The sequence below is a fragment of the Diceros bicornis genome, chromosome 4, assembly GCF_020826845.1.
Source record: "Diceros bicornis minor isolate mBicDic1 chromosome 4, mDicBic1.mat.cur, whole genome shotgun sequence".
Lineage (NCBI taxonomy): Eukaryota > Metazoa > Chordata > Mammalia > Perissodactyla > Rhinocerotidae > Diceros > Diceros bicornis.
The window spans coordinates 93,539,975-94,682,907 of NC_080743.1; the positions used below are offsets into that span (position 1 = coordinate 93,539,975).

Here is a 1,142,933-nt window from a genome sequence, read left to right on the forward strand (position 1 = left end):
ACATTTTGTCTAAATTGGATCTTTTCTCTTAAAGAATTTACTTCAGGCTCTCGGTTCCATGGACCAAATCAAATTTTTTACAATTTTTCCATTAAGAAATTTGGTACTCATAATGTGTTCAAAGAGCGTTATGAGGTTTTTTTTCCCCAAGCACTATTGGAAAATATAGTTTTGGAACTTTTCTCATAACTAATTCTTTAAAAAAGTAATACTGAGGGAAAAGATATTAAGTGCAACATTTTGTCCCAAAGAGGTATCGAAAGTATAAAGTGAATGCATTTCTGAGTCCTAAGTCTCACCAGGCTGTGACCACAAAATCAAGACTTTATGGAACAAGTTCCACCTGCCTAATACCAGAAAGCAGTGCTTCTGCAAATGGTCCCCACCTTCTCCTCAGTTCCTCAGAGGACTCTGCTGGACGTTGTTGGTTAGTGTCCCTCATGTCGCCACCAGGAGGCGTTACAGCATGGTGGTTAGCTTAGGCATTGAAGTCCCACAGATAGCCCGGTTTGAATCCCTGCACTTCCACTGACTAACTTTGTGACCTTTCTGTGTTTCAGTTTATTCATCTTTAAATTGGCACAATACCAGCGCTTATACATATATAGATTGTTAAATAAGAGTATACACTGTATAGTGCTTTAGCATGGTCTTGGCACATAGTAAGCATTACTTCTATCAGATGGGAGGCTTTCGGCACTAAGTAACACAAAAACCAATTGAGAATGGCTTAAACATAAGAAGGATTTATTACTTCATTTAACAAGGAGTTCCCAGGTGGGGTGGCTCCAAGATTGGTTGGTTCAGTGACTTAGAGTAATGCCCTGAACAACTTCTTTTTCCACTCTGCCGTCTTTTCTTCTTATGGTCTCCCATCATCTGTGAGAGATTTACATACATCATCCAGACAAGAAGTCGTCCGGAGGAGAAAAGTCCATCTCTTACTACAATTTGCTTTTTAACAGCACAGAAATTTTCTCAGAAGCCCTGCTCTCAGCGGATTTCTCTTCATTTGCCACTGGCCAGAATTTCACCACATATCCATACCTAAACCAATCACTGGTAAGGAGAATGGATTTAACATGATTGACTTAAACTAGCCAAGGTTTACCCCTGATCTAGGAAAGATCACCTCCGCCAGGAGTACATGCCCCCTGAAGGTGGGGAGAGATGGAGCACAATAGACTGGTATCTGAATCCCACCTAGAAAATTAAAAAGTTGAGAGACTGACTTGCTAACTACTGTGATGGTGTGAGCAAAGAGTTTACTACCATGTTGGGATTGGGCAGCATTCCCAGAGTTTGTGGCCAAGGATGCATGGTTTCTGGACACAAAATATGGGCCACACATGAGAACCACCTGGCAGGGGTTGGACTGAGTGCTCTCCACTAGGAATGCCTGACGGAGCATCAGAATTCAGCAGAAAGAAGCTACAGGTTTGCTGGATTCCTAGGAGCTGGGAAAGAAGTAAGTGGTAACCCAGAGACTAGTGTATCATCCTTATCAAGGGAGCATAAAGGAGAAAATCCCAGCAAGAGATTCCTCCAAAACACCCCTAAGAGTGTCTGTCCATGAGGGGAAAAGTCATCTTTAAATGCCTGCCAGACCCAGAGAGTCCGAAGTCATCAACACCACCAATCAAGTAAGAATTTTCTTGCTCCCTCTACCCTTCCTTTCCCCCATTCCAACCCTGGAGGTGTTTGAAACTTCAGTTAGCAAACTGAGGGAGAAAGAATGGAAAAACAAAAAAGAAGATGCCAGCGACGTTCCTTTCACAGGCTTCTCATCTGCCTCACGTCTTACCTGGGTGCGGGAGAGTAGCTTAAATTTGAATGAAATTGGAAGGTTTGCCTGTGATATGGGACTGGGGATTCTAAAGGGTAATTTAAGACTGAGTTTTGTAACTTGAAGTGTCCAGAGCAATAATGAGATCTGTCTAACTTTTTTATCTAGGAGCAAGGGCAGAGCAGGCAAATGAAATTGTTGCTTTTAGGATTACACTTTTGCTTCTGCTTGTTGAATATACTAGACTTAATAATTCACAACTTTCATAAGAAACGGAAGCTCAATACTTTTCTACAGGCCCAGACTTTTCCTTAGATCCCTTGAAAATGCCAGTTCATCATTACTCCTAGAAATACACCAAGGTATTCTTTTGCGGGAGTTGGGATTTAATTCTTTAGGAGCCATATAGGTAAGCGGCCTCTGGCTGTTAACCCCAGAAGCAGCATCTCCCAAGTTTTCACTAAAATGCCTGTAAAGCTATAGGAAAAGGTAAACATATATGTATATTTTATATAAATTTTGTCATTTTATAAATTATATCATTAAATGGAGACTACCTAAAAGTAGGGGGTATAATATGCTTTATAACATCCATTTTATGCCCTTGGACTCAGAAAGTGTCTTTAGTAATCAGAAAATAGGACAAGCATTTTTCTAACGCAGGCTGCCTTTTGAGACTTCCAGCCATGTTTCTACATCTATTAGAGAGAGCACCTCCCAGAAAATAGCTGCACGTGAAGTAGATGTGAACTGGTGATGCTGCACTGCATTCTGGAGGTGTCGCCCATACAAGTACTGTAGGTAAGAGCCAAGACAGGACAACTCTACTAGAAGTGCAGAATGGAATCAAAAATCATGTACTCCATGGGTTCAGGGTAATCAGTTAACTTAGGCAATGGGATAAGGAAAGATACTAGTTCAAAGGAAAACACTAGGTATAAGATTATTGGGGAATGGATACAGACCTAAGAGCTAAGCCAAACAATAATCTTAAAAAGAGGATCAGTTCACCACACTAATAGACCAAAAGGACCCAAAGCAATATAAACACCAAAACTGTTAAGAGTGCTCATTCTGAATGCTTCTTCTCTCTCACAAGGATGAGTTAGGAGGAGTGTCTAATACTCTGCAGAGAAAGAGAAAGAAAGGGATCATGAAGATGCAGACACATAATATGCCTTGAAAAATTATGACTGAACCAGTGTTTCAGGAAATTATGAGATAGATATTGAAATCTACACACAAGTAACAGGCTGAGAAAGAAAGAAAGATGTATGATAGGAATAATTTTAAAGAATATGTGACAGACACAATGACATATGTTTACACACTCCCTCCTTTTCCTGGGCACATAGGAGAACTATATTTCTCAGCTTCCCTTGCAGTTGGGTTGGGACACTGTCACTAACCTCAGCATTGGAATGTGAGTGTAAATAGTGTGTCATTCTGAGGCAGTTAAGAACAAGTGTGCCTTCTCCATGCTCTCTCTTCCATTTTTGCATCAGCTTTTGAGACTATGTGTTCTGGATGACATGGTCTTAAGATTGAGAAGGGCTGCCCAACCTGCACTGGACTTTACATAAATGAGAAATTTACTTCACTGTGCTAATCCAAGATTAAGGAGTTGATTTGTTATTGAAAAATAGCCCAATCCAAGCTGACCAATACAAAACCAAAAACACAACAGCAGATTTAAAGACCATGTTGATTTATCCAAGGAATACAAGCAAGAATGGTTTAGTATCAGACAATATTAATATAATAATTTGTTACATAAGATAGATAATAGAAGCATTTGATAGATGTTCAGAAGCATTTGATAAAATCCAAATTCCATTCCAAACTAAGAAAAAAATTTAGTAAAATCATTAAGATAAAATACCTGTCTTAAACTAATAGCCATTATTCTTAATAATAGATCATTGTAAGCTTTTCTATATTTATAGTCACAAACAAGAAAAGGATGCCTGCTAGCACCATTGTTACTTAACATTGTTATGGAAGCCTGAGCAAACGGAAAAAGAAAAGAAAAAGGAACTAAAGGTGTAAGTCTAGAAAGGAGGAGAGAAATGTAATATCAGGGGTAGATTATTTACCTAGAAAAACTAAGAGAATCAACTGAGAAAAAATGAATAGAATTTTGTAAGGTAAATAGAATAGAATTTTATAAGGTGGATTGTTATAAAATATATTTAAATAAAATCTCTATCTTTTCTTCATACTTTCAAAAACTCATTGGAAAATATATTAAGAGTGGGGGAAACCCCATTCAAAACAGCAACAATAACAACAAAAATCTGAGCAGTAAACTTAACACAAATTATAGGATTTATAAGAAGAGAATTACAAAACTTCGAAAAGACTTGAATAAGTGGAGACATCCTATATTCCTGGATAGGAAAATTCAATATTGTAAAATCAACATTTCTCTACAAATTAATTCATATACTTAATAAAATTATAAACGAAAGTTCAAACGGAGGTTTGAGGAATTTGACAAAATAATTCTTAACATATTCATCCAGATATAGAAAACTACTACAAACATTTTTAAAGAGATAATTAACCATGATAATTAAAAGTAATCATTGGCTCAGCAAAAGATAGAAAGGTCAATGGAATTGATCCCCACTTGAGTTCGTATGGCTGGACTAATAATAAACTGACACAAGACCAGATTAACAGAAGCAAAAACCAATTTAATATGTGCACACGGGACATCACGTTAATGATGCGTCCAGAGTGAACAAAGCAGGTAGTTTACATACCTTTACACAAAGAAACAATAAATTTATGAAGAAATGACAGGGCAAAGAAACTTAGATTTGGGGTACACAGTGAGGAATTTAAACAGAGTTTAGGCTTGAGGTAGTAAATTAGCAAAAGTAACAAGGTTTGTTTACACAGGCTTCTCAGCCCTGAATTCCCCAGCTCTGGTGGTTAAGGATGTTTCTGTCTCCTGGTGCAAGCAGGGTACCTTTCACATGGGAGATTTATTTCCTGCTTTCAGGGGCAACAGAGAGAGGAGGGTCAAAACTTGAAGTCAAAAAAGTAACTTTAATTCAAAATAATCAATATGCCATTGTGAAATATCTTGGGGTGGCCTGCCCTGGGCCCCAACAGAATGGAATAGAAAATCCTGAAACTGAGTTATAAAAATGGGAGTAGTCAGCACAGGAAGTGGGCGACTATGGAGTAGAAGACGGAGAATTGAGCCTTGGGGCAATCTAGCAATAAGAGGACAAGTGGAGAGAAAAGCAAGAGACCAAAAAGGAGTGGCCATTGTTGTAGCAAGGAAACTGCAGTGTCCCCCCGAAGATGAGTAAAATAAGTGTTGCAGGAAGGGAGTGATCAACTGAGTTAAATGCTGCTGATGGGTCAAGTAAGATGAGAATTGAGGATTGTTCACTGGTTTTAGCAACATGAGATCATTGATGCTCACGACAAAGGGAGTTTCAGCAGAGTAGTGAGATCGATAGGCTGATTGAAGTGAGTTCAAGAAAGAACCGTGAGAAACTGATGATGGTGAGGGTAGACATCTCTTTCAAGGAGGTTTGCTGTAGAGAAGAGAAATAGGCAGTAGCTAGAGAGAGAAGTTGGGCCAAGATGGTTAACAACAGGAGGGAGTAACAGTATATTAGTACGCTGCTAAGAGTGATCTATTTGAGAAGGGAAAAAATGATGGTGCAGGAGAGAAAAAAATGAAGCAATGCCCTCAGAAAGGTTAAAATAGGCATGAAATCCAGTCCACCAGTAGAGCATTGGCTTTAAGGAGCAGACAGTTCATCCAAAATAACAGGAGGAAAGACAGGTCATATGGATACTGAGATTGGTAGGTGGGAGCTTATGAGAAGGTCTTGGATTACTTCTGTATATTCTCAGTGAAATAAGAAGATCATCAGCTAAGAGTAAGAATGTGAGAGAAGACATTTTGAGGAGAAAGTTTGAAATAGTTGAGGAGAATAAATAAATGAACAAGGAAAATGTGCTATGATTGCCAGCAGCATTAAGGGGCATACTTGAGATCAATAATCATGAACTGAAGTGAGCACTGTCACAGTAACGCTCCCTGGCCTGCTGTAGCTTTGAAGACACAAGTGCACAGTAGGCAGAAAGTTGGATTTAACTAGGGTTGTGTTTTTCCCTAGCTAGTACATCAAGGCAAGAGAAGGGCAAGGAAGTTGAAGGTGTGTACAAAGGAGCAATTTTAAGGATTGACCATGGAATTCAAGCTAGGTAAGGAGTAAAGACTTCAAGGCAGTGAGGGACAGAGCAAAAGTGGTATGACCAATGGGTTGTAGGATTTGGTAGGATCAAAGAATTGTTAAAGTTAGGGTGTGAGGGGGCGTGATCTAGAAAAATAGGAATTGGTGGTCAGAACTGGATGCTTATAATTGTTATTAAGGATTATGGATATTAGTAATGACAAAAACTAGGATTTAATCATGGGAGTAAGTGGCTGATACAGGCTGGAGAACAAGATTATTGGAGAAAGAAGGCAAGGAACTGAGAAACTAGAAAAAAATAATGTAAGGTAGACATTGAAATCATTAAGAATTATGACATAAGCGGTACTGGAATGACAGTGACCCCAAGAATGAAGATGAGAGGAGAGAAAACACGGGTTCATTTGCAACAAGGAGAAATAGTGGATGGTATACTTTGTTGATACAAGATTCAGAGTGAGGAATTTTAGGGCACTGTAGATTAAGGAGACCAGCTAGTTTATCTCGAGGCCTAGTGGTACGAGAGGTGTGGAAGAAAAAAGCGACCTCCTGAAAAGTTCAAGACAAGGAGTTTCAACTAGAACAAGGTGAAAGGAAGGTTGCGAGAAGTTAAAGATCTAGAGAATTTTGCTGATGATTGATTTTGAGTTCCAGAGGGCACAGTGGAAGTGTTTTAGGAGTTGGTGAGGGAATATGGGTCCAGAAAGGATGTGAAGAGCCACACAGAGGTTCTTGTGGTGATAAAATTAACGGAAGTCAAGGGCATATGAAATTTGCCTTAATGGTTTTGAGGCAGAAAGTTGTGGCAAGACTTTATATTGAGGGGTAGAAAGGGGTTGCAAGGTCTTTCAGAAGCCATGCAGAGTTCTGGAGTGGCTTATTGACTCTTGTGATGGAAGCACTGAGGGGTGGTCTTAGCCAGAGCGCATCGGGCTCAGAGCTCACTGCTCACCTTGCTAACGGTGGTGCAGACTGACCAAGCGTGAGCTCCTTACTTGACCCCTGTCGGTAGCTGCTCCAAGACCAGGGATAAGATCTAACTCTGAGCATCCAAACATTAATAGCTAACATTGAGTGTATGCTATATGCTGGGCACATGATAGTTTTACATGTATTAGCACACTTGATGCTGAGAATGATCCTTTCAAGTAGGTACTATTACACCTATTTACAGGTGAGAAATCTGATGCTTAGTAAGACTGTGACTGTCTGTGATTTGCCCAGTGCCACACTCAGTAAGAGACGGAGAGCAAACTTGAACCCAGACAGTCTGACTTGAAAACATCTGCTCTTAAATCGTATGGTATGCCACCTACATGGGGAACTATTTTAAACCATCGTGGGTTTAAAAGTTGCTTTTTATCCCTTATTCACTTAAAAATCACAAATTTTTATGTTTGCCCAAAGACTCATTTTATGAGTGTTATAACAGAAGGCATTTGCTTGGATTTTAACATCGGATTTGTCAAAAAAAATGGAACACAAAGTTGGTAGTCTAGGGTGTGCGGCCTTACAATTGCAAGTGATGAACCCCGTTCTGAACAAGTATTCTAAAGATGAATTTTGAAAGTAATAGACATGCTCAGGAAGCTCAGGAAGATATGCTCCAATAGGATATTTTTTAAATGTCTTAATGTGTTTAAATGAATACTTGTGGGTTGGGATAAAACTGCCAGTATCAACACATCACTAGAAAAGCTCTTAGTGCCCACTTTGGTAGCCCGTACACTAAAACTGACATGCTTCAGAGAAACTAAGTATGGCTCTTACAAAGGGTAGACATGCAAAGGTCATAAAGCAATCTGTATTTTTTTAAAGAACATAAATAGATAATATAACCAAGTGTTGTATTGTCTGTCTTGACTGGACCTTGAACCAAACAAAAGGTGTATGCATGAGGAGAACTGGAGAAATCTGACCACGGACTGTATATTAAAAACGGAATTATTAACATTCTTAGGTGTGATACTAGTATTGTGGTCATGAAGGTGAATATCCCTATTCTTAGAAAACACAGGCTTAAGTATTTAGGGGTGACGGGTCATGATGTCCCAACTTTCAGATGGTTCACACACCAAAAAAATGTGTGTATTGTGTGTGTGTGTATAAACATATATGTAGACAGAAAACTAAAAATGTTAACTGTTGAATCTGGGTAAAGATGCACGAGTGTTCAACTTTCCTATGGATTTGAAATTTTTCAAATTAAGAAGTTGGGTAAAAGCATGAGTTTTTTTGGTTCTATGAAAGGTAGAGTTAAAGGCAGTATTTCTAAATTGACATGTTACTTACACCATGATCTTAGATTTGTTCAACTAGGTTAACAAACATATTTATATCTATTTCATATTCATGCCTACAAGTTTATGTATTAGAATTGGGGACACACCTAAAACTGGAAAATCAATAAGTGGCAAAATAAGCATAGGAAGTGGAGACACAGAGTAGAGAACAGTTGCTGCTAGGGAGAGAACTCCTTGCAGGGGGAAGGGTGGTGGTGGGGGCTGTGTAGCAGCAGAGGATAGAGAAAAGCTGTTTTTCTGTACACCCTTATAAAACTACGTAATTCCTCAAATTATACGTATAACTCCGTATTTTTAAACATCCAATTAAAAGAATGGTTTTACTTTGTATCCTTGCTTTCACTGATCTGTTTCCTTTTATTTCATACCGTGTTAATGCTTTACTTAACATTACAAGAAGAAATAAAATGAGGTTGACTATCAAGGAATATTGAAAGCCTTTTAAATATATATAGCTTTGCTTCTTACCAGGCACAAATCTACTACTGACAAGAATTTTCAATTTTTTTTCCTCATGTAGGTATAATCTCAGAGAAAAAATACATCCCAAATTGTAAAATGGTATGCTCTACTTAGATACGGAGAAAATTAAAAATTAGTAGCCTTAAACATGGCACCTAATAAGAGAAAAGCACACACATGTGTTCTACTAAATAAAGATTCAAAACTTTCATTTTAGTGTTTGAAATGGTGAAATTATAATTGTACAAGGGACAAATGTTTATATGAAAGTTCAATCAGTTTGTGGTTAGCTAAAATGTGACCAATTATTTAATGGCATGACTCTGCAAATGGCAAAAAACTTAAATCTATGCTCAGAGGAACAAATTTTTAAGTTCTCTTTCAAAGAACAGAAGAGCCAGTAATTACTAAAGACAAGTGTTCAGATTTATTTGGAAATTCACAGTTTCTAATGGCACTACAGCTCCGAAGTTACATACTGAAAGTCATCTTTCCAGCACATGGACGCTGCACACAGACGGTGTAGCTTCCCGCTCTCCCTCTGCTGTCATCTGGACGTCTTTTCAATGGGTTTCTATACCATCAGGCCCTCTCGCTCTCAATGGCTAATTGTACAGACTGGAAAAAAATTTAAATCATCTAAAACATACTGTTAACTGAAAGCAGCAACTTAAAGAAACAAAAAAGGCTTTAAATAAATCACATTACAAACAATACCCCCAGAAAGGTATTAGACGAGTTTAAAAACAGTTATTACCAAAAGTGCTCAATAAGTTATAATTTAAATCTTACAATACAAAATGGTCAATTCTCTCCCTTTCAAAAAGGAAACTTTCCACTTTCACTCATTACTGTACAAACACATACTAAGAAATCATTTTATTCAAACATAGTCGCTGCCAATTATTTTTAAAGAAAAAAAGGACAAAATGAAGACAGACACATTGACATCACACATGTATACCTCTGCACATTTGTAGCCATACAAAGCGAACATCGAGGAATAATCATCCCTTTAGACTTGACCAATTAGACAAGGCCTGACAAACTCACTAGCTGGTTCTGTGCATATGTCCGTAGGCAGTGGTTATACCATATGAGACCTGGACTCATTTGACAAACCTTCAAATTTTCTATTTATAGTGACAGAAAACAATGATCTAAAAGTCTGGAGGATTAGTGCTTATTATGAATGTTTAAAATGTAATGTAGTTAAAGAAAACCTTTCCAAGTGATTAAATGTGTTTAAAAGGTGAATTTATCAAAAATTTATTTGTAAATCCAGTCATCTGCAAGAAAAGATCCTGTAGTTTTTTTTCTCATTTAGTAACTAAAGAAAACTAGTGTGAATAAGTTGAATGAAAATAACATTAACAGTATCACCATTTACCTAAAAGAATAGATTTAAAAATTCCAGCAAGTGTTTGTTTCAAGTGAGTTTGCTAAACAGAGGTCTAGTGGGCAAGTCTTCAGGACCCTTATACTGTCTGACCCACATCACTGAACTTCAGGCGCAGATCACCTTAAACCCTTGTAGTGTTTGCAGCTTCAAAAACTAACAAAGTTATAAAAGAAATCAAATGACAGAACAAGTTCTCCTTCCTCTTCCAGTGGCATTATAAATAGACAAAAGGCACATAAATATGGGAAGGTGCAAGAAATAGGAACAAAGCTAAAGGAAGAGGTTTAGGCTTTCATTCCTATCCCACCCAAGGAACTGGGCTTCCAAATTACTTTTGTCCCAGTAATTAACCTGTGAAAAACATCTTTATAAAATATCTACCATTGTCCTTGTAGGAAGTGATCAGCCTTGTAAAACTGCAACTCATTAACCAAGATTGACACAATCCCACCTACTTTTTAAAAAGGCAGAAACCATAATTTCTGAATACTTTTCCCATTGATATTTCTCCCTCCCCAAAACCCTTCAAATACCACAGACTGTTCTTCAGAGAAAACAAAAAAGTCCCCAGTATGAAAAGTTTGATTAATTTCAGATATGTCCCGAGACCGCTGTAACGCCAAATGTTCCCACGGTGATCTCTTTGTTTCCTTTGATTATGTCATGCAGGCTCGGCAATGATCCTGATTTAGTCTGTATTAGAGTTTTTATCAATTTCCCTTGGTCTTGGACTTTAGATCGCCGTCGTTTTAAAGCCCTCTTCTCAGTTTTTGTCTTTTGAGACTGTCCATTGCACAGACTTGTGCAAGCTGAAATGCCACAAAAATAAGACTCTTCTGACTGTGATGAAGTTTCTGAACTTCCTTCAGATGGAGGACCCTTATAAGAAGAGTGATAAACTTCTCCCATATTAGAAAAATCTCTCTGGTTCGTAAAGGGCTTCCTTCCTTTTATGTCTCCATTGGCTATAGGGTGCAATGGATCTGCTGGCTTTATGGTCTCAATTTTTTCAGTTTTGTACTTGCAGCGTTTCTTCTATAACACAAGTAAAAGAAATAGTTACTTAATCAAACAACTAGAGAGCTGAGCTAATGGAGGAAAGTGCCACCTCCTGGTGACAAGTTATACAGTATTATGAAGAGCATAACATACTGTTATGTTCTGTGTAGATACTATCATTACCTTCTGATTTTGTAAACACTACCCAATCAAAACTCTTTACTTAATCTGCCACCTCTGAACATAGATTTAGGGGGTGATAACTAACATCTGAATACCTATTATGTGCCACCAGATACTATATTAGTTGCTTTCATGTGTATCTTACTTGCTAATCCTGTAAAGGTGAGTATTTTATCCCCTGGTTACTAAATGAGAAAACCAGAGTTCACAGGTTTGGTTCCCTGCTCAAGTTACAATGTAGTAAGTGGCCAAGTTGGGGTTGAATCCTAGGCTATCTGGCTCCAAGGCCCAAGTTCTTTCAGCGAGAGACAATTAACTTTAATCAAAATGAGCACAACTTACTTTGAGAGGCAAAATTGAAAAAGCACAGACTTTGTAATCAAATTTGAGCCTAAGTATATTCTGACCTTTGCCACCTATTTAATGGGTCATTTAAAGAAGACAAAAACTCTCTTGAGTTTCAGTTTTCTCACTTAAAAATGGGGATAATACCCTCTTCAGGTTGTTGTGAAGATTACAGAAGTAGCGCACACAGTGCCTGACATACACTGATAATAAATAATGACTATCAGCTAGGGATCAGCAAGCTTTTTCTGTAAAGGGCCAGACAGTAAATATTTTAGGCTGCACAGGTCACATACTATCTCTCTTGCATATTCTTTTTTATTTACAATAAAAATGGCTCTAGGCCCATATAAAACAGGCCGTAGACCAAATGGCCTGTGGGACTTAGTTTGCTGACTCCCATAAACATTTACTTATATCATTACCACGACTAAAAATAAACAGTAAGTTTAAGGACCACTTGAAGGTTTTATTAAACTTTTCAACCTATTTCTTTATCTACTACCACATAACACACCAATACACTTAAAAAGAAATAAAATATTACCTTTTTTTCTGGAGAGAACTTGAGGGGTTCTACGATGTACAAATCATTTGGGTCTACTATAAGTAAGAAAAAATAAAAAGCACATGTAAAATGTAAAGTAGATTATGCTATGATTAAACACTACAAAAATATTATATTATCCCTTAGTGAGTATTTTCCTAATAGAACCAATGAATTTATATTTATACCAGATTAACCATATATTCATGCATTTTAAATTAGTAAGCCAAAAGCGACAATGTGGGAGATGGTACCATTCTTATTTTGGGCTTAACTGGTCACCTTCAAATAACTTCCCTAAGTTTTTATCTAACAAGTGACTCTCAGCCAAAATAGTAAGCATCCTACTTTGGGCCCAGCCCTACCCTCTCACCTGATGAGAAAAATAACATTACCAGTTAAGCTAATACCAAACCTACAGATCATTTGAATATTTCCATAAAAGACTAAACTCTACACTGTGTTGCAAATGTGGGTTAATAATGTGCAACAAGCAGTTGTGACCATGTATGAAAGCCAGTTAGAAGAACATACACACACAAAGAGGTCCAAGAAGTTTTTTCTAATTGTTTTTTACTATGATTCACTATGATCAAAGCTGTGAACTCCAAAATCTAAAAACAGCTTGAACATGCAATATAAATGACAAAGCAATAATGAATAAACACTTCTGGCATGGTGAGTAAATTAGAAATATTAGTTTTAGGTTTCTAAGATTTCATTACTTTAAGTACATTCAAAACAGCCCTATGCCACCCCCACACTGACAAGATAAATGTACTTATAAAAGAGGAGCTATGAGACTTTAGTCCTATTTAACCCATTAAAAATAAACAAACATAAACACAGAGGCAAAAGTTTTTAAGTAGTAACTTCACTATAAAACTTCATATACCAGAAATTTGCTAATAACATGATTCAAACAATTATAATTTTTCACATTATGTCCTAGAAATTTGTCAAGAGAGTCATCAAATACATAAAAATATCTAAACATTCCTTTAAATAGTCATTTCTATGAGATTACTAATCTCTCTCATTGCTTTTTAAAAAAACATGATATCTACTTCTAGGAATGGTTGTTAACATTATTCAGATCAACATTTCCACTAAAAGCAACTGAATACAGTGGATTTAAAAAAAAAAAAAAATCACAAAAAACACTGAAGATCTGCCAAAATTAAGTAAGTAATCCTTAGGCCAAAACTGAAGGAAAAGTATGAATCCATACAGTCAAGCAGAACACATAAGTCACTTTTGTCCTGAGAGCATTTATCAATCCAAGAATATGTGAACTTTAGTTCTAATGGTATCATAAAGGAATGATCAATAATCAAATCTCGGGGCCCACCCAAAGTAGTAGTCTAATAAGATACCCTCTCTCTCCATTAGATGCTATCTAATAAGATACCATCTCCAGATGGTAAGCTGGGACTCCAAAGGACTATATCCTCAGGAAAAGAATGAAGCCATGCAGGGACTCAGAGTCCAAAGACCCATCACCAGGTGGTCTAACCAACCTCGAGCTATGAATGTAAAGTATTTCTGAATGTAACGCAAACACAAATTCTCTCTGGAATAAGGACCTACATTCTAGCCCTCAAATGATTCCTACAAATAATTTTTCAAAGAGAAGGCTTAACACACAAAGATAACCATGCACACAAAGACACAAAGCACCTTGAGCAAGAGCCTGCAAAGACAATTAATGAATGGATTCACAAAGATTTCAGATATGAGAATTATCCAATACAGACTATAAAGACAGTTATACTTACTATGTTTAAATTAAAAACAAGCTTGAAAATATCTGCAGGAAACATAAAACAAATAAAAAAAGGGCCTAGATTGTTCAATAAAAAATACTAAAAGAACTAAAAGAAATGGAAAATGTAATAATTAAAATTAAAACCTCAATGGATGAATTTAATAGCATACTACAGATAGCTGAAGAATGTGTGGCCTGGAAAAGAGATCAGAAGAAATCATCTAAAATACAGCACAGAAAGGCAAAAAGATGGGAAATAACAAGACTTTAGGAGACAAAGGGGATACAGAGAGAAGGACTAACACATTTAATTAAATGGAGATTCTAAAAGAGAAATGAGGCAGAGGTAATATTTTGGGGAAAAAAATAATGGCTAAGAATTTTCCAGTGTTGATAAAAGATACCAATTCAGAGATTCAAAGAGCCCAACAAATTTAAAGAAAAAAAAATATTTCAGTTTGAAGGGAAGTAATGACAATTGGAAGGCCTTAGAAAAAAGGACTGAAGAATTAAGAAATTGGTATATAAGTGGGTAAATTTAAATGAACACTAGTCTAAAAATAGTAATAATAAAAATATCTTGTTGAATTAAAACTAATAAGCAGGAAAAAGCAGAATTAAGATACACAAGAACAATAACATATAAATCAAGCTGGGGATAAAAGATCTTTGTACGGTTCAAGAAGCGGTAAAAGCACTGAGTAACTTTAGACTTTGATAAGTGTTCATAACTTCTAAGGTAACCAGAAAAACAGAAGTATCTCCTCCTTCTGCAAAATCTTTTTTTTTTTTTTTTTTTGCTGAGGAAGAGTCACCCAGAGCTAACATCTGTTGCCAATCTTCCTCTTTTTGCTTGAAGAAGATTAGTTCTAAGCTAACATCTGTGCCAATCTTCCTCTATTTTGTATGTGGGTCACCGCCACAGCATGGCTGCCAATGAGCTGTGTAGGTCCAGACACGGGAACCAAACACAGGCCGCCAAAGTGGAGCATGCCGAACTTAACCACTAGGCCATGGGGCCGGACCCCCAAAAAATCTTAATGAAGGCAAGGAAGGGGGGAAAAAATGACCAGTTAATATACAAAAAAATATGTGAATACTTTTACGCTAATAAATTTTAACATTTTGATGAAATGGAAAAATTCCTGAAAATTTTTAAAGTGACAAAAAAATCTGGTTCCTACAACCTGAATTAAAGGCCAAAAACTCCTCTTACAAAGAAAATTTCAGACCTACATGACTTTACTGATTCAAAAAAGAAATAATTATAATCTTAAACTCTTCCTCAGAACAGAAAATAAGAGAGCACTGCCCATCTAATTTTATAAGCCTTAAATACCAAAATCCAACAGTCTGAGAAATAAAAAATTATAGGCCAATCTTATTCATGAATAATAAGTACAAAATTCCTAAATAATTAATATCAAACAGAATTATATAAAATTAGCAATATATACACAAAATACACACATATATAAATAATATATCATGACTGAATTGTGTTAATTATTAAGAATGCAATAAAAGTTTACCTTTAGAAAATCAATTAATGTAATTCATTTTAATAACAGATTAGAAAATGATCATCTTAAAAGACGCTAAAAAAACATCTGGCAAAATTAAACACAGATTCATGGGGCAGGGGAACTATTAGCAAACAGGTAGAGACAGGAACTTTCTTAGACAAAGAGTATCTATAAAAGACCTATGACAAATTTGGTTTTTGACTTATGTGAAAGACTTGGACATAGTCTTTGACTATGACTTAACACTAAGAGCTTTCCATTTATCAATGGGAACAAGACAAAGATGCCTATCAACTACTTCTATCTAACACTGCTAAAATGCTAGTCATTGCAGTTAGGGAAGCAACGGAAATAAAAGCTATAAGAATTGAAAAGGAAGAAACAAAATTGTCTTTATTCTCAAAAGATGTGCCTATATTCACAGAAAATCCAAAATAACCTACAAATGAACTACTTGAGTAAAACAACACTGCAGTTCACAAAATCAATACAAAAACCTAGGGACTTCCAGTTTCTAGTCTGGCAGGTAAGAAGCTTAAAAGTTGCCACTCTGTCCTAGCTATAATCACCAAGACAAAAAGTAACAAATGTTGGAAGGATGTGGAGAAAAGGGAGCCCTCATACACTGCTGGTGGGAAATGCAAACTGGTGCAGCTACAATGGAAAACAGTATGGAGATTCCTCAAAAAATTAAAAATAGAAATACCATACAACCCAGCTATCCCACTACCGGGTATTTATCCAAAGAACTTGAAATCAACAATTCAAACAGACTTATGCACCCCTATGTTCACGGCAGCACTATTCACAATAGCCAAGATGTGGAAGCAACCCAAGTGCCCACTGACTGATGAATGGATAAAGAAGATGTGGTATATATATACAATGGAATGCTACTCAGCCATAAAAAAGACAAAATCATCCCATTTGCAACAACATGGATGGACCTTGAGCGTATTATGTTAAGTGAAATAAGCCAGACAAACACAAACACCATGATTTCATTCATATATGGAAGATAAACAAACACATGGATAAAGAGAACAAATTAGTGGTTACCACAAGGGACGGGATTGGGGGGTGGGCATAAGGGGTTAAGGGGCACATACATATGGTGATGGAAAAATAATAATGTACAACTGAAATTTCACAACGTTATAAACTGTTATGACCTCAATTTAAGAAAAAAAAAGTCGCCACTCTGTTCTAACAACAAGTAAAAAGCTAACCAAACTGAAAAATCAACTCTTCTTTGGTCTGTCAGAAAAGTGAGGTCACAAGGCAAACTGCTGTCCCCAACTTGGAAACAGGCAGGCCGATATAGAGAATCATAATTTAACTGGGCAGAAACCTCTGCGGGAACCAGTGCCTGGGTACAAAAACCTAAACTGTAACTGACGAATTGCTGGACCTTCAGTGTGGACAAGCCTGCGAGTTAAAAACTCCAAGGGGAACCCAATCATAAGAGGTCCCCACACTTTTGTGAGTTTTATCTCCAGGAGTTCTAGCAGGTCTTCTCCATTTTGAAATACTCCAGAGCATTCTGTTCTTAACAAGGCCTGCCTTTAGGAGAAAGTATTTTACCAGAATCTAACCTGCTGGGGGTTTTACTGGAGCCTAACCTGCCTGGGGGAAAGGGGAAACCTGAGAAGCACTGGTGAAGTTCACAGTCCAGGGACACAAGCTCACCAAAAGACTGAGACCTAATCGTAGGACTATAAACGCTTCCTCTACCACCACACCTCACCTCTACATTACTAAAGATCTATTTACTGTAGTTCCTCTTACCAAGTACGTCATGTCCTCCTTTCAACAAAAAAATTACAAGGCATAAAAGAAGGCAAACAACACAGTTTGAAGAGACTGAACAAGCATTAGAACCAGAGTTAGAATGTTGGAATTATCAGACCAGGAATTTTTAAAAACTATGATTAATATGCTAAGGGCTTTAATGGAAAAAAGTAGACAATATGCAAGAACAGATGGATAATGTAAGTAGAGAATGTCTAAAAAAGAACCAGAAAGAAATGCTCGAGATCAAAGAAATGAAGAATGACTTGCATGGGTTCATTAGTAGACTGGACAGAGCTGAGCAAAGACTCACTAGGCTTGAGGATATGACAATATAAACTTTCAAACTAAAATGCAAAGAGAGAAAAGACTTGGGGGGAGAAAAACAGAACAGAATGTCCAAAAACCGCAGGACAACTACAAAAGGTGTAATGTGTGTAATGAGAATACCCAAAGGAGAAGAAAAAGGAACAGACTCAATATTTGAAGTAATAATAACTGAGAATTTCCCCAAATTAAATGCCAGACACCAAACCACAAATCCAGGAAGCTCAGAGAACACCAAGCAGAATAAATGTCAAAAACACTGCACCTAGGCATATCATATACAAACTTCAAAAAACCAAAGATAAAGAGACAATCTTGAAAAAAGCCAGAAGAAAAACACACCTTACCTACAGAGGAGCAAAGATAAGAATTACATCTGACTTCTCCTCAGAAACCATGCAAGCAAGAAGAGAGTGGAGTGAAATATTTAGTGTTAAGAGAAAAAAAAAGAAAACCAATCTAGAATTCTGTATCCTACGAAGTTATCCTTCAAAAGTGAAAGAGAAATAAAGACTTTCTCAGACAAGCAAAAATTGAGGGAAATCTGTTGCCAGTAGAACTGCCTTGCAAGAAATATTATAAGTAGTTCTCCAGAAAAGAGGAAAATGATATAGGTCAGAAACTCAGATCTACATACAGAAAGGAAGAGCATCAAAGAAATAAGGTAAAATAAAAACTTTTGACTTTTCTTATTCTTAAATGATCTAACAGATAACAGTTCATTCAAAATAGTAACAGCAACAATGTATTCGAGCATGCTGATGTGTATATATGCTTATGTAGAAGTACAATGAAGGACAGCAATGATACAAGGGATGGAAGGGAAGAATCAGAAATATTTTGTTATTATAAAATACCTTCACTACCCATGTAGTGGTATAATGTAATTTGAAAGTGGACTTGGATTAGTTGTAAATGTATATTGCAAACTCTAGAGCACCCACTAAAAAAAGTAAAAAAAGAAGTATAGCATATGTTATAAAAGAAGAAAAAATGGAATTATATACAATGCTCAATTAAAACCGCAAATGGCAGAAAAAGTGTGGAAGACAAAAATAGGAAGAAAGAACAAGGGCAGTAAATAGAAAACAGTAAGAAACATGGTAGATATTAATCCAACTATGTCAATAATCACTTTAAAGGTCAGTGATCTAAATAGACCAATTTAAAGACAGAGATTGGAAGAGTGGATCAAAAAATAAGACTCAATTATGTGTTGTTTACAAGAAACACACTTTAAATATAAAGATTATAGAGAGAGATTAAAAGGATAGGAATGAAGAAAGATGTACCATGCTAACACAAATGGAAAGAAAGCGGGAGTCGGTATATTAATTTCAGACAGAGTAGACTTCAGGGCAAGGAAATTTATCAGGGATAAAGAGAGGCATTTCATAATGATAAAGGTCAATATTCCAAGAAGACGTAACAATCCTTAATGTGTACGTACCTCACAACAAAGTATCAAAATAAACGAGGCAAAAACTGATATAACTGCAAGAAGAAACAGATGAATCTACTATTATAGTGCAACTTTAATACCCCTCTATCACAAATAGACAGATCCAGCAAGTAGACAATCAGTAAGCACATAGCTAACCTCAACAGCATCAAAATCTATTGTATTTCTACATATCAGCAATAAACACACGCTCACAAACAAGATACCATTTACAACAGCATCAAAAAATATTCCAGGAATAAAACTCCCAAAAGCTTGACCTTTTTGGAGTGAACAGAGATGCTATGCCCATCTCAAACTGATATGCAGAGTCAATGTAATCTCAATCAAAAGCCTAATACTTTTTTTTGATGAAACATTTAATAGATTATTCTAAATTTATATGGAAACATAAGGAGCCAGTAATAGCCAAAAACCTGAAACAATGGAATATCCATCTAAAATTTTATACTGGAACCCTTACCTAACACCATATACAAAAAATCAATTCCAGGTAGATTAAAGACCTAAACATAAAAGCCCAAGTAAAGATTTAAAAGAAAATAGAAGAGAATATCATCCATAAACTTGGAGTAAAATATTCTCTTTAAACAAGTGATAAAAAGCACTAACCATATGGGGGAAAAATTCATAGATTTGATTACATTAAAATAAAAGCTCCTTCTCTTATTTAAAAGACATTAAAATTAGTAATCAGGTAAATGCAAATTACAACTACAATGAGGTTAACAAATACTTTAAAAATTGATAATTCTAAGTGTTTGCTGGCAAGAATGTAGAATGGAAATTCTCACAATGCTGGTGGAAGTATAAACTGATATGATCACTTTGGAAGTTTGCCATTATCTTCTAACTTGGAATAAGCATACCCCACAACCCAGCAATTTTATATCTAGGTAATATTCCAAGAGAGACACATGCAACTATTCCAGTATATAAACAAAGAAATGTTTGCAGCAGTATTATTTGAAATAGTCCCAAACTGTAAGTAACAGCAGAATGGATAAATACAGTGTTATTTAGTCAGTTGCTGAAATACGGCACAATACTGAAAATGGAATGCAATCATGTATATCAATCTTACAAACAGAGTGCTGAAGGAAAGAACACAAAAAAGAGTACATATGGTATGATTCTACTTATCAAAAGCTCACTATCAGGCAAAAATCAAATTATATTGTTGAGGAATCCAAACACTGATGGTAAAACTATTAAGAAAATCAAGAATATGATTATTTCAAAAGTTAAGATAGTTACCTCTGGGAGGAACAATACTAAAAGTGCCAGCCTTGTTCAACTTCTTGATCTAGGTGTTAGTTCCATAGGTGTTCATTTTATAATTACTTGACAAGTTGTACGTTTTAGTTTTATGCACTTTTTTGAATTTCATTTATATTTCACAATAAAAATGTGTTAACAAAAAAATCAAAACAATTTTGGTCCACCCGGCTGGTCAACAAAAGTGACAGAGTTACAAATCAAAGTATACACTTGAGGAGAGAGAGGAAGGACACTAAGAGAAGAAAGCTTACAATGAATTAAATAATTTAAGTTATTACAACATAGATCATCTAAGTCCAGCTATTACACAACCTCAAATGCTTAGGAGGCAAGAGATTATGTAATTTACCAAATATATTAATACATATCAACTTTGTACAATGTACTAAGCTTTATATAAGACATTACAACCAATGCTACAGGAATAAAAAGGATTATAAGAGACTACTATGAACAACTGTACTCCCACAAATTGGAAACCTAGAAGGAAAGAACTTCCTAAAACACACACTTACCCAGACTGAATTATGAAGAAATACAAAGTATGAACAGATCAGTAACAAGTAAGGAGATTTAATCAGTAATCAAAAACCTCTCAACAAAGAAAAGTGCAGGACCAGATGCTCCACCAGAGAATTCTACCAAACATTTAAAGAACTAACACCAATCTGCCCAAAACTCTTCCAAAAATTGGAACACTTCCAAGCTCATTCTATGAAGCCAGTGATTATCCTGACAACAAAGCCAAAGGCACGACAAGAAAAGAAAACTACAGATCAATATCCCTGATGAATATTGATAAAACATCCTCAACAAAATACTAGCAAACTGAATTCAACAGCACATTAAAAGGATCATACACCATGACCAAGTGAGATTCATTCCTAGAATACAAGGATGGCTCAACATATGAAAATCAATCAATGTAACATACCACATAAACAGAATGAAGGACAAAAACCTTGATCACCTCAGTTGATGCACAAAAAGCATATGATGAGATTCAACATCCTTTCATGATAAAAGTACTCAATAAATTAGGAACAGAAAGGAACTACCTCAACCTCAACATATTAAAGACCATTTATGAAAAGCCCACAGCTAACATAATACTCAATGGCAAAAGACTGAAAGCTTTTCCTCTAAGATCAGGAACAAGACAAGGATGTCTACTCTCATCACTTCTATTCAACATAGTATTAGAAGTCACAACCAGAGCAATTAGGCAAGAAAAGGAAATAAAAGGCATCCAAATTGGAAAAAAGGAAGTAAAATTATCTCTGTTCTTAGATGACAGGAGCTTATATGTAGGAAAACTCTAAAAATTCCACAAAAAACCTGTTAGAATAAATGAATTCAGCAAAGTTGCAGGATAAAATATCAATACACAAAAATCAGTTGCATTTCTACACAGTAACAATGAACAATCCAAAAAGGAAATTAAGAAAATAATTGCACTTACAACAGTATCAAAAAGAACAAAATACTTAGGAATAAGCCTAACTAAGGAAATGAAGGACTTGTACACTGAAAACTACAACACACTGATGAAAAAAAGTAAAGAAGATACAAAGAAATGCAAAGACATCTCGTGTTCATGACTGGAAGACTGAATATTAAGATGTCCATACTACTAAAAAGATCTACAGATTCAGTGTAAGCTCTATCAAAATCCCAAGAGCATTTTTTGCTGAACTAGAAAAACGCATCCTAAATGAAATTTACATCAAACCTCAAGGGACCCTCAAATAGGCTAAACAATTTTGAAAAAGAAAAATATAGTTAGAGGACTCACACTTCCCGATTTCAAAACACATTACAAATCTACAGTAATCAAAACAATGTGGTACTGGCATAAAGACAAACAGAAAAATGGAATAGAAAAAAGAGCCCAGAAATAAACCCTCACACATATTGTCAAGTAATCTTCAACAAGGGTGCCAAGTCCACTCAATGGGGAAAGGACAGTCTCTTCAACAAACAATGCTGGGAAAAGTGGATACCCACATGCAAAAGAATGAAGTTGGACCTTTATCTCATACCATATACAAAAATTAACTCTAAATGAAACAAAGACCTAAACATAAGACCTAAAACTATAAAATTGCTAGAAGAAAACATAAGGGAAAAACCTCATGACATTGAACATGGCACTGATTTCTTGCATATGACACCTAAAGTACAGGCAACAAAGCAAAAATAGACAAATGGGACTACACCAAACTTAAAAATTCTGTCCATCAAAGGACACAATCAACAGAGTGAAAAGGCCATCTACGAAATGGGAGAATATATTTGCAAATCACATATCTGATAAGGGATTAATATCCAGAACACATCAAGAACTCCTACAATTAAACAACAAAAAAACCAAATAACTCAATTAAAAAATGGGAAAAGTACTTGAATAGACATTTCTCCAAAGCTAATTTACAAATGGCCAACAAGCACATGAAAAGATGCTCAACACCACCAATCATCAGAGAAACGTAAATCAAAAACCACAATGAGATATCACCTCATGCCTATTAGGATGGCTACTATTAAAAAACAGAAAACAACAAGTGTTGGTGAGGATGTGGAGAAAACTGGAACCACTGTGCACTGTTGGTCAGATTATAAAATGGTGCAACCACTATGGAAAACAGTATAAAGGTTCCTCAAAAAATAGAACTATCATATGATCCAGCAATCCTACTACTGGTTATCTATTCAGAGGAATAGAAAGCAAGGTCTTGAAGAGATATTTGCACACTCAACTCATGTTCATAGCAGCACTATTCACAATAGCCAAGAGGTGAAAGCAACCCAAATGCCCATCAATGGATGAATAAACAAAATGTGGTATAAATGTACAATGGAATATTATTCAAACTTAAAAAGGAAGGAAATCTTGTCACATACTACAACATGGATGAACCTTGAGGACACTATGCTAAGTAAAATAAGCCAGTCACAGAAAGACAAATACTATATGATCCCACTTACATGAGGGAGTCAAATTCACAAAAACAGAAAATATAATAGTGGTTACCAGGGGCTGGGGGGGTGGGGTAAAAAAGGGAGTTGTTCAATGGATACAGTTTCAGATTTACAAAATGAAAAAGTTCTGGAGATCTGTTTCACAACAATGTGAATATACTTAACATTACTGAACTGTACAATTAAAAATGATTAAGATGGTAAATTTTATGTCATATGTTTTTTAACACAATAAAAAAAAAAAGACACGTTCCCTTCTCATAGAGCTTAGAATTGAAAATAAGACATGTATAGAACAGCTAAAACCAAAGCAAACTATAACTGCCTTAAAAAGAAATTTAATTCAAACAGGAGAAGAAATAAATGAATTAACTAATAGCAGAATCAGAATTAAAGGCAGTTTTCTGCCTACTGTACTCAACTTTTTTTAATTGTAAAGATGAACCAAGATGACATAGTTGTTTAAAATAGAAGTAATTCTATTATCAGGTACAAAAGACTATTCTATTTGGCCTTGAAGAGTTACATAAAGAGAAGAGAAATAGTAAAATAGTCATGATTTCAACTAATTTAAAATTAGACTAGAAATGCTGAGAAGGAAAAACATCTCTAACATATTTCCTAATTACATGACTACAGCTCAAATAAGTGATGCATATACACCCACCAGAAGGGCTAAAAGACCAACGATACTAAATGTTAATGAGGATGTGGAACAATTGGAACTCTCATACATAGCTGATGGGAGGGTAAATTCATACAATACTCTGGAAAACTTTGTGGCAATATTTACTAAAGCTGAATATTATGATCCAGCAATCCCATTTCTAGGTATATACCCAAGAGAAATGCATACATGTGTTCACCAAAAGATATATAATAGACTCAAACAGAAAATAACCCAAATGTAAACGAATAATGTGTAGTATATTTGTATAATGGAATACTATACGGGAATGAAAATAAACTACAACTATACTCAATGACATGGTGAATCTCACAATCAATAATTAGAAGTCAAAATAGTGGCCACCCTGGGAGGTAGGGGTAGTAACTAAAAGAGCACAAAGAAGTTTCTGGGGTGTTGGATAACGTTCTGCTTCTTAGTCTGGGTGTTGGTCACACAGGTGTGTTCAGTTTGTGAAAATTCATCAAGCTTTACATATGGTAATTACACTTTCTTGCATGTAATACTTCAATTAAAAATTTCAGTTATAAAAAGACATACCAGTCAAAAGAAGAAACAAAGAGAAAAAATGAGGAAGGAGGAGGAGATTTACTAGTCTTAAGTAAACACATATGTTAATGGGTTAAGTTTGTAAAGCTTTGTGTTAACAGTAAACCAGTAAAGCTCAGGGATGATTACTTGAATGATTTAATCAATTGGAACATGCTGTTTAGTTACTAAATCCTAAAGAAAGACAGAGAAGCCAATGATTATTAAGAAAGCACTCAACTGAAATATATAATTAATTTGGTTACTTTAATATATCTATGAAGATAAGTCTCTTAATAAGCACTAATTAAAGCATAACTTATAAAAGTACTAATAGAGAAAAACAGCCACTCAATACACATCCATTCATTTAAATTTAAGTATTCACCAAGTGTGAATGGAATGCTATTATAGACTCTGGGCTACGAAAAAGAGGAAGACCAGATTTTTTTCCAGAAAGTGCCTCACAGTCCTAAACTAGAGACAAAAGGAGTCCTACCTGCACAGGAAGAGGAGGCAGATAAGCACAGGATGCTATGGGAGCACATTCAGGTTTTCCATATCTGTTGAACTTTCTCAAACATCCCTTTCTAAAAAGAAATACTTCTAAACAGGAGCATGTGCAAACAAAGCTACCAACTGCTAATTAAACTAAGCCCTTCCCACCCACCCTGGGCTTTTAGCAACAAAGACAGATATAAAGTGTGAAAATGATAAGGTGGTTTTGACACAGCACAAACACAAAGGTTACTTATATCCATTATTCTGTTGCAGATGGTCTCGACCACAACATTGACGTTATACTTATGCCAGAAGTAAATTAGATTCATGTTCATAAATACATATTACATATCCACAAAAATCTACCTTCTTTTCCAGTTAACTGTAGAGACTTGGATCTGATGAGTGGGAATGAAGTTCTCCTTTTCAAATTCATATCATCATAGGAAGAGAAACACCTAACACATTAAGAAAAATCAACATTGGACACAATGAGTAAACTATATATAATTATGGGACTAGATGGAAGCTATTGAGAACTGTACATGCCACACAGGACTAATCTCTAAGGTAACACTCCAGTTATTGCTAGTACATATAAAAAAAAATTTAAATATCATGCTTTAAAACGTGCTATATTAAAATATCTACTCTCCTCCCCCTTTGAATTCCACATTCAAGCATCTTTCACAAGCAAAACATGTCAAAAGTTTTTATGCACTTACTATTAGTGTTTTCTCTATTACAATCTAAGAACCTTCTAGGCATAGGACTGTCTCACTAGTTCCAATGATGTTTTTAACATTTTGGTTTCAAGATAATCATATGGGGAAAGACATTACACCTCAGTATCCCTTTATTTGCTCAAATTTCTCAAAAATATAAAAAGCATAGTAAAAAAAGGAAACTGTGAAATATAACGCTGACCTTACCTTTTAGGGCTTGGATACTGATTACTTTTAGGAAGTTTTGAAATATAATCGCCATCAAATGGAGAGGTATTTCGACAACGCTGCATGCAAAGCATCAGTCCCAAGACAACACAAAGAACCAAAGATATGACCAGATAGCTTTGTCGATCTGAAACCTGAGATGAGAAGAGGGTTTAAAAATAATTTAAAAATCACACTAGGAAAAAATATAGGGGGATCTAGAATTCAAAGGACAAATCATTTTAAACATTTTTTCAATGTGCTTCAAAACCATAAACGCAGGACATGCTCTTTGAAAATGTACTACTAAGGCAATGTTTTACTTTTTCTTCTTTTTTCCCCCCAATTCTTAGAGAATTTTCAAACCTATGAAAAAGTTTTAAAAATAGTACAATGAACAAATTTATGCCTTTCACCTCCATTCACCGCTTGTTAACATTCTGCTACATTTGCTTTGTCTCTCCATTTGCACTATCTCCTCCTCAGGGAGAAAGAAAAAATTGTGCTCTTACCTAGTCTTTCTCATCTTATAAAACTAACACGCCAACCACTCAGTCATTTAAGCGAAAAGCCTGGAGATCATCCTTAATTCCTCATCCCACACATGCGATCTTTCAGCAAGGCCTATCTTTCTACCTCTTCAATACATCCTGAATTCAACTTCACACTGTTCTCCCCTTCTAAAATCCTAGTCCAAGCCAAGGTCACCTCACCCAGGCTACTACAATTGCCTCCTACTTGGTTTCCTCCCCACATCTGCACTTGCTGCCCATAAGAGGCAATTCTCAACAGAGCAACAAATGGGGAGTTTCTTCAAGAGTTGTCAAGGAGATGATCCACGTCACTTCTTTACTTAATACTTTCCAATGACTTGCAATGATTAGAATAAAATTTAAACTCTAAATTGTCTACAAAGGCCTATGTGACCAGGCCCCTGACAATATCCTGAACTCATTTCTTACCCTCACTTCTCTCACTCACTCTGCTCTAGCCATACCAGCTTTCTTTCCGCCCTCCTCACACTGTTTCTAATCCTGGGTCTTCTGCCCTAGTTCTTCTAGTTACAGGTTTGGTCTGACTCCAGGCTCTGCGTGGCTACCAGCTCCTCTTGAGCACTCAGTTCTAATGCCACCTCCTCAGATAACCCTTCTAAGATCACCCTGGCTAAAGCAGCAATCCTTACCACCACCACTCTACACACACACATTTCCTTCTCTAGCCCACTATCCTTCACATATATTTACCATATGTATTCATTCCCTCTCTTCTCCAGGAGAGAGGGCCCTGTGAGGTCAGATACTGTTTATTCACTGCTGTATGCCCCAACCTAGAACTGTACAGCTCATGCCTCACATACTGGTTGTTCAATAAATACTTGTTAAATCAATGAAACTTTTGTTGTGTTAAGCAACTTAGTAAGACTTTTTGAACTGAAAATGAAGTATGCATTGCAACTATGAATGGTCTGCAAAAGGCCTAACAGAATTGTTTTATAGCTATATTTCAGGTAAGACCTAACTATCAAAGCCCTGTTTTCCAAAAGATTATGATAACTAATATATTACCAAAACTTTAAAATGCCACATTCTGGTGTTCCGAAAAAGTTCTCTATAAATGACAATTTTGTTTGGTGAAGTTCTTAGATACCATGTTCTTAACAAGCCTGCCTTTATAACAACCTCTACGTAAGCACTGTGCCTTACAACATCAGCAATAACAATTACCTCACGTTTTAGTTCTGCTACTGTTGCTGATAAGTTTGAAACAAGCTGTGTCATGTTGGTCAGTTGTGCCTGTAGTAACTGGATGGCTTCAGTTTGCCGCTGATCCTACGATAAAGGAAGACATAAGTATTATTTTTCTTTGTTTCATCTGTACTTTAACTATTATAAATTCAAGTAAAATAATCTAGATAAACTATTAAGTTCCTCAGAGGAAAAAAACATATTAATAGGAAGCTCTTCATGAATGAATACCATAAACTTTGACCTGAAATTTTTAAAAAACAAAAGACACTTCGAGAATCTGAGCCTGTCAACTCTCCTCCTCCCCCCAAAAACCATTTTGCCACTCACTGCTACCATGTAGAATACTGTCTAACAGAAGTTAGTAAATTTTCAAATTGATATGGGTTCTATATGCATAAACCAGCATATAACCAGCTATATGCAAAAGAGTCACTTTGTCAAATATGTGTTTTTAAACCAAAGCAGTCAGCACAAAGATACGTTGAAAAATTTTTGAAGAATGTTTTTGGATATAAAGCAGGCTCATACCAAGAAGGTTTTAAAAGTTCTATTTTATAGTATTTCAGGATGGAACTTAGGATGTCACACAATCAAAACCTACAATTGATCATCTAATCAACGCTAGAATATCATCAATGAAAAGAAATTCATCAAAAACACCCATCTTCCCAGCTCTGAATTTTAGAAACTTTTATAATCAACAAACATGTCTTTACTTAAAATATTATTAGCATGCATATTACTTTAGGGAATTATTCATTATACTCATGGTTATGAACCTATATTAGGTAGACGGTACTGAAAATTCAACTTATTAATGAATTTGGGGAGGAGGAAGAGGATAGGAAGAAGTCAAGGAAACCTCACACTCTAATTTAGGACCCTATACGAAATAGCTTCATAACCACTATTATTCTAGACCCAAATTTTTCAAATTTAGATTTAAATAAATTTTAAGGCTTAACTGTGTATGTGTTGGCGGGGGATGGGTGGGGAGAGTAGATGTATAAAAGCGTAACAAAAAAGTTTCACTTACTTCCCTTAGTGTGATCCACTGTGGTACTTTCTATCCTACTTCATCTTTTAAAAATGCTGAACATGACTTATTAAATTGTTTCTTTTGATAACACAATTGACAAACACTGATAAAGTCTAGGCGGTTACAAACATTTAAAGGACAAGCTATTTAAATTTAATAAATTATTAAATTTATAAGTTTGTTAACACTTCTAATCAAGATTTATTTTCAATAGCATTAATAATACACAGATTATTTAAAAGTACTTAAACAAGTCTTTGAGACATAAGGTATAGATGTTACACATAAAGCAAAGAGAAAATATAGAGGGGAAATCATTGTATTAAAATTAATGAAGAACCAGGGGCGGGCCCGGTGGCGCAGCGGTTAAGTGCGTGCACTCCTCTGCGGCAGCCCTGGGTTCGCAGGTTCGGATCTTGGGCGCACACTGACGCGTCGCTTGTCAAGCCATGCTGTGGTGGCATCCCATATAAAGTAGAGGAAGATGGGCAATGATGTTAGCCCAGGGCCAATCTCAGCAAAAAAGAGGAGGATTGGCATCAGATGTTAGCTCAGGGCTAATCTTCCTCACAAAAAATAAATAAATAAACTGAAAAAAAAATTAATGAAGAACTAAATAAATATTGTGTTCATAGGTCAGAAGACTTAATACTGTTAAGAGGTCAACTTTCCAAATTGATCTATAAATTCAACACCACCCCAATCAAGATCCTAACACGTTGTTTTTCTCACAAGCTGATTCTAAAATCCATATTAGCCAAACCTAGACTAGCCAAAACAATTTTGGAAAAGAACAAAGTTGGAGGATTCACACTACGAGACTTCAAGAGTTCCTATAAAACTACAGTAATCACAACTGTGGTATTAGTATAAAGACAGGCAAACAGGTAAACAGAAGAGAAGCCCAGCAACAGACCCACATCTGTATGGTGAATTGATTTTTATCAAAAGTACAAAGGAAATTCAGTGAAGAAAGGATAGTCTTCTCAACAAATTATGCTGGAACAAAGGGACAATCATGTTTCTCAACCCCCTCCCCCCAAAATGAACTTTGATCCATATCTTGGAACACGTAAAAATTAAAATGGGTCATAAACAATGTAAAACTAAAGCTATAAAACTTCTAGAAGAAAAACACAGGAAAAAATCTTTGTCACTTTGGGTTAGGCAAAAATTTCATAGAGCAAAGAAAAAATGGGTAAATTGGGCTCCAACAAATTAAAAACTTTTGCTCTTCAGAAGATACTTTTAAGAGAATGAGAAAACAAGTAGCAGACTGGCAGAAAATACGTGCAAACCATCTCTGATAAAGGACTTATATTCAGAATATGTAATCAACTCTCAAACCTCAATAATAAAAAAAAAAACAAGGTAGGAACTTTATATGGATCCATAATTATAACGTGCCGTGAACTGAGTAAGATACAACTAAACTATCCACAACCTGAGGCCTCCTCACCTCACCTCACCGTCCCCTAGTTCCAAATAACCTTTTAGAAAAGTGTAGAATTTCTTCATCGTGGTAACACACTGTAAGAACTTATTAATAAACATCACACTTAATGGTGCAATACTGAAATCGTTCCCTTAAAATCAACAAGATAGGGGAATGGCCACTATTACATCACTGTACAGCTCTAGGCAAGAGATAAGAGAGAAAAAAGGAAAAAGGTATAAGGATTAAGCAGAAGAAACAGAGTTGTTGTTATTTGCAATCGAAAAGATTATCTACATCGAAAACCACAAAAGATTTCAGAGTTTAACAGAGTTGCATAAAAGTCTACTATACTTCTACACACATATACACACACATAAATCTTGAAATGTACTATGAATAATGCTCAAGAAAATTTTCTCTACAGGACATATTGACACTAATAGCTAGGTAACTTTCCAAACATGACATCATATAACAGGCTTAATAATTAGGTATCAAAAGAAAAACTGAACCAACATTACTAGTCCTTCTTAGCAGCAAAATCCTAGAAAACTCAATGGAAATTTATGTAAAAAGTAAATAAGGCATGGGGGCTGGCCCAGTGGTGTAGTGGTTAAGTTCGCACGCTCCACATTGGTAGCCCAGGGTTCGCCAGTTCAGATCCCAGGCGCAGACCTATGTACCACTTATCAAAGCCATGCTGCGGTGGTGTCCCATATAAAGTAGAGGAAGATGGGCATGGATGTTAGCCCAGGGCCAATCTTCCTCAGCAAAAAAGAGGAGGACTGGCAACAGATGTTAGCTCAGGGCAAATCTTTCTCAAAAGAAAAAATAAAAAAAGTAAATCAGGCATGAAGATGACCAACCTGCTCCTCTGCTATTCTTGAAGTATTCTGAAGTTTTACTATTGTTTTATTGAAAGCCTTTTGCATTTCTTCCATTTGTTTTCGGTACCTGCAGAGTAAGAATTGATTTAAATTAGCTTTAATTTCTCATTTATTAATTTATTACTGGAAACACACTTCTGATTTATATATGAGATAAACCCATTTTTCTGAAAATGATGCTTATTGAGGCCTATGTGATATAAGAACACTTAGAAAGGTGAAATAAAGGGGTCCCTTGAGGTATTTGCTACCTCCGTATCACCTCTATGCACCTCACTGCTATATAAGATTTATTAGTCACATTTATGGTCAATTAATTTACCACAAAGGAGCGAAGAATATACAACGGGGAAAGGACAGTCTCTTTCATAAACGGTGTGGGGCAAACTTGACGGCCACATGCAAAAGACTGAAACTGGACCACTATCTTATACCATACACAAAAATTAACACAAAATGGATTAAAGACTTGAATACAAGACCTGAAATCATAAACCTCCTAGAAGAAAACATGGAAGGAAGCTCCTTGACATTGTTTTTGGTGACGGTTTTGTGGATTTGGCAACAAAAGCAAAAATAAATGGGACTATATCAAACCAAAAAGCTTCTGTACAGCAAAGAAACCATCAACAAAATGAAAAGGCCACCTACTGAATGGGAGAAGATATTCGCAAATCATATACCTAATATGGGGTTAATATCCAAAATATATAAAGAACTCATACAACTCAATAGCAAAAAAACAATCTGATTAAAAAATAGGCAGAGGATCTGAATAGACATATTTCCAAAGAAAACATACAGACGGCTAACAGGTACATGAAAAGGTGTTCAACATCACTAATCATCAGGGAAATGCAAATCAAAACCACAATGAGATATCACCTCACACCTGTTAAAAGGGCTATTCTAAAACAGACAAGAAGTAACACATGTTGGCAAGGACGTGGAGAAAAGGGAACCTTTGTGCACTGTTGGTGGGAATGTAAATTGGTGCAGCCACTATAGAAGACAGTATGGAGCTTCCTCAAAAAAATTAGAAATAGAACTATCATATGATCCAGCAAATCTACTTCTAAGTATTTATCCAAAGAAAATGAAACATTAACTCAGAAAGATATATGTAACCCCCATCTTCATTGCAGCATTATTTACAATAGCCAAGACATGGAAGCAACATTAAGTGTCCATTGATGGATGAACAGAAAAAGAAAATGCGGTGTATATATACACACAATGGAATATTATTCATCTATTAAAAAAAAAAAAGAAACCTTGCCATTTGGGACAACATGGATGGACCACGAGTGCATTATTAAGTGAAATAAGTCAGATAGAGAAAGGCAAATACCTTCTGATCTCATTTATATGCGGAATCTATCTTAAAAAAAAAAAAAACGCAAAAAACAAAACCCAAACTCATAGATACAGAAAACAGACTGGTGGTTGCCAGAGGCAGGGGGTGGGCGGTGGATGAAATGGGTAAAGGGGGTTAAAAGGTACAAATTTCCAGTTATAAAATGAGTAAGCCATGGAGATGTAATGTATAACATCGTGACTATAGTTGATAATACTGTATTATATATTTGTAAGTTGCTAAGAGAGTAGATCTTAAAAGTTCTCATCACAAGAAAAAAATTTGTGGTGACGGACGTTAACTAGACTTACTGTGGTGATCATTTTGCTACATTCAATGCAAATATCAAATCATTATGTTGTACACCTGAAACTAACATGTTATATGTCAATTATACCTCAATTAAAAAAAAGATTAGTGATTTCAGTGGTTCCCTTAGGGGGGCATATGGGGGTGGGGGTGGGGAGAAGCAAGAGCAGGTATGAGGTAGCTAAGTGGGCATGCACACACACGCGCACACAATTTGCCAATAAATTATGCGTGGATTAGGAAGAAACCCCCTTCAGGATATAACAACTACCTTAGTGACATCTCATTAGTAGCACTTCAATTTAAGAGGAGTAGGAAAAGGTACTGTTTCAAAAGCTCTGGACAGAAACTTAGTGCCTCGGTGGTTACAAAATGTTGGAGGAGAAGCCCTAAGGACACTGGACATTTAAGGGATAAAAAAAGAGTAAATAGGTTTAAAAAATGGAGAACTGTGCCTGGGGTCTTAATCACTTCATAAGCACACTGGCACTGCCTCTGGCACTTGTGAGCACAACAGCACACATTATTACCACTATAACTAGGATTCCAGGATTTGTTTGAAAGAGTGCAAATGTTGCCTAATTATCCAGTTCAGTCTACTCTATTATTCCCTTATTTAAACTCTTAAATGATATCTTGGCAAGTTCCACCAAAAGCTTTAAGGTCTACAGACTATAATTTTTCCCATGAGCTCTCTGGGAATCAAATAGTAAAAGTGGCTAAAGTTAAGCAACAGAAGAATGCAGAAACTGATTACAGACAATTCAAACTTGTTATCAGCCTAATAATAAAAGTGTTACATCCTTTAGTACTTCTAAAAAAGAAAATCAATTCTTTAAGTCACTGACTGACATCCAAGCAGCTTACTTTCTCTCTCCAGCTAACATGGTGCTTACTACTATTATGTCATGAGATAATTAAATCCTCTCCTCCTCTAGTCACAGATCATATTCTGCTACTTAACACACTATGCAAAGTGGATTGTCTAATTCATAATAACGCTTACCTTTGGCTAAGCTCCTCCAGATAGCGACCACTGAGAGACATGTTAACTTCTAAGGCTTTAATGCGATTATTAAGTCTCATAAATACTGACTCCTTTTGATTTGATCCATGTACAAGATTTCCATTAGCATAGCCTAGATCTGTAGAATTTTGTAATTCAGCATAAAAATCTGTAGCTGTCCTCTGTAACCCCCTCAAAAGGGCATCTTCTGGAGACTGTTCTTCCTCTTTTACTTCAGGTAATGAAGAAGAATCCACCACAGGAGTCAAAATTTGCTTTGGTGTGTCAGCTATGTTCATTTTGGCTTCCCCATCTTCACTGTCTGGCACAGTGGCTGTGTTTAAAGGTGGCACTATTGTTTCAGTTAGCTTTGTGATAATTTGCATGGAGTTTAAGTCTTCTTTTACAATATTATCCATTACTTCATTAACTTTATTTGTTTCATAGATCACAGTTGGCTTCTCTACAGAGCTAAAACTCTCAGCCTTCTTGTCTGTTTTATTATCAACCTCATCAGAACTCTCTTGGGGAATCACTTGTGATGGTGTATGTCCTGCCTCATATTTAATAGGCTCAGATACTTCTATTTTAGATAATGAATTGATTTCAGGAGTAACATCTAAGAGAACAGACTGAGAAAGAGTTTGAGGATGGCTCGGTTCAAGTTCAATTGCACCCACAGTGTGATTAATCAAATCACCTTGGTGCATACTACTTAAGTCACCCAGAACAATAGTTTCAGCTTCCTTTTCCTTACTTTTACTGTCCAATTCTCCACTCGGAGGTTGCAATACTGAAACATCTACTGATTCTGCAAGAAGTAGTAATGATGGTTGAGCTGACACAAGATAATCTTTTTCTTTACTCACATCAGTTCTGCTGCGTTGCCGATAAAGAGTAATTCTAACTGAACACCATTTATATATGTATTCTGCAAAACTAGAAATACAACAAATTGTGGTCAGTTCACTACAAAATATTTGCGTCTCTGACTCAAACCAGGGTGATGATTCATCTTCCTGTTCACCGCTACCCAAAAGGGTCACTGTAGATGGACTTGCTTCCTCTTCTTCCTCTTGAACTAGTTGTACAATAGGACCCTCTTTTGGAGTATCTGGTGATGATGGTTCTGTGTCATGTACGTTTCCTTCAGTGGTTACAAACCTAGAAATACATACAATAATTACACATCACTTTAATTAGAAACCTAAAGTTAAAATTTATGTTTAAGGAAAATAAATGTAATATACATAAAATAAAAGACTGGTAATACAGAAGAAACTAATTTTTTTGCATGAATTTTTCCCCTTCAAATCACTTTCATTATAAAAATATTATTCAGAAACGGTAACAGAAAGACCATTTATCAAGTGACCAGCCAAGTGACTCAAATGATCACATTTACCAAATTAAACTTGCTTTTCTTTAATTTCTGTTTAAGAACTGTCTGTATGTGAATACTTCCATTTACTGAACGTATCGTGTACCTTTCCTCCCATAAATATTCACCAAATCTTTTCAAGCCTCATCACCCATTACATGAGAAATTGAGCTACCCAAGGACTATAAAGTCTCAGAGCTAGAACTAGAATCTAGGATTCTTAATACTTATGGACTTTGTGCTTGAATATCCTACTTTCAAAGGCAGCTAGATTTCTCAAAGATAATTTTTCTGTGGATGACTGAAGAGTTCCAACACAGCATTACATACCTCACACACACACAAACTATCTGCTTTGGGGAGAAGAAACATATCCCCCTCCCCAAAATAATCTTAATATCATCTGGGCTAATTTTCCATTACTTAAAGCCAAATACTTAATGAAAATCCTGGCTAATAATAAACGAATATTGCCACAAACTCAATCCCATCTTTGGGCTCTGGAGTACGTATGTAGGGTAGGGGAGAGTGGGGAATAGCTGGTGGGAACAGTGTTGTAATTATAATGTCTGTGGTTCCTTCCAAGATAAAGCTAATGATTTTCTGGGTTTGGCCCTTACAGCACAAAAGGTACAATCTGAAAAAATAATTTGAATACCAAAAAGAAGTATCTTCATATAAAAATTTTCCTACTCCAAAAAATTACTAAGAATACCAGGAAATATCTTCAAATAAAGACTAATATCACAATAGCAAAGGTAGGAATAAACTAGACAATATCTAAAAGCTAGACTTTCATTTTCTTGACAGTAAAATAGTAAATGGACCAAACTAAAACATAATTAGGCTATGTGTCTCCAAAAAGACGATATAGATATAGACATACAGTCTCTAATAACATTTCGTACATATTCAAGTGTTATATAGCTTATTATCTACTAAATAATTATGACAGTAAAAAGAAGCAACATCTGAAGAAAGGGAGAAAAACTAAATTGAATTAATTCAGTAAAAATTAAGTTATATAACATCTATGTATAGCTTAATCAGACCTATACTAAAAAAAAAAAAAAAACCCTCAAACCTGGGAAAAGAAAATACGTCATCTTTTCATAACTTTAACAGTGACACCCTATCATGGATTCTTTCATTTTCTTCAAACGATTGCCATATAATCATCAGAAAGAATTTAAGACAAACATACGTGAAGGATCATTAAGTAAAAAAATAAACAATTATGCAAAAATATCTATTAAAAACCAACTCTAACATAGAAAAGTAAAAACTGGTACATTAGCCTGATGTGATATCTTTCAACAAATATTCATATATATATATATGGGGTGTGTGTATATATGTGTATATACATATATGAAATAAAATTAGTGTCATTTAATTTTGAAAAATAAGACACACACTGTGTTGTTAACTGAAGAAGCCTAGTTACAAAACCAGGACTACCAATCACAGCTCCATATAATTAGAAATACCAAGAATGTCTCTATCCCAAATAGATTTCTTAGGACCTTCTAAGAACGGCACATAAAGCTACATATTCTCCCTAATCACCCAATAAATACCTTTAGACACTTTCAGGATTAACATTAGAGAATAAAAATTTGTCACTGTGCCCATCAAAGCACAAAAAGCTCATTTTTGAATTAGTATGGTACTTAGGAATTACAGCTCAAAGACGTAATCCCCATTGCAGGTTTCATTACATATTACATTGAACTAACTATTTCAAGTTCAAATAACTTATCCTCTTAAGTAGAGTTCCTCTGAGAGAAATGGCTTTCAAAGTTTTACAGGAGTATATCTAATGAAACATACACAAATTAAATTTACATTAACTATACCCAATTATCCAAATCATTATGAGCTTATCTATTATAGATTAGAAGGAGAGGTGCCAAAAAATCTTAATCATCTCTGGTAGAAAAGACCAAAAAATGAGGTTATTTTAGATATTACCCACATACATACATCCCTGCCCAAAGGGTCCCACTGCAACCTGGGGAAAGACCTATATCATTCAATTTTTATAAACTGAACACTGTACGAGTTTGCTGTGTGACCAACACATAATTTAAGAATCACTGTTCTAGGTATTTCAGGTACCCGTTATAGCTTTCTAGGCATAGCAAAGATAATTAATCAATGCTTTTAAATTTGAACTTAATAAAAATAGGCATTTAAAATTTTTCCTCAAACCTATACCTGCAGACTCAGGTCAATTATTTGCAATAAGGAAAAGATTCAGTGTTGTGAATAATAAAAGTAATACATAACATCAAAACAACAAATATTTGATCTGCAGTGAAATGTATTCCCAGTACCCAAAAAGCAACTTAAAGATGTTTCAAGTAGCTGTGGAATGTCTGCCCTATGATTCAGAGCTTTCTATAGATAATGATTTCACACACAAATCATAAGTATCTTTTTATGTACTTGTATACTTAGCTCTCCATTTTAATAGAACTCTAATATCACAATATAACTTACTCAGGTGATGGCACAGGAGTTGGAACAGGAGCTGATTCAGGCATTTTAGATGCAGTTGTGGCAGTGGCATTCTCAGAAATACTTTTATTTCCTATTTTAAGAAAGATGCCCATGTTGAGTTTAATTTTAAAAAGCTATACGAAGAAAATATTTCACTATAACAAATAAAAAACTCGAGTTTCTCAGGAGAGAAGAAAGAAGTCAAATAGGTTTGCAATTGCAGGCTTTGTTTTTTTCATCCAAGTTGTTTTAGAAAGAAATGATCATAGCAGGTCACAACTACAAGTAATGCATACTCTTTCTGAACTTCTCAGGTAATTAAAGCAAGTCAGATGACTATGAATTTTGTGTAATCTTATATGATTAATATGTCTTCTAGACACCTGAAAGAGTTACTAAAGAGAATGAGAAGAAATAAATGGGTCATTTTAAGTTTGCACACGGAACTAAGTATTTTTTTAAAAACAAAAAAGGCAAGATTGTCTGTCTTTGCCAGTAATATTCTTATTTGGCATTCTGTAAGGAAAAAATCGCTTTCTATATTGAGTAGCTATTTGATAAGTAAAAGAAAAGGATACAAGAAGTACCATTAGGGCATCAAAACCTCAGGAAAGAGATAAGGGATAAAATTGTTACTTCTACAGCAAGGAAGAGTCAAAAAAAATATTAATGAATTTTATATAGACAGGATCCTATTATAAAAGAGAACTTGTGAAATTCAAACAATGAGTAACAGAAGATTAGGAAGTTCCTTTGGATCATTTCTATATTCCTAAATGAAAAGTCAAATCGCTTAGCTTATTAATTAATTTTCCTAACTAGAAAGACCCCTGGAGTATGAGATATTTAAAAGAGCCATAAAATGATTAGGTACCTTCTGTCAGGTCTTCAGTTTTTGCTCCCAGAATATTAGCAGCAATATTCACCATATTTAGAATGGCATCTAAAACAAAATTCAATCAGAAAAAAAAACCAATACACCTAAATATTCTCATATAACCTAATATCAGATAGTCAAAGAACCATTTATAATGGTCTTTTTGAATTTTTTTGGATTAACTACCTTTTTATTCACTTTACTATGTCCAATATAGGACACAAATTTCAGCCAAAAAGTATAAAGCATAAATCTGGATTTTTATATTCAGAAGGAATTTAAAATTTAACTATACTTTTTTTGTAAAGCTTCCCGAAACATTTTATCAAAACACTATCTTCAGCATATTACAAAATTCAAGTATAATTCAACATATTGTCTGTACTGGAACTGGAAATAAATCTGATGACTAAAATTTATATTTTACAGAAAGCCTGTTTTTGTTCTACAGTTTAAAACAAAAACAAAAAAGCCTGAAGAAACAAAAGTTTTTCCTAAACAGGTGATGATCATGGGTAAAAATAAACAAAATGGGGAGATTATTATCCAAAGGACAGGAAAGAGATTTTGTTATTTTTAACCACGAACCTGTAATATCTATTGGTAATATGGTTAAATCCCAAATTGATACTGCACAGAATCAAATTTCTTTGATGACTTTTAACAATGTTTTATGGATAATAAATCACACAAATTCTTCTGTGAAATGAGTAGGTACAGGCATGGGCAGATTAACTAAGTCAAAGTCATAAAACTCTAAGTGTCATAGGTACAGCAATCTGCATACCTTCTAACTCTACCTCTCTTTCCAAAGAGGATATCTGGAAGATGAGTAAAGTGGTACAAACCTTAATATCTATTTAAATAGCTAAAGGTACATGAGGGCCACAAATAGCAGAACTCCATGAAAAGCTGGTGCTGGGAACAGGAGGCTTCTTGATCTAATTTCAAGGGAAATTAACTTCCAATCCCAATCCAATCTCTGAAATTCCACTAGAAGTTAATTCATCAGTATCAGGTATTTCTTCTATTAAAATACTAAAATCTGGCAGGGGCTACACATAAAGCCTCATCAGTTATTTCTATCTTAGTCTCCTTTCCTAAAAGAGATCCATAGGGTTTTCATCACACTTTCAATAAAAAACAAGAAATGCGAAAAGTAAGGAAGGATCTAAGGGAGGAAAAGCCAAGACATCCAAGAAGGTTGGGAACAACCCAAGCACTGTCACCTGGAGCTGATCCTATAAATACACACTTTATGGCAGGAAAAAGTAGTGGGGGATTTTACACTGCTTTAAAAGTGATAACGAGTAGACAGTTATTATGATCTTTACATAATTATGATTCTATAATATGAAAGACAACAAAGCAGTGGTACTTTGTTTCCAATCATTAGCATAACACAAAAGCTTTGTATTTGCTTTTTAAAGGTCTAGGATTATAGGACAACATTGCCCTTTGACCTGGCAAATTGGTAAATAGAGAAGTGGCCTTGGTTCTTAGGCTAAAGAGATGCCTCAGCATGAGATAAAAACAAGGATGGAAACTCCATATTTCCTCACAAATCAACATAAAGTAGAAATGGAAACGCTATTATTTCCTCATAAACCCACTTCTAATGCCAACAAATATTGCAAAAGTAGTTAACTAATCTTCTACTTAGCCTGCCAGCTAAAGTTTGGTCAAAGCTGACTGCTTCACAGAGCCCTAATTTTGGAATCAAGTCTATACTCCAAGTCCCTTGTGCTTCAAAGGGTGATCTTACCTCAGATTTCAAATTTTTTGGCATTTAATATAAAAGAATTCAAGAACACATCTATTAATCTGTGTAAAGAAAGCAGTTTTAGAGTATTATTTTTTAACCTAAATTTTAATACTAGAATCTACAATAAGGAAGGAAGATTTACACTATTCATCATTTTTAAATATTATTTATTATCATCATTTCAGGGAGCCACTTAGTAACAAAAGCAAAATTTGGCAAATTTCTACTTCTCAGCCCATCTAACCTATAAGAAATAATTTTGCCATGTTCACAGAACACTGCCAAATGTAGTCTAATTTATCGTCTTTTGAGAGAAAGCAGCTCTGTGAATATTCTATTCTGACCATTCTCAATTTGCATCTAAACATATGACAGCTTGTCATGATGATAATCTGGCCACTAAAAAGCCTTCAAAATAGGCTAAGGTAATAATTTGGAATATAGTGCCAAACTAGATATCGGTCCGTAATTTCTCCTGGATAAGCCAACACTTTTATCTTTGAGTTGGGCAACTATTCATTCCATCTCATCCCTTCAGGAATGAAATTCTCCTAGGGACCAAATAACATGTTATACTCAGTCTCCAGCACACCAATGGCTCTTTTTAATACAGAAAACAAACTACCTACACTATAACATAACAAGACAAACCAACAGAAAAACTACTTCCTCCCCTGTGTATCCAGCTGCAACCTCTGCAACATGCCCACCTTCATTCCCTCTTTTCCTTCAAGGACCTTAAAATACACACTGTCATAAAAAATACTTTGACTTAAAACAAAAGTATAGTTTTTTGTTATATGTCTTAAACATATACACTGAAACCTGGCCTTTAGCAGATCTGACAATTCTAACAAAATGCAGACCATATTTAGGAGTAAAGGCAGACTTGCAAGAATATCAAAGTAGAGTGTTATCTGGAAAATCCACATGACAAAGCACAAGGAAAGCAGAGTAACATGAAGAATTCTTGTCAATATAAAATATTTAAATGTTTTGGTTCAAGAACGTAAACAAAAGAATCAGGCAGAAGAGTTGTCAGACCTGGCACAGACACAAAGCCAAGAATGCTGCTCTAGGATTGTAGTTTCTCCCTTTTTGGAAGTAAATTATATAATATCAAGAATGTCTAAATATGCAGTATGCATGCTCTATGACAACCAAGTCCATTAGAAGCAACATACTCTGGTAACATATATTTCCTATAACTACTAACTGCTCAATAGCAAAAGGAAAAAGGAGATTCATTAGGATTAAAGCCATGGAATTCACTTTGGGAGACACCATGTAAATATTAAAAACAAAATAAAAATTGGTCCAAAATTGATCAATTTCAAGCTAATTTATGAAGTGGTGATGATTACAGTCAAACTCAGACATTCTAGTGCCAGAGACTAGCTATTTGGCCTGATTCCACTCTGCTATTTACTCCTTAAAGTTATACCACCTTGGAGGTGGTAGCTAGGTCAGGCTCAAAAACAGTCCCAGACTCTTCAGAGAAAACTAGTAGGACACAGGTATAGCAAGCAGGAGTATTAGGTCATGCCTATAGGCTTGATGACAGCAAAGTCTTATTGCTCAGCTCCTACTGCCTCTCTTGTTCTGAAACTTCAAGAGATGGAGATCTTTTTAAATCCCATTTTCCATGCTTAGGCTTAGCTGACATCGTTCCAACTCATCTTGTTTCACCACACAAATTCAACACCTAGAACACTGGAAAGTAAATACCTTTCCAGAGATCCACAGAAGAGATTTTTAGTTACCAAGAAACACACCTTCAAGGAGAAAAAGCCAAAAAGCAGGATCTAAAGAAGATTCTATGTATAATTAATTAAAATAATATATTGGTCAAAGAAGTATTACAAATAGGGACATGTTCTCCACTGAAATATAGCTAGGTTTAATGGTGTCTAGGAGTTAATCCCAAAAGAAAGAAAAAGAAACCAAGAATATCAACAGCAGTTTCCTTTATCTAAAACTATGGTAAGCCATTACTTCACTAAGGTGCCCCCACCTTCCCAGTAATCACCAGAAGCTAGAGATCTTTTAGTCTGGGACTATTTTCTGGCCCCATAAAATAATGACGCTTCCTCACAGCTAATTCAGCATCACAGAGCTATGATGACTATTACGTTAACACAGAATTTTTTAAAATAAATTTAAGGACACCGACAATAATATTAATATACAGATAGATAAAATAGCACCATTTTTTCACTCCTAAAAGACTACATCCCACAGCAGTGAATGAGGTGCCATTTTTAATGCCATCATAAACTAGATAGCTAAGGACCTTCTTAAAAGTAGTCACTAATATCTAAAAAGTTAGGTGACTAGCAATAGAGTAAAACAAACACTGAGCTAATACGTAACAAAGTTAAATATCACATAAACGGATTCTCCTTATGCAAGTATTTTTAACACTCTTCTTCCTGTTCCTCAAAAAGTCCACCTAAGTTTATAGTCTTCCATGGAGGGGAAGAGGAGAAGGAGAAAAAAAAGGGAAAAAAGAAAAGATGAAAAAGAAGTGACTCTTAACTCCATATACTGTAGCTTAGGTACATACTCCTGAGTATACATACTACTGGTTGAGTATTTTAAAAAGCTATAAAGACAATGTGCGTAGTGAGATTGGGATTCAAGCAATTCAACTCACTAAGAGCAACAAGGGGAATGCCCAAGCAGCTAATGTTCTATTCTACTAAAATTTACTCATATTAAATTCAATTATTACTCTCCAAATAAAAAGAAAACTTCTTCCAATAAGTTCAGGAATAACCAAAAATAGCAAACATTAAAATATACCTATCCACATTCTGACTGTAAAAGTAAAGTGTCAGTTGGTAAAGGTCTTTCCAGGAGTCTCCCGAGCTAGCCTACCACTAGATTCAGATACTAGGTTGGAAATACAAGAAACTAAACCACTAGTATATCTTAGTCATTGTGTCTTTAGTTTACAAAGAGTATATTATTATTACTATTATTGTTATTGCTTGGGAGTCATTATTATTATTAACAAGAACAGCCTTTATATTTTGTAATTAAATAGGAAACTAATCATATCCATTGATTAACGAATCCTCATTTCCTAGGATTTCACTGATGCACAGCACCTCTGAAACTACTGTTCAAATTCCTCTTCCATCCAGTATGATTACCCAGATGCTCCTACTCATATGATCTAGGATCTCTTTAATAATTCCGTCCCCAAATAAATTCACAGACCTTTCTTCACTCTAAGGAATATGCCTAAAAATATGAGCACTTAATTATCGTAGAAAAATCAACTTATGCATTTTTTCCTCTCCTCATTCTTTTCACCCACTCTTCTATTTTATTTCCACAGAAATTCTTTTCAAAAGCCAGTATCTTTGATTTCAGCTCAAAGTTCAACACTGGGAGCAGGAGCCTCCTAAACTATACCACAACAAAATGTCCACGTATGTCAGGAAAAAAACAATTAAGAAACACTTAACAGTGACTAGGAAAACCCCAAAATACTCACTTGTAGCAGAGCCAAGAAGATTTTTTGAGGATTTGTCCTCCCCAGTATTATAATCCAGTGGATAATCTGTTTGAAGAGAAAATGAAGGCAATGATGCTGAGAACTATCTCCAATATGTATAAAGATCCAATTATGTCCTGTCAAAGTCAGTTGATGTTTAAGACAGATTTTATAATAAATATTCATTATACACGTAAAATACGTTCACAAAAAGAAAAGGAGATTCAGAAGCCATTTATCAAACAGATGTGAACCAAAGAAAATAATTCTACTGCTTACCAAAATTTTAATCACATTTATAAAATTTTTATTCAAGCTTTCAGTGTACTTTACCAACCCCTAGTAAACATCTTCGTTTCATTTATGGGAAAACTAGGGAAGGGAAAACTTAGATTGTCCAGATTATAATTTAAGACATTTTAAAACAAGGACTTGATAAAGCAGAAAAGGAGGGTGTCATAAAACCTTTTCCTACCCCTTCAAGCTCACAAGAGTTTCTCAAAGGCTCAGGCCTCAATGTGCTTGCTCTTTAGGCTCAAGGCAAATCAAAGAAATTAATGTTCAATTCTACTACTTCAGTTACCTTATGAGTTTAATAGGTTTTGGGGCCTGGCATAGAGAAAAATTAGTTATTAGGGTTAAAAACAAAGAAAAAACTAAAGTCTAAAGACAACCATCATATTGATTTTTTTTTTTTTTTTTTTTTTTTTTTTTGGTGAGGAAGACTTGCCCCGAGCTAATATCCATGCCAATCCTCCCCTACTTTGTATGTGGGTCGCCGCCACAGCATGGCCAACAAGTGCAAGACCCAGGATCCGAACCCGCAAACCCAGGCCACCTAAGCAGAGCGCGCTGGACCCGTACTGATTTTTCAAAGTGACCTATACTTACCCATTACTATCTGACTTAGAAACTAACATACATAGTAGTTACCTGTTTTAAAGCCACTTACCATAGTCCTCATCAAATAATTCTTGACGTTCTGACTGATACTGGGAATCAGCAATCTCTTCATATTCTTCCACCATGCTAGTGCCAAATACCCTATTAACAACAACTTTATTAAAGACTTCCAAAACAAAACAGAGTTGTTAAGACTCATCTCTTCACAATAAATGACAAAATACATTAACTTTGGTCATCTTTTGAGGGCCATTAGCTTCTGGACTCCAAAATAATGACTGCTCCTTACACTGCAGTCATCCACTTTTACATTAAAATGTAAAATTAATCTATTTAAGGCATTTAAAAACATAATGACCAAGTTTTGATAGCAGTCTAAAATGTTTACATATATAATCATGATAGCAAAATAGCAAGCAAACTAAACCAAACACATAAAACAATGGTTATTTTTTCTCAGAGGAAATTTTGGCATTTTTCTAAAATGTATTCCAGAGCAAGACAGGCTTAACAGTTTACATTTCTATGGTATTAACTTCACATAGAAAATCATTTCTTCACTTTAAACAAATTGGGATTTTTGTGTATCGTTTTTTTTAAACCACTCAGTAAATGTATTTTGTTCTGTATTACCTTATAAGGCTTAATGGACAAAAGTGCTCTGATCCAAAATGTGATACCAACTCCACCTAAAGAATGAAAAGTACATGAAATGGGAAGCCAGCACCATGCATATTATCTAACAATATATTCAGTTGTTTTCATTATAACATTTCTAAAAATAAAGTCCTCACTTCCCCAAAAGTCAATACTTGTGACGTTTTGCTTTTTTGCCATGCAGTAATATGCCATGCTCTGTTATTCAATATTGCAAAAGAGTAGGTTGCTAACCTTTATGTACTTGATGAACATCTGAAGCAAGAGAAAGGAAAAGAAAAAGAAATCAGTTTCAAAGTCTGGATAACATGCCATAAGCAACATTTAATATTTGTAAATTATATCACATAATTAAAGTACAGAAAGCAATGTACTGTGATGGATAACATTGTAGTACTCTTAATTCTTTGCAGAAACCAAAGCGATGATTTAAATTTTTACCATCACAATGAAAAAGTATAGTCTAATTGTAATAAAATAAATTGATTTTAAGGTTATTAAGTTAACCTAAAACTCATTGCTGCTGTTTTATTTGTTAGATACAAAAGCATTCTGAAGTAATTAATAAACAGTATCTAGAAATAACTTGTGCCTTATATTACTTTAAATATTATTCATATGTATCATTTATATATCTATATATGAATTTATATATTGATACATATGTGGATATATATATCTATGTACGTACATATTGATGAAGAGATTAGCTAGCATAATATAAAATGATATTTATTCCTGTATAATATTGTATACAAATTGTTTTAGGGAAAGCATGAGTTTTTGGTATGCTGTTATTTCAAGTATAACTTACAGAACTAGATGATATATATCAATCCACTTTTATTTTTTTATTTTTTTTTTTTGTGAGGAAGATCAGCCCTGAGCTAACATCCGTGAGCTAATCCTCCTCTTTTTGCTGAGGAAGACCGGCTCTGAGCTAACATCTATTGCCAATCCTCCTCCTTTTTTTTTTTTTCCCCCAAAGCCCCCCAGCAGATAGCTGTATGTCATAGTTGCACATCCTTCTAGTTGCTGTATGTGGGACACGGCCTCAGAATGGCCGGAGAAGCAGTGCGGCGGTGCGCGCCCGGGATCCGAACCCGGGCTGCCAGTAGCGGAGCGCGCGCACTTAACCGCTAAGCCACCAGTCCAGCCCATATCAATCCACTTTTAAAATATAAACTATTAAAAAGTAGTTTGTAGATTTGGGTTTAGTTCTTTTGGGATAAGGAAAACCCAGGTAAACTTGTATAACATTTATTACTATTACATAAGAATCACAAGTAAATATTTTTTTCTTTTTGACTTATTCCTACCAAAAAGGCCTTTGTAGAAAACTAATTGTCAAAATGCTCTAGTCTCCCACCATAAAAAGGACAAGGGATGGAGTTTTATATAGCATTTTTTATGCCATCAATAAAATGTTCTTCCATTATTAACGAAGTAGATGGTATAAAGAATGATCCTTGGCACTATTTTGTAACATGTGAGTTGTCTTACCTGTAAAACTAAATACAACTATATCACCTGCCAAATAATTTTTAAGAATTTTTTCCTCATCACAGTGTAGAAACTGTGCTGTATAAAAAGGTCATTAAACAATTGTTTCAGTAGTCATTTTAAAAGGAACTAAAAATGTACCTTCATTTTTCTGAACACTGTTGAATCATTAATTGAGAATATCAACTGTATTTTAAAAATAGAATTTAGCATGTTTAGACTGAGAGTAGGAATACTACAAGTTTACCCATTCATAGAAGCCAATTTAATACATGCTTAAAAAAGACACAGACAGTAAAATCCCAGAAGACAATTAGATAGTTATATGTTCTCACATTTAAGGAAGAAAAGAGAGAAATTAGAGCTGGTGTCATTCCAAAGTTGATATTATTAACACAGTGGTACTTTAAGGTATGGCTATTATTTTAAAGGAAAAAAGGAGGGGCGGAGAGGAATAGGAAATTTCCACATTTTGTCTAAATCCAATTCAAGAGTAACAATTCTACTTGATTTACTGGTGGAGGAAGCAGCAGAAACATGGAATATAAATGTCTAAAAGTTTACTTTATTTGCAATTGGTATTTGGACACAGAATATTTTACTTGAATATACAAAGAAAAGGCAAAATCTATAATAATGACAATAATTGGATATTAAAATTGAAATGATCCAGAATCATACTCTAACTAATAAGTTAAGAAATCAGACTTACTTTAAAGACTTCAGTGACTAACGATTTGGGTTTTGAAATAGAGGGAAGTATAATACTATGAAGATGACATTTTATATAAAGATTCAAAAAAATTAAGTATTATAATGTAGAATTTCATCAGAACCACAAATATCAAATAACTGGCCTAAGTTTCCAGTTATGCAGAAGGGGATATATTAATATAATATTTATAATACTAATAAGTAATAATTTGTCTCATAAAATAATATATCCAAGCAAGAACTGTTTTATTAAACAGTATACTGCAGTAAATTTCCTCTTAATTTTTCTGATTTCTAAACAAGTGGCGTGAGGTATAAAGTATGAATAACAGGTATATTTTCATTATAGAACATAGTCCTGTATTTATAAACATTACCTTCACATATTTTGCATACATCTGTTCATCTAAAGGGAAACTCTGGACATTCCTCTCATCTCTACCATGAAAAGTACCCAGCTTAATCCACTTATTTGTAGGATATCTAGAAAATATAAAATATAAATATTCTTTTGAAAAACCATAAAACACAAACCATCACATCTTCAAAATATATCCTGTGTACTTTTTTTCCTCTCCAGGTAAACAGACTGACTTAACATAGTTTAAATATGAATTAAATATTGTGTTGAAGAAATATATTTTCTTTTCCAATTAAAACTAACAGGTTCCTCTTTGCAGGGAAAGAATACCTTGAAAAATCACATCATTGTCAAATAGAAGGGAAAACAGGAGAAGACAAAAGTAGGAACAGGACTGCTTCTTGGGGTTTGAGAGGGCTTCCAAGTAAACTTGAGGTTTTAAAACAGAAAGTAGCAAGAGATTGTTCTGGAAGAAGGAGGTACTACTCTTCATGTACTGACAAGGGTGTGATGATATAAAGTATAAATAAAACTACTAGTAGAAAGGAAAACAGAAAAAACCCTGTATCATCATATTTAAATTTCACAGATCGTACATAGCTAATCCCTCTTTAAAAAGGAATCTAAAAAAACCCTCAAACTATTATTTTTGTTTACTATAGCATTTAAGAATTCCTCAAAGTAATGAGCGCTCTCTTATCACGTTAAAAAAAATACACTTTACTTACCAGAGCTGAATATGTCCCTTGACATATTACAGCTTAGAGAAAAGGAAGTGATCTGAACAAGGTTAGTGGAAGAAAATGGAATTCTCAAAAGGTCTTGAACATTGATTTCAAAAAATATACATATGCAACGCTGAGTGGGGAGTGGGGGAAGAAACACCTGGAAAACCCTTAATGATGAATGATAGAAGAATGGTTAAATAAATAAAGGCATCCTACATGACATATCATGAGCACTCAAAAAGTATTTATGGAATGAATAAACACCTCCAGTGGGGGGAAAATACTAAGTACTCATTTAAAGTGGTCAGTTTAAAAGAAAACAGGATATTCTCAGGATGTAAGCAGTAAGAACCGAATATTTTTGGTAAGATTAGTAAATAAATACATAGAAAAGGCTGGAAGGAATATATTAAAATGCTAATAATAGTTATCTTTGGTTGATAGGATTGCGGTTCTTTACCAAATCCGTTACAATGTATGTTTATTTCTTTTATAATCACACACACACAACAGTTTTAAAATATACTTTAACAAAAATATACCTCATGATATAAAATGAAGTACACGTTTGTTTTTAATGACTCTCAAAGGAAACATTTGGAAGCAATAGAGCATAGTAATTAAAAGTAAGGACTTTAAAGTCATACAGATCTAGGTTTGAATCTTGGTTCTCCAACTCACAAGTCATGTGACCTGGGCAAGCTACTTAATCTCTCTTTGTCTGTGTCCTCACTTTATAATATGGTTGTTCTAAGCACTAGATGAGTTAATGAAAGTGACTGATTAACAAGTGTCTATACTAGCGTAGTATTATTACTGTTCTTACAAATTGACATATTAAAATAAAAAATAAAATGATTAAAGTTTTAAAAAGTGACCCATTTTTAAATCTGTATTCTGGAGATCCAACATAAACTCTGTAAAAACCAGCTTTAGAATTTACCTGTCACTGATAGAAACCAGAAAGTCTTTAGGAGTAGAAGAAAATAATTCATAATTTGCAATATCAAGCTGCTTTACTTGAATTGGTTCACAAAGTTCAATAACAAACCTTCAAAAAGAACACAAGATGATTATTTAGATAAACCAACCAAAGTAACAGTTCATATTAAACATGACATTAACAGTTTGCATAAACTAGATATCCATTCAGTGACTCATAAAAAAAGGAAGGAGGAGGATTTTCAGCCTTAGTTACCCACAAGGGAACACCGTTAAGTATTTCCCAAGCACATCATTAGTGGGGGGAAAAAAAACTATAAGTAAAACAAGATGTTGATTTTGTCCCATATTTTTTAAAAGATTCTCTTTTTAATGACAAAGGTCATTCTTTTTCTAAGAATGACCTCACTAAGAACAGCTAGTGACAGTGTAAACTAACTAGTCTAGAGGGCAGTTTGGCATATATGTTATCTCAAAAGGTTCCATAGCCTTTGATACAGCAATACACTTTTAAAAATTTATCCTAAGGTTCACCCTTGTATATACATTTTAATATATCAAAGCACAGTTTATAAGAGTGGTTGGGAATCAACCTAAATGTTTAGCAAAAAGGACTGATTAACAAATTGTGGTCCACTCAGGCAATGAAATACCAGACAGCCATTAAGAATGGCTGGTAGTGGTAGAAAAGAGATCTCTTATTGCTGGGAGGGGTGTTAGGAGGAAAAAACTACAAAGGGGCACGAGAAAACTTTTTGGGGAGATGGATATGTTCATTATCTCTATCGTGTGATGGTTTCATAGATATATAAACGTCAAAAGTTATCAAATTGTATACTTCGACGTTATTTTACATGTAGTTTATTGTATGTCAACTATGCCTCAATAAAGCTGTTTTTAAAAAACGATTTTAGAGACCTATATTTATGAACACGGAAAGATACCACAAAATATTGCTGCTAGGAAAAAATTAAAAGTATTGTGCCATGTGTGTAAAATAAAACCGCATATAGTATGGCATTTGGGGAAAAGAAATATTCATGACATCTAGCACTCCAATCAATACTTTAACAAACTAATTATTATATTAAATGAGATTAAATGCTAAATAAATCAAAAGCATTAAAATTAGCATATTTCTTTAATCTTGGAGAGCAACAGAGGCAAGTTCCAGGAGATGGAGCAATCAGGTTTCAGAGAAAAGCTCGTGAAGAGAAGCAAACTAACATCTGCTAAATGCTTACTCTGGGTCAGAAACCATGGTAGATGATTTACATCCATCATTTGATTTAATTCTTATAAAACCAAACTGCAAAGGATATTATCTCCATTTTATATAATCATTCAATAAACACTAACTGGTTACTTCACCTTCTTCCCTTTTGCTTTTTAGTTACAGAATCCCCCAAGATGTAGCTGAGTATATGGCCACCCATCAAAGACTGTATTTCCCAGTCTTGGCCATATTACTTAGTTCTGGGTGATGGGATGTGAGCAGAAGTGTCGAGTACAACTTCCAAGTCAAGCCTTTAAAAGGAAGCTGCTACCTCTCCATTTGCTCTCAACGGAAGGTGTGTGTCCTTTAATTGTTCTGTGTTACACCCCTGCACCACCTACCAGCTTGAGCTTTTATGCCAGAAAAAAATTAAATGTCTATCTTATTTAAACCACAGTTATTTGGCCTCTGTTAAAGCAGCAGAATCAAAAGCCCCAACTAATAGTCATTTAGCCAATAAGTAGTGAAGCTAAAGTCAGAACACAAATCTATCTGGTTCCACAGCCTAAATATTTTCCATACCACCACAACACCCTGGGGAGAGGGAACTAAACAAAATCAGACTCAGACTTTGCTTTTTATTTACAATGGAGAAAATAAATCTCAAAGAGCTTTAAGAAGAAAATAAAAAGCTCCTTCTTCCCCACCTCCTTTTTTGCATACCATGTTCTCCATTTCTAAGAAGACATGAGCTACATTAATATCAGATAAAATAAGTTTTCAGACAAATGTATTACCAGGTATAAAGAGTCAATTCACCAGGAAGATTTAATAATTCTAAAACTCACATGCACCTACCAGTCCCATAATATATACACCAATAGCCCCATAATATATAAAAAATTAGTACATATGTAATTATTCCTTATTAAAGTTGATTTTAAAATGTTCTTTCATTATATCTTTCTGCCTCATCTTTCACATTTTCTTAGAAGCAGAGGACACTGCGTGCAAATTAATGGAACTACATATAAAAGCTGACAAATCCAATTTCAATATGTGTCAGTAATTTTAAAAGATCCGTAAAGTAATAGATCTAAACACAAGAGTAGTTTGACAAAATACCATGTACCAAAATTTAGATGATGCAATTAAGAAGGAAATTTATAACTTTAAATGTGTATATTAGAAAAAAATTTTTAAGTTCAACAGACTAAACCCAAAGAAAGTATAAAATAAAGATAGAAGCAGAAATCCATGAAACAGTAAACAAAGACATGATAGAGGTAATCAATAAAGCCAAAATAGACAAATTTCTGTGGAGATTAGGGGAGAGGGCATAAATAAAAATATCAAGAATTTTTTAAAAGAAGACATCTTTAAAATAGAAAAATCTTTAAACAATAGAGAATACCATAAACAACTTTACTACAAAAACTTTGAAAATGGATTAAAGACAAATTCCTAGAAAAATATAATTGACCAAAATTAACTGAAGAGGAAATAGAAAACCTAAATAGTCTTATAACTATTTCTTTTAAATATAGTTTTAAAATCTTCCCATCTATTCACACAAGTACAAAATGGTGCATATACAAGCTTATTTATAGTAACACTGTCCGTCATGGCAAAAGATTATAAACAACCCAAATATCCATCAACAGAGGACTAGTTAAATCTTGGTACAACCATATAATGGAATTTTATGCAGCTATCAAAAAGAATGAGAAAGTTCTCTATGAATAAAATAAAAAGACAACCAAGATATTTTTAAGTTAAAACTTAATTCAAGGTGAAAAATAGCATGTATCATATACTAACTTCTGTGAAAAGAGATAAGTTAGAATCTATATTTGTATTTGCATAAAGAATATAAAAAGATATCTAAAAATTTAACACTGAATAGGAAGACGGATGACAGAGATTAGAAGGATATTTCTCACTGTATCTCCCCTACCCTTTTTAAATACCTTTTTGTATTTGAACCATGTGAATGTATTACTTATTTTTAAAATTAAACACTTAATTTAATTTAGAATTCATATCTTCCCACGTCTAAATCCCAGACGATTTAGAGTTGAGTTCCAAACTTAGAACATGTCTAATGACGTAAGGTTAGAGACACTGCTTTCAAAATAAGGAAAAACATGATTGCCTACTATCACTGTTTCTATTCACAATTTTCAAGGACCTAGCCAGCACATGAAGACAAAAAAAGCAAAATATAATAAAAAGGATTACAAATTTTCAAAAAGGAAGAAATATAGAGAGAAGCTATAATTTTCTACACAGAAATCCCCAAAGACTTTACATATTATTAGAAATAACAAGAGAATATAAGAAGGTAGCTGGATATAAGATCCATATATAAAAACAACTGCACATCTGTAAACAGCAAACGTAATTTTGTAAAGATATTTACAACAGCAACAAAAAATAGCTGCCTACAAACAAATTTAACAAAAGATATACAATACTTCTATGGAAATTTAAAAAAATAATAATAACCTTATTGAAAGACATTAAAGACAACTTAAAGAAAGATATACCCTACTTATGGATAAGAAACTCAGTATCTGAAAATCATCTAAGAATTCAATACAATTCCAAACAAAATCCAATATGACATTTGGGGAATTCAACGGGATAAATCTAAGATTTAAAAGAAAAAGCAGAAGCAAAAGAATAGCCAAGTTAGTCCTGAAGAATATGGTACAAAAACTTGCCCTACCAGATACTAAGATTTATAAAGCTAAAGAAAATGTGGTGTTACTGCAGGTAATGATAAATTGACCAACGGAACAGAACAGAGTACAGAAAGAAATCTATGCATACAAGGGAACTTTATGATAAAGGCAGATTGTAAATCAGAAGGGAAAATGTGAACTACTGAATAAATGATTATCTGAACAGAAAAATGGGGAGGGGAGACTGAATCCCTCCTAAACACCATATAAAAAACAATTCCACTGGGATTAAAAAAAGAACTAAATGTGAAATGCAAAACTTTTAAACTCTGGAGAAAGGGTAAGATACTACCTTTTTTCATAACAGAGAGATCTGACTTAAAAAATCCAAAATTATAAGACAGATAAATTCAACCACATTAAAATTAAAAGTTTCTATCCATCAAAAGACCCTATTAAGAAATTAAAAGGACAATTCACAAACTGAAAAAAAATATGTACTACATATATATGTCCCACACAGAGTTAAGATAAACTGTTAAGTTGTATCCATTCTATAAGATAAACTGCTAAATCATATCTACACTTTTACTAGACTAGTAAGAAAAAAACAAACAAATCAAGAGAAACCATGCGAAAAGATAAAGCATTTCAGAGGAGAGGAAAAACTGGCAAACATGAAAATATGTTCAATCTCGTTAGTGATCAGGGATCGACATCTCTCTGGGATATAAGATCCACAGCAGCAGAGATCTCAGTCTGTTTTGTGAAACAATGTTATTCTAGCACCAGCAGCATCACATAATAGGTGCTGAATAAACACTGAAGGAATGAATGAATGAACAAACGAACAGACTAACGAAAGAATAGGAAGATTCAAAAATCCTAAAATGTAAATTATCCTGAAATTCATCTAGAGATTCAATACAATTCCAATAAAAGTGCCAGCATGATTTTATAGACCCTGACAAGAAGATTCTAAAATTTTAAAAGAAAAAACAAAGGGGCAAGAATAGTGAAGTCACTTCTGACAAAGATGAGGTATATAAACTTATTCTACCAGATATTAAGACTTATAAAGCTATAGTGAGACTGTGTGGTCTTAATATATCTTAGGTGGGGGGGGGGGGGCAACCCACTTAAATCAGGTGAAATCAGTTAAAAGTGCTCTGAGGTTCTTTAATTATACAATGAAAAGACACACACATACATGAGCAAAAAGGAAAATATACAGTAAACACGTATATACAAATACATGCTGTCTGGAAGAAACATTAAAAAACAAATGGATAGCTATGATCACTTATTCTGCAACCCAGAATAAAGCGAAATGATTACTTCATAAAACTTCATCCCAGCATGTCTCTGCTTGAAATACAAAATTTTGGAGCATAAAAACTTGAGTTGTTACTGACTATAGAGGCTTTTACAAATAAAAACAAAAACTCAAAACTAACATTTTGATTATGATTTCAGACAATCATTTTCTCACATTCAATTTACAGACCAAAAGGCATAAGGAAAAATTAAGTTTTTAAAATTAGCCCTTAATATTCTTAAATAGTTTAGCATTAATTTGCAAATTGAATCTAAATGGGCATATTACCAAAAGGGGTGAAGGCCAAGAGTAGAAAAGAATAAGCATTATCTTTTAAAGTTGAAAGTTTCTCCTTAAACTAAAATGATAATAATTTTATATATATACATACATATATATATTTTAGTAAATCAACATGATGGTGATTTACCATTTACCTCAATTCTTTTTTAAACAGCTGCTTTTGAGCAATGAAATCGAGTAATCTCATAAACTGTTGGTATATCAAACATTATTTCCCCCTCATAAATCTGTTCCTTTGCCTATATTCTTAGTCAATGGCAGAATCATAGATCCAAGCAGTGAAGCCAAAATCCTGGTACATTTCCTAGATGCTTCTCTCTTCTTCATATCCAATTACCAACCAAGAGCTGTCAATTTTATCTGCTATAAATAACTTTCCGATAAATCCCCCCTCTGTATCCAAATTGCCAAGGCGTTAGTTAAAAGTCCTCATTTTTCACGTGAGGTCTGACAATAGGTTTCTAACTGGTTTCCCTGCTTTCAACTGCATTCTGCTGTAGGCCATGAGATAATGTCACTTCCATACTTAAAACAAATGCTACCCTCCATGGTCTTTAAGATAAACTTCAAAAAAATTCTAAGCTGGGTATACATAACATCAGAGGGCCTGGTTATTGCTAAACTAACTCTCCTGTTCCATCTTCCACAATTACTCTAACTGTAACTTTATTCTTGTTATGACTAAAATAACTTTTTCAGGTTGCTTCTACTTATAGTTGCCCAGAAGAACTATGTTCCTTTAGCACTGTCCCCTTATTCTTACAGTTCCTGAATCTCTCTCCTTCCCTCATTTGCCACTTCCTATGAATCCTTCAAGATTCAGCTCAGAATTACCTCTTCTAGGAAGCCCTCTCTCATCCTCTCTTGCAGTTACATTCCATCTGTTCCTATAATATCCTTTCAGCAGTACTTTTTAAACTATTTCATAATACTTTGACTAGATTTGTCACTTTTTTTTTTTACCTCCTTAAAAGGAAAAATATTTTGTCTTCAATTTTGTATCCTAGGACCTAAGATAAGTACAGTACCAGCACCGATCAAGCATAAATGCTTATTAAGTGACTACATGAATAAATCAATAGAACCCTAACATAAAAGTTTAACAATATCTACATATATAAATGTGCTTTATTAAACTTTATATTACTTACCAAATTTTAGTGCTGCAAGGATTCAACATATAAAGATCCATATTTTCTATAAGAATAGCAGATGTGCTCTATTTTAAAAAGGGGGGAGGGAATAAATTATTTAAGGAAAAAATACTTATTTCAACTCTTAAGCTTTCTAGAATTTCTACATTTTTAGATATTAAAATATACTTAAGACTCTGAAAAACTCATTTGGCAAAAAACACTAATTTGGCTAAAATTTACCCATTATTGCTATAGCATTGTTAGCTTTATAACAAAACATTTAAAATTAAATGTCTGTTACCATAAAGGAAAAATGATTTTCTACTAGCTATTTCCTTTTTAAAATTTCACATGCTTTAAAAGTCAAAAACCAGAGTACATGACTTTCAGTAGGTGAGTGAATAAATAAACTGTGGTACATCCAGACAACAGAATATTACTCAGCACTAAAAAGAAATGAGATATCAAGCCATGAAAAGATATGTAGGAAACCTAAATGAATATTACTAAGTCAAAGAAGCCAGCTGAAAAGGCTACATTCTGTATGATTTCAACTATATGACATTCTGGAAAAGTCAAAACTATGGAAACAGTAAAAAGATCAGTAGTTGCCAGGGGTTGGAAAGGAGGAGGGATGTATAGGCAGAACACAGACGATTTTTAGGGCAGTGAAAATACTCTGTATGATACCATAATAATGAATACATGTCATTATACATTTGTCCGAACCCACAGAATACACGAGTGAACTCTAAGGTAAACTATGGGCTTTGGGTGATAACGTGTCAATGTAAGTTCATCAACTGTAACAAATGTATCACTCTGGTGGGGGATACACTGATAACGAAGGAGGCTATGCATGTGTGGGTGCAGGGGTATATGGCAAATCTCTGGACCTTCCTCTGAATTTGCTATGAACCTAAAACTGCTCTAAAAAAAATAAAGCCTTCAAAAGAAAACAAGAGGGTGCAATGTATCAAGCAATATAACTAAGAATTCACACAAGAAAATGTCTTTAAAAGTATAATCCTGCATTTATTAGTGAATTAGGAAAATAGCTCATGATAAAATATAATTCCCGACTGGACAGCCACATGCAAAAGAATGAAAGTGGACCATCTGCTATCGTCATTCATAAAAATTAACTCAAAATGGATCAAAGACCTGAAGGTGAGACCTGAAACTATAAAACTCATAGAAGAAAATATAGGCAACACACTATTTGACATTGGTCATAAAGGAATCTTTTCGGATGACATGCCTACCCAGACTAGGGAAACTAAAGAAAATATAAGCAAGTGGGACTTTATCAGATTAAAGAGCTTCTACAAGACAAATGAAACCAGAATCAAGATGAACAGACAACCCACCAGCCGGGAGAAAATATCTGCAAAACATATATCTGACAAGGGGTTAATCTCCTTAATATATAAAGAACTCACACAACTGAACAACAAAAAAACAAACAACCGGATCAAAAAATGGGCAGAGGAAATGAACAGACACTTCTCCAAAGAAGATATACAGATGGCCAATAGGCACATGAAAAGATGTTCAACCATCACTAATCATCAGGGAAATGCAAATCAAAATGACACTAAGATATCACCTCACGCCCATTAGAATGGCCATAATCACCAAGACAAAAAACAACAAATGTTGGAGAGGATGTGGAGAAACAGGAACCCTCATACACAGCTGGTGGGAATGCAAACTGGTGCAGCTTCTATGGAAAATGGTATGGAGATTCCTCCAAAAATTAAAAATAGAAATACCCTATGATCCAGCTATCCCACTACTGGCAATCTATCTAACGAACCTGAAATCAACAATCCAAAGAGGCTTATGCACCCCTATGTTCATTGCAGCATTATTCACTATAGCCAAGAAGTGGAAACAACCCAAGTGTCCCTTGATTGGTGATTGGATCAAGAAGATGTGGTATATATATCCAACGGAATACTACTCAGCCATAAAAAGACAAAATCGTCCCATTTGCAACAACATGGATGGACCTGGAGGGTATTATGTTAAGTGAAATAAGCCATAAAGAGAAAGACAAACACCGTATGATCTCACTCATATGTGGAATATAAACCAACACATGGACAGAGAAAACTGTATTGTGGTTACCAGGGGCAATGGAGGTAGGGGGTGGGCACAAGGGGTGAAGGGAGACATGTATATGGTGATGGACAAACAAAAATGTACAACCAAAATTTCACAATGTTATAAACTATTAAAACATCTATAAAAAAAATATATATATATATATATAGTTCCCGGTAAACCACTGCCTATATTTAATAAAGTCACTAGTTTCCTATACACATAGAAGAATTTTATACTTAAATACCTTGGCTTCTGGATTAGCTGCCAAAATTTTGGCCCCACATTCTACTGAGGCATAATTATTTCGATTTTTCTGGACCTTTTTCGTGGCATGTAAACCTCCATTAGAAGATGGATGCATTGACTGACCTGCAGATAAACCTTATTATAAACATATATATATGATGATTATGATTGAAAATACCCCCAACAACACAATGATCTCAAAATCAACAGGCTGCCATCTAGAGAAGAACAGGTTTTAATGCTTAATATTTTAAAAAGTCATCAAGAAATTCAAAATGCTTCACCTCAATAGCTTTAAAATATCCGATAAACAAATTAACTACAAAAATCCATACTACTTGAATTATATCTAAGTAATATAACTCACAAAATGAAGCTTATCCATGAGAATCAAAGCTTTTTAAAATATAAAATATATATTTTATTCCATTCAGTATGAATGCTATCCTTCTATCTCTAACCCTGATATTAAGAATTCTTAACTCTGAGAATTTTTCTAACAAACACAAACAGAAAGTTTAATACTTTAGCCCAGCTCTATTTACAGTTTAAAGCTTTATGACTTGGAACTTTCCATGCCTCAATTTTCCTCTTATAAATTGAGATGAAAATCACTTCTCTGCCTTCTTTATCTTATCCTCATATAATAAGTTACAGGAATGGATTTTAATTAACATTAAAACTGTATATACACAGGTAAACTACATATGGGTAATCAACAGCATCTTGGTAAGTTTAATCTTTAAAAAGTTTTATTTTATTTTATCAAAGAGAAAAGCATATTTAAACCATTCCCTTTAAAAAAATTTTTTTAAATCATGGTGCTTCCTTACTTTTTTCTTTTTCTACTTCCATAACTTTCTTCTTCCATTCATCAAATGTTGGTATATCTTCTGGGTCTTTGGGACTTGTTACAGATGTAGGGTCAATTTCTCCTGGTTTTGTATAATCAGAACTCTAAAAGAAATAAGCAGATTTCAACTTTCCAAGAATACAGAGAAAACAGATTAATAAATTATAAAAGTAAATACAACTGTTTCTGTCAAATTAAATAAACGTTCAATTTTATAATGAATGATATGTAGTATTTTGAAAAAGCGAAAAATGTAAATAGAAAAGTTTTGGTTTACCTAAAAGTTGAGTTTCTTTTGAAAGAATTGAAATCTTCTATCTACGCACCACAGGATGCATTCCTTCACATGTTAGCAATTTAAGCATGGGTTGTAAAAAGAATCCTATATTATATCCTAGGCAAACAATTACACATAAACTGTACAAATTAATAAATACTATAGTTGTAGTGCATCCACCTTAAAATGTAATTTAAAATAATATATATACATTAAAGAAAGCTAATTGATTTTAGATGTAATAAATTGTATCCACAAAATCCGTAACAGAAATTACCATTTACACAAAAATTTTAAGGTAGATTTAAAAAACTAAATGTGAAAAACAAAGCTTTAAAGAAAATACATATAGCAAAATGTCTTTATGATTCAGGCTATAAAAGGATTTAACAACATGAAGAAAGCATAAATCATAAAAAAAAAGGTGATACGCTTGGCTGGATTAAAATTTAAAAATTAAATATATCAAAAGACCATAAATTACATGGTACAGTAAGCCACAGAGTGAAAGAAAGAAGTATTTGCAACACATTCAGCCAACAAAGGATTATTACCAACTATAAAGACGGTCTGCAAATCAATAAGGGAGGAGGGGGAGAGGGACAATAAATTCAGCAAAGAGAAAATACAAAATGCTCAATTTCAGATAATGCGATAATCAGAGAATGCATATGAAAACCAGAGATACCAAATAAATTATACCATTCTGATGGAGGTTAAAGTGTGACAGTCTGTTGCCAAGTGTGGCATGTCTATTGAGCCATGGGATATCTATTAGACTGCTGAAGGGAGTTTAAAATTTAGCAATATTAAGATGTGCATACCCTATGACCCAATAACTCCATTCCTATGTATAAATATCAGTGAAGACACACACGTGCCTAAGAAAATGTGCATAAGAATGCTTACTGCAGCATTATTTGTAATATCAAAAAATTAGAAACCTAAATATCCATTAATTGAAGAATAAATTGTGGTAGAGTTGAATACTACAGTGAAAGCAATGAGTCGGCAAATCTCAAAAACAATGTTGAGTAAAATGATATCATTCTATATTATTTCAAAATATGAAAAATAATAGTATATATTGTTTATAGTAATGCATATTTAGAAAAAGTTGAAAAACACGCTCTAAAATTTTTTTAAAAACAGCAGTTCAAGATACTGGTTGTATCTGAAGAGGACAGAAAAAATGTAACCAGGGAAGGGCACACAATTCAATCTGTAATTTTTTCCTTAAGCTGAATAATGTATGCAAGGATGTTCATTCCATTATTTAATTATTTCTGAATTCTTAAAACAACGTATAATGTGGTGCATTCAGAAGTGTACAAAATCTATTTAGAGAGCTCACTCTGGTAAACAGCACAAGTCTCATATGGTATATATTTGCTATATTAGGGCATGTTTTTGAGTACTAATACTAATCAGTGCATCAGTGTAAAACTAATACACTAATACAAATACCCAAAATCTCCCCTTAGGAAGACTTAGCAAATTGGTTCCCATACAACCCCCATGTTGGAGTGTTTTGCAGAACAAGTTAACTTAATAAATAAAGTATGTGGCTATTAAAAAAAAACAAATGGCAGAAAAGAGATTAAAGAGCTAGTATTAACACTAATTTAACTTAAAAATTAAGTGATAAAAATCTAGTTTGAATATAGTGAGAAAATAAACAAGAAACATATATTTATAAAAATTAACCTGAGATACTCAAGATAAAGCCCAAATACTAAAAGAAATGCAACAAAAAGAACATACACACACTCTTTAAGGCCCAGGCAAAGCAATCACAATCAGCTTTTAGCAACAATAACAGAACTAAACAATACAATAAAATCACTTTCTAAAGCACTGTCTATAAGCGCGGTAAACAGTGTCTTGCAGATCCTTGAGAGACCAGAGAGAGCACAAAGATCTACCTGCATCAGAAAACAAACTCTCTCATGCTCACACAAACTTAACTGGGCAAAATTATCCTGAACTGGATAATACACAAAACCACTAGATATTTCATAATGTGCTCATTATCTGAAAATTTTTCTGGGATATTATTTTAGGAGGTAATTAATTCAGTTAAAAGTTCCACCCTTCTGCCTATTAGCAGACTCACAAACCATTTAAGTTACTGAAGAGCAGTCTCAGTCTGCTAATGGTTAAGGAGAACAAGCGATTCTGGGACAAAACTAGCTGCCATGCTTGAATTTTATATTTGATACTTAAATAGTTCCAAAGAAGACATTTTTGTAATGTTTGTCTAACTGTATTTATGGCTATAGTATTTGGTTTCATTGGGAAAATTAGTTCCTTCAAGATGTTGGACTATGAAATGCTGAGCATCTATATTTACAAGAAGCATCATAGAAAAAGCTGGTCCAGTGATAGTAAAAGGCTCCAGAATGAAGTTTAGTTAGTTGTAAGTGCAGATTCACTGAAAATACATGAAAGAGAAGGTGAAGAACAGGAGACCCAAATTAAAACGCACAAATGTGGATGTGGTACTCGGTACTCTGAACTACTCTTTGATTCTACATGTTTTATTTTTGTTAAGTTCATGGAGTGGCCTCATCTCTTTTACTTAGTTATTTCTTACCTGAAGGGAGCCTAGACTTCTCTGTCAACATTTTTTCAGGAAATTCTGTACTGGCCTTTACATGAAGTCAAAGTAGAACTCAGAAGGAGAAAAGAAAGTAAAAGTGCTACACTGGGATAAGCCCTGCCTTTATTGTAAGAATCATATTCTTCAATATAAGCTGGTCTAACTGTATTTTGCACACAAATAATAAAAGGTAAAATATTCCTTTAAAATAATTCTGGTTGAAGAGCCTAGATTTAACCTTGTATTACTGAGATAAACTTATATTCTGAAGATACTTTAATAATCATAGCTTCTTCTATATAGCTCCCTAAGAAACTGCTTAAATAAGGACTTTATGCATCTGGTATCAAACAGTTGATAGTGGCAGAAAACCATTTAATTATATACAACCAAAGAGAGTTCAGACTTGGAACAACTTCATGTATAAACAATATACTGGCAATAGTACCATGCAGTAACCACTTGCTCTCAGGGAGCACAGCTGACCTCAGCTCCACATTCGTCATTAACTACTTAATCCCTGATTTTATGGCAAATATGGTTAGCAAATGACAAGATTAGCTAATAACAAAAATGTATTGTATAATAAAATAGGAGATAGTGCAAGTTATATACCTACCTCATTTTTTAAATTATCTGAAGCATTCAATACAGATTTTGAATCACCATCACCCTGATCACTTGCTGAAACTTTTGATTCAAATTCTGATTTTGTTATCTTTCCTTTGCCATGTGAAGATGACACATTTTCTATATGCTGGCCAACAAGGCTATTTGAAATCAAAAGACATAGTAAATAAATTTTAGCAGAATAACAAGTTTATACAATCTAAACTGTTATAAATATCACGTACAAAGTAAACCAAGAAAGAAGCACAAAGGGATCAGCTTTCTCTCAATCATAAAGTGCAATTAGGCATGCACCCAAGTCCATTCAAACACAACACTGCTATTACAGAATCATACAAAGGGCAAATAACTGCTCACACCCACCTTTCAGGTGGGCTGACAAAGGAAGGCTGGTCAACCGCAGCATTTGTATCAAGGGCCTCACCAACATCACAATCAGTTTCAGGTTGCTCAGTTTCACGTGGCTTGGCTATAGGAACAGTACCAGATTTTTCTGTTTCACTAAAAATAGAAACAAAAAGGACATTATGGTAATTTAACGGACATAACGTAGCATAAGTTAAAAATTATATTAGTGATTTCTAAAACATAATCCAAGCCAGAGAAAAATGCTTTTTACAGTTCTGCAGACTGTTTTCAAGAATTCACTTATTTTAAATTGTGTAAAGTCAATTGTTAACTCTTGATCTGTTAGTGCTCTTGGCCTCTAAATAGCTAACTACCAAATTTTAAAACAAAATTTTATAGGTTAATATTTGGTTTTATCAAAAATAAGATTTTTAAATTATTTATTCTAAATGCATCTTCTCTAACGTTTCATTTCTGTCTGTTAGTATATTCTACCAATGTTAACAGTTGTTGCCTATAGTATCAAAAAAATTAGTATCTCAAAACATTTCACTGAATTCTTAAGGCATTTTTAGAATTGCATTTAAAAAATATATACCCTAATATTTTTCCCTACCTCACTTCCATTTCACTAAACAGTCATGTTAGATATAATGGGAAAACAAGATGTACTGTTCAGATGTATAGTATCTAGCCTTAAACTCTTTCTCGAATAAGTATTTAATATTTTAAAATTTTAAATATTATCGTTATTTCTAAGCATGTTTTCTGTTCCCTTGTCCCTTACTGGGACAAACTCCTAAATGGTAACTGTAATATCTTCTTGTACAACTCCTTCAACCCAGTCCCTTACATTCTTGAGGAGAACAGGTGTTTAAAAAGTGCTGTGGGGGGCTGGCCCGGTGGCGTAGTGGTTAAGTTCAGGTCACTGCGCTTCGGCAGCCTGGGTTTGCAAGCTTTGGATTCCGGGCGCAGACCTACAGCACTCATCAAGCCATGCTGTGGAGGCGTCCCACATACAAAATAGAGGACGATGGGCACAGATCTTAGCTCAGGGCCCCACTCTTCCTCAAGCCAAAAGAGGAAGATTGGCAACAGGCGTTAGCTCAGGGCCAATCTTCCTCACTCCCCCCAAAAAAAAAATGCTCTGGTAAAAAAAATAGTAGTGATGATAACAACAATGATATTAACTAACACTTATGATACTTATATTCTTATTATGCACCAGATATTGTTCTATGCACTTTATATATATTAACTCATTTGATAAAGGAAATGTTTCATGTAGTATTAAGAGAAGAGAATTTTGTTTTGTTCTTTGTAGTGTTCCTAGAAGGAGCTAGGAGGATTACGTAATAGATTTTCTAAATTAAGGAAATTTTAAGCCTAAATATTCTGAATATTTATTATCAAGTTTGAAAAAGGTAGCTATTCACACAAAGACGTAACTATGAATGGCAAGTTGCAGTGATACTCAATGGAAATAATCTGATATCTGAATTTTTAATAATTATAGGGAAGATTATTCAAAAAAGTACTGTGTTTCTTAAACAAGTAGAACCTCACTTTACCTATATGACGTAGAGATTTCACGGTTGGGAATCTCATCAGCTTCACTGAGTTAGGCAGCAAAATAAATACTCGTTATAAGATCATTCCATAAAAAAATAATAAAAACACAAAACACAGGCATTATAACTTAGGTCTGCTATACTGTCTAAACTTCAAATTTGAGTATCAAGCTGCCTTATCCCATACAGAAATTTTTCTATCATTATCTAATGAGATTCTTTTTTTTCTTTGCAATAACTTACTCAAGCTTTGAGACTGGAGTGATCTCTGAGGTAGATGAGCTGGAAATATTTTCAATGTTTTCACTGCCCACAACTACACCGGAAGAATCTTCATGAAGATCAGCTGTAGGGAGTGTCTCAATCACAGATGGACTTAACTTTTCTGACTCTGTATTCTGTTTTTAAAAAAGTCAGTTATATTAAATGTTGAGATTAATAAATTATCTCTTCAGCTGAACAGGATTTTATAAAAAGTATGTCTCGAAAGTGACAATATAAAGAATGTTCACTAAAAAAGTACTTTCATAAAAATCCTTTCTTCCAACATTACCATCTAAAGGAACGTATTTCCTATAAAAATACAGGCTCTACACATTTTTCATGGCATTTCACACTAGGACTAAGGAGCTTATCTTTCTTCTTTCATATTTCCTATTTTGTATCCAGATCTATAAATATTTCCCTTTTACTGTAATTAATTAATGCCAGTAGCAACATAGAAATCCTATGTAAATATACAAAATAGTCCACCACTAGTTCTTGTCCTGAGCAGTATCAATAAACAACACCACAAGGCATGTACAAGCAACATTACAAAGCAATACATGATTCTTGCTGCTCCTTCAGTCCTGGATGCTCTGGGCCATTCACTCCTCCAAAACACAATCTGAAATCTACCTAACACCTATGTATGTTTGAAAATCTCTATCAGTACCTCCTCCTGCACAACCAACCCTGAAGAGAAATAGCCATTCCCCTTCCTTTATGCCTCCACTGGTCTCTATACAGACTTTTATCAGAGCATCTATAACACCTCAATTGCCCTTGTTTACATCTCCTTCTCCAACTATACTACAAATGTCTTGAGTAAGGACTATGTTCTCTTGATCTTCATGTTCCCAGTGTCTAGCACAGTACCTAGCACACAGTAGACATTTAATGCTTACTAAATGAATATCAAGTGAGAGGTACTCACGCTCAGTTCAAGGGAAAGAGAAACTATGGACTATTATGGACTAGAAGAAGCAGGACTCTGAAGAAAAGGAGGGCCAGTACCGGAGCAAAAAGAAAATACAAGGCATAGATAGAGGTAGAGGAATACAAATTGTGACCATTTGGAGAATTGTTTACACTGGAATGAAAAATTCACAAAGGAAGGCAAATAGTTTTGCATTTTATGGTGGAGGTCTTGAGGAAAGGACTATTACATTATTACAAAATACTATATTATCATTTCAACATGTATTCAATATAAAAAAATTAATGAGACATTTTACACTTTTTTCTTCTTTTACTAAGTCTCTAAAATCTGATGTGTATTCTATACTTATAACCAACCTCAATTTGGACTACCTGCATTTCCAGTGCTCAGCAGCCACATGTAGCTAGTGGCTACTGAACTGAACAGCAGAAGTCTATAAGACACTGTAAGGGGCCGGCCCCGTGGCTTAGCGGTTAAGTGCGCTCGCTCTGCTGCTGGCGGCCCGGGTTCGGATCCCGGGCGCGCACCGAGGAACCACTTCTCCGGCCATGCTGAGGCCGCGTCCCACATACAGCAACTAGAAGGATGTGCAGCTATGACATACAACTATCTACTGGGCCTTTGGGGGGGAAATAAATAAATAAGTAAAATTAAAAAAAAAAGACACAGTAAGTACTTCAAAGTATTTGAGCAAGAGCATACCATGACAGAAATTCTAGAAAATGAACAATGGCAGGACTGTTCAGGATACTCATACAATTAGAAGGGCTACAGAGTTCATTTTTCTCTCAATCTTATGCACAAACCTTTGGCAAATGTCTTCCAGAAGCCAATAAAATGAAACTCACTACATATCTCCTTAGATAACCCAATTAAGTCATAAAATAGCTCTGGCTATATTTAAAAAAGAGAACTCTCCCTCATTTTGAGCTGAAATTTGTTTTTGTTAATATTTGAGATATTTAGTTTTTCCTCAGTCCTTCTTCCTCCAGATCAAATATCCCCAGTTCCTTCAGCCATTCCTGACATTAAATGGTTTCCAGATGCTTCAGTATTCTGGTCAGCTTACATTCTGGTCTAGTTTTTAATATCTCTCATAAAATCTGGTATACAAAATGGAAAATAATATTCAGGATGTAATATGAGAGAAGAAACATTTTAACCTATTATTTACTAATTCATATTCCACACTGATAAAACCTTGATATCAAAATATTCTGTGTTCTACATACAAATACTTTCTTTTGTTGTTAGAAAAATTTTCCAACATCTGAAAATATGAAGAGACAGGACACATTATAGTGAGCCAAAATGGAACCTAAGAAGAAAAGATGACTTACACCCAAACTTTTACTACAAAGAAAACGGTCACATTTATTATTAAATCCGTAATTCTGCTTTTTCCGTAATTCTGCATTTTTTCAAAAGCAGTAATCTTAGCAGGTGAAAAGTATTAAGGCCAGTTGCATGGTACTTAAAAAAATAAATAAGTAACAATACACAATATGGTGACCGAAACAGAGGTTTTCTATCTTGTAAAGTAGTTTGAAAAGGCATATCATTAAAAATCAAAGCAATATAGCTTACCTGTACATCCACAATGTAGTCATCTTCTAATTTACGTTGCTCTGGAGGAATAGGTAAGTTTGAACCCACTTTTCCTGATAATTCGGCATTGATAGGTCCCTCTCTTTCATCCTATATTGCAACAAGGAAAAGGGGCTAACTGATAAAACTGTTTCACAAAACAGTCCTGAAGCAATATTGAAGACCATCTTCTTCTATATTTTACAACCAAAACACTGTCTTGTATTTTACTTTAATTACCTTTATTTGTTTACATGCTTATTGTCTATCTTCCTGCATTTCCTTCTTTACCACTAGACTTAAAACATACAATAAATGAGTTTAAGAACTTCATTTGATTTCTTAATAAGCACTTTAGTCCTACCATCCAGCACTATGCGCCAGGCACATATTGAGACCTTAGTAAATATCTGATAAATGAATGTACATATAGCTCTTTGTGTCATCTGTCTTTTCAAGTTAGGATTTCAGATACTTTTATGTCTTTAAATGTATCTTCTGGAGTATAAGTTTCATAAAAGCAGAGCCCATATTCATCTTTGTTTAATCTAAGCCTGTGCAGCACACACTAGGTACCTAAATGTTTGCTGAATGAATATGTATTTTCCCCCCTTAATGCTTTGCTTAAATTCATTCTTCCAACATTTAGTCTTTAAATTTCTCATCAAAGAACAGATTAGATCTAAGTCTTACAGATTGTGGTTGAATGCATAACATTATACTCTTTTTGAAGAGATATTCAGCAACAGTCTTCAAAATTTTTAAAGCTCCATCCCAGAAATATATTCTACATAACTCAAAATTTTAAATAATCCACTTTAAATATCATGCCAAAAATAAAACCCCAAGCATGTAACTATAAGTATGTATGTTTACACACACACACAAATGTACACACAGCATGCATGCACACACACAGCTGAGAAACAATGTCAATAAAGAAATTATAATAAATTATGATATATCTGTAGGATGGAATACAAATGTAGCAAGAAGATATTCAGAAGAATACAGCAACATAAAAATTTGTTATTGAGATATTATTTGTGGAAAGAAGGAAGTCAATCTGTAGAATATTTATAGTATGACATTTTAATGAAAATAAAAATATTAATTTGTGTGCTATATAATAGTATATCTATACCCACAGAAAATGGTCTGTAAGTTTTCCAAGAAACAGTAAGGAACTGTGGTTCCTTTGGGAAGGGGAATAGGATATAAATGTGAATATTTTATAGTCAGTATAAATTACTTCTCTATTTTAAAATAAGTACATCAATTTTGGGGGGAAAGCCAAATCTAGTCAATACTCACCTTTTATCATTTAAAATGACAAAATAATAAATGATTTAGAGACCATCGGGTTTTTTGGACTCTATTCACTCCACCCAATTATATAAAACAAACTACATGGCCACTGATTGCAGACTCTCTCTATAATTCTCATTTCTAATAGTTTTTAATTTATAGGACTGGGGTTTCTTTAGAAACCCTTTCTATTTATAGGAACATTAAAAAACAAGCCACTAGTTTTCAGTTCTCTGAATAGGTACTATTTTTCCCCCTACTGTAAGACTAAAAATGTTATGACATTCCAAATATAAGCAATAAGAATAAGTATGTAAATATCTCACAGGTAGCTTAATTGCAGAATTACTTGAGTAACTCTTCAGATTATAGCAAGGAAAATTAAAAATCTCCACCAAAAATATGTCATAGTATTTTTGAAATTACTTTTATCCCAAATGTTCTGAAGAAGTCTTAGAAAACTGACATACAAATTACATCCTCAACTTTATTTAAAGTACCTTTTTCTGGAATTGTACATCTTCATTTTCTAGTGCACAATTCTCATCTTGAGAGTAATATGATGAAGCTGAAGAACTCTCTTTACAACATACATGCCAACTGGGAAGCCTGTAAAACATTCACCATCACCACCACCAAAAAAAAAAAAAGAAAGAAGAAGGAAGAGTTATTAAGCTAAAATATACCCTACTATGGACTAGAATTTGAGGCAACAAGCAGATGGTTCCTATCCTAATGTCCCTAAGAACTTAACAATTTAATGATGAAGACAAACGTACATAAGGCAAGGGTTTTTTATTTAATGCCCCAAGAAAAACACAAACAGTGTTATCAGCATTCCAAGTAAGGCATTACGAATTTCTTGAAGGTAAAACAAGACAGACTTCAACAAAGAAGTATCTGATAATTATCACAGAAGGAATAGAAAAAGTTGTCAAAGAGCTAACCTCCTCAGAAAGCACCAGATGCCAATGATATTCTAAATTCTATCAAGTATTTAAGAAGAGATAACTCTAAAGCTACCCTAGCTATTTCAAAGCATAGAAGTAAAGCTTCCAAATATTTATATAGAGAGAACATAACAATGATACCAAAATTAACAGAAATAGAACACACAAATGACTATAGGTTAATAATACTTATGAAATCAGATGCAAAACTTCTAAAGAAAACAATAAAAATGAAAAAGTCTCTAGGAACATACCAAAGAAATAATATACCACTGTTATGATCAAGTAGAGCTTAACTCGGATGTTCAAAAGTGGTTCAATAATAATAAAATCTATTTATTTAGTTTGCCATGCAAAAATAACAAGAAAAAATATCTTATGATTATGAAAAATATCTTATGAAAGACATCTGATAAACTTACACATCTATCAAGGTTTTTTAAGTTAATAAAATAGGAATCAGCAGATATTTAACATAGGAAACATATATGCATAATACATAAGCCTAAAACCCAGCGTCACACTTGGTGAAGAAACCTAAAAATACCCCTATTTAGATCTGAAACAAGACAAGAATATCCATTATCATTACATAATATGAGGATAAAAGAGGTGTAAAAACGGAAAAGGAGACAGTAAAATTATCATTAGTTGCGGATAATGAGTTTATATCAGTGGAAAACTAAAAAGAAATCACCTATTAAAAGTCTTGGGTATAAAAATTATATTCCTAGGTATAAAACTAAAAAACAAATCAAGAGACTCATTACTCAAATCATCACCACCAGTTATAAGTCCCCACTTAGAACAGAAACAATAAAATACTAAATATAAACTTAGCAAGAAATGTTCTAAGTAGAACTGTTTGAAACTGCCAATATGTATCTGACAATTCTTTAACTTGAAAAAAAAAGTCAATTTTACATAATTCAAGCTAAGATATGGAAGATTTGAAAACCACATACTGAAGAGGTAAAAAGGAGACTTTTTAAAAATTAGGTTGGGGCCGGCCATGTGGCATAGTGGTTAAGTGCACGCACTCCGCTGTTGGTGGCCCGGGGTTCAGATCCCGGGCGCGCACAGATGCACCGCTTGTCAGGCCATGCTGTGGCAGCGTCCCATATAAAGTGGAGGAAGATGGGCACAGATGTTAGCTCAGGGCCAGTCTTCCTCAGCAAAAAAAGAGGAGGATTGGCATGGATATTAGCTCAGGGCTGATCTTCCTCTCACACACACACACACAAAATTAGGTTGGCTGACTGAAGTATATATAAACAGTAAGAACAGTCAAGAAGATTTTAATGTGAGGAAACTAGACGTCTACAAAACCACAATAATTACAACAATATGGTTCTGAGATGAGAGAGGGAAAAGGAATCCCCAGGGTGACAGAAAAGAGAAATCCTAGGATGATAGCTGTACACAAAGAACAGAGGGCAACCAGTCTAAACTGGAGGTTTTTCTAGAAGAGTCTTCTTTAGGAAGATGATATTGACAGGGCACCTGATGGGTCTTCGAGAATCTCAAGAACAGATTTATATAACTGGCAGATCGTTTGTAATTAAATAAAAAAATAAGCAAAATAATAAAACAAGTCAAATACTAGTTCCAGGAAAAAGGAAAAGTAGTACAGAAAAGGAAAAGTAATCATGTTTTACTACATGATTCAGCTGTGAATAGCATTTATATAGTCATAACAATATAAACACTGAATAATGATCTAACTCAAATTATGACAGAACTCTATTATCATCAGCATGTAGTTAAGAGAATCTGATCATCTGCAGTAGAATACCTAAAACTGACATTACAGCAATTATTTTAGAGACAAAAAAGTAAATATAAAATTAATCAGCTAAGATGAAAGTGGGTTCCTTCAAAAGGGAAAACGAGGAAAGGGGGAGGAGGGAATGGCTTCTTTGCAACAACAAACAAATAACCTTTTAGAGCTATCTGACTCCTTTCATGAATATATTATTTTGATAAAAATTAAAACTAAAAAAAAATAGAGAGAGAGAAAAGCAAGGTAAGGTACACAATAATATATACATATAGTATGCTACCATGTGTGTACATGTGTACTAAAGGTATTCATATGTGCATAAATTTCTCTCCAAGAATTTTTTAAAAAGTATCACCTTGGTTGCCTTCAGGGAGGAAAACTGGGTGGCTGGGTGACAATGGCAATAGAAGGATATTTTTCACTCTATAATATACTCTTATGTCTTTTGAATTTTGAACCACAAGAATATATATTGCCTATTCAAAATGTCATATAGATATACCTTTTTTTGGTGAGGAAGATTAGCCCTGAGCTAACATCCGTTGGCAATCCTCCTCTTTTTGCTGAGAAAGACTGGCCCTAGGCTAACATCTGTGCCCATCTTCCTCTACTTTATATGTGGGACGTCTGCTACAGCATGGCTTGATAAGCGGTACGTAGGTCCACGCCTGGGATCTGAACCCGCGAACCCTGGGCCGCTGAAGCAGAGTGCGCGAACTTGACCACTATGCCACCAGGTCAGCCCCGGATATATCATTTTTTATTAAACATTTCTTTATTAACAGCCTTCTGCACTGTTTGTCTGCTCTGTGTACACACACAGAGTGTGAGTGGGTGCATTTGTATGTGTATACACATATATTTGGGACAGCAAAAAGTTTCAGATATCCAAAACTGTATTTGAATTTTCATGATTATGCCTCCTTATTTTCTTCATCCCTTTCTATACTTCCTAAATTTCTATCACGAGCATATATTAGTTTTATCATCAAGAACTCTGCATGTGTGTGTATGTGTATGCACGTGTATAAGTCCTAATATCCACAGTTAGTGTGAAGACGGCCAACAGACATTAACTCTCACAATCATTAAATCTCACGATTGATTTTGCTATTATGTAATCAAATCCTACTACCCTAAATTCTGAGTGTTTTTGAAATAAGATTAGCATTTGAATCAGTGGACTCAGTAGACTGCTCCCCCACAATGTGGGTAGGCATCATCCAATCCTTTGAAGGCCTAAACAGAATAAAAGGCAGAAGAAGAAAGATTTTGCCCTGTTTTTTTTCCTGCCTCACTGTTTAAGCTAGGACATCTCATCTTCTCCTGCCGTTTTACTGAGATATACCTTCGGCTCCACTGCTCATCAGGCCTTTGGACTCAGCCTGAACTATACCACCAGCTTTCCTCAGTCTCCAGTTTTCAGACAGCTAATTGTGGGACTTCTCAGCTTCCATAACTGTGTGACCCAATACCTCATAATAAATATATATGTATGTATCCTATTGGTTGTGTTTCTCTAGAAAACTCTGACTAATACATCTGTTATTAATATGTAATACATTCTTTACCTATCTACCCTATTCCTCCTCTTAATTACAGCTTTATCAATGGTATCACTTAAACACTTCTAACTTATCAGTCACAATTAAGGATGGATGTTAATTAAGGATGGACCTATACGAGATAACATTAACTTTCTGCATAAGAAAAAGTCTAAAATATAGACTTTTAGAGGGCACTTTGGTGCACGACTAAATGGGTCTGATTCCATGCTATTTAAGCAACTTCCTAAAATTGTACTATGAAAATCCCAGAGCTGATGAAATGAGTTTCTAGACTTTTAAGAAGTTCAGCACCAGAAACCACATCAAGATAAATGGTAATCTGTGAGCCCCTGACACTATCCCTCACTTCAAAACAAGTGACAACTCTGTAACTTACTATTCTTAAGTTGATTCTGTGCATGTATATCCTCTCCTACACTTAAAAAATAAAACTCTTTGAGAACCAATTCCATATTCCTAAGCACTTTAACCCCTCCCTACAAAGCCAAGACTTGCAAATATAAAGTGCTTAATTGGGGCTTGCCCCATGGCTTAGATGTTAAGTGCACGTGCTCCGCTACTGGCAGCCCAGGTTCGGATCCCTGGCGCACACCGACGCACCGCTTCTCTGGCCATGCTGAGGCCGCGTCCCACATACAGCAACTAGAAGGATGTGCAGCTATGACATATAACTATCTACTGGGGCTTTAGGGGAAAAAGAAATAAATAAAAATTAAAAAATAAATAAAGTGCTTAATAAATATTTGTTAAATGAATGAGGGTTCTGTGGGGTTCTGTTATGTGTTTTGTAGCACATAACAGAAAATTCAGTCACTTTTTACTCCTCTCCCATCACCACCACCACCTCCACCACTACCACTCCACAACTCATCCACCCAGCATCCCCTCAAACACACACTCAAAAAAGAGAATCTGGAAACCAAGAGGATATTTATTCCTTTTTGCCAACTCCTCCCTACCAATGTGGCAGAGGATTTACCATTCATATTGGAAGGTATTAACTTTCTGAGTAGATGTAATTAAATGTCTTGTAAAAATCACATTTGAGTGCCATTTAGGATACCAAACTTTTACACACTTCAGTGAAACAAGTGTTTCATATATGCTAGTATTGTGCTTACCGAAAATATCACTAACATCAAGTCTGAAAATCTTAGTAGTCACAAGTACTAGTAGTTATAAAATGTGTGTGTATGTATGCTTTTCAAAGAAAATGACCATCTGGTTTTGAGCAAGAAAAATGTTTAAAGGAATTATAAACAGTAAATCTATAACAAAATGAACCAAAGTAGTCTACATAGTTGAAAAATTATCTTTAAAAGAAAACTTATGTTGAGCAGACCTTGGATTTTAAATTTTTCTTTACACAAAGCTAGAAATGGAATTTTTTTTGGTAATCTTATCTACTTACTACCTTATCAAGACAGCAGTGTTGTAAATGTTCTGCCAATCAACTGTGATTTCCTTTTACATGTAGTTGATGTTTAAATCTAAATGATACAACCAAGCAACATATTTAGAAAACCTAGCAAAGCCACATGGCAAATATTCAACAAATAACCGAGTAAATTCTTCCAAATTTTTCAAAAACAATTTTCAACTAAAAATATATGTATGAATATGCTCACATATACTATACTGCATATGTAGAATATTCTTATGCAAAATAAAATCATTTTCTGGGTAGGAATTTTGAGGCTGAGGGCGGAAAGGGTAAAAATACCACTATATCTAGCTTTGTGTTCTCTAGCTTTATATTCTCTTTAACAGAGAATCACAAAACAAGAAATAGCCTTTCAATGAATGTCTAAGAAATGTGACAAATCAGTTTTACTTATACAAGTAACTGTAAACGTTTTTTAAAAAGCTTTGCAAACAGGAGACCCAGGTACAAAAAATTAGCACTATTCTCTTATGTTTTAAAACATGAAGAAAAACTCGCAGCAACCATTAAGTCAATTAACAAATTCCATGAAAAAATAATCAAATCAAAAATAACTAGATAAAATTTCAGCTGATATAAAGTCAGAATGACCTAATTAGAAAAAAATTTATCTAAGAGCTGAAATTGCCACATAACTTCCTCAAGACATTTAAACAACAATTTCAAAAGCTCTGGCCTATAGCAAATTATTATTAGGGTCTGATGGGAGGTGGAAAGTAATAAAAATAAAATTTAAGCTGGGATAGCATTTCAAGAATATGCCTAGAGTGAGCATGGCTGTCTTTCATCGATCTTCTTTTATTTAAATGTTTCCTGAAGAAGGGCCTCAAAACGGATATAAAGCAAATGAATTACCACTACATCAGCTATGTTATACTGTAAAACCACAATTACTACTACAATTTACAGGCAAGAGGTTTCAAGTCATGACCACTGATGTTGTATTTGGTACTCAAAATAACTATTAATGGAGAAACAAAGGTAAAACTTGATAAAAGGGATACAGTAGTGAAAGTCTTTCCATCTCTTCAGGAGGTCATTTGCACATGATTTCCAGGTCAATTACTTAATTACGTTGTTAACGCTGGATTCTGGCTTTGACATAACAGAATTATACTGACGAATTTAAGTCAGTGGGTAGTTAGGCTGGTACCCTGTACGTGAAATAACTCCATATAGCTGCCTTCCAAAATGTGTTCACTTTTATTGAAGTATTTATAAGTGAAACTATAGTATGTCTTAGTTTAAAAATATTCCACCACCTGCCCCTTCTGCCAGAAAATTACTATGCAAAAAGTTATATATGACATAAAAAGAATGTTCCATGTGTTGTACCAATGTTAATTTCTTAATTTTGACAAATGTACCATGGTTAATGAGATGTTAGCATTCATGGAACCTGAGTGAAGGGTGTACGGTAACTCTCTGTACTACCTTTGCAAATTGTCTGTAAACCTAAAACTATTCCAAAATAAAAGTTTATTTTAAAAGTAAGCACAATCCATGAAAGAAAAAATTGATAAACTGGATTTCATCAAAATTAAAAATTTATGTTCTACAAAATACACTTAAGAAAACGAGAAGACAAACTACAGACTGGGAAAAAATATTTGCAACACATATATCTGATAAAAGATTTGTATTAAGTATAAAGAACTCTCAAAACTCAATAATAAGAAACAAACAACCCAACTTTTTAAAAAATGGGCAAAAGATTTTCACAGTCACTTCACCAAAGAAGACATAGGATGTCAAATAAACACATGAAAGACGCTCAACATCATTAGTCACAGGGAAATGCAAATAAAAACCACAATAAGATACCACTACATATCTATTAGAATGGCTAAAATTTAAAAGACTGACCATACTAAGTGTTGAAAAAACTATGGAAGTTCCAGTGTATGGAACTCTCATAAGCTGCTGGTGGGAATGTAAAACCGTACAACCACTCTGGGAAACAATGTGGCATTTCTTTAAAAGTGAAACATACACGTACATATGATCCAGGCATTCCACCCTTAGGTATTTTCTCAAGAGAAAGGAAAACACAAAAGTTCACAGCAGCTTTATTGGTAATGGTCAAAAACTGAAAAAAAAAATCCTCAGATGTCCACCAACAGAAACATGGATAAAACAACGTGTGGTTTATCCATGCAATGGAATACTATTCAGCAACAAAAAAGAATGAACTTGATACACACAACACCATAGGTAAATCTCAAAATAACTATGCTCGATGAAAGAAGCCAGACAAAAAAACAGTATATAATGTATGATTCCGTTTATATAATACTATAGAAAAATGCAAAATAAACTATAGCTATAGAAAGCAGATCAGTGGTTGCCTGGAGGAAGGTGAGGAGGAAGGGATTACAAAGGGCATGAGAAAATTTCTGAGGGTAATGATGTGTACACTATCTTGCTTGTGGTGATGGTTTCATGGATGTATACATATGCCAAAGGTACCAAATTGTACAATTTAAGTAGGCCTAGTTTATTATAAGTCAACTATGCCCCCAATAAAGCTGTTTTAAAAAGTAGAGCAGAGAGAAATAAAACAAGATTGTTAAAAGATTGATCATTATGGAAGCTAGGCAATGAGTGCGTGGGGGTTATTATACTCTTCGTTCTACTTTTCAGTATGTTTTTAAATTCCCACAAGAAGAAGTTTTGGAATTCTGTCAATTTTTTAAATAGAAAGAAAAAATAATTCAATGTTGTACTTATTTTCTACATATATTATTCAATGTTGTACTTATTTTCTACATATATTATTGTAATACCCTGCTTGGGTATAGTTGCCAGATTGGAATTCTTTAAAACGGACAAAAAGTATCTGCATAAATTATAAACTGTACATAGCTTAACAACAATAGAAATATTATTAGGAATTGTTTAGTGCTCCTTTTTAATTTATTTATATCATCAACTTCTTATCTTTTTTTGTTCACTCTCCAAGAAATATGCTTAACATATATTAATAGAGACTACATATGTATTCATCTATTTTAATGACAAATATTTATTTGCCTATAATTTCCACAAAACTTCTTTTAGATAACTGCTACTAGTTTAAAAAAAATACTACAGGTATAGAAGCAATGAATGTCTGCATCCAAATGACACTAAATGAAACAAATTCCTAGGTTCAAAAGGCAGATTTTAGAGACTTTAATCTTTTCTTAAACCTGATCGCTTTCACTTTAGAAATTATATTTCTACATAGTTTTTTCTTGAAGGAAAGTTTTCAACTTGAATGTATAGTGACTGAAGGTTTTCTTGTAATGGCAACCTATAATCTAATATTGCCAGTGGGCATCCTACTGTTTTAAAGGGCGTGTTACAATTAAATGTTTCAAAAAATAATAGTTAAGGTTTAAGTGCTAGGGTAAAGGGAGTATCAATTAGTTGTTCAAAGAGAACAGGAGGACACAGGGAAATATTTCTAGAGGAGACAGCAACTGAATTAAGCCTTGAAGTGCCAAGGAAGACTTCATTAAGAAGGGAGAAAGCATTCTCTAATGTGAAAGTGACTGAGGAACCACCATTTTTAAATATCAGTGGCTTAGAATGATGGCATTTTACATCCGCCCAGCACAGAAACACTGAACTAGCTATCTTTAACAATCACTTGGTATAATCTTATCAAAGAAATCTAGCAAAATAAGGCAATAATAAATTCCAGAACACATCAAAGTGCAATAAAGAATAGGCTAGTATGCAAATAAGCCAAATCTAATATTGGGGGGGCAGGGGGGTGGCAGGTGGAGGTGGGTCAAAACTAAACTGGAGTCTGTCAAACTTTCCAATGCTGTTTCCCTCTGAGTTATACAGAAGAAACTATATACGCACTTAAGACTCTACCCAACAGGTACCAGATATTATGTTAGATACAGAGCCTTATTAGGAAATGTGAGGCACAATTTTCAACTCATTAAAAATTTGAGTCAAGTCAGCCGGCCCCGTGGCTTAGCGGTTAAGTGCACGTGCTCCACTACTGGTGGCCCAGGTTCGGATCCCGGGCGCACACTGACGCACTGCTTCTCCAGCCATGCTGAGGCGGCGTCCCACATACAGCAACTAGAAGGATGTGCAACTATGACATACAACTATCCACTGGGGCTTTGGGGAAAAAAAAGAGGAGGATTCGCAATAGATGTTAGCTCAGAGCCGGTCTTCCTTAGCAAAAAGGAGGATTAGCATGGATGTTAGCGCAGGACTGATTTCCTCACAAAAAAAAAAAATTTGAGTAAAGATATACTGAGAAAACATGAAAAAAAGTAGCAACTTTAATTAGATAGCCAAAATTGAATTTAAGTAGACAAAATTGAATTTAATTGAAAAACATGTCACTGAGAGATTTATTATCTATTAGTAAAAAGATATGATTACAAATATATATGCACCTAACACTATCACTTCAAAATACATACAACCACTGACAAAGCAAAGCTACAGGTAGAAACAGAATAACCAAAAATTATCGTTGCCTATTTTAAATTACCTCTCACAAAATAGATGGACAAAACCTAAGAAACATGAGATTTATATTATACATAGAAATAAGCTTGATCAAATATATAGAACTTTATAACAAATACAAATTAAACATTCTTTTCAAGCACATATGGAATATTTTGCAAATACTGACTCAAAAGAAGACCCAAATTCCAAAGACTCAAAATCTAATAAACTATACTCTCCAACCACATTGCAACAAAATTTGAAATAACAAAAAGATAGCTAACAACATCCTAAACCTGGAAACAAAAATTATGCAGCTGAATAATCCTTCAGCTAAAGAGAAAACAGTAAGGAACACTATGAAATATTATAGTGGAAAACAACAGGTCAAAACTGATGTACTGCGGATAAGACAACAGCACAAAAACTATACTTCTGGACACATTTGGAAACAAACACTGAAAACAAAAGAGCTAACCTTTCAACTCAAAAAGATAAAAGTGTAAATCCAAAGAAAAAAGGAAGGATATAAGGACAAAAATCACTGAACAAAGAAGATTAAGAAAACCAAAAGTTGATTCTTTGAAGAACATATTAAAAAGACAAACCTCTGGCAAAACCGATCAAGGAGAGTCAGTGACGTGAATTAACAAAATATGGTATAGAAACACAAAATAACCATGCACAAAACAGATTTTTTGAACTATATTACAAAATATATATACAAATATATTTGAAAACTTACAAGAAATGGATGTTTCTAGAAAAATAGCAAAATTGGCACAAAATATACAAAAATTGGAATAAACTAATGATAATTAAAGAAATTTGAGTGGATCAGTCAACAACTTACATATACAAGAGGGAAATTCCAACCCAGTTTTTTTTCACTTTTTATTTGGAAATAATTTCAAACTTTCAGGAGAACTGCCAGCATAGTACAAAGAACATCCACAGACTCTTTATCCACATCAACCTATTGCTAACATTTTGCCCCAAGTGTTCCATCATTTGCCATTTGCTCCTGGCAAACTCGCTCACCCTCCTTCTCCCCCTCCTCCATGTAATTTCTCTCTAAATACCTTAGCAGGTATTTCCACAGAATTAGGATATTCTCTTACATAACCATGGTTCAGTTATCAACTTCAGTAAATGTTACATTGACACAATACTTTAATCTACTATCTATATTGCAATTTTGTCAATTAACCCAATAATGTCCTTATAGCATTTCCCCCACAACAAAAGTACAGAACTGAGTCTAAGATAAAGTCCTGTATTTGTCATGCGTCTTCAGCCTTCTTTAACCTGGAATAGTTCTTGGCCTTTATCTTATGTGGCACTGACATTTTTGAAGGACACCGTCCTTTTATTTTTAAATAATACGGTCCTTTTTTGAGATTTGTCTGATGTTTCATCATGACCAGATTCAGGTTATGTATTCCTGGCTGGAATCCTTCATAAGTGAGGTTGTGTCTTTCTCAGGGTATGACATCCAGAAGCATACGATATCCATCTGTTTTGGCACTTGCAATTCTAATTTTAGGTACTTCTCAATTTTAGAGAAATGAAAACTATATCCACAAAAAGCCTTGTACAAAAACGTCTCCAGCAGCTTTTACTCCTAATAGCCAAAAACTGGAAGCAGCAACAACAGAATAAACAAACTGTAGTATATTCATACAATGTACTATTACTTGCAAAAAAAGGGACGAATTACTGATGAATCAAACAACATGGATAAATCTTGGAAACATTACGCTGAATGAAAGAAGCCAGGCACAAGAATAAATACTGTATAATTCCATTTGGATCAAGTTCCAGAATTAGCAAAACTAATCCACAGTGATAGAAATCAAATTGTTGGTTGCTTCGCGGGATTCGCTAGAAAGGGACATGAGAGAACATTCTGGGGTGATGGAAATGTTCTGTATCTAGACAGAGTGTGGGTTACAGAGATTTGAGCATTTGTGAAAACCGATCCAACTATATAGTTAATAATGTGCATTTCACTGTATGCAAATTACCTCCATTTAAAAATAAAAGAAACAAAAAAGTCAGTATTTTCCTCCCCAGCAATAACCAAACAGAAAATAAACTATTATTGATAACAAACTATAAAATAATTTAGAAATTAACCTAAGAAAAATAATACACAACCACTTATAGACAAAAAATTTAACACTGGTAATAATCATAAAATAAAGAGATAAATAAATGAAGACATAGTATGTTCACAGATGGAATGCTGGTGACAGCAATGTAAAGACAGCAATTCTCCCCAAAGTAAGTCATCATTCAAATATAACTCCTATCAAAATACCTGAAAGATCCTATTGTTCTAAATGTGATATGGAAAAAAGTGGTTCAACAATAACTGAATTAACAAAAAAGCAAAGGCATGTGGTTCACCTTCCCAGATAATTAAATTTATTACAAAATCACTCTAATTAGACTATAGCAGTACTAGGATAACAAGAGACCGGCAACTGGAACAGAATACTCCCAAAGGCATTCGTTGGCACAAAGTCTCTCTTTAGAAGCAGCCTACACACAACGTGCTCAATAAATACCTGTTGAATGAATGAATGAATGAAATCAGGCCTTCCTGAAGGCATCTGCTACATCATTAACTACTGAGAATTCATTTTAATGATGAGTGCTGTAACTAAAGCAAGTTAAAAAAAAAGTGTTAAATGGAAAAAAGTAAGAAAAAGAATGACACTAATGGCATTATACCATTTGTCTAAATTTTAAAACATATAAACAAAACAACATTATTTTGGAAGAAAACACACATCTAAATAAATACATGAAGGTTGACCGGAAAAACACATCAAATATACTCTAGGGTAAATGCCTAAAATGGGCATAAATAGGAGTGACAAAGAAGATAAAAGAGTAATGATCTAAAATGGAGCAAAAAAGGGGACCCATGCAGAATGTGGTATAAACTGAGTATGATCAATCCAATCCTAAGCATCTGATGTTTCTAGGAGAAAAAAGTCATGTTTCTATTTCTTTTAACTTGTCAAGCCATTTAAAGGATTAATCTAATTTTTACAAATAAACTAAAGCTAAGAAGTTAACCTGCCCAAAGTCACTCAACTTGTAACTGCAAACCTAGATCTCTCTCTCTCCAAATCCTATGATCTCTCTGTATTGCTATATTTTATATTTAATATTCTCTGGTCAACAGATAAAAGAATGGTGAGAAAATAACTCCACTCACTTAACAATTGATGATATTAGTGATGGCTAGTTATAGCATAACAAAAATATAAAACTATCACAAAGCAAGAACAATGTTTACCTCATGATTTAGATAGTGGCAACAAGTGATAAATATGACACTTTGTAGTGTAGTGGCTAGGGCACCAACTTCAGAGTCAAGAGACCCAAGTGTTTGGGCAAGGGAAACAAAAGAAAAAATAAACAAATGGTACTACATCAGACGAAAGAGCTTCTGCAAGGCAAAGGAAACCAGGAACAAAATGAAAAGACAACCCACCAACCGGGAGAAAATATTTACAAATCATATGTCCGACAAGGGGTTAATCTCCAAAATATATAAAGAACTCACAACTCAACAACAAAAAAACAAACAACCTGATCAAAATATGGGCAGGGGATATGAACAGACATCTTTCCAAAGATGATATACAGATGGCCAAGAGGCATATGAAAAGATGTTCAACATCACTAATCATTAGGGAAATGCAAATCAAAACTATAATGAGATATCACCTTATACCTGTTAGAATGGCTATAATTACCAAGGCAAAAAACAACAAATGTTGGAGAAGATGTGGAGAAAGGGGAACCCTCATACACTGCTGGTGGGAATGCAAACTAGTACAGCCACTATGGAAAACAGTATGGAGATTTCTCAAAAAATTAAACATAGAAATACCATACGACCCAGCTATCCCACTACTGGGTATTTATCCAAAGAACCTGAAACCAACAATTCAAAGAGACTTATGCACCCCTATGTTCACTGCAGCATTATTCACAATAGCCAAGACATGGAAGCAACCCAAGTGCCCACTGACTGATGAATGGATAAAGACGATGTGGTATAAATATACAATGGAATACTACTCAGCCATGAAAAAGACAGAATCGTCCCATTTGCAACAACATGGATGGACCTTGAGGGTATTACGTTAAGTGAAATAAGCCAGACAGAGAAAGACAAACACCATATGATTTCACTCATTTGTGGAAGATAAACAAATATGTGGACAAAGAGAAAAGATTAGTGGTTAGCAGACAGGAAGGGGGTTGGGGGGTGGGCATAAGCGGTTAGGGGGCACATATATGTGGTGACCGACAAATAATAAGGTACAACTGAAATTTCACAATGTTATAAACTATTATGACCTCAATAAAATAAAGAGACCCAAGTGTTAATCCCAATCCTCAATTTATTAGTTGCATGTTCTTGGACAAATTACAAAACCTGTGTATGTACATAACTTGCCTCAATATCAATACTGTAAAACTGAGTTATTACAAAGAAGATGAAACAATGCATGTGCTGTGCTTAGCCTGGCACAGAACATGCACTCAAATGTTAACTGTTACCAGCTATTGTCCTTTCCATCTTCTTTCACTTATCAAACCCAGATTAGTGTATACCTGTAGTCTCAACTTCACCTTCTACTCAGTCCTCAGCCCACTGAATTCTAGTTTCTGCTCTCATTATACCACTGAAATTGGTATGGTTGTGGCAGAATTTACCCTTTTTGATTTCTCAGCTGCATGTGGTACCTCTGACTACTGTTTCCACTTGAAACCCTCTCCTTCTCTGGCTTGTCAAATTACACACTTCTTCTCATCTCTCTCTGACCACTCTCTTCTGAGTCTCTTTCGATATGCTGCCTCTGCTCACTACCTAAATTCTGCTGCTTCCAGGGTTCTGTTCTCAGTCTTCCCTTTATACTCTATGCATTTCTTGGGAGATTTCATCTACTTTCATGGTTTTCAGTGGATGGCTACCAAAACTTTAATTCTTAGTACTTATTATCTTCTCCTAACTGATCCATTCCATAAAACCCTTCAATGATACCCTATATTAAGGTGGAGAATGAATTAAGCTCATTTAAAAGTTGAATCTCTCTTCCTTCATGTTCCAAGACATGTTAAAAACAACAAACTCAAACGTGAACACAGTATCTTCCTTCTCCAAGTCTCCTCTTCCTATATCCTTGGTCTCACCACGTAGTACTGCTTATCCTACCCAGTCCTCAAGTTAGGAATCTGAAAAACACCTGTACTACTCCTTTTGCTTCACCCTCCCTCCACCATCTCTAGTTTATTTTACCTTAAATTTATGTAATCTATTTCTCCATCCCTGTTATGATTGTCTTAGCTCAAGCCCTCATCTCTTACCTAGAGCAACCTCCTAACAGAGCTCCCTAATTCCTATCCTGCTACCTCTGCAAATTACTCCTGCAAACCACTGCCAAAAACCTAATACTAAGTTATCAAGCTACCATTCCCCTGCTTAAGACCTTTCATAGACCCTACATGACAAAACACAAACTTCCTTGCGTGATATTTAAAAATCTCTAAAATTCTTCTATTGCCTAAGTCTTCTGCTTCATATTTCCTGCCACTCCCTGCCTCCTACTTTATGGTTCAGTGATACAGAACTACTTGTAGTTGTTCCTTGAACACATACCATGCTGTCTCATGCTTCCCTGTCTCTGGCTCATGCTGTTCTCTCTTCCAAGAATGTTCTGTCCCTCACTCCTCACCATTCAAAACCTGACTAAATTCTCATCATTCTTCTTTTATCTGGGGGCAGGAGCTATTATGGAGTAGGAGACTTTCCTGATTTCCACAAGCTGGGGTTTGGTAGCCCTCCTCTAAATTCCCACAGCCCTTAGGCATATCTCTATCTGAGCACTTACTACAACTCTGAACTGAAACTGTTTATATTTCTGTTTTTCACACAACATTGTGCACCTTTAGGGCTGAGAACTTACTGTCCTGTTCTCAGCACAGTGATCTACAGAGCTCTTCCTTTGACTATAGATTGGAACAGCTTTAAATAAGAGCTTACAAAAGGGAGAGCCCAGTAATCAGAGACCCCAGAGTAACAGAAAGAGCTGAACTGGCAATGAAGAATTGCTTCTTAAACATAAGTAAAAATCTAATCCCTAGTACAGAAACACAGTGCTGGCCATTCAATTAGGGCAGTGTGTTTTAAAGTAACACCCTGGCCACATCCCCCTTCAAAAAAAAAAATGTATTCCAGGAAAAAGACACCTATATGAAACATGGAGGTGGGAAGGTAGAACTTATCTTTCAGTTAACAGTGAAAATTACAGTTTTTTGAACATTACTGCCTGGAAATTTGAAAAAATTAACAGAAATTCTATTAAGTACTGAGAGACTTGTGGGAAATGGGTGAATAATATGGAAGCCACTTTGGTCAAAAACTGGCTAAACAAGACCAAAAGATACCTGGGCCTCCGGTTCCTGTGCTTAATAAGCACCCTACTTTCTTTCAATCACAATGTATTAAAAGACATATATTCCTCTTAACCTATTATCAGCTTGCGCGTTCTTTTAAGGTTGTTTGTCTTCTGCTAGTTCTATCTGCTGGTAGGTAAGAGGTCACACTGTACCCCTTTCTTCTCCCAGTTTTTATTCTATCTGCTTGCCTCAGCAGTCCCCAATCAAATCACATGGAACTGTAGAGCTTAGCTGAAGAAAACTATTCATGTTCTAGTGTTTGCTTCTAATCAAACCTTTGAATCTCCACAGTTCTCATCTTTAATCTTCACTCTGATGTAGGACTGGTCTTAAATCCTCTTAGCTTAAATATTCCACATATCAAAATGTATTAGAGAACTGTTCACTAAATTGGCCTATAAGTTCATGGATCCAACATGGTAAAGCGCTTATTACACAATGTGGTATGTTCTGTTTTTATAGCTTAACGTACCATTAGAAATTCAGCCAATACAATTTGTCCTCAAAGCTGCTGGAAATAATTATATACTAAACTTACTTGACAATGGTATATTTTAAGAAACTGCATAAGATACACTTAACCTATAAAACTTAAGTCACAATACCTATGCTACCTTAATTTTCAATCCAAAACTACAAATATAGTACCCAAATAAATTACTTCCAGGCTAACAGGTTAGCCACGCTACAACAGAAAGCCCATCTAAGGAACAGTAGAAAATAAAGCTACAAAAGTGGGTTTGGGCCAGATTTTGGGCCTTTAACATGAGGGTTTAAATTTTTACCCTTCAGGCAAAAGGGAGCCTCTGAAAGATGTTTTAGCAAGGGGCTAACACAGTCAAAGTTGTGTGTCAGTAAGATAAATCTAGTGGCATTGTGTAAAATGGGTTGAAGCATGCAAGTATAAGGCTACTCTAGCCTCTTCTCTCTCTCTGGTTACCAAATGTGTGAGAACTCACGCCTACCAGCTCTCCAAATATCTTCTATTTCCACTCCCAAAAGCTTATCAATCACTTGCCTCTTTTGAAAACAAGGCCCTTTTCTCAGTTTTCAAGCTTTTCAGCCTTATCTGAGACATTTTATATTGCTGACCATTTAAATGACCTCCTTAAACCACTTTCCTGTCTCTCACTTCAAATCAGTTTCCTCCTTCCCTTCAGAGCTTACTGTGCTTGGCACCTTTCTTTATTCTAAGTATCTGCAGAGGCCCCATGTTCAGTCAAATGTTCTGTTTCAAAAATGATCCCCTCTATGAGGATAACTCCAGCCCAAATCTTACCTGCACTGAAGTCTGCATTTTTAAGTGCCTGTATAATGTCTCCACTTGGATATTCCACTCGCCTCAGCTAGCAGCTCCTTCTCCTTTCAAACCCTTTGCAACTCTTCCATTTCTTTTTGAACACCTCCAATTCTTCTAGATGACCAAGTTAAAAAAAATTAACTTTTCTTTCCTTTTTGAACTTTATTGCACGAACTCATAATTTTACACCCTAGAATTTATTCTCTCAACCACAGTAGGCCCTAATCCTGCTTAGGAAAGCAGCTACTTTGTTTTGTCCACCAGAATCCTACAGAGAACACAGCAAAGAGAAACCTCAGTAAATCTCTCTTGACATTGAGATAGACGATAGGGGGTGGTGAAGAACAAGATCTGCTTAGAGGCAAACTTAGTTCTTTTGAATTCTAGTCCAATACTATTTCTACTGCACTGCATTGCTAGCTTGCCAATCTATCACCAAACCAGATCATTTACTTCCTCAAAATCTCTGCTCAATGTACCCTCTTCATGTCTACTGCCAAGTTAAGTCCTTGTTATGACAAACCTGAATTACTCCAATTGCTTTTTATTTAGTATTGATCCCTCCAAGTCTCTCTCTTCTAACATATATCTAGCACAACGATGTCAAAATAACATTCTTGAAACACCATTTCTCTTGCTGGATCTTTATTGTCTGACTCCTTGTCTTAGCTTGAAAAACCCTTCACAACCTCCAAAATATAGCTTTTACGTTCTACCCAGGCTTGCCTGCATACTATCACTCCCACCCATATCAAGTACATTATCTCTTTTACTCATAAGTCTCTCTCCCCTGGACAATTAAGTACTCTCTGCCCACTACACACACACACACACACACACACACACACACACACACACACACACACACTAGGTAAAGGCCATTATGCATATTAGCAGCACCAGTACATCTTGTTTCAGTTCATGAAGCACCTGTATTCTACAGAAGCAAAGTTTACGAACCACACGTCATTCCCCTTAAACCCAAGTCAAGTTTTCCCTGACAACTCCAGTTTTAATTTTTCCCTTCTTTAAACACCTACTAAACACAATTCAGCTTTTCATATTGTTCATTAACATTCAAATCAGATATCTTAAAACGTTAAAAGTACAAAAAAATCTGAGAATTCATCTAATCTAGTAGTAATGACTGGAATACACAGAAGAATATTCCAAATTTACTGAGACAAAATCTCCAAGGTTAGAGTCCTAGGCATGTGTATTTTTTTTAAAGCTTCAAGAATAATTCTCATGTCCATTCCTTGTTGAGCCAATCCAGTCAGCCCCATTTTCAGATAAGAAAACTGACACACAAAGAAAAGGTAAAGAAATTTGCCTGAGGCCACCTACCAGCCTAGTGGCAGCACAGAGCAGTGCCTAATAGCACAGACTCAGCCTACTTAGGTTCTGGCTCATTGCTTACTAGCTGTGAACTTGGGCAAGTTGGTTAACTTCTTTTTGCCTCTCTCTCTTCATCTTTAAAATGGAGTTGTAATGAGGATAAAATGAGTTAGTGTATACAAAGCACTTAAACCAGAAATAAGCGCCCAGTAAATGTTCACTATTAATAATGCAAAGAAAGAATTACAACCGAGCTCTAATTTAATTTTATGCCCTTTCTACTACACTAGTACCTATATTTTGACAAGCTTGTATACTCCTGAGGGCAGAGCTCAAGTCTCCTGATTCTTCAGTATCCCTCACCACACCACTGTTGGTAACCAAATAATACTTTGAATGAATTTATGGATTCCTATTTCTGAATTCTGACACCTCGGCCATCCTACTTTTACCAAAGTACCCAGAGTAAATGAACAATAAGAACTTATATAACAGTGTTTATTATGAGCAAAGCATTGTGTTAAGCACTTTACATATTTTCTCCTGTCAGATTACAAATACTCTATAACAAGAAATACAAAATTAGCTTATAACCTATAAGCCATGTTACTGCCACAAAACATTTTCTAACAAAGCTAGGTGTTACTTTTATGTAAAATATAAAATAATTTTAACTAGTGATTCATTACAAAAATGAAGTTCTAAAGTAAAATCAAACTTTCTTTCAAAAAATCTGCATTTATGAAACAAGTTTATCCCAAGGGATTAACATTCTTTACTGCAAATACTCAAAAGCAATTTCCCGTTTCCCTACGGCATGTACAATTTTATTTTTTGAAACTACTTTAAAACATGGCCTTGAAAGACAAAATAGATAACATACAATTGGCACTAAAGCACAATCTGCAATGCATACATATTATGTTTCAAATAAAGAGTATTCTGTTTCTTTCCAGTTATGTATAAACTACTAAACAAGTATTTCATATGTATAAATGTTCCTACCTGAAGGAACATTTACCTGAAGATGGCTTAAGAGAATAATAAAGCACTTAAATTTTTTATAAATTTCTCTCTTCCCTTTCATTATAAGCGCTAGAATGCTAGCTATACATATTGGCTCACTTCTCTATTCAGATTGCTGAGAAAAGTGAAAGAATTTTAGAAGTTCACGAGCAACTGAAAAATAAAATAACCAATGCCCAAAGATAAGTTAGGTGCTGGTACCTTTTGTATTTTCGTTGCCTGCTGACCCTACTACCTGCATCCATTCCAATATATCCTCAAATGTTTAATCATCTAAAGAAGTTATTATGAACACATCCAGCTCTTTAAAAAATAATTCAAAGTCTATTACAAATAAATTATTTGCCACTTTTTATTGGACGCAAGTGTTCGAGTTTTACACAAAGATGTCATACCTTCTCATCACACTTTCTTTCACAGTCTTTTTCCTATTTAGGCAATCTGGCTTCACCTAACTTGTCTGAAGGAATCTGACATGGTTCTTAACAACCCAGTACATCTTGTAAGTACCAGACACTTTCTTTGGAATGCATATCCCAGAGCAAAGATAAACTTTTCTTCCCAAAGTTTTTCACATTAAGTTCCACAAGAAAGATTATTTTTTTATTGAGATATAACTGGCATATCATTATATTAGTTTTAGTGTACAATATAATGATTCAATATTTGTATATATTGCAATATGATCACCACAATAAGTCTAGTCATCTTCCATCACCACATAGTTACAATTATCTTTTCTTGTGATGAGAACTTTTAAGATCTATTCTTTTAGCAGCTTTCAAATATGCAATACAGTATTATTGACTATAGTCACCATGCTGAACACTACATCCCCAGGACAAGAAAGACTATTTTTAGGTCATCAAATGATTTGGAGAAGAGGCGTTATTTTATTGTTTTATTTATTTTGCTTATTATTTTATTCAGAAAAGAAACTGATTTAGAGTCTTTAAAAAGTTATAGAAACAAAACAAGAGGAAAAATTTCTCCAGATGAAAGATAGAGTTTGGATTTTCAAGAATATTTCTAGTCATCATCTTAAAAAGGAAAAAAACGCTTACATATTTTTTCAGTTTCTTATTTTTCTGCTCACTTATGCATATTAACAAAATGAGCAAGAAACCAGCTAAAATTATCAAAGACAAAGCAAAACAAAGGGTACAGAGATAAAATCACAAACCAAGAAATAAGACCTCTTAAGTCAATGAAAACTGGGTGACATACTCAGAAAAATTACTACTAAGGTAAAAAAAGGCCAACAAAACAGACCACCTTGATTTAGACATCTATCAACCCTTTCCTAGTGTGATTTAGGGCTTCCTGCCTCCAAAGTCTGGCTCTTCCAATCCATTCTAATCCCCAAAGTGATCTAATTAAAAAATCACTCTTACCTCACCCTCCTGTTCTCTTCTTTCAACTACTTCACTGGCTCATCCTCTCAGTCACGTTAAAATCCGAGTTCATCTACACACTAATCAAGTCCCTTCAAAATGTGGCTCTAGCCTCCCTTCCCATCTCTCCCCACATATATTCTAGATAAGCCAACAGGAATCTTCTCTCTACCTGAAAGAAAATTCTCCCATCTTGATGAACTATCCATCCTGAAACCATTTTATGGTTCAGAAGTGAGGCCCATAGAATAACTTGTCCAAGGACACACAGCTAGCAACAACCATAACTAGACTACAAATTCTTCCCTTGGTGTTCCTAAAGACCTTTATAACTACCTCCATTATATCTATAAATGTATTTATATATATATATTATAAATGTATAAGAATTGTTTCAGGCTCTTCTCATTAGCTCTAAATACGAGCTTCTCCAAGAGGATCCTTTTGGGCGCAGGGAGAAAAGAATAGATTTGTTTAGCCTTAAAAAAATAAAACCACTCTAGTGGGGGATGTGATAATAGAGGAAGCTATGCATGTGTAGGGGCAGAGTGTATATGGGAAATCTCTGTACCTTCTGCTCAATCTTGGTGTGGACCTAAAACTGCTCTAAAAAATAAAGTCCATTTTTAAAAAATTAATTAAGCTTTACTAAGATTAATATAAGGATTCACACTTGGTCTGAAGGTCAGCTGGTCAGTAACACATCAATAATAGCAGGGACTATATAGTCAGAAACCAGAGGAAAGAGTGGAAGTTCCACAAACTGGGGTTTACTTCCAGCACATTGTGATTCACTGCAGTTCATGTGCACCCAATTACGGAGATTTAGGGATTACGTATATTATTTAGTTTTAACTAAAACAACTCTCACGGCATGGAGAAGTCCTGCAAAGACTGCAAAGATAATAACAATGCAAGCACAAGCCAACAATAAAATGGCAGGGCGAAGACTCCTAATCAGCACAAGCTATTCTTCACGCACATTCTGATGTAAAATAATCTAGTCAGTCAATCACACAGCGCTCACCAAAAATTATTTTTTTAAGGAGAGCAAAAAGGTATTGTTAACAGAAAATATTAGATTGTTTATTTTCTCATCTTCCTTAAACACCTAATTTGTATAATTTATTATGTATACAATATATTATTAGTATACTAATATCAAATTGTATGTATATAACTTATAAACAAGCACATATTAAAGGTGTATGCACAAAGTTTTACTGATTGGGGAACACACTCAAAACATTTTGTATGTCTACTGCTTAAGGCACAGACCAAGTCTATTTCCTCTTTAGGTGATGATCAATCTTCCCAGTTTGCCAGATCTGAGCAGGGTATGTTAGGCTGCATAATGGCCCCACAGAGATGCCTGAGTCCTGATCCCTGAATATGTTACCTTACGTGGTAAAAAGGTCTTTGCAGATGTGATTAAATTAAGGATTTTGAGACGGGGACATAATCCTGGATTGTCTGGGTGGACCCAATATAATCACAAGAGTGTTTGTAAAAGGAGGCAGGAGGATCAGAGTCACTAGCAGATGGCAGGACTGAAACAGAACGTTGGAACGATGCAAGGAAGGAACCACAGAATGCAGGCAGACCCTAGATGCTGAAAGTCAGGAAATAGATTCTTCCCCTCAGAGCCTCAAGAAGAAACTAGCCCTGCTGACACCTTTTGGCCCAGTTAAGACTTATTTTGGACTTCTGACCCCAGAACTGTAAAATAATAAATGTGTGTTGTTTTAAGCCACTAAATTTTTGGTAACTTGTTACATCAGCAATAGGAAACTAATACAGGTGATTCCTGGGACATGGGTTTTCACCCTTAAAACCAACATAAGTTGGTCACCCTATTTTTAGGTTTCCAATGCCCATAACAACATCTGGCACACAATATGCATGAGAAAAATCTTTGTTAAATGATTTTATGATGAAATATATAGATAACACGCCTTCACTGTTTTAAAGATATCTCATCCTATCAACTCTCTGAAGTATGAATGAATTGGTTTTCCCACTTTTAGGATATAAGAATTAAGGTTCAAAAAATTACATAACATGTCCAAGGACAAATATCTAGTAAGCGATGGAGCTGTATCTAGAATACAGGCCTTCTGATCTGTAGTAAAAGGATCATGGCACTCAGGAGCCTGTGCTATGAATCAAGTTGCCTAGGTTCAATCCAAGCTCCAAAACTTAAGAGCTGCTGAACCTTAGCCAACTTACTTAACTTCTCTACTTCCTCAACTATAAAATGCAAAATGAGTTTAACAACAATACAGTCATGTGTCACTTAACGACAGGACATCTTCTGAGCATGCGTCGTTAGGCAATTTCATTATTGTGCAAACATCACAGAGTGTACTTACACAAACCTAGATGGTATAGCCTAATAAAATTAGTACCATATAGTAAGTATAAGATTAGTACCACTAATAAGATTGGGACCACCATCATATATTCAGTCCATCATTGACCGCAACGTCATTACGTAGCACATGACTGTACTTATCTCACATCTCATAGTGTTGTTGTGAAGATTAAAGGCGTTAAAACATGTAAAGTATACACCACAGGCTTGACACAGACGTAGTTGACAATAAATATTAGCTATCATTATTACTCCGTGCTGCAACTATAGTACATTTATGCTTAAAATACTCTGTACTACTTGATAAAGAATCACATAAAGTTTGCAAAAGTAAAAAATAGCAACCAGAATGAATACAACGGGTTTTTTGTGAAAGTAATCTAGTTAGGGCTCTAGGAAAGACAAAAGGAGAGGGGTGACATAAGATCTATAAAAGTGTGACAGTATAAATAAAGTGATAACAAAACAGTAATATTGGTAGGAGGGGGGCAGAAACTTAGAAACTAGAGTACTGTAGTATAAACATATAGCACTCATAAATCTACAAAATGGTACAACTTATAAAAGAAATGGATCACAAAATAATGGAGACAATTCATGAATGACAAAGAAGACAGAAATGGCTACTAAGAAGAGCTTATCAACTCTTTTCAGAAACCTTTTGTCTAACCCTACAATGGCTTTAGGTACCCATATGCGTTAAGGTGGAATGGAGACGTTGGGAAATGACCTAACAGACCAAACTGTAGCAAGAGTTAGACCCTTTGCCAATCACCACCACACACCACTCCTCTTCCCAAATTTCATCATCACCTTTCCAAAAAAATCTCAAGCCTAAATATCTTATTTTAATGCCTTTTAATGGCTTCAGGAAAGAATAATTAAAATGTCTCAGTTTGGCAGTCCAAACAAATCTCAAAATATACTAACCCAACTGTTTCTTAAGCTAAAGTTTCTTAAACTTTTCACACTCTTTACTTAAATCCTCAACATCCATTTTTCACAAATGGAGTCAACAAACTTTACAGAACTTTATGACTACTATTTTCAAGAGTAGGCTGACTGATTTTCTCCCTAACAGGTCATGATCTACTCACTACTGCCAATGAATAAAGTTGAGAAACCATATTGAGGTTAGCTTAAGCGAAAGATAGCCAGAAATTACACAAAGTAATAGAAGCATGTTTAATTTAAATTCACAAATGATTTTAAGAACCACATTGTAATGCTTGATTTCTTCTCCATCATCGAATTAAAATAAAATAAAAAAATCATGTTTAAGGGTACAAACTTGCAACTAGTAGATAAATAAATCCTGGAGACCTAATGTACAGCATAATGAACATAGACAACAATATTGTAAGATAATCATTAAACTTGCTAAGAGACTAGATCTTAATTATCCCCACCACAAAAAGAAATGCTAATTATGTGACATGATAGAGATGCTAAATATCAATACAACGGCAATCATATTACAATACATAAATGTGTCAAATCAACATGCTGTACACCAGAAATTTACACGTTATATGCTAAATATATTTCAAAAAAATAAATCAGAGATACTAGTATGTTTTAAACTTGAATGAAAAGTGTAACCTCTTTGCCCTATCAGCCATTTCAGGAAGTGCTAAGAAGAATGACATGTCTAAAGATGAGCAAGATCAAGGAGAAAGAGGAAAGAGAAGATACACAAACTACAAACAACCAGGCAGCCCCCAGAAAGAGGCAGATATGAATACAAGGTTTCGCTATCTCAGGTACAAATTTAAATTTAAAATGAGGTGAATGGACTCCTATCCTACATGCACTTCTATGTGCCCAACAGGACACTAAAAAGTGGAAAGTGGAGGATGGTACTGGTCTTAATAAAAGGGTCTGGAATGAAAGACAAGAGGTCAAATTGTTCTCTAAAACGTCTTTCCACCTTCCAATCAAAATTCCTCAGCCAGGCAAGTGTTTTCTTTTCCTCTTATTTATGTATTGTCGTAGGTGAACAACAACTCTACAACTCTAGTGTCTCTGTAATCCATTAGGCACCCATAAAAATGAAAATACTGCTGGTGTTTTGCAGAAGTAAACTGAACAAGAAACTTAGTTTATCTAGATTTGAATATAACAAACAGCAAATCACTATGACTAAAGAAGTATCTTTTCAGTCAGCAAATGTCACACATCTCTGAAGAAACTCCCTGGGAGGGAAGAATGGCTTTTCCAAGTACAATGATAGCAATCCTTTGACTGACAAGCTCTTTGCTCCTCAAAAAACCCCAAATGTACCAGAGATTAACAGAAACTCCATAAACTTTAGAGACAAAGCCCTCTTCCCGCCTTCAAAATACAAGACTTCTATTACTAAAGCACATTATCCAAGCCACGCCACCAGAAACTACCGTACACACCTAACACACTGTACTAAACCAAGGGCTTCCCATCATCTACCCCTGGAAAAAGTGCTTCATAACGCTCCCAAACGTTTCCAATAACAGCAGCCCCGAGAGAGCTCGAGGCCAAAGACCGTGCGACAAATGGCCACGAGAACTACTGCCTGTACATTACCCTCACCCTCATGACACTCACGTTTTTCAAATCTCACGTCGGGAACACACCACATGCGACACGCTTTCTGCCCTTACCACACTTCGAAAGCAAGTGGCTGGCAGTAAACCCGAGCAACTTACCTAGCACCCACGTGAACACTACTCACACAGCCCACCGTCCCCGCGGGGCAGAGTAACCGAGTACAAAGGCACTCAGGTGGTCCCTTCTACCCGGGCACCCTTCCCTCCCACCTGGTCTCTGTAAATTCCAAAATATAACACGAAAATCTCCGCACAAAGTGCCGCCAGGCCAAGTCAGCGGGTGAGTCGCAGAGTAATGGGTTTGTCGCTTCACAGGGGCCTTGGGGACCCGCACCCTAAAAGCCAAGATGATCTGGGGGTGTGACCTGGGCCCCTCCCTCCCCCCTTCTCCCCTCCTGGGAAACTCCCATGTTGTCGCGGCTACTTACCAGACCAGAGAGCACAGCGAGAGGCAGGAGACGAGGGCCAAGGCCCGCCGGTACTTCTTCATCTTCTCCTCCTTCTTCCCCCTGCCAGAAGGCGGCACATCCTCCCGGCAGCCGCCACTGCCGGGGCCAAGATGGAGGAGCCGGAGCAGGAGCGCGAGGATGGGACCGAGAGTGCGAAGGGCTGCAGCGCTAGGGGAGCGGTTGCTCAGCGGCTCGCGTGCCGGGTGCCCTCTCTGAGGGGCCCACGGCGGCGCGGGCAGGGGCCCTTCACAGGACTCCGGGGACTGCCGCTGCTGCCGCGGCCGCCGGCTCGTCCGCGCCCGCCTCCTCCAGCCACCGCCGCAGCCACTGCCGCCCCATATCCCCCCTGCCCGCCCCGGCTCTCCCTCCGTGCTGCCGGCGACCAACGGCCGCTGCGCACTCGCCTCTCAACAGCCAATCGCCGGCGGGGCCGCGACACCTCACACACCGCTGAGCTGGAAGCAGACGCGTCACCCACGTCCCGCGGCGCTCCCACCCCCACCAGCCTCCGCGCGGGCCACGCCCCCTCCGACGCCTCGGGCGGCGGAGCCCGAGGCAGGAGGAGCCAAAGCGCCAGAGCCAGCGTTGCCGCCGCCCCGCCCGCCTCCAGTCCCGCTCAGTCAGTGGCTCACGTTCAGGAAGTCGGAGAGGAGCCCCATAACCCTCAGCCTTCTTCCTTACAATGGCCCGCCCCTTCGTCCTGGGCGCGCCTAGTCCGCGCAAGGACGCTTGGGAATTGTAGTTGCCACTCGGAATCCTCCTTTTCCTCTCCCGGTCTTTCCTAGTACATATTCACGGTTTTGAGGGAGAGGTCTATAGTTTCTCTTCTCACCGCAAGACTGGCCAGCTTTGGAATTGTTGCATTCAGTTTTCCTCTTTTGAGCACAGTTCGTGGGATGGCCTAGAATGACGGTGGGGGAAAAAGCTATACTAATAAAATTTAAAAGGCATTTTCCGGGCGGCAATGGGCCAGTCCCATCGAGCTAGGTGCTGATTGGTAGACGGAAAGGGGTGTGCCAACATTTCCTCTCATCTGATTGATTGGAGCGGAAAGTCTTTTGCTTCGTTTCCGCCTCAGGGGGAGTTTCGCCGCCCGCCGGATTCGTCTGTTGAGGTTGGCTCAATTGGTGTGCCTTCTGTTTGATTCGTTCTCTGGGTGCGCTGCGGCGAGGCGGAAGGGAAAACTGCGGTTCCCTTGGGAGAGAGCTCCAAGTCCTGCGGTTCACAGAAAGCGGGGAAAGCGGTTGCGTACAAGCCTATTGCTACGGTCTGAGCAAAAAAGTGACCGCTTCTCGATCTTTAGTAACGAGCAGTGTGCACACCCCAGATTTTTATGCCTCTGAGCCCCCTAAAGATCTCTTAGAAGCTAATATAGGGACCTTCTACCTGAAACTCCAAAATGTTTGACTGTCTTGACGTAGCTCTCTCAGATGGTGAAGAGTATACAGGAAAAGACACTAGCTTCTGCTCAGGAGAGAAGACGCTTGGCCTCTGGCCTAATGTGTTCCTTTATCTGTCTCTGGTGTTATAGTCATATCAGACTCTGACACTACCAAAGTATATTTCTTTTATTAGATAAGAAATATAAAAGTATAACTCAATGGTGTTCTCCTTTTTTCTTGGCTTTCGGGAGACTCAAAACTATCTTATCCAGAAAGCAGCCAGATAAATGGGGGAATGGAGGCTCCAATTGTCTGTGCCCTACAACATGGCATAATGTTTAGTGTAAAAGATGTTTGAAGCAGGTGTTGTTAAAGCTTGGGCCATTTATTGACCATGTGGCCATAGGGGAAAAAAGGCAGTAAAATGCCCATCTAACGCCTAATTTTGAGCCATGTAATTTCCCTATGAACCTTCTAAGTTGGATTAGTTGTTAATTGTATTCCTGGGGAACTGAATGACCCATTCTAAAATTCTTGATATAAGTCAACTGCATATTAGAAAAATGCTACAAAGGATGATTTGGTTTTAGAGGAGTTCCCCCTAAACTAATTTTTCTGGCAAGAGTTAGGTAACAGTTCCAATGATCTGTTGATGCCACTCAGTATATGGCAATGAAATCCTTTCATCTCTGTTTCTCGTTGCAGTAGGCAAGCATTTATCTCACCCAAGAGCAGTATCAAATGATTAATATGCAAGTTAAAAAGAAGGTAGGGGCATAGAAGGATAGGGATTATTTGACATTCTTTACCATATTAGGCACCCTTTTCCTTTACTCCAGGAAGTCGGGTTGTTCGGGTTAGGGAACACGTGCTCCTCAGCTGATCCTCAGCAGACCACAGCCAAGGCAGTCCTATTAGAATACATGCTTATCTCAAGCCTGGCAAGTCATCAGGGGCTTCCTCCATCTCCTGTGCTTCTCCACAAGCCCACTCACCGCTTTTCCACCAAGTCCCTGCAATGATCTTTTGGCATATACAGCTAGTAGATGGAATTTTTCTTTTCTTTCTTTCTTTCAGTGTTTATTCCTTTTTCCTACAGTTGGGACTTTATTGATAGCCCTGTGGTAGGGTTTCCATTTACCTAATTATGATTCAATCATTAGCTTGCACCATTTCAATAAACATCTTTTTCTCTTTTTGCTAGCTTCATTTCCATAATTTCATGTTGGGGTTAATCTTCAGTCCTCTGAGCATTTTCATTTTTCTCTTGGATACTTCATAATTTCAGTTCTCAACTATACTGTTGACTTTCAGGTCTGTATTCTAACCTCTCTTCAAGTAGTTGCTGGACGTAACATTTAGGTATTCTACCATCACTGCACATTTTACCTGCCTAAAATAGAACTCAATCTTCCCCATAAATTGACTTCTTCACCTGACTTTCTATTTGTGTTAATTCTTCCTTGTTTTAAGACTTCAGATATTGAGAATGAGAAAAGTTCCATGGAGCTGACTTTGAAAAATTGGTAGATGTTTTTCTATGTGGTTATTAAATACAACAGGAAAAATATTATAACTCAATAAATAAACATAATAGGAAAATAAGTAAGAATTACATAAAGTGAATTTAGTATAGATAAATGCCACCATACTTAAAAGTATAACATATACCAAAGAATGGCAAGAGGATAGAAAAATCAAAACATGTGTATAGTCTTTAAGACCCAGACTAAGTAACCATCATCCACCACCTCTTAATTATACTACAGTGGTTTTCAAACAGGGACATTTTTTTCCCCTTGGGGAAAAAAATGGCAATGTCTAGAGACATTTTTGGTTGTCACGACTGAGGAAGTGCTACATCTAGTGGGTAGAGGCCAGGGATGCTATATACTACAACACACAAGACCGTCCTCTACAACAAAAAATTATTTGGCCTGAAAAGTCAAAAAGAGCCAAGCTTGAGACACTCTGCCATAACAGAATCTCCCAAGTCAATAAAATCTATAAAGCACTGACCGCACACGTGGTAAGTCATATGCCCTGCAAATCCTTGGATTATTCAGGAAGTTACCAAGGACTAAACTGCATGATGAACATGAGTTCTCTCATTCCTAAAAGGTTAACTACACAGAAACTCAGGACAGCTCAGGTCCCTGCCCTGATAAAGATCAGATGCTCATAAAGATCAGATACTCTATTTGCTGATGGTGAAAGAGAACAAGCAGATCTCAGAAAAGGAGCCAACCCCTCTGGCTATCTCCTTTGTCCTTTCTCTCATATATAAATCACACTTAGGAGGCCCCAGAGAAGAAATATTTGTCTTATTTAAATTAGTGGTATTTGATGAGCAAGCCTTAACATACTCTGAATCAGTTGAAAAGTATCTGCCCCTTTCAATAATATAAAATGCTGAGATACTATGTGTCTCAGAGAGGAACAGCTGAGGCTCAGTGAAATTAGATGCTTCCAGAGCAAAAGCCAGTTAGGACAAAAGTTCCCTGGAAATCAGCAAAAGAAAGGTCAGGAATTGAGAAAAGACTAATAAAGAGACAATAACAGAGACTGAACCAGATGGAAAGACGGGTGAATGTGGCAATCAGCACTTAAAATGTTAACTACATATAGATACAGTATGCACAGAGCTTTCTTGCTATCTGTTCCTACTCCATTTGCTTCTGCTTCTTTGAGTGTGTGTAGATATGTGCACAGAATAGCAAACACCTGTTTTATTTACTTAGTTACTTCCTATCTGGAGACAGCCTAAACTACTTTGACAAATCTACCTTGGCAGAGCACTGATAATGTGGCCACTTCAGGAGGTAAAGGTAGAACTCAGAGGGAGATAAGAAAATAAACTGCTTCTCTAGGACAGCCTGAGAACTCAGCCCCTTAACAGAAAGAAGAATTACAAACTACAATGTTGGCTTGTTCAGTTCTGTTTATACTGCAAATAACAAAATAGAAGATTTCTCTTCTAAAAAATTCTACTTTATGATCACAAATTTAATCTTCTATCAGTGGTTAACATATGTCTACTTGGAAGATACATGAGTTTAGTAGGCTAGTAATGGAATCAGCCAGAGGAAGGATTACTCAGGAAACGGGCAACGGAGAGGGAGAAATCAAAGATCATTCCTATGAGGGTGTGCGGTCATTACATGAATAGGAAAGTCAGGAGTCACAGGTTTGTAGGGAAGATTAGTTTGGTTTTGGAAGCATAGTTTTGAGTTTGAGGTTCTCGAGGGAGTATCTAGCAAGGATTTACAAATACAAGATTCCAAATAGGGAGAGAAAAATAGCAACTGAAGGCAACATATTAGGCTTGTTAACTGCTGTGCCCTTCAGTACCTCCTGTACAATGCTCTCAGATGAAGCTTCCTAACCCTCTACCTTCATCTCGTCCTTGCTTTGATGCAAAAATCTCCGATAGATCTTAAATATATGTGGAATAAAGTCCTGTCTCCTTGACCTGGCATTTGAAGCTTCCCATTATCCAACCCAGTTGATGGTTCAAGACTTATCGGCCACTGTTTCCTTTTATGACTCAGCCTTCACACCAGACGGCACTGCTTGCCATCTCCTGAAACACCTATGTTCTCAGTTCTTGTGATGTTCTGTATCGCCAAGTAGTGTATAAATTCCTTATGCAAAGAGATCATGTGTTATATACATATAATGCAATGATTTTTTATTACAGGGGCCCAAGAAATAATTTTTTACTTAATGATTATTTCATTTGTCTGATACTGAATTACAATCTACCCTATAATTTAAATTCCTAGGAATAGCAAGCCTCTAGGATGGGAAAGTTTTATGCAATTGACTAGTCTAGAGCCCCTAGCCAGCTATCCCTTCCACTACAAATAGCCAAATTAGCTTTATAGCATAACATTATTTGACTTGTATGTGACTAGATTTTTCTGGGTTTAAATTACCCCTGTGTAACCTGGAGAAATAATATGTTCAACAAATATTTATTGAGCCTTTCTTGTATGAAAGGTACTGCAACGATATTTGCCTCCAAGAAACTCAGTGTCCTAGCAGGTTTCTTAACCTTCTTCTGGACTGTATTCCTTTGGTAATCTGGCGATGCCCACAGACCGCTTCTCAGAATGTTTGTACAGGTGTAAAATAAAATAATCGGTTACAAAGGCAACCAGTTATACTGAAATACAGTTCTGAAAATATTACAAAGCAAATTTGTGATGTAAGATATATGTGCTTTTTTATTAATGCATTAAATAGCAAGCCTTAGTCGCAGGCCTAGTAACTTCAAAAATTCCAAAATAGTGACAAGTATAAAAGATATTACAAGATACCCACAATATGCATAATGTGGTATGAAAATATCTGAAATTTCTATTAGTGACAAAGTTATAGACATTGCCGATACTACTAAGGTTAGTTACCTACATTCATAGTAAGAGAGAATTCTAAATTTTAGTAAGAGGTTAGTGAAAATAAAGACGTAATTATTTTTCCATCTAAGTTCATGGACCAGTGAATTGTACGTGGATCCCAGGTTAAGAAGCCCTGCCCTAGGGCATTGTTTTTTAAATTGTGTGTCACAATTCATTAGAGAGTCAAATCAATTTTCAGGGACTCCAGCAGCACTCTTTAAAAAATAAAAGATAATAATTTAGAAAATAGCAGTGTCTCAGTAAGGGGAAGTATTTTCTCAGGTACTCTTGTTTTAGTGATACATGTGTTGTGTGTGTGTACACAGTGCATGCGTATATATGTGTGTGTTCTGTTATATACATGTATGCATACTGGGTTGCAATGTAAAATATGTGTTTTAATGTGAGTTGAAGTCAAAATAAAGTGAAAGCCATTGAACTAGGAAAAGTGAGATACATAAGACATGGAATAAATTCCATAAATAATATAAAGCATGTGTGTCACAAGATTTTAGAGGAAAAGGAAATTACTTGTTTTTCTTTTGAGGAAATTATCAGGGAAGACCTAAAGGCAGAGGCAGGTTTGAGGTGAGCCTTGAAAGATGAGTAGGATTTTCATAGATAGAGATGTAAGGAGAAGCTATTTCAGGTATAGGGAACAGTAAAACGCAGAATCTAATTAAAAATTGTCTTAATCTTTATCATATGCCTTCTAATTTGGTTTGCCTGACACTTATTTGGTATTCTATGTTTGAAATAAACAGTGATGGTGAGTTCTAATCAAATAAAATAAGCAGATATTTACTGAATACTTACATACAATACTTCACTTTAGGTATGTAATGACTTTAAAGAGTAAGTATTAGAAATGCTATCTTCTTTGAAGCAAAGTATTCAAGAGCATTAAAATAACAAAATGTATGCAAGTACAAAGTGATCAAAGTGAGTTCAAGATAACTGAATTGAGTAAGGACAATGTAAAGATAACGCAGTTGAAGACATGCAATTGCCTTTTCTCACAAAACCTCATAAAACAACGGGACAGTTTTGTTTGTTGTTTGTACATAAAGCCACAAGGATGGAGAGATTAGGTGAGAGGACCAGAGAACAAAACTTTAAAGCTGGAAAGTATATAGGTAAGGAAATGACTTCCTAAAGTGACCATATGCTGGTCTTCCAAGGACAGTCCTGGTTTACTCCAATTAAACCAGTGATTAATAATGGTGCCAGCTTTTACTTTCAAAGGTGTTCTGGTTTGAACAATAAATAATATAGTCATCCTCAAGGCAGCAGACATGAGAAAACTGAACTCTAATTTAGCAATGGGAAATGGCAAAAATTGCCCCAATTTGTGACACAGAATCCCCAAAGAGCTCATTCAGAAAATGACAGCACCACGTGCCACTGGAAGTGAGGTTAAAGGTGTGTTTGGTGGTGGTGGTGGTAGTGGGATGTGGTAGGGGGTTGCAAATTAAGAAATAGTCAGAGACCCTTCTCCACCCCACGTGGCTAGATGACTGCCCCTCCCCTACCCCCAGCAAAAGACTATAGATTTATTATCAGGGGAGGGTAAAGGTAAACCTGGACTTGGGAACACCTAGCATAGTTTAAGGCAGGTGTACCACGCAAAAAAATGAGTATTTTTGTGACATTGGTTGGGGAAATTTGAATAAGGACTGGTCATTAAATGATAAATTATTATTTTTTGTTAGATATGATAATGCCATTATGGTTGTATAGGAAATGTCCTTATTTTGAGGAGATGTATGCTGAAATCTTGAGGAGTGAAGTGTCATGATGATGGTACCTTACTTTGAAAGGTTCAGAGAGAAAGAGAGACAAAGCGCAAGAACAAAAATAGCCAACTGTTAACTATTGTTGAATCTAGATGGAGAGTATACAGGTAGCCATTGTACTAGTCCTTCAACTTTCCTATGTGTTTAAAAATTTTATAATAGCAATTTGGGAGGACTATGAACACACACTTGATGCGGAGAGACCCCAGCCATCTTCCTGCACTGGCAGCCAGTCTCTCACTCTCCAGGCAGGAGATTGGAAGAGTCTTCTCTGGGGAGTCTGATTATCCCAAGGGGAAAGAACTAAAAGATACTGAGACCTGAGTTTTCCCAACCAGTTCACCTGACGGGAAAGGTCACAGTCAAATCTCAGCCATGTACTCAGAGTATCAATCAGCCTTTTAGTGCCCCACTCTTAAAAAGGAGTGGATAACTAATGATTACCAGGCATAACAAAATGCTCTGACATGACAGAGACTAAAACAAGCAGGGAAAAAGAAACAGCTTGGAGTAGAAGAAAAAGACTATGCAGTGAGAAGAAAACTTAAAAAAAAGAAATTCTAACATTGCCAGATGTTGCCACGATAAAATAGGAGCAGGATGCTATAAAAAAGGAACCTGTCAAGAACAAAAACAACGAAACATCTCTTGTAAAGTAAAGCTATGAAAGAAGAAATAAAACACTCAGTAGAAAAATTGAGAGATAACGTTGAAGAAATCATCCAGAAAGTAGATAAAAAGACAAAGGACTAATCCAGGAGGTCCAGTACACCTACACTACAAGGAGAGAGAAAAGACAGAGTTGAGGAAAAAAACAATGTTTGGGACATTTTCCTAGAGTCAAAGGATATGAGTTTCCATACCTAAGTGCACAGCACAGTGGGTAAAAACGACCAGCACTAAGGCACATCCTAGTGAAATTTGAAAACATTGGAGGCAAGAGAAGATCACAGACATTTTGGAGACAGAAGAGAAAAATAGGTGATGTACAAAGGATCAGGAGGGGGCCGGCCCCGTGGCTTAGTGGTTAAGTGCTCGCGCTCTGCTACTGGCGGCCTGGGTTCGGATCCCCGGCGTGCACCGAGGCACCGATTGTCCCGCCGTGCTGAGGCAGCGTCCCACATGCAGCAACTAGAAGGATGTGCAACTATGACATACAACTATCTACTGGGGCTTTGGGGAGACAAAGGGAAAAAAAGGAGGAGGATTGGCAATAGATGTTAGCTCAGGGCTGGTCTTCCTCAGCAAAAAAATTTAAAAAATAAAATAAAGAAAGAAAGAAGCATTAAAAAAAACGAAGGATCAGAATAGTTTTAGACTTCTCCACCTCTACACGGGAAGTTGAAAGGCAATGGAACAATGTCTTCAAAACACTGAAAGAAGGTTAGTTCCAACCAAGAATTCTAGGCTCCACCAAACCAACGATCAAGTGTCAGGGAGAATAAAGACATTTTCAGACAGGCAAGACCTTGAAAAATTTACTTGCTGTGCATTGTTTCATGAAAGGAGATTCTGCTCTACCAAAACAAGGGAGGAAACCAAAAAAGAAGACACTTGATAAGGGAAACAGGAAATTCAACACCGAGGAAAGAGGTGAAGGGGATCCCGGGGTGACAGGGAAGGAAGAACCCAGCATGGCAGCTGAGGACAGTCACTGCAGATTGGAGCAGGTCAGAGGGCACTGAGAGAGACCTCGGCAGGAAGATGACATCGATAGAACATCTTCTGCATCAGAGCAACTTGTGGGGAAATTTAGACAATTGTGAAAAAATAGTTGAATTAGTGAAAAGCACTTAGAAAACTAAAACAAAACAAAACAATTTAGAAAACAGAACTATGCAGGAAAGATTCATCTGTGAATAGCGTGAAAATTAATCTAATCAAAATTATGATATAACCACATCAGGAGGATGGGAGGATTGGAAGGATTATAGTTCTCTGGTGGGTGTTATTGGTCAGGGAAAAGGAAAAAGAGCAAAATTTTCAGCTTCTATAGCAAAAAAGTCAATAATGCATAAAACTTGCAAAAACAAAAACAAAAAATAACAACACATGCTATTTAGAACATAGAGGTAAATATCAAAATAATTGATGATAAGAGATGAAAGCAGTTGTTTTTTCGGTTTGTTTGTTTGTTTGTTTGAGGAAGATTGGCCCTGCGCTGATATCTGTTGCCAATCTTCTTCTTTTTCTTTTTTCTCCCCAAAGCCCCAGTACATAGTTGTGTATCATAGTTGTAGAGTTGTAGCTCTTCTATATGGAATGCTGCCTCAGCATGGCCTGATGAGCAGCGAGTAGTTCCTCACCCAGGATCCAAACTGGTGAACCCCAAGCCGCCGACGCAGATGGCGCAAACTTAACTGCTAGGCCACTAGGCCAGCCCCTGCAGTTGTGTTTGAACAGGGAGAAATAGAAGGACTGCGGTAGGGAACCACTTTGTTAGAACTATTTGATTCTTACGTGCATATATAACTTTGAATTTAAGAAAAATTTAAGATATTTTATCATAATGTTTGTGATTTGTGGCAAAATAAATTCATACTTTTAATGTTTTAATATTTTTTCCTTTCCCATTGGTCTATACTGAATACATGGAACAAAGGAAACTATATGCTGTGGCGTGTAGATTTTGCAACCATCCCATTCAGTTGCTAGACTTGAAAATCTGAAGAGAACACAAAAAGAGAATAAAAAGTGGAGATCTGGGGCAAATGAACATTTTCCTAAGGACTATTTTTCTCTTTTAGAATATGAAAGTGTTCCTAGAACTCTCCCTGATTCTCCTTTCAGAACCACCTATTTAGTGTTGAAAATGTAACTTTTTCCTTGTCTGAAATTTTCTCCTTCCCTCTGTTATTTATATCTATCTTAAAACTCTCTCTCTAACAGTTCTATAAAGTGAAGCAATTACCTGGATAATTGAGGAAAACTTACTTTGCCTCAGTTATTCAGTCATTATCCTGGTTTGAGGCCTGAATTGTGAAGATCATTGTATGGATCAAATAATTTCTCCTCTTCATTCTACACAGGGAGATAATGTGATATTAAGGTGTGTCAGTCTGCATTAAAAGGATCTGCATGCAATGATGTTCAAGGTAAACTAGTATTGAAGAGCCTCTCTTGTTTCCTTCCACTATATAACTTTCGGTTTATTACACTGAAATGACTCAGACAATTTAATTGAACTCATTGGGAAAGTCTGCTCCATAGGAAAGCATTAAACATTAATCATTTCACATCACCAAGTAATTAATGAAGAGTAATAGCAATGCTTCTAGGGAAGGTTGAGAATATAGCATTTTCGTAGACACTTTTTGCAAGCCAGCTCAAAAGCCACTTTCTCCATAAAGTCTTTTCCTCTTGCAGAACTCTCCTTTGCAATCTCTCCGCTTCGTGAACTTCCATAGTATGGATTATTACACTCTAACTTGCACCATAGTTAGTGTGTCCTTCACTGGAGGGATGGGAAGTATATCTTATTTCATCTCTGTTTTCCCCACAGCACTTAGCATTATCTTTGGCACAAAGGAGCCATTCAATCCAGTCTAACTATGAGGATGATAATGGTGATGATGAGGATGATCCATGAAGTAGGATACTTAAATTTCTTGAGCATCTTCTATACACAGAATTAGAGCTTTTATGTGCATTCTTTCATTTAAAACTAAAACAAATCCCCAAAACTACAAAACTACAATCCTCATTATATTACTTGTGAGATGGAACATTACAGTCTGACATTTTAGAAACATTTGGCCTTTATTGGACTTTGTTAGGACTGTCAATAGTTATAGTCCCATCTTCCAAGATACAAGCGAAAAGAAAAATTATACTGTAAGAAGTCTGCAAGAAAAAAAATACTCATTGTTGAAGAATAGGGTTGGAGAAGAAAGGATTTTTGATCATCTAAGCAGAGTTTAAATTTTGAATCCTTTAAAACAATTTTGGTTAATTTTAAACATTGCATGTTTTTAATTTTACCTGTTTTCAGAGGCTACTTCTAGGCTAAAACATTTAATGTGATGTATTCATCTGCGCAATTGAAATTAACTATATCTGCTTTTCAGTCAGAGACTCCCATTTGCTGGAAATATCTTGATATGGGCAGAATACTTTGAATTAATGTATTTTTTATTGTATTTATCTGTGGTGTTGCCAGTGTAGATTCAGTCACTGCGAAAGGTGCACAAAGCATCTGATTAGCTGTGCTTCTGTGTTTTCTTTTGCTTGCACAAGCAGTCCTTTGGGTTTTCACTCCTCTTTGGTCAATTGCGATTTCTCCTAAATCTCAGTTTCTCAAATTTTCCTTATAAGGGAATTCACTGTAAAAGTACAGTTTCCTAAGCCCACCTGAAAACCACAAAATCAGAATCTCCAGGAGAAGGGCCCTGAAATCTGTACCTAGTGCATGGCTTTTATTGTCAGATAAGTTTGGAAACACTTGTTCTAAAATGTTTTTCCCTAGGCTCCTGGAGCCATTATTTCTGTAAGACTAAATAAAACATCTCCATTCTACTGCACTAAAGATGTGGCTGCAGGGAACCTTGGTAAACATTATTTCTATTCTAATTTCATTCAGTGTTTAAGTTGTACCACACTCGGATTAATTGACAACTCACATTCCCGTATTAGAGTGAAAAAGGGAATAATAAATCATGTATATGATTCTCCTTAGGCTCCCTCACTCCGACAAGTAAACTCCCTGAGGTCAGTCTCATTTTTTATTTCACCTTTGCTCCTCACAGACCTAAAATAGGCACATAATAGGTGTAAAATACATATTTCTGGAGTTGAAATAGATCAAATGGCATATTATCGACGAAGTGAAAGCTGATGATAACTATGTGGGCACAGCCTTTGATTATGTTATTGCTTGGAAATCATTCTGTTTTCTTCTGCCAACCAGGATCCAATTACTAATAAACCAAGATTTCCCACTTGGCAAAGATGAAAGGAAGATGTTAGAGGAGCTCCTTCCACCAGTCCCCTCCCTCGTGCGCTCGCCTTCCTCCTTCCCTGCTCCTTTTCCAGGCTCTCCCTGTTGACTCCGTTTTACCCTTTCACACCCAAGTAGTGGCTTTAAATCTGTATTTATAAATGTAACCTAGAATGTAAGCTGCAGTGAGACACGGACTCCCTCAGCAGAGCTTCCTGGTCTTGGTCAGAATATTAATAAAATAAACAGCAGCCCCGAGGCTGTAAACTGAACCATTTCAGTGGTGAAGGTGGGACCTTTCTCTAGCAGGAAAGCAACTTGAAGCAAATACTTGGTATCTCTGAACTAAGGGGTCTCTCTGCCATCTAAAATAGCTCTGGGCTTGAAAATCTGTGGCTCGTGTGGCTTTTTCAGCAATAATTGCGTGCAACTGACTTAATTGCAGGAGAAAGCATGACAATGGTTGTGGTAAATCATATTTTCCAAGAATTGTCGCCTAAACTTGTCTAGTTCCACATGCTTTTCTGGAACCTTGTCACTCCCCCACCGAGAGGCAGAGTCTCTCTCTTCTCCCCTTGAAACTAGAGTATGTTGGGAGGCGGAGGGGCAGGGGTGCGGGGTTGTGACTGCCTTGGCAAACAGAATGTGGCAAAAGTGAGGCTGTGTGATTTCCAAGGCTAAGTCGTAAAAAGAGGTAAGGATTCTTCCTGGCTCTCTCTCTTTCCCCCTTAGAACACAGCCTCCGTGTCATCAGAAAGCCCAGGCGACAGGGAGAGGTCACGTGTACGTACTCTGGCTGGTAGCCTCAGCTCAGATTCCAGTCAACAGCCAGCATCCACTGCCAGATATCTGAGGGAATGAGCCTTCAGATAATTCCAGCCTCCAGCTCTCAAGTCACCCCAATCTTCCAGCCAAGGGCCCAGACATTGTGGAGCAAAGACAAATCATTCCCGCGTGCCATGTCCTTATAGCTGGTCCGCAGAATCCAGGAGCATAATAAAGGATTGTTTTACACCACTAAGTTTTGGGATAATAACTGAAGATAACTGGAACAACGGCTAGTTGGATGAAAGGAACAGAACGCAAAGCTTACCTAACATACTGAACAAAGTGTTATTTGTGGAAATTGCCCCCACATTTCTGTGAGAAAAATAATCTAATGGTCGATAACAAGCATGAGCTAGGAGAGAGAATCTTGTATTCTCACCAAAAGATTTATAAGCAAAATATCAATAGGAAATTGATGCTTGATTTTTTTTTTTTTTGGGTGAGGAAGATTGGCCCTGAGCTAACATCCCTTGCCAGTCTTCCCCTTTTTGCTGAGGAAGATTGGCCTGGAGCTAAAATCTGTGCCCATCTTCCTCTATTTTGTATGTGGGATGCCGCCACAGCATGGCTTGATGAGCAGTGCATAAGTCTGTGCCCAGGATCCAAAACTGTGAATCCTGGGCCGCTGAAGCGGAGCGCTAACTTAACCCCTATGCAACCAGGCCAGCCCAGATGCACGATTTTTTAAGGTTTTATTAAATATTATTTTTATTTTTTTTAAAGGTTCATGAAAGTTCATTTGGAAAATACAAGTACCAAGAAAACAATAATCCCATTGCTGCAAGTCAGCTACAGTTAATATTTTTCTGTACTACTTTTCTTTCCTTTCTCTAAGCATCTGTTTTTTAAACATAATCGAGATTACATTATTGATAGAACATTTTAATCCCACATATAGTCTTTTAATCCACTGCTTAGTTTAGTTCCCTCCATCAGAAGGGTCCTGTGCTTCTCTTTTCTGCCCAGCTGAAGCTCCTCCTCCTCTGAGAAGCCTTCCAGGACCACCCAACCCACAGAGACGTCTACCTCAAAATCATAGCACTAATCACCAGCACCACTTATTTGCCATATAATCACATATTGTTACATGACATTTTATATATTTATCTTTTAATGTCTGTATCATTATATAATCTTTTCCATTATGCCTTATGTTCCTAACTAGATTGAAAGCAACTTCAGGATAGAAACCAGTATTTTAGTCTTTCTCTTCCCTATAACACCAGATACATGTGTAACAGATGCTAAATATTTGTTGAAAGAAAGGAAAAGATGGGAAGGAAGGAAGGAAAGAAAGAAGGAAAGAAGGAAGAGAGGAAAGAAAATTTCATTTACTTTTGATGTTGATTTCGTAATTCTTTCATCTCAAAACTACATGAATTATTAATTATCATAAATTTGACATGTATGGCTATGAATATATATAAATAAAAATATATATGAATATCTTTAGGATTATCTAGAAAAAGTATTACAAGGTCTACAATTTTTCCATTATCTTTCACAAATTTGTCTCTATTATAGAAGCCAAACTAGGTATTCGAAATTGCTCTTGAACGTTCACTTTTTATTGACAGAGTATATTATTACCACATTGTAAGTGTATGTATGCACATGATTAGAAAACAAAGGTACTTGGGGGTTTTGTCTGATGTGACAAAGGCTTCGGTGTACGTGCAGATGGCTAGATGAGATGGAGGTGGTTTGCAACTGTTCTAATACCAAGTTAGAAGTTTCAGGAAAAGGCTGCAGAACGGAAGGAGAAGAACATAAACTATTTGATTTTCAGTTGTGGTCAAGAGGATACAGAAGGAACCAAAAGCAGCAGCACTTAGGAGGTTAAAAGCAATTTAGTGGACATTTTGGCATTTTGGATGTAGAGTGTGTCTGTGTGCGTGTGTGTGTGTGTGTAGTGGTCTCTCCAAATGAAAAAATGTTTTTAAAATATTGAACTGGAGTTTGAGAAGTCTCGGGAGTTTCTAGCATCCATAAGACTGACAGTTGCAGGATGAAGGCCAAAGTAGAGAGAGAGAGAATTAGCACAGCTATGTGAGAGGGCTGGTGTAAATGGGTTCCGTAAGACAAGCTATCAGGACCCGAAGGTGACACTGCATTTTTGTTACCGCTCTCTAGTTATTCTCTCTGTATTCATCACCTCTTCTCCCTACCGTCTCAGCCATGCTGACTGTCTGCCTCTAGCTTCTTCACTAAGACACACACACACTACTTTTTCAAAGCCTGCTAAACTGTATCAAGAGCATCATACCCAGTTTCAGTGCCAGTGTGTTTTCATCACAGAGATTAACTGGTGCCTGACACAGGGTAAGTGCTGTAGGTATTCAGAGGAGAAAGGGAGGGATGGAGCAAGCTGCGCCACTCAAGGCAGGCAAAGGAAGAGATGCGCCTACGTCTGGGCCTTAAAGGACAGATGCATTTTCCCTGGCAGAGGGAGCACGTGAACTGCTGTGTGCGTGCCTTCTGTGTTTCAGGTGTGGGATGGTGCTTTCCAGGCAGTGGGAAGGGCATACAAACTAAGGTACGGAGGCGCCCCTCATATACTAAGGGAAAAGAAAGGTTCAATTTACCTTGAGAGAAGGCTACAGACATGTCAGGGGGTTGTAGGAGATGAGGCTGAAAAAGTAGTTTGGGGCAGATTACAGAAGGTCTTGAATGCCCCGTTAAGCTCCCCCTACTAGTACTGCTCCCCTCCTTGTCCAGGGACAGCATCCCTGGGCGGAGTTGTTTCTATGTCCTTCCAGTGAGGAACCAATATAGATTCTCGGCCCTAATTTTGAAAAAAAGCACCTAATGAATCTCTTATCTCTAGAAGACCAGCAGATGGTTACTGTGCTGGAGAAGAGCTAATTTGCCTGATGGTTGGAAAGTCTACTCCTAGAGAAGAAATTTCATCAGAGAACTAGGAAATCCAAAGAACCTTCTTCCTAGGTCATCAGAACCCTCAGATATTATTTCTTTAATCTTAACATTCTCACAATAAAAAACTTGTCCAGATAAAAGGATATAGAGCGAGAAAGGAGGAGGGAGACTATGAACAAGGGACAGGGAAAGAGAAAAAGAGGAGATGGGGGAGCTGGAGGAAAGGAGAAGAGGGTGTGAATAAGGAACATGGCAAGTCCTGCAGCTTTGTGTTCATCACGGTGACCCTCAGGAAGCCATTTCTCTGTCCTCCTGCGTGTTCCAAGAAAAACGGTCTTTGAAAGCTTGACCTATAGTTGAAGGAAGCCTAAAGAATGGTGGAAGAGATCCTGTCTCCTTTTTCATGGCTTTTACTGGCAGTGACGTACATGCAGTTTTTGATGTGACTTTTTTTTTTAAAGAAAAGAGGCAGTTATTAAAAAAATGTGAAAGCCAGAAGCTGAATAGTGATAGGAGCAATGGGCTGATATAATAAGGCATCCCAGGAAATAAGGCTTAGACCCACGCCTTCCTGTTGCAGCTGCTTAAGTAACTGAAAATGCGTAATCAGGAAGCAGCCCCTGGGTTCTTCCTTTTGTACCCAAAATGACTGGGGAGAGCCGGGGCTAGAGAAAAATGATTCTTCCTTAGCACACTTACTTTGTTCTTGCTGTGTTTGTTTGAACAACCAAAGACCACCAGAGAGTGCATAAAAAGACACACACCAGGCAATCATGCTGCGAAGGGCCACGGTCTTGCAAAATAAAACACAAGATCGGGTGTTCCAACTCTTGTAAATTGTCATTTATCAAAAGAGACCACAGGAGCCAAAGTGATGCATTCTAAAGACAATGATGTGCCCAGGAAGGGAACACACAAAAGTGAAATTAGCTTTATTGTTAAGATGATGTGTTTAGAGATCATTGATTTTTGCTCCTTAATTATTCACTTGATAACTTTTAATTACAGGTAAAAATACCAGAATGTATCCATCCTATGTTTCCCTAAGAGAACCTTTGTAATTTACCAAAAGGACATTTCGTGTGAAGTTGGCAAATAGTGTATTGATTGGGACAGGCTGTGCAGAAGGAACACTTATCTTTACTTCCCACATGGCTACGTGACTCTCTGATATCACCAGTGGAATATCACTTCTTCCAAGACACAGCTGTCTCTGATCACATGCCACATAGGGCTTTTGATAAAATAAATATTAGTAAATAAAATAATAAAAATAAATAAATAAAAATGATAAAGTAAATAAAATTCTGAGTGGGAGGATAGCCCACACCCACGCACCCTGTAATTGAAACCTGCTTTTTTTCACTTTCCACACCTTTCTGCAACACGGTGAACTTGTTTACGCTACAAAAATCAAACACACACATGCAAAGACATGGGAAAGAACAGATGGTTTCATATCATGCCTCATGACTGCTCAAATTATGGGTTGCTCTCTTCTCTATTGTTTCTATGCAAACTGCTTAATTTTCCGTTCCTAAAATTAGCAAAGAAGGAATATTTTCCCCCTCACCTCCACCCCCATTGCTATTTAATATTTAAATGTTGGTACAACTCATTGACTCTGATAAAATGGAAACAAGGGTCAGTGGAAGGAGCACAGGCCGTGGTATCAGAAAAAACCTGGACTACAATGCCAGAACCCCAGCTCCTTGCTCAATGCTTATGACACCTTAGGTAATGCTCTTCATCCCTCTAAGTCTCTGTAAAATGAGAACGGTGAGACTCCTCCAGAGTTGAAGTGAGACTCAAGTGAGGTAACAGGAACGTCTAGCAAAGTGCCCAGCACAAAGGAGTCACTCAGGAACATTAATTGAATCTGAATCTGAATCAGTGGGTGGAAGGGAACACAAAATACTTGAAAAATATCCATTGGGACCATTTTTAATCCTAAAAGCAGTTCTGCTAGTTGAGGAACATGTTTTATGTGTTGTATGTACTAACATGGAGGTTAATAGTGAAGTTCCTTTTATTTTCTCAACAATAAAAAATAAATTGTTGAGTTTTTCTCAATGAATCTTTTCAGCATTCCAGGCTAAGATCTGCACACAATAAATTAGACGTAAGTATTATTCTTTAAGTCCGTCTTGCCTTCCTTCCATGTATATATGTTTCGAAGAACTTTGCCTATAGTGATAATCCTTATGTTCTGCTTGACTTCTAAGCATTCAGTAATTACTTTTGCAAATTCCTTTTATTAATGAGGAGAAAAATATCCTCAAGCTGTGTGAAATATGCCAGTTCCTCTAAAATATTTAAAGTTGAGAGATACAAATTGGACATATGCTGTCTACATTCTAGAGTGTCTAAATGTCTATATTCTCAGGGCTGGGGAGGGAGCAAGCCCTCACTTGAAATGAACCGTGAAAGATGAAATGATAACTCAAAGGCTTGTGTCAGCAGAGCAAGTGGAGCTGAAGTTTCCTATTCCTTAGATCATTCATTATGACTCTGCAGGTGGGGCCCTCTCTGAGATCACCATGAATAATCCAGGTGAAAACAGGCCTGAAGCAAGCAAAGTCTTGCCGACCCAAGATAAATTTTTTTATGAGAATTTTCCTACTACTTTATATGGAGAAGAGGGGAGCTAATTCTTGAGGATATACCCAGAAATATGAACTCCTAGTCACATACTGCTATTTGTTTTAACATAAATGCTAGAATAATTTAGCAGCAAGATTGGTAAAACAGTGTCTATGGCCAGTTCTGACTCATGGAAACTATGCATCCATTTTCTAATGCCTCTGTGCTTCACTTTCCCCGTCAGTAAAAGAACTGAGGTAGTAGGTTTTTGTTTCTAACCATTACTCTTCTTTCTTCTGGAAATAGCATTTCGTTCTTCTAGGGGAACTGAACTCCCCCATCTTGCACCTGGCCAAGTGGTCTAAATGGGAGCTGACCTCACCCTTCTGCCAGTGATTGGCCCTATGTGTGGGCACATGACCCAGGTTGGCGCATTCCAAGCTTTTCCCTGGAATTTTCAAACTGGAGTTTGGGGGAAGTGCCTTTTTTTCTTTCTGGTAGGGAAGGGATGGAGATTGAATCCAGGGACCGCTTGTAGCCTGGAGTACGAGCAAATGAAGTCAGCAGCAGAGAGCAGAGATAAGTATAGAGGATCCTGTGGGTATTCAAGCCCCAGATTCCAGTTTTCCCAAGGCTGACTACATCCGTGTCCTTCCTGGTGTCTGGCTTTGTGAGACAAGGCAATCTTCTTTTACCTTAGCTAGTTGAAGTTCGGTTTCTGATCCGTGAAATCAAAGGAATTCCAATTTACATGTCCTATCTATTCAGAGACAACCTGAAGAATATAATTGCTCAGATGAAAGGAGCACTGTAAATATTTTACAACACAGACTACTGAAAGATAAATTGCTTTTCATCATTATAATCTATTTCTAGAAAATAATTAGAAATGACAAGCAATGCTGTTGTCGACTCTAATTGACAACGTGTATAACGCATATGAGAAATAACTGAATATTTGTTTAACAGCTGACTTCCTCTGTGAAATCTAAGTGTTAAGGCTATTTCAAACAAAATTATTTCCTAATCGTCAAACCCAGTGACCATTTTCTTCCTTCTCTTATGTCTCAAGTTAACTTATCCAGCTGCGTTTGTAATCAGAACGCTTTCTGTTCCTTGGGCAATTTTATCCCACCAATTGCAAGTTTCCATCTATTAGAACTCATCTTTTTGTATCTTCAACCTCCATCTCCACTGCTCCTTTCCCATCTGCTCACATATACCCTTATTAAATCTTCCCTGTCTTAATAAAGAGTTCCCCCTAACCACATTCTCCTCATGAGATACAGATGAAACTATTTTTTTCCTCTGAGTCAAACAAACCTAGAGTGAGAGGCACAATAACCTGACAGTCAAGAGTTGAACAGATCTGAGTTTGATTCTGAGCTTCATCAGTTCCAGATTATCAGTAATGTAATGTAATAATTAACTTGCATAAATTACTGTCCAGTCTGTGTCACAATTTGCTTATCTGTAAAATGGGGATAATAATAGTACCTCCTTAATAGGGTCTCTGTAAGGAGACAATACGCACCAAGTGTTTAGCAGAATAAGACACACAGCTAAGATCCCCAGTAAACATTGGTTATCATCATTCTTATTACAACCCTGTCTTCATTTCTTTACGAGCTGCTTTTCTTCCTTAACGTGCTGCCTCTGTCCTTTCTCCCCTCATTCTCCTCAGCTCACCAGTTCTAATCACTAAACCCAACTCTTCTCAGTTGTCCAAGACCTCTCTTCAGCATTTGGGCTAGTGGTTCACCATCTCCATTTTGAATCTCATTCCTCCTTTGGCTTCCCTGGTTCTTTTCCTAGCTCTCTAAATCCTTCTCTGCCTCTCAACCAGCTCCATTTTCTTCTTTAACACAGACTTTAATGCTGTTGATTCACTGGTTCTCTTCCTCAGTGGAGAGCAGGGCCATCTTGAAATTGGATCCAGAACCCAAGTGGTGATAGTTGTGCTTAACAGGGAGAAGTTTGGACCATGGGGTTCTCACCAAGGTAGACAGGTTTTGTTTGGCACCCAAAGATGCAGTGGGGTAAAGGGCTAAAAGGGGTTGTAGAAGAAGGTCAAGGACAAGTCTTCATCCATTCAATATTCAACATTACCAGACTTAGTCTTGGGCCGAATTATAATTAGACACCATAAAAGAAGATTTAAACAAACTTAGTAACACATTGATCAAAAACTTGAGCTGCGTTTAGATGTTAGCTTTTTAAAATCTTTTATTTAGATTACCTTCACACTAATTAGTAACATAATTGCCGCAAAGTGAAAACATAGCTTATTTGTTTAGTCTGTGCCATGATCTGCCATCCCCCTTCCATTACAAATTCCCCTGACGTTGCCCATCCATTTCTGTTATTTTCCAGTGTTCTCCTATAATTTTCTTTCTTTTCTATGTCTTACTGCAACCTTGATTATTCTTGAAACTTCACATCTGAGAAAGTTTGAGAATGAATTCCAAGATATGCCCAAAGCAGGCAAGGAGCTCTATTATTCTGGATGATCTGTTGTTTCACTCTGTAGGAAATGAAACCTGATGCATCCTGTCAAGGGATGAGAATAATTATTCAGCCTTTGTTTCAACATGTCTTCTAAAGTTTCTGAATTAATCTTGAAGCTGATGCAATTAACTAATAAAGATCTCCCTTCCTCCATTGTCTGTCTTGTGAACTATTCTTCCCTGTAACCTCTTCAAGGGGTCACCTCCCCTGTGCAATTTTCCCTGAGAGCAGGGACTGTACCTTTTTCATCTTTGAAGCCCAATGTCTTTCATGAGGTAGACACTTCATAAATGTTTGATATTGTGGGCAGAAGCAGGGAAATATCCTATAGGGGTTCTGAAAAACCCTGCTTCTGTTATAACAAAGGCTAGTGATCCAGTGAGACTCATGCTCAGGGAGATGGTGGGCAAATGAAGCCACATGATCAGCCTTCTCTTCCTCTCTCTTCACACGGATTGGCCAGAGGAAAGCAGTCTTCTTCACTTCCCTTCCCTCCCTCTGCACATGCTCTCTGTGGACTGGGAGGTTGGAAGTGGCCTTGTGATGCTGATTACTAGGTAAGGGGAAAAGATGATGTCTACATCTTCAATTCTCATTATCTCATTTGATCATCTATACCACCCAGTGAGATAGGTAGATTAGATATAACCCCATTTCATATGCAAAGAAGTCTACAGCTTAAAAAAGTTAAGAAAATTCCACAAGGTTATTCTTAGTGACTGTATGGTCAGGTCTCCAGACTCAAATCCAATCACATGAAATTCCCACTGTCATAGACTTTTAGAGTACTACTCCAAATAAGGTTAATGTAATAATAGCAACAGCTATGTTTTCCCTTTGCAAATGTAAAGGTACTTTCATATATACTATCTACTGTCAATACAACAATAAATCACCAAGATTCCATGCCAACAACTCTACCAGTCAGGAATCAATCTTTCCAGTAAGTAGACATGCTTACCTGATGTATTCATTCTGCATCTCACTAACTGCTTTATTATTTTCTTAAAATTTTAGGTGAACCTGTTTTATTAAAATAAATGTGTTTGTATCCAAATCCCACAGCAGCAATCTGATCCTCCAAAGTAGACCACCTCAGTAGTTGGATGTATTCTGATATGAAATGAAACCAAATGACTTTTTTAATTGAAATATAGTTGACATATAACACTGTGTAAATTTAAGGTTTACAATGTATTGGTTTGATACATTTATATATTGCAATACAATTAACACCTTAGCATTAGCTAATGCCTCCATCATGTCTCATAATTATCATTTCTTTTTTGTGGTGGGAACAATTAAGATCTAGTCTCTTAGCAATTTTGAAGTTTAAAATAGAGTATTGTTGTCTATAATCACTATGCTGTGCATTAGATCTCCAGGACTTATCTACTAGTTGCCAGTTTGTACCCTTAAACAACATATTCCCAATTCCCCCGCACACTCCCAGCCCCTAGTAACCACCAAATGGCATTTAAAGTAGGAATTCCACTAAACTGTAAAGTAAGAATTCCACTAAAGTCTCCAGTAGACTATAACCCCCTTGAGGGTAAGAGAAATGTGTTACTTATCTATATCCTTAACTCCCTAGCACTCTGCCTAGCATATACTACATATTCAATAAATGTTGAATGAATGATTTTAGACATCTTCTATGGAAGTTCACTCTCAGATCCACCAGTCAACTACGTAAGCAAAAATTCCCCAGCTTAGGGTTTTGTGATTGCTTGTAATCCTAGAACCCAAATGTAAGATCATTTTATAATTTAATAAGGAAAATCTAAGAGAGATACAATAGCAAACACAGGGAGTGACATATTATAACACTATTAATCTCTAACAAAGTTCACGTCACAAATACACCGAGGCCCAGCTCTGACTAGAAAACATGTAATTTATCTAACACCACAGAACATTGAGGGAAGTGACCTACATTTAGAGAAGACTGGAAAGAGAAGACAAACACTATGACAACCGGTGTGCTCTGAGATTGCTATTATTTTCTGCTTGAGAAGAATTAGGCAGTTTTAGTTGGTACATCACCTCTTATTTTTCCCAAGTGGGAAAAAAGGCATTTTTGTGAGTTGTGTTGATGAAAGTCACAGCTAAAAAGGAGGCTTGGGACCCAGCCAAGATTGGAAATTCAAATTCCATGAAACTGACAAAGGTGTGTTTCTTTTTTATAGGAGGAATTTCCCCAAAGAACAAGAAGAAACGATCTCTCACTTGACTGCTCAACAAGGAAACTTAATACTGGTTCCTTGAGGTCTGCCTTCTACAGAGGAGAACCATTGCTTGAGAGGCAAGGAGAACTCAGAGGAGTTGGCAGATTCTAGTCCAGACTCTGCCCTAATCAACTGGTGGCCATGTGTGGATTAACCAGGGATGGCTGCATGATGTAGTGGTGAAAACTAGACTTAGAGTCGGACAGACCTGTGTTCTAATCCTGACCCCGCCTCTTATTAACTGTACACTTGTAGACAAAGCCTTTCTAACCCTCTTCTCCTCGGGTTTATTATTTCCACCAAAAGTGATCTTTCCCTTCCTCCTACTCCAACAGAGAAACTGCTTCAAACTTGTTCTGAGCCCAGATCTGCTTTCCAAGCGGGCTGCCTGGCTGAGAAAGTTAGCTTGTACTGGACACCACTTGTTTATTGTGCAAATAAGGCCAGGCTATTTGCCCGAGGCCCTACCTCAGCAGAATGTTAAACTCTGTAAGCCCTTTGTGGGAGTTCCTGGGAGTAAACACAATTTATCCACATCCATTTCACCACTGGATGCTTGACCTGCTCTATACAGCTATCTGTCCCAGGAACTCAGCCCAGGCCAACATGTCTAATATATTCATAGCCAAGTTACAAAATACTCTATTGCTGCTGTCCTTGAAGCATCTTTCTACTTCAGACTTAACTGATTCTCTCAAATGAGTATCCAAGGACAGGAAATATATATTGAGATTATCAGGACCGAGTTAAGGCTGACGGCAACAGCAATTCATTGCCATTCATTCATTGATTTATCAAACACATTATTGAGCACCTACTAGCAGCTACTTCATTCCAGGCACTGTGCTAGACACTGAGGATACAGAGATGAAAGGTGTGGCCTCTGCCTTCAACTTGTGCACGGCCCTGTGTGAAGCTGCATGATGTAGTGGTGAGAATCAGACTTAGAGTCAGACAGACCTGTGTTCTAATCCTGACCCTACCTCTTATTAACTGTACAAATGTGGTCAAAGCCTTTTGGAAATCGGGGGCCAACTTGCTTTAACTATACTCAGTTGTCTGTTTGCAAAAGTAGTTAGATAATGCATTACTAAAGCCCATCCTATAGATAACATCTCTGATGCTTGGGTCACCATGGTAAAGGGTGCTTAAGTTTTTCAGGAACTGAGAGTCAATTCTATGTCCAGTTCAGTCCAATTAAGACCACCAACTCATCAACTGGGCCTGCGTAGATGACCAGTAGGTGACCCTTTGACATCAAGGGACCGAAAACTCCACCCTCGGATCATGCTAACGCCACCATTTTGAGAACATGCATCCTATGAAGAGCCATGAAGCTTGACTACTCTTGAGCACCTCACTCTTCTTTATCTCCAACCATCTATTCCCATACTTCAGACCACCCTGCCCCTCTATCCCATAAATATCCCTAAGCCCCATTTTCGAGGAGACAGACTTGAGATTTTTTTTCTCCAATCTCCTCGCTTGGCTACCTTGTGAATAAACCCTTTCTCTGCTGCAAACTCATTGTCTCGGTGATTGGCATATCATCTGGCGGGCAAAATGAACCTGGTTTGGTAACATTTCTAAGCTTCATTTTCCACATCTATAAAATGGAAATTATAGTCCTACTTCACAAGATTGGTATGATAATTAATGACATAAAGCATAGTACCTAGAGCACAGTAAGCACTCAATAGATAGCATTTATATTATCGTTGTCATCATCATCCTGGAGACAGCCAAGTAACACAATTACAACATCACATGTCACATATGAAGTTAGGGAGAAGGTACTATGAGAGCACAGTCTGGCATGGTGATAAGGAAAATGACTTATATAAGGAAAGGAACTGATAGCAAGCTGAGGCCAGAAGGATAAGTAGCAGGAAGTCAGACATGAGAAGGCATTCTAGGAAGACGGACTAACAGCATCTGCAAAAGCCTGGAGGCAAAAAAAAGGCAGGCACTTTCAGGAAATTGCAGGTAGTTCAACATGTCTGGATCTTGGAATATATACAGGAAACTGGTGGGAGAGCTAGCAAGGAAGGGAGGGGCCGTGCTGTCATCCTTGTAGCTGGCACAGGACTTTGCACTGCTAGTCTTCCACCACTGCTCCCCCCATCTAAACACCAGGTGGTCTTGGGTCCTAGGGACCATCTCACTTGGCCTTAGGCTTTAAGGATATGGGTGTTTCTTTCAGCATTTCTTCCTATGCCAGTCACTGTAGGTGTCATAAAGGAGGAGGAGGGCTCTGACATAATCTTCAGGTGTTTCCCTATGAGGTGTGACCCACCCTCCAATACCAGATGAGCCTATAAATTCATTCAACTGCAGAGAGTGCTCTATTGGGTAGGATGAAGGCCTTATGTATAGGAGAGCTGGAAAAGGAAAAGAAGAATCAACTAGTGTTCAGCTACTACAGAAGCCGTTCCTATAGCCAGTCTCTTTCTCTCACTGATGGCTTTGACCTAGCTACAGCTTGGAAGGATAAGCTGTAAACTTGCTACAATGCCCCATAGGCGGCTTTAGTCAAATGAAGTCAACAGGCACTAATTGCCCATGTACTTTGTGTCCAGGACCCTGCTAGGCACTGTAGAGAAAGACCAAAGCAGTGCACTTAGACTCAAAGGGGTTACCTAAAGGCCAAGTCCACGGTTATAAGCCAGTAGGCACAGCAGAACCAGAAACCCAGGTCTGGAGGACTAGGAAGTCCATGCTCTTTCTGATATATTATGCTGCTCTTTTGGCATTAAGCATAGCCAGTTTAGCTCAGGAACAGCTAGGAAATAAAGTACAAGGCATGCCAATCATAACATTGCACATCTTGTTGACTTAACCTGAATGAGCCTGACACAATAGAGGTCTGCATCTCATCAATGGGAGGAATATCAATTGGCCTTGCAAAGCAGGAAGAGATACAATATGACCAGGAAGCTCTTGGCAAGTTCAGGTAACCTGAAAGAGGTCTAAAGGTGGGCTGCTATTCAACTGAGTTCTGGGCAAATCAGGAGAAACCATAACAAACCAGCGCATCTGCCTTCAGGGTAAGTAAATCGGTCACTAGGGAGCTCTTGGGCAGGAGATCCAGTTTGCTACAGTGGGCCATGGAGAACAAAAGGCAATAACTGGAAGTTAAGGAGGTTTGGAGACCATGTCGTTGCCTTCACTGGATTTGGTAATCAGTGTCTTGGGATTATGTATCGTGTCTTATTGGGGGTGGAGTTGGAGGGGAAGAACAGCATAAAAAGAAAGAAATTGATGGAATTCACAGGGAGAAGACTCCAGTAGACTAATAGAATGAACCTATATTAGACTAGAAATTCACTTTAAGACCCATGTGTCATTTGGCTCTGTTACCTTTAGACACAAAGATTTCACTTCAGGCGTCAGTGAGAAATATCTGTGTAACACTAAAAGAGAAGATATAACCAGTCCATCTTACTAAGGAATAAGGTGGAGAAGTAGTTTTGAATCCATTTAGTAGCCTGGAAGAGGTAAACATCTATAGACTTACACAGAACGGGAATTGGGACAGACACTAACAACGAGGATTGGCCCTAGAAAAGATAGCTGAAACAGAGTGACTGCATTTCAGACCAAGAATTCCAGCTGGCTCGCTATAGGGATGTGGAATTAAGATACTCACACTGCCTCTGTCTTGGTTTCCCCACCTATATAATGGAGATGATGATAGCTTCCCTGAACCTGCCTTATAGACTTATCAAGAAGATGAATAATGCAGCATATTAACATGTTTTGAGACCTTTGAAAGATGCCTTGTGTAAGTGCTGGGTATGATTTTGTCATTATCACTATCACCTTATCACTGCAGAAAATCATGCTTGGAGAAGTGTGTTGGCCATTTTGACATCAATTTCTGGCCAACTGCTTCTTCCTTCCTTATTTTTTTCCACACTGATGGACATTCAGCCAATCTAACTGGTCTACTCAATCTCCCTAACATATCCTGAGTATCCTGACGTTTGACTCTCTGCTCACATCATACTCCCTGCATTTTCTTCCTCTTCCTCTCCATTTTTCTAAATCCAACCCTTTTCTCAAGTCCTAACTCAGATTTACTCTCCTCTGTGAAATAACTCTCTCTCTTTCTTAAACAGCATCTAATTAGTCAGGCTTCTCCAGAAACAAAAGAACCAATAGGATATATACAGATATATGGAAAGAGGTTTAATATAAGGGACTGGCTCATGCTATTATGGAGGCTGAGGAGTCCCACAATCTGTGACTGCAAGCTGGAGGCCCAGGAAAGCCAGTGGTGGAGTTTTAGTCCAAACTCAAAGACCTGCAAACCAGGGGAGCCAACAGTGTAAGTCTAGGTCTGAGTACGAAGGTCTGAGAACCAAAAGCACTGATGTCCAAGGGCAGGAGAAAATGGATGCCCCAGCTCAAGCAGAGATCATTCCTCCACCTTTTTGTTCTATTCATGCTCATGGATTGGATGATGCCCACCCACATTGGTGGGGTGATCTTCTTCACTCGGTTTACCAATTCAAATGCTAATCTCTTCTGGAAATACCCTCACAGACATACCCAGAAACTGGGCATCCTTTAATCCAGTCAAGTTGACTGGATTAAAGTTGACACAAAATTAACCATCAAAAGCACACACAGTCCACAGACATTTATTGAGTCCCTACACATAATTAGACCACGCTCTAGGCACTGGGGATGGGGCCCTGAAAAAGGACACTGTCCCTGTCCTCAGGAAGCTCATGACGTAGTTCAGTGGGCTTTCAAAATTTCTTGATGGTATAAGTAAGAAACACATTTTACATCACAATCCATTACACACCTATATATTTGTGTATATATGTGTATATATATATATACACAAAAGTTTCACATTATAATACTTATGTATATTGCCTTCTGTTATCTTCTATTTTATTTTTAATGATGCTGGTTGCAACCCACTGCTACAATTTTACAGCCCCCTAATGAGTCTTGACATACAGTTTCAAAAACACTGGTCCCCCTGAGAAATAGGAAGGGAAATAGTCAGGTAAATAAATGATTACAGTATTGTGTGAGAAGCACATGCTTCTTTTTATTGTTCACCATTGTATCTGTGGGACTCATGTTACCTATTCAATGAAAGGATCCCTGAGAGCAGAGACCATGGCCTGTGTCTCTCTGTATGCTTCCTGTGTCCCTCAGCCTTGGTTTAGTACTCTCTACAGAGAATGCAATAGATATATTATTGTTAATGATAACAATATATTGTTGTTAATGATTGTGTAGTTCAGGTCCTCTTAGAAGCAGATCCAAAAGATTATGTGGTCAAGAAATTTATTGGGGCCAATGCCTGTGAAGAATAAAGGGGGAAGGAGCAGGAGAAAGTGGAGAGAGCTTTCAGATCATGATGCAGGTCTGACAAGCGTGAAGGGGCAGGAGAAGGAAGGAGAAATGGATAGGAAGAGTCTTGGACTGCAGCACAGTTCCAAGAAAGGTTTGGTCAAGCTGATAGGGTGTCCTGGAGCCAAAGTCGCCTACTGGAGGAGTCCCAAGTCTTACAGGAATGGGCTGGCCTCAATACTCCGTCTGTGCTTCATCACTGGCTGGGAGCAGCCTGTAGGAATTGTGGCCTCATATGAACGTGGCAAGGGACCCAGAGGGGCAGCAGATGGTGTTATCAGTCAATTATGCTCCCTACAGAATTATGAGTCATGACAGTTTTTACATCATAGGCTAGGTTTTCCTTTTCAACTGGAAGCAAGTGGTAAAAAATTCTAGACAGGTATATGTCATTTTCCAGCTGTACTTTGTTGTAGGTTCTTTACCCAAAGCCCCATTGGCTGTAGAGATGAGGCCCTCTCCAGCTGGCCCTCCCACCTTCTAGCTGTCCTGCCATGGGAGAAGCTTTAGGAGTTTCTTTTGATCCAGTTGTTCCAGGTTAGTGTTCTTTAGGGGTGGGGTGGGGGGAAGGGAGTTAGTGCTCAAGGAAACAGGTGATGGGAGAAAATTTGAGAAAAGCTGCTGACACCAGTGAGTCCTACACAAAGAGGTTGGATCTTTATAGCCCCAAACCCAGAGACTTAAAAGAATTAATTATTCCCTTTTATTGACTCAGTTCTCTTCCCCACTCCCCATCCTTTACATCCACTGCACTCCACAGGGTGGATCTGAGGACCTAGAAGTGGCCTCTCCTCACTTTTTAATTCAAATGCTGCAATTAGTGAAACGAAGCTTTCTTATATTTTCAACAGACTGTGAAGTTGCTGGGGAGCTGGGGTCAGCTCTATTCCTTCTGTTCTTTCTGTCCGCTGACCTGGGACAGAGCTGCCCAGGCTGGGGCAATGTCTGAACACCATCTGATGGCCATCTAGGCAGAGAAGGTGGCCTCTCCCCAGCCCACCAGGAAGAGGACCTCCTAGCAATCTGAACTTAAATGTGACATAGCCTCTTCATAACTGTCAGAGCAAACCAGCAAGATCTACATCTGTGGTCTGTGACTGCATTTTTAGGGAAGGGAGTACCCACTGACTTTTGTGGCTGGAGAGCTCACAGCTGTCCCAGTTTCAGGCCTGGTCTTCATGATATCACTATTTATGAGTAAGTATCAAAAGAAATGTCAGTCAGGTTAAATAATGACTACATTCAGTGTTTGTTCAGCTTTCTTCTCAGCAGGAACTCAAGCCCTGTACAAGCATAATCTCACTCACCTTCACAACAGTCCTTTGAAAGAGTTGGCAATATGTCCATTTTGCCAGTCTAGGGAAAGAAGATTCTTGCAAATTAACACTGATTCAATCACTTAATCAAATAATGGTCACACGTGATTAGTGACAGTGTAGCACTTGAGAAACTGTAGGGAGGGAGGGGGACTGAGTCTCTGAGTGCATCCAATCCAGGCCCAGCTGGGTTGGCAACTGCTAGACTTTGCCTCTGGTCACTTAGAAGATCATCAGACTGAAATCTAACCCATACATTCTTCGCTTGATTTTGATAGAGAATTACTTCCTCTGTCTCACTATCTTTGTGGAAGAGCCAGAATTGAAACTGCATATACCACGTGCACCATTGTGACAGTAATGGGGTGGCTGTGGGGACACCAAGCTTCAGAAGAAGGGCTGATCTTTTGGATGTGGATAATGGCTGCTGCAGAGTGGAGAAATTGTTTGAACTACCTTCTTCTTCCTGAAGTTAGACAATATCCTGGTTCACTGTAACCGAAGAAGTCTGCAAGGATCTGTTTTAGCCCAATCTAACTAAATCTCAACCTGGACTTACAGGAAATAAAGTGATTTGACATCAGTGAGATAAAAGGCTCTGTTCTATTCTTTCTCTCCTCAAAGCTGGCTTTCCAGTTAATAGCCATAGGCTTCCTGAAAAAAACACCCTCAGATTTCTATAACATATTTTCTACACCACATAGGCTGCAGCATGTCAGGTGATTCCCAAACAACCTTCTCCAGGGACCTGAGCCTGAACTAATTGTCATCATACCACCCATTGGGGGATTTGTTGTGGGTTCTGGTTTCATCATTTGGGAACACTTACTTCGACTTTGCCCAAATGCCATTGAGGCTTCTGTAGTTCATCATCCTGCACCCTCCCCTGTTCTTTTAAGTCCACATGGCAGAGAATGTGGTATGAACTTTTGTCAGAGGCTTGAATGGCTTTTTACACCCCAGGAGGAAGGTGACCTTTGAGTTTATACCAAAATGTCCTTATGAAAGATGTCTCAGATCTGTCTACCACATTTAGAGGAAACCTCCAGCCAATACCTGAAAGTGCTAAGAAAGGATCACTCAAGTCCACAGGACAGATCAAGGTGGGGATAAGAAGGAGAGATGGAGAAGCTGGTCCTTCTTTTAAAATCCTACTCTTCTTCCAAGATCCCTATCATCCCTAACTAAATTGATTTCCCTCTCCTCTGTATTTCTGTATACTTAGTACTTCTCTTATGACATTTACTAAATTTCTTGTATCACCAATAATTTAATATTTCATTAGTAATTATGAAAATTTTGCATTAACTGATGTTTTACAGTCCATGAAGCTTTCATAATACATACTATCGCATTTGACCCTTCCAACACCTTGGACAGGTTACTTAACCTCTGTGAGCCTCATTTTCTTCCTTTGTAAAAAGGAGTTATACCACTCTTTCTTAAAAAGATTGGCAAATATGTCTGTTTTGTCAATCTGAGAAAAGAAGACTCATCCAAATTAAGTCTTACTACATCACTTAATCAAATGATTCTCTTAGGGTCATCGTGAGGAGCAACTGAGCTAAGGGTTGTGCCAACTGATTTGTAAAATGCAAAGGCACACACAGGTACAGAACAACAAAGAATCTGGGATTTCTAGCTTTGCGACTGAGTGCCAAAACAGACACTTGAAGCAATACATGAGAAAGAGAAGACTTACATGTTGTGGGAAAGCTATTCATCTGGCCAATCAGGTTTTTGGACTAGTGCTCAGAGGAAAATGTCAGGCCTAATAGGTATGCGAGTCAATGGGATGTAAGCAATCATTGAAGACAGGAGCGTGGATTATACCCCCAGGAAGAGGGTGTAGCATGAGAAGAGGCCAAGAAGAACCCTTGGGAAGGCCTGCATTAAAGGGTGGAGTACATGGAGAGGAGATGGCTGAGGAGAAGCTGGATTGGCAGAAAAACCATAGGGAGGAAGAGATTCCAAGTCAGATACTAGAAGTCAAGTGAATGAAAAGACACTTTGGATTGTCAGCTTAAGAGGCCGCTGGCAACTTTGAAGAGGGTGTTTTCAATATTATAGTAGGTTGAGGAATGAAAGAGAGGTGAGGAAATGGAGGCAATTCAGGGAGCGTGTGCATTGTAAACTATCCTTTTGAGAAATTTGGTGATGAAAGACAATAGAGAGATTGGATGGTAGCTTTAGGAAGAAATAGGACCAAGGAAATGAAAGAAATAATAATAGCTAATGTTTAATAATTATTTATTTTAATTAACAAACACATAGCATTTACAATGTGTCAGGCACTGTTCCAAGTGGTTTACAAAATTAATTCATTTAATCCTCAACACTACACTATGAGAAAGTTGTTATTATTATCCCCATTTTTACAGATGAGGAAACTGAGATACAGAGTGGTTAAGTAAATTGCCCAAAGCCACAGTTAGCAACAGAACTGGTATTTAAACTATAGGCAATCTGTTCAAGAGTCCATGTTCTAACACTTAAATGGTTTGGTGGCAGCTTGTGGAAGAAGTATCAAGATTTTTTCTTATTTTCAATGGGGAAGACTTCACCTTGCTTGGATGCTAAGAAGAAGGAGCAAGTACTTTAAGAGAATGAATAAGAATTTCTGGATAACAAAAAGAACAAGCTCCTAGACCTCGTGAGTGGCCACGATGGGAAAGTGTAGATGAAGCGGTTAGTCTTGGACAAGAATTAGCACTAACTCTTCTTAAACAGGAGGGAGATGGTGAAAATAGAGATTAAATTTTGAAGTGATGAGAGGGAAAACTGAGCAAATTCATATCAGATGGACCCTAGTAAAGTTTCTGCTGAGAAGAAATTGGTTCAGGGCTTGAGTATACAAAGCCGCAGCTTGGAATGGAATGAGGAATCGGCTCTTAGCAAATTGCACCGAAACCACCTGGTGTGATTGCCAAAAGCGTCCTATATTCAAAGCCAGATGCTGAGATCTCAGCCTCCTTCTGTCACAACTTTCAGCGAGTTGAGAATGGTATAGAAGAAGCACTTATGGAACAAAAAAAGACAAGATAAGATCAAGTTTCACTTGTATGGCTTAATGTTTTTGGGGAACTCAGAGAAGGGAGAGACCTGTATACTTCAGAGGAAATGCAAAAAGGCTGGGCTTGAGCTGGACCTTGAACATCAGGAGAATTTGAAAAGCAGAGAAGGAGGCACAGTTTTTGGTGGCGAAGGAAGTGAGAAAACAGAAGCATCGAAAGAAGAGAAGCGGGCATTAGAACGAGCTCTTGGTAGAGTGTGGGGTCTGGGGGTGAGTGGAGCAGTGGCATTCAAGCCAAAAGACAACCCTACCCAATGGCCTACTCCTGATTTGGGGCCCCTTGGGTCGTCATATCTCTATCAGCCTCCTTGGCTATCTCCCACTCTTGTTTTGCTTTTCTCCATGACAATTATCACTTCCTAATACACCATATTTAAAATTTTTATTTTATTTACTTATATTTACTAGAATGTAGGCTCTGTGAGAGCAAGGATAATTGTCTGGTTCACTAGTATATCTCCAGGGCCTAGATCAAGCCTGGCATATAGAAGGTACTCTCTAAAGATTTGCTCAGTGAATGAGTGTGCCCCAATTTCAGGGTTAACCTGGGCTCCTTCCAGTGTAGGCTCAGGAATCTCTGGGCTCACAGCCTGACTGTGAGGAAAATTCTCGCAGCCTGTTTCTCAAATGGGCCATCTCTAACACCTAGGTGAAAAGAAGCTTTTAAAACTTAAAGGCAGAAAGTTCTGGGAACTGCAGACTGAGGAAGACTTCTTTCCTGCAGAAATGGGAGAAGGTGTTTAAGGACTGATGGATTTTAGGCTAATTGATCCAGAATGGTTTAGGTGGGAGAATGAAGGCCCCTGGTGGAACTTGATGACTTTGGGAGGCCCCACTCCCCACTCTTAGGGGCCCTCAGGTTTTATTAATCTGTTCCCTCTGCTCTCACTGGGGCTGTGCCAGCCCTGGTAAAATGGACAGTTTATTCCAGAGTCCTCCTCTGGGTAAGGAGCCTTTTCTCAGATCCTGGGCCAGGTAACAAGGGCTCCTTGTATCCTTGCCAGGTTTTTTTAAATTGTCCCATGGGGAAAAGCATGATTTTTTTTTTCTACGTATATTTAAGTTTAAAATCGGCTTCAAAGAAGGAAACAAAACACACTCTGTTCAGAGTCCAGGAGTTACAAGGGTGAGCATTGCCCTGTGATGGAGTTGATCCATGGTAGATATTCCCATGTTCAGAAAGCACCAACAGTGATCATGGGTCATGTGTCCAGCGCCGACCTCAAGCTACCAATTCCCTGAGGCATTGGCAGAGTCAAGTGGGTCAGCCCCTCTGTGAAGGGTGATCCAATTTTCCTGTTCTGTGCAATGGGTCTGAGAGTCCTCACCTACTCTCCATGTCCTTGCATCTGAAGCGGGAAGGAGATCTGATCCCACCTATGAAACATCTTGTGTTCCTTAAAGAGAGGCAATTTGCTTTTATTCAGTGGCACTGCTGTTTGGAAAGTCGATTGGCCACTTGACAGGAGAGGTCATTTGTCAGGCGAGGTGATCTGGGAATTTCCTGGGAACCTTGGCATGTGCCTGCAATCTCTCAGGGAGAGGCCTGTTGGCTTCTAATTTCCTTCCCCCAGAGAAACCCAGAAGTAGTCCTCCCACCCTATAGAAATGCCCAGAAGGAAAGACTCAGAGTGAGACATCTATGACTGTCTGCTAGGAAAGGATGGGCAGGTGGGGGAAAACCTGGTTACACCTGTCAAACCAGACTCCTCAGCTGAAATAGCCGTCATGGAGCAACAGGCCCTTCCTCAGGCCAGGACGTCCTGCTCGGGGCCCATTTCCTATTGAGCAGAGAAGCAGGCAGGTCCTAAGCCAAACTCCTCATGGCTGTGCCTGCGGAAGCTCTGCTGCGCCTTCTTGAGCTCTAGTCTTTGTTGGGTCGGTGTAACACAGCACAGGAGGGCTGGACTTTGCTACCTTTCTCAGGATGTTCCCTGGCCAAGGACTGTATGTGTCATTGCCACCTGACTCTGATGAACAGGCCGTGGGTGTCAAACTCCAGCCCAGAAGACCGATGTGGCAGAGTTTGGCTGAGGCAGCATGGGACAGTGAATCTGGCTCCAGAATCAGCAGTGGGCCTTGTGTTTGTGATCTGTTCTCCTCCCCACTCTCCCTTTTTTACTTCTCCTGTGCCGTGGACACAGACTGCTGAAGTGGCAGAATCACATTGCGGGGCCCACTCTATTCCAACAACGCCTGGGTTCTGACCCCAGCTCCACCCAGGGTAGCTGTTTGTCCTTAGGCAAATCACATAATTTTTCTGTGCCTCAACCCCTAAATCCATCTGTAATAGGAGGATGAGAAAATGATACCTACTCCAAGACGTTTGAGAATTAAAAGAGTTAACACATGCAAAACAAACAGTGCCTGGCACAGGCCGTGCGCTCTGTAAAGGACACGTTCTCATGTTTCCGGAAACAGAGCCCTCCACATGATGTGGCCATGAGGGCAAATTTATTCACATTTTTACATGTCTGTTCCTTCAGAAGATTGTTTCCTTAACTGCTGGAGGGATTATTGGAGAAGGCGAGACCCCAGCAAGTCCCACTGCTCTCTGCTCCCTGACAAAAGATTGAGGGCAGCCAAGGTTTCCCTGGGCTCCTCTGTGGCCAGCTGCCCGCTAAGCTTTTTCTAAACCTCCGTTCCCTAGGTGGAGGAGAGATGGGTTGAAGAACATCAATGTGGTGGAAACAACCTGAGAGCGGGATTCATCTGTGGAGGCTAGCTGCGTGTTAGGTATGAGAGAACTGAGAGTTGAGAGTCTACTCCAGGGCCTCTGGGGTTACAGTGTGCCTCAGAATCACCTGGAGGGCTGTGAAAACATAGTGTGCAGGTCTCACCCCAGAGTTTCAGATTCAGTCGAGCTGGGATGAGGCCTGAGAATTTGCATGTCTAAGAAGTTCCTGGGAAATGCCGAGGATGCTGCTTGGGGAGCAGATTTTGAGAACCACCAGTTTACCCAAACCAAAGGGATTCTCCAGCTTCTCTCTAGCAACCCAAAGTCCCTGGTTCCATGTCACTCCTTAATTCTTCTGTGGAGCAGAGCAGCTGGGTGGATAGTGCTGCCATTAGGACTCAGGCCCTGGGGTCAGACTGCCTGGGTTTGAATCTCGGCCTCATTTTATCAGCTGTGTGATCCTGGCCAAATTACTTAACCTCTGTGCCCCAGATTCCTCACAATAATACATGCTAACACTTTCTGAGAGTTTACTATGTGCCAGGCACAGTTCCAGTGTATTTACTATTTACTTGCTAAATCCTGACAAGACTGTGAGGTGGATGTATTATTCTCCCCAACTTACAGATGCGGAAATCGAGGCACAGAGGGGAATAACAGTAAACACCTCATAAGATTATTGTTTGGATTAAATGAGATAATCTATGTTAAACTTTCATTTGAACATCTAAGAATCATAGTAACTTTTACTATGGAAACAAGGATCTGAAGGTCCTTTCCCTTCTTTTGAGATGTTGAAGGATTTGCCTCAGAGGATGAACCATCCCGCTTCCGTCTGGGTCCTATGGAAAAGATCTACAGATCACATTCTGCGTCTTGTCCCACATTTAGGTCCTCCTGCAAGAGATCAGGCTCCCCTCTTGCAGATTTTCTCTCTCCAGAGAGCTGTCACAGTTCTAAGGGCCTCGGGGCATGCGTGGGTGGAGAAACGGGAAGGGGGGAGGCAGCAGGAGGAAATCTGCAGGAAAGCAATGGTGCATGTGCTCCTCGTTGAGCAGGGAGTCCTGTATGAGAACTGACAGGGGCAGCTCCCCAGAATGCAGACAGTGTGCAAGCTCACCAGACCAAAAGAGAGAAAGAGAGAGAGAATGCCGCAGACCCCTGAGCTGCACCATCACATTCCAGCATGATTGACACTGCTGGAGGCCTCTGTTTTCCTACCAGAGCAAGAGGGAAGGGGATAGAGACGAGGCTGTGGTTCTTCCTGACCTCCACACATTTTAAGTTTCCTTTTCACAGATCAGGACTGAGAGCTTTCATTAACCTAGGCTGAATGTGAATACTAATTAGTGTTAATCACTATCATTAAACTCGGTGAAAAACTGGTGATTAAACCTTCAGAACTTTCCAGCTATAAGTAAAATATTCTGAGGTACCAGGACTCATCACTCAGTTCTCACCCATGCTTTCTCTCACCTCCTAGTGGTAAGATGAGCCGCTGAACCTCCTCTCTGTCCCCAAACGCTGCTCTGTCTTTGGATCAGCTAATGCCTCCTTAGGCCTTGGGATGTCACCTCTGCTAGGTGGTTCCTTGATTCTGTCGGGCACAGAGAGAGAATCTCCCTCTGCCCTTTTCTTTAAGGTTCGTATGGCTGGCCAAATAATTAACAAGACAGGTTAGCAGGAGAAAATAATACCAAGTTTAATAACATGTATACATGGGAGAAACTCAGAAATGAGCAACTCATCCCTCTGTCTAAGCTGCTTGCTTAAGTATTGCAGCTAAAGGCGAGGAGCGTGTTGGGGGTGGGTAGTGGCCTGGGACTTCAGAGGGCAGGAGGACAATTCTTTTCGGGGTCATCTATAGATAATGTGGTCAGGGAGAGACAGAGTTTTTGATAAAAGGGGCTTGGTGCCCCTCCCATTGTAACATCTATTTTACATTATCTTTATAGCCATCATGATAGAAGATCTGTTCCAGGAAGGAGCCACCATGTCAAATTCTTTAGGCAGTTAGTGGGGGAGGTCAAATGTCCTTCAGAGAAAACAATCAAGGTAAAGAGATATATTTCAGGGTGGCCAAATTTTGATCTCCCACAATTCACTTTCCCAGCCCCACCCCTCACCAACGCTGGAGTAGGTACCCATCCTCCGTCTCTCATAGCCCCAGTTAATATCACACTCTTCCGTGAGGGCTTGCGTACCTGTCTGCCTCCTTCCCTTAACGCTAGGGCATAAGCATCTTATTCATCTTTGATTTCCCAATGCCAAGCACAGCGCCAGGCTGATAGCAGATAATCATTAAATATTTACTGATTGGTGTTTCGTGCATGCCCCCCTCTCCTTGCCATATTAAATGCAGTGGGCCCTCCATGAATGGAAGGTCTGATCCCTCTGCTCAAACAGAACAATAAAGGAAGGAAACGCTCACTGAGTCATTCTGGCGGTAAACACCGGGGTGAGAATATGTGTGACGTGCTCCAGCTTAAACTGGGGGTGAATCGACTGACTTGAGCAAACAAGAGGTGCCTGCCTAGTGTGGGAACTGGTTGAGAGTGAACAGATAAACGAGAGGTGTGCCCGAGCTGAGACAAAAGAGCAGGGGCTCATACGGAAGGCCTCACTGTCCGGTTAGGTGCCTTTCTAGATACCTAGTTCCTCCTGTGGTTACAATTCAGGTAAGGTAAGCAGGTGCTCCGGAAGACCAGCTCTCCAGGGAGCCTTTATTATGCCGATGAAGGGGTTAGGAGAGCCACAGGCTGGTGAAGCAAGGCATTCTAGGATTTGCCATCTCATGGGGTGCACATTGTTCTGGCCCAACTCTGAGCCTTGAAGTTAACCCTCTGGCAGACTAATCTCTCTGTGCCCACTTCTCAAACCTCATAATTGCAGACTTTCTCTTCTACTCCAGTCAGTTGGTCCCAAATATGTACCCTTGGTCATAAGGGGGACCCAGATAAAAAGGTATTTTTTTGGGTGGAGGTATGTTTCTTTGCGACAACACAGATACCGCTAAGGTCATCTCCTAGTAGGTCAATAGGGTCCTTTCTCTGTAGGATAGAGGAAAGGAAGATAATGTTCGGGGTCTGGGAAGGCAGACAGTCTGTGGGGGTGCCTGTGCGTGCACTTGCTGCAGAAGCACTCCATGGCTCAGCACTGCCCCTGGTAACCGGTTAGTCTTGGCCAGAGTCTAATTGGTTTTGTATTCTTACCTCATTGCTTTTGTGCATATAGCCTTCTTAGGGTGAATACGTGCTCTTTGAGGGTAGGGTGCATATTCTGGTGTTTCCTTCATATTTTAGCACAGTTCTGGGGACTTGGAGTGGAGGGAGAAGGAGAGGCAGTACTTACTGAAATGATAATAAAAATCAAGAAAGGCATTGGGTACAAAGCCCCAGGCCTGTCCACTGTCTTTCCAATCCGAGAGCAGTGCCCCTAAATTTAGTCCCCTGATTCTATTGGCTTTGTAAACTTCTAGATGAAAACCAGTGCAAAACGTCTGTAATGTGGAAACAGGTCTCAACAAAAAATGCATTGCCATCTATTGTGGAAGCTCAGGAAACTTTTCTGAGGCTGCTGGGAAGCTCAGGTGTCCACTGTCAAGGGGAGGCCCCCTTTCCCACCCCTCAGTCTGCAAAGTTAAGCAAGGCCAGAGCTACCTCTTTCTTTTGGAGTGAAATTGGCTCTCCCCATCACCACCTGTAGTGAGCAGTGGAGGCCAGATTCAGCAAGACAGCACATGGGAAACTCATCCCTGGGACCAGGTCCTTTTTTCCACAAACACTAAAATTAGTTTTCTATTCCTCTAGCCCCTCTAGCTGAGAGATGTGACATAGCAAAGTGGGTGACGTTTCTGGCATTCAAGAGGAAATGACTGAAGGAAAATAGAATGATTGTCTTCAAATATTTGAGAAAAACTTTTTGATGGGGTGGGCTGGTTCTGTACTACTTACAATGGGGGTGTGGGTAGGAGAGGAGAAGCCACAGGGGGACTGATGTCAACTCAGCAGGAGAAATGACTTTCTACCAGTTCCAGCATCTGAAATGGAATGATGGTCTGCTTTCTGGGGTAATGAGTTTCCTCACACTGAAGCCATTTTCAAAATATTTAATTTACTTGTTTGAATAGATAATAAATGCAACAGGATAAAATTCAAAAGGAGCAAAAAAAATATTATGAAAAAGTAGTCTCCATCCAGACATTCCTTTTTCTTCTGAAGAGGCAGCCTCCATTATCTGATGCTTAATCAAAGGCCAGACAACTCTCTAAGGAATACTTTGGCATGAAGCAAGATGACCTCTGAGGACCTTCCATCTCTTGGGTCGCCCCCTTTACATTTGCAGGTTATAATCCTTAAGGTTCTATCACAAAATAGTGGGAATATTGGACCAGCTCTGAGCAGTCCTTATGGCAACAGGTAGGTTCCAACATGTGACAAAGGAAATATCTGAGGGAAATGGAATGAAGACGCCTGTTCAAGCCTTGTAGGAATTCTTTTGCCAAATGCAGTCCTCTCGCCCTTTGAAACTGAAGATAGGAACAGAAGTTCAGAGTGATTGGGTCCGAGGAACAAGTTAGAGGAAGGGACCTGGGGAGGAGGGGGGAGATAGGCTGCGGACAGGGTGGAATGGAATGGTGACGGTCCGTCAGGGACTGCCAGAAGTCCTGACAGGTGGCCCTGGGCAGTGGCCTGGCCTGCCCATTGGAAAACTCCAAGTGCTCCTCTCGGCCTTTATTCCTGGCTGTCTCCTGCCTTCTCCAGATTTCTCAAATGCCTGTAAAGTCTGTTGTCAGAGTACCTAGAAAGCACGGTTTCGTCCCCTGACATACAGGGCTACATATGACTACATAAATGGAATCCCTTTTCATGTATCTTGGAAAATTCAAAGGCATTTTTGACCTTGAAGGTAAGCTCAAACCTCTGATCCTGACAGATGAATTCGGCTGCAGCTTTCAAGGGCATCCAGACCTGACAAATACAGGCGGCATCTGTCCTGTTTCAGGAGCTTGGCTACTTCCCCAGAACAAATGGAGGGAAGCGGAGAAGGTAGGGCTTTCAAGCAGGACTCCAGACTGATCTTTAATTTCAAGAGATACTAGAGGCCATCTTGCCCCTCTCTGATTCAGCTTCTTAAAGGGGAAACAAACAATAAAACCATTTCATTACTGTCATTGTTACAACAGCCATTATTCATCTTAAGGTCAAGAAGTCAGTGTTTATCAAATGTAAACTGAAGAAAAGACGTGTATTGTCTAGACATACTTTCATGTCAGCAATAATAAAGCACATGGCAAGCAAAATCAACAAGTCATGAAGGATTTTCTTATCCAAGACAAACTTGCAGGACATCTCAAGGGACAGATTATTACACAGTTCTATGCTTGGAAGTAGGTTTGGCATCAGTTTCACAAGCATCTCTTCCCATCAGCACTATCAACACTTTGCTCAGGGACGTTGGCCGTGGGAATCTCTAGAGGTAGAGTGGGGCTGGGGCGGGAGTGTGGGCATCACTGAAGGCACTCGAGGCAACATGTGCCATGGAAACTCCACTTGTACTGATCACAACAACAATGGCTAGGATAGAAGTAACGCTAAGAAGAGCTAACGTATCTAAGTGTCTACCACAGAGCTATTTGCTAGGAATTTGGCATGTATGTTCTTGTTTTCACTTCACAACACTCATAAGATAGGAACCAAGAGTGACCTCGTTTTGCAGATGAGGAAGCTGAGGCTTGGAGAGGTCAAGTCATTTTCCCAGGGTCACACAGCCAGCAAGTGAAAGGGTCAAGGCACAAACCCAGACCACTTTACTTCTCAGATTCTGCTGTTATCTCTTATGCTAAACTGAGAGGAGCCAACCCAAACACAGGTAATTCCAAAGAAGGATCTTGGGAAAGAAGGATCTTGGGAAAGAAGGATCTTGGGAAAGAAGGATGAGAACAATTAGCAAAGGGAATGCTAGGAAAACCAAGAGGAGGATCAAGTGACATGCCAGAAGTAGACTGAGGTGAGTGATGCAGAGCTAACTCTGTGAAGAGAAGAACTGGCTGAGACCAGTATGAGGACTGTTCATGGGTAGGGGAGGTGGGTGCTGGCCTGGCTCTCACCGTGCCCCGCCCTACCCAAGGCTCCCACCTCCGGCCAGGGCAGAACTGGGGGGAAAGTACATGTGCTTCAGGTGGAACCTGCACCAAGGTATATTCCTGCAGTCCAGAACCAGAACCCCCTGTGTCGGGCTCCAGATCCATCCAGAGTGTACAGTGGAGAAGATGTATTAGCTGAAAAGAGTCACACTGGCTGAAAATGAGTGTCTCCAAGGAACGGATATCACAGAACACTCATCTGAATCACTCACGAGCAGGAATAAACCCTATTCATTTAGCAGCATGAGAAGTGGAGAAACTTTCAACAAAAACTATATGAATGATGTAGATTGTGGGAGAACGGAAATGATCTATTTGTCTTGATGAAGAATGCTTACTGCCAAACACATGTGAAAAGCATTCCTGGTATTGATATAAATGTTTAGGTAATTAGAAATAACCCTCTTTGGTCTAATCTCCATGTTACAAAGACATCTTAAATTGCTAACTGTGATTTGGGTACACTCAAAGCTGGATTAGGGTGTTTTACTTACTGTGTTGAAGAGGGTTTGTGAATTCTGAGGTTTCTTTCTCCTTTGCTTAGAGGGAGAGGCATGCAGCATGCAGAGGAAGGATCTGTATGCACTTCAATTTTTCATAGTAGGCTAGAGACAGAAAAGTATTCTGGCCTTGGCAGATCCCACAGGACACCATGGGTGCTTTTCTATAGAGGAGGCCTCATCAGACTGCAGATTTCTGTTCCCAAGCTCCCTCCAACTTCATCCCAGACCCTTTTTTCCCTCTGAGGGCTACATATGTTGAAAACACTCAGCACTGTCCTGTCTCTGAGTACAAAGAGAGCCACGAATGAACTGCCACAGCCTGAGTGTGCCGGAGTTGACTCCTGCTGGTAATGAGAGGTGATTGATAAATTTTTAGAAATTTTGTGAGCTTGTTGTTAAGCCTTTGGTAGCTTGAAAATGGCCATGCTAGGAGTATTTACACCACAGAAATTGGCAAATGCTACAAAGCAGGGCTTTTTTCCCTTTGAGAGTTAAAAATAAGAGAGTATGATTCCTTCACTGAACATGCCATGCACTCACAATTTTTTCAGCAAAACTTGTTGAGCATCTACTAAAAGACAGACTGTAGAAGATATAAGAGCTGTGATGATGGGTGATATATGTTCTCTGGACCAGAGGAGACCTCATTAACTTTGAGGGGCTCCTTGCCCATTCTTCTGCCTACTGCTGAGATAGGTTTGAAAAGCTCTGAGTCTCTTTGCACCTGAGACTGAAATATTCTAAAGTCTCTCCCACTTGCCATGATCAAACATCCTAGGAAAGGTATTTCAGAAGCTTGTAACCAATTCATCTCAAAATAAAATCTTTATAAGTGCCAGAAAAATCAAGCCCCTGATTCTTGAGAAATATTTTTCTTCCTCTTCCTCTTACTCTGGTTCCTTGGGGGGTTTTTCACGCCAACAAAAGGACCAGAGGGTAATTCCCTTGGGTAACTTGGGACATTTGCTTTCGCTAGTGCCTTTCAGATTGCTGGGAACAGGTTCATAGGGATTTCATAAATGCTATTTATCATTTGTTTATTTTTAAATCGTGTTCAGATATATGATTTTCTTACTAGCTTGCCCCCAGCTCCAGTTTTAATTCCATAGCTCTGTGTCCAGAATGAAAACTGCCAAAGGAAAAAAGAGATGGACTTGAGTTATATGACCCTAGTACCCCCATTGGCTGGAGCTGGAGTCTGACCTCCTGGTTCTGCCACTGATCTGCCGAATGAACTTGAGCTACCACTTTCCTGATCAATGTGTAACAGGATGGCGTTTCTACCCACATGGGCATTTACAGGATTAACTGGCCATCTAGGATTCTTAGAAAACGTAAAGGCAATTGGTTATTATTTATCCAGTGCTGGCTAGTCCAAAAGACAGGCTCTGCATTGTCTAGATTATGGAAAGCTTGGATCCCTTACCTCTAAGAACCATAATCAGCTTAAAAGGACCTGAAACAGCGACTGCTCAGAATTTCCTGTTGAGGATCAGAGCTGGTGCTGTGGTTGCTCACAGGAAGTGAAGCAGGATCAGGTAATAGCCTCAAAGACCTGGGTCGCCAGAGAATGTGACTCCTGGCATTCTCCTAAGGGGAATGTGAGAATGGAAAACAATAAAGGAGCAAATCCCAGGCCTTCAAGTGTGAGGGAGCAGAAATGGGTTGAGAGGTGAGGGAATTACACATTTTTCTCTAATTACTCTTTCTTGTGGGCTTCAGTTCTTTACCTTTGCTGATCCTTCTGGGATATTTCATTTTTAAGCCTCCTCTATGCTAAAGATTCCAAACATTTTTTGGAACACTGGCTCTCTGATGCATGCTGGGGATACGTTGGAGAACGAGATGCCATTTCTTTGTCTAAAGGAGGACATAGTCCATGGGGGAGGAAGAGAAGGAGAGAATGTCAGCAGAGTATGTTAGAGAACGTGATGCAGTAGAACACGGGGATATGAGATCCGTGGGAGGGGTCCCCAAGCCAAGCTGGTCATGTTAGCGGGAGCTTCCTAGAAGAGGTGATATCTGGGCTAGTTTAGGGACAAATAGATATTATCCAGGAGAGTGAGTGGGGAAAGGGTATTTCAAGCAGAAGAGAGCATGTACAGAGATGTAAGAGAACAAGGTACTTCAACGAGCTCTAAGTAAAGCTGGAGCTTAGGTTTTGATCAGGGAGGAGTGGCGGGAGATGAGTAAGGAGAGCCAGCCCTGGAATGCTCTGTGGGTCTGTTCAAGAATTTGCAGTTTATCTAGGGGGAAAATAAGGAGCCATGGATATAGTTTAAGCAGGAGATGGCCTTATTAGAATTATGATTTAGAAAGCATTTTAAAGTAATAATAGTAAGATTAGTTGATAATTGTTGAGCACTATTATGCGCCAGGCATATTCTGAGCACTATTCTTGCTACAGTGCATTTCAGTCTCATGAGAGTCTTGCCCAATGCCATATGGCAGCAGTAAGGTGTAGAGTCAGGATACAAACCCAGGCACGCCCTGCTCTCCGCCGCAAGCTGTGAACATATCCTACATTGCTGTTTCTCAGTAACAAATGTTAATTCTCGTCGCGTCTCTTTTCCTTGCTGTTTTTCAATTTTAAGCCAGTTTACTCCAGCAATTCTCATGCACAAACAAGAGGTCCGACTTTGTGAAAAACCCCAGATTTGAGTTATATAAGGTCTAGGGAGTTTACAAACTGGAAAGAATGCACAGAGAAGTCCAGGCTGACTGGACCCTAGTTTTGCCCTTCTGTGGCGGTTGTGTGGTTCCCCAGTGAAGATAACTCTGCAAGGTATTTCCCTTTGTTTCAATCCTGAGCATGGCTGGGAATCCACAGGAATCCCTGTCGTAGGCTCAGTTTCTCGGTCCCAGAATGAGCTTCTCCTCCTTTTTCTCTATTTCACTTGGGACTCATTTTCTCTATTTCATTTGGAGCCAGTTTTTTTGAATCAAATTCCTGGTTAACAAGGAACACAATTAAGAAAAATGAAATCAGAGTTAAATGAGGAATAGTTAAAAAATGAAAAGAAGGATTTCTTTCATTCCTGGAGGGCAAATCTTGCACCTTCAGGAAGCCCCACATTGTGCATAGCTCCTGAGATAGGCTCGCACATATCAAATGTTGCTTTTATTCAGTCAATCAACCCAAACTTACTGAGCACTTGCTGTGTGCCAGGCACCATGCTGGCTAGCTACAGAGACATGGTTAAATCATGGTTTCTTCCTTCACACTTACTGGAGGAGCTCAGAGTCAGACACTGGTATTCTTACGGTGCAGGTGTTTATCGTCTTCATTTCCCTGAACACACCCACCTCCTCTGGGACTCTTGCCACACGCGTCTCTCAACCTGCAGGAAATCCTAAGGCACTCCTTCCCCTGAAATGCTCCAGTTCTGGACAACCACCCCAGTCCAGAGAGAGGAGAGATGGCTCCTGATGTGGGCCGTCTGGCTGAGCCAGCTGTCACCGATTCATTACTTCCTCCTACTTTTCCATTTGACTAACAAATGACTAGGCACACTCTAGCCTGTGTTGTTGTTATAGGCCTATTAGGGAGTTGTTGGGCTGCGGCCATTTTCTAAAGGGAAAAGCAAAGAATTTTGATTTCATGTCATCCAGAAAGAATCACTATTAGTATTGAAAACAGAACTATCTCTAAAAGAAATGTCAGTCCTTTGGAGAATCTCTGAAAAGCCGACTCCATCCCTTCCCCAAACACACAAATTTCTCCTTGGGAAGGTGTAAGTTATAAGGGCCCAAATGCAATGCTTGAGGATCAGTTGCCATGGAAACAAGGCTAGGTCAGGAATAGCTCATTCAGTCTCCTACCCTCATTCCAACCAGGCACTTCTCTGGGGGAAATGCTGAACAGACACAGCCATAGAGTAAAAGGGACAGTCTGCGACCAGAGAGTCCCAGATCAAAAAGCCTCACCCTCTCAGTATTTTTCAGGAGAGCCTATCTTTCTCATTCCTGAACAGAGAAGACATGGAGAGCTATGAGAATGTGAGGTTTAGAGTTAATTTTACATTAACTCCATTAACGACACTCTTCTTCTCCTGTTTTCTCTTTTTCTTTTCTCTCTCCTTTCCATCTGCTCCGCTTGTTTCCCACTTCACTCTGCTCATCCCCAATAGTGTCATTCATATTGACCTCTTTTCCAGATTCCCAAGGGTTGACAAACCAGTTCCTCAGCTATCACCTTTACCTCCACAATCATCACTAGGTCAACCTTCTGAACTGGAGAGACAGGTGTGCCTTTTACAAAGAAAATGGGGGCAGCTTTCTCAAAGAGAGATGCCGATCTCAGCTGTTCCTAAACGCAGCACCTCGCTCAGACTTTCTGAGGATGTCATTGACAGCATTCTTGTGTAGCGCAGCAGTGACGACACCTTGGTTTTACAGGTATAAAGGTTTAGTCATCTGTCGCTCCAGTGTCCAACACAGTGCCAGGCCATAATGAGTATATATGGTGTCGCCTGCTTAGCCCCACCCACTTCCTTTGAAAATTCTCTCTCTCCCCACTGGTTCATCTTTATGGAGTACTTATTTAATCCCATCTCAATGGTAATAACTGATTGCTTGATGATGAGGTACCTTTCCAAGTTGGGCTGGGTGACTTCTCCTGGATTTTTGGGCTTGGAACCACAGTGGCCAAAAGTTATAAGGCGTAAAGCTTGAAAGATGCCCATAGTCAGGTTTTCCACCAGGTGGAAATAGACACTCTGCAACAGGAGAAGGAAAAAGACAACATCAGGAAGAAGGAAAAGACAGAGAAAGAATCCACACCATATTAGGTCCCTGGCTCCAGTGGTTCCTGGGGTCTGCTGCATCCCTGCCCTTCTTGTGGCCTGGTTGCTCTGGGAGAAAACCCAGGATCCTTCAAGTGTATTTCCAGTTTTCCTTAAGGTGTGTATCAAGTTTCTGTCACTTGAAACCAAAGGATCCTGATTATTCCTTGACACTTAGCAGGCACTTTGTAAATGTTTGCTGCATGATGAATGAGTAGATTTTCAGTGTCTAAATTCAGAATACTATAATGCTGGAAGATGTTGGAAAGGCCGCTTGGTTTATCCCTCATTCTGGGGGCAGATCCTCAGATACTCCAGCCAAGGAGAAAGTGCTCTTATTTTTCAAGCCCTCCTGGAAGATTTTAGAACCTCCCTCGGTTACTTAAAGGAGATGAGAGGAGCATGGACAACCATGACATCTTGAATCTCTTCTTCTTTCTTAAAAGTGCTTTCTTAAAAGTTCTTTATTCGATCCCCAGTCTTGATAATTTTCCTCTTCTCATTCTAAAATGTTATTTTAAATCTTTAATTCTTTCCTCTCTTTAAATTTTTCATATCGTCTAAAATCCTTTTGTATTTCTCAGCTTTCTTTTAGTTAATAACATCACGTATATCACTGTTCCCTGATGATAAGATATCACTTTTCCAGAGAAGTAAAGCATCTCATATTAAGGGGTATATTGCATCCATTCTTTCTTCCAGCAGACATGAGAGCCTTGTATATGGCAGGCACTATACTTAGAGCTGTGATACAGAAACATTATAGCTAGCTCCAGAGAGAAAAATGAATCACTTAAAACCTAGTCTAAACCTGATATGGAATTTCATTTGTCTGAGATTGAAATATTCACAGCTATTGTCCTTATTTTCTTCATTGATTCATTCACTGTTCAGTCATTCAACAAATATGTCTGAGTTTTTATTTTGGGCCGGGTACTGTTCTGGCTCTGGGTTTACAGAGTTGAACAAGGTCCCTGTATCCTAGTGAGGGAAGACAGAAAAAAAGCAAGTTAACAATTAACTCATCATTTCAAACAGTATCAGATAGTCATAACTGCTGTGACTAAAAATAAGCAGAATAAAAGATCAAGCATCCCGGGTTGTAGGTAGGCTATTATAGATGAGATAACCAAGGGGATCTTCTCTGAGGAGGTGGCATTTAAACAGAGACCTGAGTTACGCAACAGGTTGAGCCACACAAAGATCTGATGTGGTAGCAGCCCTGCCAGACGGCCTGAGCAATTGGCCTAGATGGTCTCTGGGGTCCCTTCCAGTAGAAAAACCTAGAATTTTCCCTTTCTACCTAGTTCCTGTTTCACAATAGTTTTTATGGTTCCTCTCATAACCTTTGCCAGCATCTGTAACTTCCAGTTATGGAGCCCAGAATTAGTCTCTAGGGAAATTCTGTCGGTAAGTAAGACTCAAGGCTCCAGCAGCTTATACTCATATCTGTGGATGCCAGCACGATACCATCTAGCCCCCCTCCATCTCAGGAGGAGCTGAAGATGCCAGACACAGAGGAGTTCTGATCTTTCAGGGAAAAAGAAATGGCTTTTGGAAGCACTAAATGAGCGCCTCAGTGCCATGATTAATGTCCTATATGACCCTTAATTTCTCCATCTGTAATTTCACAGTGGTCACAGTCGACAAAATATTGTCTTCATAATTTAAACTCAGGGCAGAGACTATAGTCCAAATCCCTACACAATGAAGTCTACCAGATGCCTGGTGACCTTTGGTAGCATTAGAAATGTACTGGTTTTGATTATTTTGCTAAAGGAGGTGGGCCATCATATGGGCATTGTGAACTTTTGTGCTGAGGATCCACTTTTGCTTCTGCTGGTCACCCTGACACGTTCAAATTGAATTAAATTAAAAAAATTTTTAATTTAATTTAATTTGGTTTAATTCTCAGATTGAGAATATTAGGGGCCACACTAGTAGTATGAATTTAGACCACTTTTGTGAGTGCCAGCTTGTAGTTTAATTTCTCAGAGGAGATGTTTTTCACCCTCTGTCCACCAGTGCCAAGATTGAGACATGCAAGATTTTTTGCTGTCTCTGTGTGGTGATTTTGTTTCTTGTTTACTTCTGTATTGAAGGTGTAGCCCTTTTGTGTCTCATCTTTGTGTAGGGGTCTCCCATTAGATTCCTCATCTTGGGCGTCTTTTCTTTATTAGTGTATAAAATAATGATACATCTTTTCATTGATGACATCTTAGATTGGGTAACATAGGGTTACCCATAATTGTGTAATTAATAAGAAAGTCTAGCACTCTGGGAATGGAATTTAAGATGGGTATGTGGAATGAGGGTGCCACAACAGGGGAGAAAGCCAAGAAAAGGGATATGGCAACAAATGAAAACACTAGCTCATAATCTGTAGTCAGTCAGAAAAGAATCTGACTTGACTGGTATAGTACCATCATTATTGGCTGCAGGGCCACCTGGTGTCTGAATGCCTGGGGAAGAGATATGACACTACTGAGAACTTGTGCCTTAGGGTAGCACATCAAAACCCCAGACACAGCTAGGATAGTGGCTCCAAGAGTTTACAAAGTGTAAATACAGTTCAATGTGTGTGCATCCAAGTTATTTTTCTGGAAGGGAGGGTGCCTGGGGGCCCTGGTCCATCGTTTATTTATTCTTTATCTCCTCTACTAAACGTAAATTCCACTAAGGGCAGGAACTTTGGCTTCCTTCTTCATCAGTGTCTTCCAATGCCTAGAATAGTACCTAACTATTAATAGTACTAAGACTAGGGGTTTAACAAATATATGTGCAATGAATGAATAGGTGATGGGTCACTGTTGGCACTGCCAGTGTGTTCTAGTGGCTCAGGCCTGAGTTTGCAGCCCTGAGAAGGACCAGTTACCAGGCCCAAAGCAAACAGTCTGAGGTTCAGAGATACTAGAAATGGGAGCCAAGTCATAAAGCCAAGCAGGTCAGGAAGGAGGGGAGCTGGTGGGTGAGGAGGACTGGAGCAGGCAGAGGGGAGGATCCTGGAAGAGTGCCCTGAGCTGGAGAGCAGGCTTCTCTCCAGCCCTGCCTGTAGTCCCTAAGCTTCTGGTGGGGTGTGCAGAGAGCAGGGAAAAGAGCCACCATGGAGTGAGCAGAGAGGTTTCAGGCAACACTAAGATGCATTTAAAAATGCTCTCGGGGCCGGCCGGGTGGCACAAGCGGTTAAGTGCGCGCGCTCCGCTGCGGCGGCCCGGGGTTCGCTGGTTCGGATCCCGGGCCCGCACCGACCCACTGCTTGGCAAGCCATGCTGTGGCGGCGTCCCATATAAAGTGGAGGAAGATGGGCACAGATGTTAGCCCAGGGCCGTCTTCCTCAGCAAAAAAAAGAGGAGGATTGGCGGATGTTAGCACAGGGCTGATCTCCTCACAAAAAAAAAAAAAAAAAAAAATGCTCTCAATGAGATTCCTAAACCATAAAAAATATTTTACAACATTTCTTATCTTAAAAGCAACTCATGGACAGAAACAAAGCAGTAGAGTGCTTAGGCGCCCACGGGCTTGGCTCCAAATAGACTCCTGTTTCTCCCACATTAAAGATGTCTTTTCTTCATTCTTGCCTCTCCTTCTCATCACCAAACTTCTTTCCTTCTTCAACTCACTGCAATCCAGTTTGAGCCCCCAATATTTTGCCTTCAGTTACCCCTAACATCTTAATTATGGAATCTGGTGACTTCTTTTCACTCCTTTCCTGTTTGACTTCTCTGTGGCGTTTGACACCACTGATAACCTTCTGTTTCCTAAAACTCCTTCTGCCCTTGGTTTCTGGGACACCTTCTCCTGGTTTCTTCTCAGTTTAACTTGCTGCCTTCTCTTTCTTGTCCTTTATTTGTTTGTATTCACCAGGCCTGCCCACTTGGATCCCTCTCTTCTCACAATGCACCATACCACCACCTCCCTGAATTATCTCATTGATATCCGTAGCTTCAAATACCATCTTTAGACTGATGACTGCTAGAAATGAACCTCTAGTCCAGAGCTCTCTTCATAGGGCCAGACCATATATTCAGCTAGAAATTATCAAGATTTACCAACCTTCCCTGGATTATTGCAAAAGCCTCTAACTGGTCTCTTTCCAACTGGTCTCTCCTCCTTCCACTCAGCTCCCACTGTTTGTTCTTCCTCAGACCCAGTTCTAATCATACTCTTCTCCAGCCTACTGAGTAAGTATTGCACAGCCAAATAATGTCATAATTTGTATTTTCCACATGCCTTTATGATCACACTTATATGGTGGTATAATGCTTTATTTCTATGTCTGTCTCTCTCATTAGACTGAGTTTCTACAGAAAAGTATTATGTATGTAGCATCTTTGTAAGGTTTCCATAAAGCATAGTGCCTGGTGCATAATAAGAACTCAAATATTGAATCAATAAATGAATGAAGGAGAGCAAATGCTGGGTTGAGCTGGGACACCTTCTTGTTAAACATTACCTCGTTTTAAAACCAATGCTGCCACATGTCTAACTTATTTGTCAATTCCTTATAAATCACCCCTGTTGACCCTTGTGTAGTATTCTCCAAGTGAAGGAATCAAAAACCTCAGACCAGCATGGGAAGGGAATTTCTAAGCACAGAAACAACCCTAAATAAGAGCCCTCCAAACACAATTTCGGATTCATCAGGTCATATTGCATTTAAAATTAATTAATAATTTCTATTTACTGAGAGCTATGTGCTAAGGTGCTATATGTAATTACTTCATTTAATCGTCACAGCAACCCTCTGAGGTAGGTACTATGTTATCATCTCGATATTATAGATGAGGGAACTCAGCCAGCATGAGTGCAGAGCCCAAGCTTGTAACCACAGTGGTTCATCACCCCCTTAGAGGCTGCCCCTGTGCACTAGATCCAGGGCAAATGCTCTTTAAATTTAGCTTATAGACCATTCTTCTAGGAAACCCTCTCTGCCCTCTCCCACCCCAGCAGAGGTAGAGACCCCTCTTACTGCCCTGTGCCCACCTCTATCACAGCACTTCTCTCATTTATTGTGATTAAGTGTCAGCCTACCTCTACGGCCCAATGAGATCACGGACTTCTTGAGGGCAGAAAATGGTTACATTCACTGTTGTATCCACAGCACCCAACACAATGCCTGCTGCTTAGTAGGTTTTATGAAGACTTTGGTCAGAGGTACTTTCATTATTTTCTATTATTAACACAATAAGCATATTTTATTTTAAATATGTATATATGTGTATATGCAAAATATTTCAGTACTGAATGCAATTTCTAACTCACCCGCCTCCCCGTAGATCATGATATGGCCCCACTAAGAATCCCTGTGCTTCCCAATTTTGCTCTGGCCAGGCTCCCTTGGCAGGCAGCCCCTTGACCCAGTGACTGGGCTTTACCACAGATAACTAGATTCTGAGATGATGAACTCCTGCCCTTGACATTCCCAAGTACCTCCTTCCCCCTCCACCAACACACCTCCACCTCCCTCCCCATTGTGCCCCTCCACTTTGTTAGGGCTCCCATTGCTGACCAGAGCCCCAGGGCTCACTGGTAAGTCTTGTTCACTGATTTGCCACACTCTTGTGTCTAGTCTGCCTTCCTACCCTCTACCGCCCACCTCCCAAGCCTTGTCTATCCTGGTGGGCAAGTTTCATGCCTGGCTCCCTCTGGCACCTCCCTGTCTTCCCATTCCAAAAACATGACACATTCCAATGACTCTGAATGTCTAACAGGCTGAGAGAACAGACGCCTCTGCCTGGAGCAAGCACGTGGCATTCCCCCCAACCCCCTCTGCCCTGGGGAAAACCCAACAAGATGAGGCTTGGCTTTGTTTGGGTTGCAGCCAGTTTTACCTTCAGAAAGTAGAGGATTCCACAGAGGAAACTGCTATTTTGCAAGGTTGATGTGACTGGTTGATAGGAAATCTCAGATATTGTGTTGACAAGGAATGGGCACTGTTTACAACCAAAGAGGCAGATGGGGTAGTGGAAGGAGCTTCGGCTCTGTGCTCAGAAAGACGTTAAGTTCAGTTCCCAAATTGGTGTGAACGTGGGCAGGTTATTTAACCTTTGTGAGATCTGATTTCTTTACTCATGTTACAGGGATAATAGCCCTCCCTATTTTGCGGGTTACTGTAAAGATGAAATGTGGACTCACTGTCAGCGCTGAGCGTGTACTGGGAGCACAGTGCTCCTCTGACCACCCTCTTGACCAGCATACAGTATGGGTTTGATAAATGTTAGTTTAAAGAGTCAGATTTCCAAATGTTAAATGAAAACATGTGTTTTTTCCTCTAGTCAGAGATGCTAGATGGAAACCTTGAGTACTATTGTATCAATCCTTATAAAAAATTTTTTTTCTGCCATTTGGATAATGATTTTATTCTTTAAAAATTAATGAGTCATGATAGCAAAATAGGTTTCCAAGCTGAACAGACAATTCACAAAAGATATATAAAAATGGCCCTTAAACATATGAAAACACGTTGAATCCCATAATTAGAAAAATAAAAATTTCAATTATACAGAGATATAATTTTTCATCTCTAAAATTAGGTAAAAATAAAAATTATTACAATTATTGTTGAGGCTGAGAGAAACAGGCACTTGCATACATTTCTAGTCGTAATATAAATTAGAAAACTCTTATGAAGGGACATTTTGCAATATCTAGTAGATATGCTATGAGCTTAGCTTAAAAATATGGAATGCTTCACAAATCTGCGTGTCATCCTGTACAGGGGCCATACTCATCTTGCCTGTGCTCTTCCAATGTCAGTATACGTGCTGCTCTTATTATTGAGACAACGAGGATACTTTTATCCTCATTATAGAGCACAGGAAACCAAGACTCTTAGAGGTTAAGTAAATTGGCCAAAGTTACACAGTTATCAAGTATCACAATTCTGGGTTTATCTCTGTGATAGTATCAATCCAATATGGGAAGTGTACTATCTCACGCTTATCAGAAGCTCTAACTGGTAGTTATATATGAATTTGATTAATAAAAAAGAAAAATTAATAATTACTCAAATGCCCCTTACTTGATAGCGGCATTGGACATTAACAACATGAACAGGGGTAGTATTTAAAGAGGTCTTTGGCATTCTACCAAACAATTATCTTGGTCTCTTTGACAGGCAATGTCAGGAAAAAGGAAGTTAAGGTACAGCTTTTTAGATTCAAAGAGGCAAAAATGCAATGTGTCATTTTTTATTTGATTTGACTTTGAACAATCCAGCCATAACAGACACGTTGGGGACAAATAGGAGAATCTGAATATGGAGAGAGTGGAGAAAACGATAAGGAATTGTCATTCATTTTTTGTCATGTGTGATAATGGTGTTATCCTTTAAAGGGTAATTTTTTGGAGGAGGAAGCTGCAAGTGGTCAAATGAACTATTAGTGGTAAAATGTCATGATGTCTTTATTTTAAAATGGTTCAGCAAAACAATATGGAGATAGAGGAAATGGGGCAAAATATTGACAACTGTAGACTCTAGGTAGAGGATAGATAGGTGTTCTTTGTGCTATTATTTCTACTTCTCTGTATATTTGAATGTTTTCATAATAAAATGTAGATTAAAGAAAAGGCCCTTAACAATCCCCTGATCTAAAGAGAGGGCTCGAGAGCTGTGCTGTGAGGTTTGGCTCCAGACTGTTTCTTACAACACTTGTATCAAAGACGGAGAGGAAGACAGAAGACCAGACAATCAAACTGGGGAGGGCTAGTGATTGATGGAATCTAGATTCAGAAAGATGGTCACTGGCTGGAAACCAGCTAGAGGAACCTAAATAAGCAAGAATATGGTCACGCATATAGGTTTTTAAAAAGTTAGCAGCCTGAGGAAAGCTGTCAGGGCAGCAATTCTCACTGAAAGGACAAAAAGGGCTTAGTTAGTGGCAAGTCAATGTGAGAGATCGAAGTGACACAGTTGCTAGGAAAACAAATGCCATTTTAGTCTGCATTTCTGGAAGCAGGTGATCCCGAATGAGGAAGGTTGGAAGTCCCACAGCCACATCTGGCCAAGGCATATCTGGAGTTTTAGATTCCACTCTAGGTGCGTGGTTTTGAGTGGCACTGGGTGGGTCCAGGAGGATGACTGGGCCACGTCATACTGGCCAAAGAACGTGGGGATTGTAAGTTAAAAAAAGACTAACGGGGAACATGGGCCATGCCATCAAATATTTCAAGGCTTTTCTGCAAGAGAGACTAGTCCCATGCAGGCAGCTCCATAAACAAGTATCAGGTGCACTTGTTACAATACAATGAAGAATTTTTGTAGAAGTGCCCAGGGAAGGGTTGCATTTGCAAAACAGATAGCATTGCGTGCCACGTTATCACCTCCGTTTCATGGTGGGAAAACAATGGTAAACTTGAGGCGAAGAGAGAAGAAGAGCAAGCACAAGACTTTGAGAAGTTGAAAATGTTACGTAACCAGGCAGGATTTGTTACTACTTGCCAGGACTAGCATTTCAGTAGCAAAACTTCCAATGGCCAGAGATAAAATTTATCTTCCAACTAGACACTTGCCTACACGTTGTAGTCTTCAGGGGTTGTGTCATCTGTGTATCAGGAAGACAAATAATTATGTTGATAGTTTATCAGGTTTCCAGTTCCAAAGCTGGATAGCCCCCTGGTAACTTTAAAGAGGTTATTTTGGTTCATTTCATCTTGTTTTGTTTTTGAGTAGGTGAAACATTGATGTGGTTGAAAATTCAAAGAGTAAATAAAGGTATACTATGAAAATCTCCTCCCTCTGCCAATTTCTGTCCTCCAGCCACTCAGTTCCACTCCTCAGAGGTAATGAATGTTAACCAGTATCTTTCTTATTTTATGTACATCTTACTCTTTATGCAATTTTCTCAGTGTGAGAGTCCAGGAAGCAAGGGTTTCCCGACTCTCTGACTATGTGACATCCCATAAGATGCTCTCTGCTACACAGGACTGAGTGGAGACCAATCCCAAGAGATTTGGGACCAAGTTTTCCTCGAAACAGCACACATCTGCCAATGCCTAATTTCACTATTCTGCACTTCACTGGCCAGTTAAATGTCTTGCCAAAGGCTCTGCAAAGAACAAGAGATAACATCCGGTGTGGGTGAAAATGGCTATTTCCCCTCTAACCAAATTTCCTGACAAGGTCACACAGTTGCATCTTTGTGCGTGTCCAGAGAGCTGGATGGCTGGTGCTACGGAGAGCGTTATTGCTATAACCATTGGGGGTTCAGTTTACAGTGGAGAGTAACATACTTATTCACACACTGGTCTGTCTACGTGCCCTTCATTTGTGTGTATATGTGTTATTTCCGCCCTTGAAATGATAAGTTCCTCAAAGGCAGGGTCCTGATACCTAAACCCTTTGTGTCCTCACAGTCTCAAATTCAGGGATCTCAGCTCATATTTTCTCATATTGTTTGGCAAGCTTAGGAGTGGATTTTCTTCCTTCTAAGTATGTCTCGAGTGTGTCTGGGAAGCTCCTGTGGGGATATGCTGTCAGCATGAGGTATTGTTCTCATCCTCATTAAGTTATAGATTTTTCTAGAGAGACAAGAATTACAGGTATGAAACAGGGACAGTACCTAATAAAGTGCTAAATTAAGATGAGGTTTAGGGGGACATGATTGAAACAGGATTGATCATCCCAGTTTTCTTTAGAGATTAGTTAAATTTTATCCATTTCTAAATTTTCTAATTTAACCTTGATTTTTAAGGCTTTAGTTTATAGGTTTATTAATAGAAACAAGCTCTGTGCTTCCTCTTGTTCTTGGAAATATATATTTTGTTAGGTAATGCCCTCCTCATCCCTCAGACCTCCTCCAACCTCAGTAATAACTACACCCAAATAGGACATTCCAAGTCAGGCTTTCCTTAGGAGGAGACAAGGCAGTTCTGCCAAACCTGCTACACTTCTGCTACTTGGAGTTATATGGTTCTTGGACATATTCAGGAAAACGGGCAGCTCCGAGGTATAAGGCCACAAGGCCCAGGAGCCAACAAACCTCCGACAGGCCTCCCATGAGCTTTGATAGTTGGGGGCCAGAGAACATATGAGTGACCCTGAGCAGAGCACATGGCTGTAAAGGCCTGCAGGGTTTCCCAAGGTTAAACTAGGGACTGGAGGTGACAATGGCCTTACGTTACATACTTGACATTTTTTAAGCTACTGCACAGATTTTTCTAAATACAGCATTTCTCTCCATTCTTGGCAATAAAGGAATTGTGCTGATTGAGTGGTTCTTAAGTTCCCTGTTGGGGTGAAGGAAGATAAAAGAGTAGGAGTAAGTCTGACTCATGTCTGTGGATTTTTACTATAACAAGAGTCATTTATTTTTATAACAGCAAGTCAGGCTTCATCCTTGAAACAAAAAAGTCCACTCAGGATTATCCGTTTAGGGCCAGCCCGGTGGTGCAAGCGGTTAAGTGTGCGCACTCCACTTGGCGGCCCGGGGTTCGCAGGTTCGGGTCCCGGGCATGCACCAATGCATCGCTTGTCAAGCCATGCTGTGGCGGCCTCCCATATAAAGTAGAGGAAGATGGGCATGAATGTTAGCCCAGGGCCAGTCTTCCTCAGCTAAAAAAAAAAAAGAGGAGGATTGGCATCGGATGTTAGCTCAAGGCTGATCTTCCTCACAAGAAAAAAAAAAAGATTATCCATTTAAAAAAATTAATCTGAACTATACATGACTTTGAACCAGGAATAACACTATGAGTAGATTTTTATAGTGAAGAAATTGTCCTAGCCCATTTATGAGAGGTTTTTGGATGAAGCTTAGGAACGTACAGTAGGTAAAATAATAACTGACAAGTCTAACTTATTACCTCCAAGGATCCAACTCAGTACAGAAGAGATGGCACCAAGAAGGATGGGAGAGTCAACCGCTTGTGACCCCCACAGTACAAAGAAAAGCAGAGTTTTGTATGCATAAGATGATTTCTTATAAACATTACCACTGGCAGAAAGATTTGGGCAGCATCCATGCAGACCTCTTTGCAAGTTTAAATTGAAATCGTGGCATTGGGTTGGTCACATTGGGTTGGTCACATTGGGTTGGTCACAGTTTGTCAAGAGCTGGACTTCCCAATTTAGGACGTTCTGCCCTCGGTGCCATTACTTTCCAGGATATGGTTGCAAGAGTAAAGTGAGAAGAAAATTTACCAGCTGGCTAACTGTTCAACAAAGCTGCTGATGGGACATCGCTAGTGTGTTAAGGCCATATTGGGTCCAGGTTTGGAGATCAGATTCTGGGAAATGAGTTCACACTAACCAAAAGCAAATAAACTAACAAGCAATCATATAGGCAAATGAGAGTTCAAAGGGAACTAGAGTGCTTGTGCCAACTGGTCAACCCACTCTATTTTTCCCCGGGACGCTATTTGAGAAACCAAATTAAGGTTTTTAAGCAAACAGTGTGAGCAAAGGGAGGTAAATGATGCTAAAAGTTAATATCATCAAACTTTGAAAGCATGCTGCTGCCTTCTTTCTAATACCTCTGCCAAGGGACCAGATTACTCAGGTGAGTGAGTTAAAGCATTCTGGCATCCCTTTCCCTGGAAGGCTGGAGATGCACGGGTGTACTATGTATACCGAAGTTCTCAAAGTGTAGTCTGGGGACCACTGGAGTCTCTGAAATCCTTTTTGGGATGTCTGTGAGGTGCAAATTATTTTCATAATAATACTAAGATGTTATTTGCCTTTCCTAGTTTTCTTTTGTCCAAAGGGTACAATGGAGTTTTCCAGAGGCTACATGACGTGTAATAGTCATCACTCTGACAGCTATCAGAAGGTGTGCTTGTGTATTGCTGTGTTTTAAAAATTTCTCCATTTTGATTTACTATACAATAAATATCAGTAGATATAACCCACAGTTTAAAAAGTTCTTTAGGGCACTCAATATTTAAGAATGTAAAAGGTTCCTAAGACCAAAAAGTTTAAGAGCCATTGATATAGACCATCATTCTCAGTCATCGTACTAGAACACTAGCAAACACCAGAAGGTTATTCTTTTTGATGAAATTTTGGAAACACCCTAGTACTATAGATGAAGATTCCTTAATGAGATTTAGGAAACACTCTATCTGACTAGGTACATAGTATTCAGATTACCTCAAAAGCTCCAAGTAATTGTGCTTGGGGCATGTATGCTCCTCTACTGCATGAGTATAGGTGTCCCAAACTCTCTTACTGGATATGTTAAAAAGGAAACATTTTTGTCTGTGATTTGTCTGTCCTTTGACAATTATCTGAAATAAGATCATAATTCACACATACAGCTTCTACCGTGAGAGGAAGTGGGTACTATTTTTGGAGTTCTTGAACTCCAACTGAACTGAAACCGAGAATCATAGCCTACCAGTAATATATGGCAATCAAGCAAGTTTTTCTGGTTTTGGAGGGTTGTTTTTGTGTGTGTATGTGTCTGTGCAAGAAATGAGGTCGATTTAGGCACCAAGCCATTTGTTAGATATTTCTGAAGCTCATTCTTCAAAATACAGTCAGCACAGAGGTTGGTTCTCACGTCAGACCAGTGTCCATTTAGTCAGGATCTTGGGATTCCACAAAGCCATTGCCTCCTAAGGAATGGAAGGCAATGGAAGGCCTTTTTAATATGAGCCCTCTTGAAGCTGGACATGGAGCATATGTGCCCATAAATATAACATTTGCAAGCCTAGATTTTTCCTTTGTCCGCCTCCCACTGCTAACACATGGACCAGGACAGAGCTAGAGATATACATCCTCAAACCAAAGTAATCAAACTAAAAAATACAAGCATTTGGTTTGGATTTGACTGAATAAAGGTTAGATGAACATCTGATATACACAAGGCACTAAAGAAGGTGGCCTCAGGAGGGCAAGACAGATAGTTCCTGTCCTCGAGGGTTGCAATAACTAGTCACTTGCCACTTTCCAGTTATTGCATCACAGTACCCTCTGTATCTACCAGAGTTAACTGACAGAGATAAGGACAGAGGGTGACCTCCATTTCTCTCCTTTATTCTTAATAGGCTGAATTCGTGAGGGACCTCCTGGAGTCGTCTCTGGCCCCTGCTCTGAGGGAAGAGCTGAAATAATTTTCACAGAAAATTCACGTCTTAGAAACAGCAGGATGTTATCTATTATAACACAACTGAGAATCTTTAACAAAATTACATGATTGACACTCAAAATGTTCCATTGTAATCAATAAGTCTTTATAATGATGTAAATTAATCCATTTTGTCTTTAGGAGAAGCAAGTGAGAAGATAGTGGCAAGGGCTAGAATTCTAGCAACTCTTAGGAAGGCAAAATGGAGTCATCTTTTTGGCGATAGGAGGAAATTATGAGAAGGCATTAGTGTCAGAAACTGGCTTGGAGAGGTTGTTTTCTCTCTGCGAGTCTGGAAGGCGATGAGCTCCGACCACTCACTGCCTCATTGTCTTGTCCATTGGCTTCTTTCCGGACAAGTAAGAGAGTTGTGTCTCCTGCAGAGTTTTGTAGGCATCCGACAGCATTCCATGGAAGACAGCTGTCCTGGGGCCCAGAATGGGCAGTCTGTAGTGAATGCTCTCTGGAGGACAGTGCAAGAAGAAGGAAGGACAAGGGCTGCTTAGATTCTATTTTTAAAGAAACCCAAAATAACCAAAGGTCACCAAAGACTTCTTCAACCTTATAAAACAGATTCAAAATTCACACAAGAATTCCTTTTAGCAGAACCATCTTATACCTCACAACATGAGGCTTTTACAAATCTTGTCAAAGAGGCCACAAAGGAGTACCTAGAAATAAAACTCAAGTTTTAGGAGTCATTGCCAATTAAATTAAAAATGAAGATAAAGTGTGTCTGGAGTTGTAACGTGAGTCAAAGGAAAAGAGGATTCAATTCTCAGAAGACTTTTCATGGACATGTATGTGCTTCTGCTCTTCAAACAAACAAACATGGTCTTACAAAAGGGCTACAGCAGGGAAAAAGTATATGCATTTCAAAGGAACCTTCATTTTATGAAATAATTTATTTTAGGGCTCCTTAAAATCCTCACCATCTTGACTTCTTTGAATATGATTTTATTTACAAAAAGATGGTTAATATTCAACTTTTCCAGAAGACACATTGTGAAGGAGAGTAAATCAGTGCGTGAAAAAACATCTTCCCATTGTCACTGAATGACTAAGGGAACTGGAGTCCTGAACTCTCTGGAATGAGCTCCTTAGTCAAGCTGAATGAGAGCTAAGTGATGTCACAAGATCACAAACCCAGGATCCAGTTCAGTCTCATCACAGTAATGAAAAGGAAACAGAGGTCCAGGGTCATAGGCCCTATGGACTGAGGATCAGAACCCAGATTTCCTTAATCCTAATCCAGTGCTCTTTGTACCATTATCATAACACTGTGCCAGGTGGTAGGCTCAAGTCAAGTGGTTAGCATCTCTACCAACATCTATTGACAACAAGAGCTGTGGGTGTCATGGAACTCTAGACTCAAGGCAAGAGTCAAGATAAACAAATCCAGAAGAAATCCTCATCACTTATAGAGACAGACTCTCTCCATGTACTTAGTTCTCACTAATAGTTACTGACAAACATATAAATCTGGATTTAGCTATATCCAGAAAAATACCAGAAATCACTGTTGTGATCAACAAAATGAGTCAGACAATCATTGGCAGTAATGTTCACTGGGATGAGTCAAGCCATCTGATATTTGTAGCATGTCCACAGGCAACGTAGCACAGGTGGGTGGCAGCTTCAGCAATAAGCCACGAGTGCTGTAGTAGGGACATGTCTAAGTTGTATAAACCAGTGGGGCTGGGGCAGTGTCAGCAGTTTTTCTGGGTTGATCAAAGGTGAAGGCTACTTGTACTGAGCGTCTGGCTCTTGGGGGCAGGGGTGAGGGGGTGAGCAAAATGCTTCTCTGGTTTTACAGGTGGGAACATGGAGGCCCAGAGAGTTTAAACAATTTGGCCAAGCCTGCACAGCAAAACTGAGGATCTGGACCCAAGTCTCATTGCTCTTAGGCTAGTGTTTTTTCCATAATCTCAGAGAGCACACACACAAGAGCAAAGCTCAGCTCAGAAGGGTCTCGATTGTAATCAACAGTAGATCTACCAGGCTTTAGCTCCTAGCCAAGTCCATAAGCACTCTCCCTGAAGCCCCACCTCCAAGATTACTATCCGTGGATGGACTCTGTGGGCAAGAACCAGGTCTGTGCAAGAACACAATATGCTGATCTTGTGTACACCAAGTCTAGCTCTTATACTGGTAACAGAAACACACTCCCAGGGTTAATGAATTGATGAAAGGCATCTTATCACATTGTCCTGTAGAATCAGAAAGTAACATTCTTGCTGAGGGAAGGGCATGTAATTCTGTGTGTGTATGTTTCATTCCTTTGTGAGGCAGGCCTGAAAACATCCAGGTTCAAAGGAAATTCAGAATGAGTGTGTGGCTGGTACAAAGAACCCTGAAACCAACTGCACATGCCGGTCACCCAGTGTTCTCTTGAATTTGAGAGAATGAGGTGGTTGCAGACCCAAGAATGGCAGAACGAGGAGCTTTCATTGGATGGATGCTCCTAGTTCTTGGCTCTTCAGTCCACTTTGGTTAAATGAGAGCCATGAACTAGGCCAATATTTTTAGATACATAAGAAGGGATTCATCGGGACTAGCAGTCTTTCACTCCACTAGAGTAGATGTCTCCAAACCTCAGCTGTTACTTGAGTCTCTGGTCCTCCCTTTTTGCACCCTTTAAGTTGTCCCTTCTTTCTTTTTTTTTTTTTTGTGTGAGGAAGATTGGCCCTGAGCTAACATTTGATGCCAATCCTCCTCTTTTTGCTGAGGAAGACTGGCCCTGGGCTAACATCCATGCCCATCTTCCTCCACTTTATATGGGACGCCACCACAGCATGGCTTGACAAACAGTGTGTCGGCGCACACCCGGGATCCGAACTGGTGAAGCCCGGGCCGCCGCAGTGGAGCACACGCACTTAACCGCTTGCGCCACTGGGCCGGCCCCACAAGTTGTCCCTTCTATCCTCAAATTTCCTTTCTTGATGCCTTCTCAGTTCAGTTCTGGCTCTAGCTTCCCTGCAACCTCCCAGGGCTTAAAATTTCCTATCTGTATTAAGTGAAGAATGTGATACTGATTTTCCTTATTTTGTGTATCAAATGAAAGAAAAACTGAAGGTGGCTTCAGTTAATATGGGAGCAAATGAGAAGATGGGCAAAGTTACTAAAGTGACAGCCTACACTGCACTAAACCCTTGAATTATATCATCCCAAAGAATGACCCACTCCCACCTTCACCAGCCCAGTGTTGGCTTCTCTAAAAGATGAGACTTAGGCCAATGCTGAAGCTGGAGAGAGAGCTGCTATCTTTTTCCTATTAATAGCAGGTGAACATAAGAAGAGCATTGGGCAGCTGCCAGGAGAAGGCAGGTGTTTTAGGGAGCCTGTGGGGTGGAAAGTTCAGGGCATTGGTGAGGGCACTCCTGGGGTGTGGGGATGCCGTTTCCTTCTCACCTTAATTGGTACTATCAGGACTGCCTGAGAAGTAAATTATCTACTCTGTGCTCCATCTCTATGGAAATTCTTCAGCAAGTGGATTATGGGGTTTTTTAGAAAGAATGGAGCAGAGCCATGTGGTGTGGAGAAGACCTGGCAAGGAACATGACATGGACAAAAGCACGTGAGGCCTGAAGAGGGGACGGGTAGGGCTGGAGTGAAGAGGGGGCTGTGGACCAACCAAAACAAGTCAATAAGCAGTGTGTGAAAGAGAAAAAGATGGAGAATGGGAATTTGTTCAGAGAATTTAGAAATTATCTTAGGGATTAAACTTTTCATTCTACTACTCTGGGGGTAGCATGTCTCCCACTACAAGTAGTCCCAAAGGAAGCAAACCTGTTGGAATGTCACCACGGGAAGGTTTGGACACAGTCTGGCCTTTTGGTGGATGAAGACTCATCATTCTGATTGGAAGAAGCAAGAAAACACATTAGTTGGTTGGCTAGGTCTTGGTGGAAAGGAACGTGTCGTTATGTATTTTAAAACACAAATGGTTTCCTGAATCCAGTACCTGTTAACCTGGAGCTCAGGCCACTTTCTAGCAGTGTGAGATGACTGGGCCAAAGACCACTGCTTCTCAAGCTTTTTTCACTTAGTGATATTTTCATAGATTTTGATAAAATCTTCATTTAAAAAAATGTTTTATTTCACTATCAGAACATATATGGTCTGAAAATAGATGGGATTAAGGAAAGAATCCTGTACTTTCCAGAAAAAAATATAACAACTCTTCCAGATCAGTAATCTACCCTTCAAGTGCAAAACTGAGAATATTTTGGTTAGAACCTTCCAATTTTAGAGAAAATGTCTTGACCACATCTTATTTCTCCTGGTGGCTAAGGCTGTGGAAGTGATCCTCAACTAAAATGTATATGATCCCAAGCCATTTCTACATTAGTTCAAGTTGCTTAATTTCTAAAAACTGACAAATTTGTAAATTTTGATGGGCTAAGTCTCTACACTCATTTCATGGTTTCTACTTCCACAAAGATTTTTCAAGATTATTTTTACTTTGCTACCAAAAATATGGCCAGTCCAGCCAGTTTATTTTATTCAATTGCCATTGGAGGACTCACAGGGACTAAGAAAAAGAAAAATCCCTTCTATTAGTCATTTTGGGCAAACAGGAAGGTGCTATTTGTAAGACTGAATAGTTTAAGATCTGTCTATACTATAATTCAAAAATATATGTCTATCCACTCATATTTCTTTCCTTCATTCCTTCCATTCAATGAACATTATTTAATTCCTACAATGGCTATAATTAAAGTCACTTTTATAAAACTATTATTTCAGTGAGGACAATTCCACCTGCCTATATATGTGGTGTGACTTAAAAATTGTAGGACAGATTTTATAAGCTACAAAGAGAACCAGGACCTTACTTTATAGTTATACTAGCTAAATATCAAACAGAAGTGGTATGTTTTTCTTTATTACATTGAAAAAAAAAATGACCAATCTAATGATACTTCTGGATGGTATTGACATGATTTTAGGATTGGTTCAACCCTTGGTCTTAGCTTTAAAGAAATAAGAGCTATTCATTTAAAATAAAACCAGCTAATGATTTGGGATTTGTGACTTTATTTAAAGGATCAAACTTGAAAGATAAATAAATTGGGTCAACAAATTTCAAAAGTCTCTTTTATAAAAAAGTGAACTTTTGCTCAGAAATCCCTGATAGTTCAGTTTTCCATTTAAGGTCCGTAAGGAGGGGCCGGACCCGTGGCTTGGCGGGTGGGTGCGAGCGGTCCGCTACTGGCGGCCCGGGTTTGGATCCCGGGGGGCACACCAATGCACTTGCTTGTCCAGCCATGCTGAGGCGGCGTCCCACATACAGAAACTAGAAGAATGTGCAACTATTACATACAACTATCTACTAGGGCCTTGGGGAGACAAAGGGGAAAAAAAAGGAGGCAATAGATGTTAGCTCAGGGCCGGTCTTCCTCAGCAAAAAGAGGAGGACTGGCATGGATGTTAGCTTAGGGCTGATCTTCCTCACAAAAAAATAAATAAATAAATAAAGTCCATAAAGAATATTTATTAGAATTACTTTTATTGTGATCTGATATAAGAGTTCCTTAAAAGTATAAGGTCAGAGTAGGTGAATGTTATCAGTGCTGGAGCCTGTAGTGCTCAAATACTTATTTCCTCCATGACCCCGCCTCACCGGGCCAGGACCCAGTACATGAATTCAAGGCATCAGAGTCTACATCTCAGCTTGGAACAAAGGGCCCTGAAGTCACACAAGGAATCATAACCTCTATTGCTGTCCAAAATAAGGTTACAAAAAGACCTATTTATTTTTCCACATTATTGCTCTCTGTATAAGGAAAAACAAAGTAAAGATTGCCATTAAATCACATAAAACTTTTTTGATTGGTCATATGTAAAAGTGGCTGTGTGTCTACATTGGTCATACGTAAAAGAGACTGTGCGTCTACATTCTAACCATCTGTTGCAAGGTAAGTCTACCTACACTGGTACCTTATCCAGGGTGAGTCCATGTTTTGAGTTTTTTAATAAAGTAAAACTGAGTCTTTCTTCCCTATCTGATAGTTAAATACAGAAAAAAAACTCTGAAATCCAACTAATCAAAATTCTGACTGGATTTTATTTTTGATATACTTGATCTTGATAAGAAAGCAATAAATGACAATCAAATAAACTGACAGGAATTTCAGTTACTAAAAAGTCACAGAGGACATCCTGGACTCAGGACAGATTATCGTAATCTCCCATACCTTCTGATTTAGATAGGTCATCTACCTGGAAATTGTGTAATAGTTCTGCCTATCAAAGAAATCTCTTATTCTATTACTTGTACTGTGCTTGTGAAGGTGGAAAAGGAAGATTATACTTTCTACAGTACTTTCAATAGTTGTTCAAGCAAAAAGGTGAAAACTTTTTTGGTCTAACTGTTTGGTTTAAGCAGAAAATGAAACCAGTCGAGAAGCCCATTCCCTAAGCATTGCCTAAACATTCTACTTACTATGTTTTTCAATCCACTATCCTGTGTCCCCAAACTAATATAATCAGAATGAAAGTCATGTCCCGCTTTAAATCTTTGACTTACCTACGACTCATAAAATTTTTAAAGGATAGTTTCAGATCACCTGGGACTATCATAGTTCTTGGTTGTATCTGAGGAAGAAAGTCTTATTTAGAACATTGCCCAAAACTGCATTCTAATTTAAATAAATGACAACTTAGCAAACTCAAGTTGTATTTAATATCAGAGTCATTCATACATCCTTTTGTGATATGCATGGCAGAGGGGATCATCCTGTCCCCAAGTCATAGGGTCTTTGTTCTTCCCTGGTTATCAGAGTATGAAGTTAGACACCGCAAGATGAGTAAGCCTTCCAATCGCCTTTGCTCAGCTCCCTCCCAACAGTCTTCAGGCCTCTGGTTAACTGTCACTTTCTCACAGACACTGCTGACTCCTGGACTACTGTGAGGTGGTCCTCTGCCTTATGTTCTCACGTTCCCTGGGCTTACTCTATCAGAATGCTCAGAAGGTTTTTACTGTATTGACCTGCCTGGTTTCCTTGATAGACTTTCAGCTTCATGAGAGCAGAGACCACGTCTTTATTTTTGTATTTCCAGTCCTAACACAGTGCCTGTTTAAGAAATATTTGTTGATCAAATTAGTGAATGAATGAATCCACTTTGAAGCTCACTTGAAAGTTTTAAGTGTGCCCTTCATACAGGGCTAAAATCGATTACACAGTTACAGTATTCCCAATTAAGAGATCACTTTCTTGAACTTTTTCAGATTTATTACTAGCACTAGATGTTGGTTTTCTTTTGGAGATTGTATTTTCACTAAGAAACACTTTTTTTTCCATTATTTCTCAAAAAATATTATAGCCATGACAATGAAAAGATTAAAATCTGCTTGTCAATTTCTGCAAGAGAGGCATCTGGGATTTTGAGAGGGATTGCACTGAATCTGTAGATCAATTTGGGAGAGTATTGCCATCCTAACACTATTAAGTCTTCCAATCCAAGAACATGGGGTTGTTTCTATTTAATTAGGTCTTCTTTAATTTCTTTCTATGATATTTTATAGTTTTTTATGAACAAGTCTAGCATTTCTTTTGTTAAATTTATTCTTAAGTATTTTAAATTTTTAACGCTATTGTAAATGGAGTTGTTTTCTTAATTTTGTTTTTGGATGGTTCATTGCTGGTATACAGAAATATATTAATTTTTGTAGCTTGATCTTGTATCCTGTAACTCTGCTGTACTCATTAATTAGCTCTAATAGTTTTTTTGTGCATCTTTTAGGACTTTATATAAGATCATGTCCTCCGCAAATATAGTTTTAGGTTTTCCTTTCTAATCTGGTGCATTTTGTTTGTTTTTCTCACCTTAATTGCCCTGACTAGAATGTGCAGTACAATGTTGAACAAAGTGACAAGAACGGACATCTGGTCTTACTCCTGATCTTAGGGGAAAAGATCCAGCTTTTCACCATTGAGTATGATGTTAGTTGCGGGTTTTTCATAGATACTCTTTATCAGGTTGAGGAATTTCCTTCTATTTTTAGGAGTCTTTTTATATCTTCCCCAGCATCTCCCTTCAACCCCCTGCTGAGAAAGGAGGGGTCTCAGTAACTATAGCAGATGTGCAGTCCCCCAATCTCCTGACCGAAGGAAGTTGAGGTGCCACTGCACATAGTGAGGGTATTTCACACTTATTTTCTAACTTTCTATAGTTGCCCACCAGGCTCTGTGCGCACCGGTTCTGACAGCAGTAGGGAAGGGCCCCTGGGCACTTTTGTGTTTGAGGCCCTTCCTTTTGGAATCTGCAGCCAACAGCAAAACCACAGCATGTGGTTCCACTCAGTGAGGCCTGGGCAAGGGCGAAGGTCAGAGAGGTCTTGAGAAAGAGAACGGCTGCTGAAGTCCTGAGTGAGCCAGCTGGCCAAGGCCAGCATAGGCCTGGGGTCAGTGCATTCTAAATGTGGACACAGTGATTCCAGGAATAAGGCCAGGAGAAATCCCAGTCCTCGTTTCCCAGATTCCCGTCAATGCTAACAGTGAACACTGTAATCCTAATTATGTAGAACGTGAACATAGATTGTAACGTCCAGGTACACCCTTGTTGGTAGCTTCAGTTACATTTCCAAATCCCACACAAAAATTTCGCAAACCCATACCCTACTAGTCAGAAGCACTTTCGCCAGGAACTCACTGAAGGAGCCTCTCTGTCTCCTGTCTTTCTTCCACTCCTTGCCCTTCCTCTTACTGCACATCTAGCCCCACTCAGCTCCCCGAGTCAAAGGAGAATCACAGGACAGCAGAACTGAGGAGACCCTTCCCCAGCGCTTACCCCAACCCTAACTGTTGACCTAAATTAACCTTCAACCCAAGCCTGATGCTTACCCTTACTGACCCTCGCCCTAACCCCTAAACTGACCCGAGTCCTACCTCTAGCTGTACAGCTCCCTCTGGAAGCAGGCCTCTTTCTTCAGCAACTCTGACATGGCAGAGCTTGTCCTTGGTGCCTCCACATCCCTCTGATATCCTCTTTCTTCTCCTCATACTCCCCTCCCCCCAACCCCCACCACCAGTTACAGACACCCCCACTAACTAGAAAGTGCTATAGAATCTCTCCCCAGCTTTTTTCCTGACTGAATTAATGATAAACCCAAGACCAAGCTGCTTGTTTCATGGCTGCAGTGGTGGCAGCAGATTGTGTTGTGTGTGCTGTGTTGGGGACATGTTAAGGCGGGAGAAGAAGCTTCACAACCCTCTGAACCTCTATAGGTGTGGCTACCTTAGGAGCCCAGAGCAAAGTGGCTCATCTCGTCTCTTCCCCTCTGGCCCAACCAACCTTGGCTCATCTTTCAGTTTGTTGAAAATGGGGAGGATTTATCATATCGTGCCAGATGATGGTGCTCCCAGGGCCAGCAGTTCCTCATTTGCAGCCCTTATCAAGGCCCTCCCTGCAAGGGGCCCCATCATGGTCTCTCTCTATTGGGCTTTTGTGGGGGAAAGGCTAGTGCTGCGCCCTGAGATGCCCATGCCCATCTCTGATATCCCCCTGGCTTACCATTTTTATTTCTCGACATGTGGAGCACAGCTGCTTGTTTCTGATCAGCACGGGGTCACTCTGGTTCCTGCTGACCTGAAGGGAGAGAGAGACAGAGAGAGGTGAGGAAATGGTATGGTATCTGGAGCAGCAAAGACGTGGGAAGGGAGTGGAGCAGTGAGGGAGGTAACAGTCATTCCTTCCATAAAACAGAGATGGACACTCTGGTCTCAGCCCCATCCCCGGTGGAGGTTGAATCTAGGTTTGGCTGCAGCTGGTAGGATCAGAAACGGTTTAGGCTGGAGGGGGTGAGCCACAGACTAAGCGGTGGCCTCAAGCCTCCTGCATACGGTGGTACAGGTATAAGACAGCTGGCAGAGGCAGATGAGGCTGGGGGCTGAAATCCAGGGAGGTCTGTCTTTCCAACCTGAGCACCCATGTCTGAGGGACTGCACTCTCTCGTAGGTGGCACATTTTCCCCATTTCACACAAAGGCTCCGCCATGTGGACTAGCGGAGGACGTCTGAGGGCCTACGAAAAATGAAGAGAAGACTTCTCTTCTGCAAACCTCCTTTCGCTGGCCCCTCCCAAGCGTTATCCCCTTTTCCCACACCTTAACTCTGGCCCCACATCAGCTTTCAAGCATACACCTGCCAGCACTACTTGGCCCTTCTGCATGTCCTGAGAGCCATGGATTAAGCCATAAGCAGAAGTGGAGCTGATGTGGGGGTCCTGAGCCCCCTCCCTCCTCTGGGCTGTCCCAGCCTGGGCAAAGAAACCCACTGCAGGGAGAGTGGGCGCACTCTGTCTGCTCAATGCAAACACTGGCTTTTTTTTTCTTTTTTTGTTTTGTTTTATTTTTTTTTTATTGCGGTAAAGTTGGTTTATAACATTATACAAATTTCAGGTGTACATCATTACACTTGGATTTCTGTGTAGATTACATCATGTTCTCCATCCAAAGACTAATTACAATCCATCACCACACACATGTGCCTAATCACTCCTTTCGCCCTCCTCCCTCCCCACTTCCCCTCTGGTAACCATCAATCCAATCTCTGTCTCTATGTGTTTGTTGTTGTTGTTTTACTTGTTTTGTTTTGTTTTTTTTGTGAGGAAGATAGGCCCTGAGCTAGCATCCACTGTCAATCCTCCTCTTTTTGTTGAGGAAGACCGGCCCTGGGCTAACATCCGTGCCCATCTTCCTCTACTTTATATGGGACCCCACCACAGCATGGCTTGATATGCAGTACATGGGTCCGCGCCTGGGATCCAAACCCACAAAGCCCGGGCCACTGAAGCAGAGCGTGTGAACTTAACTACTATGCCCCCGGGCCGGCCCCTGTTTGCTGTTGTTTTTATCTTTTATTTATGAGTGGGATCATATGGTATTTGACTTTCCTCCTCTGACTTATTTTGATTAGCATAATACCCTCAGGGTCCATACATGTTGTCACAAATGGCCAGATTTCATTGTTTCTTGTGGCTGAGTAGTATTCCATTGTGTATATATACCACGTCTCCTTTATCCGTTCATCCTTTGATGGGCACCTAGGTTGCTTCCACGTCTTGGCTGTTGCAAACACTGCTTTTTTTCTGACTTCACTTCTGCCAAAGGGTGGAAGGAAGGGCTTTGGAGCATTTATACCTGCAACATGAGGTTCTTATTCACATCTCTGATGAAAGCTTGCTTAGGGAACAACTGGGAGCTTGAGGCTAATATTCTGTCTGAGGATTCTTTCTTACCCTTCCTCATTCACACTGACATCAGAGTCCTGAGATTTGTTCATAGGAAGCATAGACTATGGGGAAGAGGAGCGCTACAGAGACAAGCAAGTGATCACTCTGAACCGAAACCTTCTCCTTCCATTTGTTCGGCTTGTTGCCCTATCACTACACGTGTGCACACCTGCATCCTGGCCCGTTCCTGCTGCCCTGGGAGCTGTGGGGAACAGGAAGAGGAGGACTATATCTATGCCACGTAGCGAGTACCTGGGTGTCCCCCTAAGGTTACCTTTGCTGGATTGGTCTGCAAGTAGCTTCGTCCACTGAGAGACATATGGCGTTTGGGTGAGGCATTACTGGGGGCTTGAGGACTGAAAACTATGGACAAAGTTGGATTCTTTTGACAAATATTTAAAATACATTTCATTTTTATAGGCCATTTTAAAAGAATCAACTCAGTATTACAGTGTTGTGGGCTGGTATGTTAAAGTATGAGTGTGACTGGCTAGCTTCATTCATTCAACAACAAACAGTTATTGTGAGGCCACCGTGGAGGGTGCTGTGAAGGGGTCACAAAGACGAATAAGACAAAGTTTCTGGCCCTAAAGAAGACCAGGGAAGAATACAAATTCATTCATTTGCCCATTCATTAGGTACTGGGGGCACTGAGATAGAAAAGACACAGCTTCTAAGCTGTCACCACCAGCAGACTGTGTACCAAGAAGTACAATGGTGTGGAAGGTACTACAATAGAAACAGAAGCCACAGTGAAACCGAAAGGAGTCTTGAACTCACCTGGGTCGGGGACGGGGCATAGAGGGAAGGGTCTGAGAAGGGTTCAAAGAGTAGGCAATGCTTGGTAGTGTTGGAGGGGTGAATGACGAGTGGGGTGGGCATTCCAACCTGGAAACACTGCAACAACACAGAAGAATCACCTAGCAAATCTGCTTCAGGTAACTGAGGATAGCTTGGAATGGCCGATTGTCTGGTGGGAGGAGGGGTGGAGAGAGAAGAGAGGCTGGAGAGGAGGTGCCCGTGTGTGCTGACTCCTCTGCTTCTGGGCTGATTCAAACTTCTACCATATCTTCCCTGATAACCCTGGGGGTGGTATCTCCTGGAGTTTGGCTCTTCCCTCCATCCCTCACATCTGTGAGTTCTGAGCCTAAGACAGCTCTCTGAAACTGCAATTCAAGGTTGGACACACTAGGTATCATAGAAGAAGCAATGATACTTAGAAAAGAGAGAGACCACGTCCCACTGGAGGAACCAAGAAGGGCTTCGAGAGGTGGCATTTGCACCTGGTCTGAAAGGATGAGGAAGACCTGGACAGGTGGAGGTGAAAGTGGGAGAATCCTTGGGCAGGCTTGTTTTTAGTGAGTTACAAGCAGATTCTTGTCTTTCCTGCAGTTGATTCCTTCACCTTTCCAGACTTCTGGTTTCTCCATAAGAGTACTATTAGACCCTACAGGGAATGGGATCACAGAGATCACTACAAGTCAACTAACAAACAGATGTGAGCGATCTCCAAGGTGCGTGGCAGCATCTTGCCAGGTCTTTGACAGCTGTGACTGTGGCTCCAGAGTCCCACGACCCCGACGACTGTCATCTCTCGGAACCTGAAGGACGACATGTTTTATATATTGCCCTACCTGGCCTTGTCGACTCCTCATCTTTTAAGACATAGCTTCGATATTACCTTCTCAGGAAATCTTTCTCCTGACCCTCTTACCACTTCCCACCCCCCCATCTGAGTTGGGTGCCTGCCTCTCTGAGTCCATCATAGATTTGGTACAGCTGTTTGTACTGTTATTCTTTTTTTTCTTTTTAAACATGTTTGTTTCCTCCACCAGGCTGAGTTCTTTAAGAATGAGAACACGTCTCACACATCTTTGTATTCCTAGAGCCTATCACAGAATCTGGCACACAGTAGGCATTCAACACATGTTGGCTGAATGAATGAGTCATTGTGAGCATTTTTAACTATCAGGTATAGATATAGACACAACCAACATATATACACACACCTAAAACACAAAATACACATGCGTGTGAAGATCACTATTATAACACTGTCTTCAGGGGAGTTACGAGACATCAGTGTGCAACAAATTCACCTGACACGCTGTGCTGGGCAAAGGCATCGGCCGGGAGCCCAAACTGCTGGGTTCCAGACCTTGGAGAGTCTACAAATAAGGTGATACAGACAATTTGGGATTCCATGTTCTCTAGGCCTCAGCTTTCTCTCTCCTGTCTTGCTTCGTCTCCCAGCCCTGAAACCAAGGTCTTTTCCTTCTGCTGCATTCCCTTCTCACTCTTGGTTTCCTTAAGGCCAGCTCAGCAGCAGGAGCAGGAATGGAGAGCGAACTGGCCCGTGGTTCAGAGCACAGGCCCCTGGCTATATCATCTGTAGAGTCAGAGCCACCAAGAAAAGAGGCTCTGAAACGTTACTGGGGTTCTCATTTTCCAAGCAGCTGTCCCCAGGACAGCAGTCGACACTTGTGATGGGACCGTGAGTGCGATCTTTGGGAGCCTGGCCAAGGTACGATACAGATTTCATCCAGGCCCCAGAAGCCAAAGCCTGCTCCTCACGCTTCACAACTGGAAACATTCTAACATTTGAGGCCAATATCTGCCAATGTTCCTAAGATATGGCTCGTGGCCCAAGTCCTTGGCCTCCTTGAGTCTTTGGTAAAGAAACAGAGAAAGACGTTTCTCTCTCTCCCTCTCCCTCCCTCCACTTTTCTCTCTCTCACACACACACCTGTCCACATACCAAAAACTGAAAATGTAAGCCCCAGATGGTGATTTTAAAAATAGCCACGGCAAGCATGTCTTGAAGAGCACTGACAAACCTGCCTCTGTGCTTCTTGCCCTTCAACACCTCTATTCCATTTCTCCTTTCCACTCCCGCATTGACTGACAGAGACCTCACAGGTCACCTAGCCCAATTCTTTCAACAAACACAACGAGGAAACTGTGGCCCAGAAAGCTTAAGAGATTTGTCCAATAGCACATCTATTTAGTTTCAGTCAGCCAGAAAGTTCTTTGGATAAAAGGTCAAAAAAAGACTACCTTGGGCCAGCCCCAGTGGCCTTGTGGTTAAGTTCAGGGCACTCCGCTTTAGTGGCCCGGGGTCGGTTCCCAGGTGTAGACCTACACCACATGTCTATCAGGGGCCATGCTGTGGCAGCAGCTCACATACAAAATAGAGGAAGACTGGCACAGATGTTAGCTCAGGGCAAATCTTCCTCAGCAAAAAAAAAAAAAAAAAAAAGACTACCTTTCCCAGGGAGAGAGTGGACTCTTAGGATCCAAATGAGGGCAAAATGATTCCTATATCCCTTGGAATCCAAAAAGTGTTGGTCAGAGAACTATGTGCAATATTCAAAAAGAACCCCATGATAATTGCACATTTTCCTGCTCTCTGAAAATACCAGCCATCTCAATTGAAGAGTAAAGCTGAATATAGTTTTTAAAATCCTCTTACTGTGCACTAGGAAAAATTTCAAACATATACAAAATAATTGACAGCCATGTGTACCTACCATCCAGACTTATTAAACTTGGTTTTTATTACCATCATTATCTGAGGTCAGTGGTGTTCATTAGTACTTCATTTCCAGTTATATGTGTCTGATCAATATAAACAGGGAAAGGACTTAGGAATATGCAAGGTAGTTCCCTTGGTGGTCACGAGCTTTCAAAAACTGAGACTCAATGAGAGAGAAATAACAAAATGAGTTCTCGGTGGTGAGAATATTAGAAGTCACCCTCCTCCACCTTTCCCAGCTACGTCTCTGCTACGGCATGATGTCCTTAGCCAGGGCTTTTGGTCACAAGTCTGCTAAAAGCAACATAAATAAGGCTCTTATCTTTACTCTGACTCGTCAGACTGGAAGAACAAACCCAGATCAAAGAGAGCGGAGAGGGAGTGGGGCAGGAATGGAGAAAGCGGGCAGCATGTAATACCTGATGGGTAACTGGGGGCTCTAGCTCAGTCACACCCAACCCCAGCAAGAAGGCAAAGGGGTTCCAGGGTCTCCCGTGGCACCTCTCCAGCTCGCCCACACACATCTGCTCTGCCTTGCTGTGGCTCTGAGTAAGTCACCTCTTGGCCTCAACTGTCCAACTATGAGACGACCCTTTCCTATGTCACAGCATCTTGGGGAGTCATGAGTTGATGCCCTTAAATGGCAGGTAATAGTCGTGCCTAATAAAGAAGCCTCTCCACAGTAGGTGTTTAGATGGGGAAATATTTAGGCTTCATTTCTTTCTCTTGGTTTTCTATTTTTCTTCTTTGTTAGCTCTGCCTCTCCTCCTCTATTTCCTTTGTTGTATTTTTGGTACCCCTCCCTCTCTGTATGTCTCTCGGCTTCTGGGGTCTTGCTGTTTGTCGCCCTCTCCCTGTCTTTCAGTCTCTGCGCCTGTTTTCTCTCTGTCTCTCTGTCTCTTCATCAGGGAATACTGCTCCAGACACACAGACACCTGCCTCTGCACAGGACTGCTCCAGGGCAGGGGAGGAATGCCACTTGGAATATGCATGTTCAAAGTTCTGCCCTTTGACCTGTGCCAGTGAGGAGGAAGGGAGCCAGGTGGCAGGACCTTTGCACCTATGCCCAAGGGCCAGGACCTCTGGCTGGCTGCAGGGCTCTTAGCAGGCCCCTGATTTAGAGGATGAAGGATGACATAGTGTCCACAGTGCATTCCACTCCTGCGAGATACAACACAGTCCTTCCAGAAAAGAGCAGCTGCTGGCGGAGCCCGTGTTTACCTCACAGCATACGTGTGCAGGCCTTCATGCTCACAGCTGACTCTGCGTTCTGAGATCTGAGGAGGTGTGAGTGACAGGCAAGGATCAGACTTGAGGTAACTGCCAGGTGTCCCAACAAGACAGGGATCCCAGGTTCCCTGTGAAGGGTGGCAGAACAGGCCTCTCCTAAATATGCTACTTCGGCATAAGGATTATTTCGAGCTCAAGGCACTTATAAAAAACAGCAGATGCAAGAAGAGCGCTCTGACCCTCCTCCTTTTCCTCCTAAAAGGAGGAGATAAAACACCATGTGTAAGATGTCCTCCTTACACCAGGGGAAAAGCAACATTCTTATCATCAAGGACAAGAAGTTAAAGCCGAGGGAAGTCCGTACAAACAGACCTTGTTTAAATAATTCTTATCTTCTTTAGTCTCCCATATATTTTGGTTACTTTTCCGCAATTGCCTCTCTCTGTTCAACCTAGTATAAAAACATTTGGGTCTTCATTTCTTATGAGGGCTCTCATGTCACGTAAAACTTCTATTATATAAATTTGTATGCTTTTCTCCTGTTAATCTGTCTAGGTCAATTTAATTCTCAGGCACGGCCCAAAACCCTAAGCCTCTACACCGGCTTGCCTTTCCAAACTGCATGGGCAGCTCTCTACACACACACCCACACACCCACACCACACCCACACACCCACACCACACACACCCACACACACCCCCCCATACACACACACACACACACACACACTGGTGGAGGGTCAGCCACCGACAGGGTAAGGGCGAGCTATGCTCCAGTTCTCCCTTCCCAGGAGGAGTAATGGATCTATGACCTGCTGGGTGGAAACTGGCTCCCGGGCTCAGCCCATTGGCCAAGCGGCTTGCTCTTGGCTGCCGTCTAGTGGCCATCATGAGTATTGCAGCCATGAAATTCTAAGACTCGCTGAAGGTGGGCCTCTCACAAGCCCTGGTCATTACTAATGCTTCCCTCTTCCTCCTGCCGCCCAGCCCAGGCTGGCGCCTGGAGATGGCCTAGTGCACTGAGACTGAGAGCAAACCTGGGATGAGGAGGCGCTCGGTGGCAGAGGAGAGCCTGTCTCAATAGGAAGTTCAGCCTGAGTGACTAGAGGCTTTCTTGCTGCTTCTGCAGCAGCTGCCAAGTCGACTCTGTCCCGCTGAGCCCCCTCCGGGCATCACCGCGGCACTCTCACCTGCTCGCCTGTCCAGGTGTTGGCGGGATTTATGTGGTGACTCAAGCACAGCTCTGGCCCTGCCGCCGCTGTGCTGGAAACGGGACCGTCTCCTCGCCGCTCTTGGCCCCTCGGGCCCTCTGGCTCTGGCTGTGCCCACCGGTCCTCTTGGCTCCCGCCATGTGAGCGCGCGGGCCTGACCTGTCGGGCCTCAAGCGCTTCCCGCGCGCGCAGTCTCCGCGTTTTTGCTCCCCTGGCTCTTCCCTCCGCTTGTGGAAGAGCTCCCAGATCCAGTGCAGATGACGCTTCCTCCTGAATCCTGCCCTCGGCTCCATCCCTGCTCACCCCTCCCCAACCTGCAGGCGACCCCCCACACACACACACACTCTGCCCCTCTCTGATACGTATATGCGGACGGTGTGGACCTGTCCCGTCCGCCCACTCGCTCGTGTAGACGGCAGCTGACTCGCTCGTCCCTGTACGTGTATTAAGCAAACCAGACGGGCTCCGCGAGCACCTGTCCCCTGACGCGAGGGCTGGTCCCACTGCGGCTCCAGGCAACCGAGCGCTCCCTGCGAGCGGCGCACCGTGCCGAGCGCGTTAGGAACACCGCCGCGTGCACTGCCCACGGGCACCGTTCAGGTGAAGAAACTGCTCAGTCCCCAGTTCCCTCTCTTTCTCCACCTCGGGGAGGTGCTGACCTCATAAGCACTGTTAATGTCTATGCAGCACAGTGTCACAGAGAGTCACTCAGCAGCCTGTCATGGTTGATTTCTGTGAGGTGGAGGGGGGAGGAGGAGTTTTTATGTGAAATTCCATGGGTGTGGGGCTGTAGGTGGGAGACAGGGGGTTCGCGGTGCCGATGGGAGGGGCTTAGAGACTCCAGAAACGGCCTGGTTCTGGACACAGGCTGCCGTCTCAGCGCAGATTCCTCAATGTGAAGTTTTTTGGTTTCCCTTTTGGCGATGCTAACCTCATGCCTCGAGTCTTAGTTCTAGAGGACAGATGCCCTAAGCACTGGGGGCCAGGTGAGGCCTCCATGAATGATACTTCATTCAGCAACCATCTACTGAACACTGATGATGTTCCAGGCACCGGGCTGTGCTAAGGAGATAGGACATGCCTTTGTATTCACATTCTGTGCCATCCTAGAACTAGCTATAGGTTTCTTTTCAATTAAAAAAAATTGAGTACCTTAGATAAGACATCTGGAACTTGAAACAAAATTGGCAAATTCATATCCTTCTTGGATGAAACCAGAAAAGTGGCAGAGGCGTGAGGAGATCTGAGTAATCAAAACAAGAGCAAGTTAGAACCATATCCCCTGGGTTGAAGAGCTAGGCCTTTGGTTGTTTCAGAGAGAACCCAAGAGACACTCTGAGGAGTTGCCCCCCACCTCAGTCTCAGAGGGCCGAGGCCAGTCTGGAGCTCCCAAAGGATGGCTTTCCTCTTAAGTCACTCTGGCTTCTCTGCCCCTCTTGTTTGGAACTAATCAAAGCCGGTTGTGGATTGTCAGAGACAGTATACAAATTAAGGCAGGAAAAAAACTGGTCATAAAAGCAGATGTGTAATGGGTGAAATGCACCCAGATCGCCTTCCTGAAAAGGCTTCGTAGGAGTCACTGATGTCTAACAGTGCCTGCCCGTTCATGCTTGGCTGGCTTTCTTGGAGTCACGACCCTGCACACTGAAACAATCCACCCACTTCCTTCCATGGACCATCTCCCTCCAACTACTCTTTTCCTCTGGAACATTCTTTCTTTCCAGTCAGCAGGTGAAGCAGTGATGCTACAGGGGTGACACCAGCCCTCTCCACAGGATGAACCACCTCGCTGGCCGGTGTGGTTCATTTTATTAGGGTTTAAGGGGCGGAGGCCTGCAGGGGCCTGGTCACCATAAACTGCGTGTGTGTGCAGCTCCATGCATGCCCCTGGCATCCAAGAAATGGAAACTCGGAATGCTGGTAGTTCTGCCAAGAGCACCTCTCCTCTCTAATGAGGAAAGATTCCATTGTCCATTGTTCATTTATAACAAAGGCATGTGTAGGGGTTTGGTGTTCACTAGGCGTTTGTTGTTGCATTCTGCTCTCCATTTTCCTGGGCCCTGGGAGAGCGGGGGAGGCCAGTCTGGCCCAGCTCCTTCACTGCCTTGGTCTTTGACCTGTGAACAGCCTGCCTTGGACTTGACACTCAAATGCTGACCAGAGGCCACTTTAGAACTGTTTCAGTGCACAGTAATCTCAGATAAACAGGATCTCAGCGCGACCCGAGGGCTTCCGAGACCAACAGCGAGTGTGGCTTCCTCAGGCCCGTCTGAGCCAGCCCTCCGCGAGGGAGTGAGTCTGTGGTGCGGGCGGGCCCTGACCTTCAGAACCAGGCCTCACCTCCAGCCTGCGGCTGTGTTTCCAGAGCTCGCTGTTGGGGTGCTCTGAGCACATCTCATTAAGTGTTCCTTTCTCTTTTTCAGACTGTTCTGTGTTAGAACTGCTTGTCCAAAGCTAGGTCATACTTAAATCACATTTAGAACTTTCTTACCAAGGTCTCAGAAAAGGGTTTTGCCAAAAATAAACAGTTCGGAACCCAGAGCTTTGACCACATAAGGAGTTTTTAGTCCTTAAGAATTGACACTTAAACAAATCATCCTTTCAAAGGATTTTCCATTCCTATCTTGTCCTCCTGAACGCTCCGGGCACCTCACGGTGCTGTCCAGGTGTCTCAGAATTCTGGTGAGGTAGGTAGGTACCATTTCTCTTAACGAGGGCTGAGGTTGCTGCCCTAATCTCCCAGTATAGGCATGAGTAGAGCTTCATTGACCGTGTTAGGTAATTTCTCCTTGAGACTAGCTCAAGCTTGGCTGGCTGGAGGAGAAACTTCCCTCCCCAGCTGACTGTGGATAGTCTGTCCCCTCTGTCACTCCAGGACCTGGCTGTGAAAGTGAGCAGGTCCTGAGGGTACCCAGTTGTGTTCTGGGCCTGCCTTTTTCAAGCCCCCACCCTGCACCCTACTCCCCACCCCCTATCAAAGGCCTGTATAAGCAGAGAACAAGGGAGTGGGGAGCGAGAGAGCCATTCACAGGGACGCTTTGCTCCTGGCTGCAGGGGCAGGTCTAATGGGCACGGGGGGTGGGATGGGGATGGTGGAATGTGTCCCTATTTAGATGTAAAACACTATCCATTTCCATAAAAATCCTGATTTCTGGTATTAGAAAAACCAGCAGATCTGGCTACTGGCGTCACATACTGCAGGCAACGTTGATTGGGGTAAGGGCAGACTGTCCCCTCTGGTGAAGGAAGGTGATCTCCCCTTCACCGCAGTCCCACTCTGGCCAGCTCTATTCATCTGTGCTGTCCATCTGACTGTCATTGTCATGTGAGTTTGTGCCCTGCCCCCAACTCAAAGATGCTAAACTCTCACTACTCATGCTGATTCTTGAAGTGCTAACAACTCTTCATAAGAACTACATCATCTGTGTTTTTATTTAGTAAACAAGTCTTTGGGTTTATTGAATCTCTGACTGCCTGCTTTGAACTAAGACACTAGCTAGTGTTTAGATATATTCAAAATTATGTAAAAATAACAGAACTGAACAACAAGCACTTCAAAGGTGCTCTGAAAATACACAAAACTGTCTGGCTGCTCCCTGAGAATGTGGTTTTTAAAGGTGCAGCAGACAAAGTGAAGGTACGTGTTATTGCAGTGAGGATGTGGAGGGAATGTCCCACATGGAGAGTCACTTATCAGTGAGCAGGAGGGTACATGACAGTTACCAACATGAGGAAGAACTCTTTTTAGAGAGTACAGCCTTTCTACCAAACTGCCGCACAGGCCAGGGAGCGACCCCTTCATCGATGAGGTGCCGAGAACTTGCCTCCTGGCCTGCCTGTTCTTGGTCTTCCTCTGATTTCTCCCATTCACCCCACACTAGCTCACACTCAGCGTTCCTGCCATTTCCCCTTCCCAGAGCAGGGTATGTCACCACACCCAGGGACCCAGTTATTTCCAGTGGTGGCATTGAAATGCTCCCTACACACAACTCGACCAATTTTGGAAAATAGAAACATGTTCCATAGCAGTTTGTTTGGAAGGGGCGGGACTGGGGAGATTGGAGGAGATTGTCTCAAAATTAAATACAGACAGTTGCTACTCTATAAAGATGGGAATGTAGGGTTCCAGACTTTTGATGGTTAAAATTTGAAAATTTCAAACTAAAGGAGAGAAGAAAAGGTAAGATGACAAGGAGAATGCGAGAGTTTTGAAAGGCAGTGTCCAGGGGTGAAATTCTCTTGTATTGTTGAACGATGGTGGTAGAGAGGGAGGTGAACTGAGATCTCATCTCCTCCAGCCAGGCCTGTATGCGGTGCTCACTCTTGTGTGAGAAACCCTGGCCATTTCTGGTTTGTGGGCACTTGTCTTGGGTTTCTCAACTGATCAGATGAGCCCCTCTGATAATCACCCCCTGACCCTTAAGAAATCATCTTCTGTGAGACATTTCTTGAAATGGCTGAGCTGTTTACCTTTTGGGGAGGCTGAGCACTAATGGCTTGTTGATGAGGCTGGCCTCACTAAACCAAGGAATCTTGTCAAATTTTGGAACAGAAGCCTGGAGAGAAATGGAAAGAGATCATTTTGCAGAATTCATTGCACTTGACCATTGCCATCATTATGATGACCAAAGTAACCTAACAGCAGCTATACAGCAGGCAGCCCTTTATAAAACATTTTCATGATTTATATTTGACTCTTTTGACTCTCCCAGCAAGAGAAAATAGTACTATCTCCATTTTACAGATGAAGAAATCAAAACACAGCTAGTGTGATTTGCGGAGTCACACAGCTAGTAAGTGGATTCCGGTTTTCTGACTTTTGTGTCCACTGTATCTTGTGTTCTACTATATCTCTTTGCTTCTTTATTACTCCCACTTGTTTATATAACCTCTAACAGTTCCATGAGCTCAGCTGAATATTAGCAACCTGTTATTCAAAGTCTCTGGCTGTTTTCAGCCACCGGGCCCTCCACCCTCTTTCCTTCTAGGAGGCAAAGAGGAAAGAACCACACTTTGGAGCTGTAGACAACCGGATATTCTCCATTAATCCACTTCCCAGCTGTGTGGCTTGGACAAATCACAACCTCTCTGAGCCTGTTTTGTCCTCTATGAGAGGGGGACGATATCGTCACTATACAGGTCAATGCACAAGACAGAAAACCCCGGGAGAGTAGGGGTTTTTGTCTGTTTTGGTCACCGCTGTATCACGCACACTAAAACAGTACTCGATACTTGTAGGTACACAGTGAGCATGTGTCCAATGAATGCCGGAGGCACGGGAGCCCCTAGCTGAGGGCCTGACTTAATAATAGGAGCTCAATAAAAGTAGTCGTTATAGTCTCTCTTCTACCAGCCCGGCCTCTATCTCTGCCCTCCGGATGCCCGCTTTCGTCTTTCTGCAGGTGATTTGCTTTCCCAGGCTCCGGGCGTTCCGTCCGCGGGAGAGGAGCCGGGAGGTGCTCGGAGCAGCCAGCAGAGGGCAGCAGCCAACCCCCGGGCCCGCCGGACGGGGAAGGGCGCTCTTGCCGCGGAGGTTGCGGCGGACCCGGAAGTGCTCGGCCGCCGTCGCGACCCCGGCGCCCCGGATGGGGAAGGAGGCGGGCGGCGGCCCTCCCCCGGCCGCGCACCCCTGGAAACTCGCGGCAGGTGGGTTACGAGTGGGAGTCAGTGTTTCCGGGCCTCCCCCGCCCGCTGCCATCCCCCGCAGGCCCAAGGCTGGGTGAGGGGCGGCGGCGGGCGGGGGAGGCCCGGGAGGGTGAGTCGGGCGCCCCCGGGGACATCCCGCCCTACCCCGCCCCCGCCCTGACTCGATCCCACGGGCGGCCGTGAGATGCCCGCGCTGGGGTTCCTGTTGCAGTGAGGGGGCTCCCAGGGTGTCTGGCTGGTGAAGCAGACCTCCCGTGGTCTCCATGGAAGAAATAAGGGCGGACGATAGGAATTTTCCTCGCAGATTTGCTGGATGATCTCGGTATTTCTGACTCTTAGTTTTCCCATTGTGAAAAAGGGATCATCATCTTTGATCCTCACTAGAGTTTCGCCGTTGTAAGTAGGATGATAGTTCTTTAAAGGATGTTAAACTCAGTGGATTAAGAATCTTTAGTTTTTCTGAGTCCTTGGTTTTGGCTGAATAAACCGTAGAGCTCATACGTTTCCGTATTGTGCAGTTTACTGTTGTCTTTAGACCGTAAACTTTTTTTTTTTAAATAACAGATGCTTTTGAGAACCCAATAAAAGCTCTGGATCCCATGCCTAGAAATGTGCATAAATGCAGCTACAAGCATGCAGGGACAGGGAGGGTTTTGGGTGCTTTGAAGCCCATCCATGGACCTCAGGGATGTGTGAACCCTTGAGTTAAGAATGGGTTTAGAGGGAGACATGATGCAGGCACAAGCTTTGGGGTCAGACTATTTACCACTGTTAACTTGGGCTAAAGTCACCTAAGCAATTTGAATTGCAGCTTTTTTACTAAAGTGGGGCTAATACTAACTTGCAGGGTTGTGGAGATTAAATGAAAGAAGCTACGTAAGGCACTTAGCACATGGTAGGCACTCCATGAGTGATGGCTAGCAGATGTCTATTATTATCCAAGAGTTTATAATTTAAAGTCTGAAATGAAATTTGAATGTCTATAATTATAAAATGGCCACCACATACATTTTGCTTGGACTTTTAATAAACTGAGTTGGTTTGATTTGAACTCAGTTCTACCCTTGACCTTTCACAACTTTCATAGGTTCATACTCTCTCTTTTTCTAGGAACTTGGGTGTTGTCCTGCCGCAGAGAACAAACTCATCTATCGCAGGTCTAGCCTGGGTTGCTGCCTTTGAAAGCGAGGGAAGGTCGGTGCAACATCAACCACAACACAGCACGGAATTTTCAGAGCGATCTTATTTCAAAACTTGATAAAGAACAAGAACCACCTGGACTTCTGCAAGGGAGATTGAGCTGGCTTGAGTGTGAGAGAGAGGATAATGTGTGCCCAACCTGTAACTAACACCAAGGAGGCCAGGTGGCAGAAGGTCTTATATGAGCGACAGCCCTTTCCTGATAACTACGTGGACCGGCGTTTCCTGGAAGAGCTCCAGAAAAACATCTATGCCCGGAAATACCAATATTGGGCTGTGGTATTTGAGTCCAGTGTGGTGGTACAGCAGCTGTGCAGTGTCTGTGTTTTTGTGGTTATCTGGTGGTATATGGACGAGGGTCTTCTGGCCCCTCTTTGGCTTTTCGGGACCGGCCTGGCTTCTTCACTGGTTGGCTATGTCTTGTTTGATCTCATTGATGGAGGTGAAGGACGGAAGAAGAGTGGGCGGACCCGGTGGGCTGACTTGAAGAGCGCCTTAGTCTTCATTACCTTCACGTATGGTTTTTCACCAGTGCTGAAGACCCTGACAGAGTCTGTCAGCACTGACACCATCTATGCCATGTCAGTCTTCATGCTGTTGGGCCACCTCATCTTCTTCGACTATGGTGCCAATGCTGCCATTGTATCCAGCACACTGTCCCTGAACATGGCCATCTTTGCTTCTGTCTGCCTTGCCTCTCGCTTGCCCCGGTCCCTGCATGCCTTCATCATGGTGACATTTGCCATCCAGATTTTTGCCCTGTGGCCCATGTTACAAAAGAAACTGAAGGCATGTACTCCCCGCAGCTATGTGGGAGTCACACTGCTTTTTGCATTTTCAGCCTTGGGAGGCCTCCTGTCCATTAGTGCTGTGGGGGCCATACTCTTTGCCCTTCTGCTGGTTTCCATCTCATGTCTTTGTCCTTTCTACCTCATTCGCCTGCAGCTTTTTAAAGAAAACATTCATGGGCCTTGGGATGAGGCTGAAATCAAAGAAGACTTGTCCAGGTTCCTCAGCTGACTTAGGGACCTCCATTCCATTATTAAGGCAAGCTGATAGAACTAGCCTCCCAACTAGTATAAGATTTGAAGGTGGAGTTCAATTCTGGAAGCAGCATACTGATGTGGGTAGGAGGACAGAGATCAAAAGAAAAAGTTAACCAAAGGCTTGGGTGGCGAAGGTGCTTATCTTTTGTTATTCTGCAGGTGAAAAAGCTTTCTGGGGCCCTCTTGAATTATTGCCTCTCCTATATCATTTGCTGTAACAAATGAAGTGATGTGGTTTCTATTTATTAAAAAAATAACAACACATCCATCAAGTTGTCCATGATTGTTCTGTAAGCAGAGGGCAGAGGGGCATGAAGAGTGAACAGAGGATAAAAGTATGTATGTGTATGTGTTATGTATGTATAAAGTCACTTCTCTACGTTTTCAGTGTACTAACGCAGGCTCCGTGATTTATCTAGAGCTCAAATCCTAGAACCCTGGATGCTGCGTCCACTTGTGTTGCCTGAGATCACAGAATTGGTCACTTAACCTTCGCTCAGAGTTGCTGCTTAGTTCTTAGTGAAGCATGTACGCAACTAACTACAAGGGAGGGTGATGTGACATAACACAAGCAAAATGGTAGGGGAATTCAGAGAGGCTGGAGGTCAAGCTGAGCTGGAGTAATTGGGAAATATTAGAGGAGATGGCATTTGAGCTCAGTCTTGCAGGTTGGGTGGGATTTAAGCAAAAGATGGTGGCAAAGGCCTTTAGGAGCCAGGTCAGGGTGACTAATGGCAACTGGGAAACTATGGAGAGAGCCTGCCCTCTCCAGTGAGGGCAGCTGCTACTCTGCTCCACATGAATGTTTCCAGTCAGAATTTGTGCCTGGCTTCAGATCTTTATGAAATCCCAATAGCTGTAAATGTGATTTTTAATGTGAAATTTAATTGTAAACTCTGTCAAATCAGGCCAAAAAACTCACTTGGACGCAGATGTGACTCCCACCATGCAACATCTGTTCTTAGCAGAGCACAGAGTGGGAAAGTATTTAATGGGAGTTCAGGCTTGTGGAAATTTGAGGAAAAATTGGAATGAGAGGTTTGAGTAACGGGTCTCTGTAAGTTCTATATTCAGGAATTTGGGCTTTATACTGCAGGTCATGGGGAGCAATCCAGCTTATCTGAGGGAGTAAATGTTCAGCTCTTGGGCTAGTTACAAACTGCTCTGTCTCAGTTTTTTCACCTGTAAAGTGAGAATGGAAGTATCTACCTCTAGAATTGTGATGATTAAATGAGATATTTGCAAAAGTTTTGAAGAATGCTGGACACATCACTATTAGTGTTGGCTGTCGTTACTGAGTTGATATGTAAGAAGACTTGAAGAGTGCAGAGACAGTGCAAAGTGCATCAGTAGCCTCCCAGGATAGCTGGTCCCTCATGAAATAATTCATTTGTGGCAAGTTCCTGTACCATCCGTTCTCACTAGAAATTAATTTCAAATCAGAAATTTCATCAGGGCAGTAGTATTCCTAAGAAGTAACGTTTTTATTTCTCTCAACATAGATTTCTCAGAAATGTGTTGAATAGGATTGTGAACTAGTGTCTTCAGCTCTGTCATCTCACCTCCTTTTTCCTGTTTTAGTTTGGATTGATGAGAATAGTGCTTCATGATTAGGATGGGTAGTTTTCCCTAAAGCCAATTCGATTGCTTTCACAGTTCCAATGACACTGGCTGATGGGAAGAGAAGGATCTCGGAGACTGACTTATGGAGCTCAAAGCATCCATCTCCTGGCTATGTTGGGTTTATCCTTCTCATTCCTCGAGAGTGGCCAGAATTGGCTCATAATTATTATATAGTCCACATCAGGAACAGGGCCGGGTGCTGGTGATTGAGGGTAGTAAAGAGTTGTATAAAGTTGTGTTTTTGTTTTTTATGTTTTAATACATTTGCCTTATTTGAATGGGTTTCTAATTATCAGCTTTAAGGAACTCACATAGCAACTACACCCATGTCAGTGAGCAGAAAGTTCCCCAAATTTGAACCACTTTCAAGAATAGTTCCTCAGCAGGGTGAATTAGTGGTGGCTGTGCTGTCATTTTCAGCTCTTCTCTGTCGCACTGCATAGTATTTGGAGGCACCCCGGGCCGGATTCTATTTAATTTGGTGGTTGTAGAAGTTCAGTGTGGAGGTGTCGGGATGGGGAGCTGTGGGTTGGATGAGGGTGTAGAGTAGGGCAGCCAACTCAATTGAGATAGGTGGTGGCTGTGGGGAGAAGGATACTCCAACCAGAGTGAACAGTATGTGCCAGAGCGCACAGGGCCTGATGCATCCTGGCAGTGGAGAGAAACGCAGAATAGATGGGCTGTGGTGGGGCGGGTTGAGGTCTGAGAGTGCTGAACACTTTTTGAATTATCGTATCCTGTAGTCAGTGGCAAATTAAGGAGCTTTTGAAAAGGGATATAAGATTCCCACCAAGCACACCTTCATATATATATGAAATACATGCGTATGTATTAAATAATAATTTTGGCAGCATTGTTCAGGCTGAACTACAGAGGCTGAGCACAGGGAGCTCTTGTGTCAACAGTGAAAAGTGAGGGTCTGGACTAAGGGTAGTGACTGTGCATGGAGATGAGGGCCCTGATTAGAGAGATTTTCAGAGAACTTGGTAAATTCACATTGGGAGATGGAAGGGGAACAGAGGATGACTGTGGGGCTTCTGCCTTGAGTGGATTTGTGTTCCATTAACTATACCATGAAAAAACAAGTGAGAACAGGTGGAGATGAAGTAGATAAGAAAATAAGAAGGGACATGTTAAGTTTGCGGTACCTGAGGTGGTATACCCAGGCTAAGGTGTTCCATAGGTAGTATCTGGAGGACACTGGATCAAAATTCTGGACATAATCTAGAAGGGTATTGAGATCTAAATAGAATCCAGTGCTTTTGTACTTGGAATTCTTTGTCCAGAATTGGTTGCCTCACAACCAGGCTATAGTGGAATTAGAAATGGATCACAGAAGGATAACTAGAAAATCAAAATGATAAGAATCAAAGGGAAAGGAGGCTGCCCTACGAAAATGGATTAATCTGAGACTAGAACACCACAGCCTGGAAGAAAGCTTAATGGAGATAGTCATTGCCTATACAACTGTTGAGGGTGACAGTAAATGTTGATTTGTTCACCAAATCATAACTTATAGGAGGAGAAGGCACCGTTTGAAATTTGAGCAGGGCAAGTTTAAGAGAAATGAAATACAATATTATACACTTTCTGCATGTAGCTCTAAGGAGTTTCACAAGCCAGGAATATAAATGGATTCCAAAAAGATTTTGGAAAAAATGCAAATAAAAAAGCCATAAATGTTTTGTAGGAAAATGTTAAGAAATCCCAAGCCCTCAAGTGTTGCTGCATGCAGGATGATGAGGCTGCCTATGGCATGCTTCTTTGGGTTGCTGCTGGCCTGGGGATGCTGGCCTAGATAGCAATTGGTGTGGCCTAGGGTGAGAGTTGTTGGGAAAGTTACTCATCACTTAAGTACAGTGATGCTGTCAGTCTCATAAATTTAAACCACACTGAAAGGTGCAAGTAGACTATTAATGATTTAGATTTTCAGAGAATATTATGGTGTATGTGGGGGAAGGGGGAAAGAGGGTTACAGTAGCACTGGAATTAAAATCCCAACCTGTCAAACACTTGTTTGGATAAGAAGCTGTCTGCCCTTCCCCCTCTGTACTCTTCCTCTCAGCTCTGCTTCTTGTCAATCCAAGTTAAAGGTGAAGCTGGAGGCTGGATGCAGCAAGTGAGAACAAGGAGGGAGGAATGGGGAGGCAGCTTTGCCCATTCCTCCAAAATTGTACCAGGGCTTGTAGTTGGATATGGAAGGATCAAGGAGAGGTGGAGCTATAGGGCGGAAGGTGTGCTTCATTTTGTGGCATAATGTGGCTGATAGATGACTGGCATATAGCTAGAAGGCTGTGCAGCAACACACACAGTGGTTCTGTGTGGTGACCAAATTGGTGTCCGTGTCATGCCTGTATGCTACGTCAGTACTGTAAACTTTTGAGGAAGCCTTTGGGCAACTGGCTTAAATTCTGGATTTAAGAATTCATGCTGAGCATATTTGAAGATGCATATGGAGCCATCATTTACATCTTCTAAGCCAAAGGCTCAAGGTCAAGAAAAACAAAAACAAGCCAGCAGAGGGCATCAGTCACACAATTTTACAATATTTCAAACCATGGAATGCAGGGAAACATGGATGGGACACAGTGCCATCCTGTGGAAGTTATTAATATTCCTTTTTATAATGAAATTCAATGAGAGCCTTGGAATTCTTGCTGAATTGTGGTTTGGGAAATAACTACACCATCTGAGGTCCCCATAAATTCAGGAAATAGCTCACTGGGATTTGATATAATAGCTACACTTTCGAGCACCCAGTGTGTGTCAGGCACTGCGTTAGGCACTTTATATGCCTTATCGTATTTACTTCTCATACCAATCCTGTAATACAGGTATTATTTTCATTTTACAGTTGATGAGACTGAGGCTCAGAGAGAGCCAGTAACTTTCCTAAGGCTATATTGCCAGTGTGGGCTGATACTTTGCTTTTCTGACTGCTGAACTGCATCCAGGGCGAAAGGCTAACTGGAAGGCAGTTGCTTTTAATGCTTTATTATCAAAACCCTCATCATCCGTTTGTCCCTTATTCCTTCCCCCAACATCTAACAAAATATTTATTGTCCACCAAGGCCTAGTTCTACTCACTTTCTACCATTCACATTTTATGATGTTTGACCTCAGGAATCTATTCATTCAACAAATATTTATTGAGCACTAATTATATGACAAATATTGTTCTATGTGCTTGAGATGTATCTATGAATAAAACGGACAAAGTCCTTGACTTAGTAGAGCTTACACTGCAACACGAGGAGACAGACAATAAACATAAGAAGAAGGTAATAAATGCTATGGAAAAAAAGAAGAAAAAGCAGCAATGGTATTAAGTAAGGGGGTCAGGGAAGGTCTCATGGAAAAGGTAACATTTAACCAAAGACTTAAAGGAGGTGAAGGAATAATCCAGATTCCTCGAGGAAGAGCATTCTGGGCAGAGGGAGGAGCTGCTGCAGAGGCCCTGGCAGAAGACGGCTTGGCGTGTTTGAGGAACAGCAGGGATGGCTGAAATGGAGTGAGCAGGGAGAGCAGAAGATGAGGCCAGAGAGATAATGAGGGAGGATACAATGTATAACATTACAAACTATTAGAAGGACCTTGGCTTCTACTCTGAGATGGGAGCCATTGGAAGGTCTTGGAGAAAAAGAGGGACATGATCTGACATACATTTTGAAAGGCTCCTTCTGGCTGCTGTGGGGCAAGAGTAGAAGCAGGAAGAAGGGTTAGGAGGCTCTTAGAGTAATCCAAGCAAGAGCCGATGATGGCTCAGAACAGAGCAATAGCAGCAGAAGTGGTAAAAATACTCACATTCTGGATATGATTTGAAAGTAGAGTCAAAGACTTCCTGACATATTAGATGTAGGGGATGTGCGTGGAGATGTGGGGCAGGAGGATCAGAGTTCAGTTTGGGGCATGTAGGATATGATATGTGATGTAGACATCCAGGCTGGAATGTTGAGTAGGGAGCTGAAGATAAGAGTTTGGATTTTAGGAGCAACGTATGTGGTGGAGATATAAATTTGGGACTTATTGGTGTATACGTGGTATTTAATGCTATGAGACTGGATGAGATCACCAAAGAAGTTGATATAGACAAAGAGGACCAAGAACTCCAAATTAAAAGGTTAGAAAGAAGGACAAGCAAAAAGATTTGGAAAGCACAACCACTGAGGCAGGAGGAACAACAAGAGTTTAGAGTCCTGGAAACCAAGGCGGATGACTCAAGGGAGAGGGGGTGATCAAGCGTGATCAGATCAAAATATGATAAATCAATAACACAGGGACTGAGAACTCACCATTGGATTTGGCAAGCAGGGGGTCATTTGTATGCTTAAAAAGAACAATTTTTTGGTGGAATAGTGGGAATAAAAACCTATTTGGAGTGGGTTTAAGAGAGAATAAGAGAAGAGAAATTGGAGCAGCAAATACAGGCAACTTTCTGTAAGTTTTGTTTCAAAGGGGAACCAGCAAGTAGGACAGAAACTGAAAGGGGAGGTGAGGACTAGAAACTTTTTTTTTTTAAGATGGAGGAAATGATAGCGTGTTTGTATATTGATGGAAATGAAACAGTAGAAAGTAATAGTTGATGTGAGAAAGGGAAGAATTGCTGGAGTAATATTCTTGAGCAGGTAAGAAGAGATGGGTTCTAGTGCACAAGTGGAGGGACTGGCATTAGACAGGGGAAAGGAAAGTTGATCTAGGGTAACAAGTGGAAGGCAGAGTATACAGATACAGATGCTGATAAGTGAGTAGATGGTAAGTGGGTAGATGAGGGGATGGGGATCTTTGGAAGTGCTTTTCTGATTGCTTCAATTTTCTCAGGGAAGTAGGAGGCAAACAATCAGCTGAGAGTGAGATTAAGGGAGAAAGTGAAGGAGTGAGGAGAGAAGGTATGAAATAGTTCCGGACGTTGGGAGAGTGAATGAACTAGGGATGCTTAGAATAATTGCCCAGCAGTATTAAGGGCTCACTTGGTCATGAATTTAAAGTGAAACCAATTAGTGTGCGTGTGTGTGTTTTCCAGACCACGTACAGCTACCTGGGTGCAAACCAAAGCAGATGGAGAGTTGAATACACCCAGGGTGGTGGTTTTATCAAATTGAGAGAAGGACAAGGGAGAAAGGTATATATGCATGGGCATGATTATAATGATTGACCTTGGAATTTAACTTGGGTAAGAAGGAGAGTTAACCTCAAGGGGAGTGAAGGACAGGGAGGTGAGGGACAAGGAAAAGGTCAATGAAGTGGAGGTCCAAGGGATTAGAAAGAAAGTGAGGCTCAGAGAATAAAGACAAGGTTATAACTTTGGGAGTGAGTAGCTGAACTAGGGAGGAGGGCAACATCATTGGAGGAGTGAAGTCCAAGAAAATGAGAAGTGGGGTGGGGGTGGGGTCTTGGAAGGATTACCTACACATATGTGGAAATCCCCAAGAATTAAGACAGGAGTGGTACTGGCGAGAATGACAGTGAAACAGGAGCTAAAATCATCAAGAAATAATGGCAAATGAACCAGAGGTTGGTAGATGAAAGCAACAATGAGGAGTATGTGCTATAATCTGATGCCATGAGGTTCAAAGCTGAGGGTTTCAGGGAGGACAGAGGAAGAATGGTCCGAAAACAAAAATAAAATCAAGGATCCCTACTCCACTTCAGGCTTAGCAGTATGAGGGCTGGGGAGGCAAGCTGCCACCTTTTGAGAAGGCTGCAGGGGGAGCAGGGCCCTTAGAGGAGAATCGGGTTGTCTTAGAGCAACCAGGTGAGGGACACATGCAGAGACTAGGTTGAAGATATAGGGAATTCCGCTGATCGTGGGAAGTAAATTATAGAGGGTACAGTGGGGTTTCAGACGCTGGGGAGGGGTGGGAGAGGCACACCAACTAGATATGTACAGAACTGAATGGAGATAGCAGAGAAGAGGGCGACCTAGCAGTCAGGGTGGTTCTTGGATGACCAACACAGGCTGAGATAAAGCGCTAATAATGTAAGTCCCGGTGGGTTCAAGGCAGATGGTGGTGAGAATGTGCGAGCTGGTGGGGAGGGAGGGGTGGACTTCTGGGGCCTCCTCTTTGCCTGGAAGGAGGTGTGGTCTTAGTGTGCAGGCTTCCTCATGTCATCATGAACTTGTTAATATGGTTTACTCATGGAATTAATGTGCTAATTCTCTGGGTAATGCACGTTTTGACAAGAGCCTTTTGGGGATAATGACACAAACTTCCTGAGAACTGTGGAAACTTCCAACAGCAGGGCAGTGCCATTTGTAGTGTTCTAGAAAGTTTGATTCTGGGCAAAGTGATCAGAGCTTAGGTGAGAGCCAGGGTTTGACCAATGTCCTGTGGATGGTCAGCCCTGAGGAGGCAGACTCCTCTGACCACGGGGAGGGCTCTAGAGAGCTTAGCTGCAGGGAGAGGTAGAGTAGTAACAGCTGAAGACCTGTTGGAGCAAACTAGCTGAGACCATGCTGATGCTTTTGGCTTCTTTTTTCTTTTGCAACTCACAGGTACAATTAATGTTGGTTTGTTTACCTTGAGAAACAATAGCAATCAGCAACCGAAACATAATGCCATTTTCTTCCCCGGTATATTACTGTGATTAACAGGAGGACCCCCCCCCCCCCCAGAGATAAGCCAGTTAGGGAGCATCTGTTTCTCACTGCCCAGCATTTGCTCAGCAGCAGGGGCCTGGCAACACCATGGTGCTGGTGCCTCCTCACGCCCAGCAGGTGATGCAGGAGCCAAAGTGCCAGAGGAAGGGGCTCAGAAAGGCAAATGGCCTTCTCTGCCACCATCCGGCACCAGTTGGCACCTGGGTTCAAATGACACCCAGGATCAGCTCGAGGTCTTGTCCCCTAAACAGACTGGCCCTACAATCCCTTGACCATTCTGTTGTTGAGACAATGGAACAAACTGATTTCACCAAGGCAGAGGTCAAGGGAAACTGCGGTCCCTGGGGCCCCTGTAAAAGCTGGCTCCGAGGGGCTGCTTCTGCTTTCCCAAGCTCCAGCTGGGTCCCTGCTCACCACTTTGGGATGGCCCTGCGGCCTTGTGAAGGGCCCAACTAACGTTTGGACTCTGGTCAGTGAGAACACCCTGGGCCTCCCACTCTTTTTAAATTGCAAAATAAACAGATCTTTAGGCCCCAGGCAGCTTTCGTGTATGTAGCTGGAGTATTTTTGTCTTTAAAAGAGAAAAAGGCAGTGGCAGAAGGAATTGTCTCCTTGGCTCTAACTTGCTCTCTGTGGCCTTCTGAGATGTACCCACGGAGATGAGAACCAGGAGGAAAAAATTCAGCCCTTAAGAGCGAGCCTGAAAGACAAGTGTTTTGACAGTGTTATATGGAGCTTCAAAAATATACTGTTTGAGAGGCAGAACCCACTTTAGTGACTTCTCCATTACTGCCTTGAGGATCTTGAAGTCTCTGGTCCCCTGGGGTTTGCTAAGGCTTTACTCTGTGCCCTCTCATGGCTCCTGTTCACGAGGTTCATTGAAGATGTGAACTGGGGCTGCAAATCAGGGCCTGACATCAAGTACTGTAAAACTTGATTTGATTAAAAACCGATGGGAGTAGCAGTGTATAGTCTTGACTCATCCAATAGCCTGCCACCTAATCCCATCTTAACATATGTTGACAGTATCGTGCTTCAGTGGTAACTTGCAGTATAAAAACCCAAACAAAAACGGGGGTATATTATGGTAGTGGAGGCAGCTGGTATGTCCCTTCAAATGGGACATACTCATTTAGATGTGTAGCATCGTGAGCTCCATTTGATTTATTCAGATATAGACCCTGTAGTATTACAAAGGGCTACAGAAGCTTTTTCTTTTTCAACAATCTTTCTGAGGGTCAGGTTCACGTTTTTAAAATGGATTCACAGTTGCAAAGGTTTACTTCAGAATCTCATGGACCCGGACTAAAGATTCCAATATCAATTTTCCAAGTTTTTTTTAAATCATACTTAATGCTGAGTTATAAAACAGACGCTGGCAAGTACGACATTTTTTCAAACTCGGGGATAAAGAAGACTGAAGTCTATCCTGCTCCGAACCCGCTGAGAGGACCCACGTCTGTAGGTGGATGGCAGAGGCTGTTTCCTTACCTCCTTTCGGCTTTCAACGTCCAGGATGCTTGCTGGAACACCCCGCAGTGTGCGGATGGTCCCCAAGGCTCACAGACATTTACTGACCCATGAACCTCCCCAAGGAAAGGATTGGATGTTTTCTTTTTTCCTACCTTTAGTTCTTTCTTCTCCATCTCTTGGCCGTCCTGGGCTTTCCTAGCTGGAGACTACTTCAGTTTCAACACTGCTACGTCTTTTTCTCAACCAACACTTCTGTGATTCAGCGTCTTGTATTACACTATTCCATTAGAAAGGAAAAGTGGGGTTGCTGATTGGTTGAAATGAGTTCTATTGCTCCTTTCTTTCAAAGGTCAAGTCACCGTGTTCTAGAATGTTAGCATGCCTCGGGTCAAGTGGGTAATCTGGTTCTAGAACTCAAATAGCTGCTTCAGCACTGAAGTCAGTAACAGTTCTCCCTGGAAAAATAACCAAAATTTCCTCCTTTCACAGCACTCTACCATAACTGCTTATTTAGCTATTTTGTAAGCTACTTTTATCTTTTACTTCTCTGGTGCTCCCAGTAACTAGGACATTATTATAAATTCAAGAAATGTTTGGTGCACACATAAAGGGCTGAGAATATTTAAGAAATATTATGTTTATCAAAGGTGTAATAGTTTGTTCCTCCTGATGACCCTGAGTTATGGTCAACCCTGAAGGATGCTGTACTTTTTCAACTCTCTATTGGTACTGAGGGTGGAGGCGGGGGCAGGGAGGGCTGGGGAAGGGAATGCTATGAAACATAGAAACACTGTGAACAAACCTTAGCATAGTTTAATTTTACTCTAGGCTACTTCTTTCCCCGCAGACTTTCCCCCTTTTTCCTCACCTAGCAAATGTGAGGAAGGGACCACACTTCTCTGTTGAGGAGACCAGGGAATCATTTCATTCTGCTACGACTTGAGTTTTCCTTTCTCATTGTTCATCAATGTAAGTTTTCAACATCTAAACTGTGTAACATTGCATACAAAAATAAATTCACTTTTAAGACAAACTGGAAAAGTACCAAACACCTAAAAAAGATGAGCTGGTGAAAACCTTCCTGTTGACAACCTCTGTTTTTGTTTGGGGAGGTGGTATGAAAACATCCGGGAATGCTGTGTCTGTGGGGTGAGAATGTCACCAGATGAGAATGCTATCCAATAAGAATATTTATTTAAAGATCAAATGCCTGGACTGGAGGTGAAGGGAAGGGCAAAAGGCTGCATGCTGTGCGGTATTCTGCATTGACTCCGTCCCTCCAGGTGCACTTGAGCTTCAGGTGATAGATGACTTCGGTGCTTTTGAATTTTCTTAGTTTCCAGTGCTTCTAACTCCCAGTCACTGGATCTGGGATACAAGTAACAATGGATGTAACGTGGCATATGAAAATTTTAACCTGAGAAATAAACTGGTTTTGCATTTTTGAGTGGACAGTATAGTCCTTAAAAAAAGATTTTTATGATCCAAATAAAGAGCATTGTTAGTGAGGGTCTCCATTTTTGAACTGGGGTTCCCGTCCACATCTTCTACGTGGTCTCTCTTTCTACGGCTTGCCCAGGTCAGACATGAACTAAATGGGACACCAATTCCTGATGAACAATTTTTTACTTTCCTGTCCTGTAGTTTTCTGTCTTAATATGCTAAAGTGAGGTACATTCAGAAGTGATCTCATCCAAGAGGAGTTACCTTTAAATTCTAATTTAGACCATGTAAATCTTCAAAAAGAAAATTCTAAATTAGATTTCAAACCTTTGGGAAGGCTTCAGATCACATATTTGGCAGGATGTACTATATTACCTTAATAATAAACATTTTATTTGGATAAATCTTTGGGATTTTTTTTTTTTTTTAATGATAGCTTAAAACTTCAGTGTTGGAATTATCATTGGAGGATTAAGGCACAAAAATAGTTCTCTTTTCCTCCAAACTCATATAGGTCCAATCCTTGCAGTGCTTTCTTGACATCATTAAGAATCTTTCTTCTCAAGGTGGCCTTGAACTTTTATTCTGAATAATGTTTTTTTCCCTGAATTTGCCCAATAGAATGTGTAAGCTTTATGTGTTTAAGACCTACAGTTTCTCCCATAATCTTAAACATATTTTATCTCCTATAAGAGTGTTTAGAAAAATAATAAAAATAGGAAAAAATGTTTTGGGGCAACAATAATTATTAATGGGATAACTGGAGGCAGGTTGGTTGAAATTATTCAATCTTCTATGCCTTTCTAGACACCCAGAATTTTTACTTCATCTTTTCACTCTTCTATGGGACAGACATTTCAGTTGAAGATAGATTATTACTCTTCACCAGATAGCATCTTAAATTGCAATGCTTTAAGAACTTTTTTTTTTTAAAGATTTTATTTATTTATTTTTTCCCCCCAAAGCCACAGTAGATAGTTGTATGTCATAGCTGCACATCCTTCTAGTTGCTGTATGTGGGACGCGGCCTCAGCATGGCTGGAGAAGCGGTGCGTCGGTGCACGCCCGGGATCCGAACCCGGGCCGCCAGCAGTGGAGCGCGCGCACCCAACCGCTAAGCCACGGGGCCGGCCCTCAATGCTTCAAGAACTTAAAATCAATCTTTTTCAATTTAAGCTCCTTAAAAGATCAAATTATGTATTTTTCACCTTACCTGGTTTTAGTTAAAGCAAACTCTTAATAAATTTAGGTCTTTTTTAGAAAAGGAAACAGAACACATTTCATTTTTTATATAGAATAAACTTTGTTTTTATTATAGACATAGATCAAAAATAAAAGTTTTTATGTACATATGACAATATAGTGCAAACAAAAGGCTTTTAAATACCATGGTAGACATGTTGTTGGAAACAAAAGGAGATGAATGATGGGGGTTAGGATGGTCGTCCTGGAACTGCAGGAGGGGGTCGCCTAGTGAAAACAAAACAAAACAAAATAACAAAAAGAAAAACACAGATGCAAAGGAAGAAAACAATGTGTAAATTATAAAACAAATCCAAATAAGAGCATGCAAAAATATCCCACAAAAGTCAGATTCAAATCAGACAAGAAACATGCAGACATGCAGGGGAAATGAGGGAACACCACAGGGCAAGGTTAGCAGTTCTCAGGACGTTCCCTGGCTGCCAGCGGTGTGCTAGGTATGAGCCATCTGAGCCCACTCCACAATCTTATTATTTTGTACCATGAAATGATAAGTCCATGCAATCATATTCAGGAGACCTGGGAACAGCACCAGAGCCAAATACCTTTATACCCTGAGTATTTGTTTCCTAAGCCTGATTGTGTGACATTCAGTTATTTCCAAAGATTTCAATAAGTGTGTTGAAATCTCCATAGGGGGAGAGTGAGTTGATATAGAATTGTGACAGGTGAAATTTTTTTAAGATGAGGGAAATTAGAAGGTGTCAAGAGATCAAATGAGCGATGTAATCACAATGTAGAAAATGTCAAGGGTAGATCTTGGAGAAAAGGATTTGTAAATAAGTTGTTCCAGGTGAATATCCTCATGTGACTGCCTTTTCAGACCCAGGGAAACTTGAGGCTAGGTCTGGTTCATGGTGACCCCAGCATTTTGTAGGATTTCCCTCTGTCTCAGAGTTAGGTGCAACTAAAGTTCTGATTTATTCTGCACTGGGTCCAGGGTAAATAAGACTTGGTTTGCTGGATCTTTCCCCATATCCCTAGCCTGGCTTGCATCTTGTGGGGCCCTTGGGTTGTGAAATAAGGGTCCCGCGTTGTGCTTCCTCTTGACCTCAGCCTCTCTGGATGATTTGCTGCTAGAGAAGATACAGTAAACTCTACATTGCAACGAACAGCTCTGTTAGTAAGAAAACAGCAGGCCAAATGAAGCTTTCCCACTGGTTTCCAGCAGAAGTCTACACTTTAATTTCCTCTTTCTAACCGAATCGGTAATGAACTCAACATTACGGCAAGCCATGGAACTGTGAGGTTAGCTCAGTACCCTACTCTCTGTGGGATATTTTTTAGCTATTCATCCAGGTGTTCAAGGACATACTCACTTCCATCTTACTCTTGTAACACTTCAGTGAGTGGAGCAATGAAGTCTACAAAAAAACAAAAACAAAAACAAACTTCTTTTTCATCTTCCATGAGATGTTAATAGAGCCAAACTGGTTGGGCTATTTCTGAGCAGTGGTAAAAAAGGATCTTACCTCCCCGCAAAGTCCAAGACCAATTTTTCTTTGGTCCAATTTAAGCTGGCTACACTCAGGAGGCCTCCCATCCATTTAAATGATGAAGAACTTGTTATTGGTAGGTAACCTTTCAACTGCGGGGGGTCTGCAAGCCTTTAGCTTTAGAGATCCAGGTAATGGGTATCCCTGGTGTTTTCATGAAGAAAGTGTAATTAAATTCCTGTCAGGCTCAATGAGATTTATCACCTGCCCAGCAAACAGAAACTATTTTTGAGTTCTGAAGGGGCTTTAGAACACTTTAATTACCTCAGCAGGGTGGGGAGGTGAGCCATTAAACTGAACAGCAAGTCCACAGTGCTGAAGGGACATTCTGTTAGCATATGCCAAAGCACTTTCCTGTTTGAGTTAGTCTGGTGTTCTACTCCAGAAACAGGATCAGAAACTTAATGTCTTGGAATATATTTCACGGACAGCTAAAATGTTTGCTTCAAACATCAGAGTGACATTTATCCCAGCAGGCAGCTCCTTTCTTTTCCTCTTCACCTATCCTGTATCTAACTTCCCTCTCATTGCCAAAAGAGCACTGTTGATGATGACAACATATGGTAGCTCAGAGTTAGTTCCATCATGGATCTTGACAGTTTGGGTTTTTACTATTTCTTTTTCAGAATTTTCTGTATTACTTACACAATGCTTAAGTGTTTGAAGGCAAGTGCTGAAAATATTTGGGCTTTTTATATGAAGAGCTACAAAGATACTGTTGCTGCCTCTAATATAAAAGCTGGAGCACTGAATTGGAATACTGAGTTGCTAACAAATTTTAAAGCTCATCATACTAGTATTCACCATACAAGCAAATCTACCTAATCCAGATTATAATTTCAGGTTATACCTTCTTAAACTTTCTGAAAAAAAACTTCACAGAATTGTTTGGCCAAAACAGGAAGGTAAGGAGGCAGGAAAAGCTGTGTACAGAGCATGGTCATAATGTATACATAAAAGCCTCAATTATTAAGAAGAAGGATGAATTATCCACATTCTCTTGGATCTACCTCAATGCTGCCATCTCTTCCTATGGTGACATTCCTGTGGCAGGATCCCTGGGAAAGTCTTCCTTATAACTTGTTTCTTTTCTGTTACAATCTCACAAAGCACTCTCTGCTTGCTTTCTTTGCCCATCATTTAGATAACTGAATATCCCAGAGCAGTGGGTGAGCCTGGAGGCTTGGGAAGTACAACAAAAAAGGCAATAAGAATAGGCATTCTTCTCAATTGTCTCTGATGATCTTTAATTTTAAATCAGCCTGGATCCCTTCCTTTGCAAGAACACAATGGGGGTAATGTAATTAATTTAGAGGAGCTCTTTTTTTGGAGACTGAGAGAGGAAAGGTCATATTGAAGACTATCTGAGTCCTCCACGAGGCTCACAAAGACTCAGGGCATGTATGTCCCTAATCTGCCTTTGTGCCTCCTGTTCTTATGTGACCTTTCCCCTTGGGTCTCAGGCACTACGGTGACAAAGCACCAGAGCTCCAGGAGGCCTGACCCAAGCTGAGAGCTCTGGTTGCTCTTACAGTTAATTTTCTCACCCAACTTATGTTAGTGACATAACTGTCCTGCGATAATCCCACTCAGTGCCTTTCCCTCTGGCCTGAAGCCACTGAAGCTGTGTTTCCTAAGGCATGTCCTTCAGAATACTAGTCCTGTGAGATGCTCAATGAACAAAGTATTGATGGTCAAATAAGTCTGAGAAACATGTAGACACGAACCTTCTCTTAGACATTCACAATGCAATCTGAAATTAAAGCTTCTGTAAGTCTTTCAGTAAAGAAACATTTCACTTTTAGTCATCATTTTCCAAGTATATTTAATCAAGAAATCCCTAGTGTATATGTGTATAAAACTTATCCAAATCTCACGGAATAGACTTTGGGAAACTCTGAATTAAGGTTGTGGTTTTAGCCAATATCTCTTGCGTGTATTCTAATTAACCTGCCACAGTGTGAAAGAACACCAACACATGGTCTTAAAGTGGCAATGCCTGGTGTGTGTTGAAGTACTAGGAAGTAGAGTAGGAGGTCCATCTAACTCAAACACCAAATATGTCTCTCAGTATGAAATTTAAAGATTCCAGCAGAAAAGCAAGAATCTTGAAAACTAATTGAGCAGATATTTACATGATGCCAGAACTATTTTAAAAATATAAATGGAAATTTGCCAAGTAGTTACAGTAATGTCCTTGGGTTTTAGCAATTTCCATTAGAAATATTCCATAGAATATTCTGAATATAGAATCATGCAGAAACACACACACACACACACACACACACACACACACACACACACCACACAAGTACACAGCATGATTCTCATCCTGACTCTCTCTTCCAGTAAGAAGTTTCCTTTGAAGGCATTGATGGCTCCACTCATAGAAGACGTATAGATATGAGAAAGAAACTACAACAAGACAGTGTGAATTAACACAACAGTTTTCTAATTTATCTTTTCACAATGAGTGTATCCTGAACACAGAGGGAAAGTAAACCAACATTTCTCTCCTCCCACTCCTTTCTTTGTCTTCTGCTTTTGGATGGCACAATCTGGGACTATGTATGTTGATAAGGGGCCTATCATCAACACTCTTGTAACAAAGAGTCTTTCCCTATTCTCTGGAAACTCAGGACAAGGATGTATGTAACCAGTGAACGTTCTTCCATTCTCTTAATATTGGAGAAACCGAGAGGGGTAACTTCTCCTTCTCAATGCCCAATGAGTAAACAATGGAGGCCAACTGCTGAGTGAGGAGCTCAATAATTTTCTGTAAGAGATGCCTTCTGTGAACCTAACATTTGGGCAGAGTATTCTTCCTCCTTCTACTTCCCAGGGTTTTTCACGAACCCTTCCTCTTCAATAGCAAAATGTCACTGTGCCTCCTGGAAAGTGTCACATTGTATTCTCCAGCTGTCTAAGGTTTCTGTCCTTCTTTAATCTCATACGACAATGACTTCAGATCAGGAATAAAATGTCTCCCACTCTCCAGTCTTTGATTTGTCTAATTTCCTCCCTTTAAAAATCTCATCCTTCCCCAAATTAACGACACTAATGCCAAATGCTATCATTCTCCACGTTGGTAATTGTGGGCCAATTAGATCAAAAGAGTTATAAATATTTAGAAGTCTCAGATCTTACTGATATGCATAGACATGACTCAAATATATACAAGAATGAGGAAGGGGTAAGTCCTTCAAATGTTATCATTTATTTCAGGTTCAGAAATACAGCTTCACATTTTCACGGCAGGTACATGTGACCTTCAAGAATGATACAGGCTTTAGGAACTTGCTTCAAAAATTCCATTCACAGAGTCCGTCCATATATCAGCATTAAGAAATCCTGAAAGTGCTAAGAAGACAGTGAAAAGTATTCTGGCTCAAATTAATTAAAGAAACAACGGAGAAGACAAGATTTTGCTTCTGTACACTGCTTCTTCATAAAAAAGCAAAAGAGAAATTTGATTCAGAAAAGGGAGAGAATAGAAAGGGAGACAAGCAAAGCAAAACAAAGGCTGTACATAAGAAATTAAACTCAAATCAAGTCATGGTAGAACTTCCAGTTGAGAGGAAAAATTTTTATCAAATTGGCAGCAGACAATGCAAGAGGTTAGACAGAGTAATTTTTATCATCATTTTAAAAACATTACACAATGAGCAAAGTTTAAGGAATTTGACAGTAAAAATTAAAAAGAAATGAATGCCTTGAGCTGAGCCATGTGTGAAACCCCAGACCAGAGAGGTGCAACGTCTCACCAACACACCCGCATGAACAGGTCTTCACAAGAACAGAAGACTCTCCCTTGAGTCTCCTCTCTCTTGCTCTCACACAGTCACACATTCTTACACAGATAAACAAATAGCAATGCATATACTACATATGCTTCAAAATATTCTTAAAGTTCACAATACAGAGCACCACATGATTTTAAACATACCAATTAGACAGGATGACAACATTATCTAGAAGACACATGGAGCTTTTCGGAAAGGACTGAGTGATCTAGTGCACTAATAATTATTTCTCTGAAATGATCTAGGTTTATTCACACTAAACTCTGAGCTCACAGCTAGCAGTCCTCTTATGAAATGATGCAAAACTCATGGCTTGAGTCTCATATCTTGTCTTCTTTCACTGAGTTCCACAGTTCAGAGACCTACTATTTAGGCTTTGTTCTCAATGTTAAGGAAATTCCTGTCAATTTCAAATAATTACATTGTTTGCCAAATGACAGATGTTTACCTGAAAAAAGTAGATGGATGACCTACCTCTACGGTATCAGGTAACTTCTCCCCTGCATTTTTAGCAAATTTACTCAGAAAAATCCACTACTTTTATTATATTGCTGTATCCCTCTACTTTATTTTTTAACTTTTACTATAGAGAAAAAATGACTATGTAGACCAACTTAGCTTTTTAAGACTCAGCTCAGCAATCCAAGGATAATTTATAATTCTAATCAGAGATCTTAAAGGTAGGTTTCCAGATCTTACTCTTCCTATCAAACTATATTGGCAAAGGTAACTTCTTAGAAAGCAATGCTGTGGATTTAGATACAAATGCTTGTGGATATTACTCTTACCATGTTGTCGTGGTAATTCTGAGCTTTGTGCCTCTCAGAATAATTACAATGTGGAGACAATTTTGCGTACCTCATGTATGTTATCAGAAACGAACCACTATTATCACGTATTATGGCAGATCCCTCAAAGCTACCTCTTGTATTCGCACAGTTTAAAAAATATATTTATACCCACACATACAAAGCACATGTATACATAAATATTTACACCCATACATATACATCTATATACAATGACATACAATCACATTCATGCTTGTGGCATTGTAACAAGCGCTTTTAAGTCTACCTACTCAAAGGGGCACAAAATACAGATACAGAAACAAATTTACTATGTATATACTGTATACATAGAGACACATGCATAGAAAATGGGTTTGTACACGGAAAACATCAACATTTATCACATACTGGTATTAGGTCCCATTTCATATTTGAGAATTATGGCTACAGTCTATACTAAAAAGTCATAAAATTAATCTATATGACTACTTTTTAATTCTAAGTTCAGAAGGCTTATAGTTATATCACAGGTACTGGTTTCATTATAATGTTTTGGAATGAGTTTGTATCTGAATTAGTAGGCAATGTGCTAATAAACAGACCCTACTGCTCGTCTATGTTACAAAACACAGCTAAAAGCAATTTCAGAAGAGTAGTCTTTGGAGATGATTTCAGGAAATGCAATATATCTGTTCTAAATCAATACTATTTCAATCATCTGTCCACAATCGAGTAAATGGTTATTCCAATTAGTCAATAAGCATGCAAGACATAACATGTGACCATAAAATAGATTTTTCTATCAAATAAACATATACATTTATTTTTCCAAATCCTAAAAACATCATATGTTTTATTTTATTACACTAGACATGATGGAGCTACATCTATTGTATAGACAACATCAGAGCAATCAGTTAGGAGGAAGTTACAAGGAAGATTATACGTGGTATGGGGAACACTTAGAAAGCTCATTAGGCTACATTCCCATCTTAAGGCCTGATATGAATGCTGCACTTCAAACCACGCACATGCCAGAGCTTCCGACTTCACTCACAGTGACATCTCCTTTTAGCAGGATGCAAACCCTTTGGGAAATGGGATTAATACCAATCATATGGCATATACTGCAGCAAACTGAAAATATTCTCTAACATGACTGCTGAAATCCCAGGGGAGGCTGGGTTCTAGTAGAGATAACTTAGAAGTAAAACAGGACAAAAACATACCCACAAAGAGAGACACTTGGGACAGGGAAACTGGAATTATAATCTGAGAGCAAAAGCCAAAGATGACAAATGCCATTGTTTATGACTGCATAAGATCAGTGGAAAGAAACTTGGAAACAAATCTCCAATTTTCTTTGACATGATTTGTGCTGATCTAAGAACACACCAGTGGTTATCCACAATATTTTCCTTTAACAGAAGGAAATTTTTGAAATACAGCAAAATGCAAAACCACATTTAGCACAAAGCCAAACCCTAAAGTATATAATCCTTTAGCTGCCTATTTTAGAGAATTCAAAGGAAGAAGCAAACGGAATCTTAAAAAGAGGGAATTTTGTGAAAAGATCTCGCTGTAGATTATTTATTATACTGTGGATGTTTGTTTAACATATTTCCATTTAGCTGTGACACTGTTTTTAAAGACCGTGTGTATCTTGCACATCTGTTCCATTCACAAAAAGTTAATTTTTTTTTCCAATGAGAAAAAATAACATATGAGAAGACTTAGGAGGGGTGACGTTCTTTATACAATCACTTGTAACTTAAAAGCTGAAATGCTCTTTTTGTAAACCTTATATTCTCTGATATTTGCCTATTATAGGTGAGCTAGCTGTAACCTGTTAGAATAAGTTCAATATAATGCCATTCAACTTGGCAAGTTCTCTTTTTAATAATGGTTAAAAGTCTTTACTTCATACTTTATGAGTGTGTGCTTTGGGTATAAACTACACAGGAAATTAAAGTTAAGTTAACATACAAATCATGTTTGCTGCTTTCAAAGGGAGACATTTCAGTTGGTGAAACCTGATTTACTCATGCAGAATATGAAACAGTGTCGAGGGACACCACTGTTCAGTGAGTACTTGGTCTGCTGTCTGGGAACAGTCAGCAGACAAAATTCCAGTTGGCTTCTGGCTGTTTCCTACATGCTAATCGTCTGGTCCTAGCTAGCCCAAAACTCAGCCTCAAGACTGAACTATTAACCTCCAGGCTAAACCGCTTTTGCAAATTTTAGAAATGGTAGGAATCGCCAGTTTGCTTTAGATCTCAATGTCTTAATACCGTTTTCTGGAAAGACCAGGATAGAGACTCTGAAGCGGCACAACTGTAAAACTGTGAGCTCTGCTCCTAACCCGCGGCATCTCTCCCTAAAGGACTTTTCCTTCCATTCCAGGTCCCATTCTTTAAATACGGTTATCCCACAGCAAGGCTCAAGACTTATTCAGAAAGCCTAGAATGGATAGAAAGTTACATTAAAACTGTTTCAAAGGTAGGACGAATTCTTACATAAAGGAATTACACATTAGCATGGAAAGAGAGAAATATCTTTGCTCCAACCCACCAAATAAAGTAGAGTTAGTGTCAAAGTGCAGTTAGCCATGCCTAAAATTAGGTCAATATGAAAAATTAAATCTCTTTCATTTTAGCATTAACTAGAACCCATGAGTAAGTGAGTATAGAAGTGAATGAAGAAATTACATTTTTCCAGACACTTCTAGAGATGTGATATTTTGCTTCTTCCTTGAACTCTAAACTAACTAGCCAAATCCATTGACTGACTACAGAGAAACAAGCTCGCTGTTGAATGTGCTTCTAGCATGAAGCAAAACACATTGGCGTGACAAGCTCTCTAGAGCAAGCAATGCGTTAACTTTTCCTTTGCAAACTACCTTGTGCTTCTGGAAAAGTTTTACTCTTAAGGAATCCTAATTTTAAAAAATCACTTCCTAGCAGTCTTATGAAATAAAGAGGAACGAAAGAGGATCTAAATGGGTAATTATGGAATAGGTGGAAACATTAATAATAGACAACGTAATTTCTGTCAGCCAAAACAGAATGTGGGAAAATAAAAATGTATGGCTTAGGTCTAAGCCCACCATCTCATATCTCTTAAGAATTACATTTGGTAGGTAACCTGGGAAACTTGTCCAAAGCCCTTGCAAATATATGCCAGGGTAGGCAAATGGTCCCCAAAGTATAGGGCTAATATACAAACCTACCCTTGGTCAATACAACATACAAAGCCTTGAAGGGTCAGCGGTTTTCAAGAGTCAAACTCCAGAGGTCTGACATACCATGAGCAATGAGGATGAGTGATGAATGCGTTAGTAAAACCGGTTACTTGCCTACTGATGTCCACACATGCGACTACTCATGATTTACTGCAGCGGTTATCAAATATTTTGCTTTCGCATAATTCATTAGTAATTAATTGCCATGCCAGATACTTCGTTTAGTCTAACAGAGAAGATTCTAGTGGACGGATTATAGTGGGACGAGTTGGTGATGGGGGTGGTCTCCGGCTAGAAAGAGAGAAAGAGAAAGGTAAAGAAACATGTAGAATATCTAGCAGAAGGTTGTCCCAAAGACAGTGAGAAAAAGCCATCACGCGCATGCTCATGCACAGACAGGCCAGCAGGAGTGGTTGTCATCTGTAATGATTTTAATGCCGTCACCTTTCATTCACGCAGCATTTTTTAACGAAAACGAGGTATTTTTTCATATGCAAATTTTTCTCAAAACTGAAGTCATCCCTCCCAATACTAATAAAAATATTAAATCATTTAAAAGCCATCTAAAATACACTGCACATTTCCCAGCCAATAGAGTATGATTACATAGAGTAAACTGTACTGTTACGTTTACTCCAGGAACTATAGTCACGAGCCACATAACGATGACCAACTGCATAGACAACGGTGGTCCCATAAGGTTAGTACTGTATAGCCTAGGTGTGTAGTAGGCTATACTGTGTAGGTTTGTGTAAGCACACTCTGTGATGTTTACACGACAACATTGCTTAATGAACGTATCCCTGTCGTTAAGTGATGCGTGATGTCATAAGGTATATTAGGCCTCAGAGACTGATGGGTTTTGAATTTTTATTTCCCTTTATGTAATATTTTTCCTCTTTTTCTCCCTGTCAGGATGTTATTTATAACTTCTCATTGCCTTTCTTGAAACTAAAAAGTTAAAATCAGAAAATCAAGGTTTTTAGAGTTCTCCACAATAAGTGTAATCAGGCTCAGGATGAGAGAACTGCATGAGCTCTAGTTCCTATTTTGGGTCCTAAGTTTTCTTATTAGTAGTAGCGCTGCTCACTTTCTGGTGGTACTGGTGTTTCCGAGAGTGGAGGTTGCTGAATAAACAAACTTCAGAGAATGAAATATCCCTGTACCTGAGAATCTCAACTTTACCAAGTAATACTCGCTATTCCCTGAACCCCCAGATTTATTTCCTAAATGGATTAATAAGCTTTTCTGTGTGTATACTTGACTTCATATGTAGTATCTTGGGGAGTGATTTTTATAACCACCAAAATTCAACAAATTCTACAAATTGAAACCTTTCTTCTTGATAAAACTCTCCCATTGATTTTTTTTTTCAGAAAGATCCCTTCTGGAATTATAGTCATGGCATGGAATTTTCTTCTTTACTGAAAACTAACTTGATCAAATCAAATGTCCTTTCTCAGGTATGAAGAAGTGAAGTTAGAAAAGTTAAAGAAAACAATTGTGGAACTGCGTTAAAAAAATCACAAAGTGGGGCCTGCCCCGTGCCCTAGTGGTTAAATTCAGCACGCTCTGTTTTGGCGGCCCAGGTTCAGTTCCCCAGCACAGACCTACACCACTCGTTGGCAGCCATGCTGTGGCAGCGACAGACATACAAAATAGAGGAGGATTGGCACAGATGTTAGCTCAGGGTGAATATTCCTCAAGCAAAAAGAGGAAGATTGGCAACAGATGTTAGCTCAGGGCAAATATTACTCAGCCAAAATGGGTATTTAAAAAAAAATCACAAAGCTATAAAATAAAATTAGATGCTCAAGGAAAAAAAATCAAAGCAAAAGAGATATTGTTTATTACTGGTAAAAATACTGACCACTTAGGCATAAACTCATAGGTATCAGTAGAGTTCCTTTTGCCTCCTGCACCCAAAAAATGTCCAAGAGGCTTTAGAGGAAAGGCTTCTTTGGGAAGGTACATTCCAATTTAACCTCCGACACGTCTCATTATTAAACAGGCACTCCTTTTTTTTTGAAAGTATAATTAGAGATACTTTATAGGCACAGTAACTAAACTAAACCAATCAATACTAGCTGTTTAATTTGAGTAAACAAGTAAGTCCTCTTCCTGAAGAAAGGCTGTTGGCTACTGTGACCACCTGAAATGTTTTGGCAATTCCCTCCTGGGAAAAATCCTCCCATAATTTCCTTTTTACTTATGACCATGCAAAAATACCTGCCTTTTCGCTAGCATCTTCCTCAATTTTATTTTAAATGGTCATATTTATTTAACTTCTGTTTTGAATCTTGAACCTGTATCATTTTCTCCTTTGATGTGAAGGTTCTAGAGGCCAGAGGTCACGTCCACTTAACTTGTTTCATACAGTGTCTAGCATGGTGTTACATGCGATTACGTTCTCAATGATCTTTTGTTCATCTGGTGGAACTGTTATTCATCCTTCAAGACTCCCCTTGGTGAAGTCTTCTCTGACTTACCTTCCCCTATCTTGATACAGTTGCTTCTATAGCATCTCAACAAATTTCTATTAATAATCATCACATTGACTCCTAATTAGGTTTATATGTTTCTCTCCACAGATTAGAAATGGGCTGTGTCTTACTCATCTTCATCTTTCTGCAGTGTCTGGCTCAGTGCTTGTCATTCAGCCACCGAATGTTTGACAACCGAATAAATGAAAGTTACTCCTAGAAATAAGAACTTAACGAATGCTCATGATATCCAATGATCTTTACATTATACAAAGGCATTTGTGAGTAAATCATTGCTGTTGCAAAAAAAAAAAAAAAGCTACAGAGACATGTAGGATTTAGACTTTTGGGAACTCTACCTATAGGGTATTTGACTGTTCAATTCTTTAGTAGATGTTTGGACTAAATACTAAATAATAGGCCCCCTGTCCTCAGGGAGTTTGACAAATAGTCACACAATCTATAGAAATATATTTTTAGCAATTAAGCAGTTATAGGGGGGTGACAGTTGGCCAGAATCTGAACTCAAAGGAGGGAAACTCTACCAGAAGGTTCAATAATAGGACAGAATTAATTAGGGGATTTTATTTGAAAAAAGTGGATCTTAAACCACAAACATGGTGAAAGGCAGGACACAGCATGGCGTGGTGGGTTGAGAATTGTTTCACATGTGCATGAGAGCTTCAACCACGAACTGTAGCCAAGAGAGCTAGGAATGCAAACTGGATTCTCTTCTGATCCTTTTGTTCTTGGCTTAAATGTCATTCCTTCGCCCTTCCTAACCATCCTATAGTTTCCAACCACCTCCCCATCATTCACGATGTTTGTGTACTTCACAGCACTTAACCCTGTTTGCAATTATGTATTTATTTACTAAATCTATTTAGTGTCCCCCAATAGATTGCAAGTTTCTTGAGAGCAGAGACCACATATTCTGCATTTATTACATGTATTCAGCATGTTGTATAGTGTGATTAGAAGGCAGTGAATAAATATTTATTAAATAATGGACAAATGAAGGACTGAAAAGTGCCTAAACAAAGATTGTTTAGCCAGGTTAGAGCATAGGCCAGGTCAACATGAGCAGGTCCGAGGTGAGGCATGCCACACTTTGAGCCATTTGTCAGAGGCTTATATTTGAGGCAACAAGTTTACACAGAAAGAGTCCTGGATCAGAAGTCGAAAGATGTGGATTCTAGCTCCATTTGCCAATCTGTACCATCATTAACCCACTAAACTTCTCTAAGCCTCAGTTTCCTCATCTGTGACACAGGAGACTCAGACTAGATGATCTGTAACATACCTTCCAATTATACTTTGAGTGCATTATTTACCACGCATCTACTCTGTGGACTGCATTATGTTGCAGGATTTTTAAGAACTCAGGATCTATTCATAGTGGACGAGAAGTGGGATAAGAAAAGTCTGCAAGTAGTTTTACTATGGCATCCCATTTTAAGTGGAAAAAATAGGGCAAAATTTTGTAATTCAGACTCTGAGAATATATTCTGGGAGCTTGAAAATACAATAACGTGGTCAAAGCAGGGGCAAATGTGATTTGAACTGTGGCACATAAAAACTTGAAGGTCGTAAGAGAATGTAGGTCTATAATGAGGTTAAAGAAACTAGAAATTAAGTGATGCGGATTTTAGGGAAGATAGAGAATAGAAAAACTCAACTACTCGGATGGCACAGTAACTCTCATTAATCTCCTCCCCCAGTCCTTCGACCGTGCTGATGGGACGAGAGAAGGACAACAGCAACGGGCAATGGCAGGGAGAAGGCAAGGCAGGAGACCGGAGAATACAACTTGCTGCTGTGTGCCAGACCTTTTGTTTGTCTTGTTCATATCCCAGAACGTAGCATGGTCTTTGGCTCATAGCATTTTTCTTTCCAAATAAACAAATCAGGAGAACCATTCACTGTGAACTCTTTAAAGGAAGCCCTAGGCCTTACATTGAATAGGCACTGCATACCTGTGTGGTGAATTAATGACAGAAAGAATGAAAGATAAAATTTCCATCATGTTCTATCAAAATAATTATGACATCTTTAAAATAAGCCCAGTTTCAGGTTAAAGTAACCCATATATGTATTTAGTAAATTCCTAAAGAGCCCCCCAACCCTTCTGGAAGAAATGAGCATCATTTTATTTCTAAAACAATAACCCCCCCGAATAATCTGTATATAAAACTCTATTAGAAAGCAATTCAAGAGGAGTATTACGTTGTTCATTGTGAATTTTCTTAATAAGTAATGCTAAGGTGTTTGCCAACTTAAACACCAAAAAAAAACATTTAAGGTTTACTGTTAAGGTTAATTTCACTGGTCCAGTTCCTAACCATTCAAAGAGTTTCCAAAGACATTTACCTCATAAGACAGTTTGTTTTGGGCAATGTGAATTTATTTGTTTTGTACCAAATTTTCCTCAGTTGCTTTGTTTAGTTATGGGTTTCATTAAGTAACCTATTATACTGAAATGGAGCATCTTGCATCACTTAGTGTTTATTGAAACTGTGTGTGTGTGTGGGCGGTTTATGGTTACGATAGAAGAGCCATGTTTCTGCTTTCAAATCAAAGGGAAAGATGTAATACTCGAAGTTGCATTTGTAGCTGCAGGGATTGACCATTTACAGTATTTTGGACAATGACAAATTTTCTAAGACAGTCAAATGCTCACACAGGGTGGGTGGCGTCCTGAGGGGAGAAACTGGCTTCACTGATAAGAGAGAAGAGTGCACTATTTGTCGTATTGTCTCGTTTGATTCTCTTCTAAGAATGGAAGAATTAAAATTTCATCTGCTCTTCTTTGGGTTAGCTGGTTCTGAGTATTCGTGACGTGAGGCCAATCTTAACAGGGGTTGGGGGAGAATTCACTAGGGCAAACTGCGTTGGTGCACCAGCAGGTGGGGTGAGGGTGTAATCCGCCTTTAGCTTGCTTCCTGGTGCGTAACTCTGATGACTGAAATGGCTTGGTCTTTTTGCCCCTGCCCTTACTCCTCCTCAGGATGGGAAGTGGGAATTATCTGACTGGTAAATGTGTGAGTCAGACTGGGTCTACGTAGCTCAGTGTCTTTCCTTTCCTATACTTAAATCAAGACCTCATGACTCCCAGTCCAGCATTCTTTCTATTGGGCAGTTACACTGGCATGTTCTAAGGCAACGGTTCTCAAATTGGACTGTGCATCAGAATTCCCAGAGGGCTTGTTAAAACAGGTTGCTGGGTTTCACACAGAATTTCTAATGGAGTAAGACATTTCTAGCAAGTTCCCAGAGGATGCTGTTGTTGCTGGGACACTGGGACACAGTGCTGGGAAAACCACTGTTCTAACGCATAATTAATGATTTTGACCTTGCTTTGTTAGCAATTCAATTCACTTGCCAGAGAAAGTATGAGCAAAAAAGAGAAAGTGTTGGAAAAAATCTTAAAAAGGATGAAGAAATGGTTGTAGGAATACTTTGACACCTTTGGGAATTAGACTTATGTAGGGGTCAAATCAGTTTTAGGTTTATTTTGTAAAGACCAAGATACTATCCTATGGCAGTTTTCTTATTAGTCATCACCAGAAGAATAACTACTTGCTTAGGGAAGCTTGTATTTGCTTATGAAAATGGCAGTAGGCATAAAAAGTAAGCATCTCTAAACGTGCATTCCAAATTCTCCTCTTTGGAGAGGGTGTGACTGAAGTCCAGCCTAGTTAGCTAAGTGGACCCAAATTAAAAAAAAATGAAAACCTTCAAAAAAAGATATACAAAGATGGACACTTCTAGAGGAATGCTATCTGCCTTAGAGGGCAGTTATTTGCATCAAAAGAGGATGTGCAATAGGCTTCTTTTTTTTTAAAATTTCTATTTTTGCTGAGGCAGATTAGCTCTGAGCTAACATCTGTGCTCCTCTTCCTCTCTATTTGTACACGGGTTGCCGCCACAGCATGGCTTGATGAGCGGTGCATCAGTCTACCCAGGATTCGAACCTGGGAACCTCAGGCGGCAGAAGCAGAGCACGAGAACTTAACCACTACACCAGGGCTGGCCCCTGCAATAGGTTTCTTTTATACCACAAGTTCTACTTATTAAATATAATTGAAACTTTAAAATATAACTGTCTCAAAAATTCAATTTACATTTAGGATCATGGGAGCGTTATGCATGCCAGGTTTCAAGGAGCCTCTAGAATCTGATATCAACTTGCCCAACTTTTTTATCTTATTGATGAAACAGGCGGAAAAAAAATGAAGGGTTTTGTCTACTGGACCACAAGAAGCAAGGCACCTCCTTTTTTTCTTGTGGCTACATCTGGTGAATTTCTCAGAAGACAAAACAAAAGAGAACAAAAAACAAAAACTGTTTCCAAGTTTTCTAAAATCATGAAGAGCGCCTCCTACAGTGGGCTCTGCTGACCTCATCTCCAGAGCGGTTCCAGGCAAAAATGCTCTGGAGGCATCAGTCAGCTGGGGGATGCCCACAGTGTCTCCCTCCAAGGAAGGGAAATGCCTTGCTTCTCCACGATCCTCTTGAATTACTTAATCCTTGCATCATTTTTCAAAGTTTGAGGCATGTAAACATAGTTTATCATCTGAACGACATTATAAACTTCCCATGAACTGAGATTACTCCTTGTCCTGTTCACAGCCTTCCACAGCACCTGCAGAGGGCAGTGTCCCAACCAGTCGTTCAATGAACGAGTGAATGGATCCAAGGAGAAAGCAGACAGGAGTGCACCTTTAGGTGAAACGGAAAGCCAACTAACTATGACCCAGGACTTCCTCTTGAGAATGTCTGCTATAGAGAACAGATTATGGGATATAATATTTTACATTTCAGCATTGTGTTTGTGCACTGTTTCTTATTTTGAGCATTTATTCAAAAAACAGTTTTTATATATCTAGAAGGTACAAAGCTAAGCTCAGAAAAACGCTATAACGGTCATAATTTTGTCTACATGGAAGATAATATTTTGTAATTTATTATCAAAAATACTATAGGATGCTATCCAGCATAGTTTTGGCCTTTTCAGCTTTAGTAACAGAGTGAGCCAATACTGTCCAAGAATAGTTTACAGTAGATGTTGAAAGAACATAGGACTTGGAATTCATTTAAAAAGTTTAAGGAATTCTCTAATATGACTCTTGCTACATATTAGAGCCAGCATTTCTTTCCCCTGTGAAAATGAACCCATGATTTTATAACGTATGTCACTGGGAAAGTATGAATCAATTCGTGGAATTTGAAATAAGAACATAAGGAGAAAAACAGTCCATAATTTTTGTTTGATGATACAAACATATAATATCCTGTATAAATTAGTCTCTGAGATAAATGGTAATATAATCTGCCTTGCCACACTTCCTTTACATTGCCTTAAATATCTGACTCGGATTTCAGCCTTAGAGATGGTACGGATATACCCACTTCTGTGGTTGCAGCAAAAAGGCAGCTTAAAGAATGATTTGCCCACAGCAACTCTGCTCAGTTTATGATTTGTAAAAAGAATTTTATGATAGCATTCATCCAGAAAAGGTTTTCAATAGAACAGAACAAGAGAGAACGTGTTTGTTTAAATTGTTTCTTAAAATACACTAAATATTGGGCTAATGCAAAATATATTTTGATTAAGTATTCCACGTCAACTCATTGTGTCTTCTTTCATTCCCTCAATATGCCCTGTCTATGTGCTAGGTGCTGTACGAAGAGTCAGAGATACAGAAACAAAGCCAGTCACTGCCCGGGAGTTTCCAGGTGAGCAGGGGGAGAGACAAGTAGACAACAATAGTGGGATACGTGCTATGAGGGGATTCTGCCTCAAGAGTTTCAGGGATACGGAGTCTTAGCCTGGTGTTGGAAGGAGGTTGGAAGGTCGGAAGGACTTCCAGAAAACAGGAGAAGTTGAGGGGACTGGTGTTCCAGGAATGGGAGATAGGATGTGTGAAGGAAAGAAAGCTAGGAAAGTACTGTCAGTTTGAGAAATCAAGTGTTGTCTTATTCTTTATCACAAGTGTCAAAACGACTTGTCCTAATTGGTAAAACAGATAACTTAGAGGGTTTTTAGTTGTATTAAATATGATTCTTAAAAAGCATTACTTTTGAGATTAACTTTATATTTTAACCTCCGCACTATATCACTGACAACAGATAAGCTGGTTAGAGACACAGATGTGCAGAGAAGCAGAAGGTAAGAGGAATACAGTGGTGAGAAAACTACACAGAGAGAAAGGATGTGGTTTGTAAACAGATTTCCACACACATGGCTATTGAATGAGGTTAAGCAGTGTCCTGTCTGATTATTTTTTTCCCTCCCTCCCCCTCTTCCTCTCTCCCTCCTTCCTTCCTTGCTTCCTTCCCTCCCCCCATCTCTTTTTCTCTCTTTTGAGAAATCCCCAAAGAGATGTCCGAGAACTTACATGTTGTAGAAACCTAGTCCCACTGATGGTAGCTGGGGTAAAACTATTTCTAACCCTCTTCATCTTCTTCTGTCCTCTTCTCCCTGCCCTTCCCCCTCACTCCCACCCCAGGCACCAGGGGAAGGGGTTGGCCAACTGCGCCACTTGGGGGAAGGAGGAGAGGCTGCGAAGGAGGTGCTAAGAACTAGTTACTGGGAGAGGCAAACTTCCACTTCTGAGATGCACATTCCTTTGTCATCTCAAGTCAGGGAGAAGAAGAAAAAGAAGCAGGGATGGGGAGGGAAAAGGCAACACTGTGACTCTCTATACAAAACTGTAACATTCATTTCTGCTTTGGAAAGGTGGAAAAGACTTCTGCCCCTTTCTGATAGAGAGCAAGAACCTTCCAGGCACGAGTTTCTGACCTGGGGCCTTACCTTAGAGAGGGTAAATATGTAAATAGAAATATTGATGGAAAAGCTAACTTTCCAATTCCTTTTATTTTTGTAACAAAAAAACAGAGCAGAGGACTTGGAAGAAGTAGGGAAGATTTATGTTGCACCAATGTTTCATTTCTCCCTGACTGTGATACCTGGTGAATTAAAAGGCCAGTTTTAAATGCACCATGTGATATTTTTCTGGTCACTTATATCAGTCCAAGTGCAAAACAGGGACAGAGCTACCGTTTACTAATCACAATCCCAGCAATTAAAAAAAAAAAATTCCAGCAGGAGGAGCTCTAACATGCCTTAGAGCTCAAATTTTGAAAACAAAAAAGTTTAAAGCAAACAGAAAAACAGAGAGGCAGTGTGCCTTGCAAGCTGCCATGTCAGTGCACAAATATGTGAGTAAGTCCAATTAAACACCGAGCGCGAGGCCAAGGGATGATACTGCGGAGACAGAACGGCCCACATCTGCTCCGTCCGTGAGGCTCCTCATCCTGATGCACTTCCACTGGGGCTGGATCTGTGGCCTGAGCTCTCACTAAAGAGGGAGCAAAAGGCCGATTTCTGGGCAGGTCTAGAAGTAATTCTTTTCCTCTTAAAGTGTCATACTGTTTCTAAATGAGTCTTTGACACTGGCTCAAAAACCACATTTTAAAACGGAATTTTCATCAGTGGTTGAAAGCGTTACAAAAACTCCGAAATGTTCCATCTCCTTTACTCAGTGGCTTGTTGGGTGCTTTTTTAAAATGAGGGAAATGCTGTGTTTGTAAAAATTGGTGCTAAAAGGGCAAGGAATCGTATGTCCCCTGGGCCATGTAAAGACTCTGCAGAAAGAATTAGAGCTTTCTAACACACACGCTCATCAACTGCAGCACAAAGAATTTACTCGGAAAACAGTGAGAAGTATATAAATTTAGCAGTTATCAGATTTTTAGGGTAAGCCTTTCCATTTTGGACGGTATTATGGGAGTGGAATGAACGAGTGGACATACGCAATGATCAGAATTACTTAACCTGAAGGACATTTTCAACCAATCCCTTTTAATCTGTCGCCAATAAGAAGTCAAACTTTTTATTTTACACCTTAATGGTATGCCCACATTTTAAATTTTTATACAAGCTCCTACAGAAACTTTAACTAGACCGATTGAGACCAAAAGTCACTAAATAAAGCTAGTCTAGACGGAAAAATCTATGAAAACCATATGTCTTTTAGGCATCTGTCTTACAAAAACTGCCATCATCCTGGAGAAACAGTTCACAAAATATGCTTTTAGGAAAACAGTGCTGTAAGGTCCTTGGAGCTGTGCTTAAGAAGACGGCTGAACTTGGAGAAAGTCAAGCCAAAATGTTTACAAATGAAAGGCTCCCATTTCTACATACATCTGTCTGTAAACATCACTGAAAGGATCGGCAAAGGCAGATATGACTTATATTTCCACTATTCTAGAAGGGATCAAGCAAGTTTACAGCTTTGTTCCTCCACACTCCTACAGACTATTAGATCAAGGGATCTCAAAGTAACTCTGTTCTCACTCACAGAAAACTGTTTTGAATAATGTTGTACGTGGACGAGGCCAAAGAACCAGCACATTTTCTTCTGATTATTACCTCATCCTGCTGGCCTGCCAAACACAGCCAGAAGGCAGGTGTCCCGCATAAGTACGTAGAGGAAGACTGTCCTATACATTTGGGTGCAGGGCCCAGCCGAGACACGAGGCAAACCAGGAGTACTGAGGGACAGAGCAGGAGCGCATGAGGAGGCAGTCAAGAGAAGTGTTCTGAAACCTGGCTTGTCTGACTTAACACAGCTTTCTGAACTGGGGACAATGGTCAATGCTACCTTCATTAGTCTAGCTAGCTACATGTTTTTACATCTCAAAATGCACTTTAATAAGTGGTACGAAATTCATAGGAAAAACATAGAAAAGCAAACTTTAATGACAAAAACAACATTTTAACTGAAAACTGAACAGTCTACGGAGACTATGAAAGTATAAATTGCAAAGATTCCTTGTGACCCTCAAGAATATTTTACTGAGACTTCTTGCTCGACAGGGTCGGGGACTTTGGAACAACACAGCAACAAAGGTTACTGGTGGGAGTGCCCCGTGTGTCGTTCAGACACCTTTGAAGACGGTGAACAAATGCTACGTATCAAACAGCCACGACGGAGAAAAGGTCCTGGGTTGAAGGTGCATATAGTAAAAAAGAAGGAAATCTCTAAGATGTAATCAATCACACACCAAAGCTTTAAGCAAAAGCAAGAAACACTTTCAACATGTTTATTCAAAGATACTGTGCTTTAAAATGAGTTTTCAATATACTTATTCATTTTCAAGTATTAAGATGGTAGTGGGGTAATTTAGAGTGTTTGAAATGTTAAAGCAGATCAAACAATCATATCAACACCCCCCACTACAGATTCCTAAACTGAAATGTAGGGTATTTAAGTAAGTTAATCAAAGTCTACTGATAGTCACAGGATTTTTCTGGTCTATTAATTTCTGCTGACGGCTCTGATACTACTATCGTTAGAGCTGACATTACAAGTTTGCTTTCTTTCAAATGATATGCATAGCATGGATTTTATTTTGACTTCAGACGCAGATATATGGAGGGAAATTACTGCAGTGGTTTCTCTAGTTAACACATTTACTAACGTTTCCTTAATTTTCCACTCCAAGAGGCAATAATTAAGGTAGAATTTGCCTCACATGAAGTTTTATTATTTTAGTCATTAAAATATTTTCCAACACTACTAAGAAGCGAAAAAGAAATTCTAGTTGTTTTAAAAATAAGTAGACGTTTTGCTCAGTTTTTATAGCTTTTCCTCTGTGAGTGGTGGTCTGAAGGTGCAGCAGTGTGCAGACTTTCGGACGAAGGCCCTTGAGCACAATACTACGGGTAGATTTACTTGAGGGAAAATTTCATTCACTCCTAAAATTGGCTTTGAGAATAATCCTAATATAAAGTTTTAAAAATACACATGGTACACAATATATCTTACATAAATATCCATTCCCAAGTGGAATAATTTCATCTTAGACTCTCTTGGCTGCAAAATACCTTTGAAAGTCTTTCTCATCTCCTACTCTCATAAGAGGTCTCATTCTAGATGAATGTGATATATACGGACCAAAACAAATTTAGATAATGCTGCCTTATGGAAATCTGAAACCTAATACAGGTAATATTTACATGGTCGAGGAAATCGGTATATTTGACTATAAAGTAAGATCTTTTCCCAAGTCATATTCAAAGCCACCTGAGGGCTTCTCACACGGCCTCACTTCCTCTTGGTTTTCAAAATGGCCATAGAAGCCTGGGGATTCCCTTGTGGTGGTCTATCTAGTTTGTGATGATCTAGGTCTTTGCCTTATCATCTGTCTCGGTTCGTTAGCCCTTCCACAGAAAAGCAGGGAAGGAATGGAGCTTATTTCTAAATTTCATGTTAACTTGCACATTTCTCATAAGAGCAGTAAGAACATTATTTACACCTTATCTTATTTTTCGGTGTTTAAACTAATCCCGATGGGGGAAAATGTTGACTTTATGAAGATTTGGAATTCTCCATGTGTCTGAGGAATTGAAGTCAAGAAGGCCCAGCCTTGTCATTGATGGTGAGTGATTGAGAATTTTGCCATTTGCCATTTTGATTAAGCCTTTTTTTTCTGATCCTTGGATGGAATGTGTTCTTTCTACAATTCATGTGAACTGATAATTTTGACTGGAATACAGGAGTGGATGTTTCCTAGTGTTTATGGGAATAGTTAAAAAACAATTCCAGAAATTAGAGCACTTGCTATTTGTGGTTTTGCCTATCATGTGGCTCTGATACCTGAAAAGCAGCCAGAAGGAAAAGAAAGTGCCACACTATGATGAGGCTGCTTCAATACCTCGTGGCTTTAGACTTTGCCCTATTTAGGAATTCTTCTATTTTTGATCAGAGTTGCCCTGTGACCTAAACTTCATCTAAATACCGGTAATGCAGCATCACTACACACGCAGATTCTCTCAAACCCAATGCCCTTCCAACACCACCCCCTTTCCCCCTCACTTAAAAATACTAGCTGGACCAAAAGTGTAATATTCCTCTGGCAACAGCATTTCGTAAGCCAGATGGATTTCATCTGGCAACTAAAGGGTGCAAATCTGTGTTTAGATTCAGAGGTTCCCCCAGACAACGGTTACAATATGTTGGCTTGAGTAAGCTAAAGGATTTCAATGTCGGGCATTTCAAAATTCTATGTTTAAGCAGCAGTAAAGTTATGACAAGCAGAAAAAAGCCATCAAACCCTCAGCTAAATCCTTAACTTCTTTCTCATCTTGCTGGAGGTAGGCATTTAAAGCAGATTCTGAGTGAAAGATGCAGTATTCACACGTTCGTGTTTAATTTCCTGGCTGTTTATCAGCTAAAGCAACTCTAGTAGCTAAATTTCGCTGCTCATCTTTCAGAGTAGCTGATACGTCAGAGGGAAGGAAGAAGCGCCCAGCAGCCCATTCTTGTAGTTTGCTGCTTGGATAAAATTTAGAGGTGAAAGAGCCACGGATCATGTTGTGCCATGAATCTCTGAAGTCACTGAGAAACATGCCATCTAACCATAACTGTCTCGAGTGAGAAAGTTTTCCCTGTAAAATCATTCTTTTCCTACAGCGAGGGAGACAAAAGAGGGCAGTGATGAAATAGAAGTACTGGCTTGGGTGTGTCTGTCTGCTTAAACTGGGTGGAATTTTTTTCTTTTCTGTTCTTTTCTTTGAGCTGACATCAACTTGTATATAGGAACATTCAGCAGATTCCAACTGGTGACAGTTTGCTGCTGACTTGCCCCAGGAAGAATAATAATCATTTACTGTGCATTTTTCACTGGTCAGTGGCTCCTTTGCCAGACTCCCGTCTTGGCTGTCTTCCTCTATCAATCAGGTGAAACCCGGGGCAGGGCTGGGTACCCGGAGACTCAGAAAACCTTTCCCTGCATCGGCTGAAGCTTAGCAATTTAGAGCCCCAAAGAGAACAATGACAGAGCTATTTGCTATTATTTGTCTTGGGACGTGGAAGCAGTTGTGTTGGTTAACTGCATGCCAGTTACCACTGGCTAACAGCAGCATATTATATTCACGCTGCCTATCGCCTGTCTGCATTTGCATTGCTTGTATTTTGCCTCATGTAGATCCTTTCTTATTGTCCTTTTTCTCTTACCATCCTGCAACATATCGGATGTTGGGAAAAGTAAGATAAGGGACACACTGAAAACGGAAAGGCAAACTGAAGTCTACCTTCCCACGTCTGTAAAGCTCCTAGATTCTGACCTTCAGAACACTTGCAGTGCTGTTCCTGGGCCTCACCTAAACAGACTGCCAGTCATTCTAACTGTGGCAGGATGGAGATGTTTGTGTAAAGTAGAGTCAAGTTTGTGAGACCCAAGAAGGAAACCACCAGACTAATTTTACTTTCACTTAAACCAGATTGAAACCAAGACCTGAAGAATGAAAAACTTTGACATTAACCATTGATTCACCTCACTGAAATATTATGTTTCAACCAGAATCATTGTGGAATTTGAATGACTTTTGATGGGATGTTTAACTGAGGGGCTTAAATTAAATTGGACATTTTCTTTAGTGAACAGCTTGTGGCCAAATTTCTGTTTTCATTAAAATATATTAAGCATTATGACAACTCATGTTAAACCTTCAAAAAATTATTAATTACATTTGGGATTTCAGTAACAAATCTGTAACACAATAGCCTCATGAGATGCCTTAAATATTAACAATCAGAAACAACACCTCCAAGTTCTTTCTATTCTTGGCCATTATACTTTTAAGAAATCTTTGCTTGACTTTTAAATCTGTTACTAAAAATAAAACTGTTCCCTGAAAAATAAGAATACCTAATCATAAATTTATTTATTTGTTCTTTGAAGGGGAAGGATGGTCAGGAAAACAGAAAGCTCATGGCTGAAATCAGAAATCACAAGACAAATTCATCATTTGTCCACATGACACTCAGCTGCTAAAAGAAGTCGTACTTTTAGAGGGCTGTGGAGGAGGGAGTAAGTCAGGATGCTTCCAGTGCGTGATTGCGGGGGAATCAGACACAGGCTAGTCACACAAGTCGCTTAATCGTCCGCATACCCTGAGCCCACGGCTTCAAGGCTCGGCAGCTTCATCCTTCATGGCACCAAACCTTGATGTGAGGGATGCAAAGACACACTCATAAGAATCGTGGGTTTGTCCTTACTCAAAATTTGGGGGACTGGTTGAAAAAAACAAAACAAAACAAAACAAGGAGACCTTATCTCTGAGTGAAAGGGATTCTATGTTTACTGTCAATTAAATCAACAAGTGAAATTTGTAAGAGATACAGTACAGCAGGGCATCAAGGTCAAATGTTTAAAACAAGATTAAACTAAAGTGTAAAGAGAACCAAATGGTTTTTACCTCTGTAAAGAAAAGAACATGAGTGTATTGATTATCTCTTTATGTCAAGAGATTTACGCATCTTTTGAAATGGTTGGTTTAGCATTAAAGTACTGAGAATGTGGGACTGTGATGCGACTCGCAAGCTGTGCCATGTAACGTCAGGGAAACCGCCTAGGTCGCCGAGTGGGCGTCAGCGGGCAACCTGGGCTAACCCTGGTGCTCCTGCAGGACCGCCTGTGCAGGGCAGGGCACCAGCTTCACCACCGCGCTCACCAGAGACTCTTGCAATGGAGAAGTTCTTGGTTTCCATGTTGTATTTCCATCACGTGGATGAGCTGGAGTAAAAGCCAAATCCTTTCCTATGATTCAGTTTTGCCATTTTTAAAAGACACCATCCGACTTGGTGACAAGGGTGCTTAAAAGAAAGTACCGCTATTTTTCAACATTTTTTTAAAATAGAGGATTGAGCGATGAGGCAAACGTAGTTTGCTGTTCCTTGGATAGAGACCCTTCCTCCTACCCTTATCCCGTTTTGACCATTGCAAAATAGCTTAGTCCAAGGAAAGGGGAGAAGACAAATGAGTGAAATAATGCCAGAGTTCGCTGTTGCCAGGAAAAACACACTCTGATTCAATTAATTTGTTCTGGTAATGTCAAAGGCTGTGATTCCCAATTAACTAATTTTAAGAAGCTATAACCGAAAATCGCTACATCAGCCCTGAAGTTAGTGTTTGATGAAGATTAGGATCTCCAAGTAAGAGAACAGGGCCCCTAAAGAGCTGGTGGTGTCTGTTTAAGATCATCTTGCTAAATAAGGACATGACTGGCTGGGATCTCAAACTGGGTTTTAGCCCCTTCAGAGAAGTTGAGTGGGGGGTGAGAGAGGAGGGGGCAACCCAAATATTCTGGCAACAGAAAATGTTCCACAAATCAGATTCGTGTACACTCAGCTTACTAATGACAGAAGCATCCATACTGGTGAGTCTCTTTGGAATAGAGATGCTCCCCTAGTTCAGGTGGAATTAATTAAAACAGGCATGTAGCTTGCAATATTTCCAGCTCCCTCACTGAAAGGCTCCTTGCACATAAACCAGAACAGCTTGAACAGCTGAGAAAAGCTGGGCCAAAAATGACTCCACCAGCCTCTCTCCATCCTCTTCCTTTACATTGGAATGGAAAGATATAATAATAATTTTTTTTAAAAAGCAGAACACTCATGGTTTCTGTACAATTGCAAGTGCTTTCATTACATTTTAATAGGGTTAAAATAAAAGTATATGTGCTCTTAAAAGTCAAGATCGTAACTTGCTAATGAAGTTGCGAATTGTCTAGAAGAAAACTATGCACAGGCACATGCCGCACGGCAGAATCTTTTGCCTCTAAAAGTTCAGTTATTGCCTTTGTAATATTAAAGCCCAACAGGGAGCCAGTGGGGCACCGCTTGGGCTGTCTTGTCACGTTATGAGTCTCTGGTTTCAGATAAAAGACGAGAAAGGGCCCTTAAGAAAGCAAAGAACTGAAAAAAAAAATCAAACTTCCTTCTCGGAAAGCTACGAGTTGTTTTCCTGGAGATGATGGATAATGGCATTTCAGGTTTTTTTAGTTTTTAATAGAGAAAATGTAGGCAAATCATGGAGGGAAAGAGAATATATAAATAAATAGAACAAGGTGAAGTTTCAATAAGAGCTTCTCTCAACTTTTTTTTTTCCTTTCTTTCTTTCTATATTTGTCTCTCTTTCTTTTTCTCTTTCTTTCTTTTTTTGAAATCTTAAACCCCATTCATTTCTGGCTTGCATTTGGTAGGATTCCTGCTCTGGCTTTTATTAAAAACAGACTTTCTGTGGTCAGAATTCTCCATCTAAAGCTAAACTTTAATAGGCATAAGGATCCTGACAGAGTCTTTCTTGCTCTCTCCCAGGTGACACCCCTTACCCCCCAGAGGGATTTCCCTCCCAGTGTTCTGAACTGGCCCTGAAACTTGAAGGCTCAGCACAAAACAACCAACTTTCCTCTTATTACTCTGAACTCTCATTTCTGTTTTACATTTGAGACTTCTTGCAAGACCAGATCCAGTTAAGTCTGCCTCTACCTTGAGAATAGTCTAGAAATCTTGAATAACACAAGTGTTGTCTTATAAATTCCTCAATGCAGGCGCATTGAACCTGGTGGCTCCCCTTCTCCAGCTCCAGCTACCAACGGCTGCCGGGCTGCCTTCTGTGTTCGTGCTGGGAAATGCCCAGGGCGACTCCACCCCACTTAACAAATCAGTTGAACATTCAATGGTTGATTTCTCTGAAGGGGACTGGCAAGCCAGCTTATCTGAAACCAAGAGGGAAAGCAGCCAAGCGAGCAGGCAAGACATGCATGTTCATTCCCAAGGACAGGCAGCACCGTGTTGCTCCGGTTCCTTCTTACAGCTAAACAGACAAAATAGCCGACTTCAAAGCTCCTGGATGGGGCTCCCGCCTTCCCACTCCCAACACCCCTCCCTCAATGGCCTCCATACCTTCCTGGCACAATGGCAGGCACTTTCCCAGTTAATCTGAGGTCCCCTAAAACAGTAATTTAATCTTGCTTGTAGTGAGGCTTGATGCTGACATTTACGTTGTTTTACATGGAAGAGAAAGTCTTTTTATACTGCAGTGCCATGGTTCTCAAGGGGAGGGAGTTTACCCCTCCCCCTCATTGGCAATGTCTAGAGACATTTTTAGTGGTCACAACTGGGGGAGTGCAACTGACTTCCAATGGGTACAGGCCAGGATGCTTCTAAATGTTCTAAAATGCACAGGACAGTCAGTCCCCCAGAACAAAGATGTCAGTAGTGCCGAGGTTGAGAAACCCTGGTATTCTGGCTGGGAGACTGGGCTCTGGAGTCAGACTGCTTGGGATTAAAGCCCAGTTCCATTAGAACCTGCTCGAGCAGCCTTGGGCAAGTTGCTTAACTTCCATGCCTCCTCTGTAAAATGGATGATAACCTATCTCATTGGGTTGTTGTGAGCAGTAAACAAAAGTGTACCTGCAAGGCCCTTAGGGCGGTGCCTTGCATACACTGAGAGCACAATAAATATGAACTGCTGTTTTTACTATTATTACTAGAAATTTAGCTCAGTTCCAAATAAATTATAAGCAAACCCATTGAGTTTAGAGAAAAAAATATAGGTTTGAGTGTACGTATATCCTGTTTGATTAGGACCAAAATGACGATAACAGTAACAACCACAGTGCTTTATAGTTTATCAGACTCTCTCAAATACCTCATCTCAAATGATTTGGGCAACAACCTTGCTGAATTTATCCTTATTTCATAGGTGAGGAACTCCTGGCTTAGAATTAAATGAGTTGCCCAAGGTCTGTGGCAAACCAGATCTTCGGATTCCACATCCCCTGCTATTCCTGCTACATCCTTTGTTTACAAGTTTAAGATGCCCCTTCTTCTCTTCATTACACCCAACAGCCTGAAGATCAAAAGAAATGTAAGTACTGTAATCAGAGGCTGAGGTGACTCAGGCCTCATGGGTGAGCAGAATTTTTTTTACGGTTCATGCGTAGTAAGGTTTTCCTTCATGGAGTATACAAATATTTTAATCCTTTGACTTGAAGTTTTAAAAAATTAACCTTCTGTATGGGCTAATTTTCTTTCCTTTTTAAATTTCTGATGTTGAGGAAAAAACCCTAATTCCTTCTATTTTCAAAATCTCTAATTATACACATTGTACATATTTTGACTGTACGAAGGTGAGACTACTGCTTCAACTATATACATTTCAAGTTCCATTTATTTATTAGCTGTTTTGTTTCACAATTGAGCCTGAAAATCTGCTTACAAATGCCAAAATGTATTATTCAAATGTACAGTGTTTTATCTCATACATGGTTAGTGACTGCATACAGCAATCATGATGTCTATAGTAAAATTTCTAGGCATAGTTTCTAAAAAAACAACTGCAGATTAATCAGCCAGATTTTTCCTCAGCCTACACTAAAGTTAATAACATGGGTTTAAGGGTCATAGTTCAGAAGGCAGATGGATAATATTCCTTAAAGTTGGTGGTTTTCTAGAATTCCTTTGGTAATAGAGAAGGTGAGGCCTCAGCTGGTGATACTCTACTGACCTACGAAGCGCACAGCTTGCAACAGACCCGCCACGGCGCTTTCGTTTCAAAGCTCTCCGTCACGTTCTACAAACTGCTGCCAAATCGTCATTCATTTGGACCCAGTTTTCTTTGGTCCCATTTAGTTTGTGCCAAGTTGATAAACGAGAGGTTTAGACCACATATTGGTTTTTAAATGGTGTAACAGGCTCAGCAGTTTCCCCATGATCCCCCTCCTGGGTGAAAACTGCAAACGTGTATGATAATATGTTTGCAATTTTCTTATTCAAATAAATTTTGTCTGTCATGCTCTGAGAAGAGAACCAAAGCGCATGCCCCCGTTTCCCTGCGCGCAGAACACTCACCTCGGGACGCTGGGCGGGGCCCTCGTGGGCCGAGACGGGACCTGGGGAGGCGCTCCGAACGAGTCGCTGCTGCTGGGGAAGGGAGGTAAGGGGCCGGGCCGGAATGGAACCGGGGGCGCCCCCGAGTGGGGTCCAGGGGAGGGGATGGCGGGAGCGGGCCCCCGGCCCGAGGCCGGCCGAGTGAGGGGTGCGCTCAGCGTGGGCCTCCGCTGGGTGGTGGGGCTGGGAGGGGGCGACCTGGGGAAGAGACAACAGCAGGTTGCCCGCTTCTACTTTCTGTCTGAATTCATCTTTAAAGAAATATTTTATGGCTCCCTGACTGCTTTTTAAAAATTATTTTTTGACTAACTCAGATACATGTACCGAATGTTAAAAGGTATAAAAGGGTAAGTGATGAAAAGGAAGTTTCCCTCCCCCACCCCTTCACTCTGTGGAGACAACCAATAGTTTCCTGTGTATCCTTTTCAACTATATTCTACAATATTTTTTTTCTCTCTCTCTCTATAAATTCCTTTTCTGTACATAATAGAACACAACGTTCTACAACTTTCTTTTTTTTTAAGCTTCACATTACTTGACTATCCTTTCAGTGTTTTGAAGAACTTACTCTTTTTAATGGCTGTATAACATTCCACTATAAGGGTGTATGGTGCTTGTTTTTGAAGGGAGTTGGGATCATCTGACCCTCTCTCTGACTCCTGAACATAAGTATCTTTTTTCCTCAGATTCATATTGGTTTAGAGAAGCATGCTTGGGAAATGATACTGGACAAGCTTGGCTGGCCTCAGGTGAGGGGGGCCATGTTCCTACCTGCGGGAGTGCTGTATCCAGGAGTCATCCACAGGAGGGGGTGCCGGGGTGAAGGTAGTGGCAGTGTTGATGTCGCCAATGATCACAAGGGCTTCTTTAAGGGCCTGGTACATTCGAAGCATCTCGTCCCGGCGCTGAGCCTGCTCAGCAGATTCCTCCATCAGAGTATTTTGGTCCTCTGAAGAATATAACTGTGCTAGGAGCTCGGAATTTATGAAATCTTTCACCTGTCAGGTCACCACAGAAAAGTAAAAATGGGAACGAATGAGTGATCGAGTGGTATAAACTGGTTCAGAGCCTGGGGCAAAGTCCGCAAAAGTTCACTCTGGGAAAAAGGGTGCATCATGCATCTCTTCACTCTTATTTTCTTTATTATGCTCCCAACCCTCAGTACGGGTGCCCGTGACATTCCTCCTCTCTGTCTTATGGCTGTCGACACTGAAGGAACACACAGATTAGCTGAAAAGAGGGCCAGACCCTGCCCTCACCAGAACAGGGCCTGTTGGCTGTGCGAGCATTCCCATGGTGTCTGAGGCTGCTTGGCTTAGAGGCGAACAAAGGTACCCGGAGGTAAGCAGCAGTATTTTCAACGGGAAACCATGGCGCACAGAAACCTATGTAATAACACACGTTATCCATTCCTTGGTATTCCCAGTCCTTTACCTAGCTTTTACCAAAATCACTGGAATACTATTAAGACTCCAGATTTCACTGTCATCTCAAAAGTGGAATTAGCACCAATAAGTGAATATTTATTAAGTACAGAACATTATATGACAATTCAAGTTGATTTACAAAAAAGAGTGATACACTCTGCTTTCTAAAAATTTACAATAGAAGCTACTTAACAGTGATGAGGACTGACATGAGGTTCCACGAGTAACAGATATATAGAAACGAACAAAAGTATGAACAATACGTATGAGCCTTAGGGGAGGGGCATTTTGTTGTGGGATGAGAATGGAGAGCACAGCACTGCGGGAGAGAGCATCGACCGCCATATTTCATCACATCTGAAACACCATTGATTTTAAGAGCCACCACTATCTTATGTGTCACTAAGAAAGAAGAAACACCAGTAATTAACCTATGACAGAATGCCAAAATGCCATTGAGTATAACATGCATCTTCATGTCAGAAGTATTAAATGTGAAAAAAGTGAATGCAGGAATCAATGAAATATTGTATGTCCCAAGTGCCTTCTCAAGCTATCTGACTTAATTCTCGCCACATACTTAATGAAACGTATTATTACCCCAATTTTATAGATGAAGAAACTGAAGTTCAGAGAGTTTAGGTAATTTGCCCAAAGTCACACAGCATTAAGTTGAACCCCAGATCTTCTGACTTGAAGGCCAGTGCTCTTTGCATTACTCCATTACCCCACCTTGATTGAGTGCTTAGAAAAGACAATTTATGTTTAAGTAACATTATTTAAGAGTGGTACAGCAAGTATGCCAACTAACTTAAGCCTAGGAAAGTAAACCAACTTGGGTTTTTCAGTTTCTCTGTTAAATGAGAAACCTAACACTTATCTAGAGTCACTGGATACCTCTAAGAAAGGCAGAGGCAACTGAACACCTGTCAGATGCTCAAAACTCCTGAGTTGTAGTTAAATTTGTAACTCAGAGACGACAAGAGTCTAAAACACATAGCTTCATGATTTTTTGAAGGTATCGAAACATGTAACTAATTCCTCTAATTGGAAAATTCAGCTAAATCATAGCTTCACTGTGGTGAAATGAAAAGTATTCTCTGCACATATTTTGTAAACCGAGAGTGACTCAAATGTGGAAGTAATCTAATATACAAGATGTGTTCAGGCAACTGTCTGGTAGAATAGAAGGTTTATGTGTAATTGTTGCAGAAGGTAAATTTGGCCAGGTAACCTGGGGCCAGATGTGAAGGCCTTGAATGCCAAGGAAAAGTGTTTGAATGTTATCCATTTGGCAATGGGGAGCCATGGAAGGCTTTTAAGCAAATGAACCAATAAATGAGAGTTTTAAGAATGTTAATCTGGCTGTGAATGGACAAGAATTTGCAAGGGTGGTAGTGGAGATAAAGAAATCTGTTAGAAGACTACTGTAGATCATTTATGAGATAAGGGATTTAGCAAGGTTGCAGGGGAATAGAAAAGATGGGCGCATATAAATGACTTTATACAGGAAAATCCAACAAGACTTGGTGCTGTTTTCATGTGAAGGGCAAGGAAGAAAGGAACAAAAACACCCCAAGCACTGAGGTTTGAGTGAGTGGGAGCAGAAAAAATCACAAGTCAAGAAGGAAAGTCAGATTTAGAGGAAAAGCAATAAATTTGGCCTAAGGAATATTTCATCCCCCTCCTTGAAGATTTATTCACTTCTAAACACACTTTCAGGTAACCAAGGAGTCACGGACATTTGCACACATCTTCCACTGTTGCGTGTGTGTGTGCACTTGGATAGATGGTGTAACTCCAAACCCCAAACCAGACGGTTTTCCTGCCATTGACCATCCGTTGTGTTAAGCTCTTTTGTAGCTTTACATTTTACTGGAGTATCACTTAGAATCTATTAAACACAATTTAAAAGAAGATCCTTCCAAGAATAGATTTAAAGCAGATCTGAATTAAGAAGCAACTGTCAAACAAACCACAAAGTAAAATAATAAGGGCCTGTTTCAGCATTCTGATCAAAGATCTGCCTTGAATCAACTCTTCCACATCAAAATGTTACACACTAAAACTTGCCACTCTCCAAAAGATTTGGCAATGTTCTGAAATAATATGAGTATTATTAGCATGAGAGAAAATGGCAGTAGAGCACTGTGGTTAAGAACATAAGCCTTGGAATCGACAGCTCTGAATTTGAGTCCTAGCCCCAACACTTCCTGTTCTTGGGCAAAGAACGTAACCTCTTTGAGTCTCAGGTTCCTAATCTGTAAAATGAGAATAATGGTAGTAGCTGCCTCCAGAGCTGCTGTGAGGATTAAGTGAAAGAATGAATATAAATTGCCTAGCACGATGCCTAGCCTTTAGTTAGTGCTCCAGAAACAAGAGCTATTCTTTTTGCAGTATATAGGCTAAGTCGGCATTAGGGATATAGAGGTGGAAGGACAATGAGGAAGCATCGAGTGACATAGTTCAGTAGAGAGCACAGGCTAACATTTTATTTTTCACTTAAGCAAAATTTCGCCAAGACTCTTCTCCTGCTGCTAACCTAGCTTTGTGATGCTGCAACTGGAACAAAGGTAGGGGGGACTTCGGGGAGTTTCCAGACACTTCGGGGACTTTCTGAGCAGTCAGTGGTACAAATATTTAAATCAAGGATTCTGCAGGACAATTAGAGGCCAAGTGGATCCCTTTTAGATGACAGCATTTAGAAAATACCTCACAGGACATGACAGAAACTAATTACACTGGATGTGAAATTTGAAATAATATTTATGCTTTTAATTATAACACCTTATAACCCACACATCTTTGTATGGTTCACAAAAAAATTCTCACACACAAAACCTCATTCCAGTTCAAACTCTGCAGGCTAGATAAACAGGCATTACTGCACCACGTCGCTCTGCTCAGTGTAAAGGAATGTGAGGTCATTAAAAACGTTCCACATGTTTTCCTCTCTGACTTTAACCCTTCTCTAGCAACCTGTAATATTTTTGCATCTTAAACCTTCTTTATCTTTATTACTAAGACCATTTTAAAGCCTTCACAAATAGAAGAGACATTTCTAGGGTTTTCATACAATTTAGTGCCTAAGGAGACCATTATCTTAAAATCTGTTCGTAGGTGGGAGGGCCGCCGTATGGAACACGGTGCTAGCTCTCATTCATAGGAATACATATATGAAAATTTAATAGAGAAGTTTAAATTTGCTTAGTTTCGGAGAGAGGCTTGGTTAGAATTTTGTGATTCTTTGAGATCTCACAATTCTCTCCTTTCTACTTAAGCCTCCGTTCCATTTCCCAGGGATTTAGTTCTGCTCAAGACCGGCGAAGTTTTCCTTCTTTAAAAAGTAACGTCCTTTGACTCACAAACATAACGTTGAGCAAAACAAGTTAGACACAAAAAAGCACATACTGGATGATTCCAAAGTTGAAGAACGGGCAGAACTAATCAGTGGTATAAGAACTCAGGAGTTTTACCCTTGATGGGGAGCGATGGGGGCGGGGGGAGCAAGAATGGGCTTCTGGGTCCTGGTTGTGATCTGTTTCTTGAGCAGGATGCTGAATTCTTGACCCGTGGAAACATATCAATGCTCTGGTAGTTAAGATGTACTTTCCCCTCAAATAATGAACATTTAAAATAACACTCTACTTCATACACGTTAAAGTTACAGTAAGTTTTGAAACTAGGGCACATGTTACTAGTTGTCCCCCGAAGTGCCAATGGCCAAGGAGAGTGAATGTGGACCTCCAGGGGTCCAGGGGCACAGGCTGCAGCCACATGCCAAGTGTGAAATGCCTGTAGGTTTCATACTTGGTTCTGAAAAGTTTTCATGAAAACTTTACATTCAATTTTGTATTGTCTGGATTTGTCTGAATATGAGAAACAATGTTTTAAATTACTTAAAATTTTAAATTACTTAAAACATTGTTCCTCATATTCAGACAAATCCTTATTAAATCTTGGAGTAAAATGACCCCTCTGGGAAGATACCCCACATACATGCTATGGGGATAGGAGCCCCCTAGTTTGAGGAGGCTGACTTAACAGTTCTCCTAACCTTGCCATATGCATTATCTGATGTTGAAAGGGAGAGAGTAATCAGACTGTGAATGAGAAGACCTGGATTTTAATCCTGACTCTGCCACCCCGACCTGTGTAATCTTGGGCAAGTCACTTAGCTTCTTGGAGCCTCAATTTCTTCATTTATAATCTGGGCAAAGTATTGAGTACCCAATGGGTGGCTGTCCTAGGGGTTCAAACACAGAATTATGTGCCATTTTGCCACTCACACTTTTAGAATAAAGCTGGATCCACTTTCTCGATTCTCTGATGGAGACCTTCTGGTGGGGTGAGCTACAGAGAAGAAGCCATCAAAATGTGCTTGCCATGGGGTGTTATGTGTGTGTTAACTTTAAAGTCCCGAACAAAACCCTGCTCTTTGACTGTAGCCCGGCCAGAACGACCGCCTGTCATAAACTTGCTATTTCTGTGTGCCGCTGTTACCTGGTATGTTTAAGCAATGAAACAGCTGCTGCGTTTCAATAGACAAAGGCTTACAGTATGTCTGAGGCAAGGCATTTATTGCTGGCTTTAAACTCCTTAAACAATTCCATATGGAGGCTTGAGTGGCAGAACACTTAATGTAAACTTTCAAAGGAAACTGCCCACCAAAATCTGAACTTTATGAAGGCTGGCTGAAACATACTCTTTTTCAGACATCAGAGTAGCCATTCCCATTTCAAAGAGGAAAGGCCGCAGCACCGCTTTCAACAGGGATCGTCCACGAATCGAGGACCCCGTTTTAGGCATTTATTGGTTCTGGAGGAATAACTAGCTTTTTCACCCAAAGCCATTTCTAGAAGCAACAGGGTTAAGTGGATGGAATTTAGGATGAGGAGTCAAAGTATTCGTTTTCTAGTTGTGATTCTGTGATTAATTCTCTTGCCTGAAGATCTCTTCACTTTAAAGCACATAAAAAATCAGCACATGTGCATGACACAGTGCCGAGTGTTCATGTTTCTGTTCCTTGAACTCAACAAGGTACTTCTGGAAACAACAGAGAGGGCTCTGACGTTCTGTACAACAAGATGCCACGAGACTATGAGTACATTTAGAAAAAGAGATTTATATTTTTACATATATATAATTATATATATAATTTTAAAATATAAAATATATGTTATATGATTAAACTATATATTTTTACATATATAGTAAAAAAGTGGATAAAATAATACTCAAAGGAAAGCTATCATCCTAGATAGGTTAAAACCATTTTCTGGTAGATATGAACAGTTAAATTTCAAACAAGGGTACCCATAATTTCATAAGAATCCAGCATTACATGATCTTTTTGCTTTCTCCACATTCCTATTAGTCTCTGCTTTAAGGTTTGACTAAATGAAGTCTTCTTCCTCATGATTCTGAGGTGAGGTCTCTCAGGACAACAGGCAGAGCTTTGCCTCTGAGGACAGCACCCTGCGGGGCGGTTAGCCGTGTCATGAAAGTGAGCAGGGGCACCAGGAGTGAGGACAGTCACCCCCACGTTTCTGTGTGGATGTGTGTGTGTTTTTCTTGAGAAGGTGAAAGTAGGATAGATTTGTAATAGGGTCTTTTTTTTCCTTTTAACTAATTTGTGTCAAGCTGCTCTTCACAGCTATAGACAGGAAGCACCATTTCCTGTGCTGATGGTTTAATGCTGTGCAGAGCAGAGCAGTGTTTGAACTGATGGCAGCACTAATGACTCTCGGTAAAACAGTGAAAGATAAATGATACTTAATCAGGAAAATGTTTAAATAAACAAGTGCCTGGATATACCACGGCAAAACAACCTGAACTCATTTAAGTAAAGTTAAGAGGGTAATTTTAAAAATACACAGACTATTTATTTAGTACCTTATATTTTTCAAAATGGCATGTAGTCACATTAATTATGTTCTCTGACATTTCTGTGAGGCAGCTCAGTGTTCTTACTGTTCTTTCAGAAGTGACTGATTTTAGAGGGCCAAATGATTTGCTTCAGGTCACACAGCAGGCCACTGACCAAGTGGAAGAATACCATTCGTAGTTTCCAAATTTCTGATATTGCGCTTACCTGCTGCTGATACTTCAAAGCATCCTACTAACCTTGTTTGAATACACGAAATGTATATAAAAATAGACTTAGTTAAAAACAAGATTGTTCACATGAGTGCTGGGGACTTCTTACAGTCAAGGAATGTGCAGATCATGAATAACAAATTGATTTGCATATTTAGAAATACAGTTTTGAAAGGAATCTTGAATTATGGATAAAGGCTACTTGTAGTTCTTAAATAGGTAGCCATATTAGTTTCCTAAAATTATATTTTTCATAGTACTTCCACATATACTATCTTCTGGAACAAATCCTTAAGCCATGTACTTTTTCTATGATTAGCATTTTACATATGGAAGAAATAGATGCAAAGAAGTTAAGTGATTTGTCTTAGGGTCAACAGAGTCTGTTGCAACATCCAGGTTTCTCCTGAATTCTAGTGTAGGGCTCTTTTCAGTACTTTGCCATGTAATTTTTATTTGTTACAAGCAAATGCTCATAATATATCATTGATTTAAATAAGAAGGTGTCCTTAGAGGATAACTAGGAATAAAATTGTTGGTGTCTCACTTTTCAAGTCTCAGAAAATCCTGCTATAAAACACCCCATTATAACCTATCTTATCTAAAAGATAATTTCTCAAATAACTTGTGATAATATTTGTACTTTAAAAAAGTAGCTACCAAAAGAACCAAATCTCCCATGTAATTTAAGTATCATATCCTGACGACTATAAAAATAACCATGAGAAGGAAGAGATTCTATTGATGGCTAGTCTAGTAGGACATTTGAGATTTGTGGCTATGTCATCTTTACCTTAGAAAAGGAAAGTTGCTGACTTTGTATCCAAGGGGATAGGGCAAAAAGCCCTTTCCCAGGTTAAAATAGCATTCTGTAGTTTTTAGAAGGTGAAAATAATCATATTAACATATTGTGTGTGTGTCTGTGTAGAAAAGAATAAATATCTTTTGCCTTTAATCTCAAAGTCTAGGAGCCAGGGCATCTGGTTTTACTGCTGTTTTTGCAACTAATTTATACCCTGACCATAATAGCTATGGTATTTTTCCTCTGCTTTATTGTAAGCAATTTCACACCCTTCTAGAGGAGATGGCCAATGGGGAATACCACAGCACTATAGCTAGAAGTTTTATGTTTTATTTCCTAAGTTTTCTTTCACTGGTCAGTCACTGACCACTTGTAATGGAAAATGATGAACGTGGGTAATAGGTATTTCAGCCATCCAGAAAATATCACAAAGAAACTCGAGACAATGTGAGCAATTTCCACACTAGGATGGGTTAGAAGTTAAAATGAGACAGTTTATAATCACTTACATTATTGATCATAAGGTGCATTATCGTTTTTGGAATTAGATCTCGGATACATTTGTTGATAATAGACATGTAGGAGTCTACGAGGTTGCGAATGGTCTCCACTTGCCTCTCCAGTTGTGGGTCCATGGAAAAGTTTTCTGCTTGGCCATTCTCATCACTTTCAGTCTAACAGAAAGGAAAGAAAACATGGATTATTTCACATTCGTTCAGAAGAAAAGGAAACACCATACATTATCAGATGATCAACTTCTGTTTACTGTATTTGGAGTTACACTACTAGATGGTAACATCTTTATCTTATTGCACATCCATCAATTCTGAAAAGAGATCAGAAGCATGCGGTTATTATTCTACTTTTCGCCTGCCACAATCTAGGAAAAGCAAGTATTCTAATTCTGAATGAATGTTGAGATGAATAACCAGATAAACAGTGCACCTAACAACATACCTCTAGAGAACAATCTAATGTTAAGCCATTTGCAAGCTGGCCAGAGAACTGAATCCAGACATATGATGCAGATGTAAACCTTTGGGAGGGGTCTCCAGGGATTCTGTAGATTAGAAATAACCTTGGTGTTGTTCCGGAACTCCTAGGTCTGCTCTGGATGAGCATTTGGATCAGCCCAGACTTAAAACTAAATCTCCTAGGCCTGGCCGGGAGCCAAAATAAGAGATATAGAGGATAACTCATTTCTCCATGCACTTGCTGGAATTTGTTATGTAAATTCATGCTTTTGTCATCACTACTAAAGGCTGGCTCCATTGTGAAAAACACAATTTTAACTTCCAAGTTGTTATTCTTTGAGTAAAACAGAACACATCTATACACAAAGAATTTATTTGTACAACATGAGAGAAGCATCTATTTTTTATACTACGGGACTTGAATTAATTAATTTTGGCTTATCCACCAGAGGCTGGGCTGGAATGGCATCTTCATCATTAAGGGCTGACCTATTGGCTTGGCATTGAAATCAATTTAGAACAAATGGTCTCCATTTCAAGTCAGGTTGAACCATCTAAGCCCCAGAACATGAAACAAATATTGTTAGTGGTCTGGCTACTTTCTAGCATTTGAAAAGATTTAATTATGAATGCAAAAAAAGGGAAATAATTTATTGCTTCCAATGTGGACATGAGGTCCTTTTCTTTGGAAATGTACATACTTTGATCTGCCAGGTTTTCAATCATCTAATCAGTTCTAGGCAAAGCACTGTGCTAAGTAGCTTAAATGGATCTGTAAATGATAAGCTTTTCCTTTGAATCAATATGCCTGTGTGAAAGGCATATTTGTAGGCCACGAAATCAACAGTAACAAAGATAGAATTGCTTCTAATCATTTATATAGGCTTCTCTTGCTCAGAAACATCCAACACTTTAAAAAATACTAAAATAATATGTGCTCACTCTAAAAGACAACAGTCATTTTCCAGTTCTGAGAGTATGCTTCAGGGTGACAGTTTGAGGATATTTCTGAGGCATCTGACTGCTACTACAACAAGGTAGAGGATTGGAAGTTTCAAAAATGACAGTTGTTCCTCTACACCATTTCTTTTTAAATGGTCTTTGGTCACTGAAAGAAAGAATTAAATCAAGTCTTATGAAGTTCTTTATTTTTATTATTAATTTGTGATATAAGCACCATAGGACCTGAGATAAATAGGGAAAAAGCTAAGGCCATAAAGTGGTCAAGTGACAGAAGGAAGGTCAGCTGTGGCAGTGAAAAAACACAGTCCTGTTCCCAGACTTCTTTCCAGGGCATAAAAACCACTGTGAATGTGCTCCACGCTGAGCCCAGATTCTAAGAATCAGTGTGATGTTTTAAGAGTATTGTATTTGAAAGTGAAAACTTTAGGTTCCAATTCAGGCTCTATCAGGTACTGGCTGTATAGCCGCACTACAGTTACTGAGACTCAGCTTCTCCATCTTTAAAATGGGGATATACTTCCCTGGAAAACTTATGGAAGCTGAAAAAGATAACATATGAAATGAGCTAGCTGAGGGCCTCGTGGGCACTCAGTAAATGTTAGTTTCTTTCTTTTCTTTCTGAATAAGAATTAGAGAGCTGCCTGCCTCTCAGCACACATTATGAAAACACCTCCATGTTTTCTACAAGCTAGTCCCTTTGCCTGGAACCCCCTCCTCCCACCCGTGAAGACCTTTCATCTTTCAAAGCCCTGTTCCACCATCACCTCTTCTAGACAAGCTCCCAATGGCCCTCAGACCCTCTATCACTCCCACCTCTGTACTTCACCTGTGTCTTGTACTCACTCCTATTATTTAATATCCAGCCTAGTTTTATGCTTCTCCCACTATTAGACTCTGGAGCCTTGCTTATCTCTCCCTTCTGAGCACCTAGCACAGAGCCTGTTTCACCGGAGAAGGAGGAGGAGTTAACACTACAAATGGGTTTACCTAAACGAAGGAAGCTGCCCTTCAGGGCATTTCAGGGTCTCCAATGATGCCTACTTGCTAGAGAAATTGGAGACCAGAGAAACCCCAAGTTGATCAGCTAGAATCCACTATTACTTCGTAATAGTGAAGATGATAAAATGATTATGAAATTATTTACATAAATGAGAACAGATGACCTACAGCTTTGAGAGGAAAACATCTTTTAGATAAAGCAATATAAACCTCCATAATAGACACAATACAATTCAGTTTGTGTCTCTGATCTGAAATATACTGGGCTTTTGCTGTTGTATTTAACAGTAGGGGTGATGGCATTTCAGTGTCTACATACCACCTCTCCAGAAACATTTATTGAACACTGACTGTGTTCTAGGTACTACGCTAAGCACTTTACATAGAAAATACGTACCACAACCTTAGGAGGTGGGTACCATTGTTACTGTCAACCCACAGAAGAGCATGTTGAGGCTCTGAGAGCTGAAATTTGTTCAATAAATGTAAGATGAATTCAATGTTAAAACAATTTCTTTTTTTCCTTAGGTATAAAAAAAATCAAGAAGTATTATGAAACAGTGAAACATCTATTATATATCAAGTCAGTTTCACAGACAAAATAATAAATGTAGAAAGAGTCTCTAGGAGAAAGATGTCTTTGAAGTACTGATACTTGTAAAAAATTAATGGTTGAGCCAAAAGCGAAAAGCAGAATAAATAGCATTTCTTAAAAGAACGTCTAGGAATATGAAACACCAGGAGAATTATATCACCATCCACATTTTTATAAACACTGATTTTTCCCATTTCACACTATTCTTAACATTTAGCCTTGCTTTACTTTTTGCATATCAGAATATACAAAAAACACTGACTTTCACTTTTGAAACCAGGTGCAATTAATAAGCAGAGTGTCAGCGTGTATGGAGAACAGTGAATGGTTGAATTCTCAACATTAAAAAAAAAAAATAGAAGTTTTCCAGAATAACCAGTAAAACAATTTGAAATTCTCTTTAGTTTTTGGAACTACTCATAGACACATGGTCACATGTAAATCTTAACTATTCTGATTATACCATGGACATGATGGGGTGTCACAGAATTCAGAATGCAAATTTAATTTCTTTTCTGAATTTAGAAAGAAAGGAGGAGTAATTGCCCCTTCTAACGTCTCTTAAGATGAATGGGAAAAATGTACATAGATGGAATTTTTCTTTTAACTGAGTAATTGCAGAGAGCAAATGCTCCCTTCTTTCTAACCCCACTTCTAACCAAATTCTCTATCGTGCTCTTTTCTGTATGTATACTGTGTATGACTATGTATTTTTTCTTTGTTTAAATTATAGGATTGCAATAGGATTCTTTGCAGTCTAAGCACTGAAGTGACAGCTGTTTATCATTATCCTCATCAAGGGAATGTAAAATAAAAATAGTAATTTGTCTCTGATCTTTGAGGCAAGAAAGAATAGTCTGCAAACATTTAACCTTTTATGTGCAGGTTCATTGATGCTGTTTACAAAATGTGAATAATATTGTGAAAACCAGCTTTCTTCTGAAAAATCAATGGACAGGCCTTCCTATTGCAATTTTTTTCTAAATAGCTTTTGAGAAATCTAATGCAATTAAACAATTAAAAAATAACTCAGCACTATAAATGTGAAATTTTTTATAAAAATTAATATACCTTTCTTATGAAACTATTTGCACAGTATTCAAGAAACAGACTGTTTTACAAAATTTTAATTTAAAGGCTTTCTCCTAAAGATAATACTTTAACAGGTGAGAGAACGAAATCGTTGAATCAGAAATAATTCCCACCATACCTTAAACCATCCATTATAGAAGCTCTGGGCTTGACTGGGATGTCTGCTTTTCATGTGTTTTGTTTCTGTCTCTTTCCTGTCCTTAAATCTCTTATTTAATATGTCATAGGCTTCTTTGAGGATCATTGAAACCACCTAAATAAAGCTGGTGACTGTAGCTCTTTGAAAGTGGAATAATAGAAAGCCACAGTATCCTGGCAATAATATGTGCATAAACATAATAAGGAGCTAATGGGGTTGCTGCATCTCCTCTCACCAATGGAGAGCAGTGGATGGCAATCTATAGATTGACGCAAGTGATTTTTCCAGCTAACCAATGTTTGCCCCTTTTAAAGCATCTTATTGTTATACAATTCTCCACAACCTTAAATGAAGAGTAAAAAATATCATTTAACTTTTTCTTAGTGAGTCAGCTCCTTATTCTGAAAATACTGTTACCATAGTACTGCAGCTTTGAATTTTCCAGCTCCACATTACAGAGAATGTTTCATGAAAACCCTTCTCCACTCCCAGTCATTCACTGCTGATTTGCAGAGGCTAGAGAGGCAGACAACCAAACTTGTAAAGAACTGGGAGAAACATGCTCCTGAAAGTCTTTGAAGGTAGTCTAGGCCGTAGTCTGGTGCTTTGTGAGAGGTATTTCATTCATTAATTCAACAAATATTTATTTAGTGTCTCAGGTGGACTGTGAGAGATACAAAGGAAGTCTAAAACACAGGCCTTGCTTGTGAGCTATCCTCTGGCAGGGAGGACCCTGTGAGAGATGAGTCAGTGAGTCAAAGGATATGCCAATGAGTGCAAGCACGGTGGGCTTCAGGGGGAGTCTTATGGATGGCAACACTCGAGATGGACCTTAAGTCCATCTTTAAGTTGGAGGGGGTTTGAAAGACCAGAACTGAGGGAGCCAGGCTCATTATTTTATCCCTAGTACTTAGCAAGGTGCCCTACATATAGCAAGAGCTTCATAAATATTGTGGAATAAATGAAGCAGAAAACCAAACCAGGCCATTTCCTGAGGGACTGAGTTTCTCTTTCAGAAGGAACCTGAGAGACTGAGCTTCAGGTCACTGGGGTGTTGCTATACGGGAGGATCTCTTGGATTCCTAGAACAGTGTTCTCCATGTAGACCCTCTTCTTTGTCTGGGCAAGATCAATAACTATCTGCATTCAGACTGTATTTCAATTGATATAAAGATCTTGGTGACTCTGTCTGAGGATGTCTACAGATTTGAGCCATGATTGTAGTCAAAATGCTGGGAAGCAAAGGGGGCATCTCTTTGCATCTCCCATCTGCAAGAAACACCCATCCTGCAGGAGAAAGCGCTGAGCCCCATCTGATCCAGGTTATCTAGTGGATAACCACTAAATTAGTAGGCAGGACTCAGCTTCATCTGCTTATGTTATTTTCGTTTTTGTTCTTCCTTGACTCTTCCCCTCACCTGTTATTACCTTTTTACTCTCTGTTATTATAGCTTTTAGTCCATTTTCATCTCTAAATAGCATCATAATAAACATTACAAAACTATGTAAAATTAATACAAAATTAAACAGTGTAAAAAAATAGCTCAGGATTTTAAAGATACTTGCTTGATTAAAAACAACAACAACAAACCTATCTTATTTCTGATGTAGCTCTATATCTTTTTTTTTTTTAATTCTCATTCAGCCCAATAGCTGCCTCACAGAGTATATTTCTGTCTGATGCCAGTGTATGTATAAGTCTAATAAGTAACTTGGATGATGACAGCAAGGAATAACTGGGATTTGGAGGAATAAGGGGTGGGAGGACTTCCTTCATATAACTGATAGTCATTGCATTTAAGATGCATTGAAACTATTGCTTTTATCTGCAACTATTAAAAAAATGTGGATATGAAAATTCTTAGAGAAATCTGAAAACTTATGTACTATGTCTTGAGGTCCTCTAGAAGTTATAAAATTCCAGTCTAACTTTAATTCTATCTAAAGGCCTGTATTCCTTTATATAACAGATAAGAAAAGATTACTACATCAAATATTTTAAACACATTATTCAATATTGCTATTTAAACAATCACAAGAGTAGTGATGCTGGCAATTCGGATATGCCAAAGAAAAGTCGTAACGTGCTTCCTTTAAATGAGAAGGTAAAAGTTCTCAACTTAATAAGGAAAGAAAAGAATTGTATGCTACGGTTGCTAACATCTACTTTTATTACAGTGTATTGTTATAATTGTTCTATTTTGTTATTAGTTACTTCATTTTATTGCACTTCACAGATACTGCGTTTTTTTACAAGACCCCCCACCGGCAAAAAGATTATGACTCACTGAAGGCTCAGATTATGGTTAGTATTTCTTAGCAATAAAGTATTTTTAATTAAGGTATATACATTGTTTTTTAGACATAATGCTACTGCACACTTAATAGACTACAGTATAGTGTAAACATAACTTTTATATGCGCTGGGAAACAAAAAAATTTGTGAGCCTCACTTTATTGCGATATTCACTTTATTGCTGTGGTCTAGAGCCTAACCCGCAATATCTCTGAGGCCTGACTGTAATATTGTTAGTCTCTTACTGTGCCTAATTTATAAATTAAACTTTATCATAGGTAGGTATGTATAGGAAAAAAAAGTATATATAGTCACGTGTCACTTAACGATGGGGATATGTTCTGAGAATTGTGTCGTTGTGTGAACATCATAGAGTGCACTTACATAAACCTAGATGGTATAGCCTACTACACACCTAGGCTGTATGGTACTAATCTGATGGGACCACTGTTGTATATGTGGTCTGTCCTTGACTGAAACGTTGTTATGCAGCACGTGACTGTGTAGGGTTTGGTACTATCTTCGGTTTCAGGCACCCATTGGGCGTCTTGGAATGTATCCCCCACAGAGAAGTGGAGACTACTGTAAAGCAGATTGCCCTCCATAATGTGGGTGGGCCTTATCCAATCAGTTGAAGGCATGAATAGATCAAAAAGACTGGCTTCCCCGAGCAACAGAGAATTCTTCAGCAGACTGCCTCAGACTTCATCTGCAACATGAGCTCTTTCTGGTTCTACGGCAGATTGCCTTTAGACTCGAACTGGAACATCGACTCTCCTGGGTCTCTAGCCTGCCAGCCTTGATAATTATGTGAGCCATTCCTGATAAAAATCACACACACACACACACACACACACACACCTAGTGGTTCTGTTTCCCTGGAGAACCCTGACTAACACACAGTCTCACTATAGACTATAAAGCAGTATGTGATTCAGTGTTACATGGCTTAGTGGAGTTTATAGGTGCTGTATGAGTTCAGAGAAGATCAGGAAGGGCTGTGATGGGGAGTTACACTGGTCCTGCTCTGATGATTTACCTTTACTTCAAAGCATTCTCTGAGAGAGAGAGAGAGATGAGTCAGAAAATAACCCATCATGATCCTCTCTATTCTATCACAGGGTGTTGCTATCCCTCCTCTGTTGGTAGACCAAATATAAATTTGGGAAGCCTCCTCTCCCCCACTCTCAGTCCTGATGGGTAGATGAGACTGCATTGATCAAGCCGAGCCACTCTATATGCCCATTCAGTCTGGCCTCTGTGATGACAGAGATGATATGTGACCACATAAAGCCAGTCACAGCACATTTGTCAGAACTATTGGGAAGGAGAAACTTCCTTTCAGTTAGGAATGAAAGCTTTTTAAGAAGTAAGTCTGAGGGCAAACCTGCCTGAGAATGAAGAGGGGTCAAACCTGTGTACAAATGAAGTCAGAGAACAGCATAGTTGAGACATGGAGGGAGGCAGATATTTGAAGACATCGTTTGAGTGCCTGGATCTGGCTGTGACAGATCTGTCTACATGTGAATTGTGCAGTTACACCAGCCAGTAAACTGTTTTGCTATTTTTTTAAAGTTGACTCGGGCTGAATTTAATTTCTGTTACTTACATCCTAAAGAGTCCAGATGAATAAAACGCTTAGATATTCACGATGTTCTCCCAGTATAAAACTTTTTTTTATTGAACTATAATTGACATACTATATCGTATTAGTTTCACGTGTACATCATAGTGATTTGATATTTATATACCTTGTGAAATGATCACCATAATAACTCTAGTTACTGTCTCTCCCAAAGTTATTACAATATTATTGACTGTATTCCTTATGCTGTATATTACATCCCTGTGACTTATTTATTTTATAACTACAAATTTGTACCTCTTAATCTGCTTCACTTATTTCACCCACTCCCAATCCCCCTCTCCTCTGGCAACCACCAATTTGTTTACTGTGTCTGTGAGTCTGTTTCTGTTTTGTTTTGTTTGTTTGGTTTGCTTTTTGGATTCCACATATAAGTGAAGTCATATGATACTTGTCTTTCTCTGTCTTTCTTATTTCACTTAGCGTAATACCGTCTAGGTCCATCCATGTTGTTACAAATGGTAAGATTTCATTCTTTTTTATGGCTGAGTAATATTCCATTGTTTATATATGCCACATCTTCTTTATCCATTCATCTATTGATGGACACTTGTTTTCATATCTTGGCTATTGTAAATAATGCTGCAATGAACATAAGGGTGCATATATTTTTTCCAATTAGTGTTTTCATTTTCTTCAGATAAATACCCAGAAGTGGAATTGCTGAATCATATGGTAGTTCTATTTTTAATTTTCTGAGGAACCTCTATACTGTTTTCCAAAGTGACTACACCAATTTACATTCCCACCAACAGTGCCCAAGGATTCCCTTTTCTCCACATCCTCATCAACACTCGTTATCTTGTCTTTTTGATAATAGCCATTTTAACAGGTGAGGTCATATGTCATTGTAGTTTTGATTTGCATTTCCCTGATGATTAGTGATGTTAAGCATCTTTTTATGTGCCTGTTGGCTGTCTGTATGTCTTCTTTGGAAAAATGTCTATTCAGATCCTCTGCCCATTTTTTTAATTGAGTTGTTTATTTTTTGATATTAAGTTGTATAAGTTCTTTATAGAATTTTCATATTAACCCCTTATCAGATATATGATTTGCAAAATATCTCCTCCCGTTCTGTAGGTTGCCTTTTCATTTTGTTGATGATTTCCTTCACTATGCAAAAGCTTTTTAGTGTGATGTAGTCCCACTTGTTTATTTTTTCTTTTGTTGCCCTTACCTGAGGAGATAGGTTCAAAGAAATATTACTAAGATCAATGTCAAAGAGCATATTGCCTATGTTTTCTTCTAGGAGTTTTATGGTTTCAGGTCTTACATTCAAGTCTCTAATCCATTTTGAATTTATTTTGGTATATGGTGTAAGATAGTGGTCCAGTTTCATTCTTTTGCATGTAGCTTTCAATTTTCCCAACACCATTTACTGAAGAGGTGTCTTTTCCCCATTGTATTTTCTTTCCTCCTTTGTCATAGATTAAATGACTATATAAGCATGGATTTATTTCTGGGCCCTCTCTTCTGTTCCATTGATCTATGTGTCTGTTTTCATGCAAGTACTGTACTGTTTTGATTACTACAGCTTTGTAGTATAGTTTGAAATCAGGGAGCGTGATATCTCCAGCTTTGTTCTTCTTTCTTAAGATTGCTTTGGCTATTCAGGGTCTATTGTGGTTCCATATAAATTTTAGGATTCTTTGTTCTAGCTCTGTGAAAAATGCCGTTGGAATTTTGATAAGGATTGCACTGAATCTGTAGATTGCTTTAGGTAGTAGGGCCATTTTAACAATACTAATTCTTACAATCCCTGAGCACAGTATATCTTTCCATTTATTTGTGTCATCTTCAATTTCTTTCATCAACATCTTACAATTTTCAGAATACAAGTCTTTCACCTCCTTAGTTAAATTTATTCCTAGCTGTTTTGTTCTCTTTGATGCAATTGTAAAGCTCATTATTAGTGTATAGAAATACAATCAATTTCTGTATATTAATTTTGTATCCTGCAAATTTACTGGATTCATTTATTCTAATAGTTTTTTGGTGAAGTCTTCAGGGTTTTTTATATGTAATATTGTGTCATCTGCAAATAGTGACAGTTTTACATCTTCCTTTCCAATTTGAATGCCTTTTATTTCTTTTTCTTGCCTAATTGCTGTGGCTAGGACTTCCAATACTATGTTGAATAAAAGTGGTGAGAGTGGGCATCCTTGTTTTGTTCCTGATCTTAGAGGAAAAGCTTTCAGCTTTTCACCATTGACTATAATGTTAGCTGTGGGTTTGTCATATATGGACTTTATTATGTTGAGGTATGTTCCCTCTACACCCACTTTATTGAGAGTTTTTATCATAAATGGATTTCGAATTTTGTCAAATGCTTTTTCTGCATCTACTGAGATGATCATGATTTTTATCCTTTGTTTTGTTAATGCGGTATACAACATTGACTCATTTGTGGATGTTGAACCATTCTTGTATCCCTGGGGTAAATCCCACTTGATCATGGTGTATGATCCTTTTAATGTACTGTTGAATTTGGTTTGCTAATATTTTGTTGAGGGTTTTTGCATCTATGTGTATCAGGGATATTAGCCCATAATTTTCTTTTTTTCTGGTGTCTGCCTAGTTTTGGTGTCAGGGTAATGCTAGCCTCATAAAATGAATTTAGAAATGTTCCTTCCTCTTCAAATTTTTTGGAATAATTTGAGAAGGATAAGTATTAACTCTTCTTTATGTTTAGCAGACTTCACCTGTGAAGCTCTCTGGTCCTGGACTTTTGTTTTTTGGTTTTTAAATTACTCATTCAATTTCATTACTAGTAATCGGTATATTTTCAGATTTTCTATTTCTTCATGATTCAGTTTTGGAAGACTATGTGTTTCTAGGAATTTATCCATTTCTTCTAGGTTGTCCAATTTGTTGGTGTATAATTGTTCATAGTATTCTCTTATGACTTTTTATATTTCTGTGGTATCAGCTGTAACTTCTCCTCTTGCATTTCTGATTTTATTTATTTGAGCCCTCTCTTTTTTTCTTGATAAGTCTGGCTAAAGGTTTATCAATCTTGTTTATCTTTTCAAAGAACCAGCTCTTAGTTTCATCAATCTTTTCTATTGTTTTTTTAGTCTCTTTCATTTATTTCCACTCTGATCTTTATTATTTCCTTCCTTCTACTAACTTTCGGCATTGTTTGTTCCTCTTCTTCTAGTTCCTTTAGGTGTAAAGTTAGATTGTTTGACATTTTTCTTGTTCCTTAAGGTACGCCTATATCACTATGAACTTCCTTCTTAGAACTGCTTTTGCTGTGTCCCATAGATTTTGGAATGTTGTGTTTCCATTTTAATTTGTCTAAAGGTATTTTTTTTTATTGATGTCTTAATAGTTTATAACATTGTGAAATTTTGGTTGTACATTATTGTTTGCCAATCACCATATACATGTCTCCCTTCACCCCTTGTGCCCACCCCCCACCCCTCTTGCACCTGGTAACCACTATACAGTTTTCTCTGTCCACGTGTTGGTTTATATTCCACATATGCGTGAGATCATGTGGTGTTTGTCTTTCTCTCTCTGGCTTATTTCACTTAACATAATACCCTCCAGGTCCATCCATGTTGTTGCAAATGTGACGATTTTGTCTTTTTTATGGCTGAGTAGTATTCCATTGTATATACATACACCACGTCTTCTTTATCCAATCATCAGTCGAGGGACATTGGGTTGCTTCCACTTCTTGGCTATAGTGAATAATGCTGCAATGAACATAGGGGTGCATAAGCCTCTTTGGATTGTTGATTTCAGGTTCCTTGGATAGATTCCCAGTAGTGGGATAGCTAGATCATAGGGTATTTCTATTTTTAATTTTTTGAGGAATCTCCATACTGTTTTCCATAGAGGCTGCACCAGTTTGCATTCCCACCAGCAGTGTATGAGGGTTCCCATTTCTCCACATCCTCTCCAACATTTGTTGTTTTTTGTCTTGGTGATTATAGCCATTCTAATGAGGGTGAGTTGATATCTTAGTGTTGTTTTGATTTGCATTTCCCTGATGATTAGTGATGTTGAACATCTTTTCATATGCCTATTGGCCATCTGTATATCTTCTTTGGAGAAGTGTCTGTTCATTTCCTCTGCCCATTTTTTAATCGGGTTGTTTGTTTTTTTTGTTGTCCAGTTGTGTGACTTCTTTTGGAGTCATTATTATGGAGATTAACCCCTTGTTGGATATATGTTTTGCAAATATTTTCCCCCAGCTGGTAGGTTGTCTATTCATTTTGATCCTGGTTTCATTTGTCTTGTAGAAGCTCTTTAATCTGATGAAGTCCCACTTGCTTATTTTTTCTTTAGTTTCCCTAGTCCAAGTAGACATGGCATCCAAAAAGATTCCTTTATGACCAATGTCAAATAGTGTATTGCCTATATTTTCTTCTAGGAGTTTTATAGATTCAGGTCTCACCTTCAGGTCTTTGATCCATTTTGAGTTAATTTTTGTGAATGGTGATAGCAGATGGTCTACTTTCATTCTTTTGCATGTGGCTGTCCAGTTCTCCCAGGACCATTTATTGAAGAGACTTTCCTTTCTCCATTGTATGTTCTTAGCTCCTTTGTCGAAGGTTAGCTGTCCATATATGTGTGGTTTTATTTCTGGGCTTTCAGTTCTGTTCCACCGATCTGTGTGTCTGTTTTTGTACCACTACCATGCTGTTTTGATTACTATTGCTTTGTACTATGTTTTGAGGTCAGGGATTGTGATGCCTCTAGCTTTGTTCTTTTTTCTCAGGATTGCTTTACTTATTCAGGGTCTTTTGTTGCCCCATATGAATTTTAGTATTCTTTGTTCTATTTCCATGAAGAATGTCATTGGGATTCTGATTGGGATGGTGTTGAATCTGTAGATTGCTTTAGGTAATATAGACATTTTAACTATGTTTATTCTTCTAATCCATGTGCATGGGATATCTTTCTATTTCTTTACATCATCAATGATTTCTTTCAATAATGTCTTATAATTTTCATTGTATATGTCTTTCACCTCCTTGGTAAGATTTATTCCTCTATATTTTATTCTTTTGGTTGCAATTGTAAATGGTATTATCTTTTTGAGCTCTCTTTCTGTTAGTTTGTTATTAGCATACAGAAATGCAACTGATTTTTGTAGGTTGATTTTGTACCCTGTGACTTTGCTGTAGTTGTTGATTATTTTCAATAGTTTTCCAATGGATTCTTTAGGGTTTTCTATATATAAAATCATGTTGTCAGCAAATAGTGAGAGTTTCACTTCTTCATTGCCTATTTGGGTTCCTTTTATTCCTTTTTCTTGCCTAATTGCTCTGGCCAAAATCAAGGTATTTTTTAATTTCTTCCTTGACCCAATGGTTCTTTAGTAGAATAAGTCTCCATATACTTGTGTTTGTTCCAGTTTTCTTCTTGTAATTGATTTCTAGTTTCATTGTGGTTGGAAAAGATGCTTAATATGATTTCAGTTTTCTTAAATTTATTGACACTTGTTTTGTGTCCTAACATATGATCTATTCTTGAGAATGTTCCATGTGCACTTGAAAAGAATGTGTATTTTTCAGTTTTGGGATGGAATGTTCTGCATATATCTGTTAAGTCCATCTGGTCTAATGTGTTGTTTAAGGCCAATGTTTTCTTGCTGATTTTCTGTCTGGATGATCTATCCTTTGATGTAAGTGTGTGTGGGGGTATTAAAGTACCCTCCTTTATGTCTGTTAATATTTGCTTTATATATTTAGGTGCTCCTATGTTGGGTGCATAGATATTTACAAATGTTATATCCTCTTGTTCAAATGATCCCTTTATCATTATGTAATACTCTTCTTTATTTTTTGTTATAGTTTTTTTTTAAGGTCTATTTTGTCTGCCATAAGTATTGCTACTCAAGCTTTCTTTTTGTTTCCATTTTCATGGAATATTTTTTTCTATTCCTTCATTTTCAATCTATGTGTGTCTTTAGATCTGAAGTGAGTCTTTTGTAGGCAGCATATAGATGAGTCTTGTTTTTTTATCCATTCAGCCACCCTTTGTCTTTTGATTAGAGAATTTACTACATTTACATGTAAAGTAATTATTGATAGATATGTACTTATTGCCATTTTATTAATTGCTTTCTCATTGTTTTGTTCTTCTCTGTCCTTTCTTCTTCTCTTGCTCTCTTCCCTTGTGGTTTGATGACTTTCTTTAGTGATATGTTTGAGTTCTTTTCTCTTTATTTTTTGTGTTTCTATTTTAAGTTTTTGGTTTATGGTTACCATAAAGTTCATATATAACAATCTACATATATAGCGGTCTATTTTAAGTTGAAAGTCACTTAAGTTCGAATGCATTCTAAAAGCTCTACATTTTTACTCCCTCCTTCCACAGTTTATGTTTTTGATGTCATATTTTACATCCTTTTATTTTGTGTAACCCTTAACTACTTACTGTAGTTAGAGTTAATTTTACTACTTTTGTCTTTTAGCCTTCATTTTAGTTTTATAAGTGGTTGATCCACTACCTTTACTATATAGTTACCTTTACCAGTGAGCTTTTTTCTTTCATATATTTTCTTATTTCTAGTTAGGGCCTTTTGTTTTCCACTTAAAAAGTCCCTTTAACATTTCTTGTAAGGCCGGTTTAGTGGTGATGAACTGTTTAAGCTTTTGCTTGTCTGGGAAACTCTTATCTCTCCTTCAATTTTGAATGATAACCTTGCTGGGTAAAGTATTCTTGGTTCTAAGTTTTTTCTTTCAGCACTTTGAATATATCATGCCATTTCCTTCTGGTCTGTAAAGTTTCTGCTGAAAAATCAGCTGATAGCTTTATGTGTGTGTTGGGGGGGTCCCTTGTATGTGACTAGTTGTTTTTCTCTTGCTGCTTTTAAGATTCTCTCTTTTTCTTTAGCTTTTGACATTTTAATTATGTGTCTTGGTGTGGATTCTCAGACTAAAACGTTTTTCTTCCAACTCCACCTGTTCATCTTTCATGGTTTCGTGTGAATGTAACACATCTTTGAATGCTGCAGCTAAAATACAACATCCTCTTCTCCTTGCATCTGAACACTCGGTTTAGTCATCTCTTCCTTTTGTCTTGTATCTTAGTTAGGTATATAAATGTCCATTTCCCTAACCAAAATGAAAGTTTCTTGAAGGCAGAAATCATAATGATTGGTGCAGATCCACAGTTAATCTCAACAAAAAGGAGAAAGTCATAGGACTAAAAAGATGCTCAAATAATTCTTAAAGTATAACATTACTACATTAACGTATTCCTAGTATATTACTACATAGTCTAGTTAATGGGCTATATTTTTCTTTTTTTCTTTAACAAAATTAATAGACCAGCTTCCACCATATGGAAACATTTCTACATTGAAAGCTGTGATGAGAAAAAAATCTCACTGAAAACAGTTAAATGTCAGGTAGTTTTCAAACTGATTTACATATATTAACCAATTTAATCCTACCACAACTTTATGAAATAGATATTCTTATTATTCTTTCAATTTTACAGATGAGGAGCCTCAGTCACAGAGAAGATAACTCCCTTGTGTGAAGTCACTTAGTTAATAAATGGTAGAGCAGGGATTCACTACAAGTATTCTGATTGCAAATCTACCCTTTTAACTACTACATAATATTACCTCTTCTCCGTTCTTGGTTAGGGTGGGGTTAATGCTCACCCTACCAGCAAAAGTGATATACAAATACTGTGAAATGAAACGTCTTTCCAAATGCTACTAGGTTGACAAAATACAATCGTGTAATAAATATCTTATAGACATAAAACAGTTGTTCATAGTGTTGATCATGATGAAGGCTCTTCTTAGATTCAGAGTGATTCCTTTGCTGCTACTAATTCTATAACATCACTATCATCACAGATGTTTACATACTCTTGTATATTACATGAGTAATATTACAATCACAAGAAAAAATCCAAGTTGGTTGAATTTTTAAGAAGATAATACCTGAAGATTAGGAGCAAGGATGACCAAGCTCACAAGAGTAATCTGTGCTTTAAGAATTCCACTTTTATTATCTAAAAATGTATAAATACAGGGAAATTTTAAATTAATACATCCATCATACTATTTGTTTAGAAGATATTCTTAAAGGTCATTCACTTTAGAATCAGGGTATTAAGAGGTTATAAGGTCTATGCAATAAAAAACTGGGTCTTATTATAAATATTGAAAGATAGACAAAGATATGGAAGAAAAAAACATCATAAATATAAAATAAAATCCGTTAGTCGTTTTGTTCTTCAAAAGTATTTACATGGAGGAGTCTAGAAGCATTATAGTAAAGTTAATCAAGTCCTAGAGAAAGCAGGGGCAATAAAATTCAAGTGTTATGAAAGTAGCATGGGAGGTCATAACAGATAAACTAGATATTAAAATAACAGCATAGGTATCCAGCAGCTCTAATTTAGTTCTTCTTTATAAGATAGATAATCCTTAAAAGTTCGATGTGAATACAATATCACTGGCTTTACATGCAAATACTTCTTAGTAAAAAACAAAAGAAAAGAATGCAATGGATTAAAAACACAACAGTAAGACTGTGGGTGGAATCATTACTTCTTTCAAGAGTTAGGACAAAAAGGATGAAGCCTTTAAAGAAGCAGCACCAAGGGTTTTAAATTTCTCCCAACGTCCACTGAACACTGTAGTTGATAAAGTTGTCATCTAGATGCAACTGCAGAATTCCCCAAAGGCCTCAAGATAACCTTTTCAGCCCTCTCTACACTTGAATTAGTGAGTACACACCTTTATCAGACATTCCAGGGCCCAATGGCCTTACCAGATGATCCAGATAAAAAAATCTAAAAGCTGTTTCAGAACATTTAGGTTCATTTCTGTTAACAGGAGAGATGAAAGTAAAATCAGAAGAAATTTTCCAGGTTGAGCTGTTGCAAATCTCTTGTTTCCAGTATTCAAAGATAGAACATTTTTGGTGGTAGCACTGGACCACATCTGTCTGGGTCACCAAACAGAAGCACGTACATGCCCCAATTGGAAAGCTGCTTTCAAAGCTGCCAAAACCAAAACATTTGTCTTTGTAAATACTCTTTCTCAGTTAAGAAATAAACTAAAATGTAAAGGATTTTGTCTCAATTTAGGCAAACGTTCCATTTGCAGAAAATAGGAATTTATGAAGATGAAAATAAAGTATACTGAAGATGCTGAAACTACTGATATTGAAAATAAGATTGATTGGACAAAGATCTGTATGTCAGAAGTAAGTACCATTGTGTCTGGAGTTCATTCTCCTTTGTTACTTCTCTCCATCCCTCTTTTGAAAGTGTGTGTGTGTGTGCTGCCTGCTTAACAATATGGAGGATGTAATATATATAAAAGAAAGCTTTCTTTGCAAAAGCTTTCTTTGCTTCACTTTAATCCTGAAGTTTGCTTCAGCTATCAAATTTTGTCTACTAATGAAGTGGTAAAAACTGAGGGAAGACTGCTTAAAGATCAGCAACTTATGGCTGCATTTACATAAAAATTAAAACTATTCTAAGGTAAATTTAGTAAAAAAGTGCAATTATTATTAGAAAAAATTCCATATTATTTTAAAATTTTTATATATGAGATTGTGCTGAGGGCTCTGTTAATAAAATTTGTAAATATTATTTGAGGTGTAAGAGAAAAAAGTTGATGTGATGTCTTAAAAACTTTCTTCCCCTAGACTATTTTTAAAATAGTTTAGGAGCAGAAATCAGACCATAACCACTAACAAACGTTGATGAGTTTACAATTCCAAATAATGATTTTTATGACCAGATCAAGATGTTCTTTTGCAGAGCAACAAGGTAACTTTAGATTAGACAGGTAAATATTGCTAAGGAAATGTATTACTGCATGTATTCAGAATTTCCCCTAAATTTCTCTTTTTCCTTACCATGGCTTTGAAATTCCTAGAAATGTTATTATTAGTGAGTACTATGATATTCCCACTGCCAATTGTATATGTCTACTCAGTCCATATAAACACTTTCAAATTAAAATAGACATAATGATTTCTGAATTAAAGAGTAAAACCACTTTGAAATTCTCATCACAAAATTTCCTACTACTTTGGTGGCCAAATGAATCAAAAAGAGATGTGACAAAATTATCCATATAATTCAATGCAATTTCTAGCAATATTCTTCAATCATTTATAAAATATTTGGAAATATTCACAAAATAGAAGGGGCATGATACCAATACTCAAAAGTGAATGCACGTGGCTTAAGGTAGGATATAAAGATAGCTTCACGTAGCATCAAGGAGGTACATGTGATTAAAATTAAAAAGGAATTAAATAAAAGAAATAATCTGGATGGTAATTCCTACCATTTCACCCAAACTCTTGGCAGATCTAACTATATTTTCCATATTACTATGAATACCATACTCTACCACGTCTGTAGGAGAATTCTCAAATCAAGGAAACTATAAGGAAAACACGTAGATCAAACACATTTGCAGCATTCCTCAAATACAAGTTAAAAAAAATCCACCTGACTCAGATGGATTACCCAAATACCCAGTCCACTTCAGTTCGAGAGACTATTTAGAATAGCAATTAAGAGTATGAACTATGGAATCAGATGACCTATATTTATATCTTGGCTCTGTTACCAGTTAGCTTTGTGACTTTAGTGAAGTTAAAGTTAAGAAGTTATTCAGCCTCTCTAGGCCTTAATTTCTGTGCCGTAAGAGGGGATAAGATTGGCACCTTATACATTTTATAGGGTAGGGCAGATGTGGAGACCAGATGAGATAACGCAGAAGAGGCACTTAGCACAGTGCCTGACATACAGTGAGTGTTCAACAGAAGTTAACCATTTTTATTACTTTAGATAAATGATGTAAATGACATAAATGACTTAAATGACATCTGAGTTCACAAAATTCATAAATATGAGCTTGGGTTGAAAAAACTTTCAAAAGGTCCCTTGCAGACTCCCTTTCTTTGAGAGTGTTTCTAAAACAGAGAAAGAAACTGGGCTACAATCTTACCAATAAATATTTGTGGGTTTATGATACCAAATGTATTAGGTCCTTCACTACCTACCTGCATATCAGAACCACTGATTTAATCTCCAGAGGCCCTTTCAGCTCTAACACTTTATGACCCTAAGAAAAGGAAGGTGCATTTAAGTTTACTATACGCAGTCAGAGCTATTCAGAAATGTCATGTGAGTAGGGAGCACCCTTTTACTACAATAATTCAAGCAAATTCTTCTAGGCATGCTGAAAAATAATAGAGCTATGATAAATGAGAAGGTGGGCTAAAACGGATGACTTCCGAGAATGCTTCCAAAGATTCTATGATTCAAGAATGTACCAAAAACACAGATATAGTCACTTCTTTTACCTCTGAAATTACCAGGCAGTCAAGGAAGATATATAGATTTCTTGGTCAAAAGAGAAAAATAATAGCTTTATCTGTAATATTGCTAGGAAAAAGGACAAAGAAAAAACACAATTAACAGTCAATAATTTTTAAATGCGTTCACATGCACCATCTCAGTTGCTCCTCAGAACAATCTAAGGAGATAGAAGTACAGGAGGGAATAAAGGATGTGATGGAGTTAGACCATTTGGTTCTACCACTTACTCTGAAACCTTGGGCAGGTTAATTAATTTTTTCAATTTTCTGTCAAATAGAGTAATACTTGTACCTATTATCATTATTACCCTTCAAAGGGTTGTTGTGTGGATTAAATATTACTAGTGTAGAAATTCAGAACAGTGTCTGGCACATAACAAACACTGAATAAATGTTAGCCATTATTATTCTCCCTTTTTTAGGAAGAAGAAATTAAAGCACAGAGAGGGGAAAGGATGTGCCTGAGATCATAAAGATAGTAAGATCCAAACAGAACTCTGACCTAATTTTATATTTCATGCTCTTTATACACGATCTCACTTGCTCATTAGTGATACCTCAGTAAAACTGAGTACTAAAAGTGAAATTAAGTAGAAAGTGAGAAATTTATTTAAAATTATACCTTTTTCTTACTCCTTCAACAAGTGATAATACAGTTTTAACAGTCCAAAGAAATAAAATACAGTGCTGTCCAATAGAAATATAATGCAAGCCACATTCCTGTAGCCACATTAAAAAAAGTAAAACAAAACAAGTGAAATGCATTTTAATAATGTTTTATTTAACTAAATATATCCAAATATTATCATTTTGACAAGTGTTTATGGGCTGAATTGTATCCGCCCAAAATTCGTTTATTGAAGTCCTAACTCCCAGTACCTCAGAATGGGACTGTATTTGGAGACAGGGTCTTTAAAGAGGTAACTAAGTTAAAATGAGGTCTTAGCGTGGGCCCTAATCTAATGTGACTGGTGTCCTTATAAGGAGAGGGAATTTGGACACAGGTACACACAGAGGGAAGACCCGTGTGATGACACAGAGAGAAGATGGCCATCTACAGGCCAATTAGGGAGCCTCAGAAGAAACCCTGCTGAGACCTTGACCTCAGATTTCTATCTTCCAGAATTGTGAGAAAATAAATTTCTGTTGTTCAAGCTACCTAGTCTATGGTACTTTGTTACGGCAGTCCTAGCAAACTAATACAACACGTAATTAATGTAAAATCATTATGAGATAGTTTACATTCTTTGTTGTTGTTGTTGTTTAAACCAAGTCTTTGAAATCCAGTGTGTATTTTACACTTAGAGCACAGCTCAATTTGGACTAGCCACATTTCAAGTGCTCAGTAACCATATGCAGCTAATGGCTAACACTGGACAGTGTAGGTACATGGTATTATATTTTTCAAGTAAAGTTTTTTCTTAAGTTTTAAAGAAATACCTACTCATTTAAAAAACTTTATAAATAATTACTTATTAACAATCTTATTCTTAAGTTCCAATTCCACTGCTAAACAATATTGCTGACCCATTGGTGATAAAAATATTCACATTAGATTGATACTCTCAGAATGACTTACCTGATAAATCCTATGTTGCCTAGTTAACTGTGCAAAGTTTTATTTCCTTTTGGTTATATTGTCAAATGAGCCTTTGAGAGAGCATAAAGTGATCTCATTAAGTTAATCAGTTATGCAGTTAATTTTAACTTTGTTGAGATACTGTCAGTATGAGGATGAAGTTCAATGAGCATTTATGGCTTTAAGATGACAAGAAGAGAGAACTTTACAGAAATCCACTTGAAATGATAAAGGTATTGGTATCACACTCAATTCTCATCCATCCATGAATGATTTTTCTAACTTGTGGATTTTCCAGATCTTCAGCTGGGATCTGATATTAGCTTAATGACTATTTTGTTGCTCATGAATATCCTAATCACAGAGGCAAGACTCTTCTTCTTCCCCAAATCAGATAAATTTGCTAATAATCAGTGTTTCCTTGAAAAGGTTGTCAGAGGGCTAAGATGGAACTTACTAATTAAATTGATATTGGGGAAAGCCTGTGGGTTTTTAAAAAATCTAGATTAATATAATTAACGTCTCAATGCATGTCACTGAAGGCTGATGTTAATTGGAATATAACCAAATGGTTTTTAAAGACACTACTCTTGTGACAAATCCTGTATCTTTAAGGACTATGACTACTCACGACCCAGCACTTGGTTATTTCTACTCTTCTGTATGCACTCATTCACAGGACGCACAACTCACAATTTCACTTGGGATATTGGGGTAATCTTTAGGTAAAAACAGGTAAAACAAAGGACAGGCTTTACATAACCTTCTAAAGTATTGTTTGTCAACTTGGGGCTTGTGGATGTATTCCTGGGGATAAGAAATTTTTTCAATGACAATGTAAACATTTTGTGTTTTCGCTTTACTATAATTTTTTTTGTGTGTGAGAGGAAGATCAGCCCTGAGCTAACATCCATGCTCATCCTCCTCTTTTTGCTGAGGAAGACCAGCCCTGAGCTAACATCTGTTGCCAATCAGCCTCCTTTTTTTCCCTTTTTCTCCCCAAAGCCCCAGTAGATAGTTGTATGTCATAGTTGCACATCCTTCTAGTTGCTGTATGAGGGACGCGGCCTCAGCATGGCCGGACAAGCAGTGCGTCGGCGCATGCCCGGGATCCGAACCCGGGCCGCCAGTAGTGGAGCACGCGCACTCAATCGCCAAGCCACGGTGCTGGCCCCAACTTTACTATAATTTTTTAAAAACACAATGACCTCAGTGACTACATTTTTTATCATTTCATGCATTAATATTTCAGTTGGTATTTCTAAAAGATAGGGGCTCTTTTTCAAAAAACATAACCATAATACCATTGTCACACCAAAAATATTTAACAAGAATTGCTTAACATCAGTGACTACTTTTTAAATCTTTTTATTTGGGAAATTTTAAATATATGTAAAAGTAGAAAGAGTAGAGAGAATAATATAAATTAACCTGTAGGTGCTCATTACTCAGCCTCAACAATTCACCGCAAGGCCACTTGTTCCATCTATACTCCTCAACTATTTTGAAGCAAACTCCAACATCATATAATTTTATCTGTAAATATTTCAGTATGTATTCCTAAAAGAAAAAGACCCTTAGAAAACATAACCACAATACTATTACCGCACCTAAAAATATTAATAATTTCTTAACATGACAGATACTCAGTGTTCACATTACACTTCCTCAATTGTCTTTGGAAAAAAATGTTTTTAAATTTATGTGTTTGAATTAGAATCCAAAGAAGTTCATACACTGTGGTTGGTGGATATGTCTCTTAGGTCTATTTTAATCTATAGGCTTCTCCTCCATCTTTTTTTTTCCCCTTGCAATTTGTTGTTGTTGTTAAAAAAAATAGGGTCATTTGTCCTGTAGAGTCCATCCCACTCCCCAGTCTGGATTTGGCAGATTGAATCCACCTGGATATCATTTAATGTGTTCTTCTACACCCTGTATTTCCTATAATTTGGTACTTAGATCTAGAGGCTCAATGATTACTTTTTAACTGACTCTTTCTGAGTTAGGAAGAGGCATCTACATCAAAACTGATATGCAGACTAGGTATTAACGTGGTAGAGCAGAAAATGACCCCCTTATATAATAATGTACACACTATTTCTTGAAGACCTTGTAGAGTCTTTATTTTGGTCTAAACCAGTTTATTGAAGAATAGATAATTATTACAATTAATCCATGCTGCATATTAAACACATAACATAGGATCAGAAATGTACTGGGTCCCCTGGGAGGTTAAAGGGAGGAACACAACACAATTTGTGCCTCTAAGAAGTTTACCATCTATTTGGGGAGGGGCCAATTAACAGGCAGGAAACAGTGTGTCATAATGACAGCATGTAATAAGTGCTACATGGTATGGTAAAGCCTCTAAGTGTAATTGGCTTTCCAAGAGAGGAGAGATTTCTAGAGTTTTCAGGAGCCAGACAAAGCTACAGAGAGAAAGTGTGTGAGACTTGACTTGGTTGTATCGGGGCATGCAGACATCAAGAAGTCATGCAGGCAAGGGGAACAAAAGAAACGGAGGTAGAAATTACTTTTATATGTTTGGAGAAATATTGGGGAGGGCATGGTGACAAGCATATTGAGTTCAATTGTGAAATGAGTGGTCTGATTGTGGAAAACTTGAGTTAGGCCAAAGAAATGAGATGTGATATGACAGGCATGCAACATCACCAGAAAGGATGTAATCAAATGGTGTTGTAGGAAGATAACTATGGCAGCTGTTTGCAGGCTGAGTTTATTTAAGGAAGGTGAGACTGGAAGCAGGCAGCCCCATTATTGTCTATATAGTGAACTATGTGTGAGGTGATAGAAGTCTGGATCAAGTGGGTGGCTATAAAAACGGAGACATAAGAGTGGATCTTAAAGGCATCCTTAAGACAGAATAATTCAGAATGTAATGACAGATTGGATACAAAATTGATTGAGAGATAAGTGTAAAATATCATGCTCAGCTTCCCAGCCTAGAAGACTGTGAGATGGTGACTTTGTTAACTGAGGCAAATAAAGTGAGGCAGGGGACCTCATTGAGAAAATGAGTTTATTTTTGAGCAAATTGTGTTTGAGTAGATGCAAAGGACATATCTGTTGGAAACCGGAATCACCGTATGAGCATCCAGTGAAAAGGCACTGCAGAAAATGTAGATTTAGAAACTTTTCATACGGAGGTGGAAGCTGGAGCCATAAGAAAAGAAAGCATGTTAAAATCAATGCGTGTACAGAGGAGACCAAATGTATCTTTGTCTTTAGTAAGGTGCCTGCTCTAGTGCATGTGCTCAATAAATGTTTTCAGAGTGAAAGGATGAATAATGGAATGAAACGAGGGAGGGAGGGAGGAAAGTGTTTTGGGATATCCACAGTTAAGGAGGTGGAACAAGTGCCAAGGAGACCAAGGTGTGAAAGAGAGGTGGGAGGAGTTCCAACATCAGGCAACATCCCAGCTAGTTTAGATACAAAAACTTTCAAGAAAAATGCTGTCACATCAGTGCCCGATATGCTAAGAGGCCAAATAGAATGAAGGAAGGCTGACCAATGATTTTGTTGGAACCATTTGGGAATCCTTAACAGAGTGTTTCTGCAGGGGTGGGGAGAGAGGCAGGGGGGTAGGGTGGGGTGAGGGGAGTCTAGAAGCCAGATGAGGATGGTGAGGTGAGGAATGTGGAAAGGGGAGTGAAAGAAATTGTAAGTCAAACTCTGAGAGTTTGGCAGAGAAACAAAGGAAATGGCATGGTATATCTCAAGATATCAGGGTCTAAAAAGGTTTCTTGTAGGGCAGGGAAGACGTGTATATATGAAGTTAAAAAAGGAGCCAGCAGACAAAAGACCAAAGACACCATAGAAAGCAGTTGTGTGCATGAGATTTTAGATGATTTAAAAAACGAATGAGAGTCAGTGTATTCGTAAAGGAGAAATATTCACCTTCTATGCCATATTTCAGCTATACCCGGCCGTTCCCTATTCCCAGATCAAACAATGCACATCATAACCTGGTGCTTTGTCCATGCGCCCCTTTGAATTTGAATGCCCTTCTGCCTAATATCTGACTGCTAAAATCTTTCCATTATTCAAGGCCTGGCCCAAATGTCACTGCCTATGTGATATGATAACTCTCCTTGGTGAGATTAATCAAAATTGATCTCTCCTTCCTATACACTCATAGCTTAAGTGTTTCTTCTTTTTAAGAATTTACACTTCTTCCATGAATTATTGTTAATTGCTTTCTAGTATGTCTTTTCCACTGTATTTTAATGCATTGCACATGACTCGTACTCTGTCGTGTTTAATAAATGGAAGCAGAATTTTTCTTCTTGAAGATTTAAGGGAGGGATAAGAAGAGAGTGGGGGAAGAATGAAGATAAGGGTATTGAGCAGCTTTGTCTATTTGGCCTCAATGTTCACCCAAAGAAAGAGGTGACATGCCTGCCTAGAAGGAAAGTGAGGGACTGGTGTAAAGGAAGATCATATGTGGAGCGGGTGCCACGTTGGTCAATGAAGAGGTGAGTAAAAGAAGGTGAAGGTCCTTTAAGTGTTGGGTCTCATGAATTTGCAAGGATTTTTGCAGCAAGTTTTCTTTTACTTGGAGTTCACAGTTGGAAAGACAGAGAAAGCAGATAGCATAGAGACCCAGTATTGTTGACAATGACATCGACAGTGAGCCTCATCATAATCACTAATAGACACTGACCATGGGAGGGTGGGGGTGTGGCAGAATGATGCCTCAGACAACACTGAGATGAGGAGCAGGGTTCAGGTTGAGAAGAAAACCTAACACAAGCTGTCAGGCCAGGCTCTCCATTTGGCTGCCGGGAACAGCCTGGGATGATTTTGAAGCCCCGCCAACCAAGATTGTGACTTACTTGGTCAACTGGGATGAGGCCTGGACCATCTGCATTTTTTAAAGTGTCCTAGGTTGAGAACCCCTGCAGGAGGGAGACATAGATCTGGGAAAGCAGAAGGGGTTAGGGGACGATGGTTCTACTGAGGAGAGGAAAGGATGAAGTAAAAATGCTATTTATGGTCTCAGGCCTGAAAATTCCCAGGAAAAAGAAAGGTCTGACTTTACATAAAAGAAAGTATCTATGTTTTAACATCCAAATGTGATCTCAGCTAGTTTCCACTGGACAGACGTCACCATTCCCTAACTGACAGTCATAATTGGCACTGTGGTAGGAAGATGGTTGAACGGTAAAGGAAAAGTTTCAAAAAAAAAGTTATTTCAAAAAGAAAGTTGTCTATCCCAGAACAGACTTGACGGGTCTTTCTGAGACCTGGGGAGACTGAGGAGAGACAAGCACAGAGAGGACACAGGATGCTCAGGAAATCCCATCAGGGGCCAGACCCAAGGTCAGCCGTCTCAACAGATCTCAAGAGACCTCCTGTGTGAGGGCTTAGAGCAACTCTCTGATTCCAATTGTAAAAATCAAGCATAGTCCTGGTTTTCTTAGTAGCCATTTATGGCTCTCATTCATAAATTTGACTAAGAGGTTTCTGAATTCATCTACATTTCCTGCCAGCACCACCTTTTGGGACTAATGAGTTCCATAAGTTTATAACCTGCTACGTGATGTAGATTTCCTTTCATTTGCCCTAAACTTACTTCACTCTGTTTTAAAGAGTACCCTTCTTATCCTAAAAAGAAAAAGTAAACAGGATTATAAGATGAGGACAGATTGGCTGAAGTAAGCAGGGCAGAAAAGAGCTGGGTGTTGTAAGGAACCGCAGACTACCTTACATCTGTAGTATAGTTTTAAAAGGCAAACATGGCTGGAATGCACGACCGAGAGGGGAGCTGAGTGTGCCACACAACAATGGCTCCATTGTTCTCCATACTGGTTAGACCCTTCCAGGGGCTCTACATCCTGTTCAGGTCTCCACTGCTCAAATGAAGGGAGAACTTGAATGTTTAGCAGATATCAATAAAACTGATAAAAACACTGGAAGTGGACCCAGAAGAAAAATTAAACAAATTTGGATTTTTCAAGTTAGAGAAAAGAAAGTCATGCTATACAAAAACATCTAGGATACTATGTATAGAGTAGAAAACAGTTGTTCTACATTTGACTTAAAACACAAAGAGAAGGAGTCAAGATGCATCACATGGTTATTTAGCTTTGTCATAAAAAGGAACTTCCCAATTTGGCAATTATATATAAGATTGAGAAAACTATGCAGTTTATTTTTTTTGAAAGTTCATATTTCCAAAATGATTTGGGGTTCATCTTGCCTTTCTGCCCGCCTCAGCGGATTATAAAGACAGCCCCATGAGTTGTTTACTCAGAGGGATATGGTAGTATTGCACTAGGTAAAGGTACGAAACAGACAAGGCTGTAAGCATCTCAGACCAGAAAGGAATTTGTGGTTACAATATAAGTATGTGTACTTTTTAAAACTATAAGGAAACAACAAATATTTCAAAAACATACGCATTTTAGTGGGCTGACTGGTAGACCAAAGTATCGGTTGCATTTTTTCCTCCAAGGTCTCAGTACGAAGTTGATTACAGGAAAGTCTTGTGTTTTAATGGAAAATAGGGCAAAGGTTATGTGTAACAGGAATCTAGTCATGTGGAGCTTGCAGAACTCAGGTTAGGCTCATAAAACTGCTCATTAAAATGCTCTGTTCTGAAGCAAAAGCAAATAAATGAGCTCAAGGAAAAGAGCCACAGAAATCGCCTAGAAATATTTCCATGAAAGACTGTGGAAATAGGCCTCCCTGGTCATAAGATATGTTCAGTTATTGCTTATACAAATAGCCACACTTAAAAGACTTTTAAATACCTTCCGTGCAATGCTGGTTTTGACCTTCTGCCAAGACCTATTTAATGGTTTTTTAAAAAAAATTTTCTGAATAGACCGTATAATGAGCAACAAATAAAAAGGCACACATACCAGAAGTTTTTAAAACAGCATGAGCAGAATAGTTTATAATAATAGTTACATATAGTAATAGTCTTAACCCCCACTCCCAAATTTTAGTTTAAACTTAGCAAATTTACAAGTTCTACACTGGCTTAAAATCTCAATCCCAAATTATAGAAGTGAAGACAAAAAAGAATCTTGATTTATAGGGCTGCTATTCTCTACAATTCACTCTCTTATAGTGCAGAAAACATAGATTGAAGAATTTTAAATTGACAATAGTAACGGCTTGCTGGCAGATAAGGAACAGCAAGAGGACCTCTAAGAAGGCAGTGAGCCCCAGAGCAGTTCAGACAAACCTGCTTACCCCACGCTGGCCGGGCTCTAAGGCCTCCAGCCAAAAACAACACCAACAGCCAGCAGCGCCCATCACTTACAGAGGGAACTGCACAACTTGATGCTGATGAAGTGCGGGGTGGGGGGGGGGGGGTCCAGATGTCCATCTGATTTTTAATGTAAATTCAGTGATGCCCCAGGCTCTGTCTGAGTCACCAAGAGAGGCAACCTGGTGGAATCTCACCCTGCCAAGTGATTAACCAGAGGGAGGCTGGCTTGCGGAAAACAGACTGCTCCAGAAAGAAGCACAAGTAGCATGTGGTCTGAATTCACACCCGACTACTCTATCTGTGGCTTTTTCTTGCACCATTTCCGTAGCCTGTTGGATCACCGGAGGGAGTCAAAATGAGCATGGAAATTTAGCCTGCCTTTTTTTTTTTTTAAAGTAGAAGGAATTACCAATGGCAAGATTCTCTTTTCACTTTATTTTATCTTCGGAAGAGCAGTCTGGAGCTCACTTGTGAGAAGCAATGCATCAAACTGAGAGATTCCTTCTAAAAAGCAAGCCTGGATCGCAACAGGCTTCCCGCCAACATTTCCTCTGCTGTTCCAGGCAGGTTTCTTGTTGTTGTTGCTGTCTCACTCTGGTGGGGAGGGAGTTGACTGAGAGCAAGTCTTGCAGAGATTTGGCTAAAATGAAAACATAGAGCTCTTTTACACAGCTACACCAAATCTCACATCCTGTGAGATAGCCGAGACGTTGATAAACACATCTTGGCAACAACGGCTCCTCTCTTTTGAGTCAGCTCTGAAGAGGGTATTTCCTAATCCATCCTGCTCTAAACAAAATCATCTGCTCTTCTGTTTCCCTCTGGCCTCTAAACACCTTATTCTGGAATAATGCTTTCTTTTGCTTTAGTAGATTTTGAAAATCAGCAGTATTCTTTCCACAGTGGTACTTTACATTTTTACCTACACACGCACACACACACACATTCTTGCACAAGTTAGCAAGATTTAAAGCCTCTCATTTTTTATTCTTGAAGCCCCAAAAGGGAAACTGTTATTCATGCGCCAAGGAATACAGCCATTCATTATTTTTTTCTTTCTTTCTCCCTGTATATCCTCCCAATAGGATTAAAAGCAGTCTGGGATGTGGAGTGTGGAGGTCGAGGAAGAGAGAGAGGAATGGGAGGGAGAAAAAGATGGCATTTTAATAGCCTCTACCACGCTGATTCAACACAGTAGGGACCTTGTGCTTCAGACTCAACTGTTTCCTTCCTCCTAAGCCTTGCGCTTGGTCCCCTTCTCCTGAAGCCGCGCATTCATGTCTCCGGATAGAACTGGGAAGAGGAGGTAACTAACAAACGGCCTTTCTGAGAATGAGGGAGAATGGAGAGGCCTAGGGAAACTATCATATTCTATATTTGATTTTTAAAAAAATTTTCATCTTGAAATAATCTGTCTTATAAAAAGGTTGCAAAATTAATACAAAAAATTCCTGTATACTCTTCACTCAGATTACTCAAATGTTAACATTTTATAAAACCACATAACCACAGTTAGTCAGGAAATTTTTAAGAGTATTGACCAGTTATTTTATAGTGTTTTTCAATTTGAGTCCGTCTGATATTTCCTCATTATTAAATTCAAGTTATGCACTTTTGTTAAGAAAACCACCTAAATGAGGTGTCCTTCTCAGTACATTATATCGGGAGACATGTGATGTCAAACTGTCCTATTTATTGCTGCTAGTGATGTTAACTTTGATCACTTGGTTAAGATGGTCTACCAGGTGTCTCCACTGTAGAGTTGCTATTTTTTCCCTTTTGGAATTAACAAGTATCTATTGGGTGATATTTTGAGGCTATGTGAATATCCTGTTTCTCATCATACTTTCACCTACTAATTTTAACATCCATTGATGATTCTTGAGAGCAATAATTATTACTGTGGTGTTTTGCAAATGGTGATTTTCTATTTCTGCCTTCTCTTCTAAGTGTCTTAATTGGAATTATATTGTAAGGAAGACCTTTCCCTTCTTCATTTATTTATTCAAGTATTTATTTAAGTATGGATTCTTATTCTATGGGTTATAATCCATTACTGTCATTATTTTGTTGCTGAAATTGTCCTGATTCAGTCATTGGAAGGCTTCTTCAAGTTGCCTCCTGTATCCTTTTAATAAGCCTCCATCATTTTTTGAGTACTTCTTTACTTTCCGGCACCATAAGGTATTCCAGGTTCATTTTGTACTTTCTCTGCTCCAGTCCAGCAATTTCTCGAAAGAGCCCTGGTTCCTTTATTGGAGAACAGTATAAAATAACTCTTTTTTTGTTAGTTGGAGTGAGTCCGTAACTCTCCTAGTGGTAAAAAGTCACCAGCATCTGGGTAGGGAGAAAGAAAGACTCTGAACTGTCAGTGTTTTGGGGGTAAACTATTTTACAACAATAAACTTTAATATTTAAAGTATAACGTCTTTCCCAGTTCACCCTAAATTGGAAATCCTTGCTAGATAATAACATGGAACTCACATAATGGAATGTTTAAGATCAACAAGATATGTATTTTTGAAATCTGAAATATCGTGAGATTGTGATTGATAACAAGAAATGTACGTTTGGGGGCCGGTCCAGTGGCACAAGTGGTTAAGTGTGCTTGTTCTGCTGTGGGGGCCCAGGGTTCCCTGGTTTGGATCCCAGGCACCCACCGATGCACTGCTTGCCGAGCCATGCTGTGGCGGCGTCCCATATAAAGTGGAGGAAGATGGGCATGGATGTTAGCCCAGGGCCAGTCTTCCTCAGCAAAAAGAGGAGGATTGGCGTCAGATGTTAGCTCAGGCCTGATCTTCCTCACACACACACAGAAAAAAATAGAAATGTACATTTGGTCTTGGTCCAGTTCTTGGCACACAGCTCCTAAAACTCTTGGAATTTCCTAAGTGATAAGAGCTATAAAGGTGTCTTTTGTTATTTATAACAAGCCCCTTTCAACCACACCTGATTTATATTAATGAGAGATTTTTGGAAAGCCCCTAAGGGTGGGGGCTGGTTGCCAGTGGAACCAACCACTTCATTAGAGAGTTGAAACTTTTAGTTCCATCCCCCGAAGTCTGGGGAGGGGAAAGGGGCTGGAGGCTGTGTTCCATCGCCAATGGCTGATGATTTAGTCAATCATGACTATGTAATGAAGCCTCCATGAAAACGCAAAAGGATGGGGTTTGGAGAGCTTCTGGGTTGGTGAACATGTGGAGGTGCTGGGAGAGTGGAATGCCCAGAGAGATCACGGAAGCTCCACACCTCTTCCCACATACCTGTGCATCTCTTCCATCTGGCTGCTCCTGAGTTACATCCTTTTATAATAAACCAGTAATCTAGTGAGTAAACTGTTTTCCTGAGTTCTGTGAGTCACTGTAGCAAATTATTGAACCAAAGTAGGGGATTGTGGGAACTTCTGATCTATATAGCAGGTTGGTCAAAAGCACAGGTGACAACCTGGACTTGTGATAGGCGTCTGAAGTGGCAGGGGGTGGGCAGTCTTGTGGAACTGAACCCTTAACCTGTGGGATCTGACAGGCCATCTCCAGGTAGATAGTGTCACAATTGAGTTAAATTGTCACAGAATTGTGATGTCACAGAATTGCTTACTGGGTGGAAAACCCACACATCTGGTGTCAGAAGTGCAGTAGTGTCGCAGTAGTGTGAGAGTAAAGCACACACACAGAGGATTGTGTTTTCTTCTTACAGATATCTGTGGATCTTTCATTACAAATTAAAAGCCACCCAAATTTTTAATATGTTTAGCAAAGTGTAACTTGGACTAAAACAAGTAAATCTTTTACCACAATGTTTAATATTTTTTACTGATTGTTTTATAAGTCAAAAGCAAACAAAAGATAATTAAAACTTTTAAGTGGTAATATAATTAAATTATTAGTGTTTGTGGGAAAATAAAACTCACTGTACTTTTGATTACTGGACATTATTATTATTGTTTGTTGTTATGTCAGCCTAGATTTACCTAAATGTTTATCCATTTCTTTGTCCATATTCCTTCTTCCTAAAGAACCTCTTTAAGAAGTTCCTTTTGTGTGCATCTATTGGTGGTAAACTCTCTGTTTTTCTTGCTTGAAATGTCTTTATACCTTCACTTTATTTATTTTATTTATTTATTTATTTATTTTTCCCCCCAAAGCCCCAGCAGATTGTTGTATGTCATAGCTGCACATCCTTCTAGTTGCTGTATGTGGGACGCGGCCTCAGCATGGCCATGGCCGGAGAAGCGGTGCGTCGGTGCGCACCCGGGATCCGAACCTGGGCCGCCAGCAGCGGAGCACGCGCACTTAACCGCTGAGCCACGGGGCCGGCCCTATACTTTCACTTTAAAATAATACTTTCCTTAGGTTATACAGTTCTAGGTTAACAGTGTTTCTCTCTGTACTTTGAAGATTATTCCATTATTTCTGGTTTCCATTGTTGCTGTTAAGAAGAAGTCTTAATTCTTGTTCCCTGGAAGTTGATCTCTCTTTTTCCTCTGGATGCTTTTAACATTGTGTCTTCGTCTTTGGGGTTCTGCAATCTCATTACGATGTGTATCTGCATGTTTTCTGTGGTGCTCCTAGATCTTAGAACTCATGACTTATATCAATTCTGGGAAAATTTCATTGCCCTACTCTCTTCTAGAATGATGAGTAAACATATGTTAGACTTTCTCATGCTATTCTTCATGTCTCATATACATTTCCTCTCTCTCTGTCTCTCTACACTGCATTCTGGGTAATTTATTCAGTTATACATCCAGTCATGTGTAGGAACTGGCTTGTACTAGCTTACAAAAAGCAATTGTGGGCATCTCTTCCCAATTCTGCATTGATTGTCATCACATTGGTAGCTTAAAATCAGCCATGGTGGGAGTAGGTACACCATGGAAATCAGCACATGCTACATAACATGGCTTTTTTATATACCCTGGAGAGCTAGTTATTAAACATTTATCAGCACTCCACTGTATACAACTCATTTTACTTAGTCTCTCTTCAGCTGTTTAATCTATTCACAAAGTTTTAATTTCAATAATTGCATTTTTCATTTCTAAAAATTCTATTTTGTTCTTTTAAAAATATGCATTGTCTTTAAAAAAATAAAAAAGGTGTTCTTTTCTCAAGTTTGTGAATTGCTCTTTTCTTTCTTTAAACATTTTTAACATAATCCAAAATCTTTTCTACTGTTTTTATTCTCTTGACTCACTCATGATGGCTTCTTTTTTTGTGTCCCTTTAAATGTTGGATTGTGTATTTATGTTCAGCTGGGCTTTATTTGTGTGAATCCTGTTAGGTCTGATGTGTCGGCGTGTGCCTCCAGAGAGTATTTATGTTTCTACAGGCTCCCAGAACTGCTTCCAGTGTGGGTCTGCTGTAAGTTAATTTCTCAGCTTTCATTCTGCCTGACTATGCAAGTGGTACAAATTTCAACCCCAAATCACATGATGGGAGACCTTTAAAAATGGCTTCTCAAAGAAGACTTTTCTTTCCTTCTAGCCAGAATCCAGGCTGAGATGAATAACTTTCCTTGCTTTCTCCCATTACTGGCAGGTAGCTTTTTCTTGATCTACCATTTCATTGAGGATGTATCTCTTTGAGTATCCTGCTTACTGAAAGGTCTTGGTTTTAATTTTCCAACTTGTTCTGGCTGAGGCTTTTTCTCCTACACCCATATGATTTTATGTAAACCCAAAGCTCTTGGGTACAGTGATGGCAAATTCCCCAGGGACAGCTGTGGCTTCACCATAGGCTTAACTCTCTGCTTTCCAGCTCCCTCTTTATTTCTGTACCCCAGGGTTTTCTCATCTTTCTTGTGAGCTCAATTAGGAATTTAAAAGTGCTCTTCTCACACTGTCCTCAATATTTCTAGATGTTCTGAAATCAAGATAGCTAGTCTAAAAAAATTGCCAGAAATCAAAGTCCATATGTCTTTTAGAAAGATTCTGTCCTGGGGCCGGCCCGGTGTTGTAGTGGTTAAGTTCGCACACTCTGTTTCGGTGGCCCAGGGTTCTCAGGTTCGGATTCCAGGCGCAAACCTACATACTGCACATCAAGCCATGCTGTGGTGGCACCTCACATACAAAATAGAGGAAGATTGGCACAGATGTTAGCTCAGCGACAGTCTTCCTCAAGCAAAAAGAGGAGGATTGGCAACAGATGTTAGCTCAGGGCCAATCTTCCTCACCAAAAAAAAAAAAAAGTTTTATATACCACAGACACACATACACACACACACATACATCAATGCATTATGTATTAAACTACTATGTGTTGACACTGTTATTAGCTATTTCAGAATAACTATTGATCCTTACAAAACATTTTGTAAACCATGAATAAGTGGAATCAGAGGTTGATACTGAAAGCAATATACATCCTAACCACCATTATTTTTTTGCCAAATTTTATTTGAGTTCCATGTACTGTAGACTTTTAGTTTCCTTTGATGCTAGTAACAATACTGTGTACTATTTATATAAATATGAATATATACTTTGTATAAATGTAGAGGTATATGATTTTGAAATTGTTTTACTTATATAATTTGTTCTGACCTTTTGACCAAATTTGTAACATGGGTAGACTTATTTCCTTTTTCAGAAAGTGAGTCAAAAAAGATGCATAATTTTTCCAAAGCCATACAAGAGAAGTTGAAGAGCTGGAATTGAAATTCAGCTCGTGAAGCTGTAAGTTCAGTGTGTAATGAGCACAAATCAGCCAGGAAGACTGGGGCATTTTCCTGTCTCCATGGGGAAGAGAATCCTAGTGGAATAGAAGACTCTGTGATTAGGTCAGGGGGCCATATGGATACATACAAGTAAAGCAGTGGCTCAATTTTAGTAAAATCTTAATTGTTGGTATGTTTTTGAGGTGTTTTTTCCCCTGAAAGTTATGCTGCAGTGATTTAGGGAATCTTCAGTTCAAAGAAGTACTACAACATAGACACTGGTACAGAGCACCCGTATTTTGAAGCCCTACTCATTCCTTGCCTTTCTAGTTCTAATGAACATTCACATAAAAAGAAAAAAATGTTCACCTTACAAATAGTCAACTAAAAAATATCAATATCAGGAGTTTATTCATTGAAATGATTTTTCCATCTTGAATGCAATAACAATTTTAAGACGCAATCTCTCTACCTTCAGAGGCAAATCCTTGCAAACCAATAAACTGGAACTCTTCATGAATTCTTGCTCTCACAGTGAGATTTGTTGTGACAGTTTTCGGTTCAAAAGTGCATTCCTGTTGTAAGTGGACTACATGGGATCATCCAGTGGAATGAAGTCCAGTATCACACACACAGCTGTATTCTGAGAATTAATTTCAGACGTCAAGATAATGTATGTCGAAGCTGTGCAAAACCACAATCCACCAGTGGATCACGATCTCTTTTGGCAAACTGCTGTTTATTGTATTAGTCTCTGGCTGTACAATGATCTGGGAAGCTGAAGGATTGGAATTTGTCACTTAAGCCATTCATCCTCAGCTGCCAAGAGGTGGGCACATTCTGACCTCCGGAATTAAAGCTGGGCAGAGTTCCATAGACCATCCTACTAGGAATGTGGTCACTATAGCTCCAATAAAGACATCCTGTCTCGGCAATACAGTGTGAAGAAAACTTCACGACTATCAAATTGTTTATATGCTTCCCATTCATTTTAGTTGGGTAGAAGTCTGTTTTCCTTTTATCTATGTATGAACTAAAAGTGTTTCTTGAAATGACATATTAGATTTTTTTTCTAACTTAAAAACAGCTGAACTTATTTTCCTGAATACACATGAAAACTCCTGAGCTGAGACCTGATATATCAAATTTCAGCCTGAAGAATTTTTTGAGCCGATGGTTTATGCTGAAAAATGCTGACAGATGTCGAACAGCCTCAGCAAAGCCATTTTGAAGGGATCCCGGGCAACAGACCATGTGGCTGCTTTGAAAGTGCTAAATTCTTGTTGCTAAACAATTTTACTTAAAAAAAATTCCTAGCATTTATTATATTAAAATGTTAACAGATATTTGGAGAAAGCCATCAATTAGTCTGTAGCTGAGTTTTTGAAACCTGCTAGTTCCTATTTTGCATTTTCTCTGGGCACAAGAAATCCTATTAGATTTATCATTCTAAAGGGTCAGATAAGAGCCAGACTTCTGGAATTATGACCTTAAAAGCATAAAGTAGATATCTAAAATTAAAAATTGCTACAGGAAGTCCCCAAAACCCAGAGAATCTAGATGGTAAACATTTGCTATATTTCTGGCAGTGATTTTTCTTTGCTGGGATACTAAAATATGAGTCAGGGGAACTACAAACAACATAGGTCTGATCAGAAACAACTGAATGTCTATAAGTGTTCTACAGGGAGTTCAGACTTTCCCAGGAGGGTAATAATTTAAAGGATGTCAGTGGATGCAAATGAATTTCAGCCGTAAGAAGGAAGAAGAGGTGAATAGTACTTTTGTCTCTGGGAGACTTGGAATTTCAGACAGGCTCCATTTTGGATAATTCTATTCAGCCTGCCTACGTTTTCTGATGTTGTTTCAGTTGGGAATGATAGAATGATATTCCTTATCCCTGCATCCTGAACTGTTCAGCAGTGTTATGCTATGCTGTTAACAGCCATCAGGTTTTGAGGATATGCAGATAGATGAGTTTGTTGATTTAAAAAGATCTTATGAATTGTGTCCTGTGTAAAAGAGCAAAATCCTTTTTACAAAGTAAGTATAAAGTGAGTAAGAACCAAAGCTGTTTTCTTCTCCTGTTGGTCCTCTAGCATACCCCAGTCTCTGATATTCTAAAAGATAATCTAGATACTTTACTGCATTGCTGTGCTCCTTGGAGAATGGTTTTTACACTAATTTTTCCTTTCTTCTTCTCTAGTTATACCATGATAGTTAAACAATCTTCTAAAAGTCTGAATCCTACATAAATAATCAAGTGGCACAGAATGTTGGTTTGCAAAGAAAAAAGAATCCAGCTCTCTGGATTCATCAGTATAGTATAAGTCATTAGCAGGAGGAATATTCCACCTACAAGAAATACACACACTAACGAGATAAAATGGAAAAGTATGAAAAATGTGAGCGACTTCACAATGTTATTACCATACCAAAAAGTCCTAAAGAAGAATGGAAGTGCCCAGTCACCTGCCACCAATCATGTAGAAGTAAGATATTCTGTCATAGCTTGTAATTATTATGTTCTTTGCTTGTAAAAAATAATAGAGTGATTAGTTGAAAGGTAAAATATAAAAATTTCTGCTTATTAGGTTTATCAAGTTTGCACAATTTGAAAAAACAAGAGGCATTTTTATTTTCAGACATCTATACCAATTTAGCATTTCCCGTGTATCATGGACACGTATCACACAATGAACATGTTCACTGCTTCAGTATGATGTTTTTTCTGCCTCTGCTCCTCCCTCTTCTGGCCTCAGGACGAGCTGGGTATAAACACGTGAATTTGGTGCTTTTATGTTTCTAACTGCCGACAGTATAGCAATCCTCTTCACATATTGTATCATTAAAATGATTGTGCATAACCACTTAATTCAGAAAAATAAATCCTGAAGGCAAAAATACTCTTTAGCCAAACTTACCTAAATAACATGTGTATTCTTTAGAAGCTAAGTGAATGCTGCCTTCATTTATTCCATTCTAGTGAATTCAACTAAGGAGATGAACATTTGGGAATTTAAAAAAAAATCTTAATTTAGAAATGGATATTTGGTAATGTATCACTATATCCATATTACCTTGATGTGAAATTAAGAACAAAATATTTTATAATTATTTTCCTATTAAAACAATGTAAAATTAATGACAACTAGGTTCAAGACTATTGTCAGACCACAACCAGTAGACTAAATAAAGATGGGTCACTTATTCTTACATTAACTAGGAAGGGAAAATGAATACCACTAACCAGAAACTCTGTCTCTGTTCCTGCAAAGAGTCTAATAATAGCAGCAGCAATCACTTACTGAGAACTTCTAAATGTCAGGGACTGAACTAATGGCTTTATTGATTTTATTTTCTCATTTAACCATTACAATAATCTTTGAGGGGTGTGTAGTTATTTCCCAGTTTGCATATGAAGAAATTGAGGCTCATATGGATTCAGTAATTTGTCTAGTAAGTGTAAGTACCAGGATTCAAAACCCCTGCACCATTAGAAAATAGTCAGTACACACTCAGTGGATGACCAAACGTGGTAGAGGAATTGGTACAGTATCCGCGGGGAAAGAGGTCTAGAGAAGTGCAAGGGAAGAACTGATATTCCTGGGCATGTCTCTGGAGTCAGGAACCTCTGATACTGGGAGTTGGTGGTATTGGAAGGTTACCCAGAAAGTGTTCCGTCTGGTGACACCTTAGGTAATATAAATTACATTATTTATTTATTGAAAATCCTACTGGGAAGATGGGAGATTGGGCAGGGCTGATGGCACCTCTCCAGAATTTGAATTTACCATTTGCCAGCTCTGTGAAATTGGGTAGATTATTTAATCTCTCCAAGCTGTGGTCCCTTCCACCACAAAATGGAAATAAGAACTGCAATCCATAGATATTTGTTGTGAGAACTGAATGAGATTTTTAAAACAATCAATGCTTGACACATATTAGCCATTAAACGAATGTGACTTCCCTCTTCGCTTCTATACTTAAATAAGTTTTACTGAAATTTTATATGTTAAACAGATTGTTACTGTTTTTTTCCAGCTTTTCAAATTTTTGGGTTCCCTGATTCTGTTATTTTTCTGGTTTGCATTCATTACAAAATATTCTATACATGGATGTGTGACAAATTTTGGCAGAATATTAGAAAGAACATGGGCATAGAAATCAGAAGATATGGACCTGAGTCCTGGCTCTACCATTCATCTGTCGAATGATATTTACAGGTTAACTGATCAAGAGTCAGCCTAATTCCCCTCCTTTGTAGGTGATCTATACTTCTGGCTTCTTTTAAGATCTCTTTTTCTTTGGTGCCCTGTAGTTTCACTGTAATGTGCCTAGGTGTGTATTTGTTTATTATTTTTTAATCCTATTTAGAACTTGTGTTTCCTGAATCTCAGAATTGGTGAACCTCAACAATTTTAGAAAATTCTGAGCCTCTTTCTCTCTCTCCTCCCACTTCCCTCAATGTACTTCTAGCACACAGAACTAGATTAACCATAATCCTTGGTTCATGGCACACTTTCATCGTTGGTCAATGTATGGAGCAATTTTATTTATTTAGATTTTTAATTGGTTATTATTATAATGTAATAAACACCTGTGAATTTATTACCAAAAACAAAAGCTAGGACTTTTTAAATAACGCATCTAACTCATATGATACCTTCCACTAACTCATCCCCCTGCCTCTGCCACCCGAGGGAACCATCAGTAAGAACAATCACCATTCCCTTACTTTCCTTTTGTTATTGTTTTATTGCATCTATATATAGTTTCAAAGAGTTATTTTTATCAGTTATTTTTAATTTCATAAAAGGAATATGCTGTATATAATCTTTTTTCACTTATATTGCTAATTCATGTGTACTGTTGAATGTACTGTAGCTCGCTTGTTTGGGATTCTGTATAATACTCCAATGTGAAAATATACTACAATTTATTCACTTACCCTCCTATTGATGGCCATTTAGGTTGTTTCCTGATTTTCATTACTATGAACAGTGTTGCTATGAACACTCTGCTATTCCTTCTTTGAATACTGCCTTTTCTCCATTCTCTCTATTGTCTCCTTCTAGAACTCTGATTGGATATATGTTAGACCTACTCAATGTGTGATGTCAGTTTTTTTCTTTGTGTGTTTTATTCTGGTCTGAGCTTTATTCTGATCAGTGTATTCATATCACTACAGAGTTTCCAGTTCACTAATTCTTTATTTAGCATGTCTAATCTGCTTCCTTGAATCTTTTGATTAAATTTTTCATTTCAATGATTGTGTTTCATTTCTAGAAGTTATACCCTCCCAATATGCTTCATCTTTCTTGTTCATCTTACAAGCTTCTCTTTTATTTCTTAAACATACTAATTTTATTTCTGTGTCAGATAACTCCAATATCTTTTCTTTAGTGGTCTGATTTCACTGTCTGTTGTTTCTCTTGGTTCTCAGTAGTGGCTTGTCTCCATATGTCCTTCCTTCCTTTGTTCCTTGTGAGCTGATCATTTTCCTTGGAACTCTATCCTATTTAAGGCCTGGGTTAAACTTGCATTTTTCCAGAGAGGATTTATGTTTTCACCTGCTAGTTTCTCTGGGGTACTACTAATTAATTAAATTAATTAATTAATTAAATTCTGTATTGAAGTTTTTCACAGCACACAAATAGTGTGAATTCAGACTTTACATTCAGATGAGGGCAGATTTCTGTTTATAGGGTCTAATAGTCTAAAGGCAGATCACCACCACCATGCTCCTTCCATTTAGTGCCAAGGTCAATAAAGGATAATTTCCTTGCTTCATCCTTCTGGACATTGGGTTTATTTCTAGTACACTCTTATACTAAGGTAACAATTTTTTGTAGTATCAGCCTGTGTGACAGTCTCCTGTTAGCCTCCTTGGACCTGGGAATGTCCTAAGCTCTACATCTGTTCCCTGGGCCTTTTTTGGCCATGATTGATGCTCAAGATCTCCAGAGTCTGGGTGAAATCCTCAGGATGAAAACCAGTTCTAGCAATCACTTACTTCCCAGGTTTCCTGCTTTCACTTCATTTTCTGGCCTCTATAGATTCTTTCCTTTCAATCCATTTTGGCAATGCATTTAAAAAAAGTTTTATATGTTACATTCAGCATTTTAACTATATACTCTGAAGTGTCCATCAGAGTATATGGTCTTTCATTCTGTTGATAATAGAAGTCTATCTGTGCCCATTTCAACATTTATTTTCTATTGCAACAGTTTTTAGTCTCCAGTCATATATCCTAATACATTTGCTCACTCCTAGTATAATGCTCTTACTAAAATATAAAGATGATCCCATGTTTAAATTTCTTCAATGAGTCCATAGTGCTCTTAGGATAAAGTCCAAACTCCTGCCCATGGCACACAAAGCCCAGTAAGATTTGTTCTCCGTCTACCTCCCCTGCCCCTCCACCTCCTCTGCACATCTTCATACAAACATCATGCAGCCATAGCCATCTACCTTCAGTTCCCACAACACACTCTCATTTCTCTGAATTTTTACATATACTGTTCCTCCACCTGGGATCCACTCCCCTTCCCCCAGCCTTCTCCCAGATTCTTACTTGTACCCTTCAAAATTCATCTCAAAAGTCACTTCCTTTTGAAAGCATTTTTAGGCACCTCCCATCTCTACTTCCTAACATAACTTTTATAACAATTATCATACAAGGTGATGATAAATGATTTTCTTATCAGCCTTCCCTACTAGGTATTTGAGAACAGGGATTCCTTCATGCTATATACCCAGCATTAAGTACAGTGCTAGACACATGGAAGGTGCTAACTAAATGTCTGTGGAATGAATAAGTGAATCAAGTGGGCACAACTACACTTAAAAGTTTGGTAAATTTGATAAGAAGGACTTATTCTAATGGTTAACTTATTCTAATGGTTAGAGTGTGTGTGTGGGTGGGTGGGTAGGTGTGGGTGTGTGGGTGTGTATGTGATGTGTGGTTTAGATTACCTGCTCTTTAAAATTATGCATGATTTTCTGACTTCCCATCAATAAACAAAACGGAGAGCTAACTTTCCATTCACTCTGCCCTATAGATTTTGAAATGCTTGACTTATTACCATACCACCCCAAATGCCTTTGGAACCAAATTAATAGGGAGAAAAGTGGTTAGTTCCCTTAGGAAGCCTTTAACTCACAGTTGTCTGAGAACTCTTTTGTCCTCTAATATTATTTTCTCTAGCATAATCAATTTCTCTTTCTGAAGGAACCTCAAATAAGAAAGCTGAGAAAATACTTTTTGAGAAACAAACGTTTTTAAACGTAAAGAAACTAAAGCTTCATGTTTGATTCTTTTCTATGAAATGGAGAGACAACAAACTGTTAGGGTCTCAGGCTAACTCCTCTGAATCTCCTGGAAAGGGAATTCTTATTCCCTCTATGAATATAATTATATTTTTTTCTAAGATATATTTTAAAAGGATGCCAGTTTAGCAAAGGTTCTACGCACATCTGATTTGGACATGAGACCCTACACATTAGTCATCTACAGACAATGGAATAAAACCTTTATAAGGCTATAAAATGTGAAGTATTCTGAAAGCAAATATAATGAAAGGAATGCCAACAAAAAACAGATTTTGTGATATGTTTACGTGTCCTTTTGTGAGCACACACACACACAAACATACACACACGTGGGCCAAGGAATTAGAATTCTGATGGCTATTTTTCTCAAAATTTAAACCATCAGCCATTAATATTTTGAAGTAATTCCTAGGCTACTTCCAGTTTGAGCTGAGCCCATCATAAAAACCCTGTGAGAAAGGAAACAAACTGCCGAGATTCCATTTGGCAAATCCGGGGCCTGTAGATCTAACTGTGGTTCAGCCTCTGGCGCCATCAGTTGGGCTCAAAATCAAAAGCTGTGGAAGGAGGTAATTAGCAGGGACTCTAGACCACTCAGTTGGCAACAGTAGGCTTCTTATAGCCACTGGGAAAGTGGGTGGGAAGGGGTTCAGAAATATTCTCTAAAATAACATTGCTCCTTTAGAATGGAAGATTGCAATTTGGGCTGTTTTCATGGAGAAAAAGTTGATTTTGATTAACTTTCATATTGACACATTTGTTAAAGTGTCGCTATTTAATTAGAAAGTTAAACTACTAGCAAGGACAATCATTTCAGCTTTTTATTCAATAAGAAGACAAAGGTAGAAGACATCTAACCAACTCACAAAGGTAAAGGATAACATGACCTGGGCATAGCGACCACCAGCAATTCTTGGCAAGAAAGGGTGCAATTCCCCATCCCATTAATTCCAGCAGAAATTAAACCAAGGAGAGGCATTTTGCCAAAGCAATAAAAATATAGTTATGTAGGTCACATTCAGAGGATAGAGTCCTCTGAATCTTGCCTGAGCAGGCTGTTGATTTGTTCAACTTCAGTGTGAAATGGAAAGAAATTGGCTACGTTCAAGCCACTCGATTTGGCCATAGACGTGATCATTTACAGATGAAGGCAAAGCAGCCCCAAAGTGAACAGAAGATGAGAAGACTGTGTTCCAAATTGACCAGCTGAAGGCAAGTTTATATTTTAACAAAACAATCACTTGGTCAGTGACTCATGGGGAAAGAATTTCCAAGCTTTCTTCAGGGAAACCCCAGTAAATAACATGTGTAATAAAATGGAGATGGTGTTGTCTGTTTCGTTGGGCTGTTCAGTCCACATAATAAACCTTTTGGCAAAAAAAGGAACATTCTGAACACTATTCTCTCTGGGAAACCCCCAAACAGCAAGAACTACTGCGGCTTCCTTACAGTTTTCCAGCATATTTTGTATCTCAGACTTACATGTGAAATAAAAACTTGGAAGAAGCGTGGAAAAAAATCTGCTTTTTGTTATAGGGTTGAGGATTTTTCAGTCGGTTGCTTCCATGATTCACACTGCACTCCACTCCTCTGAAACTCAAAACCACACATCATAAAAAGCAACACTGGCTGGAGTTAATTCTTCCTTCTTTGTCCTGAGGAGAACCAACCGCTCTAAGTGTGCCCCACATGACACACAGGAGAAATGAATGAAAAGTTCTCAGCCTGCGGCAATTTACTGGAATATAGTGTAAATCATATACTTTAAAAGAGATCTGGAGTTCTATTTTTTTTTCTCATGTGGGGTTGAACTGACATAATCTATAACAGTTTCAGTTCCTCTCTTTTTAATTAGCAAAAGCTTTTGGAATTTTGTTGTTTTTGGTTTCTAAGAACATCGTGCAAGAAAAAAAAAAGGTTGAGCAAAATAAAATGTGCTTCTAAATGATTAAAGAAAGCCCTGTTTATTGGGGATAGGAACGGTCAAAGTTCTGTATTTCCCAACCCTCTGCCCAGAATGCTTTGTTGCAGCCACACGGTGTCTAATCAGCATGTCTTTAGATTATTTTATGTTAATTAAAATTATGGTTAGTTTCAGAGGTTAATGTATACATGTGCTGTGGCTTCAAAGGCTTCCCAAATTACTGGCTGAGCTCCTCTTGCCTTGGGTAGGCCTGATCTGTGATAAAACTGACCACATTAAACCAAGTTTATTGCTATGGAGTTTTTTTAAATTCAGTGGAGAAAATACATTTTGCAGGTTTCTTAAAGAATTTCTCATTTTAAAATGCTCTCTCAGGATCTCAAAAAAGGTAAGGAGAAAAAAGAAGAAATGTAAAAGGAAAGGAACAAAGAACTGGCTCGTACCAGAAGAAAACAGCTTTACAGATTACTGAGAGGTAATGGATAAGGCACAGAACAAGAAGGGGCTAGACTACGACTTCTACAACAGGCTTGCTTCTTTTTTTTAACTATAGAAATGTTTCAATGCATTGATTTAGTGAGAGGAAATCCTACAAAGAAAAATGGTTAATGAAATGGCTAATTTATTCTTCACTTTGTATCACGCAGATGGTTAAGCTCCCGGTGAGTGCTGTGTTTGTCAGTGACTGTAATCAGGAGAAGCTCGGAAGAGTGGTCAGCATAAACCTTGATGGTCACAGCTGCAGGGCAGGCAGCCCAGTGGGAGCTGGGCAGGGGACTAGTCTCGGAGACAGGAACAAACAGAAGTTGGGACAAGCAATGGGGACAGAGAGGGGCTTCCTCTGTGGAGGAAAGGCTGTCAATTCATGACTTATAATACAAGGGAATGTGTCCGCCTACATCTGATGCTGATCACATACTAAGTTCCCAGAATGAATCTAGCCCCAAAAATTGGGAAGGGGCACATTTTTCATTTATATTATCATCTATTCCTTAAAACTCTCCTTGGTTCAGGCCCTCACCACCTCTCTCCCTGACTACTATGAGAATCTCCTGATGGGTCTCCTGGCTCCCATTAAATTCATCCTTCACACTGCTGCTAGACTAAACAGTCTAAAATACCACTCTGACCTTTAATAGCTTCTTGATGGCACAGGATGAAGTACACTATCCTCAGTGACCTGATCCCCTGCCTGCTGTTTAGACATAAGTCCCACCACACCTGACCTCAACAAGTCAGGTGTTATCCATTAGGATGCCTTCACCACCCATCCCACAGGCTATCAGGTGCTCCTTATGAGCCACTGAACCCTGAACACACCTTTTATCACCCACTATTGTAAGTTTCTATTAGATAGTGAGCTCCTTAAGGACTGAAATCATGGCTGACTTAGTAATTTTTGCATTCTCAGCACGTAGCAAGTGCTCACTAAAGGCTTGTTGAAGTGAACTGATGTGATATAAGAGAAACAATAGATGACATCAAACTGCCACAGACAGGACAAGCAGGAAAGATGTATGAAAGAAGGCTGGCTCTCAGGCTGCCTTCATCTATCAGACTGGGAGGTGACCTAGGAAAATCTAGGCAAGTACACTGGCTCCCTAAAGTGGGGGAAGATTCAGGCAGCTGTTGCCCTAAAACATGGCAGAACTCCAAGTGTTTGTTGTATGTCTGGGTGCTTTGACCCCTAAGCATAACGTAGCAAAATCTATTTCAAACCATAGTATTTTGATGGAGCAGATAACTTGCTGGGCCAGGGCACCATTGGTTCCTGAGCAGGTGACTATCTAATGCTGATAACAGGGCAAGGGCAAGAGTAACTGACAGCGATAAGCTTTCTTAGGCAATATAAGCCAATGCAAATGTTCTAGAAACAGATTGGTAGAAAAATAGATGGACACAGATGATACAGTTTGGGTAAAAAATTTCAAGAAAAGTATCACCCTGTCTGCGTCCCCCAAGGGCAGCAAATGCAAACTTTCAATACTGTCAGAAGTCAGGAAGGAAATTTAGTTAAAGGGAGACTCTAAAATAATCCCAAGAATGGAACACTCTTTTACACATTGAAAAGGAACTACTTGACATATCCAAATATTTTACAACCAGAGGTTTCCTCAATTCGCCTTTAAAAGCAATCAAACTTTATTTTCTATTTAGAAAAACAAGTGTCGATGAACATCATGGTCAAACTTGGCAGGGTACAAAGTATAGAAATCACCAAGGAGGGAAAATGTGAACATACATTTTAATAAGTTAATATTTTTTAGCAGAATAGTTCTAAAAAGGTAAAAAAAAAAAAAAAAAAAAACTAAGACTATAAACCTGTACAAATAAACTTTCTATATTTATATGTGTTAAGTTCAGATCCACTTTCACTCTGGATTTAAAACCGACATGAAGGGCCGGTTATACACTTAGGCTCATCTGGAAAACTCCCTGGAAGTTTTCAGAGCTCCTTAGCACAAAAGTACAAAGAAATATGGTAATGACTTCCCTGAACAAACAAATATACAGAAAAGAGGGAGGTGGTTTGAGCTCCCGGTGCACACCCGGTGGCCTGTGGCTGCTCTGATCCTGTGCCATGAAGAAATGTATTAGGCCTCTCTAGATCTTCCTTCCAGCCTGGGGACCGCCAACAGTCATTTTCAATGAGGCAAGGGAATGATTCCCCACCATCAGTGTCAGAGCTGCGAACAGAATCCATTCACAAGCTCCCCAGCTACTGGCAAAATGCTATTGCCTTCAGCTGACAGGGATTTGAGACGGGTGTAATTAGAAAGCTGAATTTCTGGTAAACCTGGACTTAGGGCGTGATTCTTAACATTGCATCAATCTACCTCACAGTAAAGTCAAAGGCTATAGTTGTAAAATCTTCCTCAATGGTGACAGTAGGAAAATATTAATAGTTTCTGGGCCTTACACTATGTCTGCTGTTAATACCTAGAGTAGTTAACTCCAAAATTTAGAAGTTATCAAAATGACCCTGGCAGCTGATTTAAAAATGCTTATTCCCGGAGCCATCCTCAGATACTCAAATTCAGAAGACTTGGGAGTAGCCCGGGAGTTTGCATTTTTAACAAGCTACTTGGCTATGTCTGATGCAGGTCAGATGGACCACATTGAGAAACTCTGAGCTACAGGCTGCTCCTGGTCCTTCTGCCTATTCTGCAAGAGTGCTCCCCACTGAACACTGATACTACAAGATGGGGAGAGGTATGGTTTAAAAAAATAGGGGGAGGGGGCCGGCGTGGTGGTGCAAGCGATTAAGTGAGCACGCTCCGCTGCGGCGGCCCAGTGTTCGCCGGTTCGGATCCCAGGCGCGCACCGACGCACTGCTTGGCAAGCCATGGTGTGGCAGGGTCCCATATAAAGTGGAGGAAGATGGGCACGGATGTTAGCCCAGGGCCAGTCTTCCTCAGCAAAAAAAGAGGAGGATTGGCAGATGTTAGCGCAGGGGGAGGGGTGTTATTTGATAAAGTAAGTTCAAGAATTCTGGTGTCACATATTTTTATGTTTCTTTATTCCGGTACTCTCAAATTTTTTTAAATGCTGATGTACTCTTTGTCTTGCCAGAAGGGGGATAAAGAATATAATGTAAACCAAACATTTATAATCATCACATTTTCTCCTCCTTCGTTAAATAGGCTGAGCATACTTTGGGAAATGCTGCTATATAAAACTTTTATGTAAGAAAATATAAGAGCAGAGAACTACTGAGGAGGATAATCTGTAATACCTAGATGGAAATGGTTTAGTAGTAGGGTATATAAGAATACTCAAGAACAAAGATGCTGCACTATGAACAAATTCTGAATGTAAAAGCCAAGCAGTAACTCAGCAACCGGTAGCCCAATTGATGCACTTCAGGGCGTTAGCAAAGAGTAAAGTCCTTGGGAAACAGTAAGCTTGAAAAAGAGGTGATATTTGGAGAATGAGGATGATATTGAGAGTCAGAACAACTACTGGGTCCAGAATCATGGTGCTTTAACAAAGTTTAAAAGACCATGCAAGTACAAAAAATAGTGATATTAAAGATAGCCAACATGTTTTGAGAATTTACTTCGTTCCTGGCACTGTTCTACGTATATCACAAGTCTTAGCTCATTTGGACTTTGTGAGGTTGGGATTATCATCAAACTCCATTTAGCAAATGAAGAGAGAGGCTCAGAGGAACTTGCACAAAGTCACCCAGCTGTTAAGTGGCAGAGCTGGGATTTGAGCTCAGATGGACACTTTATAACACTGTACTTCTTTGTCCCTTTAATCAGAAGGGTCAGTAGGTTTACAGTTAAAGGAGACTATCTGAGTAGCAGGGGTTTTTTAAAAAGGGAAAGGCAAATGATCAAATTGGCAAGGATTAACTAAGAAGGTAAAAGAAAATGCTAATATTTGTAGGTTACGGTTAGGCGAGATGTTACAAATGTCAACATCTAGCTCTAGCTTTGGGGAAAGTGATTTGGTGGTATGAATCAAAAACTCTGTAATTATTCATCCCCTTTGATACCACTTCCACTTCTACAAATCTACCCTAAGGAAATAATCAGAAATGTACATGAGGGATTATGCACAAAGATGTTCACTCTACATTTACATATAATAATAAAAAATTAAATTGAAATTGAGTATATAAATATATATATATTAGAAGGTGCATGAACTCTAGATTAAAAATTGGGTTTGAATTAAATACTGACTCCTTCACTTATTAGATATGTGATCTTTGGCCAGTTTGCTATCTCTACAAAGCCTCATGTTCTTCATCTCTAGAATGGAAAAGATAATGGTTACCTTAGAGCAGGGATTCTCAACAGCAGTACTACTGATATTTTAGACAGGATAAATCTTTGTTGTAGAGGGCTGTCCTGTGCCTCATAGGGTGTTTAGTAGCATCCCTGGCCTCTACCCACTAGATGCCAGTAGCACCCCTCAACCCAGCTGAGACAATTAAAAATGTCTCCAGACACCTCCATGCCAAATGTCCCTAGTTGATTACCCACTGCCTTACAGAATTTTTGTGAGAATTAAGAGAACTAATTTAAAGATATTTAGTGGTGAAGGGAAAGGCAGAAGTAAACAGTTTTTTGGAATGGGAAAGCCAGGTAGAGAAAAGGAAAATAAATATATATAAAAGATGTATGTATGTATTTTTTATAGGCAGAGGAGAAAAAGCCAGTAGAAGGGTAGAAAATGAAAATCCAAGAACACGGAAATAACTGATTTAGCAAAGTCCTAAATATATGCTAAAGAGATGGTCTTGTCAAAGAGGAGGATCATCCCCTGACCTGGGAGTGCAGAGAGAAAGGGTGAAGAAACAAAGCAATTCTGAGGGTTTTCATTTTTATAGCAATGTTATTATCCCTACTTTGAAAAAAAGTAAGATATAAGGAGTCTTTTTTCCCATGGTATAAAATATCTTGATAGAGCTGGAGTGAAGCTCAATGGGATTTAAGTTACATATACTGAAAAAACCCGAATAATCTACTCCATCAGCATTTTGTTGTGCCTAGCCCTGAAGAACGTGGTGTAAATAGCATGGCAACATAAAAATTTAAGTGTACATTAGAGAACTGATGACAGGAATTTCAGGTAACTCAATCATGGTGACCAGGTTAATGGCTAGAGATTTCAGAAGCTACTCCTTCTGTCTCAGTGTCACTATGTCTCCCTTCTCTGATCCTATTTTACCCAATTTCCTTCCTCTGCAATGTCACCTATGTCTCCCCTTGAAACTCTATGCTTAAGTTCAGTTTCTGACTCATTTCTTAATCATTTATATGCATTCATTGAGTCATTCCACAAACGTTTACTCACTACCTATTATGTCCCAAGTTCTAGGGATACAATAAGTTAACAAAACCATAGGGGGAATCTTGTCTTTAAGGAGTCTAAAGTACAATTAAGAAGACGGACAATAACCAAATAATAAACCAACAAATGTAACACATAGCAGAATATCACACACATTACCAATATACAAAATCCTGTTCTGCCAAATCTGTGCCTAATGTTCTCTGTCTAGTATTAAAAATTTAAATGCTGCTTTTTCACTCTTTCGGAGGCCTTCCTATTTGTTCAGCTGTTGTAATACATTGTCTTTCTTAAAGACCTATTCCTGGACCACAACCACCATGTCATTTTACAGAATCCAAGCTGAAACTGAGATGTCCACCATTCTCTGATGTGATATTTGTATTCTATAAATCTATAATAATATAAATATTCTACCTTTATACTTCTGTAATTCATCATAATTATAACCCTTTCAGCACTTCACATGAATCGGAAATGTAATATTGTTAATAGCCTTCATAAGACTTGGCTTCTACAGCTGACTTCAGTAATTTTGTCACATTTGAAGAAAATCAAAATATCAAAGTTTATGCTTCAGTGCTTGAAAAACTCTACCTCTAAATGGGCTGAGCAAATTGACGTGGGTGGCTTTGTCTTTGAGTCTAGATATCTTGGCTACCTTTTTTTTTTTTTTTTAATTTCTAATGAGATTGCTATTTTTTTTTGAAGAAGAAGATTGGCCCTGCACTAACATCTGGTGCCAATCTTCCTCTTTTTTCTTTTTTCTCCCCAAAGCCCCAGTACATAGTTGGATATCACAGTTGTAGAGTTGTAGCTCTTCTATGTGGGATGCCGCCTCAGCATGGCTTGATGAGCGGTGAGTAGGTCCACGCCCAGCATCTGAACTGGCGAACCCCAGGCCGCCAAAGCAGAGTGCGCGAACTTAACCGCTACGCCACCGGGCCGGCCCCTTAGATGTCTTGGCTATCTTAAAGTGGCTTTTTTTAAAAAAAAATCTTGATTGGCAGACAATACATTCCATACTTTAGTCAAGAAAGTTTTCTGTTTGACAATCCATGAGTCAAATTGTTGGACCACATGGAAAGGGAAGAATGATGATGTTTATGTTGGAACATTAGAAAGGATTCTCTTGATAAAGACTCAGATTTTAGCTGTACCTTAATGAGTCTATTTTTATATCTTGTTCTAATGCTCAAATATAGAAATATTTTAACTTTTTTTCTGTTTTCATGGAATTACAATATTGAAATAGGCTTTTAGTGGAAGCACATAAAAGTTACCCAAATTTATAAAAATTCAGTTTTTCTTATTGAATGAAAGACATGTGTTCGCAAAAACTGTTGGTAAAGGCAATTCCTTGTAACACTCCCAGTCCTTGACCCTGTACCCGTTGTCCAACTATGCAAGCCCAAGTATGAAAAGCTTTTCAGTTACTGTCATACTTGCTAAGGCAAACCAGCAGATCAAAGGGCAGGGAATATTTTTCATATGCAGCAGATACTGTGAAGCATAATGGGAAGTGTGGACTGCTTACAGCCAGAGTGTGCAGTCTGAACAGATTTCAGTTCTTCAAACCATCCTAAGTGAACTGGGCTCAGTTAATTAATGTCATAAGTTCAAATCTTCATAGGCTAAATTTTAGTATAGGGAGACCTTGCTTACTTATTTCAGGCTAGGTCAGGGTTTATCAACCTCAACACTATTGACGCATATGACCAGATATTCTTTATTGTGGAGGCGATCCTGCAAATAATAGGATGTTGGCTTCTACCCACTAGATTCCAGCAGTACCTCCCCAGTTGGACAATCAAAAATGTCTCTAGACATTGCCACATGTCCCGAAGGGAGCAAAATTACCCTCAGTTGAGAACCATTGATCTAAGTGGAAATAATACTTTTTTTTTTCAGTTTCTTACTTAGGGAATAATTGCAGTGATAGAAGGATTTCAAAAAGCTGATCCCTCTTTTAAAGCTCTATTTTGCTCTTTGCATAAAATTGTCCCTTTTTTGCCTAATTCCTTGAAGTGTCACCAATTCTTCTCTTTGAAGCCATGTGACATAAAATGAGAAAATTTGTGAGACTAATGGCTAATTACTTCAAAGAGGAAAATGAAAATGTCTCAATCAGAACTTTTCTTTAAAACTTGGTCAATAATAATTTATGCTGAAGAATGTGTGTTGTCATTACGTAAAGTTGGTCTTTAATATCCCATTTTGTTATACAATTAGAAATCCCCAAATAGCATTAGCCTTTTCTATTTTAGGGCTGATTCAATTGGTTGGCACACAACTGAATATATTTTCTAAATCCTCATTTAAATACTATTCTGTTTTCTTTTTAGAACTTTGTTTGCTAGATTCTGCTTATCCCAATAATCAAGAGAACTGCATTCTTAACTCTGGATTAAAATAATAATGCATCAAGTTGAGGCCAACAAGATGAAAGATTTTAGAAGAAGAACACAGTTTTCAATTAAAATATGCTAGTGGACTTTGTAGTTTCATCAAAAAATTAGAGTCCTAAATAAGTGACTTATTTCAGGTTTTCTTCTGGGATACTTGTCTACCTGCTCCATCCATTCAGATTGCTTAATTTTTAATATACAAGCATATGGCTTCTATGCAATAATTATCATTACCAACTGGGTTCAGGCATATGCTCACTTGCCCCTCTTCTAGCTTCCTACAAAGTGCCTCATACTCACTTTTTAAATCTACTTACTTTTTCTACTATTTACAATCTCCTTCCACTACTTCCCCCCACATGCGTTTTCTATAAAAATTTTTCTTACCTTATTGGATTTCTAAGTTTATAAAAATAATACAAGAGTGTAGTAACAAATAAGTTAATACATGGAGGTCTAAAGAAGTTAAAAATAACTCCTACTGTTCTTTGAACCCATTTCCTACATCTTTCTCTATGCTCATATAAACTTATACAGAAACACGTGTATGTGCACGTGCACACGCACACACACATACACACACTCGAGTGTTCTTTCTTTTTTTTTTTTTGGCGAAGAAGATTAGCCATGGGCTAACATCCGTGCCCATCTTCCTCTACTTTATATGTGGGACACATGGCCATCAACATGGCCTGATGAGCAGTGCATAGGTCTGCGCGTGGGATCTGAACCTGCGAACCCTAGGCCGCTGAAGCGGAGCTCACAAACTTAACCACTGTGCCACCAGGCTGGCCCGTCGATTGTTCTTTCTCAGTCTCCTTCACTAGTTTCTCCTCTTGTACTGTATTTCTAAAGGATAAGAAATAAAGCTCTCTTCTTTTTTGTTTTTACATTTTCTCCCTAGGTGCCAAGATTTTAAATACCTAACAACTTCCAAATCTCTGTTTGAAGCCCTCTCCTCTGAACTTAGATTTATATATTTAACTGCCTAGAAGATAGCTCCATTTGCATGCTGAGATAGTCAAAGATTTGGTTCTCCTCCAAGGCACTTGGTAAGATGGTACTTCCTGTCCTTTTGAGTTTAGTTGTGGCCACGTGACTTGCTTTGGCTAATGAAAAGGGTATGGAAATGACATGTCACATTCAGATAGAAGCATTAACAGCCAGTGTGTGACTCTCCATTCATTCTTTTCATCTGCCATGGTGATCAGCAATAATCCTATTGGTCTGAGTCCTGAAGTGAGAATAACAAGGAGCAGAGCCCCAGACACCTTGAGATGGGCATATAGCATGAGGAAGAAATTAATCTTGTGGTTTGAAGCCTCCAGATTTTGGAGGTTGCTTGTTGCAGCAGTATAACTTAACCCATCCTGACTAAACACAGATGTGTACCAGGCAACCCAAATTTAGCATGGTCAAAATGAAATGACCCATTCCATTTTCTCCTTCCCCCATCCTACTCATTATTAAGTGGCACTAACATGCACCCATTGTCCATGACCCAATAATCTTTTTTGATTTTACTCTTTCTCTCACTTTCCACATCCAATCCATTAGTACATCTTAAAGAAGTGGCTCTAGCACCAAAATATGTCCTGAAGCCAACTGCTTCTTACTCTTTCCACTGCTGTGACCCTAAACCAAGCCATCATCCTCTCTCCTCTGCATGGACACAGCAGCCTCCCGACTTTCCTTCTAAACACCATTCCTCTTTTTCGTCATTATTGTCTTTTCTTATTGATGATTTGTAAGAACTCTTTAAACTTTGGCAAAAATAAGGTATTAACTCTTTGCCTGTCATACGTGTTGCAAATGTTCTCTTTAATTTTAACTTGTTTTTTTTCCCAAACCTGTTTATTCTTTAGAGTCAGATAAGGTCACTGGCCTTGATTGCCACCAGCCTTAATCTGTTTGTGCTTAAATATGGCACATAGGGACCAGGTACTTTATACCTCTAGGCCTTCTGGTTTTTCCTCCAACTGGAGGTGTCTGCTAGGGTGCCTAGGAAACACATATTAAATATTGCTCAATGGTTCACATGACTTTGAAACCAAAAGGAAGTTTTTTCCCCTCAAGGGGAGATTTCTCAGTAGGGACTCTAATTCTGATCTCAGTACTTCAATTGCCATCCTGCTTTTCAATTTTCAGATTATACATTTTGTTACATAAATGAATGGATTCAAGGCAAATGAATCAACTTTTAAATTTAAATTTTACAAAATTATTTTCATTAGCCTAATATTATATGTTATCATCTTTAAATCTCAACTAGATTTTTTAAATAGCAGAAGGTCAAGGGGCAGAAATTAGGTCATGAAATGGCTCCCTGATAATCCTCAGATAATATACGTTATTTGTACATTATGCACAACACAGTCATAGTGGGCGATAGTGCTGACAGGTACAAAGCTAGAATTTAAGGAAGAATGATCAGTCCAGGTAGATGGGGAGGTTGGGTACCAAGGAGGAATTTGGGCATTTAAAATAAAGACACCATGGAGAGCCATAATTACTGAGGGAATATGAGCGTTCAAAAACTCATAAACTGGTCCTTCAACAATATGTCATTCAGTGAGGAAAATAACATATTTGCACTGCAGGGTAAAGGGAAAGGAATCAACAAAATCTGCATAATCATTACAAAATTAATAATAAACAGGATTAGATAATTATGCCAAGTTTGTAGAGCCTCAGATGCTTAATTTCGACTATTTATTTATATTATTATCTTTGACTTTCCTATAAAGTTTAATCCATTTAAGTACTATATTTACCCTTCTGAATATTATTTTCATCATTTTTTTTGTGTGTGTGAGGAAGATCAGCCCTGAGCTAACATCCATGCTAATCCTCCGCTTTTTGCTGAGGAAGACCGGCTCTGAGCTAACATCTATTGCCAATCCTCCTCCTTTTTTTTTTTCCCCCTAAGCCCCAGTAGATAGTTGTATGTCATAGTTGGACATCCTTCTAGTTGCTGTATATGGGACTCGGCCTCAGCATGGCCGGAGAAGCGGTGCATCGGTGCGCGCCTGGGATCTGAACCCAGGCCGCCAGTAGCGGAGCACACGCACTTAACGGCTAAGCCACGAGGCCGGCCCTGTTTTCATCATTTTATATTTCTGTTTCTTTCTCACCATCCTCCATTTAAATATCTTCCTCTTTTTTGTTTTTTTGGGTGTGTTTTGAAATCTTTTTTTGAAAACTGTACAAAAGACAGTTATCAAGAAAAATGAGAAAATGGCACAAGAACAAAATTTTAAAGTGCCCATACTGTTAACATTTTGGTGTATATCTTCTCAGAATTTCTAATGTGCAAATATATACATGTAAATATCTTCCTCTATAAAATTTTTAAAGTGAAAATGGGATTATATTATCCATGGTGGTTTTTTTTCAGTTAATTTATCATGAAAATTTCTATTGCAATTGATGTATATTTACATCTTTTATTTTTTAAAATTTGCTTCATAACATTCCATTGATGTACCATATTTTATTTAATCAATTATCTATGATGGATATTGATGCTGTTTTTAAACACTGGTAATTATGAACATTATCTCAAAATCATTTTTGAACAAATACTTTTGCACAATTATTGAATTATTTAATAAAAATAATATTTAGAAGTAGAATTTCTTGGCCAGAAGGTTAGCACATACCCAAGGCATTTGATACTTATCACCAAACTAGCCACCCTCCAGGAAGGCTGTGTGTATACTCTGCCACATGTGGAACATGGGAAGGACAGCTTCCTCATTACCATCTATCATGACCATTCTTTCACATTTCTCATAATCTGAAAGCTCAAAAATGATGCCTGGCTGGCTATTCTAATTTACAATTTTTGGTTTCTAGTGAAATTGAACCCTTTTTTCGTCTATATATCAGGTGTTTTTTTGGTTTTAAATGAATGTCTATTGATTTGGCCAGCTTTCTTTTTTCCTAATAGGTATGTTTTTGTTTGTTTTGTTTTAAATGAATTGAATAGAAACGATTCTATTTTGAGAATATTTAATCCTTTGTGTATGTCATATATGCAGCAAATATTTTACTAATCTGTCATTTGCCTTTTAACTGTTTATTGTCTTTTGTCCCATACAAAAGCTTTAAATTTATATGTAGTTTAAGCTTTCATATTTTTCTTTTACTATTTTCTAATTCATTACTTTTTATTTTAATAATTAATTTCTTTCTTCTCTTAGATTTTTTGTTCCTCTCTTTCCAACTTTTTAAATTTATTTACTTCCATTAAAAATAATAATTCCATGTAAAGTTATTAATTTTTCTGTCTATAGCATTAGCTATATCTTATAATGTGTCCTGTATAGTGTTTTCATTGTTATTATATTCCAAATAGTTTGTAAATTAAGTATTGATTTCATTTGGATCCATTTTGGAGTATATTTTCTCATTCCTAAGTAGATAGGTTTTTACATTTAAAGTTTGCTATTTATCTCCCGTTTTCTGTCACTTATGAGCTATCCAATATCTTTCTTTCGAAGGAACCTTATTTCTTAGATCAGTCACATCCTTTTTCATTTTGGTTTTTGTCCAATTGTTCTGCCAACAATAGGGTGAAGGATTTTAAACTCTTACAACTACAGTGATTCTTATGATTTCACTGTACAGTATGATAACTACATTAAGATAAATTAACAAAAGAAATACATTTCTACTTTTTGATAAAAATGCTTCTGTAAGGTTTTAAATTTCAAAACGAAACTTATCACAATGAAACTTCTAAAATCATACTTAATGATAACACGTTTTCAAAACAGAGGTATGAAGAATTTCTTTTATATTGGGGCAGTGTTAAACCAATTCCATTCAAAATATCATATAGCATACAAAAAGAAAATGTCTAAAATACTGTAAGAGAAAATCTATCAAAAAAGCTATGATGTAAGCCATAATTATTCTCATTAACAATATTTCTCATTAACTATAGTGAATTCACTTCTTTTTGGACACAATAGAGGCAATAAAAATACATAAATAGGCCCCAAGCAGCCTTCAGAAGTCCCTGTTTTATCACTCACTGTGAGCTTTCTGAGCCGCACATCAATTCTTGCTTTCCTATGGTTTATTTGGCAAGATTAATAAATTTGGAAACATAATATAGATTCCAACTCCTCAAAGTTTTCTGCCTCCAATTGAACTGTCCTTTTCTCCAACTGATTAAGGTTCAAGTCAGGAGGTTCAAAAACTAAGCATTAGCAATGCTCTTTTAAGACTGGTTTGCCAAAAAACCAAAGGTTTATTGGTGTTGCAATGATTGAGACAGACAATTCCTTTTTACAGGCACATGAAATGAAAATAACACTTTGAGACCAGTGAGTTTTCGTCCTTTCTTTTAACTTTAATGATATTCTTATTGGGTTATGCATAAATTAAGTGAACCAGATGGGCTCTCCTTAAATCCCAAGGAAATACATTTGTTGAACTTCTCTAAGAAAGTCAGGAAAAGTATATATATTATTCAAAGAAAATAAATAACCCTACTTGAGCTGACTGTACCTAAACTGCTTAGAATGTTCTGACTTTCACTCATGCATTTTAAATATTAGAGAGGAAATGTACATTATGACACTATACTGTCTGCTCCTTTCATCTATCAAGATTATAATACACACCATCAACAAGACATTTCCAGGGCTGACGATGGGTTTTCAGTGCTTGTCTATACTCTCTCTCCTATGACCAAAGACAGGAATTGAGATGTTGAAGGTCTGGCATAAAAGGCAAGACAAATTAACGTGGATTTAACATCTGTGCCCTTCAGTGTAATATGTTTTGGTGACATTTGATTTGGCACACTTTATCTTTGCAAATGACTGCTAGAATCCAATGGATCACCAAAATAAGCCCTCTAAGTAATAACTACTTTTCCCACTAATGGAGGCTGACAATGTTCACTTGTCTTGCTGAGTGTGTTGGGAAATCACTAGACAAAGTATTTTTCTAAATGTTGTAAAACAGGTGTTTAAATCTGCTTTTCCTTCTTTCTTCTTTTCTTCCTTTTTTTTTTTTTTGCTGAGGAAGATTCGCCCTGAGCTAACATCTGTTGCCAATCTTACTTTGTTTTGTATGTGAGCCACCACCACAGCATGGCCACTGATAAGACGAGTGATGTAGGTCTGCGCCCGGGAACCAAACCTGGGCTGCTGAAGCAGAGCACCTCAAACTTAACCACTAGGCCACCGGGGCTGGCCCTCCTTCTTCTTTTCTTAAACATCAAAGCCTTCCAATAAGTATAAAATTATTGTATTTAACCTAACTAGGACTTAATAAAGACTTAGTTATTTTTAAATTTTGTTTTAGCATGTTTTGGTTCTATTTCTCCTTTTCAAATGCTCTTTCTCGCCAATCAAGGCAGTCAACTTCATACTTCTGCTGGGGGAAATATAAGAATCCTTTAGTTTAAAAACATCAAAGTTAAGTAAAGCAATAGTAAATTTCTCTTTCAAAAGTAATAAAAAATTCATAAGGGAAGGGATTAAATGTAGCTTTTCCCCATAACTTAAAATTTTTTGAAGCATTCATTTCTGAACCTAAGATTCTTTTGTTTTCAAAAGAAAACAAAAGAAGAAGCACCATCATTAAGAAATTTGAGGGTTTTTTTTGTTATAGAATTTTATTCCTTATAGTATTTTCTCTACCTGCAATTTGCCTGATTTAATATCAAAGATATTTAACCAAAAAGTCTTTAATAAAGAAATGAAATTAAACATCTATTAAACTTATATAAAACCTACCAAGAGAGGGCATCAAATTAAAGAAGGAAATTAAATGTCTTCTCTCTAGGACAAAACATGGAGGTTACTTTTTACTTGAAGGCCTCAGTTCTGAAAATGACATTCTGATTTACATTTATGCTCAACAAACAAACAAATTAAAAAAACAAACAAACCTCCCCGTTACTGTACATACTTGTTCACATTCCTGAAACCGACTCAGGAAGTCCTAGATTCTGGTCTTGCTCATGAAGACATTGACCTGGAATCCATGGTGGAGGGAAACCCTCTCAGGACGAGATAGACTCCACCCTAAGCAATTTATGGTACCACTATACCAACAGAAAAACATTTTCAAAGGGACAAATAAGGAATGAGTCTGAAAGGAAAATTCTTCCTAGGCAACTATAATCTCCTCCAAACAGGAAAATTTGCTTTTCGAGGAGAAATAACAAAATACATATAATTGTTCAAAGAGGAATGTGAACCTTGCTGTTTTGTTCCATCATGCATTTGTTATGTAAATCTAAATGTGCATCTATTGTAGACGTTTGTTTTCTTGGAGTTTAGAAGATTAGCTTCTGAACTCCAAGCATGATCTAAAGATGGGTGAAGCAGATCAATTTAGCTGTCACAGAGAAAATGAACAGTAGGATTGTTCCCTACACCTCAGAATATACGTGTGGGGCCGGCCCCGTGGCTTAGTGGTTAAGTGCGCACACTCCACTCCTGGCGGCCGGGGTTCAGATCCCAGGCACGCACCGATGCACTGCTTCTCCAGCCATGCTGAGGCCGCGTCCCACATACAGCAACTAGAAGGATGTGCAACTATGACATACAACTATCTACTGGGGCTTTGGGGAAAAAAAAAGGAGGAGGATTGGCAATAGATGTTAGCTCAAAGCCGGTCTTCCTCAGCAAAAAGAGGAGGATTAGCACGGATGTTAGCTCAGGGCTGATCTTCCTCACAAAAAAAATTTAAAAAAAAATAAAATAAAAAATGAATATACGTGTGTGTATGTGTATGTGTGTGTGTGCACCACACTTAATGTACGTGGGAAGATGAATCCATTCATTCTGCTCTTCTAGAGAAACATTAATTGAGCAGACTTCATTCTCTTTAGAGTCTGGTTAGTATCATAAATAATAAAATGTCATTCACTAAATAAACAATTAGCCATTGTGAGTCTAAAATGAGTCACCTTTTACAGCTGGCAGCCAACAAGTCAGGTATGTTGTCTTGGGGACAACTCAGAACAAGCATTCCAGCACGAGAGAGAAAAAAGAATCTCATATTCTCCTTTTGAAGACTCTAGATCTATACTCTGGAGACAGCACAGCTTGTACTCCAGTGTTTTCCATTTATACTGAAATTCTAAGCTAAAGGAAAATAGCATGCAGATGTGCTGTTTGTGATTTGATGAGGCTCTTTTGTGCCAGAGTCCATGGTCAGTATAATAATCATGTTTTAAAAGTACTAGTATTACATTTTTTCACAAACTATCACTTTTTAATAACATAAACAATTAAAAATTAAGGCATACGGTTAATAAATATCAGCACTTCCCATGTAGCCACTCTTCAATTAAAAACCAAGGCAGTAGTGTTCGCATCTTTGGCACTCCAACCAACACTCTAAGACAAATAGGCACCGGAAGCTCCCCCCAGCATTGTACCAAATGTTCACAATGCAGATGGTGGCTCCAGGTGCCTGGAGACCCGGGAGGGCCTTCTGCAACATCCTAGAGGTACCCTTAATGAGCAGCAACTTAGAATTTTTAATTTTTATTGCTCATTGTATTATAAATATTTGAAAATCAGTCAACTCTATTAAACTGAACATTTTATTACCCAGAAGAACTTGACCAAGCAAGACACAACAAATGGATGACTCCTGCTATGGAGAAGTGTTTTCTTTTGGGGATTTTACACATGCCTTTAAGTCATCAGTGAATCACTAATGAAAGAGGCAAATTATAAATGCTTCTCGAGTGGTCTAAGGGTTAGCACTTCCCCAGAATGTCAGCCTCTGCTTCCCTGATCTTCAGCATGCACAGGCTTGGCTATTAGAGCACTCACAATCAGCTCAGGGTACTTAACAAACAAAGAAGAGACGCAGCACAGGGAATTCTAGGCAGAGACTCAGTGAATGTCAGTGACCAGGATCAGACATACTTACTATTCAAGAATTGAAATACATTATAAAGTATAAGAACTAAAATATGGGTTTTTATAATTTGTACAAATATTTTTTTGCAATAGTGGTAGTATTAGTTAGAAATATTATCCTTTCCTTTGTGGAAGAAACCTTTAATCAATTTCATAAGTTACCTGCTGTTTTAAAAAAGTGAACTATTGGGGCTGAGTTCACCCCTTTGCTCCTTCACAAATGCCTATCTTGTACTTTACTTGTATTATTTTTAACTTTATTAAATATTATTACTTGGGTCATAAGCAGTTATATCAAGATATAAATTTATAAAGTGACACATTTTCAATACCAACCATCTATGTCAACTTATTCCATAATAGCACATTCCATCAAATTAAACTGTAAGATTTCCCACATTTGTTTTACATTCTATATGTATGGCTTATGAATAGCAATTTTGATGAATTCCAGCTGGTCTAAATATGCAGGCAAGCCCTTATATAACCGATTCTTTTCAATTCTTATTGTATTCAATGAGGCCCATTTTAAGTGGGCCACCTGGTAGGATGAAGTACTAATAATTCTCCATAGAAAAACTGAAAAACAAATCACCCCTCTAAGCTTAAGACCATCTTCCCCAACTACGTTATTATTACATAACTAATATAAATGAGAAGTAGTTCTAGTCTTTTGAAAAAGTTGAATTCAAATTTAAACAAGCTAGCAACCCTATGAACTACTAAATTGCTTATTTATCTATTACATGACAACATTAAAATAATTTCCACCATTTGTGTGTGTTGCCTGGTTTCACAAATCTATCATACACATTTCAGTCTCCCCCTCCATTCCCCACACCCTCCTGCTTCCATCCAGCTGGAATACATCAAGGGCGCAGAAGCCAAGTCAAATGTTGACCCCACCCTCCTCCATCCATTTTAAGGCACCTTCAAAGCCAGAGCACTGATCTAGTTCAGTTTCACCAACAAAGCCAGCCATCCTGCTATTTAAGACTCCAGTTTGGGGTTTTTATAACTGCACATTAACATGAGAGCTTTGATTTTTGGTCAAAAACTTCGGCTGCACTGAGTTTCATCAGATTCATCAGAACAGTCGTACTGTTCCTGCAGAAGAGTCTTCAATATTAAATTTTCATAATCTTTGCTCTCAGCATCAGTCTCTTTCCTTATAATATCAACCTCTCTGAACTGTCCAAAAACCAGCCCTGAAGAATATAATATTTCCCTTCCAGAAGCTCAAAACAGAACAGCCATTATGGTAGTCCAAACACATGTTTTTCCGACATTTGCACACCCTCTATCATTTGTGCACTGTCACAGACGACAGTCATTTCAACGTGCACAGAAACACTCTTGCCAAGACACATGCAGGAGGAGTGTGGGGGCTGGAGAGAAAGAGGAGCTGCAGTAGGTCAAAGAACTTACTTTGTTGTTCCCCTGTGCATGTAGCCGCAAGGAAAAAAACAAAAAAGAAATATGTTAAGCATAAATTTATTTTAAAATTATGAAGTTTTTCTTGCTGGAGCAAAATCAAAACAAATAATTTAGCTGTTCACTCACATCCCATACATACACAGATAGCACCCAGAGCTCATGGACAAGTCGAAGAATCCACTTAAATTAAATGAAGTTATACATTTATAACAGCAGAAAATTATGACCGAGATTTCCTTCTCTTTTTCTACTTGGAATACTTGGAGTATGGGAACCTGGCCAAAAAGCATTGGTTTGAATTGGTAATAAGTGAACTGTTCGCATGAAAGGCAAAGTATTTAATATGTCGGCTTGCCCTTTCCTGACAGCCCCTCCTCCAACATGCCAAGCAGTGGAAAATTTCATCAGCCAATGCATTTTTAAACAAACACTGCATCCTTGGTTTCAAAGAAGGTGGAAAAAAAAAAAAAAAAGGAAAAGAGAGCAGAGGAAAGGAGTGGGTAGTTATGGAGAGACAGGGTAAGCAGACCAAGTTATGACCTCCATCTGTACCATTCCTTTATTTCGTAAATTATGAGTTTTGTCTTGGGTTGGCATTGGAAGTGAAAACTGTATAGTGGGGACGCAGCCAAAATGAACACTGGTCCACATTCAAGAAAATGGGTCTGGAAAGGTTAGTCACAAAAATGTAGTTATTTCTAAAGGGACACTCTAGATAGAGACACAGAGAGCAGCCAGCAACAGGCAGCAGGCAAATGGCTCTCCTGTTTCACACTGGAGCTGCAAGAGTATGATTTATATCAAACAATTTAACTCACATATGGCTTAAAAAAATAAAACAGTGATTCATTACTCCCAGGGCAGCCCGAGTCCTCGCAAGGTCAGATCCTGTGGGGAAGACGTGATGGGATGTGGGCAGGGACCAGATCTGAACGCTTCTCACAAGGGGCCCAGAAGGAACTTCTCGCTGAGATGCGGAGTTGAAGAGAGCCTTTAATAAAGTGTGTGTGTCTGTCGAGGAGACCTAGTACAGGGTGGAGAAACAGGTTGGGCTGGAGATCTGGCATTTAGTTTTAAGAGAGGATGTGGAGGGGGAAATGGTACACAAAGAAATTTTCTGGAGCATGGTAAGGCAACGATTGCAGGAGAGTGTATTTTCTTGAAAACTGAAAATAATGCCAATTGGTGACTCTGGGGAAATGCCTAATCCAAGGACCATCATGGCCATCATATTTAATAAAAACATGAATTTAAAGACACCGATAAAAGAGTTTAGAGAAGCTTCTTGGTATTGTGAGTTGCCATGATATAACCGTTAATATCACGGACTTATGTGAGACATAAATAATGGTACAAGAATGAATGAGGGGGTAAAAAAAAGAGTCTTTTGTGAAGGATATGCTGACTGTTCAATAAGGCAATAAAAATCCCCACAGGGAATTTTATCAGGAGTAAAATACTACTTTAGAGAATAATGGGACGCCGGTTCTCCGAAGAAGTGCAATATTGCTGAAAATACCTCAGACAGATGGAGTTTATTGCATTCCACAGCAGTGCAGCTTTTGATCTACCAAATAAGTTTCAGGAGTTCAACCAAGTATTTTTGCACATTAGAGAATGACTGGCTTCCCAGATTGATGGCAGATGGTTCTATTTGTAGTGGCTACAATGATGTCACAGAGTAGAGGGCCTCAATCCTTATATCCGAGGAACATACAAGTGGAGTACGTGGTGTGGCTCTGCCATTTCTTGTTTCCTTCAGTCACTTCCCAAATGTCTATTCTGAGAGAGGCATATCAGTCATGAACGGTGGACTGTAAATGCTTTATAATTCCCTCTACTGCTCTGTGTGGCAGCAATTTATGTTTAGATCCCTGAAAGTACCTCCATTGAAGGAAAACTAAACTCTGGAATTGGTCGTCTAGCTGCTCTGAGTTCCGGAAGCACTGCTGAATAAGCTGAGAATAAAGTGATGTGTAGCTGGCCAAGCATGGGCATTTTCAGTCTTGTATTATCAGATGGCTGAATAAATGCATATGAGTGGTCATCACTATATTAATAAATATTTATGGAGGTCTGTGGCCATTCCTGTTCTCCCCTTGGAATGATACAGAGACCCTCTCCCCTAATTGTCATTTGCCACAGAGAAAAATTCAGTTTTAGAGTCTGTCCAAAAGTAAATTCTTCAGTCCAAAAACGGACTTCATTATAGGATGGTTTCAACCTCCAAAGCAGTCCTAAAAACACTAATTACGATTAAGAGAGTCCTAAATTCAGAGGTATAGTGAAGTTCCAGGGTGTTTCACTTTCTACTGTCATTTTTCATGTCTTAAGAAATCATATACTATATGGGAGGACCATTATCTATATAGCTAACAGAAACCTTGTAAAAAGTTCTGAAGTGTATGATTTAACAAATACGCAAAACTGAATTTGCATCAAATTTACTTCCAGGGCGTGCACGGATCTGCAGGCTGCTTCTTTCAGACAGCCAGCAGGCCAGCATCTGAGGGCAGGCTTATGAATCCTCACGTTCCCTGACAGCCTCTCTGGCCAGACGGTCCACAGGGCAGCATAAGCCCAAGACTCCCCTAAGCAGTTTGGCTTCCTCAGCCAACAGTTGGGGAAATTCTCCCTCACATGCCCAAATCCCAATGAGAGTTTCCAAAGAAAAAGGAACCACTAAACTGGGAATTACAGCTTCATGGACACATTAATGATTTTCAATAACAATAATAAAGGCTACGTGGCAGTGAACACATTCACCCAGTTGCAGGCACCGAGCTAGATGTAATGTGCAGCAGTCTTCATTTAATCCTATAAGATCACTCAGAGGAAGGTATTCTTATTTTGAGTTTAAAAAAGAATAGACGACTGGAGAGTTAAGTAAGTTGCCTGAGCCACACAGCTAATAAATGGAAGAGTTGGGATCCAAACGTGAGTGGATTTGACTTAAAGTCTGTCTCATTTCACTGCACACAAAATGTTCCAAAGAATTTGGAATTCCTTAATGTTTATATATAATTTAAATCATATTGTATGCTGACAAAACTGTGCCAGAAAATCAGTCATTTGTTGTATCATGTTCTTCAGATATTTAATCAAATTCACATTTATCTGTATCCACACTTATAGGAAAAATTTATGTACATGTGTCAGTAAAATAATATTTTAGAAGTTCTTCAACTGTAGCCTGTAACTACTGATACACACACGCACACACAACACACACACAAACTTTTTATCTTAGTCTCATCAGTAAAAAAAACAATTCCATTAGAAACATTGTTACTTTGAAACTGTGTAAAATCCTATACACTTATTTAACAATATAAAATTTTATAGTGGTTATAATTTCAATCTAATGGCCAAAGGCAATAGAAATAAAAGATATAAAATTCTTCTAAATCCAAATTCAATTTAAATATATTTTTAATATATTGTGGCTGCTCAGAAAGATTAGGTGATTGGTAGAATGCTAAATCTGTGGCTCAGAGAGGTTACATGTAAGTTCACTGAGTAAGTCAGTGGCACAGTGGGAAACTGAATCCAGAACTCCTCGTTTCCATTCTAGGGCCACAGACAACACTGCTCAGATAAGAAGTCTACATTCTGCTTTGGATCCAGAGAGATTAAGGCACTGAAGGTAATTAGAAAATGCACATGGAAATATAGTTGGACTGTTGCATTTTATACAGATATCCACTGTAGTTTTTATCATGTTGTAGAGTAATTATTTATTTGCATCTCTCTGTTCCACTAGACTTGGAACTTCTATAAAGTAAGAATTGCATCTTTTTTTATCTCTGAATCTCTCGAGTCCACCATAACAGTGATAGATGATGGGAAGGAAGCAAGTGGGGGGAGAGGGTGGAAGGGAAGGAAAGAAAGAAGACAAAATTTGTAGAAAACTCCAAGAGAAATGACCTAAGAGATGGAAGAAACAGGGTAGCAGAACACTATGATATGAGTGACATAAAAGCATTGTATAGTGTGGATGTGACAGAAAAGAAATATGATGGGGAAAAGCATGTTATAAAGAAGTGTGCAACCTTAGTTAAAAAAAAAATTTGTCCAAAACATCATTTCATTCACATTTGGGTGATGGAATGAAGCCAAATTTATACATTTTTATCTAAATTATGCCAAATTTATACATTTAAAAATAATGATCTACATAGAATTTTTTTTTCCAGTAAAAATAGAGGTATTTTTTGAGTCTAGACTCATGTCCATGTATGACACACAAACATTTCAGTATTAGGGTAGCGATTAACTGATTTGCTGTTGACTCAATGGTTTATTGATACAAAAACAAAATGACACATCAGAGTCCTAAAAATTTAATTAGAGAGAGACATCTATTATTAGGTTAATCTGACTTCATCAAACCTCCCTACTTGAGGAATCACTGTACCTCAAAGTATCCCTTCCCCCAAATCTAAGAGTATTCACAAAATGGAATGTTTAGATAAGCTTTCTACTTAGATTGCTTTCAGTAGTTAGCTGCCATTTAAACATCTGAAAGTCAGGCAATCATGTAAAATAACCTGTAGAACTACATGGTGCATAAGGAATGCAAATATTGTTTATGATGAAAACTGAGAAAAGCAACGTTCCTGGCACACTGCCAAGTTTAATTTCCTGTCATGTCTTTGGTATGTAGTAAAAAGCCCCTTTGTCTCGATCTTCCAAGCAACTGTACCAAATGTGTTTATAAACAAAATGATGTGAAAAGATCAAAACAGATTGTGTAAGACAACTCTAGATTTGCTTAAAATTGAGCATTCTGATAAAAAATAGCAAATATTTCATTGAGCATCTTTTTTGTGTAGAACTATGGATACGTGAAAATCTAGATTTATAAAAACAGTTTTTCCAAGACAGTTTTTCCCTCATGAGATGCATTACGTGATTTCTTTAAATAGCAAACTTGTCTAGTGCATTTAAAATAATTTTAATGGACAAAATCATGACTTAAGAAAACATTTTCACAAACATGATAGTTGCATGTAAGGAAGGTACACACACACACACACACACACATACACACACACACACACACACGTTGATATTTTATATAACCAAGCATGTTTGAAAGACAGAAAATGGCATAAAGTATTTACAATCTCATTGGGCTATATTATAATATCCACAGCGTTTTTGCTCTCCTCTTCTTGTTAAAGAAAGTAGTCTGTGATGAAAATTATTATTATTATTACCATCATCATTATTATTATAAATAAAAAGAGTGCTTACTTGTGCCCACCCTATACAGTGCTTTCCCTGCATTATCTCAGTTAATCCTGTCAAAGCCGCTATGCATAGGGGACTCTTGTCATCTTCATTTTAGAAATGGGAATCTTGAAACATAAAAAGCCTAGGCAACCTGCCCAAGATCTCACAGCTTGTACGTGAGCATCTGGAATTTCAGTCTAGGTAGTCTGACACTAAAGCCTGTGCTTAAACCCACATGTTCTACTGCTTCTCATAAAACCAGCCATAACGATCTTTTAAAAATGTAAATCTTATCATGTCACTAACGGGCTTGAAGCCCTCTAACGGCTTCCCATCTCACGCAGAATAACACCCAAATGCTCAGCACTTCCTTCAAGGCCTGCATCCTCTGCCTCTGACCACCCTCTTGGAAACCACCAACCACCTTTGTTCTCCCTCACTGTGTTCCAGACACACTGACTTTCTTGTTGCTCCTCTAAGACACTGAGCTGGCTTTGCACTTGAAAGTCCTCTCCCACCAATACTCTTCTTCAGACTTTCATTTCATGTACTCCTTCCCTTCCTTCAGGAGCCTACTCAAATGTCAGCTCTTCAAGGGGCCTTCCCTAATCACCTTCACTAAAATAAAGCTTGCCTGCCCCTCACTCTCGCTGTCTGCCCCTTTAACTTTATTATTTCTTTATAAAATGCATCACTCCCTTAAATCACACTATACAATTATACAGTGATTAGTTCACTTGTTTAATGTGTGTTCCTTGGGGGCGGGACCTCCTTCACCTCTGTATCACTAGTGCCAAGAATGGTGCCTGGAAAAAAGCGCTTGCTCAACAGGCTTTTGTGAAATGAATGAATAAAAAATTAAGTACATGTGCATTTTTAACATAGAATGTTTGTGAAATTAAACACTACCATCAATAGATAAGGAAGAGTAATAAGTAATGATTAGAATTAATGACAAAAGTAGAAGTAGTATTCTAGTTTTTATGTGTAGTCTTTAGAGTGGTATATATCTATGCAAACATGTATGTACACAACTGATAAAAACTGGGCGACAGTTACGAAAATCATATACAGACACCTCTGTACCTGGTATCACCGGGAAAGGATCCGGTTTCACCTCACTTGGAGAGCACAGGGTACGTCGGGGGGGTTCATTGTTTTACGTGCTAACCAGACAAATGTAGGTTGGCATGGGGTTAAGAGGTCTATGTATGAGCTAAAATAATAGCAATAAGGAGAACATTTTGGCACAGATCTCAATCCTTTACCCCTGGAACTGTGTTAAATTCTGATGTAACCTCAGGGATGTGGTCAGGTCTGAAATCCCCTCAGGGATGCGTCAGTTGTCCCACATTGCACCTGTTGTCTCAGACTTTCTCTTGAAAAGACCCTGTCCCTATTTGGGGCCTGGAAAGAACCCAGCTTGTGCATGATCAGTCCTATAAGCTGATCGGGAGCCAGGTAAGCACCACAAGCATCAAGCTGGACTAACTCCCCTGGCTCAGTCTCTGTTCTTTAGTTCTGGGGGAGTCCTGCAGAGTCCAGTGTCTCAGAGGAGGCAGCAAGGAAGCAGTGAGAAGCACTCATCCGCAGAGTCTGTCTAATGGAGTGTGTACATATGTGGGGTAGGACTTCTGAAGTTTAAATCCAGACTAGTCTGCGTAATATTACATTTTCCAAAGAACACAAAAGGTCTGTTTATTAACTTGAATGAGAGAAGTGTCTCCAAGACACTTGAAGGATATTAATAAAGATAAGTGGGAATAGCAATATAATGTATATTTTTTTGTTCTTTCACACTCATGATGACATTAAGTAGAGTTTACAGATATAATTATGGATACAGGTAATACACACATAATGAAAGGAGGTAGATTTTTATAAAAATAAGTACATTTTTAAGAATATGAAATATCAGTGTTATGATTGATGATATATATGACTATATGAAGAATGTTATAAACTGCTTGTGTTAATACTCTTAACAACTGTGGAATAGCATATAAAATAAAATTTTAAATTAAAACAAAGATACTTTCTGTTGGTCTGAGACCACATATATTATGTTTTATGGCAGAGTAGGGCATTTTCTTTAGCGAATAAACTGATTAACTTCTTAAAATAGAAACCTAACAGAGAAAAAGAAATATAAGCAAAGTATCAGTTAAAACTGTGCCAAATTAATTAAGTAAAAAGAGAACTAGTTTCTCCAGCATATAATATGTAGAATCAGGTTTTCCCAAACATGGTTAATAATTTTTAAATAAGACATATATCCGACTTACTAAAGATTTATCAGGATAAACCCCAGCTCTTAGTAGAGAGGCCTTCCAGCTGTCTACATCCTCCTGTGAATCACATGCCAGCTCAAGGAAGCGATAGTCTTTGTATACATTCCTGGAGTTAAAAACAAATCATGCTTTTAGTTTTGAGCCAAATTCAAAATGATTTTATATCACTGCAGACAATGATGATACAAATGACAGTCCAAATGGATAGTCTTCTGACAGTCACTGGAGAAAAACGAAAACAATTCATTGTATTTAAAATAATTAGCAAATTCCTATGTGTATGTATTATATAATTTAAAAAAGCCCCTCACATTAAAGAATTCAGAGTCATCTGTGCTGCTGAGCAATCAGAAGTGAAGGAAATGCAAATGCTCTCAATAGGATACACTGGGTGCCACCTGACGGGGAGTTGTTCTGAGGGGAATGGATTTACTATTGCCTAGTACTTAGATCAATTTTCCGAAAATACTTTATAAATCTAAATGGCTCATAAAACCTTAAAATGTATGCCAATAATCTTACAAACCTAAAATACTATGCTAAATTCAAAACAGAAATGCTCATGAATATTGTGAAAAGGAAGGAACATTAACCAGTATTTAACAGAGTGAAATGCCTATGAAGTGCATCTTTATAACTTGGACAATGCTATAATTTTATATTTCTTTTCCTAATAATAAAATAATACATAAGACACAACACATGCCCATTTTGAAAAATTTGGAAACTAGATAAAAGCATAAAAATGGTAACAATCATCTGCTTTCCACTGTTTACAGATAACCTTATTTCTTTATACTCTTTCTTTCTATGCATTTTTCACACAGCTGAGGTTCTCTCTCTCTCTCTCTCTCTCTCCGTCTTACTATCTCTCTATCAATTTTGTGTCTTTCTTTTTCACTTGCTATTATATCATGGTCATCTACTTACAGTACATCTTTGTAAACATCAAATTATAATGGCATAATATTCATTAATATAAATATATGATAATTTAATCTCCTCCTAATATTAGGTAATTAAGTCATTCCTTTTTTTTTGCAATCATAAATGATGCTTAAATGAATATATTTATCCATAAGACTTTGTCACATTTATTACTATTATTTTCTGAGGATAGATTCCTATAAATAAAGTTACAGGATCAAAGTTATGATCACTTTTTGAGACACTGATACACATTCCCAATCACCTTTCCAGAAAAGATAATACAATTTAGACAGATACGAGAAGTATATAAGATTAACAATCTTCTTCTCTTCTAACTCTCTCCCGAAGTGTTCTCATTCACGCCTAAGAGACTCACTTTCCATTTATACCCAGATGGCTCACATATTTGTATCTCCTGTCCAGACCTGCCCCAGATTCATATAGCCTGTTGTCTTCTCCACTTGAGTATCTCAAAGGGACCTTGACATGAATGACTGAATTCGTCCTCTTACAGTGCACCCATTTCATGCAGCAGCAGTATAATTCAGATACTTTGCAGGTATCTTTGACACCTTCCACTCTCATACCCTTCTTCCATTTTACCACCTAAAAGTGTACTTCCTGTATATTGACCACCATCTTACCATCATCTCTCTCTTAGGCTATTACAATAGCCTTCTTCCTAGTCTCCCAGCATCACATGGCCCCTTTAAATTTGGTCTCCACATTGAATCCTCATGATCTTCGGAAAATATGAATCAGATATTTTTACGTCTGGTATAAAACACTCCCACAGCTACGTGCTTTTAGGAGAAGAGCACACTCCCTGTGATGGCCTACAAAGCCCTGCCTGGTCTGGCCCATCATTACCTTCCTCCCCAGCTTCTTTCACATTCTGATCTCCCTTGCTCTTTCCCAGCCAGTGGCCTTCTCTTAGTTCCTCACACGGGCCATGCTTATTCCCAAGGTCTTTGAACCTGCTCCTCTCTCTGCCCGCAGCCCTCTTTCCTTCCCTCCTTACGCAGTTAACTCCTACCCTTTCTTGAAATCTCAGCTTAGTCATTGCTTCCTCAAGACATCACTTCCCTGACACCCCTACCAGGTCAGCTCCTCTTTCATCTTTCCATTTACCTTTCCTTCATAGCGCTAATCACAGTGGATTTCAGAATTATGTGTGGGTTTCTTTTTCTTTTTTCTCTCTTTCTTATTTAATTATTTATTTACTTTGATAATGTCTATCTCCCAACTATCCCATAAGCTCCATGAGGACAGGGAATGTATCATTTTTATGATCATCATTATATCCCCAGGGGATGTAATCCTGGGAAGATGATGGCTTAATTGTGCTCTGCTTCGTCTCCATTTCCAATTCAGGTCAAACACATCCTTTTTTCTTAAGTCAAGCAGACATTAGGACTGGTACTCAGGTAGAGGATGTGATCTAGATAGCTGTTGTGGCACTTTCTGGCTCTGGGCTGAACAAGAGCTTTGAGACCACAGCGGCAGAACTCTAAGGCAAGGAGCAGCATGTAGCATCCCCTTGGTGGAGCTGTCCCTCAGTGATCACAGGACCCTTGAGTGTGCCTGATCCTCTGGCCCTAAGGAAGTGTGGAGGGTCTGAGTTTTTTCTACGCTAATGCAGAAGGCTCCCTTCTGGTGCCTCCATTGGTAACTGGCAACTTGCCTATTGCTGGCCTGTGATGACTGAGATGTCTGTACTTTCCCACGACCATGGGGCCAGTCCACTTAAAGTACCCAGCAGGTGGACCTGTGCTGCAACAAACAAAGAAAAATAAAAGGACACCTAAGGAGGTTTAACAGACAGAGAAAGAATGAGGAAAGCAATCAGAACAGTCCATCAACAAAGCAGAACTGTTGGGAGAAGCACAAGAATAATAAGTATTTGAAGAGGTACAAGTACAGGATTAAGAGAGATTTCTTGGAACTAAAAAAAAAAGATTTCTAAGTTAAAACATTGAGTAGATAAGTTTCCTTCCTTAAGGAAGGCTGATCAATGTTGAGACTAGAATTAATAGATTTCAAGATATAGTAGAAGAAATGGAAAAATATAAAAAAAGAGAAGTCATAAGAGTGTGGAGGAAAGACCCAGAGCATCTAACCTGTAAATAACAGGAGTTCCAGAAAAAGAAAAGTAAGATGAGAGGACAAAAATAATTATAAAAGAGAAATGTTTTTTAAAAAATAAAACTTATCTGAATTTTAGAAAGATCCAAATCTGTACTTTCAAAGTGCAGTTTCAGGTGGAATTGATGAGAAAAGATACCACTTAGGCATATGCTAATACAATTCTTGAGCTCCAAGATAAAGAAAACATTTTAAAGTCTTCTGTAAAGCAGCAGCAAGTTGCTTACAGAGGAAAAAGAATTAGACTGGCACTAGACAGAACATTCAAAAGGTGTAAGGCAGTGAAATAACATTCATGGACTCTTAAGAGGACTGCAGACTCAGAGTCCCACGGCCAGCCAGGACATCCACATAACAATTCGAGGGAGATCTTAAGGCAGGCTTAGGGTTACAACAACGCCAAATTAACCTGCAGAGTGTGTTCAAGGTGAGGAAAGACTAAGAGGAGAGGAAACAGTGGTGAACAATCAAACTTCCAATATCCACAGAGTCAAATCAAAATCAATGATAGAGCATCTAAGAATGTGCAACATGAGGGCTAAACAAGGACTCAAAGTAGAAGAGCCTGCAACAGAAATCTGAATAGCCTAAAAGCCGGGGGAGAGTGGGAGGAGATAAAAATGCTCCCAAGATCTTCTCTGATGGGTGTCAAGGTGAAGAGTGGGGAAGCAAAGGGATCCCAGAGGTCTCCTATTGTTGGGAGAAATGGGTGAGGGGAGAAGTAGGAGAAGACAGTGTCTCTTGTGAAAGAAATATTTGATTGATAGTTGCCTCATGGAATAATAGGGCTGTGTACTGATGATGAATGTAAATATTAATGAAATAAAAAGTACCGTAGAACTCCCAAATTAAAAAAGGAAAAGGGAAATTAATAGACTCTTGATCAAATCAACAAAAAAATAAGAAAAGAAGAAAAAATAGAAAAAGAAGAAACAACAAAATAGGGGGCCGGCCCCATGGCCTAGAGGTTAAGTTCAGTGTGCTCTGCTTCGGCAGTCCGGGTTCACAGGTTCAGATCCCAGGTGCGGACCTACACCATTCATCAGCCATGCTGTGGTGGTGATGCACGTAAGAAATAGAGGAAGACTGGCACAGATGTTAGCTCAGGGTGAATCTTCCTCAAGCAAAAAGAGGAAGATTGGCAACAGATATTAGCTTAGGACAAATCTTCCTCACCTAAAAAAAAAAAAAAAAAGGAAAATCCATAGAGACAGAAAGTAGATGAGTATTTCCAGGGGCTGGAGGGAGGGGAGAATAGGAAGCTGTGGGGTTTTTGTGGTGATGAAAATATTCTACAATGAGTTAGTAGTGCTGGTTGCACAACTCTATGAATATATTAAAAATCAATAAATTGTACTAAGAGGTATGTGAATTATATCTCAATAAAATAACTTATTAAAAAACAACAAAATAAATAAGAAATTTTGATAACATGACAGGAATAAAATCAGGTATATTAATTATGAAATTAGTGCAAATTGACTGAATCCTCTCAGCTAGTCAGTGAACTCAGATTAAAAAAAACGTAACCCAGTTATATATTATTGGCAAAAACAAAGGAACAGGCAAAGATATATCAGACAAATACAAAGAAATAAAAATGCACGAAAGGCAAGATGGGTGATAGATAAGATGGAATTTAAAAGTACTGAACAGGATGAACAATTTAAAAGCACTAAACAAAATAAATATAAATATTATATAATGATATAAAGTATAATTTATGAAGATTGGAAAATATTCATAAATCTGTTTTAACCAAATAACATAGTAGATAAGTAAATGAAGCAAATGCTACTAAAAATGCAAGATGAACTTGATATAATTATATGTATATAATTAGTTAAAATATAAATATACAAAAATTTTAATATGACTCCTTTCGAATTGGACAGCTATAGTGGACAAAAAGTAAGCACATAAAAGAAATAAATAGTACAATCAATGAAGTGAATTTAATGGAATCCTTTATCCCTTAATGGAAGATAAAGATTTTTTCATTATCTACAAAACATTTACAAAAATCAGTCATATACTTGGACCTAAACACATACACAATACCAACCTTAAGACACTAAAAAGAAGAGATTGTAAAGATCACATTGATCACAAACCAAAAAAAGAAAAAAAAAGAATTTCTTAAAAAAAAAGAAGCTAAAAAAGAAAAACTTATGAAACACATTTCTACATAATCCTTGTATTACCAGAAGAAACCAATCCAAAATTATTTAGAAAGCAATTAAAAAAAAAACCCACTATATATCCAACCAATGGAGCACAGCAAAGTTTGCAGGAAAACTTATGGCCTTAAATATGTTCAGCATTTAGAGAAAAAAAAAGTCAATATTCATCTACAGACATTATAAAATGATAATTTTTAAAAAAGTAAGAAAGAAGAGGGAATTAACATAGATTAAAGCCAAAATTAATGAAATAGGAAATATAAAAATAACATAAAGGATAAAGATATCCACAAGTATTTTCCCCTTAGCAACAGATAATATACACTTATAATCCTAATTAAGGGAGAAAACAAAAGTATACAAGATCACAAATAAGAAAGGATAGCATATATAACCACAGATATAGAGGAGATTGAAAAATATTAAAATAAGATATTACGGCAATCCTATGGCAAAACTAAGAACCTAAGAGGAAATTAATAATATCCTAAAAAAATATAAATGACCAAAACTAACTCAGGAGAATTGAAAAATCCAAGTGGCTTTTACAAAACACTATTAGATTCAATGAGATACTTTGTTTAAAAGGCTAACATTAACTGCAAGACAAATATACATAAATCAATGACTTTTCTCAACACTACCAATAACTTAGAAATGAGAAAATGTTCCATTCATATTAGGAGAAAGCCCATAAAATACACAGGAATAAATTTTTGAAAATTAAGAAAGTTATAAAATCTTCTTGAAAAGCATGAAACAAGATCTTTAAAAATGAAAAGACATATTTGGATGTATTGATGTGATTACACTATCCTCCAAGGTCTTACAAAGAGACAAGTACTAGTAGGTATTCAATAAATATTTATTGAATAACGAATATCATAACCATAAAAATGGTGACTATCATCTTTAAAATACCTTTGCAAATTTTATAATTTAAAAGTGATTCTCCCCAAAGATTTAATATTTTTGCTAAGGATGTTGAGCATTTTTATATGTTTAGAGAAATGATGTTCTTTGTTCTGATTTCATTATATATTTTCTGTATATTATTGCAATGATTTCTGACTTTTTATTTGCATTTGCCTGACATATACTTTATCTCTTCTTTTACATTTTTACTTTCATCCATTTGTTTTACTTCTTAAAAAGACATGTCTGTTATAAACGCTAATGGTATAGTTGGGTTTTATTTTTCATCCTAATCTGAAAATCACTGCTTATGATTAGAAAAGTTTTAATTATGTTTATTCCTTGCCATAGCTGTATGCTTCATTTTACTTTTGTCACTCTGACATATGCTTTTTTTTAATGCTCTTTACTATTTTCTTTGTGTATGTCAAGAAATGAACTGCCTTTTAGCTTCTATATTTTTTAGCAGTTTTCAGTTCTATAGATAAATGATTACCTAAGTTTTCCAAATCATTCTTGAATTCATTTTGTATAAATGAAATACAGGAATAAAGTAAAACTCTTGACTTTTAAAGAATTTAGAAGCTTTTACTTTATGTCACTTTATCTCATGAATTTGCTAATCTATCTAGAAATACTGACCTAGAATATTACTTCTAAACTATTATCACATCTCTTTGAATCTCTGTTTGTTTTACTTTTATATTCAATTTTGTTACACTTAAGTAATTATTTAGATGGAACTCTATATATTTAACTTGAATAAACATTTATCATCAGGCATTTTCCACCTGGACTTTCCCATTTGTAAGTTCTTACTTGGATTCATTTTTTCAATTGGCCTCTCAGTAAAGTTGGCTATCTGGATTTCTGATTGGCACAGTATCCACATTTCTCATGTTGATTCAATGAAGAAATGTAGAAGTTTCTTTTTGTTGTCTTCCTGTTTGGCCCCATTTTTCTTAATCAGGGTAAAGCATGCACTGGTCACATAGAAGTTCAATCCAGCTCACTCCATGATTCTTGCAGATAGTTGACTGATAGTGCTACTTCCCAGTGCTTTGAGACTTGCCATTGCTGTTGTGTATGACTTTTTGGATATAGCAATGGATGGAGAAGAGTAAAAGAGAAACTTCTAATTTTTCACCATCTTAAGGAGAAATCATCTCATTTAATCTTCATAGCAACCCTGCAAAGTTGGTGGTAGAGATATTTTACAGTTGAGGAAGCTGAGATTCAGAGAGATTAGGTGATTTTCCCAAGACCATATAGCTAATAAATGGTACAACCTGGGACTACCACAGTCCTGGCATATAGCCTGCATAAAACGAATATTTGTTGAATGAATGAACTAATGAATGAATGAATGAATGAACAAAAGAACTATGGAACGAACTTACACTGTGCTTATTTTTGAAAACACCTTTTTCACTTTTGATCGGGTCCTTAAATTTCTATATAAAACCTAAGACATAAAAGTTTGAAGAAAAATAAATAAATAAAAGTTTGATGAGACAAATCACAAGCAGAAGGAGTAAATTTAATTAAAAGTGGGACATATTTAAAGGAAATATATTCTCCAAGTATGAAAGTTTATTGTTGGAAAATTTGAAAGGTCATATCTTTGCTACAGAGCAGAAAGGATAAGGGATTATCTTGACGGAATCAAAATGCATCAGTTTTTAACTATCTAATTACCTCTCTGTCATAGCTTTTAGCTACCACTTAGGTTTCCATTTGAGGCATTTCCACTGCACAGTGTGAGTTCCTTTAAGATGTAAAGGTAAGGGGAAGGCAAAGCTGGACAGAATTCACGAGAGCTCTTGGCCAGCTGGAAAGTACGAAAAGTAGAGAGGGTGTAGACTTTCCACATTCTCTAAGCAGAGCTGAGGAATTCAGCTTTGGCCCATTCTCACTGACCTTTCTCCAGAGTATTTTCTTTCAGGGGCTCTTCACATGGAAAATCTTCTTTTTTTTTTCCCCCTCAAAGGATAGCCAAATTCTTGAGAGGGAAAATAATTATCTGGTTGAAACATTAGAAGAGGGTCAAAGGCTTCTGGTGGCTTTGGCTGCTTCATTTTTACCCATTTTTGAAGCCTCATCTTAGGCTGTGTCTAGACATCCAAAGAGAGTTGGATACAGGTCTAAAACACTGAACTGAGCTGATTTACTGGAAGTCTCATAAATTCTGTGGATGCAGCTTCCAGGTTCTCACCACACACTGTAGCTATATAGATAACCCACAGCAATTTGTACTGACTGCATTTTTTTGTTTAGTCTATTTCAGCTGCAATCATGCAGATATGAGCTTCTGAATGATTTCACCATGAAATCAAGCTGAATTATGTATTTTACAGTTTGAAAAAATAAAAGTCACCTCAACGTTAAAAATGAGCACGAGAAATTTTATACCGTAGGTAAAAGACTTTTAAAAGTGTTACACTGAAGAGAACAAGACCATATGATGAGTCTATGTTTTGATTATATGTATAACTTTCATTCACATGTCATAAGAATGTCTTTGGGTGTTAAAAATGTAGAGTGCAATTTCCTTACCTATGACATTTCTTCAAACATCTGAGACCAGATATTACGTGTCCCTCCAAGTCTTCTAGTCCCCAAGCCAACCCTTCTGCCAATTTTTTCAAATGTTTCTCACATGAAGAGATTTCTAGATAACACAGCATCCTTCTTGCCCTCCCATGAATTTTCTCTGTTTTAAAAGAATTTTTTGAAAATGAGATGCCAGCAACTGATCACAAATCTCCAGATGCAGTATCATCCAGATGCAAGGAAGAAGTTCGGTGGAATTTTTGCCTGCTTTCTGAACAGTAAACTTTCACTGATGTAAGTTAAGTAATATGTAGTAGCGTATAGTAAAGACCATGAACACCTGTCGAAATCCAGGCTGTGCCATTTATTATCTTGTATGACATTGGGTAAGGCAACATCTCTGAACTTCAGTTTACTCATCTATAAAACGGGGATAATAATATCTACTTTAGGCTTACTGTGATAATAAAATAAGTTTATATGTGTGAAGAGCTTGCTGAATACAATGCCAAGCAACAGCTAAATATACAAGTAACATATACAAAATACGGAAATTATGATTATGCATTATCCTCACTGCCTTTAGGTTCTTTGCACTTGACCTCCTATAAAACCAGACCTCTACTGTACTGAATGTCATATATAGATTTTTTTAAACATAAGAGTAAAATTTACATTTAGCATTATTACATTTCATCTAGTTAGCTTTGGTCCATTTCCAGTTTGCTCAGATGTTCTGAATCCTGATTCTGGGACACAATATATTCACAATTCTTCCTGTTTTGCATTATCTGCATATTTATAATTATATAATATTCCTATGTCATTACCTGAGTCACTGGTGATCATACTATAAACCTAAAATAGACCTCAAACAATTCCATATAGAGCTACATGTTCTATTAACAGTAAGACTTGAAGACTTAATCATAAATCCATCATATATGTACTATCAGGTCATGTCTCTATTTTCCCTCAGGTATATTCCAAAGGGCAATATCAAGGTCGAAGTATATTATATCTACTCAATTCTATTAAAAATTGCAATTAGTTTGGTTCAACTTGTTTTTCAAGATTCAAAGCAAGTTCCTACTGACCACTGATTTCCTTTCTAAATAATTATAAATATCAATTTAACAATTCATTATAAACTTCTATAGCAGGGCATTGACGATAAACTCATCAATCAAAGTTTTCATTTTATTCTCCTTTTTGAAAATCTGGAAAACAACTTCCAACTCTGGACTTTTACTGATCCACTGATCCTACCACGTTCCCACTCATCATCACCCTCCTTATGTTTGGCACTATAACTACTACCTTGCAAACCTTCAACTCCCTTTCCTGTCTTTCCCTTCATCATTTTACTTACCTAAGAAACTCCAACCAAATTCTTTTCTTACTCAGCTCTTGCATCCAAGTTGCTAAATAATTCAAGAGAAAAACTATATGATTGTGCTGACTGTACTCACTTCAAATTCATAACTACAAATATCAAATGGGCACCTAACTTTCCCAGACATCCCTACTATAATTCTGTAGTCAATATGCTTCCTCACTCTACTAGATGATTACTTCATATCTTTTCTTCCCTCAGTTCTCTAATATACCCTTTGCCACTCACTCATTGCTGATAATCTTGTTGCATACTTCATAGGAAAAACATTTACAACCAGATGAGAATGATCTATCTTCTTTCCACTAAGTCCACCAGATTACCTGCATTTACAACTACTGACTCTGCCTTCCTCTTGTACAATGGAAGCCTCAACTTATCCACTGGGTCCCATCTCTTCTAATGTCCTCATGAACTTCCTACGATGATTCCCTTTCTCTTCTACTTCAATAATTTCTTCCTTTCTACTGTTGGATCTATCATTTGGCTTACTAGCACACCTTAAAAGCAACCATCTTAAAACATACATACACACACACACACACACACACACACACTTTATCTCGACCCTTCTCCTCCACCCCCTAAGAGCTGCCCCATTTCTATCTGCTTTTACAGCAAAACTCCTTGAGGTATCTTGAAGCATTTTCTCCTCTCCCATTCTTTCCTCAATCCACCCCAGTAAGGATTGTGATCCTGCTACTCTATAGATACAGGTCTTATCAAGGTCATGTGATCTGCAACTTGCTACAGCAAATGCTCAATTCTGTCTTCATGTTCCTTGGCTTCACTGCAGCATTTGACATTGTTGACCACATCCTCCGTCTTCAAACATTGTCTTTGCAAGACTTCTGTGATATCACACTGTCCTGATTTCCATACTTCTTAATTTCTTTTGCTGCTCTTCTTCCTTTGTTAGACCTTTAAATTCTTTTGTTAGACCTTTAAATTCTGGAGTGCCCCAAAGTCCTTCAATGGTCTACTTTCTTCTGTCTACACTTTCTCCAAGGTGATCTTCCCTGACCTTCCCTTTGGCCTTAAATATCATTTAAATGCAGATAACTCTGGATCTCTACACTAAACTACAGACTCCCATATCTAAGCCACTGTCTTTTCTCATCTGGATGGTTGTTACAGCTTCCTAACATCTCCTTGACACCTTTCTTACTCCACTTTCCACAAAGAAGCCACAGTGATCATATATTGTATCACCATCCTATTTAAAGTCCTCCAATGACTTCCCACTGGGAGTAGGAAAAAATCCAAACATCTTGCCCTGACTGATCTACCTCTCCAAGCTCTTTTTCCCTTGCTTATGCTCCTCCAACTGCAATCTAAGTTAGTCAACGGGGCTTTGAATGTTTATCAGTGTATTTCCAGCATTTAGTTTACATGGCAGGTACGCAATAATATTTTTTGGTTGACTGACTACTCTTTTGTTCTTTTCTTGGCATCCAAAATTCTTCAAAGACTATTGACAATGAATCAATGATACAAAGATGTTGCATTACCCTAAATTAAGAATCAAATCTGTGGGGCCTGCCTGGTGGCGTAGCAGTTAAGTGTGCGTGCTCTGCTGTGGCGGCCTGGGGGTTCGCAGGTTCAGATCCCAGGTGCACACAGATATACTGCTTGTCAGGCCATGCTGTGGCAGCGTCCCATATAAAGTAGAGGAAGATGGGCATGGATGTTAGCCCAGGGCCAATCTTCCTCAGCAAAAAAAGAGGAGGACTGGCAACAGATGTTAGCTCAGGGCTAATCTTCCTCACAAAAAAATTAAAAAATAAAATCAGTGATTTCAATAATACAAATTTAAAAAGCTAGGACTATGAGTTATTTTTATACCTTAAACAGGATAATATTCCTGATTTCACATATCTATGATAAAAAAGCAGTGCAATAAAACTAGAAATTATAAAAGTTAAACAGAAAAGAACTACCAAAAAATGCAAAATAAAGTAAAACTCCCCCAAATAACTTGTGTCAAATAGCAACTCAAAATTATAATTACACACTATTTACTAAACAAACAAAATAACATTACACACAGGATTGGAACTCAGTACATGTAGCCAAAATTCTATTCAGAGGCAAAATCACAGTCACGTATGTCTTATTATTCAAAAAAAGAAGCAAAATTACATTGTCAGCATTGAATTTAACAAGTTGGAAAATTACAAAACTAAGCAAAGCAGAATATAGGATATAATAAAGTTAGCAACTAATTACGGAAAATTGAATTATCATTGATAAATTTAAGATCATGTTCTTCGATGAATCAAACAATGAAACAGAACTCTGTAATATCTAGTAAATAAAGGATGAGAAGAACAATCCAAATTAGAAATGAGACATACGATTTAACAAAGAGAAGATTACATTATTTTAAGAGATGCTAAGTATACTTTTATAATAGTAAATTTATAAGTATCAATGATGGATGCAATTTCTAGGACACTGTAAAATCAGATTTATAAAATCCCACTGACCAATATCCACAGGATAAATTGGGAAAAAATTAAAACCTTTCTTCAAAATAGTTCTGATCTCAGAGAGTTTTATAGGTCTTTCTTTCCAAGTTTTAAGGGAAAGCTTCTTTAACGCAGGACCTCTCAGAAATATTAATAGGCTAATACACATTGTAAATCTCCAAGAAATGAACATGTTCTGCAGGATTTCCCAAGTTTATGTGACCCTAGAATCTTTTTTTTCCCTTGAACTTCTCATAGGGCTGGCATTTTAAGGACCAAACTTTGGGATATGTCACTGTAAACCAATCTCACCTATGAATAAATATATTAAACTCCTAAAAAAATATATTAGGAAACTGAATTTAATGAAATTATAAAAGATCCAGCCATCATTACCAAGTGAAGTTTTTCCTAAGAGAATTTTCTCTGAGGAATAGAGTCGGCTGTCCATATTGGCAGGTTCTGCATCCACGGACTCAACCAACTATAGGATGGAAAGGCCTAGGATGGTTGCATCTGTACTGAACAAATACAGATTTCTTTTTTCTTGTCATAGTTCCCTAAACAATACAGTGTAACAACTATTTACAAAGAATTTACATTGTATTAGCTATTATAAGTAGTCTAGAGATGTTTTAAAGTATATAGGAGGATATGTGTAGGTTATATGCAAATACTATGCCATTTCATATAAGGGACTTGAGCATCTGTGATTTTGGTATCCATGGGGGTCATGGAACCAATTCTCCGTGGATTCTGAGGGATGACTGTACTATCAAGAGACCACCTGCATTCAGTACCATGTATAAGCTGACCACTCACAAATCCCAGACTTTAAGCTACAGTTGCATTCTGGATAGCCCACTTTCAAAATCTTGACTACTCTTCAACCTTCTCTTCCTCCAAAGTTCCCTCATAGTGGTAACTGGTACTTCCTTCCACCTAGGACTTGTGCTAGATACCTAAAGGTCACTCTTGACATGTCTTTCTCCCCCACCTTATTTCCAGTCAGTCAATTCGGTCAATAAACCTCCTTTATTCCATCTCCACAGCCTCCATTCTAGTCCAGGACAGCAGCACCTTTCACCTAGATCTCTACAAAAATCTCCTAACTCCTATACTTGCTCCACTCCTATGCTCCATTCTGCAGACAAACCTAACCCCTTGAAGGGCTCCCCACTGCATTAGGATAAAGACCAACAACCTTAACATGGCTTACAGCGTTGTAAATGACCTGGTCCCTGACTCTTCCTCACTAGGCTCCAGCTGTTAGCTGCATGAACACATGAGGCTTCTTCCTACCTCAGGGTCTTAGTATATGCTGTTCACTCTGCCTGGAACAATCTTCCCTTCTCCCTTCACCTCGTCTATTTCTACACATTCTTCTAGTGTTAGTTTTAACCATCCCTGAATTCTCAAAATGGATAGGTCACTCTATTATAAATTCTCACGTAAGTTGTAATTAATAGTTGTAGTTAAGTAATTATTGTTTGCTCTCAGTCTCCCTTACTGTACTGTAAATGCCATGAGAGTAGAGAACATGTTTCTCTTGTTCATAGAACCCAAGTACAGTGCCCGACCTGAAGAATGTACTCAGGAAATAACTGTGAGTGAATGAATGAAAGACTGAAGCGATCACCAATGACTGATTAGTACCCTTCATTTCCTTAAAATATTTTTCCTTGTCCTTCAATATCACCCTCAAAGATCAATGCAACAATTTTAAATTGGAGGCTGGCTGATATTTCCTTTTCTTGACATAGTGAAGAGCAATAAAAAAAAGGAAATAAATAAAAAATTTTTTTAATTTAAAATAAAAATTTTTAGATTTTTAGAAAAAAATATTTTAAAATATAAGAGCATTGCAAAACACATTTACTGTAAGGGCAGTTGCAGAATTAGCTGAGTCACCACCATCCTTACTTTCTCTGGCTGCCAATGGCCATGGTGCCTGTCCCTGTCAGTGTTAATCAAGTCACGATGAAAGAGCTGAAAGTGTGAGTTTTGGTTATAACTGTGGGGTCTTATTTATGATGAAAAAGACCATAAAGATGGCAGATTACAATTTAAGTGGTGGAAATTCTCACAATATAGAATATTTAATATCTAATATTCTTCCTCACACCCAAATGCTAAAATAATCTTATGTCACATAAATTAAGAAGGTATCCAAATAAAAATAGAAAAGTTGAGAGTGATTAGTCCTGGGAACTTGATCTCCTGGCTTCTTGAAGGGACTTCTGCTCCTGGCCCCTTTTTCCTAGCCTTCAGTCTTTCCTCCCCCAAACAGGAGGAGGACTGGCTGATTTGAGCGGTGTATTACAAAAGACAAATTGAGCAAGCTTGTGCCCACAGGACACACACATTTCTCTCCCATTCCAAGATGTTCTGGTGAGCTCTGCCCTGTGTGAGGAGCCTGTGGCTGCTCAGCTGTGGCTGAACTATTAGCAAGACATTTGGCTACAGATCTAGATCCATTTATTTCATGTCAGATCTGTTTGTTTCCTGTGCTTCTAAAAACAGCAGCAACAACAAATTTTAGCTAGAGAGGGGAAGAAAAGGGTGTGATTTATTGGCCCTCTATAACTCCAACTGTGAGGGATGGCTCTGAAGAGAGGGCAATGGTTTTGGCTTCAGACAGGCAGGAAGTGACAGGAGGCCTTCTGAGTGAAAATGCCCACTAGGCAGTTGGAGACATGGGACTGGCATCTGAGGATAATAAATAATAACCATACTACATGTGGCTGTGATGCTGGGTGCCATGTGAATTTGTTTATTTTATTTTAATACAGCTTATTAGCTTCGTTAAGTATTTTCCCATAGGAGGACAAGCCAAACAGCCACAGCTCATGTGTCTACTTGGACATAACCAATAGCAGGCAAATTAGCCAATATTATAATATCATTAAAAAAGGTTGTTTTTGCAATCCAAACTTCATTTAGCCCAAAGCAATGAAAGACTCTAGGAGGGAATAAAAGGCAACTGGTAAAGAAAGCAGAGAGAGAACCACAATTAGTCTCAGTCTGTCTCGTTTATTAGGTCAGAAGAGGTTGTGGTAATAATCTGCTTAAGCTCAGCATTTCTAAAATCTGAGGAATAAATATAGAGCCGCCATAGGCCCCTCCATGCCAGGTCTCCTCACGTGCTGGGAAAAAATGCCGCCCAAGCTGCACTAGCCTGGCTTCTGTCCCTCCAACATTTGTACATTTGAGAATCCACCCTGTGTGGGATCTTTCATTTGAGTTAAGGACTAACTAGTAATACTTATTATTATATAAAGAAAAAATAATAACTCATTTTAAAAGTTCTAAAGTCTAAGATTTATGAGGAACTATCAACACATGAGAAATGACATCTAATCTCAGATGGCACAGTATTAACCAAGAAGCCAAAAACAATTGTGAGATAACACAGAGTTGTGGATTCATGAGAGCCCCTGAACACCTAGAGAGAGTGGGATGAGAATTCTTAGAGCCTGGAATTAGGGGTGAGGAATCTGGATAAGTTTATCACTGTTGAGATGCTGTTAAAGAGACTAGTGTAGAGGAAAATTTTAAAAGAATGAAAGGGACTGGCAGGGTCATGGTATCAAGCAGGGTTGTTATACTGGCTCCCCACAAAATCAGCCTTTCAAATGATTTTTAAATTATTGCCTGTTGATATTATTATTATTTTAATCATGTCAAGTTATATCAAACTCAGTTCCTTAAACTCATTTTGGAAAGTTTTGTAAACATGTCTTCATGCCACCGTTCTGTCTGAGGATACAAAAAGATGTCCTGGCTGCATCAGGGAAGTATGGGCTGCTGTGTTGTTAGGGCCACCTAAGCTGGGCTCTGACCCCTGGCCCTAACCAAGTAGTCAGCGCCGCCTCCGTTCCGGCTCTGCAGCACCTCTCCAGGTCCCTTCAGTGAGACAAGGATAGGGACGAGCAGCATGTAACCAGAGGCACAAAATTGTTTAAGGCCCAAAATTCATCACATATCACACAAATGAAAATGTGTAAAAACCTGGTCTGCAGGAAGCCTGGCTATTCAGTGACTTGTTTGGGGAAGCTGTTTTAGGTGCACCCACAGTTTTCAGCATAATACATATAAGTGACTCCTCAAAGAAAATAAATCAGATTGAAAAAAAAAATTAAACACTTCAGTGGCAACCTATGTCTTGTGTGAAAGAGTAATATTTAAGCAGATAGGTCATGATGATGATGATGGTGATGGTTCTATGGCCAGGGGTCCCATGGCACCCTTTTTCATCCTTCAGGTCTTTTCATGCACTGTTGCCTCTGTCCCCCTGCCTTCTTCACCACCTGGGAAACTTCTACTCATCCTTACAGCCTCAACTCAAATATTCCCTCCTCTGAGTCTTCCCTAGGTAGCATTAACGGCATAAGTTATTCTCTCCTCTGTGCTCCCTTCATGCCTTACGCATACATCCTTTGAGGTGAACTATAACTACTTTCTATATATGCAATTTATTATTCCAAGAGGTAGTAAAAATATAAACAATGTCAGAGCTGATTTACATAAAATCATAGGTGAAAGATCCATAAGGGACTAATAAAGACAGTAGAGATTTTGAGGCACATTTTCAACCTCAAAGTTTCTATTAAGGAAAATTTCCATGCCAGGTGTCTGTGTAAAAGACAATAGAAGGACGGGTGAATTCTGCATCTGGTTACATGACATATCATTCCATATAATGGTTTGTATGTGATTGATTGATTGATTGATTGATTTGTTTAATAAACCTTTGTTGAGAAGCTATGTGCCAGGTATTGTGCCAGGCCCCGAGGGACACATGGTGATTAAGATAGACAAGGTCTCTATTCTCATGAAGCTTATATCCTGGCACTACATACAAAAATTGATGGTGACCAGACTGCTAAGACACTAACAATCATTTATTTAGACTTCACTGTCAAGGTACCAAGTAAATCCCAATATTCCATTGACATTTCCCACATCCTCCTAAAATCAAAACAAAAAACAGACATCTGTTTTATTCTAGTAGGTTTCATCATTTTAACAATTACTCAAAAGACTGAAAATAATTCATAACCCAGATAAAGGAAATCTTTACAAAGCTCCTAGTGGATTTTAGAAATTGCTGTTTAAAAATGTACACTACAAAGGAGTTTTTGACCAGACAGCTGTTTCAAAGAACAATGATTTCACGTTTTAAGACTAACTTTAAAATTGAGATGTCTTTGCCTTCCAGGAAAACTCAGCAGCTGTGGAAATTATTTCACTTCTCTTTCTTTCACATTTTACTGGATTTAATTTTAAGGGGAAAAAAAGATATAAAAGAGAAAATTGCATGCAACACAGACCAAAACCTATTGCAAAACAATAATTGCACATTTTTAACCACAAGGAAAACACAAAGGCAACCCCAAATCTCTTTTTTAGCTGAGGAAGGAGACAACGTAGCTCTTGCTGAGGGAAATTTACCTCTTTCTTGAAAAACTTAGAAAATGACCCCCCTAAATCTCAACAAAAATCAAGGTTAACTTGGTTTTCTATAGGAATAGAAAGAAATAATTAAAATGGCTTCAGGAAGTAGCAATGGAGAATCAGGCAAAACCAAAGAATCTAAGTAATTGTTGCCTTGTACTTTTCACTGGTCAAGTCCCACTACGCCAACCGCTGTGCCCAGTTCTGAAATCCAACTAAAGCCATGCGGCCCACCAGGGAGGGAGCTGGAGACAGCCTCCAAGGTGACTGAAGAGGAGACAGATGAGGTTAAAAGGTCAGGGGAAGATGTTTTCAACATGAAACTAGCAGGCAAAACACCGTTGGCAGCAATATGAAGCCCCCCTGCGTTTTAGCCATTGCTACTGAGGAAAAAACTGACAGGAAACTGACAATGTGCCACAGAGATATGAGGAAGAATACTCTGGTTATCCAAATGAAATTCTGATAATCAAGTCTCTCTCAGTGGCCAGGATCTAAGGTGGCTGGGACCTGAAAGAAGCTCTGGAGTAAAAAGGTGCAGACTGACGCTATGCTGCTGGAGCTGTGTGGGCATAAACACAGGTCTGACCCTAAGGTGAAGCCTGAAGCCCGAGGCAGCCCCATAGGCTGTCCAGGTGCCTGGGCTGGAGGACTGTACTTTTCTTCTCCCTCCATATGAGGGACACATGTGGGTTTCTACTGGGAATACAGTTACTAGACAAGAACGATGAACTGTATCTGCAGATAAGAAATCTGAGACTATCTCCAAGTTGAGTTAAGCCTAGCATCCCAATGATCTAACAAAAGATGCTTCCTGACAGAGATAAAGTCAGAGTGACTTTTAAATATGTGGAGTAGGTAATGGTTATATCCTACCCACAATATCCTTCTCACCTATCAAAACTTTCACCAACCAGTTAGGTTTCTGGCAGTTTCATCCCCTTTTGAGTCTTGAAAGCTGTAGGGTTTTAGAAGCTTCAGCATGATGTGATGGAAAGAGCATAGACTTTGGAATCAGACGGAGAAATTCAAACTCTGAAACTTGTTAATTATGTGTTATTTAGTTTTGTGACTTTGGGCCAGATTACTCAAGTTCTCAGAGTCCTAATTTCCTTGTTGATAACTAAGGAAGATACTATCTACGAGATACTATTTTTAAGGATTTGAAATAATGTATGCAAAGCATGTGGCATGGTGCCTGGTAGTGTTTACTATTAAAATGCAAATGTTCCTGGAGAAAGTTATTAGCTCACAAGGCAATTTTCAAGTGATATAACTAACTGAGACAGGAAGACTAAAGAAGGAGGTGGACGGGATGAGCAGTGAGGATGAGCAATGGACGAGATCAGTCACAAACGCCAGCAACTCCATCGCTCTGCCCTGAGCTTGGTAAAAACACCGTGATAAACAGTCACACAAACAACTATAATAGATTTTCATCTTGCTAATACATTGTAGATATGGTCTTGCTTACAGGTGAACTACAACAGCTCTTGATCCCTTTCAATTCCAACCTTATATATATTCTAAAATTTCAGAGCAAAGAAATGGAATGATCAAAAAGCACATTCGATTTTTCAAAGTATCACTGAGGAAAAAACAAGTACAATACTGCCAAACAAAGAAGCTAACATTCAAGAACAGAATTGTAAATTATGGAGTTACTGGGGCCGGCCTGGTGGCGCAGCAGTTAAGTGCACGTGCTCCAATTTGGCGGCCCGGGGTTCACAGGTTCAGATCCTGGGCGTGCACCAACACACTGCTTGTTAAGCCATGCTGTGGCGGCATCCCATATAAAGTGGAGGAGAATGGGCACAGGTGTTAGCCCGGGGCCAATCTTCCTCGGCAAAAAAGAGGAGGATTGGCATCGGATGTTAGCTCAGGGCTAGTCCTCCTCACAAAAAAAAAAAAAAAAATTATGGCGTTGGTCTGCAAACCAGCTTGAATTGTAAAGAAAATACTAAGATTAAGCTGTTAATATACTTTAAAAATGAATAATAATTACTTATATTAAGTACAATAGCTATTTACAAAGTAATTTACAGTGCTAAACAATATGCATCAACATTTTGGGTTCTAAACCACTTTGTGGGGGCAAAGAGCTAATCCAAGGGAGGTGTCACCTTCTAGCTCAGCATGTTTTAAGTATGCTTCCATCAGCTCACAGGTTACCCAATCTCTATTTGTGGGTACCATTTTCCTGGTGACTCTCTTCTTGAGTTTGCCATCGTGATGATGAATTTGTGGACCGTGGAGAAAAGAAACCAATTTCAAGTGGATGGTTCCTCTGGAACTCTGTCCTTTCACTGTCTCTTGGAATATTCCAACGTCTTCCCGGGCCCCTCTCCGTGTGTCTCACCTCACCTCCTTTCAGTCCACACTGTGTTTCCTTAGAAATATATTCTTCTCTAGATACTGTCAGCTCCCTTCTAAAACTCTGCAGGAATTCCTTGTTCCCCAGCTTCAAAACTTCCCACAATTTAATTCTGCTAACATATTCTCTCTCCCCATCACTAAACACAGAGAAAACCTTATCATATTCAGTTTTCATAACTTCCAGTTATAAATAGACTCTTTCTATCAAAGCAAAACTTGTTCTCCTTGAACACAATTTTGCCAATTCTGTCTTTGGCCAGGACTTCCCATATTCCAGTCTTCTTACGTGGAATGCCACTTCAATCTAGTCTTTTCACCTCATTCACAATAATATTTCAAGATAACTTAATTAGTAATGCTTGGCTTGAACTACTCCTCTTATTTGTCACTCTGTGTGTGTGTGTGTAAAAATGGATACTATTAATTTTCACAATTTTGAGTTTTAGTGACTCTCCTTATAAGCTTTTCAAGAATGCTTTTCTTGTTCCCTCCTAATATTAACCTGCAATCTCTTTTGGATGGCTTCTTAAACATTTAACAAAATAAAATAATATATGTAAAAATTAATTGTAAAGTATAAAGTGCTATATAATTATTCAGTACCATTTTTTATATCCTCACAGAACATACAGTTACCATTAAATAAAGGTTGACTGAAGCTTAAGCTGAGGAAAAAAATCCAGCAAGCAGCAAGCTCAAGGATATTAATAAGCAATACCAAAATCCACTCACTCATTCACTCACTTACTCACTCGTTCATTCCTGAATAACTACTATGTGCCAGGCACTGTTCTGGGCACTGAGGATACAGCAGTGAACAAATGAGATTAAATTCTTACCTTCACAGAACTTATAGTCAAATGGGGAAGACAGAAAACAAACAAAAAAAAATGAATAAAAATATCAAAAAGTAATAAGTGTGATGAACAAAATGGAGCAGGAGAAGGGGACAGAATGATGAAGTGCTTCTTTAGAGAGGATAGTCAGAAAATGAGGTGGTGACAGAAAAGTGACATGAATTGAAGAGGGAGGCATGACTCATGAGAACTTCTGGGGGAAGAACATTCCTGGAAAATGCAAAGGCCTCAGCAGGAACAAGCTCAACATATTCAAGAAACACAAAGGAGGCCAATATCACTGGAGCAGGGTGAGCAATGGAGAGTAGTCAGAAAGACACTGAAGGAGTTTAAGCAGACGTGTGTGAAAGGATCTGATTTACTTCTTTTGAAATGTCTCTCTGGTTGCTGTATGAAGAACACACTAACTGTGCATGGCAAGAGCGGAAAGAGACCAAGGAGGAGGCTGCTGCAGAAGTCCAGGCCAGCAACGACTAGGCTGGGGAGGAGAGGAGGTAAGAAGAGGTCGAAATCTAAAAAGGTATTCATGTCCAAGGAAGAGCCACCATATTTCTCTGAGGGACTAGTTGTGGAAAGTGAGGGTAAGAGAGGAATCAAGGGTGACTCCTAAGTTTCTGGCATGAGCAAATGGGAGACTGGAGGAGAAGCATGTCTGGGTGGGGCGATCAGGAGTTCAGTTCTCAACTGGGGTTGGCAGGTAGGAGACTGGATACAAATTGGAAGCCCAGGAGAAAGAGTAGAGTTGGATGTGTACAGTTGGGATCCTCAGCATGTAGATGGAGCAAAGGCATTCTCTTAATGTTTTCACAGGGTGACACTGGTGACTGAGGCGTTCAGGATCTCATGGAAGATCAAGACTGATGACATTTGACAACAGCAAGTTAAACGGACCAAGGTCATGAGTTTGCTAATGGTTTTGTGTTGATTTGGGAATTATTCGAGTGCAAATACTCACACACTCTACTGTGCATATGCAGAGACATGAAAGACCCTGCCTTGGGTATTATACTAGTCTACTGTCCAAAGTTACTCAATGAAATATCTTTTAAGCTTGTGTATTTCAAATGAATATGCTTTTATTATAAACATTGGTGTATTAAAAGGAACTTCGAAAGCCCCAAATAATTTTTCAAACCAACATAAAATTATTATTCTCAAGCTTTCTCACAAATGAATTGCACTCTCCCAAGGTGATGAAGCATCAATCCTTTTCTCAACACGCACACTCATTCATTTCCTACACTGAGAGGAGAAAAATGACATACAGCCTGGCAGGATTATGTTTATAAAACCAGATTGCTAGTGAAAATAAGCACAGCAAATTTCAGCAACAAGAAAACTGGCCTACCTCCCTGGGTTAAGCGTCGGGAGACTGATCTCATAGTCTAGGAAAAGTCACAGTGATAAAAGAAACTACCAGACAAAAAACATTTTAACCTCCAAATTAAATCAGTCACTACAGTCTGCTGGGGTTCTTCTCTAGTCAGCATGTGCTGGGTTTACTATGGGAACACAGCAGAACATTAAATGCAGTGAAGTCAATGGTACAATGTGACACAGGCCTGGTTTGTACACTTACGCAATAAGTCACATGTTGATGCTCCTCATTTTTAACTGAAGACAGGATAAAGCAGAAGTGTTTATGAGGAAAAAGGCTAATGAATCACAGAAACTTGCCTTCTCCTCCATGGCATGTCAAAGAACGAGTAGAGAATGTCTCCCTAAAGGCCACCATATTTGTTACCTATTATGAAACACTAATGGCAGCATGCACCCCTGCAAAGCAGCTGTACATCACGAATTGATAAAATTTAGGGAATACTGACCCTGGGCAAAGAAAAGAGCCACTTACGCAGCTAAGGAAAATAGACTGTAGAGCACTTTTTATGAGCACTTTGCCATTTTAATTCTATTGTACTTTGAACAGAGTACAAAAATAGTATAACTCTGGGTCAGATCTACGATCCACCACAACAGTATTCCATGTGTGAGAGAGAAAGCAAGAAACATATCAGGAAAGGCAAAGAGGTCTTCCCTGCAATCAGTCTCTGAGCTCAGAGATGCTTTCCTTCATGAACAGGCTAATTTTTGATGCAGCCATAATTTTATATAAATTGCTTGAGAAGTATCTGCACCACCTCTTGGGGCTAATGTAATCTATTAAAGTCTATAATTGACAGAACTGCAATGCAGCCTATATTTTTATCCAAGGGTCCCTCCTCATTCTAGTAGTTCAACATTTCATGGAGGAAAATCATAGTCACGTAATCTAATGACATTAACACTTTAAAAACATCTCTCATTTTTTCAGAATGAAGCATCCTAATCCTTTTGCTATCCTATGATGACACAAGGTAATTCTCTTACCAATTATTTTAATTTTCACCTACAGGATCTTTCTGGTTATATTATACCTTTTCTTGCAATTGACTGAGAAGTTTTTAATATAATGTTCTAGGTTATAAAACACCACGATTTTGTACAAAAGCAGGATGTTTTTTATTCTTGAGGAGTCCATTTGACCTCATCAACATGTTGCATAGATACTTTCAAGGACTAGTCTACAGAGACTCCTAGGTCCTTTCACTCACTGCACTTAACCAGATTCCAAGAATCTTAAATAGAGTTTGGATCATTTTCCTCTAAATATATGACACCTCATGTTTTCCCACATTGCAATTAGTCTGCCATTTTCCTGCTCACTATTAAAGCCCTGTAAAGTCTTCTAAAGACTATCTTTTCACTTCCCAAGGGAGATGGATCTGCAAACTCTGAGTTTTTGCAATGTATTACAGACTATTTACACAGATGTTAAGACTGGTTTGTGCATTGGGAATCTAGGAAATTAGGATGCTGGGAAATATAATTATTTATTATACTATACCACTGACCAAAATACCCATCTCTTTCCAATATACTACAAAAGTCATGAAGGCAGAGAATAAGGATTATTTTTGTTTCCACTAGCCCCTGCCACAGACCCTCGCACATAATAACTGCTCAGTAAAGTGCTAATAAGTTGGATAATTTCTTTTTTTTCTTTCTTCTTCTTTTTTTTTTTTTTTGTGAGGAAGATCAGCCCTGAGCTAACATCCGTGCTAATCCTCCTCTTTTTTGTTGAGGAAGACCAGCTCTGAGCTAACATCTATTGCCAATCCTCCTCCTTTTTTCCCCCACAGCCCCAGTAGATAGTTGTGTGTCATAGTTGCACATCCTTCTAGTTGCTGTATGTGGGACGCGGCCTCAGCGTGGCCGGAGAAGCAGTGCGTCGGTGCGTGCCCGGAATCCGAACCTGGGCCGCCAGCAGCGGAGCGCGCGCACTTAACCGCTAAGCCACGGGGCCGGCCCAAGTTGGATAATTTCTACCCTCAACCTACTTGACTAGAGTTTCCTAGCCATATCAAAAAAAAAAAAATCTCAATTCCATAAACTTTACAGTAAAACTTTGCTAATGGCTATTTGAAAACTTAAATATGTAGTTATCCATTGATTATTCTTTATTTCCATAAATTTAAACTCCCAAAGAGCTCACAGAATAGTAAGGTATGCTTTCCTCTCAAAGAAACAATCTTGCCTTTTGTCTAACTTTTAGTTCTCACACCCTTTATTATAATTTACATCAGTTTGCCTAATATGAAAGTGAGAATCCTCATTTCTGATTCTGGGAATGCTCTAATCCTCCGATTCATAAGAAGAATCTCAGAGGCAAGTTGAAACTATCAATAATAAATAGTGGTATCACATTTGAGACTGGAAAATTATAATTAACATGAAGCTCACTCATCAAGGACAGTTGGGGAATGGGCAGTTATACTAAGCAATTTAATTTATATATAAATTAGAATGTGTTTGGGGGGGTGCGTAATTTCTGTGTTACAATATTTGAAAGAATTACAACACAATTTACACGTAAACGTTGCCCAACGTAATTTAAACTCTGATGCTTAATAAAGCACTTTTCACCCTCTTTAGGGAATATTAGCAAAATAAGTAATCATAAAAAACTGTAGGGAAATATTTGTGCATAAAACAGGTTTTATGTAGTTAATGTAGGGATGTACCACAGAGGTCATCTGAGCCAAATTCCCCCATGAGGTAGGACTCTCCTCTATGACATCATCAACATGTAGGATTGACCATTCATCCCTTTTTGCCTGGACCATCTCGGTTTATTGCCAGGTATTATTGCAGCATAATTATTAATAGTGTCCCCTTTTACTCTCAGAAGTGCTGATAAATTATGATCACCCTGCCAGTAAGTTGCTATTTAGCTTCCGCTCAAAGTGCTCTGGTGATGGGGGAGGCTTGCTAACTCACAAGTTGCCCATTCTGTTTTAAAAAAGCTATAATAAAAATATAATATATGTAACATATAAAAAAACATTAAAAACCTCTTTCTGATGATGACCTTATATCTTTTTCTGAGTCACTTTTATCCATTACTAACTTGATGCTCTGGGAAGATAATACAGAATGTGAATCCTTCAATTCCATAAGATAATTTTCATGCCTTCCTTAAACATAATTGGTTAACCACCAATGCCAGGTTAAACATAAAGTGGTTCAGTAAGGAAATACTCTCTAAGAAGAAGTTTGTTGGGGGGCCGGCCCCGTGGCTTAGCAGTTAAGTGCGCGCGCTCCGCTACTGGTGGCCCCGGGGTTCGGACCCCGGGCGCGCACCGACACACCGCTTCTCCGGCCATGCTGAGGCCGCGTCCCACATACAGCAACTAGAAGGATGTGCAGCTATGACATACAACTATCTACTGGGGCTTTGGGGGAAAAAAAAAAAATTTAGAAGAAGTTTGTTGGGAAAAAAAATCATCTTATATTAATAGATGATTTTTAAGGAACTATATTACAGGTGTTCTCATGGGAGCAAGGAAGACTAGCAGCTGACAGCTTCCTTTCTCAGGTCTCTGGCTTGAGTGCACTATCTGGATTTCCATGGGCTGGAAACCAATATTTGTTTTCAGAGTTTTATACCAGTCAAGTGATGTGGAAGAAAAAAACATAGCTCTGTGGAGAGAGGCAAAAGAAGACAACAGGGCAAAGTGGTTCTAAAAAGAACAGGAAAGAAGTGTATCTTTCTCAGGTTGCTTCTCCTCATTAACAATTTGGGCATAAGAAGAAGCCACACGGAAGGGGTAGGGATGCAGCACTGCAGAAAATTCAGATATTTTTCAGGTGCAGAAGAAAATTAGATTCAGTTGCAAATAATTAATAATAAAATAATTTCAGTGACAAATTATGTGTTATAGAGTCTGCATATTCTTGCTCAATACATACTCATTCAGGTGATAGTTTCTTTGTTAAAATAGAGATGTAGTGAATTGCCATGCATTTGATCTATCCAATAATTTGACATCATTTTGTGTTTTATAGGAAAAGCCAAATCAGCATCTGGACCATGGGCACTACTCTGAGGTGTGAATGATGTATACTTTGAATGACTCTACCTGTTGAGCTCACACTACCGTAACTAGCTCCACTGTGCGTCTAGCAACAGCTACACAAATGACAGACCACAGTTGTCTAGGAATAATTACCCTCTCGGGGAGTGTGCTTGGCATATTCAACCCTATCTTTGTGATGGTCAACATCAGAGCAGTACTTGAGGGCTGAGAACTGCTTGTTACTAGTCTACAAGTACATAAGTACAGAAATTGAGAAGCAGTTGGAAGCTTTTGTAGCACTCCAACACTACGTGACATCCAAGCCATGATCAGTGGACTAGTCTTACTGAATAGGGTTTAGACCAGTTTGGGTGTTGCTGAACTCATAAGGTGAGTCACATGGTCCGCAAGGGATTGACAATTAAAAAAAAAAGTTCTTTATCAAAGAAAGTTTGAAAAGCAGTGCTTTAGGAGAAAATTCTCTACTTTAAATTCCTGACTGTTTTGATTCAAGATGAAAGATATTATATGACCAAATAACCCTTTCCATATATAGCATGTAGTAAAAACTCATCTAACAGTAGCTCATTATTTCCTGTCTTTCATCACTTCTCAAACCTATCACAGTGGAGGGGAAGGAAGTGGGGGTATTTAAGATATCTTTCCCCCGGACTATCAAAGGGGTTCTCTCACTTGAGACTGAGGCCCTGGGTTCTTTCCCTTTCGGACAGAATTAGAGAGCAGGGGAAATGTCTATATTCGTGGTAATAGAGCTACTCTCTTTCGTCACATCTGCATTTCCACACATGCTTCTCGGAATCAACACACTTCAAACATCCTCATCTCCTTTTCAACCCTAGCTATTTGATGATTTCTCTTACTGGCACCATCTACATCAGTATCATCACTGATGAAAGAGCCATGGTAGATAAGGGGAATAAACAAATGCTCTGGAAATTCCATGACTGTCTTGGGTTTTATTTCAGGGGATGAGTGGGAGGGGACTGAATGGCATGGCTTTGGATTGCTACAATAAATCTCTCTATCAACTTGGCCTGAAATGAGTTTGACTTTCCAGATGTGTTCTGTCTTCACTCTTTGCTTTAAGACAGGATCTAGAGGACACGTAAAAATCTAAATTTTTTTTTTGAAGAATCAGTGGATTCTCGGTTCTTCAAAACTAAGAGAAGCAACCAACAGACTTACCTATGCAATAAGTATCCCCGTCACTGTGTGAAAATAAACCTTAAATTGATGTCACCCTATAAATCATTACATCATGTATTGCCTATTTGCCACAGTTCTCAAAGTATTGTATGGGGATTCCTGCGGTCCCCGGGATTGTTTTAGGGGATTCTCAAGGTCAAAACTATTTTTGTAATAATATGTTTGTCTTTTTCACTCTCATTCTGTTATGAATCTTCAGAGGAGTTTTCTGGAAGCTACGTGGCACGTGATGATATCACTGGGGCAGTTAATAGAAGGTGAGCTTGTGCATTCTCGTGTCTTCTAGAATTTTCAAACGTAGTATGTGCATTTTGAGAGATTAACTCATTTGTTCTTAGTACGGTGCTCCTAATAGCAATTTTCATTTATACCTGCTATAATCTTTGTAACCTCATTATCATCTAATAAATTATTGTGAAATCCTAAAGTTTACCTCATGCCTATGTGGAGACACACAACGATACAGGTATATATTTTTGTCTTGTTTTCCAATACTTTCATTAAAAAAAAGAAACCTTTTCTAAGTTATAAAATTTTATCTAAAATTTATCTAAAATTGAGAATTTAATAACTTTTTCTAAAATAAAAGAAAATGTATTCATATTTTTCTTATGTTTAAAAATGGCTCATTGGCTTAAAAAAGGAAGATCTGAAGATTCAGTTTCTCAACCTTTAGCTGCAACAGCTACATCTAAAGATGCTGAAAAAGATTAAGACTGACAAGTCAGAAAGTACTCTGACTCCTAGAAGGAAGGAACCTAATGCAAAGAAACAGGACAAAGCTATAAATACAAAACAAAAACGGGATGAAAGCTATTCCCTTCCTCTCGCCTTACAGATGTTTATAATTTACCTTACTGTCTTATGCAACTGAACCCTTTTGAATAGCATTATAATGCCAGTTATGGCATCATTTTGAGACCAATCATTCAACATTTAAAGAAAAACGAAATCACATATTTTAAACCTAGATATAATGTGTTCTTTGAAAGCCAAATATTGTTTGTTAGAGCTTTTCAAAGTAGAAATGAAAAAGCACTTGCAGTATCTTATGGGATAAGTTGTTGTGTTGCAATGGCTGGAGAACTGCACGCTGTAGCTGAGAGATTAATAAATAACACTTTTTACACTTGACATACCTGAATACCTACTGAATAAAAAGTCAGTAAAAGGAAATTACTGTTATTTTCTAAATGTGATAGTGTAACTTGTCTAATTAAAGATTCAGTTGCTAACATGAAGCATGAGTTAAAAATCTCATCTGCAGAATTATGCTTTTGCCTTAAAACGGACGAATCTAAAGAATGACTACACTTGTTTTGATTATATTTGTCCAGTTCCAGTACCAACGAATCCTCGAAGACCTTCATTTATATGAATGCTTATCAACAAACACAAGAGTTGCTGAAATAGTCAAAGTGTAGAATAATTTTTTTGAATTTCATGGCTTATCTTGCAACAAATGTGTTAATACTTGCACTGATGGTACACAAGCAAGGGTGGGTGCCTTAGCACCAATTAAGACAATGCCATAAAGCTGTACTCATAGTCATTGTATTCTTTGTTGTCATGCACACACAGTTTTTTAAAAAGCCAGCTTCACTTAAGGATATCCTGATGAAGCAGAAAAAATATCAATTGTTTTAATCTAGACCCCGAGTACACATCTTTTTAATAGATGGGAGGCACACATAAGCACTTCTGCTGCACACTGAAGTGGCTGTCTCCAGCAAAGGCGCTCGCTCAGTTGAACTGTGAGCTGAAGCACCTGCTTTTTTCATGGGATGCCATTTTGATTTGAAAGTCTGACTGATAGCCAATCTATGTTTATGAAGACTTGAGTTTTTGGCAGAAATTTTCTCAAAAATGAACAAAATGAGCCTCTCACTTAAAGGAAGACAACTGACAGTATTTGTGACCAAGGATAAAATTCGGCCTTAGAATTTTGGAAAACTTGTATCTCCCACCATGGGCTTGACAGCGTCTCCCTTTCGGATGAGATTGGTGGTTATATTAATGAACATAATTTTTAAATACTGAAAAATGAAATGTAAACATTTGAGAAGATCTGTATAAATCAGTGAACCAATATTTTCCAAATGACAAATGTATGATGTTACAAAATCATTCATAAGTAAAAGATCCATTTAAAGTGCACGATAGATCAATGGGTTAATGTAACAGAATATGAAAAGTTCTTTGATAGGATTTCAGATTCCATATTGCAACTAAATTTTCAGAAACTATCACTTGTCGAATTTTGGTGAGGTATCAAAGAAGAAAATCCACAATTATCTGAAAAAGCTATTAAAATACTCTTCCCTTTCTAACTACATATCTGTTTGAGGCCAGATTTTCTTCGTATACTTCAACCAAAACAACATATTGCAACAGATTGAAAATAGAAGCAAATATGAAAACCCAGCTGTCTTCCATTAAGCCACACATTAAAGAGATTTGCGAAATTGTAAAAAAAATAATGCCACTCTTCTCACTGATGTTTTAAGATATATTTTTTCCATATAACATACTTAGGTTAACATGAAATAGATTTATTACTATTATTTACATGATTTAATAAATGAATATTTTTAAAATTTCTCATTTTTAATTTCTGACAATGGCTATAATTGGAGGTGTGCTAATAAATGTTTAACAGCTAGCTTTCCAGGAAAAGAAAAGCCATGGTTTGTAGCATTTGCCAATTTCCCTCATATAAATATACTCTAACTATAGCCAATTTTAAGCAACAACATGAAGTCAACTGGCTCACAGAATTCCTGATATAATCCACACAATCCACATAAACAAAAGCCCTTTGAAGTCTGCAACAATTTTTAAGAGTGAAAAGGGTCCTCAAACCACCAAGTTTGAGAGCCATTGGTATAGATCTTATGTGGCCAATTTATTTTAAAATTCACAATGTAATCATCAAAACACAGAAATATTTTAACTACCTTAATACACTGATAGAGTAACCCAAGTCAAGCAGGATTTATCTATTTTCTAAAGTAAAATCATTCTATAATAGTAAAACGAGTTGGGGCTAATATCTAGTACTGTAACATCAATCACTCACGCTCTGGCCTGTAAGAGATTTATAGGCATGGAGTGAAGTATGGATTTAACAAACACACTGACAGCAAAGGCAGATACTGTGTTTGAAGAGTCAAAACCACTCTCTGCAATTGCATTTTTTGAACCTGTTCCTTTATATGACAGTGTTTTCCTCAGATTCTAAGAAATAAACGTAGGCAGTTTCAAAATTAGAAAAAGAAAAGAAAAGGAAAAAAACTCGCTCCAGTTAGGCTCCGCAAATATTTTCTTTATGAAACCATGCATCTGCTCAGAGTTAGCTGCAGAGTGTGACTAACATTTTCTACCAAGGCTTGTGCCATGTCAGTTCCCTTTACTAAGGCTGTTTGTGTTAATTAAAATTAATTACATGTTCCAGTAAATAGTTTCCCTTTGAATGCAGCAAATTGAAGCAGAATAATATAATTTATATGCAAGGTATATAATTAAAACTTGCACAATATTTTCTCTCAGCAGGTATAGCCACTAAGGACATTCTTTATGGGTAAGTTGGTTCCATAGTAAATCAATTGAGGAAAAATAAAAATACATTACACATGCAATGTTGGGTCACAAAGATTCCTGATTTGTAAATTGATATCGTAAAAGCTAGGCTTGCAATTAATATTCTTGAGTGCATGATTTGAGGGAGCTCAGTGATCTTCGTATAGCTTTATATATCCACGTGTTACTTTGATTTAAAGGCTTTTTTTTTCTTCCCAAACTCGAGAACTCCTTGGCAAGGTGTTACAGCTTTAGTAATAAATCAGGATAGTATATGGTAACACTGGTAATAATGGAAAACACTGTGTCTGCCAGAGAGGGCCATGGATACACTGTTCAATGTAACTAGATTTAACTAGCAACAGATTTGAATAATAACCCTCTTTGGACTTTTTCTGTGTATTTTCCTATTTGATGCAAGTTTTTTCTCCAACATACAGGTTATTTTACAGTATTCTACAGGTCATCTCTAAACCCCTGATTATTCCAAAAGGTAGTAAAATATGCGCATAGTTTTCTTTATTTGTGTTCTTGGGAGGCCTCTAAGACTGCCCAAGAAATTTAGGTGTTTAGAAATTTCCTTCAGGCTAGACCCAGCTAGGGAAATTTTCACACCCCTGCTTATTCATGTTTTAAGAGCGCTTCCCCACAGGTTGCTCACTGAAATACCTGAACGCTTTACTGTCTCCCTGCTGGTTTCAGCTTGGAGTGCATGCCTTCACAAAATCCCCACCACACTGGACTTTTACGCTGTAGCACACAACTCACTTTCATTCTCTCCTCACTATAAATAGCCAGAATGTGAACTCATTCTTTAAAATAAAAGCCTGAGACAAGCCAATTAATGTCTTGAAACCAGTTCTTTAGAATGACTAGTTTTCAAAAATAAAAGTTATTTTTTTAACAAAAACTAGCAATACAATCTTATTTATAAACAATCACATTTTTAAAGATATTGGATCATTTGTACCAGTCTCTTTTAATGATGATCTGTCAGACTTTCTCTTGCAACTTAACCATCACAGCATCTCTTTTAAAGACGTTATCTTAGAACCGTGCATATATTTTCCTGTAGCATGTTTGCAACTAGCGATTGCTCCCCTATCATTAATGAACACAGCTGGGGTCGTTTTATGGTCCCCAAAGGGAGGCACACTTCTGTCCCAAGCCACAGTGTTTGTCTGGAGGGGGTAGTGGGGGAGGGGATTGCCCATCAGCAAATAGTTGTTCCGGGAAGTAGGTGGGGAGCGGGCCATGTGTTTGTTCTGAAATCCTAGAAGAAAAGTAAACTTGCTGTGAAGGAAATAATTTCTTTGTGTTCTTGAACTTTACACAGCCGTGTTGGGCTCATTCATCAAGACAGCCCTTGGACAGAAACCTCCTGAACATGAATGCCTCCAACACTGACCAAAATCCTTGCTGGCGCTGCTAATGGTTTAAGATACAACTCTGGTTTAAATCCTTGGGAAGAAAGGAACTGAATCTAAGTTGCTGAGTCTATCCTAGCAATTTCTTTGTTTGAAATACGCAAAGGCTCCCAGGGAACACAATGCCTAATTCCCCTAGAAAAATGGATATGGACTACATTCAGGTGTTTTAAGCATGAAGACTTTCTCCAAAGCCTTTTAATGACATTTGAAAAAGCTGAAAGGCACCAACTTGCTATTTTTCTCCCTCAGAAAAGGCAGAAACAGTCATCCAAGTAGGGCGTCATACTCCTATTTTCATTTCAGAGTTTAATTTGAAAACCAATAAGAGGAGAATTTAAACTCATTGCTTCAAGCCACAGACATTTCATACTCAAGCAATTATGTTGGCTTTCATGAGAATTTATCTTAGCTGTGAAATCAACTCTCACAGACTTAGTTCACAGAAATATTACCAAATCATATTTATTACTGTCTTGGTGTGGTTGGTGAATCAAATAAATCAAATGGGGAGACAATTTTGGTTCTCTAATCCATATCTCTCTCCAGGCTTCCCTTTGGAAACATTTTCGCCCCTCCTCTCTGGTGTACCTAGGATTTCCTAACGATGCTATTTCACAACCAGAGAGACACTCATAGAGGAAAAAGATGCAGTAGCAAGAATTGGGAAACTATTGTAATATGCAGGATCAGAACCATATGACAACAAATATCTTAGCAGTGAGAGACTGGAACAAAGGAAGAGAATGGACACAAAAACAGTTCTCTGATTCAAAGATTTGCATTTAACAGCTTTCAAGATATAAAGTGTCCTTTTATGGACTTGCTAAACATGCACTCCTATCTAGCTTCTCAACAGGGAAAGCACAGGGTTTATCCTTCTAGATCTATAGAGGGAAATAAACGTTACTGTCATACTGTGAACTCACAATCAATAACTCTGCAAAAGTCCTCAAATCTCTGCCTGACCCAGGTGAACTTAATAGTACTAGCAGAAACAAGAAGGACCAAAAACTTATGAGCAGAAAACTAAAATCCTGTCTTCTGGCTCTCAACCTCCCTAACTTTCAAAAGTTCTGTATATAACAAAAAACCTGAAATTTGTTAATACTTTGCCAGAGCCAAAGAAGTGAAGATTTAGAAAGCTGAGTGTAGATATCCACAAAACATTTTTGAATAATAGAAGATCATGGAACAAAATTGAGACAATTTACAATAAACCATCTATATTTTTTTCTTAAAGGATAAATGTCACGGAATTCTGTTCTATTAAATTAAAACAAAACTCATTTATACAGTTTGTATGTAACTAAACATTCTCAAGGTCTTACTTTTTAAATGAAAGATTTCTTTTTGTGCTAAACCTATTTCCTCTAAGAGTTTTCATCTATATTTCCATTTTCAGCCCACTAAGACCTGAGGCACTAGGCTTCTAGAGCTTATCTACAGAATGCTTTATAATGGCAACTGGCATTATATCGTTATATCGTCTCCATATAACAGAGGATAAAAGTTTAATATCCATCCATTTATTCATTCATTCATGTTACTGAGCTCCCACAATCCCCAGGCACTGTGTTAGGCCCTGAGGATTGAATGAATGAGTAAGACAAACAGCCTCTCTCCCATAGAAAGTCATCTAGCAGTGGAGACAAATAGTGATGACATGGTTACATTTTAATTAATTAATTAATTAATCACTGTATTAAAATTGGGAAGAAGTACAAGGTGTTAAAATGTTGACTTACCACATTCCTTGACTTAAATACATTGTTTAAGCGTTCCTCCAGCAACACCACTGACACCTGATTAATGCCAGTTTATTTATGTTCTCTTTAGGACAATGCGTCAGACTTCAGTTGGTTTTATATCTAGCAGAATATTTTTTGATGCTAAGAATAAAGTATGGGGAAAACCAAATCTTTATATCATACCTGAAGTTACAGACAGGGTACAATGAAATGGATAAATCAATTGAGAATTATGCATCCACCAGGGATGCATAATTAGAGGGTATTACAACACCCCGATATGGAAAGATGACCCATCCACACTCCATGGGAAAAATGCAGGCCAACACCAATTTCATTACTCAGCTTGAATTGGAAGACTGGTTACTAACTGAATCTTCATCTGACAAAGAAAAATCTTCTTGAATCAGAGTATTCAGAAGATAAACAACTCTGATTTAGTGTTCTGTGAGGCAAGAAGAAATGTCTTAAATTTTCTTTTGACAACAGCGGGGTAAATGAAATAAAATAACTTCTCCAGGTGTCTTGTTTATTTTCCAAACACAAGCTTAATTGCATTGTATTCCTTACACAATATTTCATTTCCTTGTACAAAACACTATATATTTTTACTCTACTGAATTTCCAAGAAATATGAACCTCTGTCATCCCTATTTATGGAAGAGTAATTGCTTCCCTTTTAATATAGATTTGACATTCCACCACTTCCCAGTGAGACATGACCTTTCAGAAAGGCAATGCACACCACATTTTGCCCAGCATATTTGTTTAATTAAGCACTTTCCCAAACAACTTAAACTCCAAGCACAACTTAATACAGAAACATAGCCATAAAGGTATATAAAGGGAAAACCTGACTCCAATTCCTTTCCAGCTAACAAGTGGAAAAATGTACCACTTGACAATGAGAATAAAGAGCCATTCTTCTCTGAATGCCTAAAGAGCACATACTGGCTACAGTGTGGCATTATTTGACATTTATTGAGTGTCAGCAATGTGCTGGGGACTGAGTGGAGTAGTGAAACATCCTAGAATCACCTTCTGTAGGAAAAGGGGGGAGGAGGTGAATTGGAACACTTGGTAATGTTGATAAACCATACCCTGAATTGAAGCTACAAAGCAGCGTCAGGGAAAGAATGCCATATTCTAAAAGAAAACAGAGCTGGACAACTCCAGGGGGTGCTCAGAAAATACCGTGTGGCTGCCCTACAAACCCCCTGGACAGACACGGATCTCTGCTGGCTACCAGAGCTGACATACCTTGGACCAAATGGGCCTTAGCATGACCTTAAAAGCGGAGGCCTGCCTGGGGAGAACAAAGACCAGCACAGTGAAGCCATTATCTAGACATGCTTCCACCAGAGAAAACGTGGCATTTCTAACAAAATCAAATGGAACAAAACCTGGGGGGCACATTCCACTCTTTGGTTTAGACCCTGCCGCAAACAAGTTTAGGAATCTTTTAACTCAGATTTTCAAAATGATTTGGTTATGCAGTGAATGTGAGAACAAAGTATCGCAACATGTCAGTCTGCCCAGATATCTAGGATGCCCTTTTTGAAAGGCCCAGAGGAGGGCTGGGGGATGCATATTCTTACCTGGAGTTTTTGTGAGCTAAATCAGTTTAGGTGTGAAATTCACTCTCCTCAAGTGTTGAAGTCACTGAAACTAGTGACAATTCCTTCCATTTATAAAAATCTTAGCACTAAAACACAGTTAAGAATGGCTCAAAAATCTGGTCACCAGGCTCATAAAGATCATATTAATTCACCAGGACACTGAAGGCTTTTTAAAGAAGGATGTTAAATGTATCAATTCCCACACACCTGATCATTGGGACTACAGAATAACTGTTTTAACTTTATAGTGGAAAGTTGAAGTAGCAACGGAATGGGCTCTTAGGAATAATGCTGCGATACAAATAGCAAGCGCTAACATAGGTTTTCAAAAACTGTAGCCAGGGTACTGGTCAGTTCCATGTCGGGCTTTGCAAATGAGACTAAAAGCGTTCCACGGAAATCTGTAAGACTTAATAGCAAACTAAAATACCTATATGAGAAGTTTAAAATCTCTCCATTGCTGCTCTTTTAGGAATAATTCCATTTAAAATCATAGGTGGAATTCCTGTTCCATTGTTAATATCAAAACTATGATATCAGAAAGACCCTTGGATCAGGAGACATCAGACCTGTGTTCCAGTTCTGGCTCTGTCATTGACTGCTTTTGTGACTATACTCCAGCACTTAAGTGCTAGAACGGAATACACTATCATATGATCTGGTTAAATTTTATTTTATACACTATAACCCATTTGTTTCATGTATAATATCCCTCAACCAGACTACCTTTTCTTCCTTTTTTTATCTCATCACTAATTTCTTAAATTTTCTGTCTTAAGATCAGTGAAAAATGAATGTTGTATGACACTCACTGGTGATTACAAATGTCATGCAAAACAAGATCACATTTGTAGTCCATTTAGAGTACCAATCCTGATATGCAGGGCTGATAATGCAGAAATGCCTAATAAATACTTTGGAATGAATAATAGAATAAATATTTATTTACTGAGAGAATAAATAAGAGAACAGGAGAATGAGAGCTGTTTCTCTGTAACTGGTTTGAAACACATTCATGTCTGTAAACACAAAGAACCCCAGGTTAGCTTTCCAGATTCACTTTTATCACAATTCTCACTTCTGGGGGAAGTCAGACACATGGTTTTGTGTTTCTGCAATCTAATGGTAATGAAAGTTCACTTCATTTCAAAGTGGCAGAATGGAAAATTTAAAACTCTTTCCTACAAGACATCTAGAATTGTTGAAAAACATTATTTTAAATATCTAAGCTCTCTCTGAAATGAAAAAAAACCTTACGAGCCAAAAAAAAAAAACCCCAAGAGGAGATACATCTTCTGTCACTTTTGTCACTGGATGGTGTCGGATTCAGTAGCCAAAAGGCTTGGATTTTAGTGGCCACAAAAGGATAGAAAACAAGATCTTGGGATTTATGTGAGAGCCAGGACTCTTCAAAGGACACATCCTCAGAAAAAGGATGAACTGAAAAAAAAAATCTGTCCACTATCAAAGAAAGAGACAGGCAAGTTTGTTTTGGCCTAATCAAAGATGAAGAGGTTATTAGTGAACTGAAAGATAGAACTAAAGAAATGACCCCAAATTAGGCACAGAGAGATATAAACAAAATAGAGAGTTAAACATATAAAGAACAGGATAAAATGGTCTAATATATGTCTAATAGGAATTCTAGAAGGAGAATCAAGAAAGATCAGAGACAAGACAGATGTCAAAGAGATAATGATACATAGTTATTCAGAATTTATGAAAATAATCAATCCTTAGGTTTAGAAAAAACAATGAATCCCAAGCAGGAAATATAAAGCAAAACACACACATAAACATGTTCTATTGAAACTTCAGAATTCCAAAGACAAAAGGGATCTTAAAATCAACCAGTGAGAAAATACAGATTATCTATAGAAAGGAACAACAACTAGACTGGCAGCTGACTTCTCAAAAGCAGAGCTAAAGCAAGAATATAGGGGAATAATAACGTTAACATTATGAGATAAAATAACTATCAATCTATAACATCCAACTGAAGTATTATTCAAAAATGAGGGCAAAGTAAAAACATTTTCAGGAAAACAAACATCAAACTGAGAGTTACAACCAAGTAGCACCCACTGAAGGGATTTCTAAAGGGTGTACTGTAGTATGAAGGAGAATGAACCAAAGTGAAACACTGGAACGCAAGAAGAAAAGTGAACAAAAAATTGGCAATCATGTTAATAAATCTAAACAAGCATTGCCTATGTGAACCAATTATAATATTGACTAAGGTGGTAAATAAGTAAGGTGGAACTCAAATAGTGGATAACAATAATAGTAAATCAGGAAATCAGGAGAGATTTATTGGAGTTAAAGTGTTTTAAGGTCATTTTGGAAAGGGAGTAGAAAGACTAATTTCAAACTTTAAGTCAAAAATACTAAAGGGATGTCTACAAAAATAAAAATAAAGTATATAACTTCCAAGCCAAGGAAAAAATAAATTAACTTGCATCAAAGGAAAAGAAAGCAGGAAAGGAGGGAGGGAAAATAAGTATAGAAAAGGCAGGGTAGAGAGAAAGACTAAAATAAAATGTTCAAATTAAATTCAATAAATCAGTAATAATAATAAAAAATGTAAATGGACTAAACTCACTAGTTAAAAGAAAAAGATCTCACATTAGATTAAAAACAAACAAACAAATCCAGCTATATGCTATTATAAGAGAAACACAATAAAAATACAGGAAGGTTGATGGCAAAAGGAAGTAAAAAGATAAACCAAGTCAATATTAACCAAAGAAATGTAGTATAGCTATATTAAAGTCAGAAAAAATAAATTTTAAAGCAAAGAGTATTATTAGGAATAAAGAGAGTTCCCAAGAAGTTATTAAAAAAAAAAAAAGTCACCAGGAAGATACAATTCTACACTTGCATGAATCTAATAACACAGATTGGCCTCAAAATACATAATGCAAAAATTGACAGACTTACTAGAGTATTCAAGCTCATAATCATAAAATGAGATTTTTAATACCCCTCTGATAAAGTAAGATCCTTTATGGCTTTTATTTATCTCCCTGTCAACATTCTTCTCTAGAATGTAATCTAAAATGTATAATCTTTTTTGTCTACTTTATTCATAGATATATTTTAAGTACACAGAGCAGTACCTGTGACATAACAGTTGCCTAATATATATTTGTTCAGTGTTTGAATTAATCAAGATGAAAATGATAGTAACTATACAGATTAGATAATACAATTAACAAGCATAATCCAATGGATTCTCATGGAACCCTGAACTCCCAAATTAGAACATTCTTCTCAGTAATAAATGGAATATTTTTGAAAATTTACCATGTGCTGGTCCATATTCTCTGATTATAATACAATTACCTTAAAAATTAATAAAAACAAAACAATAAAATTCCATGCAGTATAAAATGTGAAACACACTTCTAAACAACTCAAAGAAGCAATCATAATGAAGATTATGAAAACAGAAGATTGAAGGAAATTGAACTTAATGATAATAAAAATATTACATTTCAAAATTTGTGGTAAGCAGCTAAAGACTACCTAGAGGAAAATCTATAGATTTATATGCATATATAAGAAAAAGAAAGGATAAAAATTGATGAGCTATACATCTAAATTAAGAAGTTAAAAAAAAAAAAAGACCAACAAAATAAACACAAAGAAAATATAAGGAAGGAAATAATGGGAAGAGAGACTATTGAAATAGAAAAAATATACACAATAGAGGATCAAAAGTCAAAAGCTGGTTGTTTGAAAATAGATAAAATTTTGGCAAGAGTGATTATGGAAAAAAGATAAGGCTTACTATTAGAAATAAAAAGGGGTCAAATTTCAGATACAGCAGGGTTTTGAAAAAACAGAACATTAAGAAATACTTGATGCTAGTATATTTAAAAATGAACAGAATGGACAATTTTCTAGAAAAAATATAATTTTTCCAAACTGATTCATGGAAAAAAAGAGAAAACATGAACAAATCTATGGTCATTAAATACATTAAGTCACTAGTTAAAAGTCTACTTACCAAAACTGCCCACTAGGGTCAGATGATTTTACGAGTGAGTTCTACCAAACAACCAATTAACAGTTAATCCCTATCTTATACAAAGAGTTCCAAAGAACAATAAGGATTTATTCCTAGTTCAATTATAAAGCTAACAGAACCTTGGTATAGAAACCAGGCAGGGACAGTACAGAAAAGGACATTTATGGCCAATCTCACTTATGAACACAGATGCAGAAGTCTAAATAAAATGCTAGCAAACTTAAGCCAGGAATGCATAATAAATAATACATCACGACTTAACTAGGTTTAATCCCAGAATATCAAGGATGGTTTAACATTAGAAGATCTATTAATACATTTTACCACATGACCAGATTAAAGAATAAAAATCATACAGTCTTCTCTGTAGAGGCAGAAAAAGCACTTGATAAAATTCAATGCCCATCCATGATTAAAAACAGAAACAGAAACCTTAGTAACTAAGAAAACAAGGGGTCTTCTCTACCTGATATCAGCTACCTATCAAAGACTACTTAACTATAAAATTTTGAAATAATTCTCCTTAAAATCAGAAATAAGACAAGGATCCTTTGTTGTATTTGACATTGTACTGGAGGTCCTAGCCGGTACAAAAATAATTGAAAATAATCAAGATTTCAAAGGAAAAGACAATGGAGCATGTGCCTGTAGATGGGACATCCTTGTACTCACAGAGGTCTCTGAGAAGTGGTTGAAGAGTTCAATACCTTCTGAGAACTCTAGGATTCCAGAATACCTAGAGTTTAGAAGTCCAGAGTTTTCTTATTTTTGCAACTTGCTCTTTGTAAAATCCACAGTTGTATTTCATCTAAAAAGATGCTCTACCAATTCACTGATTTTTCACTTTGTACCAAGCCCTTTTATACCCTGAGGTTTCCAAGTTGACCAAGGACTCAAATTTACTTGGACCTCTTATGTGACAGTCACACTTCACACTCTGCATCCCAGCAAGAAGACTGAGCACACCTCGGAAGATTCCTTCAGGACCTCTCAATTCTCCCCTGCTCTGAGGAAGGTATGTAAACAGTACTGAGGGTGGCCTAGTACCAGCACACACTACTGCTCCCTCCAGGAAATTCTTTCATCCTTCATCATTTTCAGCATCTTTTTAGCCAGCTACTCTCAAATAATACTAATCTATAAAAAAATCCCATCTCAATGTCTGGTACGGGAGTTGTATTTAATTTTCTTTCCCCTTGATTCTTTAAATGCCTTGCTCTTGTGGTTTTTCTGAGTATTTTCGTATTATGAGTCACTCAGAGTAACTGCCTGGGAATGTAGGAAGAAGGTGTTTTTTTGCTATTTTGATTTACTGTGTGATTGACCCTGGGCCAGTCATTGAACCTAATCAAGGAACTTCATTCATTGCTAAATAAAGATAAAATGCCTGGCGAAATGGGTTAAAATTAGACCTCGCCACCTAATGACTCAGTCTCTTAATAACTGACTCATAGAAATTAATTAGCTCTTTCCTACAATATTTCCATTTGGAAAAGATCTCTTTTATTATCCTTGCCTAGTTGTAGCGCTTTTACATCTCTCTGTCTGTCCTCTGTTACCTCTCCATTTATTTATTTAACTTTACTGCTCCGTTTCGGTCAACAACCACAGCCCTCCATGATAATCGGACCCAAATTAAGTTTTGATGCTGTAGGTGAGCAGCAGTAAAAATAAGAAAGAAAGAAAACAAAAAGAACTATAAGTGGAAGGAGAAGTGGACTTAGACACAGAAGTCTTGATTCAGGGTTATGCTCTCCATGTGCTAATTTTGTGATCTTGAGAAAGTCAGTTAACTTCTCTGAGCTGCACTTCTAATTTATAAATTGTAACCACACGACACTGTCTTTCTACGTCATGAGTGATTGTTACAAAATTCAGGCAATGAACACAGACAGTGCTGTGAAAAACTGTAAAGTACTATGTATTTGTATTCACATTAACTGAATAATTCTATTCACTGATGCAAGAATTTAGTCTACGAGACTTACATGAGAAGGTCTTACGTGATATCCGTCCATGCTAGACAGATACTATTAAAAATTATAACTGAGTAATTTGTAAATATGTAAACAATAAAGTCAGGGCAAGGGAGGTTTTAGAGTAATAAAATGTGGTTTAAGAATGGAAGCAGCATGATTTTGGTGTCTACTGGAAAAGCAGGGAATAAACTAATTAATACTTGAAGATCCTTCTTATTTTAAGTTTTAATCTTTTGAATCCATAAACTATGGTGGATGCCAAAAATACAAAATAAATGAAAGGCAAACTGAAGAGTTGATAAATTTCAAGGTGGGACCAAAGGAACTATTGCAAATATTATCCCTGGATCATTTAGAAATTCAAGGGAAAAAATCTGAAGACAGAAGCTGCTTCATTTTCTCACCTTTGTTCTGTATTAAAGAGTGCAAATATGTGCTTGCTAGACATAAAGCTCTTTTCCACATCTCGAACTTTCAGGTTGTCCAAGGGAAGCATATACTTTTTTTCTTTTTCCTATTAAGAGAAAGAGAGAATTGGTTTTAATAAAAGATCTTGAAGCATGCCAATGGCAACATATCACCTGAGTTGGCCAATACTTGATTACAGTATTTTGAATACCATCACACTCTATTTTGATACCAGCTACCAAGGAGTAAAAGTTGTCTGAGAGAGGAGACTCCAGTGATTCTCAACACGTGGTGGGAAGAATGAGGGAGGGCAAGTGTAGAGGAAGGCAGGGCTCGGCCATGAAGAAAACACATGGTCCTCTATCCTTTCTTCCTCATGTGGGTCCCCTTAGATGTTTTAAAATGTTAGTTTGATATTAAGAATTTAGCCATCTGTTAATATTTAACAAAAATGTTCTGGTCCTAATTCAATGAGAAATGCCAGATGGATTTCATTTCATATTTTGTTTGCAGCCTAAGCAGTTTTGATAGCCAGTACTGGCAGGGGACTGAAAGCACAAGACCCCAGTATGAATTACCCCTACAAACCATGGTAAAGCACAGAAAATACTTCCTCCATTTGGGTCTAGAATAAAATGTGGGTCCAGGAAAAAAATGATTCCATTAAATTGTGCAGCACTTTGAGAATAAAAGAACCTATTAGAAGTGGACTGATATTAACTAGAACAAATTATCTTTTAAAATTTACAATTCTTTAGGAAGAAAATGGACATTAGAGAGGGAAGGTCTGCAAATGGGACCAAACTGGTCTTAGTAAAATATAGTGAATGCCAAAGAATTATTAGAAATGTTTACTTTTGGGGACTGGCCCAGGGGCAATATTATCGTATGTATAAATGCTTAACAGCCAGTATCATTGGAGAGAGCCAAACACTCAGTCACCGTCTACTACCAGGGGCATTTTAGCACAGTCCCTGTTAAACAGTAGTCCCCTGTATGGTCCCGGCCTATATCTGCAGTGCTAGTCCTGAGAAAAAGCAGGACTAGACTCCAGAGGAGGGAAGGATGGAGACTTAGCCATGACCTTTAATAAACAACTATTAATGTATTTCCTCTGGGAAATACATGCACCATACAGATATGTTGGACACAAGCATTTTTGTTCCTGAAGTTCCTACAGCAGCCTGTTGAGAACTTGTGGCTAGGCTCGATAGTGTGGAGCAGAACTCCTGCGCTCCCTAGCCAGCTTGTGGCGGCCATGTTGTCTGCAGACCCCAGAGAGAGTTACTGCAGGGAGTATCAGTGGCTTTGCCACTTCTTACTCCTAAATTAATCAAGGCAAGTTGGGCAGAGCACATCAGAATAACGAGGCAGAGAGAAATAGATGACTAAAGAAGTTGGAGGAAGCTAGTCGGAGAAGAAAATGGCTGTCCTGGCAGACAACGTCTTCAAAGAAGATAAAAAAAACACAAAAGAAACTAAATGGGAGTGAGAGAAGCCTAAAAATAAGCATGAAAAGCAAAGCACTGCAAGAAGATTCCCGTATTTCTTGTACCAAAATTAATATATTAGCAAACACAAGGATATTCCAAATAGCAAAATAAATAATTTAAGTCAATGAAATATCATAGTTGAGTCTAACTTCTTTGAAACACTTGTCAAACTATTTTAGGACAGAATTCTAAGAGGCAAGATCGTAGATCGAATAAAAAGCTATCCAATACATAATCAAATGAAAATGCTTGAGACCCAGGGAAAATTCTTTATTGGACATTTTTCAATGCCCTAAATTTAAGCAGCTGGATTTTTTTTAATGCACCATCCTATTCAACCTTTGAAATGATGGATTCGCCTTTTAATGGGAAATCTGCATTTCATTGTAAAGATGGAACACAATGTCCTTGGCGTGTTTTCTATAGAAGTAGGCTCCCTTTTGTGCTGCATTCTTTAGCGTACAGTGAAGACCGAAAATCCAGCAAGTTTATGTCAGATACTAAACACTGGAGAAATACACACATATGCAGAGAGAGGAACATGAAAAATGTAGTTTCATTTCCAAAGTACTAAATGTCATTTACCTAAGGTTTTTGAGGACATATTGCTAAATTATTTCATAATCAAGAGTTTTAAGACTGACAAAGGAAGAAGAAAGTGATTTGGACTAATTTATTTAATTAAAATTGTAAGTCAAATGGAGAATTAAATGAGAGAGCAATGAAACAGTGTATCATGGATATTTCTAAAATTCTTGGTGCTTTTGGGAAAGAATGAAGGTCTGCTAAAAGAACATCCTGAATATGAAATAGCTAAAATAAACAACAGGAGTAGAGGAGGAGAAAGGATAAACTGAATTATAATTTCCAAACTACAGTGAGTCTTAACACCAGCTTACTTGAGACATTTGCTACAAAATCTTTGTTGGTTCTATTAAACTGTCAAATAATGCACTGTCCAATATGGTAGCCACCAGCCACAGGTGAGCACTTGAAATGTAGCTAGTTAAATTGCAGTGTGCTCTACGTGTTAAACACACCCCAGATTTCAAAGACGTAGTATGAGAAAAAGAAGGTTAACTATCTCGCTAATACTTTCATATTGATTATATGTTGAAATGATAATAGTTTGAATATATTGGAGTAAAGTGTTACTAAACATGATTTCATCTGTTTATTTTTACTGTTTTGAATGTGGCTGCTAGACAATTTAAAATGACATATGTGGCTCATATTAGCTTTCTATTGACAGTGCTGAGCCCCGTGTACTTATCATCACTTTCTTTCCTCTCGTCTATACAATTTTTTCTCTTTTGACCTCCCTGTTTCTGCCGTCAGGTGTATTTTTCATTCTCCCAGTCACCCAATCTGAAACTTCACTATCTTTTCTGATGTATTGTCTTCCTTCTCCTCCTTTATTACATCAAGACTATGTTGCATTGTGTTTGAAGCATTTGTCAGAGCTCCCCTCATTGGACATTCCCACTACATTAATCCAAGTCCCTGGCATGTCCCAAGCATGTGGTTATAAATGGCCTCCTATCTAGTTTCCTTGCCTTCTAATTCCTCTAAGATCACCAGGAAGGGCAATTTTCTAGCTCTACTCTGTCAAATTCATTCCAGTACTTCAAAACTTTCATAGCTCTCCATTATTTATGGAAGAAAAATCCATGCAACTCCTCAATGTGACATTGAAAAACACCTACAAATTGGTCCAATCCTGATTTGTCAATATATCCTTTACTCTTCCATAAGAAGCCTCCACTTCAACAAAATACCCCTTTGCCAAGTCTTTTCCCAACTTGAGATAGCCTTTCAATTTCTTCCTACCACATCAGTTTATTATTTAGAATCCAGCTCAAATTCTACCTTCTGTGCATAAAATTTTCCCAAGTTTATAACTGTCTGTCTCTCTGTCACTCCTGCATCTCTCTCTTTTCAATTCATACAATAGGTATTGTTTACTGTATTCATTTTGAATTATACCTTTTTTGAGACATCCTCGTCTTGTAAATGCATTACATTCAAAAATTTCTGTGAAGGGTGTTCATTTGGAACTCAGAACGTTCTGTCAATTCTATTGTTCAAATAGGTTACATTTGCAAAGAAAAACAAAAATGTAGAGAATGTTTTTCACAATATTTGTAAGTAAACAGGAAATAAAATTTGATATTTTAAAATTTTGTCTTAAATAGGCATTTTGGAGGAAGCACTTGTAAAATTCTAAAGAAAATTTTTTTAATGAAGATTCAGAAAGGAACTTCTGCATATTTTCAAAAGCTTCAGAAGCTGATGTCACTGATTCAACATCATTCTTTTCTTCACTTTTAAACGTAGTACCTTTAAACATAGTACCTCAATATGAGACAGTTACCAGCACTATTTGTATGGGAGGCATCCAGATGACAAGCATTCTTTGTTTAAAGAGAGAGGGAACATGAGAGAGTTAATGTTCTTTCCTTGCAGTAACTTGGCAAGAGTGAGAAGAAAGAGGAGAAATAGGATAGGCCAAAAAAGGATGCATCTAATATGGGAAAGACTGTGCTCTGAGGTGGAAGTAACTGAACTCTGAGTGGTAAAAGGTAAAAGAGGTTTCAAAGTGGAGGGAGGTGGGAATTATGGTACGGCCACCGTATGTGTTCATCAACCTTGAAAGGAAAGAAAAGGATCAGTGAGGGACAGATGTGGGGTTGGCAAGTGCCCAACAATGGCCTCTAGCTGGCAGAGCACCAGCAATATAACTTGGCTGCTGGAAGGAGCTACAGTGGGTATGAGGAGAGGGTTTGGTGTGTCGAGCAACAGCTCCTGCGTATGCAAAGGACTGAAAAGTCTTTAAACACTTGGTGATTTACACGTAGGGAGTTTCATAACTTGAGAGATGTTTGAGTGGCATTGCTTTGATGACTACATTGAATCATTTTATTTGTACATACCTTTTCTCACTAATAAGGCAACAAAATCTTCAAGGATAAGACCATAAGTCCTTCCCTATTTCTATATATTATAATGCCTAGCATAGTGTTGGTCATTGAAATTTACATAGCATATATTATAAATGTTTGTTGAATTGATTTGAGAATGTCTGATAACCAAAGCCAAATGTTGAGTAAGATAATTGATAGTCACATATATTTGAGAACTAAATAAAAATTCTATGGGAAAAAAACCCCTGTATAAGATGCTTAACTGATTGGCATTCCTTCTGATCATTCAACTTTTACAAAGTTTAGACTGACTGCCATGTTTATTTCTATCTCTGCCTTTGTTTGTATTGCTTCTCCTTGCTAGGAATGCCTTCTTCCCTGCAAAAAGGCAAATACTAGTGGACTTGAATGTCCACTATTACGTCAAGTGCCACCTCTTCCATGAAGCCTACTCTGATTATGGCACATCATAGACCTCTTTCTTTTATAGCTCTCAAATTTTCCATAATTTTTGCCATAGGCTATATAGGATGCCATTTCTTATGTATGTTTACTTTGCCTCTTTAAGTAGATTGGAAGCTCCCTGAGGGGAAGAATTGTGTTATAATTTTTTTGTTTACGCTTAACAGTTATTACATTGTTACATATACAGACTTTGCTTAACAAACATTTGATTGTTGATGATGCATCACAAATAAAATTCCAACTTATGTTAAAAATTATCTAGGGGCCGGTCGGTGGTGTAGTGGTTAAGTTCACACACTCAGCTTTGGCAGCCCGGGGTTTGTAGGTTCAGATCCTGGGCACAGACATATGCACCGCTTATCAAGCTATGCTGTGGCGGCGTCCCACATGTAAAGTGGAGGAAGATGGCATGGATGTTAGCCCACGGCCAATCTTCCTCAGCAAAAAAGAGGAGGATTGGCAACAGATGTTAGCTCAGGGCTAATCTTCCTCACTAAAGAAAAAAAAATTATCTGACCAGATGTGATTAAAAAAATTTATTTTTAATGCCTCAAAAGTTAATTTTGAATGAATTTATAGTTTTTTGCTTAGTATCATATATTTTTTTAGGTAAAGTTTTACTAACCTAGACCAATATACTTGATTTGATTAGTACAAACCTCATGGCTTAAACATATAAATACACTGTGACAATCCAATACACTTCAAAACAAAACAAAAACAAAAACCAGCAGATATATTGCTCTTAAGAGGTAAGAACAGGTGAAAAGTTTTAAAAAATGGTAGAGCATAAAAGAAATTAGATTAGAAGAAGATAAAGAAAAACACAAGAAAAAGCCAGTAATGGTACCAAATACATTTTTGAAATATGTAATAATGGCATCAAATTTATTTTCTAAGTATGTGATATTATAATTCTTCACTGGCTTGCTCTAAGATTTTAAAACATCATGACAGTATTTCTCAGGCTAATAAATAATCAGATTAGAAACAGGTTCCATGACAGATTAACAGAATATTCCATGCTGCTGAGAATAGCTGCACTTCACTAGAGCAAAGATTCTTGGTTTTGACCACACCTCATATCATACTCGCATAGTAATATTCCATGTGTATTCTCTACCATTACATTTGCCATACTGTATACTCCAAATTTGTTAAAGGTCTCTTCTCCTATTGAAAAACTGACATTTATCTGTCCTCTCTCAGTGCTGCACCACTTTGCTAGCAATGAATGCAACATTCCTAGGACACAACTGCACCAACAATGTGTGTAGGCCACATGGGCAGTACTGCTGCACCAGCCAAAGGAAGAGACTGAATGATTGTGCCACCAAGAACCTCATCCAAAAACAGGGCAGTAGCCCATAGATTAGTCCAAGCTGAAAAAATTTCCTCATCCAGGGGCTGTAAATGTTTTGGCAGAATACTGAAAACTCATGAAATACCCTGGGACATTCAATTATTATAATTTGCTTGTTGCTCAAGAGAGAGTAATGTTGATCAATATTTTTCCTGACAAAGTTTTATTTTTTCCTTGATACATTGTGGCCAGAATGTGTGCAAACAGGGAAACTGGAGACATTGTCCTGGGTTTCTGGGTGGGGACCAGGGCCAAGAAAAATGTGATGATCCCATAAATTAATGCAAGCCTTTCATGCCTTGAGTAACTGACACAAGAGTTATGTAAGCACACATATTCATCATGCTCCCCACCCCTACCTCATTCTCCAAGATGACAATGTATTGTCCTTCAAAGTAAATTCAAATTCCTTAACATATCCAGTGCACGGGACTCCTGCTTTCCAGGAAAGTCACTGCATTTTCATTTTCTGCATAGAACACATCCAATCATATCTTCTTGTCTTTGTCTATAGTATTTCCTCCACTAGGAATACTTTTGCCCATTTTCCAACTCTGCTTCTCCTTCCCTCAAACTGCCTGCAAAAGATTACTCCATCCATCTCAGACTTAATATACATTTTTTCTTAAAGTATTATAGGTCTCATTTTTCTGTCTTCTTTTCCTTCCCCATCCCACTTGCAGACATTATTTTTAAATCAGTGGAATCCTTAAAAAAAAAAAATTCTGACACCAACACCCACTATATTAAGCAGATTAAAAAGTGGAGCTCCTCTGATTGAAGCAGCAGTGGGGTTATGAGAAAACCTGCTCATTAAGACTCACTGTCTTGCCTTGATGTTGCCTCTAAGAAATGCAGATGGAACACCTAAGGACTCTAGAACACAGGCTTGGACTTCCGGATCCCTGTTCCAGAGGCTGGTCCACCTGCTAGCCTTATTCTCCAAGTGTTCCCACAGTGCCAGAGTTCTGCTCTCACCCCCAGTCTGCCTGGAACTTGATTTGCCTCGTCCCTCTAGGTCTCCTACACCAAGTAGCTCCATCCAGCTCCCTGTGACTTCTAACTGAGCAAACATATCTCTCAGAACCATGGATGCAATTTAGCACATCCTTCCAGTTCAAATCACCTCTGCTGTGCCCTGCCTGCCTGATTGGGCACTTGGATGTGCCCACCAAAAACTCACTCAAGCATGCAGTGTTCTCGAACCATCAGAAGCCCTTGCAGTGGCCAGGCACGGCACTCAGGCCTCCTCTATTTTCAGGATTCCTCCCACCCCAGTCTGATCCCTTGACAGCACTTGTGGGCTTGGTTTGTACTTTCGTCTCATTTTCTAAGTGTCCAAATGTTTTACCTAAGTGTGTGTATGCTCTGCCTTTCCAGCTACAAGGTAAACTCCTAAGGGAAAGAGCAAATCCATTATTACTATTATTACCTTTATTATTATTGTTGTTAATCATTCTGTGTGTCTTACTCCCCTGCTACTCTCTAACTATGTCCTGACTTCACTATCAAAGCATCAACTCTTTGAGGGAAGCAACTGTTTCCTTCTTAGTCTTGGTTGCATAGTTGATATTCAACAAACACGTGTTGAATGAACATATGACTCAATCCCCTCATGGGCTGGCATAGTGCTTTGCCTAGATTAGGGACTCAGAGATGAACACTGACTTATAAAACAATCAAAATATCAAAGACAATTGAGAGGCTATAAAAATATTGAGAATATCAGAATACTAGTTCCACATGCTGTTGAAAACTAAAATCTGGTGTTTATTGCTCTTAAGAAGTTACAACTATGGAGATGTGCAAGTATGACACTCATAACATAAACTACCCATTTTTTCATTTGGGCTCTAAGTCCCTGCAATAATCAGAATTACATTTTGAGTAGTAAACAGCATCTGTGAACTAGCAGGCTGCTAGTAAATAGTACTTCTTTAGATTTTTCTCTTGGGCACTAAAGAAAGTGCCTGTGTGTGACTTTGATGGGCTGTCCTAGGAGGCCCAAGAAAACTCCATGGTTTATACACCATTGGCTTCATGGCCACCCCCTCTGCACCCACTCAGATCCTTAAATGGAGCTACACACTGGCATATCTCCACTGGGTGAAAAAGACAGTCATACTTGCTGTTGCCCAATGGGAGACCCTGCTCTTTTCTTGGCTCTTCTTTCTCTTCAGAGTCCAATTCAATTCTGTCCATAAGAGCCCACTGGAGGGCTCCCTCCTCCATTCCCATGGCACTCTTGGGCAGTACCACGTTTTTTTGCACTTAGTATACATTGCCCCATATTTTCAGGTACATCTAATATCCTCAAAATGTGGACGACTCCTCTCTCTCCACACAAAAAAAGTACTTTTATAATTTGAAAGTGAGAATATTAAGAATTTTATTCTCAAATTTTTATATTTAATCTCTATATCAATCCTTATATTTAAAGAAATATTCATATGTGAGTATTTATATATACAAGATTGATAATGTACAAGACCGATAAGGATAAGCATACTAAAGAATAAATTTAAAGGACTTTTGGCTAAGCATGGCAGATGGATCACATGCATCTATCTCTTCTCGCTCCCCTAAATCCACTATGGTAACAGTGAGAGAATAAAAAGATGGTGATCCACGAGGACAAAGAACATGGGAGGGGAGAAAATAGTGGACAAGATTCCCAAAAGCTTTGGAAGAGAGAAGCAGAGAGTAAAGCATTCCTTGACTTAGCATACAGAAACGGGTTATTCCCCCAAATACCTACAGGGGGAGAGAATGGAGGAGAGGCCACCCCAACTGGGTCTTGTCCTTGGAGCCACCTGGTACCCAACATGAGTGGGTATAGTTGTGGAGATGAAACAGGAGATCAGATAGAGTCTGCATACGGAAGTACACAGAACAATTGGTGACACAGGGCCGTCTCCATGCATGGCAGCCCATTCGTACCCCCTGCAGGAGAATGGAGGTTTTTTTCCTAGAGAAATCATACAAAAGAAGTTTTGGACCCAGAGATACCAGGCAGAGTGGACAGCAAGAATGGGATAAAAACAAAAGAACTTAGTGAAAGTTTACATACTGAAATGTTGTCCCTCGGCCCCCTTTCCTGCCCTGCCCCAGAATGCCAGCAACCAGATGAATTCTCTGCCCCCACCAGGCAGGATGTTGGACTGTTCTCTGAGGACCTAAACAGACTTAGAGAAAATGTCCTGTACTCTAACTTTTCAATAAAAAATGCCAAGTTGCTTGCCTGATCACCTTATAGGGAGGTCCTGTATTCTGCAAGCTCCACCCACACATAGAGTTTCCAAGTAGCTGAATGGGACAGAATCTCAATAGATTGATGTAATCACAGCTATTAACTGGAGTGGATTCTGAGGATGGGCTATCTCAACACCCACTGCAACCTCCTTGTAATGTTTGAGTTCAATTCAAAACTCCCTTTCGCTTCCCAATCTTGCTCTTCTAGCCAGGGCTCCAGATGAGATATAGTTTCAGTCAATCTGGTGTACTTACGCCAGACTTTGATTCAGAAGTGAGTCATACCATCGAGCAACAGAGTATGTGGCACCTGTTTTGTTGGCCTGGATCATGGCATAGGTGGTGTGGCTCTGGATCCAGAGGCTGTAATGTGGGTGGCTGCCTGATTGTGCAGCCTCAGGTTGGTGGAGGCAGCGCTCCCTGGCAACCCCAGTTCTGAAATTCATTGTGGGGAACCATTCCTGGAAACCCAGCCTAGTTCTCTAACATTCTCCTCCCAACAGTTCTTTGAGCAATTTGTCCCCCTTAATAAATGTTTTTGTACTTAAACTAGCTAGGATAGATTCTATTGTTGGCAATTAAAGAACTCTGAAAATACAGTAGCAATATCTAATCACCATATACTATTATGTCTTAGCAAAAATCAACAGCCAGTAAAGTAGAACAATAGCATTGACCAGCACTACTTCATTAAAAAAAAACAACACTGCATGAACTGATTATTAGCGTGTGTGTGTGTGTGTGTGTGTGTGATATGGTTATGCAGTTATGAATTTCCAGGACTTTTCACTCAAGGAAAGAGTCTTTAACCAGGAAAAAATTATATACATGATAACACACATGAGAAATTTTAAATTGAAAATTCAAATGTAGGTGAGAGGGACAGCATTTGAGCAGCTTTGCAAGAAACACAATAACAAATGTGAATAAAACAGAAAGAAAAACTCCTGGTGGCATGTGTGTTCATAAACTGTTACAAACTACCTCCATAATAGCAGTACTTCACAGGTTAAATTTTCTCTGCTAGTCGGCTATGTATAGGAACTATGTGTTTTATACTTTTTCAGTTACTAGGAAGGAAAAAATTTACTCAACATGGCAAAACACACTGCAAGCCCTATAAAATTAACATATTTCAAATGCCCATTTTCCTTATTTCTTTCTGTATTCCAAGGCAGCACAACTTATATTTTTTAAAAAGAAAAACTTCCACATTTGAAATAGTAACTGGTTTACTCGAAAAGATATATAATATGATACGGATTCCTGGTAGTAATATCCCTCAACTCTGAATTCTGTGGCTGCACATTAAATTACAAAGTGAATTTAAGAGACCCCACAAACTCTAAAATTATGCTTACTTTGTAACAGCTTTCAAGTGCATATTAATCATACGAAATTCTACATGCATAGCCCTTTGGGTATACTTGCATTAAATAAAAGTGTTATTTTGGCTAAGTATACCATACATTTGTAAAAGTTCAACTCAATAAAAGTACCCTGTTTACAAATGCAGCATAATTTTTACTTATCTGAAAAAATGGGGGTCAGGAAGGCATGTACAAATAAAATCCTCTGACAATTCCCAGAACTCAGTAGATGAATGGTTTAAATTTTACCCCCATCATTTTTCACCAAACTACAAACAAGAATCAAAGCTGAATTTTCCCCTTACTCCCCTATCATTTCAGCAAAGAAACACTCAAAAAGAGGCAGTACTAAGGAGAAAAGCAACAGGACTGAGCATTCAACAGAATTACTGAGCTTTTCTGAAGTCCTTTGTGTTGACTGTTAAGCTGATTTTCCCTCCTCTGCTGATATTTCCGGAATTCAATGAGGTTCCTTCTGAGGGGGAAATAGTCCATTTGAAAAGGAGAGCTGAGTACGTGCCCTTTGTACTTGAGCGAGAGCCCTGCTCCCCATGTTCCAGGGAGTTCGGACTTGAGATGGAACAGGGGAAAAGGGGCCCCTTCCATGTGCCTCTGAAATGCAGCCCTGGACTTAAGATGACTTTTAGCTGGTTTGCTCCAAGCACAGCTGGTGGTCTGTGCACCACTATTGGCTCACACATGTGTCCACATAGAAACAGGGCTTTGGACAAGGGAAATAGAACTGGAATAGCGCTTCTCCAACAATCCTAATCATGACTCTTAGTCTGCCCACAGCTTCCTGGGGAAAGAGTAAAGTAGAAAAAAAACAGCACAGGGGAGGAGAAAGGAGCGGGTAGAAGGAAGACAGAGAAAGGGAGAGTGAAGTGACCTATTTGTAACTGGGAAGGAACTAGAAGTGCTCTCTGCTTTCATTGCACGCTCAGGTGGCCATGTCCCCAGTCTCCGAGAGACAAAGACTGCTGCAAGAGGACGCCCACAAGAGGCAGTGCAATAAGGGGAAAGGACACATGGTTTGGAGTTAAGTCACAGGGGTTCACATATGAGTTCTGACACTAACTATGTGAACCCAGGCAAGTTACTTCATTTCTCTAAGCCTTATCTTACTCTGTATGGAGGCGATAATTCATGCCTCACAGGGAGTATGAGGATTAAATGAGGTCATGCAGAGGGCTCTGCTTTTAGGAACTCCTGATAAATATTTGTTTACTCTTCCTTGGAGAAAATCTTTTCAGCCATCATCTTCCCAGCCATAAACACAGCGAGGTGTTCTTTCTTCAACATATTTACAACAGTAAGCTTTTACACTTGTAAACTATAGAACTGTGAAGGGAAAATAGGAAGTTAATTATGTACATGCCCAGCAGGTAAACACACATTTTACATGAACAGTATCAAGTCAGGAGGGTGACAAGCAGTGAAACAATATCAACAACTTTAAACTATGCTTTCTTACTCAAGGAAAGTTTGAAAGAAATCCAGAACTGTGGGACTGTGTCCACATCCACAGAGAGAGAGGAAATGTGACTACAGACTAAAAGGTGACATTAATTCCTCTCTCTCACTCCCATGACGGATTGCAGAGAACAGATCAGGGAAAGTACTTGGGGGGAGATGCAAGTTCTGAAAGAAATGTAAAAATGAAAATTCCACAATTAAAGAATCATCTACCTTTTATTACAGATATGTTCTTACACTTTAAAATATAAGCAAGAGTCTCAGGACTGGCTAGGAGACCACAAAGTAGGAAAGGTTTGTTGTCTTTCTCCAAACCTCTTCCACTCAGGCAGTTTCGCTTCTCTGCTGGCGCCAAACCAATATGGCCTGGGTCGGCTACTTTTGGGGCTGCCTAGTTTGTAAGTTTCTCCCTCTGCTACATCCCAAGAAAGCTCCTCCTCTCACTCCATTTGTCCTGTATTGCCAACTGGATTTTAAAAACCAAGAGTAGGGACTGTTTACCTCTGTAGATCCCTGATACCAGCAGGCACTTAACACGTGCTGATTCACAATGATATCAAACTCACCTATGCTAGGTCTCATTCCGCTAGGCTTTGTTTCATGCATAATTACGTTTCTGATAAATTAATGTCGGCTAGAGAATCAATTGTTATTAATTATTCTGCCCAAGTAACATATGTGCATTTAAATTGGGTCCTTCAATCCTTCCACCTGAAAGGACTGAGTCATTCAAGTGCTTTAGCAACCTGGTAGGAGTGAGATCCTTGGGTTGCCCTGAAACCATCCTCATAGGTAGCTGCCTAGTCCCAGGCTGGACTTGAAAACTCTGGCTGCTTCTCCAAGTCTTAAAGCAATAAATTCAGGATAGTGTTTCTCCAACAAGAGTCCGCTGACTCCCAGAGGCTGTGAGGTCTTGTGAGAATTAAAAACAATTGTATGTGGTTATTGAATAAAATCAGCACAGGGATTTTCTGAGTTGTCTGGGGAACCACTTTATAAGTGAGCGTGGCATTCAATCTTAGTTCCATGTTCGTGTTTGCACCAAGTAGTAGTACTTTGTTGGTTGCACACTGATGAGAAAAAGAGCAGAGACAGACATCAATACGTAAATTAGGTACTTTCCTCCAATGACATCACAGTGCCCTGGGTGGCTGGAGGTTTCATTCCAACAGGATAAAAGTGGCAGGAGGATGGTGGGGTCATACAGCACAGGGTAGTCCAGGCATGGCAATCTCAAAAGACCTGATGTGCTGCAGCCAGAACACATCCCTGTGGACTAGCTAATTACGTTTCCTAAAAGGACATCATCTCTCACACTAATTTTATTGATCACTTGAAGTTTCTTGGCAATATGGTTCTGTCTAAATTTGACTTGGTTTGCTTTTGATGCAGAACAACATCAAAGTGTTTATATATTTGTAGATATTTAAAATAATATATATCCGTAGATATTTAAAATAAAACAATTTTCTGTTCATATATATTTAAGTAACATTATAAATAAAAATAGTTTGCCAATGATCATAATTAACGAGGATTCTTTTCCTTTAAAGGGTGTTTGCACATTACTCAAATTTGAGGAACATTGGTTTAGGGAAAGTGTATTTGGAACTCTCTTAAAAGGGTTGACGCAGTCAAAATAGGTACAAACAGACGACCTTGACTTATAAATAATGTGGAGCAAAGCTTAAAAATTGCTTTAATTTCTAATTGCCTTCAGCAAGACGAGGAGAAAAAACACAGGTCTGGCCCTCGGAACCTGGAGGCCCAGCCATGGCTGGAGCACACACTGCGAGTCCTTGGGGGCACTGTTTCCCACTCTGTGCTTCAGTTTCACCATATGTAAAGTAGGGATAACAATACCCAAACTCAATCCTTAAAATGAAAAATGAAAACAAATAAACTTAATTTTATGGGAACAAAGAGGCAAGAGATGCAAAAGCATTTTCATCTTTTGAGAAAAAGAAGGTACTATTTAAAAGAGGAACTCTTGAAAACATCTCAACACTATGCGTCTAATTCATACTGACGTGTGTAATTGAATCTATGTTTAATTTTTGCTGCAAATTATCTGCTTCCTCCAAGTAGCTGGCCTGGTAAAATGCTGAGCTGTACGGTTCAAAAATAGAGCTGTGGAAGAATTAGGAATTCCTGGGAAAAGACACAATAAGGTTGTGCCCTTAACAAAAGAAGAATGAGTGAAACAAAGGAAGAGGAAGCGAGAATGCTGCAGAAAAAGGTGGTGCCCACGGCAAGGAAAGACATCATCAAGAAGCTGGTGGAAAGTGACAGCAAGGAAGTGGGGGTAACGGAGATTTTCACACCTAGACCTCATTAAGGACGTAGACAAAGTTGAACACTGTCACAGGACAAGACCAATGAAGACCCAGAGCAACTTAAAGAGAGAGAAAGGACGTGAATATAAATATTGAGTTTTATCCCACTTTAGATGACAGAGGGTATACTATCCTCTTCCCTCCCCCGCCCCTCCTTCTTTTCTTATATGCACTAAGCTTAAATACTTACTGGGTTGCTTACAATTAAATTTAATCACTTCCTGTCTTATTATTCAGAATAATTGTATTTTAATATGAAAACCTTAATGATTACATAAAATGATAAATCTTAGACTCTTTTCTTATTTTAACTGCCTGTGCTAACAAGTAATAGCAAGTATTTAAAACAAAACTAGAATGATGAGAATGAAACTACTTTCTAGGAGTACCCTCCCTTCCTCTTCCGCCATCCCCAAACCTCAGTTCTTTAAGTATAACAGAAATGTTGCAAGACATTATTTTTTGTAGGTTCATCAGGGAAGCCTTCCTTGACATGGGAAGTGCTATGTATGATTGGCCACTTGGCAGAGCATGAATTAGGGAGGGCCAAGAGTAGAAGCAGGAAATCAAATAGGAGACTAATGTAGTGCTGCAGGAAAGAGACAGTGGTCATTCCCACTAGGAGAGCAGTTGAGGAGAGAAGTGATTGGGCTTGGAACAGGTTCTGGAGGAGAGCAGTGGTCGGCAAACTACAGCCCAGAGGGCTAAATCTGGCCTTAGCTTATGTTTGTAAGGCCCTAATAGCTAGAAGGGTTTTTACCATTTTAAATGGTTATTAAAAAAGAGAGAGAAGAATGTGTCACAGAAACCATATGTGGCCTGCAAAGCCTAAAATATTTACTATCCGTGCCTTACAGAAAAAGTCTGACAACCTTGGAGTAGAGTCAGCAGATTCTGAAGTTGAACTGGATGGAGGGAGGGATGAGGGGAAGAGAGGAATGAAGGAAATCACCTCTGTGTTTAGCTTGAGCAGCTGGGTGATGGCCACACCCTCTTCATTCCAGCCAGTCACACCCTCTTCGGTGCCCCCACTTTATCTTGTACATGTCTTTGTTATTGCACTGCTTTCAATATCATGTTTATTTACTTCCATGTCTGTCTCCCCTCCTTGGCAGTGGATTCCTTAAGTAACTCTAATTTTTCTCAGTATTTACAGCACCTAGCTTTGTACAAGACATATGCTCCATAACTACAGGATATAGTTGAACTGATGACATGTTAAATTCATTTTCAGTAGTGCCAGTAGCATCAACTTCTTCATAAATAAAAAATTACTATCACTTTTTTTAGAGTATAAGAGTTTATAAGCCATTTTTGCAACTCAACTGTTCTTCACTACAACTCTATATATTGGTATTATAGTAAGCCTCAATCGTAAGTTCCCTTTACAAGAAATTATATTTTATGTTGATTTACTTATATTTAAAGTTTTAGGAACTATAAGCATTTTTAAAAATGTGAATTGATATCCGTCTCTTTAGGGGGATGATTAGAAAAAGAAAACCTTGGCAAAGGAGTATTATGAAAAGTAAAAAGAAGAGAAAGAAAATCCAGGTATCAGAATGACAATCGGGGCAGTTGACTTGGGTTTGAGGGGGGTAGTGAGAAAAATAAAGGAACCAAAGGTAGGCTGTTATGTTTTAAACTTAATGGTAGTGCCTGTTACTAAGATAAAGAAGACTCAGGGATATGTAGGTTGAATTCTATAAGTTTAATGCGTGATGCTGATTAGATATTCAAATATCTGTGTCCAGAAGGTAGTTGGACATCCAAGTCTGAAGTTCAGAGCTGGAAATACAATTGTGGTAGTCATAGAAATAGGGCAGACAGAGAGTATTTATAGCCAAAGGACTAGATAAGTTCAACGAGAGAGAGTGTGTGTAGACAGAGAAGAGAAAAGGGCCCAGGGCACGTCAACATTTAGAGGTAGAAGAGAGGAGACAGAACCAGTCAAAGGAGACTAAGGAAGAAGAACTGGTGAGAAAAACCAAGAAAAGAGGAGAATGTGTTCCAAGACAGATGAAGAGGTCAATTAGATTTACTATTTCTAAGAAGTACAGTAAGATGTGAATAGAAAAGTAACCATTACATGTGTCAAGATGTAGGAAAGTGATTACCATCAGAAGTACTGTTTTGGTGGAGAGTGGGAACAGAGCTTGCTTGAACTGCATTGAAGTGGGTTAAAGAGAGAATGAGCAAGTAAAGGACGTACTATAACAAGAAGAGATATTCCCATGAAACATTTAACCCTTAAACTGTAATAAAAAAAAGAAACTGCATGTAAGAAAATAATATGCACTTAAAACAACATTCTAATTTTGTTGAAGCACTCTGTTAGGACAGATATTTTTCCTACTTTTCAAATAGCATGTGTCCTATAAGACCATGGATGCGAAGCGGTTAAACAAAGGGTCCTTTCCCGGAGTTAACAGAGCACCAGGGGTTCCATGAAAAGCAATCAATTCCCTGAAACAATATGCAAATTTTTGTAAATACACACTTATGGTGGGGAGGAGGGGGAGGCCATAGCTTCAGGCAAATTCTCAAAAATTAACCGGGTTAAACAGTACTACTGTGAGCTCCTGCTGTGGTGAGGAAGAGAGGGCTATAATTTAATGGAATTTCATAGGAGTGTTATCACATGCATGATTTTGTTCAATGGAGAAAAGGCAAGTTTTCTTAGCTTGTATCCCAATCAAGAGCTTTGACCCCACAAAATAAAAAATGTGGCTCATTCTCACACAGGGCAGAGCTCAGCATACACAGTGTTCTCAGTACAGAGGCCGATCAAGAAACATCACAATACAGCAGAGCCATCGCCAGGGTGACAGGTTGAGCAGGCTCACAGTTTTGACGCCTTCAGGAAAGAAATTACACAACCAAAAAACCCTTTAGTAACACTGGAGAAGGAGCTCTCAACAAGTGCAAAAGAAAAGGATAAGAGTTTTCCGTACGTAGGAAGAGTGAACTTATACAAGAACATGCTGTCCTAGCAGAGACCAGCTCAGGATGAGAATACTGGCACATACAGAGAAGAATCAGCTTGACGTGGACAATGAAGGAAGCATTCTCCTCACAAGCTTCATAGTGAGGAGAAGCTGGAAGTTTACCTAAGAACCTCGACATGCATGCGTGAGTGGGTGTATTTTATTATACTCCACTTTATTGTAATATACACACACATCTACCTAACACAAAGAATATAGTTCTTATTCCATACCATGGACTCAATCATTCTCCCCAAATCTTTTCATTAATCACTTGAGTTTTAAAACTACAAAAGCTATTGCTCGAGTTAGAACTTAGAGATGGGGCAGGCTGACTTGATTACTGTTGACAACATTTTCGTACGTAGAGTGGAAAAAAGAGTTAATCACACCTTGCAGAAACCTGCCTTAGTCTGAGCGTGCTAGTCATTACAAATAAGTGCTACTGTTAGGAAATGTGCAGTGCCTGTATAAATTAATTTATAAAACTATGGCGAGGGACAAACCTGAAATAAAATGAGAAACAGATCTTGAATAGGAATCCCAGTATTTAAAGTTGTAAATTCTCCTAAAATAAAATAACTATACTATAATCTCAGGAAAAATTTTCAACATAATTTTGTGAGAGGTAACTTGACAAAATGATTCTAAATTTCACTTGGCAGAATAAACAGTTAAGAGTAGCCAGGAAAATTCTAAAAAAGAAAAAAATAATAACAAATGTAATCAGAAGGAATATGCCCTTCAAATATTAAAATTTAAATTTCATATAAATATTATAAAATGATAAACATCACGAGGCTATTGTAAAATCCACTGGCAGATGAGCTGAATAGGAAAGAGCACAAAAAGGATGCAACAGAGCATGAGAATGTAGTTTGTGATAAAGAGGCATTACAATCAGACTTTTGAACAAATGATTTGAGAAGAACTTCCATCCCTCCTCCCAAAAAAAGAAATTTTACATGGGTCAAAACCCAGAGAACAGTTTAGGTGATGATTTTGGTAAGACTGGAGTTAAAAAAACAAACAAAACAACCTAACTTTTGATATTTGACAGAAAACCTGAAGCTATAAAATTCTCATGGATATGAGATACCTCTTCACGGCAAAATAATGGACAAAATGGAAAAATAGATGACAATTTGAGAAAAAGTACTGGCAACATATATGACTGAAGGTTAATAACCATAATGTTCAGAGAGCTTTAAAAAAATGTTTCAAAAAACAAATCAACACTAATAGAAAAGTGGTTAAGGATCGTTTTCACAGTTCTCAGATGATGAAAGAGAAGTGGTCAATAAAACATAATAAGACCGTAAACCTCACCAATGATCAAAGAAATGCACATGAAAACTGCATGTGTGTGAATATTTACATACCAGACTGAGAATATCCCATATTGACCAGATGTGGGGAAATAAACATTTTAACACACTTGGTTGGAATATTAATTGGCATAGCCTCTTGGAGGAGAGAGGATGTGAAAATATCAAAATTTTAAATGTATCTATCTTTTGACTCCATAATTCCATTTTCCATTTTTAGGAATATAGCCTAAAAAAATACTTGCACAAGTGTACATATATGAAATATTACTTGTTTCATTATTGTTGAAAAACTGAATTGTCCATCAACTGGGGACTAGCTAAAAAATTATGGTACAGATTAATAAAAGCTAACATTTATTGAGTTCTTCTTGTTCTAAGCATTTTACCTCATATTTAGTCATTTAAGCCTTCTATTATCATCGCAGTTTAAAAATGAGGAGAGTATGTATAACAAATCCATACAAAAGAACACTGTGTGACTATGAAATAGAGTGACATATCTAAATTCAGTGGAAAGAGCACTGAGATTTTTCTTGGCCGAAAGAATCAAGTTGTAGAATAGCATGCATAGTATAATTATATTTATAGTAAATTATGTAAATTCATAGTTAACATAGTTATTTATAGTGCCTAGTTAACAATACTGTATTGTAAAGTTAAAAATTTGTTAAGAGGGTAGATCTCATGTTGTGTTCTTACCACAATAAAACAAAATTTTTTAAAAATGAAGTATTTTTTTTATTTTGGGAAACGTGATGTTAACAAAGGTTTTCTAAGTTCAATTTGGTTCATCTATTTAAAAAGTCCTATATACCAAAAGAGAGATGTCTAAAGGAAGGGTTAATAGTGGTTTTTTCTGGGTGGTGAGATATTGGATTTTTTAAAAATTTCTAGTCTTGAATTTTTCCATAACAAGTGTTCTTAAAATGAAGTATTTTGACTATTTTAGACACTTTATATAAGTGGAATCATGTAGTATCTGTCCTTCTGTGTATGGCTTATTTCACTTAGCACAATATCTTCAAGTTTCATCCATGTTTTTGCATATTCCAGGATTTCCTTCTTTTTTAAGGTTGAATAATGTTCCACTGTATGTATATACCACACAGTCTTGATCCGTTCATCTGTCAATGGACATTTAGGTTGTTTCTATATCTTGGCTATCGTGAATAGTGCTGCAATAAACACTGAAGTGCTAATATCTCTTTGAGATCCCAATTTCAATTATTTTGGATAAATACTCATAAGTGAGATTGCTGAATCCACTTATATGAGGTACATAAAATAGTCAAAGTCATAGAATCAGAGACTAGAATGGTGGTTGCCAGGGGCTGGAAGATGAGGGAAACTGGACATTGCTAATCAACTGGCATAATGTTTCAATTATGCAAGATGATTAAGTTCTAGAGAGCTGCCATACAACATCGTGCCTATGGTTAACAATGCTGTATTGTACACTTAAAAATTTAAGTTAAGTGCTCTCACCACAAAAAAACAAAAATTTTTTTAAATGAAGCATTTTTCATTTGGAGAAATGTGGAGTTAACAAAGTTTTTTAAAGTCACATTTGGTTTTCCTGTTTAAAATATCCTACATATCGCCCCTCTTTTTAATCCTATCTGTCTGTTCTGGCCTCAAAATGGAATTCTTAGCTCTTATTTACCTCTATTATGCCAAGTTCCCCTGAATGCTGAAATGAAACAGAGTTCTTCAAATTGCATGTCACCATGGTACCAACTTGTAAATGCATTTTATTTGAAAATATGGTAATGGCCATTTGGTAATAGTTGCTAATTAAAGAGTTTAAAATAGAAACTATCAAAACACTCAAAGAAGAAGATCAGAAGGTCTTTTTGTGCATATGTGCTGCCACTGGGAAAAATAAAGACTACGTTGAGGTGACTAGAGGAGGTATTTGCCCCCAAAGAAAACAGCATGATGTAATGGAAGGAGAATATTGGATTGGATGGCTAGAAATTTGAGTTCTAGTCCTGGCTCTCCCACTGGCCAATGCTGTAATTCTGGGCATGTCTTGTAATCTCTCTGAACATTTTTCCTTATGTAAGAAATAAGTGAGACCAGATCCTTGGTTTTCAAACTTAGACCCAAGCATTCTAGGGTTTCTCCGGAGGCGCTTTGGGGGCCACATGGAAGCTGGAGAGCCCCAAGGCAAGAGGGCTGGATCCTGGGCTCCCATTCTGCTTTAAATGCAAAACAATTCCATTTTTATTTATTTCCTATAATGGAATCATGGAAGATTTTGATTGAATAAAGAGTCCTAATGCTTAAAAACAAAAAAGGAAAGAGAGAAAAGTTTGAAACCCACAAACTAAGCTCATGTTTGAGGTTCCTTATAGCTTTAAGTTCTTGTTTTGAAATTAATCTATGCCTCAGAATGTATGTGAGCAAGCAGTGAAAATGCAGTTTGCCCTGAAGAGAATTTCCAAGTCGCTGAACATCAATCACAAAGAGTTTCTGTTGCTAACATGTGGCAAGTTGATTTTTTTTTGCTTCCCTCGGGTCAATTTACCATATGCCTCATCTTCATCAAAACATTAATTTCAGCTTAATCCCCTTTCTTCCTCTCTGGTGGTAAAAGAACCTGGCTCACTTGGAAATAAAACAAATAGAGCGCAGCTATGCTTTCATATGCAGGGTGGTTTCCATTTGATTATTATGGAACTCCAGAATGCTAAAATGAACAAAGTAATTTAGCTCTTCTCTGAGACTCAGAGTAAAAAAATTATTCAAATAAAATGTACTAAAATTTATTAAATGGATTGAGTATTTACTATATGCAAGGGACAGTGCAAGGTATGTCTGGTGATAGAAATGTGGAAGACTCCGCTCTCAAGGAAGTCTATACTCTCTGGTAAGAGGGAACGTCAACTCTATGTGAGTTCAAAGGACGGAATTGCCTCATGAGGCTGAGGGGAGGTAAGCAAAAGCTTCAAGAGTCTTGAAGGTTGGGCAGGATTTTGGTAGGCATAAGTATGGAAAGAGGGTATTTCTGGTGAAGAGAATGCTAAACTAAGAAGTTTGGATTTAATTCAATAAGCAACAGGGCAATTGGGAAACATTTATGCTTTATGAAGATTAAGCTGGTATTAGAATATAATGTAAATAGAAGAAGGCAGAGTCTAAAAGCTGGGATGGCAACTGGGGTGCTGGCTGCTCCAATGACCCAGATAAAAAGGTGATGAAACAGGATGGTGGTAGTGGAAATATCAAGAAAGTGATTGATGGAGCTACACTTAGAGCAGACTTCCAAGAACTTAGACAATGGCCACATTACACAGTAGAGCAGTAGGAAACTACTACAAGAGTCAAGGAAGAAGACAATGGTAGCTTGGACTAAGGCAGCTGGAGAGTAAAAGGAGAAGAACATGTATATTTGAAAACTATTTAGAAGTAAAACTAACAGGGATTAGTGATGGATCGGACTTGGAGGAGATGTTCACTGAGATAGGAAACAATAGATGGAGATGAGTCATGGCTTCAGTGAAACCGTGAGGTCCATTTTGGATATTTTGATGCTGAGGAGTCCAAGACATCCAAGAAGAGCTAGGGTAATGGGAAAAAGAGTGTTCTCTATTTGAGACAGTTTTAAGGATGTGATGTTATCAGAGGAAAGTTAGATTTCAATGAATGCAAAGAGTTGTGAGGATTAATGGGTGAAAAGTTACAGGATACATGGGAATTGTTCACAAAAGAATGGGTATACAACGGGGTTTGTAGATGTGTCTGGAGAGGTTGCACAACTTAAATGAGATAATTTGATTATGTTCTGCTGATAGAAAAAGAAACTGATACTTAATATGCAAAAACAAGGAATATGAATGCATCTTTTTCTAGATTTTGTTTGCATACTAGTGTTTAATGAATGAGTGAGTTATGTCTCTTCTGAGATCTTTGACCAGTGGAATTTTCTCTCCATTACATGTTTGAATGTTTAGAACTCTGTTAATGTTCTATTTAGTTCAAGTGGTTATATGCTGGTTTTTTGGCGCCATTGTCAATAATAAAATTCAACAAAACAAACCCCTAAATATGGCTTTGTTTTTCTCTTTTTAAACATATCTGCTTCTCAGCCCAAACCAAGATCCAATTTTTTCTTCTCATGTGGGAGACAAGTGTAAGTGACTGACCACCATTAAAATTACTTTACTCACTAGACCCTGCTGCCCTTTTGCTAACCTATCTCTCTACTTAACCTCCCAAATCCTTGCCCTTCCCTGTTATCTATTGTCACCTTCCTTGATACAAACCTCTGCCCCTTCACCAACTTCCTGCTATGCTCTCATTCCTTCCTAGGGGAGGAGCCAAGGAATCTGTATTTTTAACAAGTGTTCCAAGTGATTTTTGAGATTAGCCAAATTTGAGAAAATTTGTGCAGAGCCTCTTCAGGGACCACCTTGAGGATGCAGGAGAAAAGTAGGCTGGCCCATGTTCCTTTCACCTGCTTCACCAAGACTAGGTCTCTGTTTCAGATGAAGCTTCTACATAAGTTTTCATCTGAAGCAAAGATTCTGTTGCTCAAAACACTTGAAAATCACAGTCATGGATCCATTATGACTTCTGACTTTCCTAGTCTACCTATCCATTCCCACTTCAGCAATATACTCATAACCAGTCTAGAATCCCTCAGCTACTTGATGATCAAGAATTGAACATTACTGAGGGCCGAATATGTGGTAAGCTCTATTCTATGTGTTAAGTATACAGCATTGAACAAAACAGACAAAATTCTTGCCTTCATCTTACTTTCTAGTGGGGGATATAAATAATAAATAAGTGAAATTTTTAGAATATTAGAAAATCATGAGTGTTATGGAGAAAAATAAAGCATGAAATGGGGAATAGGGAATTCCAGACAGACGGGTGTGTGTGTGTGTGTGTGTGTGTGTAGACAGATAGATAGATATGCACAATTTTAAATAGGGAATAAGGAAAGCCTCATGAGAAGACGACCACTGAGTGAAGAAGACCTAAAGGAGGCAAGGGAATGAGCAATGTGGACATTTGGAAGAAAAACATTTCCAGACATAGGAAATCACAATAGATGTCTAATTAGCATTAGTACAATGAATGGATAAAAATGTGGGAACTCCTTTACCAATGTAATTTTCTGCTCTTAGAGCATCCCTTTCCTTCCTGTTGTTACAGCGAATGCTATTTGCTTTAACTAGAATCACCACTTAGACTATGGTATTCAAACCACCAAGAACATTCATTTCTGATATGATCTAAGGTCCTCTCTACCACTGAAGAAACTGAGAGCCAAAGAGGGCATGTGACTTGCCTGAAGTCAGTGCTCACTAGGGGTAGGCTAGAACTAGAGCCCAGGTCTTCTAAATTCCAGCCTCAAGTTCTTTCAGTTGAAAAGATCTCTAATATATAGACCAGAAATCTAATTGATTATATACCTTATATAAATGTTTTCTTACTGAATACCTACTCATATAATAACAAGGTGGGCAATATCCTTAATAATAAATTCTCTTTATGTGAATACTGCTTGTGAGTTCCCACACTTCCGCATGTCCCAATGAGGAGAAAAGATGAAGAAATAAAGGGAGAGAAGGTAAGTGGGATGAGGGGAAAAAATGAATGAAAAGTAAACTAATGTGATCCAATCAACTCTCACATAACCCAAATCTTCCTAAACCCTAGTTCTTTCCAATACACTGCAACAATACTTTCAATTTCCCACCAATCTGAAATGGAGCAATATACATATCTAAAAATGAAAACTTTACTTTTCTTATTGTCTATGGCGCTATTCTATTAACAAATAAAGGAAGCATTCATCATTGTCATCAACTAATGGAATCCCAACCAGCTACGTTGTGATAGCTTGCTGTTTACTGCTTTAATATGATATCTGCTCAAATATCAGACTCACATTCCACCTGGTCATTCCATCCAGTCCCACTTAGACACACTGCTTTTCCTTCTCATCTTTTTGGTAAGGCGATCTCCATTTCCTCTACCATTTAATCTTCCCTGAGAAGCACTGCTGTTTCTGACATCTGTTCCCTTCCCATCCGCCTCTGTGAACTCTGAGATAAAGACAAAGTTTTCAAGAAATGTAAAGCTCATCTGTCAACTTACTTCCCCTGCCACCTGTCAGAGGCCTCACTGCCACTCCCATATGCTCTCTTAACTCTACAAGGACTTGAAGTATTTTTTGTTGAGCTCTCTTAGGAGAGTTGTCCTCATTTTCCATTTTTTTCCTTAAGTCTTTGTATGTTGTATTTATTCACAATGTATCTGATCACTCCCCATTGTAATCATTTTGCATACAGCTGCTATGCCATCATTTCTGCTTTATCAAAAGCCTGGTATTTCAAGAAACTTCTATCTAGTTTTAATACTCAAAGGCTCAACTTTAGAGTTTAACCTATAATCTGGGTGTTTGAAGAGATACCACAGCTGCTACAGCTGCCAACATGGGTATGGAAGCAACATATCCATGGCAACATATGATGGCCTCATCATATTTGTTCATGCCCTTAAAACATTTAGGCCGGATGAGCGCAAGGAATTCTGCGTTTAGGGCTACCCTTAAAGACCTCCTGTGAGATTTAGTTAGCTCACCTACTTAAAGATACTAGTCAGATGAGCCATGTTTCACTTACTCCATACATTTAATCTGCAGTCTAGAAAAAGTGAACTTTACAGCAAATTTTTTGAAAAAATTTCCTGCTCAAGGTCTTCTCTTTCGAGAGTAAACTTAAGACAAAGCTTTCCTATGTAAAATGCACATTCCTGCCCTCTACCTTCACCCCCTAGAAAAACAAACAATTTGAACAGCTTCCTCTTTGCCAGGGAAGACAGGCCTAAATTAAGGCACTGCAGGTTGGTGTTCCCTGGCTACAGGGAGGGCATGGAAGAGTGCTCTGGATTATGAACTTTTCTGTATCTTTGCCCTCATTTCCACCTCCCTCATCCCTCTCTTGGATTGAGGCTTTTGGGTTCTAATAAAGGCCAACATCATGGTGAAGACTTCCCTGATTGACTTCCTCTTCCCTCCCCCACAGTTTACCAGGCCCATCACCCCTATACACACATAGATGCACAGTGACTTACATCTATTTACACTCTCTCTTAGTTCTAGAAAACAGTAGTCAATGACTCTCTTCTCTGTTTGTATAACTAGATTATCACTTATATTTTTGTATTATGCTTTATTTTTTTACTACAGAAACATTGGTTTATAACATTAGGTAAATTTCAGAAGTAAATCGTTATATTTTGATTTTTGTATAGATTACATCATGTTCACCACCCAAAGACTAATTACAATCCATCATCACATGCCTGTGCCTAATCATCCCTTTCGCCCTCCTCCCTCCCCCTTTCACCTCTGGTAATCACCAATCCAATCTCTGTCTCTATGTGATTGTTTGTTGTTATTTTTATCTTCTACTTATGAGTGAGATCATATAGCATTTGACGTTCTCCCTCTGACGTATTTTGCTTAGCATAATATCCTCAAGGTTCATCCACGTTGTCACAAATGGCTGGATTTCATCGTTTCTTATGGCTGAGTAGTATTCCATTGTGTATATAAACCATATCTTCTTCATCCATTCGTCCCTTGATGGGCACTTAGGTTGCTTCCAAGTCTTGGCTATTGTGAATAACGCTGCAGTGAACACAAGGGTGCATGTATCTTTATGCATTGATGTTTTCATGTTCTTTGGATAAATACCCAGCAGTGGGATAGCTGGATCGTATGGTAGTTCTGTTCTTAATTTTTTGAGGAATTTCCATACTGTTTTGCACAGTGGCTGCACTAGTTTGCACTCCCACCAGCAGTGTATGAGAATTCCCTTCTCTCCACATCCTCTCCAACACTTGTTGTTTCCTGTCTTGTTAATTATAGCCATTCTGACGGGAGTGAAGTGATATCTCATCGTAGTTTTGATTTGCATTTCCCTGATAGTTAACGGTGTTGAACATCTTTTCATTTGCCTGTTGGCCATCCATATATCTTCTTTGGAGAAATGTCTGTTCAGGTCTTTTGCCCATTTTTTAATTGGGTTGTTAGTTTATTTGTTGTGGAGATGTATGAGTTCTCTATATATTTTGGATATCAACCCCTTATCAGATGTATGGTTTGCAAATATCTTCTCCCAGTTGTTAGGTTGTGTTCTCATTTTGTTGATGGTTTCCTTTGCTGTGCAGAAGCTTTTTACTTTTATGTAGTCCCATTTGTTTATTTTTTCTATTGTTTCCCTTGCTCGGTCAGACACGGTACTTGAAAATATATTGCTAAGACCAGTGTCGAAGAGCATACTGCCTATGTTTTCTTCTAAAAGTTTCATGGTTTCAGGTCTTACATTCAAGTCTTTAATCCATTTTGAGTTAATTTTTGTGTATGGTGTAAGCTAATGGTCTACTTTCATTCTTTTGCATGTGGCTTCCCAGTGTTCCCAACATTATTTATTGAAGAGACTTTCCTTTCTCCATTGTAAGTTCTTGGCTTCCTTGTCAAAAGTTACTGTCCATAGATGTGTGGTTTATTTCTGGGCTCTCGAGTCTGTTCCATTGATCTGTGTGTGTGTTTGTGTGCCAGTACCATGCTGTTTTGGTTACTATAGCTTTGTAGTATATTTTGAAATCAGAGAGTGTGATACCTCCAACTTTATTCTTTTTTCTCAGGATTCCTTTGGCTATTTGGGGTCTTTTGTTGCTCCATATAAATTTTAGGATTCTTTGTTCTATTTCTGTGAAAAATGTTGTTGGGACTTTATGATAGGGATTGCACTGAATCTGCAGATTGCTTTAGGAAGTATGGACATTTTAACTATGTTAATTCTTCCAATCCAAGAGCACCAAATATCTTTCCATTTCTTTGTGTCTTCTTCAATTTCTTTCAACAATGTTTTATAGTTTTCAGTGTACACATCTTTCAACTCTTTGGTTAAGTTTATTTCTAGGTATTTTATTCTTTTAGTGGCAATTGTGAATGGGATTGTATTCTTAATTTTTCTTTCTACTACTTCGTTGTTAGTGTATAGAAACACAACTGATTTTTGTATGTTGATTTTGTATACTTCAAACTTACCATATTCATTTACTATTTCTAAATGTTTTTTGGTGGATTCTTTAGGGTTTTCTATATATAAAATCATGTCATCTGCAAACAGTGACAGTTTCACTTCTTCTTTTCCAATTTGGATCCCTTTTATTTCTTTTTCTTGCCTGATTGCTCTGGCTAGGACTTCCAATACTATGTTAAATAGGAGTGGTGAAAGTGGGCATCCTTGTCTGGTTACTGTTCTTAGAGGGATAGCTTTCAGTTTTTCTCCAGTGAGAATGAAATTAGCTGTGGGTTTGTCATATATGGCCTTTATTATGTTGAGGTACTTTCCTTCTATACCCATTTTATTCAGAGTTTTTATCATAGAAGGATGCTGTATCTTGTCAAATGCTTTCTCTGTATCTATTGAGAAGATCATGTGATTTTTACCCATCACTTTGCTAATGTGGTATATCACGTGAAATGATTTGACGATGTTGAACCATCCCTGCATCCCTGGAATAAATCCCACTTTATCACGGTGTATGATCTTTTTAATGTATTGTATTCCATATGCTAGTAATTTGTTGAGGATTTTTGCATCGATGTTCATCAGTGACATTGGCCTATAATTTTCTTTTTTTTTTTGTTGTCTTTGTCTGGTTTTGGTATCGGGGTAATGCTGGCTTCATAGAATGAATTAGGAAGCTTCCTCTCCTCTTCAATTTTCTGGAAGAGTTTGAGAAGGATAGGTATTAATTCTTCTTTGAATGTTTGGTAGAATTCACCAGGCAAGCCATCTGCTCCTGGACTTTTTTCTTTTGGGAGGTTTTTGATTATTGTTTTGATCTCCTTACTGGTGATTGGTCTATTCAAAGTCTCTATTTCTTCTTGATTCAGTTTTGGAAGGTTATATGATGCTAAGAACTTATCCATTTCTTTGAGATTATCCAATTTGTTGGGGTATAGCTTTTCATAGTATTCTCTTAAAATCTTTTGTATTTCGAAGGTGTTCCTTGTGATTTTTCCTCTTTCATTTCTGATTTTATTTATTTGAGCCTTCTCTCTTTTTTTCCTGGTGAGTCTGGCTAAAGGTTTGTCAATTTTGTTTATCTTTTCAAAGAACCAGCTCTCGGTTTCATTGAATTTTTTCTATTATTTTTTAGTCTCTATTTCACTTATTTCTGCTCTGATTTTTATTATTTCCTTGCTTCTGCTGATTTTGGGCTTTTTTTGTTCTTTTTTTTCTAGTTCTTTAGGTGCAATGTTAGATTGTTTATTTGAGATTTTTCTTATTTATTGAGGTAAGCCTGTATTGCTATAAACTTCCCTCTTAGAACTGCTTTTGCTGAATCTCATAAATTCTGGCATGTAATAAATTTCATTTTCATTTGTCTCCAGGTATTCTTTGATTTCTCCTTTGATTTCTTCATTGACCTAATCATCGTTCAGTACTGTTTTATGTAATCTCCATTTATTTGTGGTTTTTCTGATTTTCGTCCTCTAGTTGATTTCTATTTTCATACCATTGTGGTCGGAAAAGATGCTTGGTATTATTACAATCTTCTTAAATTTATGGAGACTTGTTTTGTGGCCTAATATGTGATCAATCCTGGTTCCATGTGCATCTGAAAAGAATGTGTATTCTTTGGTTTTTGGATGGAATGTTCTGCATATATCTACTAAGTCCACCTGGTCTAGTGTGTCATTTAAGGCCAAGGTTTCCTCATTCATCTGTTTGCATGATCTATCCATTGGCATAAGTGCAGTATTAGTCTCCTACTGTTATTGTGTTACTGTCTATTTCTCCTTTTAAGTCTGTTAATAATTGCTTTATATATTTAGGTGCTCCTATGTTGGGTGCATAGATATTTACAAGTGTTATATCCTCTTGTTGGATTGTTCCCTTGATCATTATGTGGGGCCCTTCTTTGTCTCTTGTTACAGTTTCTGTTTTAAAGTCTATTTTGTCTGATATAAGTATTGCTACCCCAGCTTTCTTTTCATTGCCATTTCTGTGGACTATCTTTTTCTCTCCCTTCACTTTCAGTCTGTGCGTGTCTTTTGCTGTGGGTGCCCAGGGAAGCTGCACTGTGCCCTCTGGCTGGCTAGTTGTATTGCTCAGCTGCATGTGGCTGCTATGGACCCTTCAGTCACTTTACCAGGTGTGGGAAGCCCCAGCACAGTTGGCTTCAAGGTCTAATAGCACATTCCTGTTCCAGTTTTTCTGTTAAGTGAGTAGGCCCCCACTGTGGCTGGTTGTTAGGCTCAGGGGCTTACAATTTCTGCAGGCCTCTGGCCTGCAAGTCTCTTGTCAGCTCTCTCAGGATTGCAGCTGAGTGGGGTGTCCTCAGGCACAGCAGCACCAAAGCTTCAGGCTTTGGAAGGTGGGGCCAATCCCCTATCTGGCTATTTGAGAAGCACAAGTCTTCTGCAGCTGACAAGCCCCACCGCCCACAGGGCCACACACCCCATCACCCCAGTCCTGCCCTTTGCACATGCCCTGACCCCCTGAAGTGGACCCAGTCATCTCACTGCAGAGGTCCCACATACTCCATCTGCTCCTTGTGCACGCCCTGTCCCACAGAGGTGGACCCATTCACCTAGCTGCAGAGGATCCAGGCACCCAGCCTATGCAGGCCCACCAGCTGCCTGAGGGCTTGCTGCCTGCCCTGGCTGAGCTGGATTAAATCAGTGCTCTAGTGGGTGGGGCAGACTCTGGGCTAACAGGACAGGGGAGGAAGTCCAATGGCGTCTGCCAGTGTCAGTGTCAGCACGCCTGTACTAGGTCACAATAATGGCTGCTGCCAATGTCTCAGTCCCTGGAGTGGTCTCAGCTCTCACCGAGATGCACTCAGAGCCTATCAAGTGAGTCTCTTTTCACCCAAGGACTGTGCACCTTTCTTTCTGGTGATTTTAGGTTGCTTTCCAAAATGAGTGAATTTGTGCATGGGCCCTTTAAGAGCTGGCTTTTTTTCTTTATGTCTGATAGCTTTTCTGGGGGTATTCCCAGTTGTTGTTAGTAGCCAGCAAAGCTAGATATTATGACATTCGTCTCGGTCGTGCTGGGACCAAAAGATGCCTAGAGTAGTAATGCTCTCCTGCTCAGGTCTCTGATTTCTGCAGGGAAGGCAGTGTACCTTAGGATTGCTCCCAGGTGCAGCTTGCGCTGCGGTTTGCAAAGGCGGCTTTTTTTCTCTCCAGAAAGGAATTTCTGCCTCTTCCACCTCAGTCAGGACTGTCTCCTGTTATGGGGGTTCTTTTTATCCAGTTTTCAGTTCTCTCTCAGGGGTAACTGTTCCAAGATAGCTGTAAATTTGTTGTGTCCGTGGGAGGAGGTGAGTTCAGAGTCTGCCTACGCTGCTGCCATCCTGACAGCAACCTCTGCTTCATTGTTTATAGTTTATTTTCCATATTAGAATTCTTGAAGGTTTTAATTTTTACATTTCCAGATATAGTGTCTGGTACACTGTAGAAACTCTAGACAAGTTTGTTGGAATAATTTAATTTTTAAAAAACTAAAGTAATATATACAAATGATAACAGTTCAAAGAGTTCTGAAGAGCACATGAGGAGAAGCAAATCTCCCACCCCACCCCTCTCCACTTCAAGAAGAAATTTCTTTGAATTTCTATACAGATCTTCTGGTCCATAACCTTATAGAATATGCATATACTTTTACTTCTTGACTTAACCACTTTAGATAATAGCTACTGACTCTCCCATTTAAAGAGGAATGTAGCTAACTCACAATTCTCCTTATGGTTCTCCTCCCAATGGCTGATAGTTAGGCAAGTCCACAGTTCCTTATCTGAACGCCTTGGAATCACATGTGTTTTAGAATTCATCTTTTTTTCAGAATTTACAAATGTAATATTGTATATATATCATATACCACAAAACCCACACATAAGTGTTCCCACAGTAAAATATGTAATCAGTCACAATAAGTGGGATATACGAAGATTATAAATAACTTCATATTAGTGATAATCAGGTTTTGCCAACAAAATTTTGCCAAAACTTGTCTTCTTCAGCTTGTTACAATGAACCCATGAGTTACATTAATTGCTCAGTCCTCCTTACCCTTACTCAGATTAATTTTAGTCTTGCCAGATAAGAAGATACATGGTTCTCTCACTTTTTAAAAAAATTTCTTCATGGACTTAACCCAAACCCAAACCATCCAATTATTTAGTTCCTATCAGTCTCACTATTTAGTTCTGGTTGGGCTACACAGCTCTTTTCTTATTAACTGCTTTTCTTAAGTAAGAGTGTGGCTCAATATGCTATGTCCTCCTTCTACTCTCCTCCCATTTGACTACTCACTGAGGTATCTCTCGGTCATGGTATGCCACTGTGATAATGTCCAAAGAATGGAAGGAAATTTTACAAGTTAAAGGATACCTCTGATGCCTTCAAACATGCAGGAATTATTTCAATTAGCAGATAACCAGATATTGTCATTATAGTCCATAGTCTGTTTCAGTAATAATAAAAATACTCTGGAAATCTTCCCAACTCCATTATCTAACATACAGTGAACAAATATAAAATACTATTCACTATAAAACTAGTTTATAATAATTTAGGGAATACATAGCTATTGACAATTCTAGTTTAAAACATGATTTAAGAAAAACATATAAAGACAGGAAGTTTGTGTATTTTTCCAAATGCAGTCACTGTGACTCTCCCACAACCACCGCATTCATTTCTTTAAAAAGCTTGGTCTCTTCCTCTCTGTCTTTTTCTCAAGGGGAAATCAACTACAGAATAAAGTAATGGGAGAACAGAACACTGCCTCGTATACGGTATATTCTAAAATAATAGTTGAGTTGGATTTTCAGAAACAAAATTAGTCAGGTGAAGAAGAAGAAAGAAAGAATGACAACAAATGAACAAGTGATGTAATAAGAGAGAGTGAGCAGAAGAAAATAAAATGTGAAGCCAAAATTCAAACAGGCAACACATCTCCAATAGAAAAGAGGCCTCCAGCTTATTTAAAGCTCTGCCCTATTGAATCTTCACTCACTTCTATGCCAAAGGAGCCACCAGGAGCTTTCAAACATCTCAGACGGTGAAGGACTGAGCACGTTGGTTGGCAGGCTCCAACCACACCAAACACATGGTCTCCCACCAACCCTATTGGCTGTGGATCTCTGAAAGCAGCTCTTTAGCCTTGCTGCTCCTGTAAGAGAGAGTGGCAGCAGCAAAAGAAGAGTCAGTGGAAGCTCTAGAGCTTAGCAAACAGTCTCTAATTCTCCATGTTTCAGGGAATAGTGGTGATGTTATAAGAGTAGGAGTGTAAAGAGGCTGGAGTAAAGTCAGAATATCTGTAAGTATCATTATATGGGCGATAGTGATCGTGGACTGTAATTCTAATCAGAACATCGTTTTTCTAGGAAGGATTCCATTTCCATTGGAACAAATAATCATAGATGTGTCACCTCAATTAATAAAGTGAGATTCTTTTTGAAGCTTCAAAAGGATCTGGTGAAAAAAATAATAAATTATGGTTTTCTAACAGTGAAATGAAATTTTAATGTCATTTTCAGAATCCATTGTTACAGGAAATATCTAGATACTTATCTAATTACAGAGGGAAAATATTTAGGTGGAAAAGTTGACTTATCCTGGACTTGAAATCTGAGCATAAACCAAGATCATAGATATATTCAATAATTGCTTTCTGTGATTGGAGCATGAAATTTAATATATATATACATACATATATTATACATGTTTTTACACACACACATATGAATATATACTTGTGTGTGCATATGCATATATATATTGTTTCTCTTATTTTTTCCATACATTTCCCCTAAAGAAGCTTTGATGATCATAGAGGTGAAAGAATGTTACATTTGCCCAAGGAGGTAAATTCTACTTATAAGAACCATTTGACAGAAATTAATCATTTTTCTCTAATTTGGCTGTGAGTGCCTCTGAGTAACTTTAACCCTTTGAACTTAAAGACCAACAAGATAAATTTATGGCTTCAGATGTAAACTGATGAGTTGAAGCCTTTTGTCTGATCATGACTAAAGCATCCATCACTAAGGGGGAAGCCAGTTTTTTGTTTTGCTTTTTTTTAAATGCGGGGGTTGGAGAGGAGAGAATTTTTCAGGAATAAGCAGATTAATGTCCCCTGGTTAATATGCCATGTAATCACTGCTAAGGTAGAATGTGTCTGAGATAAAACCACTGATAAGGACGTCAAAGTATTTTAAATTTTATCAGAGTTGTCTCTAAACATTTTTAGGGACAAATTGTATAAGTTATACATGAATCTTCCCTGGGGAATAATTATGCCTTTAAATGGAGAAGCTATTCTGTAAAATGATTTCCCAATACACTAAGAGACTATATGTGGATGAGGTCTAGAATCCTGCATCTTATTTTATAACTAAATGGCTAAATTTCTTGATTTTATTCAAGTTCTCCTATGATTCTTTGATTTCCTTGACAGAGAGTTTGAAAAGTATATTTATATCTGCAATTTTGTATGAATGCTTACCTTGTCCCTTCCTTTCTTCTGCAGTATTAAGTGAAAATTAGCAATTGAATTATCAGGTATTTTAGAGACAATGGGTCAAGGTTTTATAACTCTTTAGGATTGATAAGAGCCAATGTTGTTCAAAATCAGAAATAAGTCACAGGCATGACAATTCCCACAGGGGTTCTCTGGCTAGGTTTCTGGTCAGGCGGTACCCTGGCTCTGTCTCACAGCCAGTCACAGGGACTAACTCCTAGTTTCCCCTAAGAGAAGATGACCAACTATTGAGCCCAACTGGAGGATATGTACAATTTGAGGGGGAAATTTACAGTTTTACCCTTCTTAAAATGTTGTATTATTTTAACTATTATTCTATCTCATTTGGTTTTATTTAATTCATTCTTTAATCTTCCAAATTTTGCTCTGGTAAACTTAAGTGCCCCTGATTTTCAACTTTTGGATTGCTTCTTAATCTAAAACACACACACTTAATAAACACTGGAGCTTGAAAGCTTCCCTAAGTCTACATCATCCTCTCTGGGTTCCTGTGCATTCAGAAAGCATTTGCTTCCCAGTAAACGTGCTGTATTTGATGTACACAGACATAGAGATCTGTGCACACGGACACCAGGCAAACGCACATGTGACTTGTAACCAAGAATTCAACTTTGCACTTCAAAGAGAAGCTCCCAGGTGCCAACATTTCCAGAGAGCATTGTTATTTTACATGTTCTAAAAGCCAACAGGATTCAAGCCGCTCTTCAAAACTATGACAGAAATGGTCCCTGCCCAATCAGCTTGGAAATAATTACTACTAAAATAGTCTATCATATTAGCCAGTTACCAGGCACACAGGATCAATTTTAAATGTGCTTACTTGATGTTTGTTGAGTAGCTACGTTTGAAACTTAAAAATATTTCCATATTGTTTATGAAATTGGGGTCAGTTTATTAATAGTATTTAATTCCTCTCAACATAGGTGAATCTTTATCAGGTAGGGATCAATTACTCAGGCAGCTTATGCTACCCATCTCCTTTCTGCATTTTTGTCTATTTTGTCCTTTTTCTAATCAATATTTCCTCCAATGGAAGATGGAAACAGAAAGGAAGAGAAGACTAACTTCAAAATGTATTGATTTCAGGTATTCTCTTCCTTACTACTGAAAAGAATGGCCGATTTTTAATAATTACTAAGTACTAATTTATTCATCCATCTCTCTACACCTAGACTGTTATGCATTTAATTTTTAATTTATGTCCCAGCTTATTCCTGGCCATTTTTCATATCTGCAGGATATTAACTATAGCATGCAATAATTAAAGTACTATAAGATCCTGAAATGCTTCTGACTCATCACAAACACATTTAAATATGTATACTGTACCTTTAGTGGCAAATTGTATTTACCATATTCCAATTCTTTGTGTTCCTGTTTGTGTGTATATATACATATATATGCGTGTATATGTATATAAACATTTCTTTGTTAACGACAATAACGAAATAACTGGAACAATATTTTACCTAACCAGGCCAACCTGTATGTTTTCTTTTTCTCCATAGGAATTATAATGGGATACCATAAAATTTTGAAGTAAATTTCCCAAATATTTAGACATAAATTACAAATTCAAATGAAGATTAGAAAAAAAGCTTTGAGTTACCTATAATTTAGAATAATTCCCATAATAAGATGATACAGTAAACATGTAATGGATTTTGTTTTTAAATGACTCTTTCAGTACTTACACAGTATGAAGGAAAGACCCAGTATCCAGAAAAACTGTCTACGTGAAGGAGTACATTAAATTTGCTTTACAATAAAAACTCTTGTCATGCCAAACAATGATGACTGCTTTTGTTGAAAATTTTCTGTTTTAAATTTTTAAAATATACTTGCAAAATAACTTCTAGAGGTATTTAATTTCTTTGATGCCAACATGCCTTCCTTAACAATGAATTTTTAATTGTTTTGTAAAACTTTTTGTTGAAGCCTCGAGAAATTCACAGCTCACAGAATTTTCATAAACTGAACGTTGCCATGTAACCAGCACCAGATCAAGAAACATTATCAGCACCCTCCTCTTCTAACAATGCCTTTTAATTCACCATGTCAAAATGTCTTCTACAAAAGGTAATTTCTGAAGCAGGTATAGAGTGAAGCAAGGCTAGCCTGTTGTTTCTAGTTCTGGAGGCCTGAAGCATAGTTGGTTTGTGTGCAAGGGGCTCCCTCTATAAGTCGATATTGCCCTACCCGGGTGATGGAGTTACTGCTGCTCTCCTGTTGTACAGGGGAAGAAGTAAGGTGAAGGCGACAGTGCATGGGAAGAGAAGAAAGAATACTGGACTTGGTAGGCTGCAAATCCACTTCTTAAGCTTCAGATTTTCTTCTTTCAAGTAGTTATCTGACCTGGGGCAACTTAGTTAACCTTTTTAGGCCTTAGTTTCCTTTATCTATCAAAAAAGATGTTTGACTATATGATTTCTAAGGTTTGTTCCAAGGCTAAAATGTTATGATTTCATATGGAAGGATGCTTGGGCACACAGGTAAGGTGAGAACACGTCGGAAGGTAAAGAAGTAAGTATTCTCTTTCCCCTTCAGTCCTGGTCTGATTAGGGGCCTTCCACCCTTTATCTGTCTTGTTTCTGGAATTGTGTTCAGCCTGGATTAGAATTATTTGATCATCCCTTCTTATGTACTAAAATCAGTTTGTGATGTCAATAAATAATTTCTAAGACCAAAGTAAAATGTATGATTTTTTTTTTTTTTTGCTTCCTTTTTAGTCTCTTATGACAATGTAAAATAAAAGGTTTGGGCTTCTTAAATAGCATCTCAAACCTCCTCCTGTGGTAACCTGTTACCATAAGAATAAGAATTTCACCGCACATATATGTGAAATGTGAAATACTTAGAAGATGTGATGCCCATGAATGAGTGGATGTTTTTTTGAGGTAAGCCTTGTTCAAAGATAAAGAGTAAGTTAATTTTTCTGCAAAGCTATTTTATACCATATGAAATGTCTTCAGTAATTGCATTAACGGTAAAAGATATACATTAGCTTCCATTTAAAAACTTCAAAACTTCTAATGATTGGCTCACACGAATCATTGTCAGGAAGAAATCCTCCAGCAGCAGGGACTAGCCTCAGTTTGCTGTCTGGCTGAGGTGTGACTGATACCAGGGACAGAGCAACCTTCCAACTTTCAGCAAGAACACGGAAACTGCCGCAAAAACAAGAATTAGACATCTCATAATTGATGTCCCTTCTGTCTTTCTTCACTATGATTCCGACATCTTCCCTGCACCTTCCCTTCTCTGATTCATCAGACTTTTGCTGTGTGACATTCGAATGAGCTTGATGACAGCTCTGCTGCAATTATTTGCAGTAGCTGAATAAAAACCAAATTACTGCCTATTAGCTACAAGTTCACTCCTTTGCTTCACTGCAATGAATAAATAACATTAAAGAACTTGAACAATTTGATCTCGATTACGTAAAAACATTACAACAAGCCCACTATTTCCCTCCTCCATCCTCATAAATACCATCCTCACAAAGCAGACAGACTCACACTCACAAAATTCCGGGTTCCATTTTCTTTTCAATTTCCACCTGTTCCTTGAAAAGCCATTTCTTCGCATTTATTCTCTGACCTTATTTCAGTATCTGCAGCAGGAGACTGGACAGAAACTCAAGTCTTAGTAATCGATACACAATTTTGTATGTGTAGTCTTCATAGATCCAGAGTTTTTCCTTTTTCCACTCACCTAACTCACCAGTTTTAAAAAATTATTTAAACTAGACATTGTATATCAAACTCAGAGCGGCAACTTTCTCCAGTCATATTCGGTCCACATGAGATACTTAAGGATGTAATAAAATATAAAAAAGCATATTCTCGCTGCTTGCTATTTCAAAAAAGGAAAAAAGTCCTTTCAGACAGTAATCAATTTCATTGCGGTGGAGGTTTCTGCAAAATGCATTAAGAAGTTCACGCCTGTGGCAATGGTCACTGCACATATTTTGGAATGTCTCCCAGACTCTAAGACTTTTTCCAGACATCCAGGAGGAACTTTAGTACGACAGAGATCCTGCTCTGGGCCTTAAAAAAAATTGTACAAGGAAAACTTTTGAAGGTTCAGTTTCAGCCGGATTTTGTTTCTTAGACAGCCGAGTTGCCTAGGTTATGGAAAATACTAGTAATTATGGAGTGATGATAATCAGAAAAGTTTCCCCCTCTGTCTTTTTTTGTCTGAAGCCTTAATTAGTTAATCGAGGCATTGGTTAAGCAATAATGCTACTTTGCTTCCTAAGTGTCTTTAGGGACAGAGTAGAGGCTATTCTACCCCTAGACACGGAAATCACCAAAAGGTACTATTACAACATTTTTTAACTTTTGGAAACAAACAATAAGATGTATCTCTGTTTAGTCAACTGCTGTTTTGCTGCAATAGCAATCTTAAATTTGTTCTGGAGTTATGCCTGAAGGAGGGTGACTGAAATCACTGGATTTAGCAAGTGTTCTAACTATTTCTTTCTCTGTTGTGTTTAACTTTAAACTTCTCCCTCACAAGATGCTTTTGCTATGGCTAGGAATGAAATCCGAGTATAGAAACTGACATAGCTGACATCATAAAGGACATAGTGACGTATGTGAGAGCCTCGGATTTTCCCCAGCCATGTGTCATCCTCTTTCTTCTCTCTCTCATAGGCATAACTTTTTTCGTTGGACATATTTTCCCTCCTAAACATCTAATTCATCTTACCAAGGAAATAAAAGAAATGAAAGAAAAAGTTTTCCTAGTCTGTTTCATGTTATATCTTGGTTCTCTTTATAGTTTTTCTGATTTATTCAGATGTAACTTTATAATTTCTTTACAACTATTATATTGGCTTAATATTCCCTTTTTGCTTAAGTTCCAGCGCAGTTTCATTCTGTTCTCCAATCCATACAGCTCCTGGTGTGAGAAACAGTATGTTTCTCAGACTCCATTCTTCACCCCAGTCCTTCTGGCAAGGTCCTTTAGGGAGGCAAATGTCATTTTCCTTATCTTACTGATTCTCACATTTCTTTGTTCAGGACCCAAAGAGGCAAAGGAAGGCATGCTTGCTCGCTCTTCATTATATATATATTTGATGCCATTTACAAAAGAAGTGGTTTGGAAAGAGCACTAATTTAGGAATCTGAAGAATTGGATTATGCTTTAAGCTTTGTCATTTATCAGCAGGATGACCTTGAGGAAATCAATGAAGTTTTCTGAGTCTCTATTTTCTCATCTGCAAAGCGGGAATAATACCTCCCTTGTCTAACTCACTGGCTTTATTGAGGATCAAATGAGATAGTCTATGTCACAGTACTTCTAAGGTAATATCTGTAAACAGCTCAGACTGGTGTTTGGTACACAGTAAGCACTATATACGTGTTAGCTACAATATTAATATTATTATTATTATATTTGTTGTTTATGCTGCCAAGTCAATTCTGACCCCTAACAACCCTGTGTACAGAAGAGCAGAACCCTGCCTGGTCTTTTTGTGCCATCCTCTCATCTTCCAGTGCTATATCAGACAGTGCTCTGCTGCTATTCACAGAGTTTTCATGGCCAACTTTTTCAGAAGTAGCTGGTAGGTCCTTCTTTCTAGTCTGGAAGCTCTACTGAAACCTGTCCGCCATGGATGACCCTAGTGGTATTTAAAATACTGGTGACATGGCTTTCACCATCACAGCAACACGCAGCTGCCATAGTATGATAACTGACAGATGGTGGTGTGGTTCCCTGACCAGGAAACAAACTTGGACTGCAGCAATGAAAGTGCCAAATCTTAACCACTAGACGACCAGGGCTGGCATTATCATTATATCATTATTGTTAAAACTGTAAAGCACCAAACAAATTAGCAATTACTGACTAGTGCATTTTTTTTTTTTTTTTTTGGCGAGGAAGATTAGCCCTGAGCTAACATCCATTGCCAATCTTCCTCTTTTTGCCCAGGGCCAATCTTCCTCTACTTTATATGTGGGACACCTGCCACAGCATGGCTTGATGAGCAGTGTGCAGGTCCGCACCCAGGATCCAAACGTGTGAACCCCGATGAAGCAGAGCACACGAACTTAAGCCCTATGCCACCGGGCCGGCCCCCTGACTAGTGTATTTTTGATGGTTGTATTATACAATCTCATACCTGGTAATGTTTTTAAAAAATAATTTTAATTTTATAAATCTATTTAGCTATTTAAACCCAGACTTCAGTAAACGTATTTTCCAGGTGATAAAAAAAATGGCCTCAAAAATTTAGGCTGAAAAAAATCACTGGGCTGTTTGAGATGTCCGTTGGCTGAGCTGGCAAGACTTTTCCGGAGCTGCAGCTGTGGATGAGCAAGGACCCAGACAGGAGTGGTGCAGACACAGGTCTATGTTGCTGTAGGGCTCTTGAGAGAGATATCAGAGTCCCCTCCCTGCTTCAGTGCAAATAGCAACAACCAGCCTGTCTTCTCTTAAGCCAGTCAGAGACCAACCAGTCCAGCCCATCCAAGGCAGTTCTTGAGACCCACTGAATTGGCTTCTGGATAAACTGAAATACGTAACACACCAGAATCATGTCCAGCCCTAGGCAAAGTTGAAAAGTCATCAGTGTTCACCCTTGGAACCTGTATTAGTTTGCTAGGGCCGCCATAACAAAATACCACAGACTGGGTGGCTTAAACAACAGAAATTTATTTCCCCACAGTTCTGGGGGCTGGAAGTCCAAGGTCAAGGTGTCAGCAGGTTTGATTTCTCCTGAAGCTCTCTCCTTCGTTTGCAGATGGCCACGTTCTTCCTGTGTCCTCCCATGGTCTTTCCTCTGTGTGCACCCCCACTGTATCTTTGTATGTCCAAATTTCTTCTTCTTATAAAGACACCACTCATATTGGAGTAAGGTCCACACTAATGGCCTCAATTCAACTTAATCACCTCTTTAAAGGCCCTATCTCCAAACAGAGTCACATTCTGAGGTACTGAGGGTTAGGGCTTCAACACATGAGTTTTTAGGGGTACACAATTCATCTCATAATAGGGCCTTCCCTCCTGTTACTTTTCCTACCAGCTACTTCTGTTCTATCAGGGTCCATGTAGTGCAACATATTTTCTTTTCCCCATGGATCCCTAGTGCTCATCGCTTCTGAATACTTTTATAGAAACAGCTGATTATGCACAAATGTTCAAGTGCTTTGAAATCTATATTGTGATGTGAAATATTATATTATGACTTTTAGGAGCGTAAGCCTGGTAGTGTCAAGGACGAGAGAGTATGCGGGCCAGCGTCTTGTTCCTTGGACTAATATAAGAACAAAAATGTAAACAAGCCAGATGTATCGGTCAGGGCTCTCTAGAGAGACAGAACCAATAGGGTGTGTGTGTGTACATATATGTAGAGAGAGAGAGATACAGAGACAGAGATTTATTTTAAGGAATTAGTCCACATGATTGTGGAGGCTGGCAAGCCTAAACTCAGCAGAGTAGGGTGGCAGGTGGGAAACCCAGGGAAGAGTTGATATCGCAACTCAAGTCTAAATGCAGTCTGGAGGCAGAATTCTCTCTTCCGCAGGGGAGGTCAGTCTTTTTCTTAAGGCTTTCAACTGATAAGATGGGGCCCACCAACATTATGGAGGATAATCTGCTTTCCTTAATCTACTGATTTAAATGTTAATCTCATCTAAAAAATATTTTCACCGTGACATTTAGTCTGGTGGCCAAATATCTGGGTACCATGGCCTAGCTAAGTAGACACAATAAAATTAGCCATCACATCAGCAAACCATGATCTCTAGATAACAATACATGGAGACTAACTTTGGAAGTCAGTCCTTAAACTCAAAAAGCAAAGCTAGCAGCTCTGCTACGTCTACTTTGTAGCCTCCAATACTTTTTGTCTCCTCTCTTCTCAGCCTTGGGGAAGAACGGCAATTTGTAATGAAGCCACTCTCAATCATAATTCCCACTTGGGTTTGTAGAAACATTTTTTTACTTGGTCTATCACCTCATTAAATAAATAGTAAGCTCTTTGGACAAGCAAGGATTTTTTTCACTTTCTGCTTAAAGTTATATATACATAGCAACGTTATAGTATAATTCTGAATGAAGATAAACGTAGGGTGTTTTTTAAAAGGATATTATATTTAAAGAAGTACATAATTTCTTTGAATTCTCTAAAAAGACTGAATCCGATACAAAATTTAAATTCAATGCTGAGATACCATGCTATATCTTTGTAAATGATATGTTAAAGAATGTGATTTTCTTTATTCTAGATGCCTTACTCTGAACCTCAAATTTCCAAATAACAAACTCAAACCTATTTTAAATGCAGGAGGAGAAGGACATCTAAAACTGAAACATCTAAGACAATCTTTACAATTTAAGCTTTCATTCACAAAACATACTTAAAAAAACCTTAACTCTCAAATTTCAAATATAGAAAATAAAAGCATCATAACCTGAGGACCAAATCCAAATGCCTTTCTCCCATTCCCCTACTACCTCACCATGAAGGCAAAGTTCACATCCTGCTCATCTTTGTATCCAGAGCACCTAGCACAGTGCCTGGCATGTAGTAGATGCTCAATATATGTTTCCTAAATAAATGTAAGCCATAGAAGTTTAAAAGAATATTCAAATGAAGTCCCATCAAAATGATCTAACTAGTAGACCCAAGGGCACCTTCAGTTAGAGTGGAGTTACCCAAATTTATCCCTTGACTTGTATCAAGGTCTGGATCAAAGAACCCAAGGAAATTGTTCACATACTTATTAAATAGAAGTAATTTTGGTGTTATCCACATCAGTGTCATGATATCAATATTATAACACAGTCCTGGAACCTTAAGCATTGTATCAGTATCTCCCGTTGCCTATGGAAGGGGCACTAAAGACGTGTTGGCAAAATGTTCCTGCTTGCCTCAGAAAGTGGAGGGCAGGTTATTATTCCCCTTCTGACCCCATGCCAGACTCGAGGGAGAATAACAAAAACCAGCATATGTAACAGGGTGAACAGGCTTGTTGCTCACTAACAAATCTCGAGCATCTACCAGTCACTGTAAGAGGGTAAAGAAATAAGACTCAGCCCCTACCAGCAGTACTTCATGGACAAGGGCAAATATGATAAGGGCTATAACAGGAACTCTGAGGAGAAGTGACAAATTAGCCTGGGGCGCCTTGGGAGGCTTCACAGAGGACATGACTTTTGAGCCTGATCTTAGATTTGAATACAAATTTTCCAAGCAGAAAATGAGCTTAGAGATTTCAAGTCAGCAGTTCTCAAAGTGTGGACCATAGTTCCCTGAGAGTCAGCAAGACCCCTTTCAGGAGGCCATGAAACGCCAACATGGTCAAAATTATTTTTATAGTAACACTAATGCATTATTTGTCTTTTGCCCCATGTTACATTTGCAGTGATGATGCAGAAGTAATGGTGGTAAAACTACTGATGCCTTAGCACAGATCAAGGCAAGGGCACCAAACTTCACTAGTAGTCATATTCTTCAATGCCAGGCACTTGCAGTTTAAAAAAAAAGTCAGATTTACTTAAGAATATCTTTCATAAGGCAGTAAAAATTAGTAATTTTTAAAAGTCTCAACCTTTCAGTACATGCCTTTTTAACAATCTGTGTGATTAAATGGGGAAGTAGACATAAAACACTTCTGCTACATCCTGCAGTGCAATGGTTGTTTCAAGGAAAAGCACTTGCGTGATGCTGTAGCTGTGCCTTTTTCATGGAACACCATTGTTACTTGAAAGAATCACTGACAGACAAACTACAGTAATTCAAATATAACATATGCTGTAAGATTACTGTTCCATGAAACTTTGATTCAGTTGTATGATATTTCAAAGAAATCAACTAAAAGTATTAGTTGCCAATCATAAAATTAGAGCTTTTATGTCAAAATTAAAATTTTGGAAAACTTCTATCTGTCACAGTAAGCTTGCCAGCTTCCCAATACTTAAAGACTTATTTGATGCAACCCATGCTGATATTAACCTATGTGATTTTTTTAACATTGTATAATGAAATGGATGAAAATAAAAAGATCTACGTATCATTCAGAGAACCAATATTTCCCAAATGGCCAGTGCATAATATTGCAAAATCACGCATGGGTAAAAGATCCATTCAGAGTACAAACAAGACAGAGTAATAGATTTAATGTCATAGACTACAAAAAATTAATTGGTATGATTTCAGATCCACATTGCAACTAAGCTTTAAGAAATTACCGCTTGTTGAGTTTTGGTGTAGTATTAAAGAAGAACATATGTACACAATTATCTGAAAAGGTTATTAAAATACTCAGTCTTTTTCCAACTACATGTCTGTTAGCGGCTGGATTTTCTTTATATCCTTCAACTAAACAACACATTGCAACATATTGAATGCAGAAGCAGATATAAGAATCTAGCTGTAGATGTTCAAAATCATTAACTATCAGGGAAATGCAAATCAAAACTACAATGAGATATCACCTCACGCCTGTCAGAATGGCTATAATTAACAAGACAGGAAACATATGTTGGAGAGGATGTGGAGAGAAGGGAACTCTCATACACTGCTAGTGGGAGTGCAAACTGGTGCAGCCACTATGGAAAACAGTATGGAGATTCCTCAAAAAATCAAGGATAGAAATACCATATGATCCAGCTATTCCATTGCTGGGTATTTATCCAAAGAACCTGAAAACACCAATGCGTAAAGATACATGCACCCCTGTGTTCATTGCAGCGTTATTCACAATAGCCAAGACTTGGAAGCAACCTAAGTGCCCATCAAGGGACGAATGGATAAAGAAGATGTGGTATATATACACAATGGAATACCACTCAGCCATAAGAAACGATGAAATCCAGCCACTTGTGACAACGTGGATGGACATTGAGGGTATTATGCAAAGTGAAATAAGTCAGAGGGAGAAGGTCAAATACCATATGATTTCCTTCATTAAGTAGTAGATAATAACAACAATAAACAAATACATGGAGACAAAGATTGGATTGGTGGTTACCAGAGGGGAAGGGGGGAGGAAGGAGGGCGAAAGGGCTAATTCGGCACATGTGTGTGGTGATGGGTTGTAATTAGTATTTAGGTGGTGAACATGATGTAATCTATGCAGAAATAGAAGTATAATGATGTACACCTGAAATTTATCCAATGTTATAAACCAATGTTACTGCAATAAACAAAAAATTTAAAAAAAAAAAGAATCTAGCTGTTTTCTATCAAGCCAAACATTAAAGAGATTTGCAAAAGTGCAAAACAAGGCCACTCTTTTAATTTTATTTGTTTTCAATGGAGAAATGGAAATTTATAATCAATGGAGAAAAAAACATTTAAAGTAGAGACAAAGGAAAGACCTTAGTGGATATGAGGAGCTAAAAGAAGGTATGGGATTGGACTTGACTCATAACAAAAGATAATGTTGTAAGGATAGTTAGAGGACAAAGTATATAGGTCCTTGTAAACTAGTTTAAGATTTTATATTTTATTATAAAAGAAATAGGAACCCCCAAAGAGTCTTAAAAGCAGGACAGTTCACACTTTTCCACAATTATTCTGACTGTTCTTTGTAAAACTGAATTGATGGGGAACAAGAGTAGAAGAGGAAAAGTCCAGTTAGGAAGCTCTCGGAATAGACCAGACAAGAGGTGAATATGGCTTAAGACTGAGCTATGATCCTGAAGATGGAGAGAAGGAGACAGGTGCAAAATATACTTTGAAGATAGAATTAGTAATATTTTTGAAAGATTAGATATAGAGATAAAAAAAAGACAGAATAGAATACCCAAGGACTGTGGGACAATTTCAAAAGGTATAACATATGAATAATTGGAATATAAACAGTAATCCAACTATATCTGTATCACTTGAAACATAATAATCTAAATGCACTATTAAAAGGCAGATATTGTCAGAGTGGATTAAAATAAAAAACAAGACAACTATAATTTGTCTACAAAAACCCCACTTTAAATATAATGATCCAAGAAAGGTTAAAGGTAAAGAAATCCACTTGGAGAAGCCCAAAGTCAAGAGTAGTGGCAAAAATAAGAACACTAGAGCAATTTGAAGCCTCTGGCAGCTATAGGTACAACAAACATTAAGTATAACCCAACATCTAGCCAGATTAGCCTAATCCTCACATTAAAGGCCTATTTACCTCAGTTCCTATTGTCCAGCAAACATTCATCTGTAAAACAAAAATTACAAGGCATTCTAAAGGCAAAAGCAAAACAAAACAAAACAAAAAAACAATTTGAAGAACTAAAGCAATCATCAGAGCCAGTTCAGAGCCGACATAGGTCTTGGAAATATCAGACAGGGAATTTAAAATTACTATGATTAATATGCTAAGGGCTCTAATGGGAAGAGTAGACAACATGAAAGAATAAATGGGTAATGTAAGCAGAGATATGGAAACTCTAAGAAATAATCAAAAGGAAATACTTCATATTAAAAAATGCTGTAATACAAATGAAGAATGTCTCTGATGGGCTCATCAGTAGACTAGACTTGGCTGAGCAAAGAATCTGTGAGCTTAAGGATATGTCAATAGAAACTTCCCAAACTGAAATTCAAAGAGATAAAAGGATGAAAAGTGATGGAGAAAGATATATATACCAGGCTAGCACTAATTAAAAGAAAGCTGAAATAGCTATATTAATTCCAGACAATTCCTTCACAACAAGGAAAATTATCACACATAAAGAGAGACAATACCTAATAAAAGGGTTGATACTCCAAGAAGACATAACAATCTTAAACAGTATGAACTTAAAAACAGAGCATATACGTACCTAACAACAGAGCAGCAAAATACATGAAACAAAAACTGATAGAGCTGAAAGGAGAATAGACAAATCCACTAATAGAGTTGGCAACTTCAATATCCCTCTGTCACTAATTAACAGACCCATTAGGTAGAAAATCAGTAGATATATAGATGACTCAACAGTATTATCAATCAACTTAATCCAATTGACATTTATAGAGTTCATTTTTAAAAATTTATTTATTTTTATTAAAGTGTACTTGACATACAACATTGTATTAGCTTCAGGTGTACAACATAGTAATTCAACATTTATATAAACTCTAAAATGATCACCATGACAAGTCTAGTAACCATACGTCACCATACAAAATTATTACAATATTATTGACTATACTCTCTATGCTGTACATTACATCCCCATGACTTATTTATTTTATAACTGGAAGTTTGTACCTTCTAATCCTCTTCATCTATTTCACCCATCCCCCTACCCAGCTCCCCTCTGGTACCCACCAGTTTGTTCTTTGTATCTATGAGTTTGTTTCTGTTTTGTTTCGTTTGTTTGTTTGTTTTGTTTTTTAGATATCTTTTTCCATTCCTTCACTTTCAGTCTCCGTATATCTTTAGATCCGAAGTGAGTCTCTTATAGGCAGCATATAGATGGGTCTTGTTTTTTATTCATTCAGCCACTCTATGTCTTTTGATTGGAGAATTAAGTCCATTTACATTTAAAGTAATTATTGATAGGTATGTACTTACCGCCATTTGCTAACTGTTTTATGGTTGTTTTTGTAGTTCTTCTCTGTTCCTTTCTTCTCTTGCTCTCTTCCTTTGTGATTTGACGACTTTCTTTAGTGTTATGCTTTCCTTTGTATTGTTTGTATTCCTTTCTCTTTATTTTTTGTGTATCTATTATCGGTTTTAGTTTGTGGTTACCATAAGGTTCATATATAACAACCTATGCGTATAGCAGTCTATTTTAAGTTGATTGTCACTTAAGTTTGAGTGTGTTCTAAAAGTACTAGATTTTTAGCCCCCATGTACTATGTTTTTGACATCCTACTTTACATCTTTTTATTTTGTGTATCCCTTAACTAATTATTGTAGATATAGATGATTTTACTACTTTTGTCTTTCAACCTTCACACTAGTTGGTTTTTTTCTTTTTTTTTTTGCTGAGGAAGATTTACCCTGAGCTAACATCTATACCAATCTTCCTCTATTTTGTATGTGGGTAACTGCCACAGTACAGCTGACTAGTGGTGTAGGTTTGCGCCCAGGATCCGAACCCGTGAACTCAGGCTGCCGAAGCAGAGTGTGCCAAACTTAACCACTACGCCATGGAGAAGGCCATTCATACTAGTTTTATAAGTGGTAGATCCACTATGTTTACTATATGGTTGCCTTAACCAGTGAGGTTTTTTCTTTCATATATTTTCTCATTTCTAGTTATGGCCTTTTGTTTTCCACTTAAAGAAATCCCTTTAACACTTCTTGTAAGGCCACTTTAGTGGTGGTGAACTCCTTTAGTTTTTATTTGTCTGGGGAACTCTTTATCTCTCCTTCAATTCTGAAAGACAACCTTGCCAGGTAGAGTATTCCTGGTTGTAAGTTTTTTTCCTTTCAGCAATTTAAATATATCATGCCACTCCCTTCTGGCCTGTAAAGTTTCTGCTCAAAAACCAGCTAGTAGTGTTAGGGGGGTTCCCTTGTACATAACTAGTGGTTTTACTCTTGCTGCTTTTAAGATTCTCTCTTTAACTTTTGATATTTTATTAATAATATGTCTTGGTGTGGATCTCGTTGGGTTCATCTTGTTTGGAACTCTCTGTGATTCCTAGACTTAGATGTCTGTTTCCTTTGCCAGGTTGGGAAAGTTTTCAGCCATTACTTCTTTTTTGTGTGTGTGTGAGGAAGATCAGCCCTGAGCTAACATCCATGCTAATCCTCCTCTTTTTGCTGAGGAAGACTGGCTCTGAGCTAACATCTATTGCCAATCCTCCTCCTTTTCTTCCCCAAAGCCCCAGTAGGTAGTTGTATGTCATAGTTGCACATCCCTCTAGTTGCTGTAGAGGGATGCATCCCACTAGTTGCATCGGTGCATGCGTGGGATCCGATCCCGGGCCGCCAGTAGTGGAGCGTGCGCACTTAACTGCTAAGCCACGGGGCCGGCTCCCATTACTTCTTCAAATAGATTTTCTGTCCCTTTCTCTCTCTCTTCACCTTTGGGACCCCTATAATGCAAATGTTAGTATGCTTGATGTTGTCCCAGAGGTCTCTTAAGCTATCTTTGTTTTTTTTTAATTTTCTTTTCTTTTTGCTGTCCCAATTGGGTAATTTCCACTACCCTGTCTTCCAGATTGCTGATCTGTTATTCTGCATCATCTAATCTGCTATTGATTCCCTCTAGTGTATTTTTTATTTCAGTTATTGTATTCTTCAGCTCTGATTGGTTCTTTTTTATATTTTTTGCTTTGTTGAAGTTCTCTCTGAGGTCATCCATTCTTCTCCCTAGTTCAGTGAGCATTTTTATGACCATTACTTTGAACTCTTTATCTGTTGGATTGCTTATCTCTACTTCATTTAGTTCTTTTCCTGAGGTTTCATCTTGTTCTTTCATTCAGAACCTATTCCTCTGTCTCCTCATTTCTGCCTAACCCTCTGGGTTTGTTTCTAGGTATTAGGTAGATCACCTATGTTTCCTAGAGTCTTGAAGGGGTGGCCTTATGTAGAAAGTGTCCTGTGGGGCCTAGTAAGGCAATCCTCCCTGGTCACCAAAGCCAGGTGCTCCAGATGTGTCCCCTGTGTAGGCTGTATGCACCCTCCTGTTGTGCCTGGGCCACGACTGCTGTGGGTGCACTGGTACATGGGGCTGGCCCCTGGGGCAGGAGCTGCTTTGAAGGGGCTCTGGTGCTGACAAGGGCTGTCCACCAGTTGGGGTGGGGCAGGAGCCATTTTGGAAGGGCTCTGGTGCCAGCTGGGGCCACCTGCTGGCTGGGGCAGGGTGAGCAGTGCTAGCAAGGCAGATGGAGAGTATCAGAAATGGCACCTGCCAGGGCTGGGCCAACTAGGTAGAAGGAGAGTAAAAACAATGGCACCCATCAGCACTTCTGTTCCAGAGAAAGTTCCAACAGATCCCTGCCCCTCCAGCATGTGCCCTAAAATTAGTCAATGAATCTCCTTCATGCATCACCCAGGTACTTTTCAAACTACTGCCTCTGTGCTGGGACTTGGAGTGTTAAGTTTGTGCACATGCCCTTTAAGAGCAGAATCTCAGTTTCCTACAGCCCTCTGGCTCTTCCAGACATAAGCCCTGCTGGTATTCAAAGCCAGATATTATGTGGGCTCATCTTCTCAGTGCAAGTCCCCTGGGCTGGGGAGCCTGATGTGAGGCTCGGGCCCCTGGCTCGTCCAGGAGGACCTCTGTGGTTGGGATATCCCTCCCACTTGTGGGTCGCCATACCAGGGGTGTAGGTCCTGACTAGACTGTGTCTCCACTTCTCCTACCCTTCTTGATGCGGCTTTTTCTTCGCATCCTTAGTTGTGGAAAATCTGTTCTGCTGGTCTTCAGGTTGTTCTCAGAGATAGGTGTTCTATATGTAGTTGTAATTTTGGTGTGCCCCCAGGTGGCAGTGAGCTAAGGATCTTCCTACTCCACTATCTTTAAATTCTCCATTTTAATTTCTAGTATGTTACCTATCAATAGATATAGTCTATAGTCCACATAAACAAAGGCTCTTTGGGAGTATTCAATACTTCTTCAGAGTTTAAAAGGATCCTAAGACCAAAAGGTTTGAGAACAACCACTTCATTTAAAGAAACTAGTTTGTATAAAGGCAAAGTTCATGTAAAGGAAATACAGTGAGTTCTTGAAATGGAAATAGGCATAGACTTCTCTGAAGAATTGGCTGGGGATGATGATAGGAAGGTAAACAGTGAGATTATAAAAGAAACTATATGCTCTGATAAAAAGTTTGAACTTCATCCTCTATACTGATGGCTTTCAGACTTTCATGACTATAACCCACAGTCACATATACATCTTACATCATAAAACAGTATCCGAACACATGCATGTTTATATAGAGCAGAGTTTCACAGAACAATACCTTTACAAAATGGGGTGCACTCTGCTCTTTTCCTTTCTGTTCCATTTTAAAAAGTTCAAGGCAAGTCACTAATTTGAATTCACTACTCATGAATAGCTCGCAACCTGTAATTTGTAAAACACTGCTCTATGTAATGGATAAATCAAGGGGCAACAAATGTTTTACCCAGGGAAGCGACATGATCACATTTGTGTTTTTAGAATCACAATGTGATGTGAAGGGTACAACATCCAGGATACTGTTGTAATTATCCAGGGCCGTTCTGGTAAGAATATGAGCGGAGCCAGAGGACTGAGAAGAATGGCTGTATTTGAGAGAGAGAAAGGACTATCAGGATTTGAAGACAAGTTGATGTAGTGCTTGTAGAAGAAGATACATCCATGATGACTGAGGAAGTTTGTAATTTGGGAGAATTGTGCAGCTGCTAAGGCCAGTTAACTATGATAGAATATGCAGGAGAGCAACAGGTTTGCAGGGCATGGAGGTGAAGGCAGAAATAAACAAACTGAGTTTTGGATGGGCTGGATTTCAGATGCCTGCAAGTCATTCAAGTAGTGATGTCCAAGAAGGGAACAGAAATTTGATTCGACTGTAGTGGAAAGAATCCAAGTCTGGAAATACAGAAATAACTGACCTCAGGTTTCTGTACTGCCATTTGAGGAATGCTGCATTAGTCCTCTCAGCCTTGTATTAACACTATAAGGTGTGTTCTTTCTGAGCACAAATAATACACCATTTGTAAGAGTTTATGCAAAACAGCTATGGTCCTAGAACACACTGTATCACTAAAAATAATAAAACAAAAAACATAAACTAGTTTTAAGTTTCAAAATAAATTCACAAAGGTCATTATATTGTGAAGTTTCCTCAACATGGCTGAATTATACAAAAGAAAGGCAGCACATATGGTCCTTGTCAAAATGTGCCACAGCACTGGGAGATGTTACATACTACTAAGAAAATCTTTTTCATGACAATAAAACCTCAGCATGCAGAGGATGTAAATACTTTATGAGCCAACTGTAAGAGAGTGCTACACTCATTTTTCTATAGCGATCTAAGGAGGAAGAACACAAATGTCCATATCATATAAGTGGGAAAATGTTAAATTCATAAGCATTCAAAATTTAGGGCACAAACCCCAATTCAATTAGTTTCTTTTTAAACACCTTATGTCAAACTTATTTATTATTACTAAATATGTGTGTAAAGGCAACAAAACCCTTGGTACAAGGCATTTTACTTGAAAAATATCAAAGGTCTTTATGACCATTAAAAATGTGGCACACAGTTTATCCAATTTATAGTGATGGAAATCAACAATCACACTGGTTAAGTAGCCTTGCAAAGAGCCTTGCAAAAATCACACACTACATAAGTAACCAATTTATATATATAATCAATAACCAATCAAACCTATCAGAATTTATTCATTACACTACATAGCCTTGCAACTGAGGAACTGCATACATTTTATTCTGGTACCAACCCATATAAAACACTACTATTTAATAAAATACTGGGACTAAACATTTTTGAGCACACATAGATTATTAAAAAAAACACCCTGTTATACAAAAGCAAACTTCAATGACTACAGAGAAGAAATACAGATAAATAATGTGATAAGTTCTAAGAAAAATAACACGAGTCAACTTCACCAGGAAATCTGGTTGTTTACCACAATCATCACAAATCTCAAAAATAGATTCATATAGTGTTAAACACATGCAAAATGTCTGGGATCAGATATCATATAAACAACTTGCTGCTGCTGCTAAAATGTTGTTCCCTCATAACCTGCTTGGGCAGTTCAGCGACCAAAAACCGCTCCACGACCCGGACTTGTCAGCACAATGTTTATGCTTTGGTTTCTCTGACCAAAAGAGCCTAAACACATCAATGAGATGCAACACTGAGTCCCAGCGGATGTAGCACTTGAGAGCTTGCAAGCAATCTAAACACGGGGTCTGGGGAAGGCAGCCTGTGGCTCACCCTTTGGGGATCACAAGGTACCTCAGTTGCACAACAGCAGTTAGCAGATTAGAGCAGAGATTAAAGAGACCCTCCAGCTCATTCTCTGCCCTGAACATAATATTTAATCATAGCCAAAGACTAAGCAGAAGTTTAAATTACAAGTCTAACTTCCTGTTTTGTAATTTTTAATGATCAGTTCTCCCCAGTAGGGCTCAGGTTATATGGTTATTGTGTCTATTCAGGTGTGTTCTGTTTTATGCAACAGATAATTTCTAGAAATAGGGAAAGGGGTGAATCACATTCTTATAGTTCTATTAATACTTCCTCCAATGACAAAAGTCATCATTTTGGATTAAACTTCTTTAACTTTAGATTTCTCTAATTCACTATCAGTCAGCCTTCCCTCAAACAGTAAATTGGCAATAGTTCAACATTAAAATTCACCACAGAACTAAACCAGTTAAAAGGACTTCGTAGATTAGTCCTTTGTAAAGTGGAAAAGTTTATAACATTAATAATAATCTCACATTCTTCTTCTCATAGCTGTGGTGTTCTCATATAGATTTCTTATACCCATTTGATATTTTGGAGAATTTCAGTTCATTTCATTTAATATTCAATGAAAGGTCCCGGTCACTGTGCTAAGTCCTAGGGATGCAAAATTTTAAAACATGGTCTGTACTCTCAAGAACTCCACATAGTAGAAGAAAACAAATAACTAAACTAATAAAGCATGAAATATGCCATACAAGAAGCAGATACATGGTTTAGAAATAGAACATTTGAAAGAGCGATTAAACAACTCCTTAAAAGACACAATCTACCAAAATTCACACAAAGAGAAATAGATAATTGGAATAGGCCTAAATCTGTTAAATAAATTGAGTCAATAATTAATAACTTCCCAAAAAAATTAAAGCACTAAAACCTAGATGGTTTCACTGGTGAATTCCACCAGACATTTAAGGAAGAAATGATGTCAGAAAATCTCTTGCAGAAAATAGAGGTAGAGGGAACACTTCCTAACTCATTCTATTAGGACAGTATTACTCTAAAATCAAAACCAGATAAAGCCATTACAAGAAAGGAAAACTAAAGACCAACATCACTCACTAACATAGATGCAAAATTCCTCAACAAAATATTAACAAATCAAATCCAACAATGTATAAAAAGAATTATGCACCATAACTAAGCGAGATTTATTCCAGGTATGCAAGGTTTGTTCAACACTCAAAAATCAATTAATGTAATCCCTCGCATCAATAGGTTAAACAACAAAAAAAATCATATGATCATATCAATAGATGCAGAAAAAGCATTTGACAAAATCCAACACCCATTCATGATAAAAACTCTCAGTAAACTAGGAATAGAAGGGAACTTCTTCAACTTGATAATAAACACCTACTAAAAACCTAGAGCTAACATCATACCTAGTGATGAGAAAGTAGGTGCCTTCTCCTAAGACCAGGACCAGGAAAAAATGGTCTCTCATAACTCCTCATCCAATATCATGCTGGAAGTCTTAGCTAATGCAATATGACAAAAAAAGGAAATAAAAGGTACACAGATTGGAAAGGAAGAAATAAAACTGTCTTTATTTTCAGATACTATAATTGCCTACATAGAAAATCCCAAAGAATTGACAAAAAAAACTCTTGGAACTAATAAGTGATTAGAGCAAGGTTGCAAGATACAAGGTTAATATACAAAAGTCCATTGTCTTCCTATATACTAGCAATGAATAATTGGAACTTGAAATTAAAAATACAACACCATTTACATTAATACCAAAAAAAGAGAGAAATACTTAGGTATAACTCTAAAAAATATGTATAAGAGAGAAAATTGGAAAATATGAGAGACTATGAGAAAAATTAAGAAACTCTGATGAAATAAATCAAAGAAGATCTAAACAAATGGAAAGTTATTCAATGTTCATAGATAGGGAAACTCAATATTGTTAAGATGTCACTTCTTCCCAATTTGATGTATACATTCAATGCAATCTCAATCAAAATCCCATCAAGTTATTTTGTGGATATTGACAAACTAATTCTAAAATTTATATGGAAAAGCAAAGACCCAGAATAGCCAATACAATACTGAAGAAAAAGAACAAAGTCAGAGGACTGACACTACTGGACTTCAAGACTTACTGTAAAGCTACAGTAACCAAGAGAGTATGGTATTGGTGAAAGAACACACATTAGATCGGTGGAACAGATAGAAAGCCCAGAAATGGACCCAGACAAACATAGTTAACTGATCTTTGACAAAGGAGCAAAAGCAATTCAATGGAGAAAAGATAATCATTTCAACAAACGGTGCTGAAACAATTGGACATCCATATGAAAAAACCTTTTCATCTATTCACTGATCTTATACTTTTCACAAAAATTAACTCAAAATGGATCATAGATATAAATGAAAAACACAAAACTATAAAACATTTAGAAAATAATATAATAGAAAATCTAGGTGACTTCAGGTTGGGTGATGAGTTTTTAGATACAACACTCAAAGTACAATCCATGAAAGAAAAATTGATAAATTGGAATTCATTAAATTAAAAATTTCTGCTCTGTAAAAGATACTGTTAAGATGATGAAAGGACAAGGCACAAGCTGGGAGAAAACACTTGCAAAAGACACATCTGATATAGGACTGGTGTCCAAAATATACAAATAGCTCTTAAAACTTAACAATTAGAAAACAAACAATCCAATTTAAAAATAGGTGAAAGATCTGAACAGACACCTCATTAAAGAAAATGATACAGATGGCAAATAAGCACATGGAAAGAGCTCAACATCAAATGTCATTAGAGAATTGCAAATTAGAACAATGAGATACCATTATACACTTATTAGAATGGCTAAACTCTAAAAAATTGACAATATCAAACAGTGGTGAGGATGTGGAGCAACAAGAACTCACAATCATCACTGATGAGAATGCAGAATAGTACAGCCACTTTGGAAGACAGTCTGGACGTTTCTTATAAAACTAATCACACTCTTACCATATAATTCAGCCATCATGCTCCTCGGCATTTATCCAAATGAGCAGAAAACTTATGTTCACACTAAAACTTGCACAAAAGCGTTTACAGCAGCTTTTTTCATAATTGCCAAAACACAGGAAACATTCAAGATGTTCCTCTATAGGTGATGGATAAACAAACTGTGGTACATCCATACAATGGAATGTTATTCAATGATAAAAAGAAATAAACTATTAAGCCACAAAGATACATGGCAGAAATTTACATGCATATTATTAAGAGAAAGAAGCCTGTCTGAAAAGGATACACACCGTATGATTCTAACTATATGCCATTCTGGAAAAGGCAAAACTATGAAGACGGCAAAAAGATCAGTGGTTGCCAGGGGTTTTGAGGAGGGAAGTGGGAGAAGGATGAATTGGTGAAACATAGCAGATTTTTAGGGTGATGAAACTATTCTGTATACTGTAGTGGTGGACACATGACCTTACGTCAAAACTCACAGAATGTACAGCACCAACGATGAACCATAATGTAAACTATGGACTTTAGTTAATAATAATAGTTGTGAATATTATATCTGGTAATAATAATGCATCAGTATTGGTTCATCAGTTGTAACAAATGTACCACACTAAGGTAAGCTGTTAAAAACAGGGGAACCGTGAGTGGGGAAAGTGGGTATACGGGAACTCTGTATTATCTGTTCAATTTTTCTATAGACCTAAAACTATTCAAAAAAATCTATTAATTTTTTAAAAATGTAAATACATGGTTCAGAAGTAGAATATTTAACGGCGTGTTAACTCTTAGGGAAGGGGAGGAAAGAGCTGGAGAACACAGGGACAGTAACAGAGACTGCCAAGCAGGGTTTTGAAGGGTAAGTCGGAATTTGCTATTCATCTGGTAAAGGACATTCCAGGCCAAAATAAGAAATTGGACTCTAAGGTTGAGTAAACATTTCTACATTTACAACAAATTAGACAAAGGATTATACTGCAGAAGAGTCTGGAGGCGTAATGAAAAGCATACTCACTTTCGAGATTAGAATCCTGTTTCTGTAGTGGGAGGCAGCACAATGATTCTGGCACCAGGCCACTGGGAATGTAAGTTCCCTCCACCATTTACTAGCTGAGGGATTTTAGGCAAGTTACTTAATCTCTTTATGTCTCGCTTTCCTCATCCATGAAGTGAAGATACTAGTTTGTGCCTCAAAATGTAATCGTGAGTTAATTTACATCAGGTGCTTAGACCAGTGCTTGGCACCCAGTAGACACTATAAAATTGTGAGCTAGTGTCACTCTCATTGTTGCCAGTATTAATTACTAGCTCTGAAATTAAGCAATTCCTTTCACCTTTCTGAGCCTCAGTTTGGGTAACAGCAACATAGGATGACAAACCATCCACCTTGAGGAGTTGATATAAGAATCAGTGCCAGTGTAAAGTGCCCCAAACAATGTCAAATCATCCCATAGGGTTCGTAGCTGCTATTCTTAGTATTATACTATAATATTGCATAATGGCAAGGTGAAAAGAATTGAAATCCAGAGAGCTCAGTCCTACCCCAGCTCTGCTACCCAATATGCCATTTAGCCTTCTTTGCTTTGATTTCCTTACTTGTGAAATGGGGGTAATATCAGGACTGCTAACGGGGACAAACTGCTGGATATTTGAAGTGTATAAACATATAAAGTAGAGCAATAATATTTGGGGACAGAAAATGAATTTGCCTTAAATATCACATATTACCCATATATTTCATACTACCTGGATAAAGTTCAAGGTGATCTAAAGCAAGAGTATTTCTCCAAATCTACAAATAAATGAACTGAGATGCAAGGACTAAGAATCATGTCTGTTATAAGGAAATGGGAGAAGTCAAGAGCAATAGAATATCCAGAGGAATAGAAAATTTAATAGAATCTTGAGTTTTCTTCCATGGAAAGAAGAGAAAAAATACAAAAAGAGAAAAAGTGATCTTCTTGAAATTTCTGATACAAGATGCAAACTGTCTTTGAGGGACTAGAAGATGGAGGAGAACCTTAAAGTGAAGAAGTGCTAAGAGCCAAGTAACCCCGCATATGCGCATCCTTGTTTATTAAGAACCTCTGAGTACCGAGCCAAACATCATGCGACAAACCAAAAGAAGAACAAGGCTCTCAAGGAATTATAGTCTCATTGGAGAGATCAGATCTACACTCAGGAAAAAAACAATAATTTTGAAGAGGAAAGGATGAACCGTGCCTGGAAATGACAGTGGTTACTGCTGAGGAGGGAGGAAGAGGAAGGGGTTCCAAGGGCACTGTAGAAGATCTCCATTATAAGTGTAATTATTATTTCTAAGGATCTGATGCAAATACGTCACAATGCTAAGATTTTACTAAAACAAGCATTATTTCTATTCTCCATTCACATGTATATGTTTAAAATATTTCATGGTAAAATTAATTTAAAAATAAGCAAAAAGAGAGAATAACGAACATCATATGGCTGATACCAAGTGTAAGTGGTCACTCTGGGCTGCTGGCGAGGGAAGGCAGGTTTGAAAGGAAAATATGGTAGGTCGTAAGATGGGTAGGATTCTGATGTAAAGAAAGGAGGAGGAAAAGGAGACCTGCTCAAACCTAAGACTGGACCTTAGAAAAAATAGTGACATAAAACTGTTAGGTCCCCCAGGGGACACCTCGGAAGAGAGGCAGCGAGGGGCAGGATAGGAAGAGAATAGATTACACTGCACAGATGTTTGCTCTCCACATTAAGGTGACTTAATGGCCAGGAGGAGTAGCTCCTCGCTTAGAGAAGACAACCTGGATGGTGATGTTTTCAGAGTTTAGGGAAATTAACACTGAGGAGCTAGGGCTTACAACCCATAGTCCATGCATGGGCCTCCAGGCTGGAGCACTTTTGGAAGTCATTTTGTAAATGTGTGCAACACTCTGAGGAAAAGGTCCATAATTCTTACAATGTTCTCAAACAGGTATGTGATCCCCAAAAGTTTAAAAACCACTAGTATAAATGGAGCGCATTGTGAGGTTGGCAAAGGCTGCCCCCAAAACTTTTATCAACAATTGATTCCGATCCTTCAACTGGGTTGACTCTCGCTAAAGGGCAAGAACTCCCTTGGAGAGGCAGGAGGTAGCAACGTTTGCATCAAAAGAGGCAGATGCCTGGATCCTGAACCTCTCAGAAAAGGCTGAAACTTTGCTGTAACACCATATCATCTTCAACAGGGTGGGGAGGCATTGTCCTTCCATATTATTCCCCAGGAAAACAGAAGTAAATATGCTTCATTTTATCTGTGCTTGGAACTACCTTAAGGGGCTCAATAGAATAGAAGCTGTATTTCATCACTACAAAGTTTAAAAAAAAACGATACAAGGTCAACATCAGAGTCCACATTCCCAAACCCCTGTTCAGCTCTCTAGGTCATGTTGTCTTTCTGGTTTATATCTCCACATTTCTTGGAATTTGTAACCGACATTTAAATTAACTCTTATGCACTCTGCACTTTGAGGTAAATTTGGTTGTAAGCAAAAACAACTTCAGAAGTCTGAAGTCCTTACTCCCTTTTGGACTCTAAGCACCCAAAGGATATTCTGTCATCCCCCAAACTCTGGAATGTCTTCCCAGAAAGTGAGTTAAAATGACATTTCTGCTTATTCCCATTTTTATTGTAATTACTGATTAACAACTTTTGCTTTCCTTGCTTCTCACATTTTTGCCCTTTTACCTTGCAAATGAGTTTTATTAACCAGCAGAGCCAATTATAAAACAAAGTAAAATTCAACAACTGTCCATAATAAGACCACTTGGAATTAAAGCATAGTTTTGACTTGAGGATGGCCTAAACTCCTCAGAGGAAAAAAATCAAAATATAATTTCTTAGACATTTCTACAAGTCTATGATGATAGTGGAATTAATCAATAAACTCTTCTACATTATTTTATTTTCAGTTTCAAAACTAGCTATAAAGTCAACTGAGTTAAATTGATTAAACTATTTGATAGTCTTTTTTATCTAGCTATGAAGCAGTGTTTGCAATGCATTTATAACAGAACCTCACAAAATGGCTAAACAATTACAATATTCTAGAGGAATGATTCCTAAGTGCACAAACACATTAAAAATCCTCTGTTCGGGCCAGGTTGCTATATAATTCTGAACACACTGCGACCTTGCTTCCCTTGGAGACCCTTTGGAATTTGGCTCTCGTTTCAGCCTTTCCTCTGCCAAGCATATAGAATGAATTAGGTGAAGCTCTGTTCAAACGCACTCCACCCACAATGGTTTCTAATAGAGAGCTGATTGTTTCAAACCCACAGTTTAACGTAAATGTAAAAATGGTTCTGCTTTCAAAACTGAGTTTCACTTCCCTTTTGCATCTGCTTGCCTTTTTTCTCTTCATTCCAATTTTAATTCCCAGTGAGAGAATAAAATTGGAGCAAATGTAAACAGGAAACCTAAAGTAAACTGTCTAAACGCACGTCGTAGTCTTAATTCCAGGTATTCACACGCTGAAGGGGCCTTTGGATCTCGTTGCTGTGCGGATGAAGGAGGACATATCAGGAGCTTCCTCCCACTCCATTTCAGCTTTGGTTCCCAGAGTCCACCCGAGCCCCTGGAGGCAGAGAGCGAAACCGACTGATCTGCAGGGCGCAGAGGAGCTGCTCCTTATGTACTGACTGCCAGGGCTCTCCCAGGCTCCTTTTTCTGCTCTCTTCTCCCCTCTTTTATCACCTCTACTTCTCTTCCAGATGCTTAGCGTGCTCTTGCTGTTCTGATTCTCAGCTGCTCAGAGGAAAGCATCCCATGAATTAATTCACTATAAGGTGTAGAGTGTGCAAAGGAAAGAACGTGGGTTTGCAGGCAGACCAACGGGGCGGAGGGGGTCAAATCCCAGCTCTTTCACATAATTCATTCACATAAAAGAGTGGCTCCAGAGGGTTACTAAACCTCTCTGAGACTTGGATTCCACATTTGTAAAATACGGAAAACATCAGACCATAAGGAGGTTGCACATATTGAGAATGCATGTATGGCCCAGATTCAGTACTCAATAAATTCTAACATGATTTTTCCTCCTTTCCTACGTCCCAACTTACACCTCTTAGAAGGGTTTGTCTTTTAAAACAGACAATATGAAGATAGCGACGTTTAACTGGAAACAATGAATTTCTAAAAGAGGGATTTTAGGTCAGCAGCACCCAGCCCAGGGAGATGTTCTGGGGTATTGCCACGCACTCCGGACCACGCTGCTTGATACTGCGCTGACGGCGATGTTTAGAAGGGAGGACGAACGTTTCCAAATTTCTAAACTTCTAAACAAAATTAATTCTAAATTACTATTTTTTCAATGACCAGCTTCCCAATTGTGGAAAAAACTGCTGTACCTCTGCAGACAGGTTTTATTTTATGTGGTGGGTATGTTTGAGAAAAGCTGTGCAATTGAATTTGTTATAAGTGTAATAATATTTTCCAATTTGTTTTGTGACAGTTTTCTTTATTTGTTTAATAATTCAGGTTGTCTGATACTAAATTTGGACTACATATCTAAATCCCAAATCAGTCTGCTTGGGATTGTTTGAGTTCTTAGCCATTTTTAACATCCTGTAATGGGAGGATTTTAAAAGATTTCATAAAGCTATGTATGTTTGCCCAGCTCACTCTGTACATACTTTATACTGGAAGAGAGGACCCAGTCTATTCTTTATATCTATTTCTACATTCATATTAGATTGCAACATCTCCCCCTATACCCCACATTCTCCTTTTGTCCTCTGCACAGATTCTGGAAGACAGAGCAACATTCACCAAAAAGGACATGTTTTCCCTCTCATAGGACAGAACCTTCTAGATAGAAATTTTATACACACAAATTCAAAAAAAAAAAAAAAACCCAAATAAATAGCAAGAAAGCCTTAGAACAAACCAGCAAATTTTCTGGTATAATAGTAGATTGCACTCTAAACATACAATGAAGTTCCTTCCTATACAAATAGTAACCGATTAACAGCTTGAAGTGTTAATGCCCCTTCCAACAGAGAGATTCTTTAGTCGTGAGAATGCTTCTGTATGACTGCTGGAAGTATAAATTCTTTGCCCTGATCTTAAAAGTCATTTTTAAAAATCTCTCTGAGCTGCAGCATAATTCCAAGTAATTTTTGTTCATCTTTCTTTCTCATTAAGTGACTATGAGCTCTTTGAGGCCAGGGACTGTGGAAAATTAACTTCATATTCCCAGCATTTGGCAGAGTGCCATTCAAGAACCTTCTGCATGCCAGGCAATATGTTTTGTCTTCTGGATTCAGCACTAAACAATAGAGATAAGGCTCCTGCTCTCCTGGGTCTTATACCAGGGAAAAAATACACAAATAAATACGTAATTATATACTGGAATGAGTGCTCCAAGAAAAAAGAAGAAGGTGCCAGGAGAGACTACGGCAAGCTAAGTCTTAGACTGGAAGGAGAACTCAGAGAGAACTTCTCTACAAAAGGTCACATTTATGTTGAATCCTAAGGCTGAAAACACATAAGCCCTAGAGTGAGAATAAGCTCTTCTCAAAGGAAGAGTGGAAAGGGGGCTGGTGTGGCCAGAGTGGAGAGGGAGGAGCCAGGAAGTACTGATGAAGACAAAGAGGTAGGAAGGGAGGACCAGGGCATGGGGGTCAAATTAAAGATTTTATATTGTATCCTAAGTGCAACTACGGCCACTGGAAGGTTTTAAGCAAGAAAGTGAAAAGATTTGATTTATACTTTTAAAAGATTACTCTGGGATCTGCATGTGAGAAGGTGCAGAGGGAAAGTGTGGAGGGAAACAGTGAGGGGGCATTGGGCCATCTAGATGAGCAATGACCATAGATTGCATCAGGCTAGGGGCAGTGGGACTAAAGAGAAGAAGGTGGATCTGAGATATATTTTGAGATGGAATCAGCAGGACTTGGAGATGGATTGGAAATTGTGGAACGAGGGGAAGACCGAAGATTACTGCTAGCTTTCTGGCTAAAATAAAAACACAGATAAAAGTGGTGTTTTTCAGATGGAGAAGACTAGAGCATGAGGTAATTTGAGAGAGGGTGGTGAGGAGGGGTCAGGAACATTGCAGGGATGAAACAGTAAATATAATGACCTTCACGATATGGGAGGAGAGCAGGGTAGAGATCCTCATCCTATTATATATGGAGAAAATAGGCTCATAGAGGTAAAGCAACCAAACCAAGGTCAAACTATTACTAAGTGGTACAACTGAGTCAAGAACCCAGATTTTGCTGCTATCCTTGTGGTTGTTGTTTTAAGTACTACTCTGGTAATTCCTACTACACTGCTCTCATTCTCTAGCAAGAAAATATTTGAATGCATTATCAAATAATTGGCAATAATTAAACAACTGCGTTTTGCCATTCTAGTAACTGAAGATTTTATCATCTGCCAGACCAAGCACATCCCTTACTAAAAAAGTCCACAATGTTTCACTGTATTTGGGTTTTGAAACCCAGAATCATTGTATTTTCTTTAAATGGCCCCACAAATAATTCTAAAGTATTTATTTACCAAGTTTTCACTTGACACCAAAATTTATGTTAATTTAACTAGTTAAAAAAAAAAGTTGGATAATACAGAATATTTTCAACATCATGAAATTATATATTCATAACGTGTATAAAAAGCAATATATTTAAGTTTCCCAGAAATTACTTGCATTTGAAACCCAAACTGAAATATATCTCTATTGGGTAGTGTGTGGAGACAGTATGGAAAATGACAGGCATGGTATAGAGACAGTGCTGTATGTGTATATATATTTATAAACCAAATAATCCTTTCACCCCCTTTCCCTCTCTGGGGCCATTGCTTCCCCCTAACACCTTGGCATCTGGCACAGGACAATTTCTTTCACCACCCAGTTCCCTTCATTAAAGAACTGAGAAAATGGACTCATTCCTTTTTTATGGAGATTATTTACAGTAATTATGATATTAAAATCAAGCTCTAAATTATCTGCCCAATTGGAATGATACTAGGTAATTGATGCTTACCCTCAAAATGAGGTACTGATACTGTTCTAATATTGACATCTTATGATAGAAATCTGCCACCAACTATAGGAACACTGAGAATTGGGGTCCCTAATCCTTCCTAAAATGGGATAAAGGATGGGTTCTAAAATTTCTCCATTTTTATTTTCTCTCCCTGAATAAAAACAGAAATCCAATCTCGGGGCTCTGTGCCTAATGAGGCTCAGAATTCTAACTCCCAGGGAGAGTCTCCGGACTGTGCAAGCAGAGTGGAGGGAGGGGTGTGCAGGGAGGAGGGCTTCACATGCTCTGCTTTAACGAGGACTTCTACGCAGGTTCACTAGGATTTAATCTCATTGTTATTTTTGTTCTTACACAGAGCAAGAGAAAAGTAAGGCTATGGAGAAAACTCCTGTATTGAAATTAGTTGAATGTATTGCTGGATTTGGTTATCTTATTTTCAAGGAAATATTTCTTGACATTTAAGCAAAAAGTGTGTCTTATTGCTTCACTTCTGGTACATTTAAGATAGATATGATGGTTGGACACCAACATGCAAAGGTTCTTATTCAGAGTACCCCTGTCCTCTAGTTTCTCATATCCCAGTGATGCCAGGTCCTAAATTAATTTCATGCATGCAAGGTTAACATTACCTCCATTCTTATTTCTTATCTAGTGAGCTAAGCATCTTAAAGAGAAACTTCTTTTTTTCTCTTTAGTTCCTCTGGCTAGTCTTGGACTACTAAGAAAAAAATCCATAAAGGCTCTCATACTTCTTTTCCCTCTTAGTCAGACTTTAATTGCCATCTTAATGACCTCCTCCACACTAGACAATTCAGTGTTGCTCATTTCTAATAGTAAAAAGTTACAGTTCGTGACAACCCAAAACTCAAGAAAATCAACACTCTTGAAACTCTTACATATTATCTTCAAATGGAGTGTGTACAGTGGCGATAGCCACCAAAACAGCTGTAAGGTAGATTGATTCCTCAGCACCCAACGAGTTAATTAAAAAACAAAGACACCCAGAACGGTCACGATTATGTTCAGCCTGGCTCTGCCTATTCAGTTTCAGTCAGAGACCACGACTTCTTTCAAATAACCCCAGTTTATTTTTGAAAAAAAAAAAAAAAACTCCTGTCTTCAGACAGGATATGGGGGAGGAGTCAAGGGGTGATGTTTTACACATGCACATCTGGATACAGTCCAATTATTTCCCTTAAACATTCCCCCAGTTGTTTTCATTTTGCTCCATGCTTTGGCATTCATAAATTTGTGAGATTAATTGTGTGTCAGCAGTCTGCAGGCCTGGAGCTGGGCACTACTTTAATAGCAACACAGCTACAAAACAACTCTGTAGAGAAATACATTCACATTTTTAAGAAGGAAAGCACAGCCACATATTTCATTTCTGTTTAAGATTGTGGCATTGACATTGTACATAAAGAAAGTAGTGTAATCTTTCAGAGAATTGCCCTGCTAGCAAGATATATATATGTAAACTCAACTGTTTTAAAACATAAGAAAGGATTCATCAATAGCACTATGGAGAGTTCATGGCTGGGCATTTGTGTCCCCTGCTTTCGTCTGATCATTTTGAGAGGGGTGTCAACAGATTGTGTTTCTTGTCCTGGAAATGTGCCAACAATTAAAATCACCTTTGCCAAAAGAACAAATTTATCTTCAAGATTGTGGAAAAGTATCTTTTTAAAACCATATTTTGAGAAGTCTCATATGCTTTCAAATCTACTGTTACAGAGTGAATGTTTGTATCCCCCAAAATTCATATATTGAAATCTAATTCCCAATGTGATGGTATTAGGTGGGGCCTTTGAGAGGTGCTTAGGTCATGACAATGGAGCTCTCCCAAATGGGATTAATGTCTTTATGAAAGGGACTCCAGAGAGCTCCCTCACCCCTTCTGCTATGTGAGGACACAGAAGGAGACAGCATCTATGAACCAGGAAGTGGGTCCTCATCAGACACAGCATCTGCCAGCTCCTTGATCTTGGACTTCTCAGTCTCCAGAACTGGGAAGAATAAATTTCTGTTGTTATAAGCCACCTGGTCTATGGCATTTTGTTATAGCACCTGAAACTCACTAAGACAACTACTGTACGAAAAGTGAAACTTGAAATCACTTGCCTTGGTGTTTGGAACTCACAATCTAGATTATGAGTCAGATGAAGGAAGAGCTGTGTTCCCCAGAGCCTGGCATTTGGGCCGCACTAGGTAGGTGCTCAGTAAATGCTGGTAGACAATGAAAGAACTATTTTTAAATGCTGGTAACCAGACAACTTATTCTTGTTTGATGCAATTTTGTATTACCTACATGACTAGGAAACAAACCTATCAGACGTTGTAACCTTTTCACAAGTAAACACCACATGCCACAGGTGAGCAAATTTCCATGCATATACATAACGGAGCAGAGTGTTCTGGGTCAAAGTTCTAGGACTGGTAACATCACTATGGGAAGTATATGGGCAGCTTCTCCTTTAACTCTCCACAAAAACACACAGCCATTGGAGAAGTGGGCAGCATTCCTCTGGGTACTAATCAGTGCTTAAAGTGGTATGACATCCCTGCAGAAAAAGGAAGAAGGAAATTTTTACTCTCCTGTTTATCTTCAAGTATGCTATACGATGGGAAGTGTTACCTAAATCCGACTATAATTTAGCAGTAAACTCCCAGTTAGATAAGCAATAAGATGTATTGCAGTTACTGCGTTGAAGCCACTTGTCATTATACTATTTATTCATCAGGATCTTTTGTATGTAGCTATATTCGAAGTTTGCTGAGAAAATCACACACTCTCCTTTAGCCTCGACTTCCTCCCCTGTAAACTGAGGTGAATACCATCGGCCCTATCTACTTCTCAGAGTGATGGTGAGGATCAAATGAATGAGATAGAGACTGTGAAAGCAATCGGTAAACCAGGATGCACACACAAATGCTGGACTCCACGAAACACTACTAACCATCTTGTACTCCACTCATGGCTCTATACTGAAAACCCAAAATCTACAAGGGCTTATTCTTTACATAAATTAGGTACTAATTTCAAGACTAACTGGAATTACTTCAGGAAGACTAACTGGTGACAAGTTCACACAGGCAAGATTCCTACATGGCAAACCATCCTGTATTCATGCTAAAGTAAGGTGAAAGAGGCCCAGTAACAGAAGCAATGCTGCTTCGAAAACAACGCAATTTGACTCAGAGAAATGATAGGATATTGGTACAGTATAACAGATACAATTATGTTTCATCTAAGCAAATTGATTTTCATTGCCTGAGCTTAGATCAGTCTAAATGTGGGGGTCTAGCTGTAGATTCAAATCCCTGTTACATATATCCTGGGCAAAAGCTAATTAATCTCTCAGAGCCTTAATTTACTCATATATAAAAAGGTAACAACACCTCCTGGCAAGGTTATTGTGAAGATTAAGTGGTGAAATACGAAAAGTATTTCTCACATAGTGGTCACCTAGTACTTACTGGTTATATCTAAAAAATTATTGAATCCATATTTCCAAAACTGTGCTGGGAAAATAAGTCCGGAATTAAATAAGGCCACAAAACAATCCAAACACAAATTATCAAGTATAGCATCATTAAAATACATATATATTTATGAATATTGCCCATACACGTATTTTTCTTAGAAAGTTCATGTAAGTTATACAGAAGTTGAAATAAACCATAGCAAACAACTTCTTTTCTTTTCAATGACATCTTGAATTCAGCAGTTGTAACATTATTTTGATAGAATAATACTTTCAATCATTTTAATAGTGATGGTAAATATAATTAACACTTACATGATCCTTTAACTTTTCAAAGCATGTTCATGTCTATTATTTTATTTTGGTTTCTTAAATGACATTGTGGGAGTACTAATATCATCTTGAAATCTATGTCTGATTAAAACCTAGTGGGAGGAACAAGCTGTCAAAATTGAGACCCAGCAGGATTAGTCGGAAAAGCTTTGTGAGACCACCAGTTACCAAGTTCCACCTCATCACACATAAACCAAAGGTCACAAATGACAATCAGGCACCATTAGTAATAAACAAAAATTCTGAATTCCAGTCCAGACAGGGGAATGCTTTATATTGATGCAAAATTAGAGGTGACAATCTGAAAGTAGTCTCCACAAGCCAACTATTTCAACAATCAATCCTCAAGTCTGGTTGCATTCAAAGTACACACTGATAACTACTATTAATGTCCTGGATTTGCAGTATATTCTCATCTAGCAGCTCAAAGCACTCCTTATAGTTTAGGCTAGGAGGAGATCGCTACTTTTGCTCTATTTTATGGACTGAGACATAAAGTGATGTAGCCATGCCCAGGGAGCTGGAATGACTTAGATTCTGTTGATTCCATTTCATCTCCAGAAGGTCACCCTTAACCTCCTGCAGTCTGGCTTCTATCCTTGTCATTATATTGACAATGAAATCCTAAATATCACTGATGATCAGCTAATGATTAAACCCAGTGACATATTCTTACTTCTTCTCATTGATATCTCCTTAACATCAATCTGATACTGTAGTAAACTAGGATGTGTTTCTCTTTCTCTCCTCCCACCATCATGGCTTGCACTATTTACTATCTTGCTTCTCTAACTACTTTATCTCTGTTCATTCCCACTCATTCTGAATTCTTTACAACTCCTGCTCTCCTCTTTCTTGTCATCTTCACTAGCAGTAAGATATATACGAGATTATATATATAAGGTTATATACATATATACAAGATTATATATATATATATAATTACTATTGTACTCTCAGAATTTCACATAGACCCTAACACATAGTAAATACTCAATAAATATTTTTGGATAAATGACTCCCAGTAGAAATATCAATCTCTGGACACTTTTTCAAGATTTAGGTTTATTTTTTATCAGTAATGTTTTGGACCTGGAATTGAATTGTTTTTATTTCCACCTGACTATTATACTCAACAAGAACATTAAGAAAGATGACAAGAAAAAAGTCCTATGAAAATAATTATAGTGTTTACCGTAGGGCAATGCTGAGGCTGTGAGTACCTTGTAGGAAGACCCAAGGAAGACATCTCTCTCTGTTTTAGTCTTATGGGTACAGAAACCACGTTACTGTCAGCATTGCCTCTGAGTTTGCTGTAAGAACACTTACAGTCGAAGTGTACGGGGCTCTATACATGCAGTTATGTATCTTGTAACATTACACCCCTTACTCTTATTGTCTCGTGTCCCAATTTCATCTCTCACTTATCTCACATTTCTAAGCCCCACAAGACAAGTAATGAAGTCTTTTATCCTAAATTTCTTTTTGAACGTTTTCACCTATCCAACTCAATTTCAGAGAGTATAAGAAACTTTTAAAAATCTGTTCTTATTGTAAATATCCCATTTTCAGAATTATACCATTGTTCTCTCAAACTCAAAACACACCATCTTCCACTTTTCAGTTGCCCTTTCCCTTGAGTCCATTCAGTCACAAGTGCTAGTGAGTTTCTTTTGTAGTTTTACCTATGTTCTTTCCCTTCCCTTCCTATATTCACAGCCCTAGAGCAGGCTTTCATTGCTATAGCTAGTTTTACAACCCCTAATATTACTAATCTATTTTTCTTCCCTCCAATCTCCCCTTTCTCTAATTTATCCAGACATATAATCTTATTATTTTGAGTTGGTCACTTCACAGATCAAAAACTTTCAAGCGTTCCCTACTAAGAAATCAATTAATATAGCATTTGACCTTGCACAGTCTCTCCTCAATCTACCTTTTCAACTCTGTACTAATTTTCCTTTGCTGTACAGCAAATTGTCCCCAAACTAAGCAGCTTAAATGTTTACTATCTCATAGTTTCTGTGGGTCTGGAATCTGTGATTGACTTAGCTAGGTGCTTCTAGCTCAGGGTCTCCCATGGATTGCAATCAAGCTGCTGGCTAGAGCCGCAGTCATCTCAAGGTTCAACTAGGGGGGATCTGCTCCCAAGTTCACTCAGACAGTGATTGAGAGGCCTCAGTTCCTTGCTGGCCACTGGCTGGAGATCTAGTTCCTTGCCAAGTAGTCCTCTCCATTGGCTGCCTGTGTGTCCTCATGACAAGGCAGCTGGCCTCTCCCAGAGAGAGTAATCCAAGAAAGAGAGAGAGAGCCCCAGACAGAAGCTAGTGTTTCACAGCCTAATTGCCGCAGAAGTGACATACCTTCATTGTTGACATATTCTGTTGGTCACTGTATTAGTTTCTCATTGCTGTTGTAACAAATTACCACAAACCTGGCGGCTTTAAGCAACACAAATTTATTATACAGTTCCGGAGATCAGAAGTCTAAAATGGTTCAGCCAGGCTGATTTCCTTTTGGAGACACTAGGGGAGAATCCATTTCCTTTCTTTTCCAGTTTCTAGAGGCCACCTACATTCCTTGGCTTGTGGTTCCTTCCTCTATCTTCCTCCAAGGCCATTGTAAGTAGCATCTTCTCTCCTCTCTGACCTCTGCTTCCATCCTCATATCTTCTCCCTAACACCGTCTACTGCTTCCCTCTTATAAGGACCGTGTGATTACACTGGGCTCACCCGGTAGTCCAAGATAATCTCCTCATCTCAAAATCCTTAACTTATTCATAAATCATATATGCAAAGTCCCTTCTGCCATATAAGATAACATATTTACAGATTCTGGGGATTAGGGCATGAACAGATGGGAGTTAGTGGTTAAACCCTCCAGCTTTCTCATTCTTTGGGCGAGACAACTTCCAGTATGGTCTACACCACTCTCTAGAGGTGCCTAGCAGAAACGAGCCCCACTTCCCTACAGCAGTAATGTACTCATGAATGTGTTTGTGTGGGGGGGGCCATTATTTAGCCTATCACAGCCACACAGATCAACCCTGGTACAAAGTGGGAGAGGATTATACAAGGGTGTGTAGAGAGATCCTTGGGGGCAGGCTATCACAAAACCTTTCTTCTATCTTTTCCCAACCTAGAGCACACTTTTTGATCCTTTTAGGTGGACCTGTTCAAGTTTCACTTATTATTAAAATATATTTCCTATGTGATAAAAAAACGTATAGTAAAATATCAGTGGTAGTGGTAGAGGGTATGCTGGTATTCACTGTAAATTGTTCCAACTTTTGAATATTTGAAAATTTTCATAATAAAATGGGAGAAAAGTACACCTCAGCTCCCATCTCCTTCATGAAATCTTCTTTCTCACTATTAGTTCTCAGAGGTTCTCCCTCCTCCCGACTCTTATTTGTACTTATTATCTATACTACTCACTTGGTTTCAAATAATATGGGTTTTCTAATGTCACTGAAATTAAACATATGAATGGATACTTCCACATGATACTATTAGCTGTTCAGGAAATATGGACTACACTTTACATCTTTACTCAATTTTGTCAATAACACACCCTGTAACTGTGGACACTTGGTGTCCAAGTACTCAATAATGATTAATGAATAATCATTATCAATAGGTTTTGAGTCACTAAAATATATGATTTTCCTGCTATATCAGTTTACTTGTAATCACTTTTAAAAATTAAAGCGGAAAATCAAGGTACACACACAATGGGTAAGAGGATTGTTGTTTGCAAATAAAGATAATACTGATTCACCATCAGTATATTGTTATTTTTCCAAAAGTGGGAACACATTTGTGTTGATCTAGTCATACTCTTCATCTTGTCTCCTATGTGAACAATAACAGTAATTTAGAAGATATCTGAGCAAAGTCTGGAGAGAGTACATGGTAATGAACAGATAGACTGTTATTATGAATATAATTTTTGGTAGTTGTCTTATTAGAACACAGCATGTTTTAACGAACTGAATTTATCCCATATGGAATAAGATAATAATTTTTAAAAATCAGTACTTCCACAACTTAATGGTACTCTCTATTTAAGTATCCCTTCTTGAAAAATATAAAACAACTTAGGTAAGTGGCAGCTTTCTGAGCCTTTTTGTGGTATCTTATTCAGAAAACGCTTGTGAATATCCATAATGAATGCTTATTGTAAGTACCTTTAACATTAGAGAATGAACCTGAAACACAGCAATATCCTTTATCTATTTATGAAAACACAAAACAAAATAAAACATAAATACTGTATTTGCAGTCTATGTGCCATCCATAGGGTAGTCTACCACCCCTTCATTAGACACTGCTCTTACTGGACACTTTAGCACACTTTCTCTGATATAAGGTAAATTAACAAGTAATATTAAACAGTAAGAAAAGGAAACATTAAGCACTACACCAACTCTAAGTATAACACTGCGGCATTTGTTCAAAATGTCAGCCAAGGAAGATAAATTACCAAGGTGTAACTTGTCAGTCCCTTCTAAACCAAACAGTAAAAATCAAGAGTTGGTGTCCAAGTCTCAGATGCTGCCAAGGAAAAATGTGTTTTTGGTCTCAAATCTTCTCCATTCACTTATGGACACATTTATTTCAAAACAGAGCATATTCACTTGACAATGGACCCACAGTTAAGCAGGAAAGGTCTCAAAATCTTGTATTTAAAAACTTAAATGTATGCTTCATTAATTTATATTTCCTTCCTGAGTTGATGGACTCAAGCCCAGGAAAAAAGAAAAAAGAAAAAAAAAAAAAAAAAAAAAACCTCATTCTATACTCAATCATCAAATTTGTTTAAGGTTCAACTACAGTACTTGTTAAGAAATATTCTCTAATATTTGAAAGTATAATAGTCTCCCTTCATTTTCCAGGGAGCATATGTTATAAAGAATTGCATCATTTTAAATATTTCTAGTCAGTAAAATCAACAGATCTAGTTTTTCTTAGAACATAAGGTTATGGCACCACTATTGCCTCATAGCAATTTCAAGTTCAGCATTTAAGATGCTCTTTTCCTCTCAAGTATGTAGACTCAAAATACTGCTGTGCTGGCTTGGTCCCGACCATATGATCCAGAAGACTTAAACTGTAGGTATCTCCATTTAAGGATAAATAAGGTTTTATATTCATCTTTTAAATATAAAATTATAGGCCTTGCAAAATTAATGAATATTAAACCTTTGAAAAGCAAACATGAACGCTATGAATTATCTTAACTGTTAACTATAAACTTTAATACTTCTAATCACAAGTAAATCTAACCTCTAATCTAAGTAAATCTAAATCTAATAATAGTGTTATTTCCTTTTTTAATTTTCCCTGAAATCATTCCTTGACATAAGACTTCTCCCTGGTTAGCTTCAGGATTAAAAGCTCTCTTTCGAGACCAAGTCTTATATTTTCAATCGGACATCTTTGCCTGGACGGCTCACATATTTGTCAATCTCGATATATCCCAAACTGAAATAATTATTATCCAGACTATTTCTACCACCTGCACCTTCTCCTGGATTCCCTGTTTGGTTATTGATACTGCTTTTCTGCCTGTTTGCTTAAACAAAAACCTTGACATCATCCCTGAGTCTTTCTTCTTTCTCTCTCTCAACTCCTTCATTCCACTGCTCAATCAAAAGTTTGTGAATTCTATCACTTTAACATCTCTCTTCCTTCCCCTTCTCTCTGTCTTCACTGTCAGTGCCTTAGTTCTGGCATCCATCATCTTTCACACAAATAACATTCACTTCTTGAATGTTCTCCCCATCTCCAGTTTTTCCTCGTTTCAATCCATCCTCCACACCTCTATTAGAACAATGTCTCTAAAACACAAGCCTGATGACATTGTTTCCTTGCTCAAACCCCTTCAGGAGCTCTCCACCGCCTATCACCGTGGCTCACCATCTTTTTATGTGCATAGCTGTACCCTTGTACCCTTCTCTATACTGCATCACACAATCCACAACGCAGCATAAGGCTGACAGACATCAGCAGAAGAGCATGTATTCACAGATGGAACAAAAATGAAAAAGTGAAGTCTTGGAAGCCCACCTGTGAAGAGCCTGGTCTTCCTCACCAGGCAGCAGCAGCCCCCCAGTTATGAACCACTTACCAGAAGGATCAAGTTTCAGCTCTTTAGCAGGTTCCCTACCCTGCTCCTCTTTACATTCCACACACGTTTCCCATCATTCTTCTCAAGGCGACCTGTTTATTCCTTCAACAAATATTTATTCATTCATGAATAGCAAGCACCTCTTATTCACTAGGCACCAGGTGCTGTTCTCCAGTCACATGTGAAGTTCCCTGGATACGTCACTCTTTCATGTTCCCAAGCCTCTACACTTGAGATTTCTTGTATCTGAAATACAATTTCATATCTCCTTTTCTCAGCCTCCCTCTACAACAGAGAGAATAAAGACTCAAGAACTGCTATTTACAAGATTTTTTTTTGAGCAGTGCCCTCTTTATTTATATCTATCACCTGGATACAGAAATCAGCACAACTCAAGATGACTATACAATAAATATTGGTTAAGTCAGTTTGACAAACACCATTCAATATTGTCATCAGCCTAACTCTTCTGTCTAAGGTTGAAATCAGCACTTTTTCCAAAGTGTGTTTGCATCTCCTCTCTCTCCACCAAGGAGAAGCTGGCACTGAGGTATTGCAGAGCCATGATAGACAGTATACAGCTCCTCTACTCAACCATTTATTTATTTATTTATTTTTTAAATCAAATATATCATGTTTATTAAAATGAATTTTTTTTTTTTTTTGGTGAGAAAGATTAGCCCTGAGCTAACATCTGTTGCCAATCCTCCTCTTTTTGCTGAGGAAGATTGGCCCTGGGCTAACATCCATGCCCATCTTCCTCCACTTTACATGTGGGACGCCTGCCACAGCATGGTTTGATAAGCGGTGCGTAGGTCCGCACCCAGCATCTGAACCTGTGAACCCCAGGCCGCCAAAGTGGAGCATGCAAACTTAGCCACTACGCCACTGGGCTGGGCCCCTCCTCAACCATTTTAAACAGAGAATGATAAGTAAATAAGAATTTCAGATAAAATACACATTCAATTTATTTCCCTTCCTTCTACATAGTAATACCTTCCCAAAAGGTAAATTTTGACTTAAGTAACCTGATTCTTATATTCTACTCATATACTTTTATCAGAGACATTAAATTCTATGTCTAAATAAAATATAATAAATTCTTCACTAACATGATCATAATGACTAGAAAGAAGTCATCCTATTGTTTAAATGTTCCCAGAAAGTCAAAATAGCTAAACTTGAATGAAGAAGATAGATAATACAGTATAAGTACGAGAGGGAAGAATCAATATCACTAGCTAGTTCATACTAGTCACAAACTCTCCTCTGTCTGAAATTACGCACTGTTCCTCACAGCTTCCTTTGGACTCGTTAGAGCAATTGGAGGTATGTCCTTTGAGGTACAAAACTAATCACTCTCTATTTCTCAGAAGTTACATTGAAAAGGAACAGAAATAATAGAAAGAGATTGTGAATTCAATGATGGGCAGAAGTTAAAACTTCAGGTTGATGAAAAATAACATTACTATTCGCAACAGTGTAGAAATATCACCTCAGTTATTTTTTTCTAAGTTTTTTTCTAAAGTTTAGTTTAGCATAAAATGAAGACAGAGCTAGCATGATCCCTAGTAACTAAGAAATTCAATTTTCCTTCTTTATGATTTGGTTACAGAAAGGTACAACGCACCGGCCTTCTTCAAATGTGGACTTTCTAAGAATTCATGTCAGGGTAGATGGCCAGACTAGAGGAGGTCAGACGTAGAGAATGCCAGCTCAAATGTTCCCTGGTTCTTTCAGCCAGAAAAACAAAACAAACAAACAACAACATTGTGATGTGCCATTAATAAATTCTAAACAAATCACCCCAAGGTGACTGTCTTTAGAAAATAACTATAATAATACTGACAATAACACCACCAATTAACACCGAATTCCTTACTATGTTCCAGATGCTATGTTATGAGCTTCACATATATCAACTCATTTAATCTTATTTTCACTCACATTTTATAGATATGAAACTGAGGAGGCCCAGAGAAGGCCCCAAGTCTCACAGCTAGTAAGTGGCAGCACAGCTAGTAAGAGTCTGCCCCACTCACCTCTACTCTCCTGGGTAGTTGCTGAAAGCTTGAGTCTAACACACCTGTGTTCAGATAGCAGCTTTGTCATTTATTAGCTGTGAGACATGAAGCAAGATACCTGACCTCTCAATCCTGTTTCCTCATCTATCAAATGAGAATATTAATGGTACCTCCACTTGAAATGGCTATTGTGAAGACATAAGAATTAATGCCTTTATCATATATCAAATGCTTAAAGCATATGAACTTAGAACAAAACCAAAAAACTCTCTAGTTTCTTTTCATGTGATATTCTTCTACTGTCTAATCCTTCCCCTCTGAAAACATTTATGTAGAAACTAATTTGCTTTGCAGTACATAGATTTCTAGCTCCTTCCATACTTGCTTCCTAAACACACTTAGAAAAAATGCAAATAAGTTTATAAACAGAGCTGCAAGGGATTTTTCTTCACATACTTGACTGTAAGTTTTGCTCTCAGTTCTTTGATGCTATTAAAACTGAAAGTCAAATTTCTACAAAAGAAGAGAAAGAAACAAAATTACAAGTATTTCATTTAAATATCACAACAAACCATTTCAAGTTACAGAAACTGATGTTTATAGCAAATAACAACTAATCCAATGTCACCCAGTCAGTAAATGGAATAATATGAGCCTATGCCCATAGCTGCAAACACACTCATTCTAGTAAGTCAGGCTGATTTGTGAAGTTTTCTCTTAAGTTATCTAAGACCTTTCTAAGGTTTCTTCTTATCCCCAAATTCAACTAAACTATCTCCAAATTAACTTCCTGTCCCCAAAACTCAAGTTAACTAGAACGTCTGAAAGGAGAACGTGGTCAAGGCTCTTTGGCATTAGTGGTCATTTAGAGAGCTTCAAGCCAAAAGGTCAGCAAATGGCTCAACCGTTTGAAGACTAAATATCCTTAGGCAAAAAGCTGTTTTTCCTGAGACCGAAAGCCCTGACGAGAGGATGAAAAGATTATATGATTCTCCATGATTTCATGAAAATAACACAATGAATATTTTTCTTCTGAAAAGCAGCAGTCACAAAACCACAGCTAGGAAGATAGGGTTTTGAGGAACCAGGGCCCAGGGGGCAAATAAAGAAGAGTTTGACCCATTCAAGCCCTGGGAGTGCATAACCTCGGCCCACTCAGGTTGATGGAGAATTAGAAGAGACACTTCTTGAAAGTGTCTGGAGTGAGGGAAATGCCACTCGATATGGAATTTTACCCAGCAAAGTGCAGAAACAGGGAAGAAGTCTGTCTTATAACAGGAGTTGCATGGTGACAATAACTGAGTATGACATACTATGGTGAAACCTCGTCAGGTGAAACCTGAATTATGTGGATAACTGTTTAAAAGAAAAAGCTAATGTATATAACCAAAGACTACTACTATTTCACCATCCGTGACTTTTTATCAGTCACTTATAAACATTTGTGCCACTAGACCTTTGAAAATTCAAACACAAAAGAACCATGTTCACCCAAAAATGTATGCCAAGTTTTATCTCTTGAAAAAATAGTGTAAACCCTTTATTTCAGGATCCATCCACCTATGGTTATTGCAATTTGGCTTGTAGAACTTGATAACCTATACCTGATTTTAAAATGTCTATATTGGGCCGGCCCCGTGGCTTAGCGGTTAAGTGTGCGCACTCCACTACTGGCGGCCCAGGTTCGGATCCCGGGCGCGCACCGACACACCGCTTCTCCAGCCATGCTGAGGCCACGTCCCACATACAGCAACTAGAAGGATGTGCAGCTATGACATACAACTATCTACTGGGGCTTTGGGGGGAAAAAAAAGGAGGAGGATTGGCAGTAGATGTTAGCTCAGAGCCAGTCTTCCTCAGCAAAAAGAGGAGGATTAGCATGGATGTTAGCTCAGGGCTGATCTTCCTCACAAAAAATAAAAATAAAAAAAAATAAAATGTCTATATGTGTTCATCAATACAGGTCTCTATAAGCAATAAGACTGTAGGAGGGGCCTAGCTCACATGGAGCTGGCCAGGGACACCTTGCAAACCTAATGTCTGCATTAGGGCTTCCTGTGCAGAGGTCTGCTGTGCATTTAATACTTCCAACGAGGCAAAGAAGGCTAGAACAGGAAGAGAATACTCTGAACTAAGTCATGTCTCTCAGGGATCCCATATACTTCAATTGCTTTGTGGAGACAAGCCAGGGCATTTGGTTGCTCATGAGCAATTCTAATCACTCCAGCACCCTGTGGTATTCCAGACACATACTTGGAGTTTTTCCAGAGAGCTGTTCTCAATCAGACAATTGTCTTGATAATAACAACTGTATACTCAGCCCTGTTTAAAGCATCCATCCTGCCATGACCACTGAACCTTTTGTTAAAATACACAAGGTTCTTTCTATCCTCTGTGTTAACACATACAGGAAGAAGTGATGGACTATAATGAAGATATAGAAGGTGTGCTTGCTAATTCTTCCATTGCAGTGTAGTCAACCTTTCAAGAAAAGGTGGAAAAAATGACAGGGAGACTGTATTGAATAACTAATAATCTGAAAAGGCATTCATTCATTCATTAAGGATTCACCTAGCACCCACTGCAAACTATGGCAGAGTGAATTATAATATAAGTGATTAAATTCACGAGGAAATGTTTGTTTTATTCTGAAATAGAGCAAAGCTGTGCTAATGTTCAGGAAAACAGCATAACATCCATGAAGTTTAAAGAGTATAATTACTCCCGGAGATGGTATGTTCATGTTTCCCTTTGTAGTCTTTTATCTGAAGAACCCAAACCCTCAAAGCATCAGGAATTAATCTCTACTTTGCAGGAAATTGCACTTAAAAAAAATCTTACTGTAGAAATGTGAGTTATCAAGACAAAGTTTAAAATCCTAGATTCTCTCTACTTCAACTTCCTGTAAGGTATTCTGGAGCAACGGGAGCTCCATAACTGTAGGTGGATTTACATTTTCAGTACAGTGATTTTGATAACTTCTTTGAAGGTAAACTATGCGCCTGTTTTTTCCTAATAATAAGTGAGGACATCAATTATGCAAAAGAATCATCAAGTATTCTTCGTCAGTAAGTAATGAGCAATTTTCAGTTTAAAATTTAGAGAGAACTCAATCCTTTGCCATTTATTTAGACCTGAAAATGAACTTCCGATGACATTTGTTGCTCCTTTTCAGTCTCAGAGCTCTTACTCTTAACCACTTCAGGATTTTAGGCACAAAAGTAGGGAAAGTAAAAGGAAATTCAAATCAATGAGTTTTACTTTTTAGCAGCTCTGATAAAACCAAAAGAGATTAAAATGACTAGTAAAAAAAGATGTTGGGTGGGGAGAGGAACTGTAATTATTCAAATTATTAAGTCCACAAATATTTATTAAGCATATACTTTGTTCTAGGCACCCTGCTTGTGCTAGACTCTGGGGATACAAAGATAGATTAAAACTCACATTGGATTCCTTGCCTTCAAGGGATTCAGGTCTAATGCTGACCTGTTGCTAGAGATTACAGAGTCACCAGCACACGTTCCTAGAATTCAAAACACTTGTACATGTGCATATCTGTAGATTCTGTACATAATCATCTGCCATCAGTTTGATGGCAGATGTATCCATATTACAGTATATGTAAATCCTACGTCATGAGCTGCATTAGTGATGATGCATACATCATGATTAAAAGTATACTTTGATTGGAGGAGAAGAAAAGACCAAAAAAAAAATCACAAGAATGTGATTCTCCAGCAGTTTGCTTGAAAGCCAATGACGTGTTTGAGTGCCTCAGTCATAATTATCCCACCAATTAACCACAACCTGCAGCCGTAGTTTCTTGGCATTTGTCTCATTCAGTGCACACACACTGAGCACTACTACATGCACTCTTCTGAGTACTGGGGATACGATGAAAACAGACCCGGGGCCTGTCCTTAAGGTACCTGCAGTCTAGAGGAGGAGACCGACACATAACCCACCAAACAAAACAGCATGATACCCCTGAGTAAGACAATGGTAAGGACGGGATTCAATGGGAGCCCAGAATTGAGACCCTCTGACTAAGGTGGTCAAAGGGAGACAGGAAAGGTTTACTTAAGAAATCTTTTTATTTTGCTTCATATTCCGAGCACCCAGCACAGTGCCTGGCACATGAAAGGTAACTGATAAAAGTTTGTGGAATGAATAAATATTCTAAGCAATGTGAAGAATTCCAAAAATATATAAAGTCCTGGCTTTAAGTAGCTTAAAAATTCTAGTAGAGGGGCTGGCCCGGTGGCGCAAGCGGTTAAGTGCGTGCACTCCGCTGCGGCGGCCCGGGGTTCACCGGTTCGGATCCCGGGCGCACACCGACACACCGCTTGTTCAGCCATGCTGTGGCAGCGTCCCATATAAAGTGGAGGAAGATGGGCACGGATGTTAGCTCAGGGCCAGTCTTCCTCGGCAAAAAAAAAAGAAAAAGAAAAAGAGGAGGATTGACAGATGTTAGCACAGGGCTGATCTCCTCAAAAAAAAAAATTCTAGTAGAAAGACGAGACATATACAAATAAAATTAATATTAAAAATAGGTGGTTTTAATAAATAGAAGTACTGAAGATTTATATGCAATATTTGCTTTAAGAGTACAGAAGAACGAGGTATTACCTTGGGCCAGGGGTGGTTAGGGAAGGCTTCTTGGAAGAAGTGAGAATTCAGGTGCCTTTCAGGGTTGCTGCACATTTCAGGAGGTGGAAGAATGGAAGGCACCCTATAGAGAAATCTCTGGGGAAGGTCAGTGAGGAGACCAGTTTGGGTAGAGATTTGGAGCAGGGTGGGTAATAGGAACTTTCAGACTGGGGCTCGATTTAAGAGACTTTAAATTCCAAGGTTATAGAATTTGAACTGTATCTTATAAATTACAGGAAGTCACCAAAAGTTTTTGAGCAGGGTGGTAACATAAAAGCTGTATATCCTTTGTATATTAAACATGTAGGAATATCTTTATTCCCTTAAAGACATATACTTTTACCTACTTTTTTCTGAAACACATTATCATCTTGGTCTTTCGTTTTCTATTGTTTAAAAAACTTTTTATTTTGAGATAATTTTAGACTTACTAAAGAGTTGGAGACATAGTTCAGAGAGTTCCCATCCACCCTCCACCCAATAAAGCTGCATTTTGAAAGATGAATCTGGTTAGGGACCAATTACGTCTTTAACACATACATGCAAGTAACCAGATTTACTGAGATTGCTTCATTGGATAGACTGAAAGCGCGGGCAATCACTGAAACTGGATCACGAGCCTACATTGTAAACTCGGTTGAAATGACAAGGTTGCATTTGTGCCAAGTCCTCAGCCTCAGAACAAAGAGCTGCATGTGCCGTTAGCATAAACACCAGGGGTGCGTGCCTTGGACTTTGAAACAAAAGCATAGCAGAATTGCAGTGTGGTTTATCCACTTCTCCCTGCCCTCAGCGTTGCCAAGTCTGTGGCCCTTAAGAGAAAGTGCCCTTTAAGACCACTCCCCCCACCAGCTTCCTCATATGCTGCCCCTTCCACCCTCTCCAGGAGGAGGCCCTGCTGTGGTTTGGTGGATTGGGCCATCCTTGCTCCAGGGTGAACAGGAACCCAGCAGCATGCACGGGCGTGGGTCTCCCTCTGGTTTATGTCTTCCTTATGCTTAGCATCTTTAGGGCCAAGGCTCATTTCCTCCAGGCCCAAACACGTCACTCTAGCTTGATTCTTTCTTACATGTGGTTGGAGCATGATAAGAAGCAAAAATGCAGATATGGATGTTAGGATAGAAGAGCCCTCCTTTGGTCTGAAGCTATCTGGGCCTCACCACCTCAGGAGAAATGGCTGCTGCAGATAGGTGGTCTGGACCAGCTAGCCAGAGCTCTTTGTACTGGGGTTTGGGGCCAACTCCCCAGCAAATAATGAGGTGCTATTTTGCCTTTCTTTGCCATTATTCCTTCTTCAGAAACCACAAGGGGAGTGGTTGCTGTGGTCTCTGGAGGATTTGGGTATTTCTGGTCCTCTGGCCATAATACCCAGTAACAGCACCCTAAGCTGAACACAATCCTTAACACTGACTATTGCCTTAACTTGCATTTTATTATCTTGGTACATAGTTAAGTTCTCAACAAAAAAAAAAGAATGCTGGTTCTTTCCCCTGTCCCTTTATCACTATATGAGAAAGTAGAAAGCTACTGCTCAGTTGCTTCTAACTGTATTTTCTTATTTGAAAAAAATGTTTAATTCAGTATAAAGTCTCAGGGACACCTGTTTGTGTTAAGAGGCAGAATACTATCAAACACCTGCCTATGTAAGTGCCTTGAAAAGGATACACACTTCTCTACCAAAGGCATATTTAAGAGATTTGACAGGTATTCATTCTCGAAACACCCTCTGCATCTAGTATTCAGGTCATCTTACCTGAAGCCCTGAAAACAATGGAAAGAGTGCCACTCTCAGGTAATGATCCGAGTATAGGTTCAAATAGATTGAAGCCAATTATTCTGGGAAAGCTGACACTTATTTTCAACTCTACAGAAGAATTTGTAAGAAATTTTAATTACAAGACAAAACTGAAGTATTTTTTTAAATTGTTTAATAAGTTAACATTATAAAATGAGAAATATATTCATATAGTTCAAAATTCAAAAAATATAAAAAGGTATTCAAGGAAAAACTATCTCACTCCTGACCGGAGTAATTTTGAAGAAGGAGAAACCCATTAGAAAGCAATCTTTTTCATCTGTTTTGCATGTTTATGTGTGTTTCTGAGTAATTGTCACTAGACAACATCTTACATTAAGCTACCTAATATTAATGAAGTCAGAATTTATTGCCAAATGTTTGGAAAGCAGCTCTTATGTGTATTATTTGACCCAAAATGATATTTTTTGAACTTACAAATCATGAATTCTCTAAGGGAAATCTTAAAGTTGATAATCAAGCAACAATAGACACGCCACTGCAGTGTATTAGGTTTGAAGTATTTTCTTTCTATAAAATTCCATAGAAATAATCAAAAGCAGAGGTTAGGCAAGAAATTATGCATTGTTTGCCACTGACAATAATAGGACATATTGCTGTTTCCCACCATTATAAAAATATTTACTAACGTAAGTCCATGCCCGATATATATTTGTTGAATGAATGCTTGGAAGTACATGAATAGCAAGAAATTTAACAAAATGATGGAGACAGACAGAACTAATGTTTCAATTCCTTTGCAAATACACTTTAGCCAAAATATTGCCTTAGAGAATCATGCTTTCCTGAAGTAAGTTATGCAATCATCCAAGCAAAATGGATAAATCCCATTTTAAAAAGATAATCACTGAGAGAAAATCCACAACCTATCATGGTAGTACCTCCTGGAGTTTAACAGCAATCAATTCCATGGAGTTCTTTCTTTTGCTCAATCTAAGTCTCTGGTAGCAATTTACACTAATTTATTTTGTTTACTTTCCCTTGGAAGACGAAGTGTGACTGAACATCCTTCTTCCACTGAAATCTAATTTACTTACAGACAGTTAAGTTGATTTTAAGCTTCTTCCCCAGTCAAAACAACGACTTCTTTCTTAAACTCACTCCCCCGTCCCCTACTCCATACTGCCAGATTCCAACCCTGAATCATTTTATTTGCTCATTTATGGTACCCTCCTTAAATTTTTTCTCTCTCTCTTAAAATGCAGATGCTAAAATGGGATCACATCTTGTTAAATAAATATGACCAATGCCAAGCACAGGGAAGCATTATTCTTGGTTGATATATATCATAACTTCCTTTCACCCCATTTCAGCAACATTCTGTTGATTTAGTTCACATCTCTATTATTTCATTCTAATACTGTGGTAAATGTTTTTTAAATTCTCAGTAAGAGCCCTATAATGCTGACGTTAAGCTGAGAAATAGGCCATGAAAACATTCAAGTCTTGGTTTGTTCTCTTTAGCCCTGTACCATGCATTTGTTCCTCCTGAACTGCATTCTATTTTTTATTCATTGTTTGACTAAAAAGCAAGTGCCACTTTGTATTTGGATCATACAGGAGGTTAACATCACTGCCTAATTTAGTGTTATCCAAAGACTAATGAACTTATTCTGAAGTCTGTCATCAAAATCACTGATGAAAAGAGTAAATAATCCAGTCCCCAAACCAAAGTTAATAAATTCATACTGTTTTAAACTGTGTTTCAACCTATTAATAGTGGAATTGCTATGATTTTTTTAAAGTAATTCACATACCAGACTAATAACTTTGTATAGTCCCTTAGTGACAATCTATTATGGGCATTAGCTGATATTTTGCATCTATTTCACAGAGACTCTCAGGAAACTCATCAACAAGGAGCACACACGTTGCCAAATTCCTGCTGCAGGATAATAGTGAAGTCAGGAATAGAATCAAGTTTCCTAATATCCTATGCTGTATCACTCAACTGATGAGCACATCATCTATTTCTTAAAATAGATTTCAGGAAACTCAACTCAGAACTGAATCTCATTCACTTTTGGAAGGTAAAGAAACATGTTTACACATATTGCTAAATTTCTAAGGAGGACCAATTCACATGAAAAATTAGTTCTATATGAGGCAGGCTATATTCACCATGGCAGTCTTGGGCTATAACTCGGTGTGAGATGAACTTACTATACAGAAACGAAGCAACAGAAGTCGTTTGATGATGGAAACTTATTTTCAAATAAAAGCTATTCTAAAAAGATTAGGTTGAAAAAAGTATGAGCCAGTGAGGAAAGTCTGATGAATCTAACAGGGTGCTTGTTCTTTCCCACAGATGCCCTTTTTCTCCACCCCGTCACCTTTTTGCACAGCTCAGCATTGAACAGAAAGCTGAAAGAGGCAAAAATTAATAAATAATGCCAATGGTCTCAAATTGCAAGACAATTTCCAAAGGAGGTATGTGACCATTTAAATGACTTGACTCATTTGCCTCTCTCATTTTGTACCATATTGGTAAGCATGTGATTACGCATACATATCAGCCAGCAAAACAAGCCTTATGTTTAAAGTTTGATCATGTGCATAAAGAAGAGAACCATTAGAATAAGATCCCCAGTTTCTATCAACACCAACATTATTCATACAGGATTATGATTTCAATATGTAAAGCAACATCTAGTTTATCAAGCTATGATGCTTATAACTGTAACTCACATAGCACAGTGTTAGAGAATCTTTTATTTAACAGTAAGTACTTTTTTTTAACGTATCCATATTTTTTCCTTATTATACATCAAAACTATCATTTCAATTTTATATTTTGTGTTTGTTTCTGAAAACAAACCTTGCAGAATTTTATATATATAGTGTATACAAGGATTTTAAATTTGGATTTTGAGATTTTATCATTGGTTTGCTTCTACTGACTGGAAACATTTTCTTTTTAATCAGCAGAAACCAAAAGTCCTCTGCCTAGCTTTCAAGGTGGGCCATCATCCAATCCCACTCTATTCATCCAATCTTGTGTCCATCCCTCCGCCACTGCTCACCCCCCATTTTGGACAAGCTATCTTGGATGCGTTCCAAGCCTACCTCTTCTGCTGTCTGTGCCTTGGCTCGCATTCTTGTTCATCCCCTTAACAGGAATGTTCTCCTTTTTCCATATGCTTCTTCACTGCCTACGCATTTTCAAGGTCTACCTTCTCCAAGAAGCCCTCGCTGGTACGCCCCTGATCCCCCTCTCTATGCCCGGCATTGTATCACTGAGATCTTAAGCAGGTCTCTAGCACCAACGTACCTCCTACTTTTTCTCTCACCCTGTTCCAGCCCCACCTGCCTCCAGACACACTCTTGCCTCAGGGCCATAGCATATGCTGTTCCCTCCATCTGAAAAGCTCTTTCCCTAGCAGTGCATGTTCACACTCTCACCACTTGCAAATATTTTCTCAAACACCATGTAAAAACATGCATGTATTTAACACTGCAACCCCACTCCCAGACTCTCTAGTCCCTTTTCTTGCTTTACTTTTTTTCCATTGCATCGGATTATGACAAGGGCAGGGTTTTTTTGTCTGCTTTATTCGTGGTTGTATCCCCAGTGCTTAAAATACTGTCTGACACGTAGTAAGTACTTTAAATATCTGCTGAATAAATTATTATTACTTTTTTTTTTTTGTAACGAAAGTCAAGTTTTATTGAGGGTGTACATTTGGGGTCCTTCTTGTGTTTGATTTCCTGTTCTCTCCATTTTAAATTCTCACTTCTCTGCTGAATAAATTAAGTGACTTTATTGAATGCTAACTATATCCTAAGTGCTTGATAAGGATAATAAATTAAATAAATTTATTGAAATTTGTGTTCTAAGTCCTTGATAAGTATTACTTTATTTAATCCTCACAATATCCTATGAGAAAGATTCTATTATTATCCCAATTTTACAGACGGAGAAATGTAACACAGAGATATCAAGTCAATTAACTATAGTCAAGCAACTAGTAAGTGGCAGTGTTGGAACTCAGGTGTTCTGACTACAAAAGGATAAAGTCTTTTGCACCTCATGTCTTTTAAGTTCCCCCAAATGCTCCTGTATCCATCCTACCCTTACCACAAACTATTGCCCACTTACTGTAAAGAGTGAATTTATTTATGATGTACACCTCTTTCTAAAAAGAAAGTGAGGCAATTAACTTTAGATATTATTTTCTTCTTACAAGAAGAAGGAAGAGGAGGAGAAAGGAGAGGAATGGGAAGGAGAAGAGGAGAAAAAGAAGAAGAAAAAAACAAAAGAAGCAAGTCTACACTATCACAATTACAACCAACAATAGGGAAAGAAATAGAGAACCCAGGGGTTGGCTCTAGTGTCTTTTTAGAATTTATTAGCTAAGAAAAACATCCTGAATTGTCTGAAACATGAAAATAAGTCTAGCTACTTAAAAAGAAAAAGATTTCAAAAATAGGAATTGCAGCACCTAGAAGCCGCGAGTCTGTGAGCTCCAAAGAGCCTGGCCCAGGGGCCATGGTCCACAGGATGGGGCAGTGGAGGTATAAAGCTTGGTTCAGAAATTTTAAGTAGAAACAATAATACCAATGCGGGCTGACTGAGCTGATATCCAAACCATACACACCAGTGTGGTCATATCAGATTTTTACAGCCAACGGCAGTTCTAATTGGTTGGTGCCCCTACAGTACTGGTTGTTAAATATCTTGAAAATCATCCCTGAGGCTGACATTTATTAAGTGCTTAATAAACACCAGGCACTATGCTGAGAGCTTTCACAGACTAACTCATGCGATTCTCACTACCAACCCCAAATCACAAGGATGACAAGTAATGTTCCCAAGGTCACACAGCAAAGTGGTAGAGCTGGACACATACCCAGGCCACGTAGCCCCACAGCTTGTACACTCAACCACTACTCTACTGCCTAACTGAAAAAAAAAAAAAACCAAAAATCTAGTTTAGCATTATTTAAACAGATAACAGAATATTATTAGATAAACCCAAGCATTTGTGTAAATATATATTATCCAAAAGATTGAAATCATTCTTTCTTCTTAATAATTGTTTTTGCCCTTTAAGTCATCCCAAACAAACTCCTTGAAGGCAAGAATTTTGCCTTATCTGTCTTTCTGGCTCCAGCACAGGAGGAGTCTGATAGATGTTTACGGAGTGAATGAGTGAATGAGAGAACAAATGAATGAAGTGACTGGAAGTTTATTTTTCTATCTTATCTGAAAAACGGCACTTTCCAAGGACACTAGACACCTTGGCTATAAATGTAGCCTCAGACAAATTATGTATTCGTTCTTAAGTACAGCCAGTTAAAAGTTTTCAGACTAGAAGTTAAAATAGTAAAAAAACAAAAAACATCATATTAAGTAAGAGTATATAAAACAAACCTTAAATAACTCTGGTTCCCTTTTCCACCACGAAGTGGGAAATTAAGCTGTTTTAATCTACTCAAGTATATGATCAACTTAATTTTAAAGTCTTCTTGATCTCACACGTTTTTGCAAAGCACAAGGCCTGCTGAATTCAGAAGGGCATGTCTGTTACTCCTAAACATGGGTATACGATCTGGTCATGTTTATTAAAGGGAAATCACAGTGTGAAGGATTGGTCTCTATGTTTTAAATGTTAACATTCTTACTATTCACAATCCATTTTATCTTAATTGGGTTTATTCCTCTTTAATGTCAACTTCATAACATATTTAAATCGTATAAGGGCCTCTAAATAGAAAACTAGAAAAGAATCTCCAGAATACTTTTCTGAAAATAAAAACAGTTCAATCCTTCTCCTCGGATCTACTCCACTCATACACCGTTCTCCTCTAGAGGTTTAAATAGCTAAATTAAAACTGGAGTAAAATTCTCCTACCTCTAGAGGGGATGATCTAAAACTAACAAAACAAGAAGGTTTTCTGCTTCCTTCCCTGTTCTCACTCTCAAAATAATGTCTGCCTACCAAAGACTAGAACGAGACTTTCATTTTAATTTTAACTGAAGCAAATGTTATAGTTAGTTGTATTACTACTCATCAACAGGAAGCAAAATTACTCATCCCATTCCACTGAGATATCTAAGACCAGAAGACTCAACCTCTTTTCTCCCTTCTTAAAGGATCCTATGTGATGGGATTAAATTTCACAAATTCCAAAATACATTTATGATACGGGATTTTAAAATTTAATCCCTTTGTCATTCACTTTAGTTTTAAACAGCTTGTTTATCTTCTTCTTGCTAGCACAAAATGCGGTGCAGAAATGGAAACCAGATTTCTTAATGTAGTGAATTTCATGTGGTTTCCACATTTCTCCTGGCAGTCGTTTCCCAGCAGACATTCATCTAAAAAAATTCCTCCTTGAGTGATTTTTAAGTAAGATGGCATCTGTAGCATTTTGTGGCACATTTTAAGCACACTCTCAAATGCACTACAAATAGCCTATGCATTACAGCATTCTACATTGTAGTTTATATCTAAAGTCTTTGAAAAGGTAAATAAAGATATTAAATATGTAATCTAGGAAGGTGATTTTTTAGTGGCCTTGATTCTTACTTAAAAAGGAATCCCCTTTCTTTGACTCTTTGCATTCAGGAAAATCTCAGATTGATCAATACGTGTTTGTTCACCTGATTCCATTTGGGAAGCCATTGTACAGCAGACAGAATTACAGGTATGGACCCTGTCCTCAAGGAGCTTAAAATCAAGTGAGAAAGACAAGACACAAATACCAGAACTAGCCAAACAGTTTGAGAAGAATCAGCAGAGCAGAAACAACAAATAGATGAATGAATGGAATGGACAAAAAGGTCTATATGGTTACCTGGAAATATTTGGAATGCAATACTCTTTGGAGCCATAAGAAAGCTGATTGAAAGTGAAACAGTGTGATCAATCTAAAGCTCCACCATCCTCTCTCCTCCCTTCTGAAGACATTTAATGTTTTGTTTTGTTTTTTAAATCAAAAGTCACTGGCTTATCAGAGAATTATTTTAAAGGTCGTAAGGAAGTATAAAAGCAATTTAATATAGTTTGGGAGCTATTTGTTTTTAAGCAATGCATAATAGGGTTAAATTCATATGATTGAAAATTTAAGGAAAAAAACAAAATCTTATTAAATAGTCTAATACATATTTTCACTGGTTGCTCAATTTCAACCCCATTCTGAAGAAGAAACAGGAAGAATTAGGCTAGAGAGAAGAGGGGAGAGCTACAGAAAGTCTGACACTGAGCAGAGGAGGAGTACAGAGGGAAGATGGAACAGCAGAAAAGAGGAGGAGAAGAAAGGAATAAAAGAGTAATAGGCCTATTTTACTGAATGCCTTTTGATCACTTGGTGGAGGTATAGTATGGGACACTAATGCATATCACTGCCTTTTGACACAATAACTAGTTTAATTAATATTCTCTGCTCATCCTCTCTTTAAACATTCAAGGGCACCACAAAAGTCACCAAGGGTGGAAATGGTATCTGCTAGAGTGCCATAACCACCTGCCCAAGGCACTGCCGTGACAACTCTCCAAACCACTACCAGAGGAATTACTGCAGAATGTTTTCAAAAGCATCCCAATTTATTTTATCCATATCATCTAATTCAGGCCTCCTCCCAACCACCTCTCATTTGACAAATTAGAAAATAGCAGAGCTGATCTGTGCTCCTTCTCTTATACCTCAGTTGTATCCAAAAAATCAAAGGTTAAATTCAACTTCAAAGAAGTGTAATTTGTGTAATTTGTGCAAGAAAGATGAAATTTTCAAATCAAATATAATTAATTAAATCTGTACAAACACTAAATCACCAAACATCTTCTGCACTAGGCCCTGAGTGACTTGTCTTTAGTGTGTCACTGTGAATGTTAATTCAAAACTTCTATTTCACAGTCATACTATACATTGGCAAGCAAAAGGAATCGTATTGTGAAAATTATCTTACATAGTTACAATGGCTGTTTTCTGTTTGTTTTTTTTTTGCTGAGGAAGATTTGCTCTGAGCTAATATCTGCTGCCAGCCTTCCTCTTTTTGTATGTAAGCGGCCACAGCAGGGCCACTGACAGACAAGTGGTGTAGGTTCACGCCTGGGAACTGAACCTGGGCCACCAAAGCGGAATGTGCTGAACTTAACCACTAGGGCACCAGGGCTGGCCCAGAGAACAGTTTTTAACATGGCCCTTCCAAACAGTTTCTGTCAGCGTGACCATACACAAAAAATTCACTGAAACTCTCTTATATTGAATGTGAAGGAGATATGCATACCATGTACTGTGGGAATGGCAGTTTTAAGTGAGGAAATTGATATACTCAGAAAATCCTACATATACATAATACACCAGACAAATGCATTGAAAATGATACAGTAAAGGAATGCAACAGAAGTGGCATTCATCTAAATGATTCTGAATTTACCACATACAATCTAAACAAAATCAAATTATACCATAATCAAGTTAGAGTTGACATTAACAAATTGGATCTAGTCTAACCAGTATTAGCATTACTGGGTGACTAACATCAATTATTTTATGATCTGAAGGCAAAGATAGCACTAAAATTAAGGTTGATTGAGAAAACAGGGTAAAATTTACTGGAAAATCAACTCCCACTAGCTTTCTTGCAGCTTGTTAAAGGTTAAAAAAAAATGAGGGACTCAACTTTCCAAAAATTAACCAATTGAAAAGTAGTACTGAAAATTTCATGGTCTGGAATCACAAAAAAGGAAAGGGAAGTCCACTGTCCTCAAACTGGCTTCACCACTGGCAAAAACAATTACTTCTAGAAGAGTCAAAAGATTACCTCTTATACCACTTACACTAGCTCTTGTTTCCTCTGTTAGAAAACTTCGTGAAAAAAGAACTTTAAATTCTTTTAGTTCTTTGGTGAGCTGCTGAATAATAACTTCATCAGGCCCTGAACACGCAAGCTGAACTGGAAGCATCAGCTCCAGTAGCTGACAAAAAACGGGGCCAGGTAGCACCTGAGGTCACTCCTGAACATTTTCAACGGGGTCCAGATCCCCTAGAGAAAAAAAAAACTATTTAAAAATCTACTAGTTCTCCAGCGAAAAACTCAATATTTCAAAAGCAATCATAATCCATTCTGGCCAATGAAATCCAAGACTAGCTCTTTCTTGAAAAAAACCAAGGTGAAATGGAAGCGAAGTAAATTGTACCAGAGGAAAACATTTTGTTACAAGGCAGAAGGTTGGGAGTGAACTGATTGTTCCCAAACAGAACTGAACCAACAGTACACAAAGTGTGTGCGGTTTTTAAATGCAGTCGGTGATAGCTCCACCTGTGTAGAAATTTAAACCCCTTAAAACCTTGCACTGGAAAAATCACGAAGGCATTTGCCATCTAATTTACACTTGTTAACCTTCAACTGTTGCTGTCAAGCTCTGAGAGGCACAAGGAAAAAAAAATGACTGAAATGTGCACACACTAAAACTAACATCTAAGATTACAAAAAACACTGCACATGCTCTAGCCTTAAAAAATGTTACTTTAAAAAGGGAAAAGAACTGATTTTGATGTTGGTAATGCTCATACAGAGAGCTGGTTTAGTTTAAATACGTACTCACACATGCATACACATTTATACACGCACATGTGTTTTAATACATACATACAAAACCATAGTAAAAGCAGATAAACTCAGAGGAGAGAAAGGTCATTATGGACTTTCCAAACACATTCTCCAAAAGGTTTTCTTAAGGAACCAGCTCCCACTACAGTGTTTTAAAAACAATTCTGTTGTCTTTCTTTCAGAATCAAGTATCTTCTTCTATTTTTACTTGTTTTACACATACATGGCTTAGTTACCCAATGAGATTATAAACGCCCTGAGGAAAATAACACACTTTCTTCCTGAACAGTACTTGATGTTGTTTGGGCTCTGGAGTCACAGGACCTGGCTCTGAATCCGGGTCAGTAGCTGAAGCCAGGTGGGGCCTGGCTGCCCCCTCACAGCAGCACCTAACCTGCATGAGGCTGACCTCTGGCCAGGCCCTGTTCCAAGCTTTTCTCATGCTTTAGCCCATTTAGTCCTCAGAGAAACTCTGTTTTACAGATGAGGAAACAAGAGCTCAGAACAGTTAGTTAAGTGCCCAGGTCACGTAATAACAAGTTGTGAAGCCAGGAGTCAAATCCACGCGTCTGGCTCCAGAACCCTCCCCCTGCACTGCCTCCTGCAGCTCCCACTTCCTCATCGGTAACCATGGAGAAATCCTACCTTTCAGGGGTGTTCAGTTAAATTGTATCGCATGTGAAAGACACTAGCATGGGGGCTTGGTATAAAATAAGTGCCCAAAGAAAGAGGTATTACAGAAACAAAACAAACTTTTAAAAATGGAGGGGGCGGCCTGGTGGCGTAGCAGTTAAGTGTGCGCACTCCACTTAAGCGGCCCAGGGTTGGCAGATTCGGATCCCTGGCGCACACCGCCACACTGCTTGTCAAGCCATGCTGTGGCGGTGTCCCACATGAAGTAGAGGAAGAAGGGCATGGATGTTAGCCCAGGGTCAGTCTTCCTCAGCAAAAAGAGGGGGATTGGCATCGATGTTAGCTCAGGGCTGGTCTTCCTCTCAAAAAAAAAAAAGGCACAGTACACTTTCCTTTCTCGACAGCTTTTGCACTGTAGTCCTGAGAGTCAAAGATGTTACCTAATCTGATTCTGTATGGCAAACTGAAGCCATTTTTTGGTTGATTAATATGCAAATATGCAAATAATATAAGTGCTTATAAAGAGAGTAGTTAATACTCATTTGCAACATGTAAATAACATTTCAGCATGAACTAATTTATATCAAGTGCTTTTTCTGTCTGTAAAAGTAAAGCAAATTGCCCATGGTGGCATAAATAGAAGTATTTTAATATGGTTTCATATGTCTCGAATAAATTCTCTGGAGACTGAACAGAATTGAGAAGCCACTTAAGGTATCAACAATATACTCAACCAAACAGATTTATGATGGATCAAACCCTTTTATCAATTTGTATAATTTGCATTTCCACTTTTAAATATACCAGAGGATTATAAATCTTTAAAATAAAGATACTGTGCCATGCGTTATGCAAGTATGCCTATCGTCACTTAAAGACTTGGAGTTTCTACCATGACCTACTGCATAGTCGCAGGTATTCTGGGTAAAGCAGAGAGCTTCCCTTCACATACAGATTTCCTTGTTGCCAATACGCTTGCTTACCTGCACCCCCAGCCATAGAAAGGATACTTTCTCTACCCCTGCAAAAAAATGCTTTCTGAGTTTCTATGTGATGCACATACAGATTTTTTTTTCTTTTTGATATCATGCATGTTCACTTCTGAGTTGCACTAAGGAAATAAAATATGAGTGATGCCAAAAGACATCAGGAGTCAATATTCTAAAATTGTCAGTGACCCGAGGACACCATATTTCTCCTGTCCAAGTGAGCCGGTGCTCATTTTAAAGTCTGATTGTAATGTGGAATTCAATGGGAGCTCATAGCACATAGCATTCAGATGATGCTCGGCAGCTTTTGGGGGTTGAAGTAGGCAGCAGACTGCATTCCTAGGACGCTCTCACTTAAAATCTGCCTGAAAAGGCCAGCATCAATTTTCCAATCCCTTTATCTTGCCTTCCCCTAAAGATTTCAAGACAGGGCTTCAAATTTTACTGGAGTCATAAATCACATATTTACCTTCATATGAATGGTTCTCAGTAGAGCCAGAGTTTTTAAGGTTTGTCTGCCGGATGTATTTTGTTACTGAAATACAGAAATGGCTGCTGCGCACGCCAGTGGTTAGTAAAACTCAAAGACGTAACATTATCTTTCTCAATTGATTTGAGGAAAGAATGTTCATAAAATATATACTGTTTTTGGTTAGGAGCTGATTTCTAAATAAACAGACTCAGTAATGGAAATTCTAGAGACAGGCAAAACAAAACATGTGTTAGTAAATGTGCATTTTAAAATCAACTCTCACTATCTTTGCCTTTTGCAAGCTTTCTGATGATTATAAAATCAGCTGCATTAAGTTTATGATTTATAGCTGTTCTAATTTAACTTCTTTTTCAGTTGTTGAAGGAAAATCTGTTAACTTTTCTGGACTCGGTCGCCTCTATTTTACAGCCTCTGAAGCTACATCTCTGGCTAAGGAGGCACTTCGCTGCAGTGATCTGAAGGCAGCCATTGGTTTGAAAGTCTGGGAATGGAGGAAAAGGGGAAAGCTTTGCCACAACAAATCTAGTCCTTTCGGGCCCCAACAAAATAGGAAATGCTGGCGATTAGGGGACTGCATTGCCTCCAGTAAAAAAAAGGGGCTAATCCAGACAACATAAAGCCAGACTAAGAGGGGCTATCTTCCCTAATTTGCAATGAACTGAGGTCAACTAGATTTTTATCTCAAACACAAACTGGGAAGGAGAAAACAAGAAAGGAAACACTACAACTTGGTTAGATCCTGCTTTTCACACAAGATTCTGTGACCCACAGCTACACAGGATGCTTCCAGAAGATTAGAAGGCCAAAAATAAGCAAGGAAATATGGCTGGCCCAATGTTCATATTTATTTCAGAAAGGATAGTGCACTCTGATACATAACTGCAGTACATATATACTAGTGTTAAAATTGTACCATGTTTTCCATTTAAAATAAAAAATAAGGTAGCTTTAATTCTTGAATTATTGTCATGATAAAACTTTGATCAGAAACTACATGCATACTTTGTAGCTTTTATTCATTCTTTCAACAGTTTACCAAATGGCCTACTATAGGCTAGTTAAAGTATAAAGATACCGCCTCCGCCTTCAATTAGCTTATATTCTATTTTGGGGAAAAATCTAAATATGTAAAATAATAAATAGTACAGGTAATATTTCAGTACAAAACGAAGAAAAGATAGCAGATAACTGACAAATTAATCTGTTAATCTGTTAATTTTTCTGGACTCTGTTGCCTCTATTTTACAGCTATAAGGAAATATAAGTGCTATAAGAATTCAGTAGGGGAAAAAATTTGTCTCTGTGGGCTGACAATATGCTTCTGAGCCTAGGCATTTGAGTTAGGAAAAAAGCTGAGTTCTGCCATTTACTGTAATTCTACAAAGTAATATGCTTCACCTCTCTGAGCCTTGAATACATCATCAATAAAATGGGAATGTTGATAACATCTACCCATTAAGGTTATTATAAGAAACTGATATATGGTATGTGAAAAGATTTTGTAACCTCTAAAGAAGTTATAAAATGACCATTGAGAAGATGGTAAAAGGAATCACACCAAACTGTTACTATTAATTTGGGAGAGCAGAAAGGGTTAGGGGGTTGGAGGGGAAGATGATTAACTTTTGCTTTACATAGTTTCTGTTGTCTGAACTTTTATAATGCCCATGCACTAATCTGGTAACAAAAAAATTTAAAGCTATACAAATACTATCCAAAGTATTCATATCTAGATGTCACAAAATACTCTAATTGTAAACACAAGTAACCCTGTTCCTTTAATAAGTACATAGAAACAAGTCTCAGTCCTGGTTTCAATTTGAGAATTTCTAAAGTCATAAAAATTGCCAAGCTTGGGAATGATAACCAACAGAAAGAGTGTTTCCTCTCTATGACATTTTAAAATAGAGCAAATTTTGTAGTCACTCAAAACCATCCGTTGATTCAAACAATCACTTGGCTCAATACCTTTTGAAATAAGCCAGTTAAACAGCATTAGTTCTCAAAGGCAAGTCTTCATGGTGTCTAACTTTGCCTTCTAGAGCCCATCACATTTCAAGTATTTAAATGATAACTTAACAGACATAGAAAAAGTCGTTAGGCCATTTCCAAATGAATGCCAAGGATTTTCCATAGAGGCATGGCAGACTTTTTAGATTGAACTTGATCACATATGAGCATTCCTAACATTACAATTAAGTGTGAGCTCTTTGAGGGCAAGAATCATATCTTCTTAATCTTTATATGCCCAGTCCCTGGCATTGTGACTAGCACATGAGTAGGCTAGAATAAATATTTGTTGAACTATTTGGAGGAAAGACAACCCTTAAACATTTTAGTCAACTGGAAGCCTAATGAGATGGGCACACATGCTAAGGGAAACACAAACTTTATAGTTGTTTCTGTTTTTTTTTTGTTTTTTTTTTGTGTGAGGAGATCAGCCCTGTGCTAACATCCGCCAATCCTCCTCTTTTTTTCGCTGAGGAAGACGGCCCTGGGCTAACATCTGTGCCCATCTTCCTCCACTTTATATGGGACGCCGCCACAGCATGGTTTGCCAAGCAGTAGGTCGGTGCGCGCCTGGGATCCGAACCAGCGAACCCCAAGCCGCCGCAGCAGAGCGCGCGCACTTAACCGCTTGCGCCACCGGGCCGGCCCCTTTATAGTTGTTTCTGTAGAAAATCACTTAAAATGCTTCAAAAGCAGTAAAGATAAGTATAAATTTGAGTTCCTTGAATAAAACATCATAAAAACCCCTATTTGAGAAAAGGGTCTCTCCTATATTTGAGAAAGTACAGATGTGTGAACTAAGATGAAATCATGGAGCAGTCTGATCAGAACCACCTTTCATCTGCCTTACCCAAAATTTCCAAGGCATGTTTCATCGATATAAATAGAAGAGGGCAGAGGAAAGGCTTTCACTATTTGTGGCAGAAACAAGCCCACACCTGGAATGCTGGATTCCTGGCTGACTATTGTCCCACTTGCTCATGGCTCCTCTATGATGATTTGTGGATAAACATACAGACAGAGTTGATATCCACATATAATAAGACTATTAGATTGTGTGTAGTCACACTTGCATATTTCTAGTATTATACAAGCAGTGACAGGGCAACAAAGGAGTTGAGGCATCCTGGGCTTGCTCGAGCACTATGGAATAGGCCCTGAAGACACAAGTATGGAAGCAGAAGTACAGTGATATGAAGTAACCCCTCGGATTTCCAGGGATGATTTAAATCTCTCTATGAATGATGTACCTAATGATGTATGCTAATCTCTTTGTTCCATCCTAAACTGCTGGATAATTCATTTTTATCTGACTTAATCTTCCTCCCAAGGTGACCAGGGCTTGTAATAACTTTTAAACCCTTTAATGGTATGTTAATTCAACAGAAGTGTCATGAAAAGCAAATGCTTTAAGACAGTTCTCACGTGAAGCTTTTTGAAATATTCAACCCAACACACTTAAAAGAGGTAGATTTTTCTGCTTCTAAAAAGTACTGAGAAGAACTGCTTTGGCTGTAGTTCTTTAAAGAATGCTAACTTTCTTAGTTTGGCTACTCAAATTAAATTTGGAAGGTACCTAGGAATTTTCTCACATTTTGATCTCTGGAAGGGCAATTAATCAAGCTCTTGTTTGGGGCAACCTGAACTTTAATGAGAATTCTATGGAGGGAAAGTCAGAGAGCTGTATACTCAGAATATTCCACAGTATATATCATTGAAAACAGCAACAACAGGAGAGGAAAAGTAGATGCCAGTGGGCTGATATGTTATAACCTTCGGTCAAGCAGTACTTGGCAAATTTCAACAGATTTAGTTAACCAGAGATAAAACCAAGCAGAAGAATACCATTAAAACAAAACAGAAGTATTAACACAGAATCAGGAATTACCAGTGACAAACAATGCTGTACCCAACAGCGTGGATCTACCAGAGGCAATTTGTTCAGAGACTGGAGTCATTATTTCATAGCAGAGGCTTGAAATCAAAACTTTAAAGTTTCTTTAGGTCAAGCTATAGCACAGCACTCAGAGCGCCAGCCAAAATCGCTGAAGGAAACGAGGAAGGCCACATGTGGAACTAATTACTCATGTAGAGGCCATGACAAAGAACATTTCTCCAGACTTTTCATGGGGGCTTCACTTTCAGGAAGTTGCTATAATTACTGTTCAAGTCTAGAGCAGCCTGCAAGCCGCTGACAGATCCAACAGACAAGGAGGAGGAGGGAAAGAGAGAAAAAAATAATGAACTTATCTGCCCTTTTTGACGAGTGAAATACCAGAAAATAAAGTACCACAGGAAAGCTCAAAAAGGTTTCCAAACGAGCCCTGACTTCCAGCGTTCAACTTTCTGTTTACTTTTTTATCTACCCTCTATCTTCAAATTACTTTTCTAGCCTGGATCGGACAGCAAATTTGTACTTCTACACTAACTCACTTTCAGTTGGCCACAGCAGAACTGTACATCTCGACTCTTTTTTTACAGCTTTTCCATACTGGGGCCCACTTCCTGCCCAGTTGAGGAAAAAAATCTGGCCTGAAGATGAAATGACTGCTTAACATTACACTAAAACATCTGGTACCATTTTATGCACAGACCCATGTCTGAGAGCAGGCGATTCTAGCGGTCTCTCCAGCGGCACAGCGCATACCCAAACCTCCCCAGGGTGACATCATCCCATATATGGACTCTCCAGCCCAGCCCTCCCCCTTTTCCTGGTCCTAAATTCATTGCCAGTTCCCCAGTCCGCAGCAAATGTGCCACGTCAAGACTGGAAATCACAGCCCTTGAGTGTGTCTCAGTCAGTGCTGCAGAGTTCAGGGGGGAAGCCGAATGCAACCCCTGGTACAGGAAGGGAGGCTTTTCCCAAAGACTGGGAGAGGATTTTAAGGACATAGATGGAAGCTTCTGGAGATCCTGCTCCGTCGCCCCAGTGTTCAGACTACCTGTTCAGGACAATGCCGTTGTACAGTAGTCTGCACATTGGTTAGACTGGGCAAGGGAGAGCAGCGCCATGGACAGCTGGAGACAAAGTTGCTGTTTCCAAGGAGAAGACATTTGCTAGCTCCTTTTTCAAATCTCATATCCAGTGTTTTTCTTCACAGGTTTTGCACACTAGGGACGAAGAAGCCCGCTCGGACACTGCTGAAACAGGACTGCTCCAGGGAAGACCTGCGGGTAAGGCCTTCTTGCCTGCTCACCTGGTCTGCGACCAGGAGAGCCTGGGTGGGAGCCAAGGATGTGCGTTCACATGCGAGAGAGGCAGAGGTATATGTGTGATGGACAGCTATGCATTTAGCGTCAAGAGAACAACAACGGGGGTGGTATATAGCGATTAACCAAATGTTATTTGATTTCTGAAGATGTATAAGTCAAGTATTTTCTTAAGTTTAAAAGTTTTTCCCACTTCAAAATGAAAGATGAAAAGACTCCAAACACTTAAGAGGATCTTAATGATGCTAGTTTTGAATTGTTGAAATGAAGAATGCAGAGACCTAAAAACTTATTTGAATGAGGGCTGTGGTATAACTTTTAACATCCCGGGATTTAATCCATTTTCCCCAAAGTAAATAATACTTGCTGTTTTTAAAATGTTATATGGATAGTGCTTTTCTGAAATTTTATTTATATAATATAAATATCAGGAATAATAGTATCTAACAATAAAATAAGAGGCTGCCAAGTTTTTGCCCACCAGACAAAGCAGACGGGACTTACCCAGAAAAGAGCGCCAACTCAGAACTTACTGAGTCAGCAATTGAATAAATTGAGGAATAGAAACCTCTGTCTTCACTATCCCAATATATATAGTGTTACTTTTTTTTTTTTTTTTAAATCCAAGAATGGTTGATAATTGCTGGTCAGCTGAGCCCTCGTGCCTATATTTTACAATGCTTCTATTTCTCTGAGCATTGAAAATGATAAGGTACTTTGTCTAGAAACTCACTGATAAAAAAGGAATTTGTAAACGAAGGCAAAGTTTTCTTTGGTCAGTTTCCAGCTGTCCTGGAGGTGAAGGAGGGTGGGAGAGGGGGAGGAAGGTGGGAGGGAGGAAAACCCTCAAGCTGAATGAAATCCCAATAGAGAGAATAATAGAGAAAGTCTGGGTTGCAATATGATCCATGCTGAACTTTAGAGGTGGATCCCTTAAAGAAAGTTCTGGAAAAATATTACTGCCTTACCCCTAATTCCCTCAACCTCCATTTATATCTACCCCTAAACAATTCTATATAATGAAAACATCTGTTCTAAAGGCTTTTGTGAAAAATGAATGTAAATCTCTTTTGTCCTCCTTTAAATTCTTTAAAGTTACAGTGGTTCCTGAACAAATCCTTTTTTAAATTATACATTTTGCAACAATTCAAAAATTGTCACAAGTTCTCTTTTGCAAAACATTTTATTACAAAAGGTTCCTCAAGTTGTCTTTTTTCAAAACTATTTATTTTAAAAATTACCCTTTGTATCATCCCAAAACTGGTATAAAAAAATACAAGTTTTCTCTTCTATTCATGGTTTTTAGGTAAAATATAAAAAGCAAGGAGAAATTTAGCTCTCTTCTCCACTTAGATGATACAATAAGTCATGTTTTTTTCTATTGTGACTTGGAGGCTTCCATACTAACTATTTTTAATAGAACAAGTGAGATTTTAAAAATTTATATAGTTTCTTTTACATACAAAACTAAAAAAAAACTATTAGGTATTACAGGAGCTTATTTTTTCAATAAATACATTTTTACTAATTGATACCCAGTTAATAAAAAAGAAAGATAGCAATAAGGTATTTTGGCAATATTTAAGGTTTCTCAAATTTTGGTTTTTTGTTTTTTTACTCTGTAGAAATGATTCAATTTCGTAACTTGCTCTCATTTCATGTATATTTAATTTGAATGTCTTTCTTCATATTAAATGGCCTTTTTGTTTCAAAGAAACTAACCACCATCGGTCCCTCACCTATTTTCTCCCTCAGGATGACTTTTAGTTGGAGACAGAGGGAACCCGGGGGTGTCCTTGGCGAAAGGACAGGAGCAGAAACATAAGAATTAATTTGTAAAGGAGTAGCTGAGGAGCCCCTGCACGTGCTTGGTGGAGGACAACCCATTTTTGATGCAAACTTTTAACAAATGAAAAGGAATAGTACTTATTTTTAAATTGCATGTGCTAAATTAAATATCAAAAGTAAAAGCTCGCTTCATTAAACCTCTGCTGACTGAAGGCACGATGGTAGTTTATGTGCTGGTACATACACCAACGTGTACACACACATCTTGTAAAATAACCTTATCTGTTTCTAGGGTAATTAGAATAATGTTTCATTTTATTTTGATATTACTTTATAAGGAGATATACAAATATTTTAGGGAACATGGGATCTATTCCAGAGGAAACTAACCAACAGTGAACATCTTCAACTAAAACTACCCCTGGATATGATGGGAAGTGTAAGTATTAAAATTAAACATTATACATCATCAAAAAGAGAAAATTGTTTGCAGGGCTGTCCAAACTGCACTTCACAGAAACTTAGTAGTTATTTTTCGTTTTATTGCAGGGATGATTGATAAATTAGTCTAGGTACTGGATTAAAAGGAGAACTTTTTCCGCCACCTAAGAGAAAAGAAATTCAGAGCCTCAGCTTCAACACCATCATTTCTTAATTGGAAGAGGATCAATATAAAACAGTTTATTTACATTTTCGAACCCTCTGTTTTTTTTAAGCCATAGATCTCAAAATTAAAGAAAGTTTGCTTACAACGGGACAAAATTTCACACTGATCACTGCCTTGCAGTTAGTCAATAGGTTTAATGTCCTTCCGCCTTGGCCTTCGGGCTTTGGGGCCAGATAATGTGTTTATGTTTTTAAAAGACCAAAATATACTATCTACCCCCACCTCACGCCTACAGACCACCCAAGTTTTTCACTCTGTGGGAAAGGGTTTAAGTTAAAACTCCCAATGAAAGCACTTTTCCCCTCCTTTTTTTTTTGGTTGAAGTCTTAAAGCTGTTATAGGAAATAAAAGGAAAATACAACTTGGAAATGTAAAAAAGTTCTCTCATTCACCAGCGTCCATCCTTACTAAAAAGAAGCCAAAGCTTTCAATTATTCTACAAGAGATCTGCTCTTTAAAAACAACCCACTTTCCTGTTCTCTAAGGAGAATATCCCACCCATCACAATAATGTCTAAGTAACAGCTAAGAGACCATCACTCAGAAACCCCAGCTTAAAATAACTAGAAGGTCAGGCTTTAACCTAAGAGGAGACAGGAAATTCCTGAGTAAAGATTGCAACTTTCTTACTTGGTTTCTTCTACCTTTTTACCTCGGTGTGCTGCAAACTATGTAGATTGAAATATTTATCCATTTTTCGAAGGTCTCATTAAGAATTTTTATCAGTTTTAATAAATAGAAATAATGAAGTAAATTAAGGAAAATAATTAAATCTACATTTTGAATTTCCTGACTTATCGTGACAGCCAGTTTCCTGGAGTTGCTTTGGTTTAATTTTGCTGTAGAAGACTTAGACTAAAGATAATCCTTTTCTTGCATTTTTTTCTTAAGATAATAAATAAATAAAAAAAATAAGATGTTAATAACCACATTAAAAGTTACATGTATGATGATAATGTAAATAGCTCTTTTCTATTTTAGCTAGTATTTTAAGTGATAATGAATTAATGTTCACTCTATAGTTTGGGAGAGAAAAAAAGTCTTAAATGTTTTTTTCAGCCTTTCATCTTTTCAACAAGCTTAGGGGCAGGTTCAAAGTAACTATGAAGTGTGCATATGCCATGTATTTACTATAACTGTGTTTTAAAAATCTATTAGAAACATAAATTGTCCAAAAGTCTTATGAGTAGAGTAATCCCTTTTCAGCAAGATTTTTTTCCCCCTGAAAAACAGTTACGGTTTTTCAGGCTCAAATATTTTTGGATATCTTGGTTTTAGAACTGTTTCATATTAAAGGATAACATATAAACTCACATATATTTCTTTCTATTTTTTCAGGTTGCATGCATCATTCCTTTAATTGAGCAGTTAACTGGATCAAATTATTTATGGGAGAGAGAGGGAAAGCTATACAGAATTATAGTAATTTTTAATTTCCACCAATATACTCTTTGTAAGTGAATTACTCTATAAATGTTTTCTGTTGCAATGAATGCAGCAACAATAACAAAATAGTTTCTTAAGGTATTTATTTTTGCATACTCTGACCTTGTAATTATTTAAATAGCAGCCAAGTTTACTGATGTTTTTGATTCTGCCAAGAAAAAAAAAGTCCTCTACTCAGAAGTGATGACCAGAAATAGAATCAGACATTTATTTTCTTGAAATTAAATAAATAAATGGAAAATTGCACTTCTCTTTGTTAAAACTGTACCATATCTAATCACTGCATAAAAGTTCAGATGCATAGAAAACTGTCATTTTTTTCTCAGTTTCTAAAAACTATTTTACTCTCCATAAAGTTTCTATTTGCTATTTTCTCAGAATTTTACAATTAAAGGGAAAAAAGAAACTGTTTATTTTCTTTAAAATTCTTTTAAAAAATTCCTAAAGTACACACTCCTTGAATAACGTTTTGTTTTGTTTTTTAAGAAATCCCACTTATTGGAATTTTAACTATCTGGATATTTTGTTTTTTAAAGGACAGGGGAATTTGTTCAGCACCTCTGTGGACGTGAATTGATCATTTATATTCAAATAGCCAGTAGAATTATTCTCGACTCATCTGAATTAAATTTTTTATCTGTATATTTAACACCATTAACTCTTTCTTATACAAACTATAAGGGAATTTTCCAAAGGGTCTGGTTTTACTTTTTGGATATGAAATGAAGTTTCCTTTTCTGTGTTTAAAGTTCTATTTTGTAACTGTATTGCACTAACAATGTCCAAAACACGTTCTGCGCATCACCATGGGTATCGACTTCTTAGTGTATACCCTTTACATTCATGGCACGGCCCTGGAGTTAATTAAGAGGAAAACTTAAGCTCACAACTGCTTTTTATTTGGTTTTCACATCCATACTTAAAAACTTTGCATTAAAAAGAATATGAGAAATTTAAACTCCTGTTGCTTAATAAAGTATTGGTAAAAATACATCCCCTTGTAAAATCCCACTATCAAAGCATCAGATACCAGTGTCAGCTGGTTGAATTGCCAAATACATTAGGCTCATTAATTATTTTGAAAATGGCTGCCGTTTCCATGTAAATGACAACTTGCTTTTTCATGGGCAAGGTTATGATACTTATCTACTACAAGAAACACGTATAAACATAGTCTTTATCTTTAACTTCAGTTTTAAAATATGCAGAGTTTCGTGAAGAGGAAAAACATCTGGTTCAATTACTCTGAACTCTGACTGCATGTGGGCCAGTAATAACATGAATTGGATTTAAGAATAAACCTTGTGTTTAATCTTTTTTTGTTTTTTCCTTAAACTTTCAATGTGAGTTTTCTGTTACATCAATTATCCCTGTTAGCACATTTGGAACAAATGTATAAGTGTACTTTCTGAATAAAGTCAAAAGTCTAACTTGTTTTTAGTTCCATAATGTTTTAATGTTTAATTCTATTGTGTGTTTTTCTCCCTTTCCCCTAACCCTCCAAAATCACCAAATCTGGAAAACAGACTGATTCTATCTGCCCATGAGCAAAGGAAACCCGAAGGAACCAAGGGCCTGGCTGGACGGAGTTGTCATGTGTCTGCCTGTCTACACTTGCTGTGCAGAACATCCGCTCACCTGTACAGCAGGCACAGACAGGCAGTCACATGACAACCCAGCCTGAATGACAACCAGCCATTGAAAGAAAGCAGCCCTCACACCATAGCATCTACACCAAGAGCTACAACCAAAATGAGGGGCGCGGGGGCCTGGGGTTTTAATCTGTTGGTTTAATACTTAACTCGTATGTATTATTATTATTATTTTATTTTGATTCAAATATTGAAACCCACCAAAATTAAAGTGAGTGGTGCCTATGAAATATAATAAAACCCATTTCTGAAAATGTTCCTGTGCTTTCTATAGTTATCTTTTCCTAATTGTTGTCAGTAAATTACTACCCTTGACATTTATTGCACACAGCTTTGTAGCACCCCATAATCAATACAACAAAGCAATATAACTTCAGTCTAATGCTTGACAAAGAATAAATTATTCTAATAATTCTCCAAAAACTAAGCTTAGTTTTTCTATATTATGACTTTTTAAGAGAGAGATAGGGAGAAAAGAAAAAGAGGGAAGGGATAATATTCCAGAGGATCATGTATTTTGAATTAATAAACTCTACTAGATTGGATCCGAGTAAAACATAGTGAAAAGAGTATTTATTTCCAACATAATTTTCAAATGTGTTAAAGTAATTGCTTCTCCTCTTTTGATATATAGAAAGTTGAAATTGAAGCTTTGATATTTCCAAATGTCATGTTATGCATAGATTCATTACTGTGTCATTGTTTAAGAAGGGGCCTATAACTATAGTTCTAGGAGTAGAATTTATAGGGCCAACGTATTCACTTGGAATATATGCTCCCATTCACTGTAAACTTTCAAACTCTTGAAATGTTCAGCAATTCAATTATTTTCAAAAAGAGCAAGGAAAGGAATTAATGAGTATGCAATGTATATTTTGCCATATCTTTTGAGGAAATGTCAAAACTTCAGTTTACACACCGTGAACTGGAGTGAAATGATCAAGGCTGGCTTTTGTACATGAATGCTTTAAACGCTTAACGGTAAAAAGAGAAGAGATGGGTAAAATTAGAAATTTGTCAACTTTTATTTGGCTTACTAAAATATTTTAACTTCAGTATTTAAAATTAATTTTCATCTTTTTTATAAAGATTCTGGTCAGGCTTTAAAAAATGTAGCACAAAGCTACCCAAAATTTTCGGCTTTTTAATTTAATTAAACATTTCAAGTATATATTTTGGGCTAAAGCAAACTATTTTTATTTATAGATTTCATTTTTAAAATGAAATATTTAGTCTTAAGGCTAAAAGCCCCACGAGGTTAAAAATTCCTAAAATTTTGTGATATTTTATCAAACCTGACACTATAGTTTCTTTAAAAAAAAAAGTAATTAGGCAAAACTATGAAGTAAAAATATGATTAAGGCTAAATTCTTGCATTTAAAAATCTGGCCTTATGGAAATACATCATCTGCGAAAATATCTTCTGCAAAACACATTGTGCAATGAAGGTTTTTACCTTAAGGTCCCATGACTTGCAAATAAAGCACTAAACAATAATGCACAAAATATAAACAAGAAGACAATGTACAAATGTCTCACAGAATATTTACATAGTACTACCCAATTTTAAGTGCTTTATATAATCTGCAGCAAACACCGCCAACAGGAGTCCACATATGAATCATTCTACTGGACCCTGCAAGGCAGTCCCAGGACGGTGCTTGAGAGCTCTTTGGAGGACACAATAGCCGGGTCAGAACATAAAGGAGACTGTTCCATTCCAACAAACTCCAAAGGGAGAGCTAGGAGGCCAGGGGAGTCATCCTTAAGTGAGCTACTCCAGGATAATGTTTCAAATAATTTTCCCTTAAAACATGAGGTTAACATCTTGGTCTTACATTTTTTTACTTAGCTCAAAAAAAAAAAAAAAAAAGGCGTAAAAGAATGTTATATATATTTAAATTCATTAAATGAGGTATATTTTAAATTTTTACTCTTCCTGGAAAGACTAATATAAAGGCTAATATTGTTCTTCCAGAATAAACTTTTGAGTAGGACAAAGAATACATATAGGGGGGTGGGTTTGGGTCTATAAGTATTTTCAATAAATTTGCAACAGAACTTGCCATTATGGTTTGTTGAATAATACTCTATATTTTTCAAAATTATAAATCTTTGGATAATGCCAGAACATGGAAATGTTTATATGAAATAATGCTACATTAAAAAGCATAACATAAAATAGATTATTATTGTGAAATAATCCTACATTAAAAAGCATAACATAAAATAGCTTAAATTGTGAAAAAAACACAATTACGATCACGAAAAATATTAAGTAACATAAATGAATTAAAATTCAATATCTATTGGGACTTTTTTTTGGTAAAAAATACCTAAGTTTTGGCTAACTAAAACAACCCAGCAAGGAGTGTGACTAGTGTTCACAGGGTCAGTCGTGACCTCCTCATCACAGGGAGCCTGCAGGCTCAGCAGGAAACAGACAGAATCTTGAAAGCACAAGTGAAAATGGAAAGAGCTGAAGATTTCTATAACTTCTTGGTCTTACAACTTTGGCCAGGGGAGAAAGCTGTCGTTTTATTTCCTATCATCGAAGTTACATTTGTCATCTGTTACAGCTACATAACAAAAACAATACTAAGTAAATATCCTTATAAGGGAATTATATAATCTCTTTATCAAGCTATCCAAACACTTCAACCCACAAAAATGAGGCCTGTAATTTTTTAAGAGTCCAAAGAATGTCCTTATTTCAATGCAGATTTTGGACTTTCTTCAATAGTGTAAGATTAGTCCATTTCCATTGGAAACACTTCTGTTGAGTTACCCTACTTTCCTATGCGTTTCCCATAATGATTTTAATCTTCACGTTGGACTATAGAAATAGAATAAATATTGGCTATATGCTATTATTATACATAAACTAGCAGATCCCTTTCTTTTAGAGATTTTAACTATCATTTACACATTTCCCACTGACATTAAGAAAAATAACACTGTTTTCTCCTTGAATCAGAGTACGCTATTCATCTAAAATTCATATTTTAGAAATTTTAAACAAAGGCCATCACTTTTTTTCCAAAGCTGATTTTAAAGTATTAACGTAAAATTATCTAAACCCCAAATCCTTTTGAAATGATAGTTTCTGGTTTATTCCCACATTTTGTGCTTTTCTAAATCCCTCCCAAGAACTGTGCAAAATATATTTACAGTGTATGAAAATAACATTGGGACATTTATTTTCTGCTTAAATGATCTTCAATCCAGGAAGTTACAGAGTCAGAGAAGGAAAAAAATCCATTAACCTTTAATGATGAAAATTTTTAAAAATTTTTTAAATTTTAAGACATAGATTGTCTTTAATGATAATTTTATCCTATAATTCAATAATTTAGTTTACATTCTTGAGATACCAGGACATGATGAATTATTATACCAGGACATACTGCACTTATTCGTTTATTTGCTCAATCACATCTTCACTCAACTGACATTCACTAAGTACCACCTATCACTGCCGTGTCCCCTGGCGGTAGAACAGTGAACAAGACAATGGCTCCTGGTCTCAAGAGGCTTACAGTTTAGCAGAACTTAATCACAACCGATACTCAGCAGGTACACTGAGTTATGTCAATTTTCACCTTCTGAAAAAATCCCTTAAATCCATCCATTTCTATCACTTCCATCAACCCACCCCAGCCCACACTACCATTATCTCTTACGCAGACCACAGCAATAGTTTTCTAAAAACTCCCCAATCCAGTTTTGTCCTCCTCCAAACCATTCTCCACAAGGCAACCAAAAGGACCTATAAAAAAAATTCAAATCTCATTATGTGACTCTCTAGCTTAAAAACTTCAAAGCCTTCTCATCATTCTCGGGATCAAAATCCTTAATCTTTATAGAGTCCTTTTCTCTCTTTGTTCCAGTCACACTGGCCTTAATTGTTTCTTAAATTCATCAGGCTCAATCTTGCCTCAGGGCACTGATACAAACTTCTGACCACCCAGTTTCAAGTGCCCCCATGCTGTGATCCCCATCCTAGACATTCTTTAAGTCAAACACATCCCTGGATTTATTTTCTTCATAGCTTCATAGCATTGGACAGGTTTTCCTGTTTGTTTACATATTTTCTTTATTGGGAAATATGCTTCATGAGGGCAGGTACCATGAATTCCTTGCTAACCATTTTATCCTTAGTGACTAGGACAATGTCTGGTACATAATAGGTGGTCAGAAAATATTCGTGGAGAAATGTCCAGGTGATTAAGAGCACAGCACTGACACTTAGCTGCCTAAATCACTCATTGTCTTTGAGTCTCAATCCCCATCTCTGAAATGGAAGAAAATGTAAATAAAGTGCTGACTTAACTCAGTGCCTGGTAAACTACAAATACTCAATGAATGCTAACCATTATGATGATGATCATCATCACTCAGATTGAAAGCTGGCCTTCACGAATTTAAGCAGGCAGAATGAATGGGGGGGATGCTATTTACAACCACAATTACTGTCTAACTAGGAAGCATCTTGTTAACTGGAAGTCCATTTGGTTTGGTTGAGCATTTTGACTAGTTTAGATATGCAAAGGTGGGCCTGCAGTGAAGACCAGACTAGATGCTGAGAAGAGCCAAGCAGATGTACGTAATAAAGTGAGAAGCTCCTTGAGTTCGGGGCAATCCAGAGGGACAGCATTGAGGGGAGAGATGGGAGGGGGAGGAGAAAGAGAGAAGCCAATGTACTGTTCTTGGGCTGGGCCAGCACAAGGCCAAAGCTGCCAGTGACACACCCAAGTGGGGTGTCCACTGGCTAAAACCTGCTGTGCAGAGGGTTATCCAACAGTCTCTTTGAGGTTGTCTGAATTGTTGTATTGCTTCCCCAAATCCTTAGCAAAGATATGTACTACAAATATCTTTATGTTATTATTTTGATAGAAATCAAAGCAACTAAGTATCATCTGTCTCAGATTCAAGGGTATACAGGTGAACAAATAAGCCTGCATGTCCAAGTTCTGTCCTCACCTCCATAAACAGCTACCCTTTGACTTGGGATAGACACACCAGCAGAATGCTCTGGGGAGGATGAACCCTGGAAGAGGCCCATGCAACCCCTAGAAATGTGCTCAGAGCCACTTGTGTAGGAAACTTCAGAGTCTGGGGTACTGGAGCATGATCTGGGACAGCCAGGTTTGGGCAAATCCCCTTGGTGATTAGTTATAAACTATTTAACCCTGTAAAAGATGGTCTATTTCTTTTCATGTTGCAGAAAGCCCCAATCTTAGGGTAATGTTAGAGGATAACATACAGTCAAGTAGGTAGATTAATTATGTCTACCATAACCATGTTGTATTACTAAGACTCCTTGAAGAAAACATGTGGAAATAACATGGCCTGGGACACAGGTGGAAACCTTTCTATTAAGCTCATCTATGAGTAATATTACAAATAACATTACTGTAATGTAGAGTAATGGTTCAAAAGGTACAGGCCCACAGATGCTTGAGGGTATCCATGAATCCATCCAAAACTCAAAGGTAGGGTGGATAGATCCATTCAGGATGGGGAGGAAGCAGGAAAAATGCTGGGGGACTTACTATTACAGTCATGTCAACGCTAGCTTAAAATTATTACCCAGGTTATCATGCCATTGCCTGTGCCAGCTGAGACAGGAAATCCCATGGTTGATGTCATGATCACTAATTCTTGGCTGAGGTGTAGGAGAACCCCTAGGCTGAAGGGAGGCAGCACAGAAAGTCTCACTGAAGGAATGGGATCTGAGTTCCCTCTTAGTGTCTGAACATTCCCCTTCTCTACTAAAAGCCCTAGATCCCATACATCCTATCTCACAACATGAAATGACAGAAGAATTGGAAATTAGAAGACATGTGAATCAACAAAGGACATTCAGGGGCCGGCCCGGTGGCACAGCGGTTAAGCGCATGTGCTCCACTTCGGCGGCCCAGGGTTTGCAGGTTTGGATCCCGGGCGCGCACCGACGCACCGCTTGTCAAGGCATGCTGTGGCAGCGTCCCATATAAAGTAGAGGAAGATGGGTATGGATGTTAGCCCAGGGCCAGTCTTCCTCAGCAAAAAGAGGAGGATTGGTGACAGATGTTAGCCCAGGGCTAATCTTCCTCACACAAAAAACAAACAAACAAACAAACAAACAACATTCAGTGGGAGGGCACAGTGTTACTTGCCATGGCAAGAATAACATGTATGTGTGATACCTCAAAGTTGATAAAAACACTTATTAACATATGATTCCTCAGATTCCTACAAAATCCCTTTGAGGTGATTTGGTCAGCAATAGTCGCCACTTGGTAAGTGAAAAGACTGAGGCTCAGAGAAGACTGATTGGTTCCAACACTGGCAGTTGGTCACAGCAAATCCACATCCTCCAGCATCTCACCCTTTCCACTCACTGCACCAAGCATATGGTCTATAAGGTCTTTTGTTCAATTAATGCCATCCTGGAAAACAGTTTAAGCCATTGTTTTTTAATCACAGATATATTTCATAAGTCATTTATATTTATTACAAACCTGTCATAAGTTCAATAAAACTATATATATTCATATGATATAATATGCTATTTATTCAATAGCCAATTAGATTATAATGAAAATATACCAGTCTAATTACCCAAGAAAGCAGGAGGATGGCAGAACACAGAAAAGAATATGACAATCCTCTATGAAAATCTGAATATAAATTTATCATTGAATAAATGAATGAATCGATAACTAACAATGATATTTACTGTCACATTTGCTTGACTAAGAAAGATAAGTTGTTATGTAACAGGATTTCCAAAGTGTGTAGGTGCTGATGTGGGTATAGACAGCTACCATGGGGACAAAGTACAAGCACGCAACTTACCAACAAATTGACTCCAAAAGCTGAGTTAGAACTCAGCCTTACTTTTCAAAAAGGAATATTCTAAATTTGGGGTTTTCAAGGTAACCTACAGAAGCACGTTTAATCCATATGTAGCTGAACTACGGCAGCAAGACATTTATGGATTCTAAGCATCATTTAAAACATTGCTGCTAAAGGATGGTGTTCAGGGTGCAAATTCAAGAGGCCAGAGACTGATCACTACCTTTAAGCCCCACCCTCCTGACATTTCTCCTTGACCTCCTTTCCCCACACCCTCCTTCCAGCCTCGGCTCCCAGCAGACACTAATAACTATTTCTTGAACATTAGCGAAGAACAAGAAACAGTGCTGTCCGCTCCCTTTTGCCCGGCAGCAGGCTCAGAGGTGGTCTGCAGTGCTAGAAGTCTCCCTTCTATTCTTGCCACCTCACCCCTTCCGCACATACATTCCATCCTACACATCATGCTCAAGAGTGATGTTTCTAAAACATAAATCCAATCATGTCACATCCTGTTGGAACACTCCAGTGGTTTTCAATTACCCTTGGAATAAAATCCAAATCATTGGGGGGCCGGCCCTGTGGTGTAGTGGTTAAGTTCGGTGCGCTCCACTTTGGTGGCCCGCGTTCACGGGTTCAGATTCCAGGTGTGGACCTACACCACTTGTCAGCCGTGCTTTGGTGGTGACCCACATACAAAATAGAGAAAGACTGGCAACAGATGTTAGCTCAGGGCAAATCTTCCTCAGCAAAAAAAAAAAAAAAAAAAAAAAAAATCCAAATCATTGGATGGGGCCTGATAAGGCTCTACCAGTTGGTACTTCTGATGTTATTCCCTACCTCTCTCCTCACTGCTCCTATATTCCAACCACAGGTGCTCTGCTGGCTCCCATCCTGGGGGGGAGTGGGGGTTATATTTATGGTTCCCTCTGTCTGGAATGTTCTTCAACAAAATCTTCTACACAGCCCATCATTCCAGTCTCTGCTCCAATGTTACCTGCTCCCAAACACTCAACCTAAAGGTCCTTTCCCCACCACTTTCTAGCTCATTGCCCTATTTTATATTCTTCAGAACACTTAATATTTGATAATGTATTATTAGTCCACTTGTTAGTTCCATAGAGTAACAAACTTGTTTGTCATTTTTTCTTTCCTGAAATGGTCTAAACCGAGAAAACAAACCTTTCCTAAACTTCCTTCATCTAAATCACTCCAATTTATTTCAAGCTTCATTCCTACCCTCCCCCACGCCCAACCACCCTCCACACATATACCTTTAATAAAATGTTCTCTGGCACTCAGTTAATATTATAACTGCACACATGTATTTTCTATTTGTTGTAATCAAGTGCTCGTGAGGGAGCTTCAGCAGCAAAGATTTTGTAAAAAGTTATCCTGAGTTTACAGAGGAGATGAGGGGATGACCAGTAACCAGGAGCTCCCCAAGCTCTCAAGGCTTCTTCCTTCCCTCCAGGGAGCATCACGTGCCTTCCAAAGGGCTTGTTTCAGTACCCACACAGCCAAATGAGAGAACCCTAAAGCCACAGTCCAATGGCAGTAGCTGCCCCAGAGTCCTCAGAGTCCCTGATACTAACATGTGGGAAAAGGTCAATGCTGAGATGCCTGGAACTCATCTCAACAAATCCTCTGTAGGATGAGGTTGACTGGGACAATCCAGCATCTCTGGGAGTCTTGCCTACTTCTGTGGTTGAGAGCATAAGCTCTGGAGACAGACAGCCTGGGTTCGAATTTCTGCTTTGCCATCAACTAGCTGTGTGACCTTGGGAAGTCAGGTATCCTCACCAACACTAAGCAATAAGGGAAACTGAGTCCCTATACAAACGACTTTTCAAAAGGTTTTTTTTGTAAGTTTACTCATCTGAAAAATGAGGATAATAATAGTACCTATTGCTAGGGTTATAATGTGGATTAAACGAGTTAATTAATATACAAAAAACACTAGCTATTATTTTTATGATTCCTCAGCAAAATCTTTTGCTTTCCTTAGAATAACTGAGAAAGGCCCCAAGACTGATATGTATTGAAATGTACATGAATGATCATCTAAATCCTTGGAAACAAAATGTATTTAAGAGAAGATCTCTTAGGGCAATTGAACACAAAAGAGGATACCCCGTTTACTGATTGTTATATCCAGGAAGGAGTCTCAGAGCTCCTGAAGCTCCCACAGAAGCACAGGGACCTCTCAGCAGCCAGCACAGGAAAGGAACCACTGCTCATCCTCAAACTCTCACAATGACCAATTCCATGTTTGACTGAAGTCAGTGAAATATATGACATAAAAATTTAAAATAAAGCTTTGAATAGAAATTTTCTTTGGACATTTCTAAAGGATGTGATTTCCCTTACCACAGAAAATTTAGTGGCGATCAACTGATCGTCTGATATTTATTCAACACACTATAGTGCACAAAGCACTTAGGAAATAGAAAGAACTATATAAGACATGAAACTTCTCCTCCAACAACGGACAAAGGCACCTTGTAGAGCTTCCAAAAGATATAAAGCCAGATATAAAGCCAAAATTGGAAGGACTTTTAATTCTGAAATGCATGCCCTATATAGCCCAAAAAATTGAGACAATCTCACCTGTAAATAGTTTTGCTATCACAGAATATTCTTATGTAATGCTTGCATGCTGCATTATAAGCACCAAAAACTGCTCGGCTCAGACCAGAGCCATTAAAATTTCCAGAACATAGTTTAATTTCCATCCATGCCCTCCCAAATCTAGCAATATCACTTTATAGCACTTTAAGGGCTCTGCATGACTGATATGATATTTTTTTGTGCTTTTATAGCTATCAGATTTAAATGAGTAGTAAGTCACAGGACCAAAATTAGTAACATCTAACATGAACCAGAACACCATAATTATCATAATTCATGCTTTTACATAGATATCAAATTCTCAAGGAACAAAATTCAAATAAACAATTATCTGGGACTCACTCGAAGACCAGTGATTTGGACATTTTCAAAAGCCTCTCATTTTAGACAGATGTCACAGCAACAATTCCAAAATGCTTTATTAACTCTGCATCAGTGCTATTAATTTCGCTCTTACGATGCTGTTACCTTGAGTCTTTCAACACAGTATTTAATGAAAATTGCTTTCACTGTATCAGTACCTTGCCATTATTACAAATAAGGAAGTTTCCAACTACTGACCCCTAACTCCCTTTCTTCAGGTAAACAAACGTGTGACTACACCAACGAAATAAAAGGTATTATTTTAGGGGAATATTGTAGAATTAAAAATCTATGAGGAAAAAACAGTGCTTCTTCAAACAAACATCCCAAGCTAAGTCTTACTGAAAGAGAACCACTTGGTGTCTCAAAATTGTATATCACAATAATATCAATTAATTTGAAATTAGAAACACTTTAATAAGAAAACTCTGTCACTCTCTGCAGCTTACCTCATCATCTTTATACCAGGACAAGCTTTCAGCAGTAAGGACGAACCAATATCCCTTGGAGCCTCCTTTCATGATGCCAATGTTGCTGATGGTTAGCCACCCCTTGCGAATAACCTACGAGAGAGCACAAATCAGCAAAGAGGTTTAGGTTAACATGAACCAACGGAGAGCACAGGTCTTGCACTAAGTAAAGTTAAAAACAAGATACAAATGGCAATAAGAACAGCATTGTTTCCCCAAAGCTCAACCTCTATTAAGCTATTCAAGATAATTTATCTTCCCAAACTACAGATAACCAGAGGGAAGTCTCTCCCATCAAATGAACAAATCAAAATCGCAGACTTATACGGATGGCAGAAGCAGAGCAACTGAAACAGACAGGAATGAAATGAGACAGACTAATAGGCTTGTGCCAGGCCTATTTATGGCACTACTGCTACAATTAAGACATATTTAGTTGATTGGATGAACAATAGACTCTCCATGCCCACTGCCTCTTCTCCCCTTCCGGCCCACTGGCCCATTTGTTTGCCTGGTTTGCATCTCATTAGGATTTCCACCAGAGACTGGTGACTAAACGATGAAAAGAAGAAACTCAAGCCAACCAATTAGTTCATTGTTAACAGCTCTGAATAAGGCTGAATGAAGGAGAAAGCTGAAACAATAAGCTAAAATTAAAAGTTTGGCGTTTTTTAATGATCTATATTTATCCATCTACTTCTGGTTGTTATTTGCCATACTAAAAAATATGCAGCATCTTCACAAAAATCTTTAAATTGCTCTTAAATTTTAAAACATTAACAACTTGGATTACAGATTTTATAGAAACTATTTATAAATGGCATTTAAGTGAAAATATTTTTTCTTGCAGTTGTTATAAAGTTAAATTCTGTTTTCGATATGGCATAGTTTATCATCTCCTCTATGCTAGAAAATTTTTGTTGTCATAGAACCAGAAATGGAATTGTACAATACTGTTCTAAATGTCAAAAGTTACCCTATACCTAAATTGTTCAATATCCAAGAGATCGTGAAATACTTAAAAAATTATTTATTGAATGACAAATGAGTGTAGTTCCTAAAGGAAGATGAAAATACCCTAATAATCAGATTTTTCAAAAATACTGATATTAAGTTTTCTCATTGAAGAAGGAAAGTCAATCCTAGGGAAAACTGTGAAATAAGCCATGGTTGTCATTATTGATCTTTCATGCCTCTCTCTGCACACTCCAGTCCCTGCCCCCCTTGATTCCCTGTTTCAGCATCTCCCAAGTGTCCATTCTCCTTTATATAATAATACTCTGCAACTTTTACAGACCCCTATACAGAACCCCACTCAGTCCCAGACTAAGCAGTTCTCTCCATTGTTCAAAATTACTCCTTTGTCTTATCCTCTACTTCAGAAAGAAGGAAACAATACTTCTCAAAGTATGGTTTCTACCAGCTATATTATAATCATTGGCATGCTTTCTAAAAATACAGATTCTTGGGCCACCTACCAGTCCAAATGAATCAGAATATGTGCATATGAAACCCAGGAATCTGCATCTTAACATGTTCTCAAGGTGATTTTTTTTTAATTGAGGTAACATTGATTTATAACATTATATAAATTTCAGGTGTACATCATTATAATTCGACTTCTGTATAAGGTGATTCCTGTTCATACCAAAGTTTGATGATCATTGCATGTACACATACAATCAAAACTTCATTCTCCTTAGAGCAAATGATCTCATCTAATTTTTAGTAAGAAGAATCTGGTTAAATTATTTCACACTAACATTGTTACCCACACTGTTAGGGCTTACAAACAGCATACTAATCACAGTACTAAATGAAAGTATACTTATTATTTCATCTTATCAAGTATCTTCAGACAGAGAGCAAGTCTTCCAGATACGCCACAGACTTCAATAAGAAAATCACTACTATTTCACCCACTGGTAGAACAGGATGGCTCCATCAAGAAGATCCATGAATTTATTTCAATAAACATTTCTTAAGAACCTATTATATACCAAGATGAAAAAAAGCATGATGATGCCACAATCTCTGCCCTCAATAATATTATACTTTAGTAGGAAGGCAGATCCATAAAGAGAGAATTTTAATATAATCATTGTAGTAAGAGATGTATGCCAAGCAGAGAAGGGGAACTCAACACAACTTAGGAAGCTGTAATAGGCTTTCCTTAAAGAGACGGTACTTCAGAAGAGCCTGGAAGAGAAAGAGAATTAGTCAGGTCAGGAAGTAGTTTGTTAGCCTGTTTGTTTATCTATATAAAGGACAAACAAGAGCAAAATATGGAAGAGCCACTTAATGCAACAAATGTGAGGTGGGGATGAAGAAGTTGAAGCTAGAGAGGCAAGTGGGGTACAGATTGAATCCAGTTCAATGAGACTCCAAATTTTAGTGATCTCACTCCCCTGGCAGTACTAAAATAAATTTCAAGTACACAAGTAAATTTATTTTTAAATTATATATGACCATTGTATTAATAAATTATGTACATCATAGAGAAATTTGAAAGTATGACATGAAGATAAAATTAATAATATTTAATTTTTTTTATTTTGCGGGGGAAATGTTATTTTGTTACATTTATCACTTTATCAATGACTTAGAGTTACAGAGCGAGGGACCTGGCATCAATATGTATATTCAATATTAATAAATCTGAACTGTTTTCTTATTTTCTAGATAAAAATGCACATAAGTAGCAGTTCTACTGTATCCTCCTGCGTTCCAGTGGATTTTGCATGCTCCTGGGGCAGAGAAACTAGGTTATGTAAGCTACTGCAAGAACACAAGTGAGAAATGACCAAGGTGTGAACTAGAGCCATGATGTAGGAAGGATGAAAATAAATGATCCTCCTGGAGACATACCTGGGAGATAAAATCAACAGGCCTTATGATTCGATGAGAGGGAGATTAGTGAAGGTAAAGACTCCAGAACTGCACTGTACAGTAGCCACTAGCCACACATGGTTAATGAGCCCTAGTGACTAATTTCAATTCAGATGTGCAATAAGTGTAAAATGCACACTGGATTCTGAAAATTTTGTACAAAAAAAATGTAGGGGCCTGCCTGGTGGCACAGTGGTTAAGTTCACATGCTCCACTTCGGCGGCAGACCCTGGGCATGGACCTACGCACCACTTACCAAGCCATGCTGTGGCAGGCATCCCACATAAAATAGAGGAAGATGGGCAGAAATGTTAGCTCAGGGCCAGTCTTCCTCAGCAAAAAGAGAAGGGATGGCAACAGATGTTAGCTCAGGGCTAATCTTCCTCACCAAAAAGAAAAAAGGTAAAATATCTCAATAAATCTTTTAAAACTTATCACATGTTGAAATTATAATATTTTGGATATATTGGGTAAAACAAAATCTATTTTTAATATCCATTTCACCTGCTTCATTTGATTTTTTTAATGTGGCTACCAGAAATTTTTAAATAACATATGTGGCTTGCATTATTTTTTTATTGGACATTATGCTGTTCTAGAATGATTTTGAAACTCCTGGGACTACCCACACAGAAGAAATAGAAGAAGAGAACTAAGTGATGGAAGGCGGGTGAGTTGATGATGAATTCAGCCAAGGCCATGTTGAATCTGAGGTACCTGTGGGAAACGTGCACAGAAGTGACGTGACCTCTGAAGCAAAATGGAGATGTTAGGACTGGAGGTGTAGGGACTGCAAGTCATCAGCATACATGTACAGGCGGCAGTTAAAACTTTGAGTAAAATAGCGGTGGCTCATGGTGGAATCCTGGGGAAATACCCACATATAAGAGGTGGTCAGAAAAGAGTCTGAAAAGGAATGTCAGAGAAGTAAGAGCAATGAGGTCATGGAACCCAAGGCAAGGTGAATTTCAAGGAGTGTGTGGTTGGGAGTGTCCAATTCAGCACAGAAAGGGACGTGTAAAGTGCAACGCAGACATCACAGTGTCTTGAGCTATGCCAGTCGCAATTCAGTGGTGGGATAAGCCAGAGTTCACTGAGTTAAGAAGTGAATGGGAAGTAAAAAAATTGAGACAATGACTGAAAAGAGCTCTATGCAGAGGAGGATGAAAGATGGTTAAAACCAGAATAGACACAGGGTCAAAGGAGGTGTTTCTGTTTTTGTTGCTGCAGCTGCTGTTTTCTTGGTTTGGGGATTTTTTTTTTTTTTTTTTTTTTAGTATGGGCAAGAATTGAGCATATTTTTTGCTTGAGGAGAAATAATTGGTAGAGAATAAGAGTTTGCTGACATAGGAAAGAACACAGACCAAGGAGATGGGAGTGGATGAAATGAAGAGCACAGGGAAGGGGCTGTCCTTGAACAGGATTGGAGCTGCCTCATCTTGTGAGCCTGGGGGAGGCTGGGAGAGTGAGGACAGATGTAGGTCCTTTGTGAGGAAAAGAGTAGAAAATTTAGGAAAGTTATATTTGATCTTTCCATTTGTAAGAGAAGAGACTAAATTATCTGCAAGAGTGAGGGTGAGAAGTTGGAGAGAAGGCTTGAGGATAGTGTGAAACATTGGGACAATTTGTAATTGAATGAGAAAGTGAACATAGCTAGAATTAGTAAAAAATGATTGATAAGACACAACACTATAAAACTCCCAGAAGATAACATAGGAGAAAATCTAGATGAATTTGGGTAAGGTGACGCCTTTTTAGATATAACATCAACGACATCATCCATGAAAGAAATAGTTGATAGGTTAGACTTAATTAAAATTAAAAGTTTCTGCTCTGTGAAAGACAATATCAATAGAATTAGAGAACAAGACACAGAGTGGGGAAACTTATTTGCAAAAGGCACATCTGACAAAGAACTATTATCCAAAATATACAAAGAACCCTTAAGACTCAATAATTAAGAAAACAAACAACCTGATTAAAAAATGGGCCAGGGGCCGGCCCGGTGGCACAAGCAGTTAAGTACGCATGCTCCGCTGCGGCAGCCCGGGGTTCCCTGGTTCGGATCCCGGGCGCACACTGACGCACCGCTTGGCAAGCCATGCTGTGGTGGTGTCCCATATAAAGTGGAGGAAGAAGGGCATGGATGTTAGCCCAGGGCCAGTCTTCCTCAGCAAAAAGAGGAGGATTGGCAGATGTTAGCTCAGGGCCGATCTTCCTCACACACAAAAAAAATGGGCCAAAGACTTTAACAGATACCTCACCAAAGAAGACATACAAATGGCAAATAAGTATATGAAAAGATGCTCCATATCATATGTCATCAGAGAAATGCAAATTAAAACAACAATAAGATACCACTATACATCTATTAGAGTGGCCAAAATCCAGAACACTGACAACACTAAATGCTGACAAGGATGTGGAACAACAGGAGCTCTCATACGTTTTTGGAGGGAATGCAAACTGATATAACTGCTTTGGAAGACAGTTTGGTACTTTCTTACAAAACTAAACATACTCTTACTATGTGATCCAGCAACCACAATCCTTGGTATTCGCCCAAAGAAGTTGAAAACTTATGCACACAAATGCATATTTATAGCAGCTTTATTCATAATTGCCAAAGCCTGGAAGCAACCGGGATGTCCTGCAGTATACAAAGGGATAAATAAAGCATGGTACATCCAGATAGTGGAATGTTATTCAGCGCTAAAAAGAAATGAGCTATCAAGCCATGAAAAGACATGGAGAAAACTTAAAATGCATATTACCAAGTGAAAGAAGCCATCTGAAAAGCCTACATACTGCATGATTCCAAATATACGACATTCTGGAAAAGGCAAAACCACGGAGACAATAAAAACATCAGTGGTTGCCAGAGGTAAGGATGGGGGAAGGAAGAGATGAACAGGTAGAGCACAGAGGAATTTTAAGGTAGTGAAAATACTCTGCATGATATTATAATGATGGACATATGTCGTTATACTTTTGTCCAAACCCATAGAATGTACAACACCAAGAGTGAATCCTAAGGGAAACCATGGACTTTGGGTGATTATAATGTGTCAATGTAGGTTTACTCAAGGAAAAAAAAAGAAAAATATACCATTCTGATGAGTGATGTTGATAATGGGGAAGGTTATGTGTGTGTCAGTGGAGGAGATATATGAAAAATCTCTGTACCTTCCTCTCAACTTTGTTGTAAAATTAAAACTGCTCTAAAAAAAAATAAGGTATTTAAAAAAAATGGTTGAAAGTTGAGAATGAAGACCATACACTTGCAGAGACACAATCGGCCCAACTGCATTATCATCACCAGCAGTGTTCTGCACACTTGTTGCAGAAAAAGAGACGATAAATGGGAATTGATCTAGAGTTTTGAATTTCTGGACCCCAGTGACCTAAGTACATGGGTGTGAAGACAATAAAGGTTTGGGGCAAGACAGTAATTCAGGTAATCATATATTCAGTCTAGGCCAGGCAGAGAAATGAGGCCAGGAGGGAGTTAACAGAGAGGTAGAAAATGAAAAGATGAAGGGACTAGAGAGACCAATGAGGTCAAAAAAGCAGATACTTTTTAAGTGAAGGCAAAAATGGAGTTTTGAGAATTTAAAATGATGTGAAGCAATAAAGTGCCTGATCTTACTGGCACCATTGGATCCATCTCTCAAAGATGCACCACTATTTCTAGAAGAATTGAATGTCACAGCCAAAAAAGATATTTATTAAACATCATTTCATCCAGTGGATATATTCAACTGAGCTATATGGAAATTGAGTTACTAATAACAGTTAAAATAAAATTTGCAACGAATTGACATAAAAAAACAATTAGAATAGATTTTTACATCCTATAACATTACAGTCATTTGCATTGCAACAGTCTTTCTCACTTGGAAAGAAAAAGAAGTGGATTACAGCTTCCATGTTGTGAGTGCACACAGCCCACAACCTTCACAGGAATCCATGGAAGTGTGTTCAGCACTGAACGCTCTCAGCAAGTAAGTTGCTGTCACAAAAAGCTTAAGACACCCTGGTCCGATGCCAGCCCTTTCTTTTCCAACAGAAGAAGCATATTTGCCACAAACAGACTTTTTTCCCCAATGACAATCAGCTCAAAATAAGAACAGAGCAAAAATAATTCCTAATGTACTTTTTCACAAAAGAGTTGAGGGAGAGAAAAATCACAAAATCAAGCAAAAGCAGTAGAACGAGATAGGAAAAGGCAAGCATTCAGGAAAAATGGTCAGAACATAAGAAGTAAGAATGCTAGCTAAGGGGAAATTAATAGAGTAAAACAAGGGAAAGTAAGTGAGAACGAGAAGACAAAGACAAAATAAAGTCTGAAAAGAATATCAAGACAAATGGGATTGATCATAGATTTTCTTCCTGGAGAAAGATATCAAATAAAATGTTAATTTTGTATTCAAATTTAAAATTACCACAATAAATCCACCAACATTCAGTACAATAACCACTGACAGCCTCTTAGTGTTTGAATATCAAATTCTGTTTTGAGTGCCCAAGTAAACAAGAGGAGCAAGCCCATAATTACATGACTAGAAAGGACCTTGAGAGCTGGAAAGGCATGTTCTTATTTGTAAGGCTTGAAACAAACCATTTTTTAAAATTTACTGCCATAAATATCACCCACTCTTCTTTTGCCAAATACAGAAACTTTGAAAGCAACTGCAAGACCAGAAATGGAGAGAGTGGAACAGCCCAGCCCCTTCCCTTGGTGGCAAGCCTGCACTACAGAGTGTGTGCGTGCTGGTTCCCTCTGTGCTATAAGAAGTCAGGCCTTTCAGGGTTGGCAAAATCTTGTATGTTAGGGATAAGTTTGGTCCTCATCATCTGGCTGGCACACTGAATCATAAAGTTAATACACAAAGAATACAATTATGAACAGAAAAAAGTACACGTGGAAAAGTTCTAACGTGGCCACGGCTTTGGGCCTTGAACTTTATTTGTGAGCAGGGTGTTTTGACCCTGGCCTTGCTCATAGTAGACCATGCAAGTTTTTCTCAGCTCTGCAGCTGGCTTTTAACTGTTGCAGCCTGGGGGGAGGTTGTAAACCACAGACCGTCTGATATTTTTATCTTGGTAGATTACAAATGCTTACATATAGGCTTTATCCATAGATGAGGAGCTGCTTCTATGACGGTAGATCACACACCACAGGGCCTCATGCGTAAATGCCGCAGAGCTGCCTTGGCCCAGCAAAGACAGTGACAGGCCAGGCCAGTCACTGAGCTGACCTACCTTTGTGAGCACAGGCATCCTCAGGATATAGGCTTGTCCTTGAACTGGCTGGCAGAGATTTTTCTAAGCAGATGTGCCCGAGGCAAGTCTTCCACTACAGGGAAAACAGTCTTTCCATACATGGGCTGGTAGGCCTCAGAAGGGGGAATTAGATTTACTACTTTTAAACTGTAAGGCAGCTGAGGTCCATATGTATCACACAGCACTCGAGGTTCTAGCTTTAATTTCTTAGGTCCAGGCCCAGGGAGGAGGCAGGAAGGGTTAGATTGGCTGCCCTCTGTGCCATCCTGTACCCCAGGCCAGGGCAAGGAGGGAACTGGAGAGCTAACCTTAACTCATGTGCTTATTTACAGACTCGAGGGTCACCCCCACCCCAGCACATCTTCTCAAGCTGGTTCTAGATTAATTATATAGGAGGAAGAAAGTCTCCTTAAGAGGCCTAGGCTTCTTAAAACAAGAAATTACATAACAAGGGAAACACAAAGGCAAAAGGAAGGTAAAATGATGAGGTTTGAAAATCCTACATGAGAGAGGAAGGTAACTCAAATAAGACCTGGTGACTGGGGCTGCCACCACTGCAAATTTCTTACCTTTACAACAGACAGCAACACTTCAGGCATTCCCTAAGATTATATGCACAGATGGCTTTCCCCCGAATGGTAAGTGCACAGTGGCAAAATTAATTTCTTAGGAAGAGATTTCCCCCAGTAAATGTGTAGGTTCACAGACAGCTAGAAAAAACTGACAGCCTGGTAGGGCTAAACCAAGGAAGGTTTTCTCCACCTACCCTGTCTCATTCAGATACTCCTGAATGTCTGCTATGTTCGGTGGCTACACCTAGGAAAAGGGGCTAGCAACATAAGTGTAGCCTGGCATAACTGCTTTAAAGATGAGGGATTCAATTTGTCTTATTAAATTTGGTTGATGTCGAGCTAGTGCTGGGATTATCTTTTGTGTCCCACTCTTTGCTTTATTTGTGAAGTAAGGAACACAAGAGACTATTTCAACACCAGAAGCCCAGAAAGAACAACTCATTCCTATGGAGGCCAGCTCAGGGTACAGCTGCTGAAGGACCCTCAACTCCATGTGGACAAGGAACCACTCTGGCTGAGGCCGAGAAAAGAAGAATTGGGGAAGGACTTTAATTTAATGTTCTGCAAGTATCTCAGACTCTGCAAACTCCTTTGGGAAGGTAATCTTTGGACTTTAACTTCTGAGAACTTCAAAGTAGGAGGGGGTTCATATTCACATTGAAGACGTCTCTTTTGTTGACATTTTATTACTGAGTGTAATATATTAGAACATATTAATGATGTCATTTGATCATTGCAGAATCTCTGATAGGCTATGGGAACAATATGGCTGGATGTTATCTAAAACAAGAAATAAAATAAGAAGGAAACATTTAACCTTGGGTACAGACTGGCCTTGGAGTGAATTTTACTGATGCACTGTTTTGACCCATTTCAGAACCTTCTATCCAATAGCGGTCCCAGGAGGAGGTCCAAAGGAGCCATGATAATCTTTGGAGGAGTGGCTTCAAGAAGGTAGGAGCAGGACTCACAGATTGTTGATCTCTTCCCCGAAAGGGGGGTAGCCACACCCCTAGTTAAACACTGGCTTAACCATTAAACCAACGGAATAAAAGGTGGAGGAAGGCTGGGGAATACTGCCAAGGGGTGGGGGATGGAGAGACATTCCTGTAGTTTCCTTACTCATTTCACCTGGGAGGAGTAACGTGACTTCTCAGATTGGTGAATCTAGAAGGATAAATAGGGAAGTGTAGCCCCGGGCCATTCTCTCAGCTATACATCTTGGGAAGGAGCCTGCCCATGCTCTAACAGGAAGGAAGGGGTTCGTGCCTGCAGTTTTGAGGGATAAGTTTAATTCAGGTAAGTGTTCAAAGGTGTTTCTCACCTACAATACTTGATAAGGCAGTCAACCAGTATTTACTGAATGCCTATGGTGGACCTGGCACTGTGCCAGGTGCCCTGCTCCTATGATCTCAAATGAGAGCCATCATAACTATGCCCAAGTGTTTCTTATCAGTCAACTGACAACATAAAAAATAGATTTTCACGTCTGATGAACTAATCTTATGACGGGGATAAAGCAGCTATGAAAGCGAGCAAATAAGGTGAAGCATATCTAAAGGGATTTAACAAAGAATCAAATTAAGACACAAAATAACCAAATATTTAATGAAATATTGTCTGTTTTGTTTTCAACACTCTAAAAAATACTACTATGAATAAATTGGCTAAGTGACATTTATATGTTTGGATGTTCCTTTCATGGTTTTAACTTTCTAGGAAATCAGAGCACAGAGTTTCGTAAGTATTTAACATAGGTCAAGTTAAGAATACAATTTGATTCCATTTCTAGGAATTCAAGGATGATAAGAACAGCTAACATTTACTAAACACTACTCTGAGCCAGGCATTGTGCTAAGAGCTCCACGTGTATTATTTCTTTTAATCCACATAAAAATCCTTTGAGGAAGGTAGTGTTTACCTTACATGCCAGATGAAGAGACAGCCATCATGCTCCTGTTTCACGGCCAAGTCCACGCTTGTAACCAAGGGCCTTCCTCACGGGAGCTTAGGCACTGTTTGCCATTTTACTGCACTTTGTAGAGCACACTCAGAGGATTCAGCCTGTTAGCACTTGAATGAAAGAAAACCTCTCTGGTGGTCTGATTTCAGAGCCCCAGCCCTTAACACAACACATACAAGATACAAGGATGTTGGCTCCAGTACTGTTTCTAGTGGCAAGCAATTGGAAACAACCCATTTGCCTAACTGGAAACTGATTAACAGATTATGATAAAATCCTCTGATGTTAAATTAAGCTGAGCAAAAATATCTAATACATGATGTGAGAAAACACTTTCGTGAAAGAGTGCTAATAATGGGCAGGATCTAGAGCCAGACTGTCTGAGATTGCCACCTAGTTCCAGCACTTGCTAGCTGGGTGACACTGGGTGAGTCTCTTTGCCTCGATTTCTTCATATGTAACATGAGATAGCATAGAGTTGTTGTGAGGCTCATGAGTTAATAAATGTAAAGGACTTACACCATACACAAAAATTAATCCAAAATGGATTAAAGACTTGAATGTAAGACCTGAAACTATAAAACCCTTAGAAGAAAATATAGGCAGTACGCTCTTCGACGTCAGTCTTAGCAGCATCTTTTTGAATACCATGTCTACTCAGGCAAGGGAAACAAAAGAAAAAGTAAACAAATGGGACTACATCAGACAAAAAGCTTCTGCAAGGCAAAGGAAACCAGGAGCAAAATGAAAAGACAATCCACCAACTGGAAGAAAATATTTCCAAATCATATATTCAACAAGGGGTTAATTTCCAAAATATATAAAGAACTCACACAACTCAACAACAAAAAAAACAACCCAATCAAAAAATGGGCAGAGGATATGAACAGACATCTTTCCAAAGAAGATATACAGATGGCCAATAGGCACATGAAAGATGTTCAACATCACTAAGTATTTGGGAAATGCAAATCAAAGCTACAATGAGATATCACCTTGAGCTCATCAGAATGGCTATAATTAACAAGACAAGAGAGAGGATGTGAAGAAAAGGGAACCCTTGTACACTGCTAGTGGGAATGCAAACTGGTGCAGCCACTATGGAAAACAGTATGGCGATTTCTCAAAAACTTAAAAATAGAAATACCATATGATCCAGCTATCCTGCTACTGGGGATTTATCCAAAGAACATGAAATCAACAATTCAAAGAGATTTACACATCCCTATGTTCATCGCAGCATTATTCATAATAGCCAAGATGTGGAAGCAACCCAAGTGCCCAACAGTGAATGAATGGATTAAGAACATGTGGTGTGTGTGTATATATGTATATATATACACACAATGGAATGCTACTCAGCCATAAAAAAAAAAAAGACAGAATCGTGCCATTTGTGACAACATAGAGGGACCTCAAGGGTATTACACTCAGCAAAATAAGCCAGACAGAGAAAGACAAATACTATATGATTTCACTCATATGTGGAAGATAAACAAATACATAGATAAGGAGAACAGATTAGTGGTTACCAGAGGGGAAGGGGGTGGGGGGAAGGTGAAAGGGATAAAGGGACACATATGTATGGTGACGGATAAAAACTAGACTATTGGTGGTGAACATGATGCAGTCTATACAGAAACTGATATATAATAATGTACACCTGAAATTTACACAATGTTATAAACCAATATGACCTCAACAAAATAATTAAATAGCAAGAACACTTTATTGCTAAAATAAATAAATAAATGAATAAATAAACATAAAGGGCTTAGATCAGTACCTATTAGTATTATTACATATGGTATTATTTCAGTTATATTTGTTAACATAAGGATAGAAAAAAGACTGTAATATATACCAAAATGTTAACTATGATTGAAAACTAGTGACAAGATACAAGGTTATATTTATTTCCTCCCTCAATTTTCCTGTATTTTCCATATTTTCCTACTATATTCATGCTATTAAAAATGCAAGCTGCCATCACATTATTGCCTGTTTAAAACAGGCAATTTCTTGAGATTCTCTTTAATGTGTAATGAACACAGCATGTTGGAAAACTGAGGCAGATTACAAATAACAAGTAATGAAATAACTCTATAGCATGACATAAAAAGAAATAATTTTGGAATACGACTTGGGAAATCACCATGATGAAAGAAGCCTAACTATTTTAAATAAGGAACTGATTTGATTGACTGAAAACATATTAACAGCATGCAATAAAAACTGATTGAAAATAAAGAACCAACATTTAATATTCATATCAAATCCTCTTTTTATTTGAAGATACAATTGCCAAAAAGATAACAACCTCTGGTTTCTCTGTAAAATCCAACCTTTACCTAAAAACACTGGCATAAGTTTAAATCATAACCACATAAATAAAATTTTGTAAGTTAACTAGAACTCCAAGTTATTGTTTCGTAAAATAACCTCACTAGGTAACCTAAGGAGCCCCCTTCCATTTTTTTTCTGGACTGTCCCAATCTACAAGGACTACTTCTACGGCGCCTCCATCGTCTTCCATTCATTCTGCCCCATAAAAACACCTGAAACCTCTCTCTGCTGAGTCTCACTTCCAGAACATTAGCCCATGCTCACATAATGAATGCATTTTTCATGCCTCTGTAGTTCACGAGGCTATTATCTTGATTCTCAAAATTACTCTTAAAGAATTTCTTCCCTCCTCATTGTTTCCCAGAATTTTCCCAACTGCCTGTTCATACATTATTTCTGCCACATGCACAGCTATTTCTGAAGAGTTCACTAAGAGTGAGCTGTTTATTCTCAGAGTTTACTCACCTAAACCTCTACAAGATCCAGGCCATTAACCATGATGAAAATCAGGGCTCTACTTTTTCCACTTTTTTCCTATGTATCTTTTCCATGTGCAGAGCTTCCTTTGAAGTTAATGGGAGCCCTCCATGTGGAAGAGATTCCAAATGATACAAAACAGAATGAGAACTAAGCCCGTCATCTATTTCTCACATTCAAGGACAAAAATACACACACACGAAGGAAAACATACCTCATAATTAGCAAGGTCTGAGTAGAATTGGATATTTTACTAAAAATAATTCAGAGAGCTTCTTTAAGAGAGGAAAAAAGCACCTGAAAACATATTTATTAGTTCATTTAATGGAAAGTTAGTAAGTATCTTATATGTGTCAGACAGCACATTGAAAATGCAAAGATAAACCAAAAAAATAAAAACCAACAAAAAAACAGGCATAGTCCCTGAACTTCATGGAGCTTTTAGACAAATGGGGGACTAGACATTAAGCAAAGACTAACACAGATAAATGTAAAATTACAGCTGTGGTTGGTGCTGCCAAGGAGTGGTTCAGTACGTTACGAGAGCTCTGACCTGCACGGGGTATAAGAGGCGTGCTTGAAGATCTTAGCACTTGCACTAAAATCTCAAGGGTGTTGGGTGGGAGTAGGGGATGGAGAGGCCATAGCACAGTAAGCAAGAGTGAGTTTTATGCAAGACAAGCCTGGAGAGGAGACAGAGCACACTTGGCCGTGTAATTTACGTGAAGAAATTTCGTCTTTATTCTGAGAGGCATGGGAAGCCTTTGAAGTGTTTAAAGTAGGGCAGCAACATAAGATTTGCATCATGAAAAATTCCCTTCTAGCTCTGGTTTGGTGAAGAGACTACAGACACGAGAAAGGATGCAGGGAGATCAGATAGAATCCTAAGGATATAATCCTAAGTCATAGACAATGATAACTTTGACAAGAGTGGGGGAAATGGACATAAAGAGAAGTAAACAGATTTGCAGAATATTTAAGAAGAAAAATTAACATGTCAATGATAAATTGGAGATGGAAGATGAGAGAGAAGGAGGTATCAAGGATAACTCCCAAGGTTTAAGTTTCTGAAACTGGACAGGATGTGGAGGCACATTCACAGAGAGAGGGGAGAACAAAGTGTTTAGGGAGGGTGTAAGTCCTGAGTTCAGCCTGGACATGTCAAGATGTGAACATGTGAAATAAATCATCGGCTACAGAGAAGTCCCGATGAGATATACAGATTTGTGAGTTGTTGATTATGGGTGTGATTCAAACCACAGGTATGAAAAAATGACATAAAGTAAGAATTTAAGTGCGAAGAGAAGAGGATCTCAGACTGAGCCTTGAGGAAAGCCAACATGTAATGGCCAGGTAGAGAGGATGAACCTACAAAGGAGACACAGGGGTGGTTAGAAGGGTGGGAGAAAAAACAGAATACTACGTCCACAGAAGTCAATGGAAGAGAATGTTTTAACGAGGCAAAAGGAATGAAAAGATCAAATACCGTTGTGCGGGAAAGTAAGATTCAAAGTAAAAAACTGTTCACTAGTTTGGATAACACGGAGGTTATTGAAGAGATGAGATTCAAAGTATTTAACAACTAGTATGGCATCAGCCTGACCAATCTGAAGGGGTGCTGGGGTCACAGTGCTAGAGCAGGATACTGGAGGCCCCCTTTCTGCACCAGACATTTGCCTTTAATTTCTGGATGAAGGGAAAGCTGGAAGGATTCTGAGAGAGGAGGCTCAGTATCTCTGATGACAGGCAGGCACTTGGGGAAGCAGTCAGTTACTACTGGTGTGAAAGCATTCAATATGTGAACAACTGCTTTTGCTCCATTGATACACGCTGGCTGTGCAACCTTACCAAGCATTGTTTCTGCGGCTTGATGAAGAGGGGAAGCAGCCAGACTGGAATGACTGGGTGACAGAGTTGACAGTCCCCCATGCAATTCTGGTTTCATATGATGAATTAATACCTTCACAACATCATCTAGATGCAGAAAAAAATTCTTCCAAAAGTTCAAAAGAAAAAAAATTAAGAATTGGCCAATGAATGCAGTGTTATTTATAGTAGCCGAGACATGGAAACAACCTAAGGGCCCATTGACAGATGCATGGATAAAGAAGATGTGGTGTGTATACACACACACACACACACACAATGGAATACTACTTAGCCATAAAAAAGATGAAATATTGCCATTCATGACAACAGGGATGGACCTTGAGGGTATTATGCTAAGCAAAATAAGCCAGATGGGAAAAAACAAAAAACGTATGATTTCATTCATATGGGAGAGATAAAAATAACAAAACACATAGATACAGAGAATAGACTGGTGGTTACCTGATGGGAAGGGAGGCCAGGGGAGAGCAAAAGGGGTAAAGGGGCACATGTGTACAGTGACGGATGGCAACTAGACTTTTGGTGGTGAACATGATGTAGTGCATAGAGAAGTCAAAATATAATGATATACACCTGAAACTTATATAATGTTATAAACCAATGTCACCTCAATTACAAAAAAAATAGCTGGAAAAAAAAGAATTGGCCAATGAAGAAAACACACATCAAACAGAGAATCTGTTTTACAGAAGTTCCTAAAATTCTGGCCCATAAAGAGAAGCAACGAAACACGTCACTCAAATCATTCAGGTTAAAGTGTTTTGAGGAACAAAGCACCTAACACACTGCCTTACACAAAACAGCTATTCAATAAGTGGTAGATTATGATAGGATTATTAAAAAATCAAACATGCCAGAGCAATACACGAAGCATAAATATGTGTAGCAGTTTCTGGGTAACACAACACTCTAGGAAAAAAAGGAACCAATCCGTGCCACTATTTGAACGAATCACAAAGAAGCTCCACTAGCCCCTGTGGACACCTATTGTGTTCATTATCTGAATTCAGCACTTAAAGCAGCTTGTTTTAAATTACCTGCAATTGTGTTTGGTTTGCTCCCATCTTCCCGGTAAGAGTAGAACTTGGTTGAAAGCATGGACTTTTAGGGTTTGTATATCAGTTCTTCTATTTATTAGCTGTGTGAACTTGGGCAAGTTACTTAACCTAGCCAAGCCTCATTTTTCTTTCCTCTGAGTATCGGATTTTATAATCCCAATCTCAAATAGATGTTATATTAAGTGAGATGAATGTACATAAAGCGCTCAGTGGAACGTCTGGCATCTGGTAAATGTTCAATAAATGACAGATATTATTATCAAGAAGAGACCAACTATGCTGAATGTTCCTTTGGAATAGTTATACTTTCCCTAGATCACAGGTTAGTCAATAAATTAATAGTTCTAAATGAGGGCAATACCAACACCAAGGGCTTTCTGTAAGCATGTAGCAGGCATACCGTACAGTCACGATATCTGGAAGACATACACTGAGTAGAGGTAAAGGATGATAATTATCAAGAACTCCCTTATCTAAATTGACAATAGCACCTGCTGGAGTCCAAATACAATTCATAATTGGGTGGTTACCTCCAAATGTTAATCAAGTTTAAACCACTTGCATTATAAGATTGGAATTTACTACATTCAGAATCACATTTTGGGATCTATATGTAATTATTTTTCTGGTGGCGTATTTGGGTAACAAGGATATACTTAAGACCAAGTTTTTTTCCTCTGGATGACAAAAAGCAACATCCAAAATTAATAAGCAGATTTAATATATTCTAGATGTTTCCTTCTGAATGTTCACATCTTATAAGTGATTATTTTATAGATCATTTACATACCCGGTCATTTACTTTCAGGTTTTAAAACACATAACTCTTTCTTTCAGCAGTTTTTTGGACACCTATCACGAGCAGGCTCTAAGTTAGACACAGGGAACATAGCAGTGAAAGCGGCAACTACTGTCCCCGATCTCACAGAGCTGACAGGCAAGTAGGGGAGAAGAACATTAAACAAGGAAATATACAAACACTGGGTGAGAAAGGTACATGATCTTACGGAAACACATAGCAGAGGGCTGAAAATTGTGTAGCACTCAGGGAAAGTACTCCTAAGGAAGTGACATTTAAACTAAGGAAAATGAGAACGTGTTAGTCAAGCAAAAATGGAAAAGAAGATATTCCAGGCCCAGGAAGGAGCACACCAAAAGCCCCAGCAGGGAAAGAGCCTAGACCGTTGAGGGCACTGACTAAGGTCACTGTTGCTGGAGCACAGAATTCAGGAAGGCTAGTGGCAAGAGAAGGAGCTAGAAGCAGGCAGGGACTGGATAATGGATGTTAAAATCTGGACTTTATCCTAAAGGTAAAAAAGTACTTTTGAGTGGTTGTAAGCAAGGAAGTGACATGTTCAGATTTTTTTGTTTGCACCAAAACAAAACAAGAGAAAACCATATCAGATGTTTCACTCATCTGTAATTTCAACAAAAAGTTTTAGGAGACAGTGTTGGATTCTGGTTTAAGTAAGTATTTTAATTACTTGTGGATTCTAATTACCCATATTCTTCCCAACCTCCTTAATCATGGCTAGTTGAAAATTGGCTGTAACTCAAGATACTCTGTGAGGAAACTTAATAAAGTGAGGTAGGTAACAGATGAAATCCTGATTTCTATTGAGAACTGAAGAATGTATAAGTAACAGGCATTCTGATTTCTGATGGGAAATGGAGAGGTCCTGGTAAATATCAGTCATCCAGAGCAGCTATTTTGCTTAATCCCATAAACTAGTTGCAGATGTTGGCTCAAACAGCTAGGCTTTGCATCTGTAATTTTAAAGTTGTCTCATGTTTCTAAAACCTGACTCCGTATGCACCGGAAATCAGTGACATGAATTATGAACTTCAGGAAGAGGAGAAGCACAAGAAATGCCAGAAGTGATAGGAGATAATATTGGGAGCAGTGGTCGAGCTATGTGCACAGGATGAGTGAAGGATGACACGGTTCCTTCCTCCAGGACATAGATCCTGCAACCAGGCATTTGCAAATAAAATCCTGCAAGTGGATGTACCAAACAAGAGGAAGTCATTTATAGATAGTTGAGTTCTCAAAAACAAATCCTCCTTTTCCTTTTCCCCTCCTCCACTTTACAGCAGGTCAACAGGAAGACCAGAGTTGCTGCAGAAGGAAAAGATTTTTGAAGAGAAAAAACTGAGAACCACAAGAGTACACTAAAAATTTCTTACCTTAATTAAGAAGATTATATTTAGCAGACTGGGGCAGGAAATAATAAAATGACTTGCTATTAAACAAGTTTTAGTTATGATAGTGCTTTCTCATAAAAGACATTTATAAAAAGTCAAGATAGACTTGAATTAAAACTCAGAAAGGAGGTTGGAGGTGGTAGAACTCCATAAAGAATTTATATTATATTGCAAATAAAGAATAATCCTAGGCATTAGAAACGACTTAAATTATGATTGCAACCACGGGCCCATTTAGAGCCACTTTGAACAGACCCCACCTTTTACGAACAAAGTGATTAAGGATGGTCTTTCAGAAAATCTGCAAAGTCATGTGGCCAGGGCATGCGCAAAAGAAGAAATCGTGACCTGAAATGACCTGGGAAGCAAAGATCTTCCTTCTATGGAACCCAAGGACCGGGGCTCGACCAGAACTTGAAAGCTAGACTCATATCAGCAGCGAGGGGTCCCTCATTCAGGTAGATCCAGTGTTAAAATTCCTTCCCCACCTCATGCAAAATGTTTAGAACCTCATCATAAATGTTTAAAACCTTACCGTAAATACCTGAAGCCCAGCAATCAAAACCACCAGCGTTTCTGGGTGCCAACCTGTTCTCCCTAACCTCTTAAATTTTGTCCCAAATCCTGAATCAGGGAGACAGATCTGAGGGCACATGCCCCCTGTCTCCCTGGAGATCAATCTTGCAGAATAAAAGCTGATTTCTCCCCTCAAAGGCTCGTGCCATAATTAATTGGCTTGTTCACGTGCATCAGGCAGAGAACCCCAATTTTGTGTGGTAACAAGATGATGACTGAATTTCATATTCATATTTGTACTTCCCAAGCCCCTTTTTATTGACGTACACTATTCCCAAGTAGTGCTCCATCCAGGCAATATAAATGGTGGCACATCAAATAACCTATCCACAGGGGCCATCCATTAGGGGCTAAAAGTGTAAATAACTTCACCAGAAATCAGGACAAAAACTTTGGCCAATTATTTGGTGAGGCAAGAGCACAGTACAAAGCTTCAAGAGCTTAGGTTCAATTATGAAACAAGGTCACTCATTTCCTGAAGACAAAACACTCATTGCGTAGAATTCAGCCTAATGGAATTCCTTGAGGTAGGGAATGGGTTGGTTGTTGAGTCAGAGATTTCATAGTAACTTTGGGGGTAAGACATTTTATTCCTTAGTTTAGCTAAAGCTCCACGTGTCTACATTTTATTCAAGAGATCATTTCTGATAAGTTTTATTCATTTTCTGCACTTATATAATCAGAAAATATATATTGCTAAGTAAATAACATAGGTCTCTCCAGGAATTTTCAGATAAATCTGAGACCAGCATTAACTCTTTCAAGCTACTAGGACTACTGCAATTAAATCACAACCTTCCTATTCCATGCAAACTACTCCCGAGGGAAAGTTAATATGATTCCACTAAAGCTATGACAGACCTGCTCATTGAAATGTCTGGAGAGAGAAGAAAAGGGGGGGACTTCATAAGGAGGTGGGGGACTTATGGCAAATAGAATTTTGAACTGATATGTATAGGTACTATTTGGGAAATCTGAGACCCTAAGATGAGAAGATATATACTCTTTTGAGGAAAAAAAATAAGATTGTTCTCAAATGGGATTATCCCATTACAAAACAAAATCTTAAAAAATTATGATGAAATGTCCCAGCAATTTACATTAATGCCAGAATTAATGCTCTGACATTTAGGTACCCTGACACTGACACTTAAGATAAAGCAATGAGTCTGGAGCCCACACAGCCGACCATCAGATCCTCCCCTGCCTAACTGACATGGTCAACATGAGCTTTCTCTTCTATGAATATATATCTCAGGACTCTCATGACGAAACATCTTAAGAATGTAAAGATATCTCTGTATTTTAAGGATTCTGACTCAGGAAAGGTTATGTAATGTTATCACACTGAGTATACAAAGATCTGCACTTTAGGGACAGAAACTGCAATTTGCCTTGGTCATGGTGAATTGGGGACACACTTATGTTGGGTGGATTTGAATTCAGTATAGGCAGCAATGAACAAAAATAACAAAAGAGCTCTTTTGGAAATACATACACGAATTTTTCAGCTTCTATTTACTTCTGTTTTCACTGTAATAGTGAACCAGTGGCATCCTTTCAAAAGGACCTTACCGTATACGACGTGGACAGCATCACTAACAAAAGATCCCATGACACCTTTGTAGTCAATGAGGTTTTATAATTTGTCCTTTACTAAACCCTTAATTTGCTACATTGAAAGGACTGGGGTTCTCTCAGTATAACAAATAAAGAAATTAACATCTCTACACGAGTCTTAGCATGTGAACTGGTGGTGAGACCACAGCCCAGCCCACAGCTGAAAGCCCTTTGCTTCTCTTTACATTCCACTTGGTAACTACACTGAGCTTCACCACCTTCTTAAGGCTCCCATTTAACTCCCACTCCCCTGGCTGTCAACAAACAGCCCAGCCTTCTGTTTTATCAAGCAAATTGAGATAATCAGGAATGAGGCATACAATATTCTTTTCTCATCAGTTTCTGTGACATTTTTCTCTCACTTGGAATTTTAATAGTACTGCATATTCATTCATTTTACTTTTCATTTATTCATTTACAAATATATTCATTTATTTTTATAAATAATAACTTTATTTCATAGGCAAAATATGCTAATATTAAATTAAACAATAGAGAAATTAATTCAATGGCAAAAGAATCATCCCCTAATGACGAAACAGGGTTTATACTAGGAAAGCAAGAACAGGAACCAGACAAGGATGCCCACTGTCACCACTCCTATTTAACATAGTACTGGAAGTCCTAGCCAGAGCAATCAGGCAAGAAACAGAAATAAAAGGGATCCAAATGGGAAAGGAAGAAGTGAAACTGTCACTATTTGCAGATGACATGATTTTATACATAGAAAACCCTAAAGAATCCACCAGAAAACTTTCAGAAGTAATAAACGAATACAGTAAAGTTGCAGGATACAAAATCAACATACCAAAATCAGTTGCATTTCTATACACTAACAACGAAGTAGCAGAAAGAGAAATTAAGAATACCATCCCATTTACAATTGCAACAAAAAGAATAAAATACCTAGGAATAAACTTAACCAAAGATATGAAAGATCTGTACACCAAAAACTATAAAACATTGCTGAAAGAAATTGAAGAAGACACAAAGAAATGGAAAGATATTCTGTGCTCTTGGATTGGAAGAATTAACACAGTTAAAATGTCCATACTTCCTAAAGCAATCTATAGATTCAATGCAATCCTTATCAAAGTTCCAACAACATTTTTCACAGAAATAGAACAAAGAATCCTAAAATTTATATGGAACAACAAAAGACCCCAAATAAGTAAAGGAATCCTGAGAAAAAAGAACAAAGCTGGAGATATCACACTCCCTGATTTCAAAATATACTACAAAGCTATAGTAACCAAAACAGCATGGTACTGGCACAAAAACAGACACACAGATCAATGGAATAGAATTGAAAGCCCAGAAATAAACCCACACATCTATGGACAGCTCATCTTCGACAAAGGAGCCAAGAACATACAATGGAGAAAAGAAAGTCTCTTCAAAAAATGGTGTTGGGAAAACTGGATAGCCACATGCAAAAAAATGAAAGTAGACCCTTACCTTACACCATACACAAAAATTAACTCCAAATGGATTAAAGACTTGAATGTAAGACCTGAAACTATGAAACTTCTAGAAGAAAACATAGGCAGTACGCTCTTCGACATCGGTCTTAGCAACATATTTTCAAGCACCATGTCTGACCAGGCAAGAGAAATAATAGAAAAAATAAACAAATGGGACTACATCAAACTAAAAAGCTTCTGCACAGCAAAGGAAACCATCAACGAAACGAAAAGACAACCTAACAATTGCGAGAAGATATTTGCAAACCATACATCTGATAAGGGCTTAATCTCCAAAATATATGCATCTCAACAACAAAAAAAACTACCAAGCCAATTAAAAAATGGGCAAAAGACCTGAACAGACATTTCTCCAAAGAAGATATATGGATGGCCAACAGACACATGAAAAGATGTTCAAAATCATTAACTATCAGGGAAATGCAAATCAAAACTATGATGAGATACCACCTCACGCCCGTCAGAATGGCTATAATTAACAAGACAGGAAACAACATGTGTTGGAGAGGATGTGGAGAGAAGGGAACTTTCATACACTGCTGGTGGGAGTGCAAACTGGTGCAGCCACTATGGAAAACAGTATGGAGATTCCTCAAAAAATCAAGGATAGAACTACCATATGATCCAGCTATTCCACTGCTGGGTATTTATCCAAAGAACTTGAAAACACCAACGCGTAAAGATACATGCACCCCTGTGTTCATTGCAGCGTTATTCACAATAGCCAAGATTTGGAAGCAACCTAAGTGCCCATTAAGGGACGAATGGATAAAGAAGCTGTGGTATATATACACAATGGAATACTACTCAGCCATAAGAAACGATGAAATCCAGCCATTTGTGACAACGTGGATGGACATTGAGGGTATTATGCAAAGTGAAATAAGTCAGAGGGAGAAGGTCAAATACTGTATGATTTCCTTCATTAAGTAGTAGATAATAACAACAATAAACAAATACACAGAGACAGAGATTGGATTGGTGGCTACCAGAGGGGAAGAAGGGAGGGAGGAGGGAGAAAGGGATAACTCGGCACATGAGTGTGGTGATGGGTTGTAATTACTATTTGGGTGGTGAACACGATGTAATCTATGCAGAAATAGAAGTATAATGATGTACACCTGAAATTTATACAATGTTATAAACCAATGTTACTGCAATAAACAAAAAATTAGAAAATAAATAAATAAATATGTACAAAGAATTAAATAAAAATACAATGTCAGTGAAAAAAAAAGGATCAATCAATATAATAATCAAGATAATAAATCTATCAATATAATAAATTACATAATTTGTTCAATATGTAAGACCATTATCATCTCAATGAAATTTAATGCTCATTTCTGAGAGAGAATCTCAGATACAGAGGAATAGAGGAATTTATTTCTTAATCACAATAAATATATTTTAAACCAAAAGCTAACATCAAATGGTTATAAACATTCCCATTAAATAAAACATTCCCATAAAGATAAAAAAAAAAAAGCTAAGAAAATCCACTATTAATTTTATACTGTTCCAAAAGCAATAATATATGAAAGCAGAAATAAAACACACAACTACACAAACAGGTAAGATAAAAATTATAACTAAATGAAAAACTACTAGAGAATCCAATAAATTCCACTGATACAAAATAAATGCTTAAAAATCAATAGTTTTCACATGGCAATAAATAATTAGAAAATACAATTTAAAAAAATCCTTTTTACAATTACAACATAAGGGTATTTCCAGTTATTTTATATCTTAACAAGAAATGTGAATTTATCTATACTAAGGGAAAAAACAGAAAATTATAATAAACAGACGGAATAACCATCTGATTGGATGGGATAAAAGGATGTGAAAAAATGCAACTTCTTCCCATATTAATTCATAGGCTTTACAAATATCTCATCAAATTCAAATAGAACTGTAGTTGGAATATGACAAGATTTTAATCTTCAACTGGAAGATTGAGTAATCTACAAAAGCAAATTGCATTTTTGAAAAAGAAGAGTAATGAAAGGAAATGACCTAGCAGGCATTAAAATGTATTAGACAGCTGCAATAATTAAAAAGTATGTCACTGTACAAAAATCAACAGATGGAAGGACAGGATAAATAACCCAGACACAGATCTTAGGCTAAGAGCTTGTCTACAACCTGGACTGAGGCCAGAATTCTGCCACTTATCCATTGTATGACCTAGGGTGAACTATTTAACTTTTCTAAGCTTCAGTAACATCATTTATAAAATAGGAGAAATAATGGAACCTACTTCATCGGCTTGTTGTAGAACTGCAAAAATTGACGTAAGCAATGCACTTTGTGTAACACCTAGTCATTAAGTAAGCTTTCAAGAGATGTGAGCTGCTACAATTATTACTATTATTGTTGACATTATTATATGATCAAGGAAGTATTGCAAATCAATGGTGATGATATGGATCATTCAAACAATTATACTTGGACATTTGCTCCTTTGGAATAAAATTTTAATGATTATTATACTATTATTGTCATTGTCAATAATTGAGTACTGCTCTCAGTGCTTCATAAACTAATGTGTTTAATCACATTAACCCTAAAAGGTAGATACAATAATCAAATCCTTTTTGCAAATGAAGAAACTGAGGCACAGAGATGTTAATTAACTTGCCCATGGCTGGCGAGCGGCCTACACCACTCGTCGGCGGCCATGCTGTGCCAGATATTAGCTCAGGGCAAATCTTCCTCAGCAAAAAAAATTTCAAAGAGAATATAAGCAAAGGCAAGAACAGTTCATTCAGAAAAGAATACTAGTCGTCAATAAGCATCAAAACTATTTCTGTCACTCATAAGTTATAGAGATAAGTAACTGAGCTTTAAAAGATAGAGGTATGCAATCAGCAGGAAAATAATTTCCTTTTAATATACCTAAATATAAAAATTTACAAAACTATTGGAAGAAAATATAAGCAAGATAAAATATAAATGCCAGAAAAATTGAAAAATTTGTCTAAATCAAAATTATAACTGTTTTATAATATACAATAAATTCAAGTGATACACAGACAATATTTGCACTGTATATAATATACACAAAATTAATATCCAAACTATAAAAAATCCTAAAAGTCAATAATAAAATAACATAACAATCCCTTCAAAATGGGCAAAATACACAACCAGATATTTCACAGGAGAGGGGATACAATTGTCCATTACATATTTAAAGGCTGCTCCATAACTTGCAATTAGTGAAATGCAAATCAAAACAATATATTATTCTTTCCATCAGATTATATAAAATATAATTATCCAGTACTGGGGATTCGGGTACTCACATATATAATTGTTGGGTCTGTAAACTGGTTCACCTGTTTTGGAAAAACTGGAAACCACACAAACGCCTATCCTTACAGAACAGTTAAATGAACAATGGCACATCCATACTGGGGAATATACAACAATACTATGTAAGAGTAAAAGAAGTTGTTCTGTCTGTGTACTTACATGGAAAGATCTCCAAGACACATCACTAAGTAGACAAAGTAAGTTCAACTTCAAATATATTTAACTGAGCATCTACTATACACGAGGTTCTAGATGTTACAGATACATCAGTGAACAAAAGAGACAACAGTCCTTGCCTTTGTAGAGCTTACAACTGCAGTGTAAAATATGTACAATATGTGACCACTGTTATTTTTTGAAATCACAAACCATGTGTCTTTATGTGTGTATACATGTGTTTGGGCGTGTATATAAATATGTATGTATATATACTCTGAAATGATAACAGGGGTTACATCTATGGAGGTGAGTGGGATTGGATGGGGGTCAGGGGTATATTTACTGCATTATTTAACTTTTTCACAATGAAAATGTGTTCGTGTATTTCTTGTGTAACAAACAAAAATTACAGCTTCAAAATCATACATCACACCAATACTTCATGTAAATAAGCTACATAGCGCACATAAGGGAAGGACTAAAGCAAGAACTAAAGGAAACTTGAGGAGTGACTTCTGCTTTTTCAGGGTCACATCTCTATCCTGACCAGCGACTTAAAAGTCTCTGTGGCCAAAGGACTCTATAGATGCTGAGCTAGTTGGTAAGGGATGGAAACGAGAGCAGCCTTAGCACAATGAGGCTGCAGGAGACGTGGGTGAGACAGCCAGGAGCGAACCACCGTCATTCCCCGGGGCCTGGACTCGGGCAGTAAGGGATGAAGTGTGTGTGGCAGAGGGTGGGGGGTGGGGAAGGGGGAGCCTGGGCGGATCGATCACAGGTTTGCCTGTGATAGACCCCCCTGAAGGAGAAAACCAGCAACTTTGGGTGCTGGCTGAAGTAGCAACTCACATGGAGCCCCTCCACCCGCTAGGTGGCTATGTAGGAATAAAGTGGAAACTTCGTCTCTGAGATGTCGAATGGAGATTAAAGTGGAAATTAAAACAGTGAGAGCTACTCACCCAGGACCAAGGAAACGATACAATCCCAACGTCCATAAACAGTGAAAATAGTCACGAACAGGAAAACACTAAGATGTCATTTATCTGTTAATTCAGGGGCATGTTCAGGTCTGAAATTACAGTCGTTAATAAAATAATAGTGGGAGAAAATAAAATTTTTAAATGTTACAAAAGTTCCAGGGAATTCAAATCATGTAGGTATTTAACTTATTTGGAATCAAACATACCACGCTTTGCTAAAAAGAGAGACAGGCAACGAGAACAAAAGAGACAGAGGGAGGAAAGGAGGGAGGCAGAGAGGGAGAAAGGGTAGCTGTGGGAGAGAGGCAGGAAGAAAAACCCTTGATTGCCTAGGTGCCCTTTCCCTGGAGGAACAAGACAAGGCCTCTGCTGCCCCAGGGAGAGACCACAGCTCAAGTGCAGGGCTAGATTCTGCCCATCAAAAGGATTCTTCAAGGTAATTTTGAGTAGACAGGATTTTTCTCCTCACTGATGTTACATCCTAAACCCTCAATTAAGATGTATTTCAGCTGTAACATACAGTAAGCACATCTGTGTATTTTCTGGAAAGAATCCTAAGTGGCATACATTAAATGCTATTCCAAATAGAAGTCTAGATTTAAAAGATTCAGAACAAATTAGCAGGCCATACATTTCACTAAGTGTGGCTTTCATGGACTCCATTCTCTACTTTATTAAAATAAAGATTGCTGCATTTATAAGCTTTTGATTGGCCCCTCTGGAGATATTTTCTCAGAATTAAGGGATAAAAAGGAAACACATTCTAACAGCTATGATAGTTGTTCATTGTTAATCTGTGCTGTGTTACCCCAAAATTTATGTTGAAACCCTAACCCCAATGGGATGGTATTAGGAAGTGGGGCCTTTGGGAGGTAATTAGGCTTAGATGAGGTCCTGAGGGTGGAGTTCCCATGATGGAATTAATACTTTTATGAAAAGAGGAGACAAAGAATCTCTATGTCTTTGTGCACCAAGGAAGGCCATGTGAGGACGTAACCAGGAAGAGGGCCCTCACCAAGAACCCGACCACACTGGGTCCCTGTTCTCGAACTCCAGCCTCCAGAACGATGAGCAATAAATGCTTGTTGTTTAAGTCACCCAGGCTATTCTGTTACAGTGCTCCACACTGACTAAAACTATCAGATTAACTTACACAAACCCAAATTCATTCTATTCAGGATCAATCAGCTTTAGATTAAGAAAAAATTTAAGTAATAAATAAAAATAACAGTGAATGGATTTAAATGACATAACTTGTCATAATTGAGACTATTAAATGAGATTCATGATACAATTTACAACTGGGCCTTTCCATGCCTCAGTTTCCCTATCTGTAAAACTGAGATCCTAATGGTACCTACCTCATAGGGCTGTTGGGAGGAGTTAATGAGTTACTGTGTGTAAAGTACCTAAAACCACACCTGAAACACTAAGTAATCAATGTTAACTGTTATGATTTCTACAGCATTGGTGGGAGAGGACAGCCATTCATTCCTTTACATCTTTTTTAGTAAATACAACTTTCTTACTCAGTAGGTTTTCAAAATGTAAATTCCCAAATCTTAAAATGGATTTGTAGTTCCACACCATGTTTGTGGAATATCACAGGTCGGTCTCTTGGTTCTTTCTCTCTGCCTTCCTCTTCCCTCCTACTCCTGCCCTCTCTTGAGAGGTAGACTGAGATTGGAGAGAAGACTAGATGAGGCAGAAAATGAATGCAGAAAAAGGGAGTTTGTGTATTACCATTAAAAAGTGTTAAATGTTTTTTTTCCTCATGATAAATTATTTGTAAGCTCCAAAGTTTTAAAGAAAATAGATAAATTCTCAGGACACAGTCCTCAAAAAAAAAAAAATAACTAATCAAAATATCTTAACGGCACTGTGCAGAAGGATAGAATAGCACCGCTTTATCTCAATAACAGAAGGTATTAGTATTTTCTCAAAGCAGAATAATAAAGAAAATACCTTTTAAAGCTCTAATGATCCAATTTATAAATTCTTAGTTTAATAAACAATTAAAGTGCTTTAGTATATTGTACAGGTAAATCCTAGGTAAAGCCTGATTATAATAAGCCATTAAAAAAAGAAGAAAAAGAAAACAAAATTTGCAAGTGGCCGAAGTATGGTGAGTTGAATAGTGTCTCCCAAAATTCACATCTACCTGAAACCTCAGCATATGACTATATTTGGAAATAGGATCTTTGTAGAGGTAATTAATTAAGACGAGGTCATACTGGAGAGTGGGTTCTAAATCCAATGACTGGTGTCCTTATAAGAAGGGGGGGGGGAAGGAAACATTTGCACGGTGACAGATGGAAACTAGACTTTTGGCGATGAACATGATGCAGTCTATATAGAAGTCAAAATATAACGATGTACACCTGAAATTTATATAATATTATAAACCAATGTGACTTAAATTGAAAAAAAAAAAAGGAGAGGACACAGTGGCAGACACACACAGAGCGAAGAAGCCATGTGAGGACAGAGGCAGAGATTAGTCAGGCCGCCACAAGCTAAGGAATACCAGGAGCCACCAGAAGGCAGGAAGAGGCAAGGCAAGATTCTTCCCTAGACTCTTCATAGGGAGTATAACCCTAAAGACACCTTGATTTCAGACTTCCAGCCTCCAGAACTGTGAGAGAATAAATTTCTGTTGTTGTAATCAACCTAGTTTGTGGTGCTTTGTTACAGCAGAGCTGGGAAGTTAACACACCCAGGGAAAGGGCAGTCTCAAAATGTGTTCATAAAGTTAACAACTTAAATGTTAGGCTAAGTGGCAACAAGCAATGCTATATTATCCTAACAGGAAAGAAACACAGCTAAGAACAATACATCTAATTTTCACATAAGATACATGCTAGAACAGTTGTGAAATATGCATGTATTGGCATGACAAATTATATTCCCATAACTTGAATTGAATAATTTTAGAAATATGTTCCCCAAAATCCAATACATCTAATAAATATTACATTTACATTTCTTTGCTGATAAGGGACATCTATGTAATATATAATGAATGCATACAAGTATTATACCTTCTTAAAGGTAAATATTATACCTTGCCAAAATCTTGGAGAATTTTTAGTTATTCAGTTGTTTCTTTAAAAAAAACACTAACAGGGGGGCGATCCCGTGGCGTAGTGGTTAAGTGCACGTGCTCCACTGCTGGCGGCCCAGGTTTGGATCCCAGGCGCGCATCAATGCACCACTTGTCAGGCCACGCTGTGGCGGCGTCCCATATAAAGTGGAGGAAGATAGGCACAGATGTTAGCGCAGGGCCAGTCTTCCTCAGGAAAAAGAGGAGGATTGGCATGGATGTTAGCTCAGGGCTGATCTTCCTTACAAAAAAGATTAAAAAAAATAAATAAATAAATAAACAAAACAGTTACAGCATTGGTAGGGTTTTCATTAAAATTGGCTACCTTGAAGATCAACAGAGAGATGGGACAAAAATTTATTCAATTCTTCCTACAAATAATGTTTTTTAAAGTACTTTTAATTAAAAGAACTTGGTGAAGAACTGCTGACTGGCTCTAAAAATACATAACATCTATTTAAAAATACATGCTAAACTGCAAGAACCTTTGAAATGCCTTCATCTTTTTACAATCTGAAGGAGCCTATTAGAATATTGGAGTAGGGGGCATTTTTCTTGTTCTCTACTCAGGAAGCTGTCCTCAAAAATTAATCCACGAGCTATGATGGATAAATGGGGTCATTACATCATGTACTGAATAAAGATGAATATGCTCTAAATGAATAATCCCAAGATAAGTTTGCCAACATCACTTTTTAAAATCAGATAGTTATCTTCACTTACATATATGAATTTTTAACAAGTTTTTTAAACTCAACCGAAAAATATGTCATTTGGATCTAAAGTTTTGTTATATATTTACCTCTATGTTTGTAAAAACAAGTCATTGAGAAAATATAATTAATAAAAACACTTCACTTCCTATTTATGCATTCACTCAAGAGGTATTTGGTGAGCACTGTCTATATGCCAAGATTGCAAGGCAAATATGAACAGCAATTACACAGATTTCATTGTTGCTTTGTAGTAGTCTTCCTGCTTCCTACGGGGGAGAAGTCTCAATTAGAAAATAAAAGCAGAGGTTGCTGTCAAGATGGCGTCATAGGCGGACTCTGAACTCACCTCCTCCCAGGGACATAACAAATTTACAACTACTCTTGGAAAAATAACCCCTAAGAGAGAACTGAAAACTGGATAAACAGAACCCCCGCAACAAGGAACAGTCCTGACTGAGGTGGAAGAGGCAGAAATTCCTTTCTGGAGAGAAAAAAAGCCACCTTCACAAGCCATGGCACTTCATGGCCGGCCGGGAGCAATCCTAAGGTACACAGCCTTCTCTGGAGGAGTGGGGGACTGAGTGGGGAAATGTTACTGCCATAAGCATCTTTTAGACTCAGCACAAGTGAGATGAGTGTCATAATATCTGGCTTTGCTGGCTACTAACAACAATGGGGAATATCCCCAGAAAAACTATTGGACATAACGGAAAAAAAGCTGGTTCTTAAAGGGCCCACACACACATTCATTCATTTTGGAAAGCAACCTAAAATCATCAGAAAGAAAGCACAGTCCTTTAGTGAAAAGAAACTCACCTGATAAGCTCTGGGTGCAACTCAGTGAGAGATGAGACCTCTCCAGGGACTGAGACATTGGTGGCAGCCATTATTGTGACGTAGTACAGGCATGCTGACACAGATGCTGGCAGACACCATTAGAGTTCTTCCCCTGGCCTGTTAGCCCAGGGTCTGTCCCACCCGCTAGAGCACGGATTTAATCCAGCTCAGCCAGGGCAGGCAGCTCACCATAGGGAGGGGCCCCACCCAACAGCAAGCCCTCGGGCAACTGGTGGGCCTGTATAGGCTGGGTGCCAGGATCCTCTGCAGCCAGGCAAGTGGGTCTAGGTCTGTCAGCTGCAAGAGCAGACAGAAGCCTTGCAGGCCAGAGGCCTACAGCAATTGTAAGCCCCTGAGCCTAGCAACCAGCCATGCTGGGGGCCTATTCACTTAATAGAAAAACTGCAATAGGAATGTGTTATTAGACCTTGCAGCCAACTGTGCTGGGGCTTCCCACACCTGAAAAAGTGACTGAAGGGTCCATAGAAGCCACACACAGCTGAGCATAACAACCAGCCAGCCAGGGGGACAGCCTAGACTCCCTGGGCACCCGCAGCAAGAGCAACCCTGCCACAACAGAAGGACACACGTAGCCCACACAGGGGTCATTCCTGGAACATTCAGAACTGGTGACAAGAGGGAAACACACTGCCTCATAAGGCATCTCTTACATAAGTCCACCTCTCCAAGATCAGGAGACGTAGCTGACCTACCTAATAAATAGATATAAGTACAGAGAAAGATGCAAAATGAAGAGGCAAAGAAATATGTTCCAAGTAGGGAACAGGGAAAAACCCCAGAAAAAGAACTAAATGAAAGAGAAATGAGCAATCTACCTGACAAAGAGTTCAAACAAATAGTCATAAGGATGCTCGCTGATCTTGGGAGAAGAATGGATGAACTCAGTGAGAATGCCAACAAAGAAATGGAAGATATAAAAAAGAACCAGTCAGAAATGAAGAATATAGTACTGGAAATGAAAAATTCACTAGAGGGACTCAAAACCAGAGAGATTATACAGAAGAACAGATCAGTGAGCTAGAAGAAAGACTAGAGAAAATCATCTAAGCTGAACAGATAAAAGAAAAAAGAATTAAAAAGAAGGAGAACAGCCTAAGGGACCTCTGGGACAACATCAAGCACACTAACATTCATATTATAGGTGTCCCAGAAGGAGAAGAAAGAGACAAAGGGGCAGAGAATCTATCTGAAGAAATAATAGCTGAAAACGTCCCTAACCTAAGGAAGGAAACAGACATCCAGGTACAGGAAGCACAGAGAGTACCAAGCAAGATAACCCAAAGAGGCCCACACCAAGACACACTATAATTAAAATGTCCAGAATTAAAGATAAAGAGAGAATTCTAAAAGGTGTAAGAGAAAGGCAACAAGTTACATACAAAGGAAACACCATGAGGCTATCAGCTGACTTCTCAGCAGAAATCTTTCAGGCTAGAAGGGAGTGGCACAATATATTTAAAGTGCTGAATGAAAAAACCTACAGCCAAGAATACTCCACTAGGCAAGGTCATCACTCAGAATGGAAGGAGACATAGAGTTTCCCAGACAAGCAAAAGTTAAAGGAGTTTATCACCAAGAAACCAGTCTTAGAAGAAATGCTGAAGGGACTTATTTAAGTGGGAAAGAGAAGACCACAAATAGGAATAAGAAAACTAAAAAAAAAAAAAAAAGGCAATAAAATCACTGGTAAAAGCAAAAACACAGTAAAGGTAGCAAATCAACCACTTACGAAGATAATACGAAAGTCAAAGGACAAAAATACTAAAATTATCAATTTCCATGATAAGAGGGTAACAGATACACACACACAAAGAGTTTAGATATGATATTAAAAACATAAAATGTAGGAGTAGAGCAGTAAAAGAGTAGAGCTTTGAGCAAGAGGTCAAACTAAAGAGACCATCAACTTAATATAGATTGCTATAAACGTAGGTTATTATGTATGAACCTCATGGTAATCACAAACCAGAAACCTATAATAAATACGCAAAAAATTAAGAGAGAGGAACAACCCAAACATAATACTAAAGAAAGCCAACAAACCACAAGGGAAGAGAGCAAGAGAAGAAAGGAACAGAGAAGAACTACTAAAACACCCAGAAAAAAGGCAACAAAATGGCAATAAATACACACTTATCAATAGCTACTTTAAATGTCAATGGACTAAATGCTCCTATCAAAAGGCACAGGGTAGCTGGTTGGATAAAAAAACAAGACCCATATTTATGCTGCATATAAGAGACACACTTCAGACCTAAAGACACTCACAAACTGAACGTGAAGGGAGGGAAAAAGACACTCCACACAAATGGCAACGAAAAGAAAGCTGGGGTAGCAATACTTATATCAGACAAAATAGACTTTAAAACAAAAACTGTAACAAGAGACAAAGAAGGGCCCCACATAATGATCAAGGGAACAATCCAACAAGAGGATATAACACTTGTAAATATAGGAAAAAAATATGTGCACCCAACATAGGAGCACCTAAATATATAAAGCAATTATTAACAGACATAAAAGGAGAAATAGATAGTAACACAATAATAGTAGGGGATTTTAACACTCCACTTACACCAATGGATAGATCACCCAACCAGAAGATCAATAAGAAAACCTTGGCCTTAAAAGACACACTAGACCAGATGGACTTGGTAGATTTATGCAGAACATTCCATACAAAAACCAAAGAATACACATTCTTTTCAGATGCACATGGAACATTCTCAGGGTTTATCAAATTTTAGGGCACAAAACAAGTCTCTATAAATTTAAGAAGACTAAAATAATACCAAGGATCTTTTCTGACCACTGCAGTATGAAACTAGAAATCAACTACAGGAAGAAAATCAGAAAAGCCACAAATATGTGGAGACTAAACAAAATAATACTGAACGATTGGGTCAATGAAGAAATCAAAGGAGAAATCAAAAAATATCTGCAGACAAATGAAAATGAAAATACAACATGCCAAAATTTATGGGATATAGCAAAAGCGGTTCTAAGAGGGAAGTTTATACCAATACAGGCCTACCTCAACAAATAAGAAAAATCTCAAATAAACAATCTAACTGCACCTAAAGGAACTGGAAAAAGAAGAACAAACAAAGCCCAAAATCAGTAGAAGGAAGGAAATAAATAAAAATCAGAGCAGATAAATGAAATAGAGACTAAAAAAAAAAAAAAAAAAAAAAATCAATGAAACCAAGAGCTGGTTCTTTGAAAAGATAAATGAAACTGACGAACCTTTAGCCAGGCTCACCAAGAAAAAAAGAGAGAAGTCTCAAATAAAGTCAGAAATGAAAGAGGAAAAATTACAATGGACACCTCAGAAATACAAAAGATTATAAGACAATACTACGAGAGGCTATATGCCAAAAATTGGATAATCTAGAGGAAATGGATAAATTCTTAGAATCATACAACCTTCCAAAACGGAATCAAGAAGAAATAGAGAATTTGAATAGACCAATCACCAGTAAGGAGATCGAAACAGTAATCAAGAACCTCCCAAAAAATAAAAGTCCAGGACCAGACGGCTTCCCTGATGAATTCTAACAAACATTCAAAGAAGACTTAATACCTATCCTTCTCAAACTCTTCCAAAAAATTGAAGAAGAGGGGAAGATTCATAACTCATTCTATGAAGCCAATATTACCCTGATACAAAACCAGACAAGGACAACACAAAAAAAAGAAAATTACAGGCCAATGTCACTGATGAATATCAACACAAAAATCCTCAACAAAATACTAGCAAATCGAATACAACAATACATTAAAAAGATCATACACCATGATCAAGTGGGATTTATTCCAGGGATGCATGGATGGTTCAACACCCACAAATCAATCAACGTGATACACCACATTAACAAAATGAAGTATAAAAATCACATGATCATCTCAATAAATGCAGAGAAAGCATTTGACAAGATATAGCATCAATTTATGATAAAAACTCTGAATAAAATGGGTATAGAAGGAAAGTACCTCAACATAATAAATGCCATATATGACAAACCCACAGCTAATATCATTCTCAATGGAGAAAAACTGAAAGCTATCCCTCTAAGAACAGGAACCAGACAAGGATGCCCACTTTCACTACTGCTATTTAACATAGTATTGGAAGTCCTAGCCAGAGCAATCAGGCAAGAAAAAGAAATAAAAGGGATCCAAATAGGAAAGGAAGAAGTGAAACTGTCACTATTTGCAGATGACATGATTTTATATATAGAAAACCCTAAAGAATCCACCAAAAAGCTTTTAGAAATAATAAATGAATACAGTAAAGTTGCAGGATACAAAATCTACATGCAAAAATCAGTTGCAATTCTATACACTAAAACAATGAAGTAGTAGAAAGAGAAATTAAGAATACAATCCCGGGCCGGCCCCGTGGCTTGGTGGTTAAGTGCGCGCGCTGCGATGCTGGTTGCCCGGGTTCGGATCCCGGGTGCGCTTCGAGGCACCACTTCTCCGTCCATCCTGAGGCTGAGTCCCACATACAGCAACTAGAAGGATGTGCAGCTATGACATACAACTATCTACTGGGGCTTTGGGGGGAAAAAATAAAATAAATAAAATCTTTAAAAAAAAAAAAAAAAAAAAAGAATACAATCCCATTTACAATTGCAACAAAAAGAATAAAATACCTAGGAAGAAACTTAACCAAAGAGGTAAAAGATCTGTACACTGAAAACTATAAAACCTTGTTGAGAGTAACTGAAGAAGACACAAAGAAATGGAAAGATATTCGGTGCTCTTGGATTGGAAGAATTAACACAGTTAAAATGTCCATACTTCCCTAAAGCAATCTACAGATTCAATGCAATCCCTATCAAAGTTCCAACATTTTTCACAGAAATAGAACAAAGAATCCTAAAATTTATATGGAACATTAAACACCCCGAATAGCCAAAGGAATCCTGAGAAAAAAGAACAAAGCTGGAGGTATCACACTCCCTGATTTCAAAATATACTACAAAGCTATAGTAACCAAAACAGCGTGGTACTGGCACAAACACACACACACAGATCAGGGGAACTGAATTGAGAGCCTAGAAATAAGCCACACATCTATGGCCAGCTAATTTTCGACAAAGAAGCCAAGAACATACAATGCAGAAAGGAAAGTCTCTTCAATAAATGGTGTTGGGAAAACTGGACAGCCACATGCAAAAGAATGAAAGTAGACCATTATCTTACACCATACACAAAAATTAACTCAAACTGGATTAAAGACTGGAATGTAAGACCTGAAACCATGAAACTTCTAGAATAAATCACAGGCAGTACGTTCTTTGACATCGGTCTTAGCAGCATATTTTCAAGTACCATGTCTGACTGGGCAAGAGAAACAATAGAAAAAATAAACAAATGGGACTACATAAAACTAAAAAGCCTCTGCACAGCAAAGGAAACCATCAACAAAATGAAAACACAACCTAACAACTGGGAGAAGATATTTGCAAACCATGTATCTGATAAGGGGGTAATATTCAAAATATATAAGGAACTCATACATCTCAACAACAAAAAAACTAACAACCCAATTAAAAAATGGGCAAAATATCTGAACAGATATTTCTCCAAAGAAGATATACAGATGGCCAGCAGGCACATGAAAAGATGTTCATTCATCATCACTATCAGGGAAATACAAATCAAAACTCCAGTGAGATACCACCTCACGCCTGTCAGAATGGCTATAATTAACAAGACAGGAAACTACAAGTGTTGGAGAGGATGTGGAGAGAAGGGAACTCTCATACACTGCTGGTGGGAGTGCAAACTGGTGCAGCCACTACGGAAAACAGTATGGTTATTCCTCAAAAAATTAAGAATAGAACTACCATACGATCCAGCTATCCCACTGCTGGGTATTTATCTAAAGAACATGAAAACACGAATGCATAAAGATACATGCACCCCTATGTTCATTTCAGCATTATTCACAATAGCCAAGACTTGGAAGCAACCTAGGTCCCCATCAAGGGACGAATGGATGAAGAAGATGTGGTATATATACACAATGGAATACTACTCAGCCATAAGAAACGATGAAATCCAGCCATTTGTGACACCATGGATAGACCTTGAGGGTATTATGCTAAGTGAAATAAGTCAGAGGGAGAAAGTCCAATACTGTATGATCTCACTCATAAGTAGAAGATAAAAACAACAACATGGGTCCAGCCTGCTCACATAGGTGTTAAGTTTACGTGCTCCTCTTTGGCAGCCCAGGGTTTGAGGTTTCAGATCCTGGGCGCAGACCTACGCACCCCTCATCAAGCCATGCTGTAGCAGGCATCTCACATATAAGAAAAAAAATAGAGGCAGATGGGTACAGATGTTAGCTCAGGGCCAATCTTCCTTAGCAAAAATAAATTAATTAATTGAAAAAAATAAAAATAAATTGAAAAAGAACAACAATCAATCACATATAGATAGAGATTGGATCGGTAGTTACCAGAGGGAAAGGGAGGAAGGAGGAGGGCAAAAGGGTTGATTAGGCACATGTGTGTGGTGATGGATTGTAATTAGTCTTTGGGTGGTGAACATGATGTAATCTACACAGAAATCAAAATAGAATGATGTATACCTGAAATTTATATAATCTTATAAACTAGTGTTACGGCAATAAAAAAAATAAAATGGGTAAAAAAAAAAAATAAACGCAATTATCTTTCTTGAAGACTAACAGAAATAATACAAATATATAACAATAACAACAATAATAATAGCAAGCATTTTATACAGTGTGTACTATCAGCCAGGCCCTCTTCTAGGCACCTAACTGGTATTATCTTATTTAATACTTACAAAATCTTATGAGGTAGTTACATTATTATCTTCTTATTACAGATTAGAAACCTGAGAAACTGGAAGGTTACATAATTTGCTCCAGGTCACCCAGTCGTTTCACAGTTCCAGCACTGAAGGACCATTTCACTATATTACCTGTCAACTTAGTATAGTCCATAGAATTATTTTTAAAAAATAAAGAGGAAGGGGAAGGTGGGAGAAAGTCAGAGGATGAATTGGAAAAAAATCAAGAAATTTAATCAATAAATGAACCATAACCATAGGGTTTTAATAATGAGGTACTAACCAGATTATTTTAAGAAGACAACATACATAACAATCCTATTATCCAAATTAAATTGTTCTGAAGACAAACAATGCTCAACAAGTACCTGCAGCCATCACCTCTGATGTCTTTTCTCTCTTCTTCCAACAATAGCTCTGACTTGCAGGTGGAGATGAGCCCATCCCCACTTCTAGCCCATGTGATCTGGCCTAAGCCAATCAGTACAACTCATTCTCTGGCCACAGTGATTGGTTCAGGAATGAGCACATGATCCAAGCCTGTCTAATCAGAGTGAACCTCAGGAGTTTTCTGAAAATTCTGGGAGACAATTTATTTCTGCTGGATTCAAACTAGGAAGGAATTGCCCTGCAGGCTGATGGTCACCATATTGCAATCCTTTAGGACCCAAGAATGGAGCCAACAGCAAAGAAGCAGAACCAAAAATGGAAAGGGTTCGTCCAGTTCATCATGGTTCATCAAATCAGTTCAGCTTAACAGTATTTGAACCATGGTTAAATAGTATTTAACTCTCTCTCTGAAATGTTCTATCATGTAAACTGATTAATTCACTTTTTTCCAAGGTCATTTGAGTTTTCTGAAATTTACATCTGAAAGAATCTTGATATAGACATTGGTATCACGAAGTCAAGTGAAGGTGGGAGTTAAAAGTGACAGACCCTGAAAGGTGAAATCAGCTGAGTGGAGGAAGGAGGAGGGAGGGCTGTGAGGAGCTGTCTACTATAGCCTAGGAAGTTGGCGATCTTTGTTATTCAGTTGTAACATAGCTGATTAAACTCTCACCTCTTTTATCATTGGTCTCAAACCATGTACTTAGGTTGAAGAACTAGGGGACTTGGTAGGAGAATTTCAGGATTGGGGTATGTTGATGAATTTTTGAGACCTGTAGGGGGTCCTAAGGAAAAGAGACTAGTGTCTACTAAAACTAGCTTTCAGAAAGTAGGAAGGGAAGAAACCCTGTTTCGGTAAGAAAGGTGTTTTCTGCTTGCAGCCTATAATTCAAGAGGTTGAGAATCCAGTTATCTGGAGACTTGTCGGTTTCGGAAAGCCAAATTTCACATTCCAGTCTAAATTTAGAGCAACAGAAAGCATGTTGGTGGGTAACAAAACAGACAACATACCCAAGACTAGGAGATGCCCTGATACCAAGGCTCCTGCAAGCAGCTCTGCTCCCTACAGAAGGAAAAAGTCTTCCTAGTTGTACAATTGCAGTTGAATGCAGTCTGGACCAAGGAGCGTGTCAGCTGTGCCATCGTGCTCTAGATTCTTATAGCTAGAGGAATGGATTATCAGTCACGTAAATGCCAGATCAGTCCTCCTGGCCTCAATATATCCTGGCCCTTAACATATTCAAATCCAGGAAACTTCATCCTCATTTCTCTTCAGCTACCCACACTTTCTGAAGACAAACAATATTCCACAAATATCTGTAGCTATCATTTGTCATTCCCCTCCTTCAGCGTCAGCTCCTTCTTATTCCAGTAACATCTCTTTCAGGTGGCATTCTCTTGCCTCTTAAACCTTGAGATACAACATCCCACCACTGACTTCAACCTCCAACCCTACCACTTTTTTCCCTTAATCCAGGTACACATTTTCTCTAATTTCAATAAAACTCCCAGTGCCCTGGCTTGCCTACTTCCTTTCAATTTTTAATCAACGTCATCTTTTGTCTTTTCGTTTTCCTGGGCATAAGCTCAGATTATATTTTCCTGTTTCCCTTGCAGTTAGATGAGGCCAAATGACTGAGTTCTGGTCAATGGAATGGAAATGGAAAAGATGTGTGCCACTTCCAAGCTGGTCCTTAAAACATCCCTCAGTCAGGCTTCTTTCTCTTTCCCATCTGCTGGAAGAATGAAGAGGATCCTAAAGTCCATGACTGACCATGTGAAGCAGGGATGCTCCAGTCTAGATGACCTTCACTGGATTGTTAGAGCAGGGTGAATTAAATTATTATGTTAAGCTACTGAAATTCCAGGGTTGTCTGTTACCTGATTGACCTGTCCTGACTAATGTCCTGACTAATACATCAATGAAAACAAGGCTTTATTTCAAACTCTCTTCAAAATTTGAACTCACCTGCTCTCTTGACATTGCATGCTGCCTCCCTGGAAAAACCCCAGCTCAGGATATCAATTCCACTGTCTGCTTTCTCAGCTTTATGCTACCTTCCAGCTGTAGGTAGAAGAGCAGTTCACAAGACCAAGAGGACTGGTACTACCTTAGGTGGTCCCCAACACTACTCAGGACCTTCTACCAGCCCACCTCTTTGACAATTTCTCCAACGTTTCTTGAGCTTTTGGAAACGTCTAATACTATTTGACCATTCCCTCCCTGAAACATTCTCTTCCCTTGGCTCTCATTCTACTACTCTCCAAGTTTTCTGACCTCTCATCACTTCTTAGACTCCTTTTCAGTCCCTCATTCTGTCCCATTATCCTTTAAATCCCATATTTCCTCCACTGCTCTCATCCTTTGGAGGCAATCTCATCTACTCCCATGGCTTCAACTACCATGTATATATTGACAACTGTAAAACTTACACCACCAGTCTAGACAAGTCTCAAACCTCAAACCCTACGGTTGTCTCCAACAAGGCACATAAAAATGTATCTGAAACAGAAATCACCACTTTCTTCTCCCATCTCCCCTGAAATCTGCGCTCCCTTTGTCAGTGGATCCCCTTAGACATAGCCTAGGAGGATGACTCAACGCCAAAACTCCACAACTATTTATAACTTTCTCCACTCTCTAAATATGTAATGAATCTGTCCCTTCTCCCACATACCTCCTGGTACCGACACTTGTATTTTATTACCTGAATTACTTCAAAAACATTTTCACCAATTCCCATATCTCTAGTTTTACTCCTCCAAATCATCCCATGTGGCTGACACACAGATCTTTCCAACATACGAATCAGAAGATATCTATTCCGTATTGGAAATCCTTCACTGGCTCCCTATACTATCTTTGGAATAAATATTTCTCTGTCTCTTCTGAACTCTCAACACTTTTATCCAACTTCCCACTGGACATTTTTAGTCCAGTCTTCCACAGTGACTCATACTCAACATATCTACCATTCCTGACTCTGAATCCAAACCTGAGTTTCTCACTATATTTCCTCTTCCATGAAGAGCACCACCATCTTACCCGTGCCTAAATCAGATATCTGGACAGCACTGCTGACGATCCCCAGCCCTCTCCCCTACATCCTATTCATCACAAATCTTTGAGATTCTTCCTATTTAATATCTCCTGAATTCATCAGCTTCTCCTCAAATCCAGCTCAAGTAGCCTAGCCCAGATCACCATAATCTCTTGTCGGCAACAGCCTCCTAACTAGTCTCCTTTTTGTAATCTTGTCTTCCCTTCAAAATCGTTCTTCACACTCTAGGCAGAATGATCTTTCTAAAATGTTATTATGATTGTGCTTAAAACCTTACAATGATACTCCTCCACTGCTTTCAGCATCACAAAAATAGCTTTAATGGAGCTTAGGTCCTAGTGAAGGAAGATAAAAAATAAACAAGATAATAGATAATGGCAAGACATTGGAGAGGGAACGTGACTTTAGATCTGACGGCCAGGGTCAGCCTCTTACAGAAGTGACATTTCAGTGAGACCTGAAGGATTAGAAGGAGCCAGCCTTGAGGAAGGAGGCAGACCCCAATTTGTTTACTTACCATCATCCCCACTGGGCTGTAAGCTCCCTGAGGGCAGGACCCATGATTTATTCATCATTCTGTTCTAAACATCTACCACAATTTTTGGCACTCAGAGGTTCTGAATACACATTTGATGAGTGAAGGGATGAATGAAGTTTAAGTTTAAATTTTTGTGTGGGGCAACTTTAGGCTAATTGTGTGCTCACATTTTTTCGTACATTTGTTGACATCAACTTGTGGAACTTCTAAGCAGACAAATTTCCAGGCAGACAAAAATGAATGGGATTTAGACTTTAAAGAGGAGTTTAGCTTTCCTTAAATCCTTCTAAAACATTTCAGGACAGATTCTGCACAGCAGTCTCTTACAACCAGGAGCTCTAAGAGGATATCAGAACAGATGAACCACTTGCTATGATAGCACATGGTATTTCAGCCCCACCAACCATAAAAGCCAGCATCAGTTAGCGGGCTGGGCTCCAAGGCTCCCTGGCTTTGGGCTTATTGATAGAAAAAAACTGTTTTCATACAAACTCAAATCAACCTCAGATATTCAGATTCATAAAGAAAATGGTTTTAAGTCATGATGGTTCATTTCTGCTAAGCATAAAAAAACAATAAAGGATTCTTTAAAATACATTATATTGCATTTAATTATTGGATTTGATTCTTGAAAATAAGAAATTCAGGTTCATAATCCCTTACTTTCAAAATGAAAGTTTTTTTGTAAAACAAAAAAAAAGAAAAAAAAAACAAATTTGGCAGCAAAACCTGATCTGATGTGAAAATATATCTTTCAATTAATCTTCTTGGTGTGATTATTCATTTGTTTCACTGCAGAAATATAATGTGTTTCATTACAGTGTGCTGCCTCTGACCCCACAGGAATATTGGGTAATATATGATATATGCAATGTACTATTTTTCTAAAATCCGAAAAGTTCTGACCTCCAAGGCACATCTGGCCCTAAGGGTTTTGGATAGAGGATCTGTATTCTATTATAACACTCACCCAATTCTATTATCTTGAGTTATAAAACTTCCCATGTGGGCTTTGAAGTACTTAGCAAAAATAAAGTAACAGAAACACAATTAGCATGATTTTAGCATTTGGAAGTAATATAATTGAAAACTGTTCCTTTCAGATCTGATTTAAAGTATGCACTTATGCCACTAATGATTGCCTCTCCAATAAGTATATACTTCTATGAGCCAGAGATGCTTCTGAGCAGGGGGGAAGCTTTATTGATAAATCCTTTACAGCCTTAATCTGGGCATTGCAATTTTCAGAATAATTTGCCACAGCCTCTAATTTGCCCAAGTGTTTCACTGTTCTCATTTTATAACTGTTATAATTTTCTTATACTTTATATTTTTTTCTCCCCAAAGTTTTAAGAAACAGCACCTACCTGCTGAGAGCAAGGTTTCTACTCTTTATACAGGGCACAGACCCAGTACCCAGCTGCAGACTTCATTACCTGTAGTATTCCTGATTCTCACAATCACACTGCAGAGATATTTTCTATTCTGCCCATCACATAGTTGAGCAAATCGGGGTCAATTTGCAGAAAGCCACATGGCTACTAAGTGACAGAGCTGAATTCAAACCCAGGAATGTCTAGCTCCAAAGTTTGCTTCTTGCAAAACGTCATAAGGCAAATAATTGACCCATGCTTCAATCTCATTTGCAACTTTTATGTAGTTGGAAGAAAGGCTTTAAGGCTGCTTTATTCACGGTAGAAATGAGAGTGTAGTTGTTTTTTCAAAAAATGCCTATGCTAATAATTTGACAGCATCTTTACACTTCCATAAAGTGAAAAGATATAGCATCTGGTTTTAAAAGATTCAGCTCTAAAGCCACATAAAATGTCAGTTCACGTAATTTTGTTTTTTGTTTTATTGCTTTTTAAAAAATAAATACGAATTTATGGAGTTGGATAAGCTTATTAACAAATACACCAAAATCAGATGTTTAACAGTCACCCACCTTTTAGAAGCGTTATCTACATTCATTGGAAATATTATCATACAAGGGGAAGAGAAAGGCTTACACTTTATAACAACAAAGCATCAAAGGACAGAGATGAAGGTCATTAATGATTTTAATTTTTTTAAGGTCCATTAAAATTAGAGAAACATCAAAGCACTCAGAGTGTTAAGGGTTTATTATTACAGCATTTTAGAATTTACTAGTTCATACCTTTCAATCACAGCAAGTTATTAGCAGTGAAGGGATGAACCCTCTCAAGAGGATTTTTATTTCAACGATAGGGTGTTATGGACAAGACAACCTAAGTTTAAAAAAATTAGTAGCAAGCGCTAGTTGAGTTAATCAGTTAGAGACAAACTGTGCCCTTGGGAAGCTAAATGAAAAAGCAACAGTAAAGCTTACAGAACTTAGCTCGTACAATTTGCCTTGAAGGCGGAAGATTGGTTCCCTGAAATAGCAAAGAATTATATGCTTTAGTTCAGAAAAAAAGTTTTTAAAATAAAGTCTGTTATTACCTCTTCTCCTTTCAAAACAATGGAAAAAAGTCTAGAGCAGAGGTTTCAATTTGTTCAATAATTGTACCTCTGAATTAAAAAAAAAAACTATAAAATCATCATTGTTTTGACTTGAAAAGAAATAACAATGCAAATATTCATTATCACATAAAACATAAAAGAAACAGCAAACTGTCGGAGTTAATGCAATCTCTGCAGAGCGCTATTAGTCAGAGACAGCTGGTCAGCCCCAAACACAAAACTCAAAAGATCAGATCATCTTAGGAATTAACATCTTCATTAGCCAACAGGAATTTGGTGTGGCAGAGATTAAATCCACCAACTGCCTTCTTTATGAGCTGTCCCTTCACTGTTACCAAGCTGTGCAAATGTGTGAACTAGTCAGCAGCACCAGAAAGCTCATGCAACTACTCACCGTATTTTAACCTTGAACTGACTCACAGATTCAATGTTAAATCAAATTTAGGGGTAATGTAAGCAAGCAAAGTAGGACACAAGAAGTCAAATTTGAAAAGCAAAGCAAACAGCAGAAAAGTTATTTAAAATAAATCAATAGGGTTAGCTGCGTAAAATAGCAAAAAAAAAAAAACAAAATGCAATTCACTCCAAAAACTTTAAAAGCAAAAACAAAACAAAAAGCCACATTTCCAGCAAAATTTGCACGATTAATATGCATTAAAAAATAGTCAATCAAGCAATTTAGTTCAAATTCTTTGGGGCACGCATGCACTGATTCTTTTAAACAATTCCTACCTGATTTCCAATTGTGTTTTTCTTGTGAACCTGACTGCTCCTCTGCTGAGCACTGAGAAAAGCAAAGGAGAGCAGCACTGAAGAAACTCGTAAGATTTTTTTCTGAACAAGTAACAGATCTTAAAATATATACACGCTTTAAAAATATATCAACAACTGAGGCAGAGCTAATATCAAAAATTCAGGTCAGTTTAATTCTGGAAGTAAAATCAACTCAGTGGAACTTCTAGTACCAATTAACAGTCACAAACCAAAAACGTAATAACACCACAGGAAGAAAAGTTGCACCGCCACATTAATAACATGAGTCAATGCAAGGATTTGTGGCGTCCCACAGGTATACTACAGAACAGTCGTACTGAAAATTAACAGTTAACATTTAATGAGAATATGCTATGTTCTAAGTGCTTTGCAGATATTAGTGATTTTAATTTTAATTTTAACCCTGTGAGATAGTTACTCTTGTTCTTCTCGTTTTACAGATGAAGAGACTGAGACACAGAGAAGGTAAGTGGCTTTCCCAACGTTACTCAGCTAATAAGTGGGGGTGCCAAGTAGTCTGACTCCAGATCCCAAACTCTGTGACATTATCCAATCTCATCGCTTTGAACTCCACTATATTCTGACAACTGCCATAGTGCCTCTCCAGCTTGGGCCTCTCTCTCCGACTCATGTATTTGAACTCACCTGGATGTCGAATGGGCACCTCAAACTTAACACGCCAAAACTGAACTCGCGATCTCCTCCCTGAAACCTGCTCCCCCCAGTCCTCTTCTCAATTAGTGGCAATTCCAAATTTCCAATTGCTTAAGCCAAAATCCTCTTTCTCCACACTCCATATCATCAGCAAATGCTACTGACTCTACTTATTCTTAAAATGTATTTAAAATTCAACATCTTTTTACCACTTCCACTGCTACCACCTTGGACCCACCCACCGTTCTCTCTCACTTGCATGGTTGCCATCACTTACTCTCTGGTCTCTGCTTCCACACTTGACTCCATGAGGTCTATTTTCAACACAGAAGCCAGAGTGATCCTTTTAAAGAGGGGATCCTGTCACTCTTCTGCTCAAAACCCTCTACTAGTATACAACACCATTCCACTCAGGGTAAAAGTCCAAGTCCATACAATGGTCCACAAGGCCCTACTCAGCTGAGCCCCACCCTCTGCCTCTTTGACACATCTCCTCTCTCTGCACCTCGTTGCACCTCGTTCACTGGAGAGGTCCAGCCACATTGAATCTTTTTTTTTTCAAACCCACCGAGCATACTCCCACCTCACAGCCTTTATGCTAGCTGCTCCCTCTGCCTAGAATACACTTCTCTCATATATCTGCAGTGCTCCAGCATCATCTCCTTCAAGTCTTTGCTCAAATTTATCTTTTTGGTGAGACCTACCATTACCACCCTATCAAAATTGTCTCTCTCCCTTCTTCCAGGATTCTCATCCCCTTTATACTGTTCTGTCTTTCTCTATGGCATTTTTCACCTGCAAACATACTATATAGTTTACTGATTTTTTGTGTTTATTGTCTGTCTCCCTCTATTGGAATGTAAGCTTTGTGTGAGTGGGGTTTTTGTCCGTTTCATTCACTGCTATAACCCCAGTGCCTAGAAACTACCTGGCCCATCATTGGCTTCTACAAATATCTGTTGAATGAAAAGTCCAATGAGGTTGACATTATTATAACAAGAGTACAGAGGGGTTAAGAGCCAGATATCACCCCAACAATTTAACCCCAGAGCCCACATATCCAGGCACTATGTTACTTTCTCTCTCTAAAGAATGAAGACTTTCTTTTGGTGAATCCATGAGTAAATACTTATCAATATAAGAAAAAACAACTCATTTTGGTTATTCTGGGAAGACTAGCAATACCGAACAGTCTAACTGGTTGTTCAGCAGTTTATAGAAGCTGTTTTGGAGATCGATGGAATAGTCTAAAATAGAGAAAAAGTAGATTAAAGTCATCAATCAACTGTTTAAAGCGATGGGATATTATGGTTCAGTAGCACATCAGAAATCAACCCAACACTTAGAACAGTTGTTCAAAATAGCAATCTTTTATAATCTGTGATGTATTTAAGCTGCTTCTCTTCATTCAAACTCATGAGGAACCATACACTACATTCAACTGAGTGTGGGGAAGGGGTGGGTTGTGAAAGGCCACACTGTATTTGATTACTAAAGATATTTTGTGTATATTTTTGTTTTTTAATTTGCTAATTTCAGCTTCTTTCTTTGCTCATTTTTTGTTCCCTTTTTCAAGTTTTTAGTTAAATGTTTAATTCCCTTAATCACTATGAAATTCCTCTCTCTCCAACCATTTCTCTACTTGATCCAAATCCACATTATTCAGGTCTTTGTGGTGAGGTTGTGAACGAGGTGAAGTCTGTGTCCACCTGTGGCCAGGGGTCTGATGCGCCCACACTGCCCTCTGGCTGCCCACCATGCCCTGATGCATGCAGGGTGTCTAAAGCACTGCTCTTCCTGGGCCTACGGATCTTTCCCATGCTTTCTTTCTCCAGGGCCCCGCTGCTTTCCTCGATTCTAGGAAGAAATGGGAAAACTACTATTGTAATGTGATCATGCCTTCTTTACGGATATGGTCATCTCTTCCAAGCACCGTAATAGTGTTTTAAGGTTTGTTTTTGTTTGCTTATGTTTGCTGAGGAAGATTTGCCCTGAACTAACATCTATTGCCAATCTTCTTCTTTTTTTTTTGCTTTTTTCAGGAAGATTCGCCCTGAGCTAACATCTGTGCCAATCTTCCTCTATTTTGTATGTGGGTCGCCACCACAGTATAGTGACAAGTGGTGTAGGTCTGTGCCTGGGATCCGAACCTGCAAACCCAGCCTGCTGAAATGGAGCGCACAGAACTTTAACCACTTGGCCATGGAGCCAGCCCCTTAAGGCTTTTTTTAAGGGGAAATGTCTTAAAATAAATCACTGACTAGTGGTGATAACTTCAAACTATGACAGACCCACAGGTATTTACTTTGGAGTGGGCAAACTATGGGGGACCCTTGAATTATGTGTAGGTCCCCTTAAAATCACATAAGAGAAAAGAAGATGAGTATAAAGCAAAAGACACAGAGATTGTTGATGACTCCTTGTGCTACCTTATGCAAAGAGTATGACCTAAATGGACCTCAGTTTCTTAGCTGTAGAGTGTGTGTGTGTGTGTGTGTGTGTGTGTGTGTGTGTGTCTGAGTTACTCTCAGAAATTTATGAGCCATACTACTTGAAGAGACTTTCCACTGGAAGAGTTTTCATCTACTAAATAATGCATATTTAGAGTCTACCACTTGTAAGAATACACAGGAGAAAAAGAGATTTGTTTTATAAGCCAATCTCAAATATTAGCGTCAGAATAAATACTAAATTACCTTTACTTTCGACCTAAAGAATAATATTTTTCAGTAACTGGCTCCATAAATCCAAAGATTGTTGTTAATGACATATTTAGGTACTTGAAGTTATTCTATAAGCAACATAATAAAAAACAAGCTGCCTAGTTAGAAAACATCCTTTATCATAATTCTTATGTATGCAATGATAATTGAACTGAAAGTATTTCAAAATACTTATTTTAAAATGTGTTCATGGGAAACCAGTAAGGACTTGCAAGTCAATTTGAGCCTTTGGACATATTTCTGGTGATAGGTACTTAACTGGTTATGTTTGCAATATTGTAAAATATACTTATGTATAATGTTTTAATTTGACATAAGTCAAAATTTTAGGGCACTAACTGTCTGTAAGGCACTCTGAAAGATATAAACATGAACAAGGTACAGTCCTTGTAATGAGAAGCCTACAATTTATCTAGTGCGGGTAGTGAGACACATAAAACACAAATAACAAAGAAAGAGTAAGCTCTATAAGAATAGATATATGCGGAGATAATAAAAAGCCTCCAAAAAAGTACTTGTGTTTCAAATGAGGAATATAATTACCCCATATCTTCTTCTTATGTGTGTGTGTTTGTTGTTAATTGTATAAATTCCTACAAGCCACTGTGAAAGGCCTTGCCGGAACACTAAAACACATAAAACCAAATTAGGTTTATTAGTTTAATGCTCTGAGACAAAACGATTTTAAAAGTATATAACAAGAGGCTTAAATTTTTATAAAAATAAGAGCACAGTGGAAGACATTCAAAGAAAAAGAACCCATGTTACCTCTTAGCTCAAAATTTTTTTGCATATTCATTTCCATCCTTGCCCATGTGTATACACAATAAAAGATTCAAATAAGAGAAGTGTGTGCGAAGGGGGTGTGTGACCACTTACCAAATAAATCCTATGCATTAGTAATTGCTCTACATGGTCAGAGATAAGAAAGATCATTTTGGTCTAATATGATCTGAGATTTTCACAGAAAACTTGAAGAAACATAAAATTTTAATAGAGGAAGACAACGAACTGCATTGCAAGAGAATGGAGTAGTATTAGCAAAGCCAGGAGGTAGAAAGATGGGGCATGCAGGGAAGTTGTGGAAAGGAAAACTACTATGGCAAAATTATATAATCACAGACTCAGATTTGTAAATGACCTTAGAAACCATCTAGTACAATAACTGTATGTTGAGGCCAATTATGGAGAATTTGGCCATTACACTGAAGGCAGCAGAAAGTATTCAACGCTTCTGAGCCAGCAAATGGCATGATCAAACCAATGTTTTAGTAAAAATTACCTCCCTGAAATAGGCAGTATTGACTCTGAAGCAGGGAACACAGGAAGCAGCCAGCCAGTCCCTCTGACTGCTGGAATCCTGCCCAGCCTTCCAAGTCCAATCAAATACCATTTCTGGATTATTCCATCTTAGAAACCTCTGGTTACCTCTCCTTCCCATGAACTCCCAAATCTGTGCCTGTATTATATAAACAGGATTGTGTGATAGCCAGGTCTCTAACTCCACTCCAACAATGTCTGCACCTTGATGGCTGATGGCGTGTTGCATTAATCTTGGTATCTCTGCCTCTCTTACATCTGACATTACCTAGCACAGTGTTTATGGTAGTTTCTTAAGAAATATTTATGGAATTGTATTTTGATGCCAGGGCTATTCATAACCATATTATTAATGCTTATCTGCAATAAAAAAATTAAATAATTTGAAGAAGTGTGTCACAGACATGAGCTGTGGCAAGAGTATGGTACATTTAAGGATCCAAAAGTGGCCAGTCTAGCCGGAGCATAGAGTTGGGTGGTGGGGTACAGAGGAACAGTGACAATAGAACAGGCTGAAGAGGTAAGCAGAAGACAGATTCTATAGGGCCCCAGAAACCATATTAATGATATTAGATTTTATTCTGAAAGTAATAGGGAATCCCAGAAGCAATGAGAAAGAACACGACAAGAGGCAGGGAAACTGTTGGAGTAACCCAAGCAAGAGAGGACTAACTTTAGCGGTAGCAATAATGATAGGAAGAAATAGACAAATCCAAAAAATATCACAGAGGTAGAATCAAATGGACTTGGTAAAGATGGAGGGAAACACAAAGATGAGGGGGGAATAAGGAGTAAAGAATGAAAACTAGGCTTCTGGTTTGAGCAACTGGGAGTTACCATCCAGAGAGTGAGAACAATGGAGGAGGCATAAATTATAAGATCAGATGATGAGTTAATTTGGGACTGTTGGGTTGAAGCTTTTGCAGGATATACAAGTAGAGATGCCCAGTATGCAGGTGAATATGGCACACAGTCCAGGAAAAAGTTCTGGAATTGAGATCTAGATTTAGAGTCACTGGATAAAGTCGGTAATTGAAACCACTGGAGTGGGTGATATCGGTCAGGATAGTGAAGTGAGTGAGGAAAGAAGAGGGTCCACAGAAGAATACTGATAAAAACCGGCTCTTAAGCCATTATCAGAGGATAAAGAGCTCCAAAATAAGACTGAGAGGGAGTGTCTAGAGCAGAAAGAGGAGAGCCAGGAGACGGTGGAGGGTTATTAAAGCAAAGGGACAGAGTTTTTCAACAAGGAGAGCTTAATGGTGTCAAACGAAGAACTCAGAATTGTCCATTGGATTAACTGTTTTGTCCTGGCCAAAGCAGTCTCAACAGAGTGGTACGGTAGAAACATAACTGCAGTGGGCTGAAAAGTGAAAGAGAAGTGAGAAAGAAGAAAGAGGAGTACAGATTCTAAGTCAACCCAAAGAGGGCTCAAATGAATCAAGGAAATGGAGAGTCCCTCGGAGATGCAGATTCCACAGCAAATGACAGGGTGTGCCTCTACCTCTACCACTGTGCTCAGTTTGTAGACGAGACTTGGAATTAAATGAAACTTCAGTAATAACCATGATGGAGAAAATACTAGCAAAATGGCAACACACAAACTAAGACAGTAGGAGGGAAAAGTCCATCCTTTATATTTTAGTCACAGAGCATTTAAAGAGTTGACTGTATATTCCTGAGCCCTGGGGTTTGTTAGCAGCAGCTAACAGCAGTACCTCCTTGTTCTCTTCTAGTAGTCACCACTGCAGGTCACAACAAGCTGTCAGTAAGGTAGCACCCACTAATGAAGGACCCAGAGCAATCTGCTTGTTTGTAGAGTAAACCATACTCTAGAGCTGTGCTGTCCAATACGGTAGCTGGTAGCCAGATGTGGCCATTTAAATTAAATTTTAATTAATAAAAATTTAATTTAATTTAAAAATTCATTTCCTCTGTTTTACTAGCCACATTTTAGCTACTCAATAGCCACATGTAGCTAGTGGCTACTGTATTGGTCAGGACAGATCATAAAATATCTCCATCATCTCAGAAAGTTATGCTGGACAGCACTGCTCTGGAGTAAAGAAGCTCTCTTAGAATGTTGTTTTTATTATCCCGAGAAGATTATGAACACTTGCTGAGAGTCCCAAGAGTGCAACTTATCACATGTAGGCCTGACTCCATCCAATCAGATCGAAGCCAAAGGGAGAAGAAAACTACACCATGTCAATTCCTCCAGCAGGATCTTCAGTGAAGTCTCAGGCTAAATATTATGCAAGAAAACCCAACAGAACTTGGGGGCCTGTAAAATAAGGATGACTCATCTCCTAAGACTCATGTTGAGGAGGAAGATGAAGTTCACAATAACAGAATTGAGAATGAAAGGGAAAAATGGAAGTCCACTTATCTTTAAAATGGTGCTTAGAACCTTGGAATGTCGAACTTATTTGAATAGGTGATACTAATGATGTCTTTGAAGGTTGCTCAACACTGTATTTCTGCCTGATAACAGTCCCAGTAAGCAACCAAGCATTTAATTCCTAAATTTGCATAAGAGTCAAAAGAAGGATCTTGTTACAATCGAATACCTAAGTTTTGATTCCACAAGAAAGGTAACAGTCTCATGTGAGAACAGGAACTAGAAACACTATTATAATAGAATATGATTATGAATTAGGGAAAAATGAAAAAGAATGTAAAGGGAAAGACCAAGATTGCTCTGCAACTTGGTGCCAAGGTTCACATATACTGCGGTTAGTAAAATGGCAACAGAGACATTCCAGAGGATCAGGAACGAGATATAATGAATGTTACAATCCATAGAATTTTCATGGTGCTCATGTAACAAGCACTGAAATCTGCACAACGTATCATTTCAACTGTGAGAAAACAGGTGTTGAGACCTACCCAGCAGATTGAAAAACAGGCCTTGGTCTGCTGCCTGTGGCATAGAGATATTACTCTAAAGGTCCGGATCTGGAGCCCATCTTTCTCTTAAACCACTGGACTGCATAACTCTTAGTAACTCAGAAGGCAAACTGTGCCCACGGAACCCATGGAGAAGAGCACAAGAACTTGAAAGTTCACTTCCCAAGGCATTCAGCTAACAAGTCTGCCTTTCTGTTCAAACAGCAGGATTACTGAGAAAGAGGGCAACTCAATGAAAGAACAATTTGACTAGCTCTTATTTTCTTAAATAACAAAAACTAGTTATATTGTGTAAAAAAATAGAATGTAGGAGTTTTTTTTTCAACAGGGAAGAAGGAAAAATTAAAATCTTAAATCATGGGGAAAGTTGATGTTTTTTTCTGGAATACTGGACTTTTAGGTTGGGAAACTATATTACAGCTGAAAGATCAAGCTTTTAGAAGTCAGGAAATTCCAAAGCAAGCCTACAGCAGCGCTTATTTGGACACATCACACATGGTACATATTTTACGGTCCATGTTTAACAAATAGCTGGGAGATGAAAAAAAGAAGTTCCACATATTCAACATGGCAGAATAAATTCTATAGCAGAAAGAAGAATTTTGAGATGTTCTGAACACTACTCTGAGACCAAAGATATTTCATTGATCCAGTTTTAGCATTTGTTTTCCTTTTTCTTATTTTTAGAACAAAAAGTCATCCCAGTTGAAAAAAGTATACATGTGTAAAATACTATGTACATCACCATCCTATAAATCTGAGAGGCAGTCCCCCTCTTTTGGCAACTCTCTAAAAATCTCATGAAACAAATGCTTATTTTCCTCAACTTCAGATCTTAGTTTTCTATCTTTGGAACTTAATACTTACATAATTGTCTTCAAATACGGCTTGACTTTTCTTCCTTGATGAAAACAGCATTCCTGCCAACTTTAAAATTTATAGCTACAACCATATTTATTTTTAGTTTTAAAAGCATAAAAAATACAACTCCTCAAAGTGATTTTGAAATGAACATTTCCTCATTTTCATAATTATCCCATGTCACACTGAAAAATACTCCAACTCAGCATACAGATGGAAATAACATTTACCTCTGAGCAGCACAAAATATTACATTTGGAGATAATATCAGCAACTAAAATATATTCCAGTGGCAGTCATATTCCAGTCATTATGAACTTCATAACAAAGTAAAATGGCGCATCTAATAATCAAATTCCTCTGTGTGTGTGTGTATCTGTGTGCGCATGTGTCCGAGTGCATATGTATGGCACTTTCTCACTTTTACAACTACACTCAGTTTTCAAAAGCACTTTCACATAACTTCATTAATTTGATCTTCTGACAATCCTGAAAGGTATACAAGACAGGGATTATTTATTAGTCCATGTAATAGAGCAGTAAACTGAGATACAGAAAGGCTAAGTGACTTGCCAAAACCCAAAGCTCATCGGCGGCAAACTCTGGAGAAATAATCCAGACTCTGACGCTCAGACCAGTCCTTTACAACAAAGTTTAGGTGTGCAGTTTAAATTAGATGAGAAACGTGCAAAGTTGCTGAGTTTCTAAAGCAGTTTCAACAATGCTTCTTTTTTCTCCCCCAGCATCATAAAGGTTCATAGTCTATCTTGCTGCTGGAAAAATGGGGGTAGTCACCTGGATTACAGAGAAACTGCATCAAAAGGCTGGGTTTGAAAGTATTCACACTTGCAAACTTATATGCCTTTGAAAACCTAGTCAAAATAACACTGTAATCCAACAGCCTCTAAAGTAGAAAATATTGAAATTTATTGGGGATAATAAACTCTGGACCATTTATCTTTAAAAATAAATAGAAAGGGTAATCTAGGTAAAAAATGTTTCAAGAAGAGTATGGGGTAAAATTGAAATTATACCACTGGTTGCAAAACATGTTCAAAACTTGAATCTTTCCAAACTGATTATGATTTTTCCTCTCTTTCCTCCTGGAATCCGGACACCACAACAAGGCAGCGTTGCAACGTCTTTTTCACTTTTAAGTTACGATCAAGTGTACATCTACATCTGCTATATTTTTATAAGAACCTAACTGGCATTTGTAACCAATAAAAATCAGCCTTAAAGGCAGCACTCGTGTTATTTCAAATGATTCGGGGATTTGTTTTTCTTTTAAATTCCTCAAAGAAGCAATTGAAGTAAATGGAGAATGTGTCAGTTTAAATTTTTACATGTGTTTCTCTATACTTTTCAATTATTAGGCAAGCTCCTAAAAGACAAAAATTATTTTTGTCCTTTATTTTCTCCCCCATAGCAACTAGAGTAGAGGTTGGCATAGGCCATGTGGAGTTCACTGACTGTGCTGGAAACCAGGCAGAAATTCTCAGGTCCCCCCTTCCAGGCCTAAGGACAAGGAGGAATATCAGAGTCTAGGTTTCGTCCCACTGGTGATTTTGCAGAGGAAATGAGCAGTGCAGATGGTGAGAGCCATGGGAGCTAGAAGAGAGGGGAGCAGGTCTGTGTGAAATGCCTACGGAGCAAATACCTATCTAGAGGTTGGAGTGGGCAGTGTGGCTAAAAAGACAACTGACCAAAGGAGCATATTCACCACTGTGTTCTAAGGCCTTGACACAAACGTCATAGACAGAAAACAGCTGAGAAAAACGCATCTACCACACAACAGTAATAGCCACTGGATGCAAAATATATGTATACCATTGGTTAGGCCATCACAGCTACAGCCAAGTTTAGAATGAGATAATTTTCTGTTGGATAATTGAGCCTTTCCTCCCTAAAACATGGCTATGAAGTCCTCAGGCCACTGTTTAGTTTAGATAACATGATCTATGTATCTGTTTCTTCTAAGTCAGAGTGTAATTAAATAAATTAGTTTTAAATTTTGTTGCATTTTATTTTTTATTTGTCCCTGTTCTTGAATACACGGTTCCAGTAACAGTACATAGGCCCCTTTACTTTATATTTTATATAAAATAGACTATATTTTATATACTTGAAGTTGGAACCACTTATACGCCACAAATATATTTTAGAGTTAGAATCAAAATTCCTTAAAAGCAAACAAAAACTGGTTCCACTAAAGAGCAAGAAAAATGATGAATTCAGGGTCTTGAAAACATCACACCACAAACAACCAACCCTGAATAACTAAGCATAACGTCTACGTGACAATATCTACGATTACAGCGATAGACTCTCAGAATATAAAAAAATACATATATGATAGAATAGCAATATATAGACAAGCTTATATAAAGTATATACACTTTATAGAAAAAAGAACGTTCATCCAAAAAGATTACATCTCAGTTCACAAAGGACAGTTTTAAAAAAATAGGCCTCTATGTTCTGATTTGGGGATGTTGAAATAGTTTGTATCCTATGAACTGTGAACTTGATATTTCAAATTTATGTGAGAAATTGTTCCCAAACATATTTTAAATGTGCATCTGTTACTGCTTATCTATGGGAGTTCAAGTCCAAACTACAGATCATCATCCAAAAACAATGAATATCTAAGACACATATGACTTCACATGCTGCACAATGAAGGAACCAATTACTTTATCGAGAGGCCACGGGCCCATGACCATGAGACTCAGACCTCCTAAGTAGGTCGACTCAGAGTTAATGTTGACACAGAATGCACTCCCAAAAGGTGGTAGGGTTGTAATAGAAATTCACAATGTGTATTCTAGACAAACCAGCAGGAGGAATGCACGTGACAATCAAGTGTTTCACGTACTTTGCAAAGCCAATGAAATCTTCGTGGTTGGTGTTGATGTAGGAGACTTGGATGTCAATCAACAGCAGTACCTGTAAGGCAAAAAGAAACACTTCCTTAAAAACCCATCTTAAATATTCTCAAACACTAAACTCAGTAATTGCCTACAAATTATTTATCTTCATTTAATTTTAAAAAGGATGCTTCAGTTAGAATGAAAAGTTGCATTAATTTTTTCAATAATTAATGTAATTATTTTTGTAATTTTTACTCTCAATTCAGAAATTAAAAATCTACACGAAAATTCTGAGTCCCACATGAAGAAAACAGCTTTATAGTTTATAGGCATGTACTCTTTGCTAACTTAACACAGAACCTAGAATTATTCTATTCCTCTAAAATGTATGTATGATGTTCAAAAGACAGCCATGTGTGTATAGGAAGACATGTGGCAAGAAGGCCAGTGACAGGCTGCTCAGAACTTCCTGCTCCTGTAGACACCATATATTAGCCACGAAATAGCAATACCATCTCTTATTTTTCCTCTCCTCTTCCATCTCTTTAAGTTCCCTCTAGGCAAGCAAGAGAAGTATCTCATCAACCAACTCAAAGGGCAATATACAAATAAATAGAAAGCCTCCTTGAGATGAATAGGCTTCATCATCAAAGTAAAACTTCAGTCAGGTCTCTGTTAAAAGATCACCTCATCAGAGGGATCCTCCCTGCCCATTCTACCTGAATTAGCACTCTTGTTACTCTCTATCCTGTTACTCTGCCTTATTTTCCTTTGTAGCACTACCACTAGCTGACGGAGTAAGTTTTTACATATTCAGGATACAGACCTCATCTGCTGTATCCACTGCCACATCCCCAGTGCCTAGAACATCATGTGCATTCAATCAAGATTTGTCAAGGAATGAACTGAATGCATGTTCCAGTAAACATGAAAATGTTCTAATCATAAGATACTTATACACTCTAAGTCCAAGATCTGGAAGGTCCCTCTGTAGAATACATTCTTCAATGGGAGACAAAGAGACCTAGAGAGAACAAGAGGAAAGTGGAGCAACCAGAAACTGGAAGAAAGAGAATTTTATTCCGGAGATAGTCAAAACTGAGTTCCCCTTCCTAAGTTTCCTTTTGTTCTCCCACCTCGGCCCCTTGTCTTTCTAGAATGTTGAGACTTATTGATAGGGAAAAATACTTAAGAATCCCTGCCTGTATACCTCCAGAGCTCTGCGCTTTGACTTTGCTGAATGAACTTTTGATGACCACAGTGAGTATTTTCACACTGCCTCTCTTCATTGAAGGTAACATCTGAGTGCATCAGAGCACTCATGGCAACCGCTCACTGACATAGTCTATATAACCCTCCCCAGTGGGTACTTCCTCAGGAAAGCCTTCCCTGATCCCCTCACTTCACCCAAGACCAAGTTGGATCATGCTATTACTCTCACATAGTCTATATATAATAATTATATTTTACATATATTGAACTCTATACTTTTTATTTGCGGTGTTTACCACAAATGTAATTAATTATTTGTATATATTTTGTTTGATGTTTTGCTTCCCTGCAAGACTATAAATTCCATGGAAGCAGGGATTATATTTGTCTTGTTCACCACTTTATCTCCAGAACCTAGCATGATACACATAGTAGGTGCCCAACAAATATTTGTGGCTGTAAATTGTATAACTATCTACCAGCCTAGAAGAACAATTTGCTTTAAAGGGAGTAATTTATTCCCATATAATTAGTACATGACCACTTATTATTGTTTCTCACTCACTACCCAATGCTATGGGCTCTGAGGCTTTGTTTTTGCAGCTAATCTCAGCTGGTCATCTGACCAAATCTTGCTGTGAGTCCCAAAGGGCCCTGCCAAAAAACATTAAGTGGGATCACCCCAAAACCATCCCCACTACCAAACATAAGAGTCTAGGCACAGGTGCTATTGGGTCAATAACATCACACTTATATGAAGAAGTTTCACAACGTCAGATACGGTTTTGTTTCTTCTCTTAATGAAGAAAACTGAAGAGTTAGGAGGAGTGACCATTATTAGATTATCTGTGGTATTGCCTCTATTCTCCCTACAATAAAGCCAGATTCTGTTAAATGTTACACTCCCAAATCCATTTGGCCACGAGTTTGTATCAACAAACCATAATATTTAAGCACAAATAAATTGTTGCCACCATAAAGAGCAAAATATCTACATAATTCTTAACGTTGCCAAAGGTTGTCATGAATATCTTGGACATTCACGCACATTAACTTGGACTGCAGTATAGGAAAAATGTGGAAAAAAATAAAAACTATGGCTGTTCTCATTCATATTCCTGGAAACGGGGAGTCTGTGTTCATCCTAGGAAAAGAGCCAGGTCGCATGTGGGGGATGAAAAGGAAAACAGTACATTTTTTTCTCATTTTTTTCACTTTCTCAGAGTTTCTCACTGCCTTTTTCACCCACAGTTATTAAATATTTAGTTGAAGAAAAGCAAAGATAGCCCTGGTAGCGTAATCACCCACAAAGTCAACTGCTTCAACATGTATGGAAGCACCTGGAATAACAGCAGGCACACAAAGATGTTCAAAAAACCTTGTTTTCGAAAAAAGTTCACAGACAGATTTATGGTTTTCATATTTTAAATTTTGAAGAATTTTTGCCCCCACAAAGCTTTCAGAGCAGAGGTTGGTAACAATTCCACTTAAATAAGCAGTTCTGATACAGAGGCCTGAGGAAATGGGTCACTCTCTGACCAGCTACTTCAGAAGTACCATATGGCCCAATGCAGCAGAGTTCAGAACTCAAATGTGAGATCTACGCAAACTGACAGGTTCACATTAGCAAAAACGTGTGTTTTTACTATGCTACACAGGACCACATTAGAGGTAGCAAGCACCAGTGTCTGCAGGCGGTTGGTTAACCGTCAGACCAGGCATCTGAGACGGTCACTTAGGAGGGAGACGCCTGCCCCAGCCCTTATCTCCCACTTGGGGAGTGAATTAATCACATCAGAGTTCGAGATGGAAGACAATTTCCCTTCAAATCAGAAAAGACAGTTTATATCTACTATGTGTCATAGCTCTTCAGTAATAACAACAGAAGCAACTAGAATGAATGAAGAACTAAGAGTTATATTTGAATTACTTCATTTCATCCTCACAAAATGCCTAGGAGTTACCATTATTATCCCCCCTTAAGATGAGGAAACTGCAGTGTAAAGACGTCGAGTAACTCGTGCATTTACACAGAAAGTAAAGGGTAGAGCTTGGATTCAAATTCAGGCAGTCTGAACCCAGAGCCCACCATCGTAACAACCATGCTAAGTGTGCGTATGTCATTTTAGTAAAAAAAACAACTCTGAAACATGAACTGTTTCAACTGACTTAGACATGACACAAAGATAATTAAGATAATAATTGTACTATTTTTTTCTCGATATTGTTTTTACATAGGATCCCTAAGAGTTAAGTAGGATAGATTATCATTTGAATTTTATAGAGTAATGACACTAAATTAAAACAGTTATCTTATTTACTTCAGGTCAGGAGTACAGTTGACACTTAAGTTTTAAGAACTTAAGTGTTCTAGGTCTAGCAGCAGCCATGACATCAGACATTGGGAGGAACTGCTGGCCTCAGGGTTATATATCTGGCCCGGGGCTTGATTTCATTGGCTCACGGGTTAACATTGATTTGTTTATCTCCACTAAGTCACAAAACCTATTTTCTCCACTTTTGGCTATTGTGGATATCCAAAAGTGTGAAAATTGGAAAACTATGAATAATGGTTAATTAACTTTCAAAGCACAATGATAAAAAGTAGTAGCAATGAATCCCACAGCTCAAGCAGAGAGCAGGTTGTTACTGGAGTCACTCACAAATATCCCAGCCTGCCGGGCCTCCTTTCCTCCATCTCTTCACTTTCTTTTTCCACTCCCACTCCACCCCGCACACACCCTCTGTTGCAAGTGTGTGTCTCTCTGTGGTTTGTCTCTCTCTCTCTCTTCTATTTTGCCTTCCTCCTTTTCCCCAGTTCTCTCTCTCCTCCTTTCCAACTCACCTGAGAACCACAAAATCTTGGAAGGCTAACTTCCAGAGGACTTCAGAGGTCATACAGACCAATATCCCAAGTTGTACATGAGAAAACAACAGTCCTGAGCAGTGGTTTGCACAAGAACATGCTGTTATTTTGAGGAGAACACCTGGCCTGGGTCCAGTGTCCTCTCCATGCCGTCACACTCGCAGCTGTGCGCTGGAATCGAAGAGCATCTGAAACCTGTGTGCTTTCCATTATCATGTTTTACAAGGAACTAAGAAAAAATCCACCTAAATTTAAGAAGCTTTCATTATTTTCACATAGTCCTTCACTTTTTTTAATGAATTAACTTAAAAATAGTCTTTTGAATTCATAGGACTAGCGAGGATTAGAAGACAATTTCAAGGTCACTCCTTACAAACCATACACATTCACAGAATAGTTAGAAATGTTTAAAAGAGCTGTTCTTAAACTTTTTTTTTCAATCATAGGTTCCATGGATGAGTTGATGAACAGCTTTGTTCATTCTCCCCAGAAAAAAAATGAAAAAACTGAACATTTTGCATAGCATTTTAGGAATTTATGAATATCCTGGTGCCCATCTGTGGGCCCACTAAAAGTTAAGAACTGCTGTCTTAAAGAAAAAATGTGATATGTTTCTGGATTAGTGGTTTTCAAAGTGGGGTGTGTACATGCTAGGGCTGCACAAAATAATCCATAAAGCACTGAGGAAAAAATAATGAAACTCCTATTACTACTTTTTAAATTTTATCCTTCTAAAGTCTTTATATTTGTTCATATTTTTAACAAACACAAGATGTTAGTGTAGCAACATATGTATAAAATTCATAAATAAACAAAAATAAACATATGTGGTTGTGTTCTTAGTAATTTTTTTCCATTCAGGGATAGGCCGACAATTGGAGACCACCAGACAACCTTGGAGAGACCTTCCACTTCTCACAAGGACCCTGCCCACCAGAGAAGGCCTCTCCTCACCTGGTCCTTTGTTTTCCCTTCTCGCTCGCGAATGTGGTTAGCGACAATTCTTTCTGTTTCCTCGCATAGTCTGGGGAAGTTTGCCAGCTGTCAAGAAAAATAGATCTGAGTGTTAATACTCAAAAAGTTATACCACAAAAAAAGGAGCAGAGATAAATCATGTTACCTTACAGAAGATACACATTACAATTCTGGAAGCAAAAGTGAAATATCATGAAATTCTAAGGAAGTATGTCAGAGTGACAGAAGAGGCTCCACAAATTATAATCAGAAGCAATTTTGCCATCTGAGAGGAAACACTTCAAAACCAGCAGAGAAATTCCCTACAAAGAAAACAGAAACTCAGATACCATCTAGCACTTGCTCTACAGAGTTGGCACTTAATGAAGTTCAAAGATAAAGATAATGGAAACGAGGATGAAAGAGCATAATGACTAACATTAATAGAGTGCTTACCACATGCCAGGCTGTGTGCTAAGCACCTCATGCATCACCTCATTCAAAAGTCACAAGAACCCTAAGAAATAGATCGTATTATTAGCCCCATTTTAAAGAGAAGGAAAGTGAAACACAGAGAGGTTAAGTAACTTGCCCAAGACTAACCAGCTCAAGATTGGTGGGTCCAGGATTCTAACCCAAGACCTTGGACCCTAGAGCCCATGGTCTTGTCCATTATTCTTTGAGGATAATTTGTTACACGAACCAGACAAATACATAAAACTCTATAAACCATGTAACTCTATAAACCATGAAGAAGTTTCACAACGTCAGATACGGTTTTGTTTCTTCTCTTAATGAAGAAAACTGAAGAGTTAGGAGGAGTGACCATTATTAGATTATCTGTGGTATTGCCTCTATTCTCCCTACAATAAAGCCAGATTCTGTTAAATGTTACACTCCCAAATCCATTTGGCCACGAGTTTGTATCAACAAACCATAATATTTAAGCACAAATAAATTGTTGCCACCATAAAGAGCAAAATATCTACATAATTCTTAACGTTGCCAAAGGTTGTCATGAATATCTTGGACATTCACGCACAACAAAGGTGAGATTCCTATCCCTTAAAAACCAAGTCCCAGACCTGAATTCTCTACAGTACCAATAAAATGTTCAGACTTTAATAATCAGCCTGATTTGAAAGCTGAGTATCATGGCCTATTACGTGAAGCATCTACTACATGCAAAGCACAGCAGAGTCTGTTGGCCTGGACAGCCAGTCATTAGAGGAGGCACAGTGTGAGTCTTTTTGTACAGGGTAAAAACTACAGCAGATCTATCCAGACCTAAGAGAAAGCCCTATTTGAGCACAATGCTTTGCAGCTATTCTCTTTCATACCACAAACTCATGGAAGGTAACCCAGTGGCTACTTCAGCCAAACTGTTCATTACCTGCCAAGTCAATGAGACATGATTCATTTATTCTTTCAATTATTCATCCAATAATTATTATTGAAAACCTGGCTGTTTTAGGGGTTGTGAATAGAGTGATGAGCTTAATAAACCAAGTCTCTACTCTCAGGGAGCTTACATTTTCAAAGTCCCTTCGTTATCCAACAACAACAACAAAAATGAAAGGCATATATAGTATAATTCATGTGTCATGTGTGCCGCAAAGAAAAACAAAGTTTGGTAAGTAGATGAAGAGTGACGTGTGTGTGTGCGCGCGGGCACGCGTGTGTGCAGGGAGGCGTGTACAACTGTAGATAGAAAGGTCAGACAAAGACTCTGATTAGGTGGCATCTGAGCAGAGAACTAAAAGAAGAGTGTGACCCATGTGACGTCTCGAGGCAGAGCATTTCCAACACTGCAAATGAGAAGTGCCCAGGCCCTGCCATGATGTCTCCTCAACCTGTTGAAGAAACAAGGAAACCAGTGTGGCTGGAGCGGACTGAGGGGAGGGGAGAGTGGGAGGAGTTTAGAGATGAAAAGGGGAAGATCATGTAGGGCCTGAAAGCTATGGTAAGGACTTCGGAGTCATCCGTTTAGTTATGTGTATTCAGGGCCAGATGTTTACTTACCTAACATACCACAAAATTCAGCATTTCTTCTAACAGCACTCTTTAATAAAAAAAATCATTCCCTATATTTCTAACAGCCAACTAAGGTACCTTTTTATTTCCCTGCAAAGCTTTTTTCTCTTTTCTAAGCAAGGGGAAAAAAAATCAATTAATTGGTATGATGGCGATCCAAGAATGTGGCTTCCCAAGAGGCCGATGAATGGCACAGTTGCTAAACTGTGGTTAAAAAAACAAGATGTTTCTCTCAGTGTTTCCTGAAAAGAACCTCAGGACCCCGAAATGATGCACCGTAGAAGAAGAGGTAAAGAAAAGCAGCTGAAAGCTGATGCCCACCAGAAAATTCCAAAGTTGAGAAGTCCTTGGAATGAAGCCAAATAGCTCATAAAGCTCTGATGTTCCTGTCTCGTCCTCCAGTGCCCCAGAGACAACAGTGAGAAAACATCCAAGAAGAAATGCGTTCCTCCATGACAAAAGTCTAGCTTTGTGCTTTGTTACTTGAATGCACATAAATCCTGTGTTTTCACTAAGGTTTATTTACGTGGCTTAAGAAAAAAAGATTCAATATTTTACACATAAGACATTCATCATGAGGAATTGTAAATGAAAATACTGTTTAAAGTTATATACATATATATATTGCCTTTACTCCTATTTATGCCAGTGAAAGTATTAATAGCTCCCCATTTCCATCTCAGAAATGTCCTGCATTGGACAATAAATTATATGGTCACCTTATCTATGGCTCATGTTCGAAAGGGGTCAAGTAGTAAGTCCTGGCATACTCAACTTTAATTAGGATTATTTTGCTTTGCAAAAGATTTTAATTAGACCAGTTTTAAAGTAAAAGAACTTGAAAGTAGACATAATAAGGCCAAAAATCAAGAACATCAAAAGGAGGAATAAAAAAAAGGATAGATATTTGAAAGTAATTTCTCCAAATTTTAGCATTTTAAAAGGAATGACTAAAATATTCTTTTAAAACCAAGTACAGGTTATTTTACCATTAGGATAACTTTAGAACATCTAAATTGTTAATAAGTATTTATGGAATGCCTCTTATGTAGGGTTAGTCATTGTGTTAGGTGCCAGGAACAAGATGATAAAACACAGTTCTTTTTTAAAAAGAGCTCATAATCAGCAAGAGGCGGCATTCACCTATAAATTACAAACAAATCGCAGTGCAGTATCGTAAATGTTATGACAGAAGTAAACATAGGGTGCCAACTGAAGCACTGAGTGAGGATGGACACCAGGAGAGAACTCATAGAGGTCCTACAGGAAGATTTTTTGGGGGAAAAGATGATGTTTGAGCTGGGATCTTAAAAAATGAGAGGAAATGGCAGGTGAAGACAGGAGGGAAAAGGAGACATTCTAAACAAAGAGAATCACATGTGCAAATACTAAGGGCATGAAAAATCTTTGAGGATAGTGCAAATCACTTAGAATGGCTGAAGCAAGCAGAAAGTGACAACAGATGTAGCTGGAGAAGTATTCAGAGATCAGATGGTGAAACTAAACACAGCCGTAAATGATTTGAACTTTATTCTCAAGCTATGAGGAGCCGCTGAATAATTTTGAAGGAACAGGCAAAATCGATGTCTGTATTTTAGAAGGGCCACCTTGACAGCAGTGGGGAGGATGAGTTTGAGGCTGGCCAGACTGAAGGTAGAAAGATCAGTTAGGAGGCCACTGGAGTCATTTAGTTTAAAAAAAAAATGTCTAGAGCCTCAAGTTAGAAAAGAGAGTAGTTGCAGTAGACTGTAGAGTAAACATTTCAGTAAAGAGGGTGGAGCTGGAGGTCTAGATTGGAGAATCAACGATATTTTAAGTGGTGGTTGAGCTGTGGGAGGTATGATCTGCCATGGAAAAGGACAGGGAGAAGAGAAGAAAACAAGGAGCAAGCTCTGCAAGACTCCCGTGTTTAGAGGCAAAAGTGGATTAACTCTTGAAGGAGATGGAGGACAAATCATGAGAAAGATGGAAGAGGACCCATGAGAGAGCGGTGTCAGTTCAAATGGAGTAGAATACAGTATCAGGAATAAGAATGCCATTACATTTAGCAATCAGGCCTCTGGCTGGCCTTTGCCATAGTTATTTCAGTAGAGTGGTGGGGTGGAAACCAAAGTGCAGAGGGTTAAGGAATTCACTGGAGACGAGAAAGTAAAGATAGTAAGCATAAACTTTTTTTCCTAAGAAAAAACACAGGTAGGAGCCCAGCCCTCATCATGGACACTACCTCAACAGAAACAGAGAAGTTGGGCATGGCTGGGAATACTTCCATAAGTTTGAGGGTTAGAAGACAGGAAATTAAGATTCCCCTTTATGGCCTCTATTTTCTCTGTGAAATTATTACTGAAAGTAAGGACGAAAGTGATGAGCAAAAAGGCTTAAAGAGAGCGTTCAAAGTTTAACATCGCTATTGTGGAGAACACCGAAAGTCATTAACGTAGCTGAAGACTATGGCTGTGTCATGGCACTAATCCACACAGATGGACAATTATCTCCAAGCTCTTCAGCAACCTGGGAGAAAGGGAAATAAAGACAAACAGTACATTTGACCAGCCTTGGAGTTTCAACAGGTGGCAAAGTTAATCCAGGCAGAATTGAAGTAAAAAGCTAAAGGTGGAGGTGCTGGTTGTCAATTTATTGCCTCTCGGCTCCAAACTGAACCTCCTTGCCCACTCTGTGAAAATAATTCTGGGCCCTTTAAATAATTTTCCTTTGCCAGCTGAAACAATGTGAAGCTTTGTCAGGAGAGGCGCTGGACCTGGAGACAGATTGTGCGAGGAAAAGGTCGGCTCAAGCAGGCTCCTGCAGCGCAAGGCAGCCACAGCCCCCTGGCACCCCTGCCCCCCACTTTGAACTGTTTTGTAGCAGAGTGCTTCCAGTGAGACATCTCCCCATGGATGGCTTTTCCCTTCCAGCATGCTCCAGGGGGCAGATTTCTAGCAAGTTCGGCCGGCACAATACTACAGCAACTTTTCTGCCATTCAGTGAGTTACATCCGTGCCCGCCTTCTTCCAGGAGGTCTGGAGCTGAGCCCTGGGAAGGGGTCCTCTTCCCCAGGTGCCTCTTAGCACCTGCTCCTTATATCTATTATTCCTATATTCAGTAGTTCTCTTAACTTCTTACTAGCCAATCCCTCATTCCTCTAATCCCCTGTTGTAGTTAAGATTTTTTTATAGTAAACATTCCCTGTTCAAATTGCTATGTGATTTCTCTCTTCTGTTTGGACCCAGACTGATACAATAGTCAGGAAAGAAAATAAAATCAGGAGGAGACAGGTAATTTGGAAGAGAACAGAGGCCAATGGTCTGAAGGTCACTTTGAGTTTAAAGAACGGTTATAGGGAGAGTACAGGAGTGAGAGAGCTGGAAGAGTTGGAGCTTATGGCAAAATATTAGTTATAAAGAACAATTTTCTCCCTTCCTCCTCCCCAGCACCCTTCACACCTCACTCACAAAGTAAGAACTTCCACCAACACTTCTGCCCTCTTGGGAAAGTACTATGGAAGAAACTCCTGTCATTTTCTCCACCTCACAGAAAAGACAGAAAAAGCCCTGTTGATTGCAAAGACCGTAAGAACCTGACGTGCGTCGGGCCACAGCTCTCTGTTGCATGGGTTGGATGCACTAAATCACTGCTCACATATGGATCTCTAACTCGGACTGGTTTACATGCCCATAGATGTGAGGCAAGCCACAGTACTCCATGTTGCTTATGGGGGCACGCTAACTCTCTCCACCATCGTGGATTCTAAGGTTTACTGCTGGAAGAGGAAGTAACAGGAGGCTCCCACTTTAGCAGCAAGTCCCAGCCATGTTTTCCAATCTAGATTTATCAGCAGCAAAGTGGATACTAAATTTCAATCCTCCTTTTAGCTTTTCTACTAATTTTCCAAATGACTTAAAATCTAAAGAGGGTAAGAGGGGCTGATCAGCATTCTGAAAACCCTAGATTTAGAGCCTGAAATTTCTGAAGAATCTCTTGGTAGAACATTTGTTCATGATGACAAGGACTGGAAAAGGTCACGCAAGTGTGATGCTAGTGTGGAATGAATGGAGAGCCACTGGAGTCAAAGACTGCAGAAAACAGTAGCTATTGGGTGTTGGACATGATCTCTACATGGATCTCTACTCAAGTCTTCCAAGGTGAAGGTGAATTTAGGATGAGGAGGAAAAATGTAAGCCAGGAGACTGACCAGGACTTGATGGTGACAGTGAATAGAAGGGAAAAGTGTGGCAGAGTTGGTCACACCTGGCTTTAATGGAAGACTTTTTATAGGAAGGTGAAGGAATAATGCAATAATGTTTGGAAGCCACAAAAGGAGAAGTAGGCAAATGCTGTGCTCGATCCAGGCCCTTAGATTCTTTGGGTTTAGGCCAATAAATAACCCTCATTGAAGAAAGCTACAGGATAAACAATAATCTCAGGGAGAAAGCTAGGTTTTACTTAAGGCAAAATATAAAATGTTTTGAGAAGACAGTACAAATATACAACCACCATTGATCCAGAGAGCATAATGGAAAGGGAGGTTCAAAGGGTGGAGAGCAAAGAATAGAAGCCAAAAAGTGTCCGGAACAAGCTGTCTCATCCCATGCCATCAGGACCGATTGTTGGTTTTCCAGTACGTTGGATACAATGGGAAACGATAAAAAAAAAAAATTCATCCATACCATAAACACTTTATATAAGTTAAAACATAAATGTGCCAATACACACATGCGCCAATCTTTTGATGTAAGGCCAAGGCCTGTTCTCTGCATATGGATCTGCTGATTGGAGTTATGTGTCTTCTGTCTTACATAAACCACTTCCTTCATCTACAATTCCCAGTTTTGCTCTCTTCAAAGTAGAGGGAGAACCTGAAGACACTTGTGAATAACCCAAATGCAGAGCCCATCTAGACTTGTATAACACCCCCCACGTTCTTTTAGTGTTGTCCTACCTACACCTAGGCAATAGCAAAGCCTTTGTAGCTAACATTTATCAAGTCTTTCCAAAGCTGAGTTTTTATAGAAACAAAATTCAGTCTTTTCTGCATTTGATCAGTTTATTTACTCTTCATTTAAACTACATAATTAAAATAAGAAGCACAACTGGCCTAAACAGGTTTGAGGACAAACACAACAGAATTGGCCCTAGGAAAGAAGACAGCTTAACTGATGGGGGCAGGAATGTATGGGCAACATAGAAAGAAGCCTTTGGCTGAAGACATGTGTCTGCTGAGGGTGGCCATCCATGTGGTTAATTCTGTAAGTCAATTAAGAGAGCTTTAACTATACAGGTCACACGACTGACTGCATTTTGAGGCAAAGACAGCAGGGATGCGAAGTATTATTAATTTGCTTCAAGTTTCCAAATGAAGAACTGGTATAAAGACTGTTTTTCTTCCCCATGTGCACTCTTTCCCCTTTCCTCAGTCCCTTAACTCCTATGGTTTTTCTTATTTTGGAGAAGAGAAACTAGAACTTTAAGGAACAAGGTGAAAGAATAGTAAAAGGTTTAGAGAACAGGGCTGAAGCTCCAAAGCCACTTCTGGGCCCCAAGCTAGTTCTACTTAAACTCCTTTTCTTTTAGCATTGACATCTAGGAATCTAGCCTGCTTTCCTCCTTCACCACTTACATCTTCTCTTCATTTGAGTTTTTCTGCCAGGTAACTGGGGACCCATATTCATCTTCATTCACATTCTCTTTTTCTCCTTCTTCCCACTGTTTTTTCAGGGAAGTTACTCATAGCAACCATACAGAAAGGGAATGATAACAAAACTAACAAAACCAGAAATATCTATACTTTTAAGAAATGATCAAAGCACAGTTGGCCCTCTGTATCCTCAGGTTCTGCATCCACGAATTCAACCAATCATGAATTGAAAGGCTTACGATAGTTGCGTCCATACTGAACACGTACATACAGACTTTTTTTGTTATTATTCCCTAAACAATACAGTATAACAACTATTTACATAGGATTTACATTGTATTAGGCATTAAAAGTAATCTAGAGATGATTTAAAGTATATGGGAGGACGTGCATAGGTTATATGCAAATACGACGCCATTTTATATAAGCGACCTGAGCAACCGTGGATTTTGGTATCCGCAGGGTCCTGGAACCAATCCCCTGGGATACTGAGGGATGACTGCACCAGTGTTAACTGTCATGGGGCTAGGCCTACCCTACCTGCAACATCATCACTAATTCCCCACTTTCCAATTTTCCCATACAGGGTACCCCTTTCATGTCCCTAGCACAATTCCTCCACATTCCTCAGTGAGGAGTCCCCCAGATTGGGAAGTCTCTCCTCTCCTACTCTAAATCATAGATTCAATAAATATTACAAGGCAAAGAATATTGGGTGCTACTAAAGTGGCCATTTATAGATTAGTCATCATTTACTGAGCACTTACCATGGTTAATCAACATGTTAAGTGCCCTGTGGATTTCAGGCATCATCTTGTTTAATTCTCACTGAGATGGTGGTATTGTTACTATTATTATTATCATCTCCATTTCACAAAGAATTTAACAAGACTATAGAGATTAAGTATGATGCCCAAGGTCACATAGAAAGTTAAGTAGCAGAGCCAAGATCTGAATCTTGGAAACTGAACCTCATGGGTGTGCTCTTAACTACTACACCACACTGTCCTTTCCCAGAATGTCCAGGTTCAAGTGAGATTCATTAAAAATGAATTTATAAAGAATTTAGAAGAATTTCCTTATTGAAATACACAATATCAATGATTCCCTTCCCCTAACAATTACCCCCATCCAGGCACCATAGGAAAAATTAGTTTAGGGCATTCACCTAATTGTTCTGAAGTGATATTTACCTGTTTAAGACAACAAGGAAAAAATTAGCAGACTAAAATACATCCTTTCTGGTTTAAGCAACCCTATTTGGAATGGGGTGATAGAAGACAATACGCCTATCTGTTATGAAAGCTATTCCCACAAACTCATTCACAGAAAAGAGAGGCCCATAGCAGGGTAGGAAAGATGGGTAAACCAAATAGTTACTTTTTGGAAAGTTAAATAAGTCAAACTTACTTTTTTGGTACACTTTTTGACAGTGTTGATTAATTCTTGTATTACCAGATCTACACTCTTCAAGGAAGGCCCTTTCAGTTTCACAATTTGTTTTTTGACTATTGCTTCAAATGCCATGTCTGGAGTGAACAACCCTGTCCTGAACGTAAGAAAGAAAGCAGCACGTTAGATCTTTTAAATTGAGTAATATCCAATACTCTTTTTAAAAATGTTTTAATTGACAAGCCACTTAAAATAAGCATGTAATATTCAAGTTTAAAAGTTACATAATAATTTATTCTATCCACAGAATCATTTGTAATAATATATTTAATACTACTACTATTCCATAATAAATTCCATTCTATAGATGACTAACATTACCTAAAAACAGTTCCTAAAATGTTTTCATGGCCTATAATGTAGCTTTTATAACGTAGCCTATAACGTAATATTTAACTGTAATTTGTCTCATCTCACTATTTCACAGCAATAAAAAAGGAATGCTACAATAGAAATGGTGTCCTAAATTTACATTTCTATTTCTAAAGTGTTCCAAAAGCAGTCTTCTTGTCCTTTGTGGTGTAGGAAATGATCCTCACTTTTTGAACACTGAAAAAGTAGCATTCCTGGACCACACAATCTATTCTATCCAGGAGAGCTGCATTATAGTGAGCCCAGTGATTCCCAGTCTGAGGTCCTGGGGTGCTGGAGGGAAACAAAGGCAGCTAAGTGGAACTAGCCTGGGACCCAGGATGCCTAAATTGTGAATTTACAAAAATAACAAATGATAACCCAAATAGCAAGTATCTTTTCATTTGGCTGGAATTATTTCAAACTGGTGTCATAATAATGCTTTTCTCATGCTGTGCAGAAGCTCAGGAAAGCTGGTGTGTAGGTGTGTTTCATAAAAAGTGAAAAATGATTACTCACATTTATACAAAAGGTACTAGAGAAAAGCTACAATAAGAAGGACCCTGAACCCTGAGCATCGGCCATGCCCACAGCTCTGCAGGCTCCAGGTGCTGGACTTGATCCTCCTCGTTCCTACACCCTCCACCCTTCCTCTTCTCACTTCTCCTGATTTGATTAACTTCTCTTCCTTCAACACTCAATTTGATGGTACCTCTTTTGGGAGATTTCTTTAACAATTCCCCTCAGCATTCTTCTATGTCCCTTCTCATCATTTACTTAGCACCCTACACTCACCTCTATTCTAACTGTAATGATCATACTATATTGTAATTGTAATTTCTCCACATTGGATATAGAATAAAATCCATACTGTTTAGTCTAATATTAAAAATTTTCCCGTTTGACTCTAATCTTCCTCCGTAGTTATTTCCTCCTCCCTTTCGTGCACCTGACGTTTCAACCAAACCAGACCATTTGCCTTTCCACAAACATATTCATCCTAATATTTTATGTCTTTGCTTGCATCTACGATGTTCATTTCACCCTCCCCACAATTTCAGCCTGCCCAATCCCACCCATGCTTCAAAGCCCAGATCAAAAGCAACCACTTCCACAGCTCATCTTCTCCAGTCCTGCTGCTGACAAGGTCTTCCTTCTCTGAACTCCAACACCCTATTTTGCATTGCAGCGGTCTGAGCGCGTATTTTAGTCCCATTACTACACTGGTAGGAAGAGTCATTACTGCTTTTATCTTTGTTTGCCCCACAAGGACTGTCTTCCTGCCTTGCTCATCATTGGCACTCAGTGTTAGCAGAACAAAGAAGGACCATCAGGTCCTTAGTGGGCAAAGATGGTTTCTATTATTCAAATATCTAACAGAATTGGGAACAAAACTTTTCAAACTAAGCGTATTTAAGGGCTTAAAAAAATCACACCATTAGTATGTATTATACTCAGGACATTGTGTACTTATTATTATCTTAACAGGCAAATTAACTCCAGAATAACAACCAATCTCTTCTATTAGTACGCAGATAAATCAGAAATCTACTATACTGAATTACTGAGCTTTTGCAATTACATTCAACAAAAATGTATCTGGTAAGGAATTTTAAAAGCCAAGTAAAAGTACTGTATTTCGTTAAGTAAAAATACTTTATGACCCCAAAAATGTGATTTGGTTTCACTGTGTTTATCAGATAGACATGTTCACATACTAATTTTGCCCAGCTAAAGAGCAAGACATATTTTCTATACCAAATGTATTCTGGATTTGAGAGAGAAGGAATAGAATTAATAAAAAACTTAGAAATCCTGTTGACAGTAAGAGAAAAATATTGGATTTGGTTATAGATGTTTTCTCCTTTTCACTTTGTGAATGCATATTTACCCATACTACTTGAGACCTGTAGAGCAGGTTGTCTAAATTTTAACAGTAGATAATTCACATGTCATAACTCCTTTGGAAAATCACCCATCACATGCACACTCAGCATCAAGCTTTGCCCTCTCAGGCTCTGTTCCCAAAATAGTCTCGACTTGGCTTTGTGGCAGAGGCTGAGACACAGTTGCCAATAGACAGGGGACATCTCCCTCATGTGAGATAATCTACGAAGTAGGCAACCTAAGTTTTATTACCTTGAATTCAGGACATCTCATTTTAACGTATTCTCCGTTAAATTTTGTTTAGCCTTCTGTAAATGAACTCAAGAAGTATGTGTTTTAAATTCATTTTTTTCTTATCATTGTTCTTTAAAGAAAGGAATGGAGAACAATCCCACTTTAGACAAGGATAAATTCAGGCACAAGTTGCACTCCCAGCCTCGTGCCCCTCTGCTCCCCTGCCTAGACTCCTAACTCCAGTCAACACGCATGACTCCCTGCTCCACGAATATGAGCTGCACTTCACCACCGCTGTGCCTTTGCTCCCACTACTGCCACTTTCAGCCCTTTCTTTTATCCTCCAGCCTCAACAATCTCCATCCTCTCATGTCTCATTGCATTGCCTCCTACCCCATATACACTCACACACACACACACACACACACACACACACACACAAGCATGTGTGTACACACAGCACACCTTTGCCTGTGAAATCATTTTTGTTCTTTAAACAGGCAAGGTTTGACTCAAAAGTAACCACCTTCATTAATCTTTCCCAGTCTTGCTCCACAACTCCAGTCAAAATTAATCTCTCCTATCTATGTGTAAGTAATGATTACTTATGAGCATGTCAGGCCACCCTCCCTAAAATGTAAGGCTCTGGAGAACAAGGTCTTACTGATTGGTACATCCCCGATTGTGCAGAGCACAATGCTGTGAGTGCGGAAAGTGTTTTTGTTTTTTTAATTGAAAAAGACCGAGTGTGACAATAGAGGGAATTACCACTGAACCCAAACTAGGATTTCCTATTTCTTACTCCCACCTCTGTATTCTATGCTGTTCAGACGATGAAAAGGCTACTTCACTAGCCATTTATAAACGTTAATTTTCTTTTCATAGTTTGAACTGAAGACAAAGAAAATGTGAATCACTTGCCTGATACCGTGTATGTTTTTGATTGCATAGCTTATTTCTCTTCGCAATTCTTTCTCATTGAACTCCATCTGCAGATGCAAAATAAGCCACAGTTATGACACTTAATTCCTTTGAATAATAATATTGTTGAATATTAAAGAATGAGAATAACTTGACTTAGTTATTAATAAATGGATATTCATGTCTTTCCTAACCTAAACCCAGATGGTCAAAACATCTGTTTATATAAAGTTCAAGGCAACATAGAACATTAGGGATTTCTGAAGTTTTAGTGCAGCGGATTTTAACTCTATTATAGATAAGGAGTGCAATGCATAAAGGATGCCTTCTGGACATAAATCTGGCCATTCATTTGAAATATATAATTCTTCATTCTTTTGCTGAACGTAGTAAATGTACTCACAGACGAAAGCATAAATTAGAGTGTCACCTGATTTGCAACAGTGGTCCAGCTGTGCTGAGATTAACAATGGCTGTCTTCTCTCCCTGGCCATTTTAATCACCTGAGTTCAAGACCTCTTTATAAGAGGAAATTAATACTATTTTACCAACCCAACATAGGGTAGATTGCTGTATAAAAACTTCCCAGAAGTTCTAGGTACCTTAAATTTATTTGGAAGTAGGATCAAAGTGTCATAGAGCTTAGACCTGGAAGGGATATCAAGAGAACACTTGGTCCAGCCCCTGGCTTCTGAAACTTGGCCTCTGCAGCCTCACTCCATTTTCCCCTCACACTGTATGCCACAGATCAATGAATCGTCTTAGTTCCTGGCCCACACCCTGTGGCTTCACAGCTCAGCCCTTACCATCCGCCCTTTCTGTCTGGAACAACCCCATCGCCACCCCAAACCCACCTCCTCCTGCTTAACTAGCTGCTCACCTTTCTAAACTCAGCTCAAAAGCCAGGCTCCCTTACACACTCAGGCTGGGATTCATGTCCGTGGGCTGCGTTTCCATAGCACTCTGTGCTGAAGTTTATCATTTTACTTAGCACATTTTAATGAAACTATCTATTTATCCATCTGCCTCCCACACCGAGACATAAGCATCCGACTCTGGATGTGAGGCAAGTAGCACAGTCCCTAAAACTACCTAGCTGCCTACTGGGCATTTCAAACATTCCAAAAACAGAACTCTTGATTCATACCTAAACACACACACAGATTTCCTCAGTTTCCCTCATCAGATGGGCACTAATATTTGCTCAGCTGTGCAAGCCAAAACCTTGGGAGTCACCTTGAATCTTCTCGCATCCCCCATATCAGTCCAAGCCCTATTGACCCTACCTCCATAATCACAAATCCATCTACTTCTATCCATCCTCTCTTCTGAGGCATTTTTACTATGAAGCTAAAAAAGTTTCAAGTCTTCTCCAAGACCCTGTACCCAATTGTGTGTTTATAATTTTGTATTCTTCTTCAAGGGGGTCCCCAAAATTGTATAAGCTTCCCACAGAAAGTAGATCCACTTCTGTTCTGGCCTTACTGTTTAACTCACCTTACTCATCTCCCTGAATCAATCCTTGCCCCTTTACAATCTGGCCCACACAGGGTTCTTTTAAATAGCATCAACCAAATCAAGCCACGCCTTTCCTTAAAACCCTCCCCTTACTTCCCATTGTTAAATGTAAACACCTCCCTGCAAAGCAGAAAGCCCAGCCCAAACTGGGCACTTCCTCTGAATTCATTTCATACCCCTCTACCAGCTCAGCTCTGCAATGGCCTCAGCTGTTCCTCACCTGCTGTGCAGGGGCCTGCTTTAGGACCTTGTCCTCAGCTGCTTCTGCTTGAACGACCCTCTTCCCCAGATCCTTACAGCTGATCTCTTCAGGCCGTTCGGGTCATGCTTTAAATGTCCCCTGCTCAGAGACCTCACCTGAACATCCCTTCAAAAGTGGTTCACCCAACCCCTCTCCGTCTCCCTCTCCTTCTTTCTCTCTCTGTCTCTCACACATTATGTTACATAATAACACTTGAGACTTTTTTACTTTGTCTATTTGTTAATTTTCTGCCTTTCGCCACCAGACAGTGCCTTTGTCTGGATCACTGGCTCCTAGAACTTTGGCACAGAGTAGGTGCTCAAGAAATATGGTTAAATTAATTAGATAACAAATAAATATCATAAAAACTCAATTAGTATTTGTTGAAATAATTTGAAATGTCATTAGATCCCATTAAATAAAATCAGAACCATCAGTAAGAAGATATTTCTCTTCTAAATTTCATTACCTGAGTATAGAGGCTTTTGTTCAAAGAACTATCTTAGTCCCATACCATTTTATGAACAGTTATGTAGAACAGACAATGGAAATGAAGTGAAATGAAAGGGGAAAAAATAACGTTTGGTACAAACCTTTACTATCTCAAAAGGAAAGCGTTCATGGAAGATACGATTGATTTTAGCACCCCCTGAGAGCTCCAGGGTATCTACCTGATCCCCTGACCCTTCAATTCTCTTCTCAAAGTCCACAGCAAATTGCTGAACCATCCTATAATTGTGAAAGAGAAATACATTCAAGTTAAAGTTACCAAGCTTTGCATCCTCATTTTAATTTACTATGGTTATCTCTCAGAATCCTTTTCCTGGTGTTCTTAGTGGCCCCTACTGGCAGAGTTAACATGGCATTCCATTCAGCACTCAAAATGTAATTATATGAAATACATGTTATTAAGATTTATTTTAGACATTTAATTAAAATATATATTTTAAATATTCCTGTTATTAAATGCATTCTGTCCATTTAGTTGCAACCATAAAATGGTATTTAAAGAATGCTTAAATTAAGAATTAAAGTTAAGCAATAAAACTTTATACAATATAGTTCAATGAACCATGGCTCCTATGACCTCTCACTCACCTTGTGTTCCAACTGCTCCAGCTGAGCCTCTCATACTTCGTGAGCTACTCCCTTCCCCACCCCAGCATCACAGACTTCACTCTGCCGGAACAATGCACATTTGTGCCCTCCATGCCGCTCTACAACTAGCTCTAGCCTTGTTTTTCAATGACTCCTCACAATTTGATAAGAAAATTAAACTCCTTAACCCCTCACCCAGGGGTCTCCATGGGCTGGCCCTGGATGCCCGGTCTCCTACTACTCATCCACACTCACTCTCCAAGCCAACCATAACGAAGCTACTTGCAGTTCCCCACATGTACCATGTCTCTGTGCTTTTACACTTGTTTTCCTTTCTGCTCAGAATACCATTCTCTCTGCCCCTTGCCTTCTCTGCCTGGCTAATTTTTCTCTGTCCTTCAAGACTCAGCACAAGCATTAGTTTTTCCAGGAAATGTTCCATGATCCATATCCACCACCACTCCTCATTACCACCCACATGAAGGGCCCCTCCTCTGCTTCCTCAGTGTATTTTCAGCATAGCACTTAGCAAAGTACATCACCATTGTTCATCTGTCAGTCTCTCTCCTAAGGGCAAGGACCATGCATTTTATTTATCTCCCTCTGTTCAACATGTGAGAGGTGCTCAAGAAATTCAATGAAGGAATGAATTACCTTAAGAAACTCTAATTTTGACATACTGGAACTACTTTTTTTTTTTTTTGTAAGGAAGATCAGCCCTGAGCTAACATCCATGCTAATCCTCTTTTTGCTGAGGAATACGGGCTCTGAGCTAACATTTATTGCCAATCCTCCTCCTTTTTCTTTCCCCAAAGCCCCAGTAGATAGTTCTATGTCATAGTTGCACAGCCTTCTAGTTGCTGTATGTGGGACGCGGCCTCAGCATGGCCGGACAAGCGGCGCACCGGTGCGCAAGCGGCGCATCGGTGCGCAACCGGGATCCGAACCCGGGCCACCAGTAGCGGAGCGTGCGCACTTAACCGCTAAGCCACGGGGCCTGCCCATGAAACTACTTTCAAATTCGAAATCTAATAGGAAAATTCAAACCATCTAAAACGTGCATCTTTTATTCTCTTCCATCAAAATCATGGATGATTAAAAGTAACTGCAAATTATTTAGGCCAGAAAATCTAGAATATAATTGGATATAGCTATGTTTACGCACATGCTAACATTAATCTAAAATTTTTAAATACCTGGAAAGGTATATATGCAACATAATGCACTGAAACACTGGGAAATTTACCTCCAGCCCCTCCTTTGCCCACACCTGGCCCACTAGAACAAGCTGCGCCTGAGTGCACACTGTTCTCTTGCCCTCCTTCTTCCACCTGACAACCTCTCTCACACTTCAGGGTCTCATTCAAGTACCTTTTTCTCTGTGAACTCACACCCTTCCTAGATGTAACTGTTTTCTCATCTGGGCTCCCTTAACATTTTGTACTTACCAGAAACAGCATTTATCAGATCTTAACACAGTTAAGATCTTACACGTCTGTTTCTCCTGCTCTATTGTGGCCTCTTCTGGAGGGCAAAAGTCTGATTCATTGTTGAATCCCCAGTACATAGCTCACAGCCAGACAACAGACACAAAGAGATAAGAAGAAGATGAGAAGGAAGGCAGACAGTAACAGAAGAGGAGAAGCAAGGAAGGAAGGAAGGAAGGAGGGAGGGAGGGAGGGAGGGAAGGAGGGAGGGAGGGAAGGAAGGAAGGAGGGAGGGAGGAAATGAGGGAAGGGAGGAAGGAGGGAGGAAGGGAAGGAAGGAGGGAAGGAGGGAGGGAGGGAGAGAGAAAGGAGCTGAATCAGCCCCCTACAAGGAAAGACTCTAGCTGTGGAAAATTCTGTAATCTGAGTCCAATGGAGTCACAGAGGTAAGACCCAGTCTTTGCAAGGAGAATAGTTTCACTTGAATCTTAAGATGATGACCTAGGGCCTAAACAGAAATAGCTTTCCTTTCTCTGTAACTTGAAGAATTTTTATAGGAGCTTAACCAAAGCTAAGAATAAAAGGAAAAGATAAACCAGGAAAAAGTTGAATCCAAGAAAAAAATTCTTTCTTCTGCACGATCTTATAATTTATTTAAATGGAGGAATATAAGATGATGTATTTAAGATGTTACTTAAATAATTTGAGCATTTAGAAATGCCCACTAAGAAATTATATTGTGCATTTTAAATGCCAAGTAAGGGTATTTTGACTGCAAGACTGCAGGATAAAGGGGCCATAAGAGGTGGCAAGTATCATCTGTGGAGATGGACCTCAGATGCCCTGGAATGAAGGCTGGGCAGAGGGGGTCTTCTGGTTGAGAGGGACCTGAGGCAAGCTGTAGCACAAGGGTAAAAGGACAGATGAGGCTGGAATGGACAAAAGAGGGAATAAGTGTATAAGACAAAGGGGCTGGTAATTCTCTAACAACTCTGCTATCCTAACCCAAGACCTCTCAGTAACCTCTCAGTAATAAATCTAGTAACCCAAGGATAAGACGGGAAGATCATGAAGGAGTAAAAAGATTCTTGGCAGTTTTCATATTTATGTTTTTGAAGGGCTAAATTAAAATCATTACAAAAGGGAAAAAGAAATTTAAATGTGGAAATTTAAATTAAATCTTTGGTTCTCATTCAACTGAAAAATGCACACAGATAGATCACATGAAATGATGGAAATAAAAATATAAGTGTAAGTGAAATCAATAGAAACAGTTGTACAATACAGACGACATTTTCAACAGGGGCTTTGCCCGCTTCTGAAGACTAAGGGCAAAAAACCCTGCCGAGTCATCACTTTTGGTTTCACTCATTTACTGAATCCAATTATAAAAACACAACAAAATTGGGTATGGGAATGGGCAATTGGTTAAATTTATAATAAGAGAATAAGATCAACAATTACTCTTCAAGAAAACATAAAGATTCAAGGCTCATTGGATAACATATACATAGCCTCATATACTTTACTTGCTTCTTCTGTTAAACCTAGAAAATAACATGACAAATAGACTACAGCAAAAGCAAGCTGAAGAAATGAGTTTAAAACGCCGAACAAGGAAGGGCAAGGTGACTCACTGCAGCAACGCTTTGGTCTTCCTGGTGGGGTCTTCCGGCTTGAAGTTTTTGTAGGCTTCAACTTCATGTTCGATGGAGAGCAACTGTCCCTGTAGTTTGTTCCTGAAGTTTGGCAGGGTATCTCGAATGTGGTTGGTAAGTTGCTAAATAAAACAAAACAAAACCATACACGCATATAATAGATTGAAGATTAACTCGTGAGGCAAAAATCAGCCTTCATTGTTTTCCTAATCATTCAAAACTTTAGAAATCATATATACATTTGAGACTGACTGTGCAGGTAGATAGTAAGAAGAAGCTCCAACTCACCCCTCCACTGCCCTACAGTGATGCTCAAAATTCCTTCAATTAGAGTCACTTTCTTGGGCTATCTCTTCCTGGCTGGGAATACTCTGTTAAAATGTAGCTAATGTTACTCATGAGGCACGCCACACCTTAGCATGAATTGACTTATCAGATCACCTACCTTATAGAGAGGAACCTTAAGTGAGAATATGGTAGAAATGAAGGAAGTGGAGGGTTACAGGTGACTGATGTCCTCAGGACCAAATGGCTTACCACGCTGGTGAAGCTCAGAGGTACCTGTCAGCTATTAATTTCCTCTCCATTCTTCAGCTCAGGCAGGCGCTTCCTCTTGCCTCCACCTCTAGGCCCCAGTTCAACTGTGGTTGGTCACTGGCTTATGCCCTCAACAGGCTGCATAGAAAAAGCTCCATGACTAGCAAGGGAAAGCTCTCTCTTCTGTTGATATCTCTACCCAACCATCTGCTTGGCATTTCCACGGAGATCATCTGCTGACACCTCAAGCTCAGTACAGGGAAAAATTCTCTAAGAGATTGTCTAAGAGTACATGATAATTAAGAACAAAGGTGGATATAAACCCAGATTGCTTAGCTCTCTGCCTTTTGTTCTATTACAATGCAATTAAGGAAAAGTTTGAATTAAAAAGAAAAATGATAATCTTGAACAGTTTAAGTAATAAACTCAGAATCAAGAGACAGAGAAAATGTAAACTTCCTAGAAATGCAGGAAAAAGAATAATAAATTAAAAGTAAACAGAAAAAATATACCCAGACTGACTGAAGAAACCATTTTAAATAATTTTTATATTTATCTGAGGTTATCCGAATATATCTATTCAATAAATCTATAGTTATTTAATTGTCAATAGTTTCTAACTATATTATATCTTTGCCCACAGTTATGACTTATTATGTTATTTCTCTGGCATGTATTGCTATTATGGCTCTGAAGCAGGAAACAAAAGAATGGAGAGGACGGCACTCCCAGTAGCAATGTCACAAGAGATAAACCCTCAAATCTAAGAGTAACAGTAACCATGAGAAACCAGCAGCCCCAACTGCCATGTGAGTGGTAAATAATAATAACACTTGGTTTCCACGTTTTGCTTCTCAGATGTCTTAATAGCAAAGCAATACTGTGGACCACTCTTGGCTTTCTAAAGCACTTCTTTCCTTGGTTTTTGTGACCCCAGGTCCTCTAATTTTTCTCCTAACCTTTCTGGATGTACCTTCTCCATCTCCTTTGCCAAGTCATCCTCCTCCACCAGACCTGTAAATATTATTAATAGGTCCTAGGCCTCTTCTTTGTTCACTCTCTTTTCTCTCCTAAGACAATCTTATCCACCCATGGCTTCAATAAATATCCAAACACCTGTGGCTACCAACACGTTATCTACAGACCAGACTTCTTACCTTTGCTGTGGGCATATGTATTAGATTACTTGCTTGACTTCTCCTCTTGGGTGTGTCAATGACACCTCAACCTCAGCATCTCTGAAATCAAGCACCTAATCTTCCCTTCAGAGTTCTCCATCTTGGTGACTTCATAAGAATCTGGGAACTTGGAAGTTATCCTTGACTTCACCTCTCCATCACCCACCAGAGCTAAACTACCACCAAGTTCTCAATTTTCCTAAATATTTCTCAAATCTGCTTTTTTCATCTCCTCTGGCACTAACCAAGACCAAGCAACCATCATTTCTCACTTGGACTCCTAACTGGTCTTCTCATGTCTGCTCTTGATCTTCCTATCTGTAATCACCATAATCTTTTTAAACCCACAGATATGATTGTGTTATTCCCTTTCTCAGATCCCTTAAATGGCTGACTCCCCACTGCTCTTAGGATAAGAGCCAAAATCCTTAACTTGGCCTGCAAACATTACATGATCCAGCCACTGCTTAAATCTCCAAATTCATCTCTTATAACTCACTCCCTCCTTCTTCGTCCTGCAGCCATAATGACATTCCTTTCAATTCCTCAAAAATGTGATGTCCTTTTCCAGTTTTTGCCATAGAAACTGTCCCTCAGGATCAGAGGTGTTGGTGCACACTGAATCAGCAACAAAATTATCCTAGATGCAGAGTATGAAGATCCTTGAAGCAATAAAGACAGAGTGAGTATCCAGGAAACGAAAGATCTTCAGTATAAAATTCATTCAATTTTCAGTCAACCAGAAGTCAATTATGTCATAATTTAGGGGTCACTTGTAATAACCAAATGGTCAGTCATATCCTTTCCACTATTCCAGTATTCATAACCTAATTTATTTCCAATTTTATCTTTCTAATCATTGTAGTAATTTTTCTCTAAGATTTTTTCAGTTTATTTGTGTTTTTCATAGGCCAATACAAGCATGAAAACAGTAGTCTAAAAAGAGTTTTAAATCCTCAGAGAGCTGACAAGAGACCTAAAGGCTGGAGGCTTACAGCAATTGTAAGCCCCTGAGTCTAACAACCTGCCACGCTGGGGGCCTACACACTTAAAAGAAATATTGCAACACAAATGTGCTATTAGAACTTGCAGCCAACTGTGTTGGGGCTCCCCACACCTGATAAAGAGACTGAAGGGCCCACAACAACTACAAGCAGCTGAGCATTACAACAGCTGGCCAGGAGCATAACTCGGCCTCCCTAGGCGCCTACAGGGAGAGCAAACAGGCCACAACAGAAGGACACATGTAGCCCACATAGGGGTCACCCCTGGAACATTGAGAACTGAGGGAAGCACACTGCAAGCCTCCTAAGGCATCACTTACATAAGGTCACCTATACAAGAGCAGAAGACGTAGCTGACCTACCTAATACGTAGACACAAGCACAGGGAAAGAGGCAAAATGAGGAGGCAAAAGAATACATTCCAAGTAAGGGAACAAGACAAAACCCCAGAAAAGGAGTTAAGTGAAACAGAAATGAGCAACCTACTCGACAGAGAGTTCAAACAAAGAGTGTTAAGGATGCTCACTGATCTTGGGAGAAGAATAGATGAACTCAGTGAGAATGTCAACAAAGAAATGGAAGATATAAAAAAAGAACCAATCAGAAATGAAGAATACAATACTGGAAGTGAAAAATTCACTAGAGGGACTCAAAAGCAGAGTAGAGGATACAGAAGAACGGATCTGTGAGCTGGACGAAAGACTAGAAGAAATTACCCAAGCTGAACAGGTAAAAGAGAAAAGAATTAAAAAGAGTGAGGACAGTCTGAGGGACCTCTGGGACAACATCAAGCGCACTAACATCCGTGTTATAGGTGTCCCGGAAGGAGAAGAGAAAGACAAAGGGGCAGAGAATCTATTTCAAGAAATAATAGATGAAAACTTCCCTAACCTAAGGAAGGAAACAGACATCCCGGTACAGGAAGCACAGAGAGCCCCAAACAAGATAAACCCAAAGAGGCCCACACCAAGACACATCATAATCAAAATGACCAGAATTAAAGATAAAGAGAGAATCCTAAAAGCCGCAAGAGAAAGACAAGTTACATACAAAGGAAACCCCATAAGGCTATCGGCTGACTTCTCAGCAGAAACCTTACAGGCTAGAAGAGAGTGGCAAGATAGATTTAAAGTGCTAAAAGGAAAAAACTTACAGCCAAGAATTCTCTACCCAGCAAGGTTATCATTCAAAATGGAAGGAGAGATCAAAAATTTCCCAGACAAGCAAAAATTAAAGGAGTTTGTCACCAAGAAACCAGTGCTACAAGAAATGTTAAAGGGATTGATTTAAGGGGAAAAGAGAAGACCACAAATAGGAAAAATTACCTATTTCCATGATAAGAGGGTAATGGATACAAATACACAAAAAAGAGGTTAGATATGATATCAAAAACATAAAACGAGGGAGGAGGGGAGTTAAAGAGTAGTTTGACCTCTGTCTGAATCAGACAGAGGTCAAACTAAAGAGACCATCAATTCTGTATAGAAGGAGAAAGGAACAGAGAAGGACTACTAAAACACTGAGAAAAAAAAAAAGTTAAAAAATGGCAGTAAGTACATACTCATCAATAGCTACTTTAAACGTCAATGGACTAAATGCTCCAATTAAAAGGCATAGGGTGGCTGATTGGATAAAACAACAAGACCCATATATATGCTGCATACAAGAGATACACTTCAGACCTAAAGACACTCACAAACTGAAAGTGAAGGGATGGAAAAAGATACTCCACGCAAGGGCAATGAAAAGAAAGCTGCGGTAGCAGTACTCATATCAGACAAAATAGACTTTAAAACAAAAACTGTAAAAAGAGACAAAGAAGGGCATTACATAATGATCAAGGGAACAATCCAACAAGAGGATATAACACTTGTAAATATCTACGCACCCAATGTAGGTGCACCTAAATATATAAAGCTATTATTAACAGACATAAAAAGAGAAATAGACAGTAACACAATAATAGTAGGGGACTTTAACACTCCACTTACACCAATGGATAGATCATCCAAACAGAAGATCAATAAGGAAACATTGGCCTTAAATGACACACTAGAACAGATGGTCCTAGTAGATATATACAGGGCATTCCATCCAAAAACCGAAGAATACACGTTCTTTTCAAATGCACATGGAACATTCTCCAGGATTGATCACATATTAGGCCACAAAACAAGTCTCCATAAATTTCAGAAGATGGAAATAATACCAAGCATCTTTTCTGACCACAACGGTATGAAACTAGAAATCAACTATAGGAAGAAAATCAGAAAAGCCACAAATACATGAAGATTAAACAAAATGCTACTGAACAACGACTGGGTCAACAAAGAAATCAAAGAAGAAATCAAAAAATACCTGGAGACATATGAAAATGAAAATATGACATGCCAGAATTTATGGGATACAGCAAAGGCGGTTCTAAGAGGGAAATTTATAGCAATACAGGCCTATCTCAACAAACAAAAAAAATCTCAAATAAACAATCTGACAATGCATCTAAAGGAACTGGAAAAAGAAGAACAAACAAAGCCCAAAATCAGTAGAAGAAGGGAAATAATAAAAACCAGAGCAGAAATAAATGAAAGAGACTAAAAAAAACAATAGAAAAAATTAATAAAACCAAGAGCTGGTTCTTTGAAAAGATAAAAAAAATTGACAAACCTTTATAGCTAGACTCACCAAGAAAAAAAGAGAGAAGGCACAAATAAGTAAAACCAGAAATGAAAGAGGAGAAATTACAACAGACACCTCAGAAATACAAAAGATTATAAGAGAATACTATGAAAAGCTATATGCCAACCAATTTGACAATCTGGAAGAAATGGATAAATTCTTAGAATCACACAACCTTCCAAAACTGGATCAAGAAGAAGTAGAGAATTTGAATAGACCAATCACCAGTAAGGAGATCGAAACAGTAATCAAAAACCTCCCCAAAAATAAAAGGCCAGGACCAGACGGCTTCCCTGGTGAATTCTACCAAACATTCAAAGAAGACTTAATACCTATCCTTCTCAAACTCCTCCAAAAAATTGAGGAGAGGGGGAAGCTCCCTAACTCATTCTACGAAGCCGACATTACCCTGATACCAAAACCAGACAAGGACAACACAAAAAAAGAAAATTACCGGCCAATATCACTGATGAACATCGATGCGAAAATCCTCAACAAAATACTAGCAAATCGCATACAACAATACATTAAAAAGATTATACACCATGATCAAGAGGGATTTATTCCAGGTATGCAGGGATGGTTCAACATTCGCAAATCAATCAACGTAATACACCACATTAATAAAATGAAGAATAAAAATCACACGATCATCTCAATAGATGCAGAGAAAGCATTTGACAAGATATAGCATCCACTTATGATAAAAACTCTGAATAAAATGGGTATAGAAGGAAAGTACCACAACATAATAAAGGCCATATATGAGAAACCCACAGCTAATATCATCCTCAATGGGGAAAAACTGAAAACCATCCCTCTAAAACAGGAACCAGACAAGGATGCCCACTGTCACCACTCCTATTTAACATAGTACTGGAAGTCCTAGCCAGAGCAAGCAGGAAAGAAAAAGAAATAAAAGGGATCCAAATTGGAAAGGAAGAAGTGAAACTGTCACTATTTGCTGATGACATGATTTTATATATAGAAAACCCTGAAGAATCCACCAGAAAACTTTTAGAAGTAATAAATGAATACGGTAAAGTTGCAGGATACAAAATCAACATACAAAAATCAGTTGCATTTCTGTACACTAACAACGAAGTAGCAGAAAAAGAAATTAAGAATTCAATCCCATTTACAATTGCAACAAAAAGAATAAAATACCTAGGAATAAACTTAACCAAAGAGGTGAAAGATCTGTACACCAAAAACTATAAAACATTGCTGAAAGAAATTGAAGAAGACACAAAGAAATGGAAAGACATTCCGTGCTCTTGGATTGGAAGAATTAACATAGTTAAGATGTCCATACTTCCTAAAGCCATCTATAGATTCAATGTAATCCCTCTCAAAGTTCCAACAACATTTTTCACAGAAATAGAACAAAGAATCCTAAAATTTATATGGAACAACAAAAGACCCTGAATAGCTAAAGGAATCCTGAGAAAAAAGAACAAAGCTGGAGATATCACACTCCCTGATTTCAAAATATACTACAAAGCTATAGTAACCAAAACAGCATGGTACTGGCACAAAAACAGACACACAGATCAATGGAATAGAACTGAAAGCCCAGAAATAAACCCACACGTCTATGGACAGCTCATCTTCGACAAAGGAGCCAAGAACATACAATGGAGAAAAGAAAGTCTCTTCAACAAATGGTGTTGGGAAAACTGGATAGCCACATGCAAAAAAATGAAAGTAGACCCTTACCTTACACCATACACAAAAATTAACTCCAAATGGATTAAAGACTTGAATGTAAGACCTGAAACTATGAAACTTCTAGAAGAAAACATAGGCAGTACGCTCTTTGACATCGGTCTTAGCAACATATTTTCAAGCACCATGTCTGACCAGGCAAGAGAAACAATAGAAAAAATAAACAAATGGGACTACATCAAACTAAAAAGCTTCTGCACAGCAAAGGAAACCACCAACAAAACGAAAAGACAACCTAACAATTGGGAGAAGATATTTGCAAACCATACATCTGATAAGGGCTTAATCTCCAAAATACATAAAGAACTCATGCATCTCAACAACAAAAAAACTAACAACCCAATTAAAACATTGGCAAAAGACCTGAACAGACATTTCTCCAAAGAAGATATACAGATGGCCAACAGACACATGAAAAGATGTTCAAAATCATTAACTATCAAGGAAATGCAAATCAAAACTACAATGAGATATCACCTCACGCCCATCAGAATGGCTATAATTAATAAGACAGGAAACAACATGTGTTGGAGAGGATGTGGAGAGAAGGGAACTCTCATTCACTGCTGGTGGGAGTGCAAACTGGTGCAGCCACTATGGAAAACAGTATGGAGATTCCTCAAATAATTGGGGATAGAACTACCATACGATCCAGCTATTTCACAGCTAGGTATTTATCCAAAGAACTTGAAAACACCAATGTGTAAAGATACATGCACCCCTGTGTTCATTGCAGCGTTATTCACAATAGCCAAGACTTGGAAGCAACTTAAGTGCCCATCAAGGGACGAATGGATAATGAAGATGTGGTATATATACACAATGGAATACCACTCAGCCATAAGAAACGATGAAATCCAGCCATTTGTGACAACGTGGATGGACATTGAGGGTATTATGCAAAGTGAAATAAGTCAGAGGGAGAAGGTCAAATACCGTATGATTTCCTTCATTAAGTAGTAGATAATAACAACAATAAACAAACACATAGAGACAGAGATTGGATTTTGGTGGTTACCAGAGGGGAAGGGGGGAGGGAGGAGGGCGAAAGGGATAATTTGGCACATGTGTGTGGTGATGGGTTGTAATTAGTATTTGGGTGGTAAACATGATGTAATCTCTGCAGAAATAGAAGTACAATGATGTACACCTGAAATTTATACAATGTTATAAACCAATGTTACTGCAATAAACAAAAAATTAAAAAATAAAAATAAATAAATAAATAAAATAAAGAGTTTTACCAGTGCTAAATATATTCACAGAATATTATGGTTCTTGCATGACAAACCAGTCTTCCTTCTCTAAAACATAATCATATTTTTTAAATGACACAACCATAGCGTTGCCTCACGGCTTCCAAACACACATCTACCCTCAATTAAAAAGCAGAAATTCCACATTAGTCTGTGCTATGTCACTTAAAATAGAAGTATACCACTTCTTTTTATTTTCTAAAGCTTCTTCAATCACTTTGTCTAAATGGTTCAGGGACAACGTCACAGGTAGCCCACTATTGTGTTAGCCTCTACTGACACCTCCTAGGCACGAACAATCAGAACATTCAATAACTACTTGATTGACTGACTGATTAAGATCATAGATAACAGTTAAAGCATTCCTTATGAGACTATTTGTGAGAAAAGCTGCTCGCTATTTGAGTCAATGTAATGAAAATTCAGGAAGGGGGCTCTGCACTCAATGACAATGACACTTAACTCCACTAGGGAAGGAAAATATGTAGCCAAGTAAGTGCACTGAGGTTTTATGGAAGAGATGAATATGTGCATGGAGGCGGGGGAGGGAGAGAGCCCAATTCTATCTGTTGTGGGGAAAGGGGTTATCTGGGAAAGCTTCTTAGAAGAATGGGGATCAAGGATCGTGTATGAGGATTTATTTTCAAGATTTTAAATTGAGGAACAAATCAATCTGAAACAAAACCATAAAGAAATTTTAACAGAAAATCTAACCTAACCATTACAGATTGATATTTCAAAAACAGATCGCAAGGTGCCAGCCCAGTTGCATAGTGGTTAAGTGCACGCACTCCGTTTCAGCGCCCCGGAGTTCACAGGTTCAGATCCCCGGTGCAGACCTACGCACCGCTCATCAAGCCGTGCTGTGGCGGCATCCCATATACAAAACAGAGGAAGATGGGCACAGATGTTAGCTCAGGGCTAATCTTCCTCAGCAAAAAGAAGAAGATTGGCAATGGATGTTAGCTCAGGGCTGATCTTCCTTGCCAAAAAAAAAAAAACCAGGTCCCATGAGATCAACTTTTCAGAGAAACACACAGGTTCTTAAGATAACTACATATTTTGAGTAAATATATGCTAAAATGTATACTCCTGTTCACTGTTCCTAAATAAGTATGTATTTCTGCTTTGTGCACTGTTCTTTCAATAATATTAAGGTGAATTCTATTCACTGAAAATAGTAACAGTGTGGGTCTAAGTATTCATATTAATTTTTTTAATTCCTATCATTTAAGCTGAATGTTTCAGTTTGGAAAAAGTGAATACAGAAATAAGAACTATAAATTTCAATAGTCACAAATTTCATAACTGTTCTTATTGCTCGAAAAAACCTTTTTACCTGATTAAGGACCTTCTGCAGGTGTGGAGTCCCCATCCGATCAGCAATATGTCTGTACGCCGGGTGCGAGAGAAAAAATTTCCTTTCTGCCAACATGGCAGCTTTAATGTCCTTCTTCCCATCTATGTCCTTCTGGCTTCTGTTTACCACCCCCACGTAACCTGAAACAAAACACACACCTATAGAATTTGGGACACTTTTTGTCACTTATTCTAGAGAGATTTCAAGGCTCTCAAAGAGGCTAAATAAGAAAGGCAAAGTTATTTTAAGGCCTGAAGAATGGGTCCCTTTATAAAACACAATTTGAGACATCAGTATTTAACAAACACTGGCTGATTTGGCTAATGATAATTTTTAGCATTAACACAATAATGTCTTTTGCCCTTAAAAGCTCTGTGCATTTTAATAGAATATGTCCCTCAGCAGTTTTGTCATATAGTGGACAAGTAAATAAGTCAGACTTAAAACAGAACAGTATATATTTATGTAGCCTATGATGAATATTTTTACCCTCCCTTTAAACCCCTTCCTTTTCCTGTTTTCTTATTCCTTTATTTTAAGGAATAGTTGTCCCTCTGGATCATTTTTAATACATCATTTGGGAACATTGTGCCATTCCATAAAAGTATAACTAATCATAAATCCATTCCTCACAACTGTGGAGGCATTAAAACCAAGCCTCCCATTGGTTTCCCAACTGTTTCTCGCCCACATCATCCAAGGAAGTCCTGTACAGGACAAAGTACATTACCCCTGCGAAGAGGCAGCAGCTTGTTCTCCAGAACCTCCCTGGCATCCGTTCCTTCATCCATAAGATCCAGTTTGGTGATGACTCCAATGGTTCTTAGACCTGCATCACAAACAAACCCAACATCACACAATTTGCAGAAGACGAACGTATCTTAGAGACATGTGTGTCTCCACGCCAAAAGGACCATATATCCTGGTCCTTTTCCCATTCCTCTCTGTCTTACTCTGTTTTTTAATCCACTGCTATCCCAGTCTGGTGAATTTCAATGGGATGAGGTGGAGAGTTGCAAAATCACCCATCCATAAGATAACTTTCTAATCAAGAGAGAAAAAACAAATAGCTGTATCACCAAAATATTTTTAAATTTATGAGTTTATTTTTGTACCATGCATGCATGGAAATTATACATTTAAATCTTCCTCCCATGTACTGCACGCAATACAGATATTTTAAATTTTCTATGTATTTCATTATTAAAAACAAACAAATAGGCTACACATGGGCCAATGATGACAGCATGTCATAAACCAAGCTTATTATTGATCCAGCTCTGAGCACTTGATGTCAAAAAAATTAAACAAAGAAAATTAGGTATAGGATAGTGTCATCACCAAAAATAAACTTGCACGTCTCACAGCATTCAGTGTTTCTTAGAAAAGGAAATGTGACTTAATGGAAAGAAGACTGAACTAGGAATTCTGAGGCTGAGATTCTAGTCTCAAGGCAAGTCACTTAACTCTCTGGGTCTCAGTTTTCCTCATCTGTGAAATAAAGAGTTGGAAACTATGATCTCCAAGGTTCCTTTCAGTAATAGAATAATGTAAAAACATAGACATTTTATGTAGCATATAAGATACAATGTATTTGTCCTCTGCTTCTGTCATTAGATAAAATGAACAATATTTGTCTAGTGATTCATATTTTTCAGTGCATTTCTTTGGACTTCCAATTAAACATGGTTAATGGAGCACAAGCCTTTATCTTTTACCTGAAACCACTCTAAAATAATAATGGCTAATATTTATTAAGCAAGCTATGGTTTTAAATGCTTTACATGTCTTAAATTATTTAATTCTAAAAAGTACTCCAACTACTATTTTTGTAAGATGAGGAAACTAAGGAAGAGAGATTAAATAATTTTCCCAAGGTCATACAGGAGGTTGGTCCAGGCAGTCTAGTTCCAGAGTCCTTGCTTTTAACCAATATACTGCTACTCACAGTAAAAAGAATTTAAAAAATAAAAAAGGCTTAAAACCAAGAAGGTCAAAGACAATGGGAGAGGACTGCAGAAAAATTTTGAAATTGGAAATCAAGCAGGACGACTGCTAACTCACTTAACAGACCAAAGAAAGAGGAAACTTCTTCCAAGAAAGCCAACAATAGGAGAAGCCCAGAAGCTGGATAATTTCTAGCACAGCATCCTAGAAATGTTCAAGACGTGGGGGACAAATAGCTCTGAAAATAATGGAGAGTGGTGTGGTAGGTGAAGCTGAAAATAGAAGCACTGGATGCAGGCAGTCATATTTCCATGGATAACATAGCTAGGAGCTTCCCTGGTTCATCCCGGCAGGAGAGTACAGGTTTACTTTCTGGAAAGATTGAACTAGAGAAAACTCTGAACTCATGGGCACCTGGCCCAGTTTTGGGGGATCAAGTATTAAAAGAGGATGATTCTCTAATGCGAGACCAAAACAAGTAAATATTATAAAATAGAACTTGGAGAAAACAAAGATAATGCAAAACAGAGAAGAAAACTGCATTATTTTTATTAGTATCCTCAGAGAGAAAGGAGAGATCATTGCATTCATGGAACAAAAACAGAATGTCACAAAAGGAAACATTCAAACAAACAAACAAAAAGAATTCTCAATAATTAAAAATATGAGAGCAGAGATAAAAATGTTAGTAGAATGGCTGGAATACAAAGTTAGGAACCCTTCCAGAAAACAAAAGAAAAAGAAGTAAATAATAGGAAAGGAAAAACTTTTTTAAAACTAGAGAAGTCATCCAGAAGATCCAATATCTGAATAATTGGCATTCCAAAAAGAGAGAGAAGATCAAAAAGAAATAGTTGGGGAGTGAGGGCATACTATTCAAGAAAACGTCCTATAAGTGAAAGATGAATTTATGGATTGAATGAACCCATGAAGTGCCTAACACAACAGGAAAAACACACACACATACACACACTATGGCATATCAGTATAAGATTTCAAAACACTGGGAACAAATAAAATATCCTAAAAAGCTCCCAGAAAAGTTAAAAAATAAAGTCATAAAAAAAGCTTTGGGAATCATTACAGCATCAGTCTGCCCAGCTGCAAACTGGAAACTAAAAACCAATAGAGCAATGTATTCTAAATTCTGAGGGAAAAATAATTTCTCTCCTAGAATTCTAAACTCGCAGTAAATATGACAGCAGAAAAAGATATACTCAGTCAGACCTGCACAATCTCAAAATATTTTACCTTCCTCTCTTTTTTTTTTTTTGGAAACTACTAAAGGATGTGTTCCACCAAATGCAGACGAAAACTAACAAAGACGACGACAGGAGATCCAGGAAGCAGGGAATTCACTATAACCAAGAAAAGAAGGGAATTTTCAGGATGATATAGATCCCAGTTTGAGGCCAGGTGAGCAATGAATATCTATTGGAATGAGGGGACACAGATTCCCAAAGAGATGTCTTCCCCCACCAAGAAAAGAAAATGAAAATGATAGAATACCTAATGCCTAATATTTTTGAAGGTACTAAGAGATTTACACATCTGTAGGAGAGGTTGGGAAGGCATTAGTGATAGATACATAGAAGACTATCCAAACAAACAAAAAGAGAGACAACTGTCAACCTCAAAGAAGACAGTATTAGGCCAGAAAGAAAATGTAACCATAATTTACTACATGGCTCAGCTGTGAATCATATTTTCAGAATCATAAATATTCATTTAGCAAAATATGAGGGTATAATTATATTAGTAGAATGGGGGGCTAAGTGTATATATGTATGTGTAAGTATATGTGGGTATGGGAGAGGGAATATAAGCCAGCTAAATCCTTCTCCTTCACAGTAGGAAGTCAAAAGAGAATATCTAAAAATAAAAAATCAAGACAGATTATACAGAAATATGGAGGTAAGTACCAAAAGAAAGCTAAAAGAGTTGAAAGTGGTAGCCTCTGGAAAGCAGTAATCAAGAGTCGGGAGGAGCGGGCAAGGGACTGAGTTTTTATTAAAAGCCTTTAGGACTGATTTTTTCTTAAAGCTATGTACCTTTATAACATTAATAAAAATAAAAGTTGAATTTTAGAAGTATCTTCTTTACTATTCCCTTATTTCTGAAAAGGCAGAGGAGTCTATGCCTAGTGGTGTACCAGAAATGGCAAAGGAAATAATTTTCTTTTTCACATTTAGTTACACAAATAGGCAGGTTAAAATAATCAATGAAGTCCTGCTGGCTGACTCGAGATCTACACTGATAGAGCTCAAAAAGCCATTGCCAAAGAACAGATTCAAAGACAGCATGTTTTAAAAGCACTCCACCGGGAATCTAAAGACTCAGCTAAAAATAATAACAAGAGACCATTTATTGAGTCTGATTATGTGCCAGCCTCATCTAGGACTCAAACAACAACTCTATGACATAGGTACTATTATTTTCTCAATTACACAGATGAGGAAAGTGCGACTTGGAGAGGGAAGAACACACTTTCCTAAAGGCTCACAGCCTGTAGGGTGTGGAATCCAAGCAACCTAATTCCATTTTTAATCACTATATTTTTCTGCCTCCTAATTCTTAGCTAGATTCTACAAGTGATGAGCTGTGTTATTTGGCAAGTTAGTTACATCATCTGGACCTGTTTGTAGAACTAAAAGTTTAACTAGATGTCTCTTTCAAGTCGAGATTTCTGGGAAGAAGAACAACTTCCAGATTTAGAAGAGTTTATGTACAATAAGAAGTAAAGAGTAATTTAATAAAATTCTTGCCCTTCAATTAAAAGGAAAATAAAAATAATAAATTAAGAGCTAACAAATAATGTCTGATATTGTGTTTCAATCAAGTTACTCTTCAGTAAAGAATAGCCACAGTGAGGAGTGCGGACAAGTTCTGATGAAGACCTTGAAAAGACACAAAAGGCATTTCAAAAATCTGATTCTTAGATAGAATAGAGGCTAAGAGCACTGACTCAAGGATCAGGCTGTTTGGGTTCAAGTCCCACCGTGCCCCTTATTAGCTCCAAGACATTCGCAAGCACTGCTTGTCAAGCCATGCTGTGGCAGCGCCCCATGTAAAAATAAAAGTGGAGGAAGATGGGCACGGATGTTAGCCCAGGGCCACTGTTCCTCAGCAAAAAGAGGAGGATTGGCAGATGTTAGCTCAGGGTTGATCTTCCTCACAAAAAAAAAAAAAAAAAAAAAGACATTCATTTCCTCATCAGGTGTAACCACATCAATAGAGTAACCAAACATCACAGTTTACATTTGATGGCTGGGATAATTATCAGTAACATTCCCTTTAACTCTCAAAAGACTTCCTGTTTGAAGAACAAGTTATATGTTCACTCTAACTTATCATAAAATGAGGAAAATAACAAACCTATGTTTTAATATTAAAAACAGAACTTTTGGCTTCCAGTCCAGCAAGTAAGGAGCTTGGAAGCTGCCACTGTGTCCTAACAACAAGTAAAAAGCTGAACAAACTGAAAAATCAACAACCCTTCTTAGATTCATCAGAGAAGTGAGGTCACAGGGCAAACCGTTGCCCCCAAAATTTGGAGAGACAGACAGGTGAATATAGCGAATCACAACCCACAAGCAGAAAACTCCACGGGAACCAGCGTCTGGTGGTTTAGTTTAGGAAAACCTAAACTGTAATTGAGGAACTGCTGGAAGCTTAGTGTGGATGGTCTGAGAGTTAAAAACTCCAGAGGAACTCAGTCATAGAGAGTATCCATACTTTTGTGAGTTTTGCCTCCAGGAGCTTGACCAGGTTCTCACAGCGAATATTTGAGAAAAATCCCCTCATGCTTCCAGCAGGGGGAAAAAACAAACAACCTGATTAAAACATGGGTGAAAGACCTGAACAGACACCTCACCAAAGAAGATACATAGATGGCAACTATGTATATGAAAAGATGCCATCACGTTATTAGGAAATTGCAAATTATACAACAGTGAGACATCACTACACACCTATTAGAACGCCCAAACTCCAAAACACTGACAACACCAAATGCTAGTGTGGGTGTGGAGCGACAGGAGCTCTCATTCATTGCTGGTAGCAACACAAAATGGCATAGCCACTTTGTAAGATAGTTTGGCAGTTTCTTACAAAACTAAACATACTCTTACCATGTGAGTAATCACACTCTTCAGTATTTACCCAAAGGAGTTGAAAACCTATCCACAAAAAAACTTGCACACAGATGTTTATAGCAGCTTTACTTATAATTGCCAAAACTTGAAAGTAACCAAGATGTCCTTCAGGAGGTGAATGGATAAATGAACTGTGGTACATCCAAACAATGGAATATTATTCAGTGATAAAAGGAAATGAGCTATCAAGCTATGAAAAAGACATGGAGGAATTTTAAATGCATATTACTAAGTGAAAGAAGCCAATCTGAAGAGGCTATATAGTATAGGATTCCACCTATATGACATTCTGGAAAAGTCACAACTATGAAGACAGTAAAAAGATCACTGGTTGCCAGGGGTTAGGGGAGGCAGGGATGAAAAGGACTTTTAGGGAAGCGAAAACTATTCTGTATAACATTACAATGGTGGATACATGTCAGCATACATTTGTCAAAATTCACAGAATGTACACCACCAAGGGTGAACTCTAATGTAAACTACAGGGACTCTGAGTGATAAAGATGTGTCGATGTAGGTTCATCAATTGTAACAAATGTACCACTCTGGTATAGGATGTTAATAGTTAAGGAGGTTGTACATGTATAGGAACAGGACGTATATGGGAACCCTCTGTACTTTCCACTCAATTTTTGTGAACCTGAAACTGCTCAAAGAAATAAAGTCTATTAATTAAAGACAATTAAATAACATAACACATGTAAAGTACTTGGTACATAAAAACCACTCAACAAATGAAAGCTAGGATCTTGCCAGCTTTCTTTCTCACCACTACTCCCACTCACTCCAATCCTAAATTCAAGCCACACACAACGAGTTGCAGATCTCCATGTGACCACGCATTCTTGCCTCTTCACTTGATAATGCTATCCCCCTCAGCTCCAAATATCCTTCCCTTCTCTTTTTTTCTTGGCCAACTCCTACCCATCCTTCAAAATACCTTTCAGGCCTGTCCTACAGGTCTTGAGTCAGGCTCCCACAAGTGTAAGTCTGGAGCCTTTCTCTGTGCCCTCAAAGCTCTCTGTGTACACTGAAATAATAGTTCTTATATGACACTAGGGATCTGCTTATTTGTCTATATCACCCACTGGGTCATGATCTCTTCAAGAATAAGGACTACATCTAATCTAATATTCCAAGCAATTCATATAGGTGCCAAACACAGAGTAGGGACTCAATAAATGTTTATTTATTAAATGAATAAATGAATGAAAAAATAAGCATATTTATTTTTCTTAGGTTCAGACAAGAATTTAAATACAAATTCCAGAAAAGAAATATGATACCATTCTACCATGTTACCTAGATTTGTTGTCAGCACAGTGATTTTCCTATAAGAACACTGCCATTTCTTCCATTTATATATGCAACTAAATTGTAAGTAGTGTGTTGTTTCATCTCATTAAGAAATGGGACAAAACTAAGCCACGAACCACATTAGCAGTTGCCAGAAGAGTAATCTGGAACACTGTGTACACTGAAACAACAGCAGTGAAAAACAAAATCAGCAAAGAGTTAGTGTAAACATGTATACAGCAAAATTAAAAACAGACATAGGAAATTAGATGTCCTTCAGTTAATGTATTTTTTTTGTTTTGGATTTTGGTGGGATTTGGGGAGAGTTTGAAGTAAATGTTATTCTTTCTGTTTGGCAAAAATTATGGAATATTTTATTTCTGAAAGCAATCAGTGATGAATGGGAATAGTTTCATCTTTTTTTCCTATAAGTTTTCCATGAACATTATTTTCTTGTTACTTCCAACAATTCCAAATAACACGGTTTTCTTTTTCAAAGTCATCAGGTAATATTACTACATGTGATACTAAGTAAAATATTAAGTAAATAATTGAAAGCATAAAAATTACTGTTGCTGTGGGAGCAGAGACTCTCTCTTGCTCACCAATATATGTCCAGACTCTAGCAAAGTACTTGAAAGATTTAATATTTGTGGAAGGAAGGGAGAGGAGAAAGAAAGGGCAAAGGGAAAAAGGAGATAAGGGAGGGAAAGAAAGAAGAATTACTCGAAAGATAAGAAAATTTAGGTATAGAGTAGTTCTTTCATGAGAATTTGTACTCCAAAATAGACTAAGGCATGAAGAAACAAAAGAAAAGAATCCATATATACTTAAATCTTTCTGCTTTTTGTCCTCCTAAATCCATTTTCTTCCTGTTCCTTGATACACAACTTAACTATATTTCCAAATATCCCTTCCAATTGAGTTACAATCTCCCTTATAATCTGCCTGTGACTGAGTTCTAACCAGTGCAATGTGAACAGAAGCGATAGGTACCATTTCTAGGCTTGGTCTGTATAACTTCCCACACGTGCTCCTGCCTGCTCTTTCACCTTCCTCTTGCTGGATCTAACCATAATAAGTCCCTAAGTCTCTAAGGGTGACAAATGGAAGTATCTAGATATCTGAACATCATAGAGAAGAAACACCACACTACCCTGAAAATCCACCCAGGATGGGCATTTCTACTGTTTGTACCATTACATGTTTCAGTCTACTTATTACTGTACATTAGTGCAAACAGTGGTACTTTGGAGAAGAGAGCTGCCACAATGAAAACCTGGCTTAACGAGATCAAGTAGCTAGGAAACAAATATTGTGAGTTGGAAAGATGAAGATTCATGTTATGCAATAGCTGTATATTTTGTAAACCTGCCTCATGGGATAACTCGTTAGGCAGACTAAGTGCCTACTGAAATGAGAAGCTGTCGGAAAGAGCTAGAAGGTTAATTTTCCTTGATTGTTCCTTGCTGCTTAAAACAAGGTATTTAAGAAATAGATGAGTTCACACAACAAATTTATCATTTTGCAATCAGAAATAGAACATAGAGAGAAGCCAGAAATTTGGGTCTTTTAATGGTTGAAAAAGCCAACTGTTCTTGTAAGTCAAACAATAGAAGAATAGACTGAAAAGGCTCTGAGCAACAAAAGTCCACTAAAAATTTTCAGTTAAGCAAAGGAGCTCAGTAATTTCTGTTTCTGGCTATGAAAGAGTAACAGAGTTCAGACATACCTTTCTGTTGTAAAATGCTAGATAACTGATAAAATATATAAAACAATTGTTTTCAGACATGAAACAACATGTAGCACAGGACTATGATATCTGAGAGAAGAGAAACAAAGTAAGTCATACAATTACCCAATTTCTGCTTGGAGGTAACTTCTGGACTACAGTGTAAAGAGGAAAAATCCTTAGGATTTTTATCCAAAGAGACCCCAGCAGGCCTGCTTAGTTGAGGAGACACAGATTGGATTTCAAGGAGGCCAAGGCAGCTAGAATTTACAGGATAGTGTACCAGGTAAAAGGGAGCTATGCATAGGAAGAGCGCTAGAAATGGACACAGGGGTCCCCTTGAGTCTCTGAATGCATACAGGCCTAAGATAAAACTCCACATGGCTGGGCAAAAAACAACTTCCAGGGAGCTCTAAACCAAACAATTCCCAGAGCTCACACAGGGCTGGAAATCATTTAAGTTCTTGCCAGGTAGAATGCAGAGACCTTGTTGAATTAGAGACACCAGAAGGGTCAAACTTCAGTAAAGGTTACTACAGATCCACTCTTTGAAAAAAAAAAAAACTAAAAATGAGTTTCAAAAAATCAACTTATCCACAAGTAATGCAACTATCTGCTAAAACAAAATCCAACACATTTTTAAAGAATACAATAAAACTCAGCACTCAACAAAGTAAAATTCAAAATATCTATATTCAAACAAAAATCACTAGATACACAAAGAAGAAGGAAATGTGACCACAATCAGGAAAAAAAATCAGTCAAAAGAATCTCACTTAGAAACAACGGAATTCACTGATAACATTAAAACAGCTATTATAAATATGCACAAAATGTTCAAGGATATAAAAGAAAATATGAATGATGAAATAAAAAGAATAATAGTTGAAAAATATAGTTGATGAAAACTATAAACTCATAGATCCAAGAAGCTCAAAGAATATCAACCACCCAAAGAAAACCACACCAAGGCACACTGCCGTTAAACTGCTGAATACCAGTAATAAAAAAAAATCATAAAAGTAGAGGGGAAAAAAACAAGACAGACAAACATAAGAATAACTGAAAGAAAAAAAGAATTGTCATCTAAAATTCTATACCAGTGAAGAAAATATCTTTAAAAAATAAAGGCAAAATGATGACTTTTTCAGACAAACAAAAGATGAGATAATCTGTTCCCAGAAGACCTGCACTACCAGAAATGTTAAAGGAAGTCCTTCAAGCTGAAAGAAAATAATATAAGATGGAAACTCAGTTCTACACAAAGGGATAAAAATCTCTGGAAACGGTTAATGTAAGGGTAATGCAAGATAGTTCTTTCTCGTTTTTAATATCTTTAAAAGATAATTGACTATTTAAAGCAAAAATAATGGTCATTTATATGGGTGTCATTTATAACATATGTAGAAGACAGAACATGTTTTATATGTAGAAAGGTTTATAACATATATAGACGACAAACAGCAAGATGATAGACAAATCCAACTACAGTCATGCACTGCATAGTGACATTTCAGTCAACAACAGATAGCATATATGACAGTGGTCCCATAAGATTAGTACCATATGGCATAAACATGTAGTAGATTATACCATCTAGGTTTGTGTAAGTATGCTCTATGATGTTTGCACAACAACGAAATTGCCTAATGACACATTTCTCAGAAAATATCCCCATCTTTACGAGACACATGACTCTATATTGATAATTATATTAAATGCAAATAGCCTAAATAGCACAATTAAAAGGCAGAGAGTGGCAATAAAAAGGGTATGGAAGGAAAGTACCTCAACATAATAAAGGCCATATATGACAAACCCACATCATGCTTAATGGTGAAACACTGAAAGCCATCTCTCTGAGAACAGAAACAAGACAAGGGTGCCACTCTCACTACTCCTATTCAACATAGTACTGGAGGTTTTGGTGGCCAGAGCAATTAGGCAAGAAAAAGAAATAAAAGGAATCCAAATTGGAAAGGAAGAAATGAAACTCTCACTGTCTGAAGAGGACATGATTCTATATATAGAAAACCCTAAAGAATCCATCAGAAAACTATTAGAAATAATCAACAACTACAGCAAAGTTGTAGGGTATGAAATCAACTTACAAAAATCAGTTGCATTTCTATACACCAATAACGAACTAGCAGAAAGAGAAGTCAAGAAGAAAATCCCATTTACAATTGCAACAAAAAGAATAAAACATCAGGAATAAATTTAACCAAAGAGGTGAAAGACCTATACACTGAAAAATATAAGACATTATTGAAAGAAATTGAAGAAGACACAAAGAAATGGAAAGGTATTCCATGCTCATGGATTGGAAGAAGAAACATAGTTAAAATGTCCATACTACCTAACGCAATCTACAGATTCAATGCAATCCCAATCAGAATCCTAATGACATTCTTCATGGAAATAGAACAAAGAATCCTGAAATTTATATGGAACAACGAAAGACCTCAAATAGCCAAAGCCATCCTGAGAAAAAAGAACAAAGCTGGAGGTATCACACTCCCTGATTTCAAAATATACTACAAAGCTATAGTAACCAAAACAGCATGGTACTGGCACAAAAACAGACACACAGATCAATGGAACAGACTTGAGAGCCCAGAAATAAAACCACACATCTACGGACAATTAATCTTCGACAAAGGAGCCAAGAACATACAATGGAGAAAGGAAAGTCTCTTCAATAAATGGTGTTGGGAAAACTGGACAGCCATAGGCAAAAAAAAATTAAAGTAGACCATTACTTTACCATACACAAAAATTAACTCAAAATGAATTAAAGACTTGAATGTAAGACCTGAAACCATGAAACTTCCAGAAGAAAACACAGGCAGTACGCTCTCCGACATCAGTCTTAGCAACATATTTCAAGTACCACGTCTGACCAGGCAAGGGAAACAATAGAAAAAATAAACAAACGGGACTACATAAAACTAAAAAGCCTCTGCACAGCAAAGGAAACCATCAACAAAGTGAAAAGACAACCTAACAATTGGGAGAAGATATTTGCAAACCATATATCTGATAAGGGGTTAATATCCAAAATATATAAGGAACTCATACATCTCAACAACAAAAAAATTAACAACCCAATTAAAAAATTGGCAAAAGACCTGAACAGACATTTCTCCAAAGAAGATATACAGATGGCCAACAGGCACATGAAAAGATGTTCAACACCATTAACTATCAGGGAATGCAAATCAAAACTACAATGAGATATCACCTCACTCCCATCAGAATGCCTATAATTAACAAGATAAGAAACAACAAGTGTTGGAGAGGATGTGGAGAGAAGGGAACTCTCATACACTGCTGATGGGAGTGCAAACTGGTGCAGCCACTATGGAAAATAGTATGGTTATTCCTCAAAAAATTAAGAAGAGAACTACCATATGATCCAGCTATTCCAGTGCTGGGTGTTTATCCAAAGAACATGAAAACATGCATGTGTAAAGATACATGCACCCCTGTGTTCATTGCAGCATTATTCACAATAGCCAAGACTTGCAAGCAACCTAAGTGCCCATCAAGGGACAAATGGATGAAGAAGATGTGGTATATATACACAATGGAATACTACTCAGCCGTAAGAAGTGGTGAAATCCAGCCATTTGTGACAACATGGATGGACATTGAGGGTATTATTATGCTAAGCAAAATAAGTCAGAATGAGAAGGTCAAATGCCGTATGATCTCACTCATAAGTAGAAGATAAAAACAACAACAACTAAACACATACAGACAGAGATTGGATTGGTGGTTACCAGATGGGAAGCAGGGAGGGAGGAGGGCAAAAGGGATGATTTGGCGCATGTGTGTAGTCATGGTTTATAATTAGTCTTTGGGTGGTGAACACGATGTAATCTATGCAGAAACAGAAGTATAATGATGTACACCTGAAATTTATATAATGTTATAAACCAATGTTACCACAATAAAAATAAAATAAAATAAAAGACATGGTGAAAGAATATTTAAAAAGTAAGTTATGGGCTGAGAGAAAATATTTGCATTACATGACAAAAGATTTGCATCAGAATATATTTTTTAAAACCTCATAACTTAATATTAAGAAAACAAACCATTTAAAATAGGCAGAGATTTGACAGACACTTCACAAAAGAAAATCTACGAATGGCCTGTAAAGACACGAAATGATGCTCAGTATCATTAGTCATCAGGGGAACGCAAATCAATTCACAGACATTACAATGACTAAAATTAAAATAAAACTAACAATACTGAGTGTTGGTGAGCATGTGAAGCAACTAAAACACTCACATATTACTTCTGGGAAAAAAAATTGTTCTTTGGAGAAAAGCTTAGTGGTTTCTTAAAAATATTAAACATACACTTACCCACCGATTCTACTCGTAGATATTTTCCCAAGTGACATGAAAACACATGAACATACAAAACTTAGAGACAAATATTTACAGCAGCTTGCAACCTGAAAAAACTAAAGTTCCACCAACAGATAAATGGATCCACAAAATGTGGCATATCCAGACAATGAAATACTTTCTACCAATTTAAAAAAATGAATTACTGAAACATACAGCGGCATGGATGAATCTCAAAAACATTATGCTGAGCAAAAGAAGCCAGGCACCAAGAGTACTTATTGTATGATTCCACTTTATATGAAACTCTAGAAAAGACAAATCTAATTTATAGTGACAAAAAGCAGATCAGTGGTTTCCTGGAGCCAGGACTGGGGGACCACAGTGGGACTGACTGGAAAGGAACACAGGGGAACGAACCTTTACGAGTGATGGAAATGTCCTTTATCTTGGTCGGGGTGGTAGTCGCATGAGCATATATATTTGTCAAAACTCATCAAACTTTACACTTAAAATTCATACCTCCCTACCCAAGCCTATTGTCTCAGGTAGCCTCAAGGTAACCATAATAAGATGAAAGAGAGAAACGAGGGGTGGGGGAAGAGTATTGGTGGCAAGGAAACAAAGAAATAAAACATATTTAAGACCTATGTCTTAGAAATGCTTTGGGTACAGTTACTTGTACAAGGAATTAACCACAAGCAGACAGTAAAGCTTACAAAGTTTTTTAAGAAATTGTATTCCCAAAGAAACAAAAAGCCTAGCCTGAAAAAGCCTTTGATAGTTTGTCTTAAAACAATCTTGATGGCCCAAGTTTTTACAAGCAGAAAGCAGGTACATCTCCCCCGAAGGTCATAATCCCCCATTTCCACTTCAGATACGTCTTAGTGGATAATGGACAAGGAAGAAACTCCCAGAAGGTGGAGCCCTGGGAAAACAATGGGCAACAGACAAGGGAGTTCCTCCCAGAAAACACATGTAGGATTTAATCAAGAAACTTCTTTCACTGCCACGGTAGGAAGTCTTCACAATGCCTGCCCAGTAGGATTCCATCACTGCTGTGGACCTGGGACTGTTATTTATTCCCCACTCCTACTTTTCTCATCCAGGACTTTGTATTGCAGACAATAACTAACAATGCTCCACACACAGCCCTCAGCAATCTATTTGGAATCCTGAACAGATACCTCAGACTGCTGACTGTTGACCACAGAATGTTCTAGCCCAGAACACCATCCAAGGACTCTGTCGGCAACTGCATGGAAACTCTTTTAACTGGAGTTCTAGCTGATTAACTTGGGACTAGTTAACACCACCGTATCTCTCTCGTTTAATGCCACCCTGCACTGCTAAACTAAATCCAAGCTCCTCTGGTCATCTGTCCTTTTCTGAACAGGAATTCCTCCAACAGCAAAAGTTTCCACTAAGTGAGTCGCCTCTGCTGGGACCTAATAGGGACCATGATGAGCATTATACAGACCACTATAGACACCATTACCAGAAACTGTGGTTTACACACACACACTCGCACAGGTAATACAACTGCTTTTTGAAAGGCTGTCTCTGGCTCTGTGTATCATAATGGGTTATAAAGGTGACAATACATGAAGGCAGAAGGAGCCCTGGACAAGTGATAATGTTGGCAACTCTCAGCAAAGACAGGCAAGAAGGAAGTGGAGAGCAAGGGTTAACTTTGCTGAGTGAGATTTAAGTTTAACAGCTATACACTTCCTGGAAATGCTGCAACTATCTCTTGTTTTTTTTAAAGTCTTATAACAGAAATTCCTGCAGGAAAAATAGCTTTGCAAGTCTGAAACTCAAAAGCCACAAATCCACGTTTTACCAAGGAAACAAATTAATTTTATGTAATACTATTATAGAGCTGCTTATGTACCAGGCAATTTTTTAAGTATTTTGCAAATATTAAGTCATTTAATTTCATAACAATCTTATAAGGAAGGTAGTATTATTATCCCCATTTTACAGATGAGGAAACTGAGGCACAGAAAGACTAAGAAATTTGCCCAAGGTTACACTGCTAGCAAATGGTGGAGCCAGGATTCAAACCCAGGCAGTTTGGCTCCCGAGTTTCTACTATTAACCACTAGGCTGTACAGTTTTAAAATGTAATTTTTACATGTCTTATGCTTTTATTAATGTAATTTCTTATTAAGGCAAATGTTCTTAAGAATGTTTCTCAGTTATTTTAGCAGAATAGCTTGTACTTTCATTCCAACATGCTGCCCACTTCCTCTCTTTGCTGCCTTTCTGTCAATCCTTTTCACTCTGCCATCTGGAACCATCTTCATTGTCACCAAATTACTCCAACACACTCATGCTCTGGTCTAAACCATAGCTCTCACCTCCTTGCCTTCATTTAAACCCAGTTCTCTCCTTTATGCCTCTCAGGTGGAGACTGGCTCTTCTCGCAGGCTCCAAAGAGCCCAGAGGAAAAGAGAGTGGAGGTTGATGAAGTTTTCTTGCCCCTCACTGCTGCTCCAAAACAAAATCTGCAACACCTTCACATAAAAACATTGCTTTAGAGCTTACATCATCATCTTACAGCGCCCCCATTCCTCCTTGCTGCTGTCATCTACCAAATGCCCAGACACCATCTTCAAAACACATACACACTTTGTTGAAGGTTTTAGCATTGTAGTATTCCTCACTACCCTTCATTCCACCATTATCTGGGCAGCATCAGTGTATGCGAGGGTGATGTATCCAGTTCTCTTGATGTATTTAGTTTCTCGACCTCTTCTATTCAATTATTTTCACCTGCATGCCATTTTAGCAATTTCCTCCCATGACCACATCCTGGTATATATAACCTGGACTTGTTCCAGCTGTAAATCATAAACTCTAATATTCTACTCTCTAACCACAAACTCTGATTCTTCCAATTCCTTTACTCACTTCCTATGAATAACGCATTGCTATTCTTCAATCTCATCCCAAACTTTATCCCTGAACCATCCCATTTTCCCCAAAACTTACAGGTCTTTTTTGGCTTCACTTTCTTCTCTTCTTCCAAGAATTTCACAGTCCATCTTTCCAATTATTATTTTTCCAAAATCCTCAATTCTTTTGCCCACTTTTTCTTCCATCCAACTGATCCTGCAAAATTCTGACCCAAAAGCAATCCAAGTATTTGCCTCTCCAACTCCCTGGCTGCAGAGTGTTTCTGGAAATCACACAATCCTCAAGCTTGGTGCACATGGGCTCTGGCCTCAATGGAGTCCTTCAGTGTTGCCCACTTTCTCCTTCTCCCTTTCCCCTCAGTGGCTGCTCAAAATACCTTTCTCCTCAAACATCTTACCCAACCCCCTTCTCTCCTATCCTCCTTACCATTCCCCTACTCCCAGTTCTTTCTCAGCCTATGGCCTTGCTTCCCACTTAAAGAGAAAAAACTAGGTCAACAGGCAATAAATTCTTCAAATGCCTCTCCAGATATCTGCAAATTAACCTCTATCTGCATGTACTTTCTTACTTCACTCTTGTAACAGTGGAAGAAATAGTTCTCCTTCTAATCAAAGATTATAGCAAGCACTCAAGAAATGTTGGAGAGAAAGAACAGAGAAAAGAAAAAGGAAGGAAAGGAAGAGGGAGGGAGAGTGGGTGGAGGGCAGAAGGGAGGGCAGGAGGAAGGAAGGAAAGAAAGAGGAGGGAGAGAAAGGAGAGGGGAGGGAAGGAGGGAAGGATCCTGAAAGGAAGGGAAAATGAAGGTCCTACAGAAATTTAGAAGAGTTTTGTTTTGTTTTAATGGTCACATTTGATTTATACTGCCCACAAAATAACTATATGGATCTGGTCTGGATAGCTATTGTGGGGATGGCTTGTAGAATATGTTCCTATAGCAAATTTTAAAAGAGCTACTATGCTAATGGGAACCTTAGAAGCTCATGGTCATATCAGAATTCAGGAGTAAGATTTAATTGCATAGGTAACTATTGTGTTTTAAATGTCTTTGAATTTTATGAGAACACAATTGTTCTATACTAGTACAGTCATTTTAATTAAACCCTTCCACCTTTAATAGCAATGCAACACTTATCCATATATTAATATAAAGAGAATTCTTGAGAAAAGCTTCATATCACTAATTTGCAATTAAATTAAGGGAAAGAAAATATATTTCATTGCTTCTCACATATTTTTCAGTCTTTCTCATAAAGAGTGTTTCTTTTTCACATTCAAATCTCTACATTCAAACTCCACAAAGAACACAGGGAAATTTTAGACTTGTTCAAGCAACGTCTTTACAGTGACCCCCAGTGGCAAAAGGAGTGAACGTGTCAGTTTTAGTAATCCAATTCTAGTGGCCTTTCACATGGATAAAATCTTGATGACAATAATAAGTTCCATTTTAATAGCATGTTCACTTTTGCCAAAGTGCCTTTACATTTTTCTCTTTTTTTCTATTTAAAAAAATTAAAATTATATATATAATTTGAATATCTTATAATTTGATAATATATTTTATAATTTGAATAATTTTTCTATATATAAATACACAGTCATATTCAAGTTCTAAATATATTCTCTTTCTTCTCTTTCATGGTAAATTTCATAATGAAGGTCATTTTATATTTCCCAATAAAAATAGCGTATCGAAAAGTTTACACTTTTATAAAAAAGCTTTCTGTAAGCCAATAAGATCAATATTTTTTGTTGTCATGTTTCCAGTTCTAAGAGTCAACATACTTTTTTATGATATACATAAATCTAGATATAAGGATTTATATATGACATATAAATCTAGATATAATTCTGAGACAATTCTAATTCTATATATAAATTCTATATATAGAATATATCTATATATAAATTCTATATATAGAATATATCTATATATGTAGAATATATATAATTCTAAGATATAATCTTAGATATAATTCCACATACTTTTTTAAAGCTCAAATAGAAGTTCTTCTCCACATTTGGGAAAGCACATTTATCAGTCTACAGATGAACTACTCTCTTTGCAAAGGGGCTAATTTCTAACATAAGATTTAACAAACTTACTTGAACTTTATATGCATGAAACCTTAAAATTCAAGTACATACAATGCAGAATAGCAACATGAATTTGAAATGTGCATCTGTAATTCTTAGACTCTAGAATATGATATTATGATGATGTATTCCATACACCTCCTATCAAAGTTCTGATTACACAGGATTGTAAGGTCATGTGTGTCTGTGGTCCTTGCATTCTTTAGAGCAGACATCTATGTTCAAGCCTAGCACATAGTAAATGCTCAATTTAAAAGAATGATTGATTGAACAGAACTGATGTAAAACAACTTTTTCAAAGACCATAAATGTTTCGGTTTTTGCCTCTGTTCTTAGCACTTTCTCTATTTGGGAAAAAAGAAAACTAATTGATTTTATGAGTCTCACTCACGTTAGAAAAAAGCACAAATGCATACTCCTTAAGAAGTCAACACATGGCTTCTATGAGTTACATACTGAGTTATTTCTTCTTAAAGAATAAGATATCTTCACACATATTAATTGATTCAATTAATATCGGGTAGAATTTGGGCTCGATGTAATTATTTAACATCTATTAGCTTTTATAACATGGTCACATATTTAAGCTAAGAATTTCAAGGTAAAACGGGAATCCAACTGGGAGCAAAGAATAGCTGCAGAAACAGATATGCTGCCTGGAAAATAGGTTTTCTCCATGGATTGCTCTTATATTTGCATTTTATAAACATATTCATCATATTCTGAATGCCAACTTAATGCCTAGATGCTTGAAGCTTCTGTTCGACTTAACAGCACCTCCAGCACCTGCATGACCAGACAGAAAAGTAAATGTCTGCTAAACGCTGCCAAAGGCCAGTGAATATCAGCTTACATCACCCACGGACTTGAACTTTTTCCAGATTGGAGAGGGAGCCTTGGCGAAAGGAAAAACCTTGGGGGATTAGGTTGGACACGCCTCCATAAAACAAATACAGAAGTCTGTCTCCAGCTTTGTGGTAAATTCCCAAATTTCACCTCCAGAGAAAATGGTGCCCTCTTCCCAACCAGAGGTCTAACACTCCTCTTGGAATGTTTTTTATACTTCAGGAAGACCTCTGGTCATGCTAGATTTAAAAATGAAATTCATTTGCTGTGAAATAAATCACCATGAAAGGAATTTCCAGACACATTTGCCTCCCTAGTGAGGCCTTTGAACAGCCCTCTATTGTAGACAACAAGCTTGATGGGTAAGGCTAAAATACTGCTGTGCCCAGAAGATAAAAGGCACAATGAGAGTCTTCATGGGTAATGAACTCATGCTCAAGTAATAAATCAATACCACGGTTGGAACTGACTCTTCTGCTTTCTATACAGAAAATTTGATTGTCTCTTTATGATGAACTGCTCAGCTAAGGTATAGTGGTATCTATAAAACACGCAGTGTCACTTCTAGCCATGTTAAACAGCAGTGTAAACATGGTGCCTTTATTATATGACCATTAGAATCTATCAGGTTAAGTGGATATTACACCATCATAAATAAACTCAATATGATAAAAGTTATCTCCTCACCAATCAATTTAACCAACGAACCTTATCGGTATCCATGTTCTCTGCCTTTCCTACTCTTAAAATGGAGAAACAATCTAATCAAGGACTCCCAGAGGTACCCTGCATCTTATCCCCACTCTCACTAATCAAGAATTTTTCTCATCTATTTATCTTGTCTTTATCCTGCTTCTCCTACACTTATCCCATCTCTGTCCTTCACCACCCATTTTATCTCTCTTCTGGATCATTCTCATCAACACACAACATGCTATAATATCTCCCATCTTTCAAAAACATTCCCCTGATCTTACACCACTGTGTCCTATTTTTCTGCTTCCCTCTATAAAACTTGAAAGAGCTGTCTACATTTTATTTCCACTTCCCCACATCCAAGTCTCTTCTGAACATTCTCTAAGCAGGCTTTCCTACTAAGCCCTTCTTATCAAGGTCACCGATAACTGTCATGTGCCAAATCCGAAAGTCAATTCTCTACCCTCATCTCCATTAGATGAGAACATAAAAGTCTGGTTTAGATACAAAGATTGGAGGTAATGATGACTTAAACCCAGTTCAAGGCTGCTTTCCTTTGTTTACTAATGAATCTTCCAGCAAGCAGTGGAAAGGATTCATGGGCTAAGAATAAAAGTGACTGAATGGATGCAGCTTCCTAGGACCTCCCTGGTTCCCCACAGAGAAGCATTTTGAGTTTGAAGTTGAATATAGCCTGTGAGGACTAGGGAAAGTGCCAAGCCAGACAGGCAAAGAAATATAGGTGCACTGCTTTGTATGCCATTAGGTTGGGTGCACCACTTCATTACAATGTAAGGGAAATCTCACTACCCCATAGTTACCAACTCCTGTGTTCCATTTCTTACCATGTTATTGGGCTTCTTCACAGCGTCTGAGCAGTAGGCTTGGCCTTGACCTACCAAATCACCCTCCTGGATCTCTCAGCAGCATTGGACATAGCCGATCACAATGTCCTTCCTGAAACCTTCTCTTCCTATGGCTTTTAGAATACCATACTCACTTGGTTCTCTCCCACTGCTCAGTCACCTCTGCTTTTTGTCCTCCACTTCACCACTACTAAAATCCTGGAGACCCCAGGGCTACTTCTTTGGCCCTCCTTCTCTTCTCTATATACATTCATCTCCTACGAGATCTCAACTCAACTAGTATCAAGGAATTAGATACTATGAATTAGTTCCCTAGGGCTATCACAACAAATTACCACAAACCAGTGGCTTAAAACAATAGGAATTTATTTTCTCACAGTTCTGAAGGCCAGAAGTCTGAAATTAGGGTGTCAGCAGTACCACCATCACTCCCTCAAAAGGCTGTAGGGAAGGATCCTTCTTTGCCTCTTCCAACTTTTAGTGGCTCCTGGAGTTCCTTGGCTGTGGCAGCATAGTTCCAATCTCTGTATCTATCTTCACGTGGCCTTGCCTCTGTCTCTCTCTCCAATTTCCCTCTTTTCTCTTACGAAGATACTAGTCATTGGATTTAGGGCCCACCTAAATCGAGGATGATCTCATCTCAAGATTCTTAACTTAATTATATCTGCAAAGACCCTATTTCCAAATAACACATTCCCAGGTATGGGGGGTTAGGCCTTAGACATATGTTTTGGGAGGGACACAATTCAACCCGCTATACCACCTGTAGGCTGATAACTCCCAGATTCATAACTCCAGCTTGAAACTCTCTCCTGAATTCCAGTCTCTACCATCACTACTTAGGTATCTAATAAACATCTCAAATTTTACACATCCAAAATAGAACGCTCGATCTTCCCCAAACATTTTCCTCTCCTAATATTCCCAATTACATTAAACGGCATCACCATGTAACCTGTTCCTTTGGTTAAAACCCTTGGAGTCATCTTAAGTTCTTTCTTTTACTCACAAGAAACCATCAGTAAACTGTCAGCTCTACTTTCTGAATCTGACAGCTTCTTCCCTCTGTACTATTACTCTCTTATTCCAAGCCACATCATCTCTCTCCCCACTGGACCTCTGTGAAGGAATAATCTTACTGATCTCCTTGTTTCTACTCATGTCCCTCTTTTAGTCGTTTCTTCTCACAGCAGCCAGGCTGACCTATGAAAACATAAATCAGATCTTGTCTCTCTACACTCAAAACCCTCCAGTGGCTACTCATCACATTGAACAAAATCACAGTCTTTGTCATGGCCTAGAAGACCCCACATGATCTGGGCCCTGCCTACCTCTCTGATTGTAGAACCTACTGCTCTCTTCCTCTCACTGAGCTCCATCTTCAATGGCCTCCTTGCTGTTCCTTAACATGTCAAGCCAGATCCACTCCCAGTCCTTTGTGTTTGCTGTCCTCTTTGCCTGGAACATTCCAACTCCAGATGTTCACAGGGCTTCTTCCCTCCCTTAACAGTTCACTGCTCAAATGCTGCTTCCATTGACCATCTGTCTAAAGTAGCATTGCCAATCACTCTCTCTTCCCTTATTGTGTTCTATTTTTCCTTATAGCACTTATCACTATCCAACATTAAACTAACCTGACATTAAAATAACTGTATATCTGTCATCTGTCTGTTTCCCCCATTAGAATATGAGCTCCATAAGGCCAAGAATTTTGTTTTGTTCAGCACTGTATTCATGATGCTCAGATGGTGCCTGGCATATAGTAGTTGCTCATTAACTATCTGCTGAATAAATAAACAAGCAACTAGAACGATCTTTTAAAATTAGTCAAAGCAATGTAGCCATATTAAAAACTGATATGAAAAGTGAAAACCACATTAAACCAGTTGGAGATAATACTTTCTGAATGCTTTTGGGAAATAATGAAGATGCATTCACATGAGAATGTAAACAGGATCTCTTTCAAACCAATTCTTTTTCCAGCATTTATAATATTTGCTCTACAAGTTCAGTCTTTAAGTTTGTCAAGGATCTGTTTCTTATATAGATTGATGCAGAGATAGTCTAATTAATCTCTGCCTCACAAAAGAAGAATTATAAGGCAAAAGCTAAATCAACATAACTTTAACAATGTTTCACCATTTTTAGTACCACAAAATTTCATCAAGCAGATTTCACTCCAATTTTATAAAATTCTAACATGTATTCACGATTATCCCTGAATGAAGTGTTTAAAACACAGTTGGTGTGAGAAGGATAGATGATACAATGGCGAACTAGACCTATTGGTATCAGAGATGTGTGGGCTCATATCATACTTCTGCTACTTACCAGCTGTTTGATTGTGAGCAAGTCCCAAGGCCTCTCTCAGTTCCTCCTATATAAAACAGGACAATGCCACCTGCCTGGCAGGATACTTGTGCTTATAACATATAACACACAGTGTTATTACACAACTCATTTCACTTGAATTAATATATGCTGTGACAACTGTCACCACTCCTATTTAACATAGTACTGGAAGTCCTAGCCAGAGCAATCAGGCAAGAAACAGAAATAAAAGGGATCCAAATTGGAAAGGAAGAAGTGAAACTGTCACTATTTGCAGATGACATTATTTTATATATAGAAAACCCTAAAGAATCCACCAGAAAACTTTTAGAAGTAATAAATGAATATGGTAAAGTTGCAGGATACAAAATCAACATACCAAAATCAGTTGCATTTCTATACACTAACAACGAAGTAGCAGAAAGAGAAATTAAGAATACCATCCCATTTACAATTGCAACAAAAAGAATAAAATACCTAGGAATAAATTTAACCAAAGAGGTGAAAGATCTGTATACCAAAAACTATAAAACATTGCTGAAAGAAACTGAAGAAGACACAAAGAAATGGAAAGATATTCCGTGCTCTTGGATTGGAAGAATTAACATAGTTAAGATGTCCATACTTCCTAAAGCCATCTATAGATTCAACGCAATCCCTATCAAAGTTCCAACAACATTTTTCATAGAAATAGAACAAAGAATTCTAAAATTTATATGGAACAACAAAAGACCCCGAATAGCTAAAGGAATCCTGAGAAAAAAGAACAAAGCTGGAAGTATCACACTCCCTGATTTCAAAATATACCACAAAGCTATAGTAACCAAAACAGCATGGTACTGGCACAAAAACAGACACACAGATCAATGGAATAGAATTGAAAGCCCAGAAATAAACCCACACATCTATGGACAGCTCATCTTCGACAAAGGAGCCAAGAACATACAATGGAGAAAAGAAAGTCTCTTCAACAAATGGTGTTGGGAAAATTGGATAGCCACAAGCAAAAAAATGAAAGTAGACCCTTACCTTACACCATACACAAAAATTAACTCCAAATGGATTAAAGACTTGAATGTAAGACCTGAAACTACGAAACTTCTAGAAGAAAACATAGGCAGTACGCTCTTCGACATATTTTCAAGCACCATGTCTGACCAGGCAAGAGAAACAATAGAAAAAATAAACAAATGGGACTACATCAAACTAAAAAGCTTCTGCACAGCAAAGGAAACCATCAACGAAACGAAAAGACAACCTAACAATTGCGAGAAGATATTTGCAAACCATACATCTGATAAGGGCTTAATCTCCAAAATATATAAAGAACTCATGCATCTCAACAACAAAAAAACTAACAACCCAATTAAAACATTGGCAAAAGACCTGAACAGACATTTCTCCAAAGAAGATATACAGATGGCCAACAGACACATGAAAAGATGTTCAAAATCATTAACTATCAGGGAAATGCAAATCAAAACTACAATGAAATATCACCTCACGCCCGTCAGAATGGCTATAATTAACAAGACAGGAAACAACAAGTGTTGGAGAGGATGTGGAGAGAAGGGAACTCTCATACACTGCTGGTGGGAGTGCAAACTGGTGCAGCCACTATGGAAAACAGTATGGAGATTCCTCAAAAAATCAAGGATAGAACTACCATATATGATCCAGCTATCCCACTGCTGGGTATTTATCCAAAGAACTTGAAAACACCAATGTGTAAAGATACATGCACCCCTGTGTTCATTGCAGCGTTATTCACAATAGCCAAGACTTGGAAGCAACCTAAGTGCCCATTAAGGGACGAATGGATAAAGAAGCTGTGGTATATATACACAATGGAATACTACTCAGCCATAAGAAACGATGAAATCCAGCCATTTGTGACAACGTGGATGGACATTGAGGGTATTATGCAAAGTGAAATAAGTCAGAGGGAGAAGGTCAAATACCGTATGATTTCCTTCATTAAGTAGTCAATAATAACAACAATAAACAAACACATAGAGACAGAGATTGGATTGGTGGTTACCAGAGGGGAAGGGGGGAGGGAGGAGGGCAAAAGGGATAATTCGGCACATGTGTGTGGTGATGGGTTGTAATTAGTATTTGGGTGGTGAACATGATGTAATCTATGCAGAAATAGAAGTATAATGATGTACACCTGAAATTTATACAATGTTATAAACCAATGTTACCGCAGTAAACAAAAAATTTTTTAAAAAAAAGAAAGAAAATCTACAGTAAATATCATATTAACAGTAAAAAAAAATATATATATATATATATATATATATGCTGTGAGCCAAATCACACCTCCTAAACTATGAAAATGTTCATTTCATAAAGCAGACCCTCTGTAACACCTTTCTCTGGGGACTTCTACGACCTCACACATAAGAGAAGATGTCGTGCAAACAAATAGCTTATTTTTAAAAGTGGCAGAGAGTCACGAAAATAATCAGAAATATGTACCGAGCATCTACCTCATCTAGTATCCTACTATGTGGTCCAGCATATAGAATTTACACTGCTGACCATGATCACTTTGCCTGGCTCAATAGATGCCTGATAAATGTCTGCTGAACAGCAAATTAATGAACTACCAAAGGCAATGATTGAATTCTTAATGTACCTGAGTAGAAATTCTAAATAGCTGGAAGAAGTGTTCCTTAGAGTAATCAGTACAGTCTCCATGGTGAGACTAGCATCTTAGACAAGGTGCTAAGAATCCTAGTCTGCCCCTTACTCTGAATCTATGAGTGGCAGCTGGCACTACGCTTTAAACACATCAAGCCAAGCTAAGGACAACTGTCCTTCCACCCTACCCCAGCCCCAACCCAGCTAAGGTCTTCTTTTACTTATAGTTAATCTAGAAATTTGCAGGTGAATCTGAAATTATTTTTTATTTTTATGATACATTATTAAAAGATTCAAAATAATTCTATTACAATTCTGTGTTATCAAACCTCATAAATTCATATTAGTGTAGGCAGCAATTTGGATTACAGAATGTTACTGATTGTCTTATAGGTTTATTATGACTATACATTATGTACAATAAATAAAATAAAGTAGTGTTCTTTGAATCTTTTCAAGAAGAAAATAATTGCTAGCATTTGGTTAGTCATTTAGAGCTAGTTATTTTTACAGATAAATTTATCTTATTTAATTATCATAGCAAGCTTTTGAGATAAGGTTTATTATAATTTCATTTCATTTTAAAGATGAGGTAATAAGGTTCAAAGAAGTTAAACAACTTGCCCAAGGACATACAACCAGAAAGTGACAGATCTGCTTCCAAACCCTGTGTTCTTTCATCTACACCATTTAATAAAGCAATTAATTGAAGAGTGGTCTGATAAAGTAGGCGGCTGGAGGGAGGGGCTGTCACAAATGCACTGTGTGGTTGCAAGCATGTTATTCAACACTGTGTACATCACCCAAATAAACTTCCTCACCTCTAAATAGGACCTCATCCCAACCAACCTCACAGAATTCTGGTGAAACTAAAACCAAAGTATGTAAGAGCACTTTGAAAAGTTAAGAGCACCATACAGGGAAAAATAGATATAAAGCATTATATAATTCTGATGACTAGGAGTTTGATGTTTTACATATTATAGCCATTCCCCTTGAAGTTTTACTAAAAATCCTCATTTAGTCAGTAAAAACATTTCTCACAAATGATGCAAAAGATAACCTTGAGCTTTGTCTAGCCTCAAATTTATGACATCCTGCATATACTGGGAAAATGATTCATCATGAAACTTGTTTTAATATAAAACAGATAAAATTCATCCTAGCATTATAGTAATACTTATTTTGTAAAAGCTTTTATTTTAAATATCATTATGTAAATAATTTATAATTCACTTATCAACATAAACCTCCCTCTCAAGTATATATTCAAATATACCCAAGTCCTGCTTAGGTGAAAATGGCCTATGTCAAATAGGCTTAATTGAGCACAAAGTAGCTACTGCCTAAAATAGGTGACCTCTCAGTAAACTATGTACCTTGGTGGATAAGATTATAATTCAGATACCTTGAATAAAGAATGGTCCTCTATTATCTAAATAGGTCATCCTTTTTAGCCAAGGGCAAAACTTCAGGAAGGATGTACCTGAAGTGGTGAGAACAGGCCACTTGCATAGCCAGCCAAATCAATCCTGAAGCCCAACAGGGTAACAGATGTCACAACTAGATTGCCCTCATCATCCCAATTCAAATGTCTTTTATCTGACAATTTCCTAATTATTAAAGTTACGTAAGATCAGAATGAGAAATAAAAGAATGGAATAAGGAAATAACGGAATGGAGTAAGGAATAAGGAATAAGGATCTCTGAAAAGGCCATTCCTCCATAAAAGCAACAAGAACACCAGCAAAAATTGTCAAAATCAACTTTTTCAGAATTCCGGAAATTAACCAAAGGCTTGCAACAAACTGAGGGGCATTTATTCAACAGAAAAGGCTGAATCTCAGTAAGAACAATGTGATATGTGGTGTTTGAACTTTCCTTATTCCCATTCCCCTCTCCTTAGCTCTGCAGTAGCCCTGAAAACAAAAAGCGCCACAATCATAGTGAAAACTAGCAGCCAGCAGCCACTGGAGGGGACAGATGGGGTTAGAATACACCAAAAAATACCATTTTCAGAGAAATGTAATTATTTAACCTGTCTAGCTGTTCTCTAAAAACACCCATTCATGGGGCTTTTCTTTATTTGATCTGACTCAGAGCTTACCCAGTGCAAACAGCCTTCCTGCCCCCAGCCCCAATAAGCATGTCAAAAACAATCAGTGGCAATTGTTTAACATGACAGCTGCCTCAGGCTCTGATAACAGTGGAGGCAAAAAGAAAGAAGTTGACCAAAAAACTTAAAAGGAAAATCTGGGGAATGAGATGGCCATAAGGGCCTTTGAAGTTTGTATATATGTACAATCTAGAAGGCATGCATGCCTGGGGCTGTGCACAATCTCAGAAAAAAAGCTGAGAAGACCCTAAACTCTCAATTCTGTCTAACTTTAAGGCTACGCAAGCAGGTAGTAAAGGCTAAGGCAGAGTTGTAAACTGCCTTCCTGAGCATTGAAGGCATACTCCAAAATGCACACTGAGCCCTTCAGCAAATGCTGGGAGATTTATTGGCTCTGGGCATTTAAGAAAAATCTCTGTCCAATGGTTAGCTGACCAATAAGAAAACTGAGCAAAGGTTTTAGTGACCACACACAACAAAGGATACAGACTATACAGAACGAGTTCAGGAAAATTAGTAAGCAAACAAATAGCAATAGCAACAACAACAACAAACAGCAATAAAAACAAACATTGGGGGAGGAAAGGAATCTGATTTTGACTATTGCCACATTATATTACTTCAAATATCCTATTTTCTTTCTTTGTTTTTTTTTTTTGTGAGGAAGATCGGCACTGAGCTAACATCTGCCAATCCTCCTCTCTTTGCTGAGGAAGACTGGCCCTGGGCTAACATCCATGCCCATCTTCCTATACTTTATATGGGACGCCACCACAGCATGGCTTGACAAGCGGTGTGTTGGTGCGCGCCCAGGATCCAAACCAGCAAACCCCGGGCTGCCGCAGCGGAGTGTGCACACTTAACCGCTTGCGTCACTGGGCCAGCCCTAAATATCCCATTTTCAACAACAAATTATAAGATATGCAAAGAAAGCCTGGCCCATACACAAGAAAAATACGCATTCAATAGAAACTATCTCTGAGGAAAACCAGACATTGAACATACTACACAAAACTTTAAATCAGCTATTTTAAATATGTTCAAAGAACTAAAGAAAACCATACCTAAATAACTTTAAAAAGTACAAGAATGATGTTTCACTGAAAATAGAATATCAATAAAGAGACAGAAATTATTCTAAAATAAGGAATTCTGGGGGTGGAAATCAAAATAAAATTAAAAATTCCCTAGAGATTCAACAGCAGATTTGAGTAGGCAGAAGAAAGAATCAGCAAACTTGAAGATAGGTCAATTGAGATTGCTCTCCCTTCTGAGGAGCAGAAAGTAAAAAGAATGAACAAAAGAATGAACATAGCCTCAGAGACCTGGACACATCAAGCATACCAACATACATTTAATGGAAGTTACAGAAAGAAAGGAAAAAGAAAGAAAGAACAGTTGAAGAAATAATGGCTGAAAATGTCCCAAATTTGATGAAAAACATTAATCTACACATCCAAAAAGCTCAACAAACTCCAAGTAGGATTAAACCTAAGAGATCCACACCTATACACATCATAATCAAAATCTCAAAAGACAAAGGCAAAGAGAAAATCTTGAACACAGCAAGATGTGTATGTTCAAGAGATCCTCAATGAGATTATGTTGAATGTTCATCATGTTCAAGGGATCCTCAATGAGATTAACAGCCGATATCTCATCAGAAAACCACAGAGGTCAGAAGGCAGTGAGATGACATACTCAAAGTGGTGAAATAAAAAGACTATCAACTAAGAATTTTCCTTCAAAAATTAAGGAGAAATTAAGACACTATCAGATAAATAAAAACTGAGAGAATCCCTCACTAGCAGACCTGCCCTACAAGAAATACTAACTGGAGTCTTTCAGGCTGAAATGAAAGGACACTAGGCAGTAACTCAAATCCACACAAAGAAGTAAAAAACACTGGTAAAGGGAACTACATAGGTAAATATAAAAGAAAATATAAATGCATTTTTGTTTGTAATACTTTTTTCTCCTATCTGATTTAAAAGACAACTGCATAAGCAATAACTATATGTCTGTGTTGATGGGCTTGTGATGTACAAAGATGTAATTTGTAAAACAATAATAGCACCAAGGAAGGGGAGGGAATGGAGCTATACAGGAGCAAAAATTTTGTATACTGTTAAAATACTGTATACTGATCTGAACTGGATTGTTATAAATTAAGATGCTAATTGTAATCCCATGGCAACCACTGAGAAAATAACTTTGAAAAATACTAAAATAAAGGACAAGGGAACTAAAACGGTACACTAGAAAATACATTTTTAACAAAAAAGAAGGCAATAATAGAGAAATAGAAAAAAAACAAAATACATATGGAAAACAAATAGCAAATGACCAGACATAAATTCTACCTTATAAGTAATTATATTACACGGAAATGGATTAAACACTGCAATCAAAAGGCCGATACTGGCAGAATGGATTTTAAAAAATGATCCAACTACATGCTGTCTACAAGAGACACATTTTATAATCAAAGACACAAACAGGTTGAAAGCAAAGGAGGGAAAAATTATAGCAGGCAAACTAACGAAAAGAGAGTTGGAGTGGCTAATATCACCATATATATCTACTAATATCAAACAAAATAGAATTTAAGGCAAGAGTTGTTACTAGAGACAAAGAAAGACATTTTACAACGATCAGAAGCTCAGTCCATCAAGAAGACATAACGAGTATAAGTGCACCTAACAACAGAGTCTCAAAATACATAAAGCAAAAACCAACACAGTTGAAGGGAGAAATAAGACAATTCATCAATAATAGTGGGAGATTTCAATATCTCATTTTCAATAATAGAACAACCAGGTAGAAGACCAAGAAGGAAATAGAATATTTGAACAGCACTATAAACCAAACAGACCTAACAAACATCTACAGAACACTCCACTTAACAACAGCAGAATACACATTCTTCCCAAATGCACATGGAACATTCTCCAGGATAGACCACAGGTAAGCCACAAAACAAGTCTCAAATAAATTTAAAAAGAATGAAACAATACAGAGTATGCTCTCATGCCACAATGGATGAAATTAGAAATCAATAACAAAAGTTTTAAGTTTGGGAAATTCACAAACGTGGAAATTAAGCAACACATTCCTAAATAACCAAAGTTGATAATACTGCTTTTTTACCAAAGCTGTAATTATAAGGAAAACTAGACCTCTGAATCAGATGTTTGAAACATACTCACAGAATGACTAGGAGGACACAGAGGGTATATGAAGGTATCTGTTTGTCAACCCCAATACACCATATCTCTATATACCATATTCTAAACTGGAGTTGCATTAGGTTCTACAGCTTCTTTTCTCTATTTTAATTCTTTTACAACTAATGAAAACACACAATGTGAACCCTATTAGTTTGGGCAAGAAGTTATCATCCTCCATTGGAGCTTCAGTCTGGAACCAGCCAAAGCCTCAGGATAGCAACATACCAAAGTGGCTCTTGTGGAGACCTGATCACCATGCAAACCCTTCAGATAGTTCTCAGGATTCTCAACTACGACAGTATTCAGGAGTATCAGAATTGAAACTGGGATGCAAAAACAAATAATAAACCTTGCGGTTAGCAAGGAACTTATAGTGGCTAATCCAAGAATCATACTTATTGCAAGCCTTCAGACAATGAAGCTGTCCTTAGCAATCACCACGTAGGAATCAGCAGACACACAAGTGGCACACAGTGGCATTGAATGTTTTCTCTGTTTTTGCAAAATTATCAATTATCTGCAAAAATATCTGCCAATTATCTGCAAAACTTTCAAAAATCTGTGCTCAGGAATACCATATGCAGGATACAAAAAATTGGGGTAATGAGGTCCTCTCTTTGACAAAGCAGGAGTTCTAATGACCCACAAGAAATAAGGGTCATTTTGGGTAAGTTCATGAACATTCACATGGCAATTTCTAAGTGGCACCTAATAAAAATAGGCTTGTAAAATAAACCAGACCTATAATAGAAAAAAACCTCTCACTTAACTTCCTGGATACAGATTTGTGGCATACAATTACAGACCCATGAGTGAAAGCTAACATTTATTTCACTTATGCTATAACAACACACTGTAAATACCGGCAGTAAGATTGTAAAGATTGATTCCTTTCTGGTAAACTGGTGATTCTCTCTTCCAACGTTAATTGCTCCCACCCAATGATCCACCATCACACGAGAGTTTTGCTTTGGGTTATAAATGAATCTTCTTTTGAGGAGCCTGAGGAATGAGATGTAGTCACTGCCCATTAATATTCCCTGTCTACACAAGGAGAGTAAAATACAGCAAGAATTTCAATCAATCTCAAGGAGCAACTGCAGATACTTTACAGGGTATACTAGTTGGTCAATTTTCTTTTAGCTTATTTCTTATAAAATTCAGAGTTTATACAAGTAAAAGATTCTCTACTGGCTCTTCTTCTACTATATTTGAAGTTGCGAGGACATGAGGCAGAAGCAACTGCAGCCATCTTGCCGCCTCTGAGGAAAGCCTGTCTGAGAAAAAAACCCACTCCAAGGAGGCAGAACAAAGGACTGACCAAAGAGGAATCAGAGAGCGGGGATATGGTCTGCTCTCCTCCATGGAGCTTCATCTGGACTAACTGTGGACTTTTCAGGACTGTGATTGTGCTGTACTCACTAGAATTCACTGAGAGGAGTGCTACCTCTGTTCCAGTCAGATAACCATGGCTTTGTCTCCTGTGGGACAAGAAGGCTGCTGGACAGGGGTGTTCCAGCATCATTTTTATGACTAGATTCCAGCCCCAATCCATAATCTGGCTCTTCCAAGCCACTGACGCTGGAGAGAGAGTCTTGGTGATGGTCCCCATATAGCCATCTGGAGTCTCCACGTGCTTTGCTCCAAGCTCCAATCTCAGGGATGTTGAAGAAGCAAAGAAGAAATAAACCAATTACTATTGCAGAACCTTGGAAAGGTTCAAGAACTGAAGGCACCAAAGCCAGGGTGTAACAGGAGCTGAAAATAGAAGATGTGTCTGAAAATTTATATGGGATGATGTTAGATCTCCACACCCATTTTCTCATCTTGCACAATCACACAGTTACTCCTCCTTGACCTAAGCAGAATACTGAAGATTTACTTTCAGAAGAAGATGAACCAGAGGGACTCTGGACTCAAGAAGACCTTCAGGAATGCCATTATGAAAGCAGACGGAATAATTAAAAGTCTACATGCTGAATAGTGAGAACCACCCCACCTTCCCCCACCAACTCAATTCTTCCTCTTGGCTCTAAGACCTCTGGACATCAGGCTTATACCAGACCAGCTCAAGAGAAAATATTCAAAGAGTCTAATAGCAGCTGTGGAAGTCTTCTAACAAAAAGGCCAAGTCCCAGCCCAATCACTCTATGGTAAAGCCCATTAGTCAATGAATCCCATTCATGCATGTACAGAGCTTCCATCAGCTTTTTAGTGCTCTACTCTTATGTCTGAATGGGCAGCAAAAGATCACCAATCATTTGAAAAAGGTCTCTGACACCAAAGACAATGACCAAAACAAACAACCAGAAAAAATTGACTCAGAGACACTGTAGATTACAAAAGCAAAACCTCAAAAGACTCATTAAAATCTTTACAGAAGATATTGCACTTGAGAAACCAAGAGTGCAATGCTACTTAAAAAAATAAAAATAACATTCACAAAATAAGAAAATGCTGTTGGAACTTTTTAAATGATATCAGAAATGAAAAATTAATTAGAAGAGCTGAAGATAAAGTTAAGCAAATCTTGCAAAAAGTAGAACAAAGAGACAAAGACATGATAAAAGAGGAAGATTGAAAAAAAAAAGGAGCATTCTAGGAGTTCTAATATGCTAATAAGAATTCCAGATAAAGAGAACAGAGAATATGGGGGCAATTAACTATTAAAAGAAAGTATTCCTAGAATTGGAGAACGTGTACCTCCATATTGAAAGGACACATCACTGAGTGCCCCTCCATAATTAGTTTAACAGACACACACAAAGGCCCATCACTGGGCTCTCTGAAGATAAACTGTTATTCAGCTCAGAGGAAGAAAAAAATCAAAACATCAGCATCAATAAGGGACTTTTTTGGATTCTGAAATGCCAATAACAAATAAATCTCTGCTTTTATAATATATATTTATGTCAAATAATGATAAGCTAAATAATATCTTACATGCATTAAAAGAGCTTCACAAAAACAAAAAATAGAAAGACTTTTTATTGGGAGTATATTCAGGTAACTCTTATAATAACTAAGGAGACTGTGTGAATTCTGTACCAGAAGTTTATTTTACTGGCTTTTTAAAATAAATAGTTCATGATGATTAGAAATGCCTATTTTCTTAGATCTCAGTTAATCTTACATTTATTTGTATAGATTTAGACTATATTCCCTAGTAAATTTTCTTTCAGCATCTTAAATAAAAAAGATCTAACAATATTAATAATGGCTAATCTAATTAATAATGAAATCAAGTTATGAGAATTTGTGTTACCTTGAAATATACCCAAACTCTTGACATTTTAAGCTAATTCCCTTTCATCTTAAAGGCCACACACTCACCTTGAGGATCAACTTCTTTAGCTAGCTTCAGTGCATCTGAGTTTGCAAGATCAGTGTTGGCTGGGGTAACAGCCAGAACTAGACAGTTCTCCCGTGTGATGAACTGCATAATCATTTCTCTGATCTGATACTCAATATCTGGTGGCTGATCTCCTACGGGCACTTTAGTAATTCCAGGTAGGTCGATAAGGGTTAGATTTAACACTGTGTGGAGAGGAAAAAAGAGTCTTACATACAGCCTCCATGTTAAAGATATTGACAATGCAGAACCATCTGTCACTGTAGTGGAAATAAAACAAGCTCAGCTTTATATATTGTGTATCTGAATAACTCCAGCTTGTGTGTAGAATAAAAAGCACAGAATATAAAATGGCTTTGCAAGTTTTCTCTATTTTTATGATATGATTGTGCTATGCCAAATGATCATTTTAACATAATTTGAAAGGCACTGATCTGTATGCCTAACATGTTTTCTCAGAGAGCTGTCATATCCATAACTAGGGGGTTATAATTAAAACACTGAACAATAGGTACATATGCTGTCTGCCAGTCTTGTACATTGCCTTTAAACGTTGTAAAAATGCTCAGAGTAAGATCTGTCCTTCCCTTCAAAAGCATCATATGTTATTTGCAGAGGGTTAGCCACCTGGCCTATTGGAAAGCCGTTAGCCATTCGTGGTGCCATGAGGTTACCGTGTAGGTGAAATGGCCAGACTGATGGAACACCATCCCAGAAAGCAAGAAACTACTCCTGAGTCAGTGACTCCAGCCCAACCTGGCTGTTGTTCTCTCTGCACAAAACAGTGTTGGCCCCAAGTCCTCTCGGGAAGTCGTATTTGAGCTTGTCATTCATGCTCTGTTTTAAAAGCAACTGAACTGGGTAGAAGATTCGTGATGAAAATCTGCCCCACTGAAAATTTAGTCAGAATAGAGGCTATTCCACATCACACATCATGAATTGGTTATCTAATTTATAAGTTTCTGCTGATAGTCTGGGGAAAAAAATCACAGTTGATTCCTCAGGAAGAGAATAAATAGGAATATATAAAGCTACAACAAAACCCAATACGGGAAGACTCAACCATAGTACCAGGCACCTCTAAGATTTTTGCAAAGACTTAAGATATTAAAAATGGAAGTTTTTATGCATACTTCTTTGGAATTCTAAAAGTTTAAAATAAGCATAAAGGAAATTTTTTAAATGACTTATACAATTCTGATCTTTTTAAAAGTCATCTCCTCCTGCCTCCCCATAAATAACTTTACAAGTTCTTTGGACCATACCATTTATGGCAGTATCCAAATACTATCCCGGAAACCCGGTACTCTTTTGAGAGAACAAACCATCTTCTATACAAATAATGTATGTTAATTAATGTAGTAAAAATTTTTGAGGACAAAATTTGGAATTTTGTTATTTTACTTACCATGTGGGGAATAGACTCGTAAATTAATGGGTATGGAGGAAATGCCTTTATTCATTCCAGTCACTCGATCTGTTTCTGCTTCAATCTCATGGCGAACTTCATCAAAATCTGTAAATTTTTTTCCTTTGCAATGTAGAAATTCAGCATATTCTACAAAAGAAAATTAATACAACTTAAAATTCATGCACTTTTGCAATAATTATAAGGAAAAAATGTTTCTTTAATTACAAGTCAAAGTATCCAGTATCGTCTCTTTAGCATCAGAATGAGAAAACACAGCAATTACTAAGAAGCAGAGTTAATACTTTAGAAATATTAAACATAGTACAAACGCTAAGGATGCTAAATTTGCTAATTTTCAGACAAGCAATTAAGTACTATAAGCAGTCCTTAAACCATTTAGTCTTATTAAATAATTTAAAGAGAGTTTTGGCCCTCCAAATGATAAAACAAACAGCATCTGACTGTCAAAAGAAATTAGATCTCGGGTGCACAGAGAGCCCATCTACTAATCCTATTAGCACGTCCTTTTTCAATATCACCACTTTATTATGATGGAATGCTAAGTTACATAAATATCGCTTCAGAAGTCAAGAAGATTTAGAAACAAACTTTGCTTAATTCTTTGAAAAGAAATAAAATATGGAATATTTTAGCTTAGAAATATACTATTCAAAATACCACATCAACTTGTGTAATTAAAAATATATTTTCTCAAGAAAAAAAGATATAGAGTATTACATCAGAGAAAATATTTACCTGTAATCTAAAAAAAAAATCAGCATCTGTAAGCAGAAGAAAAAACTCTAAAATCACTATATAATAACAGAAAATTAGTTTTTTAAATTTCAATAACATCCTACCAAGTGTTGTACCATCAATTTCTATACCTGGTTCCAGAGATATCACACATATGATAACACAACTCAGATAGGAAGCTGATACTATTAGATCTAAAAAAAATTATTATAATTTTTAACATGGGAATGAGTCTTGACAAATATTTTAGTTTCCCTAATAACTAGCTGAAGAATTGCTCCACCAAACTTAGACTAAGGCTAAGCATCTTGGGCCCCAATGTCAGCTGAGACAATTACTGGTAGTTTTGCTACCATTCCCCACTATAAACATTTGACTTTCACCCACTATGGCAAGGCTGATAGAGAGACAACTTTAAGATGTGGTCCCATCTCCAAGTAGCTTAGCATCAGCTTAGGGAGCAAAAGATCATACCACAGAGAAAAAACGTTAACACAGGTAGCATAAAATAAGTGCTAATCTGCTCTTAAAGTCATAGGAAAGGTAGAGACAGGAAAGATAGCTTCAAGCTGCAGTGCCCAAAAAAGGAAATGGGGTATGAACGGAGTACTGAAGAGTTGGGAGGGTTTCAGAGGGTTTCAGTGTGTGCAGAGAGAAAGCAAAGTCTTTCCAGGAATCAGAGAATCTTAACAGCTTCAACAAATCCCTGGCGGGTTATCATCCAGCCTCTGCTTGGACCCTCCCACTGACAGGGAACTGAGGCTTTGATGTCTTCGGAAAAAACTCTTATTGGAAAATGTTTCTTAATGTTGGTATGTAATATGCTTTCTTATCATATTCCATTGGTCCAACTTTTGCCCCCTGGAGCTACTCAAAGTCTTCTTCCATGTGAAAAGGCCAGGACTAATCCGAGCATTGGCAACAGAGTCCATCTCCTTCCTGGGCTTCTCTCACTAACTTCTCCTGCTAGTCTGATCACTGCTCAGGCCTCCTGGTGGCAGACACAAATTACCCAGCCCCACTTCAGCTACTCAGGACTGGAAAGGTCATGGGCTCCTGAAGTAGATCAACGAGAATCTGCTTTAAGTTACCAAAGAACTGTAATGACCTAACTTTTCGAAAGTTTGACTGACAGTCAGAGAACTTTATTTGGTTTCCGTCTTGCCTGTCAACGTGAATGGACACGAATATTTTTCTATCTTAGTTTCTCCATATAATAATATGTGTCACTTTCTGAAAAAACGGCAAGCTAAGACTCCCAAAAGCTCATTCCTCAGTGGTGCAAGTATATACAACAATAAGGCTTCAATAGGCTTCAGAAGTCTGGCCTCAAGAGATCAACTGCATCATTTGGCATGTTCTTTCACATAGTTTACCCTCATGGGTGCTGTTGTCATTAGAATATAAATTCTCAGAAGATATAGCCTTTATTTTATTTAACCACTCAACGGCTAGGCCAGTATCATGTGAATGTAAAAATTTAAAGATAAGCAGAAGATAAAACAATAAGAAAAATAAAGATGAACAAAAGATGTAAGATCCCAGAAAACAAACAAAAATTAATAAGTAAAAATGAGTCACAAATAATTTGGAAGAAATGGATCTGTACTTTTTAAATTCAATATATGCTGTGGAAAATGCACACTTGAGGACTTATGACTATTATAATTATTACTTTCATAGAATTAATAAGCTTCTGGATCAGGGACTATGTTTTCAATGTTACACAAAGGTGGACGTCTCTTATTGCCACTAGATGGCACCTACTTCTTTCTCTGTAGGAAATTAATGCCCTTCCAGAAGGTTGTAAAATCAATGCAATTTTCAAATTAGATTTAAATTTATTCTTAGACTCCTGAAAATGCTTTTATCTTGGAATTGAGAGATTAGAATGTGCAGGACCATCTCAAACCTTTGTGTCTTTTTAAGGATAGGGTTCCACGGAGATTTAGGGAAGCCTGTATAAATTTATTTATTCAACTAATATTTATTGAGCTCCTACTACTTGCCAGGCACTGTTTTAGAAATCGAGCATATAGCAGAGGGAGAGAAAAAGAAGTCTCTAGCCTTATGAAGCTTAAAATTCTAGTGAGATGAAACAGTAAACAATGCATGTGTGTCAGATATTAAGTGCTATGGGGAAAACTGAACAGTAAGGGGGATATTAAATGCTGGGGAGGGGGGTTGCTTGGTTAGATGCTTTGGTTGAGGAAGGCTTCTCTGATACGATAAAGTGACATTTGAGCAAAAACTCAAGAAAGGGAGGGAGCACGCCATACTTTATATAAGAGCATCCTGGCAGAGTGCCTGGAGCAGACATGTGCTTGGCATATTGGAGGAAGAGCAAAGAGGCCAAGGGGCCTGGAGCATGAGCACACTGAGGAGAGAGATAGTGATGAGGTCAGGGCTGTCGCCCAGGCCTGGACTTTGTAGTGGCTGTAGGCCATTTTAAGGACTTTGATTTTTACTCTGAGTGAATGGTAGACCACTTGAAGGGTTTGGGTAGAGGGGAAACATGACGGGACCTAGGTTTTAAATAAATATCTGTGGCTGCTGGGTTGAGAATAGACAATGAGGAGCAAGAGAGGAAGCTGGCTGTTGGAATCACAGAGCTGAGAGATGATGGCGCTTGGACCAGGGTGGCAACAGTGGGAGCAGGGAGAAGTGGTTCAATTCTAATGCATTTTGAAAGAAAAACCAACAGAATTTGCTGATGGAATAAAGGTGGGGTATGGGAGAGAGGAGTCAAGAATTACTTCAAGGAGTGTGACCCCAGCAACAGGAAGAATTTTGAAATAGAAAAGACTGACAGGAAGAGGTGGGGGTGATGGGGGTTGGGAATCAGGAGTTCGGTTTGGGACCTATTAAGCTTGTGATGCCTAATACCACCCAAGTAGAGAAACAGAACTGTTGCTTGTGGTTGAGGATTACACAGCTATAAGAGATACCATTCACATTCTTATTCATCTGATCGACGTATATTTATTCTGAAAAATTTCCAGAAGATGGCAGTCAAGTGCTTGAGGAAAAGGGCAGCTTTTTCTAATTAGCACAAAAACGCCTTTGGGGCTGGACACGTGAGAGTCTTTCATCTAGGGAGAAGTCTAAACTAGAGATATATATTTGGAATTCATTAAAGTCAGGCACGTGGATGAGATCACTAAGTGAGAGAGTTAGATAGGGAAGAGGTCAGAGCACTGGGCTCTGGGGTTTCCCATGTTTAGAGGTAAGGAGATGGAGAGTGAGCAGGAGTGGTCAAGGAGACAGGAGAAAAACCAAGAGAGAGAGGTGGCCCAAAGCCCAGTAAAGAGGGTGTTTCATGAAGGACAGAGACCTTCCACTCCATCAAATACTCCCAACATGGCAGGTAAGAGAAGAACTAAGAATGGATCATAGAACTGGGCAACTTGAGGATCCTTCAGGAGGCTGACAAGAGCTGTTACAGAGGACTGGGGTGGATGATAGCCTGATTGGAATAGATTTAGGAGAGAACAGGAGGACAGGAAGTGGAGACTGATTACAGACAATTCTTTCAAGGAGTTTTGTGTAAAGGAGAGGAAAGAAGTGAGAGGGCAGCTGGAGAGGGATGTGAAATCAAGGGAAGGTTTTATAAACATGGGCAAACAAATAGCATGTTCATAGGCTGAGGGTATTAATCCAGTGTAAGGGAAAGGTGCTGATGCAGAAGTGAGAAGGGCCAGTGCTGAACTGATGTCTTAAGGAAGAGAGGAGGAGGCATTAGAAAGGAATATGCTAGTTCATGCATAGGAACAGGAAGGAAGCAGTACAATAAGTACTAATGATACTAATAGGTGGAACTGATGGTAGTGGGAGCATGTGAAATTCATCAGGTGAGAGTGGAGACTTATCATATTTATCTAAAGTCATTTTAAGTCTTTAAAAAATATTTCTGTATATATTCTCACTGGTTAAACTCTACAAATAATATTATTTCTAACATAAAATACATCACACACACACACACTCACTCACACACGAAACTGGCAGCCAACTTGCTTTAACTATACTTAATTAGTTGTCTGTTAGCAAAAGTAGTCAGATAATGTATTACTGAAGCCCACCCCATAGATAACATCTTGGCTGCTTGGGTCACCACGGTAACACGTGGGGCACTTAAGTTTTTCAGGAACTGAGAATCGACTCCTTGTCGAGTTCAGGCTGGTTGAGACCACCAACTCATCAACTGGGCCTGCGAAGATGACCAATAAATGACCCTTTGACGTCAGGGAGCTAAAAACTCCACCCTCAGATCATGGCAATGCCGCCATTTTGTGAGCATGCATCCTATGGAAGAGCCATGAAGCTGGACTATGCTTGTGCAGATCATCAATTCCCTCACTTCTCCTTACCTCCAATCATCTATTCCCACACTTCAGAACACCTTGCCCCCTACCCCATAAATATCCCCTGAGTCCCCATTTTTGGGGAGGCAGATCTGAGATTGATTCTCCCGCCTCCTCACTTGGCTTTCTTGTGATTAAATCCTTTCTCTTTGCAAATTAGTCAACTTGGTGATTGGCATAACCATATGGCAGACAAAACAAACCTGGTTCCTGGTTCAGGAACACACACATACACATACACCCCCATAAAGTGATTCTAAACGAGTGACATAAGAGTAACCATAGCAGAGATGTCAACTTGGGTCTAATCTACATCCATCAAAGGATTCAAACCTGCCCAGCATATCAAAGAACTAACAGGGCAGTGTGATATTGTGATTTATAATAAGAAATATATATTTGATCTTCATTCCCATTTCCAGCACAGAGCTCCTAAAACCCTTGGAATTTCCTAAGTGATAAGAACAATAAAGGTGTCTTTTTTTATGTTAATGAGGTGACTTTTGGAAAGCACCTCAGGATGGGGGCTGGTTGCCAGGAGAATCAACCCTGTGATTAGAACTTTCAGTACCCACCCCCTCCACCTCCAGGGAGGGGAGATGGGCTGGAGATTAAGTTCCATTGCCAATGGCCAATGATTTAATCAATTAAGCCTATGTAATTAAGCCTCTGTAAAAACCCAGGACTGGGTTCACAGAGCTTCCAGGTTGGTGAACATGTGGAGGTGCTGGGAGAGTGGCACTCCTGGAGAGGGTAGGGAAGCTCCAAGCCCCTTCCCACATACTTTGCCCTATGCATCTCTTCCATCTGGCAGTTCCTGAGTTGTATCCTTTTATAATAAATCAATAATCTAGTAACTAAAATGTTTCTCTGAGTTCTGTGAGCCGCTCTAGCAAATTAATTGAACCCAAGGAGCAGATCATGGGAACCTCTGATTTACAGCCAGTCAGTCAGAAGCACAGGTAACAGCCTGGGCTTGAGAGTGGCCTCTGAATGTGGGGAGCAGAGACAGTCTTGTAGGACTGAGCCCTCAACCAGTGGAATTCGATGCTATCTTAGGGTAGATAGTGTCAGAATTGAGTTGAACTGTTGGACACATTCTGGTGTCTGAGAATTGTTTGTTGGTGAGGGGAACGCCCCTCCCCCCCAACAGTGGTATTGGGTCCCCAAACCTAAAGAGGCAGGAACCACAAAATCCTTTTTTTTATGGGTCTCAAAGAGCCTCGTGGGAAATAATTCATCCTACAGGATGCAAAATTCAGGCAAAACCTAATCTGAGTTGTCAGAAGGGGGCTACCTGTAATCCATCCTCTACCCAACTCCAGGGACTCATAGATCTGTGTCCCCTTGTCTCTAACAGTGGTAATTGTAAGACTACACATCCTACTTTCTTATTAGAAAAACATGGCAACATAACTACAATTCATAGTTCCTGGGTTATATTCCCAATAAGGTGAGTCTCACAAGCAACAAAGTTAGCCAGCCCTGTTATGAGATCTCTGGGAATTTGTATGGAATATTCTATCACAAGTACCCCCAAATAAGCAAGCACACCATAAACAGGTGGACAGCAGAGATAGCAGGTATGGTTTTGAACAACTGACCACAGTTGCTATTGAGGAGGATCATCAATCAGCTTATCTTAGCACACAATTCCTAAATAAATTTTTATTATCAATGATGAATTAAAAAGATCACAGCTTTACCTCCCTGCTGTCAAAAAATACAATGATAGATGAAAATCTTGGATAGGACAATCACAAGAGTGATATATCACTTACTATACTCACCTCTGAAAAAGAGTGTTCACATGAGTTTGGGGATGAAGGAAATTCTATCACCTAAGCCAAACACTAGGAAACAGGCTGTACTAGCCAATCAACAGCAAGACTTTTTAAGAGCTGGTAAATGTGTGTCTTCTGAGACTTTACTATGGTAAAATAATATGTCTGAAGGTCTAACAAATCTCATCTTATGGTTCTGAGATACATTCTTTCTCATAGAAAGGTACAGTTTCTAGGGGCACAAGCTCTCTTGGCATGTTCTCAGTGTTCCTTTCATTCTAAATGCTTGGTAGTTGGGCGCATGAAATGATCTCTCTCAAACAATTCCAGGCTTCAGCCCCGGTTCAATCTAAATAGACAGTGATTAAATTTCTTAGCCACAAGCTCATATAAAGGATGAAGGCTATGTGCATATAAGCACTGAAACCCTGATAATGCATACATGAAATTCTATTGTGTGTCAGTATAACCTGTCTTGCTGAAATTCATAGTATGTTTTCAGTTTCACAAAATAAGACTCCTAGTTTTAAAAATCTTTCCTGTTTCTTTAATGTTAAAAGCATTTAAAGCAATTTAAAGCAAAGGTTAAGATACATTTTTTTATATTGAAAGATTTGGGGGAAAAAAGAGAGTATTAAAAAATAAGAGCTATTATTCTATTTTATTTTTATTTCCTTGTAAAACATTTTAGGACTATCATTTCTACTGGTCATGAAAAACAAATTATGCTAGGGTAAACAACTGACAAATTGTTTGGGGGAAGGACGAGATGGTTTATGCCTGGGCAGCGTTCCAATCATCTGCAAAAATCACAGCATGACCATAAGAATTTAAATATTTCCAATATGCTCCTTCCATGGGGAAAAACATGCATATGTTTCAATTAATCAAGGTTAAGGAGAAGGGATAATTATGGAGCACATGCATATAACCTCTTGTCAATCCTTATTCTAAGAAGTGGGGTCCTCAATACTTTAGCTGGAGTCATTTCTGAAATATTAATAGCAATGTTTTGTGAGCATAAGGCTCCAATGAAAATAGGGTACATGGGTCACATAAACAGGGAACAGTTTTCAATGCAATGAGCTGAATCCACTTGCTGTAGAGAGCATCTATGTATGACTACATTCAAAAACATATTTCCTCAAAGGCAGAGGCTACATTTTATTCATCTGTTTCCCTAATGCCTATCATATTTAGAGTAAAGAACATCTGTAGATCTCTTCCTTCTTCTTTAAAGCAGTCCACTTTGCATACCATTGAGCAATGCCAATTTTGAAAATAAAAATGCTTCCATCAAGCCTTCAAGTCATTCCAAATTGAAGGCAAGATCTTAGAACTGTGGTTGAGGAAGCAACAGGGAAAGCACGATACAAATTATACAGACCCAGATATGAAGAACTCAATTGCGTCACTAAGGTAAACGGGACAAGTCTAAAGAAGCAAACAATTAACTTACAGGAGTCCAGCAGTGGGTGAAGGGTGGAGGTCTCAGCAGCAGCATTAAGAACAATGGAGTGGGGTGAAAGTAAGGGGGGCCAAAAGTTCATAGCAGACAAAAGGTGGGAGCCAGGCAGGTATCAGAGATCAGATGCCGAGACTAGGGTTTAGGACCAGGGCTCTGCTATTCCCGGGGCAAAGTAGATCAAAACAGAACTCCAGACCCAAGTGAGCCAGAGGGTACCAGCCAGACACGATCTCAGTCATGGAATGGAAGGTAGAGCCTTTGCCTTTCTCAAATGATACAAAGCCAAAGCCACATACATAGACCTCAGGGTCAAGAGAGATTAATATCAATGCTGCCTTGATACTTCCTGCTCAACGATGGCCTTTACAGCTTTCTTGCCCAAGAGCTGGGCTGGTTCTAAAGCCTGAGTAAGGCTGAGCCTACATGTGAGGATTAAGCGGTCCCGGATAACTAGAGTAGTGCTGGCACATGGGACCAAGGCCAGTATTTGACAGAAATCCCCTCAGCGATGGGGAATTTGTATGGAATATTCTATCACAAGTACCTCAAATAACAATCAGAGAATCAGCAGCTGTAATACCTCCATAGCTCAATTTAGTTCCATATTTTTTTCCAGAAGAGCTTGAAGAGCATAACAAAAATCAACTCTATTTCACACTCATAGTTTCCATGTAAAACACAATCAAGAGATAAACTATATTCCAAATACTGAAACCAAACAAGAAGCACGTCAAGCACTGAGCCAAAAACTGCAAAGTGGATAATTATTCTAAGTCTTAGCAGCATCTGACATGATTCTCCTCCTCTTCCTTGAAACATTCCCTTCTACTGACTCCCATTACGCCAACTTCCCTGATTTTTCTCCTTCCTCACTGATTGCTCCTGCTGCATGTCCTTTGCTCATTGTTCCTTCTCTTCTCTTCTTTACTTCTAAATACTGGAGTACCACTAGACTTCCTTCTAGACCTTCTTCTCTTCTTTGTCATCTCTATTCTCTCTCTAGGAAATAAAACTATATATATATATCACATGTATATCCCCAAATTCATGTCTCGAGCACTCATCTCTCCCCTGAACTCCAGACTTATCTATATCTAATTCTAATGCTTAATTGGTATTTCAATTTGGATGTCTAATAGATATTTCAAAATTAGCATGTCCAAAACCAAACTTTTAATTCCCCATTGCCCTCCCCTCCCATTATCCATATCTACTCCTCCTCCCAGTCTACCACATCTCAATTATTGATACTACCATTGAATCAGGTGTTCAAATCAAAAACCAGAGCTACCTTTACATTCCTTCTTTTCCTCAGCTCTATCCCAAACATCTTCCCACTGCCTCCACCATAGCCATCCTACTTCTAAGCTGGCACCACCTATTACCTGGATTACCATAAAGGCATCCTAACTGGTTTTCCTGATTCCCTCTTGCTCCATTGAATCCATTCTCTACTGGGAAGCTGGAAAGATCTTTCTACAACATAAGTCATATCATGTCTCTCCCCTTTTTAAAATCTTTTATTGGTTTTCCAGCACATTCAGAAAAATCCAAATTCCTTGCTCTGGCCTACAAAGTCCTAGACAGTTTGACCTCTGTCTACCTCCACCTCTAACACTATCTCCACTCTCTGTGCTCAAATCACTTTAGCTCAAATCACGACAGCCTCCTTTCTGCTCTTCAGGCACACCAAGTTCATCGCCACCTCAGGGTTTCTCTACAAGCTGCTCCTGCTCTGGAATGCCCTTCCCCCAGACCTCTGCATGTGTAGATCCTTCCTGCCATTTACTTGTCATCCATAATACCTTCTCTTTAGAGAGGCTTCCTTGACCAAGCAAATTAAAGTAGCAGCTCTTAGTCATGCTCTGTCACATTACCCAATTTATTTTCTTCAGTGCACATAATCACTATCTAAGGTTTTCCTTGTTTGTTTCTTATTGCCTGTCTTTACCCACGGGAATACCAGGTCCATGAGAACAAGAACATTATATGCTGTACGCCCACTGCCTAAAACTAAAGTGCATCTATTAGGCACTCAATACATATATGTTGAATTAATGAATAAATAAATGAAAGAGTAAATGAATCAAAACATAAACACTGGAGGACACTTAAGGTTTGTGGGTATGGAGAAGAAAATGATCATAAATACGGCTTTTGACATATTGAGTTTTATATCTTTGAAATATCCTAGTACAGCTTCAAGCAAGCAGCTGGAAATATGGGTCTGGAGTTTAGCCCCAGAACTATAAATGTGCAAGTCATAGGTGCACAAGTTGTAACTGAAGCCATGGTAGAGAAGTGATTGTCTAAGGGAGAATATGAAATGACACAGAAAGGAGCCTTGGGTAGGCACAAACTTTAAAGGCTGGGTAGAAGATAATGTATCAGCAAAAGAGACAGAAAGAGTGGCCAAAGAGGTAAAAGAAAAACCAGGAGTATTTGGCATCATGGAAGCCAAAAGAATAGAGTCTGTTTCAAGAAGGAGAAAATAATTGATAGTTTCAAAAGCTGTTGAATGAGCAAGGTAAGTACTGAGAAATGCCTATTGGAATTTACAGAAATTGAGTATGTGTTATACAGTTTCCTGTATCCTTAAACAGTGTTCTATACATAAGGTAAATATTTCTTGTTATTTCAATGATTTTTGCTAATAGATTACTTTGTTTACTTAAAAATTATTTTACTTTTACACTTTTTTTCTTTTGTCTCTTCCCTTGCCATCAAGTTTACAGCTGTCACTTCTTGCTGTTAGCAATGCATCTATTTTTAAGCCATATTCCCATTCTAACTTATAGCTTTGTATTTTACTCTAGACTGAGAAGTCCAGTCAATAACCCAGTATGGATGTTCTGAGTCTAAAATAACTGGAGAGGCCCAGAGTAAGACCACGACCCTGCAACGCATGAAGTTTAGACAGTAGACTTTGTAATATTAATCTTGGCTACCCAAGGGTCTTTTTGCTTCTTCCTGATAATCAGCTAAGTTTAGAAACTGAAAATTAAAAACAAATTTCTAAATAAGTGAGTTACTACAATATTATTTAAGAGTAATTGAATGTACAAATTCAGAAAAAACAAATGATTCAATGTCATTTCCGTTTTATTAAGACAAAAAATAAGATGATTTGCCAAGTAAAAATCTATAGAGTAATTAAAAGTGAAATGACCAGACTTCATCATGAAAATTCAAGTAATTAGATTTCAATACAAAATAATGCAATAGAAAGTCTAAGATTTACAAAATGAAAATATTATTTCCCCATAGAATCTTATACACAAGGATGAAGTTTATAAATGAGATTTAAGTGGTAATCATATCAGAACAACAAGTATATAAATATGTAACTAAAAATATAGTCTCAAAGAAAATATCAGAGCTACAGTATATGTTTCTGGATACATTATAATATCCTAACTGCTTGACCAAAAAAAACTTTCTATGAGTATGGGCACAAGTTGTCAACAACACTATTCCATCTAAATATTTTAACAAGATCTTAGTATATTTGGTAAGCTCTTCAAATGTCTTCATGACAAATTCCTGAAAGTAATTAGCAGCTGGAAAGAGAGCCAACTTTAACTTCCATATATGGTGAAAAGTATGAATAGAAGTTCATTTTTTACATATTAATATTCAATTTTTCCAATACCATTTGCTGAAAATACTACCCTTTCTCCACTGAATTGCCTTTGCACCTTTATGAAGAATCAGTTATCTGTATAACTGTAGGTCCATTCTTGAACTCTATTCTGTTGCATTGGTCTGTTTGTCTATCTTTATGCCAAGGCCACACTATCTTGATTATTGTAGATTTATAATAAGTCTTAAAATTAGGTAGTGCTCATTCTCCAACTATGTTATTTTTTAAAGCTGCTTTGGCTATTCTGGGTCCTTTGCATTTCCTATGAATTTTAGAATCAGCTTGTCATTTTCTACAAAACAATTTATTTTTTGAATCTTTATCTACAGCATTCTTCGCAATATTGCACAGAAAAAGTTTCCTCCTCCCTGACCCAAGCTTGCACATATGCATACATACACACACACAGAACATTTAGCTAAAAGCACGAGAATTTTACCATGAATGCCTGCTCTGCTAAATGCATTACACTTTAACAAAATTACAGATTCTTGGGCTGGCCCCGTGGCTTAGCGGTTAGGTGCGCGCGCTCTCCTGCTGGCGGCCCGGGTTCGGATCCCGGGCGTGCACCAACACATCGCTTCTCCAGCCATGCTGGGGCCATGTCCCACGTGCAGTGGCTGGAGGGATGTGCAGCTGTGACGTGCAGCTATCTGCTGGGGCTTTGAGGAAAAAAAGGAGGAGTATTGGCAATAGATGTTGGCTCGGAGCTGGTCCTCCTCAGCAAGGGGAGGAGGATTGGCACGGATGTTAGCTCAGCGCTGATCTTCCTCACAAAAAAAAAAAAAAAATTACAGATTCTTATAACTGGAAGGTACATCTCCTCTAAACTCTGTCTCATTAGACACTAATCACTTCAGTGTTGTTGGAGGCCATACAAAAATATTATCAACTATGGCCCAAGAACTTCTAACTAGTCAATATGGTATAGCTTGGTAATAAGAGTACATACTTTTGAAACAAATGTCTGAACAAATAAAAATAAAGATTTTATCTTGAGTATATTAAAATTCTTGGACATGATATTCACAATTGATTGCATAAAACAAAAATGCAAAGTAACTTCCTCTGACAAGATGCCTTTGCTTCTTAAATTGCAAAAATTATTCTACGACTCAGAGAATAGTCAATCCAACCATTTCTTGAAAATTTTTTAAAAAAGGAAGAAAAAAAGAAAAAAACTAAAAATTGTTCCTAGTATGAAGAAAACTCAATTATTAGAACACGTGAATTAGTGTATGAATTATCTAAGTGGAAAAAAATTTTTAAATGTTTTAAGGTCTCCCTTAAGTGATTTTTGTTTTTAATCCCAAGGGATTCATGTAAGAACACCCAGCACTTAGCAAAACCCAATATGTTATGTGGTCAGCTTAAATTATGCTAACAGAAATGTATCTAAAAAGAAAAACAAAATAAAGTTCTGATCTGAAACTTAGTACTGTGGTTTTTCCAACTCAATTTGTATGTTAATTAATGCTTCACTACAATAGTCACCAATTATCTCAATAGGAAGTTAATAGAAAACTCTCTCACCAAGTGAAAATGAGAACACAACATGCCAACTCTATGGGATGCAGCAAAAGTGGTACTAAGAGGGAAATTTATAGCAATAAAGGTAAACCCAAAAAACAAGAAAAATCTCAAATAAGTAATCTTAAACTATACCTAACAGAACTAGAAAAGAATAAACAAAGCCCAAAGTCAGTAGAAGGAGGGAAATAATAAAAATTAGAGTAGAAATAAATGAAATAGAGACTTAAAAAACAATAGAAAGGATCAATGAAACTAAGAGCTGGTTCTCTGAGAAGATAAACGAAATTGACAAACCCGTAGGCAGACTCACTAAGAAAAAAAGAGAGAAGGCTCAAATAAATAAAATAAAAAGTGAAAGAAGAGAAACTACAACAGATACCACAGAAATACAAAGGATTATAAGAGAATACTATGAAAAACTATATGCCAACAAATTGGATAACCTAGAAGTAATGGATAAATTCTTAGACTTATACGACCTTCCAAAACTGAAGAGAATCTGAATAGATCAATTCCAACTAAAGAGATTGAAACAGTAATCAAAAACCTCCCAAAAAACAAAAGTCCAGGACCAGACAGCTTCTCTGGTGAATTCTATTAAACATTCAAAGAAGATTTGGAATCTATCCTTCTCAAACCATTCCCAAAAATTGAAGATGGAATGCTTCCTACTCATTCTATGAGGCCAACATCACCCTGATACCAAAACCAGACAAGGACAACATAAAGAAGGAAAATTACAGGCCAATATCGCTGATGAACATAGATGCAAAAATCCTCAACAAAATATCAGCAAATCGAATACATCAATACATTAAAAGGATCATACACCATGATCAAGTGTGATTTATACCAGGGACACAGGGATTTTCAACATCTGCAAATCAATCAGTGTGATACACCACATTAACAAAATGAGGAATAAAAATCACATGATCATCTCAATAGACTTAAAGAAAGCACTTGACAAGATTCAACATCCATTTATGATAAAAACTCTCAACAAAATGGGTATAGAAGGAAAGTACCTCAACATAATATAGGCCATATATGAGAAACCCACAGCCAAGGTCATACTTAATGGTGAAAAACTGAAAGCCATCCCTCTGAGAACAGGAACAAGACAAGGGTTCCCACTCTCGCCACTCCTATTCAACATAGTACTGGAGGTTTTGGTCAGAGCCATCAGGCAAGAAAAAGAAATAAAATGTATCCAAATTGGAAAGGAAGAAGTAAAACTCTCACTGTTTGCAGATGACATGATTCTATATATAGAAAACCCTAAAGAATCGGCAGGAAAATGATTAGAAAAAATCAACAACTACGGCAAAGTTGCAGGGTACAAAATCACCTTACAAAAATCAATTGCATTTCTACACACTAATAACGAACTAGCAGAAAGAGAAGTCAAGAATACAATCCCATTTACAGTTGCAACAAAAAGAATAAAATATCTAGGAATAAATTTAAGCAAAGATGTGAAAGACCTATACTCTGAAAACTACAAGACATTAATGAAAGAAATTGAAGACATAAAGAAATGGAAAGGTATTCCATGCTTCTGGATTGGAAGAAGAAACATAGTTAAAATACCCATATTACCTAAAGCAATCTATAGATTCAATGCAATCTCAATCAGAATCCCAATGACATTCTTCATGGAAATAGAACAAAGAATCCTAAAATTTATACGGAACGAGAAAAGACCTCGAATAGCCAAAGCTATCTGGAGAAAAAAGAACAAAGTTGGAGGCATCACAATCCCTGATTTCAAAATATACTATAAAGCTATAGTAATCAAAACAGCACAGTACTGGCACAAAAACAGACACACAGATCAATGGACCAGAACTGAAAGCCCAGAAATAAAACCACACATCTATGAACAATTAATCTTTGACAAAGGTGCCCAGAACATACAATGGAGAAAGGGAAGTCTCTTCAATAAATGGTGTTGGGAAAACTGGACAGCCACCTGCAAAAGAATGAAAGTAGACCAATATCTTACATCGTACACAAAAATTAACTCAAAATAGATTAAAAACTTGAATGTAAGGCCTGAAACAATAAAACTCCTAGAAGAAAATATAGGCAGTACACTCTTTGACATCAGTCTTAGAAGGATCTTTTCGAATACCATGTCTACTCAGGCAAGGGAAACAGAAGAAAAAATAAACAAATGGGACTACATCAGACTAAAAAGCTCCTTCAAGGCAAAGGAAACCATGAACAAAACGAAAAGACAACCCACCAACTGGGGGAAAATATTTGCAAATCATATATCCGACGAGGGGTTAATCTCCAAAATGTATAAAGAACACATACAACTCAACAACAACAAAAAAACCAACCTGATCAAAAAATGGGCGGAGGATATGAACAGACATTTTTCCAAAGAAGATATACAGATGGCTAACAGGCACATGAAAAGATGTTCCACATCACTAATTATTAAGGAAGTGCAAATCAAGACTACAATGAGATATCACCTCACACTGTCAGAAGGAACTATAATTGCCAAGACAAAAAAATAACAAATGTTGGAGAGGATGTGGAGAAAAGGAAACCCTCATACACTGCTGACGGGAATGCAAACTGGTGCAGCCACTATGGAAAACAGTATGGAGATTTCTCAAAAAATTAAAAATAGAAATACCAGGGTTGGTGCCTTGGCCTAGTGGTTAAGTTCGGCGTGCTCCACTTCAGCAGCCCGGGTTTGGTTCCCAGGTGTGGACCTACACCACTCGTCAGTGTCCATGTTGTGGCGGTGACCCACATACAAAATAGAGTAAGGTTAGCAACAGATATTAGCTCAAGGCTAACCTTCCTCAAGCAAAAAGAGGAAGATTGGCAACAGATGTTAGCTCAGGGCGAATTTTCCTCAGCAGAAAGAAAGAAAGAAATACCATATGATCCAGCTATCCCACTACTGGGTATTTATCCAAAGAACAGGAAATCAACAATACAAAGAGATCTATGCACCCCTATGTTCATTGCAGCATTATTCACAATAGCCAAGACATGGAAGCAACCCAAGGGCCCATCAACTGATGAATGGATAAAGAAGATGTGGTGTAGATATACACAATGGAATACTACTCAGCCATAAAAAAGACAAAATCGTCCCATTTGCAACAACATGGATGGACCTCTAGGGTATTATGTTAAACCAGGCAGAGAAAGACAAACACCATATGATTTTACTGACGTGTGGAAGATAAACAAACACACACATACGGAGAACAGTTTAGTGGCTACCAGAAGGGAAGGGGGTTGGGGGAGGGCAAAAGGGGTAAAGGGACACATATATATGGTGACAGATAAAAACTAGACTATTGGTGGTGAGCATGATGCAGTCTATACAGAAACTGATATATAATAATGTACACCTAAAATTCCACAATGTTATAAACCAATATGACCTCAATAATTTAAAAATAAATCGATCGTCCAAATGTGTCATCATACTAAAAACCGATTTGAATATATGTGCTCTTACTTGATAACCCCTCTTAGTAGTTTCATAATGTTAGAAGAGCCCATCCAAAGTATCTGCATCCTTCCTCTTTCAACCAGGAAATCTAAATGTCAATCATCTCTAAAGTACAATAGGTCTCCGCTTGTTAACGTTCTCACAGACTCAGCCATGCCTGTACAGCATTCTGTAGTCAAGAATACGAGTGATTAAGACTTTGGAGTCAGACCTGAAGTTTGAAGGTTCTCCCGCTTCTTCATCACGTGACTTGGAAAGTCATTTAACTTGCCCAAGTCTCCGTTCCCTCCTCTGTAAATGGTGTCTCTTTTCATGGGTTGCTGTGAGGACAAGAGCACAGCCATGTCTGTTTCTTTCATCAAAGTTCTTCCCAGTGACTAGTTATACATGATTAACAAATTTATATTACATCAAATGATAAATGAAAGAAAGCATTTAACACACAATTATCAAAGCGTTAATTTTAAACATAATCAAAGAAATTTTAAATAAATACGTAACAGCTAATCCAGATAGCAGAGGTCTTAGTCTCAGAGAGGTTACATACATTGCCCGAGGTCACACGGCTAGGAGGTGGCAGTCCCGGATTTAAATCCAGACATTCTGACTCCAGAGGACAATCTGTTAACCATCCCACACTAATTGCTTCTCACTACTCCAAGCTCTCCCCTCCTAGGAGCTTCCAATTCTCAGCTTTTCACAACTTCTTTGTTCTCAACAATCCCTTCTTTTCACCTACCACCCCTCTACGTGGGCACTTCTCAGAGTCCAGAAGTCACATGTGCTGCACTCTCTACTATGAGTCACATTTCTGGGGGCTCTGGAACCTTTCCCCATAAAAATGTACAAACTTGCACATACACAGAATTTTCAGTATAATTTCAGGGTAGTCATAGATAACTTTGCTCCACCCTCCTCCTCACAGGAATATGTGCTTAAGCACCACGTATACTGCCTCCTGCACAGCAAACACTCAACAAATGGTTTGTATCATTACCATGATTATAATCTGTGCCTATCAAAATATTACCTAACAAGACCCTACCCAAAAGTCATTTCCACTAAAAACTTACTTTGATCACACCAATGACTAAGACTGCTTTTGTTCTCTGAATTTTTTAGGGCTCTGTGAATGTACTACTCATGTGGTTTTACAGGTGGAAAAAATCTTAAAGATTCTCTATCCAAACTAACATGCTGAAGAATATTCATATAACATGTACTACACATTCCACACCATAGTAACTATTTGCTTATATGTCTTACCTTGAATGCTACAATCAAAGTGCTTAGAGAGTAAGGACCGTTATCTTCTACATCGTTGATTTAACATTCCTTAAGGATATAGGAATGATTAAAAGAATAAATAAGTAAATGAATAATTCTAAGTTAAAACTGAACTACTCTTCACTATTTTTCAAAGACTCATGAGACCTTGAATGTCTCTTTCAGTATTTTAGAACTTCCAGTACTTTTTTCCTCATTCAGTATAAATCAACACTATGGAGCAAAATCTTCTGAGCAGATCTCTTTAGGATCTTTTTATAAGCCATCTCTTTCCCTTTTGGTCTAATCAGTTATAGATAATAGCTCAGGATAAGACTCTCGAGATATGTTATTGCTCTCTGGACTTCATTATCGTAAGAAGTTTCACACTACAAAAATATTATATTTTCAGTCTCTTGAAACCTGTTCTGGCTTTTGTGATAAGGTTTTCTATTTCTTTGGTGAGCAAGCCTTCGATTACACATTGTGCCTCTTAGGTTACAGAATTGAGACTGCTTTCCATTCTGTAGTAGAATATATCTTTTTGACTGGGAGTTGAGTTTTCTGGCCATATGCAAATCTACTACTCATCAAGGAACTACTTCTATAGACGACACAAAATGTTAAGCTATAATTCACAATCTTGAAGAACTTACCAAGTTGGAGAAAGGAGACAAACTTATGAAAGCTAAGCAAAAGATTTAAATAAGATTTCAAGATAGAAAACACCGTCACGAATAATTGACAAATGAATGGTATACCTTGGTGCTCTATGGATTTAGCAAGGGGAGGGGTCTTTTTGGGCTGGGATGGTATGTAAAGGATTTATGGAAAGAGTTGAGTCAGAGCTATATTTAGGAGGATAGACAGAATTGGGGAAAAGCCAAGAAGGGAAAGGAGAATATTTAAAACTACAGGGGGCCAGCCCGGTGGCATAGTGGTTAAATTCTGCACACTCCACTTTGGCGGTCTGGGGTTTGCAAGTTCAGATCCCAGGCACAGACCTATGTGCTTCTCATCAAGCCATGCTGTGGTGGTGTCCCACATACAAAATAGAGGAAGATGGGCACAGATGTTAGCTCACGGCTAATCTTCCTCAGCAAAAAGAGAAGGATTGGCAACAGATTTTAGCTCAGGCCAGTCTTCCTCACCAAAAAAATTAAAAAATAAAACTACAAGCAAATGATAACAAAAGCACCAAAGTGAAAAAGTGAAAGGGAATTTAGGATAAACCAGCTGGGCAAATAACAGCAAATATCCAATTAAAAAATATTTGTGGAATGAATGGATGAAAGCATAAAGCATTTATGGAGGAGTGTCAAAGACAGAATGCACCCCATTTTGGGGGTAAATGTTAAATGAGATGTACATAAAGCATTGAGCACAGCGTCCATTCCATACCAAGATGTAAAAAATGCAGGCTATTGCTATGATTATTATGATTTTTTATATGATCAACATAAAGGTAGTGGCTGAAATTTGACATGTACTTCAATTGATTTTTATGACCTGCTGGCAAAAGAAGTTTCCTCAGAAAACAAAACTAAACTCTGATAGCAGCTACTGGATTCTTCTTTGTTAACATCCTCAAAGTAGAAATTAAAGAACTAATTGAAGGCCACTGATAAACACTGAGCAGTGAAAAGTCAGAAGATATGGTAGTTATGTACACGACACCATATATAGTATTGTGTTTTCTGGTCCTAGCGGTGGTTTTGACTATAATCCATCTTGGCCTTAAAGGCTGATTTTAGAATGCAGTACCTGTATAAGATGGAACTGCACTGCATATAAAAATTCACACTCACTCTAAAGATACTTTGGAGGGTAATTATACATCTTCCCAAAAGTCTTTTCATTTATCACATTTAAAATAGAATTTGAATCCAAAAACTTATTTTATACACATATTCTTAGGACACATTTGTTGCATAAGTCAGGATATAAATTAACACATTAATTCCTGTTAATACCACACAAATCCTGAGAAATCAGTATTATTATCCCAGCTAAACTATAACTTCTCTGTGCCTGGGTTTCCTCCTAAGTAAAATGAGAATAATCATAATAATATCCCATAAAAGCTGACAAAGTCAAGGTTTACCAAAAGTGTTACCCTTAAAATTTTTTAATACATATGAGCTTACCTTTATTAGTTCTGAGTTTGTTACTGGATTTCTTTAAAAAATTATTTCAAGATATAATGATTTTTTTGTGCTTCAAAGTAGTCCATCTATAAAGTGAAAATAGGAATAGGATGCAGAAGAAAGGAACTACATACGCTGAAGAAGAAAAAGTGCTTATTTTTATTCTATTTCAGCATAAATCTGTGGTTTTGCCCAAGTGCAAGCCCCAAAGATTAGACCAATGCCTGTATGATCAACAGCTTTTGACCATTAGAGTAAATTTAAAATGACTGAGAATCTGTTATACACCAACCTTTTATTCACAAACAGACACACATTATCTCATGTGAACACCCACAACAGCCCTGGGAAGCAAGTGTCATTATCCTGGATCAACTGTAACTTCTCTGTGCCTCAGATTCCACTATGCAAAATGGGAATAATAATAATAATAATAATATCACCTACCTCATAGGAGTGTTGTGAGGATTAGGTAAATCAATATATGCAAAACACTTAAACAAGTGCCTAGTAAATGTGTATATGCTAAGTCCCATACAAATGTAGCTATTGAAATAACGATAATAATAATAATTAATATTATTTCTGTATAACTAGAAACACAGCTTTTCTCCATCAAAGCTAAATGACCCAAATGCAGGCAGCATCTGAGACATGTCCCTTCAAGCACCAGTTGTAACCACCAAAGTTCACACGTGGACAATAATAGCATAATTTTCCATTTGGAACTTGAAATTTACCTTGATATAGTAATCATTGATTTTTCCAAAGAAAATTAAAAATAATATTTAAAGTGACTCATTTTCCTCAGCACAGCTTAGTAAACAAATGTGACATAAGAATGGACTTCCACTCCAACTATAATAATCCCTTGACACTAACATTTTTAGTAACAGAGGGAAAAAAAGGTAAGTTCTGAGTTTCATGATCACAGAATCATGTTCGTTAGAAACCTCAACAGCAAAGTCCTTCGCATTAACAACAGCGCAATTTGCACGTGTACTGTAGCTCACATATAACATTCAAAGCACCTTCATGTGCACTATATCATTCAATCTTCAAAACCATCTTACCGAAAGTGATTTCTTTATAAAGTCAAAAAATGGTGGAAATACGAAAACTCAGGTCATTTCACCCCCAGTCCCTAGTTCATTTCACATAGCAAGCTGCTATAGCCTTGTGGAACGGTATTTTAGTTACAATGGAAATCTCTTCAAGTATGAGACTGACGCCAGGGGAAGAATTGACACAGGAAAGTCCTCACAAACAATTTTTTACCTCCTGTGCCCTCTTAACACTTCTGAAAATATAATAATAAAAGGATGAGAATAAGTGAGCATTTGTAAAGGGATTTCCTTGAAAAAATAATGGCCAAGAGCCCAGTCCCCACTCTCTTGCCAGGAGGGGCAGGATGGGGAGATGCCTTCTTCCATATCTTAGACATACTGAGGGACCTTTTGAGAGCCTGAAATCCTGCATCTGCGGGACACCAAGAACCTACTGCCTGGCCAGGTCAGGGAAAGCTCAAGTGTGTAGCAGTAGACTACCCAGCCTCCACAACCACAGCGACAGGGCAAAGGACAGGATGATTGAGCACGTCCCACGGACCAGATGTGGGTCACACGGGAAAAGAAGCAGCCCAAGAGGCATTTTAGTGTTGTTCAGGAGGCCCACTTGAGAGGGCAAGGACTCCAACAGGGAGTGTCTGTGTGGACCAGAAGGTCAGAAAAACAAGAGGCTTCCCCTACCAAGGGCACCACAATGGAAGTTCTCAGAGAAGAGAAATCATTGAGGGCACCAAGTGAGATGAGGTCTGTCTGCCCCTCTTATGTCCAGCTTATTAACTCTTACTGGTTACTCTTAAAATAAAACACACTCAAAAATACAAAGTATAGTTTTTAATTATTTGGTACAATGCCATAAGTCAAGGGATTCTTAATAAAGTAAACAGCTTTGAAATCTCTTTTGTACTTGAGGGGTTTTGTGTGTGTGTGATAAAATACACATAACATAAAATTTATCATTTTAGCCACTTTTTTAATATAGACTTTACTTTTTAGAGCAGTTTTAGGTTCACAGAAAAATTGAGCAGAAATTACAGGGGGGTCCCCTATATCTCCTACCCCCCACAAATACGCAGCCTCCTCCAATATCAGCATCCTCCACCAGAGTGGTACATTTGTTACAATCAATGAACCTACACTGACACATCCTAATCATCCAAAGTCCATAGTTTACATTAGGATTTGCTCCTGGTGTTATACTTTCTATGGATTTGGACAAACGCGTAATGACATGTATCCACCATTAGAGTATCATACAGAACAGTTTGACTGCTCTTAAAAATCTTTTGTGCTCTGCCGATTCATCCCTCTCTCCCCACAATACCTGACAACCACTAATCTTTTTACTGTCCCCATAGTTTTGCCTTTTCCAGATGTTATATAGTTGAAATCATACAGTATATAACCTTTTCAGATTGGCTTCATTCATTGGTAACATGCATTTAAGTTTCCTCCATGTCTTTTCATGGCTTCATAGCTCATTACTTTTTAGTGCTGAATAATATTACGTTGTCTGGATGTACCACAGTTTATCCATTCACCTACTGAAGGATATCTTAGTTACTTCTTAGTACTGGCAATTATGAATAAAGCTGCTATAAACATCATGAGCAGGTTTTTGTGTAAACATAAGTTTTCAACTCCTTTGGGTAAATACCAAGGATTATAATCACTGGATCATATGGTAAGACTATGTTTCATTTTGTAAGAAACTGCCAAACTGTCTTCCAAAGTGGCTCTACCACTATGCATTCCCAAGAGCAATGAGTAAGAATTCCTCTTGCTCCACATTCTCACCAGCATTTGATATTGTCAGTGTTCTGTATTTCTGCCATTCTAATAGGTGTGATTTTAACCATTATTAAGTGTACAATTCAGTGACATTAAGTACATTCACAATGTTGTGCAACAGTCACCACTGTTTCCAGAACTTTTTCATCATTCTAAACAGAAACTCTGTATCCATTAAACAGTAACTCTCCATTTCTCTTTTCCCTCAGCCCCTGGTAACTTCTATTCTACTTTCTGTCTCTGTTAATTTGCCTATTCTAGGTACCCCATACAAGTGGAATCATACAATATTTGTCCTCCTGTGTCTTATTTCACTTAGCATAATGTTTTAAGTTCATCTATGTTGCAGCATATATCAGAAGTTCATTCCTTTTTATGGCTGAATAGTATTCCATTGTACATAAGTACCACATTTTGTTAATCCATTCACCTGTTTATGGACATTTGAGTTGTTTCAACCTTTTTGGTAACTGTAAATAACGCTGCCATGAACACTGGTGTACAAGTATCTGTCTGAGTCCCTGCTTTCAATTCTTCTGAGTATGTAACCCAGAAGTGTAATTGCTGTTATCATATGTTAATTCTATGTTTAACTTTTTGAGGTACCACAAAACTATTTTCCAGTGGCTGCACCATTTTATATTCTTACCAGTAATGCAGGAGGATCCCAATTTCTCCACACCCTTGTCAACACTTATTATTCTCCATTTTACTTTAGTTTTGAGTATAGTATAAGAGATGTTAAACATTCACAGATGACAGTGGCCACGCTTTGTTAAAAACGTAGGGATCAGAGGCTGGCCCGGTGGCACAAGCGGTTAAGTGCGCGCACTCCGCTTTGGCGGCCTGGAGTTCACAGGTTTGGATCCCGGGCACGCACCGACGTACAGCTTGTCAAGCCATGCTGTGGCCACGTCCCATATAAAGTACAGGAAGATAGCCACAGAGGTTAGCTAAGGGCCAATCTTCCTTGGCAAAAAAGAGGAGGATCAGCATCGGATGTTAGCTCAGGGCTCGTCTCCCTCACAAAAAATAAAATAAAATAAAATAAAAATGTAGGGATCAAAAGTATATGTTTCTAGATAATATCATGACTGCTCTCATTACCATATTCTTTCTTGAAAATCTCTCATTCCCTTTTGCTCTCTCGCTCTTCCTTTCTAGCCAATCTGGAGTCCACTGCTGGTCATGTGACTCATCCTTTCACCAGCATCCTCTTCTCTTTTCCCTCGCACCTCTATCCCTCCAATGCACCCATCTTACAAAACCCCAACTCTAGAAACCACTTTTCTCACTGTGACACCATGAGTCTGAGCACAGTCTGAAGATATCTCACAACAGTGCAGTCCATCTTTGGTACAAATTAATGGTCTCTGACCTGAGCACAGTCAATCACACAAAATCACAGGTCAGCTTCCTCATCCTTAATAACTACTCCAAACCTCCACTACTTCTAATTTAACTCCCACACCCCCTCATCCCCATCCTCAGCAGAATTGATCTCTTTGAGAAAATTGAGGTCATTGAGGATGCTCTTTCTTATCTTCCTATTCTCTTACCTACAAACTTAACTACTGCCTCACTCACCCCTGCCTTCTTTCTACCAGTCACAGAGGACACAGTTTCTACTTCAAAGTCAACTCTCTGCCTGGACACTTGGCCCCTTGCCCTGTTGGGCCCTCCAGGATTGTGCTCCACCAAGCATTTCCCAGTCCTCGTTTATCTTTATCCTTTCCCATTCTCCTGACTCCTTCCCTTGTTCTGGAAATGTTCTAAGTCTCATTCAGCCATAAAAGTAGAGCTCCCTCATTACCTCCATTACACTCTAGCTATCACATTGTATTTCTTTCCTAGGGCTGCTGTAACAAATTGGGTGGCTTACAACAAGAGAAATTTTATTGTTTCACAGTTCTGCAGTATAGAAGTCCAAAATCAAGGCATGGGCAGGGCCATGCTCTCTCTGCAGGCTCTAGGGGATAGTCTGTTCCAAGCCATTCTCTTAGCTGCTGGTGGTTGCCAGGACTCCTTTGCATTCCCTGGCTTATGGATGCATCACTTCAATCTCTGCTGCTGTTGTCGCATGGTGTTCTCCCTGTGTGCCTGTGTCCAAATTTCCCTCACCATGTAAGGACACCAGTCATTGGAGGACCCACTCTAATCCAGTCTTTACTTGATTCATTGTCTTAACTTGATTACTTCTGCAAAGACCCTATTTCCAACTAAGGTCACATTCTGAGGTTCTGACATGAATTTGTGGGGGACAGTATTCAACCCAGTACACTCGTATTTCTGCAAGGATTCCTCTACACCCTCTGTATCCAATGTCCCCCCACTGCAATTGGTTTCTGCCCCTGCTGCTCTGAAACAGAGCCCACTAAGGTCAGCAGAGCATCTCAACTCCAGGCCTCACCTTACTAAATAGCCTGGCTGCACCTGACACTGATAATCACTCTTCCTTCATGAAACTCGACCCCCGTGGCTTCCTCCATGATGCTGTCTCTAGGTTTTCCTTCTATCTTTCAATCCATTCCTTCTCTGCATGGATTTATTTTCTTCCTGACACTTAAATGCTGGTGCTCTCTAGGATTCCCTTCTTAGTCACTGTTTTTCTCATTCCTCCTGGGTACTTTTATCCACTTTTTGGCTTGAAAGAGAGCTTTAAGTTTATGACTTACAAATCTACATTTCTAGCTTAGATTTTTCTCCTAAGCCATGGACTTGAATATCCATCTGCTTGAATGTGCTTTGAGCACATCAGCTCATCATTTTCCCTGAATAAACTTTCAGTTTTCTCTGTTTACTTGACATCACCATCACTGACCCAATAATCCAAGCTAGAAATCTGGAGATACCTTGCTCTTATTTCTACCTGTAAATGTATTTTTTCCTTTATTATCTTTCTAATGTAATATTTAACAATACAAAGAATACATACATAATGAATGACATACATATGACTAATAATAAAACCAGCACCCATAAACCTACCTCAATACAAAAACCAGAAATGTCCAAAATCATTCCATCCACCTTTGCACCATATCCTTCCCCTCACCTCCTCCTCCTCCATGAGAGGTAACCACTATCCTTAATCATGTCTTTAATATTTCCTTTTCTGTATTGGTTTATTACATATGTATGCATCTCTAAACATTGTTTAGTTTTGCTTGTTTTTGAGCTTTGTAAAAATGAAGTCATTTACCTGGGACTTGCTTTATTCACTCGGCATTATGTTTCTAAGATTCATTCATGTTAATGTATATAGCTGCAGTTCACTAGTTTTATTTCTAAATAATATTTTATCATAAGAATTAGAAAACATAATTTAAAAAAATATATAATTTACAATGTTAACAGAAACTATATGGTGCCTAGAAACAAACCTAACCAAAGATATGTCAGATAGGTATACCTATCTGACTTTAATTTCTAAAAATTTCTTGGCTCCTCTCTAAATCCTTTTCACCAACGCCAAGTGAGGAAGCCTTCACCTCTCTCACCTGCGCAGCCTACTCCAGAGTCGCGCCCTGAGTCTCGCTCCGTTCACTCTATCCTCCCCATCATCATCACAGCAACCCACTCAATATATCAAGCTGACTATACCATCGCCTTGCTCCAGCACCTGTGAGGATTCTCCTTTGTCCACGGGCTCCTCACATACCCCACCCCAATCTCACACTCACGCAAACACTATATACTCCAGCAACCTCACTGTGTTTCTCACCTCCCAGCTTTTGCTCCAGCTCACTTCCAGGAATATCCCAATCCTTTTCTCTGTTCTTCCATAAACAAAGACACCTCCACACACATTCAAACACATGCATCCACAAAATACATACACACACACACACCCCTTCACCTGGCTAGCTTCTACTCATTAAGATTCAGCTTAGGCATCTCTTCAACAGAAAGTTTTCCTTTGATGCTACCCATGCTCCTCACCTGTTAGGTCAGGTATCTCTCCCCTATAATCTCATAATAAATATAGTTATTGTTACAGTTACTGTTATGGTTATGGTTATGATAGTAGCTTTATCATTTTATTGGCCACATTGTGCTATTTAAGTCTCTGACTCCCCTTCTGGTCTGTGGGTTCCTATAGATCCAAGACTATCTCATATTCATCTCTGCTTCCTCTATATCTGCCATAGAGCCTGAAACATATAATGCACTCAGCATGTATTGAAAAAAATAAGTTCTTTTGTAATTGTTCTGTATAACTATGAAAGTTAGGATCTTATTTTAGAAAATTATATTCTTTTTAAAATGATCAGATTTATCATGTTTTATAAATGGATATTTGTCAAATTCTAAAGTACAGCTGTGCATAGCTTCCATGCCATTAAGCAGTTCATTAGCCAACACATTCATGCAGATAGTACATTTATAGTAACTTTTCCCTGGCTAAGAGATAATACTTATCCAGAAATTCACTGATTTCATAAGAGAATAAAAGCTAAGAGCCCACCCAGCTGGAACTACAAGGTTAAAGGTTGCTATAACATAGTAGTACCACCTGTACAAATACTTCCAATGTTTACATTTTTACATTTTAACATGATCAGCCAGGTGTTTAAAAAAGATAATATCAATTTAAGCTGTCCTAACAGAACTTCTCTACTTTCAAATTGTGGTGACATTTTATTAGTTAGCTAAATGTCTCTAATTAAAACAGAACTGCTTAGCATCAAATCACTATAATTTATTAATTCTCTGCTGAGAACATATTTTTAGCTATCTTGGGAAAAATTGCATAACAAAGTGTTGCCCCAGTTTCCTCAATTCTAGTTATCCTACTTGAAATGCCACAACATAAAAATATGTTTCCATTAAAAATCATCCATCTTCTGGTGGTGTTTTCCACTGGTGTGATTTAGAATTTTCTGAAGTCATCACCAAGGACTAAACCTCCCCTTGTAGGAAGGAGCAAGCATGCTAACTGAAATGGAAGATGATCAGATATAAATGTTACTGCCCCCAGAGGGAACTACATTTCAACCGCGAGAATACTAAGCAGCAAAGTGATTTCAGAGCATCAGGGTTGACAGTCACTTTGCTATAGTAAGAAGATTTCATTTTCCATTTTGTCATCAAAGAATAACACTAGGCACCCAGAAATCAAAGAAGGTTAAGAAATGTTGGGGCGGAGGGGGCCGGCCCGGTGGTGTAGTAGTTAAGTTTGCATGCTCGGCTTCAGCGGGCCCAAGATTCGCAGGTTTTTTAGGTTCACAGGTTCAGATCCTGGGTGTGGACCTACATACCACTTATCAAGCCATGCTGTGGCAGGGGTCCCATATAAAGTAGAGAAAGATGGGCACGGATGTTAGCCCAGGGATGATCTTCCTCAGCAAAAAGAGGAGGATTGGCAACGGACGTTAGTTCAGGGCTAATCTTCCTCACCAAAAAAAAAAGAGAAATGTGTGACGGAGAACAAGGTCCTTTTGCTACTTCAGAAGGTTCCAGACCCCATTCTGACAAGCATTGTTTCCCTCCAGTGATTTGAGTGAGGTTAGATGGTAAACTTTTTACAACCACAGAGAAGGAACTGCAACCAATTGGAAAAGAGACTCAGGACCCAAAATTATCTCAACAGGCTGGAATCATCAGTGAAATTTAACAAAAGAAATTTATTATCTGCTCTTAAATCAATAGCAAGTAGAGAATCCATGCCAAGTGCAAAAAAGAAAATAGATTTGGCAGTTACAGTGGCCTGCAAGTTCAATATAAACCAATAATAAAATATTCCTGCCCCCAAACTAATGTGATCTAAGACCGCATGAATTGCAGGTTAAAGTCCAGATCATGAAGGGCAACCGTCCCTCTGAGTTACGTGCTGGGTAGAGCCCACAAGCTTTGCATGCAGTTTGGGATATCACGCTCCAACAGCTTTCCTGACAAACTGGAATATATGGAAAAGGATAATGACCACTATAGTGAGGAAACTCATCCGCACACCCCAAACTTTCCTAAAGAAAATTAAAACAAAAGCTTAACAGGAATTTGATGCCTTTTATTCGAAGATATTTCTTTCCAAGCTACATCTTCTCGGCATCATTCCTGGCTACTAGCATTCTTCTAGTTAAAATTTAAGAAAAATGAGGAAGCAGAAAGGTATTGTAAATAAAAATGAGGAATTAAGTATAGGATACATTAAATGCTTCCCTAAGTTCTCATCTAGTTAAAGCTCAGATAACTGGTATCATTGAAAGCGCAAGATAACTTGCCTAAACTTCTAAAACCATAAATAATTATCATAATTGAAGGTGTGAATATGGCATTTAATTACAAAAGAAAAATAACAGCCAAGTTTGTGATCTGTAGATAATAGCAAATATCACATTCAGCTAGCATATGATGTTGGAAAGAAATACTTCAGGACCTAGATATCTGCATCTAATACAAACTAAATAAGCAGACCATCTCTTATATGGCAATTTTTATTAAGTTGAAATTTGAAGGTTTTCAAGCTTTGAAGTCCTTCTCTCCAAAAAAAGGACTATTATGTAAATGCCTAGAATCATCAGCCATTTCCTACCAAAAGCCATGATACAATAACTACCTCTCTGAATGAGAGAATAGAGCAAAGTAAAAAGGAGAGTATTTTACTCATATGTTGGCAGCAAAATCGGTGCTATTAATGATGAGAAAAACAAATTACAGCTCCCTAAGAGAAAAGAATCATAATTTGAAAACAGAGATGTATTACTACTACTCCAGTTGTTGAAAGTCCTTTGCTTTCTACAGCAGCAAAGAAGCAACTGAGTAAGCTACTTGATGATTCACATTGCAAAACAACTCTCTTCAAAATAGCCGATAAATTTACTGGTCTATCCATTTAGGTTCCATGTACTAAATTTCATGTCATTAAATTTTCATAGACTATAAGCTTCCACTGTATTTTTACCCACTAAAGTTTATACTAGGTAGGATCTCACAAGATCTCAAATTCAGCATTCAGTGGAGATGGAGAATGACCCATTCATTCATTCAAGAAGCATTTACGCAAATGCCTATCATTTAAAGGGAGCTACACTTAGGTGGTTGGCAGGCAAATATAATGGCCTCTGCCTTGAAGAAGCTCACTGATTACTAGATAAGACAGTCAGATAAACACCACATTAGGAACACTGTGATCGGTGTTATTAGAGAAGTCTATGCAAAGTGCTATGGAACATAAGGAAAAGCACAAACAATTAAGGGAAGGAGGACGTTGGAAAAGGTTTGTAGAAGAGGCGGCAACTGAGCTGAAGCTCTTTTTCACAAGAGAACAGAAGTGCATCAGGAAGAGAGGATAACAGAAGGAATTCCAGACAGAAAGAACAGCCTGCGAAATGCCATGCTCACTGTTGCTAAAATAGAATAACACAAAAGAAAATGAGACTGGAAAGATGGAACCAAACTCTGAAGGCTTTGGGGAGAAATATTAATGTCCAGGACCCTAAGCAATCCTAAATAATCTATTTATAGTTTAGGTGAAACAGCTGCCCACTGCCCTTGTCAGCACCTCTATCACTTGAGTTTGAATTGCTCTAAGTCTTTGAGATAGGATTTTCTTAACACATGATATTTCCCTGCTCAGAAATTTATAACGGCTTTCTGTCTTTCACCACAAAATTCCAAACTCCTCTACCAAGTTTCCAATGTTCTCTCTAACGTGGCCTCACCCTGTACCAAGTCAGCCCCATCAGCAGTGTGGAAGGAGAGGTCTGCTCACTGTCTCCTGTGTATCCCACCCTCAAGACCTAACTTTAATCCTGTCTCTCCGCCTAGAATATCACCCAGTCCACCCTCTATTTATCTGAAGGAAACATCCCACCAGGGCCTCCACTGCACCATCTCTAACTACTCAAACCCACTTTAATCTCTCGTTTCCTTGAATTTGTTTTGTACTGAGAGTCACGACCACATAGCTTATCACTGAATTGCCAGTTCTGCCCCGTGCCTCCCCAGGACAGCAGCTATGGCTTTTACTTCAACCACATGTCCATCAGGCCTTGCAAATACTGGGTAAACTGTACAAGGAGTATGTGGTGATGTATCAAATGAACAAATAGTTCTGGTTGACCTAGGGAGCAGAGAAGACATTTTTTAATCTTTTAAAAAAGTATGAAAACCTGGATTCTTATACACTAACTTGTAGAGGACATCAAATTTTTAATTATTTTAATGTCATCTTTCTAGTTAGGCATCACTGCCATTACCAGCCAAGCCGTCTCTGTATGGTACAACACGACATATGGCAAAGAAGAAACCCTTTCTGAGTGAAGAATACACAATCTAGCAATGAAAGAAAGAAGACTGGGAAACTACTGCCCAGGGATTCACAATATATATTTCGAAGAAGAGAAAACTAAAGACCAAATATGCCATGTATTGGCCAAGGTCACACAATAAATGAGCTATACCATTTACTTATACTAAATTTCACTTATACTCTTCATAAATCTGATTAATCAGAAATATACATCTTCACAAATAAATTAAAGCTTTAGAGAATGAGAATGCTTTTGCCAAACATAAGCACACTTCGGGAACAGAAAGGCAAGTAGATGACAAAAAAAGACTTTTATAATGCAAAGCACTACATGTAAAATATTTCAAAGTCAGGTTTCTAATTCAATACTTTGCAGGCACCAAGTCTTACATTCATCAAAAGAGGTAGAGATACGAGATTTGCAATATTTCCCTGCCTTGAGATCAAATGTGAGTTCTAGGGGCCAGCCCAGTGGCATAGCAGTTAAGTGCACGCACTCCACTGTGGCGGCCCGGGGTTCAGATCCCGGGTGCGCACTGACACACCGCTTGTCAAGCCATACTGTGGTGGCATCCCATATAAAGTGGAGGAAAATGGACACAGATGATAGCCCAGGGCCAGTCTTCCTCAGCAAAAAGAGGAGGATTGGCGACAGATGTTAGCTCAGGGCTGATCTTCCTCACAAAAAAAAAAAAAAAAAAAGTGTGAGTTCTAGCAAAGTTTCCATCAGGCTTTAAGTAAAGAACAGGAGGGAGCATCAACCACCAGCATCATTAGAACTGATAAAGCAACCACCAAGTCTCATTATTTGAGCTAGGAACCAGCAAATATGAGGCTAATAGAGTTTACAATACCTTAAAGAGAATTTAACCTTAGGGAAATGTGTACGTGATTAGTCACATTGTGTTCCTCATCTAACATCTTTGGGAAACAGAGAGCACAAAGATCAAAGCATGAGCAGAATGGCATAGCACACCCTCCTCCCCCACCCCTCAAAATAAGCAGCAGTTTCTTATACGACTAAGCCACAAATTCAGAGCAATTAGGTAGATAGACATATAATATTTTTAACAGCTTTACCGAGGCATAATTGATACACAGTTTTATTAGTCAGGGTTCACCAGAGAAACAGAACCAATAGGATAGAGATATATACATCGATATATAGATATACAGAAAAAGATTGATTATGAGGGATTGGCTCACACAATTATGGAGGCTGAAAAGTCCCAGCTTGCAGATCTGCCATCTGCAAGCTGGAGGTCCAGGAAAGCCAGTGGGGTAGTTCCTGTGCAAGCCCAAAGGCCTGAGAAAGGGGAAGGAGGGAGCTGAGGGGGAGTTGGGGGGGAATGCCCACCAGCACTGGTGAGGGCAACTTCTTTACTCAGTCCACCAATTCAAATGTTAATCTCTTCTCACAGACACCCCAGAAATAACGTTTTACCAGCTATCTAAGCATCCCTTAGCCCAACTGGGTTGACATAAAATGAACCATCACAACAATAAATAGCACATAAAGTATACAATTTGACGTTTTGACACATGTACACACCTGTGAAACCATCACTATAACCAAGATAAAGAACATACCACTCACCCCCAAAAGTTTCTTCATGCCACTTTGTAACCCCTTCCTCCTGCTCCTCCCTACCCTCTCCCCCAAACCACGGACGTGCTGTCACTATAGATTACTTTCCATTTTCTAGAATTTTATATAAATAGAATCATACAGTATGTACTCTTTGTTTGTTTTTTTTCCACTCTGCATAATTATTTTGAGATTCACCCATGTTGTTGAGTTTATCAGTTGTTCATTCCTTTTTGCTTAGTTGTATTCCATGGTATGGATGCTCCACAATTTGTTGACCCGTTCACTCGCTAATGAACATTTGGGTTGTTTCCAGTTTTTGGCTATTTGTGTATAAGTCTTGTGAGGACAAATACATCAGTTTCTCTTGGGTAAACACCTAAGAGTGCGTTGGCTGGTTATATGGTAGGTGTATGCTTAACTTTTTAAGAAAGTGCCAAACTATTTTCCAAAGTGGTTGTACCATTTTACCTCAGATACCAACAGTGTATGACAGCTCCAGTTCCTCCACATCCTGGTCAACACTTTGTATGGTCAGTCTTTTTAATTGTAGACATACTAATAGGTATATAGTAATATCTTACTGTGGTTTTAATTTGCATTTCCCTAGTAACTAATGATGTTGAGCATCTTTTCATGTGCTTATTTGTCATTCATCCTTATGCCTGCCTTGGCAGTTCTACTCTCTCCACCCCACTCTAAATAAATTACTGACACCTGTCCTTGGATGGAGAACCCATGTCTAACATTTCTAGTCACACATTTAGCTAAAACTAGAGTTAGTATTGGTGGGGTAATGTGCTTCCATTACTGGTATAATTAGTAATATTTTACTTATATTATTTAAAATATATTCTATAATTTCCCATATTAATAACATTTTATGAATAGGGCAGCTATTTGTTTCACGAAATCAGTAAATTCTTGAGGTTTCCCTATAATTAAAAAAACATGATTTTTCTTTAGTAACTTTGATGCTTTTCTCATTTGTAAAAATCATAATCGATAAGAATATTCTCTTTAATATAAAAATCAGATAAAATCTAAGTGAGGCAGCTGTATTTTCACTTCCTAACCAATATACCTAAACAAATTACATAATTGAGGAAGTCACATAATATGACATTTTTTCAGAATTCTTGAATGCTTGAATACTAGGAAGTAGAATAGTTTTCACAATTTAGCTGTAGTTTACAAATCTTGACCTTAGTACTTCCTCTATCTGGATTCTGTTTTATTATAAGAGTCACTTAGTGTTTTGGTCAGATTACCATTTAGGAATTTGGCTCCTCCAGGAAACTCATCTGTTTGAAAAGCATCAAAGTTAAGAAGGGTTCCAGCAGAACCAGTAACGTACTAGCTGTTTTCCTTGGCAGCACTTCTTTCAATCATCCGTGCTATCAGTGAGGAGCTGCCTTCCTTTTTCTCTCTAAAAGTGATCAGATCAATGAGAACTTCATTCGGATGTGAGCTTTTATATATACAATGTGAACATTTTCACCTTGGCATTAGCCATATGAGAGTCTATCATATTACCCTTCCATGCCCAAAGACCCAGAAACTTAACAAATAAAAATGACGGTTTAACTTAGGCCCTTGAATAAAGAAATATCAGGGTTCTTCACCCAGCTCATTCTTAAAACATTCCAGTATTAACTTCTCCTACTTTCCTTATCCATTATAAATTAGTACCTTGATTAAAAATTTAGTGAGACTGCTTAAACTGTCAAGTCTTGAGCAATTTACCAACAAAAATTCATTTGTATACTGCATTAACACTTTCGCAAGTGTTTTCAAATACATTATTTTACTTCTCTAAAACATTGTATTTGTTTCATCAGCTGTCAAACAGATTGAAATGCTCTCTGTTCACTACTAGTAGAGTGTTTTAAAGCCTAGAAATAATTTATAAAGCACTCTGAACTTACTGAAGATGCAGTTACCTTAAGGTGCTAACCTTGGATGGAAGTACAACTGTAGCCACCTAGGTGAGGTGGTTTTAAGAGCTTGAAAAAGCTTCTACAGATTAAAAACAAAAACCTTCCCTTTCCCAACAGAAAATTCCACTACTAGAGATTAATTTCTGTAAAGTAAGGATTCTCATTTTTTCTGTTAAAATGCAAAGACCTTTGAAATATTAACTCTTTAAACTGTATCGGTTACTTGTATCTGAGCGTAAATGAACTTATCAGATGCTCTTAGAAAGGCTTTCAAGGTGCTAAAGATATGAGGATCCTCATAAGAGGGTATGAAAATTCAGGCACCCAGGACGGATCAGATAACATGAGAGTAAAAATGAATACAGACATGGCAAGTTGGGGCCAAAGGAAACAAATTTAATTTGCTTAACTATTTTATTATTTTATCTTCGAGAAATCATGAAATTCTACATAAATACTAAGAAAAGTTATTGTTATTAAAATACCTAAAATTATTACTGATCAACTTTTGAAAGCAAAGTCAAATAAAAGAGCTCCAGAGTTTGCTGTGAAATACTGATTTTTCTCAGCTTGTTATCATGAAATTAAAAACATTTAGACTATGAGTAACATTTTTTTAAAATATCTAAGCCCAGTCAAACTAGAGGTCTTGATAGACAAGGCACATCCCTTTCCCCAGCATACATACACATAAAACCTGCAATAAGAAATTAACCTAAGGATGTATAGCAGACACACACACACACACACACACACAAACAAGTCCTATCCATTATAACTCTTTTGAAATCGAAGATAAGGCTAGAAGCATATAGAGAAGAAATGAAGCCTCAGTCCAAATGCAGCCCCGTCATCCACAAGAACCACAAACCCCACCTGTCTATCACCATGCTGCCACCAGAGTAACAGTTATCTGCTCTCTAGTCCTCTTGTCTCACTTCTGATAGATGTCATTGCACGGTAATCCCACAACTGCCACCAACTGAAATGCACACATACTGGATAGTTCACCAAACTGCATAGTATCAAGCATATTAACTCCTGTTTAGAACATTCTTCCCCCACTTTCTACATGCATTACTCCTTCTAATCCTTAGGATCTCACCTTAAATGCCACCTCCTCAGAAAGAACTTTTGATCACCCCATGTAAAGCACCCACCATCCCACTATCAACTCCCATTGTTCCCAATCTTAGCCCCTTGTTTCAGAGCAGGATAAAAATGAAAATTATTTCAGCAGTTTTCTAACCATTAAAAAAAAAAAAAAACCTCTTAGGCCACCAATACAATCTCTATTAGTTCATCTTCTTTGCTTCTACTGTCAACTTTCTCCATTCCCCCATTGCTGAATAAAGATAGATGATGGATTTTAAAATTTTGAAATAACCTCACATAATTACTTACTAAGATATTTAAGAAATTGGTTTCAATAGGGGCCTGCCTGGTGGCGTCAATAATGAAGAATAGGTTGCAAAAATCAGTTTTCTGAAATTCTTCCCTATGAAACATCTGAATTTGTCATCCTACCAGATTTAATATTTTAATGGTTAATTCTTCTATTTCTGAACTCTTTACCCACCTGTCTATCTCTGCTATATATTATTTATACAATAAATTATTACTTAAATGAAACTCTATAAACCAAAAAATGCAAATAATTGAATGTTTTTCCAATTTTGCATCATCCTTTTTGGAAAAAAAGACATGATGATGTAGCATTTCTTATAGGAGACTAGAACTTTAATATAAACCCATACCAAAACAATCTATTTCCAATATTGTGCAATAAGTGATGCTCAGACTAATATCACTCAGGCACTATAAAATCCTACATTGTTTATGAATTAACAAAATTTTAATTGTGTTTTAAATCAGAGGTTGGGAAACTGTGGCCTCAGAGCGTAATCCAATCCATCATCTGTTTTTGTATAGCGTCTAAACTAAGAATGGTTTTTATTTTTTAAATGGTTGAAAAAAGTAAAAAGAAGAATATTTCAAGGCATGTGAAGATTGTATGAAATTCAAATTTCAGAGTCCATTCATCCAGTTTATTGGAACACAGCCACAGCCATTTATTTACACATTATCTATGGCTGCTTTCAAAATACAACAGCAGGGTAGTTGCAACAGAAACCGTATATCCTGAAAAGCCTAAAATATCTGGGCCTTTGCAGACAAAATTTGCTGACCCCTGTTTTAAACAATTTTTTTCTTAAGATATACTTTACTGAATTTTTATTCTTTGAAAAATTAGTAATACATTTATACAACAAATGTTTACTCCCTGTTAGCCAGAATAGTAATCAACCAAGACACTCTAATCCTCAACCGTTATGTATGAAAACAAGAATCTCCTATGATATAGGCCACACTGGCCTCCCCACTTTTCCTTGGTAAGCCAGGCATATGCTCACCTTAGGGATCTGCACTGGCTCTTTCTTTTAGGTTCCTGGACCCAATTCCAATGTGTGTGTGTGTGTGTGTGTGTGTGTGTGTGTGTGTAAGCCTCTCCACACCAACAAGCAATTCTTAGACACCAGCAGGGTATCCAAGAATTCAACTCAATTCTGACTATCTACCTGGAGACAGCATCAGATTCCACAGGCCAAGGGTTAACTAACCACCCCACCCCATCCCTCCTCCTACCACCACACACACAATTCAGACTCTAGTCGCAAGTCCAGGCTGTTACCTGTACTTCTTACAGACTGGCTACAAATCAGAGGTTCCCACAACCTCCTCCTTAGGTTCTATTAATTTGCTAGACCAGCTCACAGAATGCAGAGAAACATTTTATTTACTAGATTACCAGTTTATTAGGAAAGGATTAAACTCAGGAACAGCCAGATGGGAAAGATGCATAGGATAAGGTATGGGGAAAGAGCGAGGAGATTCCATGCCCTCTCCAGCTGTGCCACTCTCCCACCACCTCCTCGTGTTCATCAACCTGGAAGCTCTCCAAATCCCGTCCTTTGGGGTTTCTATGGAAGCTTCATTTCATAGGCATGATTGAATAAATCACTGGCCACCGGTGACTGATTCAACCTCCAGCCCTTTTCAACTTCCCAGAGGTCAGGGGGGTGGGATTGAAAGTTCCAACCCTCTAATCACGTGGTTGGGCCTCCTGGCAACCAGCCCCCATCCTTAGATGTGGTCCAAAAGTCACCTCATTAACATAACCAAAGACACCTTTGTTGCTCACATCACATAGGAAATTCCAAGGGTTTGGGGAGTTCCACTTCAGAAACAGGGATGAAGACCCCATATCTATTTCTTATTACGAATCACAATATCACTCTTGCTTCTGCCTGGAATGCACTTCCTCAAGTTAGCCACATAGCTCACCCCTCAGCTCCTTGAAGACTTTGTTACATTCAAAAATTCTGTGAAATAGCAACCTAGTTCTCCCAATCCCCTTATTGTGACCTTTTTTTGTGACCTTTTTTTATTCCACAGCATTTAACACAAACATATCATATAATTTACCTATTTAGTTTTGTTTATTGTGTGTCTTGCTCTGTGATACCAGGGTTGCCCACTTTGTTCACTATGCGTCTGGTACATAGAACCACTCAATAAATATTTGTGGAATGAACGAATGATATTTTCAACTAATATCTAATATTTACCTAATATTTCCCCTTGCACTGGTACCATCTGTTATTTTATTTCTTGGAGGTCATGTTATTTAGTTTTGCATTTTGCTTATTTCTTTACATAAAAGTTTGCTATATATCTCTACTACTTTCACTTGAGCAACTAATAACTAGAACTTAACATATGATTCCTTAGGAAGATGCTTAACTTGACGCCAGCACTTCTGGGAGCAGTACCGTGGATCCCACATCTGAGGTCCAGGCTCCAAGCAGAAAAATACCGTCGGATGCCTTATTCCATTTACAACAAATCAAAACAAAATCAAGCAAGAACATCTGAAAGCATTCTAGCCCAAAGACATCAAATAGCTTTCCCCAACAGCTTACTCAATATACCCAAGCCACCTTTGCTAAATCTACATTTGTTTTGTAAATCCTTTACATGCCCATCCTCAATTCACACAAATAAACAAACACTACAAATATATTTGTATAACAAAAATGCAAAGAAATCACCCCCCAATAAAAAAGAAACAAAAAGCAAAATACAAACAGTAGCAATCATCCCTAATCATAAATTCCTCTTACACAAAAATGTGTATGTGTATACATGTGTTCATTTCTGCCTGCTTTTCTTTAACCACAAGAAACTCAGTTTTATTATATACATATTACAAGTCACTGCTCTTGGGGATAATTAGAAAAAGACAGCACTGACATAGAAATAGAAAATGTGTGTGGGTTGGTGAAGGATTCATTCAATAAAATCATTTTCTGTCCTAATTAGTACATGGGTAAAACAAAGAAAACATCAAGTGTGACTACTATAGACAAGGATAGCGAGCTTCACACAGTTGGTCTCTGCCCTGGAGGAGCAGACATCCTAGGAGGACACACCAGTTAATGATACTCCAAGATGAACTCCACGAGAGATGTCTAAACGTGAGGCTGGGGCAGCGGCAAGAAGAGGATGGCTGACTCTTCCCGTGGGGAGTGCTCCCCAGGTCCACCCTCTTAACATTCACCTCCATTATTCTCGCTCATTGGATAGGTGCAGTCAGATAATTTCTTCATATCACTCCTGCAGTTTACCCTCTGCTCTTTTGGCATAAGGACTGTGTCTTACATATATCTTTGTATACTCCTCAGGAATCTAAAGAAATAGCTCTCATATGAGTAGAGAAGAGGGGCTCAATAAACATTTGTTGAATGAGCATTCTTTATGCATTTACTTTTATGACTACTTAAACTTTAACAATCTCAATAGCATAGATAAAAAATAATTTAAAATTTTATTTAAAAGGCCAGCAACAATTTAGACAATAACAAGCAATTTAGACAACTTCTCAGGATATCTACCTTATAAATCAAAATAGACTTGTATTATATTTAAGTATGTTGGTGTTTATTCTGAATCTTGCACTAATACTGGTCAATGTAAAGCCTACATAGAGTCTAATATGGACATTGGTAGACATGTACACAGCAAAATGAAATGATAAAATAATACAATGATGAAGAGTTAGATACATCATACACATGTCAAGAAAAAGGGTTTTGATGAGAAATGAGAGGAACAAGGGTAATGGATATTTAAAATGGAAATCACAGAGTGATGTCAGCATCATGGCGGAGTGAGCTTTCCCGTGAACTCTTCCCCTGACAAGATATAACAAAAGGAACAGTCACAGACCAACAACGGAATCCCAGACAGTGAAAAGCTAGAGCGGAAAGATCCACACTGCCGCACATCTGAGCGCAGAACGTGCTGGGCCACCAGAGGAAGCCAGGAGAGGTAAGGAGAACTCCTCTCCCTCCCCATCAGATCAGCGATCCCAGTCCGTGCAGCTCCCAGAGAGGGGGGAGGGGCGGCCCTCGGCGGGGAAACCGTAGCTCTTCAGACTCTCTCAGCCAGTGGGAAACTCCCGCACAGAGGACTCAGAAGAGCCACAGGGCTACCATCAACATCTGAGCACCCCAGAGAGCGGATAAAGAGGGGCAAACAAGAAGCCTCCCAAGCCAGGGAACCAGAAGGCAAAAGAGAGAGCTCCCCCCTCCCCGCAAACTGGACCCTGCAGCTCAACCGACCAGACCAGACCTAGCGATCCGCGATCCGTGGCAGACCAGACCAAGATCCGCGACAGACCAGACCAAGAGATCCGCGGCAGACCTGATCAAATGACCGGACCCGTGGATCGCAGCCGGAAAAAAAAACAAAAAAACAAAAAACAAAACTGCGGATCGCAGCAGAAAAACGGGGCAGAGCGCAGGGGGCTTAGACTACACAGCCCTTTACCACCATACAGTGGCGGCAGGTGGAAATTGCAACCAGAGATTTCCAGGATGAGGAAAAACAAAACCAACACAGGAACCACAATGCAAAAATATATGAAATCACCAGACCAGAAACAAAATTACAAGCACCCAGAAATCAACCCCAAAGACACAGAAATCCATAATCTAAATGACAGAGATTTCAAAATAGCTATCATAAAAACACTCAACGAAATACGAGACAACACAGACAAACAATTCAATGAGATTAGGAGTTTCTTCACAAAAGAGATTGAAATCATAAAGAAAAACCAATCAGTGCTGATGGAGATGAAGAACACAATGGAGGAGATAAAGGAGAATCTGGAATCTTTAAAGAACAGAGCTGACAATATGGAGGAAAGAATTAGCACTGTAGAGGATAGGAATACAGATATACTCCAGATGGAAGAGGAGAGAGAACTAAGACTAAAAAGAAATGAAGAAAGACTCCGAGAAATATTTCACTCTATTAGAAAATGTAACATAAGAATTATAGGTATTCCTGAGGGAGAAGAGAGGGACAGAGGAACAGAGAGCCTATTCAAGGAAATAATAGCTGAGAATTTCCCAAATCTGGGGAAGGAGCAGGAAATACCAGTAAGCGAAGCCAACAGGACACCTATATATATTAACAGACAAAGGCCTTCACCATGACACCTAGTGGTAAGGCTAGCCAGGGTCAATGACAAAGAAACAGTATTAAGGGCAGCTAGACAAAAACAAAAAATAAGGTACAAAGGAACTCCCATCAGGCTCTCAGCGGATTTCTCAACAGAAACTTTACAGGCTAGAAGAGACCGGAATGATATATTCAAAATACTGAAAGATAAAAACTTTCAGCCAAGAATACTCTATCCAGCAAAAATATCCTTCAAATATGATGGAGAAATAGTAACTCTCCCAGATAAACAAAGCTAAGGGAGTTCATGGCCATGAGACCCCCACTACAAGAAATACTCAACAAGGCCCTCAGGCCTGAAAAAAAGAAGAGAAAGGGAACACAAAGCTTGGAGCAAGGAGAAAAGTAGGTAGACAAACTCAGAAAAATAGTAGATCTTTACCGGAATAGGTTAGCAACCACTTAAATACTAAATTCAAAGATCAAAGCAAGAAACTCACCAAAAATAAATTTAACCTCATCACTGTAAACACACAGCCACATCACAAGATAGAATAAGGTATAACAAGAACAACTTAGAAGGGGAAGAGGAAAGTGATTGAATTGACTTAGTATAAGGAAATAGGAGGCTATCAGATAATGGACTATCTCATACACAAGATTTTTTGCCCAAACCTCAAGGTAACCACTAAACAAATAATCAAAACAAAACTGCATATGATAAACAAAGAGAAAACTAGAAGAGTCATAAGACAGAACAACCAAACTGAATTGGCAGTCCGAAACAAATGGGACAAGAAACAAAGGAAATGCAAAAGAACCAGAAAATAAGTGACAAAACAGCAACATTAAGCCCTCATATATCAAAAATTACCCTAAATGTAAATGGATTGAACTCTCCAATCAAAAGATACAGAGTGGCAAGATGGATTAAAAAGCAAGACCCAACAATATGCTGCCTTCAGGAAACACATCTTAGCAATAAAGACAAGCACAGGCTCAGAGTGAAAGGATGGAAGACAATACTCCAAGCTAATGGCAAACAAAAGAAAGCAGGTGTTGCCATACTCATATCAGACAAAGTAGACCTCAAGATAAAACAGGTTAAGAAAGACAAAGAAGGGAAATATATAGTGATAAAAGGGACACTCCATCAAGAAGACATATCACTTATAAATATATATGCACCCAACATAGGAGCACCAATGTACATAAAGCAACTATTAACAAACCCAAAAGGAGACATCAACAACAACACAATAATAGTAGGGGATCTTAACACCCCACTTACAACAATGGCTAGATCATCCAGACAAAAAGTCAATAAAGAAATAGTAGACTTAAATGAAAAACTCCCTCCCAAAAAATAAAAGTCCAGGACCAGATGGCTTCTCCAGTGAATTTTACCAAACATTCAAAGAAGATTTAATACCCCTCCTTCTCAAACTATTCCAAAAAATAGAGGAAGATGGAATACTTCCTAAATCATTCTACGAGGCCAACATCACCCTGATACCAAAACCAGACAAAGACAATACAAAGAAAGAAAATTACAGGCCAATATCGCTGATGAACATTGATGCAAAAATCCTCAACAAAATATTGGCAAATTGAATACAACAATACATTAAAAAGATCATACACCATGATCAAGTGGGATTTATACCAGGGACGCAGGGATGGTTCAACATCCGCAAATCAATCAACGTGATACATCACATCAACAAAACAAAGAATAAAAACCACATGATCATCTCAATAGACGCAGAGAAGGCATTTGACAAGATACAACATCCATTTATGATAAAAACTCTCAATAAAATGGGAATAGAAGGAAAGTACCTCAACATAATAAAGGCCATATATGACAAACCCACAGCCAACATCATACTCAACGGGGAAAGACTGAAAGCCACTCCTCTGAGAACAGGAATGAGGCAGGGCTGCCCACTCTCACCACTCCTGTTCAACATAGTACTGGAGGTTTTGGCCAGAGCAATTAGGCAAGAAAAAGAATAAAAGGAATCCAAATAGGTAACGAAGAAGTAAAACTCTCACTATTTGCAGATGACATGATTGTATACATAGAAAACCCTAAAGAATCTGTTGGAAAACTATTAGAAACAATCAACAACTACAGCAAAGTTGCAGGGTACAAAATCAATCTACAAAAATCAGTTGCATTTCTGTATGCTAATAATGAACTAACAGAAAGGAGCTCAAAAAGATAATACCATTTACAATTGCATCAAAAAGAATAAAATACCTAGGAATAAATCTTACCAAGGAGGTGAAGGACCTATACAATGAGAACTACAAGACATTATTGAAAGAAATCCATGATGACATAAAGAAATGGAAAGATATCCCATGCACGTGGATTGGAAGAATAAATATAGTTAAAATGTCTATATTACCTAAAGCAATCTACAGATTCAATGCAATCCCAATCAGAATCCCAATGACATTCTTCACAGAAATAGAAAAAAGAATACTAAAATTTATATGGGGCAACAAAAGACCCCGAATAGCTAAAGAAATCCTAAGAAAAAAGAACAAAGCAGGAGGCATCACAATTCCTGACTTCAAAACATACTACAAAGCAATAGTAATCAAAACAGCATGGTACTGGTACAAAAACAGACACACAGATCAATGGAACAGAACTGAAAGCCCAGAAATAAAACCACACATATACGGACAGCTAATTTTCGACAAAGGTGCTAAGAACATGCAATGGAGAAAGGACAGTCTCTTCAATAAATGGTGTTGGGAAAACTGGACAGCCACATGCAAAAGAATGAAAGTGGACCATGTGCCATCGCCATTCACAAAAATTAACTCAAAATGGATCAAAGACCTGAAGGTGAGACCTGAAACTATAAAACTCATAGAAGAAAATATAGGCAACACACTATTTGACATTGGTTTTAAAGGAATCTTTTCAGATGACATGCCTACCCAGACTAGGGAAACTAAAGAAAAAATAAACAAGTGGGACTTTATCAGATTAAAGAGCTTTTATAAGACAAATGAAACCAGAATCAAGATGAACAGACAACCAACCAGCTGGGAGAGAATATTTGCAAAACATACATCTGACAAGGGGTTGATCTCCATAATATATAAAGAACTCACACAACTGAACAACAAAAAAACAAACAACCCGATCAAAAAATGGGCAGAGGAAATGAACAGACACTTCTCCGAGGAAGATATACAGATGGCCAATAGGCACATGAAAAGATGCTCAACATCACTAATCATCAGGGAAATGCAAATCAAAACAACACTAAGATACCACCTCACGCCCGTTAGAATGGCTATAATCACCAAGACAAAAAACAACAAATGTTGGAGAGGATGTGGAGAAAAAGGAACCCTCATACACAGCTGGTGGGAATGCAAATTGGTGCAGCCTCTATGGAAAACGGTATGGAGATTCCTCAAAGAATTAAAAATAGAGATGCCCTATGATCCAGCCATCCCACTACTGGGAATCTATCCAACGCACCTGAAATCAACAATCCAAAGAGGCTTATGCACCCCTATGTTCATTGCAGCATTACTCACCATAGCCAAGGAGTGGAAGCAACCTAAGTGTCCCTCGACTGACGATTGGATTAAGAAAATGTGGTATATATATACAATAGAATACTACTCAGCCATAAAAAAGACAAATTCGTCCCATTTGCAACAACATGGATGGGCCTGGAGTGTATTATGTTAAGCGAAATAAGCCAGAAAGAGAAAGACAAACACTGTATGATCTCACTCATATGTGGAATATAAACCAACAAATGGACAGAGAAAACTGGACTGTGGTTACCAGGGGCAGTGGGGGTGGGGGGTGGGCACAAGGGGTGAAGGGAGTCATATATATGGTGATGGACAAACAAAAATGTACAACCAATTTCACAATGTTAGAAACCATTAAAACATCAATAAAAAAATAAAAATAAAAATAAAAATAAAAAAATGGAAATCACAGTTAATATGCCTTAGATTAGAGACCCTCCAAAGGACAGAGACTCTGAAATTGCTTTGACATGCCTTACAGAGATACGTGCTTCATAAGTCCTAATACTTGTAGGGCATTACATAACCCCAAATTCCTATACAATGAAACAACAAAAAATGAAGTTAAGTAAAAGAGACAATTCCATTCAGCATGTTACTTATGTAGAGGTTAAAAAAAAAATCAGGTCTCTTTAAATATTAGCCAAAATGAGAGTAACAGGAAGACAACTGAAGAAACATGGTATGCAGAACATAAACTGGCAACTTCTCTGTTATGTGGCACACTGTGCGCATTCAAATCTATTTAATGAACAGATGAATGGATGAATGCAAAAAAAAAAATGAAGATAAAAATGTACTAAATAAATACACTTTGGGAAATAACGAGAAAAAATTCCACCAGGCTTGCAGGAGATTGTTAATATTAAACTAACACAATCACTTGAAAAGTACTTAGTGTGGATTTAGTTCACTTAGCAAAATAAACACCTTCAGTTAGTACAAAACCATCTTGTAAGCCAGCAGAGTAGCTTAACTACGATCTGTTCTTATGCTGTTTAGACAACAGAACAACCAGCTTCTTAAACTCATAGACCATATCATTCAACAAATTAGATAACCCATCCTGCCCTGCTGGTCAAATGGCTACTGAAGTCAAGGTTTCACAGAGAGGAGGATGTAGGCTGTGGCAGTAGGAAAGATGAAGTATGTCCCACAGACGAAGAGAAGGCAGAGAAAATGCATTCCAGACTACTCCGGCTCATCCAACAAATGTACATACAGGGGACATCTTTGATCTATAATTTCTGTTGCTAGAAGCGCAAGGGGAAACAATGAGAGTGGGAAGGGGTAGGAAGTAGCAATTGTTAGTTGACTATAGCCATGGGCATGATGTAAAACGAGTCTATTTATTTTCTTACAATAAAAGTCACATCTCCTCCTCTCAGATCTGAACAGATATTAACAGCCCTACAGGTTATCTTTTAGTCCTCTTCAATATCAATCATTTCAAGACAACTCATTTTTTAAAAAATGGGAGTGAAGAGAGGACAGAAAGAAAGAAGGCCCTCAAATTAAGGAACTTGATATTTCCCTTCCATCCAACCTCTTTAAGCAGACATATTTCTGGAGTAGACATTAGATGGATCAAAAGGGTCTAAGGTCAGAGAACTGTAATTTTTGGTTTGGAAACTCAAGGCAGATACAAGCCTCAATACCTTCTCCTAAAATAGAATGGAGACAAACAAAGCTAAAAAACAACAAATTATCACCAACTCAAAAGTCATCCTTTTTGTTTTTAAAGTTTAGTATTTTTGTTTTTTGTTTTTTTGCTGAGGAAGATTTGCCCTAAGCTAACATCTGTTGCCACTCCTCCTCTGTTTGCTGAGGAAGAGTTGCCCTGAGCTAACATCTGCGCCAACCTTCCTCAATTTTGTATGCAGGTCGCCACCACAGCATGGCCGCCGACAAGTGGTGTAGGTTGGTGCCCGGAACAGAACCTGGGCTCCCAAAGGGGAGCACACCGAGCTTAACCACTAGGCCACAGGGCCGACCCCTCAAAAGTTATCTTAACCTCACAATCAGATGGTAATTCCATTGAAACATATTATTTCTTCATTTTCTTTGAGGAGAAATATAATACCTTTAATTTAGTCATTTCCTTCCTAAATAGAAATGTATGTGGTATTAAAGGGCAGCCATCTAACTATGAAGAAATAAAATTTGGGTCAGGTTTGCTTAGAAGAGCTCTTTGACTTTTCTCAAAATTTTGAGATAAGACAAGATAAGAAAAAGGATAACAAAAGAAAACTGGTAAAAATAACAGTTTCAGTGTTGTCAGCAAAAAAAAAGAAAGAAAAGAAATGAATATAACCAGTAACTCACAGTGGGATCTCCCTAATCAAGCAGAAAATAACGACAAGTTGAATTTCTTGAGTTATGTAAACTTTAAAAGAGCAGTAACTTGAAAAGCCACAATCTAACCAGATTTAAAGTAGGTAATGGAAGTCCCAAATAGCACAAACTACCTTTTTTCCCCTCAAAAACAAAGTTTATAAGAATCCTGAAAGAGAACCCTTTTGACCTCTCAATGAAATAGGTTATCAACGTGGGAATATTTGGACAAAGTCTTACCTTAATACATGTATATAGTCTCTACATCTATATCCATTTAACAAGAATGTTGTTCCACCTAGGACCTTTGGAAGTCCATTTATTATTACATTGTGTCCAATATTCAAGGAAAACCATCCCAAAGTATCCCCCAGAAAGACAAATCCCTTTGATCCCTTCTATGCCAGTAATCCTCAAACTTCTTGGAAAACCCAACATCCCCATTGCCCCCCACCAAATACACTCTGATGTATTTTTGATAGTTATACTTTTCAGAATTAAAATTATGTGCTTGAAAACTATGTGACATTCCATGGGGTCAATGAGAATTCCTGGAATTTATCAGAAATCAAGTAGGAGGACCCCAGCTCCGAGAGATGAGCAGATATGCACTTGCTGTTACAGAGATTCCACTTGGATGGTTTTTACTCTCTACATTTACTCCTACAAGGTAAGTCAGTTATGTAACAAGAAAACTGGGTGTTATTAGAATCTCAGCCTCTGGCAGTCTGTGAAGATCTTCCTCATCCTGTTAGTTATCTGGTGCCTCTGAAACAAGTTTCTGACTTCTGTCACTAAGCGTCTTTTTTTCCCAATTATTTTATTGAGCTCATAATGATTTATAACATTGTGTAATTTCTGGTATACATTATTATTTATCAGTTTCTGCATAGATTGCATCGTGCTCACCACCAATAGTCTAATTTTCATCTGTTACCATATATATGTGCCCCTCTACCCCTTTTGCCCACCCCCAGCCCCCTTCCCCTCTGGTAACCACTAATCTGTTCTCTTTATCCATGTATTTGTTTATCTTCCACATATGAGTGAAATCATATGGTGTTTGTCTTTCTCTGTCTGCCTTATTTCACTTAACACAATACCGTCAAGGTCCATCCATGTTGTTGTAAATGGGACGATTTTGTCTCTTTTTATGGCTGAGCAGTATTCCATTGTATGTATATAGACTACATCTTCTTTATCCAATCATCAGTTGATGTGCACTTGGGTTGCTTCCACATCTTGGCTATTGTGAATAATGCTGCAATGAACATAGGGTTGCATAAGTCTTTATGAATTGTTTTCAAGTTCTCTGGATAAATACTCAGCAGTGGGATAGCTAGATTGTATGGTATTTCTATTTTTAATTCTTTGAGGAATCTCCATACTGTTTTCCATAGTGGCTGCACCAGTTTGCATTCCCACCAGCAGTGTATGACGGTTTCCTTTTCTCCACATCCTCTCCAACATTTGTTATTTTTTATCTTGGCAATTATAGTTCATTCTGACAGGTGTAAGGTGATATCTCATTGTAGTTTTGATTTGCATTTCCCTAATAATTAGTGCTATTGAACATCTTTTCATGTGTCTATTGGCCATCTGTACATCTTCTTTGGAAAAATGTCTGTTCATATCCTCTGCCCATTTTTTGATCAGGTTGTTTGTTTTTTTGTTGTTGAGTTCTATGAGTTCTTTCTATATTTTGGAGATTAACCACTTGTTGGATATATGATTTGCATATATTTTCTCCCAGTTGGTGGGTTGACTTCTCATTTTGTTCCTGGTTTCCTTTGCCTTGCAGAAGCTCTTTAGCTTGATGTAGTTCCATTTGTTTATTTTTTCTTTTGTTTCTCATGCCTGAGTAGACAGGGTTAAGCATCTTTATTAAAATGGTCATTTACAGCAATCCAACCAAGGATCCAAAATACTGAATAGTAAAAATTCTCTAATAAATTACAAGTCATATGAAATTTTTAAAACATGGACACGTCACATTGCACAATAGATGCAATATAAAAGTGGTAAATCAAATTTTGATGAATTAATAATGCATTTGACACACATGAAAGGAGGAAGCCCCAAGGAAATTTTTCACAAAAGAAAGAATACTTGTGTCATTTGAACAATTACCTTTAATTTGTCCATTTTGTAATTTCTGATTTTTAATATTGCCCTTCTTATACTATTGTCATTGAAATAAAGGAGAGTGAGGCAATAGAAGAGCATTTAGAGAAACACTTTAACATAGTAAAGTTCTCCTGGAGACAAAACCATTTAATACCTATCCTGGGCCTAGCAATTCTTTTACAAGTATTTCTAGAGTTACAGCAGGAAAATCTCTGCATTAGAACACTAAGTGTCCACTTGGTGTTGAATATTTCCTGTGTGCTCTGACTTCCTGTGCCTCGGCCCCAGGTGCACCCACAGCCTCACGTCTAACTCCACCCAGGCTCGTACTGCCCACAGCGCTGTCCTGAGCCCCTGAGTCTAAGTCATAACACTTGTAAAAAGTCAGGATTGCAGCCCTCCTTAATTGGAAACAAACTAAAACGCATCACTGGGTTTTTAAGAGTTCCAAAAGCTAAAAGAAGAAAGTAAAAGGACACAGAGAGAGATTACTCAATTTATTTTATGCTGACTAGTATAGCTTTCATTTGATAACTCAACAACAGATAAATGTATATAGAGAGAAAGAAATGTAAATAACCTAAATACATTAGTAGAATTACTTTAACAGTACAGTAAAAGAATGAGTATGTCTCAGGAACACAAGGATGCTTAAATAAGAAATCTATAAAAGTAAGGGTGAAGATAGAGTTTTTTAAATGATCATCTCAATAAATGCCAAAATGGCACTCAATAAAATTATATACCTATTTAATAGACTTCAAAATCTTTTAAAAATTAGGAATAAAATAGTTCCTTACCAGGAAAAATAAATAGTAAAAAGGACATGCATAATTTAACACAAGAGGCATCTTCATCACAACTACGAGCAAAACATGGTTCCAGAAGTCCTGGCCAATGTAACAGGGCATTAAAGAGAAATGAGAGACTTACTAATGGAAATAAGAAGATAAAATGATCATTATCAGCAAATATCTTGTCTCCTACTTTCTGGAGAAAATAAAGTCTTCAAAGGAGGAATCCCTCAACTCTCTACCACTAAAAGTATAGACTTACCTGCTTTCTCCCACATTTTCCTCTTTCCATTTGGCTGCAATAGAAGAGGTGTCCCTTCATCCTCCTTATGAGTAAAGGAACATCCTAACCCCCTCTCCAATCCCTGACTCACTCTATCATTTCTTTCTCTTACATTCACCAGCACATACTTTAAGGCTCTAATCTTCCTGCCATTTCCCTTTCAAGGTCCCTGACCCACAAGACCCTACCCAGTCAGCTGTTTTCCTGTTTCAGCAACACTGTCTCTCTTTAGCCCGTCTCCTACTACCCGGCCTCACTCACTCCACCTCCAGCCCTACTAGCTCCCTTGTTAAACTTCAAACACATAAGCAGCTTCCATCTTAGAATCTTCTAACTTCCCTCTGCCCACACAAATATCAGCATGGCTTGAAGACTCACTTTCTTCATCACTAACATTCTGGGTGTTTGTTTTGCTTATTGTTGGCCTCTCCCCCACTAGAACGTAAGCTCTACGATGACAGGGACGTTTGCCTGGTACACAGCAATCACTCAATAAACATTGGTTGAACGAACGAATCCATCAAGAGAAAGTAGTGTTTATGGAACGCATCCCAATTAGGACCTGAAGGCACAAGTAAATTGTATGAGCAGTGACATATACCCCAGCTTGCTTCTCTCCGCCATTTTGTCAGCCCTCCATCAACCCAAGCCTGTAGTTACACCTGTGAACAGTTCCCTTAGGGTGAAAAAAAAAACTGAGCCTAGTTCTCAGCTGGCATCATCCAGAGTAGAGTGATGCAATGTGAAAGCCCCATTTTGGGGGTCCCTGAAGGATTGTGAGGTCAGTAAGTTTTCCCTGGGGAAGAATTTCTAGTCCACTTTGCATGAACAGAGAAGTGGGGTGTGAGGGATGATCCTCGCTGATTAATGGGAAGTAACGAAAGAACGGTCAGGGGCTTAGAAGGGACAAGACTGGGAGACTGTTGACAAAAGGGCATAGGAAGAAGCATGTGATGCACCTTCTCAAAGGAGCTCAAGGTGGAAAAGTATTTTTCCCTTGTCAGTTCTCTCCAAAAAGCCCCCACTGTGATGGAGCTTTTTAATATTCTGGTCAATAAGTCTCTTTTCTCGGCCATCCCAGTATTTGCATGGTATTTGTTGAATAAATTAAGAAATGCAGATGAAATGACTTTATAACTGAAATACCCAAGAGAATCAATTAAAAATATTTTGATCTGTCAAATGCAGAGTAAGATGACTAATTTAAAAATTAAAATTAAAAATAGCAGCTATTACATAGATCAGCAATGAGGAGTCAGAAAATATAATGAAAAAAACTCTATTAAAACCACAAGAACAACAAAAAATAAATATGAATACCCTAACTAGAAATGCATGGATGTGACATAAAAACCATCAAGAATTTTACTAAGAGATACAGAGATGATTTGAGCAAATGAAAGGAGATAGCATGGTCCCCGGATTGGAAAAAATAAGGAATATTTTAAAGGTATTGATTATTCTCTAATGAATCTAATGAAGTTAAAATAATTCTAGTGGCAATAGTTTTGCCTTTACAAAATTATTCTAAACTTTGCCACACAAATAGAAAAGAATTCCTCCGTAAAAATAAGTAATGGGAGAAGGACTACAGCTCTGACAGATATCAAAGCAAATTATAAAGCCATAAAAGGCTTCGTGGAATTGGCACAATAAAACAGAAACAATATTCAGAACTAGATTGCAGTTAGAATGTAATATAGGATAAATGAGACTATTTGAGAAAAAAATTATTTTGGCATACGTGAAAATAAATTCCAGATAAGAACAAAATGTTAAAAACTAAAGTAGGAAAGGGAAGAAAATTGTCCTAAATAGTTACTTTTTATTAAACTTAAATGTATAAATTTTATAACCATAAAGAGTGAAAGTTCTATACATTAGAAATAATATAACCAGAATATAAATCACCAGAAGGGCCGCGACTTAGTCCTACTCACTGCTCTATCTCCAGAGCTTAGAATAGTGGCTGGTGCGCGTAGATTTGTAAGGAATTTACTGTTTTCAAATGACAGCATTTGAGTCCATTTCTTTGGATCAAACTTAGTACAGATTTTTTTAACATTAAAAAATAGTTAATGGGGCCAGCCCAGTGGCGTAGGGGTTAAGTTCGCATGCTCCGCTTCGGAGGCCTGGGGTTCGCGGGTTCAGATCCCAGGCGGGGACCCATGTGTCACTTATCAGGCCATGCTGTGGCGGCGTCCCATATAAGGTAGAGGAGGATGGGCACAGGTGTTTGGCCCAGGGACGATCTTCCTCAGCAAAAAGAGGAGGATTGGCAACAGATGTTAGCTCAGGCTAATCTTCCTCACAGAAAAAAAATGGTTAAAAAATCTGCAATTTCTACAAAAAAAGTCAGGTGAGATTCTGATATGGATTGCATTGAATCTGTGGTCAGTTTGGAAAGCACTGCCATCTTAACATTAAAGATTTCCAATCAGTGAACATGGGATGTTTTTCCAATTATTTAGATATTCTTTAATCTCTTTCAACAGTGCTTTGTAGTTTTCAGAACATAAGTTTTATTCTTCTTTTGTTAAATTTATTTCTAAGTAGTGTATTCTTTCTTCTTCTCTTTTTTTTTTTTTTGCAGGGAAAGTTCGCCCTGAGCTAACGTCTGTTGCCAATCTTCCTCTTTTTTCTTTCTCTCCCCAAAGCCCTAGTACATAGTTGTATATCCTAGTTGTAAGTTGTTCTAGTTCTTCTGTGTGAGCCGCCACCACAGCATGCCAACTGACAGACAGGTGGTATGGCTCCATAACCAGGAAATGAATTGGGGCCAGGGAAGTGACCAGCGCCAAACTTTAACCTCTAGGCCATCAGAGCTGGCTCAGTAGTGTATTCTTTTGATGCTATTGTAAATGGAATTGTTTTCTTTCATTTTTTGATTGTGAAAAAAATACAATTGATTTTTGTATCTTGTTTTTATTTAATTATTTTATTGAGGTCATATTGGCTTATAACGTGTAAATTTCAGGTGTACATTATTATATGTCAGTTTCTATATAGACTGCATCATGTTCACCACCTATAGTCTAGTTTTTTTCTGTCACCATACATATGTGCCCCTTGATCTTGTATCCTGCAACCTTGCTGAACTCATTTATTAGTTCTAATAGTTTTTCAGTGGATTCCTAGAGAATTTCTGTGTACTTGATCATAACATCTGCAAATAGAAATAATTTTACTCCATCCTTTCCAACGGATGCCTTTTATTTCTTTCTCTTGCCCAGTTACCCTGGCTAGAGCCTCCAGTGCAATGTTGAATAGAAGTGGCAAGAGTGGACATCCTTGTCTTGTTCCCGATCTTAGAGGGAAAGCATTCAGTCTTTCACCATTTGGTATGATGCTAGTTGTCGGGTTTTCATACATGCCCTTTATCAGGCTGAGAAAGTGCTCATCTATTCCTAGTCTGTTGAGCATTTCATGGTAGGGTGTGGGATTTTTTCAAATGCTTTTTCTGAATCTATTGAAATGATCCTGTGACTTTTGTTTTTCATTCTACTGATATGATACATTATATTACTTGATTTTCAGATGTTGAACCAATCTTATATTCCGAGAATGAAACAAACTGATTCTCAAATTCATGTAGAATTACAAAGGACTCAGGATAGCCAAAACAATCTTGAAAAAGAAGAACAAAGTAGAAGGACTCATACTTTCCAACTTCAAAACTTACTACAAAGCAAGGGTAATTAAGACAGTACGAAACTGGCATAAATATAGACATATAGATCAACTAAATAGAATTGAGAGTCAGAAATAAACCCATATATCTATGGCCAACTGATTTTCAACAACGGTGCCAAAAACATACAATGGAGAAAGAATAGCCTTTTCAACAAATGGTGCTGAGAAAAGTGAATATCCACATGTAGAAAATAAAGTTGGACTCTTACCTCATACCGTATACAAAAATTAACTCAAAATAGATCCAAGACCTAAATGTAAGAATAAAATTATAAAATTCTTAGAAGAAAACATAGGGGTATACCTTCATGACCTCGGTTTTTGCAAATTATGAGGCGTGATTTTTATGAGTGCTTAAATCTTAAGCATTCAAAGCAATGGATAAGAAAAAGTAGTAAAATTTTCAAAAAAATGGGGAAAGATAAAAACAGCCAATTCACAAGAGAAGAAATACAAACACCAAATAAACATGAAAAAACTTCAACACACCAGTTGCTAAGAAATAAAAATGAGAGGCCGGCCCCGTGGCTTAGCGGTTAAGCGCGCGCGCTCTGCTACTGGCAGCCCGGGTTCGGATCCCAGGCGCGCACCGACGCACTGCTTGTCCAGCCATGCTGAGGCGGTGTCCCACATTCAGCAACTAGAAGGATGTGCAACTATGACATACAACTATCTACTGGGGCTTTGGGGAGGAAAAGGGAAAAAAAAGGCGGAGGATTGGCAATAGATGTTAGCTCAGAGCCAGTCTTCCTCAGCAAAAAGAGAGGAGGATTGGCATGGATGTTAGCTCAGGGCTGATCTTCCTTACAAAAAAAAAAAGAAGGAAAAAAAAGCTCATTTGCCTATCTAGTTATCACGGTGTCAGGAAGGACAAGCACAGCATATTAGAAGTAGATACAGATATGGATATAAATATAGATATAGAAATATATACACTATACATATGCATACAGACATTAAACGGATGTTGAATTTTGTTACTTAAAAATTCCCAAACACACACACATATACAACAAGGAAGTATACCAAAGGAATATTAGTGGTTATGCTGTACTTTACAATTACATAGCTGGATTACAATGAGACAATAATATTTTCTAGGCATAAAAAATAGTAGATGTTAAAAAATCTGTAGGCAAATGAGGCTTTCCCTTTACTATAATCAAATGAATTAAAAGAACAATGAAGAAGGGAGCATTGGAGAGAAATTAGGCAGCTATCCGCAGCAGAGTGATCATAAAAACATTTCTGTTGCTACACCTCACACCCAGGAATGGAGGCAACAGGTGCCATGGGATATGCCCATCCATGTGGCAAACATCCTCATTCATTACCTGCTTTGGAAGTAACAAGCTGCAGCACAAGAGGTCGTCTCGTTACAATGCCTGATCCTCGAGGGAGAAAGTCCCTAAAAAAAAAAAGAAATAATAGATTAGGGCATTTTAAGGAATCTTGATCACCTATAAATTTCTGTCAAGTTCCACAGTAATTCTCCTAGTTGCCAACCTTTCCATACATCACTTGTCTAAAGAATGCTAGACTCACCCATCTTATATAAGAAGTACTTGCAAAGTGAAAAAAAAAAGAGAGAGAGAGGAAGGCCCTTTATATTGAATATTAATCCATGTGTATTATCATAATAACCTCATTGGAATATATCATTCATTCATTTAGCTGAAATTAATAGAAGTTTGCATTAAATTACTATGTATTGTCAATTCATTTTTATTTTCAGAGCATCAGCATTTATAAAAACATTTGATACAGAAATTAATCCTTAAACTCTTTTTGGTAAATAAAAAATTCAGTACTCTATCCAACTTCAAGATCAATATTAGCACCATCAAATACTGACCATTATTAGCAGTAATAAAGGCACATTAGATTGTATCTTCAAAATATCCTGAACTTTTTCTCCAATAAAAAGTCACACATAATATGTAGGATTAAATAGAGGTAAATATCGTGTATGTAGAAATTAGCAGCAGAAAAAATATTGCAATTTGAGTTTTGTTTGTTCTCATTCCTGATAGATGCGAGTTTATTAAAAAGGGAGTTTTTAAATAAAGACTGTGTTTAAAATGGCATGTTAATATACACTAGACCAATAAAACCGCAGCAATGAAAGTATTTTATGATTACATCTGTAATGCCACATAAATCAGTACTGATTTGGCAGTGTCAAAGAATTTATAAATGTACCTATAAGTTTTTAAAAGCATTTAGAATGCATCTTGACTTTTAGAAGAATCATCATTTTAAAAATCACAGAATTCCATTCCAAATAAATTTTTGACTCAATGGCAGTGTTTCTGAAAAAGTCACTCTGGGACCACTAGCAAGTGTTATAACCACAGACGGCTAGGACCCATCCTGAACCCACAGACTCAGAACGTGCAGGGGAAAGTGTGCAGCGTCTGCACTCTTAACAAGCTCCAGGTTCCGATGCTCACCACAACGTGAGAACACGGGCCTCAAATCGGGATACGTTACTCAACAATTAGCATGGGGTGCTCCAGGAGTTTTGTAGGCAATTTGGCAGAACAGAGCTTCAACACAGATGGGATTTCAATGAACAGCAGCTTATGAAATAGGTAAAGGCCAGCGAGAACGCAGCAAAACCCAAGCCTTTAGCTCCACTGATACTTTAGAATGGAGAGTTAGAGAGAAAAAAATTAAGCAAGATTTCTCCTACTACCACTAATTTATTTTGCAAGTGCTACTGTAAATTCTGAAAGAGGAAATAATACTGAACAGCCTCTTAACTAAGTTAATGATTTTATCCCTTAATTCCAAGGGCAAAGTTTCATTTGGAATGTCACTGTAAGTGACTAAAATAGAGAATAATGAAACTACAGACTTGTATTTGCTCTAAAAAATGCCACTTTAATAACTAATATTATTTATTCATCAAAAAAAAATCACTGAGAAACTAAGAAGTGCTAGGGAGATGTGTGGGCATGGTCTTGCACTAGATAGACACCAGGAGTCTGAAATCTCAAGGGAAGATAAAGACATGCACATAGAAAACCATTAAAGAAGGAAACAGATAAACTACTGGAGTTCAGAAGAGAGAGAAACCAATACTCTCCTTCATATCTGAATACATATAATTAAATACTCTTTTAATGTTCTCCAATAACTATATTAGAATGTTTGCTAGTTTGGATGGTTTCAATAATCATTGAAAATTTAATCAAAGCAAGCAGAGCATCTATTCTGTGCCTAGAACCAAAAGGAAGAAGTTCATTTGAGAATCAATTGGATAAAAGGAAAACAAAACAAAACTTCAGAGCAAAGAGCTGGAGGGCATCTGTTAGAACTTTTAGGAGCATGAATAAGGTTTTAGGATGTATAGAAGCCAAAGAGAAATACATAGGTCTTAAATGTCTGAATAATGCCATTTAACAAATCAATAAAATATTTCCTTCAAAAAAAAAAAGAGGTAGAGCAAAAGGAAGGAAAGAAGAATCAAGAAAGAACGTTTAGTTACTTAATATCTTCATGCTGGGATCTGTTTCGGCCCATGCTATGACCATATATTTATAATGTAGATTTAGTAACAATCCCTTTGAACATTATTAAAGTAAAACGGAATACAGCAAACATTTTGAATAGCAAATAATCATCATGTGTTTGGCTGAAAAGTAAGCCCACAGATATATCTAAATATTTTCTCTACTTTTTTACTAAGTAAACAGAACTTTGCATTAAGAGTGATAAATGGATTCAGGTATCCAACCCCCTTCTTACTAACTCACACTTACTGGCCCCCTTCGTGGCTCTCACAGTCCTATCTCAAGACATATATTCTCACCAAAAGTCAAAAGAATTTGTAACGAAATCCTGCTATTTGGAAGTCTCTCCTGATAAGAGTCTCTGAAGTGCAAAAAAGCACTAGAGAGAAATTTCTCTCTTCTGAGGAGTGAGTAGCTAATTTGGCATCCTAAAGATTCATGTCATTCTGATGATCCAGCAGCATGAGAACTGTATGCCCAGCACACTCCTGCTGGGAGAGCTAAGGGTGACACCTCAAAGGAAACACAGAGAACCTCGCTTTGAGCCTCAGCTCCGCCACTGAGTGGGCAAAATTCTCTCTAAACCTGTTTCTCTTGCTACTAAACTGAAATAATCCTATGGATCAAATGAAATGCAATATATGGCAACTTTTTAAAAACCCAAGCACCATAGAAAAAAAGTAGTACCATTACTTTTATTATTGCTACAATATAGCCACAGTGTATTTTCCCTCATATTGTAGCATTCTCTTATCTAAAAAAAAAAGCCTCTGCATACGATATTTTAACATTTCATAAATGTAATTTGGAGATGAAGAGCCACAGACGGCACCTGAATTGTCCCCTTGGTGTTGACCAGTTGCACTGCTTTGGAAATTTTGGTTCCTTGTTCTTGCCTCCATCAATATGAAGCCAAGGCATGGACACAAACAATCATGAATAATTCATTAGCCATTGAGTGCAACCATCCATTTGAATTTTATTATTTTCTGTATAATAAGTGGTTGGTTCTCCCATAAGTACACCTTACAGGAAAATTACTTTGCTAAATTACTACAGAAAAAATAATGACTATGCCTTTAGTATTACTGTGGATTTAAACTACACATTTTTTTGTTTATGGTCTAATATATATAAATAAAAAGAAAATTTGTATGCCATTTTCCTCCAAAATGGACCTCCAAGGTAAAGAGTGAGAGGAGTACTCTGAAGACTAAGCATTATTAAGTTGACTCCATTCTACTGCCTGAATGCCTTCTTTATGGTTGCACTGCACAGTTTTAAGGCAGGAGGAGTGCTTCCTTCTCTGCCACATAGCAGCTACAACTCAAGTGCCTTTCTTCTCTCCCAACCCAACTCAATAACACATTAATCTGCACAGTCTTAACAGCTGGTCGTCAGGCAATAAGTCAATGCTTTTTCATGGTTTCTTGAAATATTTCAAGAAATATTATTATTGCTCCACTAGGAAATAATTGACCTTTGGAAGGCTAAAAAAGGAGAGCACACCTGCAGTATCAACAAAGCTAAGAAGAATCTTCCTACTTAGCAGCAAATAAAGTAACCACAGAGACAGTTTTCTTCAATACAGATGTAAATGATCATTAACCAGATGATCTGTTCAATAAATAAATGTTTAGCATCTGCTCTTGATGGAAGAGGAGAGGCGTAACTCGTACTCTCCAAGAAGTTAATTCATGTAGCTGATTCATTCAAAGATAAATAAGCTTAGTCTTACAGAAGAATGACATGCACATGATTACAATTAGCATGACAGGTACTATGGTTAAGCTCCACACAAGATGAAGCACTGACCCAGATCAGAGAATAATCTATTCTGCTTGGGGGACGGGCCACAAACAATTTCAGAGAAGAGACGTGGGGTACGAAGCATTCCACAGGGGATCGGGACGTACAAAAACATGGAAGACTGAAGTAACACAGAACATTAAGGAACTGTAAATACTAAGGAAAGGTCAGAACGAGGTGAAGAGTCTGGAGAAGGAAGCAGGAGCAGACCTTGGAGGCCTTCACTTGTATTTGTTTCCTCTTGAGAGAACAGGAAGACACCAAAGAGTTTTAAGTGATCAGATTTGTATTTCAGACAAATCACTGGGAGACTATATAGAGGATGTTGAAAAAGGGAAAGAAAAGACAGGGAGACTAGTCACTAACCAGTCTAGATCACTGAGGAAGGAGATGATAAAGGTTAAATCCAAGGCAGTAACAGTGGAGGTGGAGAGAAGACAACAGAGAGAACTGACAATCGACAGGACTTGATCACTTTGATGTGGAATGAAGTGATATGAAGGAGTTAGGATAAATCTCACATTTCTGGTCTGGGTAACTGGGTAAATAGTGGTGTCATTAACCAATATAGGAAATGTAGGAAGATCTGGTTATACCTGATATTTATATAGGGTTTACCATGTGCCAGGCACATTCTTATTGATCCTCATAATAACCCTATGAGGTATTCTCACTTCATAGATGAAGAAACTGAGGCACAGAAAGGTCACGTAATGTTTTCAGTGTCACAAAGCTAGTAAGTGACAGATCTAGGACTCAAGCTTGAGAGTATAACCCTAGCATCTGTGCTCTCGATCACTAGACTACGCTAGCTTGTAAAAGAAATGGGGAAACAAGATGAGGGAACATATTTGGATATGTTGATCTTTAGGTGCCTGAAAAATCCAGATGAAGACAAGTACACAGATAGACTGAGCAACTGGACTCAGGATACATGTCCTGTCTGAAGATAATAATTTGACAGTCATCAATGGAGCAGGCAGTTGAAGCAAGAGAACAGATGAGTAGGAATCTAGTGAAGAAGAGTGATGAACATGGACTCTAGAAAATACCAACACTTAATGGGCACCTGAAAGAAGTGGGAATAACTGAGAGATTGAGAAGGGGCCCCCAGAGAGGTAAGCCAAATACCAGAGTCAGAGGTGTCCCCAAAGTCACACTAGCCTCTTAGACATCTCCACTTAGAAGTCTCAAACCCAGTCTCTACAATTCAACTCATTATCATCTCCTTCACTCTCAATCATAAAACACATCCTCAGCATCCACACGTGTCAGCCAAACAAGCCAAGTACCTGCGAATCATCCATTCTCCAACTTCCTCTGTCTTCATGCTCCAGATTTGTCACCAAGTCCTGCTCATTCTACCTTCTTAATATCCCTTAAATGCATCCTCTCTTCTCTATTTCAATCACCACTCCAGGTGCCACCAACTGTCACAGAGACTATCACAATAATCTCCCAATTAATTTCCCTGCACCCAATTTGAGCACTCTCCAATCCATCCTCAACAGTGACATAAGTCCCATCACATCATTTCCAGACTCTAAATCATTAAATGACTCCCATTGTCTAGCATGAAATCCAAACCATAAACAAAGCAGAAAAAAAGCCCTGCCCTCTGGTGTGGTCTCTGTGTGTACCTGCACTCTCAGGCTCCATGCCTTGGCACACTCCATGCTTCCCTCATGGGATGCCCTCCCCCTACTTCTCCCTCCAGCCCACTCCTATTTAATCTTCAACACTCAGCTCCATGTCATCTCCTCTCAAAAGCCTTCTTTGAAATCCCCTGTACATGCCTCTATCTGAGCTCTCAACACACACTTGTCACACTGGTCTAGTTACATGTCTGCTCCCTCACCCCTGTATTCCCCCCAGTGTTTCCTTTAGTGCCCAAGTATTAAATGTTTTTAACACTTTCTACTTACCCTCTCAGGAATATTTCTCATTGCCCCATATATTCATAACATGGAAGGAAAACATTCCCATATCTGATTCCCCAACAGGTAGACAGCAAAGTAGCGTTTTACATGGACAGAAAGAACAAGCAAGATCACTTTCAATTTACCAATAATTTGCTGAGGTCATTTAAATTAATATTTTTATTATCAACATTTAAGACCCAACAGTATTCACTAAAGTACAAAATATAGAACATCAGACGAGCCAATATTACTGACTATTTAAAGACATGGAATAGAATTTGAAGAAAACAATTTTTTTTAATAAAACAGACAATACACTTAAAAGAAATCATTCCTTAAAAACAGAGAAGAATCTTTTTAAAAAATTATCTTGAAAGTATAATTTTATTCAGTAATCCTTGTTGGATTACTATCTCACAGTCCTTCAAAATGATAACCCAATTTAAAAGAGAGAGAGAGATAGGAAGAGAAGGAAAGAGGGAAAGGAGGGAAAGAGAGAGAAACAGAGGCAGACAGACAGGTCACTGCCAAATTCCACCCACCCTCTGCCCCAAGAAGCACTGAGGTCATATATTGTACACACTGAACACAATGGCGCTGTTAAAATGTCTTTGTGTTTGTATGCCCTAATCCTGAAGCTTTGCCAACCATTACAATGCCACTTTAATTGCTGAAGGAAGTAATTATGCCAAAATCCGCAGATTTAATTGGAAATTTTCCACTGCCGTTTCCTTTTTTCCCCTAAATTCTTGGCACGTAGTAAGAATATTAGCACTTGCAGATTTGTAAAAGATCACATTTTGCTGCTATCGGTTACTCTATAATTTGAGGTATTCAATAAATACCACCATCATTTTGTTTGAAAAACAGTTACAAATCCAACTCCAGGAAAGACAATGTTTTTATTTTTTTTACTAACATCTAAGAAATTTCAATATTTACCTTTTATTCATAAAACTCATAATTTCTAAGCAATATGTTTTCATTAAATCTAATTAATCAATAATTAATGGTTCCCACTGCAACACTCAAAATGCAAAAGTTTCTGAGTCAGAGATCTGTAAACTGAATGAAGAAGCCAGTTCTCAGTTTACAAATACCATATGTGCTCCCCACCAGGAAACACTCTTAAGAATTTAATGCCTTCATATTTAATCCATTTTATTTGCTTATTCACAAAGCCAGTTTGTTCAAGCTTTTAAAGCACCAGATTAATGAGTCCCAGCTTAAAGCAAAGGCACTTAGCTGTTGCTCTATTCCAAATCACAGATTATACCTTATCCTGGGTAGCTGCCATGCAAATGAATGACAAAAGAGACTGCTAGTTGCCCGCCTGATATCCATTTCCCCCTTATTTCTTATTAACAGAATCCAAGTTTTGTTGGGAATGGCAACGTGCCCAACTTTAATAGATAAATAAATAGACAAATAAATAAATCTACATTTCCCAGCCTCCACTGCAAACGGAATGTCCACTGACTAAATTTTAGTCAGTTTAATATGTAATTAGAGGTTGTTGAGTGACACCAAGGATATTTCCTTTAAAAGGGTCTGACTTAGTATATGTGTACCTTTTGCTCTTCCCTTTTCTTTCTTCTCACTCTCAGTTATACACAATAGTGGAGCTAAAGCAACCATCTTAAACCACAAGACAACCTTGAAGATAGAAGCTACGGGCAAAGGATGACAAAGCAAAAAAAGACAAAGAGTCTAGGATAACAACAGCATTATGAATCACTGAACCAGCCTTGTACTGCCTAAGAAAGAGAGTGAAAAAAATAAGAGAGAGAAACACCATGCTTTAGAACGGTGTTTCCCAACCTTCTTTTTATTATCACCCTCCTAAGGAACCTTCTTAGACATTTTTCCCCATTAAACTTAAATACATAGATATACTGTATATCAGAACTGTATATACATCTGTGCTTTATATATAAAAACAATAACATATTTTGCCCCTCAAGAATCAATTTTTGTCCCATTGGGGGCAAGATCACCCTCTTTGAGAATATGTGCTCAAAAACAGGAGTAAGAAAACCAAGGATGCTAAACATTCAGTCCTGTCAGGCATCCACCCCTTCCTGCAGGATTTCTAAAAGAGACACATGTACAAAGAACAAGGTTAGATGGCTTTTGCCTCAAACCCCAACACATTCCCTTCCCAGCCCTGGAAACAGTTCCAACCCTGAAAACATGGGCTGGACCATATGGAACCCTTTGGCCTAGTTAAGAGGCAGGCTTAAGATCTAGTACCAAAGAGGCTGAAAGGCTTCCCTCACCCCTTTTCCATGAAGCCCATACCTGAATCTCAGACCTTTGTACTTTGACACTACAGCGGCAAAGAAAAGCCCATGTGTGGAAGACCATACCCAGTGAGCAGAAGCAAGGGCAAGAGACCATGTATCCAATGACCATGGAAATTTTAAAGATCAAGGAAATAAGGAAGAAGATATTAGATATATATACACGCATATATATTTAGAAGTGGTCTAAGCAGCCCACTTCCACCCTTCCCCTACTAAGGCCTGACTTAGAGAATGGCCCGGTTACTGTCCTTGGTCCTGAACGTCCATTACCAGTGCCTTGGCAGGAGGCTGGAAGGGAAGAGCATGGATAAAAGTAGAAGTAAGCTTCCCTAGCCAATATTGTGCTCTTCTGTTTTCACTTTTTCTAAGATGTGGAAGAAAAGTTAAGTATTTAATTGGAAGCCAAAAAAGTATAGGTCGGTTTCCCCAATAAAACAGAACAGAGAGCCATAGCCACACCATATATTTAAAAAGAATGGGAATCTGATTTTCTAATTATCAAGGAGAGATTTAAATAGATCCTTGGATCTAGCTCCTCCCTAACACTCTAAAAGCCTCACACATTACTCCTGCATTTTTTTATGGGTTTTGCCTCAACACCTAGGTTTTTTTGTTGCTTGTTTGTTTGTTTTGAGGAAGATTGGCCCTGAGCTAACATCTGTTGCCAATCTTCCCCCTTTTTCCTTTTCTCCACAAAGCCCCAATAGATAGTTGTATGCCATAATTGTACATCCTTCTAGTTGCTCTATGTGGGATGCCACCTCAGCATGGCTTGATGAGTGGTGTGTAGGTCCACACCCAGGATCCGAACCAGGGAACCCTGGGCCACCGAAGCGGATTGCGTGAACTTAACTGCTACGCCACCGGGCCAGCCCTCAGGCAAACTTTTTATTCCCAGAACATCTGGTTCCCAAGGGACTTCACACTAATTTCAGACCTCGGTGTTGGACTCCTCCACTGTGGAAGCCCTTCCCCAATGCACCTTTCTTTACTCATCTCACCTTTAAAGATAGAATACTGGCACAGCCTCCTGTGGGAAGTATTTCCTGACACGCCAGGATGTTTAGATGCTCCTCTTCTTTATTCCAGAGTACCAGTCACATCCACTCCCCTAGAGAAGTTCTCTGAGGACAGAGACCACATTTCTGTGAGGCCAGTGTTTGGCATAGCACCTGGCACAAAGAAGGTGCTCAATGGTGACTTGGTGAACAAATAAAGTCAGCATTCTAGGAACTAAAACTGAATTTATTGGGAAAATAAATTTTAAGGGGTGATTTTCTAAAACTAAATACGCAAACATTCCTAATTAAAGAGATAGGTATCATGTATGTGGTCTATTATTTTATTTTCTTACCTGAAAAGTGTCTTTTTCTTGTCTATTTAATTGACCTTTTTTCTGTGATCCTATAGCACTGACCATGGAAATTTTAAAGATCAAGGAAATAAGGAAGAAGGAAAAGCATTCAATTCATATCTAATAGATATTAGATATATATACACGCATATATATTTAGAACATGTACATATATACATATACACACACGTGATAAATATTTAGTCATTTCTTATCTTAAAAGTTACCCTTGAGCAAAGGAAACCAGGAACAAAACGAAAAGACAACCCACCAACTGGAAGAAAATATTCGCAAATCATATATCCAACAAGGGGTTAATCTCCAAACTATATAAAGAACTCAACAACCAAAAAACAAACAACCCAATCAAAAAATGAGCAGAGGATATGAACATTTTTCCAAAGAAAATATACAGATGGCCAACAAGCACATGAAAAGATATTCAACAGCAGTAATCATTAGGGAAATGCAAATCAAAACTACAATGAGATATCACCTTACACGTGTTAGAATGGCCATAGGTACCAAGACAAAAAACAATAAATGTTGGAGAGGATGCGGAGAAAATGAAACCCTCATACACTGCTAGTGGGAATGCAAACTGGTGTAGCCACTATGGAAAACAGTATGGCGATTTCTCAAAAACTTAAAAATAGAAATACCACACAATCCAGCTATCCCACTACTGAGTATTTATCCAAAGAATTTGAAATCAACAATTCAAACAGATTTATGCACTCCTACGTTCACTGCAGCATTATTCACAATAGCCAAGATGTGGAAGCAACCTAAGTGCCCATCGACTGATGAATGGATAAAGAAGATGTGGTATATATATACAATGGAACACTACTCAGCCATAAAAAGACAAAATCGTTTTTTGCAACATTTGCAACAACATGAATGGACCTTGAGAGTATTAGGTTAAGCAAAATAAGCCAGACAGAGAAAGACACACACTATATGATTTCACTCATATGTGGAAGATAAACAAACACATGGACAAAGAGAACAGATTAGTGGTTAGCAGAGGGGAAGGGGGATAGAGGGTAGGCATAAGGGATAAAGGGGCACATATATATGGTAACTGACAAATAATAATGTACAACTGAAATTTCACAATGTTATAAACTATTATGATCTCAATAAAAAAAAAGTTACCCTTGAAACTATATTTCCAATGAAAGTTTAGGAAAAATATTTGAATAGCTCCAAGTCCTAAAATGTCCTTCAAGTAGCTGGAGGAGGCACATAAGAGAGTTCAATAAATTCCTGCTTACTACTCAATAAATTCTGCTGGGCCGGCCCCATGGCTTAGCGGTTAAGTGTGCACGCTCCGCTACTGGCGGCCCAGGTTCAGATCCCGGGCGCGCACCGACGCACCGCTTCTCCAGCCATGCTGAGGCTGCGTCCCACATACAGCAACTAGAAGGATGTGCAACTATGACATACAACTATCTACTGGGGCTTTGGGGGAAAAAAAAAAGGAGGAGGATTGGCAATAGATGTTAGCTCAGAGCTGGTCTTCCTCAGCAAAAAGAGGAGGATTAGCATGGATGTTAGCTCAGGGCTGATCTTCCTCACACACACACAAAAAAAATTCTGCTGACTAAAGAAGGCATATTAATGACTAAACTTAAGAATTACTTTCTCTATCTATACTTCTCCAAGTACACCCATTAGACTATATTACCCATTTGTATATGTCAAGAATAATATGTAAACTATATGTCCACCAACAATCAGTAAACTACTGTGTGTGACTAAGGTGACAATCTTGTTTACAGTCCAAATTATCTGTTGTACTAAACTGCTTGGTGGCTTCCTTCTTTATTTAGAGTAGATAGCACCTCAAAGTATCATTTGGCTCTGCAGCAATGTTTACTCTTCCTCCTAAGACCTAACAGCATGCTTTAAAAACAAGCACACAAGCTTTTAAAAATTTAGTAAGTCCGAAGGAGAACAGACCATTAGGTTAAAGACAAAACAATCAAGACTGGCAGAATCTACTAAAAAATCAATGGCCATTAGTGTTTAAGATAGTATTTAACAAGGGAAATAGAACAGAGAGATATTAATGGAGTATTCTATTCAAATCTGAAGTTCTCTATCTGTACTGGAGTTTTATTGATAAATAACTCATATAATATGTGTTTCTGTGAAACGCTTTTAAATACTTCTTTTTAAAGGTGGTATAGCATGGTGGTTAATAGCACAGATTCTAACAGTAAAATGCCTGGGTTTGAACTCATAATCCACTACTTACTGGCTCAGTTTCCTCATCCATAAATTGAGGAGGGTGGGATAACACAATCCTTCATCTGCAGTGGGCAAATGTGATATGCAACTCATTTTTTTTCTCATTTGAGAAAGGTAAAATGATGCATGAAATCTATACTGTGTAATGAAACCTGAAGCAGCACCCTGGAATCAAACACACTGATATTTCTGTAGTGTTGGGGCCCAGGGAAGACTGCCCTAAAATATGCCACAATGGCATATTGATTATTTTGAATTAAAGTTACCTGAGAAGCAGCCAATGCAAAAAGGGCATTTTGACCCTCCTCTCTTTGTTCCCCCTGAAAACAGGAAATAAATCTCCCATATGAAAGACAGGATGCTCTTTCCTGCATCCTTATCATCAGAGCTAGGGAATTCAGGGCCGAGAGGCCTATATAAACAAATCTTGTTACTTCTTTACTAATTTACTACCCCAAACCCAAACTCTGCTTAAATTCCTTACTAATTAAGCACCCAAACCTAAGTTTCTTTGTCCTGCCAAATCCTCACAAATATATTACTTCTTTGTGTAAAAAGATATATAAACTGCCTGCTTTGTTCACTCTCTGAGCTTTATTATTTTTATGATCTCCCCTGTGTACCTATTAAATTGCTTTTTCTCCTGTTAATCTGGTTTTGTGCCAATTTTATTATTAGTCCAACCATACGAATTCAAGAAGGGTAGGGAGGGGAATTTCTCCCTCCCTGACAGTAGCAAAACAACTGAATATTCATGCTAACAAAGATAAAGACAAACTATATAAAGCCTCACATCACTCAGGTCAAGTTTGCCAGTAAATGAGTTTAGGTCAACATAGGTTTTGCCAAATGAGTTACAAAATTAATATTTAGTTTTCAGAGCATTTTGCATTTTGAAATCATAGACAAGAAAATTAAAGTACTTATAGTAATACCTAGCATATCGTAAGTGGTCAAAAAATGTTAGCTGCCATCCTTATCACCATCAACATTATTATTATTTTTAGAAGAAACAGTAGTAAGTTATCCTGAAATTTTAAATAAATTACTAAATGTATTTATTATTTGTAAGTGTACTAAATGTACTTATTTTATTATTATTATGTACTAAATGTATTTATTATTACTAAATGTAATTATTTACCCAAATTTCTTTCAGAAGCTAATATATCTCCATAACAACAGTAGGGATTATCTTTTGTTAGCCATAGGTATGTGGCTTTAGGGTAAACTAGATCCAGTTTGTCACACTGTATCTAGAGTTTTGGGTGGTGTGAAAGGAAAATATATCAAAATAAACACCTATAACTTTAACCTTTTCATCTGCTTCCTTGAAAGTCATCAGCTACCTAAAAGATTCATTTTCTAAGAGCTCTCACTATTGTTCTACTGCCTTCCATGAGAAAAGGTTAATGCAAAATATGGAATGAAAGCTTAAACAAAAGAATCAACACACATTCCAACCACAGTGTGCTCAATTCAAATACAGAATGAAATGAACCCCCTCGCATCTAGAGTATTCCACAAGCGTGTGGCAAGTGTTATTTCTAGCCACTTAAAAGCACAAGTGAAAAGAGCTCAAATACTTAGAAAAGAAAAGATCTCCACTCCCATGAGGAGAAGCATTTATTAGCACTTAATGGCCCTCTTTCATTGCCTTTCCACTGACGCATCTCTAATTGTTCCAATTATAATTTCAAGTAACAGACCCAATAATGGTACAAGTCTATAGTTCAGTGTGTGTGTTGTGAAAAGAGGTCTTTAACAGCACAAACCACACATAAAAGTATACGACAACATGAGTTCTGGGCAGACTGTATCACAATAAAGAAAGAGGAGGTGGTATAGAAAGCACACTGGTCAAGAAACCAGCTTAGGTTCTAGCCGTGACTTCAACATGTCATTAAATCCATAAGAGACTCAGCTTCTACATCTTTAAAATGTGAGGACTGAACTAATGTCTTCCAACGCCTCTGTCACTTCCAATATTCTATCAGTCTCTGATGCCAGAAGTAAATCAAGATACACAGAATTTCATCCCACTCCTGGTTCCTAAGCAATTTTAAGGCTTCCTGTCTTCACTTCCATAACTGGGGATGTTAGTATCCAGTTTAAGTCCAGTGAAGGCAAAGACTATGTCTTTTATTTTCTCCCCACTACCATGCATGGCACGTTGCAGGTGCTCAAAAATTTAGTTAGAGGGAAGAAAAACAAAAAGGAAAGCAGCAAGGAAGGAGGGAAGGAAGGAAGATAGGAAGGCAGGCAGGAAGGAAGGCAGGCAGGAAGAGATGGGCTGAATAATTTGATATTACTGGAGCATTGCAGATGAAAGACAGCTTGGAATATGGGTCTCTTACTTTTAAGAAAGATCATACCGGGAAATTTTAAATTTAGAGAATATACTACTGTAGGAGATCAAGATTTGGCCACCCTGAAAAACATCTCTTTACCTTGATTGTTTTCTCTGACGGACATTTGACCTCCCCCACTAACTGCCTAAGAAATTTGACATAGTAATTCCTTCCTGGAACAGATCTTCTATCTGACGGCTGTAATATAATGTAAAATAGATGTTACAATAGGAAAGGCACCAACAAGCCCATCTTATCGGAAATTCTGTCTCTCTAGATTGCCCTGCAAGGAGTTGCCAGACAAACATTTACATTTATAAGGGAAATCTCCCTTATAAAGGTATCTCACTCTTTGTATTGGGAGAGGGGGGATGACCTCATTTCTAGAAACTTATCAATGTGGAAGGTGAGGCCTTAAATCTGCATAATAACCTTACTCTTGTTTACTGTGCTTTAGTGGTAATCTCCTGTAACTGACTCCCCCCACCTCCAACATCCTCCTTTGTCTTTAGCTGAAGATGATATTTAAGACAAGAATTTCTGCTATCATGTTGAGAAATGCAGTGTCCCTGCTTTCTCCCATGTATACATGTTATTAAACTTGGTATTATTTTCTCCTGCTAACCTGTCTTGTTAATTATTTGGCCAGCCATAAGAACCTTAAGGGAAAGGGCAGAGGGGGATTCTCCCTCTTCCTCCACATTATATTAGAGAATATTACAGAGATAATATCTATTAAATATTTCTGTCCTCAGAAACTAAGATGCTAAAATATTTAAATGTGTGACAGGCTATGCAGGGTTATGTATTAATTATTGTTGTGATACTTTAAAATAATGGAGCATAAATTATTTTTTCATTATTATGTACTTTTCCTCATTGTTAGTATTTAATATCAATACAGGTAGGAAAATAAACACCAATCAATTGAAAATTAAAATACTGAGATTTGAAAGTGAAGGAAGAAAAGTTAAAAAGAAATCTTTTGATTCACTGATGGAAAGTAGCATTTCTAACACAAGACTTCTAACATTAGCAAACAATATTAACAAAACAGAAGCACTTTAAATTATTTAATTAAATATTTATGCAACTAAATCTATAGGACTTTTTGTTAATCTGAACAGGAATATTGTAAAGTAATAGTCACAGGTCAATAACTCAAAAGTAAAGATCAATTGTCACTCTCCACAGTTTAAATTTTCATGAGGTTAACACACAAGATTCATACCTTATCTCCTGAGCCAATGAGATTGGAGATACAATGGGCCTATATCTTGTAAACTATGAGATGCGACCCATAAGTGGGTCATGAAATCAATTTTGTAGACCATGACCAATGTATTTTTTTATAAAGGAAAGGAACAGAATTCAACAGAAAACATATGAGTATATAACATGTAGAAATGCTAAGTATTTCATAAAACTTTTGTCTCAGTTTTATAAACACACACTGGGTCACAATGTAAAATGTATTTCTTACAATGAGATACAGGCAGCGTTTGAAAAACACTAGGTGAGTCTTCACTATTCCACTTAAGACTGTGTATGTTTGTGGTGTTTTAGATATATCCCAATCCTGTATTTTAACATGGAAAAAATAGTTCTCGTTTAACACAGAAGCAGAGAATTTTAGAGTTTTAAAGAATTTTATCAAGAATTTGAAATCCTAGATTATTGTATTTTAAGTCCCATTGGGGTTGCAGTTTTATACAGTGGATCAGGATAGGTCTCAATGGAAAATAAGATTTGAGCAGTGACTTGAAAGGATGAGTGAATTAGCTGTGAAGATCCGGGGAGATGTGTGCCTGGCATGCTAAACAAATGAGCAAAGAGGAGAAATCAGAGATTAGGTCAGAGGGAGAAAGAGGCGCCAGATCACCAGGGCCATTGTAAGGACTCTGGCTTTTCTCTGTGTGAAATGGGGAGCTATTGATGTGACTTATATTTTAAAAGGATCACTTCGGCTATCAAGAATAAACGGCAGGGGTCAAAGAGAGAATCAGGGAAAACAAGAGACATTAGAGTAATAGAGGAAAACATCATGGAGACTTCGACCAGGTGGTAGCAGTGGAGGTGATGAGAGGTGGTCAGATTCCGGATATATTTAAAAATAGAGCCCACTTGGAATTATTTCTGCCTTGCAGCACAATATAGTGGGACAAGGACAAACTGTTTCCAGAAAGATTTGGGTTCAAATCCCAGCTCTGCCGCTCATTAAGTCTATATTACCTTAGCTATATTTTACATCATCTCTAATCGCAGAGTCCAGGTCTGTAAAATAAAAACAGCATCACATACTCTAAAGGGTTGTTGAAAGAATTAAATAACGTGCATAGAGCACATAGCAGGACTTTGATAAATGTGAGCTCATTTTCTTCCTATTATTATGTTTATTTGTTAGAGACATATTTAAAATATAGACGACCCAGGAAGGGGGCCGGCCCCGTGGCTCAGCAGTTAAGTGCGCACGCTCCACTACTGGCAGCCCGGGGTTCAGATCCCGGGTGCGCACCGACGCACTGCTTGTCCGGCCACGCTGAGGCGGCGTCCCACATACAGCAACTAGAAGGATGTGCAACTATGACATACAACTATCTACTGGGGCTTTGGGGAGAAAAAGGGAAAAAGAGGATGACTGGCAATAGATGTTAGCTCAGGGCCGGTCTTCCTCAGCAAAAAGAGGATTGGCATGGATATTAGCTCAGGGCTGATCTTCCTCGGAAAAAAAAAAAAGAAGACCCAGGAAGTCACATCTGGTGGACCTTTCTTTGAAGTTAAGAATTTTTGATGAAAATAACATAGTTTCCAAAATAAATTGGATATCCATAAAATATAAAAGATTAGTGCATTTTTATTAAAAAACAAAAATAGTAGATTCAGAATCATGTCAGATCATTGTGTTAGAGGACATCAGCGATGAGATTCCATGCAAAAGTTTCCTGACAATCTGTTTCATCGTTTCCTAAGAAGACCAGTTAATGGTAGCACACGAAGAGCAGCTCTCAGGGACAGTCTTTTGGTCTTTGAAATGGGAAAAGGTTATGTAAAAAGAAACTGTCCTGAGGAGGGAATTAAAAGTGGTTTTTTACAGAGTGCAACTGAACTACAGCTAAAAATATCTTACTAATGTTTGACAAGCTACTTCGTTCATTTCTTCAGCAAATCTTTGAAAGCTGTGATGTTGCAGGCACTGTGAAGAGACTGAACAATCCAGTAACTGTCCATTCCCTCAGGGAATTTACAGACTAGTACATCTGTTCTTCATTCAACCATCATATACTAAAACCACACTCTACCTACAAATTTAGGAGGTGGGTCACCTCCTAAAATTAAAAACTCTCTACTTCCAAAACAGTCCATTATATTTTCAGTCTTGAGACTATGCTTTTAAACCTACTCATAGTCTTCACCCTCACAATCTACTTGTATCCACGTTGATCTTCCTGTCTAGCCATCCTCTTCATCCTTCAATAAAATTAATTTTCTGTACCATTCCCAAGTTAAACTGACTCAAAATACCTCATTCACCTATTAAGAAACCGTTTCCTGATAACCACCTCATTATGTTAAAAGTCCTCTTCCTGATTTTCGACCTCCTCTCCTAAATCCAGTCACACCAAGTAAGCATTTTTTGTCTATTCTTTCTACCACATACACCCAAAAATAACAAATAAATCTTCAACTCCATCAAGACAGGTTTCCCTAGCGCCTTGCCTCCATGCATATCAAATTCCTCTGCTCCATGCTTTCATTACTGTGGTTCTCCCAGTCTCAAATACCTTCTGTCTTTTTAATATAAGTCATTTCATAAAACTCTCACAACCAGTCTGTGATCTAAGCAAGGCAGGCATTATCTCTATATTGCAAATTAGGAAGCCAGAATTATTTTTAGACTCCCTACTCTCTGCTTATTCAAGAAGGAGAAGTGATATTTGACGTGAATTTTGAAGGCTGAGTAAGCATTTTCCAGGTGGTCAGATTAGGATGAAGACATTTCAGGATGGATGCATAAAGCCCAGGGAGGTAAGAAAGAGAAGTATACATGTGTGTATACATGAATGTAGGCACAGAAAGCTATGAACTGCTCCATTACACTCGAGATGCAAGAAACGTCACATCTTTTTGTTTTTCAAATTCAAATCGGTTCAGACTTCAAGGCCAAGATTCAGCCATATCGGTAAGAAATCTAATATCAGCCACATTTAAGAGCTCTTCCCTCACCCCTTGAATTGTGTCAGACCCCAAAGGTGATACAATGAAGAAAAATGTAGGCCAGGCCTGTAGTCAATGGCCCATGGTGACCCCCAACTGGAGATACTCATTGTCTAAATCCGGTGGCCCTGTTGAAAGTGACTTAACTCCACTTGGTAGCATCCACTGCTGACCCTCCATGCCACCCTCCCTGCCTCTGTGCCAAGTTAGCCACGAGGACCTTCACTATAGATGTCAAAGTTGTCTCAGTGCTCAGTCCTCCCTAGCACCCACATAACCATACCCACTTCAGAACTTCCAAGGCACTGCTTCAACTAGAGTACCAGCTTCAACTACCCATAAAAATGGACCATCTCTGATTTCCTCTCCCTGGAAATTTTTTTCTTCCCTGAGAGAGATCAGCCAATCTTCTAAAGACAACCACCATTTCTTTCCCAATCTCTTTCAACAATAATGAAGTTTATTTGTTGTCTCAAAGACTTTAGACACAAGATGGTCCTAAAAGCCTGTACCATGAATTCTAGGACCATCCAAGAGCCTTGTTTAGCTTCCTTGGAAATAAAAAGGATTCCATCTTTAGGAATGGAGCAGACAGTCTCCCATTTCCGAAGATAGAATGTATGCTTCTCTTAATGCTGCAGAACAAACAATAAAGTTGTATTATCTTGCTACAGTAAATTCTTGATGAGTTGCCCTGTTACATATATAAGGAACTTTAAGTCTTCTTTCTCCAACTAGATCACAGGCATCTAGTATAATTGCCACAGTAGGTACACATATATATTCTGGATATATTTTAGCTGATTATTATATAAATCCATGTTTGACATATCACAAACTGTCCCTTAAAGGATAGCTAAGTGGCAACAGATGTAACAAAGCTTATAAAATAGATATAAAGATTATTCTTTTACCCTAGCATTAAAAGGAGTCACAATATCTGTAAGTGTAAATCAGATCTGTGTCTCTGACAGATTCTAAACTTGGTCAATAAAATAATCTCCACAATTATTCTTATACTAAGCACTAGTTGGTTACAATAAATGCAGGGCCCATGTACCCATGTCTGGAGGAGAATGAATTCTAGGTCTGCGATTATTTTGCCCAAAGTAGAACACTTTTAAATAGTTTTTAAGCAAAATTTTAAAGTGTTTAAGTTCTATGTAGAATTTCCAGCTATCATCCTTTTCAATTTAAGGCCCCTTTTCCAAGAGTGGCATGGCTACAAGTTAAATTTTCAAGTTCCAAGCTCAATAAAAACTTCCAACCAAAATGTCTTCTTTAATCAAATTCCCACATTAACAATGTGCTGCAATTAGAAGACAATGGATCGCAAGTAAGAAAGAGTTTGGTCCTGACACTAGGACCCTGAACACGTTACTGAACCCCTTTTATCTGTTCTCTCATTTATAAAATAGTGATAGTGTACTTGCCTTCCTCCAATGCAGTTGTGTCATGATTAGTAAATAGGATAGTGCTTGGGAAAGCTCTCTAAAAATTGCACCATGAAAAAAAAATGCAAGGTGGTATTATTGTCAACATCCGTCTTGGAGCATAAATTTAAATGAAAATGTTACCTCCAGAAAAATAAAATTCAGAAAGATAGCACCAAACACAAAGGAGAAATCAACCATAAAGTCATTTTTAAAGTTACAGTATTTGCTACTCTCTATACTATGACACCAAACTATATACATAAGACATTTCTTAAAAATTAGCCACAATTTTCATCTTGTTTCTCTCAGTTAGAAATTCTCCTAATGTTATCATCCCAGTTCAATCCTTTATAAGGCTCTTCTTAACATAACTGTTGTAGGAAATTTTCACTCAAAGCACAGAAAAACACAAGTAGTTTTTAACCAGTAATGGTACTTTTAAATGTCCAATCCCTCACAAACACCTGACACCCTGTTACCACTGGCACATAAGTCAATCAACAAAATATGCTGCTTCTGACACAATGACTTTGACTCAAGCTCAACAAATGGTCAGCAAGTAAGCTTCAGTGTGAAAGACAACAGCAAACATTCACTGCACCAACTGTTAGTAAAATAATAATAGAGATTTAAGTCTTTGATCAATAAGAAAAATAGTCTCTCCTTTTTAACTAAGATTATCATTCTTGAACACATTTCTACAGAATCAACAAAATTCCGGGTCACTACTTTGATTTTAAGCCATTGTCCAGATTTCAAATTCTTGCTTATAAAACACAAAAACATTTCTCACGTCAGGAATTTTGGATCTTAGAAGGTTTCAAGCCTTATCCTTCCTGAATGTCAACAGGGCTACCACAATAAAGAGCATTTTTACTTTCATTTTACAGAAGTCTGATTTTGTTCACTGAGTAATTAAAATACTCATTGCTTTTAACTGGTAAAAGAAATCTAATGGACCTTTCATATTTGATTTTTTAATAATTCCTACTATAGGTTACTATTTTAATTAAAGATATTAAATGGAAAGAACATTACATCTTAGGATAAAAAAGATGAATATTTGCTACTCCAAAGCTGATAAAGTTAATGTGTTTTCCAGAGTCAGAATATGGTCTGGGACAGGGTTATTTTACTCTTAAGAAATCTTAACTATTTATTAATCTTTTTATGATCCCATAGGGCAATATAGACTTAAAATGTTTTTTTTCAATGTGTTATGGAAATATAAACTTGAACTGACAATATAAAGCTCCCTTGACATTCCTTTCACCTATCACCAGGTTTTCTCTACCATCCACACATCACAGCTCTCTCTCTCAGCAATTTATGTAAGAAGCACAAACTCTTGGTCATCCTACAAACAAATAATAATACAGTGAGACCCTTTGGGAAAGGCCCCAGCTAGCACTTTGTTAAAATTTTATTTTAATGGAAAACTATAAAATATAGTTGATACTTTCTTGTTGGCATTCTTAAAACACAGTACAGCAAGTATTGACACATTTTTTGACAGTCTTCATTTGAAACATCAATTATTGTATTATGCTAAAACACAGTGATGCCCACAGAGGATATTAAAGAGGCCTGATAACCCTGCACAAATTGTGAGCTTTTATTATTATTCTTGTTCCCTTAGGAGGCATTTTACAATGTGTCTGTCTCCTCCTTTGCTGTCAGCATATTGGGTGACATTTCTCCCCGCCATCGGGGCACCTGCTCATAACCTCTCCTTTCCTCCTATTCCCGGTCTGCCGCTCCTACTCAGTTATGGGCGTGGACGTCAGATAACCGGGCTGTGAGAGCTGTGTGAAGTGAGTGGGCTCTAGGCAGCAGCCTGCACTGTTCACCTGAGGGCAATCTAGAGGAGCTTTGCTACATCACAATGGCTGCTCAGAGCCTATTTAATTTACCTCTTGTCTCTCAGAGCTGTCTTCTTTCAGGGTTATATGAAAAATCAAGGATGTGAAAATGCTTCTACGACATAATACATGATGTTGTTAAACTGTCAAAATTGCTGGAGACTAATGTACTTTCGGATTTAGGAATTCTGGCCAGGTGAGGTACAAGTACAAAATGTCATCCTTCATGTGCACTGAACTCTATACATGTCAAAGCATTGATGATATACACACATTACTGACTTCAGTTCTCTCTCGTGCGCGACAGTAAAGGAGGTAAGTAAAATGGCTCTTAGTACTCACCTGCTGCCAGTGAGGAAAGAGACAAGCAGGGGTTAAGGGACTCATCCCCCGTCACAGGAGTTCACTAGTGACAGAGTGGGGCTGGAGCCTGATATTCTGATTTCTAGTCCTGCATTTTTTCTAAAGCAAGAACTGCCTGCCAGAAAAGTTGCCCTCCACCTGAGGGTCTCTCTCCAGGGATCTCCACCACCTGCGAAGAGCATGTCACTATTAGGGCAAGAGGACTATGTCAAGAAATTTTATTCTCTACTTTTTACAGAGGTTAATCAGAAAAAAATATTGGTTTAGATTATAGGTTAAACCAGAAAGAGGAAGAAAGGCTGAGAGGGAAAACTAAAAGGCTCAGATCTTATTTTTTGGGGGAGGAAACACAAAAAAGTAAGGACTAACTCTACAAACACACAGAGACAGAGTTAAAGCCCCACTTAGAATAAAGTCTGAGTGTGGTATGTGTCTATGTAACATCACTCAGACATCTTTGAAAGAAAGATCTCGGTTCAGTTATACATTTGTGCTCAGAATCCCCTACCCTGCTTCGTCCTCTGAGACGTCCCTCTAGCCATTTACATGCTCTCAGACTCTCTCCTACATTTTCAACCTCCTCACTCAAGTGGTTCTTATACAAGTGTTCCAGTTTTCCAGCCTTGGGGGAGAAAACAAGCAAAGGAACACCACCTTCTTTCTCCACCCTTGTCTCACTCAGCGCCTTCCACTCGCTCCTACCTCTTACCACTCCCTCCACAGCCAAGTTTCTTAAAAGGGGCTTCTAAAATCATGCTCCTTGCCTTCTAATGCATGCCTCAACCACTGAAATTCAGGTCAGTCTACTTCACGCTTAAAGCTGCGCTCATTAAGACCACCAATGACCTTCTTACTTCTAAAAGTGATGGGACTCCCAGAATTTATCTTACTTCTTTCAGCAACACTTAATATTGCTGACCTCTCTCCACTCTCCTCTCCTTCTCTCCTCCTCTTGCCTCTCCAGTCCTACTCTTCTCGACTCTCCTCTCCCCTCCTGATGCCTTCTCAGCTAACCTCCTTCACTCCATTCCTCCCACCTCTCTCCTTCTCAGTGCCTTCCATTGTCTATTCCTTCTTGGGTTGTTATCAGCCACCTTCTCACTCTACATGTTCTCCTTCAGTGGTTTCATCCACTCCCTGCTAACGGCTCCCATTCATGAATCTGCAGTCCCAATCTTCTTCCGAGCTCCAGACTTATACTTGTTATATCAATATATCACAAGCACTCCAAACTCTTCATGACCCAAACTGAACACACTGTGTCCCAATCTACTCCTCCTTGTTTATCTCCTATAATAGTGAATGGCACTCAATCAACCAAGTAAAAAACCGAAGTCATCCTTGATTTTCTCCCCATTTCTCACTGTCTTAACTGAAGCCCTCATAAATTATTGATTGCCAATCCTCCTCCACTTTGCAATCTCTCCTTCTGCTGTACATTGAACTCTTTGTAGTTCCCTGTAGATACCATCTTCTTTCTCGTATCCTTACCTTTGCACATGCAGTTTCCTCTACCTGGAGTACCTCCCCCTTGCCCACATGTCCTTCAAGACTTAGCTCAAGTATCAGAAAACAAGACTTCTGTCACTCTGCCTAGGCTGAGTTATGATATCCGGACTCTGAATTACACATTATTTGTAGAAGCCTACATTATAAGCCCAATTGTATATGTTTGTCTATTTTCCATCTTCCCAACCAAGCTGTCAACTCCCAGAAAGCAGGAACCATGTCTAATTCAACCCCGTGTATCCAAAATTTAGTATAATTCCTGGTACATCATAGGCCTTCAATTAATGTTTTATGAACAAATAAAAAAACAAACCCTGAGTAACTTCCATTGTCCACATTTCTGTGCTTCCTGCCATCTGTTATCACTCTCCAAGTCCTACCCATTCTTTGTCACCTCATTCAAATATCATTTCATTTATGAAACTTTCCATGATTCCCACCCCCACTCTCTCATTTCTCACCTGTTTCATGGTGAAGAACTATAACGCAAAGTAGAGAAAAAAATCTGAGTACTTACTTTTCTACTATACTACTATTCTATTATAGGAGGCTTGAAGGGAAGGATCATTTAATTCATCTTTTAGCTGCCTCAAAACTAGTGCTTTCCTTACTTAGGATTCTTTAGAAGAAGGCACATTCACATTTGAAAGAAACCAAAAGCAATATGCTAGCAAAAACCTCCTAGGCACTAAAACTCAGTAGCATCTCACAATAGAGCTTTCAAAAGGAGTTACAGATCCTGCGTGTAGTGCTGCTTATGAGCCATCACATGGCAGCAGCGAGGACAACACACCAGCACCAAATCCGAGACAAAGAGCAGAGATGAAGCCTGCTCTGTTCCTGCTGACGCTACTGAGGCTACTGCTCTCTCAGCTGGGCTAACAAACAGGCCTAGGCCGGCCTGCAGCCCAGCAAGGCAAGCAAGCGGATGGGTGTCCAGAGCAGTGGTTCCCAACATGTGAGGGCACCACGGCCCTACAACTTCACTTTAGCTTCAAATACAACTCATCATCCCTTTCTTCTAAAAAGTCAATAGCATACCCCCCTGTCCAATTAAAATGAAAGTGTGATTGGAAGTAATATAAACATCCAAAAAGAGGGGACCCGATCATACAATGGAATACTAGAAATCATTAAGAATGGTGTAACAGAATAGTTAATAACATGAAAAAGAATTTACTCTCTACTATTAAGTGAAAAAACAAGTTAACAAACCTAAATGTACAATATGATCTATATATGTGTCCATATTACATTTTTAAATCATATAGCCTAATAGAATAATATAAGATAAATCTATGACAAAATGTTATAAGTGGTTAACTTCAAGGTGACTAGATTATAGGCAATTTTCATTTTCTTATCATTTTATCCGTGTTTTCTAAATATTCTTCAATGGACACATATTTCTTTAATAAGAGGGAAAAACAAGTTTCAGAAAATGACACTGTCATATCTTGATTAAATTCTATAAATCTCTAAATTTTTATAAATATATTCAATTTTTTATTTATATGCTAAAGACTTAAATTTTTTATCTCAGTCTTGTTGTGTCTTACAGGTGATGGTGCAAGATTTGTAGGATCACTGGGTCCACAAAATGTCATCTTGGCATGCTTGAAAAAATGCTTACTTGTGAAACGAGGGTCAAAATGAAAACAATAATGAGAAATGTACTAATTTTAAAATAATTTTTTATTCAGAAAAAAGTTAAGACAAAGTTAGAAAACCAAGGTTAAACTCTACCACTGGCCAATTAGGACAAAGATCATATTTTTATTATGTTCATCTACAAAATGTAGAAAATGCCAGACCATTAACAGGAAAGGAAGTTCATGTCAGATGCTAGATTCTATATCTTCACTAATGAATGAGATGATTTGGGAAGATTCATTTTTTTATTCATTTAGCAGGTATTTATTAAGCATTCACTATGGAATAGCATGTGTTAATCTAGGTTTTCAACCAAAGAAGCAATTCTCCACAGCATTTCCCTTACTTAGAATCAAAAGATTGACAAGAGATAGACATGATTATTCACTACTGTCAAATTTCTGACATCTTTTCTACCCATTAAAGGTCTACCTTTGACATCTGTGGAGTAGGATAATAGCTAAAGTTGTTTAAGAAAAAAGCCTTCAAATAGAAGTGGATTAGGAAAGAAAAAGAAAGCTTATATTAATTAGTGAAAGGAACATAGTATGAAATTTAACTTTGACATTTGGAAGGGACAAAACAAATTCTACTGATGAAAGCCTCGTTTGTTGGGTTGCTCGTTTTTAATGTCCAGACAAAATAAAAAGGTAGTAACTCTACATCCATTGCCTTTTTTAAAAAAAACTGACTCATGAAATTTAGCAGTCTGGGAACCACTCGTTCCAAGAGCATTTAGCCACCCAAAAGATAGCTGATCTACAATTCGGAACCCTGCCCCTAACACAATGTCATACATATAGAAGATGCTCAAAATATATTTGTTGAATGAAGAAATGTAACCCTGTTTCATATAGAAGATGTGGCTTGGGGATCACTTTAAGATGGCCCAAAAGACCTAAGACACTAAGAAGGTTCAAAAATGAAATAAGAGAAGTAGTAATACATTGAGGTACAATTAAGGGAGGTTGACCCTAGAGAGCAAGGTTTCCCTACAAGTTTTTTTTTTTTTTTTTTTGTGAAGAAGATCAGCCCTGAGCTAACATCCATGCTAATCCTCCTCTTTTTGCTGAGGAAGACCGGCCCTGAGCCAGCATCTATTGCCAATCCTCCTCTCTTTTTCTCCCCAAAGCCCCAGTAGATAGTTGCATGTCACAGCTGCACATCCTTCCAGTTGCTGTGTGTGGGACGCGGCCTCAGCATGGCCAGAGAAGTGGTGTGTCAGTGCGCGCCCGGGGTCTGAAACCAGGGCCGCCAGTAGTGGAGCGTGCACAGCCAGCCACTAAGCCATGGGGCTGGCCCCTCCCTACAAGTTTTTAATTCATTGTAAACACTGCCTAAAATCCTAACACTGGGTAGGATATATCTGGATTAATTATGTACTCTTCTCTGAAAACATGAATAATCTGGAGACGATTAAGGAAGGTAACCATTTAACACGACTGTTTCATCAGAAAAATTATAGGAGTCACGTCATGGGGTTACTAAGTATGTAAAATATAATTATATATTTAGGATTATGAGATATCTTTATCATAACTTAAAACTTAATTGAAAGTCTTAGCTACTTCATGTACCTGCATGTAAATTATACACTGGCTTACATTTCAAGTTATATTAGATTGAATCTCCCAAAATTCCTGGATTTTTTAGTCAAAAATGGTCAAATATTAAACAATTAAAAATAACTTGGGGTATATGACACTGTAGTGGTAAATACATGACACTATGCATTGTCAAAACTTATAAAACTTTACAGCACAAAGAATGAACCTTAATGTATGCAATTCAAAAAAAAATCATTAAGGACACTGGAGAATCCCAGAATGAAATGCAGAACGTGACACAAGAATCTAACTATATTACAATTATATGAAACAACCTCACTGAAAGGGCTGGGGGGAAAAGTGCTGACCTAAGTAACTTTGGAAATGAGTGAAATCCATAAGACTAAAAGGAAAAGGGACTGTACACAACCACTGTAGTTTAGTTGATAAAGCTGTTACCCCCAAATGTACAAGTTAACAATTCTGATACTATTATGCATGTATACTGGAATGGACAATTAAGTAAATAAATGAATGGTGGGAGCCAAGTTTCTCACTGTTGGAATGCTAAGCAAGAGGAGGAAGCTGGAATTATCCATGTGGTAACGGATTACAGTTGGAGACATCAGTATGAACCCCAGTTTAGTTTAACATAGATACAGATGGTCACATACAGAAATACTTATAGATATGTGTATATACATGGGTTAGCATACACATGTATATCTTCTTGCTCTGTCAGCTGAGATGGCCTACAAGGAACTACATCCCAGTAGCAATGAGCACACCTAGTGTCCAGATCTTGGTTTCTAATATCATTATCCAAAAAAAGGAACCAGAGTTTCTTGGAGAAATAGATGACTCTGGTACTAGGGCAGACATATAAAAGAAGATCCTGGAGCATCTTATAGTGACAGAAAGAAAGGAAGTGCTCAAAACACACACACACATGATGGGAGTATGTCAAAGGGCCACAGGAGCAACTGAAAGAGCTCTCAAGGAAATAGTTTGAGCCACAAAATAAATAAAGCAGTATTGGATTGTAACCCAAAGTATAAAAATAAATATGCATGAGTCCATACTGATATAAATAAATGATTGAATAAATAAATAAATGAAGAACAAACAAATCTGCATGCAGAAGAATTCCGAGTAATTTATGTAAATAATCCACCCTCAGGGAAGTGGAACATAACTCTCACTCCTTCAGTGTAGGCTGTGCATAGTGACTTCCCTCCAAAGAGGACAGTATGGAAAGAGGAAAACCTGGCGAACTCTGTCTCAGTCAGGTGATAATGATCAACATCGACAGCAATAAGTCATGTTGACAGTAGGTACCCTGATGTGGTGTGATGAAAATGGCAATCTCTCTGTGTCCTTTCTCCCAAAAACACATAACCCTACGATAAAAACACCAAACAAATCCCAACTAAGAAACAGTCTACCAAATACCTGACCAGTACTCCTCAAAATTGTCAATATCATCAAAAACAAGGAAAATCTCATAAACTGTCATAGTCAAGAAGAGCCTAAACCAGCGCAATGACTAAATGCAACATGCTATCCCGGATGGGATCCTGGAATAGAAAAAGGGCGTGAGGTAAAACTAATGAAATATGAATAAAATGCAGATTCTAATTAATTAAAAAAATATCAATATTGGTTTGTTAATTGTCACAAATGTACCATACTAATGTAAGATTTTAATGATAGAGGAAACTAAGTGTGGGGTGTATGGGAACTCTGTACTATCTTTGCAACTTCTTTGTAAATCTAAAACTGTTCTAAAATAAAAAGGTTATTTAAAAATAATATGGGAAGAGCTGAGATATTTACTGCATATGATGATTACCAAATATATACTTCTAGCCTCATCTCTAATATCCTATAATGGCATCAACCACCTCCAGCTTTCTAAATGGGAGGCTCTTAGATCTGATGTTTTGGTCACTGTGGCCTTTCCACTTTGGTGCTTTCCTCTCTTGGGTGGACTGTTGGCCATCCCAGCACAATTTGGCTGCAAAACCATATACAGTCAATTATATGGGAAGATTTTCAGAAACCAAGGTATTTTTAAGACCAGATTTTTCAATAACCATGTAGAATGACTTTTAGAAACTATGTCCATTGTTATTTTACCTTCAATTCAGGATGCATGACTGTTTATTTTTTGCTATGATTGGTGTCTAATAGTCAAGACCAAAAAGATATCCTCCTAGATAGATTTATACATGCCCTCTCCCTCCACACACACACATTCAGAATTGGAAGCTACTATCACTATTCTAGCATGAACTATGTCACCTTTATAATTCTCAAACTTACTTTGCAGGAGCAGTGTCAAAAGAAAAAAAAGCCAGCTTAGTGACTTCCTTCCCCATTGGAGGTTGCTTATAAGTTAATTCAACTGACATCTAAAACTTCACATGACTTCTTTTTAATTCAGAGGGTCAGGAAGTAGCTGGTGGCCATTGTTCTAACTTTTAAATATGTTCTGTTAAACGTATATTTTAAAGCCACTTTTACTACTGGAAAGTCACCAACTCAATTTTAAATAAATTTTATTATGTTTTATCTCTAGGAAAGCATCTGTTAGTTTTCTAGGAAAATGAACCAACTAGTCATTTTTTTCTACTTGGCCAAAAATGCTACTTCTAAATAAATTCATGGAATAAGTACTTCCATATAAGGCCCTGAAGATAGCTTTAAAAAGCCAAATCTTAAAATAAAACCAGAAAATAGATTCACTATGAAAATTATTTTCAGCGTCCTTCTTACAGCACAATGTCAAACTAAGCTTTAAATATGTCCTCACAAAAGAGGTTGCTACTCAGGCTCCATTCTTCTCTTTTGATATCAGCTATAAAGAATTTGAACATAAAACGTGAATGAGAATGCACAGCCAAATAAACAGCTCATTTTAAGGCACTACATATCAGCTTTGGAAGAGAGGGTTGATAAGGGGTCCCCAGGCAAGCTAGAGGTGCCCTTAATGTTCAACTACCTCTCTCTTCCTCTGGTCCTGTAGTTAGTAAATCCCACACTGCTTGAGAATAGATATCTGAAGAACTGTGCCCAAGATCATTGTTTGATTCATTGATCCTACTGCAAATAATTAGGGATGGTTTAGAGAATAGAGGTTGGTATACTTGTAGCTTTTCTCATCAATTTTTCCTTATACCCTAGTTCTCAGCACTCAGTGATGCTACAAATTTGCAACTATAGCTGGCAAGTCCTAATCAGAGGAACATAAAACGAGGCTTAAACTCAGATCAGGACGGATACAACACCTCTAGATGTCCATGCAAGCACTGTAGCCACAATGAATATTATTAACTAGTATGCTAGAAATAAAGACTTAAACCCAGATCTTTCACTTTCCACAACTATCCCTGGTGAAACTTCAGACAGTCTCTGTTAATATATTGCCAATAAAGAATAGTTTTAAGGAAGCTTTCCATCATCCCTAATCAGTGGCCTTTTCCCCTTCTATGTTTTGGAAGGAGCTTTATTTTTAAAAAATAAAGAGACCTTTCTCCTGTCTTTAACCTGTTTTTGTTTGTTTGCCCAAATTTTTCACAAACTTCAGCTAATTCTCAGTTTTGGCCTCCCCAATAGTATCCTGCCTAAACCTTCACATGAATTATTTTCCAGTCAGAGAGTCAGGGAGTAGCTAGTAGCCATTGTTCTAACTTTGAAATATGTTTTGCTAAATGACTATTTTATTTATTTATTTATTTATTTATTTATTTATTTTTTGCTGAGGAAGATTCTCCCTGAACTAATATCTGATGCCAATCTTTCTCTTTTTTTGCTTGAGAAAGATTAGCCCTGAGCTTACATCTGTGCCAATCTTCCTCTACTTTATATGTGGGACACTGCTACAGTATGGCTGGTGAGTGGAGTAGGTCTGCTTGGGGGATCCAAACCCGCAAACCTCGGCCTCCGAAGCGGAGCACACAGAACTTTAGCCACTCGGCCACGGGGCTGGCCTAAATGCCTATTTTAAAGCCAATTCTACTACAGGAAAGTCACCAACTACATTTTAAATAAATGCCACTCTTGTATTTTTCCTTAGTTGCATGTCCCTCTCTTGATATTGTATACATTTTCCATACATTTTGTGCTCAAAGAGTTGTCTATATCATTGGCTTTGTTAGATAAACCACCTTGCCCATACACCTTTCTCCTCTGTTTAGATCATTCACAGGTAAATCAACAGAATTTCATTTTTTGTTATCAACCATCTTCATAAGTCACAGTGTATGTCTTCTAAAATATCTAATTTTTCTCTAAACTTAAAATCTACTTTTAAAAAATGATACCCAGTACTGCCTTGCCATTATAAACTCTAATAAGGTCACTTTTTCCTAGAACTCCTTTTAAGGTCATATCACCAATACATTTTTTGTTAGTCATTAAAAGATACAGAATTGCAATTCTCTCCACTGCTTCTTCCTTCAAAGAGATGACACTGTTGGTGAGATAAGAGAAGAATGCCTCAGATGCTCTGGCTTTACGCTAACTCACATCTGTACAGCACTGTTTTCAAAATACTTTCACATTTGATCCTCACAATAACCTTAGACATTTCAAAAGACAGGTATTATCATCCCAAGGCTGAAAATAGTTAAATGATTTACTCAAGGTCACGCGGCCAAGCAAATGGAAATTGAGACCTATTACAGGGTCCTTTCCATTAATACTGCCTTCCTGTTCTTTTAGCAGAATTAGACTTCCAGCCAACATTGGGATGCTAGAAGTTCCCCATCACTGTTATTTCTTGTATCTATGCCAGTTTTATAACCTATATTAAGAACTCTTTTAATTGTCTCTAATAGCTACAGAGTTTGTTCTCTGGGGAAATCGTTATTTCCCCCTTCCCTAAGAAAAATGAATTTCATATGACCTTGGTTTTTATTCCCAGCCCCGCTATCTTTTCACTGTATAGCCCTGGGAACTGGCTTCAAAACTCTGTTGCAAATATAACATTACTATGTTTTCATATTTTATTAGCAAATTCTTTTTCCAATCACAAAGAAAAATAAAAATTCCTCTCAATACATAATGATAATAATCAGCTGGTTTCTAATTATAGGAAATAGAATAAGAAAAAAATAAAGACTGAGGGGAACAAACAAAGAAGAAAGTTTTCAGTAGGAGATAACCAAGAACTTCTTGACTATATGGGTATTAAAATACAAGACAGGTTACAGAGAGCACAATGGAATCATAACCCTTTTTGACTTCCAAAAATCAGTCAGATTGTAAGGATTGTTTTACACATATCCTGAAGGTTCCATGTGTTCCTATTGAGAAAAAAAGACAATAGAAAAAACCTACCTATCAGATGATGCTTTAAAATAACTTAATAATAAATTAACAGTGAATGAAATAAATCCCAAATCTTTTCTAATATTGACAGGTTGCATGCACATTTACACATATGTAGGTTGCATAAACGTGTTTACAAAATGATCAAAGAAACGTTAAAACACAGCAGCGATTTTACAAATGAATTACCTATTTAACAAAACAAGTAAAACGCAACAAAAATAAATACAAGGTTTACCATTTTTTAGGGGTCCCACAAATCACTGGGAAAAGATACATAAAGAGTGGGATGATTTTGCTACTCTCAGATACCCTAGCAATAATAAAGGCAAACCAAAGAACTTGTAAAAACAGACTAAGAACTGGCTTTATAGATTATGCATCCATGAAATCTTAGAAAACCTTTTAAATATTACACATAGACAATGTCTTTAAAAAGACTCTGCCTCCAGAATGTATACTCAACATGAACAAAGAACAGAACTCTGCATTTAGAAATAATGGTCACTAGCTCAGGGTGATGGTCCTTGGGCTCTGACTAGAATGTGACCTTGGACAAGAAAACTTTCACCTCAATACCCTTATTTTTTAAATGAGGATGTTGGATCAGATAATTTCTAAAATCCTTCTATCTCTATAATCTTGTAATTCTATGAATAACAGCAGAAGACTACTGGCCTGAATCTAATCAATTTTAGATCTCCAGCAGGAAATAGGAAGCTTCTTGTCCACAACCCACAGTAATTGGGTTTTCCCTCACAGCAATAACATCTCCAGTAATTCAAGTGCCTGACAAATCTATTTTCTCCTGCCCTTGTATTTGATGATAATATGTTATTATCCAATCACATCACATTAAAATATAATTCTGCTATAACCAATGGGAAATAACCTTCTAGTAAAGAGATGTGTAATGACTCTTGCAAACATTAATCCAGAAAAGATGATGACAACTCGGTGTGCCAACTTGTAAAAACAATCTGGTTGTAAGAGAGCTATGTGAATCTGAAGCAATGTTTATAGTGTAGTCATTAATCAAACGCCTCGTAAATGAAATTACCAGACATATGTTCACTCCTGATGACTTCCTAACCTAATTCTCAGATTATAAAAACTAAAACTTTTATGTTTGCCCTTTCTTGTTTCATATTCAAGCCATAGCCAGAAAACAATAAGCTTTGATTCTAACTCTTCTGTTAAGGACACCCACATTATTCTAAAATTCCTAAAAGCATAATATAAATAACAAAGGCAAAGGAAATTTTCCAGGCAGGCAGTGATTGACCATGGCAATACTTTTTTAAAAAAAGGTGTGTGTGTGTGGGAGGGGCAACATCAAAATTCATTCCAGCCACAGTAACACCAGATCCCCAAATCATTTCTTATGTCTGCTTTGCCCTTCGAGCTTTCCATTTCTTAAAACTATTCTAAATGCCTCATTATAATGAGCCTCTATCATCATCCCCTCTATTATATACCCATTAAATTGCCATCTGATTTATAAACACACACTGAAGTCCTGTGTAGTTGGTACTGACTGGATTACTATCCATGAGGCTCTATAGACTAATCACTTGGATCACAAATAAAAGATTTTATCATTTATGAAGGAAATGTAACTTAACTTTACAGTTTCCTAAAAGCGAGATTACAATCCCACGCTTTTACCTTACATTAACAGGAACCAATGTTTCAGTTCGTAATCTCACAAAAGGAGCACCAAATTCATTTACCGCCCTAAAATATAGGAAGTTAAACAGCTATTTAGTAGTTTTTAGCTCATTATGTTCCAGAAGTCATTTGACTTCAGCAAAACTCCCAGAATTCAAGTTGAGACCAGTCCAGCTCTTGGTCCCCTGGAAGATTCCACTATTGTCAATAGCCTGAGATCCCTGATCAGGCCACTCCCAACTTTTATAGTCCAAAGCAAACTGGCCCCTAGCCTAGGGCCTGTCAATGTCTCATCCTACTCCCACTTCCATCCCACACCCTCAGGGGCCTCCAAAGCAAGGACACAGGTACCCCAACCTAAAGTCCAAGATCCATCCACTCCCTAACCCCCACGGTGCAAACTGCTACCACTTGGCCATCCCTCGGGCCTAGGGCGTGCACGTTGGTGCAGTCTGCCTTTAGGAGAAAAAGCAAAGAGGCCCGCATAGGTCCTGAAAGCAAGGTAAGGCCATTTAGGTGGATAATTTTAAAGTCTGAGTTACCTGGAACATGATGTAGGAGGGAGGGTGTGGGCTCTACGTGGGCACATCTCTGGCCCCCCTGGCACATCCTTGTCCCCTCAGCTCCTAGCTCCATGAGGAGGGGTGAAACCAGGGGAAAGACAGAGTGAGGTCTTCTAAAATTTGAGGCCTAAAACGAAGGTCCCCGTTGTATATGTCTCAGGGTGGTACTATTCCTGGTTATTTGAAATTTCAAGAAGTTTTCAAAGGCTTTGACTCTACAGGATACGGGGCCTAGGCCAAACACAGCTATGTGCTCTCTTCCTAAGAGTTTCACAGAATAAAACTAGATTAAAATGAGCATCAAGTGCATCCTTTGAAAGAAAGATGAAGGCACAACATAACTGAAAGTATGTGTGTTTGCCTAGGAGATAAAAAAGGTTATTAGGATTCCATAAAACAATCTCCTGGGTTTTTTTTAATACTGAGTGTTATATCCACTTTCTCTCCATAGACTTTCCTCATCGACTAACTAATCAACAGCCAGCAGCAGAGTCTCTTAAGGCTCAGCACCCCAGAGCATAGCCTTAACACTCTCCCTGTACCCTAGAGATTACCCAAGTTTGGAGGGACTAAGGGAGTCAGATAACTCAGTTCAACATTTCCCAAGCACCTACCTTGTGCCAAACACCATGACAGGAGCTAAGGATAGAAAGATGGGTAACCCCGACATCAAGGAACTTGTAGTGAATTGATTGCAATAATGGCCCCATTTGTTCATACATCCCTGTATCCATGCCCTTTGACAGTGCTCTCCCACACTGACCCTGGGGTTGGCATATGACTTGCTTTGGACAATGGGACAGTAGCATATGTATCAGAAGCACAATTTTTAAAGTCCTTGCACATTAGAGTTTGCCCTCTTGATGTTCTTGGGAACCCTGTGGCCATCAGGTCAACAAGTCCAAGCTAGCCTGCTGAAGAAGGAGAGACCACAAGAGAATAACTGAGGTGCGTCAGTCATCAATCAGCCAGCTCCCAGCTGACCCAGCGGCCATCCATGTGAGTGAGTCCCAACAAAAATCAGCTGAGCCCTGCTGAGCCCAGCCCAGACTGCTGATTCCACAGAATCATGATCTACACTAATGGCTGTTGTTCTAAGCCACTAAGTGTTGAGGTGGTTTATTGCAGGGCAAAGACTAACTGACAGAAAACTCAAAGCCTTGTAGGGAAGCCAGACTTGTATACAACAGAACGCAATATAGTATGAGGGCTGCAATAATAGACCTAAGGATGAGATTCATGGATAACTCAGTGGAGAGAAGGATTAACCCCCATGGGTCCAGTGTAGGGGGTTGGACAGAAGTGTCAGGAAAAGAATCACAGAGGAGATGATGCATATTCTTTATTCTGAGGAAAAGAACCTCTTCAGGAGGCAACAGACTTAACCAATCCCTGCTTCCCCCATCATTGATACAAATCCCCAAAGGGAACACCAGAACCAAGCGAAATCCACGGGCTGCTATTTCCACTGGGAAACTATGGGGTATTCTTTCAGTAAGAAGCTCTCTCTTTCTCTCAGAGTCCAAGAAGCTACGTCAGGGTCAGGACTAGAACTGGACAAGACCTTGAAGATGCAGCCAAGTTGAATGTCTGTTTAACTCAGTTGTATTCAGTTCCCTGTGATCTCCCAGCTGTCAGGCTGAGAAAATGATGATACACTGTCACTACAGATGGTATGACAAGCACTCTGAGCAGACAGATACATTGGCACATACTTACCTAGAGAGAGGCCTCAAGTCAGACTGGGAATGTCCTGCACTTCTGATACAATTTAAATGTCCAACAATAAGAGAACATTTAAAAATATGTTAGTGTAACTGTAATAAGAGATATTAGGAAGCTACTAATCAAAGAGCACTTAATGAGATGGAAAATGCTCATAAAATCAGGTACAAAAATTGCATATACAGAATGATCCCAATTATGTAGAAAAATATATTCATAAGGAAAAAATGGAAATTGTCTACATATCAACAGTATCCTTGGGTAGCAGGATCATGGGTGAATGTTTTCTTCCTTATATACTTCCATGTTTTTCAAATTAAAATATAGAGTCATTTATTAAAAAAATTGAATCAGACAAACCAAAATTAAGGGTTAGTCTATAAAACAACTGGCCTGTACTCTTCAAAAATGCCAGTGTCACGAAAGAAAAGAAAAGGCTAGGGAATTGTTCCAGATTAAAGGAGATTAGAAATATATGATAACTAAACGCAATACGTGATCTTGACTTGGATCCTTGGTCAAGGGGAAATATGCTCTAAAGAATATTATCGGTGCAATTGGCAAATATCGAATATAAGAGAAAGTCCTTGTTCTTAGGAAATACACACTGAAGTGTTTAGGAGTAAAGGGGCATGACATCTACACTAACTCTCAGATGGTACAGGAAACACACAACCACACCCACCCACCCCCACCCCCCCACACACACACACGAGAGACAGACAGACAGAGAGATGGAGTGATAAAGCAAATGTGGCAAAACATTAACAATTGGTGTATCTGGGTGAAGGGTATGCAGGAGTTTTTTATACTATTCTTGTAACTCTTCTATGTTTGAAATTATTTCAAAATAAAGTCAAAAATAACTTTAGATCTGAAAAAATTCTATTTAAAGGGAAAAAAATCTTTGGTCACTGTAAATTTATTATTTTAAAGAAAATTCTATGAAGATTTGGTTCCTAAAACATTATGCAACATTTTCATGCCAAATAACAAAACTGTCCCCTTGGGGAAAGTGACGTAGAAGGACAAATTCCTTCATTAATACAGTTCCTCTCCTAACAGACGTCTTGGCTGGGGCAGGAATCTCTTCCACTCAGTACCACTAGAGGCCAAAGGTGCCTGGCAACACATCAAAGTCGGACTCTCTGGGTGCTGGCATTTGCATATCTATACTATACGAAGAAGGCTGCCATTTCAGCAGCATACACAGAACAATATTTCACCCATAGCCTTCATCCTGACTCTCCAGCTCTCAGACCCTGGCTCTATGGTGCCACTTGTGGCTTGGCCTGGCCCTCTGCCTGGAATCTACTATTATCTCATCTGAAAATTTCCCAGTCCTATAAATTTTCCCAAGCGTAACTGACAACCACACCCCCTTAGCCCCTCTGCTTAGTTCTCCATGAAAAGACAAAACTAGAAAGAAGAATTCTTATTTTTTTATTAAATAGCATTATACATTGTCCATTTCCTTAAATTTTAAGTACCTAAAAGAAGGGCTATATCTTAAGCATACTCTACATTATACTTAATGAATATTCAATATCACGATCACAAAATTAAAGAAATTTAACTGTATCCTGAAAAAGCCACATCATTAGGAATTAATTCCATCTTATCTATGAATGATAGTTTGTGGTGAATTTGATAGGTTAGTGGACTAAACAAATGTTTTATATGGAACTGATCGAAAAACTACATCAGTACAAATGTGAATGTAACTTTATTATTACACAATTACTAAGACATGTCACAGGACAATATCACAACTGTCCTCAATAAAATAAATAATTAATATTATGCTTTGAGATTGGGGTGGGTTCCAACAAAATTAATTTTATTCACAACCAAAAAATACTTCCCAATAAATTATATACAGAATAATTTAAGGCTATCATAGATATCTACTCAAATTTAGCAGAGAAACAAAAGAAACAGAATTTTTTTACTTTACTATTTAATAAAAAAATCAACTCTAATTCCACCACCCAGCAATAATGTTTTAACATTTTATCTTAGACCTTTCCAGACGTTTTTACACATATATTTTTCATAAAAATATTGTCACACTCTACATACTGTTTTGTAACTTCTTTGTTCACTTAACGTATAATGTTACTCCTTGGCAATAAATACACCTCTTCACCATCAGGTTTACAGGCTGCATATTAGTCTATTTTGAGAAGTACCAAATGTCTGACATTTAGGTTGTTTCCATTTTCTTCTAACATACACAGATTTATACACAAACCAATACCAACATCATAAATTATTTTCACGGACAAGCTTTCTTATAGAAAGAATGATCTCTTTCAACAATCACAGAGCTGCCCCCAATAGGAGCATCTGAAGGCCTCTCTCTCTGTGGTCATTAGGCAACCATCCTCAGCCAACTATACTGCAGCGGGGGTAGGCCACAAACAAGGGGACCTTATTTTTCAGGATAAAAATTGGAGCACATGGCCTAGCGAAGCATTTTTTCCTCTGATTTGTTATTTGTATATATAGGAAATCTTATAAAAGTATAAAATTAACTCACATATAGTTGTCTAACAAACTGCATTTACAGAGAAAAATAAAGTACTGTCTTAATCAGGACACATGGTTATCTTACATTAAGCACACATTATTAATATCGACTTTCCTGAATGAGTAAATTTTATGGCCTTAATTAATTCATTTTATATATGAATGGAATCATGGAATGCTTAATTTGATCAATAGAACAGACTACAGAAAATTCTTTGGGGATAAAAAACTAAAACCCAACTTACCTAACCAAAGTGTATTGATCTAGGATCACGGAACGCTAAATCTAAAAGGGGCTTAAAGATTACCTAGTCTTCCCCCTTCATCTTGAAATAAGGAAACTAAAGATCAGAAAGGTGAGGTGACCAGAGTCATAGTTAGTTCATTGATTCAACAAATATTAATTGAAAATCTACTAGGTGCCAGGTCCCATGCTCAGCTGTGTGTATACAGGTTTAGCAGGACAGATACAATCTCCAGCTTCATGGATCACACAGGAGTCGTGCTGATAGGCAGTTAATCTCCTGTTGAATTATAGGGCTGGATCTTCTAATTGCTATTCCAATGCAATTCATTCATTTGTCCAAATATTCAGCACCCATTATGTGCCAGGCTCTCTTCCAGGTTCCAGGGACAGTGAACATGACAAAGCACCTGTCCTCATGGAGCTTACATTCTAATGAGGTACAGAGACATTTGCATTAACAAACAAATAAATAAGATCATGATAAGCACTATGAGAATCTTTAAGTACAGTTAACAGAATAGAGGGTCCCAGGGAAGAGGCGAAGCACCTTTAGCAAAGGAAATCTGGGAAGGCCTCTCTGATTCCAGAGATTAAAATTACATAGTAGTTACATTTGTAGCAATGGAATCAATGAATCCTTTTCCTCATTTTTAAATAATATTCAATAGATGGCTCAGAAGTCAGGACATTTGACAACAAGGCATGTGCATTTCAAATGTTTCACTTTATCCTAGTTTATTCTGCGTCTCTGACCTTGGGTTAGGCCAGTTGTCCTGACAGTACACACCATGGAAAGGAAAATTTACTTCACAGAACATCCAAGACTATGCTATTTAACCTTTACAGACTCTTTAATTCATTATTTACTCAATTAATGTTACTTATGCTCCATTTGCTGTACTTAATGCTCTCTGTGCCAAAAAATAATCTCAATTAAATGCAGTAGCATAATCACCAGCGGGAAAAGTTTAATTTCAAAAGACAGCTAAATTCTAAGGAGAAGACATATGGGTTTCAAACTATAATACACATAGATACCTGAACTATTCCAGCTGGCACATCTGACCATGTAACTACTGATTGCTAGATGCTCCTCTGGAGACTTAGATAATAAAAACAAAAAAAAAATCTATTTAAAAAATCTACATGGAGGGGCCGGCCCGGTGGGGGCGTAGCGGTTAAGTGTGCACGCTCTGCTGCTGAGGCCCGGGGTTCAGAGGTTCAGATCCCAGGTGCACACCAATGCACCGCTCACTGGCACGGATGTCAGCACAGGGCCAATCTTCTTCAGCAAAAAGAGGAGGACTGGCAACAGATGTTAGCTCAAGGCTGATCTTCCTCACACACACAAAAGAATCTACATGGAGACCTAAATATAACATACAAGGTCTCTATCTGGAAGTCATTTCCTTTATTTAATCAGTGAAATTCTAAATTTAAGATTATTTCCTAGCAATCACAGGGAATAAAACAAGAGTATGTGGTAGATACAGCGACTGGCTAACTCAACTTCTGCTCCAATCTCCTTATTTGTCTTCCTATACTGCAGAGGCTAGAATGCTAAAAACTTCATTTCCCAGACATCCTAATAAGCAGCATTCTTGATGCAATTTAGGTTTCACCATTAGATGCACTTCCATAGACTTGAATTCAGAGTCTGTTAAGTAGGAGAGAAGCAGCACTCAAGGTGTCATTTTGCTGATGTGGATCTAGCAGGCAGCAGATAGCTTGGAAGCTAACAGTGCTAGAAGCAGTCTGATTGTGAATCACAGCTAAAGTAGAATATACCAGAAGACAACAGTTGCTTTGTGACTCCTGATTGTGGCCAAAGTGGTGAAACCAGCAGTTGGCATACAGACGTCCTGAGTCCTCAGCTTCCTAAATGTAACCAAGGCAGTTCCCTGGCAGCCAGATCTGCCACATTGTTCTGGGAGCCATTCCTTGAGGTCTGGCCTAGAGTCTAATCCTCCAGCCCTTCCAGGGACTAGTAAGCATCTAATTCCTTATGGTAACTCCGTTTTTGTTTTTTCTTTTCTTAAATAGCTAGAGTTGTTTCCATTATCTCCAACTGACCCCCCCCCCCAGTGATACAATTAAGACAATTACACTGCAACATTCAACTGCCTGAACACTTGCATGCTTTCAAACATTCAAAGTAATCTAAAGTGGTGTTGACTCGCAGTATTCAGCACTGATTGAAGTGCACCACATCATTCTTCTTTTTTTCTCTGAACAATAACAAAAAGAATCCTAGATTTTAAAAACACAGGTACTTGACACATTGTCATTTTTCATTCAAACTCATTATGATTTGATATTTGAAAACTGTAGCACAGAAAAGACATTCTAACTACTTCCAACCCTTGCTTCTTTGAACAGCTAAAGCAGTGCCTTTCATATGGCAGATCCTGAAGATATGTTAGTGACTGAGTATGGGCAAAACGATATAGAGGATTCAAACTAGTAGATAAACCAAAAGTACATTAGTTTTGATTTGGGGGAAGTTGATTAAATTATGAGAATGTTAGGGATAAAATTAAATGCATTAGCATAAAGTCAATTTACTTTATTACACAACTACACACACCCTGACAGAAAAGATAGGGGTTTCTGTGTTAAAATTTTAGGAAATTTCTATAAAGGTAGGAATAGTATAATAACTTCCCAGAACGACAGAGGATCAAATCAGATGGGCAATTTCCTCAGTATATTTCTGGTTTTTTCATTAAGCAAAAAAAAGAAAACTTGACCTCAAGGGCCAGAAATATACTCATTGGGGTAGACAGACTCTGCTTGATGAAAGGTCTCAACAGTACCCAAGTACCTCTAGGAATCAATATAATACTCTTATTCCCTAGGGGTACTAATGACACACCTTTTCACGCAAAAATATGATATAAAAGAAATAAACTCATGGCCACCTGGCTCCTCCTGGATGATGAATGGTATAGTCTGGGTTCACATTTATGCAGAAAAGTGGAATAAATTAGAGCTTGCCTTTATCTCTGTCACTTAACACAAGTCTGTTCTCCAACTCAGGGGGAAACAAAGGTGGTTCAGCAAACCCTTCTACCAGAAACATATTTGGTACAGGAGAGAAGTCAGCTTCAGTTACAAGTAATTTTCATTAATAAATTCCTACAGTCATATCAATTTGCCAACAGATTCAAGTTTTTCCCAACTTCAAAAATATATTAAAGGAATTTTAAATGAATACTTCCTGATTATTCAATTTGTGCAAAGTGTTTTATTAATTGCCAAGGAGCGATATAACAGAATAGGAAATGAGGTCCTTATCCCTGAGGAAGTATGGAGCAGAAAAGCTCTCACTCCTTTTTCTTTCAATCGATGTAAAAAAACAAAAAAAAATTCATTAAAGCTTCCACAAACTGTTAGTTATCCTCATTTTGGGGAGTTGTTTTGGGCATCTTATCTTTAATACCTATTCTTTCATTCTTCTTAATAATTCCACGTGGCATATTTTTAAATGAAAAAATTACTTTATTTTTAAATTCTCTCAGAACTGCATTAGTCAGCCAAAGATAGAATGATGTGTCACAATGACTGCACTGAAAATCATTGTCCTGAGTGCTACAGAAAAGCTAAATGAGTAAATGAGTGAATGAAACAATACAGCTTAGCAAGCGCAGATCCTCACTAAAGAACACCCACTCTCATTTGAAGCCTGTTCATAATCAGACACCCCGCCTAAAACTTAACGATGATTCAAACCTTGCAGATATGAATGAGGCAATTCACTTCTTGTGAATTTGAATTCTTTAGTGCAGTAGCTAAAGGTCAAGGAACTGGGTTAATGAGAACATGCCACTGGCGTGGCAATGGAGCAGGGAGTGGACACAAAGGCAGAGACTCTCTCCTCTCCACTGCAAGGAAGAAAGTCATGGTAATAATGCCTTAAGGCAATATAACCCCATTCTAGATTTTTTTAGGAAAATTGATCACTTGGTTTACAGATGATCTAGGTCCTTTAGCGTTTCTTCTTGCTTTTCGCATCATCTTTTAACTATTTCACTGGTGATTAGCACCTCTGTGGAGGATGGAAATGGAAAGGAGATTGAAGCCCACTTTCACTACTTGGCAATAAGTCCAGCAAAAAAGTTTATTGTTGAACAAAAGACTAAGATGAATGGAGTCTTCACCTTGGGTAAATGCAACTTATAAACAAGCAGATTTAAAAAACACTTAAATGAGGGATTAATTATAATTCTTTGCTTTAAAATAGTCTCTGCTTTACAATATCATTCCACTTAGGACTATGTTTAATAGTCATAAAATCCTTGGGTTTAAAATATGCTTTAACTTACCAAAATGTGTTTTACATATGGTGTTTCAAGAATACATCTAAAGAAGAGCTTACCTGTGTTATGGGGGGAGGGTTGAGTGGGTAAAATTATAGCTATTTTAATTTATTTCTATGGGTTCAGGGCCTATCTGGAAGTAAAGCAAAGTTCTGTGATTTATGTTTTCAACATTAACTTTTTCCGATTTCATACTAGACTTCTCTTTGCATCATTAGTCTGTAAATGGAAAAAATGTGGATCCACAGATGAAAAAAAAAATCTTACTTTCCATCACCATAATATATAAAGGTATTACACATGTTCCAATTCCCAATATGCCAGAATTAGATGGATATTTCTGTAACTTAGCTGATAACTTGGAACAATATTTATTTTCTAAATGAAGTCCTTAAAGAGATAATAGGAAATACCCCAAACAACAAAAATACTTCAATATAAAGCCACAAGCATTCCTATTTGGAAATACCACTACAAAACCTTAATAATAATCTTTCATCCAGAAAGATAGTACTTTAGTAACAACTTTGACACAAAAAAGTTTTTTTGCTCTTTCTGGATCATAGTCAACAAACGTCATTTGTTCAACAAAGGTTTGATGAGCACCTACTCTGTACACTGTGTTTGCTGTGGGAGTTAAAAAGATGATCCCAGCCCACATGGAGCTGAAGCCTAGAAGAAGAAAAAGACAGGTGTGGGAATACCTGCAAAGCCACACAGTGTGCAGACAGGCCCAGGAAGGGCCCAGGGGCCACCTAAGTCAGAAGAGAAGAGAGGGGATGTGGCTAGGGTTATCAAGGAGGGTTTCCCACAAGATGCTATTTGAACTACAAAAGACAGAAATGGTGCACCAGATTTAGATAAAGAGTGATAAGGAGCAAGAAAAAGAAGAAGAAAGAAAGAAGAGAAAATAGGAAACAGCAAGCTGTCCTTTGCTTGTTTTGACTTTTTATTTTGAAATTTTCAAGCTTTTATAAAAGTACAGAGAATAGTGTAACAAATCCACATATACTTATATCCAACTTCAACAATTATCAACTCATAGGCGATATTGTTTCATCTCTTCTCACACCCACTCCCATGTCCCACTCTCCTACCAGATTATTTTGAAGCAAATCCCAGACATCACATCATTTATCAATAAAGATTTAAGTATGTTGCTTTAAAAGATAAGGACTCTTTTTTAGACTTACCGTGGTATTTATTTTTATATTTAACAAACATTGTCCTAAGTGCTTTACAAATGCCAACTAATTTAATCCTCAAAACAATCCTAGAAGGTGCTTACTATTATTCTTATCATTTCACAGATGAGGAATGAAAGCACAGAAGGTTAAGTCATTTGTCCAAAGTTGCCCAGCTAGTAAGTGGCAAGGCAGGATTCGAACCCAGGTGTTCGGGTTCAGATCAATGCTCTTAATCACTACACTACACTCGACTATACTGCCAATAAATATTTGGATTACTTCTTCAGAGTCCAAAAACAACTTATGCAAGTGTCATTTTTACATTCTGTGTTCCAATTTGTCTTCAAAAAGAGACACTGTTAGTCCTTCAACCAAGAAGGAAAGGTACAATTGCAGACTTAGTCCAATGGAATAACACTGGCTTTTTTAGTAGCTTTAGTGCACACAATTTAGACAAAGCAGTCATGAACTCTAGAAGTCGCTGAGTAAGTGCAAGAATAGCAAGTAATCCAGGCTCACTAATCACACATGTGCATTTGACAAGTAATGAACTATCCAAATATCATATTTTGATGATAAAAGCACAATGTTCTCAAATTATTTTTGAAAATCTAATTTCATCAACTATACCACTGCATACCTTCTCACTGCAACATCTAAAAATAAGAATTATCATAGAAACCACTAAAATATTGAATTATTTTGACTTGCACAAATGTCACAATTAATTTAATTTTAAGGAATCTTTAATTATAAAAACTGCTGGTTTCCCCAATTCTTTCAAATAATTAAGAGATTAATCAAATTAACCTAATCACTAAAATATGCTTATGTGTGTGTATATACATACCTATACATGATGTATGCACATATTTTAATGGCATCCAATTTTAATATCTGAAAATCTAGATCTCTGAAAAATACATATGTGTTTGCATATATGTATATGGATGTGACATCTAATTTTGAAATACAGAAAAACTACCATCTCCAATTAGGAATTGAAAAAACTGAGTTCATATTACAATAAGTTTTCAAATAAGTTCCAGGAAAAGAACTGTCTACCAGTTACTAAATAATGTGCTTTAACAGACACTTTAGCTGTGGCAAGAGGCCTTCTCACATTCCTTTCCTCTGGTCAAGTGACACTCAGAAGAAAAATAGAAACATTCTTACTTTTGAAAGCACTCACGGTAATAATGTCATATAACGAGAGACTGAACATAAACATGCCTCTGGTTTGGATTAGAGCTAAATCCATCAGGAAGTAAAGGAAATAGCTCCTAAGGAAAGATTTGATAATACCATTAGGAATGCTTATTTTACTATCATTGAAGGGAAAGATAAAACAACATTATTTTCTAACTTTCTGGAGAAAGGGGGAAAAAAAGAATATAATTTTTCACATGTTTTAAGCCTCATAGTGAAGAACATCAGGTATGTTCACAGCTTCTGGAGCTTAACAGCTGTTCCTTAGAACAAAGGGGCTAAATACTTTAAGCTGTCTGCTTCTCACCCTAAAAGCTACCTGTCCTGTGTTTGAGACCAATTTTGCCCAACTTCAGTAATTTATCCTGCCATTCGATACGCAAGGAGGAGAGACACAATTAATATGGGCATTTCCAAGTCTTTGCTCTTCCCCTCGAACAGTCCAGATGCCCCATGTTCTGCTTTACCTTTGCTTTGGTCCATAACCCTCATCATCCTGTACCCTGCCATATTTCCTTATTTATCATGTTCATTGTTTATCCATCTCCCCAGTTAGAAAGCGAGTTCCTGGAGGACTGGAATCTTTGATTGCTTTATGGGCTTTGTTCTCTAGCTCCTAAAATAGTGCCTGACACATAGTGGGTGTTCAGTAAATACCTGTTGAATTCGAGGTTTTTAATAACCTTTCAAATAACAGTAATACTTTATAGCAAATACTTACGGAGATGGAGCACCATGCTGTGCCCTTCATATCCATTAAAGAAACTCCCCACAGCCTGCGAAATGCATACCATTTTCCTGATGAGAAATGTGTCACCTACAGAGATTAAGCAACTTCACAGCAAGTGAAGCTCATTCAAGACCTCTTCATCTTAATGTATGATTCAACTTGACTTCTTAAAGGACTGACACCATCATATCTTCAAATATTCAAAACATCCAATAACTACAACCATAAAATGTGAGTTAACAAAGCTGATCAAGTATCTTCATAAATTATGTCCAATACAAGACTCAGACCCTAAGAGTAAATTATGGAACAATTTTGCTCCTCCTTGCTATGATTATACTCCTCCTGTGATCTTAGTAACAAGAAAAGAATAATAATTTCTATAATACTTTATAGTTCATAACATGCTTTTACAAATATTACCAAACATGACCTAAACTATTACAAAATACATCTATAATCTTGTTCTTCAACTGATTCCAAAGAGAAAAAGAACATCTTGTCCAAATTAGACCTGAATGAGAAACAGATATTCGGAAACAGACCTCCTGAGTGGCCATTTCTATAACTTCCAGAGTAGACATTCACCTTCCAAATTTTCTCTTATGGAAAACAAAGGACTGGGAGAAAAGCAACATGCTTCCACAAACTGAGACAGAGCACACTCGGGGCCTGGCCAGCGCGCCAAAACTGGAAAAGGCTGTCCTGTTAGTGTCCCAATTACTAACATCTTCATTTCACTTTTCCAGGAAAGCCTAATAGGAAAATATACAGAAATAATTCCCAACTAAGAATAACTCATCCATTCCTACATCAATTATTTTGACTATATCTAAGGTGCAATATTCACCGAATGGCTACTCTGGCTCAGCACTGTGGGAGACCCAGTGAAGTATAGGCATAGTTCCTATCCTCAAAACCTAGTTGGGAAGACCAGATACAAAGATGTAAAGACAAACAACAGAAAAGTTAGCTGCAAAAAGAAAAAAACTAGAAACAGGGGGACAGCAAAGAAGCTTCATTACCTCAAGAAATACTTGGCATTTGGTAATTCATTGCAAAGTCTGTATAAGTAATACAACTTGAAAGGTCATTTAAAATTCAACTTTCTGTTACAAAGTAGTGCACTCTTAAAATCCTATTAAAATTATACTTATTCTTTAAGACCTAACTCAAATGTGACAATCTCTATCATTTTCCCTGACCTTCCGTCAACCCTCTACAAGGCTTTGTCATCTCTCAAAGCCTTTGTCACCTCTTATGATGCACCTGACTTTCCTGGTAGGCTACCAGCCAGCTTCATGAGAGCAGAGGACACAGCTCGTACCTGCATGGTACCCGACAGTCAGTAGGGGCTTAGCAGTTGTTGGCTACATTGAGTGGAATAAAGAATTTACTACCTCTTAAACCCATGGAAGATATCTTCCTGGAGAAAACACTTCATTAGTACACGACTTCTGACTTATCAGGGCATTACATTTTACATGTCTCTTTGGCAGGTAAAAACAAGCAAAAAAAACAACAAAACATTTAAACAAAAAAAGTAAATTCGGCTATATAAGTTACTTAGTCACTGATACAGCAATAACGCAGTGGTTATCAAAGGAGTGCAATTTGGAAATCTGTGGGGATGTTTCACAGTGATTGTGGGACCAGGAATGTTAAACATCCTGAATTCTTGGGAAAGTCCTATACGCTTAAGAACTATCCTACATCCTGCATGATTTTCCAATATTTTGCTACACATTCATGCAGGTGAAATTACCTGAGCTGGAGCCTAATTCTGTTGTATTTATAAGCAAGGATTTAGGCAATGCATCATATTTTCTGGGAATGAAACTACCATGTAAATTGAGAGAAGATTGTACTTTGTCTAGTTTGGAACTTCAGAAGAGTTGTTCAGCATTTTGGAAGATCAGGTCTCTGACAGCAATGTATCCCATCCATTCTTGTGGTTCCGGGCACTGAGCACAGAGTGGTGAGTACTTACATGATTGTGTACTGTGTCACTCCATTTCTCAGCAGTGTTTACTGGTTCCTCCCTGATCTCCCTCCAACCCAAATGGCCCTCTCTGCCTCATCACTTCTGACAATGTCCAGTGCAAACTTTTGACTTTTAGCATTTGAGGTCATTGAGCATCTTGCCTCCTTTAGCACATACTCAACCCTGTGACCAAGCTATTCCCTGTAAACTCCCAATTTTTTCATGTCTTCAAGTGTTTATTCACGCCATTCCTCCTCCAGATACACCTTCCACCTTTCTCTCTGTCTTGCCCCAACATCCTCCAGGGCCCACCTAAGTGATCCTCCTTTCATAAACCTTCCTAGATACTCCCTTTCAAGGTGGTGTATCTCCGCTTGGATTACCCACTACACGACAGGCTGTTTGGGTACCTGAGTGCACTCAGTTTAGCATTTTATTTTATAATCTTATGTTGTTTTCTCATTGTTTCATGTCTTATCTTTCCCCCACAGAATATAATTTTGACTGCAGGGATCATTCTATACCTCTTTTTGATACGAAATCTATTTTGCAAAGTGACTGGCATATAGAAAGTGTTCAGTAGAAACCTATTTAACTGAAGATCAACTTCACTTTTTATTTTAAGGAACTGGGGTCAACCTTTTACAGAACAGTGAACAATGCATGAGAGACTTCAAAGGCTTACAAGCCTCAAATGAGTAAAAGAATCCCTGATCACCAGCTAGCTCACAATGAAAATATAAACACATTAATGTTCAGTTGGTTCCATCTAAAATTTATCTTCAATAATGTCTTTTTTTTTTTTTGAGGAAGATTAGCCCTGAGCTAATATCTGATGCCAATCCTCCTCTTTTTGATGAGGAAGATTGGCCCTGGACTAAGATCTGTGCCCATTTTCCTCTACTTTATATGTGACACCGCCACAACATGGCTTGACAAGCAGTGCGTTGGTCCACGCCCAGGATCCAAACCTGCGAACCTCAGAGAGCGCAAACTTAACCACTACGCCACCAGGCCAGCCCCTTCAGTAATGTCTTCTTAATGAGGATATAGTGAGAGTCCATAAAAATTATATGTTTATAATTTGGTATATAATATACTTGGTATCGGTAAGGAATATAAGGAGCAATTCACATCAAACATATTATTATTTAATATTTTCATAATAATGGAAACATAATAGCCAATGTACTAGTATTTAAACAGGTCCTGAAGCCAGCCATCTGAATCCTGACTGCAAGGCTAATTCTTCAATGGGCAATATGTCTTCCTAGGCACTACATCTGCACTGCCAGTAGCTCCTACCAATGGTGCCTAATTATGGCTTTACCACCCAAAGACTAGTGAAGAAAACTGAATGTCAGATATGAGCTGCTGTAATTAAAATTATAGAAAATGTCAGAACTTCCTATATTTAAAAATTAACTTGAGTCCACATAAAAGTTATCAGTCCCCACCTTTAACTAGTTGAAGGTTAAATTAAGCTGAAAGTAATTGGTAATAAGTTTCTGTCTTAAGAAATATTTATTACCTATAACAATTAGTTTAATTTTTCAAACAATAAAAATAAGACAGGGCAGTAAAATCTTCTAGCAGTAATAACCTAGCATCATACCTCAGCAAGAACTAATGATTATCAGTCATGACATGAATTGATTTGTAATCAAGTAGACGGAAAGAGAAAAAATGAACAGCCAGAAAATTTCAGGTCAAGAGCTTAGGCTTCTTTTGTGTGTGTGTGTGTGTGTGTGTGTGTGTGTGTGTGTGTGTGAGGAAGATCAGCCCCAAGCTAACATCCATGCTAATCTTCCTCTTTTTGTTGAGGAAGACCGGCTCCGAGCTACCATCTATCGCCAATCCTCCTCCTTTTTTTTTCCCCCCAAAGCCCCAGTAGATAGTTGTATGTCATAGTTGCACATCATTCTAGTTGCTGTATGTGGGACGCGGCCTCAGCATGGCTGGAGAAGCGGTGCATTGGTGTGCACCCGGGATCCGAACCCGGGCCACCAGTAGCAGAGCACGCGCACTTAACCGCTAAGCCACGGGGCCGGCCCGAGCTTAGGTTTCTATATGGATATGGGTACAGGAAAAATATGGTTAGAATAAACTACAGAAGAGGAATTCTAGAGTAAACCAGCATAATTCAACAGGTACCTATGAATGTCAGATATAACTATCTGCTTCCCATATGAGGAAATGCTTCTGAAAAGACAAACTTGAGCAAGAGTGAAAATCACACACAAGATCTTGGCAGACTTGAACTCTGCTAAGATCCTATGTGGTCCAGCTGTGAGCAAGCAGACGACAGTTCCTCAGGCAAGTGGAGGGCAGTGCCAGATGGGGAGGGCAGAGGAAACAGCACTTGGGCTGTGTGCCAGCTGTTTTCACATACCTTAATTCAGAGGGGAAAGCAAGAGTTTGTGCCCAAAGCATTCACAAAATGACTTTCTCCAAAAGACCAAACATACGATGTTCAGATACACAGCCTTAAAAAAAGCAGATGCAAGAACAATTAGCCCTACAACTATAGCTTAAGAACTTGTATAAAGGATATCAAGAAGCTTCTTTTGCTCCTTTACACTGCAATTGTTCTATCAATGAAAGAGATAAGAAAAAATTAAGTTTTTCAATAGATAGAGACTACTCCTTGCTTAATAAAGCAAGCCAGAGTTGCCAAGAAGCACTGACTTAGAAGACAGCTAATTCTCCTCTCTTTCTGCCTGAAAAATTGTCTAAGTTGTCACATCTCTAACTCAGTTATGCATGTGTGTGAAGACGCCATTAAATAGGTGGATTTGAGCATTTCAAATAGATCTTGCATGAAGCTATTTCTTGCTCAAAAATTTCCACTCATTCACGTAATGCGCAAATTGCAGTGTCAAGGTTGAAAACAGGAAAAATCACTTGGCTTGGCACCAAGTTCTTCAGGGCGTTTCAGTTTCTGCCCCTTGGCCTGAGCAGATCACAGAGAAGACGGATGCCTGGCATGCCATGAGCTGTGCTCAGGTCTCCACTCGACACCCTCACCAGGCAGGGGGCGGGGGTCCCAGGGCATAAACCAAAGAATTCCAAAACTGGTCGGCTCTAAGAGATCCGGTCTGTTAGGAAATAACACTACTCTTGCTCAAGCAAGAAGCACTTTTTTAAGAAATGCTTCACCATCAACACTCTTAATAGCACAGGGGATGATACTCGGTGGAAAAACATGGATATCAATCATGCGTTGGAGAGTAATTCATGAATTGGACCCAATGTGAAAAAGTGTTGGGAATAATTAACCAATTTATTTCATTTACATCTTACAACTTATGTATGCATAGGAGTGACATATGATAAAAATCTATTTCTGAAGTCTGAGAGCTTTTCCAATAAAGTATAAAACAAAAATTCAAAGTAATAAGAAAGTATTGTGCTTAATTGAAGGTGGTTTTCTTTTTCTTTCTTAGCTATATGTATAATAATGGTGCATCTTAAAATTGTGGCATCTTTGATAGATAAAATATAGTAAGTTATGGTAAACACAGATATATAAACACATGTATATGATGTATGACCAAAAGGACCACTGAAGTAAAACCCACAAATGCCAAATATTAGGATGAGAGGGGCCTTTGACACTCAAGCATGTAAATTTGGGGCCTACTCAATAATTTCCAAAGTGGATTATAAATATGAAGTATATATTATTCCAAGAAGAGTTTAGGTTAAAGTCGATTCAAAGGAAATGCTGAAAAAATACAATACCATAAACGTATGAAAAATACTTTAGGGGCATCTAATCTTAGTTTAGGATTAACAAATGAGAGGAGAACCATGTGCCCTGTATCTCCCCATGGCACATTATTTGGGTATCTATTAGCAGAAGAACCAAAAACTGGAGGAACCACAGATGTGACCTATTATAACCTAGTACAGATGTGACTTCTATATTCCAAATATTTGAAGTTCAAAGCATGAACAGCCATATTAAAATACTGGTTTTTTAGTGAAATAAGGTAATCATGGTAGGGGCAGGAAAAGGAGCATTCCTGAATTACTTCACCAGTAACCATTTCCACAACTGACTAGCCAGAGTTATACCAAATTTCAAAAGCCATTACCTCTCATGTGGATGCAAATTTGCTTCAAATCTGTGCCAAGCCTGATCTTCAGCTCAGGCAATCTTTTCAGGCTCTTATCCACATGCTGTGTGGAGTTCCTGCCATCTTCAAAGGCTGTGCTCCATGTGCAGTTACACACATAGCCAAAAAGTTTTTAAATGCTTGGTCTTTATGAAAACTTTACACACACCTAAGCTTTTAAAATAAGACCTAAAAGCAGCTTTTAAAACAAGACCCTAAAAATACAACTGAGTGTGAGTGTTTTGACAGACAATGATATCTACTTCTTAGATCTATGCATCATCTCAGCCAACTGACCATGTATGCAACCCTGCAAACCTACTGAAAACATACGATGTGAAAGTTATATGCCATGCATAGGGACCTAAGGATGCAGGTAATGTGATGCATAGAGCTTATAACATAGTGTTGCCTATAAAATAACAAGTAATATTTAGGATATCCATCAAGCCTATTTAAACAATACAACTGAGGGCTTTAAAAAGAAAAATATGAAAGAAAATAAAATCAATTTAAGCTAGGAAATTAGAAAACCTTCAGAGAAGAAGCAATATGTAAACTTCAACTCACCAATTCCTCTGAACACATGTGTGAGATTGTTGAGGGAAAGGGTAATCATTCTCATCTTTGAATCCACAATAGCTAGCACGATCCTTTGCATATAGAAAGCACTCAGTAAAATTTTAATGAATTGAATTAAAATGGGAGCAAAAGCATTCTAGACGGAGGAAACAGTATGAGTAAGGACACAAGGGAGAGAAAGTACAAAGAATGTTCCAGAGAATGGTACTATTGTGTATGAGTGAGAGGAACGGAAGACTATGCCGGAAAGTAGTTGGTGGCCAGATCATGGACAGCTTTAAATGTCATGATTTTTTTTTTAAATGTGGTGATGTTTAGAGTTGTACTTTAAGAGAACTCTGGCAAGAGTAAGATGATTTAGATGGGAGTTGACATTGGAAGAACCGAGACTATTAAAATAAGCTATGGTAACAGATTGGGCAAGAGGAAAGTAAGTTCTGAGCCAGGACAACAGCAACAGAAACGGAAAAGCACCAACAGAGAGCCAAGTCACCACTGAAGTAGAACCCACAAAATTTAGCAGGTGTAGGGAAAGGAAAGTTGAAGAAAATATGAGGAAATGAGCTATATGAGGAAGATGATGAACCTATTAGTAAAAGTATGAACATTTAAGCTGAAATCTGAGCATGCATCTGAAAGTATGGGAATGGGATCCAGGCTCAAGATTCCAAAGTCTCCTGCCCAGTAAACCCTGATAATGAGTGAGATCACAGAGGAAGGAAGCTACTACTGTTGTTATAAGTTATGAGAAATTATTTTTGACTCAGCTCTAAAGGAAACTGTATGAATATGAATGTTTCTTCCTCCTTTCTGATAACAAAACTGTCTACGTGATCATATTTCACTTTTCCCCCTGACTACCAGGGTGCTTATATGTAGTCAATTCCACTATTACGATAATCTTTATGTTTGGAAATTTTCAATTCTCCATTTCTTGGTCGTACCTTAGTTACTTCTTTTTCTTGGTCCTGCCTCTTCACTTCTGTTTTACTTTATTGTTTCATTTTATGTGTCCAATACCTCCACAAATATTTGTTGAAAAAAAATGAATGACTAAATGAATGAATATGGTTTGTAGGAAGTCACCTCAAAGCCTTTATGGAAAAGCTGGATATAAATAAATTTAAATTAAAAATGGTTTTATTTGCGGGGATGATAGCTAACTTCTGATGAATTACAGGAATATTTCTCTCCAATTAAGAAAATCTGCTAGATTTTAATGTCTGTGTTTAAAATTAAGGAATGATTAATTTCATTATAAAACAATTTAGCCTCACAAAAAGATTCTCACTCTAAATTAGAACTCCAATTTACATAATAAGAAAAAATTTTTCAAGTAAGAATTAGAAACTTTTGGCAAGCAAAATTAGAAATTAAAGCATCTCTAATATAATAATGCAAAGCATTAAGAAAACTCTATTTACAAATATTCAATTTATACACCATTCTTTAAAGAGAGAAGCTACTGAATAAAACAAGCCACACAGTGACAATTCAACAATAAATGCTATACCCATCCAAAATAGAGGTGTTTGTTGTATGTATATTACGTACATAAACTATAATTTCTTTGTGCTCTTCTTGGTTCCAGCCTAAGAGGAAAGCCCCTTTCCCAAGCTCAGGGGCCTCCACTTAGCACATTACACTTCCACAAGTCCTGTCTGTTCTACAGACAACTGGGAGTCTGTCCTTCACCCTGGCAAGCTTATCGTAAGCTCTGTTAGTTCGTTTTAACCAGTTACCAGGTCTTGTCCTCCTCACTGGCACAGCTCCTTAATGCTCAGGCAGCTGGAGACCATAACGGAAAATACTCAGGGTAGATCCGAATATACATATTTTCCATCTACACCAAATGTATTCCTCCATTCACCCACCCACAGGTCCAAACCAGGAAACCTACAAGTCAGTCTGAAGAAATATTAGCTTTTGGAAAAATAGTCTTCAGTTAGGTCTTCATAATTTGTCTTACATGTTATGCCAAGAAAATGCAGCATTTTAAATAGAGCAGGTGTCCTTGCACTCCTTGCAATGGTGACCATCTCTTAGGCATACTTTGCTACATGTAAATCTTTGCTTAAGCACTCTTTTTAAAACTATCATTTATTGAGGAGTCTATGTACTAGACATTTAGAAGCCACGTTTCAAACTTTGTAAAAGGATAATGTATATTATCTTCATTCTACAAATGAAGAGACAAACTCAGAAAGCCACATTAAGTTCAAAAGCCCTTGGCTTTTGGTTTGTGACTACAACACTGCCTCTCTGAATAATTCTTCTGTGTTCAAAGAGCTCATTAGTGCAACAGGGCTCTAGGCATCTCCGGTCTCTCAACATACATTTAAAGAATACCTTCTACCTGTGGGCTTAGTGAAGGCTTCTGAGAAGAGATGATAGCTGTGTCTTGAAAGGTAAGTGAGTTAGGCAGGCAAAGGGGAACCCAAAGAGCCTTCCAGGTGGGGAGGAACATGTCTTAAGCCATGGAGACATGGAAAGGCTTGATGCATTCTAGGAACTCGAAGTAGTTCAGCAGGACTAAACACCACAGTGAATGGGAGGAGCAGTGCAAGAGGAGAAGGGATAGAGAGGCAGATGGCTGATCATGAAGGAAACAGTAGATCACGCTAAGTAGCTGGGTAAACGGGGATTTTAGCAGTAGAGTAGCTTAATAAAACTTGCACTTTAGAAAGTCCATTTAACTGTTTTCGACGTGCGAAAAGGGCAACTTCATATACATTTTGAATATATTTCTCTACTGAGCTCACATTCTCATTTGCTCCGATATTTTTTGCATACTTTTTCTTCTTTCTTCTTTCTATTTCTCCCCCTCCTTCCCACTCTACCATCAGCTGATGCTTCACCTCATCAAATTGGAATTTCCCTAAGCTCCACCATCAACTTTCCGCACCTCTCAGAGCTGCACCAACTTCTTCAGTTACAACGGATGAGGCACGCCTCACTCCTCTTGTAAGAGGCCTTCTACCCACAGGGCCTCTGGATCCCATCCCACTGCCCTTTCTCAAGTCTGTCCTGCTTCTCCTCCTGTTTTTCTTCCCTGCATCATCCATATCTTCTCCTGGATCATTCCCACTAGCAAACAAAAATGCTCTAATATCTTCCATCAAAAAAAGGACTTTCCCTTAAGCCCAGACCCTCTTCCAAGTTCCTCTCAGAAGAGTTGTCTACACGCTCTGTCTCCACTCACTCACTTCCCATTTCGTGCTCAACCCACCCCAAGCAGGTTCCATGTTGAGACTCCTACCACTCCCATAAAACTGCTCTTTCTCTCAGTTCTAACTAAACAGCCTCTGGATTTCCCTCCTACTTCTTTGGTCTCTGCTTCCTGGCTCCCTTTCTTCTGCTTCTCTTCTTTTCCCTTCTTTCACATACTCTCTCCTGAAGTGATTTAACCCAGTCCCTAAGGTTTTCTTTTAATTGATATATAATTCACATACATAAAATTCACCCTTTGAAAGTGTACAATTCAGTGGTTTTTAATATATTCACAATATTGTACAATCACCACCACTATCTAATTCCAGAACATTTTCATCACCCCAAAAAGAAATCCCATACCCATTAGCAGTCATTCTCCATTCCATCCCCCCAGCCCCCCTTAGCCCCTGGCCACCACTAATCTGCTTTCTGTCTCTATGGATTTGCCTATTCTGGACATTTCATATAAATGGAATCACATGATTTGTGGTCTTTTGTGTCTGGCTTCCTTCACTTAGCATAATGTTTTCAAGGTTCATTCACACTGTAGCATGTATCAGTACTCTATTCCTTTTTATGGCTGAATAAAATCCTATTTATGGATATACCACATTTTGTTTATCCATTCATCAATTGACGGGCATTTGGGTTGTTTCCATCTTTTGGCTATTATAAATAATGCTGCTATAAACATTTGTGTACAAGTTTTTGTGTATACTTATGTTTTCATTTTTGTGGGTATGTACATAGGAGTGGAATTGCTGGATACTATGATAACTATGTATAACTTTTTAAGAAACTGCCAAACTGTTTTCCAAAGTAGCTGCACAATTTTACACTCCCATCAGCAATGTATGAGGGTTCCACTTTCTCCACATCCTCACCAAAACTTATTATTGTTCATCTTTTTTTATTATAGCCATCCTAGTACATGTGAAGTAGTATCTCAGTGGTTTTGATTTGCATTTCCTTAATTACTAATGATGATGAACATCTTTTCATGTTTTTATTGGCCATTTGTATATATTCTTTGGAGAAATGTATAATCAAATTCTTGGCCCATTTTTAAATTGGGTTATTTGCCTTTTTATTGTTGAGTTATAAGAGTTCCTATATATTGTGGATACTAGTGCTTTATCAGATACATGCTTTACAAAAAATTCCCCCATTCTCTGGATTATCTTTTCATGTTCTTATACTATCATTTGAAGCACAAAAGTTTTTTTCTTAATTATTTTATCGAGGTCATATTGGCTTATAACACTGTGTAAATTTCAGATGTACATTATTATATATCAGTTTCTGTATAGACTGCATCAGGTTCACCACCAACAGTCTAGTTTTTACCCGTCACCATATATATGTGCCACATATATGCTCTCCTCCCCCCTCTGGTAAACACTAATCGGTTCTCCTTATCCATGTGTTTGTTTATCTTCCACATATGAGTGAAATCACACAGTGTTTGTCTTTCTCTATCTGGCTTATTTCACTTAGCATAATACCCTCAAGGTCCATCCATGTTGTTGCAAATGGCACTATTTTGTCTTTTTTCTTGCTGAGGAAGATTTACCCTGAGATAACAGCTGTTGCCAATCTTCCTCTATTTTGTATGTGAGCTGCCTCCAAAGCATGGCCACTGAGACAAGTGGTATAGGTCCGCGCCCAGGAACCAAACCTGGGCCACTGCAGTGGAGCACACCGAACTTTACCACTGGGCCATGGAGGCTGGCCATATTTTGTCTTTTTTTATGGCTGAGTAGTATTCCATTGTATATATACACCACATTTTCTTTATCCATTCATCAGTTGATGGGCACTTGGGTTGCTTCCACGCCTTGGCTATTGTGAAGAATGCTGCAGTGAAGACAGGGGTGCATGTATCCTTATGCATTGATGTTTTCATGTTCTTTGGATAAATATCCAGTAGTGGGATAGCTGGATCATATGGTATTTCTATTTTTAATTTTTTGATAAATCTCCATACTGTTTTCCATAGTAGCAGCACCAGTTTGCATCCCCACCAGCAGTGTATGCGAGTTCCCTTTTCTCCACATCCTCTCCAACATTTGTTTTTTGTCTTGGTAATTATAGCCATTCTAACAGATGTAAGCTGACATCTCATTGTTATTTTGATTTGCATTTCCCTAATACTTGTTGAACATCTTTTCATTTGCCTATTGGCCATCTGTGTATCTTCTTTGGGAAAATGTCTGTTCATATCCTCTGCCCATTTTTTGATTGGGCTGTTCGTTTTTTGTTGTTGTTGAGTTGTATGACTTCTTTATATATTTTGGAAATTAACCTATTGTCAGATATATGATGTGCAAATATCTCCTCCCAGTTGGTGGGTTGCCTTTTCATTTTGTTTATGGTTTCCTTTGGCTTGCAGAAACTTTTTAGTCTGATGTAGTCCCATTTGTTTTTTTTTTTTTTTTCCTGTTTCCCTTGCCTGAGTAGACATGGTATTTGAAAAGATCCTTCTAAGACTGATGTCAAAGAGTGTACTGCCTATATTTTCTTCTAGGAGTTTTATGGCTTCAGATCTTACATTCAAGTCTTTGATCCATTTTGAGTTAATTTTTGTGTATGGTATAAGATAATGGCTTACTTTCATTCTTTTGCACTTGGCTGTTCAGTTTTCCCAACACCATTTATTGAAGAGACTTTCCTTTCTCCAGTGTATGTTCTTGGCTCCTTTGTCAAAGATTAGCTGTCCATAGATGTGTGGTTTTATTTCTGGGCTTTCAATTCTGTTCTATTGATCTGTGTGTTTTTGTGCCAGTACCTTGCTGTTTTGATTACTATAGCTTTGTAGTATATTTTGAAGTCAGGAGTTGTGATACCTCCCAGCTTTGTTCTTTTTTCTCAGGATTTCTTTGGCTATTTGGGGTCTTCTGTTGACCCCTATAAATTTTAGGACTCTTTGCTCTATTTCCATGAAGAATGTCATTGGGATTCTGATTGGCATTACATTGAATCTGTGATTGCTTTAGGTAATACAGACATTTTAAAAATGCTTATTCTTCCACTCCTTGAGCATGGCATATCTTTCCATTTCTTTATGTCTTTTTCGATTTCTTTCAATAATGTCTTTTAGTTTTCAGTGTATAGGTCTTTCACCTCCTTAGTTAAATTTATTCCTAGGGATTTTATTCTTTTTGTTGCAATTGTAAATGGGATTGTATTCTTAACTTTTCTTTCTGCTAGTTCGTTATTAGTGTATAGAAATGCAACTGATTTTTGCAAGTTGATTTTGTACCCTGCAATTTTGCTGTAGTTTTTGATTATTTCTAATAGTTTTCTGGCGGATTCTTTAGGTTTTCTATATATAGAATCACGTCATCCACAAATAGCAAGAGTTTTACTTCTTCCTTTCCAATTTGGATACCTTTTATTTCTTTTTCTTGCCTAATTGCTCTGACCAAAGCCTCCAGTACTATGTTGAATAGGAGTGGTGAGAGTGGGCACCCTTGTCTTGTTCCTGGTCTCAGAGGGATGGCTTTCAGTTTTTCACCGTTAAGTATGATGTTGGCTGTGCGTTTGTCATATATGGCCTTTATTATGTTGAGATACTTTCCTTCTACACCCATTTTATTCAGAGTTTTTATCATAAATCGATGTTGGATGTTGTCAAATGCCTTCTCTGAATCTATTGAGATGATCATGTGATTTTTATTGCTCATTCTGTTAATGTGGTGTATCACATAGATTGATTTGTGGATGTTGAACCATCCCTGCATCCCTGGAATAAATCCCACTTGATCATAGTGTATGATTCTTTTAATGTATTGCTGTATTTGATTTGCTAATATTTTGTTGAGGATTTTTGTATCTATGTTCATCAGCAATATTGGCCTATAATTTTCTCTTTTTGTGTTGTCCTTGTCTGGTTTTGGTATCAGGGTAACGATGGCCTCATAGAATGAGTTAGGAAGCATCCCACCTTGTTCAATATTTTGGAATAGTTTGAGAAGGACAGATATCAAATCTTCTTTGAATGTTTGGTAGAATTCACCAGAGAAGCCATTTGGTCCTGGACTTTTGTGTTTTGGGAGGTTTTTGATTACTGTTTCAATCTCTTTACTTGTGATTGGTCTATTCAGATTCTCTATTTCTCCTTGATTCAGTTTTAGAGGTTGTATGATTCTAAGAATTTATCCATTTCTTTGAGGTTATCCAACTTGCTGGCATATACCTTTTCATACTATTTTCTTTTGTATTTCTGTGGTATCTATGGTAATTTCTCCTCTTCCATTTCTCATTTTATTTATTTGAGCCTTCTCTATTTTTTTCTTAGTGAGTCTGGCTAAGGGTTTGTCAATTTTGTTTAGCTTCTCAAAGAATCAGCTCTTATTTTCATTGATCTTTTCAATTGTCTTTTAGTCTCTATTTCATTTATTTCTGCTCTGATTTTTATTATTTCCCTCCTTCTACTGACTGTGGGCTTTGTTCTTCTTTTTCTAGATTTTTTAGGTGTAGTTTGAGATTACTTGAGATGTTTCTTGTTTCTTGAGGTAAGCCTGTATTGCTATAAATTTCCCTCATCATACCACTTTTGCTGTATCTGATAAGTTTTGGTATACTGTGTTTTCATTTTCATTTGTCTCCAGGTATTTTTTTATTTCTCCTTTGTTTTCTTCATTGATCCAATGGTTGTTCAGTAGCATGCTGCTTAGTCTCCACATATTTGTGACTTCCCCTGCCTTTTTCTTGTAGTTGATTTCTAGTTTCATAGCATTATGGTCAGAAAAGATGCCTTATATGATTTCAATCTTCTTAAATTTACTGAGGCTTGCTTTGTTTCCCAACATATGGTCTATCTTTGAGAATGTTCCATGTGCACTTGAGAAGAATGTGTATTCTGCTGTTTTGGGATGGAATGTTTATTATACATCTATTAAGTCCATCTGGTCTAGTGTTTCATTTAAGGCCACTGTTTCCTTATTGACATTCTGTCTGGATGATTTATCCATTGACATAAGTGGGATGTTGAGGTCCACTACTCTTACTGTGTTGCTGTCAATTTCTCCCTCTAGGTCTGCTGATAGTTGCTTTATATACTTTGGTGCTCCTGTTTTAGATGCATGTATATTAATAAGTGTTATGTCTTCTTGGTGGAATGTCCTTTTTATCATTATATAATGCCAATCTTTGTCTCTCATTATCTTTTCTATCTTGAAGTCTACTTTGTCTGATATAAGTATGGCTATACCCACTTTCTTTTCCTTGCCATTTGCTTGGAGTATCATCTTCCTCTCTTCACTCTGAGCCTATGCTGTCTTTAGAGCTTAGATGTGTTTCCTGGAGGCAGCATATTGTTGGGTCTTGTTTTTTAATCCATCCAGCCACTCTGTCTTTTGATTGGTGAATTCAATCCATTTACATTTAGAGTGATTATTGATACATGAGGGCTTAATACTGCCATTTTATCTCCAGTTTTTCTATATTCCCATTGTTTCTTTTCCCTTGTATTTCTGACTGCCATTTCAGTTTGGTGGTTTTCTGTGATGGCTTTCTCAATTTTCTCTTTATTCATGATTTGTGACTCTGCTCTGATTTTTTGTATTATGGTTACCAAGAGGTTTATATAAAAGATCTCATAGATGAGATAGTCCATTTTCTGATAACCTCTTGTTTCCATTAGCCTAAGCAGGTTCCACCCTTTCCTCTTCTCCTTCTATATTTTTGTCACATATTATTCTTTTTTGTGTTTCGAGTTTGTGACTAAATTGAAGTGTTTATAGTTTTTTTCATGCCTTCTTTCCCTTTATCTTGTATGTTATAATTGTTTGCAAACCTACTCTGATAAAGAGGTGCAATTTTCTGATTTTGTCTGTCTATTTATCTCTTTGCTCAAAGCTTTGTAAACCTTTGCCTTTTTGTTTCAGGTAGGAGGGCTCCCTTAAACATTTCTTCTAAGGCAAGTCTAGTGGCAATGAACTCTCTCAGCTTTTGTTTATCTATTTTTATTTCTCTGTCATATCTGAAGGGTAATTTCACTGGATAGAATATTCTTGGCTGATAGTTTTTGTCTTTCAAGTATTTTGAACATATCATTCCATTCTCTCCTAGCCTATAAGGTTTCTGCTGAGAAATCCACTGAATGCCTGGTGGGGTTCCTTTGTGGGTTATTTTCTTCTGTCTTGCTGCCCTTAACATTTTTGTTTGTCATTGACTTTTGACAGTTTTAATATTATATGCCTTGGAGAAGGTCTTTTTGCATTGATGTAATTAGGAGTTCTATTGGCTTCATGTATTGTATGTCCAGTTCCCCAGGTTTGGGAAGTTCTCAACTATTATTTCCTTGAACAAGCTCTCTGCTCCTTTCTCCCTCTCTTCTTTCTCTGGGATACCTATAATCCTTATGTTACTTTTCCTAATTGAGTGGGATATTTCTTGAAGAAATTCTTCATTTTTTTTGAATCTTAATTCTCTCCTCCACCTGAAGCATTTCTAGGTTTCTCTCTTCAAGGTCACTAATTCTCTCTTCCGTAAGGTCTGTTCTATTATTTATGCTTTCTACATTCTTTTTTATCTCATTAATTGCATTCTTCATATCCAGAATTTGTAGTTGTTTTTTTTTAAGCGCTTCAATCTCTTTGGTGAAGTATTCCTTCTGTTCATTAATTTTATTCCTGAGCTCAGTGAACTGTCTTTCTGAGTCTTCTTGTAACTCACTGAGTTTCTTATGATAGCTATTTTGAATTCTCTGTCAGCTAAATTACAGTCTTCTGTGACTTCAGGTTTGATTTTTGGAAAGTCATCATTTTCCTTTTCTTCTGCAGTATTACTGTAATTCTTCATGGTGTTTGATGAATTGATCCTCTGCCGGCATATTTGTGGTAATAATCACCTTTTCTTATTTGGGTACAGCTTTGGTTACTTGGTTCTGGTCATCTGTGTCTTGTGTTCCTCCACTGGCTCTCCATGGGCTCGGGTGCTGCTGTCTCAGGCACCACCTGCATTGCTGTTCCCTGGTTGTCTTGGGGTGCTGGTTGCACCACTGCCAGGGGTGCTGGGTTCACAGGAGTCACTGTTGCTGGAGGGGGCCTGGGGACCCAGGGACTTGTCTACAGCCCCTGTTGTTCATGGAGCTGGTGTCAGGGTTGCTGCCACTGAGGGCTGGGTCACTGTTTCTGCTGTGGTTCTTGTTGCTTCTGGTTGCAGATTCCACCTGCCACCATTGTTGCAGGCAGGGGCTGTTTTTTCTGTTCCCACTCCATCTGCTCATAGTTGTGCTAGTCAGCCACTCTGCGTTCGCGTGGGCCAGGCTGGGCTGCAGCCACTGGGCAGGGGGCCTTCATGTGATCTGAGCCACTACCACTTGGCAGGGAGCATTCACACAGGCAGGGCCATCGTGGCATGGTAGGCACTCCTGTAGGCTGGGCTACTGCCACTCTACAAGCATTCACACGCAGGCCAGGCTGCCCCCGCCTCCACTCACAGTCACGCTGACTGCTGTGTGAGGATCAATGACCTGGATTGCTGTTGCTAGGGAGGGGAAAGGGGCTGCTCCCCTAGTTCCACTGCTTCCTGGGGGTCCAGTCCACCCACCTTCAGGTGTACAGCTGCATAAATCTCCAGACATCCTGTTGTGTTGTGGAGGGAATCCTCTGTTGGTTAATGGATGTCTGTGTAGTAGTAACTTAGAGGAGAGAGACAAAGGGAACAACTCACTCTGCCATGATGCTGCTATCACTTTGAAGCACAAAAGTTTATAATTTTGATGAAGTCCAATTTATCTATTTTTTCTTTTGTTGCTTGTACTTTTGGTGTCATAGCTAAGAAACCAGATCTAAACCCAAATCTAAAGTCACCAAGATTTACACTTGTGTTTTCTTCTGAGAGTTTTATCGTTTTAGCTCTTACGTTTAGGTCTTTGATCCATTTTGAGTTAGTTTTTGTATATGGTTTGAGGTAGGGGTCCTAATTCTTTTGCATGTGGATATCCTGTTGTCTCAGCACAATTTTTTGAAAAGGCTACTCTTCCCCCATTGAATCATCTTGGCACTCTTGTCAAAAATCAATTGACCATAAATGTAATTGTTCATTTCTGGACTCTCACTTCTATTCCATTGATCTATATGTCTATACATATGCCAGTACCACACTGCTTTGATTACTGCAGTTTTGTAGTAAGTTTTAGAATTGGGAAGTGTGGGTCTTCCAAATTTGTTGTTTTGCAACAACAAAAATTTGTTGTTTTGGCAACTCCATATGAACTTTTATAAAACTCCATATGAATTTTAAGATCAGCTTATCAATTTCTGCAAAAAAAAACCGGCACTTGGCATTTTTATAGGGACTATATTGAATCTGCAGATTGATTTGAGATAGATTATCATCTTAACAATTTTTAAACCTTCCGACTCATGAACACAGGACGTCTTTCCACTTATTTAGGTCCTTTTTAATTTCTTTCAATGATGTTTTGTAGTGTTTGCTGTGTAGTCTTAAAAGTTTTAAATATCAATGATATACTGACAACTACTAATTCATATCTTCAGTTAAACTCCCTTCTGTGCTCCAGACTCTCACATCGTACCACTTGGATGTCTTACAGGTTCTAACATGTCCAAATCCATACCCTTGATATTCTACTTCTAACGTTGTCTTCAGTCTCCCCCATTTCAGGAAATGGCAACACCATCGAGCTAGTCACAAGTTTAAAACCTTGAGCCAATTTTTATTTCTCCATTCTCTTATCTAATCCATCAGCAAGTCATGATGACTCTACTTCCAAAATATACATAGAAGCTTTACACTTCTCTCCATTTCTGCTGCCACCCCCAATCAAAGCTACTACTATTATCCACGTAGACAACTGCAAAAGCTTCCTAACCCCTCTCCCTGATGCTACTTCGCCTATCTCCAGTCTATTATCCTCACAGCATCTACTCATATAATGGGAATATAATGTGAGCCACATATATAATTTTGAGTTTTCTAGTAGCCACGCTACAAAAAATAAAAAGAAACAAGTAAAGTAAAATTTAACAATTCATTTTATTTAACCCTGTCTCTCCAAGATATAATTATTTCAATAGCTAATCAATATAAAAAATTACTAATGAGACAGTTTACATTCTTCTCTTCATACCAAGTCTTTGAAATTTTGTGTGTATTTTACACACACAGCACATCTCAACTTAGATGTTTAATTTTCATCAGAAATACCTGATCTCTATTTAATGTTCATAAAACTTACAGTTTCAAAAGTATATTCACATATCAAAACATACTTAAAAGTTTTCTAATAACAATCCATTGTTTTTAAATTTAGGTTTAAAGTAGTTAAAATTAAATAAAATTGAAAATTCAGTTTCTCAGCAGCATTAGTCACAATAACCACACAGGGTTGTGACTACTGTCTTAAACAGCACTGTCCTAGAGTGATCTTTTTTGGATATATATCAGATCATGTCACTCCCCTGATTACAATCCTTCCTTCAGTTGCTTACCATTGCACTCTGGACAAATTTAAATTATTTTTGACACCAACAAAGCCTTCTTAGACTTCCTCCTGCTACCTTTCCTTGATATACTTCCCCCTGCCCCAGGGGCTCTAGTGACACAGACTTACCTTAAGTTCCTCCAACACACAGAGCTCTTTGACACCACAGAGCCTTAGCACATACTGTTCCTTCTGCATGGACTGCTTTATCCTAGCTCTTCCCACGGCTGATTCCTTGTCCTTCAGCTGAAATGTCACCTGATCAGACAGGTTTCCCTGACCAACCTATAAATATGTCCTGTCTGTCATACTCTATCACTATTTCCTGATCATTTCTGTCATGACATCCATACTTATTTATAATTACATACTTTTTATTTGTTTATTATTGGTCTTTACACTAGACTGCAAGCTCCACAATGACAGAGAGTGTGCTTGTTCACTTATTAATGTCTTTCTGCTGCCTAAGACAGTGCCTGGTACACAGTGAGTATTCAATAAACAGCATCATATGCTGCAGATAAATCAGGACGTCAAAGGCTGAAACCTCTCCATTATATTTGTTGATTCATTCATTCAATATTTAATCAGAAGCTACTATGTGCTAGAAGTGAAGATAAATAAATATAACAGACTCTGCCCTCAAGAACCTCACAATTTAGTGGTAAAAGCAGATAAGATAATTTAATACAATGTAATAAGCATAACATTAGAGGACTACTCAGAGTCATGGGTGCCCAGAAGATGGACAAGTAACCTGGGAAAGATGAGGGAGTGGGAGGTAGCTGAGGCTTCCAAGAGGAGAGAAGACCCAAGTTAAAGATAACAGGAATTAACCTGGTGAAGGATCGGGGCCAGCCCTGTGGCTTAGCAGTTAAGTGTGCGCGCTCTACTACTGGCGGCCCGGGGTTCGGATCCTGGGCACGCACCGACGCACCACTTCTCCGGCCATGCTGACGCAGCGTCCCACATACGGCAACTAGAAGGATGTGCAACTATGACATACAACTACCTACTGGGGCTTTGGGGGAAAAAAAAAAAAAACAGAGGAGGATTACCAATAGATGTTAGCTCAGAGCCGGTCTTCCTCAGCAAAAAGAGGAAGATTGGCATAGATGTTAGCTCAGGGCTGATCTTCCTCACAAAAAAAAAAAAACCTGGTGAAGGATCATAATATTATTCCTATAAAGGGATCCACATGAAAAAGGCAAAGAAATGTGAAATAGCATGGTGAAAAGTGTGCATGACAAGAAAGATAGTTGAATCAAAGAATAACAACAGAAAACCTACAGATGCTGGGCCATGCAGGGCCTTTTATGCCATGCCAAGAAGCTTAGATTTTATGTTGTTGGCGTTAGGAGCTGAAAATTTTTCACCAACATAGTGACATCATTTAATTTTAATTCCATATCAATCATGCTATGGTTACATAGAAGTTAGATTGGAGGGTTACAGAGGGGGGAAACAATAAGTCTATTGCTATAGTCCAGACATGAATGATGACAACTTGAACTCGGTTAGTGGTTGTAGGAATTAAACATAGGTGATCAATTTCAGAAATACTTAGAAAGTAAATTAAGCTGTTTGGAGATCATCAGTGACCTTGGCAAGGGCAGTTTCAGTGTACTGATGGGAAAGGAAGACACATTTCATTCCTTATCCACAGCTGCAGCAGTAATAGGAATTGTGGAAGTGGTGATTAGTAGCTCCCAAATTTGGCTGCTTATCAGGAGCACCAGGAGAGCTTTCGAAAAACATGGATTACTCTGGCCTAACTCCAGACCCACAGAGTCATACTCCATGAGTGGAGCCCGGGAACCCTTACTTGGACAAGTTCCTCAGGTGAACCTTACATAGATATCCACATATTCGCTTTGAGAGATGCTGAGATGGACCAGTCTTTCAAGTATAATTATCCCTTGTAATTCAAATCTATTTGATTCCTGAGTTCAGACAGTGCAAGTTCGGACAGTGAGGGTTGTGAAGACAAGGAAAGAGCCAACAGCTGAAGGGGGCAGAGGTTAAAATGGGAGGACCATAAGGAGATTCATACCACTAAGAAAATGGATAGAGAAGTACAGGAGAGAACAAATAACTCAAAAACTGAGGCCTAAGGCCTAAGAACATTAGGTTATCAAGCTAAGAGCATGAGTTCATCACAGTTGATTTTATCTCATAAGTATTAAAAAATAAATCTCTTACTAAAAGCCATAATCTTCACTCGCAGTACTAACCCATCTTAAGTTGGGTCAACAATTTAATTAGTGAAAACTCAATAAAAATTAAGTACCTAAAACAGAATTGTGCAAGATACTGTGGGGAATACAAATAAGGAGTTTGCAGTCTGCCTTGGGGGCCAAAAACTAACATAAATCAGTCAGACATTTGGAAGTGCTGAACAGTGTGGAACCATCCCTAAGTCATCAGGAGGTTAGAGAAGGCTGCAATCTGTGAGCTCTGTGCCTCTGGCCCACCTCAACCTATGAAATTCTTAGTCTTTAATGCTCATTTCAAATCCTACCTCTTTCATGAAATATTTCCTGGACTCTCTAAAGACAGTGTTTTTTTCCTTTGTCCGAAACACTCTGTACTTCTAAAAGCACCAAAAAGGTCCTGGACACAATCTCTAGTGTGTATGTTGCGGAGGTTTCCCACACATCCAAGCAATTCTCAGACAGCAGCTGGGTGTCCTACAATTCAACTCAATTCTGACACTATCTACCTGGAGATGGCATCAGGTTCCACAGGTTAAGGGCTCAGTCCTACGAGACTCCCCCCACCACATGCACTTCAGATGCCAGTCCCAAGGCCAAGGTATTACCTGTGCTTCTGACCAACCAGCTATAGATGCCCACGACCTTCTCCTCAGGTTCAATTAATTTGCTAGAGTGGCTCTCAGAACTCAGAGAAACATTTTACTTAATAGTTTTACTTACTTTCTGGTTTATTATAAAAGGACATAACTCAGGAACAGCCAGATGGAAAAGATACATGGGACAAGGTATGTGGGAAAGGGCATGGAGTTTCCCTGCCCTCTCCAGGCACACCATTCTCCCTGAATCTCCACATAAGGCTCTCCGAACCCCATCCTTTTTGCTTCGTTACGTAGACGTCATTGATTAAATCATTGGCCAGTGATGACTGAACCCGATCTTCAGCCCCTCTCCCCTCCCCAGAGGTGGGGTTGGAGCTGAAAGTTTCATCCCTCTAATCACAGGTTGGTTCCTCTGGTGACCAGCCCTCATCCTTAGTTGACCTAGGGGCATTTCAAAGTCACCTCATTAACATAACAAAAGACACCTTTATTGCTCTCATCACTTAGGAAATTTCAAGAGTTTTAGGAGCTCTGTGCCAGGAACAGGTTCAAAAACCAAATATATATTTCTTATTATAAATCACAATATCACAGCACCCAAATTCTGTCTAAACTTCCATCTTTAGTAATCATCATAAACACATAACTGTTACTGTGTGACAGACACTGTCCTAAGTGCTTTATATGTATTAACTAATTTAATCTTCGCAACTACTCTATGAGATGGGTGCTACTATTACCCCATTGTACAGATGAGGAAGCTGAGGCACAGAGAGGTGAAGTGATATCCTAAGATCACAGAGTTGTTGAAATAAATTTCTAGGCCCAAGATGGAGTTGTTCCTGCCCGGGGTGCCACATCAGCAAACCGAAACTTGGATAACTTTTTTGTCCTTATAAATGCTCCAGTTGACCAGAAACATAGTATATTCAGTCAGCCAATCCCCAAACACCAAGCCAACTCCAGGCCTTCTCACCCTAAACAAGGTTGACTATGTGGTCCCCCCAAGCAGATATCTTCTATATGTCTCTTCCTGTTCTTTATTCTTTATCCTATAAAAGCTTCTTGCCTTCCAGCTCATTTTGCAGTTCTCCAAAAGGAGACTGTGCACTTCATGAAGAGTGAAATAACGTCTGTTTGTATCACCCAAATTTTCTTCTTTAACCATTTTTTTAACAGAGCTATTCTGTGGCACAGCTAGGATGTGAACTCAGGCAGTCTGGCTCCACAGAGTACAAGTTTTTCAGTCAACACTCTATAAGCTCTTGAGTACACTCCATGCTAGTCTACCTTAGATTCTGTTGAGGGCAAATACTTTAATTAACTTTTCATCCCAAAAGTAGACGCTCAAATACAAGTTGATTGTTTGAATTCCTTTTGGTCACAAAATAGCACACTCTGCCCAGGCCATGCTCATTCCTACATACTCAGAAATGACCACTGTATACACAGAAAAGATGAGAAAAGTGAGAGGAAAACACATTTGGGAGGAGTGGAAAACAAAAGCTTGATAGGTAGAGGGTTTCAAAAGCCAAGTAGAGATTTAAAAAGAGGGTGGTATCTGCAGGTTCTTGAGAAGGACAGTGACGTGAAAGTTGTGTGTGTTGGAAGATTAATCTGAGAGCAGTGATATCAGCATGGAATGGGTGAATGAGAAATGGAAGAAGTGAGAGAGCAGGATGCTGTCAGAGTTATCCAAGTGTGAGGGGAGGACCTGGACTACAATGGTCACAATGAGAACAAAGAGAAAGGATGTTCTAAACATCTAAAAGATGTTCTGCATAAGGAAATTACAATTTGTATTAGATTTAGGAAGACGACTTTAAAAATAAAAAGGATGAAATGATGATTTTTCATAAGTTTATAGGCTAGTATACCATTGAAAGAAGTGGGATTGTCAGGAAAAATAGATTTTAAAATCAGGCTGTTATTCCATTCTTTTTTTCAAAGAATAAATGTAATTTACTACTAAAACATCCTTCTCCACAGCTGCTTCATGGAATTAGCCATTCTGTGAGAGATTCCAGTTTCTTTACATCCACAACTATTTTTTGAAGGCCTGGAAGGACTGGACTCAGGGAAGTCTTTACCCTTTTATATGTCTGCCATTTCTTATCTACCTAGAGATGGCCTAAACAAAAACATACATTTTTTTAAAGCCAGATTTCTCTCTGACACCCAGCAAGCCAAATCACAGACTTTAAGTTAACAAGAACCTTCAAAGTCCTTTTGCTCAACAGGCCTCCTATCTACACCATGCCAAGGAGCCAGTCAGTCTTTAATCCCCAGCCTCCAACCTTCTGATGACGGAATGCTTACTGCTTCACAGGCAACCCATTTCACTTCCTAACTGTTCTGTTGAGCAGTCTCTCTTATGTTAAGTTTAAATCTGTCTGCCTGTAACTTTCACCCATTTGTTCTAATTCTGTCTTCTGGGGACACACAGAGTTGATCTAATCCCTCTCCAATTAACAGCTCCTCAAATATTTGCAGACAACATCACGATCCCACCAACTACCTTCTACAAATGCCTCACATAACAATTGTTAGCCTAGTTACCCTGATGATAACAGCACAGCGCATATCAATGCTTGTAGCCACCTGGGTCACCAAGTTCTTTGAAGGAGCTGCTATATACATAGAGCCTCACACAGTTCCTGGCATATAGTGGACTCTCAAAATATGACTGTAAATGACTCAGTGAATGAAAAAAATCCACCTGCTAATAAATTTTCAAACATATTCTTTCTCAACTGGTTTTATTATCTACCTACAACCAAAGAAGTTTACTAAACACTCTTTGCCCTCAAAAATCAAATGGAATATCATATAAAGAAAATATAAACCCAGAAACAATCTGGCAGGTATGCAGGTAAATGAAACATCTTAATAAATAAGAAACCTCAGTGGGGGAAAGACAATTTTTACTGTACATTCTTTTGGAATGTCTGAGTTTTTATCACCTGTACATATTCCTTTTTCAATTAAAAGACAGTTAATTTAATCAAATAAAAATAATAAAATTACCTCCATTTAACTTGCCTAGTGGAATAGTAGGGTATAGTGTGAACTGTACCTTCTATAATATAAAGATATGTCCGACCACTTAAATATAGAATAATCAAACAAATGACTAGAAGTAACATTAGATTTAATCTAGTCCAGAGGCATTCAACAATTTTGAGGACAACCATAGTAAGAAATACATTTTATATTGCAGGGTAGTGCACATATACAAATATACAACTAATATAAAAGTTTCACAATACAGTACTCACCACTGCCATCTAAAATGTACTCTGATACTTTTTTAAGGCTGTCACAACCCATTAAATTGATATCATGTCCCACACATAAGTCACAACCCACAGTTCGAAAAACACTGACCTAGTCCAACATCCACCCCTCCTCTCAACCAATTTACTGATGAAGAAGGTATGATTCAGCTTGTATAAGTGGCTTGTACAAAATCACATAGCTAATTCATTCATTTAGCTCCTGCTGTATGCCAGGATTATGTTATGGGAAATGACAAATGAAACACTGCTCCTGACTTCATGGAAGCTGCAAATAGTTGGGCAGACAGACAAGGCAACCAACTGCACATAAGATCCCTGTGCAGCAAAGTGTGAGCAAGGACCACCAAGGAGGGGCCTCCAAATCAGACAGAGCGAGCTGAGGAAGACCAGTGGGGTGATGGTAAAGACCAACTGACCCCAGCTCTCATTCCTTTCCACCATGCTGCCTCAGCTTCCCGGAGGCATTCCTTGAATAAACATCAAGGGAACACCTAGTACGGGTGTAAATCAAATCCACCTCAAACTCAGTAAGTCACAAATACTCCTAACTCCCTCAGCAGTAAGATTTCGTCTATGTTTTTTCTTCATACCTCCCTACAGTATAGTAGACACTCCACTAAGCAAGGCTTCCTCCTTCACATTCCCTCTCTTGCTGTTGAAGCAAGAGACTCAAGATCCTCCCATCACTTCTCTTCTTCATTGAGAAAAAAAAAACCCTGAGGAAAATATAATATTCAAAGCAGCTAAATCAAATCAAGTACCCCCCGCAATTTCACATGATTTATTTTTTAGGATTAGGTAAACAGACTAGGCAAAGTTGCTTAAATTGAATCCACAAGGACTGCAGTCCCATAGTTATATTAGTATTTCTAGATGAGAATGCAAAAATCTCACCACACAATGGTTGCTGTCCAGGAGGTAAGACTCAGAGAATCATGAATGCTAGGATCTGTGAAAACCGATTGTGGGCCTTTTCGTCTCTTTTAAATACATGATAAGAATGGATTTCAGTTTTATTAACCAGAAAACAGAAACAGACATACACACACAAAGTTCTAAGCCTTCTCTAGATAAGACCCCCAAAGCTATTCTTCTACAAAGCGTCTGAGGCATACCAAACAAAACAAAGATAATGTAATTCCAAATGGAACCAGTTAACTAACTCAGAGCTAAAATTGGTGGTTAACAAGTTGTGGAAATGTCAATCAAGTCAGAATAGGTATCTTTCCACTGAAAATGGAGTCATTAGGTATTACTTCAACATCTAGAAGAATTTTGGTTCTTCTCTAAGGTCTAATAACACCAGACACCACTATTTTTCTGCCTCACCTCCTGACCCCTTGGCTGTCGATCTTGTCTGTTCCTTGGGCTCACCTCATACTCTTGCTAAGCAGTCCTGCTTCTCCAGCTGGACTCCCTCAGTTGTTTTTCCCACTTCTACTCCCATCTTTGCCTACAATTTCATCTAAAATTTCAAAAAGATAAAGATATGCTAAGAATGGTTTACTCCCTATCACAACATCAAATACTTCCCTGAAAATTTATTCTCTAGGAGAACATCTGAAAATATGTTCAGCAAAATTCACTTTAATTCTATTATTTCTCTGTTAATAATTCTATTATGTTCATTATCTCCAGTATTCATCATTTAACCCCTAGCATGTCACTTAACTTTTTTCCAGCTCAATCTTCCTCATTTCTAAATTGAAGTTAATAACACATGCCTTTACTATCCTCTCAGGGATATTGTAAGGATTAATAAAAGAATAAGTGGGGGGCCGGCCCAGTGGCGCAAGCAGTTAAGTGCACGCGCTCTGCTGCGGCGGCCCGGGGCTCGCCGGGTCGGATCCCAGGCGCGCACCGACGCACCACTTGGCAAGCCATGCTGTGGCAAGATCCCATGTAAAGTAGAGGAAGATGGGCATGGATGTTAGCCCAGGGCCAGTCCTCCTCAGCAAAAAAGAAGAGGATTGGCAGATGTTAGCTCAGGGCTGATCTTCCTCACAAAGAAAAATAAATAAATAAAATAAAAGACTAAATGGAAAAGTGCTTTGGAATTTTGGGGAGGGAAGAGTATACAAATTCGGTTTATGTTGTGTATATTTATTTAAAGAAAAAAATACACTTGTTAATGCTAAGTGTGAGCAATGCTTTCTTTAAAGAAGGCCCAAATACACTCTAAGTTAGTCTGATCTAAAAGTTAGTATTTTGATGCAGCTTGTAATTTTCCAACACACACAAAAATGAGAATTTGCAAATACATATTACTATCTATCATCTCTCTTAAATTTATTTTTGTTTTTAAAATATTCAGAAAATGTCCAGTCTAGATAAAAGACTTAAACCAATAGCCATTGTATGGGTTCTGGTACCAATTCCAACATGGGGAGGGGGTACCACACCACCACCAAGCAATGCTCCGGACACCAACCGGGTATCCGACAATTCAATTCAATTCTGACACTATCTACCTGGAAATAGCCTCACATTCCACAGGTTGAGGGCTCAGTCCCACAAGACTGACCCCAGGGCCGGCCTGGTGGCATAATGGTTAAGTTTACACACTCCGCTTTGGCGGCCCTGGGGTTCATGGGTTCGGATCCCTGGCACGGATCCACTCATATGCACCACTCATCAGGCCATGCTGTGGCAGCATCCCACATACAAAATGGAGGAAGATGTTAGCTCAGGGCTAACCTTCCTCACAAAAAAATACATATATATTAAAAAAAAAAAAAAAAAAAAAGACTGACCACACACACACACACACACACACACACTTCAGAAGCCAATCGCAAGCCCAGGTTGTTACCTTTACTTCTGACCAACTGGCTATAAAACACAGGTTCCCACAACCTCCTCCTTGCATTCCATTAATTTACTAGAACAGCTCACAGAGCTCAGAAACATTTTACTTACTAGATTACCAGTTTATTATAAAAGGATATAACTTAGGAACAACCAGATGGAAGAGATGCATAAGGCAAGGTATGGGGAAAGGGCCTAAGGGCTTCCCTGCCCTCTCCAGGAGTGCCACTTTCCCCAAATCTCCACAAGTTCACCAACCTGGGAGCTCACCAAACCTAGTCCTTTTGGATTTTTGTGGAGACTTCATTATATAGTCATGGTTGATTAAATCATTGACCACTGGCAATTGATTCTACTTCAAGCCCCTCTCCCCTCCTCAGAGGTTGAGAGGGGGGACTGAAAGTTCCAACCCTCTAACCACATAGTTGGCTCCACTAGCAACCAGCCCCCATCCTTAGGTGCTTTCCAAAAGTCACCTCATTAACAGAACAAAAGACATCATAACCATTCTCAACACTTAGGAAATTCCAACAGTTTAGGGAGCTCTGAGCCAGAAACCATGGACCAAGACCAAATATTTATGAGAAATATATTTTGGTCATCTGAATGACCAAATATATATTTTTACTATAAATCACAATATCACACTCATCATTTATTGAATGCATAACATGGGCCATACACTTCACATCATCTTACTAGAACTCACACACATAAAAAAATGAAGTCTGTATTATTATTCCTACACTGCAGATGAGGAAATTAAGTCCCGGTGAGGTTCAATGCCCTGCTGAGGAGCCATGCTACCAGCAAGAGTCAGAGGTGGGACTGAAACACCAGTCAGCAAAGTCTGCACTCTATCACCAGGATATGATGACTCCTTTTCAAATACTTGCAATCACAGGCCCTCCAGGATGAGTTCAACAGACTCCATCTTATCAACAGAATTACTAAGAAATTGTCTTTCAGAAAATTTGCAAAGTCATGTAGCCAGAGCATGCACAGAAGAAGAAATTTTGACCTGAAATGACTGCGGAACCAAAGATTCTCCTTCCCTCAGGACCAAAGGACCGGGACATTATCAGAACTTAAATGTCAGACGCTTACCAGAAGTGAAGGGTCCATCATTCAGGGAGATCCGGGGTTAAAATTCCTCCCCCACCTTACCATAAATGTTTAGAACCTCATCATAAATGTTTAGAAGCTTACCATAAATGCTTAAAACCCACCAATCAAAACCTGTCCTGCCAGTGTTTCTACATGCCAGCCTGTTCTCCCTAACCTCTTAAATTTTGCCCCAAATCCTGAATCGGGGAGACAGATCTGAGGGTACACAACCCCTGTCTCCCTGCAGATCGATCTCACAGAATAAAGCTGATCTCTTTTCCCAAAGGCTGATGTTGTAATTAACTGGCTTGTTTATGTACATCGGGCAAGAGAACCCCAATTTTGTGTGGTAACATACTGACTTTTTGAGGATCTAAGAAAAAAAAAATCATAAATAAGATTAGTCACCCATCAAATTACTTATTTAAACACATTAGTCTTTACAATTCTATGCCATTGAAACAACAGACAATGAGATCCTTCGGAAGCCCTACCCACTTCTAATAGGTATGTATGCATTATTCATGGGTATATCGTGACGTTGAAGCAGTGGGAAATGAAAATGAGACACTGTCACAAAAGAGCACTGAGGGACACATTTTAAACTCTTGGAAGTAGGGAGTTTCAGCAGAGATTTTAGAGAAAAACAAAATCTAAAGCAATCTTTTATCATTCATATAATTCATGGATTAAATATGTCACCTTTTTCCTCAACCACTATCTTGCCTTTCTTATCAATTAACATTAAAGATTTAACACAATATTAATGCTTGTTGAAATTAATTGTTAAAATAATTTCTATGACATCGAAGAATGCAAACACAAAAAAGTAAGAATGTGAAACAGGCAAACTGAAGGGTGAGGATTTGCTACCCAAATATATCTTTTATTTTACCAAAAAGTTCACTCATTTCTTTAAATAGTAACCTTTCTATTTATATTATTTATTTACACACAACTTTTCAGAAGCTTTCCTTGGTTAAAGCAAGGCCTATCAGTGACCATCGCAGGCACAACTTTCTAGCTATGCCCACCTGGTGGAAAAATATTCATAGTGTATGAAAATGCCAACTATTTCATTTAGTCTTTTCCTGGGCCCATCTGTTCCCTAAAAGTCACAACTTACTCTAGAGTATATTATCTCAGCCAAATTACCTAGTCTAAGCCTGAGAAAAATCCTGCTCCCTGTCTCTACTATTGTGTATGGGAAAAAAACAAATGAAATCGCACTGCTGGTCCGCTATCAAGAAAAGTAATGGAGAGGAGTATCAAGGAGGAGGAAAGATTGGTCCAATGGAAGGGAATGGGAAAAGGAGGAGGCAGAGGAAGGGTGAGAGGGAGGCACTTCAAAACAATAACAGGACGAAGGGAAGATGATGAACTGACACAGGTCCCCCTGTTCTGAACACCAAGTTCCAAGCTCAACTCCGATTCTGTTTCCGACCTTGAGCAAATCTCTTAGTTTCTCTTTATCCTAATGAAGCTCCAGGAAGTTAGCAAAAATTAAGCCAGGAGAAGGTTTCTTACAGAACCTAGTGAAATGCCAGCACTTGCTACTGATAAAAGAATAGCTAGGCTACCTATGACCGAAAAAAAAAAAAAAAAATCACCAATGTATCACAAACATCATATTAATAAACCCTCTAATTTGGTGGAACAGTGTATAACTCAAGAAATGCAAATCGTTTAGTGTCAACCCTCCACCTCTACTCTCCCTTCTTTCTAAATGCCTTATTCTTAAAAAAGAAAATAGAATTCTACCTCCCTTTAAGTATTAGTGCCTTGGAGGTCCTTATAAAGCAGTTGGTTTGATCTACCCCACTCTCAATAAGGCTTCTCACTGCATCCAGTTATATTTTTAATCTCTCCAACCTCTTTTCTTTGCTGCTACTCTTCTCTCGGATCCTCTCCAATATACAGTATCTCTTTGTGATAAAGTGACAGTCTAAATTCAATGCCTTGTTGTCAAGTCAGACACCAAGACACAGATCACCACCTCCCTGCTTTGACATCGATACTTCAGTACATGCAGCCTTGAGCTAAAACGATACCGGCTGCCAAATGACACTGGAAACTCATATATTATCTACTTTCCTCTTATATACCAACTCAAATTCAAAATTGTAGTTTTTCACGGTTTTCTATTTTGTAAAAATAAATTGACATAGTATAAATTATTTCATCCCAATTAGTTCGCATTATACCCAACTGCCTTCATTTTACAAACTCACTTGAAAGTTGTAGTCTCATACTTTATGCTATCAGTTCTTTTTTTATACATACAACAGCTTCTATACATTCATACTTCCTTCTATGTTCTTACCCAGTATACTTAGAACTCAGTAAATACGTGCTCATTGACTTTACTTGCCCATATTTCTCAAGAGTATCAATAGAAGTCACATCCAAGGCTAAATCCCAGTTTGGCCCCTTACTAGCCACGTGACCCTGTGCAAACTACTTGTCTCTCTAAACTTGAGTTTCCTTCCCTATTGACGTGGGGATGTGAAAACAAGTAATGTATAGAAGGCAAAGAAAGTGTATAACAACATCCATGCCTGCCACCCAATAAGGCCAAACAAATACTGGCCTTCAGCTTCGACTTCAATACTTCCTTCAACTTTACATAAATGTGTTTGGTATAACATAATCCATTAGGATTTTTAAATTAATGCTGGAGTGTGAGAGATTGCAAAGCAGACTTAGAGGTAGGCAAAATTTTGGCCATACAGAAAAGTAAATTGGATTATTCTATACAGTACATTAGCTCAGGGCTCTTTTGACTTGGCTCTGGTCGGAGAGGAAAAAATCATCTATTTCCTTTAGCTGTTTGCCACCCTCTCTTAAAATTAAATAAATCATAATAAAAAGTAAAACATCATAATTTAACTCCCTTATTAACCCTAGCAAAAGGTACTACCTAAGAAAAACATCTAATATACTAAATGTATGTTCCATTGGTAGAGAACCTAATAGCCTACCCTGAAGCATAGCTAACTATTAAGTTTCCATCCCTCCAAAGTTCTGGATGACTGCCTGCCCAACTTCAATTTTAAAGTTAATCAAGTGCATTTTTTGATATCTGTTAATAATAAGTAAGTTTCAAAACAGAGGTATTTTATCCAGTCCAGTTCACCCAGTTGTATTGCTTCTCAGATATTATTAATAAAAAAAGAATTAAGTTGATTTTGGTAATTAAATCCTACCAACCGTGAATTTGTGATAACCTAAAATACATTACATAATGTTAATTCAGGAAAAATATCTTCATAATTTCAGGTTTTAGCAATTCATTGTTGGACGAAAAAAAAGTTCATGTTTTTGATATTTATTCAAATAGATGCTTGGGAACTATGAAGCATAATTTTCAACAATTATCACATTTTAATTATTAGCCTCCATTTATCTAATAACTTTAATACTTGGAAGCTACTTATTGAAAAATATTCACTAATTCAGATGCTTTGATACTTTTAAAAAATCTTTTCCCTCAATACAAACCTATTTCTGAATTAAGAAATTTTACTAATATGAAGGCTTCTGGGCCTAATCTCATTTGCAATTAGAGAACTCCTACCTCCTCAAATTTTAAATACTCTCTTGAAATACGTTAAAGGATTTAAGAATAGATTAGTGTCTATTTAAACCATATAAATGACTTCTGGATTTGTAAAAAATTATCTGGTCCTATCCATTCAACAATAGCATCAATGGCTCACTTTTATAGTTCTCCCACAAAACAACTTTAATTTGATAATCAACATATTCATCTTTAGAAAACTCACAACTAAATAAATATATATTATATGATATTACCACATTGAAATGAAGTCCCATCAACACAGTCACTTAAAAAAAATCTCTTATTTGGTCCCCATTAATCACAAAACCTATTCTATTTGTGCAAAATCGAAAGTCTATTTACCACTCAGGCTAGAATAAAATAATGTGGAATCCTCTGCCTATGCAATTAGCATTGAAGAACTAGTGTCTCTAACAAGTATATCATTAAAAAACATTTGCACATTAACTAGTACAGTTTTCACTTAACATGTCTATAAACAAGTTATACGCACTCTAAACACATACTTAAACAAACAATCCAACTACATACTAGAGCTCCCTTCAAGAATATCTAATATATAAAGAAAAATACTTATCTTTTAATTAATGTTACTTCCACCTAAAGGGTTGCCTCAAATCCTTTGTGAAATGAGGCAAATTAGACATATACAAATAAATATTAATAAAATTATTAATATAGCAGCTTATTTATTTAGGTGGTGCTTTCCAATGTGATCAAAGAAAGAAGTTAAAAGTATTTATCAGAAGAATTGGTAAATCTCAGTATGGAGGGGGCAATATGGCACAGAGCTTTCAGAAGATTGGTATAGAGCCCAGGAACCTCAGGGTGAATCCTAGCTGCACTGCTTTTAGGTTAAATTAAATTAGCCTTCAGTAAGTTACTCATACTCTCTAAATCTCAATTTCCTCTCTGTAAAATGGAACTCATAACAGTACCTTCCTCTTCGGGGTTTTATGAGGATAAATGAGATTATCCATGTAAAAGCATCTAGAATAGCACCTGATGCCTAGCAAATACTGGATAAATGGGAACCATTATCATCATCATCATCTCACTGCACTGTAAAAAAAAAAATGGATGTGAAAGTAGTTGAATAATTCCATTCTTCCACACACAAACCAGACCAATGTGCAGACCCCAAGCCAGCTAGTAAACCCCTATATTCAGATTATGAGTCTCAGCTCCTATTCATTAGACATTAAGCTGCGTCTCACTGCCAGCATATATCTCATCTGAACAACCAAAAGAACAATCTGGTTACTCACACTATATCACATTAATATGTAAATTCATCACTTCAGCAAGAAAATCACAGACAAGTGGTTTGTTCACGACTCACTTTATTCACAACAATCACAAACCTGTCACCCCAAAATTGGTTTTTATAGCTACAGTTAAATGAAGTAAACACATTCACATCAAATTCATTCAGTGGTGTCAAAAAAATTAATATAAACAAACTATCTGAGAGGAGAAGTTAGGGCTAGTCCACTAAACATGGATTGTTAAATACTGAAGAAAAAACACATTATTATTTTGAAGAGAACAAGCTTAAATGATGAGCAAACACTATTAATTTACACAAGCAATGATCTCTTGTTTTATGACTGCATTCAATAATGGCACATTAGGTCAGAGTCTTAAAATGAAAACAGCTATATGTAAAAGAGGAAAGTTTCATTCTTAAAGGAAAAGACCTTATCTTTATTGCAAAATTTCTGGGTAATAAAAAGATAAAAGTTGTAGTAAAATATGAGTAGTTTTTTTCCTGCCTAAGATGAATCTCTTACCAAAATAGCGAATTCCTTTTTCCCTAAGGTCGGTTTATAATTAGAAATTAGATTTCTCAATAATTCAATGACTGAAGTCTTTATTAAAGTCAAATGACCTTTTTAATTAAATGTTCTCCTAATACATAAGCTCTGCTAGGCAGGTGTCATCTCTACAGATAATAAAGCCTTTATACATTTATTAAACGAGTTTTTCCTTTATGTTCATCCTTTTCTTTGATTTGACATTCTAACAGTGATTAATTATTGGTAAATTTTAAAAAGTATAACAAATTACTAATGTATTCCGGTCAATGCTTTGATTTATATAATATTTATAATGTCCCTATTTTTCATTCTATCACGAATGAAATGTTCAAGCTAAAATATTTTACTCTTCCATACGTCGTTTTTCAAATTCTCTTTTCCAAAGAATATAGCTAGTGAGGGGAAATGTGTACAATTTTATTATAGCATTAAGAAGTGTATTAGGATTTGAAAACTTGGTGAGCAGAATTGTGATACGCACATAAAATTGACATTAGGTTCAAAAGCCCTTGCCACAAACAACGCATTTATAATATAGGCTCATCCAACTAAATATAGGAAAGATGCATAAAAATATGGTAATTGCATTTGAATTATTTAAAATTTTAATCTTTAAGTTATTTGTTTAAAAAACAAAAGTAATTAAATGACTATTAAGGCCTCATATTGAATGCTCTGGAGTTTGAAAACCCAAAAACACATTGTCATCAAACCTCACTTTCCCTATGGATATCACTTTAAATTTAGTGAATTTCAATTGGCAGTAAATCAAAGAAAATAAAACCCTAAGTATGTGACTGTTGTGTGTATATGTCTGAAATCACATATTCATCCATCACTTCACCATAAGTCTACGATGACGTAGGCAAAATGCTTTACCATCACTTTTCTCATCACTCAAAATAAATGACAAAACCGAGGCAAAGTGATTGACTTTATCAAAGATGTCAGCCAATTGTCAGCAATTTTACTTTTTTATTAGGCTTCTTAGCTTTCTAGTTCCTATGAGGGACAAAAAAACAACGAAGAGTATCATGAGAGAGAGAGCATGATCTAAGAAGAAAGAATATGCACTTTATGGATAATAACATTCCCAAAGGAGATGTGGGAATATCTGAATTTGAAACATCACCAAACACTAACCAAAAAAAAAAAAAAAAAGAAAAAAGGAACAGGGACAGGAACCTTCTGAATCTCAAATCACTAACCAGCCAAATAAAAAGAGTATAGTACAATCTCTGGATTGTCCCCCCTCTGGCCCACTCTCTCGGCTGCTGTACATGTCTACCTGGTTTACTACTAGGGACAGCTTTCATAACCTTTTCAAATGGGCTTTTCTTAGCAAATGTCTGCATTCCTCGGGCAAGGCCGTTAAGGCAACTTAATCCCTCATGAATTCCTCAGTGGAAGAAATGCTGATTCTCAATTCAAAAATTAATTCTTTAGCGTTTTCTGTATTAAGAGTCACGAAGAAACCTATAACTATAATTTAGATTCAGCATGTTATCTTGAAGACTCGCAGGACAAATAAGAGCGTAGGGAACAGAAAACGATGCTGGGGGAGGGGGCGCAGAGAGAGTGCGAGAAAGATGCTGGTCAATTCCGAGATGATGCAGGAATGACATGGCACCTGGACCACACAAGTCCACGTCCACCCCCTTCGGAGTCTGTGCCTCGGTTTCTCTGACATATGCCTGGAGCTGTGAATAGGTGCACATGCGAACACACCACCTTTTATTCTTCGACTCCTAGCGAGGAGAATGGTGGCGAAGCGTCGCTGGATAGAGCTTCACCACAACAAACGATTTCTTTCTCCTCGCACCCCGCCTCCTCTGCCAGGGGCAGGCGACGACTGTCTCGAACAGTAGACAGCTGAGGGGAGCCGAGAACCAGGGCGAGAAGGAGAGCATCTCCGCGGGGGGCGGGGGACTAAAGCCCCGCAGCCTCGCGGAGAGCCTCGGCGCGGCTGACAGGAAAAGGAGGGAGACGCGGAGCCGGGAAAACAGCAGCGGGGCTCTGGGAAGCGCCTGGGCGCGCTCCGCATCCACGCTGCCCGGGGCTGGCGCGCACAGAGTGGGGGAAGTCGGTCCCGCGGCGGACTCCCTCCCCCGACTCCCTGACCGGAGGACGGGAGGAAATGGCTTTGTATCGCAGGATGAAAGGCAAACGGGAGGGCCACCAGGCTGGGGGGACGGAGGACGCCCGGAGCCGGAGGACCCCGCCCGCCCCAGGACACCGCCGCTGTGCCCTCCATTCCGCCGCAGCCTCCGGTCCACCCCGGGCCCCCGTCGCCCGTCCACGTCCCAACGGCCCGGAGCGGGGTCGCCCCACACCCCCCGCCCTGCGCGCTCACCTGCCCACGAAGTTCTCGAGGACCGAGCTCTTGCCGGCGCTCTGGCCGCCCACCACGGCGATCTGCGGCAGCTCCAGCAGGCAGCTCTGTCCCAGCGCCGAGAAGGCGTCCTGCAGACGGTTCACCAGCGGGATCAGCTCCTCCATCTCTCGGTTCCCCATCTTGCCTCCGCGGCCGGCCGCCCGCTGCTCCCTGCTCGCCTCTGCGTCCTGGCCCAGAGCCGGGGCCGCGCCGCCCTAGCCGCCGCCGCCGCCGCGCTGGGTTCAGTCCGCCGACTCCAGCGCAGACGTCGGATCCCGCCGCCCGCCCGCCGCTCCGCTCCTGACAGCTAACGGCCCGCAGCGCGCCTGCGCGGGCCTGCGGGGGCGTGGCCCGGCTCCGCTACCGCCCGCGCCCCGCCGGGCGCCTGCTCCGCCCCAGGGTTCCCAGCCAGACGCCGTCGGCCCCGCGCGCACGCACTGCCTCCCAGCTGCGGCCACATGCCACCGCCTCTGTCTTCTGCTGCCCAGGTTCAGAGGCGAAGTTACAGCACTTGGCCGGAGAATGACATAAAATCGGCAGCAGCCGGCGGCACTGTTCTCTTTCAGCAGCTACAAAGCTGAAGTGCAGTGGAAAACACTACCACCGATAACAACAGCACTCTCGCCAGCGGCAGCAGCACCGCCGCCGGAGTACACTTCCCAAAAGGCAATCTCTTGTTCTCACGCCCTACTCCAGAACCCTGCTCCTCTCCGGGTGGCCGGCCTGCTGGAGTCTAAATTCCTCAATCTGACGTCCGTTTCAGGCCCTGCATAGTCTGACTCTACCTAATCACTCGACTTTAATGACCCGGTCCTCCCAGCCCCGCCTAAGCAAAGGTGGAGTCCGTCAAGCTTACCCGCACCACTCCCGCTCTTCAGCCTACCACGCTCATTCTGTCTTTTGCGACTCCTCATGCCATTTCTCCTCCCAATCTATCTCCTTCTATGGGGTCTATCAATAACCATATATTTGCACCCATTCTGTTAAATTTAGCAAATTGAGAAGTGACTGTGCATCGGGTCCAGTGCCTGGTGATGGAGACACAAACATAAATGGCCATGCTTCTCTTGGCCTCCTTACAGGGTTCCTCTTTTGGAATATCGATACTCCTCAGGATTTAATTCATGGGCTTTCTCTTGTCTCAGCTTTATCCTCTACCTGAGGACTTTCGCATGGCTTTTACTCCACATGATGCGACTACAGAAATCTACATTGCTAGCCCACCTCTCTCTCCTGTGCCTTAGACTGTACTCCAACTGGTCCTGGACCTCACTACCCGAATGTCTCACCAGTACCTCTGACTTAAGTTATTCAAAACTGAACTCATCTTTTCTCATCTCTGCATTTAATGGTACAAATTTCCCTCTAACCCCAGAAAGACTTGTATAAAAATGTCCATAATAACCATAAAAACTAAGAACAACCCAAATGTTCACCAAAAGGTGAATGAATAAACACGTATGATATATGCATACAGTGAAATATTCTCAGCAACAGAAAGGAGTGAATTTCTGATACAGCAACAGCATAGTTGCTGTACATGGCAAATGGGACTTTGCAGATGTGATTAAATTAAGAGCCTCAACTTTTTTTTAAAGTAGAAGAGAAAGACAAATAAAACTGAATGCATCATCTTCCCCACTGAAGTGGACCCTTATTGGAATGTCTGCCAAGCATGGCTTTGCTAAGAATCACTCCTTCATCCACCACATGGTTGTAGCCAGAGTGGTCATGAAGACAGAAGAGCATGAAGGGCAGCTAATTGTGCCCTGGCCACATGCTTGGGGACCAGGGTGAGACCTGGCCTAAGCTGCGTCAATCAGAGCCCTTTCCCAGGACTACGGAATTGAGAGAAAGAGAGAGATTAGTCTCTGAGTGACTGTAAATGAAGGTGTAAAATCTGGAGCTATGGTTAGTGAGGTTTTCACCATCAGAAGGGAGATGCAAAACATGCTGGTCTTCAGAGAAAGAGAAAAATAAAAAGATAGAGAGGAGCAGAGGGAAAACAGAAGTCCTAAATGGTACCTGTGTCCTCATTCTAGTTCGTTTCTGATGCTCAGCTACAATCCTGCTGAGTTCCATGAGCCAGCCTCCCCTCATAAACTTATAATAAATTCCTCTCTTTGCTTAGCCTAATTCAATTTGTATTTCTTTTACTTGCAACCAAAGAATCCTAATAAATACATCCTCAGTGTGCTACCTGTCTCAGCAAGAGCCCCACCCCAACCCTCCTACCCCCCCCCCCCCCCCCCCCCCCCGGCCCAATCCCAAATCTGGAAGTCATTCTAACTCCCTTTCTCTTTCCCTCCCTCATCCCCTACATAAAGTTGGTTCCCAAATTATGCCCATTCTGCCTCCCTGGCACCCATCTCCTCTTCATCTTTGCTGCCAGTGCCTCATTTGTAACTATCCTTTGTTGAACAACCACCTTCCTCTATGCTTCCCATATATTTGTACCCTGAATAGATTTTCATTATTGCACTTGGCACAATGCATAGAGTCTCCAATTTACATGTCTCTCTCTTCCACTAAGCCAACCCTGGTGGTCTAGTAGTTAAGATTCACACTCTCACTGCCATGACCCAGGTCCATTCCCAGTCAGGGAACCACACCACCCATCTGTCGGTTGTCATACTATAGCAGCTGCATGTTGCTGTGATGCTGAAAGCTATGTCACCAGTATTTCAAATACCAGCAGGGTCACCCATGGTGAACAGGTTTCAGCAGAGCTTTCAGACCAAGACAGACTAGGAAGAAGGACCTGGGCAACCACTACCGAAAAAATTGGCCATGAAAACCCTATGAATAGCGGTGGAGCATTGTCTGATATAGCACTGGAAGGTGAGAGGATGGTGCGAAAAGACAGAGCAGGGTTCCTCTGCTGTACACAGGGTCCACTGGAAGCTGGAATCCACTCGAGGGCACTAACAACAACTCTCCCACTAACACGATAGGCAGAATAAATCCCCCTCAAAGAATGAATATGTTACCTGACATGCAAATGGGACTTTGCAGGTGTGATTAAATTAAGGACCTTGGGATGGGGAGATTATGCTGGATTATCTGGAGGGCCCCAGTCATAATTGCATGGATCCTTAAGAACAGAGAGCCTTTCCCAGCTGTATCAGAGGTAGACATTGCTACAGAAAATTGATCACAAAGGTACAACTTTGCTGGCTTTGAGGATAGAGAAAGGGGGGCTACAAGCCAAGGAAGGCAGGCAGCCTCTCGAAGCTGGAAAAGGCAAAGAAGAAGCTTCTCCCCAGGTCCTCCAAAAGGACCACAGCCCTGCTGACACTTTGATTTTAGCCCTGTGAGACCTGTGTTTTCTAACCTTCAGAACTGTAAGATAATAAATTTGTGCTGTTTTAAACCACTAAGTTTGTGGGAACTCATTACAGCAGCCACAGAAAACTAATACAACTAATGACAAACTCCTTGAGGGCAAGGTCCATTTTTGACATTCTCAATGCCTAGCACAGTGCTTAGCACCTAAGAAGACCACAGTCTATCGGAGATAGACATAAACAAATTATTACAACACAATGTAACAAGCATTTCAAGGGTGCTATGGACTGAATTGTGTCTCCTCAAAATTCATAGGTTGAAGCCCTAACCCCCAGTGTGGCTGCATTTGGAGTAAAGAAGTAATTAAGGTTAAATGAGGTCATAAGGGTAGAGTACTGATACAATAAGATTAGTGTCCTTATAAGAGGAGACAGCAAAGAGCTCGCTGTCTCTGCCAGGGGAAGACAAAGCAAGAAGGAGGCTGTCGGGAAGCCAGGAAGAGAGTCCACACCAGGAACTGAATCAGCCGGCACCTCGATCTTGGACTTCCCAGCCTACAGAATTTTGAGAAAATAAACTTCTGTTGTTTAATCCACCCAGTCTATGGTATTTTGTTATGGCAGCCCAAGATGACCAAGACACAGACTTTGTTTAAAGGAACATGAGATGGAAATCAGGGAGTAACAATTCTGTCTGGAGTGGGTCATGGAAAGTTCCAGAGAAGAGGTGACTCTTGAAGTGGGCCTTGATGAGTACATCCTGCACTCTGCTGTGAAGAATACAAAAGACTCAGAAGCACTAGTCCTGGCCACGAGTATCATGCATTCTTGTAGGAGACAATGCCACCACACATTAGACAGAGAATGTATAATCATTATATAAATTTGAGCTTCATGTGCACTGAAGCAATGCGTGTCATCTCTATTCTCCAGAATTTAGTTTAAATCCATCCCACCCACCTACTTCAAGAAACCATCCTGAACTACTCTTGCTAACTGCTTTCCTTCTTTACTTCCCATTTCTAGAATCAGTCTTGCAATAACATGGAACCAAGAGAAATCTAACACACAGAGACACACTCAACACCCTTTTCTCATAAGTTAATCTGAATAAAACAAATAACAAACAAACGAACAAAAGGGAAAAAGCAGAGGGGAAATTTTGACAGGAAGACAACGTATACCTTTGCGGGTAGGTATAAAGCTGAAAAGGGGAGCCCAGTCAGGCGCCCCAGCTTCCGGACCGTATCACACGATCACCTCGCCCTGTTTCAGCACCAAGCAATTAATGCCAACTCCTGCTCTCTAACTAGCACACTTGTTTCCACACCACCTTCCTAACAAGGCAGAAGATTCCTAAAGGTCAACAGCCTTTTTTTAGGCGTGGCTCTCTAAGAAGTCAGAGCTTTTTATGAACACATCAGAATTCTTATATCCAAACGAGTATTTTCCTTCAGGGTCATTTTGAGAAGCAACAAACCTACTGCAATAATGCTGCATGTCACATATTATCAGTAGAACTCCTCCTTTGAAATTAATAAACCTTATCCAGAAAATCAGACCCAGTACTCCACAGTCACACGTCATTTTAGATGAACAGAATATTATCTATGTTGGTCTCCTAACTCATTCATAGGACTTAGTACCAAATAACTTTTGGCTGATTCTAAAAATTAAATCTATATAATACACACACACACACACACACACATATATACATGTTATATACATATTCTTTTTTAAAATGCTACAGGCTGAAGACAAGCTTTAAGAGAGGAGTTACAAAATTTTTGAGTCGTGAAAACATCTCTGGAAAAATATTTAACCTCTCAAGAAAGACCACATACTTGAATATATGAATTCAGGAATTCATGTTTTTAAAAAATCAGTCACAATACTGCAGAGTCACATGCCATATATTTCCCACAGCGGGGCTCAGTGCTCAATACATATTTATGAAGCAGAACTGAACTGAAACTTAAAGCATTTGTCATGTCAACCATGTGACCCATGTGAGTACTGCTGACTAAATATTATTACTTTGTGTACAATTTAGGACGTATTCAAGCCATTCAGTTCTTTCTCCAAAGGTTATATCCTGGATGGATTCTGGATCTTACTGCAAACCAGTTTGTCTGCAGGCATCTTTTGAGTTGTTAAACACAGTGAACATCCAGTATCGACATACAGACTTTCAATGCTGTAGCCATTCTAGCTGACACTGACATCCCTCAGGGCTTCTGTCCTTCAACCTAGAGGAGTGGTCAGAAGGGAAAGACTCCCAATTTTATTGCCCATATTTTTCATCAGCTGTCATCAGGAAGCACAACAATTCTGAAAGAACCACTCCAATCTCCTACCCCTATCACTTCTGTCAGTTTGAGACCCAACAGATGGAAACTCACCAGTGGTCTCATGGAAGCATGGCTAAATCTACACACAGGCAGGGTGGAAAATACCAGAAGATGCTAGGCAGAAAAGCTGAAGATGCTAAAACAGAGAGTTAGGAAGAGCTCTCTACATCACTTAGGTCTGATTTAGCAGCCAGTCTGTGCTTCCTTCTATCAAGTAGGTATAGCTGTGTTCTGCTGTAAGCATAATCCATACATTCTGAAGTAGAACAGAAATCACATAGGATTCCTTTAAAAGGAAGGTCCCCCAGTGCTTTTTAATTCTCATTTGTTGAATTATAAATCTCTCTCTTTAGATATATATATCTCTCTCCATAGAGAGAGAGAGATTAATTATATATTAAATATAATTATATATTTAATTATCATTCATAATAATATATATCTTATATATATTGGGTAAGCTATAAATTGCCATTTGAAAATATGAAGATTTTCCACTGACACAGAGAAGTGCTATGAATAAAACATTAAATTAAAAAAGCAGGGTACAAATTTTTATATATATTATTGTTGTATCTACACAAAAGACTATGTCTAGGGAAAAAAACTGGAAAGAAATGTGTCCAAAAATATAATGTTACTCTTTATGAGAAAGTATAGAAAAATTTTGCTGTCCTTTTCCTTTTATTTCTCAAACTTTCTACAATGAACGTGTATTACTCTTACAATTTAAAAAGTTGAATAAAAATGCCACTTGATTGAACTATAATTAGTTTACACACACACTAGCTTATCAACAACGAAAGTGTTGCATAATGTAAGGTTAAAATAACTTTGCAAATAGAAATAGGAGAGTCCACAGCCCCCCATCCCCAAGCCTTTGCCACTCACTGACAGCTGATAACTGGCTAATGATAATGAAGACTTTAAAATGAGAAATAAAAGAGCAGAAATGTCACAAACCCAGGCCACCAAGGTCACAGGGACTATCATTAGCCAAGAGTTCATTCAGTATAGCAAACTATAGACTATCCACAATTGTAGGAAAGTAGGTATATGAGCTGAATTTTGTTTGGGTAAAGCACATGCCATAATCTATGGAATCAAAAAGCCAGACATAAAAGATTATATCTTGTATGAATACATCTATATGACATTCTAGAGAAAGCAGAACTAATCCATGATGACAGAAAGCAGTCTGGGGCCGAGGGTGAGCACAGAGGATTGACTACAAGGGAGCGCGTGGAAACTATATCTTGATTGTAGTGGTGGTTACCAGGTTGTACATATTTGTTAAAACTCATTAAACTGTACACTTAAAATGGTGCATTTTGTTTAATGTAAATTATACTGCAATAAAAGTAAATAACCTATGGCATTTATGACTTACTCCTGTATGACATGTAATGGTAATACTGAGCATGCTAGTCTCAGTCTGGGGACAGCCTTAGTAGTAGGCAGCCGTAATCATGCTGTGTTTTGAGAGTCCAAAATAAAAATATACCTACCTCCCAAGAAGCTTGCAAAGATCCAAAATTCTGCCAGTACAAATTCATTCTCATGGGATCTCTGAGTATTATCTTGATGGGAAAACATCACTTGGAGAAGGGAAAGAAACACCTTAAGCCATTATTAACTATCTCTTAGAAAAGATTACATTCCAGCAGTGCCAGCTCAGGAAGAGGTGTCTAGGAGTGGGGCAGGGGGACAGGAGGGGAGAGGGCCTCATGAACACACCAGAGTGAGAGTGTCCAAAGACAACTTCGCCTATTTCACATGGTCTCCTCTCTTTCATTTTACAGGAGAAATGTAAATCTTAGAAAAGTTCATCCCTGAGCATACATGTGAGGCCCAGTTGAACTCCAGTTCCCTCCCTCCTGGACCTTTTGCCAAAGATGGTGGTGATGAACAACTTGGACAGCTTTTGTATACTGCTTTACATCCACAGATCATTTTCATGTCAGTTATTTCATTAGATCAACACAGCTACCTTGGAAGTCACAACTAACAGTCAGATAGCAATAGCACTCCTGTTTCACAGTGCAGGAAACTCAGAGAAATTGGAGGGATTAGGTGACATGGCCAATGCCACACAGCTAAGAACTACCAGAGATACTCCCTGACGTACTTCAGTGGGATGTACTTGGGTCATCCCCGTGTGAAAACCTTGAACCTGGTAATGTATACCTACATTTGCCAACTAAAATTGAGATTGAAAAATTCATAGGAAATTATTGTTTGTGAAAAAGAGTAGGTTTTAACTTTACATAAATTATTTCAATCGCCACGACCTAGAGTCAGCAGATTGGGATTCAAGTTCGTACTGGCTGTATGATTCACCCTCCAAGTCCTTAATTTCATCTTTAAAATGGGCATATTAATGTCTGTACTTCTTAATTCATAGAACTATTGTGAAATCAAATAAATAATCAACACTAAAATATTCTATAAGCTGCATGGTACCAAATGACTATCGGATGTTTTATTTATAATTATCCAAATCTACACAGGGATTGTAAGTATATTTTATTAATTACCAAAAGGCTTTTTCTTGATTAACTGTAATTTTTAAATGATTTATTTGATAAAGATCTATGTGATAAAAATATCTTCAAGTATCTTACTATTCATGTATCTCACCAATTTTAGGATTACTTCATCTAGTAGAGTAGAATTGCAGAATAGTTCACTCTTAGGAAGAGCCCAGAAATAACCAAACTGAAAGCGCAGTTGAAAGTAACAACTCACTAGGAATCAAGCACAACAAAGTAATGGAAAACAAGTTGAGTTTTCACAAATACGTAAGAACATCCAGGAAGCGGTGAGTTAAGAGGAGGCAAAAATGGGCTATGATCGACTTTGCTGGAGAAATTACAATTAAGCTTAATTCCTTTACGCTTTTTTTGTTCTCCATGTACAGCCCAAAACGGCTTAAAATAGGATTAAAGTAGCTGATGACACAAGTACAACTGCCAGATTCTTCGGCAAAATTGTGCAAAGGAACCCAGTATCTCTGGAGCCAAAGATCTCCAAAAATGCCCCTTTCCTACAGAGGCATCTTCTTTAGACTTTCCTTGGTGACTATGCAAGCAGAACTCCCATTCTACCCCATTTGCCTCAGCCTGCTCACCCTCCTCCTGGCTAACATCCTCATTTGCCTTCCAGAACTATTTGCAGATCTAAGAATTAGTCCTTTACCAAGTCTGCCAAAGAGCAACTCATTGTGCGAAGTCAATATCTCAAAGCCTCATAGAGGCACCTGGAAAAAAGGTCAAAACTGCAGACCCTTGATTTTACCATCACAGCACTATTCCGTCCACCAGTCACTCTTTTTTGATAAAATTATCTCGGTGCTTCCGTATGTGACCTTCAAAATCTTCTCCTTTTAGAGTGACTTGAGGAAGTTACTTTCTTTTCTGTTTTCTTCCCTCCCCACATAAATTATTTTAGGAGTATAAATGCTGGCAGATATGTACTGAGAGAATAGAAAGAGAAAATTCCCATAAAATGTAACAGGCAGGTTTGACTCCATCTCCTTCTTATGCAATTTATTATTTTTTTTATCGATGAAAATTACAACAAAACACCTTATTGCTGAAGAAATGTGTTCTGAAAAATAAAAATTCAACTGGGAAACTGAGCTCCAACTCCAGTGTACAATACCTCTGATTCCATTAGGGCATGCTCTACCTATATCCTGCCGCAGAACAGGAATTTGTCATACACACACACACACACACACACACACACACAGAGTCCCCCTCAAGCCACTGACATCTGCAAAATGACAGCTCCACCAAGGAGGCCATGACAGCAGCAAGATACAATTATCTTTTCTGTGAATGAGTGCGCACATTTCTCAGATGAGCCATTTATCATCTATCCTAATAAAAATTCCTTTTCTTTTTCTCTTCTCTTTCTTTTTAAAACCAATTGTCAGCCGTGGATGGTTAGAGAAGGATCTGGTTGGAGTGTTAGTGTTGACCCTCCATCCACTGACACAATTTCTCTCACAATCCAAAGGGGCTAGACCTTGCAGTGGGACTGAAAAGTTTCCCATTGCCAAGTCTTTCATGCAATTGAGATGATCTCTTCAAAGATTTTTCTGCCCCACCCAGACGTCTCAATCTAAACAAACGAGAAAACCAGAGAAGTCTCTTTTAGGCAACCAGTTGGACAGTTGATTGACAGTTATGTCTAATCTTGCAATATTGGCTGAGGGCTCCTTTATTATCTGCTTCTCTTCTCTGTTGCAGGATCTAGATCCATTTTAGACAGGAGAGAACTAGGACACGCTACCTGCTGCAGGCAGAGCCCCAGTTCACGGAAAAGTGTCAGTCAGAAGCAGGCAGGGGAAAGAACTTTCTCACACCATCATTAATAATCTGTACCTTACATGTGGGGCCCTCATTATTTTCATCAGGCTAGTTGTCTCTTCTGTCTCCATACACCCCCACTCCTGAAAGCTCTCCACTGTGCCCTCTGCACCCCACAATCTATTAGCAGTAAATTCTCTTCTATCCTCAACTTTTCTCCAAAGTTACTAATAGAAACCCGGTTCTCCCCTGAAGACCCTGTTTCTACTGGAGTAGCAATAATGGGGTCTCTCTCATGCTCCTAAATTCCTAGGCCTAAAAGTGGGGTAGATATACTCTACTTCTCATGGCTGCTTCTAACCCATTATCTCTCCCTTTCCCTAAATTTTCCGGCTTTGAATCTATGTCATCATGTATTATCACCCCTGCCTCTCCTTGCTGTAGACATCTACCAACCTCTTGGTCACTCTCCCTCATGTTTCAAAGATTTTAATTCATGACTCACTGCTGCTCTCACTAATAACATGCTTGTCTTAATTCCAAGTGATTTCAATTCCTTGTTGATGATACTTTGAACACTGTCCTCTTTGTTCTTCCATCCTCTCCCCTCCAGTGGTTTTGTCCTCCACTCTATCTCAGCCCATCTCCCCACAGTCAACCCCTGTCCTTGTCATTACCAAAATCTACAACCACCCATAATCTCAAATTCAACCATTTCACACTCAGACCTCCATCCACTCTCTTTCCAGATCACTCTCTATAGTGCCCACCTGCAATAATCTGTCAGCCCCACTAGGACCTACAATCAATGAATTCTACCACCTGTTCACTGTCCCTCATCCCCTTCATGTCCTCACTCCCCTCATCCTGTTTAAATGCCATGCTCTGTCATTACAAACACTCTCTTGCATACACCCTCCACCCTCCTGCTTCTCTCTCAATTTATCATACTTACTTAGCAAAACCCAGCCCTGGGAAAATCCACTTCTCCTCCTACTCTGCTCCTGCACCCAAGAAGCTGAACATGACTAGGAAAAAACACACTATCATGCTGACAGGAAGCTTTTTAAGTTAATAACACTGAACCACAAATAGACCTGGTGACACTACTGCCTTTCCATAGTCCATTCACTCTCTCCTCCTAGATGACAGTTTCATACTTTCTCCTCTCTCCTCAGACTTCTGTGTCTCTTCCCCCATCTTCATTCTTAAATGATGAATTGTATCCTATTTCACTAAGAAAATAGAAATAATCAGAAGAGAAATTCCATTAGCTCCCATCATCTCAAATACCAACCTACCAGCTTCTAGGCCGTTTACTCTGCCTTCCCTAGTGTTTCTATAGATGGACCATCCAAACTCCTGTCTAAGATAGTATCTCCATACATGCACTAGATTCTACTCTCTCTTTATTCGATTACAGCAATTCTCTCTTCTTTAATGCATCATTAATTTTTCCCTATTAGATCATTCCATCAGTGTATAAACATCCTATCTTCCCCCCAGCACTTGATCTATCGTTTTTTTCTTACCTATCTCAGTTAGTGGAAACTCCATCTTTCCAGTTGCTCAAGCCAAAAATCATAGTCATTCTTGACTTCTGTCTTTCTCTCACACCATACATTCAGTCCATGAAGAAATCCTACTGGCTCTACCTTCAAAATATATCTAGAATCTGAATTCTTCTCACCATCTCTGCTTTTACACCCTGGTCTAAGATACCAACATCTAGTCCTAGATTATTTCAATGCCTTCCTGTCTGCCCTTCCTACTTCCATCCTTACCCTCCTACTAACTATTCTCAATGCAGCAGCCAAAGTGATCCTTTAAAACATAAATCCCATCACGTCACGCCTTTACTCAAAAAGCTCTCCACTGGTTTCCCATCTTACTCACACTAAAAGACCTACAAGACCCTTCATTACTGATCCCCACCCTCTCCTGCTTCTTCTCTGCCTTTATCTCTAACTCTCCCCTTCACTCACTTTGCTACAGCCACAGACTTCCTTGCTGTTCCTTGAAAATACCTAACACAATCCTTCGTGGGGGCTTTTTCATTTGCTCTTCTTCTGCTTGAAGCACTCTTCCTTCAGACGGTCATGAGGCTCATCCTCTCACCTTCTTTTTAAGTCTGTGCTCAAATGTTACTTTCCCAGGAACACTTTTCCTGACCATTCCACTTACAATTGCACTCCCTCACACACAATTTCTATTCTCCTTCCCTATTTTATTTTTCTCCATAGCACTTACGATCTTTTAATATCCTACATAATTAACTTTTTTTCTTTTTTGTGAGGAAGATCAGCCCTGAGCTAACATCCATGCTAATCCTCCTCCTTTTGCTGAGGAAGACCGGCTCTGAGCTAACATCCATTGCCAATCTTCCTCCTTTTTTTCTTCCCCAAAGCCCCAGTAGATAGTTGTATGTCATAGCTGCACATCCTTCTAGTTGCTGTATGTGGGATGCGGCCTCAGCATGGCTGGAGAAGCGGTACGTTAGTGTGCGCCCGGGATCCGAACCCAGGCCGCCAGCAGTGGAGCGGGTGCACTTAACCGCTAAGCCATGGGGCCGGCCCCCATAATTAACTTTTTAAGCTATTTGTTATCTGTTCTACACACACATCTGAAAGTAAGCTCCATGAAGAAAGGGATTTGTCTGTTTTATTCATAGTTATATACCCAGTGTCTAGTAGAGTGCCTGTTGCATAGTAGATGCTTAAACTTGAATCAATGATTTTAACACCTTAACTAGGTTCTATATTATTTTGTACCTATCCATGTGTACAAGTCTAACAGTGTCATAAGCTTCTTGATGGTCAGAATCATGCCATCTACTTTCCTGAGTTCCCTCCATAGCACAAATCACGGCTTCCACAAGATGAGTTTTCACATTAAATACCTACTGAATTGAACTGCACTATAAATATTATCCTGAATAGCTAAGCCCTTCCCAAATTCCTGACTTACAGAACTTGACGGAGATAATAAAATGATTGTTGCTGTTTTAAGCCACTAAGTTTTAGAGTCATTTATTACATAGTAAAAGCCTATTGGAATACTTCTATAACATTGCTTTTGGAAGTTATAAATAATTCCCACCTTGTTAAGTTAGCTATCCCATGTTAAGTTTTCTCTCTATCTAGTAATTTATATACCAATAAAATGACTTAACCTGCTGCATATATTTATTGGTTAAGTAAACTACTTATGTAACAAATATAACAGATCCCAAAATGCATAATAGCTCAAATACAATAAAAATTTATTTTTTGCTCACATAGTACAGAAAAGCGAACAAATAATTAATGGAGCAGTCTTCCTCCATGCAGTCTAATAGAAGCTCTGCTAACTTCAACATGTGGTTTCCAAAGTCACCCTACAAGCTTTCTCCATTCTAGCCAACCACAAAGGGAAAAGAACATGCAAGAGCACACATGGGAGGTTTTATGGGCCAGTCCTAGAAATGGCACATCCCTTCCACAAACATTCTACTGGTAGAACTCAGTCACATGGCCACACCCAACTGCAAAGAACACTGGGAAGTATTGTCTAGCTAAGCCCCCAGGAACTACAGTTGCTAGATTTAGGAAAAATACAAGACAAAACAGGGCACCTGCATTTACCTGCAATCCTACCAGGAAGAAGAAGAGAACATCTCTGTCGGACAGATAATATCCAAATAAGAAGGAAGAATGAAATCTCACTACATATTCTTAATATGTCCCAGTCCTATGATGGCATCTATTTCAGAATACTCAAGACCAGTTTCCAACAATTCAAAATCAGTTTGATTGCAGACTGCACTTGAGAACTCACAGATGAAAACATGGAGGCAGGAAACTACAGAGTAAGGGAAATGAAGAAATTGCTAGTTCTGCTAAAGATAATGGCCATATCTGGAAAATCCTTGTAACTCATCCATAGAAAAACATCATCTGAGCATCTAAAGCAAATTCACCCCATGACTATTTATTGACCTAATTTATTCCTCTGGCAAAATGACCTTATGTGTTGCTAACAGGAGATAGAAGATGGCAGAGAAGAGAGAACAGATTTTAGGAAACTCCTCATGACATTCCACCCGGAAATCATCACCTCTCCTTAGTCGTCTTCTCTCCCTACCAAGAAAATCATTTTGACATACCTTTACCTCCAGGAAAAACTATTATGCTGACAATTTCCATTTAGGTAGGCACAGCTCAGCCTACCAGAGGCCTCCTGCTAAGGCCCTACTGACTAGGTGATTAACTTGGGGAAAGCTGAGTATGGTTGACAGGATAAGAGTATCATTATTCTTCAGAGTAAGATTGAATTTGTGTGTGTATGTGTAAAGGTTCAGTCTCAGTTCTCAATTAAAAACACTTCAGAATCTTCCTCATTTTTGGAGGAAAAGTTAAGTATTAGGCATGGGAGGTTGACTCTACCAGTAAGAAAAAAATTACTAGCAAGAAAAACCTAATCAGAGACTGGTTCCAGACATGACCCTCAATACCTGGGCCAATACTGGATCAGTTGAGGACCATGGTGCCATATTATTTAGTTTGTTATCTCTTCTAAACTTAAGAATTCTAGAGAGCTAACCTACTTGTCAAAGAAGGTAACACACAATATGGTTTCTATTTTCCTATCATTTTCCACATTTCTCTGCTTTAATGTAGATCTATTTTTGTAGCTAACAAACCTAACTGTGATATGAGACTATTCTGGGGATGCTCAATTTTCTCTTTCTCTAATTGGACACACATTACTCCATTTGTCTCAAGAAGTTGGCACAAAAAGAAGTAATGGCCCTGATGAAGGGGAAATCCAGTCCAAGCCAGGTATATTGAAATGGATGGCTTACATGGGAAGATCCTCACAAGCTGATCATAATGCATTCACTTGTGGGGTTCTTCTTGGAGTTTCCCAAGAGACCTGACAATACTTGTAGGAGCTCATCATCACCCCCCCCCACCCCTCCCACACACAGACACTAGAGCCAATGGGAAATGAAGCACAGAGTGATGTCTTAACATAGAATACAAGTCAGAAGTCTTTTCAAAGGTCAGCGGTCACTCAGCAACAAAGGCAGGATTGAAACATGAGTTTAAGTTGCCCCATTTTAAGAGATACTCAAGCCCATGAAGTGAGAGATTTGCTATCTGTCTCATTTGTTTTTCTAGGGCAGATTTTAAAATAAAACTTCAGAGTGAAAAAAATTAATGTTCCATTAATAGCATAGTTTTAATAAATATTGCTTCTGAAAAAATTCTTTGTCTATTTCCATATCCACACCATCGCGTAGGAGTGTTTATTAGGCTCTGTTTGCAGATAGTAGCCTACTTCATATGACTCAAGAAGAGCTAAACAAATCTACATGCGATAATTTACCAATTTACTACAGATCCACTCAAGTGCAGAAAGACGTAGCTTTAGAATATTTTTGTTGACTTAAAATGCAACAAGGAATGAAAAGATGCCCAGCATCATTAGTGGCTAGGAAAATGCAAATCAAAACTACAGTGAAGTATAACTGCACATACACTAGAATAGCTAAAATTCTTTCAATGGGAAATAAGTGTTGACAAAGATATGGAGAAATTGGAACCCTCGTATATTGCTAGTGGGAATATAAAGTGGTGCTGTTGCTGTGGAAAACAGTTTTGTGGTTCCCATAAGTTAAACATAGAATTAGCATATCACCCAGTAAGCAATTCCATTCCTAGGTATATACACCCCAAAATTGAAAATAGATATTCAAAAACACCTGGTACACAAATTTCATAGAAGCACTATTCACAACAGTCAAAGGGTAGAAACAACCCAAATTTTCAACAACTGCTGAATGGATAAATAAAAGGTGGTATATCCATGCAATGGAATATTATTCAGCCATAAAAAGAAACAAAGTATTGATACAAGCCACAACATGGATGAGCCTCGAAAACACTATGCTACGTAAAAGAAACCAGACATAAAAGACCATGTATTGTATGATTCCATTTATATGAAATATCCAGAAGAGACAAAACCCAAATTGGCAGTTACTGGGGACTGGGCAAAGGAGGAAATGGGGAGTGACTGCTTAATGGGCATAGAGTATCCTTTTGGGATGATGAAAATGTCTTGGAACTAGATAGTGGTGATGGTTACACAACACTGTAAATGTACTAGATGCTGCTGAATTGTACACTTTAAAATGGTTAATTCTATGTTATGTGAATTTTCTCTCAATTTAAAAAAATGGAAAAAAATTCAACAGGAGGGCCCACCTAGGCATATACACATTCCATCACCTGCAGCCCTTGCCCAGGGCTTGTCAGTCCTGTGTTTTAGGTTGAGGTGTGGCACAGTTGTTCTTTGGTCACTGGAAGACTGACTTCAGCCTTGCATACCCTTGGCTCTGCACCTGGGGGAGAGCAGGGTTGAAACAAACATTCTCTGTGGCCCTCAGTCTTCTGAGTAGGTGATGTTCTCCTTTTTCTTCTGCAGGAAGCTGATAGTAGGTACAGGCTGTGCTTTTGTTCCACAATCTTCAGCCTGTTTCAAGAACTCCTACCAGCTACAGACTCAGCTCAAAGCCCCAGAAGCCTTGGCATTGCTCCAGGGCTCTGTTCTCTAGGCTATGCCCCATGGGCTCAGAGCCAATGACTTCTGCATTTGTAGCAGTGTTTCTGAACAGTCCCACACCAGTACCATTTCCACTGATATTTGCCCAAAGAAGCTTAGACAACGTTACTTTAATGTTTCCTTTCATTGCCACATCCTGAGTCCTTGACTATTACTATTTATGCAACAAGTACTTGAATGCTACACACTGTTTTTAAGCTTTGTAATAACCTGACAACTATTTGTGGAGACTATCACCACACTTACTCGTCTCTCTCTACTGAGGCCCAGAAGTGAAGAATAGGAGAAATACGTCTGGAGTGTCATAGGCTCTTAATAACTAAACATCTTGCAGAGAGCAGTCATTTTCTGTCTGGAAATTTCTAAGATTGCAGTCTCTGCACATACTAATCTTATGCAAATCACTTATCAAAAGCACATGCTAAGCTCACTCACTGTGGCTCCTCTTCTACGTGCAGTGGAATGTCAAGCACGCTTGGAAGAATTCTCACCGAGACCACTGCTGAGGGGAGGCATTGTTATCATATGTATTCTCTTCTCTCACTCAATAAGGTAGCACAAATACCATATCTTTTTATACTGATTCTCTTACATATCTCTTTTTACTTTTTTACTAATTACTTAACAAATATTTCTTGAGGACCTTCAGAATACCATGCCCAGCATTGGAGATAAAAAGAAGAAGAAACGAAGATATAAGTTCAAAGAACTCAAATATTTCATCCTGTATTTGAAAGAGTCTATTTATAAACCTGGAAGGAGAAGAGCAAAGTAACCCCAACAGGTCAGTAGGCTGCCACCTCAAGCTCCAGTTTCCAACTCAAATTCCATTCTTCTAAACACCTTTTCTGACGGTCCCTATCCAACGCTAGTCATTCCTACCGCATTGCTTCCTTTTGCACATGTGACTGCATTACTTTGTGTCTGTGTGTACTCACATAGATAGATGGATAGATTGATAGATATCTTCATAGCTTTCTATACATTTCATATATAGATATAGGAATGCACACACATCCCTTCATATCTTTATTTCTAACTATAGTATGGGCTTTTGCGGGAGTAGTGGCTATGCCTTGTATCTGTCATCACCTTTTTCATGTGTGTGTGAGGAAGATTAGCCCTGAGCTAACATCTATTTCCAATCCTCCTCTTTTTTACTGAGGAAGATTGGTCTGGGCTGACATCCATGCCCATCTTCCTCTACTGTATATGTGGGACGCCTGCCACAGCATGGCTTGACAAGCAGTGTGTAGGTCCACGCTCAAGATCCAAACCTGCGAACCCCAGGCCGCTGAAGCGGAGCACGAGAACTTAATCACTATGCCACCAGGACTACCTCATGTCATCACCTTTTTTTTTATAGCCCACCCATCTTTGTTCCCATGCTTACCCCAGCATCAGGTATGGACTATTTACTTAGTAGGGTCTCAAGAAGGGCTGGTGAACCAATTTGAAAGTAAGAAATTTACTCTGGTCACTGTCACATTGTAGTTACCTCTTCCTTGAAAAGTAGCAGCTATTCAACAACTTCATACTCAACATTCACAGAGCCCTTCAGGACTTTTCAAAACATTTTCCCTACATCATCTCATTCCATTGTCACAACCAAGTAGGTAGGGTGATTTTCCCATTTTAATGATGAACAAAATGGAGAACCAGAGAGGAAACTAGCTTGTCTAAGCTAGCAAGTTGTACTAAATCCAGATCCACTCTGCTTTTCCACTCTGCCCTTTTCCCCAGGAGGCTACCTCTACGGGCTGCATCAACTTCTCTCTTGCTCTCTGGCTTCCAGTTAGCTTTTTCCAGTGGAAGGGTCTATGAAGGGAGGGTGGAAGGAGAGCCAGGTTGGGTATTTATTTACTCCTCTAGTTCCCTTCCTGTTGGTTGACTATCATTCGACTGTGACCCTTAAATGATGGCCACAGCTCCTCTCAGAGGACTCCCTCCATACTCCTACTCCTCCCATGCCAGTAACCACTTCCCCCGCTTGCTTCTTCAGCCTAGTAAGGGCTCCCGACTCTTGCCTTCCAGGGGCCCTGCACCATCTCTTGTTTCCCTGAACCTTGCCCACACTTTTGCAAATAGTCTTTCTATTAAGTGCTCTTCAATGCCCAGTGTGAATGTGCCATCTGTCTTGCTGGGATCCTGTGTGATATATATTAGTCCTGTTTACACTTTCTAACTCTTGCTCAATCCTCTGGGCTCCCGCTTTAAACACTTACTCATTGAGATGCCAATTGGAGGAAAGAGTGTTGTCATATCACACTGGGCATCCCCTACTGCCTGTTACACATCAGGATCTTCCAGGAGAGCAAAAGCTTCCAAGTCAAGTCTGCTCACTCTGCTGGTGAGGTCTGGAGCCCAAGACTCTGTACCTGCAGACAGCTGTAGCTGGTGAGGTCTGAGGCACAAGACTCTGTACCTGCAGACAGCTGTAGCTTGCTCTCAATAAACAAGTCAGCCCCAGACGCTGGGACATTAGTGGAAGCAAGACAATGACTCATCAGAGAAGCTGCAGTCAGTTGACCCACTGTGACTCAGACACATTTTGTTGTCAACAGGGAGCTGAGCTGAATAAAAGCTGAATAAACCAATGCTCTGCCTCACTCAGGTTGTGGCAATCAATGAGTTAAAAAGCACTAGATACATTAGTCTATTTGGTCCTGTCCTCAAATACTCTCTCCCATCAGTCCCCCAGTGTCCTTCTGTCACCCCTCCTCTTTCCACCGTACCTACCAAAAAACACTTATTGCTGAAGATGAAGCAGATAGAGGTGCACAGGGCTGCATTTCTGAGATAACAAGCATGCAGCCCCCAGCCAGCACTGTGCTTTGCCTCCATCATTTGGTGGTGCACGGTGTCCACAACTCCAAAGCCCTGTTTCCCTTGTCTTCCTTCTCAGCTTTAACAAGGAACTCAATCTGAGAGGCAAGGACCCTTAGGCAACTGGTTTCTAATCCAGCCTCTCTTCCCCCATTCCTTATTTGAGGCTCCTTCAGGTTTTATATGTTTAAGACCTGTACCATTGACCTGGCCTGGCAAAAATTTTGGCATAACAGCTAGATATTATATTGAGCAATACAATGTTTGATGAAACAACATCAAGTAATTACTAGGTGTCAAGCATTGTGCTAATGCCTTACTTTCATTATCGCATTCAACTGTCTTACTAACCATCTGAGATTGTGTGCATGTGTGCGTGCAAGTTTTACAAATGAAGAGAAGCTTAGAGAAGTTAAGTGATTTAGCCAAGGTCACATAGTTAGTGATGAAAAAGGAATTTGAGCCCACATCTACCTGTCGCTCAATTCCCTACTCTTAACCATTTTCCTGCTTCTGTGTATATTTAATCATTTAATTTTTGAAATTCAGTGTTCTTCATTTCCAGACAAAAATTCTCAAGAGAAGGTAAGATATGCCCTAGTCTTTTTTTTTTTCAATTCAGTTTAGTACTCATTTATTGAGCACCTACTGTGTACCATGCACTGAGCCAGGTACTGGGGGCACAAAGGTGAAAAAGACAGTCTCTGCTTGCCAAGAGCTCACAATCTGATTAGAGGAACAGCTTCTGAATTTCTCTTAAGGCTCCAGGTTTCCCTTTGGCCCTGGTATTATGTAAAAGTGAATTTTTGCCTTTGTTTATGTCAGCCTCATAGCTGAAGGATTTCTGCTGCTTACTCAACAGTTGCAACTGAGAGACCAGAAAAAGTTATCACCTGTGTGTATATTTTAGGAGGAAAGGAAAGAGAGAGAGAGAGAAAGAGAGAAAGAAAAAAAAGAGAGAGAAAGAAAAAGGAAAGAGGAAAAAAGCAAGCAAGGAGGCAGGAAGGCAGGAGGAAAAGAAGTTAGCCAAAGTGGTGGTGGTAGGACATGTAGGGAGGAAAATTCTAGAAAAGAGGTGGATTATGCAAAGGCAGGGAGGTAAAACAGCCCCAGGGCTTTTGATGTCACCCATTGGACACATGTCTGAAATTCACACCATTAAAATCACCCCAGGACTTCATTTTTTTAATTTAATGTTTTTAAACAGATAATACAGTCATGGTTCAAAATTAAAACAATATAAAAGGGTACCCATCTAAAAATTGTGTTCCCATGCCTATGTCCATCTTCCCCTTCCTCATCCCGTACTCCCATCTCTATCCCTTAAGTAACTTGCTTAACGACAGGATAAACTTGGAGAAATGCATCATATGGCGATTTTATTGTGAACATCACAGAGTACACTGAGGGGAACAAAGTTTGCCACTCCAAAATGTGTCTCTAACATGAGGACTATTTTAGGCTGATTATTTTTAAGAAACAAAAGACTCAGAAAGTTTTTCTTGTTACTTCCTCCTTAACTGCCTAAAAGAATTCAGATTAAAAAAACTTGTCTCGGGAAGCAAGCTATCACCTTAGCATGACATGAGCTAAGTGGTAGACGGAAGGAACCTAGAAAAGCCTGTTTGTTGGGCCCCACTCTGTGTTCTTCTGTTTCTGTGTGGCCAAACAAACACTTGTTTTCCAAACATTTGCTCCTTTTCACCTACTTGCGAATTGCCTTCCTTCCCTTTGAAGTCCCTGACTCTCCCCACCCACAACATCTTCTTTTGTCTTTAGTTGAGGGTGGTATTTAAGGTGAGGGCTTTCATCATTTTGGCGAGTTACTCAGTTTCCCTGGGTTTCTCCCATGTATACATGTTATTAAACTTTTGTTTGTTTTTCTCCTGTTAATCTGTCTCATGTCAATTTAATTCTTAGACCAGCCAAAAGAAGCTAGAAAGATAGAGGAAAATTTCTTCCTCCCCTATAGTACCTACACAAAGCTAGATGGTATAGCCTACTACACACCTAGGCTATATGGTACTAATCTTATACCACCAGCGTATATGTGGTCCATTGTTGACTGAAACGTCGTTATAAGGCACGTCTGTATTTATAACCATCTGTTGTATATTCTTCCACTGTTCTTTATGCAAATATAAGCCAATACAACTATATATACACACATAATTCAAGACTTTCTGAAGATGTATGCATTTTTTTACTACACTAAAGCATTGTATTAACTTGGGAAAAGTAAAATATTATGCACTTTAACACCTGAAAGAATGATTTTATTGTACTGTTATTATTGTTAGCCTTCATAGATGGAGTGCCTCCTGCATACCATTACATCTAATGGTCACAAGGATTTCATTTCATAGATGAAGAGAAATGAGACTTGGAAAGGTCAGCTAACTTGTCAAGTTCAGGCAGCTAGTGAGGCAGAACCAGGAGGATGCTCCCTCCAGAATCCTATTTTGGAGAAATGGCCCTACTATTCAGCTAATTACTTGAGCTGGAAATCTGAGTCTCCTTCACTGATCTTAACCAGTCAATCACCAAGTCTTATTGATGGGAACCCCATATTATTTGTCAAATCCAACCCTCTTCTCCACTCCCACCACCAGCTCCCTCTATGGCCCTCATCATCTCTTACCTGATCAATAACACTGGTTTTCTGACTGGTCTTTTTCTCTCTAGGCTGATGTCCCCTCCAGTCTATCCTCTATTCTGCTACTAGCATGATCTTTCTAACACACAAATCTGATGGTGTCTCTCTGCCTCAAAATCCTTCCATGGCTCCCAATTGCTAAGAGTGTGAAACCTAACTCCTTGTGTGGCATGGTTGGGCCCCAGCCACATCTCCTGACAGTCCCCTCACATACAGATATAGATGTAGAAAAGATATAGAAAACCAAACCACTTCAAGTTTCTAGAACCCTCCAGCTCTCTCTCCTGCTCTGGGCCTTTGCCCAGCCAAATCCTCTGCCTAGAACACTCTTCTCTTTCTTGGAAAACTCCATATCCTTCAGTTCATGTGCTGCCTTTCCTGGAAGCTGTCCTTGCCTCCTCCAAACAGACCTGGACACTTTCCCCCGAGCTCCCACTGTTTTTTGTTCCTACCCACATGAAAGCAGTTACCGCATAGTAATGAATGGTCTGTGTGTGTTTTTCCACATTAATCTTCACATTCTTTCAAAGTAAGAATTACTTTCTTTCTAATTTTAGATCCATAGTGCCTAGCATGGTGCCTATCATAAGATTTCAATATGTATTTCTGAGTGTTTATTATATAAATGATTCCAAAACCCAAGCTCTTTTCATTCATTATTCCAGACTGTCTCCCCAAGTAGCCCATCACTACCACAGAGGTGGGTTTACACGGCACTCAGATTTGAAGAAAATTACTTGGATCCCAGGAGCTTGAACCAGTCTTAGTACAGAGCAACAGCGGAATGAGGGAGGGTCCTGTGAAACCCTGAGTCATTACAAGGGCAGAATGAGCCTGCAGGAGGAGGAGAATCTAGTGATCCTGAAACAAGAGAAACGAGATCAAAAAAGACAAATTTTACCTACTTCCTAATTTTGCCTTTGGCAGGTCCAGACTTAGGCAGATGTATTTGAAATTTAGGCTTAATAATCTTGAATACTAACCATGAGTTGACCAGTCTTATGCTACTATATGCAGCTAAGAAAGGAACTAAATATTAAGGGCCTGGAATTCTAGAAAAGATTGGCACCATGAGTTTTGGGAATATAAAGGGAAATTCTTCTATCAGTGGTTCTAAAACCGGTGAACATAAGAATCACCTAGGCAGTTTTTTAAAACACAGTTTTCAGGACCCCACCATGGAGTTGCTGATTCAGTGGGGCCCAGAAGTTTTCTTTCCAAACAAGCCACCCAAGTGATGATGATGTAGGTGATACTTGCAGTGGTTTCCAAATATTTCTTTACAATGCACCCTAAGTATTTAATTTTTTATTTAAAAATTAGATCACATTTTTCTGTACTTATACATAAAATGTACTCAAAATAGAAACATTAAAAAGATAAGATGAAAATAGAATTTCTAATATTGTCTTTCCACACTTCAGTGGATCATCTTGTACATCACTACTAGGGAGTCTGCCCATCAATAAAATGAGCACCTTTTTTAATAGTCTAAACGGCCTCATTTAGGGAGATCTCCAACTACAAAAATCAAAGAAACATCTATTGAGGTCCCTCTGTGTATCAGGCACTGTGCTGGACCACCTCATGCATATTATCTCATTTAATTCTCCCAATAACCCTGTAAGATAGGTATTATTCATGTCAATTACAGATGAGATTGACATTCCATGTAACTTGCCTCATTAGGCAAGATCCATGTAACTTGCCTAATGTCTCATAGATAATAAATGATGAAAAAGGAATTTGAATCCAGGTAATGTTTTTCACTATATTGTGTATATCAGTTGAGAGTGTATTTGGCTGAAAATAACAGAAATTCAATTACAGTGATTTAACTAAACAGTGGTTTATTTTTTCCTATAATAAAAGTCCCCATGTATGGAACCCGGGCTGGTAAAGAGGATCTAGGATGGTGCCAGAGACACAGCCCCCCTTTGTCTGTTCCACCATCTTTAGCAAGTGGTTTTTGTCACAAAATGGCTATCACACCTCCAGGCATCACAGCCATGTTCCTAGCAGAAAATAAAAACTGGAGAGGGGACAAAAGGTAAAATGTAAAAGCTGAAAAGGCACTTACCAGATGACTCAGCCCCATTTAACCACCTTTCCCAGAAGCTTGGTGGGACTTGGTGGGAACTCTCAAGTCTCTTGGTGACTTGATCTTGCATCTCACTGGTCAGAATTGTGTCACAAGGCCACCCCTAGTTGCAAGCTGAGTACTTTAAGCTGGGCATAATTGGAACAAAGTTGGATTTCTCTTAGTTAGGAAAGAGAGGATGGATTTGGGGAGGCAACCAAGAACATCTGCCACATTGCTTCTGCCTTAACCCCAGAACTACCACAACTTTGTAGCTGCTGCATAAAATAACACAGTCTTAGCAACCCAGGAAGAGAATATTTACAAGTCATGTAGTCTATGTCCTCATCCAATGCAAGAATCCATTTCTGACCAGGTGATTATCCAGCATCTGCTTGAAACTTCCAGAAACAGGAAAGCTCTCAACTTTACTTTCTAATCTATTCTAATTGAGGGAGGCTTTAATTGTTGGAACTTCTAGCAATAATCACAAAGCATCACATTTACATTTTTACATTAACTCCTTAGGACTAGGGGCTGTTTCTTATTCATCCCTGTACCTGGTACCATTGATTGCCATAAAGAGGTAACTCAAGAAAATATTTGAGGAATAAATTGAGAAATCTCTTTTTCATATTGAGATTAAATGATTCTTTTAGCCATTAAAAAAACTTTTCTCTCCCAGGCCCATGCTATTCAACAATGCTCTCATGTTCAGTTAATAAGCAGTATGAAGAGTGAATTATTAGGGTCACATCTCAGGAGATGGTCAGGATGTAGCGGAGGACCTGCAGAGCCCTGGAAATGAGCACTGATCCGGGAAGCGGTGAATGTGCTTCAGGGAACAGCTTGTGATCTTGATTCACACCCCTGAGAAGAAATGGGGCTGTTACACGGCAGTCCCCAACCCCAAATTTACCACCCTCCCCTGCCTTCTGCTAATCTGGGTTTCCATCACTGCCTTTGGTAAGTTTTTGCTGTCACGACGATCAGAGAATCAAAGAAAATGAGGCGTGTGTGTGTGTGTGTGTGTGCGTGTGTGTGTGTGTGTGTGTGTGTGTGTGTATCTGTCTCTAGGATTGTGGTCTTCTCCCACTTTCTCTTGACAGGGCAGCAACCTCCCCACCCGGACCACAAACACTGCATACCCTGGTGTGTTCACACACACAGTAGTTTTTACTCCAAAGTAAAATATTTGGAAGGAAACAAACTAAGTGAAGATATAAGTTCACAAGTTTCAAGAGAGTAGGACATAATGACTGAGAGGTCGGATCCGCAGTTAGGCAGAACAAGGGCTGATCTTGTGACGATTTAACTTCTCCAAGCTTCTGTTTCTTCACCACTAAAGCAGGGATAGCATATCATCTACCCCAGAAGCTGCTGTGAAGATTAAATGAGATACAGCCTGTAAAATACTTACCACAGTGCCTGGTGTATAATGTTCTTGGTAAATACCAGCTAATCATGGTCGTCATCATCCCACTTGGCATCTTGGGTTGACACAGGTTCTACTCCTTCCACAGGCTCTTTCTCTAGCTCTGACCCTCAAGATCATACCTGTGTTTTGCTCTTCCCCCTCAGGTCCCCCAAACCATGATTAGCTCCCTCAGCATTCCAGGCCTCGGAAAAAGGAAGCCTTCTTTCCGACTGGGACCCTTCTCTGCACTTGGCTCATAAACTTGCTTGTATCCTTAGGTGCCCTTCCTAGAAATTATCTTGCTCACATTTTCTCCCTGACTCTGGATGCTACCTCCTAGTTACCTCTCATTTTACTCCCTTTGTTTTACTCTTCTCTGCCTTTTTCAAATAGTAAAAACAAGGATCCAAATCCTTCTTAATAAAAATAATTTCAAAAATCATTTTATAGCACATTATCATTTACTTCCACTTAATAAATCTCGTTTTATCTTTACAACAGCCCTGCGAGGGACTATTATCTTCATTTTAAAGATGAGGAAACAGATTTAGAGAGCTGACAAAACTTGTCCAAGGACCCAAAGGTAGTCAAAATGGATGTGAGACTCAAACTCTGATGCTCTGAAACTCATAATTCGGTCTCTCCCCCACCTCGACTCAGTTCATAGGTCACTGTGGGTTGGGCAACCTGGGAAGGAGATACATTACCAAACTCTCCTATCTTCCTACAAACAGGTGTGCTGAGACATTTAAGGCTACCCTCCACCCTCTCACTGTCTCTACAACGATATGAGCTGGACATATTAATACAAGCAAATGGCACTGGAATAGCCTAGCTTCTGCTTTCTACTATGACTACTAGAATTACTCCCCAAAGAATCTAAGCCATCCATCAAGTATTTATTGCATACCCAGAATGTATTCAGCACCACAGAATATACAGAGATCTCAGACCTAGTCCAATGGCTTCCCAAAGCTTCCAATCTACTCAAGAACTGAGACTAAGACTATAAAACAATATATAATTGATTGTTAAATTGGACAGTAGAGGTTATAAATGCTGAAGTAACTCAGAGAAAAGGTAGATTCATGAGGTCTGAAATAACAAGGGAAGGTTCTATGGAGGTGAAGCTTCAACTGGAATAAGAGGATGCATTGCGAAAGAAATGAGAACTGTATGGCTAATAATAGATACCCCCAGTGTATTTAGTATGCCAGGCATTTATACACACAATGCTTCAGAATATTCAAAGCAACAACCCAGGAAGGCAAGTACTTTTATCTTTAATTTATAGGTAGAGAAACTGAGAGTCAGAGAGGTTAAGCAGTTTGCCTAAAGTCACAAAGCTTTTAAGTGATGGGTCCATGATTTAAAATAAGGTTTATCTAATGCCAAAGTTAGTGCTTTTTCTTCTATCTATGATGCTTACTACTGACAGGTAAATCCAAGAGCTGAAACTAGTGTTATTGGCCCATAAAGAGGTCCCCCTGAGAGAAAGGAGTACAGTGAGAAGAGCACTGGAACTAGAATCAGCAGACCAAATTTTAATTAAATTTCAGTTTTTAACTTGTTTGGTAAATGCCTTAACCCCCTCATCTGAGGAAAATGGAGAAAATGCTGTCACCTATCTCAAATAACTATTATAAGGATGAAACGAATAAACGTGTGGATATGACTAACACATGTTAAACATCCACTTTTAAGTATGAATTTTAATAAGTAATTAAAATACAAATCAAAGCACCAATATCATACTATTTCATTGGATTTACCTGAACTCATTTCTAAACACCATAGCATCTTTAAGCCTTGCAAGGGAGTGGTGGGGCCCGGGGGATTAGGAAGGGCAGAGAACCTTCCGGGCACTCCTCAAACCACAGAGGCCCCAAGCTATCAGAGCTATCAGTTTCTCTCCAAAGCTGACTGTTCCAGGCCCCACAGTGTTACCTCTCAGTGTTTTCTCCTCAGACTGAGGAGTGAAGGAGCAAGATCTCCCCAAACAGAAAGCCAAAGACCACCTCTACAAGGGCACCAAGCCAGGCACACAGCACATGCTCCATAAACAGAGACTAAATTAAACTGAATTCCCAAGGGCCCTAAAGGCCAGCCTCTGAGATTAACCATTCTGTGGATCAAGCAATGAATGGGGATGTCACCACACCTGAAGGATCTAGACACGTGTGTGTAGGATTGGGGCAGAACTTTCTATTCTGGCCCCTCCTCTTTGTTCCATAGCCTAGTGGGCTGCAAAGGGCCTCCTAGGAGGAAAGCGCTCGAGTCTCCTTGTAATGGCTGCGCGTGCAGGAAGGGGCCTTGAACCATCTTGTCACCTGGTCAGCAGGAGCTATTTAAGCTGGAGGTACCTTAGGAAGAAAAGTGTCCTTTTATGAATTTCATGACTTTCTTGCTAACAGGTGACATTTACAGTCTAAAACTCATACAATCAGAATTTCATGCTTTGCTTTATGACATGAGAGAACAAAAAAATTACCACCTTCTATTTATGTAACTATAGTTAGTGCCTTTTTTCCCAACAGTTCAAAGTATTTGGTAGTTATTCCTTCACGAATTCTTAAAGATTCAGAAATACTGTTATGGGGCAGAGGAAGGAGTTTCAAGAGAGCTAGAGGTCCTGCTTGAGCTAGTGGGGCCAGACACTGGATCACTGATGTCAGTGTGATTTCACTGGTGTCCAGAGATCACAGAGGCCTGGGACCCTCCTGCTGTGGCTGGTTGCCGGGAGAAGGCAAGGAAGGAGACTGCACCATTCTCTTCAGCCAACTATGCACACGCTCATTTATTTATTTACTCAGTAATCATTTATCAGGGGCTTTTTGTGCCAGGCACTGCACTAAGCTCTTGGGGGAGACGGGAGTTTTAAAGGAAAATAACTTCATACAATAGAGTTATCACTTTAAAGGGGACAGAAAACCAGGCTGAAAATATGTGGCTATAGGAAAAGTCAGTCAGGGCCTAAAGAGTAGCCCTAGGACACAGCAATTGAAAGGTTCTCCTGAGTTCCCTGGCATAGAAAATTTGCATGACCTGACTAAGCTCACACAGATCATTGAAGTCAGAGACAGGTCTAAAACCCAGCCCTGAATGCCTTTCAGACAACTCCGTGAGCCTAGCACAATGAAAAGAACTCAGGCTTTGGAAGAAAACTCATCTGAATTTAAACTCTGAATTTACCTTTAATTAGCTTAGAACTAAACCTCTCTGAACCAAAATTTTCTTTTGTGAAAAATAGGGATTAAAAAAATACTCATTGTAAAATGAGATTATTAGGATTAAATTACATGCTATGATTTCCATTTCCAACAAAATAGAGTAATAAGGATCAGATTTTCTCTCCCACTTGAAACAACTGAAATACAAGACAAAATATATGAAACAATGATTTTCAAGACATTGGACATCAGGCAATAAAGGACAATGATCCCTGAGGAATGGGAAACAAATGAGGTAAGCCCTATGATTGAGCCAGCTTACTGCCTTGAGAGAGTTTCCGGGCCAGTTTCCAAGAAATGCAGCCTGGTGGACTCTGTGAACTGAAGATACACAGACGAGAGTCCAGGGAGATCAAGTGACTAGAGTTTGCAAGGCAGAGAGTCCCCTCAAGTATTCAGTAAAGGACTGTTAAGATGAGGGAAAATAACCCCATGAGCTCACACAGATCACTAATAGCTCTTTTATTCTGAGTAGAAAATCATAATTCATGGGGCATTAGGTAGAGCAGTCAAAAGGATTTTGCCTCAATAGTGAGGCACAAAATCAACCTTACACTAAATACTCCTCTTTCTCCTCTGTGTTTCTGGCTAACCAAGCTCAAAAGCAAGACTCAAAGGATCCAACTGTTTCCAAGTAACTTAACTATGTCTTGGAACAAAGTTCAAGAACATTCATAGGTATACAAATATATCCAGCACCAAACAACGTAAAATTCATAGTGTGCAGCATCCAATCAAATACTAACAAGCATCCAGAGAAGCAGAAAAAAACAAGCCATAATGAGGAGGAAAAAAATCAATCAATCAAAAGCAACCCCAAAAAGCACACATGACAAAACTAGTAGACAAGGACATTAAATTAATTATTATAACGGTATTTCACACATTTAAGAAGCTAGAGGAAGATTAAATATGTTTGAGATTTGTATGATATAAAAAGACCCAAATCAGACTCCCAGAGATGAAAACTACAATTCCCGAGATTAAAAATACAATGAACGTGGGCCAGCCTGGTGGCATAGCAGTTAAGTGTGCGCACTCGGCTTTGGCGGTCCCGGGTTCGCAGGTTCGGATCCCAGGCATGCACAGGTGCACTGCTTGTCAAGCCATGCTGTGGCGGTGTCCCATATAAAGTAGAGGAAGATGGGCACGGATGTTAGCCCAGGGCCAATCTTCCTCAGCAAAAAGAGGAGGATTGGCATCGGATGTTAACTCAGGGCTAATCTTCCTCACACACAAAAAAACAACAACAATGAATGGCATTAATGGCAGATAAACATTGCAGAAGAAAACATTAGTGAATTTGAAGACAGAACAATAGAAATTACCAAAAAATAGGGGCTGGCCCTGTGGCGTAGCAGTTAAGTTCGCGCGCTCTGCTTCAGCGGCCCAGGGTTTGCAGGTTCAGATCCTGGGCGCAGACTGACGCATCGCTTGTCAAGCCATGCTGTGGCGGCATCCCATATAAAGTAGAGGAAGATGGGCACGGATGTTAGCCCAGGGCTAATCTTCCTCACAAAAAAGAAAAAGAAAAGAAATTACCAAAAATAAAACAGAGAGAAAAATTGAATGAGAAAAAAATGAAAAGAGCATCAGTGAGCTATAGAACAACCTCAAGAATCCTAAGATATATGTAACTGGAGTCAGCAAAGTAGAGGGGAGAAATTCCTTTCAAGACAGAAACTACCAAAGCACACTCAAAAAGAAATTTTTTTGAAGTCTGAATATGCCTGTATCTGTTAAAGAAATGGAATTCATAGTTAAAACCCTTCCACAGAGGAAACTCCGGAGTCAGATGAATTCACCAGTGAGGTGTACTAAAGATTTAAGGAAGAAACTATTCCAAGTCTACACAAATATTTCCAGATAATTGAAGAGGAGGGAATATTTACTAACTCATTCTACAAAGCCAGCATTACACTGATGCCAAAACCAGCAAAGACATTTCAAGAAAAGAAAATTACCAATTCATATTCCTCATAAACATCAATGCAAAAATTCTTAAGAAAATTTTAGCAAATCTAATCAAACAATGTTTTAAAAGGATAATGCATCACAATCAAGTGCACTTTATCCCAGAAATGCAAGGTTGGCTTTAAAAAGTCAACTAGTGTAATTCATCTTCACAGACCAGGAGGAAAAGAAATCTCAATAAGAGCAGAAAAAGTATTGGACAAAATCCAATATCCATTTCTGATTTAAAAAAACACTCAGAAAACTTGGAATAAAAGGTAAATTTCTTAATCTGATAAAGAGCATCTATGAAAAATGTACAACTAACATTATACATAACGGTGAAAGACTGAATGTTTTCCCTGAGCAGGAACAAGGTAAGAATGTCTGCTCTCATCATTTCTGTTCAACATTGGACTGGAGGCTCTAGCCAGTCTAGTAAGGTAAGAAAAACACATAAAAGGTAAAAAATTGGAAATGAAAAAGTAAAACTCTTTATCCACAGGTAACATGATTGTCAACAAAGAAAATCCTATGGAATCTGCAAAAGAAAAAAAAAGCTACTAGAATAAATGAGTTGAGCAAAGTTTCAGCATACAAGATCAATATACAAAAATCAATGTATTTCCCTATGCTAGCAATAAACAAAAATTGAAATTTTAAAATACAATTTACAATAGCATTAAAAATATGAAGAATTTAGATATAAATCTGATGAAAGATGTATAATACATGTATGTTAATTTTAATTTTATTTATTTATTTTTTCCCCCAAAGCCCCAGTAGATAGTTGTATGTCATAGCTGCACATCCTTCTAGTTGCTGTACGTGGGACGCGGCCTCAGCATGGCCGGAGAAGCGGTGCATCAGTGCGCGCCCAGGATCCGAACCCGGGCCACCAGTAGCGGAGCATGCGCACTCAACCGCTAAGCCACGGGGCCGGCCCCATACATGTATGTTAAAAATTATAAAACATTGCTAAGAGAAATTAAAGAATACCTAAATAAATGAAAAGATATACTATGTTTGTGGATAAGAAGATTCGATATTTTAATTATGTAAATTCTCAAATTGATCTATAGATTCAATACAATCCCAATCATAATCCCAGCAGATTTGTGTGTGTGTGAATATTGACAATCTGATTCTAAAATCTATATGGAAATGCAAAAGACCTAGAAGATCCAAAAAACTTTAAGAAAAAAGAACAACTTTGGAGGACTTACACCATTTGACTTCAAGACTTATTATTAAGTTATAGTCATCAAGACTGCTTGGTATTGGCATAAAGATAGACAAATAGATTAATAGAACAAAATAGAGAGTCCAGAAATAGATCCACAAATATTTGAACAACTGATTTTGACAAAAGTGCAGAGGCAATTTAGTGAAGAAAAAGATGCCTTTTCAGCAAATGGTCCTGGAGCAGTTGGATATCTATATTAAAAATTTTTGATCCATACTTCACATCATCCACAAAATTAACTCAAAATGAATCCTAGACCTAAATGTAAAACCTAAAGCTATAAAACTTCTAGAAGAAAACAGAGAAGACAATCTTTGTGACCTTGAGTTAGCCAAAGATTTCCTAGATATGGAGCAAAAGTATGATCCATAAAAGAATAAATTGATAAATTGGACTTCATCTAAATAATGTCTGCTCTTTAAGAGACACTGTTAAGAAAATAAAAAGACAAGTCACAGACTGAAAGAAAATTTGCAAATCTCATATCTGATAAAAGACAAGTCTAGGATATACAAAGAACTCTCAAAACTGAGTAATAAGAAAACAATCCAATTTTTTTGAATGGGCAAAAGATCTGAACAGATACTTCATCAAAGAAGATATACATATGGAAAATAAGCACATGAAAAGATGCTCAATATCATTAGCTATTACCACTATACACCCATTAGAATGTCAAAAGTTAAAAAGACTGACCAGAGTAAGTGTTGGTAAAGACACAGAGCAACTGGAACTCTCATACACTTCTGGTGGGAATGTAAAATGATACAAGCACTTTGGAAAACAGTTTAGTAGTTTCTTAAAAAGTTAAGGTTACACCTACCATAGGACACAGCCATTCCACTCTTAGGTATTTACCCAAGAGAAATGAAAGCATATGTCTATTTAAAATCTTGAACACAGTAGCTTTAAGTGTAGCATAATAATGACTTAAATGTAAATGACTTAATATTCATTGTAATGTAAATATTACATGATTTAAGTATTCACCAGAATGGATAAAGAACTTGTGGTGTATTCAAACAATGGACTACTCCTCAGCAATGAAAATGAATGAACTATTGATACACACAACAACTGATGATTCTCAAAGTATGCTGAGTGAAAGTAGTCAAACAAAAATGAGTACATACTGTATGATTCTGTTAATATAAAATTTTAGAAAATGTAAACTAACCTGTAGTGCCAGAAAACAGACCATTGGTTGCCTGAGGACAAGAACTGGGATGGGAAGAAATGAGACCAAGGGATTAAAAAGAGACATGAGGTGGGGGCTGGCCTGGCGGCGTACCAGTTAAGTTCATGTGCTCCACTTTGGCGGCCCAGGGTTCGCAGGTTCGGGTGCGCACTGACGTACTGCTTGTCAGGCCACGCTGTGGCGGCGTCCCATATAAAGTGGAGGAAGATGGGCACGGATGTTAGCTCAAGGCTAATCTTCCTCGCAAAAAAAAAAAAAAGAGAGAGAGAGACATAAGGAAATTTTTGAGGATGATGGCTATGCTCATTATCTTGATTGTGGTGATGGTTTCATGGGTGTATACAAATGTTAAAACATGAAATTGTATGATTTAAACATGTGCAGTTTGTTGTATGTCAATTATACCTCAATAAGGCTGCTTTTTAAAAATTACATAATATTTTTATGGTACCTCTCACATAGTAGGTCCTAAATAAACACCAGTTTCCTTTCTTTTAACAACTATGTTTTACAATTATGAACTAATAGGATCTTAACTCCTGGCTAGGGGAGCTCTTTTCTCACTAGAAAAAGTGAAGAAACAATTTCTGAAAAGCTAAACTGCTCTGTCATCTTTGCTTTCAGTTTTCCTAAAGCTGGCAGCTCTGTGTCAACAGTGCCCCCAGAGAGCGAGGCAAAGCAAGAGAGGCCAGCCTGGCTTCACTCCTCTCCACCCTCATCTCCCAGAGCCATCATCTTTGGCAACCTAACTCAATTTGCAGGCTTATCAAAATGCAAGGTTCTTGATTTCAGTAATCCCACGGCCCCAGAATTGTGTTTGGCATGTGGCTAGTGCTTGATAAATGCTGAAAGAAGGAAGAAACAAAGGAAGAAGAGCAAAGTTTCTATCGCTGTTCCTGTGTGCCTGCGTGGTGACCTCCATCTAGAGTCAGTCCCAGCACAACCTCAATAAAGAAGATTCTGGGAAGCCCAAATATGTCTGATAAAGACATGCAGCTCAAGGCTGGGGGACACTGTTTTGCTTGTGAGGGGAAAGTAGAAGGTCTGTGAGGGTGAAATCGGTGCAGAGAAGTTGGTGCCACCTGAGAGTACACCAGACAGAAGGTGACAAGCTCCTGAGAGGCCTGGCCTGGACCCCAAGCAGCCCTGTTGTAGAAGATGATGGAGTACAGCTCAGAACAGGAGAGAGACAGGAATCCTCCTCATTTCTGCACAGGATCCAGCGAGGTTTTGGTGAACCTTGATGGTAAAAAGGATGGAAGGTGATGCATTGCCATTTTGACATCCTAAGTGTTTTGCAGCTTCCTGAGTGCGGAGAGACAGAACCAGTGTTCTCCGGGAAAGAACAGGAGCAGTGGTGCAGGCAGTCCTCAACTGCACGACTGAGGGAGACCAGAGCAGAAGGTTGACAAGCCATGCTGCAGGCCAAGACTCACAGGTGCGGGGCGGGACTCAGGACTCACTATGCAAATGAGAGCAAGAGGTTTAGGAAATTTGAATCATTACTATTATGTGACCACATTTGTACCTGCCCACTGGTGGGAACTGGGATATATCCATTGGAAAAATTTCTCATTGTGAGAAGTAAGCTGAAACAATTATCTCTAAGCGTTCTTATCTCTAGGAATGTAAGACGATACACTGTGAAAAGGAAAGTTATCTTGTGATCATGGCTCCCTACCAGGTTTAAATGCTGGCTTTTCAGAGTGTTCCCTTCTCCACTCACCACTTTCAGATATGTTGAAAGTAAGATTATCTATGGGTTCTTAGTAATGCCTCTAAAAAGACTACAGAGTCGTATAGTAATAGTCAAATAAGTTCATTTCAACTATCTGAATGTGTTCCTCAGGAAAATCCTAAAGGGTTGACTTGAATTATGAAAGAAGAAGAGCCCTGAACTGCTCCCTTGAAGCCTCAGCTCTGGGTCGGGTGAGCTTTGCTCTGAGCAGCAGCACCCAGAGCCACTGCAGCTCTGGGTCTTGATAACACCCACAACTTTTACACCAATGCCTTTGACGACTGCTTCGCTTCTTGGCCTTACCAAACACTCTGCTTGGGCATCACAACCACTCTCAGTCCCTCAATCTTGAATTGATAGCAAAGCAGAGATTATATTTTAAGATCTTCATGTTGCTAGGCTTCCAAAGTCTTGTGCTCAGGAGAGAAGATGGTTGGCATGGTATGGTAGAAAGAACTGAGGGCCGGCCCCGTGGCTTAGCGGTTAAGTGCACGTGCTCCGCTGCTGGCGGCCTGGGTTCGGATCCCAGGCGCGCACCGATGCACCGCTTCTCCGGCCATGCTGAGGCCGCGTCCCACATACAGCAACTAGAAGGATGTGCAACTATGACATACAACTATCTACTGGGGCTTTGGGAGAAACATAAATAAATAAAATTATTAAAAAAAAAAAAAGAAAGAACTGGACTGGAAGCCTAGAGAGATAGATTCTAGTCCTGGCTCTGCCCTTTCTCATGAGTAAATGACCTGGAATCAGTCCAGTCTATACTTGTAACTCCTTGACCAGCCTTCCCTACCACGGCTGTGCTGTGCCACGGGGAGGCAGAATTTAAGTGTAACATCAGCAGCCTTGGGTTGGGGGTAAGACCTGGATCTTCCATGTCATAACCAGAAGATGGGCTGGGTGGCCTAGCCCATTCAGAGGACCTTTGTAGGAAATTTTTCCATTGTCCAATTTCCAAATGGCTTGGGGTCCATTCATTCTCTAAATGGAGAAGTAGATGCTGAGGTAGCCATGGGAAAATATTCCTTCTTGTAAGGAGAGCACTAGGTATGCAAACATTCAATTGGCACTACCCCTGAAACTTAACTTGAAAATTGCACTTCATGGCTTCTGTGAACTAATAGCATTCAGTAAGAGGTCAACCTTGGTCTTCTGCAGGACATACCGGCACAGGTGCCTTAAAAACTAATAAATTAATATAATCCACATAACAAGCATGTTTCTATTAAAAGCACCTGCCACATACTAATGAAGCTGTCTTTTCATTTTTCATCATCAAATATAAGGCTCATGAGAGCAGGGACTTTTATTCTTACTTTTATTCACTACAATATTTCTAGTACAATGGAACAGTGCCTGGCTCATGGTAGACAATAAATGTTTATCAAATAAAGGAATCATTTAATAAGATACTTGTGAATTGAATCTGTATGTAATTCTTTGGAGAACTGTAAAATGTATGTAACCTTCCTTGATCAAAATAATGATAACTTCACTTTGCCTATCAACTTTCTGTGCATACCCTCACAACATTTCCTTACTTGTTTCTTCAGGTGCTCTGCTGGCATCCTCAGGAAACTGGTAGAGATCCACGCCTTATTTTAAAGAAGAAAGCTGGAAACCGTTATTTCAGAGTTGTAGATTAAATCTCAACCTAACCAATACTATGCCTCCAAGATGGCACTCTGCAAACTCCATCAGCAGGTCAACAAGCCCTGCAGACCTTCTTCTCAGCTTGTTCCCACTCACCACCAAAACAGGGAGAAAAAAGTTTTCATGAATATATTGCCTACATAAATAAATATATCACTATAATATTAATTGGGTTTGTATCCATGCTTTTATTAAAGGAACTACCTTGTTTTGGTGCTTGGTTTGTAGATACTTAAATAGAAAGAATCTAATGAATTCAAACCCGTAGCTCCACAAAATATTGCAAACCATTTCAATTTTCTTGAAAAAAGACTTTTTTAAAAACAATATGCTTCCAAGATCTCCGGTGGAATGACAAACTCACACTGTCTCCCTTTTTTAGTCCTAGAAGATAATATCCTACAGCAGCTATTTTAAGGCCTGTTTATTAACAGAATTGCTTGAAAGCCTTTAAAATTGCAGATTCCTGGGCTCTACCCCTGTCCACTCCATCACCACACACACACTCAAGATTCTGATATAGTATGTCTGGGATATGGTCCAGAATCTATATGTGGAAAATGGTCCCCAGGTGGTTTTGTTGAGAAATCAGATTTCAGAAACCTGTTGTACACTGTGCTGCTATATGAAAATCTCCCAAAACTACTGACTACAAAAGCAGGGGTTCCTTTCCCCTTATTCTAAAGAAAAGGATTGTGTCTCCTAACTCACCAATCCTGATGCACATACAAGAGCTAAAAACTCAAATGCCAGTAGGACCAGGCATGCAACATAAATGCATGAAGGAGGCAGACAGGGAGCAGTGGGGACTGTAGTAAATATGACCTATCTAAAATGGACAGATGCTTACCAGTTCTAACCAAGTGTGACCATAAGCCCAGAATTGCCAGAGCTTCTAAGTTTTCAAAAGAAGCCGGAAATCCAGATTTCATATAAAATATCCTGTGAAGGCTAAACTAAAGACATCTGTAGGTAGAATGTGGCCCAGAGGCCACACAATCTCTGGTTCTGTGGAGCGGTACAGACAAAAACCCTTTTAGGCAGTGTATGCATTTCCTGAGCCTGCCGGAACAAATTACAAGTTACCCCCGCTATCCAGAAGTAGAGCATTCCTATGAAAACTTTCGTAGGCTGAAATGGCATAAAGTCAAGAAATAATTACCATTAACTTACACGGGAAAAATTTTTGAGTGTTCCTAGACCCAAAAAACAACCTACCAAATTATACCAAAGAACACATAAAACCTAAAATAACACTAACATATAGTAAAAGCAGGAACGAGATGATAAATACACAGCCTGTATAAAGTAGGGATAACGTCCGTACAGTGTAGTTTCACTCACCAGTGTAGTTTCACTCACCAGAACCGGGAAGACAGCGAGCACACGGGAAGGCTGAGAGGCGGTGATGGTGGTGATGGTGTGTTAGGCTGAGCCGTTGGAGGTTGGGGTGGTGGGAGGTGCAGGACACTGGGGTGTAGGAGAGAGACGAGGAGGGTCATCTATTAACATCTCATCGCCATCTGAATCCGTCAGGGCAGGCAGGTCACTAACATCCACACCTTCTATGTCTGTCTGCCTCCATGTCGAAGGTCGAGTTTCCTCGTCTGCTGTGCCTGCTGTGGAAGGCTTGAAACAGGGCAGTGTGCTTGACCGCTTAGCCTCTGTAACACCTCACAGTAAAACAAACGCTGAATGCGCTATTTTTGCTTTTTGCCTTTTTTCATAAAAGCGAAAATCCTCTTAGATTTCTTTCAGTTAGCGAAAACAGGTACTAATGTAGGTCGTTCATAAAAGCAAAGTGGGGTAAAGCGACCTTTTGAATAGCAGGGGAAACCTGTACCATAAGTTAGGTGGCTTAAGACAACTGAAATTTGTTCTCTCACAATTACAGAGGCTGGAAATCCTCACTCAAGGTGTTACCTGGGTTGTTCCTTCTGGAGGCTCTGAGGGAGAATCATTCCATGCCTCTTTCCTTGCTTCTGACAGCTGTTAGCAAACAGCGTTTCTTGGCTCATGGACACATCTCTCTAATCTGCCTCTGTCTTCATATGGCCTTGTCCCCTTGTCGTGTCCGGGCCCCCGGCCCCCGGCCCCATTTCCCCTTCTATTCTAAAAGTCTTGTCTTTGGATTTAGGGCTGCCCTAATCCAGGATGATTTCATCTCGAGGTCCTTAACTTAATTACACCTGCAAAGACCCTTTTTCCAAATCAGGTCACATTTACAGTTTCCAGGGGTTAAGACTTGGATATTTCTTTGGGGGGGGGCACTACTCAACCCACTATAGGTAGGCTTGCTTTAAAAATATATCTAAATCCATTATTAAAATTAAATTTTATTTTTGCCAACCTTTTGCCTTATCTGCTAAGTTACTACTAGGATAGAAATGACATATCTTGGGAGAAAACTTGACATGCCAGCTCAGGCCCAGATACATATTGATACGCTTCCTAGATTGAAGCTCTTTCATGTCCTATTAGCATTATCCCATTGCTCTATTTCCAGCCATTGTTTCTAAAATCAGGGTTGTTGGGGAAAGGGCTCTCTGCCTCCACACAGTGCTCCACCCACCGCTGCAGACCTACTTGATTGGAGACAAGCACTCTCTCCACACCCACGGGAAGGGAAAGGGCAGCGGTGAAAGAGCAGTGGGTAGGGATTGGGTGAAGAGAGAGGAGAATAGGCAAAGTAGAAGTCTGTCCTCAGACACGAGTGGAAGAAGCAGGAAATGTGGTTCAGGGGGAACAGCTCCTTGCACCAGTTCTGCTCTTCCAAGGGGAATTTTGTGGACGCCCCAGAACTTAAATGTGATTTCTAGTGCCATCTACTGGGAAGCATAGGAACCAGCTCAGACCTGAGCTAGAAAAACAAAACAGCTCGTCCTGCCTTTGATCCCTTCAAGGGGGGCAGTTTTTATTGAGACTGGCCCCTTCTCTGTCTGTTCTAACGAGAATCTAAGAAGACTCTTAGCAAATACCTGACCATCTTCTGTGCATTCCTCACACTTTATGCACATGTGGTTCCAGAACTCATCCGTGTGTTGCAATTTGTCTCCTGAGCTAGCCAGCGAGCTCTGAAATAGCAGGAGCTGTATCTCTTTACTTTTTCTATCTCAGCACAAGCAGGGTGTCTGGCACAGAACAGCCTCTAATAAAATGCTTATTGAATATAAAACAAAAAACCCAACTTAAGAATTCTACTTCGGGCCGGCCCGGTGGCGCAAGCGGTTAAGTGCGCGCGCTCCGCTGCAGCGGCCTGGGGTTCACGGGTTGGGATCCCAGGCGCGCACTGACATACCGCTTGGCAAGCCACGCTGTGGCGGCGTCCCACATAAAGTGGAGGAGGATGGGCACGGATGTTAGCCCAGAGCCAGTCTTCCTGGCAAAAAGAAGAGGATTGGCAGATGTTAGCTCAGGGCTGATCTTCCTCACAAAAAAAAAAAAAAAAGAAAGAAAAGAAAAAAAGAATTCTACTTCTTATCCACCATCACCTGTTGACAAATTTGTAGAAACCAAATGGCAAGACAAACCACAAGAGGAAAACGGGATTACCCATGGTTTACTGAAGTCTTTGGGCTTTATTACGCAGTCCTTAGGATGTACACTCAGGGCCCAGTTACAGTGGGGAGTGGGGCTGCTGTGCTCCACAGAGGAAATCACTCCATGCAGCAAGTTGACCTCCTCGCCCTCCTGTCACCCACTTAAAGGGCAAAGAGCTGAGGTGTGTGCGAGTGTATAGGTGTACACATATAGTGTATATGTGTGAAATAATAAAAATATATATTGGTCTCTGACCCCAGTTCCTGACACATAGCTCCTAAAAGTCCTGTAATTTCCTGGGATAGGAGCATCTTTTGTTCGAATGAGCTGACTCTTGGTGGTCTCCTTGATGGGAGCTGGTCACCAGAAAGACCAAGCTATGATTAGAATCTTGGAACTTTCAGCCCCACCTCCCATTCTCTGGGGAAGGGAGGGGGGCTGGAAATTGAGTTAATAATGGATCATGCCTACATGACGAAGCTTCCATAAAAACCCCAAGAGTACAGGTTCTGAGAGCTTTCGGGTGGGTGCACACACGGGGGTACAAGGAGGGTGGCGTGCCCAGAGAGGGCATAGAAGCTCCACACCCGTCTCACATACTTTGCCGTGTGCATCTCTTCTATTTGGCTTTTCCTGAGTTGTATCCTTTCATAAATAACTGGTAATCTACACAAACTATTTTCCTAAATTCTGTGAGCCCCTCTAGCAAATTATCAAACCCAAGGAGGAGGTCATAAGAACTCTGATTTACAGCCAGTTGGTTAGAAGCACAGGTGACAGCCTGGACTTGCAATTTTGAGATTGGCATCTGAGGTGGGGGGGGGGGTGTGCACGTCTTATGGGGTCTGCACTAACCCCAGGCAGATAGTGTCAGGTTTGAATTGAATTGTATGACACCTAATTGGTGTGGGAGAGTTGGAGAATTGCCTGGTTTGGGGAAAAAACCCCACGTCTGTTATCAGTGTTGTGAGTCTGAGTAAGGCAAACACAGTGTATTTTTTCTAGACAGGGTGAGGGGAGAGCATATTCCAGTTATCAGGTGACTGTTGCCGCTTGCATCTCAGAGCTAAGCCAATATCCATTAATGGCTCCTTCCTCCTCACCTAATAACAGAGCCACTCACAGAGCCTCTGTCTCAGAGGTCCTCAACTTTGGCTGTACAACATTATTACCTAGAAAGCTTTTTAAAATTCTCTTGCATAGGCTGCACCCCAGACCAACTAAGTCAGAATCTCTGGGGGTGAGGTCCAGGCCTAAGCATTTTTGAAAGTTTCCCAAGTAGTGCAGTGTTGGTGGGAATGTAAATTGGTGCAGCCACCATGGAAAACAGTATGGAGGTTCCTCAAAAAATTAAAAGTAGAGCTATCACATGATTCAGCAGTTTCACTTCTGGGTATTTGTCTGAAGAAAACAAAAACACTAACTCAAAAAGATATACGCATGCCTATGTTCACTGCAGCATTATTTACAACAGCCAAGACATGGAAACAACCTAAATGCCCATCAATGGATAAATAGATTTTTAAAATGTGGTATACAATGGAATATTATTCAGTCATAAAAAAGAATAAAATCTTTCCATTTGCAACAACATGGATGAACCTTGAGGGCATTATGCTAAGTGAAATAAGTCAAGCATAAAAAATCAAATACAGTATGATCTCTCTTATATGTAGAATTAAAAAAAAAAAAAAAACTCAAGCTTATAGATAGAGCAGATAGATGGTTGCCAGATGTGGGGCATGGGGGTAGGGATGGGTGAAATGGGTGAAGGAGGTCAAAGGTACAAACTTCCAGTTATAAAATGAGGAAGTCATGGGGATGTAATGTACAACATGGCAACTATAGTTAACACTGTATTACATATTTAAAAGTTGCTGTAAGAGTAGATGTTAAAACGTCTCATCACAAAAAAAAGTTTCCCAGAAATATTAGTTTCCTATTGCTGCTCTAACAATTTACCGCAACCTTAGTGGCTTAAAACAACACAAATTTATTATCTTATAGGTCAATAGTGCAGAAGTTCAAAATGGGTCTCACTAGGCTAAAATCAAAGTGTTGGCAGATTTGCATTCCTTACTCCAGGCTCTAGGGGAGAATTGGTTTTCTTACCTTTTCCAGCGTCTAGAGACTGCCTGAGTTCCTTCCATCTTCAAAGCCAGCAATGATCGGTTGAGCCTCACATCATGTCACTCGGACATTGACTTTTCTGCCTCCCTTTCCCACATTTAAAGACTCTTGTGATTATGTTGGGCCCATCCGGATAATCTATCTTAAAGTCAGCTGATTAGCAATATCAAATCCATCTGCTACATTAATTCCCCTTTGCCATGTAATGTAACATATTCAGTTTGCTGGGATTGACATGGACACCTTTAGGGACCATTGTTCTGCCTACCATATCAGATGACTCCAACGTGCAGCTGAGAACTACTGGTCTACCCATAAGATCAACTCAAGAAGTGGCCCAGTTACCAAGCTGAGCCGTGATGGAAAATTGGAGGCACAGACTGAAAACTTGGTGTGTGGGGGGATGATGGGGGAGAAGGGGCAATAACCAGCCTCACCAATTTTACATTGTTGCAGAACTTGTCTTGGGGCCGGGGTGGGGGGAGTGTCATGTGATTTATTCTCATTCAGTTCTGATAGTCTTGGCAAGTTAAACTGTACCCTATCCCAAGGATGGTGGGACCATCCCCACTCAGGAGGAGCCATGATAGAAAATATAGGGCATAACACACGATGGGACTTTTCCAGACTTTTGTGACTGGTAGCTATCAGCTTGCTCCTTGTTTTATGCTCAAAGGGAAGTATGCGAGATTCTCAAGCACTCTGTAGGCTGTCCCCTAGAGTAGATGCAAATTACTGGTCCACAGGTTGAATATGGCTCGAAGATGTGTTCTGATTGGCCAATATTTTAATATTCACACACACACTCAGGATTTCTGACTTCTTTTAAAAGATCCAGCCATGCTGGGAAAGCACTCCTGCTGGGAACGCTCAGCTGGAAGAAGAGCTGCTGGCTTTTGATGGGGCATTTCTTCTCTGGTTTGCCCACAGGCTTCATCCTAGCCTTTTTGCTTTATACCTGGCTCACTTCACACATTTCTCTTACTTGCCTGGTCTGGAAGCTATCTGAGTTTAGAAGCTTCCCCCTCTTCCAGAGTTCATATGCCTAAAGTCAGGCAAAACTCTCACAAAGACCCATTCGCCTGTCATCACTGCAAAAGTCAACAGCTCTTGGATGTTAACTGGACTTACTGGGGTGATCATTTTGCAATATATACAAATATCGAATCATTATGTTGTATACTTGAAGCTAACATAATGTTGTATGTCAATTATACCACAATAAAAATAAAATGGAAACTACCCGCCCTCCAAAAAAAAAAAGAAAAAAAAAAACTAGCTCTCCAGTGGGAAAGATGAGATATAGGCCAACGCACAAAACCCTTTGCTCACAACTCAGCGAGCACATCGACGGAGGCAGACTAGGCTTTGAGTCAACAGTCTGAGTCACCCCGTGTTCCGGTGAACATAATGGTCTCCAGTGGCACAAATCTCTTTGCAGGAAATTAAACTGAAAGCTGCTTAACTGTAATTTCTGCCCATTGGTCTTTCTTCACCCTTTGGAGGCACATGTAACAACCTCACTCTTCTTTCATACTCATAGTCCTTCAAAAATTTTTTTAAGACAACTCTCATCACCCCTGAGTGCCTCTTCCCACCTCCAAAGGCTTCTTGCCAGTAAACCTTGCTAATTCCTTGGACGACTCCTCTGAAGATATAGTTGAGACTTCGCCATCATTCTGACAATTCCATAGCTTGGCTGCACCACCCAAGTGTGCTGCTCCAAAGTCTGCAGAGCACTGGAGGGTGATGTGACCACAGGGCAGGCAGACTCAATCCTGACTCAGACCCTATGCCTCCATAACCTATCCTAACACCGCATGAGTTTACAGATTAGGAAACAATGGAGGACTCCCAAGCTGAGGCCCTTTGAGGTGCATGGACAGGATGTCAGATCACCTCCTCTTTACATGGCTCCAGGGGAAGACCCTCCCCTGAAGAACACCAAGTATTTCTAATGCGCAAGATCTAAAAACCCTACCCTGCACTCACACCCCTTCTCCTCAACCAGCTGACAAAATTTTTTAGGGATGACAGCTTAACTTTGAAATATGCTTCACCTCAAAAGATTAGAGTTCATTTTAAAGGCCCTGTGGAGAGACACGCCAGGGTCGTGGATGGTGACAATGCTCATTCTCCATGGCACTGCTCATTAAGTCAGCCTTGGCATAATTAGGAGAAAAGAAATTCAAGCCAATATCAGAACTGCTGGTTTAACGGTTTCAATAAACAGATCAGACCAATGTTTCTGGCTCCAGTGAGACTTGGGGTCAGATGTAGTTTTCACTATCCTTTATCTCAGATTAAATGAGACGGTGCCTGTAAATCACTTAGAAAAGTTCCTGGAACATGTTAATTTTTATTACTAATCTGTGTTTTGCCCATTCTTAAACATCTTGACTTCACCGCAGCTCTATATGCTGGGTCTGGCACGTAGCTGTCACCCAATAAACGTGAGTAAAACACCACCAGAGACTTTAGTCTCTGATACACACAGTCATGGGGCCAGTTACATCCACTCCCTCCACTGAGAACAGAACAAATGGCTTAGACTACAAGGTTTGAGTGGTTGAGGAAAGTTGTTACATAGTAGAGTGGGTTAGCAGACTCTCAAAACTTGGGACCACATCAGCTGCAGTTCCATCCGCAGGGAGACAGAGCAGATGTTCTCTCAAATCCGTCTCACGTCTATGGAGATCCTACTGTTTAGTCTTTTGGCACAGAACGCTCTGCTATCTCTCTTGAGATCATTCCTACAGAACCAATAAAAGGATAAAGCAAAAGCAAACCAGCAATCAGATTTGATTGTCTCCAGTCCTAAGGAGCTTGGTGCATACTCGTTAAGGCATCAGCATCTTTTGGGAGTTCCAGCCGGGAATCCTACTCAAGCACACCGTACAGGAAGGAAGGCGATCAACCCAAGTGGTACAGAAGAGGACAGGATGGGAAGGAAGGACTTTTTATTTTCTCAGATCTTCAGGCACCTCATCAAGTTGGAGGTCATATGCAGCTGAGTATGAAACCAAGAAAGATAGGAGGCTTAAAAAGTAATGTGCACTATATTTCTTCAATCTCTGGCAGGCCAGGTCAGTCCAGCAGGAAGCTGAGAGAACTGCCGGGCCTCAGCGATCACACAATCTTCACCGTCTTGAGCATATCTGACAGGACATACGTGTCATCCCAACCCCTCCCAGGCCTCCTCAGGGTCTGCTCCAAGGCCTGGGCCATTTCCAAGAGCTCCGGCGTGGCAAGTGTCTGCTCAGGGTGCAGCTGACAGAACAGGATCTCATTTACTTCACCCTCAATTTGCCGGACATACAGGAGGGGGAACACAGCCTTGAGCCCAGCCAGCACCGAGTCCTTTAGCCCCAGGTCTCGGCACACAAGGTTGAGGATAAAGACACCTGTAGGGTGGGAAGGAAAGAGTCAGAATGACTGCAGATCAGGGGATGCGTTGGAGAAAAGGTTCAGCTCTGAGGAATATACCAATTCCTGACCCAGGGAGGCTGGTGGTAAGAAATGCATCTACAGCAGCACGAGTTTGCAGAGAACACACAGCATACAAAGGCAGAAGGAGAAATGTGCGGGGAATGTGAACCATAAGAAAACTCCAAGCTAATTTCTTCCTCTTCTGTGCTGCTAACAAATTACTTTACCATTCTCCATGCCTCAGTTTCCCAAAAAATTGCTTTGAGAAAGAAGTAATTAATACCCTCAAGAAAGAATGTACCAACTCCACACGGATGTTACATTCCTGACATATACATTATGGAGTATTCATTAGCCACTGAGAGGGCCAGCAACAATTAAAGTGCTAACTCAACTCTGTTCACCACAGTACCTTACACCAAATCAAAGCATCTGGGTGGCCGGGAACATATGGATTAAGAGCTCCAGCTTTCAAGTCCCAAGGACCTGAGTTGGAGCCCCAGCTGTTACTCTGTGTCACCTTGGCAGGTCTCTTTACCTCTGCTTCCTCATCTGAAGATGGGCTGCTATGAAGATGAAATAACACGCTGCCCGGTCCAGGGCACGTGGGGAGAATTCAAGCGGTAGCTAGCGTCACATGCTGGTGGGAATGTGAATCACCACAACCACTTTGTAACACTGTGTCGCAGCATCTACGAAAGCTGAACATATGCATAATCTATGACCCGGCAATTACAACCCTACATGTATGCCCAAGAGACTTGCAAACATATTTCACCAAAAGGAATCTACCAGAATGTTAATGGCAGCACTACTTATAAAAGTCCCAAACAGGAAATAATCCAAATACCAACAGCAGAATGAAGAAATGAATTGTGGCAGTCATACAATGATACTTCACAGCAATAAAAAGGAACAATGTCAACACAACACTATGGATGAGTCTCACAAGCATCATGCTGAGTGAAAGAAAAAACTTAAAGAGTAAATTCCGTATGATTCCATTTATATAAAGAACAAAAATGGACAAAACTAAGCTGTGCTGATAGAAGTTAGGATAGTGGTTATCCCTGAGAGGAGGATGAGTTACTGAAAGGAGGCAAGAGCTGGAACCCCAGGGTGCTAGAAATGTTCTACGTTTGGTGCTGGTAAATGGATGTGTTCAATTTGGGGAAACTGATGGAGTTACACACTTATGATATGTGCATTTTTCATTAAAAAGAAAAATTTTTTTAAAGGACCTATCCCTTCTCCCTCCCCAACCTTTTGTCCTTCATACCTTCAGGAGTCAAGATGCTTTTGACCTTCTGCAGGAAAGGCTGGTCCACAAACGCTGGGGGTGGACAACTCATTCCCAGAGTTGGGTCCTTACTGTCTACATCAAACATTATGACATCGTAGTGAGGCCGTACTGGGAAAGAGAAGCAAACGAGTCTTCGTCTTTGCTGGATAAAATAACACAATTTACATTCCTACACCACACCTCCTCTGCAACCTGTAGTGGGTACAGGTGGTTAAGTCAGAAGGATGACATGGAGGATGTGGTTTGCCTGTAAGGGTACTGATGTCACCATCTGGGGGGATTGCTATCATCAGGGTTCTGCTGTGAGTACCCCACATTAAAGATGGAGCCTTCATCTCGTCTTCTTCCTCCATGTTTAAAAGCACCTTCCTAAGGCACACACATTATTGGGGTCCACTCTAGCATGAGTATTACTTGGTTAAGGGTCCATCTATATCAGCGATTTTCAATTCTGGCAGAACATTACAGTCACTTTGGTAAGGTCCTAAAGACAGCCATGTGCCGCATAATAACGTTTCAGTCAAGGACAGACCGCATAGACGACAGTGGTCCTGTAAGATTAGTACCATATAGTCTAGGTGTGTAGTAGGCTCTACCATCTAAGTTTGTGTAAGTATACTCTATGCTGTTTGCACAACAACGAAATCACCTAATGGCTCATTTCTCAGAAAGTATCCCCTTCATCAAGTGATGCATGACTGTACTTAAAGAACCTGGGCTCCAATCCTGACCAGCTGAGTCAAAAGCCCTGGGGTGGCAGGCAACAGATGGGAAGGGAGATGGGAAGCCTCCAATATTCTTCTTAAGCCCCCCAGGTAATTTTAAATACAGTCAGAGTTGAGAACCATTGATCTAGACAAAGCAGCTGCCTAAGCTTTTAAAGGGCTGACCCAGCAAATGATACCTTGAACTTAACCCTGGAAACAGCATATGTTTGCCTTGTGGGAGAAAATGTTCTCAAATTAAAGTCAGTGTATCTTTTCATCAACAGTGTATCTGATGATGAACCAGATCTAACTCCTTACTATAATGTTAAATAGTTTTTACAAAAGGGTAGGCCTACAATGCTACTGACTTGCTTTTAGCAAACTTTGAGATGGTGATAATGATTATTCAACAATTAACAAATATTTACCTAGGACTACTGCGTGCCCATCACTGTTCATAGCATAGATCTGATTTGGCTTCTTAGAGAACAGAACATGTTGGCTCATCAAAGGCCAAGTGGCTCATCAAAGTCCAAGGATAACCATGGCCCACATTTGCAGCATGAGGCCTCCAATAATCTGAAAGGTTGTTGTTAGAGATGATGGCCAGGGCTGTTCAAAACTAACCTCTAGGTAATAACAGCAGCAGCACATCATGGATGGAGTATCTACTATGTGCCTGGTACTGTTCTAAATGCTTCACATGTATTAGTTACCTTGGGCCTGGGCCCCCAAACTGGCCCCAGCCTCAGAGAGGGAACCAGTGAAACTCTGATACAGCAAAATTCAGTTTGCAATTAAAATTAAGGCAGCATCTGTCCATCCCAGCACCAAAATACTCATCCCAGGCATCCTGGTTTGCCACACCCTTACTAGAAGATATTCTAATCCAGTGAGAACCAGAACATCAGTTATGGAACAAGCAGACCAGGAAGGGCAGGCGGCCTGAGCTCCCCAGGTTCTCCTAGGACTGAACCAACCTAATTGCCTTCTCCCTGAGGGACTCATGCTCTGGAAAGCACCTGTCACCAGGAGCCTATATATAAAGTTGCAAAAGGATCAGGGGAGCTATTGTAGAATATTAATATGCCTTTTGTCCCAAATCTGGGATATAAAATACTAGAGGAAAATGGAGCCTTAATTCCAGGAGCAGCAGGGCTATCAGAATTCAAACTGAGTAGCATCTGCACCAGGTTTTCTCAACCTCAGCACTACTGACATTTAGAGCCAGATAATTCTTTGTCATCAGTGGCTGTCCTGTGCATTGTAGGATGTTCAGCAGCATCCTTGGTCTCTACCCACTGGATGTCAGAAGCACCCCTACCCAATGGTTATGACAACCAAAAAAATATCTGCAGACATTGCCGAATGTCCCTGAGGTCTAGAACCACTGATCTACATGAACGCTGCTTTGCTTTATTTCTGGCTTCATCTCCAGCAGAAAGATTTACAAAAAACACTTCCTAACACACACCCCAACTTTTCTTCCCCTTTTCATCATCCAGCTACAGACCTTAGGTTTCCTGGGATGGTGAGGAAGTGGCAAGGTTACAGGGTTAGAAGAGAATCACAAGAGAAGCCCACTGGTCTGTTAGCGCCTTAAGGGCAGGAAAGGGTCTGTTTTACTTGTTGCTGTACCCCAACCTGTCACAGAGTGCTGAGCATATGCTTGGCACTCTATATTTATTGCACAAATATGTCAATAAATGAATGAAAAATGAACAGATGAAAGACTGGGATGATGCCGATGCTGCCCTCTTAGAGATGAATTCTAGAGGCCCTTGCAGGCCTGACAATCTTGGATCAATCTTCCCTCAATACCCCTCCAAATTCTCCAACAGCAGTACCTTCTTCTCCCGCCAGGCTGGTAATATAGTCCAGGCCATCTGCAATGTGGACCTTCATCCGGTCACTCTGGGAGAAGCCAAACCATTGGGTGGCCACTTTCAACATGGAGGGGTCAATCTCCACAGCATCGATGCAGGACTTTGGGAAATGATCGTGGACAAAGAGGGGGAGGCTGCCCCCGCCCAGGCCTACCACCAACAATGCCAGTGGGGTCTCTGTAATAAAGGAATAAAGCACCATTTTACCATCTGCTCACTGGAAAGTTTTGTACCAGCCTTGGGGAGGGCAAAAGAGGGAGTCAGATTGTTGGCTCTGCCCAGGAGATACAAGATTTAAAGACCTGGTGTCCCTGTCTCATCCCAGAAGTTTAAGAGTCAACTTGACATCTGAAAACTCAACCCTGGCCTCACAATCCCTCCTTTGCCAGATCCAGAAGATGAACCAGTGTGTTATGATTATGGCCGCTTAAAGATCCCAAAGCACTCAGCTGACATCATATCAAGAGTCCCTAGCATAAGCGTTATTAGACCCTGTAGGAAATGGGAGGGACAATGGCCAACACCTTGCTCATGGCTCCACGGCAGTGTAGATGTGATGCCCTCTGCCCAGCTTTTGACTCAAAGGCCACAAGTGCCCTCTCAAATACATCAAGCAAGTGAGGGCAATTCATCCAGGTAAGAAATCACAGGAAAACAAAGGCCCAAATCCCAGACCTAAGTACAGAGAAACCACAGCAACCACAGGGGGATGGAAGAAAGACAAGAAAAGAATCATCAAAAGACAGACTCTGAGGAATAGATGTAAGAACTGAGACTCTAGGGACATATGTCAACACCAAGAGAGGCCAAAAGTACAGGGTGTTTCAGTAAGACAGACTCAGGGACTTTGGGTGAAGACAGTTACAAGCATAGACAGAAACATGAACATTTTTGCTGTTGTGGTCAGATCCAAGCCTATTATCAGTGATAAGGCTATGATTACACTACTTATAATATGGATATTTTTTAAAGTAGAAATTCAAGATAGACTTGCATCTGGTGCTCAAATAACACATTACTGAAAATCCAGAAATTCTCCCAAGTGCAAAGGCATTTCCCTAGACATGATTTTTAAATGTTCCATGTGGTTACATGGGTATATACATATGCAAAAATTCATCAAGCTGAACAACTTAAGATCTGTGTACTTTACATATCTCATTGAATGTATTTTATACCTTAATTTTTAAAATAAATAAGAGAAGAAAAAAGACATCAACACATGTAGCCATTTCAAGATTACAATTTTAGTTTGAGAGAAAAGTTATTTGCATGTTCATTAACAGAAGATGGTTGAGAATAAGAACAATATGAATATATGTGCATTTGTCTGTCTATAATCACTGTTCTTCAACTACAAGGTAGCTGACATTGATTACTTCTGTTATCTCACATGCTCCCTACTGTGGAAGGCAGTAGTCTCCCTCACCTAGGAGCAGCTCTGGATTTCTCAGCAGGGCAAGGCCGGCGATCATGGCTTTGTGGTGTTCACAGCACAGGTAACTCTTATCAATGCACTGCCCTGCGGCTGCAGGGAGGTCCTCTGGAATATCAGCAGGCCGCTGCTTCTTCTTGTCCTTTTTCCGTTTCTTCTGGGCTAAATAAGAGATAGAGACACAAGAAGTCCTATGCTTAGAACACTCATCATTGGAAAGCAAGGCACACCCACAGCAGTGTGCTGCAGGTGGCTTGATCCAACCCAAGAACCCAACTGTTAAATGTGCAGGAATTTTGTGAAATGGTTGACATGTTGGCAGCTTGAAATCTGGCCATGGTGGCCATTTTTATGCCACAGAAATTGGCAAATAGTACATATCAGGCCTTTTTCCCCCAAAGAGACAGTTCTTAAACATTTAACACACACCACTGGATACCAGAGAGTCAGAAAAGGAAAATGGCAAAGATACATCTCAAAACCTGGGAAAACTCAACTGAGCAGTCCTAGTACCTCTCCTCTGAGAAATATAAGGCCACTAACAGGAGAAAAGTTTATTTATAAATTCTTTTGCAGAAGAAGGACTTAAAGTTACTAATTACCTCCTCTATGCCAATTACTGTACTAGGACTTTTATTCTTTCAGCTCTTATGACAACCCTACTATTCTAATTTTTGGCAGATGGAAAAACTGAGGAGCTAAAGAGTTAATAATTAGGCCCAAAATCAGTAGGTGGTGGTGTAGCCAGGATTTGAACCTCGGACTGCCTGTCTCCGAAACCTATCATTTTTCCACTGTATCATGGCAGTAATACATACCACCCTATTGTACAAGGAAAGCACAAGTGTTCACAGAAGGGGAGAAATCCTATAAAAGGCTCTTCGACTTTCCCACTCCCTACTCCCTCAGTTCTCCAGGATATAGTAAACAGATGGTTCCAGGTTTTCATAGGGACCAGCTGCGTTCCACAGCAGCATCAGGCACTGACGTGTGGTCATGGGGTGCTTTTCAGAGATGTTTAATCACTTTTTAATACATTCTCCTTGCTCACCAATACTTCCATGAGCGAGACCATTCTCATGAGAATAAATTGATACCAAGAAGGCTAGGAACTTGACAACGGTGGAAAAAATCTGAAACCCACACTGGAGGGCAAACGTTCTCTGAATCAATTTTACTGAGCTTTCAGTGAGATGAAACTGAACCAACCCATAGCCAGAGTGACCAAACGACAGGACAGAAACCCCACAAACATGGGTGCGTTTGACCAGGGGGAACCCCTCAAGAAAAAACCATCCTGCTGAGAGGAACCTGATCCTGAGCTCTGGGCAAACCCATGACCTCAAGAGTTTCTGAATTCTCTCTTTTCACCCTCATCCCACATGGCCTTGCTAACGGGACAGCATCATGGTCAGGCAAAGGGAATGACTGAAATTAGGAGACCCAATTTCAGACTCCATGCCCAAATCTTTATGCCTCAAAAGGGAAGTTATACTAGAGAAGGGGAGGGGAGGAGTGTCCACTTTTTACTCTATACATCTGACTTTTGAATTGATTACAATGAGCAAGGATTGCTTTTGTAGTAATATAAACATACACACCCAGTGAAAATGACAGGTGAAACAAACTATTGCTTTGCCTATTTGTGGGAGTTTCTGAGCAGCATCTGGGAGACCACTTAAAAGGGATCCTAGAGGACACAGTCTAGATCTATGCTGTCCAATGCTGCAGCCACTAGCCACCTGTGGCCATTTAAATTTAAATGTAAGTTAAGTAGAATTAAATATAAAATGAAAGATTCAGTTCCTTAGTCACACCAGCCACATTCTAAGTGCTCAGTAGCCACATATGGCTAATGGCTACCATACTGGACAGCTAATTGGGTATTAAACATTATCTTCATCACAGAAAGTTCTACTGAACAGCACTGGACCTCTAAAGCACCCAGCAACCTTTAAACCCTCTGAAACAGGTACTAGCGGGTGGCACTACGGAGGAGGGCTCACCTTAGAGAGGCCTACTGAGTTAATACATAGACGTAAATGGAACAACTTGTAAAACTGGTGGCCTTTAAACTGCAGGCATTAAAGTGATTATCACATTTATTTGGTAAACCACCACCCCTGCTCCTTATCATTTCAGAGCCAGGCTTTGCTCAAGAACAGAACATACACGTCTGTTCTGCTTATCGCCTATCACAAGCTAAGAGCCCAGAGGGTAAGAGGGCAACCCACAGAGCCATGTGCCTCTGGTCACAGGTACCCAGGTCTGTCCTACATCTTGGCCAAGCTCCCCAGTCTTTCTGACCACCCCAAATTGAGAGTCCATGCCATGTCCACCTGGGTTCCACCACCGTGCCTATGATGCCTCACCTCTGTGAGACACATCCTTCAGCAACCTGGCTTCTGACTGCACCACGTTCCTGTTGCTGAGGAAGATCAGCCGCCGAAAGTAGCGCTTGTCATCCCCCTGCACGTCCTCGATGACGTAGTCGCCACTCAAGGGACTGCAGTCTTGGTGCTGAACGGTCCGGACCCCAATGTCCCCACCCACAGACAGAAAGGGCACCTGAAGGTACAGCAGAGATGTAATCAAAACACAGCTCAATTGAGAAGTATGAGAAATCATGATCCCTTCCCTTTGTGTGTATGTGCAGAATCCCCATACCAAGGTTCCGGGCAGCAACGACTCCAAAAATCTGCCATTCGGTGAAAGTACTTTTCTGGGGCCTTTGAATTGATCTCAAAAGGTTTAATTCACATTTTTGAAAACCAATTGAACACATAAAGATCCCCCAAACTATTAGTGAAATGCAGTTGGTTCTCTCCAAGAAAAATATGAGTTTTTCAACATTAATCCTTAAAAGGACTTTCAATAGTTCAGGACAATGAAAGCTATAGGGAACCCTCTATAATTACGAGAGAAGGAATCTGAACAGGGATAAAGATAAAAAAATCTAAGGGAAAGCAACCAATCCAAAATGGGAGAAATTTCTCCCTTCCCCCTGTTATTTTCATCTTTTTTCCCATTTTTCTAAACAGGAGAAAGAAATCAGGAGAAAAATACATTTTCCACCTAAACTTTTCCATTTCCCTTCCCAGTCTTCACATCTATTTCTTTTTAAAGACCTAGAAGAGTATTTAATAATCACCAGGGACTCCTAACTTTGGAGAGACGTAGGCACTGGTGAGAGAAGGTCACAAACGAACCTCCAACAAGATCTGGGTCTCTCTGATGGACACCAACCCCAAAGTCTGCCAGGAAGAATCAAACACACAGTCATCTGTAAGCACAAGTAAGCCCAGTGGGCAGAACCACAGACTGGGAACCCGGGAGCCTGGGTTCCTCTTTTCAGATCTGTTACTATAGCACCAAGCCTCCAGGTACCTTCACTTTCCCATCTATCAAGAAGGACAAACTCCTTACTATAAAGTCCTTGCAAAAAAGTCACCTGTCAATTACCCTGCCTGGTGAGCAGGATGGTGCAAGATAGACGATGTCAACTGATAATATCATATGACCATTTTGGCAAAAACCTTCAGTTTCCTTCCCAGTAAAACACCAGACCAGCAATGCCAGTATCCTGAAAATTATGCTGAGCTGTTTTGGCCCTTTCTCATTCTACCCTCAAATAATGATGGTTCTAAGAAACAAAACAGCCAAGGAAGTCGTGCACAAAAGTGGGGAAGGAGAAACAGTCTGAAGAGCTGGGGCCTGTAAAGTGGAGAGCATTTCCTTCATGCCGTCTCTGCACAGTCTGAGAGCCACATAGACAGAGATGCTACTGTGGGTCTCAATAAGGACAACTACTCACCTTCCCCTCACTGCCTGTAATTTCTGCCCATGTAGCTCTTAGCTGCTGACATGCCCTCCAGGACCAAACTAGGGTCACAGCTCCCAGTCCCACCTTTTTCCAAGACACCCTCTGCCTTCTTGGCTGTTAATATGGCTTCTCCAAAGACCTGTGAAAGCTGCTGCCAAAGCTTCGTTACCTGCTGCCGGGCGGGCATCCCAGCCGGGGCCAGCTCCATGACTCTGGCTGACAGCTCGGCCTGGATGCTGTCCATGCCTTCGTACAGCTGCCCTCGGTGGAGGGCCACTGTGATCAGCCTCCTGAAGCCTGCGCTGGCCGCCAGTTGCTTCCGGCCCTCCTCCATGCCAAAGAGCCACTCGGTCTCTCGACCCTGGGGGACTGGAAAGAGGCATTTGGTGACAGGGAGGCCCGGGAAGAACGTCCAAGCCCACAACCAACATGACCCACACGGCAGAGAGAAAGCCAGCCCCTGCCCAGGACCAGCATCGCTTCCAACTGTGACGCACTGAGGGGCTATCAATTCCCTAGTGCACAGTGCCCACAGCAAAGCAGCCATCAGACACGTGGCAGGACCCAGGTGGATGAGAAGTGTAAGGGGAGGGAGGCAGGTACCTAGTGCAAGAAAAATAGCAATAATCCTAACGCTTATTATATGCCAGGCATTATTCCAAGCAGTTTGCAAATAGAAACTAATTGAATCCTCCCAACAGCCCAAGATGCAGGTAGTATTATTATTTCTATTTTATAAATGAGGAAATGGAGACACAGAAGTTACACTATTTGCCCCAGTGCAGAGCTGGTAAATGGGGAAGCTGGGACTCGCACCCAGGCAGTCCAGCTCCAGACTCCACGCTCGCATCCACTGCGCTATTTGTTCCCACAGGTGAAGGTAGGATTACGGAACACTTGGAAAAATGGCTCAGTTGTCAGCAAACAACTCACCAGCACAATGATATCAACACCTTGCATTTATCTAGAATTTTCTACTTTTGAAAGCATTTCCTCTTTGGTCATTACAAAGGTAAATCTGGTATCATTTACCCTTTTCAACAATAACATTTATAAAGCACTTTTCATGTGCCAAGTACCATTCTAAGAGCTTTTACACTTCTCACAACTACACAACAGAGTTATGATCCCACTTTATAGATGAGTAAGCTGAGGCACAAAAAGAAAAGCAACTTGTCCGATGTCACACCACCAGGAAGGGACTGAGCCAGGACTGGAACCCAAATGGTTCCAGAGCTCACTTTTTAGTACTTTAGACAGTACTTTATTCTGTACTGTCTCTCTAAATTCAGCAGAGAAGCACAGCGACTCCCCAGGTCACCGCAGCTCACAGGCTACTAAGCTGTGACTCCACTGCTTCCAATACTTCATGTTACAAAGTAACTAACATCTCTAGAATGTATGACTTGCCTAAATTTATCTGTATCACTTCTCTCTCCTCCCCTACCAAGCCCAGTCTCACACTTTATCAAGCCTTTGCAGTGGAAGATGAGAAGAAATAAGTCTCCAATCTAAGCAGGTAGCTGGAGAGCTGCTACCCCACTTCCTCATGCCTTGGCTAGTCTCACCTCTTGGAGTACCGCCCCTGGAAGATAAAACCAGTCAAGGCATACCCATCCACCAAAGCCCCAGCCCCGGCAAGCCAGCCCCTCCAGGGAAGAGAGGGAGCAATCCCAACTCACTGATGAAAATGGCAAAATGACTGTCCCGCGATGGTTTCACAGCGGGGCTGTCCACCACGTGGAGGGTGTAGCGTGGCTCCCCTGTGTCCCCATTGCACAAGTCCAGAGACACACTCCCCAGCCCGGCCTTGCGGTACAGCTGGCTGCACAGCCAGGCATACTGCTGCCGCTCCCGCACCGCCTCAGCCAGCTGCTCAGCACTCTCCAGCCGCACAGGCTTGCCCTGCTCCTGAGCACACAGCTCAAAGATCTGAAGGGCAGAGCCAGGGACTGGTCTGAACTTGGTCATGATGAAGGCAAAGACAGGCAGGGAGAACCGAGGCTCTGCTTCCAACACCTGGTCCTGGCTGTTGGCCACCTGGTGCACCCTCACCATCCACCCCTCCCGAGAGAAGTGACCCACTGCTTTCTTCAGGACGTGAGCCTGAGCCAGGGAGATGCAGAGGTAGCGACCGCCCACCTGCAGGACACGGCCAACCTCAGCCAGCATCCTGTCCACCTGTTGCAAGGTCTTCTCCTCCTCATCTGTCAGGACAGCATCCAGGGTGCCCTTGTCCAACACCACCTGGAAGGAGGCATCAGGAAATTCCATCTGTGTCATGTCCATCTTCAAGAAGCTCATCTGGGGCCGTCGGCTGGCATTGCGTTCTTTCATTTGCTTGATGACGACCTCACTGATATCAATGTTCACTATATCCTGATAGCCCACATCATACAGCTGCTCACTTAGCTCTGAGTTACCGCATCCAATCACCAGCACCTGGGGGGGAAAACCAACAAGATGGAAGCAATCAAGGCAAAGGAATGAGCTTCAGATACTTCGAGGAATCAAGTCTCGCCTTGGCTGCTGCATGTTTTCAGAAGGTGGAGATGCTAATGCCAGGCGGGAGCACCATTACAGAGTTCATTCTAGGCTCCATCTTGAAACACCACTGGTTAGAGGAACTCACCCATGAAAACCACATTCAGCTATAACAATGCAAGTTATGTGAAAATGGGCTTTCCGTATTGCAGAACAAACTAATCATGGTTCTTCTCTCTGAATCAAGCATTTATGACTCAAGAACTGATAGGAAGTCACAGAATCCAAATACAGTAGTTACAGTTGAAATCTCCTATTTGTTTTACTGTTGAAAACCTAGTTCTGACTTAATCCTATTCCACTTATGCTTTTGGCTCCACCTCACGATATTCTGCTATTTTCTGAAGCCAAATTTAAAACACAGGTTGTTGCCTCCCTCTCTGTGGAGCAATCTCCCACAGATCCTTCAAAATTCTGCTCCGATGTCACCATCTCTGGAAAAGCATGGTGCAATGAGGAATGTACTTTGGAACCAGATGGGCCTGAGTTTAAATACCCATGTGACCACTTACTACATGTATGATCTTGGGCGAGAAACTGGCTCTCAGAGACTCAGTTTCCTCATCTGGAGAATGTGTGTACCACCACTCACCTCAGGGTTTATTATGAGAATTCAATTACTGAATGAACACACACACAGCACCCAGCATAAGGCTTGACACTTAACGCTTCCTCCACGAATGTTCGTTTTCTACCTTTCTTCCTTCCCTACCTCCAATACAACCCCACCTCTACCAAACCTCCTATTATTGTACCTATCATTTTTCACTTCTGGAATGTGCCCAGGGTTTATATCTTTATGCTCTTGTAGCTTAAGGGCTGAGCACAGTGCCTGGAATTTAGCGGGCCAGTAACAAGTACTCGGTAACACATTCAAGTATCAGTAGAGCCACAGGTGCTGCCTGCTCCACAGGGATGCACAGTGACAGAAAAACACACTTTCTGCGATATTTAGATTGGACTACTAAAGAAGTCACTCTTCCACTGGGGTTATTAATTCAAGAATGAGCTGGAGGTCTGTTGAAAACCTTTAAAAGAATATTTTTTTAAATTGCCTTTTAGCTGGAAGGATGCACGGAATCCTGAAAATATGGGTCCAGTGAGGGCCCCCACGCCTGTCACTGCCTACCAAGTGCCAGATTGCCGTGATCAGTTCCCACCTTCCCGAGCACGCACAGGGCTGCAGGGCCGAGCTCACCTTTTCCCTGGGTTTGATGTATTTGTGAAGCACCCCGCACAGTTCTAGGTAGGTTCCATACCACTCGAAAGCTTTCTTTCCTCGCTGCTGGAAGAACTTCTCCCAATAGTCAGCGGAGCCAAACTCCTTGGAGCTTTTAGGTAAGAGATTCATATTCCCACGGCCCGAGCTGCGTCTTCAGGACTCTCCCACTCTGCGAGGTACCATCGGAGGGGCTTCCCCACACGCGGGCTCCGGGACACTGCAGTGGGAATTCTTTCCACGGACAAACAGCCACATTGATTTATCCCACACTCAAAACCCAAAGAATTGACTCTTACACGCCAACCGCACGCGCGAGACACTGCACCTAACACACCCTCAGCCCCTCCTCGGCACCACAGGCCCTGCCCCACGTGCGGATCCCCCCACACTTCTTCAGAGCTCGTTTTCAGAACCGGCAATCATATCCGGGTGCGAAGCTTCGCGATTGGTCGGCCACTCAGACCACTCCGGCACCTCATTGGTCATTGATTTTCGTTCCTGGCACCTCATTGGCTGCGACGCGCTCGCCTCACGCCGGCGGCTTCGTCGCAGGCGCAGAGCGCTTATGTACGAGAGGCGGGACGAGGCGGGACGGGGCGGGGCCGCGGGATGGAGTCGCGGCGGCCCAGGAGGAGGTCCGGCGGCCTAGGCCCCGGGCTCGCGTGCGAGCGCCGCGCGAGGGCAGCCGTTTCAGGTCTGCGCTCTCCAGCGGCGGCGGAGAGCGCGCAGGCTTCCTGGGCTCTGTGTTGCCTTCCTTTCCGAGCCGGCCTCGTCACCGATTCTGATCATGAGCTACACAGGGGCTGAGCGCGGCCGGCGGGGGGCGCACTGGAGGAGGGGGCCCCCGCCGAAAAGAAAAAGCTGTAGGTTAGAAGGAAGTGAGGCGAGGGGGGGAGTAGAGCCAGTCCATAGCAAAAGAAAACTGCCCGTCCTAGCCATGTTACCTTGTGCATCTCCCGCCCCACCCCGCCTTAGTTTAACCACTTTCCTTGTATAATTCAGGTTTAATTTGGAGGAAAATGGCACTTGGTTGTACTTTTTCTGCACCACGATACAGGGTTCCACTGTTAATACATGTAATAACATGAAAATTCAGGGGGAAAGAATAAAGAGGTACTAAGAAGTGCCTCCTCTCTTCTCCTCCCCTCAAAGCACAATATGCAAAACTTAAGACTCATTTTGATAATTTGCCTCCTTAGGTTGTCATTCTGATGTCATCTATAAGTAGTTGCTACTGCTTATTTTATGTGTTTCATGAACATACTGTACTTGCAGAGGCTCATCTGATCCTGATACCCTAAGAAAGTTCCTGTGAAGGGCACTGTTTTTAAAAGACTGAAATATGTGCATCATTGGACTTTTCGCAGCACAGTAAATTGCAGGAGGAATACACAGACTAAGGCGGGCAGGTAGGCTTGGAATTGAGCGGTCTGGGCTATTATAGACCTCACTAGCGTAGATAGCCAAGTAGACTCTGTTAATAGTTAGGTTAAACTGGACTTAAACTTTGGTTTAAGAGTAGTTCTCAAACTTTGCCATGCATCAGAATCACCTGGAGGACTTATTAAAACACAGGTGGCTGAGCCCCAGCCCCAGGGTTTCTGATTCATCAGGTCTATAGCCGGGCTCAAGGATTTGCATTTCTAACAAGTTCCCAGGTCATACGGGTGATGTTGGTCCAGGGACAAGACTTTGAGAACCACTGTTTTAAAATACTCTTAAAAGATAAGTCAAAATGGATATGGTTCCAACTCCACGATTTTAAAAGGTTAATCTAAAAGTCCTCTACAAATGACAGCAAAGAAAATCTATTTTCATGTACTACTTGCTGAGTTCACATTATTTCCTCTCTACCCAATATAAGGTAGACTGGAAGGAGCCTCTGAGGTGGCTTCAGCTACTAGACCATGCAGGGTTCCTAACGGGTGGGATGTGGGTTTTTTCAGAAAACACTTCTTGAGAGCTGAGGACACTGTGCGTGAAGTGCTACACAATACCAAAGAAACACACAAACGAAAAAAAACAGCCTCTGCCTTCTTCCCCAAAGGATGTATTCAATTCAACAAACATTTAAATTGTCTAATATGAGCCAATCACTGTGGTAAAAAGTAAGGATGCAGTGGCAAGCAAGGCAATCACATGGAAGACACACATCAAACAATTACAAAAATATATTGTAATGAGGGCTGTGATGAGTCCTGTGGAGGAGAGGTATAAGATTTCATAACAGCAGATACCTTTGAGACCTCGTCTGATCTGGGGAGTGACCAGAGAAGGCTTTCCTGAGGAAGGGACAAAAAGAGTCTATAATCTGACTGCTTCAGTAAACACTGCACACCTGAGCGTGTTCCAATAGTATCAGGATGACCTAGGTAAGAACCAAGAGGGATTTTCACCCTTGGGAGGTCTGTTCAGCAACTTTTGGCTGCTTCTCTTCCGTCTGTCTCTATTGTCCTTTCTGTTAAGGTCAGGATATTGGAAAAGGTAATAAGAAGTGACTGTCACAGCCCAGGCTCCAGCCCCTTATTTGATGCCCTAAAAATACAATATTTGTTTGCACTATGTCTCAGACCAAGGGAGTGAGTAACTTACCTGTGTCCATCTGTGCCTCCTCCCTTCTTTGAGCCTAAGAAAGCAGTACCAACCAGAGCACTTTAAGGTAAAACATACCAGAGGTTTCCTAAAAGTGTAGGAATGACTAATACAGAAATACTTTAGATATAACGTTAGAGTCTGTATTTTAAAATACTTATATTTAGAATTTATTTCTCTCAAGGTTTGACTATGAAATATAATTAATAGGTATGTTATCATTTGTATAGTTAATTTAAGGCAATTAGATATTAAAATACTTTGTGTTTTATTAGGATCCCCCAAGTGGTTACCAGTATGATTTAAAATACAAACTGAGTTTAGATAAAGCCATTCAATATTGTGCGGTTTTTCCTAAAAATATAAATCCAGACCTCTGAATATATAATTTGCAGTTAGTCTTACTTAATTGAAACATAAGGTTTTTGGTAACAATATTCAATTAATTGATTGTTGCTAAGATAGTAATTGCAAAGTGAGGAATAGATAATTAAAAGTTTTTCTGACAATTTGGGGGACAGAGAATGGGAGAAAGCATGTGGTAGACAGAATAATATTTCCCCAAAAATGTCCATGTCCTAATCCCCAGAATTTGTGAAAATGTTAGGTTACATGACAAAGGGGAATTAAAGTTGCTAATCAGCTGATGTTAAAATAAGGAGATTAATCTAGATTATCTAGGTGGGCCCAGTGCAATCACAAGGGTTCTTAAAAGTGAAAGAGGAAGGATCAGAGAGGTGGTAGCACGAGAAGGACTTGTCCAGGCCTTGCTGGCTTTGAAGATGGAGAAGGGGGCTGAGAGCCAAAGAAAGTGCCTTCTGGCCTCTAGAAGCTAGAAAAGTCAAGGAAACGGATTCTCCCAGAGAGCCTCCAGAAGGAACACAGCCCTGTAGAAGCCTTGATGTTAGTCCAGTAACACCCTGTCAGGCTTCTGACCTCCAGAACTATAAGGTAATAGATTTGTATTGTTTAAGTTACTAAGTTTTTGGTAATTTGCTACAGTAGCAATAGGAAACTAATACAGGGCATAAGCATGCGAGGGAGTGTGTGGTTGGGCAGAAGGTTACAGGAGGAGGAGAGAGCAGAACATAAAACCAGAAACTGAGGTGAAGGTCAAATTTTGAAAAGTCTTCTATTCCAAGCATTTAAGTTAAACCTGTCAGATCACAAGAAGCCAGTGGAGAACCAGGGGCACGACAGTTGGAAAGAACTGATAGGAGAGATGTTCTCGGGAAGAACTGAAGCATTTGATGACAGATTGTGTATAGGGAATAAAAGACTGAGGGACTCAAAATGACTTCCACACTGGCTTCTGGATGACTGGGGAAATGGTCTAGGGAAAGAAACAGGGGAGGAGAAAAGGCATCATTTGTAGAACTGTTGCTTGAGAGGAATTTAGATGTCATCACGCTAGTAAAACCCAGAGCCAAGAGCTAGTCTCCCTGCCCTGATGCCTATCCCAGGGCTCATACCCTTCTCAAATTCTATCAGTGGTATCCAATTGGTGTTAGTGGTCCAAGACAAGAAAACGCTTCATGAGTGGGATATAAAACTTTTTAAAGGGCATCTCTCCTTGGTGTACAGGGTGTGGCTCATACGACGCTGGAAACTATTTCATACTGGAAGTCTTCTTTGCAAATGGGTTTGTTTTCCACATTTGAGAAGTTAAGAAACCAACAATCTCCTGTGTCTTGGAATAATGGAAAGCAGACATGACATCTTAGGATAATGTTGCACCATTTTATTAGCTGGCATCAACATTGTCTTGAAGGTATTGTTGACCTGACAAGTAATTCTCAAGCTAACATTGGATTCCTAAGATTGGGATACTCATAACGGTATTTTCTAGTTTGTATAGCACTTGCAATTAGCCAAGAATTTTCTCATACATTACTTGAATTCATTGGATGGACACACACACGTACACACACACATAATTGAGGCAAAACTTCAATTGATTAAAAATAAATGAAAAAGTTCTATATGACTGAGTGAATCCAGCCATGCCTACCTCTGGGTATTGTATCTGATTCCCAGGATTCTCTGTTCATTGGTTTCCTACTCTGTCACCATGGACATCTGTAGGCACACTAGTTTCCCACATGCGTGGACTGCAAGGCACTTATATCCACTTTTATGGGAGGGAAGCAAAGGGCATAGCATATGTGGAAAATTGTTTGCCTTTGGGGCAAGTGGGCAATAGCATTTTGAAAACTAGAAAGCCAGGAAAGATGAGGGAATGGTGCAAAGGGCAGTGGCCTGGGCCTGATGTATTGGATCCATACATGAGGAGGCTCACGGGGCCTCCTTTTGGATCCCATCTTTGTTGTTTGCAGCCTGGATACTAGGAAGGATTACGAAGGTAAACTATTACAATGTTTTCTTCATAATTTTATTCTAAACTTCAGTTCCTTTGCAAGAAAAAACTTTGGAAAACAAGTTGTTTTTCTCCTAAATTCTAGCACTCAGCACATCTACCATGAGCATCTTATGTACCCCATTTTATTGGATGTTCTCTGTCCTTAACCCATAAAATATTTTTCTACCACCAAAGAAAAGGATTTTAAAACAGCATTTAATAAATAAAAACTTTTTAAGTGCTCCACCCAAGGTATTTTTTTTTAACATTCAGATCCAGAGCCTTCAAAGAAACCAGGAGAACAAAATTCTTGTTAATCCAAAGAAGTTCTGTGTAATCCTTCTCTAAAACTAAAACATTTTTGTATCCATGAGAGTGCAAGAAAGGTCTTTTCCTAAGAGGAATCTCAAATTATGGTGCCAAAACTTTTTACTGTCCTTAATCCATCTCATCTTTGAATAGTGTATCTTTGTGCTCATTGTTCTGATACAAAGAAGGAAAAAGTTTTCCCGAATGTGTGGAAATTTCATGCAAGCAGCAGCTCTACTGTTTGAAGACTCCACAGAGAAATGTCTTCAGGAAATATGGTGTGGGTACTTCTGGAGATGGCCAGCTCTGGTGGTCTAGAGTTAAGATTTGTTGTGGCCCAGGTTTGTTTCCCAGACAGGGAACCATGCCACACATCTGTCAGTTGTCATACTGTGGCAGCTGCATGCTACTGTGATGCTGAAAGCTACGCCACCAGTATTTCAAATACCGGCAGGGTCACCCCTGCTGGACAGGTTTCAGCAGAGCTTCCAGACTAAGACAGGCTAGGAAGAAAGACCTGGCCACCCACTTCCGAAAAAACTGGCCATGAAAACCCTGTGAATAGCTGCAGAGCACTGTCTGATACAGGCCAGAAGATGAGATGATGGCACAAAAAGACCAGGCAGGGTTTCTCTCTGCTGTGCACAGGGTCACTAAGAGTCAGAAACAATTTGGTGGCACTAACAACAACAACAATTTCTGAAGATAGATGGCAGGAAAGGGAACCCTTGGCTAAATTTAAACCCCTGTAATTTAACAGGAAACTATACAGCATAGAGGTTAAGAACATGGGATTTGGAATCAGAAAGATCTCGGTTTCTCAGTATGTAAATTTGGTCAAAACTTCTTGCCTTCAGGTCCTTTGCCTAATGACCTCCTTTGCTTCCTTTTCTCTTGCTCACCACAATCCATTTACCACACAGCAGCCACACTGATCTTCTCTTTAAATATATAATAGCATTTTTTTCCATTGAGATATACTTCACATAACAAAATTCACCATTTAAAAATATACACTTAAGTGTTTTTTAGTATATCCACAATGCTGTGCAACCATCACCACTATCTAATTCCAGAACATTTCCATCATCCCAAAAAAGAAACTCCCTACCTATTAGCAGTTAATCCCATTTTTCCCCTCCCTGTACCCTCTCAAAACCACTAATCTACATTCTGTCTCTATTGATTTACCTATTCTGGAGATTTCATTAAAAAGGAATCATATAGCATGTGGTCTTTTGTGAATGGCTCCTTAGCATAATGTTTTCAAGGTTTATCCATGTTGTAGCATGTAACAGTATTCATTCCTTTTATTGGCTGAATATTTCATTGTATGGATAAACAAAATGTGGTTATCTATTCATCATCAATAGATGAACACTTGGGTTGTTGACACATCTTGGCTATTATGAATAATGTTGCTATTAACATCCATGTACAAGTTTTTGTATAAATGTGTTTTCAATTATCTAGGATATATACCTAGAAGTGTAATTGCTCAGACATATGATAATTCTATATTTAACTTTTTGAGGAAAACAATGATCATTTAAAAGTATAAATCTATTCATGTCACTCTCTAGTGGCTTCCCAATGCATTGAGAATGAAATCTAGACTCTGCACACCCTGTAAAGTTCTTTCATGATCCAGATCCTGCCTACATCTCCAATCTCATCTTCTACCACTCTCCCCATTTACCAAGCTCCAGACACACTGGCTTGCTCCCTCATCCTCAAAAATGCTGAATTCCTTGATGCTGAGAAAACTGGATATCCACATGCAAGAGAATGAAATTGGGGCCGGCCCCGTGGCTTAGCGGTTAAGTGCGCGTGCTCCGCTACTGGCGGTCTGGGTTCGGATCCCGGGCGCGCACTGACGCACCGCTTCTCTGGCCATGCTGAGGCCGCGTCCCACGTACAGCAACTAGAAGGATGTGCAGCTGTGACATACAACTATCTACTGGGGCTTTGGGGGAGGAAAAAAAAAATTAAAAAAAAATTAAAAAAGAATGAAATTGGACCCTTATCTTCACCAGATACAAAAATTAACTCAAAATGGATTAAGACCTAAACATAAGACCTAAAACTATACAACTCCTGAAAGAAAACAGAGGGGGAAACCTTCATGACATTGGATTTGGCAATGACTTCTTGGATAAGACACCAAAAGCACAGACAACAAAAGCAAATATAGACAAATGGGACAACAAACTTCTGCGCATCAAATGAAACAATAAGCAGAGTGACAAGGCCACCTATGAAACGGAAGAAAATATTTGCAAATCATATGGCTGATAAGGGGTTAATATCCAGAGTACGTAAGAACTCCTACAACTCAACCAAAAAACCCACAAATAAACCAATTAAAAATGGACAAAGGACTGCAATAGACATTTCTCCAAAGAAGATATACAAATGGCTAACAACCATACGAAAAGATGCTCAACGTCACCAATCACTAGAGAAATGCAAATCAAAACTACAGTGAGATATCACCTTATATCCATTAGAATGGCTAACAAAAAAAACAAAATAAAAACAACAACAACAAAACACCCAATCACCTGCAGAGCTTCCAGGGTGGAGGGAGCCCACCCCCCAGAATGACCGACGCCCCAGCTGCAAATTGGCAACAGTCAGTCCTCCTTTGTACTTGCTGCCTGATTGGTTTGGGACGCCTACAGCAACCAGGGCTCCCACTTGTCTCTTATTGGAAGATTCACCAGCCAGCCGCCCGCCCCCAATGGCAAGGCTGTCTGGTATACTCCTGTTCTGCTTTCAGGGGGCGTATGCACATCTGTGTAGTCTAGGGCTTGCGATTAGGCATAGGTCTTGTCCCCCAAGAGCTCGCTCCTGTGACACAGCCTTTCCAGACCCTTGTCCTTTACCAGATTCCAGACAACCCTGAACTGCTCCGCATGCGCGTGCGCAGTAACAACGCTCCACCAGGCCTGAGGAGATAGCGCCAGGCTCCAATGACCTATATAACCTCCAGAGTAGAGGGAGCCCAGCCCCCGAAAATCGCCCTGAGGAGACAGCTGCAAATCGGCAACAGTCAGTCCCCTTTTGGACTTGCTGCCCGATGAGGTCCGGGGCTTCTCCAGCAATCAGGGCTCCCAGGCGTCTCTCACTGGAGGATAACGGGCCTGCCCGCCCTCCCTGGCAAGGCAGTCCAGATTCTTCCAGCTCTGCCTTCGGGGACGCATGTGTGTAAGTTAGGGCCTGGAATGAGGCAGACGCCTTGTACCACCAAGAGCCCGCTCCTGTCACCAGGCTTCTCCTGACGCTTGCTCTGTTCCGGGTCCCTGGCTACCCTGACCAGCGGCCTGCGCACGCGCAGTACACACCCCGTCAGCCGGCCTTGCGCGCCCAGACCCTCTAGGCCTGTGAACTCCCGCGGGTCCCCAGCCACTTGCGAAGCCTCCAGGGTGGAGGTAGCCCACCTCCTGAAAATCGTGCTGAGGCGGCAGCTTCAAACTGGCAGTCAGTCCGCATTTGCACTTGCTGCCTGGTGGGTTCTTCTCCCTCAACCAGACCTCCCAGACGTCTCTTGTCGGAGGATTCACCAGACAGCAGCCTGGCCCTGACCTGGCGAGTGCTTGTCACTTAATAGAGGTGCCGTGAATGATTCTTCACGGTCGTGAGAATTTTTCCTATAGTTTTGATACTGCCTTGAATCTATAATTATGTAAAGAATAAATCAGAAAAGCCAGCTTAGTCCTTTGGGAAAACTTTACATTTTTTAAAAACATTGTTAGGGAAAGATTGATTTCACTTTAACTTTTCACCCTCTGAAGAAAGATTGAAATGTATCTATTTAAGGTATTTTGATGACATAATTCCATTCCTTCTAAATAACTGCTCATATACCACTTGTGACCATAGCACCTAAGGCAGGGAACTATGATAATGGAGCCCTTGTGATTAGTGATGTTACTTTAACTCAGTGAAGTGTGACTGTGACTCTGAGCCCAACTTTTCATGGATTGTGTTTTAGGCTTTGAAATGAGTGTGAGCAGAGAATGCAGAATTTTCTTGGCTTTAAAAAAAAGGTTAAAAATGAAAAACAAAAACATTTACAACTATAATAAAGGAAAATAGGAATTATAAATATGTCTATATCATGCATGTAAAGGTTTAGATACAGCCTATGGATGTAGAGAAATATAAAGTAAAAGGAGACCATTCTTGTCTTTCTACTAACTCTGTGATATATGGCAGAAGGGGAGCTAGCCCAAGTATTTCTGATTAGATGTGCCTTCATTGCCTGAAGAAACCAGGATCCTCTTCTCATTCTTGCTTACCTCCCAGTCAGAGCCTATAATAAGTAATGAGCTCTGACCACCCAGGTGTGTCTGGGAGGATGTAAGAAAATCTCCCTTTTGGAAACCCTTTTCTCCCATTTTCGTGTCTATTCACTGGCAAAAGAGCATCTCTCTTTATACTGCTTCGAGTGGCTTGGCTATAGTTCTACTTTCAGGTATGGGGGAGTAAATTGAGACAGACCGTTGCTACCGCTAAGAATAAATAGGAAAGCTAGATGAATACCAAAAACATCGCTATAGAGCCATCAGAGAGCTGTGGAAGCAACAGCGGGAGGGGCCCAGATTCCAGAGGAGGAACTGCAAAAAGGTGCGCTGACCTTTTCCAGCTGCTTTCCCCTGGAGATGCTTAGAGGTTCTGGGTACAAGGCAAGATGCTGAGCATCTGGGCTTTGCCTGGGCCAAAGGTCATTGTTGGGGGACAAAAAATTTAAAAAAACCAAAAAACAGTTACGCTTTGGGTTCTCGCAGAGCTGGAGAGACAAAATTGGAATCTTAGAGAGCCAGGATCTCAGGGAGAAGGGAAGAGTGAAGAACTGAGGGATGCAGATGGTTTTCCCCTAAAAAATTTTGCTGAATTCTGAAGCTGTTGGGGTAGGAGGCCAAGATGATTAAATCACTGTTTTTCAGAGGCTTTCTGCTGAGCATCTTTATCCACCCAGCAGAGATGAGAGTGAATCCTCTTTGGAGAAGGATAACATCACATAGATGTTCTTTCTTACACTCAATATTTTATATTCAATTTTTAATACTCAATTATTTAATACTCAATATTAAATATTGAATGAATATCAAAAACTGTTAGGTATGCCAAAAGATGAGTCATATGACCAAAAACCAAGAAAAAAATAGACAATAGAAATGAGCTCCCAGGTAATCCAGCTATTAGAGTAGCAGACAAGGACTTTGATTAAAATGTTCAAGAAAATAGATGAAAAGATGAAAAAGTTCACCATAGAATTAGAATATATTTTTTTAATGGAAATTCTGGAACCAAAAAATACAATAACTGAAGTTGTGAGTAGCCTGGGAAGTCAGGAGCAGATGGGGAAATATGTCTGTGCATATGGATGCTGACACTGACTCATGCCTCAGTTGCATCTCTGGAGCCCTGTGTCAGTGCCAGAATCCTGAAATCTAGTGCAGACTCAAAAGATTTGTGCACACATTATAAAAACAAAATTTTAAAATGTAAACACACACATTTTTCTTCAAGGGTATACTCTTAGTACTATGTTGCAGTAAACAGGTTCCAAAACATAAGGATGAGTTCTTTTGTCAAGAATAATTCGTCAAGAATTCCCCAAAATAATTCTAAGCACAGGTACATTTTTACATTTACCATCATGACACTTTAGAAAATAGTTGGAAAGCTTGTTATTGCTCTATAAAAGATTGAGGGGGAAAGGTGACATAGTAATCGTCAAAAAGCTTTCTTAAAATTATTCCATAGGGGTGGTTATCATTGAAGCTTGAGGCCAGACGGATTTCCTACGGTTAAACTTATATGCCATGTTTCAGACCTGGACCTGCCTAACCAAAAGCTGCTACGAAATTTTCTGGTTAAATAATGTTTGTTCTTCTGTTAAAGTCAAGAGGGGGGGGTGCCCTGGGGGGGCTTTGGATGCTTAATAAACTCAAAACAACAACAACATAACCAGATCCAGAAGGAAAACTGTTTTATTATTAATGATTAAAAATAGATACGCGATCTACGACAACACAGGGAAAAATTGGATATGACGTGGCAAGCCATGGATGATTCAGAAAGTTGTTTTCTGGTTAACACTTTTTAAAAATTAAAGTATTTTGCTTGTTTACACTTTATGAGTAAAACACAAAGATAAAGTGCCTCAACAAATAGATTATGAAATTAAAGTGTGACTTCAGGTATACTGATGAGGTGAAATGACTGTGGAATCCAAAAATAAATGTTTATTTAAATATTGAAAGACAATGATATTGACTAATGAGATTTAAAGTAATCAAGCTGCGTCTGTTTCCTTTCTTCATTTCATTTTTGTAAGTCACAAATCTTTGTTGCTCATATTCTTTTTTCCCCTTCTGTTGTCTTGAAATGACAAAAGAAAATCAATGCTGATAGGCCAAACTCTTGCTAGCCAATCTATAATAATAATAAAACAGTACTATGTGAAGCCAAGCTATAAAAATGGAGAAATTCTATATTATCTTCTTTATAAGGTGACCAAAAAAATATGTAAATATTATTTTACTAAGAGCTTGTGATACTCTTAGAAGGCAATAAGGAGGCAGAGATTATTTTCTCTTTTGCTGCCTGGGAATTGAAACCAGTATTGAAAGTAAGTGACTTTGTGAAGGTCCTTAAGCAAGCAAAGTGCTTCTAGAATTCCCACGCCCTGGGAATACTGAAACATTCTCTCTTGCTCTCACTTCCCTTATTTTCTTTTTTCTCTTCTCTTTTCTTCTCATTCAAAAGCAAACTTTAAAAAATTAGAATCCATTCAGTAAATATTTATTGTGTGCTTGCTCTGTGCAAGGTACCACGGAGGATCAAAAGGAGTCTAACAGAGTCTTTGATTTACAGGAGCAGTGAAAATCGCCATTCTGGCCTGGATCTTCACAGCTGCTGAGCCATCCTCTTGTTCACCACTTTGCTGAGGCAGCTGTTTCAAACCTTCACCATTTTCTTTAAGCACCCAACTCTGACACTGCTTCCTTGACACTTTACATAAAACCTTGCTTGCCTTTTACTGACCATTTTGAGGCTATCTTTCTTTAACTTCTCTCTTTTCCATTTCACAATCTCTCTTTATCATCAGTCACTTCCCTCCCTCTTGCCTCCAAAGAAAGGATTCTCTCTCCATCTTGCCCAGAGCTCACCTCTGGTACTCTCCAGCCCCGATCTTCCTACCTTTGTGGGGACATCACCCCATCATCGTTTCTTTTTTGATTTGCGTTTTCAGTCTCACTCTCACACTGGCTCCTTCCTCCCCATTCCTAAATATAACTTGGTTATTTCTGATGGTACCTCGACCCTACTGCTGCTTTGAGCTGCAACTTAGTGTATGTTTTCCCTTTACAATTAAATTTCTTGAAAGAAGAATCTATAATCTACAATTTCACTAAAAATTAACTCCTACAATATGGCTTCCACTTCCACAATGTTACTGAAACTCTTCTTGAAGATCAATAATGGTCTGTGAGTCAACAAATCTAATGGCTTTTTCTAGCCACCCTCACCTCCCTTCCAATTTCTCTGAAGTTTTTGAGGCTAGTAACCAATCCTCCCTCTACTTTTACGCTGCCCTGTCTTTACTGTTCATCTGTCTGCTGCTCTGACCACTTTTCCTTGACTGCTCTCCACATCCTCTCACTCCTAAATGCAGACATTCCCCTAAGTTCCGCCCTTTCCCCACATACATTGTGCCTTGGATTCTTCCTCATAGAGATGATAGTCGAAGCTGAGGATTCCCATGCTCTGAAAATGCTAAAACACTCTCTCCAAAGAAAAGGGCAGACTTTATCACCTTGCTTTGGTCTTTCCTTGGGGTTCACTTAGTTGGCAAGAAAGGTAGGAGGAGAAATCAGTCAGAACTGTCTTAGCAAAGCCAACATTCCTCTATCTAGGACCATGGCTCCTACCAGATAGCCCCTCTCCCACAACTCTGTCTCTTGCCTTGTTCTGTTGACCCTTCTCTTGCCTCCTCACACTTAGGAATATTAACGGCTTCCCCTTCTTACTAGTCCGGAGGTATATCAGTATCTCTACTTGATTCTATCTTTGGTTTTAATTTATTGTTTAACTCCAACAAGTAATTTTGATATTATAGCTCATCTTAGGCAATTCTCCTGTTTGCTGAGGTATTCATATATATGTGTATGTGTGTGTATATACATATATATTTTCCATTGTTCACTTGAATCTATAATTCGCTCAATTTTCGATAGTTGCTTAGTCTTGGTTTCTGTGTAAGACTGCGAGTTCTTGAACGACAGCAAACACTGTTTACCATCTTTATATCCCCAGACTTTAACAGAACACCTGTCACATATCTGACGGATGAATTATTCACTTTGATGTAGCACCCAAGATTAATATTACCATCTTCAGCAAGAAATTAAATTTGTATTTGACCTTCAACAAACTAAAGCCTCCTGAATCAAAGGAGATCATCACAAGACATGAAGCCTGACAGATTCCACCTATACAATGCTTTAAGAATAAGCTGCCTAATTTCTATCTTAAAGGCAAAGCATGTGGCCCATTTCAATAAAATATTTATCTCACCATAATCTAAACTTATAGCTCTGCAATATTTACTAATGTGCCCAGCTTTACCATTCTCTAACCTTGGACAAATTGCATAATTCATCTCAAAACATTGGTTTCCAGATAGATAAAATGAGGAAAATGGTACTCATTATCAGAAGGTTGTTGTGCAGAAATAAAATAACATATGCTAATCATTAAACATGCTTTAAAAAATAGGCATTTAATAAATGGTAGCCATTTTTAACTTTCAGAGAGATAGTAAATAAATTTATAACATAATTAGATCATATTACTACACAGATTTCTCTGTTATTCCATGAGGAAAGCATAAGGAGTGTTCCCATTTTATTATATATTTTTAACAAAAATTAAACTACAGTAGAATCTGTCTTTAAAAACCAGACTCCACTTAACCCACTTGCTCTGTTACTCATTACTCTCCATTCTCTCTGTGAACTGTACTCACTGATGCCACGAAGGACATGACTGGGACAAATGGCAAACTTTGAATATGGATGCTTTATTAGAAAATAGTATTGTATCAATGTTAAATTTTAAGAATTTGACAATTGTACTTATGCAGAGAATGTTCTTGCTCTTAGGAAATACCCATTGAAGAATTTAAGGGTAAAGAGGCATGATGTCTGTAACTCTGAAGTAATTAGATGGGGAAAGAGATGGGGAGGATATATATTTAGAGAGAATAAAGCAAATGAAGTGAAATGTTAACCCTCTTAAGTCATGCAAACTTGCTGGCCCTTGTTTCTTCATCTACTTGGAGACAGAGAGACTGGGCTGAACTATTTCAGTATTATTCCCACTGTGAGTCATGAAATTCAATTAGGAGTTGAGATCAACGTTAGAAAAAAATGTTAATAAACCAGTGAATCTGGATAGAGTTTACAAGAGTTTTTTGTACCTATCCTATGCTAAGTTTGAGATTCTTTCAAAATCAAAAGTAAAACAACTGTATTTACATAACACCAAGGCCCCCTGAGCACAAGAGAATAGGTTAGCTATGTGATTCACCTGTGCACTTCCTCGCCAAAACATGCTTATCAAGAGTCAGTTTGTATTTGTAACCTAAAATATTTACACTTCTTATTATACTTATGGAATTTAAATATTCAAACTAATGAAATACAAATAGAAAGTTGTTTCCATGAAAAGTAAATTGATGAAAGTGAACAAGTTACTGTAGAACTAGATATAGGTAAGAAAAATCTGTAAAACTTCAGGAAAAAAATTGTACAAAATCTAGGCTGACTTGGGACTCAAATTGCTTCAAATGTGTCTTTAAGTTCTTGCTCTACTTTGGAGGCCGGGCCCGTGGCTTAGCAGTTATGTGCGCATGTTCTGCTACTGGCGGCCTGGGTTCGGATCCCGGGCACACACCGACACACAGCTTGTCTGGCCGTGCTGGGGCAGCATCCCACATACAGCAACTAGAGGATGTGCAACTATGACATACAACTATCTACTGGGGCTTTGGGGAGAAAAAGGGGGGAAAAAAAAGGAGGACGATTGGCAGTAGATGTTAGCTCAGGGCCAGTCTTCCTCAGCAAAAAGAGGAGGATTGGCATGGATGTTAGCTCAGGGCTGATCTTCCTCACACACAAAAAAAGTTCTTGCTCTACTTTGAAGAAAATGAAACTGAAAATTATAAACAATTTAAACAATGCAATTATAGTGTAGGGGAGGAATACAATTCCTCTACCCACTCTAGGTCTTTCTGGCTGTGCTATGAATTAAATTGACATGAGACAGAATAACAGGAGAAAATCAAACAAGTTTAATAGCATGTATACATGCGAGAAACCCAGGAATACTGAGCAACTCAGCCATCTGGCCAAAGCTGCCACCTTAAATATCATCCTCCGCTAAAGGCAAAGGAGAATGTTGGGGGTAGTGGTTTGGGATTTCAGAGGGGAAGAAGACAATTTACATGGAGATGAAATGCAAATATTTGCTAAACAAGTTCTGCTGGGCCAGAAATGGGCTTGTTGGTGCATTTCTATCACACCTATTTTACATTATACTATAGCTATCTTATGGTATTGGCTCCTTCCTGGAATAGGCCTTCTATGTTAAATTCTTTTAGACAGTTTGAGGGAAAGTCAAATGTTCTTTCTGAGTCTTCTGAGCCTTTATTGTCTTCAGCTAGAAATAATCTGCATACCAGAGTGGTGCATCTTGGGGCGGCCTGCCCTGAACCCAATCAATAGTAAGGATAATGGGGTGCTCCAACTAACAGATTCATGCTCAGATAAAAGGTCTTGGCCCTACTTTGAATATTAGTGAGTGAATGTATAACTATTCATTTGAGTCAAAATAAAAAGGTTAAAGTATATCTGCCTTTTTCTATGATCTACAGCTTTAACTGACTTTTTAAATTAACTGACCAACAACTGGTCCCAATTTTAGTGGGAGAGAGAGCCTCCACTATAGTTTTTTTTAATTGAAAGAGTGATACACATGGTAAAATCTTCAAATAGTACAAAATGCCACACATCAAGAAAAGGTTTCCTTTCTGTATTAGTCGGCAGGGGTTGTTATAACAAAATTCCAGGGACCATATGGCTAAAATAACAAAAATTTATTTTCTCACAATTCTGGAGGCTAGAAGTCCAAGACCAAGGTGCCATCAGGGTTGGTTTCCGGTGAGACCTCTATTCCTAGCTTGTAGACAGCCACCTTCTCGATGTGTCCTCACATGGCCTCTTCTCCATGCTCACACACATGGACACCAGCCCTGTCAGATTAGGTCCTCACCCTCATGACCTCATTTAATTACCTCCCTTAAAGGCCCTATTTCCAAATACAGTCACATTGTGAGTTAGGGCTTCAACACAGGAATTGAGAGGAAGGGGCACAATCCAGTCCATAACACCTTCCATGCCAGACTCCCAGTCTGCCTGGGTTTTGTGTGTGTGTGTGTGTGTTATGTTCAAATGGAAGCAGAGTCTACATACTGTTCTGCACCTTGCTTTTCTTACCTTACAACAACATATCACAGAGATATTCCAAGTCAGTGCACGTAGACTTAGTTCCTTTATACTATCCCATTGAATGGATATACCATAACTTATTTCAACAATTTCCCATTGCTGCGCAGTAAAATTTTCTTTTTTCCCCCAGTCTTGTTGTCACAAAAATTCTTTAACGAATATTTTTATAGGATATCTTTATGCAACTGTTACTGAACCAGGTTCGTTTTCGCCTGTCGCCCGGAAAGCCAAACACCAAGGTGACAAGATTGCAGCAGAGAGAGGGTTTAATCACAAGGCAGCCAGGTAAGAAAATGGGAGAGCAAGTCTCAAATCTGCCTCCCTAAATATAAGGACTCAGGGATATTTATAAAGTAGAGGTGCAAGGTGGTCTGAAGTGTAGAGATAGATGATTGGAGGTGAGGAGAGGTGAGGTGAGTGATGATCTGCGCAAGTGTAGTCAGACTTCGTGCCTCTTTATAGGACGCACGTTGACAAAATGGTGGCATTAGCATGATCTGAGGTGGAGTTTTTAGCCTCTTGACGTCAAAAGGTCACTTATCAGACATCTGCGCAGGCCCAGTTGATGGGTTGGTGGTCTCAACGAGCCTGAAGTGGACTAGGGGTTCTAATTCCTGAAAAACAGCTCAAACAAACATTACCATGGGGACCCAGGAGCCAGGGAGATGTTATCTATAGGAACCTAGTAGGAGTCCCATAGCATATTGCCTAAACAGCACAGTTAACAATGGGCGGGTAAACAACTAAAAGCTATAATCAGTAATTGCAGAAAGGGAAAAAAAACTTTAGTTACTAGCTACTTAATCATCAATGGCTAACTGTTGGCCGGTTTCACAACTTGTGGAAGTATACCTATGGGATAAATTTACAAGTGAAATTGTTAGGTCAAAAGTGTGGGGATCAGAACCGGCCACCCCAAAATGTGTCTCTTTGGCATGAGGATTATTTTGGGCTGGTTACTTTTAAGAAACTGCAGACAGGGAAGAAGCTCTGAAAACCAAGGAAAAGTTATCCTTTGTAAGAGATATTTACATTTGTAAGGGAAATCTCCATTTTTAAAGATATCTCCCTCTCTGTACCAGGAAGGGGGGATGACCTTATGTCTAGAAACGCTTATCAATGCAGAAGGCAACAACTTAAATCTGCATAATAACCTTACTCTTGTTTACTGTGCTTTTCTGGTAATCTCCCATAACTCATTCCCCAGACCCCCAACATCCTCCTTTGTCTTTAGCTAAAGATGATATTTAAGGTGACAGCTTCGGCCACTCTGGTTGAGTTACCCAGTTTTCCTGGGTTTCTCTCTTGTATACATGTTATAAAGCTCTGTTTGATTTTCTCCTGTTATTCTGTCTCATGCCAATTTAATTCATAGCCCAGCCAGAAGGACCTAGAGGGTAGAGAATTTGTCTTCCTCCCCTACAAAAGGAACTTCATATAAATTTTTGACATATATTGTCACTCTGAACTTAAAAAAAATTGTACCAATTCATACTCTCACCAACAGTGTTTAACAAACCTTGTTCTTCCCACCTCCCCCCTCATACCACACACACACACACCCCTCCAACACTGTATTATCAAACTTTTTGATCTTTGCCATTGAGCTAACACAAAGGATAAAATTGTTAAATCAAACTCACAAATCAGAGATCTTACCCAATATCAAGCTTTACCAATAATTTCAAAGATACGAGTAACCAGGAGGCACAGACAAAGTAGGGAGAGTCCAGCACTCTTAGTGCTGCTCCCCAGGACCTTTCTTCCTGCTTTTGACGCACCCTGGTGCTAGATAACAGATGTGGTTTCTAAATAAGATGTGAAGTAACCTCATTTACACAGAAGGAGCCAACTTGGTTAGGAAACATCTCCATTTTATGCTAAGTTACATAGCTTACATGGTATTTTCTAGTTACACACTTCAAATCCACACGGAATTCCTGGTGTGTTTATAAACAATCCCAGCCCAGGGACATCTTGCTAAAGGAATTCCATAGATATGAACTCTCCTGCTAGCAAATACTATTAGTTTGTTCACCAGGAATTCTGTTATTACCATATCTATAAGAATCACATGCTTGCTCACTTTCCTAGGAGTATTCCCATATAAAGGGAGAGAATGGATGGCAGATCTGCTGCTTAACCTCTTCCTTGATGAGGTTCCCAGTCATTGATGAAAGAAAAATGGTATTTCATTATTTGTTTTCATTTACATTTTGACTGATACTGAACAATTGTTCACATGTTTATATTTGATTTGTATTTTTTTTTCTACCTCATGAGAGAGGAGACATTAGCAACAAAATATTAATACCTGGAAAGTAGATGAATTAGTGACAATTATCTGAGCAGACTTAAGAAACAGAATCCCAAGCAGGCCATGAAGCAACCTGATTTACACAGGTAAGCACCACATAAGGCTCAGGAATTGGAAGCACCAGGTAACTCTGAGCATGATGTGGACTAAAAACAGGAGGAATAATGAAACCTGTTTAAGAATCAGGTGCTCAGATTCTCTTCCCCATCCCAGCAGAAACCCAGAGGTTTAGTCTTGAAAGAGAGTAAAACAAAGAATCTCTGGCGAGGAGGACACCAGGCCCAGTTAAGGTTGGTCTGATGTTGAAAGAGAAATGATAAGAAAATTAAGGGACCAACATCTGAATAATTGGAGCTCAAGAAAGAGAAAATAGGGTAGGAAATAATCAAATAATTCAAGTTGGTGAGACTGGAACCCCATTCTGACTCTAAGTCCAGTGCTATTTATATTCTTTCAGGCTTACTGGTATATCTGATTTATTTTAACTGTAAAATGGTATTTTCTAGCTTTCAGAAATGTTGGGGATAGTCAAGGGGACTTTGTTCAGGTGGAGCTAAAGGGTGGGGCTTGCATTACCCCTCCCCTAAGCAATCATACCAAAATGGTCAGTAGAACTAAAGAATTATGGTTAAAAAACCAAACAAAAAGAATGGTTTATTCATAGAAGCTATGCAATGACATGCCTATACAGCTCAATAATCATACTGCCTTAAGTTGTCCCGTAAGAAGGGCTGAGGCTGTAATTGGCTAAAGCTCTAATAGGCTAAGGCACCAAAGCAGGCAAGCACCCAGTAACAAGCAAATATACAGATATAAAACCAACTGGAGAAGAAAAAAAACAACTTCTGGGTCATCTATGGAGTCTCTGGGGTAGTCTTACCATCATGCCCACGCAAAAAAACAAACCATAGTCATCCCTCAGTATCCGTGGAGGATTGGTTCCAGAACCCCACTGCCCTATACCAAAATTCACTCAAGTCCCTTATATAAAGTTGCACAGTATTTGCATGTAACCTAGGCACATCCTCCCATATACTTTAAATCATCTCTAGATTACTTTAATACCTAATACAGTGTAAATGCTATGTAAATAGTTGTTATACTGTATTGTTTAGGGGAAAATGACAAGAAAAAAAAGTCTGTACATGTTCAGTAGATGCAGGTCTTTCCATCCACAGTTGGTTGAACCCGCCCGGGGATATGGAGGGCGGGCTGTATAAGAAGCTTCCCCTTCTGGGTGGGCCGCTTCAGTCCAAGTCAGCCTGGGTCTGAGTAGTACTCACGGATAATGAGCGAGTCTAACACCAGGCTTTCAGAAGCTTCAGTTGACAACCCATGGCTCACTATTTCTCAACATCCCGGGCCAATTAAATCAGAATCTCAGAGTGGTGCTTCGGTATCAGTCATTTTTAAAGCTTTCCAGGTGATTCAACTCTCTGTCATTAACTTGAGAGTCATTGCCCTGGCCAATGCATCTTTCAATTAGTGTTTGTTTAGCTTAAATATGCACTAAGTTAAAACACTGTATCAACAAACAAAGGACCCATAGATATTAAGTAAAAAAGAAGTGTAGCAAAGGAAAATGAGTAAAATAATCCATCTGGGACGTGTGTGGGAGGAATGGACAAAGCAAGCAAACAAATAAGAGAAAGCAAAAACAACACTGGAATTGTTTTGGATTACTATGCCCAGCCACTGCAGGTTTAAATATGCTACTAATTTGGGGAGTAGGAGGAGTGAACAGAACAGTGGAATGGCCATGCAGAGTGATTTCCCACCTGAAACCTGAAGGCTCCGGTGTCTGGGCCTAGTTATTTTAGGTTAGAACTTTAAATGATCCAGAGGAAAGAACACCTGAGTCCTCGTCCAAAATCTGCCCAAACTAGCTGTACAACGTCAAAGTAAATCTCTCTGGACCAGAGATTCCCAATGTCGAAAATGAGGAGACGGCATTAGTAACCCTCAGTATCTCCCTCCTAGTCTAACTCTGATGCTATACACAAGAGTTATAGAGACACAGATCCTTCTTCATAAAAGGCGCTAGACTATCCGACGGCGCTCCTCCGGTTTTGAGCCATGCTCCTTTCCCTACTGGGCTTCCTTGGCCCGGGGGATGGACTGTGCACAAAGCACTCGCTCTTAAACGCCTAACCACCCCGTCACGGGCGTGCCCTAGGCGCCCCGCTTGGAGGGCCTTCTCCGAGCATTCTCCACCTCCCTGACTGCCCTCCACGCACGCCCGGGCCTGACAGGACCTCGGGAACCAATTGTTGCTGTTCCCCCCTAAAGCACTACGTAATCCTGAGACTCCGGATCTAATCTCCCCATCCCCCAGGGCCCTGCCTGGGTGGAGAGCGCAGGGCGGAATCGACTCCCTCGTCGCTCCCCGCCTGGGCCCGCCCCTCCGCCTGGGCCAGGCCTCCGAGCGCCGAGCGGCTCGATGAGCGGGGGCGCAGCTGCGGCGGAGGGGCCGACGCCGGGGCCGCGCTCACGGTCCCCCTCCCCGCCGTCCTCCTCCGCTGCCCGCTCCTTCCCCCGCCCGCCCAGCGCTGCCCGGCCCGGACGGCTGCTCGGAGCTGCCCCGGAGACTCAGGTATGGCGCCCGCCCGGTCCCGACGGGAGGCGCTGAGGTGAGGAGGAAGGAAGCGGAGACGACGCCCCTGCCCCGCCGTCCCCCAACGTCCGCGTCGGGCTGCGGGACTGGCTCGCGGCCGAGGAAGGGGCCCGGAGTGGCGAAGGCTGCTCCGGGCCGGGCTGCCGGGAGGACTGGGGTGTGCGGAGGTCGGGGGCGCGGTTGAGGGGGAGGAGAATGGGAATTGAAGGGGCTCTGGGGAGACGGGATGAGAGCAGTGGCGGGGATGGGCGGATTGGAGAAGAGTGGAGGCAGCCCGGAATGAGAGTGGGTGTCGGGGCAGAAAGGACCAGAGTTGGGAACAGATGTTGGGGCCGTGGCCTGGTGCGACAGCTGGGGTGGGGGGCGAACAGGGCCGCTGGCTGGATGGGCTGGATTTGTTTCATTATTTAAAGGCTCGGGAGCAAGAGCGCCAACCCCGCCGCGTTTGTAATGACCGGAAGGTGAGGTGAATCGTTACACTTGGACAGGTTTTGTGAATAATATCTCAGCCTGTGTCCATCCAAGTCACTTATTTCCGTGAAACTGCACCAGCCAGGACGGCTGATGAGAGATGAGGAAGAGGAGTCAGAAAGGGAATGGAGGCTAGGAAAAGGGACGCCGCTGCCCAGATTCAAGCTTTGTGTGAAATGAAATACTTGGGTTTTTGTTTGTTGCGTAAAGCAAAAAAGAAGCCAACATTTATTAAACAACAGAGTAGAAGTTTATTACATTTAAAGCCATTGAATAGAGAATGTACCGCCTCTTCAAAAAAATACATACATGAAATTGTAAGCGTATGATGATGGCATAAGAAGCATACGGAGATGTGACATTTTTTAAGTGAATAGTGTATTGGTGTTTCATGGTGTTCTACCCTCAGTTTTGAAATACATCGTGAAGGCTGTCTTATTTACACATATAGCTAGACACAAACATCTGAATTCCTATATTTTGCAGGAGAAATCTTAGGCAGAATATGTATATTCTGCAGATATACATATACACGTACACAGATATACGATACAACAGAGTATCGTGTTGGTTGTTTGGTACGAATATCAGTTGCCCTGTGGTTCATTAAGTGTAGTTAATTAATCTGCCTGCTGCTTTGGTGATGGCTTTTCTGTTTGTCACACACTGGTTTCTTGCCTTCATGAGGCTGATCCTTGGATTATGGGACCTGAATATGGGCTTTGTTCATCATTAAACTTGTGTCTTTACTGTGTATTTATTTCATAAAGATGTTATGTAAGTCTGCCTGTTATTTGGTTTGGGATGTTGAGGCAGCCCATTTGTAGGGCTTAAAATATAAAATAAAACATGGGTATAAGTAAAAGAAAAGCTCAAGTTCTTCAGTTGCTTCCTTTGTCATCTGTTTTTCCATGCATTCTGTAACATTTTTGCTTGAATGAATTACTCTGAAGTCTAAGTATGAGGAGTAAAATGGGCCAGATGTTCGTGACAGAAATATTGTGGAATGAAGAACTCTAGAGCTGTTATTTAGGTAGCAAGAATTTGGTTTTTGTTACAAGTGGTTAAGTTTCTGGTTTGGAAGCATTTCTCATTCAAAAAAAAAAAGTGTCTATCAGTTTGTTTTTATGGGAAGCCACCTTAAAGTATTACTTTTATTTGATTTATGGGAATTGTTTTGGGAAAACAATTTGATTTATTGTTTTTATGGGAAGCCACCTCAAAATACTTTATTTGGTTTACAATATTACTTTTATTTGATTTATTTGATTATGAAACTGGACTCTGGACCTTAAAATATTATTTTTATTTGATTTATGAAACTGGATATCTTGTTTATTCTTTTTTTAGTATATAATATTAACCAACAAACTGATGTCTAATTATATTTAGAGATCTTAGAGGTGTTTCTTCTTGTGGTAAGAGAAGGAGGGCTGCAGGATTGTTATAGGGAAGTGGTCTTTCTGGAAAAAACTGCAATCTGATAGGCAAAACTAATTGAATAGATATTAAAACTGGTCATGCACAGCTACTGATTAATATAGGCCTATGTTTCTGTTATTTCAATCAGTAGAGTGACTAACACTATTAGTTACCTATCTTAAGGCTTAGTTTTCTCTTAGTTTCTTGGTGCCTGCTTCAAAAGAGTAAAAGAAAATGCATGTATATCTCTGAGCATGGTGCCTGCACATAGTAGAACATTCAGTACACCTTAGTTACTCTCATTATTCATCCATCTTCTAGTCCGGAATACTGAAAACTTATATTTACATATGTCGGGTTTTTCTCAAGAAAATTTTGAATATGTAGCATACTCAAGCATTTTCCTGGAAAATCATGATGCATATTAGCATATAAAAGGCTGTGAGATTTTCTGTAGCAAAAACACTCGCCTTGTTTAACCCACTACTTACCAAACCTCCCATTTCTTGGAGACCTAGTGCTATGCTTTTGAATAAGATGTTATCGTTTACAGAATGTTTTTGCATGTATTATCTGATTTGACCATCCTAACTCCATGCAGAAGCCTGGAAATCCCTATTTTACGGATGAAGAAACTGAGTCATTGTTTAAGCAACTGACTAAAAGTGAGAAAACTAGAAGTGTTCTGCTGTCTTCTGACTCCAAGTTAAAATCTTAAAAGCATTTAATGTCTCATTTTCAGGGAACAACCTCATATTCTTCCCTTCTCCTGTACAATCTGCTTTTTTATTTTATAAAAACTTTGTCACTGATTTCTTCCACATGTGCTCTTAAGAAAGTTACATCTATTTTCTCATGGTTTTGACTATTTCTTATGTATTGAGGCCTAGCATGGAGGCCAGGGTCATGGAGTGGAGCAAGTGAGGAGGGAATGGTTGAAGTCAGAGAAGTGAAGGAGGCCCCATCATCTAGGGCCTTCTACGCTGTTTTAAGTACTTTAGCAAAGTCTCAAATCTAATGAAATTTATTTTCTCTTTAAGGGGGTGAGTACTCACTCTGCTGGGAAATAGGAGAGTACTTCTTGAGTAAAAAATATGCCTCCCAAGTTCAAGCGCCACCTAAATGATGATGATGTCACTGGTTCTGTGAAAAGTGAAAGGGTAAGTTCAGAATCTTAAGCTTTAAAAAGGAAAGATTCAAAATGTTTTCATTCCCCTTGTAAATAATTTATTTTAGAAAAATCTAAAGTTTATGACTATATTCTATTCCTGTTTGTTTTCTTCATAGTAAACATTAAAAAGTATATGTTACTTAGATTGTAACTCAACTGAATTCTACTTCCATTATTTTTTTGTTATTTTTTTTATTGAGGTAACATTGGTTTACAACATTATATAAATTTCAGGGCCAGCCCCGTGGCTTAGCGGTTAAGTGCGCGCGCTCCGCTGCTGGCGGCCCGGGTTGGGATCCCGGGCGCACACCAACGCACTGCTTCTCCGGCCATGCTGAGGCCGCGTCCCACATACAGCAACTAGAAGGATGTGCAGCTATGACGTACAACTATCTACGGTGGCTTTGGGGGGAAAAAATAAATAAATCTTAAAAAAAAAAAAAAAATTCAGATGTACATCATTATATTTCGATTTCTGTATAGACCACATCATGTTCACTACCCAAAGACTGATTACCATCTGTCACTGTACACGTGCCCTGTCACCTCTTTTGCCCTCCCCCCTCCCTGCTTCCCCTCTGGTAACCACCAATCTAATCGCTGTATCTATGTATTTGTTTGTTGTTGTTATGTTCCACTTGAGTGAAATAATATGGTATTTGACTTTCTCCAGTCAGACTTATTTCACTTAGCATAATACCCTCAAGGTTTATCCATGTTGTCAAAAATGGCAAGAATTCATCTTTTTTTTTCATTGATGTCGTAATAGTTTATAACATTGTGAAATTTTAGTTGTACCTTATTGTTTGTCAGTCACCATATAAATGTACCCCTTCACTTCTTGTACCCACCCTCAACCCCCTTCCCCATGGTAACCACCAAACTGTTCTGTCTGTCCGTGTGTTAGTTTATCTTCCACATATGAGTGAAATCGTATGGTATTTGTCTTTCTCTGTATGGCTTATTTCGCTTAACGTAATACCCTCCAGGTCCATCCATGTTGTTGCAAATGGGACAATTTTGTCTTTTTTTATGGCTGAGTAGTATTCCATTGCGTATATAGACTACATCTTCTTTATCCAATCATCAGTTGATGGGCACTTGGGTTGCTTCCACGTCTTGGCTATAGTGAATAATGCTGCAATGAACATAGGGGTACGTAGGCCTCTTTGGATTATTGATTTCAGGTTCTTTGGATAAATACTCAGTAGTGGGATAGCTAGATCATGAGGTATTTCTGTATTTAATTTTTTGAGGAATCTCCGTACTGTTTTCCATAGAGTCTGCACCAGTTTGCATTCCCACCAGCAGTGAATGAGGGTTTCCTTTTCTCCACAACCTCTCCAACATTTGTTATTTTTTGTCTTGGTGATTAGAGCCATTCTGACAGGTATAAGGTGATATCTTAGTGTAGTTTTGATTAGTATTTCCCTGATGGTTACTGATGTTGAACATTTTTTCATGTGCCTGTTGGCCATCTGCATATCTTCCTTGGAAAAATGTCTGTTCATATCCTCTGCCCATTTTTTGATCGGGTCATTTGTTTTTTTTTTTTGTTTAGTTGTGTGAGTTCTTTATATATTATGGAGATTAACCCCTTGTTGGATAGATGATTTGCAAATGTTTTCTCCCAGCTGGTGGGTTGTCTTTTCATTTCGATCCTGGTTTCATTTGCCTTGCAGAAGCTCTTGAGTCTGACAAAGTCACACTTGTTTCTTTTTTCTTTTGTTTCCCTTGTCCAAGTAGACATGGAATTGGAAAAGATCCCTCTATGACCAATGTCAAAGAGTGTACTGCCTATATTTTCTTCTAGGAGTTTTATACTTTCAGGTCTTACCTTGAAGTCTTTGATCCGTTTTGAGTTAATTTTTGTGTATGGTGAAAGAAAATGGTCTACTTTCATTCTTTTGCATGTGGCTGTCCAGTTTTCCCAACACCATTTATTGAAGAGGCCTTCCTTTCTCCATTGTATGTTCTTAGCTCCTTTGTCAAAGACAGCTGTCGGTAGATGTGTGGTTTTATTTCTGGGCTTTCAATTCTGTTCCATTGATCTGTGTGTCTGTTTTTGTACCAGTACCATGCTGTTTTAATTATTATAGCTTTGTAGTATATTTTGAAAAGTCAGGGATTGTGATGCCTCCAGCTTTCTTCTTTTTTCTCAGGATTGCTTTAGCTATTTGGGGTCTTTTGTTGCCCCGTATGAATTTTAGGATTCTTTGTTCTATTTCCGTGAAGAGTGTCATTGGGATTCTGATTGGGATTGCATTGAATCTGTAGATTACTTTAGGTAGTATGGACTTTTTAACTATGTTTATTCTTCCAATCCATGTGCATGGGATATCTTTCCATGTCTTTATATCATTATCAATTTCTTTCAATAATGTCTTATAGTTTTCATTGTATAGGTCTTTCACCTCCTTGGTTAAATTTATTCCTAGATATTTGATTCTTTTTGTTGCGATTGTAAATGGGATTGTCTTCTTGAGTTCTCTTTCTGTTAGTTTCTTATTAGAGTATAGAAATGCAACTAATTTTAAGTTGATTTTGTACCCTGCACCTTTGCTGTAGTTGTTGACTACTTCTGATAGTTTTCTGGTGGATTCTTTAGGGTTTTCTATATAAAATCATGTGGTCTGCAAACAGCACGACTTTCATTTCTTCGTTGCCTATTTGGATTCCTTTTATTCTTTTTTGTTGCCTAATTACTCTGGCCAAAACCTGCACTAGTATGTTGGATAAGAGTGGGGAAAGTGGGCACCCTTGTCTTGTTCCTGTTCTCAGAGGGATGGCTTTTAGTTTTTCCCCATTGAGTATGCTGTTGGCTATGTGTTTGTCATATATGGCCTTTATTATGTTAAGGTACTTTCCTTCTATACCCATTTTGTTGCGAGTTTTTATCATAAATGGATGTTGGATCTTGTCAAAAGCCTTCTCTGCATCTATTGAGAAGACCATGTGGTTTTTATTGCTCATTTTGCTAATGTGGTATATCACATTGATTGATTTGCAAGTGTTGAACCATCCCTATGTCCCTGGTATAAATCCCACTTGAACATGGCGTATGATCTTTTTAATGTATTGCTGTATTCAATTTGCCAGTATTTTGTTGAGAATTTTTGCATCTGTGTTCATCAGCGATATTGGCCTGTAATTTTCTTTCTTTGTATTGTCCTTGTCTGGCTTTGGTATCAGGGCGATGTTGGCCTTGTAGAATGTGTTAGGAAGTGTTCCATCTTCCTCTATTTTTTGGAATAGTTTGAGAAGGGTAGGTGTTAAATCTCCTTTGAATGTTTGGTACAATTCTCTAGAGAAGCCATCTGGTCCTGGACTTTTATTTTAGGGAGGTTTTTGATTACTGTTTCAATCTCTTTACTTGTGATTGATCTACTCAGATTCTCTATTTTTTCTTGATTCAGTTTTGGGAGGTTGTATGAGTCTAAGAATTTACCCATTTCTTCCAGATTGTCCAATTTGTTGGCATATGGTTTTTCATAGTATTCTCTTATAATCCTTTGTATTTCTGTGGTATCCATTGTAATTTCTCCTCTTTCATTTCTCATTTTATTTATTTGTGCCTTCTCTCTTTTTTTCTTAGTGAGTCTGGCTAAGGGTTTGTCAATTTTGTTTATCTTCTCAAAGAACCAGCTCTTTGCTTCATTGATCCTTTCTACTGTTTTTTTGGTTTCGATTTCATTTATTTCTGCTCCAATTTTTATTATTTCCTTCCTTCTGCTGACTTTGGGCTTTGTTTGTTCTTCTTTTTCTAATTCTGTTAAGTGTGGTTTAAGATTGCTTATTTGGGCTTTTTCTTGTTTGTTAAGGTGGGCCTGTGTTGCTATGAGTTTCCCTCTCAGGACTGCTTTTGCTGCATCCCATATGAGTTGGTATAGTGTATTTTCATTTTCATTTGTCTCCAGATATTTTTTGATTTCTCCTTTAATTTCTTCAGTGATCCATTGATTGTTCAGTAGCATGTTGTTCAGTCTGCACATCTTTGTCACTTTCCCAGTTTTTTTCTTGTAGTTGATTTCTAGTTTCATAGCATTATGGTCAGAAAAGATGCTTGTTATGATTTCAATCTTCTTAAATTTATAGAGGCTTGCCTTGTTTCTCAGCATATGGCCTGTCCTTGAGAATGTTCCATGCATGCTTGAGAAGAATGTGTATTCTGTTGTGTTTGGTTGGAGTGCTGTATATATATCTATTAAATCCATCTTGTCTAGTTTTTCATTTAAGTCCACTATTTCCTTAATGAATTTCTGTCTGGATGATCTATCCATTGATGTAAGTGGGGTGTTAAGATCCCCTACGATTATTGTGTTGTTGCTAATATCTCCTTTTAGGTTTGTTAATAGTTGCTTTATGTAGTTTGGTGCCCCTGTGTTGGGAGCATCTATGTTTATAAGTGATATGTCTTCTTGGTGGAGTGTCCCTTTTATTATTATATATTGTCCCTCTTTGTCTCTCATTACCTGTTTTATCGGGAAGTCTACTTTGTCTGATATAAGTAGGGTAACACCTGCTTTCTTTTGTTTGCCATTAGCTTGGAGTATTGTCTTCCATGCTTTCACTCTGAGCCTGTGTTTGTCTTTAGAGGTGAGATGTGTGTCCTGGAGGCAGCGTATTGTTGCATCTTGTTTTTTAGTCCATCCCGCCACTCTATGGAAAACTTAGTCCATTTACATTTAGAGTGGTTTTAGACATATAAGGGCTTAATGTTGCTATTTTGTAGCTCATTTTCCAGTTCTTCTGCATTTACTTTGTTTCTTGTCCTGTGTGTTTCAGACTACCAATTCAGTTTGGTAGTTCTGTATGATGGTTTTCTTAGTTTTCTCTTTATTCATCATATGTGTATCTGTTTTGGTTATTTGTTTAGTGGTTACCATGAGGTTTGTATAAAAAATCTTGTAGATGAGATAGTCCATTTTCTGATGGCCTCTTATTTTCTTAGACTAAGTCAATTCCATCCCTTTCCTGTATTTATCTTTGGTGTTTTCCATCCCTTTATCTTTTTTTTTTTTCAATTTTATTTATTTACTTTTCCCCCCAAAGCCCCAGCAGATAGTTGTATGTCATAGCTGCACATCCTTCTAGTTGCTGTATGTGGGACACGGCCTCAGCATGGCCGGAGAAGCAGTGCGTCGGTGCGCTCCCGGGATCCGAACCCGGGCCGCCAGCAGCGGAGCACGCGCACTTAACCACTAAGCCACGGGGCCGGCCCCATCCCTTTATCTTTGATGTTTAATTGTTTGCTAAACTGTTCTGATAGAGAGTTGCAATTTTTCTGATTTTATCTACCTGTTTTTCTCCTTGCTCAAGGCTTTGTATCCCCTTTCTCTTTTCTTTCAGGCATAAGGGCCTTCTTGAGCATTTCTGTTAGTGTGGGCCTTGTGGCAATGGACTCCCTTAGCTTTTGTTTATCTGGGAAAGTTTTTATTTTTCCGTCATATCTGAAGGATATTTTCACTGGATAGAGTATTGTTGGCTGAAAGTTTTCGTCTTTCAGAATTTTGAATGTATCATTCCACTCTCTCCTAGCCTGTAAGGTTTCTGCTGAGAAATCCACTGAGAGCCTGATAGGAATTCCTTTCTACGTTATTTGTTTTTGTCTTGCTGCCCTTAATATTTTTTCTTTGCCGTTGGCTTTTGCCAGCTTTACTACTATATGCCTTGGAGAGGGTGTTTTTATGTTGATATAGTTAGGAGATCTCTTGACTTCATTCACTTGTATTTCCAGCTCCTTCCCCAGGTTTGGGAAGTTCTCAGCTATTATTTCTTTGAACAAGCTCTCTGCTTCTTTTTCACTCTCTTCTCCCTCTGGAATACCTATAATCCTTATGTTGCATTTCCTAATTGAGTTGGATATTTCTGAGAATTTCTTCATTTGTGTTTAGTCTGACTTCTCTCTCCTCCTCCATCTGAAACATTTCTGCATTCCTATCCTCTATATTGCTAATTCTTTCCTCAATATTGTCAGCTCTGTTCTTTAAAGGTTCCATATTTTTCATCTCCAACATTTCTGATTGGTTTTTCTTTATAGTTCAGTCTCTTTTGTGAAGAAGTTCCTGATTTCATTGAACTGTCTATCTGTATTTTCTTGTAACTCATTGAGCTTTTTTATGATAGCGATTTTGAATTCTCTGTCATTTAGATTATAAATTTCTGTGTCTTCAGGATTGATTTCTGAGTGCTTGTCATTTTCCTTCTGGTCTGGAGATTTAATATATTTTTGTATACTGTGTGACGGTGTGGATTTGTTTTTCCTCATAATGATAATATCTGGTCACCACTTCCACCTGCCACCACTGGGTTGGGGTCAAGAGCTGTGTATTCCGAGCCTGCCATGGTCCGTGGATGCTCTAGACTGCACCGGGCAAGGGGAGGGGCGCTTTCTTTCACCTGCCTGATCCTGGGGTCTTCTTGCTCTTCCCTAGCTATCTGCTCTCCTGGGGTACTAGCTTGATGAAGACACCCCCGCAACAATTCAGTTTCCCACAGGGTTGCTGCCATTGGGGATGGAGAGGAGTTCTCCTTACCTCCTTCCCCTTCGTCTGGGGGTTCCCTCACCTCCACCTTCAGATATATGGCTGTGTGGGTCTCTCAGATGTCTTTTGTGTTGTGTGAATGTCCTCTGTTGGTATATGAGTGTCTTAGAGGGGGAGAGCTCACTCCACCATGATGCTGAAATCACCAGATTTCATCTTTTTTCAATGGCTGAGTAGTAGTCCATTGTGTATATATACTACATCTTCTTTAGCCATTCATCTGTTGATGGACACTTGGGTTGTTTCCAAGTCTTGGCTATCGTGAATAATGCTGTAATGAACATAGGGGTGCAAATATCTTTTTGACGTAGTGTTTTCATGTTTTTTTGGATAAATACCCAGAAGTGGAATAGCTGGAACATACTGTAGTTCTGGTCTTATTTTTTTTTTTTTTTTTTTTTTGGTGAGGAAGATTGGCCCTGAGTTAACACCTGTTGCCAATCCTCCTGTTTTTTTTGCTTGAGGAAGATTGGCCCTGAGCTAACATCTGTGCCCAGTCGTCCCCTCTTTTGTATGTGGGTTGTCGCCACAGCATGGTTTGATGAGTGGTGTAGGTCCGCTCCAAGGATCTGAACCCGTGAGTTCGGATCCCGGACCACTGAAGCAAAGTGTGCCGAACTTAACCACTACGCCACCAGGCCGGCCCCCTATTCTTAATTTTTTGAGAAATCTCCATACTGTTTTCCATAGTGGCTACACCAGTTTGCATTCCCACCAGCAGTGTATGAGGGTTCCCTTTTCTCCCCATCCTCTCCAACACTTGTTATTTCTTGTCTTGTTTTATAGCCATTCTGATGGGCATGAGGTGATATCTCGTCCACTTCCATTATGGATCAAATTATACTCAAAACTTCTTTCTAGTCTTTCAAAGGGAACTTTATACAAACACACGATATCTCATTCAGAACTCTGAAGCCAAATGTTGTTGGAATTCAGAATTTTTCAGATTTTAGAAAGGTATTAAGTGCATATTATGTAAGAGCCTATTTGGAGTCTAGAGCAGCACTTCCAAACATATTAATGTTTCTCAGTGAAATGTCTGATTATTCTAGTTAAGTATATAAATGAAGTGTATAAATAAATTAGCTAACCTCAATTCAGGTCAAGTTTTCCTCCAAATGAGTTTTGACTCCAGACTTACAAAAACCTCTTGATTTTCAGAACTTTTTAGATTTTGGAATTGCAGATAAAGGATTCTGGTCCTGTAATTGTCTCAGAGTCCAGAGTATGTTTTACATTACATCATTTCTAGTTTATCCCAGAACATTTTTATGCAGATAGTATAAATCTAGAAATTATACAGCATTTTGGAAGACAGTATTTGGTAGGAATGTTGTAGATAGGTTATTTTTAGAATAAGTACTCAATAAATATTTATTGAGGGAAGGAATTAGTGTTATTCTTTTTTATCTAGCAACCTGAATCCCTTCCTCACTTTGTATCTTCTTGCCATTCCTTCATTTACTGATTCATTCAGCAGGTGTTTGTTGACCACCTACTGTGTGCTAGGCATTGTGCTAAAAACCAGAGGGCCTGGTCTCTGCCCTTTTGGAGCTTATGGTCTGCTTGCCTTCACTTTACATGCTCCTTTATCGTGCAACCTCTCAACCTCATATTATCTGCTCTGTCCAACATCTTATGATTTAGAAGTACCTTTTAGTACAATACAGGAAACATCTGTCTTCCCCTTATTCTAACTCTTTCTACAGTTTTTTTTTTTTTTTACTTGAAGGAAGGTAGAATCCACCAATAGACTAATAGACTAGTAAGCTTTTTAAAATAAGCTTTATGCATATACTTAAAAATATAAAATATATAGTCTCAATCAGTTTCAATAGTGAGACTGTAATTATGGCACTTTCTCTTTACATCGTTGGTTGATTACTGCCATAGTTTATTGTAAAAATAGGATATTGGACACCGGAATTGAACAAAATTGGCTTTTTAAATAGAAACCTCCTTTTGAATCTTTATTAGATTGTGAAATCTGATTACTAATTAGTTCTAATAATCTATACGTTACTTTTAAAAACTTAAAGGTTTTGTTCACTCTCCTATTCTGCTCCTTTTGGTAACAGCTTTATTGAGATATAGTTCACATACCATACAATTCACTCATTTAAAGGATACAAATCAGCGGTTAAGTGCACGCGCTCCGCTGTGGCGGCCCGGGGTTTGCCAGTTCGGGTCCCGGGTGCGCACCGACACACCGCTTGTCAGGCCATGCTGTGGCAGCGTCCCATATAAAGTGGAGGAAGACAGGCATGGATGTTAGCCCAGGGCCAGTCTTCCTCAGCAAAAAGAGGAGGATTGGCAGATGTTAGCTCAGGGCTTATCTTCCTCACAAAAAAATTAAAAAAAAATAAAGTATACAAATCAGTGGGTTTTAGTATATTCACAGAATTGTGCAACCATCACCACAATCAATTTTAGGACATTTTCATCATTCCACAAAGAAACTCTACCTTTTTAGCAACCATCCCCCATTTTCCTCATCTCTTCAGCCCTAGGCAACCACAAATCTATAGATTTGTCTATTCTGGACATTTTATATAAATGGAATTATACAATATGTTGTCTTTCGTAACTGGCTTCTTTGATTTAGCATAATGTTTTCCAGGTTCATCCATGTTGTAGTATATATCAGTACTTCATTCCTTTTTATTGCTGAATAATATTCCATTATATAGATACACCACATTTTATTTATCCATTCATCAGTCGATGGACATTTAGGATTATTTCCATTTTTTGGATATTATGAATACCACTGACCTGAACATTCTAGTACAAGTTTTTGTGTGAACATGTTTTCATTTCTCTTTGGTAAATACCTAGAAGTGGAATTTCTGGGTATTATAGTACTTCTCTGTTGAAGAATTGCCAAACTGTTTTCCAAAGTGGCTGCACAATTTTTACATTCCCACCAGCAATGTATGGGGGTTCCAGTTTCTCTACATTTATTCTCACTGCCAATTTTTCCTCACATCTGATTTCTCCTTGCTGACACTTGTTATTATTATCTGCCTGGTGGGTGTGAAGTGGTATCTCATTGTGTCCCATTATCCTTTTTTGATATTGTATCCTTAGCACTTGTGCTTGTTCAGTGAATGGGTGTGAAGACACTGGTTTTCCTGTGTGTTTCTTGTTGTACAACTATAATAAACGCACTTGTTGTTTAGTATCATCATCCTCTAAGGCAAATAAACTGTATCATAAATGTAATGATTATCTGTTACTTATTAGCTAGAATAGCATTCAAGAAATATTTGTTGAAGGAATTAATGCATCTCCCTGAGTATTATTGACTTTGAACATCTTTTCATGTGGTCATTGGCCATTCTGTCTTCTCTTGGAAATTGTCTGCTCTACTACCTTGACAATTTTTCTGTAATGTGTCTTTTTATTACTGGTTTGTCAGAGCTCTTTATATAATACAGATATCAAAACCTTTGGTGCAAAAGTATGTTGCAGATTATTTTCCCAATCTGTTACTTGCCATTTAACCTTATTTATGATGTCTTACATTATTCATGTTTTAAATTTTTATGTAATCAAATCCATGAAATTTTTCTTTAAAAGCTTCTGGGTTATATGTTACTTAGGAATAACTTACCCATCTTAAGAGTTAAATACTGTGGCCGGCCCGTGGTGTAGCCGTTAAGTGCACGTGCTCCACTGCTGGCGGCCTGGGTTCAGATCCCGGGTGTGCACTGACGCACTGCTTGTCAGGCCATGCTGTGGCGGCGTCCCACATAAAGTGGAGGAAGATGGGCACGGGTGTTAGCTCAGGGCCAATCTTCCCCAGCAAAAAGAGGAGGATTGGCATGGATGTTAGCTCAGGGCTGATCTTCCTCACAAAAAAAAAAAAAAGTTAAATACTTATTTCATATACTTTTAATCCTTGTGATTTCATAAATAAATGCATTTAAGATCACATTTTCCTTTAAATACCACTGTGACCATACTCTACAGATTTTGTTCTGTAATGTTCCCAGTGTCATTCGTTTCTGAATAGTCTATTAAACTTCCATTTACATTTTGACATGTTAATTAGAAGGGTGTTTTAAAATTTCCTTTTGTTATTTGTCTTAGTTTCCATTGCGTTATGCCCAGAGAGTGTGACCTGGTTGTTTCTAGTTTTTGGAGTTTATTAAATTCTTTTGTGGCTTATCCATTTCTTGGATATTTGAAAATAAAATTTGCTGAGTACCAAGTTCTAGATTATTTATTCTTTGTCTTCTTGGTTTCTCCATCTCTGAAGGTATGGTAAATCTTTCCTCTGATTTTGAATGTATCTGTTTCTTCTTCTAGTTTGAGCAGCTTTTGCTTTATATATGTCAAAGCTATACTGTTATATATAAACATTCATTGCTGTTAAATCTTCTTGGTGGATTGTGCATTTTGTCACTGTAAAATCTTCTTATTTGATTGTTTAATGATTTTGTCCTAAAGTTCTTCTGTATTAATATTGCTAACTCTAGCATTCTTTTTGTTCGAATTTGCAGATATATCTTTTCCACCTCTTTTTTCATGCTTTATTTGGCATTTGTTTTAGGTGAATTTCATGTTAACGGATATTGGCTGGAATAATTTGAACTTGAATCATATAGTTTTTGCTTTTAATAGGAGCATTCAAACCATTCACATCTATTATGATAACTAATATATTTTGGCTTTTTCTGCACTAGCCTGTCCCTCAGCTGGCAGTGGATGCTCTTCACTCTGATCTTTGGTTGGCTCGTTGTTATCATTTGGATCTCAGCTTAAACTTCACCTCTTGAGAGTAATTTTCCATGACAACCTAATCAATCTCTTTTAGTCACCCTGTCACTTTCTATCCCATCACTGTTTTGATTCTCTGCATAGCATTTATCACCATCAGATGTTTTTCTAAGATAGCTCAGACCTTGTCTGCCTGGTTCAGAGGTGGGGCTTGGTACTTAGCACAATGCCTAGCACGTAGAGGATGCTCAAACATATTTGTTAAATGAATATTGAATACATCTTGTTTTCATTTTCTTACTCTTTGTGATGTGTTATATACTTATACATAAATATAATGATATTCATTATATTTCGTATGTTTCCCTCTTTTCCCTAACTTCTTTTGCTAGATTGATTATTTTTCTCATCTTCTCCCCACCCCCAGCACCACTAGACAGTTAAAAAATTTCCTCCCTTTCTCCTTCTTCCCCTCTCTCTTTTGTTATTAACTTTATATTTTAACAATGATGTTTAAATCTGTGTTCTCTGTCAATTACACCAAAAACTGTGCCCCCTCCCTTGTTTTACTTTTCGTTCTAGCCCTCTTCCCCTGCCCTCCACTCCTCTTCCCACTAGATAAGCATGTTACTGTGCTTTTACTTCCTCACTTCACTCTCCCACTCCCAGCTTCTGGGTTCTGTTAGGAAAGTTTTAGGCCCTTGTAAAGTTTTTCCTTATATTATGCCTTTTCTTTTCATTAGTTGTAAGTTATAGTTCACAATCACATTGCCTGTATCCATTTAGATTTGACCACACATTTTATTAGATTCATTGATTGTATCAATCTCTGTCTTAAGATCTTTGTTCTGATTTAACTTTCTTTTTGGCTGTGTAATTCTTTGAGTAATTTCCTCAGAAAAGCTACCTGGGTGGTGTATTTGTTTCCTATTGCTGCTGTAACAAATTACCACAAACTTAAAACAACACGAATTTATTGTCTTATTGTTCTGGTGACCAGAAGTCCAAAACGGGTCTTAGTGGGCTAAAATCAAGATGCTGGCAGGGCTGTATTCTTTCTGGAGGCTCTAGGAGAGAACCTGTTTCTTTGCCTTTCCTAGCTTCTGGAGGCTGCCTGCCCTCCTTGGCTCATGCCCCTTCCTCTGTCTTTAAAGCCAGCAGTGTAACATCTTCTAGTCTCTCTCTTTCTCGGGCATTTCTGCCTCCATCTTTTAAGAACTTTTGTGATTATCTTGGGCCCAGGTAGGTAACCCATATTGATCTTCCTATATCAAGATCCTTAGCTTAATTACATCTGCAAAGTCCCTTTTATCATGCAAGGAAACATATTCACAGGTTTCGGGGATTAGGACGTGGGAATCTTTGGGGAGCCATTATTCTGCCTACAAGTTGTATACTGTTTGAGTTCTTGTGTGCTGAAAAGGTCTGGTTTTTGCTCTTCTTTAGCCTTGTTTTGGAACTTTACATCTTCCCCTTTTGGGGAGAGGATGTGACCATCTTCATTTTAAGGAAAATAGTTGCATCTTATAAGGTAAAAGTACAAAGTTGTTTTTGTTTAGGAAGTTCAAATATGTGTAGAGGGCTGTTTATGGATTGAGTAGCTAGAAGGTGGACTGTGCCAATTATTAAGCCCTTGTCTCTCAGCTCCAAACCTACCTTCTATACTCTTCTCTCTGCTGCTGGAGTTGGACTCTGCAACTACATTTCTCCTTTGCCACCTGGCTCCCCATTTGGTTCTGCCAATAGAGACTGGAAGGCAGGGGGAAGGAGAAGCGGCTTGCTCCTTCCTCACTGCCTGAAGTTTTTCCTCCCACACCAGCTTCAGTGACCTTTCTACCTTGTAGTTAGTCATAGGATTCTCATATTATCAGCATTTTCTTTGGAAAGTCTGCAAATATGGTTTCATATCTTTTAGGTTCCGATGAAACACATGTAATTTCTTGTCTGGGAGCTTGGAATTAAAAAATTTCAACAGGTTGGAACTTGTTTGCTTACTCCTCCCTGACAGTTTATAAGCCCTCTGAATCTGAAAACTCAAGTCTTTTTGTTTTTTTGACAGAGAAATCTTTTGGAAGATGATTCAGATGAAGAAGAGGACTTTTTTCTGTAAGTTTTTTTTTTTTTTTACAGCTTTATTGGGATATAATTGACATGCAATAAAATGCATGTAAAGTATAAAATATGAGTTTTGACATATGTACTGTACACCTGTGAAATCATCACCAAAATCAAATAATGAACATAATAACCATCACCTCAGAAGTTTCCTCATACCCCTTGGTAATTGGTTACTCTCCCAGTCCCCAGGCAACCACTGATCTGCTTTCTATCACTATAGTTTGTATTTGCTAGAGTTTTTTAAATAAATAGAATCATACAGTATGCCTCTTTTTTACTGGCTTCATTCACTCTGCATAATTATTTTGAGATTCATCCATGCTGTCACGTGTATCAATAGTCTATTTCTTTTATTTCTTAGTATTCCATTGTATGAATGTACTGCAATTCATTTATCCATTTACTTTTTATAAACTGGTTTGAAAAGTATCCATTTATCCATTAACTTATTGATGAATATTTGGGGTGTTTCTAGTTTTTAGCTATTATGAATAAAGCTGCTATAAACATTTCTGTACAGGTTCTTGTGTAGACATATGCTTTCATTTCTGTTGGGTAAATACTTAGGAGCGGAATGGCTGGTCTGTGTTTATAGCTGTTTTCCGAAGTGGTGTGCCATTTTACCATCAGCTTTGTATGAGGGTTCTAGTTGCTCCACATCCTCATCAGCACCACATATGGTCAGTCTTTGAATTTTAGCCATTCTTGTGGGTGTGTAGTGGTATCTCATGATTTTAATTTGCCTTTCCCTAATGACAAATCACGTTGAATGTCTTTTTTTGTATTTGCCCTCCTCATATCTTCTTTGGTGAAGTACATGTTAAAATCTTTTGTGCAATTCTAAATTTTTCTTCTTAAGTTGTAAGAGTTTTTTATATATTCAAGATACAAGTTTTTGTCAGATATGTTTTACAAATATTTACTCCCAGTATGTAACTTCATCTTTGCATTTTCATAACACTATCTTTTGAAGATACAAGTTTTGATTTTGATGAAATCAGTTTATTAAATTTTTTTTCTTTTGTTGTTTTTGCTTATTTAAGAAACCTTTGCCAAACCCAAGGTCACTAAGATTTTCTCCTGTGTTTTCCTTCTAGGAGTTTTATAGTTTTGGCTTTTACATTTAGGTCTATAATCTAAAGTTAATTTTTATATATGGTTGAGGTAAGGGTAAAGGATTTTTTTTTTTTTTTTTTTTTTGGCATATGGCTATCCAATTGTTCCCCCACTATTTGATGAAAAGATTATCCTTTCCCCATTGAATTGCCTTAATACTTTGTCAAAGTTAATTGACCTGATCAGTCCTTTGCAGTTATGATTAGAAGGGGCTCTCATACCGGCCTAGGTTTATCTTTGCAAACTCAGGAAGGATGACATATTGTTGCAGGAGTTTTCTCCGGAGATGGATGTAGAGGGATATGCCTGAGAGGAAGCATTGACCTCCCTCTTTGTTATAATGTTATGAAGTTTTTTTTAGAGGCTTCTTTTTCCCTCAGATAAAACCAGTTTATAAAAAGTAATTGACAGCCATGAAGCAATGGACAAAAGAGCCTACAGGATAGAAAGCAAATCCAATAACAAGAAATAGTATCGTTTTTGGCAGGAAGGTCAGATGAAGTGGAAAGATAATTTCCTACAGGTGACAGAATTTCCGTAGAGTCACAAAGCTAACTGCTCACAGTGCCAATTATGGTGAGAAGCCTTAAACTAGACCAATAGCTACCTGTCAAGAAGGAACTCAATATTGAAAAGAAGGCCAGATGCTTTGGTTAAATAAGTGATTACCTGAATGTAAGTTAGATACCCTTGTAAGAAACACTAACTCTTCAGACCAGCAACGTGCCACTGAAAGTTCACTCCCAAATAATGCTATACATCTTCCAAAGGGCCCGACAGCAAAACCAGCTTACTTGTTCAGGATGCAGCTTCTACACACTGTGGTTCTGTGTGCTGAAAGGAAACCAAATAAAGTTCTTAAAATAATATTTAAAAATTAATCAACATCCATGTTCATAGGAGTAATATTCACAATAGCCAAAAGGTGTAAGCAACCCAAGTGTCCATGAACAGACGAATGGATAAACAAAATGTGATATGTACATACAATGGAATATTACTCAGTCTTAAAAATGAAGAAAATTCTGACTCATGTTACAACATGGATGAATCTTGAAGACATTGTGCTAAGTGAAAGAAGCTGGTCACAAAAGGATAAATTTTACATGATTCCACTTATACAAGATACCTATAGTAGTGATACCTATAGTAGTGAAATTCGTAGAGACATAAAGTAGAATGGAGATTGCCAGGGATTGGGAGGAGGGAGGAATGGAGAGTTAGTGTTTAATTGGTACAGAACCTATTTTCTTTTGAGTTTTGTGTTTTATACTTTATTCTCTATCATCAGAATAATGATAATTACTTAAAATATCTAAAAGTTTTTATTTCCGGAATATTAAAATAGCTTGGTTAAAGTGATACAACACTCGTCTATAACAGAGAAATAATAACTTGAGAAATGTTGATGTTTTCGTAGACTCTTGCATTTCCCTTTATCTATATTGCTAAGTTTAAGATGAGTAATCGAAAAATGTACTTAAGGGGCCAGCCCCGTGGCCTAGTGGTTAAGTTCAACACACTCTGCTTTGGCGGCCTGGATTCAGTTCCTGGGCACAGACCTTTACCACTTGGCGGCGGCCATGCTGTGGCAGTGACCCACAGACAAAAATAGAAGAAGATTGGCACAGATGTTAGTTCAGGGCAAATCGTCCGATACTTAAAAAATTGTAGTGTTATGGATTTTTCTCTATATCCATCCCTGGCAATCAGCATTTCATCATAGCTTAAATTCAAGACAAATTGTACTTTTAGTGTTCTATAATTGATCTAAGGCTATTCATAGTCACTGGCACTTTATTTGTTATGGTATTTCAGAGTTTAATATTATATAAACCCTTGTAACATTCAGAAGAATTAGGTTAATTGTGGCCAGCAGTAAGTACCAGTGAAGCTCAGACATGATTGTATATCATTCAGTTCCAACAATAACAGTGAAATGTGGTTCCTTATGAAAAATGACTAATCCATGTTTAGAATTCAGCTTGAGTATGTGTATGTGTTTTCTGTTTTTATTTTATAATGCTCTCATTATTAATATGTACTTGGTATTTTGTTTTCAGAAGGGGACCATCTGGACCAAGATTTGGACCTAGAAATGATAAAATTAAGCAGTAAGTTCCTGTGATACTCATTTGTTTCAATGATTATCATATTTCTGTGTGGACCCAGGGGTATGAGCCAAATCTGCCTGCTGCCTGTTTTTGTAAATAAAGTTTTATTGGAACACAGCCATGCCTGTTTGTTTTCTTATCCTCTATGGCTGCTTTTGGACTACAGTAGTAGATTTGAGTAGTTGTGACAGAGACCTTATGGCTCACAAAATCTAAACTATCTATTTCTACGTGGCCCTTTACAGAAAAATTTGCTGAGCCCTGACGTAGACTAAATATAACTACTGAGTTGTAAAAACCCAGTAATTCTTTTTATTTTCACAAAGCCACCTCTGAATTACAGCTAAGGAAATGCAATTCCTGGTTGTTGATTTTTCTTAACTTAATTACCTTATGTAAAATCCGTTTATTTAGCATAATCTCAAGGTCTATTTTGGTTTTAAATCTATAGCTTGATTCCCATTTTCAGAATGATAAAGTAATACAATAGATTCAGTTTTTTGAATACAGTATCTTTTTTATACACTTACAGGCTTTTTTCATATCTATTACTTATCCTAATTCATATATTGATCTAAGTTTTATGGCTAATTAATTTTAGGTTTAAAGCTTTTGCTGTATATATTGTTGGTGGTAGATGATGGATAATGCTGTAGTGAATGCATCTAATGTTAGAAGGATATGAGTCCTGGCAAGTGTGGAGAAGGATTAGGTGGAGCAGTAAAGTATCCCATAGTTAGCTATAAAGACTAACTATGGAAGATAAACAGAATGGTCTGGGTTCAGGATCTAAGGAGGGATAGTTGCTTCCGTAATTATGGATGTAGATGGCACATAGTGGGAAGGTTACTGTAAGGGGTATCAAGTTATTGGTGAGAGACTTGGGCTTTAGCTGAGTAGCTGTTGGTATGAAGAAATATGTTCACACGTAGCTTAATCCTAGCTAATGGATTCTGAAATACAGAACCAAGGTACCAACAAATTGGTTTGAGTACTAAAAAGGATATTTTCATTTTCTGCTGCATAACAAATTACTCTGAATTTAGCAGCTTAAAACAACACATTTATCCTCTCACATTTTCCATGAGTCACAGTTCATTCACTGCTTAGGTGGACCCTCTGCACAGAGTCTTACAAGCCTGAAATCAAGGTGTCGCCAGGGCTGCAATCTTATTTGAAGCTCCTGACCAAGCTCAGGTAGCTGTTGACAGAATTCATTTCCTTGCAGCTGTAGAACTCATGTACTTGCTTCTTCAAGGCCAGCAGAAGAGGGAGTCTCTGACTTGGCCAATAAAGAGACAATGAGCCACTTAGATTCACACAGTTTATTACTTACATAGACAGTAAAAGGAAGAGTAGCCAGAGATGCCAGCTGCCTGGGTTCTTGTCCTACATGCCAAAAATGATGATACCAAAACAAAAGGGGCCCAGTGGCTGCAATACGAGTAGGGGTATACCTGTTACAAAGGAGCCAATTCTAGACTGCAGCTAAGTGGTTTTATAGTCTGCAGACATACCCTGCAGAAAGCCTCATATGTCATCAGAACCTGGGAGGGGATAAGAAGCTGTCTCGTGATAGTCTCCTAGGGGAGAAAGGAAAGTGAGTGGGAAATGGCCTCACAAGCCACTCATCCTCTCATGTTCTGGGAGGATCACAAAGCATTCAAGGTTGCCAGGACGCCATGGCAGAGCCATTCCCCTACACTGAGCCAGAGTGACTTCTGTATCCACCCACATAGACACGGTCTTGTTCTCTTATACCTAAGTTGCCACTGGAGAGGTGGACTCCACTGATGACGCACCTCTTTTTTGTCCTGCCAGTATGCTATCTTTCCTGTCGGATATCCTTCTGCAGAGTGAGCCTGGTATTGACTATGGCCTAATGAGTCTTTTGAGTATGATTTTCCAGCTGAACCCCAAAACCACTGCCAGTTCCACAGAGGGGACATTGCAGAGTATATATGTATGTTAGTAAGTGCCAAGCACGCACACATGGATATGTATATGTACATATTAAATTAGGACAGTAACTTTGGTGATCACAGAATTTAACAGTAAGGGATTATTGAGTACGTATAATGGTTTTTGCTCTAGAGCTGAAGGCTTGCCAGACTTAGAAGGTAGTCAATCATCAGAACACACAGATTAAACCTTGTTGGCACAACCTCGTGAATGCTTATCTGAGCAGGGTATGACTCAAGTGTGAGTGCCCCAGATGGCGGAGCACAGCCTGCCACGCAGCTTGCCTGGGGACAAATCCCCGGCATTAGTGTAGGTACCAGAATTGCTAGCACTGGTGAGTTTCGTTAAGGTCTGTTATCACAACTTAATTTGCTGTAACATTTCCGTACAGGTATTTTTTGACTGCATGGATCAGCAGCATTGTTGCTTTGTTTGGATTTGATTGGCATGTTGATAACAGATTAATCCTACAAAAAGTACCCAAAATCACTTTTTAGGGAAGATTTTTTTGGAAAAGATTTTCAATATTCACATGCTTATATAAAATTTATGATTCTCTTTGGGATGTTTCCTTTGCTTTTAAATTAAATAATAGCATCATAAATGCTGCTCTAGTGAATTGTAGACATTCTCTGCTAGGGGTAGGAAATCTCCTAACTGAAGTCTTGGTCCAACCAGTTTAACTTTATAAGGCCCCCCAACGAATGTTCTGTGATGTAACAGCAATATATATGTATATATATAGTTGCAAAAAGACAACATAACTTTAAAACTTCTTTTGTCAACAGTACCTTAAAAGGCCACAAGATGGAGGTGTTAACTATGAAAATAAATATTTTCTTTACAAAATAAGGGATGAGTGTGTTTCAGAGCATGTATTTTTTTTTTTTTTAATGGAAGCACATTGACATTAAGCACATGCTAAGCTTTGGGAACTGTGCTAAGTGTTTAAAAACACTGTCACATCTAATTCTCACAAGTGAGAGATTATCATCTTCATTTTAAAGGTGAGAAAATATGAGGCTCCAAGAGGCTTGCAAAGTGACTTGCAAAGCCACATACATAGTAAGTGATAAAGCTGGATTGCAAACCCAGGTCTCTGTGAATACAGAGCTGGGACTCTCTACACAACACCCTGCAGCTTCCCTGTTGATAATCAGAGTAGAGACATTTCAGGAACATGAGTGCTGTCAGACTCTAAGGAGGATTTAAGAAATGCTGAAATGTCTTTTCCTCTCTGCATGTCTGTATCTTTTCCTGTGCATGTTCTCTCTCGTGTCCTTTCTTCTACCATATGACTGTTCTTTAAATGGAAGTTATATAAATCTCCACCTTCTCCTTCACAAACTTGCTTTTCCTTTGAGTTCTTAATTTTCTATTTCAGTTAATGGCCATCATCTACTACCTCTCAGTTGCTCAAATTATAAATCTAGAAGTCCTCTACTCTTTTCTTGCTCCAACGCCTTCACCCATATCCAGTTAATCACTTGGTTCCTGAAATATCCCCAACTCTTACATATATTGCCTCAGCCTAGAACTTTTCCACCCTCTACCACCTTCTTTACTCTGCCCAGTTCACTCTAAGCTTTACCCTCAAAACTCAGCACCAGGTCTTGATGCCATCTCTGGTCCAGGCTGGATTCATCTAGGCTGCATGACTGATACCATGGGTTTCCTCCCATTATGGCACTTAACACAAGGTAGTATAATCGTGGATACTAGTTTTTCCCCTAGACTGTAATCTTTCTAAAGATGGAGCTCATGACCTTCACATTGGTATCCTCAATGAATAGCATAATGATAACTCCTTAATAAGTGTTTTTTGAATGAATGAAATATTTAATTCAGATCAGAATATATTTGTTGAATGCCTATTTTCTACCAGGCACATTTCACATGACCTGAGAAATAAAAAGATGAGTGGGACAGTCTCTGCTTTTAAGGCATTTACAGTGTAATAATGAGGATAAGACCAACATAAAATACAAATAGAAATCAGAGTATTGTAACTGATATGAAAATGTGAAAGACCACAGGGAAATATGTTATCACTTGTTTTTTAAAAAATAATCCTTCATATTGAAGTAAATAAGTGGGTAATTTTCTTCTATAAAAGTTGTACTCTGAGCATGAAAACATCTTGAAATATAAAAAACACAATCATGAGATTTTCCATCGAGTAAGGGTTATCAGTAGCTGGATTAAGAGTGTTACACCAGTGGATAGTAATATGCAAAGGAGAAAGTAACAATAGTTTACTAATCACTTTGTAGCAAAATTAAAGCATTTGGTGGTTTGCATTAGCCATAGAGATTTATTACATGTGTGTCATGTTGTTGGGGTAATACCCCTAGGTTTATGATAATCTAGTATGAATTAATCTGGAATTATGTGGGTTCTGTTCCACTTAATCTGCCTTTATCCATGGAGTATTTTGCCTGTAGGGATTCTGGGACCATAACTGTTTCTTTAGTATTTTGTTTTTGTTTTAAAATCATATGTAGTATAGGTATATTAATATTCCTCGTAGCTATAATCTGGTCATGTGTAGGAGCTGCAGTACATTTTGTCCATCCCCACCCCGCTATACCACCTTACTGTAGGTTGTGATCATCTCTTGCATATGACGAAAAATAACTACTTGGGAATTTCAAGATGGGTCCTTGATGAACAATAGCTCTGCTTCCATTTTAGTTAAAGGGAGACCTCTACATTCACTGCCTTATATCTCTGTCTCAGGCTGGGTGTGCTTTGCAGGACTTATACCTAGATTGTCCACTTATTCCGCAGATATTTATTAAATGCATACCCTGCCCCAAGCACTGTTGCAGGTACTGGGGCTACAAAAGTGAACAGAATAGGCAAGGTCTCTGTGTTGGTCAAGCTTACCTTCCAGTGGGGAGAGCAGGAAATAAGCATGTAACTAAATAAATACTTTCACTTAGTGTTAAATACTGTAAATAAAACAGAGTAATGGGATAAAGACAGGCTGTTTCACAAGGTTAATGCAGTGCATTCATTGCACATTCAAACATAAGTTCCATGAGAGCTGGAATTATTGTCTGTTTTGTTCAGTATTGTTTTCCCAGTGCATAGAACAGTACGTAGTAAGCTCTCATTAGCTATTTATTGAATAAATTGATTAGTTGCTTAAATATTGTGTCATTGTTATTATGTAAGATGAACTTCTTTAGCTCTCTGCTTACGTGATTAGGAGTTGCAACAAGACATCTTAGGGATTCAGGGGCTCTTTCAGGTCTGTTTGGACAGCAGAGAATTCTGCATGTCCCAGCTTGGTTGTGCTTCAGTCTTAAATCCTTTAGTAGAATATCGTGTGGGAGGCAGAGAACTCTAGGGAGCTATGATGAACCCTGTGTGGATAATCACTGGGTATACATAATGCTTTTAATGTGGGAGGGAGGTGACTATCCTCAACATAGTAATTGGTACTTGAATCTGAGAATACTTCTGAACCCACCTATGTCTAAATGGGCCTTCATTTTGTTTTTAAAGCAAACTTTTTGAAGATACAGCTCCAAAATAGGGAAGGGCTAGAACTCTTTTTCAAAATTATCCATGTCCATGCCTCACCCCCAGCTCACTGGGTTAGTTTGGGAGATAGTGTAAGAGTAGAGGGCAGAGAGGACATGTGTATTTTGAAAATTTTTAAAAAGCTTTCTAAGTGGTAACTGATATACTTCTTCACCTGGAAAGAACAATTGCATATCCTTATTTATTTAAAACATATATATAGTTAATATTTATATAGTTGGTAGTTATATGGTGCATTTTAAACAGTTGTTGATTTAGAAGAACCATGAGTTCACTTTATTTCTTCTTTCAAATATGTCACTGGCATGACTTATTTCCTAAATTAATTTAAGGTAATTTTTTGTGTAATGATGGGAGCAACAGAGGAAAACTAGACACTTAAAATAATTAAACATTTCTGTGTGCACTCTGGAGGTAACTCCTGAGTGAGAGCAGGCAGCTGAGAACCAATTATTAAATTTTCGAATTTAGGTTAAATCTTCATCGAACCGTCTGAAATTTGGTTAGAACAGGCCCTCATCGCCCAATATAAAGGAGGAAATCATATTTTCATTTTGAAGTACAACAAAAAATTGTTCCTGTTTGCTCCCTTGTGGGTGCTTCAGAACTTTCCCAGATGTTGCCAGTGTCTTAAACACTGTTTGTTTAAGAGAAAACTGATGAGCAGTGAAGAGTTCTACCCACTGAGCATCAGTGTTGTAGCTGGGTGTCTGTGATGCCTCAACAGCCTATTGAGAAGAAAATGAAACTGATGATTAGAGTCAAGCTATTGGACTAAATTCTGCAGTTACTGAACATTTCAACAGGACATTGAATTTGCAGAAACAGGGCTAAAAATAAACTATCTCTAAGTTAAATATTGCTTTTATTTATATCATGTTATCTTTACTTCCCTGAGTACTCAAGCCCACAAATGGAAGAACATTGCTACAAAGCCTTAAACTTAAACATTTTATAGTTGAATAATTCTCTGAGAACTTGCTATTTTCTATCATGTCTAATGAAAGTTTCAAAAATTGTAAAATTCTCAAAAGAAGAATAAATCATTTTTAATTTTTTTTTTAAACTAGTGTTCAGAATCAGGTGGATGAAGTTATTGATGTCATGCAAGAAAATATTACAAAGGTAATTGAAAGAGGGGAGAGACTAGATGAACTACAGGACAAATCAGGTACAGATACTTCACATTTCTTGGTATTATTAATCTATGTTTTGATAGTTTACTTCTACGATTTTTCTAGCCCAAGTTCAGGAATCTTGACTTAGGAAAATGGTATTCGGTTCTTAACTTTATGATTTTAATGTTTTAACTTTAGCTGCTTTTGCTTTGAATCATCTTGTTAATTCATTCATTATTTCTTTAATTGATCAGTTGAGAAAGGAAAATTTTAAAATTCATTGTTGGGGCCGGCCCTGTGGCATAGTGGTTAAAGATTGGTACACTCCACTTCGGTGGCCCAGGTTCACGGGTTCAGATCCTGGGCACGGACCTACACCACTTGTCAGCCATCCTGTGACGGTGACCCACATAGGAAATAGAGAGGAAGATTGGCACAGATGTTAGCTCAGGGTGAATCTTCCTCAAGCAAAAAAAGAGGAAGATTGGCAACAGATGTTATCTCAGGGCGAATCTTCCTCAACAACAACAACAACAAAAAAATCAAAATCCTTGAAATAAATAAATAAATAAAATTCATTGTTAAAGAGTTAGAGTTATTTCTTCTTTTGTCCTTTTATGTTGATGTGCTTTGTATTTCTTATGATCTCAAGGAGGAGAGGTCTAATCACTTCTTTTCAGCACTTATTTTAAACTTATCTGATATTTTCATCTTATGCTTTGTGTGGTAGCTTAGTAACCTTTCTTCACTGACAGATGTTAGTCTCTGTTCTTATAACAGTTCTTGGTACCCATTAGGCGGTCAAATATTGTTTAAATAATGAGTGACTGAATATCTGATTAGTCCTGGACAGACTTGTTTAACCAAAAAACTTATTTAACCCCTTTTAAAATTCATATTGTTTTGCTTCAAAATTAGTCACTTTTGGTATCTCCTAAGAATCTAACCTTCTCCACTTGTAAATTTTTTCTATAGATGTGCCAAGTATTTGAATTTTTAAAGAGTATTTTCTTACCAGAATTCATAAGTTTGTTTGAAAGCATTGAGGCCCTGGGGAGACTCTCTTAATCTTATTGTAAAATTGGATTGAGCAAACTGACCTGAAGCCATTTTTTTCTTTTTTCTTTTCTTTTTTTTTTTTATAGTACAGAATGCCAGAGTTTGTGGGTGGAGGAAAGGGAGGATATTGTTTTCATGCTTAAAAGGGAATAAGTTTGCAGAAGTAGAAATTAATATTTTCTTGTCTTTGTGTGACTAGATAAAAGAATCCTGTTATGTCGTTTAATCCTTCTCTCCATCCTCTATGTGATATAGAAAGCTTATCGGATAATGCAACTGCTTTTAGCAACAGATCCAAACAACTTCGAAGGCAAATGTGGTGGCGTGGATGCAAAGTAAGTGAGAAGATATTGGGTAGGTTGGTCAGCACCTTCAGTGGTAGTCAAAGACGTGAAGAGAAAGAGCCTCTAGATTATAAGCTCTGTGGGGACAGGACTCCGACTGTCCTGCTTATTGCATTTCCTGAACCTGGGACGTGGTAGGAACTCAGTAAATATTTGTTGAATTAATTAATAGCTTTTGGGACAGAAATAACTAAAGTAATCAAGCAATGCCTAAAAGGATGTTTTCTTCATAGAAAATAATCCACATTTTATTAATAATTTAGCTACCTCTAGACTTATCTTGTAAGAAATGTTAATTTTACTTATAATTTACTATTAGTACCTTTTTGGAGCAACCTATAGCATTACATAGAGATATGAAAAAGATAGAATGGAAGCTAAAGAAAAATAGAATTTTCTGTTGAAAGAGGAAAAACATAAAAGCAGTTTATATGTCAAAATCCATTATGGCAAATGGGGCTAAGAAAAAAAAACCCACTCTCCCTCATTATTCCACAGAAATTTTTAACAGGGAAAAAAATGAGAATTGTTATATACTAATATATCCCTGCAAAATATTTTGTAGAAATGAATTTGCTTCTTAAATCAAGTATGGCTACTAATCATTAAACAGAAAAGGTTTCTTTTAAGATTTTGTAGCAAATTTCATGTCATGTGAACAAATCTTTTCTTTTTTCTCCTGGTTCTGTGTATCCTTTTTGGCTTTGTTAAAAATCTTAGACGTAAACTCATTGTTTTTAATCTCTCATTTTCAAGTTTAGTATAACTTTCTAAACTTGACTTTGACATATGCTAAGGGTTTCTTCCAAGAGTTGCCTTGGATTTACTTATTTTTATCTTTGTACCTGTTGAATCCTCTTACTTTCAGAAATAGAACTTAGGAGAGAAACGTGTTTCCTTGCCCCACTTGTCTAGGATTTAAACTTGCTATTTTAAATTCTTTATTCTTTAAAGAATAAATTTTCTATTTTCTTTGAATTTTCTATTTCTATAGAAATTTTCTGTTCTATAGACTAGTTTGGAAGAACAAAAGGTCCATGAGCCATTCACTTCTTCTCCCCCTACGCACACATGACCCATTCAGGTAGCTACAAAAAGAAGATCGTAATGTACGTTTTGCCTAGCTTTTTTTAGACATATCTAAAGATTTTCCTTTTGTACTTTGGCGGGGTTCAGATCAGAAAGGGTAAAGATAGAGGGGGGAGATTGGCTACAACAGGACATGAGGGAACTTTAGGGAGTGATGGAAATATCTTATATTTGACTGTGATGGTGGTGGTTGACAACTATATGTATTTGTCAAAACCCATCAAAATGAACTTTAAAAGGGTGAATTTTATCCTATGTAAAGTATATCTCAATAAACCTGACTTAAAAATAAATAAGTGAACTAAATTATCCAGTGGGTGGGGAGGGACAATTACTGACACCTCTCTTAAGTATCTAGGAGGCTCTGAGGCTGTTATATGTTAAATGATAAACAGATTTTGTCCGTGTCGTTTGGAACAAGAGCACTTGGACATGCATGAATACATTACTGGCATTTTGATTTGTGAACATTTCCTGGCCTGTGTTAGAAACCCAAGGAAGAAAACTCTATTTATCGAAGTGTTTTAAAATTAATATTGATATTTCCATTTAAATCTTCTAAATGTTAAGCCTAGCACAAATTAACAGGGCAAATTAATGTTATGTTTTGGGTAAAGTTGAAAAACTACTGTAAATTCCAAATTACTTTAAAAATGTTTTCAGGTTAAAAAAAGATGCAAAGATTCCATATATTCTCTGGATCACTTTTTCACCAAAGTACTTTAGTACAATATGGACCCAGACACCTACTGAAAATGTACCTCTTATATTCATCTGGTCTGAGTCTGTTTCTACATTTTTTGGTTATCATAATTAGTAATTTTGATAGGCACCTGGTGTCCAAATTGCAAAGCTTCCATGTATTGTCTTGGTCACTTTATTCTTGTCGTGAATGTAATGCCACTAAACTCGCACCAGTGGTTCTATTTTAGAAACATTTCATTAGCTACTTCTGGTTGCTATTTGTGATACTCATCGGAATGTTTCATGTGTTTATAATAACTTGGTATCTTTTTTTCTGAATGAACAATCTTGAATCAATTATCTATAAAAAATATTTGATGAAAACAAGACTTTATTTGAATTCATCAGGAAAATCAAATCAACTTATAGTTTATGCATTTTAGGATTAAATGAAGAATGTGACAATTTTATAAAGAGAGATGACGGGAGCTTAAAATATTAAGCATCTGACAAAGGACTAATCTTAAGGTTTCTCCTCTCAACTTTGAAACTAACACACAGAATGCTCTTAGGTTATTCATTCAATAATTCAATATTATTATTATTTAACTTAGGTTAAATGAGGTTATTCATGAAGAATCTAAATTATATTCCTCAAAGTAGAGATAAAAATGCCAAGAAGGAAGTAAGGGGATCAAAAACTAACAGAATTCTCATATGCTTTGAGAATAAGAGCTATAAAAAAGGCTGCCTTATACTATATATATTGAACCATTTGTACTGGATGCCTATGTTGTTCATCATACCCTGACACTTCTGAACAGAGTTGCTAAAATATTGTACTTTTCCTGGTCTCTTATTAGAAATAAGCATGAGAAATCGTAGATAAAAAGTCCAGGCCCAGGAAGACTTTGATTATTATTGTTGACTGTGCAGTACAGCCTTGAACCATAAAATCCAGGCAAGGAAAAACCCACGAATTTGGGGAATTCTGATTATTTATAAAAAGATACAAATAGCCAGCAAGTTCATATGAGAAAAAATTTGAAAACCTTTCCAGGGATGAGCCTGTTCGTTGATGAATTAGTATAATGTGAATAAATAGCACAACAGATAGTCTTGCCTTGATTAACAAGTCAAACATTAATATGTTTCTTATGCCTTTTTGTGTGTTGTAGATAAAAGCCATCATGGCTTTGGTTGCTGTTATCCTTTTGTTAGTGATTATCAGTAAGTATTTACTGGATTACTAATGTAGGGGGTATCCTTTGTTTTGGAGTTCATTTTAATTCCCTTTTTAATTTATTTTCAGTTGACCTACTGTGACTAATGTCAGGATTGAGTAACGACTTCTCACCCGAGTCAGGAGCTCTTAACTTAGAATCTGTAGCTCTCTGAAAGTGCTCTTAAATTGTATGTAAGGTTTTATGTGAAGATGCGTATGTACATTTTTATGGCTAGAGAGTCTCTATCAGATTCTCAAAGAGAACTCCTGTCCAGCCCCCCATCCCCACCCCACAAATGCAAAGCTAAATGATTTATTGAGGCCAAATGTGGTTATTACACCCAAGACCATAATACTCATTTTTTATTTATTATTAACTTTCAGGTATGGTAGCTTGTGTTTCATAATATTGTATTTGAAGGACAAATCCAGATAAATTCTCCAGATGACAATTTGTTTTGTTTTTTGTTTTGTTTTTGTTTTAGATTTGAGCTTGATTTCAGTCATTAAAGCATAACTCTTGTCCTTCCTTTTTTCCTTAATTTTTAAAGTCAGAACATTTTTAATATCTCCTTTTCTCCAAGGCCTCTTTACCTATGTTTACAGGGCTTTTATGAAGATTTGGAAAGTGTCTCAAAATAATCATTTGAAAAATTCCGTGGCGATACTCAAAATCTTTTAAAAGAGAAAAAAGTTTTGTTACAAAGAAATAGAATTGATCCTCAATATCTGTGGATTCTGTCTTTGCGAATTCACCTGCTGGCTGACATTGCTGTATAACCACACAATCAGTACCTGAGGTGCTTTCGCAGTCATTGGCAGATGTGTGCAGAGCAGTGAAAAATTTGCTCTCCTGATGCGCACGTTCCCAGCCGATGTCTGACGGGACCATGCTCTGCCTTCTAGTTTCTGCTCTCATAAAGTAAACAAGTGTCCTTCAAAGTATATTTAGTGCCATGTTTCTCACATTTTTGTGCATTTTGTTGGGGATTTCACTGTTTAAAATGGCCCCCAAATGCAGTGTGGAAGTGTGTCTGGTGTTGCTAAGTGCAAGAAGGCTGTGACGTGCCTTACGGAGAATATACATGTTAGATAAACTTCATTTAGGCATGAATTATAGTGCTGTTGGCTGTGAGTTCAATGTTAATGAATCAATGATATATATTAAATAAGGTCTCTCTAAACAGAAACTCATATAAAACAAGATAATGTATTGATTGGTTGACAAAAATGCTGTAGCCAGAGGCACGCAGGAATTTAACCCTGTATTTCCCCTAGGAGCATGGCTAGTATTCACTAATTCAACGTTTGTGGTGACTTTATAGAACATAACTACTGCAAATACCAAGAATCAACCATATATATGGTGGACAATTTGGAAAATGTGGAATAGCATAAAGAAGCAAATAAAATTCAACTGTAATCTTACCACACAGAGATAGCTACTGTTATAACTATTATATATACTTCAGGTCTTTTCCTATTAATATATAAACATGTTTTTCAAAAACTAAGATCATATACACTTTCTAATAAATATATTGTAAATATTTTCCCATGTTAAATATTTTAAAAATATTTTAGCAGCTGTATGCTGTGGTTATGACATAATCTATTCCATCAAAATGCCAGTGTTAGACATTTAGGTTGTTTTATGATATTTTTACTTCTCCATTCCCATGAGATCTGTCATCTCAGATAAAAGTTCAGTCCTCATTACCTGTTTACAAAAGTGGACACAGCTACATTTAGGAATATTGTTTCTAACACAGCATATGAATCTGATTTTTATGTTCCTTTTTCATTTTTTTCTCTTGCAGTTCTTATAGTTGTGAAATACCGTACTTGATTTGATGACAGAGATCTTCATTAAACAAAATCTGGGACAATAATAATAAAAGATTGCTGCATAATTTAAATGAAACCTATGTATATAACTTTCAAAACTTCTTTTTTCAAGCAACTGAGGCAAGTATCACTTCAAATTGGAACACTGAGAATGTCCAATTATCTTCTTCCCTTCTAACAAAATGTGCTTTTAATAATTATGTTTAAGGCAAAGATAACCAGCCTCTATTTTGCCATATTCCAAGGATCTAATTTGAAACTAGATACTTGCCTGTTCATTATTTGTGTATATACTTAAGCACTGATAACGATATTTCCTACTGTTGTTTTAGTGGCATAAGGACTTGCGTTGTTGCGTCAAGGTGGGGGTCGGGCAGGTGGTCAGGAAGCCTGTGTAGAGCGCCACCAAATCGTTATGTTTAAAGAGATGCATAACCATTCCGTCAGTATTTGCAAGATTCTTCTCACATTACAGTTGCTTTGCAAGCAGTTTCCACATGTTTATGGGTTTAACAAAAACTAAATGTTGGAAATGTTGCTGCCTTCAGCTGTAACTGAAAACGTTCCAGTAAACCTATTTTTGACTGTATAAGGGAATGTGTAGTAATTTTTAGGCATTTGGATTATGGAAATGGGGAATTTAAACAGTGTGAAAAGCATAGTATGACACCATAAAACTGGAGATAATAAAATTATTGGAGAATGTCATTGGAGTGTTTGAAAATGACCAACATATAGCTACAAGTCATGGTCCAGTCTGTTTTCAGTTAGCCTCCAAAAAGAGGGACCAGTCCTAATGGGAGTAAATGAAATCCACAGGTAACCATTCCCTAACTTTATTTTCGTTAACAGCTTTCCTCTTTAACTTCAACTAGCCCTTTTACCAGAAATGCTAGAAGTAGCAAAATCATCTGCTTAGAATTTGCTGTTTTTGCATTCCCTGATCATCCCCTGGGAGATGCATGTTGTACAATCAAGTATCAAATTAGCCAACAATGAGTATAAAAACTCAGGAGCCTAGGTAATCATCAGTCAGTCAGTAACGAAATGCTAGGGTCACCATTAACGTCCATCTGTTTTTATAACAAAATGTGTTGATAACTTTAAAATGCGCCAACCTCCTCATGTTGTTTAAACAAGTCAGAGTGAAAATACAGTCTTCTAATGTATGTGAGGAGGAAGCTTTACAATAAAATTGGAGGTTCTACAGAAACTTGTGCACATGGACATTTTAGCAATATATGTATATTACTCTAAATTTGAGATAGGGTTAATAGAAAATACCAGTATTTAAATAGGAAAAAAAAGATTCTGTATAGGTTTTATTTCTTTGGTCATTTTAATTCAAAATGTATAAAACAGATTTTTTTTTTTTTTAATTCTACAGGATTAGTACTAAGAGGCAAAAATGTTCTGTTTAGAATGGAAAGAAATTGGAAGGGAGAAAGCAGATTAAGAGATACTCAAGACAGCTGCAAGTTATGAAGATCTAAATATAATTGCTAAATTTTATAGCCCACTAAGAACATTTAAAAAGAGAAAAAGGTCTCACATACGATGGAGTGTTGTCTCTGGTCTCTCCACTCTTTGTAAACGTCAATTAATGTAAATAACTAAATCCTTTGACAAAATAAGATACCCAGGAAAATTAGTGTTTTTAGAATTTCAGTGGCTAATATAGTTTAGGATTGGAAATCTTTTAATCAAGTGAACAGAATCAGTCCTAACATATGCGTGCATGTCCTTTATTTGGGATTGGAACTGGATTCATCAGTGGTTAATTTTCCATTAGTTGGTATAGAAATCTGGTTTCTCCATGATATCTTTCAGTGAAGCTGATTATTTATTTCTCAAGATTATTTCTCAAGAAGATTATTTCTCAAAAAGAATCCATATTTCCAGTGTTGCATTTAACGAAGTATGCTACTTTTAAAGAAAAATAAAAATAAAAAAATTTTAAAATTATTTTTTAAAATTTTAACCATAAAAAAATAAAGGAAATATTTATATGACAATAGTGTATATATATAGTTCTCTTTGTATTTAAATATGTTGCTGCTGAGAACACTGGTGGTGGACATGTCACTCTGTTAGAGCTTTGTCCTAGTGGTGTCTTGGTTCACGGTTTATCATTTCTTCCTTCTTGGTCTTGATTAATCCCGAGACCCTTAAAATGGCTGGCATGTTTATGACTTTACTGTGGTAACCTTGGAGACATGAACCTTCTTAAAATCAAAAACAGAAGAAAAATATGTTGTTCAAACTGATGCCAGGCCTACCTTCCTTCCCTCCCTTAATCATTCTTTTTCTCATTCAGCTCAGATCATCCTGCACTTGAAAAATGAAGTTTTACCACCATCAAACCTATCATTATTTAACAACAATGAAGATCTACAGAAAAATTCAAGTAGCTTTGTAAATACTATTCGATACCCAGTGAAATCAGGTCACTGTTTCTATCCTGCCCGAAACATACCCTCTGAATTATGTTTCACTACTGAAGCCTATTGCCCTGCAGCAATCTCGTGATTATAATACTGATGAATTAGCTCCTTCTTCTGATTATAACCCAGTAATACCTGTGGTCTTTTCGCTCCTCCGTCCTGATAAAGCCCACTGGAAATTGCCCTCAGATTTTATAAACTTGGGGATTTCTTGATTAAAGGAAGGTTCAATATTGAAAACAGAACATTATCTAAAATGGAGGAAGGATAATTAAGTACACAGCAGATACAGGAATACCTTGTGTTAGCTCTCCTGTGGATTGCTTATTATTATGTCTTCCTGTGCAATCACTCTGCATTAGAGAATTATAACTTCATTTTTGAGAACAAAAATTGGCATCTTTCAGTTCTATGTACATGTGGATATCCTGAAAATGATTATACGTGTACAGGTTGAGGAGGCAAGGATAAAAAGAAATTGAAATTTCTCGTTGTCAGTATACCCTTAAACATGCTACCTGCCCTGTCAGCATTGTTGCCCACACTGACGCTTCATCTACATCTGTATTGTATACACTGTGATTAGGAAATATGCAAGAAATTGTTTTCTCATGAATGCCATTAGAAGATGTCCTTAATTGTATTGAGTCAGAGTATTACTAAGTCAAGGATAACTGACTGTTCTATTAGTCTAATTTTGTGTTTTCACAGGGAAGCGTGATTGGAGTCAGTTTTATTTTTCTGTGAGCGGGGAGTAAGCATGAATCAATCCTCAGCGTTTACACGTTTGTTTTAGAATGCTGTGCAGTGCTCGTATTTGTGCAAGAAGTTGCCACAGAGCAATGTAAAGACCCTGGGTCATAAGAGCTGAAAGGTGCTCTACTTTGATTTATCAACTGTTTTTTCCTTGTTGTAGACAAATGGAACCACCCCTTAGACCAGTGTAGGGCCTGGGCCTTCTTTATAGGTTTGGTGTTGGTCTTACTCTTGACTCTTTCTGGAAATAAAGTAGAATAAGGGATAGGGGACACAAACTTTTTTATTCCAGCTCCTGACATATTCTAAGAAGCTGCCTGGAACAAGTCAGTAGGAATTGAAAGGAAAGCATGACTGACCCAATTAAAGGGGATAAATGTAAGCTTGTGAAAGCACAGCGTGCACCGTGTTCCTGTGTCTCCTCAGCACCCAGCACAATGCTGTCTACCTGCCACTTGCTAGATGAATGTGCCTGGGAAATCACGAAGACCGCTGTGGGCTAGTATCTAAGTGAGAATGACTTCTCTGGTCCTCACTGCCGAGATGACAGGATTGACGCGATAGTGGGCCTTTGGCCTTGACCAGGAGACGGTAGTTGATGCTCTTTGATAATAATTGGATATAGGGAAATTCTGATTTTACGGTATTCCATTAGGTTCTTTTCATTTGAAGAGGTGTTGAAATCAAATTATTAAATTTTCAAGGCTACAAAGTAAATCTCATAAATCAGATATTTTAGTCAATAAAAAGTCAGAAATCAAACTGTGAGAAAATTCAAGGGGCCGGCCCTGTGGCGCAAGCAGTTAAGTGAGCGTGATCCGCTGTGGTGGCCCAAGGTTCGCCAGTTCGGATCCCGGGCGCGCACTGATGCACTGCTTGGCAAGCCATGCTGTGGTGGCATCCCATATAAAGTGGGGGAAGATGGGCACGGATGTTAGCCCAGGGCCGGTCTTCCTCAGCAAAAAGAGGAGGATTGGCAGATGTTAGCTCAGGGCTGATCTTCCTCACAAAAAAAAAAGAAAATTCAAGCACTTTATTTAGCCTTGGGTGTCATTGTTTTAATTTCCACCCTTCTTTATTTAACCATTTGATAAGTGCCTTTGATGTTCTAAGATGTACGGTGGGAGATGAGCAATGTAAATGTCGTGTGCCCTGTTCTCTAGCTTCTCGATTCTTCATAACCGTTTTTACACGCGTTGCAAAGTTTAGTCCTTTGTGTTCCCATCAGATATGTATTTGTAGCCCCTCCATAGTAAACAGGAAAATAAACTATTTCATAGAAAACAAAATTAAGCACTTTGGCTTATTCAATATGAGTCACCTGTTGCCTTAACTTCAAAGCATAGCTTATGTAAATAACATCTGGCTGATTACCTGATTTAATCCATCCTGCTTTTCCAGTAGAGTATATGAAAGAAAAATAAGAGTTTTTGGTGTTCTGTCACCAAAAACTCTGCTCAATTCACAACCTGTTGATACAATCTAGGAGAAATTTCTCAGCATAAAATCCCTGGGTCTCAATTGCGGAAAAGCTTATGTGGTACAGGCAGCTAAGAGAGAAATCAAAATTGAGAATTTAAAAAAAAAATGAGATCATTACACTCTTCTGCTTAAAACCCTTTGATGGGTTCTCAGTATACTTACAGTGAAAGCTAAACTTCTTATCTTCCTTGATCCCCTCAGTTGCTGCTGGTGTGGCACCGAGGGTCTCCACGGGTCACAGCACGCTCAAAATAATTCAAGGAGTGTTTAATAAATTATTAACAAAGGTGTGGATAGGACTTAAACTACAAGGGATAGTGCTGCACCTGGGTTTGAAGGGATGAGGGAAAGGAGAGGTGACCAAAACCTGGAAGGACAAAGTCAGGTGGACAGGGCGATCTGGAATTTAGTGAAGGGACGCAGCCAGCCCTTGGCGATCCTACAGGGAGGAAGCCCAGTGCATGAAAACCCTGAGCGCGTTCTCTTTTTCCACATGGTCTGGTGCTGGGGCTTCCGTTTTTTTAACCCAACTAGAAACCAGAGAGTGAGGAATCCCAGTGATGTAGTCCATCCTGGCCACCATCCTAAAGCAGGGTGGAAAGTGCATCCGATGCCCAGGTCCCACTCCTCAGCTATTGTGAATGAGGGCTGCCCTAAGCCCCTGGGAGCCACCTTGCCTGGAGGTTATGCCCCACCCCTAAGGGTACCCTGGAGTCAGTGACTGACTGATACTGAGTTCAAAAGGCTGACCTCGTGTCTCAATATGGGACGACTCTATGTTGTGATGTATGCTTTGGAGGCCACACAGACACACCCTTGGATCGGCCAAGACTAGACTTTACCTGAGACCACATCCATGTTTGGCCATTTCCCCTTTTCCTCCATCCCTTAGTCCGTTGGAGATTTTCTCCTGAAAACACTCCCTGAACAAAACAAACGGGCCTGAATCCCTGTGTCTGGCTGTTCCTAAGGAACCCAACTAAGATGGTTAATAAGAGTGGTCCTAGAAAACAGATTCTAAGGCTGGGATTCTGGAGATAGATCACCCACTGACTGGAGGGCAATACGGATCTCATCACCGGTGGTAGGTGGGGTGCTGATATTGATACTTCCTTACATACAGTAGCAGTACAATTGCTAACATTCACCTCTGGTGAGGTGGGAGGGATACAGGTGGAAGGGGATGCATAAATTCATGCAGTGTCTTTGGCATCTGAGAGGAGCAGGGGCTATAGTAATTATAAGGACTTGGGAATGGAGTGCCCACTGCTAAACACCGTTTATAGCTTTGAAAAAGGAAAACAGGTGTAGGGCAATCAATCATGAATTTTAAGCAAAATGTGAGAATCGGAGAGTCTCCTCGGAAGAGGAGGGTCTCTATTTAAAGAGACTCTCATGTCCTGGAGCTAAAGAGCAGAGAGAGCTGAGGACCAGGCCCAGAACTTAACCATAAGAGCAGCAGAACTTCAAAGAAGGATCAATTCTCAGCCTAGGCAAGTCTCCCATGCCAAAGTCAGGATCCTAGTGGGGAAGGGATAGGACCTAGCCTTGGGATGGGGATATCTGCGTAGATGCTCTTGAGAATCTTGAATCTTCAGATCCCCAGACCTTTCTGGGCCTGCAGAAGTGGCCCAGTCCTCCTTGTTGAAAGTGTCAATGCAAATAATCCATAAGCAATCTATAAATCAAAATTGAGGTGAGTTTATTATGAGCCAGATCTGAGGACTAGCCTGGGGCCTTCCTTCCTCAAGGAAGGAAGGGCACCAAAGAAGTGGGGTGTACAGAGTGATTATACACCGTCTTGGAACAAAGAGCATACATCACATATGACGGGATGTCCCATTTACAATTGTGACGATGCTTAGCTGGCACAGCAGATAACTGGTCAGCAGGTCACTGGTCACAAGGTGGGCATAGCAGGTCAGTAATTAATCCTTAGTTCCCAGGAAGAGATGTGTAGAGGTGCTTATCCTTAAAGAAATGCCAGTGTGGGGGAAGTTATAGCCCTATCTTTAAGGGCATCATTCTTGTCTTTGGGATATAGTAAATGTTTAAAGGAGATGTACAGCGCATGCTCAACAGACCACGTCAGGCCCTTTTGGAAAAACAAGGTCAGGCCAAATTAGTTTTAAACCAAATGGCTTCCTCATATACTCCAGTATATCCTGTTGCTTTTCATTTATTTATCAAAAGATAGAACTCGTTTCTCCTTCATTCCTGCTTGCTTGGAAGCTATGCAGTGGCCTCAAATGAGGCAAGTGCCTTACAAGATAATGCTGGCTCATCTTGGGATCTGCCCCCACCTCCGTGACTGGCCATCAGGCTCAGAGAGAGAGTTAACCATCTGCCCAGCACTTGCACAGGTGATGTGTGACAGCTGAAGTGGCTGAGATGCAAAGTGAAACCAGTCACCGGATCCTGTACGTCAAGCTGCATCACCTTGCTCTAGGCAGTTTTCCTTTATAAATAAATCTCTAAAACTTCCACTATTTTCTCTATTTCCTTAGTCAAGAGAGATGGGCAACAGGTCATCAATATGTCCTTGCAAAGAAGTATCATAAGCTCAGATTATTAAGTCATACCCAGTCTCAGTTATTCCTTCTTTTGCATCAGCAGAACTGACTACATAATTTCCAGAACCCAATGCAAAATGAAAATATGGGGCAACTTGTTCAAAACGCAGGGAGAAAGTGACATTAAAGTACTAATATATAAAGCTTTTTCCTTTGAAAGTATTTTTATTAGTTATAAAGCATACTAGAGTCAACTTCAGTAACCATTAGGGAAATGCAAATCAAAACCACAATGAGATACCACCTTACACCCATTAGTAGCTACTATCAAAAAAAGAGAAAATAAAAAGTGTTGGCCAGGATGTGGAGAAATTGGAACACTTGTGTCCTGTTGGTGGGAATGTAAAATGCTGCAGTAGCTATGAAAAACAGTATGGTGATTTCTCAAAAAATTAAAAACAGAATTACCATACAATCCAGCAGTTCCACTCCTGGGTATATACCCAAAAGAATTGAAGGCAGAGACTTGAACCAATGTTGGTACACCCATGTTCATAGCAGCACCCATATTCACAGTAGCCAAGAGATGGAAGCAAGCCAACTGTCCATTGACAGATGAATGGATAAACAAAATGTGGCATATACATACAATGGCACATTATCGAGCTTTTTTAAAAAGGAAGGAAATCTTGTCATATGCTACAACATGGCTGAACCTTGGGAACATTATGTTAAGTGAAATAAGCCACAAAAGAAAAATAAGACACAAAAGAAGAGAGATTGTATGATTCTATTTATATGAGGTACTTAGAGTAGTAAAATTCATAGAGACAAAGCAGAATGGTGATTGCCAGCGACTAGAAAGAGGGGAGAATGGATGTTATTGTTTAATGAGTACAGAATTTCAGTTTTGCAAGACTTTTGAGTTCTGGAGATGGATGGTGGTGATGGTTGCATAACAATGTGAACTAAACTATACAATTAAAAATGGTTAAGACGGTAAATTTTGTTATGTGTATTCTACCAAAATCAAAAAAAGTAATTTTTTAAAAGCATAGTAGGGGTAATTATCATTCTAGGTAAAGAATAGTTTAAATTTTTAATTGTCAGAATGAATCTTGCCATGCTTCTTATATTATACAATGCCAGTTTTAATTGTGATTTTCTTTTTTTTTTTTTTTTTTGAGGAAGATTAGCCCTGAGCTAACATCCGTTGCCAGTCCTCCTCCTTTTTGCTGAGGAAAATTGGCCCTGGGCTAACATCCGTGCCCATCTTCCTATGCTTTATATGTGGGGTACCTGCCACAGCGTGGCTTGATAAGTGGTCCATAGGTCCGCACCCAGGATCCGAACCTGCGAACCCTGGGCCACCAAAGCGGAGGGCACGAACTTAACTGCTACGCCACCAGCCTGGCCCCTGCAATGCCAGTTTTAAATGCAAATTATAAGAGCTTTTATCTTTGTGTAGAATCAGCAAAATTACACGATTTGTATTTTGTAACTCGTAAATGCGTGTTTCATTCTTATCAGAACAGTGGAAACGATGCACAAAAATTTTTATTTTACTTCTTGATATGTGCACATTCTACCAACACTCGCAACCTGATGATGAGTAAGGAGGGACTGAAAGGAAAAGGAACTGTGAGTTGCCCCGTTTTTCCCTTCTACATCATCATCAGTGCTTGGCTCACACAGGGAAGTTACAAGAAAGGAAGGGTATGCTAGGTCCTTCTTGTTTCTTTGAATTCATTACCTTCTTTCTGCGCTGGAAGCAAGGTCTGGTTCTAATGGAAAGTGTAGCTCCTTGGGGCTGTCAGCACCCTGCTGCTGGAGATGTGCTGATATGGGACACAAGCCCAGAATTCTGCAGAGCCCACCATCCTGGGAGTTTGGTGAGATTCAAAGCAAGTACAAATCAAGTGTGTTGTGGAAGCCAGGTAGCAGTCATGAATGCTCCATGCAAATGCACGGCAAGGCACGGGGGACGCGGGCGTGCATGGATCTCCTCTGCTCACTGCGTGCGCCACAGTCCTGTCAGACTTCACTCACAAAATACAAGTTCAGAGATAAAGTTATTAAGAGTTTCAAGACAGCAGCAGAGTTCTTAACCAAGTCCAGTGCCCTTCTGAGAGCGCCCAGTGTGACTGCTCTTGTCACATGCTGGTGAAGCTCACCTTGCTCCTCGGCTACTCTCTCTTGGAGCATTTACATGTTCTTAACATCTGTCTTAGAAGAAGGGCCCTTGCTGAGCTCAGTCAAGTTTACTAAGGTCGAGGATGGTGGGAGGATGATCTCATAGAGCTCGGTTGTTCTACTTCTGCTAATACCAGTATTATGTTAACTCATTTTTTTAATGCTCTCTTGCTGATTTTGTTCTCTGCTCATTATCTCTCATATCCTTTTTTAAAATACCAGACCTTTCTCTGGCCTGTCAATTCCTTGCTGCATCCAGTTTCTCATTTCGCAACCTTATGTTTCCCTTCTAAATTGATTAATAGTCTTTGGTTGGATTCAACTTTGTATCTTAGCCCAAACCTGACATAGAGCAAGTGCTTCACGTTTGTTGCGTTGATCAATTAATTATATTACTTAACCTTCATAAAAATAAATATCCTGAGGTGGTACTTCTACTTGTCATTCAGTCGTGTGTTCAGTTATTTGTTCAGTCACGAATATTTATTGAACACCTACTCCATGCCAGCCCTGGTGGTCTAATGGTTAAGCTTGGGTGCTGTCACCTCTGCGGCCCAAGTTCGTTTCCCCGTCAGGGAACCACACCACCCATCTGTCGGTTGTCAGACTGTAGCAGCTGCATGTAGCTGTGATGCTGAAAGCTGTGCCAACGTTATTTCAAATACTAGCAGGGTCACCCATGCTGGACAGGTTTCAGTGGAGCTTCTAGACTAAGACAGACTAGGAAGAAGGACCTGGCCACCCCCTTCTGAAAAAACTGGCCATGAAAACCCTGTGAATAACAGCGAGCATTGTCTGGTACAGCACAGGAAGATGAGAGGAGGCGCAAAAAGACCAGACAGCGTTCCGCTCTGCTGCCCACTGAGTCCATAGGATCGGAATCGACTCAATGGTGCTAACAACAAACTCAATGCCGGGCACTCTTCTCTTTCAGGCCTCGTCTTTCTCATTTCTCCACTCACCTTTCTGTTTGGATCAAAGGTGAAGAGTGGTGATAATTATCACCAATGTCAAGGGAAATTCCTACCATATTTCCAGCCCACTCCTCTGAAATCTCTTCCCGTTTGTTGCTAGCTGTCTATCCCATATGATTGGCGAATTTGTCCTCTTACTGTTCCACCCAACTCGGTATGACCTGCAAGCTCAATGAGATTTTTTTTAACAGAACTTGGTCACTAACTGACAGCATTAAAAGCACTAGCCCGAGCAAGGTGATAGTCAAAATGTTGTTAGCTATTTGGGAGGACTGGGTCCAGGGCCGGGGCGGGACCCTCAGGGACTCAGGGCAGCAGCTATTTACCAAAGAGAAGAAAGTATGTCAATAATTTAAAATCAGTACAGTTGTACTCACTTCTACCCACTGGCTGATATCAGCCTGGCCTGAGGGCACGGTCCTATTGCAACCTCTGAGGGTGCTGCTAGCTCACTATGACTGGTGCAAAACCAGTGATAAATCTCCTCTACTAGAACTATCTGAACAGTGTACATCAGTGCAGCAGCCTGATCCCAAGTGAGACTGCACACCAACCTCTGGAACTCTGGCTCCCTTTAGCAGGACGAGCCAGCAACAGGATGTTACTGACAGGCTGAAGGAATTGAAGAGGAAGGACAGAGGGAAAGAGAGAAGAAAGATGAGGGAGGTGTAGGGAGAATATTTGCTGTCTGCCGTCTCTCAGGAGCTGAGTGGTTTGCCTGTGTTGAGTTTTTTTTGTTTTGTTTTGTTTGAGGAAGATTAGCCATGAGCTAACATCCGTTGCCAATCCCCCTCTTTTTTTGCTGAGGAAGATTGGCCCTGAGCTAACATCTGTGTCCACCTTCCTCTACTTTACATGAGACGCTGCCACAGCATGGCTTTGATAAGCAGTGCGTAGGTCCGCACCCAGGATCCGACCCTGCGAACCCTGGGCCACCAAAGCTGAGCACGCAAACTTAATTGCTACGCCACCCCCCTGTGTTGAGTTTTAAGCACACGAGTTCATGAAGAGCAGCTGTGGGGTGGCAGAAAGAGCCTCCGCCTGTGGGAGGAAAAACCTGTGCTCACTTGTCAGGATAGTGAGTTATCCCGAACTCACTCACTTAGCTCGCTCACCTTTTCTGCACAGGACAACATTTACATCACAAGATCCTTGCTAGTACTCACTGCAGTAAAGTTAATAAAAGTGCATGCAGTTAGCATTTAATGAGTGCCTTACATCCAGTAAACGTTTGTTGAATCTATATGCAAAATGGGTGTGGATTTCAGTAAATCTGAATGAAATATAAGGAAGTCTAAAGCGTTGTTGAATCAGTGAGTAATATAACATCTCTTTTCTCTAAATCTGTCCTGGAAATAAATCATACTTGTCTGATGGATGTGTATTTTTTCACAAAGCCAAGTCAATATTAAGTGGGAACAGAAAATGCCCTGTGTGTAAACAAATTAAACCTTAGGGATAATTGTAACAAGGAAAACCAATATTTTGAGAAAAACCCATCATATCCTTTTACCTCCACCTGACTGCTCCGCTCTCCACTGTCTCCCACCTGTTCACAGGCTCTGACCTGGTGCCATGTGAGAATCAGGCTGCAGCTGATTCTGTAGCCTGCAAGCCTGGGAAGTATAGCACATGACCTGTCTTCTTCATTTTCTCACTCTCCCTTCCTTCCTCCTTCTCCGTCCTCTTCTCCCTTGTCTCTTTCTATCATCTTCGGAGCCATTGTCATCATCACTAATATTTTTGAGTACTGAAGCAGTGCCAGGCAGTCAAGATGCTTTATATGCATCATCTCAACACAAGTTACTTTGTTGCAAACACTCAATTGTTGAGAATATTAATTAAACAAATAAGCTTACTTTATTTCTACTGTAATTAGAAGGTGAATCTTAAGTGGTTTATCTTAACACTATTAAAGTAAACCGGTGGTTCACGACTGGGAGCAATTTTGTGTCCCTCAGCCAGGACGTTTGTCAATTATCTGGAGATATTTTGGGCTGTCATAGCTTGGGGGGAGGGATGCTCTTGGTGTCTAGTTGGGAGAGGTCAGGGATGCTGCTAAATGTTCTAGAATACACAAAACAGGCCTCCACTTCAAAGACTTCAAAGAATTATCTGACTCAAAATGTCAAGAGTGCTGAGGTTGATAAACCCTGAGATAAACTGATCTATAGGTTTTGAAAACAATGTACCATTAAGAAAAACTTAGGTTACCACTGATTCTTTTACATCAAATTATACAATTTTAAAAACATCATTAATGTTCACTTCTTGCTGCCATCATCAGAACTATGTTTCAAAACATTTAAAACAAATCAAAGTACTTTATATCTCCGTAAAGTAAACAGCAAAAAACTAGATCTTTTAGCATTATAAAAAAACATAGGGGCCGGCCTGGTGGTGCAGCAGTTAAGTGCATGTGCTCCGCTTCGGTGGCCGAGGATTCGCAGGTTCCAGGACCCACACACCACTTGTCAAGCCATGCTGTGGTGGCATGCCATATAAAGTAGAGGAAGGTGGGCATGGATGGTAGCCCAGGGCCAGTCTTCCTCAGCAAAAAGAGGAGGATTGGCATCAGATGTTAGCTCAGGGCTAGTCTTCCTCACCAAAAAGAAAAAATATATATATTTTTTATATATGTTATATTTTAATATATTTTAATTTAATATAATTTAATATATTTATATTTTATATATAAATTATATATATAATTTTCTTAATAAAAAAGTTAGTAGCTCAGTCGACAATGGCTTCTTTATAAGAAAACTGGAAAAAATATCATTGTTTTGCAACTTTTTCCTTTAACCTGCAACCTTGCTGGCAAGCGCTAAACTGAACCTATTGATTATCCAGTAAGGTGAAACTCTTCTTTCTCATCTTACTTTTCTTCAGTCAAGGGACTTCTTTGGCATTGTAAAGAGGAATTTAAAAGAAAAGTTTTAAAACCTTCTATTTCAAACAAATATCAGCCAACAACAACAAAAAACAGCCAACCATTTTCTTTGTTTTCTTTCATTTGTGGTACTTAACCTCATATTTTTCTATCTAATTTATCCAGTGGAGCGTATTTCTTACTCTGTATCCTAAGTAGTGTCAGTTTTTTCCTGCCTTTCATTAAAATGTTGTGTTTTCCCAAAAAGTTATATTATTCTCCTTTCCCAAAAAGCTTAACATTGTCCTAACCCTGTCTCTGTACACGCAGCCTGAGTCCCCCTTCTCGACGGCTTTCACGCTTGAGCCTTCTTCAGGCCTACAGCCAGCTCCGGGCTTAGCCAAGGTGGCTTCATATTTTTCATATGTGCCTGAAATTGCCTGGAGAACTACTAGTGCCAGGAACAAAATCCAGGCATTTTGAACCTCATTATTTATTTTTAAAGTCCATACTCCTTTTATTTAAGAACTCCTCTTCCTCTCCCTTCACTCATATTTCCAAATAAATCAGCTTTCAAGGCAGGGCTCGTTCTAGAGCCACAGAGTCTTGTTTATCCTAGAAACTTGGCGAGCAGGTTTCGAATTCTGAAATTCTGAATACGCCCTACTTAAGGGGGGAGGATGAGAAAATAGCTTTCCCAGAAGCAAGCGGCTAAAATTTTTACCAATGTACTTTTAAAATTTGGAGTGATTGCGTCTGTCTTTATTGTAGGACAAGAAAGGCTGGGTGGGAGCCATGGCTGCCTGAGGGCTTCCAAAAGCAGCCCAGTCCTGCGTTGGTAAATAGGTTGTCTCTTGCTAAAGGCCCCCATCCTGTATTCAGTCCTCAGTATCTCCTGCCTTTGTCCATTCACCAGAAGTTTATATTATCTCTGAAAGGAAATCGTGATCAGATACTCCTTGTACTGTGTTAACTGAAAGGACATTCAACTCGAGAGAGAGTGATGGTTTCCCTCTTGGCTTTCTGCTTGTGATTGTCGTTGATATTTCCAAGCAAATGTTGGATCCTTGTATCTGGCAGTGGGCCCCAATTGCAAACTTGCTCCAGATGTGACTGGAATAATCAGGATGATTTAACAACAAAAAGTAAAAATATGAACATAACTTTCCCATTTCCCCCATAACAATTTTGCTTAATATAAATAAATAAATATTTGGAGTAAGACTGAAAGAAATATATTTACCAAGGTACAACTGAGGCTCTCTTCTCACATTAAACTCACGCATTGAGTATCACCATTTAGCTATTATTTCTCCCATTCTCCCACAAAGATTTTTCAAAACTTCTTCCATTTAGAGCTTGGATATCTAATGTCTAAACAGAGCTTCAGTCCATCCTAACCACATCTGTCCTAACCACATCTGTCTTCACAGCAACTATATTCCTCATTTACTCACCTTGCTATTAGCTCTAATTCTCTAATAAAAGACCCTTTCATGGGGTTGCAGCCTGATATTCCTGAAGTCCAGATCCCTTCCTAAGACTTTCCTCTGTGTAATTTTCTTTTTTAGTTCTGAAAATGGAGAAAACTAAAGAACTTATTGCCTTGTAATAGTCTCTTTTCTGTCAAGAAAAAACTGCTAAGGAGCTGCATCTTAAAAGAACATGTCAACTTTCCCCAAGCTCCTTAATTTCTGTCATATTTTCTATCTCTTTATTTCTCTGTGGTGCAATCTTGGAATATCTTTCAATTTATCTTTCAGCTCATCAGCTTTCTCTTCATCTATATCTGATTGCTGTTAAAGTTATATATTTGTGTTTTTAGTTTGACCATATTTGTCATTTTTAGAAGTTATATTTATTTTTCAAATTTGCTTATTCTTTTTTTTTAATAATATCTTGTTATTTTCTTAGCGTTTCAAGTCTTTCTTGCAAGTTTTCAATTATTTTTACAATGCCTGTTTTATGTTCTCTTTCATATATTATTAAGACGCTGATATGAAGTTCCTGGGCTCTAACCCTCTGGAAGGCAGACTGCTGGTTCTTCTGGTGGTGGATGGTTTCTGGGCCCACCACAGCATACAGCTCTAGGGGCTCCCCTCTCATCATCGTCCACGTGCCCCTGCCGTGTGCAACACACCGCCTAAGCAGACATCTGTGGTGGTCCTAGTGGGTTCTGCCTTGTTTTATAAATTTTTGTGGATAAATTATCTTTAGTAGGGTCTTTTTTTCCTGTGGGGACCCCATAGAAGTTGCTTTCCAGTTTTACCTCATTTCTGCCAAACATTCCAAGAGTATTATCAGGGATCAATTTTTAAGTTATTTCTCACCTTGGGGGTTTCTGGACCACTCAGGTAGTATCATTTCAATCCTCAAATCTGTGCAAGGTGCAAGACAGTTTCAATTTCTCAGGAGACAAACTCAAGCTTCCTTTTCATTTCCTTGAGTTGGTGAATGTCTTTATTTTCTCTTGTCATTCTTTTGCTATTAGAAAATACATTTTTGTTGTTTAAGGCACCTAGTTTGTGGTACTTTGTTATGGCAGCCCTAGTAAAATAATACATTACTATTAGTCCAAAATTGAAAACAACCCAAGTGTTTACCAACTGGTGAAAGGATAAATATACTAAGGTACGTCCATACCGTGGAATAGTACTCAGTAATAAAAAGGAATGAACTACTGATACATGCAACAACACGGATGATCTCAAAAGCATTTAGGCTAATTGATAGAAGCCAGAAACAAAAGGCTGCATATTCCATATTTTCACTTATATGACATTCTTGAAAAGGCAAAACTATAGAACAGAAACCAGATCAATGGCTGCCAAGGGCCAGTGAGAAGAAGGAAAGGATTAACCACAAAAGGGCACAAAGGGAACTTTTTTGGGGACAAAGGAAATATTTTGTATTTTCATTTCTGTAGTGGTGGATACATAACTGTATATATTTTTCAAAACTCACACATATAAAAAGGATGAATTTTACTGTATGTAAATCATACTTCAGTAAATCTGACTTTAAAAAATTAAATTATATTGCAAAAAATGCAAAGATGAAAATCAAAATATTATGTATTCTCATCACCTAAATATAATTACTATGAATATTTTGCTATATTTATATCTAGCTTTCATATATAAAATATATATTTACAAACTTAGGGTCACATTGTATATACAGTTTTATAATTTACTTATTTCTTTTAATAAAATATTGTAAATGTCAATATTCTTCTGAAACTTTATTTCTCACTATGCTATTTTATGGTATATGCTTTTCTCAGCCAATTCCCTATTGTTGAAAATTAAAGGTTTTCCTGCAGTGTTTTACCATTATAAACAATGCTGCAATCAGTATCTTTAAAGCTAAGTTGTTACACATATTTGTAAAAATGGAATAATAATGATGTTTATTAAATAACAGTGATAAAGACATCACATGATATATGGATATAAAAATTGATCCATTTAGAATATATACCCATTGCCGTACACTTTTGAGAGTTGTCCTCTTCCTGACATATACGTTTCTATAGCAGAATTTAGAGAGGCTGAGTTGTACAATGAAAATAACATGGGTGCTGGGATCAGGGGACCAAAGTTTGTGCCCCAGCTCTGCCTCTTTGTGACTGAGTGGTCATTATACCCACCAGCTTTCTCATCTGTAAACTGGAGATGAAAATAATACTACGCGGCCCATACTATTGGTTGGCTAACCAGACCCATGCCGAAACACTTTACTCTTGCTCACCTGCACTATAGACAGGCGGGAAAAGCTTCGTAATTGCTTTCCCACTCTCCTTTGCAGCCAGGACAGCTAAGTTCTGGTCAATGAAAGGTCTCTTGGGAAAGTTTTCGCTTTTCTAATAAAAGCAAAGATGTCCCTAGTTCCTGCTCCTTCCCTTCCTCCTTCTTCCAGCCCTGAACACAGATGTGATATCTGGAGCAGCTGTCTTGCAACCATAAGGTGACTTTCTTGAGGGTGAGAGGCCAACATTCTTATCAGAATGGTGAAGTGGAAGGTTGAAGGAGCCTGGATCCTTGATGACACTGTTGGGCCACCACACCAGTTCCAGAACGCCACTTCCCAGTGTCTTGTTAAATGAGAAAAACAACCTCCATTTATTTAAGCCAGGTTTCCTGTTACCTTAGACGAAAGCATTCCTACCTGATACATAAGTTGTTGTGAAGGGCAAATGAGTATATATGGGATTGTGCTTTGGAAAATGGGAACCAACAGAAACATTTCAGGTGACATTTGCTGGCAATTAAATATAAAAATAATATGCTGACTGTCTTTCTACTTGTGTCTTTTCTCTCCAAGCTTCTCATTCATCAAGAGTTTATATTACATTTCCTATACTCTTTCAACATATTTTCAATTATTTACTACTGATTGATTATTTTCAGAAAATTTTTATGATTAAACCAAAATATACTGTGCATTGCACTTTTTTTAAAAAAAAAAGAAATACAAAAACTCAATTGCCTTATTCAGTGAAATGGGTGTTGTAAACAGTACCATGCCTATATCATTAAAAGTGGGACTAATGGTTTCACTGTCCAAAGCAAAGCTATAACTGCCAGTGTGGTCTCCATGACAGCAGTCGAGTCAAACCTCTTTTGGAGGGTGGTGCAGCCAAACAAGCCTAAGTTACTGCTCTCAAGAGCATCATTCCTGAGCTAGGGATTCTCGCTCCAGCTCACTAGAGGAGAAGTGTTGCAAATGAACGCTGATAATGGTTGGAGGATGCAGAGCCCAACATTTATCATAATTCATGACAGCGTCTAAAGAGAAAAGATGAAGACTTGGAGGAAGTCGCTAGCCACAGAGGCTTGGTTTTCTCACTTTTAAAATGGGGAAAGATATATACCCACCGAGGGATACCATAAGCATCATAGTTAATGTAAACAAAGCACTTGGCATTTACGAGGTGTTCCTTAAACAGAGCTTGGCTTCCATAGAGGCAGAGCAAGGCATTTGCCTCTGCATTCCTGAGCACAGCGATTCAGACCCCTGTATTCAAATCACCCTCATTGGGTGATCTTGGACAAAGCCCCCGTTTTCTCATCTGTAGAATATCAGGATAATCAAAGTACCTACTTTATAACTGTATGATATAATCCTGGTAAAGTGCTTAGCACGGCTCCTGGCGCATGGAAATGCTTAATAGGTGTCAGCTGTTATTATTGTTAATACTTAGACCTCGTTCTGCTCTGTTGGCTCTTTCCCTTTAGCATATAAACACATTAGGTTTTTTCCATCTTAAAAAAGTAATAGACCTTAGATATTACCTTTTATTTATTTTGCCTGTTCAATTTATTTTTCTCTGTTCATATCCTCTACTTTGCCCTTGGCTGCATACACATTGCCTAGATCAACTCCTGAAGAGTCAATAATGCCCACCTGACCACAGCCCAGGGTCAAGTACTGGGGAAGGCAAGCACGTGGCATAGAAGACGAGCGTGAGGTTAAGAGTCAGAGGGTCGTCTGTTCAAATCCTGACTCCACAACTTTCTAGGTGTGTGACCTTGGGCAAATTTCTTGTCATCTCTGAACCTCAGCTTCTTCACTAATAAGCTAATAAGCTGGAGATGAAAACGTCTACATTGCAGGACTGCAGTGAGGTTAAAACGGATGATGCCCGTAAAGTACACAGCACGATGTCTGGGGCATAGTGAACACTCAGTGCATGGGGAGAAAGAATTACTACCCAAAATATAAAGTACATTAGGACTTGCAGTCTCGTTGAGGTGATAACACTAATGTATAGAGAACAGTTCGATAACAATTTGGGATCTGTTTGCCACCATCTTTAAGAACAGAAAAGGGGTGTGTGTGTTGAATCCTTTGAGCAGGGTCTGCTGAAGGAAGACTGAGCTGAATTCGGAAGAGGGGCAGGGACCGCACAGGGGAAAGCGAGAGTCTGGAGAGCAGCAGAGGGAAGACGGGCTTGTCTGGAACCAAGGACGTGTGCAGGTCATCTGACTGCCTTCCCAAGCCTTCAGTTACTTGGTGGCGGTGGCCACGGTGAGAGTTATAAGTACCTCAAGGTGCCTTGCATCTGAGTAGTGCTTCTGCATTCATTCTCTCATTTGAGCCTGATAAGTCTATGTGGTAGACAGAGAGGTAATTATGACCCCTCTCACAGTTATAAAAAATGAGTTCAGTGAGGTTATGTTATCTAAGGGCCTCCGGCTCACCAAGTGGCAGAGCTGTGACTTGCACTGTCTTCTGACTTCAAGTCCAGGTGTCTTTCAATGAAGGGGGGGGGCGGGTTCCATTCTCTAAACAATTGGGATCCCCTGTGGGCATTTGAGCATGCAGCTGACAGAAGAGAGTAGGGAGTAGGGAAGATTAGCCTGGCAGCAGGATATAGGATGCAGTGGAAAGAGAGCAACCAGAACTGAGGGCAGCCCCTGAGAAGCTGTAGATAAATGCACTTGAGGTGGAGAATGCTGGGAGACATTTTGAAGGCAGAAACATCAAAACTTGGCAGCCGATTCTATGTGAGGTCAAAGGAGAGAAAAGTCAGAGATAGCCCATACTGGCTCTATGACTAGGAGGAAGGGAGTGCCTTCAGGACGTAGGGTACCTGGGAGGAGGAGCAGGTTCTGAAAGCCTGCAATAGAGCTACTGGGGCCGGGAGACGATCTGAGTAGAAGACAGTGGCTTTGTTCTGGCAGGACATTCAGGCAGTTGTGACTCTGCGATTGGAGTGCAAGTGAGGAATCCAGGCTGGAAAATCAAATTTGGAGGTTGTAGTCAAAGAAGTGAGAATGGATGATGCATTTTTTATCTATTGCAAATTACCCCAAAACTTAGCGGCTTCAAACAACAAGAATTTGCTCTCTCAGGGTTTCTGTGGATCAGGAATCCTGAGCGGCTTAGCGGGGTGGTTCTGGCTCAAGGTCTCTCATGAGGTTACAATCAAGGTAGCAGCCTGGGCTGCAGTCCTGTGATCCTCCCCGGGGCCGCAGGATCCACTTCTAAGCTCACTCATGTTGCTGTTGGCAGGAGGCCTCGGTTCCTCACCAGGTCCGCCTCTCCATGGGGCTGCTCACAATGCGGCTTCCCCCCAAGTGAGTGATCCAAGAGACGAGAAAGCCTGAGGGGCCCAAGAAGGAAGCCCAGTCTTTTATAATCTAATCTCAGCAGTCACCTGCCATCACTTCTGCCAATGCTACTGCTCACACAGACAAGCCCCAGGACAGCGTGGGAGGAGACTACAGAAGGGTGTAAATGCCAGGAGGCAGGATCTTCAGGAGCCATCTTGGAGGCTGGCCACCAGAGATGAGCTCTCCAAGCAACTGTATATATTGTGAGAAGGATAGGGATCTGTAGAAAGAGCACCTGGGCACCCATGGACACGGGGCAGAAGGAAGGAAAGAACCCGGTGAAGGCAGAGGAGGAACAATCAGGGGCATAGGAGACCCAGGGGATGGCAGTGTGGCTGCAACGAGAGTGAAGCCAGGTCCCAGAAAGAGAGCAGAATCAACATAAAATGCTGCCATGATAGAAAAGGAAATATACTGTAAAAAAAAAAAGAAAAAAGCAAAGTTATTTTGACCTTGGGCTGCACTCTATTCTTGGTTTTTGTTTGTTTATTTTTGTTTTTAGCAGATTTCCCTTTTCATTCAGTCTTGCTGGAGCTAATACAAAATCGTTCTGACTTCCCTGTCCACAGGCCAGCTAGATTTGTTGGGAAAGGTGCCTGGGAGAGGGGGAGCTTGTCAGGGAGCTTGCTGGACTGAAACATGTCCACAGATAACCTGCAATGCAGGCCATTCTCAGCAGGATGCTCAGGGGACATCGCATAATGTCGTCTCCTGACTGTCCACATTTGATGCTTTTCCCCTTTTACATAGGGCAAAAAGCTATAAAGAAGACAGCTCTTTCTTTTGAGACAATATTTTCCCCCTGAGCTTTGGATAGAACCTACCAGAACCGGATTTTTAAAGGACAAACTGTTCTCACTTAAAGCCAAATTGCCGACTGTAAGTGGATGTGTGTGCCTGCCTCCTGGCGTTCTCTCATCACTTAATTTTGCTGGTGGGAGATCATAGTTCTATCTTTAAAAATAAAATATATCGTAGTGCTTTCTTAATTAAAAACCCTTTGAGTCATGCCTTCTGAAATCTGTTACATGGATTTAACTGATTGGCAGGGAAGGGATTTTCTGTTCTCTGTGAAGTGAAAGAATTCAGAAAGGAAATTAAGAGATGAAAATGTCCCAGGAATGAAATCCCTCTCTTTAATAATACACATCACACGGAGGTATTATCTACCAGTAAGTTTACTTAAGTTTAGTCAAATAAGGAAGAACTAACCAGTCACCCAGGGGGCCCAGGTCCTGGGGAAGAGCTGAGTTCACACCCCGGCTCCCATCCCTACCAACGTGTCATTGAGACTCAGAAACTGAATTTCCTCAGAGGTAATGTGGGGAAAAAATAATATGGTTGAAAGGATGACAGACTCCATATGTAAAACACCTAGTGTACAATCGGGGCACAATAAATGGTGGCTATTTTATCAAGAAATGATTCTTAACCCTTGTATCACCCAGCAATGTCTTGTAAAATGAATTCAGGGGGAACTTGCACCCTTACGGGGTCCCCTTGCTCCACTAGAGGTGAGGATGAGTGGTAACGAGCATTAAAGATCCGGCTGTAGGGCTCCAAGGGCTTTCAAGCTCATCCTGTCATCTGATCTTCACGAGAACATTCGGAGACATTTTAAGTCTGGAGAAACTGAGGCATGGCCAGTTGACCAATGACACAAGGCATGAACAGACTGTGTGGAGATGTCTAGGTCCCATTCTCCTTCTGCTATAATTTGCTGACTCCTAACAGAGCAGAAATATAAGGAGAAAGTAAAGAGTAAGATTGGAAGAAGCTGAATACAATTTTAAGATCAGTTATTTAATAATCAAAACAGGTTCAGGTTGACCATAAATCTTCCACTCTTAGAATAAAAGCAATAAAATGGAACTATTTTAACAACTTTCATCACTGTCTGTGGAAAATATTCTGCTTTTCTCTGAATTCTTCATAGACATCATTCTGAAAGTCAAGTTTATACTCATTATCTGCCAGGAAAAATCATTATGAACTTAATGGAGATCAGAACTAAAATTTGTATATCATTTTGATCAGGTGGAACAGGGAGGAACATGGGAGGGTGTGGGGGATGCCATAGGGGGAGTGCGAGGCTCTGTTTTAACCCATTCATGGATTGGCAAGTCACTTAATTTCCAGTTTCCTCCTTCACAAAATGGAGTGAGTGGTACTTACCTCAGGATAGTCATAAGGTTCAAAAGGAAAATGAGTTCATAAGTGTAAAAATATGTTTAGGTACTAGGGACCATCCAAAGAGATAAAGCAACTTTTCATCTATTTGTGAACTTTCTCAAAAGCCAAAAGTTTTGGTTTGTGTGTTTTCACACCAAGCTCAACATGCTCTGGTTTAGGCATATTTTCCAATGCGTTGATTTTGTGGCATGGGGCTCTCTGAGACTCTCACTGCCCCTCCACTGAGTACCGACCATTTATTTAACAATAGATCAAGAATAGCCTTGACTGCACACCAAAGATCACGAGTGGATTGTGCTCCATCAGTAATTTGTAAACTTTTAGTATATGAGAAGCTATTGTAAACCTTAAAGCATTTCACAGATCCCCACGTGAATAGCTGTTGGGCTTGTAATATGGATTGATTGAGAAAATATACACTGACACACGGACTCCTGGGCGATAAAGGCCCCAGGCTCTAACCCCTATCTGAGCAGAACCACTGTTCATCTTTATTTCTCCCATTGTCCCCCAATATAGTCTTTGAGTGCATTTAAAAAAGAAGTATGTTTTTCTTCTTTGAGGCAAGCCACGAGCAGAATTTTCCCATTGAAAAATGTAAATAATAAGTAAGGTCTCAGAAGAACCTGAAGTCCATTTTACCTATGCTGTTGCTATATGGCTACCGTGTATGGATTTTTCTTTTTTTCCTGTGCCTGAGTGAGAAGGGGAGCCCACGTCATCCGGAAGTTGTTTTCGTCTTCCCCTTAGCCCTCTCCTCCCCCAGGACCTTTACCAACAGTCTGAAATATCTTTCCCATGCACGGTGCCAGGCACACATAGGCTAGAATAGTTACTGAATGAATGTCCCACAAGTTTTCCCTCCATGGTAAGAAGCATTGCCTAAACATGGTGAAGAAGAGATTACTTTTGGGCACTGATCTAGAATTGCTAATTATCTCTTGCCAACCCACATCTCCTTCTAAGGGAAGCTTCTTTGCCCATAGGCTTTTCTATTCTAAATAGCCCGCCCATCCTCCTGCACAACACATGATTGAATGGATTAAAGTTGGGTTTCCCTCCCAAGGGAAGAACTTCAGTTGGCTACTGGACAACTTCTGAGTGATGTGGTCGCTTGAAAGAAGGAGCTCAGCCAATCAAACTTCTCTCAAGAATGCGGTTGGGAAACAGACTGAGTCAGTAAGCAGAGCTGAAAGGCCATATGCTGGGTGGTAGGCTCAGGCCTGGGGTGACCATAAGGGACCAGACTAAAGCTCCAGTCAGCAGGAAGGTTCTGGTCAAGTGAAGAATGGAGCTGATACATCGAGAAGCAGAGCTGCTGTGAGTGAGATTTCGCAGCTCCTGAGAAGCAGGGAGAACAGTGCGCTTGGCCATTTTTTAAAAGACCAGTTTCAGTTTCGGAGAATACTTACCATATTCTGCTCTCTCTCTCTCTCTCTCTCTCACACACACACTTTTTCCTTTAGGAAACTTGAATGACAAAGTGTACCTTGAAACTAAGATGGAGAATGTCTGCTCAACCTAAGGAAGATTTACAGCAGCAGCCCTCACTCGGCCTCACGACAAGCCTTGGATTGCCCTCAGCGTTCAGCCAGGACTCCCCAGTCACATCATGGGTTACACAGCAGCTGCTCGTCATTTCTGCTCTGGTCCCACACAGTGTAGGACACATAATCCCACCCCACGGGGCAAACCCAAAGCAGACAGCCCCACATACGTTCAGGCAAATCTAGTCTTCAAGTTGCTGGTCAATACATTGGGTGGAGGAGAAATATCTGAAAGCCTTTGTGAAGTTCATTCTTAGGGCTTCCCTGCAACAGCATTAAATTTAGAGATTGGTTGGAGTGGGAAGGCCCAGGATTCGGGTCCTAGTCCCACTGACCAGCTATATGACTTCTAATAAATCGGTTAATCACTCTGCTCCACAGTTTCTTCACTTGTAAAGGAGGAATTATGAACTTTGCCCAGCTTACCTCAGGTTATTGTGAGAGGGTTAAATGAGATGAGATATGTGAAAGTGCCTGTAAACTCTTGGCCCTGGTTCGGATGTACGTCTTTGGCAGGGTAGTAAAGAACCGGGAAGACGTTGTGTCGGCTCTGGGAAAGTGTTCGGGCCGTGTCTGCTCTTATTTTGATGACTGAAGTTGCCCCTCACAGAAGCTGTACTTCAGGAGCGTGAGATCCCATAAGGTAAGTCCATCTGCAGGAGCTAAGAGACTGAAGCACAGCTGCCTTACGGCACTTGTCCATGAGAACATTCCAGGAGAGCAAATGAGGATGGAAAATAAGCTTTCCCTTGTTTTTAATTTCAGGAAAAAATGATGAGAACCAAAGGTCAATGAATAAGGAAAACAACTCAGAACAAGACATCTCCAAATTGATAATGAAGTACCTGTTCCTTAGGAAGGGACTTCCATGTGAACTTGAAGGAAAAATGAGAAAAACACAAAAAGCATAATCTGATCAGATCTCAAAGTGGATCATTATTTAAAAGACAAAAACAGCATCGCTGTGCACAAGTGAGCTTAGGAAGGTCAGGCCAGCAAAGGACATAAAAATACCAAAGAAACCGAACTTCTCCAAATTCAGGAAGCAAATGAGAATGACATAGACCTTAATAAGCAAGGGTGACTAGGTGTTCGAGTGCCCTCGTAGCGCCTCCCTGTCTGGATCGGGAGACACACTCAATTGACTGGATTAAGTCTGGCTTTTAAGGGAAAAGATGAAAGCACAGAGTAAAACAAAAGAGGGTTAAGAGGCACCTAGAACGTCAAGTGTGTTCACCTCAGCAGGGCCTGTGGGCGGGGACCCGAAGGCCCTTTAGTAAGTCTAGTTTTCTTAAGGAATCTCAAGAAACTCTCGAAAGAGAACGAATTTTAATCAGTTTAACTATAAAATAAATACGTGATACATAATCAATTTAGACAGGGGTAACAATTTTGTAAAGTCAGGCATACACGCTCCTGATGGGCGAGAAATCATTAGAAATCCCTGTCCTCCTGACCCTGGCTCTTCCGGCCTGATCTAGTACAGCCCTCATCACACAGGCCTGATGCTCTTTTTCAAACTGGGCTATTTTTTGGTCTTTTGAATGGATCTCACTTTTACTTTCTGTGCTTCCTTTCATATCTCCATATCCCCCCGCTACCCTGTGGAAATCTGACCCATCAACAGCTGGAAGAAAATCAACTTAACATGCCACATACTAGGGCTTTGTGGGATGTTCATGGGACTAGTGGTAGAATCTATATGCCAAAATTTGCCAACAACGTTATCGTGATGATTTAAGTGTGGTTTGACTTTAATTAGATGCTAGTGATACCGGCTCAAGACAAGGGTGGCGTGGGGGAAGCCTGTTCACATGTTGTAGAAAGGAAACCCTGTTGTGACTTTGAATGGCCTCTGACAAACTAGCCTGGCTGGATATGCACCCTCCAGGAGATCTAACTGCTGTGTTGATTTTGCGGCCCCTGCCTGTGCGTGTGCCTCCCAGCTGCAATGAGATAATGGCTTTGTTCTTTTGGTTCCTTGGGAGTGTGATGAGCCCCCCACCCCCCCCCCCCCCCCCCCCCCCCCCCCCGGCAGAGAGTCTGTGCTGATAGCCATCCTCAATGAGGACTGGAGGATGTGGTGTGGCGACTCCCAGTCTGTGGGACCAGAGGGTCAGCATTCCTAGCCCCCTCCCCAGTAGCCCACTGGCCTATATAACTGCTGTAAGATTTGTGCTCCCGTAAGATGGTTTTTTTTAAGACATTAGTCAGCGATCTTCCATCTTGCTAGCAAGCTGTAATAATAAAGTCCTTTTTTTCCTACCACCTTGCCTCTTGACTATTGGCATGTCTTGCCGCGAGCAGAAGGCCCACGTTGGGAGGTAACACTAGCATGGCACCTGGAGCACTGAGAACTCTGCTGAGAGGGCTGTCTCTATTCCCATTCAGGCCCCGTAAAGCCTTCCTCTCCAGGCAGGGACATGCTCCTGGGCTGTACTACATGGCAGCAGCTGCTGGGCCCTGCCCTCCGAAGTCTCTCTCTCTCCCAACAAGAAGAGGATGCCCCAGTGCCCAGGACCAGCTCCTACCTGGACAGCACTGGATAGCCCCTGGACCAAGCATTGGATGGAAGAGATTGTGCAAGACTCTCTGGCTTAAGACCTCCCCTTTCCTCCTGCTTTGGCCCAAAGGGTGCCAGGAGGTGGCAACAACGAAGGAAATAGATGTGTTTAGTCTGAAAGTGAGTCTGCATGGCTTGTCGTTAGACACAACCTAAACGCCGAGAACCCGAGGCAGACCTGTAGCCAAGTCTACAACCCCAGCGCCTCAGCCATTGTTAACATGCCATCTCATTAGGTCCGGTTATGAATGCCACTTCCCCTGTGAAGCTGTAACCAAACACAATGGGTTCGCCCCTTGGTGAGTGCAGAGCCAATAAGCACACCAGGGAAATGGAAGAGAGAAACAAGGTTTAGGACCTGCAGCAGGTAAGGAGAACACTGGGAGGATTCCCGAAGCAGTCTCTCCCAGAACAAGGGTTTAAGGAGTCCTGTTATTGTTAAATCAAAGTACAGGTCATGAATATTCAGTTAAAGGAAAGGCAGGAAATTGGGGTTTATTGTCTAACAGCCATGTTCTTTTAAGGCGCATGCTGTTACATGCCCCCCATGTTCAAAGGAAGCGCGACAGAACACCTCTGGGCGGAAACTTGAGCATTATGATGAGATTATAAGGAGCGGGGTTCACTTTTGGTTATCCAGAAGGGGAGCTGGGCGGCTCAGGTTGGTGTAAACTGGTTCCTCAACAGCGGTCTCATCTGCAAAACAACGTCAAGAAGTGTTAGTCGTTGTGACAGGAAGCAGCAGCCTCCCTCTGCAGGCCCCGGCTCAGCCTAACTGCTAACAAAGCCTTTCCGGTCGTGAGGGAAGCCTCCCTCCCCTGGACTTCTCCAGCAATAAGGTTACTCGAATAGCCTTATGCAATGGGAGCCTTATGACGGTGGGGTCTTGTCTTATACATTTGTGTATGCGCCACAGCTCTTAGCACATAGCAGGTGCTTAAAAATAAATCATTTGAATGACGAACCAGCAAGGAAACAGATGAAAGCTGCCAGGTGGAGGATGGTGCCATGAGCTCCCCAGGTCAAGACTGCTCCTTCTCAGCAGTCTTCCCTGGTCCCCATTTTCATGTTATTAAGTTACCATTTAATGCACCATATTTTGAGATAAGCCTCCTTATCCGTAGTGAAAAAAACGTCTACATAAAATAATCCCATTTGGGAGTATCTGCGTCTGCGTGTGCGTTTGGCGGGGGGGGGGGGGGGCGTGTGCCCTCAGCGAAAGTTTCCTCTCCAGCTGGCAGGGCCTTGAAAGTAGACCCGGGGAGGTGCCCAGTGTGTGCTGGGCAGCTTAGAAGACAGGGGCCACTAGTGGCTTTGTTCTCATTCCTTAGAGTCCTTTTGTTTTCTATTTCTGCTTGAATTATGTATCCGTACTAGCATCCACTGAAAATTTTTTGAGCACTTACAACGGCCAGACACTCGGGACAAAAAGGTGAGCAAAGCTGCCACTGCCCTATCTCCATGGGGGTGACAGTGTCCCACGGAAGAACTGCAGAAGAACATCAGTAGCCAACCAGCTTAAACCCGGTGCTAGAAGAACGGAAATAACCACAGCCTTGAATCGAATTGCATAACTGAGGGTCCTTAATAATGCCGCCTCCCTAGCGCCCCCTGCTGCCTCCATCTTGCACGGGAGGCCGCCGGCCAGCGCTTTCCCTGCCTGCTCCAACACCGAGCATAACTCTGCGGTGGGCCGGACACACCCGTGAGCATCTTCCTGGCTGCCAGGAGCATCTGAGCTGGAGACTCCCTGGCTTCAGGCTCCAGAAAGGAAATGGAGATGGAACAGAGTCTAACAGCGAATCTGGAGTGGACAGTGTGTCCTCAGAGGGAAAGGGGTCTCCACGCCCAAGACAATTCCAGGCGGTGGGGACTGCAGGGAGTGGGGCGCCTGCGCGGAGGCGATGAAAGGCAGGAAGGTGAAAAGGACAGGCGGAAGCTGACTCGATGTTTATCTCTGTTCCCGGGGCTGGGAGTTTTCTGTGTCTTCCAGTGAGCCCTTTTTTTTTGCTTTTAGGAGAATAATTCTATTTCATGAAAGGATGCAGTTTCATAAAATCGCTGTAAAAACTCAAGGATGTGCATGAGTTTCCCTTCACCAAAGACCTCTATTTAATGGGCATATAGGAAACTAGCTCATTTCCTAGAGCATCAGTTCCTGGAAGAAGTGACTGGAGTCTTTCATGTATTCTGAGCCACTACTGGGCACGTGGGTGGATTTGGCTTATGCAGAAAGGTGGGAAAACTCAGGATCAGGAGGCCTCGGTTTTCTTTCTGGTTCTGCCACTCATTGGCTGTGTGACTTTGGGCAAGTCCCTCTCCTCTGGGCCTTATTCTTTTCATCTGTAAGTGCCCTTGTGGCTCCAGCATTCCATGAAGGCTTTGAGAGGGAGATGCTGAGAGCCGGCCGCAGGCAGAGGTCAGGCAGCTGAGGTGCAGGGAGGGGGCGCGGGGCGGGGGGGGGTGAGGGATGGAAGGCAGAATGTGGGAGCTTGATCGGTGGTATCACTGCAGGCTCCAGGAGGACGAAATGACGGGGAACCGCAGTGACTGAGGAAAGCTCAAGGAACCAGACACCCCATTTTCTTCCCCTGAGTATGTGCAACGGCATTTGCCGGCAACCATAGAGAATATTGAGAATGACTGGTGGTAACTTTTGCCTGGCTTTCAAAAACTGGGCTGGACCAAGTGAAAATGCCAGGGATTGTTCAACCCTTCAGCGCCGACCGGCACCCACACCGCTCCACAGTGACTGCTCTTGCCGGAGACTGGCCTACAGCTTAGGGAGATGAAGAAAAAGAGAGGGATTGAGTATGGGCGGAAGAGACAAAGATTCACTAAGGGGCAGCGGGCTCCCTGCAGGGGCCAGGGGAACTCGCGAGCGCGCGCTCCTGGACGACGCGGGGCACCGCGGGCGGAGATCAGTTCCCGGGAGGCGGGGGCCCTGACTGCCGGTCGGGTCTTCTTCCTTTAGGAGCTCAGGGATCCGGAGCGCACTGCAGGCAGCAGGATTGCATACATTTCTCTTTATTTGAACCTCTTTTCCTCCATGGCGTTGGCAGCCCAGGAACAATTTTAATCCTTTTAACAGAAAGAAAACATTCTTAAGAGTAAAGCCACACACATTCGAACCTAGTTCTTGCTGATTATAAGATATTAAAAAAAAATCATTTCCGTGATATTGATCTGATTCAGGAACTGAGAATAGTACCCCTTCGTCAGCTGTAAACAGACACCCATTTGTAAATGTCTCAAGTTCAGATCTAACCTGAGAACCAATCAAATAGGAATAGACACTTTAGAGCAAAATGTGTTTTCCCAGTCTCAAGGTGAGTCTGCGGGGGCACATGAAATACTTACTTCACAGATATTGACGATGTCATTTGTGTCCGATGACGTGTCCTTGTTCAAGGGCAACATTGTTTTAAAACTTCCTGGTGAGTCTACTGCCCACGTTCCGATTTGCACGGACCTCCTGCCGTTCTTGGTACATTTGGTGAGTTTTTTCATTTGTTTGTTTGTTTGTTTTTTTCCTCTGTGGGTTTATTAATGTAAAGCAGGGATTATTAACCCAGGGTCCAGAAAGCCCGTGAGTTTGGACGGGGAAAAAAATCACATCTTTGTTTTCACCACCTTCTAACTAAAATTTAGGATTAACATTTGATTCCATGATGGATACATCCAAAAATCCAAAGTTGTGTTAGTCACCACCAACGGAAATCGCAGACGTTTTCCATTCCATTCCAGCTACTGCGTGGCACCTGCTTACACTCGAACTACTTCGAAATTACACTCCCTTCCACTAGGCCTGGTTTTAATGTGTTAATAAAGGATATGTGTATTTCAAATTTTTAATATTTTGATAGTTGTATTTCAACATCATGTGTTTCCTTTGTAATCCTATGTATTATTTACATTTACAAACATCTTCCTGAGACGGGATCCACAGGTTTCATCAGTGGGGGTCATGGCACATGCATGGGCACACGTGCACACACGCACAAACACACGGTAAGAACTGGTCTAGAGGCTAACATTGACGTTGATGCCCGAGATGCAAGACTGGAATTAGGAGGTTCTCCCAAAGGTACACCACACTTGTTTGAAAGCTGGTGGCAAGGGAAGAGGTCTGCTTCCAACACTTCTACAGGACTGCTGCTCCCTGAAGCCTGGGGGCCTGCTGCCCTTGTATTCTGCCTGTTATTTGTCTCTGTCACTGTCACAGGGACAGAGGGTCTGTGTCTTACGTGTGTCTGTATCCTCAGTTCCTAGCACAGTGCCTGACACAGAGCAGGTTCTCAACAAAGTTTGCAGAGTAAATGGAAACATAAACTAGAAATAAATCCTTGTTGAAATCGGCACACAAGTAGTCGTGCTGGATGAGGTGGACACCTGTCAGGGTGTCTGTGCCAAATAGAGTGGGGACATAGGGACTATTATGGGGATGTGGGGTGCATAAAGTGGGGACATTCGTCTTTTAAAAGAAATTCAAAACAGACTTCTGGAAAGTTATTTTCTAAGAATCTTGTTTGCAGTGTGAAAACAACCCCACGACCCCATGTGCATGGCCCCACCCAGCCTCACGTGGCCACCTCTTTCTCCCCCCATCGCGGGGCTGGCTCCTCAGTGTACATAAACCTCTGTGGAGCTGGGGCATGAGCCGCCAGGGCCACCCATCCAGACATCTCGCAGCACAGAAGAGCTTTCCAGAGGGAGCCTCGCCCAGCCTCTGCACCGAGGGCTTCTGTGCACGTTGCCACAGCTGCAGGCCCAAGATGCCGGCTGTGCAGCTGCTGCTTCTGGCCTGTGTGCTGTGGGGGGCGGGGGCCAGGACAGCCCAGCTCCGGAAGGCCAATGACCGGAGTGGCCGATGCCAGTACACCTTCAGTGTGGCCAGCCCCAATGAGTCCAGCTGCCCCGAGCAGGGCCAGGCCATGTCAGCCATCCAGGACCTGCAGAGAGACAGCCGCGCCCAGCGCGCAGACCTGGAGTCCATCAAAGGCCGGCTCAGCTCCCTGGAGGGCCTCCTCCACCGGCTGACCCTGGACCAGGCTGCCGGGCCCGTGGAGGCCCAAGAGGGGCTGCAGAGGGAGCTGGGCACCCTGAGGAGGGAGCGAGACCAGCTGGAAACCCAAACCAGGGAGCTGCAGACAGCCTACAGCAACCTCCTCCGCGACAAGACAGCCCTGGAGGAAGAGAAGAGGCGTCTGGGGGCCGAGAAGGAGGATCTGGCCAGGAGGTTGGAAAGCAGCAGCCAGGAGGTGGCACGGCTGAGGAGGGACCAGTGTCCCCAGGCCCACAGCTCCTCTCAGGACGGGCCACCAGGCTCCCGGGAAGGTAAGAGTGTGGGGGGCAGGGGCCCCCGACTTCGGAAGGTGACATGGCGCATGACAACCTGTTACAGGTGGCCCAGGCCTGCCCTTCCTGCCCCTCCTTCTCCCAGAGACGGCACATGCAGCACGAGGCCGCTGAATTGCGGAGGGCAAAGCAGTCGCTTTCACGTACTGCCAGTGACTTCCCTTCTGAGAGTTCTGTTGAGGTTCGTGGTCCCGAGTTCTTGTGCCTGTCCATGACAGTTTGCACAGTCCCCTAGCAAAAGGAGAACTAAGAGGACCAGGGGAGATGCACATGTGTATGATCAGCAGACGGTCGCCACCCGTCCTTTTGAGAAAACTATCCTTTTGTGAATCTTTGTTCGGAGGTTGTGTTTAACGCCTTTGGTGTTAAAAATGACTTCTATTTATGAAATAACAATAGATGTATGAAATGATGATAGGTGGTGGGTTTATTTGTTTTTTAAATGCCCTACTTTGGCAAAATAAACAGGCGGTAACCCCTTGTCAGTTACCTCAATATGCTGTTGTGGAAGTTTTCCTGCTCTTTGTCGGATCTAGAGCGTCTGCTTTAAGTTACCAGACAACTCCTTGAGGGGGTGTTTGCCCCCTGAGGTGCTCTTCTGTTGGTCCCAGCCCCCGCTAGAGGGGAGTCTCTGAGCGTGTGCCGGGGGAGGGGGCACACTCTCCCCACTGGTTGGGAAGACAGTATTTGTGTCACTTTTTGTGAACATTGTACTCCCAAATAGTAATGGTTTAATGAATTTTCTAATCATGAGGAAACTTGTTGCCGTTGGTTCTCTGAGCACAAATGAAAGAATCATTATTAACAGAAGTGTTAGGAGGCATTACTTATTTCAGACTGTTAACCGAATGAAGTTACATTCTCAACAAAATCCCGTGTGTGTGTGTGAAAATAGGGTCCGAATGTTTTGTTTTTTTATTATCGTGTGTCATTCAACAAGTCTTTGGGAATTTATGAGATGTGTTCTCTGATTTTATATTTCTTTTTGTCCTTTCCAGCTGCCCCACTGTTGAAATAAGGACAACAGCCCATTATAGTGACCCCCAGACTTGGAAGCTCTTTTCTAGCAGTGGGTTTTTTCATGAGCAGGAAATTATATTAGTACAAGAATGGAGAGCTGGACAAATGGCCTAGAGAGCAGCCAACATCGCTGGCTCCTTTGTGCACATGTGGAAACTGAGGCCCAGAGAGGTTCCTCAGCTGGTCCGTAGTCACCTCGCCAGCTGGTGGCAGAGCCAGGACTAGAATTCAGGCCCCTCCACCTGAGGTTCAGTGGCCCGTCAGGACCCTGAGGTGACTGACCTCCAGTTTGTAGAACCTAAAGGTAAAAGACAGAAAAGTTACGTTTAAAGATCAGGGAAAGAAATGCTTGGAACAAAAGATCTGCTTTGAGGTCCTAGAGTTGAGGGTAAAGGGGTCTTTTGGGCGGCTGGAATCTGAGTGTGGCTGTGCTGCATGCAGGGCAGGGGGTGGGGAGTGAGGGCTGGTGGGGCTGAGTGAACAAGGGAAAGAGCTGGACTTTTTCTCACTCCACCTATAATTCACATTCTCACCACCACTGTCTTAATCATGTAATTGTTACATAGAAAAAAATCTTAGAATCACGGAAATCACTTGTTTATACGTGTGTGTGTGTCCGTGTGTGTGTATGAGTTGAGAGGATATATATATAAAATTCTGTAGTAACAGTTTTGTAGTGAAATGTCTGTAAGCCTTTTAAACAAGCCCAAAATAGAAAAATACAGATTGCGAGAAGATAAACTAAAGTCGGTTATTAGTGTCACAGGAGAGGACCCACTTACCCCTTTATTGTGCCTCTGCTTTGGCCCGGTCCTCCCAGAGAGCAGAGCCTGGGATGGGGCTTGTGTGCAGTGGTTTGTATGGGCCGTGATCCCAGCGGGGCGAGGCAGTGACGGGGACAGTGAGACAGGGAAGGAAGGAGAGCCAACAAGGAGGTGGGGGGCCTCTCCAGTTGGTCAGCACACTGGGCAGTGGAGGCTCAGTCCCACCGAGACCTTCTGGGGAGCTGTGTAGAATGCAGCAGAGGAAGGGAGCATTTGTCCCCCCATCCCAGACTCTGCTGGCCAAGGAGGGGATATCGCACTTCCATGATGCACAGATGTGGGCCCCCGGCTGGTTCGTGCAGAGAGTCAGAGAAGCTGGGTAGGCCAGTTGAGGTGAGGTCCCAGCAGGTGACACCTGCACGAGGCAGGTTGCCACAGCAATGGCTGGAAAAAAGTGGGCAGGATATACAGGCGGGGCCCCAGAGGTGTGCAACAGGAGCACTGCAGATTTTGCTTCCTCACCCATAGGTTGGGGACAAAAGTCTCTCATGGGGGTTATTATGCCCTTGAAGTAACATGAGGAAGCATCCAGCTAGGTGCCTGGATTATAACCACAAACGGCTTCCTTTGCTTGAGTGCCACTGTTATTTTAAAATATCGCTCTATGATCAAAACATCAACATGTACATAACGTCTCTATAACACACATTGATTCTAGAGACAGTACGTGTTGGAGCAGCACCCAGGACACTCGTTTGCTAGCTAGTCTTCACTTTCCTAGAGTATTTATGACAACCCGTAATTATGTTTCCACTCTTCTTTTTCTTCATTCTTTTCATTGATATAATATTGACCTAATTTTTCGGGCAGTGATAGAAAATAACCACAAAAATCATTACAGTGTTATTTGCCAATATGTACACAAGTATATAAAGGTATGCAAGTGAGTTAATAAATTCAGTTTCCAGATTAAGCTTTCTAGAATGTGAGTCTATAAATCAGAAGTAAGGGAGATAGGGCAGAGCATGCAGAAAATTTCCAGAATTTTGTAATAGACATGAACTTTTCAACCACAGAAGGGCTGAATTTTAATAGAAACAAACAAACATATAAAAGCTCTAAAAAATATTTAACTACCTGGTACAATATACTCCTTAATATTTTCATAACCTCTTTTTGTTTTTCTCCCATATTCAGAATGAAATGTGAGTGATTTTGAAACATTCCAGAGAAATTTTAGTTTTGACACATCTTTATTGAGGACCATTTCATTTATAGTTTGAGCTAAGACTATTGAGGCTCAGAGAGTTTGAGTAACTTGCCCAAAGTCACACAGCTGGAACACAGCAGGACTGAACTAGGAAGCTATGACTTCTGGCCCAGTCCAGGCCCCTTCACACAACTGCTTCCCTGCCTTTGGGTCTTGCATCCTCTCGCTCAGGCTTTGGTCCTCCAGCCAGACAGCTCTACTCTGGGAGTCTGACCATTGTCAGATGCTCCTGGCTGACACAACCAAGAAGAAGCCAGCAGGCTTGTAATCCAGCCAACCCACCTGCCAACTGAGAACTGGCCTTGAGTCATTCTGGAAGCCATTCCTCAACATTAGGTTTTATTGTGGTTCTTGTTTACTCCAAAGAGAGCACATAAAGCATGGTTCCTGCCAAGAGGGATGCAAGGAGGGTTGGGGGAGAGAGAGGGAGATTGAGAGAGAGACAGAGAGAAAGAGAGCACCAGAGCTGAAGGGCCCCTGCCCGAAGCCCTGGCGGCCGTGATGGCACCAGCCGGGCACCCGTGCCGCCTCTGCTTGGGCAGTGGGGCCGGAAGAGCCGGTGGGAAGACCGGGCTCTCTGAGTGCAGGGCCGGGAGCTGCGTGTGTGCTGAGCAGCCCGCTGGGACCTGAGCAGCATCTTCGCGGCTCTGGTGAAGCCTCTGTCGCAGTCTGGGTGCCATCGGGAGCCAGGAACCACACAGCAGGTTAAGTCAGGGACGGTTACTAAATCTGTGTTAACTGTGATGAACGAGCAACTATGGGCTGTAAGTAAACTGCACATGCCCCCTCGGACGGGGCGGGGAGGGCGCGGGAGGAGGGACTGAGGCGGCGGGGCCCAGCCCACGAGCGAGCGGGGAAGGCGGCCTGTGCGCCCGGCCCGGGGCCGGTGCGGAGCTGCAGCTGGCCGCCTCCGAGCGCGGGCACCGTGCAGTCGGGGCGACCGCAGAGCAGGGCCTCGGGCTCCGCGGGGGAGGCTGTGGAAGGGCCGCGGCCAGGCCGAGGCTGGCAGGTCACGGAGCAACCACACGTTGGGCCCGTGGCCGGGGCAGGGCTGCACCAGATGTCCTCGCGCTCACCCTGCCGAGCCAGCCCCCGGGAAACTGCACAGCCCTCCCTCCTCTCACGATGTCCCTCCGGCGCCCTCTCCCGAGAAGGCTTAGCACTGCGCCCATTTTTAAAATGGCTCCATTAAGGAGAAATGCCTTGTTCTTCGGAGAGCATGTATGGAAGTGTGTATTCGACCCTGAGAGGCAATAAATTTATAACTGACACATCTCCACAGGGTGGAAAGGTTCACAACTGCCATGGCCTTGGCAGACATGGGTTCAAGCCCTAGTCCCACTACTTACCAGCTGTGTGACCTTGGGCAAGTTACTTAACCTCTCTGAGCCTCAGCACAGTACCTGGCTCATAAGAGGCTCTTAATAACGGTAGCAATAATTAAATGAGGTGCAGACTGCAGTCCTAAAGCTTATTCCATTTCTCCAGAACTTGTGATGGCAGATCACATAAATAATTTCCAGGAAACTGCTTTGAAATGTGGAAAGAGCTATAATTACCTGTTAATCATATCTTTTCACAAAGAAGCTGTTTTTCAGTATATCAGTGCCAGGACTTTAGCTCTCTTCAAGGAAGTCATCTGGGAAAATGCTTGTCTTGTTTTTTTTCCCCACTTTCTTCATTCCCTCTGTGGCTAAAGAGGGCATTTATCTTCATTTTCTTCTCACTGACTTGCAGGTGTGTGCCTCTATATTTCTCAAGACATCTTTTTCTCAGTAAGTCGCTAAATTACAGGACCATCCTAGCTCATTCACGGCATAATTTGCATCAGCTGCACAGAGGAGGGAGCTGGGTGCAGGGGAGGAGTGGCAGCTGTGGGTCGGAGCTGAAGAGCAGGGGGCTGGGGTGCGGCGAGGGAACTCTCTAGATGCCACTGCAGTCGTTCTCTCTCCCGTCACATTGCCTGAAAACAGCTCTTGTATTTATTCTGAGAATTAATTGAAACAACTAAAGAAAAGAAGTTTGGATTATCCTGAGGAATAGTCGTGATGGTGAAAGGAAAACAGCTCACCTCGGGGAGCTTGCTCTACGGCCTGATTTTGAGAAATTGCCCGGCCGGGGTGGCCACACTGTGTGAGCCTCCGCTCAGTGTAGGAAGTTGGGCGGGCAAGGCAGGGGGGCTGCTCCTGACAGCCGGGGGTCGGGGCTCTGTCACTGTGTCTTAGGCCTGAGAAAGAAGGAGTGGTGATGGGAGAGGCAGGCAGACAGGGTGGCGGCCGGGGGTTCCAGGAGGCAGGGATGGTTACCCTGCACACACCGCCCCTCTCCTAACACCAAGTCCCGGTGGAGGTGTGTGGGTGGCCAGCACGGGGGAAGGAGGGGAGCTGCTGGCAGGGGTCCTACATCTGACATAGGGGATCGGCCTCGGCCCTGGGTACCCTCCTAGGTCAAGGTGATCGTTAGAGTGAAGAACAGAGGAATTTCCTCACCTCAACGGATCTTCAGACAGGGAGAAGGAGACTCAGGGAACCAAATCAACTTCCCAGGACTCTCCAGGAGCCATTTGGATGGTCTAAGAGATCCTGGTTCCCAAAGCAGCCTGGAATGAACCCCTGTTACTCCTCGGCCAAGAGGACATTGCCAGGTTATGAATTCCTCAAGGGAAGCATGGACCAGCCGTGTCTTATTCCCCTTTCGCCTCCACACGTAGCCTTGCACTTACTAGGGGCTCTAGAACGGCTGCTGACTGTGTGGATAGCTCCCCAAGGCTGTGGAGAGCGCAGGCCTGCCATGTCCCGGGGACTCCCAATTGCCCTGGAGTTTGGGGTGCATATCTAGGATGTCTTCAGTTGGCTACACATTTTGACTTAAGGGTCTTAACTGCTCCCCGGCCCGCTCTAGACTGAGGGACATCCCAAGGTGGGAAGATGCACCCCTCCAGGGCGGTCACCCTCTCATGGAGGCCAGCTGAACAGCAGCCAAAGGCAGGTGGAGAGGACGTAGCGGGCGGGCCGGAGAAGGAAGTGGGTGAGATGGCTGAGCTGCCGTAACAAAGTGCCGCCCCCAGCGCCACGGCCTGGCCCACGCCTGAGAGCTTCGTAGCTGAATGCTCTCTCTACCCCCTTCCAGGGAGGAAACTTCTCTAGTCCCGTAGTTCAGCGAAGCTAAAGACCAGCGGTTATGAGAGGGCACCTTGATCCCAGACGTGTGAAAATGTGGAAGGATGTGTGGCTTAAGTTTGAGGAAACGTGGCACATCCAGGAGGGTTCAGAGTCCCAGTGTAACCCTCCATGACTGTGAGGTCAGTTGAGGATAGTGAAGCAAACAAGCGATCAAAGACAGAGAATGTCCTCCTGAGCTTCGCACCGCTGCGTGGTCCCAGCCTCAGGTGTCGCACTCGCTGCCCTCCCCGCCGGGCTGGGGACCATCAGAATAAAAAGATATGCTTACAACATTGGCCTTTTTTTATTCTGATGCTTTGACCTCTGGGCCTTGCCGACACTCCCCTGCAAGCGCACCTTTCACATGCAGACCGACCAATCCAGAGCCCACCCCCACCCCCCTCCTCTCAGGCTCTCCACTCAGGGCCGCTACCCACCAGCCCCAGGCCACCCCAGGCCAGGTACCAGACAACGAGGGACAGCCCTATACCCCAGGGCCTGCCCAAATTACTCAAACCAGCCAATCCTAAACCTGCTTACCCTGCCTCCCCCGTTCCTTCCCACGGAAACCACAACAAAGGCTCTTGCCCATGCCTCCCCGCCCTCCTGACCGACCCCGGTGCTTGGCCGTGTGGCCCCCTGTGGTGTGGCGTGCCCCCTCCTCTTGTCATCAGTGAGTATAACAAACTCTCTTTTCAGTGTCAATCGTCTCCTTATCTGTTGGCCTCGCCTCACCTGAATCATAATCAAACCTACATTTTAAAACGGCTAAGCCTATTCCTTGTGGCTACTGCTTTTTCTTTGTATTCAAGGACTGCTGTATGACCATAATGCTAGGCCAAAGTAGTGATGTGTGACACTGTGATGACTTAATGTCTAACCAGTGTCATCCATACCTCCTCCCTTCTCCACGGCCCAAACTCTCCCCAACATTCCTGTAGGAATCCTGCACACTCTGTTCCTTGTCCAAAACTGGTCTCAGAAAGGGATCTGACAGAATATTTCAAGTGAGCTTGTAAAACTTAAGATGTTACCTCTTACAGGGAAGTTAATTGTTAATTGTTAAATTTTGAGCATCCCAGAAGATGTTAAGGACCTTCCCAATATCCCTGAATCACACCTCACCTTCTCATAAATCAGACCTTCTAGAGAGAATTATTTTAATTGTGTACAAGCTTGCTTTATTGTATTTTGAATACCCTACTCTGTGCTAGGCACATTGCTATGAAATTTATTATTTGTGAGCTTTTTATTATGGAATTTTTCAAACGTTCACAAAAGTAGAGAGAACAACAGGAACCCCAGTGTACCTATCGCTCAGCTCCGACAGTTGTCAGCATATCCAGTCTTGTTTTATCCTCCCTTTCCCTCCTCCCTGCCCCCCATATATTATCTTAAAACAAATCTCAAACATCGTCATTTCTTTGGAAGCCTATATAACACCATCCTCAACATCGTCATGGGCCATTTTTCCTCACAGTACAATTTTGTCTCTTTCTTTTAATATAGTTTCTAAATGGAATTTGGAGAACCTGGACTTCCAGGAACTAAAGTCAGAGTTAACTGAGGTTTCTGCTTCCGGAATCTTGAAGGAGAGTCCATCAGGCCAACCCAGGAGTGAAGAGGGAGACACTGGTATGAAGTTAACTTTCTTCTCTTTTGTACCCACATGGTCTTTATCTGTGTCTAGTTTTGTGTTCACAGTCAGTCAGCTCACCTTGGGGGGTGGGGGGAGGACAAGTAACTTCCCTGAGAGCAGAGGCAGGAAGGGGGAGAGGAACAGACTCCCTTTCTGCTCCTTTTCCAGGGCATGCCGGCAGGAAGTTGGCCCTTCTCTAGCAAAGCCTGTGTCTTATCACCCACACTTGGGATAGTGGGCTGGGCTCGGCTGGGGAAGATGAGAGATGCATTTATTTCACCTACTTGATTGTCACATGGAACTAATTACACCTGAAAGGGTACATTTTTTCAGTAGATCCTTCATATCTTTATCTGAGCTGTACCACCTCAGCACACAGTCTGTTACTAAAGATATCTTTTCTGAATTTGGTACTTAGGAAAAGTACAATTGTCCCTCTCCCAAGTGTTCCCTGAAAGCCTGACTTTAGGACAAAGACTGCGGTTTTCAGAAACTGTGACCATCCATGTTATTGACAGTTATTGCCAGCCCTGAAGGGCAGCATGGGGATGCCGACTTCTGAAATAGTCAAAATATGGTGCCCCGAGATCTGAGCAGCAAAGAGTTTCCACCTTCTACAGGGAAATTGAAGGTGCCCATTAAAGTACAGAGATTTGTTGTGATTCAGCTAAATCTACATTTTCAACCCTCTCTTCATTACATTAAAAAAGTAATATTTAGGTTTTGTTTTATTAATATGATGCCTGAAATATGTCGTCCATCTGTTAGGGCTTGAAAAACTTTGTTTTATAGAGATGATTATCATGACTTGATTTTTGTCTCATTTTAAAGTAATGAAATAAATCAGACGTGAAAGTCATAAAGAGTAATCTAATGAATGCCCACGAGACCCCGCCCAGCTGCAGTCACTATTACACACAGAGTTGGAAGCTCTCTGAGCAGCCTTCCCCTTTATGACTGATGCCGAGTGGAAGTTCAGTTCATATCACACACCGACCGCAAACATTTGCCGGGCGTTTACTCCCAACCAAGCGCTTAACGGGCATAATTACATTTAAAACTTACAACAGCCCTACTACCCAAAACACTATTGTTATCCCCCTTTACGAATGAGGACACAGGCTTAGAGAGCTAAGCGGCGGGCGGGAAGCCACAGCCCCCGCGGGCGGCAGGGCTCGGGCGCCTGCTTCGCGCACAGACGGCGGACGAGCGTCTTGTGTTTTGTCTGTCTTGAATTCACCAGGATGCGGAGACCTCGTGTGGGTGGGAGAGCCCCTCACTCTGAGAACAGCGGAAGCCATCACTGGCAAGTACGGCGTGTGGATGCGAGACCCCCGGCCCGCGCACCCCGCTACCCGGGAGACCACGTGGAGAGTCGACACCGTGGGCACCGACGTCCGCCGGGTGTTCGAGTACGAGCTCGGCAGCCAGTTCCTGCAGGGCTACCCTTCCAAGGTCCACGTGCTGCCCAGGCCGCTGGAGAGCACGGGCGCCGTGGTGTACGCGGGGAGCCTCTACTTCCAGGGGGCCGAGTCCAGAACGGTGGTCAGGTACGAGCTGAACACCGAGACAGTGAGGGCCGAGAGGGAGCTGCCCGGAGCCGGCTACCACGGGCGCTTCCCGTATTCGTGGGGCGGCTACACGGACATTGACCTGGCTGTGGATGAGACGGGCCTCTGGGTCATCTACAGCACCGAGGAGGCCAAAGGCGCCATTGTCCTCTCCAAACTGAACCCGGAGAGTCTGGAACTTGAACAAACCTGGGAGACTAACATCCGTAAGCAGTCAGTCGCCAACGCCTTCATCATCTGCGGTACCTTGTACACCGTCAGCAGCTACTCATCGCCTGATGCTGCCGTCAACTTTGCGTACGACACAAGCACCGGGAGCAGCAGGGCCCTGACCATCCCCTTCAAGAACCGCTACCAGTACAGCAGCATGATTGACTACAACCCCCTGGAGAAGAAGCTCTTTGCCTGGGACAACTTCAACATGGTCACCTACGACATCAAGCTCTCCAAGATGTGAAGAGCTGCCAGGTCATGTCAGAAACGGCAGGAGGAAATGATGTTCAGGGCTCCCGAGGGGAGAGCCAGCCAGCCAAAGCCGGTGTGGCCTTTCTCTGCTTTCCAAGCTGTCATTAATTCAGAAGAATGTGCGTTGTCACCATGTCTGACTGGCCAGGAATAGCAATCTTGGCATTTAGACAGTTTTACAATAGATATTTTCTTCTGTCAGCATTTAAAGAGATGTTTAACCAAAATAGTTTAAGTCTTCTGGTGATTTGGGGCAAAAGCTGTAATGCATAATAGTTTCCGCATGAAAACCACAAGGCTTTTTATCAATGGCCCTCACTGGCTAAAGAGGATAAGTTTGGAGGAGAAGAATTTGGGAAAAACATGTGGCCCCATGTAGAATCCAGGGCCACTCCCTGCTGTTGCATGTTGCATGGTTACCATAAGCCACAACAGAACCAGCACTTCCAAGGGAAGGGGACCAGCTCTTGTGGCAGTACTGAACATGTGTAAGATGCGTTTACTATGGTTGGCTTCTAATGCTTCAGGGAGAGTCCAGTCGGGTATTACATAAGCTTTGTCCTGTGAAATAAAATTATCTTACACAGCATTCTCCTTGAACTTTGTGGGGATACTTTATGAGAACAGCACAGATTCCAACATCAGATAATTCCTCTGGGTTGGGAGCTGTGATTGCAGGATGCACAAGTGTGTAGTGTGTGTCCTAATCTCCTCTTTCATGTGGACAAGAGTCAAATTGAATTAGGTCCTACCCTAATGACTTTATTTAATTCCCTCTTTAAAGGCCCTATCTCCAAAGACAGTCACATTCTGAGGTACTGGGTGTTAGGACTTTAACATATGAATTTGAGGGAGCCACAGTTCAGCCCATACCAGTTGGGTATTACCACTCTACCCCACTGAGAGCAGACTCTTCAAGACTAGAAAACCTAGAAGTCAGAATGCATGAACTCATGCACCCTTCTAAGCATCTCTAGATGCCAGGTGTTGAATGAAAAGTGGAAGGTGAGGAGACCCCTTTGTGTGACGAGAGGAGCAGTGACAGCGCACGTACAGGTGAGGTGAATCTGCTTGCACAGCTCTGCCTTTTCTTTCCCTCCATCAGCAACTGCCTCTGGCTTCGGGATGGAGGAAGAGGGTGAATGGAGGAGGAACAGATGGAAGAAGGAAACTCTTCACTTAGCTTCCAGGACATCCGTCTCCTGCTACATCATTCATTGCTCCTTCCTGGTTTCTTTTGCTGGTTCCTCTTTTTAGCCTGTATTAGTCAGGGTTCTCCAGAGAAACAGAACCAATAGAATATATAGATTTATTATACAAAATTGGCTCATGTGATTATAGGAGCTGAAAAGTCCCACGATCTGCCATCTGCAAGCTGGAGACCCAGGCAAGCTGGTGGTGTAATTCAGTCCAATTCCAAAGACCTGAGAACCAGGGGAGCTGATGGTGTAAAACGCATTCTAAGGAAAGGGCAGCAGGCAGGCAGGAGGCAAAAGGAGCAAATTCCTCCTTCCTCCACGTTTTTGTTCTGTTCAGGCCCTAAATGGATTGGATGATGCCTACTCACACTGGGGGGGTGGGAGGGTGCTTTACTGAGTCCACCGATTCAAATGCCAATTTCATCTGAAAACACCCTTGAAGACACATCCAGAATAATGTTTAATCTGGCCCCCCTTGGACCAGTCAAATTAACACATAAAATTAACCCTCACATAGTCCCAGTCTCTTAAGATGGAAGTGCCCCTGGCCTCAGTTTAGGGTCTCTTCTTTATCTACTCGTTCCTCTGGTGATCTCAGGTAGCATCATGGCTTTAAATGCCATCTCTATGCTGATGACCCCCCAGATTTATATCTCCAGCCCAGACACGACTCCTGAACTCCAGATTCACATATTCATTGGCCCCCTTGTCATCTCCATTTAAATGTCTAGTAGGCATAACAAACCAGCAAAAATAGAATTTCTGAGTTTCTCTACCCTACCCGCCTCAGACACACCAAATCTGTTCTTGAAGTTGCTCACACCAAAAATCTTAGTCATCCTTCACTCCTCTCTCATAACCCCACATCCAATCCATCAGAAACTTTTGTTGGTTCCGTCTTCAAATATATATGTTTAGAATCTAACCACATTTCTCTGCTACTTGTCCAAATTACCATCGTCTTTTTCCTGGATTACTACAATAGCCTCTAAAGTGATTCTGCTCCCTCCCCGTATACGGCCTATTCTCCAAACAGCAGCCAGAGTGACCTCATTAAAGTACAAGCCAGATCTTGGCTCTCCTTTTCTGAAAACGCTTCATGGTTTCCCATCTTATTCAAAGTCAGAGTCCGTACAAAGCCCCATATGATCTACCTCCCTCCCCCACCGCTGTAACTTCGTCTTCTACTAACGTCCCCTGATTCCCTCTGCTCAGCCAAGCCCCCTCACCCCCGTGCCCTTTGAATGCACCAGGCACACTTTGGTCTTAAGGCCTTTGCACTGCTCTTCCCCTGTGTCCCAGATGTCCTCACACCTAACTCCATCACCGTCTTAAGTCTTTACTCAAATGTCGCCTTCCTAACGAGGCCTACCCAGACCACCCTATTTAAAACTGCAGCTGACCCACTGCTTCCTCTGCCGCTTCTAATCTTCCTTACCCGGTCATATCACTTTAAAATTTCCTTTCCATTATATTTATCACCTCCTGACGTATGTTTTTAAGTTGTATATAGTACTTTTTGTCAGTCTTTCCCCACTGGAATGTAAATTCCATGGGGGCAAAAGGATTGATTGTTCAATATTATGACCCTAGAAGAAATCCCAGCTCACAAAGTACTCAATAATATTTTTTAAACAAATGAATGAAGAGAAAAATCATCCTGGAACTTGCTCAAAAATAACTGGAAATAAAACTAAAAGAATTAGTCCTTCCCACTCTTTCTCCTCCTTGATTCTATTCTTAACTGGCTGTGTGACCTTAGACAAATCACATAATCTCTATTCCAGCACATCTAACAGAACTTTCTGTAATGATAGTGATGTTCTAGATCTGCAACATCCAATATGGTAGCCACCAGCCACATGTAGCTACTGAGCACTTGAAATGTGGCTAGTGCCACTGAGGAACTGAATTTTCTATTTTGTTTAATTTTAATGAATTCAAATGTAAGTAGCCACATGTGGCTGGTGGCTACCCTCCTGGACAGCGCAGGTTTGTTTCCTTATCTGACTGAGGATGAGGTCATGTGTATGTCAAGCACCCAGCTGGCAGTGACAGGTGCTCTGTGCCCGCTCCCCCCACCTCATGCTGCTGCAGCAGAGCCCAAGTAAGGAACCTGGCTTCCACACCCACAGCACAGCCTGCTGACGGTGTGGGTAGAGGGACCCAAGCACATTTCAAGGGCAAGTTTGGAAAGAGAACACCCATGAGGACTTTATGAAGAAATGGATGAAATAAAAGATGACACCTAGAGACATTTCCCATGTATGGATTTGAATTATCACATTTTTGATGCTTTCAAACTATTCGGAAGAGCCCTGGAAGTCCTCAGAGGTGCTTTGGGGTCAGCAGAGCGACTGGAGTATGGGATCTGAGCAATACACTTCTCCTCCCCCACTAGGTCACTCTGCACTCGGCTGCTTCTCAGGTTAGGGTTCTTCTGTTACAGAGTTTGAAATTCACTTAAATCTCCTAGAAGCAAACTTAGAAAATGTTGTGCATAAATGTGAAATGCAACTAGCCTCGCACCAGCACAGGAGACGGGACGCAGCTCAGTCAAACTAGCACAAAACTGTCATGTCCCAGGCTGAGTTTTGGAAACCTAAATACCTCAGAGTCCTCTGGAGCCCAAAGGTTTAAAGTCACAGAGGCCTGGACTTTCCACTAATCCAGATTTAGTAACAAACATTGAGGCCTGATAATTCCTTTTTTAAATTCAAATACAACTGACTACATGACATAATTTAAAGATCATATATATACATATATCAGAGACTTGACCTGAAAAACCAAAGATCTCTCTAAGGGCATTAGTGAGGATGAACAATGCTCAACAGTGGTTGTAGGAGAAGAAAAACAGGAAAGAAAACACAAAGATCTTCCAAACAGTCTTCAAAGACAACTCCAAGGACTTCACTGAAACTGTTGTCTGGAGTTTCACGTAAGTCCACTTCAAAATGACTGATGTTTTCCAGGCTAGGAGACTTGGGAGTCCTCGGCTGGAGAAGGAGGTGGGGGTGGGGGTACCGTGGGCCCAGCTGTGCCAGGAGGAGGGACTTGTTCCAAATCCAAACTGGAGAGCATCTCCCGGGCTTCATCACCTTTCTTGGTAAATCTCTCTTCTCTGGGAGGAAAGGCACACTGAATGTTATTCAAATAGAGATAGGATTTAAAAAAAGTAGAAAAAAAGAAGCCCCCCCAGGCTCCGGCACCTAAAGAGAACCACTTAACATGTTGGAGGACATCCTTCCTGACTATCTACATGCTTACAGAGCTGTCACCTGGCAAAATGAGATACATTCTATTTACACTTTAATTGTGAGTCAGCTCTTCTAGGAGAGCTCCACTGTCTCCACCGGCCCCGTGGAACCACTGGAGCTGGGGTCCACCCCCAGCAGCCGGCTCTCTGTAAGTTCAGCCTAGGGCAGGCTCTCTCTCAAGGGGTCATTTGCATTCCAGCTGTTCTCTGGCCAGTTCAGCCTTAAGCTCACTTCATCTCTCCTTTCTGCCTAATTTACCCCCTGCCCCAGCCTGCTGAGTTTGCCTCCCCTTCTGCTGGGGTGTACCATGGAGTTCTCATCCTACTCGGGGCTGGGCAAACCCTGCCTTCGAGGGAATAGGACTTGCCTGTCAAGTGATCGAAGGTTCAGATTTAACTGTTCCCTAAGTACCTACTACATTCCAGGGACTTGGAAATGAACTAGAAACTACATGCAGATCCTCAGCCCCACCTCAAAGGAAGTTTTTCAGCTGAGGAAGCTGAGACAGAAGGTGATTTACCCAGGTCGGGTCATGTGGCCAGTAAAGGTGGAAGTGAAATCCAAACTCAGATCTCCTGACCACAAGTTCCCTGCTGCTTCTCCCTGTCACAGCTGATCCCCAATGTTGCTGAAGGGACCTGGAGGGGTGAATGGGGAAGGGGCTGGGAGAGGGCCCAGAATTGTGGGGTCTCTTCCTTCTTGGGTGGATGTAGCACAGTGACCACAGCCCCTGGGAGACAATGCCCACTGTCACAGTCTAAACTGGTATCAAGTTTGCCATGTGCCCCATCAGTAAAGATTTTCAACACCCCCATGTCTATGTTAACTAAGAAATTGTACATAACTTTTTATCAGTTCACTAATAACTTACATCCCAATAGACTCTAAGGTCAAGAAGCATTGTGAACAATATTGGTGGAACTCCATAGTTCAAATCAATTATTTTCATTTTTTGGCCAACTTCTTATCAGGTATAGTAAAATATATATATTTTTTTTGCTGAGGAAGATTGGCCCTGAGCTAACATCTGTTGCCAATCTTCCTCTTTTTGTATGTGAGCCGCCACCACAGGATGGCCACTGACAGACGAGTGGTGGAGGTCTGCGCCCGGGGAACTGAATCCGGGAGCTGAAGCAGAGCACGCTGAACTTAACCACCAGGCCACTGGGGCTGGTCCAATAAAATCATTATTTTTAAGCTCATACTGTACATGACAAAGAACTCAAACCAAAAGTGTCAGCTCTGTCAATATTTGTCATTTACTGATATTTGCATTATTAGAATTTTTTTTTTAAGATTTTACTTATTTATTTATGTTTCCCCCCAAAGCCCCAGTAGATAGTTGTATGTCATAGCTGCACATCCCTCTAGTTGCTGTATGTGGGACGCAGCCTCAGCATGGCTGGAGAAGCGGCGTGTGGGTGCGCTCCCAGGATCCGAACCCCGGGCCGCCAGCAGCAGAGCGCGCGCACTTAACCGCTAAGCCACGGGGCCGGCCCATATTAGAATTATTTCAACCCAAGTTTCTTGGCAGAAATTTGTTGGGCCACTTGTTTCTTTTGAGGGTTACATTCATTAAGACTAGATAATATAACTTGGAAATGCACTTAGCCAACACAAGTAAACTGCAACGTGCTGGCATTGGCTGCAAGCGAGTGAAGAAGCCCCCACCGCGTTCCTCCGGCTTTGCAGCCTCTGTCCTCCCATCGGGAAGGTCTCAGTCTACACATGACCTCCTGACACACAGCGGGGAGCTGCATCTAGCCAGACATCAATTTCAGTAGAGCTCAGTTTTAGTATAAACTGGAGTCCTAACATTTTCTTTATACACCTTTATATATGGGATGTCTTGGGTACCCAACTGGATCTGGAGATTTCAGACCAGAGAGAAGACAGGCCATCCCACGGTGGCCATTGTAGGCTTGCCAGTTTTAGCAAATGAAAATACAGGTTGCCCAGTTAAATTTGAATTTTAGATAAACAACTAATTCTTACACAAGTATATCACAAATATTGCACAGACATACTTAGGCCAAAAACTTTTAGTTGTTTATCTAAAATTCAAATTCAATTAGACATCCTGTATTTTATTAGCTGACCCTTCCATCAGGGAAGGCGTCAGGAAGTAGGGGTGTTTTAGAAATCCCACATGCAGCACAGACAGCTTCCTACTCTGTGGCTGGCAAACCTTCTCCTCAGGCCACACAAGCTGTTAAGGTCTCTTCTTCCTAAGGGCCCGCTAGCACAGTGCTGGGCACCAGGCACATGGCGGTGAAGGAGAGAAACAGTCCCTGCCTGCAGGGAGCTCACAGTCTAGTTGGGGATAAGGATGAGCTTCAGGGAGTCCACGCTGTCCCTAAACTTTGCAAAGTCATGCATTTTTATGCTGCGAGGGTACATCATAACTTCCATCCAATTATCAAAGTGATCCCCACCCCCAATTAAGAGCCACTGAGCTGCAGTTCATCCCCACACGCTTATCACTGCCTGTTGAAGGACCACGTGAGAAAGGCCTGTTTCCCATAGTGGGTGACAAAGCAGTTTCTCATCCATAAAATCCGCCTGGCTATTCATCCTGCAACGGATGAATACATTTGAATACATTTATGTAAACCAGTGTCTCCTGCAGTGTCAGGCGCTTGGTGGGGATCAGCGTTCATGCTCCATCCCAACCCCGCCAGCGAGAGCTCTTGGGTACCTTGTGGTCATGGTGAATCTGCGCCTGGTCACCTCAGAGGCCAGGTCTCCGATGGGGAGGTTAATGCTCTTGCCTGTGGGGCTCTTCTGAGCCATGGCCTTGCACTCAGAGGACTCAAGGATAGAATGACTACACTGCACCTGTGAATCTAAAACACAAGCAAACAGCCTTCAGGTGTCAGAGGAATGCTCTACCTGGGTCCAGCACGGTGGGGTTTGCAGGACTCACACTGCCATGTTCTCAGTGGGTCCTCCCTACAGCCCCGCCCCCATCCCCACACTCCCCCAGCCCCACCCCCATCATGGGGCAGATATTTCCTCAAATACCTGCCAAGGGGGGAATAGTGAGGCCCTCCCCACCATTAGATAGAACAGGCATTGTTACTCCAATCCTGTGATGTGGAAACCAAGGGCAGCTATGGTTACTGCCAGGTGACAGCGGAGGAAATGGAGAGGCAGAGACGTGAACTGTCTCTCTCTAGGTTGCACAGCTGTGCCCTGTCCCATGCTGTTTCGCCTGTAACGAGTGCCACTCCCCTGGAGCCCTTCCCTACTTACAGGGCTGTTTGGTATCAGTGACACATGCAGAGCTTTCTTCCTGGAGCACTCACCTTGTAAAGAACAGGGAAGGGACATGGACCAAGCTGGGGTTTGGGGCCAGGCTACTTGTTCAGATACACACATGCCATAGACACTGGAGGCTTGATATTGATAGAAATAATAGTGGCCACCATTTAGTGCCAGTCCTTTCATGTTATCTTATTTGACAACCATAGTAACTCTACAAGGTAAGTATTATGGTCCCCATTGAACGAATGGGGAAACTGAGCAGTGGAGAAATTAGGTGGCTTCCCCAGGGGGCACAGAACTAGAATCTGAACCTAGGTCTGTCTGGCTTCAAAGACTCGACTGCAGAGCCAAGCAACCCTCAAGTTCTGCCTCAATGCCAAGCCATCTCCAAAGGAGTAGGAGATGAGTCTCCACTCCTAGACACCTGGTCACACTCTCGAGGTGACACTGCTGTTCTTAGAGCATGAATTGCATTGGCCTGAGCTCGCCAGCCTGATCTTCTAGCTGGAAAGGTTTGTTTCTGGGAGGATGCCCGACCAACTTACCTTCTGATCCCAGATCAGCTCAGCACATGACCTCTTGCACACTTCAGCTCATGGTCTTGTGAAGAAATGCCCTTACTGCAGACTCTGCGCCCACACATCAGTTACTCTACCTCCCAGACGAGGAAAAGGCCAAGAAACCACCACCACCACCACCTGCCTCACCTTTAGTCTTTTATCCTCCTGTGTCAATCTCTCTCAGAACTTGAGTTAATGAGATTGATTTGTGCCCTTAGAAGGTAGCAGCTGACGTACTTTTTCCCTGAAGAAGTGACCTTGAGAAATCCCCAAAGGTGTTGCGGGGAGAAGATGGGTCTTGACTGCAGAGCAGGGGAAGGTCGATCTGCCACAGGGGCGATGAGGAACACTAACTTAGATGCTGGTAAACTGACATCTTGACTTATTATCTGTTGACTACATTTTAAGAAGCTAATTCACATACACTCCTCCTCCCAGTGCCATCATAACCCCTGATCCCACCCCTGCTTCATGATTCATGGCCCTTCCGCTGAGGCGACAGGTGCTTTGGCTTTGAAATGAAAAGAGTTGATTGATTGCACGACTCTGAGTTGAGTGCACTTGTGCAAGTGATTTAACCTCTATGAGCCTTGGTTTTCTTACCTGTAAAGGAGGAGTAATACTCTCTTTCTACTAGGGCAGTTGTGAGGATGGAGAAAATATTTGCAAAAGTCTCTAATTTTACCTTTTCATCTTTAAATGTTTAAATGCATGTTTCAATATATGCATTCAGCCCAGTAGTGCTTTTTCTCATAGACCCAATTACAGCCACGTGTCGCTTAACCAAGGAGATACATTCTGAGAAATACATGGTTAGGCGATTTTGTCGTTGTGTGAACATCACAGGGTGTACTTACACAAAGGTAGATGGTATAGCCTACTACACACCTAGGCTATATGGTACTAATCTTACAGGACCACCGTCATATATGTGGTCCGTTGTTGGCTGAAACGTTGTTATGCAGCACATGGCTGTATATACATTTTTAAAAATTATTTTACTGTGTATATATTTCTTGAAAGCAAATGCTCTATTTTTTCCCTCCCTCCTATGCCAGGGCTTGGCAGAGTGTGGAGTTGGTACTGGGAGCCCAACAATTACCTAAATTGGATCAGAATCTGCAATAGCATTGTGTTCCCATCTGTTTCCTTTACCCATATGATTACCAAAATCTCTCAGTTGTGAAGGGTTTCCAAAATATAAATAAATTTCTGCTTTGTGTTTGAATATGTCAGAAGCAATTATTGGGTGTAAATTTCAGAAGGGATGCAGTGACTGTACCGATTTCTTAAAACGCTTTGTTTTGTGTTTGTTGGTTGCTGTTTGGCCCAATTGCTTTGGAGAACAAAGTCTGAGCTTTAGATAGGAGCCTTGGGAAGTTTGTTCTCGTTCAGACACATCTGAAGTCATTAACAACAACACAACCCAGGGAAAATCACTGCCTCCTACACTAGCCATCCTTTATGACGTTTCAGACTTATCTAGAACATGTTTCTGAATCCTGACATCCAAATATGAAGTTTACATTTCAGATAGGTAAGAAGCAGCCCTGGGAATAAAGCAGTTTGGTGCTAAGAGCCTGTGTTTCTTTACATCGACTGTAATGAAACCACAATAGAAGGAAGCTGTTACTTTTGAGATAACACGTGATAAAGCCGGGATTCAAAACGTGGTCTGTCTGGCACCAAAGTCCATAAATTTAACAACTATGTTTTTCCACTCGCAAGATACATAATTGAGTAAAATAAAACAAGAATATGTATTCTCCAGAAACAACAGAAAAATATACAACTACCAATATTACTATTAATTCTAAAATAGGGGCACTGAAACATCTCTGGCTTTCTTAGTTGCGTGGAACATAGACCAAGTGATAAGGGACTGTTGTGAGGATATGCATGGCAAAAGAGGGACAGGGATCCTCTTGGAGCAACAGGGTGAGTGACCCTGCTGGGCCTCACAGGAAGACTTGAACTGGAAAGTGAAAGGCCCCTCCAGGGACTATCTCATCTTGCCATGGCTGTAACAACACAAGTTTATGGCTCTAGCACTCTACCTTGAATGTGATTCAGTTATTCTCAATCTCTGCAAAACTGGTATACTTTTTACAGACATATATGCACAGCTGAGATAATAGGTTAATTAGCACTGACTAACATGGGATTATGAGTCCCTCAAATAAACCCTCAGCTCCTTTGACCCGCTCTTGCTTGGCTGAGTGCTAGCCCGAGTTACATTCACCCCTCTACCTCTCGACACTTTTACCCATGCAGCTAGATACAGCTAGAGAAAAACATACAACTTGATGACTAGTCTCACTTTAAATTCACCACTGCAAACTTCAGGTGGGTGCTTATCCCAGGCCTAGAAACTTTCTCATCTCTCCTGAAAGCTCTAATGCTTCTTCCTAATTCTCATTCTCAGATGAGGAAAACTGAAGCAATCATAAGAACTTCTAAAAGTACCCACAACCCTCCACATCTACCCACCTTCCTTCCAGCTTTTGTGCCATATTCTTTGCCTCCTCTCCCGTGGCTGTAGCTGAACTATTGGCACTGATTTCACAGGCCAACCCTTCCACTGGGGCACCACATGCCATCCTCTCTCATCTGCTCAAGGTCTTTGCTCCAGCAACCCTCCCCTCTTGAACATCAAATTTTCCCTCTCTATTGGAGCTTTCCCATCAGTATACAAACACGTTATTTCTCCCACCTTAAAACACTCTCTTGGACTTGCCGAAGTGCCCAGACACTAGTTTAGGTTAAGCTATGTAGATCTAATAGGGCAATTAAGTAATCATTTTATTGCAACCTATCTATATACTTTTTTACTTTATTTCATTTAATCATCTAAACCCTGTGAAGACTAATTTCCATTTTAGAGTTGTGATTTTTCTTAGTAACTTCAGGTCCAGCTTTCACAGCAGTGAAGCTCAATAGCTAAGAGCTTGTGCTTGCCAGTCAGACTGCTTGCCTCACGACCTGGCTCCTCCAATTACTGTGCATCCTTGGGCAAGTCATCTATGCCTCATCCTCCCCACGTGTGGATGAGAATAAAAATATTACCTACATTACAAGGGTGTTGGGAGGAGTCAGCTGATACATATTAATTAGAACAGCGCCTGGCACACAGGCAGTTTATAGGTGTTTGCTATTTTTATGCAGAAATGGCAAGACTTGGGAAGAAGCTAGTTTTGGACATGCATGGCCAGAGAACATTACCCTTTGCGTTATTACTTTTCCCCTGAGAACTCCGGTCAAAATAGACTTGGGAGAAGCCTTTGTACCAGGGATGTGATGGGAACTTAAGGAGTCTGTGCATGGTCTGGCACTAGTGGCCAGTTCCTGTCCCCTTCAGCAACTCATCTACCAGGGAAGAACCACTCTTCTGTCTTGGCACACTCTGACTAGCCTGTGAACTCCTTGGAGATAGAACCATGCCTTTCTTTGGCTTTAAACATTCAGGACCTAGCAAGGATGCTGCCTATCATGTTAGGTGCTGCACAAACACTTCTGGAATAAACACGAGTGCCCATGTACTTTTCCCTATGGGTAAGACTGGGACTGCCTTGTGTTCCTGGGATGCCTACTCGGCCATTCTGTGCTTGCTGACCACATACCTTCAGGAGGAAGGTAAAAAATTCAAGTGCATGGGCCGGCCCCGTGGCTTAGTGGTTGGGTGCACGCGCTCCGCTGCTGGCGACCCAGGTTCGGATCCCGGGCGCGCACTGACGCACCACCTCTCCGGCCATGCTGAGGCCGCGCCCCACATACAGCAACTAGAGGGATGTGCAGCTATGACATACAACTATCTACTGGGTCTTTGGGGGGAAAAATAAATTAAAAAAAAATAAAATTCAAGTGCCTGAACTATTCCCTGATTCTGTGCTGCTCAGAAAAAAAAATAGGTGGGTAATATTTATGAGTAATTCTGTTTTTTCCTGTGAGGCTTTAAGCTGAATATAAAATTCTGGTAACTGAGCCGTTTAAGAGGAAACGTGATAATATCCATTTCTATTCTCAGGTTGTAGAAATCCAGGACCCACTCAATCCCCCCATGGGTGTCACTATCAGCTTCTCTAGGGGGTGTGGCTTTACTCTTGGTGCAATCTTCTCTTCAATTTATACTAAAGAGATGGAGAGGCAGCTCCTCCCTGGATTAACCTATTCATTTATTTATATTTTGTGGCCATTGAATCCCTTAGTCAAACAAAACTTTAAAGTAAAACTGCTTCAGTTGACTAGTATGCGTACTTTCAGTTGGAAAACCACAGCCCTAACTCAGTAAACCAGGTATCGTTCCACACAGAACAGTGTGAAGTTAACTGAAATGGAACACTTCCCCTCTTGGCAAATCTAACTCCAGAGGGCCAGAATACATCTGTCCATCCTCTTTCTGTCCCTCTACACTGTCTTTGAACCTGAGACTAATTCATGTGGAACCACGGCCTGCTTAATGAAATTTCCTCGCTCTGATTCTCGGCTGAACATTAATGCATTTTCGGGCTCCCTTTTCATCTCATACGAGGAAACTGTTGACTTCTGCTTCTTTTGCTCAGAAACCAGTAAGACCAAAATTTACATACAATTCTACTACTTATTAGCTAGTTGTCAAGAAAGGGTGAGAAACAAGGCCAGATCAGTACTGCCTAAATACCTTTAGAAGATTTTAATCATCATGTTTAGAAAGGCAAGTAGAGTAGACATAGGGAAGGGCAAAGAGAAAGGTCAGCTATCAGTGACTGGATCCTGCAAGACTTCAAGCTCGTCTCTAGCACCCCCACTAGACTGCTGAGGGAAGAAACTGTCCTCCCTATTTCCAGGGCCTGACACACTGTTGATCCTTGACTCCTTGCCTCATTATACTAGAGCCCCATCTCTTGCTTAACCTCTCCAGTTCCAATCAAATTTCCTTTTCCTATGGTACACTAGTCCCCTGGCAAGGGAAATGTGTGTGTTTTCAAAAATAATTCTTGTATTGGAATACGGAGTGAATCAGCGAGTCTTACCCAAACTTTATTTAACCACTTGCTCTGAGATAACAGACATTGACTCATGTCCATAGCTAGTAGGCTGTTAAGTCTATATTATTTGATTTCTACCAATTTTCACTTTAAAAAATTCTTGTCAAGTTAGGTGTGCGGAAAACTGGGAAAGTATCTGTAAAAATTCAAAGGAATTCTATACTCACCACATGTAAAAGACTAGTTTAGCAAACATCTCGAAATGGCACAGGCTCCATCAACAGTTTGGATGAAAAATAAATGTACACCTAAAATCAAGCAATAAACCTATCTATAATTTTTGATTTTGCACTCTGACCAGCCACCAGTCCAGAAAGAAAGATCTGAGAGCTTCTACTTAGGAATCCAAGTGGCACCAAGTCATTTTCAGCCTACCTAAGAAATGAGCCTCTACCCATCATACCCCAAGAAAGGCTAAAAATCAGTAGCACTCTTGGCTTGAAACCTACTGCCATTGTCTTCCGGGTATTTGAGGAAAACCATACACAGCCACTGCTTGGAGTGCCAACAGCAGACTCAGCCCTACACCTGAGCGTGTGAATGAAGACCAGCACAAGGAAAAGAGCCACAGAAACATTTCTCTTTGGAAACATAAAAGCAGCAACGTCCAAATGCTAAGATGGCCAGTGTAACATTAAGACATCATCATCCTGTGCTTTTTCTATTTCACTTCATAAGCAGAAATTTTATAACTGAAATTTCTTAAAGCACCTAAAATATAACCAGATGAAGATGCCTTTCACAAACAGGTCAACTGTGGTTAACTGCAGACTACGGATAGCAAAGAGATTGAAAATGCAATGTGAAAACACTGAAAATGCTAAGAAGCTATGAAATATGCCGCAATGGCAGCATGAAAAATCAACTACTTACAACACCTTTCAGGTGACCTTGTCATGTCTGAGAAGCCAGAGACAAGATTTATATGACCAAACTGTGGAGTAGCATTTATACAAATATCTTACATTCATTGGATATGCTTTTGTTGCCATTTTTTTTCATTGTAGATCCTACCTAGACAAGGGCCTAAGGTATTAGGGGTGTTTCAAGTTAATACAACCAAGCAGGACATAGCCAGTGGCTTGCCAGTGAAGATAATGCAAGCTATATATAGAAGGACTGAACTTAAGGACTAGAATATGAAAACCAGTGGCAATGGAAGTGACTTAGTAAGAAGGCAAATATGTCAAGTGGTGACTATACCTCTTTGGTACAGGTTTGTTTTCCCAACTTTACCCATCATACCAATTTAGAGCATATTTTGAGAAAACCCTTAGACTGAAAAGCCTGGACATCACGGTAGGGCTTATTAGTACTTGAGTATTTCACATGTTTAAGAATCACAGTATCTATGAGTAAAGAAGGCACATAGGTCATTAGTTATGGACTCGCTAGCTTTCCTAAAGATGGGTCTGGAAGCCATGTGTTCTGCATATGGGATTTTAGGCAATTAAAATCCCTCAGTACTTCACCTCACAAACTGAGTAAATAACAAATCCCTTACAGTCTGCTTGTGTAGATGATGGTGGCTATGTATGTGCTAGCAAAACATGAAAAATACAAATGTAAGTAGAGATCTATTTTGGGTCCTTCAATTTCTGCCCAGAAGAATGGTGAACCTATTTTCTACATTCACCACTTTGCACCATCAAGACAGACTTCACTCTTCCTCCTCGATAAGACTGTTTTCAACATGAGTATGGCTACCACAAGAACAAGGGCCATGACTTATCCTCCATGACAACATTTACTTTGACTAAATAAGCTTTATAGTTCTTGAAAGTCAGAAATCAAGTCTTTGGATGATAATCTTTTTCTAGGGCATACTGTACTCTTGTTCACTATTTTTGACACATGACAGACCTTCTTCAGATTTTAGCAAGAAATGAGAAGCTCCAAGATTCATTATTTAGAGAATACTTTATTAGTTTCTGTAATCAAACCCATGTAGATAAGACCTTACATATTTAATACAGTGCGTTACCCCTGTACAAATGGAAAAAATTATGTTTAATGTTTCTAGACCAATATGGCTGTTAATTTCTGTACAATGCCAACCCAACACGGTACAACTGGGATACTTTTTCCAAAGTTGACAGCACAGCTAAAGTTTCCAAAAATTCAAATTATATATATATGTATATATATATATATTTATTTATATAAAAAGATCAATAGCAGTATGTTATGCATCAATAGCAGCAACAGCTTTTCCAGGTTCTGCAGTCATCTGAACAAAATTATAGGACATCCAGCACACTCCATTAAAAAAAAGAAGGAAAAAAAAAAAGGTAAAAAACAAAACCCCAGAAAACAGCAAAGTTCTATTACTGTTGTGGTACCTGGCACCATTTTTTTAATTAGCTTCTGAATCATCATCTGGAAAGAAAACATTCTACAATAACATCATTAAAAACAGCTCTGATAAAGCACAGTCACTACTACGTATCATGAAGCAGGTACAAGATATTTTACATTCACAGAGGTATGATACAGTACTGTCCTACATCTATAATACTAAAGGATACAATTAAAAAGGCATTATTTGAGACTTGATTCTACTTTTCCAGCAGAGGGCCCAAAGAATGGTATGACACAGCTCTGGTAAAGAAATGCACCTTCTTAGATAGGATTTCCTTTCATTAGTGGCACAGTTCTAAGTACTCACTGCTCTTCATGAATATCAGATAAAAACCGTTTAAAAAAAACCCAAAAGCCATTGGATTCATACAAAGATGACCGAGTGGAGGCAAGCAAGACTCAACTTAACTTTATCAATCTGTCAGGTTTGCATGGTAAGAGCTCCACGAAGAAAGGAGATGCCAAGTAGCACTTCAAAGCTTCGGGCCACAACCAAAATACAGCATCATTTCAAAGAAAAGCGCTTGCCCACTTGGATACATTCAAGGATGCTGATATCAATATTTCATCATCCGCTCACTCATCCAGGAAGAAGGGGAGATCAGTTATGGTACTTTGATTGTGTTCAACTCAATCATCATGTTACAAAAATAGCAAGCTGCCATAATAAAAAATAAGGCTCCTCTATCCAGCACCAGTTATCTTCAGTTCTTCACCACCAAGCCTACAAATGCTATAACTATATCCAAATAACATAACGGAGCAAAGAAACCACATCTGATGGATTAGCTGGGATCACCACATTGTTCAGGCTGAGCTATTCCTCTGCAGTGTTATTTTCCTCATATTTCTGGTATTTCACCTAACCATAAGGATTTTAGCTCTAAATTATATGCACTCAAGGAATGTGTGCACATATTTCTATATAAACTCTGACTGAAGATGCATGGCCATCAACAAAATGCCTGTTATATAGTAGGTGCAAGCTGGCAAAGCCTCACTTTACTGGTGTAGCAGCTGTGTGTCGGTATAAATTGCTCCTATGCCCCTTGCGCACCTCCAAGCTCTGGACAGGATAATGTCACCGACCGTTTTACCTGCTGGCATTATTTGACTTCATGCTCCCTCTTTCCCCTCTCCCCTCCCCCAAGCCCCTGCAATAAACCCAGCCTTTAAGATTTTGTTTCTTCAGTTTTGATCGCCTGAGGTTTGATTGGTCCAGTTCTGACAGGTTTGGTGGCTATGGCGGGCGCAGGGGGTGACTTTTCTTCTCCTTTTTCCTGACAGACACCAGGAGCGTCAGTCAGTGTTTCAGGTTTACTGGAATCACTGTCCACTTTCTGGGCTTTGCCTCCTATCTGTTTGCTCTGTTGCTGTTCAGAGAAGAACCGTTGCGTGGACTGAAGAACTTCTGCTCTCTGCTTTGCCTTAAAAAATGAGAAACAACAACTGAGAATGCTGCAGCGTTACCACCGCCTGTCAATCCATCTCAGGTCACACTCTGTCACCAATCACAAAGCAGTTTTCCCCACGCTGGTTTGGCCCAAACCAAACGTACCTCATTGATCTTTCAGCTTTTAATGGACAGATTTCTTCCTATCTTTGAAAACATTCCATGTGATTTTTTTTTAAACATTTGAAAAAGAACAGGACCACCTCCCACCAACTTTTCAAAGTTTGCCCTCTTATAAAACAATAAAACAGAAATTGCTGTTGGTTTGTATCTTTTCTGGAACAAAGCTTATTGATATCAAATTTTATTTAGGGAACCTGCTTGCAAATTTGAAAACATATATGTAACACTTAAAACTTCTAGTTATCAATATGTGGTCTATAATAAAATGAAAAGGAAGCACTTATATTGTGGCATTACCAACACCTAGGACCAAATGTCTTGTGGCTGAGTCCTCTTCCCACAGCTCTCTTCTGCAGGGGAAGAGCATCAGAAATTAGTAACTACAACTTCACTTGATCACTAAGTTCTGATAGCTCCTACCACATTCTGAGCTGGTAAAATAATTTCCTAGTTTTATTGACTACGTGACCCAAAGAATATACTTACGTCAATCTGTAAATTATACCACTGTAACATACACAATTAAAACTTAAGTTTCTATACCTCTTGCATATAACAAAACCCCTTCATGTTCTACAGATAACCTGTACTATCCAAAGAGCTGAAGCAATTTTCAAGAAATTTGTCCCCTCCCCCACCCCATTAGTAGGCTCTAATGTCATTTCTAACACGGGAATGTATGAAAATCAACTGCCAAGGAGCCAGGAGAAAAACTGGAAACTAAGGTCTAATAGTTTCCGAAGATCTCTATACGTACTAGTATTTTTAACAGTTATAAACAGATGGAAATCCTAGGCACAAAGCCTTAATAAAAGTAGATAATATTTAACGAGTTTCACTACAGGGCAGTCTTTAAATTTGATTACTCAGGCTCAGAAACAAGGGATATCAACCCAGAAAGAAACTTTAGTCAGTCAACCAAATTCTCTAATAGGATTATCATAAACATGTTTCTAATTCAGAGTAAAGCATTACTGTGGACATTTCCCTGTTTGAAAGCATTAAGCTTTTCTTTGTTCTAGTCTGATCTGAGATACACAGTGACAAAATAAGCAAAATTACTAAGACCTCTAAAGTCAAGACTAAGTAAATACAGAAAAAAACTGATTCAGCTGGCTGTACAGGCAGACAGGTAAGGTTTATGCTATAAAAACTGTCCCCACACAGACTCCTAAAGGCACTCTTCTGCATCAGCAAACCTCACCACATTTATCAGTGCCTTTTATCATGAAGGATCCCAAAGTGCTTTTTTGAGTTCTTCATCTACAAATACACATTCTATTGGGGAATACAGTCACCTCAGGTGGCAGGCAAAAAAGGGTATGAAAACAGTTTGAGAAGAAAACTGTACTTGGATGACTTACGAGGGAAGAAAAATCAAGACAGCTAACATGTCTTACCCATTCCAGAGTTTTCACATAACCATGATCTATATTTTAAGCTCAGGGAGGGGGGAAAAAAAACAGAAAAAAAAAAGAAAAAAAAAAGAAAGAAAATGGGGAAGTGTATAATAACCCATATTATTTTGCTCTTTCAAAAAATGTAGCAGCTAAACTCAGATCTCCCTCAAATATTTACTTCATAAACAATTCATTTGGCCACAGAGTTTAAAATGTTAACTTGTTTGCTGACTATAGATGCAAAAAGAAAAAAAATAAAAAAGAAAAAAAGAAAAAAGAGGAAAAAAGTAGGGGGAATAAGGAGGGAAAAAAAGAAATAAAAAAAAGAAAAAAGTAATGAATAAAAGTAGTTAGCTTGGTTAAGTCTGCCAAGACAATGAATGCCTGGATATACGGTTATGGGTCCAGAGGCATCTTAAGACATGGTTCAGAGACAGATTCTTGCTCTGTTGGCTGTTAACACTGTACTAACCTTCATGTCTTGTTCAGCCTTCAACGCAGCCTGGGCCTGATTACCTCTGACTCCAGATAGTGATCCACAAGGACCCCTGGCTACATGTGGCAAACGAGCATGGCTCATGAGGCCTGTGGTCAGCGGAGGAGGCATCTGACTGGCCAGTGCCATTGGTGGCCTCTGAACAGGCGCTGGGAAGGTGTTAGTATGTGGGGCTCTTACCAATGGAGGGACCAGGTTAGGCTGAGAGAGAATCTGAGTGAAAAAACAAAACATACAACATTGAACTGTTAAAAAAAAAAATTTGCCAACTAGACCAGGTTGGCTTATCTCAGAGTAAATCTGTGCCCATTCTGCCAGTGAAAGGAAGCGAACAGATCTGTGCCATTTTACAGGGACCAAAAACAAACGGGCCATGCTTGGAGAATCTAACAGGAAAATTAGGCAAAGCATGCTATGGCACTTCCGTTGGTTCTAGCATTTCAGCTACAAATTCTGAAGGGGAGATAGAAAGACTATTAATTAGGATATTTTTTTAAAAAGATATAATTGTAGAAAAGGCACACAGCTATACCAAACATAATCTGAATAAAAATAATACTAATTCAACAAATACGTGTTTTCTCAGGAACCAATTCTAGTTTGTGAGAGTTCTTATCAATTTTAGTTAGTCCTTCTATATGATCAGCAAACGGAAGAGAAGCCAACATTTTTACACATATATTAGAATATCTTTTGAATATTTTACCTCAACTACACATAGTTATCTTAAAAAAACAAAACAAAACAAGAAAACAACTTTAAACCTTTAAGCACTGGGACCCTTCTCTGAAAAGTCAACTTCTTTAAAAAGATAAAAGGAACAGGACTGAAATAACTTGTCAGAGCTGTGTGGGGAACCTTTTGACTATTTCTATTGTCTGCTTTAGAACTATACAGTTACTACCTGTGTCTAGCTAAAATTACAGAGAATATATTTAAAGTCATAAATTTACTGTTAAATAAGAAACTGTTTCTCATTAAAAACTGTGCTTCTAAACTGGTTATAATATGGCAAGATTATAAAATTAGAGGATTAGCCAGATTAGCAATCATGTGCAAGTAAATAATACTTATATCTCACTTATATCTGCCCACCTGAGGTGCAAACTGTGTAGGAAATGGTTGTGTCATTCTCACAGTGGCAGGGGCTGACTGGAACTGCTTCTGATAGACAATGCTGTTCATTTTGCTGGACTGGCTGTTCGGACTTGTGGAAGTTGCCCTTGGAAAGAAGCCATCTCTGATCAGTATTGTAAGGCCATGGAAATGACACTTAGATTTTTAGACATCGCTCTTGGTAGATTCATCAGACTTGGCAGTTGATGAAAACTTACCAAGGTGAGTTACCAAACATCATGGTAGTGAAGAGACATTGCAGGGGCAGAGGTGAGAAAGGATACTAGCTAGATTGGCCCTGTATTAAAAAAAATTTCTTAAAATACAGTATAACAAAAACATTCTTAATAACTTAATAGCTTAACATTTTAGATAAAATTATCAGAATGTTTTGTGCTTACTACAGGATTGGTAACCTATTAAGTATCTAACAAACAAATAGTGCTCAGTTGTGTGGAAACTCTATAAACAAATTTAAATGCCCATTTTACCGGAAGGGACTAGATGTTGGTGTGGTGCTTCTACCGCTGATTGGAGGTGTGCCTGGTTTTATATCAATGCCACTTCCAAAGGCTTTGAGTTCCATTTCAGACATCTGAGAAAGAGCATAAAATAAACTTAACATTTCTGCAATTCTATAAGCTAAAGTGCTGTGTTCAGTATTCTATACATGAAGACTTAATCTAGCAAAGGGCAAGGACCCTTAGAACAAAAACTCTGTTATTAGGTTTTAAATACCACTGAATTATCAAGGTCAAATTTGTGTGAAAAGTCTAAGAGACTGTGTAAATCCAATTCTTCCACAAAATTTGCGAATTCTTTGTTATTAGGTAAAAACCAGAGGGGGCCAAACACATTAAAAGTAAGTAGATAAAAAATAAGCACATTGGGGTTTGAGATTTCCTGAAGGGTGGTAAAAACTGATGCATTTTGTTTTTATTGACTACATAAATGCATATATCTGAACACATGGCTTTACATTCTCAAGTCTCTTCACTTACTTTTCCTGTGGTTGCAATCATGCTATGCTGTGTTCCGGGAGGGATTAATCCTCTGAAAGGCTGGCTTACTTGTGCAGGACGACTCAGGCTCTGGGCCTGTGCTTGTGGGGTGGTATGCTGTAATGGGGGCTGAAGAGTCTGAGGCAGAGCAATTAAAGGCTGCCCCGTAGATCCGAAATTAGGCAAGGAAAGCTGGGATGCTGGTAAAGGTACTGTAACCTAGAAAATAAGCAAATAGAAACTGTAGCAATTTGCTTATACCTGTTGTACGTATATCCCTATAACTATATACACAACTCTTCAAATACTTTTGAGTAAGATTTTAAACAGAATACATCAATCTATTAATATATTTCATATATAAATCTTTCGCTTAGTGACTATCTCCATTCTTTTACTAAAGGTGCAACAACACAACAGATTAGTAGCAGAGAAACTATATACCTGAAATAATTATGACTATCTTTGAATTAATCTATAGTATATGTCAAATAACCACAAAATATAATAAAATTATGGGGATACAATTTAAGAAAGTAGTCATAACTTCGCAAATACACATTTTTATACCGTTTTCAGGTCTGGTCAAAATGAGCTATGACAAGAAGAAAAATAATCTTTCAGTTTTCATACAAACATTTAATTTGAATATCAATAAGGTAATATATTTATGAATTATCACCCCTTCTAAAATAGTCACCAAATATATTTATGAGAAAATGACTAACGGCTTGCCTTTCTCCTCCAAAACTCCACCAACTTTTAAAGAGCTGATTAATGACATTGCTAGCGGAGATAGTTTCAAAAAACATACATTTTCACTGTAAATTATTAATTCATACATTTAAGAAACGTGTTTGTCCTTTGTACTCTGTCATACTTTGCACACAGTCCTATGTATTATATTAACTACTGTGATGGTCTTTAGAGCCTTCCTTCACCTCTAGTACCAACAGGTAAAGCTCCTACCACACTTACACATAACTGTACATCCTGGACAGCGGTTTTCAACCTTTTATATTCATGGAACCCTTTGTTAAAATAAATGATTACATGGAAACCCATTAAAAAAAAAAAAAGAGGTAAAAAGCAGAACTGATTGAAGTGGTGGGGAGAAGGGCATTGTGGGACTGAAGCACATTCCACTATGAGTGGAACCCACGGACTCCCTAGGACACCTCAGAGAAAAGTCTGAAAATCACTGCACCATCTCCAATCCTGGTCCTATCTAAATTCCCAAACAACAAAAGCAGTAATAATAATAATAATAATGAAGAAAATTGAGGAAATTTACCATGCCATAGTTTACCTGCTGGAGAGCACTTGGTGACTGGGCAGTGTTATAAAAATTTGTCTGACCAGGCTGTTGTACTTGTCCAGAATAAAGATTTGAAGCCTGGGTAAGATTCGCTCTAGCCTAGAAAAAATTTTGTAAGAAAACAGCAATAAGACTGAAATAATTTCCAATTCAGATATCACGGTTATGGCTTCAAAGCAATCTCCAAGAATTTTACTATTAGATAAAAAGGAAGATCTTTGTTTTTTCATTGTGTCTTTTAACATTTTTTTTCTTTAAAATCCGTTTCCTTAAATAATCTGCTGTATAGGAATACAATGACAGTGCATATTATCCCAGCCTTACCTGGAGAAGATGTGTATCAATCAGCTGGGAACCTCCCAGTCCTGATGCCTGACCCAGCTGATGTTCATATAATATAGGAATAGGCTGAGTATTTGAAGTTTGTTGAAAGGCAAGACCCGACTGTGCCTTGGCAAGTTCCTGGTGTTGCACAGCTGGAAAGTTGTGGATGGCAGTACCAGACAGGACCACAGACGGCTGGGAGAGGCTGCTTTGCATAAAGGCTGGCTGAGATCTATATAAGTATTAAAGAGAAAAGGCTTGTGTTAGCAGTTAATTCTCTCTGGAATCTGGAAACCGTAAGAATGAGTATCCCAAATGACCAAGTACTCTAATTAGCACAATTAAGAAAAGAAGCAGAGAATACAGACTGTAAGGCACTTGTTTCAAGATTTAGAGCCCTGGGTACAACAAAGCTCCACATGTAAAAGTTCTGGAAAAATGCTTGCTCTTCCTGAGAAACTGGTAAGATTTGCTCTTCTTGAACAATGAGAATAATTCTCTTTTCACATGTTCACTATCAAGTTCAGCACCAAATCTGCTGTTTTTCTCTTCAGTATTAACATTCTATTCACATTTATAGCACCAATAGCTCTGACTTATTATTATTTGTATTTCATCACTTCCCCTTTATACATATGTCTTATTAGAGGCTTCAAGACCTCTATGGAATGAAGCAGAGTAGTTCACATCAGGATTACTCACCAAGTTGTTTGTTCGTTTATATTGGACATATAATATTAATTGGTTGCATGACATAATGGTTCGGTATTTGTACATATTGCAAAATGATCATCACAATAAATCTAGTTAACATCCATCACCATGTGTAGTTATAAAAATTTTTTTTCTTGTGATCATAACTTTTAAGACCTACTCTTAGTGACTTTCAAATATCCAACACAGTATTATGGTCAAAGGGCACAAACTTTTAGTTATACAATAAATTAGTCATGGGGATGTAATGTACAGCATGGTGACAATAGTTAATAATACTGTGTTGCATATTTGAAAGGTTTTTTCTTTTCTTTTCTTTTTTAATTACAACATTGGAACCTAATCAGACTGTACTACTATCTCTGGGATGGAGGCCTCCAATCTTATACTTTTAAAAATGTTAAGATAAAGAGTAAGTATCTAAATCAAAGTAGCGAATTAAAGATAATATTATCAATAAATAACATGCTTTTTAAAAAACTGACACACGTAGTAGGAACAAAAGCCATAAAGCAAGAGCATTTGCTGGGGTCATAAGTAATCTTCACAACGTCTACTTATAATTTATGTTTCAGATATAAAATGGGAAAACATAAGCATACTGTTATAAACTACCCTGTGCTGCCAGAAATTAATTCAGAGATTCCCTACTAATAAACACTACACTGATTAGGTTGAGAGGCAAGGAGTAGCAGAATGATGTGGCAGGGATACAAACTGCTTTCAATGTCTAAACCTGTGCCTTTCAATAGAGTAGCCATTAGCCACAATTACATATATAGCTTACATTATATTTCTGTTGAACAGGTTTGGTCTTAAAAAGTACAGCTTCCAAGGCAATTGCTAAAATGGGAATTACAAATAGAGAATGTCATTGCCTTGCTCTCCATCTCCCATGGCTATGGAAGACATTAATATTCACTGAACTTTTTTTTCATGGAGCTGGGAAGTACCTGCAAACTTGTCAACAATGTTTCAAGCAGCCAATACCAATTTAAAGGAGACTGTTTTGTGACATTAAAGCTGTTTACTATTTCTGGATTAGAAATTTTAAAGTTTTATTGTTACCACAAATTCCAAGATAATCCCAAATTTAATAATATGAAACAGACTGCCTCTAAGTTCTAGTTGGGGGGCAAATAGTTTCACCTGTACTAGGAGGGAATTTCTTATAATAACCAAACTAAATGACAGAGTAATACCAGAAAATAAAATATAATATATAACTAATTATACAGGTGTACTAAATTCTATTGAAGACTCTTTAACCAAAAAACAAAAGTGAGAGCCACATGTATTCAGTGTACTAATAATTCTGCATTTTTGAGAAAGTTTAATTAGCCGTACCTAGCTTCTTTAGTAATATAATTTATGTAATCTAAAAGGAGCTATATCAAGTGATGCCAAGTTTAATCTATAAAGCATGGATATTCTATCTGAACCACTCCAAAAAACAAATTTCTAACAGCAAATGCATAACTTTGCAACCTTCTTAAACTAAATGTCCTGAAAGTAATTTATTTTTCTTTTTGATGGTTGAGGGCCAGTACCATGAGTATTGATGACAACCATGATCACTGCTATCATTTGGTTCTTACCCTTACCCTTCCACTCTCATTAAGTTGGAGATGAGACACACTTATTTGTAGTGTAACATTAGGTAAAAACCCCAACCTCTTCAAGTACCAACCTCCTCATATGACAAATGGGGATGACTTAATCTACCTTAAATGGTTTTGTGAAGACTAAATTAAATACGTTAACGTATGTAAAGGGCTGAATGGCTATCATATATAAGGAAAGGTCAATAAATATCAGTTTTCATTACCTCCTTAATTGCAAAATTAATTTACAGCAAATCTTTCAAAAGAGCGGTTTCTTCTACACTACACAGCATACTTGTCATCACTATCACCACTACTTCTATTCTTTGTCTGACACTCTACTATTCCTCTCTCTTTTATTACTTTCTGCCCTGGCCTCCACCCCCTTACATACTGTTGTTATCTGCCACACCTCAGCTCTTACACAGAGCAGGCTTGGATTTATAGTTGTTAGCAGTGACATAGACGGCACTTAAACTTTTAGGTCCTTTAGCAGCTACTTTCTATGATTTCTAAATTGTTGTTACCCTCTTCTTCAAGAGGCTTTGAGGCTTGACTTTGTTCAATAAAATCTGACTGAAATTACTAGAGGCTGAGGTTCACGACATATAATCAACATGCTTTATTATTTAATGTAGTTTATAACAGGGTCATCCTAGCTTTTGAGGGGAAGGAAGGAGCAGTACGGATATGGCAAGAAGGCTCAGCAATTACATTGTTTCCAACATCACATATAATTGTATAGCATGTACCTGTATGGTTGAAGTGAAGAACTGAATAATTCCTGGCCCTGGGAAACAGCAGGTCCAGCACCCAGACTCAGCTGGGCTTGATGCTGTCCCTGCAGCGGTGCATAAATAGGGATTGGAATCTGCTGAACTGAAGTTGGCTGCAACGAAATGAAAAAACAGCATATGAGCACCATATACACAAATCACAACACTTGAGAAAATAAAAATTTTGAGATATGAAAAGAATGAAAGATTAATGCCATGTTAGGATCCCTTTTAAAACAAAACCAAATGTAAACATCTAAATTTTCCTTTCAACCCATTACCTATTCTACATTGTTAACCATTAAGCTGTGGCAAATTTGGGAAAGTTTTAAAATTTTGCTAATACCTATCAGGGTAATCATGAGTTGTCCAACATTGTTAATATAAGATTATAACTTCAAAGAGCCTATTTATTTGTAGCCCAACATAAGTATTACAACATAAAAATGCCAAGAAACAAATACAGGATGGAAGAAGTCTGCGATATTTACCTGAGAAAGACCTGGTTGGAAGCCTTGTTGCTGAGCCAAGGATGGTGGAGCCAATCGTGCATGTTGGGTATTGAATAAATGACTTGTGTCCATATAGAAAGCCGGAATTTGAGCTACAGATCACCAGGAAAAACAAGCGGTAATAAGTGTCTAAATTTCAGAATTTTCCAAACAGTAACTAAAAGCCAAGTTTTGTAGGAGATTTCAAATTAAGTGAGCCCTCTGAAAATTAATACAGCCAAGGAAAAACTAGAAATGTGGAAAGATGCAAATGCAAAAGGATGCTAAACTTCTAGCAGACAAGTATATGCAAACTAAAATGCGAAACTCTAGTACTTGTGAAGGTATGAAAAAACAGATACTCTCATATACTGCCAATGGGGTATAAACTAGTAAAATTTTACATAATCTACTAAAATTGAAAATGAACCTACTTGTTTACCAGCAAATCCACTTCAATTTTAAATCTACCTACTAGAATTTTGCAAAGTATTTCAAAAGATTTGCCATTTAATAATTGAAAGAATTTGATATAGATTTCTAAAAGATTTCTATGTATTACACATATTATTTTGTGATTTGCTGTTTTCATATAATCTGTTTTAGAGAACTTCCCATATCGTTTTTAATTTGTTACAATTATAAACAATACTGCAGTGAATGAACACCCTCATACATATATCTCTGATTAATAAGTTTATCTGTATGATACGATTCCTAACTATGAAATTGTTACTACAGTGAATTTGTACACATAAAATATTTTGAGTTACTTTTCTAAAAGAATTATGCCAATTTACATGCTCACCAGCAATGTACTTCAAAAGCCTATTAATAATACCCATGATCCCTACAGATACTAGGTATTAAAGATGCTGGGTATTATCAATCTTTGTAATATTCCCCACATGGAAAGGCAAAAAATAGCCTCATTGCTCTTTTATTTTAAATTTAAATCATTAGTGAGTTTGAATATTTTTCACATGTTTATTTACTATTTAACTCAGATCAACATTGTGATGTTTAGTAGGACAAGTTACCCCACCCCCAATATATAATTTTTTTCTTCTTTGCTATTCTTAGGTTTATTCTTCCCCATGAACTTCACTATCAATTTGTCAAGATTCAGATAACAAACTTTTCCAATTTGATTAGAATAACATCAAATGCATAAGTTACTTTGCAAATTATTAGACACTACTTTGTCTAATATATATGTAATGTGTAAGAAACAACTGCTGAGAGCCCTACAATGCTTATCAAGGAGAGATAGTATTCAATTCTATGAGGAAACAAATTTGTAAAGCAGATCAAAAATATTTAAACTTGAAAGAGTAACTAAGAAGAGAAAAAATAAGCATTTAAACAAGTCTTCATTTTCTAGATTCCCTATATTTAACCCTAAAAATCTTACCTGCTGCAGACTGAGACACATAGACTTGCGGACTCTGTTGTTGCTGGGCAATAAGGGAAGGCATACAGCTTAACTGTGAAAAATGACTTGCAGAAGGCAGGCTGCTTGTCTGTAATTGTTGGGGTTTCACTTTACAAATATTAGGAGGGTCTGATGTGGTTGTAGATTTTGTACTCAAGGAAGAGGTAGTATATGTACCAGCTCCTGTATATGGGAGAGGGATAAAATAAGGGGAAAGTGCAGCACATTTTAAAGTGTTGCCGTTGTTCACAGTAAAATAGTTCAAGCACCAACCAGAAAATGGAAAATTAATGTTTATGTCCACCATGTACTTATATACTGCACCTCAGGCCAAAAGTGGCTATGAGGTGGCTTAGAAAAGGAAAGAACACATAACCAAATACAAACAAGACTATAAAATTTGGAGAAATACAAACAATAGAAAATTAAAACGAGGAAATTAAAAAATAAAACAAAATAAGGAGGCTGAGAGCCCATAAGGTTGTCATAGTTCAGCCTCAAACTAATATTTAGTTTTTAATCATCACAAAGAAAAGGAAAATCAACAGCTTCATTCATTTATTAACAAATATTTGAACATCTACTAAAGGCCAGGCATAGACACAAGAACATAGAAGGATAAAGTGCTGTACCTTAAGAATAATTATTAATGTAAATTGGCCTTAAGAGATCATAATTGCTCCAAAAAAGTCCTATAAACTTCCCAGTCTCTTTATTTCCTAATCTTCCTAGCATACTCTCCTCTTGGTTCCCTTCTGGCCCCACCCCCTACCCACCCAAGTAGACTGGGGCCCAAGCTAGTCAGCACAATGAAGATGCCTTGCAATGGGTGGTGGGGAATGCTTGAGAGGGTTTTAAAGAAGTAAGAATTATAGTTGGAAAAATTCTCTGATTTGACTCTCTGAGTTTGTCTTAATACATCTGATTCCAGATAATATGAAAATAACTGTAGTACAACCCAAAGACCCGTTCTTTTGTTACTTAAACCCAACACAGAATGTCAGAATATTGAAAAATAGTACTGTAATCACTAAATGAGAACCAAAGAAAGTAAATTCTGTGCTGGATATATTTTATATCTATTGGAAAGGAGCTTCCTACTGCTTTGGAAACATTAGAGAATATTGGGAAAGCTTGAAATAAAATTTGTTTTCAATAGAAGAAACATGGTTATACATATGGTAAAGGGTATACTTTCCTTGAGTCAAGCATTTTAGAAATATCCTCTCTGATCACTTAAGAAGAATTGTAAAGCCTCCAAATGAGATACAGTGCAATGAAAGGATTACACATTGGTGAAAAATTTAAGGAAGAAAAACACTTTCTAATTTGGGGTGCTGATGGACTCTCCTTAAACACAAATAAACAGAACAAAAACAAAAACCAGTGGATGTCATCTACTCACATATCAGACACTAGAAATTCTCTACCCCTAAATTCTTCACCAGAAAATATATGTTAACCAAATAGATTTAGGCCAATAGCTCCTTCAAATTAGATACAGATTGCAAAAAATTTAAAAGCTTCACGATTCTGTGTTATTTCTCAGTTAGTTTAATTAGCTGTATAAGAGTTAAAAAATAAGGATCAAAAGGTGAATTTTATAGAAAAATTTAGAGGAACAAGATAAAGAGTTTTTCACCAATTACTTATTACTATCTGTAAGCGGGGGGAGGGGAGGAAAGAAGAGAAGGTCCAGCAAAGCGTTTTAGTAAGCCATCAGAAAACATTTGCCAGGTCCGGCCCCGTGGCTTAGCAGTTAAGTGCGTGCGCTCCGATGCTGGCGGCCCGGGTTCGGATCCCGGGCTCGCACCGACGCACCGCTTCTCCGGCCATGCTGAGGCCGCGTCCCACATACAGCAACTAAGCAACTAGAAGGATGTGCAACTGTGACATGCAACTATCTACTGGGGCTTTGGGGGAAAAATAAATTAAAAAAAAAAAAAAAAAAAAGAAAATATTTGCCAAACCAACTAAAACTGGGAGAGAGCAAAGAGGAGAGGGGGCAAGAGTGGCAAGAAGTTTAAAAAACAGTCAATAATTATCTCATGTGCAATCTTATGTCTTTTTTCTGGGGGACAGTAAACAGAAAAAGATCATAAGAAATTTTAAATAATTTAAGGAAAGGTACAAAAAACTTCTACCTGATAGTGATGTTGTGGGAGTGACTGAAGCAACAGGAATCTGAGGCATTGACGCACTTGAGAATGAATTATAATTAGCAGTGCTTGGCCCACTGGCGCTACTGCTGACTCCACTTGCAATTGGAGGTGCTGTGGAAGTTACTGGGGATCCCTTTTCCCTTACATTTGGCGAATTCTCCCATGCCTTACGTGCAGACTCCATCTGCAATAAAATGGACATTTTTTTAAAGCAAAAAAAACAAACAAAAAAAACCACTATGCTGACACAGAACTAATATATACATACGCACAATATACATATATGTGTACATATATATATTTAAATTCCAAATGTAATCTTTCAAAAACCAAAAAAAAAACAAAAGATCAAGACCGCAAGGCTTTTAAACCTTTCACTTTCCTCTTTATTTTTGCTCCTTTACTCAAATTGGGAGGCAGTGGACATTAATCATGTCTCTACAGAGCTTGTTGATGGCTCTGGCAAACAGGTCAGTGAAATATAGTCGCAGCTCCTGTTATCATCTAAACATGAGGCCCTACCCCTACCAGTGATTAAAGAAACGGAAATACCATGTTCCTTTAGGACAAACTTAAGGCTCTGACTCTAGTAGGAAAGGCACTAAAGGCCCTCCATAAATACCCATTCCCTCTGTTCTTCCTTTTTAAGCCAACAGTTCTCAAATGGCAGATGACAGGTACCTTTGGTTGGTTATTTTGTGCTCAGTGTTTTAAAAGGCAATGTAACCAGATAGGTTTTAGGCTTGGGTGCAGTAGAAATACTTCTTGTTTCAGATCAAGACCTCACCAAGCATTTCAGGTACTGACTGTCGCCATTTATACTTGCGGCTACTGGTTTTGGCTGTAGTCTCCCAGTTTCTTAAAAGGTAAAAACAGGTCTTATTCCAAATCTGTCTAGAGCAGTGCTATTCAACAGACATACAAACGCAAGCCACATTTATAATTTTAAATTTTCTAGTAGCTGCATTTTAAAAAACAAAAATAAAGAGGTAACACTAATTTTGATAACACAGTCAACCCAATCAATGTATCTACAATATAATTAAAACCTATAATCAACATAAAAATTGAGATGTTTTAATTTTTTAAAAAATATTAACATTTCAGATCCAGCATCTATTTTATTTTACACTTACAGCACACACCTCAACTTGGATTAGCCACATTTAAGTGCTCAGTAACTACATGTGGCTGGTGGATACTGAACTGGAGAGCACAGATGTAGATCCTCAACTATCCTGAGGCTACTCGAACAGGAAGGCAATAAATCACACAGATTTTGAAGTTTTTAGTTCTACTAATCCAAATACTGGGCTGAGAGGAAAACCCAAGATAATCTATAAAATTCAGCTGCAATGACTTATAGGAGGGAACTTTTTACAGTAAGATTTTATTTTATTTTATTTTTGGTGAGGAAGATTGTTGCTGAGCTGACATCTGTGCCAATCTTTCTCTATTTAGTATGTGGGACGCTGCTATAGCATGGCTTGATGAGCAGGGTGTAGGTCCATGCCCGGGATCTTAACCCGCGAACCCCAGGCCCCTGAAGTGCAGTGTGCAAACTTAACCACTACGCCACTCGGCCAGCCCCTATAGGTAAGATTTTTTTTTTTTTTTTTTTTTTTAAAGATTTTATTTATTTATTTTTTCCCCCCAAAGCCCCAGTAGATAGTTGTGTGTCATAGCTGCACATCCTTCTAGTTGCTGTATGTGGGACGCGGCCTCAGCATGGCCAGAGAAGCAGCGCGTCGGTGCGAGCCCGGGATCCGAACCCGGGTCGCCAGCAGTGGAGCGCGCTCACTTAACCACTAAGCCACGGGGCCGGCCCTAGGTAAGATTTTTTAATACCATTGTTAGGAATTTTGTAGGTCCTTAAGCACCAACTTTAAAAATTTTACCCTTATTTTAATTTTAAGAATTTGAGAAGTATTATGTATCTCCCTGCTGTCCTGTTAAAACATGCTATGTATTAACCTTATCTCAATGACTAATGTCATCACTATAAGTTCAAAATATAGGACACTTTCATGTTTACTTGAGTCTTTTCTTCTTTTCCTCACAATCACCTTGCTGGTTTCAAATGTATTTTATTTTAAAAGTCTTGGGGCGGGGTAGTAAAAGAAAAAAACCTTAGGAAGTTAGACATAATGCAATTTGCTTGTGCTGAGATTTTATGGTTTAGAGCAATTTTATATAGTACAATGCCTTTTATACCAGTTTTGTTGTGCTGTGAACACATAAATTATAGCTAATCTAACTTGCATATTATATAGGCCAAATACATTTGGCATGCAGCAAAAAAATTTAGACTCTATTTTTGAAAATTCAAGGAAACTAAAAAGTACAATTACTTAACTATACTCATTTTTCCCCTTGGCAAATACACTGTTAAGAATATCGATACAAGAGAACTCTTCTATACTTTACATATTACCCAAATAAAGAGAAATAAGAAATAAAAATAAAGAAACTAGAGAAAGTTTTAAGCTAATGCAATTTAATTTAAATTCATTTTACTTCGAGATTATATTATTTCTTCTTTGAGTGTTAACAACATTAAGTAAAAGGCAATGTTGAATAGGTTTTCTGAAGAATAACAACTGGCCTAAAGCAAATACAATATTTGCTTATGTGAAATTACACTATTGCCTTGAATAGTATAATGGTAAAAACCACATATAAGACGTAGATCGAAACAGATTGAGACAGTCATTCAATTGGAAAAACAACAACAAAAGCTGAACAGGAATTGGCAGTAAACAGTAAGGACTGGGTAAAGACGGGGATGACACAAAGCAGAAGTGGTTGTCTTATAAAATTTTAGTCTCAAACTTATATTTATTAAGCCTCTTACGAAGACATGGAGGGGCAAGACGACAAGAGGTCAGGAGGCTGGAGACTCAAACAGAAAGAATCTAGAAAGGAACACTGGCGTATCATAAAACGACTTAGTTTTTCCCTCTCCTGAAGACCATCAAAAAGATTCACTGTTAACCAGTGCAGCACTAGGAAGCCCTGCTATAACAGAGGTTAAATACTTGCCCAGATTATAAACTGAACAAATAGCACCAATGAGATAAATAAATGCACTAAAAAAAAAATGCTCACTTAATTCCATGTCTGCACTTTTTTTAACCATTGACTAATCTTGAGGTGAACAACTGATTTACAATACTTTCAAATAACTCAATTGTAAAAAAGCATTAGTAACACAGCTCAAAATTATATACATAATAGGAGATAAACAAACAAGCCTAAACTTCTTGACATCAAAAAGCATGTGTTGTCTAAAATCTCTTTTGCCCCCTTATTAAAAAATTATCCAACAAAAATCAAATGAAAATCACTTGTATTAATCAATTACCTCTTCATAAAAATATTCTAATTACTACACTGCATTCATTCAATTCAAACGTGACTTACAGGAAAGGACAGAAAATTAGCATTCTTACCATTATCAATACCTAGGATAAAAAAACATGCAACATCAAGCTAGTTGGTTTTTTTGTATACAAGCGATATATCCAAAGATTATTACGATTTCTAAGAGGAACTCAGTACAAACATGGAATATAAATGCTCTCCTGTATTTTTAAGACAAAATTCACAAGCATAATAGGCCTCACTTTTAATATGAGGATATCAAGTCACTGCTAAGTGCTATTAGAAGCCAATAAAATTTTAAGGTATAATTTGACATCACTCCATTTCCTCAGCTTAGTATTGCTGCTTACCACACAAAACTAGTAAAAATACCAAAAGAATACTGTTAATTTATGTCCCCTTGCATGCAATAATCAAAGACTTTTAGAGATGGATGTTGTACATACCTTAAAGGTGAGGCTGAAAGTAGTGGGAGGAACTGAAGTTAGGCTGGAGCTCTGTTGTATAGTCTCTCTCTTAGGGAGGGGAAGGGTGTTGGGCAGGGGCACCTGAAAAGGTAGGCAACACATATCACAATCTAACTAAGTCTGCTACAAAAGCCCCATTAAAGATACTGCTAACGAACTCTAAGGGTGTTTATTTTTCATCAGAGCCAACAGGAATATTTGATTACTTAGAGTTACACTGTGTTTATAGTAATTGATAATTTTGGATGTCTGAGATAAAACTTCTGCAGAGAAATACTATCTGCCTTTTTATGCATAAATGGACAGAAAAAGAATCTGTCCCAAATATAAGGTAAACATTCGAAGACAGTGCTTCTCATATTTTAATGTGTATATGAAATCACCTGGGGATATTGCTAAAAATGCAGATTATGATTCAGTTGGTCTGGGGTAAGGCCTAAAATTCTGCATTTTAAACAAGCTCCCAGGTGATGCTGATGTTGCTAGTCCCTGGACCATATATTGTGCAGCAAAACTCTAAGGAATATAATTTCCACCATTTATGAGATCCAAATGGAAGCATGGAATATCACCCCCACCTCGTAACACTAAACAAACTGCTTTGCTATAGTAATAACATGATCATGGCAAATATTGTTAGAAACTTGAAGATATTAGAAACTCACTACTCATATCTCTTTCTTTCCTCTAAGTCTCTGGATCTTGAGATTTTATTATGTATTACTATATGATTGATATTGATGGTTCACTCAGTTGTTCAGGTAAAATGACTGGGATGCTTGGGGGTTTTAAGATAATCATTTTGTGATACTACAGGCTATTTAAGAGAGATTTATAATACCATGGACTACTTAATGGAGATTATTTTATAAATCTTTAAAACAGCTGTGGTATAATAATCAAAAACACCACTTCCATTTAAATCTTTAAGACATCCAAAATTCAAAACGATTGTACTATTAGGTAACACTAACCAATAAATATCGGCTAAGATCCTAAAAAAGTGTATTAAGCCTCAATTAGGGGAATAAGCCTTTTTCAAGTATAATTTTTTTTTTGGTGAGGAAGATCAGCCCTGGGCTAACACCTGTGCCTATCTTCCTCCACTTTATATGGGACGCCGCCAGACGCCGCCACAGCATGGCCTGACAAGCTGTGCATCGGTGCGCGCCTGGGATCCGAACCTGGGCCGCCAGCAGTGGAGCACATGCACTTAACAGCTACACCACGGGGCCGGCCCCTAAGCATAATTTTTTTTTTTTTTTTTTTTTTTTTTGTGAGGAGATCAGCCCTGAGCTAACATCTGCCAATCCTCCTCTTTTTTTTTTTTTTTTTTTTTTGCTGAGGAAGACGGCCCTGGGCTAACATCTGTGCCCATCTTCCTCCACTCTATATGGGACGCCGCCACAGCATGGCTTACCAAGCAGTGCGTCGGTGCGCGCCGGGATCCGAACCAGCGAACCCCGGGCCGCCGCAGCGGAGCGCGCGCACCCAACCGCTTGCGCCACCGGGCCGGCCCCTAAGCATAATTTTTTTAAAAGACAAAAGTTCTACGTAAGAAATGGGACCCCCAAACAGACTATGAATGAAAAAATAACATTTCAAAAGGACTCCCAATTTTTCCCATGTAGGATATTTGTTTTTAACACTATACTAAGTTCAGATTCACACCACACTCGGCACAAATAAGCAACATTGTGAGATCATTCCAAATTGAGGACCATTTATAACGCTCCCTGACCCAAACTGATCTTCCTGTTTTCAAACATACGTTGGATAGACTGCTAAAAATCAAATGTAGACTATTCACTTATACACAAGACAAGGTCTCTTCCCTTCAGCAGTCGTCTGTGCACAAGTCACTATGGTAATTAGTCTCTCAGATCACACAAAGAAATCATTAAAATGCTCATCTGAATACTTTTTTTTTAATTTTATTTATTCATTTATTTTTTCCCCCAAAGCCCCAGTAGATAGTGTATGTCATAGCTGCACATCCATCTAGTTGCTGTATGTGGGACGCGGCCTCAGCACGGTCGGAGAAGTGGTGCGTTGGTGCGCGCCCGGGATCCGAACCTGGGCCGCCAGCAGCAGAGCGCGTGCCCTTAACCGCTAAGCCACGCGGCTGGCCCCCATATGGATACTCCTAATGACTTGTAAGGGTTCTGAGAATAATGAGCTTTGCTTCCTTATTCATATTTCACAAGTTATATTTTTAGAGGATAGTTTGGCAGAAAGCACCATATACTTTTTCTTGAAAAAGTAACATCTAAGAAATAGTCTAGGGGCTGGCCCCGTGGCTTAGTGGCTAAGTGCGCGCGCTCCGCTGCTGGCGGCCCAGGTTCAGATCCCGGGCGCGCACCGATGCGCCGCTTCTCCAGACATGCTGGGGCCACGTCCCACATACAGCAACTAGAAGGCTGTGCAGCTATGACATACAACTATCTACCGGGGCTTTGGGGGAAAAAAAAAAAAAATAAATAAAATAAAAAAAAAAGTCTATATTTTTTAAAAATGAGAAAAAACACCACAATTAAAGTATAATTAAACTTTGTTGAGACGTTACTGATTCAATGTTTGATAATCTACATAGTGACACCAGCACTTAAATAGACAGGAAGTCTTTTTGTCCTTCCCAAGTTTTCCATTACTTCCTTATAGGAAATTAAATAAATTTAAACTTTTCTCCAAAAGGTCAGAGGAAAAGGATTTGGCACATGAAGTGAAGTTTTATAATATCTGAAAGCTGGATGAATTACATTAATCAGCTCCTAAAGAGCTGATTTCCCATCACAAAGAGAAAATTTGTGACTCACTCCTTTTTCCCTTTTCCTCAGCTACATATTAAGACTCCTTCAGCTGGATCACAAAAGCCGGATTAAATGATCCCTAAAGCATCTCATCTCTCTAAAATTTTATATATTTGATGCTAGAAGGAAGAACAGACAACATAAAAGAAACATTGTAAGAAGACATAATTGAGATTTTTACTCTCCAAATGAAAAGCCCTGTGTAAGAGACCTTTAAACGTATCTGTAAAGGATATTTTTGAAAAGAATAAGTCTTTGCTTATTACAGAGGGCTATATTTAAAAATGAGAGCAGTTGACCAAATTTCCACCACACCTGTCCTCCAAAACAAGGGCCATACATGTATATTCTAAAATGCTCTATCAACATGGCAGGTTACCTATCTTTTTTTGGCTTATAATTTTTCACTTGTCAGTCAGTGAACTAGGCAAAATTACAGACTGTACTGACTTTTAACACAATCTTGAATTATAGTACGGTTGCTCTGGGAAACTAGCACCAAATTTACATGACTTACTATCACCTTTAATAGAGCACTTAAGAGTTTCTGAAGTATTTACATATACATTATAGCTCAATCTTCAAAACATGAATGTTGTTAAGGTTCAGCATTCAAAAAGAAATACCTGAATCTTTGGTAACACTGTAATTGTCTTTTTGTTTTAATTGAGTGAGCTTTCACTGTGTTTAAGAACAAAGTTATCAACCAAATAGAATGTTGAATCTGTAGAATGTGAAAGCTAAGAACAAAAATTCTTACTGAAACTAGGTTAATAGGATTAGTACTTATGAAACCGAGCCTAAGCACCACAAGCCTGGATCTTAAACAGAAAGCTGATGACTTTGGGGGAAAAATAAAAACAACTTTGACTATTTTTGCTAATTTTAATCATATTACAGTGCTCCTAAATACAAATTTATTATCAACTCTTTCCCTGAGAAGAGTTAAATACTGGTCATACAGTATGCATTAGATAACAGTAGCCAGGTTCCTATACAAACCTGCCACATCTCAGGTTGGTTACTTACATTATTAACTAAAGTATCCTCCATCTTTGCATTATTAGTAGCCACAGTGTTAGGCAGAGAAGAAGAAGGTGTAGTATAGTCTGTTACAGACTCCTGTGGAGAAGTAATAGAAAAAAATACGTTTTAAACTGAATTATTAATGAGTCACCTTCTAATGACAGCCTAACAGTTATAAAGTTGTTTTGGAAGAAAGCAGGACAGAACAGACCTTAAGACTCAACTCACTCAAATCTTAACTTAAAGACTAACAGTGGGATAAAACAAACACGGACCCATCACTGAAGTGATAACATTTCAACTATTGCTAGGATCCTGTACATTTTTAAGAATGCACTGCATAGTACTAGGAGGTTGTCAACAGTACCAAATATTTATTTCTGTGGATTACTAAAAGAACTCTTTGTGTGGTTCTCATACTCAACCTATAGCTTACTTTCAACCATTGAATTTTTCTCTTTAAAATAAAACAACGTGGAAAATGAATGTCAGGATCTTGGTTGTCACAATTAATTAGGGATTTACAATAAACTCGTTTATCATCAATCTCTTTAAATATGGTATATTTGGACCACATGAGCTTTTTACTTACATGTATTGAGTTGTTTGGCAATTAAAGAGAAAAATATTCAAATAACATGAAAAATTCCATCTACCTTTCTTCTAAATGAGTATATGTCCCAGAGTGAACATGAAATGGCAGATAAATATTTGCTTTCCCACAAGTGTTAGTTCCTGTAAGTCACTCAGTGTATTTTGCTTTCAAGAGTACTTTTAAACATATGCATCTTTCATTCAGTGTGGTTCCTAAACGCAAGTCAACTACTTCCTCTGATGCTCAACCAACGAACCAGTGATCTGTTCCAACCCTGCAAGAAAACTGCCTATACTGGAGTTACTAGAAGTTTGTCTTATTTCCTGACTTTAAAATCTCACTAGAAGGCAAGATAAGGCTCCACTGTAACGCCATTAACAAAATAAAAAGTAATATAGAACAATTTTTTCAAAGCCTACAAACCCAACGAAAGGAATTCTAAACCTGTGTAGACATTTTTCACTTTAACTACTCAATAGTTCAGAATTAAGAGTAAATTTCCACAGAAATAATTTACTCTAAGAAATTTTTTACATTACATATGCACACCATGAAATAAAATCTTCTCTGTAGAAATAATAACCCATATAGTCTGTAGAATTATGTGCCTCAAATAAAAAAAAAAAGCATATCATTGCTGTTTTCCCCACTCATTTTAGACGTGGTTTGCCCAAAGGAACTGGTAGTCACTGCGTGCTGCTTACCTTCACATTCGTGCCATATTCTGCGGATGAGACTGAGATCATTGTTCCTATTTCACTAGACATTTCTGAAACTGCTTTAGTTTCCTTTGTTGTCACAGGATCTGTGCTTCTGACTGTAGCAGGACTTGGTTTCTCCTGTCCTTCTGGCTCCACCTGTTGGGCATCTTTTACTTTTCTATTTTTTAATGAACGTTCTTTTCCAATAGGACCAGGCTTATGTTCCTTGTTTTCTACTGGACTCAAATCTGGAAGCTAAATTTATTGTTTATGACAAAAAGGCCTCATGATCCAAGACATTCACTGAAAACTAAATTCAATTTTAAAATTGTTATTTGTTCTCCATAAGTATTAGTGACTTTCATACAATTGTATCTGGAATATGAATTATATTTACCTTCTGGGCTTTGATAGGGCCTGCCCGTGGCTGCTTCTGCCGCTGTTCTTTAGGTTCAGGTATTTTGTCAGTAGTTTTCTCCGAAAGCACAGGAACAATTTCATTTTCATTCCCGTTTGAAGCTGGAGCACCAAACTGAATTGTGTCAATTCCAATTTCAACTCCACTTTCTTGACCATTCTTTGTTCCCTAGTAAAAGAATACTTAAAAACTTGCTATCAAAGCAAAATGAGCTCAAATTTCACTGAATGATTTATGCAGAAGCACATATTTTACAAGTACAATAGAAGAACTTTGAAGCAATCTACATATTAACTGAAATTAACTGACATGGATTATATTTTCAGAGAACTTTCCCTTAATCATTATTGATGTGTAGTAGAAAGTAACTGATAAAATGAAAACTAGGACAAGACTTAAGTTTTTCAAGTCCCCTTTAACGCATCATGATTGTGATCATGGGCAAATGACAGCCTCAAGTTATTTCATCATTTAAAACAAATGTAAAAGCAACAAACACACAAAGATACCATCAGCAACAAATAAACAGCTAAATGAATGAATGAATGGAGGAGAGTACAAAGATAGCAAGACCAGTGTCACCTACTTCTAAGAAGCTTGCTTTAAAAATAAAATGAAGTAATATACATTAAAGTACTTTGTGATTGGTAACGGGGTGCACACACCTTAAGAATCCATTCACCAGTTAAACAGCTAATTTATGTAGCACCTTCTTTGTGCTAGGCACTGATCCAGACAGACACTTACAATCTAACTTGCAGAACTTGCATTATAGTGGGTGGAGAAAATAAACAACTAAAAAGTCAGATACAGGACATGCAAAAATTAAGATATGGTTAAGCCACTTTGGACTGGTAGACAGAGAAATGCCCTGAGGGGGTCACACTGAAACTGAATCTAAAAATCAATGGAAAGTGTCTAGCAGAGCAAACACCTAGCGTAAAGGCCAAGAATGAAAAAGGCTAGTGAGGCTGGAACACAGCAGGTATTAGAAACAGTGGTAGAAGATGAACAAGCAGAAGGCTAGCCGACACGGGGCTTTGTAAGCCAGAGGATGTTTATAACAATTACTTAATCTTTTCATGGAAGAACAAACAAACAAAAAAAAACAAAACTAGGAACAAAGTTCATTCAGGCCTTGGTCTTATAATCCAATCACTACTTCGTATCATTTTTGGCATCCCTGAACTTAGTGGGTCAATCAATTACTGTGTGAGGTTATTGTTATGTTTATTAGTGTAACAATGTCAACAGTATGAATAAGGCATGTCATTCATATTTATTTTTAATATCAAAATACTTTCAAATACAGACATATATTATTGATGTAACTTGGAATAAAAACCTCTATTTGCTTTTTAATCAATGTTGAAATTCTACAGTCAGTTCAGTATAAATGTACAGTTAGTATTAGAAGAGCAAAATGGTGCAGTAATTAACGACTGAAAGCTATTGATTTTATGTACAAAAACGATTAAGAACTTGAAAATAGTTAAATAAAATGGCAAAGAATTGACAGTTAATAGGACTGTTAGAAAACGTTGAGACTGTTTTGGGAAAAATATTATATCTTTGGAAAAAAAAGTTTATAAAATATGCATAATACAGGGAAGGATAATAAAGCTTAGATTATAATATCAATCTTTGTGAGTCTATTGTGTAACTAACACTCATAGCATTAAACAAAATAATAAGAACTCTATTTCACTAGAATCATTCAGGAAAAAGTCCCATTAAGAAATTCTTTCCACCCTGTGAAATGAATTAAAAGTAAAATTTCAACTTTCCTAATTCAAAATTTCACCATAAGGGAATACTCCAAAATCTTGTACAATGAACATCCACACACACATACATACACACAAATCACATTCTATCCAGAAAACACAAAGAACATAAAAAGGATGAAGAAAAATGTGTGCAAGAAAGAGGAAATACCAAAATATCTTGCTCCTCCAACTGGCTGAAGGTGAATGTAAGCATCCTTTTATTATTGCAAACTGGTAGTAGAATGTCTGCAAGAAAAATCTTGCAGCTGAGTGCTAAGTAATTATTATTCCTGTACTTTAACATCAATTTGAAAACCTGGACCAAACATTTTAAAAAAATTATTAACTCTAGTACACCTATCCAAAACAAAGAAAAGAAACTTTCCACTCCACCCTTCATAGCAGCATGAAAAATCTTGAACTTTCTGTATAAGAAATGCTCTCTATAACTAATAATGTCAATACCAACAGGCAGAAGAAAAACAATTAAGCTAAGGATCTTAAATATTGAATCCAGTGACTCTTAATTCTACTTGCACAAAGAGTTCTCCGTAGAACTTTTAACAAGAACCATGAGGCCTACTCCAGACCTAAGTCAGAAAGCTAGAGTGGAGGTAGGGGCAGCAGGAAGATTTCTTTAAAAAAAAAAAAAAGGGGGGGGTGGGTGGGTGGGTGGCCCGGTAGCATAGTGGTTAAGTCTGGTGTGCTCCGCTTCAGTGGCCTGGGTTCGGATCCCGGGCGCAGACCTACACCACTTGCCAAGCCACACTGTGGCAGAGACCTACATAGATAAAAGAGGAAGACTGGCACAGATGTTAGCTCAGGGCTAGTCTTCCTCAAGCAAAATAATAATAATAATAATAAAATAAAGAGGAAGATTGGCAACAGATGTTAGCTCAGAGCAAATCTTTCTCACTAGAAAAAAAAAACAAAAAAACTCTCAACTATTCATTTATCTGCTCCCTCTGCAGCAAAACTACTCTAAGCTTCTCTACACTCATCTTCACTCCCACTTTCTCTTAAATTCACTCTAACCAGGTTTTCATGCCTACCGCTCCACCAACGTTGTTCTTGTCAAAGTAACCAGTGACCTCACGTTGTTAACTCCAGCTGTCAATTCTCAGGGCCTCTCTTACTTGACTGTCCAGCAGCATCTGACACACTTGATTTATCCCTCTTTAAACTCATCTTTCACTTGGATTCCAGGACACTTTTCCAATCACTTACCTTCTCCTTCTCCCACATCTCTAAGTCGGAAAGCTCTAGGACTTAATTTTTGAATCTCTTCTCTTTTCTAACTAATCTCATAACTCATTCTCCCTTAGTGATCTCATCCAAGCTCATCACTTTAAGCACCATCTAATGATGTTCAAATTTATGTCTCCAAACTAGATTATCTCCTCTGAACTACAGACTCTTATATCCAACTACTTACTTGACATTTCCACTTAGATATGTACATCTTAAATCTAACCTGTCCAAAACTGAACTTCCTTATCTTTTCCCCCAGTGCTGATTCATTTTATTGCTTCCCAATCTCAACTGATGGGAACTCCATCCCTCTTGTTGCTCAATCCAAAAACTTTGGAGATAACTGACTCATTTTTCTCACATACCACATTTAATCTATCAATAAATTTGTCAGCTCTATCTTTGAACACCCAGAAACCAACCATTTCTCATCCCTTTTAATGCCACTTCCCTGGTTTATCATCTTTTGATTACTGCAATAGCATCTTAACTTCTACTCTTTGCCCCCCACTGACTATTCTTAACAGACCACCCAGAATAATCTTTTAAAAGTCAGATTCTGTCATTCTTTTGCTCAAAACTATCTATTGTTGGGGCTGGCCCGGGGTTCACAGGTTCGGATCCCGGGTGCAGACCTACACACCAATTATCAACGCACGCTGGGGCAGGCGTCCCACATATAAAATAGATGAAGATGGGCATAGATGTTAGCTCAGGGCAAATCTTCCTCAGCAAAAAGAGGAGGATTGGCAACAATGTTAGCTCAGGGCTAACCTTCCTCACCAAAAAAAAAAAAAAAATCAAAAAACCAAACCTATCTATTGTTTTCCTACCTCTAGCAAAGGCCCCATAGGATCCTCCCCCTATTATCTTCCCAACTTCATCTCTTCTCTCTCCATGCCTTATTTCACTCCAGCCACACAGTCCTCCTTGATCTTCCTCAAACACATGCTCCTGTCTCAAGGCTTTTGTACTTGTTATTCTTTGAACTAGGAGTTCACTTTTCCTCAGACATTTGAATAGCACACTCTCTTACCTCCTTCAAGTTTTTAACTCATATGTCACCTATGTAGCCTTTCCTGCCCACCTTATTTTAAGTGGTCTCCACACCTCTTGGGAAATTCCTTGTGTACCCTCCTTGCTTTGCGTTTCTTCTCAGTACTGACAAGACACTGTAATTTATTTACTGTTGGTCCCCCCAACCCAAATGGAGGCCCCATGAGCACAGGGCTTTTTGTACGTTTTTGCCGCACCCCGGCCACCTGCCACGTTTTGTAAGCCCACAGGTTTGAACAGTGCCTGGGACATAACAGGTGCTCAATAAATGTTTGTTCAATGAATGAATGAAGAAGTGCTGACCTAAACAGTCATTTAGCAACACTGCACATTTGAGAAATTACGTTAGAACAATCTCCTGTGAACTCTGCTTCCAAGTAATTATACTGCCTAATTATTCAAGCTAAAAACATGGTAGAAAAATCCAGAAAATAGTAACTGCACTTATATTCTCTGCATCACAAGGAGTTTTCTTGAGACTAGAATTAAAAAAATGTTAACCTTAATATGTCTAAAGGTAAGAAGCAGCTAATAAATGTAGAGATCCAACAGCATTAGCATCTCTTGGGAACTTCTCAGAAATGTATTCAGGCCTCAACCCAGACCTAATGAATCAGAAACTCTGGGCATGGGTCCCAGCAATCTATTTTAATAAGCTCTCTTGATGATTCTGATGCATGCTCAGAAACTGTTTTAAGGAAACTCTGCCACACTAACCCCATCAAGGCCATTATTAAGTCTATTCCTACCTCTGATGAAGTAGCTGATCCAAACGATGTTAGGGGTTTATTCCACGCACTGACTGAAGGTGGCTGTGGTGGACTAATGGGACCTACTGAAAAGAAGAAGCCATAGGAAATGTGACCATTAAAATGTAGGGGCTAATAATCTCTATTTAATCCTTTCTGTTAATGGTAGCTAGGCAATAAAACAATGACTTTTCACGTCACAGTTAGAGACTCTTGCATACCCAAATAGATATAAGACCCCCCAAACACTGTATATTGTTTTTCTATCAACATAAAATTGTGTCCATAAAATGTCTGTTAAAAGTATAAAACACTTGTTTTAGAAACAAAGGTTTTAAGAAAGGAATCTAAGAAAAGATTACTATTAATGTTTCCTACTAAGAAAAAAGAGATGACTAGGAAAAAACATACTCAATGTGTAAATAAAATTAAAAACAAACCCCAATATTCCCACGCCATTCCCCATCCCTCACTTCTCCGTTGCACACTTACATTTCTTAGAGATGTCATTCAGCACAGCTGTTGGGGCCACCTTGTTATCCCATAATTCAGTTGTAAGAGTGCCATGTGACTGTGAGGTCTGGATGGATTTTCCTGTGACTACATAATCTGTGCCATTAGGTGTTTGAGCTGAAGGTAGTCTAATTGAAGGTGGTGGCTGTTTTGAAGACTGTGTTGTAGCCTGTAGTGGACTCTGGACTGGTTTGTGAGTCTGTCCCTGAGTCTGGACTGGGGCAGCAGGGACTTGGGCTGGGACTGAAACTGGGACTGGGACTAGGGCTGAGGCTGGGGCTGAAGCTGGGAGTGAGGCTGGGGCATTTGGGGCTGAGGTGGGGGCAGCTGGGACCGAGATGGCTGGGGCAGCTGGGGCTGAGATGGTTGGAGCTGGAGCTGAAGTTGGTACAAGGGCTGAAGCAAGGATGGGAATTGAGGCTGAGGCAAGGATGGGGACAGAGGCTGGGGTTGAAGCTGAGGCAAGGATGGGGGTTGGAGCTGAAGAGCAAGAGGCTGTAGCTGTAGCTGAGGTGGAGACGGCGACTGGAGCTGAGGCTGAGGTTGGGAGTGGAGCTGAGGTTGAGGTTAGGACTGGAGCTGCAGCTGAGGCTGGAGCTGGAGCTGAAGGTGATGCTAGAATTGGAGCTGGGGTTGAAGCTGGAACTGGAGCTGAGGTGGAGGCTGGCACTGGAGCTGAGGTTGAAGCTGGACCTGGAGCTGAGGCTAGAGCTGGACCTGAAGCTGGAGCTGGAGACTGTGCTTGCTGGGTCCCTGTAGCCTGTTTTTTGGCAAATCTTGGAGGAAGCTTAGAACTCTGACTTCTTCCTTTTTCATTTGCATTCTTTTTATTCCAGACCTTAAAAAATTGGTAGGAATAATTTTTGCCAATAATACAGCTGAAAGCAACAGTTCATGAATACAATTGCTCATAAAGCTACCTACTGCTAATTTAGCACCTTTACTTATCAAAATAATATTTGATAGGGCAAGAATGTCAAGGCTGCTAACGAGATTTTAAATTAGGAGAAACCAAGATGCAATAAGGGAAAAATGACAAATATGCATTATACATCCTGATATACAACAACACAACCTCTTTTCCACAATTCTGAAATTCAAAAATTTAAGCAAGTCTGCAGTAAATTCATTTGGCAGCAAAATCTGACCTAATCTGACAAAAAGCTACTTACTGACTTCACTCAACTCATGTTTGCCACAGAAACATTAATTCTGGGAGTGTTGCTGGGGTGTTATGCTATATATGATAAATGCACTACTATTTTTACCTTCCTAAAAATAAATAAATAAATGACTTCTGAAAATATCTAGTCCCAAGGGTTATAGTCAATTGAACTCAACACTACCATCCACATAGGATTTTTAGTGTTTCCTGTTTTTAAGTCTTTTTGTCTCTTAGAGCTCTTTGTCACTATGATCCATGTGTTCTATTTATTTTTATCCTGTGTCAGCATTGAGCAAAATGGGTGTTTGGGTTGATTAAAATGGAATAACTTATCTTGATTCATACTGCGTATTTAAGTGAACTAATTTAGATTACGGTAGAAACCTGATAGGTCAAGAACCTGCAATTTATTAGATCATGGTAGTTGTGTTTATCCGATTTCCAAGACAATTTAAAATTAACTCTGACATGAAGATGGGGCAAATAAGATAACTAGTAATAAAAGATAAAATATGTTGTTGAATTAAAGTAAAGATGGTCTACTCCAAGGAAAACAGTGAGCTACAGTGATTGTACTCTATTTAAAATATATCCCAATTCTGGTTAAAAACAGTTTAAAGTTGTGAAAATAAAGTCATTCTTAACACTTGAATAACAAATACAGACTTGACTTTACGGTATATAGAGATCTGGACCATTTGCTAATGTATTTTGGGCAAACAATCTGAATAACTAGCAACAAACTGAAACACTAAACCTGTATGATTTGTTCTTCCTTCTTTCGGCGTTCCTCATCCTGTAAACGTTTTTGTTGTTTTTTGGATACCACTTCAGTAAAACCATCATCATTCAAATTTGACTGGGGGTCTTCAACTACTGTTACTTCAGGGTGGTCATCAATTATAACAACACCTGTGGGTATGGAAAAAGATTTAAAATGATAAATATATTTTTTCAATTGAAAAGATAAATAGAAAGGTTTAGTCCAGTAGTGATAAAAAAAGACAAGCCAAAAATTTAGTTCTTATAATTCACAGTATAACCCATTTCCCACACCATAAGATGACCATTTATTAGTAAGATTTGAAAAGATTTCATAGATTTATGAAAAGATTTCATAAACAAGGTTAAAAAATAAAAGTCCTAAAACTACCTGCTTTAAATGATATACGTCTTTTTTTCTTAAGTAATATAGTGGTAATGTCTTTTTTAAAAAAAAAATCAAAATTATCCTATTATCTTAGCCAAATCATGTAACCTCTACCTCTCCCAGCCTCAGATCTGCACTGTGCTATAAAGATCTACATAGTCTTTTACTTCATTTGCATCGATTGTTTCCCTTTTTCAAAGGACGAAATGAGTTCTCAGAGGCTGATCTGCTAGACGTGAGGTGGTTCCAAGAGAAGCTGGTCTTAGGATTCTTAACGCCTCTGTTTTATGTAGACCACTGCCTACAATGTGTAGTTGTTAAAAACAAATCAAACATACGTGAAAGTTCAATGTGAACATAAAGTGGCACAGATATAAATACGTCATGATAACTCAGGAGATGAGTAACTCAAGACATATTTTCAATTGATTGTTCAACTAACAATTATTTTGGCAATCTTGTTAAAATTATCATATATCCTAGTGAATATAAGAAGTCTAGATCTATTAAATAATATTTTTAAAAAAATTTAGAATAGTTCAGGCAGTGTGATTTGGGGTTGTAGGTATAATGTTTGTATAATAAATATAAGAAAAGGGTGAAGCAATTCAAATAAATTATTTTAATTTTGCAAACAATATATTTGTTGTCAGTGCCGTCAAGTTGATTCTGACTCCTAGAGACCCTGCGTACAGCAGAGGAACCCTGCCCAGTCTTTTTGCACCATCCTCTCACCTTTCAGCACTATATCAGACAATACTCCACTGCTACTCACAGGGTTTTCATGGCCAAATTTTTCAGAAGTGGGTGGCCAGGTCCTTCTTCCTAGTCTGTTTTAGTCTGCAAGCTCCACTGAAACCTGTCTACCATGAGTGACCCTGCTGGTATGTGAAATACTGGTGGCATGGCTTTTGGCATCACAGCAACACGCAGCCACCATAGTATGACAACTGACAGATGGGCGGTGTGGTTCCCGGACCAGGAAATGAACCTGAGCTACGGTTAGTGAGAGTGCTGAATCTTAACCACTAGACCACAAGGGCTGGCTAAACAATATATGTTTTAATTGGGGAACACATATAATAAAAATGGATATCTGCTTGGGAATATATGCATACAATTCAGGATGGTGATAACTTGTGAGGGATAGCAAGAGGATATGATCAGGGAGTGCTTCATAGGGAATCTATCTGCAAACAATTTTTTTTAAATAGGAAAAAAATTTGCATTTATGTAAACACTGACAGGGAAAGAAAAAATAAATACTAAGACTGGCATTCACTCTTTAAAAACCTATTATTGTGTTTTTCTAATAAAAACCTGATTGATTCTGATTTTCTTCTACTTGTGCTTTAAATCCTTTAAGAAATTAACTCTGTAAAATGGAGTATATGATCATTTCAGTGAAAGGTCTTAATCAAACATTTCAAAGGATGTCATGTACTTCATTATTTCAGACAGGTGAAGAGACGTCTTCATAATTCTAAATTCACCTCAGTTTTTTACTTAGACTAAAAAGTGTGTGTGTGAACTGTATCTTCATAGCCATGCCACCACTCATTATTTTAATTTTCTTGCCAAAGAGCTTCTTTAGAACCTTTCAAAGAGTTAGTTCACCCAACTACATGCAGCATTTATGGAAATTTGAACAATACTTTGTTTGTTTTCAGCACCCTATTCTTGCCTGGTGCTTTGTAACATTTTGGGCTGAAGAGGTATTACTTAACAAATGTTATCAGGAAAACAATCTAAAGATGACTAACTCTTAAATTTAACTTTAATGAGTTAAAACAAATAACTCAATTTCCATCATTAATTCAGAAATACAATAGAGTTCTTACCTGTTTACATTATGTCTAAATCCAATAATACAATACTTTGGGAAATTTCTACTCCAGAAGTTGTTTAGAAGAAGGAAAACTGGTTAATAGATATTTGGGAAGACAAATCTGCCACATCTTGCGGACATTTTGTAATCTTCACTAGTCATTTTGCAAATGTGGTGTTTAGAGGGATGCTAGTCTCCTCTCTCTCTTGTGTACCACTATATGGTTAGCATCAAGCTTCCTACGGGTTTAACTGTTCTCTCTAAATCAGGGCTTTCCAACTTCAGCACTACTAACATTTTGAGCTGGCTGTCCTGTGCATCGTAGGATGTTTAGCAGCATCCCTGGCCTATACCCACACTAACATGTCAGTAGTATCCAGCCCCAAGTTGTGACAACCAAAAATGTCTCCAGAGATTGCCAACTGTCCCCTGGAGCACAAAATCACCCCTGTTAAGAACCACTGCTCTAAATAATCTAAAAATTCTTAAATATGCAATAAAGGTAAGTTTATTTCTTTCTCATGTGAATCTTAGAATGGTAGTCCTGAACAGTAGTTCTCCAATGTTTGCATGCATTGGAATCACCTGGAGAATTAGTTAAACCAGATTGCTACACGTTCCAAGAGCTTCTGATTCAGTAGGTCTAAGGTAGGACCCAAGATTTTGTATTTCTCACAAATGTCCAGATGATGTTGATGGTCTGCGGACCATACTTTGAGAATCACTGGTCTAGAAATAATAATGCCAAGGTCCTGGGCTCAAATGAAGTTTAACATGGATAAATAACCATTTACAGTCACGCGCCGCCTAACAACGCTTTGGTCAACAACCGTGGTCCCGTAAGATTAGTACCATATAGCCTAGGTTTGTAGTAGGCTATATTGTCTAGGTTTGTGTAAATACACTCTGCGATGTTCACACAATGACAAAATCACCTAACAGTACATTTCTCAGAATGCATCCCCATCGTTAAGCGAGGCATGACTATACTAGACGGAAGAAAACGCCCATCTACATCTCTATTACTGAAATAACGTACCTAACCTAAGTTTTCCATTACAACCGTCTGGTCTTAACTAAGTAAAGCTCTCAATTTTATTCAGTATTTCCAGCTTAAGTCTCATCTAAATGGATGTCAAATAGCACGTTTTTATATGTACAAGTGTCTACTCATAAATATTCCTTGTTAAATTCCTCATCAAGCATTTTCTTCTTGCTTGTGTTATCCTTTGCATTTGATATCCTATCACTTCATGGCTTTCTGAAAGGATTTATCCATAGCAACAGTGTCTCCCACCCTATTATTTATTCTCTATTGACCATATCTTAGATAGCATTTTTATCACGGTTAGAACTCATGGGGGTTAACATTTCTTTAAGACACAGCATACATAGATATAATTAAGCATCTTCATTTGATTTTATGCGCTTTCCCACACCTGAATTATCTTTAACAAGAATTTTATCAAGCATTCAAGGCTATGCTAAAAGCTGGTATTATTTTAGTTCAAGTTATATCAGTTAGTAATTTATAATCAGCCTCTGTCTCTACCTTGTAGTCCAACTCTTTCTTTCTTTGATGACTTTTTTATTTACAGCATCTACTTAAATGTAACAAACAAAAAGATAGGGAGATAAACACATAAACAAAAGGAACCTAAGACATACTTGCATAATTGTTGAGATCAAACTGTGACAGCGCATCTACTTTCTCTTTGGGTTTTTTAGGGCCTGGTTTGGGGTCTTCTCTTTTTTTCCCAGTAGAATCTTTGGAGTTCTTTTGTCCTGTACCATTAGGTGCTCCTTCCTGGTGGTGTGTAGAACTGCCATTGATGGGATCAACACCAGTTGTACCTGTAGACTGGTCATCAAATGGCCTACAAAATAATAATTTGAGATATTACTACCTCCATATAACTGAACGAAAGGAATACGCTCAACATACCTGAACAACAACAACAAAAAATGCTCTTACTGGTAGTTTCTAAAATTCAATCTAAGAAGAAACAGTAGTGGGATAGAAGACCCTAACTCTAAAACCAACAAGCCTCAGTGACTTTTGTTGAGTATAACTTCATTAAAACCGAGCTTCTTGATAAAGTAGACAGACTAGCTCCCTAGAATTCTTTCCAGCCATTGAATTCTAGAATTCTAATTATCCTCTGAAGGTTCTTATTGTGTTCATTTGCCTATCAAGTTATCAATGAACTAACAAACATTGTTTATAGCAGAAAATTTCTGTGATCCAAGTGAGTCCCAAGCATTCACTATTGGATCTTCTCCACAAGAGGGCAGCATACAAAAAAAATTTAAAAAGCATTCTATGTTTATATTATGTCTATGATTTTTTTAAAAAGTTCAATCAGTTTTATACACTAATGTAAACACACAAAAAAACCACTTTTAAACGGAAACAATTCATTTCACAAACCAAATGTATTTTTACAGTTTTTGTTTTCTAACAAATTATATTCTTGGGTTCATTTTATAAAAATTTTATGAAAATAGGCCATGGAAAATAGGTTTATTAATTCCTTTTCATCTTAGCCTATTGTATCACTCAAGATAAAAGCTTACTAAGTACTTGACACAAGGCATAACCTCAAATATTTGAAGAATGATTTCATCTCTTCTAAATGGGACTCTCGCAAAACATTCGTTTTAACTACAACCAGTAACTCCTATTTCTGCAGGTTCAAAGTTGTTACCACATATATGACACGAAAGTCTTGCTAAGTAGTTGAGCTCTACACTGCACAAAAATCAGATCAAGATTTCTCTTGGGTATTATTACTTGAAATTCAATAGTTCAGTTATAGTCAATAACTACATTGTTATTGTAACTACATATATTATCCTATTCTTTTGGACTTTTAAATTCAAGGCAGGTTCAAATTCTGTATTAAGCAGGTACTCAGGAAACACAACTGGTCACACAATTTCCCTGGAACTTTTTCTAAATTATGAGACAGAAAAATATTTTTGTAGATGGGTGCAACCTAAAATGCTAAGTATATGTAACTAACCAATGCAGATTAACATAATATTGTCTGATAAACTTCTTACCAGCTCAGGCTGCAAACCTGGGAATTTGGTCAAAAAAGAGGGCACACCATAATAAGTTGCTTGCTATTTACCAGGTATTATGTTAAGTACTTCACAAATACCAGGTCAGTAATCTTCACACTTTTTTTCCTAAGTATTATTACCTCCCCCCCATTTTACTAGTGAGAAAGCAGAGTTTATACAATTGGTGAGTACCAGAGCCTAGATTTCAAACTAGGCATACTGTTACTTTACAATTTTTCCTAATACTAAAGAAATCAATAATAATTTACCATAACCAACGTTTTAACATTTTAAAGAATAGATCAAGTTTAGTACAATTTGGCAAAATTAAAAAAAAAATCCAGTGACGTGGTATTTATGTTACTGGTGGCCTTGGTGGTTGGGCAGGACTTTGCTTTCTGGGCTTCTCTCTAACTGATCATTTATTGTTGGTTTGCAACTCGAGAGGGCAATATAATTTATCCTTAAGGTTCAACATTCACTCTCTAGAAACCAGTACAGAGTGATAAAGTATATGGTTACAACATATTAATTTAGGTCCCAGAGGATACTTGTGAGCACCAGAGTTTTGCAAAAAGAAACCAAGAAAGAAAGGAGGTCTACTCATCATCAATAAGATGACTTACCAAACGGAGAACCTGTACAGGTCCCTCCCTAGGTGTGCAGATTTCCCCAAAGCTACAAATTCTTAAGAAGACTCTTTCGGAAAATGTAACTTAGCAGGTAAAGACTCTTGAGACACAATAACCTCTCTTCCTCAAGCACCATTACACTTCGAGAACAGAGAAAAGAATTTGTGGAGAACAATGTTTTGGTCCTCTATCTAGACTTGCTCCTTTTTGCACAGTTCAACCAAGAAGTCTACTTTCAGCTTTTTTAAATGTGCAAAAGTAATTAGATCTAAAACAAAGTACTCACCCTCGCTTTCCACTTTTTGATGGTGGGCCACTTCTCCTTTCATTTCTAGGACCTGAGAAATTCCTTCCAGATTTAGGTGGACCGCTGTTGCCACGCCGATTCTGACGATCTACACCAGGTCTCTGACTAGAAAAGCTTCTCTTTGCTATTTCCCTTTTTGGAGGTAAAACATTCTCTCCGGCCTTTACAATTGCTTGTGCACTCAAATCAGCGTTTTTTTTTTCATCCCTCTCACGCCTCTCATTGAAATCACTGCTTTCAGAAGCTGTTTCCCATTCTTCATTTGCCTGATCTGAAGAGTTCTGATTAGATAGGTCTGGTGTCTTATTCCCAGAAATATCTCCAGCAGTATTAACTGATTCTTGAACCACATTATTAGCTGTGCCATTTGTTGGCACAGCTACCTCATTAGTTTTTGAAGCAGCCTCCCTTTCTCTTAGCCGTCTAAATCGAGGAGGCTTATCTTGCCGTGGTGGTCGGGTAGGACGTTGCCTTCGAGGCCTCTCTCTACCTGGGTCAAATTTTCGCTCAAATTTTGGAGGTCGTTTATCTGCTGGTATAGGAATAAACTGCTCATGTCTTCTTGGTGGCTCTCCATCATCTGGTTTAGGAGCTTCTGTCTGCCTTGGGTTCCACTGATTGTCCCGATAAACAGGTCTTCGTAAGGTGGAAGGGCGTGATGGGCGACCTCCAGGATCCCTTCCACCACGTCTGAATGTTCCCCCTCTGCCTCGCCTTGTAGGCTCTCCTTTAGGAAGGAAGCCTGGTTTAGATTTATCATCATCCCTTACATACGATTTTTCTAGAGGTCGATTATCTATTCGGACATGATTTTCAGGCTTGAAAGAAGATTGAGGCTTTATAGGTTTTTTGTTTTCAGATCGTTCCTCTCTTTTGGGAAGTTTACCTTTGCTTAAACTATCCTTGTCACTTGCACTTTCATGAATTTCACTGTCTGTGTCAGTCTCTGAACCTCGCTGTCGTCTTCTTTTGGGAACGACTTCAAAATCGGAGCTCTCACTTCGTGTTTCACTTTCTTCTCGCTGTCTGAGAGGTCCTGAGGGCACATGCTCTGTTCGTGGCTTACTGTCTCTATACTGAGGATAATCTCGAGTGTGCCCTCTACCACCCCGGCCACGCCCTCCATAAGAGCCTCTATAGCTTCGGCCTCTGGAGTAATATTCACCTCGGCCTCGACCTCTGTATCCTTGATCTGGAAACCAATCTCTGTCTCTAGCTTCTTTCCAATAGGTCCTAGGGGGTAAAGATTCTTTTTTAACTGCTGGTCTTGAATCTGGTCGAGGCCTCTCTATAACAAGGTCTTTGCTGATAACTTTCTCAGGTTGTTTTTCCTCTTTGACTGGTGGTGCTGTGACAGTTTGTTGGTTTACAGTTTTAGCAGCAGGCTCTACCTCAACATTACTTACAGGTTCCAAGGGCTTCTCAGTATCTTGAGGTGGCTTTTGCACCAAAGGTGAAGTTTCTGTTGAAGGAAATTTCTCTAGTTCTGGTTGAGGTGGTGGTGGAACTGACTGCGGCTGAATCGGTGCTGCAGGTGGTGGGGGCGGAGGAAGAGGATCTTTCTTTTCTGTCTTTTCGGGTTTTACAACTTTTTCAGTGACCTTTTCTCCTTCCTTCTCCTTCCTTTGCTCTCGTTCCTCTTTCATATCTCTAAGTACAGGTTTTTTAATGGGACCTGATCTTCTCACAGGCCTATCATTACCTTCTTCTCTTCTGTTGGAGCCTGGCCTTGGGCCCCAACGAGTTTCTGATTTAGACTTATACAACTTTTCAGGTTTTGGTCCTTCTGAAGGTCGTATAAAGCTATCCTTTTTTGGTTTTTCCTCTGGCCTTTCCGCTGGTTCTTTTGAATCAATGCATCTGTTGGTTACTTTAGGAATGCTTGGAGATGGCTCATTTCTTTGCTCCTCTGATTTTTGAATATGGTTAGATCCATGGGAAACACTTCTTTTCCGGGCAGGCTGACTTTCTCCAGCTGAAATCCGTTCTTCTTGAGGAATGGATACAGTCTTTTGCTCAGATACATCAAAACAAGACGACTGATTATTTGTGTCAGTGTGGCGAGGTCTAATGTCTTCCACAGATCTGCTTAAAAACTTTTGTACTTCTGTCTCACTTGATTCTCTGACCAAATCTGCTTTTGGATGAGCCTCTAATTGACTATGTTCTACAGGACAAGCAGCAGTAATCTGTTCCTGATCCAACGGGGCTTCAGGCCTAGGATGACGAGAATTCAAAGGCATAACCATCAAGGCAAAATCTTTCTTACATGTAAGTGTACAGCAAATTAATCCTTCCAATTTTAAAACATAAAACAATGCATCCTAATCATAAAGAACATCTTTATGTCTCTATAAAACGTTTAGTGCAGCATTATTCATAACAGCCAAGAGGTGGAAACAACTTAAATGTCCACTGATGGACGAATGGGTTAAGAAAATGTGATATATACATACAACGGAATGTCATTTAGCCATTTAAAAAAAGAAAAGAAATCCTGTTATATGCAACAACATGGATGAGGACATTATGCTAAGTGAAAATAACACAAGGATAAAATACTGCATGATTCCACTTATAGGAGGTATATAATATAATCAAAATCATCCAAGCAGAAAGCAGAATGGTGACTGCCAGGGACTGGGAGGAAGGGGGAAATGAGGAGTTGCTACTAAACGAGTATCAAGTTTCAGTCGTGTAAGATGAAAAAGTTCTAGAGATATGCTGTAAAACATTGTGCTTGTGGTTAACAATATTGTACTATACACTTAAATTTTGTTAAGAGAGTTGATATCATGTTATGTTGTTTTTCCCCTACAATTAAAAAAAAATGAAGTTCATTCCTTAAGAAAAAAGGAAGTTTAGATTATGATGATGTGAATTTTTAATCCAGCAAGACTAATAATTTCCACTTATAATCAAAGCGTATACTAGAGTAGGTCTTTCTCAATGAATCAGAATCATAAAATATACTCCTTAAAAGGGCAGAAGTTCTAACTTTATGGTTGTAGATTATTAGAGGTCACTAATTGTCTGCTACTTCAAAGTATCTTTGTAAATTAGTATTTGTCCTTATCTTGGCCTTAAAATACTTCCACAAGATATTGATAATTAAGTGTCTACCATCTCTCATTAGTGGAAGAATTACATCAACACTTTAGCCAGACTACATGTTAAGTACCTAATCAACAGCAGAAACTTGCCAATTTTAACATCTAACACTGAATTTCAGGATTTAATTCAGTGTACAGAACTAGATTACAAAATGCCCTAATCAATACAGAAATGCCGGGCCGGCCCTGTGGCTTAGTGGTTAAGTGTGCGCGCTCCGCTGCTGGTGGCCCGGGTTCGGATCCCGGGCGCGCACCAACACGCCACTTCTCCGGCCATGCTGAGGCCGCATCCCACATACAGCAACTAGAAGGATGTGCAGCTATGACATACAACTATCTACTGGGGCTTTGAGGGAAAAAATAAATAAATAAAAATTGTAAAAAAACAAACAAACAAACAAAAAAAAACAGAAATGCCAGAAAAAACAGGTTCAAAAATGAAATCAAGCACACTAAATGGGACGAAATCAGATTTGTGGCTCAGTCCTAGATCAGAATGATCTTCAGGAACACTACACAGTTTTCATCACAATATTATATTTGGTCTATCAACAATTTTAATAATTACCTTACATCCTCAGATTCTTCTGTTGCCTTGGGAACAGTGGCCTGCTGAGGCTCAGTATGAGGATACGGATCTGACCCCCACATCATACGAGGCTCAGAGAGGGAAACTGCATGATCTCTTGCAGATCGAGCTATATGCTCAAACGATTCAGAACTGTTTGGTGACCCTTCCATCTGGTCTCTTCGCATTAATGGTTTAGGAGGAATCATTCCTGTACAAAAGGTCAGAAAAAGACGGGGAGAAAAAAAAGAAGAAACAAAATCATTATAGACATAGAATCTAGGTTAACGATTAGTATTTGGAATTCTTTATACTTAAGCTAAGGAAATACTTCTTGCCAAATAAAATTGTTATCAACAAATGATCAGTGAAAATTATAAGAGTTTTTCCGTGAATGAGATTTTTATTGTTGCTGTTAAATAAATAGATTTAAAAATTGAGGAAGCAAAGCAAAAACCCCCACAATAGCAGCCTACTTTATTTCAAAAGACAAAAATGTCTATAAAAACCAGATAACAAGCATTGTGACTCTATGCATGTTAATACAAACATAATGAGAATTATATCAACAGAGATAAATTTTCAGAGAAAATATTTTCTAAGAAAATTCTATTAATCTAGTTTAATTAGTTGATCAATATGCTATAATAAATTATACCTCTTAAATTTAAAATTTCAGTATCAAGATGTGATTCTTGATTCTTTTTTTTATCATCCCTAAATTTTCCTCTACACCATTTTGGCAATGGCTTATCCGGGTTTATTCTGATAGATTTCATAAAAGACTGCTAATTCATTTGTCTTTAGCTAACCTATCAGGAAATTCAAGTATTAGGCTGGTAAATGGTGGATAAAATTGAAAAGCTGGAATATATATGGACAAAATTCAAATACTGAAACACTTAAAAGAATGAAAACAATGTAGCAAATAATAGATATTAATAAGGCTATAATTTTATAGCTCAAAAACTTTTAATAATATTTACAAAACAGAAAATAACTAGTATTTTGGTCTTACCACACTATTGGTACAGTGCCTGGCATTTAACTACCCTGTGCTGAAAGCAAGTTACATAATTTTGTGATTAAAAATCTACAGTACTATATAAGTTCTTATAATTCTCAAAGGAATTAAGACTAAAAATGGGGGAAAAATGAAAAACTTTGACCTTGCATAACTGCAAGTGAGCCATGAGACAATGCCAATTTCAACTTACCAGGATGAATGGGTGGAATATCCATAGCAGGTCTACCTGATATCATTCGAGGATCCATGTACGACTGCATCATGAGCCACCTTGGATCAAAACCCATAGAAGCCAAATGCTGAGGGTGCGGCTGCATGGGCTGGTAAAGAGGTCTGTGTGGTGGAGGAGGGACAGCACCACTAGATGGCTGTGAAGGAACCGTTTGCGGCAGTACACCTTGCTGTTGCTGCTGCTGCCACTGCTGTTGTTTCATCTGTTCCTGAAAAAGCAGGATCCCACAGCTTAAGATTTTAGTTCCATGTAATAAATTAATATAATCAATCATTAAAAAAAAATAAAAGGTATTTTTTGAATCCTTCAGGGAGAAGAATTCAAAAGACATTTAACAGTGAGAGGTGGCAAGACAAAAGAACAACCAGTAAGTTATGACACTTCTGCCTTATACTTGACTTAAGCAATTAATCACTCATTAATTACACTGCAGAAACCATTTCCTAGAAAGGAAGATGGTGTCTATAAATGAGGCAGAGAAAAAAAAGGAATGAGACAGAAGTTCATGGTAAAACCCATATCAAGAAACTTTTATTAAAAAGGGAAAAAATTTCAGGGAACATTTGTGTGCTTTGTATACTTTAGGCTTTATGTCAAGTTATTTCTCAGACAATTGAACAATAAAAATTTTCAATCACATGTACACGATAAAATGTTTTTATTTGTACCTGCTGCCGCTGGAATCGTGGTGGTAAAGACTTCTGAAACTGTTTAAAATAGCCAGACAGTACAGCAGGCCGAGGTTGAGACCCTGATTCTGGTTCTGCTTCATGTACCACTTGTGTGGTCTCTTTTTCACTGCGATTGCTGTCTTGTCTAGTGAAAACTGGGTCATCCTCTGCCCCAAAAAAAAGGTGAAACATAATGATATTCATCTATGTTACTTATCAACTACATGATGTTTGTACTGAAGTAATAAGGAAGAAAGCATCCTTAACACTAGAAAACACTGTTTTGTATTCTAATACCGGTAGCGATCAATGAGATAATATTAGATTAACAAAACCTTAGGTTTCCTCAAAGCTAGATTCTTACGATAGAGATCACAGGTCCAAATGCTTTACCACATGAAAATTTGTACTTGATATTTTGTAATAATAAAACATTTCAAATATTACCTGTTTTTCCATTGTTTCAATATTAATGCTACTGTCAATATTTACTTGTGGTTCACTAGGACTTATGTGAAAACACAAATGCTCTATAAATACTTAAAATAGAACACACTGGTTTACTTAAACTTTTTTGATCAAAGGACTATTATCTATAAAAAAACTAATGAATCTAAGTCTGACAATAACGGAGTGATCACCAGCTATCTTCAAACAAATAAATCGTTATTCTATGTAAAGGGCGTCGAGTATGATACATGAAAATGAGAACCATACACATACCTCCCCAAAAAAGTTTTCATTCCAAAGAAAACCAGAGCCATATTTCATTCTATAGCATGTCATCTGTTACAATTACAAAGCCAAGAACTTATGAACTCTTTTTTCAGAGAACCAGGGATGAATTTTAAAAGGAAGTTTATTTTGTCAATGTAAAATCATGCTCTAAAGAATCACAAGTCACAGTTTCTTGTCTGCATTTCATTTAACATTAAGGATGTTGTAAAAGGGGAAATAAAATATCGGAGTGAAGAGAGCCAAATAGGCACAACAAAGTCAAATGGGTACATCTCATTGATAAACCTAGCTAAAATTAAATTGCCATCAGAGAATATATAAACCGTGAATGAAAATAAAGATGCCACTAAATAATAATTAAAAAGAAAACAATAATTTACAGATTTAGTCACCAATGACCATTAAATTAATTAATCAGGGTAAATACATGTATTTATTGACAGAACTAGAGCCAAAATATGAATTTCCTTATTTTTAACCCATAGTCCTTTCTCATCAATTGTTAATGAGATTCCCTAAGGTTGTTCTCTTTTAGCACACATCAATATTAAAGTATGCCAAAGTTTTTCATTTCCATGGTGAGAAATTTTACTTTACTATTTTTAGTGTTATGAGCAATCTTAAGTGTTTATGATATGTAGGAAAAGCCCAATATCAATACCAAATTACCTCTAGACCATTAATATGAAAACTTATGAAATCTGATAACTAAACAAATGATTCACATGGGCCTTATCTCATTAAAAAAAAGTTGAGGGGCCGGCCCTGTGGCTTGGCAGTTAAGTGTGCATACTCCGCTACTGGCGGCCCGGGTTCGGAGCCCGGGCATGCACCGACGCACCGCTTGCCCAGCCATGCTAAGGTGGCGTCCCACATACAGCAACTAGAAGGATGTGCAACTATGACATACAACTATGTACTGGGGCTTTGGGGAAAAAGAGGAGGAGGATTGGCCATAGATGTTAGTTCAGAGCCAGTCTTCCTCAGAAAAAGAGGAGGATTAGCATGGATGTTAGCTCAGGGCTGATCTTCCTCACAAAAAAAAAAAAAAAGTTGAGATAAAACACTCTTACTCTTTTTACAGTTACATTAAGAGCCAAGTTTGAAGCTAAGCCTGAGTATAAATTTTAAAAAGTAAATGTTTAAATAGCTTTATAATATAATTTCAAGCAGCAGGATCTTGCAAAAAGACCATGGATTTTGAGGTCAAAAAACTTTCAGTATTTCTATATCAGAAAATATACTGTACACCTGAAACTAATATAATATTGTATGTCAACTACACTTCAATTTAAGAAAAAAACATAATGAAATAAAACTATTTCTATTTTAATAATTTTAAGTCATTTCTATTTTAACTCAAGCTGTTCGTTAAGACTGAACTATATTACAAGTTTAAAGCAAGGTTTTATACCATATTTTAATTCCAATAATTAAGAGTTTTACGCCAACTTGGGGAAGAACAAAAAGTTGATTAGAGCTAGAAAAGGATTTTTTTAAAAAGTATAATTACAGTCTGGTAAGCATATCAACTACCCTATGGAAGCTTTTATACTTAAACTGGTAGAAAAACAAATCTGAAATTATGAACTGAGTGCAGTCACTTAATTATGACAGGCCAAAATTCCCATTAAGCTCTATTCAACTTGAGTTTTAGAGGTATTAATACATGTGAACAAATGAGATTTTATTTAGTTATATGTCTTGGACTCAGAAAAAAAGTAAAAGAATTAGCAAATGCCACTATGAAGCCAATACCATTTTGCAGACAAAATAGAATGAAGCTCATCTAATAACCTTGAGAAACACTTCAGGGAGGCTTATTACTTTTTTTTTTTTTCCATTTATCATCCTCCCCAAAACCAAATTACCTATTTCTTTCAACACCTTCTATTGTTAATATAAAATAAGAACAAAATGGCTTTAGCCCAGGTTTTATACTGCAAATGCTATCTTTAAACACTTTTATATAAGACAAAGATGATTCTGGGATGATGGTGGAGTACAAAGTACAGGTAATCTCCTCCCCAGCCTAGAGAACAACTGCACTGGCAGAATCAGTCTGATGTAACTATTTTGGAACTAAAGTCTATTGAAAGGCTTGTAACTTCCAGGGGAAGGCTTGGACAATAAATTGAGGTTAATTTCAGTCAATTAAAGCTCTTAGCAGAGTACCAGCTACACATCCCCCACCTCTCATTCAAACACACATTTGAGCAAGCACAACAAACTATCAGGGAACTTGAACATAGGACAATGGAAATTATTAAGTCTGAGGAACAGAAAAAAAAACATCTAAGAAAAGTAAACGGAGCTTAAGGGACCTGTGGGACAAGATCAAATAGACCAACACACACATTGAGGGAGTCCAGAAGCAGGAGAGAGAGAGAGAAAGGGGCAGAGAGAATATTGAAGAAATAACGGCCTAAAACTTCAAATTTGATGAAAGACACGAATATAAACATCAAAGAAGCTTAACACACTCCAAGAGACCCAACTAAGACACATTATAATCAAACTTGCAAAAGACCAATACAGAGAGACAGCCCTGGTGGGCTAGTAGTTAAAGTCTGGTGCTCCCACTTCAGCAGCTGTGGTTTATTTCCCAGTCACAGAACCACACCACCCCTCTGTCAGTTGCCATGCTGTGGCCGCAGCTCACATAGTAGAACTAGAAGGAGGTACAACTAGGATATACAACCATGCACTGGGGCTTTGGGGTGGGGGTGGGGGGTGGGGGGATTAGCAACAGATGTTAGCTCAGGGTGAATCTTCCGCTGGGGGCGGGGTGGTGGGGGTGGTGGTGGATCCTGAAAGCAGCAAGAGAACTCAGGTACAAGGGATTCTCAATAAGATTATCAGATTTCTCATCAGAAACATTGGATGCCAGAAGGTAGTGTTCGAAGTTTTAAAAGAAAAAAAAATATCAACCAAGAATCCTATATACAGCAAAACTTCAAAAATGAAGGAGAAATTAAAACATTCACAGATAAAAGCTGAAGGAGAGTTCATTACCATTAGACCTGCTCTGCAAGAAATGCTCAAGCGAGTCCTATAGGGTGAAATGAAAGGACACTAGATAGTAAATCAAAGCTGTATGACAAAATAAAGATCTCAATAAAGACAAATATGTGGACAATTATAAAAGCTAGTAGTATTGTAACAGTACTAGTGTGTAATTCTATGTTTTTCTACATGATTTAAGAAACTAATACATTTTTAAAAATACAAGAATTATTAGTTTAAAAGCTAGTATTACTCCAACTTTGATTTGTAACTCCATATCTTATTTTCTACATAATTTAAGAAACCAATTCATTTAAAATAATTATTAGATTATGTTTCTGGGTAGGATACAATGTATAAAGATGTAATTTTGTGACATCAATAACCAAAAAGGGAGGGAATGAAGCTGTTACAGGAAAATGAACAGAGTGTTTGTATGTTATTGAAGTTAAACTGGTATAAATTCAAACTAGAGTGTTACAACTTTTGGATGTTAAATGTAACCCCTGTGGTAAAAACAAAGAAAACAGCAATAGAATATAAACAAAAGGAAATGTGAAAGGAATTTAAAACATTTCACTATAAAAATCAACTAAACACTAAAGAAGACAATCATGCAGGAAATAAGGGACAAAATGGCTCTAAGTCTTCTAGAAAACAAATACCAAGATGACAGAAATAAGTCCCTTCTAATCAAAACTACTTTAAATGTAAGTGGATTAAACTGGTCTCCAATCAAAAGACAGAGATTGCCAGAATGGATAAAAATGCATAATCCAACTATAGGCTATATACAAGAAACTCACTTTAGATCCAAAGACACAAATAGACTGAAAATGAAAAGATGGACAAAGATATTCCATGGAAATAGTAACCAGAAGAGAGTGGAGTAGCTATACTAATATCAGACAAAATCAACTTTAAATCAAAAAAGTTTTACAAGACATTACATACTAATAAAAGGTTCAATAAAGCAAGATATAACAATTATACATATTTACACACCTAATAACAGACCATCAAAATATATGAAGCAAAAAACTGACAAAATTGAAGGGATAAACAGACAATTCTACATTAACAGTTGAAAACTTCAATACCTCAATCTCAATAAGGGACAGAATAACCAGTCAGAAGATAAGTAAGGAAATAGAGGACTTAACACAAACCAACTAGATCTAACAGGCAGATATAGAACCCTCTACACAACAACAGCATACACATTCTTTTCAAGTGCACATGGGACAATTTCCAGCATAGACCATATGTTAGGCCACAAATTAACTCTCAAAATATTTAAAAAGATAGGTATCATATAAATTATTTTCTCTGACCAGTTAGATAAGTTAGAAATCAACAACAGAAATAAAACTGGAAAGTTCAAAAACCTGTGGAATTAAACAACACACTCTTAAAACAACCAATAGATCAAAAAAGAAATCACAAGGGAAATAAGAACATACTTAAGAGATGAAGGAAAACAAAAACACAACATACCAAAGCTTATGGAATAAAGCAAAAGCAGTGCAAAGGGGGAAATTTATAGCTACAAATGCTTACATTAAAAAAACAGAAAAGATCTCAAATGAACAACCTGGCAGTACAACTTAAGGAAAGAGAATAAGAAGAACAAACTAAACCCAGTAACTAGAAGAAAGGAAATAAGGAGCACAGCAGAGATGAATAAAATAGAGAACAGAAAAAGAGAAAAATCAATGAAACAAAAAGCAGGTTCTTTGAAAAGATCAACAAACCTTTAGCTCGGTAGGTGAACTAAGAAAAAAAGAGGACTCACACTCTAATATCAGAAATAAAAATTGTGACATTACTACCAAGTCTACAGAAATAAAAAGGACTATGCGAGTATTATAGATAATTGGACGCCAACAAATTGGATAACTTAAATGAAATGGACGAATTCCTAAAACCACAAAGCCCACCAAAACTAAATCACAAAGAAATAGAAAATGTGAATAGACTTAAAAAATGAGTAGATGGACTTGATAATCAAAAATCTCACACACACAAAAAAGCCCTAGAACTGATGACTTCACTGGTAAATTCTACCAAACATTTAAAGAACTAACATGAATTTTTCTCAAACTTTGCCAAAAAATTGAAGGGGAGGGAACACTTCCTAACTCATTCTATGTGGCCAGCATTACCCTGACACCAAAGCCAGACAAAGACACTATAAGAAAAATACAGACAATTATCTCTTATGAACACTGATGTCAAACTTCTCAACAAAATACTAGCAAACAGTATTCAGCAGTTTATTGAAAGGATTATACACCATGACAAAGTGGGATATATTCCAAGGACAGTTCAACATATGAAAATCGATCAATGTAATACACCACATTGACACAATGAAGGGAAAACAACATACGATCATCACAATTGATGCAGAAAAGGTACGTGACAAAATTGAACACACTTTCCTGATAAAAATACTTAATAAACTAGGAATAGAAGGAAACTACCTTAACATAATAAAAGCCATATATGAAAGCCACAGCCAACACCACACACTCAATGGTGCTAACCTGAAAGTTTTTCCTCTAAGATCAGGAATAAGACAAGAATGACCACTTTCACCACTTGTACTCAACTTAGTAGTAAAGTTTGAGCCAGAGTTATTAGGCAGGAAAATAGAAGTAAAAGAATATCCAAAATGGAAAGGAAGAAGTAAAGTTACCTGTTCACAAATGATATGATCTTATATGTAGAAAATCCTAAAGATTCTACAAAAACTATTAGATGAATCCAGCAAAGGAGCAGGGTACAAGTCAACACACAAAAATTACCCACACTTCTACACTAACCTTTCTATATACTAACAATGAACTATGTGAAAAGGAAATTACAAAAACAATTTCATTTATAATAGCATCAAAAAGAATAAAATGCTTAGGGGAAGTAACCGAGAAGGTGAAAGACTTGTACAATAAAATCCACAAAATATTGCTGAAAGAAATTAAAGACATAAAACAAATGGAAATACATCCCATGTCCATGGATTAGAAGACTTAAGATTGTTAACAAGTCAATACTACCCAAAGCAATCTACAGAATCATGCAATCTCTATCAAAATCCCAATGGAATTCTTTACAGAAATAGAAACACTCATCCTAAAATTCATATGGAATCTCAAGGGACCCAGAACACCCAAAACAATCTTGAAAACAATAACAAAGATGAAGGATGCATTCATCTTGATTTCAAAACTGACTACAAAGCTATAGTAATGAAAACAATGTGACACCGACATAAATACAGATATATAAACAAATAGAATAGAGAAAGCCCTGAAATAAACCATCACATATATGGTCAAATGATTTTAGACAAGGGTGCCAAGACCATTCAATAGGGGAAAGGGCAGTCTTTTCAACAAATGGTGTTGGGAACACTGGATATCCACATGCAAAAGAATGAAGTTGGAGGGCTGGCCCCGTGGCTTAGCGGTTAAGTGCGTGCGCTCCGCTACTGGCCACCCGGGTTAGGATCCCGGGCGCGCACCGACACACCGCTTCTCCGGCCATGCTGAGGCCGCGTCCCACAACTAGAAGGATGTGCAACTATGACATACAACTATCTACTGGGGCTTTGGGGGGAAAAAAAGGAGGAGGACTGGCAATAGATGTTAGCTCAGAGCCGGCCTTCCTTAGCAAAAAAAGGGGGATTAGCATGGGCTGATCTTCCCTCAGGGCTGATCTTCCTCACAAAAAAAAAAAAAAGAAAAAGAAAAGAAAAAGAACAAAAAAAGAATGCAGCTGGACCCTTACCTAACACAATATACAACACTTAACTCAAAATGGGTCAAAGATCTAAATGTAAGACATAAAACTATAAAACTCTTAGAAGAAAACATAGAGCAAAAGCTTCATGACATTGGATTTGGCAATGACTTATCTGATATAAAACCAAAGGCAGAGGCAACAACAAAATCGTCAAATTAGACTTTATGAAAATCAAAAAGTTTTGTGCATGAAAAGAACATCCAAAATAAAAAGGCGACCCATGGAATGGGAGAGAATATTGGCTAATCATATACCTGACAAGGGATTAACATTTAGAATATATAGGTAACTCAACAACAAACAATCTAATTCAAAAATGGGCAAAGGACTTGAACAGACATCTCTCCAAAGAAGTTATACAAATTGACCAATACACACATGAAAAGATACTCAACATCACTAATCATTAGGAAAATGCAAATCAAAACTACAAGGAGATACCATCTCATACCCATTAGGATGGCTACTATCAAAACAAAACACAGAAAATAAGAAATGTTAGTGAGGACGTGGGAAAACTGGAACCATTGTACATTGTTGGTGGGAATGTAAAATAGTAAAGTTGCTATGAAAACCAGTATGATGGTTCCTCAAAAAATTAAAAATAGAAGTACCATATGACCCAGCAATTCCACTTCTAAGTATATACAAAAGAAATGAAAGCAGGGTCTCAAAGAGATATTTCTACTCTCACATTCACAGCAGCATTATTCAAAATAGGTAAAACACGGAATCAACGCAAGTGTTCATCAACAGATGAATGGATAAGCAAAAAGTAGTATATATATATACAATGGTTTAGCCTTTTAAAAAGGAAGGAAATTCTGCAATATGCTACAATATGGATTAATCCTGAGGACATTTTGCTAAATGAAATAAGTCAGTGACAGAAAGACAAATACTGTATGATTACACTTATATGAGGTACCTCGAGTAGTCAAAAACCATAGACACAAAGTAAAATGGTGGTTGCCAGGAGATGGAGAGTAGGGGAAATAGACAGTTATTGTTTAACAGGTATAGAGTTTCAGTTTTACAAGAGGAAAAGAGTTCTGGAGATGGATAGTGGTGATGGTTGCACAACATCATGAATATATTTAATACCGCTGAACTGTACACCTAAAAATAGCTAAGATGCTAAATTTTGTTATGTGTACTTTACCACAACAAAAAAAAATTACGGAAAAGACAAATTAAAGTATCCAATAAAATTCAACTTCTATCCAAAAAAACCCCAAAGCACCAATCACTTTTATTTGGATTACATATATTAAAAATACACAAACATCCACACTGTAAGCAATGTGAAGCCTTTTTGTAAAGGTCATATAAGAACAAACAAGACTATCATACCTTTATTACAGTTGTTTTCATTTTCTGGTTTTTCTACCATAGGCTCTAAAGTAGGTTCTTTGTGCTCGATTTTTTCATCCACTTTCTCCCTTTCTTTCTTTTCCAATTCACATTCCTTTTCCTGTTCTTTGATCTTCTGCAGTTCTTTTTCCTTTTCCTGCTGCCGTTCTAGTTCTTTCTCTTTTTCTTGTTTTTTTTCCTTCTCCATTTCTCTTTGTTTTTCCTGTTCTCTCTCCAGTTCTTTCTCCTTCTCCTCTTGCCTTTCCCTTTCTTTTTCCCTTTCCTTCTCTCGCTCCCGTTCATGTTCTTTTTCAAGTTCTTTCTCACGCTCCCGTTCTTTTTCTCGCTCCCTTTCTCTAATTTCCTCTGGAGATGGTTGTTTGTCCACTATGCCAAGCTTTTCATCCAACCGTTTCAGTTTCTCTGCACATGCTGCCTTCCTTTGTTCTTCCATTCTTCGCTCTTCTTCCTCACGCCGCTTCCGAGCACGTTCCACTGCTGCAGAAAGTTCTGACTGTTGTCTTCTTCTTTGCTTCCATATTTCATCTTCATCCGGTACTTGCTGCTTTGGGGGAAAAGGGCCTGGCCTTCCAGGTACTGCTTGTCGGTCTGGAGGAGGATGCTGAAACATTAAGATAAATTATCACAGGAGTATGACAAATCTATTTTTGACCAACATTGGATATCATAGGCAGGAAGAGGGAGGAAAAAACTCGACAAAATGTCAGAAATTTTCCTGATAAAGCATACACATTAAAATGCAAACAAGTAACAACATGAAGAAAATATTAGGTCTAGATAATTCCCAAAACTAAGACCAGAATAATTAATCCAGTCATCTAACATTTACTGAGCATGTACCTATTTATCGTGCCAGATATCGTTGCTCACTCAGTATTTGCTGAATAAAATTAGAAGCTGTCACAACGTGAATTTCAAAATCTAAATTTAGAGACAAAGGGAAATTTAGAATATGAGTGCTTTTGCAGCAACTGCCAGAGATAGAATGCCTAAAGAAGGAGAAAGAAGTCCATAAAGACGCAAAAGCCACCACATGAGCCCTGAGAAGACTGAGGTACAGTTACAGGGAAAGAGCAGATAGCCAAAGAAGCTAAGCAAAGAAAATGGAGACACTGCTACTGCTGACAGTCCAAAGGAGAAGAAATTACTAGATATCAGCCTGGGTTGAGAGAGTTCTATCTTTAAGCTGAAAAATCCAGAAAGGCACATCTAGAACCTATAGTGGAGGATGGATCACCTGAGAGATCGAGTTTTAATGATTTAATTTTCAATTAATGTGTTCTAAGACAATTACTACAAAGTGTAAAATCACTGCCAGCAACTATGCAAAGACCACCAGAATAAAAAGAGCACACATGAAGGGCTGAAATATTAAGGAACTTAAAAAATTTGTTTTAAAAATACTGATTTTAATAGCTACTAGGGTGGAAAAATCTTAAAAGCCAGACAACCAGTCAGAATCCTTACTAAACAGAAAATAATGGTCTGATGCAAACAGTGAACTGAATATTAAACGTGAATCCAGAATCTATCATTTACTAACAGTGCTGTCTCAGGCAAACCAGTTCATCTCTCTGGTGTTTAGTTACTTCATCTATAGCTCAGAGACAAGCTGCGAAAACAAAATAATAAAGTACCTAATTTACACAGTAAACTCATGGAGTAAGCATTTTTTGAAAAGCAATTTCATTGAAGCACAGTTTACATAAAATGTGATGCACATATTTTAACTGTATTGTTTAATGAGTTTGGGTGAATGATACACTTGTGTAACAACCACCCCATCAAGATATAAAGCCTTTTCATCACTCCTCTGCCTCCCCCTTTGACCCCAAACAATGACTCATTTACTTCTGGCAGTATAGAGTCATTTTCCCTTTCCTTATGGATACATCAAGTTACATTCTCTTTTGTGTCTGGTTTGTTGTGCTGGCAGCAATAGTTTTGAGGTCCTTGTAGGTATCAGCAGTTTGCTCCATTCTACCGCTGAACAGTGTTCCATCATAGGTACATTGTTTCATCTGTGGATTGACACCTGGATTGATTCTAGTTTTTCAACTATGAATAAAATAGCTATGGGCATTCATGGCTAAGTCTTCATGTAAATATATGTTTTCATTTCGTTTCATCTGGATAAATATCTAGGAGTGGACTGCTGAGTCATATGCTAAGTATGTTTCACTTTGTAAGAGACTGACAGACTGCTTTCCAAAGTGATTACAAGGTTTTACAGCTCCACCAGCAATCTATGAGAGTTCGAGCTGCTTACATCCTTGCCAACATTTGGTGTCATCAGCCTATTAAATTTTGGATGTGTAGGAAAATCTCACTGTGGTTCTGATTTGCATTTTTCTGGTAACTAAAGATCTTGAACACTTTTTCATGTGCTTATTGGCCATCTGTATATCTTATTTTGTGAAGTGAATGTTCAAATCATTTTGTTGGGCTAATGCTTATTATTGAGCTGTAAGGTTGTTTTTTTTAAAAAATATATCCCAATACAAGTTCTCTGTCAGACGTATTAGTTACGTTTTTTTCTGTGACATATCTTTTCATTGCCTTAGTGATGTTTTTCAAAGTCAAATTGATCAATTTCTAATTCATGCCTTTTGTGTCTTATCCAAGCATCTTTGTTGAAGAAAACTCAGACTTTCTTTTACATTTTCTTTCAGGTGTTTTAGTTTTAGCCTGTATGTATATAGAAATGCTAAAGAGCATTCAGTGGTTAACAGGAAAATGACTGGAGGAGATGATGGTGATGGCTGTGGTATGTGCACCTATTTTAGTAAGAAGATCAGTACAGGCCTCTAAAGTGGTAATATCTGAGCAAAGAATTTGATCATAGGAAGGATCTCAGGAAGAGAGTCTTCCAGTTAGAGGAAACAGCAAATAAAACGTCTTCAGGGTGAAATAAAAAACAACAGGAATAAAGCTTGTGAAGCAAGAACAGAGAGAAAAGTAGATGAAATCAGAAGAGTAGACAGAGACCTTAAAGACCATGAGAAGGACCTGAGCAAGGAACGACTGACCTAATAAATACAGTGTAAAAAGATTACATCTACTACAGGAGAACTTGGGATGGAGGTGGTGGGTGAGTAGGCGGCAAGAGAGGAAAGCAAGACCTGTTAAGAACTTACTGTGATAGTTCAAATGAAATATAACAGGTGGTAGCAAGTACTCAGTGTAGGAATATATCCTGAAGGTAGAGGTGACATAACTTGCTGATAGATTAGGCTGGATATACGGGAAAAAAGAAGGAAGAGTTAAGAGTGACGTCCCGGTTTTAACATGAGCAAATGGGTACATGATAATGCCATTACCTACGATGGGGAAGACATGGGAAGAAGCAGGGCTGTATATGTGTGGGAGTAGGGGTTTGTTACGGTCTGGACATATTAAATATGAGCTATCTATGAGAGATCCAAATGGAGATGTTGAAATGATTGTTGAATACATGACTCTTAAAGTCAGGGCAGAGCTTTAAGGGGTGGAGATAAACATCTGAGTGCCATGAGCACATGGATGAGATCTTCTAGGGAAAGAATATAGTTAGAAAACGGAATGAGAACACAGCCCAGAGCCCTCCAGCAGTCAAAGGTCAGTATAGGAGGCCCTGAAGGAATACAAATTGAAGAAAGAACAAAATAGTGTGATGTCTCAAAAGTAAAAAAAAATGTTTTAAGAAGGATGGAAAGATTAACTATGTCAACTGCTACTGAGATTTAAGTAAAATGAAGACAAGACAACTGGATTTGGCAAGATGGAAGTCATTACTGACCTTGATAATAACAGTTTCAAAGGTATAGTGGGAGATGAAAGCATAAGAGGAGAGTGTTAACGAGAGAGAAAGTAAAGACAGCAAGTGTCAACAGCTCACTAAAACAATTTTGCCATGGAGGAGAACAGAGAAATAGGGCAGAAACTGCAGGCAGATGGAACGTAGCAGGAGTTAAAGGAGGGTTGGTGTTTAAAAAAATTTTTAAGATGGGAGAAAACATTACTGGTAAGTGACAGAGGATGGGATCCTGGGAACAAATAGAAGGGTTGTCCTTAGTAACAAGGACAACAGGAAGGAAGTCAGAATATGAAGGGCATTGAAATTTTATTTTCTTAGTGAAATTAGAAGCATGTTTATCAGCTGAGAATGAAGAGGGTAAAGATAAAGAGGAAGATATGCAGGAACTACAAGGTAAAGACCATAACTGTTTCCTAAAAGTTATAAATAAGATACACAGAACTTTTCCATTAAAACAAAGTCAAATAATACATACAGACCATAAAACAGCATTTGGTTAAGATGTACCTGCTGTGCAAGCAACTTTGGAGGTGGCGGCAGGTGTGAAGATGGTCCACGTTCCTATTATAAAGAAAAGGCTTGTTATCAAGTAATTAGATAAAAGATATCTACTGGAAATATTTGCGAATGTACTGATTTTTTTTTAGTGAAACCACAAGATTGCAAAAAGTAAACCATCTTTATCTTTTTCTCTTTTTTATTCTTTTTTTTTGTGAGGAAGATTAGCCCCGAGCTAACATCTGTTGCCAATCTTCCTCTTTTTGCTGAGGGAGATTGGCCCTGGGTTAACATCTTTTATGGAGACTGTTAGCTATCTACTTTTACCCCCTGGAAGGGACCGGTTCCTTCATGTTTTGTACGAATGCAACAAATACATGCTGAGTATACTATGAGTTAACTAGACTCTCTGGAAGGTAGTCCTTTTTTATTCCCACTTTGCAATGCAGCTCTTGACATCTTAGAAGTAAGATCAAGTGTATCTGTTGCCCACATATTTTTCTTCTTTAACAATGTTCTTCAAAATGGCTCAGACTTAATAGATTTCTCTACTCCCTATGTGTGATTTCCCTACTCGGATAGCATACAATTTCAAATAGGAACACTGACTAGTATTTACAAAGTCATTAGGTAAACCATAAAGCACTTCAGCAATGTTAGTTTGGAAAAACAATTTACCCTTCTACTTTGATATGACTGAGCTGTTACAAGGAAAATGAAGTGAAACTTTAATTTCTACTTGATAATTTTAGCTACTGTATTGACAGTTCCTACTAATATGCAATAAAATTATGGCTTAGATCTAGAGCTACTCAAGAAAAAATATATAGTTCTCTTTTCCTAAGTCATCTTTCAACTCCATGATTGTAAGGTTAATTCATCCATAATATCTCCCGTGACAAGGATCTCCTTGAGTCCAACAAACCTGATTAAATGGAGGTCCTTTCCCATAGGGACCTTTTGCTACTGATGGCTGGGCAGGTATCTGAGAAGATGATTTAGTGTTGCAAACTTCATCTGCTTCTTTTCGGTTTTCAGTGTTTTCAGAGGCTTTTGAACCTTGATCCTCACTAAAGAATCAAAATCCAGGTGAAATCAAAAAGTAAAGTGGATGGACTATACCATAAGTAAATGCATTTTCTCTATGTAAAAAAGACATTATTTCCATATGGTTTCAGAGGAAAAATCTATCAAGGAACGAGATGGTAGTGTGACCTAGTGGTGCTAATCCATTCACTCAGTAAATATATACTATATTATCTACAGTGTGTCGGGGACTGGGCTTGACTAGGTTATCACTAAAAAGTATAAAGTGCAATACAGTCGTTGTCAAATATGGACACTGATTCTTCACACAACCTGGCAAAGGAATATAATCCCACAATTTTCTATCACCCCCACCCCAAAAAGTTTCATGTGAATGCAAGTGAGTAATATTACAGATAATTAATAGCTATATTCTAATTTATTCTGACTTAATGAAAAAGATAAATCAAACTACAGCATTTTTAAAAATCAAAACAAATCATAGGCATCTCACAACTATCATGAAACAGCAGTGTATTACAATGCCACGACTTAAGAACACATACATGTGTTCTTAAGAACACAATATGTGTATGCAAGCTCCTGTGTATTTTAAGAGCCTAACTTTTATGCTATATCACTCATATATTCCTGATTCTGATGCCCCTAGAAGAAAGAAAAGAGACAAAAAAACTCCCATTTTCCGAGACCTCAATGCTGCTTCCTAAGTTTAAAAAATCAAAGACTTGAAGTAATTTTTCTCCAATTTTGTAAATATGAATCAGGTCAAGCAAGTTACAAGTTTTAAATTACTACTTTTTTTTTTTTTTTTGAGGAAGATCAGCCCTGAGCTAACATCTGTGCTAATCATCCTCTTTTTTTTTTTTTTTTGGTGAGGAAGATCGGCTCTGAGCTAACATCTATTGCCAATCTTCCTCCTTTTTTTTCCCCCCAAAGCCCCAGTAGATAGTTGTATGTCATAGTTGCGTGTCCTTCTAGTTGCTGTATGCGGGACGTGGCCTCGGCATGGCTGGAGAAGCAGTGCGTTGGTGCACACCCGGGATCCAAACGCATCCAGGATCCAAACCTGGGCCGCCAGTAGCGGAGCACGCGCACTTAACCGCTAAGCCACGGGGCCGGCCCAAGTTACAAGTTTTAAATGGTTCATGATACTGTCTCTCAAAATATCTCCAATTAGATGGCAAGCATCTAAACATCTTCTTTTAAATATGTATTTTCTTTAGAAACATCAAACTTCAATTCCTTGATTAGCTGTACTTTAAAAATTTGGCTCATTAATCACCCTTCCACTCAGTAGAAGTATTTGTAGTAGAATGTAAGAATTCTATAAATAAGGAACAAATGCCTATTAATGAATTATCTCTGCATAAATGGCTAATGTTATATCAACAAATTCATACTATTATTTGTAAAAGACATCATAACAACTTACCTATTATTTTCTTTAGGACTACTACTTCCTTGCTCATCATCATCACTGAAATTCAGCTGTTCTGTATAATCTACTTCCATCTGAGCACCTGTTAAATTAAGAAAAACTCAGATTGACTGTTCAAAGCATCCAAAAACTAAAAATGCTTAATTTTGCCTCTTACCTGCCCAACCTTCATCAGCTTCAGCATCTAAGTTATCAAATTTATCAAGCTCCTTCAGTTCTGATGCACTAAGAATGGAAGGGCGTTCAGGCTCAGAGGCCCATGAAGGAGGTGGGCCTCTTCCTCGAAGGCCTCTAATGAACCAGAGATTATAAAGGATACAAAGTTTTAATGATGCTAAATTAGGAAAATATTAAAAGATTAGAATTTAGTTCATTTCAATTCAATATTAGTGTTTTCTATATCATGATATAAAAAATATTCTACACCTGACATATGTACAAAGAAATTATAATATTAATACACAAATTTGCATATGTGCAAAGAAACTGTAATATTAATACACAAATTTATGACAATACATAATATAATTCTCAAGCATGTATTTAACAGCAGACAAGGTTTTTTTTTTTGACTGTCAAAGATTTAAAATAAAACAAACATGTTAAAGGATAATATGGCTAAAACTAATACTAATCTTAAAGAACTTTAAGAAAAATCATCATTCAGGAGGATGCTCAAGTCTTATATTAAGCAAAAAAAAGAGAAAGGGGAGTCATTAACACCATAGAAGGAAGAAGGGATAAACAACTGTCATCAATTTTTAGGGCAATGATTTTCAGTTTTCAGAATTTTAGGTCAATCAATTTAAAGTCTTAGAAGAAGGAAATATTTTTGTTCTGTCTTATAAAAGTTAGAAATTACTTGTTAATGGCAACTGTAGTTTGAGAACAGAATAACGAATCAATCACCACAATCCACTCAACCTCCCGAAAATCTTAATGAGGCTATATATGCCTTGTAGACTTTAATCATTTAATAGTCTTACTTGTTTGTTTCAGATAAAGAAGGTGGAAATCTCATGGGACCATGCAGAGGAGGATATGCCATCCTTGGATACTGCTGAAACATCTGAATGAAGGAAATAAAGATTGATAAATTTAGCAACCCAGTTATTTAAAAAAAAAAAAAAAGATCATCCTGACTAAGCCTGAAATTATAGTTTATAGAAAGAATGATTAGGGCTGGCCCCGTGGCTTAGCGGTTAAGTGCTTGTGCTCCGCTGCTGGCAGCCCGGGTTTGGATCCCAGGCGCGCACCAACGCACTGCTTCTCCAGCCATGCTGAGGCCGAGTCCCACACACAGCAACTAGAAAGATGTGCAACTATGACATACAACTATCTACTGGGGTTTGGGGGGAAAAAATAAATAAATAAAATTTAAAAAAAAATGATTAAAATAAACATTACTATGAATAATTAATTTTATCCACTGGTATAGATCATCATTCATCCTCAATAATAAGCCTTTTGCAAGACTACTGCTTCCACCAAGTCTTTACAAATAGAGGTAATACTAGGGCACATCATATAAAGAACTTCTGTTATCCCATTAACAAAATTACATAAAAATGATTGTGTATTGACATGAAAAACTAAAAAAGACCACATGCATGCACCCCAGAAAACTGCAAAGCCTTAACCAAGTTTGAATACTTGAAAGGAAATAATGTGAGACCTCATCCTAACACAGGGATAGGTTAACTGAAGGCAGATTTGTTGGTTAAGAGGAACTCAGTTCAGATAACGCAAAAGATAGTCCATAACCCAAGGGAGTCAGGGAGGAGGTTAGAGCTACCTGGAGATTTTCTATGGGTAGGGCATAGGTGGATTCTGAGTCAAGTTACTACACAGATAGTAATTATAAACTGAGGCCCAAAGATGATGCTTTCTATGGGAACTTGGCTTTGAGAAGCTAAGTTCAGGAGAAATTATAAGATAGATTATAAGGACAAATAATAACACCAAGGGATCATCCTATGACTTGGGAGGGAAGAAATACCAAGAAGCACTTGGTTATTTACTATTTGCTTATACTCAGGTGAAATTATGTTAAAAAAGAGAAAGAACGAAAGAAAGAAATTGTATTAGCTTAAATATATAATTTATATCCTGAAATAGATCAGTTTTTCTATAAAAAAATAACTGTTAGATGAGGAAATCATTTTATACTTAAAGAAAGGCTATGTTTATACGATCATGTGATCTAAAGAAATTTCTAAGTAGGATCAGAGCAAAGTTAATTCAGTTAAGCAGTAGCTGAAACTCAACTGGGGAAGCTTTTTGTTTGGGGAATTCTCTAGAGAATTTTTGGTTGCATCACACTTCTATACTGAAGCTAGCAAATACACTATTGGAAGCAAATGTTCATAGGTGAAGTTGCATTAGATCCTTCTGATTATTCAGGCATAGAGATTAACTATGTGTGGCATCAGATGTTTAAAATTTAGGAATTTGTCACAAAATTAATTGTAGAAACAATCTTTAAATTTCTACAATCTTTAAATTCTCAATATACAGTAGAGGTTTTTAAAACATTTGTTTTTGTTGATCAGTGTAACACTTTATTCAAATAAAATCATTGATGCAACTGCGAACAAAGCCCACTTGGTCTCCCCTCTTACCTTCCCTTAGCCTGGCCCACCTCTACACGTGGAATTTCAGAGATCTTTGAAAGCACAACTTGAAAATTATTAGGAGACAAGTAGTCAGGTGTAAATCATTTATTGAGGCCAGGTTAGCAAATAAGACTGGTTTTTATCATATTCCTCAATTTTTTTGGAAAATATTTAACAAGTAATTATATTTAATCATTTATTTTCCTTCTTTACCCTAGAACAGTTAAATAACAATAAAGAAAAAATAGAAAATATGGAAAAAAAGAAAATTTAGACTTTGAATACTTAGGAGATAAATCATAAGAAAAATGAATATAAGAACTAGATTCTTCTTCCCCTTGAGGTTAATGATATCTTGAAAAATGTAAATTTATTTACTTAGGCACATGTAACTTGCCATATAATTTCAAAGTAGGCTGACAGCAAACAAATGAATAAGGGCCCCAAATCTAACTACTAACTTATAGGAAATACAGGGATCAGAAGTATATACTCAATGAAACTACAAAGATGGAATCAGCAAAATCCAAACTATGAGAAACTCTACAGGATGACAAACAAATTTTAACAGATAAACTCCAAAGAAAATAAAGTAGAAGGAAAGAGGTCCCAAGTAGAAAAGAAGATTCCTAAGAGAAATATCAACCAATCTCAAGGAATAGACATTACCTGGATCCTAATTATGAGCTAATCAGGGAAACTAGAATACTGACGATATTTTAAAAAGAATTGTCTTTTTAGGTGTGATAATGGCATTGTGGATTTTTCCCCTCGTCTTTGTCTTTTAAAATACAACCTAAAATAAATACGGATGAAATGATTTACCTAGGATTTGCTTTAGTAATCCAACGTGGTAGGAAATAGGTGAAACAAGATTGAACACAAATTAACAACTGTTGAAGATGGATGGTAGATATGGGAGGAGGGAGGTTCATTATACTATTATTTTTATTTTTGCATATGTTTAATATATTCCATAATGAAAAGTTAAAAAAAAATTAGAAGTATACTAATAAAAATTTTAGAATTAAAAGCAGGTAGCAGGGGCTGGCCCGGTGGCGCAAGTGGTTAAGTGCGCGTGCTCTGCTGCGGCGGCCCGGAATTCGCCGGTTTGGATTCCAGGCGCGCACCGACGCACCACTTGGCAAGCCATGCTGTGGGAGCGTCCCATATAAAGTGGAGGAAGATGGGCATGGATGTTAGCCCAGGGCCAGTCTTCCTCAGCAAAAAAAAGAGGAGGATTGGCAGATGTTAGCACAGGGCTGATCTTACACACACACACACACACACACACACACACACACAGGGAGTGACCTTTTCTGTGCCATGAACAAACCCCTTTGGCAGTCTAGTAAATCCTATGGACCTCTTTTCATAGAAATGTTTTTAAATGCATAATCTAAAATATAGAGGTATTACAAAGGAAAACAATTATACTGAAATTGTTACCACAATATTAAAAAAACAAATTTGTGATATGGTAATGTATGTGCTCCTTTATTAGGTCATTAAATAACAAGTGGGTCTACCCATGGGTCTAATAACTATTTTGCGGTATGCTGAGTATAAACAATATTTTGCAGTATCTAAAACAATGCAATATAATGTGAAAATACCTATGATCCCTACTAATGATAAAAACACAGGTACTGCTGATTTGTTCATTATCAAAAAAAATGCAATTCCCAGTTAACGAAAATAAAGACCTAAACTTCTTCCCATTCTAATTCTCTCCTTGGAACCCAGATCAAAAACCTCTTATTTACTTGCTTATTTAACAAAACTCACATAAGGAGGCATCATAGCTCTGTATTGGGAAGCAAGGGCAGGCTGCTGTCCATTCAGCTTAGCTTGTGGAGGGCCACAAGCTATCCTCTTTTCCACCACTTTGAGGATATCGTTTTGCTCTGATGTTCCAGCAGTGCTTTCATCCTGGCCAGGGTGTTTTTCATCTTGGTCAGATGTTAAAGGTGAGCCAGCAGACTTACCACCATCTCTCCAGCAAGCAACATCTAGTGTGGGGCGAGAAGAAAGGATTAAGAAAAAAACCTGAAAATGGGACACAAAGAAACCAAACTAAGCACATTTCAAGAAAATTTAAGCAACAAGTAAGCACAGCAAAGGAGCAGTGAAAGTCTAACATGTAGGCCCTACTAATGCTTCCAACATGTTTAGGTAGTCAGGATTAGTGGCTTCCAAACCAGAGAGGATGTACCTCAGAGGGTGCCACCAAAAGCAAATACTGGGGTTGGGGAAGAAAGTATTAGAACTTCTCTATTAAGCTTTACCAATATTAGGTATAGAGATTAAAATCACTGTTATACCTGAGGTGTCGTGAGGGAAGGTGGCAGGGGGGGAGTTCTACAACCCAGAGGGGTTGACAGTGATGCTCTGCTTCACTTGTTCTCAGTCTACTATTGCTAGTTACACGTGCCCAAGTGAGCAGATCTAGTGAATATACTATCGGGATCAACTACGCTTAACCAAATAAAACAGGCAAATGGTCTTAACAAGGAAACCTTGTTTGGAAGGTGGCCTCCAGGATGGCCCAAATGGTCTCTATCTCCTGGTATTCACACCCTGTGTAGTCCCCTCTCACAGTGTACGAGGATTGGTCTGTGTAACCTGCAGAATAAGGCAGAAGGGATGGCATGTCTCTTCTGAGACTAGGTTATAAACAACTGTGGGCTTCCACCTTTAGTGGGAGATATCTGTCTGTCTCTCCTTACTTTTTTGGGGAAGCCATGTTGTGGGCAGCCCACATACGAAAGAGCCACCATGAGTGAGCTTGGAACAGTAGCCCCAGTCACGTCAGCATCAAATGACAACTTCACTGCAACTTCATTTTGAGTTTCTGAGCCAGAACCCCCAGCTAAGTGGCTCCCAGATTCTTGACCCTCAGATACTGTGTGAAATCCTAAGTCGAGTTCAGTTTGTCGTTTTAAGTTGCCAAATTTGTTATGCAGCGATAACTGGTTAAAATCAAATGAACAAGAAAACAGAGCTGACACATTTATTCCTAATACAAACTCATCAACCACATTATGGCAATTAAAAAATAAGAATAAAAACAGATGATTTACCCAGACTTGACAAGAAATGAGCCAAAGGATATATGAAATGTCTTAGGTTATCAGAAACATGGATTGTAACCATTACTATAAAGAGGAACCTCCCCGTGTATACAGGGTCCTTTGAGGTATTTGGTAATAACAATATGAAGCTAATACAATTACTAAGACATTTAAAAACTTTTCAAAGATTTTATATTTCTATTTTTAGGTTTTGCTTTATAATGTACATAATACAAGTATCTCTCACTATCCAAATTGATTTGGTTCCTCAGTTTAAGTTCAGAAAGCAAGAGATCCCTGATATTAACAGAGTAGCAAATAAATGGATATAATTTATAAACAAATATTTGCATATTGGAGACGTTTGCTCAAAAAATTTTACTCTTGTAAAAATGACCATATATTAATGTGCAAATAAGTCACCTAGGCATCTTGTTAAAATGCAGATTTTTTATTTAGTAGGTTGGGAGTAAGGCCCAAGACATATACTTTCAATGAGTTCTCAAGTTATACTGATGCGTTCATAGAAAAACCACACCTGAGTGGCAAGCAACTATAGTTGCTGTCTGCCTTTTCAAACTAGGCAAGTCGTACATACAACAGCAGCAGGTAGGAGGTTATATCACAGGATAAAACACAAACATAATCTCATTCTGTAGTTTTATTAAATACAAAGTACTCTTACTTGGAGGACGTAAACTGGGCCCAGGTCCATAGCTGTCATCAGTTGCTTCTTTTTCTTTTTTCTCCTGATCCCCAGCTGCCTGCAGGCTGGGAAATTCTTGCTGAAAATGACTATTCACCTGGATCCCTATAGATATTTTTAAAAAAACATTAAATGTAACTTTTATACTGAAGATAATTCAAAAACCCTCCCAGGATAGAGCTCTCTGCCTTCTTCTGTTAAATTATTCCACATTTCAATGATGACTATTCATATTCATAAAATTTTAAATTTATCTAGAATTAGAATCCCTTGGAAAGTTAATGAACAGCCACGAGGAGATAAAATCCTAAGAAAGGAATCTGCCAGACACTGTTCCAGAGGATTCATTAAAGATGATGAGGCAAATGAGGAGAGTTTCACTTCAGTTTCTCTTTTATTATGACTCCCTATGTTTTCAATACAAGTGAAATTCCTCTGCTAATAACTCTAAGGACCAGTTTGAACGGTATTGCTGAAATAGAATTTATGAATAAACACTGCAAGTATCATGGTGAGGTTAAAATGCCTTCATTTAATTTACTGCTGAGACACTGACTGCACTTCACTATTCACCCATGCACCCATCTACCGACCTACCTGCCTGCCTATTTATTTTTATACTTCTATAAATTAAAAGAGCCAATTTTATTAGCTTGAGGGCCTAGATGGGTTTTTCCATACCATATTTTATAGACATTTCCTGTCTTGCAAGTGGAAAAATCAAATTTTGCTGGGGAATCCATCATTCCTTGGGGGAAGGGAAATATTACAGCTTCTGTGCTTTATGGCTACTCTGTCACTCTTCTCCACATGGAAATTGTGGGCAGGATGTTTGAAACAGAGGAGGCTGAGGGGCAAAGATGGAGATGAATATGGTTTCTAGCAATCAACCTGCCTGATGCATCCCCGTGGGTAAAAGCGTATTTTTATGTCTCAAAGAGCTGAAAGTATAAGGTTTCGTCTGGTCATATAGGGTAAAAGATAAAATAATGTGGGGCAGAGGGTATCTTAAAGACTCCTTCTTTAATCCCTATCATTGGCTCATACACGGCTCTTGACACTGAAACTTAACCAGCCCAAGAGATTGAAAAAAAGACCCATTTTTAGTGCCTGAGTACAGTCATATTCTACATAACAACGTTTTGGTCAACAACAGACCACATATACCACAGTGCTCCCATAAGATTAGTACCATACAGCCTAAGTGTGTAGTAGGCTATACCATCTAGATTTGTCAAAGTACACTCTGTGATGTTCACACGAGGATGAAATTACCTAATAGCACATTTCTCAGAACATATCCCAGTTGTTAAGCAATGTATGACTGTATGTCCTTTGACAATGTTCTCTGCCCCTGCCAAACCACAATAATCTACTCCTTATCTCCTACGTGGCTGTTCAGTAACTATCAAGCCTAACCAGTTACCCCAGCTGATGTCCACTTACCATCTCCTTGCCCACCTTGCTTGTTACTGGCCCATGATTTGGGAGCAGGTGCTACTTCTGGGGGAGCTGCAACCCCAGGTTTTGGCTGTGCTGGTGGAACTTCTGGTATTCTTAAAAAAAATACGAATCCATTATTTCAGATATTATATGTTTAAATAAAATAAAATAAATATTGTATTTAACATAAGTTTGTATACAAATTATTTTGGTGACACATTTACTCACAGATGCACTTCCCACAAATATTTTCCCTCTGTAACATTTCTTTGAATGAAGTACAGCTGTTTTCACCCCCTTCCATTTCTACCTTCAAATAACCCAAGGAGAAGACAGCTTTGCTTGTTTTTCATTTTGTAAAAAAAGAAACACTCATTATTGAACATAGCTACCAAAAATCTGTTTTGAGGAAGTGAACATTTATAATTAGAAATAACATTATAGGCATATATACAGTCTGGACGGGTGGAATTAGCCGGAGGCTAAGGCTAAGCAAACTCTCCATTTGGCAGTCAACAGGTTCACCATTGTACTTATTACTGTTATTCAAAGAGGTAACAGCAACCTGCCTGATGCATCCCCATGAGTTAAAGCTGTTTTAAAAGGGTCTACAGTTTTATTCAATCCTTGCAAGGAGATAATACTTAAAAATGAAAAAGGCAGTTAAGAGACTCAAGAAATGCAATATATTTCTGGTACACTCAGACAGGTAACTGGTTTGCTACTACAAAACAATTCTACAACTAAGAAGCAGTGAACAATAAGTCTTCGACAAGCTTTACTCAAGTAGTGAAATTTACTATATAAAGCTCCCCAAAGAGGAGTATAAAAATTTGATAACAGATATAGGCAAAAAGCATCAAGTATCCAAGTGCTCGTCTTATTTTTAAAAATTATCATTACTTAATTTGGTCATTCAATGAGCCCTGCATAATCCTTGACACATAGAGTACTAAATATTTCTTGAATGAATGATGATTAATAATCAATTATAATGAATAATTGATTAATGATGATTAATCAATTCTATCTCAGCTTTCTTGCTAATTCTTTATTCATTCTTGAACACCTATGATGTGCATTAGGCATAGTTTCAGTGAACCAGGCAGATAGAAATTCTTAGCATCATGCAAATTATTTAACAGAATCAACTCTTAATCATATTAGAAAGAGAATGCCTGATTTGGTGGGGGTGGGAGAGGAGGGAGCCTGACACAATATATAAGAAAAGTTGTCATTAGCAATTCTGTCATCTGTTCTACCTTGACATACAGAAATACTGCCACTAAACCCATTCATAGGGAAAATTAATCAAAAATTGACTGTATAAGACTTTAAAGGCATAAGACTTTAAAGGCATGAGATATGTAATACATGCAGCACAACATCTAGCACATAGAAGGAACTCCAACATATGTTCCCTGGAAAGAAAGGGGAATGGTTTCATTCTTTGGTAGACTTTGACTCACTTTTCTTCTTCATGCTGCTCTTGTTTTGATGCCCATCCTGTGCCATCTTTAGGTACAATGTTCACATTAGGATCATTGCCTTTGTTTTCCGCTTTGAGACTTGGGAGGTTAGCAGGTGGAGGCATACGCCGTGAAATACCAACTTTTCCAAGACTCTGTAATCCATGTCGAGCTGCAACTAAAGATCAATAACATCAATTTTCTTAGAACATCTATTTTATTCTTAAAATAATATAAAAAGACAACAGAAATTAATGGAATCTTGAACTATTATATCTTAATATTTTAAGAATTTTTAAACTAAGCCACACATCTGCAACATAATCCATTGTAAAAACATTAAAACAAGCTATCAAGACACTAAATAGGTGCTTTGAAAATACTAACAATGCAATCCTATACACAATGAAAACAATAACAATGCTGGTTTTGTAATTTTTTTCAGGGAATCTATTTAAAATTCAAAACTTAGTATGTTAGAGAGTAAATATGCTGACTTTATGTTCATAATGAACAGTGCTAATGTATCATACATTGTCTAGTTTTCACTTTTCACTATAAACACTGGGTTCAAGGCATCAAAAAACAAAACAAAACAAATCACCACAGGACTCTATGCCGTAACTAAAAGTGGTAGTCAATACCCACTAATATATAGCTCTATGCCTATCTATCTCATTGACCAAGTTTCCCCTTTGGAACCACACAATTCTACTTATTTTCTGTTGACAAAGGAAAGAATAAACATATTTTAAAACATATTTATTAACTTGCAATCATAAGATATTTAATCTATATCCCCTGAAAAATATGCATATATAAAAAGCCCAGTGTAAACAGAGCTGCATTAACATGGGTTTGTTCCAGCTCCTAACAGCAACAGCTCCAGTATACCACTTACAGTAAAACAAAACAAAACAAAACCATAAAAAATATAAATACCACTTGCTTTTACTCACCTGTAGTTTTCTGAGTTTCTAATGATTTACCCTTGTAAGTATTAAATAAACTGAGTGTTGCATACTTTTTCCCATCCTTTGCTTTTGTGCTCTGGCCTGACTTCTCCGACATTTCGGTGGAAACTCATCGAGTCCAAAACCTCCTGCCACACCCCTTAAAACCAGTCTTTAAAATGCACATAAGAAAGAAAATTAAGAAGGAAAATTTTAGAATTTATTAGCTTACTAAAAACTCTTAGTAAATTCAAATGTTCACAGAAATTTTGAAAAATAAAAACGTTGAGAAATAAAATCAATCTTCAAAAACTCATATCAGTAACTTCATAGACCCATTTAATACTGTCAAATTCCAACAACTAACACGCACAAAATTAATCAAAATAAACTGCCATGCACTCAGTGAATGTATTAGTTATTTACAGCTTGTAATCACTTAAGAAAAAGGGTTTTAATCCACACTGAGATGAACAGTTCTGAATAGATGAATAGAAATATAGTCAATCTATGGAGGCTGTCTTTCTATTTAATAAACAAATACTATTCAATTTAATAGGCTTGAAATGACTGGCATCATCAGCTTACACACTTAGAATCCAAATATGATAGGAGGATAACACCATTCCCCTATAAATTTCATGCCTGTGTCTTTAGGCAGTATGTGTCTAACAAAGCTCTATTAATTTCACAATTTAGAACAGAACATTCTATTTTCTCTACAATCTGCAAATGGTAAAACATTTTCTGATAAACCCAAGGTACATAAAAACAATATTCTATTTCACGGTTATGGATTAAGTGTTCAAAAAATGGTGTGCACTCGTGAAAACAAGTCTCTGTATATATGAGAAGTTATTAGAAGTAAATAGCATTTTAATGAACATTCACAAAGAGAATTTTCATCTTTGGAGCTAATGTACTGTAATCTTGGAGGTACAACCTAACTAAAAACTAGTCTATTAATAAACAGAGAAAAAGACACAAATTAGCTCTCACACTATTTCCCTTCAATTTAATGAGGTGTACCATATCAACCTTAGGGCTTTTTTTCTTTGCAGGGTTAGCGTGGGCTGCATGTACAGCAGAAGGTGGCAAATTCTACCAAGAACTATTACTAGCTAAAAGCATTGAGAACTGAAGTATGAGAGCTAAAGACAGTACAGAATAGGTAGGTATATCATACAAAAAACATTCAAAGTCAAGGAATGCCTGTGTAGACCCTATCATTATAAAAGTCATTTTATCTACTGGTTTTACATTTGTAAATTGCAGAATCAGCATCACATGCAGAGATGTGGTTTTATAGGCATATCAACTGCTACATTCAATATTTATGTAGTTTCATAAAATTTATCAAGAATTTTCACATTTACTATCTCATTTCAGCCTAATAACCTTATGATATAGTTAGTATATCCATAGTCAGTCCATTACACCATGCTGCCTTTCCCTATGTAACTGCAGATAACCACTTAGCTCTCCGAGTATACATTTACAATAAACCATTTTTCCTTGAGATAAACTGGGAAATGAATTCACCTGCAACCAAAAGAGCTACACTAATATACAGACAGCTTGCTATCATATGTGGAAGAACATATTTAATTAAATTTACCCCAAGGGTGCTAATAATGATGACGGTGTAAAGAGAGCTGTACTCCCAGAATCTATCCTGTTGACATATTTTCACCAATAACATGAACAAAGATATAGGAAGAACATTCATCTACAGTGACAAAAGAGGACAGTGCATATTCACTAGATGACAATATTAAGATTCAAGGAGATCTTTCTTCAGGTGAAAAAAAGTAACTGATGTATCAAGAAAAACAATCGACTTGTTCTTTCACCCTCATTGGATGGCAACTGAACACTTAAGAATCCTCAAACCTCTCAACACCACAACTACTCATGCAACACTGCTCACATGCCTACATCATAGAGAAAGCAACATCGTAAGAAACTCCTGAAAATTCCCAGGGACAAACTTACAAGCACACCCGCATCTACATTCATCTGCCCCAAGGGTTTCCCTTCCTCCACCTATTGTTACAGTGGTTCTCAGCACCATCTAGAAACTTGTTAGAAATGCCAATTCTCAGGCCCCAACCCAGACTTACTAAATCAAACTGAGGATGGGGCCTAGCACTCTGTGTTTTAGCAAGTCCTCCAGGTGATTCTGAGACATACAAAAGTTTAGAGCAGTGGTTCTTAATCCTTGCTGCATATTAAAATCACCTGAGGATTTAAAATACACCAGTGTCTGCGGGGTTGGGGTAGGGCCTGGGCATCAATCCTTATTTTGGGGAAAAAAAAAAAAAAGCTTCTCAGGTGATTCTAATATGCAAACAGTTTTCAGAATCACCACAATAAAGGGAATGTGTCTTTCCTCCCATTCCATCTAAGGCAAGCCTTTCTCCTGTGCTACCCATCCTGTCCTCACTTCCTTTCTCATTCTAAATTCTTCTCTGTAGGGAATTTCAGCCACTCTTACGGTTTTAACTACCAACTGATCATCCCAAATCTATATTTCCAGCCTAGAACTCTGTTTTCCTGAAGAATATATCCCACTGCCTATTTACATTTCTTCTTTATTTTGAATAAAGTTTCATCTTCACTTGGAACACAGGCATCTATTTCATATTAAGGGTTTCAGAAACAAGCTTAACAAATATTGTGCACAGCATAAGAAAATGGTAGTCAAAAAATACTAAGTTGACAGGGCCGGCCCCCGTGGCGTAGCAGTTAAGTGCGCACGTTCTGCTGCTGGCGGCCCGGGGTTCGGATCCCGGGCGCGCACCGAGGCACCGCTTGTCAGGCCATGCTGTGGCAACATCCCATATCAAGTGGAGGAAGACAGGCACAGATGTTGGTCCAGGGCCAGTCTTCCTCAGCAAAAGGAGGAGGATTGGCATGGATGTTAGCTCAGAGCTGATCTTCCTCACAAAATAAATAAATAAAAAAATAAATAAATACTAAGTTGAGAATCAACAGAGAAAATATCTGAACATTTGACAAAATGTGAATGTTATATAAGAACTCAACAGGGGCCGGCCCCGTGGCTTAGCGGTTGAGTGCGCGTGCTCCGATGCTGGCGGCCCGGGTTCAGATCCCGGGCTCGCACCGACGCACCGCTTCTCCGGCCATGCTGGGGCCGTGTCCCACATGCAGCAACTGGAGGGATGTGCGGCTATGACATACAACTATCTACTGGGGCTTTGGGGGAAAAAAATAAATAAATAAAATTATTAAAAAAAAAAAAAGAACTCAACAAAATGAAGAAAAAAACTTGAAGAAACCCAAAAATTGATGCTATGAACAAACAATTCCCTAGACAAACACCAGTAAGCAAATGTATTAAAAAGTTCAATTTCATAAGTAAACAAAAATTAAAATAACAAGATAGGCAGTTCAGCTTGTCCATATGCTTACACAAGGAAAACAATGTAACATTACACAATTTAACCACAGGGTGACAGAATATCTAATTCAACTCTAGCCATCACAAAACATCAGAGCTTGGAAAGAATCATAAAATGAACCTTAATTTTCCTACTTTTAAAAGCAAAACAAAAACAAAAAGTTTCCCACGTATTATAAGGAATTTCCAAACACACACACAAAACCAAACAATCGACCCTAGAAGCCACAAAACCCAGGTTCTACATAAGGTCAAACAAAAGTTCCTGTAAATATATTATAAAATTCATGTTCCAGTAGGTCTTTTTAAGGTTCAAATTCTGTAAAAAGTTTCTTCTTCTACTATTAATAAACTACTGTCTATAATACGCCCTTCAGTACAGGCTCTTTTCCCAAACAAGAAGTAAACAAAATACATATTGGGTGTAATCTGAGGCGAGAAAGATGGACAAAGAATCAGCTTCTCAGGCCACTAGAAAAGAGAATAAATTTATGCTTTCATATGCTTATGAGTCTCTCTTGTTATGTTTTATAGTACCTACTATACCAAAAAATGTAAATCATAAATACACATAACTAAAGTTAGTATAAATGAAATCAGAAGATAATTCAATCAAAAGATAAGGGTGGGGCCAGCCCCGTGGCTTAGCGGTTCTGCTACTGGCAGGTGGGGTTCAGATCCCAAGCGCGCACCGACAAACCGCTTACCCAGCCATGCTGAGACGGCATCCCACATACAGTAACTAGAAGGATGTGCAACTATGACATACAACTATCTACTGGGGCTTTGGGGAGAAAAAGGGAAAAAAAGGAAGAGGATTGGCAACAGATGTTAGCTTAGGGCCGGTCTTCCTCAGCAAAAAGAGGACGGGGGCAGGCCCGGTGGCGCAAGTGGTTAAGTGCGCATGCTCTGCTGCAGCGGCCCGGGGTTCGCTGGTTCGGATCCCAGGCACGCACCGACACACTGCTTGGCAAGCCATGCTGTGGTGGCGTCCCATATAAAGCAGAGGAAGATGGGCATGGATGTTAGCCCAGGGCCTGTCTTCCTCAGCGAAAAAAAAAAAAAAAAAAAGAGGAAGATTGGCAGATGTTAGCACAGGGCTGATCTCCTCACACACACAAAAAAAGATCAAGGCAAACTATCACTTAACGTACTTACTGCTATAAAAGAATATACATTTCTAAAGACAAAGAATTTGTAACCATAAACAATGGATAAATTGGAAAGGCCAATTCCACTATAATGGTTTGCCAGTTAAATGTGGGCCCTCTTAGTTTAAAGTCAAAATTTAATTTAGCCTACTTATTTTTGATGTCTTGCTTCTGAAAGGCTTGGGAGACACCTGAAATTCTCAACTGGTTGAAACTTCACTCAACATATAAGTGAAAGAAAAGCTAGTGATTTGTTCAAAAATTAAGATTAGTTTTAGGACAAAGTATCAAAAGAATCCAACCAATCCAGAATACGTACCATCAAGACTTAGCTTCACTTTGTATAATTTATTTAAAAATATTTTGAAAAATATAATTCCTCTTTGGATGCCTAAAATGAATCAAACAATTAAGGCTCCATAAGAATTTCTAAGAAAGTAATGATCAAGACTAATAGGCTTACATTTTCAGCCAAGATGAAGTACCAGGGACCAGACTTACCTTCCCTACTGAAACAACTCAATTCAAAAACTGAATATATATATATATATGGTCTGGTGCCTGTAGGGGTATGTGTGTGTGTGTGTGTATTTTTTTTACTTATATATAAATAAAACAAGAGCTTAAGACATTGAACATCAGGCAAGGAAGAAAGTTGTTCCCTAACAGACAGGAAACAAATGAAGTGATCCCATGGTTTCCTGAACTTACTGCCTGGAGAGTTCCCAGGTCATGGTACTGGAAAAGGAACTCACGTGGAGGCTCGTAGACTCCCTAAATTGAAAAAATGAAGCTGAGAGTTCAGGCTGACCAAGGTAGCTAGGATATAATATTGGAAAGAAGAGAGCTATACAGAGAGAAAATGCTACAGATCTGCAGAGTATCCCCCTTGAGTATTCAGCAGAGTACCAATCTGTGTGTGTGTGTGAGGAAACTACCGAAAGCCAGGAAGGAACCATCTGAAACAGAGAGGAACAGCACCAGATGCTCACAAAGGGCTGGGAATAGTGCCTGTTCTCATCAGCTAGACTTTTCAAATCTCATAATTCACCAGGCATTGGTTAGAGTATTCAGAAATGCCTTGTCTCAGTAGTGGTAGGAAAAAAAAACAAGTTCCAACTCCTCTGGTTTTGCCTAACAAATCTTAAAGCAACATTCAAAAGGATCCAACTTTTCCCCAGTAACTGAGTCCCAAATAAATAAAGAATATTTATAAAAATTGAAAAAATATCTAGCACCCAAGAAGGTAAAATCCACTTTGTGGCATCTAATTAAAAATTATCATGCAAGCAAAGAAGCAGAAAAATATGAACCATATTAAAGAGAAGAATCAATCAACTGAAACCAACCTAGATGACCCTAGTTGAATTAATGGACAAGGATGTTACAACAGTTAGGATGTTACAACAGTTATTTTATTGTAATAGCACTCTATATGTTTAACAAGAAGACTGAATACAAATAGAGACATGAAAGATATTAAAAAATCAAAACTTATAGGAATAAAAAACACATCAGATGGGATTAGCAGCATTTTAGACGTTGAATGAAAGAATAGTGATTTTGAAGTCATTAATAGATGAAAGACAGTGAGAAAAAAGAACTTAAAGTAAGCCTTGAGACAACTTCAAGCAACTTAATCCCTGTATAATAAGAGTGGCCTAAGGAGGAGGGGTAGGAGACAAAATAATGGCCAAAATGTTACAAATTTGATGAAAACTATAAATCCAGATTCAAAAGACTCAAAGAAGTCCAAGCATAAGAAATATAAAGAAAACTACACCAAAGCACATCATAATCAAATTCTTCAAAGCTAATGATATAGAGAAAATCTTAAAAACTAGAGAAACAAACATAAGATTGACAGGGGAATCCTTGCCCGAAACCATGCAAGTGAGAAAATATTGCAGCCACATGCTTCAAGTATCAAAAAAAAAAAAAAAAAAAGAAAAAAAAGAAAAAAAAAAAAGAAAACAGATAACCTAGAATTCTTAGCAAAAATATCTTTCAAAAATGAAGAACAAAAGAACTTTCTCAGACATAAAAAAGTTGAAAGAATTCATCGCTAGCAGACCTACATTATAAAAAATGTTAAAAGTCCTTTAAACAAAAAAAAATATTTTTTAAAAAGATACCAGATTAAAACCTAGATCTACAGAAAAGAATGAACAGCACCAGAAATGGAACTAAGCAATACGTGAATTTTTAAATTAAATATCTTTATCCCAGGAATGCAAGGTTGGTTTAACATTCAAAAATCAATCAATGCATTTCGCCACATTAAACTAAAACAGAAATGCATGACTATCTCAATAGATGCAGAAAAAGCATCTGACAAAAGCCAACATCCATCCATTCCTGATAAAACTCTCAGTAAACTAGGACTCAGCCTGATAAAGGGCATCTATGAAAACGCATAAAAAAAAAAGTCTGTTAATAAAAAACAAAAACCTATAGCAACATCATATGTAATGGTAAAAGACTGAATGCTTACCCCTCGTACTTCCAAACACCAGGAACAAGGTAGGGATACTGACTATCACCATTTCTGTTCAACACTGTACTAGAAGTTCTAGCCAGTGCCACAAGACCAGAAAAAGAAAAGGAATTCAGATTGGGAAGGATGAAATAAAACTGTCTTTATTTGCTGACATGATTGTATATGTATAAAATCAGATGGAGCCTAGAAAAAGCTACTGAAACTAAGAAGAGAGTTTAACAAGGTTACACATAAGATCACTATACAAAAATCAATTGTATCACTAAATAGTAGCAATGAACAATCAGAAATTGAAATTAAAAGTACAACTTATAATCACAATTAAAACATGAAATACTGGGGCCAGCCCTGTGGCCTAGTGGTTGAGTTCAGCACGCTCCACTTCAGTGGCCGGTGTTCGGTTCCCAGGTGAGGACTTACACCCCTGTGGGCGCCCATGCTGTGGCAGCGACCCACATACAAAATAGAGGAAGACTGGCACAGATGTTAGCTCACAGCGAATCTTCCTCAAGCAAAAAGAGGAAGATTGGCAACAGATGTTAGCTCAGGGCGAATTTTCCTCAGCAAAAAAAAAAAAAAAAAAAAAGAGAGAGACAGAAATATTTAGGGTTATATCTGACAAAAACTGTACAAGATTTGCATACCGAGAACTACAAAACATAAAAGAAGACCTAGATAAATGGAGATATGCCATATTCATGGGTCAAAAGACACAATATTAAGATGTCAATTCTTGCCAAATTGATCTATAGATTCCAAGCAGTCCCACAAAAAATCTTAGAAGAAAAAATTTTGGGGGGCGGGGTGCGGGAGGCGGTAAGAATTTGTCAAGCTGATTCTAAAATTCATAGATATGGAAAGGACCTAGCAAAAGAACTTTGAAAAGAAGAATAAAGTTGAAGAGCCAATGTCACCCAATTTCAAGACTGGTAAAGCAGCAGTGAAGACAGTATGGTATTGGTGTAAAAACACACAGATCAATGGAACAGAATAGTCCAGAAATATAAGTATATATAGGCATCTGATTTTCGGCAAATGCAAAGAAAATTCAGTGGATAAACGATAGTTTTCTCAACAAATGGTGCTGGAGCGATTAGGTATACATAATACAAAAAAATGAACTCTGATCCACACCTCACAACATATACAAAACTCAACTCAAAATGGACCACACCAAAGGGTACAAACTTGCAGTTAGAAGATGAGTAAGTTCCGGAGATCTAATACACAGTATTATGATTATAGTTAACAATACTGTATTACATACTTCAAAGCTGCTAACAGACAAGATCTTAAATGTTTTCACAACAAAAAAAAATAATTATGTCATATGATGGAGGTGTCAGCTAATGCTACAGTGGTAATCATATTGGAATATATAAATGCATCAAATCAATGTGTGGTACACCTCAAACTTACACAATGTGATATGTTAAATATATCTCAATTTTTTAAAAAAGGACCATAGACAAAATGTAAAACCTAAAACGCTAAAACTTCTAGAGAAAACACAGGAGAAAATCTTTGCAACCCTGGGTTAGATAAAGACTTCTTAGATAGTTTACTAAAAGCACAATCCATAAAAGATGAAATTTATAAACTGAACTTGCTTTTTGAAAGACACTGTTAAGAATGAAAAGACAAGCTACTGTCTGGGGGGGAAAATATCTGCAAATCATATATATGATAAAAAACTTTTATCCAGGATATATACAAAACTCTCAGTACTCAATAATAAGAAAACCACCCAATTTTTTAAAAAGGGCACAGAATTTGACACTTCACCAGAGATAAACAAATGGCAAATAAATACATGAAAAGATGTCCAGCCTTTCAGCATCATTAGTATTTGGGAAATGCAAATTAAAACCACAATAAGATACTTCCATACATCTACTATATTGGCTAAAATTACAGAATGATTATACCAAGTGTTGATAAGGATGTGGAAGAACTGGAACTCTCACAGCCTACTCGTGGGAATATAAAATGTTCTAACACTTGGGAAAACAGTTTGGCAGTTTCTTAAAAAGGAAAACATTCACCAACCATACAATGCCCCCCTTCCACTCCTAGTATTTATACAAGAGAAATGAAAACACATGTCCATACAAAGACTTCTACCTGTACTCTGGTTCACAGTTTTATTCGTAATAGGCAAAAACTGGAAACAAACCAAGTGTCCACCAAACAGGTGACTAGATAACCAAATTGTGGTATATCGATAAATGGACTATCAAAGCAATAAAAAGGAATAAACTATTGATACATGTAACAACATGGATGAATCTCAAAGTGATTAGCTGAATGAAAGAAGACAGACTCCCCACATACACAATATATTTTACATAAAATTCTGTAAAATGCAAATTTATCTATAGTACAGCATGCAGATCAGTGATTACCTAGGGATGAGAATGATGAGGGGCAGGAGGAAAATTTTTTTGATATGTTCATTATCTTGATTGTGGTAAAGGTTTCAGGATGTGTACTTGCAAAACTTAAATAATACACTTTAAGTATGTGCTGTTTATTATATGTCAATAAAAATTATTTTTAAAAAACATCAAAGACCCCTAGATCCTATGCAAACAGGAGTATTACCACACAAATCTATTAGGGCAAATTTAGGAGAGAACAGCATGATCAAGGGATTAGAGATGGGGTTATCAGAGACACAAATTTAGTGTAAGTGGAGTGTAGATTGCAAGGTATGATACTATGATTTATAATAAGAAAATTATATTTGATCTTTGTCCTCATTCCAGGCACAGGGCCCCTAAAACTCCTGGAATTTCCTAAATAAGAGAGATAAAGGTGTCTTTTGTTATTCGTAACAAGTCTCTTTCAACCACACCAGAGTTTATGTTAATGTAGTGACTCCTGGAAAGCTCCTAAAAATGGGGGCTGGTTGCCAGGGAAACCACCACGTGATTAGAGGGCTGGAACTTTCAGCTCCACCCGCCTCTCCTCCACAGAGAGGAGAGAAGCTGGAGGTCCTAATCAACAATGGCCAATAATTTAATCATTCATGCCTCCATAAAAATCCCTGAAATACTGGTGGGAGAGCTTCCTCGAGGGTGGAAGGAACACCACAAACTCCATGGAGACAAAAGCTTGGGACCCTTCTGGACCTCACCCAGTGTATCTCTTCATCTGATATCCTTTAATATCTTTGTAATAAACTGGTAATCTAGTAAGTAAATTGTTTTCCTGAGTTCTGTGAACTGCTCTAGCAAATTAATCAACTCTGGTTCATAGCCAGCCAGCCAGGAGCACAGATAACAACCTGGACTTTCGATTGGCATCTGAAGTAGTGAGGGACTTGTGGGACTGAGCCCTTATTAACCTGTGGAATCTGATGCTATCTCTACCAGATAGATAGTGTCAGAATTGAGTTAAATTGTAGGACACCCAGGTGATGGCCAGAGAATCTAAGAATTGCTTGGTGTGGGGAAACCCCTCCTCCCACACCCCAACACACACACAGGGTGACCAGAAATGTCAGAAGTAGAGTATCAAGAGTATAAGAGACATACAAGAGTGTTTTCTCCTTATACAAGGGAGGGGCGATGGCAGGGAGGGAAACAGACTGGCAAAGATATTAAATTGGAGAAATCAGCAGCCCTGATAAGGAATAATAAAGAACAATGTAATAACAGAGCTAATTTGAAGCAGGAAAAAAAAAAAGGCAGAACACAATAAACAAGGAATCAAAAAATAGTGTTTCTCTTCCTGGAGTTGGTAAAAAAGCAGTTTAAGATTCTTGTAACTATAAAATTAACAAACAGAACTAAGAAATGTGGAAGAGAATCACTTGGAAATGAAAAACAAACCTATCTTGGATAAAGTAGGAACTCAAAATCAAAAGTGCAAACCTAACACAGAAACAACTCATATCAAAAACATGTAGTATACAATCATATAATTCAGAGGAGTGCTCTTAAGTATTTTCATTACCAGACAAAACAATAAGTTAAAAAGTTACTCAAAAAAAAGCAGGAAGGCAAAATCAAATTAAAATAAAAAACAGAGCAATAAAAACTGATAAACTCAAGAGCTAGATCTTTTGGAAAAAAAAATGTTAGCCGAATCACTCTAATTTTAAGTTAAAACTAAGAATAAGATGATATAAAAGACACACACACGAGGAGAAGGCTTGAGAAATAAGGGTTTTCTAGGAAAACAGAAATTATCAAATTCAGCTCAAAATAAACCAGCAAAAACAACAGAAAAAAAATAAAACTTGTCCAAAAGCTGCCCACCTGCAAAAAGTGTCAGGCCCAGGCAGTTTCACAGGGGAATTCTGGCGTCCTTTAACAGAGACAATTCCCATGCTATTGACGACGAACTAAAAGGTAGTGCTTGGCAAACTAAAGCCTATGACCAAATCTGGCCTGGGAGCTAAGAATGATTTAGAATTCAGCAGTATAACTTTAAACAAGTCTAAGAATCTATCCTAAAGAAATACTAACGTGTGCAAAATACACATACAAGGATATTCACTGCAATATAGTATGCGATAAAATTTATTTATAACATGTCATTTAATACTGACTGACATGAGTGATCCATGTTCTGAAACATATTTATTGAACACCTACTATGTATACTCTTTTGTGGACTAGACACAGATACAAGAAGTTGCTCTGATAGGTCTTACTTTTCAGTGTGGTGATTCAAAAAATAAGTAAATAAGATCATTTCAGATGGTGACAAATGCTATGAATAAAACCAAACATGCCAATATGAGAAAGTAAGAAAGGGTGAAACTACTTGAGATTAGTTGATCACTAAAGGCCTCTCTGAGGAAAAGACTTCTGATTTGGGTCTAATGGGGAAAGAGCCAGCTTCCAGGCTGAAGAAAAAGCAAATGCAAAGGCCCCAAGGCCCTGATAGGCTAGTCATGCTCAAAAACATAAAAGCTGGTGAAGTAGAAGCTATAAGAAACGGAGAGTTGAAAGAGAAAGAGAAGGTTGGTTGAGATAGGCCTATAGGATTTTAAAGTTTATCTTTGAAGCAATGGGAAACCATTGGATTCTGAGCAGAGGCATGCCTTTTGTTTTAAAAATATCACTCTGGCTACAATGTGGAGCATGGATTGTAGGGGGCCAAGGTGGAACGCAGAGCCATCACAGACTGCAACAGCCTAGGCGCAAGATGATGTGGCTGTCGCTGAAAAAGATTAGATACAGGAGGCTAGGAAAGGCAGGACTCAAGGACAATCTGAGTCTCGAGTTTGAAAAGGTGGGCATTAAGCGAGGTGAGGAAGACCAGATTTAGGGAAGATGGGGGAAAAGAGGAATGGAGAGTTCTGTTTTAGCCATGTTTAGTTTGAGATATTTATAAAGACAACCAGAGATTTGTACAGAAAAATGCTCAAGATATAAAGTAAAAAAGTATAGTACAACATAATTTTTTTAAAACAAATAATATACACTAAATACAAAAACTATAATATAATACACGTCCAGTATGAAAAAGTCTACAAAATCATACCACAAATTATCAGCAGTAGGTACCGCTGATCATAAGTGACTTTGACTTTGTTATACATACTGCAAGATCTAAATCTAAAAAATAAGTGTAACAGAAAATTAGGAAAAAATAACAAATGTTTTAAGGAGCAATGACCTGAAATGAAAAGATTAGTTTCCAGACCAGAAAATGAAAAAACATGTATGATATATGGTTAAGTAAAAAGAAAAGAATTTAAAAATCTATCCTCACTGGCATTACAAATATCTAAAATATTTAAGAATATTAACAAAGACTACAGGTAAAAAACAAAAAGTAGTTGATGAAATGTGGGTTCATCTGACTTCTCCTTATCTGCCTTGTGGTTTATGCAACAAATATAAATGAGAAAAAAGTAATCTACAAACACTTGCACATAACTACCCTGCTAAGTGAACATTCATTGAGCATAACACCATTGTCATTAACCCTCCTTTCACCAAAGGTGCTTCCAAGTATGGTAATGCCTCTTATTCTTGAGCACTAGCATGGGAACCTAACCCACATCTATAACATTGTTTCCAAGGGATAACTATCTTCTCTCCCTGTGTGCTTGCCCTTGAATACTAAAACCTTAAATAATGAAACCAACGTCCTCTCTGAAATACAATTTAGCAAAGCAATCCTCTACAGGTTAGACAGCAACAACAAGCCTTCTGAAAGTACCTCCCTCCTGCTGCAGTGATAATATTCATTCAACATTTATACAACAAATGTACTGAGAACTAATAAACTGTCAAATGTTGTTTTAAAGGTTAGGATAGAGAATGAAAAGACAGATGATGCCCCTGCCTTCATGAAACTCTTAACAAACAATAAACAATAAAAACATGGGAATGAAAAAAACTCACCTGGGTAAAGGGAGAGCAAAGAGGGGAAAGAGACTTTGGATAGGATGCCAAAGGTCCGGAAAACCTCTCTGAAAAGGTGACTTGAACTAAGAAAACCAATCAGTAGTTCTCAACACAGGCTGCACAGCCTTATCCAGGAAGACTTTAAAAGATACTATACGTCCAGGTGTCTTCTGAGACCAATTAAATCAGAAAGGCTGGGGCTGGGGCTGGGGCTGGCAATAGTATTTTTTGAAAAACTATGCAAGTGTCTCTAAAGAACAGTCACAGTTGAGAACTATCGAAAACACAAATCAATTTTGATCTGGGAGAAGAAGATTCAAGTGTAAAGGTCATACCTGAGGGAGAGATGCAGAACAGGAAATCAAGAGTTGTCAGAAGTCGGATTTTGCAGAGCTCTGTAGACTAGGATAAGGAGTACTGCCCTTGAGTTTATTCTAAATGCCATGAAGAGCCACTGGAGGGAAAAATTAATCAAAAATCTCAATTGCTGGGGCCAGCCCAGTGGTGTAGTGGTTAAGTTCACACACTCTGCTTTGGCGGCCCAGGGTTTGCAGGTTCAGATCCCAGGTGCGGACCTAAGCACCACTCATCAAGCCATGCTGTGGCGGCATCCCACATACAAAATAGAGGAAGATGGGCACAAATGTTAGCTCAGGGCTAATCTTCCTCAGCAGAAAAAAAAAAAAAAAAACAGAGGAAGATTGGCAAGGGATGTTAGTTTAGGGACAATATTCCTCACCAAAAAACAAAACAAGACAAAAAAAACAATTGCTGAATAAATGCATGGCTGCATTCAGCAGACCCACATCTTAAGTGAGAAAATGGTACAATTTAGATAATTAGTAATTCAAAAACCCTTGAAACAAACAGTGAGCTCAATAAGAGCATTTCTCTTCACCTTGCCAGCTTCTGATTTCAAAGAACATATAGGCACAGTTAAGGAGATAAAAGAACTATATCCTCTACTTGTAACACTTTTTGAAAAGCATTTTGTTATGGATATGCTATTAAGAATATATCACTATCCTGCTTACTATGTACCTAAAAATCTAAATCATTAAGGGCTGGCTGAGGGTCAGTCTGAAAAAACAAAGCCTTTAGAATACACACCCCCTTTCTCTGTTTAAGGGAAGAGCAAGTAATCATATTTCTAAACTCAACGTTCTATGACTCTGAGCAATGCTGTTCAGAAACTAACATTTTTCTTTGAAATTGATGTACCAAAACATGTGCATCAGCATTTTCCTGATTTTGAACAATGAACGTATATTACCTTGCAAACATGCATTTTTTTTGGAAAAAATTTTAAGGTGAAAGAAATGAAAAAATGAGGGGAAAAAAAACCAGCCAGTGTTTTTAAAGCAAACAGATTGTTTCCAAAAGGTCCAAGGGAAATTTGGAAGGCAGCAGTTTATTGTAATATAATGAAAGGATGACACTGAACAGTGGTAACAAAAAGATAGTTTTCATGAAAGGACAGCTATCGTAGGTTGAAAATTTGTGGGAAAAAAATCTGTAAAGGGTTTCCACATCAAGAGATTAGCTATGATCTTGAAAATTCCTTCAGTGCCCAAAACTATAAGATTCTAAGGTTACTCATTTACCATCACAAAAGAATTTAAAAGCACTCAATACTGAAAACATTTTAAGTGATATTTAAAATCTAGGGTCGCTGGCCTGGTGGCATAGCAGTTAAGTTCTCGCATTCTGCTTCCGGGGCCCGGGGTTCGCCCGTTCGATTGTTGGCACGGACCTACTCACAGCTCATCAAACCATGCTGAGGCAGCGTCCCACATAGAAGAGCTACAACTCTACAACTATGATACACAACTATGTGCTGGGGTTTTGGGGAGTAAAAAGAAAAAAACAGGAAGATTGGCAACAGATGTTAGCACAGGGCCAATTTCCCTATTAAATAAATAAATAGATACATACATACATAAATAAATAAATAAAATCTGGTATATCTGAAAAAATATATACTTTCACAAATTGCCAATTCACCAAATTCAATTAAATGACATAATCATAATCTTTCTGGCCACAATGGGCTTCTAAGCATGCAGGGTCTGTTTACCTCTCTTTCCTCATTATTCTTACAGTGATTGTTTAGTTCCTCTGGAAAATAGAGTACAATGTCCCACGCATTTAAATAATTAACATTACAAAGAAACCTCAACCATTTCCAGATGAGCATACTGTACACATTCAACAAGTGTTTTACTGAACAAATAAAGGAAGAATGTCCACTAACTAATAAATAACAGTCATGTATCACTTACAAGCAGAAAAAGTAAATAGCTTCCGTGTAAACTATTTTCTTTGGTTTCTGTGACTCTGACAGCTTTCAGTCTCATTTTGCTTCTATCCTTCTACATAAATGTTAATATGCTCTTTCCATCTCTCTTGCCAGCTCTCTTCTCTGTGTGCTTTCTCCTTTGGCCATCTCATCTACTGCTGACTGCTTCAGGAAGGATAATTCCCAAAACTTTCCTTCAAGCTACAATCTTGAGACATACATTTACAATTTTCTAAAGAACAAAACATCTTCACTTAAATTTCTTGACAGAACTACAAACTCAAAATGTTTAATTCCCTTATTCACTCATACAAATATTTACCGAGTGCTTACTATTATCAGGCATGACTAGGAACAAATAAAAAAGAGACATGCTGTCCTCATCAACTGAGTAGAGATAGTTTGGAAATTTGAGAAGGTTGGAAAAGGTCTACAAAGAACTGGGAGGAAAGAGCCAACTAGAAAAAGGAGGCACTGACAAGCAGCACTGAAACCTCAGTAGGAGCTGGAGACCAGAAAAACACAGTATTCCCATGTCTGTGCAGTTCGAAGTTGCTCATCAATGTCCAGGAGCACATCCAGGAGTGCGGAGTGGTGGGAAGCACACAGCAGCTGGATTGACTAAGGAATTACAGTTGTGCCAGACAGGTGTAAAGAAAAGCAACGGAGCTGAGGATACTGCCAGGAGAATGGTTGGAGTAACATTTCATGGAAGTCTAAGCCAGAGTGAAGTAAGAGAAGCTGGAAGACAATAAGGAGAGCAGAACAGACTGGCAATTTCAATAAGGTTGAATAAAAGCTCTAACAATAGTAATTACTGAATGCTTACTGAGTCAAGATTACTATGGATTGCTTTGTTCATTTAGTAAAAAACAGCAACAGAAAATGTACTGAGTGAGGAAACTGGAGGCATAGGAGCTTGTGATTTTTTTGTGTGTGTGAGGAAGATCAGCCCTGAGCTAACATCCATGCCCATCCTCCTCTTTTTGCTGAGGAAGACTGGCCCTGAGCTAACATTTGCGTCCATCTTCCTCCACTTTATGTGGGACGCTACCACAGCATGGCCTGACAAGTGGTGCGTCGGTGCGCGCCCAGCATCCGAACCCGGGCCGCCAGCAGCGGAGCGCGTGCGCTTAACCGCTACGCCACGGGGCTGGCCCCGAAGCTTGTGATTTGACTTGAAGGTTTCAAGTAATGACAGGGTTTAGACAGCAGACATTAAAAGTAAGCAGACATAATATGTGTGACTGTGTGCATATGCATATGTACACACAGAGAATGATAAATACGGTAAACTATTAACAACCAGGGAATACGGATGAAGGAATACGGGAATTCTTTGCAAATTTTACATTTCTGTAAGATTAAAATTATTCCAAAAGTTAAAAAAAAAAAAAAAAAAAAAGCTCATCTGCTCTCCCAAACACATTCCTCTCTCCAACCTCACCATAACCATTTTCCCTGACCTCTAGATTTAAAACCTTGAGGAATCTTTGATACTTATTTCTCCCACTTCTAACACAGAGATTCAAGTTCCATACATTCTAATTTAGTAATGTCTCTCAAAGCCAATTTTTTTTCTAAACCTGAGCTCTAGAAATGTAGTACAACGTAAAAGTATCGGATTGGAAATAAGACGAGCTCAAAGGCCAAGTCACCAAACTTACCAATGATGAAACAACCTTCGATAAGTAATATAACTTGCCCAAAACTCATATAGCTAGGAAGTGATGGGGCCAAGATTAAAGCCAGGGTTTACACCGAAGCCAGGGCCCAAGATCACCTTACTGTATGAAAATCAGAGTTCAATTTTCATTATAGAAGAGATAAATATCAAACCTAAATAACATGTCATTTGAGATGAACAGATTCTAAGATTCAAGTTTTTATTATCAAAACTTATTCCATTACAATACAGAGTAAAATATCAAAGATAAAAAAATTATATAAACAAAACAGTAATACCTCTATTAACAAATGTATTCTATCTGTTGTAGAAATGTCGTTTTGAAGTATAATCACATAAAAAGCATAAGAATCAACATACTACAGATTGCAAAAAAAAGGGAGGGTGCTATGTAATGAATTGTGTCCCCTCGAAATTCCTATGTTGAAGCCCTAATCCCCATGTGGTGGTATTTGGAGACAGGGCCTTTGGGAGAAAATCAGGTTTAGGTGAGGTATTGAGGATGGGGCCTCATAATAGGATTAGTGCCCTTATGAGAGAAAGAGACACCAGAGCTCTCTCCCTCTGCCAGGTAAAGACACAGCTAGAAAGCAGCCTCATGCAAGCTTGGAAGGGCAACCTCACCAGTACTTGACTACATTGGCACCCTAATCTTGGACTTCCAGCCTCTAGACCTGTGAAAAATAAATTTCTGTTGTTTAAGTCACTCAATCTATGGTATTTTCTTATGCAGCTGGAGCTGACAAAGACAGGGAGACTGATGTATTAACTTCAGAAAACAGCATTTTGTTTGATACTCAAATTTTAACTACATATTCCTTTTAAAATAGAAAGGTCAAGACACTCACCGCACTCCTCCGAGCTCCAGGCCAATCAGCATTCACAAAATATAAGCTTTCTAAAAGGTTTACTTTCAGATTAACTCCCCCCCTCCTCTTGATTTTAAACACATTAATCAATCAAAGTAGTAGTCTTTATATACTCCTTAAATAAATACAACACAAATGAGAATCACAGAATATTTGAAGTTGAAAATTATTTTATAAAGAATGTGGTCAATATGAAGTAATGTGGCCTGAATAACTAACATACTGAACCCTGTCCTTTTCAAAGCCTTTTGTCAAAAACCTGGATAAAAACCTGGAAAGCAGACATCACATATGATACACACATCTGAAAGATAACAATGCATTCAAAGACTTTCTTAATATTTAAAAAGGTCTTGAAATGCTAGGCAGAATAAAATTGGATATAAGAATAAATAGCTACATTTTGTCACAGTTCAAAAACTGAATTTCATAAATACAGACCCAGCCTGTTGTTATGAAACAGGACAGCCAGTGACAGCTAGTGGCATGGCAGCACTGCTTTATAAAAACTGCTACTTTCATAGAAATCTAATGCACAGATCTGGAATTATAAAACAGTTCCACTAAATTTTGTGTTTATCACACTGTTTATAGAGTATTGTGCTCAATTCTGGGTTTCATTAAGACAAATATTAAAAAACAAACTAAACTGGATACAAAGGAAAAACTGTGTTTAGTCTATCCTCGGGTGGAAACAAGTTATCTTAAAACAAATCTCACAGCATTCTCTACTTTTACAATTTGCCAAGCAAACCAAAGAGCTGTGAGATAAAGTGATGTGTCCTTTTGCTGAGGCATAAAATTTGCATCCAATGCCATGAGGTTTGTGACAGAAGGGTGCTTCTAGGAAATAAACTTAGAAATCCCTCCGCTGCCGTACCCCCATCCCCTGGGTCTTGTTTAGAGATACAATAACTCTTGTGAGGAGATATATAACTGTTTCTTTGTGGGGAAAAAAGAGCTCTGAAAAGAAAGCCAAATCCTAGTGCAGATGATGGAAGTAAAGAGAAAGCGAACAGGTTTCAATGCTATTATGGTGTTCAAATATTTGGAAACTTGGAAGATCTTAAGATACATGTTCTGCGAATGTTAAAGGCTGATTATAGTGTCCTCCTGGTCACCAGATGCATTCAAACAAAAGCAAAATAAGCCTTTTTCAGAAATATTTTAAAAATAATTCTTGCTTTGGGTAAGAGGTTGAACTAGTCAACTTCTAAGGTCTCAAATTGTTATAATCATTTAGTAATTCTAAAGTTAGAGTGACATTAAATATTTTTAAGACCCACTTGCTGCTATAATAGTAAAGCTAAGAATACCACCATATGTTGAACACTTCTACTACAAATAGCACTACAGCAAAAGCATTAAAAATTGTCATTTTTAAAAACAAAGTGTAATATAAATAAATCTGTTGGAGTTCTAATCAGAATGATAGAAGGGCTCAGGCTGTTCTTAGAAACTGAAATGTGAATTAAGTTTCTGAGGCAGAAGAAAGCTTTAAAAGTCAGAAAAGAAATGTAGCTATCAAATTTTCTGTACTATAAATTACTGTTCTAGCAAAGTAAAGCTGTGTGTCTACCATTTACTTGAAAAGGTGATTGCCAGAGCACTCTTTTTGACAACTTACAATATTTTAAAACTGTTCATATTACACAATTACTTCTCTTAAAACTGATTCAGTTTAAATTCCAGCTCTAATCAAACATTTAGTAGATAACCGTTTTTATAGCATAATTATAGCATATGCATATTATGGCAAAAGCATTTCTCTAATCATTAAATATAATTCTGAATTTTTATTTTTTCATCTGTGGGCTATATCTTCTAGTCTGTTGTGAGAATTAATAGTGTTTGTATAAAGCTCTTAGAATAGTGTCTGGCACTCGATAAGAGCTTAATAAATGGTAATGATATTTTCAAAACTTATACAAACCAAAGCTTAAATAGTTTCTTAGTCAACTTTATTTTTTGCAAGGCCACTATATTGGATGTTATGAGAGAAAAAGAGAAGCATTCTCTTCAACATGCTCATCTGACATTATGAATTATTCCAAACCTTTCATATAACTAAACGGCTGCCTTTAAGGGTTGGAATTATGAGTTTATAAGTGTAGAGAACTGGTTAGCATCTCTCCCGGCCACATACTGGCTCTAGTCCTCTAACATTAAAATATCTGTCTTGAGACATGTAAACCTACCCATTTCTTCCTTTCTGCTACTTTCTACTTTCATTTTTTCCATGTTTTCAAATATGTCATAAATATAACTATGCAATCAAAATATATTTTTCCTTCAGGTCAGAAAACCAAGTGATCAGCACAGGTGGGCTATTCTTGACTTTTTAATCCTTATTCAATAGTTCTTTCTTCAGCAGGAGAGAGAGTTTCTCTGCCTCCAAAATGTCAGAAGACTGGTTCCACATTGGGAGATAGTTCATCTTTCTACATTCTGTATCCTAATTGTGGCATGGGCTACATAAATCCACACATATTAAAACTCACAGAAATGTACACCAAAAAATCCAATTTTTCTTAATCTAAATTTTAAAAACTCATACAGCAATATAACCAACCTCCATCTCTCTGTCAAAAGCCTCATTTCAATAATATCCTTTTCCTGCTTTTAAAATAAAATTCCTCTAGGGGCTGGCCCAGTGGCGTTGTGGTTAAGTCGGCGCGCTCCGCTTCGGTGGCCTGGGGTTCGCAGGTTCAGATCCCGGGGGCGGACCTACGCGCCACTTATCAAGCCATGCGGTGGCAGGCATCCCACATATAAAGCAGAGGAAGACAGGCACGGATGTCAGCCCAGGGCCAATCTTCCTCAGCAAAAGGAGGAGGATTGGCAACAGATATTAGCTCAGGGCTAATCTTCCTCACAAATAAAATAATAAATAAATTCCTCTATTTGTTCCATTTTCCTAACCTGCAGAAGTAATTCTATACCTCCCATACTGTGCTTCTTAAGATTTACAAAATTTAAAGCTAACATTAAAAACAGTTACTTAAAACACAGGTCAGGGGCCGGCCTGGTGGCACAGCGGTTAAGTGTGCGCACTCTGCTGCGGCGGCCCGGGGTTTGCAGGTTTGGATCCCGTGTGCGCACCGGTGCACTGCCTGTCAAGCCATGCTGCGGTGGCGTCCCATATAAAGTAGACGAAGATGGGCATGGATGTTAGCCCAGGGCCAATCTTCCTCAGCAAAAAGATGGAGGATTGGCATCGGATGTTAGTTCAGAGCTGATTTTCCTCACACACAAAAAAAGAAAAAGCCACAGGTCAAACTACAATGGTCATATTGCCAAAAACCTAAACTTTAATTGGAACTGAAAAATTATAAAGTGTTTTTTTAAGATTAAATTTCGTTAAGTATAATTTTACTCATGTATATATTCTCTCTCCTCTTTGAAATTTGATAATCTATGTATGATATTTAAGATAGTCTGTTTCCCAGTTACTAGAAATATTTAATAAGCTACAATACTCATCTTCAAAATACGTTGGATATACTGGAATTCTATACTTGCCCAACTACTTAACCCATTTTAGTAGAAAGTTCTAAGCTTTTTGTTCCTTAGTGACCATTTCTCCAGTCTCCCAATTGTTTCTGATGTTGTTCTAAACGTATCCTTAATATGTCTCCTGAAGGAGCCTTTCAGAGCATCCACTGGCCTCCACACGGCCTTGTAAATAGAGAAAACATACCATTCTGGGAAGATAAGGCACTCCTCTTGGTGAGGGACTGATGCCTTGGGGGAGAGGGGAGAGGTGGAGGCACAATTTCCCCTGGGAGGCCTACCCAGAGCACAGGACTCTTAAGCAGAGCATGGTCTGGATTTCAGTCCTTGTTGCTTCCTTCAGCCTGGCATCTTAGTGCAGTGCACAAACTGAACAACCATATACAGCAGCCCTACACTTTCAGATTATTCATTAGGAAAAAGGGAGGATAGAAGACCAATTACTAACTTCTCGAGACACCCATTCTCCAACCACATATGCATTCATCTCTTATACTGCAGACTCCAGATTTATTTGGAGGGAATCTTCCAACCTCATAGGGAACCTACCCTCCCTTTACCTTTAACTTGGTTTTTCATGGTTCTCTTTTCTGTTTTAAATACAGTCAAGACTCATGTGATATCAAAGAATATTAAATTCAAAGGATATATGGAGACACATTTAATGCGATCTTTGCAACAATTCTCTGATAAGGGAAACAGGTATTATCCTTATTTCACAGATTATATCTAAAATCTGAAGAAGCCAAATCACTTGCCCCCAAAGTTAACAGCTGGCACAAAGTGACAAAAGGACTAAACCTTGGTTTTTAAACTCATAGTCCAGAGCTCCTTTTGAGTATTCAACACACCTAAAAATCAAGAGGTCTCACTACTCATTCCTCCCTGCTAAACCTTTCACCCTCATTACTTGACCTAAATTCTTTTAGGGTCATCAAGGATCTCTCAGCCAAATCCAAAGGCCACTTCTCACATATTTTTCTGAACTCTGCTACTTTTGGCTATAATAATCCTAATTTCTAGATTATTCTCTTCCACTCCGATTTCTATCATGACTTCCTTCTTCACTTATTCATTCCTGTTCTCCTTCTCTTGCCACAGATTGTCTTAGACACCCCGTTAACATTTCTCAGTCTAAATAAACCCTCCCCACTTTGCAGTTTATTATGGAAATGGTTGTCCCAAGTATGTAGTTCAGGCTGTTATTTATATTTCTATTCCTGTAATGCTGCCATTTCCTGTTTGATGAATCTATTCCATTCTAGGCTTTCAGCACTTCTGGCCTTCATTAATTCCAACTGTTGCCTGATCCTATCCAGCATTCATTCTTATAACAGTGAAGTCCCAAAGGGTAGAATAAAGAAGAATACTGATGGCACATTAGACAATTTTAAGTGGTCCACAGAGGAATATTAAAATTATATGTTTATCCTAAAACATGTTATGGGGTGGGGGTGGGGGGATAGTTTAACACCAAAGAATCATGTAAATTTTTCTTTTAAATTCACTTAATTACAGGAAAATATTAACAGAGAGATGGTTTGAGGATAAAGCAAAAATTGTGAATGACTTAAGTTTAGGAAAAACTGGCCACTGGGAAATCCATGTAGTATAGAGGTTAAACACTCAGGCTCTGGATCAATGATTCAAATCCCACTTACTAGCTAAGTAATTTTAAACAAATTACTTAAATCTCTTTAAATCCTAGTTTTCTAGTTGTGTATTGGGAATAAAATAATCCACCTCCTAGGCTTATTGTATGGCTTGAAAGAGATAATCCACGAAATGTTCTTAATTCAGTGCCTGGCATGGTAAGTGCTCAATGAATATTAATAATTAAATTATTCCTGATCTCTCCTGGCCATCATGCCTTCACTGGTAATCAACTGGGCACTTGATCTATACTAAAGACAATTTTTCATATACGGATTTTCTGCCCCAAATTTCCCTTCCCTGCTTATATATCCTTATTTTTATCTTCTGGTATGAACCTAAATTTCAATAACTTTTAATATTAATCCTTAAGATTGTGAACACCTTGGCAGTGGGAACCAAAAGCCATATTCCTCTCAGTCAGTGGGCTTCACAAAATTAAAAGAATCTTTAAGGTTTGTTGAATAAATCTAATAATTAGGAAAGAAAATCTGATGCAAATAAGTCTCACAACGCATAGTACATAAACACAAACTATCTGAAAGCATCTGATACTATCCTAATGGGTAAATAAAGGGAGAAAAAAACAAGAGTATTCTTTTGCTCCACTAAGATAAGATATTCATCCGCTGAACCCTGGTTGTGGGTCTGTTCTTTTGTGTTTCCTAATCTCATTCATTCAATAATATATAAATAAACTCTAGGTGTATGCCAACCACTGTACAAGGTGACTAGGACATGAAAACAGTCTAGTAAAGGAAAACAGACTAATACCGGAACATAGACAAGTAAATAGAAAATTACTAGATAATATGCTATGTAAATAATACCCAACAGTGTTTCTGTAACACTAGATGTGCTTCGCAGATTCGGATTATACCCCATCCTCCTTTAGTGCAGAGCACCTAGCAGCACCACATAGGGATGAATACATTACATTACACTGACAGTAATCATTTTATTGTTATCTCCTGTTCAGACGCTAGGTATATGCTAACCGTATAAAAGTTTTTGTCAGCCAATTAGACAACTGTTGACACTCAGTAATAGCCTTTGTTTGATCTGATTTGCCAGCAAATACATGCACACAAAGGGCCAAAAACATGACTGGCATTCTGTTAATCTAGAGCAAAATAATGACTAGAAATATAACTGGTAAAAAGATCAGTTTATATTTAGCCTTTCTAGGGGCTGGGAAAAAACACACAACAGAAAATTTACTGAAGTTCCCTTCCCTAGAGAATACTTTTACCCACAAAGATGTCTTGATGATACATCAATGGATTATTGAGAAATTTAAAATGTTATGACTCAGAACACTTATTAATTCTCAAGATGTCTTTAGAATTAGGCAACAGTTAACACAGACTGAGATAAGTTTTCATTGTGTTATCCTATTCATAAGGTGACAAGTCTCGCTTTACTGAAAGAATATTAGTCATAATTTAGTCAGGCACAACTTTTGGATCTCCTTCACTGCAAGAATAGGGTTCTGTACCAATTTGTGTAACATTTTATCAATGATCAATCCTTATCTTACACAAATATGGCATAAATAGCATCCAAAACACAAGTTATTCAACTGACTTACAAACTGAAGCAGTGTTTGGGGGCAGGAGGCAGAAGGAAACCACTCGGAGGGAGAGGCAGACATAATACAATCTTTTTTGTGTGTGTGTGAGGAAGACTCGCCCTGGGCTAACATCCATGCCCATCTTCTCTCCACTTTATATGGGACGCCGCCACAGCATGGCTTGACGAGCGGTGCGTCGGTGCGCGCCCAGGATCCCAACCGGAGAACCCCGGGCCGCTGCAGAGGAGCACACACACTTAACTACTTGCGCCACCAGGCCGGCCCCATAATACAATCTTCCAAGATATTTTACAGTAAAGATAGTGGGGAAGAGAAGATGGGGACAGGAATCAGTCAGAATTTCTGTATTTTCAGCTAAGCACAACATACTGATCCCAGGGTTACCGACTGTAGAGCATGAAGAAGAAATCTATAAGAAGCAAAATCCAGTACGTAAGTGCAAAAAAAAAAAAAAAAACAAAAAAAAGAGATATTAATGTCCAAAAAGTCTTAAAAAAAAAAAAGAGGAAAGAAAAATTATTCCTTAAATTCTCAAAGAATATATACTCCATTCTGAGAATATATAGATTAGTTACTGCTTCAAAGAGTCTTTTCCTCTATCAATATTCTACCATTTTCCCTCCACCCTTAGTTGACCTTTTACTATGTACTGAAAACAGTAATAAGCCCTTTACATACACTATCTTTGTTAATCCTACAGCAAGCCTTCGAGAGAAATACTATTACAATCATCATCTCCATTTTACAGATGAGGAAATACTGTATCAATAATATAGGCCAGATCTTGAAATTTTAAAATTATCTCTCTCATCCCATAGAGTTCAACTGACCTTTAAATAGAAAAGGGTACAAAAATTAGCTTCTACTCCATCCTCAAAGTAGCTGTAACTCCTTGTAACACTTTAACCTTCGCATGCAACAATGTTTCTATACTGAAGTCAAGAGGAGAAAAGACTAGGTTAACAAGGCTGTATCTTACCTAGTTACTACAGTTCAGAAAATTACAAGCAACAGGGAAGCAGCTTGACGGCTCAGAGCATCCCTTTTGGGTTTAGACAGTCTGGGTTTGAATCTACACAGCACCACCAATAACTGCTGTGTGACCTTGGCCAAATTAATCTCTCAGATTTCATTTCCTCATCTGTAAAATGGGGATGATTAGCACCTCCCTCAAAGGCCTGCTCTAGGATCTAAAAAGATAATGTGTGTAAAGGGCTTATGACTGTGCTCAGTACATGGAAAAGGTCAACTAATGGTGGAGGGAGGCAATCACATATACAGGCTCCCAGACCAAAATATAAACATAAAAGTAAAAAGCCTATATTCTGAAATTTTCATTACAGAAAAGGAGAGAATTACTATATGACTATATGCTGAAGATAAAATTCAAATTCAATCTATTCTTAAATTTTTTTAGGGGGCCAACGCTTTGAGGTGGGCCAGAAAAGATGCTGCAGTGCATCTGTGACACACACCTAAAAATGGCTCCAGTCAGAGAAGCATCTTAATTATCAATAAAGGTTAAATCTACTTTTAACAAATGCTGGAGGTAGGCTTGGTGGGCGCTTTTTAAAGTATCACCCTATCATTTTTATTTGCAGAAATAAGCTATCAAGAACTTAATCAAGAATCTTGATTCTTCTAGTGCATTCCAAAGGAAAATCTCACAGCACAGCACAGTCGCCTACTGTACAATTCCAAGTATCCTAGCGAGGTATGAATCTATGAACTAGGCTGAAGATCGGCCAATGCGGAAATCCGGGTAGGTTTTAGAAGCCAGGAGACATCAGGCATGTCGGAAATCTCAAAAAATCTCAAATCAAGTCAAAAGAAATATACACCGCTTTAAAGGAATTAGACGCATTTCTCTGGGGTAAAGGAAGAATTTTATCAGTGTTCCTACTGGACCCCATACCCTTTTCTTCAGGTCCTTAAGTGCGGCCTTGACCGTAACACCAACAACATTCTCTCAAAGAGAGGGAGCTGCAGAGCGGGATTCCCCACGCAGGTTAGGGGATGGAGAGGCCTAGGGTGGGAAAGATTCCTCGAAGCCTCCCCTGGAGTTGGGGCAGCACGTCCCTAGCGGAAGTAGGGTTGGTCCAGATTCCCCGAAGAGCTTCTCACCGAGTCGGGTCTTTAACCCGATCTCTCCTCCACGGCTCACTGCAAATTCCACCCTCTCTTCACGCGGAGAAGAGGTAGGCAGGTAAGGCCCTAGACAAGACCTGGAGTTGTTTGGGGAACGCAACCTCCACACTAGAAAAGGAGACCGCGCGCCCGCCTAGCCCGCCGGATGGAAACTCCCTTCGCTCGCCCGGCAACGCGCGTAATCCCCCGCAGGGCCCGCGCTGGGGACGTGATGGGGGGGCCCGGCAGGTCCGGAACTGCCGCCCAGACCACATGGGGCGGTGTGACTCCGGTTTCCCGCTCCCCGAGCAGGAGGCCACGACTTCCCCAGACACAGAGACCGATGGTAACCGACGAGAAAGAAGGGGATGCCGGACCCAAGGCCCTCTCCGCGCGGCTCCCGGGTCTCCGGCGCCGGGGTCGGGGTGCGCTCCCACGGCCCAGGCCGCCCCAGGCCGCCCTCCCCAATGGGGCCCGCTCTGAGCGCCGATCCGACGCCCTCGCCTCCTTACCGGCCAGGGTGTCAAGCTGAGTGTGCTGGCGCACTTCGAGGGGCTCCGCCGAGCTCTGATCCAGGGAAGGGGAAGGGGAGACTCGGGGGAGGGGGAGGCTGGGAGGACCACCAGCCTGGGACAGCCGAAGCTGCGGACGGCCAAACCGCCAAAGCACTTTCGCTGCTTCCCGGGAGGGAGAGCGCGAGCGAGAAAGAGAAGCAAGATGGCGGCTAGCCAGCCCCTACGTACTACGTCGTGCCGCGGCGTACGTAAGTCAAATCTCCGCAGGACCGCCTCCGGCGCAGAGACGGCCGGATCACGTGAAGCCTCCGTGGCGGCCCAACCCGGTGGAAGGCGACAGCGCCTCCTGCTGGACGGAGGGGGTTTTTGCAACCAGAGTTCCCCCTACAGGGTAGCGGTTTCGCCTGAGATCTCTCCAGGAACTCTTGGATAGACCACGATTACAGGTTGGTATGCCTCAGGGAAGTTAGCCCTCTTGTATGGAATGGATAGGTGTGTGAGTTGGTTCAACCAACAGTTTGGCAGTATGTATCAAAATTAACCTATGCATGCTCTTTAACCTTAATATTTGACAATATCTTGCCATTTTCTGGAAATGTACATACACAATATTCATAATACCAAAACCTGTCCGTTGATAAAGATGTAGATAAATGCATTATGACACACCCATATTATGGAATATGTTGACGCCATTAAATTCAGAATAATATTTAATGACCAGGGAAATGCTTATGCCATAAAAACACACAGGTATATGCATATTTATAGAAAAAAAGACTCAAAAATGTGCTCTGAAATAATAGTGGTAAACATGTTAACAATAGTTTTCTTAGAGCGATCTGATTTTTAAAAATATTTTAGGTATACCTTTCTATAATTTCCAAATTTTATTACAATCAGAAAAAATTTTAATGTGTAATGAGAAAATTGAGTCATAAAATTGTTATGAGAAACAAATGGTAAATGTGTACATACACATATATAGTGTCTGTATATGTAGTGTGTGTGTGTAAATATATATGGCATTATGTTTAAGATTCATAAAGCATTACATATTTTTTTAGGCTTTAGAATAAAACAAGAACAGGTATGAATACTAGAGTTCTGCTACTTAATCGCTATGTAGTATGGATAAGTTACTTAAAATCTCTTGGATTCAGTTTTCTCATTTGTAAAATGGAGATAACAATACCTATTTCTCAAGTTTGTGTTATTTACTCACCAAATATTTATTGAGCACCTACTATATGTGCTAGGTACTGGGATACAAAGGTAAAGAATAATTAAAATCCTGGTCCTAATGAAATAGTCTAGTGATGCAGATCGAGTAATAGATTTGGAAATGTGCAATGAAGGAAACAAACAGGATCTCAAGATAAAGAATAACCGGGAAGAAGGGCAGAAGGAATTTACTTTAGAAAGGGTGGTGAGTGAGTACATTTCTGAGAAGGTGCCATTTAAACCAGGACCTAAATGACAACAAGAAACAGTAATGCAAAGAGTAGGTAGAAAAGTGCTCTGGACCAAGTGAACTGCAATCGCAAATGCCCTGATTTGGGAAAGAGCTTGAAATGTGCTAGAAACTAGGAGAGGAATATGTCTGGAGCTTAGGTAAGAGAGTGGCACAGGATGACACTAGGAGAGACAAGGGCTGGGTTCAGAGGGGCCTTGGCGGTCAGGATCAGGAGTTCATAATGTCTTCTAGGTGCAGTGAAAAGTCATCAGAAGGTTTTAAGAGGGGAGCCGCGTGATCTGATGTTATATGTTAAGGAGATCACCATTGCTGCTGATTGAAGAGGGTGAAGAATGTCATACCTAACCAAGTGGGCTCACCTCCTCGTGAGTTAAATAAGACTCTACACCAGTGGAAGTTGTGTCACGAAGTAAAGAGTATTTGCAGCAAATAGGAGGCCACGAGGAGTCATTTCCAAAGTCATGGCATCCCTGCACAAAGGCAAGCAGGAGCTTTTATTTTGGTTGGGGAATGAATATTTAAAAGGAAGAGGCTGGTACACTACAGATTATGGTAATGAGGCTTAATCTCCTCTTGAAGAGATCTTCGAGTAAAAAATAAGGCAAGGTCATGGGTGTAGGTCTTGTAGGGAGGCTTGGTTAGCTTCAGGGTGGTTGCTGGTTGTGTCTCCTTTTTTGTGTGTGTGAGGAAGATCAGCCTGGAGCTAACATCCATTGCCAATCCTCTTTTTTTTTTTTTTTTGCTAAGGAAGATTGGCCCTGGGCTAACATCCATGCCCATCTTCCTCTACAGCATGGCTTGACAAGCAGTGCATCGGTGCACGCCCGGGATCCGAACCTGAGAACCCCGGGCCGCCAAAGCGTAGCGCTCACACTTAATCGCTTGCGCCACGGGGCCAGCCCCTGGTTGTGTCTCCTTAACACAAAAAAACAACTTGGAAAAACAGTTAAATGCTCTCAAACCCACCCTTGAGTTCCTGGGGGCACTAGTCAGTGACAAATGGATTGGAGGGAAATAAGAATGGTCAAGGAGCCTCCTAGGCAGTAGTTGCAGTAGTGAAGAATGATAGTGGTCTGGACAAGGATAGAGGCAGTGGAGATGAAGAGAAGTAGACAGGTTTGGTATATATTTTGGAGCTAGAATATAGTTGCTTGTGGGAGTTGATTGCTTCTAAATGGGGGGAGGGTGTGAAGAAAAGAGAAGAATCAATGACGAAATAGATTTATAGCTTGAACAACTGGATGGATGACAGTGACATCTATAGAGACTGTGGAGGTGGGAGAGGGAAGGAAAGCTGGTTGGTGTAGCAATAACAATCAAATTTTTTTAAAAAATGGGAGAATTAAATTTTGGACATGTTAATTTTGAAATGTTCATGTAATGTCCAACTGTAGATCAAGTATGCAGTTGACATGCATGTCTAGAGCTCAGAGGGAAGGTCACGGTTGGAGACAGAGATTTGGGCTCCATAGACATGTGTTTCGTATGTATTTCATAGACACGTATTTAAAGTGGAGGGAAGGGCCGGCCCCGTGGCTTAGCGGTTAAGTGCTCGCGCTCCGCTGCTGGCGGCCCGGGTTCGGATCCCGGGCGCTCCCCGAGGCACTGCTTCTCCGGCCATGCTGAGGCCACGTCCCACATACAGCAACTAGAAGGATGTGCAGCTATGACATACAACTATCTACTGGGGCTTTGGAGGGAAAAATAAATAAATAAATAAAATTATATAAAGTGGAGGGAAGAGAGAAGATCACTCAGAGAGAGGGAGTAGAGAAAGAAGAGGAGAGGGCCAGCCCTAGCAACAACAACATTTAGAGGTTAGGTGGAGGAGGACTTAGCAAAGAACACTGAGAAGGCAGAGAACTGGAAAACCCAAAGTAGACGATGTCACAGAAGCCAAAAGAGGAGAGTATTACAAGGAGGTGTGAGCAATCAACTATGTTAAACACTGCTGAGAGGTGACAAGAGATTCTCACATCTTGAGGTTTATGGGGTAACTGTTCAGGTTCAAAACTGATTCAGCTTGGACTGAAAAGCTTGACTTATGGCCTGTCACACACGCATTGTACATCCGCTTAACCATTAAAGAATGCACTCTCTTAAGATAAGAATACATACTTCCCCTCCTATTGGTAACACCGGGATTAGTCCCTTTCCTGACATCGTGGTCACGTTGACCTGCTAATTTACAACTGAATACCTCTTTGAAATTTTGATGAAAATGTATCCTGGGTGTGTTTAATGTATGTTCTTTGTTCTAAAAAGATATAAGATTGTACTGAAAACCATGCTTCTCCAGAATGCTTTCTAAGGCCTTCCCGGGTTATAATCCTCACTCTGGCTCAAGTCAACTCACCTTATTTCTCTTATCTATAGAATGGTTGTTGATTGTTTTGGGTCAACAGAGGTCAAGTTATGAAGAAGGAGCCAGAAGTGTCCATTGTATTTGACAACATAGAGATTACTGGGATCTTTTACAAGAAGTTTTGGTGGAGCAGTGAAGTCAGAAAGCCATATAGTAGTGAGCTAAAAAGAAGGTAGATGTTGAGAAAGTGGAGACAATAGATAAACAGTTCTTTCCAAAACTTGAACTCTGCCATAACAGAGAAACAAGGTAGTAGCTGGAGGGAATGTGGAGTAAAGAGAGACATTTAAAAATATTGGAGATGGTAGATCATGTCTATATGATGATGGGAATAATCCAGAAGAAGGAGGTGGGGAGCAATGATGTAGTAGAGAGAGGGAAAACTGAAGGAGAGAAGTCCATGAGAAGATGTGAAGGGGTGGATCCAGAGCACTGATTGAGGAGTCACCTTTGAAGGAGAAAATAGATGCAGCTCTAGAAACAGTTGATGGTTTGGTGGTAGGAACATAAGAGAAGTCCTGTTGATGGCTCTATTTTCTCAGTGAAGTAGGGGGCAAGGCAATCTGCTGAGAGGGCTTAGTGTGTAGGAATTTGAGGAGAAGTTTCAAAAGTTATCTCCGAGAGTGAAAAAGTAAACCTAGTGTGAGGAACAGAGTGGGATTGGAGTGCTCTGCTCAGAGCACTTCTGAAGTTTGTGATTATGGATGCAAAATATGCCATTCAGTTTATTTATATGATTTCTCCAGCAGTGTTCAGCTCTTTGGTACAGCTATGGAGAAAATAGATAGAAAGATTCTCCCATGCTCCCAATATGTTCACGGGATTGTCACTATAGCAATGTTAGAATAAATAAAATAATAAAGAGAGGTAAATCACAGGTGCTTGCTCCCCTCCCCCATGATATCAATGGTCTTTTGAAAGGGAAAAGCTTGGCTCATATAGGGTCATTGCCAAGGGAAGGCCTGCTGACTGTTCCCAAGAAGACAGGGAAGTATTACTTTGGTGAATTTTCCACATCCCTCTAGGATCTGGTCTAGAGTGTCTTAGTCTCAGAAATACCTTTCTGCAGCAATGTAGAACAGCTCCAGCAATCAGATGAGCTTACATTAACCAAGGTCATGAGACTGACATATACAAATAGAATATTAATGTATTAATTTCCAAGAGCTATAATTTGTATGCCTGAATACTGAAGACTGCAAAGCCAGCACATTTTCTATGTAGACAACCCTACTCAGGAAACCGAAGGCGTTATCAGGCGTTTGCTTGATGAGCACAGATTCAGAACAAGTGGAGCTATGTGTATAGACTGTTCTTGATTCTTCTTTCTCCATACAGGATGATTTTGTCCCGAAGATGGAAATACCAATGTATAAATACTCAATTTCCAGTGGTTGCAACTTTCTACATTGATCTCCAATACAGCACAGACATCCTGCCGCACTGTTGATTTGGGCTCCTTCTCTCCTTGGCATCACTTGGATGGGCACTGGCCCTAAAGTATCGCTGTATGCTCCTTTCTCTGTTTCCATGGCTACCAAACCTCTTAGCAACATTGCTTCAATAAAAATCAAGTTACAGTCAAGTCAGGCCAGTTTATGTTTTTAAGGTGACTTTGCTTCCTTCTGCTTTTATCCACTGTATGTAATTTTAAAGTTTAGCTCTCAGAGAGAAGTCTTATTTTCCTTATTTCCGATATCGTAGGGGAAAATCTGACTGAAATCTCTAGGTATTAGTACAACATCCAAAGCCAAATAATATTCTTCTAAAATTTCCTTTGTTTTGAATTATTTGCACCTCTCCTAACACCCCTTCAGCATAGATAAATTGTTGTAACAAAAATGTGTTCATGACAGATTGAATGAAAACTTGTCATTTAATTTCCAGTTCTGCTTTTTAAACAATAATTTTAGGGTAACATTATCAAATTGCCAATTGGTGATATGAAATCAGGCAAACTGGTTTCTTACTGAAAACAAATTGATTCTCCAAATAATATGACCTGTTTTCTTTGTGATTGTCCAGCTTTATTTGCTAAGGAGTTTCCCCCTTCTCGTTGGGATTGACTCTATAAACTGTAGACACTGAAGATTTATGGAATATTAGGTGAAAAGTAAAAGAATCAATGAAGGTATCATGCTTTATTAGTAGTAGTGTTTCTTAAAGATTTATGTGCACACGTCAATTTTGGTTTCTTTTCACCAATGGGCCAACAAGTCATATTTAGTAAAACTGTGGACATTATAAGCCTCATGTAGTAAAAACCATTGTACCCAAATACTGGATGAAAATGTAATCTCATTTTATGAACATCAACAGATATTGTAACTTTGCTGGTAAAAATAAGAAAAATATTGCCAACGCTTTGTAAAATTACCTTTTGCCAACTTGTAAGAGGTTATATAATAAATATATGTATAATATCTGTTATATATAAAATATTACAGTATTACTTTATTATATTATTATTTACATTGCAATATATATGTAAAGTAGGATAAATATTTTTGCTATTTATCAGTCTATTATTAATTGGCTCAGGAAACTCTTTTTGTAATGTAATAAAAGGTACATTTTGGCTAAAAATGTTGTTCATTTATCACAAGTCACATGTTAATGAAATTTAAATTAACTGAGATTTACTGTCTACCCAAAATTTCCCCAGGATTTTCTTAGCTGAGAAGAGAAACTAACTTCTTTGAGCAGTGGACCTAAGTCAAAAGGGTGTGGTTTGTTAATGAACAGAGAACAACATCTGGGAGCACGAGGAAGAAGGGAGGGGAAGATGGAGGAGGAGAAAACAAATTTAGCTGGCTGAGAGTTTTGCCTTAGGCTGGAAGTTCACCTGCATCAGGAAGTGAGTAATGATAAGGATGGATCTAGAGACCAGAGGGAAAGGGAGTGGGGCTAGGGAACGCAGAGCAGAAAAGATTACAAAGGAAACAAGCCAGATGGTAACTGAAGATACAGAATAGGTGATTCCTTAACTTTTTAGGCCAGAAAATAGAAACTTGAGATGTTGCTGATAGATATAAATACAGCATTCAACAATTACCTCTAAAATTGTAACTCTGGCTGCTGCCTGTAGCATTTCTAAAAGTATAAGACACTTTTTATTATTATTATTTTTTGCTGCTCAACCAATTGTTTATACAACATATAAATCAAACCACTCAGTTTCAAATCTTTTATTGTTCCCCAGTAATTAAGAGAAGTACGGTTGATAGTACATTTCTTTGATAGCGCTGAGACTAGGTATTTTGAGTAACTTTTAGGCTTCTGATGGAAGAGAGAATTTCATGTGTTATAAAGCATAAGTAGTCCATGCCTAGTTCAGATTTTGTTTCTTTGTATTTTCCATTCTTATTTCTGCTGGGGTTAATTAAACACTTAGTTCAGACATATTTCTTTGCTTTGCTCAGAGTCTCAGTGAGATAATTGCTTCAAATGGGAATTAGTAGTACAATACTGCAGAGACTAGACCATTGTTAACTTTATAGCTCAGTCTTGATAGGGAGGAGAGAAAAAAGGAGTAATGATTGAAAGAGAATTGAGAAGAAGCTCCTCAAAGTATTTAACAGCCTGGGTCAATTGCAGTGAAATGAAACTCTCTTCATTTCAGTATTCAATATTACCTATATGAAACTTTTAATTGGAAAGTCTTAATCATTGTAATGATTAATAAAATAGTGCTACCTGTTAGGCTACACGTGACCAGGCCACCTGCCCGACCTTGAGAAGATGCTGGTAGGGTGATGAATCATCCAGTTTGCATGAGACTGTCGTGGTTTTAGTACTGAAGGTCCCATGATCCGGGAAACTTCTCAGGCCAGGGCAAAACCGGACAGTTGGTGACCCTATGCTGGCTACAATGGAGTGGAGACGTGGATCTTAGTTCCAAGCATATTTTACTTTAAAATCTTCTTTTGATCTCTACTACCTGCATGAGAAGATGCCCTTGCCGGACACCACTAACAGGAAGGGATCCTTGTCTGATACCAAAGAAGGTCTTCTTAATCCTGAGGGGTTAGCCAGGCTGCAGAAAACCGAGAGGTTAGGCCTGAGGAGCCCGAGGCAGCAACTGGACACATCATTATTGTGGTTCTCACCTGGCTGTTATTTGCTGCGTTAACTCCTACCCTGTGATAGCTGCAAATTATCAAATGCCTACTGAGGGCCAGCACTGTGCTAAGTCCTTTGCACATATCATTTTACATGGCAAACTGCAATACAGATTATAAAACTGAGGCTCACAGAGAATAAGTGACTTGCTTTGAGTTCACAGTGCTAATCAGTGAGCTGGTGTTTGAAATGAGGTCTCACTTCAAACAAAGCCGATGCCCTCATCCACTCTGCAATCTCCCAGGTTATCTGGAAGACTTTTTGCACACTTTCTCTGACCCTTCACTCAAGGACTGTATCTCTTCATCACTTGCTCTATGACCTGGAGGTACAGTGACTGATGCTGCTGACTAGACCAGGTTCTTTCCTTGCCTGTAGAGCATTATGCCCCATGACCTGTGCTGGTGAACTCTCCCCCTACTCAATGAGAGAAGGTGGTTGAAAGTGATTCTTTAAAAAGCACAAAAAGAGGGCCAGCCCTGGGCCGGCCCTGTGGCTTAGTGGTTAAGTGTGCGCGCTCTGCTACTGGCGGCCCGGGTTCGGATCCCGGGCGCGCACCAATGCACCGCTTCTCTGGCCATGCTGAGGCCGCGTCCCACATACAGCAACTAGAAAGATGTGCAACTATGACATACGACTATCTACTGGGGCTTTGGGGAAAAAAAAGGAGGAGGATTGTCATAGATGTTAGCTCAGAGCTGGTCTTCCTCAGCAAAAAGAGGAGGATTAGCATGGAGGTTAGCTCAGGGCTGATCTTCCTCATAAAAAAAAAAAAAAAAGAGAGAGCCAGCCCTGGTGGCCTAGTGGTTAAGTTCAGTGTGCTCCACTTCAGCAGCCTGGGTTCTGTTCCTGGGCCCAGACCTACACCGCTGGTTGGTGGCCATGCTAAGGCCGTGGCCCGCATACAAAATAGAGGAAGATTTGCAACAGATGTTAGCTCAGAGCGAATCTTCCTCAGTGGGGGGGGAAGCACAAAGAGAATAAACAAGAACAAGTACTATCCATTGTTAAAAGATCAACACCAAAAGCAAGAAATACTGTTGCTTAAAATCATTAAGTAATAAATCAACAATAATTTGGTCTATCTGATACAATTAAAAACACAAAGGTAACTACATTACTGATTTGGAGAGTAAACTCCTCAGTCACTCTCCCTAAAATTCAAATTGAGGGGGGCGACCCGGTGGTGGCATAGTGGTTAAGTTTACATGTTCCACTTCAGCAGCCTGGGGTTCAGAGGTTTGGATCCCAGGTGCAGACCTACATACCGCACATCAAGCCATGCTGTGGCAGCATCCCATGTACAAAATAGAGGAAGATGGGCATGGGTGTTAGCTCAGGGACAATCTTCCTCAAGCAAAAAGAAAAAGATTGGCAACAGATGTTAGCTCAGGGCCAATCTTCCTCACCAAAAAAAAAAAAAAAATCAAATTGAATCAACAATTCAGCATTGCATTAGTTATTTGTCTACCCAACTTTATCAATGTTATGAAATGAGGAGATAATGGGAAAGCATTTAAGCTTACATGGTACCATGCAAATATAAGTTCTAGTTATTTGCTTGACATTTTGACCTTTATCTAAGAGAAAAGTTTGGTCTCAAGTTTATTATTATTATTTTTGTTCAGCACCCACAGTTGCAAAAGGTAAGGTTTTTCCAGAAACAGCAGAGAAAAAACGTCTCGTGTGACTTCTGGGTCAACCAGCCAGTCCCTGGTAATAGCTGAGGGTTTAAGAGCTTATTAGGATGGAGGGCATCAGTAACAAATTATAACTAACTATTGTCATCTTGTTTTAGGAGAAATTTCCCTTAAATCACCTTAGAGGGAATTTTGCTTTAAAGAATTGGCATCAATCCCACAAGTCAGTATTGCATAGAACTTTATTAGGTCACAGAGGTGACCTAATGATGGGGGAAGAGTTTGCATTTTCTAAGTGGATCACAGAAAATAAATGTAATTGGCATTCTTAACGCATTACTCCAACTGTGTATTTGCTGTTTGTGAATGTCATGACATGTACCATAAATCTGTATTGTTTGCTTGTATTTTTAATATGGGACATTTAACTTAATATATGCTATACTTGATTTATGCTTTTCTTCCACAAATATTTATTAAGAACCTGTAGTATACCAGGCAGTGTGCCAGCCACAGAGGACAGAGCAATGAGTAAGACAGTCTGAACTCCTGCTCTCAGGGAGTTTATAGTCAAGTGGGATGGGAGAGGGGTGAGGTTAAAAAAAAAATTATAAACAATTATAACTAAAGGTGATAAATGCTCTGATTTTATAGGCATTAGCTACATGTACGAGTGTGTGTTAAGGGTGAGTGAATGAGTGTGTGTCTGGCATGGCAGTATGTGGTGGGACAACATTTGGGAAAAGAGAGGCAGTTGGCTTGCATATAGAGAGGGGTGAAGAATGTTCTGAGCAGAGGAAACATCATGTGGAATGACCCCCGAAACCAAAGAGAACACGGCATGTTTGAGAATTTTAAAGTATCCCAGGAGCTCTGTTTCTTAGAAAGTGAAAGAGAAACAACAACAAACAAACACATAGAGACAGAGATTGGATTGGTGGTTACCAGAGGGGAAGTGGGGAGGGAGGGAGGTGAAAGGGGTAACAGGGCACATGTGTACAGTGACAGATGGTAATCAGTCTTTGGGTGGTGAACATGATGTGATCTACACAGAAATCAAAATATAATGATGTACACCCAAAATTTATATAATGTTATAAACCAGTGTTACTGCAATAAAAAAAAAAAAAAAAAGAAAGTGAAAGAGAATGAGAAGAAGGAGAAAAAAAGCAAAAGTGCAGAGTGACCAGAGACCAGACCGCAAAGAGCCTTATAAACTGAGTCAGGATTTTACTCCAGGGCAAGAGGAGCCTTTGAATGGGTATAAACTGGAATATTATGTAGTCTAGGTAAAATTTGTAAATTTTATTGACATTGCACACGAAATAGAGTTTAATGTATATTATTCCTTAGTCATTTTTCTTTCAACAAGTATTAATTGAGCTTTACTATGAACGGCACTATGCTAGCTGCTAGGGCTATAAATGTTTAGTGTATGAAACATTTATTTAGCTGAGAAGTAGAGAACGGTTTGCATGGGTAGAGGAGCAGCTGTTTTAGGCTATAATGATAATCTAAGGACTAGTCAGAGGGGGGTTTGAATCCTGCTGTGTGGCTGGAGAGAAGTAGGCAGAGCCAATTTCCTCAGACTGTTTTTATTTCTACAGAAACTTCATCATTATCATCTTAAGAAATTGGGGTTATTCCTGTAGTAGTGTAATTTCAGAAAGCAAGGCTTCGGGGCCGGCCCCGTGGCGTAGCGGTTAAGTGCGTGAGCTCCACTGCTGGCAGCCTGGGTTCGGATCCTGGGCGCACACCAACGCACTGCTTGTCAGGCCATGCTGTGGTGGCATCTCACATAAAGTGGAGGAAGATAGGCACAGATGTTAGCTCAGGGCCGGTCTTCCTCAGCGAAAAGAGGAGGATTAGCATGGATGTTAGCTCAGAGCTGATCTTCCTCACAAAAAAAAAAAAAAAAAAAGAGAAAGCAAGCAAGGCTTCTAAAACCCCTTTGTAACCATCAAATTTAGAATGATTAACAAACTAGTATAGTACTCAACTGATGCTTGTGCCTTTATAATATGTAAAGTTGTTATCAATCTGAGAAATAAGTGTCCTGTGTCTCAGTGAGAGGGTGTAGGGCAGGAAGAACTATTCCTCTAGGTTCTTCTGGCTGGTCTAAGAATGAAATTGACATGAGACAGAATAACAGGAGAAAATCAAACAAAGTTTAATAACATGTACATGTGGGAGAAACCCAGGAAAACTGCGTAACTTGCCAGAATGACCAAAGCCACCACCTTAAATATCATTCTCAGCTAAGGACAAAGGAGGATGTTGGGGATGGTGGTTTGGGATTTCAAAGGGGAGGAAGGCAATTCACATGGAGATGGAAAGGCAACTGTTTGATAAACAAAAGTTGAGCATGTCTTGTAAAGAGATTCAGATTGTAAAGAGAGATTCAGAGGACTTTGATTCAAAGGCCCTTGTTAGGTTCCTCCCTGTCTATCACATCTAGTTTATATTACACTAGTTATCTGATGGTATTAGCTGCTTCCTGGAACAGGCCTTCTATCTTAAATTCTTTTAGGCATTTAGGGAGAAGGTCAAAGTTTCTTTCAGAATGTTTCATCCTGAAAAATAATCAAGCCAAGAGACAGATTTTGGGGTGGCAAATTCTGATCCCCCACAAGCCCGCCAACTGGGGAGGCTCCTGAGATATGCTGCCTAGATCTTCTTTCGGGAAGGAATGACTTATTTTACCAGCTCCTGGGAGTGCTAGCTGAGAATGGCCCTCAGATATGAGCCCTCTTTGGGGATTGCCTTGTCTAAAGAGAGCTGCCTTGCCCAAGATCACTTCTCCCTCTGGAGGCTAATGACTGATTGATGTGGCGGTATAAAGGTCTGGCCCTTCCACCTCATCTGAGAACTATTTGAAGGGACGTCTCTGTTCCAGAGCTCCACAGGGTTGGCTGAGGCCTTCCTTGGGACTGTATGTAGTCAGCTCCTCAGTCTGTCTAATTCTGCTCCCTTCTCCCCCTTCCACTGGTGTTGATCCCCAACGCAGTCTAGTTCAAATTCTGCATGCTAATTTCTGCCTGTTCCCTAGGGAACCCTACCTGCAATACCATCATCTACCCAGCTTGCTCAAGCCAGAAATCTGGAAAATCCCCCAGACTCCTTTCTCTCCTTTATCCTGAATTCCCTCCATATCCATTCAATCACCAAATCCTTATTTGCCTCCATTCCAATTGCTGCCATCATAATCCAATTCACCACCATCTGTCATCTAAGTAAACTATTTGGGTAGCTGCTAATTTGTCTTCCTGTCTTTACCTTTGTCTTGATCAAAATTTATTTTTTTAAATAATTTTATTTTGTGTAATAGATTTATTGAGGTATATTTGATATGCATTATGCTGCATATATTTAAAGTGTACGAGTTGACGGGCCGGCCCTGTGGCTTAGCGGTTAAGTGCATGTGCTCTGCTGCCGGCGGCCTGGGTTTGGATCCCGGGCGCGCACCGACGCACCGCTTCTCTGGCCATGCTGAGGCCACGTCCCACATACAGCAACTAGAAGGATGTGCAGCTATGACATACAACTATCTACTGGGGCTTTGGGGGAAAAATAAATAAAAATTAAAAAATAAATAAAGTGTACAAGTTGGTAAATTTTGACATATGTATATACTCGTGAAACTATTACCACAGTCAAGATGACGAACATATCCATCACCAATTTTATTTTTTAAATTACAACAGAAGCTACTTGGAAATAGATATATAAAAGCAACAAGAAAGTGAAAACAGAAATTCTCTTCATTCTTTCTTGGGGTAATCTTTTAAAATTTGAATGCCAACAAGTTTCTTTCTTGTCTTAAATTCCCTCAATTGCCTTTGAATAAAGATAAAAATCTTATGTATCATAAGATACATTCACTTCACTTGATCTTACGTATCACCATCCACCTTTCCAGCTTCCTCTGGCAGGACTCTCTACTTTCCAGCCAAGCAGGACTGGATCTTAAACCATGTTTTGTGATGCCTTGCCCCTCCTGCCTCAGGGCCTTTGCCCATGCTTTTTTCCTCTCCCTTTACTTCTCTTTTCTCTCTACTTTTACCCCAGCTTTTGCATAGTCTTAAATATGAATGAATATTTTAAATAATTGCTAATTGATTATTGAGTGCTTACTTTTTCTCAGGTTCTGTGCTTTATACACATTGTATCTTTTATCCTTCACAAAACTTGTACTTGGTATTATTGTTCTTATTTTGCAGATAAGAAATGGTAACTTCCCCCAAATCATGCAGCTAGGAAGTGGAATTGCTGGCTTTAGAAGGATTCAGTTACTTGCTGAATCCTTAGACCAAGATAAGTTCCTGGTTACAGGCTCCTGTGTAACATCCTCCAGTCCTCCCTTGTAATATGCGTTACACTCGTTGTTAGATATCTGCCTTCCCAATTAAACTAGAAGCTATTTGAAGACAGAGACCATATGTGATCTGCATCTATGCCAGAGCCTAGTGCATAGTAAATGATTACTACATACTTCTGGAGTGTGTTAAATGGAATAGTAAATGAGTATGTTAAATGGATAGTAATCTCCATTACACCATATACGGTAGTTTAGCAGCAAAGGTTTGGATTCTAGAGTAAAAAAGAAGAAAAATTCAAATACGAACTCTGCCAATATAACCTTGAGCTGGTATTTAACCTCTCTGAGCCTCAATTCCTTCACCTATAAAATAGAGGTAATAATACTTTTCCCCTTACAGAATTGCTCTCAGGAATGCATAAGACGATGTCAAAAAGTTCCCAGCACAGGATGTGACACATCCTTTTGTCTTTCCAACTTTGAATGTAAAATATTCGAGGGCAAGTATCAAACCTTGTATCATTTTGTGTCCCGCACTGTGCCTGGCATATATAGAATCTATAGTAGGTAGCCAATAAGCAGTTATACTGAATGTTGGGAGGTATTTCTGTGGGGCTGGGGTTTATGATTTCGCTTTCCTTACTTTACAAATCAAGGGGTAAATAAAACAAAGTTTTATCACTCTTTCTCAAGTGGGATTGTTGCTGGCTGCTCAGGGTGGAATGGGGTGAGGCCACACAGGTCTGGGTTGAGTCAGCATCGATCTAGGCCAGACAATGCAAGATGCAAGATACTTAGAAGACACATAGCCCGATAGACCTTGGATGTAGTCAGAGGTCATGGAATTGCTAATTTTGACAGTTTTGACTCATTTATCTATTCATTCATTCATCAAACATTTATATAAAACTGCTACATATAGAGTGCTGCTCTACATACTCTGCGCAGTGATTCCCACACACTGTTGGTGCTGGCCACAGAAAAGTCACCTGAGGAATTGTTCAGATTACAGATTCTTGGGTCTCACACTCCGGAGTTTCTGGTAAAGGTCTGGGGTAGTCATGGGGACTTGTGTTTTTAAAAAATTTTCATGTGATTCTGATGCACTGTTCTAGGAGAGCAAACACACTGAAGGCACTGTCCCCATTCACGAAGATGACTGGGAGAAGAACATCGTTAATAAGGAAAACTTAGCGAAGTCAAGCCAGTTTTTCTGTTTGTTGGTTTGTTTTTGGCTCTGAGTAATATGAATTTATTTGCTTATATAATCCCTCCTGGAAAAGATAGCCTAAGGCTTCATAGAGAGGGTCAAGCGATACTGTTTTATTCATGTTACTGTTGTTGGGAGTGAAGGTGTGCTGGTAGAAAAACATGTGGGCTGACAGCATGTGTTTATATACAAGCTGGTACGTAGTTAGAAGCATACATGATAACATACACTCTACTTAGGTCTAGTGAGTCCGGGCCAGGAAAAGATGGGATAGAATTGTCTGGAGAGGTATGACATCCTTACCAAATAGGCTGTCTACCCAGAAGAATCAGTACCTCACTGATGTGTAAAAATAAAATATTGATAAGTACCTTTCTATCAACTTCTAGTAAATGCCCCCATTATCACCCTCTCTGTGGACAGACCTCTGGATCCCCTGAAAGTTGAGATTGGGGGTTGCTGAAAGTCTCCACCCACCCAAACACAAATTCAGCATGAACCCTGGATATGAATGTATAAATTTGGGACAGCAGAAAATGTGGAGAGCAAGCAAAGGCATATATAAGAAAAAACTTTTCTGCTACTCTGTTCCAGGTTGTGAAATAATACATGCCCATCGCATTTTACATAATCAGGAATTTAATAGTTGCTATGTTTTTGGTTCCAACGTTAAATCCAATTAACAAATGTCATTGAGCACCTGTGTATATGGAAGTGTCTTTCTAAACATTCCAAAAGAAATAAGACACTGGTACTTTACTTTGACTCTAAGTTTACTCAGAGCCAAATGTTTTACAAGCTATCTCAAAATTCCTGTTATTAGCGTCTGCTTTTAGTATGGAGGATAATGTGACCTGCCACCCAATTTCCACCTATTTACTTTTTGTGATTTTTACACTTCTAGGTGTGAGTTTTTTGAGGGTGTTTTGTACTATCTCTACATGGCAGATAGTTGAGTCATAGGACAGACTACTAACACAAGACTTTCCAAGTGACTAAGTAAGCACCTCATCCAAGGTCATGACGCAGGCTCTGACAACCACCCTACTTTAGCTTTAAATTTATCTTTTGGTCAAAAAATTTCCACGGTTGATCTAAAACGTTTTCTCCCTGAAAAAAAGTATGATTAAATATATTAAACTGATGTTGAATTAAAATATCAGGAAGAAACAGATTACTAAAAATAACAGGATATGATTAACATAGCCTATTTGATTCATAGCCTATTTTTATCCTCTTCTGGAATCTGAGTATCCAGATTTGTATTTGCAGAGCAATACTAGAAAAAATGAGATTGCAATTTTTACTTTTGAAATTCTGCTCCTGTTTTGAATTCTTAGTCTTATTGAAAGACTATCACTTTGAGAACTTGATCCATTAGCTCTCATACAGCTAAGTTTCTCCTTGACTAGGTATTAGCCTATTTGAGGATTTATTGTTAATTTTATGGAGTATGATAATGTTATTGTGGTTACGTTGTTTAAAAATTCTCATCTCGTAGAACTACATATAGAAAAATTTATAGGTAAAATGATATAATGTCTTAGTTTTTCTTTAAAAATACTCCAGCCAAACAAAACAAAGCAAAAAGAAAAAGGAAATAGGGAAATCTACATGTAATAGGAATGGCAGAATGTTGATAATTGTTTAAGGTGAGTGATGGATACATGAAGTTTCATTATATTCTCTTTTCATGACTTTTTAAAAATTTCCACAATAAAAAGTTTTTAAAAAGTTTTTTCTCGATGACACACTCTACATCATATTCTTGCTTCACTGTCTTTTAGAAATCTTTCTTTTGGCAAACCTTCTTCCAAAAGCACATCTGGAATGTAAACACAATGAGAATGACCCTTCCCATTCTTTGTTCGTAAATACAAATTTAGCACCCACTTACTGAATAACCTATGCCTGGTGTAGTTGCTACTGAGGCCAGGGGATTCAAAAGGAGCACGTGATCTGGTCACCATGAGCAAATCACATTTCTGATCTTCAGTCTCCTCATTGGAAAATGAGCAAACTAGACTGGATGGCCTCAATAATTGCCTTCCAGTTCCATGTGTGTTTGAATCTAGCTTCTTGGGAATAAGAACTGTAATGATCTTTTGGCTGAGACAGTGTAAAACAATTAGACTTTAAATACATATGTACTCATTGATGGGTGACTTTGAACCAGATGCCTGTTCCTTCATGTGATAACAGGATACCCTTCATAGCTCTCCCACCCTTTACTTTCTCTCCTGGTGCTGGTTTCTTTCCAAGAATAATCTGGGGTTTTCAGCCAAATAGTTGCTTTCCAGAGCCTATCCTACAGTTTTTTTGGTACTTAGGCAAATCTTTGGAATTAGCTGGCAATAATGTTCATTTATAGTAGAAGATGACCTACTTGTTTTTGTCAGACAATTTATGCTCTAGCTTCCAAAATTTATGATGTTCTAAAATATCATATTAATCCACACTTTTGGTAATTTAACTCAGCCTAGCTTTTTTTTTTTAAAGAAAGTTAGTGCATTCTCAAACTTACTATGGTTATTCTCCTTAGCTACAAAGAGTAAGTGAGATCAGGAACACACTCACAGGACAAGTCAAGTGTCATTTGTATTAGGACATTAGGAAGGTATTAGGTATTAGGAAGACTTAAAACTTCAATTTTTGACATACTATAAAAAGAGCAAATACCAAGGTGTTCTGAAGAAATAAATTTAAGGTAAATGTGGCTTTTGGAAAATGTGTTTAGCAGAAGCATGAGCAAAATATGTTTACAGAGTTAAATGTTGCTGTGGAGAATTCAGAAGTTAACTATATATATATTTTTTACAACAGAAAAAGATAAACCAACTCCCACAAAATCATCTTTTCTTTGAAGCTTTCTGCACTAAATCAGAATTGTTATATCTTTGGATTCTTTGGTTGGTTTTTGTTGGTATTATGAATTACCTATAACAAATACTTCTGTTAAATACTGTCCAAATAGTATTCTACTCAGGGAGGCTTAGAGATATATTTTGCAGCCAATGTGACTGTGTGTGTTTCTTTTTGCAATCTTTTCTTGGGAACTGGGAGTACCGAATGCAACTATATGCCTTAGTTAATACTTTTATTGGCAAGGAGATAATATTTTTATTGGGTTGACAGGAACAAACTTAGGTAAGTTGGTAACTTTCATTTTTCTTCTCTTTTACAAATGTAAGAAAATGCCTGTTTTTCTTTTTTCTTCAGCTCCTTCCCTCATTCTTCCTCCCACAAAACTTATTGAGCTCTTTCTATGTGTCAACTTTTAGGGATTTGGAGAAGTGGAGGTGGGAATGTGGAAGAAAGGAGGTTCTGACATTCCAATCATCAAGAAAATTGTGAATTCTAGGACAGAACTATACATCACTGCCTTTCCAATCCATGGCTCATGGCTCTGATTCTCTCTTCAGCTCTGGGATTGTATTTCCAGTTTTTAATTGGATATTTTTTCTAGCTATCATTTGCTAACAATTATTATTGAGCTTTATATACATTCTCTCTTTAAACTCTTAAGAAACCCTTATAAGACAGGTACTCTGCCCATTTTGTGATAAGGAGATACAGGTTTAGAACAGGTAAGTAAGAGGCTGACCCAGGTTTCAAATCAAGTCTGATGGCAAACATCCGTGCTTTTTCCCACCTTATCACTCTGCATTTACCAGGATCCCGACCCCAAATGTCTATAGGAACTAAGGGTCTAGTGCAGACTGTGGCGATCTGCGGAGCTCCTGCTACATTAAGTGGTGGGAGCTGCCGACTGGCGCCATTCAACTGAAGTCAGGCGAAAATGCAGTTTTGGTGTTACAGTGGTTCTGATCTTTTAAAAGAAGCTGAATATAGATTTTTTAAAAGTGAAATCTCGGGGCCGGCCCAGTGGCGCAAGCGGTTGGGTGCACGCGCTCTGCTGGGGCGGCCCAGGGCTCGCCGGTTGGGATCCCGGGCGCTACTGACGTACTGCTTGTGGAGCCATGCTGCGGCAGCGTCCCGTATAAAGTAGAGGAAGATGGGCACGGATGTTAGCTCAGGGCTAATCTTCCTCAGCAAAAAGAGGAGGACTGGCATCAGATGTTAGCTCAGGGCTGATCTTCCTCACACACACAAAAAAAAGTGAAATCTCCTAGTTATTAAGTGATGCTATTTAATTACATACACATTTTTAAATAATGTGAGGGCCAAACAAAGCGTATCTACAGACCTCAACACCTCTGCAACTGTGTTCATCTTTTCCCTTCAAACCTGTTCACACTCCTGTTCTTATCACAGTAGTGGCATCTCTAGCAACAGAATGTGCTGGGTTCAAAACTGAGGTTGTTTCTGATTCCTTTCTCTCCTTCACTCCACATTTCCAACCCCAAAAATACCTCTCCAATCTGACAGTGTTCTCTGACATCCCTTCCCCGCAGCTGCTGTCTTTGGTCAAGTTCATATTTCTATCTGGAGTATAGCAATACCTCTCATCTGGTATCTCTACTTCCAATCTTTCTCCTCTGCAAAACTGCTCGTTAAATTCCAAAAAATCAAATTTGCCCCCAAATCAATGGAGAGAAAGGATGCGTTGTTAAAAAGATAATTTGGGGGAAATTGGCTCACTATCTGGAAAAAATTAAAACTGGATTCCCATCTAGCACCACATAGAAGACTGGACTCTGGATGGATTAAAGATCTAAATGTAAAAGGTAAAATGACAAAGTTAATAGAAGAACACATAGGAAAATATCTTTGTGGTTTGGGGTCAGAGAGGACTTAAACAAAATAAAGCAAAAGCTTCATCTGTAAGGAAAAAGCTGACAAATGTGATTATGTCAAAACTGAGTATTTCTGTAAATAATGTTAACAGATGAAAGAATAGGAAAAGGTATTTGTAATGTCTAAACCTACCTAAGGATTAATATATAGAATATTTAAAGATACTCCAGCAAAAGACAGCAACCCCAATGCAAAAAAAATGGGCTAAGGATAAAAAAAAAATGGGTCAAAGATGTTTACAGAAGAAGAAACCTGAAGAACTAGTGAGCATATGAAGAGAAGCGAGAAGCTCGTCATTGGTGATCAGAGAAATGCAGATAAAAACAGCAATGAAATATCAGTTATACCGATAGGACTGGCAAATACTAGACAGCGTAGGCGGGGTGAGGAACTTACCCTCATGCATCACTAGTGAAAGTGTAGCCTGGTGCAGCTGCCTGAGAGAACAACTTGGAAATATTTAGTCAAATTAAGTATATGTATACCCCGCGACCAGCAATTCTGCTCCTGAGTATATGTTTGAAAGGAATTCTCATACAGATGTACAGTGGGACACATAAGAGGATGTTCATCGAAGCTTTTTGTTTCCCTCTGGTAACGAGGAGTTGTATCAATTGGGTGTTCATCACTGGGAGAGTGGAGAGTAAAATGTGATGGATGCACACCCTTAAGTACTGTATAGCAGTGACAATAAACAGATTAGATATACACACAGCCAGATGGATGCATTTTAAAACCATAATGTTTAGTTAAAAGAAAAAAGTAAAAGAGAATGACACATTACGTGACACACTACCATTTACATAAATTAAAAATGCATGCACATTTTGTAAGAACATATACAAACAAAATATATCATTAAACATATGATTGCATATAGTAGGAGTCAAGAGGAATGAGAGAGAATATGACAATAAAAAGAGAATAACTCAGAGGAGAATTTTATCTGGACAAAAGAATGAGAATATGCCGTGACCTGTCAAGTACGATTAACTCAGCCCTGTGCATCTGAGGTCCAATAAGAATCATATTCCGACAGCAACTAGAAGGAAGTGCAGCTATGACATGCAACTATCTACTGGGGCTTTGGGGGAAAAAATAAATAAAAAAAATTATAAAACAAAGAAAACCTTTAAAAAAAAAAAAGAAAGTTTCTTAAAAAAAAAAAAGAATCATATTCTGTCACATATGAACACACAACACACAAACACACACTTTCTTCTTATTACTCGCAAAGTTAAAACCCCCCATTGACTTTCTGTCACCTATAATTTTAGGTCAAATTTCACAAGCGTCTGGCCCTAAGGTAGGCCATCCTCCACCTCTCCCTGAAATTCTTGCCATTCCTGAATACAACTTTCCTATTATTCCTATCTTGACTTTTGACTCTTATCAAATTGTATTGTGATAATTTGGTTACGTGTTTGTCTTTCCCATTAGTCTGTGAGCTTCTGAGCTTCTCAAGTGCATATAAGTTAAATAAAATGTGGTTTTAATCCTCAGGAACATTATAGGTTATCAGATGGTAACACTTCTATTGTCCACAAATACAAACATTTATTGAATGGTTTCTAAATGTTTATTGAATTAAGTAATTAATCAATGAATGATCAAATCCAGCTACAACCCTAAGAAGTAAAATCTGGATCCAATCCAACCTCCAGTGTCTTCTGGAATTGAATGTTGCTGTGGGGAAATCTGAGGGCATCCTGACTTTTTTCCCCCTTAAAAATGATTTAATCTTTTGCCTGACTATCCAAAGGATTCTATATCTTTTCAGTCCAATAACTTTCCTAGAATATGTCTTTTTGGATGAATTTTCTCTGGTACTTAGTGTGTCCTTCCAATATGTACATTCACGACCTCATTTATTTCAGGAGAGTTTTCTTGGATATCTTTAACTATTTGTTGTTGTATTATTTTGGTTTTCTTCTCCAAGGATTGCAATTATGTATATGTTGGCACTTTTTTACTTGTTTTCTACATAATGCTAACTCCTATAAAATATTGTTTTCACTTTTCTTATTTTTGCACTCCATGACCTTTACTGTGTTCTCCTTCTGTGTCTACTCTTCCTGTGTGCCTTCTGTTTCATCCTCATCTCTGTTGGGTTCACTTTTTTCCTGTACTCCTTTCAGTTCACATTTTATCTTCTTTAAGAGATAAATCTCTTCCCAGAGTTCTCGTATTTCTGCTTTGTGGGTGTCTTCCAGAGAGGCAATTACTTCATTAAGATTTCTCAAATCCATGGCAAAAGTTTTGTTTAGAATTTCATCTGTTTGTTGATAGCTATTTTTCTCTGGTCAGTATGATTTGTCTATTGGTAAGTTTGTAATTGTTTTTACACTTAAAAAGAGTATATTTGTATAAATGCTGTGCCAGATTCTTTTTTTACTGCCTAATGATGAATGAGTTAGATTTTCATAAACCATCTTTCTGCAGATTACTGCACAGCAGGAGAGGCAGGTCAGAGTAGCCTTTGAGGCTTTACAACCCAAACTTTCTCTCCCTCTCTGTTGCTACAGATACACACTGCTCCAAAAATTTGGCTTATGTGTGTGATTCTTTAGGTAGTCCCACCACCCCTACTTCCCTGGACTACACCATGTCCAGGAGAGTTTCTTGCTCATCCCAGTTTCCACAACCCTTTTTGCAAATAAGTGATATTGCCTTTGAGCTTCAGAGTGAGTCCCTCACCTTCAAAAAGTGGATTTTTTTCCCTGGTATTTTCTGAGCTCTAGCATAAGGACCACTCACCACCCCAAATTTCTCCTCTTCACTTCCTCTCACATGGCTTTTGCCCATTCCAGGCTTCTTGTAGCTGTCCTGATATATGTTTCAGAGTCTGCAGATTATATCTGTTACCTAGTCTCACTGAAAATGGAGTGTTTTTATGTATCTTTTTTTTTACTGTCGCAAAATATATATAATGTAAATTTTCCCATTTTAACTATTTTTAAACGTACACTTCAGTGACATTATGTATATTCACATTGTTGTGCAACCATCACCACTATGCATCTCCCGAAATTTTCTTCATCCCATGCTGAAGCTCTGTACCCATTAAACACTAACTCCTCATCCTCCCCTCACCCCAACCTCTGGTAACCACTGTTCTACTTTCTGTCTTTATGACTCTGACAACTCTACATACCTCATATAAGTGGAATTATACAATATTTGCCCTTTTGTGTCTCACTTATTTCACTTAGCATAACGTCTTCAAGGTTCATCTATGTTGTAGCGTGTGTCAGAATTTCATTCCTTTTTAAGGCTTAATAGTATTCCATTGTATGTATATACCACATTTATCCATTCATCCTTCAATGGACATTTGGGTTGTTTCCACCTTTTGGCTATTGTGGATAATGCTGCTATGAACATTGGTGTATACAAATTATGTATTTGTTTTTGTGTATTATTGTTGTTTTCCTTGTTGCTTTGTATGCTTTCCAGGAGGTTTAGGATGCTGATTTACACAGCTATGATTATGCTGGAAGTTCCTTGGAGGCTCCATTTAAAAATAAATATTCCAGGGGCCGGCCCAGTGGCGTAGTGGTTAAGTTCGTGCGCTCCACTTCCGTGGCCCCGGGGTTCGTAGGTTCGGAACCCAGGTGCGGACCTATGAGCTGTTCATCAAGCCATGGTGTGGCAGTGTCCCATATAAAGTAGAGGAAGATGGGCATGGATGTTAGCCCAGAGCCAATCTTCCTTAGCGAAAAAGAGGAGGATTGGCAACAGATGTTAGCTCAGGACTAATCTTCCTCACTAAATCAATCAATCAATCCATCAATATTTCAGGGGATTCGTATGACCAGGCAAGTTTGAAAAACACTTTTTACCATTTCCACTTGAGTGAAATCAAGTCAAAAGAACATCAGGGATAGTCTCTGAGAAAAGAAAAAGCACCCAGGAATCTGGGTAGGGTTGGGAGGGGGAGAAACATTAATTGCAAGAGGGAGGATTGGTGCTTACAAGCAGGTTAGATGCAAAAGAACCAATTGTTTTATTAACCATAATCTGCCAGAGCTGCTCCTGCTTCCACGAGTCTCTATGCAGGGAGAGAGATGGTGAGACAGACGGGTTAAAATTGCCTAGTTCCATTTCCCGGTTGACTGTACCCATGGAAAATCCCCGTTTGGCTCTGCTTTCAAGAATGCCAAGCTTAGCTCAGCACTTCCCCTGTGCATCTGCTGATGCTCATATTCTGGACTGGGGGTAACCCAGTCTATGTCAGAGTAACTGTTGGTTCTTGGTTTTAACATCGTAATTTAAAAACTTGTCAAGTTTTCCAAGAGTACCAGCTGGTCTAAACTCATCTCTTGTGCATGCGTCAAGGGAACCATGTGAGTACCCCAAGGAGTAACCTTGATGACATAAGCAGACTGTAGTCATGGGAATATCTCTGAGGTAGTTAGTGAAAACTGCTGTTCAAACCCCGCAAAGCAATGCTATAGCCATTCGAGTAAAAGCTGTTTGGGATTTTGTGGCTGGCAGAGAGATCCTCAGGTGGCTTTCTATGGGGAGAAAAAACATTTACCTAGCAGCTGGCATATTTTTATTCATTCAACACATATTTATTGAGCTCCTGTTATGTTCAAGGTGCAGCAGATAAAGCAGAGGAAAAGGTAAAAAGAGTCCCTGAAGTTACAGAGCTTTCATTCTGACGTGGGAAAGAGATAATACACAAGTAAACAAATATAAGATGTTTTCAGACAGCAGAGTACAGAGCAGAGTACAGAGCATCAAGTGGACCTACTTAAATACTTCAAAGTGATAGATTAAATTTATTGCAAGAATCCTTTAGATTGTTAGGTCCAAAGGTTTTTTCAGTTATGACTTATTTATAAAAATATAAATGACAAACAAATCTTCCTGAAACGGAATTACTTTGCAAAGTAAGCTCTTCCTCTTTTTTAAAGACTGAGAAAATGTGAAGACATATGTATAAAGAGAACTAACAATATCAGTTAACAATATGGCTAAGTGGAAACCAGCTCATACAGATTCTACTTGCCGTGACATGTCAGATATGAACCAAGGTTTTCCATGGTTTGGGGGTCTGACAGTTTGGAAGCATTCTCAAACAGGTTTCAAACTTCACCCACAATTTCTTAAACTGGCTTATCCACTTGTTCACTTTCTTTGGTGTTTCATCCCTTAGAAGGGAGTGGGAGGTGAGGAGGATGATGTTATTATGCACTGCTCCCTGTGGGCTGCTTGTGTATAAAAATGGCACGCTGAAATTGTTAGAATGGTACTTGTTGTGTCTAACGGGGATGGCAGTTCTTGATTTTTTTTTGTTGTTCAGGAAAATGTAGAAAGGAAGACCCTCAGATGTTAGCGTGTCCTGATTGTCCATACCGTCTAATGGAAAACTGTGACGCTGTTCTGGAACGTGAAAAACCCCACGAGGAGTGAAACACTGATTACTCTGGTTCTATCCGAGTAGGCAAAGGACCTGAATGTGTCTCACTTTCTTTTGATAGTTCCACACAAGTAACTTTCCTGAAATATTTAAGTTCAAAGAATTACCAATTACAGAAAAACGAATGCTACCTAAAATGTTAGAAAGGACCTCAACACTACAGAGGAAATTCAATTGGTGTATATCGAAGAGAAGTTGGTGGGAGTAAAATCATTCATTTAGGTGAGCTGTCACCATTAAGTGTAAACTATTATATACAGATGACTGTTTTCCTCTAGATGACATGTAAACACGAATGGAATTCTTCTTTTAATCATGTCATGCATAAATTTTTGGAATTTTAATTTTTTTGTATGTGTCAGTTGCAAGTTTACTCTCTTTCTAATTATATTGTGGGCAAATAATTTTGCCTGTCAAATATTATTTTAAGAGGCATGAAGGAACATTTAGAAAATAGGAACCTAGATCCAAATTTGACACAATTATCCAATAGACTTGATTTTTATTGCATTCAAATTTACGTCAGACAAAAAGAATAGCATTTTCCTTATGAAAGAATTTACAAATAAGAGAAAAACATACCTACCATTCAGTCAAATATTGTCTGATAAGTATGTCCTTTCTGTTTATATAATAAACTCCTGGAGGGATGAGGGAACTGATTGCACACAAGTTTTTTTATCCCTGCTGGACTGAAGCAATTAGCCTGGAAACTTTTTATTTATTTTTTTTAGAAAGATTGGCTTTCGAACACTTGCCACTTCACAGACTTGTAAATAAGGGCTTTTTTTTTCATTGTGGAGAGCTGGGACAAAGCTGTTAACAGCGGAGATGATTTAAGCCTCTTAGTAAAATTTTTAAAAAATTGAATGAGAAAAAAAATCCTTCTTTACACAGGTTAAAGTCTATTAATTATGTTGATAGTTAGAAATCAAACAAAATTTTCACTTTCAACACTTCTTTTTTTTGCTGGGAAAGAGTCGCCCTGAGCTAACATCTGTTGCCAATCTTCCTCTCTTTTTTTTCCTCCCCAAACCCCCGGTGCATAGTTGTATATTCTAGTTGTAAGTCCTTCTGGTTCTTTTATGTGAGCTGTCACCACAGTACAGCTACTGACAGAAAAATGGTGTGGTTCCTTGCCTGGGAACTGAACCTGGGCTGCTGAAGCGGAGGGCACTGAAATTGAACCACTGGGCCATCAGGGCTGGCTCTCAACATTGCTTTTAAAATATGATTTAAAACAAAATGGTTCACACAGTTTTCCTTTTCACTTATTTCTAAGTGTAGATGGACACTGCACACTGAACCAATCAAAATGAACTTTTTCTTATTTGGTTGATAAAATTAAGTTTTTTAGGGTAATGTTTTCATGTCCTTCTATTCTTCTCTTAGCACGTTACTTGAATACGTGACCATTTTTCTTTTTACACTGCTTGTTTTATAATAGCAAGAGACTATTAACCAAATTAGAAACGTCTTGAGGTAAATAGTAAATTATATTTATATGAGAAATAGATTGCTACTATAAGACAAATTGATAGTCTATGAAACAGTCCTCCAAGGCTTCTCTAGTGTATTATTTAGGAGATTTTCTCCTGAAATAGTTGAAAAAACTTTTGAGAATGAGGATCATCTTAAAATGAATTGTTATTGGGGGCAAGTCTATATTATTAAGAAATACATTAGAAAATATATTTGGCATACTAGCAAGAGCATAATGAGTCTGGAAATCTCAAGATATTGATGGTATTATTAATTAATACACATGTCCTGGAAATCATTTGAATAGTATTTATGAACACTTAAATGTGCATACTGACAATTTACTCCATAAGATTACTACTTTTCCCCCACTCCTCCTTCTCGTCCTCCTTTTTCTTATTCCTCCTCCTCTTCTTTGTCTTCCCAACTCCACAGAGTTGAAGTGATTTAGTCATTCACTCAACATGTTCTTTCTGAGTGCCTATGTGTCAGACACTGTTCTAGGCTTTGGAAATATAGCAGTGAATGAAACACGCAAAATTCCCCTTTTGGAGAAACCTGATGGACGCCAAGGTAAGAGATCCAAGATAACATCACCAACATCGGGACAGACCAACATCTTAGGTTCCTGACATGGTGCTCTGAGGACACACCACTTCTGCAGTACTCCTGCCAAACATGCATAATCTGAATCTGATCATGAGGAAATAGACAAACCCAAATTGAGGGATATCTACAAAATAACTGGCCTGAGCTCTTAAAAAAAGTCAAAGTGAAGAAAGGGAAGAAAAAAGAAAGACTGAGGAGCTGTTGCGAATTAAAGGAGACTAAAGATACGTGACTACCAAATGCAATGCACATTTTGGATTGGGTCCTGGATAAGGAAAAAAAATGTATAAGAGACAATTGATATTTGAATATAGACTGTGAATTAGATAATCATATTGTATAAATGTTTAATTTTGAGGTTTGGGAAATTACACATATTACAATTAGATATACTATATATATAGAATATAGATAAAGAACACGATATATATATAAATATACATATTTATCATGTATTCTCTATATAGCATATATACATAAATATGTATCATGTATTCTTTACCTATTCTTTGTATATATAAGATAAGTTGTGTAGACACACACAGAGAGAGATAGAGAGCAAGAGAGAGGGAAAGAGAAAGATAAAAAAAATGGAACCAAAGGAATAAAATGTAAACAACTGATGAATTATAGGTAAATAACATATTGGAATTTCTTGATCTATTCTTGCAACTTTTCTGTAAATTTAAATTATATCAAACTAAAATATTAAAAAAATTTTCCTGGCCTGGTGGAACTTACCTTGGTATGTGAATGGGTGGGTAAGGTAGGTGGTGTTTCAGACAGATAGTAACAAAATAAATCAGGAAAAATATGTTATGTTAGATAGCGATAAGTTCTACAGAGAAATTTAAAGCAGGAAAGAGGCAGAGGGAGTGCCTGTGGGCATGGTTGCAATTTTTTAATTAGAAGACTTTTGTTTTTTAGAGACGTTTTAGGTTTACAGAAAAACTGAGTAGAAAGTACAGAGTTCCCATATATGCCCTCTCCCCACAACAGTTTCCCCTATTATTACCATCTTGCATTAGTGTGATACACTTGTCACAATTGATGAACCAATATTGATACATTATTATTAACTGAAGTTTGCAGTTCACATTAGTGTTCACTCTTTGCGTGGTACCATTTTATGTGTTTTATGCACGTGTATCCACCATTACAGTATTTTTTTTTAATTTTTTTTATAATTTTATTTATTTATTTTTTCCCCCAAAGCCGCAGTAGATAGTTGTATGTCATAGCTGCACATCCTTCTAGTTTCTGTATGTGGGACACGGCCTCAGCATGGCCGGAGAAGCAGTGCGTTGGTGCGCGCCCAGGGTCCGAACCCGGGCCACCAGCAGCGGAGGGCGCGCACTTAACAACTAAGCCATGGGGCCGGCCCAACCACCATTACGGTATTGTACAGAATAGTTTTATTGCCTTCAAAAGCCCCTGTTCTTCACCTATGCATCTCTGCTTATCCTTTAATCCCTGGCAACCACAGATCATTTAACTATCTTTATAGTTTTACCTCTTCCAGAATGTCGTATAGTTGGAACTATACAGCAGGTAGCCTGAAAAGACTAGCTTTTTTCACTTAGAAATATGCATTTAAGTTTTCTCCAAGTCTTTCTGTGGCTTCATAGCTCATTTCTTTTTATCACTGAATACTATTCCAGTGTATAGATGTACCCTAGTTTTTTTTTTTTTTTTAATCCACTCACCTATTGAAGAATGTCTTGGTTGCTTCCAATTTTTGGCAATTATGAATAAAGCTGCTGTAAATATCCATGTGCAGGTTTTTGTGTGGGCACAAGTTTTCAACTCACTTGGGTAAATATTTAGGAATGCAGTTCTTAGTATTGTTAAGTCTAAGCTTAGTTTCATAAGAAATTGCCAAACTGTTTTCCAAAGAGGCTGCACCATTTTGCATTCCTGCAAGCAATGAAGGAGAGTTCCTGTTGCTCCAGATCCTCACCAGCATTTGGAATTGTCAGGTTTTTTCTTTTTTTTTTGGATTTTAGCCATTCTAATAGGTGTATAGTGGTATCTCGTTGTTGCTCTAATTTGCACTTCCCTAATGACATAGGATGTTGAGCATCTTTTCTTGTACTTATGTGCTATCTGTATATCTTCTTTGGTGAGATGTCTGTTCAGATATTTTGCTCAGTTGTTCAGATCTTTTGTGCACTTGAGGGTTGCAATTTTAAACAGCATAGTCAGAGAAGGTCTCACTAAGACTTTTGGATCGAGATCTGAAAGAGGTGAGGGAACAAGCTGTCTAGAATTCCAGGGAAAGATCATTTCAGGAAGAAGCAAAAACACTTGCAAAGGCCCTGAATAAAGGGTGTGCTTGGCGTGTTCTAGGATAGCAGGAGGCCACCGTGGCAGGAGAAAGTGGCCAGAGGGTGGGACGAGGAGATGAGGCCCGAGAGGCCTGGGGGTCCACTCAGGTGGCCTTGTGGATCATTAGGTCTTTGCTTTTACTCTGAGTGAGGTAGGAAACCAGAGGCCCTTAAGTGGAAATTGATGTGGTCTGACTTCTATTTAATAGGATCATTCTGGTTGCCATGTTGAAAATGGACTAAAGGCAGGCAGACACAAAAGCAAAGAGACTTTTTAGGAAGCTGTTATTGCAAAAATTAGGCAAGAGGTGATGGCGACTAAGCTCAGGGTAGTATTGTTGGAAAGGATAAGAAATGATTAAATTCTGCATATAATCAGAAGGCAAGGGATTTACTAATGGATTGGATGTGAATGTGTGAGAGAAAGAAAGAAATCAAGGATAGTTATGTTAAAAGATAAACTGAGGCATATTAGAAAGTTTCAGAGTTTATTTGAGCAAACATTGATTTGAATCAGGCAGTGTCAAACCACAAGAGGTTAGAAGCTAGGGGCAAGGTTTTTATAGAGAAGACAAGGTAGCAAGCAAGGAAATTATTTGATTGGCTATAGCTGAAGTGGTTGCTTTATTTGGGAAAGGCTACTTGGCTGTTTGTGATTGGTTCTTCTTAACCTTGAGGCATTTTCAGGATTGACTCTGGCTTAGGTTGGGTTTGCTTACACAGGGTACCGAGGCCTTAGAGCCACGTTGGTCTAATGGCCTCCTTGTTTGATTACTTTAATGGTTCCAAGTTTGTTTTGTTTTTTTTTCCCCCTAAGCAACTGAATGTCATCCTAGGTCTATACAAGGCCCTCTTTTTTTCTCTTTATTCCTGATCCCCATTCTGATTTCCTCTATCTTCCTCATAGGCATCCACCAGCATGCTTGAGAATTATGTATTAGTTAGAGTGTTTTCAACTTACATTGATACAGTGATATCAATTTTATTTTGCTTCTCACATTTTTTCCACTTGACACTATGTCTTAAGAGCTAACTGTGTAGCTGAATGTGCATCTGGTTCGTTAATTCTGATTGATGCCTGGTTTTCCACTGAATGCGTGCATCACCCTGATAGAGTTATATTCCTAACTGCCAACCGCCAGGTACCTTCCAACTCCCTGCTACTGCCAACAATGCCGAGATGCACATCCTCGTACAGATTCCCATAAACACCTGCGTGCAAGTTTCTGTGGCGTATGTTCCCAGTAGTGTGATTGCTGGGACATATTTAATTGTATAACTACCAGTAATTGGCTGTATCCGTTTACAGTTGCAGACCAATAGCATTTGAGAGTACCCTTCCTCCACATTCTTACCAAGTCTTGATATTACTGAACTTTTAAATTTTTATAATTGTTTTAATATTGTTATTGTTATTTTAATTTGCATTTTTTTGTTTACTAGAGAGTTTGAGTATCTTTTCATAGATTTGTTAGCCATTCAGCTTCCTCCTTCTGCGATATGCCTATTCTAATCCTTTGTCCAGTTTTCTGTTGGATTTCCTGCCTCTCACGTGTTGATATACAGAAATTCTCTGTATATTCTACATGCTAATTCCTTGAGTTTTAGAGGCCGCCCCAGGCCTATATTCTTCTAGGTTGCCTCTTGTCTGTTAACTTTGCCTATGATGTCCTTCTTTGAAAAGAAATCCTATTTTTATGTACTGAAATCCACAAATTTCCCCCCCGATGGTTTGTGGTTTTCAGGCTCTGTTTACTAACTCCTTCTCCATTTCAAGGTGATAAAGATATTCTACACTTTTCTTATCTTTGTTGGGTTCCATTTAAGATTAAAGTATCCAATCTATTACAGTTAACATGTATGTGGCATGAGGTGGGAATCCAGCTGTGTTTTTCTCCATGTAGTGAGCCAGCTCTCTCGGCATCATTTCCTAAATAATCTACCTTTTCTTCATTGATTAGAGATGCCACCTCTATCATATATGAAGTTTCCATATACACATGGGTATTTCTGGAATCTTATTTTGTTCCATTGATCTATTTGTCTATTCCTGTGCCAGTACTAAATGATTTTCATTGCTCTGGCTTTGTGGTACGTCTTAATATCTGGCAAGAAAAGCCCTCCATCTTTGCTCTTATTTTATTTTATTTTTTTAAATTGCATTAGTTACTTGTGTCTTAGCTATTCTTTGTACTTTTTAGAATCAATTTCTCACATTCCTCTCAAAATTGTGCTGGAATTTTGACTGAAAATGTATGATACGTATATGTTATTTTTAGAAGAACCTATAGATTTCCACTGGTAAGCTACTTTACATGAACATGGTGTTCTATCTTTTCTGGCCTTTTATGTCTTTAATAGTGTTTGCTAAACTACTTTTAGGATTCTCAAGTATGGAAATCATTAGAGATGTATTTAAAGATACATTTACAAGAGTGTAGTGAATATTTGGAAACCATTGTTTGGTTAAATTGAAAATAGTTTGATGTATGCACTAACAGAAAATTACATCAATTAAAACCATACTTTCAAAAAATCTTTAATGACATGAGAAAATATTCTTGCTATAATATTACATCATTAGCTGGTGAAATTATAGGGATTTAAAGCATCTATTATATATATTTGAACATGTTCCAAATTTTCTAAAATGAACATGTTTTATTTTTATAATAACTGTTCTTTCTTTTAAAAAGTTTTTGGAAGCAAATAAGATTTGCATTTGCCATCTGACTATACAGGAACATTGGGAAAACGGTTTCTGACTCATTTGATGAGTTCATCAAGCAAGAAACAATAACTCACACGTAAATTTCCTAGCTTAACTCTGCCTGCTTCATCTGCGGAGACTGCACAGTTAGGCCACCCGACTCAGCTAAGCATGTGAAATGCAATTTCACATGTTCGCTTTCTCGTGTAACAAATATTGAATAATCTGCTGCTATCTGCAAAGAACTCTAGTAGAGCCATTAAAGATACAGGGATGAGTTAAATAGCCTCAGCCCTGAAGGGGCTTAGCATTGCATACAATGATCATGAATTTGCCTGACTTTCAGGCCTACCTTCTGCAATTTTTCTATGCCCCAGTCATTCCAGACTTTCTCACGCTGCTCACTTACTTGGAATTCCTTTCCTTTCTTATCCACCCTGTGGACCCTATTCCTCACAGATCTCTGTGAGGAAGTCCCTGATCCTCCCTCTTCCTCTGATCTTCCACTAGCACTTTAAATGTAGCTCAAACTTGGCACGTTCTTTGCACCATTTTGTTTTTTATTCATTTTTTCCAAAATCAAAAATGGAGGTATGATTGTTGTCTGCATTAAATACTGCATTTCTGGTCTTAGTGGACAGGAAAAATGGAAATTCAAGCACCTATGTTTTAGAATAACACACCCTACCACACTTTTCCCCTTGCGATGTCAGTCAGCAGATAGGAAGCTTGGGGAAGGCTGTCCTGGCAGTCTCAGGCAAGTTCAAAGCCCTGCTGGTGATAGACCACTTGTGACTGTTTAAAAGTTTCTATCAAAGAGATTGTCTGATTTCATTGAGGTTGAGGGGACATCTATACAGACTTTAGGGAATTAATAGACCTTGATAACTTAGAGACCAAAAAAGAGTGAATCCATCAGGATCCGCAGAAACAGGGCTCAGTGTGTGTCCCTGTGGACCCTGCCTTGGGCTCCGTCCACTTGGGCACCTTCCACAGGGCACCTTCCAATCACCAAGCTTTGCTCCCCAGGGTTGTGATCACCCACAAAGATGCCTCTTTCAACTTTGCGGAAAGGAGCTCTATAGGCTCCATCTGGTCATGTGAGCAGAGCAGAGTCCATTCTTTCTTCCAGACTCACCCACTCTCCTTCCACGTGGAGTGAGGGAGGGGTGTGTGAGGACACAGGCAATGTTCCTTCCACACTTCTCCCTCCTGGGATGTGGAGATGAAATCCTCCCCACCTTACCTCACCATGGAAATGTGGAATCTCCTCTAACAATCATCTTCTATAGTTCTTACTACTACTTGGTGGTATTGTTACTCCCATTTTATAAACATGTGGTGAGAAAATGGAGGCAGCAAGGACTGACTGATCATTTTGGAATTTGGAAGAAAAGAGGAGAAAAGAGTTTGAGGTATAAAGCCAGGGAACTTTTTTTTTTTTTTTGAAAGGAGAGACTTGTTGATATAAACAAGGAGAACTTGTTGTAGGTCAGTGAGTATTTCTCAAACCTGAGTGGGTATCAGAATCACCTGGAGGGCTTGTTAGACCACAGATTGCTGGTTGCACCTCCAGAGTTTCTGAGTTAGTAGGTCTGGGTGGGACAGGAATATTTGCATTTTTAACAAGTTTCCACGTGATGCTGATGCTGTTGGGCCCACACTCTGAGAACCAATGTTATCGGCTAAGACAGGGCTGAGCAAAATATGGCCCACCACCTGTTTTTGTATCATTCGTGAGCTGAGAATGGTTTTTACATTTTTAAATGGTTGTAAAGAATCCAAAGAAGAATAATATTTTATTGCACGTGAAATATGAAATTCAAATTTCATTTTCCATAAAGAAAGTTTTATTGGAACACAGCCAGGCTTATTCATTTTGTATTGTCTATGGCTGCTGTCATGCAGAATTGAGTAGTTGTGACAGAGACCATATGACCTGCAAAGCCTAAAATATTTACCATCTGGTCTTTTACAGAAAAAGTTTACTGTCCTCTTCTGGGCTAAGGAGCAAGATGGAGAGGTTACTAATATAGCAGAGAAGTAGCTGATTGAAGGAGCAGCACTATGTATGAGGCAAGAGCGAATGCAGTTAAGGAAGAAGGATATCTCATCCTCTGAAATAAGAGAGAAGTTGGTGAGGATTAGAGTGAATCTAGGTAAAATTGTAGATGCGCCAGTTGTTTGGAATTTGATAAAGATCACTTACTAGAAGTGAGGGGGAAAGGGAATTGATAAAATTTGTTGAGGTTTGGAATAATATTTAAGGGGAAATAAGAGAAATCATAAAAGGCCCCGTTGAGACTGAAGATTATTAATTTTTAGTGGTTCCATCTGCATAATGTGTATCTTTCTATCCAATTTCACTTATTGTCCCAATGTAGGAGCAGAGAAGATAATCACAGACTCAGTCCAGAATGTAAAGATAGGTGTGCCTTGGAATTGATGGTGTTCTTGAAAGTGCTTGTGTACATATGATCGACTACATAATTCCTGGGTTCAGAAGGAAAAAATGTCAGGAAAGGCTGATTGAGAGAAAGGAAAAGATCAGGAAGTAGAAGGATTGCCCAATGGGTGTCAGAAATAATGGTGCTTGAAAGATGGGAGTCCGCAGTCAGAGGATGAGTTATTATCATTAAAAATTTAATCAATGGAACAATTCCAGGTGGTCACAAGGTCCAGGCATGAGCACAAGAATGGGTAGCTGGATGAAGTAGGAATAGTCATCACTGAGGTATCAAGAAACTAGAAAACTAGAATGTTAGAAGTGTTATCCAGAGAGAGAAGTCAAGATGGCGGCGTAAGACGTCTCTGAACTCACCTCCTCCCAAGGACACAGCTAATTTACAACTACTCGTGGAAAAATTACCCTGAGAGAGAACTGAAAACTGGATAAGAGGAACTCCTGCAACAAAGGACAATCCTAATTGAGAGATAAAAAGTTTCCCAGACAAGCAAAAATTAAAGGAGTTTGTCACCAAGAAACCAGTGCTACAAGAAATATTAAAGGGACTGATTTAAGGGGAAAAGAGAAGACCACAAATAGGAAAAATTATGTATTTCCATGATAAGAGGGTAATGGATACAAATGTACAAAAAAGAGGTTAGATATGATATCAAAAACATAACATGAGGGAGGAAGGGAGTTAAAGAGTAGAGCTTTCAGACAGGTCAAACTAAAGAGACCATCAATTCTGTATAGAAGAAGAAAGGAACAGAGAAGGACTACTAAAACACTGAGAAAAAAAAAGTTAAAAAATGGCAGTAAGTACATACTTATCAATAGCTACTTTAAACGTCAATGGACTAAATGCTCCAATTAAAAGGCACAGGGTGGCTGATTGGATAAAAAACAAGACCCATATATATGCTGCATACAAGAGACACACTTCAGACCTAAAGACACTCACAAACTGAAAGTGAAGGGATGGAAAAAGATACTCCACGCAAATGGCAATGAAAAGAAAGCTGGGGTAGCAGTACTCATATCAGACAAAATAGACTTTAAAACAAAAACTGTAAAAAGAGACAAAGAAGGGCATTACACAATGATCAAGGGAACAATCCAACAAGAGGCTATAACACTTGTAAGTATCTACACACCCAATGTAGGAGCACCTAAATATATAAAGCAATTATTAACAGACATAAAAAGAGAAATAGACAGTAACACAATAATAGTAGGGGACTTTAACACTCCACTTACACCAATGGATAGATCCTCCAAACAGAAGATCAGTAAGGAAACATTGGTCTTAAATGACAACATTTTTCGCAGAAATAGAACAAAGAATCCTAAAATTTATACAGAAAAACAAAAGACCCTGAATAGCTAAAGGAATCCTGAGAAAAAAGAACAAAGCTGGAAGTATCACACTCCCTGATTTCAAAATATACTACAAAGCTATAGTAACTAAAACAGCATGGTACTGGCACAAAAACAGACACACAGATCAATGGAACAGAATCGAGAGCCCAGAAATAAACCACACATCTATGGACAGCTAATCTTCAACGAAGGAGCCAAGAGCATACAATGGAGAAAAGAAAGTCTCTTCAACAAACGGTGTTGGGAAAACTGGACAGCCACATGCAAGAAAATGAAAGTAGACCCTTACCTTACACCATACACAAAAATGAACTCCAAATGGATTAAAGACTTGAATGTAAGACCTGAAACTATGAAACTTCTAGAAGAAAACATAGGCAGTATGCTCTTTGACATCGGTCTTAGCAACATATTTTCAAGCACCGTGTCTGACTGGGCAAGAGAAACAATAGAAAAAATAAACAAATGGGACTACATCAAACTAAAAAGCTTCTGCACAGCAAAGGAAACCATCAACAAAATGAAAAGACAACCTAACAATTGGGAGAAGATATTCGCAAACCATACATCTGATAAGGGGTTAATCTCCAAAATATATAAAGAACTCATGCATCTCAACAACAAAAAAACTAACAACCCAATTAAAAAATGGGCAAAAGACCTAAACAGACTTTCTCCAAAGAAGATATACAGATGGCCAACAGGCACATGAAAAGATGTTCAACATCATTAACTATCAGGGAAATGCAAATCAGAACTACAATGAGATATCACCTCACGCCCGTCAGAATGGCTATAATTAACAAGACAGGAAACAACATGTGTTGGAGAGGATGTGGAGAGAAGGGAACTCTCATACACTGCTGGTGGGAGTGCAAACTGGCGCAGCCACTATGGAAAACAGTATGGAGATTCCTCAAAAAATCAAAGATAGAACTACCATATGATCCAGCTATTCCACTGCTGGGTATTTATCCAAAGAACAAGCAAACACCAATGCGTAAAGATACATGCACTCCTGTGTTCATTGCAGCGTTATTCACAATAGCCAAGACTTGAAGCAACCTAAGTGACCATCAAGAGATGAATGGATAAGGAAGCTGTGGTATATATATATACAATGGAATACTACTCAGCCATAAGAAACGATGAAATCCAGCCATTTGTGACAACATGGATGGACATTGAGGGTATAATGCTAAGTGAAATAAGTCAGAGGGAGAAGGTCAAATACCATATGATCTCACTCATTAAGTAGTAGATAATAACAACAACAAACAGATAGAGACAGAGATTGGATTGGTGGTTACCAGAGGGGAAGGGGGGAGGGTGGAGGGTGAAAGGAATAATTTGGCACATGTGTGTGGTGACGAGTTGTGATTAGTATTTGGGTGGTGAACATGATGTAATCTATGCAGAAATAGAAGTATAATGATGTACACCTGAAATTTATACAATGTTATAAACCAATGCTACTGCAATAAACAAAAAATTAAAAAAAAAAAGTGTTATCCACATGGACATTGAAAACTTACCAGATGATGCCAATTTATCAAATGTTCCAAGAATGTGAGCATGTAAAGTAAGCAGATGTCAGAGATAGAATAACTCTCAAAAGGACAGTGATACTCCAAGGACAGTGAAGGTCTGGGAGTGCTATTCGGAGTGAGGAAGATCTTAACCTCACCTACCCACATCTAGGTATGTAGGATGGGGAATGGCCAACCACCTCAACTAGGTTGTAGGGGAAGTGATGGTCTTAGACCAGAGCTAGGTCTTAATTATGACCAAGGGATTGAAGTAGTATTTTATGGGTTAAGAATGCAGACAGACTACAGGTATGGGAGGGAAAGAAACAGTGGAGCAAAATGGGGATGAGGGTATTGGGGGGAATCTATTTTGGCTGCTGGCCATTCTAACTAACTATGTGATGCCTAGTATGATTGAATGACTGTAGAAGTTGCTGTATGTAGGATGGTCCTTGATTCTCAAGTAGAGTCAGAGATGAGGTCTGGATGCTGAGCCTGGTGCATTTAAAAGGCTTAGATGGTTAGTTGTGCTCCTTATCTCTCAGAAATTTTAGGTTGATGCAGGCTGAAGCCTGGTAAGTGAAGAATTTCCTCATTCACCTGTTTGACAAATGATTATTGAATAGCTCTTTATGTTCCGGGCAATGTAGGATACTTCAGACACACAGATGAATAAGACAGGATTGCTGTCTTTGTAAATGTAAAAAGTTTAGTGTAAAAGTGTGATAAATGAACACAATGCAGTACTAAAAGTGTAGTGGAGGGGTGTATGGGAGTGTGCAAGAGGGGCAAACACCCCATGTGAGAAGTTTAAGGAAAGCTTCCTGATTGAGGTCTTCATTGAGACTGAAGAGATGATTTGGATTTAAGCCAAGCTGGGTAGAGTGGAGGTGCTGGGAGCTGAGAAAGAAAAGGGGGATTGCAAGCAAAATGAAAGCAAAGACCTAGAGGCTTAAAAGAGTGGGCATGTTTGTGAGTAGTTGAGAACGATGGGGTGATGTGGCTGATGGCTGGAAGAGTTTGGAGATGAGCCAGGCATCCTGTAAGCCAAATCTGGTGTTTTTTATGAGGGTTTTGGTGACTCATTGAGGATTTTAAGGCAGGGAATAATGTGATGAAATTACCATTGTAAAAATTTCATTTTGGTGGCAATGTGAAGAATGAATTGGAACTCTGTCCTCTCTAATCACTCACAATAATTGGCAATTTAATTGTAACACTTCTACGGCCTGCTTTATATTAGAGATATTTGTGTAGCCTGCCTTCTTTACTATTTTGTGAGCTCTCAGATGCCAGGGAGCCTATTTCATTCAAAGACATAATATCCCCTCCCATCACTTAGCATGTTCTTGAACCTAGTAGGCTCTCAGTAAGTGTTTGTCTGTATGAATATCAGTATACTCTTGTAGGCAATAATCTTTCATATTTTATCCTGTTTGCATCTTCCCCAATCTCCAATTCATGCCCCACACTCAGAAACCAACATAATTTCTTCAAGATATGGGACCTGACGTCAATATAGATAATTTGACAAAAGATATTTTTTCTTTAGTTTTCAATTTATGTATGAAAAAAGTCTGCGAAAAGTTACATTTGATTATATATTATTGCTTTCATCAAAAAGAAGAAGATTATATAAAATTGGGACTGCTTTGGAAAGCCCAAGATGGATGGTGTCTACACTTTTGTACATCTGCCACTTGGAAACAATGTGATGAGGTCATTCATTTTGTTTGAGGAGCCAAGGTGACTTAGTGTGGGTTTTCCGGGACCTCAGGAAGAGGGAAGGAAGTAGATTCTCTGGAACTGGCCCAGGCAAAGATTCCTGAGATGAACTCTGAGAAACAGCTTAGTCTCTGCCTGAAAAATAGAGGCAAGGCAAGCACGCTGCCACGTACCAGCAGCAATGAAAACAACTAGTGACGTGAAGGGAACAGAAGGGATGGAAGTGGAAGATTGTGGGTAGGGCTGCTCACACACCTGTGAAGCAGTGATGGGGGGAGGGGTGAGCCATGGCAGGAGCAGGCCTGGTGTGTGCAGATGAGCCAGGAGATGGGGGCCATTTCTAGTGAAGGAAGTGCAGGATAGGCTTGGAAGGGCACAGGGAGAAACCACCATCCCCTGAAGAGTCCAGGAGAGAGTGAGGGGCTTGGACTAGGTTGGAAGTTCCCAGAGTGTGGGAGGAAGGATTCAGAGGATGTAGGGTGGGTGGTAAGGGTGGTACAAACAGCAGAAACCCTGTCTTCCTGACTGTATCCACAGGTTCTTGTGGCCCAGGAAGAAATACATTGTGACACAATCAGAAACTAGAGGAACAGAGGGAATTATGGTTATTGTTATATTTGTATCTATTTTGTACCTAGAATTTTATCAAGGGCAATAGAATAATATGAGATTTGTGCTCACTGTCCTGTATGGGAGAGAGGAGGAAGGTTACACTTCTAGCTTCTAGAATTAAGGTTTTAATATCAATGGTGACCTACATTTACTGAGCCATTACTATATGCGAGGCATCACATTTAATTATTGCAACAACTCTCAAGTAGGTACCCCTATATCCTTTACAGATGAGAAACTGAGGTTCAGAAAGATTTATTAACAGCTTGTAAGTGATTAAGTCAAAACTCCAACCCTGACCTATGGGTCTCTGAAGACTGTGTTCCTAATCACTGGACTGTGTTGCTTCCTTAGTGCTCTCAAGGGATGGTTTCTGCACACGTCCTGCCCCAGGTGAGCTTTGATGTGTGTAAGGCACTCCACCTGGGGAGGCAGGTTTTCATTGGCTTCTTGAGGTGGGAAAAGGGAAGGACTGGGACTGACTGAACAGACTAGCAACTTGCCATTTCTACCTACCCCTAGCCCCTGTCAACCACAATTCTGTTCTTTGCTTCTGTGAGTTTGACTATTTTAGATACCTCATATAGTGGAATCATGTAGTATTTGTCGTCCTCTAACTGGCTTATTTCATTTAGCATAGTGTCCTCAAGTTTAACCCATGTTGTCACATATTGCCTGATTTCCTTCCTTTTTAAGCCTGAATAATATTCCGTTGTACATATATACCACATTTTAAAGATCCACTCATCTGTTGACGGACATTTAAGTTGTTTCCACAGTTTGGCTATTGGATATAGTGTGCAATGAACATAAGAGTGCTAATACCTCTTCAAGATCCTGAATTGGCCAACAGGCATATGAAAAGACACTCAACATCACTAATCATCAGAGAAATACAAACCAAAACCACGGTGAAATATCACCTCACTCCTGTTAGGATGGCTATTATATAAAAAAACAACAAACAAACAAAAAAACCCAAAAGACAACTGTTGTTGAGGCTGTGGAGAAACTGGAACCCGTGTGCACTGTTGGTGGGAAAACAAAATGGTGCAGCCACTGTGGAAAACAGTGTGGAAGTTTTTCAAAAAGTTAAAGATAGAACTACCATATGATCCAGCTATCCCACTTATGGATATTTGTTCAAGCAAGTTATTTTAAGGTGAGTTTAATTCTGTCCAACTCTACATTGCTTTAACCATCTGGGTGGAATTATTTCAGCATTTCTCATCCTATTTCCTTTTATGGAAAACAGCACAAACAAAGCAGAGGACTGAGAAGTTCTTTAGTCACATAATAAGAATGGACCACGCCAAAGTAAAACATTGTGTTACAATATGGGATGAACTTGAAAGTTATATGGCAGTTTTAGGAGAAATTAATAATGTTCTAGAAAGACACTGGCTTGTTTCCAAACGTAGTCTTATCACCTATGGAGTGTTCCTCGCCCTTATTATCATAATTATTTCCTGTTTCTCTTTCACTCTCACTCACCTGAGCTGAGTCACTTAGAAATTTGCATTTACTGCCGGAAGGCTCTTGAGTCACGAATGAAAGGAACGGAAACCTGAAAGATTCTTCAAAAGGAGATCCGCTGCTGAAACTTCAAATTTAGTTCCAAAGAGAGGTGAGTAACTACATACAGTTAAAATACTCCCGTGCCACACCGTCAGAGCAATCCCAGCCTGGATGCTCTCCTACAAAGCACACACGAAGGTTTGTTAGTCAGAGTGACTGTTACAATAATGATACTGATTGTGAGAGGTCACAACAAAACCCAATCATTCTGCTGGCAGTGGCAGGATGTGACGGAGTTGGACTAATGTTACTGTACAAATTAACCATTTTAACTTGTTGATATAACTTCAGAGCTGGAATGGAAGGGATTTCTCAAGTCAGCTAGGTAAGATGATTGTCTTACTCAGCTCAGGCTGCTGTGACAAATTACCATAGTCTGGGTGGCTTAGACAACAAGTATTTGTTTCTCACAGTTTTGGAGGCTGGGAAGTCCAAGATCAAGGTGCTGGGCAGTGATCTGGTGAGGACTCTCTTCCTGGTTTGCTGATCAGGCTCTCCTTGTATCTGAGTATTTGAGAGAGAGAGAGGGAGAGAGAGAGAAACCCCGTTGTGTCTCTTACAAGGGCATTAATTCCATCTTGAGGATGTCACCTTCATGACCTAATTACATCCCAAAGGCCCCTTCAAATGCCATCACTTTGGAGATTAGCATTTCAACATATGAATTTTGGAGGGACACAAACATTCAGTCCATAGCAATGACAATAAATTTGTTTTTCAATTTTGGCAGTGGATTACTGTTTCCAAATAAGACCTTAAATGGACTCCTAATATACAAAGCCCACAATCCAGTGTGCCTGACTTTCCTCCTGTCTCCTGAGCTGCACACACATCAAACCCAGTATGAGAACCTCTGATTTAGTCTAAATCTCTCATGGTACAGATGAGAAGACTGAGGCCCAGAGAAGGGCAGTGACTTGTCTAAAGTCATTCAGATTGTTAGTGGCAAAGCTGTGGCCATGCACATGAATGTTTAGGAAATGGCAATTCAATTCTTCTAGTTACCTTGGTCAGAAACATTGGAATCATCCTTTCTTCTTCTCTTTCTTTCACATTGTGCATCTTACTGTCCATCATCAACTGTCTTCAAAATACGTCTAGAATCAGACAATCTCTCCTGTCTACAGCGCTATGACTTTGTTCCCGGCTACATCATTCCTCTTTGCAGCATCCTAACTCATCTCTCTGCTTCCATCGCTGTCAAGTGACCCCCGCGCTTTACTGGCTTTACTCAACACAGTAACCACAGTGGCCCTAAAAACACTGTCAAATTGAATCTAAGATGCCACCAAAATGCACCGTTATATTATACACCACTAAAAAAGACAAACGCTTCTAGTCATATAATGCTTTAATGCCCTGCATCACTTACAATTTTTGTTTTATCCTTTGTACTTTGCTCCAGAAAATCTACCCTGCCCTTCTGAGGCTGGGTTATGTGCCCCACCTGTGCACTCCCACAACTTCTACTTGTCTATCTTTCATTTAATATTGCACTCTAATGACTTGTTTACTTGTCTGTCTTCTTCTTCACATGCTAAGGTATTTGAGGGCAAGGATTGTGCCTCTTTATTATAGAATCCGTAGGAACTACCACAGTGCTGGCACACGATAAGTGGTCAGTTAATATTTGTTAAATGAATGAATGGTAAATAGGCTGATTATATTGTCAATGTCCAGGTATTGTAAGAACACCTGAGTCCCCAAAAAGCTTTATCTATTGCACATACCAGCAATTATTCTGCCGGAGTTGGGATATTCCCTTTTTACTCTAAGGGAGACTATCATGTCAGATGACCATCATTTCAGTCAAACCACTGTTGCTGGTCATCCTGTCATCATGATAGTGTACCTTTCCAATTTTGTTATCATTCTGTCAAGCTTTCGTATTTGCACTTGCATATTTTTAAGAGTTTGAAAGCAAACTTTGTGCCCTGAACATGCTTTAAAACTTTTTCTCCTTAAAATGATGTTTTTTATTTTTAAGTGAGGATAAACTATAGTCATCCTTGACTTCCAAGATCATTCCTTCTACATAATTACTGTTTTTACTTTGCATATATCCTTTTGGGTCTTTATTTATGCATTTTTATGAAAATAAACTTTTGGAAATAAAAAGTACTATTTTAGGGGTGCTTATTTTTAAAATATATTATGAAAATTGCTTGTAAATTTAAAATTTTCCATAGTTCTTTATTATTTTTTTTTGTGAGGAAAATTGGCTCTGAGCTAATATCTGTTGCCAATCCTTCCCTTTTGGCTTGAGGAAGATAGGCCCTGAGCTAACATCTGTGCCCATCGTCCTCTATTTTGTATGTGGGATGCCGCCACAGCATGGCTTGACGAGTGGTGTGTAGGTTCGTGCCCAGGATCCAAACGTGTGAACCCCAGGCTGCCGAAGTGGAGCACGCAAACTTAACTGCTATGCCACTAGGCCGACCCCCATAGTTCATTTTTAATGAGAACTCTAGAGCATTTACTATATATATAATTAAATATAACTAAAGATAAAAGATAAACAGTGGGCTCTTATATCAAACTAGTTCTTCTTCCTAGAGAATTGGTAATAACCCTTAACCAGTGTGGCTAAGAATCCACTTAAACGTATTTCAATTCTGAACAGTCTAGACACTAGAAAAAATTTAGATTCCAAAAAAGAAATCAGGAAGGCCAAGTACTAATATAAAGATAAATACACTTGCAACCTGGATGTCTTTTTAAACCATATTTACCTATAGAGAAATTCAGGCAATTTTGTAATAGTGTTCTTTGGTTCTAAGCAACATAAATTAATTTGACTAACTTAAGACAGAAGGCAATTTACTGGAGGGATATTGGATAGTCTGTGCACATGATGGAAAGCTGGAGAATCAGGCTTGGGAACAGCGGTTGTCTTAGCATTGCTGCTGGAATGAATGTTCTCCAAACACATTTTTAATCCTTTTTCTCGCAAATCTCAATGTACGAAGTCCTGGACACGCGCATAAAAATCTCATTATTCTGGCTTGTCTCATAAGTCCACCTTTTAGCTTGATGTGTGTGTGTGTGTGAGAGAGAGAGAAAGAGAGAGAGAGAGAATAGTGTGGTGGGGCAGGATGACAAGGAAACCTTGATTTACAGTCCCATCAAGACTACATACACACAGGGGCTGGCCCTGTGGCTGAGTGGTTAAGTGCTTGCCCTCTGATACTGGTGGCCCAGGTTCGGATCCCGGGAGTGCACTGACGCACCGCTTCTCTGGCCGTGCTGAGGCCGAGTCCCACATACAGCAACTAGAAGGATGTGCAACTATGACATACAACTATCTACTGGGGCTTTGGGGAGAAAAAAAAAAGGAGGAGGATTGGCAATGGATGTTAGCTCAGAGCAGGTCTTCCTCAGCACAAAAAAAAAAAAAAAGAAAAAGACTACATATACACAATGGAGAAGGTCCTTTCCCTAAAAGAAATTAGGATTGTCATCAGGAAGAGGGAAAATATGCTGGGCAGCCAAAATTTTCAACAACTGTCTTTGTGGAAATAATGTAATCTTAAGAAAAATTTTTCCAGGTAGTCAAAATGCTCAGCATGTACTTGATTCATGTAGTATGATCATTTTCCTACAAGGCAAAGTCACTTTTTCTTATTAAAAAGTTTCCCTATTAGTGACCCATTTGTTGAGTTAACATGTATTTATTGAACAGTCAAACTGTGTCTCAGGCACTCTTTTAGGTGTGGGTGAGTGGTGAACAGGATACAAATGCTCCGTCATGGAGATTACATTCTAGCAAGTCAAATAGGTGATTTAAAAAAAAGTAAATAGACCCACGTAGTAATTTCAGGTAGTAAATCAGGGTAGGAGGAATGGGAGTGTTTTAGATGTGATGATCAGAAATGGCAACAAGGAGGTGAGGCATGCTGACATTAGTCCTGGTGATCTCCAAGGAGGTGGGTAATCAGGTCATTTATAGCCTCTGTCTCTGGTTTGGACTTCCAGGTATTTTCTGTGGGAGGTAAGTCTGTGGGAGGAAAATCTTACCAGGAACTCCAAACAAATATTCCCCAACCCTCCAGCCTCCTCCAGATGTTCTTTATAACACATGATATCCTGATGCCTCACCATCCTCATCACCCTCTACTGGTTCCATTCTACTCTGTTGGAATTATTGTTAAAATGTGTTTCTTAAAACAGAATATGATATTCAGAATGTGGGCTGGGAAGTACAGAGAGCCCTTAACTTGTTACCTCCTTTGATTTAGATGCTATTCTTACATTCATCCACCTGTTGGTGCTTCTCAGTTCATGGTCAATGATCATTCTGGAACATTTTTTCCCCCCCAGAAATTACTATTGTGCCAATTCTTCTTACAATCCTATACTTGTAGAATCATATAGTTCTTGAGCAAGATGGGCTCAAGATATCAATCAGTCTAACACATTTTATAGATGGGAGACAGAGTTCCAGTTAGGATAAGTGATGAATATTATTTGATATTTTGAATCAAATACTTGGCTGGTTAGAAAAACAAAACACTTGCAACTAGTCTTAGTTTAAGGGCGTGAATCCAAGCCTCTTCCTCTTGGATAAGTTTGAGCTATTCTTCAGGGCATGGGGCAAATCTTAGAGGGTGGAGGGATTTGCCTTTGCATGGTGGAACTCACCTAGAGCCTTGATAGCTCAGGTACCTGACCTGGAATCAGGACAGCTGGGCCAGCCTCTTTACGGAAGCCCACCTGCCTTGGCATTTTGCTTTATTTCCTCCACCCTCTTAGCTCTTTTATCTGAAAGTTATCAGACAGTCCTGGATTTCATTTTGTCTTTTAAAAATTGTCCTGCTCTGCAAAGTATTTCTTTCTTTCTTTTTATTGGTGAGGAGGATTCAGCCTGAGGTAACATCTGTTGCCAATCTTCCTCTTTTTGCTTCAGGAAGATTGGCCCTGAGCTAACATCTGTGCCCATCCTCCTCTATTTTGTATGTGGGTCACCACCACAGCATGGCTTGATGAGTGGCGTAGGTCCACGCCTGGGATCCGAACCTGCTACAGCAGAGCGCACACAACTTAATCACTATGCCACAGGGCCAGCCCCAATAAAGTATTTCTTTTTACACCTAGTGTGACTTCTGGTTTATATTTTTATCAGATACACTGATTATTTCCCCTGTTCCCTACTCGGACCCACATAATCTGACCTGGCCTGTTCAGCAGATTTGGCTAAAGCCTACTACTCATAATTGCTGCTCATATAATCACAAAACCGAGTTACTCACTGCACTATAGATGTCATCTAACTTACTAACATTACATAAGCAGACATGCTTCAAATGAACTTACTACAACCTGTGCCAACATTAAATACATGTTTATTCCTCTTCCATTATAATATGGGAAGACAAAAATCTGTTTTCTAATTGTAGTTTGAAACTAAATTGAGACATTTGATTGTGGTAGGAGGATGAAAATTTTGACCAAACTGTTGTCAACTTAGACTGGTTTAATGAGCATGCCTTTTGTTGTACCACAGCAACAACAAATAAAAAGTCATCTAAATTACTAAGCATCAACTTCTTAAAGTAAGCACCACAGCTGTAGGGTGATTCATGTGCCTGGGCTTAATGAAAATCAACATCACTTCTTCTCATTTCTCTCTAAAGAAATTCAGATAAATTCTTATTTCCAATAGTTTCCTTGCTACACAAGGATGACAACCTACTTATCTAAGAAGATAACCATTACCCTGGTTCTCCCATCCGTTCGTGACTTTGTCCTGGTGTGGTATCATGGTTAAGAACAAGAGCTCTGGAATCAGCTGGACCTAGATTTGAATTATGGCCATGCCATACACTGGTTTTATGTTACTTCACTTCTTTGAACCTCAGTTTCCTCATCTGTAAAAGGGGGACAATGGTACTTATTTAATGGGGTTGTTATAAATATTAAAGAAAATTAACCTATAACAGGATGCTGACTGGTATACATATAAAGTAGTTGCTCAATGAATAGTAGCTATTTTGATATCACGGATTTTGAGAAGGTATCTAGTAAGTTGCTCTGATTTGAATAGGAAGATTAGAAGAATTGACTCAATGCAAAAATCCTAGCTCTTATTTTCTTAGGAATATAACAGTAGAGGAAAACTAAAGAAGGAAATCAACCCTAAGCCCTTCTTCTGACTGAGAACACTCTCACATAGCATGGCCCCAAAAAACCAAGTGTCTGTTGGAAATCTTCCTCTAGGGTAGTCAAGGCTTGCGGAATAACGGTTTCTAATTTGTAGAACTTGCTTGTGTTTAACCCTGTTTGGATGGCCCCATCTGGCCTATTTCATTTTTTAAAGGCCTATTCTCCATACCCTGCAGATTATAGAGCTTTATTTCACTAGTTATTAAATCTAAAATGCTAGCCAGTAGGTTTCCTCCTGGTCAAATTCCAGTTCCGGTCTCTCAGGTAAACAGTTCACAGGACAAGCAGGAGAGAATTCGGCACTGCTCTTCCGTTATTAACCATCGTCTTACTCATCCATCACCTTGTGATGAAATCTCTTAGAAACAGCAAAAAGTTATTTGCAGCTTTTATTGATCTTTCCTTGGCCTTTGCCTCTGTGGTTAGGAATGTATTCTGAACTTAGCTGCTTAGCTTCATATAGTTTTCAGAGCTACTGAAGCTAATGTAGAATCTGTGCTTTAATAGCATCATGAAAATCTGGGTCAATAGATATTTAATTCAGTTGGAAGTAAAATGTAATGTGACATAGCCTACACACTCCTTTTAAAGCAGCTCTTCAATGGTGGCTTGACATTGTGTCTCTCTGAGCTGGGTGCATAACCCCTTGCTAAGGAGATAAGCACACCTATATGCTGATACCATGATTTTATTATCAGGAATTACTGTAATCTCTTACTGTAAAAAGGAACATCCTAGATCAACTTTAGAGAATTCAGTAATGCTTGTGTGTGTGTATTTATGCAAATTTAGTATATTAAAGGTGGCGTTTCAAATCAAAGGGGAATAATGAAGCATTTAATAAATGTTATTGGGAAAATTGGTTATTATTTAAAAAAATGTTTATTCTTATCTCACAGCACTCTATAAAATAAATTCCAAATTGTTTAGAAGATTAAGCATAAGAAGCTATACTTATGATTTGCTAAAATAAAACAAAGATTATTTTAGTAGTTTTTGGGAAAGGAAGGTACAAGCAAGACAGCAAACCTAGAAGCCTCAAAGAAACAGATACACAGAAGTCCTCTTGCAAAATTAAAAGTGTTTTCATGATGAAGGCTACCATAAACAAACTAAAAGATAAGAGACAGACTTGGAGAAAATATGTGCAACAAATATAACAGACAAAGGGTTAATATTCATAAAACAAAAAGAGCTCCTATAATCATTAATTAAAAAAAAAAAAAGTCAAACTATAGGAATTGTGAAACCACAAAGGAAGAAATACAAATGGCCCATTTGCTTAGAAAGTTGCTAAAGGTTCTGCACCCAGTTACAATGTGGGACCAATTCCATTGTGTGTGGAGAGGGGGTTTCCCCACACCATCACCAACAAGCAATTCTCCAACACCAGCTGGGTGTCCTACAATTCAACTCAATTCTGACACAGTCTACCTGGAGATAGCATCAGATCCCACAGGTCAATGAGGGCTCAGTCCAACAAGACTGCCCTCCACTTCAGATGCTAGTCACAAGTCTCAGGTGTTACCTGTGCTTCTGACCGATTGGTTATAAATCAGAGATTCCTATGACCCCCACTTTGGGTTCTATTAATTTCCTAGAGCAGCTCACAGAACTCAGAGAAACATTTTACTTACTAGATTACTGGTTTATTATAAAAGGACTTAACTCAGGAACACGGAGATGGAAACGATACATAGGGCGAGGTATGTGGGAAGGGTGTGGAGCTTCCCTGCCCCCTCAGAGCACTTCACTCTCCCCAAATCTCCACATGTTTACCAACTGGGAAGCTCTCCAAACCCTGTCCTTTTGAGTTTTTATGGAGGCTTCATTATGTAGACATGATTGATTAAATCGTTGGCCATTGGTGACTGATTCAACTTCCAGCCCTTCTACCCTCCCTGGAAATCAGTGGGTGGAACTGAAAATTCCAACCCTCTATTCATGGTTGCTTCCCCTGGCAACCAGCCCCCATCCTTAGGTGCTTCCCAAAAGTCACCTCATTAACGTAAACCCAGTTGTGATGGAAAGGGGCTTCTTATGAACAACAAAACACCAATTTCACTTTTATGGCTCGGAAGTGATTTCAGGAACTGAAGACAAGATACCAAATATTATGATGAAAGATGCTCCCGTTGCTCCTATCGCTCAGGAAATTCCAAGCGTTTTGGAACCTGTGAGCCAGGAACTGTAGAAAAAGACGAAACACATATGAGAAATATATTTTGGTCATCTGAATAACCAAATATATTTCTTTTCTTTCTTTTCCTTTTTTTTTTTTTTTGAGGAAGATTAGCCCTGAGCTAACATCTGCCAATCCTCCTCTTTTTGCTGAGGAAGACTGGCCCTGGGCTAACATCCGTGCCCATCTTCCTCTACTTTATATGGGAAGCCACCACAGCGTGGCTTGACAAGAGGTGTGTCGGTGGGCACCTGGGATCCGAACCTGCGAACCCTGGGCTACCGAAGCAGAGCATGTGCCCTGAACAACTACACCACCAGGCTATCTCCTCAAATATACTTCTTAAAAATCACAGTATCACAGTTGCTCAACCAAGAATCAGGGAAATGTGAATCAAAATAAGATTTGGTTTTTCACATTTATTTATAAGTTAAAGTATAGGAGATAGAAATTATATAAAAGAACCAATAAAAAAAAAAAACTGATACTATCTAGATTTGGCAAGAGTGTGAGGGAAAGGACACTGAAAAGGGTTTGCCAGTGTTAAAAACAAGCCAACAGGTCCAAAATGGAGTTGCTTATGCTAAGACCCATCTCACCAAACTGAGACTTAATTAGAGTTTTGGCTCTCCCAGAAATGAAATCTTAAACCAGTCAATCAGGACTTGCCTGGTCAGCAGTAGGGAGGTCATCTGCCTGTAGGGGAGGAAGACCTATCCTCTACCCACTCTGGGTCCTTTCTGACTGGGCTACGAATTAAATTGACATGTGACAGAATAACAAGAGAAAATCAAACAAAGCTTTATAACATATATACATAGGAGAGACCCAGGAAAAACTGGGTAACTCAACAAAATGGCCGAGGTTCTCATCTTAAATACTATCTTTAGCTAAAGACAAAGGAGGATGTTGGGGGTGGGGGAAAGTTAGCTATGGGAGATTACCAGAAAAGCACAGTAAACAAGAGTATGGTTAATATGCAAATTTAAGTCCTTGCCTTCCATACTGATAAGAGTTTCTAGAGATAAGGTCATCCCCCCTTCTTCCTGGTACATACCTTTACAAATGGAGATTTCCCTTATAAATGTAAATGTCTCTTACAAAGGATAACTTCTACTTTTACTTGGTTTTCAGAGCTTTGATAAGAATGGGCTTAGCAAGGACCCTCCCAGTCTATCCATACACAGAGTTATCTATGGTGATGGCCTGTCCTGGGGACAGGTCTTCTATCTTAAATTCTTTTAGGCAGTTAGTGGGGGGGAGGTCAAAGTTTCTTTCTGAGTCTTCTGAGCCTTTATTTTCTTCAGCTCGAGATAATCTACATGCCAGAGTGACACATCTTGGGGCAGCCTGCCCTGAAGCCCATCACGCCCAATAGACCCCTGTTAGCCCCTAAAGGAAAGTGACTTTGCAATAACCAACCTACATTTTAGCCTAGTATAACTTCCTTGATCCCACTCTCTTCTGCCTATGAAAGTCATTCGTCTTGTACAGCTCCTCGCAGGTCCTTTCTATCTGCTACATTGGATGCTACCTGATTCATGAATCGTTAAATAAAGCCAATAAGATCTTTAACGTTTACTCAGTTGAATTTTGTTTTTTAACAGTAGTATCTATCAATTTTGTCTATTGGCCCAGCAACCCTACTTCTAAGAATCTATCCTATAAAATTGTTATTCATGAAATACCATGTATATATATACACACATATATATATTTGTGGGGGATCTGAATTTGCCACCCCAAAATGTGTTTCTTTGGCTTGATTATTTTTAAGAACAAAAGACTCAAAGAGAAACTTTGACCTTTTCCCTAACTGCCTAAAAGAATTTAAGATAGAAGGCCTGTTCCAGGAAGGAGCTAATACTCTCAGATAACCATAGTATAATATAAACTAGGTGTGATAGATGGGGAGGAACCTAACAAGGGCCATTTAATCAAAGTCCTCTCCATTTCTCACCGTCTTTGCAAGGCATGGTCAACATTTGTTTATAAACATCTGCTTTTCCATCTCCATGTGATTGCCTTCCTCCCCATTGAAGTCTCAAGCCACTACCCCCAACATCCTCTTTTGTTTTTAGCTGAAGATGACATAAGGGGGTGGCTTCAGCCATTTTGGGGAGTTACTCAGTTTTCCTAGGTTCTTCCTATGGGGGATCAGAATTTGCCATCCCAAAATGTGTTTCTTTGGCTTGATTATTTTTTTATTTTTATTCTTTTGTGAGGAGATCAGCCCTGCGCTAACATCTGCCAATCCTCCTCTTATTTTGCCTAGGAAGACTGGCCCTGGGCTAACATCCGTGCCCATCTTCCTCCACTTTATATGGGATGCTGCCACAGCATGGCTTGCCAAGCAGTGCATCGGTGTGCGCCCAGGATCCGAACTGGTGAACCCCGGGCCGCTGCAGTGGAGCGCACGCACTTAACTGCTTGCACCACCGGGCTGGCCCTGGCTTGATTATTTTTAAGGACAAAAGACTCTGAAAGAAACTTTGACCTTCCCCCTAACCACCTAAAAGAGTTTAAGATAGAAGGCCTGTTCCAGGAAGGAGCTAATACTATAAGGTAACTACAGTATAATCTAAACTAGGTGTGATAGACAGGAAGGCACTAGCAAGCCCATTTTTATCCAAGTTCTTTCTCTTGGGTCAAATTGTCTATAGATGGCTCAGCAAACGCTTGTTTATCAAACATTTGCATTCCATCTCCATGTGAACTGTCTTCCTCCCCTTTGAAGTCCCAAGTCACTACCCCCAACATCCTCCTTTGTCTTTAGCTGAAGATGATATTTAAGGTGGTGGCTTTGGCCATTCTGGCAAGTTACTCAGTTTTCCTGGGTTTCTCCCACGTGTACATGTTATTGAACTTTGTTTGATTATCTCCTCTTATTCTGTTTCCTGTCAATTTAATTCTTGGACAAGCCAGAAGGATCTAGAGAGTAGAGGAATAGTTCTTCCTCCCCTACAGTATATATATATATATATATATATATATATATATATATATATATATATATATGTTTATGTTTGTTTTTCTCTGAGCTCTGGATCCTTATTTCAATTTCCAATTGGTTACTGAATAGTTCCATTTGGATGCCTCACAGACATCTTCAATCTATACCCCCTCATCCATCCTACTTAAACTGAACTCTTGATCTTCCTATTCTCAAATCTGATTTTCATAGTATCTCCCCCATACCAGAAAATGGTGCCTCTATCTAATCTATTTTCATGCCAGAAAACCAAGGGTATCTTTGACACCTTCTCCTTCATATCACATGTCTAATCCATCACCAAGTCCTATGGATTCTAGCTTCAAAATAGGTCTTAAATCTGTCTGTTCTCCTCCACCTTCACTGCCCGCCCCCCACAAACTAACACCTTCTGCCTGCAGTAGGGCAATAGCTTCATGACTTGCATACTCTTATCCCCATCTATTCACATTCCTAAAGAGTAAGACAATGAAAAGACAAAGCACAGACTGGGAGAATATATTTACAACTACATATCTGATTAAAAAACCCTTTTATCTAGAATATATTAGGAACTTATGACTCAATAATAAGACAATCTAATTTAAAAAATGGGCAGACAATTTGAATAAACACTTCACCAAAGAATATATACACATCTACACAGAAATTGAAATATAATGATGTATACCTGAAATTTATACAATGTTAGAAACCAGTGTTATCTCTATAAGAAAAAAGAAGAAGAAAAAATATATATACACACAGCAAAGGAGCACAGAAAAGAACCTCATGTTCAACACTATTATTCACTAGGAAAATGCAGATTAAAACTACAAAGAGAAACTACCATACACCCACTAAAATGACTAAGATAAAAAGTCAGACAGTAACAGGTTTTGGTGAGGATGTAGAAGAACTAGAAGACTTGTGAATTTCCTGTGGGAATGTAAAATTGTGCAGCCACTTTTGGGAAAACAGCTTGGCAGTTTCTTAACAAGTTAAACAGAAACTTACCATGGGACCTAGCAATTCTGCTTCTAGGACTCTACCCCAGAGAAATGAAATATATGTCCACACAAAGACTTGTGGATGAATGTTCATAGCGGCCTTATTCATAGCAGGTGCCCCTTTGAAACAATCCAAGTGTCCATCAACTGATAAATGGATAAATGTGTTATACGCACAGCTTGGAATGCTACTCAGCAATAAAAAGAAACAAACTACTAATACACACAATGACATCGATGAACCTCAGAAATGTTGTGCTAAATGAAACAAGCCAGACACAAAAGTCTGCACAGTGTATGATTCTATTTATATAAAATTTCTAGAAAAGAAAACTATGCTAAGACAGACATCAGAATAGTGTTTGCCTCAGGCTAGGGGTAGGAATGAATAGGTGCAAATGGGCACAAATAAACTTTTTTGAGTGATTGTAATGATGGTTGCCTAAATGTATAAATTTATTAAAACTCATCAAAATGTAGGCTTGCAATGGATAAATTATATGGTAGGTCAATTATACCTGAATAAGGCTGTTAAAAAAATCCTTTTGTTGTACTTCTGGTTTACTGTTGTAACAGATGTCTTATCTTAGGTAAAAGCAGACGTCTTTCCCATGGCCTATACTGTCTTCATTTGTTTGGCTTGTTTGGCTTTGATTCTTCGGAATCCCCCCCTGCCAATCTCCTTGCTCACTGATTTCCAGCTGACAGGGCTATTCCCAGCAATGCTGTGCTCTCTTTTGCCTCAGGGACTTCCTACTTGCTGTCTTCTGCCTGAAATACTCTTAATCGTTCGCTTTTTATTTTTTTATTTTTATTTTTTTGTGAGGAGATCAGCCCTGTGCTAACATCTGCCAATCCTCCTCTTTTTTTTTTTTTTTGCTGAGGAAGACTGGCCCTGGGCTAACATCTGTGCCCATCTTCCTCCACTTCATATGGGATGCCGCCACAGCATGGCTTGCCAAGCAGTGCGTTGTTGCGCCCCCGGGATCCAAACCAGTGAACCCCGGGCTGCTGCAGCGGAGTGCGCGCACTTAACCACTTGCGCCACCGGGCTGGCCCCAACTTTTTTTTTTTTTTAATTATTTTATTGAGGTCATATTGGCTTATAACTGTGTAAATTTCAGGTGTACTTTATTATATTTTAGTTTCTGTAGAGACTGCATAGTGTTCACCACCAATAGTCTAGTTTTTATCTTTCGCCATACCTATGTGCTCCTTTACCCCTTTTGCCCTCTCCGCAACCCTCTTCCCCTCTGGTAACCTCCAATCTGTTCTCCGTATCTATCTGTTTGTTTATCTTCTACATATGCATGAAATCATATGGTATTTGTCTTTGTCTGACTTATATCGCTTAGCATAATACCCTCAAAGTCCATGCATGTTGTCGCAAATGGCATGATTTTGTCTTTTTTTATGGCTGAGTAGTATTCCATTGTATATATACCACATCTTCTTTATCTGTTCATCAGTCGATGGGCACTTGGGTTGCTTCCACATCTTGGCTATTGTGACTAATGCTGCAATGAACATAGGGGTGCATAAATCTTTTTGAATTATTGATTTCATGTTCTTTGGCTTAATCCTTCACTCTTTAGCTGGAGAGCTATTACTAATCCTTTACATCTCAGTTTAAATGTCACTTTCTCAGAGAGAGCTTCCTAAACACATCCCTTCACAGTTTAAATTAGGTCGTTCCATCATTGTCTCTTCCTGGACTGTTCCTTCAAAGCATTTTTCACAATCTGTAATTTTATATTTATTTTGCGATGATTTAAGTTCCATCTTTCCACCTGAATGTAAGCTCTAAGAGGGCAGGGACCATACTTATTTTATATATTGATTTTCAGGAGGTATCCTCCAACATTTCATTGGTTCATATAAAATAAACAGGTCAATTCATTTAATTATGCAGGATTACGTACTGCGTTAGAATACCTTGAAGGGTTCACCACAAAATACACTGCTAAAATTAAAATAAAAACACTTCATTAAAGTTTTATTTTTACCACTTAGGCAATTGGTAACATGAGCTCAGAGAATTTTTCAGGCTAAAGTTATTGCAAGCAAGCTCTATGATATAGAAGTGTGGGTTCTGGGCCGTCCCCGTGGCTTAGCGGTTAAGTGCACACGCTCCGCTGCTGACAGTCCGGTTCGGATCCCGGGCGCGCACTGACGCACCGCTTCTCTGGCCATGCTGAGACCGCGTCCCACATACAGCAACTAGAAGGATGTGCAGCTATGAGATACAACTATCTACTGGGGCTTTGGGGGAAAAAAAATAAATAAAATTAAAAAAAAAAAGAAGTGTGAGTTCTCATAGTTATCCAAATGTCTCTGTCTATATTGGCAGAATTGATTGTTAAAGTTTAGACACTCCCTTAATTGACCACATATCCGAAGTGAGCCGAACTCTCGCCAAAAGCTCATTTGAAAGGAATAATAGCATTCAGGGAAGGTTTCTAAAGGATATGTAGTCCTTCCAGAGCATCAGTTGCCTGTTTACTCATACTGGGCTATTTTGATCCCTCCTAGAATTGCTTTTACTAATTTGTGCCATCAGTTAATAGACAGAACAACATTATAAGAAAAACTCCTGCTGAATTTATTGCAGAAATGAAGTGTTCTACACTATCCCATGCTCTCTTCATAAGAACCCAGTATCTCTCAGGAGCTCCAGACTTGAACATCCAGCAACCCACTAGGCATCTCCACTTGGATGCAGAACAAGGAGGAGAGTAAGTGGATGGCTGAGTTTAACACAAGCATAGAATCCTTTGCTATTAGAGTTAGTAGGAATGATTGGCTTCCAAATTTTTAGCAAGGTATAATTTTCCCTAATAAAATATTACTGGGTACCCCAATATGTAAAACAGATAAAAAACCAGGAGTGTGGGTGGGTTTTTGGGAAGCCATGCTTTAATTGTTTCCTCCTATTCAAGTATCTGTGGTCCCCTGAATAGGTAACAGGGGAGTTAAAAATCACTGATCTAGTCCAATCCATCCATCTGGGACTGTTGTGTGCCCTACTGAAAAACAGAAGCACACAACTCCTTTAATGAAACGTAGACATTGTAAATGACTCCTCAGAAAGATATAGGACAGAATTTCCTCAAATGCTTCGCAGATATTAATACAGCCTACAGTGACAGGAGGCTGCCCGAATTAACACAGTGTGTGAGCAGGACCAGTCAAAACGTTGTATGAGGATTCACCAAATGTCCCTCAATCCTGCCTCGAGGACACTGGCTTTTGAAAGCATGTTTAAAAACTGGTCAGCAGGGAGAGCTGTTTGTTAATGTTTCCATGTTTTGGGTGGGGCTTCTCCAACTTTCCTGCAAAACTATGAATATACTAAAGTCTGGGCAGCCCTGGGCACCCAGCAAAGTATTTCTGTGATGTTCTGAGAAGGAGCATATGGAAGCAAAGCCCCCATATAGCCCGATTTCTTTGAGGTCTCCTGATTTATGTCAAAAGTTAATGGAAATATTGTATTCTGTTTCATAAATTGTCCACATTTATTTTAGTGTTAAAACAATGTTTTATATTACTTGGCACTTAAATTATTAATATCCTGCCTCTCTCCATCCCACCCTACCCCAACTCTAATCTTTGAGTAAAATTAATGCTTCTGAAAAACGCGTGGTTCTTACTAAGGTAAGAACCTTAAGGTGAGGACGGGTGCTCTCCAACTCACTAAATCCAATGATCAACTCTCATTTGTACTCTTGTTTCCCTCCACCCTGGCAGCCTTTGACACAGCTGACCTCACCTACCTTCTGAAGTCTTTCTCCTCTGTTCCCCTGAGATATCACAATGACCTGGGTATCACCTGCCTCCTCTGCAGGACTCTGCTCTGAGCTCTAGTCTCTTCCCTTCTCTCTTGTCTTCTGTTTCTCCTTTTCCCTCTCCCCTTTCTATCTAACTCTCCATTGGTTATTTTATTCAGTGTTTTGGCTTTGAACACTTGTATAAGCTAATGGATCCCAATTTACATCTCCAACCCTGACTTCTCCCCTGAGCTCTGGACTCCTGTGTATAACTATTTATGTGATATTTTCACTGGTATTTGTGACAGCTGCTCAAACTTCACGCATCTAAAACAGAACTCTGCCATGCCTTGCTTTTTTCATTCATTGTTGTGGGTGCTCAGTGGGCCCTTCTAGTCTGGGTCTTCAGTTTGTGTGGAAAAAAATCATATTATTTCTTTGATAATTTTATTGCGCTTCCTTGCTTCTTCTGAAAGTCCTGTTATTCAGATGTTCCATTTCTTAGATGTGTCTCTGAATTTTCTTAGTTTTTCTATTGTCCATCATTTAATTTTTTTGTCTTTCTTTCTATGAGAATTCCTGGACTGTATCTTTCACTCTTAATTTTATTTTCTACAAGCTCCTTCTTATTCTATTGTTCCTTTTAAAACAATATTCTGTTCTTGTTTCATGGACCCAGTACTCTCTTTTCTCTCTCAGAGGGCATGGATTATAATTCTTTTGACATTAACTCTTGCATTACTTTTATTTCCTCCAAATTCTTTTCTTCTGCATTTTTTTGGTCTCTACCTTCTGTATTAGGTGATTTCCTAAAGCATGTGTTGACCCTGGTCTTTCTGTTCACGTTTCAGGGCACACACACTACCAGACTGTTGATTTGTGGCTCTATGCTTGTGCAGGACTTTTCAACTAGGGGGATCAATCATGAAGTAATCAGGCTGGGATTTTAGGCTTCCCACTTGTTGTGCTGGGGGCCCCTAAAAGTCAGAATCCAGAAGTTTTTCTTCCTGGAGCCGTTCGGATTTTCCAGAGAAGAAAAGTGCCACTTTTCTGCCTGGCTGCTGGTATTCCAGAGGCAGGGCAGGGAGAAGGGCTCTGCACTCATCCTTCAGAATGGAGACTTTAAATTAACCCACCTGGTCTTACCTACTGCTCCATCCCTGCCCTTTGCTGTGCTGGGTGCTTCTAGATCCTGAGCTTTTCCAAGGTATGTGGCTTCTTATGGTATTTCTGTCTGTGATAATTCAGGTTGCAGACTTTCTCACTTTGTAGTAAGTTATTACCCTTCCAGCTGCTTTGCATCTACTGAAGATGTGATGACATTGTCCAGTCGCTATTGTCCTCCATTCGTTTTGCTTCCCTTTACTGTTGTTTTGGTGAGGCTTCAAAGAGAGGAAATAAAAATAATTACGTGTTCTATCTGCCATGGTTAACGAGAAGTTTTAATAAGACTGCGTTTTATCCAACACCCTAAAAAATAGTTCAAAGTGAACGTTTCTTCCCTTGGAGGATAGTCTACTTAGTTTAACCAAGCGGCCCTTTCCCCATTTTTTGAACTCTTTGTTTGGAATTACAAAAGCAAATCAATTTCATTATTTATTTCGTGTTTTATTTATTTATTTATTTGTTTATTTATTTATTTCTTTGTGGGGTAGATCAGCCCTGAGCTAACATCCATGCCCGTCTTCCTCCACTTTATATGGGACGCCGCCACAGCAGGGCCTGACAAGCTGTGCGTCAGTGCGCGCCCGGAATCTGAACCCCTGGCCGCCAGCAGCGGAGTGCTCGCACTTAACCGCTGCGCCACGGGCCGGCCCCCTCATGTTTTATTTTTAATTGAAAAGAAATTTCTCAGTATGTCTTTATACCTTAAACATCCATATCGGGTTCTAAATGATTTTTAGCTGCTTTCAGAAACCAAATTTCCTCTCAAAAGAAGATGAGTTGGTCCAACTAAAGTGCCTTGATTATGTGTGTAGGCTGTAATTCCGTTTCCCTCCCAGACATCTGCTAGAGAGGCTCTGGAGCCCTCTGCTGAATGGCCCCAGAAAGCTGTGTCCTTGTGGTTGACTGGTTTTCTGTCTTTCAGGTTAGTGGTGTTCTCAAAGGTTATTAGAGTGGTTTAATTCTCCGACATGACTTGAGAGCACTCTGCTGTTCTACTTGGAGTCCCTGTCTCTCTCTGTCTTCCTTTTGGTCCCTCCTCTTCTTGCTTGTGTCTATTATTGTTTTGGCTGCTGCCAGTGTGTCATGACATCTGATTTTTTGACTCTTGTACCTGAAAATTAATTGAGGGTGGTTGAGGGAGACCAGATTGCCTGGTATGAGTAGAGTGAGGTCAAATGAGCTCTGTGCATGTGTGGTGTGGATAAAGTTCTGTTTCTGTCCTCCAGAGGGAATAGCAGGTGTTCTGATTACTATCCCCACGGGGACTCAAGAGTCACCTTGAAGAGCTATAGTGAGCTCAATTTGGGGAGGATCAAGGTGTTAGAACTTGCATGCCTAAGGATAAACCAAGAAAATAAATGCTTTTGAGCTTCATTTATTTCCACTTAAGTTATTAAGTTCGTACTGTTATTAAACTAGAAAATGCAATCTCTGAAGATTAGTCTTTTTTTTTTTTTTTTAAATGATTTCCTCTTAGCTTGAAGGATTTCCTTTTGGGGAGATAAATGTTCAGAAATTGCATAACAGAAGTATCTAATTGTGATGCTGAGCTTTGAACACATTTTATTGTTGAACAAGAAACTTTTACAGCTGGTTTATTTTTCATTTCTTTGAATGACCTTGCAAAATGTGATTTGCCTCATAATACTTGTTAATATTGCCTTCTTTCATTTAAATTATACTTTTATGTTTAAAAACTACAAATTATATAAGTGATAGAAGATAAAATGACTTTAATAATGTTTTTAAGATGTCATGGGACTATGGATCATCCCTGGGACCTGTGTTTTTCTCAGCCGAGGAGGTGGGAAGACTCATGGCTGCTGCTCTGAGGGAAGCTGCTTCAGCATTGGCCAGAGCCATCACCCCTGACGAAGGCCCAAGTCTGGGCCCAGACTGGATTTTCCGATTGCCATCCTCAGTGACATGCCACACAGCAGGTCAGGCACTTGATTGGCCCTTCCCCGTCTGTGAGACCTGATCAGAAATACCTGGTCAGCAAGGGTCGGGCTAGGGCTGGGCTGAGTTTCCTTAAGCAGATCTTAGTTTCTCTGTTATTAGGATTTGAGGATTCCTGAAATTAGACTCCAAGGTGTGTTGCAAGCTCAGGTTGGCGGCACACTGCCTGCAGGTCACACTTTGCTCATAATTGTGCTAAATGGTTGAAATTACAAAAATCTGCCAGAAAGAATCTGCAATGCCAGATGAAGCATTTATGAAGTCTCATAAATGTAGTGATTCACCCTCACCTGTATTTCAGGGGACTTGCACGGGGGCTGTAAAGGAAAAACACTCCTCTGCGTCTTCTCTGCTCTCAATACTCTGCTGCAACACTACTTCACTCTGACACTAGAGGTACGGGCTTTCCACACATCAAGCAATTCTGGAACACAAGACTACCCCCCCCCCCAACTCAGAGGCCAATCTCAAGTCTAGGTTGTCACCTGTGCTTCTGACCCACCAGCTGTAGATCGGTGGTTCTCACAACTGCCTCCTAGGGTTCAATTAATTTGCTAGAATGACTCACAGAACTCAAGAACACAGTTTACTTGCTAGATTATTGGTTTATTACAAAAAGATATAACTCAGAAACAGCCAGATGGAAGAGATGCACAGGGCAAGGTATGTGGGAAGGGGCTTGGAGCTTCCCTGCCCACTTTGGACATGCCCCTCTCCCAGCACCTCCATGTGTTCACCAACTCAGAAGCTCCCTGAACCCCGTCCTTTTGTGTTTTTTTGGAGGTTCCATTATATAGGCATAATTGATTAGATCATGGGCATTAGTGATTAACTCCCCCTCCAGCCCCCCTCTCCTCCCAGGAGGTCCGGAGGTAGGGCTGAAAGTTCCAACCCTCTATCATTTGGTTGGTTACCCTGGCAACCAGCCCCCATCCTTAAGGGCTTTCCAAAATTCACTATATTAACATATACTCAGGTGTGGTTGAAAGGGGCTTGTTATGAATATAACATTTTTATAGCTCTTGTCACTTAGGAAATTCCAAGGGTTTTAGGATCCCTGTGCTAAGAATGGGTACAAAGACCAAATATATATTGCTTATTATAAATCATAATATCACACATACCTAAGTGACTTCTCATACAAATTATTTTTATTTAAACTTTTCTCCCAGATGTGTATATGTTAAAGCCTGTATAAGGAGATCTGAATAGACAGAGTTCTTAGGTTCTTAATTAATAGTAGTAACTCCTTACATTTGTTGAAATACATTTCCAGGCTCAAGATGGAGCCACTCCACTTTCACCTCCTGTAAATGCTCCACTTGACCAGAAATGAAGTATACGCAGTCAGCCAGTCCCCACGGGCCGAGGCAACTCTGGGCTCTATACTGTACTTATTTCCTTATTCCTTCTCACCTGAAATAAGGTTGAAATATGTGGCTCAGCCAATGTGATATTTTCTATTTTTCTCTTCCTTGTTCTTGATTCTTTATCCTATGAAAACTTCCTGCCTTCTGCCCATTTTGCAATTCTCCCAATGAAGACTGTCTGCTTCGTGAAGTTGTTGACCTTAAACAAATAGACAGATGGTTATTTCTCCAGTAAAAATGGGTTTATTCGTGATCAACAAAGAATTGCAATTTGGGATCTGCAACAACGGTAAGCCATGTGCAAGTTCCAAGCAACAAGCAGAGAAGAAACTCTTTTATAGAGGGGAAGAGGGCTATTGTAAACAAAGAGTGCATTGGAGGAATTGAGAGTTGGAAGTATAGTGGCTTTTCATTGGCTGAGTTGTGACAGTCTCTTTGTCTGAGCTGTTGCTGGGTGAGAAGGAGAAGTCGTCCTTCTTCCTGTTGGGCTCTGCCATCCTCCCAGAGAGTGAGAGCTCCCCCTTTTGGCCTCCCAACTCCATTTTAAATGAGGTTTCTGTTTATTAATTTTCACAAAGTTTTAAAGTTTGTATCACCTAAATTGTCTTCTTTAATCATCTTTAACACATTTGAATAAATTTCATATTTTAAAACCCACTTTCAGAAGAAAATATATCTTTAAATAGTGAAGATGATAAATCTGACTTGGGGAAAATATTTTTAGTTACAAACAAAAATCATTTCTCTGGAAGAGTCAAGGTGAGTAAATGTTGGTCTTAATCTGCAACTTGGATAGAAGACATTATATATGAGTGGTGGTAACAAACATATGCAGAAGAGAAGGAAATTGGATGTGGACCCAAGTTCTAAAGTGGCCTCTGGAGAACTGCCTGAATTATAAGAGGCTGACTTTTGAGGCACAGTGGCTGGGTGGCAAGCTCACACTCAACAAGGCAGTGGCTGGCACTGGAATATCCAGTTCATTGATGAAACTCAGCCCTGAAAAAATTAAGCGGCATTTAGTCCTTGGGCATCAAGTAGTCAGATGATGATACTTTCCATTCAGGACGTATGCCACAGCTGTGTGGTTCTCCAGCCATCAGGAAATGTTTAACTTCCGCAGAGGACTGATTTGAGCAACTTTGCACAAAAGTGTTCAGAGGAGGGCTGAGCATCAGTTAGAGGAGAAGTAACTGCATAAAATTTGGAAGAGGGACAAAAGCTCAGTTCCATCCATCCATCCATCCATCTTCAATTGCTTGTTTGCTTGATTAATTCAACACTTATTTATTGAGCCCCGTCTTTGTACAAGACGTTGAACGAGGTACTGGGGATATAATGGAGAGCAAAACAGATATAGTCTCTGTTTTCCTGGGGCTTACAGCGTAATGGGTGTGATAGAGGTTAATTAACTAATAATTATAAATCTATAATTACAAATTGTGAGAAGAGTTCTGAAGCAAAGACACGTAATTCTGTGAGAAAAAATAATAGGGAACTTGACTTAGTCTGGGGATCAGGGCAGCTCCCCTGATGAACAAGTGTTTCAGCTGAGATCTGAAAGAGGAGAAGGAGTTACAAGGTGAAGAAAGGGAGAAGAGTGAGCCAGCTCATACAGAGGCGTGAGGGCCGCTTGTAGTATGTATCTCTTTCCAATCCTTTGTTCAGGTTGGTGGGTTGAAGTCAGCCAGGGTGGGAATATTTGCACCATGGAAATCTGCAAACACTACAAACAGGGCTTTCTTTGGAAAGCCGTCGTGAGACATTTGCCAGCATCCTCCTGGGAGAAGGAGGAGGTAACTGATATGTGTACTAATAACCTACTAGGACTCAGGCACTATGGTAAATATTGGATATATTACTTCATTTAATGCTCACAATAACTCTGTGTAGTAGAAATATTCATCCTTGTTTTATAGACATAAAGCGAGACTTAGAGAAAGAGAGTGAATTTCCCCAAATCGTTGAGCTAGAAAGTGGACACAGTCATATTTGAACCCAGGTCTTCCTGGCTTTAAAGTCCCTGCCCTTTCCCTTGCATCCTGCTGCTCACGACTTTGGAGCAGCAGCAGGTGCCAGGCACGCACTTCTCACAGGTTTAATTGGTTGTGGGAAAGATTTACTTAGAAAGAGTCCTTGTAAATTGTTCACTCACGTCTAGAGTGTAAAAGTATAATTTTCAGAAGTTAAAAATGTAATATTTTTTGCAAACATAGAATGAACCCACGTCAAAGATTTAATCATCTCACTAATTAGTGAGGGAACCAGTACAATGGTAAAGCTGTTTCAAAGAGCATTTAAAGAACTGGGTATTTATATGCAGTTTTAATAAAGAAATGTTATAATAAATTATCTAGGTTAGAAACAAAATGATTAATGTTTTACGGGGAAATAAGCCATAACTTTTGGGATTGTCTCTTCTACTAGAGAGAAATCATTTGCATCTTTATTGGACATAAATCTACAAGTTAACATAACTTCATCCAGTCTGAAGTCCCTGACTAATAGTAATAGAAAACTCACAAATTCTCCTAGAGATTCTGGGTAAATTCTCCTAGAAAATGAAATAATCCGTGAGAAGATTGTTAAACAGTGCTTTAGTGTGACATTGAAAGGGTATGCAGGTATTCTCTTAGCCTTATTTCTGTGTTTTGTGTCATTTTTCTCGAGAAGTGTGAGCAGGTAACTTTCATTCTAACCTATGTGTCTGTGGTGGTCTAACTTTAGGGTGGTGCAGCCCATGAGGTTCAGGACACACTACCCCAAAATATAGCCCCTTGGCATATTGAATACTTTAAGCTGAAAGAGTTTGGGAAAACAGCAGAAGCAAGAAGGTCACTCTGAGCTCCCCTGCAACCCCCCACCTTCTTCCCTGAACCAGGTCATTGAACTCCCCTGTGCCAGGAGGAAGGAAGACATTCTTATCACCAGAGATGGGGAATTGGAGGTTGAGAAATCTGTGCAAACAAAGCTTGTTAAACTAACCGTTATCTTCCTAGTTACTTCTTCACCATTTACTACCCCTAGCCCAAACCACTCTGTCTTGTCAATTCTTCACAAATGTGTTGTTTCTTTGACTAAAAGGTATAAAAACTTCCTTCTCTGGTCACTTCTTCATGTCTTCACTCTCTTGTGAAGGCTCCCATGTACATGCAAAATTTCAATAAAACTTGTGTGCTTTTCTCCTGTTAATCTGTCTTTGTCAGTTTAATTTTCAGGCCCAGCCATGGACCCTAAAAGGGTCGAAGACAATTTTTCCTCCGCTACAGTGATATGTGGTTAAGTGCAGGGACTCTAGAGCAAAGATCTGCCCTGGTTTAGATGGTGGTTCCAGCCCTTAGTAGCTGTATGACCTTGGGCAAATTAGATAACCTCTCTTCTTCAAGTTCTTCATCTGTAAAATGAGGGTAATAGTAATTGGGCTTACCTCCTAGGTTGTTGTGAGGATTAAGAGGTGATGGGAGCTTGGATTGGGTTGGAACCATATAGCCTTCTCCTGTCAGCCTTGATTGCCCGCTGATCTCTGTTTCCAAAGCAGAGTCAATATAGAGAGTAAGTTGTAGGCTCAAGTATGTTGATAACCCTTTGAGGTAGGAAGCTGATAAAATAACAAGCCAATAAATAAAAAGGAAAGAATGTGATAGTAGTAGGGTTTTTATTTGGCATTTTGATGATGTACTAGTAAAGATCATGATTCTAAGCGAAAAACTAGAAAGTGGGGTTTAGAAGTACAATTAAATGGCAATTTGCTAGTGTACAATATTGGGGTCTCAGAGTCCCCACCCCTAAATAGTAACTAATTTCCTCACCCGAGTTTTAGACAATTTATAAAATAAACAGTAAAGATTCAGTCCAAAATGCTCATTTCATTACTGATAGAGGTTAAGCTAGAATTTATGGGCCTGCTAACTAAACCTCAGAGTTAGGAGACTTCCCCATCCTGTGCCTAGGGCAGAGCAGAGCTTATGTTGTCTGTGGGCAGACCCACTTCCACCAGAAACACAGTGGAGCTGGTGGGAGAGCAGTTATTCTCCTCAAATTTATCAGATAGATAAATCACTATACCTGCCCAGACCCAAAAGCAGTGTGGGTAAGGGATGGAGAGAGGCCCAGGGCTATACTAATTAACGTCCTTTCACAGGAGGAAGCATTAGGGGTAGGGAAGAAGTGTATGTGGGGATGTATAGGATCCAGAAAGAGAATGGTATATTTCACAGAAAGGTGCAGAGATGGTGTGGACCACCCCAACCCTCTGTCTCGCTACAAACAATATTGCAAGGAGAGTCAACCCCTGGACCCTGTTTGGTCAAGTAAGAGTTTAACCTTTTTCTCCTCTGGGTAAGGTTGAAGTTTTGGAGTATAAGAAAGTTATCTTTAATAACCATTGACTGTTGACCTCTCTCCTATCTTGTTGACTTAAAATTGACACATTCCTTGTACCCAGAGGTACAGACTTTGGACCCGCTAAGGGCCCCATAGACCTCAGTCCCATTGCCCTAGTCATTAGACTATTCTCGGAGTCTATTGAAAATAAATCTGGGAGATGTTGAGATGTTCAGAAGCCTAATTCAATTCAATGAACTGCTTTATTGAACTGCCTTTCATCAGTTCCTGCCGTCTGAGAATGCATAACCTAGAGGAGATGTAAAGAAATAATCACAAGGAGTCTTTCTTATCTGAGGGTTGTTATTGGAATCTCTCAAGTTACAAGACTATAGGAAAGTGAAATTGTCATAATACAAAAATATTCACTAGTGAATGTTTTAGTATTATTCTTCATTTCCTTCCGCTTTCTTGCCCCATCCCTTTCACTCTGTCACATTTTCTTCTTACAGGTCTTCTAACACAAAGCTTCCCACCCACTGTGCTGGAGAAATTGATCCCCTTAGCCCTCAGGTTGGCCAGGTGAGACCAGGGGCCACCAGAGCCCCTGGGCAGGGGTCTGAGACTGAGAGCAGCCTTTCTGACAGTGTGCTCTGCATCATCCAGTCAGGGGGCAAGCATGATGTAGGAATGCTGCATTTGCTGCTTCCCCCGGCTGCTCTAAGGTTTGAGCTGAACCACCCGGGCAGTTATTTCACCAGGACCTGTAGAGTGTGCCATTGCCCACTGTGGACAAGGGGCCGTGGACTTGCTGGCGGAGTTGGTATGGTGCGTTGGTATGAATGGTGGTGATGGTGGGTGGGGTGTTGAGGGGGCAGGGAGTAGGTGGGGTTTCCTGGTGGGTGCAACTCCCATTCTATCTTCACATATAATAGATAATTCTGTGCATTTGTGGCCAATGAGCCCTTTCAGTGCATCCAAGTTGCCTGCAGGGGGAATACTCTAACCAAGCACGCTCCTTCTACTTATTCGAGCTATGTCTTATTTGAATTACTTGCTTTGAAAAAGTTTGATTGGACTTGAATCTATTCCTATAATACAAAAGACTTTCAATGTTACATTTATCGATGAAAGAAAAGAAATAAATGTTACATTCTTTAAATATTTCAACCGTTGTGATTTTTTGAACGGCTGTGAAATGGTCTTAACATTATTTTCACACCAGCTTGTGGCAACTTAAAGAGATTGTCCTTAAAAATCTTAATTAGGAATTATGCCCCCACCCTCCTAGTTTATTCCAGTGTGGCATACAAACAGCATCATTTTCTATGTGTGTCACAATGTCAACAAGGTTGCAAAGTGTTCTTCTGACATTCCTGCCTTGGGTTCTCCTTGCTGATCCCTCTGCCTGAAACAACAGCTTTCTGTAAAATATTCACGTGGGTCTTATCCTCACTTCTTGCAAGTTCTGATGAGGATATTTCAAGAGTCTCTTCTTCAAAGAGGTCTTGTCTGAGCCTCTTATCTAACCACCTATCACTCCCTGTCTCTTAAACCTACTTTATTTTTCTTCCTGGCACTTACAACTATCCAACATTTTATTGTTTATTTTCTGCCTCTCACATTGGATTATAAATTCCGTGAAGCCAAGAATGTTTTCTCTTTTTATTCACTGCTGTATGCTCCTGGTCTAGAATAGGGCTTGGAACCCAGTTGGTAGTCAATAAATATTTGTTGAATGAATTGATGAATTAACTGACCACCTAAAAATTTATTTTGTCTCAGACACATATCCTTACTCATCAGGAGAGTCTACTCTGGATGTCTTCATCAATGTCTTTGTGGTCAATCTCTAATGCTTGTTTGATATTGCATACCATACAATGCAAAATATATAACAGCAAGTGAAATTACAAATCCTTTAAAATAAGAAGGATTTCGTGAAGTAGATAAAGGTAGTATTGGAGAACTGCTGATCTATTGGCAAATCTGGATCTAGCAGAGTTAAATCATGCAAGAAATTTTAAGAATGAAATAGAGATAACTGATAAGCATGATGAGAAGACAGAAGTTTCAAAAGAGAGTGATTTAAATATGAAAGAATTAGAAGAGTTATTGGTAAAATCAATGAAAACTTCGGAAACTTTTACAAAATGACCAATCTTATAAGTTTGCTTTGGAAGTCAAACATGAAGTAAAGAATATTATGAGAACGTATGAGGTGGTAGATGTTTTACCTTACTGTTATATAAATTGTCAGATAATTAGGCAATTCCCGTTAGCATATAGTCACAATTATAATCAAAATTTGGTTAAATAAAAGATGAAGCAAACTTAGTTTTGTAATTTCTGGTTTTATTTCTAAAGTTCAAGTCTTGGTAAAACCTAAATCCGCCCTCCCCAACTATTTACTATGAAATTTTGATTCCCATTTGAAATGATTCACTTGCAATGGCCTTTTTCTGGTACGCTTGTTCTTTGAGAACTGGGGTCATAGGCATGATAAGTACAATATTTATAAGTCTATTCAAGGTTCAGGGAGGAGGTGTCCAGTTTGGGGCTTCATCAACAAGCAAACTGAGGTGGTAAGGGGCGAATGGAAGAGTTGTCTCCCAAGGCAACTAGGGAGGCAGCCTAGGCTTTAGGGTTGCGTATGCTTGAGTTCAAATCTCTGTTCTGTCTCTTACTTGCTGTGTGAATCAGGGCAAATTACTTAACTTCTCTGAGTCTTTGCTTTCTCGTCTAAAAATTAATACATGAAAAAAATAGCAACGTTATATATAATGAGCAAATGAAGACATCTCAGTTCCGCTTTCTCCTTCAAGAACTTGGGTAGAGAAAGCTTAAACGTGACATTGCTCCTGTTGACCAGCTTTAGTTGGTTTTGAAGATTTGGAATTAGGTGCCCCTTCTACGGGGTGATGTTGTCTATAAACACCTAGACATATCAACAAGTTATATCAGAGGTCCACTCCTAATGATTGAGAACAATTCCTTCTTTGCTAATGTTTACCTGCTACCTGTTCTGGAGGGTCCATCTGAGGAGCACATGGGTGGAGTGGTGGTGGCGGCAGCAATGGTGGTGGCAACAGGCCTCAGTGGTTTAGTGGGAGACACAAGGACAAAAGAGTGATCCTAGCTGGAAAGTGCTAGTGCGGAATCCAAGGGGAGCAAAGGCCATACTTTCTGCCTAGGCAACAGGGAACAGAGCCAGGCAACAGGTTTCAAATTCTTTAATTCAGAGAACTGAAGATGTCCTCAGACTCTTCAGCTATTAATAGTTAATTTACTGTGTACCTAACCCCCGCTATGGTCTCACTTAATGTTTGCTTTTGAGGTAAGTACTATTATTACCTTTCTCCTCATTTTCCATATGAGGACACTGAGGCTCAGAGAGGCTAAGTAACTTGGCCAAGGCCTCACAGCTAATGGCAGACCTGGGATTATAATCCAGGTCAAATTCCAGAGTTAGTTCTTTCAACCAGCACACACAGCTCCCAGTTACTGTATAACTGTATTTACTCTAATTGCCACATGGATTGCCTTTCACTTGTAAAATTAGCTGTTGGTGGACCGTCCTGGTCCATCTGCTTGGCTGAGGTAATTTATCATGTTGGCAGAAGAATAGAATGTGGGCTAGAAGAGGACAGACAAGGAATGTCAGCCGATGAGGCCACTGTTCAATCATCAAATATTTATTTAGCAATACTTTGTATCAGGCAGTGTTTTAGCTGAACAAGACATGGTTCCTCTCAGGAACTCACCATTTATTAGCAGATACAAAAAGGAAATTGTACTACAGTAGGAAAAGAGCAATAACAACAGTACCTGAGGGGCATTCATTATGCAGGGTGGTCAACTCTGCTTTGGGGATTTGGGGCAGGCTTCACAGAGGGAGAGAATTGAGCACTCCCTTGAAAGACAAATAGTCAGGGGTAGATTCTCGCGCCTGGCAGAGGCAGCAGCTTGTGCCAAAGTAAGGAGGTATGACAAAGTGAGGAGGTCATTTGGTGGTACTGGATGGTAGGGTTTGAAGTGGGGGAAGCTGCAGGACAGGATGCTGGTGACGTGGGCAAAGGGACTTAGACCATGAAGGGTCTCCTCTTCTAGGCCAAAGAATGTGGATTATTATCTCTAACCAAGGGAGAAGCTTTGAAGGATTTTAAACTGGAAAACAACATGTCTGCACTGGATCCTTCCTGTTTGCGCTTCCATATACACTCTCCATCATCTTTGCTTTGCTCCGTGCCTTAGGAAGCTGACCTCCACGGACGACATCAGTCAGTGTATTAGTTTCCTAGGATTGCAGGAACAAAGTACCACAAACCGGGTGGCTTATTCCTTCACAGTTCTGGAGGCTAGAAGTCTGGAACCCAGGGGTGGGCAGGGTTGGTTCCCTTGGGAGGTTCTGAGGGAGAATCTGTTCCATGCCTCTCTCCTAGCTTCCAGTGTTTGCTTGCTCGGCGATCCTTTGTAGACGCATCTCTCCAATCTTTGCCTGTGTTCACATGGCATCCTCCAGTGTGTCTGTGTCTGTATGTCTTATCCTCTTTTTTTTTTTTTTTGGTGGGGAAGATCAGCCCTGTGCTAACATCTGCCAATCCTCCTTTTTTTTTTTTTGCTGAGGAAGACTGGCCCTGGGCCAACATCCATGCCCTACTTCCTCCACTTTATATGGGACACTGCCACAGCATGGCTTGCCAACCGGCGCGTTGGTGCGTGCCTGGGATCTGAACCGGTGAACCCTGGGCCGCCGCAGCAGAGCACATGCACTCAACCACTTGTGCCACCGGGCTGGCCGCTTATCCTCTTTTTATGAGGACAGTCATAGTGGATCTAGCTCACCCTACAGTATAAGCTCATCTTAACTTGATTACATTTGCAAAGATCTTATTTCCAAATAATGTCACATTCACAGATGCCAGGGTTAGGACTTGGATATATCTTTTTGGGGGACACAATTCAATCCACAACAGTCAGCAACCTTGCCCTCTGAGTTTTGGTTAGGTTAGGCCATTGGGGAGCCAGGGCAGGGGATCAGAGAGAGGGAAGAGAATAAGGTCAGGCAATTTATTTCCCCAGCTCTGTACTTTTGGGGTCACCATGGACCGCCTTTGTCTGTCAGCTGAAGGTCACAGCTCTTGAGAGGTGGCCCCCTCTACATCGTCAACCTCTCCTTCTCTCTCTCATAATTGCTCTCTCCCCTTGCCTCATTAGGCCTAGGGATGGTAAAAATACCTTGCTGTTACTAGTCTGAGGGTATTTCATTATCCCTATGATTTCTCTATGCTCTGCCCAAACTTTTTGAAATAATCTCTAGATTAAAATTTCCACAAATTACATAGTTTGAGTGCCATCTTATTCCCACCAGGATTTTGATGGAAACAGTGACAATATTTTTATTTTAGAATAATTTCTTAGGCAGCAGAGTAGAATATGGATTGGAAAGGGAGGCAAGAAAGGAGGTTCTGAGACCAGAGAAGACATTACAATAATTCAGATAAGAGTTGATTGGACCTGACCTTGGATGATAGTAGAGATGATTGGACCTGACCTTGGATGATAGTAGTGATGATGGAGAGGAGAGTAGGGCTGCACAAGATATATGGAGATGGAATTAATATGATTGGTGTAACCCTTGTAACCAACCAGATTCATCCTCACCAGATACTTGCTAGGTAAGGGGAAATTCTATCCTGTAGATTATCTTGTACCAATTTCAAAACAGGTGAAGATCTACAGATCAGAAGAAGAGAAGCAAGTAGAACAGGTGCCCCCCAAGTTTTTAAGTAATGTGACATGGAGACGGGCTTGGAGGAATCAGGAACAAATCGAGTTTTTAAGGGTTTCAGTGTCCTGTCCCACTGGGTCAGGATGGCATTTCTGGCTCCATCCCATTTTCCAGGGCCTATTAGGCGATACTGGTAAGGAGTACATGGTCCAAAAAAAACTTCCCAAGCTAGTCTGGGATCCTTGAGGAAGAGAAATGGGACATTGGGCTTCGCGCCTATGCATGCAGTGAGGTCATCGAGGTAGGAAATGAAGTCGAGCTTGTCTTCACTGCTATCTTTCATCACCCCCCTGAGAGGAAAAAAGATGGATCACTTTTCATTCTCAAGTTATATTCCTCCTGCCATTTTCTTTCTTTTTATTGGAGTCAAACTATGTTTGGAAATGTTTTTCTATGTTGGAAAGAAAAAAATAAGAGGAGTTTATCTACAGAGGGTAATTGTGAGGGTAATTAATTTTATTAAAGGAGATGGTTAAAGGAGGCAATTGCGAGAGGAGCTTTAAATAATGTTTTAGGTTCTCGAATTTCATATGAGCACAAAATCTGATCGGTCCAAATACAATAGTTGTTGAATGAATGAACATGACCAGAAAGCATCACATATGTGACCACCTAAATTATTATTATTTTTTGTGAGGAAGATCGGCCCTGAGCTAACATCTAACAATCCTCCTCTCTTTTTTGATGAGTAAGACTGGCCCATGCCCATCGTCCTCCACTTTATATGGGACGCCGCCACAGCATGTCCCGACAAGCAGTGTGTCGGTGCGCGCCCGGGATCCGAACCGGCGAACCTCGGGCTGCTGCAGCAGAGCGCGCGCACTTAACCGCTTGCGCCACCTGGCCGGCCCCTAAATTATTTTTATTGATGTTAATTGCGAGTCGAGAGGGCCATACTTGGTGTATCGGTACTAAACGTGACACAGATATGAGTATGTGAGTATAGCCTATGATACAAGTATATCTGTATGAGTATAATGTATCTGAAGGCTTTATTCCTAACTATTTCTGTTGTTGGTAAACTTTCATGATGTCCCAAAGTCATTCATTCACTCATTCAATAAATAAATATTGAGTATCTTTCACATGACAGGCACCATCCTAGGTGCTGGGTGTTCAACAGGGAATAAGACAAAGTCTTTGCTGTCAAGGAGCTTACATTCTAATGGGGGAAATCGACAGGGTATAAAAAAACAGCCAAGGGGATATGTAATATATCAGGTGGTAACGGGTATTATGAAGAAATACAAAGGAGGGTAAGGGGGAGAGGCAATGACGAGACTGGGTGGGTTGCCATTGTATATGGTGGTGCTAGAGACGGCATCTCTCTTATGAGGCCATATTTGAGCAGAGGGAGCCTGCAGGTATCTGAGGGGGAGAACATTCCAGGCTGAGGGAACAGTAAGTGCAGAGGTTCTGAGGCGGCTATGCTTGGCATGTTGAGGACCAGGGCGGAGGCTGGAGTGACTGAAGTAGTGTGGGTGAGGTGGGAGAACGGTAGGCGAGGAGGGCATAGAGATAGCTGGTTGCTCCGTCGAGCTGCGGAGCTGCAGGGAAGTTTCTTGGCAGTGAAATTGGAAGCATCGGAGGGTTTTGCAGAGCAATGCGGTGCGGTTCACTCTTGGTGTGGTGTCAAGACAACAGCCAGAGTAGAAGCAGGGAGACCAGATAAGAGGTGACAGCAAGTGTCTTGGTGAGAGATGAAGTGGCCTGGACTGGGGTGGCAGCAGCAGGGGCAAGAGAAGGGTCTGGATTCTGGATTTATTTGCAGGTAGGAGCTGACAGTATTTTCTGGTGGGGGTGTGAGAGAAAAAGAGGAGAAAAGTATCCCTCCAGGGTTTTTGATTGATCAACTGGAATGAATAGCCATTGACTGAGAAGCGGAAAAGTCTCAGAGAAGCCCATGTGCAGGATGGGCGGGGGGGTGGTGGAGGTCGAGAGTTAGTTTTTGGACATATTAAATTTAGATACCTTTTACATATCTTAGTGCAGATATCTAGAGGGAGCTGGAGTTCTGGGGATGGATTTGGGCTAGAGACACAAGTTTGGGAGCCATGAGTATATGGTGGCATTTGAAGGCAGGGGCCTGGATGAGGTTGCCTAGGAGTGAGTGTTAACAGAAGTGAGAAGAGCTCTGAGGATTAAGGTTGGGTTCACCAATTTTTAGGAGTGAGGAAGAGGAGACACCAGTAAGTGCGGACAAAGAGCATCCTGAGAGAGAGGAGAACAAAGACCAAATGGAGTTCCAGGTTCAAGTGAAGACAGGATTGCCCTTTGCTGGGGGCCAGCCCTGTGTTCCACTGGGGTGGCCTGGTGCCCCCAACTGACATGTCTATGGCCACAAATCTAGTTGATGTAAGAGTAAGGACTAAAAACATATTCTTCTGACCCCTAATGCAGTTATTTCAAACCCACCATACTGCTTCTCTAGGAATGGCTTTTATATTGAGAATCTTTTTTTTTTAATGGAATATATTGGTAAGTTTTCCCTGTAGCAAGCTATAGTTCTTACCTTTCTATGAGTTGCTCCTTTTTAGCAATCTCAGCCATCAATTTTTGGGATGGGGGTATCTTGCAGAGTCCTGTGAGAAAAATTGGAAACAACATTAAAGTCACACATGGCTTTTCCTTTGAGTTCTTTTCCTGGTCATGTCTGGCCTCCCGCTGCTCCAACCTCAGGACATGTGATAGTCAAAGCTTAGAAGGGAATCCAAGTGCAGAAGATCATTTTCTGGAGGTAAGATCCCCCTCCAAACTCACTTAACCAGGGATCTCTACAGCCAGAATTGTGAGGATGGACGCCTTGTGGCCCAGCCCTCAGCCTGGTCCTCACTGGTCATCTGCACCACTCCCTTCATCTGCTCTCATATTATATATATTTACATCTCATATTATTTATATTATATGGTTTATATACCCCCACATTGTATTTGTGTGTGTGTGTGTTATAGCTATTAGTTGGTTCAATGGAAACACTTAAAATGACCCCATTTTTATAACCCTGCTTTGGCACGTCTTCACTTTTGTTACACGGGGAGCCTCAGGCCTGGAAAGGGCCTGGCAGTCTCTCAGTCTTACAGAGGCTCCGTCTGCTTGAGTTGAGAGGACGTGCTTGTTCCCAATCTCCCATCTACAGTCTTACCACCTGGACTCTGCTTTGCTGCCCAGTCGTGCCCCTTCAGGTGCCAAGTGCCCACCCCAGGGTGAGGGGTTACTGTCCACATGAGATAGGTCTGACTTAGCTCTCTAGTGTATTTGCCACTAGGGTCCCATTTATCCTGTAAAAAGCCAGAAAGACTTAACTTGGTGGTTCCTGGGTTGCCTCTTGGAGGCTCTCTGGTGAAGCAATTCCTCCTATGGTGCGAACTTGAGTTTTGTCTTGTCAGCTCTCTCATTCTGATAGGCATTTTTGAGCTCATTATAAAGTACTTTAAAAAAAAGTCTTCTGGGGCCGGCCCCGTGGTTTGGTGGTTAAGTGCACGCGCACCGATGCTGGTGGCCCGGGTTCGGATCCCGGGCGCGCACCGAGGCACCACTTCTCCGTCCATCCTGAGGCCGAGTCCCACATACAGCAACTAGAAGGATGTGCAGCTATGACATACAACTATCTACTGGGGCTTTGGGGGGAAAAAATAAATAAAAATAAAATCTTTAAAAAAAAAAAAAAAGTCTTCTGTGGTTTTAATGTAATTGGATAATGCTGTGAAAGCACTTTAATTGGTCTTAAAGAAATAAAAATATGTGACAATTTAATGAAAGGCTGTGGAATTTTTCTGTAATGTAAATAAATGAGATTTTCTAAGCTCCTCCTCTTCCTCCTGGCTCACCTCCCCCTGACATTCAAATAACATATTTGCCCACTTAGGAGAACATACAATTTTGTTTTTTGTTTGGTGAGGAAGATTGTCCCCGAGCTAACATCCATGACAGTCTTCCTCTATTTTGTATGTGGGATGCCACCACAACATGGCTTGATGAGTGGTGTGTAGGTCCACGCCTGGGATCCGAACCTGCGAACTCCGGGCCGCTGAAGTGGAGTGAGCGAACTTAACCACTGCACCACCGGGCTGGCCCCAACATACAGTTTTGAGGTATGGTTGATATCTCTTACATTTGTACAGTGTGATAGAAGTCGAAACTACTTAGTACTGTGTTATGTGCTATTTATAAATTATTGGTGATTGTTTTTATCCATTAAGGACAAAATTCTGCTAAAGGACAGCTGGTTGGCCCAATTGTGATTGCTGTTTATATTTAAAAATCATACAAATGCAATTCTTTAAAATGCTTACTAATCTAAGACTTGCCCTACTTTAGGGAGGAGTGATAATAATAGGAACAGGAAGAACAGCAGCCATCACCTCCTGAGCATTTACCGGGTGCAGAGTACCGTGCTAACTGCTTTGTAGACATTACCCACTTTACAACATCCTTGTAAAAGAGGCTTTATATCACCATTTTATAGATGAAGGGGCTGAGATTGAGCGAGATCCTCACAAAGCCAACGAGTTTCAGAGTTGGGATTGGACCCAGTCACCTGTGCTCTTACAGTGATAACAACAGCAGTTAGTGTCCAGTGTCTAGAATATTTTTACAGGCATTTCTTAAAGGTTCTTATCTCCTCAGATCCCAACTTTATTTACAGTGAATGTTACTCTGATATCTTTCTTTGGAAGCAATGTAAAATTCTACTTCTAGTAATGAATGGAAAAGCTTAGGAGTAAATAGACTAGACTAGACTGGAGTAGACCAGAACAGAATAGGATCCTGAAGCTTCCAATAATTTCAGGTAATCTGAAGAATGTGATTATATTCTGTTGTCCAAATTTATCCCATCTACAGAGTCAAGCCTCTTTTTCCACTCAGCCACATTAGTGACATAAGCACATCCATCATAATATTATACACATATAAAATTAATTACTCGTTAAACTTTTTTTTTTTTTTGATATTTTATGTTACTTTAGCTCACATCTGCTTGATTTTGGCTAAATCACAGGGCACTAATTTGAAGACTCAGTTGATCACCAGGGCTTTAAATGGAGTCGAGGTACCTTTGAATACTCGTGTGGCCCATCGTGCTTGGACCTCCGTGCCTGACAAGATGGATCCTTTCAGGCCAATGAAGCCAATGAGAGCTAGTGTTGCCCTCTCTAGGTTTGAGGGAAAGACCTGCTTGTACAGGAACAACTTCTTTGTACAAAGGCTTCTGAGAGGTTCTTCAAAAAAGGGAAAAGAAAATGTGTATCCCGTAGTGAAGATCACAGTATCGATGTTTTCTTCCACTGTCCCATCTTCAAAGAGAGCGGAGGTTTCTGTAAACTCCTTCACGCTGGTTTTCATGGTGACTGTCCCACAGAGGATACAGGTTGGCAGCTCATCATTCACAATAAATTTTGGTTTTTTCCTTTGACACAGAGGAGAAAATTACTCACTGTAGTTGTATCTATGAGACCCCTCAGCCAATGATTTATTTGGTTAATTCAAGGAAATTGTCTGCCAAGCCAAGGGAGCGAATTGACCGATGTCTCACTCAAAGTTCCCTGACTTACTGTTTCTGTAACAGGTTTTGTCTCCCTTCTTCCACTAGGAGGCATGTGGAGAATGACTAAACCTACTCTTTCCTGCCTGGGGTTTACAATTCTCTATCTCTTGGAATTAACTTCTGGAGCAATGCTTTCCTTGGAGTGTCAGGCTTGAGTCACAACAACCCGTGTGATGAGCAGTTTTGGGTCTCACATCACCTGGGCCTCAAAGAATTGACATTAGGCAAAGAGAAAATGAGTAAGAAACTTTTTGAATAAAAATAAAAAAGTCTGAATCTGTTTATACTGATAAATATTTTCATTATGAATATCATTCTACCCAATCACAGCAGACATAATGTCTTTATAAAATTTACATATCAAATCATCTATTGGCATTAATTTTCCTTATGAGTTGAAATATATCTCACCAAAGAAAAATATTTAGGTCAATCATATAATAAAAATTGCATTTAGAGCTAGCCCGGATGGCCTAGTGGTTAAAGTTTGTGGCGCTTCCCTTTGGTGGCCCAGGTTCGGTTCCCGGGCGTGGAACCACACCGCTAGTCTGTCAGTTGCCATGCTGTGGTGGTGGTTCACATAGAAGAACCAGAAGGACCTACAACTAGAATGTACAACTATGTACTGGGGCTTTTGGGGAGGGGGAAAAAAAAAAGAATAAGATTGGCAACAGATATTAGTTCAGGACGAATCTTTCCCAGCAAAAAAAGAAAAAAAAAAAACATTTAATGACCTTACATGCATTTCAAAGGTTTTCTTTTTCTTGCCAATGCGCAATTCTATACAGATGTATATTAAAATACATAATTCCAGGAATTCCTATTGGAAATTCATACCTCTAATCATTTAGCCAGAGTAGACATTTATTAAAGGTTAGTGAGAGCTGGCCATCTGTACTCACTGATACTGCAAATATTATATTTGTAGGTGACAACCATTCGAAAATTCCTCAAAGCCAATTTAAATTTCCTGATTTTCAAGCTGGAAATGAAAAGTTTTCATGTTTCATTTTCTTCTAGCCTCATGAATTACTATTTTTGCTACCAGACAGAGAATACTCCTATTTCAAGAACTACTGTGGTACCTGATGGACATTGTATTAAGGAAATAAGCTTAGAACAGGATAAACAAAGACAGCATCACAATTGTTGAACATTTTGAGTTCTGAATAAAATAGAATGAGAAATACTGATTCAATAATTTTATCATTAAATAAAAAAAATTTAAGTACCCCTTTGGAATACTTAATCCATAATTCTCATGGTTAAATCTTTTATTACTCCTCCTCTCTTGAATCCACTTCAGTAAACATGAAGGCAGAACTTGTGCAATAACATTATGGCATCTTCTTATAGCCATCATACTTAATGGATAGCCTCCTTCTGAAGAGCGGCTCAGAACCCAGCTACCAGTTCTGGTACTGAGAAGTACCTAAAAAGTAAGGCAAGAAGGATAAATACATGTCCATCATTTTGTAGTATTTTTCTTCCATGTGTTTCAAACAGTCTTATAATATTCTGGTCTTATAGCAACAGAGGCCTGGTGAATTTGTACATTGATCTACAAACCACTATCTGTTTCTCCCTCCGTCATTGTTTTCACAAATCACTTTGACCTGACCTATATATCTGTTAAGTATTTTCATCATGTTTAATATAAAGAATTGTAGTACCAGTAATTACGCAGTTTTTCAAAATGCAAATAATGTTGAATTTAAAGTGCAGTTTTGAGAAAGCAATTTTAACTGAATTAAATAAAAATCTATTCTTTCTGGATCTAATCATTGTCCTATAATTTATGTTAAAGTGGAATAGATTTCTGATTTGTGAATCTATGCTTGGACTTTCTAAAATCATTATGTACACTTCTTGGGCAAAGTAACAGTTGCTTTTATCTTAAAACAAAGTATAAATCTGACTTCTTTTTTTTTGAGGAAGATCAGCCCTGAGCTGACATGCATGCCAATCCTCCTCTTTTTGCTGAGGAAGACCGGCTCTGAGCTAACATCTATTGCCAATCCTCCTCCTTTTTTTCCCCTTTTTCTCCCCAAAGCCCCAGTAGATAGTTGTATGTCGTAGTTGCAGATTCTTCTAGTTGCTGTATGTGGGATGCCGCCTCAGCATGGCCAGACAAGCAGTGCGTTGGTGCGCGCCTGGGATCTGAACCCGGGCTGCCGGTAGTGGAGCGCAAGCACTTAACAGCTAAGCCACGGGGCCGGCCCCCCTAAATCTGACTTCTAATAGAAAATTGGGAGATGTTCAGAAAACAACCTCCCCTTTCTATTCTTACACGGAAGTTTTGCCAGAATTACAAAGAGAGAGTGTAAAAGAAAGATAATTGGGCTGGCTAGAGCAATTTGCCCATTTAGTGTTGTTTCTGAAGGAGCATCTCTGAAAAATGCCTCGTGGTCTGGCATCCACAATTTTCCTAGACCTTTCTCGGAGATGGCTCAGTTCTGTAAAGCATGGATTCTTAAATAGTTCAGGGAGGATCATGAGTAGCTTTAAGGATATCAGAGGTTTTTTTCCTCACTCTGTGTCCACATAATTTAGCAACTGGCCAGTGTGTTTTATAATCTTGAATACCTCTCTCCGGTCACCAGAAATGATGCTGGCAGTAAGGGCATGGATTCAGAGAGGTGTACCTGAGCTGCGATTTGACTGAGCTCCACTGCAATGTCCCCTCCGGTGTTCCCAAGACCGATCACTAGGACGCGTTTGCCCTCAAAGCCATCTGGGATCCTGTATTCTTGACTGTGCAGGACCTGGCCTTTAAACTTATGGATTCCTGAGTGGAAGGAGGGATCAGAAAATCAGAAATATTTAAAGTTATAATTCCCTAGTATGCAGGCATAGGGTCTGTGGGAAAAGAGAAGTCCCAGAAACATGGCAGCGCTTTGCTCCTGCTGCTAATTGCAGGAAGCAGAACCAGCATATCATCCCCTACCCTGTTGGATGCCGTGCCCCCAGATATAGATTTAGTACACCGTGCCTTGTTAAAAATATAGGAGAACTTATATTCTGTATCAGTGTTTCCTTTTAAAGCCATTACTTAGGGAAATCAAGCTTACTGCAGACAATAAGAAATGTCTTACGCACGACCCTGAACACCCTGGGCAAGGAGTAGATTATTGATGCAAGTTATTTTACCTAATAGATATATGCTATAAGAATGTGATTTGTGTATATAACATGTTTACAAATTGAATTTTAACTCAATTAAAATTTTCCACAAAAGAAATTTTATGGCAAGTTCTTGTGTAAATAAAGTAATTATTCTTGTGATTTAGGCTGTTACTTATACCTTATGCTTATTTTACTTTATGCTTTATTGTATGCTTAATGCTTTAATACACTGTATGCTCATTTAGACTTTATTTTTATTTATATTTGTGTTTCTGACTCAACTTGCAAGCTCCTAACATTCTGCAAATGGATGTATCACTTATGATATTTACATATGTGAGAAGGGCTACCAAATATTTCTCCTCTTTATTTATTTTTGGTAATTATCTCTGTGGCATACATAAAAGACATAAATCATGGATTCACATAAACTAAGAATGGTAGTAACAGTGGAAGCAGAGGTCTTTACAGTGGAGGCTGCAGCAATGGAAATTATTCCATTATTATAATGAAAATTATGAGAGGTGCCAGAGGAAACAACAGTGATGGGGCCAGTGACAGTGACCATTAGACCAATTGATGGATGAGACAAAGCACTGACAAAGACTCAGAGAGGGAAGCTCTGCAGTTTAGAGGACCTGGCAGCCTCCCACCACAATGCTTCAAGTACTTTTGAAATTTTAATGTACAAAGATGAAACTATCTCCTAGAATATATCATTCTCCAACCATTCAGTCATTGATTCATTAATTTACTCAATAACATTTATTGAATAGCTACTATATATAACATGATTTTTAATAGGATTCTTTGCCTGCTGAGATCAGAAAAGCTGAAAACTAAATACAATAGTTGCCACATTCCAAGTGAGGTGCTAAACCAACTATGCAGAGTTTGCAAAGAATGGTACATAGAAGACCAGTTTTGTCATCCTTGGCCCCTCACCCACATTGAGGATGTCAAATTAATAAACAGAAACCTCATTAAATTGGAGTCAGGAGGCCAAAAAGGGAAGCTTTCATGCCCTACATCCACAGCAGAGCCCAACAGGAAGAAGAAAGACTTCCTCTTCTTGACCGGCAAGAAGCTCAGCCAATGAGAGACTGTCACAGCTCAGCCAATGAAAAGCCACTACACATCAAACTCTCAATTCCTCCAATGGACTCTTTGTTTACAATAGTACTCCCAACTTCCTCTTCCGCTCTATAAAAGAATCTCTACCCCCTTGCTGCTGGGAGACTTGCACACGGCTCACCATGGTTGCAGACCCCAAATTGCAATGCTTTGCTGATCCTGAATAAACTCGTTTTTGCTGGAGAAACAACTGGCTATTTGTTTAAAGTTAACAAGGACTTGAAGTTGAAGTGGGCCAGGAGTTGAAAATTGGAGAATTTCATGAAAGCATTTAAAGTGAGGTGGCATTTTCTATCCTTTTGACATGGAGCCAGGTTCACCGGGCTTCAAAGAGACCACTGTGAGACCTTGACTCTTGGAGTCTATGGAGCACAGAGACTGGTGTTTGACCCATGCCTGAAAGGCTGTGACTGGAACCACCTTCAAGGGCCGCTGGCTGCACTGGTAGCAGGTTGGCAGTGTTAGATACATAGTATTTCACATGGGCCAGATGAGAGCCATGTAGGAGAGAGCCCGTCTGATGCCACTCTAAAGGGACCTTGCACAAGGTAGCCATTGGGACAGGCAATGAGACCTTAACAGATTGTCTGTGTGGAGATGACCTGCGCAGGAACTAGGATTTAAGGAGTTGTAAGTGGCCAGCTCAAGAGTGTGTGGCCTGCAGCAACGGGCTGCACTGAGAGATCCCCAGTAGCAAAGCATTTCTCTGAAGCAGAACCTATTAAAGTACCCCACAAAGCATCAATCTTAGACATCTCCAAGGCTGGAGAAAACTAGCACCTGATTGGCACCAGTCAAGGAAAACATTTGACCTGCAATACTTCTCCTCTTTCCCTCGACTTCAAATCTGGAAGATTCAGAAACTACAGCTGGTGGATGAAGAGTCTGGTGGGAGGAGGAACTGGCAGAGAAAGGGAGAAGCCGTGTTCACCATCTCTTCCCACTGCAGCTGTCAGCCCAAAGCTTCACCATTACGTGTAGTTGCCAGTTTTGACAGTTGCATGAGAGGACATTTTGGTTATGAAAAGGAGAATTTTTTGGTGATTTTAAAGTGATCAGAGGATTTTTCTTTCTCAGAGAGTGAGCAGAAAAGCAGTGGAAACTGCCTCAAATTGCAACCAGAGGCAAGGGAAGGACAAGCCCCGCAGTTCAGGTCTGCAGGGCACTACAAGAAAAAAAATATAATTGGTTAATAATTGTACCTTACATGACCCACCCTTCCAACACTGTATGCCCCAGGTTTAGGTTTAGGGGTTGTGAGGATAAAAGGCAGTCTCTACCCTCAAGGAGCTCATCTCTGGTGAGAAATAAGTAAACAGACAATAGCTAACATTTATTTAGCCCCTATTATGCGAGTCCCAGGAACTCTTCTAAGGGCTTTATACATATTAATTAATTTAAACCTCACCACAACCCCATAGAGTGGACAATATTATTATTCAATTTTACTAATGCTGAGAGGGAGGCACAGAGAGGTTAAGCAACTTGCCCAAGGCCATGCAGTAAGTAGCAGAGCCTGGACAGGAGCTCAGGTCATCTGACTTTGGAGCTCAGCTGTCAAGCATACTATACTGCCTCCCAGAACAGGAGGTATTATAATGGCTCCAGTGGGGCATCTGGCCTAGACTGAGCTAGGAAAGGCATCCTAGAGGAGGTGATTTTTTTTTTTCAAAGGACTACATTTGAAGGATGATTAGCAATTTGAATAGAAGAGCACTAGAGGGTTCCGAGAAGGTGACACAGCGTGTGCACTGAATGCATTAGAGAATGGAGCTTCAAGCCATTTACTGAGGTTTTGCTGGAAAGTAGCTTTTTGAGGGCCCCACCTTGGTTCATAGATTTTGTATCTTTCATGTTATGCAACACAATGCCTTGCAAATGATAGGTTCTTCATAATTGCATATTTGAGCAGGGGACCCATGTAAAAGTCTAGAATGTGCAGGTAGTTCTGAGTCAATGATTATGTCAAAGATGCAGTGCCAAAAAAAAAAAAAAAAAGGAATCTATTTGGTAAATTAAAACTACTAATTCAAGAAAAAAGTAAAAGGCAACTCATATACATAAAAACAAGGTGATACCTTGTAGACAAAGCTTATCCTTTCTATGAATTTTTTTGATAGATAGGGTAGAAATAGCCCTAATATTTTCTATATGGAGAAAATGTTCCCAACTAAAACATTCATGTTCGACATTAGTCTTAACATTATTTGTGAAAGATACTGTGGTATTAGTGAAAAGCAGAAAAAGAATCTTAAAAAGAGTAAACTTTAGCCAGATGTCAGAGTGGTTTTGACAGCATTTTAAATCATTACCCAAACAGCTGTGGCTCTCTTGCACTCTGGTGTAAGTAAAGATTGACAGAAATTGCTATATTAATTCCCAAACTATTTGGCTTTTGGCCAGGGCTTTGTCTTCCAATGCCTTGCCATTTCCTTGAGGGAATCATAAGGCTACTTGATGTTATTTTCTGGATTGCTGGGGTGTTTGAGATATTTACTTTTCCACTGAAGGAGTTCAGGACACGCCACCCGAAATAGGCCAGGGTTACAACTTAACCAAGAGGAGTAAATACTTCTTAGTCTGGGGGAATCACGTGCCTCTTAGGAAGCAGGTTCTTATGACTAATTCTTAGAAGGTGGGTAATCATTCACAGTGGGTCATGACTCATAGCAGTAGTGACTAATGTTTGTTTATAGAGTGCCTACTGTGTGCTCTGTGCTATGCTAATATTTTATGTGGATGATCACATTTAATCCTCATGACTCCTCTATAAGAAGAGAACTCATTTCCACTTGGATGAGGCTTAGAGAGATTAAGTTGACCCAAGATTATTCGACCAGTGCCAGGATTTGGTCCAGGCTGTTTCACTCCAGAACTTTGTTCATAACCATTATGCTAGAGGCCACATATCCAGGGCCATTGGCCCGAGGGAACTGCAGCAGACCAGGACTCCCCAGAAACCTTACACCATGTCCATTCGCCAAGATACTCACTCTGGGAACACAGAGGAAATTGGGATTATCTGTCCTTGTGTACCCTGTAACAGATCCTTCTAAAGCCTGGTCAGAAACAAAGACCTCCTCCTCCGGAGTCTCTGAAGTCCATAGGAGTGGGTTTCTTCCTTCTCCATAATATGAGTTTTAGGGCAAAAGAGAGGGGCACCTGGATATTTCTATTGAAATCATTCTTTTCCCAGAGGTCATTAAGGTATATAGAAATGTTTGCTCTCAAAATGATCCAAGCAAGACCACCTTGCTATTCTATTTTATGTTTGTCCAGTCCCTTTCCTCGGACCATCTCTGCCAGTTGATACACTTTACACTGCCACAAGGCTCCTCCCCTCTCAGCTCTTGATTGATCTTTTGCAGCAGCATTCTTTACATATAGTCTAAGTGGAGCTAAAGGAAGTTAGAAGTAAAGGGTGAGCCATCCCAAACCCGACAAGACACTAAATTCCAAAAGTATCAGTTGTTTGAAACTTGTAACACATTTCCCCATAGAAACACTATCAGAGGAGGTGGTTATATATTCCTGTAGTACTGTGCAATTGTGTATTTAGCCCCCAGAGGAGCAGCAAGCCCGAAGATGAACCACTATTTACAATATTGCTTCTTTGTAAAATTATGTATTGAATTCTCACTCGTTCTCTTAACACATTTTTTTTGAATAGCACATTTTGTTAATTTGAGATTACATTTATAAGATTTATATTTCATTTTTTTATATTGGTCAAGGTTTGCAAGCTTTATTCCTCACACTCTTCCTTCCTTAGAAGTTCTTTCAATTTCTTAAAGAAGTTTCAAAACTTCACTTACTCAATTGCCTTTAGGGCCAATTACAAGTGACAGAAGAAGAGTAGCTTCACTACATCTTAGTAATCCTCATTTGATCTCAAAAGATGGAGATTTTCCAATTGTGAGAATATTAAAAGGAATGTGCTGTTGGAGTCAAAAGCATTTCCAAAAGGGAATTTCTAAAACTCTTTTGTGTTGATGGCCCCAGTATAAGAGATGTATGGATTAGTATGGTGGTGACTATTTTGAAGGGTGAAAATATTCCTTTGGATGTATAATTTCTGGTCTGTTTCTTAAAAAAAAAAATCTGTCAAGTCTCCTTATAGTCTCACCTCCTTCAAGTTATTAAATTACAGGTCGCTGCTGATTTTTTTTTTTTTTAAAGATTTTATTTATTTATATTTTTCCAAGTAGATAGTTGTCTGTCATAGCTGCACATCCTTCTAGTTGCTGTATGTGGGACGCGGCCTCAGCATGGCCGGAGGAGCGGTGCGTCGGTTCACACCCGGGATCCAAACCCGGGCCGCCGGCAGCCGAGCGCACGCGCTTAACCGTTAAACCACGGGGCCGGCCCGTCGCTGCTGATTTAAATGACCGGTAATTCAGTGACAAAGCTCAAAGCCTTTACTTTTTCATGACAGATATGATAGTTTTGAGCCTGATGTGATCACTGAACTTGAATCAGACAGGCATGCTAAAGCTTAAAAAATAATAATAACATTTATATTAATAAGTAAATAACAAGACCTGATACCTACATAGTGCTTTCTATCTTTCAAAGTTATTTTTTACATATTATTTCTGAGGGTGAATATAAACTTGTCGATAATCATTAGGAATTATTTCCAATTACAAATCAGTAACTTTTCTTCGAGAAGAACCCAGAAGAGTAGGCATCGGGTGGAAATTACTCACCAGGAAAGGACTCCAAAGGAAAATGGGGATTCAAGAAGCGTCCAGTGCAAACCATGACAGCATCAAAGACAGCTCTGTCCTGCTTCCCTTCTGTCTCTGTGACGACTTCCCACTGACCAGTTTCGGAGAAGTCTGGATGCTTCGTTACGCTGCACACTGTGGTCTGAAAGCAAAAGACAAACACTTTCTACCAATCACCTTGGGACCTCAGGCAGTGATTGGTGTGGTAAACATGTCTGTTATTTTGAGTGGGCCAAGACAGTCCCATGATAGGAGATCTGTCAATATTGGTTTATCTTCTTCCTAGAGAAGATAAGTAACTTGTGCCAAGTCTCAAAAGTAGTCATATGGACTAGGACCTAAAACGTCCGAATGCCTTCATTGGGAGGAAGAAACATTCAGTCGTTATTCCTGGCCAGAAGGAGATGAGTTACAATACTGGATGCATTGGAAAAATTTAGGAAAATGAGTTTTGACCCATTATAATTTTTGTGGTTCAGACTTCTAGTCATGTCTTCCCAATGGGTTTCATGAACAAAACTGATTTTTCCTTTCCTCTCTAAAATCTAAATTTCATCCTGAATGAGAGGTTTTGGATTTAGAGGAGGAATCAGGAAATTCATTATTTTAATGATTTGTTTGAGGAAAACATGAGAAGCAGAAATGAGGAGTCTTTATTATCTGGCTTATTCATATAGAGACAAAATCAGGAAGAAGTTTACTTAAGCATCCCATTTTCACTAGATTGCTGAATGGGCCAGCCCTACTCATCAAGCTTCACAACCCAAGGTGTCTTACCCTAAACTGAATGTATTTCAGAAGGTCAAAGTGCTCAGCAAATTCTTGAAGATAGTCCCAAAATTTTTCTTGGTTCATGAAATTGGGATAATCTTCTTGGAAGGGGAAGTCACTGTAACACGACATTTCTTTGCAGACATTTGTCACTAATGACCTGTAGACCCTGGTCATCCCATCTTTAGAAGTTTCCTGTGGTGAAAGCATAGTTAGCCTGACGGGGTATTGAAGACTAATTTTAGAAACAAACAAAGCCCCCTTTCAACCTATGTCCCCTTCCAGCCTTGTCCCTCTGTACTCTCTCAATCTTCATGAAAGAATCATCATGCACTCGCAGCCTCTGTTTTCTCATGGACTGCTCAACTTGTTGTCTCGTCTCAATCTCCATCACTCAAAAACCAAAACAACAAAACAAAATGATCTATATTAAAGGCACCAATGAACTTCTTGTGGCTGCAACTAATTTCTATTTCTCCTTCAAGTCTTTTTCTTAGCCGTCACTTTCTCTAAGAAGCCTTCTACGCCCCATCAGATCTGCATAAGGTAGCTCTTGTGGCCCCACGACACCCTGTACTTCTAACATACAACTGATCACACTGCATTGTGATGATTTGCTTACTGTTTCTGTCCTCCACCAGACTGTAAGGAGTGCGGGGTCCCTGTCTATGTTGTCCCCTATTGTGTCCTGGTAGAGGGACATCATAAGTACTTGTTGAATGGATGAAAGTAATACTACAATTGCGTTTTTGAATAAAAAGTATACATATGACTGGAAGAAATTACATACAAATTTTAATAGTGCTCACTGTGGATATTGGTATTATGTTTAGTTTGTATTTTTCCTTTTGTTTAACTCAATATTATTTTCTAAAGTTAATCTAGACTGCTTTAGAATAGGAGAAGGAAACCAACCCAATCGTGGGGTCAAATAGCAGAAGGTACACAAACCAGACCCAATACTTTCTTTCCATGTTGACATTTGGTGGCTTGATGAAACTCTCAGTACATCATAAGAATTTTTTTTCCTAGTACACTATAATCCTAGGGTTGTGACCATTCCTGCTTACATATATTTGCTTATTCTATTTTCTTCACTATCCATCAAAGATTGGCAAATGCCACTTCCTCCATGAAGGCTTCCCTCATTCACACCAGTTTGAAGTACTCTGCCCCACACTGAGGTCCCACTGAATGTTGCTCTTCTCTTCCCCTTGAAGCATTTAGTACTTGGGCTTCCCATCTTCTAACACCTTACACACCACCACTGGGGCAGATCCCTCGATCCCCACTGAAGACCCTGCCACGCCCAGTAACCAGGACCAATCCTGGCCAGAGGCAGGTGGTATTTAGCCACTTCCAGCCCCACTCTCTAATGCTCATGTCATCTAATGGCTGGCCTAGCCCTGACCATATCCCACTGGGCTGCATATTCCACTCTTAAGAAGGGTTGATCAGTGCCTGGGTTCCTCTTTTTCTGATAATGGGAAGGCTTCTCCCCCCCCACCCCGACTTTTCAAGGTCTGGATTCTTGCCTCACTTTTGCCATTCTCTTCCCAAAGACCTGAGCAATGCCTGGTGGCTGGGGCTCCACTCCCTGATGCCAACTTCCATCATCCCTAGAGTCCTCTGCTCCATATTCACAATGCCTTTCAGCTTACCCAATGTGACACTCCGCTGCTACGTCTTAGAACGCCCATGGTCTAGAAATCATCGTAACTTCTACGTGTACGTCTCAGACTCAACTCTTCCTTCTTCTCTCTTCCCACTGTCCCTGCCCCTGCTCTGACAGTTCTCCAGGTTCACCCCATCACACTGCATCCCGCACAGTGTCGTTAGCACGGCGCCATGCCCCAGCTTGTGTTGCGGCAGTGTGCTGCTGCCGTACTTGATCACCAAAGTAGGCTAAAGCCACCACACCTGAGCAGGGACAAAGCACACGGCCAGATTACGACTGACGGAGGTGGGAGGGTCTGAACTACGCACGGTAAACTTCCATAGTCCCCCGATGTCATTACTTCTTTCAAAGCAGGTGGGCTCCAGGTCCTCATCCAAGCAGCATTTGATGGAGGACAGGCCACTCACACCAGCTCCAACCACTGCAACTCGCTTGGCCATGGTTTGCTCTGTTGGAAGAAGGTCGAGCAGAGCTTCTTTATATGACAAGGCTGGAAGGGAGCCCTTGTCACAAAACTCAGCTTTTTTTTTTTTTTTTGAGGAAGATTAGCCCTGAGCTAACATCTGTTGCCAATCCTCCTCTTTTTTGCTGAGGAAGATTGGCCCTGGGCTAACATCTGTGCCCACCTTCCTCTCCTCTCTATGGGGCGCCACCACAGCATGGCTTGACAAGCGGTGCATTGGTTCGTGCCGGGAATCTGAATCTGTGAACCCCCGGCCACTGAAGTGGAATGTGCAGACTTAACCACTAGACCACCAGGCTGGCCGCCAGAACCCAACTTTTTCAGTGATATAAATACTCTCCTTTCACCTTTGAGCTGAGGCAGAATGACATCTTGGTTAAAAATTGAAGGCTCTGGGGGCCGGCCTGGTGGCGCAAGTGGTTAAGTGCGAGTGCTCTGCTGCAGCGGCCCCGGGTTTGCTGGTTCGGATCCCGGGCACGCACTGACGCACTGCTTGTTAAGCCATGCTGTGGCGGCGTCCCATATAAAGTAGAGGAGGATGGGCACGGATGTTAGCCCAGGGCGTCTTCCTCAGCAAAAAAGAGGAGGATTGGCATCGGATGTTAGTTCAGGGCTGGTCTTCCTCACCAAAAAAAAAAAAAAAAAAAAAAATTGTGGGCTCTGAAATCAGACTGTTTTGGTTTAAATCCTAGGATTTAGGTTAAATCCTTCACTTATTAACAGTGTGACCTTGGGCTACCTGTTTATCTTCTCCCTGCCTCAGTTTTATCATCAGTAAATGTAGGTGGAAATAATAATAGTAACAATGCCTATTTTAAATATTTGTATGAAACTAAATGACTGATACATGTTGGAAGGGTGTAGGAGTGTATCTGCTACATAGTAAGTGCTCAGTTAAATTTAGCTCCTATTATTAGCTAGTGTTCCGGGACCTTGATCCCCTCGGGACTTCAGATCCCCTTAGTAAGAAAGGGGCCCTTTGCTGGCACCTAGCTGCTCTGAACTCTAGGAATGGCACCCAGCATAAATGTTAGTTTTTATTCAAAGCATCTAGAGTCCTGAAGAACAGCTGGTCCTGGGCCATGTCCTATCATGTAACAAAGATATTTCATGAATTGAGGGAGGTTCTTAAACCTGACACAGAGGCAAGATTGACCATAATACAGAACAACGTTCCCAAGGAAAGTCATATGGGGCATTCTAGAGTCCAAGATGAGGTCATACGGAAATGCGGATGCCCATGCTTGCCAGGGGAGACTGGAGGAAACATGTGTCTTGGAGATTTCTAACCAGTTTTTCTTGATTTTATAATTTGGGCTTCTGTACGCCTCAACATAGCTTTGGCTTTGATCAGATGGGCTAACGAGTTAGTTAATTCCAGCAAATCAGGATCATGTCACACTCAGGCCCTTGACGTGTCAGGTGCTGCCTTTCCCTCAACTCCCTTGGCCAACTGAAAAAACACATCAAGAGCAGTGGAGACCTCCAAGCATTTGTTTTATAAAATATTCATAACTGATTTGACTTTGCCTTTGAACACAAGTTACTTTTTGAAGAATGATCTTGCTGTATAATCCTTATGTGATTTCTGTAGTGTTATGCCACTTATCATAGTGGTATTTGAGTTGGGGAAACCACGAGAGAAAATATTTATTGATCCCTAAGCACCAGGAAATGGGAGAACATACAGCATCCTCATTTGACATGACTTGAGGTCACACTGCTAGCAAGAGGCCAAGTCTGAAGCGTCTCTGGGTCTCTGACTCGGAGCCTGGATGTGCGCATCTCGTTGGTCTGAGAGCCGAGGTGTCCTGTGATTTCCTGCTACTAAGCCTCTCCCCTCCCCGTGCTCAGCTTGCTGCTGCACCTTTGGCACGGGCTTGGGGGACTTTGTCCCTACGGCTTTGCAGCTTGCCTCTTAGATCAGGACCCGCAGGCACGGAAATAGTAAATTTATGACTTTACCGGGGGCAGAAGAAGACCTCTGAGCCCTTGGACCCCTTGGACTCACCTGGAGCAGATCTAGGGACTTGCAATGAGGATCAGAGGTATGTCTCAAGGCTGCCTGTTTCCAAATCTTACTTGCCATCCTGCCCTTTGTAAGGTTGAGACCTTCGTGCCTGGCTTTGTTACTTATAGCAAAACTTACACTTCTTCCCCTTAGACTTTGGTTTATTTAGGAGGCTCTATTGATTTGGGAGAGCTAGGTAGGCTGCAGTGAGAACAGACTTTGGAGGCATCAGAACTGAGTTTGAACTCTGTCTCTGCAGCTGACTAGCCATGTGACCCCGAACGACCAGAGGTATTTACCTTAAACACCTTAAGACTTAAACACCTTAAGATTTTTATAAAATAAGAAAAATACCCATGTTGAAGGATTGTTTCAGTTTTAAACAAAGTGACATGACTTACACAAAAGTGCCGAGCACCAAATGTTTACTTAGTGTGCATTCCCTCCTCCCCAATTCCGTGTCTCCCTCCTTTCCTCTCTTCTCCCTCGAAAAGACAGCTCACACAGATAAAACTGATCAACAAGTTCGGGAACAAGTAGGTAAACATACCTGTGGTTTCCTTTGGGTTGAGGAGTAGGAGGTCTAGACAGCTTCTAATCAGAAATAAATGGCTCCACCAATAAGAATGCTGGAATTTCCAGGCCAGTAGGTGGAGGTCTGGGGTTGGCAGATCTTGGCTGTGCTCTGTCTTTGCAATAATAACATGAAAGAAATGGTTGCTAACTGCACTGGTAAAATGCAAAATGTGCTGCAGTGAATAGACTGGAGACAAATTAATTCATTCAACAGACGCACCCTGGGTACTACTAAGGGCAGGTGTGGGAGCCCCAAAGATGATGGCCAGTGGCTAAATAATAGTAGGAATAAAAGACCCAGTGACTGTCCACAAGGAGATGCCACTGTGTGGAGAGAAGCCAACACACAGCTTCTGTGTCATGTGGGATGTCCTATGGCGGCAGGGAGCTCTGGGTACAAACACTTGCACACATTCTTGGGCTGTTTAGCTATGCCTGGAGACGTGGGCAGAGACACAGGGTGGGCTGTTTCTCCAGGGCAAAAACACCTTGTCCTCTACAGACTGACTTAGATACTGAACCAGCAGCAAAAACAAATTGGGAATGCACCTCTTAAAATTACCATATTTACAGAATATGAATTTCTGAGTGGGGGCAGCCATTTAAAAAATATCTTTATGTGAACAAGGGCAGTTGGTGAGTGAAATGGAAATTGGAAGATCTCAGTTCTAATTCTGCTTCTGCCTCTAACCAACTGCATAAACTTGGACAAAATTCTTGATTTCCCCGTGAAATTGTTCTCACATTTGTAAAATAGAAGGTTCTAGTAGTTTTCTCTTTGTTCCCTTCTAGCTTGAAAGAACTCTTTAAAAAATGAATGCCAAATAATTGGTGCCAAAAACAGATGTGAATTGAAAGGTAGGGAAGAATACTGCAGGCTTGGAGGATCAGAGGACATAAGAATGTGCAAGCTCTTTGTAAACTATAAAGTGTGCTGTAACCATAAGGTCCTTTGTAGCTCAAAGGCTGCTTATATTTAGTTCCTTAACAGAATTAAGCCCTAAACTATTGAACTGGGCTTTTGAACATGAAAACCCCACGACAGATCAGAAAATGTAGGAATCATTTTTGAGACATGGAGAGACTTGGGTGATTTGCAAATCACGTAATCGACTATGATATATTTGAGTTTGGAATTTGATGTGTTTATATTTCTTATTTTCACCCCACCAATGCTCTGACTTTGTTACAGGATTCCCTATCATACCACTTGTGGAGTCTTTTGTGTTTCCCAATGTCTGGCACTCCCATCTCATCCATCAGATGAATCAGAGATGAGTCTAGAATCACAGAAAGTCTCATGATTCTGCTATTCTCACCAACACCTTCCTGTCGATGGTTTCCCCCTGCATCATAACTTTGTTTTCTTACAATGTTCCTTTGCTTCCTCACTTTCTCCTTCATTCTGTTGCTTTAATCCTAATCAAGAGGCTCCTGAAGAAGAGAATCACATTCACTCTTAGGGAATGCACTCACCAAGGAGGATATTCATCCTCTGCAAAAGCAGCTTCTGGAAACATTTCCCCATTAAAAAAAAAAAAAAATCCAGGACACTTACCTTGTTGGCATAGAGCAGATACTCTGACAAATTATTTCTCAAAGCCAATAGTCAAAGATAGTGTTCGTCTTTAAAAAGAAAATCTCGAAACTCAAACTCTGTTCTAAAAGAAAAATAAAGGCAGGCTAACTTGAATCAAAGTGCTCTCAGTTTAAAACAAAAACCATTAGTCTTTCCTGTTGTGCTGATGACAGCAGAAAGTTATCACTGAGGAAAAATAAGTTGTGTAGGACAAGAGCTTGAGACTTCCGTGATCTCAAGGGAGGGCTAAATGACGCGTTAGAATACTGCTTTTGGATTCGAAGGACATGAACGACTTCCGCCTCTTGCCCCCACCCTCCTAAACGTCACAGTTCCGGCAGAGTCCTAAACTTAAAGGGAAGCACGTGGTAAGCGCTTTGTTCTCATTATAGCCTTTAGAGGGCGCCAAGTCACCCCAAATCACAGGTCTCAGCGAAACAGGCGTTCGTTCTACCTACTGAACTCTGACTCTTGTCCCTTGAACCAGCGTGGGAGCTGTCTGAAGGAGAAAGTAGTTTAGGGAACTATCACCTTATTAAGTTCTTCCATGTCTAGAGTTCTCTAACCCCAGAAGTGTGATTTTAAAATTCAGAACTTATAAGGAATTTGAGCAGTTTCATCCTTTCAGAAAGTGTCAGCAGAGGGAGCTGGTAAAATGTGTTTGAGAAAGCATAAGATTAGTTTTAGATATTAACCTAGGGCACAAGAAGAGGAATAATTACAGAAGCAGTGACAATAATAGAATACTGAGTAGGCATGACATTTTTTCCTTTTTTTCTTTCTCCATTGAGTTGGAAGGAGAACTCAATGGAAGCTAGCTTAAAAGACCACCTCAGGTTCACTGAAGAGTTTCTAGACCAGGAGCACGAATGCAAAGGCCCACAGGGGTCAGAAGGTAACCCAAAGGAGGGAAGAGGGCCAGATAAGATCTGACTGGAAAGCGCATCCACCATCTATTAAGTTCAGCTAAATGGTGCTATTTGAGAGCATGAGCCCAATATTCCCGGGTTTTAGGATTTTTTCAATAGAAACTAAATCTAGATTTTTATATGAAATCTTCTGTTGGCAACAAATTAATTTTTTTTTTTTAAAAAAATATCAAGCCCACAGAAATGTTGAAAGGACAGCTTCATTAATGAATACCAATGTATCCCTCAGCCATTTCATCAACTACTAACCTCTTGGTATATTTTCTTTTGCGCCCCCCATGCATGCATGCATGTGCGCGCGCACGCGCACACACACGTCCACATATATCTGAAAGTAGTCTTCAAACATCAGGATGCCGTCAGGATTTTTCAGCATGTATCTCAGAAGAATAAGGGCATTCTCTCACACAATCACATTACCATTACCACATCTAAGACCGTCAATATAAATTCAATAATATCATCCACAGTCTACTTTCAAATATCTCCAATTGTCCCCAACATGTCTTTATCTAGTGGTGAACCAGATCTGGCCTGTACAGTGAGAACGTGAGCATCTATTCTAACCCCAAGTTCAGTAATATCACGGTAACTTGACAATGGTCATGGAGGGAATATTTACACCATGGAACTTATCAAACACTGCAAATATGGGATCCCCCCAGACCCCCAGCCGGTGGTTAAACATTTATCGGCATACCATTCTTTTTTGTTTAACAGCTTTATTGAGGTATAATTAATATACAAAAAAAATACTGCGAATATTTAATGCATATAATTTGATGAGTTTGGACATATGCATACACCTGTGAAACCATCACCACAATCAAGGTGATAAACATATCCATCACCTTCGAAAGTTTCCTCGTGCCCCTTTGTTTGTTTGTTTTAGTAAGAATACTTGACATGAGATCTACCCTCTTAACAAAATTTTTAAGTGCACAATGCAGCAATTCAACTATAGGCACTATGTTGAACAGCAGATCTCTAGAACTTATTCATCTTGCATAACTGAAACTTTATAGCCATTGAACAACAACTCCCCATTTCCCCTTCCACCCAGCCTGTGACACCACCATTCTACTCTCTGCTTCTATGAGTTTAACTATTTTAGATACCTCATATAAGTAGAATTACAGAGCTTTCTCTTTTTGTGACTGGCTTATTTCACTTAGCATACTGTCTCCAGGTTCATCAATGTTGTTGCATATGGCAGGGTTTCCTATTTTTTTTAAAGGCTCCCATAATATTCCATTGTATGTGTATACCACATTTTCTGTATCCATTCATCTGTCAGTAGACATCTATTGGCTATTGTCAATAATGCTGCAATGAACATGATAGTGTGGATACCTTTTGGAGATTCTGATTTCAATTGTTTTGGATAAATACCCAGAAGTAGTATTGCTGGATTGTATGGTAGTTCTATTTTAAATTTTTTGAAGAACCTTCATACTGTTTTCCATAGCAGCTGCACTATTTTACATTCCCACCAGCAGTGTAGAAGGGTTCTAATTTCTTCACATCCTTGCCAATACTTGTTATCTTTTATTTTGTTTTTGGTAATTGCCATCCTAACAGGTCTGAGGTGATGTCACATCGTGGTTTTGATTTGCATTTCCCTGATGATTAGTGATGTTGAGCACTTTTTTATATACCTGTTAGCCATTTGTATGTCTTCTTTAGAGAAATGTGCATTCAAGTCCTCTGCTCATGTTTAAATTGGGTTATCTGTTTTTTTGCTGTTGTTGTAGGAGTCCCTGATATATTTTGGATATCAACCCTTTATCAAATGTATGGTTTTCAAGTATTTTTCCCATTCCATAGGTTGCCTTTTCATTCTGTTAACTGTCTCCTTTGCTGTGCAGAAGCTTTTAAATTTGATGTAGCATCACCTGTTTACTTTTGTTTTTGTTGCCTCTGCCTTTGGTGTCATACCCAAGAAATCATTACCAAGACCAATGTCAAGAAGCTTTTCCCCTATGTTATCTTTTAACAGTTTTATAGTTTCAGGTCCTTTTATTTTTTTGGGGGTGAGGAATATTGTCCCTGGGCTAACATCTGTGCCAATCTTCCTCCATTTTTCTTGTATGTGGGATGCTGCCAGAGCATGGCTTAATGAGCTGTGTGTAGGTCCACGCCTGGGGTTTGAACCTGCGAACCCCAGGCTGCTGAAGTGGAGTGCACAAACTTAACCACTATGCCACTGGGCCGGCCCCTACTTTTTTTTTTTTTTGCTGAGGAAGATTAGCCCTGAGCTAACATCTGTGCCAGTCTTCCTCTACTTTTTATATGTGGGTTACTGCCACAGCATGGCTAATGAGTAGTGTAGGTCTGCGCCAAGGATCCGAACCTGCGAACCTGGGCCGCCGAAGCAGAACGTGCCAAACTTAACCACTATGCCATGGGGCCAGCATCTCAGGTCCTACTTTTAGGTCTTTAATCCATTTTGAGTCAATTTTTGTATATGGTGTAAGATAAGGGTCCAATTTCATTCCTTTGTGCATGAATATCCAATTTTCCCAGCAACATTTGTTGAAGATTTTACCATTGTGTGTTCTTGGCAGCCTTGTTGAAAGTCAATTGACTATACATGTGTGGGTTGATTTCTGGGCTCTCAATTCTATTCCATTGGTCTATATGTCTGTCTTTATGCCAATACCATACTGTTTTAATCACTGTGGTTTTGTTTCTTAGTTCCGAGAGTTTTTTTGTGGAGTCTTTAGGGTTTTCTGTGTGTAAGATTGAGTCATTTGCAAACAGGTAATTTTACTTCTTTTCCAATTTGGATGCCTTTTATATCTTTTTCTTGCCTAATTGCTCTGGCTAGGACTTCCGGTACTATGTTGAATAGAAGTGGCAAGAGTGAATATCCTTGCCTTGTTCCTGATATTAGAGGAAAAACTTTCAGTTTTTCCCCATTGAGTATGATATTAGCTGTGGGCTTGCCGTATATGGCTTTTATTATGTTGAGGTAAATTCCTTCTATACCTAGTTCGCTGAGAGTTTTAATCATGAAAATGTGTTGAATGTTGTGAAATGCTTTTTCTGCATCTATTGAGATGATCGTGTGATTTTTATCATTCATTTTGTTAATGTGGTGTATCACATTAATTGATTTGCATATGTTGAACCACATACCACTCTTTATGGTTATATTTTTCCTGATTAAAGTGCCAATCAAAGTTTACCAATTGTATTTAGCTGTTAGGTCTCTTTAGTTTGCCCTATTCTGTAACAGTCTTCCAGCCTTCAAAGGGTCCAGTTCAAGATTGGTCAATATTATATAGTTTACTACTGCTAGAACTATTCTCCTGCAATTGCCTTTTAATTAGTTTTCTTACTTCCATTTGCTCCCATATAATCCATTCTCCAGAATGATCTTTCTAAATTATAAATTAGATCATGTCACTCTGATGTATAAGACTGTTTGCTGAAGGGGATGTGTGGTCAGGGAGGGTTTTCAAAAAGCAGGAATATTATGGCATATTTGTATACTGTGGAGAACAATCCTGTATAAAGGGAAAAATCAACAACTTGAGAGAGAAGTTGGACAATTATAGCAGTGATGTTCTTGGGTAGGTGTGAAAAGATGGGATCCAGAGCACCAGCAGGAATTGACTTGAGGAGCACAGATAGTCATCCTTAGTAACAGGAGTATGGGTACAGCTGCAGGTAGATTGGGAATGTGGTGGTGGAAATCTGTTGAAATTCTCTGCTAATTGTTACTATTTTCTCATCTGAGAGTGAGGTGAGAAGGAAGTGGTAGAGGTTCGTGATGAAAGGAGATAATATAGAATAGTCTTCCAGGAGATCAGATTGGGGAGTGAAGGAATTAGAGAAATCTAGCAGGATTAGGGGGCAGTGGGGGTAGGCGTGAGTTGAAGAGCAATCAGTTAGAGTGCTGAGTGTTTTTCCTCTACCTAAGGTCAAGCGCTCAGACGGAGGTTTGAAATGGGTGGAGAGTTGGATTTTGACAAGAGTTGGAGTTCTCGTATGCAAGTATGAATGAATGAGAGGGGACAATGGAGTTGAGAGTGTATGTCAATGTGAAATTATGTAATCACGAACTCTAAGCTGGGTCATGAGGGAAATAAGAAGATGAAGGGAGATGGGGCAGTGAAAGATGGTAGAGTGTTTGGAGTGGAAGTCCCAGGGGTTTGAAGAGAATATTGTATTAGAAAGAGTTAGCTGGAAGAATATGACATGGTTGGTGGAGAGTGGGGTGTTCGTAATTCAGACTGTGGAGAGTTGCACTTGTTGAGAACGACAAGATCAAGACCTGAACTGTCTAATACCATAGCCACCAGCCATGTGTAGCTCTTTAAATTTAGATTTAAATTAATTAACATTAAATAAAATTAAAAATTCATTTCTTCACTGGTACTAGCCGCTTTTCAACTGCTTACCAGCCATGTGGCTATCTATTGGACAGCACTGGTCTAGGGCATGAACATAGTGGTGGGTGGCTGAGACAGGTGGTAGATAAGATCATTAGAGGTAACCAGCTTTAGGAACTGAGAAGACGTGACGTGGAGGAACTGTATGCTTGATTTTGAAATCATTGAGAATTATGACAGAAGCAATGGTGAAGAGAGAGACACTGAGTCAGAGATCCATTCACTTCTCCTCCACGCGGCTCCAAGCCTCTCTGAGATAGCTGACCCCACCCCCAGCTCCTAGTGTGGGTCTTTTGGTCAAAGGGGAATCCACATCCCCCTAGCAAATGATTGCCTGTAGAAGGAGGCTTTAATGCAATTCAGGCCATGAGGACTTAAGATATGAGGAGAGATTCACTGGAGGCTTTAGGATATATATATTAGTTAGTATAAAAGGGAAGCTGATGTAACAGAGACCTCTAAATACAATGGAACATATAAGACAAAATTTTATTTCTCTGTCATGTAACAATTTGACCAATCTAGGCTGGTAGGGCAGCTTTGTTGCCTGGGTCATTCAGGGAACCTTGTTCCTTCTGTCTTGTTACTCTGTCATCTCTGAGGACTTTGTCCTTTGCATGGTTGAAGCTGGGCTGCTGCCATGACTATGACACAGCTTGCAGAAAGGAGAAAGTGAGACAGTCCAGAGACAGCAATTTCCTTTTAAGTAAATGAGGGGGAAATTACATGCATTATTTCCATTCACATTCCATTTGCAAGAGCTTGATCATGTGGCCACACTAGCGGCAAGGAAGTCTGGGAAAGGCTGTCTCTAGCTAGGTGGCCATGTGATCAGGAAGAAGGGGTAAACAGACTTTTGGGATGCAAGTTGCTGTCTGCCATATTCTACTTGTGGAAGAATTCTGGAAGTGCTTCTCTCTTTTTCTATAGGGTGTAGTCTGGAATTGTAGCAGCTATCCTCTTAGCATGCTGAGGATGAAGATGGTCCAGGCAGAAGGGCAGAGCCAAGGGAGTTGTGGAGAAATGGCACTCAGCCACTGGATTAAGTTAACCCTGAAGCCCATCTTACCGCTGGACTGAGTGACGTGAGCCACGATTTTTCCTTGTTATGCCAGTCTGAGTTGAGTTTCTGTTTCTTGCAGTTAGGATGTTTCACAAATTATTTAACCATTCCACTTCTGACGCTGTTATTTCTTTTTGCCATTGTTACAAACAATGGAAGAAACATCTTTGTATCCATATCTTTGTACACATGACCTTTTCTATTGGATAGATTCTAAGATGTATAATTGCTGTGCCAAAGGATATGTGCATTTAAAATTTTGGTAAATACTGCCAAATTGCCCCAAAATGCATTTTACAACATTTCATTCCACAATCACCACCCTCCTCCTCTAAAGTTCTGGAATATCTCCTTTTGACTCCTTTTGTGTCTTGATTTTACAGAAGAGCATCTTGGTGACGTATGTTCTCCTTCTTTGCCAACGTTCAGGCTCAGGTTCTGTCCCCAGCCATGTGGTACACTTGCTCCCTCTCTGTTTACTAATCTGGCCATAACTCGAATCACACTCACACTCTTTATAAAGGCTGCTTGCACTTCTATGACAACAGATGTCAGATATAAAAATGTTGCATAGTCAAATAGTGTAACTTTGTAGGAAAATTTGCTCAATAGTCTTATCCTATTGATATAAGCTAATAGTCTCATATTTTCCCTTTTGGTTAAACTTTTTAGGTCTACTTTAAAATGTCTAATCAAGTTCTACTTTTTGCAGAGAAAGCACTAAGTGCAGACTTTTTTAAAATCAAAATGTTCTGAAGTTAGACTATTTAAAAATACTGTATTCTATCTTAACAAGGACAGGACAACCCTAAAGGGTGTTGTTTTTCTCAGTTGTCTGCAGCTTCCATGAGAAACTTCCTAAAGTGGGAAGCAGTGGTTGAGAACGGGCTTGGGAGAACACAAGAAGCTCTTTGTGTTTGGTTTTGTTTTTTTTTTTTACTAAGGAAGATTTGCCCTGAGCTAACATCTGTGCCAATCTTCCTCTATTTTGTGTGTGGGTTGCTGCCACAGCGTGGCCACCAACAAGTGATATAGGTCCGTGCCTGGGAACTGAACCTGGGCCGCTGAAGTAGAGCATGCCGAACTTAACCACCAGCCCCAAGAAGCTCTGTGTTTTATCTCCTCTTTTTATGACCCCTGCAGGGAATGGCAGCACCCTCCAATTATTCTGGAGGTGAGTGTGGAGAAGTGAGTGGAGATGGCACCGGGAGGCCAGTGGGAAGGTAGCAGTAACCTAGACAAGAAATGAAATGGGCCTGAACTAGCCAGTGAGGAAGGGGAGAGGGTGAGGGACAGACGAGTCTGTGAGATATTAATAATATCTCACATAAGAATAATCTCACATAATAATTCTTTAAGGGAGCACTTACTAAATGCTAGGCTCTGGGGTAAACCCTTTACGTGCATTATCTTCATTTATTCCTCCTTACAACGATGCTCAAGTTTTATTTCCACGTTTTACAGACAAAGAAACTGAAGCTGGAAGAGATTCAATAACTTGCCCACGGTTGTGCAGCAAAGCGGTATTCAGCCCTGGCAGTGTGACTCTGGGGCCTTGCTTTTACACACAGTTCCATGTGACCCCTGCTCTGCACTAGAGACACGCTTGATAGGACTTGTTGACTGTTAGATGTGAGATGTGAGGGTCAGAGGGTCAGGTGACTTCTTTTGTGTTTCAGTGGAAAACTATGGATGAATAGTATTGCTATTCCTTGAGAGAGGTGTTAAAAGATAATTTTCAAAGGAGGTAAAATCATGACTCTCATACAAATATAAAATGAATACAGTTTAAAGATTTTATTTAACTTGTTATTCAGGAGGGAATTGGTAAGATGTTACGACCAGTTCAAAGGAGACTCACATTTATAGATCAGGAATATTGACATGAATACGCAAATGGACGCAAAACTAGTGTTTTCCACAGTGGGGAATGGAAGCCCATTAAACCACTGTTGGATATAATTTACATGTCTATAGACAAAAATTATTTTGCATTGCTGTTAATTGTCTATAATTTAAAGAGTTTTACAATAGCTTCCGTAGAAGCAAAGTCAGATAACACCAAAGGGTGTGCTCTAGACAATGCATGTCTGTTTACTTACCTACTTATTTGTTTAGTTATTTTTTTGACTATGAAAGAAGAAAACAAATACTTATTGAATGCCATTTATTTTTAAACTGTGCCCTTCCATATAATTATTTATTGAAATACATTTTTTTCCCCCTACAGAGGGTAAGGAGGATGCTATTAGGGAGTGAGTAGGGGGCTGTTGGGGAAGAAAATGAGGTTAATTTTGCACATATTGCATTTGAGAAGCCCATGGCATATTCTGTTGGTAACGTCCAATGAGGAGCTAAGTCTGTGGCTCAGAAAAAATGAAGCAACCAAGAAAACATGCAGCCTGCTTAGGAAATGATAGTAATAATAGCTATTAGTTATTAAACACTTACCAGGACTTATGTGAAGCACTTTGCGTGGATCACACCATTTAATCGTTATAACACTCTTACGAAGGAGGATGTATTATAACTCCTGTGTTATAGAAAGGGAAACTCTAGCTTAGGAAAAGTAAGTGACTTGCTCAAGGTCACATGGCTAGTAAGTGGCAGAGCTTCCACACTGGGCACAGTTCTCTAAGTATCCCCCACAGCGGGGCACGTTGAAAGATCCAGAGCACTGGAATGTAAAAAGATAGACATCTTTACCTAAAACTGGCCCAGCAAGGGGTACTATTCATATACATTAAAGAGAATTTCTGAAAATGTAAAATTATTCTTGGACCTGAAATGCCTCAGGAGCCTTCTGATTTAAAGGATGTGCAAGAAGCCAAAGCATTTATGTTTCCTCTTTTGCTGGATTGCTGGCACCTAACTAAGTTTATCATTTTTTTTTATGAATGGGAAAAACTAATACTGTTTTCTAGTATGATTTATGGAATAATTTCAAGACTAAGAAATAGAACCCTTTCTTCCTATTGAGTCTTTTCAAGATTATGGCCATAGAGTAGGTCTAGCATAGTCATGGTCAGAGAAGAGGGAGGGATAAACAGGGAAAAAGATGCATGTGGAGATTCAGAAACACAATGATGTACACAAGGGGAAAGACCTGCAAAATCCCAGACACGGTGGGAAAGATGCTCATCGATAGAGAGGCAGGTCCACACACCCATAGGCAGAGGGAGAAAGGGAGAGAGACATACAGATATTTTCAAGGAGTAGTATCCTTGTCATATGACTTTCATGATATCACTGTTAAGACTTCTGAAGTCATTTGAACATTGGAAAGCACAGGCTTAAGTGGTGAAGTAAAGAGCCCTGGACGTATGATGTGGAGACCTGTGTCCTGACTCAGCCACTTGCTCCATCACCTTGGACAAATCAATTGACATGTTCTTGTCTGAGGCTTCTTAATTGTTAAATTGTGTAGTACAGCCTTCTTCATGAAGACAGAGCTTCTATAGCAACAAACTCAGCTACTCTCACTAGTATTTGGCAGAGATTCAAAGGCAGTCAGGGGAATTTCTTTTTATAGTGAGGAAAGAGGAAGGATTCAGGTATGTCCTCATTGGAACCTGTTAGCGCCAGGAAGGTGGGGGCGGGCTACCAGAAACAAGGCATCATATGTGACTGGTTTGGGGAGTATATTTGACTTTCTTTTGTTGGTCCTGAGCTGGAAGTAGAGACAAAAATTAGAGAAGCTGGCAGTCATTGACCAAGTCCTGACTGTTGTAGACTGATGGCTGCAGAGACTGTGGGTCAGAGTTCTGTTGTTGAAGATAGTCTGGCCATTGTCTGTTTGTGTATTGCATCTCTCAGTACAATATATTCAGTGCAATAGATGAGATTAGGCTCAGGGTCACCGCTGTGTCCTCGTGGTATGTCGCTGTGGTCTGGGTATTTTACCTTGCCATGTTTCACGGTGGGCACTGAACCTCCCCAGCCAACTTCATGAAGAATGCTAAAATGTCAGCTCTGCTTTGAGGGAGAAAAAACCATCTCCAGAAGTCATCTAGATTGTATTCAGTGGAGCAGTTTTTCATTAAGAGTTTCTATGTTAAGGGTTCTGCACCCAATTCCAATGTGTGTGTGGCATTTTCTCCTACACTGCCAAGCAATTCTTGGATAACAGCTGGGTGTCCTACAATTTCAACTCAATTCTGATATTATCTACATGGAGGTAGAATCAGATTCCACAGGTTAAGGGCTCAGTCCTACAAGACTGTTCCCCCTTCCGCTTCAGATGCCAATCGCAAGTCCAGGTTGTCACCTGTGCTTTTGAGGACCAGCTATAAATCAGAGGTCCCCATGACATCCTCCTCAGGCTATATTAATTTGCTAGAGTGGCTCACAGAACTCAGAGAAACATTTTACTTACTAGATTACTGGTTTATTATAAAAGGATGTAACTCAGGAACAGCCAGATGGAAGAGATGTATAGGGCAAAGTATGTAGGAAGGAGTATGGAGCTTCCATGCCTTCTCCAGGCCCACCATTCTCCCCAAATCTCCACATGTTCACCAACCCAGAAGCTCTCTGAACCCCATCCTTTTGGATTTTTATGGAAGTTTCATTACATAGGCATGATTGATTAAATCATTGGCTATTGGCCATTGATTCAACTTCCAGCCCCTCTCCCATCCCTGGAGGTCAGGAGGTGGGACTGAATTTCCAACCCTCTAATCACATGGTTCGTTCTCCTGGCAACCAGTCCTCACCCTCGGTGGGGGAGGTCCAAAAGTCACCTCATTCATATAACAAAAGACACCTTTGTGCTCTTAATACTTAGGAGATTTCAAGGGTTTTAGGATCTCTGTGCCAGAAATGGGGATGAAGACCAAAGGCATATTTCTTATTATAAATCACATTATCACGTATGTTAAAAAGTGAAATAGGTCAGGAAGAAAGTCAAAACGTGGAACAATCAAGAGGAGCTAGAAGAGCAGGCCAGAGTGGAGAGAAGTGCCTTGCATCTGTACTTTCCTACAGAGCTCACTCTTTCCTGACTTCCTAGTTTTTGAATCCCTCCCGTATCCAAACCAGGGGCCTCTCTGTGAGGTGAGGTTGGCCATCGAAACCTGACAAAGAGGAGAAGTGAAGGCCAAACCTTTTCCGGCTGTGAGTCCCATCCTCCTCAGATGTGAGAGAGAATCCAGGGCTGAGTCCAGTTGGTCAGAAACTGCCTTTGACATGGTTTTGCTTTTGTTCTTCTTTTTCTTTCTTCCCATACTCTCTCTATTAAAGACTTACTGGCTGTGGCCTTTCTCTAGTAAATTTCATTGGATTTGGTTGACTCTTAAGAGGAGGCAGCTCCGTTTGCCTCTTAAAGCAGAGTTGTAAAGGAGGATCCGAACAGGAGGTCTTTCTCCTCTGGCTGCTGGATGCAGCTCCAAGAGCAGGTGGGGGTGGCTGTTTTCTGTGGAATAGGTCTGATTTGGGTTACTATTGTGCCAGCTGGAGCACCCCCTTTTGTGGTAGAGTGCATTCTAGGGGAATGAACACCCTCAGGCAATACATTCCTTTAGAAACACTCGAATGAACTCAGTGAAGCCCCCTGTCCTTTACGGTCTTTGTTAATAGACTCTTCATCCCCTTCTCTTTCTCCCCTCATCTTCTCCCCAACTCTTTAAAAGAGAATAAAAGACCACTTGAAACAATCAATTTCTAGTTTTTTTTTTCTTTTTCTTTTTAATCAGCTGATACCATGAGAGCACCATTTTAGTACAACTATATCTTTTGCAAAGTAGGGGGATTTAGTTGATATCTATGAAAATAGTTTATGTGGGAAAGAGTTTGATTGCTCAGAGGACAGTCTAGAACAGCTCTCTTTTCTAAGATGAACTTGGAACCTTCTAGAAGCCTTCAAATGCACAGAAATCTTGCTTATCTTCCTCTTGCATTAGAAGCAGTTGGAGCTGGGACAGGGTCAGGAATACCAGTAGTAGCCCTGTGGCCAGTCAGGGAAGGGTAGGGGGCGGCTTTCACTACACAGATATGGTTCGTAGCTGTGAGGGCAATGTTGCTGCAATGGAGGAACCAGAGCACTGTAAATCTAGTGTGTGCATCTGACAAGCCATTAAGGTCATTTTTTATTTATAGGAAAATCAGGAAAATGGCCACAAGCAAAGCCAGAAAGCTCAAGAGTTTAAGTATTCTTGCAAAGGGAGATGTGGGTTCTTCTACAATTCGAGTTTTGGTGGCCTTGAATGTTCGATCCCACTGGGTCAAGATGGCATTTCTGGCTCCTTCCCATTTCCCTGGGCCAGTCAAGCGGAACTGGTACGAGGTGCATGGGCCAAAGAAGATGGTCAAAGCTAGGCGTGGATCCATCAGGAGCATGGAAAGCAGGTTGGGTTTCGCGTTCATATAGGTCAGGAGTTCATCTACGTATGTGATATAATTTGTTTGTAAAGCATTGTAGTAACAGAAGCCAAACCTTTATAAAAGGAAGATTGGGGATAAAGGGGCAGACAAAAAGATAAAATAATGATAACGTTGGAACAGTAAAAGTGCCAAAAGTAAACAATGATGCTGCAAAATTTGGAATGACTTCTGTATTCTTCCCTCCATGCCCATAACTGTCTAATGGTCTCATTGTATTATTGAAATACAAGATGGGTTCCTTGAAAAGAGACTCTATACACACGGAGCTCCAAATGCTCGTAATGCATCTAGTATTACTTTAGTTCTTCTGTGAAATGATTAGCAATTTCTAGAAAAAGAGATCTTACATAATTTTACTATTCCTAAATCTTTCTAAAACTCAATTATTGTTAGATTTGCGTAATGTAAAAAGCCACAAATATCAATAGGATGGAATTCCCTGTAATGCTGGTATTAGTCTCTAATGTCCTTGACTGGCCTATGTGACAAGAAGCTTTTACATTGCATAGCTCAATTAATTATCTATGTTATCTTAGAGTTCCATAATGGAGATCAAATCATATTCCAGGTTGAGGATGAAGAAGAAACATTTCAAATGCTTTTATTGTTTTGGGATTTAGCACTTTGACAGGGATAGAAGTTTGGAAATATGATTTTAAAACTTGTTTTTCTGCCACAGAATCCCCTCTTTTAAGTGAAAATTTATAGCAAGGTCTAAAACAGATAAACAGATAAAACCAGAGATGTTTTAGGTGGATTAGGAGTGAGAGTGGGGGGGCCCCAAGACTCCCTCCCTTGCTGGCCATCTCCCTTCCATTATCCCTGGCCCTTTAGTGGTAGTCAAAGAGCAGAGCACAAGGGGACACCACTCCTCCACAGAAGAGGTTGACAAACTTATTCTGCCAAAGGCTAGACGATAAATACTTTAGGCTCTGAGGGCCGTACTATGGCCTCTACCTCACCTATTCAACTCTGCTGTTGTAACTTGAAAGCAGCCACAGATGATATGATATGTAAATGAATGAGTGCGGCTATGTTCTAATAAAACTTTATTTACGACCACTGTGGTTTGAATTTCATATAATTTTCACATATCACAAAATATTCTTCTTCCTCTTCTTTTCCAACCATTTAAAAATGTAGAAGAGAAAAACAGGTGGTCAGCAGATTTGGCCTACCGGCCATAGTTTGCCAACTCCTGGTAGCCGTCTGAATTAAGACAATAGAGCTGAATACAGATTTGTGAATGAAAGAATGAGCAGACTCTTCTAGTGTCAGAGGATAAACATGGCAGTTTGCCTGCTGATTGTGAATAAGACATAGAATACTGTATCTGGTAGATGAGGGTTAATTGAATTTGATTTAGAATCCAAACTCCATGTGGTGCTAGCTAATCATGGTCTGAAGTGATGATTTTGGGACATGGAAACTTCTCAATTTCCCTTTCCCTCCTCTCTCCTTAAACGACCGATCCTAGGTTTTTTCTCTAAGCCTCAGGTGCTTCTTCTCTCTCCAGTGTAGCTCACCTCTCTTTGCTGTTGTTTTACCAATTTCAGTTATGATTCAAAAGGGATGCATAAGTAGTTAACTTACCCACTGGGCTTGTTTTCTTTTCTTGCATTAACTTCCTCTATCATGACACTTGGTGGTGGTAACTTATTCACACCTACAAACAAACAAACAGAAAATGCAATTTAACTTTAGCGGAGCGTGCGCACTTAACCGCTAAGCCACGGGGCCCGCCCCAATTTAACTTTAGATCTAGGTGCTTACTTGGTGGGTAAAGATGCTTTTACTGCTCATCTTTTATTTCTAGTAGCCAGATACTCATCTGTTCTTCTGGCAAAAATGTTAGCAGCCTATGTAGACTGGGTGGTATGCTCCTGGTAATAATACCACCAGCTTAAAAGAGAAGTATCTGGTTATCTCTCTAGTTATTTGATATGACAGAACCTCACAACTGGTTTGACTGAATTTTATCCCTCAATTGATTGAACTTTTGGATTTTAACTGAACCAGTTGATTCAGTCAAAATACCAGGTAGATACAGCTTACATTTTTTGACCCTTCATTTATCTTTTGTGCTGATAATGGTACAAATTCATTATGATAGTGTAATTCAGTGAACAATAGAATGGATGCTGCTTTTAAAGATTCTATTGTTTTAGATAGGAGCTGGGGATGGTCTGAAGATTTCCGGTATCCAAAGTCCCATGGCAAACTGAAAACATGTGCCCAGCTGTTTCTCATGCACTTACCTTTCAGGACACGAACAGCCCATCGAGCTTGTATTTCTCCTGTGGGAACTTGGGAGCCAATGGGTTTGATGAGGCCAATAATGGCCAGGGTTGATTTTTGCAGATGTGCAGGGAACATGTACTTGTATAGCAATGCCTGGCCATCTTCAACTTTCACTACAGTCTCATCAAGAAAAGGGAAAGCAAAGGTGTATCCAGTGGCAAAGACAATGATATCGATGGGCTCTTCCTTTGGGGTGTTGTTAAATATGACGGAGTTTTCCTTCACCTCCTTTACACTTGGCTTGATGAGCACTTTCCCAGTGATGATACGGCCTGGGAGCTCATCATTTATCACAGGCTCTTTCATCTGTGTCCTAAAGAAAAACATGGACAAGGAAGAGAATTGCCAGTGAACAATGCAGTCAGCCCTCCCTCCTTGTTCCCTTCCGTTCTTCATTCTGGGACTCTCCGCTTGTCTAGGCAGGAGGTGCCAATCTTGGGAGAAGTTACCTCTGTGGGAGAGGATTCATGAATGCCCAGAAAGGATGATGAAATGTGCTTATCATTTAGTAGAGTTTGGAAGCCTGAGAAGGCAGTCAGAGCTTTCGCTAGCTCCTATTTCCCTTGCTGAATTTCAGGATTCAGCTATCACTGTCATTGTAGAGATAGCTGAATGCTGAAGGACTACAAGGGAAACCAGGGACTTCTATATCTGCTGAAAATGGCTGATGCTCTCTCCTCCTAGGAAGCAATTGTATAAGGAAAACACACATGTGTTTAAAAGGAACAAGGGCAGAATTATCTTTTTCTGGCTATGCCTTTGGAATCACTAAACAAATACTTTGTGAGATGATTTTAAATAAGTCGAGCCATATTTGGCTTATAGTGAATGCAGAGAAAGAGACAGTGTGATAAAATGGAAAGAGCACTGAGATAGGAAGTGATAAGGGTGGCTTCTTGTCTAAATGTCTATACTTAACAGAGCTTGCGAAAGTCATTTGGTCTCTACAGGCTTTCTTTTATTCATCATCAGTAAAATAAGGATACTAATACTTGCCATCCTTAGTTCCTTGGCTAGGATGAAGAGCACATGAAATAGCATATATGCAAGAACTTTGGAAATGATAAAAGATTAACTAAATCTAAGAGAGAAGGGATTATCATTCCTCAGGCTCCTTTCACATTTTCTAGGTTTGATGGGATTAAGTCAAATTCTTTATAGTCCCATGAGCTGCCATCCAGGCTAGATAAAGCTTATGGTATAAAAAGCTCTGGTGGAAAGAGTCAAAACCCATGAGGGGCTGGAGGTAGAAGAGGGTAGGTAAGAAATAAGGAAGGAAAAGATGGAGACAAAAGAGGGAAGGGGGGATCAGGGTGAGAGGAAGGTACATGAGAGAAGGATGAAGAGAGCAAGAGGAAAGAAGTGCCTGTAGTAGGAAGGGGGCTGCGTGCCATCTCTGGTGGCTTGGGTGCCACCTGATCCATGCTGGTCCAGAGTGAACTCTGGAGAAAGATCAGACAGGTTGTGCACCCTGGTAATGGAATATCATTGTACAAACAGTGAATGAAGAAGTAAAAACCATTGATTCTTGTTGAGGGGATGAGTCATAGGTTGTAACTAAAAGGACAGACTGAAATCAAGGTCATCTTGACAAGGGCAAGAAGACACTCCCATTAGAGATCGCGACGGGCAACAATGGGAGTTGATTTTTCCCACACAGAGAAACAAGGCAAGTGTGTTGCTTTTGTCAAAAGAGTCATAGACAGATAATTTTCCTTTGATTGCTGCAGCTAAGGCTTAAGCAACTTACTTTCCAAGGTCACAGAGCTCACTTATTACCAAACGAGCTTGGGCAAGTGACTGAACTTCACTAAGCCGCAGTTTACCCATAATAAAAGGGAGATTACAATGATATTCACTTTAAAGGCTATTGACAAGATGAAAGACACAATTTCACTTACCGAGAACTCCAAAACAGTTAGCTATTATGATCAAGTAAATTTGTATGAAGTTTTCCTTCATATCCAGTCATGTTGTTGGGTAATTGCCTAGTTTGGATATGCCACTGGAAGGACTGAGGCTCCTTCTTCCTAATAGCCCTTGGCAGATACACTGTATTTACCTGTCTTTTGGAGCCAAGCCATAATTTGCATGATTGAACCAGCTGTTCATCTTTTTTGCCATCAACCAAGTCACAATTGGAGTTGGGAGACAATTTATGAGCATGTTCTGAAATCGCGTTGTGAACAGCATGTCCCACGGGTACCCTGAGTCAAAGACTCGGCTGATCACCCATGACCCTTGAGTGGTGCTGAGGAACACCTGGAAGCAATCAAAGAGGTCACTCAGTTTCATACAGTGAACAGGGCTGGCCTTGTCAGACATTTGAGAAGTTTCATGAATTGAATGGCATCAAAAAGTCTGTCACCCTCAAAATACATCCCTGACAGGATAGTTTTGGCTCCCCTAACTCCTATATTAAAGTTATTCTTTTGAGATGATGGTTTGAATATCTAGAGTATTAAAACATCTTAGGGCTTATTATTGAGCACTTATCAGCCTCAGTGCTAGACACCATGATAAATGAGGTACTGTAGCAAGACGTGGGGAGCTTACAGTCTCCTGTAAGAAGACAATGAACAGGTGAATGAACAACTTTGTACATTAATAATTGTGGGCAGTAATAACAGGGTATGGCAGCAATTGAAAGTTGTCTATAAAGGATTTCAACAGAATCCGTTGTTTGAACTGGGAGTACAATTGGTTTTGGTGAAATTTTTTCTTTTTTTTTACAGATTGGCTGTTTGAGTTTACCAGCTGATTGAGTTCACTAAGCTAATAATTGTTTTGGTATCTATGCAATAGGAGTGGTCTATATAGCTGTTTAAAAATTGAATGATTTAGTCAACCAATGTATTACTTTGCAGATACAAAACAACTGATTTAACAGATGGTTTTTTCTCCAACAAACTTGGGCATGGTGACCACAGCTACAGTGTCAGAGTTCTTGTTATCTATTTTGTTTGGCTTTATAATGGAGCAGTATACTCTATACGGGAAATGTGGGGGCAAGAACTGTGAGCATATCAATGATTCTGACATTACTCTTATTTGCACTGAACCTGCCTCTCTGTGTCATGATGCACAATCGGATAGGACACTTTGGTAGAAATGAGTTATGTTCTAAACCAAGAGGAGTTTCTTGGTTGATATAGAAATGATAAGATGGATGCCAAAGCATATTTTCTGATTGAAGAAATTTGCAAATGATTAGAGAAATAGAAATAATAGTATGCTACCCACATGTGGTGATCATAGTGGATGGGACTGTGTTAATTTTGTTTCAGGACCTCCTTTCTTTTCCTTCAGGATAACTCCACAAATTGCTCAGTCTCTCCAAATCAATCAATCAATCAATCAACGAATTGATTGTTGAGTCCTTTGTCGAAAGTCCCATAAGGGAATATCAAAGTTATACACTCCCAATCCTTTTTCTTCATAGCTATTTTCATGCTTGCCATTATTGATCTAATAATTTATACTTATTTACTTAGCATCTATTTTCCCCATGACTCCATGCTCCCTGATAGTGAGATTCTTGTTTTGGTTGTTCTGTTCTACAGTGTATCCCCAGCGCCTGGTACAGCATTGGACACATCAGAAGCCAACAACTAATATATATCTGTTGGCTGAATGGCTTTCAATGAGCTTATAGCACAGTTGGAAAGAAAATATATACTATGCACGGTAATTAGAAATACTGAGAATTAAAAAGTGCCAACTGAGGAGCGTAAACAACAATTATTACATAAATTCTTACTTGGGGTGAGATAGCTGAATGTAAATGTAAATTATAAAGAGAAAAGATCACTGCAGAAGGGAGGAGTACGGTGTCAGCAAAGGGGAAAACAGAGACACGGGAATTGCAAAGGGCTGAATAGACCTGTCAGGCTGCAGTTGATCATCGTATGGGTAAATAGTGGGAGATAAAGTTAAAATGGCAGATTTGGATCAGAATATGGAGAACTCTAGGATGCAAGGCTAATGCATCTGCAATTTATTATTATTATTTTTTAGGTAAGGGGAGTTAGAAGTTTTTCAACATGAGAGTGTCATAATGAGAGCAGTCTTTTCAGAGGATTTTTTTGTTGGTGGTTGGGCGTCTGGATGGATTATTGTGTGTGGGTGCATGGACTGGGGGTGGGGTGCAGGGATGTGGGGTAGAATTAGGAACAGGGCTTTGAATCAAAGAGGTTGGGTTTGAAGACTGGCTATACCACCTGCTAATGGTACCATTTTAGGCAGGTTACTTAACGTCTCTAAGCCTCAGTTTCTTCATCTGTAGTCAAGGATACTAATAGTACCTACTTCAGTGGCTTGTTTGATGATTGGTTGAGGTAATGCAATAAAGCATATAGTGAGGTGCTTGGCACAGAGTAAGCCCCAATAAATATTAACTATTTCTACAACTATTATTAGGAGGACAATGCAATAACCTTCGTGTGAGGTGGTATGGACCTGATGATGGTGGTGGCAGTTGATAAGGAAAGAAGGGAGCAAATGGGAGATCTTAGCAAGGAAAAACTGCCAGGATTTTCTGACCTATGGGACTGGTTAAGAAACAGACATCTCCCATACCTCTTGTTGGATAACTGGGAAAATGAGAAAAATAGGAAGAGAAGTGGTTTTGGAGGAAAGATGACACCTGGAATTTGCAGTAAAATTTATGAACATTTAAGAAAAAATTACTGTAAAAAATCTGTTTTGTTTATAGGTGTGTGTTTTAGACATTTTTATTCCTTTCATCCTTTATCATGGTGTCATACACTGTTTGCCTGAGGCATACATCTTAAGATAAAGTGCTTCATTAAGCAACATCAAGAATGGTACCTTCTCTGCCAGGTGGCTGGCCTCCACAGCAATGTCTGTGCCAGAATTTCCCAATCCAATCACAAGAACTTTCTGGTCCTTAAATATATCTGGATGTTTATACTGTCGGCTATGAAAGTACTGGCCTTTAAAGGTATTTATACCTATAGAAAAAAATAAGAAGTCAAATAGAGAATTTAAGGGGTCAGTGAATGAAACATACATATTGTTCAGTTAATAACTGAATGATTGACAGATGATTTAGGTTGTTTTAATAGCATACTCGATTTTAAGAAAATCTGAACTATGAATACATGACTTTACATGATACAGAAATCAATGAGTGATTATTTATTTAGTGGAGTTGCTTACTCCATCTCAGTAGATAGGCCTTTAGTTTTATTTACTAGATGTTTAACTACTAAGTTGAAATATTGCGGCATAAAGACTTATTAAGCGCAGGTGCAAGGAGTCAATACCATTTGAAGGTTGCTAGAAATCAATGGGACAGTAATAGTTTATTTACTAATATTTGATTTATTTAGAGCTTTTCACAAGCAAGGAGCAAGAGCAGAGAAGTTAAAGGGAACTATGAGTCAGTGCCTCCACTCAATTCAGCAAACTTTTTTGGACACCTGCTATGTGCCTGGCACTACGCTAGATGATACTGGGGAAATAAGATAAATAAAATGTGGTTCCTATTCAAAAAGATCCATGTGGGTTGGGGAAGTTTACTGATAGTTCATGTTGGTGACTCATGGTAACTCAGGCTGTGTTTGCCGAGTCAGCCAGGGTTGCCTCAGAGAAAAAGGGATTATGTTAGTTACACTGGGATTAAATCTGCTGTTCTAACTCGATAGGATATCTCAGGCAGTTGACGCCAAATCACATTGAAACATCAAATGAGAATGAAGTGTTTTGGAGAATACGCTCAAGGTTTCATAACATAAGCAAAAGTAATATGGGCTATAGAAAGAACCCGTGGTTTTCCAGAAAAAAAGATAAGATATCTAGATTCTCAGGGGATAAATATGAATGCCTGTGGCAAGTAGCCTTATCAACACCTGGTAACTCTTCAGTTCATCTTGACTCATATGAAATATGACATGAATCCCAGTTAAAACCCAACCACAATCCAGAGCATTTAGAATTTAACAATTCTAAAGTTAAAATAGTAAGTTTTTAGTAACTTTGCTAAGTTAAAATAGTAAGTCAGCACATGGGTGCAATGTGGATCAGAGAACTGCTGAGAAGGGAGAACTGGACAAGTTTAACGAGAATCATGCAATTATCCCTGGATGTTAGATTATTTCAGATTCTCTCTGGATCAGGCTCTTTTGGATCACAAGTGGACAAAAATGAGACTCTGTGGCTGAGTCTCCCATCAGACGAACACTTTCTCCTCTTATATTACAGGAGGACAGAGCAAGTAAATTTATCAGGTGAATGTGGTTGTGTTAGTCAACACACCAGAATGTATATATCTGAATGAATAAAAATAGTCACCTTGGGAAGTTATACGTTTATTCTACCTGTGATACCCATTATTTTTACTAAGACTGTTTGGACATTTTCTTTGGAATTGCCTCCAGAGCTCATGACACATGTCTTTGAATATCTTCAAAGAATTTGAAATTTTGTAACAGTTAACGACTACCCTAGGGAGTATGTACAGATTAAGCAAGTCTGCTTTGAGGCAGAGAGGGAGATGGTGAGATTTGGAGGATTCCATTTGAAGTCTAAAGTCACAAAATTGTAGAGCTCAAAGCCTCCTTAACAATCATCTAGCCAGGGATTTCAAATGGCCAATTGTTGGTGGCTGGTAAGATGAAGATTGAGAAGGACTATAAGTCCTGTAGAGCTCTATTTGCTTGATTTGTGGTGTATGCTGTTGGGTAAGTGGGTGGCCCAAGCCTCTCAATTTATGGGCAAAAAAAGAGAGGCTTAGAAAGCTTAAGTGGAAGGCCCATGATTATTTAGCTTGTTAGTTGTATAGCCTAGAATCTATATCTCCTGGGTCTCAAGCTCACCCTATTCAAACTGAGTATCTTGGCTCAGTTGCTTTCAGGGTATGCTTTATCTTAATCTGACCTGACTTGAGTGACACCTGGGGGGCAGATCCAGGACCATTGGAGATACATGAGTTTGTTGTAAAATGAGTGTTGATATTACCCCAGGTCATATGTAGATTGTGATTCCTTCACTGGACTCCTATAAAACTCTATTTATTCCTTCTATAAAGGCTACATGTTTTCTTATCCACTTCCATATTCTTAGTGCCTCATGCAATATACCACGGGTGCTGAATAAATGCAATGTACTCCCTATGCCATGGAACTTTCTGGATTCTTGGAGTGATCCTGTACCACGCACTCTTTCCTGGGAGTTTGGAGTAGCTAGCTGCTCAGGGATTTTCTCTGCAGGCAAGAACTGACAAAGGATTGGGTTGTCTTGTGGATGGTGAGAGTTCATTGTTGAATGTGTTCAAGCAGAGGCTATTAGAGACTCTGAGGGATGTTGGAGAAGAGTTTCCTGCATTGGAAAGAAGACTGAATTTGGTGCTTTCCAATTCAAGGATTCTCTTCTATGGCAGTTTTCAGGATATGCTTTATCCTAACTTGACCTTATTTGAGTAACCTCTGGGGGCAGATCAAAGGCCATTGGAAGTATGTGAGTTTATTATATGAGCCTTGAGATCACTCCAGGTTGTATTTAGATGATTCAGAAAAAAATTTCCTAAAGTTTTGACTTTTGAATCCTTACTGCCGATGAAATAAACCAAACCGTTGCATTTTCTATTCCCTCTGAGTTGTAATCCAATTGAAATTTTGCATAAATTAACATGAATCATGGTTGCAAAAGCCAGATAAAGAAACTGAGACCCAAAGATGTCTTAACTTGCCTCCCAAGACTCATCTCCCTGTTAACGATTGACCCAGTGCTATAAACCTCTGATCTAGCTAAACCTCTATAAAACAAACAAACAAAAATCAAACGATTTTTTCCTTCTTTCACTGATTGACCTTTGCGGCCTCTAAATTCCTCTCTGGCTATGTGCTGCTGCTGAGGCTAGCAACTCGTGTAAGCATCCCATGTCTTAGAAGACTTACTGAGTGCTGCCAGTCACTTAAGGAGGAGCACTGAACTTCAGTGAAGCGTAAAACTGCTTATTAGTTATTCATTCTACTCTTCCATACTAATAGATTGTTTGGAACAAATGAAAGCCAAAAACGGGCCAGAAAGTGTTGGTTAGAAAAAAACCCCTGGTACCTCACAACTTTAACTATTTAATGGAGGAATCATAGGAATTCATTCCCAGACCAATCCAGTAGGAAGCTGGCTCCCTTGAGACAAATGAAGGTCAGTTGCAGAAAATGCTATACCTGGAAAGGAGTCTAGTGGCAAAAATGGGTTAGTGAGAAAACCAGTGCAGACCATGACAGCATCAAAGATGGCAGACTCTTGCTGCGTTTCACGCAGAGTGATCACCTCCCATTGGCCGGTGAGAGCAAAATCTGGGCGTTTTGTTACACTGCAGACTTTAGTCTGAAAAAAGAATCACAGGCATGATTAATAATTGTCAAAGTTCCAGTAGGGGCTTGCTGACTGATGTGCCAGTTGACATTTCAAATGTTCTAGAGCCCAGACTATACATAATTAATAAGCATAACCCTAGAAATCGAATTGGGCTGTCAGATTAATCATAATTTCCTGGATGGAAGTATTCTAAGCTTAGAGACGTAGAGGGGTATTTAAGAGAGGTGGTGAGGTCCAAAGATTTTAAGTGATTTGCTCAAATTCTCACAGTAAGTGATAGAATCAAGATAATAACCTTGGTCTTCTGTTGTCTTCATTATTCTTTCTGTTACATATATTTCTCATAGAGTTGTCTCTTTCACAACAGTTCCGTTAATAGAGAAATGGGTAATATATAATTGAAAATATAAATTTGGTCCCAAGTATCTTAGCTTGTGAAAATTCTTATAGACTATGTTGCTAGAGAACTATTGAAAAGCGCTAACTTTATGGCCTGAATTTTTTGGGAGTAGTCCAATTTCAAGTAGTCTATTTTTTGTTCTCATCAAGTACATATATGTCCATGGGTACTAGGTTCTGATTCAGAAAATATATAATATAAATGTACAAGTCAATTTTAAAAGCATAAGTGCTCCACTGATCAAGAGACTTTCTTGCCTTTTTTTCTTTTTCAGTTTTCATACAAGGCTTCTCAGGTCCTTCCTAACTGGTTCACTGTTTGGTTTACAACATTTGAAGTGCCTGTTGGATTTCTACATTTGTATTAGCAGCTCTGCCTTTTTAAAATATAAATTTTTGATTAAAAACCTTTCAAAATAAAGTTTATTTTCATCATAAAAATAATAAATGTTCATCAATGAAAATCTGGAATGTATAGAGAAGAAGGAAAAATAAAACCTCTCACAGGCAGTTGCTCATGTGTGCTTTCTTAAAACTTTGGTGAACATCTAGCTTTTTTTTTTTTTTAGTTATTTTAAAACAAGCTTGGGTAGCATGTAGTAAAGAAAATGCTTCCGATTCAGGAATTCTGATGTGTTAAAAAATATTTATGTGTGTTATATCCATTCACTATGGTAGTGTTTTATTCTTACTGTATCCCTTGTGAAATAAGGAAGTGGGATAAAATACTTTTTGGAAAACTGGAGTACTTTTATTTTTCTCCAGTTTTATTGAGATATAATTGACTTATAATATTGTATAAGTTTAAGGTGTACAATATAATGATTTGATATATATATATTGCAAAATGAATGCTACAATAAGTTTAGTTTTAACATCCCTCACTTCACATAGTTACAATTTTTTTCTTGTGATGAGAGCTTTTAAGATTTACTCTCTTAACAATTTTCAAATATACAATACAGTATTGTCAACTATAGTCACCATGCTGTACGTTACATCCCCAGAACTTATTCGTCTTATAACTGGAAGTTTGTACCTTTTGACTGCCTTCATCCTTTTCCCCACCCCACACTCTCCACCTCTGGCAACCACCAATCTGTTGTTTCTATGAGTTTGTTTTTTTTATATTTCACATATAAGTGAGATCATGCAGTATTTATCTTTCTCTGTCTGACTTATTTCACTTAGCATAATGCCCTCTAGGTCCATCCATTTTGTTGCAAATGGCAGGTTTTCCTTCTTTTTTAATGGCTGAATAATATTCCATTATATATATAACATACCACGTTTTCTTTATCCATTCATCTGTCGATGGACTCTTAGGTTGTTTCCATGTCTTGGCTATTGTAAATAATGCTGCAATTAACATGGAGGTGCAGATATCTCTTCGAGATAGTGATTTCATTTTGATCAGAAGTACTTTTAAGGTTGTGAATATGAATCTTATTTGCTACTTGTTTTAGTCAATCTTTCCATTCATATTGCTTTCTCTGTGTAATACCCTATGAATTCCTTACCATCCCCATCTGTGATAGGGAGGTAGATAGGAGAAGGGAAATACATGGATTTTCGTGTGTTTCTTGGAGAAGAAGGAAAAAAAGGAAAAAAGAAAGGATATATTCATTTACCTATGTCTTTCTACCTTCCTTCTGTCTCTGTCCTCTGAAATGGGAAGGGAGGTGAGTAGGGCCTATAAGAAGAACAATACTCAAAGATTTTTCTATTCCGACAGATATCTAGAAAAGATTGCCTTCAGATAGTAAGGTTTTCTTGTGTATGGGCCATTGCACATGTCCATTCCTATAAAGGGATGGTCAAGAAGAGAGGACTCAGGGGCTGGTAGGAGTTAGCAATGTCTCTATGTGCAGGCATTTGGCCCAAGCTGAAAATGTGGTTTGATATTTTTAGGTCTCTTTGGATACTTAGATGTAAGTATGGCAAATTAAAATTTCTTTTTTTTTTTTTGTGAGGAAGATCAGCCCTGAGCTAACATCCATGCCAATCTTCCTCTTTTTACTGAGGAAGACCCGCCCTGAGCTAACATCTATTGCCAGTCCTCCTCCTTTTTCTCCCCAAAGCCTCAGTAGATAGTTGCATGTCATAGTTGCACATCCTTCTAGTTGTCGTATGTGGGACACCGCCTCAGCATGGCTGGACGAGTGGTGCGTCTGTGCGCACCTGGGATCTGAACCTGGGCCGCCAGTAGCGGAGTGTGCGCACTTAACCGCTAAGCCACGGGGCCGGCCCCCTGGCAAATTAAAATTTTACACACCTGAATTCTTACACAAAGTATCCACCTCCACCTCCAGAGGGTATAAGTACAAGGCGAAAAGGAATCCAGCCAAGCGTCATCTGTCTCGCCAGTTCATTATCTCATCTACAGAGCCCAGGGCTAGGCTATAGAGAGATAATAGAAAACAGGTGGGAAATACTTCTTGACTACTATTCCATGTTTCATGTCTTACCTTGAATTGAATGTATTTCTGAAGGTTGAACTGGTTTGCGTACATCTTGAGATATTCCAGAAATTGAGAATGTGGCAAATAGTTTGGCCAATCTTCTGGGAAGGGAAAGTCTGAGTAACAAGACATCTCCTTGCAGCTGTTGGAAACCACAGACTTGTAGATGCTGGCTCGGCCTTCTTCAACATCTTCCTGTACAGTGTGTGCACATGAGCACGTGTGTGTGCATGTGCGTGCACACATATGAAAGAGATGTTACATTTAGACATTTGAAACATTGATAAAGATTAAGGTGACCCTTTCTAATGAGATTTGTTATAGAAATGGTGAACATTGGACCCTACTACGAATTTCATGATCAGAATTATAATCTTGTTCATCACGTGCTAACAAATAAACCTGGGATGAACTCACCTGTTCAGATTCACACGGTATTACCAGAAAGTACAGGAGAATATGGAAATACACCAGAACCAGGAAGCAGCACCTGGATGAGGGACAATTGCTAGGTACTTTGGTTTCACGGGGTGTTGTTGAAAGGATTGTGGAGAAGAGGGGTTCAGATCATGAAGGATTTTGAATCTAAAGTTAAGGAATCTGGATTTTAAGGAAGGTTATGGCAGTCTTCCGAATGTTTTATCATGGAAGTGATTCATGTTACATTTTGGAAAGATAATTCTAGTTCTACAAAAGATGAATTAGGGGGATCTGGAAAGGAAGGAAGGAGGCTCGTTAAGAGCCTAAAACACGATTCTCCATGATTGCTAATGAGGGCCCATTAATTTAAATTGAATGAAATAAAAAATCTAGTTCTTTAGTCATATCAGCTACATTTTGTAGTACTTATGGCTGGTGGCTACCTTCTTGGATAGTAGAGCTTTAGAACATCGTTAAACTTGAAGCAAGGAATTAGGAGTTAGTTTAGTGTTGGTTTGATTTAATTAAAAGTGATCAAGGTTCAGGGCCGACCCCATGGCTTAGCGGTTAAGTGCGCGCGCTATGCTGCTGGCAGCCCGGGTTCGATCCCAGGTGCGCACCGACGCACCGCTTCTCCGGCCACGCTGAGGCCACGTCCCACATACAGCAACTAGAAGGGTGTGCAGCTATGACATACAACTATCTACTGGGGCTTTGGGGGAAAAAATACATTAAAAAAAAAAAGTGATCAAGGTTCCTCTGGGTTTTAGAAAAAAAGAGAATAGGAACAGCTGTAAAGAGCTGTAATATTGAGAAATGAGAACAAGCATCAAGGGAAAAATTATTGTATAAGGAGAAAAACACCATTATAAACATTTTGGGGTCAATTAGGCCAAAGCTCCCTTCCTTTTCGCTGGCTTCTGAGAGCATCCCATAGTAAATAATACTTTGTTAATAGTGTCAATTTTTTTTTTATTTATTTTTTTCCCCCAAAGCCCCAGTAGATAGTTGTATGTCATAGCTGCACATCCTTTTAGTTGCTGTATGTGGGACGCAGCCTCAGTGTGGCCGGAGAAGCGGTGCGTCGGTGCGTGCCCGGGATCCGAACCCGGGCCGCCAGCAGCGGAGCGCCCGCACCTGACCGCTAAGCCACGGGGGCTGGCCCAATAGTGTCAATTTTGAGACGAAGTCAAGATGGCAGCGTAGGCAGACTCTGAACTCACCTCCTCCCGCGGACACAGCCAATTTACAACTACTCGTGGAAAAATTACCCAGAGACAGAACTGAAAACTGGATAAGAGGAACTCCTGCAGCAAAGCACAATCCTAATTGAGGTGGAAGAGGCAGAAACTCCCTTCTGGAGATGAAAAATGCCGCCTTCACAAGATGCAGCGCCTCACGGCCGCCCGGGAGCAGCCCACAGGTACGCAGCCCTCCCTGGAGGAGCGGGCCCCGAGCCAGGGAGCGCCCCTGCTGTGGGCATTGTGTGGACCCAGCACAATCGAGACCAGTGGCATAATATCTGACTTTGCCTGCTACTAAAACACTGGGGAGTACCCCCAGAAATGCTGGTTCACAAGGAAATTAAAACTGGCTCTTAAAGGGCCCACGCGCAAACTCACCCGTTTCAGAAAGCAACCTAAAATCACCAGAAAGAAAGGTGCACAGTGCTTTGGTGAAAAGAGACTCACCTAATAGGCCCTGAGTGCATCTCGGTGAGGGGTGAGACCTCTCCAGGGACTGGGACATTGGCGGAGGCCCTTGTTGTGGCCTGGTGTGGGCGTGCTGACACAGATGCCATTGGAGTTCTCCCTGGGGCCTGCTAGCCCAGGTCTGCCCCACCCGCTAGAGCACCGATTTAATCCAGCTCAGCCAGGGCAGGCAGCCCACCCTAGCGACTGGCCCCACCCAACAACAAGCCCTCAGGCAACTTGTGGGCCTGCATAGATTGGTGACTGGATTCTCTGCTGCCTGGCAACTAAGCCGATTTCAGTGGGGCAGGGCGTGCACAAGGAGCAGGTGGAGAGTGTGGGGCAGTGGTGGAGTGTATGGGGCTCCCGCCGTGGAGAGACTGGGTCCGCTTCGGGAGGTCGGGGCACGCACACAGGACAGGACTGTGTTGACTGTGTGTGTGGACCTGTGGGCAGCAGGGCTTGTCAGCTGCAGAAGACTTGTGCTTCTCAAAGACCCACATAGGGGGTTTGCCCCACCTTCCAAAGCCTGAAACAATTGGGTGCTCCCGTGCCTGAGGCCAGCCCCACCAAGCTGCAATCCTCAGATAGCTGACAAGAGACCTAAAGGCTGGAGGCTTACAGCAATTGTAAGGCCCTGAGCCTAACAACCTGCCACGCTGGGGGCCTACTCACTTAAAAGAAATACTGCAACACAAATGTGCTATTAGAACTTGCAGCCAACTGTGCTGGGGCTCCCCACAGCTGATAAAGACACTGAAGGGCCCACAACAACTACAAGCAGCTGAGCATTACAACAGCTGGCCAGGAGCATAACTCGGCCCCCCTGGGTGCCTACAGGGAGAGCAAACAGGCCACAACAGAAGGACACAAGTAGCCCACATAGGGGTCACCCCTGGAACATTGAGAACTGAGGGAAGCACACGGCAGGCCTCCTAAGCCATCACTTACATAAGGTCACCTATCCAAGAGCAGGAGACGTAGCTGACCTACCTAATACATAGTCACAAGCACTGGGAAAGAGGCAAAACGAGGAGGCAAAGGAATACATTCCAAGTAAGGGAACAGGACAAAACCCCAGAAAAGGAACTAAGTGAAACAGAAATGAGCAACCTACTTGACAGAGAGTTCAAACAAGGAGTGTTAAGGATGCTCACTGATCTGGGGATGAGAATAGATGAACTCAGTGAGAATGTCAACAAAGAAATGGAAGATATAAAAAAGAACCAATCAGAAATGAAGAATACAATACTGGAAATGAAAAATTCACTAGAGGGACTCAAAAGCAGAGTAGAGGATACAGAAGAATGGATCTGTGAGCTGGACAAAAGACTAGAGGAAATTACCCAAGCTGAACAGATAAAAGAGAAAAGAATTAAAAAGAGTGAGGACAGTCTAAGGGACCTCTGGGACAGCATCAAGCACACTGACATCCGTGTTATAGGTGTCCCGGAAGGAGAAGAGCGAGACAAAGGGGCAGAGAATCTATTTCAAGAAATAATAGATGAAAACTTCCCTAACCTAAGGAAGGAAACAGACATCCAGGTACAGGAATCACAGAGAGCCCCAAACAAGATAAACCCAAAGAGGCCCACACCAAGACACATCATAATCGAAATGTCCGGAATTAAAGATAAAGAGAGAATCCTAAAAGCCACAAGAGAAAGTCAAGTTACATACAAAGGAAACCCCATAAGGCTATCAGCTGACTTCTGAGCAGAAACCTTACAGGCTAGAAGAGAGTGACATGATATATTTAAAGTGCTAAAAGGGAAAAACTTACAGCCAAGAATACTCTACCCAGCAAGGTTATCATTCAAAATGGAAGGAGAGATCAAAAATTTCCCAGACAAGCAAAAATTAAAGGAGTTTGTCATGAAGAAACCAGTGCTACAAGAAACATTAAAGGGACTGATTTAAGGGGAAAAGAGAAGACCACAAATAGGAAAAATTATCTATTTCCATGATAAGAGGGTAACGGATACAAATGCACAAAAAGGAGGTTAGATATGATATCAAAAACATAAAAGGAAGGAGGAGGGGAGTTAAGGAGTAGAGCTTTCAGACAGAGGTCAAACTAAAGCGACCATCAATTCTGTATAGAAGAAGAAAGGAACAGAGAAGGACTACTAAAACACTGAGGGAAAAAAAAGTTAAAAAATGGCAGTAAGTACATACTTATCAATAGCTACTTTAAACGTCAATGGACTAAATGCTCCAATTAAAAGGCACAGGGTGGCTGAATGGATAAAAAAACAAGACCCATATATATGCTGCATACAAGAGACACACTTCAGACCTGAAGACACTCACAAACTCAAAGTGAGGGATGGAAAAAGATACTCCATGCAAATGGCAATGAAATGAAAGCTGGGGTAGCAACTCATATCAGACAAAATAGACTTTAAAACAAAAACTGTAAAAAGAGACAAAGGAGGGCATTACATAATGATCAAGGGAACAATCCAACAAGAGGATATAACACTTGTAAATATCTACACACCCAATGTAGGTGCACCTAAATATATAAAGCAATTATTAACAGACATAAAAAGAGAAATAGACAGTAACACAATAATAGTAGGGGACTTTAACACTTCACTTACACCAACAGATAGATCATCCCAACAGAAGATCAATAAGGAAACATTGGCCTTAAATGACACACTAGAACAGGTGGACCTAGTAGATGTATACAGAGCATTCCATCCAAAAACCGAAGAATACACGTTCTTTTCAAATGCACATGGAACATTCTCCAGGATTGATCACATATTAGGCCACAAAACAAGTCTCCATAAATTTAAGAAGATTGAAATAATACCAAGCATCTTTCCTGACCACAACTGTATGAAACTAGAAATCAACTATAGGAAGAAAATCAGAAAAGCCACAAATACGTGGAGATCAAACAAAATGCTACTGAACAACGACTGGGTCAATGAAGAAATCAAAGAAGAAATCAAAAAATACCTGGAGACAAATGAAAATGAAAATACGACATGCCAGAATTTATGGGATACAGCAAAAGCAGTTCTAAGAGGGAAGTTTATAGCAATACAGGCCTATCTCAACAAACAAGAAAAATCTCAAATAAACCATCTAACGATGCACCTAAAAGAAATGGAAAAAGAAGAACAAACAAAGACCAAAATCAGTAGAAGAAGGGAAATAATAAAAATCAGAGCAGAAATAAATGAAATAGAGACAAAAAAAACAATAGAAAAAATTAATAAAACCAAGAGCTGGTTCTTTGAAAAGATCAACAAAATTGACAAACCTTTAGCTAGACTCACCAAAAAAAAAGAGAGAAGGCACAAATAAGTAAAATCAGAAATGAAAGAGGAGAAATTACAACAGACACCTCAGAAATACAAAAGATTATAAGAGAATACTATGAAAAGCTATATGCCAACCAATTTGACAATCTGGAAGAAATGGATAAATTCTTCGAATCATACAACCTTCCAAAACTGGATCAAGAAGAAGTAGAGAATTTGAATAGACCAATCACCAGTAAGGAGATCGAAACAGTAATCACAAACGTCCCCAAAAATAAAAGTCCAGGACCAGACGGCTTCCCTGGTGAATTCTACCAAACATTCAAAGAAGACTTAATACCTATCCTTCTCAAACTCTTCCAAAAAATTGAGGAGGGGGGGAAGCTCCCTAACCCATTCTACGAAGCTGACATTACCCTGATACCAAAACCAGACAAGGACAGCACAAAAAAAGAAAACTACAGGCCAATATCGCTGATGAACATCGATGCAAATATCCTCAACAAAATACTAGCAAATCGCATACAACAATACGTTAAAAAGATTATACACCATGATCAAGTGGGATTTATTCCAGGTATGCAGGGATGGTTCAATGTTCGCAAATCAATCAACGTAATACACCATGTTAATAAAATGAATAAAAATCACATGATCATCTCAATAGATGCAGAGAAAGCATTTGACAAGATACAACATCCATTTATGATAAAAACTCTGAATAAAATGGGTATAGAAGGAAAGTACCTCAACATAATAAAGGCCATATATGAGAAACCCACAGCTAATATCATCCTCAATGGGGAAAAACTGAAAGCTATCACTCTAAGAACAGGAACCAGACAAGGATGCCCACTGTCACCACTCCTATTTAACATAGTACTGGAAGTCCTAGCCAGAGCAATCAGGCAAGAGAAAGAAATAAAAGGGATCCAAATTGGAAAGGAAGAAGTGAAACTGTCACTATTTGCAGATGACATGATTTTACATATAGAAAACCCTAAAGAATCCACCAGAAAACTTTTAGAAGTAATAAACGAATATGGTAAAGTTGCAGGATACAAAATTAACATACAAAAATCAGTTGCATTTCTATACACTAACAACGAAGTAGCAGAAAGAGAAATTAAGAATACCATCCCATTTACAATTGCAACAAAAAGAATAAAATACCTAGGAATAAACTTAACAAAGAGGTGAAAGAGCTGTACACGGAAAACTATAAAACATTGCTGAAAGAAATTGAAGAAGACACAAAGAAATGGAAAGATAGTCCGTGCTCTTGGATTGGAAGAATTAACATAGTTAAGATGTCCATACTTCCTAAAGCCATCTATAGATTCAATGCAATCCCTATCAAAGTTCCAACAACAATTTTCACAGAAATAGAACAAAGAATCCTAAAATTTATATGGAACAACAAAAGACCCCGAATAGGTAAAGGAATCCCAAGAACAAAGAACAAAGCTGGAGGTATCACACTCCCTGATTTCAAAATATACTACCAAGCTATAGTAACCAAAACAGCATGGTACTGGCACAAAAACAGACACACAGATCAATGGAATAGAATCGAAAGCCCAGAAATAAACCCACACATCTATGGACAGCTAATCTTTGACAAAGGAGCCAAGAACATACAATGGAGAAAAGAAAGTCTCTTCAACAAATGGTGTTGGGAAAACTGGACAGCCACATGCAAAAAAATGAAAGTAGACCCTTACCTTACACCATACACAAAAATTAACTCCAAATGGATTAAAGACTTGAATGTAAGACCTGAAACTATGAAACTTATAGAAGAAAACATAGGCCGTACACTCTGCGACATTGGTCTTAGCAACATATTTTCAAGCACCATGTCTGACCGGGCAAAAGAAACAATAGAAAAAATAAACAAATGGGACTACATCAAACTAAAAAGCTTCTGCACAGCAAAGGAAACCATCAACAAAACGAAAAGACAACCTAACAATTGGGAGAAGATATTTGCAAACCATACATCTGATAAGGGCTTAATCTCCAAAATATATAAAGAACTCATGCATCTCAGCAACAAAAAAACTATCAACCCAATTAAAAAATGGGCAAAAGACCTGAACAGACATTTCTCCAAAGAAGATATACAGATGGCCAACAGACACATGAAAAGATGTTCAACATCATTAACTATCAGGGAAATGCAAATCAAAACTACAATGAGATATCACCTCACGCCCGCCAGAATGGCTATAATTAACAAGACAGGAAACAACATGTGTTGGAGAGGATGTGGAGAGAAGGGAACTCTTATACACTGCTGGTGGGAGTGCAAACTGGTGCAGCCACTATGGAAAACACTATGGAGATTTCTCAAAAAATCAAGGATAGAACTACCATATGATCCAGCTGTTCTACTTCTGGGTATTTATCCAAAGAACTTGAAAACACCAATTTGTAAAGGTACACGCACCCCTGTGTTCATTGCAGAGTTATTCACAATAGCCAACACTTGGAAGCAACCTAAGTGCCCATCAAGGGACGAATGGATAAAGAAGATGTGGTATATATACACAATGGAATACTACTCAGCCATAAGAAACGATGAAATCCAGCCATTTGTGACAACATGGATGGACATTGAGGGTAATATGCAAAGTGAAATAAGTCAGAGGGAGAAGGTCAAATACCGTATGATTTCCTTCATTAAGTAGTAGATAATAACAACAATAAACAAACACATAGAGACAGAGATTGGATTGGTGGTTACCAGAGGGGAAGGGGGGAGGGAGGAGGGCGAAAGGGATAATTTGGTACATGTGTGTGGTGATGGGTTGTAATTAGTATTTTGGTGGTGAACATGATGTAATCTATGCAGAAATAGAAGTATAATGATGTACACCTGAAATTTATCCAATGTTATAAACCAATGTTACTGCAATAAACAAAAAATTAAAAAAAAAATAGTGTCAATTTCTAGTTAACAATAATAAAAAGCTGAATTTGGAATATATAGTGTTTAAGATAAGCAGAGATGTGCATACTACATCTTGTAAAGATTTCCAGAAAAATTGTTCAAAAAAATTTAAAGCATTTTCTAATGACATGTTTAAGTAACAAAGAGTAATGGAGATTTACCGGAACTGAATAAACCAGGGAGCCATGTATTTTATGGGACCTTAAAACAAATGAACAAACAAACAAAAAATAGGACAAAAGAAAGACAATACTCTGTTTTGTCAAACATTGAAGGCCGTTGTGCAATAATGTACCACAGGTGTTAGCCGAGGAGAAACTCAAGTTTAGAGTGGAAACAGCCCTTAGGGTGGAATCCAAGACCATCTTTTTGCTCTTGTTTGCCTTTCCTCCCACTGGTTGTTCTCCTGGAAAAATACAAGGTCTGTCGTGTTTAGCATATATTCGGAGAGTTCGGGTCCATGCCACCTCTGAATGGTGTTTGCGGTCCTGAGCCCTCCTCTCCCGAGTTTGCCTCAGTGAATAAGCAACCTGCTCCAGTGATTCCCAGGCCTTGCCGGGACCCCTGGCTGCAGGCACTCTTGGCGGTCTCTGTGTGGGTCTGCCAAGCGCCCTGGCACTCTGAGTGCGGAAGCACATGCCTCCTGAGAATCGATGGACCACTTAGGGGAAAGATGTTTTTCGTTTGTCTTGAAGGGAAAAATGAGTGGTGGGGAGGAAGGATGGACTATGGAGAGAGGGAAATGAATAAGAGCAGGAATGGAGGGGTTTCTGGCTTCCTGATCTACTTTGGGCCTGCAATACAATGAGAAAATCACTGCTCTCTGCTAGGACACCTGGTGGGATTCCATGAACAGTCCAGGATTTGCCTGCCCTCCTTCCTCAGCTGTGAAACAGGCTCTGGAAATGCACGGAGTGTAGTTCTTGACAGCATAGACCCTGGAGTCACACCATCTGGGTTCATATTCAAGCTCTACGTTTTTAGCTGGGTGACTTTGGGAATTTTCTTAACCTCTCTGTGTCCCAGTTTCCTCAGCTATAAATAAGAATAATATTAGTACATATCCCCTAGAATAAACTGATGTGATAGTTATAATGCATTTAGAACAGTGTCTGGTAAGTTCTCAATAAATGTTAACTGTTATTCATATTATTCTTCTACAATTACCGTGGAGATTTACTTTCTCAAACTTTGTGTGCTTCAGAGAGGATTATAGGCAATGGGAAGAAAGCTCTGTCAGGTTAGAGGTTTCTCTTTTCCCATTTTAAAAATAGATGTAAAATGATAAAAAGTCACTCCTGAATGGAGACAGCCTCTCCACACATGACATTCACACCTCTTTTATTATTTCCTTTCTCTTCTCCTCTCCTTTGAGCAGCCAGAACCCATTTTAGTTTGTCACCTCCTCTCCCTAATGAGAGTCAGACTCTCATTGGTGGACAGTGTCTAGTTCTTGGACCTACAACATAGGAGAGCTGTGGAAACCTCAGAGGAAATTTGAGGAACCCCCAAAAGGATAGGGGCCTGTCAGGTGTACCCCCCCAAAGATAATAGGAATTCAATAAATGTGTGTTGACTGTATGAATAAAAGGAAACCTACAAAGATCACTGAATTTTTAGAAATAAGACTTAAAGAAAGATTGTGGGAATCAAGCCTAAGGAAGAAATAGCTGGGGAACAATTCCTCAGTGATTTAAGGCGTAAAGTATTACACTTCATGTTGCCCCCAGTGAATCTAAAAAATATGTGGCCCATAAGGCACACAGTACGTGCTCAATAAATATTTGTTGAATAAATGAAAGGATGCATGTGCAGAGGAAAAGACCTTGATGCACATATGGAGGGACACCATTCCAGGGAGGGTTATTGAGCCCTGGAGTATGTTCCAGGGATGTGAAGGAGGACGCTGGATTAGTTTCTCCCAGTGTGGTATCCTTATCTCTAGATGACGTCATTGTGGCCCTCCATGAAGGCGATCTATCCTCGTCCCTTCCTGTACTGAAATTCTTTATGCGTCATAGCGAGTAACAGGACAGTTCCTCACATTTTATTTCTTCAACATTACTTTACAATTGAGGTGATCCACCTGTAGTGTTACTGACACCTCTAACCAACCTTTTGTGGAATGTGTGTGTGTGTGTGTTGGGGTAAGAGGGGGACAGGATGTCTCTAGAAAGCCCCAGGAGACTCATAGCATGTTAGACCTCGAAGGCCCCTTCAAGGTCCCCTAGTTTAGGGATTTTCAATCAGGCTTTAGAGGAATCTCAAGGTAGTCCAGAGGTGCCTAAGGAAGCCTCTGTGTCGAGAGATGGCTGCTGAGTGAAGGCAGGCTGGTTTTTCTCGCTTCCTAGCCCCTAGTAATTCAGCTTTTATCTACTTTCCAAACTGCTTCCTGTTCTCATTTTATAATGGGAGGTAATGGGGCTGGAATGACTTGTTAACTGGGCACCAACTTACTTGGGCTACTGCTGGATCACCCTCTTTCTCATCCTTTTGGTGTCCTATCACATGACTCACAGTATTTTTTCATGGCCTCTACTTTTCTTAATTCTCCACCTCCGTTCACCACCGTCACTCTTTCTTTGCCCTCCACAGACACCATATTTTCCTGAAAGAATTGAGCCCTCTGATGTGCATGTTCCTGTGTCTTCTTTCCCTCCACCTCAAAATTTGTCTCCATGTTCACCTTTCCTTCCCCTCCAGTCTCTGAGGAAGGTGTCTCTCCTCACCTTTCCAAGGTGAATGCTTCCACTTGGGCCTACAATTCCACAGCTTCCTTTTTCTGCCAGGATCTTGTCCCAATTTGGGCTTACGTATGCAATCATTTCCCACTACCCAGATATTTTCTCTTTACTTACAAACATATGTGGGTCTTCCCATCATGCAAACAAAACAAACATAACAACAACAACAAGACATCTTCTTCATTTTGCTCCTCATTATCCATCGCTTTGTTTTTTTTGGGAGGAAGATCAGCCCTGAGCTAACATCCATGCTAATCCTCCTCTCTTTTTGCTGAGGAAGACCGGCTCTGAGCTAACATCTATTGCCAATCCTCCTTTTTTTTTCCCCCCCAAAGCCCCGGTAGATAGTTGTATGTCATAGTTGCACATCCTTCTAGTTGCTGTATGTGGGACGCGGCCTCAGCATGGCCGGAGAAGCGGTGCTCAGGGCACGCCTGGGATCCGAACCCGGGCCACCAGTAGCGGAGTGCGCGCACTTAACCGCTAAGCCAGGGGGCCGGCCCTATCCATGGCTTTCTAAATCGCCTCTGAATCCCCTGCTCAAACATTCAGCCACGCTCCTCCTCTCCCATTATTTCTCTTACAAGTACCACATACACCAGTAAGCTATTTTATTTTCCAAGCACGCCCAGTACTTTTTCTGTACTGGCTCCCTCTCTGGTATCTCCCACTGAATCTCTTCTGCCTATTGAAATCCTTCAAAGTCCACCATGTGCCACCTCTTCAGTGAAGCCTTCCTTGGCTTTCCTCAAGTGGATGTAATCCCGACCTCATTTTCACTCCACAGCACTGTTTCTGACTTGCAAGATCCTGCACTTTTACCATCGGCCTCACAGCTCCCTGAGGGTAGGGTGAATCCTGTTCATTTTTGTGTCCCCCCACAGTGCTTTGTGCATAGGCGTTTGACCTGCCCAAGTCACACAGCCAGTGGGGCACAGCTGGATCTAGAACTCTTTTCTCTTGATTCTTAGATAATGATTTTTTTGTGTTAATAACTAGGTGACCATGACCTATATAAGGTGTGTTTTTGTCTAGTATCCCAAGGTCTCTGCAATCACTTTTTGCTTTGACTGAGATTACTTTAACCAAATAACTCTGCTAGTTACCCCTCTATTTGAGCTGTTTCATCTTGTGAACCAACTCTCAACTCTGATGGATTAATAGAGCTTGTTTAGATTATTGTGTTAAGAAGGGTTCTGAGGCTCATCAGGAGAAGGGTATCATGTTTGATTAGCAATGTCTTCAATGGGCATGGGTGTCAGGTTTCTACTATCCTATTGAAACTATACAGTTTGAGTCTTGGGAACAGATGTGCCCTTTCCCCAGTCCCCTTGGGGAGGTCTCTATGCATTGATGGTCACATTTGATGGTTGGACACATTTTCAAGATATGCAGTTCTTTATGTGAGCCAAGATGGCCTATGCTGGGAGGACTGTGACTGAACTAGCATCTTTGACCTCTCTGGAACTTTGCTCAGTGAGTTAGAAAATAATTAACTTTATTCTAGTTCCAAGTTCCACCCTTCTGTAATGGGGGAACGAGGGAATGCTTTCTCTCAGCCCCTTAGGGGATCTAAGGCCAGAATATCTGAGATCTTGCTCCTTTTCAGTATTCCTGACAGCTTTCTCCTCAGCACATTTAAGCTCATGCAAAATGTGCTTGCCCTCCAGAGAAGGAGGGAAAATAGGAGCTTTGGGGGGATCTGATGCAAATCCTTCCCGGGCTGAGCCGTGGAGCTCACTGAACACTTTTCATGCCTTGCTTCAGGGTTCAACGGCCTCAGGCAGGGCCCCTGTGATCCCCCTGGGCCCCAGACCAGCCGAAGGTGGGCTGTATACTTGCCTTTCCTCATTCCTCACCCCTCTCCCCCTTCCAATCCAGGCTGGAGTCCTGCTGAGATTTGAGAATATTACTTCTCTTTAGCTCAGGGAACAAACAAGTCTCCAAAGCCCCATTCTCTACTTCTGATTGTTCTTGGTATGGATCGGGCGCGCCGGGACAGCAGGACCTCGAGGACAGGACTCACCCTAGGCTGAGCCCTGTGTCGTTTTACTTCAGGTAGAGCAGGGCTGGACAAGGACGCGGTACAAGCAGCTCAGCCTTGCAGGTGAGGCTGAAGTGCCTGCACTGCGTTTACACCTTTGCCCCAAATACTGCGTCTCTGGCCTGGGCTTTGGACCCCACTCCCCTTGTCCTGGGCTTTCCCAGCCTGTCCCAGCCACTGCATCCTCTCCCGCCCCTTTGCGGGCGTCTTTCTTCCTCTCGGCTCTGGATAAAGTGTGTAAGGCGGCTGCCGACCTCCTGCCCAAGCTCACCTCGTCCCTGCTTCTTTCTTCTATCAATTTCCATGTCCTTTCCTGGCATCCTGTGTAGCAGACATTTCTAGCCCCTCCCCAAGGCAGCCAGCCCTTGTGGAAGAAATTCAATCTCTTTCAGCGCTGGTCAAGCCCTTTCCAACAGACGCATGGCAAAGCTGTTGAAACCCCACTTACGGTGAATCTCCACAGCCCCCCGAGGTCGTCGCTCCTCTCGAAGCAGGTGGGCTCCAGGCCTTCCTCCAGACAGCACTTGATGGAGGCCAGGCCACAGACCCCAGCCCCCACAATTGCAACTTGCTTGGCCATGTTGCCCTGTGTGGAGATGAAGCAGAGCTTTTTGTTTACAGGTGAAAGCCCCACCCCATCCTTGCCTGCTCTAGCAAACCAGGACAAAGAATCTGGAAGATTAAGAAATTTGCTCTGTTTGAATCCTGTATAGCTGCTCTCCGGTGTTGTGAATGTGATAAGAGAAATGTTCAGGTCACTAGTTCAACACTGTGCTTGTGATGTTCCCACTCTTTCACTTGGAGCTGGTACCAAACGTGTTTGACAAGGCGATCCTTTCCTGGTATGCTGCTCAGTTCCATTCACAGGTTAGTGAAGGGAGGCTGAAGGCAGCAGCCCAGTCCTGAATGCAAAACTCTGTCCACCAAAGGGTCCAACTTCAGCCACTCTGCCCGAAGCTGCAGTCTCAGCCGCAGCTGTGCTGTCCGCCCTCCTCCCACCTGCTGCCAGTGCATGGTCACCAGTGGAAGAGAGAGGGTGCTGCCCCTGAGGGAGGCACAGAAAACCATCCCTCTTCTCTCCGTCAGATACTGCTTCACCTCTGGGGAACATGGCACTGTCACCATTGTTACAGGCGTAGGGTTATCCGGCCCCAGGCCATGGGTCAACACAGACTTGGAAGGATGCTGAGAGGCCCTATAGTGTCTTGGTTAAGCAACCAGGCTCTGGACCAGATTGCTTAGGTTAAAGCTCAGCTCTGTCAGTTGCTACTGTGTGATCTTGGGCAAGTGATTTAACCCCTCTGTGCAGCATAAAAATGGAGAAAATAGTGAGTAGTTTCCTTGCTGTGTTTTGTGAGAATCAAGTGCGTTGACACATGTCAATTGGTGTAGAACTGTTCCTGGCACATAGAAAAGGCTCAATAAGTACAAGTTTTTTTCACTAGAAAAACACTTCCCCAAATTGGTTTCCTCTTCTGCCTTTCCCATCAACGATCCTCTGGTTCTTTTAATTCCTATAGCATTTTGGTCAATACATACACGTTTAACACTGAATTGTGGGATTTTAGATGTTATTCCCTAATATGTGTTTGTGACAATTTTATCTCCCCAAGTTAATAAGTGTTTAAAGCACGTGGGTCACAGAGTAAATGCGAGAAGTGCCCCCAAAAGACACTGTTTTTCTGAACATTTGCTATTTTCTTGTTTCACAGATGAACTCTCTCCACAAAACTGGGCATACATCTTTTGTGTTTTTAGGATTGGGCACCTGAGGGAAGTAGCGCAGCTATAGAGACTTCATCTGCGTTGTTCTCTGCTGTGGCCTCAGTGTCTAGGGCACCACTTGGAACATAAAGTAATTGACGCGTAATAAATCTTTTTTGAATAAAAGGAAAAGGCTCACTTTTTTCAGGTGTCACGTAAACGTGTTGTGGGGCTGGTTGCTTCCCTGTAGTGACTGGATCTGATTTACTCGGCAAGAGCTTTGGGGAAGTCATGCTCTAGAGCCGGATGGACACCACAGAATCAACAGTCTTATATCATGTCCCCCTCCCTGGGTCCTAGAGGAGGAAAGTGAGTCTACATTTAGAGAGGCAGCTGATTTTATGAAGTAAGTGTGAGTGTTGGGACCAGACACCTCTGCCTCAGATCCCTGCTCTATCATGAATCGGTTTGGTGCATAGGAAAATACCTCTTTGGGCTTCAGTTTCCTCATTTGTAAAATGGGATATAATGCTATTCATTTTTGTGGGACATAGTAGATATTCAAGGAAGAATATCCACTTTTATGGGGAAAATGACTCTAGGAACAGAGTGGGGAATTGCACATATAAGTGTGACCTTTGCAGCTGTGTGTGGCAGCATGCCGGCTCTATAAAGACAGGTTAGATTATAGCAAGACATTCATGCTCTCAGCAGGACACCAGGAAACAAAACAGTTTCCTTTCGTTAGGGGAGAGTGAGGAGCCATTTCCGACAGCTTGGCTGAGAAGGAGGGTGGGGCAATTTCCCCAGCATGACCACACTGAAACTAAACAGCATGTCAGCAGGGGGAGATGTAACTTCTCTGGAGTGAGGCTAGTCAGTGCACATCCTGCCATGGTGTCCAGGCTCCTGGTATAGCAAGAACTAGTGTTGTATATTTCCTTGACTAGGATGTTGTAGTTTCAGGTACATGCTGCTGATTGAAAGCACTGGGCTAGATCAGTAAGAAGAAATGCATCTATTGCAACTATTATCCCAGTCAGAGGGAAGCCCAGCCAGGGACCTGGTTCCCTGTGAACTAACTGCGGAGGCCTTGGGCAAGGAAATGAACTGCCTTGGGCTCACTTTGCAAAGCAGGATATCTGTACTGACTCTTACTCTAAGGGCCTGGTACAGTACTATAAACATCTGCCTTTAAACATCTGAAGGATCATTGCGGACAGAAGGATTAGAATTGTGGCCAGTGGGGGAACTGAAGATGTTATATGGAGGCAAATTTTAGCTCAATATAAGTCCTTGCCAGTGTTTTGAGCTCTGATAATTGCTTTGTTCAGTAGAGTCTATATGATGACTTTTTGGAGATATTGTAAGTAGGAGATTAATAGATCATGTAGAGGGTGGAATCAAACGCCCTAGAGAGTCCTATCAACTCAGATTCTATGATTCATTCTCTGATTAATTTAGCCATCAAACCCTCAATGAGGGGTTTCTATTGCTAAGCCCCTGGCAAGGTATTGGCGATGCAAAAGATGAATAAGACATGATGCCTTCTTTAGAGTATCTGTTACTCTGGAGGGGAAGTCAGACTCGAAAATAAATAATTACAATATTCTTTGTCAAGTGTTAAGACAGAGATATGTCTTATGTACACACCGCATTAAGAGCATGAAGGAAGAGGCGCTAGTTCTGACGTTGGGGTGGTAGGAAGGCAACACAGAGGAATACTATTTTCTCCAGATTTTGAAGGGTGAATAGAATTCCAACAGGCAGGGAGTGGAGGAAGTGCACTCCAGAGACAGCGGGCAGTGAGAGGAAAGGCCAGAGATAATCCAAAGAGGCATCTGTGACTGCTGGACTCCATAGTGAGCTTGCCATTCTCTTGACTCCTAGAGGAAGTAGCATGTTCCTCACAATTCGAGACTGCGTTGCAGTGTTGATTCACTTGATCATATCTGTTAGTCTTCTCCCTGCCTAAAGCTATATGTTTCCCCAAAGTGGGGCATTTCCTTTGACTTGTCTCTTATTGTCTCACAGCTCCTAGCAGAATGCTTGGTCTATACTAGTAGTTGCATAAATATTTGGCAATGGCTTGATTTCCTGATGGGTAAAATAAATTAATTCATCACCTTATATCCTTTTCAATGAAAAACTAAATAATTGAGCAAATACAGTCATGCATCGCTTAAAGATGGAGATATGTTCTAAGAAATGTGTTGTTAGGTGATTTTTGTTGTGCAAACATCACAGAGTGTACTCAAGGGGAATAAAATTTGCCACCCCAAAATGTGTCTCTTTAACACAAGGATTATTTTAGGCTGATTATTTTTAAGAAATAAAAGACTCAGAAAGTTTTTCTTGTTATTTTGCCCTTAACTGCCTAAAAGAATTCAGATAAAAAAACCTGTCTCGGGAAGCAAGCTATCACCTTAGCACAACATGAACTAGGTGGTAGACGGGAGGAACTTAGAAAAGCCTGTTTGTTGGGCTCCCCTCTGTGTTCTTGTGTTTCTGTGTGGCCAAATACTTGTTTTCCAAACATTTGCTCCTTTTTACCTACCTGTGAATTGCCTTCCTTCCCTTTGAAGTCTCTGACTCTCCCCACCCCCAACATGTTCTTTGTCTTTATCAGAGGATGGTATTTAAGGTGAGAGCCTCAGCCATTTTGGCGAGTTACTCAGTTTTCCTGGCTTTCTCTCACCTACACACGTTACTAAACCTTTGTTTGTTTTTCTCCTGTTAATCTGTTTCATGTCAATTTAATTCTTAGACCAGCCAGAAGAACCTGCAAGGGTAGAGGAAAATTTCTTCCTCCCCTACAGTACCTACACAAATCTAATGGTATAGCGTACTACACACCTGGGCTATATGGTACTAATCTTATGGGACCACTGTTGTATATGTGGTCCATCATTGATCAAAATGTCATTATGTAGTGCATGACTGTATTTGCTGAGAGCTAATATTTTTGGTCAGAGATTCCTTCCTCAAAATGACCTCTTATCAAATGTGCAATAAATAGAAATTCTTTCCCCAGGCCACCACTGTAACTCAATGTGGACCAGATGTGGTGAGCCTTCTCTGAGCTTGAGGCTTTTCATGGGCCGGTGGGGAAGCTGCAAGTCAGAGACCTATGTTTGAAGTTTGGTGTTGGCTAATTACCAGCAGTATGACTTTAGGCAAGTAACTTGTTTCTGTGTCTTAGTTTCTGTCTCTCTAAAATGAAGCTAGAAGTAGTCCTTTTTGTAAGAATGAATCAGCTAATGTAAAAAAGCATTTAGCACAATACTTGGGGCATGCTGGGACCCCGATAGATGTTGCTATGTTATTTTTACATCTTCAGGAGATTTTTCTTTAATCCAATATTTTTGTGGATATCTTCCTTGACAATTTGGGGTTTATTTACAGAGACAAAGTTACAGAATATTTGGAATCAGAACCATTGGGGCAAACTGGAAATGTATATCTAAAGGTTGTCTTCTAGCAAGTGAAGGAAATGAGTAGCGAAATAGAAGAATGATGATGAGAGAAAGGGAAAGAGAGAAAAAGAAAAATGAGGACACAAAATAGGTTTCAAAGTCACCCTTAAGGGCTTTTCCTTTCTTGCTAACATCTGCCAATCCTCCTCTTTTTTTTTTTTTTCTTGCTGAGGAAGACTGGCCCTGGGCTAACATCCGTGCCCATCTTCCTCCACTTTATATGGGACACCGCCACAGCATGGCCTGCCAAGCAGTGCGTCGGTGTGCGCCTGGGATCCGAACTGGCAAACCCCGGGCTGCGGTGGCGGAGCGTGTGCACTTAACCACTTGCGCCACCGGGCCGGCCCCTCTTTCTTTAATTTTTTGATTCAAATCTGCTTAGTCTCATTTGAGTTGTTCCAATGTTTGCAAAGCAGACATGGGAATACGTAAGCACACAGGCGCCCAAGGGAACAGCTGTGTTCACAGGCTGATGAAAATGAATGCTTTCAACAACTCATTCAAGTACAGATAATTATATGAAACCAAAGTGATTAAAAAATTAATAAGTGCCTTTCAGAAAACGTTTTGTCCTCCTTTATTATTTTTTTAACTGAAAATCATTTCTGGTCACTGACTGCTATGCTTTTAGACAGAGTGATTGACAACACAGTAGGAAATTGTATTAGGGTGAAAAGTACATGAATGCCGCTGATTACTGAAGCGCTATTTCACATGCTAATGCAAAAATAACGTTTAAAATGTTATTGCTCCTTGTGTGAATATTCGGTAAAAATTTGGTCATTTCTTTGTTGGAAGTTTTAAAAGCAATGTGCTATTATTATTATTGTTATTTTAATGAAAAAAGCCTTCTCAAAGCTGACTAAATGTGAAAGAAATAAGTAATAAAAATTAAGAAAATATGAGTAAATTGGTGAGGTAGTTGTCCCTGGATGAAAGTGAATTTATAAAAAATAACAAGTAAAATATTAAGCAACACAAAATTGCTAAATGAGTTGGGAAATCACTGTCAGTTGCATAATAGTTGCCATTTTTAACCATGGAGTCAGAAACTCGTATTCTTTTCCTGGGTATTTTATACTGCTTCTTCTACTTTGAAGAATTAAAATGCAAATATGTAAGGTATTGAAGTCATATTGAGTGCCCACTTTGGTTTATTAGGATGATACAGGGAGTCAGAACATGAGGCTAGGGCTGTCATTCCCAAAATTGTGTGCAGGGGTGCTGTAAGTTATTTTAAAATTTCGAGGAAAGCACAGTAATACTCCATATCTATTGAACACCAAGCAAAGTATTAGATGAAAGTAGTTCACTGTTTTAATATCAGGTAGGGCCGTGTTCCATTTGGTGATGTTACATCTCTGCAAAGCTGGGTTTTTGGCAGTTGCAATATGAAAAAGCAAGCCTTGCAGGATATTTGGTCCTGTCTAATGTCTAAAACATCTATGAGACGTTTGGTCCATAAGACATTTGGTCCATAAGACATTTGGTCCATGCCAAAAGGTCTTTGACATTTGATCCTGTCTGAAACAACCGTGGGCATATTTGGTACATGCCAAATTGTTTTGGACAGGACCAAATATCAAGGACATTTTCTCGTGGACCAAATGTCTTACGGACGTTTTGGACAGAACCAAATGTCTGCTAATCAAAGCAAGTCCTGCACGAAAATTGGTGGAAGTGGAACAGGAAATGAAGAGATGATGTCTGATTTGAATTCAAGGGTTGAGAAGTTATGCAGTACCCAGCAGGCACATACACCTCATTGTTAAGTAATTGTGATTACTCAATAATAAAATAAAAATATTGTTTTTCTTTCAATTTGTGTATTATTTTTTCAGACAACTTTAAAGTTGTAAGAATGGAAATACTTAAGTTGTTTGGACTTGACTGCTTAATGGGAGGAGCTATAGCCTGGGGGCACGGCGAAAGAATTACTTACACACTAAAGGGCCTGTTGACCTAGAAAGTTTGGGAGCATCTGGCTTAGTGTCTTACTTTCTGGATTTTTTTTTATGGACCTGGAGGCTTTATCTATTTGTGTCAGGAAAATGCAAATTATTAATTATCTGAGTCCAGCACTGTATCAATTAACCCATGTTTAATTTTTTTGCAGGGAAAGATTCGCCCTGAGCTAACATCTGTTGCCACATCTTCCTCTTTTTTTCTTGCCACAGCCCCAGTGCATGGTTGTATATCCTAGTTGTAAGTCCTTCTAGATCTTTTTTTTTTTTAAACAAATTGTTTGAGAGAGTCCTTTTTTTTTTTTTTTTTAAATTTTATTTATTTTATTTTTTCCCCCCAAAGCCCCAGTAGATAGTTGTATGTCACAGCTGCACACCCTTCCAGTTGCTGCATGTGGGACTCGGCCTCAGGATGGATGGAGAAGCGGTGCCCCGATGCGCACCCGGGATCCGAACCCGGGCCGCCAGCATCGCAGCTCGCACACTTAACCACGAAGCCACAGGGCCGGCCTCCTTCTAGATCTTTTATGTGAGCTGCCGCCACAGCATGGCAACTGACAGATAGGTGGTGTGGTTCTGTGGCTGGGAAGCAAACTCAGGCTGCCAAAGCAGTGAGAGCCCGAACTTTAACCACAAGGCCATCAGGGCTGGCTCTTAACCTGTGTTTCTTCACTGTTTCCAGTGTGACTCACCTATACATTCCCTAGGAATCCATCTTCATTGGTTCCGTCAGACTTGTATCCAGCCGTTTACTCATACATTCTCCATCCTTCTCTCTCTTCCTCCTTTCCTCTCTGTCTGTCTGTCTGTCTGTCTCTCTCACACACACACACACACACACACACACACACACACACACACACTCTTAGCCCATGGATACCGGCACAGATGCACAATGACACAATATTCTGAGGTGGACCGTGCAGTTCGGGAGTAATCAGAGATAGACTTAGCTGGATGGCAACTGACAATGAGTGATAGGCCCGCTTAGCCCCTGGGAACAAACAAGCACAAACTGGAGAGAAACTTGGGTCAGCACAGGGCCATGCTCTGGGATTTCTATCCTCCAGCAGCTGTTCCCTACCTCCTCAAGCCTATTCCCAACCACAACCACCAGACAAGAAAAATTCTTCCAGGCTCTAAATTTGCCACGCCAATTACAAGGCCATAGAAGTTCCCTAGGCTGGAGGGAAAACCAAGAAATAACAAAGAATTGAGACTTAGTGTCTCCATCTGTAAATCAGATGGCGTTAAACTGGATGTCTACGAGAGATTTTCAAAACCCTTGAAATTTATAATCTTGTGAATTCAGCTTGGAGTGGATTTAGCAGAAAAGATCTGACAATAGTATGAACGTCAAGAAATTCTGTCATAATGCAGACTGCAGCACGCATAATGCATGCTCATCTATGTGTAACGCTTAGAATGGAACACTTCTAACAACAGGAAAAAGCACAACATACCCACACATGTGAGTCAGATTCCAAAGGGAATTGCCTGTCTCTCCCAACTTGTGCCAAATGATAACATTTGGTAGGCAAACTCCCAAACCATTGTCGGATATCTTGTTAGAAGCTGTTAATGGAAACACTTAAGAAAAATGACTGATTTCCTTTTGCATTAGGAATTCAAGTTTTTCCCTTTTGATTAACCACTTAATAATCTACCCAGCAGTGTACTTGCCAGTATACATGAAAGACTTGATAATATTTGACTTTACTGTTCTGTTACAAGTACTAAAGCATTTACTACGTTCTTTGAACCTTGGGGCAGAGAGTGCCTTCACAGCTCCTCCGGGGCACAGACCCGGGGAGCGGCATTCTGCTGAGGTAATTCTGTCCTGAGGCACAATAACAAAACAGGAAAACATCCGGGCCCCACCTTCCTAATCCAAAGGAATCAGAGATTATATCTAGTTACTTACGTTATGTACTTGCAATTCCTGGTGCCGAGGGCCCAGCCACAGTTAGGACTCTGGATCTAGTAGAAATCGAAACGGGTGAGTGTGAGCCAGTGTTGGCTTGGGAGTCCCCGGCACACTGGCGGAACCCTGTCTAAGAGGTAAAGAATGTTATGTAAAATTTGGACCCTAAGATTACCGTTGTTTATATTTTAACTTGCTTAGTTGCAACAGTGAAATGCTAGGGCAAACACTCTTGATATGCACTTTAGACTGTCTCTTGTCCTTGCAAAATAGAAATTAAGTTAAGGAGTCACAGCAGCCTCTTCATTGTTCATCAATTTCACCCTCAAAGGAGGCAGAATAAAATGAGACAATCATGTCAACAGCTGCTACATCAAAGATTCACTTTTAAGGGTTTTGGTCCATTTCACATATAGAGAAAATTATTATTTTTAAATCATACCTCACTCGTATTGTTAAATTTAATTTTTAAAGCCTTTTAAAGTCCAGATGATTGCCTAGGCCCTTGGGAAATATGACAAATATATGGGAGGAGCATGACCTTTGGAGTCACAAGTCCTGGGTTAAAGTATTTTTTCACCAATTATTATCAGAGTTATCTTGGGAAAATTATTTAACTTTTTAAAGCTTCAGTTTCATAAATTTAAAATAAGCGTAATAGGGGCCAGCCTGGTGATGTAGCGGTTAAGTTCTCGCACTCTGCTTCGGTGACCTGGGGTTCACAGATTTGAACCCTGGGCACGGACCTACGCACTGCTTGTCAAGCTATGCTGTGGCGGTAGAGGAAGATGGGCATGGATGTTAGCCCAGTGCCAATCTTCCTCAGCAAAAAGAGGAGGATTGGCATCAGATGTTAGCTCAGTGCTAATCTTTCTCAAAAAAAAAAAAATAAATAAAATAAGCATAATCATACTTGCCTCAGGTGGTTGTGGCAGAGATTAGATGACCATCTATGTAGTCTTGTCCATAGGATACACTCTGCAAATGGCGATGATGATGATGATAATGATGATGATGTCAATTGACAGACCAGACAAGGTGTCTTGATTATTGATTTGTAATATTGAAATGACTCCCACAGCACAGAGAGTAACTCCAGGACAGATTGGTAAGATTGAAACAGAGAAGTTTCTGGAAGAATAAATCTTTTCTTCCTAATTTTCGATATGAAATAACCACACTCTTTGGCCCTGTGTCCAGAGAACCTTTGTGTCCCTGAGTCTGTTGCTTGCTCATTAGACTCACCCTTTGCATCATTTCCAGCTTATTAAAGACTTGGCATGGAAACAGCGTTGTTAGCTCTGTTGAGTTCAGCTGCCTTCCTGCAGCTATGAAGATGATCATATTTCGATGATTTCAAAGCTTAGTTCTTACCCAGAAAGTAAGCTTTCAAGACTACTATTAGTTCAATTGCGCTTTTAAAAACCAAAATATGTTTGACATTGAGTCAGGGACACTTGGAGAGCAGGAGCCACAATTAGTGTCCCAAACCCCAGTTCTTAGGCACGCACATTGACATGCACATGGTGCACACCAAGGGGGTCCCTAGGCTTTACTAGACAGGCTGCTAACATAAGTGGAAACAAAGAACTTTAAAGTGTTGGTTGAGCATAAACACGATGATTTATTATTTCATCTCATTTTCTATAATTAGCAAGAGACTTGCAGTAATTAAAAATGAGAAGACTAGCCTTTGGTGCCACCTTCACTTTCTGCTATTTTTAGGGCTTGTTGTCAATTAATTATACTTGAGCTCATGGAACAAGGAAAGCAATCCAGGACCCTTTTTGAAGCAGACCTAGACCCTAAGAAACAAGATTGCTAGACAATAATGTTCCTTAGGAAATATTTTGGACTTACTGCCTTCTGGGCGCCTGGTAGGATTGAACATCTTGGTCTCTTAGTGGTTGGTTGGGAGTATGTGACCAGTTCTGCTCAATGAACTGTGAGCCAAAGTAACATGTGTCCTTTGTGTGCTCAGATCATTGGAGTGCCAGTGCGAGATCCTGTAGCACTTTCTCTTCCTTCAGATTGGTAACCAACAACTTTCAACATGGCTGTTCCATTAGCCTGGATGCCTGAGTGAATATGATGAGCAGAGCCTACCCCTCACGGATATATAACATAAAGGAGAAATAATCTTTGTTTTATTTCAAAGTTTTGAGATTTGGGGATTGGTTGTTAATGCATGGTACCCAGCTTCTATTGACTGATGCACTAGAGGGATGGATGTTTCTCGGCTTCTTCATTGTATTTCTGGTCATCTGAAGTCTCATCTCTCTTCCTGTCTTCCTTTGCTCTGATTCATATTGAAAGACATAGAATCTTAGAGTTGAAAGAGAACATAGAATTTACATAGTTTCAGTCCCAGTTGTAAATTGGACCTACCTAGTGCAGTTTTTTTTCTTTCTCACTCCAAAAAACAAAGTTAAAACAATCACAACTCCCTACCCCTCAACCCTACACACAAAAAGCATCAAGAGGCTCCATACCTACGGGTCTTCTCCACAGGTGCTTTCTCTACAGTGTTTTGTGCTTGTTTTCATTTTAAGGCACATAGTCTTAAGAAGGGGTAATTCCCTAAGTTCCTTTCACCTTGAGCTTGTTTTTCTTTCTTGCAGAACAGTAGCGCTGATAGGTGAGGTGGAGAGAGTACCATGTCTACTTAAGGCCAATTATTTTGCTTGAAATGGATCTTTTCTCTGCCAACAGTGGTGACTCAGTGACCCATACCTCCACCATCTAAGGACTGGAGCAAACAGCAGCTGTGTTCTTTTAGAGTTCCCTTAAATGTCTTTGTAGCTTGATGAGAATCTTGCGGGAAAGCCTGCAACAGCGAGTTAGAAACTGTCCTATCAGTTAAGGTTCTATCCTGTAACTGCCTAAAGAATTTGTAATTAATGGGAAATGCTTACAAGGTGACATATTTAAAAAGGCATAGTGGGGTGAAGCAGGAAGGACAGCAGCAAGGAAGTTCCTCAGCGTTCTTACCTGTAGAGTGGGATAATTATCCTTGCCTTGCCTAACACAGAAGGTTGTGGTGGGGATTAGGGGAGATAGTAATTGTGGAAGTGCTTTGTAAACGCTACAGAACCCAATTATCTAAACCTCACAAGTTTGCATCTGGTTTTTCATGTTCATCTTGGTGTTCCGAGACATAGCACAGTACCTGGCTGTGCTCAATAAATGTTCAAGGAATGAATGAACTGCAGGCTTTAGCTTCTTGCTTGAGGGGGATATCCAGGTTTTCCCACAACGTTATGCGTCTTGTAGGAGTAAGGACTCCAAGCAGGTGTTTCTTGTGATACACAGACCCTTTTAAGAAATCTTTCCAATGCCTAGACCACCTGAGAACTTATTTGGAAGATGCTATATGTAATTTGCATAGCAGATGGGGGTCTCCCTGTCCCTAGGCTCATGCCCTCAATTTCACAGTGCTCCCCATACTTCTACTTACTTCTTAATGGCTTCTCTGTGTCTGCACAGGCCCCTGACTAAGCTTCTATTGTTTTGCCCATACCAACATAAGCACAGAGCATAGCTATTCCATAAAAAGTCCACCTCCGCTAAATATTTTTTCCATTTAATACCTTTACTGAATATTCAAGGAGTCACTGGGAGAGGTCGCAGTGTACCCTACACAGCATTCTGCTATCCTAGTGGCTCTGTTCTTCCTTTTTGTTCTTATTTTCTTTCCTTCTTTCCTCTTTTAAATAACTTGAACATTTCTCTCTTTTCTCTTGAAGGACGCTATTCTGCCCAAACCTCAAGTCTCTCTTTTTTCCCCCAGGTACTTATGAGGATGTTTTTTTTCAAACAAATGCAGTTCTCATTCTTATTTAGATACTTTAATATCTAAATTAATATAATATTTATTAATGACATTAATACATTTTATATTATATTATTAGACAATACATTAATCAAATTTTATATTATCTTATTAGACACAAACATATTAAAAGCATTTTTGAATCTTCTTTGACAACTTGTAGTTCATCAACTTTTTAGTACTCCTGGGGATCAGTCCTATTTTTGGTGTGTAGAGAGGGAACAAAATTGGTTAACATGATATTTTATCTTTGATATAAGACAGACACTGGAAAATGAAGAAATGATAAGTGATTTTTTTATTGATTCATCATTCTGTGCGTCATGATTTAGCACAGGCTGCAGAGTCAGACAGTCCTGGCAGTAAAACCCAGCTTGGTCCACTTATAACCCACATAACTTGGGAAAGTTGTTTAACCACTCTGAGTCCCAATTTCCTGATGCATAAGATGGGTTGTGAGGATTTAATATAATGAAATAAAATTGAATTCTTTATAACCTCTAGGACATAATAAATGATCAGTGAATGTTGGCTTTTTTACTATTTTATACAGGTTACTCGGGTTGCTAGAACTTGAAATAGTTCAACATCAAGAGAAATTGATGCTTTTATAGAATCAATTACTTTCTACTGGCCAGTAGCTCAAAATATAGGAATGTTTAACAATAAAACTTTTTTCAATAGGTATAATTAAAATTCCCCTTCCAGAATATGTAGCATATATAGATGGACATCAAAGTGTAAAACTACGAGTTTTGGGTACACACTTCTCATTGACAAGGATGAAGAAGCCGGTCCTCACAGTGGTTTGCTTGGACTGGTAGTGGAAGGAATACCAGCTAGCATTCAGGAGACATGGCTGGCCATGTGGCCCCGGACAGCGCCCTGACTTCTCTGAGCCTCTGTTTTCTTATCTGAGAGCATTCTGGTCAGTCCCCTCCACCCCTAAAATGACTCAGTGACTTGCAGTGACCCTTTGGTTCCAAAGTATAATTCCTATTATTGCATCACCCTGCAGAGTGCCAAACTATCCTAATCTCTGTATTTTCTAGAAGTTGGAGTTGGTGGCTCCTAGGCACTAAGTTGTCATCTTTGCTGTTAGTGCCAGCGAACACGATACAAATGACATTCAATGTAACCATCATTAAAAACTTGACAGTAGAGAAATTCTGATAGGGTCATAGAATACTATATTTGATGGACTTTAGTGATCATCTGACCCCCTTTTTTACACTCAGATGAGAAAACTAAGGCTCTAAGAACTGCTGTAACTTCTTTAGGGACTACAAAAGTAACCTAGAGTAGAAGGCAAGAGTTAAACATTATTGCAGAATTAAAACAAAGTGGTTTGGTAATACAGAGGCAGAGGAGACATATTTTGGCTGGAGGGCCTGAGGAAGACCTGATGGAGAATAACATTTGACTCAGCGTTGAAGGAAGACTGGGATCTCCACTAATAGAGGCTGGGGAGACAACAGTGGATGGCATGAAGCAAGCCCACTGCAGCAGTCTTTTTAGAATACAGTCAGGCTTTGCATAACGATGTTTCAGTCAATGACAGATGGCATATACGACGGTGGTCCCATAAGATTCATACCATACAGCCTAGGTATGCAGTAGACTATCCCATCTAGGTTTGTGTAACGACACTCTATGATGTTCACACAATGACCAAGTCACCTAATGATGGATTTCTTAAAGCGTATTCCTGTCATTAAGTGACTCATGACTTGTGGTGGGGCAGTGGTTTGGCTGGAGAGCAGGTGTGGGGGCATAGAAGTGGGAGGTAAGGCGGGGAAGGTAGGTTACAGCCAGTGTGGAGGGTCTTGAATGACAAAGGAAGTGATGAGCCACAGAACGTTTCTGAGAAAAGGAGTAAAGAGTCAGGCAGAAAGGAAGACCCCACAGTACCTCTCTGTTGATGCTTTCACAAACACCTTTCTAGTCTGGGATGCTAGGGAACTGAGAGTTTTGGGGGAAGGGGAGTCACACCTGTGTCTTAGAGTTGGCTGTGGAAGCAACAGATGACTGACTAGTAAACTGATTTAAAAACTATAATTCAATTAATTTAAAAATACAAAAATGATGTTATGAACCTGTGGTAGCCGTGAGAATGTGCTTCACGGGTCTCTAACTACAGGGAACATAACTGACCAAGGGCTTTAGTGTGGCACCTGAGATATATTGCTGTGCTTGTGCTAAGGGTCGTTTGCCCATGAGCTGCTCTCAGCAGTGACTGAGTATGGCGGAGAAACTGAAGCAGATCACTCATGGGAGAGTTAAGTCTTTTCTTTTTTTTTTAATTTTTATTTATTTATTTTTTCCCCCCAAAGCCCCAGTAGATAGTTGTATGTCACAGCTGCACATCCTTCTAGTTGCTGTATGTGGGACACGGCCTCAGCATGGCCGGAGAAGCGGTGCGTCAGTGCGCGCCCGGGATCCGAACCCGGGCTGCCAGCAGCAGAGCGCGCGCACTTAACCGCTAAGCCACGGGGCCGGCCCTTAAGTCTTTTCTGGTGGCTTGAGGACTCCCCAGTGGCTCTACTGAGTCTTCCTTAGACTGCACAGCAGTCTAGGATGTTTCTACCCAATCCTTCTCCCCTCTCTCCTTCACTCAGGGTCACACTTGCTTTGCTGTCTGCTGACTCTTCCAACTTTCTCCTGCACTCTCCCTATTTTCCCTCATATGGGCATTTTTCTTAGCAAAACCCTTGCACGTTTAATCTCATTTTGGCATCTAGCCTGGATTAAGTAGACTCTAATCTCCAAAGCCTCTTATTTAGCCTCATT

The 1,142,933-nt window shown here is 39.0% G+C and overlaps 11 protein-coding genes, 2 long non-coding RNA genes and 1 other non-coding gene across 34 annotated transcripts; 5 read left to right on the forward strand and 9 right to left on the reverse strand.

Moving 5' to 3' along the window:
* Nucleotides 1–9,641: 9,641 nt before the first annotated feature.
* SUCO (SUN domain containing ossification factor) lies at nt 9,642–96,511 on the reverse strand. 2 transcript variants are annotated; one of them, XM_058540057.1, is made up of 24 exons: nt 96,209–96,511; nt 69,563–69,671; nt 67,755–67,865; nt 65,207–65,361; nt 63,408–63,545; nt 63,034–63,184; nt 59,516–59,639; nt 58,681–58,817; nt 56,340–56,407; nt 49,666–49,773; nt 48,011–48,116; nt 45,651–45,671; nt 45,393–45,448; nt 44,809–44,900; nt 43,857–43,922; nt 38,584–38,652; nt 37,710–37,800; nt 33,824–34,987; nt 31,131–31,218; nt 27,764–27,868; nt 26,040–26,194; nt 25,474–25,565; nt 12,254–12,309; nt 9,642–11,214 (listed from the first exon to the last, which is right to left on the reverse strand). In XM_058540057.1, the coding sequence occupies exons 1-24, from the start codon at nt 96,268–96,270 to the stop codon at nt 10,771–10,773; spliced, it is 3,768 nt and encodes a 1,255-aa protein (XP_058396040.1). In that variant the 5' UTR covers nt 96,271–96,511; the 3' UTR covers nt 9,642–10,770. The 2 variants fall into 2 exon arrangements, with proteins under 2 accessions (XP_058396040.1, XP_058396041.1); XM_058540058.1 differs by lacking the exons at nt 63,034–63,184; nt 63,408–63,545; nt 65,207–65,361; ... (1 more) ...; nt 69,563–69,671; nt 96,209–96,511 and adding an exon at nt 59,813–59,890.
* A 53,810-nt stretch (nt 96,512–150,321) lies between these two features.
* On the reverse strand, nt 150,322–150,424 carry LOC131405066 (U6 spliceosomal RNA). The gene has a single exon (XR_009219927.1). It is a non-coding gene; the product is annotated as a U6 spliceosomal RNA (small nuclear RNA).
* A 6,371-nt stretch (nt 150,425–156,795) lies between these two features.
* C4H1orf105 (chromosome 4 C1orf105 homolog) lies at nt 156,796–177,893 on the reverse strand. The gene is made up of 6 exons (XM_058536976.1): nt 177,692–177,893; nt 173,905–174,239; nt 166,231–166,305; nt 163,244–163,311; nt 160,501–160,568; nt 156,796–157,174 (listed from the first exon to the last, which is right to left on the reverse strand). Exons 1-6 carry the CDS (start codon nt 177,891–177,893, stop codon nt 157,029–157,031), a joined length of 894 nt encoding a protein of 297 aa, XP_058392959.1. The 3' UTR covers nt 156,796–157,028.
* A 1,594-nt stretch (nt 177,894–179,487) lies between these two features.
* On the forward strand, nt 179,488–182,085 carry PIGC (phosphatidylinositol glycan anchor biosynthesis class C). Of its 3 annotated transcripts, none has more exons than XM_058540059.1 (2): nt 179,488–179,571; nt 180,682–182,085. In XM_058540059.1, the coding sequence occupies exon 2, from the start codon at nt 180,898–180,900 to the stop codon at nt 181,789–181,791; it is 894 nt and encodes a 297-aa protein (XP_058396042.1). In that variant the 5' UTR covers nt 179,488–179,571; nt 180,682–180,897; the 3' UTR covers nt 181,792–182,085. The 3 variants fall into 3 exon arrangements, with proteins under 3 accessions (XP_058396042.1, XP_058396043.1, XP_058396044.1); XM_058540060.1 differs by lacking the exon at nt 179,488–179,571 and adding an exon at nt 179,655–179,893; XM_058540061.1 differs by lacking the exon at nt 179,488–179,571 and adding an exon at nt 179,948–179,967.
* A 21,647-nt stretch (nt 182,086–203,732) lies between these two features.
* Nucleotides 203,733–726,913, reverse strand: DNM3 (dynamin 3). Its single transcript, XM_058540062.1, has 20 exons — nt 726,690–726,913; nt 643,261–643,334; nt 587,492–587,641; nt 586,065–586,268; nt 552,219–552,317; nt 551,468–551,628; nt 541,729–541,871; nt 538,160–538,295; nt 535,808–535,875; nt 532,373–532,511; nt 523,297–523,383; nt 518,270–518,340; nt 506,882–506,933; nt 461,315–461,428; nt 345,667–345,776; nt 302,963–303,074; nt 232,616–232,780; nt 224,550–224,776; nt 223,740–223,976; nt 203,733–203,839 (listed from the first exon to the last, which is right to left on the reverse strand). The coding sequence occupies exons 1-20, from the start codon at nt 726,848–726,850 to the stop codon at nt 203,770–203,772; spliced, it is 2,580 nt and encodes an 859-aa protein (XP_058396045.1). The 5' UTR covers nt 726,851–726,913; the 3' UTR covers nt 203,733–203,769.
* Nucleotides 227,694–249,997, forward strand: LOC131404901 (uncharacterized). The gene is made up of 3 exons (XR_009219872.1): nt 227,694–227,778; nt 239,106–239,173; nt 249,904–249,997. It is a non-coding gene; the product is annotated as an uncharacterized LOC131404901 (long non-coding RNA).
* On the forward strand, nt 325,054–338,144 carry LOC131404900 (uncharacterized). Of its 3 annotated transcripts, none has more exons than XR_009219871.1 (5): nt 325,054–325,146; nt 326,563–326,605; nt 329,637–329,678; nt 331,076–331,131; nt 334,424–334,491. It is a non-coding gene; the product is annotated as an uncharacterized LOC131404900 (long non-coding RNA). The 3 variants fall into 3 exon arrangements; XR_009219870.1 differs by lacking the exon at nt 325,054–325,146 and adding an exon at nt 337,877–338,144 and having other exon boundaries at nt 326,479–326,605; nt 334,424–334,454; XR_009219869.1 differs by lacking the exon at nt 325,054–325,146 and having other exon boundaries at nt 326,479–326,605.
* Nucleotides 726,914–771,891: 44,978 nt separating the features above from the next.
* METTL13 (methyltransferase 13, eEF1A N-terminus and K55) lies at nt 771,892–785,670 on the reverse strand. Its single transcript, XM_058540064.1, has 8 exons — nt 785,272–785,670; nt 783,212–783,971; nt 781,699–781,898; nt 780,079–780,274; nt 777,701–777,868; nt 776,233–776,448; nt 773,655–773,786; nt 771,892–772,350 (listed from the first exon to the last, which is right to left on the reverse strand). Exons 1-8 carry the CDS (start codon nt 785,422–785,424, stop codon nt 772,076–772,078), a joined length of 2,100 nt encoding a protein of 699 aa, XP_058396047.1. The 5' UTR covers nt 785,425–785,670; the 3' UTR covers nt 771,892–772,075.
* A 21,260-nt stretch (nt 785,671–806,930) lies between these two features.
* Nucleotides 806,931–840,342, forward strand: VAMP4 (vesicle associated membrane protein 4). 4 transcript variants are annotated; one of them, XM_058540066.1, is made up of 8 exons: nt 806,931–807,087; nt 810,005–810,124; nt 823,465–823,511; nt 826,703–826,753; nt 833,338–833,438; nt 834,700–834,779; nt 837,740–837,791; nt 839,607–840,342. In XM_058540066.1, exons 2-8 carry the CDS (start codon nt 810,059–810,061, stop codon nt 839,633–839,635), a joined length of 426 nt encoding a protein of 141 aa, XP_058396049.1. In that variant the 5' UTR covers nt 806,931–807,087; nt 810,005–810,058; the 3' UTR covers nt 839,636–840,342. The 4 variants fall into 4 exon arrangements, with proteins under 4 accessions (XP_058396049.1, XP_058396048.1, XP_058396050.1 ...); XM_058540065.1 differs by having other exon boundaries at nt 806,931–807,050; XM_058540067.1 differs by lacking the exon at nt 806,931–807,087 and adding an exon at nt 807,208–807,228.
* Nucleotides 840,343–871,040: 30,698 nt separating this feature from the next.
* MYOC (myocilin) lies at nt 871,041–882,467 on the forward strand. The gene is made up of 3 exons (XM_058540069.1): nt 871,041–871,629; nt 879,375–879,500; nt 880,748–882,467. The coding sequence occupies exons 1-3, from the start codon at nt 871,068–871,070 to the stop codon at nt 881,530–881,532; spliced, it is 1,473 nt and encodes a 490-aa protein (XP_058396052.1). The 5' UTR covers nt 871,041–871,067; the 3' UTR covers nt 881,533–882,467.
* A 3,093-nt stretch (nt 882,468–885,560) lies between these two features.
* On the reverse strand, nt 885,561–888,842 carry MYOCOS (myocilin opposite strand). The gene is made up of 2 exons (XM_058538101.1): nt 888,698–888,842; nt 885,561–885,863 (listed from the first exon to the last, which is right to left on the reverse strand). The coding sequence occupies exons 1-2, from the start codon at nt 888,790–888,792 to the stop codon at nt 885,716–885,718; spliced, it is 243 nt and encodes an 80-aa protein (XP_058394084.1). The 5' UTR covers nt 888,793–888,842; the 3' UTR covers nt 885,561–885,715.
* Nucleotides 888,843–896,751: 7,909 nt separating this feature from the next.
* Nucleotides 896,752–993,929, reverse strand: PRRC2C (proline rich coiled-coil 2C). 11 transcript variants are annotated; one of them, XM_058540077.1, is made up of 36 exons: nt 993,790–993,929; nt 966,096–966,261; nt 965,137–965,314; nt 963,671–963,780; nt 962,204–962,329; nt 960,233–960,456; nt 956,816–956,898; nt 955,987–956,120; nt 955,824–955,911; nt 954,270–954,414; nt 953,354–953,407; nt 949,030–949,651; nt 940,123–940,292; nt 939,413–939,662; nt 938,196–938,406; nt 934,494–936,731; nt 932,175–932,383; nt 928,286–928,440; nt 926,343–927,201; nt 925,851–925,936; nt 921,005–921,193; nt 920,611–920,862; nt 919,315–919,407; nt 915,455–915,556; nt 911,607–911,808; nt 909,442–909,645; nt 908,028–908,140; nt 907,513–907,649; nt 904,443–904,674; nt 904,095–904,217; nt 902,801–903,019; nt 902,291–902,394; nt 901,779–901,905; nt 900,660–900,896; nt 899,085–899,137; nt 898,478–898,638 (listed from the first exon to the last, which is right to left on the reverse strand). In XM_058540077.1, the coding sequence occupies exons 2-36, from the start codon at nt 966,205–966,207 to the stop codon at nt 898,566–898,568; spliced, it is 8,514 nt and encodes a 2,837-aa protein (XP_058396060.1). In that variant the 5' UTR covers nt 966,208–966,261; nt 993,790–993,929; the 3' UTR covers nt 898,478–898,565. The 11 variants fall into 11 exon arrangements, with proteins under 11 accessions (XP_058396059.1, XP_058396056.1, XP_058396058.1 ...); XM_058540076.1 differs by lacking the exon at nt 899,085–899,137 and having other exon boundaries at nt 896,752–898,638; nt 904,110–904,217; nt 965,137–965,308; XM_058540073.1 differs by lacking the exon at nt 899,085–899,137 and having other exon boundaries at nt 896,752–898,638; nt 965,137–965,308.
* A 70,172-nt stretch (nt 993,930–1,064,101) lies between these two features.
* Nucleotides 1,064,102–1,088,043, reverse strand: FMO4 (flavin containing dimethylaniline monoxygenase 4). Of its 3 annotated transcripts, none has more exons than XM_058540084.1 (10): nt 1,087,806–1,088,043; nt 1,086,222–1,086,356; nt 1,083,506–1,083,645; nt 1,081,526–1,081,714; nt 1,080,728–1,080,890; nt 1,074,404–1,074,546; nt 1,072,991–1,073,190; nt 1,071,268–1,071,620; nt 1,068,726–1,068,795; nt 1,064,102–1,066,503 (listed from the first exon to the last, which is right to left on the reverse strand). In XM_058540084.1, exons 3-10 carry the CDS (start codon nt 1,083,635–1,083,637, stop codon nt 1,066,083–1,066,085), a joined length of 1,671 nt encoding a protein of 556 aa, XP_058396067.1. In that variant the 5' UTR covers nt 1,083,638–1,083,645; nt 1,086,222–1,086,356; nt 1,087,806–1,088,043; the 3' UTR covers nt 1,064,102–1,066,082. The 3 variants fall into 3 exon arrangements, with proteins under 3 accessions (XP_058396067.1, XP_058396066.1, XP_058396068.1); XM_058540083.1 differs by having other exon boundaries at nt 1,086,222–1,086,360; XM_058540085.1 differs by having other exon boundaries at nt 1,086,073–1,086,360.
* An 11,842-nt stretch (nt 1,088,044–1,099,885) lies between these two features.
* Nucleotides 1,099,886–1,127,823, reverse strand: FMO1 (flavin containing dimethylaniline monoxygenase 1). Its single transcript, XM_058540086.1, has 8 exons — nt 1,127,692–1,127,823; nt 1,114,114–1,114,302; nt 1,111,093–1,111,255; nt 1,107,731–1,107,873; nt 1,104,963–1,105,162; nt 1,102,858–1,103,213; nt 1,102,193–1,102,265; nt 1,099,886–1,100,651 (listed from the first exon to the last, which is right to left on the reverse strand). The coding sequence occupies exons 1-8, from the start codon at nt 1,127,821–1,127,823 to the stop codon at nt 1,100,309–1,100,311; spliced, it is 1,599 nt and encodes a 532-aa protein (XP_058396069.1). The 3' UTR covers nt 1,099,886–1,100,308.
* Nucleotides 1,127,824–1,142,933: the final 15,110 nt, after the last annotated feature.

What these genes read in the sequence shown, in the direction of transcription:
- SUCO (XM_058540057.1), bottom strand. Translation starts at nt 96,270, where the DNA reads ATGAAGAAGTACCGGCGGGCCTTGGCCCTCGTCTCCTGCCTCTCGCTG. An exon ending in TCGCTGTGCTCTCTGGTCTG is followed by an intron (nt 69,672 to 96,208) that starts GTAAGTAGCCGC and finishes AATGTTTTACAG; the next exon opens with GCTTCCCAGTTGGCATGTAT. An exon ending in ATGTACAATTCCAGAAAAAG is followed by an intron (nt 67,866 to 69,562) that starts GTACTTTAAATA and finishes GTTGCAATATAG; the next exon opens with GATGAAAGAGAGGGACCTAT.
- C4H1orf105 (XM_058536976.1), bottom strand. Translation starts at nt 177,893, where the DNA reads ATGCCACCACTGGAAATAACTGGGTCCCTGGGTGTGGTGACATACCCT. An exon ending in CTGGCCTGTGCGGCAGTTTG is followed by an intron (nt 174,240 to 177,691) that starts GTAGAAAGGCTG and finishes GGTCGCCTGCAG; the next exon opens with GTTGGGGAGGGGTGAGCAGG. An exon ending in ACACCTGGACAGGCGAGCAG is followed by an intron (nt 166,306 to 173,904) that starts GTGAGAGTGCCG and finishes CTCTCCCTTCAG; the next exon opens with GTCAGCAGGAACCAGAGTGA.
- PIGC (XM_058540059.1), top strand. Translation starts at nt 180,898, where the DNA reads ATGTGTGCCCAACCTGTAACTAACACCAAGGAGGCCAGGTGGCAGAAG.
- DNM3 (XM_058540062.1), bottom strand. Translation starts at nt 726,850, where the DNA reads ATGGGGAACCGAGAGATGGAGGAGCTGATCCCGCTGGTGAACCGTCTG. An exon ending in CTCTTTAATACAGAACAAAG is followed by an intron (nt 303,075 to 345,666) that starts GTGAGAAAATGA and finishes TTTTAACTCCAG; the next exon opens with GAATGTATACAAAGACTATC. An exon ending in GCCCCGCCCAGCGTCCCGAG is followed by an intron (nt 203,840 to 223,739) that starts GTGAGTGTTCTG and finishes CTCTCTTTCTAG; the next exon opens with CCGGAGACCACCCCCATCAC.
- METTL13 (XM_058540064.1), bottom strand. Translation starts at nt 785,424, where the DNA reads ATGAATCTCTTACCTAAAAGCTCCAAGGAGTTTGGCTCCGCTGACTAT. An exon ending in GGATGCCCGCCCGGCAGCAG is followed by an intron (nt 780,275 to 781,698) that starts GTAACGAAGCTT and finishes CTGTACCTTCAG; the next exon opens with GTGCCCTTTCTGTCTGTGGG. An exon ending in AAATCCAGAGCTGCTCCTAG is followed by an intron (nt 776,449 to 777,700) that starts GTGAGGGAGACT and finishes CCTTTATTACAG; the next exon opens with AGACCCCACTGGCATTGTTG.
- VAMP4 (XM_058540066.1), top strand. Translation starts at nt 810,059, where the DNA reads ATGCCTCCCAAGTTCAAGCGCCACCTAAATGATGATGATGTCACTGGT. An exon ending in GTTCTGTGAAAAGTGAAAGG is followed by an intron (nt 810,125 to 823,464) that starts GTAAGTTCAGAA and finishes TTTTTTTGACAG; the next exon opens with AGAAATCTTTTGGAAGATGA. An exon ending in CCTTTTGTTAGTGATTATCA is followed by an intron (nt 837,792 to 839,606) that starts GTAAGTATTTAC and finishes TTTCTCTTGCAG; the next exon opens with TTCTTATAGTTGTGAAATAC.
- MYOC (XM_058540069.1), top strand. Translation starts at nt 871,068, where the DNA reads ATGCCGGCTGTGCAGCTGCTGCTTCTGGCCTGTGTGCTGTGGGGGGCG. An exon ending in GCCACCAGGCTCCCGGGAAG is followed by an intron (nt 871,630 to 879,374) that starts GTAAGAGTGTGG and finishes CTTTTAATATAG; the next exon opens with TTTCTAAATGGAATTTGGAG. An exon ending in GAGTGAAGAGGGAGACACTG is followed by an intron (nt 879,501 to 880,747) that starts GTATGAAGTTAA and finishes TGAATTCACCAG; the next exon opens with GATGCGGAGACCTCGTGTGG.
- MYOCOS (XM_058538101.1), bottom strand. Translation starts at nt 888,792, where the DNA reads ATGGCTCAGAAGAGCCCCACAGGCAAGAGCATTAACCTCCCCATCGGA. An exon ending in AGATTCACCATGACCACAAG is followed by an intron (nt 885,864 to 888,697) that starts GTACCCAAGAGC and finishes CTTTCCTCCCAG; the next exon opens with AGAAGAGAGATTTACCAAGA.
- PRRC2C (XM_058540071.1), bottom strand. Translation starts at nt 966,207, where the DNA reads ATGTCGGAGAAGTCAGGCCAGAGCACAAAAGCAAAGGATGGGAAAAAG. An exon ending in GAATGACATCTCTAAGAAAT is followed by an intron (nt 925,937 to 926,342) that starts GTAAGTGTGCAA and finishes TCTTCTTTTCAG; the next exon opens with TAGGTCCCATTAGTCCACCA. An exon ending in TCCCACAACATCACTATCAG is followed by an intron (nt 909,646 to 911,606) that starts GTAGAAGTTTTT and finishes TCCCATATACAG; the next exon opens with GAGCTGGTACATATACTACC.
- FMO4 (XM_058540084.1), bottom strand. Translation starts at nt 1,083,637, where the DNA reads ATGGCCAAGCGAGTTGCAGTGGTTGGAGCTGGTGTGAGTGGCCTGTCC. An exon ending in TCAGTCAAATCGCAGCTCAG is followed by an intron (nt 1,073,191 to 1,074,403) that starts GTACACCTCTCT and finishes CTTACTTTTTAG; the next exon opens with GTACTTCTCAGTACCAGAAC. An exon ending in GGATTAAGTATTCCAAAGGG is followed by an intron (nt 1,071,621 to 1,072,990) that starts GTACTTAAATTT and finishes TCTGTGTCAAAG; the next exon opens with GAAAAAACCAAAATTTATTG.
- FMO1 (XM_058540086.1), bottom strand. Translation starts at nt 1,127,823, where the DNA reads ATGGCCAAGCAAGTTGCAATTGTGGGGGCTGGGGTCTGTGGCCTGGCC. An exon ending in GCCACTAGACTCCTTTCCAG is followed by an intron (nt 1,107,874 to 1,111,092) that starts GTATAGCATTTT and finishes TTTTTTCTATAG; the next exon opens with GTATAAATACCTTTAAAGGC. An exon ending in GGCTTGGCTCCAAAAGACAG is followed by an intron (nt 1,103,214 to 1,104,962) that starts GTAAATACAGTG and finishes GTTTTTCTTTAG; the next exon opens with GACACAGATGAAAGAGCCTG.